The 1,153,433-nt window shown below is 44.8% G+C and overlaps 2 protein-coding genes across 2 annotated transcripts; one reads left to right on the forward strand and one right to left on the reverse strand.

Moving 5' to 3' along the window:
• The first annotated feature begins 1,075 nt into the window (after positions 1–1,075).
• On the forward strand, positions 1,076–528,776 carry ZSWIM6 (zinc finger SWIM-type containing 6). The gene is made up of 14 exons (XM_078675132.1): positions 1,076–1,569; positions 193,214–193,570; positions 277,657–277,805; positions 336,736–336,886; positions 413,016–413,195; positions 421,438–421,614; positions 421,851–421,997; positions 445,902–446,048; positions 454,411–454,671; positions 489,866–490,001; positions 506,962–507,119; positions 521,401–521,564; positions 524,148–524,229; positions 527,789–528,776. Exons 1-14 carry the CDS (start codon positions 1,101–1,103, stop codon positions 528,649–528,651), a joined length of 3,441 nt encoding a protein of 1,146 aa, XP_078531258.1. The 5' UTR covers positions 1,076–1,100; the 3' UTR covers positions 528,652–528,776.
• Positions 528,777–1,123,296: 594,520 nt separating this feature from the next.
• LOC144819394 (zinc finger protein 862-like) lies at positions 1,123,297–1,125,486 on the reverse strand. The gene has a single exon (XM_078677303.1). The coding sequence runs from the start codon at positions 1,125,484–1,125,486 to the stop codon at positions 1,123,417–1,123,419; it is 2,070 nt and encodes a 689-aa protein (XP_078533429.1). The 3' UTR covers positions 1,123,297–1,123,416.
• Positions 1,125,487–1,153,433: the final 27,947 nt, after the last annotated feature.

Here is a 1,153,433-nt window from a genome sequence, read left to right on the forward strand (position 1 = left end):
CAATCCCCAATCTAAAGATTGTTGTAGATGTTGCCTTCACGCAGGGCTTCTAGATTGGTAAAACGAACATTTTATTTCAAGGAGTATGCAAAGTATATATTTAAAAAAATGATTTTGTTGTTTATAATTTTGTTGAGGAATGCTGTAGCATCCTGTTATCTTATCCTCAACTCTATGGTTTGTATTGTCTATCACTTTCTGTATCTATTGTCCTGATGATGCTGTTAGAATGTACATAGGTCATAGTATGAAAAGTAGCAGTTGGAGCTGGACAGCTTGGTATGGTTTAACATGTATGGATGGGATCTTACTTTGAAGAAAAAACCTATTTTAAACGACTTGAAGACTGGAAAGTATTTACTTCAAATGTCACAGACCCTCCCCACCCCCCTACCCTAGTTTTTTCATCCCACTTAAAGCCCTGCCTATTGGGTCTTATTCGCGTTATAGAAGAATGCAGACATATTTAAAAATAGACTACCGCATAGCATACAAAACGCTATAGCTGGGTACTCGTTCTAGAATTTCTGAGTAAAGGACCGGCACACAAACATATTTAATCTTAGACGAATACACACACGCGTCACAACAGTCCCCGGACCCTCCCCTTCCTTCCGTTCTCTTTCCCGTCAACGCTGCGCCTGCGTGAGTGGACATCAAAGGCTGCGGCTACCCTACCCCTTCAGAGCAGACGCGCCTAGTCCGCGTTCCCGAAGCCTCCTCACGTGAGGCGGGGGAAGGAAGGGATGACCCCTTCGCCTTGATGTTGACATGAAGCAACCGGACCGTCCCCCAGGAACACCCATAGCCGTTCTCCCACGGCCACCCATCCTTCCCTAACCCCGCCCTATCGCCCTACTCAGCATACCCTGCCAGTTCCTCGCTGTCATTGTTTGTTCCTCTATTTATGTTCCTGACAGTAAGATTTGCATAAGACCGCCCATTTCTCCCTTATAAGGCTCAGCCGCCCATATAGGGCGCCATCACACCCCTCCCACCCAGAGCCTGCGCCCCATCGCTGAGGCGAGTTCCGCCCCCTGCCTGCGTGCCCGTTTAAAGCGCTTGGGCACTTCCGCTGTCTCGCCAGAAGCAGTGCGACTATGGCGGAGCGCGGACAGCAGCCTCCCGCCAAGCGGCTCTGCTGCAGATCAGGCTATGGCGTAGGTTGCCGGCCGGGCGCGCGGGGGGCGGGCCCGGCGGCTGGTCTCGGGCAGCTGGCGGGTCGCGCGCAGAGCCCCGAGTCGCTGCTGGACATCGCGGCACGGCGGGTGGCCGAGAAATGGCCCTTCCAGCGGGTGGAGGAGCGCTTCGAACGCATCCCGGAGCCGGTGCAGCGTCGCATCGTCTACTGGTCCTTCCCGCGGAGCGAGCGCCAGATCTGCATGTACTCCTCGTTCAACACCGGCGGCGAGGAGGCGCCCGGCCCTGGAGGAGGCGGCGGGACGGGGGGCGCCGCCGCCGCAGGGGCAGCGGACAGCAGCACGGCCGCCGCCGACGAGAGCCGCCTGCCCTTCCGCCGAGGGATCGCGCTGCTGGAGGGCGGCTGCGTGGACAACGTCCTGCAAGTGGGTGAGTGAGCAGGGAACCGAGAGTGGAATGGATGAGCGCCCCGCACCCGCCTCTTGATCCTCCCCTTCCCCCTCCCGCTGCTGAGCCAGCAACCAGGGCTGTGCGAGGGCAGCACCCACCGGGAGGAGGAGGAGGCCGGAGAGCCGCCCCAGCGCCGGGGCACTCACCCCTGACAGAGTGAAACTAGACCAGCCCCAGGGGCAGCCCCCGTGGGAGGAGACTCTTCACTACCCATAACAACCAAGTTACCAACCCAGGAACAGCTGTTAGAAAGTGGCATCCCCCTCCACGCTTACTCAACCCACCAGTGTGTCAAACCAAAGTACTGCCGGGTGATGTTCACCTCCAGGGATGTAATCCAATCCACATCCTGAGAACTGTTCACTGGGAGATTACCCATTAGCTTGTGAATCCCCCATGCACAGCAGTTGAGTGCAGTCAAGCCACCACGGTGCTAAATTAACATACTCGGTAGAGCCAACCCACACAATCGAACCTGAAAACTATAATGCGAAAAATAGCAGCTCAATATTGGTAATCGAAAATGGCACTTTTGCGGTGTGTGTGTGCTGAAGGGTGGGTAAGGAATCCTATCCCGGGTAGGCTTTAAAGAGTATGCAGACTAATGATGGCAGTACATCTTTAATGCGATTCAAAATCGCTTTGGGAAGGGTACCCCAAAACTCGGAAGGTAAACTGCGTTCATCTTTCCCCAAGTGCCATCGATTGAGAGGTATGTAGAACCAACAGAGAAAGAAAAATAACACGAAGTGCCCAACTCTTATTCTGAATAAAAATGCATTAGTCTTATTAATGTCACACAGCTGTCTGCCGGGCAGTCCCCCGAAAGGGGGCGATAACCACAACCTTCCTAACTTGTTTTTCCCAGAACAGCTGCCAAGCATCTTTCTAAAAGCTCTGGAGTGTAAGCCAGGTCCCACTGATTTTCAGTGCAAAAACAGCTGCTGCCTGGGGCGAAGCAGTCCACCACGGCGAGACTGAGGAATGTACCCCTTCAAACAGTTAATCCAACGATTGAGCCACCCGTGTATCCTTAGTCTGTCCAATCAGAACTGTCCGAAGGGTTTGGGGGTTAGCACTCGTACACAGACCAACATTCTACTTCCTGTCATCGCTCAGTCCCAGAGTAGTATTGGCTTGGTGAGCATCCGCACGGCACAAAGAATACAGCGTTCTGTCTCCCACCTCTTAAAGGTGGGACTTCCAGTTGCACCCCCTTCTGCAAAAGATGGGTCACTCGCTGTTTGAGCTAATGGGGCCCCGTTCCAGTGCCCAGTTCTCCCACAGCAGACCGTGACAGGAAGCACCCCTCCTCCTCTCTCCTTCCTCTCCAGTCTGAGAGCAGCCTCGGTCCAATCGGGGATGTCACCCGGAGACTTGTCAACCCCTCCCCCTCTTCAGCTCTCATCCTCCGTTGCCCCGCCCACGTATCCTCCCTCCTGGGGGAGACCGAGCCTGGAACTGTCAGTGGGAGGGATGTGCAAGAACCGCCCGCCCCTCTCCGCACATCATCAAGGGTGCAGCGGCACCCCTCCTATGATTATTTGAGGGGGGTGCGAAGATAAAAAACGCAATTAATGAGATTGTGCTGCCTGAACAAAGAGGAATTTAAAAGACACTGGAAGGGGGAAGGCTCTGCAGACAATGCAGGCGATTGATAACGTTTGGTGCCCTGTTTCTTGTGGCTCTGCCTCCTGTCCGTCCACTGTCTTTGTGTTTTTCTTTCCTTTAAAAAGGATTGTGTGGTGCAGTGCATGTGCTGCGAATATCCCCCCTTCATTGTATTTCAAAGGGTTTGTGCCATCCACCCCCAACGAGAGACTCCGTTTATTCTATGGTCCAGGGTACAATAAACGGTGGTCACCTTTCATCTTGCGCCTGTCCTGTCAACCTGCAATGTCAGGGCCACGCTCTGCCCCGGCACCTGAAAAGACAGCCCCTCCCCCACCACACGTCACTTGATATTCTGGACTGACAGCTCTGGATTTTAGTTTGGTCCGCACCCCTATCCCTTCATAAATAGCTGGCAGGTTTTTGGATTTTTTAATCGCCTGAGCCTGCTCTTTAGTGATTTACCCCACCCCCGTCTTAATGTAAGTGAAATTGGTTCCTCCACCCGATATTCAACGCTCACTTGCTTCTACTCCTTAATGCATGCCATCCCATTAAACGTCTTGAAAGCATACTTCCCCCTCCCCTGCTCCATCCATAATATAGTCCGTGGACTGGCCCTTTCCATAGCCATTGGACCTTGGTGTGTGCACCCAGCTGATTCAGGCGTGTGGTATTGCTAACATCGAGCATAGCTTCAGTCTGCGATGTCGGGTCACAGGAGTGCTATTGTATTGTGGTTGTGAATGGGCACAGTGGTTACAGGACCATGGCTGCATGGAGGAGCCGCTCTCCACCATCGGCGTTGCCTACTCAAAGCTCTCTCAAACGTGGACCGGGTCTCCAGAGCCACTCGGTCAATGCTCTGCTCTTGTGCCGGGGCAATACTCGACTATCCTGAATGGGCCCGCCCACCAGCGATGTTCGGAGGATTAAAGAAGGAATAGGGTCTCTCGCACTCAGATGTTTGTTTCTCAGCCCCCCTCCCCCCCCTACTCCCCCGTCCAGAGGGGGCGGGTGTCGATAATACCCCGCCAGTGTTATTTTTCGTCTCTTTGTAGTTTTCTGGCATTGTTTTTCTTCCATCAGCTTTGTTCCTATTTTCAAAGGCTTCCAATGTTTGCCATGGGGTGTAGATGTGGAGCCTGGCTTCATAAGGCGTCCCCCCCTCATCTGTCAGTACCCCGTCCTTGCCTTCCGCGCGGAGGGGCGGGCGCTGTCAGTGCTGTTTGTTACACGACGTAATACTCTGGTTCCAGGGGTGAGGGTTTCCCTGGGTTGGCTGCTTCTCACGTGCAGCATATTTACCAGCCGTGCATGTCAAGCAGGCCCAGGCCTGCCCGCTGAGGAGCTGCCACTTTGTTCTGTTTCATGGCCATCTCGGGGGTTCACCCTCTGAAGGAGACAGAACAAAAGGGGGTTCTTAGTTTCATCTCCTCTCTTCGTACAGTGAAGGATCTAACAAAGGGCCTCTGGGCAGCTCTCCTAAACGGATCTCTGATCCTCGCGACTCAGTCCAGAAGGGGCAGTGGAGTGAGCTGACCCTCTTGGTGGCAGGAAGGAGGACCTTTGGTGGGGCAGATGACGCTCTGTACGCACCCTTTGGAGCTGGGGCATTACTTTTGATCTTCTTTAATTAAAAGGGCTGCTGGTGGGGGTTGCAAGCTCTCGCATTTTTCCTTTCTCTTGCTTCCACTCCCTTGGCGAGAAATCAGATGTTTGTGTTTTCGCTGCGGTTCATTTAAATTCTAATGCAATCTGCAAACGTGATTTTCTGCATGAACCATTATTTCTCGATGGCAGCGGCTGCGGCATTTTCTGCCCCCACCCCCTCGCCTTTCCTGGGGCTGCAAAGGGCTCAGACTACAGACAATGCAGGTCTTTTTTCACTTGAGGTCAGGGCTGAGTCTTTTTTGTAGTCTGGGCATGCCTGTCTTTTTAAAAGCTGGAAACCGCAATTGCATTTTCTGGTTCTACTGCCAGTGCTCGGGTTGTTTTGTTTGTGCTTGCTTCTGCATTAGAAGCGATGTGGAATGGTCGGATTGCACGTAGGGAGGGATTCTTGGGTGATTGCATTTAAGCTCGGAATTCGCTGTGAAAATAAGCCAGCGGGCTAAGCACAGACGATCCAACCTCCTCCCCCGGAGGCGTGCACGCAGCCTGGTGTTTCTTTCAACAGGGCAGGCCTATCTTTGAAAGGAATATTCACTTTCTTGCAGTCGGACAGCCGCTGCCAGGGCAGGGGTGTAGGCACCGAACTGTGTCCCAGGCACGGAGGCAACCGCAGACCTGCTGCCTCTTGCTACAGGCAGCTCTGGCCCGATCAGTAAATATTTCCCCGAAATCGCAACAGTAGACGACACATTGCTGTATTTTCAGTAGACAAATACACCTTTAGCACAACCTCACAGCTACATTCCGTCGTTGTCCTCCTTTTTTTTAATAAAATGGGGAAACCCCACCAGACTTTCAGGCTTCCAGTTTAAAAATTCCCCGGTGCCTTTGGAGTGGAAAGCCTGTCATTGCATTCGTTTTTTTTAACGTGGTCGAACTTCGCTCGTGTTTTGGTGGCAGGTATGTGAATGTGGTGTCTAACTATGAAGGCAGCAGACTGCACTCTGCATTTGTTGTTTTTCCTTTCTCCCGTAGTTTGGTGTATTACCGGTTTCAGAGCTGTTTGGGGAGAGGGTGTGCGGCTTCGGCCCATTCCTGTGGATAGCACGAGTGTTGGGCTGCAGCTCTGTGTGCTTATGGTGTAGACTGTAAACATGACTCTGTTGCCGGTGCCACACTGCACGTAGAAGTGCTGTGTGTTGCTGCGCTGTTCACTAGGCCTGTCGGATTGTGGGCACTGGCTATCTTCTCATGCTAATGCCAGCAGCCCGTGAGAGCCGCTCTGCTTGACTTATTGATCGTCTCTGGACAAGACTTTCAACTTCCCATGCACGCAAAGACAACCATTTAATGCTGCGATGCAGCTGATCTGCGGTCAGAAAGGACCAGACTTCTCAATAATTGGCGGGCGGGTGGTCGCCAGCTTTATGTGCGGGTCTATTTTTAACTATAAGCTGTTTCCTAAGCGTTAGAATTCCGTTACAGCCGCCCCCCCCTGAGATTTGGACCAGTTGCCTCCGTTAGCTTCGTGTTTTCATTTTAGGTCTGGCGTTAGGCAATTTAATATTAGTAAAATCAAAAGGTCCTGGCGTTATCCAGCACCTTTTCATTTTATTAAAGCTATTTATTGACGAGACCTGCCTCTCCCCCCCCCCCCCCACCCCCATTGGTATATTGCTGTATCATTCACATTTTTCTTCTGCCCATTACTGCCTACGATATGGGGTAGTGGGTCTCCTCATGCACCCGGGGTCTAACTCCACTGTGTGTGATGACATTATACTTTCTCAAGGAGCACATCTGCTCAAAGTTAACTCACTTCAGGGCTAGTGACTACTATTGCAGCATGTGCTTTGAAGACAAAGTGCGTTTTTCCATTGGTGAGGAACCAGTCGGCTTTCACAACACTTTACAAAAAACATGGCAAAGCAGATAAGTATTGACAAAGCCAAAGGGCTGGCATTCAGCACTAGGCCAGTAGGCTTTGCCAATGCTTGTTTAAAGATTACCATGTGCTTGGAGCCTGGCGGTGAACATGGAGGTGTGAAATAGCTTAGTTCTCAGGGTAGAGGTTTGGAGGGAGGCGGCGGCATCAATGACGTTTCAGTAGCAACTTGCTTACCAGGAGACCCGGACTCCTGAGTAAACAACTCAAGATATCTACACACACATTCTTCCCATTCCATACCCTTTGGGTGGCAGAAGCATAGTCTCTGCATGGGCTCTGTACCTCAGTGCTGCTCTTAAGCTATGGTAGCACATGCTCTCCTAGCAGACCTTTTACTAGGAAAGTCACGCTTTCAGTCCTTCAGGTACATCACTGGGTGGGACAAGCTGTGAAGGCCCTACAGAATAATTTCACCAGCATTGTCTACTTTCCTTACACTGGTGATTTCACCTTCTTTCTTAATGTGTAAATTTTTTTTATTTTGTAGAATCGTTGAAGAAATACACAGCTTTAGTTTCTCTTAAATGGAGTAAGTTAGCTCTCATTACTATTGGATGTAGTAGGTTTTGGATGCAGTTGTGTAGCAGGCATACATACTAAAGTCTGCATGTTAATGGCCCATTTCGTTATAAGCTTACTGCAGCTTGCCACACACCGTACCTATAGAGAGCCAAGGCAAGTTTGATAGTTTAATTGTTTCCCACCTTGAATTCCCGTCGTACTTCACTTTCTATAAAACACAACTTGTTGCCATGTATTTATCATTTTGGGTATCTATAATGTTCCTCAGACTCGCTACCTTTTTGTTTTTTTACATGTGTTGGTTCATGGCTTTAGTGCAAGAGACTTCACTAAGGTCTTTCTTTGGAAACCGTTTCCTGTAACTAGGTTCTGGTACATAGATCCTTTGTCAGCATCTGGGTTATTTGTCTCGCCAATTCATTGTGAAAGACCGCATTACCTAGACTGGTATTTCACACTTGTGCTCTATAGTTGGATCACCTCTTAAAGATCAGACGAAGGACCACTTTCCAAACCTCTTGGCTTCAGGTCTCATATGATAGTTTAAACACCGTAGCTGCACGGAGTATTGCCAGTAAATGATTTGTGAACAGATGATTGGGCTCTTCCAAGATAAATGTAATATTATTGGACATCACTGAAAAATCACTGTTTCCACTAGATTAGTCAAGGCACTATGCAAATACATTTACAGAACTTCTGTAGCCCTTTTACTGGAACAATTTACTGGTGAGGAAACCGTATAATAAGGTGAAATGATAAAGGGAAAAAATAAGTGGGTGCAACAGAGACTAGTGTATACCAATGTGACAAGTGGGAACAGTGTGTGCATCCTAAATGTGCTTTAAATTAGTCACAAATACCATAGTTCTCCAACAAAAGTAGGGAATACAACATTGTTTAGTATTGTAACATGAAAAAGCCCACTGACATGACAGCTGGAATCCAGCAGCTGAACTAGCAGTCCAGTAGACACTCCCCAGCCCATGGGATCTAACTAGGAAAGCATGCAACCAGAACACCACATTTAAAACGCGCTAGTAGAACAACCGTGGTAGATCTCAAGATGAAATCATCCTGTGCTTAGAAGTCCGTGTGACAGCAGCAAGATTCTTAAACCCCTCACCCCCACCTCTTACTAGAAGTCCACATGGTGGAGATAAGAGTAAAAAGATAGCACAGAGAAGTTTCATTATTGGCAAAGACTTGAAGTAGAATATCTCCACAACTGATAACAAATGGCCACAGTTGGCACTAGAGCCATAACCTACAGCAGTCTTCCAGGCCAGGATGGCAGCCATATGGAAAACACTTTCCATCCAAGCACCAGACTATTGGGATGTGGCAACAATGGCGAAGATGCCAAGGAGGCAGCCCCGCAATAACAAGTCACACATTCTGGGAAACCACGTTCTTACCGCAATTTCTGGTTCTGCATCCCACCTGCCGCACTTCATGCTGAAAGCAAAAATGAAGAGATACTGTTACCTCTTCTGGGATCCGGTATGAATCTGAAGGGACACTGCTCTTCTCCACTGCTGGAATTCGGGCTTTTTGCAGCAAAATTGCTGTCTACCAGGATAAGGCTATACTGATGTAGTGAGAAGCCCCCTGTCTTGGCAGACGTCGAAGATGTATCTGGGTATCGCAGAAAGACTCTCATGAATGTGATAAATAAAAAATACAAATAAAAAAATAATGGAATTGGAGACAGTCTAGGCTCCAGTTAATGTTATGAAAGCAAGGGTGTTCTACTTTTTACTTATGGATATTGGCACAAGAGGATTTCTTGGAGTAAACGGTTTCTTATTCCTGATTGGAGCATTTACATCATATTTTAAAAATAGATTCCTTGCGTTTTTGTAACTGATCAATTAATTACATCCTGTTTATATATATTTTTTTTGTTGTTGTTTTTTTTTTGTTGTGGTTACCCTTTTGACATTGGACCGTAAGAAATTGGCTCTTTTGATGGGTCACCATTAGCGTCTTCGGTATATTAAGATAGTTGTTGAAACTGGGTTAGTTCTGTGTATCTTTTGCTCCTCCCAATTCTTCTCTTGGAAGGTTTTTCCTGATAATAGGGAGTAAAGCACCTCAGTGCACAGCTTTCTTGTCGTGCTGGAAACAATAAATTTGTGGAGACCCCAATCAACTACAACATTACTTAAAGGAAACCATGAACTTGGCTCTCTACTGAAGACATAATGGTGTTAAAGTTCCTCTACCCCTCTCATCCAAGGTCAGCCCGACATGCAGCAGGGTTTTCCTAATGCCTGACTTTATCGTTTGTGCAGTGTGAATTTCCTGATGTCTCGAAGGTGCATGCTTTGTACTTCAAATGTTCCTCTGCAGAAGCGTCAGTAACGCGTTAATTCTAGACATTGCTGTCCGAGTATCACTGCTCGGAAGTAGTCTTATAGAATTGCTACTAGTCAGCGTTACAATCCAATTCGAGGTGCATTATGTGGCATAGTATGCGCTAGGTAGCTCTGTTTATGGGATGTTGTCATGGTATTTCTTACAGGGCATTCTTGTTTAATCTAGTATAACATTGAACTCACACTTAATGTTTTGAGCTTCTGTTTATATATGTAAAGATTAGTGCATATTTTGTTTTTTGTGGGTTTCATTTTCAGGCCTGCCTTAGAGCCTGGTTTAGCTGTTTCTCCAAACTCATCTCACCCACCCCCGCTCCCCCAACCGCCTTCCAAAAAAAGTCCTAAAAAAAGCATGCATCATACACTTCGACTTTTGGTCTGCCCTCTTCACACATTGGTCTGTTCAAAATGAGAATGCTTCTGCCCACCACAGCCTTCTGTATGAGCTAATGGCTCAGTGCCTTTTGGTCATTGGTTTTCTTTAATGTGAGTGGTAGCACTTTACTCTTGCACATGTCCACAACCACTTTGAAAGTAGCCTACTTCAATGTCAGAACTGATACCAAAATTCTTTTTTCCCTAGGGGGCATTTATTCATTAAAAAAAAAAACAATGCACACAATCTTTAGATTTTAATTTCAATATGGTTACGTCTTTAATGTCTAGTGCTTATTTCTTTGATCTTTGGAAGGATATCTCCATATTCATCCAGTTGTGGTGTTTCTTATGTGCCATTTGTGCTACAGAAGCCCACAGCTATAAAGGCTAATTTAGAACCTAATTATGTGCACCTGTTGACAGAACCACATGCACCATTTTTTTTTCTTATGGTAGCCAGAGTTCCATGTTGGCTTCTGATTGGAATCCATTCACTCTAGAGAGCTTCATTATGCCTTTAGCTTAATTTTTCTATTCTTATCACTCTGCTTTGAGTCTACCACTGACCAGGCTACTTGGACTGAAGTTTATTTTCGTTGCTTGATAGCATAGAGCTTATAACTCCCAAAATCTCATCCCAGCGTTTTTTGTTTTGCTACTGAGTCTCTTCTTTACAACTGGATTAAGTTGTGCAATTGCACAATCCCAATATTTTTTAACTATCAATGTTTTACAATTGATGGGTCTCGACTAATGCTGTTCCACCAACAATCTGCATAAAAACATTAATCTCATTTTAGTTTAATGGCTGTTGAGTGGCACTGCTGACCTGTTTACTTTTGGGTTTCACCTGTCTGAAAAGGCAAGGTTTCTAGTTGTTGGTTTTTAAAAACTAAGTGGGCTTAGCATAGATCTTGCTCAGTGCTTACCTTTAGTTGGCTTTGTCACTCATCGGTGAAGGCTTTCCTTTCTCTTCGTGTCTGTCCCTCTCATGAAGCTTGGTCTCTGTACCCTCCTCTTGAATGCCTGACTGGTATCCTACCATTGCTCACTTTGTAGGAACTACTTTTGTCTTTTTGTTTAATCACTTCACGGATGGACATTTTCCAGCTCTCTCCCTTGTGTGCTTCTCCCCTCCAAATACCACTCTCAGCGCTCCAGGCTGCTATTTACTTACAAATTCACATATATCTGTATCTCTTATTTTAAGTCTCGTAGTTAAGCTCAGGTAGCTTGCAGTGGAACAAGTGGACATCTTGCACATTAACATGGTCGTGTTTTAGGACAAGGTGGACCAATTTCCAGTTTGCATGTAACCGAACGTCTTTGTAAACAATTGTCCAAGGTATTAGATCATGAGTACGCCACTAGTTATTCTGCAGTGGATGGGGGGGAAGAACCTGTAGGTGTCCCTGGTTGATGTGCCGAAAGTTATATTTCTCACTGCTGCTTTGTTTTCTCCTCCCTGAGAACCTTTACTAGGAAAGGCACTTACTGGTTGTAAAATCTTCACATATGCAAACCTGAAGGCTGAACATTGGCTTAATTTGTAGGATTGGTAAAGGTTAATGATGTACGTGTCTGTTACCTCATAGGAATTGTACAAGTGACACAGCTATATATTCATATCTTCTTTACTGATGTGTATGTTGGGTACCTGGTCTGAGGCTGAAAGCTACATCTCAAAGTCTGATTGTTCAGCGTTGCTGAAGCGATTGACACAGGGTACTGTAATCCAATTAAATATTTCACACAAACATAAGTCTTGTGTCAGGTAGATTATTTACGAGGGTCTCTTTAATAAACGTTAGAATAATATGGAGGAAAAAAATTGGAAATGTTAAGTCTCCATACATAACTGTTGCCCAAAAATAACTTTGGGCTACTCTTTTTCTTTTAAAGTAGAATTTTGGTTTGGGTTGCAAGATCGCCTCAAGTCCCCATTGGGCAAAACTATCAAATTAGATTTCTGCTTCACCAATATCCCTCACCCTGTCCCTGTGTGTTAACCGATGTCCCATTGGTAGAACAAATCTAATTCATGATTGTTGCTGTAATGTCTTTTTATTTTATTTGTATTCTTGTAGGATTTAATTTTTACATTTCCTGGAGAGACCATAGTTGCCCCAAAATATTTAATCTTTCACTGGCTTATGCTTGTTTAGTCTTTCAGTCTGGCCTAATTTTCAGTGAATGCTCGAAATTATCAAGCACCAGAAATGTGTCCCGAGATCATTAATGGTGTCTTAAATTTCATATACTCTTGTACCAGACGAAACTGGGAGCCTGCAGTTCCCTTGCAGTTGTGTCAACCTAAATTTCAATGTATGCCTGGTTACTGTATGGTCTTGGAAAATAAATGCATCAGTTCCTTCTGTCCGGAGTGCTCTAATTAGCTCCTGTTAAGGGTTTGTGTTCCGTAGAGGTTCTTGTAGTCTTTAACTTTGTGGCACACAATTCTACAGATGTGAGGCTTTTGGTCAGCCTTTTCTTGCTGCTCTCTAATTCACTTGATATGAGGTTGTCAAGGGGTCAGGGTCTTGATACAAGAGCTGGGCTAACTCTGGATCAAGGACACTTGTCTGTTCAGGCCCATAGCGAGTTAGTCGTTCTTGACCACTGGAAGCATGTAATAGCTGGTTCTGACTATGTGATGCCTAGGTAGAAATACAGGGATATTTTAATGGGAAATTGAAAACATGGTGTGACATACATGTTTTACAGCTTCCTACATGACACCTGTTGTTGGGATTTATTATTTCAGGGAATCTTTAAATAATTTCTGAAAACATATATCCTAGGTTTTAGTAAGACTTCTTTTTCTTATTTATTTGTGGCCACTTATTGCGTGGATGGTCTTGCTTTGCCTTTCCTGGGAAAAGTCTTTCTGTAACTGAACCAACATGGCAATGCAAGTCAAGCTATTTCCAGGCAGCCATTTTCCGTTTTAAAGAGACTGCACCTGATCTTCATGATAAACCTTCCTTTTTACGACAAACTGAGGATAAGTGAATTGACATTTCTGGATCCTACACATGGGGGGTGGGTGAGGGGCGAGGGGGGGGGGAGAGACATTGGTAACTTTCTGGCCTGAATAAGTTAATAAATGTAGCTTAAAGACAGTTGTGGACATAGCTGAAGAAGGCAGGTGAAAAAGCCTCTCCCTTTCTCTTATAAACAAAGTAAACCGTTCAACATTCCTGCAGTCCCTTATAGCATAATGCAAGTTGTTCTCAAAAGTATATTTCTCAGGTGAATACATGGATATTATGTCACTAAGCATCGCTTGGTTGTGCCATACGTTTCTTTCAGTCCCTGCAATATGAATTGGGGTTAGTTCATGGTCCTTGCCTTGGAAAGATTAAAGTTAACGGTTTTTTGTTCCTTCCTTGATGTTCCTGGTGCTATGCAAGTACAAAATCTGATTGCATTAAATTTTCAAAGGTAAAGTGATTGTAATGAACTGGAAATTGACATGGGGAAACGTCTCTTGCTTTCTCACTTCTCTCTTCCCGAGTATGTATTGCTGGGGTTTTTTGAACTAATTAAAACTATTTTCTATGCAGTACCACCCTTTAGTGGGTGATTTTTGTGGAACTTCTTAATTGTGTATATCTTCCTTGGGCATGGTTATTGCATTAAATAGTTTTTAAATATTCTTTTGAAATAGAAAAAAGTTTTGCAAAGATTTTATAGAGTCGATGTACTGACAAAGAGCAGTATGTGTGCTGCATTGGATTTCTAAGAAATACTGAAGGCATAACTTTGTCAAAAGTTTTCTAGTGTAAGGTCCTTTCATCAAAAGTTAGACTTGTGCTTAATTTTATTTACTATGTGAATTATATTTTTCTGAGTTTAATTGTGCTGCTAATCTGATCGAGGAGAAAGTTTGGCTAGGAGTACTCCTTGCATGCTAGAGAGCCGACTTTAAAAATCCTTTGTTCTCTGAAGCCAATGCTTTCTTGCAAAATCCAGGTATGGTGCCTCCATTCTTCAAACAAGCATTTGAGCTCATTCGCTCCCTAAATCTATTGAAGGCATTCCCATCATGTTTTTAGTTCTTAGTTTGCTTATTTTATACTTCCCCATTCTGTTTGCGAACACATGCTCTGATGTTTGGACACATGTGAGAGGTTCACAGGAGGATTTAGGAGGGTGAATGTCCAAAAAACACTTTTTGCTGCTGAGGGTGTTTGTTCTGAGGCTCCAACTGTCTCAGCCAATTTATGGGTGTGGCGGTGTTAGCAGCCTGATGGGAAAGTGGGAAAGGATGCAGGTCACTGAACCCGCCAAATTTTCTCCAGAATTCCGGGGAAACAGGTAGCAACAGCAAGCTTTTCTCCAGGCTTTGAGTTCATTGGTCTGCTCTTTACTTTGAAAGCCAGAGTCCTTGGGTTGGTAGACCAGTGCGTTCTATACCTGTGTTTTAGTTATTTATTTGAGGTTTCTGTAGTTGGGTCTGTGTACAGATTTAGACATTAGTATTGACGCGTACCCAATGTCTGGATTGGCAATACTGGGGCATGCAGGCGCTGGCTTAATTTTGCTGGGATGAAGCAACAATACAAAGTAGTATGTGACCCTTCACTTGATCCATTGCATAGATAATAATTGCATACACATCTAACGATTTTTATTCTCTTTATCCCTTCAGTCGCCTGTCTGATTTATTGAATGCACATAAATCTTTGAACATCTTTTTTTCTTTCTGACTCTTTATTTGTATTGGTCTTCAGGTTTTGAAAGGGACTTTGTGCTATACTAAGCCTCTTTTTAACCAAGGCTGTCTAAATAGCACGTCCCACTTAAACACGTACATATAAAAGAAATGTGCTGGCCCGCCCCCCGTCCACCTGAGCGCTGTAAAGGCGCCCTGCACCCGACCTTCCAGGCTCTTTCTTCACCAACGGAGGCATCTCTTTCCAGGCGGCTTCCCCTTGTGACTTCATCCCACACCTCGCCGCACCCGCTCCGCGGGTGCCGCATCGCACCGGAGTGCGTGGGGCTTTGACTCCATCACTGCAAGGCGGCTTGGGCGTGAGGCTCGGCAGGGCTGCGAGTGTGCGGGGGACTCCAACTACCAGGAGCCCCTGCTAGACCGGGAACCAGCATCCGGTCCTCTCTCCCTGCTGGCCCGCCCCCCCGCCCTATAATACATCCCCAAACTCCCGCAGCGCGGGACGCAGCGCGGGACGCAGCGCGGGAGAAGACCGGGCCGTTTGAGGCCGTTTGAGGCAGGTAGAGACTGGACTGGGCCACCCTATTTGGCCCCATCGTTCTCCCTTACGGACACAACCTTGTCTATAATATCACTCTGTGCCCTCATCATGTCAACTCGCGAGTTCAGAGACAGAGCGGCCAAGTCCAAACTGAAAAACGGCACTCTAGACGACTTTATTACCAGGACCAACACAGCGATCGACACTGAGATCGCGAAAATGCAGCACAGGGTCTCTATTGATTTAGAAGCTGCAAGAAGACTGTCACAGGAGTTAACTGCAGCCAAAAGATCCTCCCTAGGGCCCATCGCCTGGGCCAAAACTCCTGATCGCCCACTAGGTCCCGACCCCACAGTAATCGTTACACTTGCAGATATTCATCAGCCACAAATAGCGAATATACCTACATCGCAGGGGGGGTCTCCCCAAACATCGACAAATTGCCCACAATCCCAACCGGGCGAAATCCTTGGGCAGGAGAAGGAGGTTGGGGAGGGTCCACTGGCATTGGTGCAAAATTGCAACCTTGCACCACCAAAAGGAGTGAATCCTGTCACCCCACGAAATGGTCCACTTAATAAAAGGAAGCGCAAAAATACTTCGTCTTACTTAAGAAAAAAGGCCAAGATAGTGAATGCCCAGCTACTAACCAAGGCACCGTCTCAGGTGTTCCTAGATCCCTTCCTAGTGACTCCCTCCCAAATTGAGAACAGAGATTATTCCTCCACAATTGTTAATTACACATGAAAATGATAACTCCACAAAAGAAAGTGATACCATTGGGGTCCCACTCTGTACAATAAAAGGGAAGGACGTCGAGTTTCTAACAATTGTCTGGGAAACACTAAAAAAATTGCTTTCCCCCCCTAGAAGCGAGACTTTCACACATTGAAACCCAGCTCCTGGAAACCGAAAAAAGCATCCTGAACTTGGCAACCATTAGTATGCAGGACAAAGGAGCAACCTGTTTACATGGGACTTGTGCCAACACGGTACTATCTGATGCTATGGCTCCAGCTGCCGCTGTCTTGGTGGCTCCACCGGTGACTAAGCCCTCGGAATCTACAATTGCCACTCCTTTTCCCCCCACTGCTGTACCCGCACCTGTAATTATTACTGCTATTCCACAGACCAAACCGATTCCACAACCACGCCACAAGGTCAACACAAACGTCCCTCCGAATAGGCTACAGATGACCACCAACGAATTGGTGGTTGATAATACACCACAAACTCCAGTCACAGTAGGTCAACTAGCACCACCTATGATAGATCAGTCAAACCCGAGCTATAATGTTTGCAATTCTAACTATCCCATAACCCAGAGAGTTAACACCAACAAAATTCGCCGTAAAGGTTATGTTGACCTTCCCCCGGAGGTAAGCTCCTATGTAGTGGTGTTGACGGGTGTCACAGTATTGACATTTAGCCAGCAGGAGGACTTTGTTTCATTAAAGAACAAAGTGATCCACTGGCTGAGTGCTAACAGGCCAATACCTAACCACCTAAGGAGCAAAATCCTTATGGTGCGTAGGGTGCCATGGGTAGGCACCACGCACAAGACCGTCAGCGGTGATTGTCTCCTTTGAGGACCCAAATACTGCTCATGCCATAAACACCTGGAATTATAACAGCATAAATTCACCAATAGCATCTAGGCCCGTCACTTATTTTTATCCACCCCATTCTTATTCGACCTTGGGTGCGAATTGGAGAATGATACCGGAGAGGAAGGGTGGCAGGGGAAGGTTACCCAACCACTGGTCGGATACCTACGGTGGTTGGAACGGGGCACCGACTTCTAATAGATACGGGTGCCTTGAAGTGGATTGACGCCCACACTTGTCCACTACCACAGCCTCAGCACCCGCCCCTACAAGTCGTACGTTCCACCCGTCAGGTCCATCAGCTCCAACCATACTAAATTTAACATTGGGCCAATCTGTCCCTCCCCCAGCACAAAATCCTCCGGTGGAACACAACCTTACTGAAGGCCTAGGCAGGCATGACGTCACAACATTAAAGTTAGTGAAAATTAAAACCTACAAACCAGTCACGAGTGACAAGGATAGCCCCCCTACTCAGGCATGCCCTAAGTCAAAGTTGGTGCCATTAGTCGAATCTCTCCCCACCCACCAAGGAGTATCTACCCTACGTGAATGCTCCTTGCCATTAGCTACTACTGGTAGATCCAAGTCTACAGGAGTAATTTCCATACTCTCCTGGAATGTAGCAGGGTTAGATGATAAAGTAGATTCACTTGAATGGGGGGAATTTATTGAGGGGTATGGCATATGCCTATTTCAGGAGACGTGGGCCAGGGAAAAACATCTCCGTCCGGGTTTCGCCACCTTTGAGACCCAGGCAAAATGGGGAGGAAAGGGCCGCCCATCAGGGGGTCTTCTGATCTGGGTTGGCTCCCACTTGGGTTGCAGGGCCACACATGTGGAGACCAATTCCCCGGTTTTCCAGTGTGTATCTCTGGAATGGCCAAGCGGAGGAAAAGTAACACTGGTCAATTTATATTCTAGACCGGTGGGGGTAGCAGCCACCTCGGGAACAGTCGAGGATTTAGCACTGTTTCTCGACTCGCTCACTGTCTGTTCACCAATAATTGTAGGTGGCGATTTTAACCATCAATACGAACCCCTCCCCGACCACCTGGCAGGCATAACTAGCGAAGAGGACGAACTGTGGAACATCCCTACCTTGACCGAGACACCGGTTAAGGCCTGGACCCCACTCGCTACCCAAATAACGTCCTTTACGTTAAGTCACTCATTGAGGGCTTGCAATGGCCGAATAAAAGGGGACATCCCACCAAAACATACTTTTAATAGATTTGGTCACGAGTCACGCATTGACTATATTATGGTCTCTGTCAGGGACTGGGACAAAGTGAAAGACTTCGGAGTAATCCCAAGATCTGATAGCGACCATAATCCGCTCTCACTAAGATTTGAGCTACAGGGACTATACACAGCCGGGGCGGATGAAAATCCCTTGCATCGGGTGGATCTCGAATTGGCCATAAACAGACGCAGAATCAAATGGGCTAAATTGCTGGAAAATCCGAGCAACATCGGAAGATTGTATGTCCCTGGTTGTCCCTGCCCTCGAAACGGCTGAGCGCTGTATGAATAAACTAGTTAATGATCTAGAATCGCCTCCCATAGGTAACTCCGATATAACTAACACTTCCCCTTGTAAGTTTGCAGAACAGAGTGAGCTCGGGGCCATTCACTCTGAGCTATGCGCCACCCTGGCTGAGGTGCTGAACCCGGTGGCCAGGCCCAAGAAGCCCAAGCAGAAAAGAGTCACCTGGTTCAGCGCTCCTTGCAGGATGGCGAGGGCTGCACTACTGCAATCACTCAAAGCACGGGACACGCCAAGCAAAATCAAGGAAAAACGATTAGCTTATAAATCAGCCCTTCGTGAAGCCAAAGTAGACTGGGATGAGGGAAATTGGATTAAAATGACAGCTGCCCTTGCATCTCGAGACGCCCGGACCTTCTGGCAAATTGTCAAGCATGGCTCAGCTGAACCACTTGTAGCAGTTGAGGCTAATATAGCACCCTCTGTCTGGGAGGAACACTTTAAAAATCTCTACCAAACACACAGTAGTGACCCCCCCGAGGACCCCACCTGAAGAGGCACTCCACTTAGACACGGGAAGTGTAGCCACTCTGGAAGGATTCAGTGTGGAGGAGGTCGATATGGTAATCGCGGCCCTGCCTGCTGGAAAGGCGCCGGGCCTTGACAGGTTGCCAGGCGACCTCTACAAACACGAACCTAAGATCTGGGCCCCTTATCTCAGGATGTTGTTCAACTCAATCCTGAATGGCATGCCAATCCCCCCAACATGGCCGGGGGCAGAGATAGTCCCTATCTTTAAGAAGGGATCGCCCCTGCTACCGGCCAACTACAGGCCAATAAGCCTGATTGACGTGTCACAAAAACTTTTTGCCAAGCTGTTGTTAAACCGCCTGCTGGAGTGGATCAGGGATTGTAATATCCTGAGTCCCTTCCAAGCAGGATTCAGGGAGAAGGTCTCAACCACGGATCAGGTCTTTCGGCTCGTCCTCATCTATTGGAAAACGGTGCAGATAGAGGGTGGCAGCCTCTATACTGTATTCGTGGACCTGAGGGCGGCGTTCGACCTGGTCCCCCGGTCCAAGCAGTGGGAGGTGCTGGCTAATTTGGGGGTTCCTGAGGGGTTGTTGAAAATGATAGTCCGACTTCACAGGGGCAATTTCGCTCGGGTGAGATGTGGTAGGATGGGTGCATTGTCTGAGAGGTTCCCCGTTGGCAGGGGGGTAAGACAGGGATGTGTGCTTGCACCCACCCTGTTTTGCCTCTATGTCAACGGGGTCATCTCCCATCTGGAGGGGATCTCCAACTCTGACGCCCCAAAGCTGGCAGCTGTAAGGGTGCCGGCCATTATGTTTGCCGACAACACCCTACTGCTATCAAAATCTGCAGCGGGCATCCAGCGCATCCTCGACGGCTTTGTGGACTTCTGTGAGGACCACGGCTTAGAAATTAATACTCTTAAGACCAAATTCATGGTCCTCAATCCCCCACCGAAATTCCATTTCAGCCCCAGAATTGCACAAAGCAAGCTTGAGAGGGTGAAAACCTTTGAATATCTGGGTATTATGCTAAATGACAAACTATCTTGGAACTCGCACCTTGAGAAAGCTCTTCTCAAACTGACTCAACACTCAGGGGGCATCACGAACCTCCTGGCAAACAACAAATCTTCAATTAGGCCTCTTGGCCCCCCAATGCAGATCTACAAAACACAGGCCAAGGGGGCTGCCATGTATGGGTCTGAACTGTGGGGGCACGTAGGAACATCTGATCTCTTGAAAGTGGAGAATAAATTCATTCGAAGGCTGGTAGGACTACCCTCCAGCACGCCCCTAGTCCCCCTTAGGTTGGATCTGGGCCTGCGCCCACTAGACGATGAGTTGGCTTTTCGTCCGCTGGCTTACTGGCGCAGACTCTGGGCAACCCCAGAATTGTTTAGTTAGACAGGGACTACAGGAGGTGCTTGCCTTGCCGAATGCTGGAAGAATCCAATGGCTCAAATTTATTGAACTGGAGGGTTTGGGACTTTCCAAAATGTGGTCTGACCCCTTGGCTACCTGCAAACTTATTTCAAAAAAGTCACTAGCCAAGGTATATCAGGACAGTAAACTAATTTCACTTTTAAACGAACTAAAACCCGGCTCATTCACATTTCTTTATGTCCTTCAAGGCCACCTATAACTTTGAACCAACTTTAGACAAAGTTCACCCTCCCCTGCTTAGGAAATTATATTTGCAGTGGAGACACGGGTCCCTCCCTATTCGATCACTTACATGCAAATGGAGCAAGGACGCAACAAGTATTTGCCCAGCATGCAGGTCCTTTGACGAAACTGAACTCCATATCCTCTTTTTCTGTCCTGCCTACCGAGAGATCCGCAAGCAATAGATAGTCCCACTATGTAGGAACTTGGGTTTTGTGAAGTGCTTGGCTGCTTTTAGAGTTCTGAAAACTAACCTGACTGACTACATTGTGTTTGCGGTGGCCAAATACCTGGGCGCTATTTGGAGTATCAGAAGGAAATGTCTTAGGGATGGTAACTGATCCTATTGCCTCTAAGAAACTGAAGTCGAAATTGGGACTGTGAAATCCTTTGATTTCTGATATCTTATACTGCATAACTTTTTTCCAAACAACAGTTTTATAAATGTATGTTTTATATGTCTTTTATGGTAAATTTTTACCGAAATAAAGATCTTTGAAATTGAATGCACATAAACCTTTGAACATCTTTTTTTCTTTCTGACTCTTTATTTGTATTGGTCTTCAGATTTTGAAAGGGACTTTGTGCTATACTAAGCCTCTTTTTAACCAAGGCTGTCTAAATAGCACGTCCCACTTAAACACGTACATATAAAAGAAATGTGCTGCTAGCTTCAAGTCAGGCAAGTACATATTCTGATATTAGGGGACCATAATTTCTTAACTTATTATTCTTTAGTTTGAATGCTTTAGCACAAATTTGAAGAGTAGCCTAGTTGGATTCACTTCATGCAAAAATGTCTTCTACAATATTTTTCCGTTGCTAATGTGGTAAAAGCACTGTTTAATCCTTCATTTCCTGTGTGGTTCAGTTACCAATCTCGGATTGTTAATATCCATTTAGACTGGCAAACTCAGTGAAGCTATGTTAAAGTTCTGCATCATTTTTTATTTGATTTGTTGTGGGTTGTTCACCTGGCTGGTAGCTAAAATCCTACTTATGAGGAAATTTAGGAATTTTCTCTGACGACCTTGGCGGTCTGTTTAAATAGCACTGCTAGCCCAGTGTTGAAAAGGGTGACTGAGGAAATCAGTGTAGTGTATGGTTGGCAAAGATCTATCTTGAAAAATTTCACTTACCAGTCAGGAGTCCAGCACTTCAAGACTGCAAGGAGTTTTCCAGTTTTTGGCTGGGCTGAGTAGTTAGCATACCAAACATATACAATTTCTCGTAAAAGTGCAGGGCAGTGCCTAGTGCAGGCGCCAGCAACGTCTACATGGTTGATTTGTGTCTTAATCTAGATAGTCACTTTGTTTTACCTTCTTAATCGTAACCTGCTTTAAAAACTAAACTACTGTTACATTCTGTAGTCTAGCTTGCGTTTTTATAGCTGTGGTCTTTAGATCGAAGACAATGTCTTCTCAGCTCTTATAACTCTTTGGTATATTATACCCAAAAATTGTGCTTTCTTGGAATGCTGTGATGCAAGCCCGTATGCAAATGTCTGGTGATGCTGTGGCCAGTGACCGTGTGCCTCTCCAGTGTTTCCATGTTCATGGCCCCTGTCTAACATTTTGATGATTAGACAAAAACCAAGTTCTGACCTTTGGTTGCATGCGCATAGCAGTGAATGCTGACCTGGCCTAGTGACCTTCATCTGCCTGGTCTGCTAATGGCGCCTGCTTGCACCCTGACCGAGGGCCTGTGTTCTGCCCCTCTGCCATTCTTTGGATTTCTTTTGCGGATTCTATCCCGATTTCTTAGCTTCAATGAGGCTGCCTTCACGTTCGGCTTCCTTTTATTTCTAAAGTCCGAAATGTTCAATTCTTTTTGCTAGTAACCCCCTTCCTCTGGAGGATGGGAGAAATGTATAATTGATTATGGCGCTTAGGAGAGTGCGGAAGGCCATCTTTCACTGTCAGCTCTGACCCGACCAAGGGCAGCTACTGCATATTTTACCAGATTAAATCACGTTTCCAGAAAGCAATCTTGTGAGTGTTGTGGAGAGGAAGTTGATAAGATTTTATGTGCTATTTTAGCTTGAACATGAGGGGAACCATTGCATTGTTTTATTTTTACTGTGGATAAAACAGTTTTTTTGTCTTATTTATCGACAATACTTTGAGATCCATCTGTATGGTGTACTGTTTGACATGGTGAATTTAGCGGTGATGGATTTGGCCACGGGGATTTCAGGTGTGTTTCCCTGTGAGCTGGTGACCGCGGAAGCTGCTTTCCGTTCTGAATGGGAGGTTTGCCCGGTTCTGACTGTTCGGTCACGTAAACAAAGTAAATCCTGGGGACTGAAATCTATTTTTCATCAAAGTCCGCAGATTAATGAATTCCAGCATCTTGGCCTATACGCGATGGAATACTGCGCCTACTGTACCACCCACCCCCCTCCTTTTGTGTTTTATTTTTTTTTATATTTTGTCGGTTTTCAAGGACTGCCCCCACCCACGGTTGGGTTCCGTTTCATGCATTCCATGCACACGCTAATGCTCTGCAGCGATTCCTGCAGGCGGGCGGGCTACCTCTGACAGTTTTTTGATGCAGCTGGAAGTTTTGAGTTTGCAGATGCATGGGCAATGGCTGGGAACGCCTGACGGTAATTGGAAAGATTCAGCCGAGCCTGTCACAAACTTAAACCCCAGCCGCTGAAACCGCTGCCTTTTCCGAGGACTCGGAAAGCTCATTTACTGAATTAATGTGCTGAAAATGCAGGTAATTTACCCCTTGTCCAGCCTTATTTAGCAACCTGTCTGTTCACCCCATGTCCTCTTTCATTATGAAATTGTCTGGCATATGATGCCCTCGGAGGTGATTGGGCTTGAGAACATAATCTGCGTGAATGTGGAGCGGTCTTGTACTTTAAAAAAAATTTATTCCTTCTTTTACTGTTGGAGTGAAATTTTAATGTCGGTGATAACTAAAGGCCGAACGAACGAATAGCTTTTTCCGTTGCCTTTTCAGTCGCTCCAAAATCCTTCCCTGCGACCCAACATGCATAGTTTTTGAAGGCTTGGTCAGTGGTACGTCATCAAATGCTGGATGGCTTGTAGCAGACTGCAACATTATTAAATGGCTTTCGCTGGATACTGATAATATGCATAGTTACCTTGCGGTTTTACATTGTGTTGTATTGCACCATTCATAGTGCTCACTACCTCTACATGAGGCGCTGAAGAGCTTGCATACATGATTAGCACGCTACAGGGTGTGTTGTCTTTGATCCTATGTGGGGAAGTGTTTTGATGTTGTGCATGTGACTACCGAGCTGTGGTTATGCGTTCTAGGATGCCGCTCTTGACGGTAGGAAAAATGGAGCGGTGTGAGACTGGCTCACAGCTTATTATTTTCAGTAAGTTGGAGCTTTTGCAGCTCTGCAGGCCCCTTTCTGGAATTTCTTATGATCTTGGATGGGTTCTTCACAATGGTCCATTCTGAGATTTTATTTCAAATTAGTGGTCCTGAGCAAGCATACACGGGGAGAGATATGCTTTAATAGAGTTTAATGTCGTCCCATATCTGATTGTCAATGTGAGGTGCCAAGAGGTGGTCTGGGGTGGAGCTTGGCGGGATCTGCAGTGGTGGACGTAATTACACTCCTTTGGCCTGCAGGATGTGGAAGATCTCTACAGGTATTCATTGTTCCTGACTGGACTCTAAACACAACTGCGCATAATGTGGCTAAGTGTACTTTAGCTTTCCATTGCTGGTCCGTCATTTTATATGGAAAGAACATAATGCAACAAGCCTGCTTGTCTGTAATCGGACCTGAGGAAGTTATTTAACACCCAGAAGTCTCTTTCCCAGAGCTAATCACCAGGTGTGATTGCGTGGAATGATGCAGGTTGCCATGTGGTAAACACTGAGGCAAGCACTCTTGTTCCCTCCACTACCCAGTGTGACACCCTGGGAACATATGCAGGAAGGAAGGGGAGTGTAATAAAGCAAAGGCAGCACATCAGTTAGCACAGTCGACTGATCTGGTGCATAGATGTACCTGAAGGAATGTTGGTCTCTGTTTAAACCCCCCCCCCAAAAAAAAAACATGCCTTCCCAATCTTGCACTTTGTCATCCTAACTTCAGTGGAAAAAAGCTTTTCTAACTGAACAGGATTGCTATGTTGAAAAGACCCTTTATTCATGAACCAGTAAGGTACAAATGGCTGCTGCTGACAGAACATGTCACCAGGGTAGGTCTCTTTAAGGTTTGTTGCCCATATGTGCCGGCTGATGTTCCACCTACATGTCATTCCTCAACCATCGATCTCCACCCCCCTGCCTCCCTTCCCCCACAGGTTCCTGTTCAGTTGGTTGCTGCCGTGCACAGCATTAAGGAACTCCTTGTAATATCCCAAAGTCTGGGTTTTCTGAAGTGGAATGAGCCCATTAGATCAAGTTGTAATTTGGACCTGTTAGTAATCAGTTTTTGGTTTGATTTAGCCTTCCGGCGTTCGTAGCAGTGCTCAATATACAGTTGAGTTGACATCTTGTATCTAATCTACGCATCTTAATTTAAACCCTACATGGGTTAGGGCAGCTCATGTCTTCATATACTCTTTGTTAGACCTGGCACCATTGGTGTGGGTCTCCATTCCATTTTTTGCTGTTGCCTCATGTATTTTTGCTGGTGTTAGATGCTTTGGGCACTGTGCCACTGCTATTCAGTGCAAGTGCTCCCTATTGTAAATTGATGTATTAATCAGTGGTTCAATTTTTGGCAATTTGGTTTACTTGTCAGACCCTAGTCTAGTGCACTGAGTGTGCCCAGGGCGTTTAAATCCAAATGCTGCTGGTGGGCCTTGCGCACTGGTTGTGCCACCCACAGAAGCTGCCTTGTAAGATGTGTCTAAGGTCTGACATTGCAGAGCCTGGTGCAGTCTGGTACTGTCATGCTGACTGGGCAAGTGCACCCAATGGCCAGTCCCTAAACCTTCCCTTTTCTTATCGGGCACCCCCATGGTAGGCCCAAGGGCAGGGTGCATTGTAAGTATAAGGTAGGACAAGCCCTGGTGTGTGTGGCATGTCCTAATAGTGAATGACAGCAATGTTCGTTTTCCACTATTGCAAGGCTACCTGTTCTCCATAGGCCAGAATGGGCTGTTAGAGTTATTACATTTTATAATCCTAACTGTCTCAGAGAACATGGTAGAAATTCGAGTTTAGTAGGCCTGAACTCAGAATGATAAAATACATCTTTTAGTAAAGTTGGTTTTATCATTCTGTGTTTGCAAATACCACTTTTGGAAAGTAGGTATTTGCTTGCCTAACCTTTCAAGCCTGCCTCTGCTAGGTTGTGTATTCCTTGCCCGGTTTTGTGAGTAACCGGGCTAGGGGAATTCCAAGAGAGCGGATGAGTCAGCCCAGTGGTGAATAGAGATCTGCATCTAGATGGGAGGGAGTTGCACCTGAACCTTGAATAGGGCTGTGCCTGCCTTCCACAATATTGGCTCCACCTCCTGGGGAGCGGCTGATGTCTCTGCCCTGCATGCTGAAAGAAGAGGAGTCGTCCTGTAAACAAAGTGCTCCAGGACTGTACTTGCTTTCCACAATGCTTGCTCCACATCCTGTGGGGCGTCTTATGTTTCTGCCCTGCACTGTGAAAGGGAAGGAGAAGTCTGGTTAAACAGAGTGCTTCAGAACTGGTTTGGACTGGGCAAAGGCCCCACTCCCCTCAACAAAGGATTTTGGGGTATAAATATTGGGACCCTGATCCCATGAAATTAGATCACTTTGGACTACAAGAAGAAACCTTTACTGAGGAGAGGAACCTGAAGAAAGAGGAGAGACTATTCTCAAGCTGAAGTGCTGCTTGGAGGGGGATTGGCCTGCAGTGGTTGCATTGCTGCCAAAGGAAGGAGAAAGGAACTTTGTGTACTTTGCTTTCAACTTCTGAAGGATCTCCAAGGGCTTGGAAAAGAGCTTGCCTCCTGCTGAAGTCTCGGGGACAACATACTTCAACCCCCAGCTCCCCAGACTTCTTTTGGAAGTGGCTGCTGCTGTTTTGGGCCTTCTGAGGAACTGCGTGTCGCAAGGAGCTGGAAGCACGACTCTTCAATAAGAAGCGTGCCTGCCGTCGCAACTGCAAGGGAGGGTGTCACCGCTGGAACTGTCACACTGCACCGCATCGAAGAAAAACACCTTGCATCCCCGAGAAGCGCGCCGCTGTCTGAGCTGCTGCCGTCACATCGTGGATGTCGCTGCTGTAGTTGTCTGATCGTGCGGAAGCTTCACACATCGTGGAAGAAGAGTGCCGCAAGTGGAGCTGCAGGGTGACGCTGCTGCAGTCCACGCATCGAACCGAGAACTTCTCGCATCCCCGGAGAAGTGTGCCGCTTCTGGAAGATCTTCACGTCTTTATTTCTTTGCACCTGGACTTTGCCGCATTTTCCTCGCTGTGACATTGCTTGTCGTGGAAGCGCAATGCAACATAAGGTACATTGATGCAAAGTGTCATCTTAAGAACTAAGCTAAATCTACCATCTTAAAGTAACAGTATTGTGTATTTTTGTCGTTTATAGACTTGTGGTAAATCTATATAAAGTATACTTATTTTTTTTTTTATAAAACCTTGTTTGTTGTCCATTTGTAGTGTTGTCACTGGGTTACTGTATGTGGTCACAAACGCGTTACACACGGCCTCTGAGATGAGCCTGTCTGCTCGTGCCAAGCTACCAAGGGGGTGAGCAGGGGTTATTTCAGGAGTGTAATCCCCTTATCCTGACTAGAGGCATGGGTCCCTATTTTGAGCTTGTAGCTACCTCGTTTGAATCTTTAAGTTTCTGACTTAATCGTCTAGCAGCTGACAGTTCGGAAAGTGGTGGCTGAATGTGGAACAGTGAGTCGGGGTAAATTCCAGTTTCACTGTGGTAAGAATGTTACTTAAGACTGGTAATGGAAGTAATTTAATGTAGAACAAAGGATGTGAGGCCGCTTACTGTATACTTTTTTTTTATTTTTTTTTTAAATGTTTTAACCACAAGAAATTGAAAACGGATAGGTGGACTGGCATAAATCACAACTGTTTTATGTAGATGAAGTCTAATTTAATGGGTCTGGTTCTATACCTTGGTATGTGACAGGCAGACTTTATCTAAATTCTGCTTTGTGTCTAACATTTATGTTGGATGTACTTGTTAGTTCTAATCTGCGACTGCTTCGGCTTGTCAACTGTCTTTAGTCATTGATACATTCCACTTTCTTTCTCATTTTGCTCATGACCTCCTATAACATCGGGAAATAGGCCTGCACTCTTCAGCGAACTGCTCTTGTTCTGTGAGTGAGGATATTTTGTTAGATCACTTGTACAAATTCTCCAAACATTAGACTCTGTACCAGTGCTGGTGGCTCAATGATTGTTTTTTCCATTCTTTTATTTTTTTCCGTTTTTATTTTTTTGTCATCTTTGGTTTGAACTGCCTTGAGACTACTCTTATTCAGTCATTGGTACCTTTTTTTCTTCGGCACCAATAAGAATCCTATTTCCCAGTGATGTGCATTAAAACTATGAATGTTTTATGTTCTGTTAGAAGTAAACCTGCATGCTAGGAAGCATCTGCACCATTCTATTCTAATATGCCTTGGTTACCTTTTTTAATTTTAATATAACTTTGCTTTAAACATTTGGCTCTCATAGTTGGATAGTGCCTGGTTTTCTTTTTGTGGTACATGCTTGCAATAAAAAAAACTCATCGCACCAGCTTGGCATGGCAAGAACTGTTTGCTTTGCCAGTGTTTTTTTCCTGATTGTGATTTTATTTTTTGGAAGCCCCGATCCAGGTGTGGTAAATATCTTATGTCCTAAGCAGGAGGCCAAGTGTGGTGGTTGACAATCGATGGTGAAATGACCCTAGCGTGGAATTGGCTCTGCAGTGGAGTAGATATTTCTGCTATCCTGTCTTCAGCCCTTCCAAGCAGGTACAAGATGTGCTATTTGAAGGTTGATAAAAGGTACACCCTTTCACTGTTTGCCACACTGTACTTCATAGGTGATAGACGGCAGCTCTGGCTGCCTACAGAACTGGCTTCACCTTTAAACACGTTCTACATCCCAGTCCATTCTTTGATTTTAACCATCTTGACCATGAAATTAACTTTATTCACTTTTATAAAACATGTTGCCTTGTATGAGTGTCTTCCTGAGTCAATTGGAGCCACTTGAACGGAGGTTAACAAATGATACATTCTGTGGAAACTAGTTATATTTTTGTAGCCTGTTAGACAAATTGTTTTAATTTATAAAATGTTAGTAGTATGTTCTAAAACTGAGATGATTTAGAAGGGCATATGTATTTTAGCCTCTAGATGCTGTGAGTAAAAACGGATATAAATTGTCATGGAGAATAATTTTCTTCCGCTTTCTCAAATGGGTGATTTGGTTGCTTCTGTGAGTAAAAACGGATATAAATTGTCATGGAGAATAATTTTCTTCCGCTTTCTCAAATGGGTGATTTGGTTGCTTCTGTTGAGAGGATACATGTTGAAGTGGTGCAATGGGCAGTGACTGGAAGTGATGGGACTCCGCTCTGGTCTCACATTTCTAATGCAATGGAGGTTGACTCTGGGGATGCTGATCAATCATTTTGTAAATGCCCTCGAAATGTAGTGTAGGGCTGGAGGATTATCATGCGTTGGCCAAGGATGGATTGAAGTTTTGGTTGCACTCAATGACCTAGGTGGGGTTAGAACTGGCTTTTTAGTGTTTTCCTTGTTAAATGGTGTACAGTGTTAATGTTGCTTGTACTTGGCAATCTTTTAAGTAAAAATTGCTCCAGAGTTTGCTGGAGCATGAGTTGGACTGGCCATTCTGCTGCTGTGGTATTCTTTCTGTGGCCTTCTGGTTGATGGGCTCGTTTCAGAGAAATGTGCTGCCATGACCAAATCGTGACTCAATTTTAATAGCAGCCTCCTGCAGAGTGGGGCTAATCTGAGAATTTTTGCTGCGATCAGTTTGCGTGTAGCCATAATCTGCCTACTAAAACGTTGTTTCTAGGCTTGATTTAGAACAAACTCTATTTTAAAAACTGTTGAATTTGATACAAAAGCTGCCCAGCAGCTGAGAACCTGAATTGCTTAGCATACCCATGTTTCCGTCCCAAGCTATTATTTAGTTGTGCTACTCTCTATCAAACCAGCTAGTGAGAGCAGCTTGATATTTTAAGTTAAAGTGGTACTTGCTGTTGAAAGTATTTCTGATGTGACATCTGCTAGTGTACACATTTTGTGTCGTAGTGCAGTCTTGAACACTTAGCCTACTCTGCATTGCTTGAGGACGCTGGTCTATTGCTAAAGGAAGTGCGCTACGGTGGGAAGGTTTGCTTCAAAAGTCAGTTTAATAATGGTGCAGGAAGTGAGACCGACCTGCTTTTGGACTTTATGCATGTGCACCCAGAATGTTGCTGGGTTTCTGCCTTGTGTCAAAGAGCAATAAAATTGGCTCTGTGGGTCCCTTGCTTTTAGGTGTCGCCTAGGCAGCGCTTGCGCGATCTTTCAGACATGCTGCAGACAGGATATTCTGGTACAAAAGGGGGTGGTGATGGATGGATGGAGCATCTGAACCAATCAAACACTCACACCCAGTCAACAGATCTGGGTTTAATCCATCACCGTTCTTTAGCCTACTCTGCCGCCCCAGTTCAGACATTACCATATGCAAATCAGTCTGACCCTGTGCCTCATGGGAACAGTCCAGCCCGAACTGCCAAGCCATGCCTTCCCTGGACTGGAAACAAGCTTCCTAGGACCGGTTTCTAGTATTTCAGCCATCTTCAGCCAGGCTTGCTTGAATCCAGTGGCAAAGTGAGCAAGGGAATACCAGGGAAGGCATGGCTTGGCAGTTCGGGCTGGGCTGGCCTGTTCCCATGAGGCACAGGGTCAGACTGATTTGTATATGGCCATGTCTGAACTGGGGTGGCAGAGTGGGCTAAAGAACGGTGATGGATTAAACCCAGATCTGTTGACTGGGTGTGAGTGTTTGATTTGTTCAGATGCTCCGTCCATTACCACCCCCTTTTGTACCGCAGACAGGATATTGGCATTAACCCCTTCGCTGCGGGGGTAATTCTCCCCCCCCCCCCCCCCCCTGGGGGGGAGGAGGGGGTTCTGCAGCACAGATGTGCTATTGCCCAGCTCGTCATGACTCACAGTGGAGCTGTGCTCATGACGAGCTGGGCTCGTCACTGACCCGCCCACTGATTAATTCTCCCCCACAGGCGGTGAATTAACCACGCGTGACTGCCGCTATGACGAGCTCAGCTTGTCACAGCTCCACTGTGACGAGCTCAGCTTGTCACAGCTCCACTGTGACTTATGGAAGGGGTTACGCAAAGTCTCTTTCCAATTGGCTCCTTTTACCGTCCTTAGTAAATTGCTGCCTTTCATTGGATAATGTGGTCACTAATCTTTTTTTTTTTTATTTATTTTTTTTATTACTCTTGTATCCTTCCATGAGGCTGCCCCTGTACTCCTGTCATTTATTGATGTCTGAGCACCTTTTTTAATAACTTTTTTTTAGGCTCAGGAGCTCACTCGCGGCAACGTTTTCTTTCTCTCCCCATTATTCTGAGTGGCTGATGTTCATATTTGCTAAAGCTCGCTCACCCTCCTTAACTACAGCTGCTTTGGGCGTCGCACTTTATCTTTTGTATATTGTCAGTATCATTTTTTTACAATTTATTATGGATGAGCACTTGTGCGTCCGCTTTACATGTGCAAACAGTGCATGCCACGATGTTGCGCATTAACTGTGTGTGTGTGTATATATATATATATATATATATATATATATATATATATATATATATATATATATATATATATTCACTGAAAAAACCATAGGTTATAGACCATATATAGTTAGGAATTAGCATGTACAAAACCTTGAAAATTCACTGAAAAAACCATAGGTTATAGACCATATATAGTTAGGAATTAGCATTTAAAAAACCTTATTTTACTCACACAACCATTGAAATTCCATATATAGTTAGTTGCACTAACTATATATTGCGCACCCGCAATCCACTGCTGATGATGTCACATATTCCATCATTCATGACATGGTCAGTGACATCACTGATGACATCACTGATGACATCTCAAATGACATCACTGATGACATCATCCATTGACTGTGTGTTTCTGTAAAGTTTAAATATGTTTTACATATTGAAAAATGAGTAGATGTAGAAGTGCCTAAATAAAAGATTTAGTAGGTGCATGACTGAATGTATGAGTAAGTGATTAAATGTGTCTCACTGAGTGCATGGGTTAGTGACTAAACTGTCTTAATTTGTGCATCATTATGTCTGTTGTTCTGTAAAGTGCTGCATGTGTTGATCAGTAGCTATATGAGTAACTATATGGGTTATTGATTGATTGTCCAAGTATTTGTATGGGAGACTGAGTGTGTGTGTGGCTGGCTGGGAGATGTCTGACTCTGTGCAGATCAATGTGTTCTTGTATCAATGATTGTATAAGAGAGTAAGTATGTGTTAGTATATGTTTGAAAATGTAAGGTACTCTATGTTTAACTGTATAGATTAGAAAATAGAAGTGTGATTGATTCTTTACAGGACTGACTAGGTGTGTGAGTAACTCCATGGATCAGTGGCAGAGTGTGAGTGTCTGTATAGGTGTATGAGTGCATATGATAGTGTTGTAAAGATGAGTGATTGTATGTATGAATGATTGTATGGGTGAATGAGTGAATGTGTGTGTAGACGAAGGAATCAGTGAGTGCGTATGTAGTAACTAGTATTGGTGTGTCAATGGTTTAAAAAATTATATTCTGTATTTAACACTGGGTGTAACAGAGGTTATATTAAAGTGTGAGGAGATGCATTGTATTGTCACATGAATGATATCATCAGTGATGTGACCATTGATGTCATCAGTGATGTCATCAGTGATGTCACTGACCATGTCATGAATGATGTAATATGTGACATCATCAGCAGTGGATTGCGGGTGCGCAATATATAGTTAGTGCAACTAACTATATATGGAATTTCAATGGTTTTGTGTGAGTAAAATAAGGTTTTTTAAATGCTAATTCCTAACTATATATGGTCTATAACCTATGGTTTTTTCAGTGAATTTTCAAGGTTTTGTAAATGCTAATTCCTAACTATATATGGTCTATAACCTATGGTTTTTTCAGTGAATTTCAATGGTTTTTTAATAGCAAATATCATAAGCTGTCGAATGTCAAGTACGTGGTAAGTGAAAACATTTTCGTGTTTATGCACACTGATCTGCTTTGAATGGTGCCCCCCCCCTCATTTCTATTAGGAGTACTCTCTCTTTGCAGATAGTGAAAGGTAGTTAACGCAGGCCTTTGCCCCCGTTGTTTTGTAAATGCTAATTCCTAACTATATATGGTCTATAACCTATGGTTTTTTCAGTGAATTTTCAAGGTTTTGTAAATGCTAATTCCTAACTATATATGGTCCATAACCTATGGTTTTTTCTGTGAATTTCATTGGTTTTTTAACAGCTAATATCTGTAGCTGTAAAATGTATTCTTCTTTAAATCCAAAAATATATTTTATATGTTTATGAATAATTTTTTTTTTAAATATTTTTTTTTCTTCGTTCCCGCTTCGCAAATAGGGAAGCTTCCCGTTAGCTGACCTTGATGCCGCGAAATAGACCGCGAGCCGGTAAACGTTTCTTTACCGCAAGTGCCGCGTTACAAAACAACATCGTGACGCCTCCCGTCCGCATGACGTTTCACGTTGTCGCGTGATACGTCATATGACGTACTACGTTAGCGAACTGGTACGCGAAGCGAGTCGCAAAGCGCAGGTTTCTGGAAGCAAACCGGGAGGCCCTGCAAAGCGCTTAACGTAAACACAGCAAGTCATGTGACTTGGTAATAACACTTTTCATTGGTTCATTTCACTTTTGGTTTCCTAATGATGTAAGACTAGGTCATATAATCTAAAATGAACACTTTTGATTGGTTGAGAACTCTTGTTTTTCCCAAATGATGAAAATCCCTCCTTCTTTCCTCACTCTGACTTTCATCATTGTGAGAGAAAGACCCTTTGTGATCACTGAGCAATGGCTTCTTTAGTAGCTTCAGCTGGTGCTTCCCCACCACCTCCACCACATCCAAGGAAGAGTGGACCACCTGCTCAAGTTATAATTCAAGAAGAAGAAGAAGAAGAGGAACAGGAGGACGAGCACGAAGAGAGGCAGTTTTTGCCTGAGCAGCCCAGGACGTCTCACCGGAAAGAAAACTTCATTTGGCAATTTTTTAAAATTCCCAAAGGTCAGAAAAAAGTAAATGCAAGATACGTAACTTGCCTTATATGTCAAGATAGACTGTCCAGAGGGACCGACAAAAAATACAGTTTCGGAAACTACACAATGCATCGCCATATGACTAGGTGGCATCCTAACAACTACAGTGCTGCACAGTTTCGGAACGACCTAGATAATCTCCCTATTATGGCCAGAAGATCTGTTGTACCGGAAGTAACGGGACCAGAGGGCAGGGAGATGGTGCCAAATATACAAATGAGATTTGGTGATGTAAAACACATCTGCGTATTTTGCGATGGATTCATTTCCTACGGAGAAAGAAGCATCACTCTGATCAACAGAGCTATTGACTATCATATGCAAGTTTGTCCGAAACGCCCAAAATAATAAATACTTCTTTTTTTTGTTTTGTTGCTCCTGTTGAGCCCTTTACAATGAATCGTTTTCATTGCCCCCTCCAAGAAAAACCCAAAAAAATATAAAACTGTTCCGAAAAATTCAAAAACAGTAAAAAAATGTTCAGAAAAATAAAAAAAAAAGTTCTTTTCAGAACTACCTCCCCGTTATTAAAAAATTGGTACAATATTTGGAACTGTGCCAACCTCTATTTCTCTTAGTTCGCTTCCTAGTTCGCTCGCCGGTACGCGAACTGGAAGCGAACCAAAAACAGTAAGTATAAGGGAGGGAAACACACACTTATGTTAAAATAAAGACAGCTATAGGGGAGTAAACTAGAGATACTATTACCCGTAATCCACTGCTGATGATGTCACATATTACATCATTCATGACATGCTCAGTGACATCATCAGCAGAGGATTGCGGGTTTTTTGACAACATGCCTTATCCACGGTTTAATAACGCTGCCTTTTGCTTTATATAAGTTTTCAAATTGTATGAAATATATACCAGTAGGTCGTTATGAACCTTTAGGTAGTGCTTTTCTTCATGAGGTCTGGTCGCTTCCATACACATACAGATGTTTCAAAGATGATCAAGAAGTTTATCTGAATGGAGAGGAATGCACTGAGACGCCAGATCATTCACTAATGTGTAGGCACATACAGTTACACGGTTCATGCAACAAACACCGACCAAATATGGCTTGCGTGTTGCAAGGCACGCCAGTTCCTGCTATCATCCCCACGTTCAAGTTGTTGGAAAATGGTAGTTATTTGATGCTCAATAATGAAGATTGTTCTGGGTTAATTAAAAGTATTCCTTTTATCGTAACAGTAAGTGAACGGGTTATTTGCTGCAGAAATGTTCTATTTCCTCCCACACATGAACATAGGGAGTTTTCAATCTGGCCACAAATACCAACCTTGGGACACGTTTCAACGGCATGGCAAGAATAAGAGCTCTTTTGTCTCAGAGAGAGGTGGCCTTGAGTTCGGCCCGTGAAACTTTCGTGCTTCACATAGCGAACACCCGTACAGAGGTGCACACCCTTTTCAATTAAGATTTGCCTTTCAATTTCAGCAACATGTTTCCGACTATCTTTAACGCATCCTCCACAAAGTCCCTGACACACTTTTTTAAAGTTGTTACCAGTGGTCTCGTGACTTCATTTGAGAAAATCTTTGGAGTCATCCCTGCTTCCTTTCATTGTATTTTCTGCACTCTGGTTCGTGGATTGGCATTTTTACTTGCATTACCAGCGGACGCTCTTGTGCTTTTTTTACATTTTTAAATATGGATGTCCCTCCTATGCAACCTCCGACCCTGCAGCTGCTGACACTGTTCCGCAATCGCATGCTAGAATATTATGGCACAATGCCGTTGGCGATATTAAGCACGGCATATGGATTATCTTTTCGGTTCTCCTACTTCACCTGTGTCCAGCCTGTATTTCACTGCCTGACCTGTGATTTCGATTGGGCCATTGATTTGTGTCTCTGCGGACTGGTTTCTCCTGACGTCGACTTTAATCAGCTGATGACTCCTATCATTACTCACGAGTTGGTTTGTCCTGGCGAAAGGATTATGGCTGTGGCATTGATGCATGGACTACTTGGTCCCTGGAATTTACTGGCGGCAGCACAGTCTTTCTTGGAAGAGAGCTTTCTTGAAAACCCACCGAGCTGTCCTCTGATGGTGATAGAGGATCCGGTGCTGGGAGAGCACGTATGTTCTTTTCCGCTTTTAAATTGGATGGCTGAACTGTTTTCGGATGAAGACGGTGACTTCCTATTGGAGGCTGTTGCAGCTTATTTTGCATACACAGTTATGTCATAGACCTTTTTCATGTTTGATATGCTGAGTACTAGCATTTCATTGACAATTCATTGACTTATTTGTCAAGTTTTTATTATTTACCTTGCCTATTGGCTTAAGACTCGTTAAAGTACTTGGCTGTTTTATTTTTCTTTAGCATTAAATTTTCCTAGTTTTTAATGCTTTACCTTGCGGACCGTCCACATATAAACTTGCAATCTGCTCTCATGAGATGGCACTTCTATTATCTTATTCAGTTCGTTTCCGGATCATGAGGAGGTGTCATCTAGGTCCTGGATATCTTTACACCGTGTTAAGTTAGCATGGGCTCATTACCGGTTTAAACGCCATTTTTCCTTTTTTGCAACTTCTGCACACGACACTTAGTTGTTGCTTTAGCTTTCCACCTAGTAGTTCATCGTGGTTTACATGAGAATAATATGTTATTGGTCTACTATCTGCTTTACTTGTTAAACTATATCTGTACAGCGAGTGCTAAAGTTTCAAGAACAACACGATACAGAATTGTTATGAGGTCTGATCTCCACGACTTCATACTCATAACATAAGTGCAACTTCTGCCAATTCTGGGCATGAGGCGGGTTTTATATTGCTTTGCCGAACACACATACACAACAGTTGATGCGGTTCACATGAAGAGAGAGCTGGTGTATGGTGATGTGATTCCTTCAAATCTAAGACACTAAAGTATGGGCACGCCCTAAACCAACACAAAGAGACCTTCTTAGCAAATAATATAATATGTGTATTAGGGAGGGTGAGATATAAGCAGCCGCGGGCCGTGGAGGGAGTTACGATGGGGCAGGGAGGCGGGGAGGGGGAGAAGCAGGGTGGAGCCCTCTCTACCTTGCCCCTCCCCCTCCCCGCCTCCCTGCCCCACCGTAACTCCCTCCACGGCCCGCGGCTGCTTATAAGTGTTGCTAACTCTTATTCATTTACAGCATGTTAACATACTGTCACCATTCGCTTTTTATGTACTAGTAACTATGCTGGTAATTTTGCTACTGATAATATGTGTACTTGTATTCTCCACCCTGCTTCTCCCCCTCCCCGCCTCCCTGCCTCACCGTAACTCCCTCCACGGCCCGCGGCTGCTTATAAGTGTTGCTAACTCTTATTCATTTACAGCATGTTAACATACTATCACCATTCACTTTTTATGTACTAGTAACTATGCTGGTAATTTTGCTACTGATAATATGTGTACTTTTATTATCTAAGGTACTACGCCTGAGAAGACGGCATTAGTAAATAAACATTTCAAATACACATGTGTTCTTCTTAACTCCATGTTCTGGTTTCTAAGAAATCTATAACGACCGACTGTTCATGAGTTCCACGTATCCTGAGGTACTATAAGTTCATATTCTGGATTGTCTAAACATTGAGAGTTTGTTATATCCAATGTGACACTGTACCTAGCTTGCTAAGGAGTTTTTGATTACTAACGTGAGTTTTGGGACACCCTAATTCGCCGAGGTTCCAATCCTCTGTCCACAGTTCTGTGTGAGAACAGAAACCCTGTGACAGGGGCACCCCCGACCCTTGCTGGAGCTTCATCACACTTGCGATACAACTCCAGCAATGCGCCACCTTTACGGCACAGATACATCACGCATCTGTGCTGTTTTTGCCCCATGATGCGCCGCATTGTAAATGCAGCACACCATAGGTGACGGAACAGCGGCACAGAATGACTAACACATCCCTGGTGATGCGCCAGTCATCATAAATGTATCCCTATGCTTCTTATCTTGTTAGAGATGAACCGCCATATATATCATCAAAGTTTTTTGCATTTCCTAAATAGCGAACTTTAAGGAATAAATAGCGATTCTTTACCATTCCTAGTTTGCGATGAGCTATTTGCTAATTAGCCGAATGTAGCCCAATGAAGCCCAATGTAGCCCAATGTAGCCCAAAGGTGGCCGCCAGACACACAAAAAAACAAATGTAGCCCAAATATCAGCCAGATGTAGCCCAACTATAGCCCAGTGACAGAATGACCAATCAGCTTCGCAAACCTCCGTTACGCGAAGCGGAGCGCTGTTACAGATATATATCTTTTTTTGAACGTTAATTTCTCAAAATCCACTGGAGCACATATATTGAGACCTAGCAAAGGCACATCGGGCTACCAGTCCCTAATATTTTGCCAAGTTTCGTGCAAATCCATTCAGCCGTTTTATTATTATTATTATTTTTTTTTGCCCCGCGGGGCCCTTTTAAAACCTCCACATCAAACCTAGGGGGTCAGCGAGGATCTACTATGCCCCCTTATAGTTATTTCCCCCTTTGTTTTGACCTCCTCTTGTCTCTCGATCCTACCGAGAGACAAGATGGCGGCCTCTACGGACTGTTTGGAATGTTGACAGACGCCGGAGAACCAATCAGCTTCGCTTCACAAAGCTCCGTTGCGCGAAAAGTCCGCGAACCAGAGCGCTGCCCGGTCCGCTGTTACAGATATATATCTTTTTTTAAACGTTAATTTCTCAAAATCCACTGGAGCACATATATTGAGACCTACAAAAGGCACATCGGGCTACCAGTCCCTACAATTTTGCCAAGTTTCGTGCAAATCCATTCAGCCGTTCGGGCTAAAAGTGAGGCCAACCGCCCTATGGAAAACTCAATGTTAAAAACACGTTTTGGGACCCCCCTTTTTTCTCGGCCCCCACTGGACGAACCCCCCCCAAATTTTCAAGGGCTGCTCAGAAACAAAATGTGCCATTTTCCTGAAAATTTCAGCCAATTCCGTCCTCAAACGCCAAAGTTATTAGACATAGAATTTTCAAAAAACCCATAGAGAAAAAATCCTAACTATATATACCTACTGGCGACCGCCAGTAGGTAATATATATATATATATATATATATATATATATATATATATATATATATATTAGTCCAAAGTTCAAGCACTTCTTCCGAGGATCCCATGTCCTTAGAGGGGTGGCTCAATGCCAGTGGAGCAGACCGGTAAAACATATACTTTACGAACGGCGTTCCAGTTGAGCACTCTGGCCTCACAATAACCACCAAGGCTTCATCTTATGCCAACATCCAAAGGTTTATTGCAGTCATAAACCTGTTGTGACGCGTTTTGCCCCCTAAAGGGCTTGTTCACACCTGTGGACCCAATTTGAAAATAACCAGGTCTTCAACCTGAATTGCTGCAAGCTGGGTTGTGAGCAAAGTGCAAGAGGCAGGGAATTCCATAGCTTCTCACCACAGTACTTGAGCGTTATTCCACCCCATTTTGCTCTGCTAATTCTTGGGATCATGACCATTCGTGCTGAGCTCGATCGGAGTTTCCTGCTGGGAATGAACCAGGAGAACAGATCCTGAAAAAAGACGGGCCAGCTCTGAATAGGGCCTTGTGGATTAAACACAAAGCCTTGAAGGAGATCCTCTTCTACACCTGTAACTAATGAAGCCACCCATTAAATGATATTGGTTTGAACTTGGGGACCTTCAGTAGAGTTCTTGCTACCGCGTTCTATAGGGACCGTAGTTTTTTTTTTTTTTTTTTTTTTTTTTTTTTATATCAAGTGGAGGTACCTGAATAGAGGGCAGTTCAATAGTTCATCTTTGAGAAGATGACAGCCATCATCACTGTTTTCGGTAACTCAAATGGAATGAACTGTAGAGTTTTCTTAAGAACCCTCAGCATAAAAAAACCTGATGAGGTCACCGCGTTAATTTTGGCAGAGAAACCTAATTTGGTGTAGCAAATGACTCCCAAGTTTTTTGCCTTCTGCACTGGCTTTGGTAGAGGGACTCGCTCCGAATGCCAGCAGGATGCATCCCAAAAGTAGGTCTCATTTCTAAAAAGCAAAACCTGTTTTATCCGAGTTTACCTTGAGACCATTTCTCAGCATCCAGCTGCAACTTGGGCCTTGCATCTTTTTCCACCTGTGACGAAATAGATACCACTATCTGGGTCAATCGCGTAGGAGATTACGGCCAGGCCAAAACTATGAATAAGATTGACTAGAGGGGTGACATGCAGATTGAATAGGGTGGGGCTAAGCGCAGAGCCCTAAGGTACCTCACAGGGAAGGGAGAAAGGTCTAGACCTTGCATCTCTCATCTCTACCCACAGTTGTCTACCATCCAGAAATTAGCTCAGCAATGTTAATGCAGTGTTCTTATTAAAGAACTTCATACAGTTGGTTTTAGGAAGTACGTGGTGAACTGTATCAAAGGCAGCGGAGAGATCCAGTAGGATTAATATTCAATCGGAATACTACGCTTCCAGCTTTGTCCTTCATGTACACCTCCCCGTGTTCCTCCATGTTGTCTACTTGCAACAGCCGTCCTTACTCTGTTGGCTTGCCCCCACTCTCAATCCTCCCCTCTGTTAGTGTTTTCTTGCCCTTTCACATTCGTCCTTCCTTCTGTTATTCATGTTGCCCTGACCACTGCCTCCTTAAACAAAATATGTAACATACATGTATGTATGTGTATAGTATGTGTATATATGTATGTGTGTATATTATATATGTGTGTGTGTATATATGTATGTATATATATATATATATATATATATATATATATATATATATATATAATGTATGTGTAATGCATGCATACATTACACATGCATTCATACATTACGCATGCATACATTATACATGCATGCATACATTATACATGTGTAACACATGTATACATACATTACACATGTATTACACATGTATGTATATATGGGTAATGTATGTATACATGTGTAATGTGTGTATGTATAATATATACATACATTACACGTATATACATAAATGTGTAATACATATGTGTGTGTGTGTGAGATACAGAACACAAATGTGCTGATTTTGGCACCGCTACCCTCATTATAGCACGGTTTTCCTCCACACCCTCTGTTGCCCACACACTCTATTCTGCTAGCAACTGCACCAGTGCCTTTGTTCATTTGTGTGTGTCAAGTGAGTGAGACCTGTTGGCTTTGTGAATGCTGGTTTAGGTTGTGTATCTGATAAATTGACTGTTGTTGCTTGGTAGTACACAGCGTTTTCTAACTGATGTACAAAAAGTGAAAATTGATTGTACATTGCATTTTTGAACTTTTCTTTCTTGAACTTTTCTTTCTAGAGTTCTATGTTGTACGTGTGCAAACTGAGTTAACTGAGCATGAAGCGACTGTAAAACTATACACTTCTTGTAATAGAACTTTGTAAACAAAACCTCTAACAAAAGTACTATTGCTTTTGCAAAGGTGTCCCGAATCTTCATAAGCCCCAGTTGGCATTTGCCACTCTGTTCACCCTAGATGGATAGATATTGATCAGCAACATGTAGTATGTTAAGTTCCATGACACAAAGGTTTAGCAAATGTTCCATCTGGGATAATTTATAGGACCTAAAATAAAGTGCATGGTTTATCATGCTATACTTATTCACGTTTCCAGAGAGTATAAATGGCTAACATTTCAGTTTGCTAGTTTAGAACCAACCTAAAGCATGTGTATTCATTTTTTCCTTTGTATGAAAAGACCTTTGACATATTAAGCTCTTAAATCCCTTTTGTCTCAACAGAAGGTACTGTGCCATTGCTTTACTATTCATCTTTAGCGTTGTTCTTGCCTTTCATTTTTTGCTAGTCTGAGTTAACTGACTTCCTATCACAAGACTTTAAGTTGTGATTTGAGCTACAGATAATAGTTTCTCTGCATACCGACTGCTGGATACACTGCGTGTATGTGTATCGATTGAGTTACATGCCATGAAGATTCAATTGACTGGCATGAACTAATTTTATTTGTGGATGATTTGTACAGCACTTCTTGTTCATCTTGTATCAAGTGCATACTTCTCATAAAGAATTGTCACTGTACCAGTTTCAGTAGAATTATTCTAAAGGCTAAATTGAACCGAAGTGAGTTCCATAGTTATGGGATAAGAATGGAGAATGAGTGCTAGCCCATGTAGGCCTGCTTAAATCTAGGAACTTCATGAGGGGTGTATCAGAAATAACTAATTAAAAGTATACGTTGGGGGTGAAGAGGTTGTGATTACCATGTTGTACTGGGGAATACTTGGGCAGGGACCCTTTCATTCATACCTTAATATGATGGATTACTGATGACCCGAACCTCTATTGTAAGTCCCTTTTCCCTCCACATTGCCAATACTAGTGTTGAAGTGATTTCACTCCAACATTTGGAGTCTTTATACCTCACAAGAGAAGATCTAGGATCTTATTAGTGTAGCTAATGGATATGTTCAAACACTTAAAGATTTAAAAAAATGATTGGACCAGAACATGAGGGCCCTAAACCTAATTTATTTTTCCCTAATTTGTTGGCTCTGGATAAACAGTGGAATCTAGGGGGAAAGAAGCGGATCCAATTCAAGAATGTACCCTTCAATCGTAGTTCACCCAGCCAGTTGTGGCTACCATGAATATTAGTTTAACTCCACTGTAAAGTGTAAAAGGACCAAGGTGTCAACCCTCTTACTCTGTCCAGTGTCCCTGGCATGCCAGTCTGTGATGGTTCTCTGCTCCTCAGCCATAAACTAGCCTGTAAAAAGGTCTAGAAGTGCATTTTTAGTTTGCAGATGAACCAGAATTTGGTTTATTAAAACCACCTCAAGCATGTGAAGGAAAAGGCAATACATCTAGACCTGGGTGTTGAAATTAAAATTCTATTGGCTGGTTGTTGGCAAGTGGATTATTTAGTAGTGCTAAATATACATCTCCCACTGGCAATAAGGCCTCTAACCCAGTCCAGGGCTTAGAATAGGTCTCAGAAAAGTTGGTAGCTTGGCTGCGAGCAGGCATGCCTAACTTTAGGAGACCAGTGTGTTAAGCATTTAAACACAATTCAGTAAATATTGAAGACACAATGCACAATATAAATCCAACACCAATTCACAAAAATAGGAAGTCTTTTTATTTTTAAAATGACAGCAAAAACGAAGTAAATCCAATGTCTGGAACCGTAGATATGGATTTTAAAGATTTGGCACTATAAAGCACATAGAAACCTACAGCACTTATTGGAATATCTGGTTGCGGCTTGACTGGGACAAATTAAGTTTCAGGCAGACCGCGATGGAGCCTTGCACGCCTACCCCTGCGGTAGGTCTCAGTCAAAGCTTTTAACCTTCTGACAAGCTTTTCTCTTCTGAGGGTCTCCTGGAGGCTCTCCCAGTCTGGGATCGATGAGGGACCCCTGGCTTGCCTTTCGGTGAGCTCCCTCAAACTATGTAAGTCGGACCTCTGGAGCTTTCCAGCAGGAGGAACTAGGGATGCAGACCAGCGTGTGGTAAAGGTTATCAGCTTGACTGTCGCGTTGAACGTCGGTTAATGCTTTACCTTGGAAACATTTACGGCATTTTGCCTCCCAGGGTCCCTAGAGTGGTTTTTTTTGTTTTTTATTTATTTATTTTGTAATTTTTTTTTTTTTGAGTTTTATTTTCCATGGTACAGCATTTTGCTGTTGCAAGTTAGCCATTGTCAGGTGCACACAGGCAGTCGGGTAATATAAGCACATTATGTAGCATCCAACTCATTATACATTACATATGTCATGTAAGAAACATCACATTGTACATAGGTATTACTCCTCTGGTGATCTAGTGCGGGATGTAGTGGACTGACTAACGCCGGGTGTCTGACCCAGGGTCCCTTGATGCTGTTCACCAGGTTGGGGACGGCGAGGGTTTGCTGGCTTTGCTTTCGACCAGCTCCTGGTCAACTGGAAGTCGTGCCTCTGGAGCTTTTCAGCAGGACAAACCTGGAGGGCCACTAGGACCGCAGTTAAGTCGCCGGCTTGCCTGGCCAGGTCTAGTCGGTCCACTTCTGGAGCTTTTTTCCAAAGTTGCTCCAAACTTCTGGAACTTCTTGCTAATGTTCCTCTGGAGTAAGTTTTTGGAACAAGGGTCTGGAAGCTCCAAGATGGTTCTTGAACATTTGGGACTTCAGTTGCCACAATCAATATGGACAAAACCCTTACAAATCCACTGGAGTAATTCCAGGTTGAAATTCTTGGTGGTGATGGTCCAGGAGCGTTCTGTAGCTTGCAGGGGGGGGGGAAGGGGAAGTTCACCATTCCTCTTTAACCAGTTAGGTCCACAGGGCTGTAGTTCCAGATTGTGCAGCAGGCAGTCATTGCAGGGTCTGGCTGGCGCAAACCCAACTTCCAGCTTGAAACAATCTCTTGTTTCAAGCAGCAGATCTGAGAAGCTCTGCTCCTCTCAGATACTTATTCAGTGTTCTCTGGGGTCAAACAGGAGGCCCCCCTGTGTTGTAAGGTGCAGGGCAACACCCCAGAGCATGACCATTTCCTCCAGTGTGGCACATCTGTCTTCCATAAAGCATGATTCTTTCAAAATTTAATATGGCTGAAGTCTCAGCAGAGAGGCAAGAGCTAGCTATACCAACCTCCAGGATGGCTCATCTCCATAGTCTCCCTCCTCCTGGCACCTCCACATTGCTTCATTAAGTCTGCCATCTGGCTGGGTTCCCAAGGGATGCGTGTAGATGGACCTGGTTTCTTCAGCTGTCCCCCTGCTTCCTTGAAAGATCATGGTTTACGATGCCCCCCCCCCCTGTCTGGAATTCATGTGCAGCAGATTACTCTTCACCCCCAGGTGCCCCTTATCACTTAATCAAAATCCACTTAACTCTGACCTATCTGGGCAGACCACTGAAAGGTTACATTTTTTGTTACAAAGTCTTCACTACTTTTCTATACATTTTAGGGTAAATTCAACAGCATGTGGGATTTATTAACCATTCTATGTCCTTGAATGAGATTTTTCAGTTGTCCCTTGCTTTAGTCATTAATTAATAACCTATTGCCATGTTAACCTACATAGCTGGGGATCTACAATTGGGAAAATTAACTGGGCTATTTCTCCAACACCAGGGCTTATACAACCTATTGTATAAGGACCCTGCCTATAGCTACAGGACCCTCCACCCCTGAAACACCAAGGAGACTTTAGGAGTGCTGAATATGTAAAAATATTGCATATCCTCACTCCACAGCGCTCCCAACACAAGTCTATTTTGGGGAGCACTTAACTGCAATGAGGGAAGTGAAATGTGCAATTTCTCTAGCCCCAAAGCATATAAACCCCCTTTTGTAAGGGCTTTACTTAGAAGTACCTGATCTAACTCCCCATCCCCCCCCATTTCCTGGCTCGCGGATGTATAGACTGTTAAAGAAGTAAATAGTGGGGTATGGTTCACATCAAGATGCCGATGTGACAGGAGGATGCTTGATTTAGTTTTTCTGGATTGAAACCCTTAATCTCTTGATTTTAGCACAAACTACTTGGTAGATCTTGCCTCGCTGCTTGGTGTAAACCATTGGCGTAGCTGGGGCGCATCATTTTGGAGCGGCCGCGGCAGCCTTTATAATTTATTTGGAAACTGTGTCCCCAAATAAATTAAGGCGGCCGCAACAGCCTTCCAGAGCCGCGGCTGCCCGCGGCCCCGTGTAAAAGTGCAAAGCCACGCCACGCTACACTCCACTCAGTCTCCTTCTGACCTTTGCACACAACAACGCGAGACTTCGTTTTTGGCAATTTAATTGAAAGCAGGCGGCCGCGGTGCTTTCAATTAAATTGCCAAAAATCCCGCTTTTGTGTCGCCGCAGACTCCTCGACTGTTGTTGCCCACATCGCAGCCTCAGACAGAGTCCAGGGCCGTCAATCTTGTAGCGTGCGCGGCGTGTGCTACCAATGACTGCCCTGTACAGTGGTATTTTGACCAGCCCTCGCGATGAGCGTAGCAGTGACGCGTTGCACGCTTCACTGCTACGCTCTTGCAGATGATTCTAGTGCCGGAAAGGACAGCCAACCCCCAGAAGGCTCTATTGCAGAATTCGAGGACTTGTCTGGCAAGCAGTGGGGTAAGCATGCCAGTGATATTTCATGTTTGCGTTTTTACTGCTGTGTTGCGCCTAGTTACTAAACTATATCTAGGCACCGATTTCTTTCACTGGTCGATCGCTTTTGTAATGTTCCAAGAGTCTGCCAGGGCCATCCACCAGCTTAACCCTCCTCGTTGTGGCATTTAGCCCTTAGTTTGTGACAGCAATAGCATCATTTTGTCTAGTATGCCACACGTTATATTAAGTGAAGGTTTCAGCTTTCCCAAAAACCCTTTGTATGTTTCAGAGCTATTGTGTACCTTAAATGGGGTGTTGAAGTGTATGCTCATTCTAAACAAGGCTTCAATGGCTTTAAAATAATTTTCTTGACAAAGGGATTAGTAGTGTGCATAATCAAATCTAAAGTCACCCATTTAATATGTATGGCTGCAAAATAGATGCCAGGCACGTGTGTGGTATGAGTTCTAATGCCTCGCCCCATCCCACTTCATAGTAGACTCGGAAGCTGTGTATTTCAGGAAGTTGGTAGCTCATACTTTGAGCCCCGTGTTGCGTATAATTGATCTGATTATTTTGGGACTCATGCCATGCTGGCTGGAAGGGTTCATTGTGCTACATTTCATTGACTTGTCTGCTCCCGTTGGCCCATCCCAATTCAGTTATTGCACGGTGTGGCGAAATTATGCTTTTATAAACGATGAAGTGATTGCCTACTTTGGGTTTACTCCTATACATTGCACTGCTCTAGGGACGGAAATGAGGGCTGTTTTTCCAGTTGTGCTAGATTTACAATCTGAGGAAAATGATGACTAAGTTACCAGTACTGTTCTTGGAAGTATCAGTGCTGTTCTCAGAAGGGCGAGTTGCTTCGATTCGTGGAGATTTACAAATGGTCGGTGACACGGGGCATGCTCCACTTAGTGTCACAAAAAAATAGGTTTGACTTGCACTCATATTCATGCATATAATATGTCGGTACTAAAAAGAATTCTGTGATAGTTTGTTCGCATTAAAGCGAATCAAACCACATTATTGGAGTAACCCTTACCAAGGACCCTAATTGCCTAATCAAACTCTGATTACTTCAGTGTGCATTTAACATTGCACTTTACGGTGGCAGATTCTCTTTTCTCAATACCCCTCTAATCCCTACCAATATGCTGCTTGCATCAACATGTCACAACATTGGAGGTGACTGTCAGATGGGTACCTTATTTTGAGTTTTTATAATGGGTTGGGTGTAGTCCCCATAGTGCACTTGACATTGTGATCAATGGGAAAGCCTTGATATTAAGGTGATGTGGGCTCCTTGGTGTTCTTGCACTTTCCTTGTTCCATATATAAAATTGTCCTGAACATGGCTAAATCTGTTACTGCAGTCTTTTTCTTTTTTTTTTCTTTCATGGTGTAGTGTAGGAAATGGTCATCTTGTTTGCCTCTCCCCCAATGTTTGGCCAATCTATTTTATTTTTCTGGACCTGGTACTCTGTACTTCCCCCCCTGCTAAATAGGATAGTGTTTGTGCTCCTCCATTAAACATGGTTAAATTGACTTGCCCCTGATTGACTGACTTATTTAACTTGCCTACAAGTCCCACATCTGTGGTGAAGCATATGCAGCCAGGGCCTGGCAGTTAAATGCTGCCTGTGAGTGCAGCTCCGATTGTGCCATCAGCAGAGTGGGTCTGGAGAAACATGGCTTTGGGCATACTTGTGTAGCTTGATTGAAGCTGCCATACCAATCAATCAAACCATTTGTATAGCGCGCTACTCACCCGGAAGGGTCTCAAGGCGCTTAGGGGAGGGGTCCGCTACTGCTCGAACAGCCAGGTCTTGAGTTGTTTCCTGAAGGCGAGATGGTCCTGTGTCAGCCGGAGGTGGATGGGGAGGGAGTTCCATGTCTTGGCTGCCAGGTAGGAGAAGGATCTTCCTCCGGCGGTGGCTCTTCGGATGCGTGGAACGGCGGCGAGGGCGAGGCTTGTAGAACGTAGCTGACGGGTGGGCGTGTAGAAGGTCAGGCGGTCGTTGAGGTCACTGGAGCCCAGGTCTGGGAGAGATTTGTGTGCGTGGGTAAGGAGCCTGAACGTGATTCTTTTGCTGACGGGGAGCCAGTGCAGGTCCCTCAGGTGGCCGGAGATGTGGCTGCGTCGGGGGATGTCCAGGATGAGTCGGGCGGAGGCGTTCTGTATGCGCTGGAGTCTTTTCTGTAGTTTGGCTGTGGTTCCCGCGTAGAGGATGTTCCCGTAGTCCAGTCGGCTGGTGACGAGGGCCTGGGTGACCGTCTTCCTGGTTTCGGTCGGGATCCATCGGAAGATCTTCCGGAGCATACGCAGGGTGTTGAAGCACGATGAGGAGACGGCGTTGACTTGTCTTGTCATCGAAAGGGAAGAGTCCAGGATGAAGCCCAGGTTGCGTGCGTGGTCAGTTGGCTTGGGAGCAGTGCCCAGGGCGGGGGCCACCAGGAGTCGTCCCAGGCGGAGGGCGATGGTCCCAGGATGAGGACTTCCGTCTTGTCTGAGTTCAGTTTCAGGCGGCTGTTCTTCATCCATTCGGCGACGCTTTTCATCCCTTCGTGCAGGCTCGTTCTTGCGGTGGTGGGGTCTCTGGTGAGGGAGAGGATCAGTTGGGTGTCGTCGGCGTAGGAGATGATGTTGAGGTTGTGCTGGCGTGCGATGGTTGCAAGAGGTCTCATGTAGACGTTGAAGAGGGTGGGGCTGAGTGATGATCCTTGTGGTACGCCGCAGATGACTTCAGTGGCCTCGGATCGGAACGGGGGAGGCGGACTCTCTGCTCTTGGATCCCGATGTTGCTGAGGCGTTGGACTAGAGTGCGGTGGCAGACGGTGTCGAATGCTGCAGAGAGGTCCAGGAGGATGAGGGCCACTGTTTCCCCGTTGTCGAGCAGGGTTCTTATGTCGTCGGTGGCAGCGATGAGGGCGGTCTCGGTGCTGTGGTTGGCTCGGAAACCGGACTACGAGGGGTCGAGGGATCCGTTCGTCTCGAGGAAGGCTGCTAGTTGTCTGTTGGTCTTCTCGATGACTTTGGCAGGAAAAGGGAGGAGCGAGATGAGGCGGAAGTTCTTGAGGTCGGTGGGGTCCGCTGTTGGTTTCTTCAGTAGGGCGTTGAGCTCTGCATGCTTCCAGCTCTCCGGGAAGGTGGCGGTGTTGAAGTAGGTGTTGATGATGTCCCGGAGTTGGGGTGCGATGATGTAGTCGGCCTTGTTGAAGATGTGGTGGGGGCAGCGGTCGGTCAGAGATCCGGAGTGGATGGTGTTCATTGTGCGGGCTGTGTCTTCGGTGGTCACCGTAGTCCAGGTGCGGAGGGTGGCGGTGGGGGGGCGTTGGTTCGGCAGTTGGGTGCGTGGGTGGTGCGTCAAAGCTGTTGTGGATGTCGGTGATCTTGCGGTGGAAGAACGAAGCGAGAGAGTCGCAGAGATCTTGTGAAGGAGTGATGTCGTTGGTGCTGGGGTTGGAGAACTCCTTGACGATGCTGAAGAGCTCCTTGCTGTCGTGGGCGTTGTTGTCCAGTCGTTCTTTCAGTGACTTCTTCTTGGTGGTGCGGATGAGCTGGTGGTGCTTGCGGGTAGCGTCTTTGAGGGCGGTCATGTTGTCTGTGGTCTGGTCGAGGAGCCAGGCTTTCTCGAGGGTGCGGCAGTTCTTCTTGGAGTCCTTGAGTTCTTCGGTGAACCAGGAGGCCTTCTTGCTTCTGGGTCTGCTAGGAGGGTTCTTCAGTGGTGCGAGGTCGTCGGCGCAGGCGGTCAGCCACTGCGTGAAGTTGCGGGCTACTTCGTTGGGGTCCGTTGCGCTGGCGGGTGGGTTCTGGCTGAGGCAGGTGGTGAGCTGGTCGGCGGTGATCTTGCTCCAGCTCCTGTGAGGAACCTGTTGCGGGTGGCGGTGGGTCGTGGTTCTTCTGAAGTTGAAGTGGACGCAGCTGTGGTCGGTCCAGTGAAGTCCGGTGGAGTGGCTGAAGGTGATGTGCTTGCTGGATGAGAAGACTGGGTCAAGCGTGTGGCCGGCGTAGTGGGTGGGGGTGTTCACCAGTTGCTTGAGTCCGAGGTTGGCGAGGTTGTCCAGCAGGGCGGCGGTGTTTCGGTCCTTGTTGTTCTCCAGGTGGAAGTTGAGGTCACCTAGGAGGATGTAGTCAGCGGAGCGGAGGGCATGCGGGCTGACTAAGTCCGTGATGTCGTCGCTGAATTGTGTACGTGGTCCAGGGGGCCTGTAGATGAGGGTGCCTCTGAGGGTCGTCTTTGGGTCGGTGTGTATCTGGAAGTGGAGATACTCGGCGGCGGTAAAGGTGTCGTTGGAGTCGGTCGTGATGCGGATGGTGTTCTTGTGTACGATGGCGATGCCTCCTCCAGTCTGGTTGACGCGGTCTCTCCGGATGATCTTGTATCCGTCCGGGATGGCGATGTCGGGCGCTGAGGAGGCGTTCATCCAGGTTTCCGTGAGGAAGGCGACGTCTGGTGAGGTTGTATCGAGCAGGTTCCAGAGTTCGATGGCGTGTCTGTGGATGGAGCGGGTGTTGAGCAGGATGCACTTGAGGTGGCTGTTGTTGGTGCTCGGCTTGGTGGCTGCGGTGCAGGTCTGGAGGCAGGTGAATTTGCAGGCTTGACAGGTGAAGGGTCCGTGGGTGCGTCTCGGGGTTGCTCGGTGGCATGCTCTTGGTTGGTCGGGTTTGAGTGCGATGAGAGTGGCGGCGTCGTAGGTCCGTCGGGGGCCAGGGGTCCAGGCGCGGACGGGCTTGCCTTTGGCGCGCCCGGCATAGGAAGGGAGCCGGGAGGGAGGGTCCGCTGGGTGGCGGGAGCGGGGGGGGGGGGCAATTCGGCTGGCAGGGGGGCAGCAGCAGGAAAAGGCGAGTGGCGGCAAACAGCAGGAAACCAGCACGCAGGAGGAGCGTGGGGGCGACCCGGCCAGCTCTGAACCTGTAAGAAAGAACCCTTTGTGACTGACTGGAAAATCTGTGTTTAAATTTTTGTCACCCCGAAGTATACCATGTTTGCCTACGAGGTAGGGTGCCTAAAATTTAAAAGTGAAACTGGGCAAATTTTAAATTGTCATGTTCCTCCATGGGCTAGGCCTCTAAAGATATTTTCACTTGCAAACCCGTAGCGGGATCCTATTAAATGTAAAATACAGATAATTAACTTTAATTTGTATCTTTTGGCAGGAAATTGCTCCATGTCAAAGATCCTTAATGTTAATGAAAACCCCATTTTAAGGGTGAAGTCGGATAAATCTTTAGGAATAGTGACCTTTTAGGAAGTCTTTATACTTTAATGCTCCTGCAGTAGCATTAGCCTACTGACAGCTTGTCTGCCAGTGCTTGACTTTAATGAGACGTGAAAATAGCTCCCAGAGCAGGGATATAGCCTGCTTGTGGGGAAATGTTCCTTGCAGTAAGTAGAGTTGGGGTGTACCCAGAAACTTTATTGACTTGTAAAGGAGCACGGTCAGACCTACCCTTTCACATGCAAATGTCAATTTAAACCAGTAGGAAGGCCAGCCTTTGTTCCTCCCCCGGCCCACAGACCAGGCTGGCTCTGAACTAATTTTGGGGGGGGATAGCCTCCGACCCACTGGGATCAGAGGGGAAACCAATAATCCACAAAAGTAAGGAAGGGTCTACCTGCCCCAATCTTTGATTTTAGGAGTTATGTGCACTGAGATTGTGTACTGTAGGGCAAACAGGAACTGATGAGTGTTGGTAAGGTGACCCCTGGGAAGTCTTATCCTACCTAAGTGGGGAGGAATCAGAAGCCTACCCACCATTTACATGGTGCCCAATGAACCCTCCTCAAAACATTTCATGTACCCGTGAAAGAACAGAAGAGGACTAAACCTTACTCGCTGTAACCGGAGAGGAGCCCTGAAGAACTAGATCTGCTCCCTCTTGTACCCCAGAACAAAGTGGACTCCAAGGGTCAGTGGGACAGCGTCTGTGGCTACAGGGACAGAAGTTGCAAAAAACAATTTTCTTGATGAGCAGGTGCCTAGCTACAGCTAGTCCTGCACTGGACCCTGAACAATACCTCTTCTAAACCATGCCCTGAAGTCTGGCAGCCTTAGGGAAGGAGCTGAGGGGAAAAAGGTGGTTACCACTGCAAAATGCTTCAGAAGTTCTGACTTCCAGCCACTGGACAACCAGGACTAACCACGAGCTGATCCAGCGCAGGCACGACTTGGTTATGCTGAAAAAACAAGGTAATCGCCCTTATCGCCATTATCTCTTGGAACAGCAAATCCATTTCACCAGTCCCTCAAAGAAGATATCTGACCCCCATGGAGCCCTCTTAGGATGCAGCTTGTCCCTTCGAAAAAATCTGAGCTCCATTTCTGAGACTTAAATCTCGAAAGGTAAAAATATTGACCAGAAAAAGATGTGAACAATATCCAACTGATGTGACGATTGTCCTGGGTACAAACTTGTACTCTTCTCAGCCTTTTCTGCCAATCAATGGCTTTAGTGGGACATTGCTAAACTCCTATCTGACTTTTAGCTCGTTTTAGATACAGCCTGCTGAGAATCTGTAAGTAAGGCTCTCAGCCCTGCCAAGTACCCAGTGTCAGGTTGGACTTTCTCTTGATTATTGTTTTAGTGTGGTGGGCCGCATCACCGCACTAAAATTATTAGTCACGATTTTGCCCTCAATACCACATGTGGAGGAAAAACTGGGAGTCACTGCGACCATCAATGAAGCTGCATTAGCGAGTGGTGCATCAGGAAGGACTAGATCCAGTTTCACTAAGAAATTCAGATTGCTTCTTGGAAGATAATTAATGTTTAATATTTTTAAGGTGGTTTTAGGAGCATGATTCTTACTGCTGAAGCAACCAGCAACTCATGTTAACGTCGCTGTGAGTGTGTAGAAAAGCAGCGTTTCTCTTGTAAATACCAAAGCTGCCCGGCGCAAGACGCCTCTAATTCACTTCAATAATAGTTACCAAAATAAAGAGGCAGGCGCTGCCAACTGGAAGGCAAGAACAGGTTTATTACTCCAGAGGAGAACACGTCAGGTCGGACACAAGGAAATGTCTTCAGGAGGTGTTCTAACAATTTGTCTGCTGCTCACCTTTTTATACATTTTACAGTGACTTTATTGGTGGTCAAACATCCTAGGAATTCCTGCCTTCACCCGGTTCCCACACAGACCCACCAGCTGTCATTCCCCCTCCCAAATCTAACAGATTGCCATTTTGCAGCAGGACATTCCGACAGGACAAAGTGTGTGGGATCGGTCAGATCTAAAGGTTATGCAAGTGATAAGATCAAGCATTTCTGTTCGTGCAACAAGTCCAGCTGTGTGGGGGCAATAAAGTACATCCACAAGGCTTGGTTTACAGCCTGGGACTGGATCAAAGGGCCAGGTGCAGTCGGGGGGGGGGGGGTTTATCAGGAGGCCTTGCTCATGTGCAGGGGATGAAAGGACAAATGTGTTTTAGGGTGGGAAGTGGCTCCAGGGCTTTGTCAGGCTGACAAGGTTTTATGACCTCAGAGCATTTGGTCATGCTGAATCTGGGCACCGGGGATGGTTGCAGGGTCAGTGAATCATAGGTCTCTCGCAAAGCGTGAGATGGCCGCGGCACCTAAAATGGATGCCGTTTACGTGCGGACGATGGCTTCTTGTTAGGCAAGATGGCGCCGGTGATGTTTATGATTGTCGATTTACTTTTTAACAAGTGCAGGTGACATGAACCATAAATATAGAAAGAGGATGAATTACTGACCAAGTACAGGAGCCATCGAAGAATCCAGATAGTGTAAAGTATTTAAAGGGTTTATTTTGAGGGCTGGTGGGAACTGGTGCCATTGTGATTAAGATTAAAACTAAATCTGGAGTAAATTATAAAAATGGTAGCTAATTAATGACTTCGACATAATGGCCTAACCAATTTGCTTGTCAGAAGGTCGTGCAAAGGGTCATTGTAGGTCCAAGTCGATCTTCCATCATGCCATGTTAAAGTAAGCACCATTAAATTGGGTATTAGCAGTATGCAATAAGATTTGAATCTGTGATCATGTGTTCCAATTACCTGTGTGTTACCTCTGAGCTACCTTACCTTTTTCTTGTATTCTGCCACAATCCTTTTTCTCCGGATCTGTAAACGTAAAGTTTGAAATAGGTGACTTGGTGTCTATGCTGACCGCTCTACATGAATGGTGATGCCATAATGTTTGCATGATGCTGTTTTGCAAAGAATAACTATTAGTCAATGTATTTGACTTGTGTAACCTACTCTTCTCGTTGTGTTGTACTCTGTTCCCATGGGGAATTCGAATGTAGTAAGAGAAGAGGTTGCATTGCATTTGATTGAAAGGAAAATACGAGATGGCTCAATTCAGAATTAATAAACTGGTGGAGAAGGATAGTGTCCCCCGAGCTATCTTGGTGGGAGAGTAGGAAATGGATTATATGAACTGGAACATGGGAGATTAGGGCTGAAGGTGACTGGAAAAGGGGAGATATCGAGATGAGTATTCACGTGGAAGGTCTTGCCTAGAGTGCAGCCTTGAGGTCCCAGAATACGACTCGGAGAAGTGTTTTTACTGTGCAATTAATTGTATTTCACATGGTAAGAGTTCAGTTTCAAAGTGTCACATTTATTTGGCTGTAGACTGGCATTCCTAAGTAAAGTAAAATCATGGAAATGTCACCCATAAGCAATCTAAAATCTTGGCCGCTATGGACTCTGAAAGTAAAATCCTTGACCGGGCTGTCCCTCTTGGTATTTCAGACTGGATCTATTGATGTCTGGATCTATTGATGTTTGCATTGAAGTGTACTTAGGTCCTGGTCCACCGTGACCATGGACTGTCATTGGCACTTGTTGCTTTGGGGCGCCATTTTCGCTTAAACCTTCATATCTCCTGTTTCCCTTTTTGGACTTTTGTTGTTTTGGTGCTATTTTGTTTATTATAGTTTACTATATTATTCTAATTAGGTTTGAGATTTTAGTGTTGTGTTTTTCTTTAACCCCTCCGCTGCTGGCCTGATTCCCCTGCTGTGCTGGGGGGAAGGGGGTGCACACAGCGCCCCGGTGCTCATGACGAGCTCAGATAGTCATGAGCCACAGTTCTCGTGTGCTCATGACGAGCTCAACTCGTCACGGCCACGCCCGTTTCAATAGAACGCTCAGCACAGCAGGGGAATTATCCTCACGTGTGAGCGTTCTAACGGCTGATGAGCTCAGCTCGTCATGAGCACAAAAGAAGCGTGGCTCATGACCAGCTGAGCTCGTCATGAACATGGGAGGGGTTAATATTGTCTTGGTACTGCATAAATACTTTACACATTTGGCCTTTGCTAAGCCCCTTTACTCTGTGCCATTGCCACTGGGTTTTTGGGGTGGGGGGGGGGGGGGGGGGGGGGTTTGAGCTCAGGTTCATTTAATGATTTTAGGGTTCACCCTGAGTCTTATTTTTTGAGGTGGGCACCTACCCGAAATAATCCACTTTCTTAATTTAGTATTTCTTTAGCATTCAGCTGATGGTAGACCTTTATTTTGTCTTTTGGTCAGATTTTTTTTTTGTAACTTGCACTTATGTTTTGCACAGTGATCGATTTTGTGATTTGTTTTTGTGCAGATTCATAGTATTTATCTTCAGCTTTTGACTTCTTGATAAGTTTGTTTTTTAACCTGCGTATTATTAAATTCATTGGTCTTGATATCTAACTACATATTTTTGTATGCAGTTGTCTTGTTTTCTAATACTACATATAGCCCTTCACCTATTGGCACAGCCCATTTATTTTATTTATTTGGTTTTATATAGCGCTGGCTAAACCGGAGCTATCAGAGCGCTTTACATGAGTATCAGATCATAGTTACAGGTTATATCATTACAATGGCTACACAGTTATTAGAGCATGGCAGCATAGTTACTTGTAAGGTCGAGATAGACAATAAGACAAATACGTAAGGATAAAAGCAGGCAAGGGGAAAAGTAGGCAAGGGGAGAGGGTTGCTGTACTCTGGTACCTGCTGGCCCTTCCAATTGGCTGAGTAGATGGTGTGGCCTTTGGTCACATCCTGCATTCAGTCCCTTATCACCAGGAGCCAACCGGCGTGTCCAGGTGGTCTTTGCTTCTTTAGAGATGGCATCATTATCATTTGTTCTGTACAGGGCTGTTGGGATTGTGATTGAGAGGACCAAATTGTGTCTGAGGTTGACCAATTTATGCGGTAAAGGTATGTTATGCAGCATAATGCAAACGTTTGCAGAGCACAGAGGTGGAAACGGGTCTTAGCTATCCATTTAGATTTTTGTATGCTTTGAGTATTTTGCGTAATTTGCTGGCATCACGAATGTCTTTGCTACTATCTTGAATTTTAAACATAATCAGATAATTAATGTTCAGTGCGAAAATGAAGTGTGTTAAAAGTAAAACAACCCTAGCAAAGACAATTTATCTTAAATCTGCTGCTTTGAGGTTTTGTTTGGTTTGTTCATAGGTACTAGCCACGGCAGATTGAAAGGATGGCTATCCTCGAAGTCTAGAATCTATAACTTAAGGAGGGGAGGAATGGAAACTAGTATGAAGGAGGTTTGTGGTGATAACGAGGTGGGATCTGAGAACGCAGGGGCCGGACCGTTCATGAGTACTTAGTAAAAAATATTTAGTAACCAGGCCAGCTTCTTCGGTGTTGCGTATTTAAAAAAGAAAAAAAGCTGCTGATTGCTGGCTTAGTTTCCTAGGGGCTCTCCCAAGTGCAATTTGAACTAAGCAGAACAATTGGATAAGCCATTGATAATTTGGTATACATTAAACTAGACCAGAAATGCGGTTTGCATCGGTTTTGTGACGGTCGTAAGAAATGCTGCACAGAGGGTGTAGTCTTGCAGTGCAAGCACCAGGGTGCCTGTTGAATGGGCAGCATTAGAGTGGCCACATCTAATAGGTTGATGTGATTTTGTTTTGGTCCGCAGACTGCAATGGTCCATAGACTGCGCAATTGACCGGTGTAGCTATTGATACCTGCTGTCAGTCTCTACTAAATGAGGCTTTTCTTGGTAGGCCTAAATATTTGTGTTCACTGAAGGGATAATTGTGGTAGTCTGGGTGAGTGGTAGGTGTGGATGGACACGTGAGTGGAAGGAATGGATAGGCATGTGATAAATTGTGCAATGCGAGAAGTGAAGGGGGGGCCACTACGGGAGGAGTGGTGAAGCCTTCAGGCGCCATGCTATGCTCAGCCTTGTTTTTGTGCAGTCTAGCTTAATAAAGGATATTTGGTAATTACCCTTATCAGAGAATCTTTACATCCGTAATTTTGCTTGGATAGCAATCCTATTGTGGGCATGCCTCTCTTTATGCAGGAGTTTAATTCAGATTGCATCTATTTTTCTAATGTTTATTAAACCTCATAGTTCTAATCATGCATTGTCTATTATTCCATATTGTGTTGTATGGAATGGCTAAAGCAAGGAGGTGTTTGGCTTTAAAATACGCTCTACAAGGAAGCATAGACTTAGTATAAGTAACACAGTTCTGAACCCTAGTGGGAGTTGCACAACAGAAAAGTGTTACATTCTGAAGGCTGAATACTACATGGGGAAGTTGTGAAACTGTCTTTCTGTTTGGGCGTTAACAAAATGTTATGGAATTTTTCATCCCAGAAGAATTGGACAAGACTTTCTGGAGGTCTGTAGCAGGAGAGACTATGTGACTGCTAATGCGACAAAGAAAAGGATAAAGGATCATAATTATTTTAATTTTCTTCGCCCCACCATAAAATCTTTGAGGAGGTTAGTGATTGATAAGCAGTCCGCATTCTTCTTTAATATATGTATTGTGTTTAAAAAAAATAAAAAAATTATAATTGGTTTCCGGTGCAGCATGCTATTTATTGTAAAGTGCTTCAACGCCTTATCAGAGGTAGTAAGTGCTATATAAATAAAATTAAACTCTATTGATCAACACTTTGTAAATTGAGTAACCAAACACTTAATCGAAGATGGGTTCCGTAGGGCAAGGCATATTGGTTATATCCTGCCTGGTGCACAAAGCATGTAAAGTGCAGACAGTCTTGTTTTGGATTTGGCTGACTGAGCTGTAGATTAGATTTCACTCGGCCTGGCCTAACTGCCTTCTCTGGGAAGAAGCATGTGTTTTCTCAAAGCTGAGTTGTCAAGCTGATGGTTCCTAGTTTCTAAATGAAACTGAAGTTATTTGTAGAGCTCTAGAAACCTCCGTTAAAACCTGCAGTTTGCATGCAACTTGTAACTTTATTCCCTATACATTCACTGTTTACATGTTGACTATTTAGTTAGCATTTGTGAAGCACTTCTTTCTTCTTGACGTAGGAAGTTAATTACAGTTTTCAGGTCTCTGCGTTAGACAGCTCATGCGCTATCTTGAAAGACATGTTGTGTATATACTTTGTGGGCCTCAGCCCTCCCATAGGCTTCCCATTTGCTGGTGCCATCGTTTCTCTCCTAATATTTATTCCCCATTTGCCCATGGCATGCATGTCAGGCCTCTTGTCTTTAGCCCTCCCAGAGACCAATACAAAATAGTATTCATCCACACCTCCTAAAATGGGAACTTCTTTTTTCTTTAAGAGCCCACCGCAGGAGCAGTCATGTTTTTATTCACTAAGAGTGCCATGTCTGTAAAAAGGCCGGTAAATCATGTTCTCTATTTTCCTGCCCCTCCCCCAAATCATCCTCCTCCCGCTTTCGCCATCCTGCGACTAAGTGCCTGCTTACCCTGTGCTTCTCCAACCATCCTGAAATTGTTCTCCCCCCACTCTGAATTCTCCCCCCCCTGTCGCTTGCTCCCTCCCACGCCCCCGTAGCTTCTTGCCCATTGCTTCTCCGACTGTAAAGGAACTGGCCTTTAAATCATGTTCTTATCTTGTTTTTCAAGCCACATTGTTTTTCAATTACCAGGATAGCATTCATGGGGAAAGAGCAAGGAAGTCTGCAATCCTACATTGCCTTGCAAGGTATGACCGATTCATTTCAGCTGCCCTTCACTTACTCATTCTCACCCCTCCCCCACCCTTGAGATAGTTACAAAAACAGGAACATGTCATAACTGGCTGACTGGTTACTAATAAAACCGGCTTCAGAAAGGGCGCGTTTCAATTCACTGGATGGCCATTGTTAAGTGCCACATGCCACCAACTGCCCACTTCTAGGTGCTGGACTGCATCTACATAGTAAGCGTTTTGTGGCTTCAAATACAGCGCACAGTACAGAAGGTAGCACATGGTTTATGTTGCAGAATTACAGATTAAAAACAAATGATCAGTAAAAGACATATTGCAAGATTAAATAAAGGTATTTTCAACAGCTGGCACCCCGCCTTTGAGACATTGGTGTGGTAAATGTTGATGCCAGCACGCAAGTAAATTCACATTACTCAGATTTTGAAAACTACAACCTACTAGGGCACCGAAGAGGCAGTATGCAAGTGCAGTCTCCAAGCCCTGTGTGCACCATAATAACAGTGGTAAAGAAGAATACAATACTATTACATAGCACTATAAAGCTGACCTATCCAAATACTGCAAGAATTAGTTAGTTAGGCAAATTAACAGAATTAATGTTATCAACCGGATTACGTCCAAAGGAACTGCCTGGATTTGACCACGTGGCCCAGTGATAACAGTACAGTGGCCTAATCTGGTTTACCACTTTTAAGTGGCCTTGAAATGTAGTTGGTCATTGTAAATCCAATTCACTGACTGGATGCGAGGTATAGTCTGACTACACCATGTTTATGTCAAACCAGAAAAACACAACCCAACCGTGACCCACACTACACCATATAGTAGGAAGAGGGAGTGGATTTAAAAATGATTCCTGAATTGGAGTGCCTGCAGTAGGCATGTGTGTAACAAAGACCAGCTGTACCTTCTGTTCTTGAGAGGTTAACAAAGAACTATCAAGATTTTACAAGGTAATTTTGGCCAGTCGTTAAGAGAATTGGCACATTTCATATTGTGATTTGCGCTCTACCAAATGTTAAATTTAACTTGGGATGCTTTGTTCATGTATGGCCATTGCTACACAAGAGTAACCGCGCATCAGCTGCGGGCGCTTGTGTGCTGCATCTGCTTGGGGATCACTTACCATCTGGCTATGCAATGCTGAAACACATTGACAAAGCCAATAGCTCTAGCATTGCAGAGACGAATTGCCTTTGCCAATACTTGTTAATGTTTGCTAGAGATTGGAGGGGTGCAAGGCAATACATCTTTCAAATAGACCAATAGTAGTGCAGAATGTTCAAAGTGCACTCTTATTTAAATTCAGATATAAAGGACTTCATTAGCTGATTTATCTTAGCAGTTAATCGGGATAGAAATGTATTCTACCTAAGTTCAAATGACAGTTGCTATGTGGAAAATATGGTGCATAGGGTAAACCCAATCCTGAACTGTGATATTTTCATTCCAATTTTACTAAAGGTCAGTTTCACACATTCTGTTAGTCTTTTACCTCGAAGATTTTTGCGCATTAATGCTTCAAAGCCGCATTCTAGAGCAAAGCTTCCACTCAAGCCGAAGTGTTCAGACGTATGTGACTATCTAATACACTTAGTTGTTGCAGCAAAACTGATTGCTGCATTGTGATTACTTGAACCAGAAACGCACTGCTGCCACTTTGTGCCTCTCATTAGTTTGTTCTTGCAGTTAGTGGCCCCCACTCTACGCTGATTTACATCAAAGAAACCGGTGTTCTCACGCAGATTTTAGTTTTCTTTTGCCTTTAGTGCATGGTCCATAGATTTAAAATATTCCTTAAACATATTAGAATGCCAGCCTAGTTAAAATTCTTGTACAGATGTAAAATCGCAGCGACCTAACTAATAGTTATTAAAATTGTAGTGTACTCCTAAGTGTTAGAAAAACTGCACTACAGCATTTGTCTTTTGAAGTGAAAGCAACTAGATCACTCAAACTTGGAGAAATCCTGTTAAAGGATTAGTTGAAAGCACAATTGTTCGTGTAATCCTCTATCATGCACTGTATGTGAACTGGAGTTGGCTTGTCAACAAAAGTTATTACTATGGAAAGCTATAAAAAAAAAACGGCTTAGAGCCCACCTATTACTTGGCAATGGTTGGCTTCCATGTCACTAGTTTCCTTGCTTCTTACTGGTCATGCCTCCTGCTCACCTCCTTGCATTCTTCCTAGGGCTTTTGCCGCTGCTGTTGTGCAGGAACCTAGCACAGTTTACTGTTTGCGACCTGCATACTTCCACTGGTTGCGTGAAGCTCCAGGTACTTTTTCGCTTCTGACCACTATAAGAGTGCATTGCACTGTCTGGTTTCGCCACCTCCTTCCCTCACATTTTGGTTACCCCCCACACCCATGTGCTGTATTTTCAAATATTGCACATTATTGTGGGCTATCGTGCAATATGGCTTAAAGGAAAAAGCACTGATGCGGTCAGTGCTGGGCATGTCATAGTGCTTTTTTTATCCATGTTGCACAGAAGCCCTGGCTGCTGTGCAACATGTCTATAAAGAAGAAATGGTACAAAAGGGGGTGGTGATGGACGGAGCATCTGAATCAATCAAACACTCCCACTCAGTCAAAAGATCTGGGTTTAATCCATCACCGTTCTTTAGCCCACTCTGCCACCCCAGTTCAGACATGGCTATACGCAAATCAGTCTGACCCTGTGCCTCATGGGAACAGTTCAGCCCGAACTGCCAAGCCATGCCTTCCCTGGACCGGAATAAAGAAGAAATGATCAGACCAATAGATCTTGTATGGGTGAACCTAGTGGCTTTGCCAAATCTTGCTAACCCTGTACTGCATTCATGTGAGACTCTGTTCTCTTTGTGCTTTAGTATGTGTCCAGGGGTACAGTTAGCATAGTACTCGTAAGTCTATGCAGTGGCATACATACAACAGAAGAGGATTGTTTATTTGAGGAACCCATGAAACTGAAATTAGTAGAATATACCAGACCCATTCAGTACAATTCCAGCGACACCCATTTAAGGGACACGCTCTGGTCTGATTTTACCCAGCCTCCTCAAAAGTATTAATACAGCTTATCCCTTCTTTAACCGCATCGGTGCGGCGCTAATTTCCGCTGTGCGCGAAGCGCAAACGGAAACCTATGCGTTCATGACGAGCTCAAATAAAATTATATTACCCATCCCTTGGTACTAGCTTGTTTTGGTGAACTTAGGTCCACGGAAAGGGTCACCTAGTAGGCATTCACTTGAGAATTGAGGGGCTACAGCCCTTTCTCTCCATTCGATAGATTAATCAATCCAATGCATTATCTTGCTTATTAGAAAACTCCGTTGTAAAAAGATAACGGATTGTCGTGTATAATGAGCATCTCTTGGAGTTGCTTGAAGTGGGATTGTTCGAATGTTACTGTTCAGTATTTTGCAAAAGTTTATTGGGAAACTTTATTGATGGTCAAGCTATCAGTTAGCATTAGCCTTCTTTGCAGATCTTGATTCCCGTAGAATAATGGACAGCATGTGTTTTTAAATCCGAGATCTCAATACTTTGAATTTTCAATCTTCTTATGTTCGACTGGTGTTTGGCAAGTGGAAACTGAGCCATCATTTTAAAAAAAATACGTTTTCTGTCCGCCATCTAATATTCTCGCATCATATGGTACATCATTTGACCTCTTAGCTCACTTCACTCCTATGTGGTATATTTTGATGCATCGCTATCTCCATGCAAAATGTGCTTCTCGCATCTAGTTCCGCAATGTTGAAATGGTTAATACTGTGAGCACAAGATCAGGGACATTCTAAGGCTGTCACTCTTAACCTTTTAATATCTGTGGGCCCCCATGTTTTCATCCGGGTACCCATACTGAGTTATCACTGTAATCTAGGGAGCTCAGCCCTAAGCAACTTCGATGATTTGAACTGAAAAACAATACGCAAATACAGACCCAAGCTTGCATCAAATACACCAATAATATTTTAAATTTACAAAAACCTAAATCAGAATTTTTAATTTTAATGGGAAAGTTGGAGCCTTTCTAAATTATGTTGAGGCAACCCATTATCCTTAATATGATCTGTTTGATGCAGTTGCACTGCTCCCACAGATAAATCTGAGGATACCAACTTACATTTTTACCTCTGATTTCAAAATTCTTCATTTACAATACAGTGTAAAATGTTCAGTCTTACATTTTGCTTCTTTATAAACACTTTATCATTTAAAAAAAAAAAATCTTTCATTTTCAAATAATACATTCAATAAACAATATTACAATTGTTGGTAGCATAGACCCGCCCTTTTCAATAGAAACCCCTTTCCCCATGTGAAGTGCTTCTGGAGGATATCACACAGGAAGCATTGAGCCCTCCGATGACCTGTGTCACAACCTACAATGTAGCCTCGAACAAAGTATCCAACATCCAAAAAAACTGGCGAATCATCAATTCAGGCACCAGAAGTTGGGAACTCCTTCTCTTCGCTTACAAAAGGAACAGCAGCCTGAACGACCACCTTGTGACAACATGCCCCAGAACACAACAAAGACCCACGCCCAACACAGTCCTGACAACTTGAGGCCTTCCCCAAATAACTGGACCCTACCCATGCAACGATTGCAGTGTATGCCACTTAACACGCACACCCAAGACACTCTCTCGCTGGAGCCTGGAAAAACCTGAAAACTACTTCAGCGCACCAACTGTAACTCTACAAACAGTGTATCTAATCGAATGCCCATGTGGCCTACGCTACGTGGGCATGACCACCCGCAAAGTCCGCACAAGAATTGTCAAACAACGGAGCACAGTACGGTGTAAGAAAAACATCAGCCGTCTCACTGACCACTATCTTCAACTAGGACGTACACCAAATGATATGTCCTAGACAGTGATTGGACAGTTTCACCAGATCCCATAGAACAATGAAATTCTTACTGACCAAGTAACAGCGATGGATTTATAGTTTGTCCACCCAACTCCATGGACTTAATGACTCCATCCCGTGGCATAGTCTAAATTGCTGAATTGACACTTTCATATGCCCTTATGCCTGAGACCTCACTGATCAAGTGCATTCAACACCCTCTTTAACATCCATAACCACTGACCTACACAAACTCTGCCTATACATCGGCATGATTTAACTTTACGCATTAGCACTCTAACCCCGCTTCGCGGTTTAAGATACTCAACAGCGCGCAAGCCTAACTCTTACCAAAACATCAGCACGATCATACTGGTGGTCCCTCATGCTTTTGCACATGTTAACTAAGCCGGCAATTCAGCCTCATTATTTCACAGATGGCTTATCACCGCCATTCTGACCTCAACTTGGCCCAACATGCCCGAATGCCTGGGGTTTCACTGATAAAGTCCCCCACCCCCTCTCTTTTTATCATCCACAACCACTGGTATTCATATTTCTCAGCCTAAACACTGGCATGACTAAGGTTTCCGCGCCAGCACTCTGAACCCTGCTATGCGGGTTCGGATACCGTACAGCACATTAACCAGTACATCAGCATAATTTTATTATTGGTTCCCAATGCGTTTGCATTCGTATTAAGCCGACATCTCAGCCTTTTTTTACTGCACAAATGGCAGAGCACCGCCATTCCCACAATTCCATGACAACCAACAATAACTGTTACACGTCACAAAATACAGACCGTGTTACTGGTTACAGCGCTGGCTCCATTAGCAACTGCCCAAATTTGACCATACGTCATTGGAGCAGGTGGAGCGCACCGATTAGGACCGTTCTCTATTTTTGTCTTATTCTCAGAGGCTACTCACCTCTCGCACTAATTGCACACCGGGCCAGCATTCGAGAGGTACTGAATACACATGCGAACCCGGTCCCAGTATCGTCGGAGTTCCGTAGCAGAAACTACAGGTTGAGAGGAGGGTCCTGAGCTCATACGCAGTAAGTAGATACAGAGGCACTACCACGTGGTAAGACCTTTCCTTTTCAGAAAACAACCAATGGCCAGCGCGCCAAGCTCTTTTCTTTCCTAAAGAGCCAGCACCGCAGCTGGATACTCATTGGGCATTCGCAGCAAAAACGCTTGTGTGAGAACTAAGTCATTCCTTCTCACCATTTTGTTCCCGATATATGCAGTAAAGTGAGTGGCAGTAATATCGGCTTTTCACAGAAAATACTTCACCCCGCCGCTAGTTCAGCAAACCACATGAACGCGACGGTTTTAATGATTTGATGTGATTATGCATACTTTTCTAATTCGCATCCCTGTATGTTGTGTCTTGTATGTTTTTATGTACGGTAATGCCTTGAGAGGGAAGCCCCCTCTTACATATAGTGCACCTTACTGCGTGCAACACATTTATTTGCTCTGAGACGATCAGTAGCATAGTTCATACCTTCACAAATCACATAGGTCTGAGGAAAGCCAGTTTATAACATAAGGCCTAGCTGACACATGTAGACCACCCACTGGATGCAGGAGTACCCTAAATACTACTGCACCTACATCCAACGCCGTGCTTTTATTACTGCCAGAGGCCCAAACATTAAAGTAAATCCTTTGGGTAAATGGGACCACTGGACAGTTTTTAAACCCATCACCTTTCACGTCACTAACACTGCACACTCAGTAATATACCTGCTCCGCTGTAACACAGGCGTTGAGGCACCGGGGTCACATTTGGTGTCATCGGGTGGGCTCAATGAAGCATGCCACCAACTAGGTTGGTGGGTGAGGGCTTTATAAAAAGAAACAAGACTTTCTTTAAACATATATATCATCAACCATACACCTTTGTGACTCCGATCACGTCTAGGTAGACTAGTTCCCCTTGATTAGATACATAACTTAGTTCAATACCATTTCTCCTCTCATAGCCACTACTCTCTCCTGTGAACCTAGGAACAACTGAGTATCTTCACCAGTAGGCCCGAGCTTCGTTGTTTGCACTTTGCCCCTTGTGACCTAGATTGTTGCATATCATCCCACAGGTCCAGCCCAAAGTGTTGTCTACACGGACCCCATATTTTGTGAACCTATTTATGGTCAGCCCCTACTTTGGTATGTGGTGCGTTCAGCAGCCATCTAGAGGTCTAGCCCTTTTATCCATTGCTGGACTGTTGGTCTCGGTCACTCCCCCTGTCAAGCCACATCTTAGCCACCACCAACCCTAGGGAGGTGAAGATAAGAAGGAACCAACTGATGTTGGAATGCCCAATATAGCAAATTTTGGTTCAGCTGGCCGCGTCGTCCCTAATATTGATCCTAGGGTCCCTATTATAGTCTCCTGACATGTCTGTATTTTGGGACATGCCTACAGTGTGTGGAGAAAATCACCTTCACCTGTTTTACAGGTGGGGCAATATTGTGATTCTGACCATCCCATTTTGTGTATTTTCTTTGTCATAATAAATTGTGTAGCACCTTATATTGTATTAGGCGTAGCCTCTCCTTGATGACTACCTCTGGGATGTATTAGTGCTACTTCACAATCCATGTCTTCTAGGGGGCCAGTGTCTTTTCCCATCTTTCCCGCAACTCTCCCCCCTCACCCCCCCCACCCCCCTCAAATCTGTCCGGCATGTTGATGGTTTTGTTTGTAAAAGACTTCCTTTTCAACTAGCTCTTCCTCCAGTAATCTTCCCTGTAGTGGGGCGTATTCTGGGAGTTTCGCACTGGATGTTCTCTGCCTGCTATGCGTGACACCGCTGTGCGTATTTGATGAGTTCGGATTTGTGTTGATCATATTCCTAACTAAGCTTTGTCCAGGTTTTGAGTTCCCCTTTATCCTTCATGTCCCCTATTGTAGAGATGCCCAGGAGGTCTCAGATCTCAAACTTTTAGTTTGTGTAGTTCTTTGAATATAGTCCCTTCCCAGAGTGGTGTTGGCAGTGTGACCCGGCCCTTCCATCCTATAGTCTTTGTCGCTCTTGTCCATGCTTCGAGGGTCACTTGCATTGCGGGCAGTAGAACGATCGCCCTTTCCCACCATTGAGATAGTGTAGGTTTGTGTGTCATCATTTCTCTTTCTAGGTGGTATGACTATCAAATTTTTAAATCTAATTTTCGAAAGAATCTCGGCTCCCCGGAGTAGGTGTAGCAGACCAGGATTTCCCAGACCACAGGATAAGTACAGCTGTTCTAAGACATTGGCCTATCGGTTCTGCCACTCCAAATTCTGTCGCCTGCTATGCTGTGCATGTTGCATGTGACTAGGTCCTGTACCTGTTCTGTTGTCGTCGTGATCTGTATGTTTGAGGCAAAATGCACACTGACCGAGACTCAAAGATATGACTGTCTCAGTAAAGGCATAGGGTTCTCTTTACAAAAAAAGCAGGTAAAGTACAAGCAGACATCGAAGACTGCCTAAACATACTTTTCTTTCTTTTTGGCATTCAAAAACCTAACCAGAATTAAGGACTTCAGTGTAACAAAAAAAAAATCTTCCCAGTAAATTGGGCCTCCCTCCAGTATCTATCACATCGGAGAAAAAGTTCCTATTACCTTTATACACAATCTCATAAAACTACTGTAATACTTAAACACATTAGTTATTAAATATACAGTATTCGACGAGAAACCGCCCAACGCAATTGCAGAATAAAAAGGAAACAATCCGCAATCTACACAGTGTAGGTTCACTGATTGAGCTCACTTTGGGTAATCAATCTAATAAGTCTATTTTGCTTATTTTCTAGTAACCATACAGCCTATAGGTATGACACAACTATACTGCAAATATAATTGTCTGTTCTACAACCTAATGCAAGTGCATCGTTTATATGAGCTGCATGGTAAAATCTAAAAAACATTAAACCGGAATTAACCATTTTTGAGTTCCAAATGTCTTGGTGCAAAACAGCAATAATACATTATTTTATCTTTACTGCCAAAGTAGTCGCTGTATATGTCCATTTAGGGTTACGGCTGTTGGAGGGAAACTAGCCAAAGTGAAACCTTCTATCTAAAATTATCATTTCTTGATACAGCATCCTATGCTCATTTTATTAACTAAAAATCCCTATGTATTAAAGCTAGTTCTGAAGGTGTACATTAGCTTATGTATGTTCCTTGCCCAATATTTATTCTTGATTTCAGAGACGGCCACCGGAGCAAGCATGCAAAATTAGACCACAAGTGGCTTTTAACGAGTGAAATAAGTATTCCCTTAACATGCATTTTCAACTAGTTATAGACCATATTACAAAATTAAAACACTACTTCCATCGATGTTATACCGTGGCAAAATAATTCCTGTTCAGTCTTATCCAATTTTAATACAGAGGGGAGCAATAACGTCCAAAATGGATTGAATACCCATATCCAAAGACTACTTTCATCTGGGTACCTGGTCCCAACAGAAATCAACATCTCAAATTGTTCTCGGCCATTGGATTCCTTTTAAGTGATAAAGGTGCGATTTAGTTCTTATTAATTGGCTGCGTATCTTATTTTTAGTTTTCAGTACAGTATTGCGCAATTGGTTTAACATGCTACTTATTTGAGGAACAGCTAAGCTTGAAATAAAATCATATCCCTGGTTAATTAAAATGGTTTAATTACACCAAAGATTGTGTTATATATTTATTTAGCGTTTTTCGTTCTCACGTCTTTGGATTTAATTCTATGAATCCGTAAGTCTTCTTTTGGCGGATCTAGTTAGATGCGCCCAAATAGTTAATACACAAGCTAAACCGTAAAGGGGATAGGACACCCATTTGATGTACCCCAATGTACATGCAAAGCTATTGGTGCATTCTCCCATTTGACATTAGTGCACTCCTGGCGTATAGACCTTATGTTTCTAGCAATAGCTTTTTGATACCCATTTTGAGAAGTGAAGACTACCATTCATCCCTGTTGACTAAATTGAATGTTTTTTTTGATCTATTAAAACCAAATCGCCTGAACAGATTTTGTGCAGGTCATGTATAGATGGCTGTATTGCATATATAACTACGGTTTCTAATCGCAGAGCGCTGCTCACATCCATAAATCTTACCTACAGCGTCAAAAAGCTAAATCCATTTATATGTATTTACTAGGTTCCTTAAACTATCCTTTCTGTATAGTGGGACCGTTCTAGTTATTTGCCAGGATTCTGAGACTACCCCCACCGATAGTACTGCATTAAATTCTTATTTTTAACTTAGGCTCATACAATCCTGCCTGAGCTATGTTAGCCTTCTGGCTATTTCTACTTGATCCACAAGCATTGTAAAATTTGAAGTTCTTTCCCCAGTATTCTCATCTACCTCCCTTTTTCTTTTTGGTAAGTCTTCCAATACTTCTCCGTTATTTGTTTATAGTTTCTTTAAATTGAAAAAACATTTTTGTTGGAAAATATGACATTCAAAGCAGTTACTCCTTCTTAAAGTCCATAGGATACCAGTTCCCAAAATCTGAGTTCTTGACACTAATAACGGTTATATTTCATACCAGATTCATGATGCTTCCTGTTTTTTTTGTTATGCTTTTTGAAAATGTTTAAGTAACTTCTTAATGCTTTCTTGAGCAATACCCCAATTTTAACTGTATGATAGGCTTTAGGAAGGAGCTTCAACGCTTGTGCTTTCTTTGCTTGTACTATGTTGAATCAGTCAAAAAAAATTGTTATTACTGTAGGGGCACATTGTTGCTTTTTCCATCCATTGTCCGAAGCATTGTAACAAACTTTATCCAATCCTTTTGGCAATGTTAAAAACAGTATCTATACCTTCCATTGGCTGAGCTGCTACACTGTCACAAGGGAACCCATTCCATTTGTAAATTCACTGATTAGCTCTGATCTCCATATCAGACTTGTGCACAAAGCCAATGATTCCCGGAATGTCAGGGAGGAATAGGCTACTGTTGGTTTATGGACTATTGTTGGATTGTTATCATTTTGTCATCCTGTTTTCTCATTTTAACAAACCTCCAAGATTCCATGTTAACCATAATCTAGTCAATCTGTGTAACCCGAATTCTAAACCTCGTTAGTATTTTAAGCTGGCGGATCTAAACTGGTGTAACAATTGATCTCATTCCACGTGTCAACATCAAGAGGAAATAAAACATTGAGGCTTCATGCTTCTTTCCCCTTGCTTATAATTGGGTGCTGATGTCCCAGGCTCTAGCCTCCTCTCTAATAACGTTCCCAGGATGATGCCTCGAAAGCTGTGTAAGTGCAGGTTTCTTGGTGTAATCCTGGAACTTCATGTGCTGTGAAGTCTGTGTATATGGATCTAGAATCACCTGGGCAAACATAACTTTGTTTTCACAATGTTGCATTTGATTAGCGGGAAGTGCTCTTGGTAGAACTCGTCCTTCATAGCCTTAAGAGTACGGCTCACCCTGGTTTGACTCTGCTAGTGTTACTGTTTTGAGTTAATCGAATACTAGACTTTGAGCTGGCCCTGAAATTTGGAGGTCTGGCTGAGATGTGCATCTATAGTGTAGATATGTTTACATTGTTTAATAGCAACTTTACTTGATGAGCAATCAAAAGGCAGTGAGCCAGGAGTTTTGAAGCATGAGAGAGGATGACTGGTAAGAGTGGAAGTAATGGAGATCCAAGCAATGAGAACCGGAGTTTCGGATCAGTTGATAGCATCCTCAGTTGATAGCAGCCTGGTCTGTTGCTATGAATGATACTAGGAGTATGTGCAGGTTCTGGTCGTATATTAAGCTCTGCCTTGTATGTTTATTTTAGTAACGTGGATCCCTTTTGTAGTATATGGCAGGGGGTCTGACCTGGTAACCGTTAATTGGTGACAAATCCTTTTCCATAAGCATAAGGCTGCACATCAGAATGAGTCTGGGTCAACTTATGTGCGATACTTTATTACTTAATGAGAGTGATAACTGAGGTCCAACTGAATACAACAAAAAAACTAAAAAAGCTGGTGTTAAGAATGCAAAAACAAATGACTTTTTTCAGACCGTGGCAAGCTTGATTTTGCGGTAGAAAGTGTTTGTTCCCAAATAAGTGTCTTCCTCTTTTTGTTATTTTTTTAAGAAACCAACTGATTGTTGGCTGGGCCAATGATATATAATTTCTATTTACTTTTATAGTGTATTTCCACCTTTTGTATGGATCTGAAACCCTTTCGGAATCTGGGTCAAGTTGCATTGTTTAGGAAACAGCTTTTACAACTAAGCTGAAACTCTGCATGCCTTAACCACGCAGGCCTTACAACTCCTGCAAAACTACTGCACGTCTTTACAATGAATTTTAAAGGCATATGCGTAGTAAAGGTTTTAAGCGTATGTATGTACATATATGTGTGTGTGTGTGTGTGTGTGTGTGTGTGTGTATATGTATGTGTGTGTATATATGTTTGAGCAAGAGCCTTTGAGCTTTTGGAAGGGCACACATCGCTCTCTCGTGCCATCCAGCATTATGTGCCTCGCTGTAGCTTGCTGTCTGTCTTCATTAGATTGCTTTAAAATCCGACGCGTTTTGAGGCAGAACGCCCCGTATTCATGGACTGCTTCGTAGAGGGTGTGACATCTCTGTGCTGAATTAGCTTTTAAGTTGTTGCGCTGTATCCGCCCTGAGTGGGCGTGGCCTTCTGGTTGCACGCTACGCATGCTGGTTTATGAAGTCCACAAATCGGAGTCCAATTAACACCTTGAGTAGGCTCAGACCCTCTACTAATTCTAGGCTCTTGCTCAAACATATTCACACATGGCTGCCCTGGTCATGGGAAGGAGTCGTGGGAAGGAGCACCAGCCTCTCCTAGGACTGGTTCAGTCGGATGAGAGGCGGCCGTGGAGGGCAACTCTTCCTTTCTTCAGTGGCGTGCAATCTCGAGGGAGATGCTACTTGCTAACTGAAACTTCTACTCCTACTCAAGGATAATAAAGCGAAGAATTAGTAGGGGGTCTGAGCCTACTCAAGGTGTTAATTGGACTCTGTGATTTGTGGACTTCATAAACCAGCATGCGTAGCGTGCAACCAAAAGGCCACGCCCACTCAGGGCGGATACAGCGCAACAACTTAAAAGCGAATTCAGCACAGAGATGTCCCACCCTTTACGAAGCAGTCCATGAATACGGGGCGTTCTGCCTCGAAACGTGTCGGATTTTAAAGCCATCTAATGAAGACAGACCGCAAGCTACAGCGAGGCACATAATGCTGGATGGCACGAGAGCGATGTGTGCCCTTCCAAAAGCTCAAAGGCTCTTGCTCAAAGGCTCTTGCTCAAACATGTATGTGTATGTATGTATGTATGTATTTCAGGCCTGGTAGTTAGGAATTAGCATTTAAAAAAACCTTAGAAATTCACTGAACCATAGGTTTTAGGGGTGTTATAGAAAGCTGGACATTTCACTCTTACAAAACCATTGAAATTCCTCCGATATAGTGAGTACAACTAACTATATCTCGCGCGCCCGCAATCCACTGCTGATGTCACATATTACATCACTCATGACATGGTCAGTGACCTCACTGATATCATCCAGCGAATGTGGTTTGGTTCGTTATTTAAATATGATATATATATATATATATATATATATTCAATTTTCATTGAAAAATGAGTGGATATATAAATATCTGGAGGGAGGATTTAGTAGCAGTGTGATTAACTGTTTACTTGACTAATTTAAAGTGTCTCACTAAATATATTGCATAGTGACTAAACTGTGTGAACATCTGTATCACTTTGTCAGTTGTTGTGTAAACTTCTTCTCCAGTTGGTTACTAGCTATTTGAAAGTCTATATTAGTTATAGATTAGTTAACTGAGTATTTGTATGGGATAGTGAATGTGTGTGTGGGTTTCGGTGGGGGGGTGTGACTGCCCAAAGATGTGTGAATAGTTGATTCAGTAAGTATATGAAGTTAAAACTGTTATAAGTTGTTTGGGTGAGTGAATATCTTTCTGGGTGCGGTGATGAGCAAATATCTCTCTCAATAGTACATGTCCAACAAACTAGAAAAATAAAAGTGTATGTTTCAGTTGTTTATTAATAAGTATACACAAGACTCAGTGATTGTATGAGTGACTGTATGGATAACTGTATACTTGTGATAGTGTTTTTATAACACACTAAGTATGAGTTACTATCTATATGAATAGATAAAGTGGTGTTTGTATACATGTGTAGCTAAGTAAATGTAAGTATGATCCATTGTTTGCATATGTGAATAGGATGACTTCATAAGTGAATAGGATGTGTGCTGGTGTGTAATGTCTATATAGGTGTATAAGTATATTTGATAGTGTTCTATTGGTCATTGACTGCATGTAAGAGTGAATCTATAGGTAAGTGATTTAGATTTGTGCATAGATCTAGGATTCACGGAGTGGGTTTTTAGAAGCTTGTATTGGTGTGTCAATGGATTCAAATATGGTACTCTGTATTTTACAGAGAGTGACAAAAGGGTATACTAGTGTATGATGTCGTCAGTGATGTCACTGACCATGTCTTGAATGATGTAATATGTGACATCATCAGCAGTGGATTGCGGGCGCGCAAGATATAGAGTACAACTAACTATATCGGAGGAATTTCAATCGTTTTGTACGAGTGAAATGTCCAGCTTTCTATAACACCCCATAAACCTATGTTTGTTTTTTTTCCAGTGAATTTCTAAGGTTTTTTAAATGCTAATTCCAAACTATCAGGCCTGAAACCTATGGTTTTTTTAAGTGAATTTCAAAGGTTTTGTAAATGACAATTTTTAAATGTATTGAATTTATTTTTTTTATACTGATTTACTACATTTTTTAAACTTTATTTTTAGATATATTTTATTTTTTTAATTACTTTATTATTAAATGAAACATTACATTACAAAATATACTTTTTCAGAATGAATTACTTTAGTTTAAATACTTTGCAAATAGGCAATAGACTTTTAAGTACAGTAGTTGAAATTGTGTTGCCCACTGCAACAACCGTAAACACAATGCAACATTGACCTCAATGTGAATTTCTAGTTAAATGCAATTAGTTACTGTATGGATTACTTTTCTAACCACTGGACTGGATACTAGATTCAGTCCTTGGACATCTCCTATAAACGGTTGACTAAAAGCGTTTGTTACAGTAGTGATTTTTAAGGAATAATATTGTATTTTAAAAGATGACACAAATTTTTTCACATACAATCACCAATGTTATCCTATGGCAGGATATTCCTTTAGCAGGTAAGTAGTGCTATTGTCACTTTTTTCTTACTCCGTGGTGGATCCTGGATCCAACACTGCTGCATCTCCTTTAAACAGTTGAAAGAATGTGTTTAAGTCATACAGGCAATTTTTTAGGAATATTTTTAGTTTGTGAAAATAGACACTTGGAAACTTTTTTGCTGAAAACCAGACATTGGATTCCTTTGGAAGGAAATACAAGTTACTGTAAGTACGCTTAATTACTTTTCAGGGTCAGTGCTGGGCTAAAAGATGCTGCACTGGGTTCTCTCCTGATAACAGGTGAGTAAATCTGAATTCGTTGTTCAGCTGATTTTAAAGGAATATTTGTACAATGGTGAAGGAAGGGGGCAGGGCCTGAGGTGACGTGTGCAAACACGCCCTGTGGCGCGTTTTAAGTTGCGTGATTAGGTGCCCTTGAATCCTGAGGTCCCCATGGGGGCCAACTAGACCACCAGGTACCTCCAGTATGCGCCAGGAGGCTGCGTTGCAGAGGTGTTCAGAGGCCACGCCCCTTTTTACAACACTATGCAACGCATCTCCGTGGCGCTTACTGGAGGTAGCTGGTGGGCCAGTTGGCCCCCAGGGACCCTCAGTATTGACAAGTAATTAATTCCCCAACTTAAACCGCGCCACAGGGCGTGTTTGCACACACTGAACTCAGGCCCGCCCCCTCCCTTCACCACTGTGCCAACGCGCCCCTTGAATACTGAGGGTCCATGGTGTGCAACTAGCCCACCAGTTACCTCCAGTAAGCGCCACAGAGCTGCGTTTCAGAGGTGTAAAAAGGGGCGTGGCCTCAGAACACCTCTCTGCAACGCTGCTCCCTGGCGCATATTCGAGGTACCTGGTGGGCTAGTTGTTCCCCAGGGACCCCCAGTATTCAAGGGGCCAATTCCGGGCCCCGGGGACCCCATCCCCCGGGGCATTGCCAAATTTTCTAAAATATTTTTATGGAGGGGGGGCTGCATAAGGCCCCGGGGACCCCATCCCCTGGGACCGGCCGTTCTTTTATTATTTTTTTTATGGGGGAGGGGGCCGCGTGGCCCCCCTCCCGGGCCACTTATAGCCCCGGAGACCCCATCCCCCGGGCCACTTATAGCCCCGGAGACCCCATCCCCCGGGCCACTTATAGCCCCGGAGACCCCATCCCCCAGGGCTGGCCTTCTTCGTTGGGGACCATGGGGGGGGTCCACAATCCCCCCCCCTTCCATGGTCCTGCTGGCTTCCCGCCTCCTGTGGGAGCCTCCATTGCTTTTCCATATGGGGAGCAGCTAACATGGCCCCCATAACAATTAAAACATTGCACCCGGGGGCTAAATAGCAACGAAGCGTGGGAGCCTGTCCTTAGTTTTTTTTTTTTTTTTTTTGTATTTTTGGCCCAAATTTGCCCTGGGTGTGCAAATCTTGCGTGTTTTTTTTTGTTGTTGTTTTTTTTGTTTTTTTGGCCCTGAGCAGGCCTAGGGTCAGGGTGTGTCTACCTTGCCCCCTTTTCACGTTTTGCAGCTTTTGTTTTTGGTTTCTTGTGCCTCTGTTCTACCGAGGCACAAGATGGCTGCCAACACTTCCTGATTTTGACAGGTGTCCGCCAATTAGCATTCAGCTTGTGCACGGCAGGGTGCTTGTAGGCTGCGCTTAGGGTACGCGGATCCACCACGCACATAGATATATAAATTGCTTTAACTGTCATTTTCTCAGGAACTACTGAACTGATTTACACCAAATAAGCAAAAGGCACGAGTTCGAACCAAGGACTACATCTTTGCCAAATTTGGTGTAATTCCGTTCAGCCGTTCGGGCTGTAGCCGTGGCTAAAGGTCCTATGGGTAAATTGCATTGGGAAAACACGTTTTAGGACCCCCTTTTTTCTCGGCCCCCGCTTGATATATCACCCCCAAACTTTCAGTGGAGGAGTGGAACTGAGCTGGTCAAAAGTTTGGAGAATTTCACGCACATTCATCAACCGGCGCCAAAGTTATTCCAAATAGAATGTTGCGGATTTCCTATGCATAATCGGTCTGAACTACATCTACCTACTGGCGACCGCCAGTAGGTAAAATATATATGTGTGTGTATGTGTATGTGTATGTATGTATTGTGTATAGGTAATACTTGCCGGTTAATTTTTTACCACACATATGCCTTTACAATACATGCTTTTCTAAGGTAAGTTTGTGGTAAAGACTGTGGGGTAACTGCATGCGTGGGTATGCATGGTTCCGTCATGCAACAATTATTTAGATGCAAGTCGTATGCCAGAGCAGCCAGCAAGTTCTGAATAGACTAATGCATTATTAGTAATTTGTCATATTTGGTGTAACTGGAGTAGATCCTGCTGTGCATGTATGTGGAACATTGCATGTTTGGATGCCCTGCCATTCGTTTCCTTCTCCTGGGGTGTAAAATGCTTCTCATTTTGTTTTTCACATAATCTTGAATGGCTTCTCCAGAATGGTTGCTATTTTGATTGTAATGGTAGATGTTCAGTATAACTAGGTTTATGATTGGAGGCCAACTATTTATTTGTATACATGGCTTGGAGCCCTGTCTTGGGCATAACGCCAGGGCCTGTGGCAGGAGTACTGTTTTGTGTTTTGTAAGTATATGTGGATTAGAATGTGCCACTGATGGAATTGACTATTTGAGCTGTGTTGTGCAAGAGATTGAGACCCCTTGTTTTAAACAACTCCCAACTCTAAGTGTTTCTGGAACTGGCAGTAGGTTGCACATGCACATTAAGTCCACCCTACTGCATTATTTGTAGTGTTGGCAGCTTAGTGGTGCTGCCTCCCGCCTTGTCAAGCTATCCTGGCTGAAGACGGCTGATAGCCAGAAACCGGTCCTAGGATGCTTGATTCTGGTCCAGGGTAGACATGGCTTGGCAGTTCGGGCTAGACTGTTCCCATGAGGCACAGGGTCAAGACTGATTTGCATATGGCCATGTCTGAACTGGAGTGGCTTGGTGAGCAAAATTACGATGGAATAAACCCAGATCTGTGACTGGGGGTGAATGTTTTGCCATTGTGCAACATTCCGTCCATCATCTTGTTTGTTTTGTGTATGAGGGTGGCACAACTGAGTTGCAGACCCTTGAAGTGGCCGTCAGCCAAACTAAATCTCAATGTGATGAACATCAAGGAGCATGCAAAACAATTAATAGCTCTGCAACAAAGCTACCTGCTCTTTGGTTTTAAGGCAGGCCCTGCACTGAGTCGCGCTGTTAGATCACAGGGCTGGCACAGAAGAGCACAGTGTGGGATTGCATGAGTGAGTGGAAGTGTGCAAGCCTAATGGAAATGACCGTCTTGATGACCTTGCCTGATGTGGTGTCGAATTCTAATAGTTATATTCTTGTAAGAATGATTTTCATTACTAAAAAGTATATCTTATCGGTTTGTGGCCCCCTTGGTCAATGAATATATGACATAGATATTGTATTTTTTCAGATTCTCTGCCTGCTGTGTTTGCGAACCGAACGAGGAGCATCTGTGTGCGTCCTACCTCCAAGGTCCCCACAGCGAGACTCCAACAATCCCTTGACTAATGTAGTATTATTATTATTACATTTTTTTTACTAGGTCTTAGTCCGACCTTGCACCCTCTAGTTGCATAGTCATTGCAGCAGCAAAGCATAGCTGTCTTTGCCTAGTTGTAGTATTTAAAGTGACATGCTGCCGGATGACGCCTCGCTGTTCAAGTATCACCATGTGGCTTCCTTGGTGACTGCCATCAAGGAAGGACAAACTAGGAAAGATTGCAAGATGTCGAATAGGCAAAAGGGCAACAGTGTTGCAGCAACTCAGGACATCAGGAAGTAGCGAGGTACGACTACAGAGGAGCTAGGTTTTAAGAAGAGAACTGCAAAGCGAAACACATTTTGGCAACACCCTTTTTATGGTGATGCCTCTGGGCTTGACTTAGTAAACCAATGTGGTAAAGCTGCAAAAACAGCAATTGTAGTGTCTCAGTTTAATTAAATAAAAGATTTATCATACACTATCGGTCTACATGATTATTCCCATTTTGCACTTGTGGGCAGTTTTGGAATTTTCTTTTTTTGTTTTACTAGAATCTAGGTATGTTTTAGATCCCCCCCCCCCTTTTTGGACTTGTTTTGGGCATGTAACACGTGGGAGGCTCCTTCACTGGACTAAAAACCAGCTGCCATCTAGGAATGCAACTAATCTCCACATAATTGATTCACCTAGATTTCCTATATATTGAACCATGCACTTTCAGCAGTACAACAATTACTTCACCTACTATCTTTAGACTCTAGACTTGGTCTAAAGTCTCTTGCCCTTCAATTTCTGAGAATGTGTTTTCACTCATGGCAACCCTGAATAGTTGACAGTACACACTACCAATGCTTGATTACTACAGTCTCTATTGAAAATGTTTTGAAACATGGCAACTAAAAAAGTTTACTTGCTTAATTGCCAATAAGACACTTGAACCACATTTTTAGAAAATTTCGACATAGGAAGGCTTGTACAACAATTAAAATGGAGTTTTCAGCTTCATTGTGCAGTTTTGCTGCAGGAGGCGGCTAGGAATTGCATTCTAAAACCATATAATTGACTGATAAAGTGTATCTGTAACAACAACAGTGTGCTTATCAGTGAAGAACAAGTAAAGCAGTGGGAAACGTCGTTAATTCTGAGTCTGCTAGGAACATTTAAAGGTAGAGTATTGGCTCATCATAAAGAACCAAAAATTAAACGAATTGAGCTGTTGTAATGAAGAGGCCAGATTCTTACCCCATAATGGTGACTTAGCTGCAAGACATTTGCTGCTCTGAGCTTCAATACATTCATATTTTAAATATCTGTTAGATATTCATGTCAACGAATGTAACCTGTTTCCCAAATAAGTACCTAACTTTATGCTTGTAAGTAGGAAGTTTCGATGTTGAAATATTATAACTTTCCTACATGTCCTTGAAAAGGGTGTTTTGACGAGGTGATTTAATGCCGCTGAAGGAAAACTGTAGAAGTGATGTTTAAAGGATGAACCGGACAGCAAGAAGTAGCTGAAATAATCCGTTTGAGCAATTGGCAAGATTAAACTTTTGGCAAAGGAAGGATGACTGGTCTGTAGAATTGTAGCTTTCTCCGTTATTAGTCATGGCCATGATGGTGAAGAATTTGAATGTCTGTGGCAGTGGGGTAAATACATCTTCAGAATTTCCTTGAGAGGGGGCGGGGTGTGGTTTTTAAAAAAAATCCGTTTTCACCCTAATTGAGTTTTGCAGTGCAAGTCCTAGTTTAGTGGCATAGTATGAATTCCAGCCAATCAAGGTGGTAACAATCAGTTGGCAGTGCCAAAGAGTCAACCCTTGCTCTGTGGGGAACTTAACCTGGTACTGGTTAGACTTGCTTTTGTTAGTTATTGGGCTGCAGATTGCCTCAGAACAGTACTTGACTGTGGTCTTCCATCCGTTGACAGCTGCCCCCCCCCCCCCCAGTTAATCAGACAGTATGTGCATAAGCATTCCTGTTCGCACAGCATCATCTGACCCTCAAATACCATAGTTGTGTCTTGGACATGTCATTCCCTCTGCTGTGCAGAACAGTTTTTCTGGTTTGCGGTCTGGCATGGATTGACCTCCATGCCTCGGGTACAGAGTACCTTGCTTATTGCTATAATGGTCAACATGAGCCAGTGTGGTCTTTGAGGCAGGGAAGTTTGCACCGCTGCACTTGCTCAATTTGTGAATAAAACGTACTGCTATACCTTCTGCTAGCTAGGCTAAATGTGCACCGTTCTATTTCGCGACTGAGTCAAGCATTCCGATCATATCTTCCTGCTGGCACTGTACTGGCCAGCAGCAGAGGTGGAACCTAAACTGTTCCAGGGTTGACAAATGTTGCCTGTAGAACTTAAAGTAGACCTAGCTAGCCAGATGAGGTTAGCAGAATTGATCACAGCTATACGTTTTAGTCACAACAGAACCACATTTTTCTGTTTTTTTCTGAACCCCAATTCTGAGTTTTTTATTTTTTTTTGCCACCCCCTTAACCTTGTTTAGCATAGTGGTTCTGAACCTGCAGTTCCTTGGGAGTGCGCAAACCTTACTAAGGGGCTCTCGGCTGCTTCGAAAATTAAATAACAGAATAATAGTGTATAAACCAGAAAATATACAATTTGACATTTTAAAACTTTCTATAAATGTGAAGGCATTTGAAATTTGGGGCTAAATTGCTAGTATTCATGGCTCCAACCTTCCTATTAAAAATATTTTTATTTGTGTAGTAAGTGAAATGTTTCACCATTTGTGTATTTGTTAGAATGCTGGTTTCTCTATCTTTGTGTATTTTTGCAGTTCAGTTCATCAAAAATGCTAAGGCTGGTTGCCCTGGCTTCCAGTAATTACTCGTTGGGTCCCCGGTTTCCAAGAATGATTGTGGGGGTTGCAGTAATGATTAAGTGGGGGTCCACAGAAGTCAAAAGGTTAAGAACCAACTGTTTAGCACATTGAGGTAATCCAAGATCTGAAAAGGTGATGGATACCTCTGCTGAAGCGGTTTGTGCATGTGAAGGTAGTGTGTACTGCTGCTGCTACCCTTGATGTAACTAGTATGTGCCAGGAAACTTGCAGTACTGATGCCCATGTGCCAGCCGGTCTGTACTTCTAAAACTATCGAACGTTTTTTTTACTAACCCAAATCAAGATAGATTGTTGTAAATGCTTGTTCTGCCTGCTCTGGTCTAAGCTTTGCAATTCGGTCTCAAGCAGCCTATTGTTTAAATATTAGGCCCACAAGACCGTCACCTGCTATAAATGTAGAGCTTCATGAAGTCCCACAGCTTTTAAGGTTTTTTTTTTTTTTGATGGGAGTGCTAATGAAAAATGAATTTTCGTTATTCGACTGTCCTAGGTGTAACTTTGATAGATGTGTTTAAAAAAAAAAAAAATATGCAGATCCAAGAGGGGAAATATGTAACATTTTGCAAACCTGAAATATAATTAATTTTGTAAACCTGGCTTCTTACTATAGCTTCCCTGGACTCCTTTCCAAAATTGCCCCATATCCTCCACCAGTCCCTTTCAATTCCTAGTAAGCCTTGTCTTCACCCTACATAACTGACTACTGGATTTCCACTTCTGATCTTGTCCCTATCACATCCCCTCTACTAATAGAAGTTTTCAGTTTACCTCCAAATAATGACGCTTAACTGCATTTAACATGTATATCAGATGAGGTTTTTTTTTTCCTCCACCATTTGTAAGTTTAAATGATTTTGATGAGTGTGGCACAGGCAGCGTTCTTTATTTTAAACTTGGATACACCCTCTGTAGCTGACTGCCTGTCTTACATCTACTTCTGCCATGTCATTGGCAAACATCCAAGTGTGCCACGTTTGTGACCTAGTAAGAACCAGCAATTTGAGTGCTTTCTTGAGTGTTTTCAATTCTTCTTTTCGTCACCGCGCATCACTAGTAAAACAACCACATCGTTGAATGTTAATTAAGTTGAGCATTTTTATGGAAACATTTAGTGGCCACAATACAGTGTTTAAAAAATAAAAATAAAAACTATTGCTGCAGTTCGCCCAGTCCGCGTCTCTGCGCTTTGCCGTGGCTTGTTTTATAATATGGAGATCGTTTGTTTTTCTGTGAACTGGGTCGGCTCCATGCCTCTTTGGTGTGAGATGAAAAATGAAACTCATAGTTTTGTCAAATTGCCACTTACAATTAAGAACTGGCCAGCCCTAAGTGCGAGTTAGAGCACCGTACATGGGCAGCCATACAGATGCAAGTGTAAGGAGAAGTACACAGCAAATCACAATAGAATGACTGTAAATATCGATGTGTGACGTGTGGGACAGAAGTGCTACCACCTACACCTCCAAATGTCACTCGGATTTCACCTCAGTTTGCATTTTCACCTTTTAGTTATTTGTTTCAGAGTTCCTGTCAGCTCGTTTATGCAATTACTTTTTGAATAGGCAGATTGTTTCAAATTGGCATTTACTCTTCACTGTTTCTTTTACTAAGTATCCATGTAATCCCCCTTTATGAGGTCTGGTCTAAAGACTGATTTAGCTTCTTGCCAGCCTCATGTTTTCCAAAACAATCATACAAAAATACATACCAAGGGGCTCACAATCGACTGTTTCACTATTGGCATTTTGACACGTCACTCAAATCATACTCCAGAACGTATAGATCAGCAGACCAGCCTGCTCCTCCCGTTTGATGCTTTCACTTTGATTGCATTGGCCTTTGCACATACACCTAAAATATCTCCCCCAAAAAATAGAAACTGTTAGGCGCTTACACTTCCCAATGACTGTTGGTTCCTATGTATGATAGGGTTCCAACAACTATTTTCATACCTCTCAAGACATTTATTGAAAATGACATTCATTCCTCACTATAAACCAGCTTTTGTATCCTCGTGAAAATGAGCACAAGTCATTAGAGTATCTAGAGTGCATATGCAGATTTTTAGGTTGAAGCCACCTCCCACTCCCCCACAAGCCCTCTAGTAACTATTTCTGGAACGCCAGCTCGCCTATTAGTGTTTTACGAGTACTGTCAGTATGGGAGAAACACCCCCCTCTAATCTAAGACCAAGTTTACACCCACTAAAATATAAACCGACAAAACCAGCTTTTTTAAAGTACCTGTACTTACCAGTGATTAAAAGTTTCTCGAACTAGTAGGTTATGATCACAAACTTAAAACCATTTTAAAAATCGAGCAATATATATACGAAAACTGTGAAGTTTCCTCATTACGAACCAGCTTTTGCAAAAATGATTACAATGGCAAAAGTATGTATTCACATTTATATACTAAAGCCACATCCCCTCAGCTTGGTGCAGGTCCTTTCAAGCTGTGGGTCTGGTTTGGACCTGACTTCTATTAACAAGTGGAACTAATGTTTTATAATAGTATTTTTCCTGTCGACTTGTGAGGGGCACCTAGCAACAACTAGGAACTGCATCTTCATTAATACTTCAAAGCTTTTGCATCTGACTATAAGGACACCTAGCAATGACATGGACTATGGCTTTGCGTAAGAATTTCAAGACTTTTGTATTTCCCTAGAAAAGGAAACCTAGAAACAACTTGTGGATTGTAGGTTCATGAAAGGCTTTGAGTGCTTTTGCGTCTGGTTTCAGAGTGAGCTCTAGTAATGTCTTGAACTGCAGCTCTGGGATGAATTGTGAAGATTTAGCATTGGGTTTAAACTCGAGGGGCCTCTAGTAACGAATTGAGGTATCGCGTGTGTGTGTGTGTGTGTGTGTGTGTGTGTGTGTGTGTACGTTTTGAAGTGCCGCAGTCTTGATGAAGTCTTCACACTGTTTCTTCCAACTCGAAAAGGACATTTAGTGAGGTACTCTAGCTATGTGACAGGCCAAACCGATTGGCTTTGCCAATGCTTGTTAGTCATTATTCATTCCTGTTTTTACTTCCCTGTGATTTACTCTAACAAAACGTGTTAGTTCTAAAGCTAAACCTTTTATGATTTTGTGAGATTGTACAAATGCCATAGGTTAGGGCTCTGTTCTACACTCGGGATTTGGGCCAACCCTTTTTTGTACTTCTGCATAGACTTGGAGACTGGACTTGTCCCATGCAGTCCGGCCTTTAGGAAAAGTAAACTGGCCATCCTGTAAGACTTCCTTTACTCTGGTTATCAAAACACGGTTGTGTGGACACCAGGCTTTCAAGACTTCTTTCTCGCTCCAGGTGGCTGAAATAGTTTTGGTTTTTTACCCTCCTTTCGAAGCATGTTAATTATGAGAATGAGAAATACAGGTTGCGTTCATGTTATGCGAGCGGAGGCTCTCCTTGTGAATGGTAGTACTCCTTGGAAGATCTCCACCATCTGTGTACAAAACTTGCCTTTCTGACTTTCCTTTGAGATTGTATCCTGAAACCTTTCTGATCAGAACAGCTCTCTGTACCCGTAATAAGGAAAAGACCATATTATGAGCTGCAGCAGCTGCCTAATTGGGGTCTATGCGAGATTATGCTTGCCTACCCGACTTTACTTGAGTAGATAGTTTGTAATTTTATCGAGTAAACTGCTTCTATATTCCTTTTAAGCCTTCTTTATATTTTCAGTAAAGTATAAAATATTGCTTCCACTAAAATACAACAGTCTCTCAATTTGAACAAGAACTGCTCAATGTATTGGTAGTTGACAGAACCCCGCTTAGGCTGAAGCCTGCAGCAGGGAATCCCTGATATTTGCAAGGAACCTCTGCAGCCCAGCTAGACCTGACCATTGACTGCATGGTGTTGAGGCCTTGAAACAGACCTCTCCAACTAGATGTCTTCTCAAAGATTGCCCGCAGTCACTCCTGGAATGAAAATGACAGATTCCTTAAACCTAACTAAAGCACTGAAGTAGCCTGCAGTTTTAATAACGGAAGAGCCATTAGTAGATTTTTTGTGGAATCGGCACTCGTCCTGTCGGCATTTTCGCAGAGGAGATTGCATTGATCCATCTCTATCCCTTGATACCTATTGATTGGAGTGTGAAATGAGGGTTTGGTATGTACTGTAGCATTATACAAATTTTGCTGTAGGACGTGACTGTTTTCGGGAGTTTTGTAACCTGATTGCTGTCCCATGACTGTTCTAGGCTGTAGAAGTTTGCAGCATTGAAAAATGTGTTCATAGTGGAATCGTTTTTTGGAGGCAAAAGCGCTGTGCTTTGGTTTGTTACGGTTTTTTCCTGTTGAGTAATTGGAGTTTTCTCCACTGTTGGTCACACTATCTGCACAGCTATTAAAGCCATGAGCATGTTATGGAATATTAACTTGATTGTTTAATTTTTGAGGGGAAATGTAGTTGGACAAGAAGCCAGTTGTTGTAGATCTGCTACAGTGGATTATGATTTCTTCTTGTGGTAGAAAGTGCCTAAGATGGTAATGGTAGAAAGTGTGCTCTACATTAAAGTAATTCTAATCTAGCAATTAGTTTCAGATGTCTGTATTTAACTAGAATAGCGAGTCACACAAATTGGACAAGTCACTAAATTTCGACATTTTGATTATGATATTGTAACATCTAAGTGTAAAGATTTCATTTATGGATTATCTGTATAATAAAATGAGTACACTATTACTTACGAGTACGAATTGCCCATGAGTCAGTTGTTGCTCAATAGTCCTCATAACCTGGAAGGTGAAATGGAAATTAAGTACCCTGTATTCCTGCAGGATGTTTAAGCTCCACTCCACTGTGGGATTCTGATCAACGAAGGCTTCTCTACTTTAGATTTAGGGAACTCTATGTAGAGGTCATCCTTACCAAGGCTGTGCCCACACGCCTCCCCTGTACACTAGAGGAAAAGGCCAAAATGTTAAAGCCTCTGGCTTGGTTCCCAACCAAAGGCTTTAAAGTGGGGAAGGGGAGGAGGACAGGGACTTTGGGGGGGGGGGGGGGTTTGGAGGGTGGGAGGGACTTGGGTGGTGGGGAGAGGGACCTACCTTTTATGTAACACTTTCCACAATGCCATTTGGAAATATTCATGCTGATTTTGTAAATGAATGCCCCAGTGTTATCACTTTAAAGGGCGGTTTAATGTATTCCAAAGACTCCAAGCTACTTAGCTGGCTCGAGAAAGCACACTTTCTCTTGGAGAAACTAAGTGGTCTGTTTAGTTGTATAATTTAGCTGGGAGAGAGAGGTAAGGGGTCTTTCACAGAGCATTCCTGTCTTCTGATTACAGTATATCCTCTGTTTCAATCATTTTCTTTCCGAGGCGCTGATAAATTGTTTTCTAGAATGTGGTGCCTGCTCATGTACAACTGTATGCTCATGGCGTTTATTGCTGGCAAAGGTTCTTCATTGTACTTTACCAGTTTCCAGATTGGGTGGTCCAGCTTGGCAACCTATTAATTGTAGTCTTGAATTAGGGTAATTTAAGTATAGAACAATAATTCTTCCTATTATACAGTCTGTATCTACTCACTTATGTTGAGGGAATTATAAAAGTGTTACTATGTCCAGATTATAAATCCAAACAATGTAACTGATAACGGACAGCAAAAACTGTATGAATATGTAACCATGGTACAGTTTTAAGTAGCCTTTGATAGCCGCAGCCTTTGAGTTTAGAAGAAAGAAGGAAACTAAGACAAGTGAAATGTATAGGCCGGTTTTTAGGTCGAGCCTAGCTTTTGCTTAGGCAATCGCTATGCGAGAGATATAGAGGGGCACCAGAAAATCCTACCAAGAGGGCTTTGGAATGCGGATTATGGCCAGTGTATATTAGCTGGGCGCGTGCTCGCCATTTGCTCCCCCCGCACCCCCCCCAACCCATCAGACTTGAAAGGAAACCACCCGCAAACCACCATTTGTCTGAGCCTCTGCATCAGACTTCAAAGGAAGCCGCTCTCCCGCCCCCTCCCCCATCAGTCTACAAAGGAATGCGCTCCCGAACTTGCTGGCCTCGCTCTCGTGAGCCTTTATTTGTTTTCATGGTCTTGTTGTATAGCTCCTATATATCCTTATATCGTGTTAAGTTAGCATAGGTACATTTCGGATTTAAACGCCATTTTTCCTTTCTTGCAACTTCTGCACACGACCCTTAATTGTTGACTTAGCTTTCAACCTAGTGGTTTGCCGTGGTGTATGTGAGAATAATATGTTATTGCTCTGATATCGGTCTTGTTTAATAAACCATGTCTGCACGGAGAGTGCTGAAGTTTCAGGAGCAACACGATATGGAATTGTTATGAGGTCTGATCTCCACGCCTTCATAGTCATAACACAAGTGCAGCCTTTGCCAACTTGGGCTTGAGGCGGGATTGATATTGCTTTGCACGAGAATTGTTAACACACTTGATGCGGTGCACATGCAGAGAGAGCTGGTGTATGCTGATGTGATTCCTTCATGCTAGGACACTAAGGTATGGGCCCGCCCTAAAACAACCCAAAGAGACCTTCTTAGATAATAATATAATATATGTGTTAGGGAGGGTGAGATATAAGTGTTGTTAACTCTTATTCATTACAGCATGTTAACATGCTGTCACCATTCGCTTTTTATGTCTTAGTAACTATGCTGATAATTTTGCTACTGATAATAAGTATACTTGTATTATCAAAGATACTGCGCCTGAGAAGACGGCATTAGTAAATAAACATTTCAAATGCACATGTGTCTTCTTTACTCCATGTTCTGGTTTGTAATGATAATATAACGAAAGAGTGTTCATGAGTCCCACGTACCCTGAGGTACTGTAAGTTCATGTTCTGGTTTGTCTAAACATTGGGTGTTTGATGTGTCCAATGAGACACTGTAGCTAGCTCGGTAAGGGGTGAGTTGGTTGCTAAGGTAAGTTTTGGGACACCCTAATTTGCCGAGGTTCCACTCCTCTGTGCACAGTTCTGTGTGAGTACAGAAACCCTGCAACATGGCGCCCAACGGTTTCGGTGGTCTTATATCATGACACTCGAGTAGTTTATCATTCATGCCTTAACCCCTTCACATCCGTTTCCGGAAAACGGGGTGTTGGTGAAACCTACCTATTTTTTGAAATAGGTCTTTATTCAAGCTTGATTCTTACTTAAACGGTTTCTTTGAATTACTACCCAGTTGTGCTACAAAGTATTCTTTGTGTTTTCTTGTTTCCAATTCTGTAATGGCGGCAGCGGTGGCTATTGCGCAGCATAGTCGCGTAGCGGTACGCAACCATCTTCAGACGTACCAGGTCCCAGTAGATGGGATGGCTGTGATTTTCGTGGTAAGTGCAGATCCGGCGTTTCCTTACGAGTTGTTTTACTCTTGGGTTACGTTTCCGGCTGTGGACGCTAATTCTGGTTTGTTCCACTCCTACACCGCCTCGGATGTCCCGGCTGAATATACGCCATACAGGGCATTGGAAATACCTATTGATCATTGGCAGCATCGAGTTTGGTTTGATGGCGCCCTCCCCCACTCTTTGTCCCGTGCGAGGTTAGGTCCACTCTCGATTCCAGGTACGAATTGGCCTGCATTGGGTGGCTTTACCCCGCACCCGAATCACGGGGCTTGTACCCTGGCAGAAATTCGCGGGCTTCATGTAGTTTCCATTTCCGTGATTCGTGCTTTAGTGCAATACATCGGTCGACATCTTCCTGGTGGTCCCCAGGGGGGTGCGGCCGCTCCCATGGAACGAGGCGGAATGCGTCTCAATCCAGTGATGGTAAATTCGGTTTTTGGTGCGCGTCCTGTTGACAACGATGACTTCCCATTCTGGCTAGCGGAGAAGTTTGATCAACTGGAGGCGGTTTTTCCGAATTCTACTCCTGCTGATAAACATAGAATGTTGACGATTACTCTACCGAAGGATATTACTCCTGAACTTGCTGACTGTGAAAGCTGGGGAAAAACTTTTGCGGCAGTTTATACGAGGTGCTTCGGCACCCCGTCTATGAATGCCCTGCCTGAAATCATTAGACGTGTTCAGAATGATCACGGTCCAGAGGCAGCGGTGGAATTGGGTATGCGCCTGTGTGGTTCTTTTGAGATTGTAAGTGATCTCATTCTCTCCAATGTTAAAGGAGATGCAGTTAACTTTCAGGTGTCGAATGCTTTGGCTGCTCTGCCCGATGCCGACAAACCCCGACAGTTGGCAAAGATTGTAGTGGCCGCTTATAAAACGATTGGCCGCACAAGTAGAGGTCTGAAATATTTTCCAGTGAAGGATAAAAAACAACCACAGGGACAATCTGCAGTGACAGATGCCCAGCCCAAGTCCAAGAAATCGAATTGGCCTAAAAAACAGACACAGGGGAAGCAGACAGTGCAGACTCAGGGTCCTTTTCCTGCAATACAAGCTCCTGCGCCATCCGAAAAAGTTTATGATTTGCGCGACCGCGCGATGATTAAATCACCTGATCGTTTTCAGGTTTCTGATCAACGCTCTCCTCGTTCCTTTCAGGACACATCGGCCCCGAAGACCGGTGGAGGAGGAGGGGGTGGACGTGGACGTGGTGGCCAACAAGGACGTGGTCAGTCCCGCCAGACGGACGGCGCAGTGAAGCAGGAGGATTCTACGCCTAGGCGTCCGCAGTTTGCGAAAAAGAAAGTCGCAGCCTTAACAGCGCATCGGTATGCCACAGATAGTGAGAACGCGGCTTCGGAATCTGACGTGGGCTCTGACCTTGCTGGACAGCGCGGCGGAGATAACCATAGTCAGAGAGGCGCTGCGTCCACTACTGAGGGTGACAGCGACTGATGTCTACGTTGTGATAGAAACAGCGGATACGAGACTTGCTCCCCCTGAACGACTATATGAAATTGTCCTGTTAATTGAAGGTGACATACAGCGTACCGTTAAAGGTGTATTTTGGGAGAATCTGTCTTCTACATATGATATTTTGCTTTCGGAGGCTGACTGGCCCCCACCTTTTGTGCTCGCGGCGCCGCGAGGGGAGGAGGTGATCCTACCCAGTTTCGCGAACACTGTCTCGAAAGAGCATGCGCAGCATTTTGCAGAAGAGTGGGCTCGGGCTCTCGCGCCGGCTCTGTACCGTAACCAATGTGGTTGGGATAAATTGTCGCCTTGCCACGAAATTCCGTTGCGGTCTCAGCCGCAGCCTCAACCTCAATATCCCATTCGGCGTGAAGCAAAATCTTCCGTCGCGGAAATCCTTGAACAATTGGAATATCAGGGAGTTATTGAAACGTGTGTGTCACCGATGAATAATCCCCTTTTTACTGTGAATAAACCTGACGGATCATATCGTTTGGTTTTGGATTACCGGCATTTAAACTCGCATTGCCGTAACTGTGCAGTACAGAATACCCACGGCTCTGCCCTAGTGGATAGTCTCGTGCGTAAGCGTTTCAAGACAACGCTTGACATATCCAATGGTTTTTATGCCCACAGATTGGACAGCCTTAGCTCCCAATGGACCAGTTTTACAAGCGCTGGAGTCCAAAAGCAATTCCGGCGTCTTCCAATGGGCTACAAGAATAGTCCTGGTATATTTACCGCTCGAATTGTCTCTATTCTGGAGGCACTAGACCCTGACGCTTTTTCGTATGTGGATGACATATATCTCACAGACGACGATATTTGGGAGCATCTGTGTCGTGTAAATTCACTTGTTTGCAACTTCGCAGACATGGGTTACAAATTCAACTTTGCAAAATCGCACATTGCTGAACACACAGTGTTTTTGGGCTATGAGCTCAACAATGAAGGTAGAGGTTTAGCTCCTCACTTCTTAGAGAAGTGCGCACAATTGCGCGCACCAACGACACTGAAAAAATTACAGTCTTTACTGGGCTTTTTGAATTTCGGCAGAACTTACATTCCGGAATATGCCCAGCGTATCAAGCCTTTGTATGCTTTGATACAACCAACTTTCTCAAAATCGTGCTGGCTGCCTGAGCATTCAGCCATTTTGCAATCCTTGCAGGCTGATCTGCTCGCTTCTAAATATTTACTGACTCGTGATAACCACACCAACCTGGTCATAAGAATAATTCCTGGGACGGTGGGTTTCACGTACCTCACTTTTAATGAAGGTGACACGGTACCTATTGCTTACAAGTCACACTTGTACACTTCGGCTGAGATGCGGTTTCCCACAGTGGAAAAGGTTTTAACTGCTGTACAGATGGCACTTCTAAAGGAACGTGCTCTGTCACAGGGGAAGCGCATGCTAGTGGTAACACCCTGTCCTCATTTAGAGGCAGTCACGAAAGCCAGTGTACCAAATTCAAAGGCTTTGCACCCTCGGTGGATACAGTGGGCTGCGTCATTGTCATCCGCAGATGTCATGTTTATTTTTGACGCTTCCTTACGGTCGCAGGAGTACTTGCAGTATGAATTCGTTCATCCTGCTCCTCTGGCGATGCGACCTTTGGAAGACTTCCATTGCATCATTTACACTGATGGGTCGGCGCAGGTTGCGCATGGCTCTAAACATGCCTACGTTTCCGCATGCGCCATTGTGGTCGGTGCTATGTTGAATGATGAGTTCATTTCCAGGGAGGTACACACGTTGCCCCTGGGCGATTGCACCGCACAATTGGCAGAGCTTCGTGCTCTCTTACTAGCTTTGGAGTACGCAGATCCAAGTGTTACTACTCTAATTGTAAGTGATTCTTACTACTGTGTCCAGTCTTACAATGAAAACTTGTTCTTTTGGATTCAAAATGATTTTCATGATTCCAAGGGTAGCACAATAAAACATAAAATGATCTGGGTTCGAGTGGCAGAGCTTAAGGCTATGTTGCCACTCGTTTATGTGATTCATACTCTCGGTCATCAGCGCGTGGGAGTTCACGCTGTTGGCAACTCGCTTGCTGATGAAGCGGCGAAATCAGCAGTATCTACATACATAGTTGCAGCAGTTACTAGGTCTAAAACCAAGATTGATAGCGACATCTTGGCAGCGGTTGCTGCCTCTGAGATGGGAAGTAAACATCCTTCGGGATTCCCTTCGAAGTATAAATACCACTTAAGTCCCGAAAAGGTTCCTTTTGTGACAATTCCTGATGTTGGGGAACGGCTGATTCCCAACATGGATCGCAGAACAGACTTGATTACAGCGGCTCATGAAGGTGTGGCGTCTGCGCATGCGGGCGTCTCAGCCACTGTAACGCAACTACAACAACGTTTTTGGTGGCGGGGACTGTACAAACAGACGCGTGATTATGTCCTTCTTTGTGACATATGCCAGCAGATTAAACCTTCAACTGCTACGCGTCCGCCTCAGACTCAGTTGTACATTTCTAATAAACCACTAGGCTGTGTTTATTTAGATCACTGCGGTCCATTTTCATCTGATACTGCGTATAAATACATCTTAGTAGCAGTTGACTCATGCACACGCTTTGTGTGGGTATGGCCACATCGCAGCGCTGATTCCCGGACTGTCATCAGAGATTTGCGTATCTTTATAGGGATTTTTGCCTGTGGTACCTTCCATTCGGATCAGGGTCCGGCTTTCGCCTCTAAGGCGTATAAGGATGCCATGACTTCGATGGGGGTCCAAGTCAAGTTTTCGTCACCCTACAGACCTGAGGGTAATAGTGTAGTTGAACGAATGAACCGTGATTTAAAGCAATCTTTGACAGCCCGAGTTATAGGCACTGGCAGAAACTGGCTGGCTCACCTCTATGGCGTGCAGCGTGCTCTTAATAATCTCCCTAGAAGGTCTCTGGGTGGGCGGACCCCATACGAAATGCTCTTTGGTATCAAGATGTTCGTCCCTGACCTTGAAGGTCTAGACTCGGTGGTTCGCGCCACTTCCTTTGACGCAGATGAACATTGCAATGTTTTACAGAATCTACAAAAGACGAGAGACACTCTTGCAAAGGAACATTTGCCCTCCACATCGGATGATGCGTTGCAGATCCCGGTAGTTGGCTGGCTACCCCAAGTTGGAGAACTGGTTCGAGAGAAGATCGACAACAAGAAAGAGTTTGGTCCCTCCTATCGAGCTCCGGTCCCAGTGCTTGGAGTGAAGGGCACAAGAACAGTCATTTTACCACCACTTCCAGGTCGTAAGGAAAACAGGTTTATTTCTATTGACAATGTCAAGATACACAGAGTGGCCGATTCTTCTTAGCATGACACCGGCTGTTTCCTGTCCTTCCATTGTGAGAAATTCAATTATGCCCACTGCTTCTAATAATGAACCTGAGGTGGCCATCGAATTACCTGCTGTTTCCAGTCCATTATTGAATAATTTACCAGGAACTAACCTTGATGAGACAGACTATACATACCCCACTGATTTGTCCATGCATGACCTGCAAGCTCGTTTAGCCACGGAATCCAGATTTTCATTTGACTCTGCTTCCCTTGCCTCGAAAAAACCCTCTAAAATTGCAGTATATGCTAGCCTGTTTAAAAAACATTTTTTGATACCTCCTTGGATATACATTTGGCTGGTCCTTTTTTCAGTTTACCTTTTTATGTCAATTGGTTTTGTGTTTTATTTTTTTCGCATTATGAATGGACACTATGTCGAGGAGAGAACTTGCATTACTCATTTGAATGGAACTTTGGCCCCACTTTCCTCTTCACATTCTACACACAGATTAAAAAGAGACTTGACTTTGGTTAACATCACAGCGTGGCCTGTTCTGGATGGAATCGCGTGGGATGCAGTTCGTTTTCAGATACATGGTCCAACGGAAGTCGTTAATGTCCCTAATGTACTAAGAGTTAATATGGGGGATGTGGTGAAACAAAACATTCGTTCTGATGATTGGGATGTTAATGCTGTGGAAAGTTTATTTTCTGATTTGAAATATTATGCTGCTTTTGATGCTGAGGATTTATATTTAGAATCTGCTAATTATGGTGAATTGTTCTGTTACCAACATTATGGCAATCACTTCTTACACAAGACATCTTCCCGAAGGGATGCGGTTAATTTTACTCAGTGGGAACATTGCCCAGCACCAACACAAGGGAGTTCAGAAACGTTTCTTAAAAAGTATACTTATTTCACTGACTTTAATCAGTCCAATCCCGAGTCCTTTTATTTTAAATTTCACAAACAGCCACTGTCCAAGGTTCGACTTACAAATACGAAATTGTTATATTCAAAGGCCTTCCTGGATCAATTAGTTACTGGAGGGTATGAGTTATGGAAGGATACCATAGACCTTAAATCAGTTTGGGGCTCAAGGGCCTGGCAGGTACAAGGCACTGAGGCTTTGCACCGTGCATGTCTCATCCCAAATCATATGTGGTTTTTAAATGAAACCATTTCCCAGACCACGTGCTTTGGATTGGCTACATCTAAAAGGTTAAACACCCCGTCTTTCCCGGAGTTGGAGGAATATGAGAATTGGAGTAATTTTACTAAATTGTCCATTAGAGATATACAGGCTCTGCTTCTGAATTCCTCCTTTAACATTTCCAGTATGAATCCCAAGGGTTGGCTGCTTTGGCACCGTAGTGCTGATTCTTGCCAAAAGAGATTTTTAAATATAACTGACGGTTTTAAGACTGTTAGATCTGATCCCCGTTTTGATTTGAGTCATACTGTCACCTCTTACTCAGTTGGCAAGTTGTGTCAAGCTTGGCTGAAACATTCAACTTTACCTGCGGTTAAGTATCACCTTTCCAAACTGAATGCAGACGTGGATTTGAATGATTTCATTAAGGGCCCAGCTAGTGGCAGGTCGAAAAGGTGGTTATATGGTGTTTACAATGAAATTTGGAAACTCTCACAGATTGAGGCTGCTTCACGCCTTAGGGCTATTGATCAGGCAAATCTTGAGAAAGTGCTTGCAGTGGTTGACAATAGCATTAACGTGCTTTCCTCTAGAATTTACACATTAGATAATATTGTGTCGTCTGTTGTTGATATTGTGCATGATGAAGTGTCTGTATTATACCATGGTCAAAATCAATTACGTTCAATCATGCAGTTTGCATGGACACTACAGACTCTAAAAATGGGTAAAGTTCCCTGGGGATACATGAACGTTTCCTCTTTATTTGCACCGTTTAATTTGACAGACAAACAACGCTTGCTTTCAATGCGTGATGCTTCCTTTTCTATGCTCCATATTGAAAGATTGGAATCTTTACCTTTTTCTGTGGCAGAGACCACTGCTGCTACGTGGCTTATCCACGGTTTAATAACGCTGCCGTTTGCTTTATATAAGTTTTCAAATTGTATGAAATATGTGCCAATAGGTCGTTTTGAACCCTTAGGTAGCGGTTTTCTTCATGAGGTCTGGTCACTCCCATACACATACAGATGTTTCAAGGATGAACAAGAGGTTTATCTAACAGGGGATGAGTGTACTGAGACGCCAGATCATTCTTTAATGTGCAGACACATACAGTTACACGGTTCATGTAACAAGGACCGACCGAATATGGCTTGCGTTTTACAGGGCACGCCAGTTCCTGCTATCATCCCCACGTTTAAATTGTTGGAGAATGGTAGTTATTTAATGCTCAATAATGAAAACTGCTGTGGTTTAATTAAAGGTATAGCTTTCATAGTAACGGTTAGTGAGCGAGTTATTTGCTGCAGAAATGTTCTTTATCCTCCCACACGTGAACATAGGGAGTCTTCCATTTGGCCACAGATACCGACCTTGGGAGCAGAATTCAGCGGCATGGCTAGAATAAGAGCTCTATTGTCCCAGAAAGAGGTGGCCTTGAGCTCGGCCCGTGAAACTTTCGTGCTTCACATTGCTAACACCCGCACGGAGGTTCAGGCTCTTTTAAACACTGATTTGCCCTTGCATTTCGGAGCCATGGTCCGTTCTATCTTTAACGCATCCTCCACAACGGGCCTAGCACATTTTTTTAAAGTTGTTAGCGGTGGTCTCGTGACTTCCTTTGAGAAGATTTTTGGAGTCATCCCTGCTTTCTTCCATTCTATTTTTTCATCCTTGTTTGGAGGGTTCCCGTTTTTGCTTGCATTAGCGGCTGGCGCATTGGTGGTTTTCTGCCTTTTTAAATATGGATGCCCTTCCTGTGCTAGACCACGAACAGCTACTGCTGACGCGGTTTCGCAACCGCATGCTTGATTACTATGGCACACTGCCGTTGGCGACTCTAAGCACGGCGTTTGGATTATCTTTTCGGTTCTCCTATTTCACCTGTGTCCAGCCTGTATTTCGCTGTCTGACCTGCGATTTCCTTTGGGCCATTGATTTGTGTCTCTGCGGACCAGCATCTTCTGACGTCGATTTTGATCAACTGATGAGTCCTATCATTGCTCACGAGTTGGTTTGTTCTGACGAAAGGATTATGGCCTTGGCGGTGGCACATGGACTAATGGGTCCCTGGGATGTGTTGTCGGCAGCGCAAAATTTCTTGGAACTAAGTTTTCTTGAGAACCCACCGAGCTGTCCTCTGATGGTTATAGAGGATCCGGTGCTGGAAGATCACGTATGTTCCTTTCATCTTTTAAATTGGATGGCTGAACTGTTTTCGGATGAGGACAGTGACTTCCTCCTGGAGGCTGTTGCAGCTTACTTTTCATATACAGTCTTATCATAGACACTGCCTCAAATTGACATGCTGATTGATAGCATTTCCTTGATTTTATTGACTTTTGGTCAAGACATTTTATTTTTGCTTGCCTATTGGCTTGAGCCACATTATATTTGTGGGCTATTTTTTGGCATTAGTTTTTATAATTGAATTTTTATTCATGCTCGTTTGTAAATGGATTCTGCTCTCATGTGATGGCACTTCTGTTACCTTATTTAGTCCGTTCTCGGATCATGGGGGGGTGTTGTATAGCTCCTATATATCCTTATATCGTGTTAAGTTAGCATAGGTACATTTCGGATTTAAACGCCATTTTTCCTTTCTTGCAACTTCTGCACACGACCCTTAATTGTTGACTTAGCTTTCAACCTAGTGGTTTGCCGTGGTGTATGTGAGAATAATATGTTATTGCTCTGATATCGGTCTTGTTTAATAAACCATGTCTGCACGGAGAGTGCTGAAGTTTCAGGAGCAACACGATATGGAATTGTTATGAGGTCTGATCTCCACGCCTTCATAGTCATAACACAAGTGCAGCCTTTGCCAACTTGGGCTTGAGGCGGGATTGATATTGCTTTGCACGAGAATTGTTAACACACTTGATGCGGTGCACATGCAGAGAGAGCTGGTGTATGCTGATGTGATTCCTTCATGCTAGGACACTAAGGTATGGGCCCGCCCTAAAACAACCCAAAGAGACCTTCTTAGATAATAATATAATATATGTGTTAGGGAGGGTGAGATATAAGTGTTGTTAACTCTTATTCATTACAGCATGTTAACATGCTGTCACCATTCGCTTTTTATGTCTTAGTAACTATGCTGATAATTTTGCTACTGATAATAAGTATACTTGTATTATCAAAGATACTGCGCCTGAGAAGACGGCATTAGTAAATAAACATTTCAAATGCACATGTGTCTTCTTTACTCCATGTTCTGGTTTGTAATGATAATATAACGAAAGAGTGTTCATGAGTCCCACGTACCCTGAGGTACTGTAAGTTCATGTTCTGGTTTGTCTAAACATTGGGTGTTTGATGTGTCCAATGAGACACTGTAGCTAGCTCGGTAAGGGGTGAGTTGGTTGCTAAGGTAAGTTTTGGGACACCCTAATTTGCCGAGGTTCCACTCCTCTGTGCACAGTTCTGTGTGAGTACAGAAACCCTGCAACAGTCTGTTCTTCATCCAGCTCTCTCTCCTTACCTCTGTTTCTTCCCCTCTCTCTCTTTCAACCATGTTTCCATAGGTTACTTTACTTTCCCCATTCACTCTAATTTTTCCCCTCCCAATACCTGCTTTCCTTTCTCACAGCTCTCTGCTTTTTCTTTCCCACATTCTTAATTCACTTTCATTTTTCCGTGCTCTGTTTTCCATTTTGCTAAGCTCTGTACTTTTCTTTCATTTTTCGGTACTCTCTGCTTTCTTTTCTCCTATGTTCTCCTTCGTTTCCTCCCACACGCAGTCTTCCTTGCTGCCATTCTTTGCCTTCCCTTTTGTCACATAAGCTGCCTTCTTTTTTTCACATACGCTCTTTGCTTTGTGATCACGTTTGCTTACTTTCTCCTAGTCTACCTTACATTCTTTTCTGTGCACTGTGCCCCAAGTTTCTCATGCACTCTGCTTTTCTTCTCCCATGATCACTGCCTTCCTTTCTCCCATCCTTTATCCCTTGCTGTCCGTCTTCATTTTTCCCATGCACTCTGCCTTTGTTTTTCCCTCTCACTCTGCTTCCCTTTCCCCATGCCCTTCACCGTCCTTATCCCATGTCTGCCTTGTCACCCACGATCTCTGCCTTCCTTTCTCCCATGCTTTCTAGCTTCTTTTTCCCTTTCTCCCATACTGTCCGCCTTCCCTTTTTACCATTCTGTCTGCCTTGCTCTCTTCCATGAACTCTGCCTTCCCTTCTTCCTTGCTGTCTGCTTTTCTTTCTCTCATGCTCTCTTACTTTTACCCTTGCTCGCTGCCTCCCTTACTCCCATTACCCCTCCTTTCTATTTCCTGTTCCCTGATACACACTGCCTTTAGTTCTGTCTTAAGGTGTACTGTTGCTTCTTTCATAGTCTCTCATCCTTTCTTCCATGCAGTAGTGTGTAACTTTCCCCTTAGTCTCTGCCTTCTGTTCTCCCATAAGCTATTTTTAGGTCGTGCCTTCTGTCCTAACTTCTTCCAGAATCTGCTCTCCTTTCTCAATTAGTCTATTTGTCCTCCATACAAATATTTTATTTTGCATACGCTGTATCCCCCTTTAACACATGCACTCTCATACATTATCCCATACAACCTACCTTCCTTACTCCCATACAGTCTGTAGTCTTCTCCCATTCAATCAGACTTTCTTTTTCCTATATGCGCAGCCTTCCAGTCTCCTTGAATTTGCCTCATACATGATGCCTCATTTCTTAGGCTGTCCTATCTCCCATACACTATACCTCCCTATTCTGATAGATACATCTGCCGTGTGGATTCCTCACCTTGTGAATATACCCCCTGCGTCAGCAACGTTCGGAAATTTTCTTCGTAGCACGCTGACGACGTCACAGGAGTACGACCTCGCGCGTGACTCCGCCTGACGTCACCGACTCCTTATCAGGCCCACGCCGGCGTGATGACGTCAGTTCCCTTTTTTCCGCGTCTTCGACGCTAACTGTTTTTGGGATCTTCTGCGATACTTTGTATTCTTCTACTATTACAGTGTTGCTGTTTTTCCTTTAATTCTTCTTTCTTCATTGAAGATGTCGTCGAGGAAGACCGGCTTCAAGCAATGTGGGTCTTGCGCTCATATGATGTCGATCACCGATCCGCATGGCGATTGCTTGTGGTGTCTTGGATCAGACCACGACGTTAAGAACTGTCGATCCTGTTTCAAGATGAACCCTAAGGCACTACGTGAGCGTGAGGCAAAACTTCTTTTTGCGAAGATAAAAGGAAGAGAGACTGGGAGATCTTCGAGGTCGGCGTCGAGACGCTCGAAGCCGAGGCAAAAATCTCATTCGAAGTCTAGGTCGGCGTTGAGATCGAGGTCCAGAGCGAGGTCGAGGTCCAGGGAGAGATCTGGATCCAAATCTGCTTCGGGTCACGCTTCGAGCTCCTCGAAGAAGAAGCACAAGAGGAGGAAGCACAGCTCTAGACGTCATTATCCAGTATTATGGGTGTCTTTCATAGATTCACATGCCTGAATCATTCCCCGTCGTCGAGATGGGAGCCCCGGTAATAGAAAAGTAATGTCCTATAGACATACATAGAGAAAAATAGGCCTAAGGGCCTTGCCTTAGTAGCCTATCTATGTCCTTTTGTAAAAAGGACCAAATTTCCAAAGGTAGCCAATCAGCTACCACCTCCCTCTAGAACCTTCCTGCCAGGAGCCTCAGTCTCTCAGATTTTCTACCGCACGTTGTGCTAGGGAGTCCCCACCTGAGCTCTCCTCAGGTTTCTTCAAATTCTTTACTTTCTTCAAAAAACTTGGATTCTACTTCAACTATGGCTGAACAACAGAAAAGAGGACTATTCAGAGCTTGTTCTTCTTGTGGCAAGAAGAGACTGCACTCCGTCGACGACCGCCTCGTCGACGACAGCTTCATCGGCGAAGGGACACTCGACGCTTGAAAAGCGATCGACGGCGATACCGTCGACGACCTCGTCGACGACGACATCATCGACGCCATGGAAAAAAGCGGAGTTAATTCCATCAAAAAAGGTCACCAAACTCCCTATTACGCCCGAATTAACATCACCCAGTAGGGTTCCATCACTGCTTCCTTCTCACATACTACAAGCTGACGAATCAGATGACCACTTCGAACAAGCTACTAGCCCGTCAGATCTCAATGTCAAATGCCAGAGTACTGACGATGACGGAGATGATGTTATATTTACGGAAGAAACTGTTCAGGCTCAGGTACATACTCAAGTCACTCCAATGATCGTATTGCCGGCCGAGATAGTTCATGATCTTCAATTCCTGATCACAGACTATAAAAAGCGATTCCCAGAATCGTCAGCGACACCATCACATGGCAATTCTCAAGAATCTTCCACACAGCAAAGATCACCAAGGGCAAGACCAACGCCTTTGGTTATTCCTCAAGATACTGAACAGGTTCACAACATACAATCCTCTGATGATGACGACGAACCTCCTGAGGAAGGTGAGGTTAGAGATGACCTCTCTCAAAACAGAGATGATGAGGATTACGTTGCTCATTCTCCGGCCACACCGGAACCCAGCACATCAGACTCTCCACCAGTGGATATCGGGGGATTCCACAATTTAATAGAGAGAGCGGCCACTAGATTTCACATGGCAATGGAAACAAAGGTAACGGATTGTTTCTTGTATGACTTCAAAGACCCCATAAGGAAGGAGGCACGATCCATTCCCATAATAGAACATATCTGGGAACAGGGGCTACAACTCATGCAAACACCTGCATCTGTTTCCATAGTGGTCCCTAGACTGGACAAAAAATATAGGGCTCCGTCAACGGCACCCACTTGTTTTAATTCACATCCAAAACCTGATTCGGTCGTCACTCAAGCCGCCCAGAAGAACTCCAGAAACCCATCCTCGCCACTCTCAGCACCACCAGACAAGGAGGGCAGGAAATTGGATGGCATAGGCAAACGCTTCTCCACAACGTCAGCCATGACGGTCAAAGTGGCCAACGCCATTGCTCTGCTGGGCAGATACAATAGGCAACTATGGGAAGATATTGCTCCATATCTCACGCACGTGCCTGATGACTTGAAAAATGAGGTCCAGGCACTCCTTCATGAAGGTCAAATGTCGGCATCAGAAATCATAGATTCAGCTGTCGATGTCGCCATGACAGGCTTCAGACAGCTTGCAGGTGCCGCAGTTTTGCGCAGGCAAGGTTGGCTCAAAGCGACGTCCTTCAGACAGGAAGTACAAACCAAAGTTGTAGATATGCCCTATGACGGACAACTACTATTTGGAGCTAAAATAGATGAAGCCTTGCAGACGATAAAGAAAGACACCGATACTGCAAGGGCTCTCGGGACTTTACAATTCAGGAACCAGTCCTTTCGAGGGCACAGAGGACGAGGACAATCCACGTACAGAGGATCTTATCAAGGCAAATCCACATATAATCAAAATCGCTCCCAATATCCACAGCGGCAGCAACAACAAAGTCGTCAGACCCCCTACGGGAGACCGAACTTCAGGGGCAAATCGCAAAAGAAAACGGCTGGCGGAAGACAATGACCAATTCCCGCAGCCAGTCCCCCCACCGTCCGGTCCGCTCAAAATTGGTGGCAAGCTGACACATTTCCTCCAAAATTGGAAAATGATTACGACGGATCGGTGGGTACTACAATTGATTCAACACGGTCACACCTTGGAATTCAACTCCATCCCACCGTTCACCCCTCCTCACAAACATCATCACAAACACCTTCGTCTGTTACTGCAGGAAATCTCTTCCATGATAAAAAAGGGAGCAATAGAGCGAGTCCCATCAGCTCAAAAGGGAAAGGGATTTTATTCCCGCTTCTTTTTAATCCAACAGAAAAAGAAGAAATGGAGGCCCATTCTAGATCTCGGGGCGCTCAATGCCTTCCTGAAAAGCCAATCGTTTCGTATGGTGACTATCCAGGAAATCTTAGGCTCCCTGGAGGAAGGAGACTTTATGACATCTTTGGACCTGCAAGATGCATATTACCATGTCCCAATACACAAACGACACAAAAAATTCCTACGATTCGAAGTAGCAGGTCTCCATTACCAATTTTGTGTCCTCCCATTTGGCCTCAAATCAGCACCTCGCATTTTTACAAAGTGCCTGGCTCCTGTGGCAGCTTACCTAAGACAACAGAATCACCAGGTCTTCCCCTACCTAGACGACTGGCTGGTGAAAGCACCGTCTCTCACGGACGCACAGCTGTCTTCCAACGCCTGTCTCGACATTTTCCGGAACCTGGGTTTGACTCTCAACTTCGAAAAATCTACTTTACAACCCACCAGGATAATAACATTTCTGGGGGCCACTATAAACACCATTTCCTCCAAAGCTTTCCCGTCTCTGGAAAGAAAAAACAAACTGATGACTCTAGCTACCGCGATATCTTCAAAACCAACCATCAAAGTAAGGATTTTCAAATCTCTTCTAGGGATGTCTTCCTGCATTCTACTCATCCCTCACTGTCGGCTCAGAATGCGCCCCCTTCAGGAGGCCCTGACCAAACAGTGGACCCAATGTACAGATTCCTTCGAGGATCACATAGTCGTCACTCGACAAATATCCGAAACGCTGGGCTGGTGGATGAAGCACAAGAACCTATCCAAAGGTCTCACGTTCTTGTTACCAGAAACTCCACACGTCATAACGACGGACGCATCTCTCGAAGGCTGCGGTGCAGTCCTTCAAGACTTACAAATCAGCGGCAGATGGTCGGAGCAAGAGAAGGCTCTGCATATCAACCTCCTAGAACTACGTGCAGTCCTTCACTCCCTACAGGCATTCCTCCCTCGCATCAAAAATTCTGCAGTGCTAGTGAGGACAGACAACACGACCACAATGCACTACTTGAACAAGCAGGGAGGGACACGCTCGCTGACGCTGTCTCGCGAATCACAAAAAATTTGGAACTGGCTACTGCTCAACAACATCACATTAACATCGGAGTATGTCCCAGGAAAAGACAACGTCATAGCAGACGCTCTCAGCAGACAGAGGTCAATGTCCCACGAATGGGAACTGAACCAGCAAGTTCTAGACAACATCTTCTCGGCATGGGGAACACCTCAAATAGACCTCTTCGCCACCAAGGAGAACAAAAAATGCCAAAGCTTCGCAAGTTGGCATCCCCAACAGGGGTCATTAGGAAATGCATTTTCCATCGCATGGCGCAACGTGTTTGCGTACGCATTTCCGCCATTTCCCCTGATCAGCAGAGTCATCCGGAAGATGAAAATGGAGCATTGCACATTGATTCTCATGGCCCCATACTGGCCGAGACAACATTGGTTCGCGGACCTCCGACGCCTCTCAGTCCGTCCATCAATCCAACTGCCTCAACATCCTTCTCTACTCTCGATGTCCAAAGGCCAGATACTCCACCCGAATCTGACATCTCTCAGATTATCGGCTTGGCTCCTGAGTACCGAGAATTCTGTCACCTAAGCATCCCGCAGGAGTGCAAAGAAGTCCTAGCTAAAGCAAGAGCAGTTAGCACGAACAAAACTTATTCCTTGAAATGGAAGCGATTTTGTATTTGGTGTAAAGACAACAATATACACCCTTTCAGGATCACTCCAGAGCAGATACTGCCTTATCTCCTGCATCTGGCCCAAACAGGTCTTGCGCATGCTTCCATCAGGGTACACCTGGCAGCAATCTCTCGCTTCACCAGGTCTTCAAAAGGCCCTTCACTATGGTCCAACAGACTGATAAAACAGTTCCTTAAAGGGCTTTACAGATCTTTCCCTAGACCAAGACGAATACCACCAACGTGGCATCTGAATATTGTACTCAATCAGTTAATGAAACATCCATTTGAACCTATCCATAGGGCTGAACTCAAATACATTTCCTGGAAAACTGCACTTCTTTTAGCTCTAACATCAGCCAGAAGAGTCAGTGAGTTGCAAGCTCTTTCGATACAGGATCCTTTCTTGCAATTTAGAGAAGACAGAGTCATCTTAAGAACCAACCCCCGTTTCATTCCTAAAGTCCCCTCGGACTTCCATCTCAATGAACCGCTTGTGCTTCGCTCATTCTTCCCGAACCCAGGCACAGTGGCGGAAAGATCTCTTCACTCTTTGGACATTAAGAGATGTCTAAAATTTTACCTGGACAAAACGAAAGCTTTCAGAAAGACCAAACAACTTTTCGTTGCCTTCAGCAGGCCGAGAAAAGGCATGCCACTCTCCAAACAATCCATTTCCAGATGGATATCAGCAACAATTGCATTTTGTCATGACAAAGCCGGACGTCCATTACATTCCTCAGTCCGAGCACATTCCACGAGAGCTGTGTCCACATCGGCAGCACTATTCGCTGGTGTACCGATTCTGGATATCTGCAGAGCGGCCACCTGGAAATCGCCGCACACCTTTACCAGACACTACTGCCTGGACACGGAACTGATGCAGGATGCAGCTGTGGGCCAAGCTGTACTTCGCCATCTCTTCCAGTAAGATGAGCCTTCCTACTTCCCACCGTCCTGCAATGGTATGCACATTTATTTACTTTACTCTTTATATTACTGATGGTATCTAGTCACATGATATGTATTATCTCAGACTGTTATATTCCATCGCATATGTGCATAATGTATTGCTTGCTATTCTGATTCAGGCATGTGAATCTATGAAAGACACCCATAATACTGGATAAGAAATGCGTTACTTACCTGTAACAGCAGTTATCCAGTATTGGTGTCTTTCATAGATTCACATGCAACCCTCCCACCTCCCCAGGAAGGACTCATCTCTCACTACAGAGCATATCTTACGTCTACCTAGCTTGGTGCGTACGAAAATCTGAGAGACTGAGGCTCCTGGCAGGAAGGTTCTAGAGGGAGGTGGTAGCTGATTGGCTACCTTTGGAAATTTGGTCCTTTTTACAAAAGGACATAGATAGGCTACTAAGGCAAGGCCCTTAGGCCTATTTTTCTCTATGTATGTCTATAGGACATTACTTTTCTATTACCGGGGCTCCCATCTCGACGACGGGGAATGATTCAGGCATGTGAATCTATGAAAGACACCAATACTGGATAACTGCTGTTACAGGTAAGTAACGCATTTCTTCTGGAAAGGAATCCTCGGATTCGAAGAAGTCTCGTAAGCATCATAAGGACTTCGTTTCTCCTTCTCCTGCTCAGTCTCTCGGATGTTCCCCGGCTCCGGAACAAGAACCGGATCCGATGTCTCAACATTCTTCGGAGCATGAGGAAGAGGAAGAGGTAGTTCCTGAAACTCCAACTCCAATGGCAACTCCTGTGGATCAGGAAGGTCAGAATGAGCCTATGTCAGAACGATCTCCTTCAGAACATCCGGTAGGTTCGTACCCTCCTTTTCCTGGTCCTGGACAGGACCCCTCGCATTTCCTTAATGCGATGTTTGGAGTTTACTCCAGAGCAATGTACCCCACTGGAGCACCTGTTGGTCCCATGGGTCCATTAGCTTACAACATGGGCATTCCTCAGTCTTACGCCCCAGCTCCATTTGTGCCGTTTATGCCGACGCCGCTTACACCTTGGCTCGGTACGGCTCCGCCGAGGTCTTCGACTCCGCATGCGGCTTCGCCGACTCCGGATCGACCTCGTAGTTTGGATCGAAGTGCCACGCCAGTCCGTGAGTCTTGTCTTCCAGCTGCCCCGGCTCCTCGCTCGACGTCTGAACCGGCTCCGTCGGAGTCGTTACCGGATCCGTCGACTTCGGTTCGTGTGGAATGGTCGAGGCGCAGGGCTCAGCGTCTCTTGGAAGAAAAAAGGGGTGAAGATTCTGATGTAGAAGAGGGTGAGCTTCTAGATCATGATGATTATTTTGAAGACCCACAGAATGCTAGTGGTCTGGAGCGCTCTCCTGAGTGGGGTTTGCCTTCAGTTTCTGATGCACCATCTAAGGACGTGGCACCCTACCATGTTATTAGGAAGGCTGCAGATCTTCATAACTTAACCTTGCCTACTGTTGAGTACAAGCCCAACATCCTTACAGAGGTTTTGCACTCTCCTTCTATTATTGAACCTACACTGCCGTTCACTGATGCGTTAACTGATCCGATAAAGGAGGTCTGGAAGAAACCATTGACTGCTCCTGCTGTTTCTAGGTCTGTTGCAAGACGCTACAGAGTGGCTCCTGGTGACCCTGAATTTCTCTCTTCGCATCCTTCTCCGGAGAGTCTAGTAGTGCAGGCTGCATGTTCTAACAGATCTGCAGGTTCTTTTCCTCAGGTACCAGCAGACAAAGGCTCAAAAAAATTGGATCAGTCGGCAAAGAAGATTTTCTCCTCGGGCAGCATGGCCCTAAAATCCACTAATGCTACTTGCCTTTTGGGTAGATATGTCCATGCATTGATGGATTCTGTGAAGCAATTATCATCTAAGCTTCCAGAGGAGGATAGAAAGAACTTTAATGAAGTGGTCTTCGATACTCAGGCTGCGGCACGCATGGTTATTCAGAGTGGCATTGACACAGTTGATTCTGTTGCCAGGATTATAGGCTCTACTGTTGCAACCAGGAGAGCCGCATGGCTGAAATCCTCTGATTTTTCTGCAGATGTGCAATCCACATTGCTGGACCTACCTTTTGATGGGACTGGTCTTTTTGGGGAAAAGGCGGATGTCGCCCTGGAAAGATTTAAAGATAGCCGGGCTACTGCAAGATCTTTGGGCCTCCAGATGAGAGGATCGACAACTAGGAAGTTTAGAGGCTTCGGTAGATCTTCTTTTCGTCCCTTCAGGCAAGGCCAACAGCAGAACCCTCTGTACAAGTCCTATAGAGGTAGACAGAAGGGTCGTGGGCGTCACGTCTCTTCCTCCTCCACTTCCTCCAATAATGCCCAAGCCCCACCCGCATCAGCAAAGCAGCCCTAGATCCACCATTCTGGATCATGTGGTGTCGGCTTACTCATTTTCTACGAGATTGGGAATCGGTTACATCAGATCTTTGGGTTCTCAATCTCGTAGAAAATGGGTATGCACTTCCTTTTCAGGAATTCCCTCCCAATTACCCTCCTTGCCAAGGTTATTGTTCGGAGGACCATCTTCTCCTGCAGGAAGAAGTCCTGGCACTATTCAGAAAGGGTGCTATAGAGGTGGTTCCAGAGCAGGAAATGGGTCAGGGGTGCTACTCCCGGTATTTCCTGATACCCAAGAAGGATGGCAGACTTCGTCCAATCCTGGACCTCAGGATTTTGAACCTCTACCTCAAACAGGAGAAGTTCAAAATGCTCACACTTGCACAGGTTCTTCAAGCGCTGATGGAAGAAGACTGGATGGTGTCGATCGACTTGCAGGATGCGTATTTTCACATCCCAATCTTGAAGTCGCACAGGAAGTATCTCCGTTTTACGGTGGGATCGCAACACTACCAGTTTGCGGTCCTTCCTTTTGGGCTTACTACTGCGCCTCGAGTCTTCACCAAGGTGATGGCAGTGGTGGCTGCGCATCTCAGAAGATCGGGGATTCCTGTGTTCCCCTATCTGGACGACTGGCTGATCAAAGCGGAGTCGCCGGAGAATGTGCTTAATCATCTGCAGGAGACAACTCAGTTGTTGCACAGGTTGGGTTTTTCGATAAATGTACCCAAGTCTCACCTGGTGCCCTCCCAGCGCAACCTGTTCATAGGTGCGGTACTGGACACTACTGTATGTCGTGCATTCCCTCCACCTCAAAGGATTCACGACATACAGGAAATGATTCCTTTATTTTACAATGGAGCGGTTGTTCCAGTCTTGAAGGTCCTTCGTCTGCTTGGTCTGATGGCTTCTTGCATTCTGTTGGTCAATCATGCACGCTGACACATGAGGGCACTCCAGTGGTGCCTCCGCAGGCAGTGGTATCAGCACAACGGAGATCTCAGGGAGTCAGTGAGGATCTCCAGAGAAACTGCAGCGGATCTGTCTTGGTGGGGCGTGGAAGGCAATCTGTCTCAAGGAAAGCCTTTTCAGCTTCCTCCATCGGTGGCCACAGTGATTACGGATGCATCCACTCTAGGGTGGGGTGCTCATCTGGGGGACCTGGAGGTCAAAGGGCTTTGGTCTCCAGAGGAAAGGTTGCTTCATATCAACCTTCTAGAATTGCGGGCGATACGTTTGGCGCTCAAGGCCTTCCTCCCTTCCCTTCTCAGTCAGTTCAAGTCCTGACGGACAACACGACCGCGATGTTGTATGTCAACAAACTGGGAGGAGTGGGGTCGCAGTGTCTCTGCAGAGAGGCTCTGCGTCTCTGGTCCTGGGTTCAGGATCATCAGATTTGTCTGATGGCAAATCTGGCCGGGGTTCTGAACGTTCGTGCAGACAGTGTCAGTCGGCAGTTCTCTGCCGACCACGAGTGGAGACTCCATCCGGAGGTGGTTCACGACATCTTTCAGATGTGGGGGACTCCTCGGGTGGACCTGTTCGCCACTCGCGAGAATGCTCACTGCCTGTCATTCTGCAGTCTCCAGTTTCCGATGCAAGGAGCTTTGGGGGACGCGTTTCAGTTGAGTTGGAAAGGTCAACTCCTTTACGCGTTTCCTCCCATACCCTTGATTCCTCGGGTTCTGAGGAAGATTCGCCAGGACAGGGCCCAAGTCATATTGGTCGCCCCGGATTGGCCAAGAAGGGTGTGGTACACGGACCTTCTCCACCTCTCCTCTCACCCGCCGCTCCGTCTCCCTCACAGGGCAGACCTCCTCTCTCAGATGGAGGGGCAGGTTCTACACCCCCACCTCCAGACATTACACCTTCATGCCTGGAGATTGAACGGGGCAACTTGAATTCTTTTTCTCTCCCACACGATGTGGTGGATGTCATTCTTTCTGCCAGGCGTGACTCCACTAAGTCCATTTATTCGTATGTGGTCTAAATTTGTCTCTTGGTGTAGGGAGAGATGTTGACCCTTTGAAGGCTCATTTGTCTGACATTTTGCAGTTTGCTCTTTCTCTGGCGCAGCAAGGATTTGCTGTTGCCACGGTCAAGGGGTATCTTTCAGCCTTATCGGCTTTTCTCTGTTTGCCGGATCAGCCTTCTCTTTTTAAGTCTCCAGTGGCTTTAAGATTTTTGAAGGGACTCACTAATAGATTCCCTCCTACTCCTTTTGTGGTTCCTCATTGGGATTTGAATCTTGTGCTTACCTTTTTGATGGGTTCTCCCTTCGGACCTTTGCACAAGTGTCCAATGAGACTTCTTTCTTTTAAAACAGTTTTCCTCGTTGCAATCACCTCGGCAAGGAGGGTAAGTGAGCTTCAGGCTCTTAGTTCCAAGCCTCCATTCCTGTCCATTCATGCTGAAAGGATGGTTCTTAGGACCAGGGCTGCTTTTCTGCCTAAGGTGGTAACTCCTTTCCATCTTGGACAATCCATTACCCTTCCTACCTTCTATCCTCCCCCCTCACCCTTCTAAGGAGGAAGAGAGACTGCATCGCCTGGACCCTAAGAGGGCGGTGTCTTTCTATCTGGATAGGACTAAAGACTTCCGGATGGACGACCAGCTGTTTCTTGGTTTTGCTGGCTGTCGGAAGGGCAGAGCGGTGCACAAGCGCACACTTTCCAGGTGGATAATCCTGTGCATCAAGATTTGCTACTCCTTGGCGGGTAAGGACCCTCCTGAGGGTATTAGAGCACATTCAACTAGAGCAAAGTCTGCAACATCTGCTTTGTCTAGAGGTGTTCCAGTTGAGGACACTTGCAGAGCGGCGACTTGGGCCTCCCTCCACACTTTTGCGAAGCATTACTGCTTGGATACCGAGGTGAGGAGGGACGGCCACTTCGCGCGTTCTGTCCTCCAAGATTTCCTGGTATAGCAGAGTGGACACCCTCCTCCGGGAGTGGGGACTGCTGTGGGACTCTATTCACAAGGTGAGGAATCCACACGGCAGATGTATCTATCAGAAGAACAAGTTACTTACCTTCGGTAACGCTTTTTGTGGTAGATACAATATCTGCCTGTGGATTCCTCACATGCCCACCCGCCTCCCCGTTGTCCACTCTGTTATACCTGGTCTTTATGTATATATGTTTTCTGCTATTGTGCTATTTCTACTGCACACTTTGTGTGCGTTTTTGATTTGTATGTACTGTGTACATTGTATATTTGCTGTCGTTGGTCCGTCCGTGTGCCTCGAAGGCACGGAAAAAAGGGCGGAACTGACGTCATCACGCCGGCGTGGGCCTGATAAGGAGTCGGTGACGTCAGTCGGAGTCACGCGTGAGGTCGTACTCCTGTGACGTCGTCCACGTGCTACGAAGAAAATTTCCGAACGTTGCTGACGCAGGGGGATATTCACAATGTGAGGAATCCACAGGCAGATATTGTATCTACCAGAAAAAGCGTTACCGAAGGTAAGTAACTTGTTCTTTTGCACACAGTATGTGTTCCTTTCTCCCATGCAATATTATTAACTTTCTCTAACCTAATCACTCGGGGACACCACTCCCACATCACTCAGCCCAACCGCATCATCACTCCGCACCACAACAGCACTGTCCTTGCTTGCTACCAACAAGCATTGCCATAGTCAATAGGACTCGCATTAGGAAAGTGTAAGCTATTGGCTTTGAATAACAATGCTATTAATTTCGCTATTTTCAAAGCCAACACATTTAAAAAAAAGTGTCCTTAACAATACCAATAGCTCACACTTTCCTAATGCGAGACCTATTGCATTGCAAATGCTTGTTGAGGAATACTCTTTCATTTTCGGGTTGAGGTTTGGTTAGTGTTGTGCAACATCTCCATTGTTGGTTTAGCCCAGTGATACTCAAAGTATAGCCTGGGGGCCGCATGCGGTTCCCCCTGACCTTTACATGCGGCCCCTGGGCAGCAGCAGCACTGGGCTGCTGTTTACTTGACTCCGCATGAACATGGAAAAAAATGAAATATACCACAAACACTTATTTAAAGGTTAATTGCAGTTAGGGAAAGGAAGTAACTAGGCCCTCAACTTTAAGAACACCTTCATTTTTAAAGACTGCTACTAGATATACATGCTTTGCTTTCCCAAATCCAACTTTACCCCCCCCCCCGCCCCCTGCAGACCTACTGTCTTTGCGCGCCACATCCGTAAAAGCAGTAACCGGTTAGATGTAATATTGCAGCACCAAAAGCATCCATGGAGACTGTACTATTCTTAAATATTTTTTATAAGGGGAGACTGCATGGTCAACATCATTTTAATAAACCATTGAAAATCAAAACTTGTATTCAAATTGTTTCACTTTTCTTGCTGCAGTCATAGGCCCACTTCTAGGGCTGCCCACACTCCAGAGTCCAAGTTCAAAAGCTGCACCTCAAGGAGTGCTTGAAATCAAAACCAAGCTTTCCCAGGGTCATCCATACATCCCCCTGGCGGACTTTGGGTCCGTTTGTAAAACCTTGTGGGAGGCTATTCCTCTCTCTCCCTGCAGCTCCTCCAACAACCACTGAAACAGTGGTGCTCCTGCCCAAACTGAAGGCCCCACAACAGTAACATGCGCACATTTTAGCCCCCTCACAAGGGAAATGTGGAACAGTGAATATGTAATGAGGCAAAAGCCTTGCGCTGCAGAGACCATTAGTTTTGTTCTCTGGAGACCCCTCGTAGTCCTGGGGTCCGCTGGTATCAAAGTCCATTTTGTTCGCAGGGATCGGGGGCTACTCCTTCCAGCTGGGTGCTCTTGTGCCATTCTCTCTCCCAGATCAGTCTTCTCATTTGTCTCCCCTGTGTGCAGGATTTTTAAAGTGGAGGTGGAAAGTTTTAGAAATCAGGCACCTGTGGCAAATCCTAGGATGCTAGTTCACTCCACCCCTCCTGCACAGCATTCTGGGCCACTCATTAAATGGCTTACCCCAAGCCAGTACCAATCCATGAAGAGTCGCTTCTGTGACAGACTGCATATAAACAAGTACCAGGTTGCACTAGGCAGTCTCATGCGCGCTGCCCAGCAGCAGCCTTATGGTAAAAGGTGAATAATCGTGGTTACCATTCAGTCTCTCTACCATGACTCGCGTAGTGACTCTTGCACTAAAAGTCCAAAAAGCAGGTAGTCCATTGTGAAAAATCCTGGGTGACTGTGAGCGGAACCCATTTGTTGCAGGCTTGAACAGCAGTTTTGAAGTAGCTTTCAGGAGGTCTGAATGGTCTCTATCTTTAAAAGAGAGCTGGCACTAGGTCAGGGTTTTTTTTTTTTTTTTTTTTTTTTTTTGACAGAGGGTTTCTTGAGGGTGAGAGTGGTGTCCAGGGTAAAAACAAGTGACTTGCAAAATTGGGATTCTTAGCAGTCCAGCGTAATGTCATTGAGCCAGGTTTGTACTGGTTCTTCTTGCCAGATAACAGGAACTCAGTCTTCGCTTTACTGAGCTTCAGTATGCACTGTACATTCAGGTCTGGATGATGTGTAGGCTATGTTTGAAACCGGAATCTTTCAAGTAGTGTTGTGCATCATTGGCATTTTTCACAAAACGTGTTTTCTTGTTTGTTTTTTTGTCGTAATTGATTTTTCACCCTACCAAATTGCCTTGAAGTACTGCCTGTTGAGATGTTTTTTTAGCAGTCAACCAGGTCTCAATTGGGTTTACGGGTTTTTCTCCTGTAACTTTTCATGATGTGAAGAAACTAACATGGATTGAAAAGGTATGAGTAAAACCAGTAAAGCTTCAAGACATGGAAATAGAATCGAATGAACAATTGTGGTTATGTACAGCTGACGTTAGCTCGTTATACACTTCCATTCCTCATCAGGAAGGTATAGAATCCATGGAACAAGCTATCCTGCAATTGAAAGTGGAGGAACCCATGAAAGTATTTTTGATGGAACTAGTTATGTTCACCCTATATCATAGCTATTTTCTATATGATGACGATTGGTTTCTACAACTAGTGGGCACGAGCATGGGAAACAGCGCTGCTCCTGTATATGCTAATATCTTCATGGGAGATTTTAAAACGAGGAACATTTGGACCAAAGCTATTTGGAAAAACAACCTTAAAATGTACGTCCGTTACATTGACTATCTGTTTATCCTTTGGAGCGATACACGAGAAAATCTCGAACAAGCTTTGATCACCCTCAATAAAGCCAATCAACGTATCCAGTTCACCTGGACTATAGACTCAAAAACTATAACATTTCTGGATGTTCAGATTACTTTGCAAGATGATTGTATCACTACTGATATTTACTGTAAGCCTACCGATCGTAACAATTTGTTACATTACACTAGCTTCCACCAAGCATCTTTGAAAACATTTACCCAAATCCCAACTTCTCAGGGTTAAACGCATCACTTCTGATCGTAATGTGTCTAAAATCAGAATGGAAGAAATGGTTGATCGTTTTAAAGAAAGAGGGTATCCTGAGGATTTACTTAATATTACTAAAAACCAGGTGAACGAACTAGACCGATCGAATCTGTTAAAACAACCAAGAGAGAACTGAAAAAGACCGGATGCTCGTAGTATCTAAATATTCCAACGTGAGTCCAATGTTTAAAAACTTCATATTAAAACACTGGCCAATGTTACAGTTGGAAACAGATTTCAAGGATATGAACACTGGCCAATGTTACAGTTGGAAACAGATTTCAAGGATATGTTCAAGCCAAGACCTTTATTCGCCTATACCAGAGGAAAGAATTTGGGCGAGATCTTAAAACATCCTAAGGAACTTACTCCCATTTCAAAAGGCACTATACCATGCAATAATTGTAATAATTGCCATAATATTATTCCAGGGAACAAGTTGACACATCCTATGAAAGGATACAACATACATTTGAATGTTACAGCCACTTGTGATACAAATAATCTTGTATATCTACTCAAGTGCCCATGCGGGAAGGTTTACATTGGAAAGACGGAACGCAAACTAAAAACCCGTCTTAATGAACATAAGTCTAACATCCGAACTAAGAACCTCAAATCATCAGTGGCAACTTATTTTATTGAGATGAACCATAATATATCTCAGCTCAAATTCATGGCTTTGGAAATAATTAAAAAAGCTGAGGGTATAGACAACAATAAAATGCTATTGCAACATGAGAACCATTGGATTTATAGATTAAACTTGTCCACATGGACTCAATGAACGGATTGAGTTTTCATGCTATTTGTGACTGATATCCTATTTGACTGTTAGCTCATTTTATGAGCATACTTGTTCTTAATTTACGTACTACCCGTGAATGGTTATTCACTTATGTTTATTTAGCTTTTAGTTTCACCAGTACATTTGAACTGTTTATTTTTTCCTGTGTTTCTTGAATTAATGTGATTTTCTTTGGTTACATTAATATACCTAGCCGATACTTTTCACCCATTTATGTTTTACCGTTCCGTTTTCCTACACCAAGTCCTCTTTCTTTACTAACTTTTCCACTACCACGTGATTTACAAACTCTCAGACTTCACCTATGAAGCCCGCGTTACTTCGGCCATTCTAAATCATAGCAAGCCGCTGAACTTTGTCGACCGTATACAAGACCGGTCTTCTGACCATTACATTGTAAGTACTCTAATCCCTTTTCGTATTGCAACTATGTGTGCCATCACGTTTGTTTATAGCGCTAGCATGAACTGGCTTGACCTCTTAGTTTACTCGTCTTCTGCTGAGCACTATGTTAATTTCGTCACTTATATCCTTTGGTTGTCACTTCAACACCCCATTTACCATTATGACACATCAGTGTACGGACGTTTTTGAATAAAGTCACTTCCCCGAATCCTAGTCTCACTTATCCGATAATCATCACCGTATTTAACCACTGAATCCCACTTGACCCCTGTCACCATTGGGCTACGGTAGCTTTTTACTATGGTTATTTTATTTGTTGGTTACAATATTTATCGTTTTCACCTTAGATGCTCCCCGACGAAGGGCCGTTGCCAGAAATGCATCGGAGCCAGATGTAATTAGACATACTTTTGGAGTTGGATTGAATCTTTGTAGAAATAAAAACTTTATTGACAATGGATAAATGTAAACATACTCCAACAAACTGAAAATAAACGCATGAAAAACAACATTGTTTACTTTTTGAATAATTTTGGAGGATTTCACCAGCCTTGAGTGCCTTAAGGGATGTTATCAATTGTCAATTGATCACTCATTTTGTTTCACAAACCATTCGCCCCAGGGTGGTGGGCGACACCTAAAGAGCACCTATAAAATCGAATATTTTTTCTTGAACTCATCTTCACCGTGCTAGTGCACAGGTTTATTGTACATTGATCGTAAAACCAGTAAACGACATGGCTAGTGAATGCCATTCGAAACTCTATGGCGTTTTAGGATGGTATGGTCAACTATCTAAGGCAGCTGAGAGTACAAGTAGTATCAGGAGTCCTCTGGTCAGAAGGTCCTAGTCTACAATGTGTAAGGATCGGTTTACGTGCTGAAGTGTAATTTGAAGCCAGATTAGTAGTCCTGCAGGAGATGGTTAGCTTTAAGTTAAACATGCGGTGTTCAATTATCCTGCTGATGAGTGGGAGGAGAGTGATGGACCAGATGCTGTTGGTCCTCAGGGTCTAGTGTAGGTTTCTTTACTTGTGATTTCTGTTCTCCACCATGACATCCCGGACACAAACCGAAACTGGGTTTAGTCTCTTTGAAATTAACTTTACTTCTAAATTAGATGCTACAAAAAGCCTTTAATAGAGATGCAAGATTAAAATAGTGATGAGAAGGCTGAATACCGGTTTTGGAGAGTTCTTGCGGCTGGTTTGTGGTAGTGAGCGGAGTAAAAAGACCAATGTGATGTTTAAGTGCAACGTTTGACCTCCAGCTTGATATCTAGGTTTCAGCAGAAAAGGTCATTTATTTCCCCTTTACCTATAATGGGATTATTTTAGTCTATGTGACAGGATTATTATTTTGCTCTGTATTTGAACGTCTGCTTAGGTTAGTGATTATGTCTTAGTTCTTGGGGTCACAAGTTTACCTCGTGTAATTTTTTGGTGGGAGGCCAAAAAATCCTCATCAGCACAGTAGTTAAAATCCTCTAATATAGAAACGGAGGGGGAAAGGCTACATGGAGTAAGTAAACTAAGGTAAGCAAATGATACAGCCATTGGTGTGTGTACTTAACACGTTTTTGTAAAGTGCATCTTAGTCTTTCAAAAGGGCGTTTGTAAGCGGCTGTTGTCGCTTGCTAAGTGCTGAGGTACAACCTGCTGAGCTGTAGTTGCAAGGGTGGAGAAGGGGTTAAAGGTGGAATTGACTGAGGCATTATGCAAGCTGTTAAGTAAAAGGGAAGTACATTACAAAATGCTGAGCTCAGTCGCCTGGCTCCCTGCCAAGCCTAGCTTTCCTCACTACAGCTGAGGGCTTTCTAAGCTTCCCACCAGTGGGTTTGTCTGAACTGTTTAGGAATGCTGGCTCCGTCGCCAGCTGACGTCAGCGCGCGCGGTTCAGCGCAGGGCCAGGCCAGGCTAGCAGCACCGAGAGAGGCCCTGGAAGTGGCTCCTCTGCAGGTGGGAGGCCGGGGAGTGCAGCGCCTGTGTATAGAAATAGGCTGCGCCACAGATCTATTTTACCATTCCTACTTCTCTGCTTTGAGCTAAGGGGGCGAGCCTTTTACCTCGGCTTTTTCAGCGCCAGAATTGTGGCTCTTTGAGTCACCTCGTGCTGGGCGTGTGTAATTAGCAGAGATTTTGACTATTTGCAGATTCGAATGACAAAATTAAAGCATGGGCTGGGGAATATTTGGCATACATCTGTTTCTAAATCTAGACTTGCGGGTGCCTTCGCAGGGCCTCAGATGTTTCCTTGCCGTGGGTGGAGGGAGTAGCCTGTGGCTGAATTACTTGGGAGGGGTCAGGGAAAAGCAAGAAGGGCTCTAATTTTTGTTAGATGGCAAGCCTTTTGGGGCTATGCCTGCTCTTTTCTAAAGGAATACTGTTAGCTTTAGTGGGGTTGACAACTGGATTTTGACGCCCGCAGCCCAGATGTCTAATACTTCGAAAACACAAATGAGCGCTTAAACCGAATAACCTGCAGTTTAGAAATGTGCCCCCGCCCCCCCCTCCCTCCACAAGCAGGCCTGAAATTTTGACTAAATGCATAAATTGTACTGTGGTTTAAGACTACCAGACCTGATTCGTCTTTCGGATCACACTCAAACGTTCAGGTGGCCAAGGATTCCTGCTTTTTCTAGATTTGCACTGTTCTGAAGTAACTGAAAGGAACAATAGTACTCCAGAAAGCGCTCAGAGCTACGTACAAAGCATTATTGAGATGGTTGACCAATGACTGCCCAATCGTTCTGTAATCAGGGAGAAGAGTTTCCTTGCTTAGTAGCCCAACTTCAAGAATCATCTGTTTTATAGCACGATTTTGGGATGATCTCTGTGCCAATCCTCACATTTTGCGATTTCCTGCAACATATTTTGAGTTGACAGCTGAATTTGTCGTACAGGTAAAAAAAAATTTTTACCAATAATTGAGCATTTGACCAACTACATTGCCATCAAATCAACCGTAACCTGTTACAGATTTATTGGATCAACTTAGTGAAATGTTTCTGGGTGAACATACATATATCTCTGCTACTGACGCTTGAAAGCTACTAGTCATGGTATTTTGGGGTCCTGCATTCCATTGTGCTATTACTGCTGCGGGCACCCTCCCTCCAACCACACTCCCTACGTGTGGGATTCTGTGGTGGGAGGACTTCGGATGGAGCCACTGTGCCTCAAAAGCTGCACTCACTGATTATCAAGGAGACTGGCTGAAGAGCTTTCTATGCAAGTATGCTTTAAAGCAAGGCTCGACCTTGAGGTGGCGGGGGCTTCCATGGCAAGGCTGTTTGACTTGAAGGCTAAGTGATGATGGCTATTCCAAAGTGAGGGGTGCTCCAAATCCTTACATTGGACTGGGACACCATTGTAGCAAAGCAATACCAGAAAAAGTAAAACCATAGCATAGCCTTCTTGCTGGGGGCAAATTTTATTTCTACAGCCTTGAGATTTTTGAGATGAATGCTCAGCTCTTGAGGGATTATGGGCCGTGTATTTTGAGGTAATCTCATTGGAAACCATATTGTTAATAAAACTGATTGCTTTTCTCCATGTGTTAGACTACTTTTGTTTTTGAACTTGCAACAGAATACACTGCTAACATTCACACACCACTTAATGGGGATTTGAAAGCGACGGCAGCATAGCTGCCAAGGTTTCGGATTGCTTATGTGTGACATGTTCTGAATTTCAGTGCAATTACGAGTGACATTTCAATGACTATGAGTGACACTTTCTCACGAGCAAATTCAAGCAATGACGATGAGGGAAACATAGAAATTACAGCCATTTAAGCAATGAGAATCTCTAAGATCATCTTAAAAGTGCTGCAAAGTACCAGAAATGGAAGAGCTTGACATCAGGGTTTTAAGTGGGATGAAAACAGTGTGCGTTTCTGAAAGGGGCATGCATGGCCCATGTAATTAAACGTATGGCTCACACACCAACTACATTTCTCCAGTGGCAGCAACTTGCAGGAAGTATTACTTCTAAAACAATGTTATTGCCAGCTTATATCACACTCCACAACTGGGGCAGAAATGTGCATGGTGCAATCACAAGAGAATGCCCCGTCTTCAAGAAATGCTTACAAATTTGTGCAGTGTTTCAGTGGTAAAAAGGTTCCCCCTTAACTACTATGGGCTGAAACTCTTCCTATCAAAATGAGAGAATGAACGAAAATGTCCAGTTTACTGGGGCTTTAAAGACACTCCTATCTACCATTTGACTCACCTGAGGGCACATTCGGATACCATTGATTGGAATTAAAAAAGACGTGAAGCACTATCCAGGGTAAACATCGAAAAGCAACACATTGTTGTTTATGTCTCAGTGTATGCATCTGAAAGAGTCATTTCAATAAACAATTGCCCAACTTTGGACTGAGAGCGCAACAGACAGCTCGTACCAAAAAGGGTAGTTAGAATGGGGTTTGTCACTCAGTCTAGCGACTGTTAATTGGCTGGTATGAAGGGGAGTAACAATATCACCTCAAGAAAACCATGAGGGCTACGAGAGAAGCGAGAGTGTGTCTGTTACGTTGGTGAAACACAAGATGAGTGTTAAAGAGTCTGTTACACTATGTCAGTGATTGAGAAAGTTACAGGTCTGAGCCAGCCAGTGACATTTTGGGGGGCTTTGCTTAAGGTTGCCTGCTACTACATGAGATCACGGTGCACAATTAAGAATGCATTATTCGTGGAATAAGTTAAAATGCCATTGCTTTTAAATAAACCCCAGAGTCAAACATCGCCTTTCAATTGTGCAAAGTACAGTCCTGGCTAAAATGCATTCATTTCCGATTTTTATGTAGCAAATTGTAAGCTTTAATTTTCTAAATGGCAGAGTATTTTTCGAAAATAGAAAGCACCACAGGCGGGTGCCGATATACTGTGAAGGTAATGCAGCTTTTCTAACGTAATGGTTAAAAATGGAACCATGGGAAGTGTTTCTTACAGGTGGATCGAGCAATAAACATCCGGGTGGATGTAACTCGGGACATCCAATTCCCATCTCTCTGAAAGGACCTGACCCTCGGCAATGTTCACTGCGGTTGTAAAGTGAGAAATCTCACACGCACTCACTTTAAATGCACACGGCACAGGCAGACGTCACCCCAGTGTTCATGAGAGGTAGTCTGCTATTAATGACAGACAATTAAGTAGAATTAGAAATCACAAGCACACTTTATATGCACAGCGCTTGCTGCAGCAGCAGTACTAGAGTAATAAGTCACTCGCTCTCTTAACATTACATTATGTGATGATTGATTGTGTTAATTTGACTAAGCTGGTTAACTTACAACGTTAGTTCTGACCTTCTTCTGCCCTGGGGAAGCGTGACTCTGTAACTCTGCACCGGTGATGATCAACCCCAGCCTCTCACCGTCGGCCCTCCCGGACTGCCTGCCGGAAATAATCTACCAGCGGGCGGCGTGACCATTTAGCTCCTGGCCTCCCTTGGCCCACATCGCGATCCCAAGTGGGCTGGGCAGTTCTTAGTGTGGTGCGAATAGCAGTGTGCTATGGGGCGAGCACCATGATTTCCCGACTGCCTGCCAACCAGTGTAAGTCCTGCTCGCGCCAACATTTTTAATTACTCCCCGCGCTCTCTGGAAGCAGAGCATCCCAGCGCTACCTCTAAAGATGATGACATGCTGCGCCGCCCGCAAACTATCCAGCCGCATCGAGCGCCCAAAATAAACTGCGCGCGCTTCCACCGTGACGTCCCACCGGGGTGACATCAGCCTGCCAATAAGAGTCGAGCCGCAGCAGTTAGATTCAATCATGATAGATTGTAGCCAGGGCCGGACTGGGAACCAAAACCGGCCCTGGCAAAGTGCTCGGCCGGCCGCCCCGCCCCCCGGGCGGGAGGGGGGCGAGCGCTTTGCCAGGGCCGCTTTTCAGCCGATTTTGTTCCAGGGCCGATTTTGCAGCTATGCTGCAAAAACGGCTCTGCAACAAAAACGGCCCCCAGGGCCCAAAACCGGCCCCCACCCTTGCGGCCGACCGGGTTATTGCCCGGTGCCCACAACGGCCAGTCTGGGCCTGATTGTAGCACCTGAAATAAAGCTGCCTGCAGCCTAAGTTTAGCTGAACCCCCAAGCTTGCTGGAGCAGCGCGCATAAGCAACAGGCTGGCTGCACGCTGCCACAGACTCTCAGTTTTACTCAGGCTTGACAGTCACGCAGGCTTGACAGTGACAACCTCAAATACTACACTCAGCTTTTAAATACGCTGATTTGCGTGACAATCCTTTCGCATGCGGTAATGCGGTAATGTACCTTAAAATGCGTTAGTGTCACACCGGATGTGTGACACTTGGCAGAGCTGCGGCAGTCTGCGGATAGTGTTATCTTTGGGCACCAGTGGGCTGTTGGTCGCATTTAGAATTTTGTGCTCTCCTTGTTGATGTGCAATACTTTTTTTAAATTATCAATTTCCCTATATTAAAGGACCATATTTTTGCATGCTTAACATGCTACGTTTAAAATTAATGTGGTTACGGTTTTAATAATGGAAGCTTGGAAAAATGTATATTTTACTGTGAACTTTTTAAAAATTCTTCAATCACCTAACTCTTGCAAGTCATTTCTTAGGCTGGTCTCCATCCACACTGAGCTGACCACATGCCTGATTTGTTAGGATCTGTTATAGTAGCGCTTCGTTCGAGGGCAGTCCCACCTTAAAGCAGCTGCTGGGTGGTGCTGTTTTTCAAACTTCAGAAGTCAAGACAGGCGCATTTTGGCCTTCTCACTTTGTTTTTGCGATCTTCACTCATTCCAAATTATACCCCGAGACAGTTTGTGGCTTTTCTCTCTCAAAAAGCTCTCCTTCCTCGCGTGCAAGGTGTTTGATTCACCCTGTTCATTTAACCCAGGATCCAGGGATATTTTATAATGTTGACACTAGCTAGGGGACATCTGTTTGAATCGCCTTTCTCAGCTTTTGACAGTTAGGCTATCAAAGGATTGCTCTTCCTGCTGTAGTTACCATTCTCTGATACATTCTGCCCAAATGCCTGTTTATTAGCATTTAAATAGCGGAGTATTTGTATGGCCAAATCATACCTTTATCTCACTTATTACTTGCATCCCAAGAATAACCTGGCTGCAGTCATCTGCTCCGGTCATTGTTTTTTCCTCATCCCATCGGATTCATGTTTTTGTTTTTTTTGTAATTTGAATTAAAGCATTTTGTAGTGGGTGGAATGTACAAGTTGTGCTATAAAAGCACAATTAAAAAATTGCGTCTGATGGTGCAGGCCTCAAAGGCCGATGTATAAAATTCTACATTAAGTTTTTTCTTTTAACAAGGCCAGCCATAAAAAATCTTTCCTTGTATAGTTCACCCGTCATGGTGTTAGGGAACGGCTGTTTGCACTTTTCCTCCAGCTGTCCCACAAAGGCTTGTTTTTCTTAGGAGGAGTTTTAAGTCTGGGATGAAAAGCTGCTCAACTTGGTGGACTTCATGCCAACGTCATGGAACCAATACCTTTTTCTCCCCTCCGCTCGCGTGATTTCATGTGGCATGACAGCAACGGCCAAGTAAACAGGTGCATGGTCCCTTGAAGCTGAAGGGACATACTGCAGCAATAAAACGTCAAAGCATCCTCGATCAGCAGGGTTTTATGTCTGCTAAGTTCATTTGGACTGAAGATTCGTTGTGTGCCTCAAAGGAATACCAGAGAACTTTGTTTTGTGTAAACACAAACGAAGTACAGCTGTGGGCTTGAAGCTATATTGGGCAGGAAAAAGGCCCAACTGCAGACATTGTGGTATTGTGCTTTTTTTTTTTGTTAACGGCGGGAGGGTTTTGGTGGGAAGCCAGTGGAATACCTTCAACAGACCACACGTGCTCTTTTTGCAGGCTGCGTTCACATGGCAAGAAAGAACGTCTGTTTGTGCTGGCCCTAGTTAAACACTATGGCATTAGATTCCCAGATTGTTGTATTTGTACACTTTCCTTGCTTTCCATTTTATTTAGTTTACACTGCCTTTAATTCTCATAAGGATGCAATGTTTTCAAACCGATTCTTACCACAGGATCCTACATGTCCCCAGGCATATGTTTCCTAAGAGGATGCAAGTACAAATATAATCTTCTTTTCCACTGAAACTACCCGCAACCTGTGGGATAGTCTGTGGCCTACATTTCTCAAAGTGAATTGCTGTTGAAGAAACTGAAATCAGCCCAATGTATGGCCTTAAGCCTCATTTGTAGCTCATACTAAGTGGCAGCATTCACCTCGGTCCTAGGAGTAGCATTATTGCTGAGTAAGTGCCTGTTTGCAGTACTGCTACTCGCCAAGTTCCAGTCCAGCACCATAGACTGTGAGGTAATTAGCACTTCTAAAATGGGCAGGAGATGGTGTGACAAAGTGCATATTTTCAAATATTGGAACTGCTTTTAATCCTCACTGATCGGGAACCCATCTTGATGGGATTAAATATTGGGTGAGCCTTTGAGCGTTTAATTGCTGTTTGCAGTACGAGTTGGGTGGTTGCTCCATACTAGCGTGGTGATGCAGCGTTAACCAACTACATTACAGAAGTTGTGTTTTAAGTTCTGACGCTTGGCAATTCTATATATGGCTAAGGATCCACACAATGGATGAGTATTCAGCTACCACATCATTCATCCCTCCAGTTCAAATGCTTGTACCGCGGGGGCAGCAGCGAGCGTCTAAGGGACGCTGACCTTGTGCATTCAGTCAGATGTTATATGCGCGTAGATGTAGACTCTGTGCCACTCTGGAGGCCTGGTTTAAATTCAACCTTCTAACCTGAAGCCAATGGAGGTACATTGCAGGTGAAGTACCTTCAGCTCTCAAACGGAGAATCGAGTGGGTGGTAATTTGTGTATTCAGTTTGGCAGCGAGTCTCCCCTCCCCCATGAATTTCATTGCAGTAGTCCCTGTAGGGGACAGACTACTGCTTATTTGTTAAGGTAATTTCTTATCATTCATGAATCTTCCCAGGAGCGGTTGTCCCGGCACAGCAGGGGATCGACGGTGGGAGCAAGGTAGAGCTTGGTAAAGCACGGTTTTGCACAGATTTCTTAATTTGCAGTGGTCAAAACATCTCAATGAAGGAAGGCAGTGTTTTTCCGGTAAAATGAGGCTAGATAGGAAAAAGACCTTCCTCCTGCTCTAATCTTTCTGATCCGTGGAACAGTGAGCAAGGCTTTGTCGCTGGATCTCAGAGTCCTAACTGGACAATAGGGTTTAAGATTCTGGGTAAGGTACTTGGGTCCTTTGCCTGTTAGGGACTTGTGAGTGAAGCAGCAGATTTTGAAAATAACTTTTTCTGACAGGCAGCTAGGGCAGAGATTTCAGAAGACCAGAGGAAGCGGTCCCGGTGGGAAGGTTACAAATAAGACAGGCTGCTATGTTTTGTACAACTTGAAGCTTTGAAAGTAGTCTCGTTAGTAGAAGCCAGAAGGGTGTTACTGTAGTCTACAGTGTTTTCCTGGCCGAAAGAGGAAGAAAGGGTAGGGCCTTCCTCAGCAGATGCATCATATTGAAGCAGGAAGCATGTACCTACAGTGGAAAAAAACCTGCTCTCATAGTTAATCTGGTCTAGCCGGACACAGAGGTTCTTCACTATTAGTTTGGGAAAGAGTGCGGCACCAAGTTATGCCTTTAATAGAGAGACGGACCAAATCCGTTTGAGTTTTTTAATTTTTTTTTTGTTACGGGCATTTTTTTCAGTGAAGGCTGGCAACCGGGTGTGAGTCCTGATATTCCCTTGGCCTGTGTTGTGGGTCATCCAGAATTAGAGACAATCCTCTACACTGGCCTTTGTCAACTGGACCATGACTCAGCAGGAGAGCATTTTAAAGGAGCGGGTACTGCCAACCTGAATTTCAAAAGCCAGACATTACATCACCTGTGTCTTAAATTGGACTCTGAAGATGTGGTAGCATGTGCTCCATACTTAGTTGAACAGCAGTCTTATGAGGAGAGGATCACCACCACGAGTTTACTGCAGAAACTAGGGCTGGGCATCCAAGGTCTGCCATGCTACCTGCAGGGTGAGGGGGACACCTCCTAGGGTGTAGTTAGCCGTGAGCTTGGAGCACCAGCACTTTTCCTGCATACCTACAACAGAGTACCCGAAGAGGCAGAGCGTTTAGAGACAGCCTGCCAAGGCCAGTGGGGACCTGTGAGGAAGAGCAAACCGCCTGGAGGGAGCGATGCTCAGCCGGACACTGCAGAATCAAGAGATGTACTCTCCAATAGCTGCTAGAGCTGTCAAGGATTTCTGACCTTGAAGTTGGTCGTTCAGAGACTGAGGAGCTTCAGCATAATCGGGGAAGCGACTGCAAGAGGATGAGGTCCCTCCAAGTTGGGAGACCAGAGATTGCAAAGGAGAGTTTTGGGAATGCTGGCTCAAAGTGGGTCCGGTATGTCTGTTTTGGGCTGGTGAACGAGGGACTAGCATGAACTAAGCATTTGAGAGCTGCTTACAAACTCTTCAGGCAAAGCTGAGACTCTGGGGTACATGGGACTAGCGTTGGGCGCATTTTGGAGTCTCTTCCAGCATAGAATGAAGAATAACCACCCAAAGAAGGGACTGTGGGATTTAGGGTTTCTGCCTGGGAAGACCTTTAGAGGGTTGTGTTGATTAGTGTTGTGCTTTGTGCTACTTTTATTATTCTGTTTTTCATAAATGCATGTCTTTGACTGGACAATCCAATTATTGTGTCTACTGTTTGTATGTTAAGTTATGAGCCTGTGTAGACTAACATATACCTTACCCTGGTAATCGCTTTTCTGCTTGCCCTGCGCTTCCACTGTCCGTGCTCAACAGAGTAGTACTTAGTCCAGTTACACAAGACCCATAGTAGTTCGGGCACAGGGACATCCGAAGCAAAAGTTCTCAAACCCAATGGTTGGGCAATTTGCTTCTTGCCCTAGGTCCCTCTGAAAGGGGTCCTGACGAGCATTGAGTTTGGAATGCATGTTACGGTTTGCATGGGTGTGTAAACTTTGACACTCACTCGCTGTGATTTAAGAATTTCATGAACACTTTGTTTAGTTAGAGCTGTGCAAGGGAAACTACTGTGACATCCAAGGCACACTACCTTTCAAAGATATCTGGTTAGGCGAAGAGTTCTAGACAGGAGACCTGCCTTTTCAAAGAAAGTATTTTGATTGGCCCACCCCAAAAAAGTTATTTGCCATTAAAATTAAATCCACTGAATTGGAAAAGGAGCTTGCTTTATTTGAATGCTGGGTAGAAAATGAACTCCACGCATCTTTCTGGCAGAATACTTGAGCTGTCCTTGTAAGAGCAGTTGCAGATCTGCAAAGCGGTATTGTCGCAGGCTTGTACTGTGTGGGTGCTGAGATTGCCTAGCCAGATGTGGCAGAATTGTGTAGATTTGAGTTTTTTTGGAGCACATACTTGTTGAACTGGACTAAGATTAATTTTGTAAAGCCTAATAAGATGGTTGGCTCTTTATTTTGTACTGAATATTCGCAGATGTAACAGTGGACTTGTGACAAGCAGGCCATCATTTTCTTGTAGATGTCTGCTGAAGAGAGGAGTACAGTGCCAAACGTTTGAGTGAAGGCTGTATTTAGACTTGTGATATCTTTGAACATTAAAACATGTCCATTCACTTTGGAAAAATTCCCACTGTGTGGAATTCTTTAACCCCTTCCATGCGTCGGACGCGCGGGAACCGTCCGTGTAAGTGCTCATGTGTCGGACGGCTCTTGTGCATACGACACCATGGTACAGGGAATCCCTCTGGTGCGGGCACCAGAGGAATTCCCCCACGCCCCACCAGCTGATACCTCACTTTTGTGGGTGGGCCAAAGGCCTGTGACAGGGAAGAGCCAAAAACACAGGGATTAAAGGTATAGCACTGCAAATTCTAAGCGCTACATTTTAAAAGAAAATACATTTTTAGCGGATTTTGCATTGGACAGCCACACAAGTGAGGTATACTTTTTCTCTGGAGACCAAGGGGAACGCTAGGTGGTAGGACATTTGTGCTGGCACATTGATCCCACATGGAAAAAGTTATTTTTATAGCTAAATTTGAGGTTTGCAGGGGATTCTGGGCAAGAAAACTTTGGAGGATGCACGCAAGCCATACCTGGACTCCGTAGGTTGTCTAGTTTTCAGAAATGTGTGGGGTTGATAGGTTTCCCTAGATGGCAGCGAGTCCTGCCAAAGAAAACATGTGGCCCTCCTAGTCCAGGTAGATTTTGAAGTCTCAACAGTAAGATTTGGGCCATTTCCTGGTGTAGCCACCATGCCTACCCACACAAGTGAGGTACCATTTTTTTTAATCTGGATACCTGAGTTCAAGGATTTGTATAGCGCACTACTCACCCATAGGGTCTCAAGGCGCTTGTGGGAGGGGGTGCATTATTTATCGAATAGCCAGGTTTTAAGATTCTTTCTGAAGGAAATGTGGTTCTGTGTGAGGCGGAGGTGAGTGGGGAGAGAGTTCCAGGTCTTGGCTGCCAGGTAGGAGTAGGATCTTCCTCCCATGGTGGATCTGTGGATGCGTGGAACTGTGGCAAGCGCTTGGTTGGAGGATCTTAGTTGGCGGGTGGGTGTGTAGAAGGACAGTCGTGTGTTGAGGCATTCGGGTCCTAGTTTGTAGAGGGCCTTGTGAGCGTGGGTGAGGAGACGGAACGTTATTCTCTTGTTGACGGGAAGCCAGTGGAGGTCTTTCAGGTGGCCGGTAATGTGAGCTTGGCGTGGGATGTCCAATATGAGTCTGGCAGATGCGTTGGAGTTTTTTCTGTAGTTTGGCTGTGGTTCCGGCGTAGAGGGTGTTTCCATAGTCCAGTCGGCTAGTGACCAGTGCGTGGGAGACCGTCTTTCTTGTTTCGGTGGGGATCCAACGGAAGATTTTTTTGAGCATGCGGAGTACGTTGAAGCAAGAGGATGAGACGGCGTTAGCTTGTCTGGTCATCGAGAGGGAGGAGTCTAGGATGAAACCCAGGTTGCGTGCGTGGTCTGTGGGTATGGGTGCTGTGCCCAGGGCCGATGGCCACCAGGAGTCGTCCCAGGCAGAAGGTGAAGATCCTAGGATGAGAACTTCCGTTTTGTCTGAGTTAAGTTTTAGGCGGCTGTTTTTCATCCATTCGGCTACTTCTTTCATGAAGATTGGTTTTGGCGGTGTTAGGGTCTTTGGTGAGGGAAAGGATCAGCTGGGTGTCGTCGGCGTAGGAGATGATGTTGAGATTGTGTTGTCGCGCGATGGATGCGAGGGGACTCATGTAAACGTTGAAGAGGGTGGGACCGAGTGATGATCCTTGTGGGACTCCGCAGATGACTTCGGTGGCTTCTGATTTGAATGGGGGGAGTCGGACTCTCTGGGTTCTCCCGGCGAGAAACGAGATGATCCAGTCCAAGGCTTTTCCTTGTATTCCGACGTTGCTGAGGCGTTGTATGAGGGTGCTATGACAGACTGTGTCGAAGGCGGCGGAGAGGTCAAGTAGGATGAGGGCAACTGTTTCTCCGTTGTCCAGAAGCGTTCGGATGTCATCTGTCGCTGCAATGAGGGCGGTTTCGGTGCTGTTTGGCTCGAAAGCCGGATTGTGAGGGGTCGCGGGAGTTGTTGGATTCAAGGAAGGTGGCGAGCTGGCCATTAACGGCTTTCTCAATGACTTTGGCAGGGAATGGGAGGAGGGAGATGGGGCGGTAGTTAAGTTCAGAGGGGTCAGCTGTGGATTTCTTCAGGAGGGCTCTGAGTTCGGCGTGTTTCCAGCTTTCTGGGAAGGTAGCGGAGTTGAAGGAGCAGTTGATGACATCACGGAGATGGGGTGCGATGATGGAGTCTGCTTTGTTGAAGATGTGGTGGGGACAGGGGTCGGTTGGCGAACCTGAATGAATGGAGTTCATCAGGCGGGTGGTGATTGGGTTCCAGGCGCTAAGGTTGTTAGAGATCGGTTTGGGTTTGGAAGTGGGAGGGGTGGGCTGTTCTTTTGAAATGTTCTTAAAGCGGTTATGTATGTCGGCGATTTTTGTTGTAGAAGAACGAGGATAAAGAGTCGCAGAGGTCTTGGGAGGGAGTAATGTCGTTAAAAGCTGCGGAGGGGTTGGTAAATTCTTTGACTATGTTGAATAGTTCCTTGCTGTTGTGGGCGTTGTCGAGTCGATCCTTGAGTGCTGATTTCTTGTTGGATCGGATCAATTGGTGGTGTTTGCGGGTGGCTGCCTTGAAGGTGGTCAGGTTGTCAGTGGTTGGGTTTTTTCTCCATGTTTTTTCGAGAGTACGGCATAGTTTCTTGGAAATCTTAAGGTCATCGTTGAACCAGGGGGCCTTTTTGCTACCTTGTTTGATCTGGTGGTTTTTCAAGGGTGCTAATTCGTCAGCGCTGTGGGTGGTCCATTGTTTGAGTTTGGTGGCAGCTTCGTTTGGGTCCGGTGAGAGGGCTGGAGGGTTTTGGTTGAGTGATGTGAGGAGTTGGTCAGTGGTGATTTTGTTCCAGTTTCTTCGAGGAGCAGGTTGTGGGGGGTTGTGAGTCGTGGTGGTTTTGTAGCTGAAGTGAACGCAGCTGTGGTCCGTCCAGTGGAGAGCTGTGGTATGATTGAAGAAGATGTGTTTGCTGGAGGTGAAGATAGGGTCGAGCGTGTGTCCGGCTAAGTGGGTGGGGGTGTCAACAAGTTGTTTGAGTCAGAGTTGCCAAGTTGTCCAGAAGGGTGGTGGTGTTGCAGTCGTTTTTCTTTTCTAAGTGGAAGTTGAAGTCTCCCAGTAGAATGTGGTTCTCGGAGGGGAGGGTATGTGGGCTGATGAAGTCGGTGATGTCTTCGCTGAATTGTTTACGGGTTCCTGGTGGTCTGTAGATGAGGGTGCCTCAAAGTGTGGTCCTGGGGTCGGTGTGGATCTGGAAGTGGAGGTGTTCGGCGGTTGCAAGGTCATCGTCTGAGCTGGTCGTGATTGTGATGGTGTTCTTATGGACGATGGCGATGCCGCCTCCTGTTTGGTTGGAACGGTCTTTTCGGATGATCTTGTAAGCGTCCGGGATGGCTATGGCGATGTCGGGTGCTGATGATGCTTTCATCCATGTTTCTGTGAGGAAGGCAATGTCCGGTGACGCAGTGTCGAGTATGTCCCAGAGTTCTGTGGCGTGTTTGTGGATCGAGCGGGTGTTTAGTAGGATGCATTTCAAGTGGTTAGAGTCGGAACTGTGTTTGGAGTTCGTGGATTTGGTGTGGGTATTGATGCAGGTGAATTTGCAGGAGTGGCAGGCGAAGGGACCGTGGGTGCGTCCAGGGGCAGCTTCGTAGCATCGAGGAGTGTGTCCGGGGTTAAGGGTTAAGAGGGTGGCGGCGTCATACGTAATGCGGGAGGAGTGCGGTTTGCGGGGGCCAGGGGGTCTGGCACTGGGCGCGGACGGGGGTAGACGGGCTTACCTTTGGCGCACCTTCGGCGCGCATGGGGCGCGACCGCTGCGCGTGAACGCTGCGCGCAGAAGCATCTGTCATATGTGGATGGTGGAGGGGGAGGGGCGAGGGAGGGTCAGCTGGGAGGCGGGAGCGGGGAGGAGACACTGGCCAGGGATCACAACAACAAGATGGCAGAACGAAATGGAAAGCGAAAGAGGGGCATGGGATCTGATCTTAGCACAGTCAGGCACAAATGCAGGCAGTTTAAAATAAATAATACACGCTATTGAGCAAAGTACGATACTGCACTACACCAATATCCAGCAATTCAGTAGAGAAGTAATAGCAAGCGCTACGATGCTAGGCGCTACGGGAGTCAAATAATGCAAAACAGGCTCAGCTACTAATTAGCACTGAGCGCAACGATACCAGGCTGCAGGAAGGAGTGTGGCGCTGTGGATTCAGGAGTCAGGGAGCGTGGGGAGCAACCGCTTCAGTGGGAGCTTCGACGGTCACCTGAGGGGAAAGGTAGGTGGTAGGATATTGGTCAGCCCGGTGATCCCACAATATTCCCACACAAAAAAGTGAGGAAAATGTTTTGTTTTTTTCCCCAGCTAAATTTGAGGTTTGCAGGGGACTCTGGGTAGCGTAATGTAGGGGTATCCATGCAAGCCATACCTCCCTTGACTCCCCGGGGTGTTTACTTTTCAGAAGTGTCGCGGCTACTTGACCCACCCACACAAGTGAGGTGTCATTTTTATTAGAAGAATTTGGGGAATGCAGGGTGAGTGGAATTTTGTGGTTCCACACAATTACAGAATTTTCCATCACAGAAATGTGAGGAAGATGTGCGCTTTTTTTTTTTTAACAAAGTTTGAGGTTTGCAAGGGATTCTGGGTAATAACCTGGTGAGAGCCACACAAGTCACCCCATCCTGGATTCCTCTGGGTGTCTAGTTTAAAAAAATGTACAGGTTTTCTAGGTTTCCCTAGGTGCAGGAAGAGTTAAGGTTCAAATCTACAGCTAGGCACTCTGGGGAAAAAAGGGTCAGTTTTCACTGTAAAAATGTGGTGTCCACAATGCGTTTTGGGCTGTTTCCTGTCGCTGGCACTAGACCTACCCACACAAGTGAGGTACCATTTTTATCGGGAGACTAAGAGGAGCACAGAAATGTAGAGCAAGTGTTATTACCTATTGACGTTCGATGCATTTCTGCCTTCCAAATGTAAGACAATGTGTAAAAAAAATCACTGTGAAAAATTCCCTATAATTCACATGCTAGTATGGCTACCAACAATTTTAGGGATGAGCAAATAGCTACTGTTTCGAAACAGTATATTTTGTTTCAATTTGAGAAACACATAGGTGTCTTTCATACTGATTTTTTTCACTGTTTATATTTTCCCAAATTAGTTGCTATATACCCGGTACACAATAAAAAAAACATTGCAAGACGATGCTCAGTTATTGGCTCCAGGTTTGTCTGGTTCTTGGTGAACCTACAACTCCTATATATCACCAGAACCGGAAGGGTCCGGCAGATATAACGGTATATTGCTTTAAAAAATCTGTCATACTTTAAAGAAGTTACAGGTAAAAATGTTGGTACAAGTGGCTGGGTTTTTTCAAATCCTTTTCAATTTTTTCTATTTTCATCTGTTAGTTTCTATAATAAAAACTTGAAGGATCTAAACAAATGACCCCTTGCTGAATTCAGAATTTTGTCTACGTTTTTTAAATGTATAGCTTTCCTGGATCCATTATTGCTTTCATACCCATTTCTACCATTAACTGGAAGGAGGTTAAAAGCACACAGATTTTCAAACCTAGGCTATGTCCCAGTAAAATGCTAAAACTTTGACTGGTCAGAAAACCCACATTTTGTTTTACAGTCTGTCCCTGAAAGCTGGGAAGATGGTGATTTCAGCACCACAAACCCTTTGATGCCATTTGCAGAGGAAAAAAACAGACTCTTTAATCGTCCTCACTTTCTTCCAACTGTCCGTCCCCCCCCCCCCCCCCCCAAAAGAAATTTGGCTGGATTTTGGCTAATTTCTGGGTCCCCTCCAAGTGAATCAACAAACCCTGGGTACCTTTAAAATCCCCATGATGGAAGAAAAGGACACCAATTTGGTGTGGATACTTTGTGGTCAGTTACAGGGGCCAAAGGGCGAACTACCCCTAATAGCAAAAAAAAGGCTTCGCACAGGGGGAAAGGCCTAGCAGTGAAAGGGTTAGGTACCTAGCAATCGGAGTACAATTCTACACGAGAACAGTCTAAAAAAAAAAAAGTATCTGGAAGTGATCAGAAACATTTTTATTAGACCAACCAATAGCAGACTAGTTTCTGGGATTCAAAGCTATTTCAAAAACAGGTCTCCATATCGTGTTATATTGTATCACTAGCGGCCATACCATGCTGTTGCAGATGGTTGTTCTGGTGGGTACATATGGTACATTTATTTCCACTCCAAGTTGAGACCAGACAATGGATGAGCATTTTGATTGAGGACTGTACTGACTAAGGCGATTAGCATCCCTAAAGGGGAAAACACTCTACTAGAGCGCAATTTCAAGCCGATTAAAACCCATAAATCTGACTGTTTGATTCGGAGCCTGCCGCTGGATGATGCCTCTTGCATTCGCCGCCCCTTTTCTGGTGTTGAATGAATCCACACTTCAGCCTCTGCAGTCTCCTGTGCTCTGTTGTAATGATGCCTATTAAAGGATATTGGTGGGTCTTCATTTGACTAAAAGCAACGGCTTGCATCTTTTCGTAAAACACCCACTTAGTACGTTAATTTTAAGGCAGTTCCTAATAAACTAGTATCGGGATCGTATTGGAATCTTGAGTCTTTTCATATGGGTCATTGTTCACAAAATCCACATGCTGTTCCTATCTGGTTTACCTCGTGGATTTGGTCTTTAATTCTTTGCAGTAGCAATACTGAATTTTATAATCTTTTTTAAAAAAATCTGATTTTTTTTAAATTCAGGGTTTAGTATTGCATTGCTTGAAAATGTCTGGGGTATGATATCCACCCGCTGTTCTGCATTGCAGCCATTTTATAAAATGTTAAGGTCTAGTGTAATCCAAGACCTTCTGTTTTTGTAAAATTATATATAATAAAGTTCTTATGGACACTTTCAACCAGCCCTTTTCAATCTTTGGTCTGTTATGTCATTCATTTTCTTCTGTCCACTACAGTGTTGGCTAAGTTCACTGAGTAACCGCATTATGCCCTTCACAAGGAGTACATCCTACCACAAAGCAGTTCCCTTCAGTGCCGGAGACTACTATGGCAGTATGTTTGACTAAAACAATTTTCCTTTTAGCCAATGTTTAGTGGTGAGGGCCTGATAGCTCCATAATGTTCTACGCCAAACAGCCATTGACAAAACAAACTCTGCCGCCAGTGCCAGACTTATTGGCTTTGACAATGCATTTTGCATTGTTGTGCCTTAATGGATAGGTTGTGGTTCATACACAAACTAGGGTAGCACTAGAATGGCAGGCTACCTCTGGTCATTTGAGTTCTCTTCAGACATATCGAAGCACTGTTAATAGTCTACTATTCTTACTGTCGTTTGGCTCAAGTGTCTCGAAGTAGATTGTTTGGGGGTTCAGTAGGAGGCATAGATAGAACAGGCAGGGCCAGTGTGAGCTGGGCTGTGCATGGTCAGATGAATGGACAATGGAGGAATAGATTGTGGTACTTACACATCCATTACAGTTCATTGCCATTTGAATACAGCAGGCCTGTATGGGTAGTGGTGGGTGCCAGTGCTCAGTTTTCGGCTTCTAAAGTGGAAGCAGCCAGGTTGTTAAAGGACATCGTGTGAATTCAATCTGAATTGTTATACAATTGCAAACAGCCATCACTGTTTGAGGGTGGGTGGGTGGGGGAGGCTCTAGGTTAGTGGCAAACAGAGGAGTACATCTTGGCACTACAGGATCACCACCAGAGGCTGTCATTATCTTAACTGAGTCACAGGGCATTTGGAATACCCTTTATGGGCAGTGCGGTCAGAGTGAACTATTGAGTGCTGAACAAAAGCCCATTCACATTTAAGTCTCGTGTGTGTGTGTGTGTCTGTCTGTCTGTCTGTCTGTCTGTCTCTCCATATTGAGATTCTTTACAGGCAGCCTGGGCGTTTTGTTACTAGGTAGTTATATAGTGTAGCATTCTCGAATTACTTGCCCTCTCTGCTGATCCAGAGTATGGTGAGTGTTTGTGTTTCGTTCAGCAGAGGTGGTTTTTTGTTTTGTTTTACTGTGGGATTATTTGAGTCTCCTTTGGTGTGAAGAGAGGGCCATTCTGGTGTTTCATAAGGGGAAGGACCTTCCAAGCTAACCTGTGTGCAGTTACCTCTGCATGGTGGTTCACAGAGGAGTTGTCTTCATTATTCACTGTCACAGGTTTAGGTCGGATGGATGTTTTGACTAGTGAGTGTTGTATGCTTCTAATGGATGTGGGTAGCTGTAATCTAGTATTTCTTATGGTTGTACTTGTCTGAAGTATTGGCATCTAGTCTTGTTTACTTGTACCGATTACACTTACCCAGGCTATCCCTTGATGTCCTGACTGTCTAGTATTATGTGGGTGGGTTCTATCCCTTATCCCCTGTACGCTCAAGTTTCCCTGCTTATATAGTTGACCAGCGTGCTGGATTCTCCATTCAAGAGACTAAATTATGGCTAAAGGTGTTGGGTATCTGGCTAGTGTATCATCTGCACTGCAGTCCTTCATAGGATGAACAGCCTGATCTGAGAACTCTTTGCGATAACTAGTGCTTTGGGACATGCACCATGTGGTACCTCGTCAGCCATGCTAGCTTGAATCCAGTGGCAAAGTGAGCAAGAGACCCACGTCTGGGCATACCCTGCCAACTTAGAGCGAACAAAGCAAACACAAGGAGATGATGGACGTGTTTGCTTTGCTTTGATAGCAGCTTTTCACAATATAGGGGCCTTGAAGAGTTTGGGCGAATGGATCTTTAAAAAATGTTGAGCCTTGTACCAAGCAGAGGCCAAAGCAATTATAATTAGGTTACAGATGTCCTTCTGGTTTGGGTGAGTTATTGTAGTCTAGCATTAAGTCATCATGCACGTGTAGGACATTTTGTTCGATCAGAGCCCTACGTGGGTGTGGACCTATGTCTGTAGCATATAGCTTGAGTGTACCATCTGTGTGAGCCAGCACGACGCCGTGTGGTAGGCGGGCACAGCTCTTGAACTTGGTTGCAGACGATTTAGATCTGTCCTTGGTACATTTTTTAAGCAGCCCCATACAAAGTAGTAAATTCTCTTTTCAGTGCTGCTCTTTTTTTTTTATTTTTTATAAGACCTTTTTTCGCACAGTAGATCCACACAGCCTGGTGCCTACAACACTGGGGCCGGCAGGCAAGGAGCACAGAAAGAATCATAAATAGATAACATTGGAATGGATAGCACAGCCTCTGTGCCGACAACCCTGGGGTCCGGCGGCGTGATGGGTGTACCGGGGTTGAAAAAAGACTGAGGAGACCCAGTTAAAAACCAGTGTGTAACGTAGCTCCTGTGAGTCTACCCTGCGTTTCAGTGCTCTTTAGGAGTGATTTTGGGCGGGAGGAGTAACCTGTTGAACAAATAATTAAACCTAGGCGCAATGTTAATTTTGATCATTTTGATTCTTCCTTACAGTGAGGTTGATCCCAGACCATTCTGCTAGTTTTTAATCTTGTACTAAACTACAATATCAATTAATTTAAAGACATGTTTTTTTTGTTTTTTTTAAATGGCACTGAAATATGACCCATCCAGTTGTGGCTTAAAGTAGTTTCTGAGAGCTCCAGATGAGCCTCCGAAGCAACTGTTTAATGTGTCTAGGAGTTGAGCCCCGGTCTGCATTTTAAAGAATTCCAGTCAGTTTCCGAAACGCGCCTCTTATAACCTGCATGGAGGGTTCCCTTTTTTGAGCAGTGTGTGGTAGTGCTATTGATTGGATTGTGGTGGGGAAAGAAAGGGAAGCTTTTTGTTGGGCCCAGTATGGTGATATGGTTGTGCAGTGAGCGGGCGAGATGGGATTTGATTCATAGCTTATGTGGTTAAAAAGTTTGGGCTTATGTAATTGTGCGATGTGTGAAAGTGCTCAAGATGTGTGCTGTCTTTGTGAGATATATAGGACATTAGTTCAATATATTGTAGATTGTATTTTGATCTATTGTGGTGGTGTTTAGTTAGGAGGATGGAGTGCATAAGTGGTTTGATGGATATGAAACGTGGAAGGGGTTACCTTGATCGGGTTTAGGGCAGTGACCAGGGGGATAAGTTACAGCGGTCAGAGGCGTGTCGGATGTGTATTTACGTTTATGGAGAGTTTGATTTAGAGAGAAAATGGAATATGTTGATGTGATTTAGGATGCGTGTTTAAGTTTGCCTTCCTGTATATTCTATTTTATTGCTGGATCTTCAGAGGTGTTGAAGAGAATATGGAAGGGGGGATTGTGAAGAGTTGGTGGGGGGTTATTTATTACTTTGATGTCGAAAGGGGGGGGGGGGCGTGTTTGGTTTGAGTGAATGGTAAAGAGCTTTTTTTACTTTGTAGTTTATACAGCCACTGTGGTCAAGGAATCTGAAGTGCCCCTTTTCTTACATGCGGATTTTGAAGTGACCTGTGGATTGGAGGGTGTGAGCTGATATTTGGGGCGTCTGAACTGCAGGACTTCGGTGCGCTGGCTGCACGCTAGTCTCGGGCCAGCGCATAGCTTTCGGCCTGACCCCCTCTTCTCCCACCATGACTCGTATCCAGAGCCCATAAACTAAGAATTACACTAACTAGGCCCTGCTGTTGGGAGTGTAAATTGGCTTCATGCTCTCTACCAGTGTGCCTGTAAATTCAGCGCCTCAGATTTTCCAATTTGGTGGGACAGATTGGAAACGGATTAATCACCGCAAAACCACGCTCGAGTTTCGCGGCCTTCTTGCTCCCTCTAGCGCCCGCCCGCCTGCCTCTGTGTACGCGCACGTGCCTCTCCGAATGTCTATTTTTATCTTTCTTCTCCGAAGCGCGGCTCCTTTATCATCGAATGCTTTCTGGTATTCGTGTGCAGTAGATGGATACACGTGTACTGGATTGTGAGGGGTACTTATAACTTCATATTCGATAAAATAAACATGTTTCAGGCTTTTAAAGCGGTCAAGATTGTGTTTTTGCCTGCACGTGTATATAGAATGCCCAAGTGAAACCCTCCTAACACCTCACCATTAGTGCTTGAAATGGAAAAACAGAAGGGAAAGTACTCTGCACCAGAGTACCTGCTTCTTAATGAGAAGCGCCAGTACTCTCCAATTAAGCCTTGCATTTCTCTCGAAGTGGCGGTACTCACCCTCTCAAAATAAAGCGACGGTACTCACTACTGGACAGTACTGGCCCATTTAAAGCACTGCTCACCATACCCTACTTGAAGCACCTGTACCCAACTATTTTACATTTATTATGAGGGAGAGGGGTGGTAACATCGACCCTGAGGCTACACCCCTTTGTATATATCTGAACAAATCCAGTTAAACCCAAGAAGTCCAATATGGCACGTTCAGTTAAAACCAGCACTTTGTAATAAGTGAGGTGGCGGTGAGATCACTAAATGTGGCTTCGTACCTTGGTTGTTAAAGCCGGACACTGGAGCTAGTCCAGTTTTTACTCCATTCTCTTGCAGATGCATGTCCTAGCCTGCCTTTGTCTCTATAGCAGTTTTTTCACTCTGAACATGAATACCAGAACAGTACTTTTAAAAACCTATTTACGGACTGAAATATTAAATCTTTCCCCATATTTTACTTCTTGGGTTGTTTTAGCACCTTTCCCTACTTCTTCAAGGTTTTTTCTCCAGTAGGAACGTTTTTTATTTCTAATCTGAGTGGCATACCCATCCAGTCATGGGGAAAAGCCCATTAAAGATGATCACTACATGCCTGCCTCTGGATTCGTGGACTAATAAATGTGACATTTTTCAGGAACTAATGTACAAAAAGCTTGCTACAACAGGTGCAGCTCTGCACTGCAGGTTGGAACTTGTAGATATCTTGTTCTTAAAGGGTCCTGTTGATTGGACTGGGTTCCTCACCATCCCGGACTACCCAGGTTTCACGCAGCACAGGGTGCAACTTCTGTTTGTATTCTGTCAAGGCATTATGTCTAATTTCAGAACACTCTGGGTTGACGTGTAGGTATTCTTCGCTCATTATGTAATTTAGGATCACGCTGTCTGGGTGTCTCCAGTGCGCTCGCTGACACAATCGCCCACGTACTACAGTCACAACTCCTGTGAAAATTAGTGGCCTGCAATGCTATTCTGCACTAAACCACTGCTTATCCCATACAGCAAGCAAATACAATGAAAGGTGAACTAAAGAGAATCTATATTTCATAACCAAGCTAAAGGATCAGTGGACAATTTCACTGAAACGGGTACAACTATCTAATCGGGCAGTATACCAAGGGTGTTTGACATTAAATACATTTTTCCTCAGAAGCCCACAGGGAAATTCAAATATTTTCAACTGCTATTGGCTTGTCCTTACAACAAACCCCATTCTGGGCACATATCTCAAGGATTACGTTTTCATGACCGTCAGAACTGAAGACGAAACCTCAACAACCAAAGCCAAGCGGTTTTTACACATGGATACATTGCAGTCTATGCTTATGGGGCCGCAGCAAGGGTCCGAAGGCCAAGCGAAATAAAACATCCTATCAAGAACCCGTTCCCGTGTCATCTATTTCAGGTCTTTGAGCCCTAATTTACATTGGGAGCACAAAACGCCAGTTTACAGTTTGAATGTCATGAACTACCAGGGTTAAAAAATCTAGAAGCTGGTGTTAAGTACAGAAACACCACACTACACACCGTGTGAGTAACTGGAGCGCCACTTTGTTGCTAGGTCTGTACTTGTTAAACACCATGCAGAGACCACGTGAAGTGACACTTGTAGCATGGGTTTTATTTTCCTTGAATTGCACACGAGTGACAAGAGCCTGAATCCATACACAGACCTGCATACCTTTCTTACTTGGGCTTGAGACGCAATTTGAAATATATAGGCAAGGATTGAGTTCATGAATGCAAGTGCCCACGCCCACATACACATTTTAGAGGCTCTGGAGAAATAAGTTTCAACTCGATCTCCAACCTTCCTTATCGACCATTTTTCACTCCTGGGGTACTGTTGACGTACTGTACTGTACATTTGATTGGACTGCTCAATAGTTGTATACTTGCTATACTTCACCTACTCATTTCCTTACATAATTAAGGCTCCCTGCTACAGACCAAAAACCATTAATTTTCTAATCTTTATTTTTAAATGAGGAAAAAACAGAAAATGGCTGCTTTGTGTGTGATTTTAAATACACTTTGCCATGACTCCCAGGCCAATAACTGTGTGGATTGATAGGTAAGGGAGTTAAAATTAGAAATTTTAGTAAAGAGACTTAAACAAGAGTAGCTATGCACAAGGCTGATACTGAAATGTGCATATTTTCATATAAGTGCATTGACTTATTTTCCGCGGGTGTTCATTTCTACTGACACCGGACAGGCATTCAAGCATGATTGCATATTTATTGGTTAAATAAATGTGGCACTTTACCAGTTTCAGCTTTACTTTTTTTCACAAAACTCAAAAATATGGTTCTATACAGACAAAGTTGACAAGAAATAAATATGGATAAATACAGACTGAAATGACAAAAATAAATACCATAGAACCAGGAGCCCTAATAATAATCAATGTTCAGTACTAAGACCCCTTCCCCCCCCCCCCCCCCCACCTCGCGTGGATGGACTACAACCTTCACGGGCAAAATTCCTGCCCAAAACCATCAGACTTATTTTTAGTTTCTTGTGACAAAATGGAGACTCTTAAATGTGTTAGTTCAAAGGTAAGTGCGTAACAAATGCGATTCAGTCCTTTATTATTCTGGACTCAAACAACGCCTTCTGAAAACCCGTAGCTGTAATGGTGGGCAATTTCTCTGCTGGATGTTGCTTCTGGGCGCTCCCATTTAGTGGATCGGAGTTGTATTTAGGACGTTTTGTAGGGTTTGGAGAGGTTTTTTTCCTGATCAAGATTTGTGTTGGAATGATTGTGCTTTTTTTAACAATGGTTTTATAATGAAGTGTGAGTAGGTGATCGCCAATTTTGATTTGATGGATTGTGAACATTAGTACAAAGTGGTATTTTATAAGTATACATTTGACAAAGCACTCATTATGAATATTGCCTGTACAAATTTATTGTGCACGGCATGGAAACAGCACTGTTAATTTTTTTAAACTAATTTAGCGCTACTGAATTCTTACTTTATATTTTCGTTTTTCTTGGCCTTTAATCAGAACAGTGCTACATTTCAGTTTTCCAGAGCTTTGTCCAAAATAAATCTTACGCTTCGGCCCGTTGTGCAGGCCCCAGTTCATTATTATACACCTTGCTTGACTGAGTTTCATACAGTGAATAGTCTTTGGTTACTGCAAAACTCATTGTTCACATAAATTCAGTTGGTCATCATGTGCATTCGGCAAACCTAATTTGCCTTGCAGTTTGCACGTCCTCAAGCTCTCCAAACCCCACATCCTGCTCAGACCATCTCCATACTGCCACCCACACTCTGCCTCATTTAACCGTTTTGCAGCTTTGTAAATAAAGCAAAATAGTTACTGTACGCATTTCGATTTCTTATTAGCCAGGTACAACGTAAAGTACTATCAATGTCTGGAAAAAGCCCTCTGGAAGTTGCTGTATAGTTGCTCCATTGTTCCTGGGGCAAATGAGGTCCTGATCACCTGTGCTTCAGCCTTTTCGAGTGAGTGATGTGTATGCTTCGCCGTCCATGTAAAGTAAAAGTAAAGTCCACATTTGTAAAGCGCACAATCACCCGTAAGGGTCTCTAGGCGCTGGGGGCCGTCGGGAAGATTAAGCGAGCTATTGCCCAGAGTCACATGGTGCTGGGCTAACCTGCCGCCGGAGCCGGGGATCGAACCGTGGTCTCCAGATTCCAATGTCACTTGGCTACTTGGGCAGCTCAAGACCAGTCTGAGGGAGCGGGGAGAAGAGTATGCAGGTATAGAGTACAGTTGCAAACAGCTAGACTTTCAGTGCACAGGTAATGTTTGACATGTTCAACCTGCTGTAGCGTTGGTCTTTTATTGAGGAGGATCTTGGGTAGGACCAACTCCAGGCCTGCGAGTTGAAAGCTGCTTACTCTTTAAAGCTGTGATTGAGAATACCCCCTCCCCCTTCTTTTACAAACAATGGTTTTGTCCCTATAGTAAATTAAGATTTATTAAGTACAACATTTTGTATCACCTTCACTGACTTGCAAGCAAAAAAAATTCCTAGGATCTTATTTACAATCGTTTATTTAAAATGTGTTTTTTAACATGAGCTGCTACAGATATGTGTTCACAGCTACTGTTTTGGTAAACGCAGCTTAGTAACCAGGTGGTGGTAGTATTGAAAGGGACCTGGCATGGAAACGATGCAGCTGGTGTGTTCTTGTAATCTGTAGCCCAGGTACTTCAAACTTACAATTTAGACTCCAAAGAAAAAAAAATGTACTTCCTACAAAAGAGATTTTTGCCCCTTTTGGGTAAGTTTGTGCAGTATATTTATGATGGATGATACACATTTGTCATCTAATTGTTTGCTGAAATGAACTTTAATTTTAAATCCGTCAGTGTAGCTGGTCAGACAATATGTAAAAACAAGCCAGGCCTACATGAAATTGTGGCATTCCCTTTGTTCACTCTAGGAACAGATTTGGAATTCTGGTTATCAACTAAAACGTATATTTTTTTTTTTTTTTTTTTTTTTTTACATTTTGTAGCATTTTCACGATTTCGTCGTGAAACTGGTCTCGCATGTAACCAAATGTTGAATTTTTCATTCCCTCTGAAAAATAATTTAATCTGTGCTTGGGTCCTTATTTTTTATGACTCCTTGCATGCTGCTTCCTCTGTAGTTTCGTTCCTTTAATTAGATCTAGTGGGTGGTTGTTCCGAACTCTAGTCTTTGCAATTCGTTTAATTGTCCTGGTCAAAATGGGGCTTTGACACGGTTTAAATGCAGGGTTGTAACGCAGGGCCCTAAAGTGCTTAAGGTGCAGGGGGGTGGAAAGGAGGGGGGGGCGCACCCTTCCGCCAAGTCTTATGAATATCTGAGATATGAGCCCCCTCTTCGGTCCCCTGCAGCATTTTGCAGGTGGCCCATAGTTTTGTTGCACCACTGTGCCACTGATCAAGATGTAAGATCTACTTGTCACACTTGTAACCGATGTGAAGCGCCTCTCGGTTATGCTCAAGTTCAAGATCAAGTTCGTTTGTAGAAATAAAAATCCCTCTGCTATCATCGGTCCTTTGAGATTGCCTCATTTTTATACTTGAGTCTCTTTATAGTGGGACATTATGAAGAGTACTTTCGTTATCCTCACTTCTACAGTTAACTCTAGCAGTAAGATTGTTTTACATCTCGCTGTCCTTGGACTGCTGAACACTTTGTTAGTCACACACATGCTATGAACAGACTTGAATATGAAATGGGTTGATACTGCCAGGCTGCCACACAACGTCAAAAGTTTGCTGGTGCAGACTGCTTTATGTAGCCCATCTAAGCTTTTTTTTTTCTGAAATAATTTTAACACCTTCATTTTCTCCTCAAGATATCACACTTTGTAATATATAATACAAGTACCCCGGCACTCAAAGTGATATCTATTTTTCTTTATATCCAACCATTTTATATGCAAAAATTCATTTAATTTTCTCAACATATCACTGATTTTATTGACCGGCAAATATGGATTCTTAAAGATGTGTTTTTTTTTTTAATTTGAGCAAAGCAATAAATTAGGACAGAGCAATTTTCAAACGAGAACCATAGAGACCTCCTATTCTTTCAATAAGACATACCAATTAGAAGACTAATCGTAAAAGATGTTTGAGGCTCTATAGTCTCGATCAATAGCCGACACGTGTTTCGTCACATCCGGTGACTTCCTCAAGGCTGCAAAGACAATAACATGATCTCATGTTTCGTTTATATTCAAATATGAAATTACCCCTATTATAGTGGAATATTTGCAACATGGAGTTAAATAAAAAATCATTGCACATTGAGTTACATCACCCTTATGCTTATTACAAATCTTTCACAGGGGCCTATCACAGCCCACACAAGGATTGAAAATGTTTAAAGAGCATAATGTGAGCTACATTACCCTTATGTTAATTATAAATCTTTCACAGGTGCCTATCCTAGCCCACATGGGGAGTGAGTAATTACTTCCAACAAGAATGAATCCATCTTTGCCTGTCATCCGTGATATGTTGAGAAAATGACATTACTTTTTGCTTATAAACGTTGGATATAAAGAAAAATAGATATAACTTTTTGAGTGCCGGGGTACTTGTATTATATATTACATTAAATAACAACAGTTCACAGTAGCTGTATGTTCATGCATCCAAGGTAGTAGGGTGAGCTTCTCCCACTAGGAATAGTGAGCTGCATAGACTCTCGTCCATTAACACACTTGCGATACTGTATAGAATAACTCTTCAACTTCAATATTCCGCATCCCCATGGGAATAGAAATTTGCTGACATACTTACCCGCAATATTCACTCATGAGTACGGGCTGTTATCCAACTGACCACCATGATGAAACACCACCGTTGCTCTACAAACGGATAAAACCTCACAGGCCTCTTTACCCATCGAGATATGTGGTTTGCTAAATTTTAAATGCTACCATGAAACACTTTACGCCGCCGGACCTCAGGGTTGTCGGCCATACGGCTGTGTTCACCTGACAATATTACATACGGTTAATAATCCACGCGGCTGGCCCCAAGGGGTTGTAAACTGTAAGCTGTGTAAGATGCATTTTGTACAATAAAGGTCTTTAAAAAAATATATATATATCCAAGGTAGTAGGGTGCATTTGTAACCCAGAGTGGCACTAATTGACATCTATGATGAGGAAAATCAAGAACATTACTTTAACTGCTCAGTCTGGTTATACACTTTTCTCTGAGGTGCGATCTATTAGACACTACTACCGCTCCTTTGTATTATACCACACTTTGTACTTGCCTCAATTATCTTTTCAGTTCCCATGCAGAATTTTTGTTTTGCTTGGTACATCTGTCATTTAAAGACAAGTGTTTTACTACTTTGCGCTATGTATCATGTCCCCATCCCTTCACAATCTGGTTTCCTGGTCCTTAGTTAGCAGTTGCATGCTTTGTCCTTATTTACTTAACACTTTCCTCCCACCTCCATACTTGTTAACTTGTGAAGTTTATCAACTCCTTCCTGTGCACAGCCAATCACTGTAATTCCTTTGTAGTTCTCGCCTACCAGATAGCGGTAGCTATATGGTTCAGAAGATCTCTTGTAAACTTAATGTTAATGCTTTTTACTTGATAACTTTCCTTGTCCTGTCTTGCTTGCCCTTCTTCTTTCAACCTCTGTACCATTCTTTGGCTGATTGGTATCTGTCCTCTACACTTTTTTTTTTTTTTTTTTTAAAGTAACTTATTTTTTGTCTTTCATTTCTTTACTTCTGTGTTCTTTGCCCCTGCATACGCCTTGTCCCCATGCTCCATGTTGCTTTCTCCCTCCTGCGATATTCCACATGCAAAACATCCTCTGCACTCCATGTTGCTTTCTCTCTTCACCAAAATTCACCCCAGACCCCTGCATTCATGTTGCTCTTTCATGTGCTTTCCCACTCCAAAGCACCCTGCATGCCTTGTTGCTCTCCTTGTGATTCTCCCCCTGAAAATACCCTTGCCCTCACGCTTAATGTTGCTCCCCTTCCAATTTCCCCTGATTTTCTTCATAGTGTGCATTCCCTCATGTGAACCCCACCCCAAACTGCATTCGCAAAGCTAGTAAGTCTAAAGGGAGTGACCTATTGGTTTTGACAATGCTTTTGTTTTTTTAGGGCTAGGAAGGTTCTGGCTACTGACCGATTTAGTTCACCAGACCTCATGCAAAAACTCTTCAAAATAGTACAATAACGGGCCTTAAAATCAAATGTTACCAGACATGAAGGTATTGTGACTTGAATAATCTACTCGCATTAACCATAATGCGCTTGACCCATAAACTGACCTTTAGTTGTATGGATAATATGATTTTTTTTTTATATTTCAGAATCTCATTTTCTTATCACACGTGAGCAACTTAGTGTAAATTCAGCATTATCGCTGTACAAAAAACCTTGGATTCAATGGACAACTTTTGCTCCATGTAAAACATGAATCTTGCCCACAACAGTAGGGAGGGAACTCGTTGGCTGGGCTAATGAGCAATTCTGTTTGATCAAAAACTCAATAGTGGATTTGAGCTTACATACAAGACTCCCAAGGAATTTGTCATTCTGCTAATTGCACTTCATGGAACTTTTCCTAAGGCTTCTATCTATGAAATCTATGAAATCTAATGGTCCACACTGTCATTGCATAGTTTCTGTGGGATACACTTATGTTTGTAAATCTCTCTAAGCTGCCAAATGGGCTTGTTTTCCTATCCTAGAGGAGAAACTGAAGAGCCAACCGCCCGTGTGACACTAACTTACTCAAGAGACAAGTAGCTGTACTTTTTAGAACTGTTCTCTAAATTCTTCTCCATAAAACCAACAAACCCATCTACAAGGGCCTTAAGGCTATTGGGGGTTCTGGCTAGCAAAGTTCCGTCGTCTGTATAAAGGAATGCAGGCAGTGGCCTATTCACTGCTGGTACATATTTCCCCAACTTACAGAAGGACAGTTCTAATTTATTAATACACATTAAAAAGCGAATAGGAGCCAGGAAGCAGCCCTGACTGACTCTGCGTTTTAATCCGAAAATCTGTGCACTCATCCCGAGGCAGAAAGACTGACATGCAAAGCCCGCAGGAAGTGCACCAACTCCTACTCCTCCCCATGGAGGTCAGCAAGTCCCAAAACTTTGCTCTATTCACACTATCAAACGTGCTCGAGTTGTCCATGAAAGCAAGACGAATGGAACTGCGTTTGGCCAATGCATTGGCTAACCAGAAGATGCAGGTAAAGACCTTCTTGTATCGTCCAAAGTCTGAGAACCACGCTGCACCTCAGACAGGATGCTATTGCCGGAGATCAAAGTTCCTAATCTAAAATGATTTGTCCCACTAATTTAACTAAAGAGTCTAACCGAGGAATAAGATGATAACCGGATGGGTCCTGCTGATTACCTTTTATTGAACACCGGTACAGTAATCTGTCTTTCAGGACAGGAAAATTAGCCTCCTAGGAATGGGTAAACAACTTTTGTGAGAAATGGTGCCAAGAATTTAAAACTGTCTTTATAAAGGGTCGATAGGGACACAATCAGAGTCCGGTGGTTTATCAGGTGTACTCCTCACAATGGCAGTTATTACCTCTGCCAAAGAAATGGAGACGTTAATAGGACATCTGGGTGGGTCAGGATCGACCCATACTGACCCACTGTCCACAGAACAATCTATCCTAGTCAAGTGAGACACCATGCCTCCGGGGCAATGTTACAATTCAATGCGGACTTGGGGGAAATCAGACTGGGTATAGTTACCAATATTCCAGAAAGTCCTAGTATCTTTGGACATTCAACCACGGGATAAGTTTTCCAAATGCGCAGTCTTCCCCTCACCTTTCCTCCTAGCCAAAGACTTTATATTCCTTCCTGCATATTGCAATTCAATCACTTTTCCTTGGGTATTTGCTTATTGCATATTGCAACTTTCTGCTTGCCTGTTTACATGACTTGTTAAACCAAGGGGCGCACCCATAGGCTCTTCTAGCCATATATTTTTTATTTTTTGTATCCTCTTCGTAGCATCTCCAAGGGACTCCAAGAAAGCAAGAATAGTCTCAACCCCATCCTCTTTAGAGGCAGGTAAAAATAGTATTCAAGTTGCTTGATATAAGTTTACAAATGTCATGGGGTATATTAGCATTGTTCCAAAACAACGTACTCCAATGGTTGCTAGCAAATTATAGTGGCCCGCCATTACCTCACGTTTGGGTTTCCTTAGGGCAGAAAGCAAAATAGTGAGGGTTTATGGTCACTAAAATACTGGCATTAACTGCCCCGTCGAGAATCTGGTAATGTTAGTTCTTTGGAACAAAAGCATAATTTTTATAGAACATTGGCCCCTAACGATAAACATAACTAACTTTGCTTCGCCATACCTCAAAGGCATTACATATGTTATGGCTGGCTAACCAAGAGAAAAGCAAAGAGCTGACAGCATCACAGTTCTGGCAAGGGACTACGTAGTTGTCTCATAAGGGTTCAGTCCAAATAAAGACGAGGTAGCACCCAACTTGGCATTAAAGTCTCCAGCTAGCAGTAAGTTAAAGCACCCCCTCCCTACCCGCCTTAAGAAGTATGTAAGTATAAAGTGTCAAAAGGAGAAGGAAAAAAAGCTAAAATTGGTACGGACTGAGATGACATTGTTATAAAAAATGATTGTAAGTAACCCAAAATTCAAGGCCCAATTTAGAAGGAAAGCTTTGCAAAACCTACTACCAGTATCTATTGCTGTAACCACACAATTGAAGGTTACCTTTAAACTTATGTAATACAAACGGAGCTGAGCTGTTCCTTAAAGTAAAGGAATGTACTAATTACACCAGTGGTAGTGGATGTTGTAAGGTCTCGTTGGAACCTACAGTTGGGCATCCATTTTGTTGGATGTAATGCCCTCGCAGATGTCATGCTTCATCATCTGGGCATGCTCCTCGTTGGGTCGGCAGTGCAATACCCAACGGGCGACACCTCAAAGAGGGGCACTTTGGCGGAGATCTTCTATCCAACTGCCGTCAGGTGAAGTGTGGGGCCAGAATAGCGTAGACGTGGTGAGTCAGTTAAAATAAAGCTAGGAGTACCAGGACCAAGTTTATTCTGGGGGTCCCCTGCTCTAATTAAAAACGAATTACTAACCGGTACTCGCTGGAATATGTTTCCAATTCTGAGTCTAGGTTTAGTGTGTGCTCTGATTGGTCGACATGTTTCTCGCCTATGTATAGTGACTGGCGATTCTTCAGGACCTAAAATAAAGAAATATTCTTGTACAAACTGTCTACGTCAGTGTTCACTATATGTGTATCTAGTGTTTAAAAATATGAACACATGTAAGGGAAATTGTTTTGTATGTTATGTTATACCGGTGTTGCGCGTCCTCTACCTAATGGTTAGCATCTAGGCAACAGCAGTACCCGGCGGGCTGTACATCTGGTTCAGACTTCCAGTATCTTGGATTTAGTCGCCCGTGTCGTCAGCCGTATCTCCTAACCCACGCCGTGGGGACGCGCAACACCGGTATAACATACGGAACAATTTCCCTTACATGTGTTCATATTTTTAAACACTAGATACACATATAGTGAACACTGACGTAGACAGTTGTTTGTACAAGAATATTTCTTTATTTTAGGTCCTGAAGAATCGCCAGTCACTATACATAGGCGAGAAGCATGTCGACCAATCTGAGCACACACTAAACCTAGACTCAGAATTGGAAACATTATATTCCAGCGAGTATCGGTTAGTAATTTGTTTTTAATTACAGCAGGGGACCCCCAGAATAAACTTGATCCTGGTACTCCTAGCTTTATTTTAACTCCCTCACCACGTCTATGCTATTCTGGCCCCACACCCACACTTCACCTGATGGCAGTTGGATAGAAGATCTCCGCCAAAGTGCCCCTCTTTGAGGTGTCACCCGTTGGGTATTGCACCGCCGACCCAACGAGGAGCATGCCCAGATGATGAAGCATGACACCTGCACGGGTGTGTTAGGGCACTACATCCAACAAAATGGATGCCCAACTGTAGGTTCCAACGAGACCCTACAACATCCACTACCACTGGTGTAATTAGTACATTCCTTTACTTTAAGGAACAGCTCAGCTCCGTTTGTATTACATACGATTGCAGGGCACCCGCTGTAGCTGGACCTCTCACTCCTTATGAGTGGTAATCGCCCTCCCCTTAAAAAGCTCTCCCTCTTGTTGTAAACTACCTTTAAACTCAGCTAGAAGCCCAGCTCTAGCATGCCTAGAAAGACGGAAGGGCATCCTGCTTATAGGTCACAAAGCCATTGCAAAATGCTTCTTCAGCCCAAGTTTCCAGCAGCTAGACAATTTCCAAATACTTAACGTAATTCAACCATTCCTGAGACCTCAACATGGTGTTAACAGCTGCTATATTCTAAATGAGGATTTTAACCACTTCCATGCGTCGGACGGCCCCTGGCGTCACGGTGGGTGTGTGCGTTGGATGGCCGGGTTGCCATCTGATCTGCACACGTGTCAATTCTGCTGCACCACAGCGGAATGTGTGCCGCGGCGAGCAGTTAACATTGCTTGTTTGGCAAGGGATTGGCAACAGAATTCACGTCATTTCTGCCCCCCCCAACATCAATCTCCCATCCCTTCCCAGATTTGTTGAAGGGATGGTCTTTACATTGGTAGCTTTGCGTAGAAGCCCACGTTGATCTAAAAGATCGAGCTGACCAAGATCTAACATTCCACTCTGCCTTGCTTGGTGCGGGCTCAAAGGGTCAATCTAACTGTCAAATTTGAAAAGGCCTCAAGACAATTCAACAACTAAATCCTATGCCTTGTGCTGTTGGTAGGGCCTGTCTTAACAGTACAGCAACTGTGGCTAGATTCAGATGGTTCGAAAAGGAAAAATTGTGGTAGAAGTTTAATCACCTCTGACTTCAAATCAGTCTTCAAAATTGTATACAAATTCATAAAAGATGCAAAATATAATCACTAAAAACAAATTTGCAATAAAAGTAAAATTCTCCTTCTAAAACAACGATAATAAATATGGATGTATATATCTCTGCAAACAATTTCAGTTCAATTTTCTTCAAAGTGTAGACCATCTAAATGAGTCCATTTTTTGGCTAGAAAGGGCAGTCTTGATATACAAGATTAGCACAAATGTGCATGGAAGACAATTTAACTTAATCAAGGCCATATTTGCTTGGTGAATCAGGCCATCCGCTACCCTTGGTCGATTTAAATTAAGAATAACACAATTGCCTGCAAAGCATTTTAAGCGAGAACCCACCTAGCTATGAGAACCATTATATTGTTAAATGAGCTGGAGTAAAACTAACATTGCAACTCCTCCGAATGGTAAACTTGTTTTATTTGACTGCTCTGTAGTCTCGACAGTCCCTTGGTGCAAGTACTGGGACGTTAACTAATACAACCACGTATGGGCAGTTGGTAGGTATAAAGTAGATACCCATTTCACCTGTGTTTGAGGTGGCCCTGTAGCTGTTTCCCCAGAATCCTACCATCACCCGAGGTACCACCAACCCTTGCCAAAGCCACACACACCCTTCAAGCATCTCCGCTCCCCTGGTATCTCATGAAGATTTAAAGGTTAAGCATGTAAAATATAATCCCCCCAACATTAGCAGAAGTACTTTTTTTGGGGGAGGCCAATTTTACAAGTTCTCCTGACTCTCCCTGGGCAAGTCCAGTAGACCTTGTAGCATAACACTCGAAAAAACTTTCAGGCTATGTTCAGGGGCCATCATCTTATTGTTAGGGGAGTTGAATATGAGATCTAAAAAGGTGTTAAGCTTAGTCCACTGCAAACTACTTGTCTGACTCTGTACTAACATTGTTCAACTCTTCCCTTGCCCTGATAGGTTTTTTTTCCCTGTTATTTGCTGCTGGGCTCACACGAAGAGATGGAAAAGTTTCCTGGAAAATCCCACATGATAAGTTTGACACCTTAATTGCCGGGAATCCGTAGTGACACGGGCTCCAGCAACTGAATGAATGGGTAAGGAGTTTTGCTGGGATGATGGCATAAGCAGAGATATGAGCCTCTTCCCTCAAAAGAAACTGAGCTTGCTGAGCAGCGACTTTCCTTTACAACCCCCACAGCTTATGCCAGAAACCCATCAATGATCTAACTTCTCAGGGTTGGGAACTGGAGCCGAGTCGAACCCCATTACTCTAAACAGTTAATGAGCACAAACGCACTCAATAAAAGTAGAGGGACTTTCCTAAATGCAGGAAACAAATTAAAGGGGTAGGCCAGCCTCTGCTGTGAGGCGAAGACTTGCCTCCCGTATGCTTTGAGTCCTGGCCTCCTCTTGGCAAGCGTCCTGCTCCACAGGGTATGTGAAGAGTTTTAAAAGTGCCTGACCAGCATGTTTCCGAGCTTCTACACCTCCAGATGATTGCAGGACTTTCTGGGGCTTCGTTTCTTGGCCATCCTTCTATGAGAAACTGTCGGTCACAGTCTGTACTGGAAAAAATGTATGTTTTTGCAAGCACTCGTCACATGACCAAGTACAGCAAGGTTTAACTACACATGCGAGAAGGTTGACCAGGTACATGGGGATATGGTAGAGCTAGTCTGAGAGGCTACCTTGATTAGCAGGAGTTCTTGTACTTTCTGCCTATAAACGTTCAACGTTGGTGGTGGGTTCTACATTCAAACCCCTTGTCTTTTCTGGTAAGGTGGACTTTTCATTCAGTGCTCCTGCGATATCCTGGACTGGTGGAGTTCCTTCATCCAATGCCACCAAACAAACTTGGATGAGGGGAAGTTCTCTTATTTAATGCCTCTCCGTTAACTTGAAGAGTGGTAGTTGCTCCATGTTATGCTTCCAGTTGTTCCTTGCCCCAGCTGGTTATCCCATTCTCTACGATCTCAGCATCACCACTCCTTTGTCTTAGGTTTAACGTAGTCGACGCCGCGTCCACCCCCGGGTTCCTTTCCTTCTCTTGATACTCTATATTAGTATTATAGTCGTATCAGACTTAAACTCCAACCTCTGGGGTTCTACAGGGGATTCAATCTGGCGCCTGGATGCAGGGCACAACTGGATTAACATCAACTAGCTGTCAGGCATTCAATGTGCCAAGCCGAGTAGGGCCGTGAAAGATTGAGGCCGCTTGAGGACGTGAGGCAATCCAATCAAGTGTTCTCTGCCTCCCACACCAACCCTGCCAATTGTCAAACCCTCCACTCCATGGCTACCTGTGAGTGTAGGGCAGGCTCAGAAGGAGCTAAAAAAAAGGTGCCAGTGATGTATGGGAACAGTGTGACCCCCAGCTCTTACCTACCTCTCTTGACGCAGAGAAACAATTGTGAAGGTTCAAGCATTCGGGATCCTATATTTCCCGGGCGTTCTTATCCTGTTCAAATCTTTGTTTCTGTCGCATCTAAGAATTACAATAAATGTGTTATCCTAACTGCTGATATATATTTTGAGATAATTGTATGGTTAATATACAAGCTATTTAAATCCTATTTTAGAAAGGATATCCTACAGCCTTTCTATTTACACTCCCTGTACCACAGCATGATTGGCAGACCGTTTACAAAATCAACTAACTTTAAAGTTAGAGAAAAACATAAACCCCAATTTTGGGGATAAAATAAGCGGAGGTTTGTAACGATATAATTTGACCTCTTTGAACAAACAGCAAATACTCAAGATAAAAACAAGATTTCAAGGTGTTGGTCATACGCTTTCTAAATGACCAGAACACTATCTTTGCCATTTCAAGCTAGAACTGGTCAGTAGGCACCCAAATTAGCTTGCCATTGATCTGATTTTTCTTATTTACTTTGCAGACACATTTTTTTAAATTTATGTTGATGTTTTGACTAGGTAGCTAGTGCTGTGTGTAGTGTTTGAATGCCTTACCAGGTCCTAGAGACAGTGCTTATCACCTACGTCCTTGTTGTGCTGGTGTTTATTTTTGGGGGAGGGGGGGCGCGGGGTCCTCCATCACATGTATTTTTGGGTTCAAATAAGACGTGTGCATGGGTTTTCTTAAATATTACAAAGATTGCAAAATATATACCTTTGACAAAATGACAATATTTATCCAGGTTCCACTTTTTAAGTTTACCACACACCCTAAACCTCAACAACGTGGACTCCTGTTTAATAGTACAGTTGAACTCTGCTAATTCACTGATTGCAAGTGTAGCTAGTCCTTTTTAAAAAACTATTTTTTATTCTTATTGTTGTAGCCAAAAATGCTACTTCACTACAATCTTATTTCTAGGATTGATAAAGATCAATTCAAAATGGTCAGGCGCTTTCAGTAGATGTTTCCTAAGTTAAATTTGCCCGGCGTAAAACGCCTCTAATACCATACGAAGTTATTCAATAAAGAGGCAGGCGCTGGAGACAGGAAGACAGGAAACAAGTTTATTCCGTCGGAGTAGAACACATCAGATCAGACAACAAGGTATCGTCTCGAGGTGCTCTCTCAACCTCTCTGAGACCTGGTCTTTTATCCCCTGGGTTAAGACATGTGAACGCTCTTTATTACAACAAGGGCATTGTGAAGTATGAGAACGACATCCCCGGCACCCCCCCAGTTCCGGCCCATTCCAACACATGACAACAGTAGAAGCCCTTTCCCCTCATATGATTGGGAGGGGGTTATCACGCAGCTGAGTGTTCTGCCGATTCCTTTGGAATGTGTGCGCCTGATCGAATCTCAGGGGGTGGGGACGTCATGATCAATAGTGGTCTCTTTCAGGAGAGGCGAGTGCATACAGTAGTGGGCAATAAACTGTATCCTCGGGCTAAGGGATGACCAGCGGTTCGTACAGGCAGTCGGGCTCAGAGGAAGGGGGTCATCAAAGGAGGGGTATTCATGGACGGAAAGGAGGTGTTGGTCAGGCGCGGGGTGTGATTCCCTGAGACAGAGTCATGGGGGGGGATTCATGACTTGTGCATGTGAGCGCGGGGGCAGCCAGGAGGCGCGGGGAAGGCTTGCAAGGTTCAGGGAAGTGTGCTGACGGGCGATCGTGAACAGGGAGACCATGGTACCTAAAATGGCTGTCGTGTATGTTCATACGTGAATCGGCAAGATGGCGTAGATGATGTTTAGTACACGAACTAAAATTCCACAGTCCTCCCTTTAACATGTCTCGCCAGCTTGTCAGTTCGGATCGATCCCCATGAGACCACGCACCTCTATCTCGTATAGGGGACTCATGTGCTCAGGTTTAAAGTTCAAAGTCTTTGGGCACATACAGTTGGAAATGAGTGCACATAAAGGTGGTAAACATTGAATACCTAGGCAACACCCACATTGTTCACGTTTTTATTGATACCAATCATGATACTATCTCCATCCCCAGTTCTTCAAAGTGTCCCAGAACCAGCCTCCAAGCGACCATCCTTCCTGCTCCTGGTGAACCTCTGAGGACAGTCTGTGGAGGTGTTCGATTGCTTTGTAGACTGAAGGTGAGTTATCTGGCACGTAGGTGCAACAGCTGGAGCCGATGATGCGGCATGCTCCTCCACGGTCGGCCAGAACCACATCTAAAACAAGACTGTTTTGAAGAGCCACCAGGCGGACTGCCTGAAGCTCAGCCGTGTTAGCAAGGATGCCAGCGGTGATGTTAATGGTTGTTTCTAATGCCTGAGTCAGGTGTCGGATAGCGCGGCTATTTGCCATTGGTCCCCACAGAGGAACAAGTCCCTTTGCTGCATCCAGGAACTGTGCTCCGGTGGAGTCGGCTTGTTCAACATCTCCGGCGCGCTTTTGCCGGTGGTGGTTGGCTGAAGCCACATACGTGGGAGGAAGAATGAAGGCGATGTAGCACGTACCCCTCCAGCCTCTTGGGAGCCAAGTATAAGCTTTGGTGCCACAAACAAAGTACATATTCGGGGAAGCAACAAAGGAGGGGGGGTCAGCTGAGACCAATGTTTTGGTGATGCGACAAGAACTGTGACCCACCAGCTGCGTTCCTTGTCCTTCGAGGCATACGAGTCCTGTGACATTGATGACAGACAGGGCCACGGTCAGGGTGGCAGCCGTTTGTTTCCGCAGGTGGGAGAAGGTGGGTCTGGCTGGATTGTGGAGCACTTGCATTTCGACCCTTTCTTTGGCAGGGATGTTCGTAAGGAAAGTTGAACCTGAAATTGTAGGACAAAAGGGAGCAGACGTCTTTCCTGTTTTGTTCAGCCAGAACCCATAGTAGAAGTGTGACACTGTTTGACCAGAAGCGGCGTTGTCCTTGTGGCTTTCCTGCATGAGGATCAACCAGGCGAGGCAGGAGCCGTGAACTGAGAAAGGAGAGGGGATGAAGGGGATGGAGTGTCCGGTAGCATGTGGGAGCAACCCACAGATCCAGCAGTTAGTGGCATTTGCAGCAAGGTTGTGCTGGTGCAACAGTTGTACGAAGGAATTGTTCCAGAACTCCCTACGCCTTTCTCGGAGCTGAGGTGAAAGGGTGATCAGGTGGTGCTCTTTCATGGTGGTTGGCTGGACAGTGGTTGGCAACATCTGGTGAGCGGGTGTGCTTTCCTCCAAGATCCAGAAGGAAGTCATGAGGAGGAGGCAGAAGAGGAAGACAATAAAGAAAGCGATTGTCTTTGATTTGTGCAAATTGTCAGTCTTTGGGTTCCTGTAGTGGGTATTTCCTGTTGCTTCCGACGTCTTCTTATCTGGCGCTTCCATCATCTTCAAGGTGCTCGGTAGTGGGCAGAACCACAGACTTTGTTTAGCTTCTCTCCGGGTAACCCTTGGTTGCTTTGTGTCACGGTTCTGAGATTTTTAACTTAGTCAGTGGCCTACTTAGCCGAAGCTCCCTCCTTTCGACGCAGGAAATACCCTTCTCGAGATGGCACAGTGGGATCAGAGTGTTTTGCAAGTTCCAGTGCCTCGGTATCAGGATAGCAGTTCAGTGATGGTCGGTCTTTGTTCAGGAGCTCTTCTTGGGTGCTGACGTTGTCTGTCGTGGCCAGGGTCGAGGCAACCTTCTTGCAGTGGTGTGCATGCAGCCAGTTCTTTTTCCCCTCCACTCGAAGAGCCGTCCGAGTGGTGATCAGTACTTGCCAGGGGCCCGTCCACCGGGGTTCCAGACTCTTCGCTCGTTGAAAGTTCCGGATTAGGATGTAGTCCCCCGGTTGGATATCGTGACCGGGACCCCTGGAAGCATCGGGGATGGCCTGCTGCACCTGTTGATGAATGACAGACAACGTTTTAGTTAATTTGCATAAATAATCTGACAGCAGGACGTCGGGGACGTCGTGAATGGAGGTCGGTTTGGGGGCGGTCCAGAGGTTCATAGGCCGCCCAAACACAACTTCGTAGGGGGTCAAGTGGTGCTTAGTGGGAGTGGAGCGCATCGATAGTAATGCCAGTGGAAGGGCATCTGGCCACTTAAGTCCTGTGGTGGCCACTATTTTTGACAGTTTCAGTTTCAGTGTAGCGTTGTGTCGTTCAACCAGGCCAGCAGATTGGGGGTGGAAGACTGCTTGGAACCTCTGTTTTACCCCCAACCCCTTCAGGATTAGTTGGATAACTTCAGCTACGAAGTGGGGGCCATTGTCGCTCCATAAAATTCGACAAAGGCCGTAGCGAGGGAAAAACTCTTTCAGTAGTACTTTGGCAGTAGTCATGGCAGTGTTATCACGGGTCGGATAGGCTTCCACCCATTTGCTGAAGGCACATACAATGACCAATACGTACTTCAAGCCTTGGCACCTCTAATTGGATGTAATCCATCTGAAGGACCTCAAAGGGGTGGTCGGGGATCCCAAACCCTCCCCGGGGTACCACAGTTCCTTTCCCGGGGTTGTGTTGTAGGCAGATAAGGCACTGCTGGACCAGGCGTTTGGCTGAGTCGGGGATCTTGTTGTTGTGCCAGACTCTGGAGATGAGTTCAATCATGGGGGCAGAACCTATGTGTGCAGGGGAGTGTGCCATGGTCAGTATGGGGATCAAGTATGCATCAGGCAGCAACCATTTGTTCGTGTCTTTTGTCCGCCAGCAGTCCTCATCGTCCCTCAGACCCACCCGCGCCCACTCAGTCAGTTCGTGTGGTGTGCTGGCCGATTGGATGTCCCTGATTGTTTCCCTAGCGTCGGTCCATTTTTCTGCTTGTGACCTGGTCACATACATGCGTGTCGTCGTCCTATTCTCAGCTGTGGTTCGGGCAGTGGTGTCGGCCAGTGCGTTTCCCTGTCCGACTAGGTCTGTCACCTTCTTGTGTGCTTGGCATTTGATCACTGCTAATCGTTTGGGGAGAAGAACTGCTTCAATCAGGGCGGAGACTAAATCTCCGTGAAGGATGGGCGTGCCGTGGGACGTCAGGAATCCCCTTTCCCTCCATAGGAGCCCAAAATGATGAACCACCCCGAAGGCGTACTGGCTGTCCGTGTAAATGTTTGCCGTGGTTCCTGCTGCTATGATACATGCTCGTGTGAGGGCAATTAGCTCTGCTGCCTGTGTGGATCGTTGTGTGATGCGAGCTGTTTCAACAACTGTTCGAGCTGTCGTCACCGCATAGGCAGCAGAGGTGGTGCCGTCTGGGAGTTTGATACAAGAGCCATCTACCCATAGTTCTCCATCAGGATCTGTGAAAGCAATGTCTCGGAGGTCAATTCTACTCCTGGTCTGTTCGTCCGTGAGGGTCACACAGTCGTGTATAGGGGGCACATCGGGGTCATTTTCGGGCAAGGGTAACAGTGTAGCAGGGTTCAATGTCGTGCATCTCTTCAGGGTGATGTGGGGTGCAAGTAGAGTCAATTCGTACCCTGTTAGTCGTGCGCTAGTCAGGTGTTGAGTCTTAGTCTGGTTCAAAAGGGTGTCAACTGCATGGGGCACTAATACCGTGAGGGAGTTTGAAAGCACAATTCCCTCACTCTGGCGGATAGAGACAGCAGCAGCGGCTACTGCTCGAAGGCAGGCAGGTAGAGCTCTGGCGACTGGATCAAGAGTGGCAGAGAAGTAGGCACAAGGGCGTTGTTTGGCGCCGATGGGCTGAGTTAGAACAGACCATGCGCATCCCTCCCTTTCGTGAGTGAAGAGGGAGAAGGGCTTGGAGTAATCTGGTGTTCCTAGAACGGGTGCCGAGCAAAGGGCATCCCGCAACTCCTCAAAGGATGCTTGGCATTCGGGAGTGGGAACGGAACATCTTTGGCCAACAGGGAAAGTAGGGGTTTTATAATGAGGCTGAAATTTGGTAACCATTGTCGGCAGAAAGAAGTAAGGCCCACTAATGAACGGACTTGCTTCTGTGTTTTTGGAATGGGGGTGTCTAGGATGGTTTGGATTCGGTCGGGCGTAAGTTTCCTACCTTCTTTGGACAGGAGATGGCCTAGGTATGTTACTTGGGGCTGGCAGAACTGCAGTTTCTTTTTGGAGACTTTGTGGCCATTCTCCGCAAGAAAGTGCAAGAGTTGGATAGTGGCTGTGATTGCAAGTGGAGTGGTGTCGGCCGCCAAAAGGATATCGTCAACATATTGGATCAACACCACTCCATCTGGTAGCTGGACGGCGTCCAGCTGTCTTTTGAGGGCCTGGCTGTAAATGCTGGGACTTTCAGTGTAGCCCTGGGGAGCTCTACAAAATCGGTATGAACGGTTTTTTAAAGTGAAGCCGAAGAGATAACGGCTGTCTGGATGGATGGGGATAGAGAAAAATGCATTTTTAGGATCAATAACGGTGAAGGTGGTGGCAGTGGACGGGATGAGAGTCAGGATGGTGGCGATGTCTGAGACTACGGGGTACTGTGGTACCACCACTTTGTTGACTTCTCGCAGGTCGATGATGAAGCGGTACGCTTTCTCATCTCCCTCGCCTTGCTTCTTAACAATGGGTAGGATAGGGCTATTGCAGACATTACTAACCACTTCCTCTACCACTCCTGCATCTACCAAGGACTGAATAATTGCTACTAATGCCTTCTCGCCTTCGGGCGATATCCGGTACTGTGGGAGTTTCGGGAGTATTGCATCTGGTCGAACAGTTATGTGCACAGGGTCGATCATCATTCGTCCTACATCTGAGTCGTTTCTGGCCCATAGGTACAGGGGTAGGGTATCGAGCAAGGATAGGTCAGCATCTGTTATGGCGTACATATGTCGTGCGGGGTAGGGTCTGGACATGCTCGGGTTGTCGTACAGGATGACTCGGACTCCATCCGGGGAACACCTAATAGTAGCTCGGAAATGTTTCAGTAAATCAATACCCATAATGGCGTCAGGGGAGTTGGAGGAGAGCAGAAATGTTGTGTCAGTGGGATTGTTTCCTAGGTCAAAGGAGATAGGTACAGACAGGGGATTAGTGGAGGGCGTTCCATCGAAACCTATCGAGGTAATGTGTGAGCCAGACAAGGGTGCCCTTGGAATCAGTCGTTTTGATAATACACTACGTGTCGCTCCAGTGTCTACCAAAAATGGAGACTTTGTACCCAGGACCTTAGCAGTGACGTAAGGACCTTGCTGGTCAACACAGAGCTAGACTGGATCCCTCCCTTGCCCCTGGCAGTCCTATGCAGAGTCGTGAGCATTGTTGCAGTCGGACTGTTGGCACTGATTCTGTCGGGGGCGGTAAAATGTGTTTGGTCTGCCAGATCGGTCATTGGTGGTGTCGCGGGTCTGCCCTCGTCCCTGCCCTCCAGTTTTGGAGCCATTTGTCATGTCCCTTGTTTCTTTATTTTTAATCATTTACCGAAGGGCCAGGCATTGAGACTTCCAATGCCCAAATTCTTTGCAAAATGCACACTGGTTCTCATCGAGGTCGGTTCGTGGAGCGCCAGGTGTGGGGTTGCGATCTCTATGGGCCGAATTCCTAGGGGCATTCGACTGGTAGTTTCCCCTATATCGTTCCCTTCCTGTAGTCACTTCATGCAATTGAGCAATCATCACTCGTTCCTTTAAGTCCTTTTTCTTTTTCTCGTTCGCCCTCTCGTTCTCGTTCTTTTGGTGTTCATAATACTGAGCCATCTGAAGGATAGCTGCAGGTTTGGAGGCTCCCCAACTACTCTCACTCGTCTGTAACTTTTGGGAGACCTCTTGCGATAGCCCTTTTACGTAGTTTTGCACGAATAGGTGTTGTCCGGTTGCGGTGGTCATGTCTTGGCCACTGTAGTCGGAGAACACTGTTTCAAATCGGGAGAAATATTCTGATACATCTTCCTGAGGTTTCTGACGACAAGCCGTGACTACCGACCAGTCTACCTTCTTTTCTGGGATCAACGTCTTTAGCTTCTGCACTATTTTGTCGGGGAGTTCCAGTATGTCTTTTACAGGTTTCTTTCCGGGCTCTCGCTGCCTATCTAGGTCATCGAGTTGTTTCCAGGTGTGTCCGAACAGGTCTGTGTGGTCGGCTTTCCGGATTTGCTTCCACACATCAGCTGGCAGACACAACCCGAAAAACAAATCCATGTCCGATAGCGTCATTATGGTTGAGCCCAAGGCTGTGCCTAGTTCTGTATAAAATGCTGTAGGGTTCTTTCGTAGATCGGGCAGGGTTTGCCTAAAAGTTGAAATATCTTGCCGATCCCATGGTTGGTACACCCAGTTGTACACAACCCTCCCTTTTGCATCTGTGTGGTTGATATCATCGTTTGTTCCCTGACCTCTCGGGGGAACCCAATAGGGGGCGGCTTCTCTGATAGGCATCATCGTGTTGGCTGCCTCTAATGAGGACTCAATCGTCTCAGGGACTGTGATCTTGACCTCTGGTTTCTGTTCCGCGAGGTGGCGGAACACCTCAAGCGTTTGCATGAAGAAGTCCGTCACATCGCTCTCAGTTCAATCTCCAACATCGACCCTTCTATATAGAGCCGTCAATTTAGCAGGACCTTTATTCTGGTACCTATCCTCATACGCGTTCAGGGTGTGGTAGCTGAACCGTAAGATGAAATGCCGTCTGACTACCGGCATGTGAATTGTGCATATTCACCGTATATTCTTCGCTCTCCTTCCGTTCTACCAATGTTTTTGCTATCTTGTCGATTCCATCCCGCTCATCTTTGTTCAACCTATTTGGTCTGGCTGTTAGGTGCCTGCTAGTCTCATGTTCATCTGCTGTTGTTACCAATGCGGCTGGTGCGAAGGCCGTAAGAGCCGGGGCACTAGCGCTAGGGTCACCCACACCTGCACTTTGAACTGGTGAGTGTTGTGCTAGAGGCTGGCTGGGAGCATAAGGAGGAGGCATGTAGATAATTGGAGGACCGAGCAGTAACTCGTCATTTGCCCGCTGTTTGGAGGGCATCTCCGGGTAGAGCGCAGAGGTGGTCCTGACAGGGCATTGGCCTGCCAGTCCTGATTCTTGCGTTTGTTTAACTTCCTCTCTTCTTCTTATTTCTTCATCTAGTTCTTTTGCGGCCAGATGGGCTGCTTTTCGTAACTCTTTCACTATTTTTGCTTCTTCTCTTTTCCTTCGATGTTCTGCTTCTTTGCGCCACATGCCAATACTCTCGAGCATAGTGGACGTTGCCTTATTTATTTTTACAGCTGCTTCTAGTGTTTTTATTTTATTTTCATCAAAAGAACCTATCAGTGGCCACTGACTTTCAGGATCCTTTTTTGTATATTTATGCCATAACTTACTATAAGCTATAGCGACTAGTCCTTGCTTAGTAAACATGTCCTTATTAGGGGTGCCTTCCAGTGGAGCTGGATGGTCCATCTCTAATAAGCGGTCCGGGTTGACCCAACTATTAACCAATGGGGAGAAGATAGGCATGACGGATTACAATGGGGGGCAAAAGCCTGCACTACCTATCTTTTCACTATTTGCAAAGACTGGACAGAATATTCTATTCTACGCTATTTGCAAACAGAGAATACCTCCAGAAAGAACCAATTCCAAACAGTCAATGTTTGGACAAACAATCAATCAATGAGGAATGAAATGGGCACGACGTGTTAAAGGCTTGCGTTGCCTACCCTTCACTATCTGCAAAGGGAGAGAGAATATTCCTATTCTTCCCCGTTTGTAGGCAGAGAAGATCCTTAAGAGAACCAACTTCGAACAATTCACTGCTCGATTCAATCAATCAATGAGGAGAAAAATAGGCACGACGTGTTAAAGGCTTGCGTTGCCTACCCTTCACTATCTGCAAAGACTAAACAGAGTATGGCGATTCTGTACTTGTTTGCAAATAGAGAATTTCTCAAACAGTCAATAAGTAATACTAGTATTTTCAAACAATCAATCAATCAATTTCGCAATTTGTCGTGTGTCACGACCTTACCCGGACCGCATGGACAGTTTCTCGTCTTCCGCTTCCAGCGCCCGATTGTCCTCTATTCTCTTGTTGCTATCGCGGCACTCCTGGTGGTTCCCAGTCAGGACCGTAGATCACTCGGGAGAGGTCAGCTCGGAATCAGTGAAGTTCAGATGATCGGCTGTCAGACGAGGGTCTATCGGACAGGAGCTCTCCCGATCGTTGCAGTTGTTCACTCTGTCGTCGGGACCTCTCCCACTGGATCCACGTGTCGCTGATGGGCCCCGCGTTTGGGACGCCAATTGATAAAGATCAATTCAAAATGGTCAGGCGCTTTCAGTAGATGTTTCCTAAGTTAAATTTGCCCGGCGTAAAACGCCTCTAATACCATACGAAGTTATTCAATAAAGAGGCAGGCGCTGGAGACAGGAAGACAGGAAACAAGTTTATTCCGTCGGAGTAGAACACATCAGATCAGACAACAAGGTATCGTCTCGAGGTGCTCTCTCAACCTCTCTGAGACCTGGTCTTTTATCCCCTGGGTTAAGACATGTGAACGCTCTTTATTACAACAAGGGCATTGTGAAGTATGAGAACGACATCCCCGGCACCCCCCCCAGTTCCGGCCCATTCCAACACATGACAACAGTAGAAGCCCTTTCCCCTCATATGATTGGGAGGGGGTTATCACGCAGCTGAGTGTTCTGCCGATTCCTTTGGAATGTGTGCGCCTGATCGAATCTCAGGGGGTGGGGACGTCATGATCAATAGTGGTCTCTTTCAGGGGAGGCGAGTGCATACAGTAGTGGGCAATAAACTGTATCCTCGGGCTAAGGGATGACCAGCGGTTCGTACAGGCAGTTGGGCTCAGAGGAAGGGGGTCATCAAAGGAGGGGTATTCATGGACGGAAAGGAGGTGTTGGTCAGGCGCGGGGTGTGATTCCCTGAGACAGAGTCATGGGGGGGGGGGGTTCATGACTTGTGCATGTGAGCGCGGGGGCAGCCAGGAGGCGCGGGGAAGGCTTGCAAGGTTCAGGGAAGTGTGCTGACGGGCGATCGTGAACAGGGAGACAATGGTACCTAAAATGGCTGTCGTGTATATTCATACGTGAATCGGCAAGATGGCGTAGATGATGTTTAGTACACGAACTAAAATTCCACAGGATCCCTAGGGCCAACACACCCTATTGTAAGAACTCCTTCCCTAACAAAGAGCCAGACCTGTTTATTTTGCCAATTTGTTTTAGAACTATTCCCTATCCCTTCTTCTTAGGAGGCTTTAGGGTTTTACTTTGAACATGGGAGGGTCCTTATGTTATGTGGGAGGCGTTGCATTTCTATTCCTGTTACAGCCACTTTCAAAATTATCTCGTCATTATTGCATTTCTGTGGTAGCCTGCAATGTGTTAAATGTTAATTTTCCAAAACTGGCAAAGCACAATTCGCCTGTATAAAAACATTCTGTTAATATGTGGCAATGTTGGGGTTTTCAAAAAATGTGGGAGGTTTTGAAAAACCCTCAATGTGCAAAAAACATTGAGGCAAACAAAGTTGGACCCAGCCCCGGTCGTACTATATGTAATGTTTATCAAGTGCACATTATCTGTATGTGTTCTGGCTAGCAGGTGGTTGATAAACCTTACTTTCTCACCCTTTGCATACACGCTATTGTTTTAGGTTTGGCTTGACAGAACAGCTGTCAGAAAAAACCTGCTTAGAGTGGTCGTTGGCTCATCCCAGGGAGTTTAGCTCTCACTTAATGCCACTGGCTGTTTCTTGTATCATTCAGTCTCTTGTGCAATGCTTGCAGTCGCAGTACGAGGTATGATTTTAACCCTCAAGTTCTGAATCCTCACACACTAAATTCCTTGGCATGGGTGCATTGGGTACAGAATGCAGCTTTGTTCATTTTTCCAGTGCACAATTATTTCTTAAAGAAAAAAACACAGCTGCAAGAACTCCAAATGCAAGCCAAACAATTGGCTTTCCAACGCTTATAAAGCATATGTATCTGAAGTGAAGTCTCTAAAATCTGTGAACCAACAAGCCACGCAGGAGAGCTTGGAACTGGGTGGTCATATGGGGCCGTTTGCAGCTAGCAAGTAGTGGTCATCGACACCACTGCTACCAGTCAGTGCGCCTCCACAGGTCCCGCTTCACGAGGCCGGTATATTTTTGTGGTAGAACTTGGCTGTGGAAATAGGCTTTTTCTGGATGGGCGGATTGAGGCGTTATGGTTTTCAGCAATCTTGTGGTGTTGTGTGTGTGGCGGTGGGGAGGGTGGAATAGTCTAAGATAAACCAAGGGCGGTATTAGGCGCTTTATAAAAAATGTATAAATCTCCAATAATTGTGTAAATGCTGGCCGCGTTTTTTTCTTCTAGTAAAGGAGTTAAATGCTACGTTTGAAATAATATAAATAATTAAAACTGTAGTGAAGGTGGTAGTTTAAACAAATATCCGTTTGACCTCTCCTCTCCCTCTTACCAACAGAGCTACAAACGCTACGACCGGCAATCTCCTGAATTTCACCTGTCGTCTGGTCTGAATTGCATAGCAGGAGCGCGCCTTTGCATCCCCTGTAGTGGAAAGTTAGATATTCAAGCGGTCTCTTCAACGTGATGGCATAATAATAATGCACGGCTGAAAGGGAATCTGCGGTAATGCCTTAAGAGCATAGCCCATCTGAACTGGCAGTGCGCAGCATATAATTCAGCCTGTTATGCAGTGGCATTAAATATACATATTGTCGTGGAAGCGGATGCTTTCAGACATGTAAAATGGGGTTTTCTCGGTGGGGTGCTGCTCTCGCTGAGGCCCATCATATGCACGGAATAGGTGATATCTACAATGAAGTAGCTTCATGCAGACGAATTCGGGGCTGGGAGGGCAGCGAGAAACCTTGAACTGCAGGGGCAGCGCTTGTTTAGCAGCGGAGCCTCCGCTGGATGCTGCCAAGGTGAAATTGCAAGACTCAAACGCACGATTAGAAGCCATTTAATTTTATTAAATCGCAATTAATATTCTGTAACCAGTGCAGCAATGGCAATTTAAAAAGTAGGTATTTAAAACATTTGGGATAAATCGGGTAGTAACACAAGCCGTTATCTATAAGAGCTATTGGAATGTAGGAAACTATCATTTTCCCATATTTTCAGGTTACAGGTATTTATGCATATTTTAAGTTTTGGTCACAGAAAAAATAAGGTTCAGGTGTTTCCGCAATTAGCAAACTAAAACCCCACACAAACTTAACTTAATTGGCAGTATACTACACAATTGCTAGAAAGTATTAATGTTGTAGTACTTGCTCATGAAGAAATCTGTAGCTATTTAAATAAACATTGGTAAGAAATCCTATTTTTTTTTTAATTAGAATGTGCTGACCACACATGTGCGCTGTTCAGGCAAAACCTTTTAACAAAAAAAGTTTATAACTGGCTTAGTCGGTTAATTACCATTGGTAGGCTTCCCCTCGCTCGCGTTTCCTTGCTTCTGATTGTCCAGAGCTTCCTGTTTCCTTCCAGGGCTTTAGTGTGGTCTATGCCGTAGGCGTAGATCATTGACCTAGTACACATTCAGCTGCAGGCTCACGCATTGAATGGGTGTGTCCAGTTCCATCCTCCCACCATCAGTTCCCCCCCCCCTCCGCCCCCCCTCCAACCCCATCCACCTTCACCCACTCTCCCTTGTGTTGCTGCACACTTGCTACTTCCCCACAACTGCCTCATGTGGTTTATTTGAGGAAGCAATGCTTTGGCCATGTACCCTGTATGTAGTTTTGTTACAAACTGCTGTTCGTAGGATATTTCGGATGAAAGCCGGGTGCTTGGTTTTAAATTTAGTTCTGTTCCGGATGATAAAAGCCCACACAGTAAATCACTTGTCAATTTACTTCATAAAGAGATGTTCACATAAATAAAGCAGCTTGTCTGCCCTGCTGCTGTGACAAAGTGGAGTCCTACAGGTAAACCAATGAAAGCGCACCCACGAAATTCGCCAACCCACCACCTTTTCGCCCCTCTCTGAGGATGAATATGACAGACAACGTGAAGGATTTGTTGGACTCCTAGGAGCATCCCAGCCAAAACCATACTTTTGCTGTTTGTCACTAGAATACAGCAGACCTCACAAAACCCAGAGCAGTGATAAGTGTCATTTTAAATGCAAAGTGTGCCATAAATAAAAGATGCACTCTTTATTCTGAAACAGAACGGAATCCCCGAACACAAGTTTCCCAGGTCCATGCTGCTGTAGTACTGAAGAATCAATTGGTTGAATGAGGATGGCAGCACTCCTTTTTTGGGTTTCGCCTGCCGAAGGCTGCGCTCTGCGCAGCTTTTCGGTGCAGGCGAAATCCATTGATTACAATAAGGACTTCAGGAACGTCCCATTGGCTAGCTCCATAAATGGAGGCTAGCCATTGGGAGCCGGATCTGCCCGTCAAGGCCGGACCAGATTCGGGGGCGTTCCCGCGATTTTTTTCGCTCTCCACCCACTTCTGATCGTCATCGCGGCGGTGGGTGTTATTTTTTTTTTTTTCGACGCCATGTTTTGTTCATTTGCCGGATCAATGTCCAGGTGAGTCCGCCCGCCCCCCTCCCGCTGTCCGTGTGCCCGCCCGCCCCCCTCCCGCTGTCCGTGTGCCCGCCAGCCCCCTCCCGCTATCCGTGTGACCAGTTTAAAGAGACCTAGAAAAAAAACGATTCCCCGCCCCCCCCTCCCGCTGTCCGTGTTATTAGTTGTTACAATTGTACATGTGCCTGCGCTGAGTCACCTTTCTGACCCGAACATTTTTGTTGTCCGTGGGGTTGCAGCGTGTCCGAGGGGGTTTCTTGTTCTGGCATGTTTACGTTTCGAAAACAGCGTTTTAACCAGGCAGCCATATTTAAATAATGTACCTCCTTCTTAGCCGTTTTAGAATATCAGCACTCTGCCCGCGTGTGTTGTGTAAACGGCGAAGGTATGGCCGGCATGCTGTTCTCTCTCCTCCAAAGAGCACTGTTTGTTTTGGCAATAGCGGGCCGTTGGTTGCACTCCCCGGGCGGCCTCCTTCCCTTTAACCTGGCGGGAGCGGGCCAGGGAATCTGCCCATTGTCGGCCTGCAATCCCCTGTCTGTCGGGCCAACTGACAAATGGGGTATTTAGGTTCAGCATTCCAGACTCCTGTCCTCTCTTAGATAACCCCCCAGAACCCTGCCGCGCCTCCTGCCCAGCTCACGCTACCAATATCCATCCCTCTCTCTAGCAGTGCAGCTAATCACGCGCACCCAACTACCATCTCTTCCCCCCCCCCCCCCCCCCGGAAAACTTTTTCAGCCCCTATACCCCCCTCCCCCAGAAATTTGTCCGCCTTTAAGTAACTAAATGTACCTACATTTTTACTTGGCTATTTGTCTGTCTGCGTGCCGGTCTGTCAGTTCACTGGCCTCTCTCTATATGTCGGACAGACACTCCCCTCACCCCCGTGAATGCTTGTCTCGCTGTACCCGAATTTGTCAAATCGCCTGTCTGCCAGTCACTCGGTCACCCTTCTCATGGGCGGCCTGTTTCGCTGCTTGCAGGACTGTTTGCTTATGTTATAATTTTGATGGGCAGTTTACGGACCTGTTGGTAGTGCGCAAAGAAAGCCTGATCACAGTTAGATGTTTAGGAGGGAGGCGGCATGGAAAGCTGAAGAAGCCAAAATAAATCACTACGAGGGAGAGCTGGTGCCCGAAGCACTCCTGCCCCAAGGCGGCTCCGGAGAGCCCAGTGCACCCGCCGGCGGTGAGTGCTGCCTGCATGCATACGTGCCTCGTCTGCGCTCTGCTGGGGGTTGCCTGCGCGCACTTCTGGGGGGAGGAGGGGAGTGCCTGCATGCATTCTCTACTTCTGTGCGCCGATGGGGGTGTGAGCCTGCATGCTTGCCTCGTCTCCGTGCTGCTGGGGGGGTGGGGGGGGGGTGCCTGAGTGCACTTGTGGGGGAGGGGAGGGTGCCTGCGTGCAGTACCTCTGTGCACTGCTGAGGTGTGTGCATGCTTGCCTTATCTCCGCTCTGCATGCATGCCTCGTCTCTGCTCTGCATGCATGCCTCGTCTCCGCTCTGCTGGGAGGTGCCAGCGTGCACTTCTGGGGGTGAGCCTGCGTGCATGCTCTACTTCTGTGCATTGCTGGGGGTGTGCGCCTGCATGCATTCCTCGTCTCTGCTCTGCTGCGGGGGTGCCAGCGTGCACTTCTTATGGGGGGGTTTGTGCATTTCGGGGGGGTGAGCCTGCGTCAGCAAGCACTACCTATGTGCGCTGTTAGGATATGTGTATGCCTGCCTGCTCTGCCGCTGTGAACTGCTGGGGGGGTTGTGTCTGCATGCTGTACTTTTGTGTACTGCTGTGGGTGTACACCTGCATGCCGTACCTCTGTGCACTGCTAAAGATGCGTGCCTGCAAGCACTACTTATGTGCGCTGGTGGGAGTGTGTACCTGTCTGTTCTGCCGCTGTGAAATGCTGGGGTGTGTCTCTGCCTGCTCTGCCATTGTGAACTTCTGGGAGTGTGCACATATCCGCCCTGTTTCTGCGACCTTCTAGGAGCGTGCCTGTCTGTTCTATATCTGTAAAATGATGGGCGCGAAGCTGCTTGCTCTACTTACATGTACTGCTGTGAGGATTACCTGCCTGCTGTATCTCCGTGATTTGTTGAAACGAGTGCCTCTCTGTTCTACCTATGCGACCGGCTGGGAGGTGTTTGCCTGTTCTATATCGGGACTCCTAGGAGACCTGCCTAACTGCTCAGATATCTGCCTGCCTGCTCTATCTCTGTGAACTAATGGCATGGGAGGCTAGTCTGTCTTGTTTCCTGATGGACACTGTTTCTGTATCTCAAGGGCCGAGTACATCCCGATGTGCTGCAAAATAAGTTTGAATCCCAGCTGTGGTGCAAATTGTGTACTAAGGGGTTGTGTGCGTGCCTGGGCGTGTGTGCACATCTGTGTGTGTTTGCCTGTGTATGTGAAAGCATCTGAGTCTGGGGATGTGTGCGTCCCTATGTGTCTGTGCCTATATATGTGTACGCATCTGAGTGTGTGCACGTGCTCTGCTCACCTACCCAAGTGAAGATTTCAACCTGCTTCAACTCTCCCGGGATATAGCCCCCTGTCTTGTGGATATTAAACTAAAGGTACGCCATGCAGCGCTGGAGGCATTTGCTGTGCTGGCCTCGTCCATGGGTTCAGATAAAGCCAGCCTCTTCAAGGCCGTGGATATTGTGGAACTTAATGAGGAGGGGGATGGAGTGATGCATGCAGTCCAGGCAAGGCTAGCCAGAAAAACCCTTCCCAAACTAGCTGCACAAGGTCTAGTAGACTATGCCACCCCTCTATCTACCTCTGCTCATGGAAGAGGTGCTAACATTCTTCCAGGAGCGGACTCAGACTGGCTTCTGTCAGGATGTAGGACTCAGAGTGCGCACACTCCCAGCGGTGACTGTGCCCTCAGGCGTCATGGATCCTACAATGACCTACTGCTTCTGACTGATCCCACCGTTGGTGCCAGGAGGGTGTTAAGCGCAGGTAAAGGGAAAAACAAACTGCCTTGGGAGAATGATTCCGCTCCAGTAGTGGGAGTTCAAGCAAAGGATTCCCTATATGCCAAGGAGCTCCAACAGGTAACTGTGATTTCTTTCATGAGTGTGTGTGTGTGTGTGTGGCTGGCTCTGGGGGTGTGTGTGTGGCTGGCTCTGGGTGTGTGTGTGGCTCTGAGTGTGTGTGTGTGTGTGTGTGTGGTAGTAATTGCTGTCAGCTGAGCGCGTCCGTAGGGTACAATAGGTCTTACATTTGCAAGAGATTAAGCTAATGGCAATGTAAATGACAATGCCATTTATTTATCTGTTTTCAAAACCAACACATAAATAAAAATTTTGTCATTTACAATGCCAATAGATCTAACTTTTCCAAAGGCGAAACCATTGCATTGTAAATGCTTGTTTAACATTCAAATGGGTCGTTATTAATACGATGGTAATCGTGTCTTTGCGGGCCTAGGAATGGGTCCCTCCCGGCCAGGGGGACTCGGAATTTCAACTCGAATATGAAAGGGGAGTGTATGGCAAAACTGTATACTAGTGATACAATTGGATGCTGCTGAACCATAAATTGCGTGTACAGTTTTGCCATACAGTCACTATGATGTAATATGTGACCTACATAATAAACTTCATCCTGAAATGGATTACTGATCACCATACATTGATCACTTTGGTTGGAATGTTGTAAAGGAGCTCTAGTCTCCTACTGGAGTGCCACAGGAAGCAGTGTAGGCGTTCCCTACACTCCCCTTTCATATTCGAGTAGTACTAAAGAACCCATATTTTTCTTATTTGTACCACTCTCTTGGTAATCCAATGAACCTTGTTTTGTGCCAAGAGGGGTCAGTTATAAGATTCTCAACAGTCCTCCAATGAGAACCAGGAATTGGGATAACTGAACTACAAACTAGAAATTAGATTCATATAAATTACCCTCACAACAAAGCTATAAAGATAGGATTATCGCTGCAAACCCAAATCTCCTCAAACGTAGGCGAACCAAAATCCTGCATACCAAGAACTCCGGTAAAGCTATACAAAATAATAGCATTAGTATTTGATGCTCCGAGATCTCTCTAATGAGCTCTCTTGATCTAAATCTCTCCGGGAACTCAAGCAGGCACTCACTAAACAACCTAGAGACAGAGAGGCTATTATATCCCTTAGAATGTCATACAAAACACATCTTATACGCAGGAAACAGGAGCTAAGGGAACAAGCTTGGGATGCTCTTAACAAAGCAGCTATATTGCACGATAGTAGGCTCTTCTGGACCACGGTTAATAGTCCCTTTCTTGTAAAAGAAGACTTCCCTATATTGTCAGCCCAGGTTAGTGAAGAGAACTGGGTTGCACACTTTTCAGAAATTTTTAACCCGACTAGGGAGGATTGTGCCAGTTCCCCCCCCCCCCCCCCCCCCCCCCCCCATGATGTTCGAAACAAAGTTATCCCTGGACATTACTCCACAAGAAGTGGAAACTGCTATTAGTCAGAGTAAAGGAGGAAAGGCACCGGGACCTGATGGGGTCCCGGTTGACCTGTATAAATCCAACCCAACACTTTGGAGTAGACTCCTAACACAGGTGTTTAATGCCTCAGTCATGGAGAGTACACCACCTACCTGGAGTGATTCCATAATCCTACCCATCTACAAGAAGGGAGATAGGGCGGTAGTTCTTGGCCTCTCCTCTATCTCCCTTCTGGATTCCTCCCTTAAAATTATGAGTAGGGTTCTCCTGATGCGTTTAGAGGAATGGGCGGAGGAAAATAAATTTCTGGCCGAGTCCCAATACGGTTTCCGTAAAGGCCTTGGGACAACCGAGCAGTGTATCAATCTCGATCTCCTCATCGGAAAGTACACGAAAGCGAAACAGGGCTCTCTATTTCTCTGTTTCGCTGATCTCTCGAGTGCCTTTGATTTAGTGGACCATACTTTGTTATGGCCCACTTTACTGGACATGGGAGCCCCCCCAGCAATTATATACTTCCTGGCCAGACTCTACAATAACTTATTGGCTCAGATCCGTTATGGCCAGGCAGGTGAATGCACTGGGAAAATTAGGGTTAACACAGACATAAGACAAGGCTGTGTACTGGCTCTGCTTTTTTCCCTTTTTTATAAATTCTATGGAGTCCGAATTGAAGAGGGTACAGGCTGATTCCCCGCAGGTTGGTGGTTATCCTGTGCCAGTCCTGCTATATGCCGACGATACGGTTTTACTCTCGCGTACTCCAAACGGGCTCCAAAATTTAATGAACTATTTTTATGACTTCATTAAGGGGAGAAAACTGAAAATTAACAACACCAAGACTTACATTATGGCCTGTGGCAAACGGATGAAACTATCCAAGCCGTTTCATTTTAATAATCACAAAATTGAGGTGGTGGACAGATTCTGTTACCTTGGAGTAACATTCAATAACAGAGGGACTTGGGCACCTGAGATTTTAAACGTGAATGCTAGGATGGGCAAAAGCTCCTCTGGAGTATTCCGCTTTGCATCTAAGCTAGGTAGTCGCCGCATACCAGACATGTTAAATATCTATAGGCATAGATGTGTATCTATTGCTCTATATGGTTCTGGTATATGGGGCTATTGTAACCACAGGGAACTGCAAGTCACTGAGAACCGGTTCCTCAAAAGACTCCTTTGTTTACCCTCCTCGGCATCTAATGAACTGTGCCATAGCGAGGTGGGCATGAACCATCTTACAGACCTAATGGGAATGAGACCTTTAATGGTCTGGAGGTCAATCTGGGTTAAAGATGAGACTGATTTTACCAGGCGGATTATTTTAGATTGTCTCCTTTTGGACAACGCCCACAAGATTCCCTGGTTAAATTATGTTTCATCTTCCTTTAGTGAAATCTTTAACCTCGACATTGTTAATGACCCCCATAGTGCTGTTACTGTACCAAAAAAGGAACTTAAAAATTTCTTTATAGGGACCAAATCTAACTCCCGCAGGGCTAAATGCAGCCTCATGTCCACTCATGTATTTTATTATTTTAATATGTTGGAAGACAGGGGCATGCCTATGTACCTTAAATCTATTACCAAGCAATCGCACCAGTTTGTTCTCACGAGGCTGAGACTTGGTATTGTACATAACCTAGTGGCTTTTCCAGTGATGAAAATTCATAGCCAATCTCCCTGCCCCTGTGATGGCCTAACTAGGCAAAGCACTTTGCACTTTATGCTCATTTGCCCTTTTTATATGCACCTTCGTCGTTACTATCTCAGACCTGTTTTTAAGAAATATTCTGTGTATACTACAGCCCAAGCATTGAAACTGTTATTTGCACTTGATACCATGGATATCAGCTTTTTTACTGCTACTTTTTTACTTAAAGCTGTTTCACATAGGAAAAGCCTGGTGTTTTAACCCTTTTAATCCCATTATTGATAGTTGTTTTTTTCTTTTTCTACTGAAATGTCTGTAGCCTGTGTTTTATATATTGTATGCTTTTGTGATTGTTTTTAATAATCGAATAAAGCCTATTGACTTGACTTGAGCTCTCTTGATAATTAGTAAACCCAAATTAAGAATGCACATTCAACTGGAAGAAGCAATCATGATGGCTGAGTCAATATGGTAAAGTTTAGTCTGGCCTATAAAATTGTAAAGAAAGGCAAATGCATCCGTAAGTTTGCATCAGATAAGACAAAATTGGTCAACTTCTAATAACATGTCAAAGCTCAAGAGTTCAGGGAAGGACACAAACATGCCAGTTCTAGCAGTCTCCCAAAAAGGAAGAGATCACTAGGCGCATATGGCGTATGCGTCAATTTGGAAAGGAAGCCAGTGAGTCCGCTTCAGGCCAGTAAAGTTTCCAAGAAAGTTCTGCTAAGTCTCCACAACACGATTAAGCATAGCTCCAACAGTAAGGAAATAGCAGCCGATCCATCAGAATCCGGCCAGAGAACAATGGGCTCTCTGAGCGTTATGTCGGGCAATACTATATTCTTACATTTCTAGGGTGACTCCGCCTGGAATCACCTCATTGGCTCAAACCACTCAGTTCGTTGGTCAGTTCATACAGGATGAGTGTCGGGCGACATGACTACCCAATATGTAGAGAAATGGGTGGGACAATTGTGCAGTCCTTAAGCAATCCAATATGTGACACGCCGGAACAATGCTCCTATAGCAAGAGCTCATGAGCAAGTTCAAGAGGGCAGTTTCCTGGGTAGGTAGTCCTCACTGTAACAAAAAATGTAGCGAAATATCTTGTATAATACATGAGAACTCAAGAAAGAAAACAATGTTCTAAATTATTGGATATATTGAGGAATTCTCTCGGGGGTATTGGATTCAGCAATTCCAGAAACTTCATGTATGCAGTCAGGCCCACATTAATTTAAGCTAATATAACAATGTTTATAATTAAGCATACAGTCATAGGGAATATAAAGACGTTATAATTCTAGGTTAACTCTGGTTCACTTTAAATCATTTGCTAAGGACATAAATGTCAGTATGGTGCACTACTACTTTTCAAATGTACCAACATGTGAATATATTTGAAAATATGCTCAGTATATAGTTAGGTGTATAACATTAGTGCCTATGTGAGTGAAATACATTCTCTGACAGTTTCACGGATGCATTGTTAATTAGGAACGTGTAGCACCTACTTTTTGTCATTTCGATACACACTTTACTTACACAATTTAAGTAAAATTCACATTCATAATCAGGTTAAATTATAATCTTTGAGTACTTCTCAGTACTTATACACACACGCCTATATGATAATAAAGAATAATTAGAGCTAATCTTCATAATGTGAGAGCTCACCATTTACACATTTCCTAGTACGTGTTAATGAAATATAGTTCTTTGTCAATTAGTAATTCAATCTATATTTACACGAATATCATTTTAGGCTACATTTTGTTCTGCATGCTTTTACAATGCAGTAACTAAAGTCTCTAGCCTTGTACCAATTACACTGTCAAAACGTGACACGTTTATTAATTTTCACTCTGAAGTGTAATGATTGGTTTCTCATGTCATTAAAAGTTTAAATGTCATTCCCTCTCCAACATTGTTTGTGGCTCAGTCGGTCTGGGTTTTTGTTTTACGTTCTGGAACCTTTAGTTGCGATTTGAAAATTATATAAACTGTACTAGAAGTCCTAGAATACAAAGCAAAAATCTGGACTGGCGGAGCTTCTCACCACTCACATGGACCTGGTAAACCAGAGCGCTGTACAGAACGGTGTGGATGTAGTGGTTGGACTTCTCTAAGGAGGCCAGGCCATGCATTTGTTTTTTTGCCTCTGTTTTTTTTCCTCTGCTGACTTTACAATTAACAGTAACTTTTTTTACATTTGAAGAGTTCAGAGCTTATTAAAGGTACTAATTTCAAATGACCTCAACCGTGCCAGGTGATGCTTATCTGGAAAGTGAGGGCAAAAATAGCTCCAATGCACTGCAGGAATTTAGGTTGTTCTAACCTACACCATCTTATGTTCCCCTAATTAATCCGAACACTGCATATTCGATTTGGCATTCACAAATCGGACTTTCATTACAAAATAATAGGGTAATTGTTGGGAATGTTTCAACCTTCTCTAAAAGGGGCATTGTGTGTGATTAAGGGTGTCTTTAAATACCATAGTGTGCCACCCACCTGATATTGTGGTGCCTCTTTGAGCTTGGAGATTATATTATTATATATATATAATGCAAAAAAGAAGCAGAGAACTCTGGGTAGTTCTCAAGTTTAGGTGGAAAGGAGCGTCATGTATAGAGCACTTTCAACACCAGCGACCATCTAGATCTGCTCACCTCAAATGTCTGCTTTTCTATCAAAGTCTTTAAGCATAGGATTAGCACAGTGCTATCCATGCCGAGATAGAAAAGAACAAAGTCTTTTGCCATTTCTACAGCAAAGTTTTTAAGCATAGGACTAGCACAGTGCTGTCCTTGCCGAGCTGTAACATGACGAAAGCCATTTATCACTCCAGGCACAGTATTACAGCTTTGAATTGGTAAAATACCAACCAAGCCAACCTGAAATGAATAACAGCAACCCCTGACAGTGTTTCGCACTAATTAGAGCTCTTCAGAGAGGTATAGCTTTGTCCAGACACAAGGGAGCACCTAGTAGAAGTAAAAAAAAATTCCCTTTCAGGCATAGTGACAAATAAGTTATGCAAAAAAGAAGCAGAGAACTCTGGGTAGTTCTCAAGTTTAGCTGCTTTCCACCTAAACTTGAGAACTACCCAGAGTTCTCTGCTTCTTTTTTGCATAATTTATTCCTCACTTTATGCATGAAAGGGTATTTTTTTATATATAACAAGCCAGGACCATTGGCTTAGTCAGTGATCATTAGATGTTTAAGATAAAGCATTATACTAGAGTAAAATGCTACACACGATGCAAACAATTCTGGAAATAACTAACACACTTGGAGAATGCTGCAAGATTAAGTAAAACATTTGACATATAAACAGGAACTAAATATCGGACATGGACGACCTTAATGTTTTTTTACATATTGTTGAGAATGTGATCAGTATATTTACAAGTAAAGGTAAGAATGATCTAGGGCCTGACTGGGACCCATTTAAATGTCAATTTAAGGTCTTGCCTAGGCTGTGTTTGCGCTGTCTCGTAGAGTCATGCTGTATTCAGGATATGGGCATTAAGCAACACCCATCTTTCTAATTGCCTCATTTTACTGCCCTTGAACAGCTGCTTTTCATTGGTTAATATGGTCACTAGTCTTTTTTAAACATTTTTTTTAATATAATTTATTTCTTTTGTAACCTTTCATGAGGACTGGCCCTCTTACATGTGGTGGTACTCGTCATGTTTATATATTCTTTGAGCATTCTTTGAGGCTTTTTTAGTCTCAGGAACTCACTTGCGCCCATGCTTGCCCCAATCCTCGTTCTCCTCATTATTCTGAACAGCTGCTCTTTGTATTTCTTCCCCAACCTTGGCTACATCTTCTGTGGATACAACATTTATCTTGTAAAATAAGACGCTGCCACTATATTTCAATTTAAAAACAGTCTTTGTTTTTGGAAGTGCCCCATGCTGCGCTTTCACAAAAATAATACCATCCCTTTAACTGCAGTGGTGTCCTCCCAGCATGGCCCTCCCATTGGCTGGTGCCTCTGCATTTACATTTAAACTTTAGCGCCCCTGCTGCTTATTGCTGTCCTCCTTCTTACCCCATTGGCCACACTTCCCCCCCTGATTCACATGGTGTCCCCCCATCTCACCCGGGGTCACTGCATCAGGCCAGTCCTTCCCACTTGTTAATCCTTCCTCACAATGGGACCTCTATTAGCCGCATAAGGTACTGCACCCGTAATGCAATTATAACAGGTGCAGTACCTTATGTGGTAAATAGAGGTCCCTTTATCTCCACAGGGGCACCTAGTAACAGCCTGTGGTACTGCACCCTTTCCTTGCTTCCTGAATTTTATTACTTCTGTGTGTGTGTGTGTGTGTGTGTGTGTGTGTGTGTGTGTGTGTGTGTGTGTGTAATTTAACTTAACAAAATCTAAAAAACTAACATTTGCGAGATCAAACTGTCACTAATGAGAGACCCATTGCATTGCTAATGCCTGTTAGTTACTTCCTGTCCTGAGGCTCAGATACACCCAGCCCACTTAACACGCTTTTGATCGGGTAAACAGCGTGTGCCTCCATACTTGTATTGCACTTTTTGCCTTGTGGTGTATACATATGCGAAGTACAGTAGGCTTCAGTTGGTAATGCTGATGAACCCATGTGAGCTACAGGCGTGATTGGCTATTTTGGAAAATGTATTTCTAGTGCCATAGGTCTGCCCTTTTTTATTTTTATAACAGTTTAAGCAAACACAGCAAGGCTGACCTTGTGAAACGCAAATGATAAAATCTGTGGATATTTAATGGTTATTTCACTATGTATTCATTAAACATGCCACACAATTCCATTGTAAGATGGCTTCCCACTCCTATGTTTTACTGTAAAAATGTGCCTGCTATGTTTAGGTGGTGACAGTTGTTGTTTTTTTTTTTTAACTTTTATTATTTTTAATTTATCCTGCTTATGCATGTTGAGTGTGCTTTTCATTATGGATGGGGTAAATGTAAGAATCAGTCAGTAGGAGGATGAATGGATGCATGAGTGACAGTACACATGAGTTGAGTGCCTAAACCCTCCAGTGACTCAAAAGGCAGTTATTAGCCAAACATTTTAGCATTGCTAGTGTATTAATTTTAATTACATGTTCCAACACAGTGCACAGCTATCTTGGCGCTATCAACGAAAGACAATAAGACCCAGTTTTTGTATTTATGTGCTTATTAACAGACTTGCAGATGCATTACGTTCCATCTGCATAAAGACTGATTAAAAACAGAAAACTGCGATCTCTATATATAATGAATGCGTTCAGAAATGCATATTTTAACGACCCAATGTGCTCCGTTGCCAAAGCTGGGAGATTAGCCCTATCCCAAGGTTCAAAGACCTGTAATTTGTAAAGTTTGTCTCAAACCCTCCGGATGTAACTATTCCTTACAGCAAAAATAAACACCAAGTATTTGGAATGCAATAGGTCTTGCATGTGTGGGAGTTTAAGCTATTGGCATTGTAAATGACAATGCCTTTTATTTATCTGTTTTGATAATCAACACATAAATAAAAGGCATTGTCATTTACAATGTCAATAGCTCAAACGCTTGTAAATGCTAGACCTATTTCATTTCAATGAAACAGCCGCCATTGTGCCAGCTGCTTGGAAAGTGAAAGCATGCATGGCACGCTGAATGTTGCAGGAAAGCATGTGGTGTCTGCAGTAGGAGAAACTCTTTAAAGAAAATGGTGCTTACAGACTAAAGAAGACCTACCGTGTAACAGAAGAAAAAGGGCCAGTCCTTATGGGAGGTTACAAAGGAAGACAAGGCGGTACTAAGGATGGATTAACAAGCCTGTTAACGAATCCGGAGTCTGCATTTAAAAAGGACAATGAAACAAGCCAATGAAAAATGTGGGTGGAGCTTCGAGTCCATACTCTAATACAGCATGCATCGTAGAGCAGCGAATGCGCTGCTCAGGCTCTACCTAAAAATCACTTAATATATTAAGGTCGGGAAGCTGGCATTAAAATTTTTACATTGACAAGTCGGTCACAGAACCTACCTTAGTTCGATTTTCTGCACCTTAGACAAACTTGCTACAAAACACCAGGGGCCTCATTTATGAAAGCCTTGCGCCACCGGTGCGTCACTTTTTCCCATGTTAAAAGTGACGCACCGGCGGCGCAAGGCCTTCATAAATAAGGCCCCAGCTCTTTATTTGCAAACCGGATTTTTAACCGTAATTTTTTTTTTTCCTACTAGTTTGGTGATTTGGATGGAAACTAGAGTAGATTTGAAATTCCCCCTCAGTGTGTTGCCCACTGCGGAGTGAGCTGAATAAATAAAACTGCATACCAGTGCTTTGTCTGTAGTGTTTCTGTCACGGCCAACATCCACCTCACCCCCACCCCTTCCAACTAAATCTGACTATTGCCTGATCTTTATATGTCCAACAGTCTAGATTGCATGCCTAGGCAAACCATGAAATTAGCTGTTTAGCATAGAATGTTAATAGTGCTTAATTTGTAAACTAAGGAGTGCCGATGCCCAGTGCTCTGGGCAATTAAGTCGGCGCACAAAATGCGAAAGCTGTATAGCCTTCAGTTCACCTCAGGCATCCGTAATACACAACCAGACTCAGTCAAAGGGTAAAGCAGGAACCATCCGTAATACACAACCAGACTCCGTCAAAGGGTAAAGCAGGAACCTGCAAGAGTGAGTTAAAGGGTGACTGTTTTCCGATTATCTCTTACATTTTTTCTGCCTTGTGTTTTTCTTCTGCTACTGTCAGTAAGTGTCTAATGTGAAAAAAATTGCCAGTCCACAGATGCAGTGCCTGTGGGCCCCACTGACACACTGTCTCCAATTGGCCATGGATCGTCTACTGTTGCTGTCTACACACAGTACATGCCTAGAGTCTGCTCCCCTGTTGCTCAAATGGAATTATAAAGGGAATGGGCGACTACTGCCCGTCTCTAGTACAAGCCATGGGTTACTCCTAAATTATTCTGGTGCATTCTCACTCCTTTTCTTGGCATTACATGCCTACACACCATGACCCCAGATGAGGTAAAAGTGCTGCTTTGGTTATTCACATGATGGCATACTTCCCACACTGCAGTTGTCCATACTGTCATCATTTTTCCAACCAAGCAGATCCTATGGTGTATGTAGCATGCTTCCAGCCAACTATTGTGCTTCAACACCTAATCTAGGGGTATGAAGCAGTGTATAAATGCAATTTCAGTACAATAATACGGTTTGAATTAATTTTGACATTAAGGTGGGTGGGGTAGCCGTTATCCATATGTTAATCCCATTTGACATTTTTCACCATACACATTTCAGGCAGGAACATGCAGACGTTTGCTTAAAACAAATAAACTAGTTTCATTATTAATTAATCCATCTAGCCTCTGCAAATGCATTTCTTAATGTCCTGCAATTGCCTGTGACCAGCTCCATTTGTGAGTTTTGCTGTTTGACTTGGTGATTAAGTGGCAGTCATATGTATTGAGACTTGTGCATTTTTACCGCCTTTGCCCGTGAACATTTTAACACCTCTCCCCTAGATGACTAGACTAATGTTTACTTTATCCATTATTCAAGAAGCACCAACTTCTATCCTAAACGTTTAAGACTCATGACAATTCCTAATGCCTGTAATTGTATATTTACATTGGGTGATAATTAACGCTGTCAAGCCTGCAGGAGCTTACTCTTGAGAAGTGTACTAAACGGTAACCACACTTAGTAGATCCTTCAGAACTGCTACAGGTGTAGGGCTCTAACCTTGAGAAAAGGAATGTTAGGATCCGTTGCATTGTATGCTCTGGGGTACAGATAAAAAGGCGGAGTAGCAGTTTGTAGGATATGACGTTAAGCAACCTACCAAAGTGACTGTTTTGATATCTACTAATAAACCCTTAGGCTAGTGTGAGTAGTCAATTGGAATGGGTATTCTCAACTTCTCAGTAAATGAGTCTGATGGTCCATTGTGGATCCTGCTTACAGCAATCAAAATAGATCTGCCAGAGAAACCGACTCCCAAATGAAGGCTTCACCCCATCCGTAGGTGTGGCTGTTACTCAACCCACCTTGGTAGAAGTCTGGGGATTCCACAGAGAAGATCAATAGGGCAGCCCATAGTACCAGATGATTATACCGCCACCATGAGACCTCCTCATTCCAAGGTGGCAGCGAGCAACCCATTGGAATGGGCATTAGTAGCAATCTCAGTATTCACCGGTGTTCCATTCAGAAGCAGCCACAACAAACAATAGGAATGGGTGCTATTGAGACAGATATTTGATATGCTGAGTAGAGCATTGATTGTATAGCCTTCGTGGAATATAGCAGATCTGAGTTACCATTATACTGTATTCTTCCAGCAGGCTCAATGGTTACTTGTTGAAGCTGCTGACCATTCCTCAACAACCATGGCCTGTCTTTAATGGTTCACCTTGGAGCAGCTGAGGAGTAACCAATGTCCTGTGAGGTAGTTCGGTCTGGTTGATATGGTGACCTTTAAGGGTGCAACAAGTCTAAACAGCCTTCCAGGATTTAAAGTGGTCTGTTTCTTTCGTCTCGTCTGCCGTAGGCTCACATTGAAGCAGAGGTTCACTGGATTATTTTTTTTTTAAGTAGGGCTAGCTACAGGAGTTATTATATTATGCTATTATTGGAAAAGGAGTAAGACATTATGGGCATTGTCCTGAAACTGTAGCCGAAGGGAGGTTACTTTGTTAAAGTTATTGCAATCACATGTATGTACACCTGTCCTCCATAAAGCAGAGTTTTTTCCTTGATAGATATGTAGTTGCCACGTGTGCTTTCATTTTTCCCAGCATCCACCGGTCAGCAGTGACCTCACTGCATTTCCCAGCGCCCTCACTACCTCAGGGGCCCACATGTGGCGCAGGGCTTTACAAAAGTGACGCAACGGCGGCGCAAATCTGGCGTAGGGGCTTGTAAATTTGCCCCTCCCCGTGCCTAACAAAATTAGGGGCAGATTTATGTCGGACTTGCGCCACGTTTACGCTGCCGTTGCGTCACGCAACGGCGCGGAAACGTGGCGCATCCCTGTGACCTATTTACAACGTGACGCATCTAGGCAGATGCGTCACGTTGTAAAGCCCTGCGCCACATGAAACCTGCGTCAGGCTTCATGTGGGCGTTCTATCGCAGGGTGGGCGTTCCCTCGTAGGAAAGCCCCGTAAAACTGACGCAGTGAAATCTACAAGATTTCACTGAGTCAGTTTTACGACGCTGCTGGGTCAAATCCTTACGCCTGCTTGAAGCAGGCGTAAGGAGTGACGCACCATGTTATGTATGGGTGGCCTCAGTACATTACAGGAGTTGCGTCGCACTTGCGACGCTACTCCAGCAATGCGCCGCCCTTACGCCGCAAGATGCGTCACGCATCTGCCCTTCCTTGCACCATGGTGCGCTGCATTGTAAATGCGGCGCATCTGTGGTGCCGCAAGGAGGGAATTGCGTGACGCATCAGTTCTGGCGCATCCCTGCTGATTTGCAGAGATGCGCCAGAACTCATAAATCTGCCCCTTAATATCACGGTTGTAACGCAACTGGTGCTCCTGTAAAGCGTTCCTATACCTTCGGGTCGAGTTCGCTCTATTTAACCCCCACACCCCTCAAATAAAAAAAATACCGAGCCACCTCTAGGAGCGCAGGGGCCTTTGGATACAGGTTTATTCTTCGTTTATACCGTATTGCAAAGTATTGAATGTAATTCCGGTAGGAAAGGAGCATGCCGTTGACCTACTGACTGCACAGACTGTGAATGGCTGTTTATTCTTCCTCGCACAAGAGGCATTACCTTGAGCTTGAGAGCGCTGCCCACGTGCTTTAGCGGGTGTTTTTGAAGATGTGTTGGAACACTCGTCCGTCCTTGGACCTCCAGCGCCTCCTGCAGCTTCACTGCGCTGCCTCTTGTCTCGGGCCCTCTCTGTGTTGACTTTAGGGGATGCTATGAAGCGGAAGAGTTTCTCCAATAAATAACCGCGCCTTAGGAAGTCGTGATGACGCTTGGTTGCAGTGTGCGACTAACTATGTTCACTTAAAGTTGTAAAACGAAATAGTTTCGGAAGTTAGCGAGTCTGGCGCACCTTTCGTGTTTACCAATTTACGTTTTACAGTTCAGAGGCGCATAAAACACAGAACGCTAGTTGCATCTGTAATGTAATCGCCCTTAAAAGCAGTACTGTTGGTTTACTCGAGCGTGCGCTTTATTTGTTTTTTATGCAATTCACTTTGGAAATTCAACGATTCCCGTTTTAGTACTAATGAGGTTGAGGGGGAATACAACAGGCAGCGCTCTTCGTCTCCTACCTTGTGTGGTAACTGCTTAAGTGGCTTTGCAAAGCACTCTGTGGTTCTGAATGCATCCTCTTTGTTCACTCGGTTCCCATACTTGCCAGGTTTTCCACTGGCTCGTGACATTTTTATGTTTTCAGTGTTCTACTGAGTGGCATTTCAATGCTTTGTGTGAACCGATATGACACTTTATTGCGAGAAGAACATAGTGCCAGAAGGGGGAAAAAAGGCATTCTGTCACCAGCATTGCGATAAAGTACAGAAAAGTATCCCTTTTCGTGCAACGTAATCGTCTAATAATGCAAATGGAGATAACGTAATTGAATTGCTCATTTAAGGGCACTAACTTAATTCCTTCTTCCAATAAGAGTAGCCTGGATTTTGATGCAAAACTGAATGGTGTTGCTGAGGGAGAACTTGGGTTTGCGTCGTCATAGCCTTTGAAAAATTGAAAATTATGTATGCAATATAGTGAAAAAACTAGAGGGATACAATGTAAACCGGCAGGGCAATCACTGAATCTGTTAATCATACCCTTAAATCTGTCACAGTATTGCAAGAGTGATGCGTCAAACGTTGGTACAGGGTAAAGGAGCAGTGCATTAAAGAGTACAACTTCAGACAATGGAAATAAATGCCACCTTTCGTGACTGACACACTTGCTTTACCAGAACCAGCTGGGTACACTGAAGCTGGCCTAGTTCTACCCACTCGGTCTGCTTTTCCTCCCCAAATTCTCACCTGCGCTCTTTCCTTAATCTCCCCTCCATTCTCCTTTCGCAAACGTCTCACCCTTTGGAGGGTAGAAAAGGGAAGAGCAGGAGTAAAGGCAAGCTCATTTCTTGCACTTTCATCCACTCTCCTTCCTCACATTATCCTGTCTGGTTGTTTTTTTTCCTCCTTGACTTTTTCTCTCCCCTCTAGTCTCCTTGCACCGGTCTCCTCTCCATCCACTTTTCCTCTTCCTCCTGTATTGGCCTTTGCCATTCCATCTGTTTTTTCTGTATTCAACCTTTTACTTTAACTTCCCGCATTCATCCTCTCCCTCTCACTCCCCTTCCTCTTCTCACTTTCTCCCCCTCTTTCTTTCCTTATACTGTCTCCTCCCACCCTCTCGTTTGATCCCTTCTACTTATTCCTCACATTTACTGTAGTTGTGCAGCAATGAAGACGTTTGCTCACTATTATCTCCGGTGGGCCCAGTATGTTGGTTCAAGCACCACAAACTGCAGAGACACGCATAAACAAAAAAAAGCACAAAGATCTGCATTTCAGAGAAACTGCTGCTGCGCCCACAATAAACATGTCTGCATTTTTCAGAGTAATTATGTTTTTTTGACGTTTCCTTACCAGTGCTGTGGTATCCATAATTCAATAAATTGCCCTGTTCTCTCCTACGCTGCTCGTAATGGATGGGTACAAAATCAAACCGCCCTGAGCTGTCCTAGCAAGGGCTAAAATCTACAGAACTTTTAAATTGGATGTGCTGTGAACTCGGACGCCTTTTGAATTGCTGGACTGCAACCAGCACATCACAAGGCAGCTCCCCCCCCCCCCCCCCCCATCTGCCTCAGCCAAACGCGCTGCAGCCACAGTAGTGAGGAAAATAGTGAGCTGCAGTGTTTGGGACTCGATGTGCCCTTACACCACCCGCAAGGAGCTCAGACATGTGCGGATTACACGATGCAGAGGCGAATAAACGCCAGCCGGAGTTCTGTTGTATTCCGAATATGGCTTAGCAGCGCTCTTTCTTGTGAATATGGAAACCTTTAGCCGAAAAACATGACACACCTTTTAATTGTGCTAAATAAGAACCGAGTAACCGCTTCTCCTCAATCAAGCTCTGGCTTTGCCATACATACCTGTGGCGACCGCACTGCCACTCTACCCCGGGCTGAGGTGCTTGACAGGGTGACTCGAGCAATAAGGCACATAATGATGAGCTTGGTTTGCATTTCAGTTTGGTCAGTGCTTGAAATGGGGGGAAAAAAGTGCAGGCACTCTATACCAGAGTACCTGCTTGTTTCTGAGAAGTGCCGGTACTCTCCCTCTCAAAATAAAAAGATGGCGGTACTCTGTACCAGACAGTACCGGCCCATTTAAAGCACGGAGTTTGGTGATGCGGACACCGGCACTAAAGTGGTAAGCTAACTTCTGATGCATGGCACTCTGCAGGGCTGCTGTTATGAATTTGCCTTACGACATTGGTAGAGCTTGAGGGGCAGTTCTGTTTCATACAATTTGTTATTTTGAAAGTTTTATATAGCGCGGACAAGATCTTTGCAGATATCAGAGCGCTTTACAAAGAGGGGTACATGAGGGAGCATAGTCGGACAAATATATTAATAGATCAAACTGTACAGATAGGTGGCTGCAAAGCCAATCATGTGAGTAATAAGATAACAATACAAATAAGCAAAGTGGTCAAAACATGTAGTACAGATCGGTACATAGTCTTACTAGAGTTCGAAATAATAGTTCAAGTGTATTTAGCCACGAGGATAGCTTTTACTTCATTTTTAAAGAGTGTAGTGGAAGAGATCAGCCTGGTTTCGGGAGGGAGTGAGTTCCAGATCCTAGGCGCCATTCCTGAGAAGGAGCGCTTATGTTTTTTCCTTCCGGAATCTTCGAGGTTTCAGCAGAAGATTGTTTGTGCCTCTAGTGTTTCTAGCTCCGCCAGAGATTGTCAGTTTCTGAGCGAGGTATCCGGGTGAGTTTAGGTGTACCGCCTTGTGTGTCATGCAGGCGATTTTCAGATGAATTCTGGCTTCAAAAGGCAGCCAATTCAGGGATTTAAAGTCAGGGGTGATATGGGAATGCTTTTTTGATCCAGTGATGAGTCTCGCTGCAGCATTTAGAGAAGCTCTTAGGGGGGCGGTTGAAGTTAGGGGGAGTCCGCAGAGGGCGATGCTGCCGTATTCAATTCGGGGGATGACTAGTGCTTGTACTGCGGTTTGGAAGTCTTTGGTTGGGAGGAAAGGTTTGAGTTTCCTCAGAGTATTGATCTGGAAGTTTGCTCCCTTTGTTGCCTTGCTGATATGTTGCTGCATGTTGAGATTGGTGTCAAGTGTTATGCCTAAAGAGTCCACGATGGTGGGTTGGACATTGAGTGCGATTAGGTGTTTAAGCCAAATTTGGGTGGTGGAGATCTTCGCTGGAGGTGAGATCAGAAGGAACTCTGTTTTCAGGGCATTGAGTTTGAGATGATTATCGGCAAGCCAGGATTGGGTGCATCTGATCGTTGAGTTCAAGAGCAAAATGTCTTTGGGGGACTGTAATTTGAGATAAAGTTGGGTGTCATCAGCGTACATGTGAAAGTGTACATTGGATGCTTGTAGCAGGGTAGTGAGAGGTTCCATGACTAGGTTGAACAGTGTTGGGGATAGCGAGGATCCTTGGGGGACGCCTAGCGTTACAGGTATTCGCGAGGACATCCGGTTATTGCTCTTGAATTTCTGCGACCTGTTGTGAAGAAAGGAAGCGAACCACTTGAGAACAGTTCCAGATAAACCCATTCTTGTGTTTAGTAGTTCTAGTAAATTCTCATGTTTAACGGTGTCGAATGCTGAAGAGAGATCAAGAAGGATGAGGAGGCAGGTGTCGTTTTGGTCTAGCATTTGAAGTGCGTCGTCAATTATGTGAGTCATAGCAGTTTCTGTACTGTGCCCTGCTCGGAAGCCTGACTGGTGAGGGTTAAGGAGATCAAATTGTTCAATGTGTTTAGTCAGTTGTAGTTGTGCGCATTTTTCCAGCAGTTTGGCGAGAGTGGGGATATTGGTGATGGGACGGTAATTGTTGAGGTCAGAGGGGTCGGCTGTAGGTTTCTTTAGTAGAGGTGTGACTTGACCAACTTTGAGGGAGTCTGGTATGCTTCCTTGTTGGAGAGAGCTGTTGATAATTTTGGTCCAGAGCGGGAGAAGCAAAGGGGTAAAGTCTTTTACTGCGGTAGCAGGAAGGGGGTCCGTGAGGTGATTGGATGGTTTCAGGGTGCTGAGCAGTTTGCCAATTTCTTTTTCCGAGTATGTGCCAAAGGTTGACCATGTAGCCTTGTTTTTTGGTTCAGTGGGTGCTAGGCACTGGGGTTTGGAGTAGAGGTTTGCGTCAATGAGGAGATCGCTCTTTATGTTGGTTTTTTGGATAAAGAAAGCAGCGAAGTCTTCACAGGAGGGTGCCTCACGCACAGTGTTGACTGGTTGGGGTTGATCCTTGGATTGTGATTTGATTAGCTCAAACAGTTTTCTCGGGCGGTTTTTTGCTTGGTTGAGCTGGAGGCTGAAGAAGTCTGTTTTTGAGCGTTTTATTAATGCCAGCTGTAGGTGTGGGAGGAGAGTTGATGGTGTGTTGAGGTCCGAGGGTTTGTAGAGGGGGTGGGGGTGTGAGTGGTGTATGAGGGGGAGCGATCTGTGTCTGTGTTTGAGGCGTGTGTGACAACTGCCTGGTGCTGAACTGGGATAGAGTGGTTGTGGTTGTGGGTGGGAGATGGGAGGTCAAGGGTGGTAGATGTGTCCCTGATTGGGGAGTATGTAGTAGCTAACTGGCGAAGTAGGTTAGAAGTGTTGTGGGTGGTGGGAGCTGTGAGGTCATGGCTGGTGGGACTGGAGGAAATACGAGTGTTGGTCCGTGAATTGAAGAGGTGCTCTTTGAAAGTGGGGAACAAGTTGTCTAGTAGTTCCAGGTTCCTGTCTGGGGATTGAGATAGGACAATCCCGTTATTGTAAATGGTGATGGTGGCTCTGCCTGGAAAGAGTGGGGATGGTGTGATGGAGAGAGTTAGGCTATGAGCTGATTTCCTGGTGGAGGAGACGGTGAGTAAAGTGAGGAAGGTTTTTCTCCATTGAGCTCTGCGTGTGGTGTGGAAGATGATATCAGTGTTCAGGGATCCCTTGACTGGTGAGAAGTAGGTGTCAGCAAAGGGGGTTTCTGGGTGTGCCCTAAGGAAGTTGTGTTTAAAGCGTTTAGCGGCTTTTTTGGTGAGTGTCGGTGGGTAGTTGATTTTATATGTGTGATTGCCGATAGGATCCATGTTGGGATGGTGGTTTAGGTGGGATTGGGTGTCTGCACTCTAGTGGTACACATGTGCAGAAAAAACAAATATATACAGTAAGTTACACAATATAAAAGTGGTACTAGTGATCAGCCAGCATAACCCAAATATGAGAGTGTGCAGAGAAACAAATACATACAGTAAGTTGCAAAGTGCAGAAGTGGCATTAGTGATCAACCAGCATAACCAAGATATAGGAGTGTGCAGTAGAGCAAATACATACACAGTAGAGCAAATACATACAGTAAATTACAAAATACAAGAGTGAGGTATAATGCTTCAGGCAGTAGTATAATACTGGGACAGGATACAGATGCAGATATCATGTTACACGGATCAAAAGTGACCCTAGGGGGGAGAAGTGACACTAGTGAGCAACCAGAGATATGAGGTAGCGAAGAGGTAGGAGAGAAGAGTGAGAATGGATGTAGGTTGTAGAACTGTGAGGAATAGTGCAGAATACAGTAGAGGTATATGATGTATGAGGTAGCAGTCGGTGCAAAACAGGGGAGAAGAGTAGGAATGGGTGCAGGTTGTGGAAATGTGCAGGATAGTGCAGAATACAAGTGAAAGTATAATACTGATAGCATATAAGGACAGTATACATATGCAAACAACAATATACATGAATCAAAAATCAAAGGTGACATTAGTTAGCAGCCAAAATATGAGGTAGCACTCTGTGCATTACTAGTGTTCCAAATACAGGTAGAAGTGACACAGTGAGCAGCGAAATGTGCAGAATAGCGTAGAGTACAAGTATAAGTATATTACTGATCGAGTATAAGAACAGAATACAGGTGCAAACAAAGTACCTGAATCAAAAAAATCACAAATCAAAAGTGACATTAGTTAGCAACCAAAAGTATATGAGGTAGCAATCTGTGCATTAAACTGTTCAGAATACAGGTAGAGGTATAATACTGCAATAATAGGCAGACATTCTTTCATATGAGGTGGCAATCTGTGCATTACAAATGTTCAGACTACAAGTAGAAGTATAATACTGCAATAAACGGCAGACATTCTTTCACAAGAAGGTGTAGATACATAACTGAGCAACGTACTCAGTAGCTGAGATTAGTCTAAAATGAAAGATTTTTAGTGCATGTTCAGGTAATGATGAAAATGAAAATGACTAGTCCAGGATGGCGGCCCAAGAGAGAGACTAGTCTAAAAATGGCCGCCAAATAGGTGAGATAGAGACAGTAGTCCTCTGTTTATTGCTGTTGCTTAGATAGCAGGGAGGAGTAGTTTCCCTTCCCACTCATGCAAGCAGGGGAGACAGAGATAATAGTCCTCTGTCTGCTGCTATTACTTTGAGCATAGGGGAAGGAATTTCACTTTCTATTTGAGCAAGCAATGCTCAATGCTAGCTGGGAGGGATTCTTATCTCTGTGTGGGGGAGTTAGGCTGAGGAGCCTCGTGGACATCAGAGGTACCGGAGGAGATTTATTGCAACAGTTTTATGGCCCCAGCCATTTTGAACAAAGGAGGTAGTTTAAAAAGTGAACAGGCGGTGGGAGAAATAAGTACCTTAAGAATTTGTGTGCCTGTTGAGTTTGCCATCAGAGTTTTGCAGAGCAGTGTTTTAGTCCAGGAGTTTCTCAGTCTCTTCCGATTCGCAGATGTATGTGTACGTGATCCCAAATGTTTAGATCAGGGCTCCAAATCTCAATTCACAGATCTCAGATATTTTAGATCAGGGCTCCAAGCCTGTATTACCCTGGGAAGCGGCCGATGGGGGCAGGCTCCGGTCTTTTGTCGCCCCTACAGCTCTTGTTGGACTCAGGGCTCTCTTCAGTCGCTCCTCTGGGCAACGGCGTCACAACCTCCGGTCGCATCCAGTCTCCGGTGCAGCCGGGGGCAGTCTCCACAGACTCCTCGCTGCCCCCCGATGCCTCTGGGACTCCTTTGCTGCTGAAGGCTGGTCGAACTCCTCTGGCCCGGAACCTGGCACACCAGCCCGCGTCTCTGCCGTGAAGCGGGCGGGGGGGAGGGGGGCCTCTCTCAGCCCTCCGATGCCCTCGAGCGTCTCTGCCGTGGAGCGGGCGGGGGGGGGGGGCCCTTTCTCAGCCCTCCGATGCCCTCGAGCTGGCAGGCGGTAACAGCTCAGCGGCTCCCGGAGCTTCAGCCGCGATGTGGGTGCCCTCCCATGCCGCCGTGAATCCAATGCTGGGCTGGTGGCAGGACCATCTGCGGTGCAGGCTCAGAGGTGCAGGCTTCAGAGATGACGATGACCGAGGCGAGTATCCGATCGCGGGGCTTTTCTGCGTTAATCTGGTCAGCGGGCAATCCAGTTACTTGATCCGTCGTGCTGATGGGGGCTGGTGGGTGCTAACAGGGATAATGCCCAAAAAGGGAGGATCCCAAGCACTGGGAGCTCTTCACAGGAGCTCCTACAGGGTGGCCATCTTGCTAGTGGTGATGCTTTGCGTATGGGCTATTGCTTCTGCCTAGATGTGGATTAGAGTTGAGTTCTGTCCACAAATTAAGTGGTTAACTTCTGGGAGCAATGATACATGGTATTGCATTTACATGATGACAGTCTGTAGGAAAAATCCTCGCAGTGCCTTCTGCTCACCTATGCCCTTATGTGGAACAATATTTGGATTCAGAAAAGGGGGTGGTGATGAACAGAGTGTCTGAATTAAGCAGACCACACTTACCCAGTCCAAAGATCAGGGCTTGATCCATCACCGTTATTTAGCTCACTGCCCCATCCCAGCTCAGAACCTGGCTATATGCAAATTAGTCTGTCCCTGGCCCAGTGCATCATGGGAACAGGGCAGACCAAACTACCAAGCCAATTCTTCACCAGAAAGGATACAAGCTACCGGGGACCGGTTTCTGGCATTTCAGCCTCGTCGGCCCGGCTTGCTTGAATCCTGATGGAGCAGTGAGCAAGGGACTCATGTCTGAGTATACCCTGCCACACCTATATAACAATATTTGGAGGCCTATTTCTGCTCCTTATTACTGATGCGTGCAAGGACCAGTGGTTCAGATGCAACCAGTGCTGCTTATTGTCGTGTACATTAGTGCAGAATCACCCGCATGTGGCAAAGGAACAACTTTGGTAAGAACTGATCGTCTGAGGACTTTCCCTACCAAAGTGTAAGACTGGCTCTTACATTTGTATTTCATTTTAGTGTCCTCCTCGTATACATCTACAGCTGTCTTGCCGCGTAGTTAACTAATGGTTCATGTTTAGTGTGGAGGAATCTACCACAAAGTTGAGACGGGACAGTTGGGTAAAGTACTCCCCCATGGACATGGTTACTCCTAGCCCGTAAGCTCTTCCTCATTTTTACAACCCCCACCCAACCCCTCCTTTGAAAAGTAGGAGGTATTAGTGGGGCAGTGAACCTGGTGAGAGAATCGCACACACGTACTTCATTTCGTCAGTGTCCACGTCTTGGAAACCTCCCCCCTTCACCCAATGGCGGCAGTATAGTAACTGTCTCTGTCCATCTCTGGACACACCATGCTTGATAAGTGTGACCAGGTGGTCCCAGATCCCTCCGCATATGTTGCACAAGGTATTTTAAGAAGCAGGAGGCTCTTCATCACTTGCAATGGTAGATGCTTTGGCTCGCGTACGTGCATAGTTGGGACGTGCTAATGACGACTACATGGATGTACTGTTGTGATCTGCTGTCATGCATTCCTTTGTGGGGTTCTACAACTCCATATTTCGCCAGTGATTTAAGGCGATTGCTTTGGGTAGGTTACCTTGAGTCTGCTGACGTCTCGGATTATGCCAGAGTAAATTTACTCCGATTGCAAGTGCACGACAAGATTAATTGTGTGAAAGGAGGCTCTCCGTCATGCTGGATTGAGCGCCCCCTGCTTCAGTTGAAAGTAACCTGCCCCACGTTCTCAGGCCGCTGCTCGCGCGCTTCCTCTGTGGTGGCATTGGCAAACCATTATAGTATCCAGTTACTCGTCGTTGTTTTCCTTCACTTTTAACTTGTTCCTGTGGGGTAATTGGGTTAATCCATTAGTTTCTCCCGTTGCTGTCCTCTTCGTGACCCGAGGTTGACCCGCGCTCCTCGCCGGCTGGAATTCCGAAGGAGGCCTGCTCCTTTTCAAGCCTCACCCCTGCTTCATAAATAACGGCCGCCACCGCCGGGTGAAGCAAGGCCTGGTGGGCAGGGATAGCGGGAAAGCCATGTCTGCCAGAAGCCGGGGGGGGGGCATGGTGTTACTTCTGGATATGTGTATTGAGTAAATGGCCGCAGAAGCCCTTTTTGTGATTAATCTGTTGTCTGTGGCGCCAATAGGTCTCTTAGGGTGTGCTCCCCAAATACGTGGTTATATCCAGCTACAGCAGACCTCCCAGGCCTGGTGGGAAAGTATTCCCCTATCTCCACACTATGATGCTGCTCTGGGTGTTTTCCTGCCTCTGCGCAGATACACGGTTCCTATGCGGTTATCAGCACGAATGGTATCTTCTCTTCTCCCCCTCCCTTCCTTTCTGGCATGTGTAAATGGAGCCCTGAGGTATGTATAGTGTGTAAATCTCCTGCCGCTGTTTAATGGCCATCTAACCGTCGAGGCGCTTATCCGTGTGAATAAGTTTATGTTGCAAACTTTTTTTAAATCATAAAAACATGACTCACGTGCACCCGCCTCACCATTCTCGTACTCCAGATTAGCAGGCCAAGCACCACCAGCATCTAGCATAGATCGAACTACCACAAACATGCTATCAGAAGGCTCCCTAATTTTGTGGAATCACAAAGAAACCAGAATATTGCTGATGCTTACTTAATTGGGTCTTATGTGAAAGGTCCTTGACTGATTTGGGTTTTAGAGATAGTCGCCATTCTGCAAACTGTCCTTAATGTAGGAAAGAGACTGGTAGGCTGAGCAATAATTCCAATTGGAATGGGACTGTAGCCACCCTTCTGAATGAATATATATATCTATATATATATATCTATATATATATATCGAGGACACATAAGCCACCATTCACCAGAGCTGTATGTAAACTGTGGGTGGAAAACAACTGCACTCTTGCGATCCACCTGCTACATCTCAAAAGGCTTCCTGACATTGACGAAGGTTATTGACCCACACGCTCAATGCTACCCGATACCTGTGAATGCCACGACATGCCACAAGTTCAAGGCTCTTACCCTAAAACGTATTTGTCTGAGCACTTGTAGTGATAATGTCTACTTTGCATCTAATATCTATCCTTTTGGTGTAATTCTGACCAACAGCGCTTTACATTTTACTTGTTGTTGTGCCATCACATTGCATGAATATGACATATTAAAACGCTACATGAAAGTGAGTTTTCTGCAGCTGCTTGCGAAAGTTGTGACGCCATAAGATTTTCCTTATTCTCCCATTGAGTCATCTGCTTACATTACTGATGATCCGTAATTAAAATCCTATTGCATTTTCGAAATACTATACACCATCCTCATAAGAATAAAGAGGGAATTGTACACAGATTCTTGCGGGCACTGCATGTTAAGACTGCATAGTGAGTGGCAGGGTTTACTTTTTCGTGTGGCAGGATATTGGGGTGAACCAGTTGAGCATTAGAGTATGTGTTCCTAAACAAAGCAGTCATTTGCCATGTAGTGATTTTGTTCAAGTCTCAGATGGTGCCATTCTTCTCATGCTTACCTTTTCTGTTCTTGCCTAGGCTTCCACTTAAGCGGAACAGTGACGGAGCCCGCAGTGCAGTCCGAGCCCGAAACGGTTTGCAATGTAGCCATCAGCTTTGATCGTTGCAAGATTACCTCAGTGACCTGTAGCTGTGGGAACAAGGACATCTTCTATTGTGCACATGTCGTGGCGCTTTCTTTATATCGGATCCGCAAGCCCGACCAGGTCAAACTGCATCTTCCCATTTCGGAGACTCTCTTCCAAATGAACAGAGACCAACTGCAGAAGTTTGTACAGTATTTAATCACGGTGCACCACACGGAGGTTTTGCCAACTGCTCAAAAGCTAGCAGATGAAATTCTTTCACAAAATTCGGAGATCAACCAAGTTCATGGTGAGTTGCCCTTCCTGTTTCTTTTCATTTGGCATTTGTTTTTTTGCATCTAGTGGTTGGAGAAGCTGCCTTGTCCATACACTTTTTGGACTTCGAGGAAGCTACTTGGTCATATGCCGTAGACTGTTTTATATCCGATATGTTTGCTTTTTTGCAACTATAAATTAACTTGCTGAATGAAATGGTCCTTTAGATCCAACTTGCTTCTCGTTTCTTCAAACCTCCTATTTTGTATAAATGGAATTGTTTCTAAGTAGTTTCAAGACTGCCAAGGTAGTTGATTGGGCACATGCCTTCCTATGATGCATTGTATATTACTATTTGTTTCCTTGTTAATAATAGTAATTGTTAAAGGCTCATTAAAATATAGTACTAGTTTGGTCTACATGCTGTTGTGCAGTATGATCATATTTCACTTCTGTAATAGAGGGTCTCGTGATGTGTGTGTTATTATTTTTTTTTTTTTTTTTAGGCCTGGCTTGATGGCTGGGTATCTGACAAAGAATGTTTCTTACGTATTTGCTAAAGGAGAGCAATATGGAGGTTAGAACAGAGCATCCCTTGTAGTCCTTGGGGTTCTGCTGTTGCACACTAACACTTCCAGTAGGTTGCTTCATGTGTTATCTAGATATCTGTCATTAATGTAGTATGATTGAGGTAATTCACTATAGATTAGTTTGCATCAGTTGTATAGCATTACGCGTATGGGGTTTGTATATACTGATCATTTTGTTTCCGAGGTGGTTTCATTGTTACTGGTTATTGGTTTCCACAGATGTAACATAGGTGTTTTTTCCCCCCTTGATCTGAGTACCTGAGATGGTGCATCAGTGGTACGTCCATGGGTGCTACGAATCAATTGCTGCTGATCTTTCATCAAGGATAATGTGTCTTCCGTTGCTATTGATCTAGGATTGCAGAAGTCTCTAACAATTGCTACGGATCTTTGATTCCAGAGATGGAGTTGGATCAGTCGATAGTAACAGATCCCAATGTTTCTGTGGTTCCAAACATGGCCTGAATTAGTCTTTCATTTGATGTTCTGTCATTGTTAAACTTGGTGTAGTGACTTGAGATTTTACGTTTGTTTTTAATCTATTTGTGTAGGAGAATTAGTCTTAGTAAGCCAAGAGCTCCTCCTTTGTGCTGATTTACCAATTTTCGGCCTGTGAGTTTTCATGCCCAATGGCTAAGCTGATCTTTCATGCGCACTAGTTAGTTAAACCGAAAGCCACAAGTTCAAATCACTCAACCAAGTTCAGCACAGCCAGGAGTAGGAGTGGATTCTTATTAACAATCAATATGCTTATGGTCAAATATGACTGGTTTCTATTTGAAGTGAAATATATAGTGGATGAAAAACAGCAGACTGGAATCCAGCCCAATGATTGCCAGTGACTGAATTTTCCAAGCATGTCAACCATCACCTTTGTTTTCTTTCCACAAATATTCATGTCACAAAGCTTTGAGTGAGGAATGTCATGAAGACCTAGGACACATTTTGACAGGCAAACTGCTATAGGAAATACTTGCCTGCGACCTAAAAGCATACACCACATTATAGAATATATTCTAAAATCAATTAAATGTTTGAAACAAACAAAATAGACAGAACCAAGTGGCCACCATTGGGCCTCAATACAGTACAAGCAACATTGTGTGAACAATGTTGGTTCCCGCTTAGTTTATCAAGTTTTTCTTGCTTTGTCCTTTTATATCATTGCTAGAAAGTGATATTATTCACTACTCTCGAACTACTAACGTTCATGAATCCCTTCAGTGTAGGTGGAAATGTTTTGGTTATTTATCTTTTATTCAAAGTGTAGGTTTTCCATGCAGGCTGACATTTTGCTTATGTCATTTTGTTTGCTTTCTATGTGCGCTATTGTAATCTAATCAAACCAAGGGAAGAGTGTGCCTTTTTTATTAAATATATGAATGGAGCACAAGTGTAGAATCAACTAGGTTCTTAATAAAGCCATCAGTCACTAAACTGGTTGGTGACCTGCTTCATCTGGCCCCACCAGGAGCGGCCGAATGCCACCCTGGTGTGCTTCGATGCCAGAATTACTGCAGAGCTTTTTTTTTTTTTTGTGTGTGTTCAGTGGCAAGTGAATTGAAAATGTCTTGATTGGCTATTAATACAATTTGTTTTTTGGCAGACTTATAAAAACAGTGTGGAATATAAGAGTTGAATAAATTGTTCAGCAATATCCACTAGTGTTTGGTCAACATGTTTCTGCCTGTGTGATCATTTATCGGGCATTTATCAGGACCAGAAGTGGGTGAACCTCAGCGGTGTGGGCGCGCTAAGGCCCACCCTAACCACAGGTTATAAATGTGAAAAAAATTAAACAAAATTGGTTTAATGGACCTCGTGTTGAGAGGAACCGAGTTTACTCTATAATGTTGAGTTGTAGGTTAACATACATTTTTTAATTTATTTTGAAAGTATTATAGAGCACTGGAAAGACCCTTGCGGTTATCGGAGCTTTACAGTAAATGAGGTTTATATCATACATTAAAGATATGCACGACGAACATACATAACACCATGGAGCAAACAAAAAGCAAAAACACAGTATGCAGAACAGGAGAGATCTGATGAGTCATGGTAATACAATAAAGATAAGTCCAATATATATATAACCTCACTGAGCAGACAAAAAGCCAAGCAATAAGTTGCAGAGCAAGGGCGGACTGATGAAGCATGGTAATGGTAAATAGATTGATTAGCTTGACAAGTTTGATAACAGGTATGGAAGTTCTCACGGAATCATCGGACTTTGTTTAAGTGAATTTTGCCACAAGAATGCCTTTTACTTCCAACTAGAAGGATGCAGTGGAGGGGTTCAGTCTTGTTTCCGGGGGCAGGGCATTCCATATCCTCGGCGCCATTCCTGAGAAGGATAGTTTTTTAAAAATTTCTTGTTGAATCTTTGTGGCTTCAGAAGGAGGTTTTCCGCACTTCTTGTGGATCTTATTCCACCGGATATTGAGTTTTTGTGTGAGCTAGCTGTGTACATTGTGATGTATGGCCTTATGCGTCATGTACGCTATTTTCAGGTGAATTCTGGCTTCAAAAGGCAGCCAGTTTAAAGATTTTAGGTCAGGAGAGATGTGGGCCCTTCTTTTCGAGCCAGTGATGAGTCTCGCTGCCGCATTAGTAGAGGCTCTTAGGGGAGCTGTAGTAGCTTTGGGAAGACCACATTGCGAGACACTTCCATAGTCCGGCCGAGGTAGAACTAGAGCTTGAACCGCCATCTTGAAGTCATTGGCAGGTAGGAAGGGTTTCAGCTTCTTTAGTGTATTAATCTGAAAGCTTGCTCCCTTCGTTGCGTTACTAATGTGTTTCTGCATATTGAGGTTGCAATCCAGGGTTATACCCAATGATTTTGCTGAATCCACAATGGTTTGTTGAACGCTGAGTGCTGTAAGGTGTTTGTTCCAATCGTGCATTATGGGTTTGGCAGGTGGGGCAATTAGGAGGAATTCAGTTTTTTAAAGCATTCAATTTGAGGTGATTCTCTGCCAGCCATGTTTGGGTGGTCTTAAGAGTAGTGTTAAGCAAATAAATGTTGTCAAGGGTGTTTATCTTAAGGTAAAGTTGGGTAGCGTCAGCGTACATGTGAAATTGCATGTTCGGCGCTTGTAGCAGATCGGTGAGTGGTTCCATGAATAAGTTAAAAAGTGTTGGATAGCGAGGACCCTTGTGGGACTCCTAGCGTAACTGGACCGGGTGTTATTGACCTTGAATTTTTAACTCCGGTTTTGCAGAAAAGAGGTAAACCAGTTAAGCACTGATCCTGATAGACCCATTCTGTGATTCAACAGATCTATCAAGTTCTTGTTTGACGCTGAGGAGAGATCTAGTAGGATAAGAAGGCATGTTCCGTTTTGATCAAGTATTTGTAGTGCATCATCAATGATGTGTGTCATGGCTGATTCCGTGCTGTGATCTTAACAAACACCAATCCGGCTTCTGTGCAGAAGGTTGAAGCGATCAATATGTTGTGTCAGTTGGTGGTGAACACTTTTCCAGAAGTTTGGCCAGGGTGGGAATATTGGAGATAGGGCGGTAGTTGTTTAGGTCCGTGGGGTCAGCTGTGGGTTTCTTAAGGATGGGAGACACCTGCCCCACCTTTAGGGAGTCAGGGATGCAACCTTGTAGAAGTGAACTGTTGATGATTTTGGTCCAGAGAGTTAGAAGCAATGGGGTAAGTTCTTTAACCGCATTTGCGGGGAGAGGGTCGGTGAGGTGATTGGCAGGCTTCAGGACACTGAGAAACTTGCCTACAGCGTCTTCAGAATAGGTGTAAAAGGATGAACATACCGCGTCGTTTTTTAAAGCCAACTTTGACGGGATTTGTTGTGCTGCACTTGGGGGTAGAGTGGAGGTTTTGGTGAGAGGGCAAGAGTGAGAAATTAGATAATTGAGGTGATCTTTCTTGATGTTCTCAGTCTTTAGATTAAAGTAGTTAGAAAATTCTTCACATGTGGGTTGTGGGCGAGTTAGGTCTTGTGGACGAGTTATGTCTTGTGGACGTTGAGGTGCGTCCTTAGATTGAGTTTTGATTAATTCAAAACTTTTTGGGTCGATTTCTTGCTCGGTCAAGTTGGTGGCTGAAGTCTGCTTTAGTGCGCTTGATCTTTCGATAGTAAGCATTTCTTTTTTTTTAGTCATGAGGTGCTTGACGGATGGGACCGATCTCCAGTTGCGTTCAGTAGTTCTGAGAGAATGTCTATCCTCGTTAAGAGGACCGTTGAACCAGGGTTTAGAGTCTTTCGTGGAAACTCTAGTTGAAGGGGAGCAAATTTGTTAATTATCAAGGTCATAGAGTTGAGGTAGTGGTTGGTGAGATCATGTACGTTGGAAGACCCAGCAGATGGCAGAAGTAGATTGTGGCTGGAAGCGGGTAACGTGTTTGGGTTGAGTTTTTTTTCCAGTCTCTTTTCCATACTTTAGGTTTTGTGGATTGGGCCGAGTTAAGTTTGACTGTTTCCTTGATAAAGAAGGTGATGATGTGGTGGTCTGACCAATCACAGGGGAGGATCGACTCCAGGTGAGTGGAATCACTCTTAGAGATTATTAAGTCCAGAGTTGCGCCTTTGTGTGTAGGGATGTTGCAAATTTGGTTGAGGTCTAGGGCGTTGAGGAAGTTTTTGAGACTGTTGACCACTGTATCGTTGAGGTCGTTTCAATAGAGGTTAAAGTCACCAAGGAAAATTTGGGTGTATTGTCGTCTGGTGTATGTTGTGATCATGCCCATGAGTTCTGTGAAGATGAGGTTGTCACCATGTGGATGATAGATGTGTAACGAACAGACAGGTTTGCCATTACTGTTGATGTCAAGGCTTATGTATTCACAAGAGGAGAGTACCGAGGATATGGCTGTTTACGGTGATGTTGCTCTGGTGTATGCATGCACTACCTCCTCCTGTCTTACCACTCCTGTCCAGTCTGAAGATGTCATAGTTGGGGGGGGGGGGGGGGGGTACTAGGATGTCGATGAGCGGCGAGGAGGATTCTGTAAGCCATGTTTCAGTGAGCATTATCAGGTCCAGATCAGTAGAAATAATGAGTCCGCTATGTCAGTGGCGTGTTTAGAGGCTGATCTGCAACGCTGGAGTGTGCATTTAAGCCGGGGTGTGGCGAGGGAAGTGGTGTGGTCCTGCATTATTGGGACTTTACTAAGATTGTCGATGATTCCTCTATTGTTGTGGGTAGAGGGCCTATGAGGGTTGGAGAGGATAGAAGGGATTTGCATGTGTGTGAGTGAAACGGGGGTCGCGATGAAGGGTTCGTAGGAGAGAGCGAAGATCGTTCTCCGAAAAAGGGTTGTTGGTTCGCATTGGGCGGGAGGATAGATTACAGGAGGGTACTGATTTCTGAGGTGAGTTGGGGGCTTGCTAGGTATGCAGGTTCTGTAGGATCTGGAGAGGCCTGGTTGCTCGATAGCATCACTTTAAAAGCATGGAGATCCTCTTTGATTAGTGAAGTGTGGACATGATCTCATCTAATCTAGTGTCTGGTGTGGTTACGATTGGGGTGGGAGGTGGTGTAATGTGTCTGCGGTGTGGGCTGGTTGGGTGTATGGACTGGTGTAGGAGTGCGTTGGTTAGTATGCGTGTGTGTGTGTGTGTGTGTGGGAGGGATGTTGATGTTGGTGGCGGAGTAGTGGGTTTGGCATGGTGGTGGGCGGTTGTGTGGAGTGCGATTGGTAGCGGTGGGTGTTCAGAGGGTGGACTGATGTCTGAAAGATCAAGGGGTGACCCGTAAAGTGCAGGCGACTGAGCTGTGGGGGATTGGCTAGCATGGGCGGAGTCCTTGATAGGAGCGTTACTGCGAGTAGGGGGAGAGATGATTAAGGACGGGGGTTATGCTAGAGTGTGGGGAGCTATGGTGGTTCCCGGAGTGGGTTCAATTGCTAATGGAGATGCAGATGTAGAATTGATCTTGCTATGAGGATTGATTAGTCTGGGGGGGAGTTCGAGTTGGGTGTGTTATTGAGAGGAGGGGGTGGGGTGGGGGGAGAGATCGTTAAGAAAGGGGTTATGTGAGCGGGGTTAGGAACTATGGTCGTTCCTGGAGTGGGTTCAGTTGCTGATGGGGGGGGGGGGGAGGGGGTGCGTATGTAGTTTTGGTCATTCTAGGGGGGGGATAGGTTGAACTGGGACGAGTCCATGTTGGGTGTGGTATTGTGAGGGGTGGATAGGGTAGGGGGAGAGATGGGGGAGGGGGTTGTGTAGGAGGGGTGAGGAGCGATGGTCATGCCTTGAGTGGTTTCAGTTGCAATGGGGGTGCGGATGTTGTCTCGGCCATGATGGGTAGAAGAAGCGTGCAAGGTTTCGGTGAGGTGCTGCTAGGTGTATTAGTGGGAGTAGTCGTGAGGGTAGTCTGGGTAGAAGAAGCGGTTGGATCCGATGCCCGTAATGGTCGGCAGAGTGGATTGGGGAGGAAGACTAAAGGGGTTGGAGAGGAAGCACCTAGAGTAATGTGGTGGGGGTGGATTGGGAGGCAGCTTGGGGATTGTCCACTTGTTCTTTAATGATGGGGAAGATGTTATTCAGGAGATTTAAACTATGGTCCGTGGCTTGGATGAGGATAGTACCGTTGTTGTTGATGGTTGCTGTTGCTTGGAAGAGTTTGGAAGGGGCAATATAAATAGTTAGACCATGTGCCGATTTTCTCGTGGAAGAAATTGTAAATGTGGTTAGGAGTACTTTCCTCCATTGTGCTCTCCGTTTCGTGTGGAAGATGTCAATGGTTGTGTGCCCGTTGTGTGGGGAGAAGTAGGGATCAGCGAAGAGTTTCAGGGTGTGATTTGATAAAATTGTGTTTGAACCGTTTGGCCGTTTTTTAAAATTTTTTTATTTTTCAGGCCAGGGGGATAGATGTATGTGTTAGTGCCTGTGAGTTTCATGATGTGTGGGCAGATAATTGCGGAGAAGAGGGCGCCAGAGAGTAAGGATGGCTGGGACCCAGGAGTAGTCCAGAGGGAGGTTACGTGGGTAGAAGTCAGATAGTGCTAATGTGAATAATTTCTAATGGGCTAGGGTGGACACGGGGGTAGGATCGAAGATGTCATGAAATTTGCACCCTGGGCGTTGGGTAGGTTGGGGGGTCGGAGTGTTGGGAAAGCAGAGGGGTCGTAGGTAAGAAGATAATAGACGAAGGCAGAGGGATCGTAGGTAAGAAGATAATAGACAAAGGGTGAAGAAAAGAAGGAACAGGGCAAAGAAAAGGGACGAGGGAGATACGTAGGGTAGGTACCCGATTGTGGTGAAAGTTTGGGAAGTCTGAATAGATAGGAAGGGGGCGGTAATCGACTAAGGGTTATGGTATCCAGAGGCTAGAGCAATGAGGGGAAGTCAGGCTAAAATGACCGACTCCTTAGTAGGAAAATACTTAAGCAGGTAGTTAGTCCTCTTGTTAGTTTCCATTAATGAGGAAAAACTAGTGTAGTCCTACTTTGCTGTTCATTCTATTGTAGGGAGGGCTATGTGGGAGCGAAGTCCTATTTTTCTGTTCATGAACCAAAACAAAGTCTATGGTCCTATTTTGATTGCGTAGAAGTTCACAGGAAGTGATTGTTGTAAAGGAGAATGAGCAGAGGGATGGTGGGGGAGATCCCCTGCACTACGAGCCATCGTCTATTTTGGGCAAGTGAGAAAAACACTAGTCTGCTAGTGGAGATGTTGAAGAGGGTCAAAAACTACCAGAAATAAATAGAAAAATGAAAGCAAAAATATTCATAGTCTATTGCACGTATTTACAAATACCTTGATCCTGAGGAAATGGCTGAGGCTGTTTCTGGAGCAGGCTCATTTGTTTGACTTGCAGCATCAGAACCCCTTGAAGCGTGAGGGGCACTGTTTTTGTGTGTTCGAGGGGGCTGAATCAATATGCTTTCCCTATTCTCACTGTTCCTTTGGGGGGAGACATCGGCCAAAACAAAACATATTCTCTGCTTTGTTATGAAAGTCTCCACAGGGGGGCGGGGTCGCCCAACAATCACTTGTGCCGATCCGAGATGTCTCACTTCTGCGGGGCTCCAGCATGGCGGCTCTGTTGTTGATGTTGTTGTTGTGGGGGTGGGGGGGATGCAGAACTCTCCGTGGCAAGAGGACGCCACCTCCGGGTGCAGCCGGGGTGTGATGGATTCAGCCCCGTAACAAGCAGGCAGGCACACACACTGCGGTGTAGGGCAGGGTAATCATTCCCAACACGCGCTAATGCTTCATTGGTGGTGCAGGGAGAACTTGCCGTCTCAGCACGCGTGATGTGCTACCTTGTACGCCTGGGTGCGTCGCTGACGAGCTGCCACAATCTTGCGGCTGCCACAGCCCAGGTGGCAAGAAGACAAATAGTAATTAGGCATTGTATAGATGGACGTTCAGACACTGGTGCTCTTTTTGGTGCACTTGAACCGTAACACTGGCCTGACGTGCTACTGTGAGGAATCTGGTGCACTCAAATAAAACGTGATGGAACAGACTAAAAAAGGGGGTTATGCCCATTGCGACGTTTAGCGGTAGCCATTAGCCTGTGGAGTATAAATACTATATAAATCAATAAATCAGTCAAACATTGTGGCTGGGCATGCTTAGTTTGTAACACAAAATTCTTACTTGGGGTGTAATCATTAATTGCACCATGGGTCTTGGGAGGGGGGTGGTAGCAAAATGGCACACCCTAAAAATACGAGAGTAAAGAAATGGAGGGAGGAGGGGGGGAGGGAAGCGAGTTAATCAATGGTCGGGATATGTGACGCGTTTAACTTATCTCCTTCTGTAACGGTGGTACTCACGCCTTCAATGCTAGGCACCTGCTCTGTACCTGCACAGTCCCTCTTGTGACCGAACCCCGATGGTGTGGTTACAGGGCAGGCCGGCGTGTTTTTAAATGCGGGAAACAATGCCAACGGAACAGGATCGGGCTGGGCGGCACTATCTACGTTGTCACATGGTAGAGGCGCAACGTTCCTGCTGCCAATGATCACATTTGTAGCTGAAACTCACAGGAGTCAGCCAGTCTAGTCGGGAGTAAGGAATTGGTGTGTCGGTAAACACTTAATCCCTTTAGTTCTACCCAGAGAGACATAATTGATGGGAGTATGAACCCTGTGAATTCGCTACTACCGGTGATCTCTTAGAGGGAAGCGGCAACAGTAGTTGCGCTCGACTGACAAAGGGGTAAACTGGAAGATCCAAAGCTCCAAATCACAAAGTAAACAGTGAAGGGAACCCCAATGGGCCAACAAAGTCCCCATAGGTAAACAGGCCTGAATGTCAGAAAAAAAGGGGGATTGAATGTCATAAAAAGTGTGGGGGGGGGGGGAGAAGGGTTTCTGTTCATCCAAACAATGTTGGGTATTGGGAAGGAAAAAACCCTGCGGGCAGGCTCATGGTGTGTAAACCAATATCCCTAAGGGAGCAAAAACTGTCTCATAGCAGTATCTGTGTGCGAGGGCAATTTAATGCACCCAAGGTTAACGTTGCAGTACCGTTGCCCATGGGATATTTTCATTTAATCCTTGTGTGTGTCCAGCTGGTACACCCACCTCTGTTCTTTCTCAGGATTTTTTTGAATATTTCTTTGTACTTTCACTTGCTCAATGACTGTCCATCTGAGATCGTTGGTTGTGTGGTTGTGTTGTATGAAATGTTCACTCAATTTGGTGGTGACTCTTCCACATCTAATGTTACTCCGATGTTCACACGCAAAGTGAAATTGCGTATGTGGTCATGCCCACATACCGTAACCCACACGGACAGGTGATCAAATAGACCACATTTGTGGAGTTGCAATTAGTGTGGGCACTTTGTGTCCAAGGCTTTACAGGTTCGAGATCTAAGACTATGGTGTGTGTTGTGAGGTGACGGATGCTACAGTAGGAAAATGGCCTGTGACTTTCGGCAGGCCCGTGCCTCAGTTCTAGTTGCAAAATCCCTGTTGGGTTGGTCTCTAGAGCGAGTGTGCACTAAGGTATCCTTGAGACTCCGTCCCTTTTTAAATGAAAAAAGGTTATTTTCCCATTGTCTGTTACTGGTAAGTATACCCCATTGTTTGACTTTTTTCAGTGTTCGATACACTGCTAAAAGTCGTGACACACGTAGGGGGTAATTCTTGTGTTTCCCTGGGGTTTTCCTCAAGCAATGCCTCTTGGCTGATTCCGTGCCCTTTTGTAGCCTTTGTTTAGGACTCTGTCTGGATAGCCCCTAAGTTTTAATTTAGTGGTTAGATAAGTGGATTGGCTTCGGAAATCATCCAGGTTACTGCAGGTTCTCTTCACCCGTAGATATTGGCCATAAGGCAAGTTTTCCCGTAGGGATCTTGGGTGGACGCTAGAGAATTCCTAAAGGTTATTTCTAGCCGTAGGTTTATAGTGGGTTTTGGTTGTAAGGCACCCATTGGATTTTGTGATCACTACATCAAGAAACACTACTTCATGTGAACTACAGGTGTGGGTAAACTTCAGATTGAGGTCTAGCATATTGATCCATTGCAGGAAAGCCATGAGGTCAGTCTCGGACTAAATTCTCCTGGTATGGGATGGATCAATGTACCTTTTCCAGAAACTGATGGCAGGGGCATATGGGTTATCAGCACTTTGGATACATTTTATGTTCAAAATCATGGACATAAAGGCCCGCTACACTCAGGGCAAACGTGCTGCCCATTGAAGTTCCGGTAGACTGGAGGTACATGTCACCTTTATATTGAAAAAAGTTGTGTTTTAGTGCCAGAGTGGCACATTCCAAGATAAATGTCTTGGGTGTCTGGTGTTCCCAGTTGATGTTGTCCAGAGCCTCATCCAGGACTCTAATGGTATCGTCCTCGGGAATGCTTGTATAAAGGCTCTCGATGGTTACAAGAAGGGTGGATTCAGTGTCAATAGGTAGCTCTTGGAGCAAGTTGAGGAGATTTTTAGTGTCCCTATGGTAGGTAGGGGTCTGTTGAACCCAAGGTGTCAGAAAAAAAATTGCAGAAACGCAATAGAGGTCCAAGTAAAGAGCCTATGCCAGAGATGATTGGGCGTCCCGGGGGTTGGGGGCAGAGAGGGGGGATTGGCATTCTGTTTGTGTCTAAACACATGGCACTACATTGTCCCCTTCTGTCAAGAATTCTGCCTCCTGCTTGGTAATATGGCCATTCTCTTCTTCCTCGCTCACAATGTTTAAGATTCGGGCTCTAAGCTCTGGTGAAGGGTCATTGGTGAATGGTTGATTTTTTTCTGTCACCCAAGAGGCGCTGACATTCGGTATCATAATCCACTGTGTTTTGTATCACCTCATCCCCACCCTTGTCAGCAGGTTTGATGGTTATCATGGTGTTGGTTTTTAGCATATTCCAGACCTTTGAGGCCATGTCTGGACTCAGGGTGAATTGGACAAAATCGGGAGCATATTCATTTGCACCCAACATCCCGGACCCCGGCATTAGCATCAACGCGGAGCAGCTGCCGTGGCATGATAAAACGTTCAAATACCTGGGGATCTATATATACAGATCGCACCCAGACATCCTGGATGGCAATCTAACACGCGCCATCACGTCCATTAGGTCGCAGATAGCCTTTTGGAAGACTCTCCCACTTAATGTACCGAGCAGGGTGACATTGACAAAAATGATAGTGTTGTCCAGACTCCTATATTACTACGCCAACATCCCGGTATAAGTCCCGGCCCGCACGTTTAGGGAATTAGAGACTATGTTCAGGGAGCTGATTTGGAACGCAGGAAGACCCAGAGTAGCGCTAAGTAAATTGTACGCACCGGTCGAAGCGGGCGGCCTCGCAGTACCCAACCTGGAGCTCTACTACCTGGCGGCGCTGCTACAGTGGGTGACGGCCTGGCTTTCGGGCAGGAACCTGGCAGACACGGCCACGTCCGCGGACTCACTTAATCTCCTACAGATACAATCACTCTTCCACCCACTAGCGCGCACCAAACACCGACCACAACTACATGTAGACGTGGCTGTGAAATGCCTTAACAGAGGCCTGCGGCTCACTAAGCATGTCAAACCTTATGCCCCGGCACTTCCGCTCCTGGGTACGCCTAAAGCAACAGCCACTGTCACGGAAGCCGCACTGGACGAGCTCTGGAATAGACACCATGGCGGACCTATATGCTGACGGCACCCTAATTCCCTTTGCGACACTAGTCAGCGACACGGGCATCCCCGCAGGACAGTTCTTACAACACGCATCCATAGTGGCGGCATACACCCGACGATGGGGAAACATCACAGATGAGCCCCCCACACATCAACTGATACAACACCTACATGTCATGGGGGATGGTACACACGTGGTGCATTGGTTAACTCAAGCTGTATTGACACACACACACCATACTCTACAACCCCTGCAAGCCAAATGGGCGATCGACAGAGGGAGGGACTGGACGGACAAGGAGTGGGCGATGGTGCTAGCCAGCCCCAAAAACGTCCCTCGTAACGCACGCTTTAAGGTGATACAATTTTACGTGTTACACAGGGCATACCTCTTGCCGGACAGAATCAACCAATATTTCCCGGGTGCCTCGGCTAGCTGCCCAAGATGCGCACTTGCTGGAGCGGACCTACTACACATGCTGTGGCAATGCCCACGGATACAAACATACTGGCGGTCTGTGCTTTCGATCCTTGAACGTTGCACGGCTATGCCACTGCCGCATACATGGGAGGCATGCTTACTGGGCCTCTATAGGAGGACCGCCCTCAATAGAGTCCCCTCCCGCTTCTGGGACCTAGGCCTCATTACGGCCAAAAGGCTGCTCACTAAACATTGGAAACGCGCAACTCCACCCCTAACGCAACATTGGCGCGCCTCCCTAGACAACTGGGCGAGAGCGGAAAGCATAGTCCTCCACAATGAAGAGACAGCGGGATTGCGCCAGTTCCCAATAGCAGCAATATGGGATGACATGCTCAACACCTTTCATAGAGACAGGCACCCACTAGGAGACCACACGCCTATCAACTCCCCCAGAAGGGATGGAGACGCGATAGCGGAAGCGGCCGAGGTAAACAACAGCCCTGATATCTCTAGCCTAGCCACTCATGCATCCCCCTGAAAGGGAGATCACCACACCATCAGTTGAGCCACACTCTAGCTGACGAGATGACGACCTCCACGCCTTACCCGCGTCTCGCAGCTCCTGCACGCCTCCCCGCGCACTCCCCACAACAGAAAAGCACCGACAAACACACCAGATGGCCTCTCTGAGACCCGCTCATGTCGCGGCGCTCCCACAGCATCACGCACGACACGCCACCGAGACTCATGACCACACCCCGGCCCCCCCTTCTTTTTTCCTTTTCTCCCCTGTTTATATGTTCATACGACGGAGCGCACGAGACTGCAATGACACGGCTGAGACCACATTGCGAATCGCTGAGTGGCAGAGAGAAACATTATGCGCAGCGCACTGCGACCATTACCTATATCCTTGTGAATTAGAAACGAGTAGGATATACTTTCACTTTTCTTCTCCCCCGACATAATTAACGCGAGATGTCTGGACATGGATTGGCCTGTGCCGCACCCATCACGACCTTCAGCGGCGCCCCTCCCCTATGACACCCCACTGGCCGTGCACTTGACATTTGTGATGAACCACATTCGCATGCTAAGTCCAGCTGCCTTGATCTTCGAAGGCAATCTTTACTCTGGTGGATGGTTACGGGTGGAAACGGTCACAGGCAAAACACCCTGGTGGGGAATGCGGAGAGGGACTGCTGTATGTCTCCAATACTATTTTCTTTTCCTTTCCTTTTTCTCAGCAATGTTGGATGGGGCTCGAGATGATTGTAACGTGCAGTGTTGCCACTCTATTTACTCCTTGCTGCCGATCACATCGATAATTGTTGTCTCGACCTACACTGTGTACAGCTCTGTGTTACTATATGTTGAAACACCAATAAAAAATATTCAAACAAAAAAATCATGGTGTTGGTTTTTAGTTTATCTAATTCCTCAAATTCAGATGCAGTCAGGTTCTTAAATTGCTTTGGTTTGTCAAGAGTCTCGATTTCAAGATGGACCGCCTGCTCAAAGGCAGTGATTTCCGCTGGTACAGCATGAGGGGGCGGTGAGAAGGTAGATTTTGTTCTTAACCCCGTATCACCCTTGCTGATATCAGATACTCCTTTTCCTTCGAAAAAGGCTTTAAATTTGAAATTTCTGAAAAAATTTGCTAGCTCGCAGTGGAGATGGAAGTTTGTCCAAGTGAGCAGAAGGTACGAACTTAATGCTTTTCTCAAGGACTTGTTTCTCTGTCGGGGATAGGATCACGCTGGACAGGTTGACAATCCGACTCCCTGGGCACTCGTGCTTGCCTGTTGTGACTTGCTGCGTGTATTGTTGCCCACTGGGTTGTCTTGCACCCATCGGACTTTATTCTGCCCTCTCCTCTTGCCCCTTACCGTCCGCCTTTTTTAGAGAGGTCGGTAGGGAAGTATTCTGAAAGAGTGGTGGTTGCATAAAGCCAGGATTCCAAACCATCATCAGGTGCTGGGGATGTTGAAACTGCATAGGATGCATCCCTCCACCTCGCATGTAATATGGGTGCCACATGGTACCTCTTGCACCACCTCTCTGCCTTTGTGTGTAGCTACCATGGCTTGAGCCGCTTGTGGTGGAGGAATTATCGTCAAATGTCTGAACTGAAACTATTCCTACATGGTAGTGTGTATGCAGGATCAGCATAGGGGTAGGCTTTGTTGAAAGAAATTCTTTAGGTCGTTCTGGAACTTATTCTTTAGGTCGTTCTGGAACTTCGTTACCTTTGAGTCAGACTATCCTTGTATTCTGTGATATTTTTATTTATTTTGTCCATTTTATTTTTTTAATATCCAGTCCAGGTCGTTTTCAAATGATTTTCTGTTTGATGAATCTCAATCATGAGCGTTTCTGACAGCCTCACAGCTGTTTTGATTATTAACACTAACCAATCGTGCGTGCAATGCCACGCGATCATTGCCCACTCCTTCCTAAAGGTGGCATCCTCTAGTAAGATGCGGGGGGCATTAGTAACTAGGAGGCCCTTAGGCACGGTGTTGGTGTGTAGGTATTCAGTCAGAATGGGTTATGGCCTGTGAAATCGCAGGATCTTCGAAAAGGGAAGGGCGTGCCAAGATGGCATCCACTTCTGACTCAGACCCAAATTTTCCATCACATTGGGAGGAATAAGATGTAGCGTATTAGAAGAACTAGTAGAAAACAATAAGTAGGTCAATGGAATTATAACCTTCTGGAAAAAGGAAGAGTCTCTCACAGCTGTGCGATGCTAAATATCATGAAAACAAGAAGAGAGGGAGGGAAATTGTAGGAAGGTGGCTACCTGACTATGGTTACCCCGGATTTTTTGCCTGTGTTTAGCTGGTTTTTTGACTTAGTTGACCTGGTTCCCTGCTAATCAGGGCCCCAGGCCATCTGCTCTCTCTGTAAAATGGATTCCATGTACCCTAGGTACATACCACAATTGGAAATGGACTCCTTGTCAGCCCCTGTATAATGCACTATAGGTGCCCAGGGCATAGGAGCCACCAAGGCCTACCAGGGGCTGCAGCATATCTTTTGCCACCCCTGGCTGGTTCTTAAATTGACACAACTGGCTGATCACTCAGCTGGGGTAAGGTGGTGTAATCACCCCTTGCTTAGATATAGTATACCTATATCTAAACCTATATCTGGACACATATTAACCTGTGAGCCACTCCTATGGAAGGCCTCATCAATCCTGGAGGCAGAGTGCGTGGTTTAATATGAGATGGAGCTCTAGCATGAGCTGAGCCTGTCTGCAGCTGTCGGGAACAACTCCCTAAGCTGTTTCAGGATAAGGCCATACCATATACTCTTAAGTGCCTTATAATCCTCGCGGTTATATAGCAACTTTGGTTTGGCTTTATCAAAACATGTCGTGTAAGGTGTCATACGATTTGGAATACTATCCCCTCGCCAGTTCTGGCGACGGGGATAGCATTCCACCCCTCTAGAGGGGTAAGACATGTTACTTTGCTTAAATGCGGTTAATTTCAAAAAGGACCTTAGATCCACAAAATGGATGCCTCTGCCACAGACAAATGTCTGGACCCCTGCAGTTGACCGAAACTCAGCAGATGGGGCCTGGACAAAGGGTTTCCTGTCACAGGAGGGTGTCACCACCCTCCAGACAGGAGATAGTGGATTGTAGCAGAGAGGTTTGAAAGAAACCAGACAGTGCCTGGGGAGCACAAGGCTTCCCCTTGCATAATCCGGTCAAACCGGTTCTGGGGCAGCCCAGCCCCAGCTCCAGTGAGACCTGGACAAAGGAAAGGGGGTGTAACCACTCCCCTTCCTGGTCCCACCCATAGGGAGGGACCTAGCAGGAGATCCACCCCTCAGATTGGAATAAGAGTGGGAGCAGTGCCCTAGCACAGCAGATCATCCTGAAATCACCTTTAAACTAAGAAGACGACTGGACTTCGACATTCTGATTAAAAGAAGACTGAAGAGCATCTCCCTTGTGGCCTAGGAGGGGCCACCCTGTGAACACAGGCACCACCCAGCACCTCGACGTCTGCTTTGCCGCCGCCTCCCGCCGGAGCCCGAGTGCAGAGCCTGACAAGACCCAGCTTCCCAGACTTCTCCCAGCCCGATCCACAGTCCCTGCAAAGAAGGGACCCGTGGAGGCACCGAGAGACGTGGGAGCGGACATCTTGAAAGACCCCCGAGACGCTGACTGCGCAGCACCCGAGGCACCCTCGACTCTGTGCTTTGGGGTTTGAGAAGCCCCACAATCGAGCAGCATTTGCACCAAAGATCAGCCCTCCAGCATCTCCACGATCTGCGTGGGGCCCTTTTGCTTTGTGCCACTCGACTCGCCATCCCGGCCGCTTGTCACGTGGTCAGCGGCCATCTTGGCGACGAAACCTACGATTTACACTGTGGGTCTGGTTGCTCCAGACCTGCCCTCGCTCCTGTAGAAAGGAGTACCCGCTCTGACCTTGCTGGTCCGAGTAATAAGCCTTTTTCACTTTCCCCGTGGCTTGCATTAGCCAAGGCTTGTTTGCTTCAATAGAGTTGCCGACACCGCCATCAGCTAGAGCCTTCGAGGGACAGCTCGTGATTGACTCCTGGACGTCCTTGACCTCTTCGTGTCCACGTGGCTGCAGAGAGAAGCAACACCTCATCACCTGTTTGCACCCGACTTTGCCTGGTTCCAATCTGGTTCCACGGTGGTCACTGGCCAGTGACTTTGAACACTGTCCCCTCTGCTTTCAGGTCTTCACCACTTCAGATCCACCCTTGGATCCACCGGACACTTCTCCTTCACATCGCCTGCAGCGTCTTCAGCTTCAAGCGCCAAGACCCTGCGTGTCAAAACCCGACGCCACTTCGACCCTGTGCACCCGCTTCCTGTGGGTGAGGTAACTTTGCTCCGCCAGTGTTCCCACACTGGTACACATCTCTAGGGTCTGTGTCTTAAGTTTTGTTCCTCTAGGTTCAGCGGAAGTGTCCTTAAACTTTAACTTTAAAACTTTTACGCACCATTGGTTAACATTGGTGCATGCGTGCGCTTTCCGCACAACTCCCGAATCCCGAGGGCCATTCCCGACTTCAGCATTGCTTGTCTTGACTGCTCCCAGCGATTCCCTAGGCCTAACCACTGCTCGAGTGGCATCTCTTATACCACTTGTTTAGTATATGGTTTGAGTGGCCCCCTGCCCTCATCCATAATTGTGCAACTTTGTATGTTTAAACAGTGCTTTTGATTTAACGCTTGTGCCCCTTTATTCATAAAGAATACTGGGGATTGTTTTTAGTAATAAACACATATATTTTTATAATATATACTTGTGTGGTGTCCTTTCATTTGGTATTACAGGATTGTATGTGGTAAAACAGCTCGCTTAACACGACCTCTTAAGTTAAGCCTTTAGGCTGCTTAGTCCATGCTACCCCTAGGATAGCTTGTCTAATAAGGTTGACTTACAACCAGACACCATAAGGGATTGTTTGGTCAGGTAGTAGGTGGTTCCAGAATTGGAAACATCCCCTACCAGGCCAACTTCTCACAGAAATTGTATGAGGGGCACTCTTAATCCCCCAAGCAATATAATCCAAACAATGGAAGAGTGTGCCTTTTAATTAAATGTGTGGATTTGGGGTTTTTTTGGCAGACCACCAAGTGTCAGGGTCACCCTATAGTCCACTGGGGTCCGGAATACAAACTGAGACCAACGCTGGAGCCAGAGAGAGAATATTTATTACAATCTCATGAGATGGAGTGGTGCCTCAACAACAGACAACCATAGCTGTCTGGGGAGGCAGTCTGTTAGAATGGTCTTACTTCACATGTTATATACTCTTTATCCTGCCCCAGGCATGTACGGGAGTTGTATTACTCATTTTTATTACATTCCTAAACAAATGGAAAAGCTGGAGAATCAGCAGGTGAGTAGCCTTTGGGGGTTTTAGCAGGGTATGGGTAAAACATTATAATTACATAGTACACAGAGGTCAATCTGATTTCGATGGTACTGCAGGGCATAGCATGATTACATGTCAAACAATGGTTAATGTGATAAGCACAGGTAACGGTGAGGACCCCGCAGGGTGTAGGCGAAAGGCATGTTATTATAATATGGCACATTTCCTAATGTAAATATGTGGGGAAAAGTTTGCATTAGGCCACATTAGTTTACTGTAAAATCTTTAACAGTATATCAAACCAGTTTTTAATTTTAAAACATGTGATTGGATTTTCGTTTAGAAGGTGTGCTGTGCATTTCATTGTAGAAACTCAAAAGGCAGGGATGCTAACTAAATTAATGTAGTGCTTGGAGATGGCAGTAGGTGGAGGACGGTGGACAACTAAATAAAAGGCAAATGTTCATACTGGTCTCGCTGACCGTTTCAATTTTAACTGATTCCTCTCACCCCCCTCTGTGTGGTACCGGCTCAAACTTTATCCACAAGATCTAAACATTTAAAATAAATATTTAAAAACTATGTTTTTTTTTCTTTCTTTGCATTCATTGAACGTGTTCAAGAGAAACTTATTGTTTGAATAGCCACTGTGTCCCTGATCTTGTTGCACAGAGCTGTTGATACTAACCTGGAAACATTTCCTATGCAAAGATAGCTTGACAGGCTTATGATGGGAATGTGGTCCCATAGGACTTTCTTTCTCCACGCTGGTGCACTAATGAGTCCTTGCACCCATAGGTTAGTGATTCTACCCTATCTGTTCTGAAGGAATTCCAGAGTTTATCTGAGAGTGCAGCAACTCATAACTTCGCACCTCCACTCTGCCTTGTCCTCTGTTATGAGATTGAGTCCTGTGAAATATGGGTACCTACACATTGGTTGTCTCCTACTATCGTGGTGACCCTGCTCCATTTGGTGAACGCAGATAACGCTGGGAGTCCAAAAGACCCAGCACACTTAGTATATTGGGGCAAGTGAGGGAGTACTAGATTGTGTTTAAAAGAAAAAAAAATATTACGAATGATATAACAGGATCCCATGTTTTAGTAAATTCACAGGGTTTGTCTTGCAGATCATATGCAATCTTTTAATTATCTACCAGCTGTCCTTATTGTTGTAGCCATAGTCCTAATGTGGGTGAAATCCCTCTTTCCCTAAGACTCAATATAGTCTGCTTGGCTGCCAGCTGAAAACTGAAGTCTCCTACCCACTAGTTAAATGGAGTGGGTACATGTCCTCGTAGTCTATCTGGTCGTCAACCACTTTCCTTCCTTCAATGTGAGATGCTTTGGAGAGAACAGTTTTTCCACATTTTTGCAACTTTGGGGTGCTGCCATAAAGATATGTGAGGGAGCCAGACCCACGAGTCTCCAGCATCTCACCAAATTAATTTTGTTCATTGCATTGAGGTGCTCTGGAGGGTATTGCCACCTACAAACAAGGTTTATCGGCCCGAGAGTGGTATAAAAAGGTGGTGTAGCTTGTATAGATCACCTCCCACTGTTTTAGGCAGAGTGTGACCCCGAAGTCTTTTTCCCAACTTCTCTGGATGAGGGAATTTTGGTGTTAATAGCATACAGTTTGAAGAAACTCCTCAAAGCAATTAGTTACCAAAGATTGTAAGTAGGCCTGTGGCTGCTTTCTTGATAAGCGGATATGTGAGCCAATGTATTTGTTGCAAGTAATGTAATAGTTCCGTCTCAGGAATTTGATCTGTGTGTTTAATGTCCGTGCATGTTCTGATGTTCCTAGTTAAGCTCAATGTTTCAGTTTGTAACTGACCTAGGACTGCCATACCTCAAATTTGTCTAGCCAGTCCCGTGGAGAAGTCTTCTTCTTATGGGCAGTGTTAAAGGTGATGACTGCGATGTCAGTTCTTTGTAACAGATGAGGTTATCCCAAACCTCGTGTCTCTCTGGTAACCAGTGAGACATAAAGGGTGTGACATCTGTTTAGGTAGCCACAGCATCTGTCGGCAGACTTACCATCAAGTTTTGAGCTATACAGGAGCAGATCTCGTCTATTTCATCTTGTAACCATTCTATGATCCGTCTTAGTTTTGCAGCTTCATGATAATGGCGTACATCCGGTACACTCAAACCTCCTGGTCTATGGTGCCCACGGCATATTCTAGCATGTAACCATGGCTTTCTCCCTCCCCTTATAAAATCGTTATATGCATCTTGTAACTGGTAAAGCGCACCCCTCTTTGACAGGAGTAGGAGAGCCTGAGTAGTGCACTGGATTTTAAGGAGGGTGGTAATTTTTAGTAACATTATTTTACCAAGCCACAGCAGGGCCATCAGAGTGCCACGAGTCAGTCAAAGCTTTTTTAGTGGTTTTGAGCGTGGTTTTAAAAATTGCTTCTGGTGTATTCTTGGAGGTCTGTGGTTGGGTAAACTCCCAAGTGTATCCATCCCACCAGGGTCCACTGGAAAGGGGTATCTACCTGCAAAGAGACTGCCAGTCAATCACTCCACTAACCCCAGACCTCTCCACCGGCCCCAGTCCCACTGGTTTTATTTAGATATACATTGCATCCTGGTGTTACTCCTTGTTAACCTAAGGGGTAACGTCTCTCATGACATCTGTGGTACAGTAATGGATAATAAACCATTGTCAGAAAAGGGTTACACTGTAAAGTGATCTTTGTGGGATGTAATTTTCTGCTCGGCCCACATTATCTAAATTTTTGGTTGCAATGGTTCTAGGTATAGGGCAAAAAGCATTGGGGCAAGCAGGCACCCTGTCTTGTACCTGTTTAGATCTTAGTTGAATGTCCTCTAGCCATTAACCTGACTTTAGCCCAAGGGAAGCTGTAAAGTGCTTTAATCAAGGGCCTGAATCTGTTACCCTGCCTAGCTCTTCACAGTCCTGCCTTCATCATACCCCAGTCAAACCTATCAAAACCTGTTTTTGCATTAAATAACAGAACCACATACTTATGCCTTTGTCTTAGTTCGGTCAATCAGGTGGAGGGCTCATTTAGTGCTGTCGCTAGTGGACTTGGACTGGATGAAACTCCTCTAATCTATGACTCAAAGAGGACAAAACTGTCTTTGCCAAAGTTTTGGAAAACTGCTTAGATATTCGCATCTGTATTAACCAGCAAGATCAGGCCTAGCAATTCTCTTTAGGGATGAAATTCACTGGGACTTGGAAGTAATTGATATGTCACGCTTGAATGTCCAATGCATTAAAATCCAGCATCGGTAAGAAACTATGGACAATACGCAAGATTTGTTAATCTGTAATGTATATATTTCTCTCGTTCTTCCTTAAGATTCTTTATTGGAAAAATCATTTGGGAAAATAGAATTAATGACGGGTACCCTCTGGTAATAATAGAGAATTTGTATTTTCCCTTTAAAATCCCCAGCTGCCGGCCTGGGGTGGGGTGGTTTGGGGAGGGGGGGGTGCACCCTGGCACAAGAGGCAGCACTGTCGAATCCAATCCCTTTGCCTCCAATAAAAATAGAAGCTGATAAACGAGGGGAAACTACTTTATAGTGTGATCGCAATGAATGGAGTAATCTTAAATGGAAGAGTAGAAGGTGATATTCCCACTGCCTTTACAAGAAATTGGACTCCACAGTGTAGTTTGGACCTTTTCGGGGAAAGTGCAGTCTCTGAATACAGAAAGTACACAAAGTTAGCATGCAATATTATCTTTGGGAATTAAAGTAAAAACTCAATCCTCACTCACATGGTCTTTATGCTCCTTGAATGGTCTTCCCGAAGTAGAACAAAAAAATGGGCTGGTAATCTGGAGCTCTAACGCAATCAATAAAATTAACACCGCAATTTGGTCTTCAAATTCAGACTATTCTAATAAGGAAGTAGATCTCATAAGTCATGAAGATACAATTTCTTCCGTAGTGGCTAACTTTCAGGAATTTTCAAACGGGCATGATAAGGGCAGGAGGCATCCTAAAGGATAGAAGACTACTAATCATCAGAGCTTAACAGATTGATTAGATTGCAATTTCAAAACTTTTCTGGGACCAGACAAAAACAAATCAAAGTTGAAAAATCCGACAACAAAAAAATGAGAATCCCAAGAGCAAAAAGACAAAAATTGGGTTGATATCCAAATGGCAGTAAAATGTAAACCAGCATTGGCATAGCCAATGGGTCTTGCCTTTGGGGCCTTAGAAGTATTTAGTTATGCAGCACAATATCCTTGGTGCAACAGCATCAACTGTTGCATGGCTAAACACTTATAAGGTCCCAAAGACGAGACCTATCGTCTATGCCAATGCTCATTTCCCTCTACTATACTAACGCTATCCTTCTGAATCCAAATAATTTACTAACCTATTCACCACTTAAATCACTTTCATATTTCAATTTCAGTAGACTAATTCAAAACTAATCCTTTATGGGTTCCGGAGTAGCTTGCTACTCGCCGAAAAAGCGCTTCATCAGGGGTAGTAAGCGATATACAAATGCAATTACAATACAATACAATAGCTGGTGTGTATCATCCAAGATGGCCGACTGGTAGGAGCTCCTGTTAAGAGCTCCCAGTGCTTGGGATCCCAGTTAGGGCTTTATCCCTGCTAGCACCCACCAGTCCTACGGAACGGAAACACTGAAAGTAACTGGAAAAGCTACAAAAGTAACTGGATTGCCCGCTTACCTGATCCTGGAACCTGCATAGCCCCGCGATCGGCTACTGGACACTCGCCTTCAGGCACCCCCATCGCGCTGCTGGACTGTGCAGCTGAAGCCCCGGGAACCTGCTGAGCTGATCCTGGAACCTGCATAGCCTGCGATCGGCTACTGGAGCCCCGGGAGCCTGCTGAGCTGATCCTGGAACCTGCATAGCCTGCGATCGGCTACTGGACACTCGCCTTCAGGCACCCCATCGCGCTGCTGGACTGTGCAGCTGAAGCCCCGGGAGCCTGCCGAGCCTGCACTTCCCCGCGGATCATCGCTGCGACCGGCTCGCGCCATAACCGAAGAGCCCCTGAGGCGTCGGAGGGCTGAGAGAGGCCCCCCCTCCTCGCTTCTTCGCAGAGGACGCAGGTTGCGATGCCGGGAGCCCGACCGCTCCGCTGCACCGGAGCACGTGCGAGCCGATACTGGGCTGAGCGGCCGAGGCTTTCCAGGAGCCTGCCTGCAGGTCGCTGGTTGTGTTGCCTGGCCGGGACGAGGCCACGACGACGGACCCCTCCCGCCCGCTCCACTGCACCGGAGGGTTGAGAGGCCCCCCCTCCCGCCCGCTTCAAGGCGCTGGTCGTTGGGTGCTTTGCCTGGCCGTGACGAGGCCACGAAGACGGACCCCTCCCGCCCGCTCCACAGCACCGGAGGGCCGAGAGAGGCCCCCCTCCCGCCCGCATCAAGGCGCTGGTCGCTGGGTGTTCTGCCGGATCGGCCGGGACAAGGCTACGACAGCGGACCCCCCCCCCCCCCCCCCGCTTCAAGGCGCTGGTCGCCGAGTGCTTTGCCTGGCCGGGACGAGGCTACGACAGACGGACCCCCCCCCACCCCCCCTCCCGCCTGCTCCACAGCATCGGAGGGCTGAGAGAGGCCGCCCACCCGCCCGCATCAAGCCGCTGGTCGCTGGGTGTTCTGCCGGATCGGCCGGGACGAGGCCACGACAGCGGACCCCCCCCCCCTTCCGCCCGCTCCACAGCACCGGAGGCTGGATGAAGGACCAGGAGGGACGTCGGTTGAGTGGAGCCTGCCCCTGGCAGCACCGGAAGATGGATGCGACCGGAGGTGTGGCGCCACTGACCGGAGGAGCAGCTGAAAGGAGCCCTGGGTCAAACGAGTGCTAAGGGGCCGACAGGAGCCTGCCCCCACCGGCACCGGGCGTGGATATTTGCTGATAAGTTTCCCCACCGCTCAGGGAAATACAGGTTTGGAATCCTTGTGGTAATCATTTGAGCTCCCGTCGCCTGGAAGGTTTGGAGCCCTGAGGCAAACGCACTGCTCAAATATAACTGCATTTAGGCACTTGGATTAAATCACTGCAATTGCAAAACTCTGCTGGCAAGCTCAACACGCTTATGGAGGCATAAGGTATTTATTTCAGCCCACCCGACTGTTCACATTTTCAAACTACCTCCTTTGTGCAAAATGGCTGGGGCCATAAAACTGCTCACATTTTTAAACTACCTCCTTTGTGCAAAATGGCTGGGGCCATAAAACTGTAGCTATAAATCCCCTCCGGTATCTTTGATGTCCACGAGGCTCCTCAGCTTACCTCCCCCACACAAGATCACCAGAAATAGAGATAAGACTCCCTCCTAGCAAGCTATGAGCAGTGATTGCTCAAATAGAAAGTGATACTGCCCTTCCCGGGGCTCAAAGCAATAGCAGCAGACAGAGGACCAACATTTCTATCTCCCCTTTTGTTTCGGCCATCTTAGTCTGTCTATCTTTGGGCGACCATCATGGGCTAATCATCTCTACCATCGGACCTATGGCCTTATTAGACTACTCTTATCGGTTGCACAATGTACACTGCTTGTTGCTTTCACGTCGGACTATGATAGTGTCTGCCTTTTATAGTGGTATTATATTGCTATACTCCTAACTGTATCCAGCACATTTCACTTTATCTGCACCTGTAATGCACCGATTGCTACCTCATATATTTTTGCCGTTTACAGTGGTATTATATTTTTTTATATTCCTAATTGTATCTTGCACCGATTGCTACCTCATATATTTTTGCCTTCTACAGTGGTATTGTATTTTTTATATTCCTAACTCTATCTTGCACGTCCCACTTTTTCGTCACCTGTAATGCACCGATTGTTACCACGTATATTTTTGGGCTGCTCACAAGTGTCACTTGTCTCATGTAACTTTTGTTTGCAATTGGATTTTGCTACTGACTCATGTACCACACATTTTTGACTACTCACTATTGTCACTTTCGATTCAGGTATTTTTACTGTCTACATAGGTATTTTATTCCAGTATATTATTAGTATGGTACGTCTACTTTATTCTGCATTTGACTTTTGGTTTGCAATTGTATTTTGCTACTGACTCATGTACCTCACATATTTTTGACTACTCAATATTGTCACTTTCGATTCAGGTATTTTACTTTCTGCATAGGTATTTTATTCCAGTATATTATTAGTATTATACGTCTACTTTATTCTGCATTTGTTTTGTAACCCACATCGTATTAACTTTTATTCCTGTAATGTACCAACTAATTTCTCATATAGACTTGTCACATTGATGTAACCTGCACCCATTACACCGTTCCCTCCCGTACATACTGATTACTACTGCATATATTTTAGTTGCTCTCCGGTGTCGCCCCTGTTCCATGTAACTTATTGTCTGCATCTATATTCCCCTCCTGCTACAATATTTTTATCCCTGTTTGCGTTGACTACTACCTCATATACTTTGGCTGCTCACTAGTGTCACTTTATTCCCTGCAACCGACTATTACTGGGCACCCTCACGCACCTACCTACTCCGTCATCCCAACATGGAGCTCTTCGCCCACATTCCCATTCTCTTCACCCATGACATAACAGCTCCCACCCACATCCCGCCTATTCAAGCTCAGCATCAGATCGACATGCACACAGACGAACCCCACCCTTTATTCCCCCCCATTCTCAGCCCCCACTCCCACACAATAACCAATCACACAGAACACGCCGCCTCTATCAATTCAACTCCGCCTCCTCAAAAAAGAACCACATACAACCCAACTCCCCCCCCCCATTCTCACCCCCCACTACCCTACATGCGCCCCCATCACCACTAACATACGCCCATCCTCCACCCTGCACTCTCCACCTACCACCAATACCCTCTTCCTTACCAACAACCTCCCCCCCCTATGTCATCCACCCCCAACCCTCCCATCCCCACCACCAACACATATCCCACACTAGAGCACGGTATGGCCTCCCTCCACCAGCTCAAAGAAGACATTCACATCATCAAACAACTACTCTGCACACACTCCAGTCACTCCTCACCCACCACCCTCCTCAAGCTCAAAGAAGACATTCACATCATCAAACAACTACTCTGCACACATCCCAGACACCGCTCACCTGCCTCCCCCACCAGCACCATCCCTCCCCCACCAGCACCATCCCTCCCAACAGGACCTCCACCCGGTCGGCTGACTCTCCTACTCAACGCCCCTCACACTGGACCTCAATCCCTGTTCGCGATCGTGAAAACCGTCCCCACCGCTCCTGCAACAGACTATCGGACCTCGACACAGTCACCCTCATCCGCTCCTATGACCCAGCTCCCCATAACAACACACCCACCACCCTCCGCGCCATTCCAACGATTCATCCAAACCCCTGTAGACCCCCCCACACTGAACAACAGAATTTCTATCCTTAGTAACCTGAGAAAAGTCCCCTTCTCGCTAGAACCCCCCTCCACCTTCGACGCACCCAGTCTCAAATGTACCCTCCTCAACTGCAGATCGGCCTCTAGGCACTCCTCCGCTATCGCTGATCTCATCCTAAAATTGGACCTTGACCTAATCATCATGACGGAAACCTGGCTAACTGAATCTTCTACACCTATAATGGACATACTGGTTCCCCCCAACTACCACATCACTAGACTAGACAGGGTTGGTCAAAAAGTTGGTGGTGTCGCATGCATACACAGGAGTAACCTCTGTCCTGAAAGTAACCTCCCCTTCCCTACCCTCCCCAACCTCCTATGAATACATCTGCCTCGATATTATCAGTGAGGGCAAACCGATATTCACTCTGCACGGCATTTACCACCTACCAGGGGATAACCGTACCTTCTCGCAACAAATCATGGATTTGATTTCAACCAATTCCGGCCGACAAATCACACAAATATACCTTGGTGACTTCAACCTCCATTGGAACGATCATAATGACGCGGTGGTAAATAGTCTTAAAAATGTCCTCAACGCCCTTGACCTCACCCAAATATGCGACAGCCCGACCCACGAGAAAGGCTCTATCCTTGACCTTATCTCCAAAGAAGACTCTATCCAACCCTGTGACTGGTCAGATCATCATATTGTCACATTCTTCATCAAGGAAAAAGTCAAATTTAACCCGGTTCAATCCTTCAAGCCCAAAGTCTGGAAAAGAGACCTGAAAAAACTCAATCCAAACTCTCTACCCCCCAACAGCTGCAACCTCCTACTTCCTCCTACCGGCGTCACGGATGTCCAAGCTTTGACTGATCACTATCTCAACGCTATGACCTCATTAGTTAATGAAGCTGCGCCTATGCAGCTAAAAAGAGCCTCCACAAAAATGTCCAATCCCTGGTACGACGGGAGTCTCAATGACGATAGACGGGCTATGCGAATGGCAGAGCGCACCTGGAGATCAGCTCCCTCCGCACTGCACCTAAAAGCGCTGAAGAAAAAGAGAAATGCCTACTTCAGGAAAATAAAACGGTCTGAATCAGATTTTTTCAGCCGTCAGCTCGACCAAGCCAAAAATCGTCCGAGAAAGCTGTTTGAGCTAATCAGAACACAATCCAAGGAACAACCCCAACCACTCAGCACTGTGGACAAAGCACCCTCCTGTGAAGACTTTGCCTCTTTCTTTATCCAAAAAACCGATAACATAAAGAACGATCTCCTCATTGACGTAAGTCTTTACTCCAAACCCCATTGCACAGCACCCACTGAACTAAAAAACAATGCCACATGGTCATCCTTTGCCACCTATTCGGAAGAAGAAATTGGTAGACTGCTCAGCACTGTGAAACCAGCCAATCACCTCACGGACCCCCCCTTCCTGCTAACGCTGTCAAAGACCTTACCCCGTCGCTCCTCCCACTCTGGACTAAAATTATTAACAGTTCACTTCAACAAGGGACCATCCCCGACGCCCTTAAAGTTGGACAAGTCACACCTCTACTAAAGAAACCTACAGCTGACCCCTCTGATCTAAATAATTACCGTCCCATTACCAATATTCCGACTCTAGCCAAACTGTTGGAAAAATGAGCACAAGTACAATTGACTAAACACATTAATCAGTTTGATCTACTTAACCCTCATCAATCAGGCTTCAGAGCAGATCACAGTACAGAAACTGCTATGACTCACATAATTGACGACGCCCTTCAAATCCTAGATCAAAATGATACCTGCCTCCTCATCCTTCTTGATCTCTCGTCTGCATTCGACACAGTCAAACATGAGAATTTACTCGAACTATTAAACACAAGAATGGGTCTATCTGGAACTGTGCTCAAATGGTTCACGTCCTTTCTACACAACAGATCGCAGAAATTCAAGAGTAACAACTTGATGTCTTCGCCAATACCTGTATCGCTAGGCGCCCCACAAGGATCCTCCCTTTCCCCAACTTTGTTTAACCTAGTTATGGAGCCTCTCACCACCTTGCTAGAAGCATCCAATGTTCACTTCCACATGTACGCCGATGACACCCAACTGTATCTCAAATTACAATCACCCAAAGACATTATGCTCTTGAACTCTACGATCAGTAGCACCCAATCCTGGCTGGCCGCTAATCATCTCAAACTCAATGCTCTTAAAACAGAGTTCCTCTTGATCTCACCTCCCGCGAAGATCACTACCGCTCAAATCTGGCTTAAACACCTAACGGCACTCAATGTTCAGCCCACGATCGTGGACTCAGCAAAATCTTTAGGCATAACACTTGACACCAACCTCAACATGCAGGAACACATCAACAAAACAACTAAGGGTGCGAACTATCAGATCAATACCCTAAGGAAACTCAAACCCTTCCTTCCAGCCAAAGATTTCCAAACTGCAGTACAAGCACTAGTCATCCCTCGAATAGATTACGGCAGCATTGCCCTCTGCGGTCTCCCCCTAACTACTACGGCACCCATAAGAGCTTCTCTAAACGCAGCAGCGAGACTCATCACTGGATCAAAAAACACTCACACATTTCCCCTGACCTGAAATCGCTGAACTGGCTGCCTTTTGAAGCCAGAATACACTTTAAAATCGCCTGCATGACGCACAAGGCTGTCCACCTGAGCTCACCCGGATACCTCGCTCAGAAGCTGACGATTTCTGGAGGCTCCAGAAACACTAGAGGCACAAACAATCTTTTGCTAAAGCCCTAGAAATTCCGCAAGGAAAAAACCTATAAACGCTCCTTCTCAGGAATGGCACCCAGGATCTGGAACTCACTCCCCCCTGAAACCAGGCTCATCTCCTCCACCATACTTTTTAAGAAAGAAGTAAAGGCTATCCTCGTGGCTAAGTACACTTGAATTATCACTAGGGAAGTTTTTTACAAACGCTGAACCATCCTGTTCTACTGATCTTTTGCATTTTTGTATGACTTGTGTTATTGACTTACCTGATTGTTTACGCTACCACCTATTTTTATTTGTATCACCATTGATGTATCTATCTTACTACGCTACTGCATTTACCCTCCCCACCCCAATTGTTATTTACTCACATGCTGTACCCTTCGTATGTAAAGCGCTCTGCAAAGATCTTGTTCGTGCTATATAACTTTCAAAATAAAATAAATAAGTATTGTGTGCATGGGCCACGTGTTAGAGAAGCATTAGGCTGCCACTGACTGTGACCGTGTTAGGTTTCCTTCGCATCCTGCAGGTTCCGCCCAGTCTGCCTGAGCTGACCCTGGGTGTACATACATGTGTGAACGAAGCCTACAGTACTTCGGTCTGTTGTGCTGAACATGTTCTGTTGTGCTGAACATGTTCTGTTGTGCTGAACATGTTCTGTTGTGCTGAACATGTTCTGTTGTGCTGAACATGTTCTGTTGTGCTGAACATGTTCTGTTGTGCTGAACATGTTCTGTTGTGCTGAACATGTTCTGTTGTGCTGAACATGTACTGTGTGAGAAGCATTCACTGCCCCTGCATATGCTGCCAGGAGAGTGTACATTCGTTTGATGCTTTCATTACTGCTGCGTGTTATACCTGCTCTCTACAGGACGGGCGCTTGCCCCATCACTGCCTGTGCTTTTGCTGGTGTGAGTATGTTGTGTGTTGCAGCGTGAGTGAAATAAATTTAGTGGTGGGTGTCTCAGCGCAGTTCTCATGAGTGACCCTCAGGTGACATAGTGGATATGTCACCTGTAGGATTAAGAAGACCCCTGTTGTGCTGGCGTCAGCAGCTGGCTGCCCTCACTTGACTAGATTGCGGGATCCTACTCATGACTTCCTGTTATGTACTTTTGAAGAAAAGGGTAGGAATTAAGCAGGCACAAGGTTTGAAAATAAGCAAGATGAAGATGATATAAGATGCAATTGAGTTCCCTGACGCATACTTTAGAAGCAGAAGACTGGCGCGTTCAAGGGTAACTTAATTTCCTTCTCTGTGCCTCAGTTCACAAAGTGGGTCACTTTAGAACACTCATTGATTCATTCAAAAGTAGTCGTGTGGCATAATAAACGGTAACTCCACCTTTAATCTATGTGTGAGATCAGTAGCACCTATCAGTATTGTCAAACATTTGTGGCCGGCTCAGCAGCGAGTCCATGAACTGAATGGGCACTGTCCCCTATTGGGAAGCTTTGGCATTCACTAGTTGACAGTGTGGGGAGCCACACTGCTATGAACATTTTAGACATCCGTGCTCATCAGCCTGAGCAAGCGCTATAATGCAAACCCTGGGGCACTCAGCGGAGGCCTAGAGGAGTTCCAGCTGGCAGTGTGCGCTATGCAAATAGACGCTCTCTTGTTCTTACCTCGGTAGGAGATGCCCATAGTTGAGCACGCAGAGGAGCGGGGCTTCTGCCTCCTGACGGTCATCAGGACTTGCTCCTTGACCTGCTGGTCTCCTGACCAGCCATTTATAAGCTTCTTATCCGATGGCAGTGCCAGGGAAGTGTCGTTTTGTCCATGGAAAAATTCATAGCCAGAGCCTTCTTCAAGTGGGCTGGAGAGGCGAGCATGGCGTCCTGGTGCAGGGGGCCCAGGCTCTATGAACAGGTGTGGCCAGTAAGTTTCCAAAAAGGGATACAGGCAGCAACCAAGAAGTGGGGACGTCTTGCTTGCAGTTACACGCATTCAATTAGGGTGGCAGGAAGAGCATCTATTGTTTGCAACTGACAGAGCAAAAAAAAGACGACAGAGGGTGGAGCGAGCGAGCTTAGGAGAGCAGTATATAACAAGGGGTGCCAACATCCATTGATTACTGTAGGGGAGCATAAAAGTATCATTATGCATGATTCTGCAAAATGGGAGCAAGATATGGAAGTACAGTTAGCAGATCTGCAGAATAAAACTTGTACTTAAAACAAGAATGTGTCGCGAGTGAGAGAGGAAGAGGCAGGAGGTGAGCCCGTGAGTGGCGTGCGCACGCTTGGGAGAGCTGTCTGCTCATTTTCAAGCACTGCACTTGTGGCACGCCGCTGCGCGCTCCCGCAAGGTGGATACGGCCACAAGCACTAGTGCAGTCCTTGAAAATGAGCAGAGCGACTGCTAAAGGCCCTCCTATGCAGCGCATGGGAGCTGCGTAGGTGAGTCCTAAAACAGTTAGGTATTTTGGAACATATTTGCCAAACAAATGGGCATAAGGAAACCTTTGCAAGCATCCCCAGTATCATACCTGATAGGGCAAATTATATTCACAACTTCTACAAACCAGAGCTTCAAAACTTGGAAAAATCGGGTCAGCAGAGCCCCAGGAATGGCCAAACCAATTTTGACATCCTAGCTCCATCAACTAAACAAATAGCCCATTCTATAAAGGCTTCAGGATCCTCTGCCGCAATGGGACCGGACAAAATCCTAATTAAAGTTTTTCAATCTAATCCTGAAGAGTGGAGAACATTTTTAACCCCCATATAAACACTGTTACTTCGCAACTAGAAAAATCCCAAAATCATGGCAGAGTAGTGGTTTCGCTTTAAAAAAAAAAAAGGTTCCAGACAAACCCGAACACCGACCGACAAATTGCTCTGCTTGATGCCTCTGGAAAGATCTACGAAGCTTCCATCCTGCACTAGCTGAAGAATTTGGATTTTTCTAGTGCAGTGATTCCGATGACACAGGCAAGTTTTCGCCCGAAACACTCAGAAATAGAGAATATTTCAGTTCTGCTGTCATCGAAGTATGTGCTGTCAAAATCACAGGTTCTTTACTGTGCTTTTATTGATTTTACTATGGCGTTTGACAGTTTGGACAGCCAGGTCTCTGGAAGAAACTGGAGGGGCTAGGGATACCCATGACCTGCTCACAATTATTTATTTACATACAGCTACATGATCTAGAGTCCATTTGGGGGAGAAAAGGGCCTAACACATACAATACCCACAACAAATGGATTAGAACAAGGCTGTCTACTAGCCCCCATGTTGTTCTCTCTATATAAGTGATCTTTCTGATAGTTTTCTCAAAATTAATAATTTCCCACCAAAATTAGCACATATTTTAATGTATGCTGATGGTCTTGTAATCCTTGACCTTACACCAATAGGCCTACAAAGAAACTTAAATGTACTAAACTGTTGTACAAAAAAAAACTTCTTGGTCCAAAATAAATCCAATTAGTTATACCCTTTAGAGGCAAAAAGTAATTTAATTCTTTTAAATGGACCTTTGGGAGGTATACCGATTTTAAGATCATTAAATAATATACTTAGTTGTGGCCAATATTCTCCCAAATTCTACAAAATTCCTCACTTTCAACACGTAGGGCGGCGTAAGTCAGACGCCTAAGCTGGTGCACTGCAGTGACTATACTTTGACTGGGAACAGACATTTCCAACCCTTATTAGAGGTTTATTGCACAAAAATCCCTCCTATTCTATCTTACGACCTCGAATATACATGGATTGAAACTTGGCAGGCAGGAGAAGTGAGAGGGGAGTCTTTTACGTAAATTGCTAAAAGTTAATCCAGCAGTCTCTGTCCAAGCACTTCGACTCGAGTTATCTTTAGTTCGTTCTTACGCTAGAGCTATATCTAACATAAGATGGGCATGTAATCTTGTTCATGCTGACTCTGGATCTTTAAGGAATATTCTAAAATTGAAAGTTTTTAGAGATTGGGTGTCGTAGTACACTTTTAACAAGAATATTAGTATAGCTCTTACGTTGTCTCACTGCACGGTAGCTATCTTGGACACCAGGACAACTTTTCTTAAAGAATCTGACACCAAGAATAAGCTTCAATCTGGACATAGAACACTGCTCCAAACTAAAATATTACTATCAATATGTCCAAAGCATAGAATACAAAACTCCTGAGCGATAAACACATCTTTTTAGAACATAGGGTCTGGTGCTGTATTCTTTTATTGCGGTTATGATTCCTCCCATTAAAAGTACATACATCCAAATGGAACAATCCAGAAAGCACACCATGAATATCTGACTTGTGCAAAGGAGTGCAGGGTCTAATTCACATATTGTTTGTCCAAATCAGATCCTGGTAGAGGCCGTTGCATAAAGCCTATTTGCCTTAGATATAATGTCTCTTCTACACCAGGTTTAAGTATGTTCTGCAAAGCGCCACCTCAGGATTTTGTACAAATTGTAACAAAAAAAAATCATATTTTTTTAAAGTTCTTTTAAAGTGTATTATAACAACTATTTTAAACTTTTCATTGGTGTTTGAGGAGGCAGTCCTATAAAATTGTTCAAAGAAGTGGAGAACTGTCTCTTAAGCAGAGGTGTTGATCCCACCAGAGTCATCCTTAATTTTTGTAATGCGATTTTGCACCTGTGTAACTTATAGACTAGTAAAGTGCCCACTATTTGCTGACTCATGGAAGTGAACTTCCACCCATGCCAGGATATAATTCGCCTTATACTCTAATGCTCTTAATAGGCCTCTATTTGATGCGAATTGTATGCCTCTCTGTTTAGAAGGGCTTAGTTTGTGTTTGAGTTCTAAAAGAAGTCGTTCCTTCCATAGTTGGGTTAATGCAATCTCTTACCCCCCGAAGCAAACGTACCTCTTTGTATATATTGCCCGCCTTCAAAGCATGCCTAACTGTCCCCTGGGCAAGTTGCCTTGTTTAAGTGTGAGCATTAAATACTAGGCAGATTAAATATAACCCCAATTACTGAGTCTCTTAGGGGTGAATCATTGAGCAGTCTGCATCCCCTAGGGTTGTAGGTGCAATTAACTGCCAATTCAAGTAAGAGCAGACCGTGTTCTTGTTCAACATTTCTCCTACTTATCAGACCTTGTGGAATAACCTCCTATCCACTAGGATATAATCGAGGAGTGCTTATGTTTAGTGTGCTACAGAGAAGTAGGCATAGTCTGCCCTTAGTGGATGTCTCGACTGCCAGCAGGCTGAGGTTAGTTGACCCACAATAGTACTGGTGTACCTTGGACCTGATGATGGGGTTTTACTTTCAAAGGGTGCATGACTCAAATAGGGTCTCTTCCCATTATCATGAGTCCAATTGGTGTATTGTGGATCTTTGGGATAAGGAAGTTCTCCTGACCTCTGTTTGGGTCTTAAATTGATGCAGGAGTTCTGCCAAACACCTTTCACTCTCATCACATGGCCATCCAGTGGGCCAATGTGTCTCTTGTATCTCCTGTAAACCGCTCCTCCCCCACCCCCCTGGCCTCCCCCAAACACCTTTCACTCTCATCACATGGCCATCCAGTGGGCCAATGTGTCTCTTGTATCTCCTGTAAACCGCTCCTCCCCCACCCCCCTGGCCTCCCCTGTTCCTACAGTCTTTAACCAGAATGTCGCAGTGACTTCGTATTGGGTTGAAGTGTCTGAAAGTAAGGGTTTGGTCTTTGGCTAACAAGCGTGTCTCCTGTACTAGGTATGTCTTCTCAGATCTACGTTCCTCTGTATGCTCTTTATTTCCATTGGGGAATTTAAGTAAATTACCTACAATGTTGGAGGGTTAAAGTGTAGGGGCTTGAGTCATGATGGTAGTTTGTTACGCGTAATGGTACTCTGACTAGGAGTAGGACCTTATTCTCTAAACTCTCCAGTTCACCTACCCACCCCATAAAAACCAACATAGTTTTTTTTCTAGATCTGTTTTAACTATGAACAGAACATAGGATTTGGGGACGGGACACCCTAGGACAAGTCTCAGGCTGCACAGCCTAGTGTGATCTCAATAAGTCGATTAGGGTGTACTACCCTAGGGGGGTTGTATTGCCCTATAATAGACCATCATCCTTGTCCCAGCGTTCCCTTCGCCCCTGCAAACCAGTCACCTGTATTTTGGAGATATGGAATGATGTTGCAGCAGTAGAATGGGTGGAGAAGGTGTCTTGTATAACATCTGATTCCTGATCGGGTGGTGAGCAGTCCGTTCACCTCCCCCCGACACTTGACTTAAGTGTGCTCATTGCAATCTCCTTGTCTGGTTTTGTATTATGTAGTTAGTATGGTATTATTCTTCATGTATTTCCTCCCCTTCGTCGTGTTGCAGCCATCTTCAGGTTATCAGATTCGGTTTGGGTCAAGTCCAGGAGATGACCTGTTTCGTCCAGTAAGGTCCACTATTGCTTTCAGCCTTCAGTTAGAAAGGATATTCTAAGAATGGCCCCATTATTATTTGAAGTCCTTTGCCCCCAGTGTCAGTTGAAAGATCTGAATTGTGATGCCATTGTAAGAGATTAGTCCCTCTACAAGACCATGAGTCCTAAGATCTTTATCAAAGAAATGCACTCTGGTTAGGATGTCTTCGGTAACCCTGCGGTAGGGGGGGGCACATTGATTGTAGGCTCTCTGAGTTCTGTCTCTCCTGATTAAGTGGTGGTTGTCTTTCCATGATGGATTCCCGGAGTTTTTGGACATACGGAGGCCGTGGGCTGCAGTGTCTTTAGGGATCCCTAGGATACAGATGTGCCAACCATGTCTATTCTCAGAGTCTTCTTATTTCCCCTGGAGTTTAATGTTATCTCTCAAAGGGTAGCATGTGTTGAAGGCACTCAATTGTCCGCCTGCTCATGTAGGTTTCTTTCCAGGTCCCCTCCTGTATCAAGGTCGACATCCCAATGTATCTCTAGCAAACCACTCCTAAGATTCCTGAGCGCATGTATCATTTACAATTTTCCTCAAAAGCTTGTAAGAAGGTTTTTATCAATCTCTGAGACCTTAACCCGCTTGAGTTCTTTGATGGATTTACCCTAGTGTGCCTTGCCACCTGTCATGGCTATAGTCTCAGTGGGAGCGCCACTTTCCGAAGGTGTTGCCCCACTGATCTGGAAGTTCGATCGAGGTAGGATTCCAAGTGGGCTACCCATCACAGTAGAAGTCAGGTTGTTGTTTTCCAGATCGGAATATAGGAGTTAAGAGGATAGGCTGTGGGAATAGGTTTTCTCCTAGGGAAACCGAGATTGCCCGGTGAAAAACAAGGTGCGGCGTTAGTGAGGTAAGATCAGTCTTTACTAGAGTGTTGCTAACCGGGGGGTGTATTCCCGCCCCGCCCCCCCCCCCCCCCTTCCCCTCCCCTAAGTCTCAGGCCAGTCCACTGTTCTGGATCTGTGTTTTAGAATAAAAACTCTCTGGGACAGCATAGGTTTCCTTTGTCTCTGGTGCCTAAACTGCCCTCTAGCCACTTCAACAGGCTTCTGACTGCAGATTACCTTTGCTGTAATTGTTCAGGCCATTTTTTCTTGGGGGCAATGGTTTTCCTCTGCTAATGTTGTTTACCGAGTTCTCTTCCCAGAGTAGGCTAAAACTAGATGAGCCGTGGTGGACCCCCGACTCCTTTCGTGGCACAGATGTTCTGGTCAGTGAAGCTGATGACCGATTCAGGTTCAGAAGTCCCAAGGTGCACAGTCACGTGGGCCCACGGGTCCGCTTCATAGGCAAGATGCTGTAGTTCATACTAATTTTGACCTTTCATTCGTGTCCATTTTTAGGTCTCGGCTAAGCGCTCGGAAGCGCATTCTCGCCGAGAACCTATTGTGGCCGTGTCTGCTTCCCAGGAGACAATCCTGGCCGCGCGCGCATCGCCTTGGAGGCGATTTGAAACTGGCACGCGCCGCGCTTGCCGTGGCTGTCTCCTGGGAAGCGCAAACATACCCAGGCACACCTCCCCCTGCACGCATGCGCACATACACGAGCGCACATGCATGCAGACAGACACCCCCCCCGCCGTCGCACACAGACGCACACAGACACACACACACACACAGACACACACACACACACACACACACACTGGAGCGCACATACACGTACAGAGACACGCACACGCACACACGCACACACACGCACACACGCACACACACGCACACACGCACACACCACACACACACACACACACACACACACACACACACACCACACACACCACACACACCACACACACCACACACACACCACCCCCCCCGAGGCCCACTTACCGCCAGTCCGGAGTTCTGTCACCTCCGCGGGGTTCTCCCTCGGGCATGGGAGCCCCGCGTCACCACTGCTCCTCGGACCAGGAACTCCGTGGGCGCAGGCTACGCGCACAAGACGGAAGTCTCGCCCCCACGCTAGGTTTCGTTTCCGAATGCGCGCGCACATATTGCAGTCATCTCGCCTGATCCCCCAACACAAACCGACAGCACCTCAAAAGGTCCACTCCATTCTCATAGGCTTCCAGGTTCATTTATTTCTTCCTTTTCCATACAAGAAGTCTCAATTCTGCTGGCTCATATGCCAGGATAAATGTTACAATGCACCTCCTGGCTATCACAACCTCAGACAGTGTGGCGCTTCAAAGTAACTATTTGTAGTTCACACTACTGACCTCATGTTTCATCAATATCAGCGGACATATGGGTTTCTGCTGGCTGTGTTTACTTTATGGTTTATGCAAAGACACAGGTTTAACTCCCACCATCGGGTGTTCATAGCAGGAAACGCTTCCCGAGAGACTAGCGTTTTGCTCGCTGCTCAATTCAATAGGTCTGTGGATTCACCTGTGTCGAAGAAGGCGGCAATACCCACATAGCAGTTGCTCAATCACCCGCATCATTTTTTGTTGTTAAGCGAACCACCACCTAGCTCTCAGAGTAGAACTGTTGTGAAACATTGTCCTAATTTGGAAATTTATCTCTAGGCTAATCGCAAGCTTTATTTTATGTACAAATAGTTCCTTCCTGCTGGCGCTTTACCAGAAGCCTACCTCATATAAGCATTGTAATTAGTGAGGATTTCTAAGCACGGTCTACCCAAATCATTTAAAAGTTGGCTCAAAAGAAAACACGGCACATGTTTACAAAGAGCAAAAAAAGAAAGGGAAAGAGCGATTTAAAACAGGAAAATATGTGGAATGCAGCAGTGTATTCAATATCCTCTCGTCATGCTTACTTGGCCTTCCCACTTCAGTCAATAATGAAATACCCCGGTCCTATAGACTTTGATGAACATAAACAGCAATTCCCTACAAGTTGCAGGATATAAACAGGGCTGCTGAGGTGCATCATCAGAGCTGTGTGAATAACTGCGTCAGCCCCGTGCGTGAGGTGCATCATCCACATTGCTCAGGTCATCCAAATTCCTGCACTCTGTACCACACTGCTTTCAAGAACAGCATACTCTTGCACACACTCTGACTGCTCACCAATTCAAAGTTTGCTAAAAAAGTTATGCAACGCATTGTCATACACCATGCCAATAACTCAAACTTTAATGCTGCGAGACCTATTGCATTGTAAATGCTTGTAATCCAATGTAAACAAGGTGAGATGTTAATAATCGATTCTTCCATATTTTATTAGCAGTGTGGTAATTCCACGAGGTAAACATCACAATGGTTGATTCATCCATTTGCATCATTACAACTTTAATCCGTAGTTCAATGTATCCAATGCATTTCGAGAGGAATCTACTACAACATGAAAGGTTTAAAAGATTTGAATATAGACGTCTCAACTTGTTTCAATTGGATAAAAATGGACAAGAATGATGGAGTGGTTAAAAAGGAAACAATTGTTAAAATTGTTTAAAACTATCGCACTTTGAGTCATATTGACCCACGGCAGTGCACCTTGGGACTGTTGAACCGAATCAGTCATAAGCTTTGTTGTAGTTATCCGTGTGCATGTGCCGAGTACGTACTGGGGTTGCACGCCTCAAATTCTGGCCCTAGACCATCTGGGGCTTAAGTTTTACCAGCTTTCAGATCTATTTTATAGTTTTGCTGCACAGGTGGGCCAGGAGACTCAGTGGCAGGCGGCCTCATTTTTGAAGAGTACCCTGCCCCTTTAAAATAATTGTCAGCATGGAGGAAATTCAGGGTTATTTTCGGTTGCTGTTGAAGCTGTATCCACTCCGTCCAAGTCTGGTCCTCCTCGGTGCAAGGTTCTGGTATCTTGAGTGTTTAAAGACCATAGATTTCTCGCCTCACTGCTGTCCCTTCTATCTCCAGCACAGTTTTTATTGTTTAGAGACACCCCCGGGTCAAGGTGTAGCTCGTTTTTAGGGCGGTCTGTCGCAGCCATACATTGGTGAGTAAGGAGAACCTGGCAGTGGACGGCTCTCCTTGAATGTAAATGTGCTGGATTTGTAAAGCGCACTGCTGCCCGTAAGCGTCCTGGCGCTGAAGACCGCTGGGGAACCCGTCCTGGCTTTCCCTGTGAGATGGTCCCTTCTGGGTATCTCCAAGGTGAAACCAGGCATCCCCGGCGAATGTGGGGGGCCGTTGTAGAGATGAGGCAAGCTTAATGCCCAGAGTTGCCGAGTGTGATCCCTGGTTAGAGCAGGCACCGAGGCGAGAATTATCGAGTCCGTTGACCCTGGTCCACGACCCTGCCACACCGGGGATTGAACCCTGGTCCCGGGCCGTTTGCTGCTTCCGGGTCTGCCGCCTCTAACCAGTGAGCCACACCACTCCACAGAAGAGAGGAGCCACCATTTTGGAATGACTTCCTTGACACATGGGCAGAGGAATTTGAGAGCATTCCCGGTCACTGGGGCATCAGATTGTCCTGATGCGCAGGCCTTTGTTGCAATACTTATCTGGGCACTCTGTCCCATTTACAGCCCTGTTGTGTGTCGGATGCAAAACTCAAATTAACCCAATTTCTTTCGTTTGCATTGACCATATTTTTGGCCTGTAATCATTGCACCTCTTTTGCCTGTACTACACGTTATTTCACGACAATCGTTCTAATTCATTAAGGCACTGTGCACTTAGGCTTGGACATGCAGTGTGGTTAAAATTACTGTTATCAAAAGTTGAACAGCCTTCAGGCTAAAGAAATGGGGGTTTAGGACGGTCGCCAGTTGATGTGGCGTAAGGCCGATTAGAATAAACGGAACAGTTTATTAAATCCTTTTTGGAATTCACAGGATAAATGGGAGCACCCTTTATTTCAAGACTTGTACTAGGTCCTATGATCGTAGTCACACCTGTTTTATGAACGGTTTCACTCAAAGTTAAAAAGGAACGTGTTTAGAATAGTCATTCTGTGCTTTCTAGTAACATTTTGTATATACACGTAACGTGTATAGACTGCTTAAGCTTTTCTTTTTATAGTGTTGGGATCCTGTCTGTCTCAATGTGTTTGAATGTCTAAATAGTGAGATGCTACAGAATGTCACAAAACATTACTTAATTTACTTGCTTTGCCACATAATTTAGTCAACCATGCTACATCATTTGGCTGTCCTTTGCAACGCAATTACTCTGCCTTTCGTGGATCATCCGATTGACTGCTCATACATTTTAAGGATGAGGGTGCCCAAAAACTTTTTGTTAAAATAATTTTAGTTTAACGGCAGGTGGAAATAAAGTTGCACCACAAGACTCGGACAACCCATTTTTTTGATAGATAGATGGGTAGATTTTTTTTCTAAGAATGCCTTTATTCACTTTTCATCAACATACGGCCGCATAACAAAATAATTTTTTTTATTTCTACCCATGTTGATGGTGGCATTTGTAGGTTACAAATGTACAGTCCACCTAATCTAAAAAGCCTCTTTAGGAACGCTAACAACGTAACTAAGGTCTACATGTGTAGCGAACTAGTGGAATGGGTAGGCAGCTGAGGGAAGGTGGAGATCAGCCCTAGTAACACAACTTATGTGAGTTACTAGTACTGATTGTACATACTAGTACTGTTGCACTGTAATTGAACATTATTTGGGAATGTCAGTAATTGTGCAGGAATGTACACCTCCCTGCACCCTCTTCCTTACATAAAAAGCTCCGAGAAGGCTAGCAGCAGTGCCAAATGAAGTAAGTGTCAAAATGCTGAGCGTGCTGCCAGAATGTACTGTATTAAAAACTGAAATGACATGTTTTGCTTCCTTTAAAGCTCTTCAAAGGAACGATATTTTGTTAGGTGCTGTCTTGGGAGTGCTGTTGAATAATAATTAAAATGGGAAAATGCCTAGATTCTCTTTCCAGCCAGGCGCAAGTTTCAAAAACGCAAATACTGTGGAAGCGCACAAAGGGGCAGATTTATGAAGGCCTTTCGCCGCCGGTGCGTCACTTTATTTGACGCAACAGCGGCGCAAACAATGCGCTCTATTTACAACGTGACGCATCTAGGAGATGCGTCACATTGTAAAGCCCTGCGCCATAGGAGGCGTTCCTGCGCAAGGGGGGCGTTCCTGCGCAGGAACGCCTCCTAAAAGTGGCTGAGTGAAATCTATAAGATTTCACTCAGTCACTTTCAGGACAATGCTGCGCCAAAACCCTGCGCCTGCTTGAAGCAGCGTAGGTCTTGACGCAGCATTGTGGAGATGGGGCACCCCCGAGCCTTGCTGGAGCTGCGTCGTGCTCGCGACGCAGCTCCAGCAATGCGCCACCTTTACGGCACAGATGCGTCACGCATCTGTGCCGTTTTTGCCCCATGGTGCGCCGCATTGTAAATGCGGCGCACCATGGGTGGCGGAGCAGCGGCGCAGGATGACTGGCGCATCATAAATCTGCCCCAAAGTCTTTTAAATACTACTTGAGCAACGCTTTCAGAAAAATATCTGCAGTCATCTACCTTCTGGTCTTTGGAGGGAAGTGAATGTTGGCATGGACTAACATTTAGCAAACAAACACCACCTCTCGATGTGAACTAACATTTTTTTTTTTGTGTTTTTTTGTTGTTGTTGTTTTTAGCAAAGTGTGTTGATGGCTTTGGGCTCTTAGATCTTGCTAGTGATGACGTGTTTCTGAAGTCTAAGGCACCTCCCTCAAATTGAAACTCCTAAGTTGCCTTCAGTCTTTCTTGCAGGGAATACAAATTTTCAGTCTGAATATTTTGCGATTTTTTTTCTTCTATTTTTTTCTCTCTCCTCTAATCTGTGTATCTATGGATTTCTGTGTGGCACTCTTATATGCACTTTCTTAAACCCAGCGATCGGCAGCCCAGGGTACCATCACAGCCCCTACAATTATTCATAAACTTCATGGACATGCTTTCTTTATGTACTTTCATCTAGATCTGTAACCGCTTACCACTTCTTGTGAAATGGTTCTTCAGACTGGCTTTCCAAGGTATCTGGTTTAATTGCTTTACTACTGATGAGGGCCCCAGTTTTCAGATATTTATTTCTTCAGCTATATACAGACAAACTATCGAGTTTCCGGTGTGTATTTATTCATAAATATAGATTAAAATTGAAATTTGATTTGGTGATTTTTTTTTTTTTTAATGCGGAGTCATGACTTCCACGCCAATAGCTGTGCAGATTGACAAGGAAGGGAGTCAAGTTTCTTAATGAGGTTTAAACCGCTGTAGATGTGTAGAAGGTTGATACTAAAATGTACATGTTATCATACCAGTGTATTGATTTACCAAGACAGGGTATTCATGTAATAAACTTGTCAGGTCAAAAGATAAATATGGATAAATACAGGCAGAAATGTGAAGTGCTATAAAACCGGGAGATCTAATGAAGTACAGTTTTAGGCACCAGTTTAAGATACCATCCACAACTTTCAGTGGACATTTAATTAACTCCCTTTATATGAAGCGGCTTCAGAACAATAACAGGCTGACCCCTATTTTCGAATAATCTTGAATCCCTTTAGGAGAAACGTTAAGTTGGATGCATGTCCATTTCTGGATTTTCTTCTTCACTACTGTGGTCTCGGCGCTGGCTTTATATGCAAATTACATTTTTCAGTGATTGCTTAGCCGTGGTGTATGATTAGTGTACCATACGTACTATTTACACACCCAAACTGGTTGAATGGAACTTTTCTGTAACTACATTGGATTTGTAGATTTGTAATATGGAGTTTTGTTGTGTAGTAGACAATCTCTTCTAAAATGAGATTTGTTCTGTGGAAGAGGTGGAGGCAGTGCCCTCTTTTACTTGGTTATATGCACTCTTAACTGCAAGGCCGTTCTCAAAAGGCAGTATTATCTTAGTCACTTTCCTAGGCTTTCTTTTGTATGCCTTTATTTATTCTCCATTTTTAGGTCTCGGCAACGAGATCTATTGTCGTCGAGTTCACTCGCAAGGGAATACAGAGAGGTGCACGAGCCGACCACGGTCTGTGGACGCGCACACACCCAGGCACGCAGACACACAGACAGACAGACAGACACACACACACACCCCCATCCCTCCCTCCCTCCCTGCCCACTCCCTCTCCACTCCCTCTCTGCCGCCCCCCCTCTACTCCCACTCACCGGGCTCTTTCCCTCCTCAGCGGGTCAGTCAGGGCCGCAGGCAGACTCGGTGTCTTATCCGGCGATCTTCAGCTGATGTGCACGCCCACGCTGGGTCTCGTGCGCGCCCACCACGCTGTTTCGCGCCCGTTGATCCTCAGCTTGTGATTACTACTCCTTCTAACCCGGATTCTAATTACTATTTCTTGGTTCTCTAACTCCACTCCGTTGATTCGTAACAAAACTGATATTCAGCACATTTCAGTCTCGCTTTTGCTTCTCATAATTACAATAAGATTATTTTAAGCAAATGTCTACCCTTCTTTTGGTCCTGTGCCTATTATGCTTCGGACTATAGAGTTTTAGAAAGTGTGGTGGAAGATTCCATGATATCAGCGTGCGGAACCTGGGTGTCATAGACATAGAAAAAGACTGCCCATGTGCCAACCTGTGTGCTGACTGCAGAGTGGTGACTGCAGAGTGGTGACTGCAGAGTGGTGACTGCAGAGTGGTGACTGCAGAGTGGTGACTGCAGAGGGGTGACTGCAGAGGGGTGACTGCAGAGGGGTGACTGCAGAGGGGTGACTGCAGAGGGGTGACAATGCCATTTATTTATGATTTAAAGAAAAAAAGATGTCATGAGCAATGCCAATAGCTCTACCTTTAATGATGCCGAGACCATTGCATTGTAAATGCTAGTTCTAAAACGTCACAAATCTGGTGTTTGGCTCTGCATCACACCCACCATAAAATATATCTGAATAAAAAGTTCTAGGGCTGTCTTGGAAATTCTTCAGCAGTACATTTTAATCCTATGAAATAAATCCTGGTATGGTTTGTTTATTTTAAAATGTCATGTAGTCTATCTGTCAAATGAGTCCTTATACAAATGTAAGCAAAGCTGCAGCCCAAGTTCTAGGACGCTAATGACCACTCAGGAATCTAATTCAATTTAAGTTGATCACCAGCGAGGTCACTGTCTCAACTACACTGATATATATAGGAAGTCACTTCTAAACTTGTGTATTAATTAGCTCATTACAAGGTGAACCACTACCAAACCTGTGGAATTTGTGTTGGCAGGCAAACTCTGAGGAACCACAATCAAGTTTAAAATGTAAACATCTGCTGAGGTGGGGCATCGCTACCACCTGATACCCAGGCCATAGCTTGGGGCCAAGGAAAGTTTTTCATGTTTTTGTCCTTTGTACAATTACGGCCAGCTCCGTACAACACAAACCCTTTAGATGGCATTTTACAGGGCCACGGTAGGTTCGTGAAAGAGGGCTGTGTGCCACCAAAGGCAAGTTTTTAGTTTGTAAGTTGTTCAGACTCGTATATGCTTTATCAATACTAAAACCCTTACTATTGGCACACACACAGTCCAAGGAAACTGTGAGCTCAGGTTGCATTAAGGAGGGTGGTCCCAGTATAAACCTGTGCACACGTTTCCAAATATAACAATTGAGATTATCTGTAATGCTCCGTAATTATTTGCAAAATACATACAGCAGCATGAAAGCAAGATTAGTGATTGCTTTCAAAATCAAATGTACACAGAAAATGGAACTTGAGGGGGAAACTATTTTGCCAAAGTATTGTGCTACTTTTAATACAGTATCTCTAATGCCTAAAGTTAAAAACATTGGCTGCATGCCAATAGGAAAAAGATGAATAATGGCAAATCCATGCAGTACGATTAAAGATTTAGACTCCCAATTTGTTTTCATGGTTCCTATAAAGTCACAAAAGTGCATCCACGTGCGCGCCTATCCTTGCATGTGTGCAGATATAAGACTGTATAAATACACAACAGTTTACAGAAGCAGGCTAAAAGCGTACTCTTAGCAAAGCTTTGTGAATTAAATTTTTTGTAAATTAGCAAATATGCTTGCCAATAGTTGCATAATCTAACCATTGAGTCTTTTTATAATGCTCCCGAATAGTTAAAATTATAGTATTTAAAGATGCACAGCTAAGCAAAACATTTTACATGTGTATTTAAAAAAGTGTTATACATGCATATAATTTCAGATGCAACAATCTGGGGAGTGAAACTTTCTATGAACCCACTTTTTTCCTCACCGTGGGAATTTGTACTCCTGCTCTTGTCAGGAGTAAAACTTCAGCCTTTTCCAGTGTGAGGAGTTTGGAGAGGAATTTGAGGAGGTGTTTATTTTGTGGTCGTGCATGGACCAGCATGTTCCAACCATGGAACTACCTCATCACACCTACTTCCATATAAGAGCCCTTACTCCTTTTAGAGAGGCTGTTCTCAGAGCTCGGAAATAATAGAAACAGTACCACAATTTATATTACCTCCTGGCACCAAAAAGGAACAGTGGATTAAAAAAGGACAAGCAGATTTTATCAAGCATCCTGTCCCACGGACAAGTAAATATTTTATACAATTCCACACTCCTGATCGAATACAATTTCAGAAATGTTTGCTCCATTCTGCGTTGATGTTCTGCATGTGTATCTGGTTTATTTAAATGGACTCAATTAAAACAAAATTTGTATAACTATACACCTTTTTTTTTATTTTTGAATGTGAATAAGAAATAGGTGTAGCACATGATTATATATCCTGAGTATCAAAAGTATATGGAATACTGCCTTTTCTACTTGTCACACCAGATCTTTCGCCTTTTGCTGGCTTTAATGCGCCTTGCCCCTTACCTCTACTAACCAGTAGTAAAGTGCTAGCACTCCCCCTTCAAACATGGTCGAATTGGCTTATTCCTAGCTGGTATAATTAAGTTGCTTATAAGTCCCTAGTATATCATACAAAATGTACAGCAGGCCTGTTAAATGTCACCAGTAAGGCCTCTAAAAAGCATAAAAATGTTACTAAACTTGCTGGTTTAGTAGCTTGAATAACCTATGCGCCCTGTCTAATGTACTTTAAGAAAATCTGCCTAGGCTCTCAAAATTTGATTGAAGTTTACGGTTAATTATCACGAGAGAACCTTCTTATGTGAGTTCAGCATTTCTGATCTACAAAAAAACTCTGATATGATTTAATGGACTAAACGTATGCTCTATATATAAGAAAAATGTGGTTCACATAGGGTGCATGTGGAAAGCGCACTGCTCCGCTTTGGTTATCACCACTGTCCACAAACAATTAAAGTGCGAGGCGTCGGAGGCTTTAATCCATTTATTACGCTTGCGGGAACAGTGTACAATTCCACACTCGGAATGCGTGTGTAGACTGGACAAAGATCAACACTTTGCCATATTTATACAAAATTCAAAGCAGAGCTTATGTGACTTAATAGAAAATTGCTTAGCAGTGGAAATTCTATATCCGCTTGAGGCTAGTTCAAAGAGTTTCATCTTACAAGATAAGAGTTGAGTATCTGTGATAAGACCATCTAATTCTGTGCTGTATCAGCTACTTGTCCTAAACAGATCAGTAAATTAAGGTACATTGGTTATCTTCCAGCGTGTCTGAGTTGCATAAATGAACAAAGTTTGTTGTTGACATTTTCTTGTGAAAAGGAACATTTGGATTTGCTCTTGAGTTGAACAATATTTAGGCCAAATATATGAATTGAATGTGCTTTTAGTTCACTCTATAATAGATTTCTTAAAGTTAATATTCAGACGGCCCTTGAACTAAAGTTCATTCATGTAATATCAATATTCATTAAGTCATATTTTCTTTTGTTGCATCAGCTGCATTTGTCTTGTGAAAAGAAGTAGGTGCAGGTTTGCAAAATTATAGATTGCCTCCAAATGTGTTTTATAAAATGTATGCGTAAACACAACCCTGCGATAACTTCACACGTATTAAAACTATAGTGAACATCTTCCAACCCCAAGTGGTTTCTAAGCCCCAAAACCATCCTGACCAAGTCCAATCTTTATTGTCCTGGTGCATTTCAGCTGCAAAGCGGTGAAGCTTTTGTATTGCCAAATAAACATTAAGGTCGTTTTATGTAACGTTTGCCAAATGTATAGGCATTATACATTTGTTCAGTGCAATCCTTAAGAGGTTACAAGGTGAAATGATAATGTTCAGGTGCAGTAGGAGTAGGAGGCACCAGGCTACGAACAAGGTAATGTTTCAAACAACCATATTAGACCCAAAAATTCCAATACTAGCAATAGAGAACTTACAAGTATCCTTATTTTCCTTCTTTTTAGTCCAAAACTATTAGCTTTTAGCAGGGGCATTCGGGATAACTACTATGTTTTCTCCTAATAGGTCAGAAAACACCTTCCCAAAGGGCCTTAATGGTAGATCCACAACTCTACCCATTTCAACCTAATCTATATACAAATACCGGTTTCAGAAAAACACCTAACACTATTCTTTATACTTGTCTTTATATTCAACCTGTGCTGTTTCTTACCTTTTCCTTCCTCTACGTAGTTGTTACACTACTCTGTTCCCATGGCAATTAAACAATCAGGCCAGAAACGGAGAAATGCAATCTCAATTCTCCAGAATTCCCTCACTACACTATCAAAGAGCATTAAGTCCTCAGTGTCTTTTGCTTCCAAGCCTCACTGGCAAGGTTGTGTATTGCTCCCGACGTTGGCGGTCTTGACCACCGGCATGGGTTGCTGCATCTCCAGAGATAGTTTCTTCAAAGTCTAATGTTCTTTTTTGCCTGTGGCCGCTAATCGTATCGGGGCTTAACAACGTCTGGATGCTCAAACAGTCTGTTCAGTCCTCTGGTATGATGTCAGCAAGTTCTTGTTCCAAAATAGTCCAATGTCAGATAACAATCAGGGCACAGAATTTATAATAGGAAAATGAAGTTAGTGCAAAGTGTAGCATAATTTGCACACAGCGTGTTACATAAAGGAAAGAATCCCTCTTTTAAGAAATAAGGTGCAAATGATGTCAATTAGAACTAATGAAGAGTTAAAACAAAATCAGGCAAGAGTGAGATTAGCATAGAGCTAAATCAATAATTATTTGCATAATCTCTCATAAAGAGAAATAAAACGCATATTAAATAAGCCTTGGCTAAACCAGTTAGTTGATGTATAAAGCTTTTGTGTTTTCAATACAAAGTAAACCTGTAACGCATAGCCTACATCTAATCTGCCCTCTCCCCCTCTTCATCTGTTCTCTGTTCTGCATGTAAGTCTTAGTCTGAAACATCTGCTTGCACCACTTGTACCTGTATTCCTTGTGAATTAATTACTCCTTCCTCTTGCCACCGTTTGGCCCTGTAAATTAGTTCAAGTTCAAGCATTTATATAGCGCACTACTCACCCAGAGGGTCTCAAGGCGCTAGAGGGAGGGGTTCACTATTTGTCGAATAGCCAGGTTTTCAGTTCTTTTCTGAAGGAGATGTGGTTCTGAGTAAGGCGGAGGTGGGTGGGGAGTGAGTTCCAGGTCTTGGCAGCCAGGAAGGAGAATGATCTGCCACCCATGGTGGTTTTTCGGATGCGCGGGACTGCAGCGAGGGCTTGGTTGGATGATCTTAGATGGCGGGTGGGAATGTAGAAGGACAGTCTGGTGTTGAGGCATTCGGGTCCCAGATTATAAAGGGCCTTGTGTGCGTGGGTAAGAAGGCGGAAAGTAATTCTCTTGTTGACGGGAAGCCAGTGGAGGTTTTTTAGGTGTCTGGTGATGTGCTCTTGGCGCGGGATGTCTAATATGAGTCTTGCTGACGCGTTTTGGATGCGCTGGAGCTTTTTCTGCAATTTTGTTGTAATTCCGGCGTAAAGTGTGTTGCCATAGTCTAGTCGACTCGTGACCAGTGCATGGGTGACAGTCTTTCTTGTCTCGAGGGGGATCCAGCGGAAGATCTTTTTGAGAATGCGAAGGACGTTGAAGCAGGAGGACGATACGGCGTTGACTTGTCTGGACATTGAGAGAGAGGAATCTAGAATGAAGCCAAGGTTACGTGCATGGTCTGTGGGTGTGGGTGCTGATCCCAAAGCGGAAGGCCACCAAGAGTCGTCCCAAGCTGAGGGGGAGGATCCTAGGATGAGCACCTCCGTTTTGTCTGAGTTGAGTTTTAGGCGGTTCTGTTTCATCCATTCGGCTACTTCTTTCATACCTTCGTGAAGATTGGTTTTGGCGGTGTTGGGGTCTTTGGTGAGGGAAAGGATTAGCTGGGTGTCGTCGGCGTAGGAGATGATGTTGAGGTTGTGTTGACGTGCGATGGAGGCGAGAGGACTCATGTAGACGTTGAAGAGGGTGGGACTGAGTGAGGAACCTTGAGGTACGCCGCAGATGACTTCGGTGGGCTCGGAGTAGAATGGGGGGAGTCGGACTCTCTGGGTTCTCCCAGCTAGGAAAGAGATGATCCAGTCCAAGGCTTTTCCTTGTATGCCGATGTTGTTGAGGCGTTGTATGAGGGTGCTGTGACAGACAGTGTCGAAGGCGGCAGAGAGGTCGCGTAGAATGAGGGCCACTGTGTCTCCGTTGTCTAGGAGTGCTCGCATGTCGTCGGTCGCCGCAATGAGGGCGGTTTCGGTGCTGTTTGGCTCGAAAGCCGTTCTGTGAGGGATCCAGGGAGTTGTTGGATTCAAGGAAGGCGGCGAGTTGGGTGTTGACTGCTTTCTCGATGACTTTGGCCGGGAAAGGGAGGAGGGATATGGGTCGGTAGTTTTTCAGTTCTGAGGGGTCTGCTGTGGGTTTTTTCAGAAGGGCGCTGAGTTCGGCGTGTTTCCAGATTTCTGGAAAGGTGGCAGAGTTGAAAGAGCAGTTGATGACATCGCGGAGTTGGGGAGCGATGATGGAGTCAGCTTTGTTGAAGATGTAGTGGGGACAGGGGTCAGAAGGCGAGCCAGAGTGGATTGAGTTCATGAGGCGAATGGTGTCTTCAATGGTGATTGGGTTCCAGGAGCTGAGGTTGTTAGTTGGAGGGGTGGGATCTGAAGGGGGTGGGGCGGGTTGGTCACTGGGAGTAATCTTGAAGCTGTTGTGGATGTCGGCAATTTTGTTGTAGAAGGAGGATAAATTAGGGCATTCATCCTTCCAATGACCCTTCCTGTAAGCAATAGGCACACTGATTTTTGGCCGGATCCTACACTGCGTTGCTGTGCCGGATCCGATGAGGCTTGACTAGCCCCTGTTCCATTGTCATCCTCATATTTCCCATTCCTTTCGGTCTTCCCCTATCTGGAAAAGCCTGTTGCAATAACGCGGTCAGTGTTTTCTTTGTTCAATTTTAAAAAACTTTCATAATAATGTGTAATGAGAGCAACCCTGTGCAACATGGTCTGTAAGATGCAATGCTAATTGTAGGGCTTCATGTTAAGTGGGTTTTATAGTGCGTTTGCTTCTAGGTGCTGTAGTACCGTTTGGAGTCATACTCCGGCCAATAGCTTTGCAGAGACCTATCGTTTTCACTGTTTAACCTAGTTTTATGTGTTATATAATTCTCTTGGGTGTATTAGTCATTTTACTATAAAAAAAATAAAGCACAAACTGGACATTGATTTTAGCAGCTAGTAGTACAGTGCACACTGTATTCTGAATGTCTAACTGCACCCCACTTCTTTGAGTAAGCCTTGGGTTGTTTTCTCCAGCATTTGGGGGAGGGGAGGTGGAGGGAAAGGGAGGGGGAGGGGAGGTGGGGGGAAGGGAGTGGGAGTGGGAGGGGGGAGGAGGGGAGGGAAATTAATGGAGGGGGTGGAATAGGTGGGAGGGGCGAAGGAGGGAAGAGGAGGGATGGGCGAAGGAGGGAAGAGGAGGGATGGGCAAGGGGATGAGGGGGAGGGGGAGGGGAGGGATTGGAGAGGAGGGTAGAGGGGAGGGGGAGTGGAGGTGGGAGGAAAGGGAGGTGGAGTGGTGTGGAGTAGAGTGATTCCAAAGAAAGGGAGACCACACTTCTGGAAGCAAGGAAACAAAATATTTATTTTAATACAAAATAAAGGTAATCTCTAGAGATGGAAGAGTGTCTGAGACCCACTGATGGCGTAGGTGTCCGGAGACTGTTCGACATGTCCTTGGCATGCAGCATCTCTTATAGGACGTAGGCACTCCCCTCGGGTGCAGGGGGACAACAAAGTCCGTTGGTATGCAGGAATTCAGGTGTGTGGCGCAGAGTTTGTGATGTTGGGGGCAACGGAAAGTTCGGGGAATGTTGAAGTTCAGGAGTGCGCTGGACATATTCCGGTTTAGAGGCAGCTTTCATGCCTTGCGGGTGAGGAAGGTTTTGTGACCTGGCCAGGTGTTAGGCCGTTGGCAGAGACAGACTGGTTAGGCACAGACCTGCTCTGTTGTCTATACAGGTTCCTGAAACAAGTGCGTGGGTGCAGCAGAAACCGGCCCAGGGCACCGACAAGGGGTCACGTAGGAGACCACTTTGTGGAAGGTCATGAAAGGGTTTTTAGAGCAAGATGGAGTTTATACACGGCAACATTTAGAAGTTCAGTTATTACAGTCCCTCCTCTTGCCATGTGCAACATAATCAGTGAATGTCAATTTTACAGAGATCTTCAAATGCCTGGTGATCTAGTATTTTGCGGTTTTCAGCCTGACGTGTCCTAGGTGTGGAGTTGCAGATGGATGCACACAGAGCATAGTGCTGGGCCACAATGAATGCACAGGCAACAGAAGAAGATGGTACCCAAGGGGATCGTGAGGAGCACCAGTATCTTGCATCCCCAAGTGATCAGAATGTTCCAAAAGCCAGTTGTCCAGGTCCAAGGGATCCCATTGTCTGGGTGTATTTTGGTGGCAATCCGGTGTAGTTTGGAGATTGCTTCATAGATAGAGGGCTATTATTATTATTATTATTATTATTATTATTATTATTATTATTATTATTATTATTATTATTATTATTATGCATTTGTAAAGCGCGCTGTCACCAATTGCAGGCATCTGGCGCTGACTAGATCAGAGGGAGGCAAGAAAGTGAAACACAGGGGCGGGAATTATCGGGCGGTTAACGTGGGGAATAGCCAGGTTTTAATCCTTCTTCTGAATGGAAGAAGTTCGTTAATGTGCCTAATTTCGGCAGGGAGCGTATTCCAAAGTTTGGCAGCTGCTACCTCGAAGGATCTGCCTCCGGATCTGACTTTCTTGAATCTGGGAACCACTGCCAGCTTGGCCTCAGAAGAACGGAGCTGCCTAGCTGGAGTTTACCAGGCAAATTTCGATTGTAGGGAAGCCGGGACAATTCAATGGAGCGCCCTGAATGCTATACAAAGGGCCTTGAATTGTATTCTCTGCCTTACCGGTAACCAGTGTAGTTTGCTCAGAGGACAGCCCGTGTGCTCTTCTTGGAAGCCCCAAGGCCAGTTTAGCAGCTGCTGATTGGACCCTTTGGAGCCTATCCAGCAAGAACCTAGGGGATCCTAGCAGAAGGGCATTACAATAGTCCAATCTGCTGAGGATGGTATATCTTACCACTTGGGCACGGGAAGGAAGGAGAGGCAGGACTTTCCTTAGGGATCGGAGGATGGCAAAACAGCAAGCAGTAGTCTTTTGTATATGCGTCTCCATACTGAGCCTGTGGTCCAGCATGACCCCTAAATTACGGACTGATTCCACCGGCCGGACTGAGGTCCCTGTTTCAGGGGGCCAGAAGTTATCTGGGAATGGCCGGGAAATCTTCGTTCCAGCTAAAGAGCACCTCCGTTTTCCCTGCGTTAAACTGAAGGGAGTTGTCCCTTAGCCAGCAAGACGTATCACGCAGGCAGTTGTGGAAAACCTCGACAGATGTAGAGTCCTCTCCTTCTAAGGAGAGGATCATCTGCGTGTTGTCAGCATAGTTGACAATTTTAATATTGAAGCTTTTAATTAGTGTAATCAGAGGTCTGAGGTAAAGGTTAAAAAGGATTGGGCTAATTGCTGGGCCCTGGGGAACCCCATGTGAAATCAGAGTAAATGCTGATTGAAAAGAGGGGATAGACACCGCCTGCTGCCTATCCTGCAGAAATGAGTGGAACCACTGCACTGCCGACCCTCTTACTCCAGCCTCAAACAGCCGCTTCAACAGAATCTTATGGTTCACCGTGTCAAAGGCGGCAGACATGTCAAGCAGGATCAGAAACGCTGCCTGCCTTCTGTCTGCACGCCTCTGAAGCTCGTCCATAGCGGTGATTAGGGCGTTCTCGGTTCCGTGGGCGGGCCGGAAGCCAAATTGATCAACGTCTAGTAGTTGATGACGTTCCAGATGGTTGGAGAGGGTGTTGCTAGCCAAACGTTCGACAATCTTGGCTCGGAATGGTAGCAGGGAGATGGGGCGATAGTTTTTAGAGCAGTCCGGGTCGAGAGAGGGCTTTTTTAGCAAAGGAGATACTAACGCCCGCTTCCATTGAGCTGGGACAATCCCAGTCACAAGGGATTGATTACAGATTAGATGGAGTGAAGGGAAAAGTTCATTCTCAAATTCCTTCCAAATTTTGTGCGGAACAGGGTCTAAGGGAGACCCAGAAGAAATCTCTCTGGCTAGTTTACAGAAGGCCTCATACGAAGAGGTGGGAACTCGAGTAGATGATCATTCGGAACCAAGGTTGGCCCTGCTGGCTGGTCCACTGAAGATCCCAGTCTCAGGTCGGGGGAAGGGACAGAGTCTGGCGAGACTTCCAAGTCCCTAATGATGTGTTCAATTTTTTCTTTGAAGACAGCAAGGTTCTCGCAAAGTTCCTGGGACGGGATGATGGCGTTTTTGGCGCATTCAGCGTTGGTAACGCTATTCAGTATATTAAAAATGCTTCTAGAGCTATTGGTGGAGTTACAAATCATGGAGTAGTAATCTGCTTTTGATTTCTTAATCAGGTTCTTATATTCACGAACTTTGTTTTTCCACAGCACCTTAAAGGTTTCTGTATAGTCACGTCTCCACCTTCTCTCGGCTTGTTTGCAACCCTGCTTTAGATTTTTTAAGGTCTCATTAAACCAAGGAGCGGAGTCAATACCCTTACAACTGCAAATTTTTAGAGGGGCATGAGCATCAAGGATAGCTGCGATACGTGTGCATAATGAGTAGTAGTTTTCGTCTACCTGTTTTTCCTCATCAAAGAGTTGCTCCGACTGGAACACTTCCCCTAGGGAGTGCAAACGTGTCAGGGCTCTTCAGTCGCTACAATTAAGTTTACTGGTCAACCCAGGAGCCTTGTGATGGCCACCGTCCATGTGTATAAAAAATTTGATAAGTGAATGGTCTGTCCACTCCATAGGTAGGATTTCCCCCATCACCACCAACTTGGGAACCGCAAACAATAGAGCTAGAAGGTGTCTGGCCTTTCGCAGGAATGAAGTAAGCTACGAAGACCAGAGTCAAGGGCGCCATTGCGCCAGAGATTAAAATCCCCAAGAATAATCAATTTGTGATGGGAAAGTGCGATATTAGTCAGTGACCAAGAGCGCTTGTTGTTGCTGAAGGCTAAACGCACCAGGTGGGCGATACCATACTATCCCGGTAACAGTAGTCCCGGAGTGGGCCTGAATTGATAAGCCTAAAAGTTCAGTACCTTCGGTCGGATCTAGAACAAGAACCTTAATGTTGCAGGATGCAATAAAGATCACACCTACCCCCCCCCCGCCTCTCCCACTAGCCCTAGGAGTGTGTAGAAATTTAAACCCAGGAGGACATGCAAAACCGGGATTGACCAGGCAGTCAGGATGAGTCCACGTTTCTGTCATGAAAAGGACATCTAATTCATGAGTTTCAATAAGTAGCTGGCTCTCTGTGCTGTGCCTAGGCAGGGACCTTACATTCAGAAGCCCACATTTTAACAGATTATTGCCCAGAAAATCGGCTTGCGGAAGGGCCGCATGTAGCAATGAAAGTTCCTTTGTTTGCATGTAGCTCACCAATTTGTATGAGTGTCTCTCTCGAGTAGGGAGGGCCAGAAGGTAGCAGGCTAGAACCACTTGGGTCAAAACAGGCAGCGTAACTGGCGCAAGGCGCGGACGGGCGCAGACGGGCTTGCCTTTGGCGCGCAAATGGCGCTCCTGCTGCGCTCGTCCGCTGCGCGTCCGGAAGAGGCACATGATTTATAGAGAGGGAACAGGGAAGGGGGCGTGGCCTCAATGAGGGGCGTGGCCTCAGCGAGGGGCGTGGCCTCAGCGGACGCCAGTGATGGCGGCAAGAGTAACCCTGTGCAGCTTCCGCGGCAGCGCTGAATCCGCTGCGCGGCCTGGTCAGGAGCAGTCAAGTGTCCTGAGAGGTGCTGGAGGAGAAGAGGGGTGAGTTTTAAAAATACAGCAAATTGTGACTCAAGTGTTTTTAAAAGCAAGTCGCGCTCCCAGCTTTCCGCCTCAGGAGATCAGTCAATCTGAGATGAATCGGGAATATACACACAGCAGCTGGCCCCGATGATGAGACAGGCTCCTCCTCGATCTGCCAGGATAACGTCGAGCACCATGCGATTCTGAAGAGCAGCCATTCGGGTAGTATCGATCTCGGCCGTGTGTTGGGTCAGTATTCCTGCAGTGATGTTGGCAGTAGCTTCCAGGACCCTGGTGAGTAGTCTGGTGTTGACTGTTGGACATGGGACCCCAAAAAGGTAGAAGGCCCTTCAGGGCATCCCCGAATTGCTGGTTGCTGGTGTCGGTCTGGTCTATATCTGGTACTCTGCTCCTCTGTCGGTGGTAAAAGTTGTTCCTGTTAAATGTGGGTGGCAGCAGGAATGAGATATAGCATGTGCCACTCCAGTCAAAAGGCAGCCAGGTGTAAGCTCTGGTCCCACATACAAAGTGTAGTCCTGACGGAAGGCTGAGGTATGGTGTGAAGTTGTTGTAAGTTATGGTAGCATTGCACAGACTGGCTCCTATAGGTATGTTCCCTTGACTTTGCAGAAACAATGTACCAGGACGCGATGTAATTGAAATGGCAACTTCTTTCTCTTGGGTAGGAAAGAAAGTGTAACCCCAGGTGTCCTGCATAGGGGTGGACATAATAGCACGCATATGTGATGGGTCAGAGGCATTGCAGAGAGTATTTTTTTTTTGCATGAAGAGTCCAAAGAAAGGGTTGGAATGTTGTAAGGTTGCCTTTGTCATAACGTGATGGAAAAACGTTTGTCAAATTGTACATCAGAGCAAAAGTGTAGGGGGGAGTGGAAGGAAACACTAAGAATGAGATAGTGTGCTGAACGGCGTGAGGTAGGAGTCCACAAGCATAACAAACAGTCTGTTGCATTGGAGACCTGATTAAATTGGTGCAGCATTTGAATAAAAGTATTATAATGAAACTCCAAGTATCTGTCGAGATGGGTGTCTGGCCAAGTTACATGAGAATGTTCAGGTGGCGTTGGCGGAACTGTTGCTTGGGGTAATACAGTATGTTTGGCGGGGGCCATTTCTTCGAGGGTCCAGAATACTACACTGAACAGGACTAAAATTGCAATCAGGATGAACAGTACTATTGTCCGGGTACTACAAGTTCTCATTCTAACTTTCTTCAGCCTTGGAGCTGGACTTGTTCTTCAGCTTAGCCTTGGACCGGAGGTAGTATCTGTCTGTTCCTTCGTCACAAAGTTCCGACTCAGTGTCCGACTCAAGGTGTGGTGATGCTGATTTTTCGTAGCTTTTTTTGGCTTGTAGCTGTTCTTTGGTGACAGGGTCCACTTTACTGCAGTGGGAAGCATGCACCCACGATTTTCTTCCTTCCACTCTGACGGCTATCCTAGTGGCCAGGAGCACCTGCAGAGGCCCCTTCTAGCGTGGTTGTAGATTGGGTGCGGGCGAAGTTTTTCACCAGGACAAAGTCGCCAGGGAGGATGTGATGGCCTGGACCCTGGGATCTGTCCTCAGTAGTGGCCCACACCTGTTCTTGGATTAAAGACAGGGTTTCAGTAAGTTCATTCAAATAATTAGTCAATATTTCCTGCAGTAGGTGTGAAATGGACTTTGGAGAGTGTGCATTCCAAATGTTCATGGGTCTGCCAAAGACTACCTCGTATGGGGTAAGATGGGATTTGGAATGTGGGACTGATCTAATAGATAGTGGTGTCAATGGAAGAGCATTGACCCAACTCAGTCCTGTTTCTGTTGTTATTTTAGCCAGTTTTTCTTTAAGGATCCCATTGTACCTCTCCACCAGCCCTGCTGCCTGTGGGTGAAACGCTGCATGAAATTTTTGTTTGACCCCAAGCCCTCCCAAGATGTTCTTAACTGTCTGTCCAATAAAATGGGACCCTCTGTCACTTTGCATTAATCTACAAAGGCCATATCTAGGAAAAAATTATTTCAATAACACTTTAGCTGTTGTGATGGCCGTGTTATCCTTTGTGGGGTATGCCTCAACCCATTTGCTAAAGGCACAGACTACCACCAATGCATATTTGTAGCTATTGACTCTGTTTAACTGAATATAGTCCATCTGAAGGACTTCAAATGGTGCAGTAGGAAGGGTGAATCCTGCCATTGGGACTTTAGTTCCCTGACCTACGTTGTGTCAGAGACATGTGAGGCACTGCTTGACAAACCGCTCTGCTGCTGGGCGGAGTCGGTGGTAATCCCATACTTCCTTGAGCATGGTACACATGGCCTGGGAACCAATATGTGCTGGTAAGTAAGCCATAGTGAGCAGTGGGATTACGTAAGCCTGTGGTAATTTCCATTTGAGAATATCTTGGGACCTCCAGCACCCCTCTTCATCCATCGTTCCCTGTTTCCCACTGGGCCTTTTCTTCAGGAGTGGCTGAACGCTGTATGTCAATTATCTGCTGTCTAGCGTCATGCCATTTCTCAGCTTGTGACTTAAGGACGTATACTTGAGCTGGTACTTCCCCCAGTGCTGTTTGTCTTGCTATCTTATCTGCTAAGGCATTCCCCTGCCCTACTTAATCTGTCACCCTTTTGTGAGCTGCACATTTGATTACTGCCAATTTGGTTGGTAAAGTTATTGCTTCCAAAAGGGCATTGATAAGGTCCCCATTCTGGATAGGGGTGCCATGGGAAGTAAGGAAACCTCGTTCTTTCCATAGCAGGGCAAAATTGTGTACCACGCCAAAAGCATATTGGCTGTCAGTATATATATTGACCGACATGTTGGTACTAAGGATGCATGCTCGTGTAAGGGCTGTTATTTCCGCTGCCTGGGCTGATTTCTGAAGAATTCTAGCTATTTCTGTAAGGGCTGTAGTGACTGCATAGGCAGCGGAAGTAGTACCGTCCGGTATTTTTAGACCCGACCCATCCACCCATAAGTGGCCTTCTGCCTCTGGGAAAGCTATCTTTCAGATTCACCCGACTTTTTGTTTCAGCTTCATTATGGAATACGCAGTCATGGTGGGGTGGCTGTGTGAGGGGATCAGTAGTTGATAGGGGTAGGAGTGTGGCTGGGTTAAGTGTTGGGGAGAGGAGTTAGCCTAACGGCTAAGGCGCTCGACCTCGGACCTAGGGATCTGGGTTCGAGTCTCGGTAACGACGCCAAAAATCTCCTGTGATTCTGGGCAAATCACTTAATCTCCCCGTGCCTACAAATGAAAGTGTGTGTCCTCATGTATAAACGTAACTTGTGCTATGTAAAGCGCTCTGATACCTGATTCGGTTCAGGTCTAGTTCGCGCTATATAAAACTCTACAAAAAAAAAAGGGTGGTCCAACGTTGTATTGTGATATGGGGGTTAAGAAGGGTGAGTTCATATCCATGTAATCGGCACTGGTGAGATGTTGTGTTGACCTGAGTAGGGGACAAAAACCGTCAAGGGGAATCCCAAAACAATGCCCTCCGTATGAGGTCTTTAACAATGGCTTGGAGGGCAACCTCTCCGTCTATAGATATTTTATACTGTGGGGTCCTTGGTAGAGTTACTCCTGGTTTTACAGTGATATGCACTGGAGGCATTTGGGTGGACCCAACGTCTGTGTCAGAGGTCGCCCATAGACAGGGGGAAATAGTCTCTAAATCATCTTGTATGTGTGGTAACTGTAAAAGCTGGGCAGAAGCAAAAGGTGTAATGTTATCGTACAGTATTAGCCAAACCTTATTTGGTGAACACCGAATGGTAGCTCTATAGTGTTTCAACAGATCCAAGCCTAGCAAGTTCTCTGGGGTTCGGGAAGACAGTAAAAAGGTAGCTGAAGTTTGTTCACCCTGCATTGAGAATGGTGTTGGGTAGGACAAGGAATTGACAGAGGGCTGACCATCGAATCCAGTCTATGTAATGAGTTTGCCGGATGGAGGAGCCCTCGGGATCAGTGGTGTGGTTAGAGTGCTACAGGATTCTCCTGTGTCTATTAGAAAAGGTCCCGCTGACTCTGCAACTGACGCTGTAACATATGGTCCCTGTTGATCTACAGCTACTTCCACTGGTTCCTTCCCCCATCCTAGACTGTCCTATGCTGCCCAATACAGGGATGACATTTCAATATCATCCTCAGTATAGTCCTGAATCATAGCTTGAAGTTCCTGCTGTCTTGGGCCCTTATCGAATCTATTCTCCCTGTAAAGTGGTGTAGTTTGTGTCGGGGTATTATGTGTTCTGGGTTGAGTTTTCCCTGAAGCGATGTTGGCTGCTAGAATCCTACAATCACCTTTCCAGTGTCCTGGTCTTTTACAATAAGCACAGATGTCAGTAGGTTGAGATCCTAGTCTGGGTAGTTGACGTGGGGTACCTGAGGTATATGGTTTAGGTTGGGGGTATGAGACCGTAAGCCTGGGCATATTGCTGTTGGTGCGACGCGTATCTAAATGACTAAGCAACACTTGTTCTTTTAATTTCTTCTTTTTGTTCTTTCTCATCTTCCGCTGTCTTATTCCGTGTCTCGTAATATTGAGCCATAGTCAGAATAGTGGCCTCTGGCCAACTTCTTTAACCAGATGTTAGTCTGTTCCCTACTGGAGTAACAGACCCTTTACAAAAGTTTGCATTAAGAGATGTCTGCCTGTTTCAGTGGTCACATCCTGACCACTGAAGTCAGCGTATGCTTTTCCCAGCCTAGTGAAATAGTCAGAGACTGACTCATCCTGGTTCTGTTTACAGGCAGCAAGTAATGTCCAGTCTATTTTCCTCTCAGGTGCCATTGTTTTCAATTTTGTCAACCATCTTTGGGGCAATTTTAAAATATTGTCATGTGGCTTTTCGCCCGGTTTCCTATTTGTATCTTTGAGTGCCAATTCTTCCCATATATCCCCAAGGGCTGCCTGGTCATCTGTGAACCGTAGGGGTTTCCACAGTTCGGCCGGAAGTAGAAGTCCAAAAAACTGCATTATGTCTCTTAAAGTCAGTGTATATGAACTTAGAACCTGTTGGACGCTTTCGTAGAATCCTGTGGGATTCTTTCGGATATCGGGGATGTCCTTCGGCAGTTGCAACATTTCTGCTTTGGTCCAGGGGGTGTATACAAAATTGAACAGCCATCTAGAACATGCATTGGGATCATTAGGGTTAGTAACATTAGACCCATCGCCCCGAGGTGGGACAAAAACAGGTGCTGCTTCTTTAACAGGCATTTGCTGTATTTTTTCAATAGGTTCTACCTCGTTGAAAATACTTTCTTTATGTAAAGCTGTTTTAATCGTTGTCAAAGTATCTAATTCATCTTCTGTTGAACCACCCCTTTCTACCGAACGATAAGAGTTTGCGAAACGCAGTAGGTGTATCTACATATGTATCATCGTTTTTAGGAAAGGAAAGGGAGGTGGGAGTGGGAGTGGAGGGAGAGGAACCTTTTTTATTTTTACCAGTATCAAACGGTTTACACTATATGCTTCGCATACAATAGTTTCTAAGCATTTTGGGACCGTGCAAAGATCACATTTAGGTAAAAATTATGTTGGATTCATTGTTTTGTTTCTAGATCAGTTTTCTGCCTTTCCCACAGCTTTATACAGCGAACTGTAAACCACTTACATTGTAATGTTACCCCCCAATAGTAAAATATCTGCCTTGTCAATATCAAAGTAGGCATTTAATTTCCTAATCTATTGAAACGATTCTGGCGGAACCAATATATACCACTGCCTGCCAAAGCAAAATAAACATTACACCATATCAAGCTACGATTTGCCGCTTGTTCGTTTTTTTTTTTTTAACTGACTAGCACGTCCTTTTACCGCCGAGACTTGTGACTCTTGGGAAAACATGGTAATATCTAAAAAAAAAAAAAAAAAAAAAGAAATTAGCCTGTGAAAGACATTAGATCTATCTCGTATGGTATTCTTGCTATTTTTTATTTATTTTTTATTTTTTTACAGGACAGCAATCTGCTGTACATAACATGTCTAACGCAACTTAGCTTGAGGCTAATTTCCCGCACTGAAGGGTACCGAAGAAAACTGGACTGTCGGATCACTCCCTTCGCAAACAGCTGCAAGGCGGCAATGAGACTTCTCTTCCTGAAAACTGAAGCTGCAAAGTTCAACCACCCCAGCAGTTTTAGGAAATAACCACCCAAGCCAACCCGGACGTGATGGACTTGCGGCACGCAAATTTAACTCTGTGTTAGTTTCTGAGACCGCGCGTGAAAATTAGCACAGGGAAGAATTGGCAGCTGACGGGTCAACTAAGGGTAATTCCTCAGCGATTATGTTTCACTTCCTGGACACAGCTTTTCCGAGGCTGAGTGGCTGCAGTTGTCCTATAAACTGACTGCTGCATTTCAGGTCCGTGTTAAGGGAAGTGAGGAAACAGGCCGGCGCATCTATGAAAGCATTGAGATTTTCGGCAGACGGTGAAGTCCGTTATTACAGGCATAGCCAAACCCTTGTGAGCCCCAGTGGAAGCGCACGACCACTGCACGCTCAATGTAGTGTGCCATGGCTACTACGCTGAGGACAGGTGGAAATAGAAGCGGAACAAACGTGCCAGTGCGGGCCAAAGCGACCTTTGTAATATGACTCAGAACAGATGGCACCCTGCGTGCTGCTGCTTGCTCCTGACAGCTGTAGGCCGTGGGAGGAAACATTCACTGGAAAGGTGAGACATGCATCCACCTTTGGCCAATTGCATGCTTTCATTTTTGAAAGACACACGCAATGTGCACTACAATGCGTGCTAAAAAAAACAAAAGCCACACACACGAGTTTGTTGAAAAGCTTGAGTGATTCCGAGAGGTCCTCTCCGAGCGCACCGCATGCTCGCTGTGCTAGGCGAGACCTAAAAAGCATCTTTATTGCGCATTCAGTTTGCTGAGTAAGCAGAACACCTGTTGTCAGCTCGCTGTTGTAAACCCTAAAATAGCTTGTCCTTATTAAATCTTGCTTGACATCAAATGTGGTGCAATGGTTCTGCCATTTTTTTTTTAAAGCTTTCCCACATTGCCTGTCTTTCTTCATCTTTTTAAAAAAAAAAAGATGTTTATACATACTGTATTTTTATTTAAATCTAAGGAGCTGTCCAGCAGCCATCTCAAATCTTCATTCTTCTTTGTATATTTTATACCTAAAAATCTATTCCAAAGATTTACCTCAATTCCAAATTTCACCTACATCCTCCAATTGGGGTGGGGAGTGGAGCAACCTGTCCAAAACAACAAGAACCATGCAAAATGCATTTCCTTAGTTTTCTCATTGTCCACCAAAATTGGAGACCCTCAATAAATGGGAACTAATAATCCCATTCACCCAAAATGGCAATTGTCTCTTCAGTTCAATCAATTGCGCAAATATGCATTCTGAACAACCTCCCCGAGTTAATGTGGGGGCATCCGTCTCTCAGTACTTGGACAAATGAGTCAGTCTGCAATCAACCCGTTTGGGACCTCTGCCAGGGAAATCCTTTTAATTAGGGATATTGGTTTGAGCATTAGATGGCAGCTGCGAGAAACTGGTTTCTGTAACATGGCTGGGCCCCCCACCATCCATCAGTATCAGTCTATCGCCTCAGCCACAGACTCAGGAGCTGTTGGATGTCTCACGTATAGGTCCCACCAGAGTCGCCATTTGTGGAAAGCGCACTTCTACGCTTTGGTTATCACCACTCTGTCCACAAACAGTTAAAGTGCGAAGAGTCAGAGGCTTTAAGCCAATTATTACGCTAGCGGGAATAATGTACAACTCCGCATTCAGAATGCGTGTATGGTCTCTTCTGTGCATGCACTCTGTAGTGTAGGCACTCGCCAGTCATCGGTCCTCTTTCGTGCATGCCTCATCCAGTCCTCTCATTCATTCCAGGTCAGTCACTCTGATCTCATTCCTAGACTGAGTCCTCCAAGGAGTCAGCAAGGCCGCCAGGGTTGTCAAATGAATCAAGTACCTCTACCCACAGCAGGACTATTGGACGTCTCCGTATGCCCTGGCATTCCTCCCTGCGAGGTGCCTGGTTCTCCACTCGAGCCCAGTCTTTGACAGTTGCCTCCCACCTTGCTACCACTACCCCATTTGTCGAATTAGAGGTCATGGCGATTTTACCTTTGTCCACAATGAGGGCCAGGTCAAGGAAACTGTTGAAGATGGGAAGGGGGAACAAGCCTAGTAGGCACACCTCTATGATGCAAGGCACCACTCTGAGTCTCTCGCCCAACACCTGCACCACTACAGCTACAAACACTTTTATATTCGCTCATGACCACGTCCTGCGACAGAAGTCTGCCTCCTTCAGTGCCAGTGCACAACTTAGGAAACATTTATGTTTGCCCCTGCATAATACAGTTAATTTCTTTGGGGTAAGATAGGTCTGGTGGAGATAGTTGAATTGAATCACTTTAAACCAGTGGTTCTGGGATACTTTTTGTGGGGAGGCCAGCATCCTAGTCCCAGTCCAGTATTTAACTGCACAATGCAGCCTCCCATTTTTGCCTGAGGATGTCCAAATGTTTCCGCACCATCCCATTGAGAGCCTCATTTTATCATTTGAAAGTCCATGGGTCACACACTACTCCACCCACCAGCGGGTATACCCCAAGAGCATCACGGTAAATGCAGTTCTTCAAAGCGTGTGCGCTTTTCGTAGATCCAGGGATGGCCACCACAACGGTGGATATACTCGACATTTTTCAGAAGCGCACGCTGGAACGAACTGCATTTACCATAATGCCCAGGGGCCAACTCGCTGGTAGGAGGAGCAGTGTGCGACCATATGGATTGTTTATTAAGGCTCCCTTGAGCCGGTCGAGCTGACGAGCTCATGGTTACGCACCTGCGCGTCGCGAGAGGTATCCAGACCTGAGAACACTTTTGGCAGCCTACGCAGCAGCCCCATACACACGCCTATTCCCTGCTGATGAGAGGTAACAACCTCAAAACACATGTCCAGGGATGGCCAGCACAACGGTGGATATACTCGACATTTTTTCAGAAGCGCACACGCTAGAACGAACTGCATTTACCATAATGCCTAGGAGCCAACTCGCTGGTAGGAGGAGCAGTGTGCGACCATATGGATTCTTATTTTATCATTTAACTGACTGTCTCACTGCCCAATGTCTGCAACAGATGCAAGACTTCATGTGTCCGGGGTTGGTCTGCCCTAACTTCCCAGAGAGCCTCAAATGTCCGGACCTATCCCTCATATCATAATTGAGAAAATGCCTAGGAGGCAGGCCACGTGTCTCAAGAACCTCCATGGTGATCAACGTGGATACCTTGTAGCAGTTGCCAACCATAACCAGTCCTACCTCAGTCCATGGTGCCAAATGGGTCACAGGGAAGAGGGTGGGGTGGGAGGTCGCTGTGTGGAAGTCCCACCAAAGATAGCAAAGGAGCAAACCTCGGATGTTCTTGCGTCTTCCAGACACAGAGCCTCCAACAGCAGAGCGCGGTCTCAAAACGTGTCATCCCTCCCAGACGTTCTTCACAGTAGCCTGGCCATAAGGGCACTTTGGCCAGGTGTAGTCTCCATTTATCCCATTTCTGCAGGTTCGCACCAACCAGCCATAGAGCAAGCCACTGGAGGATGATTATCTTGGCTAAGGCTACATGCGCCAAAATGGGGAGTCAAAAAATTTGCCAGAAGTCCACGTACCCATTAGAGATCTTAACACTACCATGATGTTGCCCTCCAGAGTTTGATAAATTTAAATTCCCAGATATTGTTGAGGGGACCCAACTTATCTCTGATGGAAAGAACCTCGAGAGTCTGGCGTGATCGGGATGTCACCGGTCTTTGCCGGATTCACCCTCAATCCGGCGAGCTCACCAAGGTCATGTAGGAGCTGTAGATTAAGCAGGACATCGCCTGCCATATTGGACACCTATACTGATAGGTCATCCACATAAAGCGATATTGTGTGCTTTGTATCACACACCCAGATGCCCCTACCTTGCCCCCTCATCCTGCACAGTTCTGCCAATGGTGGAATAGCAAGGGCAAACAAGAGCTTGGACGATGGGTATCACTGCCTGGTTTCCCTAAAGGTGTCCGAGGAATTGGATACGAGTTGGCCAGTTTGGACCTGGAGGTGGGGCTAGTGTATAATATACAGACCTTCTCCATCCACTGAGCTCCCAGCTACATCCTGGTCATAATGACGTCTAGATGGTCCCAGCTGACACTATTTAATTCCTTTTCCAAGTCTACTGCCATCAGGCCAGCTCCTGTTTCTTCACCTGTCCAGGGTTGTACAGCACCAAGTACAAGCGGCGCAAGTTAAGGGAGGTGTTCTGTTGGGGGGGGGGGGGGGGGGAATAAACAACTATTGGTGGCACATGACTAAGATCTTACTCAAGATCTTGAATTCCATGTTCAACTTAGACAACGGGCGTTATGCTGTGGGCTCTCCCTTCGTGGTTGTCTTGAAGAGTGGGACCACCACCGCATCTCTTGTAGTAGCCGGAAGTTCCTTCCTGCTTAGAGCTTTTATACTTATTGGCTAGGCGTGGGGCTAACGACCAATCGAAGGTGGAGTAGAATTCTGCCAGCAGACCGGCGTCTTTCCATGTGCCATTTCCTGAATGGCAGCTATGACTTCATGAGACTTAATGGGATCCCCCAGTTACCCAGTGGCAGGGATAAGCAGGCTTTGCCAGTGGAGCCAGGAAAGCCTCTACGTTTTCCCTTGCACCATCAGTGTGTCTCCCGTATAGCTTCCTGTAATAATCATGGAAGGTCATTGATCTCCACCTTGGAGTGGGCCTGTCGTCTGTCAGGTTTAGTCATGGATGTGATGTAGACCCCGGTGTATCAACCAGGTCAATAGCCTGTCCGCCTTGTCCTTGTGAGCCCTGGTCACTTATTCTTTATAGCTGTGGCAGTGCAGCTTCTCTAAGCTATAACATTATACTGTTCCGTGACTTCCTCCAGTCATGGCACCGTCTGGGTGGGTGCCCAACTAGTTGGCCAGGTCATGAATGGTCCCGTCTAGCATCACCAGTTCATGGTGGGTATCTGTGGATATTGTAAGGGAACATTGGTGGGAGTCAAGAGGAAACTAATTAAAAGGCTTCCCGTTCGTGAAGGCAATCCGAGGCTGTTTGCATTGCGTGTAAAATCCGAGATGGCCTCCTGGAGACCCTCCTGGTAGGCATCGTCCTTCAGGGCATTGGGGCATAACGCCATGTGAGTACAGTCTGCCTAGGTGTGCCTCATTGAATATCTACCAGTAGTGGGTTGTGGCCCGGAATAGTACGGCCAAGGTACTAGATATGGTTATTGAATTGACAGTGGTGGAGCAAGGGACCTTATCCAGATGGATATGGAGGTCATATAGGCTTAAATAAAAGGTGTCCCTTTCTCAAGTATGTTGTGCACTCCAAAGGTTTTCCTGGTCCCAGTTGAGTCTCGAAGCCCCTTCGCTATCCTATGAGCTGGAGCCCCTGGGAGCGAAGGGGGTAGAGCAGTCTAAAGCGGTGTCAGCAATGTAATTAAAGTCCCCTTCAAGGATTATGTCCCGGCCTGATAGGGAGCCCAGTTGGGCCGATAGGCTAGTCAGGAATGCCAACTGGTCCGGGTTAGGTGCATATTCACACACCCAAGATTTAAGGGCCTTCCATCTTCCCTGCTGTCGACCAGAACAAAGCATCCCGGGAGTACGCCGAGTACCTCGTAGCATATACTTGACCTCTCCAACACCTCTATAGGCACTGTACTTCCACAGCAGTAAGGTGCATATCCTGCAAAGAGTGGTGTACTGCTCTAACCTTGAGGAACATGTGTATTTTGTGCTGCCGTTCCCTGCCCTTATTATTCCAGGCCAGTAATTTGTGCTCACTTTGTATTGGGGTCCTAGGCATGTGGAAAGGGCCAGTTCAGGGCCCCCCCTCACCCTATCTCGTTCATTCATCTCGATCACCTGAAGGGTAATCCCTTCAACCCTGGAACCCACTTAACAAATGTATAAACCCACAACACCCTGTTCCCATGATAGATTGGTAACCTTCAACCACCCAAACTTTAATCTTTGTGTTGTATGTGTTTTTGCACCATGCCTACCCACTGTTCAGTGGATATGGGTGAGTGTAAGGGGGGGGCGTACAATTCACCCAAACAGCGTACACCAGTTTCTACTCCACTCTAGCCCCACCACATCCAATCAGCTATGGCTCACACACATACGTGGTGTGTGGTGATGGCGGGGGGGTGTAAGAGTTGGGACATAAAACCTGGGCACACATATGGTTATCAACAATACATAAAGTAATAAGTAAATGTAGTCGACACCCGATTGATATCTTGAAGATTTTTATACGTGTGGATGATCTTAAAATAGACAAACGCCAGCCGACACGTGTTTCGTCAAAGGACAATGCCTATGACTCTTCAGGGCTTAAAGCGTCATACTGGTATCGGAGGTCCGGTGATAATTCCGACCCGGAAGCGGGTAAAATATATGTAGAGGGCTGGATTAAGGAAGTGGTCAAACGGGAGGGTGCGTCCGAGACGACGGAGGAATCTGAGAAAGCAAACTCCTCCTGTCAACGTCTCGTCGGTAAGAGTAAAACCGAGCGGGTGTAAGAGTTCCCCCATGCCTCACAGCGAACTCCCCCAGGCACTGGTGGTGGTAGTTCTGGTGGTGGTGGTTCGGTGGTTCTGGTTCCAGTGGTGGTTCTGGTGGTGGTGTTTCCCGTGGTGGTGGTGGTGGTGGTGTTTCTGGTGGTGGTTCCCGTGGTGGTGGTGGTGGTGGTGGTTCTGGTTCCCGTGGTGGTTCTGGTTCCCGTGGTGGTTCTGGTTCCCGTGGTGGTTCTGGTTCCCGTGGTGGTTCTGGTTCCCGTGGTGGTTCTGGTTCCCGTGGTGGTGGTGGTGGTGGTGGTGGTGGTGGTGGTGGTGGTGGTGGTGGTGGTGGTGGTGGTGGTGGTGGTTCTGGTGGTGGTTCTGGTGGTGGTTCTGGTGGTGGTTCTGGTGGTGGTGGTGGTGGTGGTTCTGGTGGTGGTGGTGGTCGTGGTTCTGGTGGTTCTGGTGGTGGTTCTGGTGGTTCTGGTTCTGGTTCTGGTGGTGGTGGTGGTTCTGGTGGTGGTGGTGGTTCTGGTGGTGGTGGTGGTTCTGGTGGTGGTGGTGGTTCTGGTGGTGGTTCTGGTTCTGGTGGTGGTTCTGGTGGTGGTTCTGGTTCTGGTGGTTCTGGTGATGGTGGTGGTGGTTCTGGTGATGGTTGTGGTGGTGGTTCTGGTCGTGGTTCTGGTCGTGGTTCTGGTCGTGGTTCTGGTGGTGGTTCTGGTGGTGGTGGTGGTGGTGGTGGTGGTGGTTCTGGTGGTTCTGGTGGTGGTGGTGGTTCTGGTGGTGGTGGTGGTTCTGGTGGTGGTGGTGGTGGTGTTTCTGGTGGTGGTGGTGGTGGTTCTGGTGGTGGTGGTGGTGGTTCTGGTGGTGGTGGTGGTGGTGGTGGTGGTTCTGGTGGTGGTGGTGGTGGTTCTGGTGGTGGTGGTGGTGGTGGTGGTGGTGGTTCTGGTGGTGGTGGTGGTGGTGGTTCTGGTGGTTCTGGTGGTGGTTGTGGTGGTGGTCGTGGTTCTGGTGGTGGTTCTGGTGGTGGTTCTGGTGGTGGTGGTGGTTCTGGTGATGGTGGTTCTGGTGGTGGTGGTGGTGGTGGTGGTGGTTCTGGTGGTGGTGGTGGTGGTTCTGGTGGTGGTGGTGGTGGTTCTGGTGGTGGTGGTGGTGGTGGTGGTGGTGGTGGTTCTGGTGGTGGTTCTGGTGGTGGTGGTGGTTCTGGTGGTGGTGGTGGTGGTGGTTCTGGTGGTGGTGGTGGTTCTGGTGGTGGTGGTTCCCGTGGTGGTTCCCGTGGTGGTGGTGGTGGTTCCCGTGGTGGTGGTTCCCGTGGTGGTGGTTCTGGTTCCCGTGGTTCTGGTTCCCGTGGTGGTGGTTCTGGTTCCCGTGGTTCTGGTTCCCGTGGTTCTGGTTCCCGTGGTGGTGGTTCTGGTTCCCGTGGTGGTGGTTCTGGTTCCCGTGGTGGTGGTTCTGGTTCCCGTGGTGGTGGTTCTGGTTCCCGTGGTGGTGGTTCTGGGTCCCGTGGTGGTGGTTCTGGGTCCCGTGGTGGTGGTTCTGGGTCCCGTGGTGGTGGTTCTGGGTCCCGTGGTGGTGGTGGTGGTGGTGGTGGTGGTTCTGGGTCCCGTGGTGGTGGTGGTGGTTCTGGGTCCCGTGGTGGTGGTGGTGGTTCTGGGTCCCGTGGTGGTGGTGGTGGTTCTGGGTCCCGTGGTGGTGGTGGTTCTGGGTCCCGTGGTGGTGGTGGTGGTGGTGGTGGTTCTGGGTGCTGTGGTGGTGGTGGTTCTGGGTCCTGTGGTGGTGGTGGTTCTGGGTCCCGTGGTGGTGGTGGTTCTGGGTCCCGTGGTGGTGGTGGTTCTGGGTCCCGTGGTGGTGGTGGTTCTGGGTCCCGTGGTGGTGGTGGTGGTGGTGGTTCTGGGTCCCGTGGTGGTGGTGGTGATTCTGGTTCCAGTGGTGGTGGTCCTAATGATGTGCATACAGTCTAGTCTTTGTGGGTGGAGTTAGGGGAGTTACAGGAAGAGGAGGAGCGGGGACAGGAAAGGGGCAGTTGGAGTAGGGACGTGTTCAGGAGTAGCAGCAAGGAATAAATGCTCTCCAACCTCATACAGAGTGTCTGTCATTATTAGTAGCACAACGCTACAGCTGGTGACGAGGATGGGATGGTGCAGTCTGCCACCCCCTGAAACCCTGAAGATGAGTGACCCGTCCCGTGCACACTGAGGGAGTCGCTGTCGCGACATGTGTGCCTGCAGGAAACCGCCGCCGGGACTGAAGCGGTCCGCGGTAAACGCCCGCCGCTCCGTGACCAGCTGGTCGCGTGTAGCCCAGTCTGGAAAGCGCTGACGAGCGCTGAAATTGCCCCGATAGAAAAGCGCGGTCGAGCGCCGGGATCGGGTGCTCACCCCGTATGCGTGAGGTCTAGGGGCGGCGTAAGAAACGAAGATCAGGAGCCCACCCCGATTCTACCTGCCGCTCTGGTGTCCAGGGAGCGTGTGGAAGTGTTGCCTGCTGCAGGGACCGGCTGCCGGTGAGTGCCGGTTGAGAGAACATGAGCCTAAGGACTGAATGAGCCCAAATCTCGTGGGAAACGAGATTTCCATAGCGGCGGCCATCTTAAAGTCAGGCGGTGAGCTCCAATTCCTATTAAAAGCATAGGGCGACCATTTTGAAGTCCGGCAACCAGATTTTGAGCAGCAAGCACAAGTAAAACCAACAGTAAATGAAACAAGCACGAGCAAATGCAGAAGGTGGAATAAGAAAACAAGCACAAGCAAAGGCAAGAGACAGACAAAGGCAACAGTAAAGACAAACCAGCACACACAAGAAAACAAGCAAATGCAAGAAGTGAAATAAGAAACCAGCAGAGGCAAAGACAGTGATAGAAGCAAGACCAAGAAACGCGAGCAAAGACTGAGGGATAAAGAAACAAATCAAGATGTCGACGTCACCACCCCGAATTGTCACGGGTACAGCGGCGGCCACGCCAAATACAGCAGGCGTCTCATATTTGCGCGCCCCAGAGCCACTAGCCCTGATAGCTGGAGGTGGCATGGGCCTCAGGTGGCAAGAGTGGTTCGAGGACTTTGAAGATTTTATGAAGGGATCCAAAGTCACTGATGAAGATGAAAAGCTGATTGCGTTGCGCAATTTGGTTGGAAAAGAAGTTGGTAAATTAATCAAGGAACTGCCGACTGCGGAAACAGGATCATATGTCAAGGTGAGAGATGCCCTAAATAAAAAAATTCTACACAAGAGAAACGTAGACTATGAAAGGTACACATTTAACTTAGCGTGTCAAGAGAAAGAGCTAATGAGTACATTTATAACAAGACTTCAACGACTGTCTCGTTATTGTGAATTTGATACTTTTTCTACAGAGGACGCTATTAGATTAAGAATCATTGAAGGATGTTAATCAGAGACCCTCCGAAGGCAGCTCTTGCAGAAGAGTCACAACCTAGATGAGATTGAAGAGATGACCCGAGTATATGATAAAGCAGAGGAGCATGCCAAGAAAGTGGAGGCGGGACGTGTTGAGAGGCGGGAACAAGCCTACTGCCTTCAAAGCAGTTCCACTCGCAAACACTCGCGAGATCGACGGCGGACATCCAGATCTTCCACCCGCCAACGCTATGCTGGACGCCAACACCCTGAGTCTGGCAGTGGAGACGAGAGACGAGACTGGGCCCTGAGGTGCTACCGGTGTGGATATGATTTTCCACATACAGATGTGTGTCCGGCACTTGGGCAGCAATGCCGAAAGTGTGGAAGAGAAAACCACTTTGAAATTGTGTGTGGGGAGTATCGGAAAGACAGAACGAAAGAGACTGCGAGATCTTCTCGCCCTGTCACGAAGCGGCATCATGCCAAGGCTGTTCAAGATCGACCAGAGTCATCATCTGTTTCCTCACACTCAAGCAGAGAGTCTCGCAAGTCGCAGTGGATGAGAAGATCTGTGTCCAGAGAACCCAGGTCAGCATCTCCAGCATCGCTGTACACTGATGAATAGGTCTGTATGGTCGCTGACCCAGACAACTAAATAAGTACCCCAAACTGGACATGTGTGGGCACCCATGCAACCAAGTTTGTACTAGATAGTGGGGCATCTTTGAACTATATCCCCGTAACGGAGTACAACAAAATGCGTCTGCCACCCACCCTGAGCCCGGCACACGTCAGAGTATACACGTGGATGTCAAAGAAACCTCTCCCGTGCTTGGGACAATTTGCAACCACGCTTCAACACAAAACCACGTCTGTGCTGGCTCACATACATGTCATCGATGGACCGGAAGCGGACTGCCTCCTCAGGCAACCCACTGCTGAGCGTCTTCGACTGGTTGAAATTCTATATCTGGTGTGCGATGATCCTGATATTATACACAAGTTCCTTAACCTATTCTACGGACTTGGAAAAATGACCAGATGTCAGATTTGTTTACATATCAATGAGCAAGTACGACCTGTAGCACAACACCACAGGCGCGTGCCTTTCCACCTTCAACAAGCTGTGGAAGATGAAATTCAAGAACTATTGAAAACAGACATTATTGAGCAGACAGAATGCCCCACTCCATGGGTCTCACCAGTGGTGATTGTGCCAAAAAAGGGCACTCCAGGCAAGGTGTGCCTGTGTGTGGACATGAGGCTTCCAAACACAGCGATCGAAAAAGCGGCATCCAGGTCCTCATTTAAGTGACATGATCTCATCTCTCAGTGGCGCACGGGTCTTATCCAAGCTGACTGCATGTCGAGACACCCTCAAGTGTCGCAGGTGTCCAATCCATCCCTGGCCAAGGAGTATTCATTTTGTAGTGGACCAAGCTAGACCACCAGCGGTTCCCCTCGAAGCCATATGTGAATCCACAGCACAAGATGTCCTCCAAAGGGTGATGCGCCGACTGCAGACCAACCGGTGGCGCCACGACGACGAGGACTACTGGGACGATCCTCCCACCAGACAAGAAATGCAGGCTTTCAGACACGTGAGTGAGGAGCTATCAGCCACCTCAGAGGGGCTCCTACTGAGGGACCAACGGATTGTCATTCCCATGTGTCTCCGTCAAGGGGTTATCAATCTGGCGCATGAGGGTCTTAGCGGAGTGGTAGCTACCAAAAGAGCACTGAGATAGAGAGTATGGTTCCCGTTACTCGATCAGATGGTCGAACAAACTTTGAAAGATTGCCCTCAGTGCCAACTAGTTAGTCAAGGAGACCCTCCAGCACCTCTCCAAATGTCCAAGTTGCCCAGCGGTGTATGGCAAGAACTTGCCCTGGACTTTTATGGACCCCTTCAGTCGGGAAAGTATGTCCTTGTAATAATGGATGAGTACTCCAGATTTCCCATAGCACAGTTTGTGTCATCCACCAATGCCACCTGCACCATTACCGTTCTGGATGAAGTCTTCGCTGCCTGGGGCGTTCTGAAAGAAGTCAAGACTGATAATGGACCGCCATTCAATGGACATGACTTTGGGCAATTTGCGAAACACCTAAATTTCAGGCATCGCATGATCACTCCCTTATGGCCCCAGGCCAATGGAATGGTGGAGAGGTTCATGGCAACCTTAAAGAAGACCTTCCAGCAAGCCACACTTGACAAGAGAGACTTCCAAGCAGCTCTAAATGAAGTTCTGAGAGCCTATCGGACAGCCCCTGACGCCACTACTGGGAAGTGTCCTGCCACACATGTTGGGACGACCGATCAGGACATGTATACCCACATGGGAAGGTGCCTTAATGCCAGTGTCACCCAAAGATATATACCAGGAGATAGTGGTGGCTGACCGTGAACGCAAGTGCAGGATGAAGTCTTACGCTGATGAGCGGCGGAGAGCCAGATCTCCATCCCTCCATGAAGGGGACTGGATGCTAGTCAAGCAGGAGCAGAAGAAAACAGACTGTAAATTTCGAGCTGAACCTTTAATAGGGACACAACAACAGGGTACAATGATAACAGCCGAGGCAGAAAATAAAAGAATCACACGAAATACCTCACATTTTCAAAGGTGTTCTCCGGCGATTAAAGACATTCTCAACCAAGGGACTGAGCGGCTGACTACAGAGAGACCTGAACTTGCTTCTGCAGCACAACCATCGGAGAATCCGATAGAAGCTAGGCCCAGCAATGGAAGTGTGCTTCTGCTGCCCAGACGAACTATTCGCCGACCCAGACGGCTAATTGAAGAACTCTAATCAAGTCAGATTTTGCCTTTGTTGTCATTTTGTTAACATGGGGGGGAGATGTAATGATGTGCATAAAGTCTAGTCTTTGTGGGTGGAGTTAGGGGAGTTACAGGAAGAGGAGGAGCGGGGACAGGAAAGGGGCAGTTAGAGTAGGGACGTGGTCAGGAGTAGCAACAAGGAATAAATTCTCTCCAACCTCATACAGAGTGTCTGTCATTATTAGTAGCACGACGCTACAGTGGTTTTGGTGGTTCCCTTGGTGGTGGTGGTTCCCGTGGTGGTGGTGGTTCCCGTGGTGGTGGTGGTTCCCGTGGTGGTGGTGGTTCCCGTGGTGGTTCCCGTGGTGGTGGTGGTTCCCGTGGTGGTTCCCGTGGTGGTGGTGGTTCCCGTGGTGGTGGTGGTTCCCGTGGTGGTGGTGGTTCCCGTGGTGGTGGTGGTTCCCGTGGTGGTGGTGGTTCCCGTGGTGGTGGTGGTTCCCGTGGTGGTTCCCGTGGTGGTGGTGGTTCCCGTGGTGGTTCCCGTGGTGGTTCCCGTGGTGGTTCCCGTGGTGGTGGTGGTTCCCGTGGTGGTGGTGGTTCCCGTGGTGGTGGTGGTGGTTCCCGTGGTGGTGGTGGTGGTTCCCGTGGTGGTGGTGGTGGTTCCCGTGGTGGTGGTGGTGGTTCCCGTGGTGGTGGTGGTGGTTCCCGTGGTGGTGGTGGTGGTGGTGGTTCCCGTGGTGGTGGTGGTGGTGGTGGTTCCCGTGGTGGTGGTGGTGGTGGTGGTTCCCGTGGTGGTGGTGGTGGTGGTGGTTCCCGTGGTGGTGGTTCCCGTGGTGGTGGTGGTGGTGGTTCCCGTGGTGGTGGTTCCCGTGGTGGTGGTGGTGGTGGTGGTGGTTCCCGTGGTGGTGGTGGTGGTGGTTCCCGTGGTGGTGGTGGTGGTGGTTCCCGTGGTGGTGGTGGTGGTGGTTCCCGTGGTGGTGGTGGTGGTGGTTCCCGTGGTGGTTCCCGTGGTGGTTCCCGTGGTGGTGGTGGTGGTGGTGGTGGTTCCCGTGGTGGTGGCGTGGTGGTGGTGGTGGTGGTTCCCGTGGTGGTGGTTCCCGTGGTGGTGGTTCCCGTGGTGGTGGTGGTTCCCGTGGTGGTGGTGGTTCCCGTGGTGGTGGTGGTTCCCGTGGTGGTGGTGGTTCCCGTGGTGGTGGTGGTTCCCGTGGTGGTGGTGGTGGTGGTTCCCGTGGTGGTGGTGGTTCCCGTGGTGGTGGTGGTGGTGGTTCCCGTGGTGGTGGTGGTGGTGGTTCCTGTGGTGGTGGTGGTGGTGGTGGTGGTTCCCGTGGTGGTGGTGGTGGTGGTTCCCGTGGTGGTGGTGGTAGTGGTGGTTCCCGTGGTGGTGGTTCCCGTGGTGGTGGTGGTTCCCGTGGTGGTGGTGGTTCCCGTGGTGGTGGTGGTTCCCGTGATGGTGGTGGTTCCCGTGATGGTGGTGGTTCCCGTGATGGTGGTGGTTCCCGTGATGGTGGTGTTCCCGTGGTGGTGGTGGTTCCCGTGGTGGTGGTTCCTGTGGTGGTGGTGGTGGTGGTTCCCGTGGTGGTGGTGGTGGTGGTTCCCGTGGTGGTGGTGGTGGTGGTTCCCGTGGTGGTGGTGGTTCCGGTGGTGGTGGTTCCGGTTCCGGTGGTGGTTCCCGTGGTGGTGGTTCCCGTGGTGGTGGTTCCCGTGGTGGTGGTTCCCGTGGTGGTGGTTCCCGTGGTGGTGGTTCCCGTGGTGGTGGTTCCCGTGGTGGTGGTTCCCGTGGTGGTGGTTCCCGTGGTGGTGGTTCCCGTGGTGGTGGTGGTTCCCGTGGTGGTGGTGGTTCCCGTGGTGGTGGTGGTTCCCGTGGTGGTGGTGGTTCCCGTGGTGGTGGTGGTGGTTCCCGTGGTGGTGGTGGTGGTTCCCGTGATGGTGGTGGTTCCCGTGATGGTGGTGGTTCCCGTGATGATGGTGGTTCCCGTGATGGTGGTGGTTCCCGTGATGGTGGTGTTCCCGTGGTGGTGGTGGTTCCCGTGGTGGTGGTTCCTGTGGTGGTGGTGGTGGTGGTTCCTGTGGTGGTGGTGGTGGTGGTTCCTGTGGTGGTGGTGGTGGTGGTTCCCGTGGTGGTGGTGGTGGTGGTTCCCGTGGTGGTGGTGGTGGTTCCCGTGGTGGTGGTTCCGGTTCCGGTGGTGGTTCCCGTGGTGGTGGTGGTTCCCGTGGTGGTGGTGGTTCCCGTGGTGGTGGTGGTTCCCGTGGTGGTGGTGGTTCCCGTGGTGGTGGTGGTGGTTCCCGTGGTGGTGGTGGTTCCCGTGGTGGTGGTGGTGGTTCCCGTGGTGGTGGTGGTTCCCGTGATGGTGGTGGTTCCCGTGATGGTGGTGGTTCCCGTGATGATGGTGGTTCCCGTGATGGTGGTGGTTCCCGTGGTGGTGGTGGTTCCCGTGGTGGTGGTTCCTGTGGTGGTGGTGGTGGTGGTTCCCGTGGTGGTGGTGGTGGTGGTTCCCGTGGTGGTGGTGGTGGTGGTTCCCGTGGTGGTGGTGGTGGTGGTTCCCGTGGTGGTGGTGGTGGTGGTTCCCGTGGTGGTGGTGGTGGTGGTTCCCGTGGTGGTGGTGGTGGTGGTTCCCGTGGTGGTGGTGGTGGTTCCCGTGGTGGTGGTGGTGGTTCCCGTGGTGGTGGTGGTGGTGGTGGTTCCCGTGGTGGTGGTGGTGGTGGTGGTTCCCGTGGTGGTGGTGGTGGTTCTGGTGGTGGTTCTGGTTCCTGTGGAGGTTCTGGTTCCTGTGGAGGTTCTGGTTCCTGTGGAGGTTCTGGTTCCTGTGGAGGTTCTGGTTCCTGTGGAGGTTCTGGTTCCCTTGGTGGTGGTGGTGGTGGTGGTGGTGGTGGTGGTTCCCGTGGTGGTGGTGGTGGTGGTTCCCGTGGTGGTGGTGGTGGTGGTTCCCGTGGTGGTGGTGGTTCCGGTGGTGGTGGTGGTTCCGGTGGTGGTGGTGGTTCCCGTGGTGGTGGTGGTGGTGGTGGTTCCCGTGGTGGTGGTGGTGGTGGTGGTTCCCGTGGTGGTGGTGGTGGTGGTGGTGGTTCCCGTGGTGGTGGTGGTGGTGGTGGTGGTTCCCGTGGTGGTGGTGGTGGTTCCCGTGGTGGTGGTGGTGGTGGTTCCCGTGGTGGTGGTGGTGGTGGTGGTGGTTCCCGTGGTGGTGGTGGTGGTGGTGGTGGTTCCCGTGGTGGTGGTGGTGGTGGTGGTGGTTCCCGTGGTGGTGGTGGTGGTTCCCGTGGTGGTGGTGGTGGTTCCCGTGGTGGTGGTGGTGGTTCCCGTGGTGGTGGTGGTGGTTCCCGTGGTGGTGGTGGTGGTTCCCGTGGTGGTGGTGGTTCCCGTGATGGTGGTGGTGGTGGTGGTGGTGGTGGTGGTGGTTCCCGTGGTGGTGGTGGTGGTTCCCGTGGTGGTGGTGGTTCCCGTGGTGGTGGTGGTTCCCGTGGTGGTGGTGGTTCCCGTGGTGGTGGTGGTTCCCGTGGTGGTGGTGGTTCCCGTGGTGGTGGTTCCCGTGGTGGTGGTGGTTCCCGTGGTGGTGGTGGTTCCCGTGGTGGTGGTGGTGGTGGTGGTTCCCGTGGTGGTGGTGGTGGTGGTGGTTCCCGTGGTGGTGGTGGTGGTGGTGGTGGTGGTGGTTCCCGTGGTGGTGGTGGTGGTGGTGGTGGTGGTGGTGGTTCCGGTGGTGGTGGTGGTGGTGGTGGTGGTGGTGGTGGTTGTGGTTCCCGTGGTGGTGGTGGTGGTGGTGGTGGTTCCCGTGGTGGTGGTGGTGGTGGTTCCCGTGGTGGTGGTGGTGGTGGTGGTGATTCCCGTGGTGATGGTTCCCGTGGTGGCCAGATTATTGGCGCAGTAAGGTGGGTAGGTTGCCTGTGAGGGTTGGTTGGTGCCTGTGTTGGGGAGTTGAATCTGAGGGCGTGGGTCGAGTCTGCTGCTGTTATCTTGTAGCTGTTGCAGCGGAGTTTAGGTTTGTTTGGGTGGGGTGCGCTGATGTCCAAATGTTCAATGCTGTGGTCTATTCATGCGAGCTGGGGCTAAAGGGGATTTTGTTGCTGTACGTGTGTCGGGCGGCATGAGTCTGTCCTTATACAAGCTGCGTGAGGCTAATGAGGCTTTTTAGGTGGTCGGTGCCGTTGTGGTCTGTTGGGTCATAGAGCTAGAATTTGAGGTTGCACAGTAGGAGAAAGTTGATGGATCTGATGGTGATGGAGGGGTGATTACGTCTGTGAGGTTGCTGAAGGTGATACAGGGTCCTGGCGGTCGATAGAGGGTGCATGTGATGGTTGTGGAGTGGCTGATGTGCAGGTGTGTGTGTAGGTGTTCCATGAGCACGATTGGTTCATCCGAAGAGGTGGTGCAGGTGATCGTATTCTTGTGGATGATTGCAAGGCCTCCTCTGTTTGTGGGGCCTTTCACGGTGGATCTCGAATCCAGGGGATTTGGCTATGGCGGGGTGGAAGGGATCTGGTGTTGAGAAGCATGTAGGCGGTACATGGTCAAGTGTGTGCGGTTGGTGGTGTGTGGGGGGGATGTTGCAGGAGAAGTGACTGTGGGTACAAGAGGCATGTGGGAGAAGCAGGTAAGTAGGATGCAGACAAGGAAGAAAGAGTGGGAGGAGAATGAGAGCACAATTGCGGGCACAGACTGGGTAAAGCAAAACAGTCAGAATTAGTACAAAAGACCAAAGCTCAACCGACAAAACTAGTACCGAGACCAAAACTAGTACAAAAGACAAAACTGACACATAGGGAAAAAAAACGAGTACAAAAGGCAAAAACAAGTACAAGTGATCAGGAACAAAAGACCAAAGGACTGGACAGGGCAGCAAAGAGGGCACTTAAACCGCGGGCCCAGATGGCCAGGCACAGAGACCGGCACGGAGAAAGAGTGATGTTTTTAGGTTTCGCCTGGCGTTCCCTGCGCAGCAGTGTCGCGCAGGCGAAATCTTTTGATCTTCAGTACGGGGCTTTAAGCCGTGTCTCTTCCATTGGCTAGCTCCATTAATGGAGGCTAACCTTTGGAAGAGAGATGTGCCAGTAAATGTTGGAGCAGATTCGTGGGCGTTCCGGTGTTTTTTAAGCTCCGCCCCTTTTTGTAAATCATGCAGCGATGGGCGGTATTTTTATTTTTTTTTCCCTGGCATGTTTCGGTCTTTTTGAAAGTGTCTTTTGCAGGAGTGGGCTCCGAGATTTAAGTTGCCAGGAAGTACTTTCTATTTGCGATCAGGTAAGAAGCATTTTGTTATAATTTTCTTTTCACTTTGTACATCTACCCCGTCTCATGTCGTCTCCGTGTTTGTTTTTCGTCTTTGCGGTGAGCCATTTCCATTTCCTTCGTGTCCTGGTGTTTCCGTGTATTGTTGTGCGTGCCTCGTGGCTGTCGTCTGTTTTCCATCTTTGCGTGGCTCGTGGCTGTCGTGTCTGTAGCAGTTTGTATTGTAGTGAATGCCATCCAATTGTGGCTGAATGTTCTAGTCAAAGACAGCCTTTGCTGGAGGCAGAGAGGGTGTAAAACCACACTGTGACTTGTCCGCCTTCATTCGGATCCCCTTGAGCCGCTGCAAAGCTGAGCGCTAGATGAAAACTCATACTGTTGCCTCAACCTTGTTTGATACAAATTTCTGCCTTTGAATGGGTGAGAATCAATTGAATGCTATCCCTGGCTGTTATTCTCAGTTTAAAACTGGTATAAGGTTGTAATTCGGATCTCTACTTCTTTATAATCAGCAGCACATCTGACACTAGATTTGAATGAGAAGAAAATATTCGCTATGTACCTCTGTGCAATTTCTCAACAGTGAAGCTCCGCCACGGTCAATGAGGCTGTACCAGTGCGCATGTCGGAGGCGGAGTTAATGGTGGCTGACCCAGCCTCCTCCATGGTGTTTCTGCTTCAATGATTCATGCAGGAGTCCTGTCTTAGAAGGCTTTGCTGATGGACATATTTAGTGCTAAAAAATGACTTAAGACACCGTCCTTTGCAAAGTGGGGCAGAGAAGGTGTGTATGGGGATGGGTGGAAGGCTGGGGTGGGTCCACCCCAAAAAACTTTTTAATCCTTTAGCTGTAAATTTGGAGTCTTATTAAGAATCCAAGCCCAGTGATGCACAATTGTATTTATATACATCTCTCTATCTCTCTCTAGCTCTCTCTAGCTCTCTCTAGCTCTCTCTAGCTCTCTCTAGCTCTCTCTAGCTCTCTCTAGCTCTCTCTAGCTCTCTCTAGCTCTCTAGATCTCTCTCTAGATCTCTCTCTAGATCTCTCTAGATCTCTCTCTAGATCTCTCTCTAGATCTCTCTCTAGATCTCTCTCTAGATCTCTCTAGATCTCTCTCTCTCTCTAGATCTCTCTCTCGATCTCTCTCTCTAGATCTCTCTCTCGATCTCTCTCTCTAGATCTCTCTCTAGATCTCTCTCTCTAGATCTCTCTCTCTAGATCTCTCTCTAGATCTCTCTCTCTAGATCTCTCTCTCTCTCTAGATCTCTCTCTCTCTCTCTAGATCTCTCTCTCTCTCTAGATCTCTCTCTCTCTCTAGATCTCTCTCTCTCTCTAGATCTAGATCTCTCTCTCTAGATCTCTCTCTCTCTCTAGATCTCTCTCTCTCTAGATCTCTCTCTCTCTAGATCTCTCTCTCTCTAGATCTCTCTCTCTCTAGATCTCTCTCTCTCTAGATCTCTCTCTCTCTAGATCTCTCTCTCTCTAGATCTCTCTCTCTCTAGATCTCTCTCTCTCTAGATCTCTCTCTCTCTAGATCTCTCTCTCTCTAGATCTCTCTCTCTCTAGATCTCTCTCTCTCTAGATCTCTCTCTCTAGATCTCTCTCTCTAGATCTCTCTCTCTAGATATCTCTCTCTAGATATCTCTCTCTAGATCTCTCTAGATCTCTCTCTAGATATCTCTCTCTAGATATCTCTCTCTAGATATCTCTCTCTAGATATCTCTCTCTAGATATCTCTCTCTAGATATCTCTCTCTAGATATCTCTCTCTAGATATCTCTCTCTAGATATCTCTCTCTAGATATCTCTCTCTAGATATCTCTCTCTAGATCTCTCTCTCTAGATCTCTCTCTCTAGATCTCTCTCTCTAGATATCTCTCTCTAGATCTCTCTCTCTAGATCTCTCTCTCTAGATCTCTCTCTCTAGATCTCTCTCTCTAGATCTCTCTCTCTAGATCTCTCTCTCTAGATCTCTCTCTCTAGATCTCTCTCTCTAGATCTCTCTCTCTAGATCTCTCTCTCTAGATCTCTCTCTCTAGATCTCTCTCTCTAGATCTCTCTCTCTAGATATATCTCTCTAGATATATCTCTCTAGATATATCTCTCTAGATATATCTCTCTAGATATATCTCTATATATATCTCTCTCTCTCTCTCTATATATATATCTCTCTCTCTCTCTCTCTATATATCTCTCTCTCTCTCTCTCTATATCTCTCTCTCTATATATATATATATATATATATATATATATATATATATATATATATATATATATATATATATATATATATATATAATCTCTCTCTCTATCGATACATAAACAGATAAAACGGTGCTTACCTAAACATCTTGAACACATAGCTTTAAACCTTCTACTCTAGCTCCCCTATCTCGATGTCCAAGAGAACCCTAAGACCCTGTCTTGTGGCGGCTTGCTCATCCTAAAATAATTTCAAAGATAGAGGTACATAGGTTCATGCAGGCGACTAAATCGCTGTACTGATCTGTGTGAAGTTCTTTATAACTAAAATAACCTGCCCAACAAACTGAAATAACCTGCCCAACAAACTGAAATAACCTGCCCAACAAAAATGGATTGCAAGTTGGTTAACCACAGATGGCTTTGTCCCCCACAAGCGAGCATCTCCGGTGTCTGTTTTTAGTCTTTGCTTGGTATGTATGCTCTTGTTTTCGTGTTTGAGCAATGACAAAAGCTCTAACTTTTACAAAAGTGAAACCGTTGCATTGTAAATGCTTGTTTTCATTTTAACCGCTGTAATCTAACCATGTTAATAAACGTTTCTGACGTAGTCTCTAATTTGTTTATAGATTAAAATATATTTGGCATATGGCAGTTGCTTGAATTAGACTGATTTTTGAAGACAACTGAATTTAAACTGAAAACCAAAAGAGCAAACAAACAAGCCTCGTACAAAAAGGCTTTTTTGAAATCACTGGTACTATTTTGCAGTTAAGTACACAACCACTAAACCAGTGGGAATCCCATTGTAACTTTCTGTAGCTTGGTATTAAGCCCATTCTAACAAACATAGGTAAAGGAAGCAGAATTTAGCGGTTTTGCATATGTGCTTCTGGATTAGGTTACATGTATATAGTGGTATAGAAACGTTGAAGGTTTGTTTGGATATTTGTATTTTAACCTTATTTCTCATGACACATGCAATTTATTTTACATTCCACGTGTATATTATAGGAACTAGAAATGTTGCTGTGTACATTTCACAAAATTCTAATGCCCACCACCTACCTCCACGCTGTCACTTTGTATAGTGGTTTCATAAACATTTTGTGGGCGTGCAAGTCGAAGCCTTACATAGCAAAAGTATCTTTACAAAATTGGAGTAAATACAAAATAAAAGTCAAATAGCAAAAACCCATTTATCTTCAGCTGTGCCTTGAATATATAGAATACCTGAAATTGCATTGACATGTGGCACCTTTTGTACTGCTTTTTTGAGTCGTGAGGTCCTTGTTCCCCAGCAATTCCACCTCCCATCAAAATAAAAACTGACCATGAGTTTTTAATTTTCCCTAGGTGCTCCTGATCCCACAGCAGGTGCTAGCATAGATGATGAGAACTGCTGGCACTTGGATGAAGAGCAGGTCCAGGAGCAGGTTAAACTCTTCCTCTCCCAAGGCGGTTATCATGGCTCAGGGAAACAGCTTAATTTGCTTTTTGCAAAGGTAAGCATAGTTCTATTTCTTATTTCTTTCATATGTAGCAACAAAAAAATCTCCAAACCACATCAACTTTGTTTAAAATGTAGTCCTCCCACATGGACATTAGTAAAACTGTCACTGATTGAATAGGAAGTGGTGAAAGATTGGCGGGACTCCTGCTTAGATAATGCTGTTGACTTGTAATGTTAGTTGACCATTGAGTTAATAGATGTTGTCCACAAGGTGAACAATATTTTTTATTAAACCGCTGGTCCTCTCGAATTTATTGCTGTTGTATGTGAAGATCTGGTGGCCAATTTATCGAGCAGCTGTTCCATGAACCTGCTCCACAGCAAGAAGCCCAGCCCTGTTCACTGAGGATATTAAGTGTGTAGCTGTAAAATGGTGCAGCAAGATCATTGCTTTGGCCAGTGGGACTGATGGAATATAGATTTGGAGGAAGAACTCCGGTTATCCAATTATTACAAGTTTTACTTGTAGGTCTTACCTACAGACTAGGCAGCTTCTAGCCATTTGTTGCCAAAGACTATTTTCAGATCCTCCAGCATTGTGGTGTGATGCCACGGCTGTATAATGTGCCTTTTTCCCCCCCAACAATTTTGAAAACCCTACAGCATAGTTTCGGTTGCCCTCCCTATTGTGTACAATCCCAATACTAAGCGAGTTTTGGGTCCCATGTTGCTTACCATTGGTTACTTTTTTAAATCTGATTTCATTGCTTCTTATTTAATGCTTTACCTTTTTTGCTTATTTACCCATGGAGTATAGTTTCCATTCTGCACTATTACTCCCCTACGCATCTTTCTTTTTCCTTGGTTGGAGGAATCTGCAACTCCTATTTGCTGCTGTACCTCTCCTTTCTAAATGATGCGCTTTCTTGCACTTTTGCATATATCCTGTTTTTCGCGCCGGGATTTTTTTTCAACACAAGGCTCTCAGACTCCATGTTTTTTTGTTGTTCTTTTTTTTAGCTGCATGAGCAGTTAAAGTAGCCACACTACAGTTGAAAAATTCAAGGCAAAAAATTCCAACCCAATTACAAGGACTTGCCTGGAGCAAACTCGTATAGCTTAAATGACCCGGAGATTAGTTCATGGGAGGCCTTGTTACAATATTTCTGTTCATTATTAGTTAAATGAAAAGCCATATTGTTAAAGGATGTGCTGGAAATTATAAGCTGGAAGGCACTTCCCTTGCAGTGACATGCCATTATTGGACATCCTTATCCCCTATGCTATTGATACCATTTCAGATCAGAGCTAAGATGGGGGGGGGGGGGGGCAAGCATAGGTTTAAATCTAGAATAGTATTTTGTCAGGAGGCCATCTAGTCTGGGCATCTTGCTAGAACTCATGGCACAAAGTGCATCAATTATCTTCTCCTTGGTAATGCGATTCTGCAGCTTTTCTCAGTCTGCGACCGATGAGGTCAACAGAGGGAGTTCTGCGATGGGCAGAGTTTTAGGTTAACGTTCAGGGATGCTCCTGCTTGGCATATAGTGTTGTGCAATTGGTAAAGATTGTGTAAGTTTCCAATTACGTCACTTAGAGTGCTTTTGGGGAGTCTGATCTGTGGAATTAGTCTAGGTGGGATGTCCCTAGTTTCAGCTAATACAAGAGCTGGCCTTCTTTGTCACCTACTTTATGGACTCTTTAGGTACACGGAACGCTTTGACGTTCTAGTTCAGGGACCTTTGTTTCGAACAGTCTGGTTCGATTTCTGCCACCAGAAGGAAGGCTTTCACCTTGCTCGCACCTACACCAACCGAGGTGACTCAGAGTGTGTATCGACTTTGAAGTAGGATTTTCAGTTCTGTTTGTAGGCGATTACCACGTTTTTTTAGGTCTCGCCTGCATACGCTGTCTCTTCGAGACATTTAGTAAGTGGCTTTTAAAAGTGCAACCAGAGGCTTTTGCTGGCCTACAGCTTGTGTTCACGAGCTCCTGCACAACTGCCATCTGTGTTTTTATTGCTGTAATCAAGCTCCTCTCTGCTTGCACCACCCCCCTCCCTTTCCCCCTCCCTCCTGGCCAGCTTCATTTGTGTCTTCTAGATGTGAATCATGCTCCTCTGCTCCCACTACCCCTCCCTTCTTCCCCCTCCCTTCTTCCCCCTCCCTTCTTCCCCTCCTCCCCCTCAGTTTCATTTGTCTTCTATCACTGTGAATACTCTTGCTTCCACCAGGCACACACACCATCAGTCGCAGTGCACACTTCCACCAGACACACACACCACCAGCCGTCAGTGCACGCTTCCACCAGACACCCACACCACACCACACAGCCGTTGGTGCGCTCTTCCACCTCACCTGGCACACCACACAGCCGTCGGTGCGCTCTTCCACCTCACCTGGCACACCACACCACACCACACAGCCGTCGGTGCGCTCTTCCACCACACCAACGTCGGTGCGCTCTTCCACCTCACCTGGCACACCACACCAGCCGTCGGTGCGCTCTTCCACCTCACCTGGCACACCACACCACACCAGCCGTCGGTGCGCTCTTCCACATCACCTGGCACACCACACCAGCAGTCGGTGCGCTCTTCCACCTCACCTGGCACACCACACCACCAGCCGTCGGTGCAGCAGGCAGGCTCTTCTCAGAGTTTCTTGGTAAATGTGTTCGATGCCTGGGAGGGAGTGGGTCGGGTTTCCTTAAACCATACGGAGTATGCAGGTGCAGTGCATGAACTCCTGTGTGAGTGAGTCATGCTGCCAGGGGTTCACTCACTCCACACTTGTAAATTGTGCCTGCACCAGGCTTTTTCTCATTTGCAAAGTTCGGCACATGTGCACAGCTAGGCAGCCACACACCCCGGGAATGACTGCTTCCTATAACCAGAATGGAAACCACATTCAGAGCAATGAAAACATGTTCATTTGATGCAGAGAACTGTTAAAAACCATGTCCATCTATTGTAGATCTGGCAAATTAAAACCGCAACAAAAAACAAACCAGCATTGGCATAGCCAATAGGTCTCGCTTTTTGGACCCTAAGTATTTAGTTATGCAGCAGAATATGCTTGGTGCAACAACACCAACTGTTGCATGGCTAAACACTTAAGTCCCAAATGCGAGACCTATTGGCTATGCCAATGCTGGTCTTTTTTTGGTTGATTTGTTTAGGCCTACACATGGCTCGTCCTCCCTGGACCTTCTGATTATAATATCTATGGGTGCATGATCTGCAAAACCTGGGCAGAATGTGGGCCCCAGTTGTAAGTGTAAAGTGTGTGTGCACATATAAAGTTTCATGTTCAATTGGGTTGATAGGCTAACTTTTATAGTGGCAAGCTGTCTCTACATAACTGAAAATACACCTGAAGGAACTATTCAACATGTGAGCAAAGCAGTTTTGCCTGCGGTCTCCCCACCCCCTGACAGACACATACGTATAACACTGAAGCATCTGTAGCCCTCTAACTCTAGGACATTGCCATCACAACATTATTAACAATAATAAGGTAATGGTTGTTATGCTGCTGGTCTGACTAGTCTTTGTTCTGAGGGTGATGTCGAGGAAGCACCAAGAATGGAAGTTGATACGTCAATGTTTTACTGGTCTTCATCCCTCACATTAGGGTTCCCCCTATTTCCCCCCCTTCATTTTGGCACCAACTCTGACCTTTAGGGGAAGCCCTCCCTAGTCTGGCAATGACATTTGCATCCATGGCCTGTGGCCTAATTTCATAATCAAGCATTCCCAGAACGAATTGGTGTGGACCTGATCTAATTCTCAGTGAACTTCTGTGGATTATTTACTTATGTGTCCTCTGAGAAGCCAATGAAGCACTGCTTATATCTCCAAGCCCCTCTCTCTGCATGGGCTTTGTGGTGTTGGATGGGGCTGACAACTGGAAGACCTTTGATTTGAACTCCCAGACAATCTTCTAGTTTGCATATGCAGTCCTGCATTTTGATTATTCGGTCCACCATATTTCTTAGGCTGTAGTGGAGGAGCGCTCGATCAACTGCCATTTCTGCAATCTGTCTCCAGAGCTGGATGAGCGGATTGGAACGCTTGAAGAATGGTTTCTGGGGATGATTTAGCGGTCTGCTTGGAGTAGTCTTTGGATGATGGAGTCTCCCACTGCGATATAGTGCATCTGTCCATTTTTGTCTGAGGAGCTGGGGCCCTTCCACAACCAGGTCTGCTCCAGCAGCACCTGATAGTCTCTGAAGTCCACTCAAACAATGTTCGGGCTGAGGATCACATCTATTTCCCCCCGCCAGAGTCGCTATAGCTGCAGGGATTATTCAGCTCTATTGAATGCCTTACCCCTGTTAGGTGGATTGGGGGGGGAGGGGAGAGACTGCCGCACCCCAGTTCAGGGAGCACATTAGAGAAGCGCCGCCAGCTGATCTCCACCTGAGTGTCTTAAAGTCAATGCGGGGTTGCTTCCATTCAGGCCTGCACGTTCACATACTGTATGGGGAGGCGGGGCACACATGAAAGTAGATATGATCCCTACTTTGCATTCCTCGGGTCCAAGCGGCTTGGTGAGAGGCTGAGGTCAGAGCAGGTGCAGAAGCAAAAAAAAGGGTGGCGGTTTGCTGCTCATACATAGTATGAGGGAATATGTATTTTATGGTGTGATTGTTCAACTTCTCTGTGGAGTTACTGGCAAAACCAGCTTGGGTCTTGTCAGGTTAGTTTTCTAAATCTTAGCTCAACCCTGGGTAGCTGTGGCTTTGAGCAGTCAGACTTAAAGGAACAAGTGTAAAACATTTAAAAGTACCAAAACAACAAAATAGTCACGCAATATGAAAAATCTGACACCAATTTATAAAAATGTATCTTTTATGAATTTTTAAACACCACAACAAAATCTATTGGGGGTTCTGGAAAAAACTTAAACGTTGTGTTTAGCTACTCTGTCCCACTTTAGGTGACCAAATCCGACAAGGGGGAAGGTCAAGGGGCCCAATGAGGGATAGTAGGACAGTTACCTTGGCACCAAAGCAGTCTGAGGTACAGTTCCTGGCTCTATGAATGATCCATCATAGACTCCAATGAAGTGGTCCTGATACAAAGGATGCAGGATCCTGGATGTGCTGGAAGATGCTGTGTGGTCAATGAGGTGTGGGGGGGTTAGTATTCTACAGTCTAGTTGGAGCAGCTTTGGCCACAGGGGTCACTGTTGAAGTCCCCTTTGGTCTAGTAACCGTACAATTACTACTGGACTATTGGTCTCCGGTTACAGCAAAACCAGCAGTTTCCTTTGTTGTAGTCAAGTTCCCGTCTTGGGTGACAAAACCATGTTCCGACTCGCCCAGGTCCAGTATACTCTAGTACAACTTTTGAGTGTTGATGAAGCTGGTTCTGACTATTGACTGGTCAGAATAGGCTTTTTCAGAATTTGTGGCCCTGGTGCTGCAACAGGAAATTAGCCAACTGCCTATTGAAGTTCACTTTTTCTGTTTGGGGCTCTGGCGCTACTTCCATAAGTCGGGCACCAGAGGCATAGCCTTTTCATACCTAGCTCAAGGATCAGCAAATGCAATCCAGCGGTTGGTGCAGCCTCTCGTCCGCTCCAAGGAACGGCAGTCCTTCAGTCCTCTCCAGTACAGATATGATCTGAGGGCTAGGTGCCATGATTATGCCAGAAAGTGCCCTTGAGGGATGGAGCGGTTACTAGCCAAATTGGCAAATAGGACCCCCCTCGACCTAAGATGACTTCCTGCAATGTGTGGCATCTAGCTGTCCCAGACTGCACTATGCTGCCCACGCCCAAGAAGGCAGGGCCCCTTTCTTTGTGTGTGGAGCTTGGAAGCCCACCCTAGAGGTGTGGCTACTTGAGGGCTACACGCCCTCAGACAAAGTAACTTGTCTACCTCAACAAAAAAGCAGCACTTCGTATGTGTACACTAGTTGCCCTTCAAAGACTGCTTTCCCTTTTAAGCTTGCCTTTTAAGCTCGGAACCTGTATGGCTTCCTGCCAGGGAGGGAGGCATCTCTTCCAACAGTAGTCCTCTATTCATACTCCTGGGGGTTATTAATACTTCTCCCCAGGAGGGCTGAAGGCTTACTTGTAGACCTCTTCGAGTGGCACAGGAAGAGTTGGGCATCAAGTTTGGTTTAATGCAACAATTAATGTAATACCTTGAGGTGGCACTTTTAGGAGTTCCATTCAAAAGTTATCCCAGCTGAGTTGTAGGCATGTAACGGTGTAGTCTCCAAAGGAGCTACTCACTTTTCCATATTAAAAACTACAATTTGGTGTTTTCACGGTTGACATATAAAAATACATGTCCTACTCTTTAATATGATACACCTTACCTTAGGACTATGTAGGCCTGCTGTAGGGGTGACTTGTATAGATTAAATGGGGTAGTTTGGCCTTTGTCATTAGTTTAAATGGCAAAGTTGAGTTAGCAGTTGAACTCCTCTGCCAGTCTGCAGTGGCAGGCTGGAAACCATGTTTTCACATTGTCACACTCCGGGTGGCACAATGTGCTGAAGCCTTGGTGGGACACTTTACCTGAAAGGCCCGGAGTACCACTTGTAGCATGTACTAGAGACTTATAAGTATGTGAAGTTATTCCACTTGAGTGTAATCCCATCAAACTTGTACTTTGTAGGGTCGGAACACTAGCACTGAGCTCTGGTTAGCAGGCCACCATTCACTCTGAGTCAAAAAACCAGCAGCGTCAGTCCAATACTTTGGAGCGATCATGCAAAAAGAGGCATTTTCTTACATACAGGTCACCTTTAAATTAAGCTGAAAAGGCTCCCAAGGAATGCAATAAACTGAAGTGTAGATAGGTTTTGCTATTATCTGTACAGTCATGTTACGGTTGGTCCCTGAATGTGGATTGCTTCTTAATTCTATCCTTCGGAGCTCCTGGTTCTTGTGGTGAAAGGGTAGACTGGAACACCCCATGATTGGAGTTCTGCCACATTCTTAGTCCAATTTAGTGCCATGGCAGAGTAGCATATTAACCTGTTTACCGCGGCGAACATTCTGCCGCGGTGCGGGCGTTCTAAAGGGTGGGGGGGGGCCTGCCTCGGCCTACGGTCGTGCGCAGCACCAGGGAGGGAGTGTTCGCGTCGGCCAACACACGGAAGGGGTTAAACCACCCATATCAATTAAGCTCAAAGTCCAGTAAGATGTCTGATGTATTCATAGACTGAACAGCTTATTGATACTTTTCCAGCATGATTCAAGTAGACATACTCGCAATGCACTAAACAGATCCATTATATGGAGATTGGTATTGAGATTTATGGAGGGAATTTGCCCCATTTAAACAGATTCCATTTAGGAGTGTTACAAAATCTGCTTTTGTTGTTGCACTTGCCCAATCACCTTAATTTTGTCTTGCTTCAACTCTAAAGGGCAGTTTGGAAAGGGCACATTATAATTAAGGGTTCGTTTTCTGATTTTTCACATATAAATGCAGACCGTCCAATTATTTTTAAGACCTTTAAAATATAGAAATCGTCTCTTTGAACGCCTATCCGTGCAGTAAATCATGATTGCAGTGGTCAACACCTGCACATATTGAGCGCATATCTGTTAAAGGTTGAGATTTCCCAACTATCCTTATGTGCTCGCCCAAACCTTAAATACAATTCATAAGCAGGATTGTTCTTTGAGAGTGGTTTTATTCAGCTGACTGGTATGAGAGCTCCTTAAGCTCCAGCAAGTCCGACAAAAGCATCCTCCATAGAATATACTGCATAAAACGTGGCCACTCTCTGCAAATTATTTCCCCTCAACACTTGTACTGGCCATACATTTGCTAAAACATTCTTCAATTGCTCTTTCAGTGGTACACACCACAGCTGATCCTCCAGTAGCTCCAACTCTCTTCTCCTGAAACCAGTTTCCTCAAGAAGAAAACTTGCAACCGATCCTTCTCCGGGATGGCCCTGAGAATATGAAACTCCTTGCCCCCTGAACTCCGAATTAATCCATCATCCATTCCCTTCAAGAAAGAAGTCCAATACTCCTTATGAACAAATTACATTCCTAAATTCAACCACACTCCTGACTACTTTCACCGAACTCTTGGTTCTCAATTATTAAATCCAGACTTTCTTACAGCAATACTGTTTACTGCCGTTGCCTTATAGTTCTTACTAAAGGCTACTTTTGTTATTTCTCTTCTACTTCACGATTCTGTAAAGCATTCCACCCATTCCCTGGTTGACACATGTGCATTGACATTGATTGTATTCCTATCACTGTGTGGATCTCTGTAAATCTGTGAAGATCTGATACACACAAGGGTCAAGTTTGTGCTATGAAACTATGAAAATAAATATGTAGCCATTAAATCTCTTATGCATGGCCCATGTACGAACAGTACATTAAAACAATGTTCGAGGTGGTTGTCTCTATGTGGATGAGGTTTTGTGCACATTTCTGTCAAATGTACACAATCGTATGCAAGAATGTGGCAACATTAAACTCCAGTTTCTTACAAATTCTGTGGTAGTAGCAGGCAAAAGTATTTCATTACGTGCAAGTCGGACATCTGTAAAATGTTTTTTTGAGTTGCATTAACAAATTTGTCCTGAATGGGGTGCATACAGTGTCACAGGATGTACCAACACAATATTATCAGACTGTCATATCCAATGTGGCAGCTGCTCTGAAGCATCCTGGGAGAGCGGTTGATGCAGTATCCAAGGAAAGCTAAAAAAATACTCCGCTAGGCATTATCACCATGGCATTGTCCGCAGAGACCAAGCACCCCTCAGTACACAGCAGGGAAAATTATTTACCTTAATCTGGTGTACCCAGGTCTGGGGAGGAACATAAACCATGTTTAAGCTCTAGGAATGACTTTACACTCCTCCGACCAAGGCAGTGGATTGGAGCCATCCTTCCTTGTCAATCCTGACGGACAAGTTTGAAATCTACTGCCTGGTGTACCCCACCTACCAAGAAACCCTATTCCACATCTCTACATACAGGAAAGGGAGATTTGTAATACAGCTGTTGAATGTCTTCTGGGACACCTTCCTCATGTCTTTCTCTAACTTCCATAGCTTCCCAGCGCAGTATGCAAGCGTTCTTTCACCCCTTTTTACTTTGTTAATTCGGCGCAGCGGGCACGCCGGAGTCCAGCCGGAGTCCAGCCGGAGTCCAGCCAGTCTGTGCTTGTACGGGCTTAGGGAACATGACTCTAACATCTAGTCTTAGTACTAGCCCCCATCCATCAGTAGCCTATTCATATACTGGTGATGTTTTAAAATCTTTACGCCCCAATATATATCCTGATTGCAATCCCTGTTCTCTACCGATTCATAATTTTAAATGCAATGGATGTAATTTCCATACTGGAAAAAAGTCTAATTGTAAGGCAATGCGTCAGGTCCGTACTCGAGGTAGGCGGACGAGAAACACTACAAAACCTCTTAACTGCTCCAAACTTCAGTTTTGGAGTATTAATTGTAGATCCCTTTCAAAGCACAAACAAAATATTTATGATTTTCTCGTTGATGAGCAGCCAGACGCCTTTTTTCTTACCGAGACCTGGCTGCATGAAAGCTCCGGTCCTGACATTGCCACTGCAATTCCTGCAAATTATGTCATAGTGAGGTTGGACAGAGCCTCCGGAAAAGGGGGAGGTATTGCGATAATCTTTGTCTACTTACATCTGTAGGCTTGAATCCTTTTCCCTGCCCGGAAGTGAAACTGCTTTTTTAAAAATTAATAATTAACCCCCAGTTCACCTTATCGGGCCTCTTGGTCTATCGCCCCCCCTGGTAACTCTTTCACTTGGATATCTTCATTTGCGGAGATCATAGCTCCCCTACTTCTTAGGGCAGCAAATTTTACCATTCTTGGTGATCTCTATTTGCATCTAGAAGATCCCTCGTGTATTACCAGCAAGCGTTTTCTATCGGATCTGGAGACTCTCAACCTTTCCTTGTGTAATTCTGGACCCACTCACTCTGAACAATCAAATGGAAGATTGGAAAGAATAGGATCCAGTTGATGGCCAGCAGAGTGCTCGTCCGCTGGAATGGTCTGACCATTTTGCTATCCACTTTTCCTTATTCTATACTAAGAATTTGGTCTTGAGTGGCTGTGGTAAGGGTGAATTAATCCATCGGTGGGGTAAACTTGATATTACAAAGTTGAACCAGCACCTTTTGATTACCCGTCCTGAAGACAGTGATGCTTCAGTTACAGAATTGAACATGGGTGTGTCTCATTGGCTCACCAATGCTGTAACCACCTTTCTCCCTTTAACCCCGAAACACTCTAGGTTACATCGTTCCCCGGCTCCTTGGTTTTCTCCTAACTTGAAGGTCTTGCGAACTGAATGCAAGTCCCTAGAAAGGAAATGGAGACACTCTTACTTGGATACACAGAAGACTGTCTATAAAGAGGCCCTAAAGCGATATCACTCACAATGCAGAAATGCGAAAGCTGTCTACATTTCGAATACTGTAACGCAAGCCCAAAATTGCCCTCGTTCTCTCTTCTCCGTTGTTAAAAAACTGACCGGAGCGGATACTGTTCCGACACCCCCAGCTCTGGACAAAGTCCAATGCAATTCTATTGTGGAATTTTTTATTGCCACGGTAGAGCGCATATACGATTCTATGAGCACTCCCATGACTGTTAATGAACATCAGTCGGTACCGGCAGAAGGGATGGAACAATAACTCCCAACGGCGAAGGTTACTAACTGGCAATTGTTTGACGATATTTCGTTTTTGTCTTGCTTGAACAGTACAAGATCGGGTTCTCCCCGTGATCCTGTACCTGCTCAAATTTTAAAGCTACTGGATCTTAAACCCCGACGGGTTCTTATGAGACTTTTAAATGCATCCTTAATAGAGGTCCTTATGCCTCAGGATTGGAAGCACGCAATGGTTGTTCCTCTTCAAAAAAAGGCCGGAGTTGATGTGTCCAACCTTGCTAATTTTCGACCCATATCCTTGTTGCCTGTTCTCTCAAAAGTGTTGGAAAGACACGTTAATACTCCGCTAAATCATCTTGTGGAAAGTTCAGGTTTTTTACACTCTTCCCAGTCTGGCTTTCGTGCGCACTATTCCACCGAGACGGCCCTACTGGGGGTGACGGAGAGTTTACGGCACGGTATCGACCGCGGGGAAACATCAGCACTCATCCTTCTGGATTTGAGTGCGGCGTTCGATACCGTGTCCCATTCCATTCTTTTGAACTCTCTCCGGTCCCTGGGAGTGGACGGTCCTGCGCTAGCCTGGATTGCCTCCTTTTTAGGGCTCGGCTATAACGCTCTGAAAGCGCGTTCTCGCCGAGAACTATTGTCGGCGTCTCAGCAGTCTGAGACGCCGAAGGGAGACAAGACCTGGCCGCGCGCAGCGTTTTTCCATAGGATAACGTTGTTCGCGCGGCCAGGTCTTGTCTCCACGGCATTCCAGGGCTGACCGGATCGCGTCGCGCGCCTCTCTGGAATGCAGGGGGAGTCTGCAGAGAGGCGCGCGGCGGTAATAAACAGGCAGGCACTGAGAAAATGCTTTAATGGCATCAGGTCCGGTTCTCGCAATGTAAATGCGAGCACTTTAAAATTTAAAAACTTCGGGCGTGTGTGTAAATTATTTACTTCGGTGATTTTTAGGTATCTTTTAAATGCTGTCGGTACCCGTGGAACCCTTACCTCACAATAATAGGTGTAAATGTAACTTTTGCAGCTCCTCGGCAGTCAGCACAGATGATCGAGGAGCATGTAACATACACAAGAAAGTGATAACTGGAGGTGAACATGTACACTAATGCTTCAGCGTAACCACCACTCCCGTGCACACACGGACACCACCACTCCCGTGCACACACGGACACCACCACTGCCATGCACAGACACGGAGACCACCTGTGCTTAATTTGTAAAAAAAAGTGCCAGGGCTTTCATTTGTAAAAAATTAAGTGAAAGGGCACTCGTCAGGAGGCTACTGTAGTTAGCCATACACATTACGCGACTTTGAGCTATTGGCATTGTAAATGACAATGACTTTTATTTATGTTTTGGTTTTTAAAACATAAATAAAACACCTTGTCATTTACAATGTCAAGACCTTAAACTCTCGTTCATTTACAATGCTAATAGCTCTAACTTTTGCAATGCCGAGACTGTTGCATTGTAAATGCTTGTTAAGTGAGCGCACTTTCCAGGTCTTTTCTACAAAAGCCACATCTGACATCTGTCTATCGGCGTATGGTGTCCCGCAGGGGTCTATTAGCCCCCTGCTGTTTAACATCTATGTCAGACCCCTAGCTACCATCGCAGAGGATGCTGGGCTGACTATTTTTTCATACGCCGATGACACCCAAGTGGTTTTCTCCCTTTCCAGCAGTGAGAGTAACAGTGTATCGACCCTGAAGTCCGGATTGTCTCGTATGGCTGAGTGGATGCAGATGCATCTGCTTAAGCTAAACGGTGACAAAACCGAGGTTGTGATTCTGGGGAAGCATAAAGATCTTTGGGGCTCACAACACTGGCCCAGTGATATGGGACCCCTTCCCCAACCAACATCTGTGGTTCGAAATCTCGGATTTCTTATCGATGATAAACTCTCCATGAGGCAGCAGGCCACTAAGGTGGCCGCCATCTGCTTTGCCACCTTGCGTTGGCTCCAGAAAATTCTATGGATGCTGCCCCATGCCACTAGGAGAACCGTAATCCAGGTGTTAGTAACCTCTCGTCTGGACTATGGAAATGTTCTCTATCTCGGTGCAGACGTAGCAACCATTAATAAGCTTCAGGTTGTGCAAAACTCGTCGGCCCGGCTCCTTCTTAACATCCCGAGGAAATCATCGGCCTCTCAGGCTCTCCGAGATTTACACTGGCTTAGGATCTCTAGCCGTATAAAATTTAAAGCCCTGTGCTATCTTTTTCAAATCAAACAGGGCACGGCCCCAAATTACTTGCAGAATCTTGTTCAAGCTTACCAGCCCAGTCGCACATTAAGATCTTCTGCAAATTGCGACTTCGTTGTTCCAAGATTCAAACTTGCAAGGATGGGGGGGTCGAGCCTTTTTCCATCTAGGTCCCAAATATTGGAACGCGCTTCCAACTGCCCTGAAATCGGAAACCAACCTATTTTGTTTTCGGAAAAAATTGAAAACTATGCTTTTTCAATAAATATATAAGTTGCTGCTTTTGTTCCATGGTACTGTTGTGTTGTCCTTTTTTTCTTCTTCAGTCTTTCCCTTGCGCCGGGAAACCCACTGCGGGTAGCTGTTGCGAAATATAAATTAAAAATAAATACTTGTGACCATGAGCGCAGAACTTGATCTAAGGTTACTGCTGGATGAGTACCAGGAGAACCAATCTTGAAAAAAAACCAGACCAGCTCTATAAAGAGCCTTGTGGATTAGACACAGAGCCTTGAAGGATCCTCTTCTCCACCGGCAACCAGTGAAGGCCATACAGTAGGTGAGAAATTGGTTTGAGTTTGGGGACCTTCTTGCTACAGCATTCTATAAGGACAGCAGTTTTTTTATTAATTATTTGGAGGTACCTAAATAGAGGGCATTACAATAGTCCATTTTCGATGCGATGAGAGCCATCCACGCCGTTTTTTGTGATTCAAATTTAATGAACAGGAATTTTTTGTACAACCCTCAGCATAAAAAAAAGATCTGAGGTCACTGCATTAATTTGAGCAGAGAAACACAGTTTGGTGTCAAAGATAACTCCCAACATTCTTGCCTTCTCCACTGGCTGAGGTAATGCGCCCAACTCCGAGGGCCACCAAGATGCATCCCAAAAGGAGGTCTCTTTGCCAAAAAGCAGAACCTCCGTTATGTCAGTTTATCTTGAGACCGTTTCTTTGCATCCAACCTGCGACTGCGGCCATACACCTGTAAAAGTTGTTTTCATCTTTATCCACCTGTGATGAGATGGATACTAATATCTGTGTGTCATCCGCATAGGATAATCCAGCAAGGCCAAAACTGTGAATAAGCTTTGCTTAAGGGAGTGACCTACACATTGAAAAGGATGGGTCTGCGCTCAGCACGAGCCCTGAGGCACCCCACAGGGGAGAGAGAATGGTTTAGACGTGGCATCTTCCCCCTCGACTCACTGTCTACCTTCAAGGAACGAGCTCAACAATGTTAATGCAGTATTCCTAAAGCCAAGAGAATGAAGACGTTTAATAAGTGCGTGGTGAACCGTGTGAAAGGCGGCGGAGAGATCAACTAGGATTAATGCAGCTCTGTCACCCTTGCCCACTGTCTTTTATTTCCTCAGATGCAGCCATCAGTGCTGACTCCGTACAATGGCTTGCTCTAAAACCATATTGAGAGGAGTCTGCAACTGATTGGTGTCCAGAAAAGTTAGTATTGCCCCATTCATTGCCTTCTCTTAAATTGTGGCCCGAAATGGGAAATGGTCTGTAGCTTTACACCAGCTTGGGGGTCCAGGTGAGGTTTTTTCACCAAGGGCAGAATGGAGGCTTTTTTCCAAATATTTTGGTAATGCCCTGAGCTTGGTGCCACATTTAGTAATTCCTTGAGAGGGCCGGCCACCTGGCTGGTTGCCAGATTGACCCGTGGAGGACAGGGGTCCGATGGGGCTCTGGATTTGATGGATCTTATGAGAGATTGTTTTTTCCCCCACGTGAGAGGTGAGAACTTCTCGCAAATGGAAGATTCACAGGTCCCCAGGAGTGATCAGAGGTACAGAGCCTCGTCTTGATATGGGGTAGTCAATGCTCGGTGTATTCAAAGAGAACACTTGTAAAATAGAGTTGATCTTGAATTGAATTGGAACATAATATGCCAATTTATTGCAGAAGGATTCATCAGGAACAAAGATGTTATGGTTGTTCCATGTAGACAAATCTTTGACTATTTCAAAAAGTTCCCTGGTAGCGTTTGCAGCTGGTTTGATCTTCCTCGAAATATTTAGTCTTATCTGCTTTGATTAGCTCTTTATACTCAGAAAGCAAATTTTTTATATTGAATTTTTTCTTGTGGAAGATAATCTGTCCTCTATTTGTGCTCCTGATGTCTGCCCTTGAGGTACGCAGCTTTTAGAACATGCGAGAACCAAGGGCCTGATAGGTTTTTCCTATTTCCTATGGCTCTGCAGCGTTTTCTCCCGTATCACTTTGTGACATGCTGCATCTAACCAGCAAGTGTAGTTAATTGCTGCATTATCAATATTATTGTCGGGAGCAGGAGCTGATTAGAGAGCGTATCCTGCAGAGCCTCTACTTTAAGTTTTTTCCATAGTCTGTATTTGATCGTTCTGATTGTGTTAAGGGCCGCTCTATAGCAAGAGTCGTGACTGAAAAGATTGCCTTGTGATCTGACCATGGAAGTGACGGTATTTGATCGCTTTCCAATTCTGCGTTTTGTGAAGATTCCATCCAACGTATGGTTTGTCACAGAGTGGGTAGTTCAATTAGTTGGTGCAAGTTAAAACACTTCAGCATAGCCACCAGGTGGCCTGTATCACCATTGGAAGACATCTCAAGATTAAAATTGAAATCCCCAACAATCGTGAAGCTTGCATACATTATGCAGGATTCCATAAATGACCGAATTTTGCGAAAAAACTGTTTTTTGGGCCCGGAGAACGATAGATTAGTATTCCTTGAAATGTGTTTGTTAATTTTTATACTGAAGCTAAGTGTTTCACAATCTAATTGAAATAACGGAGAGAAACTGGCCTCAAGCGAGTTGTGATAGATAATCGCTAGCCCTCCACCTCTTTTGTCTGTTCAATCTAGCCTTTCAATGTTGAAGCCTTTCGGGATAGCGATCTTAATGTCCGGGTCAGATGTGCTATCTGCCCAGGTCTCAGTAAGGAAAGTAATGTTAGGATCAACTTGTGGCTCGCAAATTCGTATTTTATTTTGATAAGTGTTTGCGAGTTGAGCAACATACAGGAGTGCACCTTCGAGGTAGTTAGTCGCCTCTCTGGAGGGGGAGTGTGGAGGTGACAGGCCATGGCTGAACGACTAATATGGGGGTGAAATTACATCCTTGACACCTATATTTATCTTTACTGACACACCAGTCATGAGGGAGGCAATGGCTGCTTATAGCATTCTGGTGTAAGGCCAAGAGTTCTCTCACGTGAGCAGGGGTCCTGGCACAATCCAGCCCAGAAGGGCTTGCCCTTGGCGTGCCCTGTCCCTCCCAGTCATTTATTGGCTTGTTGGAGTGAGAGGAAGACTGGAGCCCTGACCCCCCCCCCCCCCCCAGGATGGCAGGCGCCCGGAAGTGAGTCAGTGTGAAGAAGTGTGTGAAGACCTCCCCTTGCTCTCTCCATGCAAAATGGAAGTAATCTGGCGTTGGACCAGAGAGTCGGAGCCCAAACGGGTAAGGCGCGTTTGCACTAAAAACGATTGGCCCATGGGCATAAACCCAGCTTCCACCATTCAGCCCACTGGAGAAATGCCCGGTGCCCGCTACGGCCAGTCTTGCCCTGACCATAAGCTAAATTGATCTAAGCAATAGTTTCCTTTTACGTGCTTCTCTTATAGGTTAGGCATCCAACAAATCATCCATATACTGAGCCAACACAAATTCATGAACAAGATGCCAACATTCTAAATCCTTCTATAGGACTCAGCAGAAAAGACTACCTTGATACACCCATCTTCCATATTTCTCCACCCTTCACCACCCGTAGTCCAGTTGGCAAAGTATTGCAGAAATATTCAGGTTTCTGGAAATTCTGGAGAGGTCGCACTTTGTACCATCATTCGTCATCACTATAAAATACTTCAGGATTCCTCGTTTGTACAAACACACCTCCAGGAGTGCAATACAGTTCATCCTGCACAATAGATCACTAGGCTGGTGTAACTGACTAAAAACTCCTGTTATGTAGCAGGACCTTTTGTTACCAGACATGGTGTTGAAATTGGATGAGTGACAACAGAATTGATAACGCCAACTGCTTACCCTGACTATCCCAAGAAGGGTAGTTGGAGTAGTTAGTTAGGGCTTATAATAGTGTGCAGCCCCAGTATCAAGCAAGAAATCTACAAAATGTCCATACACCCAGTGCCACCTGCTTTCTTGGCGACTCTTTACTCCACTTTTTTATTTTGAGGGAGAGTACCGGCACTTCTCAAGCATGACATAATACTTTTAATTGGAGAGTACCAGCACTTCTTAGAAACAAGCAGAGTACTTGCACTTCTATTTTTCCATTTCAAGCACTGATCTTCTCTCATTTTGTTTCCAGCATTTTTTCAAACCAATGCCGGAACGTCACCAATTTATCCTTCTCTCTTCAGCCTTATTGAAATGCAACAGGTTACACTTCTGTTTTTCTGCAAATCCACTCCTCGCTGCCCAGCTATTGGTAAGAGTTAATGGTGTACCCTTCTCGCTTAACTACTAGCCTGTACTATTAAATGATCAAAATAACCTCCACTTAATACTTCTCACGCTGGCTCCCACTTTGCGTAAGGTGGTCAGACAAACATTCAATTGATCTTCAAGGCAATCCTCCCCCTCAGGAGCCTGATGGTTCTATCCACCATTATGGCAACAAGTCTCTTATACAAAACTCACGCCAACACCTTTTTGCTTCTGCAAAGCGTTTTTTCCAAACTAGCCAACACCTTGCACACCTGTTCCATTACCTTGCTGCTCTCATTCATTCAGCAGCTCAACCTCTGATGGTCCAGGTAGCTTCTTACGTTCATGAGTACTGCAGATTTTTCATTTCAAATGCACTTTTTTTTCTGTAGCTTTATGTAGTGTGAACTCGACCCGAAGGTATCAGAGCACTTTACACGAGCAGCAGTTGCGTTACAGACGGACACATTTATTTTGTTAGGCACAGGGAGATTAAGTGATTTGCCCAGAATCACATGATGTTGTGCGTCCATTTCGAGATTCGAGCCTGGTTCCCCAGCTTCGAGGTCTACCACTCTAGCAGTTTGGCCACATTCTCAGGAAATTGCGGTATTGTTTCCTTCTTCGTGATTTCCTGCTTTCGTCCACAAACAAGTAGGCATACCAACATTTTATCAGTTCCGTTTTAGCGTACCCTCTGGGGCAAAGGTTGGGGGGCAGCAGGGGAGGGGTTGTTTTGCTGTGCCTAGTCTAACCTGCCTTTTCTGTTACTTACCCATGACTTTTGGTAGGGAAACCTACAACTCCTACACCTGGTAGGAAGCTGCCCCTCCTAAGCCAGTGTGGCTCTCGCGACCTCTTATAGAGAAACCTGACCCAGTTGATCTCCTGCATCGGTGGGATTACCTGGGTTAGGAGAGGTTATTAATCACAATCAGACTTGCACTTGCCAATGATCTCTAATGGACTTTTACACCCTGAAGGGCCTACCCCTTTAGCACATTCACCAATGCACCTGGAAGAGAGCAGTCCCTCCTCTGAAGGAAAAAACATGCTTTTCCTTCCCCATTCTACCTTTTTTACATTCATTCTGGGGTGCTGGGGAAGGGAGAAAACCTGACATGCCTTTCATCTCACAGGCAACATGACTGCAGTCTATGCATGTTATTCCTACTCCCTGCCCTACGCTCCCCATCTCTCTGAAGGAACTACTAGGATTATCCATGCGCCACTTACAATGCAGCCAGATGTTAGGGAAATGTCCGTCCATGTAGCTGCCAGGTGATCCTCCAGTCTGACGGTCCATGCAGACCGCGTACTAATGTATCTCCACCAGAACTGCTCACGCCAGAACCTTGAATAAAATTAATAAGCAGGATTGTTCTTTGAGAGCGGAGTGACATTGGAGCTCCAACAAATGTCTGACAAAACTCTAAAGCGCAGGTAGTTATTATCTCGTCCAGTAATAGAAATGTACTCAATGGGTCAGTTCTCGTGCAGGATCAACAGATGTGCATCTATTATAGATATGACCGATCCTTCTGGGTACATTGATAACATTTGTTAAACAGTGTCTCTTTCCCACGGCACATGCAACCTTGAGAAACACTTGCCAATGCCAGAACGAAACCGTCGTATCTCCGTCTCTAGTCTTCCCATGGTATCGGGCTGAACTCTGCAAAATACTCTTCAGTATTAGTGGTTGAAGCTCAAGCCTGTTAGTGCTGTAGCAATGCGTTCACGTGACACGAGAAAGATTGAGTCTGTTTAGTTTTTGCGTTTGTGGCCCCAGCGCTCACTTTCAAATCGCTGTAGATTTATACATTCATTAGTGCCATAATGCTCATGCTGTCAGCCAGGTTATTTTGAATCGGTATAGTTCCTTAACACACGAAAAGGTGCATTTATTAAACAAATCGTGGGAATATACTGGCCGCAATCTCCGTTCTTTGCCCTACAATGTATGATTAAATAGACTGAAATGTAAATATATATATATATATATATATATATATATATATATATATATATATATATATATATATATATATATATATATATATATATATATATATATATATATATATATATATATATATATATTCCAAACGCTCAACACTGGAGGGCACTTCCACAGACTCCTGGACGCCACTGCAGCAAAGAACACGAGACCCAAAATCAGGTGAGCTTCTTATTTTATTCGCACCTTCGTCAGCATAACGTTTCGGCCTCACAGAGGCCTTGGTCACATGACGCAGGGAGAGCACGATCAAAATTTAAAGTGTAAGTGCTCGAATTTTAAGGCATACGATTGGACAATAGCTAGTCTTTAAGAAACATCATAGAAGACAGACTTAGTGAGATACCTCCCGGGATAATCCCAGTCACTTATCCACATTTCATTCGAATAAGAGTGACACGTGCATTTCCAATTAAACCCTGTTCTAGTTCATATCATTAATAATTTAAGACATGAAAAATGACGGGTTGAACCAACATTGCCGAATGATATTTTTCGGAAAAATGCAAACATATTAAACGGATAATCCAATTAATCAAACAATGGGAAATCAGTTGCCACCAAATGTTTCTCACGTGCTGGCACATGTATAGTATGCTAACTAATCACTGTATAAATACGACAAAGCATATGCATAACTAATCCAAGTGCCTAAGTTAATAAGAAAACATTTCAAATAACCACATTTGTTATGTCCAATTTCATGCATAATGAATAATAAAGTGAAAAAAATGAATATGCTAAAAGTTAAAAAACATACAAATGATGTGTTAATATTGTAGGCTGCTCCCAACCTACACATTTGATGTTATCATCCTACAATCCAACATGAACCGGATATTGTATGTGCAAGCTACGACCCACCCTACTGAAAATACTTTTTTTGGGGTTAGGGCGTACATTCAAGATTACAACATGACCTATATATGACATCATAAGATGTTTACGACAATCAGATGTACAGGATAATGAAGGCCAATAGGACTACATAACTTGAATTATTAAAGACTAGTATAAAGATCTTCAGTGCAGTTCAAACCCCAAGGGGACTTGCTGTTCAATTCAAGTATGTACTTTGTTTCTAATGCTCTGAGGATGCCTTCTCTGTCCACCTCTCCTCAGGGGACCCACTGTATCGATTGCATAATATCTAAGGAGTGCACTGTTGTTACCATGACACTCCCTAAAATGCCTAGCAACTGGGTACGTGGTGTCATTGGTATTGATGGCTCTTATGTGCTGGAGCACCCTCCTGTGGACCTGCAATTTGGTACTCCCAACATATCGCAGGCCACACGGGCACTCCAGCACATATACCACGTACTCACTCTTACAGGTTAGCCGCTTTGTGATTTTACGGGGCATCAGAGAAAATGGAGTAATATACTCCGTTTTACTGACTCCATGTAAGCATGCCTTACAACTGGAGCACTTCCTGAAACCTTTACTGACTGCAAGCCAATTCTTGGGCGCAATCACTTCAGGACTAGATTTCACTAATGCATCCTGCAAAGAGTATGCCTTCCTGTATGTGATTGCAGGTTTCTTTGGCATATATTCTCCAATCACTGGATCAAATCTTACTAGATCCCAGTGTTTGTTCACAATTTTTCTCAAGGCCTCATGCTGCCTGTTAAAGGTCCAGATCAATCTGGTGGGTTGCTTGTGCACATCCTTATTGGGATTCAGAGTCTTGTGAACAAGGGCGGCAACCCTGGATAGGGTGTTTGCTTTCATCATTGCAGCATCTAAAATGCTTTCCCTATATCCCCTAGCTAGGAACCTTTGTTTGCTGGCCTCCTGAACAAGTTTACATTGGGCTTCCGTGCTACACACCCGTCTGATTCTGAGCATCTCCCCATAGGGGATGCTCCTTATCAGATGAGGTGGATGATGGCTCATGGCATGAAGCACCGTATTGCCAGCCGTAGGTTTCCTATACAAAGTTGTTTCCAGATGACCCTCAATGATCTCGATCGTGACATCCAAAAAGTGGGCTTTGCTCTGACTAATATCTGAGGTGAAAGCCAAATTGTAGTTGTTACAATTTAGTTTCTCGATGAACTGGATAGCTTCTGCCTGTGTCCCCTGCCAAATTAGAAAAACATCATCGATGTATCTATACCATCGTATGATGTTTCTCTTACAGAGGTCGTGGTGTTCACCATAGAGGACCTGCCTCTCCCAGTAGCCCATATGCAAACCGGCATAACTGGGAGAAAAACAGGCACCCATGGCGACACCCCTAATCTGCTGGTAATGTTGATTGTGGAACATAAAATAGTTATTATGTAGACAGAAGCTAATCCTAGAAATAAGCCTTTTCTTATGTTCTAGCAGTTCAATCGGTCTCTGCCCCAAATAGAATTGGACTGCCTGTACCCCATCCACATGAACTATACTGGTATACAGGGATGTAACGTCTAATGTTATCAACCAATATTCCGGATTCCACTCAATTTCCCTGATCTTCCTTAGAAAATCGCTGGAGTCCTGGATATACGATGGAAGTCCAGACGTACTCCTGTAAGAGAGTCCACATAAATTGTAGTTTTTTCTAGCAAGCCCCCGCATGCTGATATAATGGGTCTCCCCGGAGGCTTGATAGCGCCCTTGTGGACTTTGGGGATGAGGTAAAGGACTGGGGTAACGGGGTGATCATTCTTCAAGAACTTTAGTTCATCCATGCTGATAAGACCTGATGATCGCCAACCCATCAGCAAGGAATAAAACTCAGATTGAGCTTTTCTGACCACTCCCACGTCACAATGTTTGTAGCATTTATTATCATTCAGTTGCTGGAGTGCTTCCTCCAAATACAAACTTCTTGGCCACAAAACGACGTTGCCGCCCTTGTCCGATTGTCGAACGATCATATTACCATCTTTTTGGATTTTTTTCACGAGATCAGAATACATCTGATTTTGCCTGTTTTTATGCTTATTGATTTTGAGTGTCTTGACATATAGGTCTTTAATCTCCTTAGTTGTTGTCTCATGAAAAATATCGATGTTGTCAAATGTCATTAGTGGTGTGAAGGTGGAACGCGGTTTAAATTTGGTTTGACTGCTCACATTGATGATTGGTATGTCCTGTATGCTTTGCGAGACCGATTGTTCCAATCTCAATGCATCCAAATCTTGCATTAAAGGTACATCATTGACTGCCAATCCCAAACCAGTTGTAACATTCTCACTTCTCTGACCCTCTGCGTGACTTGCTATTGGATTTTTTTTTTCTTAACTTCAATTTGCGCGTAAATTTGAAAAGATCTATACGTGTCCCAGCATAATTGAAGTCACTCGGTGGGCAAAAAGATAAGCCCATCGACAAAATGTGTAATTCAGAATCCGATAGTTTCGTCGGGGTAAGATTTATAACTGAGAAACCGCAATCCTGGGCTGCTGCCCCACCAGTTATTTTTTGTTCCATTTTTGGCTTGGTTTTTTCCATTTTGGTTTGACGCCTTGTGTTAGCTTTTCTCCGCTCTCTCCACCTGCTGTTGAGGTTTTTGCTTTTAGTTGCGGTTTTGTCCTGGGACGTAGAGTGTCTCGCCTGTCCTGCCGAACACAGTCCAGTTCCTGTGCCAGGGTAAGCCGAGTAAACCCCAATTGTGCTCTATTAACGCCCGCTTCTGACTCTGAACCACTATCCATGTTGGAACTCAACTCTGCATTAGACGAACTTTGAGATAACCTAGACAATGGTGCATTGTGTGTATCAGAGGTCATTTGGGACAAGTTGGGTTTTGCTGCTTTAATTGCATCATATTAACGCGCAAATGTGAAAATGCGCCCCTCTAGATAGTCATTTTTGTCCCTTTGAAACTTGTATTGTTTCCTCTTGATGATGAAATCTTCTTCCTTTTGTACCCGCACCAACATCTCCTCTCTAAGTTTAGTGCATTCCGCTATCATATCTGCACCCAATTTATCTATCTCACTGTTAAGTTCATCAATTTGTATTTGGATTTTTCTGCGGTCAGACTCTGCATAGCGAATCAGAATTTCCACCAGCCTTCGAGAGGAATCCAAATTACACTCTGCCCATTCCCTGAGCATTTCGGGGTCCGGTTGTTCATAGCTGGGAGCCAGCATAACCCTCAACCCTCGGAATGCAATTAACCTCCAAATATCGGCTCAAAGAGCGATGCTACCACCACTTAGACTGCTCACGTTTTGTGAGCTTTTCCAATTGCTTGAGATATATATATATATATATAGGTTTTTTGAAAATTCTATGTCTAATAACTTTGGCGTTTGTGGACGGAATTGGCTGAAACTTTCAGGAAAATGGAACATTTTGTTTCTGAGCAGCCCTTGAAAATTTGGGGGGGGTTCGTCAAGGGGGGGCTGAGAAAAAAGGGGGGTCCCAAAACGTGTTTTTAACATTGAGTTTTCCATAGGGCGGTTGGCCTCACTTTTAGCCCGAACGGGTGAATGGATTTGCACGAAACTTGGCAAAATTGTAGGGACTGGTAGCCCGATGTGCCTTTTGTAGGTCTCAATATATGTGCTACAGTGGATTTTGAGAAATTAACGTTTAAAAAAAGATATATATCTGTAACAGCGGACCGGGCAGCGCTCCAGGACGCGTACTTTTCGCGCAACGGAGCTTTGTGAAGCGAAGCTGATTGGTTCTCCGGCGTCTGTCAACATTCCAAACAGTCCGTAGCGGCCGCCATCTTGTCTCTCGGTAGGATCGAGAGACAAGAGGAGGCCAAAGCGAAGGGGCAAATGACCATAAGGGGGAATAGTAGATCCTCGCTGACCCCCTACGTTTGATGTGGAGGTTTTAAAAGGGCTCCGCGGGGCAAAAAAAAAAAAATAATAATAATCGAACGGCTGAATGGATTTGCACGAAACTTGGCAAAATATTAGGGACTGGTAGCCCGATGTGCCTTTGCTAGGTCTCAATATATGTGCTCCAGTGGATTTTGAGAAATTAACGTTCAAAAAAAGATATATATCTGTAACAGCGCTCCGCTTCGCGTACTTTTCGCGTTACGGAGCTTTGCGAAGCTGATTGGTTCTCCGGCGTCTGTCAACATTCCAAACAGTCCGTAGCGGCCGCCATCTTGTCTCTCGGTAGGATTGAGAGACAAGAGGAGGCCAAAGCGAAGGGGGAAATGACCATAAGGGGGCATAGTAGATCCTTCCTGACCTCTTAGGTTTGATGTACCATTTTGGCAAGTTTGGTGTAATTCCGTTCAGCCATTCAGGCTGTAGACGTATGTAAATGTCCTATGGAAAATTGCATGGGGAAAACACATTTGAAAGTGTTGAAATTTAGAACCAATTAAAATGTTACTTTGGTTTTGTATTTGTGTGTGATGAAAGTTAATTGGTTATGTATATATGTCAAATGAGAGGAAACCACAGCTATTTTGTGATACTACTGTCTGAGGTACATTTGTGAGGAATTTTTGGTGGTGAATTTCTGGTGTTTGATTTACACAGTACTAACACTTCTGCTACTTTTAAAAAGGTGAGTTGTTAATTTGTAAGGGGAACTATGTTGTACACTTGAAGATAATTTGAAAAATGTTTTCTGTTATTTATTTGCAGTCCTTCTGTTATACTAAATACTTGATAAAGTTAGTTTTATATTATGTATTACTAAAAACGATAAATGAAAGTGATTATTTTTTTCTGCAATTTACAGCAAGCAATTTCAAAATAAAATGGCTCACAATGAAGAGACCGTGGCAATTTCTTTTGAATTGTCCACTACATTGATTGAAATTGAGAGCACCAATAATGAAATATTGTCACAAGGAGGAGATGACTTGTATGATTCCATTAGATTGATTGAAATGGACAGCACCAATAATGAAATATTGTCACAAGGAGGAGATGACTTGAATGATTCCACTACATTGATTGAAATTGAGAGCACCAATAATGAAATATTGTCACGAGGAGATGACTTGAATGATTCCACTACATTGATTGAAATTGACAGCACCAATAATGAAATATTGTCACAAGGAGGAGATGACTTGAATGATTTTTTTGATCAATCTCTTGATGGCGAATTTATCGAGTGTTTGGAGACCATAGAGTTACAAGAATCATCATTGGAGACTTTTAATGAGGACATTGCTGATGAGGACATGTTACTAGTTCTTTCAAATTTAGAAAATTCTGAAGAATAAATTTATATTTAGAAATCAAAAATTGTTTGAGACATTATTCATTTTTATTTTTAATTTATGAGGTTGTAGCGAAGTGATTGTAGTATAAAATGAGACTTATAGTATAGAGTGCAACATTTTTATGTTACATGGTAAGTTTACTCATATTTACTTCCCTTCTGCCACTATATTATCTCCAATGTGTATTTGACATCTCTTCTTCATCTCCGGCCTCCTTTCTCTCACTGTGTGTCTCCGATGCATCTTATCGCTGCTATTTTGTGTAATTACAGAAGAGAGTAAAATAAAATAGTTCGGAACGTGAAAAGGGGGCAAAGTAGAGTACTCCTCACCCCCTAGGCCTTTTTAGGCGGTCCCAAAAGGATCAGTTTCTGCTTTCCTGAGAGATTATGGTATGAGTTCCATATACCACAATAACTTGCATTACAACATGCAAGATATCTATCTCCTATTACCAACTTTTGGAGATATTCGCGCTAAGCGCGAATATCTCCAAAAAGTAACACCTGCCCTGAGCAGTTCTTAGCCATGTTATCCAATGGGAGGTGGATAACATGGCTAAGAGCATTAGCTCGGTAATGCATGAATATCGCTGAGTTTTTAGCGATATTCATGCATTGCGGCAGTTTATTATCGCATTTGCGATAAACCTTGATAATAGCAAGGTTTATCTTCGATAATTTCTGACGATGCTTATTGGTAAAAAATTGGTTGGTAAGCATCGTTAGCGATAAATATCGCTTAACTTTGGTAATATGCCCCAACGTCTGTTAACGTTCGATTCGAAGGAAATGAGGAAGTGTTGAAAAACATTGTCTGCGCCATCTTGCCTTTTTTGAAATGCCACACTTTTGTCGTGCACGGCAGCCATTTTAGATGTCTTGACCAGACCCACTCTCTGCACGCTGTCGATTCGTAGCATGGCTCCTCACCCACGCAAGCATCTTCCCTAGGCACTGGTCACCACCGCTCTCTGTCTTATGCATGGGCAATAAACCTCCCCCCATCTGCGCTGCTCTTCCCTGAGAATCACACTCTGTGCCCGCCCGACACCTCCCTTTCGCCCTATTCACTACCGCACCCTCTGACACTCCTCTTTCTCTGTGTCCGATTGTCCAGGCTATCAGCTAGCCCTGCAGATGTAGTTTATGGCCCTAGCTGTAAAGAATCACCCCTCTTCAAAGGAGTTATAGTAGATCAAGGCCCACACCCGATGAGATCCGTCACACCACACGTGTTCCTACTATCTGAAAACCATCCTGTATTGTGATTGGGGAGGGGACCGAGCCTGAAGCGGAAGATTCCAGGAATGACTCTTTGTACATCAAAGTTTTTACAATTATGTGTCACATTAAAAATATATAGCACTCCAACAAAGTAGTAGGAATATAAAACTTTAATAACATATAAATATATACAAGAAAACAAAAACAGTAAAAACATTTAAACAACGAAGAGACCGTGGCAATTTCTTTTGAATTATCCAATAGATTTATTGAAATTGACAGCACCAATAATGAAATATTCTTGTCAGTAGCGGTCTGTTGTGCGAATAGTTCCAAGGCAGCAGAACGCGCTGAAATCTAGATGGCACGAAAGTGATGTCTAGTAAGTTGCCGCCCAGCAAAAAACGGCGTGGGGCGCCGCGGGGGTGAGTGAGTCCAGTAGGCACCACAGCTATTCTTACCGGCATTGCAGAATTACTGCTGGGGACAATGCCTGTGCTGTAGCAGGGTCACAGCAGAAACAAAAAGGATTCTGTTGAAGATGTTGTTGGTTTTCAATTTGAAAACAGTTCTGGTGTCAACTGCTATGCTAATGTAGTGGTTAATGTTTTGTTTTCTCTAGAAAATGTAAAAGAGGGGGAGGCAGTCCAAAGTTCCGTTAAAAGGGCAAAGGAAAGGATCGGTGGTTTGAACTATCAGTCAAAAAGGGGAGGGGGTGCAATAATTTTTCCTACCGGGTCACACTGTGCTTTCACCGGAAGTGAGGTCTGCAGGATTCTAGTAATTCAAAGTGAGGCTGGCGCCAGCATGGGAGCGCCGACGTCCCGCGGATACAGTTTCGTCACTCCACGGGCGATCATGGCAGTCATTCCCCATCGGGGGTCGGAGACTCCCGCGGCTCCTCTAGAATCTTCAAGGTCGTGGAGGACTACGGTGGTGGAGTCAACCAGTGACCGGGCCATTTCTTTATGCTGGGCCCGCTCTTGCCAGGTCGACCGCCATTTTGAGAGTTCGGCAGCTACCGGCGATCGCGGGGTCACATGAGCGGACGGGCTCCACCCTGCCGGGCGAGACGTTGCAGCATGGCCACAGTGGAAGAACCCTTTTCCGGGCGCCTGGAGCGCTGAGGGTGCAGCTGGGAAGCCTCCACCTGGGGAGGCGGGAGAGGCCTGTTCGCACCGTCTTTCCCTCCCAGTGCACCCCACGGCGTCTCGCTTGAGATTTGTTATGGCCGGACCAGGCGATGAGGACGAGGGGGGGGGGGTCGGAGGCATGTGCAAGACATCCCCCCCCCAGTGTTGTCGCAGCCATTATAAAAGAAAGAAGTGTCCCGTCCGTCTTCGGGCCGGGCTTCCGGTGGATGTCGGCCAAACGCCCCTGGCTCTGGCCCCATGAACGGGTTTCTTGGTTTATCGGCTGCAGCCGGATCCCGTCGGCCTCGGCCCCCCGACCGTTGGTGGCCGGACCGGAAGAGCATGTGGCGGGACTACCTGCAACTCTCAAGGGCCACCGCGGCCGGACTGGGAGAGAGAGGGGAGGGTCGAGGAGACATTCCCCCCCCCTGCAACTGTTCAGCGTTGTAAAGGCAATCCCCTGGCCGGGTCCCGCTGGCCTCGGCCTCTCCTCCGGCTACACCCTACGTTAGGATCTCCTGGCCGAGGCGTGGCAGCAGGACCTGCCTTATATGGGCTGCTCCCGGCTGGGCGTAGCCGGAACCCTGCCCCACCTTGGAAGTTTCCAGAGTGGGGGCGGATGTTCTACTGACTTGCATTTTCCCTAGTCTATCGATTTTTTTGGCGTGGCAGGCGGTGGGACAGCGAGGGGTGATTTGGTTTCTCTTACTGTTTTTCTGGTCTCTCACCACTGGCATATTTTAACGTTTTCTTGTTTCTAGGACATTAATAGGTTTTATCATTACGTTATGTTATCGTTTCTTTGTTCGTTGTTTAATAAAAATTCATGTTCATCAGTGGCCTACTGATTTTCGTTTTCCTATTTTTTTCTTTCCAGGTTGTTTCATGGTAAAGTTTCTGTTAACAGGATACAGTGATCACTTCGTTATTATTGCATATGTCCTTTTCACTAGGGGTGCTCTCTGGTCGGGCCAGATGACGTATCTCTAGTAAATGGTCCGGGTGAAAAAGGTGCATCAATCAGTGGGGAGTAGATAGGCATGACAGATTACAACGGGGGAGAAAGGTCCGCATTACGTACCCTTTCACTACTTGCAAAGATTTTCCTACGTTTATTTGCAAACAGGGAATACCTCCAAAAAGAACTAATTCCCAAACAGTCAATGTTCGGACAATCAATCAATCAATGAGGAATGAAATAGGTACGACGTGTTAAAGGCTTGCGTTACCTACCCTTCACTATCTGCAAAGGGAGAGAAAATATTCCTATTCTTCCTCGTTTGCAGGTAGAGAAGATCCTTAAGAGAATTAACTTCGAACAATTCAATGCTCGATTGAAACAATCAACAAGGGGTACTGTGAACACAAATGAACGCCGCTTATGTACATACGCATTGCTATTTTCAACAGGTTGTTCCTAATGTTTCTATTTTAGCGAGGTCAAAAAGAGATCCCATTAGTGGCCTACTGATTTTGCTCGATTCCTTTTGTTTTTTTACACGATTTTTCGCTATCTGCAAAGACTAAACAGAGTATTGCGACTCTGTGCTTGTTTGTAAATAGAGAATGAACCAAAGAGAACAATCAATCAAATGGAGAGAGAAGCAGGCACGACGGATTACAAAGGGGGCAAAGGGCTGCGTTAACTACCCTTCACTATCTGCAAAGAGAGAGTACTCCTAATAGAAATGAGGGGTGGGGGGCAGCATTCAAAGCAGATCAGTGTGCATAAACACGAAAATGTTTTTACTTACCACGTACTTGACATTCGACAGCTTATGATATTTGCTATTAAAAAACCATTGAAATTCACTGAAAAAACCATAGGTTATAGACCATATATAGTTAGGAATTAGCATTTACAAAACCTTGAAAATTCACTGAAAAAACCATAGGTTATACACCATATATAGTTAGGAATTAGCATTTAAAAAACCTTATTTTACTCACACAAAACCATTGAAATTCCATATATAGTTAGTTGCACTAACTATATATCGCGCACCCGCAATCCACTGCTGATCATGTCACATATTACATCATTCATGACATGGTCAGTGACATCACTGATGACATCACTGATGACATCTCAAATGACATCACTGATGAGATCACTGATGACATCATCCAGTGACTGTGTGTTTCTGTAAAGTTTAAATATGTTTTACATATTGAAGAATGAGTAGATAAGTGTCTGGACGAAGGATTTAGTAGGTGCATGACTGAATGTATGAGTGAGTGATTAAATGTGTCTCACTGAGTGCATGGGTTAGTGACTAAACTGTCTTAATTTGTGCATCATTATGTCTGTTGTTCTGTAAACTGCTGCATGTGTTGATCAGTAGCTATATGATTAACTATATGGGTTATTGATTGATTGTCCAAGTATTTGTATAGGAGACTGAGTGTGTGTGTGGCTGGCTGGGAGGTGTGTGACTCTGTGCAGATCAATGTGTACTTGTATCAATGATTGTATAAGAAAGTAAGTATGTGTTAGTATATGTTTGAAAATGTAAGGTGCTCTATGTTTAACTGTATAGACAAGAAAATGGAAGTGTGATTGATTCTTTACAGGACTGACTAGGTGTGTGTAACTCCATGGATGAGTGGCAGAGTGTAAGTGTCTGTATAGGTGTATGAGTGCATATGATAGTGTTGTAAAGATGAGTCATTGTATGTATGAATGATTGTATGGGTGAATGAGTGAATGTGTGTGTAGACGTAGGAATCAGTGAGTACGTATGTAGTAACTAGTATTGGTGTGTCAATGGTTTCAAAAATTATACTCTGTATTTAACACTGGGTGAAACAGAGGTTATATTAAAACGTGAGGAGATGCATTGTATTGTCACATGAATGATATCATCAGTGATGTGGTCATTGATGTCAAATGAGATGTCATCAGTGATGTCATCAGTGATGTCACTGACCATGTCATGAATGATGTAATATGTGACATGATCAGCAGTGGATTGCGGGTGCGCGATATATAGTTAGTGCAACTAACTATATATGGAATTTCAATGGTTTTGTGTGAGTAAAATAAGGTTTTTTAAATGCTAATTCCTAACTATATATGGTGTATAACCTATGGTTTTTTCAGTGAATATATATATATATATATATATATATATATATATATATATATATATATATATATATATATATATATATATATATATATATATATATATATATTCTGAGCAAACGCTTGAAGCTTGGAAGAGCACTCAGCCGCTCTCTGCCTTCCAGCATTCAAAGTGCAGCCATCCGTATTTCCTCCGTGTTGGTTAACTCTGCCTACGCGTTTCGGGGCACAGAGCCCCTTCTTCCTGGGCTGCGAAGACACACATGAGGCCAGCATGGTTTGTAAATCACTTTTTTTTATTTCAAACATCCTTCCGACGATGGGCGTGTTTTCATCCAATTGCCCTTCGTGCATTCTGGGGGATGCAGTTTCTCATGCTGAAAAGAATCACCTTTGAGTAAGTTCATGCGTGTTTTCCCAATAATTGTCTTTTAAAATACAAAACTCTAAGTGAGCCACGGGGTGTGGAAAGAGGGAAGGCTGAATCCGCACATAGAGATCGGTGCCGTGATGTCAGGTTCAGTCCCGACCACAGTCTCCACTCAACTGACGGTTGGGATATCCCTCAGCTGACGGTGGTGCCTCTCCCCACGGTCAGGCAGCCGTGTGATATAGTCTGAGCAAACGCTTGAAGCTTGGAAGAGCACTCAGCCGCTCTCTGCCTTCCAGCATTCAAAGTGCAGCCATCCGTATTTCCTCCGTGTTGGTTAACTCTGCCTACGCGTTTCGGGGCACAGAGCCCCTTCTTCCTGGGCTGCGAAGAGTGCATGTGTGTCTTCGCAGCCCAGGAAGAAGGGGCTCTGTGCCCCGAAACGCGTAGGCAGAGTTAACCAACACGGAGGAAATACGGATGGCTGCACTTTGAATGCTGGAAGGCAGAGAGCGGCTGAGTGCTCTTCCAAGCTTCAAGCGTTTGCTCAGACTATATCACACGGCTGCCTGACCGTGGGGAGAGGCACCACCGTCAGCTGAGGGATATCCCAACCGTCAGTTGAGTCGAGACTGTGGTCGGGACTGAACCTGACATCACGGCACCGATCTCTATGTGCGGATTCAGCCTTCCCTCTTTCCACACCCCGTGGCTCACTTAGAGTTTTGTATTTTAAAAGACAATTATTGGGAAAACACGCATGAACTTACTCAAAGGTGATTCTTTTCAGCATGAGAAACTGCATCCCCCAGAATGCACGAAGGGCAATTGGATGAAAACACGCCCATCGTCGGAAGGATGTTTGAAATAAAAAAAGTGATTTACAAACCATGCTGGCCTCATGTGTGTCTTCGCAGCCCAGGAAGAAGGGGCTCTGTGCCCCGAAACGCGTAGGCAGAGTTAACCAACACGGAGGAAATACGGATGGCTGCACTTTGAATGCTGGAAGGCAGAGAGCGGCTGAGTGCTCTTCCAAGCTTCAAGCGTTTGCTCAGACTATATCACACGGCTGCCTGACCGTGGGGAGAGGCACCACCGTCAGCTGAGGGATATCCCAACCGTCAGTTGAGTCGAGACTGTGGTCGGGACTGAACCTGACATCACGGCACCGATCTCTGTGCGGATTCAGCCTTCCCTCTTTCCACACCCCGTGGCTCACTTAGAGTTTTGTATTTTAAAAGACAATTATTGGGAAAACACGCATGAACTTACTCAAAGGTGATTCTTTTCAGCATGAGAAACTGCATCCCCCAGAATGCACGAAGGGCAATTGGATGAAAACACGCCCATCGTCGGAAGGATGTTTGAAATAAAAAAAGTGATTTACAAACCATGCTGGCCTCATGTGTGTCTTCGCAGCCCAGGAAGAAGGGGCTCTGTGCCCCGAAACGCGTAGGCAGAGTTAACCAACACGGAGGAAATATGGATGGCTGCACTTTGAATGCTGGAAGGCAGAGAGCGGCTGAGTGCTCTTCCAAGCTTCAAGCGTTTGCTCAGACTATATCACACGGCTGCCTGACCGTGGGGAGAGGCACCACCGTCAGCTGAGGGATATCCCAACCGTCAGTTGAGCGGAGACTGTGGTCGGGACTGAACCCGACATCACGGCACCGATCTCTATGTGCGGATTCAGCCTTCCCTCTTTCCACACCCCGTGGCTCACTTAGAGTTTTGTATTTTAAAAGACAATTATTGGGAAAACACGCATGAACTTACTCAAAGGTGATTCTTTTCAGCATGAGAAACTGCATCCCCCAGAATGCACGAAGGGCAATTGGATGAAAACACGCCCATCGTCGGAAGGATGTTTGAAATAAAAAAAGTGATTTACAAACCATGCTGGCCTCATGTGTGTCTTCGCAGCCCAGGAAGAAGGGGCTCTGTGCCCCGAAACGCGTAGGCAGAGTTAACCAACACGGAGGAAATACGGATGGCTGCACTTTGAATGCTGGAAGGCAGAGAGCGGCTGAGTGCTCTTCCAAGCTTCAAGCGTTTGCTCAGAATATATATATATATATATATATATATATATATATATATATATATATATATATATATATATATATATATATATATATAATATAGCTGGGGGGGGGGTCGGGTGCAACAACTTCTACTGAACCGGTTGCAAGTGCAGGATCTTGTGCCCGTGACAAATTCAAGCAATTGGAAAAGCTCACAAAACGTGAGCAGTCTAAGTGGTGGTAGCATATATATATATATTACCTACTGGCGGTCGCCAGTAGGTATATATAGTTAGGATTTTTTCTCTATGGGTTTTTTGAAAATTCTATGTCTAATAACTTTGGCGTTTGTGGACGGAATTGGCTGAAATTTTCAGGAAAATGGCACATTTTGTTTCTGAGCAGCCCTTGAAAATTTGGGGGGGGTTCGTCAAGGGGGGGCCGAGAAAAAAGGGGGGTCCCAAAACGCGTTTTTCCCATGGTAATTTCCATAGGGCGGTTGGCCTCACTTTTAGCCCGAACGGCTGAATGGATTTGCACGAAACTTGGCAAAATTGTAGGGACTGGTAGCCCGATGTGCCTTTTGTAGGTCTCAATATATGTGCTCCAGTGGATTTTGAGAAATTAACGTTTAAAAAAAGATATATATCTGTAACAGCGGACCGGGCAGCGCTCTGGTTCGCGGACTTTTCGCGCAACGGAGCTTTGTGAAGCGAAGCTGATTGGTTCTCCGGCGTCTGTCAACATTCCAAACAGTCCGTAGCGGCCGCCATCTTGTCTCTCGGTAGGATCGAGAGACAAGAGGAGGCCAAAGCGAAGGGGCAAATGACCATAAGGGGGCATAGTACATTGTCGCTCACCCCCTAGGTTTGATGTGGAGGTTTTAAAAGGGCCCCGCGGGGCAAAAAAAAATAAAAATAATAATAATCGAACAGCTGAATGGATTTGCACGAAACTTGGCAAAATTGTAGGGACTGGTAGCCCGATGTGCCTTTGCTAGATCTCAATATATGTGCTCCAGTGGATTTTGAGAAATTAACGTTCAAAAAAAGGTATATATCTGTAACAGCGCACCGCTTCGCGTACTTTTCGCGTTACGGAGCTTTGCGAAGCGAAGCTGATTGGCTCTCCGGTGTCTGTAAACATTCCAAACAGTCCGTAGCGGCCGCCATCTTGTCTCTCGGTAGGATCGAACAGCTGAATGGATTTGCACGAAACTTGGCAAAATTGTAGGGACTGGTAGCCCGATGTGCCTTTGCTAGGTCTCAATATATGTGCTTCAGTGCATTTTGAGAAATTAACGTTCAGAAACAAGATATATATCTGTAACAGCGCTCCGCTTCGCGGAGATAAAATTATATGTGTATTACCTAGCTGTTGCTAACACCAGTTAGCGACGGCTAGTAGAAGATAGCGACCATCTTGGGCCCCACTTTGCATGTGAGTGATATTTATCACTAATGACATGCAAAGTGGGCATGCCAAGATGTTAGCGACTGGAAACAGTCGCTAACATCGCTATCTCCTATTATCAACTTTTGGAAATATTCGAGATAAGGGCGAATATCTCCAAAAGCTACCACCTGCCCTGAGCAGTTCTTAGCCATGTTATCCAATGGGAGGTGGATAACATGGCTAAGAGCATTAGCTCGGTAATGCATGAATATCGCTGAGTTTTCAGCGATATTAATGCATTGCGGTCGTTTTTTATCGTATTTCCGATAAACCTTGATAATAGCAAGGTTTATCTGCGATAATTTCTGACGGTAAAAAAATCGTTGCTAAGCATCGTTAGGGATAAATATCGCTTAACTTTGGTAATATGCCCCAACGTCTGTTAACGTTCGATTCGAAGGAAATCAGGAAGTGTTGAAAAACATTGTCTGCGCCATCTTGTCTTTTTTCAAATGCCACACTTTTGTCGTGCACGGCAGCCATTTTAGATGCCTTGACCAGACCCACTCTGTGCACGCTGTCGATCCTTAGCATGGCTCCCCACCCTCGCAAGCATCTCCCCCAGGCAGTGGTCACCCCCGCTCTGTCTTATGCATGGGTAATAAACCTCCCCCATCTGCGCTGCTGTTCCCTGAGAATCACACCCTGTGCCCGCCCGACACCTCCCTTTCGCCCTATTCACTACCGCACCCTCTGACACTCCTTTTCCTCTGTGTCCGATTGTCCAGGCTGGTCCTAGGGTATCAGCTAGCCCTGCAGATGTAGTTTATGGCCACAGCTGTAAAGAATCACCCCTCTTCAAAGGAGTTATAGTAGATCAAGGCCCACACTCGATGAGATCCGTCACAGCAGAAGCGTTGCTATTATCTGAAAACCATCCTGTATTGTGATTGGGGAGGGGACCGAGCCTGAAGCGGAAGATTCCAGGGATGACTCTTTGTACATCAAAGTTTTTACAATTATGTGTCACATTAAAAATATATAGCACTCCGACAAAGTAGTAAGATTATAAAACTTTAATAATTTATAAATATATACAAGAAAACAAAAATAGTAATAACATATAAACATTTTTAGGGAAAAACAACGAAGTAGCGGTCGGCTGTGCGAATAGTCCCAACGCAGCACAACGTCCAGATTTCCGGCGTGGGGCGTCGCGGGGGGTGGGTCATCAGTAGCAAACTGTTGTGCGAATAGTTCCAAGGCAGCAGAACGCGCCGAAATCTAGATGACACGAAAGTGATGTCTAGTAAGTTGCCACCCAGCAAATAACGGCATGGGGCGTCACGGGGGGTGGGTCATCAGTAGCAAACTGTTGCGCGAATAGTTCCAAGGCAGCAGAACGATGGCACCAAGGTGATGTCCAGTAAGTTGCCGCACTGGTTTTGGTATCCTACAATGCTGCTCCGAATAACGGCGTGGAGCGCCCCGGGGGAGGCGGCGTGAACGGGCCTCTCCAGGTGGAGTCTCGTCTGTTGTAGTGGGGCGCCCCTTTACCGTTTCAGTTGCCATTCCGTCCGTTTTTGGTCCACTGTGTCAAAAGCCGCAATTCAGCTGAGTTGCGCCCACTCTTGCAGTGCAGCGATAGGCGGTCGTCACAGGACTCTCAAAATGGCGGCAGGCTGTTTCCTTTTTGGGCCTGGTCCACTGAAATGGCCCTGGGACACCTTGGAAATCGGACGCTTGTCTGCTAGGTCTTGGACCTCATTCTCGAAAGCGTCCCCTCCGCCTTGAGAATTCATCAAAAGTTTTGGGGGCTCCGACTCCTGCAGGCTTCTGGTGGGGAGCGGCTGCCATGATTGCTCGCGGAATGACCACGACTGAGCTACGAGATGGTGGTGCTTTCATGCTGACGCCAGCTTCAGTCTGAAACATCCAGAAACAAGGTGGGGCTTTCATCGTTTGGGGAAAAAAAAAAGTTTTCATCCTATGAAAAGTGTTGTTTTTAGGTCACATGATCAAGCCTTCCATCATTAGGAAACCAAAAGTAAAATGAACCAATGAAAAGTTTTATAAACAAGTCACATGACCTGTTATGCGGCATAGGGTGTAAAATTAGGAGAAAATACGTTGGCACGTGAGGCGGCGTCAGTAGCGGACCGATGTGCGAATAGGCCGAAGGCAACACAACGCGCCAAGATCCGGATGGCACCGAGGTGGTGTCCAGCAAGTTGCAGCACTGGTGTGGCCATCCTACAATGCTGAAAGTCTGCGTGGGGCGCCCCGTTGGCTTGTGAGTTTGCGTCAGTAGCGGACCGATGTGCGAATAGGCCGAAGGCAGCACAACGCGCCAAGATCCGGATGGCACCGAGGTGGTGTCTAGTAAGTTGCCGCACTGGTGTGGCTATCCAACAATGCTGAAAGTCGGCGTGGGGCGCCCCGTTGGCCTGTGAGTTTGCGTCAGTAGTTGACCGATGTGCGAATAGGCCGAAGGCAGCACAACGCGCCAAGATCCGGATGGCACCGAGGTGGTGTCTAGTAAGTTGCCGCACTGGTGTGGCCATCCTACAATGCTGAAAGTCGGCGTGGGGCGCCCCGTTGGCCTGTGAGTTTGCGTCAGTAGCGGACCGATGTGCGAATAGGCCGAAGGCAGCACAACGCGCCAAGATCCGGATGGCACCGAGGTGGTGTCTAGTAAGTTGCCGCACTGGTGTGGCCATCCTACAATGCTGAAAGTCGGCGTGGGGCGCCCCGTTGGCCTGTGAGATGGCGTCAGTAGCGGACCGATGTGCAAATGGGGCCAAAGGCAGCGCAACAATATTTTCTGATTTGAAGACACCACAAGGCGCTGAGATGCCAAGATCCGGATGGCACCGAGGTGGTGTCTAGCAAGTTGTGGCACTGGTGTGGCCATCGTACAATGGTAAAAGTCGGCGTGGGGCGCCCTGTTGGCCTGTGAGATGGTGTCAGTAGCGGACTGATGTGTGAATGGGGCCAAAGGCAGCGCAACAATATTTTCTACTATATTTTCGGAGTAGAAGACACCACAAGGCGCTGAGATGCCAAGATCCGGATGGCATCGAGGTGATGTCTAAGTTGCGGACTGATGTGCGAATGGGGCCAAAGGCAGCGTAACAATGTTTTCTGTATGGAAGATACCACTAGGCGTTGAGATGCCAAGATTCGGATGGCACCGAGGTGATGTCTAGCAAGTTGGTGTGGTCATCCTACAATGCTGAAACTCGGCGTGGGTCACCCCATTAGCCTGTGAGATGGCGTCAGTAGCGGACCGATGTGCGAATAGGCCGAAGGCAGCACAACGCGCCAAGATCCGGATGTCACCGTGGTGGTTTCATAGTTGAGAGGCACTTCATCTGCAGTGGGGCGCCGAGATCCGGATGGCACCGAGGTGATGTCTAGCAAGTTGCTGTACTGGTGTGGTCATCCTACAATGCTGAAATGTAGTGGGGCGCCCCTTTACCGTTTCAGTTGCCATTCAGCTGAGTTTCGGCCGCTCTTGATGCTACAGCGACAGGCGGCTGCAAGAGGACTCTCAAAATGGCGGCCTGTTCTTTGGATTTGGGCCTGGTCCACTAAAATGGCCCTGGGACACCTTAGAACTCGGACGCTCGATTTTTTTTTTTTTCCTTTCCTGTACATGCAAAAAAAGGTAAATGCCCGGTATGTTACACGCTTCATCTGCCACGATGAACTCTCCAGAGGAACCGAAAAAAAATATAGTTGTGGTAACTATACCATGCATCGTCATATGGAGAGGTGGCACCAATTAATTATAGTGCTGCATAAAAGAGAGATTTGGAGGAGAACCCCTGACCTGCTAGTACATTCATCAAAGAAGTGGCACTGAGAGCTTCAGAGGCAAGGGAAACGGTCCCAAATATTTAGAAGAACTTTGGAAAGATTAAAATGACATGTTTAGATTGTGGTAAATTAATTTCATGTGGACAGATGAGTGTTACTCTAATAAATACAGCATATGAACATCATCATAGTCGATGGTTGGTAGAGACATTTTGACTATATCCTGGACCTGCCCGTCCTCGCCCAAAATGGCGCCGGAATAAATGGGACTCGTAACTCCTTGTTGTGTACTGGTTGCAGAACCTTGAAATCACGAGATACGTATGCAGTTTTGAAGCACATGGCGGGCGGGGACGAGAATTGATTGAATATTTCGACATCCCTATTGATATTAAGTTCTGATGTGTTATTGATTACTGTACTGTTGAAAATTCGAATTAACGTCACCCATGGTACTTGCCCGCAAATGTATATCTAGATAATTTTATTGTAACTGGCCCTGTCGTATTTTAATTATAAAATGTACGTCCACCGATTCCGTAACTGTTAGACACCTTAGTTTTTGCAACCTAATGGCCCGCCCGTTACGTTCCTCTACAGTGTAAATGTCTATTCATCATATAGGATTACAGTTTGCTCCGTGGCAGGCCCACGTGGTTATAGGCTCGTATTTGTATAATGAAATTTTCACAATAAAGGTTTTTAAAAGAAAACATGGTAGTAGTGTATACATTGGTAAAGTTTTTAATAATAGTCACTGTTTTAGAATCATTAAAAGGCAAGTGAAATAAAGCAGACCAATTACATGAAGGGTAAAAGGTATAATACGAAGGAACGCAGTAAAGATAAATGGTCAAGGGCTGTTGTGTTTTCTATTCCTGCAACATAAAGTGATCGATAAGAATCTCATATTCAGGCGTATCGGCGACTAAGACAGCAGGTCGACCCTCTTTTGCTCAACGGCTCCGTCATGGGACGAAGAAACGCTCTTTTTCTCGAAAAAAGAATATATTTTACTTGCAGGACAGTTGTAAAATTTCCGGGAAAGTACATTAGCCTGGAACATTATAACATATATTTAAGAGAAAATAATGTTCGGAAGTAATTAAAAGCGTAATTTTTAGGTGATATGACCAAGGCTTTCATCATTAGAATAAGAAAAGTAAAATGAACCAATGAAAAGTTTTATTAACAAGTCACATGACTTGTTATGCTTACGTTACGCGCTGCGCGCCCCGGATGACTTCCGGATGCGCTAACGCGGCGCGTCATATGACGCATTACGCGACAACGCAGGTCCAGAATATAGTCAAAATGTCTCCACCAACCAGCGGTCGAAACACAACCCCTTTCAGCAGGCTAAATAGTTCTGTTAAATGACAACAGAAGGGACAGGCAACAAGAACCATCAGTCAAAGAGGGGAGGGCTAGTTCTTCTCTACCGGGTTACATTGGGGCGCTACCGGAACTGATCGAATTGGTAGTCTACAGTGTTTCTGGATGTTTCAGACCGAAGCTGGGGTTAGCATGAGAGCAGCACCATTTAGTAGCTCCGTTGTGGCCATTCCGCAACCAATCATGGCAGCCGCTCTTTATCGTTATTTTGGGCGGGGTGGGTGGCGGAGCCGAGCTGTTTTGCAGCCATCATTGTGTGGAGTTCAGTTCATCTCACTAGTTTTGTATTTGTCATGAGGGGTTTTTCCTAATGTTTCTATTTTAGCGAGGTCAAAAAGAGATCCCATTAGTGGCCTACTGATTTTGCTCGATTCCTTTTCTTTTTTTTTTTACACGATTTTTCGTTATCTGCAAAGACTAAACAGAGTATTGCGACTCTGTGTTTGTTTGTAAATAGAGAATGAACCAAAGAGAACTAATTCTAAAACAGTAAATACTTGGATAACAATCAATCAAATGGAGAGAGAAGCAGGCACGACGGATTACAACGGGGGCAAAGGCCTGCGTTAACTACCTTTTCACTATCTGCAAAGAGAGAGTACTCCTAATAGAAATGAGGGGGGGGGGGCACCATTCAAAGCAGATCAGTGTGCATAAACACGAAAATGTTTTCACTTACCACGTACTTGACATTCGACAGCTTATGATATTTGCTATTAAAAAACCATTGAAATTCACTGAAAAAACCATAGGTTATAGACCATATATAGTTAGGAATTAGCATTTACAAAACCTTGAAAATTCACTGAAAAAACCATAGGTTATAGACCATATATAGTTAGGAATTAGCATTTAAAAAAACTTATTTTACTCACACAAAACCATTGAAATTCCATATATAGTTAGTTGCACTAACTATATATCGCGCACCCGCAATCCACTGCTGATCATGTCACATATTACATCATTCATGACATGGTCAGTGACATCACTGATGACATCACTGATGACATCTCAAATGACATCACTGATGACATCACTGATGACATCTCATTTGACATCAATGACCACATCACTGATGATATCATTCATGTGACAATACAATGCATCTCCTCACATTTTAATATAACCTCTGTTTCACCCAGTGTTAAATACAGAGTATAATTTTTGAAACCATTGACACACCAATACTAGTTACTACATACGTACTCACTGATTCCTACGTCTACACACACATTCACTCATTCACCCATACAATCATTCATACATACAATCACTCATCTTTACAACACTATCATATGCACTCATACACCTATACAGACACTCACACTCTGCCACTCATCCATGGAGTTACTCACACACCTAGTCAGTCCTGTAAAGAATCAATCACACTTCCATTTTCTTGTCTATACAGTTAAACATAGAGCACCTTACATTTTCAAACATATAGTAACACATACTTACTTTCTTATACAATCATTGATACAAGTACACATTGATCTGCACGGAGTCACACACCTCCCAGCCAGCCACACACACACTCAGTCTCCCATACAAATACTTGGACAATCAATCAATAACCCATATAGTTAATCATATCAATCAATCAATCAGTGACACTTATAAAGCGCGCTACATACCCTAGGGTCTCAAGGCGCTGGGGGGGGGGGGGGTGCCGCTACTGCTCGAACAGCCAGGTCTTCAGCTTCTTCCTGAAGGAGAGGTGGTCTTGGATCAGGCGCAGGTTGGGAGGGAGGGAGTTCCAGGTCTTGGCGGCCAGGTAGGAGAAGGACCTTCCTCCTGTAGTCGCTCTTCGGATGCGGGGGACGGCGGCGAGGGCGTGGTTGGCTGATCGGAGATGGCGTTTGGGAGCGTAGAAGTTGACTCGGCTGTTGAGGTAGCTCGGGCCTCGGTCATGTAGGGCTTTGTGTGCGTGGGTGAGGAGGCGGAAGGTGATTCTTTTGTTGACGGGGAGCCAGTGAAGGTCTCTCAGATGTCCGGAGATGTGGCTGGTTCGTGGGATGTCGAGGATGAGTCTGGCCGAGGCGTTCTGGATCCGCTGGAGTCTCTTCTGGAGCTTGGCGGTGGTACCGGCGTATAGGGCGTTGCCGTAGTCCAGACGGCTGGTGACGAGGGCCTGGGTGACGGTCTTCCTGGTCTCGGTGGGGATCCACCAGAAGATCTTTCGTAGCATGCGCAGGATGTTGAAGCACGACGAGGAGACGGCGTTGACTTGTCTGGTCATGGAGAGGGAGGAGTCCAGGATGAAGCCCAGGTTGCGTGCGTGGTCTGTCGGTTTGGGTGCGGTGCCCAGGGCGGGTGGCCACCAGGAGTCGTCCCAGGCGGAGGGTGAAGAGCCCAGGATGAGGACCTCCGTCTTGTCTGAGTTCAGTTTCAGGCGGCTGGTCGTCATCCACTCGGCTACCTCTTTCATCCCTTCGTGCAGGTTGGCTCTGGCGGCGGCGGGGTCGTTGGTCAGGGAGAGGATCAGCTGGGTGTCGTCGGCGTAGGAGATTATGCTGAGGTTGTGTTTGCGTACGATGGCCACGAGGGGGCTCATGTAGACGTTGAAGAGGGTGGGGCTCAGAGATGATCCTTGGGGGACGCCGCAGATGACTTCGGAGGCCTCTGACTTGTACGGTGGCAGGCGGACTCTCTGTGTTCTTCCGTCGAGGAAGGAGATGATCCATTCCAGTGCTTTCTCCTGAATTCCGACGTCGCTGAGGCGCTGCACTAGGGTGCGGTGGCAGACAGTGTCGAATGCCGCGGAGAGGTCTAGGAGGATGAGGGCCACTGTTTCTCCATTGTCCATCAGGGCTCGGATGTCATCGGTCAGTAGTTTACAGAACAGCAGACATAATGATGCACAAATTAAGACAGTTTAGTCACTAACCCATGCACTCAGTGAGACACATTTAATCACTCACACATTCAGTCATGCACCTACTAAATCCTTCGTCCAGACAGTTATACATCTACTCATTCTTCAATATCTAAAACATATTTAAACTTTACAGAAACACAGTCACTGGATGATGTCATCAGTGATGTCATTTGAGATGTCATCAGTGATGTCATCAGTGATGTCACTGACCATGTCATGAATGATGTAATATGTGACATGATCAGCAGTGGATTGCGGGTGCGCGATATATAGTTAGTGCAACTAACTATATATGGAATTTCAATGGTTTTGTGTGAGTAAAATAAGGTTTTTTAAATGCTAATTCCTAACTATATATGGTCTATAACCTATGGTTTTTTCAGTGAATTTTCAAGGTTTTGTAAATGCTAATTCCTAACTATATATGGTCTATAACCTATGGTTTTTTCAGTGAATATATATATATACTACCACCACCACTTAGACTGTGTATATATATATATATATATATATATGTGTATATGTATATATCAGAAGCCGTAAATGTAATGCATCTTAGATGGAGGTATATGTTCAGGTTATACTCAATTTCATTTTATACATGTAGATCTCCCGTACCTAGTTGTCCAACTCAAGGGTGTAAATAGTTTTCTCTCACCTAGATACTAATGTGAACATCCATACCCCGAACTAGCATGATTTTTTTAAATGCCATGCACCTTTTTTCTGCAGTCTCAGCACAGAATTGTGGAGAGCCTTTCAGTTTAAGAATAAAATCTACTTGAACAGTTGCACCACAGATGGGGTTTCAACTAGTCGGGTAAATAGAGCAAAGTTATATTAGGGCACCATTTTACTTACCACCTGCTTACCTGACCTAGCCAGCCCTTTGAACTTCTGAATTGATTAGCTTAATCAGCCTGTCCCTCGACAATGCAATTCTGGCGGAATTCTAGTCTTATGAGCATTCAGATTTGTTTAATTAACGATTTCATTGGCAGTACTGTATACTGCTGTTATGACTTTGTGGCTATTTCAGAACCCACTCCACACGTTCTCCCTATGGTTCTTCCTGGTGGTAGGACCGTTCAGTGTCGCTTTCTAGGTATTTACTATAAAAATCAATTCAAAGTAAAGCAGAATGTTACTTTTATTCTCAATGCTTTGTGAGGGAGGTCTTCTGATTGTTTTAGTATTGTTTAGCATGATTTCTTACCAAACTGTTTAAAGTTGTTGCAGTTCCTTCTGCTGTTAACTATTTGCTCACAAGGAACCTGCAAGTAATGTTTGAAATGTATTCCTTACAACTTAATGGTCTCCTTCATTATTTCAAAACTGCTCTGTGTTCAGTGCTGTTAAACATTTTGCCGTTTGAATCTAATCCCCTTTGAGCACAAAGTCGTTATTTCAAGGTTGGAGATATGTTCTGGGTGGCCATTGCATTCCTCTGTCTATTTATGCTGTTGTTTGCCTTGGGCCCTTTCTTGTAGTGTGAATTCTTAACACTAATTTTACAGGATGAATCTAATCTAGATTCATATCCTGGCCCTTTACTGATTTGCCTAGAATTTTTTTTATTTTGAGGGCTGATTATAGGTGGACAAGTATAACTTATTGCTAAGAAGTTTAGCGTAAATTCATCATGCCTCCGTTTGTAGTCTAAACCTTCAGATTCAGTTTTCACGCTTGTAGGTTTGGAAGTATGATATCTGCTGGCTGTGATTGAATTGAGCATTGAAAACCCAATTGATTAAGTAATTTAGGAGCTCCTATACTAACACGAGGAGCAACATGAAGTGAGGGCACTGTCTCATGGACAGTCAAACAAGGGTTGTTTAACCATATTGTAGCGGTATAGTGCTCTGCTCCCTCTGGACAGAGCCCCGGAAGTACCACCCAACAATGTAGCACTCTCTGGCCAGGCGTGGCCAGAGAGCATCAATAAATGAACTGGGGTCGCTCGTGACTTCCGGTCCGCACGAGTTAGCTAGCGTGTGGTTGTACTTTATTGACCGGTGTGCGTGTCGCCATTGTGCCCCCCCTGCATGTGCCTGTATCCTGACACTGGCGACGAGGGTGGGATTAAAGGTGAAACACGCATCCAGAAGAAGCCGCACACACTACAAGAAAAGCAAGCAGAGTCTGCACCGACTGACGGCAGTGGCGGTAAGCGTAGGGGCATCTAAATGCAGCATCGGATGTCTGGGGAGCAGCGCGCATTGAAATCCAGTATAAAATACTTGCCATAGACCGGGAGTGCCTGCATGCACCAAGAAAAGGGCCCGTGACGTGTCCCCGAATAGCTCACATCGCCGGAACAGGTGCCGCATGCGCAGAAGCACCAGAGGCCCGACAGATCCCCAGTTCAGCGCGAAGGAAGCGCACGAAAGCACAGTGCAGCCAGCAGGCTGTCCCACAATCAAAAAACAAACACACAAAAAAACGAACAGCAGGCAACACGCATATCTCACCACACGATATCCCAAGAACAGTGACTGAGGACATAGGGAAACCAATACCAACAAGCACTGGCAAGTGCGATCTCCTCCGCCCCAGAATGAGCTACAAGCACTAGCAAAGCCAACATGTAGACAACGGCCAAGGCAGCACACAGTCAGTACAAGAACAAGACTGGCAGAAACAAAGGACCCACGTCAACAAGCATTGGCGAGTGCAACTGGGTCAGCACCCGAATGACCAACAAGCATTGGCAAAAGCAACACAAGAAAAAAAATCTGAAAAGTCAGCGAAAGGGCCGTCGCCACAAGATAACTCGCCATGTCAAGCACAGCAGCTCCAGCGGCTCAACAGCAGGCAGCACCACCACCACCTCCAGTACACTCCCAAATCCACGCACTACCTCCATTCAGTGAATTAATTGACCCAGCTACTGCATCACCGAGATGGAAGGTGTGGGTTGGACGTCTCGATAATTACTTCGTGGCAACAAGAGAAATGGACAGAGCAGTTAAAAGATCACTTCTTCTACCCTTCGTGGGAGATGAAATATACAAGCTGTTTGCGCATCTCCCGAACACTGGTGAGCCCACTGACTAGCCCACTGACTGCAGCGGTCAGAGCTTTAAACGCCCATTTTGACCCCCAGCTCAACCCTCATTACGAGCGATTCAAGCTCAGACGAGCCAGGCAAAGAGAAGGAGAGTCAATGGACGCGTTTCATGCACGCCTCAAAACTGGTGAGCCCCTGCACAGAAGATGATCAAACCAAACGTATCCAAGGCTGCCGCCAACAAGACACTGCGGGCACTCATATTTCGACCGTCGCGCATCTCCCTAGAGGACATTCTGATCCTTGCTCGCTTGCACGAACTATCCGATATCCGAGCAACGGCAATTGAAACTGCCCTTCACCAACAAACTGATCAAGCTGTCAGCGTAAAGACAGAGCGAGTTGACGCCATCAGCAAACCATCTCTGGGTGGGCGAGGGAGGTGGCCCACCAGAACAACGCGAAGGACACTGTGTGGATACTGCGGGAGAGAAGAACATAATCCCGAGAGCGGCCCGGCGAGAAGGAAGACATGCTCCAAGTGTGGCATCACAAATCACTTCGCGAGTGTGTGTCGAGGAGGTTCCCGAGGCAGAGGCAACCCAGGGAAGAGAACACTGACAGGAGCCATAAGACGCCTCTCGCTCGAAGAACTCACAACGTCGCGGCCAGTAAAGACTTCATATCAACACAACCCACGCCTAGATGATTCCTCAACAGAAGAGGTCGAAGAATGGTATTTTGTGTCTTTTGCAAGCGACCTAAAAGACTACTACCGCAGCCGAAATGCAACATTGAGATTGACGGATCCTCAGTAACCGGCCTGATCGACACTGCAGTGACAGTTAACGTAATGGGGTTGCAACCCTACAAAAGCCTGAACCCAAGGCCGCTACTCACCCCATCCAAAATTAAGTTCTTAACGTACGGAAGCCAGAAACCACTTCCCCTGAAAGGAAAAATGCTGGTCCAGGTGAAGTCGGAGAACCAAGAAGTCACGAGAAGCGGACATACTTGTCGGAAGTCATACCGCTGAAGACCTTAACCTGATTGCATTTGTAAATGCAGTGAAGACACTCCAAGCCGACAACGTCCTGGAGTTGTTCCCACAACTATTTAAAGGATTAGGGAACATAAGACCACCAGTGAAGTTGCATATTGATAAGGCAGTACAACCGGTAGCGCTAAGGCAACGCCGGATTCCTTTTCATCTCCAGCCACCAGTAGAGCAAGAACTCCTAAAGCTGGAACAACAAGGGGTGATTGAAAAGGTGACAGGTCCCACACCGTGGGTGTCACCCATGGTAATAGCTGAAAAGCCGAAGCAGCCAGGAAAGATTCGAATTTGTATTGATATGAGAATGCCCAATCAAGCCATGAAACGGGGTCGGTTGGGCGTGGCCAGAGCATAAATGGACCGGGGTCGCTCATGACGTCCGGTCTGTACGAGCAAGCTAGCGTGTGGTTGTACTTTGACCGGTGTGAGTGTCGCCATTGTGCCCCTCCCTGCATGTGCCTGTATCCTGCATCGTGACTCAGTTATGAAAATGCATGTTTCAGTGAATTCTTTTCCATGACCCTTTAAACATTATCGTTTTCGATACATTTTGAAGCATACTTCTTGAAATATTGTCCTAAGTGAGAGAAAATTTGCAGTCAGTGCAATTTGTAGTTAATGACCTGTAATTTGTTTGTAGTGTTTGCCTACCTGAAGGCTGTAAGCCTGGGGGTTGTGCAGCATGTCTGCATGCTTTTTTGTCAAAACTAAGGCAAAAAATTCTGAGCTATCCAATCTAGACTGAAATGGGGTGGAATTCTCCAAATCTTTGCACAGCATGAATATACACAGTTGGTTTATGCTTCAAAAGAAACTAGTTGCTTACCTTCAACAAATGTTTTGCAGCTTGAAATTTTACTTGTCTGACACGTGACCCTCGTTTGGACCAAGTGAAGAATAGCCAGTGTACAGAAAAAAAGAATACAAAGAAGCCTCAGTACATGCAACTATTATGGGGTCAAATCTAATCTGAATAGCACTACAATATACTGTGTTGTTGTGGGCTTATGCCGTAATACTGGCTCCACCTGACTACCAAAATAAATTGATGTTCGAGATGTGTGGCTGTAGATGCACATGCTTTTCATACTCATGCCTTCTAGTTTTGAGTCCGGATGTTTGCAAGTTCTTTTTCTTTGACACTTATTTCGAGTCCCGAGAAGGTGACTCCTCCTTTTGGTAATAGTGCTCATGGACATCAACTCCATTGTTAGTTTTCTTTCCGCTATTGGGTTCGGACATGTATTACAACGCTCCAGTTTTCTGGATCCTCTGTGTGTAATCCACTCTACCCTCGTCTGCATTGTTTTCGAACAAATTTCCCATCCCTAGCGTATTGGAATTTGGAATTTCTTTTGCCGGAACAATCCAAATGTGGCCTTTGGGACTCCTGTCTGGACTACCTTCCACTCATTTGAATCTATTGATGCTGTGCAGATAGAACTGACTCCATTTAGATTCTTCCCTCAGTGCTGTTCCAGGAACCTACAGATAGAATTTCATGAGGTCTGTAATCTGTGCCCATCTCCTGCATGCAAAGAAGATTGAGGCTAGTCTGTCGTTTCCATCCAAAAATACCTTGCGATACCATTGGGCACAACTCTGATGCTGAGACATGACATCGAGCACACACCCAATATCTTCAGACAACCAAAAGAGGATCATCTGGAAGCTTCAGTTGCCGAAGCTGAAGGGGCTTTTTTGGTTCCAGATTCTGACTTCGATATTGATTTAGAGTCGCACGATCTTCTACCAGGTCATGGTGCTGTGAGTACTCAAAGCTCTCACCTGCCCACACAAACCTTCAGTTCCTATAAAACAAAAGGCTTCTGGGCCACCATTGCCATCTGGCTCTGATGAGCACTGATATTCAGCATTGGCTGCCCCACCCTCCAGCTCTGCACCTAGAGCACAGGTGAAGCTTTCCAGCTCCGCGCAGTCTCACGTTCTGCTTCCACTGTTTTGGTTCTGAAAGTGAAAACTGAAAACTGATTCAGTTTCGAAACTTTTGCCACCAAACTAGAAATCTGCTCCCACAACACTCCTAGAGCTAATTTTAGAGAGCATGCAGAGAAGACTGTCCAAAACAAGAGGATCTATATACACCCAGAGACTGGCCGCATAATCTCAAAGGCGGCGTCCATGCCTTCTAAGAGGCAAACTTCTTTCCAACAGGACATTGATCTCCCAATACCCTTAACTAGGAAGAAAAAGGACAAAGCTACCAGTCACTTGCACCCTGTTCCTCCTTCATCTCAAATACATCTATCACCTGTACATCATTCACCTCACAATCTTTTAAAACATTATAGCTCCTGATTCTCCACATACAGACCCTGATGTAGGAGGCCATTTCAGAGCAAGATTATGACATCGACCATCCAGGGGACACCGATCCGGACCTATAACCTGCCAAACCCTTGTCTCCTGACAATACTTCATCATATCCGTAGCATATAGCAGCATACCATAGGGTAAAGCTACAAAAATAATCAATGGAAGATTTTTTATTTGACACACTAGTCACTACCCATAGAACATTACCATCTCTTCCAATGTGAAAAGGCATTATGCGTGTTAGAAATGGGATCCCTGGCTGGCCAGGGCTTTCGCCAAAGTCAGTCAGAGACCACCACTCCCAAGTCAGGGCAAAGGAGTTACACGCCAAGATAACCCCTGCTCACCCTCTAGGTAACGTGGCGCGAGCAGCAAGGCTAAACTTGGAGGCGATGTAAGTTAAGTATTTGCGCACGCACCCCAGCAACAACACCCAAGGCCCACCACAAAGGAAACTCCACATAAGGTGATATATAAAAATAGCCTTTGTATTACACCAAAACACATTAGATAAAAACACACACTTTACAATGTGCCAACAGGCACGGGCAGAATTTACAGGGGATATGTACAAGACCTGGACCACCGTCAGGAATCAGCACTTTTAGAAATAGCACATAGAACATAGAACATAGAACATAGAATGTAAATCACTGTAGCACACAACCAGTAACTACTGGTAACCAGGACCTCACTAGCACCACCTGCACTAGGAGAAAAGCCACCTAAGTATTACAATACCTGTAGGGGTATAAGCATAGGAACATAACACATGATGCATAAACATACATTCAGCAGTGCAAGGAACACACAATTGCGCAAAAATCCCATAAGCCACCACCTGTGGCAGTCCCTAGGCCAACTGGCCTCTCTAGGGCTAGGACGCCCTGTGTCGGGGGGGCCTAAACGTAGCAGTTGCCCACAAAGTGCTGGGCAACTGGGAACTCGAGCCGGGCACCAGCGTGCCTCCTGGCTCTCCTGCGCTCAACCAACAATGTGGGCTGAGAGCCTCGGGGCTCTGAAATACAACTGTGCCCCCTGAGCCTCTCGTGGCTCTGATAAAGAATGCCCCAGGTCGTGGGAGCCTCTCGGGGTCAGTACAGGAACCAATGCCCCCTTTAAGCCTCTCGGGCCTCGAACTACTGATGCGGGGAGCCTCGCAGGGCTCAACAAATAAATGCCCTCAAGCCTCTCGGGCTCCGTAACAACTGGGGTGTCGTGGGAGTCCCTCACGGGGACTCTGAGACAGAACTGCCCAGAGCCTCTCGGGCTCAAAGAAATGCCCCTGAAGCCCTCGTGGCTTCACCACAATAACTAGCACGAGGTCGTGCTACAGGGGGGGCGGACACCGACAATGTGTCCCCGCGCCCTCCTCCCCGATCCTCTACCCCTGGCCCCACTCACCAGGTCTCCTTGCTCGGCCGGAGCTTGGCTCTTCTCCTTGCCGGGCCGCAGGCGGGGCTCTCTCACCCTCGAGAGCCTCGCCGAGGACAAGACGCTGGGCTCCTTTTCGCTCTTCCCGGGGCTCTCCCTTCACATGGGAGCCCCGGCAGGCAGCTTCCGACTTCCTCTCTCGGGCTGCGGGGGCGGGACTTCCGGTCGGGCCGTGCTCTGATTGGCCGGCCTGACAACCACTTCCCGGGCAGCGCGGCGGCCCTTTTCAGGCACTCGTAGGCTGGGGAATAATTAACCGAGGGGTGGGCTCCCTCGAGTTAAATTAGAAAAAATAAAAACAGCGGCAAATCACCGGGGCAAATGCCGGGTGGGCACTGGCGGTTCCTCACTCGAAATGCGTCGTGGGAAGCTGCTAGAGACAAAATAAAGCGCTCTTAAGCGCTGGGGCCCCAAGATCAAGTGCTCCCTGGCGCTTCAGGGAAATGAAGCGCTCCCAAGCGCTAGGCAGGTGAATACAGCGCTCCCAAGCGTTATAAGTGGAAAGCAAAGCGCTCTGAGCGCTAGCAGGCCATCAATAAAGTGCTTCCAGGCGCTGGAGGCTCCAAAAGTACAGCAAGATTCCTTCAAGAAATGCAGCAGGCAGGGGGCAAGGCTGGGCCCAGAGCCAGCTCACTGGGTCTCCAGGCAGGGAGACAATCCAAGTGGCGGTCCTCTTGACCCCAGCAACAGCAGCAGCCCCCTCAGGCAGGATCCTGGCAGAGAACAAATTGTAAGGGGACACAGTCCCTTCTTATACTGTAAATTCCTTTGTCTGTAGGTGCAGGGTGTGGGAGAAACCAGTCGCAGCTGGTTTTGGAGCACCCTTGATGGCTCAACCACCCCTTTCATTTACTAGGGAGGCTAGGGTTGTTAGACGCACCACAGGGGGCGGAGCCAGCATTGTGTGGGGAAAAGCCCAGCCCCATTCAAGACACAGGTGCACTCCTCCCCAGCCATCAGCATGCTAATCTCCACACTCACCACCGGGCAGACCCATCATGACTCATTTATTTATTTATTTGAAAGGTTTTATATAACACGAGTATCAGAGCGCTTTACAGGGTAAATATAGGAAACAAACAGGTACATAGTAAATGACGTATTGTTCTGTACAATCAAGAATCATATAATCGCTTATAAACATAGCTCATGTGAATTTAGCCATGCGGAGAGATTTTTCTAGTGTTAATTTGAGCGATTTGATGTCTTCTATTGAGAGGATCTTTAAATATAGTTTGTGTATCAACTGCGTACATACTCATGGAGCCTGGAATGCCAGCCAGCTCCAGCCAATCACGCTCCAGCACCCTCACTGCACACACATAGCCATGTCTGGAAGTGGCACTTCCACACTAGACACATACATGCCGCATACATCATTGCAAAGCATTCAATCACACGAGTCCGCATATACCACTCGAGCCTGTACACCCCACGCATCAGGAACTACCAGGGACACATACATTCCCCATGCATTCCTATGGGAGGGCAGGCCTATCTCACCACATGCACTCAAAGTGCGCACGCACTTTCCACTGGGACACAGTGAAAGTGCGCAGAACCCAAAAATCACTACCACCAATTCATAAGTACAAAGCAAAAAGTTTAGGGGTGAACCTGCCAGAAGGGCTAAGTCCAACAATGCGCCATACAGATTATATTTTTAAAGATCATGCACCCTATTACCCCTAGGGTAGTCAAAGTATAAAACTGCACAATCTTAGTTATTAGAAGTCATCTTCCACCAGACTCCCTATTTGTTTAAAATGTCCATAAAAGCGCAAATTCTCAAACTACAGCAGATCCACCACCTCCTGATCTTCCTAGACCTGTCTGGGGTCGACTACAGCAGTTTCTTTCCACCTGGTAGTCAATAATATCAGACAAGTGGGTGTTGGACATTATCCAACATGGTTATTGCCTGAAGGTCATCAACAATTTTCCTAGTATTCCACCTCGCACCCACAATCTCTCTGGAACATCAATTGCTCAAACAGGAAGTTCAAACTCTATTACGCAAAGAAGCTATAGAGCCAGTTCTTACCCAGCATCAGGGGTTTACTTCCTGTACTTCTCAATTCCTAAAAAGGACAGGTCCCGATGGTTTATTTGAGATTGAAGGCCTCTAAATCACTACATACACCATCACAAAATCAGTCTGTTAGTGGAACATATACTGGGAACAGACCATGACTTTGACCGCCTCCTCAGTAGGATACTGTAACCAGTCCAGGAGTGGAAGCTCCACCCAAAGTCCTCCTCCCATACTTCCAAAAATAGGTCTCTTTGTGGCAGAGAATGCAAAATGCGCAAACGTCTACTCCAGGTTCCCGCACCCCCTATCCAAAGGCCATACCCTGTAGGTCAATTGATCAGGAATTTTTGCCTAAGATTTTCTGCCTCTCTGCTTCCATTTCTGGTTTCAAAGCTCAGGCAGAGGTCTCTCACCCTCATTCTGATATTTCCTACATGGGCTTGTTAACCATGTTTCACCACACTATAACTTTAAGTAGATTCCCACGACAAACCTCACATCAACCATGGCGAAATCAGACACAAAACCCAAAGAAGCAAAACCTGGTGATTTGGCTCCAGAAATTTTTATAACCAAAAGATTGATCCACTCAATACATCTTTACAAAACTTGATTTGTTACTGCTTGCATTTTCAATGCTTCTGCCTTGCTCACACTTAATAGGTCTACATCTTGCAGCAGTGGCTGCCTATCTTCAAAATAATCTTTGTTCAGAGTGCCAGTTATTAAAACTTTTATGGAAGTCCTCAAAAGCGTGATACCACCAAGGGTCCCATCTGCATGGAATTTCAATATTGTTCTAACAAGACTTATGGGTCCACCCTTCGATCCATTGCACAATTGCCTTGTGACTCGAAAGACTTCAAAGACACAACTTTCAAACATCTGGAGCCTACACTAGATGGCAAGAGTGTGCACATCATGTGGATTCACAGCACTGCATGCCAAGAACAGATGCTTACAGGGTAAGTAACATACAGCCTGATTCATGTAGGTAAATTGCACTCGCAAAGGGCCAGATTCTGAGAATCTGGCCCTTTGCGAGTGCGATTTTTGCATTTGGTATTCATGATACCAAATGCAAAAATCGCTATTTAAGAAGTCGCAAATATGCGAGGAATAGCATTTAAGGAATCTCTATTAGAGATTCCTCAAATGCTATTCATGACACAAAACAAAATAGCGATTTTGGACTTTTGGGGCCGCTATTTACCGAGAGGTCAGACCTGTCGGTAAATAGCAAAAACTCAGAGAAATGCTTTTAAAAGCATTTTTCTAAGTTGCATGTTGCACACACACATGTCCTTTGGACAGGTGTGTGCGCAACACCTGTTCAAATGTGCTTTTTAGGGGTGCAACAGGGTGTCCTTTGGACACCCCTGGCACCCTTAAAATCGCTATCTTATTTGCGAGTAGCAAATTGCTACTCGCAAATAAGGGATACTCCCCATTCATTCCTATGGGCCTCTTGGCCCATAGGAATGAATGGGGAGTTTTTGCGAGTAGCAAATTGCTACTCGCAAATAAAGAACATGTAGGAATCGCTATTTCATTAGCAATTCCTACATGAATGCCGTTTTGCGTGTCCTCAATAGCGAGTCGCTATGATTCGCTATTAGGGCCACGCAAAACGGATTGTACATGAATCAGGCTGTAAATCCTTAAATATTTCCAGACTCCACAAAATATGGAGTTATCAACTTGCAACCTTTTTTATCGACAAGTAACCAAATTCCCTATGTATTTAGTTTCACGTGACAAAAGACCAGGCTGTATTTCCATTAACTGGAATTTTAATTTTTGCTAATTTTGCTTACGTCGTACTTAATCCCATGACTGAAATGTTTTGTTAAAAAAAAGCAGTGTCCTTTGAGCTAGAACTGCATTGTGTATTAAAAATCAACCGATCTCTGTGAATGTATAGGTTTATATATTCTACAATACTGTATTTTATCAGTTTTCAAGATGTGTGAAAACAGAGCAAGTCTATCACATCCAGGATTAAAAGGTTTAGAGACCTTTTGAGACAGCAAATTTGGCAGGCAGTGAAATATTGAATGAAATAAGCAATTATGTTCTGCATGTGCCATCTTATTTTTATCAAACGTGTTTCATTTAGTACATCACCACAGTCATATTGGTGATCCGAAAGTTTGCAAGTAAAGTTAATCAGTATTACAGCATAATACAAGTATTGGTCTACATTGAAGCGTAATCGTGTATTCAATGGACTTTTCTTTTCAAATTAAAATAGCACGACACCTCCAGTCTCAGACATAGCAGGCTCCCAGTTTCCTCTGTTATGACTCTCCATTTCCGGGTTCTTCCTTGCAAATAGTCATGTCGTTCTCAAGTAGTATTTTGAGGCAAGTAGACCGTTTCAGTGTAGGGGTGCCTCCATAGCTATGGTTAGCCTCTTGGGTGCCCGTGTCTCGTTCTGCTAAATAATCCTTGAGGGGGGGGCCTTGTGTTTTGGCCATGAGGTAATCTGGAGCATCAATGCATACGTTTGATGATTGTTGCAGACTGTAGAATCTTACAGCCACTCACCCACTTCGGCAGTGCTGCGGCTTCCCCAGTACATTGTGACCCTGCGTTTGGCCAAGAGTAGTGCCATTGCTGTGAAACGTTTGGTTCTTTTGGGAGAGTCCTTGTCATGACTCACTGTTATGAGTGAGCAGATAATGGTCTGTCATTTGAGCCAGCAGAGGTAAAACTACTCCCATGCCAAATGGACTAAGCCCACATGCTCCACAGCACGTGCAGCTATGGTAGAAGGAAGGATCTTTACAGTGCTGGTGTACTGTAGGCGCTGTGTAAATAGGTGAAATGTAAAAGCTTGTCTATAATTTAGGGATTTTAGTCCCATTTGAGCATCATAGTATCACCACTGCATTTTTTTATAAGGGTACACCCAAATTGTCATCCCATGCCCCCTGGCCTGGCACTGCCCCAATCACTTGGTTCGGTCACATGCTGGCTTATAGCAGAAACAACCATCTGTATTGGAAAAGGTTGTCAGGTGTGTCAGCAGGGCAAAGTCAGTTGGCTCTTCCGTATAGACCAGGATCTTTTCCCAAACTTGCTGTGGAGTCTTGCATATATAAAAATATCTAAGGTTGTAGGGTTCCTGCAAGCTTGGAATTGTTGCAGTGTAAAACTGTCCATTCACATATAAGTGACCAGACTCTGATAAAGCTTCTAATGTAGGGTTGTCTGTTCACCTGTTCATTGGTGAGTGGTGGGAAGGAATTGGGAGTATAAAAAGGGGGCTTCCACTCTGCAGCTTAGTGAGCGCCATACCCAGCAATTTTCAGCAACTGTTTTCACCTCTTTGGGCCTAGACAATCCCAAAGGTAGTTTTCTCATCAAGACTGCACCTTCTACTGAGAGGCCCGGAATTGCCAGTCTGGCTTAAAGTTGTGAGAGTGGTCACTAGCCGAAGAAGCATATATGAAACTTACCCGTAGGGACGAAAAACTACAAGCATACCTGATGGACTGGCGAGAAATGTGTACATCGGGGCTGACAGAAATGCTCTGAGAGGGTATGTGGTAGATGGACAATGACTGTAACCAGACCCCTGAATCTGGTGCAGACAGGCAGTGGACTAATCTGGAATAGTTGAGTGGTAAGTGTGTGAAGTTTTTTACTAGAGAGATGTTCCCGTCACCAGAGATCACAGAGCCCAAAAAGAATCTGACATCCTGCAATACTTTCACCAAGTGTATGGCGGGAGCATACTCTGCCTGGGCAATCAATGTCTGGATTTAGCACTACATTAAAAACCCCTCCCCACAGCATACGGTCTACCTCAGTGTCGCAGAATGGGGAGAATAGCTAGAAAGAAATGGGGTGAATAGATATTTAATGCGTACATGTTTACCAGTGCCGGCTTTACATTTTCCAAGAAGCCTATTAGGATCACTAGTCTATATCGGCGTGATGGTGATGTAGTCAAATGCGACATACGGGTGCAACAGTATAAAAACCCCTCATGAGTATTTGCTATATGAAGAGAACTTTGGGAGCCCCATTTCCGAGTGAAATTGTTTCTTGCGGATAGGCGCATTTCGGTGTCAAGTATGCAAGTACTTGTGGAATGGGATAGTAAGCCAGCAGTCAACTTTGAAGAGTTCCAACTAGGTCTAAACGTCTTGTAGAATTTAGTGACCTCCACCTCCGAGGAAGTGGGCTTTCCCCTCAATGTCTACATGCAGCCAAATAGGGTATAAAATGGCATATTCCACATTGCAGTTGCGCAGCGTGCACTTTACTTCCACGAATTTCCAGCGTGCGCTCTGTACCGGTCATAGTAAAGGATGGGAAAATAGAAATCGATGAGCCTTGATATTGCATTGGGCCATGTCCTCTAGCCAGCTGCAGGATAGTGTCCGGTCTCAAATTCATAACTCGCACAGTCATGGGCCTCGGTAGATGGGTGGGGGGTAAGGGGAAGGACAAGCTGTTTCGGCCAAATGGGTCAACCATAATTTATTCAACAAACCTGGCCATCTTACCGGTATTCATGGACACTGCTCTACCAGCTATCTTGACGTTGCGTAGTGATCTTGCCTCCAGGTCTTAGGTTATTGATACTGCTAGGGACCGTTTCTCAATTGGCACCAGTTTGGATTTGCTTTCTGTAAAGTCGTCCTCCAGGTCTGAGATTTTTCTCTCCGCTTGGGCCATTCGGACAGTGCTGGTCCATCCATTTTGTTAGTTGATCCAGTCACGCAGTGACTGTCCATATTTGCGTTCATGGATTAAAGACTAGTTTTGAGTGGTGCGGTTGTGGAGTAAGCTGTGACTGCTTGGTCCAGGTTGGAGTCCCAGTTGCTGTCAGCCACAGCTTTTCTTGTCTGGTAGCATCTTTCCCATTGCAGTATTCTGGTTGAGGGGATGGTGGGGGGTAGGTGAGTGGGGGGGGAGGGGTGAGAGAGGTAATCCTTCCGTTGGAGGTTTATCCAGTGCCAAGGGGAAGTAAGTATGTTCTAGTCCTCACGAGGGGCCAATCAGCAAACATCTGTCTCCGGGCACCAGGACACAACATACAGAGTAGATGGTGGAAATTTGGGGAGAGAGGGAAGCTAGTACAGCATTTAAGGGATATTTCATCCTACTATGTGTCCTCCAGGACATTCACATTAGTCTTGAGCCCTCGCATCACCATACAAAAACGGCGAAATGGGTACGCAGCATCGCCATCCCTGCCCCTCTGTCCCACCACCACTAACCTGCAGCTCTGTGGTTGTCCAGGGCCCTCAAGAATGTTTACTGACTGGCTGTCGGTCCCCTGGTGTCCAGGACAGCAACATGGGTGGTGGAAGCTAAACGGCTCTGGTGGAGCCCCTAGTGTGCAGGCTGCCAGACATTTCAGGTAGTCCTCCATTCAGGCCGCAATGTATTTGTCAGCCCCAATGGCCCCTCTGGGTGGTGTGCTGTTTTGTTAGAAGGGTGGGGTGATGGGGCAGCCTTGGGCTTATCGGAAGCCCCTATTGCAGCCGGGCCTCTGTGGTCACCAGGCCCCCTTTGTACTGCAGTCTGAGATGGCAGCTGCAGCCCAGCAGCAGTCTGAGATGGCAGCTGCACCTGCAGCCCAGCAGGTCCCCACACAACTCTGCAGGATCTCGGCCTCCACCAATGCGGCTAATGTCCTGCCATGGCAGGGACCCAATTGCCGTTGCTGGTGTGGTATGGTCCGAGCTGTCCTCTTGGCAGTCTGCTTGGCAATGACCTCTCCTGCATACACTATTAATGGTAATTTACTTGTAAACTTGGGATTTCAAAAGAGAAATGGCTGAATTTTGGAAATCCAGTACTCTTCATGCCATTTTTCAACTTAAGATATGTTGCAGTTGTCTGTGTAAGCAAGTGAAATTGTGGCACATATCAAACTACTTAAAATGCATACTTTTGAGCAGGCCATTGCTGACTAGCTCTGCTTAAGAGGGACTGCTATACGGATTACTCCATTCTTAGTAGGTATGGCAAAGGCTACTATACTGATTCACAATACAGACCTATGTAGCAAAAACAATTGTCGCAGAGCTTAAGATGGTGTGTTTCAGTTGGGATCTGAGTGGTTTAATTTTCCGTGAAATCCTTAAAGTTTGGCAGTTTATTTCGTAAGGCCTCCTGAGGTAACATTTCTCGGTCTAGTTTTCTCTGACCAGTACCACTTGGTTTGTTCGAGAAATATTTGTACGTTTGTTTATGAATTTCCAATGTTTACGCTAATTTGTAGCTGTGGTTTGTCTTCCAGGTCCGAGAGATGTTGAAGATGAGGGACTCAAATGGAGCTCGCATGTTGACGTTAATAACCGAGCAGTTCATGGCTGACCCGAGGCTTTCTCTTTGGAGGCAGCAGGGTACGGCAATGACTGACAAGTACCGGCAGCTGTGGGATGAACTAGGTAAATTAAACGTTGACACTTAATGCTTGCTCAAAGAATGGATGACCTTTCTCAAATGCTCTGGAATCGTTTTTTATTTAGCTTTGTGTATTTTTTTATTTTGATTATGGCCTGCAGCTTTCATAGTTATGTGATGGTTCTAGTTTCCAGGAACTGCAAGAAAATCACTGGTCCGCACTGCCGTGGATATTTTTGTCGTTGCAGTAGTTGTAGATTGTACTAAGGGTACCCACTTATCACTACTTTGAATGATTGTCCTAGCCCAGTTGCAGCATCAGTGTCCATTAAATTTATTGCAAATGTTCTACATCGCCTACGTGTTGCTCATGGACATTGATGCCAGACCTACTCTGTGCTCAGAGTACTATGGTATCTGTTTCAAAACCCCTTGGAGTTAATTTCTCGACCTCCTTTTCAGGATCAAGTTGAAGCAGCAAAACTAGTGGTCATATTGAATAAAACTCGACTGAATTCCTGGCTCCACTACATTGCAGCTGAAAACGAGTCAATCCGATGGGCATTCAGTGAGCTGTAAAATGAATAGTGTAGGATAGTGCTGACTATGCTTTTTTAGTGAATGAGGTGTACAGTGCGCGTTTGAGTCTGGTGCTGACAGATATTATAAAATATCTTAGACTCCTGGATTTGCTGGAAGGAGCGGGAGCACAGAAGGGGCAAGAGCTGAATACTCCTGATGCAACAGGGCATTTAGAAGAAAATGGGGATGAAAAATAGAACCACGGTTGGCGCAAACTGAGGAATGCGTCTGGGTCGATGAAAGGTTCAGTTACAAAGTTTTTGTAATTTATACCTCTCATAGAACCATGTAATCTGGCCTTCGACAAGTAGAAAACATAGCAACTAGACCAACTGTACAAGCAAGGACAGCAACATCGAAAGCTAGATTGCGACAGAAATGTTGCTCCTAGTAAACAGTTTGATTGTACTTGCCCTTTTTTTAAATTTTGGAAACTGAATCAATTTTCCAAAAATGCATTTAGCAGAAGACAAATGCTTTGCACGATACTCTGGACCAGTTTTTGTAGGTCGAAGGTATTTAATCTTTTAATGCCCTTTAACCATTTTTAAATAACACCGAGCCTTAGTACATGATGCTAGTTAACCGAATTGAAACCTTGTTTTCCCTGTATCACTCGCTTGCCTTTCTTGTAGTACAGGTGACAAAAGCCAAGCTCTTTAACTAGGTTTATTTTTGAGAACTAGTAGCAAGTGCCAGTAACTGCTTGGTGCTAACTGGGAATAGAGCGATTATCTGGAGTCCGGCTGAAGGACAATTCTCGTGTTTAGGATTTCATTAGTGGCACACATTTTCTGAGCCTGTAATGTTACTTTTTTCAGGCTATAAGCCTATCTACATATCCAAGTCTTCATTTACTTTACGGACTATTATTAAATTATCTTGGGTAGGAGTACAGCAAGCAAGTTCCATTGGAACCATTGGTATTTTGTAAGTTTATTCTTAAATGTTGCCTCTAGAAAAGCATCCACACGTTTGTTGCAGATTTCAACATGAAAGTGTATGCTTCTAAGACTTGTACAAAAACAGAAGCCATTTGCTATATTTAATGTTGGCTTGACAGTGTGTGCTAAGTTACCTGCTTGGGTTCAGGCATTAATCAATTTCAGCTTGGCCCAGCTCATTCCTAATAACCTCTGCTTTGCAAGTTCATTGGCTAACCTTTGTATTGATCCTCCTTTCTTTGCAAAGCAAGCACGGTTTCGTGCAATGCTGCAAGTTCACACAGTACAGAAAACCAAGTGACATTGATGGCTGAAGCAATTGGAGGTGTACTTGGATCAAATAACAATTGCAATTAAGAAACTGGCAACTACAGGTACTTGCAAATAATAAAGGTGCAGCTCCAGATAACTCATTGAGCCTCCCCACGGAAAACTCAAAACTCAGCTTGAGCTTAGTTTTACATTGTGTTATGTTTTGTCCCTTTGTGGCAGAAAGAGCAGCCATTTGCCTGTGTATTAAATGTATTAATTTCTGGGAGACAACCACAAATCTACTAGATAGCCACTTTGCCAAGATGGTGACTAATGTGGTGAATATCCCATGCCCGCTTTCTGTGGCAGCCAGACCAGAGTTTCAATGGCAGTTGTTTTCAAGAGTGTACCAGATGAGCACTTTTAAGAAACTTGCTGGTGTAAATGTACCCACACTGAGTTTGTGTGCATTTAGCTAAATCTTTCTCTGGTGGAGGCCCCGGTGTGGACTTTTAGAAAATTGTCTCTTCAGTATTTGCAATGGTTTTAAATATTGAGACTATCTCTAAAAGAACCGTCGTTTAGGAAATATGTTTCTATATTGCACATTTTGCCCTTCTCGTGTCACAGTAAACCCATTGCCCTTCTCCTACTCCCAATGAGATCTCCATTTACGCTGCACTGGGTACATGTGTGCCCTACATTATAGAGGCACTTTGTTCTGCTAGAGACTTCTAACTGCAGGTCCCTCACATTGTGAATTTCCCCAGGCACCAGACTGGATCTGATAGATTTTCATAGTAACTTCATCACGGGACTGTAGCTGACATCATGTTGCTCTGAGTAGAGTTAACCCCGTTCCGGATGTGACATTGGACCTCTATCTGCACCACCTCTGCCTGCCCATGTTATTTCCTTTCTTTTCCTTCCAAAGCGTATCCACAACTTGCTCCCTCTAGTCTCAGACTGGAGTTATTTCCCTAATATTCCAGTGTGAGGGCAATTTCCCCACCTATAACTACAGGATTTAAACCATGCAAGGACTACCACAAGCCGATGTCTGTGATGTACCCACACACACCAAGATCTGTCTCTGGTGTCTGGGCTCCAAGCATCATTTGGTGTTGTGTGACAAATGTGCCAAGATACCCCAAAGCGGGCCACTATGCAGAGCTTTATGCCATAAAACATCAAAAGAAGTATATTAAGGACCGATCGGGCGCAAATGCACTCTGGCACCTGATCTTGCAACCAGTCATCTTGTCAGTCATTTTACTAGTCCAAGAAGAGTACAAAAAAACACAAGACATTTAAATATGGCACTCCCATCACCCAGAGTAGCACAAAGACCTGTTCCATGAGGCTGCAAACTTTGATCTTTACCCCTGGAACATATTCCGACCCAACTTTCTGGGCCCTGTGGCAATACTGCAGAAGCACCGAGACTAACCCCTTGACTGCTGGGGCTATTCCCCTGCTGTGCTGAGGGGCGAGGGGTGCGCACAGCGCCCCCATGCTCATGACGAGCTCAGCTCGTCATGAGCCACGGTGCTCCGGTGCTCCACGCCCGGTTATTGGAACGCTCAGCACAGCAGGGGAATTAGCCCGGCGTGCGAGCGTTCCACTAGCCATGACGAGCTCAGCTCGTCATGAGCACCGTGGCTCATGACGAGCTGAGCTCGTCATGGGCATGGGGAGGGGTTAAAGACTATGGACTAAATCTTCGGTACCAAACTGTACTGCTGTGAGCCCTAAGGATCCGAGGTGGCCTTGAGTGTCCACTGGTGGCGGGTCTGCACTGATGCACTGTGCCACCTACCCTGATGTCAATCTTGGCTGAACTGCAATGTTTACCGCCTGAAGAATCACGCTGGAAGCGGAGGTAGTAGTCCTTTCTGACTCCAAGCCGATATGCGTGCCCTACAGAGACAACATGTCCATCCCAATTCAGACTCTGAATTATTCCCTCAATGCCGGCATGAATTGAGAGGCATGTTTAGGAGCGCTACCGAAGTATTGGACCTCAAACTACCCACCACTGATGTAAAAACCAACATTTGACAGAAGTATTTCACCCTGGACAATCTAACCAGGAATGTCTATTGCAATTCGCTGAGGCCCTTATAGGCATCAGGGCCAAACCAGGATCTTGTCCTGCAGTAAACAGATTGCAAGGCAGCATGGATCTGCTCCAGGGGACCCTCCTTCTCCTTCATCCATCAACCAGAATGTTTGGTGTTACAGGCCTCCACCAGCCTTTTGAACCCTAATGTGTCCCAACCACCCAACCAGACAGTCAAAACTCAGGGAGGAGTTTGCCAAAAGGATGTTCTACTCGACCAGCTTTACCCTTAGATCTGTCAATACCAGCTGCCTCCTTAGAAGATGCACTCATGCGGGATGGGATATGGTGGCAGATATCTTGCCCACGGTCCTAGATGATGTATGGCCAAATCTTCAGTGCCTTATTCAAGAATAAAAGGACTCGGCACAATACTCCATTTAAGGCCTGAACAAAACAGACTGCCTAGTTGGAGCGGTCTGCACCAGCTGGATATGCTCTTTGATGGGGCCTATGTCTTCTGAGATGAGGCAAATTCAGCCCTAGAGCGTTTTAAGATAGTAAAGCACACTGGTGCACATTCACTTGGACTCTGTGCACCAGTTCTCCCAACAATTTCCCCCTTTTTGAGGCTTCAGGAGACGATAACTGAGTCCACGCCGAAAGGTGCCCCAGCAGCAACCAGCCTCTCAGTCCTTTCAGAGTAACTACAAGGAACCCGGCTGCCAGCGTCCTGGCCCCTTGGGCAAAGATTAATCTAACCCCCTGCCCCCTCACCCCCCAGCAGCTACCACAAAACCGCTTTAAGTCCTCCTCTGAAGCGCAAGATTGCCTCGTGGAGATAACCTTTTACCTCGGCTGGGGTAGAATCTCATCTGACCAACGGGTGCTCAGGATTGTACAGTGTGTTTGCTTCCTAATTATTTTGACTTTCCTCTGATGTGCTGCTTGCACCACAACACCTCCCAGAGGAACGCTTGGCCCTACTTCAGGCAAAGTTTAGGCTCTCTTCTACAAGAGAGCTGTAGAGGGTGCTGGTAGTGATCGGGAATGACTGTTGTTCCAGTTACTTCCTAGTGCTGAGAAAGGACAGTCTTGCTACATCTTGGCCGCAGGAGTGATCTGCAACTTTAGGTAGGCGAAGAGCACTTTCCGTTATCAGTGCTCTTCTTTGGCCTTCCTTGTGCACCTCCAGTGTTCACAAAGATCATGGTTGTTGCATCCCACCTTCAGAGATTGGGAACACCAGTCTTTCCAAACCGCGCCAACTAGTTGGTGAAGGCTGGCTCACCTCAAAGTCGTAGACCACCTCCAGACTTGTTGACATAATTGGGCTTTTGCATAAATGTACCAAAGTCACACCTGACTCCTTCACAATGGCTCCCCTTCATCGCAACCATCCTGGATACTGTACTTTTCCAAGATTTCCCTCTGCCATAACAAGTCCAGGACATTTGGGCTATGATTCCGATGTTTCAATCTTTGACCTGGGTCTGAATTGCATCCCAGTTTCAGGGGAGATTGTGGAAGACTTGCAGTCTTTGCTGCTTTGCTGCAATTGGAACTGCTGCATATACCTCTTGCCTCCCCACCCAGAACTAACAGTTGTGACCAATGCATTGTCGCTGGGTTGCAGGTGTCCTCTGGGAGAGGTGTAATACAGAACTCTGGTCTCTGCCGGACGCCTGTCTCCTTAACTTGTTGGGGTTGTGGGCTATTCGATTGGCACTGAAGACATTCCTTCCGACCATCAGAGGGTAATGTGTACAGTTAGTCAGACAGCATGACCAACATGGCAATAAATAGGGCAGTGTGGGGTCATGGGTCCTGTGCCATGTGGTTGGGCGCTCAGATCAGCTGACCTTTCTGAACGATCACAAATAACAGTTGAACTCTGAAGTGGCACAAGAGGTCTTTTCACAATGTGGGGGTGGGGGCGGGGGTGGGGTGGGGTGGGGAGATACTTGGCTCAACGTATTAGCCGCTGCACAGAAGGTGCTGTGTTGAATTTTCATGTTGGAGTTCTCAAGGCAGTTCTCCCTTGGAGATGCCTTCCCTTTGGACTGGGGCTCAGATCTCCTGTTCGCCTTTCGCCCCATCTCTCCTGCCCAGAGTATTGAAAAAGATAAAGTAAGATAGGGTCCAAGTAGTCCTGGTGGCTCTGGACGGGGTGCAGTGTGGTACCTGGAACTTCTGGCCATGAGCAAATGTCCACCGATTTGGCTACCGCTTAAGGAGCAGCGCCCAGACTTGCACAGAGTATGCACAATCTAAATCTCCATGCATGGATACTAAACAGCTACAATTGATGCATTTCAATCTTCCTCCTGAAGTTGTTGTCATCTGGGCAGCAAAGCATCCTTCTACCAAAACTGTATAAGCAGGAAGCTAGGAACAGTTCCTCCTGTGACATTCAGGCTTTACAGGCAAAGTTGTCTGACATTTTGTTTTGTCTATAGCCCAGCAATGCCTTGCTTTGGCAACAGCTAAGTTATCTTTAGGCTATGCTGTGGTTACCAAATCGGCCATCCCATTTTCAAATCACCTGTTGTGATCAGTTTCTTGAAGGAACTGATCAGATTGTTCCTCCAATACCTTTTGTAATGCCACAGTAGGACCTAATTTTGGTTCTCAACACTTTGTTGGGATCACCTTTTGAACCAACGCACAGCTGTCCAGTAAGTCCATTGACCATAGTGTTCATCATGATCAACTCTGCACAAGTGAGTGAACTTCACACTGTCCTTCCAGCAACCCTACACATCTTTCTTTCCAAAGAAACTGCTGCTCTGGACAGAAGCGACTTTCTTGCCTCCAGAAGTCACAACCCTCCACGTAGGGCAATTCAGTACTTCACTGTCTCTACACTCCACCTCGTCCACCGAATGTAGAGGAATGCCACACAATCTTCATTCCTAGAATGCCCTCGTTTTTTATATCAATCAGACCAGAGGTTAGACTATCAGCTTTTTGTGGACCCAAAAAGGTGAAAGCAGAACAAGAGAACGATCTCCTGATGGACTGTATTAAACCTAAAGGCCTGTTATGAGCTAGCCAAAAAGCAGTCCCCAGAAGGCTTGTGGGCTCATTCTACCACTGCACTAGTGTGTGGTGTTGGTCTTGGATGTCTGCCAGGCTGCTACATGAGCTACCCGCCACACACTCACAAAGCACTATTGTCTGGACAGCAAGTTCCAGTGGGGCGTGGACTTTGCCTGATCTATCCTTCAGGATTGTTTTGAGTCATTCCAGAGTCCCACCACTTGGAGAAGGATACTGCCTTTACAACGTGTGCTTAAGCACAAGTGCAGTTTCCCCGCAAGCGGAACACCGCTTGCCTTAACCACGCACATGCGTGGTTAAGGCAGTAAGTGTTCTAGCGTTCTGAGCATATGGGCGGGAAGAGGAACCGGAAGGATTGCTCTGGAATAAGTACCAGGTTGTGGCTCAGTAAGTTGGGCTGGGGGAGAGGAGGTTTTTTTTTAGGGGTGGGGGGCTTGTTTTAGGGCTCACTGTAGGGGGCTGCGGTCAGGGTAGTGTGTAGGGCTCTGGTCTGGGAGAAGGGGCAGTTTTCAGGGCTTAGGACCAGTTTTTAGGGCTCAGGGCAGGCGTGTTGGAGTCTGTGTTTTTATTTATTTTTTTGGGCTGCGGCCGGGTTGGGCTCAGGGTATGGGGTCAAAGTAGTTAATAAGGTTGGGGTGGATAGATTGCAATGTAGGAGTGCTGTATTTTAGGGCTCAGGGCAAGTGGGGCTATGTTGGATCTTTACCTCACATACACCTTTACCAGTCATCCCTTTACAACAAAATTTGTTGTAAAGGCATGTGTGGTAAATACGCATTCATAAAAAAACACGTGGCTTAGGTATGCATGGCTGTCATACAAACCTTGGGAAGGTACCGCTTTGGTATCTATTCACAAAATGAAGAATCTGAGACTAGAAGTCTTTCAGAAGAACAAGTAATTTACTTTCAAGGCCTTTTCTGATAGAGCTCTATCTAGCCGCAGTTTCCTCCCTGAACCACTCTCCTCCTGATCTGTTTAATGTACTCATAAAGTCTAGTAATAAGATCCCCACACTAAAGATATGCACACTGGCATATTTCTGTGGGCTTTGTCTGGTGAAAGATCAGCAAGAAACTGACATCCATGTTCAAAGGGACAACAGGGCTACTATAGGAGCCCTGTTGTCCCATTCGGGGCGGGACGGACTCTTTGTAACTGCACAATGCCACCTACTTACCGGCATGCAAAAGAATTGGTTTGAAAATCTTCCGGATCCAGCCTGGCAAATCTTTGTCTCTACCAGAATAGCCATTACCAAAAGAAAGTTAAGTAACCTATTCTTCTCTAGCAAATGATCTCTCATCCTTAACACCCCAATTAGTTTTTGTTCTCGGTACCATGCCTCACCTGTCTGGAGCTACTGATTTGATTTAAAAAAGAAAATCTTACTCTGTCCAACTCACCCTTTGTTGCAGTCAGTTATGCCATGAGTGTTTTGCTTTTAGGTCTTCCAGATATGTTTGGGTTGCTGAGTTTTATGATGAACTCTAAAGCCTAACCGTGCTGGGCACAGTTAGGTTATTGCTGACGCTCAGTGTAAATTTGCCATCCTCTTCAGTGTCATCTGTCTCTACCATGGTTTCTCTGTTTACTCCAGTGGTAGCTACAAACAGCTACCTTTATCTGGAGCTTTAGGTTAGACTTGCTTGGCAATACTGTTTGTTGTTCCCCAGATTCAAGCCGTCTGTTTCACGTTGAATTTCAAGGCACGATTTAGTCACTACTGAGTTACTCCAGTATGAAGTAAAAAAAAAAAGGTTATTTTTGTCCCTGTTACTATTGCAATGCCCACATAGTTGTACGGGAATGCTAATTGATTGTGGTGAGGTTTATTTTCTAATTAGCGCACCTAGATATTTGCATAACCATATTCAAAAGTAGTAAAAGGTTGCAAGTTACCAGTTTTTCTTTTCTGGGTTTTCATTTGTAGAAGTAAATAAAATGTTTAGAGTTGTAAAGGTTATCTTCCTTAATGGACTTATATATTTAACAATTTGTCACAGAAATGTCAATCTTTTACTGGTTGCAAGCATCTTTACCTTCCTTTGGAACCGTTTTAAAGCAAACTAAGAATTGGAATACAAACTTTTTTTGAATCTAGGATAGTGCTGTGGGTTTCTTCAGGCAATCATGCAAATTCAAGGTGTATGCAAAGCATTGAGACTTTAGTCCTAACTCTGCTCCACTATGAAATTGTGGAACGTCAGCGCTCTGGATTAGATCCTGCGAAGATTCTTCAGTTTAGAATTGAACATTTCATATTTTAAAGCTGTTGCAAACCATTTGCTGTGTTTCTTCAAGAGTTTGCGTATGTTTTCTATTTGACTCACATATCCCCCAATGGGCAATTTACCACTTTTCCCCTCCTACTTCACACAATGATCTGTGCATTACACTTTCAAGTTTACTCTATGGGTGTTCAGGTTGATTACATTTTCCAAAGCGGAGGGAGACAAAAATAAAATGTCATTTAGTAGTCATTTGTTTTTGTCTTACTGTTTCCCTGGAGCTGTCTTTACAAGTTTCTTTCATAAATGGTAATTGCGAAGGGTTTGTATATCATTTTTATTTTTTTAATTCTATCTATCGGCGCTCCGGTCAGCTCGAATCTATACCGTTTCGGGGTGATTCGGCAAGCGGGGCATGAAAAAAACGGGGGGGGGGGGTCCCAAAACTGGTTTTCTCCATGTTAATTCCCATAGGAAACTTTAGATAGGGCTAAAGCCCGAACTACTGAATGGAATTGCACCAAATTTGGTAAATAGGTAGCCCATGTTTCAGAAAAACTTTTTGTTAAATGGTGTAAATCCGTTCAGTAGTTCCTGAGAAAATATTTAGAGGCACGTACGATCCGCACACCCTCCCGACCACGAACTTTATGCTAATTGGCGGTCAACACTCCAAACTAGGAAGTGTTGGCAGCCATCTTGTACCTCTGTAGAACTGAAGCACAAGAAAACAGTGAAACAGACACGCAAAACCAGAAAAGGGGGCAGGGTAGAAACACACTGACCCCCTAGGCCTGCTCAGGGGGTCCCACAAGGACCCTCGGGGCCCAAAAAAGCATTTAAAAAACATGCTTCGTTGTATTAAAGCCCCCGGATGGGCCAGGTCCTGGGGGGGGGGGGTGTTAAAAAATGTGTGTGGGGGGGGCAATCACCCCCCCCCCCCACACTGCCCCAGGGACCACTACACCCCAGGGATTTTTAGAAATATTTGCGGGGGCACATGGCCCCCTGCAGCCGCCACCCCCAGGGCTTGTTTTTTAATCTGGGGGGGGGCCTTGGAGGCCCCCCAAGGCACGGAGACCGCCACCTCCGGAGCTTCTTAAAAATTTCTCCCCCCCCCCCCCACGCCCTGGGGACCGCCAACACCCTGGGGTACTAATATTTAAATGTGGGGGTCCGTTACAGACCCCCGGGCCCCACCACCCCAGGGCTTTGTCAATGTTGGGAGGAGGGCTGCGCGGCCCCCCTCCTGGAGCCAGTGATGCCCTGTGGATCGCCACCCCCCAGGGCCAGCTCCTACAGTGTCCCGGTGTGCCCACCCCCGGGACACTGCTGTTTGCAATGACAGGGCAGGAGCCGCGCGGCTCAAACCCTGTCATTGCAAACTGCTTTTCTTAATTGAAGCGAGAGCAAGGAAACCTGCTCTCGCTTCAATTAATCAAATCCGATTGCTTTACCACACGGGGAGCTGCATGTTAGCAGTTCCCCATGTGGAAAAGCAATGCTGGCTCCCACAGGAGGTGGGGAGTCGGCAGGGACCGTGGGGCCGTTGGGGCTCCCCCAACGGTCCCCAAAGGAGAGGGACAACCCCGGGGGATGGGGACCCCAGGGCTAGAAGCGTCCCGGGAGGAAGGCCATGTGGCTCCTTCCCCCCCCAAAAAATTAAGTAAATATAAAAGGCCGGCCCGGGGGGAGCACGCGGCCCCCTTCCAGTTCATATTTTAATTAAAACATTTTTCTTTTTTTTTTTTTTTTTTTTAAAGGGGTCAGACCCTGGGGGATGGGGTCCCAGGGCCCACAAAAATGGAAAATAAGGGGTGACCATGACATGAGTGATGTAATATGTGATGTAATATGTGACGTCATCAGCAGTACATTGCGGAGGCATGAGTTCTAGTTAGCTGAAGTAACTAGAACGGGGGAATTTCTATGGTTTTGTATGAGTGAAATTTCGAACTAACTATAACTTTCCCTAAAACCTATGTTTTTTCAGGATATCTCTATCTGGTCGACAAGGCCCACTTCCAACAATCGGATTCAGCTCTACTGGCCATTGATGCTGAAAAAGCGTTTGACCGGGTGGATTGGACCTTCCTACAGTGGGTGTTAGCCCGCTTCCAGATAGGAGCCCGCTTTCAATCCTGGATCGCGAGCTGTTATCACCATCCCCTCGCACGGGTTCGTCTGGGCGGTTTACGCTCGAGCCCCTTCGAGATCCAACGAGGCAAGGGTGCCCACTCTCGCCTCTTTTGTTTGCTTTATATGTGGAGCCGCTTGCGCAAAAGATCCGTGACAACCCGAATATCTTCGGCATCACCTTTGGTGGAGAACCTCACATGATCGGCCTATACGCCGACGACATCATAGCTGCTCTCGACTGACCGGACCGCTCTGTCCCTGCATTTTTAAGGGAAATTGAGGCCTTCGGTGAAATCTCTGGCTTCAAGATAAACCAGGGGAAATCGCTGATACTACCACTAAGTAGAAACGCACACTCCCTCGCGAACACGCCCGCATATGGGGAGGCCTGCAGACTACAACACGACTCCCGTACTTGGGAATCACACTAGCTTCCTCCACGGACTCAACGGTCGCCTTCAACTACATCCCAGATCCGTGCAGACTTGGCGCGGTGGTCCAAACAACCGCTCTCCCTATTGCGGCGAGTGGCGGCGGTGAAAATGTCGGCCCTACCCAAGATTTTGTATACCTTTCAAACTATCCCACTGATGCCTCCGACTGGCACTCTGGCAAATCTACAGGCTGCCTTTCACCAGTTTATCTGGGGTGGGGGGGAAGCGCCCGCGTCTACACAAACAATTGGCATACCGGGGCATAGACGAGGGAGGTCTCGGGATCCCTGACCTCAAGCAATATTTCCAGGCCTCACAGCTCCGCTACTTGGTGGAGTGGTATAGACCGGAATCTGAAAAGAGATGGTTGTTTCAGGACAGAGCGATGGCCCAGACATCCCTGTGGAAGGTTCCATTTCTTTCCCGACTTAACAGACCACGGTACCTCCAGAAATCACCCATCACTCGTACTATCTTACGAGTCTGGGACACGGTTGCAGTTAAGAGGCTTGACTACCTTTCCCTCCCCGCTTACTCCCCTCCTAGACAACCCTGAGTTCACACCAGGCACTGACCCCCATGCCTTCTCGCAGAGGCGTGGAACTAGCTGCAGATCGGCAGATCACCTTTTCGATTTGCAGGGTTTGCTTTCCCTCTCCGACATCTCTCGGGGGGGGTATGACGTTGTCTCCCCCCACCTCTTCCAATATTTTCAACTCCGGCACTGGCTCACACACCCAGATAATACCCCCCTGGTTTGCAGACGCATGACTGACTTTGAAAAATGGCTAGTGACGAAAGAATCTGACAAGCACCTCATCTCTGTACTTTACAAGATGCTGACACCCCCAATCGCACCAGGTCGGACTGACGCTGGGAGGCGGAGTTGGGGAGGACCCTGACGGATCGGGAATGGAGTTCCATATATTATAGGGCTTCCCACACCACCTGCAACACCGCAGACAGAGAAGCAGCGGTAAAATTGGCCCTTTATTGGCACCTTACCCCCGTTCGGCTTAACAAAGGGAACTCGACACGCAGCGCGCTTTGCTGGAGGGGGTGCGCGGGGAACCATGACTCCTCTCCTTTGGGAATACCGCGAGGTTAGGGACTATTGGAAGGCGGTCTTGGATAACTTGGATACTACATTTGATACTAAAATTCCGAGATTCCCTGCTTACACTATCCTGGGCCTTCCTTATGCTCTTACCTTCCCCTTTAAATCCGTCCGAGGACGTCAAATGGGGATTTCCATACAGGCTGCATCACAGCACATCTTGTCGCTCTGGGGCTCCACCACTAGACCTACCCACACAGGCTGGCTACATAAAATTTGGTTCACATTGGGTATGGAGCGCATCCAGGCTACACTCACACAATCCACGGCCACTTTCCGAAAGGTCTGGCTACCCTTACTGTCTCTTCTCTCAACCGAATTCAACGAAATCACATGCCCCAGATACCTCCGCTTATTGCGCCTTACAGAGACTCCACATGACCCCCAATGATGGCATGAGCGGACAGGCTGCATAAACTGTGGACACTTTAGCGATTGCTCTATTGACATGGCACACTGGTTGGGGTGGGGTGGGGGGGCGGTGGGGGTTCCTGGTTTTTGTTTTGGAAATTTTGTTTCTTTACCAGGCCCAGCACTCACAATTCTACATCACGCCTATGGACTGGAACCCGTACTTCGAATGTAGTTTGCTCTATGGAGAAGACATGCTTGTCTGTCTCAAACTCTATCTGTATACGGTGCCCTCCTTTTGCAATGTATTGCATGTGTTCACTTTTGAAATCAATAAAACAAATTTGAATTTAAAAATGTTTAGACTTGGTAGTCGTAATATTGGTAGCCTTCCTAATGGAACCCGCCCTTCCCCAGTTCTTCACTAAAGTGCTCTAAAAACACAAGAGAAGCAAATGGTTTGTCATCCAGTCCTTAACTAAACAATAGCAACTGTTCCCAAGTATAACTGATTAGTCAACCCTTTAGTGTATTTAGGAAATGTAGCACAGCGCCATTTAAGGGCCAACCAAATATCTGTAAACCTTTCGAGCTGTGTTGTGGGTAATTGCTACACAGCGATTCTGTGCTAGGAAAATATTAGGGCCAACTCTTGATCTGTATGTCTAGGTTGACTTTTTGAGATGTTAAAATAAGCCCAGGAGGCAAATTTCTGGTGTTCACTGGATATAGGCTTGTTAATATATGAAGGCTGTAATTTGGACCCTGAAGGCTTGGAATATTGAGCATAGCCAGACCATGTGGAAAGGTTCCCCCCCATCAGAGTGGCATCTGTAGTTTGCGGCTTGCATAGGAAAAATAAATTCTGTGCAGACGTTCTGATGCCCCATAAGTGTAGCCCATATGAATTGTACTTTATCAAATCTAGCATTCCAGGATACCTTTGCTCGGTAGGAGTGACATTCCTGCTCTCCCATCCCCAAATATATGCTCCTTTGTTTTCTGCCAATATTAACTGGCCATCTGTTCCATATGTATTGCTGCCAGATACTGTACAATGTTACCTGTGTCTGGTATAAGCATGTAATCATCTTCCTTCACTTTCCTAAATCAGTCTCCGAAAGACTTTCTCCAGTATTAGGGTGTCTTTCATAGATTCACATGCTTGAATATTCCCCGTCGTCGAAGTGGGAGTCCCACGGTAAATAAAATAGTAATAAAAGAATCACAATAAAGTATGTATATAAAAACATATCACATAAATTGCAACACCAGAAATACTTTTAAGTACCTGGTTAGCATAACCACATGGGAATACATGGAGAAAAGAAGACTCCTGTATAACATATCCATGTCATTATGTTAGTCCAAACTACAGCCAATCAGGCGCAAGCACCCCTCCAGAACCTTTTTCTCAGAGGCTCAGGCCCTTAGGTTTTCTACCGCACGTCATGTAAAAGGAGTCTTCCTGAGCTCTGCTCAGTTTTCTACTTTCTTCTGGTTTTTCTAGTGTTTCTACTATGTCTACAAGTAAGAAGTCTTTGTTTAGACCTTGTTCTTCTTGTGGGAAGTTGCGGCTCTACTCTGAGGACCCCCACAACAAGTGTATATACTGCCGCTATCCTGACCATGAGGTAGGTAAATGTAAGATTTGCAGGACTTTTTCGACAAAAACCCTTTAGGATAGGGAGGGTCGTCTCCTTCTTTGGTTACAAAGATTGAAAGACAAGGATTCAGCTCTTTCTGACGCAAAAAGCCTGGCGTCAGGTACTTCTAAAGCCGCTTCTAAGCGTAGCAGTGTGCAGGATCTGCCATCTCCCTTCTTGAAGAAGAAACTTTCACTCATGAAGGCTCCTGCGGTGTCTCTACCTTCCCCTGCTACGCCTATGCCCCCGAGATCTGACTCTCTGGCGTCTTCGGCTTCTTCTAAGCATGTTTCTGTCAAAAGTGCAAAATCGTCGACGGGAGCGTCGACTATTGTCCCGATGACGAGATCTGCTGTCTCTGGCTCGTCGACGACGACAGTGCCGACTTATGCTTCTGTCTCGTCGACGGTGGCTGCTTCGACTGTGTCAACAAAGGTATGCCTCAGTTTTAAAACTGTCTCGTCAACTATTCCTATCGCCTCGACGTCGAAGAAGAGTATCGTCCTCACAACCATAATCGACGAAGATTCTGAAGAGTGCCTCCTCATCGGTGGTTCCGTCAGAGTTCTTCGACGGCTGCTTCATCAACGACGGCGGCTTCGTCGACATCTGTACTGTAGTCGTCGTCGCCGAGGACGACTCAGTCGACGGTGGTATCCTCATCCTTCATCTTTGCCTCTGGTGCAACTTTTTCATCTGGGTCTGGTTCTTCCACTGTTGACGCTGAATACACGAAGGGCAAGCGGAGCAGGGAGGCCGAATTTCACAACGAAGAGACGGTAAATTGAAGAAAACCGCCCATAAGAACAACTGAGGGACACAGTGATAATCCAGTCACGTGCAGCCTTGTAAGCCTAATCCCTGCTGTTAAGGCACTGGTCACAGAGAAAATATAGACCCAATTCCATATTACGGTGGCTCCCTTGCCTTCTATCATAGAGGATATATCTCACAAACAAAGAGAGGATCCTTTGTCTAAATATGCTCAACCAATTGAATAAAAAGCATCCTGAAAATTGAATGATAAACCTCGGGAATTGAAAATTGAGGACCATAGTTGAAAGCCAAATGATAAGCTTTGACTTAATAAGAACCCTGTCCTGAAGAAGGTGTCATTTTAAAAAAAACGAAACGCTGCGTCGACAACTTGGTTTTAACTGTCCCTTGTGACAACTTGGTTTTAATTGTCTCTAGCCAGACATTTTGTTTTTAACTGTTTTCGGAATCAACTGTATTATACTATGAATGATGTACATGTATACAAAAAAATTTTAAGATCCACTTATTTGTGTTAGGCACTGTAATTGTTTAGTATAAATCTATGTAATATGAAATAAATGATAAAAATGCATAAAAAGTTTTTCTGTTTGTTTAATCATATGTAACATTAAATGTGGTTTATAACTGTAAGGTTCTCTTGAGATATGGTGGTACATGTACAACAAACCATCGTGTGGTAATAGTAGGGTTCCAAATTTTTTTTTCACTTATTACTCCTTGTCCCTAAACAGAAACGTAAGGAGACCTCCCTTCCTTTTTTATAATCTTCCACTGTTGACCCTTTGCATCAACGTCACCAGGTGCCTTTATACCAGCTCAATATTCCAAGTGACACACAGCCTCCATCACCCCTGTTTGCCACAGGTTCTGAACAGGACTCTAGTTCTGAGGAGGACGAGGATGAACAATTCCGGGCAGCACGAAGCCCTTCTGAACTAGTCATAAAATTTCAAGAATATGGGGATGATCATGATGGTTCGTACTTACAAAAGGGGGAACCTTCTACTCAGGTTCCTACAGCGACACTACCAATTTCCCTCATTTCCCTCATTTCCAATCTCCAATATGTTGGAAGATTACAGCAGGCGTTTTCCGCCATCTCGCCATGGCTCTCCTTTGCCTACAGCGCCCGCGCCTGCAGTAGCTCCTGCTGCTGCTCCGCAGCCACAACTAGCAGCACCATCTGTTCCGGTTACGACCTCTATTCAGGTCCCCGCTACGGTGTATGAAGATGATGCTCGCCTAGAGCGAGAGAACGGCGAGGTTCAGGATGATGGCAATATGACTGATTGGGACGATTACCAGATCCAAACACCGTCCCCGCCTCCTGCGACTCCAGGAGATTCCCCTCCTGTTGACATCGCAAGCTTTCACAAGCTGATGGATAGAGCGGCGCTCCGCTTTAAACTTCCTATTGTCCAAAAGGACGAAGACTGTTTTCTTTACGACTTTAAAAGTCAACCTTTCAAACGGGTCCGGACAGTCCCCAACATCGACTTTATTTGGAACAAGGGTGTCAAGTTGATGCAAACGCCGAATTCCATCCCGGCACAGTTACCTCGTTTGGAGAAGAAGTATAAGGTGCCCCATGGTTCTCCAGCTTGCCTGGTTGCACAGCCTAAACCAGATTCCGTGGTCACACAGGCCGCCCAGCGCCGTTCCAGAAACCCCTCTTCTCCAATTACTTCTCCTCCTGATCGCGAAGGTCGTCGCCTTGATGCCATTGGGCGAAAATGTTCTACTATGGCTTCCACTACTGTGAGGGCTGCAAGTTCTCTGGCCATACTAGGACGCTACGACCGCCAGATGTGGTCTGACATGTCTGCCTTTTGTTGCTCTCATTCCTGAGTCCTCCAGAGCAGAGGCTCAAAACATTCTTCAGGAGGGGGAGAGAGCGCGTCGGAAGAAATCAGACTGCTCGGTGGATATCGCCTGCACTGGCGTCAGTCAGCTCGCCGGGGCAGCTCTTCTGCGGCGTCAGGGCTGGCTTCATTCTACCTCTTTTCGTCAGGAGGTTCAGGCGAAAATTCTGGACATGCCGTGTGACGGCGAATCGCTCTTCGGTCAGCATGTCGATGAGGCATTGCAGACAAAGGATACAGAAACATCTTGTTCCTTAGGCACTTTGCAGTTCCGCAAACAGCCTTTTCGTGGTGCGCGCGGGCGCGGCACCACCTTCTTTTCGCGGCGGATCCAATCAGTACCACGGCGGATCCAATCAGTACCACGGCGGATCCAATCCGTACCACTCCTACGGTCCAGGAAATCAGCGATATTCCTCAGTCACAACAGTCCTCTCGCCAGCAGTCTTCCAGATCGTACCGAGGAAAGTCTTCCTATAGAGGCTCCGCTTCCAAAAGGCAATGACTTGCCTTCCCCGCTCGGAGTTGGTGGTCGAATCTCCCTGTTCTCTGTGTATAGTCATAATCTAGTGAATAGTCCCGCCCATGTGCGTGGACCCTGGAGCAATCAAAAATCTCTTAAAGTGTCGAAAAAATGCAGAACTGCACAGACACTTAAGAGAGAATTTAAAGACAGATAATGCAGCCTATAAAAGGCTACACTGTCCAGTATTTCAACTAGAAATTCCACCACAAAATCCACAAAACAGCAAAGCCTGTACAGATTTCCCTTGCTTCAACAGCGAACACCCTCAGGAATGATAGAGAGGAGGCCATGGACAGACAAGCCCCGTAGGCTGCCATTATGTGGCTCAGAACAGGATACTGTGCCTTTAAGAGAACCTTCCAGAACTTCACAGTATTCCAGAATGCCCTGCAGGTTCCATTTACTTTCAGTTCTTTTTTCCGGCTCCTGCAAGCAGGACCCTGGAGCATTGAGCTCTCCCTTTTCAGGGGTTTATTTGTGATTTTTCACTAATATTTTCGTTTTGAGTGCTTCTAAAGTACTTTAGTGCTGTTGTTCTTGGTTTTTGCTCCCTTTTGATGTCAAATATGCCTGCATTATTTGACAAATGCCCGGAGTGCTCCAGGAAGAAGGCCAAATCGGATTCCCATGAGGTGTGTATCCTCTGCCTTCCATCTTCCCATGTCCCAGAAGTGTGAGATTTGTCAGGGCTTCTCTGGAAGGACCCTGAAGGAAAGAAAGAAGATCAGGCTTCAGGGACTCGAGGAAAGAAGGCTGAAGGCACAAGGTGGGTCTGGAGGGGCTCCTTCTACCCATGCTGAGGCCTCTGGGGGGCTCCCCAGGGGCAGGAAGACCAGCAAACGTGCCCACTCTCCGTCTGGGTCGATTGCTGAGACCACGACGTCGAGAGGAATGACTGCGGTCTGTTCCCCGTCCCCCCAGGGCTCTGGGGCGAAGCGCCGTCGATGCTCAACGTCGAGGGATGTGCACAGGCCGCCGTCGAAGTCTCCAGTGACGATTTCGTCGTCATCCTCGTCGGTCTCGACGTCGAAGGGCCCGATGTCGGCGCTCGCCGTCGAAGCGACACCGCCTTTCGCCGTCGGCGAAGAGGAGGAGAACATCGACGTCGAGGGGATCCTCGTCGACGGAGTGGCCCGACGTCGAGGCGGGAGAGATCGCCGTCGAGGCGGATGAAGTAGAGGCCGCCGTCGAGGCGCAAGAGGTCGCAGTCGAGGCGCAAGAGATCGCCGTCGAGACATGAGAGATCGACGTCGAAGCATTCGAAGTCGACGTCGAGGCGTGGACGTCGGTCGACGTCGAGAAAGACGTTAGACGTCGAGGGGCCGACGCTCGCCGTCTGGTCACAGTTCTTCGACGTCGAAGAAACTGGAGAGGAGGCCTGATGCCATGGGAGGCTCCCCGACGTCCCAGGCTGGGGGTGGATCACCGGGCTCGGTGTATTCCGAGGTGTATACGCCTTCGCGAGTTACGCCTCCGCCTCCATTGCCGAGGGGTCTCCCTCCGAGGGCTCCTACCCCTCCTCCTTTGCCTCCGCTTCCGCAACCTGTACCTCAACCTCAGGTGGAGAAGCCTCCTCCAGTGCCTCCGAGGTCGGTTTCGTTGCCCAGGTTTCCGACACCTCCCAAGGGGACTCCTGAGCCGCAGGCCCCGGCCAAACCTAAGACGTCCGCGCCGGTGGAACCGGCGGATCGCCCGAGGCCTAGGAAGTCCAGATCGCGCTCCGGACGGAGAGGAAGATCTAGGAGTCGGCGCAGATCCTCCACGAGATCTAGGTGCCGCCATAGGAGGCGAGGGTCCAGGTCACGCACGGACTCCTCCAGGACGCGCTCCTATTCGCCGACCTTGTCGGATTCCCCGGGGACAAGGGTGTCTCCGGTGGACGACATCAGCACGTTATTGGAGGTTCTCCTGAGGGGGGCTACGAAGTTGGGCATCACGGTGACTGCTCCTACACCTACGACGTCCGTGATATTCGAGACACTTCACAAGAAGCATCTGTCTCGCCCTCTGCTGCCATTGGTGCCTGGGCTGGTCGAGCCTGCGGAGGAGCTGTTTCTTTCGCCTGCGGTGGTGAAGGCCGCTCCCTCCCGCCTTCTGAAGAAGTACAGAGCACCGGATTCGGACCCGGCCTTCCTGCGGATGGACCCAGTGCCCGACTCAGTTATAGTGACGGCGGCCACGAAGTTACATTCTACCTCCCCGTCCTCCACCGTGCCGCCTGATAAGGAAGCCTCCAGCAATTCGGCCTTGCTGGGGCGGTACAGCCGTGCCCTGTGGGACTCCCTGGAACAGTTCGCGGACCTTCTCCCACGTGACAAGGAGGACTTCCTGGAAATACTTAAGGAAGGGATGCTGGTTTCAAACCAGGTCATTAGTGCGGCTGGGGATATCTCGCTGTTGGCAGCCCATAGTTACTGTCACGGGATCAACCAGCGCCGCCATGCTTGGCTCAGGCTAACGTCACTCAAGCCGGAGGCCCAGCAGTGGGTGGCCAATCTGCCCTTTTCCGGAGAGACACTGTTCGGAAAACACGCCAATGATGAGATGGCCCGCATGAAGGCGGAGGCGGAGACCCTAACGGCTGTGGGCTTGGAGAAGCCCAAAGAAAAGAAGTCCTACCGCCCGTTCCAGAGACGGTTCGGGGCACAGGGAAAAGGACGCGGACAGTCTTCGGGACAGCAGCAGCAACAGCAGCAGTTCCGGCGACCCTTCCAAAAGCGCCAGAGGGGTAGAGGTGGACAACAGTCCTCTACCGCTACCAAAGGCCCGGCCAGGTCTCGACCCGGAGCGGTTACTTCCCCTTCATCCGTTACCCGCTCCGGTGGGGGGAAGCGTTCAACTTTTTCTGGCAGAGTGGAGAAAAATTACTCAGGACGAGTGGGTGCTGAATATTGTTTGCAATGGATACAGTCTTCGGTTCATCAGCCCTCCTCCATCGATTCCTCCGGTCAGCTCGCAGTATCAACTGCGCGAGCTCCAGGCGGAGGCCGATATCCTGTTAAGGAAAAGGGCGATAGAAGATGTACCTCTGTCTCAAAGAGGAAGAGGTCTGTACTCCCGGTTCTTTCTGGTCCGCTAGAAGGACCAGAACGAGTTCAGGCCCATTCTGGACTTGCGGCAGGCGCACAAATGGATTCGCAGAGAGACGTTTCGCATGCTGTTGCATCAGATTTATCCTCCGTTGCAACAGGGAGACTGGCTATATGCAATAGACTTAAAGGATGCGTACTTCCATGTGCCCATTGCACACAAACACAGGAAGTTCCTGCGATTTCAAGTCTGCACCAATCACTATCAGTACACGGTACTATTCGGGCTGAAGTCTACGCCCAGGACTTTCTCGAAGTGCATGGCAGTGGTAGCAGCACACCTGAGGAGGAACAAGGTGTTTGTCTACCTGGACGATTGGTTGATCAAGGCCTCCTTCTCGGAAGCTCAGGCGCACTTCCAGAAGACGTGCGTTCTCTTGAACAAGCTGGGGTTGCACATCAACATGTCCAAGTCTGTCCCGACTCCGGTCCAGTGCATTCAGTACTTGGGGGCCACCATCGATACGAGGTCAGCAAGCGTGTCTCCTTCGGAGGAGCGACGTTTATCGCTTCGTCGGAAGGCTCAGGCTCTTCTGACCACTCCTACAACAGTGAGGACGGTGTCTTCTCTGCTGGGATCGATGGCCTCTTGTATCTTCCTGACGCCACATGCGCGGCTGCATATGAGGCCGCTGCAGGAGTGCTTGGAGGATCAGTGGGACCAACGGAGAGGATCTTGGGACGACAAGATACGACTGTCTCTGCATGCTCTTCAGTCTCTGAAGTGGTGGTGTTCAGCGGAGAATCTCCTCCAGGGGGTTCCCTTCCACAAGGACATTCCCACTCAGACTATCGTGACGGATGCGTCTCTCCAGGGCTGGGGAGCGCACTCCGGAGACTTACAGATTCAAGGGAAGTGGTCCCCGACGGAGTCCACATACCACATCAATTTCCTGGAACTCAGAGCTGTCCACTTGGCACTGAAGGCCTTTCACCCGTCCTTCCAGACCAACTCTTTGCTTGTACAGACGGACAATACAATCACGATGTATTACCTCAACAAGCAGGGGGGCTCGAGATCGCGCACCCTGTCGCAGGAGGCGCAGGCGATCTGGCACTGGCTTCTGGCCCGAGGACTGACGATAACGGCCACCCATCTGCCCGGTGTGCAGAATGTTCAGGCAGACGCACTGAGCAGACTGATTCAGGAAAACCACGAATGGGTCATAAACGACGAAGTACTAGGAGAGGTTTTCGCAAGGTGGGGAACTCCAGACGTAGATCTGTTCGCCACCGCAGAAAACAGTAAATGCCGAGACTTCGCCTCCAGGTACTACCAGCTGGGGAATGTGTTATGGATCAACTGGTCGAACAGCTTTCTGTACGCTTTTCCACCCATTCCCCTGATTCCGACGGTTCTCATCAAGCTGTCCCAGTCCAGGGCGCGGATGATACTGATTGCCCCGGAATGGCCCAGGCAGTGGTGGTTCACGGACCTGCTTCATCGGTCTCTCCTTCCTCACATCAAGCTGCCGTGCAGGCCGGACCTTCTCACGAAGTTCGGGGGGCAGATGTTGCACCCCAACCTCTCGTCTTTGAGTTTGGCGGCATGGCTCCTGAGATAGTGCAATATGGCTATCTTAGTCTCCCAGAAGATTGCATGGACATACTGAAGGAGGCTAAGCGACCTTCCACTAGGACTTCTTATGCTTACAAGTGGACGAGGTTTTGTATCTGGTGCAAGTCCAAGAACTATGACCCGACGACATGTAAGGAAGATGTCATCCTTCCATATCTTCTACATCTGGCGCAGTCTGGCCTTAATGTCCATTCCATTAAGGTCCATCTGGCTGCATTGACTGCCTACAGGAAATGCCCTTCACAGACTTCCTTCTTCCAGATCCCTGTGATCAAAGATTTTTTGGAAGGCTTGAAGAAAGTGTTTCCTCCTGTCAGGCTTCCTTCGCCTTCATGGGAACTGAATGTGGTGCTGTCCAGGTTGATGAAGGTTCCTTTTGAACCTATTCATAAGGCTTTGTTGCAGCACCTGTCCTGGAAGGCGGCGTTCCTCGTGGCCATTACATCGGCCCGCAGGGTGAGTGAAATTCAGGCGTTGTGTTGCCAAGAACCTTATACTGTTTCATGCTGCTAAGGTTGTTATGCGTACTCACCCTAAGTTTCTTCCCAAGGTTATTTCTGATTTTCATGTCAACCAGACTATAACTTTGCCTACGTTTTTTCAGAACCCTTCATCTCCAGCGGAAAGGTCTTTGCATTCCCTGGATGTTCGGAGGGTGTTGAAATTTTATCTGGATAAAACCAAGGATATTCGTAGGTCAGACCAATTGTTTGTCAATTATGGATCAGTCAGGACAGGTCTTGCTACCTCTAAGCAGTCCATCTCTAGGTGGATTGTGTCCTGCATACAATTGTGTTACCAAAAAGCTAATAGGACCTTAGGGGGTAGACCTAAGGCTCATTCCACCAGGGGCAAAGCCACCACGACTGCTTTGCTCCGTAATGTGCCAATTGCAGAAATCTGCAAGGCGGCCACTTGGAAGTCGGTTCATACCTTTGCTAAGCATTACTGCCTGGACACTGATGCCAGGGCAGACGCTCAGGTTGGGCAGGCTTCGCTGCGAAATCTGTTCGCACAATAGTGGTGTTATTTCTCGTTCTCCACCGCCGCTTTGGTGTGGGGATGGGCTTGCCATTCTATTCACTGGATTATGACTATACACAGAGATCCCCTACTACAGAAGGAGTAGTTTCTGTCCTGTAACTCCAGTTCTGTAGTAGGGGTATCTCTGTTATAGTCATAAGCGCCCGCCTTCCTCCCCGGTGGAGAGAGATATTCATGTCAGGAATGCTACAGGTCTGGCGTGTTACGCCTTCAAAAAGAACTGAAAGTAAATGGGACCTGCAGGGCATTCTGGGATACTGTGAAGTTCTGGAAGGTTCTCTTAAAGGCACAGTATCCTGTTCTGAGCCACATAATGGCAGCCTATGGGGCTTGTCTGTCCAGGTCCTCCTCTCTATCATTCCAGAGGGTGTTTGCTGTTGAAGCAAGGGAAATCTGTACAGGCTTTACTGTTTTGTGGATTTTGTGGTGGAATTTCTAGTTGAAGTACTGGACAGTGTAGCCTTTTATAGGCTGCATTATCTGTCTTTAAATTCTCTCTTAAGTGTCTGTGCAGTTCTGCATTTTTTCGACACTTTAAGAGATTATTTTTGATTGCTCCGGGGTCCACGCACATGGGCGGGACTATTCACTAGATTATGGCTATAACAAAGATACCCCTACTACAGAACTGGAGTTACAGGACAGAAACTTCTCCTTCTTTTCTCAATGGTCCTCAATCACCTCGGACCGTTTGATGCTGGACATTGTATTAAAGGGCCATGCCCTGGAGTTTGTCAAGATTCCTCCTCACACTCCTCTGACTGGTCCGCCTCATGATTCAAAAAGGTGCCATCGAAGTGGTTCCCAAGTCTCAGAAATTGATGGGATTCTATTCCCGGTTTTTCCTCATCCTCAAAAAGACAGGCGACTGGCGTCCAATCCTCTATTTACGGGCACTGAACTAATATCTAAAGTTCCAATCCTTCCGCATGCTCACGCTCGTGGAGATCCTATGTCTTCTTTCCAAGGATGACTTCATGACTACCATCGACCTCCAGGACGCTTATTTCCACGTGCCAATTCGTCCACGGCACCGGAAGTACTTGCGCTTCCGGGTAGGGTGGAGAGACTTTCAGTTCAGAGTGCTGCCTTTCGGCCTGCGCTCTGCCCCTCGCGTCTTCACAAAAGTCTTGGCTCCAGTGGTGGCTTACCTGCGTCTACAAGGAGTTCAAATTTTTCCATACCTAGACGATTGTCTAATCAAGTCGCAATCTCGCAATCAGCTGTCCCAGGACACGCGACTCTGTCAGACTTTATTTCGCTCCCTCGCTCTTTCTATCAACACTGAGAAGTCTCAGGTCGACCCAGCTCCTTGCAGAACATATCTAGACGCCACTCTGGATATGTCACTAGCCAAGGCATTCGCCAACAAGCGTCCGCTGTGGATTCTACACTTGGTGGCTCTTATCTGTTCAAAAGAGTCCGTTTCAGTTCGTCTATTGACGTCCTTTCTGGGGATGGCATCCTCCTGCATGTCTCTGATCCCGAATTGCAGGCTCAAGAGTCGCCCCATTCAGGAAGAATTGGACCGACAGTGGCGTCAGGTCACCGGCTCTTTCAACGAACTGGTCCTAGTGACCGCTTGGATGAGGTCGGCTCTCCAGTGGTGGGCGCAACTGCCCAAAATTGCTGCCGGCACTTCTTTCCTCACCACCGCTCTGGAACTCATTCTGACGACGGACGCCTCCTTGGAAGGATGGGACGCACACCTTCAAGGGCTGCCCATAAAGGTCAAGTGGACTCTGTCTCAACGCTCCTGGCACATCAACAGGCTGGAGTGAATGGCCATCTTCCTGGCGCTTAAAACGTTCCATCTTCTGATCCAGGGAGAATCGGTGCTCATCCAAATCGACAATACCACCAGTATGCACTGTGCAGGGCGGGACCAAATCTCCTCTCCTGTCTCGGCTGGCACAGAGTATTTGGGATTGGGCACTTCGGCACCACATTACCCTGACAGCAGTTCACCTACCAGGCATCTCCAACATCCTGGTGGATTCCCTCAGCAGGTCCGCATCCTCGACTCACGAGTGGGAGCTGCATCAGCAGACTCTGGACTTCATCTTTCGGCGTTTGGATCATCCGCAAATGGATCTCTTTGCGAGCCCTGTGAACTGGAAATGCCCGTCCTTTGCAAGCTGGCTTCCCCATCCAGAATCGTCCGGGTATGCCCTTTTGATGGAGTGGTGCGAGCTATTCGCCTACGCTTTTCCGCCGATTCCACTAGTTCCTCGAGTGTTTTGGAAGATGTGGAGACGGCCATGCCACATTCTCCTGATCGCTCCCAGATGGCCTCGCCTAGAGTGGTTCTCGGAACTTCTGCTTCTCTCACAGTGCGAACCCATTTTCCTTCATCCTCAAGCGGATTGCCTCACGATGGACAAGGGTCAGATCTGTCATCCAGACCCCTCCTCTCTCAAATTATCGGCCTGGAACCTGAGCACCTTGCATTTGCCCATTTCAACATTTTGCCAGCATGCAGGGACATTCTTGCAAATGCCAGGGCTCCGTCCACAATAAAAACCTACAAGCTAAAGTGGAAAAGATTCTGTCACTGGTGCGCAGATGCCAACATCCATCCCGTTCATTCCACTCCGGCTCAGTTACTGCCGTTCTTTCTACAACTGGCACAATCAGGACTTTCCCACTCCACTTTGAAGGTTTTCTTGGCGGCAATCTCTCGCTTCCGGCAGGATGGCTCCTCCTCTCTCTGCTCTTCCAGAATCCGTTGTCAATTTTTCAAGGGACTGTTCAGGAAGTTCCCGCCCATTCGGCGTCCTCCTACCTGGCATCTCAATACTGTTTTGGTGCAATTGATGAAGGTGCCATTCGAGCCTATCCACAAAGCAGATTTAAAGTTTTTGGCTTGGAAGTTGGCTCTTCTCCTTGCTTTAACCTCTTCACGTGGCGTAAGCGATATTCACGCCTTTACCATTAGTCCGATTTGAATTGGATGAAAGGAGGTTTGTGTTGTGCTTCGAACCAAACCGGATTTCATGCCCAAGGTGCCCACTGACTTTCACCTCAATGAACCTGTTTTCATAAAGACTTTCTTTCCCAATCCTCAATCTCCAGCGGAGCAACGTTTTCATTCACTGGACGTTAAACGATGCCTGAAATTTTACATCGACAGAATGGCACCCTTTCGCAAATCTGATCAGCTTATCGTTGCTTACGGATGCATGCACAAGGGGCGTTCTGTTACCAAGCCAACTATTGCTCGTTGGATTTCTTCAGCAATTTCCTTCTGTCATCCGAAAGCTGGCAAGCCTCTTCAATCATCAGTGAGAGCTCATTTCACCAGGGCGATATCATCCTCTACTGCCCTGTTTGCTGGTGTGCCGATTCACCAAATAGGCCGAGCAGCTATGTGGTCCAGCAGTCACACTTTCACGAGACATTACTGCCTTGAAACGATACGGCAGTGGGCCAAGCAGTGCTTCGCAATCTTTATCTAAGGTGAGCCTCTGTTTTCTTCCCTCCACCTATATGGTTTGTGATGATATTGTTTATTATTATTATTATTATTATTTTTATCATCGCGATCTGGCTATGTTATGCTATCTTTGCATTTTCATACCTATGCATTGCTGATTTTGCTCTTGCAGCCAGATGTTACTGCTCACTATTCTATTCAAGCATGTGAATCTATGAAAGACACCCTAATACTGGAGAAGAACAATTGTTACTTACCTGTAGACAGGTGGTTCTCCAGTATTGGTGTCTTTCATAGATTCACATGAGACCCACCCACCTCCCCTCAGAGGCTCGCTTCTCCTCCTAGACTCTTGTCACTCCTGTGCTATGAAAATCTGAGGGCCTGAGCCTCTGAGGAGAAAGTTCTGGAGGGGTGCTTGCGCCTGATTGTCTGTAGTTTGGACTAACAATGACATGGATAGGTTATACAGGTTTCTTCTTTTCTCCATGTATTCCTATGTGGTTATGCTAACCAGGTACTTATAAGTATTTCTGGTGTTGCAATTTGTGATGTTTTATATACATACTTTATTGGGATTCTTTTATTGGTATTTTATTTACCGTGGGACTCCCACTTCGACGACAGGGAATATTCAAGCATGTGAATATGAAAGACACCAATACTGGAGAACCACCTGTTTACAGGTAAGTAACACTCTCCCAGGTGTCAGCACGGCAGTTCTTGCCACTCATTAGCAATGCAGCTTGCCATCTAGGTGCCAAAGAAATCCCTGTGATCACAAAATATCTGTAGCAAATGTTATAACTTATTTACACGCTCATGCATGTGCACGGAATTTTCAAATATCCACTCGTACACATCATTTGCTGCGGGTGAGCTATTTATCAGAGGGACCAGACTGAACACAATGACATTACATTTGTCCTTTGTTTCCCAGACACCAACCCTGACATCTCCACAAATTCTAAAAGTTGCACAGCCTCCCCTTCACTGCCCATAACTACAGCTAGCTATGCTTCCTTCCTCCTAGGAGTAATCCCCAGCAAGCCACTTTTCCACAATTTGTAGTTGTTACCAGGTAGTAATTAAAGAGGGGGGACATCCCATGGTCCTTGTTTGTAGACAAACTGCTCGAGTGTCGACTTTTGTCTATCCCCACTCCAGATAATTTCTAAAAGGAGGGCAGCAGAAACCATTATGGCTGAGGTTCACCATTTTGAGAAGTGTTTTACCCATATGAAAGCAGAAATTTGTGGCAAAAAGCTAGATTTCTGAATATTTCAGCTATAAAAATATTGATAATGCTTGGTCCTGTAACTCAGAGGACTAATGTATGCAGTTAGTGGATTACTGTCTGTTGATGGTCACAGGTTTGGATCCAGGTGAGCCCATTCCTCCTTTCAGCCTTCTGAGATCCTTTTAAGAGGAGTACTATTGAGTTTGGTAATGAGCATGTTATCTAGGATCAAGGTGTCACAATGGAGTACATGCACTTAACAGCAACATAATACTAAGTTTTTGTTAACTTGAATCTCCTCTTTCAGATCCACCTAGATACTTGATCAACTCTCAGCATGCGTTCCATGATTAACACACCCAATGATGTAGTCCTTCAGTTCATTTAGTGCTTGCCGGTTTATTAACCTTCACTTGTTTTCAAAGTTTTTACTGATTGGTGAATATCATTGTCCGTCAGATTAACGTGCACTGTATTTAGATTGATTCCCTCGCCCCCCCACACATACCTATTTGTTTAACAATACTAGACAGTAAACCCAGACATTAGATATGCTACTTTGTTTTATAGCCACTTTTTCTTTGGTTCTGTGGAGACCGCCCCATGACAAGGGGCCAGACTAGCCCGAAATGCATTGAGAGATAGTTTGCACTTAGCACTACAAGGTACGTGTGTTGATGATGAAGTATCTGTATTAGATTTTTAATCATTTATAAAAGTACAGAATAAAATCACCAGACATAACACGTGTCAGAATAAACGAGCATTGGTATAGCCAATAGGTCTCGCTTTTGGGACCTTATAAGTATTTAGTTATGCAGCACAATATCATTGGTGCAACAACATCAACTGTTGCATGGCTAAACACTTATAAGGTCCCAAAGGTGAGACCCGTTGGCTATGCCAATGCTTGTTATCCGTGTCACGAGTTAAATCTTACAGGCCCACTCAGGTAAAGTTCTCGTCTTTGCACTGTACCAGTTTCTAGAGCTGACAATGGTGTATGTGTTGTGCATGTTTGTGAATGTAGCCTGCATGGTACATACATTTGTGTTTTTAAGTGAGCCAGAGTAATGGAGACTTGCAGGATCCATTTTGGATACCCTGGCGTTGGCCTCTGCACACAATGGAAGTGAGGTTATTGGTGTAAATGTATTGCTGACATTCCTGAAGCTAGAGAGAGGAGACTTTGACACGAAAGTGAGTTTGTGGAGACGGTGGTCTAATAGAAATTTGATTAAACCTTTTGCTAGCAAGTTGCTGTTGATTATTCTTCCTGAATGCTCCCATTTGGTAAATAGTAGCAGAGGGGCGTGGGAGTGCACACTGTGTTCAGAGGGGAGAACATTTTTAGATGAGGCCTGTCTTTTTGCCTTTAACTGGTTACTACTTCAGTTTTGCTGATAACCATGTGCAGAAACCTCATACCTCCCTTTGCCTCTTTTATGGATGGTCCAAGTTGGAGACTATTGTGCTGTGAGAAAAAGCACTCTACAGAAAGGCTAGGTCTGGAGAGCAGCCTAGAAAGCACAATTGAAAAGAGATCCACCCTAAACCTGTTCTACAGCTGCAGGCAGTGGCTGTACATCTCCTTTCTGAGTTTGGAGTAGAAATGTGATCCTCTTTTGTTGTTCTAGTCCCACGTTCTCTTTGATCAGGGAGGGGAGTAGTCTGAAGAGTAGTCTGAAGAGTACTAGGAGAACTGTGTTGCAACCAGAGCATGTGTTTGCCCGATAGCCAGCTTCCCAGACATAAGGCTCATCAGTTAAGTTTGAATCTCTTCCTGGAAGAGCTGTGCTCCTGTCATGAAGTGACATGCAAAAGCCTATCTGTCTGCTGAGAGCGAGAGGGAGGGAGCTTGCAACCCCACAGGAGGGCTGCCTTTCCAGGAGGAGCGAGGTGTAGTGTGCGCCAGGTGTCTGTGGGACAAATAGAAGAAAGTCTTGAGCGATCTGAACACTTGGTGTCTATTGGCCTGCAGTCTCTCTATGCTGGTTCCGAGCTGGAACTACAACGTGTAAGCGCAATTTCTGAGGCTGGGTCGAAGGCTGTGTGGTTGTGTGCTGGATTAATTGACCTATTCGTGGCAACAAATGCCCAGAGGGATCAGCTTGTGTGTGGCCACAATTGTGCTGAGTTATTGGCCTTCCCATGGCTGCGACTGCAACGAGTGATTGGCCTTAGTGTGGCTGTATCTGCCAGCCCAGCAGAGCTGCATCTACCTATGTTGTGACCAGAGGCCATTGCTCAAGACCCCAACTGCTGCAATAGAGCTCTTGACGCAGTAGTGTGTGCCCATGCAGGTTTTCAAAGTGAGCAGCCAGAAATGTGGCCACTATGCATGCCCATCGATATGTCCCAAAAGGGCAGAGGTAGGCATGTGTGATTGAGTCACAACAGTGGATCTGTATAACACATGCCTAATATCTTGGCGACCATACTGTGAGGATGGGATGCCTGCACCATGGGTTACTTTCCTGCTCATAATCATGAAAAATGTGCAGTTAGAAAAGGCTGATCGGCGCAGTGCTTCAGTTATAAACACTGGAAATTCTGGGCTGCATTCTATTCTATCACTTTTTGTTCATTATGCCTCTCAAGCGGGCTATAGCCAAATCGACGTTGGTCCTCCTTCAATAGGAACAGTCCAGTCTGAACTGAAAGGTCCGTTCCAGGCCGCTACACAAGTAACCCCAGACCATTGGCCTGGTTTGAGCCCTGTGACTCAGTGCAAATGGAGAATTCCTCTAGGCTTATTCGTCACAACATGGGGCCTGTCAGTTGGAGAAACAAACGTGATGGGCAAGAAAATGATTAACTGTAAAGTGGACCAAGGAATGACCAGCGGTGGATATTAATTTAAAATTTCCCACAATCACTTTTTTGCAAGACCTATGAGCACGTGCTGAAACAGAGGTGGCAGTGAAGTTTCCATGGCAATGCGTTAATATTTGCTCTAGATTAAATTGTGAGCAGCATACACCTTTTGGAGAAAAGAAAGTTGCCAACTTGCATTTCTGGTTGCCCCTAGACAGGACTGCCTCCCAATTCATATGAAAGCTTTCTTTAGCCAGATATTCCACTGAGACAGTGATTGCCGTGATCCCTCGCTCCCGGTTTGTTGAAGTGAAGGCAGCTTTCATGTTTTGGCTTACTGCTTGTCCAATCTCATGCAGTGCGGGTATTTTTTTAACACTACTGTGCCACCATATACAGAACAAGGGAGTAAGGTTACTCGAAGCGATGCATGGGGCACACAGATGGACCTCTGACTGTAGTTTGTTCCTGTTTCTCTGCCAGTGCAGGTTCCAATGAGCTTTGGCAGAGGGTTGATTTGTAGAATTCTTCTTCAAAGCGTTTTATTGCTCTTCGTCATTCATTCTCCCGGGAAACATCATTTACCACGAAGGCATTACCACTACTCACGTTTACCACGTGACACTTACCACGCAGGGTGCCTTCCACGCAGGGTACCTTCCACGACGTCTTTACCACGGGCTAGGGGGGAGACGTGGTATTCCTTCAAGTCGATCTGCGTGGGCATGGGGGGGCAGAGGGAGGGGGGGGGCTCGGAGGGGGGCTGGGGGGGTCTCCCCCCCCAAAAATAACAAGCAGGTTACTTTAACAAAAAAACGAACATAAATTTAAAAGAAAGAGGAAAGAGCCTCCCCCAAAGACGTGCCGTGTACGTCAAAAAAGCAGTCCTTTTTTTATTTTGGTATACGTGTTTTGACGCTTGTTTCAAAGGAGGATGGAATTAAGGGCTCGTGGAGAAAGACGTGAAGGTAAGACGTTGCAACGCGTAGTAAAATGCTACGTTGTAAATACCAGCGTGGTAAAGCCACTTGCGAGGTAAAATTCGCGTGGTAAAGCCATGCGTGGTAACTGAAATCGTGGTATAATCATATATTCCATTCTCCCATCTCTGAGGGTCTGAGTTTCATTTGACTGGGTTACAGGTACTGTTTTGTATTGCTTGTGACATGCTTAGACTGGTGTTACCATGTCTCCTCCCCATCCTAGATAATGGCTCGATGACAATAGGAGTGCTTTTCAGGCCAATCAGGCAAACAAAAGCTTTCATTTTGAGATTATGTTAATGAATGTTAAACAGTAATCTAACACAATGTTTTGGCGGAGTGGATTTTGAGCTGGAGGAAAAAATAGAAAAAAGATCCTTTCCTAAAGTCTGTGTAAATCTGATTTGCTCCCTAGCGCAGCAAGAATCCTATGGCTACAACGGCTTTCTTTAGAATTAAATACCGACCACGGCCAGATGCCAGCCACCAAGAACCGAGTTTTGTCAACAAATGAGATCTGTCAGTAATTGGTGTTTTGTGCAGACTTCTGGCTGTGAAATGAAATTGGCAGCCCTTTAGCCACATAGCTAATACAATTTCTGAATACAAATGTCACCTGTCGCCAGCAGGGCCCACTGTGCGACAGTGGTATACCCCACTCGAAAGGCGTGCCATTGCAGACCTCTTAAATGTGAGGATTACACAAACCAAAAGGCCCATTTGCCTTTTTCAACAACTTAAATGTCCTCTGAGCGAAAGCGAAGTGACACATTAAATATAATAATGCCCACTGTTGTGGATGTGTAATACAAAGCAGGCGTTTATTGCTACCTTTGTGCCACGTTTGAATAATTACACTTGTCAACCCTAAACCGAATTATAATTGGAGCTGCTACATTTACATTTATCCAGAGGGGCCCTTCATGTGGCGGCTTAATAAAGCCCAAACTGTTGAGTTAAATCTCAGATGCCTAGCTTGATGAAAGCTGCCAAGTAGAATAACTAACTGAGGACGCGCCTGCTGAACCACGGGCTGATGTGTGTCCTGGCGCCTGTTTCTTAGGGTTGGGCACAGATTTCATGACCTAAGCAACCACTTGCCAGTTGGTTGCCAAAGTTGAAGCTTCCAGTTATGAAATCATTTTGCATAATCCAATGCATGACTTTTCTGTAGTGTTAAGAGCCACTCTGTTAAGCCTCATTCTGTTAATCAGTTTGCCCCTCTCCCATGAAAAAAAGCCTTTGCCCTACGGTAATGAATTCTGAATTTGCCTTATTCGATTTTGGATACTGTTTGAAACCTTCGGTTGTTTCAAAATCAGAGGCTATATAAAAAACTTAAAAAAACGAGGTTGCAAGTATTTGTGTGTGAATTCAAATAGTAAGAACAAAGCTTCATAACAACCTGAGTGCTGTCTGGTACATTACAGGCAGATAGGAGTGGATAAGGGTTAGGAAGAAGGGTCTTGAAGAAGGCTACATGGGAAGGCATGAGGGCTGTTGACGCAGATATTGAGCCTTGGAATAGGAAAGAGGCAGGGGGGAAAGAGGGGTATTCTGTCGAGGAATGATGCAGAATTTCCGATTTTGCTCACATAGTAGGTTCTTTTGTGTAGTCCAGGATGGAGGGAGCCTGACATACTCCACTTGTGATTTTACTCCACACTGCAGGAGAAGACATGACACTTTCTTGCTTAAGTCGTGTGACCTTGAGTCTGCCTCTGATGGTGCTGTTCTGTGAGAAATCCTGGTGTTTTAATTTTGAACACCAGAGGTTGTTGATTAACATAATCTGCCTCCTTGGATATGGAGCATCTTGGTTTGGAGTTGCAGCTGGCATAAGGCATCTTTGATCATGGTCTGTCAAACATTTGTTCCCTTAGTGAGGTTGCTTACATAAAATTGAGAGAAGACTAGAACTTCTCACCGTAAAGGTTTCTTTCTGAGGAAGAACGGGACGAGATATTGTATGGTATATGTTTTAAAACCAGAATGCATTACAGTTGTGCTGGTTCCAGCATTTGTGATTAAGATGGATTTCGCCTTTGACTGATTCACTTTGATAGAGGCAATAGACATCCTGGCTCGCATTGTTGAGGCTTGACTTCATCTGATGACATAATGGTTCTCATGATCTAGTTATAGCTATTTTGTAACTGCACACTGGTAGGTGTTTGTTTAGGCTTACATCAGCAGTATTTCATGAGTTAACTGTACTGATGCAAAGTCTTAACTTGAATGCATTGAAACATAGAATTGAGTTAAGCAAGCTGCAGGTGCTTTTAAGTATGAGGCAATCATGAAATAATGAAGGCCTGCACAAAGCCAGGTTTTGTGATTTCTCATACTTTAATCAAATGAAATTCTGTGAGTTTTTTTTCTTTCATCTGAGATTTTATTGATTTGTCCAATTTATATTGCTTCCTTCAGAGTTTGCAGATTGGCAAGGAAGGGGCCATAATTCTGAACAAATGCTCAAACTCGCTTCTTACATCTTGTGGATACGCCCACATCTTGCCAAGCCTTGTGTTGGACTAGGATTTACTCCAGCATCTTCTATGAGTAGAAACTGGCTGTCAGTAAGTGTTTGAAGACAGTTGTGTTTGAGCCAAAAGCTTAGAAACCATTCCACTTCAGGGAAAACGACTGTCTGCCCAAAGTAGACCCACATTTATGGGCATCACGAGATAGACCCTTCAGTTCTCACAGATGAACCTAGTAGATTAAGCTCCACTATCCTAATGTGCACACACTTTGGGATTCAGATTGGAATGTGGTTGGGCCTGCAGTGCCTACAAGCTGAGGATTGTATAAAACACAGCGGTCTACCTTGTCCTAGATGGCCTTGTCTGTTCATGCAAGCACATATCAGAAGGCTAGAAATACCTTATCAAGACTGAGTGGTACTTAGTGCTTTGTATGACTTGCAAGTCCTTCAGGTGCTCCTGTCATATAAATATACTGGATGTGTATCTGACACCTACTGAAGCTTCTTGTGTGCATGTCTGCTGTTGACTTCTATAGTGAGGTTGTAGGGCAAGGATCACCTTCCATTGCTATACAGGCCTTAACCACTTTTCAAGTAGTAGCAGATGGCCATCAATATTGACTCTACCACCTGGTTCGAACTACTTCAAACTATCCGTGCCCAAGCACATGGCTCATTGGAGTCCATCTTGCTATTTTTAATGATGGATTCTGGCTACTTTCCCAAAGGTTGGAAAAGGGCTTCCATTTCTGAAAACATCAAGTTTGGGTCCTCCAGAACCGAGTAGCCATAGACCTATCCCTAATCTTCCTTTCCAGCCAAAATCATTGAAAAGGCTATTCATTCTGAACTTGCCTCCTTCATTGGAACCAACAAGTTGTTAGACTCCCAAAAATTTCGCTTCAGAGGCAGACCCAGTGCGGAGTCAGCATTGATTGCCCTCTCAGAAGACCCAAGGGCCACACTAGATTAAGGTGGCAAGGCGGATCTTATATTATTGGATCTCTCAACAGCATTTGACATGGTCAATCATGTCCTGTTGATTTACCGTCTTTTCTAACATAGGCATTGGGGCAGAGGCCTTCAAACTTTTTTAGGTTTAGCCCCCCTAGCTGAATTTCTTTAGATGGCGGGCCCCCCCACAACCTGGCAGAACTTTCTGGAATCTGGTACACTACATTATCAACCACCATCCGCATATTCCACGCCATATCTGGCAATAACGGATTGATTCTACTACATCCACAGCTAGTTGGAACCATTAGCTAAAAAATTTACTGCTTGAAGCTTAACAGTGGGCATTGTACATCTCAGTAGAACAAAACAAATTACAATGTCCTTCCGCACATTAATCCTTGCACATATTGTTCATATCATTAGGTTTGTGAAACCATTTCTGTATATTAAAAAGGAGAAAGAAAGAGGGATCACTGGTTCCTTGCTATGTAGATCACCATGGTATACGCACGTTTTATGATTCTGGAAGTTCCAAACTTATAAGTAAGGTGCCTTATTGCATGTTCGGTATTCTGCAGCATTTTCTACAAATTGATGCTTTTGTCTAGCGGGCTTTCCCTGACACGTCAAATTTTCCACACATGTTCTGCTGCTGGGCCTGGGCTACTTAAAGCTCTGCTGCTCACTCTAAGCCTGGTCTGTTGATAAGTTTGGGTTATGCTAGCTTGCTCTCCGTGGCCTTTCTGCCCCATGTTGCTGTGAAGAGTAACTGGGCTACAGTGGACAACTTTGTCAATCTCACTGAGCCCCAATGGTGACTGGGCTTACTTTTCTAACTAACTGAAAATGCATGCTCCTAACCCTGTCTGTTACCACTGTCCAAGAGCTCCAGCCTACCCTATCCTTTTAGTTGGGTGCACCTTGATGCTCTTTAAGAAATCTCACTCACACGCCCATATCATTATTGAAAAGGCATGCCTCCAAATGCACATTCCTCTGGAAGAACAAATACAGCAGTACTACCAGGTATTGTTTTGCTCTCTGGCACACTTCCCATTGCAAGAGGACTAACTTGGTGACTAAACCTCAAACTAGCTTATCATAAAAAAAGGAGATGTCTTATCTCATGGCACAAAGTAAGAGGTCACTTCTTAAATGTATCTCTTGTGGAGCTCCTTCCTGACCAGCCTTTCTTAATTACTGCCACGGAGAATGCACATTGAAGAAAAAAGGTTGCACTCCACTCCTGACTGAATCTACATACATCCAAGTCTGTGACCAACTAGTAGTGGCCCCACTCTCTCCCAGAAATCCTGGCTACTCTCCTCTCGCTTCTCCCTTTCTAAGCCTTCCTCTGCTACTTTTATATAGTGTCTTCTGCTTCCAAAGGGGCCATGCAGGGTAGTGACTACCAGGGCTACAAACAATTTTTGCTCTGTCAAACCTCCAGCTGTGCTACCTGCATCTGGAGTAAAAAAATCCAGCAGACATAGGTGCTTTGGTGAATTGAAAGGTTGTGGACAATTTTGAATACCTCATTGAAAAGATGGGTTGGCAGTTACCATTGTCCCCTGCTAATTTGAATTTGGTGTACTTGTTGCACAGCTGTTGGGCATACAACTCAACCTCTGGATCTGCTTGGAGGGCAAAAGGCAGACCACCAGAACTTTGACCCCAGCGACAACACAGGAAGATATATCACATGTCCTTTAACAAAGGGACATCTCGTCTTTGCTACCCAACTAAATGGCTATCATTTTATCGATCTCAGAAACATGTATGGCTGATTGGACTTATAGGGAATCGAACATGTGACCATGGGATCAAAGACATTTCTAAGATAAAGATGGGGCTGGCACACCATTCAAGAAAAAAAATACTGAAGCAATTTTTCATCATGTGATTGCCCTAGGACAGCTGCACCTTTTTAGTCACAGTTCAGAAAAACACTGACCGTAGATAATTAGCAAAAGAATGCACAAACTCGTTTAATGGCGTCAGTTAAAAAAACTAGTGAGCACTTCAGTGTTTTCATCCACAGGGCTCTGATCTGCATGATCAGGAGAGGTGAGGCACATTTTCCTTTTTCCTTTTACTTAAATAGAAAACAGCAGGCTCACTGTGTATACATGTGTCCTGTTTTGCGTGGAAAAGGGCACCTTTTCTTACCGTTCGTAATTACTGTCATGTCTTAAAACACAAGTGCAGCCAGCGTGCCTGCACGTCATTGTATGAGAGAGGTTGGGACTAGACCCCATCACTTTGTTAGAGTTGTTAAGAGCGCTGAAGGCAGTAGGCAATGTTTTTCTTTAAACTACAATAGTATGGGCATCACATGTACGAGTTCTCCAATCCAAAAGCCTGATTTGAAATGGGGGAAGAAATACTGTAAGGAAGCGTACTTGCGACGTGGGAAACAATGAAAGGCAAGGTGAGATTTTAAGGTGGAGTGCTCGCCCCCCTAGAGATGTCGGGCCCCCTCAGGGGGGGCGCGCCCCACACATTGAAGTACACTGCATTAGGGGATCTGCCCTTTCCCCCCTAAAATCATTTTGTCTGGGAGGGAACAATTTTTGCTATGAGTGGATTTGCCTCTTGACTTCTTCCAGTTGCCTTGTGGGGTACCCCAGGGCTCCTCTCTGACCCCCACTCTTTTCAATCTATTTTACCCCACTAGCTAGACTTATTAAATCTTCTGGATTCTCAGTAATTTCCTATGCTGATGTGCACAAGTTAATGTCTCATTATCCAACAATCTGGAAGACGCTGCCAACATTGGTTGTCAGCGGTGAGGATAGGACTTGTTTGCACTTGTCTTACGGTGATTGGTGTGCACTACTACTATATCGCAGACATTACGTGCCACATACTGGTTCTTTTTCTTTTTGCCCTATTTTTTATCTTACCAGTTTGAACTTGCTACTTAATCATGCCTGAATCAATTGCATCATCTATTGCATCCTTGGAAGTGGTCTTTGAGGAGGAGAGGTTAGAAACCTACAATGTGAAGGAATTGAAGGCGATCTCCAAAAACCTCAAAATCCAAATCAGGGGCGTCACCAGAAAAGAGCTACAAAAGGCGCTGAGGGCCTGGGTAGCAGCCAGACATGCTAGTGGGCTGCCGGAGATCTTGCCATGGAGGCAGAGGAGCCCATTCCAAGGGTGGATGTGCTTTTTTTTGGGAGGTGGGGGACCCTCTAAACCAGGCAGCAGCAGTCTTTCCCCAGATTAGCTGGAGGACAGGTGGGAACCAAGGAAGTTCGAGGTAGAGAAACCCAGGATGGAAAGTGAGAGGTAAGACAAAAGAATAGCCATGAAGGAAACAAGGCTGATGTTGACCAGGAGTTTGAAATGAGAGAGCTGGACTGGGAAGCCAGTGGGGCTAGGCCCAGCCCAGATGGTGGCAGCAAAAGTGTTCGGTCCAGTACTGAGGATGAGGTACAAACACACACAAGTTTGGGGCCCTGCTTCAAGGAGAGAGTTGACATACACCAGGGACTTCAGGATTGTGAGGTTAGTGAGAGGGAAGACAAAGGAATAACCATGGAGGAAACGAGGCTGATGTTAGACCATGAGTTTGAAATGAGAGCGCTAGACTGGGAAGCCAGTGGGGCTAGGCCCAGCCCAGATGGTGGCAGCAAAAGTATTTGGTCCAGTATTGAGGATGAGTTACAAACACACAGGTTTGGGGCCCTGCTTCAAGGAGAGGGTTGAGGTACACCAGAGGCTTCAGGATTGTGAGGTTACTCCAGTGGTGCGCAGTGTCCCTGAGGTGGATTGGGTAACTGGCACAGGGGATAATTTTCCTGGTAGTGGGAGGAACACTCTACTGACTCTAGATTAGAGGTGCAGTGACAGTGGTTCCCCCATGATAGAAGTCCTGGTAAGTGAGTATGGAGACCAGCCAGAAGAGCATGGGTTAAGAGACCGCACCAGTCTTGTGAGAATGATGTGGGGTACTTTTCTGAGGCACTGGAAGCTGGGGTGAAGGGTAGTTGGGTTAACACCTGTGTGGGGCTGTGATTCATTTGTTGGAGAGCATATTTTAAGTCCCAGTTTTCTAGAGCTATGCCAACACCCACTGGTGTGAGTTCTCTGACCCCAGGGAGCTTGCACAGGAGGCAGACCTTTTGATGGATTCCATAGTGGGGTGACCCGGAAGGAAGTGGCTTAGGTATTTCCCAACCAAGGGTGGTCGGAAAGGTTTGTGGTAGCCCAGATGGGTCCCGGAGCCCTGGGAAGGGTGTAGGGACTCACGTTCTGTCTCTGCGGAGAATGAGTGGGAGTGGGCTGCGGCCCAAGGTGCCCAAAACACTGTCCCAGAGCCTGGGTGGTTCCAGAAGGTGGGGAGCCTACGCTGTACTGGTAGGCCGCCCGTTGTGAGGGATCTTCTAGTGTAAGGAAAACGGGGAGTGTCTGTAAACAGAGCTCCAGGGGTTCAGGTGCCTGGCAGTGCCACTCCTAAGTGGAGGGTGCAGAAGTCCAGATTGAGGGGTGAGAGGGGGTTGCGTTTCCAAGTGGGTCAGGGGCAAGCCAGAAGGGCTGAGCCTCCTAGGAGTAACCATGGTGACACCACTTCTGTCCTGGGGAATCTTCAAACACTGTCAGATGGACAGGGGTCCGGCGGGGTGTGGGCCTGGTGTGCTGGGCCAGTGCTCAGCAGCAGGGGTTAGTATGAGTGTGTGTGTGTGTGTGTGTATATATATATATGTATGTATGTATGTATGTATGTATGTATGTATGTATGTATATATATATATATATATATATATATATATGTATATATATATGTATATATATATGTATATATATATGTATATGTATATATATATGTGTGTGTGTGTGTGTGTGTATATATATATATATATATATATATATATATATATATATAGTGTATATATATATATGTTACTTTGTGGTGGGATATTGTAATTTTTTTTAATGAAATCTGTATAGATGTAATAAACCTCACTGAAAAGCTCTGTATCCTAAAGTCTTCCCTTACTGTTGACCTCGTGGTTCCATCTTTTATCTTCAAGCCATGAAATGATACATTGGTCCAACTATTTATTTTAGTGCGTTTTGCTGATTTGATTTCCTCATGTTATGATGGTGAATCTTGAGCAAAGGCCGGATTGTCGTATGTACTTGGCCATCAGCAAACGTGCCTTTTTTACGTGCCTCATGTGTTCGTGTTATGAAATGATCGAGGGGGGAAGGGTGAATGGCCGTATGTGATCATGCGTGGGCGGTGCCGGGATTGATGGACAGGCCAGTGAGATTTTGTTTTGACGTTTCTGGGTCATACTCGCTGCTTCTCAGTTGCATAGACAACAATAATTATCCGACGCGTTTTAATTTTCTTTTAATCAGTCCAGATCACCTGCTTTTTTTTCCATGATCACCGACCTTTTAATTGAAGATGATTCAGAACGGGCAATTTGTTGTTTTCCAATTAAATAAGGAAAGTGGTTGTTTGTGCTTGGCTTGAAAATCCTTTCTGTAGCCTCGTTACAAAGGTACCTGGTTTTGTCAAAATTCGGAATCATGCATTTGTTGTGCGATTCTAAACATTTTTTCCTCATTTGTGTTTAGGCAGGGCGGCAGACGTGCATAGAGGAAACGATGTTTATGACTGCTCGTGTGTTCCTCTTCACATCTTACAATGGTTGTGTTCCCTCTCGCCTCGTGCACCACTGTTCTTGGCAGTGTGGTGTAGAAAGGCCTATTTCCAGCCTTGCCATCAGACATCTATTGCATTAATCAGTCAGCTGCGTGAAATGCATGGGGAGTGATTATACTATCATACACAATACAGTCAGCGTGAAGCACTTGTCAAGACCAATACATCAACCTTTAATTCAGTAATAGAAAGAATTGGAGCAAAATGAAGCATTCTGTTCTCCATGAAACCCACCACCGACCGCAGATTATTTTTCTAGAGGTTGCACTAAAGAGCTACTGTGCGTTAAGTTGTTTTAGGAATACATTTTTTTTTTGTTTGGAACATGGAATTGCAGTTTCCTTTTGTCAAGTATTGGATCGCTGCCTGTGGGTTCCGTTCTCTTGGGCTGTGGTTAATATCCGTGCCAGGTGTTGACTTGGTCTGCTTGCAGCGCCCAAGACCGATCGTCTGACTGCCTTTCAGACCGACCGTGGTGGATCTACCAGGCTGAAAAGGGGATGGGTCTGTTGGTTAGTGCACCCCAATTTGCAGATGCTCTGGCATCTAAAAATTCAATTGATGCTAATTTCAGACACTCCTACTTTCAGACACTCCTTTAGGAGTGTCTGAAAATGCATGTGGCACCTGCTGGATCCACAGAGGTTATGGTGACAGGCACCAGTAGTGATTTACATGCTCCTGGTCCGTTGGGTGGTGTGTGGTAGGGAACCTATCAAATGTGTCCACTCAGCATGGCCATGGCATCTCATTGTCCATCACTAGGTGTTTTGTAGCACGGGCACATGTCAAGTTGTTGCTCTATTGTGCAGAATTCAGCAGATCATGAGTTTACATTTGTGTGGTAGCAACAGAACTAGTTGAAATTGGAAAAAACTGTATGTCACCTGCTGCTATAGTAGTTTGTTTTGTAACATTGCTCACCGGGTGGCAAGCAGACATGTATTTCAGTACACAAGCAATGTAATGGCTCTATTGTGCACAGTTTCACGTTTGTGTATGTGCTGCTTGCTTGCTGTATGGATTGCATGTTTGGAGTGGATTTTACTTTTTGGGATAAATACAAATGCTAGCAAGAGTCCTCAATTTATAAAATTGTGTATTTGCTGCACAGACTCTGCGATATTTCGGTTGCTGCTATGTGTAAGAGGATGCAGAATCGAAAAATCCTTTACTACTAAAGTAAAAGGTCTTCACTGGACACAATGCAACTGTAGCTTTCCTGCACTACTGGAGTCATTGCCTCTGTCATTTTTAGCTGTATTGCACTTATGGTGTGCAGTGCGCAACACTGCTAATGTTTTTTAAATACAGGAGATTTTATTTCCTGCTTACCACTGAGCGGGTCGTACTGCCTTCATGGGGAAACAGCCACTACAACGCAGCCGTTTCCACGCTGTACTTAACCACGCATGCTTTACAACGCATGCGTGGTTACTACGTAAAGCATTTACCACACGTTTTTACTATTAAATGCGTAGTAAAGGAATGTGTGGTAAAGGTAGAATTAAAAAAGGCGGCTGGGGCGCGGGGCCTTGTGGGGGGGGGTCTCCACCCCTCCTTTAAAAAAAGTGAGTTTAAAAAAAGAAAGAAAACTCTTACCATAAGACGGTGATTTGTGCCTTTTTGTCCTTCTTGAAATAAGCACTCTAACGACATAATAAGGTACATGCGTCTACGGACTGCCTTTTCAAAAAAATAGAATAAGGACCACTTATCTTTGAAGAAGGAGAAGTCCGTCTATGAAAAACGGTGTATTTTTTTTTTATATACTAACCTTTAATGATTTTAGGGAACATATAAGGAATTTGGGCAGGGATTGAAAAAAGCATTTATCATGCATAGTTATACAACGAAAAACATTGTAAAGGTATGCGTGGTAAAGGCATTTTTGTTGTAAAGCATATTCGTGATAGTGGCATTTGCGTTGTAATGCATGCGTGGAAAAGGCATGCATTGCAACGGAATGTGTAGTAACATCATACACCCGCCTTCATGTGATAATACCCCATCCACATGCCCATCACTTACCTTGATGGTTACTAATATGGCCTAGCAGGGCAGAGTGCTCTGTTTCTACATTTCATGCGAGCGCAAGAAGTGTTGCCCTATTGTTTAATACATGTTGACCTATGTATGCATTTTGCCATCAACAATGTTACAGGCAGTATGTTTCCAATCAGTTCATGATGCTGTTGCCTAGAATGTAGCCCTCCTGTGACATAGGACACAGTATCTTTCTTTGTCGTTTCTTGTCCTAGTGTTTTGGGCTCTTGTATCTCATGGTTTTGAAACGCACCATAAGGCTGTTTCATCTGGTGCCCTAATGGGCTTTGAATCCAGCGCTAATTCAGCTCGGCTGTTGTGAAATTGTGGATTGAAAACAACGAATTGCGTTTTAACAGACACTGTTTGTAATTCTTCGGCAAGTTCACAATAGCGGTGTTTGTTTGCTATTGAGTAGTCAAGTGAATTCGAATTAGTTACTGCTCTGAAATTGGTGACCATTCAAATTTCTCTTAGATAGTCCAGTTCATTCTTGTTGTTTGTGGCAATCCACATTAAGACCGTCTGCTCAAGTGCCAGTTATTTAATATGTCCGTGAGTTTGTTTCAGGAGGTCTTTATTTTCTTATAATTCATGTTTCTTCACTGCGAAAAGATTTGCAATGTGGAAAATACAATTTTTATCTTGACACTCGCTCAGCCATTTTGTACTCTGTATAAAAGTATATCCGTTATCTTGCCATTCATTCCGCCATGTTGTGCTTTAACCTTCATGACTGACTTTCTCTCTGTATCGCGAACACTCTGGAGCTCCACTTATGACCTGTTACATTCCTGCACTGACACTCTGTTCATGCTTTGGCCTGCCACAAACTGACCAGCCCATCCTCAACCAGTCGGACATGTGTTTCCCAGATGTTTATCATCCTCACCCTGTACATTACGCCCTGCAGGCGTCCATCAACCGGCCTATACCTGCTTGCTGTGTAATCATACCTCTCACCTGTGCCCTCCAGTGGTAAACAGCTAAATATTTGTGAACTCAATTGTATAAACATGCTTTTCGCCTACACCCTGCAGGGTCCTCCCTGTTACCTGTGCTCATCAGATTAACCTTTTGTTTGACATGTAATCATGCTATGCCCTGCAGTATCAATTAATCAGAGTGACCTCTGTGTACTATGTAATTATAATGTTTTGCTCATATCCTGCGAAAACCCCCAAAGGCTACTCACCTGCTGATTCTCCAGATTGACTATTTGTTTAGGAATGCTATAAAAGATCATTGCTACAACTCCCTTACATGCTTGGGGCATGATAAAGAGTATATAACACGTAAAGTTAAGACCATTCGGCAGACTGCCTCCTCAGACAGCTATGGGTATCTGTTGTTGATGGCTCTCCAGCCCATGAGATTGTAATAAATATCCTTTCTCTCTGGCTCCAGCGTTGGTCTCAGTTTGTATTCCGGACCCCCGTGGACTATAGCGTAACCCTGACACCTTTGGTGGTCTGCCAAAAGACTCCCAAATCCACAATTGGTGCCCAAAACATGGGGCCGATTAGAGATGCAGTTGCCCGGTCGTGGGGTCCAGACTAGGAAGTTGAACGGACGGTGGTGGGCTAGCCTATGTGAAAAAGACCATCCTCTTCTAAGCGACTACCAGACCTTCACCACATCCGAGAAGACCCCGCCAAGTGGCTCCAGTCCTGACTCGGGCCCTCGATAGACTTGGACGATCTTTGCAGTAAAGAGACTACCTGGAGAACGAGACAAAGGATTCTGGAAGGGTCGCTGATTTGCGACACCTTTTTGTTTGTACTTGGTTTTGGTTGTCTGGTTTGTTTAATTTCACTCTTTGCAAAGACTGAAGATAAAACGGGTAATGTGGACTTTTTGTCCGACCTTTGAAATTTGTAGAAATATTATTTGAAATAACATAGAAAAGCATGCCCGTACTTGGTAAATCCGCTTGATAAGGTTGTTGATGACACCTCTTTTTGGTATTTTGGTTATCCAGACTTGGTATTTCGATATTTGCAAATAGCGAAAGTTAAGCGGGTAAGGTGGACTATTTGTCCAGTTTTCTGAAATTTGTAGACGTTTTTTAAGAAACTAGAAAAACATGTCCACATTTAGTAAAGTTTGCAAAAATGGTGTTGTTGTCACATCTCTTGTTCTCAAATATTGGAAGAAAGTCGCCTACATCCTGCAGGGTCCTCACGGTTACCTGTGCTTATCTGATTAACCTTTTGTTTGACATGTAATGATGCTATGCCCTGCAGTACCAATTAATCAGTGACCTCTATGTACTATGTAATTATGTTTTGCCCATATCCTGCGAAAACCCCCAAAGGCTACTCCCCTGCTGATTCTCCAGATTGACTATTTGTTTAGGAATGCAATAAAAGATTATTGATACAACTCCCTTACATGCCTGGGGCAGGATAAAGAGTATATAACTTGTGAAGTTAAGACCATTTGGTAGACTGCCTCCTCAGACAGCTATGAGTGTCTGTTGTTGATGCCTCCATCTCATGAGATTGTAATAAATATCCTTTCTCTCTGGCTCCAGCGTTGGTCTCAGTTTGTATTCCGGACCCCCGTGGACTATAGGGTGACCCGGACATACAGCAACCTGATTCCTAGGCTTAGGTCCTGTAACAAAAATAGGGTTTAACTTTATTTTTCTCTTTCTGATAGCTCTTCTTGCAGTGTACTCGATGGCTGGCATCTCGTTGGCTCACTCTTTAACTTTTCAAGTTGAATTATCCTTTATGGACCGTGAAAATGTTCTTCCAAAGTGGCTAGGAAGACAATTGAGACAGCTTGTCATTCAATACATTTTAATATACTTTATTTTAAAATGCCTGAAAATAACGTTTTAAAAAAAATCACAGCGGATAAACATTTTTATATAAAATAAGTAATTTTGTTTATACCTTGAAATACTTGCCAGTGCTTGTGAAAGTGAACATCCTACAATGCACATGCCTCTAAGGGGACTGCTGTACAATACTTTTTTTCTATTGATTTACAGTGCTGACAACAAATTGTTTGCAGGCTAAGTACTGCGTGTGGGCTGTTAAAATGTGATGTATGTTCAATACACTCAACTGACTATTTGGTTTGGAAACAGCAGCAAACCATATGCAGAAATAAGCAATTTCTACTTCTTAATCTTCCACAAGCCTGAAGACTTGCACTACACCCTCACTACCTCCTAGCTGACAGCGGGAGATCGAGGCCAGTGCAGAGACTGTACACAAGTCTGGCTGTTAATTACTAGTCCTTTTCTACATATTTCTCCTCCAGTCCTGCACATCTTTTATCTTCTAAACCGCAAACTATTTACATTAGAGCGCCTGTTGACCTTTTATCTGGCCTCCAAGAGGCAAGTTACTCCTTTGTAGAAAGTGTTATGTTCTTGCCATATGAAAGGTGGGCAGAAAATATGCAAGTTAGAGTAGATGTGCACTCTGCCATTGTCAGTGGAGTGATTGTTGCAGCCTCATCCGCCACCATCTGACATACCTTCGACCAGTCTCTGTTCAGTTGGCTTTTGCCTCATTTGTTTATGCTCTAATCTATGTTAGAGACTTGGGTGCAACAAAATTGTGACTAAAGAGAAGGTAGGGATTTGTCAACTGTACTGTCTTGTGGCCTGTTAATGGGTAACAATTTGGTTTCAAGCAAAAGATGTTTTAGTTTGCTGGGTGTGAAAATATTGTAAATAAAAAAGGGACACCGGCATTGGATGGAGGTTTGACTGCATAAAAACCCAACCACCGCACTTGGCAAAGTGGTTCTGTAACAAAATGATGGCCCTCCCAAATTTCTTTCCCTGTGTTCAACCAGTAGTTTGCTTCCATGACTGGACGAGCGCAGAGATTCCTCTGGGTCAATAAACACCTCGGGGTTTCCTTTCACAAATGTTCCTCTCCACATACGAAAGTGGTCTGGCAGTAGCTGACATCTGCCTCTGTTGCGCAGCACATAACCACTGTGAACGACTGAATGAGGGGAGGATGGGCAGACCCAGGATTTAGATTAACTCTCCCTGATTGGCTTTGATAATCTTATGGGCATGCTCTACAGCGTTCCAATCCCATGCTCGCTCCCAGAGATCACCAAAGTGGTCTTCCTGACTTGGAGGGTAGCCCTTCCCATATGGGTAGGACAGACTGATTACCATAGACACTCCTCTGTTCAGGGATGGACTGACTACCGGGCACTTTGGAATGCTGCTGAGCTGCTGCCTGATTTTACTGCAGTGGGGCCTGATTTCGTCCACGGAGACCTGCGTATGCTTCGAAATACTGAAAGCAAAACTAATTTTGTTTAGCTCACGCAGGTCCCCATTAACGAAATCAGCCCCCAGCTCCGCAGCATTCCAAACTTCCCGGTAGCCAGTCCGGCTCTTTGGACTGGCAGATGGCTGAACTGGGTAGCATGGTTGGAGAGGTTCATGGGATGGGACACTAGTCGAGTCTTTCGGGGTGGGAGGACATTTGGGATGGTTACCACGTGAAGTTCTTCCAGGTCCTCCACTTATCGTTTTCCCTACACAAATTGAAAATCTTAGCGCACCTCCAACTCTGCCACGCACTCTTAAGATATTGAGTGACACTGGTCTGCCCCTCAGACTACAGCTCCTTGGAAGTCAGGGTCCTTGTGGGCAAGCTGCCCAGGGATAGGGGAGGGGTGTCTCGCAGGTGTTTTAGACCGTGCTGAATCCTTCTCCATGCACACTGTCACCCTTGAGGAAGTGTTGAAAGGGGTGCCTAAGCCTGCTGGAGGAAGGAGGGATGCATGTAATGCACCCAGTATCTTGGGCATCTCTGCCCAGTTACACCTTATCCGGTTGAAATGTCTTCAATGTGCATACATGCCCTGGCTCCTGTGGAGAGCTCAAAGGCTTCCCCAACCTTCCTGCACTAGATGTGGGAGAGATCAGGGGAATTTCGATCATATGGTCTGGGTATGCCCCGTTAATCACTAATACTTTGTCTCTATTTTTGTGACTTTATAGGAGGTGCTGGGCAAAAACATCGAGGCATCCCCCCCCCAAGATTGTATTGCTTGGCCTGGCGGGGGACCTGGGGGGGGGCTCTAGAGAAGACAGTATGTTAGTGGAGCACTAGGTATACTAGTGGCGAAGAGGGACGTGGCCAGATGCTAGAAATCGCCAACTGCCCCGATGCTAAAGGAATGGAAGGCTTGTAGGGACTGTTCTGCAAAATTGGAAGAGACCATACACCGGGCCCGAAGACTTCCAAGAAACACTCGAAGATTTGGGGGAAATGGTGGTCATACTGTGGTTTTAACAAAGGGTCTACTTGTCTCCCGGGGGAAGGGGCAGGTCCGGTCGAGGATGAAAACTTTCCTTGATTGTATAAGTGATTGCCTGCATGGATCAGCATTGTATGTTGCTTTGTGCCTCAATAAAGCGTTCTAAAAATAAACACAATCGTAGCCCCATACTGAAGACCACATTCAAGCCCTAGTGCTCTCAACATCATTCTTTAAGTATAATTGAGTGGTTTTGATTTAATGTTGAGAGATTCGGCACTATTATAATGCTGAAATGTAATCCTGCTATTAATCGTTAGCTTTCACTAAGGTCCGACAACCCTCTTATTGTAGCTAGCTGGTTCCTGTGATGAACCTCATTGCTGACTTATTAGGAGTGTGCCTCAAGCATTGTCAGAGAAGTTGTTATTGTCCAAGTTGTTCCCTCCCTTGAAAGCCATCCTAAACCTTTGATGTCTGCAATGACATTTTGTGCCAAATTGACTTCATCTCCAACTTCTTTTTTCAGATGTTATTTGCACCTTCACGTACAATGGTGAAGTGGCTTTATTATAATTTTTGAGTGAAATGGAAACTAGTCTACAAAAGTTTTTAGTACACACAGACTTTGAAGAATGTATATATTAAAAATTGCTGAATGGCTTAATGGCTACGCTACAGAGTAAATTGGAACAGTGTTGGTAAAATATAGTTGGCTAATCGTCTAATAAAGAAAAATGGATACAATTAAAGTGCCATATAAGTATATACTATCTAGGTCTTTATAGTGCAGAGCACATGTGCGGCTCAATAAAATGAATCAAGTGTGTACTGCATTTAATTATATAAGAAGAATTGACTTTTTTTTTTTGAGGCTTTCTAATCCTTTACTACCAGTTTACCAACTTTTAAAAGTTGAGATCAGTCAAGGGAACAATTTGATAAAATCTCAACCTAGCTTAAAAAGCAACAATGAAAACTTTAACAGATTGCGCATTAACATATTCAGAGTATGACAATATTTGAAATGTTTGTGTCTGAGCCAAGGAATAAGAGCATTTTGTTTGGTTCCCTTCGTTTTTTGCCGTGTTGCAGCACAGAAACTAACTGTTTAACTACATGTTGAGCCTGAAGGGCAAAATAGTGAATGATTTTGATTTGTGTGATCTATTATGTGCAAGATTAGCAGTCTAGTTTTCATACCTGCTTTGTGAATCTATAGGGTATGCTGCCAGTCTTTTAAATCCTGCAGTTTGTGTTGCTTCGTATGCTGCACAGAAGCTTGTTGAAAATGCAACATTTCAACCCACCACAGTGGAAGTACTGGGAAGCAGTTAAATGCTGATGTTCCTCGTCCATTTTGGAGCTGGGATAATTGCCCCATCCGAATCCTCTGCTGTGTGACGGATTGAAAGTATAAACTACTGCCAATCCACAAGGCATGTAATGTGCTGCATAGATCTCGTCACGGTTAGGGGCATCTAAAGATAGTAAACAATGTGTCATTCGTGAACAAGCAATGTGTAGATTTTGCAGTTTAGTGGCAGCACTCTGAGATTTGTTGCGTCAGTTTGTGTGACTTAACATGAAAGGCCTGTAACCTTTAGTAGCATACGGAGACCATATTTTTTATTGGCAGCTGTAATATGCAGATTGGTGCCCCATTAGAGTTCCTGGTGCTTAAACCTCCAAATAGAAACAGTACAACTTTCCATAAAATGAAGAAAACCCATTACATCTACATAGGTTATGACCGATAATAATGAGGTCCCTTTCTTGAAAAGACCGGTATTAAAACTTTCGTGACCCTAAAGTATTTAGGGGCAGATTTATGAAGGCCTTGCGCCGCCGGTGCGTCACTTTTAACATGGGAAAAAGTGACGCACCAGTGGCGCAGGGCCTTCATAAATCTGCCCCTTAGTACCTTTTCTGAGATGTACATGCAGTCTGTTCATCGTTGTGAACAAAATGCGACCTTCAGTGGACCATTGATAGAATCGAGCAACAACCATCGGGGATTGATTGTTGGATTAAAGAGGTTTCGACAGGTGGTATCACTTAAATCTACCTTTGAGGGCACACTGTCTGTACTCATCACTTAATGAACCAGCATATATATTCCAAATTACTCCTTAGTCTGCTGCTAATGAAGCAAAGCTAGTACCGAAGTAATAATTGGCTTTTAAGCCCAATACTAATCTTGCCACAAAATGTTGTACTAAGTGCATGATCTTTTAAAATTAAAGGTTTTTTTATGCGTCTCTTTGGACCACTCCCTCAACAATAAATATATTCCACTTTATTCATCTGTAGTATCAAGTAAACTCTCATAAAAAAATTCATTGAAACACTCACGATGGTAATACATTATCAAATATAGTATTCGTTTTATAGTCAGATCATCGGCATAACATCCAATAGAAACACTATATTACAGATCTAAAATAGGAGGTTCCTCTTACAAAAGCATGCCAGTCAATTTATCCAACTGTTCTGATACAATAGATAAAGTTCACTATAGAAAAACATAATCATGTTATTACAATCTAAAACTATTTTCATAAGGTCATGAACGTGTTAGGCCTTTAAGACTCTAAAACGCGAAGTAACAAACTTTTCCTATCTAACAAAAGTCGCTCAAAAAACTGTTAAGTGAGCTAATGACATTGGAAGTTGTTTGCACAAAGGACATTCAAATTCCTCGTCCTCCAACATATGAAGGCTAGCGCCTCACCAAGCTTACCTTCAGTGACCACCTTCTGATATTGGTGCTCTTAATATCATACAACTAGGATTGTTGAGCACTTCATAATCCATGTCTAATAGGACAAATTATTTCTTTTACTTGCATCTTCTAAATCAGTTTCTAGGTTTGTCTTTAACCACATCATTTATTAGTCTTCCATTAGACCACTGATATGGACTGCGTGTCAAATGATGGCACTATAAGCTATCCATAATATACGTTTATAATAATGTGTGCTGTTTTATTTAACTGTAAATTCTTAGCTAACTCAGCGATCCATCAGCCACATTAAACAGGCCCAATACATGAGAATCCTTTGCCTGTACTTAAGTACTGTATTAGTCTGTCCCACCTTGAGTCTCGTGCACTATTTACTGTACCTTTTGAAATGCCTAACCGCCCCCCACCCCCCCTTCAAGTATCCATTTTTAGGTCTTGCCTGTCGTTAGCGCGCATGCGCGGCTCTCGCCAATGTGAGAGCCTTTTGCAATCTATTCAGCCAAAGCTAAAGCTGCACGCGTCCGGATGGACAAAGATGGCTGCTCTCACCATTCGGCCAAAGCTAAACATGCGTACGTACGGACAGGGGACAGTCCGACATCTTCTTTTAATTGGCGTGGCCTTACGGCCGCGTGCGGCGTGCTTTCGTTTTCCCTCCTTTCCCCTGTATGTGCACATGCACGCGCATGGCAGCGTGCTTTGGCTTTCCCTCCCTCACCACTTCTAAAACACCAGCCTTTATCTCGCTCCCCCACCCACCTCGTTGCTGCTTTACCTCACTCCCAAGAATACCAGTCTGCAGCCTTTCCTGGTAATTTTGCATACAACCTCAATCCTGCAGATAGTCCTTGAGTGGCTCACTTGCAGCATGCTATAGCAGCTCCCCACACCAGCCACGCACATGAACATGCCCACGAGCAGTGCATTTAAAAGACCCGGTTTGCTGCGTATCGTGTAAGTGGAGAACAGGCAGTTCGGTCATTTACTCATCTCGCGCCCCCACCCTGAACTCCATTTCATCTCGCTGGAGTTGGGTTGTGATGGGAAAGCAGAGACCTTCATTCAAATGTAGCGCTTTGAGGCGGCACATGGTGAGCATTCCTCTGCCTGGCTGAAGTTACTTGAAAGGCAGGGTCTGCAGGCCCTGCCCCAGGCTAGTGCAGTGACACTGGGCTGCAGTATTTATAAACTGCGCCGTTGGAAGCAACCACCCACCCATCCGAGGGCCTCTCAACTGCCACGCTCCCAACTTCTCTTAAGATGAACCAGCTCCGGGCTCTCCGATAGCCAAACCTCCGCTCCCGGCCTCATTAGAAGACAATGCGGGCTCCAGCAGAGTGTCTGCAGGCGACAAGGCTTTACTGAGTAATTAACCCCTTGAAGCGCATGCACCGTTGAAAAAACCCTACCGATATCCATGCAAATTAGCGACCAGGAGGCAACCTCCGCTCTCCGAGCGGGCCCGAGGTGCAATAATTGGCTGGAATAACAAGCATTGAAAATGCAATAGGTCTTGCCTTTTATTAAGTTAAAGCCATTTGCTTTGCTATACTATACCATTAGCTAAGCAAATGGCTTTAACCTAATCAAAGGCGAGACCTATTGCATTTTTAATTCTTGTTATAATCTGGAGGTGAGTGAAATGTTTCTCCAGGAGGACTTCGCATCCATACAAGAGAAGATTAACAGTTTGAGTTATAGAATATCTTTTAGAATTTCTACTGTTTTATGCCACAATTCGGAGTCCATTTGTAATGCTCCAGTAATGGACCTTACTCTTAACTCCTGTTTATCAATATGTGCTTTAAAATCAAGGTTATATTTAAAAACGAGACCCAGATACCTATATTCATTCACCACCTCTTATCGTGCATCTTTTAGCTACCACTTCTGACTTGCTTTTTTTGACTTCTATTGGAAAATACCACCATTTATTATCTGATCGTTCACTTTACACTATTCCGAAAAAGCATCTAATTGCTACTGAAGGCCTACCGGAGTGAGATCGAATAAAACTGTATCATCTGGGGGAGGAGCCAAGACGACATCCAAAATGGCAGCTTAGGAGCCCGGCTCCGCTGCTCGCCCTCTCCCTCCCTGACATCCTGCAATTGATCCTGGGTCCGTACCATACCCCCACGCGTCTGAAGTGGCGCGGTGCCTGATCGTGCAACTCCGAGCTTGCGACCTCCTCAGATGGCCGAGGAAAACCGTCGCGAAGATCGAGGCCTGTGATGGCTGTGAGCCGGGACCTCGAGCTGTGACGTGGCCGGGGTTGAATTGAATAACAGCGGCTGCGGTCGAGTGGAGATGACCGGTGGCCCCTACAGCCCGCCCCCCGGAAGTCGCGGCTCGAGTGATTTCGTTGACAGGCGCTAACTGAGTGCGGTGCAAGTGCTCGGAACCTCGCCGCACACATTTGGCCGTTTTTCTTTACGCCTGAGACTGGACGGTAATCACACCGCCCGCATTGATCTTCCGCGGTGGGATTCCCGGGGTAACCTGGCTTTCGGTGAGCATGCCCGCCGGCAGCGGCTGATGTCGGCTTGTGGATCACCCCCGAGTAGGGCGGGTTAGAGGTTGGTGCTGCTGTATTTCTGTTGGTCCTTAATAACCTCACCCCACCCCAACACGGACTACCTGGTGATACTGATACTCCGAATGCCTAATAATATGTTTGCTGTCTTGCCTGGGGAGTCCCCGGGGGTGAGGAACATTGTAGCCGACGACGTTGGAGACCAGGAGTACACACTGGGGGATGTCCTCATGGCTGTCCATGATTTTCATTCCTCCCTGGGCCGTATGCTGTTGGCCCTCCACGACTCGTTAGTATCTATTGTTCCAGATATTGGACCTGGGGGCACAGACGAGAATAGGGAGGATCGGACGCCTGTCGAAGCTCAGTTATTTGTTACCATGGACTCCCCTGGGCCTCAAGTGTTGTTTTTCAGGAACAGTGAGCCTGCCGACCGTATTTGCACGACCGACACTCAATTTGGGTCTCTTACGGATGTGCTTGCAACCGAGGGGCATGGCCGTACCCTTTCACTATCGGACAATGGTTACTGGAGAAGCAATCTTGTCATAGATCGTCTGCCATCGCTGGACCCCTGGGTTGTTCCTAGGACGAAGTTTTGGTCGCCGAGATCGCCTGCCTGTGGACTTGCTGGGCTGGAATGTTTGCTTATTTTTGCTCGGACTGGCCAGGGATGAACACCGCATAATTATTTTCTGGGCCTGTTGACTCTGGTGATGACGCACGACTTTGCTTATTATTGTGATGGTGGGGGTGTGTGATGGACATATGATGATAACTGCCTCCTTTTTCGGGGAGCTTACATTCTCTCCTGGGATGTGGAGGGGTGTGGGGGGGGGGCTGGGGTCGGGTGCGAGGGTCCTCCTCCTTTCCTTCCTTTTTTGTAACTGGGGTTTCTTGGGTGGGACGACAGGCATGCCTATAGGGGGGGGTGGGCCGTAGCCTTCTGCTGGTATGCAGGGTGGGGGTTGGGGGATGGGGTCTGTTTTCTTTCTTTTTTTGTTCTATGGCCTTACTCTTTTTCCCTCTTTTCGCTCTTTCTTCTTGTTTCTTCTCACTTCTGCTTGAATGAGGGGTTGGGGTCTTGTTCTTCTCTGGGACTGGGATTTTGCTAGGTATGTTGCATTCCTTTTATAATGTGTTCTTGGCCACATGGGTGGACATCGAGTTGGCGCGTAGTGACTGTAAGCAGACACCTTCTGATTAGCATGTTTTGGTGGCAACCTCGAATTCCCGTTTGTATAGAAGGCGACTATCCCATTCCGCGAATGGCGCTAAACATATTCTGTCTGATTGCATGTTCTCGGATCCTTCTTCCCTTCCTACAAAATGGAATCCTCCTTTATCCTGATATTTAATGGACACGCTTCTGGGTTAATCCTGTTTTATTGCTTTGCTGTGGCTCTAGACCGGGAGATGCGAAACTATGTTATTTTGCTATGTAATGGTTTTGATTTTATCTAGCGGCCGGCCTGAGAGGTTGTAGGCACACGCCTGTATTGTCTGGAGCGATATTTCTGAGGTTTTCCAAATAAAAAAAAATAAAATAAAAAAAAACTATCATCTGCTTAATACAATGAAGAGTTATGCCTCCACATCTAAATTCGGGGAGAGAATGAACCTGGCTTAAAGCTGTTAGTTCTTCAGCAGTATAAATAGAAAAAGAAGAGTGGCTATTTTACACCCTTGCCCTAAGCCATTAGTGGTATATATCCTCCTAGATAACGCTCCATTTCTTCCCATTTTCACCTTGACCATGACCCTCATGAAGTTGGATTATCCGTTCTAACCATCCCGGCTGAAAATTCAAATTTGACAGATGAGCCCAAATAATGGAATCAAATACCGCATACAAGTCTATATATGAAATGTAAAGAGGCTGTTTTCTTTTAAAAGCCTAATTGTCTTTCAACAGTTTCAGTATTGGATGGACTTCCACTGTTGATTGACCACTATGAAAGCCCAATTGTACTTTGGCAAGCACTTTTACTGTCCTCCCCACCATACCCCCCACCCCAATGCTTGTGAGAGATGTTTAGCATAGATTTTAATCTAAATATCCAACAGTGTAATCATATGATAACCTTTGGGAGACTCCAGAGACACTATCTATATAGTGGGACCCTTATTCTTACTTTTCAGAATTCTGGCATACCTTGACCACTGAGATCAACTGCAGAGTGCCTCAGGGATTGTCTTAGACCCACTCTCTTCAACATCTACATGGCCCCCCTCGCTGCCATCGTAAGACAGCACTGACTCAACATAGTCTCCTACACTGACCCCACCCAACTCGTTCTCTCCCTCACCAAGGACCCCGTCACCACCAGATTTTCAGAAAGGGACGTCGCAACCTGGCTGAGCAACAGCTGCCTGGAACTCAACTCGGAAGACAGAGGTCCTCGTACCTGCCCCCCCCTGCCTGGGACATACCAGGTGACTCACTGCCCTCAGCAGCCCACCCACCCCCATTGACCATACCCGGAACCTCGGCATTGTACTAGACTCCTCCCTCTCCGTGACTGGATAAGTCAACGCTGTCTCCTCCACCTGCTACAACACACTCTGCATCCTCCACAAGACCTTCAAATGGATCTCTTCCCCCCCTTAATCTAGGAAAACAGTCACCCATGCATTCATAACCAGCAGACTAGACTACGGTAGCGCCATCTACCCTGGAATCAACAAGTCGCTGCTCCGCAAACTCCAGACCATCCAGAACACCACAGCCTGACTCGTCCTTGGCGTCCATCGACGGGAACACATCACCCAACACCTGTGAGACCTCCACTGGCTCGCAGTCGAAGAGTCACCTTGAAGCTACTCACCGACTCCTACAAATGCCTCCACAACACCAGACCCCAATATCTCAACGAAAATCTGCTTCCACGCACCGAAGATGAACCTCCGATCCGCCGCCCTCGCCCAAACCCTGCGCATCCGCAGAGCCAGAACGGGTGGAAGGGACTTCTGCTACATCGCGGCCAAGACTTAGAACGAGCTCACAATCTACATCAGACGCGCTCCCTTTCTGAACATCTTCAGGAAGACTCAAGACCTGGCTCTAAGACTGAAAAGAGCTGCTCAACCCCCCGCGCCTTGAGACTCACATGGGTGAGTAGCATGCTTACAATTCCCTGATTGATTGACTTTTTATAATGAACTTAAATCTAGCTTGTGGGCTTAAGTTTTGACCCCAGTGCTTTTAGCTAGATCAGCAGACTATCTATCCTTGGGGCCTGGGAGCCTTTTAACATTATTTCCTCATTACTTCCTATTGTAGGAGTTTGTGAATACTGATCTGGCGCCATAGTATTGTACTTTAAAACACGCTATCACATCTGTATTATCTTTTAACTTGTATTGCCCTATTAAATACTTAACCCACTACCCTTCAAGCCCTGGGGTTGCTACGGTTTAGTCAAAGTCACTAACATCTTACCCACGGCATCCCAAAAACGTTGTTCTTCTTTTGCGAAGAGCCAATATAACCTTCGTCAAAAGTTAATTTTTCTCTTTCCAGATAATTTTCCTTGTTTCGCTTCTAAACTCCTTCCTAAATTAGAGCCTCTTTAGTGGCACCACCTGCTATATTGGCCTTCCTTATTTTCTTGTTGATCTTAATCTTATGGGAATCTTGGTTTACCCGTACATCTCCTTCCATTCCATTCTTTAAAGCCACAAATGCAGCCTTTCTTACGGAGGATACTGATTTTTGATATGCTTTCATGAGAGCTTGAGGGACCCCAAATGCATTCTCCTTTTCAACATGCAAAATCCACCAATGCATTTCTGAGGATTTTTGCATTGAAATTCTTTAAGATACCAATTTTATTGGTAGGAGATTTTAAAGTAATTTTTCTCCATTAACAATACCAAATATCTTAACTGTCCCGTTTGACTTTATCTTAGGGAGAAAGTTTGTATTTACTGTTAGGTCAATATAAGCTATTTTAACCTACATTTCCTTACTTAACTTCAAACCTGATATTGTAGTATAAAAGAAAGTTAGGAAAATCAATTATTTTAGAGTACGTTTTTAATATTATATTTAACTGAAACCAGAAACGCTACTCCACCTGCGGGGAATTGATAATTTCCCTTAACTGTGTCCACACTGTAAACCATATAATTCTTCATTACAATTTCCTTTGTTTACCCGGGTTCTTGGAAGGCTATTGTAAAAAAACAAGTTTTCTTTTCGAAGATCGACAAAGGTTTCCAATTCATTTTCAAGCCAGCTATATTCTACAACAGGAAATAAACACCATTATCAGGACCTCCATAATGGTGGTCTTATGGCTACCTTTTCAGGGTTGATTGCTCTTGTGACCCCGTTTTAATCATGTTCATACTTTGGAAGGGTTTCATCAGATTTCGTATACATAAATCTTGTATTAATAGATGTTTGATATTACAATTCTCGCTAAGCATCCAACCTACATGTGTCATTCATCATATGACTTAATGTATTGTTTAACTATGCAGCTTTGGAAGATAAACCAAGGCAGTATCTTTAGAAACTATCTTGGACAGGCTTGGAAGTGTATTAAACAGATAATATCCAGGACCTGTTGGGGAGACCTGGCTCATGATCTGGAAAAATATCTACCAGCTAAAGAAAACATTTAGTGGTGTGGTATTAAGGGTTAATTAGCAATCCCCCCCCCCCCCCCGTGAAATTTGGCTGTTGGCGGAACCACAGATGGGCTAAATGTCCATGGTTGTCAGTTGCCTTATCAGAATCCCTATCCCTATCCAGACCGACTTTGAACAGGGCAACATGTCTGTAGGATGTTTTGAACCATTTCTGGACCTGCCACGTCTGTATAATATTTATGTACACCTGGACCTGATGTCGATGTAAAATCAAAACGATCCTTCAAAACTTTCTCCCTTGGCTTCATAATCGAAGGGTTCCCAAGTCTCACCTGCTGCGCTTTTTTTTTTTTTTTTGTAATCCTTTGTTTGTTTTTGTGTTTACAGCAGGCTTTACATCTTTCATTTTTTTCTGGAATATTTTAAACACTTTATCATCTTATTCACTGACTTGCCGTAGTGCAGTAGGGCTGATAAACATGCATTTGGCATCCTCACAGTATTAGGAAAGGGGAAAAAGGCGCTAGCAATCGCTTCAGAATTCCCAACCGAGAAATGGGAGCTAACCACATATGTAACTTGCTTCATATACCGAAGATTTGAATCCGGCTTAACTCCCACGTTACCAGACGATGATGAAATTGGCTTGCACCTGGATAAGGATGTCCGAACGGTAGAAGGCTGTTTTATTCAGATGGTTAAACATGAAGGGTTCAACTTGAAATAAACAGTTAAAGTTTGAATACCATATCATGTACGACTTGTGATCTTTAATATCTGCATACATGAAAAGGTCGAATCAATGTGATTGAATCTACATGGCCAGAGGAGCCATGCGTAGAGCAAATTGCAGAGGTGATGGTATCCGGACCCTCTGGTACTCTGCAATGACCTGTATGGATTGATGATGCAAACTTTCCCAAGGTTACTATAAAGTAACTTGGAGGCCCCTTGTTTCTGCCCAGCTGCGAATGTGTGTGAGGAATGCGTGGCACTTTCTCCCACGGCCCTTCTAGGCCTTTGATTGGCAGACACGAAATGTGCAGCTGACGCTAGTCCGTTGTGTATATGTGCCCCGTAGCCACTGAGTAACTTTTCAGGATTGTGTGCATACATACTGGCCATTGGGTCGTGTTTCTCTAGCTGCCTACGACATTTGGGGTCATCGGAATACAGCATCATCTCCTTAATGAGACATTTCTGACATTGTTGCAGCCCTAGCATATCTGTGCTCAAGCTTTACATACCGTGGGCATTCTTATTGTAATTGTGGCTATCTATGACACGGTGGTTGAAATCCCTCCCATACTCTGGTGTTTATGGATATATGACCATGAATGCCACAGTCTGTGTGTCAGTGGCACATTGGAAAAATTTGAGTTTAAAGAAAAAAAAATGATTTATAAAGACCAAGCTTGTATTTAAAAAAAAAGTGTAATCTAGTATTTCGGGAAAAATTATTTTCATGAAAATAAACCACTTTTGTGTTTAGTGTATCATAGAAAATTACGTTTGCATGAGCCGTGTGATGGCTTACTCTGCACTGTACAGCTCCAGATTGTGATAACTTCCACCTATTTCAGTCCTGCTGTTAGAAGACAAGGAGTCATTTCGCACAATTCCTGAACTTTGTGGCAAAAACAGGTTAAATAAGTACTATGAAAGTGATAATGTGAAATACAATTTTTTTTTCAAAAAATGTAGGCCATGTGAAATTGCATACCCTGGTATTTTCAGATGCCCGAAAGACCACTTTTCGGGGGAAATGCATTGTTTTGGTTGCCATATTTTTAGGTCGAGCCTAGCGCAGCGCACATGAGCTCCTCTATGGGAGGCTTCATGTAATCACTCCAAACTTCTCTGTGTGGGTCAGACTCCTCCCACACATCTGATTGCCCTTTGTGTGTGTGTTTCAGTAATGAAAGCAGGCAAATGGCCAGAGGCGGGTGCATGTGCCACCTTCCTGAAATGTTTACTCCCATAGCATTTTGGTGCTAGGAGTGAGCACCGGCGTGCAGGCTGCCAGCTGCATTCCTCCCTTGTTGTGTATCATGTGACTAAACACAGTGTAGTCGCTTTCACTTTCACGTCCGCGCTTGTTGTTTCATGTCTTGCAAGTTAGGCGGAACCGTCTGGTTAGAAAAAAATAAATCCTTTTATTTTAAGCTGTAAAAGGTTGGACGTGGCCCGCTGTAAGGTAATCGCAGCCTTTTCCCAGTTGACCATATTCAGACTAAAGCAGCGATTCCTGGGATAGTAGAGGAATGAACAGGGGCATTCTGTGCAGGCCTCTCCGCTTGCCAGTGTGCCTTTGTTACCTCTCCAAAGGTAGTGTCAGATATAGCAGTGAGAAGACTCTGCGCTCCGCGGGGTGCCCACCTTGAGTATCTGCCACTGTCGCATGGAAGGTGCCCGTAGAGGATATCCGCATCCAGGTGGGCTCGCACAGCCTCCACTGTGCAGCCCGGCCGGCTGGGTGTCTGGAAACCGCTACACTGCGGAGGCACAGGACTTCTAAAGAACTCTCGCCCGTCCGGAGGAGAGCGCTCCCCCACGGCGCCCAGGAGCCCGCCACAGCGTGCTTCCAGCAGAAGTTGCCTTTCCCCTCGCAAGGAGGTGCTGTCGCACGGACGCCATGACTGGTAAGAGCTGTACACCTGGTTACCTCGGGGCTGTATGTTATCTAGGTATCATCACTACAAGGAGGATGTTCGCAGCGCAAACTAGTATTGTGCAATAGAGCAAGGCGTGCGAGTATCAATGTTCCAAGTAGGTGTTTATTGTCTGACTTCATGCATCTATTTGATTTTGGATACTAGTTATCTGGTTATACTACAATACATGAATTGCCAGGCGTGAAAGATGCAGTTGCACAGGACATATGGCACGCTTCAATTACAGCCATGGAGGGCTTGGCATTTCGCACGGATACTTTGCCCGGGAAGGTTGGCAGTCTGTCTGCTCGCAGCAGGTCCTGCGAGGCTCCGACTCTCCTCGATTCTGCAAAGCCCACGCTGCTTTCTTCAAGTGTGCTTACATTACTTGAGAGGGACACCTGCAGTTCCCTGGTAAACGTGCAGGGCAGTGACTCCTAAAGATGCCACTCTGGATGTGACGCGCCAGAGTTCCAGCGTATGCCATGCGCACGGTAGAAATAATGCAGTGGGAGGGAGCTAGTGACCTCTCGCTGGTGCTTTATACCATGGTCATCTCCCACAGACCCTCACACTTGGTGTCATTTGTGTCGGTGCTTGCTCTTAAAGGTCAAAGCACCATGGATAGAAGGTAGAAAACACCACTAATGAAGGGTGGAGGCAGTGCCAACATGGCCGTTAAACTTGTGAATCTTATGTAGCGGGACGTTGGCTAGCGACCTTTGAACGCTGCAGGCTGTGCATTAGGCGCCTCACTGGTTGCGGTTTGTGTTTCTCAGTGGATGCCCCTATAGGCACCAATGACGCCCGCCGCAGCTCTTCATAAAGCCAACTGGGTCTGTCCAGCACCTCGTGATTAGAAGGTGCCATTCCGGACGGAAGGAGGGAAATAAGCTCTTGGAACAGCGTATTTTCTCATTCCCCGAGAGTTAAACATTAAGCATTGGCATAGCCAATAGGTCTCGCCTTTGGGACCTTATAAGTGTTTAGCCATGCAACAGCTGATGTTGTTGCACCAAGAATATTGTGCTGCGTAACTAAATACTTATGATCCCAAAAGCAAGACCTATTGGCTATGCCAATGCTCATATAGCATGGTTGACTTCTTCGCCCCGGGCAACGATAAGGCTTGCCTGGCACATAGCTTTTGCTGTTGGTAGCTCCGAGTCCCTTTCAAATCTGCACTTGATACTTGCAGGATAGGTTACTTGAAGGAGTTGATTTTCCATTAACTAGAATGCAATTCTGATGGGAATTTAGCATTCTTGCCTTTTCATGCATGTTTTATAAACGTTTGCATGGGGTTTATGCATTGAGTTTGGTCATTAACCAAAAAGTCCTACGAAATGGCTATCTTCATGTTCCTCAGCAGGGTTAATTTCTAGAAGTGTGTTGCTTGTTTTAGATTTTTTTTTTGCTTGCTTTTACACCAATGGAATCCGGTCCTCCAAGTGCACCTTATAATTTGCTTCCAAGGCTTGAATATTTGGGGCCTAAATTAAATTGATAACCTCCTTGCGAAAGACCAAGCAGTGCTTTAATTCAAACAAGCACTGGCAAAGCCAAAAGGTATTTGCTCTAAAACGCCTCAAAAAATTTCGGCAGTGCCTATGGTATCAGATAAAGAAACACGAAAATCAGCTTACCATGCCTGTAAAAAGTTAGAACTAAAAGAAAAGGAAATCCATAAAAAGGAACAGAAATCAAAAATATCAGGTCAATGCCCTGTTAGAACGCCCTCTATTCTTTACCCCGAGTTACCAGCAAAACAGAGGGTAAATGATAGGAACAAAAGAAATAGGAGCGCCCAGAGTCCCACGATTAAGTAAAAATGAGCGAGCAGGCATTGATAAAATAGTTAAAACCCTCATAGATAGGAAAGAAACAGAAGAATATGTAACTGACATATGCGACTCCTATGTTGAAAACCACAAACAATACTTTATTGTACACGTACACGTAACTATTACCACACCCTTACTGCATATGAAGAGAAGTACCAAGATGTAGAGCCCGAGCGACTATTGGCTCTCTATAGGAAGGTAGACATCGGAGATGAAGGCGACAACTATGTTGCAGAACTATTTTCATCCACACTAGAAGTATTGCGTCACCTCCTAGAACAAGGACAGATAGATCGGGACAGGACAACTAAAATAGCAGGACCCTAGGTGTAAAAACCAGAGCGTGATGCTAATAAAATAAGCTGCCCCTTCCTGGGTGCTCTCCTAGAGGACAAGGGACTCATGACGATATGAACCATCAAGACGCTTGAGGAAGGGTGGTCTACAATTGGGTGTACCCGCCATGGGACAGACCGGACATTTTGACGTATCGTAAATCTTTACCGGATTTACGAAAGTACCCCACCGCCTTTTACACCGAGCTAGGTACCCCTCTGGGATCAACAATGACACTTGCCGACATAGACTTGTTCTTCGGGTTATGTTTGCCAGCAGATGTGTGGAAACAGATTAGGAAAGTAGACCATACCGAACTGTTTGGTCATACCTGGGAACAACTCGACACACTAGATAAACAGCGGAACCCTAGTCAAAAACCAGTTAAAGCAATATTAGACCTCCCTGACAAAATAGTGCAGAAAGAGAAAACGCTGATCCCAGAGAAAACCCCGTGCCGCCAGAAACCACAAGAGGATGTCTCGGAGTATTTCTCCAGATTTGAAACTGTGTTCTCCGATTAGTGGATAAGACATGCCTACCGCAACCGGACACAACTTATTTATGCAGAACTACGTCAAAGGACTACTGCCAAATGTATCCCAGAAACTACAAGCCAGCGAAAGTAGTTGGGCAGCATCTAAACAGACGGCCATTCTCCAAATGGCCCAGTATTACGAGCATCCGAGAAACGAAAATGACAGGGCTACAGAAAGGACAAAGGAGGACTTGAAGGAAAGGGTAATGATCGCACAACTCCAGGGGGCGAATACAGGAAGGGAGCAATATAGGGGAGGAAACCAGCAGAATACCCCTAGAGTACAGCCACCTAGGAACAATCCATCGACATCATATGTAGGACGCCAAGACCTAGGACAGGATCAATGTGCATTATGCAAAGAATATGGACACTGGAAATCCCAATGCCCTGCTTTGTTAGGAGCTGGTAGGGGAGGGTAATAGCAAGTGGACAGAGAGGAAAAGGACGTGGGAGAGGGTATGTGAGTGAAGCAAGCGAGGAAAGGCCAGGAAGAGTGAACACATTTGACCACCCTAGTCAGAATCAGTACCAACAGACAGATTACGACAACATGTACGACTCTGCATAGGACAGCCAGGGGCAAGGGAGGGATCCAGTCGAGCTCTGTTGATCAGCAAGGCCCTTATGTTACCGCTGAGGTCCTGGGCACAAAGTCGCCATTTTTGGTAGACACGGGAGCAACACGTAGTGCACTATCCAAACCACTGATTCCAAGGGCACCCTCGCCAGTCTCACATGTGACCTCAATAGGATTTGACAGTACGCCCTCCACCAACCCTTTGTCCTGGCCGATCCCTTTTAATCTTGACAGCAATGGCGTCGAAACGCCATTCCTCCTCTCATCTAACACCCCAGACGCCATTATGGGTCTCGACCTTTTGAAAAACTTCCATGCGACTATCAGATGCTCACCAGACGGAGTGCGTGTCCTCTTGTATGACCACCCTCAACGCCATAGAGAACCCTTTTCAACACAAGTTTTCCATTTCCAAGACTGACGCATCCCTACTAGACACTTTGTCATCACACTTATGGGCTAGGGCTGATTCAGACGTAGGACGAATGATGATTGACCCAGTACACGTAACAATACGACAGGACGCAAACCTACCGAAGGTACTGCAGTACAAAATCTCGCCAGAGGGTGAGAAAGCACTGACAGAGATCATACACTCTTTGGTAGAGGCAGGGGTGGTAGAGGAAGTAGTGAGCAACATTTGTAACAGTCCCATACTACCGATTGTAAAGAGACTGGGAGAAGGAGATGGGAAAGCCTACAGCTTCATCATTGACCTGCGGGAGGTAAACAAAATCGTTGTGCCACAATTTATTTTTATTTATTTTCACCCTCTGATGAACAGGCAGCCAGCGTAACTTGTTTAACAGGGGGCGAGATGAAGACCTGGCTGGTACATTTAAGATTAATCTGGCGGCTGTGTTCTGGGCTACTTGTAGCCTGCCTAACTGTTCTGCAGTAGCGGAAATAAGGAGCCCATTACAATAATCTAGCCTGCTGATTACCAATGCCTGCACTAGAGTTTTCCTGTGACTATCTGCTAAATATGGGAACACTCTCCTCAATAGTCCAATGACCCTCATACAGGATCCCGTTACCTGGGTAGCATGGTCCTTGAGTATCAAGGATCGATCCAGCTTGACCCCCAAGTTTTTCACTGTCTCCTTTAGACAGGGAGCAGAGCCTAAATCGGGAGGCCACCACTCAGGTGACCAAAGGAGCGGGGCATCTCCGAAAAGCATGACCTCAGTCTTGCCCACGTTGCACTGTAGGCAATTGGAGGTCATCCAGTTGGATATGGCTCTCATTCCTGCGGCAAAGGAGCTTTTAACTGCTGGCGTCATGGTCTGGAAAGGGAACAAAAGCTGGGTGTCATCAGCATAGGATATAGGTGTGAACCCATATTCCCTCACAATTTCAGCCAGGGGGGCCACATACACATTAAACAATGTGGGGCTTAGGCATGAGCCCTGTGGAACCCCCTTGGTGAGCTCCCTAGAGATGGACAAATGGGAGCCCAATCGAACACTCTGTGAGCGGCCAGTGATAAAACTCTTTAACCATGAAAGAGCCATTCCGCCTATCCCTACCCTCTTCAGACGACTGACCAGAATGTCATGTGACACTGTGTCGAAGGCAGCGGATAAATCTAACCGCACCAGAATCATAGAGCCTCCTCTATCCTGTGCCATCCGGATGGTATCGGTCACGGAGAGGAGAGCTGATTCGGTGCTGTGATTAGGTCTGAACCCAGATTGAGAAGGGTCCAGACCGTCCGCTGCCTCGATGAATTTAGACACGTGGGTGTTGACATGTTTCTCAGCCATCTTACTCAAATGGGCCAAGAGGGAAATCGGACGGAGGTTGTTAAGGTCTGACCATGGTAACGCCGTGTTTTTGCGAATAGGGTTCACAACTGCCCTCTTCCAGACACTAGGCACCAGCCCTTCCTTAAGGGAAAGGTTAATCAAAGTTTGAAAACTCGGGCCAGCAGGCTACCCAGAGGGGCTATCATTTTTGCAGGCAGGAGGTCTGTAGGTGATCCTGATTTAATTTGATTGTACAGAACGGTAACTTCGGACAAACTAATTTCCGGAATCGTGGTGAGACGGCAGCTTTCACTCTTTGATATCCGAAAAAGGGGAGAGTCAACCATACTACTCTTGATGTAATTCAATCTTGCGCTCGAAAAATGCGGAAATATCATCGCATATGGTTTGAGTAAAATAATCAGGGCTTTCACAGGCAGTAGGTTTGACAAATAGTTTGAGATTTTGTAAAGTTCTCTAGTGGAATTACCTGCTTCCGTTATTTGTAGCGCCCGACTATTTTTCCTGGCCAGTTTTATATTTTTATGATACTTGGATAGGGCCTCCAGATAAAGCTTTTTACTGCAAGGTGTATGTGCTTTCCTCCATACTTTCTCCAGTTTCCTACATTGCTGCTTTTCTACTCTCAAATCTTCCGTATACCATGCTTCCTGCTTCGATTTAGGATGTTGTTTAGACAGTTTCAAAGGTGCTAGTGAATCCACTGCCTCCAGGAGCGCTTTATTAAATTTAGTCAGTCCTGTTTTAATGTCATCATTCTCGGAGAAAGTAGGTTCAATCCATACCTTCTGGAGTCCTTCAGAAGTGATATTATGCCATTCTCTTATTACAGCAGGAAGTGGTGTATGATGAGGCAATTGAAAACCTAATAAAGTAAATCCCAATACATAATGATCAGACCAATTGACAGGGGTAGGGGGGCGACATTTTATTTTAGGACAATTAGTTAAAATTAAATCGAGTGTATGTCCACCCTAGTGCGTTGGACCACTGTTCTGGATTTTAAGTCCTAACATTAAAAGATCAGCAAGCAGGGCTGTGATATCTGAATGATTCGGTAAATCAGTGTGTATATTAAAATCTCCAAGGAGAACAAAATCTTCCTTGGCTTTAAAATATGGAGCTAAAAGCTCCATAAGGGTAAGTGAGAAACCTGTACACGGGCCAGGGGGTTGATAGACTAATGCTCCCTTCCTATGCATTTTGGAAGAGATCTTAAAGATCATTACTTCCATATGAGTACTATATCTTTGATCAAGTACAGAAACTTTCAGGCTTTCTTTAAATACAACAGCAACACCCCCGCCTGTTTTAATAGGGCGATCTAAGTGAAGGATCTTATATCCGGCGGGGATACCCAACGTAATGGCAGGCACTGTGTGAGGCTTTAGCCAGGTCTCCGTAAGGAAACCAATATCTGGCATGTCTGTGTTAATAAGGTCCCATAGTTCCTGAAAATGTTTGGGCAAGGAGAGAATATTCAGCAGGAAACTTCTTAACCCAAGTGGCCCCTTTTCAACAGGATATCCCTCTGAATGTCTACCAACTGTTTGAGTTGCGGAAGGTATCTGAGAATACTGTTCTTCAGGGGTAAAAGTAGAGGCAGTTATTTGATTACCAGTAGCTAAGTGTATGGGAGAAGTCTGGAAACGACAATGTCTACAAGAAAAAGGGCCCTCAAGGTATGGCCAAGTCTCATGAGTACAAGCTGCAGGAAAGACTGGTTTTAGATTTCGTAGTACCTGAGACGAATAAGTAAATACCTTGCTATCCTGTAATCCTGGAATTCTAGGAGTAGAACCCATGGCCCCTTATCCCGTCGCGTCGCGGACGGGCGCAGACTACCCAGTAGTTTCTGACATCACGACCATTTTGACTTTAATCCCCTCCACTCACTGCCACCACCATTTTGACTTTAATCTCCTCCACTGCCACCACCTTCACTGTGATCGACCTCAAGAACGCCTTCTTTTCCATACCTATACACGAGGACAGCCGCTATCTTTTTGGATTTACCCTAAATTACCGTTCGTATAGATCTTGTAGAGCACCTCGGGGGTACACTGAGCCCAAGCATCTATAGCCAGGCGCTAAGACAGTTGGACGCCATACAATTGCCAGATGGAGTGGCACTGCTACAATATGTAGCAGCAGACACCATACCAATAGCAGTCACAGCCACCATCAAACTACTCCATTTCCTTGCTGAGAATGGTCACAAGGTCTCCCGAAAGAAATTGCAGTTCTGTAAATCACAAGTAACCTATTTGGGTCACCTTTTATCAAAAGCAGGGAGAAAACTCACGCCTTAAGGATCTAGACAATTCTAGACACTCCTGTCCCCAAAGATCAGAAGCAAGTCCGCTCATTGATAGGTCTTGCCTCATTTTGCCGACAGTGGTTACCGAACTTTAGCCTCATTGTCAAACCACTTCTCTCCCTCCTAGGTAAATACATCCCCTCACTACTCCCCCGCCTTTAAACAACTACGCAATGCCCTTTGTTCAGCTCCAGTCCTAGGAACCCCAGATTACTCCAAATCATTCTTCCTCTACACACACGAAAGGGAGGGATGTGCATTGTCTGTCCTAACACAATCAATTGGTCACAAACGACGCCCTTGTGCATATTTTTCTGCCACCCTCGATCCAGTAGCCAGAGCGCTGCCAGCGTGCCTGCGCGCTGTGGCAGCTGCAGCAGTATTGATACGCCAGAGCGAAGGAATAGTGCTCTCCAATCCAGTCACTGTTTAGTACCCCATGCAGTCGACACACTACTGAACCAGACCAAAACCCAACACTTGACAAGCGCCCGACTGACAGGATATGAGTTGACCCTGCTAGCACCACACATTACCGTAAAGCGATGCACCACCCTCAATCCAGCCACACTGTTACCCCTACAAGAAAATGATCCTAGTGTGGCTCCACTACACGACTGTGTGACACTAACCGATGAACAAACAGAGTAGAGTAGACTTCAGACATCGTTTTTCAATAGCCAGATGGAGAACTGTGGGTGGATGGTTTTCGTGCATCAAACTCCCCGACGGCACCACCTCAGCTGCCTACGCTGTCGCCACAGCCCGAACCGTTCTGAAAACAGCCCTTATTCTCCAACGTTCAGCCCAGGCTGCAGAACTCATTGCCCTCACACGAGCGTGCATCTTAGCGACTGACAAGACAGTTAACATATACACCGACAGCCAGTATGCCTTCGGGGTGGTTCACCATTTTGGAATCTTATGGAAAGAAAGAGGGTTCCTGACTTCACATGGTACACCCATCCTGCATGGAGATTTAGTCTCTGCCTTGACTGAAGCAGTCATCCTCCCCAAAAAGCTAGCAGTGATAAAATGCCAAGCACGTAGGAAAGTGACATCTCATTGCACAGGGAAATGCGCTAGCAGATTTTACTGCCCGAGCCATAGCGGAAGACAGAACTACGACACAAATGTATGTGACCAGGTCACAAGCTGAACAATGGACTGACGCTAGGACCACTGTAAAGGATATACAGACGACAGGCACACAAGACGAATTGACAGAGAGGGAAAGGGTGGGACTAAAAGACGAGGAAAATTGCTGGAGAACTAATGGCTGTTACCCAATGCCTATCTAATCCCCATATTGACCATGGCATGGCACATTTACCAACACACATAGGCTCTGGCATAGTTTCAAGATAACAGAATCTGCAAAACGCCTAGTACAACAATGTATAGTCTGCCTACAACACAACCCAGGGAAAGGGACAGTAGTACTACGGGGAGGGTTTGGAGTCCCTGACCACCCCTTTGAAGTCCTTCAAATGGATTATATCCAACTAGAGTGCACTTTTAGCAATTGGGTGGAGGCATACCCCACCCGCGACAATACCGTCTTAGCAACTGCAAAGGTATTGTTGAAAGAATTCTTTCCCCGATACGGCCTTTGTAGAATTTTATGGAGCGAAAATGGCCCTCACTTCGTAGCCGAAGTGATACACAACATACTGAAATGGTTGGGGGTAAAACAAAAGCTCCATGCCGTCTTCCACCCCCAATCAGCGGGCCTGGTAGAAAGACACAATGCAACATTGAAGTTAAAACTGGCCAAAATAGTTGCCACGACTGGGTTGAAATGGCCCGACGCCCTCCCATTGCCATTGCTATCGATGCGCTCCACCCCAACCAAACACAGACTGACCCCGTATGAGGTGCCTTCGGCAGGCCTATGAGCATTTGGGCCGCGCCAAAACCAACCTCCATTAACAATGTCCCGAACATATTAATGTCAGATTATTTGCATAATTGTCAAACGAGCTAACGATTATTCACCAACAGGTGCAGCAAGTCCTGATCACCACTCGTACTGCCCTCCGAGTGGAAGGAAAACGAAACTGGCTGCACTCCCATCACTGCAAGAAATTCCCTCCAACGCTGGCAACTTGTGAAGAGGTGGAGGTGCAAGAGGAAGTACTCGCGAAGGACCGACCAGCTCTGAGTTGCTACCCGCAAGAAGACACCCTCCAACTGTCTGAATTTCCAGACCCCACGGTGCCATCCAAGAAAGGGTACCACCTAAGATCGACGAAAGGGGGGAGCTCCAACAACCAGGCCACTAACTGAGTCAGAGTCTCAGATCGGTAGCACAGCCAAACAACTCTACCAAGAAAAGCGCCAGACAAAAGTCTGTGGTCCTAACAGTTGGTGAGCTCCTCGAAGATGCTGGAAGAAACCGAACACCTGCAGAGCCACCGCAAAGACACCAAGACTGTTGAACTGCACAGTACAAAGACAATTGCACTTGCAGCCGCATTTCTCACCTGTCTCCTGCTAATGGTCACACTCTGGATCATTGAAGAGAATGATTGTCACCAACCATGCAACCAATCATAAAGAACGAACACTACCTGGTATCACTACCTCCACATCTCCGAGAACGACGCAAAGAATTCTGGAATAATTCTTTCGTGCAGATGTTGCACCAGCACAATCTTGCCACCTATACTACCAACTGTTGGGGTCTGTGGGCTGCTACCACATGCGACTGAACATTCCATCCCTTTCATCCCTTCACCCTTTTCTATTCACGGATCATGCCTTGCCTGGATGATGCTCCTACAAGAAAGTTACAAAGACAGTGCCACTTCCAACGGAAAAATTGCCCAGTTCTACAGCGAGTTCTGGCGAAACAAGCCAGGAAGAACAGCCGCACCCTTCTGCCCGAACACCTCCATTGCGACATTCCCGATGAATGTCCCCTCCAAATAACGGGTGGAAATGCAAGTGTTCAACAATCCCAACAGAGCCACATTTTCCTACATTAAGAAAAGAACTGCTGCAACACTGACTGTGGCCCTATCTGTGGTGAACGTCTCTGGCCTTGTATGCATTGAAGGCCGTGGGACTATAAATGTGGGTCACAGCACCTGTAGCATTGTAAGGGCCTTGAACACTGCCAACCCTCCAGCGCTTGTTGCATCATCCAATATGTACTTTGTCTGTGGAACCAAAGCCTACACCTGGCTCCCAAGAAACTGGGGAGGCACATGCTACATCACCTTTGTTTTGCCACCAACCTACACAGCCCATGCAGAGCATCATAGAGATCAGCGTTCAAAAGACACTGATCAGGCATGCCGCATGATAGTTCCTCGATGCAGCAAAAGGGCTCGTCCCGCTATGGGGTCCGATGGCAATCAGCCGAGCCATCAGACATCTGTCCCAGGCAGTAGAGACCACCCTGAACGCCACTGCTGGCATCCTCACCAACACTGCTGAGCTCCAAGCGATCAGTCTGGTTGCTCTTCAGAATCGTATGGTCCCAGATGTGGTACTAGCGGACCGTGGAGGAGCATGCAGCATCATCGGTGCCAGCTGCTGTGTATAAATTCCTGATAATTCACCTTCTATCTATGAACCAATCAAACATCTCCATAGACTGTCTTCAGAAATTCATCAAGGATCAGAGATTTGGACAATTGGAAGTAAGCTTTGGGGCATCTTGAAGGACTGGGGTTGGAAAATATCAATGTTTCTCTTGGTCCCAGTATTGGCAATATGTGTTTGTTTGGTTGTACACTTTATACCACTTTTGTGTTCTCTTTGCATTAGTACCTTGCGCCCTAAGACTATGGACACTCCGCTGACAAAAATGAGAGTAATGTATGAGCAAGAGATACAGGACATTATGGAGATCAAAATAGCCTGACAAGCTGGCTAGATATGTTCAAAGGGGCGACTATTAAAAGCAAAACGACCATCATGAACATTATCTGCGCCATCTTGTATGGTGGAAGTTCCTATGTGCACATAAGCTGCAGTCATTCTGACCGACCGCAGCCATTTTGTATTCTGTTGGTCACCTTTGTTTCACCCTGCCCTAACTAGCATCTATCTGACCCTCTGACCAAACCTGATTTGTGCTGGGGGCTATAATCTCTATTTGCCACGACAAACCTCAAGCACCACTTGCTGCCACAAACTCGTTTTTCCTCTCATCTCTGTTTACAGGCAAACCCTTGGACACTCTTACACAAACAGGTTCCAAATACCAAACAGACTCTTGCAAACATGTTTTATTGCACTGCAAACAACAAGACTTGTTTTTGCCAACAATAGGACCTGTTTTTATCAACAGAACAGACTCTTAGATCTGGCCGGTCTCACATGTTTTAGACCCTGAAGCAAGGTCCAGCTGCAAGATAAAATTGTCTGTATAACCTGGGTGGGAGGAGAATTACTGTTGGGCTTGTGTGACAACCTGCCCGGGGCGGAGACTCCAAGCTCGTGTAACCATGATACTGAAACAAATGCATTGTCAAACCTGTATCAAAGGAAGAGCCAAAGGAGTTGCCAGCAGAACACCTCCCTCAGACATCCCGGTGTCTGCAGTTGATGTGGTCTCCTCATGAGAAATAAACCTTTTTCTTGTCTTCCAGTTTCCAGCGCTTGCCTTATTATTTTGGTAACTAACCCAAGGTGAATTAGAGGTGGGACCCTGCCACCGGGCAGCATTGGGGGTCTTAGAAGACTCGCTGCCTTTCACAAATTCTCTCCCTGACTGTGGTACACAGGCTCCGTTCTCGCTGGTCTGCAGCGCTCTTTATACTAATGAAGATGTGGCCTCCAGGACTGGGACCAGCAATCCAAAGGAGGCCTCCAGAACTGGACACACCTATCCGCATGCAGTGCCTTTTTGCTATTGATGACTCGGCTTACTCATAAAACGGGATGCATTAATTACAGAAAAAAGCCTGTATTTTCAAAAAGTTTCGGCTTGGATAAAAGTGAACAAGTACGGTGAAGGGCACAATAAGGGTGGAGGTAGTTGGGGTGGAGAGAGCAAGAATAAACAAAGAACCGGGACAGACTGGAGGGAGAAGACCAGGGTGGGGGCGGGATGCTGGCACCAAGTCGGGCTGGGTAGGGCAGAGTTAATGGTGGGAGAGGGGATGGGCTCGGTATCCGCAATTGGGGAGAAAGGAGACCGCATGGAGGGAGGGAGCGAACCATGCGTGTGAGGGTAGAGATGCTAGGTAGGATGACCTGGAGATGAGGATGGAGAGACACCAGTGAAAAGAAAAGCTTTGCTACCCCTCTAAGTGATTAGATTTGTTTTAATCTCATTGAACTGTGCAATACATTTTTCACTACCCCCCTATGTGCTGAAAAGTTTAATGCTGAAGAAACATGAAAAGAAAACTTTCCTTGAGGTCATCAGTGGAAGATTATTCTCGACCAAAACTGTGTTAAACTGAAATGGTCCTGGGTAGGGGCAGCACAAGAATGGGACAAAGGGCCATTGAATCACCAGGATGTGAGATGGACAGTAAAGCCCACAGTGTGAGTTATGTACTGAAGACAATAGGTCTGCTGCCAGGCAGCTCCAGGGATCCTGTTGCAGGAGCTATAAAGCATGCATGGGCTGCAGCACTACACACGGGGCTCGGATGGCTGACATTGGAGTGCAGATCTGAGGGGGGGTATTAGGGCTGTGGTGCGTTTTTATGGTTTTCTGTTAAAGCGATGGGGCGTAAAGAAACCTACAGGGAGACGTGAGGCTGTATGGGCAATGACTGCAAAGGGGAACCCTGATTGGTCTGTCACTTTCTCACATCCGAAAGAAAACGTTTTTAGGTCGAGCCTAGCGCTGCGCGAGATGACTCTTTGGAATCGGTCTGCACTTTTCAAACACATGTGCGTGTGGCGGCATCCACCTTGCGGGAGCGAGCAGTGGCCATTGTTTCTAATTACCATGGCTGCGCTTTCCTTGAACACGCACACTTTTCCTCGAGCTCGCTGTTCTTGATACTATAAACCGCTTCCACGCGAGCACAGTGCATTTGTGTTTCTACAATCTTTTGTGCAGACAACACATGCAAAGCCAAGTGCATTTCAAGTAGTTTGTTTCAAGGATATTTTGATTGTAGCAACATAGGAATGCTTTACTTATATTTATTCCTGTGTAAAGAATACGAAAGCACCGATTCAGCAACAGTGTAACCGTTTCATATATGAAGTCAGTTTGTGCCAAAGCAAACGTGCACGTTGGGAGTCCGAACCCCTTTCTTAATTCTCCCTAATCCTTATGTAAAATAAACACAAGACGGGGTTTTTATGTTTCTAGTGCTATGTGTACTTTTAACACCAACCCAGTTTCCTTGCATGGAACCCACGCTATACAAACACAACACAGGCACTCCATATCGGATAACTTACAGATCCCTTTGAAACCAGTTTGAGCTGGTATCTGGTGTAGTCCCGGGAACCGGCGTGCTGGAACAGGGAGGAGGGCGGGGAAGGGAGGGTTGCGCTCAGTCCGTGGCTGCCCGGCACAAACTGGGACATGCATACCTGCCCTTGCTCCTGCCGTGCCACAGACAGGGTTGGTGTATACTCTGAGATTGTGTAGCTTATTGGCCAACCTGTGCTGTCTAAACCGAGGGGCCTCTGTTTTCATAATCCCTGCTTTCCTACTCAGTAGTGTGATCTTGGACGGATAGTTCTATCTACCCCAGCATTTGTTTCCTTTTAGCAGAAAATGGGGACCACTTTCAGATTGGTGTTCTATGCTGTCCCGGGACGTTTGCTTTGTCCTTCTTTCAAAAAGCGACCCTCCCGCTTGTCAAATAAGCTATGAAAGCGCCTTTCCCTGATCTTACAGTATTGGAGTTTTCTGAATTGGCAAGACTGTGCGTTTAGTTTTAAGTTGATACATGGCCTGTCTGTTTGTAAATAAACTGACAGACTTTAAGTGGGATGAAAAAACTGGGGCTTCTAGAGTCGGAGAGCATGTGCTGCTCTGCAAGGCATGCTATATTCTGTGAGGGTTGAACACGCCAACTTGGCTAACAAACCTTGGCAAAACCAATAGCTCTAGCTAAACACTTCTAAAGCCCCAAAGGCGAGACTTATTGGCTATGCCAATTCTTGTTTAATCTGTTTTTGGCTAAATATATAATCGGTTCAGTGGTCGCAAAGAAGCCTTTTGCATTTGCTTTGAGAAGGTTTGCCCTGGAATGCATGAATTTGAAAGTAGGTTTGAGTGCGTTAAATTAAAAATATAATAGATACTTTTAACTAGTTTTAATTGAGCCTCGCTTATTTTTGTATGTCAAAAATTAATTGATTTAATAAGTGTGGATGTTACATGGTGAAGTATTCAACAAATGTTGATCGCGACTCCTAGAGTCAAGACGAGTCTTCCCATTGAGATTTGAAAAGCTCATTATTTGACCCAGGCAGCACTGCTTCGTTACTTATGGTTTGTGACTTAATTCGTTTCTTGAACGTGAACCTCCGATTTAACAAGCCTTTCACGCTTGAGACTGTAAACACAAACATGGAGCCTCGTCCGTGCCGCATTGAAAGGGCTGCTTTGCCGAGCTCCACGCTGTTAGTAAGATTATCGTTTCATGCTCTGTTCCACGCGTGACCTTCATGTACAGACTGACCCTTCTCTCTCTCTCTCCTTTCCATCAGGGGCGCTGTGGATGTGCATCGTTCTGAACCCCCACTGCAAAGCCGAGCAGAAGGCGAGCTGGCTCAAGCAGCTGCGGAAGTGGAACAGCGTGGATGTCTGTCCCTGGGAAGACGGCAACCACGGGAACGAGCTGCCAAACTTAACCAACGCTTTGCCTCAAGGTGCTCATGCCAATCCAGGTGGGCCATAGCTGCCAAGGTTTCATATTGCTATGTGACATTTTCATAATTTCAGTGTAATTATAAGTGACATTTCAACAACTAAGAGTGACATTTCCTCATGAGCACAATCATGCAATGGTGCTAACTTCTTGCACCAACCACAGAGGTCTCACCAAGCGACAGCGAACTAGTCTACCTATAAAAAGTGTTTTTTGTTTGGGCTCAGCACTGCTTCCCTGGTCAAACCATGCACCTTTGACCCAATGTACTCACCATATTACAGAGGGAGCAGATGTTCCGGATAGTCATTTATGGGGTAGAGGTTGCAGGGATCCTGCTACGCCATTGTTACAAGGGAATACTAGCCATCGGTCCGAGGTGGAGGAGTGTGGGGTGGTAGTGGTGGACTACAGACATAGAGTGCGAGACTGTGCTTGCTGGCTAGTGATGGGCAGGCACCCGAGAAAGGGCCAGGGATGATTATATGGCAGCCCCCTAAAATAATGGTTGAGCGGGCTACCTCACACCTCCCGGGTCTGCAGTCCTAGCCCCAGAGCTGCTGTTCACCCTACCTGACAGCTGCTCTCAGGGCGTGAAGGGTCAAAATGGCAACTGAGGGCCTGTGGGGGTAAGGTGGCAGCCGAGGCCTCGGCTGTCCTGGTCCTTCCCTGGCTCCATGTCTGGTACAGCCCGGTGCCAGAGGGGCTTACACAGCAAAAGAGTCAGCCGGTATCTGCAGTGGCGGGGGCAAACGCGGGAGCCCAGCCTGCACTAGCGGGTCCTGGAGCTGCAATAAAGGGGCTCAGAGGGGTGGGGCCTGGGCGGTTCAGCACTGCCTAGGAGATGCAGTTCAGCTTCGCCTTTAAGTACTTGCGGCCTGGGCACGGGATAAGAAGAAAGGGCGGAATGTTTCACTCACATGGAAATCGATAAGTCGCATTACCCTGTATTTGCACAGACTGTGCCTTCTTGGCACACAGCAGGCTGCCCATGCTTAAAGTATGGGCCTGCCTAATCCTGCAGCGCTGCCGCTAAAAACTTTATTATGGTTTAAAAATTCACACACATACTGCTGCACTGCAGCGAGTACAGTCACTTACTTCAATTTTGCGTCAGGTTCAGGCCGCAAGCCGCCTGCCTGAGATTTTAGTGACCATGTCCTGGCCGCTGCAATTGTAACATTCATTTGTCTGATTCTAAATTTGCCGCGGTACGAGCAAGCAGCGCTGCGCCATGATTTGCAGCAAAAACAGCCATTCAGTGTGAGACTAGTTAATTTACCGCAGCGTCACTACGGCAGCAGCGCCAGTCCAGACTCACTGCCCAGTGGCGGAACAGTTGACAGGGTCACAGCGGACGCACTGGCTGGCACATATGATGACTGGCTACAGCACCACCAGTCACTATGCTGGAAGTCTAGTCACACTCCCGTAGCACCCATGATGCCAGTCATTATGCAGCGCCGGGGCCCACGGGCCAGGATGATGATGATCATCGTCTGTTCTGTCAGGCTCAGCCAGAGTTGAGTACTCCACTGTGGTACAATTTGCGATGCCAGTCGTTGTCCAGCGGGGCGTCTCAGGGGCTACGCTGCGGCTGGATGCCTGCCTGGTGGAAGTTAACTCTGCTCAGAAGCAGTTCAACTAGGGTGGAACTGCGCAGCGCCAGCCAGCAGCAGCTCTGTTGAGGCAACACTCAGTGCAGCTTAGCTGAGTGGCGAGCGCACGACTTGACTTCACTCACTCTAGTCCACGAGTGAGTGCGCCTTCTCTGGCGACGAGTTACCTCACTTAGTTCCTGCAGTGTGCAGGAGGACCGCCATGATGTCTCATCCAGATAATGGACAGGCCCCGGGACCCTGGTGCGTGTGGGCTGTGTCAGTGTCACAGCCTGCAGCGCGGCGCCGTGGGCTGGTCCAGGAATATTAATTAAGCCAGGCGCGGCTGTGAGGCCGTAAATTGTAACAGTGTAGCTAGCACTGCAGCACTCTGACTTCTAGCCAGAGCTGCATGATGATCCTTAACTGTTTGAGCCAGAGAGCTGGAAGCAGCAGAGCTCTAGTAGTAGCACCCAAGAGTGGCATTAAAATGCGTGACAAAGCATTTCAGTGCGGTGATGCGGAACACCAGAATGAAATGCGTTAGTGTCACGCGTGATGCGTGATACTTTGAAGGACTGGTACGCTCTCAAGCAGCACTGTACCGCGATAATTTTGTGTATGTTTAAGGCTGTCCTTTTCTGAAACCGCACCGGAAGAAATAACACGAGCTCCACTGTCCATGCTAAGTTGTGTTCTTTGATATTTCCACAGATGGAAAATAGGATAGAAAGACAACATCATTGTGGTACAATCTGTGCTGCTAGTCTCCTATTGGTCCACCGGATACATTGTCATATCGGTGCTGCTAGACTGCATACTTGGTACTTAATCTAGGCCTGCAAGTGTGTGGTGGGCACCCAAACTTACTGCAGGATTTCAATAATGAGACTTTAGGTAAGAGTTGACTCACAGTGCTCTTACACTGACCAGAAATACTTCAGTGCCACCTCCCTGAGCATGAGTGGCAGCTGCCTCTGTACGGACGTGGTGGGGTGTGGGGAGGCATGACAAAAAAAATTAAATTAAACTTACCTCAGCCGCCACACGTCTCTCCTCGGTCCTCAATTTCTACTCTCCCAGCCAATCATGAACCTGCTGGCACAGCGTTGTGATTGGTCTGAGCTGCCCACAAACAGGCCGCTCAGGTAGTACCTGGGAGGTTGAGCATGTTCTCCACTGAGCTGTGCAACACAGCCCAGTGGAGAACATGCCAAAAGCCCATGACTTTTTGGCCGGCCCCAGAGTGCCGACCAAACTGTTATGCGCACTTTGCGAGTGAGTGCAAACCACTCCTGTTCCCTCTGACGGAGAGCCCAGCCCGGCCAGCTCAACTTGGCTGGAGTCCTGCAAAGAAAAATAAAATTATAACTTCTTGTTGTTTTTTTTTTCTTTTGCTCTGCTCAACAAGCAGTGGGGCACATTCTACCGCCTTAGAGGAGCTGCCACTGCTGAGCACATGCCCATAAAAACGGAAGTTGGGTGGTCCAGTATGCAAATTAAAAGGCTGGCTATTGGCTGGAGAAAGTCCAGCATCTACAAAGGCAAGATTAGCATTTTTTTATCATTCAGCTTAATGCTTCTCTTATGTGGTAAACCTTCTTTAACCATTTTGTGGTGTTTAAAAAAAAAAAAAAAAAAACATACATATATATATGTATATATATATATATATATATCAACCCAAAGTGCTCCTGAGCACAAAGACGCTACTCCTGGAGGAAAGTTCAACAGAACCTTTATTGAAAACCAGCACAGCCTTTCCTGATTCGTTTAAACAATCCCTGACGCGTTTCGGTGATGAACCACCTTAATCATAGGGTGGGGCCTGAACAATCCTGGAACGCCCTGCAACCCATTTTCTCCTTTCGCATGCACTCCCCAGTGAGTTGCATGCTGGGTGTTGCAGTAGCCACTGTACTTCCCCCTCACTGGAGGCCATGTGATTGTCCATTATTTGAAAATTCCCCAATATTTCCACAAAGTTTAAAGCCCTCCAGTGGCTACTGCAACACCCAGCATGCAACTCACTGGGGAGTGCATGCGAAAGGAGAAAATGGGTTGCAGGGCGTTCCAGGATTGTTCAGGCCCCACCCTATGATTAAGGTGGTTCATCACCGAAACGCGTCAGGGATTGTTTAAACGAATCAGGAAAGGCTGTGCCGGTTTTCAATAAAGGTTCTGTTGAACTTTCCTCCAGGAGTAGCGTCTTTGTGCTCAGGAGCACTTTGGGTTGATGTTAATACACGGCGGCTCCGGCCGTGAAAGATTGCACCGCCTGGCAAAAAGGTCACAGGTTTGCGTGGCTGTAACGGAATGGCAGCCTGACAGCAGCACGGAGGAAAATGCATATTTAAACCGGACAACTTTTTTCCTGAAGCCCACTGGAGGGCTTTAAACTTTGTGGAAATATTGGGGAATTTTCAAATAATGGACAATCACATGGCCTCCAGTGAGGGGGAAGTACAGTGGCTACTGCAACACCCAGCATGCAACTCACTGGGGAGTGCATGCGAAAGGAGAAAATGGGTTGCAGGGCGTTCCAGGATTGTTCAGGCCCCACCCTATGATTAAGGTGGTTCATCACCGAAACGCGTCAGGGATTGTTTAAACGAATCAGGAAAGGCTGTGCCGGTTTTCAATAAAGGTTCTGTTGAACTTTCCTCCAGGAGTAGCGTCTTTGTGCTCAGGAGCACTTTGGGTTGATATATATATATATATATATATATATATATATATATATATATATATATATATATATAATAGTATTTGCAGAACGATGTATCATCGCAAGTCCTAGTGCTGTATCCATGTGACAAGTTTTTTATTTTGTCCTGTCACCACTGATACGTTTACTTGTACAGGAGACACTTGTGACCAATGCACTGATTGGTTGCTTACAACTTGTACTTTTGTTGTTTAGCCACAGAGTGCTAGGTTGTTTTGGAAATGGGTATTCCCAAGGTGTACTTTTTAACATGGGTGACTAACACCATGGGGACTAGGCCATGACACTACTGCTGGTTGGTGGCTCATGACTGTCTTAGTGGGGAATTGGTCTTTATATCTGGATAAGAAACTGACTTTCCATTGTAAATTTGGGTAATACGTCGCAACTACATTGCCTCATGCTCCCTGATTGTAGTGGGAAGGAGGGTGCTTGAGTATCTGGAAGGTGGGGGAACACCTGGGCTCATGATTGTATGTAGCCCCTAAAGTTGAAGGGTTGAATTAGCCACTACTACAATCTCTCCTGCTCTCTGTAGTTAAGAGCTGCTCTTATTACTCCCTTCTTTGTGAAGCAGAGTTCATGACCCTTGTTTTTGAGGAGCACCAAGTGAGCAGGGAAGATATTTTATTAGTTACTGTGCCCGAGGCAAGTCAGTGGTCACTCTGATTGGCGGGAATGCTTGAGTAAAATGGCCAAAGTCATGGCCAGGCCTGCCCAGCCTGTATAGTGGAGTTAGGCAAAATGTCCAACCCTCAACCTACCGAGTATTTGTGAATTTTCATTAAATATCCCCCTGCTGAACACTTGCACATCTAATAGGCATGATGTTCTGTCTTCACGTTCGACCAAGCATGAATAACAAAATGAATAATTGCAGCTGTAATGTAGGTGCACCATTCCTTTAGCACTCATGGAAAACAGGTAGTGTGGCGGTAGTGGTTGCAGCTGCTTTTTGTTAAGTAAACTTTATTTATGCATGCCTAACCATGATCACTAAGCGTCCATGAAGTAGCTGGTAGCTGGTACCGGAGTGTAAAGCTCTTCAATAACCATGTTGGTGTTAGTAACCGCTATATTAATATTTTGCTACAGCATTAGTAATCCACAGTGGATCCTGTTAAAGAATAGTTCACCAAAAACTTATATTCCCTTCATGATAAATTACAGTAGGTGATTGAGTAATTGTAACGATTTCTTGAAAATATTCACTTAGTCTGTGTTTAGGCCTTCCTCCTGTTGACAGATCTTTGACCAACAGAATCTCTTTGGTTCCTGTTGCTATGGCACTCTACATCCAGGTATGTTGTGCCTCACACTATTGTCCTTTTTTCCCTTCTCCAAGTCCTTGGTCATTTACTTTTTTACCCAGACTTCCTCCTTCTTCCTCCTTCTTCCATTCCACACCCCTATAGGCACCATGTAGCTACCTGTGTCTATCCCATTTTTACACTTTTCAGTCTGTCAATCCAAATGCCCTTTTATTCTGAACATATGCTGATAGGACTGCCCTTGACACTTCATCACGGTGTTCCCACCACAATAATCCACATGCTCCATCTTTTGAAATGTTTTGGTTCCGTTTTGGAATATATTGAGATAATCGCTACTTCAAGCTACTTCTCTCCCAGAAGAACTGGTGCTGTCCACCCCTGCATGTTCCTCTTGGAACTCGTGTCTCAATGTTTCATAGGAATGAGGTATATCACCAAAATGTAGCATTCCTCTTTGCACCCAGAAGGCAAAAGCACAAGAATTTACATTATCCAAATGTGTTTAGCAATCTGGCATAACAATCATCCACATCCGAGTTCAGGCCTATGTTTCCCTATATATACCCACACCAAAATATTTTTTTAGCTGTAAAAACATGCTGACTGATAACCTTTGATAGAGACGAATTGAGCTCTTGTTCTAATTCGCAGTACTAAATGTCCTCAAAAAACAATCCCAACAGTCAACTGCTACTTACTCATTATCGAAAAAATACAATCCAGGTTATGAGGAAACACATACTTCACAGGAGCAAAAGGTACACAATAGTAGAAGGTAGGTTCAATCTAAAGAACACTATAGATCATCGGTGCAAAAACAGCTGATTAAGAACCCATTCCTAGTGGATGGATCATCCTACAGACTGGAAATGTCCCCAAGTGCACAATGTGGAATGGCCTTCTAAACAGTTATGACAACTGTCAAAAGCAAGTTTGTACAATTTGCTTCAGAGTACCTAGATTGAATGGAAGCAGATGCGAGTCAACCTGTAGGCTGTTAAAAAACCTAAGGCTGATTCAGAACTGCTTCCAGTACAGCAAGCCACAGCCAGCAATATACACTTGCACTTTGAAACCTGGGAAAGGGGTTTCTGTTTGATTTATGAACTGAATAGGCCTGTCCCCACAATTCCCCCATGACATTCCCTCTACTTTAGTGCTGCTTGACATTTCACACATCCCTTTAGGGTTCTTGAATTCCCCTTCTCTTTCCTTAATGCTCCACTATTCGCCCCTGTCCTTTTTAGTTTTTTTTTTTTATCAAGAGATCAACTTTAGTATTAATAGAATGTGAATTGCTGTTAAGGAGATGTTTGATAAATGGGAATCAGGTTTAATAGTTTGTTGCAACGCTGATCTTTTTGTGCTCTGCACTGGGTTCAGACTACTTCCCCTCTGTGTTCTTTACACATTTAAGTTCAACTCACTCCAAAAGAAGGAAAAACTTTGTAATTTATCTGTAAAACTACAGCTATACCATAAGTGTACTAATGTGTTAGGAAGAGTTTTTTTTTTAATTGATTATGAATTTTGAGCGAAATGTTTTGGGCACTAGAATGTGCACAATTGGGAAAGTGTTTTTTTTTTTTTTTACTAAACTGCATTCAGTGAATGATTGCTCTTTTTTTTAATCTTTCAACTGGCCTTTACGTTAAAAAAGTGATCTGATATAGTTTGACATCAAAACCAGTTCATTACATCTTCTGAAAATAGCTTGTTTAGATACATGCCTGTTTGCAACATGGCTCCCTCTTTCACCTTCCTTTTCTGAACAGCGGAGTTTACTTTTTTAATTTGGCGCAGGCAAAAAACTTTTGATTTGAATAATTATGTATTATATACGTAGAGGCTTTCAGCCAGCGCTCTTCACCCATTGGTCATTTGTAGGTAGTGTCCCTCACATTTTGTTTCCGCCCACAGCAGCATACCGCTCGTGGCAATGGGTCAGGACAATTCAACGATTTGCCTGCTTTCCTGTGAGCGGCAACATTTTGCATTTTCTTATATACTAGAATTCTGTGCTAGTGCTGAAAGGCAAATCTGTGTTCATTTCTCCTTACGCCTTTTCTTTACTTCTGAAATACTTCCTTTTTATTTTGTTGGGCAAACCTCCGTATGTCCCCTTTAGATGGCAGTATTTCTACTTTATACATTTACACTTTTTTTAATGTCTTTAATATGTAGGCAAACATATTTTTACAAAATTGCAGGCTTACAAGGCCAGAACTACTTATTTGCCAATGCATGGTATTTTTTCCGGAATCATTAAAATGTTCAGTGACATAAATGCTGGACTTGCTAATCCTAAGCAGTGTCAAACATGACTCCTCTATTTGACAACCATTTGTGGAAGGCCCAAGAGTTGGTGTCTCTTTCCGAGTGAATTGAGAATAAATCGTGGGACTCCGGTTTTTGTTTTCTAAGCTGCCACAGTTTCCTTAGCATTGCTAGACGTTTGTTCTGATGGGATGATTGCGCATTGGGCTTGCTTAGTATACTTTGTGCAAGCATAACAATGTGATTATGAAAGAGGGAGTGTAAATAGGTTGTGCAGGCTTTTCAAAAAGGAAAGGGCCGCTTGCCAAGAGTCACCGTAAGCCTTAGACAAAATAGTGGTCTATGGCTATGCCAACTAAGATTTTCATTTTTGTGAAATGACAGATTCATCAAGCCGACCTCATCGGACAGTGTTCACTCGAGCTATCGAGGCTTGCGATCTCCACTGGCAGGATAGCCACTTGCAGCACATCATCAGCAGTGACTTGTACACTAACTACTGTTACCATGATGACACTGAAAACTCGCTCTTTGACTCTCACGGCTGGCCTCTCTGGCATGGTAAGTTATTAAACCGGAAATGATTTTTTTGTGGCATCTATCTATTTTCATTGAATGTTTAAGAGTGAAGAAGGTGGAGTCCCCCCACCTTAATTGTTTGCAGATGGTACTTTGTTTCTGTTCAAATTAAAGTCTGGGAACCCTTAGATCCTTCTTTCTAATAACAAAATAGTTCATTGTTGGACAGCAATGAAATGCCACATTGTTGTCATTCTATGTGACTTGGTCTGTTTCAGAGCATGTTCCTACAGCATGTGCCAGGGTGGATGCGTTGAGGTCCCACGGGTACCCCAGGGAGGCACTTCGACTAGCAATAGCAATTGTGAATACACTAAGAAGACAGCAGCAGAAACAGATGGATGCCTTCCGGATTCACAAGAAAGGTACTTGTAGGGTAACTGGCTATGAAATCTGAATGATGGCTCATCTAATGCTTTGTGAGACTGAAGTTTCATGTACTGTCTCTGGCTCAAGAACGTAGCAAAGCATAGCTATCCAATAGCATCATGTTTAATGTATGAAACTTTCCCCCTGATTTTTCAGATATTTTTATAATAAATTATTGAAATAAACTGAGAAGGCTGCTTAAGTAGTGAGGTTCAAACTCGAGACATTCTGTATTGAATCAAAAATTGGCACCTTTGATTTTACTGGCCGAATAGCTACTCAATCAGGTGGCTTGTAAAGCGCGACTGTTCACTGGTAAGGGTCTCAAGGTGCTGGGAGGGGGAGGGGGAGGGGGCGGGGGGAAGCTGCTGGTCCGTTGAAGGTGGTGTGGTTCAATCGAAAGCAAGGTCTTGGACTTTCCTGAACGGAGGCAGTGACTGTGATTGCCTGAGGTGGAGAGGCAGGGTGGTCCAGGTCTTTGCTGCGAGGTAGGAGAAGGATTCTCCACCAGCTGTAGCATTGTGGATATGTGGGATATAGCCTGCGCAGTTGGGCGGAGCGGCGGTCTCTGGTGGGCGAGTGGAATGCGAGGCATTGTTTGAGGTACGTGTGTGGTCTGGTTCAAAAGTGCTGCAGGACACCCGGAGTCGGCGGAGGGGGTGGAGCCCATGATGAGAACTTCGGTCTTCTCTAAATTGAGCTTAAGGCAGCTGTTCTTCATCCAGGTGGCGACAGCCTTCATCCCGTTAAAGTTGTTTTTGGGGACTGTGGGTTTGTTGGGTAGGGAGACAATCCGCAGTGTGTCGGAGTAGGAGACTGAGTGTGGTTCGGACGATGGCTGCAAGTGGGGCCATGTAGATGTTAGAGTAGGGCTCAGGGAGGAAACCTGAGGCACTCTACAGCTGGTCTCTGCAGGTTCTGAAAAGATGGGAGGTAGTCACTGTGGTCGGCCGGTGTGAAAGGAGCGGATCCAATCCAGGACTTTGTTGCGGATCCCGGTGTCGTAGAGTCTGGTGTGTAGGGTGCAGTGAGAGACGCTGTTGAAGGCGGCCAAGAGTTCCAGGAGGATGAGGGCTGACGATTAACTCCAAGTTGGACGTTGATGGCCTTCTCGATGACCTTGGCTGGAAGGGGAATAGAGGTGGGTCTTAAGTTCTTGAGGTCGTTCGGGTCAGCAGAGGGTTTCTTCAGCAAGGGGTTTATCCCTGCATGTTTCCAGTCTTCCGGGAAGGTGGCGCAGTTGATGGACTGGCAGAGTTCAGGGGCGATGGTGGTGCCTGCTTTGTTGAAGATGTGATGTGGGCAGGGGTCCGAGGGTGCTCAGTAGGGGATGCTCTTCATGATCTTGAGGGTGTCGTCCACGGTGATCCATCGGTGTAGGTTGCATGCAGAGGTGTTGGCGTCTGGATGTCGGGAAGTGATTTTTCTGAGGGAGGTGATAAGCTGTTATTCAGTTACCTTGTTCCAGCTTCTGCAATGGGAGCTGGGTGTGTGGTGATATGCAGTGTCTGGTGAAGTAGTGGACACAGTGGTGGTCAGTCCAATGGAGCTCGGTGTGCCTGAAGGTGATGTCTTTGGCGGAGAAAATGGTGTCGATCGTGTCCAGCTGAGTGGGTTCAGGCATTGTTTTTGTCATTGGAGTTGTCCAGGTCACTGTGGAGGCGAGAGCATGTGGTGTGATGAAGTCTATTATGGAAATGCTGAAGAGTGGGTGGGATCCAGGGGGAGTTTGTAGATGAGGGTGGTGTTATGGTTGGTCTGGACCTGGAAGTTGAGGTGCTCCATGTTGGTCGAGAAGCCTTTGGCATGGGTGGCGAGGCAGTTTTTTTTTTGTGTATGATGTGCTGGGTGCGGTCCTTGTGAATGATGTAGCTGCCCGGGATGGTGGTAGCGATGTCCAGGGCAGAGGTGGAGTTCATCCAGGTTTCCGACCAAGTCAAGCAGGTCCTAGATGTCCTCCCGAGTGTTTGTGAAGGGAGCGTGTGTTGAGCAGGATGCATTTGAGGCAGCCTGGTCTGGTGTTTGTTGGTCTTGCGGTGGGTGGGGCTGGTGTGCGGTGGCAGACAAAGGTGCAGCTGCAGGTCTGGCAGAAAAAAGGGCCATGGGTGCCCATCAGTGATGTGTGGCGTCCAGTGTTGAGGGAATGGGGGTGCTGGCGTTGTATAGGTAGATGGTCCGAGAACCAGGGTCTATGGGGTGGGTGTTGTCCAGGCATGGACGGGCGCAGACTGGCTTGGCTCTGGCGCGCCAGCAGTGCAGGCATGCAGCTGCCGCCATAAGTAGTGTGAGTGGGAGGGCTGGACAGCAGGAAAGCGGGACTTGGCACTGGCAGCGACAAAACCTATAAATAACCATATTTTTAGAACCATTAGAATGGAATCCAAAATGTATTTCACCAAGGTAAATTGATGCTTTTGTGACCCATAGAGGTTCCAGAGCAGACCCAAAGGTTATGCCAGTAGATGGCGTTGTTGGAAAGTGAGGCAGACTGAGAAAATGCAATCCGAATGGTAGAAGGAAATCCATTCTAGGGCTAATCCTGTAATTGAAGCTTGAGCATGGAACTGTAGTGAGCTGTGTTCAAATGCAGACAAGCTTAATTAGGATTTGCAGAGGTTAATGATATGATGGGAGTAAAACCTTTCAGGAAGTGTTAGTCTGGTTATGATTATAATACTTTTCGAGAACGTATGAGGTTTGATTTGAGCACGAGGGAATGAGGTAGCTGAGGGGATAGCTGTTGTGAGTATTAGGAGTGAAGTCAGTCCAATGCAGTTGTAAGTTGTGCTGTAAGCAGAGGATAGTAAAATCCTTGCTAGAAGGCATTCTAAAGAATCCTAATCTAGAAATTACTAGAATTGGCCATGCTTCAGTGTTTTAGATTTCTAGTTCTGCCATACACATGATATGCCTGAAGGGAGCGTATGGTGGAATTATGAATAGTTGGTGGCAAACCATGTCAGATCTTCATGTGTTCTTGATTAAACTACCTCTTCCAATGAGCACCAACTCAGGTACTTAATTAAGACATTGAATTGTGGCAGAACTCTGCACTGTAGCAGGGGCTCATGCAGTAAGGGCCATTAACTGAGATTTATTTTGAGATTCAGTCATTCAAGGGCTTCCATTTATGAATCCTAGCAGAGCAGTGGCATTACATGTGAAGTATTGACATGAACTGGGAGTAAGCATGCAGGCCCCCAGAGGCAATGATCTACCCCAAACTCGAGGCCCGCCTCTGCTGCAAAACCTGTCAACCTCGACAGCACATGATCGCCCTGTGGGAGGTCGTGTCACCTTGCTCATTCCCAGATAGCGGAGCATAACATGACTAATAGGTGCTCCTTATTGAACACTTAAGCAATGTGAATCTTTTCTGAAGTGCCATGTTGTGCATTACTCTGCCATCGAGTGGTTGTGTGGCGAATAGTATCCTATTAGTGTTTTTTGGGGGGGGTTTTGGGCAGCATCAGCCATTTTGGTTTAAACCCCTCCTTATGTGATGTCAGACATATACCCCTTGACGTAGTCTCCATCAGGTTGTTTGTATTTTTCCGACGTTGGGCCTGGATGCCTAAAGGAGAAGTCCGGAATAGAGGAAGAAGAAATTGAGTTTTCCACAGACAATCGCAGTTGAGGGAGAATAACTGACCACTACTGGTAAGCAGTAGAATACACAAAGAAAATGCAGAAAACACTAAGGTGAATAGACGGATGCAACAAGGCCGTGTGGTGGCAGAATGAGAAGTGAGCATGAAGCATACCCTTTTAAGGTTTTGCCCCAAGTGCAACCACAAGCCTGCCCAGAAGGACACGCAGGAGGTCTGCAACCTCTGCCTTCCTAAGTACCACAGTGTGTAGGACTATGTAGTGTTCGCAGATTTCTTGCCTAGACCATCTGAGCAAGGCCGAAGCAGAGATGAGTACCTCACTCCATGGCATCCCCTCTAAGAGTTTGGGATGTCTAACGATGGGTAGGACCTCTTGGAGAGGGCAGAGGCCAAGGAAAAGAATCGGACCTTGAAGGCCAGACAGAAGGCAAACCCATTAGGGCGTGATCCATCAGAGCTGAAAGCTTCGAATTTGAAGACCATGGTGAAGTCCAAAGATCCCCACTGGTCCAAAGCAAGGAACACCGATGGAGGCAAACCCTCAACCTGCTTCACTCTCAAGAGCGGATCAAAGGCATGCAAGAGAAGCCGCAAAAAGCAGCTACACACCATCTGTGAACAGGCCAACATCAGCCCTGAAAATTCACTCTTCCTCGACACCGAAGGTAGCTGAAACATCAAAGCACCCCATTTTGGCACCGAAAAGTTCCTCTGCATAGATGTCAAAACCAAAACTAAGCCTAACACCACCGAAAGATCACTCAAGGTAGAGTGGAAAAGGAAGCATCTTGAGGCTGAACTTGTAACCCTAATCAAGAGAGGGAATTTGACTCCCTTCAGTGATACAGGATTCCACTGAAAAAGCAGGAGGAAAAGGAGGAAAAAGAGGAACCAAAAGAGCTGGAAAATCCCATCACCCCATAGCTGCAGGAGGGGATGGTAAGAGGTTTTTAGAACTGGAGGAACAGGAGGGTCTCACAGAGGGTAGACAACCGATGACTGACTGTGTACTCGCCACATGAAGGGGTGGAATCCTAGCCATCAGAGCAGTCCCATCACTGCGTACAATACAGTAGTAAAGAGAGCTGCAGACTTTTGGTGTTCTGATAAAGAGGAATAATCAGAAGCATGCTTCCTTCCAAGCAGAAGAAATTCTCCTAATAATCCCTAGCATGCTTGACATGGGCAAAGAAGCATTTAAGGTGCCATCCTTGGGCAGTAACAAGTGTGGAGAGTAATTACCGCTTCTCATCAAAGGATCCACCCTTGCCAGCTGATTCACTCATAGGTGCAACAGCAAGCAAAAGAGCAAACACGCCCTTGTTTACAGGGCCACCTGCTGACAAGGAAAGGAAGGAGTAGATATGGCGGGGAGAAAAAATGGAAAGATCATTATCACCAGTGGCAGGTAGCCAGCTCGAATGGCCTGCTAAATAGGAATGTCCACCAATAGTGGGATGAAATGGAAGAGCTGATGGAACCGCTGCCAGAGGAGTTGAAGAGGGCAAGCGTTGTGTTGCAGGAGGGCAATACAACAGGTGCACTGCTGTCCTGTACAACCTTGTACATCTTTCTTTCCGGACAAACTCGTCCTCAAGAAAAAAGCAGTTTTCTTGCCAAAGGCAGTCACGCCCTGCCACATAGGATAAAGCATTACTTTTCTGTTTTTCTATGCCCTGCCTCATCCATCTCGAGAAGAGGAGCAGCTTCATTGTCTTGATCATAAGAGGATACTCTTATTATTGTTTTCATCCATCTGACCAGAGACCATCTACTAAGCCAAATTTGTCTGGGCTTCTTTGGAGCCAAAATTGAGAAAGTTATACATAAGAGCACCATCTCCCCCTGTGGATTGTATTGGCCATAAAGATCTGCTAGGGGCAGGTCAAGAAGCAGCCGCCAAGGCTTGCATACCCATTCCACCAGGACAAAGGATTGTATCACTGCGCTGCGCATGGAGTGTCAGTCTTCGACATTTACCAGGCTGCTACATTAACATCCCTCCACACGTTCATTGGCTGGACTGCCAGGCCTTGCAGGATGGACACTTTGTCTGGGCTGTCCTACACAATTTCCTAGTTTGAGTAATTTCAGTGCCATCACCAGGGGAGGTACTGCTTTGGTATCTATTCACAAGGTAAGCAATCAGTGGTTAGAAATTTCGATCAGAAGAGCAAGTTACTTACCTTTGGGACCGCATTTTCCGGCAGTCTCTAATTGTGGATCCTCACAGACCCAAATTCCTCTGTTCTGTGGAGTTTACTCCTGCAGTCCCATTCAGTTAAATAAGATGCCAATATTGGAGATCTGCACTCTGACATATTCTGATTTTTTTGAGCTCCACGTCAAGCGTGGAGAAAGATCAAACTGATGGCACACATGGAGGAGGAAGGCAGGCAGATCTACTTTGCCAACGTTTCATCTGGGTCAGGACTGACTGGATGTGGAGCGACAAGGCCTCTCAAGGTGAGCAATCTGCAGTCCCATAGTCTGTACCAGAAAAGGCTTTTGTTCGTTGATGTCTCAATGTTGATACAATAGAGGAGGTATGTTATAGAGCTTGCGTAGGTATTTCCTTGGAGTGCAACAAATTAAAAATAAATATAAATAGACCACTCATTAGACGTACTACGCATTAGATGGAACTAGTTGCCAACTTTTTTATTTTTACTTGAATTGCTTTTGTATATTCACTTTAGCTGTATTCAATCATGACTCATTGGTTAATAAATATCGAAAATTACTTATCTTTTGCATATTGAAGTATCACTGGAAGTAAATCACGCTGTAGCCATGGAACAGCAAAAAATATTGCTTGGTCCAACATCCATTTTGTATTCGAAGCAACGCCAATATTTCCATTCAGACATACCATAAGGCCTAGGCTGGATTTTGGGACAATCTGGACGTATTCTTTTTTGAAACTCAGTAAAGGCTTTTATTACCTTGTTCACTGGAAACTTAACTGCAGGGGTTGGCAGTGAAAAGAGTCAGTAAGTTTATCAGTGGTGCTTTTCCGAACTGCTAAAATGGTGATTTTGTAACTAAAATTACTGTTTTCCTACAAATTCCATGCCCCTGCAGAGGTTTGCCATTAAACTGGCCATATTCAGGCTATCAAAAGGATAGGTCTTTCTCCACCTCCATATTCTGGACCTAAACAGAAAATTAAGTTACTGCACTAGCAGACGACCTGTATATGTCCTCGTGAAAATACAATGCAGACTGGTAGAGCTGAGCAATATTTACCGTTGGCGGGTTCACTTTGATACTGAAGCATACTGCATAGCTCCACCCCCTCTTCTGTAATGTGCACAAGCTTATCAATGTGTTTACTTATGAATAGAGAAATAATAGATGGCCATCTGTTCACTCCTCCAATACTTTAAAAAAATGCAGCAAGTGGGCACTTATTAATACATGCTGTCTCGGCAGTTGGCTTGCCCACCACTTTTTCTTCTCTCCTCCAGGCAGGCTCCAGACTCCCAAGCCAATCCAGGTGCTGCTCTCACCAGCATGAGCGCAGCGCCAGGATTGGTAGGAGCAGCTTCTATTCGCGCCCAGAAGAGCACTGGAGGCTTTTGCTTTCTCTAACCCAGCTGACTTTAGACTAAAGACAGCTGGGTTAGGGAGGGTTAAAGTGTGCATGTGTGGCTGGCCGCAAGACGGCCGGTCAATAAATGCACATTTTAAACTGAAAGTGCCCTCCTTCCTGCTGCTGCCAGTCAGCCGCAGTTCCACCCTGTCCTGATGCTCCATTCGGGACTGGGTGATGAAAAAATGGTAATGAATTAACTTCATTACCATTTTATTTTTCATCTCTGGGGGCATTTTATCATAGGGCAAACCTTCTCTCAAACTGAGGAGCCACCCCTGCACTGTCAGCTTTCAAGCTTCAAGGCGGTGTCTGAAGTGTGGTGCTGCATTTACTTAAATATGGGGAGCTCCTCATAAGGATCAATCTGTAAAAGTGAAAAGTAGAATAGCTGTGAGATTTCATTGTTGAAAAATCTTAACACCCCCTCACATGCCAAGGGGGAGGCTAGAATGAAGATAGCTTCCCATGCCCTGAATTCATAAGAACCAACATATAACGAGGGTACGAGAATAACTGTCTAATTAACATTCACAGCGTAAAGGCTTCCATACTTTAGGTGTATTATAGCCTAGAGGAAAGCAGATTTCAGTAGCCAAGAAGTTTAGGGAGCGCTTATTAATTCATCCTGGTTAGGAGTCCTATGTAGAAATGTGCTGAACTTTACAAGCTGTGCATGGTTTTCCTTGCCTGTTGAGCAATTGGCACTATGTAGTTCTTCCACTTTAATTTGTTAAATACAATGTCCAGTTAGTTCGGGCAATTTTCAATATCCTGACCAGCCACTTACAATCTGAAAGGGCATTTTACTTGGCTACACACTGAGTTTGGTTTTGCACAAATTAGTTTTAGTCTGTTTATGTGGTATTTGTATAGCACTTATCCAGCCAGTAAAGCAGAAGGACACTATATAGGGTGAAAGCAAACATACAAGCAAGAGTGATAGGAAATGATGCTGGTTGTTGGTTTGTTACTGCATTGTGATATAGTGTACCTTAAAGGGACGAGTCTTCAACGCTTTCCTGAACTTGAGCAGCATTGAGGATGTCCTCGTGATTATGGGGGTACTGGTCCTGCCGTCTTAATTGTCCTTCCTGTCCGTCCTGCTGTCTTATTTCCACTTAGTCTCCAGAACGATAGGGGCCTGACTGTGTCTACCAAGAGCCACCAGCAATGGTGAGCTTGTCCAAAAGATAAGCTGGATGTTCCTCATGGAATTGCAAATGATGCAGCTGGGTTTCAAGATGTTGTCGGGGGGAAATCTGACGTTTCATCAAGGTTGAGGGTGCTGTTATATTTCTTCTGGTTGAGAAGTGTTGTGACCTGTAGAATGCCTGTGTTCAAGTCTGGGAGGCCATGGAGTAGGGCATTACCACAACCCAGATGCAAGCGCACATGGGCTTTAATAGCAGTTCTGAAGTCACTTTCTGGAACAAACAGTTTTGCTTTCTTTAGAAGCAGATTGTGAATGTTTTCCACATAACGTGGAAAGTAGTACAAGGCTTAATGTTCTTTTGTTAATTGGCATAAATCGCAGTCTAATTTCTTACTGCACAGCATAACTCTACAAATGTTCTTTGTTCTTGTTGGCTAAGTTGACCTTCTGAGCTTATTGAAGTAGCATACAGGAAGGGTGATATTTCAGCTCCCAGGAAATGGAATATAACTTGCAACTGATGTTTTTAGCCTCACTAAGGGGAAATAAATGTAAAGAAAATGTAAATTGATACTTGTATAGCGCACTACTCACCCGCAAGGGTCTCAAGGCGCTTGTACGAATACCGCTGTGGAACCCATCCTGGCTTTCCCTGTGAGGTGTCCACTCCTGGGCACCCCCAAGGTGGAGGCCAGGCATCCTTAGCGTTGTGGGGGCCGTTGTGGAGATTAAGCAAGCTATTGCCCAGAGTTGCAGAGTGGGACTCCATGATTGGAATAGGCACCGAGGCGAGAATGATCAGGTCCGTGGAATTTTGAGCCCAAGACCCGCCGAGGCGGGGAATTGAACCCTGGTCCCGGGCTAGACTTCTGCATCAGGGTCTGCCGCTCTAACCATTGAGCCACACTTCTCCACTAGCCACACTTCTCCACTATTGACTCATGTCTCTCTGCACTGTCACAGGTGATCAAGAATATTCACTCTGCACTTTGAGCCCCGAACAGACAGGCCCAGTGGCAGTACAATACGGCCCACAAACGCACCAGGGGCATCGTGGAATGCACATTCGGCGTGTTGAAGTCATGTTTCAGGTGCCATGGAGCCCACATCTTAGACCATTTTCGGGACATCCCCGGGCTACGAACACTGTCTTTTCCCTTAACATGCACCGATCAAGATCCTTTTTCCAATCTGCAACTTTAGGAGCCTGTGGCGCCCCCCCAGAGTTATGCGATGTTTCTCTCAGCGATCATGCAGCCCAGTGTAATCCACTGTATAGTGTGTGTATTAAGGTCGGCGAGTTCCCAGATATTGAGAAGGCATCTAGGGGCCTCTGGCTTAATTTCAGTTTCCAGTGTTTCGCTCATTGTCATGAATTTTGTGCCAATACTCCTGAATTGGGTCGCAGTGCCATATGATGTGCATGAATGTACCCGTGTGGGTGCATCCCCTCCTGCAGAACCCGTCTGATGGATCACCCATGTGTGTCAGTTGGGGGCCTGTGATGTAAATTCTGTGCAGAAATTTTAGTTGCACAAGGTGGAGACTCGCTGGGATGGCAACGGTTTTGATGGAGGAGACTGCCGTCTGCCAGTTTTCATCGTCTAATTCGAACCAGTCTTCAACTCATTTCTCCCGTAGGGACAGAGGATCGTCCATGCTGTTAATCTGTAAGTCAGAGAGCTAGCTTTTTCAGGCAGGTGGCCATCTAGTAATCTGTCCTCTAAGGTGGAATAGTCCGGTGGGGAGGAGTCGCGGGGCAGTACTGTTTGCAGTGCCTGTCAGATCTGCAAGTAACAAACGCGCCGACTCTGCCATCTTATACTGACGTTGAAGGGTGTCAAAGGTCTTCACATCATTTTTGTCCCATATGTCTCGAATGTGGGAGATGCCCATTAGATCCCACTTGTCAAAGCCTTTGGAGTTGCCCAGGTAACCCAGCCTCTGGGAGACCCACAAGGGCGTGGCAAGAGTCAGTCTATTGCTCCAGCCTAATGATGCTGTAGCTGAATGCCATATCTTGACTGTGTGGTTAGTGGGATCAGTAAGTGTATACCTGTTCGGTTTAGAGTATAGGGTACGGGTGTAGGATCCATTTGGAAGGATCCATCTGTCCATGTTGAACCCCGGGTCGTCTGGCCGCCCATAGGTACCATGATTTATTGCAATGAGATGTGCTGCCCAATAATATTTCTTGATGTCTGGCAAACCGATGCCCCCATCATACCAGCCAAGCGTAAGTTTTGATAAAGCGATACGTGGTCTCCCATCCCAAAGAAGGTCCCGTTGTAGCCCTTCTAATTCTTTGAAGTATGAATTTGGGACAGGGTCAGCTGAGTTTTGGGGGACATAGAGGAGGCGGGGCAGGGACATCATTTTAAAGAGGGCAGCCTTTCCCAACAAAGATAGAGGTAGTGATTTCCAGTTTATGATATCACGCTTGAGCCTTTGCAACAGGGGAGCAAGGTTACGGGCAAATCGGAGTGAGCCATCAAGCGAGATGAATATACAGAGGTATTTGAATCCTTCTGAAACTATTGGAATGGGGCAGTTTCGAGGTATTGGGGGGTTGGGGGTCTCACACAGGACATATAGGAGAGATATCTGCCAATTAATATGAAACCCGGAGAACCTACCAAAGATGGTCAAGATGTCAAATACGGCGATAAGAGACCGTTTGGGGATGTAAGATATAGAAGGATGCCGTCTGCATATAGGGAGATGCGATCTTCCCAATCTGCCGACCACCGCAGACCTCAAATTATTAAGTCCTGACTAATCCAAGCCGCTAGGTGCTCGAGAGCCAAGGCGAATAACAAGGGAGAGAGGGGACATCCCTGACGGGTCCCTCTACTGAGTAGAAAGGTTTCTGATTTTGTGATTCACAACTACCTGTGCCATAGGGAAGCTGTAGAATAGGCACACTCACTTCCTGAATCCCGGCCCAAATCCCTACTTTGTGACTACAGGGAAGAGGTAAGGCCATTCAATTGTATCGAATGCCATGGTGGCATCAAGGGAGACCATGATGGCATCTTCACGGATAGTCTGCGCCCTGCCCAAGACCCCATGGACTCTACGCAGATTCAAAGCAGTGTTTCTCCTGGGCATAAACCCCGATTGATCCGGGTGTACCAGACCACATATTACCTTGAGCAGCCTATTTGGAAGCACTTTGACCAAGATTTTAGGTTCTGCATTAAGCAATGAAATAGGGCGATAGGCGCAGTCAGTTTTTGGTTTCCCTTCCTTTTGAATTGACAATGGTTGCAATTCTTTGGTCCAGGTGGAGTGACCCTTGTTCTAGGCTGTGCTCGAACGTAGATTTCAGGTATGGGGCTAGTTTGTCCGGACAGAGCTTATAAAGTTCGATCGGGATGCCGTTTGGGCCCAGAGCCTTACCAGAGTGAAGTGCTCTGATTGCGGTCGCTATTTCGTCAGTGGTAAGGCCACTGTCCATAAATGTCCGGTCACTGTCTGATAGTACTGGGAGGGAGATGTCTCTTAAGAGTTCGGAAGAGTCCGTCTCGCTATACGGCGCAACGGAGCTGTAGACTGTGAAAGTGTCGCAAAGTAGTCTACTATGTCTTGGGGATCTGTTATGGGGGATCCCTCTGCACGAGTTGGTTCCGGTACAAGACTGGCATGTTCCTTTTTGTCTAGCCAGGCGATTAATTTCGCCGCCTTGTCTTCCCAGTCGTAAAGTCGGCCCAGTCTGTCTTGCCCCAGCAGTTTAGCACGGTCAGTGACTAGCGCCTTGTATTCATCCTTTCGGAGACGCAGGGTATGCAGTGCATCTGGTGACGGGTCAGAATTAGCGTCTTGCTCGAGACCATAAATCTCTTGCTCGACCTCGGATGTCTTTTATCTGGTCTGTTTTTGATCCTGCTATTAGAGAGAGAGAGCTTCACCTCGGATCACCATTTTAAAGGCTTCCCATAGCGTTTGTGGTGAGTCAACCGTATGGTTGTCAATGGATTTAATCAGGTTCTTACGTATTTTCGGGCTTTTTAGATACCAGGGGTTGAATGGGGCAACGCGTCCCACCTGGGAGTGGTCAAGAACAATTCGACCCAAAGGGGGGAGTGGTCAGAAATGCCCCAAGCTAGGTGTTGAATCTCGTGGATATTTTTAACTTGTGGGGCAGGGACAATTATATAATCCAAGCGGGATAAACTATTATGGGCCCCAGAGTGCAAAGTGTGTTGGATTATGACTGGGTGGTGCGTTCTCCAGCCGGCCACTAACCCCATAGCTTCCAAGAAACTAGAGAAGGTGTGTGTAGTGTGGGGGATTGTGCGAGGGGATGCCTGTCCAGTGATCCTGATATTATGGAGTTGAAGTCGCCACCAAGCACAAGGTGCCCCTCTGGTAGAGCCAGGCGTACTGTGCTGAAGTCAGAAAATGTTGCAGCCTGTAATGCTGGGGGTGCATATATTGACATAAAAGTTATAGTTTGGCCCTCTCAAGTGCCCGTAATACCAACTTATCTGCCATGATCGTCTACTTGGGTGGACGTGGGTGACAGGAGGAACAACTTCTTTTGAGTGATGCCCACCCCTCTGGAATTGGACGCGAAGCCCGCATGTGCTACCATCGAATAACCCCATCTATGCATAGCTTTGCAAGTGTTACCAATGAGGAAAGTTTCCTGAAGCAATACTGTGTCCGGTGCAAGTCTCTTGACTTATTGCAATACTATACTACGCTTGATTTTGTCCCCCAACTTAAGATTTTGACTGCCTTGTTACACTGTACACCCATTGTCCTGCAAGTTGAGCGCCACAGTGGCCTCCACGACCAATTGGGATTGCACCATTAAAGTAATGTTGAACAATAAACGGAAACACACAAAACCACTAAAGCGAGTTCCCCATCCCAACAACCCCCACCCCGCTGCCCTGCCCTCTGGGCTCAAAATTGCCCATCAAAAACTTGCAGAGTGCCTGTCGCCCTGAAAATTTCAAAGGAAGAAAAAACTGGGGGAAAATCGGTGGGCTCTGCATCCTGCCCTATGCTACAATACTGTCACACCCCAGTTGAACATTGAACGTGAGGTCATAGATGAAGCGGCAGACCCCAATAATTAAATCAGTTACAATTATCCCCCTCCCCCAACCCGCCCCGCATCAAGTGTTTTCTTTACTTCTCAAAAAGGCAAGCGTTGTCGGAAAGTCTGCCTCGGGCCGGCCCATTGTTCACATGGCCCCCAGCTCCTCGTTCCGCTGGGTTTTTAGTCCCCTGATAGTCGATCCAGTCCGCAACTGCTTCTGGACGGTCAAAAACCATGTTCTCCCCTCCGCCTCGACTCGCAGGCGCGCCGGGAACAGCATCGAGTATTTCAGGCCCCTTTTTCTCAGGTCATGTTTAACAGATAGGAAGTATCTTCTTTCCTTCTGTACTCTTTGCGTGAAATCAGGGAAAAAGGAGATATCTGCCTTTTCATAGCGGAGGGGGGCACTGGCTCTGGAATTTTGGACGATCACGTCCCTGTCCCGGTAGTTTAGGACACGAGCCAACATGGGCCACGGGGGAGCGCCCGGTTTGGGTCGGTCGCCCAGAACCCTGTGAGCCCGCTCAATCACAAAAATTTACCGAGGCCTTTGGGTTGCAGGTGTTTGAGGATAAGGTCCTCAACAAACCGGTCCGGAGATAGTCCCTTAGTTTTTTCCGGAACTCCTATAATACTGAGATTATTGCGACAAAATCGGCCTTCGTAATCATCCAGCTTGAGATTCGGGAGATTCCGGGAGTCCTGCAGTTCATGGACCTCCCTCTGCAACTGCGTGACTTCATCCACTAAGCTGGCCGTTGTGATTTCCACCTGCTTCACTTTTTCGTTGAGTTTCCCCATGTCAGCCCTGGTGAGATTAATGTCAATGGCCACTGAGTCCAAGGAGGTCTTAACGCCAGTGATGGCCTCCTTGATGTCTTTGAGGGAGAGCTCAGGCTCTCCTTCCACCGGGCCTCCCCAAGCTGTTTCATCTGATGGGTGGCCCTGTTGCGAATCTTTGGTCACCGTGTACCGATCCAGCTTGTTGGTTTGGACTGGTTTCGGTCGGTCCCCTGTCCCCGGTCCCCCTAGTGCGCTCCATTCTAGCAGCAAATTGAGCCACAAATTGACGCAAGTTATTGGGGGGTGATTGGGTGAAGAAGTGGTGTGTTCTAGGACAGGTGTAGTCAGAATGGCGCTGAAAGTCCCGCACTCTATCCCAATCACCACATTGTTGAAGCCTAGGCCGGTAGATCGAACAGAGGGGCCTCATGGGGTCCATTTTGAGCACTTATTCTTCTTGAATATAAACAGCACCATCTCTCTTCAGGTTGCTCACAATAATAGAAGCTTTTAAAAGCAGAGTGGGAGAGGAGTGATAATGGAATGGATTTAAACAGTGGACCTTCCTAGCCTTCTAACTCTGTACTCCCCTTGCTCTCTAAGGAACAGAAATGGCCCAAAAAGCTCCGACTAATTTACAGGATAACCATGTCTGTGGCCTATACCCTGTGCCTCTGAGATCTCCTGTCATTACTGTGCACGCCCTGTACAAAGTGTCCTTGGGCTACCCTTCTATATAATAGCTAATGTTAGATGATACCAGACTGCCCACAGTGCCCCTTGCTTAGCCCTGTGCCCTCACCTATAATAGCTTATATTGGATTGGACCGGTGTTTACTACCAGTGGCCCTTAGCTTTGTGCCTTCACTAAAGTAAGTTTGGCCTAGTTTGCCGACAGTGGCCCCCTACGTGGCTCTGTCTTCACTCTTAGGAGGGTGTTGCATTTGTACAATCTGCCCCCAGTGCCCATTGGTTCTGTGCTTTCACCTACAATGACTACTGGTGGGAAGACAGTCTATCCCAGTGCCGCCTGTGTAGCCCTGTGTCCTCACGTGTAATAGCTTGTTAGATTGGCCCTGTTGTGTCCTTTCTAATTTTGTCACTTTGCCTGGAGCTGATCAGCCTGCAATGTCAACTGGATTTCTATAGCTGCACTGGCTCAACTAGCAGATCTGGGTCAGTCTGATCCCAGTGCCAATGACTATGCCAGTCTGGGAGTAGCTAAGGTGGAGAGAGGAGACTGTAAGAGGAGGGCCCTATTCTCTGTCACTGGCCAGAAACTTCCTTTACGTTCAACCAGTGCTCCATATCACTTACTCCGAATGCGGCCAACTCTGCCCCCAGAGCCCTGGGTTTGGAGATGGGAAGAGGGATGAATGTTTTGCAAGAGGGGCTTTCAGTCTTGCAGCATAGAAATGGAAGTCAATCACTGATTGTTGGTCATCTCTTAAATTTTCGTTGGCTACCAACTAAGGTTGCTTTCCAAAAGCACTATTCTCTGTGTTAGCTCGTAACAATTGAAGTGGTGCTCTAACAGTAGAGAACCCCAGTAAGAGTCTTTGCTGTGTCCCTACCACGTGTTGTCCCATCCACACATCTCGCGAGAGTGGTTTGCTCTATTCATGTGTTAACCATGTTTTAGAATGTAGAATATCATAGCCTTTTGGGGGGGAGGGGGCGCAACTTTCAGCTATGTTGAACAGCAGTCACGCTGTTGTATGGCATGGCCAAAAAACGTTGACAAATACAGCAGATCTTGCATAGGAGAAGCCTTGTTTGGGAAAAAAACTATGGAATGGATATGGATATCCTATGTGAATCAAAATACAATCTGCGTGATCACGGAAATGGTCAAACCATTAACCCCTTCCACGCTCGTGACGGAACCATTCCGTCACGAGCCACGGTGGGGCTGTGCTGGTGACGGAATGGTTCCATCACGGCCCTGCCGCTGCACCTGCTCGGCGCTGATTTCACGCCTGCGCGGCGCGTTCTATTGAGCGGGCGGGGCCATGACTGAACCATTCTGTCACAAGCAGAGCGCCACCGCGGCTCGTGACGGATTGGTTCCGTCACGAGCATGGCGGTGCCGTGCGCCCCCCCCCATCGCCGCGGCACAATTACCGCCGCGGCTAAGGGGTTAACATTGGAGTTAAAGCATAACAAAACAGAAGGTTTGGAAGCTAATGTTTATTGAACAATGTCAAACATTTGTGGCTTTTCACTCATTTCCATATTATCAATATAAGTCCTATGTAGCCGGTTGGCATTGAAACATGGCAGCAAATTGATAATCTCGATGCATAGTCACACCTTCAGAATGTAGTGCTTTTAGGATACGAGTTGAAATAGGGGTGTATGATGGAACTCTTGTTTACTCGTTTAAACACGTTAATAATTGTACTACTGCTTTTTCTTGCATTTCTTGTCTACTTTGATATTTGCTGCAATTTGGCAATCATCACAAGCTCACACCTTGATGTGTTTATACACAAATGAGGAATGTTGCATTACAGCGTAGTGAATGGTTTCTTAAAAAGGCAAAGAATCAGATTGCTTTACCATGTTTTGTAGAATTAAATCGACACAAACGAAGGGCAGAACATTCAGCTCAAATGGCTTGCTACTATATACAAATTAAATTCTTACTTTTTTGAGAATGTTGATAGTTTACGTTATAGAAACCACTTCAAAATTCCTAAAGTGAGCAGGAAGATGTGGTTGGAACTTGGTTGAAGGACTTTAAACAGTTGTCATTGATCAAGGAGAGTATATTGCAGTGATTGAGACATTTTTCTATGAAAAAAGTAAACTTAGGTTTTGTAACTCCCGTTTCTCAACTAAATTAGTTAGAATGGAAAGTTGACTCTTTTCTGATGGTATGACTGCAATGAAATACCATTTTAGAAATCTTGAGGAAAGTGATGGTCATGGGTTACACAGCAAATAGACTAACATGTCTAATCAACGCATAATTCTAGTTTGCTTACAAATTCCTAATCTAAGCAGATCCCAATGCACTGAAAGTGACCGGAAGCATGAAGATTATTTTTAAATTCATGGTTGGTATTTGATTAACAGGGAATTATTTTGGGTACTGCCCAGGAAATCGAAGTGTGTGCTATTAAATACCATAAACACAATTCTATTAACCTGTGCTGTAGGTAAAGTGATTAGATACCGAGAGAACCAAACCTGCACTTGAGGTCTCCTCAACTGAGGATTTAGTATTTTGTTTGTAGATCTTTGTATAAGCTGTAAATAATGAATACAGAGTCGGGACTTCCAGGCCCTTGCTTATTTGTCAACACTCTAAAACCTGGCAAAAGGATTTGCATCCCAAGGCCCATAAATAAATCACATGCGGTCTGATGCTTGATTAGCCAATTGGAAGGTAAAATTGGAGATCCACTGAATACATTGTTTTCATAATGCTTGAATATTGATTTGCAGATTTTAGATTTCATGTGGTTAGTGAATGCTTAAATTGTTAATTTAGCTAGTTTCTTTCAGTCTTCAGTGCTTTTGAAATAGCATTTAATAGAACAATGAAACTAAACTGAGTAATTTCATCTTTCCATCTCAAATTGTAATGCATTTTTTTATTTGAAGAAGCCCACTTTATAAATTTGGGTCACAAACTACAGACTTTCTGCTAGCATATCTTGATGTTTTTAAAAGGAAATGCCATTGCTTGAATTTATGCCTTCAATAAATATTTATATCTATATATTATTCATACAAATGGAATGCATAGATTTGCATTCCATTTCTCTCTGTGCCCCTTCAAATGTGTTTCCGTCTTTTTTGTATAAGACCAGGCATGATTTCACATTAGTATGTCACCTCGTACTATTAAGCATATAGTGACATAGTACCTAAAACAGTAGGGAAAGTTTAAGCCGCACCTGCTCTGACCCATAGTTATTCTCTGCAGTTCTAAAGTCAAACATCAGGAATAGTGTTTTCTTTCCTAGATCCACACCCTGAAGCATGTTTTTAAAACCTTGCACTCATGTGCATTCATGTTTCTAATCATGTTTGGGTTTCATGGAAGATGTTATGTTATCAAAGCTTATAAAGTGCACTTATACCCAAGGGTGTCCTGGCGCTCCACACTGACTCACTGTAAACAGGGGGGCCTAAACCGTGAATAACCAAGTCTTCAGACCCTTTCTGAAAGACAGGACCTCCGAGGCATTCCATAGATGCGCTGGCAAGCTGTTCCAGGCATTTGTCGCACAATAGGAACGTTGGACGGCTACTAGTCTTCAATCGGTGCGGTGCAACGCTCTACCGGTGATTTTACTCGGCGGTGGGCGCCATCTTGGGTGAGGACGGCGAGGTCAGCGCTCAAGTCGGGCCGGCCTCCCACCCTCCTCCTCCCCATATCATGTGTCACCCAATTAGACGGCGCAGCGGGCTGGCGCAGCGGGCGCGCCGGAAGCGCGCCAAAGTCAAGCCCGTCTGCGCCCGTCCGCGGCCGGATCGCGCCGGGCGCAGGGCATGCTGCCGGTTTGCCCCCCATCATCAGGTATAACAACACCTATCTAGTGTCCTTACGTCCTCCTCCCGCTCCCCATAGTTCCGACTGCCCCCTTATTGACCCCCTTACTAGCCCCTCGCATGTCCTCGTTGTAAGTGGACTCCCTCCCTGCCTATAAATGACGTCACCGACGCGCATCCCCCTTTAAAAATTCGTTCCACACTCTTCAAGGGAGGTCTTGTCAATGCCAGGTCCTTAGCCTGCCATGGCCAAGACGTGCACGATTTAATACTAAGCCACGAACTGGATGCCCTGTTTATTACGGAAAGTTGGCTCAATGACTCCTCCAATCCCGATTTGGCTACCGCCCTCCCCCCTGACTTCACCATCTACAGACAGGATAGACCTTCTGGTCGAGGTGGCGGCGTCGCGTTAATCATTAAGGAAAGTTTTCCCTGCCACACATTTGATCTATGTCACCTCAAGGATACGGAAAGCTTGGGTTTTTCAATCAAAATCAATGCCTCGTTTTCTCTCTCGGGAGGGCTCCTATATCGTCCTCCGGGCAATCCTACTTCCTTTCTCAATTCTTTGGATGAGGCCCTTGGAGCGCACATGCTACAGTACCCTAACTTCACCCTTATGGGCGATATAAACCTACATATGGAATCGCTTGCTGACCCCCATACCATCTCCTTCCTACAGTCCTTAAACATCTTCGGGCTCTCCCAACGTATCACCACTGCCACTCACAGGGCCGGACACACTATTGATGGCATCTGCTCTAATCTTTCAACCCTCTCAACCTCCCCTCCGCTACCTCAAATTTGGACCGATCATTATTTTATCCCATTTGATGTTATGATACCACTCCCTACCCTATCCAGTACCAGGCATACCCCAGCCACCTTTACAGTCAACTGGAAGAAGGTGACCGAACGTATAAAGCTGGAGTCACTACCACTACCCCCATCCCCTATAGTAACTGGAGATGTGGAAACTGACTCCTGCAACTTCCATATCTGGATGAACCAAATTGTCATGGCTAATACCGTGCCCAAAAACCATCACGAAAAGGGTCCTAAGAAGAAAAAACCCAATGCCCCCTGGTTCACTCAGACCCTAGCAGATAGTCACCTTTTATGCCGGAGACTAGAAAGATACTGGAGACAAACTTATGACACGGTCTCCAGATCACGCTATGTACAACAGAGGAAATTATATCTCTCTGACATAAAAACAGCAAAAAAGGAATATTACACTAAGCTCGTAACGGAAGCCCACCAAAACCAAAAAACTATCTTTACTATAGTTAAGTCATTTACCCATCCGAAAGCCCTTACCATCGAAATACCCCCCTCAGAGAGCCTATGCAATCAAATTGCAGATTTCTTTGTTGACAAAATTGTCAACATCCAGAAAGATTTCCCTCCTCCTTCGATAACCCCCTTAGAGGTAACAGTCAACTACCCTCCTCTCTCCAGTTTCAAATCGGTCTCCCTGCAACAAACTAGTAAGGCAATTCGGGCCTGTAAATCAGGAGCGCCTACTGACTCCTGCCCTCCCATCATTCTACATCACCTGATTGAGACAGTTAACCCCTACATTAATGCCATCATTAATGAATCTCTTGAATCCGGACTTGTACCGGCTGACTGGAAGAAGGCCACCGTAAAACCCCTGTTGAAAAAGCAGAACAAGTCTCCAACAGATTTGACTAACATGCGCCCCATCTCCTTACTTCCTATCCTCGGCAAAGTCACGGAGCACTTAGTACATGAGGAGCTTAAAACTTTCGCAGAAGCCCATAACATCCTGCACCCCCAACATTCAGGTTTTCGCTCCGGTCACTCCACCGAAACAGCTTTGATCGAACTCGCTGACTCCATCAAATTCCTGCAGGATGAGGGCAAGCAAGCTGTCCTCATCCTGCTGGATCTTACAGCAGCGTTCGACACTATCTCGCATGTCATCTTAATCAACAGAATGCGAGAGATTGGCGTGACAGACACAGCCTTGGCCTGGATTTCATCATTCCTATCTAATAGGTCCCAGACCGTGTCCCTCGGTCCTCACCTTTCCTGCGAAAAACTCATCACATCTGGAGTGCCCCAGGGGTCCATATTAAGTCCCCTATTTTTTAACATCTACATGGCACCCCTCCTAGCTGTGATAGAATCACATGGGATTCTAGTCGCGTCTTACGCTGACGACACTCAATTGGTCGTCACTATTGACAAACATCGGACTGACGCAGATCTCCGGTTCAAAAACTGTCTCTGATGTTTTTAAGTGGCTAAATACTAACCATCTTGGATGCAACAGTGCTAAGACAGAAATCATCCCACTGGGTAAAAATCTGTCTTTTTGTCCGAAAGACTGGTGGCCCTTAGGATCAGAGGCCCCTCCAAGGGCTGTATCATCAGCCCGGAACCTAGGCGTGCAATTCGATTCATCTCTCTCCTTCGATGACCACGTCAAGATCACTGCCGGTCGCTGCTTTGGACAAATAAAATCCCTAAAGAAATTCTTTGATTTTCTCCCAATTGCAGCTAGAAAGTCAGTCGCGGTAGCTCTCATACTTTCTCGACTCGACTACTGCAATGGCCTTATGGCCGGAGTGAAAAAATCTACTCTCAGAAAGCTGCAGTGCATCCAACATGCTGCAGCCAGACTGGTTTTACAACTCCCCAGAAGGTCATCAGCGTCGGCAGCACTTAATTCGCTGCACTGGATGCCGCTGCACAAAAGAATCCTTTTTAAACTGCTCCTCACAGTTTTTAAAACTATGCAAAATACAGGGCCCCGCTATTTTGCAAATCGTTTCACGCGCTATAATCCCCCGCGCTGCCTGAGATCCTCCGGGACAAATCTGGTCCGAATCCCCAGATTCAAATTCAAGACCAAAGGTGGGAAATCCTTCACTGTTCTGGCAGCCAAGGCCTGGAACAACCTACCTGTCAACCTTAGATGTACAGAAAATGAGAACAATTTTAGAAAACTTCTCAAGACATGGGTCTACCAGCAACCAGACTCCTCTGTCTTGGCTGCTATTTAGCTCCACTCCTTTATCACACTCCACTTCTTTCAGTTATCCGTTCACAGCTTGCTTAGCGCCATGATGCTCCCTTGGGAGCGAACGTCTGCGCTTTACAAATGCACATAAATATCAAATATCAAATACCATTCAAAGCAGCTAGTCCGAAATTCAGGCCCATTGCCCCTCAGTGCCTTAAAAACTGTGCACATTGCCTTGAATTGTGATAGTGTTGTAACTGGTAGCCAGTGCAGAAGCCGGAGACCATCTCGAGCTGAGGCAAACCTTGGTATTCCAGTTGGCAGTCTCGCTGCTGCATGTTATACGTCTGACCAGATGTTTTTTTTTTCAAGTTCAGGTACAGACTATTACAGTAATCAAGGCGGGACAAAATGAGGGCTGAGACTGCTGTCCTGAAACCATCTACTGGAAGGAGAAATTTAATTTTTCTCAGCATCCTAAGGAGATAGAAATCGGTAGATACCACTCCGCTGACCTGGTCCCCAAAATCGAGTTTATGATCCAAGATCACACCCAAGTTTCTGGCTTTGTCTGCGGGAGCTGGTAGCTTTCCCATAACTTCAGGCCACATGTCAGGAGACTAGATGTGGGGATTGTTCCCAAATATAATGACCTTGGTCTTGCCTGCATTCAATTTCAAGCAATTGGAGGCCATCCAACCAGATACCTTTCAGACAATCATGACCTCTCGCGACCATCATGTCTTTGGTCCCTTGTTGAATGGACAACACAATTTGTGTGTCGTCAGCATAGGATGTTAGTTGCAGCCCGAAGGACCTGATCCGTGTTGCCAATGGACTGACATAGACACTAAAGAGCGTGGGGCTCAGGGGGGGGAACCCTGCGGCACCCAGCATGGGAGGGTAAAAGGCTTAGATTTGTCCTGCCCCATCTCAACTGTTTGGATTCTGTCTGCCAAGAAAGGTTTCAGGAGGTGCCAGGCCCTCCCTTCCACCCCTACCTTCGACAAACAGTCTATCGACACACAGTAATGGACCATATTGAAGGCCGCATACAGATCCAGAAGGATCAGGACAGCAACCCCTCCCTGATCAACGGCTGCTCTAACCTCCTCAGCGGCCTTGATCAGGGCCAGCTCCGTGCTATGCCCTGCACAAAACCCAAACTGCTTTAGTACTTTGAAAGAAAGAGCTGAGCTGCCTGTTTTTGGCTTTCGCCAGAAACTTGGCCGGCAGCGGCAAACGAGATAAGGGTCTGTAATTATTGGGATCGTCTTTATCCAAATTAGTTTTATTTATTAGCGGGAGTAATGAGGCGGATTTCCAAAGCCTAGGGTATTCGCCCACGTCTATAATGGTTTTAAACCAAGGCGTAAGGATGGAAGCCACAACCTCAGGAATATTTGTGAGTACCGCAGCTGGGCAGGGGTCCTTGGGAGAACCAGAGCGCGATGCCCGCAGAAGGCTTGTAACCTCTGAGATCTGAAGCGGATTAAAACCCTCCAATCTATCAGACACTGACATCACCCCTGAGGCACGACTAGCTGTGCTTCGCCCATCTCCCCTTCTCCCTTAGAAAAGGAAGAGAAGATAGCCTCCACCTTATTCTGGAAAAAAGAGGCAAGCGATTCACAAAGTGCTGGGCTACTATGTGAAGTGGGTGTGTTAGGCTTAGTCATATTGGTGATGGTCCTGAACAGTTCTTTGGAGCATGAGTTGGCCTCCTTTATTTGCTCCGCAAAGTACGCTTTCTTGGTCTCTAGGAGTAGTTTCTTGTAGCCACTGAGGCTTTCTTTATACTTTTCTCTATTATTGATACTGTACCCTTTCCTCCAAGCCCCTTCAAGCCTTTTGCACTCTGTTTTATGCTCTTGCAGGTTCACTGAGAACCAAAGTGCTACGGGCTGGGCTCTCCTGGGGGTAAAAAACTTAATTGGCACAAATTTGTCACATGCGCTTTTAATCCACCTAGAGTACAGGTCCGCTTATGTGTCAACATTTGCTGGCAGAATTTGCGTATTCAAAGACAGAAATTCACCATCTCCGTGCTGTCTGTTTTTCCAGGCCCGAATGGAGGTGTTCTCCTTGGGCTTGTGATTAGATGTGCATTTAAGTGTAAGTACTATTTGGCAGAAACAGTGTGCTGTTTTGCTTGGAACTGCTTCATCTGACTTGTTTTTTCGCATTCCACTTTCTAGAGCTGCTTCACAAAGGATTAACCTCAATAACCAATCTTGAAGGTTGGGTCGGTCATCCACTTGATCCTATCGGTACTCTCTTCAGCAGCCTAATGGAAGCCTGTAGGGTGGATGACGATAGCTTCCACGGATACCATGATTTTGCAGGTATAGAAAGGTTAATTTAACATTGATGTATGGCCTAATTCTGATTTCTAGCATTTAAGCTTTTAATTGTGATGTATATTTCTGGAAACTGGTTTGTTGCTTCAGAAGGTACATTATCTGGGAGAGAGTTTATATTTTTGTAGCATGAATCGGTTGTAATTCACATCCTTCCCTTAATTCTACCACCTAGCTTTTGAACTTCATGGTATGTTTTACTCAGAACACTTGTATGGTGTAGGTATTGACGATAATCTTGAATGATTCATTGATGTTGACCTGAAGCCCTCTATGCTTCACAATGGAGATAGCTTTATGTGGTCTACTATTGATTTATGGACATGTATGACGCTGCAAGGAATGAGGTGCAGTGATATGAGCAGAAATAAAATGACTTGGAAAGAAAATGTTTGAATGAAACTCTCAGACTTTACCTGTTTTGTCTTTACTGTAGATCACATGTTTTGCACACTGCTACCATCTAGTATTTGGAGTGATATTGCAATTTTTTTCCTCCTAAGTAGAGGTTGCCAGGTGCCTCCCCTCGTTCCACCAGTGCACCTGCACATAGACTCGCCTCCAGTTGTATTTTGGAAGTTCAAGTTCCTTTTGATCATCTGGGCCTGACAATCTACAGAAGTGCAATCAGACTCACTGAAATTGCAGCTAGCAACACATTGACAGCTGAATGCTTAAGAAACAAATCTGACTAAAACAAGTTCAAAGCAAAGTCATATTGCAATGAGTCTTAGGCTGTCTCTTATGGAGAGTGCATTCCTCCTATTTAGTTCTAAATATATTAAGTTCCAATAGTCAGACCAACTTAGTCGTTAATCTGTTTCCCAAAGGACCACAAGGAATTCTTGTTTGGCCCACCAGGCAGTAGTGCCAAATACTCGCTTGTACATGTTCTTTTCCAGATGCTGGTTGCAAGTGACTGGTTACTGAGGGGATCTAGTTCTGCATGAACTGTTATGTGGAACAAGAGCTTGTTACTGTGCAGCTGTTCCTCAATTTCACACACCCCTTCTCCCCCAACTACAAGTGACCGTCAGTGCAGGCTCCTTCCTCCGAGACGGAAGCACATCTGGATGACCTGACAATCAGGGGCCAATGGTCTGCTGATCAAGAGCCTATATATCAATGCACTGGAATTGATGGTTCAGTTAGCACTCTAAGCATTTTTCAATTTGGTTCAAAACAAAACTATTCTCACAGATATGACCGTAATGTATTTTGTTCAGAAATGGAGGGGGTGGGGGGGGGTTGGGGGGGGGGGGGGTTGATTGGGTGCATGCAATCACCAGGTTTTCCCAGAGTAGTGCCAACAATCTGACATTGAAAACAGAAGGACTCCGCAACAAATGATCCAGACACCTTCCAGGAGTATACAGCGACTTACTGGACCTGCTTAACATGGTGAATCAAAAAAGGTACGAATGGGAAATGACCACCTGGATACTTCAGCAATAATTCCAGTGCTGGGGCTGGAGTCTACCTTTGCCGCTAAGAACTCAAAATGCTAAAGCTTCACCATCTGGTACCAACCGGGCATGGGCAATGCCCTATGGATTTGTGTACACTTTTCTTCCACTCCCACAGATACCATATGTAGTGAGCAAAATGCAACAAGCACCTGTGACTCACTCTTCAGAGAACTCACATGGTTGAGACAGACTTCATATACTCACTAGTTCTGGTATTGTCCTTAGTTCTCAAGAGGCTCCATCAGGACCACATCACATTCAGCCCCCTTAGTCTCAGGGCCTTAAATCTTGCGATTTGGCACCTGAGGTCTTGGAGTCTTAATTACCTTGAACTCCCAGAAGAATGCATGCACATTTGTATTGAGACCCATAAGCGAATAATGGCGTGATAACCAACCAAATGGAAAAATAAATGTCCACTTTCTCTAGTCTCAGCAAGCAGGCATAAAGGCCTCTGTGACTGTTACTTGGTGCACCTAGAGAAAACAGGCTTGGCAAACAATTCAGCCCATATACATTCTGCCACTGTAGCAGCCTACTTGCAAAATAGATAACTGTCAGTTCCTTCATGGGACTTAAACATTGTTCTCCCAAGGCTCCTGGTGCTGCAATTAGATGTGTAAACTTTCACAAACCTCATGTTCTGCTAAAGCTTTTCTCTCCATACCATGACAAACCATTGATCTGCCACTTTTCCTACAACTTCGTTTGGTTGCAGAATGGACTTACAAATGTTAAAGTCGAGAGCCCTTATGTACTATATAGACAGTACTAAATCCTTTAGAAAGGCAAAGCAATTCCATGTAGCTTTTCGCAAGCCCCACTTAGACTAATTTCCAAAGCAAGCCTTGCTAGGGTGATTGTGAAGTGTATTTTAAGCTTGCTCTGCCAAAGTAAAGCACACACTGCACTCTGTGCCTGGGGCACATACCAATCACAACAGAGCGACACTGGCTTCCCCTGAAGATATCCCACTTGCCGACATATGTAGAGCTGCATCCTGGTACACCTTACAACCCTTTACCAAGCACTGCATGGATTTTCATGCCCGCCTAAAAGTATAAGTACTCTAACTGTCCTTAAAACTTTGTTCCAAACTTCTTCCACTAAAGCTCACAAGCCATTGCTTCTGATGGATAATTCTAAATGCAGATGCATGACCTTGTGAATTTCCCAGAGACACCAGATTGGCTAGGCAAAAGTTAAAAGCAACACCCTCACACAAGCAAGTGGCACTGTGACTCCACACATCTTCATCCACTCCGGAGGTGATTAACAGTAATATATAAGCACCTCCCATGCTCGCTCTTGTCACTTCCTTTCTTTTCATGCCTCGAAATGCAGATCCCGGGCTCAACCCCTTTCATCACTTGGAAAGGAATTTTCTTTAAAACACTTCCCAACGTGTAACATATGTCACCCCCTAAAGCAGCAGGATTCAAACCTTGTGGGAGCTGTTGCAGACAGGTGTCAGACAAACCCCCACCCCACACAAACACACACATGGTGTGCCTTTTGTGTTGGAATTCTTCACGTGACTCAAAGGTATGCGACTATTGCACCCAGATGAACTGTAATGCCATCCACGAGCATGAGGCAAAGCTCTACTTGATGAATCACCAGAGGGGATCCACACTGGTCCCTTTCCAGGTCCATGTCCAAGGTGAGGACCTGCTCTTGAATAAGTTCCAAAGGCAGATTTTCTTCATGGTAAGTCTTCAAATAATTTAAAGAAACACAAGAAGGTCAGACAAGACTCTTTCCCTTGTCACCACACTTTCCAAAAAGGCACAAGTGCATCACCGTGCCTCCAGGTCTTCCAGTTCAATGAGAAGCAGATTCAGGTCCCAGTGCACTCAAAGATTCCCAGACCATCAGCAGCATTGGAGTAATTAGAGGGCTTTCTTAAGTTTGCGCTGCACATCTTTTACATGCTCCCTCTCACATTTATGGAGTCCCAAAGAACCACAGGGACTCACTCGCGTTATAACTGGCTGTTTTGTTCTCAGTGCAGTCTGGACTTCTTAAGCCCATTTCTGGGATATGGGCTCAACAGAATAAAACCTGGCCACCAGGGGCAACCTTCATCCCAGTCTTCTGCCCCTCCGACCACAACCTCAAATTCCCTATAGTGTGCCCTGACCAGCACACAGCTACCCAGTAGGAAGCTGGAGCCCTCACTTCCTGCAAGGATGGCAACAAATCACATCTGACAAATAAGTCCTGCAGATTGTCTAGTGGGTATACACCCTACCTTTCCCTTTCAACCCACTGCACCTGCCACCTACTTCAGACCACCTATCAGAAGATCACATGTTTGTTTTATGCCACAAAGTGCAGTCTCTTTTGGCAAAAAGCACTATAGAGAGGGTACCTGCCTTGGAAGTAGGGACTGAATGTTTTTCCCCGCTACTACTTTGTACTAAGGACAGCGACCTATGTCCTTCCCTAGATCTTCACCCTCTTGATGCCTTTCTGCAAAAGAACAAAGTCAAAATGCCTACTCCGGCCCCGGCTCTCTGTCCTGGATCCTGGACACTGGATGATGATCTTGGACCAGCAGGATGCGTATTTACTTCTCCCTGTCCTTCAAGCCCATAAACTCTACCTGTGATCATTGAGGACTTGAGTACTTTGTTTGCTGTACTCCCTTTCAGCCTCATCAGTGACCCTCTGGTGTCCAGAGGTGATATCGGTGGCTGCTGCCAATCTCCAGGGTGGAGGTTAAGGGGGGTTAACAGTTCCCCCCCTACGTCAACGACTTGTTGTTGAAAGTGGGCTTACCCCAGTTAGTCGCTGATCACATCTAGATTACTTATCTCCTTACATCTTTGAAGTTCTCAAACAATCTGTCAATGTCGCACCTTGCTTATTTCGCGGAGGCTCCCCTTCATCGAAAGAAGACCAATGAGTCCAGGTAATTTGGGGTATTTTCATGTTTCATGTCTGGGTGTCTGTGAGGATGGCTTTCCGACCTTTGAGCCTGCTAGCCTCTTGCATCCTCTTGCCAACTATGCCAGATGAGATATGTCTGATTCCATCCAGTTTTTGGAGGGGATTGCCAAAGACCTGCAGTGGTGGCTGCTCGACAGCAGCTGGACCAGCATTAAACCACTCTCCTCCCCACCCCCGAGTTGATGGCGACAGGTGCGTTGCAATTGGGTTTGGAGGCCATCTGGGAGATGTGGGAATTGGAGGAATTTACTTTTTCATTAGAGACCCTCCTCCATATCAATTTGCCGGAGTTGAGGGCAATTCGCTTTGCGTTAAAGGCCTTCCTTTATTCCAAGGTACTGCAGGTGCAACTACTTAGACCACACCGCCACCATGTGGTACTGCAAGCAGGGTGAGGTGGGTATCCTGTGCTAAGAGGCTATACGCCTCTGGCTAAATTATCAGGGAATCTCTGATCGTAAGCCTCCTGGTAGGATCTTTAAATGCTAGGGCAGATCAACTCTGCCTGCAGCTACTAGAAAATCACAAATGGTAGTTGCCCCCTGAGGTTGCACAAGGCTTCTTCCAACAATAGGGAGAAACCTACCTCGTTCTCTTTGCTAGAGGCAAGAATGCGCAGTGTCATCACTTTTGTGCACTGGGGTTCCCAAGGAGGCTATCTTTCAGACTTATTCAGTCTAGAGTTCGGCATGGCACTACTGCATGCCTTCCCGCAGCTACACATACTGTCAAATTCTGAAGATCAGGAACTGAGCCCCAAATCCTTCTAGTGGCTTAGGATGGCTCTAGGAGTGTGGGACCTGGATCTTCGGGGCCTTAGCATCTGTCCCCTGATCAGGCTGCCACTTCATGATTATCTTCTGTTGCAACAGCAGGGTATAGTCCTGCAGCCGAGTCTGCGCAATCTGCACCTCCAAGCCTGATGGTTAAGCAGCAACAGAGGATTCCCCTGTGACCTTGTTCCAGAGGTCCTTGTCCTCTTGACAGCCAGTCATCCTTCAATGAAGTATGTGTATGCTGGATGCTAGGATACATTCGTGGCTTAGTGTAGTGCCCTCAAAACTATGGGATGCGCGATGTTCTTTGTTTTCAGCGTATCAAGGATTTGCTGTGGGGACATATAAAGGTTATAGGTCAGGCCTTTAGGCCTTTACGTTTGCAGGACCAACTGAACAAATCACCGGTTGTGATACATATTCTAAAAGGTTTACAGCACGTTTCCAAATGAGGTAAATCTGGTTAGCACATTTTTTATGTATGCCCCTTTTGAAATTCATGATTATTCATTGAAGGTGGTGATGTCTTCATGTTGTTGTCTGAAAAGTTTCTGTGTTCCGTCCCTCATCTCTTGTTTCTTTTCATGTTGGACAGTCTATTACACTTCTGGACAACTTTGCGTCGCCCCATCCTTCAAGAAGAGACGCCATAATTTGGACCACAAAAGGGCACTCCTCAAATCGTACCAGAGAACATCGGGTGGATGAGCAGCTCTTTGTGGGGTTGTCTGTGGTGAAGAAGAGCAAGGCTGTGCAGAAATTTACAATTTTTCGATGGATTGTTCTCTTCATTAATATCTGCTATGCACTGGTTTAGAAGCAGCCCCAAGAAGCCCAGAGGTCTTACTCCTCAAGGACCAAGGCTGCTAGCACTGCATTGCTATGTAAAGTGCCGGTCCTGGATATTTGTCAGGGAGCTACATGGACATCTGTGCACGTGTTCACAAAGCAGTACTGTCTTGACAGCCACGTCTGTCAAAATGGTAATTTTGCCCTCTTGGCCCTGCAGGACTTTTAAGTTTGAGCCACTCCACAGACTCTCAACCTTGGGAGGTGCTGCTTTGGTGTCTGTTCACACGGTGAGGAATCTACAGTTAGAAGTAGCCATCAAAAGAACAAGTTACTTACCTTCAGTAAAGCTCTTTCTGGTGGATACTCCGTCTAACTGCAGATTTCTCATCGCTCCCCCACCTCCCTGTTCTGTGGTATGGTCTCTTCAATCTATAAGGAGCCCAATCTAGTAATCTGCACACCGGCTCGTTAAATTTGATGATGGACTTCGCATCTCAGGGTGCGGAAGAGTTCCTGAAAGAAACTGACGTCAGCAGATATTGGCAAATATATCCAGCTCCTGTACGTACTTCCAGAGCGGAATAGCATTGACTTGAAGGCACAGAGTGCAATGTAGAAATCAGTCATTCAGCTAGTGGAAAGGTGGAGTCAGCTGGTGACTACATTAATCCTTGTATTCTCAGATCAAGGTCACAGAACAAAATACAATAAAGTCCTGAAATAGCATGGAATAATGAAGGCAATGGTCAGTCTTAGATTCTCCATTAGGCGATCAAAGTCGAGCAATGAGAGCAGTTTTCCATAATTACCCAAGCTTTATCTTGCCACATGCTGGATTAAATAGGTGTTTTTAGAAAACTCTTCATTTTAGTTAAAATCCGGAGTCTAAGATGTCGCAGGCTTGTTCCATGAAGACAGTGTTCTTGAAGAAAGGACATCTTTGTTTTAAACCAACACTAATGCATGGTTTTCTAGAATGACGTAAATAAATTGCTGCAGAGTGCCTTTTACACCAGGTTGTAATGTGGACTTCTATGGACCCATCCATAAATCAGAAATGTGGACATTTGGCCAAGGCATGAATACCTTTTTTTCTGCGTAGGAAATAGTGGCATGTATGCAACCATAGTTTTGCAGCTTTTTCTTTAACCATCTCCCCAATTTCAAGTGAGGCCGAGTAACTGCAAAGAAGAACAATGTTGGAGAAATATGTAGTCTGAAGTTGAGCTTTGTGTGGTCCGTCATGGTATTGTGGTCAGCACCAGTTACTCGTTCTTGGTACCGGTCAGCCCTAGTTGAATAACAATATAACATTTCAACCCCAGCTGCTATATGGAGGTGTATTTGTGCATAGTAAATTTATAATAGGTAAGTAGCTTTTTTCAGATAACATCACAGCCATTTGAATGTGGGCCACCAAAACCTATTTTAACCACTTTCGAGACAGTACACAAAGTAATATAAATGTACCCTCTCATATAGCATTATTTTCCTTAGATCACATTTACGTGGTCTTTTCCAGCACGTCTTAATTGGTAGTGCTGTCTACTCCCAGGAGCGAGGAGTGCAGTTGTCTGAGATGCTAGAATTAGTTACCGTGCTTTTAACACTTTATTTTGTGCAAGTGGAGTAGTATTGAGTTTATGCACCCTAAAATAAACTACACTCTCACTATTGTTTACTTGAAATATGGCCTCGCCGTCAATGACCTTATTCTTATGGGCAAAGCTCAGTTATTGCGATAAGTGTTTCGATTCAAAATTCTCCTGGTCATGCATGCTTATTCAATTTAAAAAATGCCAACTATTGAGGGTGGCTCTTCTTTCCATTTTGCTTTGACCAATACCCCACCTCCACCCCAGCCCCCCAGTATTTCGAAATGTAACACTGTGCATTTATAAATGGCCAACTATCTGCCTGCCCGGCAAAGAGTCTAACAATCGGTCTTTGTTTTCAAAGTATGATTGTAAATATGGCTTGTAATGAATGATTGATGGCGTTCCTGCTGCAGCTCTTATTATATTTTTGAGGGGAAGGTGGAGAACGGGGATTACATTATTGGCCTTTCTGCTGTGGCCAGCAGCAGAAGCTACGCGTGCTCCTACGTTCCCTAATTCAGTACAGGAAATGAATTTCTTTGTTATAACTGGATGAAAAGAAACTGTAAAAACAGGTAGCAGCTGTCGTTAGAATTATTGAAGGGAGTTTTCACCTTCATCCCTTGAATTTATTAAATCGGTCAGAGCTTTAAGAAGCATGATAACAGAAAAGGTTTTGTAACATTTGTAAATATCAGATTACTTGAAAAAGGATTGAACGGTATTTAAAGTTAATAACATGTGCTGACCTTTTCAGAGCACACTGGGCAGTGCAAGTCTCTGGAGTACCAGCACCTTCCTGTGCATAGGTTCTTGGAAGAAGGCGAGTCCTATTTGGCGCTGGCGGTGGAGGTGGCACTGATCGGCCTGGGACAGCAACGCATTATGCCAGACGGCCTGTATGCCCAGGAGAAGGTGTGTCGGAACGAAGAGCAGCTCATTTCTAAACTGCAAGAAATCGAGTTGGACGATACTTTGGTGAAGATTTTTCGAAAGCAAGCAGTCTTCCTCTTAGAAGGTACAGTGGACCCAGTGGTGGAAGTTTAATGGCTGATCTGGAATGACATTTTTGTTTGATCACTTGGGGATTTTTGAGGCAAATCCCTCTGTGTGGCCACCTGACTATAGTAAAGATGGAGACACATTCCTTTGTCTGTTTAGCTGTTATGTTGGAAAGCAGTGCAATCTGTATATTTAGAGCTACTAATTGGATAAACCAGAGACATAAAGAAACAGATTATTGCATGATAATGAATATATATTTTTTCTAAATGGTGATTTTTAACATTCTAATTGGCGTTGTTGAACATCAATGAAATTGCATATCCATGTGCTTCTCATGTATATAAGATCCTGTTTCGATAAAAATGAAACCACATTTATAAACCTAATATACTGCCCCAGCTCAATAGGATACTGATTTTTGCAATCACCTGGATACTTAATTGGGCTCCATATTTTTTGCAGACCTCTTGGGTTTAATACACGGGTATCTCTTCAGTATGCATGTTTAGTTTATAGAGCAGACCAACGCTCAGAGGCATCTTAAGTGTGACCTTGGGCACAAGCAGTGTCCTAGCCTAAATCTCGTAAAGCCATTCTTAATACTTCCTAAACTTCATGTAGCAGGAAACCTCACAAACCTTCAGAGGATAGGATGTCCAGAGTAACACACCTTTGAAGGAGCATGCCCTGCAAGCTTTTTTATTTTATTTTTGCTATTGAATTTTTAATGTGCAGAGTTTGGTTGCCTGGGCCAATCTGAGCAGACCAATCGGGAAATAGCGCATGAGCAAATGTTGTAGCGACTCGGGACCAGTTGGTCCAGCACACAAATTTTGTCAAGTTCAACAGTAACAATGATTATCAGACGCTAATATAAATTATTGATAGCAGAATCAGCAATGTGTGTAGTTCATTCTTTATTGATTTCTTCACTAAAAGACTGTAGCCGTAGCCAACGAGTTTCGTCCTTCACGGACTTCTTCAGGGCTTCAAATAACATGTCTGCATATAACAATTATTATACATGATTATACACTATTTACAATAAAAACAGCTATACATTTTACACATTTACACACACTTCTATACAATATGTACACAAACTTTTATGATGGGCTACTCAAGGAGTGTCCCGGAACGGAGGCTAAAGCTTAGATGGGTGCTAGTCTTATGTTAAACAGATACGTTTTTAGAGATTTGCAGAATGTGTCCTCATCCAGAAGAGATCTTAGGGGTGCACTGCTGTTCAGCCAAATGCCTGTCTAGCCTTGTAGTGTGGTCACAGCCAAAAAGCCAAATGATAGTCTTTTTCGAGTTACTGTAGGTAATTAACTGTCAGCCAATCTGTCACTGCTGCGAAACACATAGTAAAAGTGTGCTTGACAGAGACCGGGTCTCCCTCATAAGAGCAATAGCTGTGCACTATCAGCGTACCGTTCTAATGTCGACTGACTCATTCATAAGCCCTCTTAGCTTTTCTGGTAGTTAGTGGTTCTCACTGCAGAGCCCTGTGGCACCCCACATTTTATTGTTTTCACATCTGAGTAAAAGGGCTTCATCCACACAGCTTGTTCTCTGTGATCCAGAAAAGGCAGTTTAGCGCCGCTTCTCCCACCCCTATTTTTTCCAGCGGTTGGCTCAGGATCTCATGTGAAACGGTGCCAAAAGCCACTGATTAATCCAGCTGAATCAGGGCAACTACATGGCCAACATCTAAATTCCACTAAATTGATTATGTGATTTTCAGCAAGGCTATTTCTATACTATGCCGTGCCTGGAAACCCCATTGGGATCGATGCAGCAGGTTAAAGGTGACTAAACTCATAGTTGAGTACTCACATTCTTTTTGAGAATCTTTGAGGTGACTGGTAGCGGAGAGAATGGTCTAAAATTTGAAAGGATCTTCGGATTAGCATTTGTGTGTGCATGTATATATGTGTGTGCATGTATATATGTGTGTGCATGTGTGTATATATATGTGTGTATATGTATATATATATATATATGTATGTGTGTGTGTGTGTGTGTGTGTATATGTGTATATTTTAATATAATTTTAGTTTTTTAAGACAGGAATCACATTAGCCCTTTTCCAGGATTCCAGCACTGTCTGACTGCAGCGAGGCCAAGTACGCTGGACCTATAGACTCTATTTGCCTCAATGTGTGGAGAGAATGGATCTATCCCCGCACAGCGGACAGAACGCTGACACGGGTGGGTGGTTTCTGCAGTCCGGACGCCATTGGCCGGAATCACAAGGCAAGCCACACTAGCCACGCCCCCTTTTTCTGTCCCACTTCCATAAAGGATGAGTCTTTTCCGGAAGCGCAGCGGACGAGCGCAGCGGGCGCGACGATTGCGCGCCAAAGGCGCGCTTAAGGCAAGCTCGTCTGCGCTCGTCCGCGCCGAGATCGGGCTCAGGGCTACCCCCCCTTCCCGACTTTCTCCGGACTTTGAGGCATGTAGATATAGTAGGGAAGCACTGATGCTGCTGGATCCACTGGCTGGCAGAGCTATCTGTCCACGCTTAGCCCCTAACATTACATCTGAGGACAAGAATCCCTGCCCCAACTGCCTAATGTGTTTGCCACACATCAATCCCCTCCCACTTGAATCATTACCTAAATCTGATAAGACCAATAGGCAATAGGCACATCCTGCTAAAGCATGCTGACCATAAGCATACTACTAAGGGAGAATTAATCAGTGGATTACTAAATGTTAGATCCCTCCCGAAACATGCCACTGAAATACAGCTACTGATCGAATCCAACAACCTAGATATTCTATTTCTAACCGAGACATGGACGGCGGTGGGAATGGAATCCGAGCTGGGGCCGGCATGTCCAGTAGGATATAAGATTGTTCATAAACCCAGGATTGTGGGACGAGGGGGAGGAATAGGAATCATTTTCAGGGAAGAGTTAAACATTGTAACATTGGATATTGATATGGTCTCATGTGCTGAAGTCCTCGGGATATCGATCAGACATGATTCAGGCCATTGCCTTACGGGCCTAATCTGCTATAGGACACCGGGGCATATCAATGCAATGCAACAACAGGAATTGATCACTGTTATTAACAACCTGTCAATCTCACATAGCAGACTGTTGGTACTGGGAGATTTTAACTTGTGGGATAACGGCCAATTACACACGGCCTTTCATAATATCACACAATCCTGTAACAATTTAGGTCTAAAACAATGGATAACTACCCCCACACATAGGGAAGGAAACATACTGGATTTAATATTCGCTGCAGAGGATCTCATTACTATGGGAACAACACTACCAGTAGATTGGTCAGACCACCATCTCCTACTATTTAACATCCACACCTTGGTCAATACAGGACCAACAAACACGCAGACTAGGACCTTCATTAGCCGTGACTGGAAGGGTCTGCTAAAAAGGAAAGAGGAAGGGAAGTTTGACTTCCGTCAAGTGGGGAACTCGTTTAATCTAAAGAACGATATTACCACAAATTATCATCTACTATGCGAAGAGATAACTACGACACTTGACGACATTGATCCACTGAAAGCAATCAGAAAAAGAGGAAAACCCTCCGCTCCCTGGTATACGGATAAATTGAAAGAACTGAAAAATGCCTGTAAAAAGGCGGAGAGGCACTGGAGAAAAAACTATTTAGAGCAGGAGAAACTGATCTGGAGGCAGACAATTGTGCAGTATAAGAAAGAGATCACCATAGCCAAAGCAAATTACTTCGCAGACCTAATACTAAACAGCTCCAACAAATCTCGTGACACCTTCAGGATAGTCAAAGAGCTGTCCCATCCTGAATGTGCTAATAGCCAAATTAAGCCTTCGCAAGAATTATGTTACGGTCTGGCATCCTTCTTTCAGGAAAAAATCACTAAAATCATTGAGGATATGAAGGATGTCCCTACCCCTCTAGTGCAGCATAATAGTAATACCGAGAATAGGGAGAAGAGCGAAGGAAATGTACGACGCCCCATTCCAAAGGCCATCTTGGAGCATTTCGAGACCCCGACAGAACAATAATTCACACGAACAGCCCTCAATATAACATCAGGATCCCCATTGGACCCTCTACCTCATAAAATAGTAAAGGAGTTCTGGGAGGAACTCTTTCCAGTACTTCGATTCGACAGCTGTGTAACCAATCTCTTAACACAGGCACTGTACCAAAAGACTGGAAATTGGCGGTTGTCACCCCCCTATTGAAGAAATCAAATCTAGACCCGAACTGTCACAAAAACTATTGACCTATATCGCTCCTGCCATATCCAATTAAGATCATGGAGCGGCTGGTCAGCAGGGCATTGGCCCTCTTCCTGGAAACTAACAACATCCTTGAAGAGGAACAATTCGGCTTCAGACCAGCTCATGGAACCGAGTCAGCTCTGCTGACGGTTCTGGACGACCTACAAATGAGGGCGGACAGGGGAGAATCAGCAATCTTAATCTTGCTGGACCTGTCGGCCGCATTCGATACGGTGAGTCACAACATTCTGCTGACAAGACTGAGGAGCATTGGAGTTGAGGGAGGTGCGCTCGACTGGTTTCATTCCTATTTGACGGACAGATGGCAGGCAGTAGCAATCCCTCCATACCAGTCAGTTTGTTACAGTTCCACATGGGGTCCCACAGGGGTCTGCAATTAGTCTGATACTTTTTAACGTATACATGCAACCCCTGATGGGCATTGTTGGAAATGGGGGTTGCCCAAGTCTCAAAGGGGGTAGCATGGCATCAAGCGGGCAGGCCAAACTTGGAGGACATGTGAAGCACTCACGCAGTACCCTCAGTCAACACACCAGGCACACCACAAAAGAGGCAGGACACCAGTTTGAGTTGGAAAAAGATACGTCATTTAGTAGGGTTTCCAACCTGCAAGGCAAAAGATTGCAAAACAGTAGTGTCACACAGGACGCCAAATGGCGCCAGAGCCAAGTGAATAAAGGGGGGGAATTATTTACATAGGAAGTAGTCCATGCTGAAATAAAGAACAATTGTGATTAAATAACAGTAGTCCTGGGGCCAACCTGGCGGGGCCAACTCAGGCTCCCATCCTTAGGGGGTTGTAAATGCAGAATACCACATTAGCATAGGTATATATATCATGCACAATCACGCCAACCCACCCCTGTAAGGGAAAAACAGAGCATTACAGCACATACTAGTCAGGAGCACCTGTAAGAAATCAGTACGGCAGGCTCATTAACAAGGGCATAAACAGGGACCTGGAATAACTCATCAGGCGGGGCCTACTCAGGCCTTCATCCTTGGGAGGTTGGCTGAAATTGTAAGTTGCATATTAGCATAACTACACCTCATGCGTGGCAACGCCAACCCAACCCCTGTAAGGGAAAAACATCATATAATACCAGTCAGGAACATGAATCCTCAGCCACCCTTGCAACCTGCAACACAAACATTAAGCAGTGCATTGGTATCACAACATCTAAACCAGGCTTGAATCCCACTGCACCTGGGCATCACTTTAGTGTAGGCATAATATTAGCAAGATAAACAGCCTACAATTCAAACTAGGCACGGAAGCGCACCACACTTTAGTAGATCACATGGAACTGCTGCGTTACCTTAGGGCCACCAGTATCCTAATTAGGATTAAACATGGCAATTAACCATTGCAGGACCCAGGGATAAACAAGCCACTAACAATCAGGCTAAGTTACCCAGCCCTTCACTCTGCAGGGCCCAACACCTAGCTAGGGGTTACCTTGTCCCTGTACCAATCCTGGGGGGCCTCAGTAATGTCCCGGCCCAGTCTAGAAGTCTCAAAGGGGACCAAAAGGGCCAGCGAGGCTCAGAGCAGTTTCCAGGGGCGAGCCCTAGTCCTGGGGTGAGCACCGACCCTGTGCCCCGACTTCCACACGGGATAATCAAAACCCCACTCACCGGGCTCTCCTCGTTGGCTCCTGCGGGATTCAGTAGGTCCTGCGGGGCCTCCTCTGCAGGGGGGGAAAACCAGGCACCGACAATGTGCCTCGAGTTGCAGGATTCCTTTCTAGAGGAGGGGGCAGGCACCGGCAATGTGCCTCGAGGCCCCTCCTCTCTGTGGCAACCCTCGTGCCCCTCCTCCTCTCGAGGGCCTGGGGGGGCCGCTATATTCGCCTCACCCGGGCCTCCTTTCCTTACAGGGGCCCGGGGTTTTGATCCACCCTCAGGGAGGCGTCAGGGGACACACGCAGTGTCTCAGCACACGTGGGGGGAAGCCTGCCTGGCTTTCCTCCCACCTCGCACGGCTCCCTTCTCTGGTCGGGAGGCGGGGCTGGCACCGACAGAGTGCCCCGGCCCCGCCTTCTTCACCGGCCCCTCGCGTGGGGCTCAGACCGGCGGGGTGGCCTCCCGCTCCGGTCGCTTCTCTCGGGGCTCCCACCTTGGCACGGGGGCCCCGCAACAAAGCTTCACCCGGGTCCCCCTCCTACCTCACGGGGACCCGGGGCTCCGATTCCGCTTCTTCTGGCCTTCCCGGCCTTCCACCAATCCCTGCGCGGCCTTCTCGGGGGCTCGGCCGCGCAGCCAATCCGTGCGCAGCGTTGGCGGGGGCGGGCCGATGACGCGGCCGGGCGCCCCCGTCACGTGACGCGAGTCCGCAGCCTCAGGGCCTAGCGCGGCCCACTTCACATCGGCGGCCCTCTCCTGGCACCGGGGGCCGCCGCGACGATGCACACCACCGCGGGGGGGGCTCCCTGGCAGCTACCAGGCAGCGCGAGGCAGCGCCAACACTCCCCGGGCCGCGACGGTGATAAGGGGTAGGCTCCCTTTATTTATTTATTTATATGGCGGACAGCGCCAAAACGAGGGTAGGCTCCTCACACTCGATCCTCCTCACAGCGCCCTCAGGCCACAGCGCGATTCTCCTCAGCAGATGTCGCTATTTACAGCGCACTGCTCCTCCCTCTTAGCCCAACAGAATAGAGGCAGTTCAGGGCTTCTAGGGACACGCAGCTCCTCAGTCCTTCTCTAGCGCTTCCAAATTATAGCGCTTCCCAGGCAGGACAGTTCAGGTCAGGGCAGCAACAGTCTTGGAGTTTACAGCGCTTAGGTAGGCAAACCAGGGCTTCCAAGTAGGCTCCTCACGGAGGGGGGGCGAACAGTTCCACAGCCAGCCCCAGGGGCACACTCCTCACCTCCTGGGGGGTTCAAGCCCACAGCATTCCTCCTCTTCTGGGTACCTTTTTCCCTCAGCGCTGGCGTAGTCCAAGGTCCCACAGCGTCAGGGACCTATGAAGAGTCCTCCCTTGTCAGGGGCCCATGGGGACAGCAGCGGGGGGGTTTTTAGGGGTGCAGGGCCCAGCTCACAGGTCCATGTGGCGGTAGCACCTCACAGCAGGTCCCCCTCCCTTCCTTGTCCCAGCGCTGACTGACTCTCTGGTGACACTTCACCCTATTTATACCCTCCTCCCAGGCAGTGCCAGGACCTTCTAGAATGTTGGCACATCTAGCCTAAACTGGTTCTAGGGGAGGGGGTGAGCACCCTGGGTGCCAGGCTTTCCCTCCAAAACTAGGGGTAGCTGGGTAATATTATCTAGACCGCTGACCTATGTCAGTCCAGTGGCAAAACCCATGGCCATGGCATCCATTTTAAAAACAATACATTTCAGTCAGGTACATTTCCAAAATGGGGGTGCAGTTTTAAAATGGGGGATTTTACAAGTGCTCACATTATGTCAGGTAATTACATTTTCACAAGGTGTCTCACACCACTCATGGCCTATACAGGTTTAATCCCATGGGGGAGACATTCAGATAAGGGGGTCAAAAGCGAAAAATTTTGGGGGGAAAAGGCCAAGTCCAACACGACTCCCCCCCCAGCCAAAAGCCAGGGTAGACATATCAATGCCTGGATGGGCTTCCCTGCTTGGGGCGGAAAAAGGTGGACGCAGGCCTGCAACTACAGGAGCACCTGCAGTCTCTCCTCCACTCTGGAACCCAATGGTTCTCTTTCGCAACCCTCCCTTCACCAACATCACCACCCCACTGGTGTTCCCTAGTGGGATGTCTCTCCTTCCTAGAGTGGGAGGCTCTAGCCTCAGGCTTGTAATTCCCTTGGACCACTCTCTTCTCTCCAAACTGCCACTGGTCCACCCATCTGGGGTCTACACCCTCAGACTGACCAGCCCTTAGGGGCGAGGCTCTCCTCCCCCTACTTCTCCTCCTAGGGTTCCTCCATCTCCTACGCTGGGGGACACCCTCACACAACTCTCTCCCCAACCTGGAGCCGAAACCCACAGGCTGAACCGGTGACAGGGGCGAGTCCTCCCTCTCCCTGCACCCCCTCCCAGAGTCCCGCACCCTCCTAACTGGAGTAGTACCCCTGGGAGTCACTTCCGGGGGGACTCTGGTTACAGAGGTCCCTCCCACCAGAGCAGGCAAACCCTGTCCCTGGCCACCCAACCCAGGATCTGCGCCCTGTGGCTGAGCCGGTGACAGAGAAGAGACCTTCCTCCCTCTGCACCCCCTCCCAGAGTTCCGCACCCTCCCACTGGGAGTAGTACCCCTAGGAGTCAAATTGGTAGGGACCTGAATTACAGGTACCCCACCCTCCAGGTCAGGCAACCCCTTAACCTGGAACCCCAGTCCAGGATCTAAACCCTGTGACTGGTCAAACCCCCGAACCACTGGAGCTCCAATTAATGATGCTCCGGGTCCTCCTGACATGAGGGGATCCTTTCCACGAGAAGGCACACCGGGACAGCCTAGACTCCCAACCTGGGGTTCCCTAAAAGAACTCTCCAGTCCCTGTGACTGCAGTTGGGGCATCTCGGGACACCTCCCCGTCTCACTCCCTCCTTTAGATGGGATGTGAGGCCCTACAACCCGCCCACTATCCTGGGACCTAGCTGGGCTTCTCACCTCTCCCGCCACGCTGGGTCGGAAGATCCCTGCACCTCTCCTTTCTGGATCACTCCCCAATGTCTTCCCAGACGCTCTGGCACTTACCCAGAGGTCTGCCTCCCGTGCAAGTTCCCTGGGGTCTGAGAACCCGCACTGCAACAGATGGTGACGCAGTCTTGGGAAACAACTCCTCAGCATGTGCTCCCGGATAACGGCATGGCACAGCCCTTCCCAATCCTCCACTGCTCTCCTCACCACCCAATCCTCCAGTACAGTCCAACACTCCTCCTCGAACTCTCCCCAGGACTGATGGAACAGCTTTCCCCTGCCCCTAAACACTAACCCGTCCTCCTCTTCCGGGGAATCAGGCACAGTCTCTTGGGCTTCGGGAGTGGAACTCCTTGCACTGGACCTACACTCGCTGCCACCACTGGATCCCACCCTCTTCGGTGAATCCAGACTCCTAAAACCACTCTCAGGGGACAACCTACCCACCTGAGCTGATCTCTCTCTGGCGAAGGCCCTCTCCGCCTCTGCCATCCTCTCCAGCGCTAGGACTTTTTCAGTCTCTAGTCGCTGCTCTTCTACCCTCAGCTGCGCTAAGCCCTCGGCATGCCTGAGCTTTGCCAGCGCCAGCTGATACTCCCTCTCCTCCCTCCTATCTACCCACTCTTCTGGGGACAGGGAAAGGGATGGGGCAGTGCCCCCGGGACTGGACCCAGTGCGAGACTCCCTATCTTCGGTGTCCTCCACAGCTACTGGCGTCTCTGCCCTGCTAGACTCTTCCTCCTCCTCCTCATCGGAGCATTTACCTCCCAGGGTTCTGGATGGGGAGCCCTCACTCTGGTCTCTAACCCACTGACCCTTCAACACTTCGGGGGGGTAGTCAGACAAGTCCCCATTAACCTCTAAGGGCTCTCCCCTCTTGAGGGCCTCATAGAGAAACAAATTCCTCCTAATGTTCCCTACTGGGGGTATCCCTCTCTCCAGGAGGAAGTCTATCACCTCCTGTTCGGTGTACTCCATTAGTTCCACTTCCTGGTAAATCAACCCCATCGTGGCGAGGTACACCCGGGACACACCCTCCCAGTGGAACAAGGGGACAATTCAAAATACTCTTCAGGAGGAAGCAATCAAAAACAATGTTCAAACAATAATCCCCACCACAAGGCTCTACCTGTGGTGTAACCTGTGGCCGCTGTGGTACTGCGCAAACACAAGTCCTATCCCACCGCTCTGCCACCAAATGTTGGAAATGGGGGTTGCCCAAGTCTCAAAGGGGGTAGCATGGCATCAAGCGGGCAGGCCAAACTTGGAGGACATGTGAAGCACTCACGCAGTACCCTCAGTCAACACACCAGGCACACCACAAAAGAGGCAGGACACCAGTTTGAGTTGGAAAAAGATACGTCATTTAGTAGGGTTTCCAACCTGCAAGGCAAAAGATTGCAAAACAGTAGTGTCACACAGGACGCCAAATGGCGCCAGAGCCAAGTGAATAAAGGGGGGGAATTATTTACATAGGAAGTAGTCCATGCTGAAATAAAGAACAATTGTGATTAAATAACAGTAGTCCTGGGGCCAATCTGGCGGGGCCAACTCAGGCTCCCATCCTTAGGGGGTTGTAAATGCAGAATACCACATTAGCATAGGTATATATATCATGCACAATCACGCCAACCCACCCCTGTAAGGGAAAAACAGAGCATTACAGCACATACTAGTCAGGAGCACCTGTAAGAAATCAGTACGGCAGGCTCATTAACAAGGGCATAAACAGGGACCTGGAATAACTCATCAGGCGGGGCCTACTCAGGCCTTCATCCTTGGGAGGTTGGCTGAAATTGTAAGTTGCATATTAGCATAACTACACCTCATGCGTGGCAACGCCAACCCAACCCCTGTAAGGGAAAAACATCATATAATACCAGTCAGGAACATGAATCCTCAGCCCCCCTTGCAACCTGCAACACAAACATTAAGCAGTGCATTGGTATCACAACATCTAAACCAGGCTTGAATCCCACTGCACCTGGGCATCACTTTAGTGTAGGCATAATATTAGCAAGATAAACAGCCTACAATTCAAACTAGGCACGGAAGCGCACCACACTTTAGTAGATCACATGGAACTGCTGCGTTACCTTAGGGCCACCAGTATCCTAATTAGGATTAAACATGGCAATTAACCATTGGAGGACCCAGGGATAAACAAGCCACTAACAATCAGGCTAAGTTACCCAGCCCTTCACTCTGCAGGGCCCAACACCTAGCTAGGGGTTACCTTGTCCCTGTACCAATCCTGGGGGGCCTCAGTAATGTCCCGGCCCAGTCTAGAAGTCTCAAAGGGGACCAAAAGGGCCAGCGAGGCTCAGAGCAGTTTCCAGGGGCGAGCCCTAGTCCTGGGGTGAGCACCGACCCTGTGCCCCGACTTCCACACGGGATAATCAAAACCCCACTCACCGGGCTCTCCTCGTTGGCTCCTGCGGGATTCAGTAGGTCCTGCGGGGCCTCCTCTGCAGGGGGGGAAAACCAGGCACCGACAATGTGCCTCGAGTTGCAGGATTCCTTTCTAGAGGAGGGGGCAGGCACCGGCAATGTGCCTCGAGGCCCCTCCTCTCTGTGGCAACCCTCGTGCCCCTCCTCCTCTCGAGGGCCTGGGGGGCCGCTATATTCGCCTCACCCGGGCCTCCTTTCCTTACAGGGGCCCGGGGTTTTGATCCACCCTCAGGGAGGCGTCAGGGGACACACGCAGTGTCTCAGCACACGTGGGGGGAAGCCTGCCTGGCTTTCCTCCCACCTCGCACGGCTCCCTTCTCTGGTCGGGAGGCGGGGCTGGCACCGACAGAGTGCCCCGGCCCCGCCTTCTTCACCGGCCCCTCGCGTGGGGCTCAGACCGGCGGGGTGGCCTCCCGCTCCGGTCGCTTCTCTCGGGGCTCCCACCTTGGCACGGGGGCCCCGCACCAAAGCTTCACCCGGGTCCCCCTCCTACCTCACGGGGACCCGGGGCTCCGATTCCGCTTCTTCTGGCCTTCCCGGCCTTCCACCAATCCCTGCGCGGCCTTCTCGGGGGCTCGGCCGCGCAGCCAATCCGTGCGCAGCGTTGGCGGGGGCGGGCCGATGACGCGGCCGGGCGCCCCCGTCACGTGACGCGAGTCCGCAGCCTCAGGGCCTAGCGCGGCCCACTTCACATCGGCGGCCCTCTCCTGGCACCGGGGGCCGCCGCGACGATGCACACCACCGCGGGGGGGGGCTCCCTGGCAGCTACCAGGCAGCGCGAGGCAGCGCCAACACTCCCCGGGCCGCGACGGTGATAAGGGGTAGGCTCCCTTTATTTAATTATTTATATGGCGGACAGCGCCAAAACGAGGGTAGGCTCCTCACACTCGATCCTCCTCACAGCGCCCTCAGGCCACAGCGCGATTCTCCTCAGCAGATGTCGCTATTTACAGCGCACTGCTCCTCCCTCTTAGCCCAACAGAATAGAGGCAGTTCAGGGCTTCTAGGGACACGCAGCTCCTCACAGTCCTTCTCTAGCGCTTCCAAATTATAGCGCTTCCCAGGCAGGACAGTTCAGGTCAGGGCAGCAACAGTCTTGGAGTTTACAGCGCTTAGGTAGGCAAACCAGGGCTTCCAAGTAGGCTCCTCACGGAGGGGGGGCGATCAGTTCCACAGCCAGCCCCAGGGGCACACTCCTCACCTCCTGGGGGGTTCAAGCCCACAGCATTCCTCCTCTTCTGGGTACCTTTTTCCCTCAGCGCTGGCGTAGTCCAAGGTCCCACAGCGTCAGGGACCTATGAAGAGTCCTCCCTTGTCAGGGGCCCATGGGGACAGCAGCGGGGGGGTTTTTAGGGGTGCAGGGCCCAGCTCACAGGTCCATGTGGCGGTAGCACCTCACAGCAGGTCCCCCTCCCTTCCTTGTCCCAGCGTTGACTGACTCTCTGGTGACACTTCACCCTATTTATACCCTCCTCCCAGGCAGTGCCAGGACCTTCTAGAATGTTGGCACATCTAGCCTAAACTGGTTCTAGGGGAGGGGGTGAGCACCCTGGGTGCCAGGCTTTCCCTCCAAAACTAGGGGTAGCTGGGTAATATTATCTAGACCGCTGACCTATGTCAGTCCAGTGGCAAAACCCATGGCCATGGCATCCATTTTAAAAACAATACATTTCAGTCAGGTACATTTCCAAAATGGGGGTGCAGTTTTAAAATGGGGGATTTTACAAGTGCTCACATTATGTCAGGTAATTACATTTTCACAAGGTGTCTCACACCACTCATGGCCTATACAGGTTTAATCCCATGGGGGAGACATTCAGATAAGGGGGTCAAAAGCGAAAAATTTTGGGGGGAAAAGGCCAAGTCCAACACGCATCATCAAGGCTCACGGCATTAGTGTGATCAACTATGCGGATGACACGCAGCTGATCTCTCTTGATGGTGCCCACGCAGACTCACTTGAGACCTTCCACACCTGTATGTTGGAAATGACATCCTGGTTAAATCAGAACTCATTACAGTTTAAAAGTGACAAAACCGAAATATTGCGTTGCAAAGTAGGTAGAATCACTAGAAATCTACCCACTGACTTCTGGCCTCTGGAGCCAGGGGAGTTATTAACCCCAGTGAAATCAGTGAGGAACCTTGGAGTCAGTTTCAATGACAGCATGAGTTTAGAGACTAATGTCAATAAGCAGGTGAGTAGCTGCTTCGCCTTAATGCGAGGACTTCGAAAACTGCTGCCCCTTTTACCAACACAGGTTAGAGCCACTATAGTTAGGAGTACCATTCTTAGCCGCCTGGATTACTGTAATGCTCTGCTACTGGAATCCCCTGTCTACCTGATCTCCAGACTTCAGAGCATCCAGGCGGCTGCAGCAAAACTGGCACTTTCCCGAGGGCAAAGATCCTCTACTACCCTCGCATTGGCTGAACTACACTGGCTACCTGTACATCAGAGGATCCTCTTTAAATCCCTATGCACTGTCTTTAAGGCAGTACATGGGATGGGCCCCCGACCACTTCAAAACAAATTTAAATGGTATGAACCCACTCTGACCCTTCGATCCTCCTCTTCTAATCTCATCAGTATACCCAGGATTAGGAAAGCCACCTACGGTGGCAGAGCCTTCAGCATAGCGGCAGCTCATCTGTGGAATAGACTACCTATTGACATCAGAAAAACAGATGTACTGATGGCCTTCCGAAAAAAGGTGAAAACACAGCTTTTCCTTAAAATCTAACTACCCAGAATCAAATGATATCCCTCCCACCCCTGATGCACAGCGTTTCAGCTATATGCACACAGCGCCAGGATGCCCGTAGGGTTGGAGAGCGCTTTATAAATACTATAAATAAATAAAGGAGGGCTGGACTTAAACCTCCTAAGGTGGTCCTTCGGCTCCTCTTCATTAGGTGGCAAAAATTGTACATGTTTACGATTAGTAGTGGGCCGCCCTTGACTGTCTAATTTTATAGGGTCTCATGTTCAGCCTCAATAAATTTGACTGGATCCTTGTAATTTTATCATAAAAAAAGATAGGAGATTAGACTATCATGGCATAAGGTTAAAACATGTAAGCTGTAAACTTTTCCTGGCATAGCGTGCCACACCGCTCAGGCTCTTTGTCCTATATCTACCACATGGTTGCACATCCCTTCCAAGGATAGCGAGGAGTGTATCGGGAAAATTCAGATACCACAATATTAGACTGCATGATTAGCATGCACCTTTTCAAATGTGCCACCTGCAGGTTTAGAATTATTCTGTCATGCCACCCTGTGGCCTAATGATTCAGGCCTGAACAGTTTCTCTGTCTAGGTCACAGTGTAAAAAACGGGTGTCTTTGTGTACTGAAAACATAATTAGACACGGAACGAACCATGGACATACCCTTAAACGCGAGTCACCAGATCCTCAATGAAATAGTGATGGATTTGAGACGTGGGTGCCATCCAAAACTACTGAATTAAAATTAGCGCAATAGTTCTATGGAAGAAAAGCATAGAACGAATCGCTCAAAGTCAGGTAAAGGACAAGACTCCCTACATCCCATTGCACACTAGGCAGTCTCACACTGCCCCATGCAGCCTCGAATCAACGAGGTGAGGTCTACAGTTAAGAGTAGTAAGCAGATTCAACCATTTTTCCATGACCAGAGATTTCTTGTGGGGTGCGATTAAGAGTAATTCCGTTTTGAGGATTTAGCTTTAAGTGGTTACGTGTCAGCCAGCTTTGTGTTTCCAGAAGGACTGAGTTTAGGGACTGAATGTCCTCGGGGGATGCGATCTTCAGGTATAGTTGGTTATCATCCTCATACATGGGATCGTGAATGCTGGATGATTTCACAATTTCTGTCAGAGGCTCCATGAACAGGCTGAACCCTGAGGAATCCCCAGTGACAGCGCAGGATGAGACCTGGATTGGTTCACCTTGAAGCTTTGGGATCTGTTATGAAGGAATGAGGAGAACCAGTTTAGTACAGGCCCATCCTGTGTTCCAGGAGGTCAGTTAGGTTATCGTGTTTGACAGTATTGAATGCTGATGAAAGGTCAAGAAGGATCAGTAGGCACGACTCATTATGGTCCAGCATTCTTAGAGCATCATTGACCATGTGAGTTAACGCAGATTCTGTACTATGGCCTGGGCGGAAACCAAATTGGCATTGGTCCAGGAGTTGGAAATGATCGATGTGGGTACAGAGTTGGGCGAGCACACGTTTCTCCAGGAGCTTTGCCTAGGTGGGGATGTTAGTAATTGGGCAAAAGTTATGGAGGTCCGTGGGATCAGCAGATGGTTTCTTTAGAATCTGGGTAACTTGACCCGATTTTAGGCAATCCAGAATAGCACCTTGCCGAAGTGATGCATTAACGATCTTAGTCCAAAGTGTTAGTAAGGAGGTTCTAACTTCCTAGAAAAGGTTTGATGGCAGGGGTTTGTGGTGATTAGGTTTCCGTGTCATCAACATTTTGCGTATAGTGCCTTCATCCAAGGTTCGGAAAAGATTCCAGCATGCTTTTTTTGGGGAGGTAGGGCTGCGCAGGGTCAGTGGTATCCAACCATGGGGGAATGAGGGTGCTCAGTGGACTGATCGACAGGCGATCAAGGGCAGAGCGTAGTTCAGTTTCAATCTTAATAGTCTTATCCGTGAAGAAATCAGCTAATTTTTCACAGTTAGACAGTGTCCCTTGACCCAGTGACGAGAGATTAGGATGACTGTTAGCTTGGAACTTGATTAGTTTGAACAGGAAGCTGTAGTGGTGCAACCGAGTAATACATCAGTCATTGAGCGGTTATAGTGGGCCTTAAGGTCGTGGACATCCGACATGTTCATGGGAGGGGCAGAATGTTATCGCAAAGAGCAGTCCGATAATGCGAGCTGACGTTCTGTAGACCTCTTTTCAATTGTTTTGGCTTCTTAGGCTGGGCTTTACTAGCTCTTACCGACTCCAGGATGAGGAAGGTGATGCAATAGTGGTCTGTCCAATCACACAAGAGGATCAAATCCAGAAGGATGGAGTTGTGCTTACCAGATCTAAGGTAGCGCCTTTTGATATGAGTAGGGCTGTCACAGATTTGGATTAGGTTGAGTTCTAGTAGGAAGGATTGAAGGCTATTGACCACCACATCATTCACATCGTTCCAGTGAAGGTTGAAATCTCCCAGGAAGATCCGAGTGCCATGGAAATCTGCGATGGCCGAGATAATGTCCATGATCTGTTCTGTGAAGGGAAGGTTGTCGCAAGGCGGGTTGTAAAACGTGTGCAGTTTGCATGAGTGATTGTTGCTATCAGTCACTTCAATGCATAGGTATTCACAAGACGGCAGGAGGTCGGATTGTAGTACTTTCACTGTTTGCTTGCTACGATGTAAACAGGCGATGCCTCCACCTTATTCACTTGCTCTATCCAACCTAATGATATCGTAATTGGGAGGCACTAAAATGTCCATGATGGTAACAGCTGAGTCGTTTAGCCAGGTTTCAGTCAGCATTACAAGGTCAAGGTCCTGTGCAAGGATCAGGTCGGCAATGTCCAGCATGTTTAACTGCTGATCTACAGTTTAGAACCACACATTTGAATCTTGTATTCGTGTCAGTTGGTGCAGGTAGTATGGTGGTGACTCTCGTGAGGTTGTTCTCATTTAATGTTCTGGTGTTTAGCCTAGGTTCCCTGAAGGGATCCATGGAGATGGATTCAATTTCTTGCAAGTTTGTTATGGTGGAATGTGCTGGATCGTATGAAAGTAGGAGAGCATGAATATCCCGATCAGACAGGGAGGCTCTACATCTGGAGGGGGTAGAAGGGTTGTTAGGACGAAGAGTGGAAGCCCAACTATTGGGTGTGTGGGTGATGTGGGACGGTGAACGGATAATAGAGGGGGGGATGGGAGCCAGGTACACCCTTTAGATGGGAGCGAGCAGGACATGGTCATTGGTCATAGTGGAGCAGCTTAGCCTGGAGTTAGCCGACAGTTCCTTGGTGATATGTAATAGGCTACAAACCTCTGCCTTAAGTTGTTGGAGGCAGAGTGCTATCTCGTTAAGTCTGCCTTCCAGTGAAGTATGCGAGTGGGATTGGCAGGCAAGGTTCAGGGGACCCTGCTGAGGTAGAGAGCTAGTGGAAGTGGGGGACAATAGGGCAGGTGTCGAATTAATGTGCCCAGAGGGGAGGGATTCTATGAATTGGTGCTGGGTGCTCTGAGGAATGGTTAGGATAGGGGAAGAGGGGTAAGGCGGATAGTGACCCCAAGAAGCCTGTGAGAGCAGGTCGGGATTGCGGGTTGGGCTCATGGGGAGAATCCGGGCAGTTCTGTTAACAGTTGAGCTAGGGGAGTTAGAGCTAGCCAACAGTGAGGAATGCTTTGGGAGTAAAGCTTGCACACTGGTATGATAAAGGGCTTGTTTATATAGCTCCTTGTCTTGCTGTTTATTATGGAGTCTTCAGCATCTTTCTATTTCTTTTAATAGACTTTCCTTTCTAAGGCAAGTTCATGTAAGAACCAGCATGCCGAACGAGATCGCTGCTCTTGTAGGTAGTTGATTCTGGCGCCAACACATTAGCGGCATCAGTTAGCCATTTGCTCACTCAGATGTCATTAGAAGTCATCTCCCTTGTGAGCACGGATCTAGAAGATTATAGCCACCTGGAGATCCGAAATTACTACTGTATTCCAAGCCCCTGCTGCGGAGGCCTGAACATTTACACTCCTTAGATGAAAGTAGGGACCAAGAGAAGTGAATTCAAAAATGGTCAGAGCAGACTACTTGACTTGGGGTATCCAACCAGTCTGAATTATTGGACAGTACCCAATCAATGGCGGGATCAGCCCTGTGCATTGGAGCCATGGGCATCGAAGTTAAAAGCTGCTAATGTTTCTATAAAGCTTTTAACCAAAGGGTCCTCTGTATTGTCCATCTAAATATTAAAACTACCAAACAACGAAGTTAGCATAGTTAATGATCTTGGCTGCTAATGCCTGGCCCAGTAAATTAATAAAGAAACCCCCATAGCCCTGGGGGGAGGGGTACGGGGGTGGTTACTTTAGAACCCCCGAGAGGATAAGCTAATCCCAAAGCCTCTTCATCTCACCTCTAGCTGAAATGTAAGGCATTTGAACCCTTTCTAAATTACTATAGCTAGTCCCCCACCATGTTTGCCTACCCTATACACAAGTGTAGTCTTCAGGGATCGAAAGATGTAGGTCAGGGCAAGAATCATCACATTCATGTTTCAGTTCAGAAGAGGACGTCCAACGGGGTGTCCTCTAAGAGGTTATAAATGTCAAGCGCGTACCTGTATAGGGAGCGAGAATTAATCAAAGCAGCTTTTAGTTTGACATTTTCAACATTGTCCTTCAATCGCTTTAGATGTAGTGGGAATTTACTCTTCAGACAAAAAGCTGGGCCTTCGCAGTTCACAAAAATAGTTGCATATACTCTTATCAGTGAACCTCGTGCCTCATAGTTCTGGTGAGGAGTATACTATTGTTAGACTTCTGAGGTAAAATCGGCATGGTCGCTCGCACTGGTGTTGATCTGTACACAAACTGGCATATAGCCATGCTGCCTTAGACGTGCTAGCGGCAAGTCTGCTGCATGTCCACGCTGTGGCCATCTTTAAGGAAGGGCTTATCTCCACCGGAACACTAGAACCGTAACAAAATGGCGCCTCTGCACGTCCTAAGTCCTCACCCAGAGACAGAGGACTATTGAAAATACTTAGTTTCATAGCACCGTCAAATTCAAGTAATGCAGTTTATAAAAAATCTTTGTTTAAATGGCCTCCAATCTGCCGAAGTGTAAATTCTAGCTGAATAGAAAGAAAAGATGTTGCCCGGTCATCCGACCTTTTGCCAATTAACCTAAGTGGCCTGCTGGTGTTCTCCTGTGTTTTGTTCCCTGAATAACCCCGAACCTTGTGTGGACTTCACAGGTCTTAATCAAATGGCCTACATTGGTTAGCCCTGCTGCTATCAATACAATTAGATACGATCAAACCCAATATAAATTTGATGTTCATATGGCTTAAATTTTGTCAGAGGCAAAATTATCTTTAAAATCTGTAATTCAATATTCTGGAGTCCGTGGATTCCTTGGATCTTTTTTTCTTACTACAGATCTAGGTCTTTAACCTTGAGCCAATGTTGCTTTCACTTTTGGCTGTTCTAGGCTACTGTGAAAATGTGGAAAAGCATCTTTCTAATCGGGTATTCTGCCCACACAGCAGGACTATAGCTGTAGCTGTATCTGGAATGCCTGCTCTCGTCAACGACAGCAGGATTCTTTTCCTGCAATTCTTCCCTGTTTGGAGGCCTATCAATAGAATGCATTGCAGGGTGTCTAGATAACTTAAAGGTCAACTGTCCGTGTTCCTCCTGAGAGGAAGACATCGCACCTTGGCCATGCCTGAAAGTTGTCTTTGTTTTGAGTGTTCTATGGTCCATACCTAACAACTGTTATCTTAGCATGTTGGATTTATTCCCATCCCAGAACAGTAAAATATTTATTTGGCTTTACTACATATTCTGATTGTTTTAATGGTTCTTTCTATGGTAATCTAGTTTACTGTTTGGAAGACCTCTAACTGATCTTCCCAATACATGGTGCAAAAGTTTTTTAATGCCATATAGAAACTTTTTTCCAGTTTCTTATGCATCATACGAAATGTGCAAGTAGTCTACTGTTTAATTGAGTATCGAGCCGCATAACTAATCTTTACAGTGTAGAATAATATTCCATGCCTGCTGCAAGTTCTGTGGAGCTATATGAAAGCACCCTCCAACCACTTCCGGGTACAGCACAGCATCTGAAGATGAATTCAAGAATTGATATCTGCCATAACCAATCCAAGCTAAAGCAGGGCGCGTGTAAATGACAGGAGTTAGATAAGTCCAATCCCATTGCAATGTTTGAAATTCTTCCATCATGTATCGATAACATGAATTTCAGACTTATGAAGCGTAATGTTGCACTTTCGTTTTTACAAGTACACCACAAGGATCCACCTATTTGTAAAGATTCCATACCATAAGCAGACAACCTGTGGCTTAAAAAAAGTAAAAGATCAAATTAAAATGAGATGGCAATATGATTCGATTAAAGATGTGCTTTAAGGCTGAGTAAGTAAAGCAGTTGTCTCCCTGTATGACATTACTGGATTTTTACCATCAGACACGAAATACATTCCATAAGGGTTTCCTGCTGTTCTGTTTTTTTATTTATTTATTTACTATAAAGGTTCCCACTTCATGTCAAATCAGGGTCTTGATTAAGCTGTGCTCAGAATTACAAGTCCTTAGAATTTAAGCAACTGACCCTATGCAACCAGTGATTGGCACAGTTCTATCTGGTTTTGTTTAGATGACTTTGGAAGATCCTCTGATCTCAACACTGGAAACCTTGATCAGTTTAGCCATGACTTGGTTGGTTACATTTCCAAGCCATAAGTAAGAAAAGACATGAGCTTTTACCTAGCTACAGAAGAGATGGATTCAGAAGTGGGCCGTAGCAATTTAAAACAGTTGTCTAAATGAGTCCAGCTTGCTGCTTTTGACTTAAGACTGGCAAAATTACATTTGCAGTCTTTTCTAAGGCCAAGTTACGTATAGAAGCTGAGCTGTTTCCCTCTCTTCCGGATAGGTAACTATTGCCTAACCTTGAATCGTTTTGATAAAACACATCCTTTTAGCAGTGCTTAAGTTTCCAGTACATTTAAACTTTTACAGTTTAACTGCAGTACAGTCCAGAGCAACTGCCCTTAGCATATTGAAGCGCTTCCATAGTTTACATTCGTGTAGGTATGATGGAAGAACTATGATCTTTATAAATGGTTCCCTAGATGGACTGTATAAAGGCTAAAATATCGGGTGAAACACTTCTGATTAATCCTTATTTATAAGCAAACCTAATAGACTGCAAAGCTCTGGTTCAATTAGACACAGGCTGAATAGCTCCTCTGAATGGAGCATAATCTACTTGAAGTGCCTTGGTGTCCATTTTGACAACCGCAGAACCAACTACTCGATGCCTCCCAATCCAGCTTCCGCAGCAATCACAGCACCGAAACCATCCTGATCGCAGCCACCTACTATATCAAACTGTCTGTGATCCACAAAGTATGGACAACGTTTGGTATTTTTAATGTTCAAAAGTTGATTAAGAAGTAAATTACCAAAATAACTTCTATATTACCACAGTTGGGCTGAAACACCATTTGATGAATGGGCAACAGACTATCTCTATTCATTAGAGCAATCGCCCTTTTTTAAAGAAATTATCATAACATTTTTGTACTTTCATTTGAGTTCTCGCTACAGACTGCCTTAGCTGTTGTGACCGCTTGTTAACCATACTTTACAGTGTGCATACATATAGGTAGTAGTGCGAATAGAGGGCTTTGGGCCAGCCTTCTTGATAGATGTACAACAGCCAATGGCCGGTTTGCCAATGGGTGAGTGGGCTGTCCAAACCCATGGCATTTGATAGAGGATTGCATTGTCTCATTACTGTTCTTGTCAGATTTTGTTGAATGGCTTCAAGAAGTGCTTCGTTGCTTTTAGTCTTAATTTTACCCTCTTTGCATCCCTTCCTCACCCACATTCACCACTCTCTGCATCGCATGATCCAAAGGTTTTATTTCTTGCTGCTTTACTGAGATCTGTCTATTCCGGTTTAGTTTCCCTCTTTGGCATGTTTCCATGCTTTCACATCGCCCTGCCCGCAGTCCAAATGTTTCTTCCCACATTCCAATTGCTCTTAGCTGTTCTCCTCCTCCTTCAATGAGATTGCAGTGCCAGCATCCCTAGCGACTTTTACATCACTGCGTCTATCACCAAGTCAGAATTTTCGTTCTTGGCACTACACCTTATTAGAGATGTTCAAATGACGATGCAAATTTGTTAGTCTCCTTTCAAAATCTGTCAAACTTCCTGTCCTCGCTCCTTTCCTCACTTTTCTGCACCACTTCACAACCATTCTCTCTCGTCATTGCTCCACACTCACCTTTTCATTCCCCTATTAATCTGCACCCTTCCTCCCTATTGTTGCTGCCTTCGCCCCCCGTTCACATCCCTCCTCCATCACACTATTTTCACTCTTTTCACCCTTTTAATTACTCCTCTTCCTCAACCCCACCATTGCTCTCCTGAGCAAAGCGTGGTGTCCTCTCGTTCCTTATTACTCTTCATTGCCTGCCTGTTACTCTCCTTGCCCAGGTCTCTCCATTCTCCTCCTCATTGCTCCTGTCTCATTAGTGACTGCTGCTGCATGCAAACCACAAAACCACTAAAAAGCTGTTCTTTTGTAGCATGCAGGTATTGTGTATATACAAGTGCTAGGTGAAGGATGATTAGATCTAGCGGATTACCCTGGACAGTCTGGTTTTGAGAACTGTTCCAGTGGCCTGAAGATTTACCTAATTTTAAATACATGTCCCGGTTATAGAGCCGTTGTAGTTGGGCTCAAGTTTCACTTGGACAAAACCAGTGAAATTCATCAGTTAGCTGAGTTAACTATAACTCGCGCCCCTGCAATGTACAGCTTATGATCTCTCATATTAAATCACTCATGACCTGGTCAGTGACATTACTGATATCTCAAACGACATCACTGATGACATCATCCACAGAATCACGGACGCAGCCACTCACACCCCCATAGGACGTTTCATACTCCCTCAACCATTCAGACCCATACCAGTTCTTACACACCCGTTTACTGAATCATAGATCGGTGATGTCACTGACCATGTCATGAGTGATGTAATATGTGAGGTCCTAAGCAGTGCATTGTGGGGTGTAAGTTAGGGTAGGTAATCATAATTGATGAATTTCACTGGTTCGTACAAGTGAAATCTGAGCTTAACTAGAACGTCCCTCTAACCTTTGGTTCCGTGTCTGAGACCAATCCGGTCATCTGTTTTCCTACCCGCATGACAGAAGGCAGGGAAACAACAAAAACTCCAAACCCAGCGAGCGAGAGTGGTTTCACAGCTCTCGCTTACTGAGAGTGGAGTTTGTCATAGGAAACAGCTATGCCTCAGGGCTGGGCGCACCCCGGGACGCAGCTCAAGCTGATCCTGGGGTGGCAGTCCCCTGGGCCATTCCCTCCAGGAGGGGGGCTGTATATGGGCTGGGATGTGGGGCACCCCTCGCAAATTCCGTTCATATTTAGCTCCGGGGAGGTTGTGGTCCCCGTTGCTTGTAATAAACCAAACTAGGGCGGGGGTAGTTAACGCAGCCTCCCTCCATTCTGTAAATTAAGCCGCAGGAAGTTGTTTCCCCTATCCCTCTATTTTTTTTTTTTGTGGCTGTAAACACTTCCTAGTTGAAGTGTAGGCTGCTAATCAGGTTACAGCACAGGGACTGTTGGTGCCGCGGAGTATCTGTGCCCCCAAATACATATTTGAATTGCAGTTAATATCTCAAACTACTAAAGTGATTTACATCAAACTACCAAAATGCACTACTCTGGACCAAGACCTTCCTTTCTGCCAAATTTGGTATAATTCTGTCCAGCAGTTTGGGCTGTAATCGGGTCTAGAGTCCCTATGGGAATTAACATGGGGAAAACACTTTTTTGGAACCTCCTCCCCCCCCCTTTTTTTCGCCACTGCTTGTCGAATCACCTTGAAACTTTCCAGACATCAGCTAAAGTGAGCGTCAATTTAGTTTTGAAAATGTTTCATGAGGATTCATCACACTATCAAAGTTATTGGTAGAAGAAAAAGCGCTGTTCGTATGGAAAGTAGGTCCTAAATATAACCACCTACTAGTGACTGCCAGTAAGTAATATACATGTATGTGTGTGTTTATATATGTGTATATGTATAGATATAGATATATAGAGATATATTTATTATGTTAAAACATTGGCCCATATTTACAAGGCCCTACAAAAACCGAGACAGGACAGATGTAGTTGTGAGACTCAAGGCTTTAGTAGTCCTACTTTTTGTCTGGTCTGTCCCGGTCTTTGCTTCTCAAAATATCTTCACCCTAGCTAGGTGCCTTCTATAAATATTAGTGTGACTCTCCAAAACTCATAGCAGGAGCACTCCTCGGCATTGGGAGATCTATTTAGGCCTTACAAAACAAATATATTACACTTCAAGCAGTGCATATGCTAGTTTTTGTTGAAGCCACACTGGAATACAGTGCTGCAAGCTTCTATAGCAAGCATTTCTCTGACTGGAGGAACCTCAAACACTGGCTTAAAGTACTGCTGTCTGCTACAGAAAGGGCTTGGTTCTAACTGCAGAAACCACTATCAGCAACCTAGGGTACTGCAGCCTGCCACAGCAAAGAGCGGTCTGGCTCGAGTGACCGCTTTGCATACCGCAGCCTGCATCGGGAAGCTCCAATCATTGAAGTGAGCTCCCTCACGACCTATATTTCTTTTATCATGGTGAAAATAAATTCAGTATGGGCTAAACAACAATGTGGTCACATCAATAATACTGTGAGAATGACATTGATTTTAACATGGTTATTGATCTTCTTTTTTAACATTGAAAGCATCTGTATCAAAAAATTATTTATTTCATTGTTTTTCTCCTTTTTTTATATATTGAACTTTTTTATATATATGAATATACACATTAAAATAGACAGAACTTCTACATGAAACTCAAGAGTAAGCACAGTACACTTTTGAGAAAATAACCCCTGAATGAGGACACTTACACATACAAAAAAATACTCATGCATACTCGGACAAGAACCATCCAGACTCCTACATCATTCACACAGGCATATATATCTGGATGAACGGGAGACCATAGATTGAAAGGTCTCCACGACCGTGTGAGATAACTGATCTTGAAGCGCCAAATCCATGTTTTCAAGGACTCATGAATTTGTTCTTCAAAAAAGAAGAGAACTATTAGCCTGGTCAATGTTGGTGTTCTATTTTGTGGTATTGTATTATAACGTTTTGTGAGTTATCGCTATTGTCGCACCTGGTTCGATCCACCTCTTAATGGCCTAGAGTTTACCTATGGTGCTGTTCATTCTGACTTTCTACTACAAATATTTCTGGGTTCCTAATTGGATGTAAATCTGTAACTATAGTAAACTGGCATGGCAACAAACACTGGTCAAAGGGGGCGGCTCATGCAGTTGAAAGTGAGAGCTACATTCCAGCTCGAGGCTCAGGCTGTTAATTTACCAGAAATAGCTGAGTGCACTGTTAATGGAAAAATATCAGGACCGTCTTCCTTTCTAGTTTTTCCAGTAGCAGTGTTATAAACCGCTTTAAATGAATGCAGCAGTGCAAGGCAGCAAACTGAACACATTTAAAATCTTAATTCAAATCAAAACATATTTCACCTAAGGACTTTATTTATTTATTTATTCAAAGTTTTATATAGCGCGAACAAGATCCTTACAGATATCAGAGCGCTTCACAAAGACAGGGTAGGGGCAGTAGGAATGAACAGAGATAATGGAAGCAATATAATAGTCACTGACATGGTAGGATAATAATAACATACATAAAACATATCAATATACAAACAGGTAAACAAGTAATATAAGACGGCACCAGTCATTGATCCCACTACAGAGGTGTTCGGGTACACCTTGGGTGTGTGGATGGCTTATACCAATGTCATATTGTATAGAGAACACTGAGTGGGGGCATCGGGAGAGTGAATCAGTAAACCAAAGTGTAACATATATTGGTCGGTATTAAGAGAGTAGCGTAAAAGTGTCCCCCATCAAGTAGAAGTATAGTGCCAGAGGACAAGGTGAGCAGTGATACAGAGCAATGCAGAGTCTCTGATCTAGCACCTATAAGGATCAGGAGATCTTGGCCAGAAGGATGTTTTTCACCTCTTTCTTGAATAGTGCGGTGGAGGAGATAAGCCTGGTTTCAGGAGGGAGCGCATTCCAGATCCTGGGTGCCATTCCTGAGAAGGAGCGCTTGTATGTTTTCTCTTTCCGGAATCTACGAGGTTTCAGGAGTAGATTTTTTGTACTTCTATTGGATCTCGAACCTCCTGATACAGACAACTTTTGAGCGAGGTAGTTGGGTGCCTTGTGGTGCAAGGCCGCGTGTGTCATAACAGCAATTTTTAGCTGTATTCTGGCTTCAAAAGGCAGCCATTTTAGAGACTTTAAATCTGGGGATATATGCGAGTGTTTTCTTGAGCCAGTAATGAGTCTCGCGGCAGCGTTCACTGAGGCTCTTAAGGGTGCTGTTGTGGATAGTGGGAGTCCGCTGAGGGCCACAATTCCGTAGTCTATTCGAGGAATGACTAAAGCTTGTACAGCAGTTTGGAAGTCTTCGGCAGGGAGGAAAGGTTTAATTTTCCTCAGTGTTGATTTGGAAATTAGCTCCTTTTGTGGCTTTGCTAACGTGCTGCTGCATGTTGAGCTTGGCGTCGAGTGTGATGCCTAGGGATTTTGCCGAATCCACGATGGTAGGTTGGACATTGAGCGCTGTTAGGTTATTGAGCCAGGTTTGGGTGGTGGAAATTTTCGCCGGGGGTGAGATGAGTAGGAACTCAGTTTTCAGAGCATTTAGTTTGAGGTGATTATCGGCCAGCCATGATTGTGTGTTAATAAGTGTGGAGTTCAGATGTTTAATATCTTCCGGGGATTGTAGCTTTAGGTAAAGTTGTGTGTCGTCGGCGTACATATGGAATTGGACATTGGAAGCTTGGAGCAAGGTGGCGAGCGGTTCCATGACGAGGTTGAACAGTGTGGGGGAGAGGGAGGATCCTTGTGGGACACCTAGATCTGCAGGCACAGGTATAGATAGCACATTGTCAATCTTGAACTTCTGAGACCGGTTGTGAAGGAAGGACGAAAACCATTTGAGAACAGTTCCCGATAGACCCATTCTAGTGCTTAGCAGCTCCAGCAAGTTCTCATGTTTGACCGTGTCAAATGCTGAAGAGAGGTCAAGAAGGATGAGGAGGCAGGACTCATTGCGATCAAGAATTAGGAGGGTGTCATCAATTGTGTCATAGCTGTTTCCGTGCTATGTTTCGCTCGGAAGCCTGATTGATGAGGGTTGAGGAGGTCAAATTGGTCAATGTGTTGGAGTTGGACACATTTCTCCAGCAGTTTGGCCAGGGTGGGGATATTGGTGATGGGTCAGTAATTGTTTAGGTCAGACGGATCAGCTGTAGGTTTCTTGAGTATTGGCGTGACTTGCCCCACCTTGAGGGAGCCTGGAATGAGGCCTTGTTGTAGGGAGCTGTTGATTATTTTGGTCCAGAGAGGGAGGAGCAAGGGGATGAAGTCTTTTACAGCATTAGCAGGTAGAGGGTCTGTGAGGTGATTAGAGGGCTTCACGGTGCAGAGCAGTTTGTGTATTGCTTCTTCCGAGTAGGTATCGAAGTACAGCCAGGATGCCTTGTTTTTGGGTTGATTGTTAGACATTCTGGTGTGGTTGGGGAATCGACCTACATCCATGATGAGGTCATTTCTTATGTTGTCAGACTTTAGCTTAAAGAAAGCAGAAGGCTTCACAGTGTGGGGTGTCGCTTGTTGTGCTGTTTGATTGTAAGGGTTGTGTCTTTGTTTGGGTCTTGATTAGTTCGAACAGCTTTCTTGGCCTGTTTTTTGCTTGGTCCAACTGGCGGCTAAAGAAGTCCGACTTTGTGCGCTTTATTTTCCTGAAGTAGGCATTTCTCTTGTTCTTAAGCCTTTTGAGGTGCAGTGCTGAAGGGTCTGATCTCCAGGTGCGCTCTGCCATTCGCATAGTACGCCTGTCATTGAGTCTATCGTCATACCAGGGGTTAGAAATTTTGGTGGAGACTCTCCAGTTGCAGTGGGGCGACTTCATTGACTATTTTATTCATAGAGTCAAGGTAGTGGTCGGTCAGTGATTGAACATCCGAGGCACCTGAAGGTGGAAGGAGGAGATTGCCGATGTGGGGAGGCAGGGTAGAGGGGTTAAGATTCTTCATGTCCCTTTTCCATGTTTTGGATTTGATTGGTTGAGCCGGGTTAGGTTTAACTTTTTCATTGATAAAGAAGGTGATAATGTGGTGATCTGACCAGTCGCAGGGTTGGATCGCCTCCAGTTGTGTAGAGTTCTCTTTGGCAATGATGAGATCGAGTATCGAGCCTTTGTCGTGTGTTGGTCTATCGCATATTTGGGTGAGGTCAAGCGCATTAAGGAAAGTTTTGAGACTATTCACCACTGTGTCTTTCTGATCGCTCCAGTGGAGATTGAAGTCACCCAGGTAGACTTGGGTGGTCTGCCGACCGGCATTGGAAGTTATCATGTCCATGAGTTGTTGGGTGAATAAGAGATTGTCACCAGGCGGGTGATAGATGAGATGTAAAGCACACACTTGTTTGCCCTCGCTGGTGATATCTAGGCAGAGGAGTTCACAGGAGGAAAGGGAGGGGGAGTTGACTTTAGTAACGGAGAGGTTGCTCCTAAAAATGCATGCAATTCCCCCGCCCGTCTTGCCAGGGGACCTGTCCAGCCTAATGATGTGATAATTGGGGGGGACTAGTATGTCCATAATCGGGGTAGAGGCTTCAGTAAGCCACGTTTCCGTTAGAATGGCTAGGTCCAGATCCATAGCTGAGACGAGATCAGCGATGTCGGAGGAGTGTCTCTGGGCCGATCTGCAATTGAGTAGGATGCATTTGAGTTTGGGAGAGAGAAGGGTGGTCGAGCTTTCTAGAGTGAGTGGAACTTTTCTGAGGTTGTTAGGGACGGAACCTCTGTTGTTGAGTGTTGGAAGCCTCAGAGGGTTTGTAAGAATTGTGGGTATGGGGATGTGTGTGTTGGGTATGTGTTTTACCGGACCTGGGCCATAAGAGCGTAGGAGAGAGCATAGGTCGCGGTCCGACAGTGGGTTGGGGACGCGAAGGGGGCGGTGGGAGTTATTGCGAACGGGGATAGTTGGCCAGCGCGGGTGTCGTTGGAGGCGAGGGTATGTAGGGAGGGTGCGTCGTTTGTATGGTAGAGGGATGGTGGGAGGTAGACTGGGCTGTGAGGAGAGAAGGTCTTTGATTGCGTTTACATCTTTTTTGATTTGTAGAATATCCTCTTTGACTTGTTGGAGGGTGGATAAAGTCAGGTCAGGAGGTGTATTGGGGATGGGGTTGGCGGTGAGAGGGATTGGTGACTGGTTGAGTAGTGAGCTGGAAAGCGGGCAGGGTATCGAGGGAGGGGATATACTAGCGTTGTTGGAACGTTCTGCGGTGCTAATGAGTGGGATGGCATTCAAAGAGTGGGCGTGTTTGTGGGCGGGGGGTTTGGGTGAAGTAGGCGGTGGGTGGGAGGCATAGGTAGTGCTGTCAGCGGGAGGCGGTGCTGGTGAGTAGAAGAGTGAGTGAAGGCTGAAGACAGTGGGGGAGACAGGAGGGTAGTGAGGGCTGAGAATAGGAGGTGGGAGAGAGGGGGATGCTAAGGTAGGGGAGGCGGTATGTTCTGTATGTTTTGTTGGGAGGGTGAGAGTGTCGTGGGTGGGAGTGGGGAGGGAGCTGGGGAGGGAGAGGTGTCTGCCGTGGGGGGGATGGGAGTGGGGGGTGGATAAACTCCGAATGGTGGTGTGATCAGATGGTGGCGTGTTGTTGTGTCAGGTGTGAGAGTGTCGTGGTAAGAGTGGGGAGGGAGCTGGGGAGGGAGCGGGGTCTGCCGTGGGGGGGATGGGAGGGGGGGGTGGAAAAACTCCGAGCGGTGGTGTGTTCAGATGGTGGCGTGTTGTGGGTGGGGATTATGTCAGGGGGGAGAGGGATGGGGGGGTATGAGTGGGGGTAAAAGGGGTCATGTTAGAGGGGCGGCTAGTATAAGAGGTGGCGACATTTGTGACAGTCCTTGGGGAGTGTGGGGCGTTAACAGCAGGTGGGCCATTTACTGGGGTGCTGGGGGTAGAGGTGTTGTAGGTGGGGGCTGCGACGTCAGGGGTGATAGTGCTGGTGGAGTTCTGGGTGGGGGTCCGCCGCTTGGAGAGGTGCTCTTTGAACTTGGGGAACAGGTTGTCTAGTAGTTCCAGGTTCTTGTCCGTGGATTGAATTAGGACAATCCCGTTATTGTAGATAGTAATGGTAGTCCTGCCAGGGAAGAGGTGGGAAGGTGTGATAGAGAGTTAGGCCATGAGTTGTTTTCCTGGTGGTGGAGACGGTGAGTAGGGTTAGGAACGCTTTTCTCCATTGGGCTCTGCGTGAGGTGTGGAAGATGATATCAGTATTCAGGGCTCCATTGCCGGTGAGAAGTAGGTGTCGGCAAAGGGTGTTTCAGGGTGCGACCTCAAGAAGTTATGTTTAAAACGTTTAGTGGCTTTTTTGGTGAGGGTGGAAGGGTAGTTAATTCTAAAAGTGTGCTTGCCGTTGAGCTCCATTTTAGAGAGGCTGTGGTGTTGGGTGTAGGAGATAGGACGACAATAAAAACTGCCAGCCGTTGGTTACAGGGCAAAGGAGTGACACTAGTGAGTGACCAAAAGTATAAGAGGTAGAAGTCAGTGCAACCAGGAACAAACAGTGCGAAGGTGCAGCTTACCTAATGTATCCTATATGCGAGGTAGCAGTCAGCTTACACCATGTACAAAATATGAGAGGTAGAACAGGTTAGGTGGAATCCAATTTACACATCAGAATGTAAGAGGTAGCAGCGGTGTAGTCTAGGTGTAGAAAGTGGCTGGGTGCAGCTTACATGACTAAGCGAAGTGAATGAGGTAGAAATAATCAGTGCAACATCGTGAAGTAGCTGACATCGAAGAACCAAATAAATGAGGTAGCGAACAGTGACATGGGTCCGGGGTACAAACATTCTACAAAGTACAGGTAGGAGTGCAGTACTGCGATAAGAGGCAGATACTTAATCCCACATCTATGAGGTAGTAATCGGTGAATTACAGGTGAAGATAAAGTGACGTGGATATAGGGTACAGCAGTGCACAGAATACAAATAGAAGTACAACAAATGTGTATAATAAAATAGAAATACAAAAATAGAAAAATAAAAATACAGTACTGCAACAAAAGGCGAATACTTAATTACAGTGTTTAGATACAGAGCTATGTAGGTGTGCGGTAGTTGATAAGAAGAAAAGTCAGTTCGTAGGGTCTGGGCAAGAGGTGAGTGACTAGTCCATGATGGCCGCCGAAGAAAGAGAAATATCAGTCTAAAATGGCCGCCAAGTAGGGGAGATGCAACCGATAGTCCTCTGTCAGTTGTTATTGCTTTAAGACCAAGGGAGGGCTATTTCAGTTTCTATTTGAGCAAGCCCAGCTCTGGCTTGCTGGGAGGGAATCTTATCTCTATTTTGGTGGTCTTGTGTGGGGGAGTTAAACTGAGGAGCCTCGTGAGTAACGGCGGTACAGGTGGTACAGGTTGGGGGAATTTATTGCTACAGTTTTATGGCCCCCGCCATTTTGTACAAAGGAGGCTTTTTCTAGAAAGTGTGAATAGTCGATTGGGGTAGATAAATACCTTTTTGTAGATTTTGTTGAGCAAACACGATGATGTTGTCAGCAAAGTGAGTAATATGTCAAGGTCTAGCCAAAAGAGTACAGTTGCAGTGTTTAAAGACTGCTGGTCTTTTGATGTGCGTGCGAGGCTACGTTTAAGTACTGCTGTAGAGTCTTTGTGCCTGTATGTGATTACTGTTCAGTAGTTGTGCTGATGTTAGCAGTAATGATTTGCAGGCTTCTAGAGGTCTAGCCAGCGTGATCAAAGTGCGATTTCTATTCATTTCTTGCCAGTGAAGCATCCACCTTTGCACGACTGCTCCCAGGGTATCAGTGACAGCAGGGGGTCCGCAGTATCGCGCCATCGGGGTCGAAGGCTTCTCTCGGCAGCAGGCAGCAGCTCCGAGTGATTTGTCAGGGGCTGCGACTTCTGATATTTCTCGCGGCAGCAGGCAGCAGAGGGCTCCTCTTCAGTGTAGCAATGCCGACTGTGGCAGCGGGGCGGCCGTGAGCCACGCTGAGGCCAAACAACCTTGCTGGTGCCCGTGCGCCGGCCATTGCCGCCTGCAGTGCAGCCTCTCACGTCTCCAAATGCGAAGTCGATAGCTTCCCGTGCAGCCCGCTCGAGCCAGCCACCGAGATGGTAGAAGGACCGAGATGGTAGAAGGAGACCCTCGGGGGAGAGCTCCGGTCATGCCCCGCGGAGCCGACCCCCTCGAAGCCTGCAGGGGTGGGGGCGAGGTGGTGACACTCTCCTCGGGGCTGCCAGGTCCTCGGTGCGCCCTCAGGTCCGGTGCGGTCACGGGCGCTCTCCCCAGCTCCATCGATGACGGGCGGAGCAGCACATGACTCCCGTGAGCAGCACAGCAATCACGGCGATCTTCCGACGTGGCAAGCGGTGTGGGACCCCAGCGGGGCCACCACCGTCTCCTCAGCCCCGGCGGAGATGGGCCGGGTCACAGCTTGCCAGTAGCCCTCCTGTGGGCAGCACAGCACTCACGGCGATTTCCGGACGTAGCCAGCGGTGGAGTCCTCACCGGTCCGGTGCAGTCACGGGAGCCAAACGACGCCTCCAAGGGATCCCGGACTCCAACTCCTCCGAAGTCCAGCGCCGAGCAGCAGCCCTCTCCCCAAGCTCGCTACACCGTCCAGGGCTCCGCTGCTGTTACCGGTGAGTGTTTTTCAATCCAGTTACTTGAGGTAAAACCTGTTACTTGCTGTAAATCCAGTTACTTGTTTTTATGCAGCGAAGATGGGTGCTGTCCGGGATAATTCCATAAAGGGATCCCAGGCACTAGGAGCTCCGGACTGGAGCTCTTACCAGGCAGCCATCTTGCTCAAGTTCCCTATGCTGACAAATAATTTTCTTTAGTGACACTTCTCTAATGATGTATAGTCCATCAGCCCTTTGACCCCCAAATTCTCATGAATAACCGGTGTCTACAGAAATTAATTTGTCTCTTGGTAAATGTCTATATTTGTCGCTTAATTCCAAATCCTTCTGGTACTCATCTGTTTTAAGGTTGAATTTCCTTGTTTTAACACGGTCGAACACTTGGTGCAAACTACAGATAAAATTAGATTCTAATCTTTCATTCCAAAGGATAGCCTGAGAAGTAGGGATGGGCAGAATTTGCATAGTCGCGCCACGCAAAAGTCCTCGAAACGGTAAGAAATCTCCCCGAACACGCAGACATTCCGCAAACAAGCGGGATTGCTTGTTCGCGATGCTTTTTTTCCTGTTCCCGATCGCTGTTTGCGTGCTCGGTGGGGAAATATCTCGCGAACACGCATTTTGAGAAGGGAACAAGCAAAAAATTCCGCAAAGCAGCAGAATGTAGAATTTTGGGCAATTTCGCATTGAACGCGAAATTACCCAAATTCCGCGAGCGGAACGGAATTTAACGGACCATGACGCATCTTTAAAAATATGAAACTGTACTTCTTCGGTGGAAACTTGATAGTAAGCAAGAATAGGAGTGTTTCTGTTTAGTAAAAAATGCAATATCAAATACAAACAATTTACATTTTGATATTCTCACAAAACTTAGGCGGGGAACCCCCATGACTGCAGTACAGTTTACAGAATCACCCGAGATTAATAAAACCCAGTGTTTATTTCTTCAGTAAACCTAAGGTTCTCTGTTGATTCTAAAGGAGGGAAGCATATGCTTTAGTAGCGATGCTCTGCAAAGTCGGTTTCTCCTGGGCTGAAGGAAAGGTTTTTTTCTGTCTCGTAACAGGTTTGTGCTTTTTCCTAAAATCAAGGAGATCCCTTATGGTCTGTAGCTGTGGTCCATATTGAAAAGAGTCTATTTTCAAACTGCTGGGTATTCTGTGCACTTACAGTAATGTCTTCTGCACGTGTAACTTCCAAATTAATGGTATATTTTTGTTCCTTGGTCTTTCTATAAAGCCTTTGTGCACGAAACAGTAGCTGTTGATCTTGGTTCTCACTGAAGTGAGAGCAGTTATTTTAGCACAGTAGCAGATTGAATCTTAGGGTTTGTTTCCAGCTACAGTTTTGACCACTTGGGGGCAGGAGATGTTTTTAGCAGGCCAATGTCGAACGAGTTTATACAGTCACTGTTGGCTGATGGTCATTCCTATCGCTGCTGAGCAGCACTAGGCTGGAGATTGGTAAGTGAGTTTAGGATACACCCGAGGAGGAAAGGCTAATGGATGCATGTAATCCAGGGGCGGCCGTTACTGATCGGGGGATTTGATATAAAAAACAAAAAAAACGTATCTCCGCACCTCTGCTCCGCGTCGGCCGGAATTGGAAGTACCCAGGCTTCCCTATGCCAATTACAATGCTGCAATACTGCTGTGCCGTGGTTTGGTGCTGAGATGGTAACTGGAAGCCTAGGGCATGTTTTCCACCCAGGCAGTAATTCAGCCTGAATGGAGAACATGTTAAGTGCGCATGAATCTTTGGCCGGCCAAACATTAATTTGCACTTTACAGAGTGCCCAGCACTCCTCCCCTGCAGCAGGAAAAAGTAAAATGACAACAGTGAGTCATCATTTTATTTTTCCTCTATTTGCCTTAGCGGAGGAGCTGTCCTTGATGTAATCATTCCATGTCTCATCTGGGCATTGGCAATTTGACAACATATCTATTGTGGCTCTTTTCTTGTTGATGTTGGTAGTATTAGTAAGAGACCTGAGTGGATGCACAATGGAAGGATGCTCTAAATGTATTTGAAGCCTATTTCAAGAGCCGTGTCTTCATCACTACCCTGATTTGAGAAAAAGTAAACTTGGATGTTTTGCCAAAGTCACTAAAAGTTTTAAGCGTCCTTCCTTTTCATTCAAAGTTGAAGATCCTCTCTACGTGAATTTACCAATTCTGTTCAGCTTTTAACAGTATGAAATGATGGCCCACATTCTTTTTTTTTTTTTCTTTTTTTTTTTCTCTCAACTTTGACTTGCACTGTAAATGTTTACATTGCCTTTTCTTTTCCACAGCCGGCCCATACAGTGGCTTGGGCGAAATCATCCATCGAGAGAGTGTTCCAATGCACACATTTGCCAAGTATCTCTTTACCTCTCTCCTACCTCATGATGCTGAATTAGCATACAAAATTGCACTGAGAGCAATGCGGTACGTATTAAATCACTGTCTGTGTGGCAAAAATCATTTAGTACAGGCACCGGATGGCGTTTAAATGCCTAAATTACCATTAGTAAATATTGCTGCCATTTTCTTGTTTTTAACAGTTTACCTAAAGCGCCTTTTAAAAGTATTGTTCTTGCACGTTTGGCCAATTCGTATGCTGACACTTTAATTTAGGTACAGGAATAATTTTCATTTGATATTCTAGATCGGCTGCCTATTTCTGCCGATGTTTAATCAGAAGGCAGCTTCAGCAGAAACCTTGCTTAATAATTCATTGCTTCTTGAAAATTAGATTTTGAAAATGTGAGGAATAATAAATATGCTTGACTGGATCTAATTGAGGCTTTCAGATCTGCTGGATTTTTCACATTTGCACTGTGATGTCACAATTTCAAACCTCTATTGAAATCCGCAACTATGGAGAAATGCAGCTTTCCTTGTAACCTGTGAGGGGTAAGAAAAGACAGTGTAGTATTTCATAGTAGTAACAATGTATCATAAATTGATACATTAATCACCAGTAAAAACCTCGCCAGCATATATATTTGACTCATAATACATATGTTGGCGTAGTTTTTACTTGTGTCTTGCACTACATTAATGTTCGTTTCGACTTCGGTAAAGAGAGACACGATGTATTAGCATGTGTCCCTGAAATTACTATATTGTGTTCATTCTTATCGTTTACTGTGGAATCTGTTTGCTTGCTGGCATCACTGAGTGAATATCTTTGGAGGTTTATGGCCTCAAACCTCCTTTGTTCCCATGGAATACATTAAAAACACTCTGGCATCCAGTTACTTGTTAATCTATAGCTGGGTGTGGCAGGAATGTGGTTAGTCATTGACTCTGCTCGTAGTCTCTCTTCAGTGATCGACTTGACACTGAAAATAAACCTTTCCTTTTGCATGAGTGGGGCTCCACACTTTGGTCTGTAAAATAAATGACTATCACATATATGTAGTTGAATTGGAAATTGTTCTACTTCATTTTAACATATGGCATGCAGTTATTGTATTGGTTAACAAAGCATAGGCATTTACTGGAAACGAGCATGAGCATTTTATTTCGGGCCAATAGAGGAGCCTAAAATGATATTCTTTGCCGCATACAATAGCTTTCCAAGTTTGAGGGTTTTATCCACTGGTTCACAGGAAAAACTTATGAACTAGTTTCCACTGGAGGCCCTTTAGCTAATGAGAAAATGGGTTTGTATTTATTCATCGCACTTCCAGAGATAGTTACATAGTATGCATGAAGTAATGAGAACAAGGTGCAGCGCTTATACAGGCCTAATGCACATCCTTCTTAAATTAAAACAAGCACTGAAGGAAAGCTTTTAACAATATTTGATATATATACTTATCAGCTGCACGAGCATTTCAAAAGCATGACCCATTAAACATTTAACAAGATGACCTACTTGCCCATAACATGGCAAATTAGTGAATGTAAACTACATCATATCCTACCATGTTTGGTTTCTAAGATTATAGATCATGGCTCCTAATAAGAATGCCTCATTGTTAGATGTTTGTGCCACCCTCAAAGGTTAATCACTGCGCTGTTTATCAGTAGTTTCTTTTACTTGTATGCACTGAAGGGACACACTTCTGTTCACAGTATATACCCCACAATTATATTATTATTCTAACGACCCTGATTGTGTGTATGCTAAGTTTTATCCTTTAGTGATTATAGTTTTTACCGATCAAGGTCAGAGTTCATGAAATATCCATTTTCAAAATGATGGTTAATTTGCAGGACTAGTTCCCCTCAGAACTGTACTGTCACAATTAATTGGACAGAGCTTAGGATTGGATCGACTAAGTTTTCATTGGGGAAGGTTTTTTCACCCCTAAAGAGTGGGGACTCTTCAGTACTGTTTCGGTCCTATTCCTAGAGTTCCATATGGTCCTAAGAATTAGAGTACACCTCTGAACTGGACACTGGCCAGGTGACGTATCCAACCCATAACGTTCTACATCAAAGTTACCTTTTATGGTCACTCTAGTTCCCCTCATCTATAAAAGTTTTCCTATTTCTGACCTCTAGGAATCCAGTCATCTAAGGACCGTACTGTACTCAGTTTTGTCAAAGTAGTTTATTTTGTCCTTTGCATGTTGTGTACAGCATATACATTTGGACCTACACATGGAAATGCAAACTTACATCATTATCCGTGCACTTCATTGCCATTTCTCTGCTTTAAGACTGTGTGGCTTTGTCCAGAGGAAAGGGATTTGGCAGGAGGTTGTTTGCAGTGAGGTCTACCCTTGTAGACTAAGCATATTTGTGTCCAGTAGGGAAATGTAATACTGCCACAAGTTGATGAAACAAATGTAGGAAGGAGCGTACTTCCTACATTTGTTTCATTTACTAGGCACCTGGAGGTAGGGCGGTGCCTCTGAGGGTGGTAGAGCGTAGCGCTATTAATTTTTTAATTGCTGTCTAGTGGCCCATTAGTCGACCCTTTATCGCCAAGTTCTGAGTAGTATACTGCCACAAGTTGCCGTCTTCTCGTTCCCATCCTCTTGGTAGATTCTAGAACATTAAAGAAATGGACAATAAGAAAATTAGCTTCGTGCAGCTAATGGTCTGTGCAGTCATGTTTCTTGACAGATCTCTACCAAATTGTGCATTGTCTTGGGGAAAGGAATTGTGGCCGAACGCCTATGGTGTCCCACTTTGATGTGCGGCATACATCTCTGAAGCCTACCTTGAGAATGACATTTCCACAGCTGTAACTGGCCCCGGAGCACCAGTGATGTTTAGATACTATCTGTAGCCGAAAATGACTATTCTGTATAAAATCTACAGCCACCTTTTCCTCGGTTTCTCATAATGTCTGCATCATTCACAAACCCCTGTTAAGGACCAAAGAGCATGTCTGCCTAATAAGAATGGACAAGGCTTTTAATCCCACCCTTTAAATAAAAAAAACGGACAGCCATGGCATTTGTGACAGTCTCCCTAACTAGTTTCTTCCATGCACAAACAACGTTCAAGATAATGGCTCTAGCCTGACAGCAGTACAGAATGACTGCTTGTGCTTTCTATACCTGCAAGTCTAATATTTTTAGGTATCCAGCCTGCTGGAAATACAAAGCCTACTTCCACAATCCCAGTAATTAGTGGCACAAATCGAATTCCCTGACTTCTCAGAACACCTATACCACCTTCTCAGTACACTACCATCAAAACACTACTCTACCAGTAAGAATCCTAGCTCACTAACCAGTATGCTACTAAGCTGCAGATCTGCAGTAAAACATGCCACAGAAATTGCTGAGACCATACTTGCGGAAGAAATTGGCATTGCATTCCCTATAGAAATCTGGCTTAACCAGCACTCAACCTTGACACTAGACTTGCTTGCTCCTCCCGGTAATCCATCATCCGAAGGGATAGTGGGGGCAAATAGGGGTTGAGATTGTGATCATCCACAAAGAGTAAACCCAACTTAATAATATAGAAACTACAACGTTCTTGACCTTCGAATATCTAGGGGTAGAAATCAAAACTAAAAGCACCACCTGCACCAAGCTTCACATCATTTATCACCCTCCTGTTGATCGCACACTCTTCGCCGAGGAACTAACTGTCCCAATTACACAATTCTCACTAACTGACTCAAACGGCGTGCTCCTGGGTTATTTTGACCTACACAGAAGATGCCATAATCCATAACCTAAATATCATACTGGAAATAAACTACCTCAAGCAACTCTATAGCAACCAGACCCACAATAAAGGCTCAACTGGACACAATTATTACGAAAAGTTAACTTGTCTCCCTTCACTTCATCTTGCCTATCGACTGGTCTGATCACCATCATAATACTGTTCTGTCTCAAACACCACACATCCCTCCCAGCACCAACCAACAAAACCATGCACTGGGCTCGGAACCTCAAGTATGTCACACTTAGGAACTTGAGTCCAGTATCTGCACTCCATTACATTCTCTACCCTTCCTTCACAACGTTAATGACCTCACCTCCCACTATAGCTCATCAATGACAGGTGTTTTTGACCAGGATGCACCACACAAACTAAAAAGATAGAGGAAAATCAAATCCGGGTCCTAGCTCAGCTCAGACCTTAACAGCAAAAGACCACTTGGGCAAACCAAAGGTTTATGGAGCCGGCCCCCCTCACTGGCACCTCACTCCTGAGATCTGAGCGTCTCAACTACAAAAAACACATCTTAAGGTAAAAAGCCTCTTTCTTCCATAATCAACTTGACCATGCGAAGAACCGACTAAAGGAGCTCTTCCAACATAATCAAACCATCTACGCTTACCTCCCAACAGGAAACCATTACAAATGAACATTGTGAAGAAATTCCTAACTTCTAACAAAGTTGTAGAAATGGAACGATCTCCGACCATTGACAGTCTGAAATCCCAATTCGCCGGCTCCACTGAAACAAGTCAATGTGGAAATTCCCTCCTAAGACTTAACTAAAGACCAAAAAAATCAATCTATAGAAAGCAACAAACTCCTTCACCTAAAAAAAAGTGCTAATTGGACAGACTTGAAAACTGTAACAGAAGGAGAAATATGTATAATAATTACTTAACCTGAACCCCAAATCACTGATTTCCCCCCCCTTGAGCCCCGCCCCCTCACTTCGACACTAATACAAAACCTCAACCACATAATCTTCCCATTCTGGACTAAAATCATCAGCACCTCTTCAGGCCGCGTACTAGACTCTGTCCAACTCCAAATCACCCCATTCTAAAAGTCTGGGGCGGACCTCAACAATCTCCAATCTTTCTTTGTGTCCTTCTACAGCTCCACCAACACATGGAAGAGTTCAACCTTCACAACACAATGCAATCAGGATCCAGGAAAGGTTGTTGCACAAACTGCAATGCTCAATAGAACAGATGACATTAACTAGTCCCTAGATGAAGGTGACACCTTCCTCCTAATCCTACTATACCTATCAGCGGCATTTGATACAGTTCACCACCCACCCCTACGAGACACTCGAACTGTATTGGTATCAATGGCACAGTCTCGAGATGGTTCACGTCCTGTCTTCAACATCGCTCACAACAGATAAAAATCAACACTGCCTCTTGAAGCCCACACCAAGGATCCATCTTCTCTCCAGCCCTATTCACCCTTTTATTGGATCCTCACAATTATCCTGAACCAAGCTGGGATCGAGTATCACCTAAATGCGAATGACACACAAGTCTACTACAGAATAAGATTCCCCCAGCGACATCGGACATACTTATACCACACTAATTAAGATGCAAAATTGGCTAAACACCAACTACCTTAAGCTGAATCCCTGTAAGACTGAACTATTACTCCTCTTGCCTAAAAACAATCTTTTACCCATCCAAGAATGGCTCAAAAATTGGACATACTAAACTGCCCTGCCACACTGTCCAACTCTTTTAAGTCATTGGGTACCACACTAGACATAAACCTATTGATGAAGGAACACACAAAAAATGCAGGCAAAGAAGGGTTCCTCACATTACAAAATCGCAAAAACATCAAACTATTTCTTCCCCCTGACAATCTTAAGACGGTAGTACAATCCCTAGTCCTCTCGAAACTCTGCTACGGCAATGCCATCCTGACCGGATCTCCTAAGAGCCACCTTGCACCCCTAAGAAAAATTCTCAGTGAGGTTGTCATGCTTATCACAGGAATCAAATGGTTTGATCACATCACACCTGTCCTAAAAAGTCTCTCCTGGTTTCCAATTGAAGGAAGATGCATATGAGTGTGTATCACCCATAAAACCCTACATACTAAAAACCCAAATATCTAGAAACTAAACTGAGCAGGAAAAGGCCGGGCTCTGAGAAGCCCCAACTCTTCTTCTCCGTCCGCCTGAACTTAAAGAAATCAGCGCAGGCATGCTGCTTATCTGAAAATGCCCCCAAGATTTGAAACCCACTCCCAAAGGACCTATGCTGCAACATCTCCTTTTTGCAGATTCTAGCCTGTCTACCTCCATCCAAATGCTGGATTACTGTATATTTCTGTATCCATACTGTGGACTTAATTTACTGTTTTTTGTTTCTGTGTAACTGTTTTAAACCCAAATCGAATACGTTATGTACTTCTTGTAAACTTCTTCTCCAAAATATGTAAATGGCTCTGATACCATTGGGTACATCCATTGCTATATCAAACTCAAATAAAATAAGTTATCCAGATGCTCACCGTAGGGTCTACTATTAATAATTTCTCATGAATCTTTGGGTAGCCAAGACAGTTTACAAAAATAGTAATCCAGGTTGTAGTCTCTCTAACTGCTTCGTCATTTTCTAACCTACTTGCACAACATCCTTTTGAGAACTTCTTAGTAAAGCTCTCCATGTCGCTCTGATTCTGACCAATGATCTAGCGAGCCTTTCCAACAGGAGGAGTAGTAATCAGACTTTTTCTCCACTGTAAAGACTGCTCCATGCTTGCATCATGGTTCCAGTAGCTTTTGTGAATTCACACCTGTTGCAGAGTGATCAGAATACTTGGTTCACTTTCAGTTAAAACCAATCCCAATCCACCCATCTTGGATTCTGTCTTGGAGGTGGTGGTCACATGGTCCAACCCAGTTGGTGCTTATTCCACCTGCTGTTACCATACTTTTTGGTAATGTCGGTCTTAAACAATTTTACAGAGACCTCCGCTATGCATCTGCCAAAGAAGGTTGTCCTCTTTAGGTCCGACATGAGTGGTGCATACAAACCTTTAAAGTATAAGGGGGCGCGAGGAATTAAGTGGTCAAATTCACTGGTTTGTTACTGGCACATTCACATTGATTTTGTGCAGTCACCGTAATACCCATGTAGGTTGAGAAAACGTCCTTTATCAGGTTGCCAACTTCCTCCCCAACAGCCTTTTGGTACCATGTACATTTTCTGAGCCTCTAACCTTATCGTTTGACAACTTCTTGAAAAAATGTGAAGCGTTTCCTGGGCTGTTGGGAATTGACTGGCGGACAGAAAGTGGCCTTCATTCCTCTGTATAACATCAGATGATTCTTCAGATAGCTCTTTTCAGTGTTGCCACCTAGATTACCGTATGATGGTTCCTAACGCAAAATACTAGGTATGAAGAAGTCTTCTGATCAAACTACTTGCCATAGATTTTTGTATGGTGCACGGCTACCGTTCGAGTGAGAAAACAGAAAACAGTCAAACATTGTGAAGAGGCAATGAAGATTTGGTCAGTGTGAGAATCAATGTCTAGTCTACACACATTGCTAGTGTTAGGTGGGCAGGGTTAGGGAACTGTAGGAGGCTCATATGTTGTAGCTTTGGGGCCACATTTTGAAAAACAAGTTACCAATTTCAGGACCTGATATTGAATGGAAGAGTGCTCATGTATTAGGCAAGTACAGGGCTTTTTTAATGAATTAATCACACATTGCTAATCAATCTGAAACCTAGGTTTGCCAACCAACAGACATGTCTTTACATCTTGGTTTATTTGAGCTATTCAGTGCTTGAGGGACCAGTTGAGCTATGAAATCCATAGTAGCCCTAGATGAAGTAATTTGTCTTCATAGAATTGCACTTTAATGTTAAACTTTATATTGTGCTGAGTTTCAGAGCCATTGTTCATCAGGGAAATGTGACTTTCACGTTCATCTTTACTTTGGCGACATTGCTGTCATGGAAGCTCTGTCGAGTAGACTTAATTCTAAATCCAAATGTTCCTCACTCCCTTGCTCGTAGTTACTGATGTTGCTTCCTCTTTTATTGATCAACTAGGACCTAATCATCAGTGAGATTATTCAGATCACCTAGATGTCAAGAGGGAGTTAAGCTCGAGGTTGATGTCCATTGCCTGTTTGAGTATCATCCGATCTGCTTTGCCTTTCCTGACCTCGCTGAAATGACACCTTAATTTTACCGTTTCCTAACCGCTGTTTTTTCATTAGCATTTTGTTGTGAGCACGCATACTTATAATTGTTTTGGCACTATGAAGTCACACTTTTTAACTTACAATTAAAAAGCATTGTCATAAACAATCAGTTGATTAAACCTCCAATATTTCAAGTTTCCTGAAGGTTAAACTGGATACTTTGTGCAAATGAAAAACCAAAGTTTTCTAAATCCTGGGCTCAGCAATAGTAAATGCTCTTTCCCCATAGGTGGTAAACCTGGATTTGGGCAGGTGTAGAAGAAACTTGTGTGCAGCGCATAACTTTCAAAAAGGTACATACCAGGAAACGTTTGAGGCTGCTGCAGCTGCGGTTTTTGATGAATGGCATTGTGCAAAGTAGACATAGCCTTGAGCATGCGTCTGTGGATGGGCAGTCAGTGGAGAGCTCTGAGGACCAGTGTTGTATGCTCATGTTTGAGGCATTGTTTCACCGGGTGAGCGGCTGCATTTTGAACTAGGTGTAGATGAAAACCTTTGACTGGGGAAGTTGGATAAATCGCATTGCCATAGTGCAGACAAGACTGATGAGGACACCAATTACTAATAAATGATGGGGTCTCCAAAAGTTTTTTTTTTTTTCTTTCCAAGACTTTAAGTTGGGAAAACACAGCTGCTGGTGTCTTTACTAGCCTGGTATTCAAGCAAGGAGGAATCTAAGAAGATCATGGACATCATTTAGGAATTGCCAGGGTTTGCAGCTTTGCGACTTCTGGCTTCAGATGTTGGAAAATCAGTGCCAAGAACATATGGGCAAGTCGCTCTTATGTTTTTTTTTTTATTATGCTAATAGTTTATTCACTATTAGTGTAATAAATGTATCTCCAGAATCTGGAACAAATTCTCGCTTGCAGCTGAGGTAAGTTAAAGGAAATGCATTTAAATATGTTGTGTATGGTTGTGGGTCAGTGTGTGTGAAAGTGTGCATATATGTAAGCATGTGTAGCTGTATGTGTGAGCATGTAAGTGAAAGTGAGACTCAATGATAGGTAGTGAGAATGAGTGATAGTGGATGTCAGTAAGTGTGAGTACCCTGAATGACATCTAGAGTAAGATTGCAAGTGAGCACGAGTGGGTTATTGATAATTAATGACTGAAAACGAAGGTTAGGGAGTGTTAGTGTGATGGTAAGGGAGTGGCAGTGAGTAACTGAGAATGTGTATCCGTGAGTTAGTACTTTATATTAGAGTAAGTAAAAATGATTATGTGAAAAAGTAAGGGTGAATGCAAGGGTGAGTATAAATTTAGTGAGTGAAATTGTATGAGTGTGTGTTGAGAAAGTATGAGCGAGTCATTGAGAGACTGTGAATTTGGGAATGAGTGTGATAGTGTCTGCAAACATGAGAGAATGAATGAGTGCACATGGATGCTAATGAGTGAGTGTGATAGGAATGTGGTGCTATGCTGGCCAGCCTAGAGTTGGCCCTGGCATACTGGAGGTAATTTGTGACTTCTAGAATCTCCCATGACAAAGTACTAGCAGTAGCATACTGGAGGTCGTTTTGGGGATAATTGGCATGGAGGTAAAACACTCTGCACTGGAACTTGAAGTCTGTGGGCACAGCACCAGGGGAACTTATTGGATTCCATTGAGTCCTGCGGTAGTGGCTCAGCCGCAATTGGACTCGAGGCAGACCCTCCCTACCCCACGGTGGTGAAAAATGCATCACTGCTGGGTCAAGAAGGTCATCTTGGAGAGGTGGAGATTAGAGGAATCTGGTTTCCAGAAGACCTGGCATCATTGGCGTGAGTCTCCCTTCGATATTTTTAATGATTGTCTCCTCTATTTTGATATGTTTTGCTGGTTATATGCTTTGGGCACTGTGCCACTGCTATTCAGTGCCACAGTGCAAGTGTTCCCTATGTTAAATTGATGTATTGATTAGTGACTCCATGACTGGGTTATTTGATTTACTTGTCAGACCCTAGTACAGTGCACCATGCGTGCCCAGGGCTTTTAAATCAAATGCTGCTGGTTGGCTTGCAGCACTGATTTTGCCACCCACAGAAGCTGCTTGTAAAGTCTCAGGCCTGCCATTGCAAGGCCTGTGTGCAGTCTGTGACTGCCATGTCGACTTGGCAAGTGCACCCACTTGCCAGTCCCTAAACCTTCCCTTTTCTTCATATCCGACACCCCTAAGGTAGGCCCACGGGCAGGGTGCATTAGAAGTATAAAGTAGGACATGCCCTGGTATGTGTAGCATGTCCTAATAGTGAATTACAGCCATTTTCGTTTTTCACTATTGCAAGGCTACCTGTTCTCCATAGGCCAGAATGGGAAGTTAGAATATTACTTTTTATAATCCTAACTGACTCAGGGAACATGGTAGAAATTCAGATTTAGTATGCCTGAATTCCGAATGATAAAATACATCTTTTAGTAAAGTTGGTTTTAACATTCTGTGTTTGAAAATACCACTTTTAGAAAGTAGGTATTTTCTTGTCTAACTATCCAAGCCTGCCTCTGCTAGGTTGTGTATTCCTTGTCTGGAGTTTGAGTGACCGGGCTGGGTGATTCCAGGAGATCGAATGAGCTAGCCCAGTGGTGAATAGGGAGATCTGCATCTAGATGGGAGGGAGGAGTTGCGCCTGGGACCTGAATAGGGCTGGGCCTTCCCTCCACAATGCTGGCTTCACACCCTGGGGTGCGGCTGATGTCTCTGTCCTGTGAAAGGAAATAAGGAGTCATGTAAACAGAGTGCTCCAGAACTGGTTTGGACTGGGCAAAGGCCCCTCTGCCTTCAGCGAACAAAGAGAAAAGTAGTATAAATATTGGGACCCAGACCCAAGAACTTTAGATCACTTCTGGGAACAAGACTAACCTTTTGCCAAGGAGAAGAACCAAGGAAGCTGCAGGAGTTTTGACTGCCCCTCCGCCAGTGTGCTGTTTGCTGGGTTGGCCTGCAGTGGTTTCTTTATTGCCAAGGAAAGGAGAAGGAACGTTTTAAGAACTTTCATCATCTTGCAGAATATTACGCCAAGGGCTTGAACTTGTGCTTGCCTCCTGCTGAAGTCTAAGGGACAAAAGACTTCACCTCCAGCTCCCCTCTGAATTCCCTTGCTGGGAATTCTATCTGCAGAAGCCTGCGTGTCGCTGGGAGCTGGAAGTGCGACACAATGAGAAGCGTGATGCCGCAGCAGCTGTAGGTGTTGCATCGCCGGAGAAGCGTGCCCGCTGCCGCATCTCCCAGGAAGCGTGTCTTCGTCAAAGCTGTCTGCTGTCGCATCACCGGAGAAGCGTGATGCCATCAAGAGGGTCGCCATCGCATCGCCGGAGAAGCGTGTCGCAGGGCCTGTCGTGGCTCCAAAGTACAGAGTCGTTGCAAGGCTGCCAGGGCGTCTATGCATAGTCGTCGCATCAAGGGTGCCTTCTTCACATCACACCAGGATTGTCGCATTGAGGCTTCATCTTGCGCATCGCAACAGGGCTGCAGGCCGAGAACCTACGCATCACCCCCGCACTGGTAAGGATCACGATGCATCCCCTACTCTGTGCAAGCATTGAGGCGTGATGCATCATTTCCCACGGAGCACGGAAGCAACGTGTATCCCTCTGCGAGCCTTTTGGTTGTTTTGCATTACGAATCCAGGTACTTTTGTGAGAACTGTCACATTTATCACCAACTTGAACTAAGCAACTTCTACTATCTTTAAGTCCATCTTAAATACAGTATTGTGGATTTTTGTAGTTTGTGGTCTTGTGTTAGTCTATATAAAGAATACTTATTTTTATATAATCTGCGGGGTGTCCATCTGTAGTGTTTTCACTGTCTTACTGTGTATATTCACAAATAATTAAAACACTGCCTCTGAGATAAGCCTGTCTGCTCGTGCCAAGCTACCAAGGGGGTGAGCAGGGTTTATCCAGTATTGTAATCCCCTTATCCTGACTTAGAAGTAAGGGTCCCTATTTGGACAAAGGTGTATACCATTGCCACTAGAGGCCCCCAGATCTAACAAGACCCTACTCCGCACCGGTTATAGTTGTGGGACAGTCACCTAGGGCTGAAGGCCTTTATTCTGCCCATCAAAGGGAGGTTGGTTTATGTTCTCACTGGCATTACCACCACCATGTGGTACTACAACTAGCAGAGCAGTGTGAGGTCCTGGTTTCGTCTCTGGAATTGGCTGGACTGCCAGGGCATTTTCCTGGTTGTGACCACCTGACAGGATCATTGAACGCCAGGACACGAGCTCAGCCAGCGGCATTTTGTGGGTCAAATGGTGGTTCACTCAGGTGGCACAGGGAATCTTCCAGCGTACACAAGAACACTGGCTAGATCTTTTACACACAAAGAACATGCAATGTCAATACTGTTGTGCATTGGAGTTTTCCAAGAAGGCTTTTTGTCTCAGACACATTCCAGATAGAGTGCAGCATATTACTCCTGTACACCTTTTACGGAAGCTGGCACAAGTTTGTAACCTGTTGTGGCACACAGAATACTGTTCCATTGCAGGCCAAACTCGATATCTGATTGTTTGTATCTGTGCCCCAGTAAGGGCTTGCATCGGGCACTGTTAGGGTATCTGTCGGCTATTCAGCCTGTCGTTTTCTTTTTCCGGGCCAGCCATCTGTTCAAATCACCCATTATGAGAAGAAATGTTTAAATCTCTCTATACACAGATGTATTGTTCTCGGAAATATGGTTAGCTGGGGGTCAATCCCCAACTTATGGGCAGCATTACCAAATACCTAAACTTTCATGTGAACAGAAAGGGTCGTAATAAATGGGGTGTGGTGTGTGGAGGCTGCAATTGTTAATCAAAAATTCAAATCTTCCTTATTACATTGTTAGACCATATCAGAGGTGGAACTGTTAAAACTAAAAATCGAGCTGTATTAACCGACAATGATTGTTATTGACCTCCCAACTATGAGTGATTGCCCCTCCCCGAACCAGGCGTGCTGTAATATATTAATATATGTCCCCTGTTGGTGGATCACACACAATTACTTTTAATTGGAATAAGTAATGAATAGCTTATATTTTTATTTGCACATTTCCGACCATACTCCTGTTAATGGTAACTTATTAGACCTATTGTGGACATTCAACATCCATGTGTTTAATTTTTTTTTAAATAATTCTGTGCATCTGGTCTGACCACTGATTAAATGTAATTTGCCTGCTCTTCAGCAGTGTGGCACAAGAAGTACTACATGAATTGTCGGGCTTTGCATCTAGTAAACACAGAGAATGAGCATCTCATTACTTCATTTTTTTCCTTGTGTGAATCATGAAGTCCGCATAGCCGCTGGTACCTTCAGCCATTGCTAAGCGCAGCTAGTCATCAACATTCCCCACTAGTAAAGAACCAAGCAAAGACACGGACTAGATATGTCCCCTGGTTTTCCAAGGCACTAAGGGATACTAAGTTTAAGTTACTTTAATTGTAACATCATTTACGAAAAGACTGTAGTGTGGACTCCAGGATACTTAAAAACAAAATGACTGACTATAAATTTGTATTAAGCCAAACCAAAGGCTCCTTTCATCAAAAGCATGGCATCTACTAATTAAGATATTTTTAAAACTGTAAGTGAAGTCTCAGCCTCTGACAAATTAGTTTAGTTGGTCATGCCTACTCAGGAGCTTTGCGATCTGCTGAAAGGCATGTACTAGATAAAATTATGGACTGCATTTCCAACAATCCTTCTGAGTCTGTGATGCTACTACCTTCCGCTGATGAGAACCCCGCTACCATGTATAGGTTCGCCACTCGCTGCTGATAGTCTGCTTACATTTTTTATATCTAAGGTGAAATTTGGCTCTCCCATACATCCTTGCCCTCTCCCCACACTTAACACTTTTTCAATCTGAAATAGTCCTTTACATCCCTCTTAAATGATTCTCTCCCTCAAGGGACGGTGCCCAATTCTTTTAAAGAGGCTATTGTCATTTAGCTTCAAAAAAAGCAAAGAAACCGGACCTTCAAAAAATTACCGCCCTATTTCTCTACTACTGTTTCCTTCTAAAGTTATGGAAGTGCTTGTGGCCCATGAATTATGCTGCCACCTGCAGGAAACTAACTTTCTCTGTACCATTCAGGCGGATTTTCAACCAGCCCACAGTATGGAGTCCGTTATGCTGTCTGCACTTGATGTGTGGGGCAAGTGACATCTGACAAACAGTAGCCTTGGTGCTGCTTGACCCATCTGCGACTTTTGCCACGATTGACCATACAATTCTGCTTGATCATGTGGAAGCTGCTAAAATATAAAGGCTCTGCTCTTGAATAGGTCAGATCGTTTCTAGACCATTCATCTTGCCTCATTCAAAGCCACGCCACTTCACTTCAGGTTAATGGTGGGGAGCCTCAGATGTTCAGTATCCCCACCCCACCTCTTTAACCTTTGTGACGCTTCTTAAGGAACTTCGGAATCAAGATTGTGTTTTATGTAATTATGCTGACGCCCAGATTCTTTTTCGGGTAGGGGGCTCTCTTGCCTCTCAGGAAAATGTTTAAAATACTATGCGATATATCTGCGAGTGAACGGCCAGTAACTGGCTAAAATGTAATGCCGACCAGAAAAATAGTCTTTTTAAATCGAGAGTGCCTATGGATCCATTTCCACTGGCCTTCTAAGTTGGTCCTGTCTCACACTCCCAATCATTAGGTAAAAAGCCTTGGAGATATAGTTGAGGGCTACCAGACACTCAAACCACAATTTGGTGCAGTAATTTCATCCTGCGTAATCCTATTGAGAGATTTTTAAGAAATACTACATTTCTCTCAGGTGAAGCTTTAAAAACCGTTTTAGCTCTAACTGTATCTAAACTATGCACATTCATTATACTCGGGCCTCCACAAAAAGATGATCTACAGACTACAAGTGGTTCAGAATCGAGCCACTAGATAATTTATAAGGTAACAGGGTATTCACACACCACTGCTTTGCTTGGAGTACTCCATTGGCTGCACGTGGATCAAAGGAGTCCATTCAAGGTTTGTTGTCCTACTTTCACAACTTTAGTAGGTAGGACCTCCATTCTTAATAACATATTAAGCAAGTACTGTCTGGTGCAGGAGAGTCCCTCTTTGCGTGCGCCCCCAGGTATTAGAAAGTGGGCATGGTTGGCTGCAGTTTCTTTTATGACCCCCACCATCTTGAACAGTCTCCCTTTTTCCTTGTGGTCATAAACGGTTTCTCTTCGAAAAGAGGTAAGGACTTGGCTTTTCTAACAAGCTTATTCCAGTCTCTAAATTATTTTCTTGATTCGTTATCAATGCACGTGGCCCAAGTAACCACTGGTGATTGTGTACTCAATAAATTAACATAACTTAGTTGGCCCAAAACCCTTTGTGATGCCATAGTGGAACCCTAATTTGGTTCCCACTTTCCTCATGTGCAGGCCATTTAAATCTATGCACAGCTGCCTATTACTTCTGACTTGGAAGACCGCCTTTCTGGTTGCCATGACCTCTGCTAATCGCATGAGTAAACTCCAAGCTCTGTCTGTGCAACCACATTCTTTCCAGAAAACATGGTATCGTGGACCAGAGTGGCCTTCTTGCCTAAAGTGATTATAGTTTTCCATGTCGAACAAAGCATTATTCTTCTAGTGAAGGGAAGATTCCATTAGCCAGATACTAATTGTTATATTGATCTCTCCAAAGACCATAGAGTGGACTATCCGCTCTTTGTGGGGTTCCTAGGGCAAGGCAGTACGAAAATCTACTTTGTCAAGATGGATAGTCCTCTTCATCAAGATCTGTATAGGCAGGCCAAGAAGCAGCTTGGTTGAGGGCCCATTCCACTTGAGTCAAGGCTGCTACCACTGCGCTGGCACGTGGAGTGACGACTTGACATCTGGCAGGTGGTGACGTGGTAGTCCATTCACATGGCACTACTACCTTGACAGCCAGGTCCGATGGGAAGGACATTGCCCTTGCTTGAGCCTGCAAGACTTTTTCATATGAGGCCTTTCACAGACCCCCACCATCTTGGGATGGACTGCTTTGGCAGCTGTTCTAATGGTGAGGAGTCTGTAGTTAGAAGTAGCCATCAGAAGACCATTTGCTTGACTTTAGTAATGCTGTTTCAGATGGTTGCTCTAATCTAATCGCAGAATCCTTATCAACCTCCCACCCACTGTGTGTGACATGGTCTCTATTTTATTTGGTATTGTTGATTACTTCTTGTTATTGCCCCTGTGGATCAAGACAGAGTGAAGAAAAGCGTAAGGAAGAGGTGGGGCTTATATGTGGCTCCGTTTGACACTTTGGGAATGGAATGAAGTTGGCACGGAGCCGCACAACACCATCTACAGGAATGTAAGAGAAAAGCAGTTATATTTTGTGAATCCAGTCTGGCGCTTAAGGATATTCTAATGGTGAGTAATCTGTTGGAATATTCACCAAAAAGAACGTTACCAAATGTAAGTAGCTTATTCTTGTATGTTTACTTTTTGTGTACAGACTGATCTCCAGTACTTTGTGATTGGTAAATGATAGAATCGTTCAATGTTTAAACTTATGATTTGGAAAGCATAGACTTCCCCTCTCCCTTTTATCTTTTTAATTTTTTTATTTGTTTACTCTATTGAAGCCTAGCTTCACAGTAAGCAGTGTATTGCCCCTAGACCAAATTTCTTCAACTTCTGTGATAGCATTAAGCATTGTATGCATTCTGATTACTCTGCAGTCGTGCGTGGGGTTCTTAAGGCTCACTGGAAGCGATGGGCTCGTTTCTTGTGGCCGGTGAAATGGAGGAAATATGCTAGTGCTTCCATGCTTAGTGACTATATTTACCAACGTAAATGGGTAATCTGCCATTCAGAATTTCAGGTTTCTGCTGAGTGATAGTTTATATGGGGCATGTACATATTATGCTTGCTTTGGTATAATTATGTTGACCTTCTGAATTAAGCTGTAGATTTTACAAGGTGTCTCTGTATTTCTATTCTTAACTCACAAAATGTTTTAAGTTTTTTTTATTTTTACATGAACTACCTCTTACTAGATACTTCTCAAGAGTGCAATATTCTGAATTTTCTTTTTTTTCATCAGGTTACTTGTTTTGGAAACTACAGCCTCAATAGTAGATATGTCCAGACCGCATAATATTGCATCGGTGGTTCCAAACCGGTATCCTCGTTGGTTCACTTTAAGTCATATTGAGTCTCAGCAGTGTGAGTTGGCATCAACCATGCTAACAGCAGCCAAAGGTAGGCTACTCTAAAATAGAATTTGTGGAAAGCTTTTTGTTTTGTTTCCTAATTTCCATTAGGATCTTGGCGAATTGCAAAGTTGTATCCAGTGTGATATATTTCCTCTTGTTGGACTGCAGATTAAATTTCCATTTGTGATGTATTCTTTCAGGACGTTTTGTGAATGAGGGTCAATATGTGCAAAATTAATGTTGGTTTTAATGAGAAGGAAGTGTTATTTTTACTTTTAATTTTTATGCTGCTAGATACAAGAACAAAACACAGTTGATGGACAGAATGTAGAACAATGTCATACATTCACCCCAGTACAAGGATCTGGGCCTAAATCCATCGTTTGTTTTGCACTCCACACCACCCTGGGTTAGACACTGGCTATATGCAAATCAGCTCTGACCCTGTGCCTCATGGGAACAGTCCAGTCCGAACTACCAAGCCATGTCTTTCCCAGACCGGAATCAAGCATCCAAGGACCGGTTTCTGGCTATCAGCCTTCATCAGCCTGGATAGGTTGACTCCAGTGGTGTGGAGAGCCTGGGACTCACGTCTGAGCATACCCTATTTGCATATAGCCATGTCTGAACTGGGGTGGCAGAGTGGGCTAAAGAACGGTGATGGATTAAACCCAGATCTTTTGGCCGGGTGTGAGTGTTTGATTGGTTGAGATGCTCTTTGCCACTGGATTCAAGCAAGCCGGGCTGAAGAAGGCTGTAATGCCAGAAGCCAGTCCTCGGAAGCTTGTTTCCGGTCCAGGGAAGACATGGCTTGGCAGTTCGGGCTGGACTGTTCCCATGAGGCACAGGGTCAGACTGATTTGCATATAGCCATGTCTGAACTGGGGTGGCAGAGTGGGCTAAAGAACGGTGATGGATTAAACCCCGATCTTTTGACTGGGTGTGAGTGTTTGATTGGTTCAGATGCTCCGTCCATCACCACCCCCTTTTGTACCGCTAGATACAAGAAAGCAGAACAATTTTTTGTGAAGGGGCTGTAGAAGTAGCATAGTTATCTCAAGGAATGGGGCGAGGTGCACTTGGAGGCCGCACAGGCAGATGTATCATTCAAAAGCCATGCACATTTTAGTGGGTCCTTCGTGTGAGTGCCTATAAAAGCCATTGAGGTCCCATCACCCAGTTTTTATCTAGACATGCCTCTGAACATAAGGGGCACCAGTAAACCCTGCTAGCGTCACCAGCATCCAGCCCTTTCTCTGAGGTAGAAGAACAGGCACCTCTGGTTTACATGGTGCGTCAACCTAGCCTCCTTTAGTGGCAATGTGTCGGAGATCACTGAAGGAGCCAGGCTAGTTTATGCAGAAAGGGTCTGCTACCGGTTGTGATAAACCAGTCTCTGTGGGTCTTGTGCCATCCCTACTGCTTATGCCTTTTTGCAGCAAGAACCCCCCTCGGTAAATCTAGAAAAACAAACATTGTAAAAATAAAGGATGTAAATTTAAAGAATGCCCATAGTAAAGGCGATAGGTGAACTAGGTTTGTGCAATGCTTGCTTTTCTCTAATGAAGTACGTTAAAGTTTCTAAAACATTAGTTTTTCAAGATTTTGAAGGCTTTGGACCTGGGATTGATCTACTGCCAGGTGATGGTTAATTAGGATGCCGTCTCCGGTGTTGCTGAATCGGTGGAAGCTTCACCGAGTTTTACTGAGCTAACCTTAAGTAGGGGTTATGGTGCAATATTCTGTAAGTTTAGACTTGAGGTTTATCTATATTCGCTTTTGGCAGTAGTTGTTGCACAACTGTTACACCTCAGCCAAAATAAAGGTCTCCTCGGGAGTCTTGAACTTCCTCAATAAAGCATTCAACAAGACTACCTCAGGACTCTACTACTACCTCAAGAATCCGCAGCACCCCTGGACTTTCGAACTTTTTGTTTAACACGGATCTATTAGGTAACTCTTATGGAACACTGTTGTAAAGCGCTCCAATACACTCGGGTCAGGTCAGCGCTATATAAAACTCCTAAAATAAAAATGACATAATAATTTGCTCCTTCCTAAACATCTTTCGTGGCTTTAATATCTCCATCTTTCATGTCAGCTGTTAAATGACTGTCAAGTCTAGCCCTTTGCACTTTTTCTTCCGGTTTTAATAGCTTTGCAAACTGATCCTTAGAGGGGCATGTTGGAATGTTGAAAATGTTGGAAGGTTGAAAATGTGATTTCCATTTCTTGGCACCCAGAATTGTATTCACAAAGGAAAGTGAGACTTTCAATACAAAAATATCATTACCTGTTTTTTGTATACTCCTTGAAAAAATGTGTTCCATTGAGCACTAGCAGTGAAAAGTTATGTGACGACTCATTATGTGAGGAGTACATGACGAACTGCCAAGCAAGTAGTGCGTGTCAATAACATTCACCTGCAAGTCACTCACATAAATGTTAGAAGTTAAGACCGTGTCAGTGTGTGGCTTGGGGTGCGTGTGCTTGGTCTAGTTTAAATGGGAATCAACAAAAACTTGTGTTCTCATGGATACTTCTAACCACAGATTGATTCCCCCAGGTGTCAGACTGGATATGGAAAACTTTAAAGCAGTGCTCCTGCGCACCAGTAGGTGGCATCAGGTGGCTTCTTGCTAACCTCATTCCACTCACGGAGTGACGAGTGAGGCGCATTTAAGCTCCACCTATGCGTGCAGACATTAGATCTTCTCTTTCTGTGCCTCCAGATGCGGATCGGTGCTTCTCCTTGCTCTTTCAACAACCAGTGTGTGAGGAATTTTCACCCCAGATGACCGCATTTAAACTGTGCAGGGACTGATGCAAAAGAGATATCTGTGGCAAACTCTCTCAAAGTCTGTTTATGGTCCTGGGGTCGGAGCATAACTACAGAGCCCAGACGAATCCGAAGGTCATACTGAACAATGAGGTCAAACTTTAAATCTCCAAACCAAAGACTGAATGCTGCGAGAAGTCTCACAGCAGATATTTACAGCTGAAGACTTCAGGTAAGTCCAAGAGAGTCATCGCAGCAGTTATAAGCCACTTCCGACCACTCTCAGATTCCAGAGAGGGCTCAAGGGTGTCAGAGCGCAGGAGTGGGATTGGGAGGCACACAATCATACAGACTCAGAGTATGGTCGCGTTGCAGCCTGAATTCCAGGAACGTCTGCAGCATTGCAGCATGTAGAGGCTGTGCTGTGCATTTTTAGCACTTTACCGATTCCCTCTGTCGTGCCTTTGGACCTTCAAGATCCACAGGGCCTCCAGTCAACTTTTGGCTGGCAGATCCGCCTTCAGCGCAGTCTGTGTCCCCTGAACCCGTAGGGCCCAAACTTCTTTACACTATATTTTTGTACAGACTCTTGACAATGACAACGAGGGGGACGACTAAATTTCCCAGAATGATGAAGATAACTGTGTGAGGGATTTCAGGATGCTGGCGGCCTGGATATTTCTCTAGATATTAACTGTGTTCAAATCCCCCGGCCTACCTCCCCTCTTACCCACCCTCTGACCAGCTACGGAGGAAAGTGGCCCTGTCACAGTTAAGTGATGAATGGCGGAAATTCTAGAGCTGCAGTTTTTCACTATAAGAAGTAAAGATTAATGTGTTAACTGAGGTACCTCAACCAGATCAGGCTCCTGCAGACCCCTGCTTAATGAGGCCCTTCTGGATACCTTTGGGTCACTTAGGCAGAACTAGGTTTAGGTCGGCCTGGCATTTGGCAGGTCTTTATTGCCATCATTCAGCGTCAGTTGACCTTGCTTTTCTGGCTCACCGCCTCGTCCTCCTAAGGAGGAAGAGAAACTCCATCATTTGGACTCTAAGAGAGCAGTAACCTTTTATATCAATGACACCAAGGAACATGGAGTGGACGATCAGCGCTTTGTAGGGTTTTACAGAGCAAAAACACAATCTCTTATGGGTTTTACTCTGCATAAAGATGTGCTATGCACTGAGGAAGAAGCAAACAAAGGCTTGTGGGCTCATTCCACCAGGGTCAAAGCTGCTGTTACTATTACTGCATTGGAACACAGAGTGCCTGTCCTGGAAGTTTGACACAGATGGGTGACTGTTTACACGAAGCACTACTGCTGTGACAGTCCGCATTTTGCCTGCTCGGTCTTACAGTACTTTAGTTCGAGCCAGTTCATACCCTCCACCTGGGAGATACTGCTGTTTCATCTATCCACAGGGTGAGGAATTTGATTGGAAGTATCCATCAGAAGAGCCAGTTTTACTTACCTTCTGTAATGATCTATGTGGTGGATACTCTGTGTACTGGGTTTTTTCTATCTGAAAAGTTTGCAAACTATACATCTGCACACTGGTCATTCCAGTCTCGTGGATTCTGCGTCTGAGGGCACTTACAGCCGAGAAAGCAGTTGGTGTCCGCTCACCTGGATGGCACTTGTATGCAGCTCTGATCATCCATTCCGGAGTGGAACAATATTAGGATGGAACCACACAATACTGTCTCTCGGTGCTCTGGAGTAGTGCTTTGATGTTTTCCTGATCCAGTCTTGCTGCATGGGATATATTCAAGGCGAGAAATCTGTTAGAGTATTCAGCAGAAAGCAGTTACGGAAAGGAAGTACTTTTTTTTGTCGTGCTCTTTTAGAAGAAACTTAGAAATTAAACTAACTTGTGTATGATAGTTCATCCATCAGGTAAGCATCAAATGTATGGCCAGCTAGATTTGTAAAATGGTGCCCACTAAAGTCTGACTCCATTGTTTTCCCTCTAAAAACTGTCACAAACTTCTACAAATGAACACGCTCTTAAATTCAATTTTTTTTTTTTTTTTTTTTTTTACTAACTTTCAAAATTTCAGGTCGACTTGTAGTTTGGAATAAAAACTTTTATTTAAAGCTCTTGCTATCATGGTAACATGGCGTCATAGTTCTGTGTTGAACATATGTTCGTGTTACCCAAATTGGGGTTCGTCACTTTATGCATCTGTGATGCAAGGCTCTTAAGTTTGCTTCACTGCTACTTCAGTAGCAGGTGCATTAACACGCTGAATTATCTCTAGTAAGTCAAAGGTCCTTGAACTTAAATTACTACGGTAGTTTTGTTGCAGTTATTATGCAATTTGTAGCTTCCTACCAAAATGTAATATTTCATACCAGAGTTAAAGAAATGCTTAGGCATTGCTTATTGATTATGGAATACTTGAAGCTCACGAGATGTTAAGTTTAATACTGACATGAAATCCAGGTCTTCCACAACAAGTTTATTTTTACTACATCTCCGTTTTAAGAATGGGACAGTTTTTACTATTAGCCAATTTAGGCATGATCACTCCATTTCTCATCATGAACTGAGAGGCTGTTTTCATCGTATTACGATACAAACGCACACCCTGCAGACTACCGCACATTTCGGTCACAAGCGAAACTTTCTGAGCCGTTTTGCCGGTTAACGGTGGATCGTGTTTTTGTGCCACAGAAGGGTTAAGATTGCACTTGATTTGTCTCAGAATTTAATTGAGAGCCGAGAGAATGAATTGTTTCCCGATTATCTTAGGTTCTGAAAGAGGACCGACAAATGCTCATTAAGGAGGTTCACCTTATTGGTCGTTGTTATAAATGCGTTCCTGTTAAACATTCAGTAAAACTGCATTTCCAAAGTGTATAGTAAACTGCAGACTTGGAAACCAGCTGCTGGAAGCCTAATATAAGTGCAATATTTGGGACTGCCTCCCAGAGCTGCCAAGGTTTCAGATTGCTGTGTGTGACATTTTCATAGTTTCAATATAATTGAGTGACATTTCAACGACTGAGTGATATTTTCTTATGATGGTCAATTGTTCTACCACTTTGACAGCGGGCCCCGCTATGAGTGCAGTAGTATCAATGCTTAGCCTGCCCAGGTAGAGGGTCCCGATTTCCCTGCTTAGCTAAAAGTCAGTTTCTGCCCTTGCAGCCAACTGGGACTCGTGGCACCATCGAGTAAAAGTATTGCGAAGTCTAGTATGCTCTTTGGTACGGGGAAAATCAACACGCTGCTCTCAACCTGCAAAGGGCAGGGGCCTGTATTACAGTCCCAATCCTGTGGTGCCGCTATCGAAGGTGTCTGGATTTACCAGGAGGGTAGAGGTGGGGTCATCACCTGCCCCACAAATATGCAGTGTAATCTAGGGCCGTGGTGGTCAGAAGTGCCGAGTTGTGGCCGCCAGTAAAAATTACCCCAAAGCCAAGCGGTCCAGGCCAGTTGGCAACACGGGACACACGCAGCTCTAGGACAGCCACTGTATCAGTATAGGGTATTGATTGAGGGGTCTGCCTCCGGCTGGGACACAATTGGCAGGGCGGCAGCCTGAGAGTGTGCTGGGGCGCAGTTTACATTGTCTAGTGAAAACTACAGTGACACATAGAATTAGAAGTCTGAATTGCACTAAGCACGTTTTGATTAGCAGTCTGACTCGCCATGCGAGCCGCAGCATTTCGGTTTAACGGCCCACCTAGTGGCCGTAACACCTGAATCCCGGGGCAAATGGCCCACCACCTGGGCATTCAGACTGTGCTCAGCAGAGCAGCTCAGTGGTGAGATCTGGGCTGCCGCGCTCCGTTGAGTTGGGTCCAGTTACGGCGGATCATCAAGGTTTACAAAATTTTACAGCAGCCTCCAGAACATTATGGTGAGCAACTCCAGCCTGAGCCACCTATTGCACTCGGGCCTCTTAAGTCTGTTAACGAGTGCTGACGTCGCGGTAGCCTTTGGGCCCGGTCTATCCTGAAGTCAGTCGCATGGAGGTAATGCTGTGCCGTTTTGTCGGAGATAGCCTATAGCTACTTTGTAGCCCTGCAGCTCAGTAAAGCCAACCCCCAAGCATGGTGGGAACTGTGTACCTTCGAGAGCGCAAATGCTACTCTAGCTTTTTTGTTTCAATTACGCAGCATTTTTTAGGGCTTGCGCCCTGCTTTGCAGGACGCAGCATTGCTCGCGCAGGCGAGAGCCCTTTTGTCCGGGTTTTGAAAACGGACCCTGGAATCGCACACGCTCGTACGTGTGCTTTTCCTTTTGGGTTCCGCTATTGTGCTTTGTTTGCGTGTTTTTTTTTTTAAAACAGAGTACGCAATAGGCTAAAGGCGGGCACAATGCCCCGCCCATGGCCTATTTGTGTCTGTTACGCGCACCAAAGCCCACATGTTTTCAATTATCGTGCCCAGACACGGGCGCGATGATTGAAAACATATGGCTCGTAGTGGCGCGCAGCGCCCACCACTCTCGGGCATGTTTTTTGTTTTTACAATAGCGATCGCTTTTGCGATCACTTTCAGTGCCGCTTGTTTGTTATTTAGCAGGGCTGCGTCTTCATGACAGCCGAGGCAGGCTATGCCGCTTATGCGTGACTTTGCATTTAAGTGCGGTGATGCGGATCACGACACTGAAATGCGTTAGTCTTACGCCTGATGCGTGGTACTTGCGGTGTATCTAGTTGTATCAGTTTCAGCAAAAAATGTTGAATGCTTTGTTTTCAGCACTATTTTAAGGTTGCGGTTTATATTTCAGAATTATTCTGCACCTCTGAAGTGTTTTCAGGTAGATTGCATGTATTTGTGAACAGTATTGGGGGTTCTGTGATGCTTTAATCATGTACTCTACTGGTCATCTGTGCTAGATCTTGAGTAGATTGTACATTTCACGTTATAGATCTCTGCTATGGACAGCTTTAGCGGTCTGTTAACCAGAACTATTACCAATATACATAGTGGACTTTGTGTAAGCCCATAGTTGGTTCATGATTGGATTGCTTTGTTGCTTCTTGCTGCAGTCCTCTTCAATCAGTGGTTACCTTTCTATTCTTGTTTGTCCGCTCCAGCACTTGGGTCCCAGTTTACTGACTGTTTCATGTCCACTTCCTTCCTCTGCTGCCTTGCTTGCATTCAGGGAGCTTCTTTTTTTCGGGTAGACCATTTAGGGCTGGGCAGCTGATCGGCATTAAGCAGAGAACAAACGCCACAGTGGACTACTGTGATTGCTGTGTTACTGCAAGTCTAGAATACAGATATACATTATTTGCTCTTTTATTTATCACGTGTGCACAGGCCACTTGTATCAAAAGCGACTTTTTTTCTTTTAGGCTCTATCCCCGAGCGCATGTTTTCTTGCGGTCTCCTGATGCGTAGCTTCCCCCTGCGTTTTAATTTCATCTGCCCGCCCCGCCGCTTATTTTTATGTTTTCCACACCTCCCCAGCTTGCCTTTGCTTCAACTCCCCGTCCCTCTTGTTCTTTAAATGTTCCCTCCATCAGCTCCTTTCTTGCTCCCTGTCCCTCCCTGCTTGTTCCTTACATCCCTTACATCCCTGTCCTGCTCCAACTTAATTTAAATCCCCCCCCCCCTTTTGTCCGCCACGCTATCAGCAGGCGCCCACCTTAAATGGCAGCCTGCAAGTGCGTATGGGCAGTCTCCATGAAACAAGTTTGTAGTATTTCAACTAACTCATTCAAAGATGGCCTCCACGAGCATCCACCATGGTATTATTTGAACTAACCGATTTAGGAATGACCGCCGCAGATGCATGCATTTCCACAGTGAGTATCTAACAAATGGATTAGCAACCCCGATAGGTTTAACTTTCTGAACCGATTTGCTTTGTCAATGCTTGTTTTATAGGAGAGTTTTGTACGTGTTTTATTTTGTCATTACAAATGCATGCATAAGTGACAGAAGGCAAATGATAAACATAATAAACTAGTCATGACCGTGAGCACCTCTGGTAATGTGAAATGTTAGTGAAAACAGCATGAGGGTCGTACAGCACTGAGACTTGGGCTACTGGTCTGTACATTATGGCTTCCCCGGTCCCTACGTTTTCCTCTAATTGCTACGTCTTCTCATACACCTTTATATTCAATTTATTTGCTTGTCTACTCAGGGCACCTTGCATTACCTTGTTTTTTTATTTATTTATTTATTTATTTATTCAAAGTTTTATATAGCGCGAACAAGATCCTTACAGATATCAGAGCGCTTCACAAAGACAGGGTAGGGGCAGTAGGAATGAACAGAGATAATGGAAGCAATACAATAGTCACTGCGTATCTTTCTGAATCATACGCTTATTCTCTTTAGTCCATCCTCTTACCCTTCAAATCCTTCTAGATGCATTGTCTGGGTCATTTTCCACCTCCCTCATGTAAAAGACCGGATACACTTTTATTCCTTAATTACAGGACAACCCTAGTCTACTCGGCAGTTGTGTATAAGGATCCTTCTGAATGTCATGTAGAGGTACCTTTTGTACCCCTAGCTCAGATTAGTAGGACTGGTACGTGAAGAAAGTGACGTGCAGAACCAGCGTATCTCCTTTCTATTCCTTTTTACATGCGCCCACTGACTTCCCTTCAAACTGCTGAGGGGGGCTGATTAATTTCTCTTAAACAAAATCCATGCGCATAGTCTGAGCCTACCTAAATGCTGGTTAATGACCTGAATGGGGGCCCCAGTATTTTTCAGCCCCACTGCTATGTCCCATAAACCGTAGAGGCCCTGCCAACCCCACTCCTCACCATTAGCCCCCGTCTGTGTCACTTGTTTATTCACCTGCTCCCTTGATGGAGTGACATTCTAATGTGAACGAGAAGAGCCTGCTTACTAGTGGCTTTTTAAATATATTTTCCCAGCCTTGAAGAGATTAGAGAATCGAAGCTGCTTGTGCTAGGGTCCTCCATCTGCTCTTTTACCTTACACTGCTGTGAATGGACGGCTGTTTATAGAACATGTTTGGCTAAGGAATACAACTGGGGTCACCCTGTTAAAGATTAACAGTAGCGATGACCTCAGTACATCAGCAGTAACCTCAAAAGTTGCTTAGTGGAGTGGTGTGGCTCACTGGTTAGAGGCGGCAGACCCGAGAGCAGAGAATGGCCTGGGACCAGGGTTCGATTCCCGACGCGGCAGGGTCTTGGACCAGGGTCAGCGGACTCGATAATTCTCACCTCGGTGCCTACTCTAACCAGGGATCACACTCGGCAACTCTGGGCATTAAGCTTGCCTCATCTCCACAACGGCCCCTCACAAACGCCGGGGATGCCTGGTTTCACCTTGGAGACTCCCAGGAGGGACTATCTCACAGGGAAAGCCAGGATGGGTTTTCCAGCGGTCTATAGCGCTACGAGGCCTGCGGTGCGGGTAGCAGTGCGCTTTACAAGACACACACAATTTATTTATTATTTCGGGACGCCTCAACATGGCTAACGCAACATTCTTGGCTGCAGTGCCAGTGGCACGAAGGTAATCAAACAAGCAAGTCTCCCCAAGACTACTTGATTTATCATGCAAACATCCGCTTTAAATATTTGAATTTTGAGTTTGAATTTAAAAGCATTTATTCAGCGCACTTCTACCTAGCGGTTTCATGGCGCTATTGCGATAACAGAGGATGTCAGCAGAGGGAGGGAATTAAACAGAATAGGCTTTAATGAAAAGAAAAGTTTTAAGATCCTTCCGGAACTGGGTATAGGAGGGCACAGTGCGGAGGGCAACAGGGAGGGAGTTCCAAAAGGTAGGGGCCAAAACAGCGAACCTCGCGCCGCCAGCCCTCAGTTTCTTAAATCGAGGGATGGCTAAGAGGGCCGCGTGGGAAGAGCGGAGCTCTGTGCCGGGGAGATAAGGGATGACAGCGGAACAAAGAAATTTAGGGGCAGTCCCTGCTCTTGCCTGGAAAGTGAGGCAGCCGAGCTTAAAGAGAGCACGCTCCCGCACCGGCAGCCAGTGTAGAGCCTTTAATAGTGGGCTGGCCCGATGGTATTTGGGGAGGCCATGAATCAGGCGCGCAGCCTGGTTCATTACCAGCTGCAAGCGGTGGATCGCGTAAGCGGGAGCCCCGTTATAGACTACGTTGCCGTAATCAATACGGGACAATACCAAGGCTAGCACGATGATTTTCAAGGCGGGGAGAGAGAAGAAACGGGAAACCTTCCTAATTGTTCTCAAAGAAAAAAAACAAGAGGAGACGACTGAGCTAACGTGTGAGTGAATAGAAAGTTGTGAATCCAGAAAAATCCCAAGGGTTTTAACTTTAGGCACAGGAGAAGGAGGGACACCGAGTGAGGGGGGCCAGAAGGAAGGGGACCATGGACTGCAACCACCTCCAGTCAAGACCAGCTCGGTTTTGTCTGGATTAAGTTTGAGGTGATTGCAGTTCATCCAGTCCTGGATGAATCTCATCACTGACTGGACGTTCTGGGCAGATGAAGGGGAGTTGGAGAGGTTAAAAATTAGTTGGAGGTCATCGGCGTAATTGAACACCGTGACCTCCAGCTGCTGTAACATAAAAATGAGGGGGAAGATGTACAAATTAAATAAAAGGGGGGAGAGTGACGAGCCTTGGGGAACCCCACACTCAACCCTACGGGAGGCCGCGGAGAAGCCGGTGAGATGAACCGCCTGGGTTCTCCCGGCTAAAAATGACTCAAGCCACGAGAAGGCCAAGCCCTCAATGCCCGCCGCCCTGACACGGCAGAGAAGAATGGAATGATCCACCGTGTCAAAAGCGGCGGATAGATTTTGATAAGTCAACCATTTTGTCCTAATTATAAGCTTACGAGTTCTGAAAATAGATCAATGTTTCAGATTATGCATATATATATGAATTAAAACCAGAAAATGATTCTAATGTAATGGGCTTGTTTGCACTGAGGGAAACCTCTTCCTGGTAGCTGGAGAGCTACTCGTTGGAGAAGCCTGCCTCAACCTCCGTCATCTCTGATGAAAGATGCGGTGGGTAAATAGAAAAATGCTGTTCTCTGCAAAGCACTCCACTCCAGCGAATGTGCTTATTAGGAGTACATGTTTTTAGATCAAAGCTGCACTCTTAACGTGTATTTGTAAATCACGCGTTCACCCAAGGGTATCTTGGTGCTGAATAACAGATGTTTGTTACCCAACTCAGTTGTTCTCATTTTATCGACCTCGGAAGGATGAGACGCTGGGTGGACCTGCCTGGATTTGAACCTGTAACCATGAGGTCGAACACAAGCGCCTACAGTAGATGCATTAGTCCTCTAAGCCACCAGACCCGGCAGCCCGACTTGTGTGTCCTTTGTATTGCCGGCCGCAGCCATTTACTATCATTTACCCTAAGACACAAAACTAGATACACTTGAATTGCAGCAAGAGCCCAGCTAGCAGTATTTTAAAGCACAGTAACATACAGGGTCTTCAGATTTCTGATACCTGCAATGACTTTTAGACTAGTGCCTTACATGCAATACATTGGCTAGGTGAAAATGACAATTGGGAGAAACGGCTGTTGGAGGGTACCCATGGGGAGACTCCAGTTCCGGATCTCCTCATGATGGGATCGAGGGTACCAGTACACCTTCCCTATCTCATTGGGCATGTGGCCACACTAAGGGAATATGCAATTAAAACAGTAGTGAAACAAGCACGTATGCTCCGGAGGCCCCGCTATGGGCGGTGATACCGTTCAAAAGAATAAGCCAACATATGGCCATCACTAGGTGGACGATGGGAGGTTGTGACACATCTCTACCTGGGGCAACGATTCCTCACAAAAGAGGAAGCTGAATCAATGTTAGATTTGGGCTGGGGACAATATCTTCAGTACGCTAAGATTTTGGTGGTCACTCAGAAGATATGAATATCATTCCCTGAAGAGCCACCCATAACTGCCACACTCCGGACCTTCGTTACAACGGCTGGGGGCCGCAGATTGGAATCTCACCTACAGGGCGTTGAGAGGACCATGCTGCAGACCCATCACCAGTGCAGGCCAGATGGGATGACTACTAGAAGAGTCCTTGACAGATTGAGTGGGGAAAGTTGCATGTAGAGGTCAAAGAAATTAGTTCAAATGAGCGATTTAAGCTTACTCTATTTAATATTGTGCATCAAACATACTTGACTCCACATATACTACACAGAATTTATCCAGACCGTTCCTCTCACTGCCCCAAATGTGGTTCTCATGACGCTTTGTTATTACATATGATCTGGGATTGCCTGAAATTTAAACTCTTTTGGGAGGCGGTTCTAGACCACTTAAAACAGGTAACGGGGTGGTCGATTCCACATTCCATTAGGCAGGTACTTTTGGGACTTATCCCAAGGGCAAGAAGCTTACAAGAAGGTTTCTGCAGCTGGGACTGATGCTGGCCAAAAGACAGATTGCAATTAGCTGGATGAGCGGGCTGCTGCCTACAAAGACAAACTGGACCAAAGACTTGAGGAATGGGCCACAGCGGAACTAATCCACATAAAACTAGTCTGTAGAGATGACAAATTAGAGGACGACTTGAGGGCCTGACAGGCCATGATTTCAGAGGTCCCTATAGAGGTGGAGGAGAGTCCCCTTACACATGCCACTTGTGGAAACTCAGTTAGTTGGACATGAGTCGGAGTAGAGAGCATGACAGGAGACTAATCCTGATTAGTAGACCCACTGGTGAGCCCCGGAGACTGGTGATAAATGTTCCGTGGTACATGATGCTGGGAGGTGTATCCCAAAGTGACCCGGGAGAGGGTGTATACAGTTTACTTATCTAGATTTGTTCTTGGACACTGTTTTTCTATTTTGAATTGTGGTATGAGGTGGATAGCACCGAATATTGGGTGTAATTCTGTCCTTAACTGGGGGAACTGTACTGTTTTAATTTGTGTATTGGGACAGATCGAATGCATGATTTGTAATCGCAACCACTACAATATTGAGATGTTATACAGATGAAAACTCAATACAAATATAGACAAAAAAAGACTAGTGCCTTTATGAGCCTTGGCATAGTATTACAGGTGGTCAAATTTCTCAACGCAGGCGTTCAAATTTCTCAACGCAGGCGGTCGTGGATGGTCACAACAGCTCACGTTGAAAAACCTTCTGTTTGTGTTGAGAAAGCTGCTGCTCTGGTAGAAAATGTACTCAAGCTGCAAAAAAAGAAGCAACGCCTTCTTGCGTGCGCATGGTGCAGTTTGCGCTGCTTTTATAGCGCAAGACTAACACCCGGCACTGAAAATCAATGCGAACTGCATGTCCAAATGCTCCGCTGCTTGCGGAACTCCGTGTGGCGCATCATTATTCCCCAAACTCCTCTCAGGCCTGGTTTGAAGCATGAACTATCAAGCCTTTTTCTGTGAGATTTTCCGAAAGAGCATTGTCAATTTGGATATACTTTGCTGCTTTGTTTCTGCACTTTTATTTCCAGTGGAAAAGTTGGACCAACTAAGCATTTGGTGAGCGGCCGCCAGTCTCGGCCCTCTTTCAGTACGTTTGTTGCATGCATGCTGGAGATCTAGTTAGTTGGTATCACATACAATTTATTGTTTCTTTATTGTGGTTTGGTTTGTAGGTGATGTTCGAAAGCTGGAAACTGTGTTAGAATCTATCCAGAAAAACATCCACTCCTCATCGCACATCTTCAAGCTGGCCCAGGATGCGTTTAAAATTGCAACCCTCATGGACAGTTTACCAGATATTACGCTTCTGAAAGTGTCACTGGAGCTGGGTCTTCAGGTTAGTATTGTCCACCTAACTGGAGCCTTCTCGTTAATAACAGTAGGCTTGTGTTTGTACACAGTCTAGGAATGGGGTGCTCGACACCTGCTGTTCATTTTCCAAACATTAGCCTGCATGACTTGTAGTTTACAAGAAGCAGCATACCATTTATGATTCCATCCTCTAGCAGGGGTTGGGTATCTGCACATGGCATGATGGTACTACTGACAAAACACAGATCTACACAGTGTGCAGTAGAACAGTTCGGTCACCTTTACTATGCTGTTAAATCCAGAATTGTCGGACTGAAGTGGTTTTTTGCCACGATCAGATGACTGTCCGCTACATGTTAAGAAAACACTGAATTATCTTAATCTAGCATCGCAATTTGTAGACCTTCGATGGGCGAGCAGCTTATCTTTCAAAGTCTTAAAGCACACTTAGTACATCTGTTTTACCAGGAGGTATTTCCATTTGCAAAGACTTCATATTGATTGACTTTCTTAATTTACTCTAGGTGGTATTGCTTTTCGAAAAAGGTTACTAAACAATGTATGTGAATTGAATAAAAAATGAAGCATCTAATTTTGATTACATAAAGGAAAAAGGCATGGTATTTAAATAATTTTGCATGCAGATGAGGGCTAGTGTTGTTCAAGTCGGATTAGACCTGGAATTCTTACAAATGTGAATCAAATGCCGGGTTCCTCCGCCATGCAGTTTTCTCAAAAATGATTTAATTGCAAATGTTGCATTGATATCAATGATGTCATAGAAGATGTCATGAGTCGTGTGATATGTGGGGTAATTTCAAACCACTCTCGCAATCAGAATTGAAATAAACCATTGTCTTCTCTTCACACAGCCTATTTAGTTCATTCATTAAGTTACTAGCTCCCTCACACCGTTCAGAGCCATCCTCAAACACCTCCTGCACAAGATGTGGTACATGACGGTCTAAAAATTGGATTATACATCTCCTGTCTGAAAAAAGCTAAAGCGGATTCTGAAGATTTGAACAACTACCAGCCATTTTCACATCTGACCTTCCTAAACCAAATTCCCTTGATCGGCTTGCAGAAGTAACTGTTAGTTGCAGGAAAAAAACCTCCGATATTACCAATCTGGCTTCAGAACGAGCTTCTGCATTGAGAATGCAGAGCTTGCACTTGTTCTCTCTGGATCACTCTGCAGCATTTGATAAACAATCATGCCATGCTCCTGAAAATCCTACATGAAAGGATGGGAATGAAGGGCTTGGTTTCTGAGGTTGTTGACCTCATACCTGTAAAATCACTGTGTAAATTGTGAACTTCTACTTTCAGACATTTCACTTTAAAAAGAGTGTACCAGTGTTCAATGAATAATCCGACCCTCTTTAGGAGCACTTCTAACTAAACTTGAATGTTTTATACAACTGCTTCACCAATGACCCAGAGCTATATCGAACAATATCCTCTCCAGAAGACGTAGTCTACTTGTACAGATCCTAAATGAATTCCAGACTCCGAAACCCCACCACCTTAAATTAAATTCCTCCAAAAATAAGGCTCCTTATCTTCCCCTTCAGTACCCTACCCATCCGAGTGCTGTCAGAAGACTCAACATCTTAGACTGCCAGCTGTCCATCATTGAGCATGCGAGATAACCATGCTTTTTTTCTCGTCAAGATTCATTTAAATGCCTTGGCCTAAAGAGCGCAATTCCAATCTGGACTTTTAAGCAGTATCACATCCTGATAATTATTTCAGAGAACTGGAACATTTGGTGTCCGATCTAAGCAAGTCATTCTGGAACTGGTGTACCTTTTACCAACACCTACACTCTGAATCCTCCCCTGAATTTTCTATTAAAAACACTGTGCATACAGGTGGGCAACTATGGTTATGAAGCGCTGAGAACTTTCTCCTTCAACTGCCAATTTCCAGAAGTCACTCAAACAGCCCTTTTAAGGGTGCACTAAAGCTCAAACTCTATACCACCGGTCATCAGAGCAAACTCTTGTTTCGAAACCTTCGAGAGGGGAATAAACTCCTTTGGAAACTGCTCTTGAACAGGTTTAATTTTAGGGAGCAGACTACACCAAGCAGATCAGTCACTTCGAAAGGGGCCATTGTTCCCCAGTCCACATGGATCAGTTTGACCTGGCTTTGATACTATCCTTTTCATATCTGCTTATTTTCAGTTTTCCATCCCTGAACGAACACTTTCATGTTTCTTACTGTTAATCTCAATGTCAATTGCTCTGTATATAGCTGGATCCTTTTTAATATGTAAAGTGGTCTAGACTGTGCTGTAAAAACCAAAAATAAAGGCCCCACAAATTTCCTTCTTTTGGGAACATAGTGGAAAGTAAAGAAATTGCTCGCCCTTTCATAAGCTAGCTCTCCTGCATTATGCAGAACAACAAGATATTCAAGCTTAAGAAATAGACCAAAGTGCTATATCGTAGTCCCTCCAAAACAATGTATTTTGCTATCAATTTTGTAGAAAACAAATGTGTGTATTTAATGAACTGTGACTAGGATTTCTAGCGGGATGTATTTATCTGAAAGTTTCGTATGCAAATAATTCACTGTGCCTTTAACCCCATCCACACAGGTGATGCGCATGACATTGTCCACATTAAATTGGCGGCGGCGTGAGATGGTTCGGTGGTTAGTAACATGTGCAACAGAAGTAGGTAAGTGTTTTAGACGAATGCGTTGTTTGCACGCTATACAGATTGTTGTGAACCTGGACAACTTAATCTTTGAGTGCCTCCAGCAGGTCTTCGTTCAACTAAATGTTTTGCCTCCAATTAACCACGTGAATCCTAGTTTAATATACAAAGCTAGTATTTTAAATCAAAGTCCCAATATTTTATGGTATTTGAAGCTAATTTAATTTGCAATCCCTAATCATTCAGATTCGCCCCAGTCTGCCTGCAGGTAAGCAGATTAAACATTCCAGCGCCATGTTATGTGCCCCATCAATTTCTTTACTGTCACCGGACATTACAGTTATAGACCTCTTCCATTCCGTGTTGACTAAAGTAAAGCCCAAGCTAAATTGATATTTCACCACATAAATTAATTTTGCTCGGCTTCTACTCTTCTGGAGCAATGAATGACTTGCACAGTATTCCGTGATTCCAGGAACTCTCCCACTCCCCTATTGGAAAAAGGTCACTCCTACACAGAAAGGGACCAATTTAAAATCGATATTCTATTTGTATTCAATGTATGTCCTGAGAACACTATAATTTCAGTTTTGAGTGAAGCGTTCTAATGGATTCTTGATAACCATTGTTGCACCACATTCAAACTGTCATAAATGTATGCTTCTTCCTTCTGATAACCCTGATGTAGGTTTTCCCCTTATGGCCTCAGTCCTTCCTAGATCTGCTTTTCTACTGTCCCGCTTTTGCTATACCAGTGTGCTCTAAATAGATATTTCAACTTTACAGACTGCCAGATGTACATAGCCTGGTTAGCAGGCTATTTCTAGACCTCAGTCCTTGGTCTTGCTTTTCGTTGTTGACTTCCCAAATTTACTTTTGCCGTTACAAGCGCTTTGCTTGACATGCCAGTGCTATCCACTGCAGACCTGCAAACTGGGCGATGTGCTTCAGACAAACGTCTGTATTTACCGCTTTCCTCCTTTTCACTCTGACCGGGTCCTAAAAGGCCTGAGTTAGACAGAACTAGTTTTAGTCCAAACAGCTAAGCGTTATAACCTGCTTTCTGAATACATGCAAAATTTCAGAACTTTTTTCCAGGAAAGTGTTAAAACTGGCTCTTGCCATCCTACCTCCAATCCTTTATACGAACCCAAGCTCTCATGACAGCAGAAACCAACAATACTAATTTCTCACACATTGTTGCAGCTGGCTACTCCTCTCTGAACTAGTTACAGAGGCATTAGTCCACTTGTCAGGCTTTGAGATCACATGTCCCTATTGCCCACACCAAGCAGTCATGAAATGAACTGAACGTACCATTTTACTCGCATACACTGCTTCATACTTCCACAATGAGCTCCGCATTTCAAAAACTGCTGCTCATCAAACCTCACTCACAAGATTTCCGTCTGAAAACAGACCATGTCACCCATTTACCCGACTCTTCCTTTACACTCGTTCAAATGATCTACCAGTCACAGTCCACATCCTACATGGACAAGGGCCACACTTGAGTCACTCCCTACTAGAGCAATTCAACACCAGGGCACATTTCTGAATAAATGTAAACCTCCTCTTTGCACAGTCACCACACTTAATCTGACCGGACTTCTGTCAACACCTGCAGACTTTTGGACTGTAGGCCACCTGCAATCCTTATGTTGGAGTTAAGTTTCCAAGAAATCACCAGCGCGACAACCAAAACCGGACAGAAACACAGGTAGCCAGTCCCAAACCTCTTTCCGTGATAATAGCACTTGTGTTCTATCCCAAAGGCATCCTTACTGACATTTCAAGTCATCTCTGATTGAAATAAGGTAGAATAACACCAGCTGCAGCCATTTATATATTAAAGTGATATTCATTTTTTAATTAACTTATGTTTGTCTTTTGTATGTTGTGGGCCACACCATAATCTGACTCCATTCAATAATTATGTTGTGTATTTAAGGAAATTGCTAGTAACTGATCTTGTTATAAGTTGTGTGTAATTTTTTAAAAACATTTTTAGACTTGTTTTCCTTGTAGAAAATCACTGGTATCTACTACTAAAGCTAAGGGCTAGTGGTGGCTCAGTGAAAAGCACATATGTCAGTCCTGTGTTTTATTTAAAAAAAAAAAAAAAGTTTGGGTATTAATAGTTGTGCTAGTTAAAGCCTTGGAGGTCTGTCTTGTTTGCGTTCACAAGGAACTGGATAGTGCTAGCCGCCCTCTGCCATCATGTTTGCCTTTACCAGCTGGCACCAGGACTACATAATCCGAACCCACCCACCATTTCAGTTTAAAACTTTCACCCTTTTTTCTATAGTTTGCAAGCTTGGGTATTCTTATGAGTAATGAAAGCAGTAATACGTGAATAACAAGAACCTTTAGTTTGTATAAGTGATAAAGTACCCACTGGAGTACATTAGAAGGATATTGCAAGTCAGAGGAGTCCCATAACCATATAGAGGAATGAGGCCAAAGGCCGAGTTCTTTATAAGGTTTTGGAACTTCAACTAACAAACAGCATGGAGTACTTTATCCCATATAATACATGGTCAAGCCATCACCTTCACCACAAACCGCTCAAGACCTTGGTGCGTAGCTCTTTCACATAAAATAGCGAGCATGTTTGCAAACCAAGAATAAAAATAAAACCTCTAATGCAAAATTAAACACATCAAAAACTTTTAGATTTTTTTTGCAAACAGATTTTGGAAACCGTTCAATAAAGCTGTAGTAGCTTGGAACGTGTAAAAACATGCAGAAAGATTTGAGCTTTTCTCTGTCTAGGGAGTGCAAAAAATAATAATTATCTCTGCTTGACATTTGTAAGCTATTAAAATGGAGCATAAGGAAGAAAAGCAACCTTCCATTAGTTGCTTTAAACGGCTGCTTTAAATATGCTCTGTGACCTGACCTGCTTTTCACCTGGGCTGCTGGCTCTGGCAGCAGGCATTGTGATGTCAGAATTTGACTGCAATAACCTTATAATAGTCTAGTTCTGACATCTTTTCTTTATAATCGGCGACTTGGTGCGTCACAAGTCACCGACTATAAAGAAACGAGGGACTACCGTTTATACGGGGTTACAGAATCCTACGTATTATAACTGCACTATGGTGCTTTTGGTCCAATAAGATGAATTGGTGAGCTCTCGCGAAAGTCTGTGTCCTGAATCAGTATAGTCTCCCAATATACTTTCTCCTGAGGGGCACGAATCGTCTTGAGGGAACAACTTATGTCTTTGTTTTTGTAATCTCTCAGTCTTAGATAAGTGCTTGTTGAAGCATGGACTTCCTTTTTACTTGCTCTGACGATTTGGGGAGCATAGTAATTTTCGGCTTAATTTTGAACATCTATTCAGAGTTCTTTAAAGAAAATGAAATATTTCCAATTATGTTTGCTTTTTTAAAAGCACCAGCAGGCTGCAGTTCACTTTGTACATACCCTGTGGTCAGGAATGGAGTTTAAGTGTTTTTCACATTTATCTGGTCTGTTGGCTAATCTGGTTGAAGGTTACAATAATTAATAGCCAGTTTTATTTGAATTTTCTTCCTTCTGCTCATTTGTAATGTTTCTGCTTTCTCTTCGACAGGTGTTTATGCCCTGGACAGTATCATGCAGAGCTGGTTTACTCTCTTCACTCCAACGGAAGCCACTAGTATTGTTGCAACAACTGTAATGTCGAACAGCACTATTGTCCGGCTGCATCTGGACTGCCACCAGCAGGAGAAACTGGCTAGCAGTGCTAGGACGCTTGCACTCCAGTGTGCCATGAAGGACCCTCAGAACTGTGCCCTCTCTGCACTGACCTTATGTGAAAAGGATCACATAGCTTTTGAGACTGCTTACCAAATTGTTCTGGATGCTGCTACCACGGGCATGAGCTACACACAGCTTTTTACCATAGCAAGGTATATGGAACACCGTGGTTATCCCATGCGGGCCTACAAGCTGGCAACTTTGGCCATGACGCACCTGAACCTGAGTTACAATCAGGATACACACCCTGCCATTAATGACGTTTTGTGGGCTTGTGCGCTCAGCCACTCCCTTGGGAAAAATGAACTAGCGGCTATTATACCTCTGGTGGTCAAAAGTGTCAAATGTGCTACAGTACTCTCAGACATTTTGCGCAGGTGCACTTTGACCACACCTGGAATGGTGGGACTGCATGGAAGGAGGAACTCTGGTAAACTTATGTCCCTAGACAAGGCCCCGCTAAGACAGCTTTTGGATGCCACGATTGGGGCCTACATCAATACAACACACTCGCGGCTTACACACATCAGCCCGCGACACTATAGTGAGTTTATAGAGTTCCTCAGCAAGGCCCGAGAGACCTTCTTAATGGCTCACGATGGACATATTCAGTTTACGCAGTTCATTGACAACCTAAAACAAATATACAAAGGCAAAAAGAAACTGATGATGTTGGTCCGCGAGCGGTTTGGTTGATGAAAATGTCCAACTGGGGTGGGATGGGAGGGTGGGAGAAGTGAGGGAGGGATGTTTGTTTTTACTTGAGCCTGCCTTTGTATACTTTTTAACTTAAAAAAAAAGGAAAGAAAAAAGAAAAAAAACAGAGCCGCACCGGTATTATGTGTATAGTTATATTGAGTTTTCGAACTAAAAATCGTCATGTTGTGAAAGTTTGTGTTTCTATTTTTTCCTGTTGTGTGTGTATGAGAGAGACAGAGGTTTAAAATGTTTGGTTTACACTGAGTATATGTTGTCAAGTGGCAAAAGCCCACATAGCTCTACTGTCCTTATGTATACGTTCACAGCCTCAAAGGAAATCGCAATGGCTTTAAAAAAGATTAAAATAAAAACCAAACAAAAAAACCTCCATCCTGTGACAAGTACCTCGAATGGCTCCAGCTTTACTCCTTTATAACTCATCCTTAACATTTCAGCATCTTTAAACCAACCGACCGACACCACCAATGCCAACCTGAAATGCTAACTAATAGTTTAAAAGGCTGACTACGTGGCTTTGCAGTGCTGTTCATCTAGAAGCATGGCACACGACGCTTGTGCATGTGGAAACTTAGCGACTGTCAACATACATTCTCAGGGATTTATCAAAAAAATTAAAAGAATGAGAGCATTTATTGTACTGTGTATATATATTAAAGTATATGTCTGAATATTGAAAAAGTATAACTAACTAATTTATAAAAAAAATATTCTATGTAATGCAAAATACTTGAAGCTGCAGTAGCTTGGTTTTAAACAAACACAAAGGTGAAAGAAAACATATCAGAAGGACTTAGTGCAGTGCGCCTTGCCTTGGGGTTGGCTCGGGTGGTGAAACTAAATGCTGGGCATCTATGCAGAGCCACCTTTTATGATCACATGGTTGGACAGATCTACCGGAGAAACATGTATTTATATATAATATATTAAGTATATTATATGTACTTAGTGAGTGCACGTACACATGCTTGTACCAGGCGTGAAAGTTAAGGGGACATCAAAAAACATTGCCAGCGCAGCAAGCCTTAGCATTTAGAATACTGTTTATCAGAGTAGGAGTTCTGCCTTCTGGCCTACAAACACAAAGGGACATGATCACAAATTAATTCCAAAACGATTGACCTAAAAATTACCCCTTTGCAGTGAGCTCATAAGCTAATCTGCATGCACAAATAGTTATGTATGTAATATGTATGTTTGTACATATATATTATATATGTATTCTGCATAGGTATTTGGACTTTGTGCAGGACAGAAAGTTGTGGAGGTATGACTGTTCTACTTCATTTTTTTTTTTTACATTCTTTTTTTTCACTAGACTTAAACAAAACAGCCTTCTATCTTGCCTTGTCTTAATGCTTTAAAATAACCAAACTGGAGATCTAACTACCAAACTGTTCGTTATATTAAATACCAACTTTTGTTACTATAGTGTCTTTAATTTAGCTGAATGGTTCTGTATCCTTGTGCTTTTCAAGCAATTTTTTATGTTTTGGTGCAAAAGTTGTCTAGTGTCTCCTGTTCCCTTAATTAGAGAACAAGCTAGAGGTATGTTTGTAGGTATTTTTGTTTAGAAAATGATGTCATGCTCTCCATTTTATTTATTATACTAGGTAAAAGGTTGTACTTCATCACCCATGTAAACATGCCCATGAAGTTGAAAGTAATTAAGATTTGATACACTGATATCAATTTATTTATGTAACTAAATCACTGTTTTATAAACTTGTTAATGATCAACAATTTTTTGTTTTGATTAAAATTAGTTTTTTGAAAGTTGATTCTGCTTCCTTTTATATATGTATGTTCATGCAGTAAATGCTTGTGAATTCTGTGTAAATATCGTAAGAATTCGATGTGAGAGTTTCTACAATACATTATTCCTAATACTCTGGCTTCCCAAAAAATAAATTTTGCTAAAAAAATGTGCTTTTCTCTGTTGATTTAAAGGTATCATGTTGTAATAAATCATTGCATGAGCTTTAGGGCTGACCGTGCACTACCACTCCATTTCTAGGGTCTATAGATGCTGTACAAATTACCACCTAATAGAAGTGTAGACTAACAGAAAAGACAGATGAGTTATTCCAATATCCAATTTCTAAGAATACATCTGGGCTTATTAGCCTGGTCATACAAGAATAGAGGAATGGAATTTCATAGACTGTTCCCTTCGACTCCAAGACCTACCACCATGCAACTAATCGTAAACTTTTGCTAGATCTCAGGCTGGCTTGGTTTATTTTTCAGATTTCCTTGACAAATAAAATGATTGTGCTGTAAGAAAATGTGTAACACAGGCTGCTTTAAATTAAGTTATTTTATGGACTGTAACCATTGCAGTTCTCAGCAAATATAATTTCCTCAATTGTGGCGAAATTCAAAGTAGGGAAGAATAAATTCACTGAAGCAAGAATTATTTTTTTAATTGCAGTTTTAAATAATGCAAACTCACCTCGAAGGTTTTGGAGCACTTTACATGAACACCAGTTACATTACACAAGAACACTTTTATAAAAAAAAAAATCGGACAGGCAGATTAAGTGATTTTCCCAGAATCACTGGATGTTGAGTCAACAAAGACTAAAAACTGGTTCCCCAGTCGCAAAAATGGCAGTACTGGCCGTTACGCCGCATCCCAGTTTTTCTTTTTTTTTGCATTAGTAAATGTACATAGGGACAGACCACTGCTACCTGATACGGGAAAGATAAGGGGTTATGCGGAGTCTCTTGTAAGTGACAAGGCTTGGTTTTTGCAGTTATTTTAGAATCTAAGTTGAATTGAAAATTGTGCTTAGACCTTAGATTTCTTACTACGTACACTGGTTGAAGTGGGCTACTCAACTGAAGGTAAAGGGATGGGTTTTAATTTGCTTGATATATTGGATACAATTTGATTTACCTACATTAATTTTAGGTTTATTGTCCATCCATAAACTGTTTCAGTGGCTCGTCATGAATCAGAGCTTGGAAATAAGTAAGACACAACGACCTGTGATTCTGGGCAAATCACGTAATCGCCCTGTGCCTAACAAAAATGAATGTGTCCATCTGAAAGGCAACTGGTGCTCATGTAAAGTGCTCTGATACCTTCGGGAAACGTTTGCTCTATATAAAACTCCGTAAAAAAATATCTTTCAAGCTTATAAGTAAATCCAGTCACTTAAAATGTATTTGTTACTCTGCTGGAGGGCCCTCTTTAGATGGATCCCCACAGAATCCATAAAGACGCTCCCACTCATCACCAGCAGACTCGACTACAGCGATGCACTCTATGCCAGCGTCACCCAGAAACAGCTTACGATACTACAGAATGTTCAAAAGGCTGCAGCCAGCCTTGTCCTCCGCATCCCCTGCTGCAGCCACATCACCAAACACCTTCAACTCCACTGGCTCCCAGTCAACAAGAGAATCCCCTTCAAACTCCTCACTGATGCCTACAAAGCTGTCCACGATGTAGGACCAGCATATCTGAACCACCACCTCGCATACCAAGTACCCACCAGACAACTTCGCTCCGCCCAACTTCCCTTGGCCACCGTCCCATGGATCCACAAGACCAGAACCAAAGGAAGATTCTTCTATCTCGCCGCCAAGATCTGGAACACCCTGCCCCTCAACCAATCCCTGTCATTGACCCAATTCAGGAAGGATCTCAAGACCTGGCTCTTCGACTGAATCCCCTTGCCTAGATGGATCAGGAGCCTAGCCCAGCACCGTGAGAGCTTCACTGATGAGTAGCCTGACCTATATATTAAACATACGGAATTGTTGCATCTTGGAACACCCCCGGTTACAAGAGAATAAATGTACAGTACAAGCTCCCTCACAACCTATTTCTTTTATTATGTAGACAAAATATAGTATGGGCTAAACATTTATATGAACAACGTCAAAGCAATTCAACGCTTCAAAAATATATTCTACTTTTCATGATTTTCTTATTCAAAGCAATTATATCAATATATCAATATATATATATATATATATTTTTTTTTTTTTTTTTTTTTATAAAACCGTATATACATTAATTTTTATTTATACTCCTTTCTTTATTCATGATTGCATACCAGCTAGCACGTTCCGGGCTAATGCAACCTACTACTCTGGACCTCTAAATAAAACAGACGATACAAAACAATTGTCAAATCTCAATCACAACCTAACACACTCATACATCACCCAAAACCATCATTTACATCTGGGTCATGGGGTGACTTAGGACTAATTAATCTCCACGACCCTGTCGGATGAACTGGTTCAACAGGGTCTGACAGTAAAGTCGTCGCGTGTTTCGGTGGGATAACAGATTGTGAACCACCTACTTCAGGACCTTACCAAATAGTATGGTTTAACACAACCAACCAAAGTGTACAGGAGATGCAAATGTGCACCTAATATCCAATAGATACAATGTATAAGGCGACACTGATGGAATCAGTCACTGTGCTATGGCGCTTCAACAAACTAATATGTTCTTGTTTGCATCGGTTCTATGTAGCCATAGTTAATGCTCCAGACATATGAATTTAATTGTCACCAATGATTTCCTGAATAAGGCATGTGATGTTGGCTTGAACCGATACAAACAAGAACATATTAGTTTGTTGAAGCACCATAGCGCAGTGACTGGTTCAGTCAGTGTCGCCTTTTACATTGTATCTATTGGATATTAGGTTCACATTTGCATCTCCTGTACCCTTTGGTTGGTTGTGTTAAACCATACTTTTTGGCACGGTCCTGATGAAGGTGGTTCACCATCTGTTTTATCCCACCGAAACGCGCGTCGACCTTGCTGTCAGACCCTGTTGAACCAGTTCATCCAACAGGGTCGTGGAGATAAGTCCCTAGTCTCCCCATGCCCCAGATGTGTATGATGGTTTTTGGTGATGTAGGAGTGTGTTAGGTTGTGATTGACTGAGTTTGAGATTTGACAATTGATTTGTGTCCTCTATTTTATTTAGGAGTCCAGAGTAGTATGTTGCATCAGCCCGGAACGTGCTGGCTGGTGTGCAATCATGTATAAAGAGAAAAATGGAGTATAAATAAAAATGAATATATATTCTGTTTTATAAAAGAAAGAAAACATGTATTTTGATATAATTGCTTTGAATAATACATTTGACTAATAAAATTAAGAAAAGTATAATTGTTGAAGTGTTCAATTGTTTTGACATTGTTCATATAAATGTTTAGCCGATTCTAGATTTTGTCTACATAGTAAAAGAAATGGATTGTGAGGGAGCTTGTACTGTATATTTATTCTCTTGTTTTCCCCTCTTCTCCCTGATCTCATTCTCCTTTAGAGGGGGTCCCCCCATATAGTAACACCCTAGGTTACACTCATGGAATTGGATAAAAGCTCATCAGAAAGTTTTAAATTGATAGACGAAAAAGAAATTAACCAAGTTAACACTACCCTACAGATGGCAGTTGGCCACTCGCTGATGCACAATCCTTTGACCTGTGGTGAGATTCTGCTGAGAAGTCCTAAAGATTCGACTCCTTCTCGCTGCCTTGTCAATCTACAGATCATCCATGACTGAGGTATCAACCAATTTGGTGTCGCTCCCCATGCAGAAGCTGATCATTCCCTGGGTTTAAGCATTCGTTTTTTTCTCAGAAGGGGGCAAACTCCATCAGATGTGAAACTTTCAGATACACAGTTTAAAATCAACAAAGATTTAATTCCTCCTATCATGGACGATTTAGTGATGTTATCTTTGTCTAGAAGCATCCTGGGAGAAGATCATCAGGGGGCTCTGAATGGTTGCTTTGTTTAATTAGTTTATCAACTTCACAGTTAAGTAATTTGCATCAATTTAGACAAAAGAGCAGACTGGAAATCAGTTGCTCAAAGCCATCTATATTTTTAATACGATCCTAGCCATAGTCCGATAAAGCATCCACAAGTTCTTGAAATGAAGTACGATTGTTCTTGGCAGCCTCTGGTTCGATCAAGGAAGAAATTGTAGTGAAACTTCCTTTTGAAAGAGCACTCTGTAATCTTTCCTTTATTATAATTTATTTTGGTTTATCTGACCATAGTTTTCTATGTAGCTTGTAAAGATGTATAGATCAGACAGACTGCTACATCCTCCTGAGGCGGAAGCCGGGAGGCGCGCTCGCGCATTGCTTCTAAAAATTGATTGTCACAAATTTGTTTTTTAAAATTCACTTACCAACTAGTGAGCACTTCTTGTGTCTGGCACGCACAGTGGAGCTTAGCGCTGTTGCACCGCCCAAACACACACGCCATTCCCGGCCACGAGTGAGGCCACGCCCCCTTTCTGGCCACGCCCATCGTCGCCTTAAATACTCGCTGATCCCAAGCGACGCTGTCAGACAGACTGCTACATCCTCCTGAGGCGAAAGCCGGGAGGCGCGCTCGCGCATTGCTTTTAAAAATTATTGATTGTCACAAATAATTTGTTTTTTAAAATTCACTTACCAACTAGTGAGAGCACTTCTTCTTGTGTCTGGCATGCACAGCGGAGCTTAGCGCTGTTGCACCACCCAAACACACACGCCATTCCTGGCCACGAGTGAGGCCACGCCCCCTTTCTGGCCACGCCCTTTTACCCTCCCCCATTCCTGCATATAACATGTGTATCCATCGGAAGCGCAGCGGACGAGTGCAGCGGGAGCGCCGTTTGCGCGCCAAAGGCGTGCCTAAGGCAAGCCTGTCTGCGCCCGTCCGCGCCAGGACGGGCCCCAGGGCACGCCAGGCTGGCCAAGTCCTCACCTATACAGCTCAATCCCTTAGGGACCTACAAAATACCATTACCACCCCTTCCCAATCAACCCTTCGCCGCATTTCCGCCGCTGGCCTGATGCGCTCCGACTACGTTCATCTCGGCGACTGCGCCCCCTTAGCCACGCCAACTAGGAACTCCACGTCCATTAGGAACCTATATCTGAACACTCGTTCACTAGTAAAACATGCCGAGGACATTTTCGTATTGTTAGCTAACTCGAACCCTGACTTGCTCCTGCTTACTGAAACCTGGCTAACCTCAGAGTCCCTCCCTGATATACTGGCTGCCCTGCCCCCCGATTACTACATCCTTCATACCGACCGCCCGGATGACCGGCCTGGCGGCGGGGTGGCAGCCATTATATCTAAACGCTTGCCATCGATCTCCTCCCACTCTCTCCCCCTCCCTGAGGTGGAGAACTTGCTCTTCAGTGTGCAAACTGACACCAGCCCTCTCACTCTTCTCCTTCTTTACCGACCCCCTCACGTAATGCCCTCTTTTTCTGCCACTATAAACGAACAACTGTCCTCTCTGCTAACAATGTACTCCTGCTTCGCTATGTTTGGCGATTTAAACTATTGGTTCAATGACACCAACGCTGGCACCCACGCCACTGAGCTCTTCGATACCCTCACTAATCTGAATCTTATTCAACATGTCTCCCAACCCACCCATATCAAGGGACATACTTGGACCAGATCTGGTCCTGCAACCTGGCCCTATCCCCACCGGACATATCCCCCTGTGTCTGGTCAGACCACCATTTGGTGGACACCTCCATAACAGTTGACGGTCAGATCCCTGCCCCTCTGATGGCCGGTGGCTTGTCGCGGAAATGGAGCACTTACGATGCTCAGGGCTTTCTTACTACTCTTGCCAACTCTCGCATAGGTCCTCATCCCTCTGATGATATAGACGAACTAGAACAAAACTTAGGCTCCTGGCTAGAAGCGGCCAGCGACCTAACAGCTCCCTTAGTTAAATTCCCCTGCACCAGGCACCGTAATTCCCACAGGTGGTTCTCGGATGATCTCAAAGCCCACAAATTGAAAACGCGACAATTGGAACGTACTTGGAGATGCAATTATTCAGACTTAGCCAGGCTATCCTATTTGACCGCACGTAAAGACTACAAGGTAGCGATCAGAGCGGCAAAGATAGATCATTTCTCTAAAAGGATCTCATCGGCAGTAGACAAATCGAAGGAGGTGTTCAGAGTTCTGAACGAGCTAACCACTGATGATAGAACCCTCCCGACTCAGACCCCTACCCAGGAGGCCTGCGACAATCTAAATTCGTACTTTCTGGAAAAAATCAAGAAAATTCAAATATCCATTCCTCCCCCTCCCCAGTCACCCTCACCGGACCTCTCCATTACAAACCCCCTGACCCTTTCTACCCTCACCACTCTGGACTCTACCTCCCTAGCGGAACTTGCCACTCGTGTAAAGTCTGGCTCCCCCAACGACTGTTGTCCCCCATCCGTCCTACGGAATGTATGTCTTAATTTACCAGACGATATTCTAACCTTACTTAACAGATCCCTTTGCAGTGGGACCTTCCCAACCTCATTTAAGGAGGCTATCTTACTACCCCTCCTAAAAAAAATCTGGCGCCGACCCTGCAGAGCCATCAAACTATCGCCCCATCTCCCTCCTTCCCTACTTTTCCAAACTTCTGGAGGCCCATGTTTCCCGTTGTTTATCTAACTTCATTGAATCCTCATGCCATCTGGAGCCTAATCAGGCTGGCTTCCGACCTGCCCACTCTACAGAGGCTGTCATCTTGGCAGTCCTTGATACACTCAGAGGCAATGCAGACGCCGGTCGCCATCAGGCCCTCGTTCTCCTGGATTTGTCGGCCTCGTTCGACACGGTGGATCACAACATCCTCCTCCCCCGTGTCGAACAGGCGGGCATCCAAGGCACAGCTCATAAGTGGATCAAGTCCTTCCTTACGGGAAGAACACAGGCGGTTCGCATGGGTCCCTACACTGCCAACAAATCCCCCACTTCCTGTGGTGTTCCCCAGGGTTCCTCCCTCTCCCCGCTCCTCTTCAACTTATACCTTCGGCCACTGATCCAATCCCTACTGAAATGGGATATTACAGTTTTTAACTACGCCGACGACTTGCAACTCATCCTCCCCCTCAACTCACCTCATGCCATCAAAACGTTTCACGAAGTTATGATTCACATTCAAGCCTGGATGAACCAGAATCAATTAAAACTAAACCCCGGCAAGACTGAGCTCCTCCTCCCTGGACTCAGCCACTCATTCTGGGGCCCTCAGTACTGGCCTCCAGAGCTTGGCTCTCCCCCCATCCCAGCCAAAACTGTAAAAAGCCTGGGCATAACCATCGATGCCGAACTTTCTCTCAAAGCTCAGGTTGGAGCCGTAGTATCCTCCTGCATGTACCAACTTCGGAGGATTCGCAAAGTCCATCACCTCCTCCCCCCCGAGGCACTCACTCAGACTGTCACTTCGCTTGTGCTGTCTCGTCTGGACTTCTCCAATGCAATTTACCACGGTCTCCCTCAATTTCTGATGCACCGTCTCCAGGTCGTCCAGAATCAAGCAGCTCGCTTGATCTACGGATCCCCCAGATGGCTATCAGCCAAGCCTCTGCTCCGAAGCCTTCATTGGCTCCCGATGGACCAGAGGTCCACCTTCAAGGTAGCCTGCCTCACCTTCAAGGCCCTTCACTGCCCTAGCCCTGGGTTCCTCAAAACCCTTATCCATCCTCACTGTCCGTCACGTAACCTCCGATCAGCCCACCGTGATTTGTTAGTCACCCCCAAAATCAAAACTAAAAAATTCGGCGGCCGTCGCTTTTCCTACCTGGCTCCCGTCCTCTGGAACCTCCTTCCCCTCTCAATCAAATCCTCCACATCCCTTCTCAAATTCAGGAAACTCTTAAAAACGCATCTTTTGCCCCCCCTCAGGCTGACCGCTTCTCGCGCCTTCCTCCTCACCCACCCTGTCTCCAGCGCCAGGAAGCTTCGGCGACAGTGCGCTTTATAAATGGCACATAAGATAAGATAAGATTGGTCAGTCTGATAATCTTCACTGCATTATAATTATATTCCTTGACCACTCTCAAATCCTAGGTATACTGTTTGAATTCCGAAATGCCTTGTCTTAATGGCTGTATCTTGGAGTGAACTGGTGGTGTTCAAGATGGTGGTTATGATAGTTTTTAAAATTAATCAGATAGTTGGAAAGCTTTTTAGTGTCACAAGTGGAGACAGAATGGTTGCAGAACTCGATTTTATGCCAATATCCTAAGGGGGAAACCTTTCATTTGGCAGTTTTAAGGCTCATTAGAAGGATATCAAGGCAAATAAATATTTTGAGGCCAGTTCAGAACATTAGTGCATTCTGGCCTTGTATTGCACAGATTTCACAGAACAAGCAATTGTTGGTTGTGGTATTGCTTTCAACTTATACAGGTTTTACACCCAAAAATACTTGGGGCTTAGTATGAATGGAATGTTCATCTGCTGAATGTTTTAGGTCTCCTATAGCCAGCTTTACTTGTGTATTATTTAAGACCTATTGTCTACAGTGTGTACAGGGTTTTGGGTGAGTACCTTGCTCGTAAGTGATTGGCTTTTCTCCCTATTGTAGTTGGGTTCGCCCAGTAACAATTTTCCTGTATATTGTTAGTAGGGACAAGTTGTATCTTCCCACTGCGGTTTACTGCATTTGCATTTCTTCTCTGTGGAAGTGCTTTGCTTTCCTCACTCTCACCTTGACTCCACTTCTCAGCACTTGGTCTCTTTCTACTAGTTTCCCATTGCTTCTCGTCGGTTCATCTCCTGTTCCATCAGTGAGTGCACCTGTAAGCTTACACACAGCAGCCATCCTACAATTATTTTAACTCATACTTTTTTAAAACAAATTCGAAGATGACCTCCTGTAAGCATTGTAATGAGGACTTTGATGTCTAATAGGTACTCGGCTTCTCCTCCAAATCATTTGGACCCCAGGTCACTCCCCACGCCGCCCGACTCCTCTGGGACCTGAGTGCTGCCGAGGGTTCGCCGCTGGTGTGCCCCGGGTTTTGTATTCCTTTTCTCCTCACTGTTCATTGTATTCCTTCCCTCACTGTACATTGTTGTTGCTCCTGTATTTTTTATTTATTGTTTATTCTTGGTTTTCTTGGCGCTCCTTGTTCTCCCCCCCCCACTACCCGCTTCCCGCTGCTGCTCCCCTCCGGCCCGCCCCCTTTTTCCTTCTGTACACCTGCCTGCCCATTGGCTGCACCGCTCCCGCCTCCCAGCTGCCCCTCCCTCCCACTTGGCCTCTTATGGAGGTCACGCGGCGCAGGTGAGCGTGACCTGACCCCAGTTCACTCCGCTCGACTCCTCTGGGACCAGAGTGCTGCCGAGGGTTAGCCGCTGGTGTGCCCATGGTTTTGTATAACTTTTCTCCTCACTGTTCATTGTATTCCTTCCCACACTACATTTTTGTTGCTCCTGTATTTTTAATTATTGTTTATTTTTGGTTTCTTGGCGCTCCTTGTGCACCCCTGCCCCTCTGTGCCCTCCCCGCTTCCCGCCGCTGCTCCCCTGCGGCCCCGTCCCCTTTTTCCTTCGTTACCATTGTGAAAGAACTCTCCAACCCCAGCTCCAACACCAACGACATCCCACCATCACAAGACCTGTGCGACTCCCTTGCCGCCTTTTTCACTGCAAGATCACCGACATCCATGACAGCATCAACTCCCACACCCCCGCACCCACCACAGAGTCCACCACAGAGTCCACCACCCCTGCGACCACCAGCCGCCTGACCGCCTGGTCCAACGTCAGCGACTAAGACACCATCAAAATCATTAACTCCATCCACTCCGGATCCCCATCTGACCCCTGCCCTCACCATGTCTTCAACAAAGCCAGCACAACCATCGCACCCCACCTACGAAAAACAATCAACAGTTCCTTTGAGACAGCAACTTTCCCGGAAAGCTGGAAGCACGCCGAGATCATCGCCCTTCTGAAGAAGCCCAGGGCGGACCCCAAGGACCTCAAGAACTTCCGGCCCATCTCCCTGCACCCGTTCCCGGCAAAAGTGACAGAGAAGATTGTCAACAAACAGCTAACCCGCTACCTCGAAGACAACAACATCCTGGACCCATCCCAATCCGGTTTTCCCAGCAACCACACCACAGCACAGAGACCGTCCTCATTGCTGCCACTGACGACATCAGGATCCTGATGGACAAAGGAGAAACAGCCGCCCTCATCCTCCTGGACCTATCAGCAGCCTTTGACACAGTCTGCCTCTGCACCCTATCAGCACGCCTCCATGGCGCCGGAATTCAAGAGAAGGCCCTGGCCTGGACCACATCCTTCCTCTCTGGCAGAACCCAGAGCGTCCGCCTCCCACCCTTCCACTCGAAACCCACCGAGATCATCTGCGGCGTCCAACAGGGGTCCTCCCTCAGCCTGACGCTGTTCAATATCTACATGGCACCGCTCGCCCACGTCGCACGACAACATAACCTAAACATCATCTCCTACGCCGACGACACCCAGCTGATCATATCCTTCACCGAAGACCCCCACACCGCCAAAGCCAACCTCCACAGAGGAATGAAGGCCGTAGCCGACTGGATGAGGGACAGCAGACTGAAGCTGAACTCAGACAAGACTGAGGTCCTCATTCTCTGACCCACCCCATCAGCCTGGGACGACTCTTGGTGGCCCACATCGCTAGGCACATCCCTGGAACCCACAGACCACGCACGCAACCTGGGGGTCATCCTAGACTCCACCCTCGCCATGACCAGGCAAGTCAATGCCGTCTCTGCATCCTGCTTCAACACCCTCCGCATGCTTCGCAGGATCTTCAAATGTATCCCTCCCGACACGAGGAAAACTGTCACCCAGGCCCTCATCACCAGCAGACTCTACTACGGGAACGCCCTCTGCTCAGGAACAACAACCAAGCTCCTGAGACGACTCCAACGAATCCAGAACGCCTCGGCACGACTGATCCTCGACATCCCCTGACGCAGCCACATCACATCCCACCTGAGAGGCCTGCACTGGCTCTCCGTCAACGAGAGAGAGGGTCACCTTCAAACTCCTCATCCACGCACACAAAGCCCTACACAACGCCGGACCCACATACCTCAACAACCGTCTCTGCTTCCACACCCCCACCCGAAACCTCTGCTCAGCCAACCTCGCCCTCACCACAGTTCCTCGTATCTGGAAAACCACCGCCGGCGGCAGATCCTTCTCCTACCTCGCCGCCAGGACCTGGAACGCTCTCCCCACCAGCCTACAACAGACGCAGGACCTGCTGGCCTTCAGAAGACTCCTCAAGACCTGGCTCTTCGATCAGTAGCGGCACCCCCATCCCCCCTCTCCCTCCACCCCCCCCCCCCCCCCCCCCCCACCTCCCCCACAGCGCCTTGAGACCCTCACAGGTATGTAGCGCGCTTTATAAATGCAGTGATTGATTGGAGAAACCTCTATTACCTGCCACTTAGAAAGTGGGAAGCGGAAGAGGTTCTTAAGGAAGGCTTCTCCTGCATATTAGCCTCAAGGGCAAATACTTTTTGCTACTCCTAATAGAATATTAAATGAAATGTTGACTTTTTGGAGTGCTGTAATGTTATAACTGGAAGAGTGGGGTGGCAAAGGTCCTTAGTTAAAAGGTATTTGAATATGTTATAATCAAGTTTGTTCAGCTTTTAAATAAATCGTGCTTCCAGGGTGCAGTTCTTTCTGTGGTATTTTGCTGTCTGCGTCATTGTTAAATTAACACTCAACTGCTTGTTCATTGTTTCAAACAAAACTTGCCATTGTTTTGTTTACGAAAATAGTTTGGTCTACGAATGTTTTGATGTGGAAACACTTGCTCTTTCTATGTGGCAGTTGTTGATCTCCAATATTGTGCTTAAGTTCACTTTAAGGTTCAACTGCCATTTCTTTGTTTAGTCTTAACAATTGCCTTTTTTTTTTAAAACATATGGTTGCTTTGTGACATAAGATCCAACATGTTTCCGCCCCATTATTAGTTTGAACTCCTTTATCAAGAATGTGTGGTGAACCTGTTGGAATTGAATCACACTGTATTCAGTTTTCTTTTAATGGGATATTGATGGGGAATGAAATGGCAAACTACATTTGACCTGACTGGAAGATGTCCATTTAGTAACAGGAAGTCGGAGTGGCAGTGGGTTCCTCAGGTGCTAAAACTGATTCCATAGGTGTGGAGCCTAACATAACATAACAAGAGCAATGCCTCAGCCCACTTGTCATGGTATCTATCTTTTGCAGACGGAGTGCTAAATGCGATCCATGTGGTCTTTTAGATCACCCTAATATCGAGTGGCAATTATTAATTTCACCTCTAGTGGGTTCAAACAGTAATGTATGTATTTGTCAAAGGATGATCTGCATCATCTCATGATGTGGGGGTTGCACCTGTTTTTGAAACATTCTTGTGGTTGGGGAACACACTTGTCAGGACAGGGGTGGTTCCATGTTGGTGGCATTACCAATGGACCCACCCATTCAAATTTTAGATTAAAACGATATTTTTATGGTTGTGATTTCCACCACTATCGTAGAGTATAACTAAGCTTCAGTGTCTTTTGCGGAAAATGTAATTTGTTTTGTAACTAAAGTACTGTGAAGATTGGTAAATCACTGTGACACACCTAATGGATTGTTAATGGCCGATTGTGCCAAATCAATTCAGTCTCGATGGTGTAAGAGTTGTAGTTAATAGGGGAGCAGGCACCCTACAGACCATGCACTATTTTCAAGGACAGTGGATGGCGTCATTTGTGCCAACAGATGTGCATTTTATTCAAAAGGGCTGTGTACTAGTGGCTTTTCAAAGGACTTTTTGCATGAAGCAAACTGGATGTACGTTATATTAATCTGTTACACTTCCATTGTTAATAGATGGTTAGATTAAGATTGCCTTTTATTAAATGACTGTTTTCATGTACCTTTGTAGCCAATTTTAGGTGAGAGCTGGCAATTGAGGGCCTTATTTTGACTTTGGTGGCCCGCTGTAGGACCAGGATAGCCGTGGTGCTGCCGCCCACCAGATTAGGACTTTAATCCTTGTCTGGTGGGGGGGTTCCTGCAGCTTTCTGTGCAGTTTATAGGAGAGCCTTCCATGCAGACTGCTGCTGCCAGAGCACAGATTGCACCTTCCTGCACAGTTTGGCATACATGCCATACTGTACAGAAAATGGGACGTGCAAATACATGGGGGCTCTCCTTGTGGCCCCTCAATATGCACCCCAGGTCCAATTCTAACGGGGGACCTGGTTGGGTCCCCTTTATTGCCATTTTCACGTTTTAATGGTGGGTTCACCGCCCAGAAAAGAGTAGTGAAATGGAACTTCAGAATATGCTCGGCAGTGCTAGCTGCAGCATCGCCAGCATGTTTCTGCCAGTGAAAGACCGCTGACCTAGCTGGATCCTTGATGCCGGCAGTCTGACTGCTGCAGCCCAAATACTGCAGGTTGACCCGCAGTGTGGCAGTCAGAACGCCACCACAGGTTTGGCGGATCTGTGGACCACCAAACTCGTAATAAGGCCTGAGTAAATTTAAGAATTGTTTTCTTTCAAAATAAAACAAGAAGGGTGGGCTTTATTTGGCGTCCATGTGTTCTGCAAAACACACAAGATGATGGACGGAATGTTGCATATTGGCAAAACATTCACCCCCAGTCACAGATCTCGGTTTAATCCATTGTTCTTTTGCTCACCATGCCACCCCATTTCAGACATGGCCATATGCAAATCCGTCTTGAACCTGTGCCTCATGGGAACAATCCAGCCCGAACTGCCAAGCCATGTCTTCCCTGGACTGGAATCAAGCATCCCAAGACCGGTTTCTGGCTATCAGCCATCATTATCCAGGATAGCTTGACTCCAGTGGCGTAGGGAGAACCTTTACTATGCCGGATTAAGATAAGGGCATCTGAGAACAAGGGCTTAAACCGCTTGATCCTACCCGATTGTTTGGCCTTGGAACATGCAAATAAAATCCCATGGATACATTATATTAAGGAGTCTTTTCAGGCGATAGGAAGGCCAGACATTTTCTTTGCACACAACACTTTGTGCCCTGGCGGTGTTATTATTACAAAAGATTTACATGATACATTTTCTACCACGCAGCGTGAATATACTGAGCTTAGTTCATTTCAGTTCAACTTTATTCGGATACAATAGTACCCATAAAAGCACACAAACATAAATACATCACAATAATTAGTACAAGAATTAAAATTCCATATTTATGTATCCAAAGTGCCTAGTACAGAGACAAGCCATCATTTTAACATTTAATGGTTAAGACATTTCTCAAGTTGTGTCACATATAATCAAGGGTGCATCATAGACCTACGCGTCCTTATCGCAGTCTTAAGAAAAGTGCCAGTGCGGAAAATCAGTTCAACATCATCTAAATCTAATATGCGCCGATACGCTACATCCAAGGTGATTGATCTTCTCTTTTTAAAACATGGATAAAAAAACTGCTTGGAGTATTTAAGATAATATTTACAGAAGAATTTAAAGTGCATAATAGATTGCTCACTCCTCCCGTCACAGGAGCACAAATTTTGGTTAAAATTTGGGTTATAACCCAGTGGGAAACAAAGTGCAAATCGAATTGTGCCAGCTCTTAATCTAAACAAAAGGCTCCTTTCCCAACGACTCATCTGTAAGGTCAAATACATATGAAGCGGATAACTGTGCTGTTCAATGGCCATGTAGTTGGGCACAATTGTTTTCCTAGACTCCACCACATCCCACTCGTTATATAGGGAGTACAGAGCATTCCACAGTTCCTTTTTTGGAACTGATTCTGCTGATATGGGGTCCAGGAAAACATTTTCTCTTTTTATACTGCGCAAACTTTGAAGCACACCACTTAGCCATGGGATTTCTAAGCCTTTATCGCAATGTAAACAATCCATAATAATCTGCTGTGTCAGAGATGCCGCTTTGTTCTTCCACACTGATACCCACAAAAGTGCCGGTCGAGCACGAATAAAATCAGTTATAAAATTAATATTGAGCTCCTTGTGGCATATATATTGAGGGGTTGAGATTGGGGTGCTCAGTAATTTCCTGCAAAACCTATTTTCTTCCTGCTGGATAATTAAGGAATGTAGCCACCGGGGTGCACTGGAGTTTGTATATTTTCTGAACTCCTAGAAGAGCCCCAGTGGTCTTAGGGCGGGGTAGGCTTAAGATCAAATTGGTGGCCTTTGAGAACTTGCTCCTGGCGTGAGCTAAATGCTCACTCCAGGAGCCGTTCGCTGCAAAGGCCAGCCCTAAGTAAACAAAAGATCTTACAGAAGTCCGTTTTTGACTATCTATTGTGATCGAGCCTATTTCACGCTTCCCTGGCCCACTACACATTAAAAAAGATTTCTTCATGTACCCGCAGATCTAACTCCTTCATATAATTGTTAAAATTTTGGACAAGAAGACGCAGGGAATTTGGAGTGTGGCCTATAAGAACCGCGTCATCTGCGTAAAGGAGCACGGGGATGGGCTTCTTATTAATGTATGGGACCTCTCGAGTAGCCATTTTCAAAGAGCTATTCAACCCATTAATATATATAACAAGCATTTACAATGCAATGGTCTCGGCATTATTAAAGGTAAAGCTATTGGCATTGCTCATGACATTTTTATTTTTTTAATCATACATAAATGGTATTGTCATTTACATTGCTAATAGCTTAATCGTTAAGTAAATGGCATTGAGATTAATCGCTCGCATATGCATGACCTATTGCATTTACACCCACACAGAGCCACACACAAAGCCACCCACACACATACAGAGCCATCCACACAGAGCCACCCACACAGTCATTCACATAGAGCCACCTACACACAGCCACCCTCACACACAGAGCCACCCACACATAGGCACCTACAAAAAAAGCTATCCACACAGAGCCACACACGCACAGAGCCACGCACAGACAGCCACGCACAGACACACAGACAACATAAATGCAGTGTGTATGTGTTAGCTGATCACTGCATAAGTGAGTTAAAGAATGTGTTGAGGGTTTCACTTAACTCATTCAGCTGTAGTGTTTTAGGGACAAATTCTACTTGGTAGAGGTTTGATAACTTTCTTTAGACCCCAAAAAGAAACGTTATGCTTCATTTGTGGGACCAATAAACGCTATTGCTACCTACACAATATAGATTTTTCACAAAAACTACAAAGCTGCTGATTTTTAGTTTGTCAGAAAATGTGCAGTTTAAGTTTTGCCAGGCAGGAGTGTGCTTGTGCCCTCCGTCGTGAAGTGGTACTCACGGTGGTTGTCGGGTGTTCTCCAGGACTATTGTCGCCAGCACGAAGGCCCCTTCCTCCACGGTGTGGAGCAGCATGGTGGCGGCCCGCAGCTGGTCGCTGGTCGTCAGGTCCCTCCACGCACCCAGGAGGTCGTTTACCAACTCCACCATGGCTTGCGGATCAGAGGAAACAGGATGACAAAAGTCCGGTGGGCCCGTGCGGGCTGTCAGACATCTTCTAAAACATTCTGTGTGATATGACGAATAATGTAGGGCTTAATAATAGGTATTAAACCCTAGCCTGCTCAATGCTCATCATGCCCCCAAATCCATAGTCCTATTCCCGGCAAGTCTTTTTTAAATTCACGTAAACACAACGTTTCTCAAAAAATCCCTCTATGCAGGACAACCACCCATCTGTCAGCACACACGGGTTAGCTATGGATGCCCAAGGCACGGGCTTGCCTCCCTACCCTCTGCTCTCTCGGGCAGTGGAGGGCCACAGAAGATGCACTTCTGAGTAACAGGAAAAACTAGTGCAATCAGGGGGCAGAAGGCAAGAAAAACTAGTGCAATCAGGGGGCAGAAGGCAAGAAAAAGCACAATTAGGGGGGCAGAGGCAAGAAAAATGGCACAATTAGGGGAGCAGAAGCAAGAAAAATGGCCCAATCAGGGTAGCAGAGGCAAGAAAAACGGCACAAACAGGGTGGCAGAGGCAAGAAAAACGTCACAAACAGGTTGGCAGAGGCAAGAAAAATGGCACGAACAGGTTTGCAGAGGCAAGAAAAATGGCACAATCAGGGGAGCAGAGGCAAGAAAAACGAGTGCAATCAGGTGGCAGAAGGGGGCAGAAGGCAAGAAAAACGAGTGCAATCGTGGGGCAGAAGGCAAGAAAAACAAGTGCAATCAGGGGGCAGAAGGCAAGAAAAACGAGTCACCTGGCAATTACTGCACGTGACTGCTGCTCTTTCCATGTCCACTTCCCAGTAACCCGTCACAGAAAATCCAAGCTTTTGCCTTTAATTTTGCCTTCCTCAGTTTTTAAAGTTGGCTGAATTTCTTAAACGTCCATCAAATCCGCCTGCCTAAGAGACTATCCATACACTCATCCACCCATTTAATTATTCCATCTATTCATTCCATCTATTCATTCATCCACCTATCCCCCCCCCCCCCCGCATCCATTTACCATTCTCTGATAAAGAGGGCTGCTTTTGAGTATGTTGGTGAAAACCCTGAAAGAACCACAGGGCTTATTTAAACAAGCAGAAAATACTTTTTTTTCCATGAGTTGGTAATAAAAACCTGACTCCATTCAGCAAAAAGGCTAGACTTTCTGACTTTGTCAATACTTGTCATGTAATGAATTTATGACTGATGTTTGTACTGGCCATTGTATACACAGTAAAATGTAGCACAGTTAGGTGATAGAGTGACCACCCGGTCTACCCACTTAAAGGGGTTAAACGCCTGTCATAATTGTCTCCCAATCGTTCTGCCCTCGAACATGCACACTTCATTTTTTTCCACCAGACCATTGGTTTCATATATGGGGTGGGTTATGGTGTATAAAGCGTTAACTTAAACAGAAGCTGGGAGGGTTGCCCGTTGTCAGTGCACAGGATATCCCAGTTTCGGGGTTCGGGAGCCTGGGGAAGCTATCCGGGCACGGGTGGGGGGGTGAGGGGAGGGTGCGGCTCTGGGTGCCTAAGTAGTCTCTCAGATAACGGGGTCCGCAGTATGCGGAAAGGGTGTTTCTCTGGGAGCCTGAGGAAGCTGTTAATACACGAAGGAGAGAGAGAGAGAGAGAGAGAGAGAGAGAGAGTGTGTGTGTGTGTGTGTGTGTGTGTGTGTGTGTGTGTGTGTGTGTGTGTGTGTGTGTGTGTGTGTGTGTGTGTGTGTGTGTGTGTGTGTGTGTGTGTGTGTGTGTGTGTGTGTGTGTGTGTGTGTGTGTGTGTGTGTGTGTGTGTATGTATGTATGGGGGGGGGGCTGCTTGCCTGAATGAGCTCACTGTGCATAGATTACCTATTATCCGGGGGGACAGGGGTCTGGGTGGGGGAGGGGGGACTTTTTGGGGGGCTCCCTAATATCTGGTAAGATGGAGCTCTGGCACCCTGAGCCTGGGGAGGGTGCTGGTGCACGAGTTATCCGTTAACTGTGGCGCGGGAATGGGGGACATCAGGGTGCCTGAGAAGCTAACCATGTACAGGGACCCTCTGTGTGCGGTAAGGGGGTTGTGCTGATCTGAGAGGGCAGTAAGTAGATGGGGTTCCCTATTATGCGGTGTGTAGTGCTGGGAGCCTGAGCAGGCTGTCAGTGCAAGAGATCCCCCATTATAGGGAAATTGGTGGTGGGGAAGGGGGATATCCTGTGAACCTAAAAAGTCAGTCAATGCACATGGTCCCCCATTTTACGGTGAGGGGAGGGAGGGAGCACTGAGCCCGAGAGTGCTTTCAATGCACAGGGTCCCCCATTTTCCGATAGGTGTGGGCGGTGGGAGCCCGAGAAGGCTGTCAGTGCAGGGGCCCCCCATTATCTGGTGGGTGGGAGCGCTGGGAGCCCGAAGAGGCAGTCAGTGCACAGGATGCCTCATTTTCCGTTATTGGGGAGTGTCTGGGGGCCCGGGGAGGCTGGCGTGGCGGGCCGCCTAGCAGGGCCGGCAAGCAGAGGTGTCCTGGTTAGTTTTGATTGATGAAGGTCTCCTCATGTCTCTGGTGGGCGATCATCGCCGCAGTGCTGGGGATGCGGTGCCTCGGCCGTCTGCTTCCAAGTGACTGCGTTAACCCCTTGCGTCCCGACGGTTGCTCTCTCGCTCTGTTAGCTGTACCAGCTCCAGCTCGTCAGCCCCCAGCTATGGCGGGTCGGTGGGGCCGCTTCCTCGCTCTCGGGCACCTTCCCAGCGCCTGGCAGCCTCGGGCTGCTGCAGGCACAGCACACTGCTGCACCCGCATGCAAGAGCAGCCTTATTTTAGGCTGAAAACATGGGAACTAAGACCGCAATGATAACCCAAGACCAAGCAAGCACGTTAATGGGTACCCCCGCCCCCCAACACCCACTCACCGCGGAGCAAATAGTAGCGCCTAAAGGACTAGAACGTTCAAATGCAGTACGCAAACATACCAATATGCAAAATGGATTTCCCACAGCGATTTGAGGAGAATACACACAGAGTAAACTATGCCCCCAGTTACAGTTGCAGTCCACATTAACATCGCCTAGTAGAAGGAAGTGCATCATACCAACATTTAAGGAGACCTTTAACCACAACTTACCCACCGTGCTGCAGGGCGGAGGCGACATCCCGAACAAGTTTGGGAAAAAATGGCAGCCGCGCTGCAAACTCTGAGTGAAGAGCCGAGAGTGCCCAGGCAGGGGAGGGGTTAAAACCAGACATTTAAGAGCTGGGTGTGCACAAGGCAGTAAGAGGGCAGAACTAAGGGCGGCAGAACCGGGTGTCTGTGGATTGCAGAGCCGGGTGTGTGAGCAAGAAGGGCTAAAGGACCGATCGATCCTCACCGCAGACGAGAAAAAAATGGCGGCCGCAAGCTTCCGAATTTTTGGGAATCGGGGGCGTGGTTTTGTGGTTCTGAGTGACAGACAACGTCACTGTCTAAAGAACAGCAAAACTTACGCCCCCGAATCCGAAAAAGACGGGGCTAAATTGGAGTGACACCTCTCCTCCAATGGCTGGCCTCCGTTTAGGAAGCCAGCCAATGGAGGAGAGACGGGGCAGGGAGGCGGGTTAAACTGCCCTACCTAAAGACATAAAATCTCCGACCCCAGACTGCGCAAGCGCAGCCTTTAGGTCCTCCACCTAAAAAGCAGGGGGGGGCCAACACGCAACCTTGTCTGACCCACCTGCCAATATCAATGGTCCCTGAAACCCCACCTCCCATGCTTATCCTTACTTGAGCCTGAAGGTCTAAGAAATTTACCAATGTTTCGTCCAACCCTCCTGCCAAAAGGATTTTTCCACAGCTTTGACCTATTCACTAGGTCAAAAGCTGTGGACAGATCCATAAAAGCCATGTAGATGGGGGTCCTCCGTGCAATAGTATATTTCCCGACAACTAGATTTAGGTTTAGACATTGTCCGATGGTTCCAACCTTGCCCCTAAAACCCAGCTGGCATGGATCTAAGATGGCATTCGCTTCTGTCCATCCCAAAATTGTATTATACAAGACTCTTCCTAAAATTTTAAGAGTATTGACTATTAGGGGAATAGGGCTATAATTGAATGGTAGAGATCTATCTCCCCTCTTAAAAATCAGGACTATTGTACTTCTAGCCCAAGTCTCGGGGACTTTTGTCAAAGTTAAATTATTAAAAACATTCAAAAGCAAAGGGGCCTTGAAATCCGGGTTCCACTTAATTAAATCGATAGGGAGCCCGTCTGGACCCGGTGCCTTATTACCTAGGCTCTGGTTGATGGCTTCTACAACTTCTAAAATACTTATTTCTATAGGTACCGGTCTAAAAGTTGCCTCATTTGAAAGTGGTGAGGCATAGATTCCTGATAAATGTTCAACCCATGCATCACTGGAAATATTACAGCTAATCGGTGTCGAAGACTGGCCCATAGAACGAAGGTCCCTTACTGCTGCCCAAAAGATGTTGCCCTTTTTTTGGCTAGCAGCCTCAGACAATTTGTCCCAACGTTCACTCGGGAGATCCTTCTTCCTATCTCTGATCACCTCACTATACTTCTTACTGGCCAGTTTAACTTCTATTGTACACCTCGGAATAGCTGAAAGTACCCTACGTAAATTCCTGTTTGCTTGTGTGCATTCATGGTTGAACCATCTAGGGGTAGGTGCCATTTGAGGGGAGGGTCTGGAAAGGAGGATTTTAATTGTCTGACAAAGCTTACCAAAATCCTCAATTATCTGTGCTGATGGTAATTGTAATGAGAGGCAGGAATCAATAAGGGACATTTTGTCCCTTGCCAATTTCCTAAATATTTCGATATTGTCAACCCCCTTCCAACACAATCTTAAGTTGTCTGTTGACACCGTTAGTTTTGTAGCCCCACATTCACTGAGCTTAGTAAAACCACAGTGAGGGAGTATGTTCTGGTAAAGTCTGTAGTGGGCATGGATCCTTACCTCTGTGCCTTATCTAGCGCTCATGACAGATTTTTAATTACACGTTTTAGACTTAACCAATTTCACCATCCTTTAGCATCCCTGGCTGGATTTCTCCCTGTAAAACAGAGGGGTCCTTGTGGCTGCCATCTGACATCTCCACAGGATACGCTCCACTTTGTTTTTATTGTGTTAAGTGTTTTCAGTGCCTAGAAAATGATTTCTTTGGCCCCTGTTAAAGATTTTAAAGTTCTTTCAGGCCAAAGTGGCACTTTTGCACTTACAGCTGTTACCAAGCCCTCATACCCTCTGTGCAGTGATATGCTTCTTATGTGCAGCCCACAGATCTAGGCTTTCTAGAATTGACTGATCCCTGTAAATTTAGCACTCCGGGGCCACTTTTAGCGTGGGCGACTGTACAGCCTTTGACCCCTAGAGTTTTATTATTCTGCACCAAATTTAAAATTCAGCGATGTTTTCTATCTTATTGTGTGTAATCTTCTGTTATGTTGTGTATCCTTTTATACTGTATGTATTAATCACTATATCTTTTATGGATGTGTTGCATGAATAAAGGAAGATAATAATAGTCCATGTATTTAATCTATGATGCAGTTCAAGCCAAATGGGTTACCAGTTCCTTATCCATATTGGGGCGACCTGGCTATTTGGTGTCAGACTCCAGTATGGATTTGTATTCCAGCACTGGAAGATTTCCTCATAATCCTCTCCATGCACAGAACTTAGTACTCAATCCAGTGCTTAATTTGTGAACAAATAAAATTGTGCCAGGGCCCTTGTCAGGAGGCCACTTCTGCTTGCACCGCTCATTGCCGCTGCCAGTCATTTACAACACAACTACTAACATCACACTCCTACAAATGTGACCATTCTGACTATTCCAGGCCCTCAAAGGTATAATAATGGCTTTGGTGGCATGTATCAGTCATTTTTACTGTATATTAAATTAATAAACAACTGTACTTGTCTCTAAATTAGAGAAACACCACCGTGTGGCAGACCATCATAAGAGGCAGTGCCTAGCACTGGAAACCACCAGCTCAAATTAAGCACTCCCTCTGTCAATACGAAAATAGCGGAGTAGTTCATACTTCACATAAATTACTTTCAACGGTTTATGCCAGATCTTCATTTGTCACAGCTCTCAAATATTCCAGTTGTCATTATTACAAGGAAGATGGTACTTTCCATAGGAACATACCCATACATCGATGATAGTATGAATCACAAAGTATTAATTTGCCGAAATGTTGAGCAACCGTTGTATAAGCAGAAATTGTTAAAGTCAGAGGGCCCGATTCACAGAACTAACTTAAGACAAAATCCTAAACTTACTACCATTTTGGTATTCACAGCAGGCACTTACTCATTTCGGTATTCACAGAAGTTAGGAGTCCTAACTTTACTACTCCTAAACTGAGAAAAATCCTAACTTTAAGACTTCCGCTATTCAGAGAAAGCATTTAGGAGTCCTAAAGTTAGGACTCCTAACTTCTGTGAATCCCAAAATGAGTAAGTGCCTTCTGTCAATACCAAAATGGTAGGTAATTTGAGATTTTGTCTTAAGTTAGTTCTGTGAATCGGGCCCACTAACTTTATTTTTTGTGTTTACCACATTTTCAAAATTATTTATACTGTTAACTTGGTTTTCATTCATTTGCCAAAATAGTTTTATCCCAACCTGTCTTTGGTGGACCACTTAATCATTTTTTTACTTCATAAAGGCATAAAGCGCATCGCTATAGGAAAATATAATTTTAGGAAGTGAACGGAAGAGCAAACTTCTCTTTATTTTTACTATGTTATGGCAGAGATAACAGAACAGAAGTGTAAAGATGCAGCGAAAATGCAGTTACAGACTGCAACTGTGGAGGCAATGTTTAAAGGAACTAAAAGGGACCCTATATTGAGTGTGAAACAAAAAATATTGATACTTGCAAAAACTAATTTTGACAGGGAAGATGGTACCAATGGGCCCGATTCACAGAACTAACTTAAGACAAAATCCTAAACTTACTACCATTTTGGTATTCACAGAAGGCACTTATTCATTTTGGTATTCACAGAAGGCACTTACTCATTTCGGTATTCACAGATGTTAGCAGTCCTAACTTTCGGACTCCTAAATACCTTCTGTGAGTACCGAAAGTCGTTAAAATAGGATTTTTCTCAGTCTAGTAGTAGTAAAGTTCGAAAAATCCTAATTTTAAGACTTTCGGTATTCACAGAAGGCATTTAGGAGTCCTAAAGTTAGGACTCCTAACTTCTGTGAATACCGAAATGAGCAAGTGCCTTCTGTGAATACCAAAATGAGTAAGTGCCTTCTGTGAATACCAAAATGGTAGTAAGTTTAGGATCTGAAAGAGACATGTTAGTTAGCTCCGGCCCCCTGAGAAGACGCCGCATCGCGGTCCGACCTCTCCCGATTGGGATCTGGAATCCTGACCATATCGGCCCTACCTTGACCGTACTCCCCAGAACAGAGGACACTACTCTACCCTTCGTGCCCTGCACCTCCCACTGAGGTGCCCTTAAAGAGCTAGCTGCGGACTGCTTCGATAATCCCCTGACAAGTATGGCCTGCGTTTTTTAATAATCACTAGAACTGAAGACCTTGCAGTGCAGTACCATTGTTCCATCCTCAAACCAAGGATTGGCCGGGACATTGCTGCCGCCTTTCCTGCATCGACTAGCACTGAGGACCCCAGCCCCACAACTCCCGCGCTCGTCTACCAGGACCGGCGGGGCATATATCATCGCCTAACATATAATCGATTGTGAGACCCTCTACTCCACCGAATCTAAGGATCATCTCCGGGTGCTGAACAGGTCCTATATACATTCTTTCCCATCGTCCTCTTTTTGAAACAGAATCTGACCCCTCTGGGAAGCCTATCCAACGCTCTGTACCCTTTTTGGTGTGGAAAAAGTGATCCCGCCCTGCCCTCTCCCATGGCCCTCCTCGCCCTGACGAAGATGCAGCCTAAATAGGCATCGCATCGAAACGCGCGTCGGCGTGAACTACTTGGATGGCGTTTTATGTAGCGCAAGCTTCTCCATCCGATCTATTGTGCCATGCCTCCTTGTTATAGCTTCAGTCCGGTTGACCATTAAAAACCTCTCCCTCCGGACTGTCAAGCATCCCCATGTTGGTCTGTGTATGAATGTGCAAATAATGTGTTGAATGATGTTATGAATGAGAGTACTTGCCTTGGATGACTGTGGGAGAAAGTGGTATTTGATGAAATGACCTTTGATCTGCAATTCCCTGAGACCCGATATATTTTTATAATCTATGTCTGATCTATCACAAATAAAACATATATATTCTTTATTGAGAATTGTTTGGACCCTGAGTCATTCTATATCTGCCCTGATATGGTAATTCTTGTCACCATCCACTCAACATGAGGATCCCTCAGTAGGACCTTACTATTTAACCCTGGCAGGGTCCTGTCGTTTTCTATTTTGCAGTGATAAATTCCTTACCTTAGAATATCCTCAGGCGTCAGACTGGATCCGGAATTTTTTTGCAGAGCAGTACCCATGCGCGTCGGTAGGCGTCGTCTGTGGCTCTGCGTCCGTCGTCTGCGTCGTGGCGCCGTGATGACGTCGTCGGAGTACTTAGACGCCGCCTCAGCGTGCTGACGTCAGTTCTTCTTTTTTCCGCGCCAGCTAGCGCAGATCTGGAAAAAGTTGTACCCTAGTCACTTTTTGACTAACCTTTTGAGATCCCTTTGATCCATTTTCAAAGTCTATTCGTGCCTGCACTGTTTAGGCCTGGACCACGATGACAAGTCCTGCTCCGACTGCTGGGCCCTGACGTCTAAGGCTAGATGGGAGCGGTCCCGTAAGCGACTGGAGCTTCGGCAGTCCGCCCCGCGCCGCTCAATGTCCCGGTCCGAAAGGAGGTCAAGGGACCGGTTGCGGGGCCGGAGCGCCCACAGTTCCGGGAGTCGTCATCGGTCTTCGGGCTCGAAGTCCTCGGGTAAGAGGCACAAGAAGTCAGAGGCATCTTCGCTCTTCTGACTCCCCCCGACGCTCGCACGACGCGGCCGGGGTTCGGGCAACACTGCCCACGCGGCAGGTGTCGCGGCCTGCTCCACACCCACCGGTCCCTGGGCAGGACGCGACGCCGGGGGACATTGCAGACTTCCTCATGGCCATGAGGTCGCTCGCTCCGTCGCCGGGTTCCGCGGCGCCTTTGGGCCAAGCGTCTCCGACTGGGTCCCTACGCGGGCCGGGCGCTCCGTCCCCAGCGGGTGCTTCGGCGCCGTCGGCGACTTCGGTCCCGACGCCGCAGGGCCCCGCTGGGTCCGGTTTCGGGTCTCCGCTGGCCGACCTCGCCGGGGTCGGCCCCATGGGTTTCACCCCCGGCGCCATCCCTGGACGACGTCGTCCCTGGTCCTGCCCTCGATTCGGGTCCGCCGCCGGAGCTGCACCGCTCGGCGCCGCTTTCGACGCCGTTTAGAGATTTCTATTTCTATGACCCGGCCCCATCTTTTGAGCCTGAGTACCAGGCGGTGGGTGATTAAGGGGGGCTTTGGGAGGGGTCTGAGGACTCTCTGGCACGTGAATGTCAGTCTTCTGCGGACTGGACAGGAGAGCTTGGGGAGGCCAGTGGTCTGGACACTTCGCCCGACACTGGCTTTGTCTCCCCTCCTAGCGTGGCTACGGAGGAGGGGGCTGCTTATAGCGTGGTGCTGATGAGGGCGCCAAGGCCCTGGGCCTTGAGCTCCCCGTCGCGGCCGAGAGGACTAACTTCCTCACTGAGGTCCTTAAACCGCAGTCAAGCTCGGCCGAGCCTCTGCTGCCGTTTAATGAGGCCTTGTCAGACGTTCTTTTGGGCACTTGGTCCAGGCCCACCACAGGGCAGCCTGTGGATAGGAACGTGGCCAGACGCGGCTCCGGGCGACCCTTGCTTTCTGTCTACCCACCCCACCCCTGAGAGCCTGGTTATCCAGGCCTCCAATTCCCAGACCGCATTCCCGTCTGCTCCCCCCGACCGGGAATCCAAGAGGTACGAGACTTACTTGAAAAAGGTATTCTCCTCCCTGAGTTTGGGATTGCGATCAGTCAATACTGCTTGCCTCTTGGGCCGCTACACCCACTCTCTGTGGGACACGGTCGCGGCCGTGCTGCCAGAATGCCCGATGGAGGTACGGGCTAAACTCAGCCAGGCCCTTGTGGAAGGCCGAGATGCGGCACGGTATTCCATCCGGTGTGGGCTGGACACTACCTACTCTCTCGGCAGAGCGATGGCAACGACGGTGGCGATTCGTCATCACGCCTGGTTGAGGTCCGCCAATTTCTCGGCCGATGTCCAAAACACACTTATGGACATGCCGTTCAATGACCGTCGCCTCTTTGGCAACAAGGCAGACCATGCGCTTGAGCGCTTTAAGGACTCCAGGCTACGGCCAAGTCCTTGGGCCTCTCGGCCCCGCGCCAGCAAACGGCTGCCTTTCTCTCCTTTCGTGGCCAAGGAAGGGGCGCCCCCACATGTTCTGCCAGCCACGTGCCGCAGACTACCATCCAGCACGGTGGCGGACGTGGAAACCGCCGTGGCGGCGGTCGGGGACAACGGCGAGGCCAGTCCACACCTGACCCTGCAGCAGCCGCCTCAAAACCCTCCTAGTCCATGCTTTCAGGCCCATGTGACGCCAGTGGGGGGCAGGGTTCGCCATCACCACCTTCACTGGCGCACTGTCACATCGGACAGGTGGGTGCTGCAAATCGTCCGAAGGGGCTACTCCCTCCCCTTCGAGGCGACCCCTCCATCCTTGCCACCGCAGTACCACCGCGTGTCGGGATCACTTGCAACTTCTGCAAGAGGAAGTTACGGCCCTCTTGGCCAAGGTGGCAATCGAGCGCGTTCCTGGGCCAGAAGTAGGGTGTGGTTGTTACTTCCACTACTTTCTGGTACCCAAGAAGGGCAAAGGGGGCCTACGCCCTATCTTGGACCTACGGAACGTCAACGGCTTTCTCTGGAAGGAGAAGTTCAAGATGCTGACATTGGCTCAGGTCTTAGCTGCCCTAGACCCTGGAGTCTGGATGGTGGCGTTGGACTTGCAGGACGCTTATTTTCACATCCCCGTCCTGCCGGGCCACCGGCGTTACCTGCGGTTCACAGTAGGCCAAGAGCACTTTCAGTTTACCGTGCTCCCCTTCGGCCTTAGCAGCGCCCCATGGGTGTTCACGAAAGTGATGGCGGTGGTCGCAGCTCATCTGCGCGGGTTAGGGATTTCAGTCTTCCCCTACCTCGACGACTGGTTGTTGAAGGCGGGCTCGCCCCAGACAGTCGTCCGCCACCTCCAGACTATGGCCGACCTCCTGCACCTGCTGGGGTTCACCATCAATGTGCCGAAGTCACACCTGTGTCCCTCTCAGAAGCTCCTCTTCATCGGAGCGGTTCTAGACTCGGCGCAGTTTCGGGTTTATCCTCCCGAGCAGCGGGTTTGGGATATTCAGGCTCTGATTCCGATCTTTAAGCCTTTATCCCGAGTCTCGGTCAGGTTGACGCTGCGGCTTCTGGGGCTGATGGCCTCCTGCATCCTTCTGGTGCATCACGCCAGGTTGCGGATGCGGGCTCTGCAGTGGAACCTGAAATTTCAGTGGGCCCAGCATCAGGGCAACTTGTCCGACCATGTCTTGATCTCGGAGGGCACTGCAAGACAGTTGCAGTAATGGCTCACGGACCGCGATTGGGTCAGCAGCAGATCTCTCTCCCTACCCCAACCGGAGCACGTAGTTGTGACGGACGCATCCCTCCAGGGCTGAGGGGGCCACATGGGAGAGGCGGAGATCAGAGGCCTCTGGTCTCCGGTGGAGTCCCAGCTCCACATCAGCCTTTTGGAGCTGCGGGCGATCCAGCTTGCACTGAAGGCATTCCTCTCCTCTGTCCGGGGGAGTGTAGTGCAGGTGTTTACGGACAACACCACCGCCATGTGGTACTGCAACAAACAGGGCGGGGTGGGGTCGTGGACCCTATTCCAGGAGGCTCTGCGCCTCTGGCAGTGGCTGGAACATCAGGGCGTGACCCTGGTGGTTCAACACCTGGCAGGTTCTCTGAACGCCAGGGCGGACGAGCTCAGCCGTCGGTGCATGATGGATCACGAATGGCGTCTGAACTCGGATGTGGCGCAAGGCCTCTTTCAGCAGTGGGGAGAGCCTTGGTTAGATCTATTCGCCACAGAAGAGAACGCGCAATGTCAGTTCTGCGCGTTGGAATATCCAAGGCGCCACTCGCTCGGCGACGCTTTTCGTCGCGAGTGGAGTTGCGGTCTATTGTACGCCTTTCCGCCTATACCACTTCTGCCCAGAGTGCTGAAGATCAGGCACGACCGGGCCCAGGTTATCCTTGTGGCTCCGGACTGGGCACGTAGATATTGGTATCCAGAGCTACTCAGCATGTCTGTCGATCCTCCGATTCGTCTGCCTCTTCAGGAGGACCTTCTGTCGCAGCAGCAGGGGACGATCCTCCACCTGAACCTGTCCAGTCTCCACCTACAAGCTTGGAGATTGAGAGGCGACAGTTGAGGCCATTTGACTTGCCTCCTGAAGTCTGTAATGTCATTCTGGCAGCCAGGCGTCCCTCCACAAAGTCGGTATACGCCTGCAGGTGGAACAGATTTGTGGCATGGTTCACAGCAAAGGCTGTGGATCCACTCTCTGCACCCCTTTCTGAGGTTCTCCTCTTCCTTCTTTCTCTTGCCCAGCAGGGCTCTGCTCTGGGCACTATAAAGGGCTACCTCTCTGCCCTTTCCGCATTCCTAAGGCTACCTGATCAGCCATCCTTGTTCAAGTCCCCAATTGTAAATAGGTTTTTGAAGGGCATCACACACATGTTCCCTCCTGTTCCATTCGTGATGCCTCAGTGGGACTTGAACCTTGTACTTACTTTTCTGATGCACGCTCCCTTTGAGCCACTTCATAACTGTCCTCTCTGTCTTCTTACTCTGAAGACTGCTTTCCTGGTTGCCATCACCTCTGCCAGGAGAGTGAGTGAGCTCCAGGCTCTTTCTTCCACACCTCCTTTTCTCTGTCCATCCGGACAAGGTTGTGTTGCGGACAAGACCCTCTTTCCTGCCCAAGGTTTTCACGGCCTTCCACATCGGGCAGTCCATCACCTTGCCCACCTTCTTTCCGCCTCCGCATCCCTCGAAAGAGGAAGAGAGGCTCCACCGTCTGGACCCAAAAGGTGTGCTCTCATACTATTTGGATCGCACACGCCAGTTCCGGGTGGATGACCAACTCTTTGTTGGTTACGTGGGCGCTAAGAAAGGACGGGCGGTACACAAGCAGACCATCTCTTGGTGGATCATCTTGTGCATCCAGGCGTGTTTTTCCTTGGCTAAGAAGGAACCTCCTGTTGGGCTGAGGGCTCATTCCACTCGGGCCACGGTGACTACAACTGCCTTGGGCCGAGAGGTGCCCTTGCAGGACATTTGTCAGGCAGCTACGTGGGCCTCGCTGCACACATTTGCGATACACTACTGCCTGGACAGCCAAGTCCGGAGGGATGGCTTCTTTGGCCGTTCCGTCCTCCAGGAATTTCTGGTGTCATTATTGGTTCGCAGACCCACCACCGGGGTTGGTATTGCTGGGGTATCTATTCTAAGGTAAGGAATCTATCACTAACGTGTCTCTTTCAGATGCACAAGTTACTACTTGTGTGACGATATATCTGTAAGAGACATTAGTTAGTGATAGATTCCTTACCGACTCACCCATCCTCCCCGTTCTGTGAACCGATATCTAGGGTTAAGGTCATCCCCTTTCAGGGCCCTAGTTTCATGGCACCAGTGTTGGTTCTATCATGACTCTGCGTATCTGGCGCGGAACAGCTGTGTATAAGAACTGACGTCAGCACGCGGAGGCGGCGTCTAAGTAATCCGACGATGTCATCACGGCGCCACGACGCCGACGACTGACGCGGAGCCGCGGACGACGCCTACCGACGCGCATGGGTACTGCTACGCAAAGAATTTCCGGATCCAGTCTGACGCCTGGGGATATTCTAAGGTAAGGAATCTATCACTAATGTCTCTTACAGATATATCGTTACACAAGTAGTAACTTGTGCATTTTGTCTTGTTCTGTGAATCGGGCCCTATATGTTTACTTATACCATTGTCTAAGCAGAAGTTGCTAACATGACTAGATTTGCAGTAGTTGCATTTACCACAGTTCATCACTTTTAATTTCCTAATGTACTTGTATAAATCATTTCTAGTAGTGGTATATTCAAAGTGGGTGCCAGGACAAAACTGCATTCCCAATTCTAGTACATTCCAGCACCCATAGTTAGCTAATGATTTGATACGTTTATATTGGTCATACCATTTACAGAAGTCAGTTCATATTGTTATGGTGCTCTTTCCATTCCTTCAGTGTTTCATCCCTTTGTTCTGAGGCATTCTCCGCGTCTCCCTTCTCCCTTTTGCCGAGTCTGCCTCCTCCATTCCTTAAGAGGCACAATTAGTCTAAATAAAAGACCTATATTTAGCCTTTGATATTTCACATGTCCCTGGTTGTTCATTGTGCATTTAAACTTTATTCTGCTGTTACTTGCCTACCCTGTATGGCCATTTGTTTGTTACTCTCTTAGTGCATTGTCTTGGAAAGGGTCAGAATTCTTCATTCGATATCTCTTGTATACCAAGGAATTTTCTCCACTTTCGTCTATACCCCTGCCTCTTATTTCCCCATTCTTGTTCATCGCCTTTAAGATTTAAGTTTTTTACTACTTGGTCAGCTTTTTTTTATATCAGTTAAATCCAATTTCATATTTTATTAATATTTTCATCATCCCTTTAGACTGGTATCTAGCTTACGAAAACCCTCTTTTGGATTTTCATAGTTTGGCACTATGAAAATCTTCCAGCCCCTAGGAATTCTGGTCATGTCAATATACTTTTGCAGTAAACTCACTTCCCACGATTTGTTGATCTCTGTTTTATGTTCAATTTGGTGTTCTTCTCTCCACTGTAATAGTCCAAATAAACAGGCGGTTGCTCTCCTGTTAACTTCATAAAATGCGATTATCCAATACTGATGCCCTTGCTTCCTTTATAAAGTTAAAAATATGATGATGTGGTCCCTCAAAGACCGATTTGTCCGTTGCTATTTCGGCAAGCAAATGGAAACCCAGTTTAAAAGATTTGGAAATTGTTGTAAATTGAAAGCCTGTAAAATTAGTCATAGTAGCATTTTTTAGAAGCAATCGCAATGGAGCGCACACCGCTAGCCCCTCCTCCGGATCGCCCCTAAGGACTCTGGTACATGGAGTTCTCGAGCGGTTCACCCCAGTGGGTGCAAGTAGGTTCTTGTTGAACTGATGATCTCTAGACCCGATACATGTCCCGGGTTTTTGGATATCGCCCGAGACATGGCTCGGGTTTCGGGATAACTTCCCTCATCAGTAGAGAAAAATAGTTAGGGGTGGAAGAGAAGGCCGCCAAACAACTGTCAAAGGCCTCGATGCCAGAACCGGCACGCAGGTGCGTCGTCCAGGAGCCCGTCGGCTCAAAGCTCAAGGGAGCCTATTTGTAGAAGCAATCGCAATGGAGCGCACACCGCTAGCCCCTCCTCCGGATCGCCCCTAGGGACTCTGGTACATGGAGTTCTCGAGTGGTTCACCCCAGTGGGTGCAAGTAGGTACTTGTTGAACTGATGATCTCTAGACCCGATACATGTCCCGGGTTTTTGGATATCGCCCGAGACATGGCTCGGGTTTCGGGATAACTTCCCTCATCAGTAGAGAAAAATAGTTAGGGGTGGAAGAGAAGGCCGCCAAACAACCGTCAAAGGCCTCGATGCCAGAACCGGCACGCAGGTGCGTCGTCCAGGAGCCAGTCGGCTCAAAGCAGCCTATTTGTAGAAGCAATCGCAATGGAGCGCACACCGTTAGCCCCTCCTCCGGATCGCCCCTAGGGACTCTGGTACATGGAGTTCTCAAGTGGTTCACCCCAGTGGGTGCAAGTAGGTACTTGTTGAACTGATGATCTCTAGACCCGATACATGGCTCGGGTTTTTGGATATCGCCCGAGACATGGCTCGGGTTTCGGGATAACTTCCCTCATCAGTAGAGAAAAATAGTTAGGGGTGGAAGAGAAGGCCGCCAAACAACTGTCAAAGGCCTCGATGCCAGAACCGGCACGCAGGTGCGTCGTCCAGGAGCCCGTCGGCTCAAAGCTCAAGGGAGCCTATTTGTAGAAGCAATCGCAATGGAGCGCACACCGCTAGCCCCTCCTCCGGATCGCCCCTAGGGACTCTGGTACATGGAGTTCTCGAGTGGTTCACCCCAGTGGGTGCAAGTAGGTACTTGTTGAACTGATGATCTCTAGACCCGATACATGTCCCGGGTTTTTGGATATCGCCCGAGACATGGCTCGGGTTTCGGGATAACTTCCCTCATCAGTAGAGAAAAATAGTTAGGGGTGGAAGAGAAGGCTGCCAAACAACTGTCAAAGGCCTCGATGCCAGAACCGGCACGCAGGTGCGTCGTCCAGGAGCCCGTCTGCTCAAAGCTCAAGGGGATCCTATTCTATATAATAGCATTTTTTGCTTAGGCAATTGTATTGCTAAACATATTTGCAAATTCATCAATTGTGATTCTGACGTAAATCTATGTACTAAGCAAAACCAAAGGGGGGTAATGGACGGAGTATTGAACATGCAAGCACTCACCCCCAGTCAACTGATCTGAGTTTAATCCATCATCATTCTTTAGCTCACTCCGCCACACCAGTTCAGACATGGTCATATGCAAATCAAATCAAATCAAATGAGCTTTATTCGATATTTCTAAGAATATCATACAAGCATACATAAAAACATACGACAGTACATTTAATCAATACAAGAAAATTAAAAAGTTTATAAAAGAAAATACAATTTAAAAAAAAAAAAAAAAGATCAGGGGAGACCATATATTTCATAATTAAAAAGAAACGACATATTTACAACGGGCCTTGCAAAGATTTCCTAAATTTGATCAATAATTTTAAGTACTGTTCCATGATGCATATGACTTCTCTATCCTCTAACATCAGGAGGCGCTCATACGCGTCCTTACAGGACCTCAAACCCCATCTCTTTAATAGGGGTTTCAATAATGTTTTCCTGAGAATCGCATAATAAGAACAAAATAGAATGGTATGGATGTTTGATTGCACAGAAATGTCATCACACGGACAAAAACTCAGATTCCGGGACCAGTCCTTTCCTTCTGGAAAGGTTATAAGGCGGAAAAATGAGCCCAGTCTAAATCTGGCAAGCAACATTCTGGCATAGCAGGAGAAGTCAGTGGACAGGTATGCTTGAAGCCCCTTATGTTGCGTCACCCTTTGGTACGCCTGGAGTGTTGGGTTTAGTTTTTGGTGATTCCATCTTTTAGTCTCCAAGTGATCCAATAGTGTTTTTCTCAAATTTTTTCTTGAAATGGTATACAAGGTCAAAGGATCAATAAAGTACTCTGGGCGACCAATGTCCACAAAAAAGTTTTTAATATAAGCCAACCATTTAGTATGTCTTGCCCCCTCCTGTTTGAGAATATCCAGTATTACTTCTCGATTCAAATTTGTTTCAATCGTGGTCCAAATTTTATGCCACAACAGTGGGGGCTCCACTTTAATTAAGTCTGAAATAAAAGGTAAGTCTAACTCGATATGCATCATATATACAGACGTAGATTTGGGTGTAGCCAGCAGGTACCTTAGAAAGTTGTTTTCCTCTATTTGAATGGAGGCAATATTTTTTTCGATGCCCCCAAAGGCCAGCCCCGTAAATTGCTGTAGCAACGCATTTTGCTTTATAAAGAAGAATTAACTGTTTAACAGGCCTCCCTCCTATTTTTCCAGCAAAGTCTCTAAGCCCACCAACAGCTCTGACAAGGGCAAGTTTTCTCATTTTAACTGCCGACTGCCAAGAAAGATGTTGGTTTACAGAAATGCCCAGGTACGTGAAGTTATCCACTGTCTCTAGTCTTTGCTCTTCAATGTATATGGGACATGTTGTTTTTTTAGTTTTCTTCTTATTACAAACCATTGAGTAAGTTTTCCCAATGTTGACTCTTAGGCCTTTGTCATGCATGAAATCTCTAAATGCCATAACTGCCCTTTGTAGCCCCACTCTAGTTTGTGAAAGAATTGCCGCATCATCGGCATAGAGCAGGATAGGAATTGATTTCCCTGCCACTTTTGGATAGTCACATTCAGTGTGTTTTAGATAGTCCCCTATTGCATTTATATAGAGGGAAAAGAGCATTGGGGCCAATATGCACCCCTGCCTAACCCCTCTATTAATGGAGAATCTTGGCGAACACTCTCCTTTTGGGCCATATCTTACTCTGGCTCCCGCGTTTCTATACAATTCCTTAATGAAGATGAGTATCGATGAGTCTACTCCTAAAAGATCCAGTATATCCCAAAGTTGTTCATGATGTACACAGTCAAAAGCAGAGCTTAAGTCTACATAGGTAACATACAAATTTGCATTCTTTGTGTCAACATATTTGGACATAATAAGATGGAGATTCAGAGTTTGTTCAACTGTACCTCTCCCTGGTCTGAAGCCGTACTGGAGTGTGGAAAGAACGTTCTTCTCCGCTGCCCATGCTTCAAGACGTTTGAGTATGATGCGGCCCGCAATCTTCATTAAAGAATCAAGCAGGGAGATAGGCCTGTAACAAGATGGAGAGTGCCTATCTCCCTTTTTAAAAATGGGTATCACTACAGCCTCATCCCATGATGGGAAGTGGCCCAAAATGTTCGCAGAGTTTAAGGCAGAGGTCAATAAAGGTGCCCAAAAAGATATTTCTGCTTTAAAAACATCTGTTGGAATGGCATCTGGGCCTGGTGCCTTACCAGCTGGACTCTCCCTTATCGCCATCTCCACCTCTTCATACCTAAAGACAATATTAGAATGAGTTTCATCAAGGGGATGCATGCTTGATGAGATCTTTGGTTCTGATGTCGCCGGTGTAGGTTTACTATATAATTTCTGAAAATAAGCGGCCCATGTCTCACCATTTATCGCAAGGTCGATATTCCTCTGCGGCATGTTTACCCATGGGAGCGGGGTATTTATAAATTTCCAAAAAGCCGAGAGATCTCGATTTTCACATGTTTGCAGTAATTTTTGCCATGCTTCTTCCTTCAAAGCTTTTTTTCTATTTTTAATGGCAAGGCGGTAAGTAGCTCTGGCTTTTTGGATCTCCGTAGTGGGTTTTGGAATTATATGCAGTAGATTCTTTAACGTCTTTAGAGCTGTGGCACAATTTTTATCAACTGCTATGTAGAGGCCTGGAATAAACCAGGTCTGACCGGGAGCTCTAACCATTTGTCCCGAAGGTTTCAAAACTTTTTTTGTTATTAAGCGTGACTGCTTCAATATTTTAAAAAAATAATTAAACACGTTGTTATGTACAAAACATTGCTTTTTTAGTTCACCATTATAAGCATGAATGAAACAAAGTATATAAGATACAAAGCATCATGAAAAAAATGATATTTCAACTTAACAATCAAATTCTTTTCTATTATGACATTCAAAAATGATTTAAGTAGACAAAAACTAATATAATATCTCCCAATGCATTTCGGGTCATACTCGACCCTTCTTCAGGGGAATATTCAGGCGTAGAACTTAATCCAAATTCGTTAATCTGTGTAATTCACATCAGTTCCGTATACAGGCACTGCAAAATTAATAAAAAATAATATATCTCTACTTGAACATGGTTACATATAAGTTAATGCGTGTGTCGTTGATACATGCGAAATTGAATATAGAATTAACACTACTCCCACTGAACACAGATAAGGAGAGAATATGTGTTGGTTTGAATAAAGCGTTAGAAAAGTGCAAATATAGAAGAAACCAAACTGCCATCACCCTTGTGGGAGAAAATCGTGGAAACTAAAATGTGACAACTAGGTGAAAAACGTGTGCATCTAGAAAATATGCAAAAAATGCGTTTTCTGGGTACCTGACTGTGATAGTCCTAAATCCGTATATAAGGATTTTAACAGGTCATCAAAAGTGATCCAGTCTGTAAATATTAAACAATAATGAATATTGATTCTAGTATTACTGGTTGGTGTGGTCTGTTAAAGAAAATGTTTCTAATCTTACCACGTCAACATTCGTTGTGGCGTGTCCCGAATTTCTCAATAAAGTGGTTCAAAACGAACAGTGTCTGGTGATAAAAATTGCACAATATCAGAAACCCCTGAATGGGATTAAAGAGTTAAAAAGTAGTGTGGCTAAGGCGCCATTGAGGTGCGAGCGCCTACCTTACTGTTAGCGTATGCCACGATCTCTGGTCTCTCCCGGTGTTTTCAAACGAACCGTGTCTGGTGAAAATAAATGCCGCAATGTAAGGAATCAGATGGAGAAGTTTATAGAGTGGTGTAAGTCAGACGCCATGAAGGCGCGAGCGCCTACCTTGCTGCTTAGCGCGTTGCGCGATCTCTGACCTCTCGATGACTTCCGGTGTAAGACAGCGTCTTAAAGTGACGGCACGTCTCCAACAGAAAACGTAATACCAGCCCTAGAGGATTCCCTCCGGGCGAATAGACAATGTGTATGAACTACTGATATGTGAAAAATAAGTGAAAAATAAGTGATAAACGCGTATTCAAAGAGAAAATACAAGGACAGTGAAAGGAAAATTAGAAAAGTAACAGGATATAGTGTCAATTCTGTACAATAGACAATGAAGAAACAGTACTAAAAAATGTAATAGATGTAAACAACCTATGCATATATGTTGTATGGGAACAATCCAAGTGAGAGGTCTAATATGCAATAAATGTTATAAACCTCATAAGAAACACACCATCTCATACTGATCATTGAGGTTTCCTGGTATGAGTGTACCAAGTTTTTTTATCCAAAAAGTCTCTCTGCGGGCCAAAGCCACATTATGATCTATACCCTTGTGTTTCTCAACTACTTCTAGAATATTGAATCTAAGTTGCGGTATGGTGTGACTGAATTTTAACCAATGAGTTGCTAGACAAGATGTGGTAGACGTGTTGCGTATGGTGCTTTTATGCTCGATAATTCAAGTCTTGACTTTCCAGGAAGTTCTACCCACGTAGGTGAGTCCACAAGGACAAACTATTGCGTAAATTACCCCAGTGGTATTGCAATCTCCATTGAATTTCAGTTGGATTTCTTTACCAGTGTGAGGATGTGTACTTTTTGCTCACCATCGCGTTGTTGCATTGCCCACAATTGTGGCACTTCACCATGCCCTTGTACTCAGTCTTTGCGTGATCATGTGGATTCTTTAGTATTTCCCTGATGTTCTTACATCTAGTGTGTGCAATAATTGGAACGTTTTTGAATAAATTAGTGAAGTCTGGTTCGTTGGCAATCATTTCCCACCGTTTCTTTAGGATCTGTTTTATTCTTTGTGATTGTGTAGAGTGCCTCATCACAAACACTATCCGATCATTAGCGGATTTTTCCGTTTTTTTCAATAGCGTACTCCTGTCCATCGTGGTAACCTTTTGTACTGAAGTTGCTAATATTTCTGGTGGGTAACCTCTAGCAATGTATTTTTCTACCTGTTCTTCAATCAAACGATTGCAGTTCATTGGGTCTGAGGAAATCCGTTTAATCCTAATCAATTGGGAAGTAGGTAAGTGATCTTTCAAGTTTTTGGGGTGAGCGCTCGTGTAATGTAGCGCATTATTTACATCTGTGGGTTTATGAAAAACAGTGATGGCAATGCCTTCTGGTGATTTGCTTATTTGGATGTCCAAACATTGTATTTGCTGTTCTTGGATGTTATAGGTAAATTTTATCCTTGAGTTACAGTCGTTTAGTTCTCTGATCGATTCTTCCAACTCCATTTTGGTGCCTCGCCAAATTATCAAAATGTCATCGATAAATCGTAAAAAGAGGACCAGGTTTTCCCTCCACCTGATGTTGGATAAAATGAACTGTTGCTCAAAGTACGCCATAAAAGTATTGGCGTATGCCGGTGCTCCTGAGAATCCCATGGATGTACCTGTCCGTTGGAGAAAGAATTTGGATTTCCAGGAAAAGTAGCTGTGGTACAGTGAAAAGTGTAAAAGTTCCAGTAAAAAGATCCCTAGTTGATGGTCAAAATCTGATTGTAACAATCTCCATTCAATAGCTTCCAGACCTTCTGTATGTGCGATAGATGTATAAAGTGCGACCACGTCAATGGTGCACAGTAATGTATTTTCTCCAATTAGATTGTTCACTTCTCTTAATTTCATTAAACAATCCGTAGTGTCTTTCAGGTATGTGTCCCACGTTTGAACCAATGGTTGTAAATGATGATCGATGAACCGGCCTATGGGTTCATGAATAGAACCGCATCCTGCCACGATGGGTCTGAAAGATTGATCATGGATGTTCTTATGTATCTTGGGCAACATATATATGTGTGGCACTTGTGGTGTGTTAGTTCTAAGATATTTGCCCGTGTTGGCATTAATAATACCAGAGTTTTCTGCTCGACTAATGATTTCATCCAAATTCTGTGTAGGATCCTGATCCAATGGTATGTATGTTTCAGCCTCCGTGACGTGCTCATCTACTTTCCGATCATAAAAAGTGGTGTCCATCATCACCAATGCACCGCCCTTGTCTGCCGGTTGGAATGTGATTGACGTGTCTTGTCTGAGGTCATTAAGGATTCTCTTCTGTTTCTTAGTTAGATTCTGTTTCTTAGGTGTTTCATATTTTATTGCCTCTAGATCCTTTTTCACAAGAGTTTCAAAGTTGTCCAATATCTTATGTGAGATGGGGGACATGAACTTGCTTTTAGGTTTAAATTTATCATAAGTTCTTGTTGTCCCATCCGTCAATGTCGTGGAAAAAAACCATTTCAGTCGCAATTTCCGTAAAAATTTGAAGAGGGCTATCGCCGTTTCTAAGCCATTGGATACATAAGTTGGTACAAAGGATGTCCCTTTGTTTAATACTCTCTCTTCATCTGTTGTTAGTTTTCTACTAGAGATGTTCACCACTAGGGCACTTTTTTTGTGACTTGTCTCTGTGGTCGTCCTGTCTCTGTGATTTTTTTTGCGACCTTGTCCCCTGCGAGTGCGGCTGTTCTTGTTTCTGTAGACTGGTCTGGTGGGTGGACTGCTGCTTGACCCTCCGCTAAAAAAGAAGGTTGTAGGTTCTGCGAGGTACCTGCTGCTGTTGCTTCATGTAATACTGTGCTCGCAACGATTGGCGCTGGTGGTCTTTGTAATGATAAGTCTTCGTCTACTACCACACTCTCCTCTGATGAGGTGTTCCTAGGAGTCTTGCTGGAGAACCTTCTATGTGCATAGGCTTCCGCCCATGTGTAAACCTCATCTAATTTATAATCAATCGTATCCCTACGAAATTTGCGGATCTTGCGGTCATGGACCTCCTTAGCATGAACATCAAGTCTGGTGTTGATGTCTTCTAGTATCTTCGTCCAATCTTCTTCTGGGATATTCTTGGACAGTTCTTGTTGAAGTTTAAAGATATCTTCTTTTAAATCATTCAATATTTGGGATAATTCTTCAATAATCAATAATATAAGATCCAATGAACATTTGTTCAGAATTGCTTGCCATTTGATTATGAATGCTTTATTACATTTAAACAGCATCGGTTTAAGGGCAATTCGTAGTCCCCTTGGTATTCTCTTGACCTTGTGATACTCAATTAGAGTTGTAGCGTGAAGTCGTTGATTTACTTCCTTTCGCATGGTGTATTCAAGTTGTTTTAACATCTGAGTGGTTGTGCCCTTAGACGTACTGAATGTGCGTACTTGTTCAATTAAAGAATAAATGGAAGCTGCTTCGTCTGTGCCATAAACCTTAATTTCTGCTTGGTTTAAAGTTAGATTGGCTATTTCTTGAAAGGAAGCCATTGAACACAGAACTTTTGGAAAAAAGAGGGTGTGCAGGCTAGATTCTCACAGAACAATTTTTATCAAACCATACTTTAGGAGTTATAGCCCCTGTCTTGAACTGTCGTGTGAGTAGTTTTCTGAGACTGATCTGTATTCTCAAGAAAGCTTCTCGGATGGAGTGGGGCTGTTCATTTAAGGAGAGGCAAATATGTATCTCCTCCCACCTCATCGTAAATAGGTCCTTCAGCAGTCTAGCAGGGTTACTTTTTATCCCATTTGATGGTATACATACCCATTGTGAGCCCCCAAAACAATTGGTTGTTCATAATTGGTTTTGATGTTTTTGTGCATTGGAACTGAGGAGGATAACATGATGGATAAAGACAGGGGATAATGATCCCCATATAAGTGGTCTAAAGTGTTCCAAGAAGATATTAGAAGGGCATACATCTGTGAAAAAAGAATAAAGTCAATCGTCGAGTTAGTGTCTCTACCGTGGAAACTAGGTTTGAAAGGTCTACGAGGGAGAGTTAAATTATTTGCAAATTCTAAATTAAATAAGCCAGAAAGTTATTTAGTAATTCCCCTGTCTTAGAGTGTATAAAATGGTGATTAAAAGTATCATTTTTAGTATCATTGTCCATTTCTATGGAAATGTCACATATGCCCTTCAGGGCATTTGGGCATATGTAACAATTGAAGTCGCCCATGCAGACTGTCACACACTCGCCTCCGCGTATTCCTTTAATTGTGACGACTGCGCGGTGTAACTCTTCTAGTATCTTTTCCAATATCTCTGGGGACATATTATTATAAAAATTAATTATCAACAATGTCGTGGAAGGACCAACATCCAAGACAATTATTTGGTAGGATGCCCTTAATACCTTTTTAACGATCTTGTGACTTACTGCGACACTAATGTATGTATACAGGCCCCCACTATGTCTACCTTGCTTACTTGCAATTGCAGGTGAATGGAAGGTCTGATAACCTAATAAATGAGTTGGAGTAAGTGCCCAAGTCTCTTGGAAACATAATACTGAATATAAATTTACCACATCCAGCCAGGCAGGTTGTATGATTTTTGAATTAATACCTGCCAGATTCCAAGAGAGCATCTCTAAATTGGGAGAAAGTTTAGTAGTCCCCCCATTAATAGACCGCATATTTGGAGAATTTTCCCGGACTATCTGCCCCGTTATTTTTGCAGTATCCCCTTTTTTTATCATATTTTCTAATCGTACATCTGGGGAGCCATACGGCAAGATGGCCTTTGTCAGGGATTCCTTCGAAATAGTGGCTGGTGTTTTTTCTCTAAGTTGATAGTCCACCTTCTTAGGAATGAGTCATTCTATGTCATTTAGACCATAGAGTGACTCATACTGATTATAACAGGGGAAATTCCAAGAAGGCGTTTGAGGTAGAAAGCATTGACCATGTCCCACAGAAACATATCTAGGGGTCGAAGGATGTTTACTGTCCCATGGATTATCTCTGATTTGAAAGGGATTTTGAGATGGCAGGGTATTTTCCCTAATTCTATATCTTGATGAATAGTTATGGTAAATGGGTCTTCTACGCTGTTGGAAGGGAGTTTTACCAAAATAAGTCTTAGATTAGTTTGGTTTTGGACACATTAAGGATTCAGGGTAGAAATAAGAAAGGGTTTTTGGTGTAATTTGGCCACTATGGAAATCTGAGTACCAATCCCCGATATGTGACGTGACTCTGGGATCTTTGAATGTAATAATGATAACGTCACCTTCTATGTCTTTAGGGCGTATACCCACCCAGTTCGTTCTTCTCACCATAGTAATATCTCCATTGAGATGAGGTGGAAGAGGCCTGTTATTTTTAAGCCAGTATATCACCTTGTTTTTAAGACTGGTGTAATTTTCATACCGTCCTGTAGTTGACAATGGGGGAACCCCAGTTAAAACAGTGACATTTTGTGAGGCAGCTGGGGGTAGATCCACATTTCTTATCTGCGTCGATCTTCTCGTTTTAGGGTCACTCTTATGATTGTCCGAGTTATTTTTAATGTTCCCCATCCTTGCAGAATCTATAAGGGAGTTTATTTGCCACTACACTACAGTACAGAACACACTACAGTAAGATAGTGTGTTCTGTGGCGCTTTATGTTGGACAAGAGGGACCGTAATTACTGGATTGGATTTAACTGAGGGTGTTTGTTTCGTTAAAGTTTTTGTTTCCTTCGTGGTTTTAATTTCTGTATTTGTTTTTCCCGTGTTAGGAATTTTTTCACCATCTTTAGGACTCACCAGGTTTGTTATAACCTTATTAGTTACAATATTGTGAGTAGAGCCTCCTGTTAAAGTTTCCAATTGAGTTCCAATTCTCTTTACTCTTTCTACTATTGGAATCAGTAGTGCTTTTAAGAGATGTTCCATCGCATCCACGAAATCCTTGATGGATGGTGTAACATTTGAGGTCAGAGGTTTTGTGGTAACGATAGTTGCCCCTTCCACTATTTGAAGAAGTTCTTGTGTAAGTAAATCCTTGCGAAGTGGTAGTTTATGTATTGGAGTATGGCCTCGTTTCCTACGCTTCTTTGGGGGCGATCTACTAATAGACTGTTTCCTTTTAGATTGATTGCATGGAATCTGAGGTTTATGCAAGATAAAGTTTGGGAGCACTGGCGGTATAGACTGTTGACAGTCAGGAAGTAATGGTGCATCCGTCGTGCTTAAGTTTACAACCTCAGGGATCTCTGGTAAATTTGAGTTAACAAGATCGATGATACTATTATTACTTGGGGGAGTAGGTTGCTCGGGTTGAAGGGAAGCAGTTGGACTGGATTGAAATATTAGAGGAATATTGTCCGTGTTAAAGAGATCTGCATCTATATTTGACGGAGTAGGTTTTAGGGACCGGACCTGAGAAGACACTTTGGCAGTAGGTTCGAAAGTGGTATGTTTAAGTAACTCGATAGATTGACGACGAGCGATACGACGCTCTGCCATGGTCAGATCTCGGTCAAGTTCGGCAGTTGTTCTAAAGAAGAATTTATCCAAGGGACCCATAATAGCGCTTCCTAACAAAGGAGTGGGTGCCTCTTTTTCTGCCATCGCCGTCTAGGACTCACGTGAAAATAGGGGAGAATAGCCAGGTTATTGACAGTCAGATGAAAAGCTACTCACGTTAGGGGGGTGGCCAAGCCGAGCCTTGTATGGCCTTGGAGGGCCGTAGAGGGCCCGCCCTTTGCCCGGGCTTCGCCCCGGGCGTCCCGCGACGCTGAGGGCTTGGTGTTTAAATCGCCCCTCCTGGCGCGTATCCCGCGTCAGGGATCGCGCCGCCGCAAAGGCTACCGGGATATGAAGTCCCGGAGCGGCGGACGCGACTGATGGCAGCGGTAGCTGTGTTGGTGTTGCTCTTGTGGCTCAGTGCTCCTTTTCACGACGTCTCCTCTCACCCAACAAACAAAAGGTATTTGGACCCCCCGCTCCACCGAGGGCTTGGCGTTTAAATCGCCCCTCCTGGCGCGTATCCCGCGTCAGGGATCGCGCCGCCGCAAAGGCTACCGGGATATGAAGTCCCGGAGCGGCGGACGCGACTGATGGCAGCGGTAGCTGTGTTGGTGTTGCTCTTGTGGCTCAGCGCTCCTTTTCACGACGTCTCCTCTCACCCAACAAACAAAAGGTATTTGGACCCCCCGCTCCACCGAGGGCTTGGTGTTTAAATCGCCCCTCCTGGCGCGTATCCCGCGTCAGGGATCGCGCCGCCGCAAAGGCTACCGGGATATGAAGTCCCGGAGCGGCGGACGCGACTGATGGCAGCGGTAGCTGTGTTGGTGTTGCTCTTGTGGCTCAGCGCTCCTTTTCACGACGTCTCCTCTCACCCAACAAACAAAAGGTATTTGGACCCCCCATATGCAAATCAGTCTGACCCTGTGCCTCGTGGGAACAGTCCAGCCTGAACTGCCAAGCCATGTCTTTCCTGGACCGGAAACAAGCATCCTGGGACCTGTTTCTGGCTAATCAGCTGTCATCAACCAGGCTAGCTTGAATCCAGTGGCAAAGTGAGCAAGGGACCCACGTCTGGCCATAACCTGCCAACTTAGGGTGAACAAAGCAAAACCAAAGGGGATGATGGACGGAGGGTATATGTACTGGAATGTTGCTGCTGACTGAGTTATGTGAGAAGTACTATTTTCCCTCTCAAAAACAAAATATTTGAACATTTGATGGCTATTAGGAAGCAGGAACTGAGAAACCAGATGCATGTAATGTTATCCTGTTCACAATAGTTGGTAGGAACAATGCTATTCTGCTATTGACAGGGAGGTACGTTCTGTGTGTGTGTGTGGGGGGGGGGGGGACAGAGGAAGACCCCTGAACATCTGGAATCCAAATACCTACTGGAGCTTAAAACCAGTTTTAATCCTGGTGCACAATTGAAAATTGTAACTCCCATTTTTGTTTAGCAGCATTCTGATCTGAAGTACAAAATTCACAAAATATTTGTTAAAAGCGGATACCCTAATCATGGAGCTTCTTAATGCCTCTTTAGAGGAAGGCTTTGTCCCTCCTGACTGGAAGCATGCCATGGTGCTCCCTCTTTTAAAGAAGCCTAATGATGATCCTTCTAGGCCATCTCTTAGACCTGGCATCATTGGTGTGAGTCTCCCTTCCATTTTGATGGATTGCCTCCTCTGTTTTGATATGTTTTTGCTGGTTTTATGCTTTGGGCACTGTGCCACTGCTGATCAGTGCTACAGTGCAAGTGTTCCCTATGTGAAATGTATGTACTAATTGGTTATTCCATGATTGGGTTATTTGATGTTCCGGTCAGCCCCTAGTACAGTGCACCATGTGTGCCCAGGGCTTGTAAATCAAATGCTGCTGGTGGGCGTGCAGCACTGGTTGTGCCACCCACAGAAGCAGCCTGTAAAGTGCGTCTCAGGCCTGCCATTGCAAGGCCTGTGTGCAGTCTAGCACTGCCATGTCGACTTGGTCAAGTACACCCACTTGCCAGTCCCTAAACCTTCCATTTGCTTCATATCAGTCACCCCTATGATAAGCCCAAGGGCAGGGTGCATTGTAAGTATAAGGTAGGACATGCTCTGATGTGTGTAGCATGTTTTAATAGTGAATTACAGCCATTTTCGTTGTTCACTATTTTAAGGTTACCTGTTCTCCATAGGTTAGAATGGGCAGTTAGATTATTAGATTTTTATAATCCTAACTGACTCAGGGAACATGGTAGAAATTCGAATTTAGTATGCCTGAACTCAGAATAATAAAATACATCTTTTAGTAAAGTTGGTTTTAATATTCTGTGTTTGAAAATGCCACTTTTCGAAAGTAGGTATTTTCTTGCCTAACTGTCCAGGCCTGCCTCTGCTATGTTGTGTATGCCTTGTCTGGGTTTGTGAGTGACTGGGCTGGGGGATTCCATGAGTCAGGCTGGGTTAACCCGGTGGTGAATAGAGAGATCTGCATCTCGATGGGAGGGAGAAGTTGCACATGGGGCCTGAATAGGGCTGGGCCTTCCCTCTACAATGCTGGCTCCACCTTCTGTGGCTTGTCTGATGTCTCTGCCCTGCACTGTGAAAGGAGAGGAGGAATCATGTCAACAGCGTGCTCCAGAGCTGTATCTTCCCTCCCCTGTGCTGGCTCCACCTCCTCTGGGGTGGCTGATGTCTCTGCCCTGCACAGTGAAAGGAAGAAGAGGCATGTAAACAAAGTGCTCAGGAACTGGTTTGGACTAGGCAGAGGCCTCTCTGCCTTCAGAGAACAAAGGATTTTGGGGTATAAATATTGGGACCCTGATCCCAAGAAATTAGATGACTTCTGGAACAAGAAACCTTTCTGCCAAGGAGAAGAACCAAGGAAGCTGCACGAGTTGTACTGCCCCTCTGCCAGTGTGCTGTATGCTGGGTTGGCCTGCAGTGGTTGCTTCATTGCCAAGGAGAAGGAACTTTGTTAGGACTTTCACCTACAGAATATTCTCCAAGGGCTTGAACTGTGCTTGCCTCCTGCTGAAGTCTCAGGGACAAAAGACTTCACCTCCAGCTCCCCTCTGAATTTCCTTGCTGGGAATTCTGACTCCAGACACTTTCGTGCCGCTGGGAGCTGTAAACACGAAGCATCGAGAAGAAGCGTGTCGCCGCCGCAGCTGAAATAGACGCATCGCCGGAGTAGCGAGCCTTCGCCGCATCTCCCTAGAAGCATGTGTTCTTTGAAGCTGCCTGCTGTCGCATCACCGGAGAAGCGTGACGCAATCGTGAGAGTTGCCATCGCATCACCGGAGAAGCATGTCGCCGGGCCTTTCGCGGCTCCAAAGTACAGAGTCGTCGCAAGGCTGCCAGGGCATCATCGCATCGCCGCATCAAGGGCACTAGCTTCTCGCATCGCATCAAGGCACCATCTTGCGCACCGCAACGGGCCCGCAGGCCGAGAATCTACGCATCACCTCCGTGCCGGTAAGGATCACGACACATCTCCTACTCTGCGCAAGCATTGAGGCACAACGCATCATCTCCCCCGGATCACGGAACCGACGCATCTCCCCTTTTGCGAGCCTTTTGTTTACTTTGCGTTACGCATCCAGGTACTTTGTTGAGAACTTTGTTGCGTTTACCATCAACTTGAACTAAGCAACTTTAATCATCTTTTAAGCAATCTTAAGTGTAGTATTGTGGATTTTTGTCATTTGTGGTCTTGTGTTTAAGTCTATATAAAGGATACTGATTTTTATAAAACCTGTGTTGTGTACATCTGTAGTGTTTTCACTGTATTACTGTGTATATTCACAAGTGCTTAACACACTGCCTCTGAGATAATCCTGTCTGCTCTTGCCAAGCTACCAAGGGGGTGAGCAGGGGTTATTAAGGAGTGTAATCCCCTTATCCTGACTTAGAAGTAAGGGTCCCTATTTGGACAAAGGTGAATACCATTGCCAACTAGAGACCCCGAGATCTGACACCATCTAATTTCCTTCCCATTTCTCTGCTTCCTGTTTTTTCTAAAGTTCTTGAATAGCCTGTTAACTTTCAGCTGACTTCTTTGGTGGAGACTGTGATTCCTTCATCCCTCTAAATCTGGTTTTAGAACAGGTTTCTCCACTGAATCTGCTACTTGAGGTTACCGAAATGTTGAGACGGCACTTGGACCATGGTGATACAGTGGCTCTAATTTTACTTGATATCAGTGCTGCCTTCGACACGGTGTTTCATACGATCTTGTTAAATGCCTTGCAGTCTTTAGGCCTCAGAGGCTCAGCCTTACAATGGTTTTGTTTGTTCCTAGCTGATTGAACTTTTCAGATTTTCTCTATCTCTGCAAGCTCTAATATCCAGTGTTCTCCTTATGTAATCCCCCAGGGTTCGGTCCTGAGTCATTAGGGCTCGGGCCTACGCCTCCACGAAGTGGGGGGCGGAGCTTCCGAGGTCTTATGCATTTAGAAGAAAAAAAAGTTCTGAAAGGGGTCTGGCTGGCACATTCTTTAGATTCTTTAGTGCGCGTCAGCGTTTTTTCTGGCATCTGCCTAGTGATTCGTCTTCGCTGTGCTGTCTATTTAGTAGGCTTGACGTGATAGGGTATATTTACATTTCGTCTGTCATTTATTGCAGTTGTATGGCATATTCTGTGCGAGAACGAGCACGGCAGAGTGATTAATCTTAATTAGGAGCTGTCAGAGTGCCCGTGTAATGCAATCTAGATGGTGCGAGTGCGTTCACCATTGCATTGCATGTATCATGCGCACGTTTAACATTTAAGTCTCCCGGTCTGGCTGACGCGCAGGAATGTTGAATATTTACAGCCTGGGCTGATTGGCTTCAGAGAAGGTAAAGAGGACAGACAACGTGGTTCATCATACAAAGGAAGATTTGTTTTGTTTTATCTTTTCCTTTTCCCTCCCGATTTCCTTACACTTTTTCTTGAGGTGTTTACTCTTTTTGTTTATATTTTTAGACGCCCCTCTCGCCTTGTTTGTGAATATAGAAAACATTCAATCACACAATGTTTGCTCATTCTCTTCTGACAGCATGCCGTCTGACCCCCGTTCCCACGTCACGACAGGCGGCTGAGGATCCCGTCTCTGTGACTAGGGCAGTATTAGTTGAGTCTCCGGGCAGGAAGCGCCTTGGTGGGCGTGAAGGGGCGTGTAGGGTCACATACACCACCGAATCGAACACGTCAACATTTGACACCTTGTCTCGTGGGCGCGATCCTAACATTAGAGCAGCTTGTTAAAAGCGACGTATAGCACCAAGAAGGCTTCTTGGCGCTGGGATATCACTGCCAACCGACTGCCAAGAGACAGCATGGTAATCACAGGAAGGATGTTTCCGATTAATACTGTGGGTAGACTCAGCTGAGAGGCCATGAGTTGAATGATTATGGCGTGTAAACAAACATCCGATAGGCCGTTTTTTGGTGGGCCATCCTCTTCTGTGCCTTTTTTCTGCTTGTCTACAATTCCAACGTGTCCAGGTCCTCAGAGCAATGGGGTTTTTTTTTTTTTACATAATATAGTCCTTTATCACCATAACATGACGCAGCACAACGCTGTTCTTTATCGAACCGAGTCTGATGCACACTGACTAGGTGTGGTGAGCCTCGCTCTTACGATTTCAGTGCCGAAGTTGTGTCACCTTTTTAGAGCATTAATCTACGCAGTAGCGCCCAGAAGCGGTCCACCTTTGGCCAGGCACAGTAGGCAGGCCACTTATTTGCCTACTCTTTCAGTCAACATCTTTTACATTTAAAATGTCAAAAACTCCACAGGGGGTCTTCTCTGTGGCAGGAATGAGTGAGAAAATTAACCTTTTAGCTGGCAAGACAGCTCAGAGGGTTGAGTCATCACTGCAGATACCTGCTGGTTCCGTGATCACAGCAGTGCGGTGTCAGCCTTTCCTCCATTGAAAGTAGATGAAATGCGTAACACTGAGATGAGAAATTTAAATTGCTGACGAATCATGAGTGTTATTGTTGCACCCGTCACGTGTGGAAGGGGGAGGGGGTGAGGGGGGATACACGTTCACCCTGCTGGCGTCGGTTCTTCAGAGCATCAGACATTTTTCTAAAAGTCACTTAAATACCTCAGAAGTTTCTGACTGGGAAATGGTAGTTTGACTCTCAGGCAACAAATTGTTAAGAATTGAGTTTATTTTTATTTATAATGTTCAATTATAGTGCCGTAAGCCGAGCTTTAAGAACCAGTAACAAAAATTACAAAAGTACAAACAAGACACCATAAAGGCAACAACAGAGAGACAATGAAAGAAAACAAAAAAATGCTATAACATCATGACAAAACCGTAAACTAACAACGAGGCACTATACTTGTTTTTATTTTTTCAAGTGCGTGCTTTTTTTTCCCCCTGGCACCCCGGGCCCTTTAACAGAGTAGCTAAACAAGGGCGTATTTATAGGGCCGGTAAATTACTTCATCCCGCGGTGTAATTTATACACAGTGTACACAGATTCCGCAACACTAATGCGGCCGAACAAAGTGCAAAGCAAGCGTAAAGAGACGGCGCCCATCCATCAGCGGCGCGGGTGCGTAGTCGCTTTTTTTAATGATTTGTTTATGATTTTATGACTGCGAAAGAGGCCGCGGTTTTCTATTAATCTGCCCTTTGTTTCCCATCGATCCCCCGGCGGTCAGCAGCGTCTCCCTAGTTTTTGAAGCCGGGAGCTTTATTTGACGTGAACGCGGAAAGACGAACGACCCTCGGAGGCCACCAGACCACGGACATTACAGGGGCCAAGGGGGCATTTCCAGACTGCCACGAACTACGTACACCCTATGCACGCGGCAAAGCATGCATTTATTTAGCATCTGTGTTTATTTACTAAATATCTCGAAAGAAGGAAGTGGAAATAGTCCCTCAAATAACAGAAATGTAGCGGTGGGCAGTGATGCCAGCGAGATTTTGAGGGGTGGATGGCCCCTGCAGGGCCATTATAGCATTTACGAGGAGTTTTATGTATTCGCACCATTAGGCTGTATTGTGCAGCGCTCTGCACTTTACTCCGACTTTTTGACTCGTTTAAACAAATGTGAATTCACTAGGAACGCAGCTTCCAGCATTTGATGACACCCAGCGTCATTAAGCAGTAGAATGAAACTGGATGTGGACGCTCTGACACCTTCGGGTAATGTTCGCGCTGTAGAAAATCGCATAAAATAAAATAAAATAAATATTTACACTTCGAGGACGCATTGCAGTGTCGGGCCAAGCCCTCGGGCAAATGCGTGTCCCAAAACAATTTTCATCCATGTTCAACGTGAATAAGTCACAAATGACCACTGTTTGTCCGAGAACACGAAAGTGGGTTGAGGATACACTTAAAATTATCTCCACAGCTGAACCACTGAAAACACCGCTGGTTTAACGCTCCCCACACATCAGCCGGCGCCTTTACGCCACATTCGGCACTTGGAGGCCTTCATTTTGGGAAGAAATATTCATTTCGACAATAAAAGATATTGTTTGTCGCTTCCCATTTTCCCGTGTCGGTAAGAGTAGTGAGTACTGAGTAGTGAGTGCAGAGTAGTGAGTAGTGAGTGCAGAGTAGTGAGTGCAGAGTAGTGAGTAGTGAGTAGTGAGTAGTGAGTAGTGAGTAGTGAGTAGTGAGTAGTGAGTAGTGAGTAGTGAGTAGTGAGTAGTGAGTAGTGAGTAGAGTAGTGAGTAGAGTAGTGAGTAGAGTAGTGAGTAAAGTAGTGAGTGCAGAGTAGTGAGTAGTGAGTAGAGTAGTGAGTAGAGTAGTGAGTAGAGTAGTGAGTGCAGAGTAGTGAGTAGAGTAGTCAGTAGTGAGTAGAGTAGTGAGGTGAGTAGAGTAGTGAGGTGAGTAGAGTAGTGAGGTGAGTAGAGTAGTGAGTAAAGTAGTGAGTGCAGAGTAGTGAGTAGAGAAGTGAGTAGTGAGTAGAGTAGTGAGTAGTGAGTAGAGTAGTGAGTAGTGAGTAGTGAGTAGAGTAGTGAGTAGTGAGTAGAGTAGTGAGTAGTGAGTAGAGTAGTGAGTAGAGTAGTGAGTAGAGTAGTGAGTAGAGTAGTGAGTAGAGTAGTGAGTAGAGTGGTGAGTAGTGAGTGCAGAGTAGTGAGTAGTGAGTAGAGTAGTGAGTAGTGAGTAGAGTAGTGAGTAGAGTAGTGAGTAGAGTAGTGAGTGCAGAGTAGTGAGTGCAGAGTAGTGAGTAGAGTAGTGAGTGCAGAGTAGTGAGTGCAGAGTAGTGAGTAGTGAGTGCAGAGTAGTGAGTGCAGAGTAGTGAGTAGAGTAGTGAGTAGAGTAGTGAGTAGAGTAGTGAGTAGAGTAGTGAGTAGAGTAGTGAGTGCAGAGTAGTGAGTAGAATGGTGAGTAGACTAGTGAGTAGAGTAGTGAGTAGAGTAGTGAGTAGAGTAGTGAGTAGAGTAGTGAGTGCAGAGTAGTGAGTGCAGAGTAGTGAGTGCAGAGTAGTGAGTAGTGAGTGCAGAGTAGTGAGTAGAGTAGAGTAGTGAGTAGAGTAGTGAGTAGAGTAGTGAGTAGAGTAGTGAGTAGAGTAGTGAGTGCAGAGTAGTGAGTAGAGTGCAGAGTGGTGAGTAGTGAGTGCAGAGTAGTGAGTAGTGAGTGCAGAGTAGTGAGTAGTGAGTGAGTAGAGTGGTGAGTAGTGAGTGCAGAGTAGTGAGTAGAGTAGAGTAGTGAGTAGTGAGTGCAGAGTAGTGAGTAGTGAGTGCAGAGTAGTGAGTAGTGAGTAGAGTAGTGAGTGCAGAGTAGTGAGTGCAGAGTAGTGAGTGTAGAGTAGTGAGTAGAGTAGTGAGTAGAGTAGTGAGTAGAGTAGTGAGTAGAGTAGTGAGTAGTGAGTAGAGTAGTGAGTAGAGTAGTGAGTAGAGTAGTGAGTGCAGAGTAGTGAGTGCAGAGTAGTGAGTGCAGAGTAGTGAGTGCAGAGTAGTGAGTAGTGAGTGCAGAGTAGTGAGTAGAGTAGTGAGTAGAGTAGTGAGTAGAGTAGTGAGTAGAGTAGTGAGTAGAGTAGTGAGTGCAGAGTAGTGAGTAGAGTGGTGAGTAGTGAGTGCAGAGTAGTGAGTAGAGTAGAGTAGTGAGTAGTGAGTGGTGAGTAGTGAGTGCAGAGTAGTGAGTAGTGAGTAGAGTAGTGAGTGCAGAGTAGTGAGTGCAGAGTAGTGAGTGTAGAGTAGTGAGTAGAGTAGTGAGTAGAGTAGTGAGTAGAGAGTAGAGTAGTGAGTAGAGTAGTGAGTAGTGAGTAGAGTAGTGAGTAGAGTAGTGAGTAGTGAGTGCAGAGTAGTGAGTGCAGAGTAGTGAGTGCAGAGTAGTGAGTGCAGAGTAGTGAGTGCAGAGTAGTGAGTGCAGAGTAGTGAGTGCAGAGTAGTGAGTGCAGAGTAGTGAGTGCAGAGTAGTGAGTAGAGTAGTGAGTAGTGAGTAGAATAGTGAGTAGAGTAGTGAGTAGTGAGTAGTGAGTAGAGTAGTGAGTAGAGTAGTGAGTAGAGTAGTGAGTAGAGTAGTGAGTAGAGTAGTGAGTAGAGTAGTGAGTAGAGTAGTGAGTAGAGTAGTGAGTAGAGTAGTGAGTAGAGTAGTGAGTGCAGAGTAGTGAGTGCAGAGTAGTGAGTGCAGAGTAGTGAGTAGAGTGGTGAGTAGTGAGTGCAGAGTAGTGAGTGCAGAGTAGTGAGTGCAGAGTAGTGAGTGCAGAGTAGTGAGTGCAGAGTAGTGAGTGCAGAGTAGTGAGTGCAGAGTAGTGAGTGCAGAGTAGTGAGTGCAGAGTAGTGAGTGCAGAGTAGTGAGTAGAGTAGAGTAGAGTAGTGAGGTGTGAGTAGTGAGTAGTGAGTAGTGAGTAGTGAGTAGAGTAGTGAGTAGAGTAGTGAGTAGAGTAGTGAGTAGAGTAGTGAGTAGAGTAGAGAGTAGTGAGTAGTGAGTAGAGTAGTGAGTAGTGAGTAGTGAGTAGTGAGTAGAGAGTAGAGTAGTGAGTAGAGTAGTGAGTAGTGAGTAGAGTAGTGAGTAGAGTAGTGAGTAATGAGCAGAGTAGTGAGTAATGAGCAGAGTAGTGAGTAGTGAGTGCAGAGTAGTGAGTAGAGTAGTGAGTAGAGTAGTGAGTGCAGAGTAGTGAGTAGAGTAGTGAGTGCAGAGTAGTGAGTGCAGAGTAGTGAGTAGTGAGTGCAGAGTAGTGAGTAGTGAGTAGAGTAGAGAGTAGAGTAGTGAGTAGTGAGTAGAGTAGTGAGTAGTGAGTAGAGTAGTGAGTAGAGTAGTGAGTAGTGAGTAGAGTAGTGAGTAGAGTAGTGAGTAGAGTAGTGAGTAGTGAGTAGAGTAGTGAGTAGAGTAGTGAGTAGAGTAGTGAGTAGAGTGCAGAGTAGTGAGTAGAGTGCAGAGTAGTGAGTGCAGAGTAGTGAGTGCAGAGTAGTGAGTGCAGAGTAGTGAGTGCAGAGTAGTGAGTGCAGAGTAGTGAGTGCAGAGTAGTGAGTGCAGAGTAGTGAGTGCAGAGTAGTGAGTGCAGAGTAGTGAGTGCAGAGTAGTGAGTGCAGAGTAGTGAGTGCAGAGTAGTGAGTGCAGAGTAGTGAGTGCAGTAGTCAGTAGAGTAGAGAGTAGTGAGTAGAGAGTAGTGAGTAGAGTAGAGAGTAGTGAGTAGTGAGTAGAGTAGTGAGTAGTGAGTAGAGTAGTGAGTAGAGTAGTGAGTAGAGTAGTGAGTAGAGTAGTGAGTAGAGTGCAGAGTAGTGAGTGCAGAGTAGTGAGTAGTGAGTAGTGAGTAGTGAGTAGAGTAGAGAGTAGAGTAGTGAGTAGTGAGTAGAGTAGTGAGTAGTGAGTAGAGTAGTGAGTAGAGTAGTGAGTAGTGAGTAGAGTAGTGAGTAGTGAGTAGAGTAGTGAGTAGAGTAGTGAGTAGTGAGTAGAGTAGTGAGTAGTGAGTAGAGTAGTGAGTAGAGTAGTGAGTAGTGAGTAGAGTAGTGAGTAGAGTAGTGAGTAGAGTAGTGAGTAGAGTAGTGAGTAGAGTGCAGAGTAGTGAGTGCAGAGTAGTGAGTGCAGAGTAGTGAGTGCAGAGTAGTGAGTGCAGAGTAGTGAGTGCAGAGTAGTGAGTGCAGAGTAGTGAGTGCAGAGTAGTGAGTGCAGAGTAGTGAGTGCAGAGTAGTGAGTGCAGAGTAGTGAGTGCAGAGTAGTGAGTGCAGAGTAGTGAGTGCAGAGTAGTGAGTGCAGTAGTCAGTAGAGTAGAGAGTAGTGAGTAGAGTAGAGAGTAGTGAGTAGAGTAGAGAGTAGTGAGTAGAGTAGAGAGTAGTGAGTAGTGAGTAGAGTAGTGAGTAGAGAGTAGAGTAGAGAGTAGAGTAGTGAGTAGTGAGTAGAGTAGTGAGTAGAGTAGTGAGTAGTGAGTAGAGTAGTGAGTAGTGAGTAGAGTAGTGAGTAGAGTAGTGTAGTGAGTAGAGTAGTGAGTAGTGAGTAGAGTAGTGAGTAGAGTAGTGTAGTGAGTGCAGAGTAGTGAGTAGAGTAGTGAGTAGAGTGTAGAGTGTAGAGTAGAGAGTAGAGTGTAGAGTAGAGTAGTGAGTAGAGTAGTGAATAGAGTAGTGAGTAGAGAGTAGTGAGTAGTGAGTAGAGTAGTGAGTAGAGTAGTGAGTAGTGAGTAGAGTAGTGAGTAGTGAGTAGAGTAGTGAGCAGTGAGTAGAGTAGTGAGTAGAGTAGTGAGTAGAGTAGTGAGCAGTGAGTAGAGTAGTGAGTAGAGTGGTGAGTAGTGAGAGTAGAGTAGTGAGTAGAGTAGTGAGTAGAGTAGTGAGTAGTGAGTAGAGTGTAGTGAGTAGAGTAGTGAGTAGTGAGTGCAGAGTAGTGAGTAGTGAGTATAGTAGTGAGTAGTGAGTATAGTAGTGAGTAGTGAGTATAGTAGTGAGTAGAGTAGTGAGTAGAGTAGTGAGTATAGTAGTGAGTAGAGTAGTGAGTAGTGAGTAGAGTAGTGAGTAGACTAGTGAGTAGAGAGTAGTGAGTAGAGTAGTGAGTAGAGTAGTGAGTAGTGAATAGAGTAGTGAGTAGTGAATAGAATAGAGTAGTGAGTAGTGAGTAGAGTAGTGAGTAGAGTAGTGAGTAGTGAGTAGAGTAGTGAGTAGTGAGTAGAGTAGTGAGTAGTGAGTAGAGTAGTGAGTAGAGTAGTGAGTAGTGAGTAGTGAGTAGAGTAGTGAGTAGTGAGTAGAGTAGTGAGTAGTGAGTAGAGTAGTGAGTAGTGAGTAGTGAGTAGTGAGTAGTGAGTAGAGTAGTGAGTGGAGAGTAGTGAGTGGAGAGTAGTGAGTGGAGAGTAGTGAGTGGAGAGTAGTGAGTGGAGAGTAGTGAGTGGAGAGTAGTGAGTGGAGTAGAGAGTAGAGTAGTGAGTAGAGTAGTGAGTAGTGTGTAGAGTAGTGTGTAGAGTAGTGAGTAGAGTAGTGAGTAGTGAGTAGAGTAGTGAGTAGTGTGTAGAGTAGTGAGTAGAGTAGTGAGTAGTGAGTAGAGTAGTGAGTAGAGTAGTGAGTAAAAAGTATAGTGAGTAGTGAGTAGAGTAGTGAGTAGAGTAGTGAGTAGTGAGTAGTGAGTAGAGAGTAGTGAGTAGAGAGTAGTGAGTAGAGAGTAGTGAGTAGAGAGTAGTGAGTAGAGAGTAGTGAGTAGTGAGTAGAGAGTAGAGAGTAGTGAGTAGAGAGTAGTGAGTAGTGAGTAGTGAGTAGTGAGTAGAGTAGTGAGTAGAGTAGTGAGTAGTGAGTAGAGTAGTGAGTAGAGTAGTGAGTAGATAGTGAGTAGAGTAGTGAGTAGTGAGTAGAGTAGTGAGTAGAGTAGTGAGTAAAAAGTAGAGTAGTGAGTAGTGAATAGAGAAGTGAGTAGTGAGTAGAGTAGTGAGTAGAGTGGTGAGTAGTGAGTAGAGTAGTGAGTAGAAAGTAGTGAGTAGAGTAGTGAGTAATGAGCAGAGTAGTGAGTAATGAGCAGAGTAGTGAGTAGAGTAGAGTAGTGAGTAGAGTAGTGAGTGGAGAGTAGTGAGTAGTGAGTGCAGAGTAGTGAGTGCAGAGTAGTGAGTAGAGTAGAGTAGTGAGTAGTGAGTAGAGTAGTGAGTAGTGTGTAGAGTAGTGTGTAGAGTAGTGAGTAGAGTAGTGAGTAGAGTAGTGAGTAGAGTAGTGAGTAGAGTAGTGAGTAGAGTAGTGAGTAGAGTAGTGAGTAAAAAGTATAGTGAGTAGTGAGTAGAGTAGTGAGTAGAGTAGTGAGTAGAGAGTAGTGAGTAGAGAGTAGTGAGTAGAGAGTAGTGAGTAGAGAGTAGAGAGTAGAGAGTAGAGAGTAGAGAGTAGAGAGTAGAGAGTAGTGAGTAGAGAGTAGTGAGTAGTGAGTAGTGAGTAGTGAGTTGAGTAGTGAGTTGAGTAGTGAGTAGAGTAGTGAGTAGAGTAGTGAGTAGAGTAGTGAGTAGAGTAGTGAGTAGTGAGTAGAGTAGTGAGTAGTGAGTAGAGTAGTGAGTAGAGTAGTGAGTAGTGAGTAGAGTAGTGAGTAGAGTAGTGAGTAGTGAGTAGAGTAGTGAGTAGAGTAGTGAGTAGAGTAGTGAGTAGAGTAGTGAGTAGAGTAGTGAGTAGAGTAGTGAGTGCAGAGTAGTGAGTGCAGAGTAGTGAGTGCAGAGTAGTGAGTGCAGAGTAGTGAGTGCAGAGTAGTGAGTGCAGAGTAGTGAGTGCAGAGTAGTGAGTGCAGAGTAGTGAGTGCAGTAGTCAGTAGAGTAGAGAGTAGTGAGTAGAGTAGAGAGTAGTGAGTAGAGTAGAGAGTAGTGAGTAGTGAGTAGAGTAGTGAGTAGAGAGTAGAGTAGAGAGTAGAGTAGTGAGTAGTGAGTAGAGTAGTGAGTAGTGAGTAGAGTAGTGAGTAGTGAGTAGAGTAGTGAGTAGAGTAGTGTAGTGAGTGCAGAGTAGTGAGTAGAGTAGTGAGTAGAGTGTAGAGTAGAGAGTAGAGTGTAGAGTAGAGTAGTGAGTAGAGTAGTGAGTAGAGAGTAGTGAGTAGTGAGTAGAGTAGTGAGTAGAGTAGTGAGTAGTGAGTAGAGTAGTGAGTAGTGAGTAGAGTAGTGAGCAGTGAGTAGAGTAGTGAGTAGAGTAGTGAGTAGAGTAGTGAGTAGTGAGTAGAGTAGTGAGTAGAGTAGTGAGTAGAGTAGTGAGTAGATAGTGAGTAGAGTAGTGAGTAGTGAGTAGAGTAGTGAGTAGAGTAGTGAGTAAAAAGTAGAGTAGTGAGTAGTGAATAGAGAAGTGAGTAGTGAGTAGAGTAGTGAGTAGAGTGGTGAGTAGTGAGTAGAGTAGTGAGTAGAGTAGTGAGTAGATAGTGAGTAGAGTAGTGAGTAGTGAGTAGAGTAGTGAGTAGAGTAGTGAGTAAAAAGTAGAGTAGTGAGTAGTGAATAGAGAAGTGAGTAGTGAGTAGAGTAGTGAGTAGAGTGGTGAGTAGTGAGTAGAGTAGTGAGTAGAAAGTAGTGAGTAGAGTAGTGAGTAATGAGCAGAGTAGTGAGTAATGAGCAGAGTAGTGAGTAGAGTAGAGTAGTGAGTAGAGTAGTGAGTGGAGAGTAGTGAGTAGTGAGTGCAGAGTAGTGAGTGCAGAGTAGTGAGTAGAGTAGAGTAGTGAGTAGTGAGTAGAGTAGTGAGTAGTGTGTAGAGTAGTGTGTAGAGTAGTGAGTAGAGTAGTGAGTAGAGTAGTGAGTAGTGAGTAGAGTAGTGAGTAAAAAGTATAGTGAGTAGTGAGTAGAGTAGTGAGTAGAGTAGTGAGTAGTGAGTAGAGAGTAGTGAGTAGAGAGTAGTGAGTAGAGAGTAGAGAGTAGTGAGTAGAGTAGTGAGTAGAGTAGTGAGTAGTGAGTAGAGTAGTGAGTAGTGAGTAGAGTAGTGAGCAGTGAGTAGAGTAGTGAGTAGAGTAGTGAGTAGAGAGTAGTGAGTAGTGAGTAGAGTAGTGAGTAGAGTAGTGAGTAGTGAGTAGAGTAGTGAGTAGTGAGTAGAGTAGTGAGCAGTGAGTAGAGTAGTGAGTAGAGTAGTGAGTAGAGTAGTGAGTAGTGAGTAGAGTAGTGAGTAGAGTAGTGAGTAGAGAGTAGTGAGTAGTGAGTAGAGTAGTGAGTAGAGAGTAGTGAGTAGTGAGTAGAGTAGTGAGTAGAGTAGTGAGTAGTGAGTAGAGTAGTGAGTAGTGAGTAGAGTAGTGAGCAGTGAGTAGAGTAGTGAGTAGAGTAGTGAGTAGAGTAGTGAGTAGTGAGTAGAGTAGTGAGTAGAGTAGTGAGTAGAGTAGTGAGTAGTGAGTAGTGAGTAGTGAGTAGAGTAGTGAGTAGTGAGTAGAGTAGTGAGTAGTGAGTAGAGTAGTGAGTAGAGTAGTGAGTAGATAGTGAGTAGAGTAGTGAGTAGTGAGTAGAGTAGTGAGTAGAGTAGTGAGTAAAAAGTAGAGTAGTGAGTAGTGAATAGAGAAGTGAGTAGTGAGTAGAGTAGTGAGTAGAGTGGTGAGTAGTGAGTAGAGTAGTGAGTAGAAAGTAGTGAGTAGAGTAGTGAGTAATGAGCAGAGTAGTGAGTAATGAGCAGAGTAGTGAGTAGAGTAGAGTAGTGAGTAGAGTAGTGAGTGGAGAGTAGTGAGTAGTGAGTGCAGAGTAGTGAGTGCAGAGTAGTGAGTAGAGTAGAGTAGTGAGTAGTGAGTAGAGTAGTGAGTAGTGTGTAGAGTAGTGTGTAGAGTAGTGAGTAGAGTAGTGAGTAGAGTAGTGAGTAGTGAGTAGAGTAGTGAGTAAAAAGTATAGTGAGTAGTGAGTAGAGTAGTGAGTAGAGTAGTGAGTAGTGAGTAGAGAGTAGTGAGTAGAGAGTAGTGAGTAGAGAGTAGAGAGGAGTAGAGAGTAGTGAGTAGAGAGTAGTGAGTAGTGAGTAGTGAGTTGAGTAGTGAGTAGAGTAGTGAGTAGAGTAGTGAGTAGAGTAGTGAGTAGAGTAGTGAGTAGAGTAGTGAGTAGAGTAGTGAGTGAGTAGAGTAGTGAGTGCAGAGTAGTGAGTGCAGAGTAGTGAGTGCAGAGTAGGGAGTAGAGTAGTGAGTAGTGACTAGAGTAGTGAGTAGTGACTAGAGTAGTGAGTAGTGAGTAGAGTAGTGAGTAGAGTAGTGAGTAGAGTAGTGAGTAGAGTAGTGAGTAGAGTAGTGAGTAGAGTAGTGAGTAGAGTAGTGAGTAGAGTAGTGAGTAGAGTAGTGAGTGCAGAGTAGTGAGTAGTGAGTAGTGAGTAGTGAGTAGAGTAGTGAGTAGTGAGTAGTGAGTAGAGAGTAGTGAGTAGTGAGTAGAGTAGTGAGTAGTGAGTAGAGTAGTGAGTAGTGTGTAGAGTAGTGAGTGCAGAGTAGTGAGTAGAGTAGAGTAGTGAGTAGAGTAGTGAGTAGAGTAGTGAGTAGAGTAGTGAGTAGAGTAGTGAGTGCAGAGTAGTGAGTGCAGAGTAGTGAGTGCAGAGTAGTGAGTGCAGAGTAGTGAGTAGAGTAGTGAGTAGTGAGTAGAGTAGTGAGTAGTGAGTAGAGTAGTGAGTAGAGTAGTGTAGTGAGTGCAGAGTAGTGAGTAGAGTAGTGAGTAGAGTAGTGAGTGGAGAGTAGTGAGTAGTGAGTAGAGTAGTGAGTAGTGAGTGCAGAGTAGTAAGTGCAGAGTAGTGAGTGCAGAGTAGTGAGTGCAGAGTAGTGAGTAGAGTAGTGAGTAGTGACTAGAGTAGTGAGTAGTGAGTAGAGTAGTGAGTAGAGTAGTGAGTAGAGTAGTGAGTAGAGTAGTGAGTAGAGTAGTGAGTAGAGTAGTGAGTAGAGTAGTGAGTAGAGTAGTGAGTAGTGAGTAGAGTAGTGAGTGCAGAGTAGTGAGTAGTGAGTAGAGTAGTGAGTAGTGAGTAGAGAGTAGAGTAGTGAGTAGAGTAGTGAGTAGTGAGTAGAGTAGTGAGTAGAGTAGTGAGTAGTGAGTAGAGTAGTGAGTAGAGTAGTGAGTAGAGTAGTGAGTAGAGTAGTGAGTAGAGTAGTGAGTAGAGTAGTGAGTAGAGTAGTGAGTAGTGAGTAGAGTAGTGAGTGTAGAGAGTAGAGTAGTGAGTAGAGTAGTGAGTAGAGTAGTGAGTAGAGTAGTGAGTAGTGAGTAGAGTAGTGAGTAGAGTAGTGAGTAGAGTAGTGAGTAGAGTAGTGAGTAGAGTAGTGAGTAGAGTAGTGAGTAGAGTAGTGAGTAGTGAGTAGTGAGTAGTGAGTAGAGTAGAGTAGAGTAGTGAGTAGTGAGTAGTGAGTAGTGAGTAGTGAGTAGTGAGTAGTGAGTAGTGAGTAGTGAGTAGAGTAGTGAGTAGTGAGTAGAGTGTGAGTAGTGAGTAGAGTAGTGAGTAGTGAATAGAATAGAGTAGTGAGTAGTGAGTAGAGTAGTGAGTAGAGTAGTGAGTAGAGTAGTGAGTAGTGAGTAGTGAGTAGTGAGTAGAGTGGAGAGTAGTGAGTGGAGAGTAGTGAGTGGAGAGTAGTGAGTAGTGAGTAGAGTAGTGAGTAGAGAGTAGCGTAGTGAGTAGTGAGTAGTGAGTAGAGTAGTGAGTAGTGAGTAGAGTAGTGAGTAGTGAGTAGATTAGTGAGTAGTGAGTAGAGTAGTGAGTAGTGAGTAGAGTAGTGAGTGGAGAGTAGTGAGTAGTGAGTATAGTAGTGAGTGGAGAGTAGTGAGTAGTGAGTAGAGTAGTGAGTGCAGAGTAGTGAGTAGAGTAGAGTAGTGAGTAGTGAGTAGTGAGTAGTGAGTAGAGTAGTGAGTAGTGAGTAGTGAGTAGTGAGTAGTGAGTAGAGTAGAGTAGTGAGTAGTGAGTAGTGAGTAGTGAGTAGTGAGTAGTGAGTAGTGAGTAGAGTAGTGAGTAGTGAGTAGTGAGTAGAGTGTGAGTAGTGAGTAGAGTAGTGAGTAGAGTAGTGAGTAGAGTGCAGAGTAGTGAGTAGAGTGCAGAGTAGTGAGTGCAGAGTAGTGAGTGCAGAGTAGTGAGTGCAGAGTAGTGAGTGCAGAGTAGTGAGTGCAGAGTAGTGAGTGCAGAGTAGTGAGTAGAGTAGTGAGTAGAGTGGTGAGTAGAGTGGTGAGTAGTGAGTGCAGAGTAGTGAGTGCAGAGTAGTGAGTAGAGTAGTGAGTAGAGTAGTGAGTAGAGTAGTGAGTAGAGTAGTGAGTAGAGTAGTAGAGTAGTGAGTAGAGTAGTGAGTAGAGTAGTGAGTAGAGTAGTGAGTAGAGTAGTGAGTGCAGAGTAGTGAGTGCAGAGTAGTGAGTGCAGAGTAGTGAGTGCAGAGTAGTGAGTGCAGAGTAGTGAGTGCAGAGTAGTGAGTGCAGAGTAGTGAGTGCAGAGTAGTGAGTGCAGAGTAGTGAGTGCAGAGTAGTGAGTGCAGAGTAGTGAGTAGTGAGTAGAGTAGTGAGTAGAGTAGTGTAGTGAGTGCAGAGTAGTGAGTAGAGAGTAGAGAGTAGAGTGTAGAGTAGAGTAGTGAATAGAGTAGTGAGTAGAGAGTAGAGAGTAGAGTGTAGAGTAGAGTAGTGAGTAGAGTAGTGAGTAGAGTAGTGAATAGAGTAGTGAGTAGAGAGTAGAGTAGAGAGTAGAGTAGTGAGTATTGAGTAGAGTAGTGAGTAGTGAGTAGAGTAGTGAGTAGAGTAGTGAGTAGTGAGTGCAGAGTAGTAAGTGCAGAGTAGTGAGTGCAGAGTAGTGAGTGCAGAGTAGTGAGTAGTGAGTAGAGTAGTGAGTAGAGTAGTGTAGTGAGTGCAGAGTAGTGAGTAGAGTAGTGAGTAGAGTGTAGAGTAGAGAGTAGAGTGTAGAGTAGAGTAGTGAGTAGAGTAGTGAATAGAGTAGAGAGTAGAGTAGAGAGTAGAGTAGTGAGTAGTGAGTAGAGTAGTGAGTAGTGAGTAGAGTAGTGAGTAGAGTAGTGAGTAGAGTAGTGAGTAGTGAGTGCAGAGTAGTGAGTGCAGAGTAGTGAGTGCAGAGTAGTAAGTGCAGAGTAGTGAGTGCAGAGTAGTGAGTGCAGAGTAGTGAGTAGTGAGTAGAGTAGTGAGTAGTGACTAGAGTAGTGAGTAGAGTAGTGAGTAGAGTAGTGAGTAGTGAGTAGAGTAGTGAGTAGTGAGTAGAGTAGTGAGCAGTGAGTAGAGTAGTGAGTAGAGTAGTGAGTAGAGTAGTGAGTAGAGTAGTGAGTAGAGTAGTGAGTAGAGTAGTGAGTAGTGAGTAGAGTAGTGAGTAGAGTGGTGAGTAGAGTGTAGTGAGTAGAGTAGTGAGTAGTGAGTGCAGAGTAGTGAGTATAGTAGTGAGTAGTGAGTAGAGTAGTGAGTAGTGAGTATAGTAGTGAGTAGTGAGTAGAGTAGTGAGTAGTGAGTATAGTAGTGAGTAGTGAGTAGAGTAGTGAGTAGAGTAGTGAGTAGTGAGTAGAGTAGTGAATAGAGTAGTGAGTAGAGAGTAGTGAGTAGAGTAGTGAATAGAGTAGTGAGTAGTGAATAGAATAGAGTAGTGAGTAGAGTAGTGAGTAGTGAGTAGAGTAGTGAGTAGTGAGTAGAGTAGTGAGTAGAGTAGTGAGTAGTGAGTAGAGTAGTGAGTAGTGAGTAGAGTAGTGAGTAGAGTAGTGAGTAGAGTAGTGAGTAGAGTAGTGAGTAGAGTAGTGAGTGGAGAGTAGTGAGTAGTGAGTAGAGTAGTGAGTGCAGAGTAGTGAGTAGAGTAGTGAGTAGAGTAGTAGAGTAGTGAGTAGTGAGTAGAGTAGTGAGTAGTGAGTAGTGAGTAGTGAGTAGTGAGTGGAGAGTAGTGAGTAGAGTAGAGTAGTGAGTAGAGTAGTGAGTGCAGAGTAGTGAGTAGAGTAGTGAGTAGTGAGTAGAGTAGTGAGTAGTGAGTAGAGTAGTGAGTAGTGAGTAGAGTAGTGAGTAGTGAGTAGAGTAGTGAGTAGTGAGTAGAGTAGTGAGTAGAGTAGTGAGTAGAGTAGTGAGTAGTGAGTAGAGTAGTGAGTAGTGAGTGGAGAGTAGTGAGTAGAGTAGAGTAGTGAGTAGAGTAGTGAGTGCAGAGTAGTGAGTAGAGTAGAGTAGTGAGTAGTGAGTAGAGTAGTGAGTAGAGCAGTGAGTAGTGAGTAGTGAGTAGAGTAGTGAGTAGAGTAGTGAGTAGTGAGTAGTGAGTAGAGTAGTGAGTAGTGAGTAGTGAGTGGAGAGTAGTGAGTAGAGTAGAGTAGTGAGTAGAGTAGTGAGTGGAGAGTAGTGAGTAGTGAGTGCAGAGTAGTGAGTAGAGTAGAGTAGTGAGTAGTGAGTAGAGTAGTGAGTAGTGAGTAGAGTAGTGAGTAGTGAGTAGTGAGTAGAGAGTAGAGTAGAGTAGTGAGTAGAGAGTAGAGTAGTGAGTAGTGAGTAGAGTAGTGAGTAGAGTAGTGAGTAGTGAGTAGTGAGTAGTGAGTAGAGTAGTGAGTAGTGAGTAGAGTAGTGAGTAGTGAGTAGAGTAGTGAGTAGTGAGTAGAGTAGTGAGTAGTGAGTAGTGAGTAGAGAGTAGAGAGTAGAGAGTAGAGTAGTGAGTAGAGAGTAGAGTAGAGAGTAGAGTAGTGAGTAGAGTAGTGAGTAGAGTAGTGAGTAGTGAGTAGAGAGTAGAGTAGTGAGTAGTGAGTAGAGAGTAGAGTAGTGAGTAGAGAGTAGAGTAGTGAGTAGTGAGTAGAGTAGTGAGTAGTGAGTAGTGAGTAGAGTAGTGAGTAGTGAGTAGAGTAGTGAGTAGTGAGTAGAGTAGTGAGTAGTGAGTAGAGTAGTGAGTAGTGTAGTGAGTAGAGTAGTGAGTGGAGAGTAGTGAGTGGAGAGTAGTGAGTGGAGAGTAGTGAGTGGAGAGTGGAGAGTAGTGAGTGGAGAGTAGTGAGTAGTGAGTAGAGAGTAGAGTAGAGAGTAGAGTAGAGAGTAGAGTAGAGAGTAGAGTAGAGAGTAGAGTAGTGAGTAGAGTAGTGAGTAGTGAGTAGAGTAGAGTAGTGAGTAGAGTAGTGAGTAGTGTGTAGAGTAGTGAGTAGAGTAGTGAGTAGAGTAGTGAGTAAAAAGTATATTGAGTAGTGAGTAGAGTAGTGAGTAGAGTAGTGAGTAGAGTAGTGAGTAGAGTAGTGAGTAGAGTAGTGAGTAGTGAGTAGTGAGTAGAGAGTAGTGAGTAGAGAGTAGTGAGTAGTGAGTAGAGAGTAGTGAGTAGTGAGTAGTGAGTAGTGAGTAGTGAGTAGTGAGTAGAGTAGTGAGTAGAGTAGTGAGTAGTGAGTAGAGTAGTGAGTAGAGTAGTGAGTAAAAAGTAGAGTAGTGAGTAGTGAATAGAGAAGTGAGTAGAGTAGTGAGTAGTGAGTTAGAGTAGTGAGTAGAGTGGTGAGTAGTGAGTGCAGAGTAGTGAGTAGTGAGTAGAGTAGTGAGTAGTGAGTAGAGTAGTGAGTAGAAAGTAGTGAGTAGTGTAGTGAGTAATGAGCAGAGTAGTGAGTAATGAGCAGAGTAGTGAGTAGAGTAGAGTAGTGAGTAGAGTAGTGAGTGGAGAGTAGTGAGTAGTGAGTAGAGTAGTGAGTGCAGAGTAGTGAGTAGAGTAGAGTAGTGAGTAGTGAGTAGAGTAGTGAGTAGTGTGTAGAGTAGTGTGTAGAGTAGTGAGTAGAGTAGTGAGTAGAGTAGTGAGTAGTGAGTAGAGTAGTGAGTAAAAAGTATAGTGAGTAGTGAGTAGAGTAGTGAGTAGAGTAGTGAGTAGAGTAGTGAGTAGAGTAGTGAGTAGTGAGTAGTGAGTAGAGTAGTGAGTAGTGAGTAGTGGGTAGTGAGTAGTGAGTAGTGAGTAGTGAGTAGTGAGTAGTGAGTAGTGAGTAGTGAGTAGTGAGTAGAGTAGTGAGTAGTGAGTAGTGAGTAGTGAATAGAGAAGTGAGTAGAGAAGTGAGTAGTGAGTAGAGTAGTGAGTTGAGTAGTGAGTAGAGTAGTGAGTAGAGTAGTGAGTAGAGTAGTGAGTAGAGTAGTGAGTAGAGTAGTGAGTAGAGTAGTGAGTAGTGAGTAGAGTAGTGAGTGCAGAGTAGTGAGTAGAGTAGTGAGTAGAGTAGTGAGTAGAGTAGTGAGTAGAGTAGTGAGTAGTGAGTAGTGAGTAGAGTAGTGAGTAGAGTAGTGAGTAGTGAGTAGAGTGGAGAGTAGTGAGTGGAGAGTAGTGAGTGGAGAGTAGTGAGTGGAGAGTAGTGAGTGGAGAGTAGTGAGTGGAGAGTAGTGAGTGGAGAGTAGTGAGTAGTGAGTAGAGTAGTGAGTAGTGAGTAGAGTAGTGAGTAGAAAGTAGTGAGTAGAGTAGTGAGTAATGAGCAGAGTGGTGAGTAATGAGCAGAGTAGTGAGTAATGAGCAGAGTAGTGAGTAGAGTAGAGTAGTGAGTAGAGTAGTGAGTGGAGAGTAGTGAGTAGTGAGTAGAGTAGTGAGTGCAGAGTAGTGAGTAGAGTAGAGTAGTGAGTAGTGAGTAGAGTAGTGAGTAGTGTGTAGAGTAGTGTGTAGAGTAGTGAGTAGAGTAGTGAGTAGAGTAGTGAGTAGTGAGTAGAGTAGTGAGTAAAAAGTATAGTGAGTAGTGAGTAGAGTGGAGAGTAGTGAGTGGAGAGTAGTGAGTGGAGAGTAGAGTAGTGAGTAGAGAGTAGCGTAGTGAGTAGTGAGTAGTGAGTAGTGAGTAGTGAGTAGAGTAGTGAGTAGTGAGTAGAGTAGTGAGTAGTGAGTAGAGTAGTGAGTAGAGTAGAGTAGTGAGTAGAGTAGTGAGTGGAGAGTAGTGAGTAGTGAGTAGAGTAGTGAGTGCAGAGTAGTGAGTAGAGTAGAGTAGTGAGTAGTGAGTAGAGTAGTGAGTAGTGAGTAGAGTAGAGAGTAGCGTAGTGAGTAGTGAGTAGTGAGTAGAGTAGTGAGTAGAGTAGTGAGTAGAGTAGTGAGTAGAGTAGTGAGTAGAGTGGAGAGTAGTGAGTGGAGAGTAGTGAGTGGAGAGTAGTGAGTGGAGAGTAGTGAGTAGTGAGTGGAGAGTAGTGAGTAGTGAGTAGAGTAGTGAGTAGAGAGTAGCGTAGTGAGTAGTGAGTAGAGTAGTGAGTAGTGAGTAGAGTAGTGAGTAGAGTAGAGTAGTGAGTAAAGTAGTGAGTGGAGAGTAGTGAGTAGTGAGTAGAGTAGTGAGTAGAGTAGTGAGTAGAGTAGTGAGTGGAGAGTAGAGTAGTGAGTGCAGAGTAGTGAGTAGAGTAGTGAGTAGAGTAGTGAGTAGAGTAGTGAGTGAGTAGTGAGTAGTGAGTAGAGTAGTGAGTAGTGAGTAGTGAGTAGTGAGTAGAGTAGTGAGTAGTGAGTAGTGAGTAGAGTAGTGAGTAGTGAGTAGAGTAGTGAGTGCAGAGTAGTGAGTGCAGAGTAGTGAGTAGAGTAGTGAGTAGAGTAGTGAGTAGAGTAGTGAGTAGAGTAGTGAGTAGAGTAGTGAGTAGAGTAGTGAGTAGAGTAGTGAGTAGTGAGTAGAGTAGTGAGTAGTGAGTGGAGAGTAGTGAGTGGAGAGTAGAGAGTAGCGTAGTGAGTAGTGAGTAGTGAGTAGAGTAGTGAGTAGTGAGTAGTGAGTAGAGTAGTGAGTAGAGTAGTGAGTAGAGTAGTGAGTAGAGTAGTGAGTAGAGTAGTGAGTAGTGAGTAGTGAGTGGAGAGTAGTGAGTGGAGAGTAGAGAGTAGCGTAGTGAGTAGAGAGTAGCGTAGTGAGTAGAGAGTAGCGTAGTGAGTAGAGAGTAGCGTAGTGAGTAGTGAGTAGTGAGTAGTGAGTAGTGAGTAGAGTAGTGAGTAGTGAGTAGTGAGTAGAGTAGTGAGTAGAGTAGTGAGTAGAGAGTAGAGTAGTGAGTAGTGAGTAGAGAGTAGAGTAGTGAGTAGAGAGTAGAGTAGTGAGTAGAGTAGAGTAGTGAGTAGAGTAGTGAGTAGAGTAGTGAGTAGAGTAGTGAGTAGAGTAGTGAGTAGAGTAGTGAGTAGAGTAGTGAGTAGAGTAGTGAGTAGAGTAGTGAGTAGTGAGTAGTGAGTAGTGAGTAGTGAGTAGTGAGTAGTGAGTAGTGAGTGGTGAGTAGTGAGTGGTGAGTAGTGAGTAGTGAGTAGAGTAGAGTAGTGAGTAGAGTAGTGAGTAGTGAGTAGAGTAGTGAGTGCAGAGTAGTGAGTAGAGTAGAGTAGTGAGTAGTGAGTAGAGTAGTGAGTAGTGAGTAGTGAGTAGAGTAGTGAGTGCAGAGTAGTGAGTAGTGAGTAGAGTAGTGAGTAGAGTAGTGAGTAGAGTAGTGAGTAGAGTAGTGAGTAGAGTAGTGAGTAGAGTAGTGAGTAGAGTAGTGAGTAGAGTAGTGAGTAGTGAGTAGAGTAGTGAGTAGTGAGTAGAGTAGTGAGTGCAGAGTAGTGAGTAGTGAGTAGTGAGTAGAGTAGTGAGTAGTGAGTAGTGAGTGCAGAGTAGTGAGTAGTGAGTAGAGTAGTGAGTAGAGTAGTGAGTGCAGAGTAGTGAGTAGTGAGTAGAGTTGTGAGTAGTGAGTAGAGTAGTGAGTAGAGTAGTGAGTAGAGTAGTGAGTAGAGTAGTGAGTAGTGAGTAGTGAGTAGAGTAGTGAGTAGAGAGTAGCGTAGTGAGTAGTGAGTAGTGAGTAGTGAGTAGAGTAGTGAGTAGAGTAGTGAGTAGAGTAGTGAGTAGAGTAGTGAGTAGAGTAGTGAGTAGAGTAGTGAGTAGAGTAGTGAGTAGAGTAGTGAGTAGAGTAGTGAGTAGAGTAGTGAGTGCAGAGTAGTGAGTGCAGAGTAGTGAGTAGAGTGGTGAGTAGTGAGTGCAGAGTAGTGAGTGCAGAGTAGTGAGTGCAGAGTAGTGAGTGCAGAGTAGTGAGTGCAGAGTAGTGAGTGCAGAGTAGTGAGTGCAGAGTAGTGAGTGCAGAGTAGTGAGTGCAGAGTAGTGAGTAGAGTGGTGAGTAGTGAGTGCAGAGTAGTGAGTGCAGAGTAGTGAGTGCAGAGTAGTGAGTGCAGAGTAGTGAGTGCAGAGTAGTGAGTGCAGAGTAGTGAGTGCAGAGTAGTGAGTGCAGAGTAGTGAGTGCAGAGTAGTGAGTAGAGTGGTGAGTAGTGAGTGCAGAGTAGTGAGTGCAGAGTAGTGAGTGCAGAGTAGTGAGTGCAGAGTAGTGAGTGCAGAGTAGTGAGTGCAGAGTAGTGAGTGCAGAGTAGTGAGTGCAGAGTAGTGAGTGCAGAGTAGTGAGTGCAGAGTAGTGAGTAGAGTAGAGTAGAGTAGTGAGGTGTGAGTAGTGAGTAGTGAGTAGTGAGTAGTGAGTAGTGAGTAGTGAGTAGAGTAGTGAGTAGAGTAGTGAGTAGAGTAGTGAGTAGAGTAGTGAGTAGAGTAGAGAGTAGTGAGTAGAGTAGTGAGTAGTGAGTAGTGAGTAGTGAGTAGAGAGTAGAGTAGTGAGTAGTGAGTAGTGAGTAGAGTAGTGAGTAGAGTAGTGAGTAATGAGCAGAGTAGTGAGTAATGAGCAGAGTAGTGAGTAGTGAGTGCAGAGTAGTGAGTAGTGAGTAGTGAGTAGAGTAGTGAGTGCAGAGTAGTGAGTAGAGTAGTGAGTGCAGAGTAGTGAGTGCAGAGTAGTGAGTAGTGAGTGCAGAGTAGTGAGTAGTGAGTAGTGAGTAGTGAGTAGAGTAGAGAGTAGAGTAGTGAGTAGTGAGTAGAGTAGTGAGTAGTGAGTAGAGTAGTGAGTAGAGTAGTGAGTAGTGAGTAGAGTAGTGAGTAGTGAGTAGAGTAGTGAGTAGAGTAGTGAGTAGAGTAGTGAGTAGAGTAGTGAGTAGTGAGTAGTGAGTAGAGTAGTGAGTAGAGAGTAGCGTAGTGAGTAGTGAGTAGTGAGTAGTGAGTAGAGTAGTGAGTAGAGTAGTGAGTAGAGTAGTGAGTAGAGTAGTGAGTAGAGTAGTGAGTAGAGTAGTGAGTAGAGTAGTGAGTAGAGTAGTGAGTAGAGTAGTGAGTAGAGTAGTGAGTGCAGAGTAGTGAGTGCAGAGTAGTGAGTAGAGTGGTGAGTAGTGAGTGCAGAGTAGTGAGTGCAGAGTAGTGAGTGCAGAGTAGTGAGTGCAGAGTAGTGAGTGCAGAGTAGTGAGTGCAGAGTAGTGAGTGCAGAGTAGTGAGTGCAGAGTAGTGAGTGCAGAGTAGTGAGTAGAGTGGTGAGTAGTGAGTGCAGAGTAGTGAGTGCAGAGTAGTGAGTGCAGAGTAGTGAGTGCAGAGTAGTGAGTGCAGAGTAGTGAGTGCAGAGTAGTGAGTGCAGAGTAGTGAGTGCAGAGTAGTGAGTAGAGTAGTGAGTAGAGTAGTGAGTAGAGTAGTGAGTAGAGTAGTGAGTAGAGTAGTGAGTAGAGTAGTGAGTAGAGTAGAGAGTAGTGAGTAGAGTAGTGAGTAGTGAGTAGTGAGTAGTGAGTAGAGAGTAGAGTAGTGAGTAGTGAGTAGTGAGTAGAGTAGTGAGTAGAGTAGTGAGTAATGAGCAGAGTAGTGAGTAATGAGCAGAGTAGTGAGTAGTGAGTGCAGAGTAGTGAGTAGTGAGTAGTGAGTAGAGTAGTGAGTGCAGAGTAGTGAGTAGAGTAGTGAGTGCAGAGTAGTGAGTGCAGAGTAGTGAGTAGTGAGTGCAGAGTAGTGAGTAGTGAGTAGTGAGTAGTGAGTAGAGTAGAGAGTAGAGTAGTGAGTAGTGAGTAGAGTAGTGAGTAGTGAGTAGAGTAGTGAGTAGAGTAGTGAGTAGTGAGTAGAGTAGTGAGTAGTGAGTAGAGTAGTGAGTAGAGTAGTGAGTAGTGAGTAGAGTAGTGAGTAGAGTAGTGAGTAGAGTAGTGAGTAGAGTAGTGAGTAGAGTAGTGAGTAGAGTAGTGAGTAGAGTGCAGAGTAGTGAGTAGAGTGCAGAGTAGTGAGTGCAGAGTAGTGAGTGCAGAGTAGTGAGTGCAGAGTAGTGAGTGCAGAGTAGTGAGTGCAGAGTAGTGAGTGCAGAGTAGTGAGTGCAGAGTAGTGAGTGCAGAGTAGTGAGTGCAGTAGTCAGTAGAGTAGAGAGTAGTGAGTAGAGAGTAGTGAGTAGAGTAGAGAGTAGTGAGTAGTGAGTAGAGTAGTGAGTAGTGAGTAGAGTAGTGAGTAGAGTAGTGAGTAGAGTAGTGAGTAGAGTAGTGAGTAGAGTGCAGAGTAGTGAGTGCAGAGTAGTTAGTGAGTAGTGAGTAGTGAGTAGAGTAGAGAGTAGAGTAGTGAGTAGTGAGTAGAGTAGTGAGTAGTGAGTAGAGTAGTGAGTAGAGTAGTGAGTAGTGAGTAGAGTAGTGAGTAGTGAGTAGAGTAGTGAGTAGAGTAGTGAGTAGTGAGTAGAGTAGTGAGTAGAGTAGTGAGTAGAGTAGTGAGTAGAGTAGTGAGTAGAGTAGTGAGTAGAGTGCAGAGTAGTGAGTGCAGAGTAGTGAGTGCAGAGTAGTGAGTGCAGAGTAGTGAGTGCAGAGTAGTGAGTGCAGAGTAGTGAGTGCAGAGTAGGTGCAGAGTAGTGAGTGCAGAGTAGTGAGTGCAGAGTAGTGAGTGCAGAGTAGTGAGTGCAGAGTAGTGAGTGCAGAGTAGTGAGTGCAGAGTAGTGAGTGCAGAGTAGTGAGTGCAGTAGTCAGTAGAGTAGAGAGTAGTGAGTAGAGTAGAGAGTAGTGAGTAGAGTAGAGAGTAGTGAGTAGTGAGTAGAGTAGTGAGTAGAGAGTAGAGTAGAGAGTAGAGTAGTGAGTAGTGAGTAGAGTAGTGAGTAGAGTAGTGAGTAGTGAGTAGAGTAGTGAGTAGTGAGTAGAGTAGTGAGTAGAGTAGTGTAGTGAGTGCAGAGTAGTGAGTAGAGTAGTGAGTAGAGTGTAGAGTAGAGAGTAGAGTGTAGAGTAGAGTAGTGAGTAGAGTAGTGAATAGAGTAGTGAATAGAGTAGTGAGTAGAGAGTAGTGAGTAGAGTAGTGAGTAGAGTAGAGTAGTGAGTAGTGAGTAGAGTAGTGAGTAGTGAGTAGAGTAGTGAGCAGTGAGTAGAGTAGTGAGTAGTGAGTAGAGTAGTGAGTAGTGAGTAGAGTAGTGAGTAGTGAGTAGAGTAGTGAGTAGAGTGGTGAGTAGTGAGAGTAGAGTAGTGAGGTAGAGTAGTGAGTAGAGTGTAGTGAGTAGAGTAGTGAGTAGTGAGTGCAGAGTAGTGAGTAGTGAGTATAGTAGTGAGTAGTGAGTATAGTAGTGAGTATAGTAGTGAGTAGAGTAGTGAGTAGAGTAGTGAGTATAGTAGTGAGTAGAGTAGTGAGTAGTGAGTAGAGTAGTGAGTAGACTAGTGAGTAGAGAGTAGTGAGTAGAGTAGTGAGTAGAGTAGTGAGTAGTGAATAGAGTAGTGAGTAGTGAATAGAATAGAGTAGTGAGTAGTGAGTAGAGTAGTGAGTAGAGTAGTGAGTAGTGAGTAGAGTAGTGAGTAGTGAGTAGAGTAGTGAGTAGTGAGTAGAGTAGTGAGTAGAGTAGTGAGTAGTGAGTAGTGAGTAGAGTAGTGAGTAGTGAGTAGAGTAGTGAGTAGTGAGTAGAGTAGTGAGTAGTGAGTAGTGAGTAGTGAGTAGTGAGTAGAGTAGTGAGTGGAGAGTAGTGAGTGGAGAGTAGTGAGTGGAGAGTAGTGAGTGGAGAGTAGTGAGTGGAGAGTAGTGAGTGGAGAGTAGTGAGTGGAGTAGTGAGTAGAGTAGTGAGTAGTGTGTAGAGTAGTGTGTAGAGTAGTGAGTAGAGTAGTGAGTAGTGAGTAGAGTAGTGAGTAGTGTGTAGAGTAGTGAGTAGAGTAGTGAGTAGTGAGTAGAGTAGTGAGTAGAGTAGTGAGTAAAAGTATAGTGAGTAGTGAGTAGAGTAGTGAGTAGAGTAGTGAGTAGTGAGTAGTGAGTAGAGAGTAGTGAGTAGAGAGTAGTGAGTAGAGAGTAGTGAGTAGAGAGTAGTGAGTAGAGAGTAGTGAGTAGTGAGTAGAGAGTAGAGAGTAGTGAGTAGAGAGTAGAGAGTAGTGAGTAGTGAGTAGTGAGTAGTGAGTAGAGTAGTGAGTAGTGAGTAGAGTAGTGAGTAGTGAGTAGAGTAGTGAGTAGTGTAGTGAGTAGATAGTGAGTAGAGTAGTGAGTAGTGAGTAGAGTAGTGAGTAGAGTAGTGAGTAAAAAGTAGAGTAGTGAGTAGTGAATAGAGAAGTGAGTAGTGAGTAGAGTAGTGAGTAGAGTGGTGAGTAGTGAGTAGAGTAGTGAGTAGAAAGTAGTGAGTAGAGTAGTGAGTAATGAGCAGAGTAGTGAGTAATGAGCAGAGTAGTGAGTAGAGTAGAGTAGTGAGTAGAGTAGTGAGTGGAGAGTAGTGAGTAGTGAGTGCAGAGTAGTGAGTGCAGAGTAGTGAGTAGAGTAGAGTAGTGAGTAGTGAGTAGAGTAGTGAGTAGTGTGTAGAGTAGTGTGTAGAGTAGTGAGTAGAGTAGTGAGTAGAGTAGTGAGTAGAGTAGTGAGTAGAGTAGTGAGTAGAGTAGTGAGTAGTGAGTAGAGTAGTGAGTAAAAAGTATAGTGAGTAGTGAGTAGAGTAGTGAGTAGAGTAGTGAGTAGAGAGTAGTGCAGTAGAGAGTAGTGAGTAGAGAGTAGTGAGTAGAGAGTAGAGAGTAGAGAGTAGAGAGTAGAGAGTAGTGAGTAGTGAGTAGTGAGTAGTGAGTAGTGAGTAGTGAGTTGAGTAGTGAGTAGAGTAGTGAGTAGAGTAGTGAGTAGAGTAGTGAGTAGAGTAGTGAGTAGTGAGTAGAGTAGTGAGTAGTGAGTAGAGTAGTGAGTAGAGTAGTGAGTAGTGAGTAGAGTAGTGAGTAGAGTAGTGAGTAGTGAGTAGAGTAGTGAGTAGAGTAGTGAGTAGAGTAGTGAGTAGAGTAGTGAGTAGAGTGCAGAGTAGTGAGTGCAGAGTAGTGAGTGCAGAGTAGTGAGTGCAGAGTAGTGAGTGCAGAGTAGTGAGTGCAGAGTAGTGAGTGCAGAGTAGTGAGTGCAGAGTAGTGAGTGCAGAGTAGTGAGTGCAGAGTAGTGAGTGCAGAGTAGTGAGTGCAGTAGTCAGTAGAGTAGAGAGTAGTGAGTAGAGTAGAGAGTAGTGAGTAGAGTAGAGAGTAGTGAGTAGTGAGTAGAGTAGTGAGTAGAGAGTAGAGTAGAGAGTAGAGTAGTGAGTAGTGAGTAGAGTAGTGAGTAGAGTAGTGAGTAGAGTAGTGAGTAGTGAGTAGAGTAGTGAGTAGTGAGTAGAGTAGTGAGTAGAGTAGTGTAGTGAGTGCAGAGTAGTGAGTAGAGTAGTGAGTAGAGTGTAGTAGAGAGAGTAGAGTGTAGAGTAGAGTAGTGAGTAGAGTAGTGAATAGAGTAGTGAGTAGAGAGTAGTGAGTAGTGAGTAGAGTAGTGAGTAGAGTAGTGAGTCGAGTAGTGAGTAGTGAGTAGAGTAGTGAGTAGTGAGTAGAGTAGTGAGTAGAGTAGTGAGTAGAGTAGTGAGTAGTGAGTAGAGTAGTGAGTAGAGTAGTGAGTAGAGTAGTGAGTAGAGTAGTGAGTAGAGAGTAGTGAGTAGTGAGTAGAGTAGTGAGTAGTGAGTAGAGTAGTGAGTAGTGAGTAGAGTAGTGAGTAGAGTAGTGAGTAGATAGGAGTAGAGTAGTGAGTAGTGAGTAGAGTAGTGAGTAGAGTAGTGAGTAAAAAGTAGAGTAGTGAGTAGTGAATAGAGAAGTGAGTAGTGAGTAGAGTAGTGAGTAGAGTGGTGAGTAGTGAGTAGAGTAGTGAGTAGAAAGTAGTGAGTAGAGTAGTGAGTAATGAGCAGAGTAGTGAGTAATGAGCAGAGTAGTGAGTAGAGTAGTGAGTGGAGAGTAGTGAGTAGTGAGTGCAGAGTAGTGAGTGCAGAGTAGTGAGTAGAGTAGAGTAGTGAGTAGTGAGTAGTGTGTAGAGTAGTGTGTAGAGTAGTGTGTAGAGTAGTGAGTAGAGTAGTGAGTAGAGTAGTGAGTAGTGAGTAGAGTAGTGAGTAAAAGTATAGTGAGTAGTGAGTAGAGTAGTGAGTAGAGTAGTGAGTAGAGAGTAGTGAGTAGAGAGTAGTGAGTAGAGAGTAGTGAGTAGAGAGTAGTGAGTAGAGAGTAGAGAGTAGAGAGTAGAGAGTAGTGAGTAGAGAGTAGTGAGTAGTGAGTTGAGTAGTGAGTAGAGTAGTGGTAGAGTAGTGAGTAGAGTAGTGAGTAGAGTAGTGAGTTAGAGTAGTGAGTAGAGTAGTGAGTGCAGAGTAGTGAGTGCAGAGTAGTGAGTGCAGAGTAGTGAGTGCAGAGTAGTGAGTAGAGTAGTGAGTAGTGACTAGAGTAGTGAGTAGTGACTAGAGTAGTGAGTAGTGAGTAGAGTAGTGAGTAGAGTAGTGAGTAGAGTAGTGAGTAGTGAGTAGAGTAGTGAGTAGAGTAGTGAGTAGAGTAGTGAGTAGAGTAGTGAGTAGAGTAGTGAGTGCAGGTAGTGAGTGAGTAGTGAGTAGTGAGTAGTGAGTAGAGTAGTGAGTAGTGAGTAGTGAGTAGAGAGTAGTGAGTAGTGAGTAGAGTAGTGAGTAGTGAGTAGAGTAGTGAGTAGTGTGTAGAGTAGTGAGTGCAGAGTAGTGAGTAGAGTAGAGTAGTGAGTAGAGTAGTGAGTAGAGTAGTGAGTAGAGTAGTGAGTGCAGAGTAGTGAGTGCAGAGTAGTGAGTGCAGAGTAGTGAGTGCAGAGTAGTGAGTAGAGTAGTGAGTAGAGTAGTGAGTAGAGTAGTGAGTAGTGAGTAGAGTAGTGAGTAGTGAGTAGAGTAGTGAGTAGAGTAGTGTAGTGAGTGCAGAGTAGTGAGTAGAGTAGTGAGTAGAGTAGTGAGTGGAGAGTAGTGAGTAGTGAGTAGAGTAGTGAGTAGTGAGTGCAGAGTAGTAAGTGCAGAGTAGTGAGTGCAGAGTAGTGAGTGCAGAGTAGTGAGTAGAGTAGTGAGTAGTGACTAGAGTAGTGAGTAGAGTAGTGAGTAGAGTAGTGAGTAGAGTAGTGAGTAGAGTAGTGAGTAGAGTAGTGAGTAGAGTAGTGAGTAGAGTAGTGAGTAGAGTAGTGAGTAGTGAGTAGAGTAGTGAGTGCAGAGTAGTGAGTAGTGAGTAGAGTAGTGAGTAGTGAGTAGAGAGTAGAGTAGTGAGTAGAGAGTAGAGTAGTGAGTAGAGTAGTGAGTAGAGTAGTGAGTAGTAGTGAGTAGAGTAGTGAGTAGAGTAGTGAGTAGAGTAGTGAGTAGAGTAGTGAGTAGCAGTAGTGAGTAGAGTAGTGAGTAGAGTAGTGAGTAGTGAGTAGAGTAGTGAGTGCAGAGTAGTGAGTAGTGAGTAGAGTAGTGAGTAGAGTAGTGAGTAGAGTAGTGAGTAGAGTAGTGAGTAGAGTAGTGAGTAGTGAGTAGTGAGTAGTGAGTAGTGAGTAGTGAGTAGTGAGTAGAGTGGAGAGTAGTGAGTGGAGAGTAGTGAGTGGAGAGTAGTGAGTAGTGAGTAGAGTAGTGAGTAGAGAGTAGCGTAGTGAGTAGAGTAGTGAGTAGTGAGTAGAGTAGTGAGTAGAGTAGTGAGTAGTGAGTAGAGTAGTGAGTAGTGAGTAGAGTAGTGAGTGGAGAGTAGTGAGTAGTGAGTAGAGTAGTGAGTAGAGTAGTGAATAGAGTAGTGAGTAGAGAGTAGAGTAGAGCGTTAGAGTAGTGAGTAGTGAGTAGAGTAGTGAGTAGAGTAGTGAGTAGAGTAGTGAGTAGAGTAGTGAGTAGAGTAGTGAGTAGAGTAGTGAGTAGAGTAGTGAGTAGTGAGTGCAGAGTAGTAAGTGCAGAGTAGTGAGTGCAGAGTAGTGAGTGCAGAGTAGTGAGTAGAGTAGTGAGTAGTGACTAGAGTAGTGAGTAGTGAGTAGAGTAGTGAGTAGAGTAGTGAGTAGAGTAGTGAGTAGAGTAGTGAGTAGAGTAGTGAGTAGAGTAGTGAGTAGTGAGTAGAGTAGTGAGTGCAGAGTAGTGAGTAGTGAGTAGAGTAGTGAGTAGAGTAGTGAGTAGAGTAGTGAGTAGAGTAGTGAGTAGAGTAGTGAGTAGTGAGTAGTGAGTAGTGAGTAGTGAGTAGAGTGGAGAGTAGTGAGTGGAGAGTAGTGAGTGAGGAGTAGTGAGTAGTGAGTAGAGTAGTGAGTAGAGAGTAGCGTAGTGAGTAGTGAGTAGTGAGTAGAGTAGTGAGTAGTGAGTAGAGTAGTGAGTAGTGAGTAGAGTAGTGAGTAGTGAGTAGAGTAGTGAGTAGTGAGTAGAGTAGTGAGTGGAGAGTAGTGAGTAGTGAGTAGAGTAGTGAGTGGAGAGTAGTGAGTAGTGAGTAGAGTAGTGAGTGCAGAGTAGTGAGTAGAGTAGAGTAGTGAGTAGTGAGTAGTGAGTAGTGAGTAGTGAGTAGTGAGTAGAGTAGTGAGTAGTGAGTAGTGAGTAGTGAGTAGAGTAGAGTAGTGAGTAGTGAGTAGTGAGTAGTGAGTAGAGTAGTGAGTAGTGAGTAGTGAGTAGAGTGTGAGTAGTGAGTAGAGTAGTGAGTAGAGTAGTGAGTAGAGTGCAGAGTAGTGAGTAGAGTGCAGAGTAGTGAGTAGAGTGCAGAGTAGTGAGTGCAGAGTAGTGAGTGCAGAGTAGTGAGTGCAGAGTAGTGAGTGCAGAGTAGTGAGTGCAGAGTAGTGAGTGCAGAGTAGTGAGTGCAGAGTAGTGAGTAGAGTAGTGAGTAGAGTGGTGAGTAGAGTGGTGAGTAGTGAGTGCAGAGTAGTGAGTGCAGAGTAGTGAGTAGAGTAGTGAGTAGAGTAGTGAGTAGAGTAGTTAGTAGAGTAGTGAGTAGAGTAGTGAGTAGAGTAGTGAGTAGAGTAGTGAGTAGAGTAGTGAGTGCAGAGTAGTGAGTGCAGAGTAGTGAGTGCAGAGTAGTGAGTGCAGAGTAGTGAGTGCAGAGTAGTGAGTGCAGAGTAGTGAGTGCAGAGTAGTGAGTGCAGAGTAGTGAGTGCAGAGTAGTGAGTGCAGAGTAGTGAGTGCAGAGTAGTGAGTGCAGAGTAGTGAGTAGTGAGTAGTGAGTAGTGAGTAGAGTAGTGAGTAGAGTAGTGTAGTGAGTGCAGAGTAGTGAGTAGAGAGTAGAGAGTAGAGTGTAGAGTAGAGTAGTGAATAGAGTAGTGAGTAGAGAGTAGAGAGTAGAGTGTAGAGTAGAGTAGTGAGTAGAGTAGTGAGTAGAGTAGTGAGTAGAGTAGTGAATAGAGTAGTGAGTAGAGAGTAGAGTAGAGAGTAGAGTAGTGAGTATTGAGTAGAGTAGTGAGTAGTGAGTAGAGTAGTGAGTAGAGTAGTGAGTAGTGAGTGCAGAGTAGTAAGTGCAGAGTAGTGAGTGCAGAGTAGTGAGTGCAGAGTAGTGAGTAGTGAGTAGAGTAGTGAGTAGAGTAGTGTAGTGAGTGCAGAGTAGTGAGTAGAGTAGTGAGTAGAGTGTAGAGTAGAGAGTAGAGTGTAGAGTAGAGTAGTGAGTAGAGTAGTGAGTAGAGTAGTGAATAGAGTAGAGAGTAGAGTAGAGAGTAGAGTAGTGAGTAGTGAGTAGAGTAGTGAGTAGTGAGTAGAGTAGTGAGTAGAGTAGTGAGTAGAGTAGTGAGTAGTGAGTGCAGAGTAGTGAGTGCAGAGTAGTAAGTGCAGAGTAGTGAGTGCAGAGTAGTGAGTGCAGAGTAGTGAGTAGTGAGTAGAGTAGTGAGTAGTGACTAGAGTAGTGAGTAGAGTAGTGAGTAGAGTAGTGAGTAGTGAGTAGAGTAGTGAGTAGTGAGTAGAGTAGTGAGCAGTGAGTAGAGTAGTGAGTAGAGTAGTGAGTAGAGTAGTGAGTAGAGTAGTGAGTAGAGTAGTGAGTAGAGTAGTGAGTAGAGTAGTGAGTAGAGTAGTGAGTAGTGAGTAGAGTAGTGAGTAGAGTGGTGAGTAGAGTGTAGTGAGTAGAGTAGTGAGTAGTGAGTGCAGAGTAGTGAGTATAGTAGTGAGTAGTGAGTAGAGTAGTGAGTAGTGAGTATAGTAGTGAGTAGTGAGTAGAGTAGTGAGTAGTGAGTATAGTAGTGAGTAGTGAGTAGAGTAGTGAGTAGAGTAGTGAGTAGTGAGTAGAGTAGTGAATAGAGTAGTGAGTAGAGAGTAGTGAGTAGAGTAGTGAATAGAGTAGTGAGTAGTGAATAGAATAGAGTAGTGAGTAGAGTAGTGAGTAGTGAGTAGAGTAGTGAGTAGTGAGTAGAGTAGTGAGTAGAGTAGTGAGTAGTGAGTAGAGTAGTGAGTAGTGAGTAGAGTAGTGAGTAGAGTAGTGAGTAGAGTAGTGAGTAGAGTAGTGAGTAGAGTAGTGAGTGGAGAGTAGTGAGTAGTGAGTAGAGTAGTGAGTGCAGAGTAGTGAGTAGAGTAGTGAGTAGAGTAGTAGAGTAGTGAGTAGTGAGTAGAGTAGTGAGTAGTGAGTAGTGAGTGGAGAGTAGTGAGTAGAGTAGAGTAGTGAGTAGAGTAGTGAGTGCAGAGTAGTGAGTAGAGTAGTGAGTAGTGAGTAGAGTAGTGAGTAGTGAGTAGAGTAGTGAGTAGTGAGTAGAGTAGTGAGTAGTGAGTAGAGTAGTGAGTAGTGAGTAGAGTAGTGAGTAGAGTAGTGAGTAGAGTAGTGAGTAGTGAGTAGAGTAGTGAGTAGTGAGTGGAGAGTAGTGAGTAGAGTAGAGTAGTGAGTAGAGTAGTGAGTGCAGAGTAGTGAGTAGAGTAGAGTAGTGAGTAGTGAGTAGAGTAGTGAGTAGAGCAGTGAGTAGTGAGTAGTGAGTAGAGTAGTGAGTAGAGTAGTGAGTAGTGAGTAGTGAGTAGAGTAGTGAGTAGTGAGTAGTGAGTGGAGAGTAGTGAGTAGAGTAGAGTAGTGAGTAGAGTAGTGAGTGGAGAGTAGTGAGTAGTGAGTGCAGAGTAGTGAGTAGAGTAGAGTAGTGAGTAGTGAGTAGAGTAGTGAGTAGTGAGTAGAGTAGTGAGTAGTGAGTAGTGAGTAGAGAGTAGAGTAGTGAGTAGAGAGTAGAGTAGTGAGTAGTGAGTAGAGTAGTGAGTAGAGTAGTGAGTAGTGAGTAGTGAGTAGAGTAGTGAGTAGTGAGTAGAGTAGTGAGTAGTGAGTAGAGTAGTGAGTAGTGAGTAGAGTAGTGAGTAGTGAGTAGTGAGTAGAGAGTAGAGAGTAGAGAGTAGAGTAGTGAGTAGAGAGTAGAGTAGAGAGTAGAGTAGTGAGTAGAGTAGTGAGTAGAGTAGTGAGTAGTGAGTAGAGAGTAGAGTAGTGAGTAGTGAGTAGAGAGTAGAGTAGTGAGTAGAGAGTAGAGTAGTGAGTAGTGAGTAGAGTAGTGAGTAGTGAGTAGTGAGTAGAGTAGTGAGTAGTGAGTAGAGTAGTGAGTAGTGAGTAGAGTAGTGAGTAGTGAGTAGAGTAGTGAGTAGTGTAGTGAGTAGAGTAGTGAGTGGAGAGTAGTGAGTGGAGAGTAGTGAGTGGAGAGTAGTGAGTGGAGAGTAGTGAGTGGAGAGTGGAGAGTAGTGAGTGGAGAGTAGTGAGTAGTGAGTAGAGAGTAGAGTAGAGAGTAGAGTAGAGAGTAGAGTAGAGAGTAGAGTAGAGAGTAGAGTAGTGAGTAGTGAGTAGAGTAGTGAGTAGAGTAGTGAGTAGTGAGTAGAGTAGTGAGTAGTGAGTAGAGTAGTGAGTAGAGTAGTGAGTAGAGTAGTGAGTAGAGTAGTGAGTAGAGTAGTGAGTGGAGAGTAGTGAGTAGTGAGTAGAGTAGTGAGTGCAGAGTAGTGAGTAGAGTAGTGAGTAGAGTAGTAGAGTAGTGAGTAGTGAGTAGAGTAGTGAGTAGTGAGTAGTGAGTAGTGAGTGGAGAGTAGTGAGTAGAGTAGAGTAGTGAGTAGAGTAGTGAGTGCAGAGTAGTGAGTAGAGTAGTGAGTAGTGAGTAGAGTAGTGAGTAGTGAGTAGAGTAGTGAGTAGTGAGTAGAGTAGTGAGTAGTGAGTAGAGTAGTGAGTAGTGAGTAGAGTAGTGAGTAGAGTAGTGAGTAGAGTAGTGAGTAGTGAGTAGAGTAGTGAGTAGTGAGTGGAGAGTAGTGAGTAGAGTAGAGTAGTGAGTAGAGTAGTGAGTGCAGAGTAGTGAGTAGAGTAGAGTAGTGAGTAGTGAGTAGAGTAGTGAGTAGAGCAGTGAGTAGTGAGTAGTGAGTAGAGTAGTGAGTAGAGTAGTGAGTAGTGAGTAGTGAGTAGAGTAGTGAGTAGTGAGTAGTGAGTGGAGAGTAGTGAGTAGAGTAGAGTAGTGAGTAGAGTAGTGAGTGGAGAGTAGTGAGTAGTGAGTGCAGAGTAGTGAGTAGAGTAGAGTAGTGAGTAGTGAGTAGAGTAGTGAGTAGTGAGTAGAGTAGTGAGTAGTGAGTAGTGAGTAGAGAGTAGAGTAGTGAGTAGAGAGTAGAGTAGTGAGTAGTGAGTAGAGTAGTGAGTAGAGTAGTGAGTAGTGAGTAGTGAGTAGAGTAGTGAGTAGTGAGTAGAGTAGTGAGTAGTGAGTAGTGAGTAGAGTAGTGAGTAGTGAGTAGAGAGTAGTGAGTAGTGAGTAGAGAGTAGAGAGTAGAGAGTAGAGTAGTGAGTAGAGAGTAGAGTAGAGAGTAGAGTAGTGAGTAGAGTAGTGAGTAGAGTAGTGAGTAGTGAGTAGAGAGTAGAGTAGTGAGTAGTGAGTAGAGAGTAGAGTAGTGAGTAGAGAGTAGAGTAGTGAGTAGTGAGTAGAGTAGTGAGTAGTGAGTAGTGAGTAGAGTAGTGAGTAGTGAGTAGAGTAGTGAGTAGTGAGTAGAGTAGTGAGTAGTGAGTAGAGTAGTGAGTAGTGTAGTGAGTAGAGTAGTGAGTGGAGAGTAGTGAGTGGAGAGTAGTGAGTGGAGAGTAGTGAGTGGAGAGTAGTGAGTGGAGAGTGGAGAGTAGTGAGTGGAGAGTAGTGAGTAGTGAGTAGAGAGTAGAGTAGAGAGTAGAGTAGAGAGTAGAGTAGAGAGTAGAGTAGAGAGTAGAGTAGTGAGTAGTGAGTAGAGTAGTGAGTAGAGTAGTGAGTAGAGTAGTGAGTAGTGTGTAGAGTAGTGAGTAGAGTAGTGAGTAGAGTAGTGAGTAAAAAGTATATTGAGTAGTGAGTAGAGTAGTGAGTAGAGTAGTGAGTAGAGTAGTGAGTAGAGTAGTGAGTAGAGTAGTGAGTAGTGAGTAGTGAGTAGAGAGTAGTGAGTAGAGAGTAGTGAGTAGAGAGTAGTGAGTAGTGAGTAGTGAGTAGTGAGTAGAGTAGTGAGTAGTGAGTAGAGTAGTGAGTAGAGTAGTGAGTAGTGAGTAGAGTAGTGAGTAGAGTAGTGAGTAAAAAGTAGAGTAGTGAGTAGTGAATAGAGAAGTGAGTAGAGTAGTGAGTAGTGAGTAGAGTAGTGAGTAGAGTGGTGAGTAGTGAGTGCAGAGTAGTGAGTAGTGAGTAGAGTAGTGAGTAGTGAGTAGAGTAGTGAGTAGAAAGTAGTGAGTAGAGTAGTGAGTAATGAGCAGAGTGGTGAGTAATGAGCAGAGTAGTGAGTAATGAGCAGAGTAGTGAGTAGAGTAGAGTAGTGAGTAGAGTAGTGAGTGGAGAGTAGTGAGTAGTGAGTAGAGTAGTGAGTGCAGAGTAGTGAGTAGAGTAGAGTAGTGAGTAGTGAGTAGTGTGTAGAGTAGTGTGTAGAGTAGTGAGTAGAGTAGTGAGTAGAGTAGTGAGTAGAGTAGTGAGTAGAGTAGTGAGTAGAGTAGTGAGTAGAGTAGTGAGTAGAGTAGTGAGTAGAGTAGTGAGTAGAGTAGTGAGTAGTGAGTAGAGTAGTGAGTGCAGAGTAGTGAGTAGAGTAGTGAGTAGAGTAGTGAGTAGAGTAGTGAGTAGTGAGTAGTGAGTAGAGTAGTGAGTAGTGAGTAGTGAGTAGAGTAGTGAGTAGAGTGGAGAGTAGTGAGTGGAGAGTAGTGAGTGGAGAGTAGTGAGTGGAGAGTAGTGAGTGGAGAGTAGTGAGTAGTGAGTAGAGTAGTGAGTAGTGAGTAGAGTAGTGAGTAGAAAGTAGTGAGTAGAGTAGTGAGTAATGAGCAGAGTGGTGAGTAATGAGCAGAGTAGTGAGTAATGAGCAGAGTAGTGAGTAGAGTAGAGTAGTGAGTAGAGTAGTGAGTGGAGAGTAGTGAGTAGTGAGTAGAGTAGTGAGTGCAGAGTAGTGAGTAGAGTAGAGTAGTGAGTAGTGAGTAGAGTAGTGAGTAGTGTGTAGAGTAGTGTGTAGAGTAGTGAGTAGAGTAGAGTAGTGAGTAGTGAGTAGAGTAGTGAGTAGTGTGTAGAGTAGTGAGTAGAGTAGTGAGTAAAAAGTATAGTGAGTAGTGAGTAGAGTGGAGAGTAGTGAGTGGAGAGTAGTGAGTGGAGAGTAGAGTAGTGAGTAGAGAGTAGCGTAGTGAGTAGTGAGTAGTGAGTAGTGAGTAGTGAGTAGAGTAGTGAGTAGAGTAGTGAGTAGTGAGTAGAGTAGTGAGTAGAGTAGAGTAGTGAGTAGAGTAGTGAGTGGAGAGTAGTGAGTAGTGAGTAGAGTAGTGAGTGCAGAGTAGTGAGTAGAGTAGAGTAGTGAGTAGTGAGTAGAGTAGTGAGTAGTGAGTAGAGTAGAGAGTAGCGTAGTGAGTAGTGAGTAGTGAGTAGAGTAGTGAGTAGAGTAGTGAGTAGAGTAGTGAGTAGAGTAGTGAGTAGAGTGGAGAGTAGTGAGTGGAGAGTAGTGAGTGGAGAGTAGTGAGTGGAGAGTAGTGAGTGGAGAGTAGTGAGTGGAGAGTAGTGAGTAGTGAGTAGAGAGTAGCGTAGTGAGTAGTGAGTAGAGTAGTGAGTAGTGAGTAGAGTAGTGAGTAGAGTAGAGTAGTGAGTAAAGTAGTGAGTGGAGAGTAGTGAGTAGTGAGTAGAGTAGTGAGTGCAGAGTAGTGAGTAGAGTAGAGTAGTGAGTAGAGTAGTGAGTAGTGAGTAGAGTAGAGAGTAGTGAGTAGTGAGTAGAGTAGTGAGTAGAGTAGTGAGTAGAGTAGTGAGTAGAGTAGTGAGTAGTGAGTAGAGTGGAGAGTAGTGAGTGGAGAGTAGTGAGTGGAGAGTAGTGAGTAGTGAGTAGAGTAGTGAGTAGAGAGTAGAGTAGTGAGTAGAGTAGTGAGTAGTGAGTAGAGTAGTGAGTAGTGAGTAGAGTAGTGAGTAGTGAGTAGTGAGTAGTGAGTAGTGAGTAGTGAGTAGTGAGTGGAGAGTAGTGAGTGGAGAGTAGTGAGTAGTGAGTAGAGTAGTGAGTAGAGTAGTGAGTAGAGTAGTGAGTGGAGAGTAGAGTAGTGAGTGCAGAGTAGTGAGTAGAGTAGAGTAGTGAGTAGAGTAGTGAGTAGAGTAGTGAGTAGAGTAGTGAGTAGTGAGTAGAGTAGTGAGTAGTGAGTAGTGAGTAGTGAGTAGAGTAGTGAGTAGTGAGTAGTGAGTAGAGTAGTGAGTAGTGAGTAGAGTAGTGAGTGCAGAGTAGTGAGTGCAGAGTAGTGAGTAGAGTAGTGAGTAGAGTAGTGAGTAGAGTAGTGAGTAGAGTAGTGAGTAGAGTAGTGAGTAGAGTAGTGAGTAGTGAGTAGAGTAGTGAGTAGTGAGTGGAGAGTAGTGAGTGGAGAGTAGAGAGTAGCGTAGTGAGTAGTGAGTAGTGAGTAGAGTAGTGAGTAGTGAGTAGTGAGTAGAGTAGTGAGTAGAGTAGTGAGTAGAGTAGTGAGTAGAGTAGTGAGTAGTGAGTAGAGTAGTGAGTAGTGAGTAGTGAGTGGAGAGTAGTGAGTGGAGAGTAGAGAGTAGCGTAGTGAGTAGAGAGTAGCGTAGTGAGTAGAGAGTAGCGTAGTGAGTAGAGAGTAGCGTAGTGAGTAGTGAGTAGTGAGTAGTGAGTAGTGAGTAGTGAGTAGAGTAGTGAGTAGTGAGTAGTGAGTAGAGTAGTGAGTAGAGTAGTGAGTAGAGAGTAGAGTAGTGAGTAGTGAGTAGAGAGTAGAGTAGTGAGTAGAGAGTAGAGTAGTGAGTAGAGTAGAGTAGTGAGTAGAGTAGTGAGTAGAGTAGTGAGTAGAGTAGTGAGTAGAGTAGTGAGTAGAGTAGTGAGTAGAGTAGTGAGTAGAGTAGTGAGTAGTGAGTAGTGAGTAGTGAGTAGTGAGTGGTGAGTAGTGAGTGGTGAGTAGTGAGTGGTGAGTAGTGAGTAGTGAGTAGAGTAGAGTAGTGAGTAGAGTAGTGAGTAGAGAGTAGAGTAGTGAGTAGAGTAGTGAGTAGTGAGTAGAGTAGTGAGTAGAGTAGTGAGTAGAGTAGTGAGTAGAGTAGTGAGTAGAGTAGTGAGTAGAGTAGTGAGTAGAGTGTAGTGAGTAGAGTAGTGAGTAGTGAGTAGAGTAGTGAGTGCAGAGTAGTGAGTAGAGTAGAGTAGTGAGTAGTGAGTAGAGTAGTGAGTAGTGAGTAGAGTAGTGAGTAGTGAGTAGTGAGTAGAGTAGTGAGTGCAGAGTAGTGAGTAGTGAGTAGAGTAGTGAGTAGAGTAGTGAGTAGAGTAGTGAGTAGAGTAGTGAGTAGAGTAGTGAGTAGAGTAGTGAGTAGAGTAGTGAGTAGTGAGTAGAGTAGTGAGTAGTGAGTAGAGTAGTGAGTGCAGAGTAGTGAGTAGTGAGTAGTGAGTAGAGTAGTGAGTAGTGAGTAGTGAGTAGAGTAGTGAGTGCAGAGTAGTGAGTAGTGAGTAGTGAGTAGAGTAGTGAGTAGTGAGTAGTGAGTAGAGTAGTGAGTGCAGAGTAGTGAGTAGTGAGTAGAGTAGTGAGTAGAGTAGTGAGTGCAGAGTAGTGAGTAGTGAGTAGAGTTGTGAGTAGTGAGTAGAGTAGTGAGTAGAGTAGTGAGTAGAGTAGTGAGTAGAGTAGTGAGTAGTGAGTAGTGAGTAGAGTAGTGAGTAGAGAGTAGCGTAGTGAGTAGTGAGTAGTGAGTAGTGAGTAGAGTAGTGAGTAGAGTAGTGAGTAGAGTAGTGAGTAGAGTAGTGAGTAGAGTAGTGAGTAGAGTAGTGAGTAGAGTAGTGAGTAGAGTAGTGAGTAGAGTAGTGAGTGGTGAGTAGTGAGTAGTGAGTAGAGTAGAGTAGTGAGTAGAGTAGTGAGTAGAGAGTAGAGTAGTGAGTAGAGAGTAGAGTAGTGAGTAGTGAGTAGAGTAGTGAGTAGAGTAGAGAGTAGAGTAGTGAGTGGTGAGTAGTGAGTGGTGAGTAGTGAGTAGTGAGTAGAGTAGTGAGTGGAGAGTAGAGTAGTGAGTGCAGAGTAGTGAGTAGTGAGTAGAGTAGTGAGTAGTGAGTAGTGAGTAGTGAGTAGAGTAGTGAGTAGTGCGTAGTGAGTAGAGTAGTGAGTAGTGAGTAGTGAGTAGAGTAGTGAGTAGTGAGTAGTGAGTAGTGAGTAGTGAGTAGTGAGTAGAGTAGTGAGTAGAGTAGTGAGTAGAGTAGTGAGTAGAGTAGTGAGTAGAGTAGTGAGTAGAGTAGTGAGTAGTGAGTAGAGTAGTGAGTGCAGAGTAGTGAGTAGTGAGTAGAGTAGAGAGTAGTGAGTAGAGTAGTGAGTAGAGTAGAGAGTAGAGTAGTGAGTGGTGAGTGGTGAGTAGTGAGTAGTGAGTAGAGTAGTGAGTGGAGAGTAGAGTAGTGAGTGCAGAGTAGTGAGTAGTGAGTAGAGTAGTGAGTAGTGAGTAGTGAGTAGTGAGTAGTGAGTAGTGAGTAGTGAGTAGTGAGTAGTGAGTAGAGTAGTGAGTAGTGAGTAGAGTAGTGAGTGCAGAGTAGTGAGTAGTGAGTAGTGAGTAGAGTAGTGAGTAGTGAGTAGTGAGTAGAGTAGTGAGTGGAGAGTAGTGAGTAGTGAGTAGAGTAGTGAGTGCAGAGTAGTGAGTAGAGTAGAGTAGTGAGTAGTGAGTAGAGTAGTGAGTAGTGAGTAGAGTAGTGAGTAGTGAGTAGTGAGTAGTGAGTAGAGTAGTGAGTAGTGAGTAGAGTAGTGAGTGCAGAGTAGTGAGTAGTGAGTAGTGAGTAGAGTAGTGAGTAGTGAGTAGAGTAGTGAGTGCAGAGTAGTGAGTAGTGAGTAGAGTAGTGAGTAGAGTAGTGAGTGCAGAGTAGTGAGTAGTGAGTAGAGTTGTGAGTAGTGAGTAGAGTAGTGAGTAGAGTAGTGAGTAGAGTAGTGAGTAGTGAGTAGTGAGTAGAGTAGTGAGTAGAGAGTAGCGTAGTGAGTAGTGAGTAGTAGAGTAGAGTAGTGAGTAGAGTAGTGAGTAGAGTAGTGAGTAGAGTAGTGAGTAGAGTAGTGAGTAGAGTAGTGAGTAGAGTAGTGAGTAAAAAGTATAGTGAGTAGTGAGTAGAGTAGTGAGTAGAGTAGTGAGTAGAGTAGTGAGTAGAGTAGTGAGTAGAGTAGTGAGTAGAGTAGTGAGTAGAGTAGTGAGTAGAGTAGTGAGTAGAGTAGTGAGTAGTGAGTTGAGTAGAGTAGTGAGTAGAGTAGTGAGTAGAGTAGTGAGTAGAGTAGTGAGTAGAGTAGTGAGTAGAGTAGTGAGTAAAAAGTAGAGTAGTGAGTAGTGAGTAGAGAAGTGAGTAGAGAAGTGAGTAGTGAGTAGAGTAGTGAGTTGAGTAGTGAATAGAGTAGTGAGTAGAGAAGTGAGTAGTGAGTAGAGTAGTGAGTAGTGAGTAGAGAAGTGAGTAGAGAAGTGAGTAGAGAAGTGAGTAGAGTAGTGAGTAGAGTAGTGAGTAGAGAGTAGTGAGTAGTGAGTAGAGTAGTGAGTAGTGAGTAGTGAGTAGAGTAGTGAGTGGAGAGTAGTGAGTAGTGAGTAGAGTAGTGAGTGCAGAGTGAGTAGAGTAGAGTAGAGTAGAGTAGTGAGTAGTGAGTAGAGTAGTGAGTAGTGAGTAGAGTAGTGAGTAGTGAGTAGTGAGTAGTGAGTAGTGAGTAGAGTAGTGAGTAGAGTAGTGAGTAGAGTAGTGAGTAGAGTAGTGAGTAGTGAGTAGTGAGTAGAGTTGTGAGTAGAGTTGTGAGTAGTGAGTAGAGTAGTGAGTAGTGAGTAGAGTAGTGAGTAGTGAGTAGAGAAGTGAGTAGAGTAGTGAGTAGAGTAGTGAGTAGTGAGTAGAGAAGTGAGTAGAGTAGTGAGTAGAGTAGTGAGTAGAGTAGTGAGTAGAGTAGTGAGTAGAGTAGTGAGTAGAGTAGTGAGTAGTGAGTAGAGTAGTGAGTAGTGAGTAGAGTAGTGAGTAGTGAGTAGAGTAGTGAGTAGTGAGTAGAGTAGTGAGTAGAGTAGTGAGTAGAGTAGTGAGTAGAGTAGTGAGTAGAGTAGAGTAGTGAGTAGAGTAGTGAGTAAAAAGTAGAGTAGTGAGTAGAGTAGTGAGTAGAGTAGTGAGTAGAGTAGTGAGTAGAGTAGTGAGTAGAGTAGTGAGTAGAGTAGTGAGTAGAGTAGTGAGTAGAGTAGTGAGTAGTGAGTAGAGTAGTGAGTAGTGAGTAGAGTAGTGAGTGCAGAGTAGTGAGTAGTGAGTAGAGTAGTGAGTAGAGTAGTGAGTGCAGAGTAGTGAGTAGTGAGTAGAGTTGTGAGTAGTGAGTAGAGTAGTGAGTAGTGAGTAGTGAGTAGAGTAGTGAGTAGTGAGTAGAGTAGTGAGTAGAGTAGTGAGTAGTGAGTAGAGTAGTGAGTAGAGTAGTGAGTAGTGAGTAGTGAGTAGAGTAGTGAGTAGTGAGTAGAGTAGTGAGTAGAGTAGTGAGTAGTGAGTAGAGTAGTGAGTGCAGAGTAGTGAGTAGTGAGTAGAGTAGTGAGTAGAGTAGTGAGTGGTGAGTAGTGAGTAGTGAGTAGTGAGTAGAGTAGTGAGTAGTGAGTAGAGTAGTGAGTAGAGTAGTGAGTAGAGTAGTGAGTAGAGTAGTGAGTAGAGTAGAGTAGTGAGTAAAAAGTAGAGTAGTGAGTAGAGTAGTGAGTAGAGTAGTGAGTAGAGTAGAGTAGAGTAGTGAGTAGAGTAGTGAGTAGTGAGTAGAGTAGTGAGTAGAGTAGTGAGTAGTGAGTAGAGTAGTGAGTGCAGAGTAGTGAGTAGTGAGTAGTGAGTAGTGAGTAGAGTAGTGAGTGGTGAGTAGTGAGTAGTGAGTAGTGAGTAGTGAGTAGAGTAGTGAGTAGTGAGTAGAGTAGTGAGTAGAGTAGTGAGTAGAGTAGTGAGTAGAGTAGTGAGTAGAGTAGTGAGTAGTGAGTAGAGTAGTGAGTAGTGAGTAGAGTAGTGAGTGCAGAGTAGTGAGTAGTGAGTAGAGTAGTGAGTAGTGAGTAGAGTAGTGAGTAGTGAGTAGAGTAGTGAGTGCAGAGTAGTGAGTAGTGAGTAGAGTAGTGAGTAGAGTAGTGAGTGCAGAGTAGTGAGTAGTGAGTAGTGAGTAGTGAGTAGTGAGTAGAGTAGTGAGTAGTGAGTAGAGTAGTGAGTAGAGTAGTGAGTAGAGTAGTGAGTAGAGTAGTGAGTAGAGTAGTGAGTAGTGAGTAGAGTAGTGAGTAGTGAGTAGAGTAGTGAGTGCAGAGTAGTGAGTAGTGAGTAGAGTAGTGAGTAGTGAGTAGAGTAGTGAGTAGTGAGTAGAGTAGTGAGTAGAGTAGTGAGTAGAGTAGTGAGTAGAGTAGTGAGTAGAGTAGTGAGTAGAGTAGAGTAGTGAGTAAAAAGTAGAGTAGTGAGTAGAGTAGTGAGTAGAGTAGTGAGTAGAGTAGTGAGTAGAGTAGAGTAGAGTAGTGAGTAGTGAGTAGAGTATTGAGTAGTGAGTAGAGTAGTGAGTAGTGAGTAGAGTAGTGAGTAGTGAGTAGAGTAGTGAGTGCAGAGTAGTGAGTAGTGAGTAGAGTAGTGAGTAGAGTAGTGAGTAGAGTAGTGAGTGCAGAGTAGTGAGTAGTGAGTAGTGAGTAGAGTAGTGAGTAGTGAGTAGAGTAGTGAGTAGTGAGTAGAGTAGTGAGTAGAGTAGTGAGTAGAGTAGTGAGTAGAGTAGTGAGTAGTGAGTAGAGTAGTGAGTAGTGAGTAGAGTAGTGAGTGCAGAGTAGTGAGTAGTGAGTAGAGTAGTGAGTAGTGAGTAGAGTAGTGAGTAGAGTAGTGAGTGCAGAGTAGTGAGTAGTGAGTAGAGTTGTGAGTAGTGAGTAGAGTAGTGAGTAGAGTAGTGAGTAGTGAGTAGAGAAGTGAGTAGAGAAGTGAGTAGAGAAGTGAGTAGAGTAGTGAGTAGAGTAGTGAGTAGTGAGTAGAGTAGTGAGTAGTGAGTAGTGAGTAGAGTAGTGAGTGCAGAGTAGTGAGTAGTGAGTAGTGAGTAGAGTAGTGAGTAGTGAGTAGAGTAGTGAGTAGTGAGTAGAGTAGTGAGTAGAGTAGTGAGTAGTGAGTAGAGTGGAGAGTAGTGAGTGGAGAGTAGTGAGTGGAGAGTAGTGAGTGGAGAGTAGTGAGTGGAGAGTGGAGAGTAGTGAGTGGAGAGTAGTGAGTAGTGAGTAGAGTAGTGAGTAGAGAGTAGCGTAGTGAGTAGTGAGTAGAGAGTAGCGTAGTGAGTAGTGAGTAGTGAGTAGAGTAGTGAGTAGTGAGTAGAGTAGTGAGTAGAGTAGAGTAGTGAGTAAAGTAGTGAGTGGAGAGTAGTGAGTAGTGAGTAGAGTAGTGAGTGCAGAGTAGTGAGTAGAGTAGAGTAGTGAGTAGAGTAGTGAGTAGTGAGTAGAGTAGAGAGTAGTGAGTAGTGAGTAGAGTAGTGAGTAGAGTAGTGAGTAGAGTAGTGAGTAGAGTAGTGAGTAGTGAGTAGAGTGGAGAGTAGTGAGTGGAGAGTAGTGAGTGGAGAGTAGTGAGTAGTGAGTAGAGAGTAGAGTAGAGAGTAGAGTAGTGAGTAGAGTAGTGAGTAGTGAGTAGAGTAGTGAGTAGTGAGTAGAGTAGTGAGTAGTGAGTAGAGTAGTGAGTAGTGAGTAGTGAGTAGTGAGTAGAGTAGTGAGTAGAGTAGTGAGTAGAGTAGTGAGTGGAGAGTAGAGTAGTGAGTGCAGAGTAGTGAGTAGAGTAGAGTAGTGAGTAGAGTAGTGAGTAGAGTAGTGAGTAGAGTAGTGAGTAGTGAGTAGAGTAGTGAGTAGTGAGTAGTGAGTAGTGAGTAGAGTAGTGAGTAGTGAGTAGTGAGTAGAGTAGTGAGTAGTGAGTAGAGTAGTGAGTGCAGAGTAGTGAGTAGTGAGTAGAGTAGTGAGTAGAGTAGTGAGTAGAGTAGTGAGTAGAGTAGTGAGTAGTGAGTAGAGTAGTGAGTAGTGAGTGGAGAGTAGTGAGTGGAGAGTAGAGAGTAGCGTAGTGAGTAGTGAGTAGTGAGTAGAGTAGTGAGTAGTGAGTAGTGAGTAGAGTAGTGAGTAGAGTAGTGAGTAGAGTAGTGAGTAGAGTAGTGAGTAGAGTAGTGAGTAGTGAGTAGAGTAGTGAGTAGTGAGTAGTGAGTGGAGAGTAGTGAGTGGAGAGTAGAGAGTAGCGTAGTGAGTAGAGAGTAGCGTAGTGAGTAGTGAGTAGAGAGTAGCGTAGTGAGTAGAGAGTAGCGTAGTGAGTAGTGAGTAGTGAGTAGTGAGTAGTGAGTAGAGTAGTGAGTAGAGTAGTGAGTAGAGTAGTGAGTAGAGAGTAGAGTAGTGAGTAGTGAGTAGAGAGTAGAGTAGTGAGTAGAGAGTAGAGTAGTGAGTAGAGTAGTGAGTAGAGTAGTGAGTAGAGTAGTGAGTAGAGTAGTGAGTAGAGTAGTGAGTAGAGTAGTGAGTAGAGTAGTGAGTAGAGTAGTGAGTAGTGAGTAGTGAGTAGTGAGTAGTGAGTGGTGAGTAGTGAGTGGTGAGTAGTGAGTGGTGAGTAGAGTAGAGTAGTGAGTAGAGTAGTGAGTAGAGAGTAGAGTAGTGAGTAGTGAGTAGAGAGTAGAGTAGTGAGTAGTGAGTAGAGTAGTGAGTAGAGTAGAGAGTAGAGTAGTGAGTGGTGAGTAGTGAGTGGTGAGTAGTGAGTAGAGTAGTGAGTGGAGAGTAGTGAGTAGTGAGTAGAGTAGTGAGTGCAGAGTAGTGAGTAGAGTAGAGTAGAGTAGTGAGTAGAGTAGTGAGTAGTGAGTAGAGTAGTGAGTGCAGAGTAGTGAGTAGTGAGTAGAGTTGTGAGTAGTGAGTAGAGTAGTGAGTAGAGTAGTGAGTAGAGTAGTGAGTAGAGTAGTGAGTAGTGAGTAGTGAGTAGTGAGTAGAGTAGTGAGTAGAGAGTAGCGTAGTGAGTAGTGAGTAGTGAGTAGTGAGTAGTGAGTAGTGAGTAGAGTAGTGAGTAGAGTAGTGAGTAGAGTAGTGAGTAGAGTAGTGAGTAGAGTAGTGAGTAGAGTAGTGAGTAGAGTAGTGAGTAGAGTAGTGAGTGGTGAGTAGTGAGTAGTGAGTAGAGTAGTGAGTAGAGTAGTGAGTAGAGAGTAGAGTAGTGAGTAGAGTAGTGAGTAGTGAGTAGTGAGTAGAGTAGTGAGTAGAGTAGTGAGTAGAGTAGAGAGTAGAGTAGTGAGTGGTGAGTAGTGAGTGGTGAGTAGTGAGTAGTGAGTAGAGTAGTGAGTGGAGAGTAGAGTAGTGAGTGCAGAGTAGTGAGTAGTGAGTAGAGTAGTGAGTAGTGAGTAGTGAGTAGTGAGTAGTGAGTAGTGAGTAGAGTAGTGAGTAGTGAGTAGAGTAGTGAGTAGTGAGTAGTGAGTAGAGTAGTGAGTAGTGAGTAGAGTAGTGAGTAGTGAGTAGAGTAGTGAGTAGAGTAGTGAGTGGTGAGTAGTGAGTAGTGAGTAGAGTAGTGAGTGGAGAGTAGAGTAGTGAGTGCAGAGTAGTGAGTAGTGAGTAGAGTAGTGAGTAGTGAGTAGTGAGTAGTGAGTAGTGAGTAGTGAGTAGTGAGTAGTGAGTAGTGAGTAGTGAGTAGAGTAGTGAGTAGTGAGTAGAGTAGTGAGTGCAGAGTAGTGAGTAGTGAGTAGTGAGTAGAGAGTAGTGAGTAGTGAGTAGAGTAGTGAGTGGAGAGTAGTGAGTAGTGAGTAGAGTAGTGAGTGCAGAGTAGTGAGTAGAGTAGAGTAGAGTAGTGAGTAGTGAGTAGAGTAGTGAGTAGTGAGTAGAGTAGTGAGTAGTGAGTAGTGAGTAGAGTAGTGAGTAGTGAGTAGAGTAGTGAGTGCAGAGTAGTGAGTAGTGAGTAGTGAGTAGAGTAGTGAGTAGTGAGTAGAGTAGTGAGTGCAGAGTAGTGAGTAGTGAGTAGAGTAGTGAGTAGAGTAGTGAGTGCAGAGTAGTGAGTAGTGAGTAGAGTAGTGAGTAGAGTAGTGAGTGCAGAGTAGTGAGTAGTGAGTAGAGTTGTGAGTAGTGAGTAGAGTAGTGAGTAGAGTAGTGAGTAGAGTAGTGAGTAGTGAGTAGTGAGTAGAGTAGTGAGTAGAGAGTAGCGTAGTGAGTAGTGAGTAGTGAGTAGTGAGTAGAGTAGTGAGTAGAGTAGTGAGTAGAGTAGTGAGTAGAGTAGTGAGTAGAGTAGTGAGTAGAGTAGTGAGTAGTGAGTAGAGTAGTGAGTAGTGAGTAGAGTAGTGAGTGCAGAGTAGTGAGTAGTGAGTAGAGTAGTGAGTAGAGTAGTGAGTAGAGTAGTGAGTAGAGTAGTGAGTAGAGTAGAGTAGTGAGTAAAAAGTAGAGTAGTGAGTAGAGTAGTGAGTAGAGTAGTGAGTAGAGTAGTGAGTAGAGTAGTGAGTAGTGAGTAGAGTAGTGAGTAGTGAGTAGAGTAGTGAGTAGTGAGTAGAGTAGTGAGTGCAGAGTAGTGAGTAGTGAGTAGAGTAGTGAGTAGAGTAGTGAGTAGAGTAGTGAGTAGAGTAGTGAGTGCAGAGTAGTGAGTAGTGAGTAGTGAGTAGAGTAGTGAGTAGTGAGTAGTGAGTAGAGTAGTGAGTAGTGAGTAGAGTAGTGAGTAGAGTAGTGAGTAGAGTAGTGAGTAGAGTAGTGAGTAGTGAGTAGAGTAGTGAGTAGTGAGTAGAGTAGTGAGTGCAGAGTAGTGAGTAGTGAGTAGTGAGTAGTGAGTAGAGTAGTGAGTAGAGTAGTGAGTGCAGAGTAGTGAGTAGAGTTGTGAGTAGTGAGTAGAGTAGTGAGTAGAGTAGTGAGTAGTGAGTAGAGAAGTGAGTAGAGAAGTGAGTAGAGTAGTGAGTAGAGTAGTGAGTAGTGAGTAGAGTAGTGAGTAGTGAGTAGTGAGTAGAGTAGTGAGTGCAGAGTAGTGAGTAGTGAGTAGTGAGTAGTGAGTAGTGAGTAGAGTAGTGAGTAGTGAGTAGAGTAGTGAGTAGTGAGTAGAGTAGTGAGTAGAGTAGTGAGTAGAGTAGTGAGTAGAGTAGTGAGTAGTGAGTAGAGTAGTGAGTAGTGAGTAGAGTAGTGAGTGCAGAGTAGTGAGTAGTGAGTAGAGTAGTGAGTAGTGAGTAGAGTAGTGAGTAGAGTAGTGAGTGCAGAGTAGTGAGTAGTGAGTAGAGTAGTGAGTAGAGTAGTGAGTAGAGTAGTGAGTAGTGAGTAGAGAAGTGAGTAGAGAAGTGAGTAGAGAAGTGAGTAGAGTAGTGAGTAGTGAGTAGAGTAGTGAGTAGTGAGTAGTGAGTAGAGTAGTGAGTAGTGAGTAGAGTAGTGAGTAGTGAGTAGAGTAGTGAGTAGTGAGTAGAGTAGTGAGTAGAGTAGTGAGTAGAGTAGTGAGTAGAGTAGTGAGTAGAGTAGTGAGTAGAGTAGTGAGCAGAGTAGTGAGCAGAGTAGTGAGCAGAGTAGTGAGCAGAGTAGTGAGCAGAGTAGTGAGCAGAGTAGTGAGCAGAGTAGTGAGCAGAGTAGTGAGCAGAGTAGTGAGCAGAGTAGTGAGCAGGGTAGTGAGCAGGGTAGTGAGCGCAGAGTAGTGAGCGCAGAGTAGTGAGCGCAGAGTAGTGAGCGCAGAGTAGTGAGCGCAGAGTAGTGAGCGCAGAGTAGTGAGCGCAGAGTAGTGAGCGCAGAGTAGTGAGCGCAGAGTAGTGAGCGCAGAGTAGTGAGCGCAGAGTAGTGAGCGCAGAGTAGTGAGCGCAGAGTAGTGAGCGCAGAGTAGTGAGCGCAGAGTAGTGAGCGCAGAGTAGTGAGCGCAGAGTAGTGAGCGCAGAGTAGTGAGCGCAGAGTAGTGAGCGCAGAGTAGTGAGCGCAGAGTAGTGAGCGCAGAGTAGTGAGCGCAGAGTAGTAGAGTAGGGGTAGAGTAGTGAGTAGAGTAGTGAGTAGAGTAGTGAGTAGAGTAGTGAGTAGTGAGTAGAGTAGTGAGTAGTGAGTAGAGTAGTGAGTAGTGAGTAGTGAGTAGAGTAGTGAGTAGTGAGTAGAGTAGTGAGTAGTGAGTAGAGTAGTGAGTAGTGAGTAGAGTAGTGAGTAGTGAGTAGAGTAGTGAGTAGTGAGTAGAGTAGTGAGTAGAGTAGTGAGTAGAGTTGTGAGTAGTGAGTAGAGTAGTGAGTAGTGAGTAGTGAGTAGAGTAGTGAGTAGAGTAGTGAGTAGTGAGTAGAGTAGTGAGTAGAGTAGTGAGTAGTGAGTAGAGTAGTGAGTAGAGTAGTGAGTAGTGAGTAGAGTAGTGAGTAGAGTAGTGAGTAGTGAGTAGAGTAGTGAGTAGAGTAGTGAGTAGTGAGTAGAGTAGTGAGTAGAGAGTAGAGTAGTGAGTAGAGTAGTGAGTAGAGTAGTGAGTAGAGTAGTGAGTAGAGTAGAGTAGTGAGTAGAGTTGTGAGTAGTGAGTAGTGAGTAGTGAGTAGAGTAGTGAGTAGTGAGTAGAGTAGTGAGTAGAGTAGTGAGTAGTGAGTAGAGTAGTGAGTAGAGTAGTGAGTAGAGTAGTGAGTAGAGTAGTGAGTAGAGTAGTGAGTAGAGTAGAGTAGTGAGTAGTGAGTAGAGTAGTGAGTAGTGAGTAGAGTAGTGAGTAGTGAGTAGAGTAGTGAGTAGTGAGTAGAGTAGTGAGTAGTGAGTAGTGAGTAGTGAGTAGAGTAGTGAGTAGTGAGTAGTGTAGAGTAGTGAGTAGTGAGTAGAGTAGTGAGTAGAGTAGAGTAGTGAGTAGTGAGTAGAGTAGTGAGTAGTGAGTAGTGAGTAGAGTAGTGAGTAGAGTAGTGAGTAGAGTAGTGAGTAGAGTAGTGAGTAGTGAGTAGTGAGTAGAGTAGTGAGTAGTGAGTAGAGTAGTGAGTAGTGAGTAGAGTAGTGAGTAGTGAGTAGAGTAGTGAGTAGTGAGTAGAGTAGTGAGTAGTGAGTAGAGTAGTGAGTAGAGTAGTGAGTAGAGTAGTGAGTAGAGTTGTGAGTAGTGAGTAGAGTAGTGAGTAGTGAGTAGTGAGTAGAGTAGTGAGTAGAGTAGTGAGTAGTGAGTAGAGTAGTGAGTAGAGTAGTGAGTAGTGAGTAGAGTAGTGAGTAGAGTAGTGAGTAGTGAGTAGAGTAGTGAGTAGAGTAGTGAGTAGTGAGTAGAGTAGTGAGTAGTGAGTAGAGTAGTGAGTAGAGTAGTGAGTAGTGAGTAGAGTAGTGAGTAGAGTAGTGAGTAGTGAGTAGAGTAGTGAGTAGAGTAGTGAGTAGAGTAGTGAGTAGTGAGTAGAGTAGTGAGTAGAGTAGTGAGTAGAGTAGTGAGTAGAGTAGTGAGTAGAGTAGAGTAGTGAGTAGAGTTGTGAGTAGTGAGTAGTGAGTAGTGAGTAGAGTAGTGAGTAGTGAGTAGAGTAGTGAGTAGAGTAGTGAGTAGTGAGTAGAGTAGTGAGTAGAGTAGTGAGTAGAGTAGTGAGTAGAGTAGTGAGTAGAGTAGTGAGTAGAGTAGAGTAGTGAGTAGTGAGTAGAGTAGTGAGTAGTGAGTAGAGTAGTGAGTAGTGAGTAGAGTAGTGAGTAGTGAGTAGTGAGTAGTGAGTAGAGTAGTGAGTAGTGAGTAGTGTAGAGTAGTGAGTAGTGAGTAGAGTAGTGAGTAGAGTAGAGTAGTGAGTAGTGAGTAGAGTAGTGAGTAGTGAGTAGTGAGTAGAGTAGTGAGTAGAGTAGTGAGTAGAGTAGTGAGTAGAGTAGTGAGTAGTGAGTAGAGTAGTGAGTAGAGTAGTGAGTAGTGAGTAGTGAGTTGAGTAGTGAGTTGAGTAGTGAGTAGAGTAGTGAGTAGAGTAGTGAGTAGAGTAGTGAGTAGAGTAGTGAGTAGTGAGTAGAGTAGTGAGTGCAGAGTAGTGAGTAGGACATCACAGGCAGCAGCTGTGCAAGCTTCTTACACTCACAAGGAGACCACAGGCAGCTGAGGTGCAATCTTCTCCCACTCACAAGAACAACATCACAGGCAGCAGCGGTGCAAGCTTCTCACACTCACAAGAAGGACATCACAGGCAACACCAGTGCAAAGTTCTTACACTCACAAGGAGACATGCCAGCAGAGGTGCAAGCTTCTCACACTCACAAGAAGGACATCACAGGCAGTAACGGTGCAATATTCTCACACTCACAAGGAGATCACTGGCAGTACACACCACATGAACACACTTCACAACACATAGCAACAATACATTGGCATTTATAATGCCATTAGCTCAAACTCAAATAAATCCGAGCCCGATTGCATTTCTAATGCTTTTTTTTTGTTCAGTATCTATGTGCGCCCGTTGGTTGGCATATTTTGCCGCTGAGGTTGGGCTGTCCCCCTTTTCCTAAGCGGATGACAGGCAGATAATCTTTTCTGTTACGTCATCTAGGGGATCTGATTCATCTGCTCTCCAGGTAGGTCTGAGCAAAATTGCATCATGGATGCAGAATAACTTGCTCAGACTAAATAGAGAACAAAACTGAGATCATGATTCTGGGGAAAAAACAAGATCTTTGCGGACCGAAACATTGGCCCACTGAAATGAGCTTGCCACTTCAGCGAGTCAAGTTCGCTACCTGGGTACCATTGTCAAACATCTGTTAATGAAGTAACAAATCACCAATGTGGCTGCTTCTTGCTTTACCATTCTGAGATGGTTGAGAAAAATAATGTGGAGGTTACCAGTCTGCTTTCAGCGTACTGTGGTTCAAGCCCTGATTACGTTTTGCCACTGGCTTACACTATTCCTCTGCATGGTTTGTGCTGTTGGTACCCTACCAGCACCATCTTTGGAGCTACTGGTATAGTCTAGGAACAATTCCATGGCACAGCGAAGTTTCCAACGATCAAGGCCATCTTCAATCATTTTTTACACCAAATGCAGAGGAATGTGTAGGAGTTAAGACCGAGAAGGAAATGAAGGGGGGCCAGCCGAATCCCAGATCCGGTAGCTATTAGTGATCTGCAACTGACATCACCTCGACCCAGTGAAATATGCGGTATACGTCCCAGTTAAATATTCGGACATCGGGTCACATTCAGCAGTGCCTGCTCGTTGTCTGCTTTCTGTTCTTAGCCGCAATGTGGAGGCCCTAAAGTAGCTTTCATATTTTCACTTCCAGCTAGGCTCAAAACAAAGGCCAAATATAAGCCCTCCTTTTGGTTCAAGCATGATCATGGCTGGGAGCGATCTGGAGCCTATCACCTAAATGCCAATTGAACGCAGGGAAACCTACAGTTTGTCCCTACATAAGGTACTTAAGAGAAACATTGTAGACAGGATTTTGACTTTGTGCAGCCCCTGTATATAAGCATATGTATACACTGGAAGAATGTCAAATGTATAGTTCTCGGTATTTAAATAAATTACATAGCACTTAATAGTTTTTATTTAATTCTTTAATGGCGCTACTCATCTCAACATAGGGCATCTGCACTCTACATCACAAATGCATATTATATACATTGATAGTAACTCAAGCATGTGAAATTCAGTGTACAGGAAGTGTTAAGATGAAGGTTACATGGTGTAGGAGGCACAATATTTTTACTGGTAGGCATATGTTGAGTGCAGAGTCAGGAGAAACACACATTTAGGATTTAAAAAGTAATGCAATGCTTGGTGTTGCCTATAGTAATAAGACGTTATTTACATCCAAAGGAACCTTTTTAGCAGCTTTAGAATACCTGAGAAAAAAATAAAGTTGAAAACCAATGCCGTGCAATTCGCTTGCAGCCCCTTGATACTCGGTCATAGTTCACTGTGCTATATTATAATGGCAATGTATGAACTACAAGCAAAAAAAGGATCTCTATGTCAAAAGCAGTAACTCGCTTACCAACATGCATTAAATGAAAATCTGTGAACTGCCCGTTACACAATATGCCTTGCAGGAGACACTTTAATCCTCTTTGTTACTTTCAGTCAAAAACTCTGCCTAGACAAAACAGATTTGTCCAGCAACTGCATATTTTTATCGCCTAAGATTTACTAGGTACACTGGTTACCTAACCGCAAAAGACAATTTTAAATGTAGCCTTTCTGACCAATTAAGCCAAAATGGATTTACTTTCACGTTTGTCCTTGTTGCCAATTTCATAAAATATTTAAGTTCACTGTCAGCTCGGCTTTTCACAACTCTGCCGCTTGTGACTTCACCCCCTTTCCTTTGTTACACGTTAACTCCCCATTTATGGGTTCCCCGAGTATTTTTTTTCCACTTCCACAACTGCCTAGGGACGAATACGTTAAGAATATGCTTGATTTATTTGTCAGACACTGATGCCATGCACCTGCCTAAACTCTTCCAGCATGATTGCAAGGAGGCAGGTAACAACCTTCCTCCTAAAAGTACAAATCTGCGTTGGCGGCGGTTATCCGTTACGAAAAGAACTTGTATCGGTGGATGCTTCTTTGGTTTCTGAGCCTCAAAGCTGTGGAACACTGTCCTTTCATTTGAGACAAGAACCTTTAGAAACAACTTTCAGGAAATGTAAATGTAGTAGTACTTGTATAGCGCCCGAATTGACCCCCGAAGGGGTATCTCAGGCGCTTGTACGCATACCGCTGTGGAACCCTTCCTGGCTTTTCCATGTGAAGTGCCCACTCCTGGGCACCCCCAAGGTGAACCCAGGCATCCTAGCGTTGTTGGGGCCGTTGTGGAGATTAAGCAAGCTATTGCCCAGAGTTGCAGAGTGGGACCCATAATTAGAATAGGCACCGAGGCGAGAAATATCAGGTCCGAGGAAATTGAGCCCAAGACCCTGCCGAGGCGGAAATTGAACCCTGGTCCCGGGCTAGACCTCTGCATCAGTGTCTGCCGCTCTAACCATTGAGCCACACTTCCCCACAAGAATCTTGAAACCTGGTTGTTCAGACTGACCTAATTCTGTACTGGTAGACTGCTGCTTGCCCTTTTTTTTGGGTCTCGCATAGGCAGCTCATGCGCTGCCTATTCAAGGCATCAAGTAATCAGTATTAGTAGAGAAACTCCACCCATTGGGTTTCTCTTAGTTTTTTCGCTTGCCATTGGGGAAATCTGGCATTGCTCTTCTTATCTTGCTCGTTGTTGGCTAGTGGTCCCGTACGTCACTTCCATTTTCTTCTGTTTCTGGAGGAAGCTGCATCGACCAACTACAGTTAACTTACTTATCTTTTAATTTAGGGACCACTTAGTTTTTTTGCCATACCGCTTTCCTCAGTATTGTCACCACCCACCCCTCGCTCCTTGTTTTAAAAAGTTGCATTATGGCCGTTGCTGTTTCCACCCTCCGACACGAACGCAGCCATTTCCATGAGAAGACAGTGAATGGGCATGTACTTTGCTCCTAGCCTCTCGTCTTACAATGTGGCATTTATGTAAGTGGAGCTTCATTTTGTTTTTTTAACAGTTTTATTTAGCGCAAACTTGACTTGTATGAGAGCGCTTTACATGGGCACCTGTTAAATTAGAGACACATATTAATTGGACAGGGTGATTATGGGATTTGGCGAGAATCACAGCATGCTTGAGTATATCTGCCGTTAGGCTGGATGCGAACACTGGTAAGGGAGGAGGATGGAGCCGTGAACGTCCCGGGGGAGTGAGTGAGTTAAGCAATCATCCAAATCACTTTAGACAGGGGAAGCACGTACGGAAGAGGTAATTCGTGCATATTGTCGCCCACTCCAGCTCTACCCCACATCCATATCACCTCACGGAAAGAGGGCTATGCTGTGCAGCGAGGTCACTGTGTGTCGAGCAGAGGCAGCCGCAGGTTCTTATTGTCAGCATTCTAGTTTTGCTGTACTTGTTATTTTTGCAGTAAACCTTGCTGCATTAGCAGTGATTAATTTTTAGTGCAAATCGTCCCAAAGTCCTATTTTAGAGGAGCAACACCGGCTTTTGGAGATTAACTGGGGAGTCTGTACATAATAATGAACCTGGGAGATATACTAACGTTTTGGTAACTTGGAGGTCCATTAGGATGGCTGACGGACAAAGTCCATCCGCCATCCTGTCGGGGGCCAGTACCATCCGCCACAAGGGCGGAGGAACCGTGCCCCCAATTAGGATGCATCTGCCATAGTGGCGGGTGCATCCCGCATTTTTTACATTGCGGTGGACGGTGCTTAAAGCACCGGCCGCCGCAATGCAAAAAATGCACGTTGTACATTCCAATGCACAACATGACAGGCACCGTGCGGTGCCTGTCATGGTGTACATTGAAATGCTGGGGGGGTTCCATAGGTACCCCCCCATGTGCACCCCCCCTTCACCCTGGAGGCCCGCAACGGGCCCCCAAAGCAAAGACCGTATGCCGCCACGGAAAGGCATTCCTCACAGGCTATCCTAATATGGCTGGATGTGTCTGATAGACACCGCCACCATATCAGGCCTTTTACGCCACGGTCGCAAGTCGACCGTGGCGGAAAAGCAGCGGACGGTCTTCCCCTCCGCCAAGGTCCCCCCCGCCATCGTAATATGGCGGGGGAAGAAAGGTGGCGGACGGGCAGGGATGGCGGATGGATCGCCACCGCCTGCATGGCGGTGGCAATCCGTCCGCCATCCTAATGGACCCCTTAGTTGTGTGTCTCAAAACATCTTCTTTATTTTCTGTTCGATCCCGCGGTTGTTATACATTGATTTAAAAAAAATGTAAAAAGTGCATTTCAGGCATCATTTTTCCCGTTGTAGGGGCGACTAAACGGCATTTAATGTGAAAAACAAATGTTGACTTCTTTCTTGGAGGAGGGGTGCTTGTCTGAAATTCTTTCCAAGTTGCTGCAGGTCAGCCGTTTGCAGTATGAGGAAATTCTATAGGCATGCAAAAATAAAAGAAGAAAACGTTTCTAACGCGAAACATGCAAAATGTTTACACTGGATTCATCATCATATGCAATGTTAGGAAAGAGGGTGTAAATTGCCGTTCCATTTTATCATAAGTAAACGCGATACCACAGAAATATGTGTGAACTAGCTAATGCAAATAGCAAGCTTGACCTGCGCACTTTGAGAATCACCTACCTTGTGTGTAACCTCGAAGTCAGAAGCTGAGGAAGGGGGCTAAGGTGCAGTAACTGTTAGTTTTCTCTGGGTGCTGGGCTAACTCATCCTTTCACCCTTTCATCATTCTGAGGTCAGTAAATTGTAACCACCGAGACTGATGACCACATCTTAAATTAAAACACCTGAGGGCATTGTGTGCGGTATATGAATGGTGACCGTTAAAAACTGCTGTTATCAGCTATTCTACACAATGGCATTGTGTGGGTAGCTTAAAACAGACCTTATGTAAGTATTTCACTTGAAACATTTACAAAGACAGTCCCAGGACTATTCTGGTTACAGATGTCGAATTTTTTGTACTTTTAAAACTTACATACACATTATTCAGAGTCAAAAGTAATATTGTGCTCGGAAAACAAACGTTTATGGAAGTTCGTTTGTGTTCCATTTTGACATCAAAAAAGGAAAACCGTTAAAATGCAAGTTTAGAGCTCTTGACCAGACATCCGTTTGATAATACTTATTAAAAAAACAAACTCTTAAGGCTCACTTGAGCGTGCAAGTGTGAGTGGATAACAAATCTTGTTTAAAATGCAACTGTTTATCAGAAAATGCACAGCACATTTTTGCAATAATCTGATTAAAATCTTTTTTTGCTATTTACATTAAACACCTTGCATTGTAGTGCATTTTCTCAAATGTTAAAATATTTTTTTCTTTCCTTCACAAGACCTACTTTATAAGTCAATTTGTGTGCGGCTTATATTTAGAGTACATTGAGTTATTTTCGAGTTCACTTACAAAATGCATATACATCATCTGAGGGTAGCAATGAAAATGCATCCCTCTAAAAAGCATAAAATAAAGTATAGAATTGCGTCAGCTGTTTGGAGTCGCCAATCTGAACTCATCATCTGATTGGCTGAAGTCTTGATCGTTTTTGCAGCAGCTGCCATTTTGGACCTGCGCATAGTCCTATGCTCAGTGGGGACTATGTAACGATGCAATGCACATAGTCCAAATGAGCCTCGACTGCATCATACACAAACCCCATAGATGGCTTACTTAAAATGTCATGGAATTACCAGAGTACGCTTTTATAAATTGAAGTTATGGGTTTACTACTTAGGTTACATAGTAACCTACAGTAATTGAAAGGTGAAAATTTGCCTAAAATACTTCTATTGAGGGCTATTATGATGAGCTTCCAAAATATCAGGAAATCATAAAAACCTCTAATCTCCGCAGTGGCAAGATGGCACATGAAGGCCCTGCAAAGGCTAATGGTGGTACAGAAGGAGACTGCATGTATGGCTGCAGAGTACAGTTTGAGACTCTACACTCTTTATTCACAGAGCACAGCCTGCATGTACTGCACATGGGGTGGTGTCCTGTGTTACCTGTATACATTAACGACCCCGATTATCTGAGTCTCTGATGTTTTGCAAGGTCACAAGTGCAATGGGGTGAAGTTGTAGGTGCACTGGTTACCATACCTGCAGAATTTCAGCAGTTTTGAATTGCAAACTTAACTTCCATTGCACTGATGTTTTTCAAGGAACATACATCCAACTACGGCTTCTCCAACAAGTAGCTTGTGAGCCACTGGTAGCTCTCTACCTACCTGCAATTATCTTTCCTCTGTGCAGCCCAGCCTACTAAATTAGAAGCTTTTACTTTACTCCGTTAATATATGCAAAATAAAACTGAGTGCGTGTTCAAGACTAAAATGTGTATATTTTGAGAACTCGTAAACTGACATTTGGAGAAAAATGGCTCAATTTCCAAAATATATTTAGAGCTGGTATTTGAGATAAATCATGTGTCATTGGGCACATTTACAATGCAATAGGTCTCGCATTTTAGAAACTTAGACCTATTGCAAATGACAATGCCTTTTATTATTTCAGGTATTTAAACACATACATAAAAGGCATTGCTATTTACAATGACAATAGCTAAAAATCTTGAAATTGCGAGACCTATTGCATTGCGAATGCTTGTTTTTCTCCTGGTTCGGTTTTAGTTTCGTTCTTGCTTAGGCCGTTTTTCTTATCCAATTCACTGTTGATGATCTTGTAGCGCGATCCTAGTGTGGGGACGCTCCTTTTGGAATAACCATTGCACTTTAAACATTTATAACATAACCTAACTATGTTGGGGACTGCCTAACCCTACAAATCACTAGCGTGTTATACACTCCCCTGAAGTTGACTTGGAGTGTCCTGCAACAGCCTTAAAGAAAGTGGCATAATTCATGTCTGTTGTGAAGAAGGCCACTGAGATTCTGAAACTACCTTTGCCCAAGAAGGACGATGTGAATATTTCATCAGAGACGACCTTGCAGTCCTCTTCAGTGAGGCATTTGCATGGGACAAACCAACTTTTTTTTCAGCAGTGAACAGTCAGTAAGCCCACCGGTATTGTCCAGCACTAAGCTGGTCAGCTCATCCTTTCCGGGAGAGTCTGATAGCTCAAAACAGAACCCAGGGTCCTTTCTTACACCCTCTCCCCAATTGTGAATCAGGCAATATTCCGGTAATAGGGGAGTACGTTTTCTCCTCAGCCTTGCCCTTTGCTTCACAAATATAACCTGCCAGCTTGCATGCTATTTACACCTGTGTGATGCAGCCTAATAAATCCTCAGATCACGGTTGGGCAACACCATTCACTGACAGGGTTGGTTATGTTTTACTTGATTCTTAAGGATTCCCACCCAAATCTAATGGCTGTACTATTTGAGGTCTCTCACCTGTTTGCTGAGAAAGCAGGTTATGACCTAAAGAGGATAAAACCGGGTCAGGTTATAGATCGTTCCCTCGGGCTGGCCTCTCCTGTCTGGCCATTTTAGTGTAACACCACAAGATTTGAGGTCACTCCTGGGCAACCATTTTTGGCAGCATCTGTGATTTCCAGCAAGTACAGCAGCTGAACCAGGAGTTTCCCCCACCAATTCCTTCTCGGCCACTTTGGCAGATCATACCTGTATTCTGCCTAAGTGGTGCCATTCTGGTGAGCAAAGGAGCTGTTATTGTCTATTTGTAGAGCGTGTAGCTACCCAGAGGCATCCCAGCGCTAGCAGCTAAACAAGGAGTGAAAGATTTAATGGTAGCAAGGAAAGTGAAGATTATAAGGAAGAGTGTTGGAAGAGCCACCTCTAGACGAGTTTTTGGAAAGGAAGATGGAGTTCCGTCCGGAGGTGTAAGGGCATTGTGTTCCAGAGTTTGCCAACGTTGTAGACAAAAGATCTTCCTCCCCTTCTAGCTCTCCTGATTTTGGGAATGACTGCAAGGTTCAGGTTGGCAGAGCGAAGGCAATTCCAGGGCGATGGAGGGTGATGAGGGAGTTGTTAATGACTGGGCCCTTTCCCCATATGGATTAATGTGCTATACACAGTGCTTTAAACTTTATTCTTTCCCATACAGGTAGCCAATATAAAATCTTCAGAGCTGTGCAAGTTGTTCTGGGGCAGGAGAACGGACAGGGATGTAAATCCTTTTACTTTCTTTGAGGGTGTGCTTTGTCCATTCTTGAACTTCGTCTTGAATTACTTCCTGTGCAAGAAAAATGTGAAGATCCTGTCCTTCACGCAGAATCAATGGTGTGCTCCACCCACTAGCATTTGCAGTCCTCTCATTCGGTGTAATATCTGGACCTCAATGCTTTACCAAGATGACATCTGTGGTGATTGCATATCTTCCCAGAGTGTGGATATGCATATTCCCGTAACTCCACGACTGGTTGCTGGAGGCACACTCACGCTGCTGGTGTTAGACCACATGAGTGCCATGTTGTCAGCTATTTGATAAGGAATTTTCAATCCTCCATCCAAAGTCTCATCTGGAGTCCTTCTCGTACCTCCTCTTAATCTGGATGGTGGTGGGCACGTCTCTCAGGACTTTTCCACCTCCCCTGGAGATAAGACATTTGTGATATGATTCCGATGTATTGGAAGGGGTCTCTTTCAGCACTGACGTTCCACCACCTGTTAGTTCTTATGGCTTCCTGAACCTGCATCCTGTTAGTTACCCGCGCTCGCTGGCACATCCAGGCCTTCAGTGTTGCCTCCACATCGAGTGGGCCTAACACTTGGGAAAGTTGTGTAATAATGTTCAAATTCCCTGGAGGCATCAAAAGGTCTTCAGTTGTGGACTGATTGAGAATCTCACATGTGTGTGAAACATTCTCCCCCCCCCCCCACACCAATCTGCTGGAGCTGTGGGTTATTTGTCTAGCATGGAAGACATTGTTGGCATCCCTTCATGATCTGGCAGTACAGGTCCTCACGGAATACACAACTGCAATGTGATGCAACAATAAAAAGAATGGCATTGGTTCAAGTCCCCTTTGTCGGGAAGCACTGAAACTGTGGGCTTAGGCTCAGTCTGGCAGCGTTTTGGGAAGTTGTCAACTATCAATGAATTCCCTGAATGGGAGGGTGAACTAGCTCAGTCGCGACACCTTGCTGGCCATGAGTGGCACTGCATCAGGAGGTGGCCAGTCCATCTTCTCCCTCTTTTTCAGTTCAGTAAATGCACACGGTCCACTGTTCTGCATCCTCCAATTTTCACTGCAGGGAGCTCTAGTGGATTTGTCCCACTTTAAGTGGGACCACATTATACGTTCCCTCCCGTTCCTCTGATTTATCAGGTATTAAGGAAGCTGCATCAGGACCATGCACTAATATTGATTGTGCCGGACTGACTTCAGAAGGTTTGGTGTACAGATATGCTTTGCTTTTCTGTGTCCCCTGCTTCAATGCCTCATTTCACAATCTCGGGGTATGCCCTGCATCATAAACTCCAGGGTCTCCCCTTCATGCCTGGCAATTGTGCTTGGCTCCCTGAGCTCTTTTAACCCACCTTCAGGAGTGTATGTTTTCTAACCAACTCTCCCTCTGCCAAATCGGTTTACTCTGGGTATTCATTCTGGTATGTGACTTGGTAAAATGGAGAGGAGATTGAGCCACTTAAAGCATGTCTTTTTGACGTGTTGCACTTTGATATTTCTTTTTTCCAGCCAGATTTTTCAGTGCACACAGTTAAATATCTTTTGGTTCTCTCTGCCTTTCCTTGAATACCTGACCAAACTTCTCTGCGTATGTCCCTAATTGTCATGACGTTTTTTTAAACGGTTGATCTCAGAGGGACCATAACTTGGTGCTCGTTTTACTGGCTGCGACATGGACTTGAATGAATGAAGAGCATTTATAGAGCACACAGCTACTCAAAGTGTCCTGGAGCTGAAAAGACTATCGGACCCTCTGCTGCCCTTAGGAGCGTGAGACCGGGAGTTATTTACAGAAAAGCCAGGTTTTAAGCATTTTCCTAAAAACGGCTGTGTAGGTCACTTTCCTGAGAGTCAGTGGGAGAAGGTTCCAGGCGTGGGCTCCATGGAACCGAAAGGAACGGCCACCCGATCGGGTGTGGCATATCCTGGGGACGGAAGCCAGGCTCAATGTGGAGGACCTCAGGGTTCTAGGCGGCACATATTGTGTGACTCTCCTTCTGAGGTACTCTGCACTGCTTCCCTGAAGGGCCTTGAAGAATAGTACCAGAGGCTTAAAACTGATCCTCTTTTTTTACAGGGAGGCAGTGTAAATTCTTGAGGTGAGGAGAGATACGAGTCCTGGTCTTATGCAGAAGGACCGTTCCGGTGGCTGCATTCTGGACCACCTGTAAGCGGTTGAGCAAATATTCAGGGAGGCCTAGGTACAGGAAGTTGACATAGTCCAGTCTGGAGATGATCAGTACCTGGACTACGGTCTTCCTGTGTTCAAGAGGGGGAGAAACATTCTAAGCATTTGTAGAAGCCCAAAACAGGAGCCACCTACCGACTGGACCTGAGATATAATCGAGAGGGTGCTGTTCATCATTATGTCCAGATTCTTGACAGTGCTTTGTGCGGCGAGAGGAGGTGACATATCTGAGGGCCCCCAGAGTTTCCACTTGTCTGCGGGTGGAGAGCCAATAAAGATAACCTCAGATTTCTCTGGATTACATTTTAACTGGTTCTTCCTCAACCACAATAACACCTTCGAGAGACCGGTACTGATCTTCTCCTCAAAGTCAGCTCCCTTGTCAATAAACAGGAGCTGCGTGTCATCCGCGTAAGAAATAATTTTAGCGCCACACTCCTCTGCCAGTGGTGCCAAGGGGGACATATACAGGTTGAACAGAGTAGGGCTCAGTATAAAGCCCTGAGGAACTCCCACATTCAGGCTGGGCATGAGGGCCATGAAGGGGGTGGGGCCCAGACTTCCTTACTTCTGTCCTCAAGGAAGAAGATAAACCATTTCAGAACAGTGCCGCCAATTCCACAGTCCTGTAGCCTGTTCAGGAGTCTAGTGTGTGGCACGGTACCGAAAGCCGCAGAAAGGTCTAATAAAATCAGAATAGCTTTAACCCCTTGATCCAGCTTCTCCTTAATAACCTCAGAGACCTCTAGTAGGGCAGTTGCTGTACTATAGTTGGTTCTGAAAGCTGACAGGCTCTGGTGTAGGAGATTATTTTTTTCAGCGTAGTCGGAGATATCGGAATTGACATTTCTCTAGGGCCATGGAGAAAAATGGTAATAGTGAGATGGGTTTGTAATTTGCTGACATTAAGGAGTCTGCAGAGGGCTTCTTAAGCAACGGGAGAAGTTGAGGACGTTTCCAAATACCAAGCATGTGCCTGTCCGTAAGGGAAAAATTAAGTACCTTATTTGCCACAGGGTTTACAGACGTGGCCACCGATGTCAACAGTTTAGCTGTGCAGGGGTCAGTAGGGGCCCTTGACTTCAGACTCTTGGTCATAGTCCAGTTAATAAGGCTCCAATTTAGTCTTGTCGATGCCATCGGCCTCTTCCTCACTTCTAAAGACATGGAAAAATGGACGAGAAACTGAGATTGGTGTGCTGGGATGTCACTTATGACTGTCATATCCAGGGTGGTATCCATCATCTATGTGGAGTTTATACAGGAGAGGTATTTTGATTTTCCAGAACATGGAGGAGATCCAAGAAATGAGGAATCTGCAGGTAGATATTGTATCTACCAAAAAGATCGTAAATTGTTATTTTGATCTATCTTAGGAACATCACTAAATTCTGCAGCACAAGCTGCAGTTTCGTTTCTGGGCTGGGCATCCTGTTTATTAATTTCCTCTAATAGACTGTTCAATTTTGTAATTTTAAAAGAAGTGAAACCTCTTTGTACTCTCAATATAATAATTCAAATGAAAAAGGATCTGCAACTAGTGTTTGGAAAGGTTTATCTACCTCATGGTAAGCCTGCAAGCCTTATTGCTTGAGGTTGGTGCCATCTGGCTTACTTTTTTATTTCTCAAAGATTCACTTAGGGCCATATGTATCAAGCAAATTCCCATTCGCAAAGGCCGAAATTGGAATGTATTAAGCAAAATGTGGTGCAAAATAAGGAATCGCAAAATTTGTGATTCCTTATTTTGCAATTGCATTTAAGGAATCGCAAATTTTGCGAATCCTTAAATGCAATGTATGTAGCAAAAAAAATTAGCAAAATGCCCTTAAGGAATTGTAAATTACCACCAACTTCTAGTTGGTGGTAAGTTGCGAATTCCTTGAAAAATGCAATTTTTTGCATTTCTCAAAGTGCCATGTGACGCACATACATGCCCTTAGGGCATGTATGTGCGCCACTTGTGCACCCATGCATATTTCAGGGGTGCAACAGGGTGTCCTTTGGACACCCCTGCACCCTTGAAATTATTCTCAATTTGCGATTAGCAAACTGCGAATCACAAATTAAGAATAACTTTCCATTCATTCTTATGGGCCTCCTGGCCCATAGAAATGAATGGGAAAGTATTCCTTAATTGCGATTCGCAATTTGCTAATCACAATTAAGGAATTTTAAGTAATCGCAAAAAAAATGCGATTTTGTACGATACATATGGCCCTTAATCACTGTGAAATAACCCCATGATGAACGACCTTTTCCAGGATGAAGAAATTTCTACTCGTCTTAAACCAGGATTTTCCTTTGGAAGTTTAATAATGTCATCCTTAATTTATGGGCCCACTCTTTTTTTATTTTTAACACATGCACAAATCCTTTTCTTGCAGCTTTCCCATAAAGTATTGTTGGTAAAGTCCTTCACTTTAGGATATATGGATAATGACCGGTAAACCCTGTGCCCCAGTGCTCTCCAGCAGGAAGGTCTATTAATACCTTTGATCTGCCTCTCCTATGCAAACTAGACAAAATTAAGGAATAGTATTTTAATGAGGTTCCCACTCAATAGGGAGGCAACATCCAAACATTCCACAGCACATTGAAGTGCCTCTGGCAAAGTGACTATATACCAATAAGTGAACACATTTTTCTGCAAAGCCCTTTGCACATTCTAGTTGAAAGGTGCTTGCAACATCCCTTATGGGCATGCATGTTAATGGGATATGTAAAACAACTGCCTGGAGACCAGTTCATACATTTTCGGTGCTACTCATCTGATACTAATATTTCTCTATGAAACCTATATGTTTAACTGACAAATATTTCTACCTTTTTACCCTCTTGTTCTATGTCCCTACCTTTGTATGAAGGGGAATGAATGATCTACTGAAGTCTCCTATTTGTAGTCTTAGTTCTCAGTCATTGGAATCCTCATTAAATTATTAAACCAGCCTATCTTCCTTGTAGACCATGAGTGGGCTAGGTGCTCTGTTTAAGATCCCATTGCAAATGAAAAGCTGCAGAATTAAGTACCTCTTAACTGTGCAGTTATAAAGTACGTTTAAAAAAATAAATAAATCTCTTGTAAAATGTTCTTGGATCCCTCAGTATTGAGACATATTATGCGTCCATAAATCAGAATGGGCTCCCACTGTGGCAAAGTATGGTAGCCTTTAAGTAGCCCTTCTTAGGTCCTTAATTACTAGTTCATTATATGAAGCCTTCCCACTGCGCATAGCAGATCTAAATCTGCAGCCACAAGTTCTGCCTTGTCTGCGAGCATCAGTTTTCCAATATTGAAGATTGTGAAATTGAAGCAGATGGGATGGAACAACACTGTGTAGGGCAAGGGTGTTTACATGATGCAGTGAAGAAGACTAGATCAAGGGCCTGCAGCCTTAAGAGAGGTACTGTGCTTGTACGTGAAGAGAAAAGTAATCTCGGTTTCTGGTTTAATACCAGATATTCTTTAGACTTCTAGATATTTTGAGAATTCTTTGTGGCACTTGAACAGATTAAAGCTACATCATGACCTGAGCTTCTCTAGCTCCACTTTTCCAAATGTTCCATATAGGAAATCCTCAACCATTGGGGGTATATAATCGTTTTGGCAAGCAAAGGTTTTATAGTGATAGGAAGTGCAAGATATTGTTTTGTATTGTAATTGCATTTATAGCGCTTACTACCCCTGACGAGGCGTCGAAGCGCTTTTTCGGCGAGTAGCACGCTACTCCGAGACCCATAGAGGATTAGTGTTGAAATAGTATAGTGAAACATGCAAGTACATTTTTAGTGGTGGATAGGTTAGTCAGTTAATTGGATTTGGAATGATAGCAGAAGGATAGAGGAGGACAAAGGTTTGTATTTATATATCGCTTGTTGACGCACGCTATTCAGGAAGCCTACAAAGGATTAGTGGTGAATTAATATGGTGAAATATGAAGTAATTTCAGTGGTGGATATTAGTCAGTTACTTGGAGTGAGAAGGTTAGCGGACGGATAAAAGGGGAAGAAAGATTTGCATTCATATAGCACTTGTTACCCCTGATGGGTGTTGAAGCGCTTTCCTGGCAAGTAGCACGCCACTTCGGAACAAATAAAGGATTGCTGTTGAAAATTAGTATAGTAAAAAAAATATGAAGTAATTTGAGTAGTGGATATGTTATTCAGTTATTTGGGTAGTATATTAGTATAGTTTAATATGGAATTTTAGAAGTGAACATGTTAGTCTGTTAATTTCTATTGAAATGTTAGTGAAGGGATACAAGAGTGAAAGATTTTTTTCTTTTTTAGGTCAGCAGTAGGAGGAGGTTTTTGGGTGAGTAAAAAGGAGTTTTGGAGGAGAGGACTCAGAGGGAAGAGTTTAAAAAAGTTTGTTTTAGGGGATCGGTATAGTAAAAGAGGTGTTAGACGATGCAAGGAGGGGTAGAGTAGGATAGTCTAGAAAGGGTTATTTTGGCAATCATAGTGGTGGTATGGGATTTGGGATAAAAGAGAGTGGATGTAGATGATATATTGATAGATGTATAGGATGAGAGATAGGGTAGTGCATTGGAAGGAGTAGTAGTAGAAGTTTGAGATGAGTCAGAAGGTTGGGCTAGAAGATATATTGAGCGAAGTATCGGCTGAGAAATAGGGTAGTGCATTGGAAATGCTAAATTAGAAGAAAGTGATAAATATATAGATCCATAATTACATTGAAAGTATATAGATACATAAAGGAGGTAAGTTTAGGTAGATTAAAGATATAGATAGAGGCACAGGATGAGAAATAGGGTAGTGCATTGGATATGCTTTTTCAGGAGAAAAGTAACAGACACACGGATCCAAGTACATGGAAGGTACATTGATGCACAATGGAAGTATGTACATGTGGACCAAAGATGATTTTTATTGATTTATTATTATTTTTTTTCTCTCATCAACAAAAGGTGGTCTGTTAGGTGTAATTACAGCAGGGAGCGTGTGTCTGAATGGGATGTAGTTATGTATGGTGTTGATTGGTGTTGTGTTAGTGATGAGTGTATTGGTTAGTGGTATAGGATAGGGTCCTGTACTGTTTGTAGGTGATGGTGGATATGTGTGGTAGTTGGGATACTAGGGTGTGTAGATGTGGTTTGGTTGGGTTTGTAGTGCATGCTGGTACATTAATCTGTGGATAGTGTTGTGCGTGATGTACATTTGGTGTGAGTGCGTTGCTCTGTTTGTGGATGGTGTGGGCTGGGTATTTCTAAATGAGAAAAAGGGCAGCATTTCTGGCCCAAGTCCCGACCAGTCTCGAACAGGCTCAAACAGGCAGCAGCCCTTGTCCTCTCCGCCCTCAACAGGCTCAAACAGGCAGCAGCCCTTCTCCTCTCCGCCCTTAGTCTCGACGCCCGGGCTGAGACGACCTAACCCTGGCCTTTCTTATAGCCCTAGTAATCAGGTGACCCCTTCAGCCAATGGGAACCCTAGCCCTAACACTATCCAATCACAACACTAGCCCTAACATCTAGAACCATAGGAGACCAGGACCTTACAGCCAATCTTAGCCCTAGTCCAAGCACCCAATCAGTTAAAAAACCCTGATCTCTACCTCGCATAAAAGTCCCAGCCCTACCAGTAGTCCCAAAACAAGTCCATGCAACCAATGGCACATGTAGCCCTAGTCCCTACTTCCAATAGAAAGCCTAACCCTACTCTAAGTCCCACACCTAGTCCAGCAACCAATCCCACCAGAAGCCCTAATCGCTACTTCCAATTAAAGGTCTAACCCTAGCCCTAGTCCCTACCTACTCCCAACAACAGAGGAAGCCCTAGTCCCTACTTCCAATCAATATCCTAACCGTAGCCCTAGTCCCAACCCTACAATGATTGAATCACAGACCCAGAAACCAATCAGAACCCTCAAATACCCAACCAATGAGGACATTAACCCTAATCCAATAGAAACACCAGATACAACCACTAGTCAGTGTAGACATGTACCAACCACTAGCAGACCATATAAGGTCCCAGCGACCTCAGACAAGGTTTGCTGGCCAGGGAGTTGGAAGCTGCTTCTCCTATTCAGAATCTCCTAGGAGTCAGACAGGCTCAATCCACACTTTGGACTGCAGCAGGTAAGGGCCTCACTAACTTGAAATCTAACAATACTGTTTGAATACAACTTTACTCCCTCTGCTGGCCAAAAAACTAAGTGCACAGGCCCTAGTAAACAGTTTAAACAGCTCACAGAATCACCCTCTGATGTAGATAATCCCTGTTGCTGGGAGGGGGGGCTGGGGGGCTGGTTTCACTGGCTTGTGAACACAATGGTGGCTGGGAGGGCACTCTTTTAACATACAGGTCTTAGCACAGAGCAAAGGAGAAATTTGGAGAGAAAACAGAACGGTCACCAAGGAATGAGAGGGAGAAACTACAGAGGTTGGACTGCAAATCCCACAATTCAACATGCTAAATGGAGGCAATCATGAGCAGGGAAAACCACAAGTTTAAAACACAGGTGATCAAATATGCAATTATAGGCAGGCTAAAACTACAATTTTTAACTGTATCAACCACAGGCAAAGACAGTAAAAACAAAGTGAAAATCGTTTTTTAAACAACTTTTTGTCTTGGGAAGAGACAGCACCAGTCTGTCTCCTTACCACTTCCTGGACTCTGCTCACTGCAATCTGGGGCAGAATTGTTAAGAAGTCCTGAAATGTCCTTAATTGCTTGGCAGAATAGGTGGTGTATGCACTGATGTGTACTTATGAACTCCTAGGATGGTTGCACGATTCCTCCTACAGAGGTAGGAATTTTAGAACAGGTGTACTATTGAGAATGTAGATATGTACTATGTGGTTGCTTTTCACTTTGCTGAAAAAAACATGAGCGCAAAATTGATTCTCTCTGATGAATGAATGAATTCTTAATTGTTTATTTGATTAATTAAAATCATGACAATTAAAACAGTATTGTATACAAAAATAATTTAAAAAGGCAAATCAGTAATACATTATCTCTATTAATCTACTATCAAAATATTAAATAGATAACTAAGATAAAGCAGGATGGAGTCCAGGATAATTTTTAACCCCTTGGCTGCGGGGGTTAATCCCCCGCTGTGCTGGGGGACGCGCACCGCGCCCCGTTGCTGATGACGAGCTCAGCTCATCATCAGCCACGGTGCTTGTGTGCTGATGACAATCTGAGCTCGTCACGGCCACACCCATTTCCTTAGAACGCTCGGCACAGCGGGGGAACTATCCCTGCGTGTGAGCGTTCTAAGGGCCATGACGAGCTCAGCTCGTCATCAGCACACGAGCACCATGGCTGATGACGAGCTGAGCTCGTCATCAGCATGGGAGGGGTAAATTTAAAAGCTATTACTGCAGACGGTCTTAATGCCAGAGAAGGCTTATATACTTTTGGGACGCGCAGAGACTTTGCTTTTCTATCCTGCTGAAGTGGGACTTCATCCCCCTGCTGACACTTCGCCTTAAGGAGGAGGGGCACGCTCCGGATGTGCGGCTACAGCGCTTAAAAAGCGCCCATCTGCAACCGGATGAGGCCGGGCTGAGCCACCCGCCTTGCATCCACCCTGACCCTCCAGGAGTTCTGCGTGAGTGGACAGTGTATTCATTACTAATGCTAACTGGCAATTTTCTTGGTGGTTGTGCATTTTGTTTATGAATGTTTATATGTTTATACATTTGTTTATTAAGGTTTATTCCACACCAAAGAGGCCGACAAGAGGCCATGGACACATAATTCGATACTGACATTCCTTAGTAGTGCTGTGGGAGTAATATCTGAAGAAATCATCAATGTGGAAGATCAGTTGGCACTAAACTGTCCTGAGGTAAACTCTGTAGACACTCAAATAGAGGACCTGTCTAGTACTATGCCCTCCCGGGCCTCACTAAGTGACAATGGTTTGTTCACCGAAGAGAAAAGCACAGGAGTGCAAAAACCTTTGATGATGCACCTAGCATTATTTTGGATGGACTTCCTAAAGGAGGATCTAGGGCGCGAAAAAAAAGACTTCTGTGGCAGCCAGCCAGCACAATTTGGAGAGCATGTCGAGGAAGAAAGGGAACCAAACTCCGGCTAAGTCAGGGAAAAAGGGGAACCGAACTCCGGCTGCAAACCTTGTAATTGCGTTGGTTTTATCGTAGAGTTTGGAAAGCAATACTTGACACCCTTAACGTACTCTTATCTAATTTGGAGATGGTGGGGAGGACATTGGGGCATATTTTTCGAACTGTAGAGAAAGTGGAAAATGGGTTGTATGGTTTAGGTACCAACTCCAGCATTCCCCATGCTGTTTTGAATGCCCCTCCCCCAATAAGGTCTGTCCATGGCCCCCCTTTAGAGGATTGTTGTGCACCCTCCAAGAGCTTTGGGATCATAGGAGGCATTCCCAAGATCCCCACTGTGGTTACTTTACAGGTAAATAAGCAGCCAGATTTCCAGCTCGCGCACACAGGCTGTCAGGTCGCTATCCAGTTGCCCCCTGCTTCAACACCCTATCTCCTTGTGCTGATATATGTCCCACCTTTAAAAGGAAATGACACCAAAAACTTTGAGCAAGTGCCCTCGCCCACCCAATGAGGAGATCATAATTGTACGAAGAGTCGGCTGGATACAAAACACCACTAGGCCATGCCCTTAAATTTCTGGAATTTAAAGCGGGTGGGGCAGATATTACTTAACCTTGGGTATGATTTGGCATCAGGAAGTAGTATTTCAGTCCTGCCCATGGGCTCATTCTATCCACCCCATATGATAAGACCTGATCAGGGGGGAGGTTGCCTTTTAGAAAGCGGCACGGTCCCTACTTTTTGCCCCCTTTGGGTTTGAACCCCAGCATTCAGCTTGGTAACAGGTTTGAGCCCCTGACTCAGCTAGATGACGAAGACTGACTGCCCCCCTGTCTTGAGATGGCTAGTTTGTATATGGAAGTGGATCTATCTTCAACTAGGGCCCTTAAGGTGGCTAGCTGGAATATAGCGACGGTGCGAGACATCGTTTCGGAAGAAGTTTGCCTAAAGTTGCTACTCAGCTCGACATCATGTGTCCACAAAGACTTGGTATGTTCAGGGGTGCTTTTATATGGATGGCTTCGCTTCTTATTTTGGTATTGAAACACCTTCCACTCATGGAAGACCAAAGGGGGGGTGGGGGCTTTACGACACTTGTAAATCCTGGCCTGAACAGTAAAGTGGCGAGGCTATTTTTGAATTCCCTTAATATATGAAGTGTCTTTTTAATCTTGCTCAGCAACTATCGGCTTTTAATAGTGAGTGTTTCTAATTCTGTTTCGATGAGAGAAGCTTGTGATGTTATCTCCTTCTTAAAATGTTTCTGATATTTGTAAAAGCAAAATATGTTCCTACAGTTAGTTATGGGTGGGTGTGAGATGTGGAGTTACGCTACTATTAACTATATTCAGATTGCAGAAAATACGTTCTTGAGAATTCTTTTAAATATCCCACAATGTACCCCTTCTGAGATTGCCAATGAAGAATTAGGTCTGGGATACATCTCAGATTTTATTTCTTGTGGCTTTCCATCTGGCTGAAAGAAGAGCTTAGATTTAATAAACCAATCTTAAGGGGCGCTCTGAGCCTGGAATTTCGGATTCATAACCCCGGACTGCAATATTTTATGAGCTCTATGAGAGATCTCTGTAGACCCCATCTCTTTTCTGACCTGCACGTCATTACTAAAGCAGATATTGAGTAGGTCAAGCTGGCCTTTGCCACCAAGGTGCGTCAGAGAGGGAGGCTCTTGCACTGACCAAGCGCTAAATTAACCTTTATTATTTGGTTAAATCGATGAGTGGTCTAGAATTTTATCTGAACTTTTTCTGACTACCATAGAAGTTTGTTGACCCTTTTCAGATTGAACATGACCACACAACTACTGTTTGCTGTTGGAGGGTGGCACAAAGCCTCTGATCTCCCCGCATGTGCCTGCGACAATGTTTGTACATCCAATACATTGCACCTTCGCTTTAAATATATATGGACTCTTGTTACCATTGGACTTTAGACCAATGTGTCCAACTTTGTTACAATCTTTACCTACTCCCAGTGAATGTTTTTCTTTTTATATGGGTTTTAATCAGGTGTTTTAAGATAGGAACACGGAGTTGTAACTTTATTCTGCTCATGGAACATCAACTGCCTCGGGACCAAAATGAACGACCCCTCACAACTGTTATACTTTCAAAAGTTTGACCTAGTATGCCTGCAGGAAACCTGGCTGGAGGACCCCTCACATCTCCAAGGCTATAAGACCTACCACCTCCCTGCAACCCGACAATTGAATAACGGTCATCGCAAAGGAGTACTAACCATCTACGCCTCGATCGAAGCAATAACTGTAGGGAAAGAATGCACGAGCAAAAACACTACATCCCTTGGAATAATGGAAATACAATTCGAAACACAGGGCCAAAGCAACCAACAACACATAACTCTGGTAAACGTCTATATTCACCCCCAGAGCAAGAGGACCGGTGCAAGGCAGCTGATACTCGAAAATACCCAGCTAATAACGGAGGACGAAAGTACGAGCTACATCCTAACAGGAGATTTCAACATGTTCCTAGGGGCGGTAACGGACGACTGCAACCCAGAAGACGATAAACATCGAGCATGGGGGATCACCTCCCAGGACAACTATAAGTGGGGAAAACCAACAAAAATCTTGAAGGATTTGCATAGAGAACTGGAAAGTCTCTCAATGGTAGCACTAAATGGTCGCATGCCAGGGGACAGACCTCAAGCCCCAACCTTCCACAGGAACTCAGTCAACACCGCAATTGACTATACCTTCCTCGCCCTCCCACTTCTTGGCTTAGTAAAAGACTTCAGGATCGGGGTGTCCGATCACAGTGACCATCAACCCCAAGAGCTCACTCTTGGCATCCAGGGCACCGCCATAACACACGCGAACCCAGAACCCCACCAAACCACGAGATACCAACACAAGTGAATTCGATGCAAAATACGCGACCCAGAAAAGCTATCAGTCGCTGCAAAAACATTGTGGGAAGAAATCAAACTCATCGAAGGAAGCACCGCCCACGCATGGGAAATCTTCTCCTAAGCTCTGGGCCAACCAGCCCCACCGGCCGCTACCCAACCAGCACAAAAAGAGCCCCCACTAAAACAAATCATCTGGGCGGGAACAAACCAGTGCACCCACTTGTCACCAAGCCAGCACGCCGAACTAAGACAACTAAGGGGCGATATAAACAGAGCAATCCACTCTATCCGCCAAAACAGTGCAATTGCCGGCACTGTAGATGTACTAAGAGAACTTCTAACAAGGAAAAAGAAAATCATTTGGCGTGCAAAAAAGGACCACACGGAATCACTCTGGGCCAAACTACTTCACGACGCCAAAACGAACAATAGCGCAAAATTCTGGCAAACGGTCAAGAGCATTGAAAACCCATTGGCTCCCAAGATCAACTCACATATAACGGAGGACGTTTGGACAACCCACCTGCAAACTTATTTCAACGCAGACCCCCAAAGCAATTTGCAAAAACCAGCTGAGCTTCATGTTGCATTACCTCTGCCCCCCCTTTACAGGAATAACCAACCACCTAGTTTCTCTCTAAAAACAATTGAGGGCAGAATCCAGCAGAGCCATCCAGAGGGCACCCCCGGGCCAAACGGCCTGCCACCAACGTTATACAAACAAGACCGAAAGTACTGGTCTGGCGCATTACTACCGCTCTTTGACAATATCACCATAACCGGAACAATCCCAGAATCCTGGAAAGGCTCCATCTCGCCAATTTACAAAAAAGGCTGTAAGAGCGACCCAAAAAACTACAAGCTCATCGCTCTCATTGACATCGAGGCCAAGTACTACGTGGGCCTTGTCCTAGCCGACCTCCGGGAATGGGCAAGGGAAAAGTCCCTAATCCCAATCAACCAAACAGGGTTCCAGGAAAACCTGAGAACCACCACAAACATCCTGGCTCTTTCCCTTTTAGCCGACTCCACAAAAGCAGCAAGAAAACCATTATTTGTCTGCTCCATCGACTACAAAGCCGCCTTCGACAGCATAGACCGTGGAAAACTATGGTCAAAGCTAGCTCGATGGGAAATACCTCCCGCCCTCCTGAATCAACTCATCCTACTACACTCCGGGACATGGGTCCAAATTAAACTGGGGAGTGGCACAATCATATCCAGGCAGATCCCAACCTCTAAAGGTTTAAAGCAGGGCTGTGTTTTGGCTCCCACCTTCGTGGCTGATCTCTCAACTGACCTAGACAATTGCAACCATCATGCACCAAAACTAGGAGGCCTCCCTCTTTCAAACTTACTGTACGCCGACGACTTGATCTTAATCAGCCAAACACCAGTCGGCTTACAACACTTGCTCTACACCACGAAAAATTTCGCCTCAAAAAACGGGTTCGAAATCAACCTAGAAAAGTCGAAAAAAATGGTGCTAAACCAGCGCAATCCAAAAAAGCGACTGAAATGGCAGCTGAGAGAGAAAGATCTTGAAGTCGTTCAAAACTACAAATATCTAGGGATTATTTTTGACAAGAATGGGTCATACGACCAACAAAAAGAGGCGATTCAGAGACGAGCAACCCTCCTAGCAATCACCTTGAAAAATCTTAAAAGTAAAATAGCAGGACCAAACCTGCACCCGCTACTCGAAGTGCTACATGCAAAGCTGCTACCAACGCTCACATACGGCAGTGAGGCCATGCGAGGGTTGGATGAAGAAACCCTGAACAAAACGGTTGCTAAAGCTTGAAGAATAATTTTCAAACTTCCTAAATACACCTCCCAAGCCCAATTAAGACTCGAATTTGGAATAGTAAACCAGAAAATAAGCAGGAAGGCGGCGTATGTAAAAAGCTGGTATAAAATAAAGAGCGCAGAGGTGGGTTCACTGAACTCATTCCTATGGAACGAAATGTCAAGGAAAAATGCCTCACTGGCCAAAGCCTACCTTCAGTCAGCGATTAGCATGTTAGCCCTGGAGAACATCTGGGAGTCAGGACTTCCATTCAACAACGTCAAAGACCTGGAAAATTAGTCGACAAAGCTTGTCTCAACTGAAAACGATAAAGAATGCCTAAATAAGAGGGCCCACAGCTGGTTCGTGATACAAAGCTACTCAAAATGCTCACCACAATCGTATTTCTGCACCAGATTTTTAGGTCCACAAAAAAAGGCTTCTTGGCACTGAGGATGGGGATTCTACCTGCCAAACCCCACATGCCCCCCCTGGAAACGTATATTTGCATCCACACTATGCAGATTATGCGACGAAACCAAAGAAGATACGCTGCATCTCCTATGCATATGTAAGTCCCTAGACCGGGAAAGGAGAGAGCTGTTAAAACCGCATATAAACGAAATGCATATCCGGTCTTGTAGACAGGCAGTGAAGGCAGGGATGTATGATGTTACAACGCATACTTTTACTCCGCAGACCATTACAACGCGACTTTTACTCCGCATACCGTTACAACGCATAGCGCCTTGGGGCGCTGGATAGTGGTAAGTATAATTTACTATTCTAACTCCAGTCCCCGTGGACCCTAGGGAAGGTGTTGGATAGTAAATTATACTTATTACCTATCCTAGAGCGCCCCCCAGCGCAATGCGTTGTAATGGTATGCGGAGTAATGGTCGCGTTGTAATGGTAGTGCGGAGTAAAAAATGCGTTGTAACAGGTGTATACCGCTTCAGTGTGGCCAACGTTAAATTAACCTGCAGTTTCGTCCGCTTCATGAACTGCCCAAACAAAACTTCTTGCTCCAGCCTGAGCAATCAATCAATTGATCTTTATTTCGGCACTACTTGGCCATAAAAGATTTACACAGCTTATACATTTCATTAATAAAATACATATTAAATACCATAATTAGAACAATTGATTGTTATTGCCAATAAAATCAATATGCATAATTGCACACGCCCAAGCCCTTTTGACCGGTAACTCTCCTTGACTCCCACCACGCTCCGACTCTAAGTCCAGTCGTTCAAGACCACACCAAAGACTATCAGACTGGGACTCACCCACAGCCCTTATTCAAACTTCACACCTCTACCGCAAATATATTGTATGTATTTTTAACCTATCAACTGTTCGATTTTAAAACATATCCACCACGTTTTTTAACGAAATATGAAATCATCCTATATATGTATTAATTTATAAATTTTATATACTGGTGTGTGGAATGCTAAGATTTTAATTAATCAATGCAATAAAGAAACTTGAACTTGTTTTTACACTTTTTTGAATTTCATGGTTTAATTTGAATACAGTTCTCTGATAATTATATACTTTTTTTTTTTAATTATTGGTTCTTTTACATTTCCATCCATATGACGGATTGTTAGAATGTTCAGGAGACCTCAATTAGATCTGGGCAGTTTAAAAAAAATAATAATAATAATAATGTTTCCTATCGCCTGAGGTGCAATTTTTAATACAAATATTTTACCCATTTGTCTTATACTTTGAAGCATTATGTATTTTTAATGCTACTCCAGTGTAAGTTCAACTGTGTTCTAATGCAGCATTACGGGTATTTAGAGTGCTTAAAAACAAAAAAATTCAAAATGTGCACAGTTCTATTTCTTTGAGAAAGGTAAGGAAGGCGACTGATGCACATCAAGAGATATGTAGTATCTAAGCTCATTTTTGCACTCTATTTTGTGTTTTTCTAGCAGGTATCAAATCGACTACTTGGGAGAAGAGAAATGGTTTATTAACCTTACATCATCAAAGGTCGGTTATATCATAAAACCTGCACCAATGTGCTGAGGTGAATGTGTGACATTGATCCTCATTCTGTCCATCACTGTTGTGTTTGCAATTACCGCTCTAAGTGTACTGGGGATGCTCAGACGTGAGTCCCAGGCACTCCACACCACTGGAATCAAGCTAGCCGGGCTGATGAGAGGTGTTACCTCGAAACCGGGCCGGTCCTCGGATGCTTGTTTCCGTTCTGGGAAGGACATGGCTTTTGTAGTTCGGACTGGACTGTTCCCATGGGGCACAGGGTCAGCGCTGATTTGCATATCGCCATTGTCTAACCCAGGGTGGTGTGGAGTGGAAAAACGATGGATTTGGGCCCAGATCTTTGGACTGGGGTGAATGTGTGACATTGATCCACATTCTGTCCATCACTGTTGTGTTTGCAATTACCGATACATTGTGAATAGGCAGTACCAACTCTTTCCCTCCCTCAAAGCTCCCTCCTTCCACCGAAACCCGCCCCCCCCGTTTAACTCCGTTGTGGTAACATGTTAGCAACATTTTGATGTAGATGTAGGACTATGAAAAGGCGGCATCACATTATACAACGAATCAGTCTGTAAAACAACACTTGAATGAGTCTCGGGGCTTCCCAGGATTACAGTGCATATGCTGTGTATCTTTGCTATTTGTTAGTCAACAACTTCATCTTGAACCGGTGTTCCCTCCCCTGTATGCAAATCCAAGAGCATCTGTCGCCACACCTCTAGGTCATCTTCTAGCTTCTCACCCCGTCTGACATGCCTCATTCTGACCTCTTCTGTTGTTGCCCACTCCAACATGTCACGCATCCTTTTGACTCAGTGGGCATGCATTTAGCAATTTAATAGCAATTTGCCACTCGGCAAGTACCAGTCTTAATAGCATATCTAATTACAGTGTCAATTTTTTCATTTACTATATATATCCCCTCCGCTGCCAGTCCTTTCCCACGTGCCTCGCCTTTTTGGACTATTTGGTAGTTCGCGCTGAGGCCCCTATACAATTTTTGTCCACGTAAGGTATCCATGCAAAATTTGCGTCCTTTTCTTCCAACATCATGAGGGTTCTACAGGTGCCCAGGGTTTGTAGAGAAATTAGACAAAATGCAGCAAAATATTTTTATTTGGGGAAATATGGGAAAAAAGTGCTTCAGACGACAGCTTCTGTTTTTTTCTTCTCCCTGCAAATGGTATCCATGAAGGGTTTAGGTGCTAAAGTCACCATCTTCCCAGATTTCAGGAACAGGCAGCCTTTTGTCAGAAAACCAACATTTTCTACACAATTTTTGCATTTTACTGGAACATAGCCTTTTTTTCATGCTTTCAACCACCTTCCAGTTAGTGGTAGAAATGGGTATGAAACCAGTAATGGATCCCGGAAAACTATACATGTCTGTGAAGGCACCCTTTTGAATTCAGCAAGGGTCATTTGTGGAGATCCTTCAAGGCTTTCCTATAGAAACTAACAGTTGAAATAAAATAATGTTAAAGTTGTGATGAAAAAACACAGACTTTTGTGACTACATTTTCACCTGTAATGTTTTCTAACTGAGCTAGATTTTTTAAAACAATATGCAATTACGTACACAGGACCTTTCTGTTTGCTGGTATATATATATATATATATATATATATATATACATATTATCGCCAGTAGGTATATATAGTTAGGACCTAGCTACCATAGGAAATCCGCAACATTCTATTGGGAATAACTTTGGCGACGGTTGAGGAATTTGCGTGTAATTTTCCAAAAATTGGGCAAGCTCCGCTCTGCTTCTTCCCTGGAAGTTTCGGGGGGATTCGTTATGCGGGGGCCGAAAAAAAAGGGGGTCCCAAAACATGTTTTCCCCCATGTTAATTTCCAAAGGACGAATAGACAAGGCTATAGCCCGAACCGCTGAATGGAATTACACCAAACTTTGCAAAATTGTAGGGACTGGCACACAGAAGTGCCTTTTCTATATTTAGTGAAAATTGCTCCAGTGGTTTTTACGAAAATTCACTTAAAAAATGTATACATCTGGGCGGAGCCGAACCACACATCTCATCGTGATTGGCTGTCAGCACTTCATCCAAGAAGTGTTGGCAGCCATCTTGGGACCAATATAAATGATAGCACCTCATTAAAAAGCACTGTAGTTAACAGAGGGTTTTAGGACTTTAGTTACATTATAAATCATTTGTTGATGGTACCATACTCATTTTAGGAATTGTGGTGTGTTCTAAGGTGATTTTACCATGTGAAAAAGCCTTCTGCTGGGATATCATGAATCATGTTTGAAAGAAAACTATTATCTCATGCTTTTCCCACAGTGGTTTGGAAGGGGATCTATAAGCTAAACTGAAAGCATATTTTCTGTAAATTCACATTATCTTTCTCAGTCATGTGAGAATGAAGTCTGACATTCTCAGTAAAACATGTACATCCAACAAGGACAGAGACTGTCAGTTGATTCCTTTGTGTTCTACTGCAGCCTCCTAGAGTGTTCTAAGGAACAACTAGAGCACTAACAGTCCTACTTATTACAAAGGTATGGCACACCTGAAGCCATCTTGATTGGAATAAAGTGGTAACTCTTAAACCATTTAATTTAAAAAGGAACAAAATGAGGGGGTATATTTTGCCATAGAAAGTATGATTAGTGCTGCAGAAAGAAAAATTAGGGCACATTTTGAGTGACTTCTCAAATCCTCTTCTATTTCATTAAAAAATTCTGACATGCAGTCTCCCAAGATGGCCAGCAGAGACAAAAGAGCCCAAATGTAGCCCAAATATCACCCAGATGTAGCCCAAGTACAGCCCAATGACAGAATGTCCCAGAGTGTTCTAAACAACAACTAGAGCACTAACAGTCTTACTTATGACAAAAGTATGGCACAACAGAAGACATCTTGATTGGAATGAAGTGGTAAGACTGAAAACATTTACTTTAAAAAGGAACAAAATGAGGGGGTTCATTTTGCCATAGAAAGTATGATTAGTGCTTCATAAAGAAAAATTAGGGCACATTTTGAGTGACTTCTCAAATCCTCTTTTAGTTCATTAAAAAAATTCTGACATGCAGACTGAAACATGCACTTTGAATACCAGCAGCAGACTTCCCTGGTGAGCAGTAGCTTTACTACTGTGATCTAATGAGCAACTAGAGTGCTAACATTCAGAATTTATGGCAAATGTGTGACACATCTGAATGCCTTCTTGATGGAATCAAAGTAAACAAGCATTGAAAATGCAATAGATCTCGCCCTCGTTTAAGTTAAAGCCATTCTGTTTGTAATGAGGTGGCTTTTTAGCTTTGCTTTTATTAGTGTTTTTAAAACTTTCATGTAAATAACATGCATATGTATGCATATATGTATATGTATGCATGCATTTATATTTGTATTTATATAGATATGCAGATTATATATGTTTATATATGTATGTGTATATATATATTCACTGAAAAAACCATAGGTTATAGACCATATATAGTTATAAATTAGCATTTAAAAAACCTTATTTTACTCACACAAAACCATTGAAATTCCATATATAGTTAGTTGCACTAACTATATATCGCGCACCCGCAATCCACTGCTGATCATGTCACATATTACATCATTCATGACATGGTCAGTGACATCACTGATGACATCACTGATGACATCTCAAATGACATCACTGATGACATCACTGATGACTACATACAGTGACTGTATAATTCTGTAAAGTTAAAATATGTCTTACATATTGAAGAATGAGTGGATGTATAAGTGTCTTGATGAAGGATTTAGTAGGGGCATGGCTGACTGTATGAGTGACTGATTAAATGTGTCTCACTGAGTGCATGGGTTAGTGACTAAACTGTCTTAATTTGTGCATCATTATGTCTGTTGTTCTGTAAACTGCTGCATGTGTTGATCATTAGCTATATGATTAACTGTATGGGTTATTGATTGGTTGCCCAAGCATTTGTATGGGAGACTGAGTGTGTGTCTGGGTGGCTGGGAGGTGTATGACTCTCTGCATAGATGTGTGAGCAGTTGATTGACTAGATGTATGGGTTCAAAAGTGCATGTGGAAACAGCTGTATGGGCGGTTGACTGTGTGCATGAGTGTATTGGTGAGTGAATGGATATCTCAGTGCTACATGTCAAAGTAAGTACATATGTAAAACACAGTACATGTGAGAGTTGACATATATAAATAACTGTGCATAAGAGCCAGTGAATGTGTGAGTGGCTGTATGGATCATTGTGAACTTGTATCCAGGATTGTATAAGTGAGTAAATATGTTTTAGTATATGTTTGAATAAGTAAGGTGTGTATAACTGTATAGTTGAGGAAATGGAGGTGTGATTGATTCTTTGCATGACTGACTAAGTGTCTGAGTAACTCCATGGATGAGTGACAGTCTATGAGTGTCTGTTTACACTGAGTGTATCTAAGGTTATATTAGAGTCTGAAGAGGTTCATCGTATTATCACATGAATGATGTCATCAGTGATGTGATCAGTAATGTCAAATGAGATGTCATCAGTGATGTCATTTGAGATGTCATCAGTGATGTCATCAGTGATGTCATTTGAGATGTCATCAGTGATGTCATCAGTGATGTCATTTGAGATGTCATCAGTGATGTCATCAGTGATGTCACTGACCATGTCATGAATGATGTAATATGTGACATGATCAGCAGTGGATTGCGGGTTCGCGATATATAGTTAGTGCAACTAACTATATATGGAATTTCAATGGTTTTGTGTGAGTAAAATAAGGTTTTTTAAATGCTAATTCCTAACTATATATGGTCTATAACCTATGGTTTTTTCAGTGAATTTTCAAGGTTTTGTAAATGCTAATTCCTAACTATATATGGTCTATAATCTATGGTTTTTTCAGTGAATTTCAATGGTTTTTTAATAGCAAATATCATAAGCTGTCGAATGTCAAGTACGTGGTAAGTGAAAACATTTTCGTGTTTATGCACACTGATCTGCTTTGAATGGTGCCCCCCCCCCTCATTTCTATTAGGAGTACTCTCTCTTTGCAGATAGTGAAAGGTAGTTAACGCAGGCCTTTGCCCCCGTTGTAATCAGTCGTGCCTGCTTCTCTCTCCATTTGATTGATTGTTATCCAAGTATTTACTGTTTTAGAATTAGTTCTCTTTGGTTCATTCTCTATTTACAAACAAACACAGAGTCGCAATACTCTGTTTAGTCTTTGCAGATAACGAAAAATCGTGTAAAAAAAAAGAAAAGGAATCGAGCAAAATCAGTAGGCCACTAATGGGATCTCTTTTTGACCTTGCTAAAATAGAAACATTAGGAACAACCCCTCATGACAAATACAAAACTAGTGAGATGAACTGAACTCCACACAATGATGGCTGCAAAACAGCTCGGCTCCGCCACCCACCCCGCCCAAAATAACGATAAAGAGCGGCTGCCATGATTGGTTGCGGAATGGCCACGACGGAGCTACGAAATGGTGCTGCTCTCATGCTAACCCCAGCTTCAGTCTGAAACATCCAGAAACACTGTAGACTACCAATTCGATCAGTTCCGGTAGCGCCCCAATGTAACCCGGTAGAGAAGAACTAGCCCTCCCCTCTTTGACTGATGGTTCTTGTTGCCTGTCCCTTCTGTTGTCATTTAACAGAACTATTTAGCCTGCTGAAAGGGGTTGTGTTCCGACCGCTGGTTGGTGGAGACATTTTGACTATATTCTGGACCTGCGTTGTCGCGTAATATGACGCGCCGCGTTAGCGCATCCGGAAGTCATCCGGGGCGCGCAGCGCGTAACGTAAGCATAACAAGTCATGTAACTTGTTAATAAAACTTTTCATTGGTTCATTTTACTTTTCTTATTGTAATGATGAAAGGCTTGGTCATATGACCTAAAAATTACGCTTTTCATTACTTCCGAACATTATTTTTTCTTAAATATATGTTATAATGTTCCAGGCTAATGTACTTTCCCGGAAATTTTACAACTGTCCTGCAAGTAAAATATATTCTTTTTTCGAGAAAAAGAGCGTTTCTTCGTCCCATGACGGAGCCGTTGAGCAAAAGAGGGTCGACCTGCTGTCTTAGTCGCCGATACGCCTGAATATGAGATTCTTATCGATCACTTTATGTTGCAGGAATAGAAAACACAACAGCCCTTGACCATTTATCTTTACTGCGTTCCTTCGTATTATACCTTTTACCCTTCATGTAATTGGTCTGCTTTATTTCACTTGCCTTTTAATGATTCTAAAACAGTCACTATTATTAAAAACTTTACCAATGTATATACTACTACCATGTTTTCTTTTAAAAACCTTTATTGTGAAAATTTCATTATACAAATACAAGCCTATAACCACGTGGGCCTGCCACGGAGCAAACTGTAATCGTATATGATGAATAGACATTTACACTGTAGAGGAACGTAACGGGCGGGCCATTAGGTTGCAAGAACTAAGGTGTCTAACAGTTACGGAATCGGTGGACGTACATTTTATAATTAAAATACGACAGGGCCAGTTACAATAAAATGATCTAGATATACATTTGCGGGCAAGTACCATGGGTGACGTTAATTCGAACTTTCAACAGTACAGTAATCAATAACACATCAGAACTTAATATCAATAGGGATGTCGAAATATTCAATCAATTCTCGTCCCCGCCCGCCATGTGCTTCAAAACTGCATACGTATCTCGTGATTTCAAGGTTCTGCAACCAGTACACAACAAGGAGTTACGAGTCCCATTTATTCCGGCGCCATTTTGGGCGAGGACGGGCAGGTCCAGGATATAGTCAAAATGTCTCTACCAACCATCGACTATGATCATGTTCATATGCTGTATTTATTAGAGTAACACTCATCTGTCCACATGAAATTTATTTGCCACAATCTAAACATGTCATTTTAATCTTTCCAAAGTTCTTCTAAATATTTGGGACCGTTTCCCTTGCCTCTGAAGCTCTCAGTGCCACTTCTTTGATGAATGTACTAGCAGGTCAGGGGTTCTCCTCCAAATCTCTCTTTTATGCAGCACTATAATTAATTGGTGCCACCTCTCCATATGACGATGCATGGTATAGTTACCACAACTATATTTTTTTTCGGTTCCTCTGGAGAGTTCATCGTGGCAGATGAAGCGTGTAACGTACCGGGCATTTACCTTTTTTTGCATGTACAGGAAAGGAAAAAAAAATTGAGCGTCCGAGTTCTAAGGTGTCCCAGGGCCATTTTAGTGGACCAGGCCCAAATCCAAAGAACAGGCCGCCATTTTGAGAGTCCTCTTGCAGCCGCCTGTCGCTGTAGCATCAAGAGCAGCCGAAACTCAGCTGAATGGCAACTGAAACGGTAAAGGGGCGCCCCACTACAGCAGATGAGCCTCCACCTAGGAAGGCCCATTCACGCCGGCTCCCCCCCCCTTCGGGCACCCCACGCCGTTATTCGGAGCAGTATTGTAGGATGGCCACACCAGTGCGGCAACTTGCTAGACATCACCTCGGTGGTAACCGAATCTCAACGCCTTGTGGTGTCTTCTATTCAGAAAACATTGTTATGCTGCCTTCGACCTATTCGCCGCAAGTGCGCACACAACTCAACTGCATAGCTTGCTAGACACCACCTCGGTGCCATCCGGATCTTGGAATGTCAGCGCCTTTTGGTGTCTTCTCTTCAGAAAATATTGTTGCGCTGCCTTTGGCCCCATTCGCACATCAGTCCGCTACTGACGCCATCTCACAGGCTAATGGGGCGCCCCACGCCGACTTTCAGCATTGTAGAATGACCACACCAGTACAGCAACTTGCTAGACATCACCTCGGTGCCATCCGGATCTCGACGCCCCACTGCAGATGAAGTGCCTCTCAACTATGAAACCACCACGGTGACATCCGGATCTTGGTGCGTTGTGCTGCCTTCGGCCTATTCGCACATCGGTCCGCTACTGACGCCATCTCACAGGCTAATGGGGCGACCCACGCCGAGTTTCAGCATTGTAGGATGACCACACCAGTACAGCAACTTGCTAGACATCACCTCGGTGCCATCCGAATCTTGGCATCTCAACGCCTAGTGGTATCTTCCATACAAAAAATATTGTTACGCTGCCTTTGGCCCCATTCGCACATCAGTCCGCAACTTAGACATCACCTCGGTGCCATCCGGATCTTGGCATCTCAGCGCCTTGTGGTGTCAGTCAGAAAATATTGTTGCGCTGCCTTTGGCCCCATTCGCACATCAGTCCGCTACTGACACCATCTCACAGGCCAACAGGGCGCCCCACGCCGACTTTTACCATTGTACGATGGCCACACCAGTGCCACAACTTGCTAGACACCACCTCGGTGCCATCCGGATCTTGGCATCTCAGCGCCTTGTGGTGTCTTCAAATCAGAAAATATTGTTGCGCTGCCTTTGGCCCCATTCGCACATCGGACCGCTACTGACGCCATCTCACAGGCCAACGGGGCGCCCCACGCCGACTTTCAACATTGTAGGATGGCCACAGAAGTGCGACAACTTACTAGACACCACCTCGGTGCCATCCGGATCTTGGCGCGTTGTGCTGCCTTTGGCCTATTCGCACATCGGTCCGCTACTGACGCAAACTCACAGGCCAACGGGGCGCCCCACGCCGACTTTCAGCATTGTAGGATGGCCACACCAGTACACCTTACTAGACACCACCTCGGTGCCATCCGGATCTTGACGCGTAGTGAAGCTGCAGCAGCTGCAAATAAGCTTCAGACAGTGTTACAACCGCTGCTCAGAACTCTCAACTATGACACCACCTCGGTGCCATCCGGATCTTGGCATCTCAGCGCCTTGTGGTGTCAGTCAGAAACTATTGTTGCGCTGCCTTTGGCCCCATTCGCACATCGGTCCGCTACTGACGCAAACTCACAGGCCAACGGGGCGCCCCACGCCGACTTTCAGCATTGTTGGATGGCCACACCAGTGCGGCAACTTGCTACACACCACCTCGGTGCCATCCGGATCTTGGCATCTCAGCGCCTAGTGGTGTCTTCTATTCCGAAAATATTGTTGCACTGCCTTCGGCCCCATTCACACATCGGTCCGCTACTGACGCCATCTCACAGGCCAACGGGGCGCCCCACGCCGACTTTCAGCATTGTAGGATGGCCACACCAGTGCGGCAACTTACTAGACACCACCTCGGTGCCATCCGGATCTTGGCGCGTTGTGATGCCTTCGGCCTATTCGCACATCGGTCCGCTACTGACGCAAACTCACAGGCCAACGGGGCGCCCCACGCCGACTTTCAGCATTGTTGGATGGCCACACCAGTGCGGCAACTTACTAGACACCACCTCGGTGCCATCCGGATCTTGGCGCGTTGTGCTGCCTTCGGCCTATTCGCACATCGGTCCGCTACTGACGCGAACTCACAGGCCAACGGGTCGCCCCACGCCGACTTTCAGCATTGTAGGATGGCCACACCAGTGCTGCAACTTGCTGGACACCACCTCGGTGCCATCCGGATCTTGGCGCGTTGTATTGCCTTCGGCCTATTCGCACATCGGTCCGCTACTGACGCCGCCTCACGTGCCAACGTATTTTCTCCGCATTTTATACCCTATGCCGCATAACAGGTCATGTGACTTGTTTATAAAACTTTTCATTGGTTCATTTTACTTTTGGTTTCCTAATGATGGAAGGCTTGATCATATGACCTAAAAACAACACTTTTCATTGGATGAAAACTTTTTTTTTTTCCCAAACGATGAAAGCCCCACCTTGTTTCTGGATGTTTCAGACTGAAGCTGGCGTCAGCATGAGAGCACCACCATCTCGTAGCTCCGTCGTGGTCATTCCGCGAGCAATCATGGCAGCCGCTCCCCACCAGAAGCCTGCAGGAGTCGGGGCCCCCAAAACTTTTGATGAATTCTCAAGGCGGAGGGGACGCTTTCGAGAATGGGGTCCAAGACCTAGCAGACAAGCGTCCGATTTCCAAGGTGTCCCAGGGCCATTTCAGTGGACCAGGCCCAAAAAGGAAAGAGCCTGCCGCCATTTTGAGAGTCCTGTGACAGCCGCCTATCGCTGCACCGCAAGAGTGGGCGCAACTCAGCTGAATTGCGGCTTTTGACACAGTGGACCAAAAACGGACGGAATGGCAACTGAAACGGTAAAGGGGCGCCCCACTACAACAGATGACACTCCACCTGGAGAGGCCCGTTCACGCCGCCTCCCCCGGGGCGCCCCACGCCGTTATTCGGAGCAGCATTGTAGGATACCAAAACCAGTGCGGCAACTTACTGGACATCACCTTGGTGCCATCGTTCTGCTGCCTTGGAACTATTCGCACAACAGTTTGCTACTGATGACCCACCCCCCGCGACGCCCCACGCCGTTATTTGCTGGGTGGCAACTTACTAGACATCACTTTCGTGTCATCTAGATTTCGGCGCGTTCTGCTGCCTTGGAACTATTCGCACAACAGTTTGCTACTGATGACCCACCCCCCGCGACGCCCCACGCCGGAAATCTGGACGTTGTGCTGCGTTGGGACTATTCGCACAGCCGACCGCTACTTCGTTGTTTTTCCCTAAAAATGTTTATATGTTATTACTATTTTTGTTTTCTTGTATATATTTATAAATTATTAAAGTTTTATAATCTTACTACTTTGTCGGAGTGCTATATATTTTTAATGTGACACATAATTGTAAAAACTTTGATGTACAAAGAGTCATCCCTAGAATCTTCCGCTTCACGCTCGGTCCCCTCCCCAATCACAATACAGGATGGTTTTCAGATAATAGCAACGCTTCTGCTGTGACGGATCTCATCGAGTGTGGGCCTTGATCTACTATAACTCCTTTGAAGAGGGGTGATTCTTTACAGCTGTGGCCATAAACTACATCTGCAGGGCTAGCTGATACCCTAGGACCAGCCTGGACAATCGGACACAGAGGAAAAGGAGTGTCAGAGGGTGCGGTAGTGAATAGGGCAAAAGGGAGGTGTCGGGCGGGCACAGGGTGTGATTCTCAGGGAAGAGCAGCGCAGATGGGGGGAGGTTTATTACCCATGCATAAGACAGAGAGCGGGGGTGACCACTGCCTGGGTGAGATGCTTGCGAGGGTGGGGAGCCATGCTAAGGATCGACAGCGTGCACAGAGTGGGTCTGGTCAAGGCATCTAAAATGGCTGCCGTGCACGACAAAAGTGTGGCATTTGAAAAAAGACAAGATGGCGCAGACAATGTTTTTCAACACTTCCTGATTTCCTTCGAATCGAACGTTAACAGACGTTGGGGCATATTACCAAAGTTAAGCGATATTTATCCCTAACGATGCATTGCAAAGATTTTTTTACCGTCAGAAATTATCGCAGATAAACCTTGCTATTATCAAGGTTTATCGCAAATACGATAAAAAACGACCGCAATGCATTAATATCGCTGAAAACTCAGCGATATTCATGCATTACCGAGCTAATGCTCTTAGCCATGTTATCCACCTCCCATTGGATAACATGGCTAAGAACTGCTCAGGGCAGCTGTTACTTTTTGGAGATATTCGCGCTTATCTCGAATATTTCCAAAAGTTGATAATAGGAGATAGCGATGTTAGCGACTGTTTCCAGTCGCTAACATCTTGGCATGCCCACTTTGCATGTCATTAGTGATAAATATCACTCACATGCAAAGTGGGGCCCAAGATGGTCGCTATCTCCTACTAGCCGTCGCTAACTGGTGTTAGCAACAGCTAGGTAATACAGATATAATTTTATCTCCGCGAAGCGGAGCGCTGTTACAGATATATATCTTGTTTTTGAACGTTAATTTCTCAAAATGCACTGAAGCACATATATTGAGACCTAGCAAAGGCACATCGGGCTACCAGTCCCTAATATTTTACCAAGTTTCGTGCAAATCCATTCAGCCGTTCGATTATTATTATTATTATTTTTTTTTGCCCCGCGGGGCCCTTTTAAAACCTCCACATCAAACCTAGGGGGTCAGCGAGGATCTACTATGCCCCCTTATGGTCATTTGCCCCTTCGCTTTGGCCTCCTCTTGTCTCTCGATCCTACCGAGAGACAAGATGGCGGCCGCTACGGACTGTTTGGAATGTTTACAGACACCGGAGAGCCAATCAGCTTCGCTTCGCAAAGCTCCGTAACGCGAAAAGTACGCGAAGCGGTGCGCTGTTACAGATATATATCTTTTTTTGAACGTTAATTTCTCAAAATCCACTGAAGCACATATATTGAGACCTAGCAAAGGCACATCGGGCTACCAGTCCCTACAATTTTGCCAAGTTTCGTGCAAATCCATTCAGCCGTTCGATTATTATTATTATTATTTTTTTTTGCCCCGCGGGGCCCTTTTAAAACCTCCACATCAAACCTAGGGGGTCAGCGAGGATCTACTATTCCCCCTTATGGTCATTTGCCCCTTCGCTTTGGCCTCCTCTTGTCTCTCGATCCTACCGAGAGACAAGATGGCGGCCGCTACGGACTGTTTGGAATGTTGACAGACGCCGGAGAACCAATCAGCTTCGCTTCACAAAGCTCCGTTGCGCGAAAAGTACGCGTCCTGGAGCGCTGCCCGGTCCGCTGTTACAGATATATATCTTTTTTTAAACGTTAATTTCTCAAAATCCACTGTAGCACATATATTGAGACCTACAAAAGGCACATCGGGCTACCAGTCCCTACAATTTTGCCAAGTTTCGTGCAAATCCATTCAGCCGTTCGGGCTAAAAGTGAGGCCAACCGCCCTATGGAAAACTCAATGTTAAAAACACGTTTTGGGACCCCCCTTTTTTCTCAGCCCCCCCTTGACGAACCCCCCCCAAATTTTCAAGGGCTTCTCAGAAACAAAATGTGCCATTTTCCTGAAAATTTCAGCCAATTCCGTCCACAAACGCCAAAGTTATTAGACATAGAATTTTCAAAAATCCCATAGAGAAAAAATCCTAACTATATATACCTACTGGCGACCGCCAGTAGGTAATATATATACACATACATATATATAAATGCATATATATATGTGTATATGTGTGCGTGTAGATAGAGGTAGAGAGGTAGAGACTAGTAGAGAGGTAGAGACTAGTAGAGAGGTACAGACTAGTAGAGAGGTAGAGACTAGTAGAGAGTAGAGCGTGAGTAGTAGAGAGCAGTAGAGCGAGTAGCATAGAGTGAGTAGTAGAGTGAATAGTAGAGTGAGTAGTAGAGAGTAAGTAGTAGAGAGCAGTCGAGTGAGTAGTAGAGAGTAGTAAAGAGTGAGTAGTAGAGAGTAGTAGAGAGTGAGTAGTAGAGAGAGTAGTAGAGAGTCGTAGGGAGTGAGTAGCAGAGAGAGAGAATAGTAGAGAGTAGTAGAGAGTTAGTAGAGAGTAGTAGAGAGTTAGAGTGAGTAGTAGAGAGTAGTAGAGAGAGAGTAGTAGAGAGTGAGAAGTAAAGAGTGAGTAGTAGAGAGTAGAAGAGTGAGTAGTAGCGAGTAGTAGATAGTGAATAGTAGGGAGTGAGTAGTAGAGAGAGAGTAGTAGAGTAGTAGAGAGTGAGTATTAGAGAGTAGTGGAGTAGTAGAGAGTAAGTAGTAGAGAGTAGTGGAAAATATTCCAAAGTTTGGCACAGCACCACTTGCACAATAAGTCCAATCAAATCATATCACTTAGAGTCCTTATTGAAGTCCTTATTGGTGTATATTCAAATGCTTTTATTTTCCTTAAGTTTATGTACCACAGCCAGCCGACGCGTTTCGTTCTGTACAACAGAACTTCTTCAGGGCGTTCTTATTTCCTTCAAGTTATGTCGGTATCCTGTTGTCATATAACTAGATATTTCTTCCAAATGTTAGACGAGACGTAAGTACATTCTTATTCAAAGTGACTAGGTATCAATTTTACCCACAAAATTCGGGCAGACTTGAGTAATTTATAGCATCGTCAAAGTCAGTCTTTCGAAAACTCCAAAGTATAGGACATGATAATCCAAATGTTTCTCAAGAAAAGTCATTTTCAATCGTTCGGAATATCGGCGTTTGGGCAGATATGACCCAGGGACCCCCAGTATGCAAGGGGAATTAGTCCCCCCTCTGCAAACGCGCCAGTGGCCTGCGTTGCAGAGAGGTGTAAAAAGGGGCATAGCCTCATTACACCTCTGTGCAATGCAGCCCCCTGGCGCATACTGGAGGTTCCAGGTGGGCTAGTTGGCCCCCAGGGACCCCCATTATGCAAGGGGAATTAGTTCCCCCTCTTCAAACATGCACGGGGCCTGCGTTGCAGAGAGGTGTAAAAAAGGGTGTGTCCTCATTATACCTCTCTGCAATGCAGCCCACTGGCGCATACTGGAGGCTCTTGTTGGGCTAGTTGGCCCCCAGGGACCCCCAGTATGCAAGGGGAATTAGTTCCCCCTCTGCAAACGCGCCAGGGGGCTGCGTTGTAGAGAGGTGTAACAAGGGGCATAGCCTCATTACACGCCTTCAATGCAGCCCCCTGGCGCATACTGGAGGTTCCAGGTGGGCTAGTTGGCCCCCAGGGGCCCCCAGTATGCAAGGGGAATTAGTTCCCCCTCTTCAAACATGCACGGGGGCTGCGTTGCAGAGGTGTAAAAAGGGGCGTAGCTTCATTACACCTCTCTGCAATGCAGTCCCCTGGCGCATACTGGAGATTCCTGGTGGGCTTTCAGGTCTTATATAGTTAGGAATTAGCATTAAAAAAAAGTTGAAATTCACTGAAAAAAACATAGGTTTCAGGCCTTATATAGTTAGGAATTAGCATTTAAAAAACCTTGCAAATTCACTGAAAAAACCATAGGTTTCAGGCCTTATATAGTTAGGAATTAGCATTTAAAAAACCTTTGAAATTGACTGAAAAAAACATAGGTTTCAGGCCTTATATAGTTAGGAATTAGCATTTAAAAAACCTTTAAAATTCACAAAAAAAACTATAAGTTTTAGGGGTGTTATAGTTAGCTGGACATTTCACTCATACAAAACCACTGAAATTGCTCCTATATAGCTAGTTGTACTAACTATATTTCGCGCACCCGCAATCCACTGCTGATGATGTCACATATTACATCATTTATGACATGGTCAGTGACATCACTGATGACATCACTTTTTTTTTCTCAGTGAATTTCGGTACTTTTTTAATGCTATTCCTTAACCAAAACGTCCCTGTAACCTGGGTGCGTGAGGGTGTGAGTGGGTGCGCGTAAGGGGTTGTGTGGGTAGGCAAACGTGTGTGTTGGTGTGTGATTGCATGGCTGTGTGGGTCTGTGAGTAGATGTGGGAGTGGCTGTGTGGGTGTGTGAGTAGGTATGGGAGTAGCTGTATGGGTGTGCGAGTGGTTGTGTAAGTGGGTGTGTGAAAGCTGTGTGGTTCTATGAGTGGTTGTGTGTGAGTAGGTGTGTGGATCTGTGAGTGTGCTTTTTTAAAAATTGGGTCTGTATCTGCAGATACACTTGAATCCTGGAGGATCCATGGCTCTGTTGTGTGGCGTTTTAGGCTCCGAGTGAATTTTCCCGATTCATGCCCTCATATATTGTGTGGTTAAAAAAAAAAGGGTTTTGGACAATTTCTTGCCCATGACCCCATTATTAGTCCCCTGGGGTCAGGGTAAGTCTATCCTGACCCCTTCTGTCACTTTTTACCTTTATTTTCCCTGCTGGGAACAGAGTTCCGATTAACAAAATGGCAGCTGCAACTTTAATCTCAGGTTGTGGCCAGCCAATCACTGCATTGCTTTTGGCACTTGTATTCGCGAATCCAAGTAGGATCTCCGTCCCTACATATATACAAATTTGGATTTCAGTTAATATTTCAAACAACTGAACAGATTTATACCAAACCACAAAAGTTCACTTTCTGGACCAAGATCTACCTTTCTATCACATTTGGTATAATTCAGTTCAGCGGTTCAGGCTGTGGTCGTGGGTATTAACATGGTAAACACACTTTTTGTTTACCACCCCCTTCTTCTCGGCTCCTGCTTGACGGATCACCCTGAAATTTAACATGTGCAACAAGAATCACTGGGGCACTTTTTTGGGGAAAATGTAGGGAAGATTCATCGAATGGTGCCAAGGTGTAGGCAAGTCAAAAACACTTTTCCTATGGAGACTAGGTTCGAGCTATAACTACCTAATGGCAACCACAAGTAGGTAATATCTATCTATCTATCAATCATAAGCCACCAAACTGGATCCCAGATGACTCCAATGGGGTGGCGACGGCAGTGCTTGAATCCTCCAGAGACTTGCCCTAGGTTTACAGGAAGTTTGTTCATTCATAAGAGTTGGGAGGAATGATATGAGGCATTCCATTATATTGTGATAGTCGAGAGGCGAGCTGTGGCAGGAATCTAGACACTATATTTGTGTATCTATCTATCTATCTATCTATCTATCTATCTATCTATCTGAATATATTTTTATTTTTTTTGAAGATCAAGAAAACGCTCCACTCAAAATTTCCCAATATTCCAAATGTATTCTCTCCGAACATGTAACGTTTCACCAACCCTTTTCAGCCTCGCAGGGCTTTTTTCACGTGAAAAAGGCCCTGCGAGACTGAAACGCGATTTCAATTTTTCTATCAAAGTCTTTAAGCATAGGATTAGTACAGTGCCATCCACGCTGAGATAGAGAGTGTCAAAGTCTTTTGCCATTTCTACTGGAAAGTCTTAAGCATAGGCCTGGATGTTGTCCATACCGAGCTGTAAAATGACAAAAGTCAATTACCACTCCAAGCACAGTATTTCAGCGTTGAATTGGTAAAATACCTAACAAGACAACCTGAAATGAGTAAAAGGGATCACTGACATAACATCGACACACAAAATATCGATCTACAAAATTATTGACACGCAAATATCTAACATAAATTTCGATACTCTACTTAAATTAAGAAATACACAAATATCGATTACAAAATTATCAGCAAACATTAACATTGATATAACTAATATCGATCGAAAAAATATCGTAATAACCAATATCAAATTAAATAAACATGCAAAATGACACAAATATCAAAAACAAAAATATAGATCACACTAATATCATCCCCAAAAAATATTGACACTTTAAATATATTTTTATAACATCATATATAACAAAAAGAATATAAACAATATCACACATACACAACTCATTAAATAAATACATTTAACACTAAATACATTTTAATTAAAAAAATTGCTTTAACATATTTAAACTCAACAAATGTATTATACTTACACACACCATATATAAAATAAATATTTTTTAATATACACGAATTGAGGTTCCGTGAATTCTGAACCCGTTTCATAAAGGTCATGGTTTCGTTACGAATTTGATATTAGCGAACCGTAACTAGTTAGTGCGGCAAGTATGAGTGCTTTCATCACGTTAGACCGATGGATTCACTACGTATTTAGGGATTTCGTTTTGAACGCTTGGGTTCCATTTTGTGTATGGCAGCCATTTTGTGGTTGCCCTCACATAGGCCGATGACTGTGGCTGAACTAGTCTTTTTAAAGACATGTACGCCTTAGCTCCAGTTCGTGCTGACTTCTGTTTGACCTGAGTGAACTGACCCTGTTGCCTGAAGCTGACCTTGTTAAACCAGTTCCTGCCCTTTAGCTGATCAAGATTAAGGATCAGAGCACAGGACATCATAAAGTTTTACTGCACACAAATATGCCTTATCCTACTCTCACCTGTTTCTGCTCCTTTCTTTATGGTCTATTTATGATTGGGTTGTGGCCTTTTTTTATTATGGGTTCGTTCGACCTGTCTAAAGAAGAATGTTGGGTTTGACCGATGATTGATCATGGGCTGGGCAACTGAAAAGTGGGTTTTACCGTCATGCGATACCTCTGGTGTGGATACATGTGATTGGACAGTTTGTAAATGTTAGGTATTTGTCAGGAATGTGATTTTTTGCATAAAAAGGGATGACTTGCTTTGTAAAATTGAGCAGTCTCCTGAGAACTCATACCGTGATGATTTCTAGGACTTCTGTTACTGGCTGCAGCCAATAAATTTGATCTTTGACGCCACTCAGAAGTATCCCGTGTCTCTGTATTCTAAGACAGGTGAACCCGAAGACTTTGGGCGTGCCCCTGGCGCCGCTGGGTTCTAAAACCCGGTTCTTCAGTTGGTGCTTCCAACGTGGGGCGACTTCAGCGGTACCGGTCCAAGCCTGAAGATCGTGAGGAAATTCTGGAGGACGGCCACCACTTCATCGACCCCGGCATTTCGAACGTGGACTGAAGGTCTTTTCTGCGAGGCTTCCCGCTTTCCTGACTGCTACTAAGGACTGCTGCCCTGACTGCCGCCCTGTCTTGGACCCATTTGTGATGCTTTGTACGGCGAGACGATAGACGGGTCTTCTGGTGGCGTGACTGATACCTCAGTTAAGTATAAGTGGGTCGCTCCCAGTCCTTAGTTTTTGGTTCTTTGGTTCTTAGTTTGTTTGGTCCTTAGTTTTGATTTGAAAATTGCAATTATCAAAGCCGAGGGTCTCGTATATTTACGAGTGTATCGGTAGAGATAATCCCTTGAAGTTTGAAGCTCGATTAGTGAGCGAAGATGCCTAATCGTAGCAAATTTGGTACTTGGTTTGGTTGTGGTTGCAACAGGGATTCCCGATTGGAGGATTCGTGTCCGATACCTCCAGTTGGAACTCCGACTTATGAGCTCTATTCTAAACACGGCGTGGGCCCCATTACGTTCAATGAAGTATGGGTCCACTACACTAGGAAAGATGGTGTCTTACGATGGCCCCAACACGGTAGTTTCAATACTGAGATTTTAAATAATTTGGAAGCTGCATTATTTAGGAAGAAAGCCCGGCCGGCAATGTTTGACTCCTTTCGCCTTTGGCGTAAAGGAGCCAGACAACGAGAAATTAAACAAGCTAAAAGAGATAAAAGAGAAAAGGATGTATCAATAATGCAAGCTGCTAGGCAGTTTTAAGAAAACGAAGAAGATAAAGCAATTGAGGTGTCAGATAGGCAACGTTGCATGGCCATAGATAAATGTTATACGGCCTTGCCATCTTCTCCTCCGAAAGCGACTGAAGATCTTGAAAAAGATTCTTTGATCTCTCATTTACTGAGATTGCCACCTCCTTATGTGCAGGGTGCTACTGCGCCTCCAATACCACCGGTTGTTCCACCCTTTGTAGTTCAACCTCCTGCTGTTGTTCAGCCACCCGGTGCTCCACAGATGGTTTTACCTTCTCCTGTGCAACCCGCTCTAGGGTCGCCATCTTTGCTACCAGCTTCGCCTCAAACTCCTTTGCCTTCTACTTCTGTTTCTTCGCCTCCGACTGTTCTTATGCCTACACCTTCTTTGCCTCAGAATACTTGTTCTCCTGTTCTTATGTCTGCTTCTTCTCCTTCTGCTCGAAAACGAATGACCGAGACTGTTGCTAGTCTGCTGTCTCCATTGTTTGGGTCATTGAATATGACCCCTGTTTCGGAACGTAAGCAGAGTCGTAGTCCGCTTCCTAGTTCCGAGGAACGGACAGTGTTGGATTTGTTGGCTCGTAGATGGATTTTGAATGCTTCAAGGTATAATTTGCCAGCGGTTATGGATGTTTTCTTTCAGTGGGAACCGCTTAAGCAAAGGTATGTTTTCGATGTGATGTGTACTTTCCTGCGTCAGGAATGGGAAGATAATGAGTTGGGTCCGATTACGCAGGATGTGCTTGATGTTCAGTCAGATTTTGCTAAAGGGATGATAGTGGACACTGATGTTACAGATGCTGTAGAGACGATATTGGCTTTTAGATCTAGACTTCCGTCTCAGACGTTGTATGAACCTGATCCCTCTGTTAGGAGGAAAGTGAGACAGTATCCAATGAGAGAGGTTCCTCCACTTTGGAAAGAAGGAGACGCAACTGCTAATCCGCCTGTTTTGCCTCATATTCAGCGAATATGGGTACATGTCCCTTGGAAGAGAGCAGAGGTCTTGGCTCTAAGCAGACCTTACCTGATCCTCATAAGAATCCTGCTGGTTACTACAAAGAGTTGTCTCAGACAGTAGATGCGTGTATAATGAATTTAGCCGACGTTGACATGTTGATGGGTAATGTAGTTCCGCAACCTTTGTGGGCGAAGATTCGTCATGAGAATCATGCGGCAGAATTAGGAGATACTTGGGCGAATATTATTGCTGCAGATGGTAGACAACAGGGAGGTGCTAAACCTGAACCGTTGGTTACGGAATTGCCAGGTAGAATTATTAATTTAATGAAGACGATGATGCCTGCTTTACGAGTGAATTGGGATAAGTTAGCAGCATGCAAGCAGAAGAAAGATGAGTGTGTCTGACTTCTTCACTAGGTTTGAAGAGACGTTTATTGATCACAGTGGTCAGGATATGAGTACGGAAGGTGGTCAAAGGTTGTTCGTGGATAAATTTGTCTTTAATTTGCTTCCGAACTTTCTAATAAGTTGAAGGACTCTGAGAGTTCATGGGCCGTTTCTTCGTCGGCCCAGATATTGGCTACTGCTCAATATTATGAGAATAGGGATAAAGATGAGAAGGATAAAGTAGAGAAGAAAACGAAGGATTTAAAGACGAAAGTTCTTTTGCAGCAAGCTTATCCGCCTCGTCAGAATCAGCCTCAGTTTCAGCAACCTCCACAATTTCAGAGATTGTTACAGAAGCCTGAGCCTTATGTTCAGCGATTCTTTCCTGGCCAGAATCAGTGTGCTTACTGTAGAGAGGAAGGTCATTTCAAGAATAATTGATCGACTTTTACAGCGTGCGAATGGTGTACCTGGTCAGAGAGGTCGTGGTGGTTTTCAGCAAGCGCCTAGAGGAAGAGGTCGTGGTGTGATCCCCAAGAATGAGCGTTCCTCTTCCCTACAGAATTCTGCGAATTATTTTGATAGAGTGTTCCGAGTGGTCAGTCTCCTCAGTACTATGTTGAGGATTACTATGTTGAAGGTGAGAGTGTTGGTTATAATGATAACTAGGACAGCCATGGACAAAGTAAGGGAGTAGTGTCAGTTCCAGTAGATCAGAGTGGACCGTATGTTGAAGTGATTACATCAGGTGTAGTAGAACCTTTTCTTTTGGATACTGGTGCGACAAAGAGTTCTATTATGCATTCTAAACTCCCTGGCGCACCTTTGTCTGGCTTGACCAATGTTTCCGTAGGATTTTCAGCGTCCCAGTTCGTAATCCGGTTTCTAGTCCTTTGTCCCTTTCTATTGGCCCTTGTGATTTGGAAGCTCCACTTATTCTAACGAATGGTTGTGGTGAAAAAATTTTGGGATTGGACTTGCTGAAAAGATTGTATGCGACATTGCATTGTTCTCCTTCGGGAGTACAACTTACTCTTGGTAAGAAAGTGATTTCTCCAATATATTTGTCTAAAGATTGTTTGCCACTGGAATTGCGTTCGCTTCCTGAAACGCTTTGGGCTACAGGTCCAAATGATGTTGGCCTTTTGCAGATTCCACCGTATGTTGTTACGCTTAAGTCGAATGTTAAGTTGCCTCGTATACCACAATACAAGATCTTGAGTGATGGTGAGAGAGCTCTTTTAGCGATTGTCTATGATCTGGTTGAGAAGGGTGTGGTTGAGGAAACGAGAGGTAACGTGTGCAATAGCCCGGTTTTGCCTGTTCTTAAGCGTACAGATGCTTCTCAGCCACCTGTGTACCGGTTTGTGATCGACCTTCGAGAGGTCAACAAGATTGTCGTGCCACAGTTTCCCGTGGTACCTGATATTACTGCATTATTGACTCTGATTCCTGCTTCGGCAGTTTGGTTTTGTGTCATCGACTTGAAGAATGCTTTCTTCAGTATTCCTATTGCTGAGGAGAGTAGGGATATTTTTGGCTTCTCATTAGGAGGACGAAGCTTCGGATTTAAGAGAGCTCCCCAAGGTTATTGTGAAAGTCCCTCAATTTATAGTCAAGCGTTGAAAACTCAGCTTGACGGGTTTGTGTTACCTGTTGGTTCTACTCTTATTCAGTATGTCGATGATTTGTTGATTACTGCTGATGACGAAGAGATTTGTAAAGAGGCTACTCTTTCGTTGTTGCGATATTTGTCTGACCTTCATCATAAAGTGTCGCCTTCGAAGTTGCAATATTGCCGCCAAGAGGTAACCTACTTAGGTCATCTCTTCTCGAAGGAGGGAAGGAAATTGACCCGAGAAAGAATTCAAGCAATTGCGCAAATGAGTGTGCCATCGACACAGAGAGAAGTTCGTGCCTTTTTGGGTATTACGTCATATTGTAGACAGTGGATCCCCAATTTTTCACTGTTGGCGAAACCTCTGTTAGCATTGACTCTGAAAGATACTCCGTATCCTCTTCCTTGGTCTGATGAATGCCAGAAAAGTTTTTCTGAATTACGTGATGCATTGTGTTCGGCTCCTGTGTTGGGTACTCCAGAATATAGCAAGCCTTTTACGTTGTATGTGCACGAGAGAGAAGGATGTGCGTTGTCAGTGTTGACACAATCTTTTGGGGACAAGCAGCGTCCATGTGCGTATTTCTCAGCAACATTAGACTCAGTTGCTAAAGCATTGCCGAGTTGTTTGAGAGCTACAGCCGCAGCTGCCGTTTCTATTCGACAGTCTGCTGGTTTGGTATTGGATAATACGCTGATTGTGATGGTTCCGCAGGCAGTGGATACCTTGTTAAACAGGACTAAGACACAGCACCTTACTAGTGCACGTCTTTCAGGCTACGAGTTGACACTGTTGGCTAGCCATGTTCACATTAAAAGATGTAATGTGTTGAATCCAGCTACGTTGTTGCCGATCTCTACAGAGACGGATGCTCAAGAACAGCATGATTGTTTTCTTCGTACAGAGGAAGAAACAAAGGCTAGAGTGGATCTTAAGGACACTCCTTTTGAAAATGTTGATGGTACGCTGTGGGTTGATGGTTCGTGTTTTAAGCTTCCGAATGGTGAAACGACTGCAGCATATGCTATCACAACTTTAAATACAGTTGTTGAGACAGCACGCATACCACAGACTTCTGCGCAAGCAGCAGAGTTGATTGCACTGACTAGAGCATGTGTGTTGTCGGAAGGAAAGCAAGTGAATGTTTATACCGATAGTCAGTATGCGTTTGGTGTTGTGCACAGTTTTGGACGTTTGTGGAGAGAGCGTGGATTCCTTACTTCTCATGGAACTAAAATTCAGCATGGGCAGTTAGTGAATGAACTTTTGGAATCTCTCACTCTCCCAAAGCAGATTGCAATTGTGAAATGTATTGCGCATAAGAAAGTTGTGGATGATGTTGGTCGAGGGAATGCGTTTGCGGATGAAGTTGCGAAGGAAACAGCGAAAGACATGATGAGCCGTATGTATGTTGCAGGACCAGCAAGATGGGTTATGGCTGGTGGAATGTGTGAAGACACGATAGAAAGCGTGAAGATGATTCAGGCTGAAGCTACAGAAAAGGAAATGAATGTTTGGAGGGAGAGTACGGGTATGTTGGATTCTGCAGGTTGTTGGATTGAGTTGTCGGAACACCAGCGATGGTTGTTGCCAGATGCGTATGTGCTCCCAGTGGTTACAATGGCTCATGGATTGGCTCATATAAGTTCGAAAGGGATATGTAAGTTGTTGGCTCCAGTTTGGCAGAATGCTGGAATACCGAAATGTGCAGAGAACGTGGTGAAACATTGTATGATTTGTGTGCAATATAATCCTAGTAAGGGAACTCCAACACCAGCTGGTCATTTTGCTCCTCCGACGTATCCGTTTGAGGTGATACAGTTAGACTATATTCACATGGAGAGATGCAACAATCTGAAATATGTTCTTGTGGTTGTTTGCGCCTTTTCTAGATGGATAGAGGCTTACCCCCTAAAAGATAATACTGCCTTGTCTACAGCCAAGGTTTTGTTGAGAGAGTATTTCCCTAGGTATGGATTGCCGAGAATTGTATGGTCAGACAATGGGAGTGAATTTGTGGGTCAAATCATGAAGAAAGTATGCTCTGGATTGGGAATCAGTCAGAAGTTCCATGCAGCGAATCACCCCCAGTCTGCTGGACTTGTTGAATGTTACAATGATATGCTTAAACTGAAACTAGCTAAGGTACAAGCGAGCACTGGTCTTACATGGCCAGATGCCTTGCCGTTGGCTCTTTTATCAACAAGGACGACTGTGCATTCTCGAGTGGGACTTAGTCCGTATGAGATTGTGTTTGGTCGTCCAGCGAATGTTTGGGGAGTGCCTCGTCCGAAAGAATACAGCAGTATTGAATACCCTATGTTGGTGGATTACTTACATGACTTGACTGCTAAATTACGTGTTCTCCACCAACAGGTCTATGACAGTTTGCCGACAGCTACTACAGATCCAGGCCACGTACTTGAACCTGGACAGTACGTTCTTGTGAAGAATTTTCAGCGTACCAAGAACTTGTAACCTAGATGGACCGGCCCCTATCTGATTTTGTTTGTTACCAGAACTGCTGTTAGAGTAGCAGGCAAAAAGAACTGGGTGCATGCCACCCACTGTAAAAACGTTCCTTTGCCTTTACCATATGATCAGTGGGTAAGGGATGGTATCGCCGATTCTGATTGTGAGAAGGTCCCTAGATTTGTTCTATTTAGTGATGCTCATTTGACATGGACACGGTCTGAACGTGAGGATGATGATGTTCTACAAGCTGCTGTGCCTCCTCATCTGAAGATTGACACCACCAATCCGGATCTTCTATTCAAAGATCAGACTGTGCCAGACAAAGAACGCTACGATTTGAGACCAAGAAAGATTGTACATATGGACAAATAAATATTTTCTTTTTTATGTAGTGAATTTACACTTTGGCAGATCAAGAAACTTTTTTGTCTTTTTCTTTTTCGAACCACCATCCGGGTTCAGCTGTAGGGTCGTTGTATAAAGACTTGGGATTGCAAGCCGTGTAGACACAAGGTCGACGGTTCTGGTTGGTCCAAGGGCGTTCCCTAGACTGACAGGCGCATTCCTTAGCGGAAGAGAACTAACTACCGCGAACAGCACGGTTAGAGGATGGGGTATTTTTACGCTGCCCAGAATGTTAGGTAAATGGACTCTAAAGTCCGAATATGTATATTGGTTCGTAGCAAATGTTTTTTAATAATGTGTTTTTAATGCTTTTAAATGTTGCATTAGCTTGTGTGGGTTTAGTTTTCTATGCCACACAAAAGCCGTTTGCACCTACTTCCCAACCTATGTCTTTTCCTACTACTGTTTCTTTACATTCTTTTCATATTTTACCTGAACACGAGCAAATTAGGTCGGAATTTGTGAATAATTCCTTTGTGCAACTTCTCCATCAACACCAGTCAGTAGTGAACACCACTAATTGTTGGGTGTGTGGTCTTATGCCACATACTATGGATAGAGGTATTCCTTATCTGGTTCTGCCATTCAGTTACAATGGGTCCGTATGGGCATATCAGACGATGTTTATTTATGCCATCGAAGTCTATCCCCTGCGTTCCATGAGAAATAACTCAAGTAATAAAGCCTTGGTGAAGGGAATTACAGATATGAGTAGAGATATTGAAACGTATAAGACTATTCCCAAGGATGAGTTACTAGCATATGTTGGTTGGAATGCAACCGTATATAGTATTAGTCTGGGTGAGAAGCAGAGACGAAAAAGGTCACCTCCGATTTGGATTGTACCCCATCGTGATCATTTTTGTCTGCAAGGGAAAGGCAAGAATCCGGGAGCTCAGTTAGGGAAGAGAGTTTGTACTCAGACGTATGTTTTTGCGTCCCAAACTTCCCCACCGTTTTTAGCAGCTAATGGCACGTATTTTGTCTGCTATGATAGAGCATATACATGGTTGCCCCCTGATTTTTCGGGAACATGTTATGTTGCATATTTGTTGCCTCCTACGTATACTGCTGCTGTAGATTACCACAGAACTAGAGTAGTTAGATGTGTCTTCAGTAAGGAAGATACTACGGGACAAGAAGTGGGAGACTTTTTCAAGGGTTTCCTACCGTTTTGGGGACCTATGGCAAACAGTAGAAACCTACGGCAATTAGAGAGTGGTTGAATCCACCATAAATGAAACTGCTGGTGCCCTTAGTAATCTGACCGCTGAGCTTCAAGCGGATCGCCTTATGACATTACAGAATCAAATGGTTTTGGATGTCATACTTGCAGATCGAGGTAGAGTATGTAAAGTGATCCAATCAAGTTGCTGCGTTTTCATTCCAGATAATGCTCCTACAGTATACGAGGCTATTTCCAGACTGCATAAGATCTCCGAGTCTATACATGTGGACAAAGGAGATTGGTCGTTGACTGGATGGTTTTGGGGACTGTTATCCACTTGGGGATGGAAGATTCTGATGATCATTGGGATGGCTTTAGCGATTCTTTTCCTGTTCTGTCTTTGTGTGCAGTGCGCTCCTGCTATATGTGGCCTCTGTGCTACTACTTGTGCAAGGAGACCTGTCCCAAGAGAGGTACTAAGTAATAGGATTATGCTCCAGCAACATCTTGATGATCTGATGAATATAGACCTGGACTCAGATTGACGTGAGTTTAGGTTAATGCCTATGTAAGGGCAAAAGGAGGGTCTGAGGTTCCGTGAATTCTGAACCCGTTTCATAAAGGTCATGGTTTCCTTACGAATTTGATATTAGCGAACGGTAACTAGTTAGTGCGGCAAGTATGAGTGCTTTCATCACGTTAGACCGATGGATTCACTACGTATTTAGGGATTTCGTTTTGAACTCTTGGGTTCCATTTTGTGTATGGCAGCCATTTTGTGGTTGCCCTCACACAGGCCGATGACTGTGGCTGAACTAGTCTTTTTAAGGACATGTACGCCTTAGCTCCAGTTCGTGCTGACTTCTGTTTGACCTGAGTGAACTGACCCTGTTGCCTGAAGCTGACCTTGTTAAACCAGTTCCTCCCCTTTAGCTGATCAAGATTAAGGATCAGAGCACAGGACATCATAAAGTTTTACTGCACACAAATATGCCTTATCCTACTCTCACCTGTTTCTGCTCCTTTCTTTATGGTCTATTTATGATTGGGTTGTGACCTTTTTTATTATGGGTTCGTTCGACCTGTCTAAAGAAGAATGTTGGGTTTGACCGATGATTGATCATGGGCTGGGCAACTGAAAAGTGGGTTTTACCGTCATGCGATACCTCTGGTGTGGATACATGTGATTGGACAGTTTGTAAATGTTAGGTATTTGTCTGGAATGTGATTTTTTGCATAAAAAGGGATGACTTGCTTTGTAAAATTGAGCAGTCTCCTGAGAACTCATACCGTGATGATTTCTAGGACTTCTGTTACTGGCTGCAGCCAATAAATTTGATCTTTGACGCCACTCAGAAGTATCCCGTGTCTCTGTATTCTAAGACAGGTGAACCCGAAGACTTTGGGCGTGCCCCTGGCGCCGCTGGGTTCTAAAACCCGGTTCTTCAGAATGCAAAATAAAATACAAATAATGTACTATTACACTTTTAAATGAAGTAATAATAAAAAAAGTTCAACTGAACATTAATTAGCATTTCCCATATAAGGCAACAACTGCCAAATTAATTGAAAACATTAGTAACAACCAATTAAAAATACCTACAACTAAAATAACCCTATAAGATTGAAAGCACAATTAAACACTATGTAAACAAAAGAAAATGTAACATTATTTTATGCTCCAACAACTAAACCAAGAATAAGGGGAATCTCTGCCGGATTGCTGCTGCAACACTGGGCTTCATCATTGAAAGCCCTGAATACAAATTCAAAAAGTAAGTAAAATATCTATTTAATGTTACAACTGCATAAAATAATCATAAATCACTTTCTATTATAATTAAATAATTAATGTATATTTTTTCTTAATTATATCTCCTCTACAGAAACTTCAACACATACTCAACTACCTTCAAATATCACCCAAAAACCACCTTGCCAAAAAAGTAAGTATAAATCTCAATTAAACTATTAAAACAAGTTAAACTCCCAACCCAAATCGCCAACTAACCACACAAACCCCAACATTAAATAAAGGCTTTTAAACACATTTATACAAAATTTAATTTTTCTTCTGCAGGAAATCAAAATAAACACTAAAGACACGCACCAACAAAAACACCTCTGCTTCAACTAAAGGTCAACATATTCAAACATGCTAGTATAATGTTGTATATAAAAGCCTGTATTAAAATGAAAACAATTAGTAGAGAGAAATCTGACCCCGCTGGCTACTGAAACCAAACGGGCACTTCAACGACTAAATAACTTACATCTTACCATTGTAGGGAGATGCAATATTATTCAAATAACCTATTTTCCTAAGCTATTGTATTTCTTTAGGGCCATCCCCTTGGAAATGGACAAAGCAATACTACAGAAATTCAATCATATCTTTTCCCAATTTATCTGGGCATATTCTCGGCCAAGGCGAGCTTTTAAACTGCTTTCTCTTCACCGAGAGAGGGGCAGCTGGGCGCTACCTAATCAGATATTTTATGACTGGGCCTCAGCTATGCAATATAGTGCAGAGCTGCTTCAAGAACACTTACACACCCCAAATATAGGCCTACCATCACCCTATCAATTGGGGGAACTGGGGGAAGAGACCAGTGGGTGCCTCTGGAGGCAGCTTTCCTTTGTATACTACAAACGGGTAAGATTTAAGACCTTAATGAGCGTCTACAAAATCTTTTCCAACATATGTAAAACTTTTGGGTTGGGTAGCCTAAATTATTACTCCCCTCTTAATAATAACCCTAATCTACCACTGATATTCGGGACTTCTTATATACATGGATGGCATCGAGCATACTAAAAATGGGAGACTTGATAACCCCTGATGGTATTAAATCCTTCTATACGCTAAATTTCATCTGGGAGAACATCAGTCCTTTAAATATATGGCTATAAGAGATTTCTGACCCGTAAGACCGGGGCGACAGCTGTTTTTTCTAGGGTAGACCTTATTGATAAATTAAAAAACTCTACCCTGCCCAGGATTGAATACATATATACTAAATTAGTCAGTTTAACCCCTGGCGATATGCTTGTCACTGCTAATAAGCGGCAAAGGAAATTAAATATCTCTTCTAACATATTTAACCAGGCTGTGCAATCCGCCAGGAGTGATTTACTATCAGCTAAATTCCAGGCACAATTTTTTAAAACTGCCTTCTTATATATTACCCCGGGCAGAGTTGCGAAATGGGGAACAGGGGCAGGAACACTCTGTCCTAGATGCGCAGAGTTCAGTGCTGACTCAATACATATGTTCGCTATGTGTCCCTAACTTACACCTCTATTGGGTCAGATACAAGGCTTTTTTTACTAAAGCTCTTGCGCAGGAATTCCAACTAACCCCGATTGTTTTATTAGGCACACAAGATAAGATTAGCAGAAACAACGGAGGCGCATTTATCTTTGTGGCTATGACCATTTTACGTCTCTGCATAGCTTCATCTTGGAAGGACCCCAACCCTCCACTATTCTCTCATTGGCTAGCTCGTCTGATATCTATTTGTCATATGGAAAGGGCTATTTTTTATATACATTTCTCATAGAATTTGAAAAATCAGAATGACTGAAGATGGCAAAGTCATAACTTCCCAGAAAGGAACATTTTTATTATGTTATATGGGATGTCTACACCCAGGAGAAAAAGACAGGCGACAAATTTTATTGGAAATGCAGCAAATATTATTCAAATATGTTATGGGAGGGCTACAACTAAAGAAACTACTGTTACATTTTAAGTAACATAACCACCCCCTAACATAGCTGAAATAGAAGTGAGAGACGCTTTAGACACTCTGAAAGAAGCTAGCACTAGCTCTCAAAGACCTACGAGTGAAATATTAAAATATGTACTCCCCAGAGTTCCAGAACATGTAACTGGCCAATTACCCTCTGTCTCAACATTAAAAAGGCTAATAGCTAGAACACAAAAGTCACTGCTGCCACCCAACCTACCCGCAAAACTTTTAGTGAAATACAAATACCACCTGAACAATGTTCCCTCTAATTTTTTTCCTCTGTGTGCGGCAGTGGAGGGTCTCTGTGCGCTGCAACCATGGCTATGTGCGCCAGGAACCAAACCACGCGTGTCTGCGGCACCAAATGGCACTCAAAACGTTTACTTTAAAAAGTGAAAAGATGGTGCATTTTCACACATACAGCGCCACAATAAGTGTCTTAAGGGCAGTTTGCTAATTTATTGTATTGCCTGTATTTTCATTGTTGTGTCTGTGACTGCTGTTGTCTGTCTTCCCCGCTGCCTGTACGTGGTCCGTGCCCCTTTTTCTTCCCTCTGTTCCCCTCGCTGTCCCCGTGCTCTCTCTGCCCGGTCTTTCCTTCTGTACCCCTCGCTGCCCGGGTCTCTGCCCAGTTTTCCCTTCTGTTCCCCTCGCTGCCCCCGTGCCTCTCTGCCCTTTCTCCCTTCTGTTCTTAGCTGCCCCAATATTTCTGTATTCTGTATTTTGCCTCTGTGCCATTAGTTTTTTGTGCCCGTCTGCCATCTGTGGCACTCGTTTTTGTGCCTTTCTGCCCTCAGTTCCACTCATTTTTGTGCCCTTCTGCCCTCTGTCCCACGCGTTTTTTGTGCCTTCCTGCCATCTGTCCCACTCGTTTTTGTGCCCTTCTGCCCTCTGTCTCACTCGTTTTTGTGCCTTTCTGCCCTCTGTTCCCCTCATTTTTGTGCCCTTCTTTCCTCTGTTCCACTCGTTTTTGTGCTTTCTGCCCTCTGTCCCACTCGTTTTTGTGCCTTTCTGCCCTCAGTTCCACTCGTTTTTGTGCCCTTCTGCCCTCTGTCCCATTAGTTTTTTGTGCCTTTCTGCCCTCTGTTCCACTCGTTTTTGTGCCCTTCTGCCCTCTGTTCCACTCGTTTTTGTGCCCTTCTGCCCTCTGTTCCACTCGTTTTGTGCCTTTCTGCCCTCAGTTCCACTCGTTTTTGTGCCCTTCTGCCCTCTGTCACACTCGGGTTTTGTGCCTTTCTGCCCTCTGTCCCACTCGTTTTTGTGCCCTTCTGCCCTCTGTCCCACTCGTTTTTGTGCTCTCTGCCCTCTGTCCAACACGTTTTTGTGCATTTCTGCCCTCTGTTCCACTCGTTTTTGGGCCTTTATACCCTCAGTACCCCTCGTTTTTGTGCCCTTCTGCCCTCTGTCACACTTGTTTTTGTGCCTTTCTACCCTCTGTTCCACTCGTTTTTGTGCCCTTCTGCCCTCTGTCCCACTCGTTTTTTGTGCCTTTCTGCCCTCTGTCCCACTCGTTTTTGTGCCTTTCTGCCCTCTGTTCAACTCGTTTTTGTGCCCTTCTGCCCTCTGCTCCACTCGTTTTTGTGCCTTTCTGCCCTCAGTTCCACTCGTTGTTGTGCCTTTTTGCCCTCTGTCCCACTCGTTTTTGTGCCCTTCTTCCCTCTGTTCCACTCGTTTTTGTGCCCTTCTTCCCTCTGTTCCACTCGTTTTTGTGCCCTTCTTCCCTCTGTTCAACTCGTTTTTGTGCCTTTCTGCCCTCAGTTCCACTCGTTTTTTGTGCCTTTCTACCCTCTGTTCCACTTGTTTTTGTGCCCTTCTGCCCTCTGTCCCACTCGTTTTTGTGCCTTTCTGCCCTCTGTCCCACTCGTTTTTGTGCCTTTCTGCCCCCTGTACCACTCGTTTTTGTGCCATTCTGCCATCTATCACACTCATTTTTGTGCCTTTCTGCCCTATGTTCCACTTGTTTTTTGCCTTTCTGCCGTCTGTGCCACTGGTTTTGTGCCCTTCTGCCCTATGTTCCACTTGTTTTTGTGCCCTTCTGCCCTCTGTCCCACTCGTTTTTTGCCTTTCTGCCGTCTGTGCCACTGGTTTTGTGCCCTTCTGCCCTCTGTTCCACTCGTTTTTGTGCCTTTCTGCCCTCAGTTCCACTCGTTTTTGTGCCTTTCTGCCCTCAGTTCCACTCGGTTCTGTGCCCTTCTGCCCTCTGTTCCACTCGTTTTTGTGCCCTTCTGCCCTCTGTTCCACTTGTTTTTGTGCCCTTCTGCCCTCTGTTCCACTCGTTTTTTTCTTTGTTTTTGTGCCCCTTTTGCCTTCTGTTCCGATCGTTTCCCCAGCCGCTGTGCTCCCTGCGGCCCGCCCTCCTGATGGCCCACTGTGGCCTTTTGTTTAAGTATTGCTGTTAATCGGAGCCCCTTTACGGTCTGCCCCGCGCTCCCACATAGCCACAAGCCTCACCAGCCCCCGCCTCCTTACCTGCACTCCTCACGTGCCTCATGTTCGCTCCGCTCGCTTCTTTCAAGCGGCCGGCGGCGCGACTCTCTCGTGCGACGTCCTGTGGGCGTGCGCTCCACGCGAGGCGGTGCGCGCTGGCGTGAGGGGAGGAGCGCGCACGCACCCTAGAGGGAACGGTGCACCTGAACTCTCTAAGTCATATTGAAGAGCAATTTCTACTTTATGACAATAAATCCAATGTCAAAAGAATTATTATATATGCCACTCCCACAAACTTACTTAAGCTACAGATTTGTGAGACATGTATGATGAACGGAACATTTTAAATATGTCCCAAACCATTTTACCAATTATATACAATCCATGGACTGTATCACAAAACCAACATCCCCTTTATATATGCCCTGTTACCAAACAAACCACTACCTATGTAGACCTCTTAACAAAAGTAAAGCAAGAAACTACGAATTACTACCCTAAAATCGAAGTCCCCTACTCGACTATTTTGAGGACACCTGGGTGGGAAAACTACACAGATCTGGACACAGGAGACAGCCCAAATGCCACATACCATGGTGGAATATATATAACAGTACTCCAAACAAAGAAGCAAAAACTAATAACGTTGTGGAAGGATGGCCTAATGCTTTCTAAGTCACAACAGGCAGAACCCAACCAACCCTACATAAATTACTACAATCCTTCCAAAAGGAACAAAGCTAACAGCAACTAAGACTTGAACAGTCTGTAACACAGCTAGGTCCAAAACTAACTAAACAGACTAAAACAATGTTCGAGCACCTACAATACAAAATAAGACTCTACACAAACACTAAAGGGCTCGAATAGCTAGAAACAATAGCTAAATCCCTACTTTAGTACAGGACTACAAAAACATAGCATTATCGTAATTGTTCATTGAATTCCTAAATAAACATTTCTCTGCAAACATATACAATATTTAAATTATGTCAATTAACTTTAACCTACTTTAAAAATTATTTGACATAATAAACATATTTTATATATTTACAAACTTCAATAAAAAGGACACAAATTACATTTCCCTCCCATTATAAATAATTTAAAATGACTTACTTTTTTGTCGCTGAAGAATTGAATCCAAACTATTAATAAATCCAAACGTGTAAAGATCCCAAAACTTACTTAAAACTCCCCCAAAAAATGGAAAAATACAACTGCAAAAAATATAACCAGGCAACAATGTACCCGTAGACGCCAATTTCTTAAAATCCCGAAAAATAGAAACACTCCAGGAACCCCAAAAAATAAAGGATCTGTAAAATAATTATTATTAAAAAAAAAAAGAATGCTTCTCCCAATGGCAACCTCCAAATGACAAAATCCTGTAAAAAAAAACGCATTCCCTCCCGCTCAAATACACAATAAAATCATTAAAAAACACATAAACACACTAATAACACCATGTTCTAAACATACTCAAACATATAATACATATCCTAGCACCTACCTATCAACGAACTAACCACATTTCGCAAACGCAACAAAAAAAACTAAACCGCACCCACATACCAGCTCTCACTGGCTGGGATGAGTGACCGTATGGAGACAGTCGTAACACGATGAATCTCTAAGCAACGAAAGTGCTGTCTATAGGGGGAAGAAAAGTATAAATGATATACACCCCTATGACTAAGTGAGAGCTTGTATGTGGGCCTGTAGCTCTCACTAGGTTTGTCATTCACTCTTGACTCTTTTCTAGATGTCCAGTGAGGTGACTGCTGACCTCGGTTGCCCTGATGAATTTGCCGCTACTGTAGAACAGGCAATGAAACATGTTGGCCGTCCTTGAAGTGGTTCACAACATGCTGTGTTTTTAATATTGGGCAAGCTCATGTTTTGGAATTAAACAGTTACAAATACGTGTGTGAGTTGAGCCCCAATTTTTACTGGAGACGTCTTTTTAAAAAAAAATATATATTTTTTTTATTTTATTTTTAGATTTTATTACGTAACAAAACCAAAAGCATACAGTCATACAGAGCAAGACACTTGAAAACATAATAGGCAGCCATACAGCTCCATCTCAGAAGTTACACAGCCGTAATGCCAACAACCCTGTATGGGGCAGGCGCCGCATTATGTCAATATCACCAACATTGTAACAAAAAAAGAGAAGTCCTCTTGGATAGCATTACGGATGTCTCAGCAGTTTTCTCGCTACCTTCTACCTGGCGAAATTTCCATACCCCACCTGTGTCAGTTTCATGTGCGCACCCTCTCGGGGTGCACACTTTGCCTGTAGGACCTTCCCTAACTCCCGCACTCTGTTCCAATTATTTCCGTCAAATCATGTTCATCGTTGTGTGTCGCATCGCGTTGCGTTGCTTCTCCCTACAAAGGACTCAGCCCTGCCGGAGCTGCTTCCTCATTCCCACTGGTTAATTGCGTCAGGAATAGCCCCCAACATTTTTTCGGTCTGCTACGTGGGGGGAGTAGTTTGTTGTAATTTTCCGACTGCGTGCAGCAGTACAGAACATCATGTGTCCATCGCCTCACCGCTGGCGTCGATACCCTCATCCAGCACAAGGCCACCACTCGTTTAGCTATAAGCATGCCGATATCTACCAACCTGTGCTGCGCTCTGGGCAGCTTTTTAGAGTAGCCTAGCAGGGCTACCATTGGGTCTAGGTCCAGAGATATTTCTATTATTCTACTCATTTCTCTAAATATCTCTACCCAATATGCACGTATTTCGGGGCATAGCCAAGCCAAGTGTAAAAAATCTGCTATCGGCGCATGACCTCTCTCGCACATCGCCTCTTCACGCAACCCATACCGACAAAATCGTTCTGGTGTGTAGTACACCCTATTGATGTATTTAAAGTGTATAAGCCGGTGTTTGCCGTTTAGCGAGACTCTCCTAGTGTTTGTACAGCAGTATCGCCACATATTGTTGTCAATCATTATTTGCAAATCCATTTGCCATGCTAAACTCGCAGCGGTGTACCTGTTCTCCCGATGGGACATTGCGATTTTGTAGATATTAGTAACTACCATAAGTGGAGTTTCAGCCTTAATCACATAAGTAAGTTCGGGGACCTCCGGCGGCTCGTCTAGGTCCTCTCCCAGCTGTTCCTGCAGGGCCCTGCGTACCCTGTAAAATTGGAAGCGCTGCAACGCAATACACGCTACCACAGTCTCGGACGCCTTTTCCCAGGTCTTAGCCTTTCCATCCAGAAACAGGTCTCCTGCCATTAATACTTTCAGTTGGTGCAGTGCCCGTATCACCGCCTGTCTCTGTAGGGAGCCAACCAAAGGGCCCACTCCACTGGCATAGTAGGTGAGTACAGAAGTGCTCCCCCCTGCTGCTTCAGCAAACAGTGCCATGCGTGATTGGTAGCAGTTATCGAGTCCAGTATTCCTGTTCGGCGGTCAACCAGTTTAAATATCGTCGCTGGTACAAGGAGAGGGTCCGCAAAAAAGTTTTTCCATCCGGACAAATGGGATATTCACATCTCCATGAATCCACGTGTACATGTGGGCTCCCTGCGCGTCTCTGTAGTACAATTGAAAGTCCGGAGCCCCCAGGCCTCCCATACTGTATGGCAGAGTAAGGACCTGCCATTGTACCCGGGCCTGTTTGCCCGCCCAGGCAAGTTTAACCATAGACTGTTTCAACCTCTGAAAGAAGACCCTCGGAAGTACCATAGGGATATTCATGAATAGAAATAACAGCCTAGGCTGCACCACCATCTTCATAATGGAGATACGCCCCATCAATGAGAGTGGGAGGCGATACCAGACTTCTACATTGTCCCCCAATTTGCTAATGGCTACCCCGTAGTTCTCAAGAAACACAATTTCGGATTCTGTTTGTAACTGGATCCCTAAGTACCTGACCGAGTCTGTGGTCCACTGCAGCGGGAACTCCATCTTGAATTCCTTCGTGGATGGGGTGAGTGGGAAAGCCAAGGACTTTGCCCAGTTTGTCCTCAGGCCAGAGAGCTCGCCAAAATGCACCACTTCTATAAGTACCGCGGACAAGTTGTTCGCGGACATAAAGCAGCGTGTCATCAGCATAAGTGGAAACTACTATCTTGTATTTCGGGAATCCAATGCTCTCATTTCCATGATATTCCCTGAGCACGCATGCCAACGGCTCCCTGACTAGAGCATATAGCAAGGGGGAGAGCAGGCAGTCTTGTGTAGTCCCCCTGGAAATGGCAAAGGGGTCCGTAACCAAATTGCCCAATCGAATCCTCGCTCTGGCGTTGACATATAGGGTACCGATCATGTGAAGGAACACCTGCCCCAGTCCCATTCTCTGCAAAACGTGTAGCATGAAGGGCCACTCCACAGAGTCGAAGGCCTTCTCCATGTCTAGAAACACCGCCACCGCCTTTATATTTTGCTTTACATGCTGCATTGTACCGAAAACGGTACGAATATTATATGTCGGGTTTCTACTCGGAATAAACCCCGCCAGCTCCGGGCTACCAGATGTGGAACCAGGAGCTCTAGTCGATTAGCTAAGACTTTCGCATATATTGTGGCGTCTATATTTAAGAGGGAAAGCGGGCGGTATGAACTGCACTCCTCCTGGGGTTTACCAGATTTGGGGATTGCCACCAGAATTGCCTCCCTCATCGACTGTGGCATGCTACCCGCTTCGCACATATCATCAAAGAGTGCAGCCAGATGCGGGAGCAGGAGAACAAGAAAGGTTTTGTAGAAACCCACTGTGAGGCCATCAGCGCCTGGAGCGCTCCCCGTCTTCATACAAGCCAGTGCTTCTACTACCTCATCCTTTTCAAAGGGGAGCATCAGAAATTCCATTTGTGTGTTTGTAAGTGACGGAAGTTCAATGTGCTCCAGATAATCAATGATCTCCCCATCCAAGTCCCCCGTTCTTGTCGTGTATAAGTCAATATAATATTGTCTGAACCGAGCCGCGATATTTGCCTCTTCAGTTAATTGCTCTCTGTCAGCCGAGTGTATAGCAGTGATTTGTGTCTTCCCCCGCTTCGCACTCAGCATAGTTAGGTCCGTACACATTCACTATCACCAGGTCCAAGCCCCGCCCCTTACACCGGGAAATTACAAAACGCCCCTCTAGGTCTGCCCTCAGCAATTCTATTGTGTATTCTGACGTGGGGTTCACCCACGTCAGCACACCTCTTGCGCGCGTGGTAAATCATGCCACGGTGATATTGTCACCAAGACCCCTGTAGCGTAGCATCACGCTCGTCAATGGTAGATGGGTCTCCTGTAGCAGGGCCACATCTCTATCGTGTCTGTGCAGGTAGCTCAAAACCCTGTGCAACTTCCGATGATCATTAAGACCCCTAACATTCCAAGACAACGCTCTGATGTTTTGAGCCCGATCAGGGCTATCAGCTGTAGCCCGTCCCACCATCAGTGTAGTCACTGCACATAGTGTGTCCTGCTCTATCTCGTGTACATGCGCTGTACCCTGCATGCGAAAACAAAAATACAGATCCCTCAAACATTCAATAATCATCGTGCTCACCCCCTCCCCACTCCCACAGTTGACCGCCCCCAACATGGTCCCTCAGTACCCCGGGTCCCACCCTACCTTCCCTTTACAACACCCCGTAAATAAACCCCTAAAACAAATACTGTGGTGTTCAGCACACGTAGGCAGTGGGCACTCCGTATATGGAGAATAAAGCTGTATTACACTTTGCTCGATGCCCCCCTCCGTGTCCCGCCGTGTCTAGCCTTAGACATCACCCGGTTCCTGAAATAAACATGTATACCTAGCTGATATCTCTCTTCACACATCATTTACACACACCTTAGCCCCAACAGTCTCAATGTCCTACCTACTTTAAGCCTTAACAGTGTCACATCATTAACTATACTACCCATGATCACGGCTCCCCCCACCATACTTCCATTTGATGCAGATGTCCTTCTTTTTCAGTCCTGCTACTCCATCTGGCCACCCGCTGCCTTGTCCAACAGCTATCTGTCTGGGGCTTCTGCGTTGTTCCTTCGACCACCCCTTCAAGGCCTGTTGTAAGGCCTTTGGGTCTGTGAATATATGGGACTGCCCCTGCCAGTTCACTCGGAGTTTCGCAGGATACAGCATAGCATAGTCGATGCCTAGATCACACAGTTGTCTTTTGAACGGGACAAAATGCTTCCGTGCTTCCTGCACTCTCGCTGTAAAGTCAGGGTATATTGAGATATTAGAACCTTCAAATCTCAGCGACTTCTTCTCCCGTGCCACTCTCAGTGCCGCGTCCCTGTCCCTAGAGTTAAGCAGTTTAGCAATAATGGGTCGCGGTGGGGCACCGGGGCGGGGTCGGGGACCAAGGGAGCATTGCGACCTTTCCACTACAAACATTGTCGAGAAGACTCCCTACCCAAGCAGCGTGACCAGCAGCTTCTCTATGAACAGTTCTATATTTCCAGTGGGGGTGGTCTCCGGCAGACCCGTGATTCTTAGGTTACAGCGCCGCGAGCGGGCCTCCAAGGCCTCGGTCTTGTCCTGCAGGGACTGAATGAGTTACCCTAGTTTCTTGTGATCGGCGTCTAATGTGGTATGCGCTTCTTCCACCTCCGTGATCCTTCTTTCCGACATGTCCAGTCTCTCCGCATGTTTATCTAGTCTTTCCTCCATTCTATCCATCCTGTAGGTTAGCGCATCAATTTTCGTGCCTAACTTCGCAATCCCACTCTGCAAACTTTTTTTGTTTGATAAGAGTAAGCTCCGTATGCCCATACCAGCGGGATCGCTTTCCGTAGCTGGCTGTCTCGTGGACTCAGCATCGCCGACTTCTTGGGATTTCGAGTGCTTCTGCTCAAACGGCAGCTTTGATTGGGTCTTGTCGCCTCTTCCCATTATGTCTTTTAAGGAATCAAATGGGGCAGCGTGTGAAGCCCCGGGCTCAACCGCGGTCGTTGTCACAATGCATCGGTCCGGCAGGAGGTGGGGGGCGCCAACTCGCAATCGTCACTGGTATATTCTACAGGTCAGCGATTAACGCGTGCCAGGCAGACACGGGGGGACCAGATCTTTTCCGTCGCCACAGCTACTTTTCACTACTCCCGCGCCCCAAGGGTTCTTCTCCGTCAACCAGTTCAGCTGGGCCGCACCAGCACTCCTCGGGTGCATTTGCGGCTTCTTCCTTAAGTCCCTCCTTATCTCAGCTAACTGCAATCCGCAGTATGAGTGGCAGGGGAGCGGTCCTCCGCTCTTCCTTGCGCTCCCTTGGGCAGCCAGGTGCCTCCTCACAGTTGCCGCACTATGGGAGCAAGTAATCAGGGCCTGGGTAATCAGGTCATGCCCGCAGGGGAATGTTGCACTTCCTCAACCCGACAATCCACTGAGTGAGGGTTCACTAATCGACACTGCAGGGGGGAGGCGCACTTCTCACGTTGTGCCCGCTGCCCCTGTCAGCTGTGTATGAGGCAAACTGGCGACCCCAGGCTGGCAGTAGGACTCTGCGTTTCTCACCGCCCTACACGTCTCGCCTCCTCCGTCACTATCGTGGCCTCTCTTGCCCCTTACCGCATCCGTCCTCCTGCGCCCCTGGGGCCGCTTTGCCTGCTCTCTCCAAGTGAGGGCCGCGTCAGTCCCAGACCCCCTCACCTATGTAGGCCTTCTTCTCCTCAGGCTTGTAGCCCCCAGCGGGACTCTAAATGTCGTGTCGTGTACCCGCGAGGGGGCGGGGGGCCCGGGCGCCCAGCCGATGCACTGGCTTCTCACTTCCCCACCCGCAGCTGCCCCGCGTGGAATAAATGGCCGTTCCTCTGGTCATTCTACTGAAGGGCACTCGTGGACCACAGTCTCCACCGCGCGCTGTGCCCTCTGCCTCAGCCTCCGCTCCAAGGCACTGTAGGAAAGAAGAGAGGGGGGATCGCCACTCACCCCCGCCGCAGCTCGTTGCTCTCACGCCTTTCACTTCTCACCCGGATCTCCACAGGCAGCGATCGCCTACCGCTAAGATGTCGGAGGCAGCGCGGCACGCAGTATGACATCACCCCAGCCTGCCGCTCACCACAGTCCACGGCTCGCCGGCCTGGAGCTGAGCCCGCTTCCAGCCGCGTTATCTCCAAGACCAAACGTCTCAAGCAGCCCGGGTCTTCGCTCCACCGCGGCGCTATCCTTCCAGCAGCAGGGGCAACTTCTTCTGAGGCAGTATACAACTTGGCGATGTAGAATATTTCCAGGATAGTTTCACGGCGAGATGGAGCTCGAAGCTCAAGCGGCCATATTGGTCGCGAGCAAGCTCTGCCCCACTAGAGACGTCTTTTGCCTCACTTTCTCACGGGGTCTTTATATTTGGGTTGTACACCTTTTTGCACTGGACACACACATTCCTTTCATATGAAAAAGCTATCAATGATGATAAGTAAGTGGGCAAGCTGGTGAGAACCTGCCAGTAGCTCCTCCGGTGGTGCGCATGTGAGATACTTTCTCATTTCTTCACACTTTTCCTTTGTAGTGTACATACACATAGCAAGAGTGCTGTTTACTGAGTGACTAAGGACTGGTTTTTCCTTTTCTTTTTCTGTGTTTTCATTGAATATTCAGACCCAGTGGATTAGGTCAGAGTGAAAAAAGAGCATCTGAGTATGGGAGAAGATAAGAATATCTACCCATACCAGTCCCATATATATATATATATATATATTGCCAACGCCAGGTCCCACGATCCTCGGGACTAGTTTCCAAGTAAAGAGCACTCAGAGCCAATACAGCATGGTTTCGCCAAGTTGTTTAAAAGCAGAAACTACTCGCAGTTTTGATTTCATCAAGGTTACAAACGCGTTTCGGCGGAGGCAGGAGAGCGGAGCCGAGCCAGAAGCATCGGAAGCCGCTGCAGTCTTACGGAGGTCGCTGTAAATCCATCGACTGACAACCCTCAAAACACGCGGATACTCCACAGCCGTGATTACTGGCAGCGTTCAAGAGCGGCTCTCATCCTCAGAGCAAAAGGTCCGGTTTGCTGGGGTTGCTACCCCTCTTCAAGCCCAAGGGAGCGTGAGGCTGCCGGTAAGGGGGTTCTAAGTGGGAGTGCCTGCATGGAGGTAGAAGTTGTGAGTGAAGTCGAAAACCGACCGACAGACATTAGTGTGGTCAATCCTCTTGGCAATACAGAGAGAGGTTTAAAACAGCCAAAGGGGGCAGTGTTTGGTGGCAGTGGAGCAGTGGGCACCAGAAACCGATATCAGTTGAGGTCTAAACAGGACCTTAGGAGGCAGGGGCTTTGGGACTCAGAAGAAACCCTGGTGAGAGAGGGGCTGACACCGGTATCCCCCTACAAACATAAGAAGAAGGGGGGTAAGAGAGGAGGGGCTGTTAAGTGTAATAAACAGCTTTCAGTTCAGAAAGGCACCCCCTCACTCAAAAGCTTCTTTAAGATTATGGAGCAGGCAGTTAACTCTGGAAAATCAACTATGGGAGTAGGAGAAACATCAGATATCAATATAGAGCCTGCTGTTCTAAATGGGGTGGTGGAGATAGGCGAAAGGACTAACGAACTTGATATTCGGGAAATACAATTCTGCACTCACACAGTTATCATCCCCGTAGTGTAATCAACAATATTCCCCTGGGGGAGTTCTTGCGGATGAAACGCAACTGCTCGACCCAACAGGAATTTGAGAAAGCGAAGGGTCAATCAAGAAAGAGATTTTTAGAAAGAGGGTACAGTAAAGGGATTCTTGACCAAGCTAAGATCAGAAGCAATTCAGTGGGGAGAGAAGTCCTATTAATAGACAAACCTAAATCTGCCGAATCAAAAATCAGAATTATCACAGACTATTCAGAGAAGTCACCAGAGGTTTTTAACATTATGAAAAAAAACTGGAAAATCTTAAAGACAGACTCTGTAATAGGGAAATCCCGATCTGATCACCCTCTTATCTCATATAGAAAAGGAAACTCCTTTAAGGACCATCTAGTGGATAGCCACTATGAAAGCAGAAAAAAGAAAAAATCGACTGTCTGTGGCTTCTTCCCATGCATGAAATGTAAGGCCTGTAAAAACTCAAAGAAGGTCAAAGAATATCAAATACCAGGAAGAAGAACAAAAACTAAAATAATGATGTTGCTTAACTGCCATTCTGACTATACTGTGTACTGCGTAATATGCCCATGTGGGAAAAGGTACATAGGGAGCACAGTAAAACAAACTAAACTTAGGGTCCTTGAGCATATGAGGGCTATCACCTCAAAAGATCCAAGTTATCCTGTGGCTCGCCACTTTGAACAGATGCATAGCAGCAACAGCAGCTTACTGACGTATTTCATATTGGATCAATTAGTTAGAACAGACAGAGGGGGGAACTGGGTAAAAAAGTTAAGAACCCTAGAATCTAGGTTCATTATCCAGCTACAAACTAAGACCCCCGGCGGGATGAACAATGAGGAAGAGATGTGGACACACATCTAAAATGTTGTCATCCCGGACCCCATATAGAAATATGCAAACTATGAGAGAGCGAATGGAGAAAAGAGATGTAAATGTGCATAAAAATAAGACTGTTGTCTGCCCAACCCCTGAAAACACGATAATACAGATACATTAAAACAAATAGGAACAATTCAAAATAATTACTATGGAAATACATAACAGGAACTATAATAAATTGCCCATCTAGGGCTTGATTGTACCTAACTGGAAAGATGTAATTGTTCCTTATATCCTAAAAAACGTGAACTATTCAACATGGCCCACGACGGGATCGTCATGGGCTTTGCGAATTAACGGCACTGTGAAGATAGGCGTCCAAAAAGATGTAAGATAACACAACCTACCACGAATATACTCACAAATGACAGAATGAATTAATGGATTATCAACAATGTATGAATTATGTGCATGAAATTGTCATATGTTTAATGTCGTGGTACCAAGTGACATCGTAATGATTGAAACTGTATAACACTGAACCCACTATAAGATGGCTGCCACAAGTAATGATGTAATTACAGGTTTTGTGCCGTTTTTTATGTTTATTCTTTTAGAACATGTGACAGACTGTCATCATGATTTTATTTAAATATTCAAACAAACAAAGTGAGGGTTTACACTGACGAAGGCGGCAACGCCGAAACGCGTTTGTAACCTTGATGAAATCAAAACTGCGAGTAGTTTCTGCTATTAAACAACTTGGCGAAACCACGCTGTATTGGCTCTGAGTGCTCTTTACTTGGAAACGAGTCCCGAGGATCGTGGGACCTGGCGTTGGCAATATATTACGCACACCACCGTGCGGCAAGAGGCACCCGTGGACGCAGTGGAGCGGCGGTTGGTGGACCCTGCGTGCTTAAAAAAAAAAATATATATATATTCACTGAATGTCATCAGTGATGTCATTTGAGATGTCATCAGTGATGTCACTGACCATGTCATGAATGATCTAATATGTGACATCATCAGAAGTGGATTGCGGGTACGCGAAATATAGTTAGTACAACTAACTATATAGGAGCAATTTCATTGGTTTTGTATGAGTAAAATGTCCAGCTAACTATAACACCACTAAAACTTATAGTTTTTTGAGTGAATTTCAAAGGTTTTTTAAAAACTAATTCCTAACTATATAACTCCTGAAACCTATGGTTTTTTCAGTGAACTTCAAAGGTTTTTTTAAATGCTAATTCCTAACTATATAAGGCCTGAAACCTATGTTTTTTTCAGTGAATTTCAAAGGTTTTTTAAATGCTGATTCCTAACTATATAAGGCCCGAAACCTATGGTTTTTTCAGTGAATTTCAAAGGTTTTTTAAATGCTAATTCCTAACTATATAAGGCCTGAAACCTATGGTTTTTTCAGTGAATTTCAAAGGTTTTTTAAATGCTAATTCCTAACTATATAAGGCCTGAAACCTATGGTTTTTTCAGTGTTTTAAAAAAAAAAGTGATTGGTTAACTGGCTTATTAAGTGTATCTTAGTGAATACATATATTAGCGAGTAATGTTTAAATATTTAAATATATACATGAGTGATGTAATATGTGACGTCATCAGCAGTGCATTGCAGACGTGCAAGTTATAGTGAGTCCAACTAACTATAACGTGGGAATTTCAATGGTTTTATGTGAGTAAAATTTCCAGCGAACTATAACTGGTGTGAAACCTATGGTTTTTTCAGTGAATTTCAAAGGTTTTTTAAATGCTAATTCCTAACTATAACTGGTGTGTAACCTATGGTTTTTTCAGTGAATATATATATACATATATATATATATAAAATTTCTATGGCAAAATGAAACCCCTCATTTTGTTCCTTTTCAAATTAAATGTATTAAGTGTTACCACTTTATTCCAATCAAGATGACTTCAGGTGTGCCATACTTTTGTCATAAGTAAGACTGTTAGCGTTCTAGTTGTTCTTTAGAACACTCTGGGACATTCTGTCATTGGGCTATAGTTGGGCTACATCTGGCTGATATTTGGGCTACATTTGGGCTCTTTTGTCTCTGGTGGCCATCTTGGGAGACTGCATATCAGAATTTTTTTAATGAAATATAAGAGGTTTTGAGAAGTCACTCAAAATGTGCCCTAATTTTTCTTTCTTCAGCACTAATCATAATTTCTATGGCAAAATTAACCCCCTCATTTTGTTCCTTTGTAAATTAAATGTTTTAAGTGTTAACACTTTATTCCAATCAAGATGACTTCAGGTGTGCCATACTTTTGTCATAAGTAAGACTGTTACCGCTCTAGTTGTTCTTTAGAACACTCTGGGACATTCTGTCATTGGGCTATAGTTGGGCTACATCTGGCTGATATTTGGGCTACATTTGTTTTTTTTTGTCTCTGGTGGCCATCTTTGGGCTACATTGGGCTACATTTGGGCTCTAACATATATATAGCCCAATGTAGCCCAATATATATTTTTTCAAAGTTAATTTTCGTAAAAACCACTGGAGCACATATCTTGAGACATAGCAAAGGCACATCGGGCTACCAGTCCCTACAATTTTGCCAAGTTTGGTGGAAAACCATTCTGCCGTTCAGGCTAAAAGTGAGTCCAACCGCCCTATGGAAATTAACATGGAGAAAACACGTTTTGGGACCCCCCTTTTATCTCGGCCCCCGCTTGACTAATCCCTCCCAAACGTTCAGGGAATGAGCGGAGCGCCGCGAGGCAAAGTTAAGGAAAGTTTCAGGAAGATTCCTCAACCGGCGCCAAAGTTATTCCCAATAGAATGTTGCGATTTCCCTATGGAAAACAATCGATTCGATTCAATCTCTTTATTCGGTTAAAAACCTTTTAAGATACAGTACATATAACAAATACAAGCGAATGCAAAGTCACAATTAGATTAAAATACAGTTAGCAGCACGTAGTTTCTTATAGCAATAATAAGAAACATATATTTACATGTCCCAAAATATTTTTTTAAAATTGGAAGACAATCCATCGCAGTCGGCTTGCCTCATCAAGCGGGATCACTTAATAAATATGGAAAAAAGACAATAAAATATTTTCAATATAAAAGATGCACCAGGATCACTAAAAACAAGCAACACTTTAGCATTTAGTAAGCAATACCAGTTCTTTTTGCCTCTGCACTTAGCTTATAGATTCAGTTCTAGCCAACGATAATCCAGTATAAAGGTGAATAAGGTTAGATTTTAAGACCTTTTCTCTTTCTGATCAAGGCTACACATAAGAGGAAATGGCTCAGACTAAACACTATCGGTTGGGAGGTATCTCAATTCTAACTATATATACCTACTGGCTATTGCCAGTAGGTAATATATATATATATATTCACTGAAAAAAACATAGGTTTCACACCAGTTATAGTTAGGAATTAGCATTTAAAAAACCTATTAAATTCACTGAAAAAACCATAGGTTTTACACCAGTTATAGTTAGCTGGAAATTTTACTCGCATAAAACCATTGAAATTCCCACGTTATAGTTAGTTGGACTCACTATAACTTGCGCGTGCAATGCACTGCTGATGACATCACATATTACATCACTCATGACATGGTCAGTGACATCACTCATGACATCACTGATGACACCATCATTGTGACAGAGTGACAGACCTCCTTTCACTGTAATGTAACCCTTGTAACACATATTCAAAAATAGAAACTAACATTTTCAAACAAAATAGAGATACCCATACCAGTTACAACAACCAATTCAATAATTCCACCATCTATATATACATCCACTCATTCACCAACAGTTCTATATAGTCACTCATACATATACTCACTCATCATATGTAGTGATACACCTATACATCCTGTTACACACTGACAGGCATCCAAAAGTTACTCACACACATACTCACACATGCAAATAAACTATTGAACATCTATTCATTTGCATATATAGCTATACACACACTACCACTTTACTTCTAAGGAAACTTATACATACTTACTCTCTTAAACAATCACTTATAGAAACACATACTAATTAAACAGGAACTCTTAGAATCCCTCACTCTCACATATACTATATATATACACTATATATGCGAGTAAAATTTCCAGCTAACTATAACTGGGGTGAAACCTATGGTTTTTTCAGTGAATTTCATAGGTTTTTTAATAGCAAATATCTATAGGTAAGAAAGTAATAATTTTTATAACAAATTTTAAATAGTGTAAATATATATATATTTTTTTATTGTTTGCCCTGGTACGCGCCCCGGAGCGCTCCCGGGGCGCGTACCGGTGAATGCACGGGTAAGCGCAATGTTATGGCGCGCCCCGGGGCGCGTACTGGGGATCGTCCCGAGAGCGCTATTCCCGCGAACGAAAACAACATCATGACGTTTTGCGTAGTCGCGTGATGCGTCATATGACGCACTGCGTAAGCGCACCCGGAATCACGCGATCGCATACGATCGCGCAACGTCATGACGCGCTTACGCGTAAGCGTAGCGTAAGCGCATCGGGTCATGTGATCTGAAAATAACACTTTTCATTGGTGCAGATCAGTTTTGGTTTCCAAATGATGAAAGCTTGGATCATGTGACTTGAAAATAACACTTTTCATTGGTCCAGAATACTTTTGTTTTCCAAATGATGAAAGCCCCCTCCTTTTTTCCTTACTGTGACTTTGTCCTTTGACTGAGGAAGACCTGTTTCGAGTTCTATCTCAGAAAATGGCTACAGTAGTATCAGCAGCTGGAGCATCTGGCCCACCACCACCACCACCACCATCTAAAAGACCACCAGAAGATTATATTGGTGGTGAACAGGAAGAGGAGGAGGATGAGGAAGAGGAGGCACAGACAAGGGAGTTCCTGCCAGAAGATAAACAGCCCTACAAACCCAAAGAGCACTTTGTATGGCAGTTCTACAAACTCCCAAGGGGTTTTAAAAAAGTAAACGCAGCAAAGGTGACTTGCTTAATTTGTGGTGATCAGCTATCCAGGGGGAACCCTAACAAAAAGTATTCCTTCGGGAATCATACGATGATTCGCCACATGATGCGTTGGCATCCAAACAACTACTCTAATGCAGAGTTAAGGGACCTCTGCAGTAAACTACCCCCATCATCGGCTCGAGGCTCAACATAAAAACAACCCACTCCATCGGGTTCGGGGGTAAGAGAGGGTACTATCCAACCAAAGTTTAATGATTACAAAATGTTATGCAAATATTGTAACAAGTTACTTGCTTATGGTGAGCAAAGCATTGAACTTATTATGGTTTCTGGTGATAACCATAAGTGTCCAAAAAACCCCTAATTTTTCCTGATTTTTTTTCATGCTCCAGTTGAGCCAATTACAATTCCCTGTTTTTGTTTCTCCCCATAAAAAATACACAAAAAATATAAAAGTGTTCAGAAAAGCCAAAAAAAGTACAAAATGTTCAAAAAAACATAAAAAAAATATAAAACAACAAAAAGAAGAAAAAAACAGTTATTTTTAGAACTACCTTTACTTTATAAAAATAAACCTATATTTTTAAAGAATCTGTGTCAATCTTTTTTCTGCAGGGTACGCACCAAAAAAAAAAGAAAAATTAATGAAGGAGTTAGCATGAGGGAAGAACACAAAGAGAGTAATGTTAAGAGAAAGAGAGCTAGAGGGAGAAACACAGAGGGATTGTTTACTACATAGTTAAAAACAGACAATGTGTAATAGGGTGAAAATGAGAAAAGTAAAATCACTAAAGGAGTGAAAGAAGGGAAGAGAGAGGAAGAACACTAAACTTGAGATAGTGGGAGAATGTGAGTGGGTGTTGAAAGAAAACGATAGGACAGAAAAAAAATTGAGAATGAACGGTAGTGGCGTAACTGGGATAAATGAATAACGGTGAGGGAGGGTAAGAAAAGACCAGTTAGTATAAGTAAAGAGGGGTGAAAGACAGTGAAAAATTGAATTAGGATAAGAGATGGGGAGTGACAAACACAAAGGACAGAGAAAATAAAGGTAACAGTACCTGAATGGCATGTGTGTGTGTATGTGAAGTGTGTGTGTGGGGGGATTTTTTTCTGTGTATGAGGTGTGTGTGTGTGATGTGTGTGTGTGGTGTATGTCAGAGGTGTGTGTATGTGTTGGGACGGGGATGAGGTGTGTGTATAGGAGTAAGGTAAATAATTAAGAAAAACAGAATGAGTGAAGAAGCAAAGGAAGAGAACAGAGGGTAAGTGAAGTAAAGAATAGGGACTGAAAGAAGTTGAATATGAGAGGGGAAATAGGGAAATTGGAGTAAACATGGAGAATAAGAATAAGTGAGGGAAGCAGAGTAAAGAAACAGGAGTGAGGTTGGTTGAGAAAATATTAGTGAGCTTAAAGCAAAGGGTGATGACAAACTACATTTTTTTAGTCACACTTACCATATAATAAATGTAACTTTAATTACATTTTTTTAGTACACTTTATATCTGTGAAAGAGAGCAGAAAAAATAAGTTATAATTAGTAAAATATGTATTTTAAAATAAAAGATACAAATGAAGAGGTTAAAAATCATAACAGTGTGAAACATAGGAAATGAGAGATAGTAATGGAACCAGAGTAAAAGAAATGGGATGAAGAACGATGAGAGAGGAGCAGTGAAGTTGTTGTAAAAGAAATGATAGAAGGTAGATAAACACAAGTGAACATAACACAAGAAGAGTGAGGCACTGTGGACATAGAAGTAGTGAACGAAAAATAGATAGAAAAGGTCAAAAGTAAGGAGCAAACAAAGATAAGCGAGGGAGAGTGGGTGATTTATAGTGATAGAGTGCGATAATAGTGCTGAGTGAGTAAACAGGAATTACTAAAAGAGCAAAGGAGGAAAATACGGAAAAAGGAAGTAAAGCAGAGAGACTGAAAGCTGAAAAGTTATGCAAGGGAGAGAGGTGATGCAGACAGTTGAAATGAAAATGAGGGGTTGTCAAAGAAGTGGAGTAAGGGAACGGGGGTTACAGAGAGTGGGAGAAAGACATAAGTGAGTTAAAAGAGCTGAAAGAGGACGGAAAAAGAAAAATTTGAGTGTCAGAGAATGGGAATACAATTTAATTTACACAATCCAAAGTATAGAATAACTTGTACAACATGTTAAATAGTTTATTTTTGCTGTTCTCAGAATATATTGAATTTCACTTAAAACAGTGAGTTCAAATTACGCATCATATGACAGCGGGAAAAAAAAACACAATCTAAAAGATTGTGTTTTAAAAAAAACCTTAGATACTAACAAATGACAAATGTACACTAATCTTTTATTGACTTACTTTTCCTTGAGGCCAAATAGTATATCATGGAGGTCCTTTTCTCGTTGCAAAGTACTTTGCTGTTCAGTAAAAAATCAATTTCATCGACTTTCTAGAAGAAAAACTCCAAGAACATCTGAAATATTTTCAATATTTTCATATACTCCTTTTTTTCAGTCCTGACTCTTTAGTCATTCCTGCACCTTTCCATTTGGCCAAATAGTGTCAGATGTATGAGTATATATCAGTACTCCTCCCGTCTTCATAGGCCAATTACCTTTACCTAAATTTTGGCTGTAAAAACACTAGGTATGAATTTATAAAGCCAAAAGGCAAACGTTGTTTGAAAGTCAAATGAGTGTCGTTACATTGGGTCCAACCTTTAGAAGTTTTTAAATAGCATGTGTAATGCCCTGATGTTGTAGAAGGACCGTCATGAAAAATAATAGCTACAGTTGCAAAGGTTCTTCCTGATATCGATAACTGAAAAGCAACGAAATTTTTAATAGAAGTTGTCAATTTAGTTCCATCAGGTCTACATCGTTGGAACATTAAAATGACATAGTGACCATAATTTTGTAGAAATAATGTGGACAGCATTGTAGACTTACATTGGGTACACACCATATTGTGATCAGCTGCTTTAACTAGATTATTAAAAGGCACTGATTTGCAGTCTGGTAAAGTCAAATATATAAATCTTTCACTGTCTATTCTAGTAGTACTTGATGAAGCACAGTTATCACAGTCATGTTGCCATTGATAAGAAAGGTTAAAAAGACTTTTTATATCTACTCCTTCATCTTCCAATACATCAAACATATACATTAAAAATTCCTGACAATCCTGCTGAATTATCTGTGAAAATTGATTTTGACCTGAACATATGTCTACAAGATTCCTAATTTCTGAAACACTTTCTATTTTTCCTCTATCACTACTACATTTCTCTAACACAGAATTCAATAAACAGCACAATGTTTGTTCCCGATTTTCGACAATCTGTTTTTGTAAATTTTGAAGAAAAAAAACAACATTAACTACTACATTAGCATAGCAGTTGACACCAGAACTGTTTTCAAACTGAAATCCAACAACATCCTCAACAGAATCCTTTTTCCTTCTGCTTACAATTAGTTTCATCTACTTTTTGTCTTTTTGCTACTACCTCACTGCAATTACTCTCATTTCTTCTTTTTCGGCCTACCACACGTTTTTCAATCAGAGGATATTGAGGCAAATGTGGAGCATACTCTCTTCTTAACCTATTGTATTCTTTAACACAATCTAGATCTGCACAAATCTTTGTTTCGTCACACTCAATCAAGTACAATCCTGATAAAGTTCTGACTCGTGATAATGCCACATATGCCATACCCTCTTTAAACACAGAACTTCCAATGTTCACCAAAGCGCTATCTACACTTAACCCTTGAGACTTATGAATTGTCACCGCATATGCCAAACAAATAGGAAACTGTTTTCGGCGAACATATAAGTCTTTCACGAGCAAAAATCTAGCTGAACAACTACAAATTTGTTCTATTTCATCAATGCCATCAAATTTAATTTTTAAAATTTCAATTCCATCTCTATTTTTGTAATTCACAAAACCAACAACATGACCCATTGCTCCATTTACCAGACCTCTTTCAACATTTAAATTCCTTCTCAAAATAACACGACAATTCAAACAAACATTCAGAGTCTTTTCAAAACCAGCAGTTTTATATATAGTCTTCTCCAATGAATCCAATTTTGATTTCAAATTTTCTGACAAAATAATTGTTGCTCCCATATGCTCTATTTTATCTATAGCTACCAGTTTCACTATCTCTTCATTTTCTAACTTCAGCATTTTGATGTTGAACATGGAACATTCTTTCAGAATAGGCATCAAACATATGGCAGATTTCTTCTCGTTAATTTTCTTAAAAATATTCTCTGGAAGAATGTTTTCATTTGGGTACAAATTAGAAATTAACCGTCCATGTAAAGCTTCTTTCCCTTGTTGACTTATTTTTCCTACTCTTACATCTTGTAAAATATTTTTATAATCTTCATCCTTTGCCTGCCGCATATTTTGAAGCAGTTCTGCATATTTGAAGTTTAACCATATATTAACGTTTCCAAAGCTTCCTAGGCACTTCCTGGTATCTTCATGTGTGAGCATTTTGAACACAGGTTGTCCTTTCACTGGAGTCAACTGCAGAAGATCTCCAAAAACAATAATATGTTTTCCTCCAAATAAAACATCATAGTCTGTTCTAAGAATTTCTTGCATTCTCAAATGCACAAAAGCAAGCATTATATTTGACACCATGCTTACTTCATCAATGATAAGAAGTTTCATTTTCTTCAGGACTCTCGAAACTTCGGAACACGCATCTCCAGATAGCTTGTGATATTGCAATTTGTAATCATGCTCCACTGGCAGCATCAGTAAACGATGTAAAGTAATCCCTTTAATATTATGTGCTGCCAGCCCAGTTGGAGTGGTAACAACACAAGACAGCGGTGATTCAGTCCTTTTCTGCAGATAAGATGCAATTGCTTTAATCAGAAAACTTTTTCCAGTTCCCGCTTCTCCACTCACGTACAGTCGGACAGGCTTAAATGATGTACATGAGCACTCTTTCTTCTCATGACTCAATCCATGTTCAACCTGTTCTGTGACTTCGTCATATATCAGTTTCTGCTCAAGGTTTAATTGTTTCACCAAATCTTCTAAATGAATTACATCCTCTTGAGCTTGCTCCATAGCTCTTTCCACTTCATCCATGGCAGTGGCAGCTTCATTTTGGACAATTGGTCCTCCTAGTGGATCCTGACTCAATGAAGCAGAACTCTGACTGCCTTAAGAACTATCTCTCGCAATCGCTGCAGCAATTGTTGATTCTTGCTCTATTTCTTCTTTCAACATTTGCAGATAATTTGGAAAAACAGAACATTCTATGGTATCCTTCGTAGCATTAAAAGAGTCTTCATAACAGAGAAAATCTCCAAGTAGTTCCTCTTCTTCTCGCCATGGTTTAAAGAGTTGCAAAAGAGCCAAATAGTAAAATTCTCTTTTGTCTGGATTTTCACAACTCAATTTTCGATGATTAATGAAATGACCTTTTTTCTGTTTCACTAGACATCCTTCACATCCAATGATTCCATATATTCCATTATTGATATCTTCTCTGATGTTCCTCTTATAAATATATCTTTGCAGAACTTCATAGAGACAAACGTTCTCAAGGTGAGGACTTCTATTTGGATAGTATGTATCCAACATGTTTGTCTTCAAAATATCTGTACTTTCTGGTTCTTTCTCCGCAAATACTCTATCTCTTGTACAGATTTCAAAACTCGATTTCGTGTTGCAGCAAGACCTAGACTCACCCAAATGATGGTTCTAGATTTGGTATAGAGACTTGCTGACGACAATCGATCAGAACATTCATATGCTCCAATTTCTCGATGCGACAACATCTTCAGACTGTAACTGTACAATTTCTTGCTAGGCTCTTTTCATGTGAAATGTCCTCCCACATTTCTTTCAGTTCTGTCTTTTCTTTTTTTGTGATGTAAGACGTCACATATCGAGCTACAGCAATAGAGTTGTCAGCAACGAATTGAATATCCATGTTAGCATTCCACAAGGACAAAATCACTGGGTTGTAGTCATTGATGTACTTGGACTCTTCATTTCTTTTTAATTTGTATGTATTTTTTGGTGATTTTCTCGTCACAGTATGTCGCAGAGAAGACATTAAATTATTTACTCTTCCTTTAGAAATCACTGGTTGTGGAAAAGCGAAACAACATTTTGTGTAGAACTTGTCCTTGTTTCTGAATTTTCGACGACAGTACTTTCCACAACGATGGGATTGAAAGCGTAAAACTTGTTGCCTTAAATTGTTTTCTTCGGTAGTTTTCGGAACAGCACATGTTGAATACTTTTCAATGAAGCTCATCACTGTCTCATCTGAATCTGTTCCAAACTTGGGTGCATCTTTAATCCATAATAACATATGTATGTGAGGAGCACCTCTCGCTTGATACTCCTTTCTCCAAAAGAAATCCAAAACCTCTCCAAGGGGAGGATTTTTTTTGTTGGTAATAAAAGACATCATAGCTTCAAATCTATGATTGAAATATCTGCATACATTCACTGGATCCAAAGAACACAGTTCTCCAGGTGTTTTGAATTCTATATTTTGTATATTAGCATTGGCCTCTCCTAGAAATTGAAGTAAGTCCTCCCATGCATACACGGCACAGCTAAGAGTGAGGAACCATGTAGGAGTTCCTAAGTTTCTTAGCATACATTTCAATTCCCCATGGCGACGGTACCAATACTCATTTGTACCACGCTGACATGCCATGAGATTGATTAGATGAGATTCTAAAATATTATCTTGCAGATTCACTTTCTCCATAAAGTCCCTCACCGAAACATTTTGCAGATGTGCTCCACTTTTCAGAATATGGTTTACTGCATAAGAAAGCCCAGACAAGTCACTTTCATACAGTAGATGAAACAAATAGGGAATGCATTGGCGAAACCTTGCATCTTCAGCATATAATCTTACAGTTCGATATTCAGATGCAGGAATTTGAAGTGGTCGATCGTCATATCGTCCACCTCGACCTGTTGGAAATAGCTGTGGAAAACAACGAGCTTCCAAACTTTCTTCCCATACACTAATGGGACTTCCTTTTGCTGTTTTCATTTGAAACAATTCAATTGCATTCCCCATTACTTCTTTGGAATGCAAAGAATGAACAGTATAATGTTCATATATTTCTTCACTTCTAGACACATCAACTTTTTCAATTTGGCCGCCTGAACAATCACTGTCTTCATCTGCAGCTGTTTCCTCTGCTGCAACACATACATCTTTGTAGTACTCATTGTTTTTGACTAAATACAACGTTGCCTTTTTGACTTTCCTAACATCCACTAAATCTTGCCAGATTATTTTACTCTTTGTTGGAACCCCGTTAACTAGAATAACTAAAGGTTCCTCTTCTACTTTTTCTATACCAATTGTATCAATATTTTTTTTCAAATCTAGGGGCAAATAAACAACTCTTCCCTTTAATCCTCTCTGCAAATCTGTAGGAGGCAATTTCCCTATCTTAGGCTCCATGCGAACAATTGCCTGAAAAGGATGGACACATTGAATCAAAATAGACTCATATGTATTTAAATCCATCAATTCACGAGGAATGTCTACCAACTCCAGATTAATATGAACAGCTCTAGCAGGCATTCTGTTTTGATTTAATTTATCATAACAATATTTACAAATACGCTGATCAGAACTCAAATCAAAACAATTCTCCACCCACAAATAAGTTGCTAAATCTTTCCACTCATAATTATCCATCTTTTCACTTTTTGCATATAAATCAACTAACCTAGTCTGAATCTTATGAGTCCGTCGACAACACACACAAGTAAAATTCGGCCTTTCACTTGATTTCACCTTAAACCTGGTAATTTGCTTCTCAAACTTTTCTGTATTTAAAATCTGTACATTGTCTTCCACATTACCTTGAATTGCTGTGTCAATTTCTACACTGTCCACTTTTTCACGAAAATAACAAATCTCAATTTCTTCACAAATCTTCTTCACATCTAATTCAGTTCCATGCAAAAGAGCACTGTTTAATTGTTTAAGCTTAAGTGCGGAACTTTTTGCATAATACAACATTCTCACTAATTTCCTCATTTTGGTATGATGCACTGCTAACATCCTAAAATGATGAAAAACACTCACAGACTTTTCTAGAAAGACAAGCCAGTGAATGGCCTTGCAAACCTGTGATTCCTCTCACTCTGCAAGGATCTAAGTCTTGCAACAACTTCACTTTCTGCTTTATACTTTTTTTACTATATGTACGTAAGAAATTACAAAACAAATCAATTGATTCCTGTCGCACACTACAAATACTACTACACTTCCAAGTGTACACTGGACCCTTAGTACGTCTCCCTAAAACTCCATCAGATAACACCTCTTCTGGTTCTCTAGGCACAAGTTTCTCTTTTTCAATCGGACAACCGTCTTTCACTTCATACGCTGGACCACTGGTGTCAACTGCATACACTAAATCATTCTCCTGGAAGTAACTCTCCTCATTAAAAAATGGCTCACAACTTGAACTGTGCATCCATTCTCCCAAAAAAACTTCACAAAAATTAGTCCGATTAATTACTCTTTTCCATCTACTGTTTGATTTGAAAACATCAATTGTCTTGTTAAGTGTCCTAATTCTATTGATTATTAAAATAAATATTTTTTTCTTAACTTCAAAAGCCTGATCAACAATCTTCTCTACACTTTTCTTTTTCTTATAAAAAGCAGCTCTCTGTTTACCTTTCCTAATGTTTTTTAACAAATTTAAAACCACTCTATTGCAAAACATTCGTCTACGAATGTCTCTAAACTGATTCTGCCTTCTATTCCTATACATATTATTCTCTCCTGCTCCAGTTTTAGGATTCTTTGAAGTTCTCTCCTTCCTTTTCAATTTTACGCTCTCATTTTCTTTTTCTACATGCGGTCCATCATTTTTTTGGGATGTACATATGTTACGTAAAAAAGACTTAGTTGTCTTACCAGGAGCTTTGTTCCTGTTTTTTGAAGTATTTGTTGTGGAAGAGTGCTGTAATTCCGTTGCTGTTTTTGATTTTTCCCGGTTACGTTGTTTTTGTCCTTTCCTTTGTGGGCATCTTTGCTTACTCTTCAAATAACGATTTCAATCTGTGTTAAAGAAAAAAGTAGCACATTATAGACCACTATTACCAAACAACAAAGCAATGACAAAAAGCAAACGATCTATACAGGGTTACAGATCAGGTGAGGATTCTCCAGGGGTGCACAAAAGGTGAGGCCTGTATTGAAGAGTATAGTGGAAGACAGCTTTGTCCACAAGTACAAAGAAGATCAGACCTATGTCTAAGTCCACTGCACTCTTATACACAGGCTTCACCACCTATGCTTCCCGAGAAAGTATTGAGTTATATAGTTATATAGAATTGTATTTTATAAACTTGTGAAGCTTCATGTGAAAGCGTTTGCTTCAGTCTTATTCCTGTTGTGAGGCAGGTGCAAGATTTTGCCTCAGTCTTATCCCTGCTGTGAGGCAGATGATTGTAAATAGGATCTGTGCTGTGTTTCCTAAATGTGATGTCAAAAACGATTTTGGAGAAAATGAATGGTTTTTACATTTTTGATTATATCGTGGCGCAGAGGTTTAAAAAGTGACGCATCTACCTACATGCATCAATTTTTAAATATGAAGCAAAAAGGTACTTGTTTGGGTTTTCCTGGGGAGCATAGGTGGTGAAGCTTGTGTCTAAGAGTGCAGTGGACTAGGCTTCATGAAGCATATACCTGTCTGCATTCTTAGACGCAGGTGTCAATTTGACTCTTTACAATGATGTTACCTGTGTTTTAAATCAGTGTAGGAAGCATATTGAGTTTGTTTGCATAGAGGAATTGTATTTTGTAAAATAGTGAAGCTCCATGTGAAAGCGTTTGCCTCAGTCTTATTCCTGTTGTGAGGCAGGTGCAAGATTTTGCCTCAGTCTTATTCCTGCTGTGAGGCAGATGATTGTAAATAGGATCTGTGCTGTGTTTCCTAAATGTGTTGTCAAAAACGATTTTGGGGAAAATAAATGGTTTTTACATTTTTGAGTCTCAAATCTACCGAAACACAAAATGGAGGACTGCCGTAGCGCTGCCGGTACGCGTACCGGGGCGCGCACCGGGAAGCGCTCCCAAAAATGTTAAAAGTTAATTTACATAAAAACCACTGGAGACACTTTCACCAAATATAGAATAGCTCATACTACATACCAATCCCTACCATTTTCCCAAATTCGATGGAATTTCATTGAGCCATTTAGCCTGTAGACCTCTCTAAATACCCTGAGGTAAATTACTTCACAAAAACACATCTGAAGTGTTAGAATTGACAACCAATTAAAATGTTACTTTCATTTTCTACTTTTTTTTACCTGACATTTGATTGGTTATGTACATGAATATATATATAAAGAAAGAGAGGGAAACACAGCCATTTTGACTACTACTTCCTGGTGTACATTTCAAAAGGATTTTCACTAATAACTTCAACTTCTTTTTAAAGGTAAGTTGTTATTTTGAAAACTGAAGTATATTGTGCACTTTAAGTTAATATGGAAAACTTTTTCTGATAGTTATATACTATCCCTCTGTAATAGTTATAGATTTAGATAGACTTCTCTGTTATAGTTATGGATGGATTTAGGCTTGTCTTGTATAATTATGAATTTACCTAGGTTTCATCACATACACTTTTTTATATTTCTACTTCCAGCCTGATACCATACACTGCCCAAAGATAACTTCACTGTTAAAAAATCAAAACTACCTGTCTGAACTTAAACCCAACAGTGCCCTATCTCTACTGATATATTTATTTTTTATGCAATTTACAGCAACATAATGGAAGGAGATCAAAATAAATGTAATATTTCATTCGAACTTGATCTTCAGGACAACCCAGAGGAAGAGAATAACGATTCAGATTTTTTGGATCAGTCTCTTGATGAAGAGTTTCTAAAATATGTGGAAGAAATGGAATCATGTAATCCAAATGAGGACATTCCCGACGACATAATGTTGGAAGTCTTATTAAATTTTGAAAAATCAGAGCAATAAATTTATATTTAATAATTAAAAATTGTTCCAGACATTATTCTTTTTTATATGTAATCAATGAAATAGTACCAAAATGAATATAATATAATGTGAGACTTATAGTATACTGTGCAACTTTTTTGTTTTACATAGTAATTTTGCTCATAGATACTTCCTTTCTCCCACTATATTATCTCCAAAGTGTATTTGACATCTCTTTTTCATATCCTGCCTCCATGTTCTTTGTTTTCCTGACAGACTATGGTATGCATTCCATATACCACAATAACTTCTATAACAACATGCAAAGTATCTACAGAGTAAACGGTGTACATTGAATTTAAGACTCTGCATTGGTACCTACATGTTGGTACTTAAATCACCCACACAACACAACAACTCTATTCAGAGATACCCTACCTCTAAGCACTTTAAATTATTATTTTACAATTTCACTGGGTTTTCACCATGGTACGCTCCCCGGTACGCTCCCCGGTGCGCGTACCGGGCGCTCCCCCCGCGAAAATCGAATTATTATTATTATTTATTTATTTATTTATTTTTTTTACCCGAGGGACCCTTTTATGGCCCCCACATCAAACCTAGGGGGCCAGGGGGGTCTACCCTGCCCCCTTTTCATTATTTTCCCTTTTGTTTTTACCACCTCTTGTGTCTCGATCCTACCGAGACACAAGATGGCGGCCGCTGCGGACTGTTTCGAATGTTTACAGACACCCGAGAGCCAATCAGCTTGCCGTGCGCAAGTCGCGTGGCGCACCCGGAGCGCTCCCCGGTACGCGCACCGGGGCGCGCTTACAGATATATACATTTTTTTAACCTAAATTACTCAAAATCCTCTGGAGCACATATCTTGAGACATAGCAAAGGCACATCGGGCTACCAGTCCCTACAATTTTGCCAAGTTTGGTGAAAATCCATTCAGCTGTTCGAGCTAAAAGTGGGACAGACCGCCCTATGGAAATTAACATGGGGAAAACACGTTTTGGGACCCCCCTTTTATCTCGGCCCCCGCTTGATGAATCCCCCCTAACTTTCAGGGAAGGAGCGGAGCGCCGCGAGGCAAAGTTGCTGAAAGATTCAGGCTGATTCCTCAACCTGCGCCAAAGTTATTCCAAATAGAATGTTGCGATTTCCCTATGGAAATCGATCCTAACTATAACTACCTACTGGCGACCGCCAGTAGGTAATACATATATATATATATATATATATATATATATATATATATATTACCTACTGGCATATATATACCTACTTGGTATATATATATATATACCAAGTTGTGCCAGGTCCTTGTTGTTTGACCTCCAGTACGCACCAGGGAGCTGCGTTGCAGAGAGTTGTTCAGAGGCCATGCCCCCTTTTACACCTCTCTGCAACGCAGCTCTTTGGCGCTTACTGGTGGTACTATTTGGCCCCCAGGGACCCTCAGGATTGAAGGGGACTTAATCCCCCAATTTACAATGTGCCAGGGAGTGCATACTGGAGGTACCTGGGGGCAAATTCCCCCGTTATAGTTAGTTCAGCTAACTAAAACTCGCGCCCCCGCAATGCATGGCTGATGACATCGCATATTACATCATTCATGACATGGTCAGTGACATCACTGATGACATCTTAAATGACATCACTGATGACATCATCCACGTGAAAATCTGATTCACCTCCTCACTCTCTAATATAAACTTTGATACACCCACTGTAAAATACAGACTACCATTTTCGAAACCATCGACACACCAATACCAGTTACTACATACGCACTCATTGATTCCTAGGTCTACACACACATCCACTCATTCACCCATACAATCACTCATACATAGCCACTCATCAATACAACACTATCATATGCACTCATACACCTATACAGACACAAACACCCCGATGCTCATCCATGGAGTTACTCACACAGCTAGTCAGTCATGCAAAGAAGCAATCACACTCCCATTTCCTCACCTATACAGTTATACACACACCACCTCACTTATTCAAATATATACTAACACATACTTACTGTCTTATACAATCACTGATACAAGTACACACTCCTCCATACAGCCAATCTCACAATCACTGACTCTCATGTATAGTCATTTATATACTCCAAGTCTCACATACACTACTTTTTACACATGTAGTTACTTGCACATGTAACACTGAGACATCCAATCTCTCACCAACACACCCATAGACACACTCATGAGCACATACAGCTATTTCCACATGCACTCTTGAACCCATTTACCCAGTGAATCAACCACTCACACATCTATGTACAGAGTCACACATACACACTCCGTCTCACATACAAATACTCAGGCAACCAATCAATAACCCATATAGGAACTAATGTAGCTACTGACAACACATGCAGCAGCTTACACAACAACAGACATTCTGATGCACACATTCAGACAGTTTAGTCACTAACCTATGCATTCAGTAGGACACATTTAATCACTCACTTATACAGTCAGTCACACACATACTAAATCCTCCATCCAGACACTTATACACCCACTCATTCTTCAATGGTGGTTCTTTCAAACACACACCCTGTTTTCCCAGAACACCAACCACAATTACTTAAACTTAAAAACAATACAACCTGGACCAAGTTTGAAAATATTACTGAAAAGGAAATCATTAAAATACTTGCATGTATAAAGCCAACATCACACTTCTTTGAACCTCTTACCTCCTCTCTTGTCAAAAATCTCAGATGTTTCATCACCCTAAAATCATAAACTGCTCTCTATCAAGTGGCTCCATGCCAAACCCCCTCACCCAAGTCACCCCCCCCCCTCATCCAAAAGCCAGATGGTGACCTGCATGACTTCAACAATTACAGACCCATAACCAACTTCCTCCCCTTGCCATGACCATAGAAAAATGTGTACTATCTCAAATCAACAATGAAAGTGACAAGTTCAACAAACACAACACCTTCCTATCAGGGTTCTGGCAAGGCTCCAGTATGGAGACTGCAATCCTGAACATCAGCCACAACTTGCATAGATCCCTAGATGATGGTCAGGCCTGCCTCTTAATCCTCCTGGACCTCTCTTCGACCTTTGATGCAGTCAACCACAGAATTCTACTCAACACCCTCTCACAGCATGCTTGCATCAACTGGACCGTCTTTCAGTGGTTTGCCTCACACCTAAACCAACGATCTCACCTATTCAAACTAAACCATCCCACCTCATCTGCAGTATCAGACCCACAAGAAGTCCCCCAACGTTTAATCCTGTCCCCTGACTTGTTCAACCTCTACATGGAGCCCCTTGCAGTGATTCCGAAACAAGCCAGAATTGTCTACCATCTTTATGCGGGTTACACCTAGTTCTACATTAAAATCATGTCATGTAAAAACATCCATCACCTGAACAACACTCGTGGATGACCAACAACCACCTAAAGCTTAACTCCAACAAAATTGAACTCCTCTTCATCCAAAAGTAAAGTCTACCCTATCCATAACTGGCTTGACAACCTAACAGCATTAAACTGCAAACTATCTCCAACTCAGTTAAGTCACTAGGGATTACACTTGACAAAAACTTGTGCATGAAAGACCATGGTAATGCCTCAGCAAAAAGTGCCATCTACACGTTGAAACACCTTTAACCCCTTCGCTGCTTTTCCTCCGTAGTGCTGTGCATGTCCGTTGGCCGTCGCGGCCCCACCCACTGCGCTAAACCGCAGCAAATCATCGGAATTGACGCCACGGTTAAAAAAATCAAACAGTTCATTCCCCTTGAAGATCTATAAACTGTAGTACAATTTCTAGTCCTCTCTAAGCTGGATGAAGGTAACACAACGATCACTGGTTCCCCAAAAATCCACCTTATCCCTATGAAATCCATGCAGCAGCCCGACTTTTCTCTGGGGAGAGCCGCTATGATCACATCACTTCAACGTTTAAGAAACTCAGAACACCAGAACACTTGAGGTGAAACGCTCTTTTTCATGGCAATACAATGTGAAAGGATTGAAATAACTGTGTAAACCTAATGCAGTTGAAGAAGATAATACTTGCTTCAGAGTTAGGAATGCTTGTGGTGCATACTTGTACTAAGGCAACATTTTGGGGGCCTTGACTTATGAAGTCTTACAATGGTTAGGTAATGTTCGCATAATACAAAATGTACTTTTGCCAATCATACACTATCCAAAAAAGAGTGCGTACCTGAAAGACGGTAAATGGTGTTGGTAGTTTATGGATAGCCTTGAATTGGTCTGCACACATGTTTCCCTTCCTCTGAGATTTTGTGACCTAAATATTTGACTCAGGGTAAGCAAAAATATACTTTTTCTCAATACCTCCCACGCCCCTTCTTAACTAATTCATTGAGCACAAACAGGAAGTCAACCATGCATTGGCCCAATGGATAAGAAGCAATCAACAAATCATCAGCATTTTGAACCAGTGTAGAACCTTCTGGGAATATGAGGGTATTGGGAGCTTTCTTAAGAGCTTGTGAGAAGATAGAAGGTATTAATTCCTTTGTATCCTTTAAGAAATAAAGACCAACTGATTTGGCTCCTAAAGTCGTCAAAAAAGTACAAGCGTTAAGAATACATTGGGACAGAGAAGACAGAAGAATACAAATCCTCAACTGTTAACCGCGCTGCATTCATCCATATTCCATATACATGACAGAACAGTAGCAGGATTAGGCACAACAGGAAAACCTTGTAATTCAACACCATTACTCCCAGTCATTTTAATTAGCAAGATAGGAGTGTGTCTCTCTCTCTCTCTCTCTCTCTCTCTCTCTCTCTCTCTCTCTCTCTCTCTCTCTCTCTCTCTCTCTCTCTCTCTCTCTCTCTCTCACACACACACACACACACACACACACACACACACACACACACACACACACACACACACACACACACACACACACACACACACACACACACACACACACACACACACACACACACACACACACACATACATGTTTATATCACTCTATGAAGACCAGTGAAAAAAACCTACATTATGAGGGCCACCCTTTCTGATCATCAGAGAATCAAAATGATCATACATTTTATGTTTATACTTTAATGACAGTATGAAAGTTATATCAGATTTTCAAAAAACGATTATGGGAATAGTTTTGAGACTTTCTGACATAACCCCCTTATGAGGACCGCACATGTCCCGTATCCAAGAGTTATGAAGACCATTTTTACACACTACATAAAGACAGCAAACAGCTTTACGAGGACCGGTGTGTGTTTTTTTACAAGTCTGTTTATGAGGACCAGATTATATTTTACATATAGTGTCTTCCTATTTGGTATAGTATATATTTGTCAAAAAAACAGTCTTTATTTGGATCCCTTTCGTATGTGACTGACAATTTATTACAGAATACATATGCATTTAGCAAACACTGCTTTCTTATTTCATCCAGCGAATATTTAACTGACCATACTGGATTTAAAATAGTGTATTATTTAGACAATACCTTTAAAAAATAGTTCCTAACTGCTAAATATCCATCTTTTCACTGTGTTTCCCTTTGAATTTGTGTGAATTTGTGTAGTTCTGCATCCTCAATTCAGTTGGTATTTTGAACATTTGTGAAGTGAAGAGCTGCTTTTCAGTTTCCAGCCACATGTGCTATTTTCTTAAAGTAGTAAAAAATGTAGGGCCCGGATTAGGCATTGTAGCACTTGTAAAACTGCAGACGGGATCTCCATCTCGTTTGTGAAGGTGTATTCCATTCGTCCAACTCTAATTATGGCATTTGACAATTTGTAAGTAAATTCTGTCCATAAATTGTGAAAATCTGGTTAAACGTCAACTTCAACATAAGAACTTGAGGTCGTTCAGATAAGACCTGGAAGGCAAGAGTAGAGCTGAACCTATTTTGATCTTTAAAATGGGGATACATAGGTGTTTGTCTTTCAGTAGCTATGAGTTTTACACATGTTTAGGTGCCTGATATGTCTGTGCTTCTATTGCCATCATATGGATCATATCTTAGTGTGTGTCAAAAAAGTGTGATCTGTTATCCATCACAACAAGGACCATATGATATTGTGTGTTAAACATCTGACCCTATTCTCATAACAATTACCTCACCATTAGGTCTGATGCAAATTTGTGCTGTTATCAATGCTACTGCTATCAAGCATGAATTTCTTTTCTATTCAATAAGGACTATATCACTAGTATATTACAATTGCATGTGGTTTTACCATTCACACTGAGAAACAGATAATATGGCATGCTACAAGATTTTGTTCTTTGATACATCACATTGAGGGCCACATCAAGGTGTTTGTTAGTAATATGAGCGTGTGCCTATTCATCACAGAGGACATTTTCATACTGTCAGGGCTCGACAAATCCGAAAAATGGTACTAGTCCTGAAGGTCTGGTGCCATGGAAAATCCCCTCGACCTGACTGCAACCCACTTGACCTCCGTCTCTGAAAACGGAGCAAAAGTGACAAGATAACAAGATTTAAAGGCATCTTTATTGCTCAATCCCTTTGTGAGCAATAAAAATGCCTTCAAATCGTGTTATCTTGTCACTTTTGCTCTGTTTTCAAAGACATAGGACAAAAGTTAGTTTGATTTTCTACTCGCCAGAAAGGGCGAGTAGGACCTAAAAATAGCTCGTCCTCATCCATTCTCACTCGCAAATGCGAGCGGGCGAGTGGATTTGTCGAGTCCTGTGTGTATTGCAGGGTTGTGCATGCTTTAAACATCACCAGGAGAAAAATATTATGGAGTGTGTTACAAGTCAATGCTTGTTAGACCAGTCAGCCTTAGGGTGATCATCCCCAAAGCTTATTGCCTTCACCCCCACTATATTTATGAATTTGCTTTTGTTGGCCTTAGGACTGCTAACCAGTGCTAAAGTGCTTGTTCCCATTCCCTAAAACATGATAAAATTGGGCTACAGACCCCATTGTCACATTTAATTTATTTGCAAGTACCTAGTAAAGTGATATTGCATGTACACCCACAGCCTGTAAATTAAATGCTATTAGTGTCCCTACAGCACTTTTTGAGCCACCCACTTAAGTAGACTTTTTTTAACCTGTCCCTGGTCTGCCACTGCAGCTTGTGGGTGCAATTGTAAACTGCCATTTCCACATGTCAAAATAAACCTTTTACCAAGCATAAACCAATCTGTTGAGTACATATAAGTCACCTAAAGGGTAGGCCCTCAAAAGCACATAGGGCAAGGTGCAGTTTACTTTAAAAAGTTGGACATGTAGTTTTTAATCTGACATGTCCTGGTAGTCACTGTTGCAAGGCCTGCCTCTTTCATAGCATACCATTGGGTACCTTATTACATTTAATAAGTGTTAATTTTTGATTGGGAGCAGGTAGGAAAGTCATGAATGGTATCAGAGTAATTTAAAACCATCTTGAATGGTAAATTCATATTTCAATCCTCAATTTTAAAAATGCCACTTTTTAGAAAGTTGGAAACAAGAAAAAGGTCTGGACGTACATTTTGGAATAAATACATTCATAAATAACCACCTTAGATTCTCAAGTAGTTATATTGTTTTCATTACACTTGTTATTTGTTCATTTATTTTCATTACACTTGTTATTTGTTCATTTATTTGTGGAACAAACAAGATGGATATTTCTTTCATGTCTTAAAGAAGAACAATTAGTACAAACATATATCAACAACACAATGGTAACAGTACTTTGGACATATAACAAATACTTAGGAAATGGCCAAACATGACAAAACAATAGACCAGTCCTTATTTTAACATAAAGAACAATGGCGGTACAATTCAGTTATGTGTTTCACTACATACACCTGCCATCACCAGCGACGCAGTTAAACAGTTACACCAGGCCTAAATGTCCTGTTTGTACTCGGTATGGGTCGGTTGATTGGTGGTGATTATTGCTGGCTGGGTGGGGTCGACACATTTCAGAACCCTATTTGATTTCAGGGTTCTCCTCAGGACCAGGACCTGGTCATTCACATTTGAGGTGAGGGAATTCTCACGGCTTATGAACTCAAGGGGTGTGGTCCTTTTTCTCTTGTGTCCAGAAACGACCGCGGCGGTTGCTGGTGCTTCAATATGATATTCACGCTTCAAAATAATTAGATGATGACAGGGGGGACTTGTTAATGGCTTTTAAGCTGTAGCTTTGTGAATGGTTCTCATGGGGGCCTCACATGGTTCTTCTCCTCATGTACGATGTACATCCCATGTGAAGCGTATGATTTCTGGCAGAACCCGTGATGCATTGACATTTTTGTGCAGTGTAATGCCGGCGGTGGGGAACACAAGTATTTCAAGGACTTCCGCATTGTTGGCATACCAGGGAGAGACGAGGCAGCAGAGGAGGACCTCGATCGGGAACTTATAATTGAAGGAGCTGAGCCCTTCATTGAAAGACTCGCGTTCCCCACCGCCGGCATTTCACTGCACAAAAATTTCATAAGGCTGCCTTAAGATGCTTGATAGAGGTAGGACTGTACCCGATTCTGAGTGCACTCCTGACAGAGATTGTTCCCCTTAGGTGCTGATAAGCAGGAGTTGTTTTTGATAGTTTAGTCCATTAAAATGATTATATCACATTTCATATTGCAACATTGTGCGCTATTAAATCCTTTATTGAAAAAGCATCATGAATCACAGCAGGGTCATGGTTGCGGGGCGGCGTGGCGGCTGCGCATGGTGTGCTGGGATGACAGGCATTGGATTTGTTATTTTCGGGTGGCGTTTCTCAATGTACCCGTGTCGAGTATGTGCTTTCCATTAATTATACAAGTTTAGAAACTTAGTAGAACTTAAATGTTTATCTCTTATTAAGATAAATATTTATATATATTTTTGATGACCCTATATATTGTGATCATGTGAAAGCATAAGGTAAATCATGCACTTGTGTTAATTTATTTACGTTGCCTAGACCTATTTATATCAGGCCTTCTTCCAAAGGTTCTGGGCATCGTACAAGGTCCAACAAAGTCTTTTCACTATGTTTACTCATATGTGAGCTTGGTGTTTATAGGTGATAGGGTATAATCACCACGTATGTATTGGCTTTGAGAAAGACCAGTTTGGTTGAAACGCGTCAGCCGAATAAAACTTTCTTTGGAAACCTTAAAAAAAAAAAGAACCAGCAGGGTCACAATCATAATCTTGCCAGTGGTTTGCTCCTGCCCTCTAAAATGACCATAGCTTTGAGTGTTACAGATGTGTTGGTATGTTATATATGTGAGCTACTATTATCATACTTTGGATCAAGTCATGTTGTGCATCACAGCAGTTTGATTTTATCCATCACAATGAGGACCGCATGATGTTGTGTGTTACACAACTGAGCTTTTTCCTATCACTGTGATGACCACACGACTAGGTCTGTTGCAAAATTGTGCTAGTACCTAAAGTACTGTTACCAAGAATTAACTTCTTTCCATAACAAATAGGAATATATCTCATTGTATGTAACAAATTAATTTGTGTTTATCAAGTGCAATGAGCGCTAGATGCCATGACAGATTTCAAGATCCCTTGCTTTGATACATCACATTAAGGAGCACATCATGCTATCTGTTACAACATGAGAGATTGTCTATTTATCATAGAAGGCAATTTCATATAGTTTTACATGGATGTGCATGTTTTAAATATTACAAGGAGGGCAATATCATGCAGTGCACTACAACTGCATGTTGGTTTATTTCTTCATTTGTAATTAATCGCAGAGACTTTGTGATGTGCTGGCATACAATAACAAGGCTACCATAGGATTCTTAATAGAAATAGACCAATTCCTCATTACAACTGTATTCATGTGAGATTGGTCCCATCTGGTGTCAATAAATATGATTTGTTTAAGACTTTTAGTCCATCAAACTCATAACGAGATCACAGTGCATGTTTTAACTCTCTGTGATATTACACCACACTCTGATAAAAAAAAAAACTCTTGCGTGTTTTTATCCATCAAAATGAGGACTACATTGTGGTGTGCAATTCAGATGACCATGTGTGTAAATTGTGAGGTTTTATACATTGCAAAAAGGAGCATAGCAAAGCACATGTTACAGTTTTCTTTTGTGTTTCTAACATGTAATAGACACTGCCGCAACTCTACATGTGTATCAAGCATATGAACCTTTCTTATGGACACAGAAAACCATTTCATATTTTGTGTATCACAAGAAGGTGCTCTTTTATGCTTTACAATTACTCCTATATAAAGGTGGCTTATGCTCCTATGTGCACTTATAGGTCAAACTGAGGACCATGTTAAATTGTGTGAGACAGGGTTGCGTACCTTTATCTGCCACAATTAATATTGTGGTGCCTATTACAGAGGTTGGCGTTTTTATCTATCACAATGAAGACTGTATCAAGATGTGTGTCACAATTGTGTGTTTTTATCCAACACAATGAGGACCACACTTTGGTTCATTTTAGACATGTGTGCTTCTGCTAACACAGAGTCACATCATGTTGCATTGAACACGTTCATGTTAATGTAGCTTCATTAGAAGTACTACATTAATGCAATTTAGTTTTATTGCACATTCCATTAACAGTAAGCTTCTTTAACATTATGTTGGGTATTAGTAAAGCGTTTTTATCCATCAGAATGAGGACTGTATCAAGATGTGTATAACAACTGTGTGTTTTTATCCAACACAATGAGGACACATTTTGGTGCAGTTTAGACAAGTGGGTTTCTTCTATCACACAGTCACATCATGTTGAATTGAACAAGTTCATGTTAATTTAGCCATCATTAAAAGTACGACATTAATGTGAATTAGTGTTATCACATATTCCTTTAACAAAAAGCTCCTATGACATTATGCTGTGTATTAGTAATGTGTATGATCTTAAGTAACTAAAAGAATCTATATTGTATTGTATCTTGGAAATGTGTGCACTCATCCATCGCAATGAGGGCTCTATACAGGCCTGGTCCCTAGGACATGCATCATCCAGCCAATCGACCATCATAAAAAAGCACAGGTGCTAATGTGCACAGGTATACATTTACACTTGCAAAGAGATGACTAGTAAATGTGAGTAAATACTTCTGTGTGTGGGGTTAGTGATTTTTCAGAGGGCTTTGTTGTTCTGCAAAGTATTTGTGTGCCTGCAAATGTGCTACTTTGTAACTGTACACAAACATTTCTTCAGCCCATTCCAACCCAGGGAACAATCTGAGATTCACTTCTAACACGTGCCAGATTAAATCTGTTTACAGGGTTGGAAGTGGAAGCAATCAGACAAAAAATTGGAAATAGCATAGATGAAGGGATTATTCCATAGGGGAAAATGTTTTTAAAATGTTATTACTTCTACTTGCTTCAGAATATTTCCCAAAATCTAAGCATGCAAACTTGTTCAAGGGAAAATGGAATTCTCAAAAGAAAATGAAGACTACCCCTTGAAATACATCCTCTGTAGCTGTATGCTAACTGTCCCCAAGACAACCTTTGTGAATTAAAAAGCAGCTTGCTCATGTAATCCAAAATTATAATAAATGTAGCACTTGGTGTAGTGAATTGAGTAAATGTAAATGTAAATGTATAGTATTTAAATAGCGCACTTCTACCCAGAGGCCTTGTAGCTCTGTATTCATACCGCTGTGGAACCCATCCTGGCTTTCCTGTGAAATGTCCACTCCTGGGCACCCCCAAGGTGAAGCCAGGCATCCAAGCGCTGCTGGGGCTGTTGTGGAGATTAAGCAAGCTATTGCCCAGAGTCACAGAGTGGGACCCATGATTAGACTAGGCACCGAGGCGAGAATTATCAGGTCCGGGGAAATTGAACCCTGGTCCCGGGCCAGACCTCTGCATCAGGGTCTGCCGCTCTAACCATTGAGCCACGCTTCTCCAGTAAATGATAAAGGGGTATAATGGTGTTTGTCTATATGAATCACAGCAGGGTCACAATCACAATCTTTCCAGTGGTTTGCTCATACCCTGCACAATGACCATAGCTTGGAGTGTTACAGGTGTTTTGGGGTGTTATATAAGTGAGCTACTATTATACTTTGAATCGAGTCTTGGTGTGCATCACAATTGTTTGTTTTTATCCATCACAACGAGGACCATATGATGTGTGTTATACATCTGAGCTTTTGTATATCACTGTGAGGACCACCCCACTAGGTCTGTTGCACAGTTGTGCTATTATCTAAGCTATTGTTACTAAGAATGAACTTATTTCCATGACAAATAGAATTATACTACATTGTATGTTACAAATTAATTCGGGTTTATTAAGTGCAATGATCACTAGATGCCTTGAAGTGTTACACGATTGTTTGCCTTGATACATCACATTAAGAAGCACATCATGCTGTCTGTTAGTAATATGACACAATATCTATGTATAACAATAGACAATCTCATACAGTGTTTTACAAAGATGTGCATGCTTAACCATCACCAGTGGGGCAATATCATGCAGTGCACTAAAACTGCATGTTGATTTACCTCTTCATTTGTAAATCATTGCAGAGAATTTGTGATGTGCTTGCCTAGCATCATAAGGCTGTCTTAAGATACTTCATAGAAACAGACCTGTTCCTCATTAAGACTGTATTCCAGTGAGAGACTGGTCCTCCCTGGTGTCAATAAATATGAATTGTTTAAGAACTGTAGTCCATCAAACTCATTACAGCATCACACTGCATGTTTTAACTCGGTGTGCTATTATACTGCACTCTAAAACAAAAACACAACAGTGTTTTCATCGATCAGAACGACGACTACATTGTGGTAGGCAATTCATGTGACCATGTGTATAGCATGTAAGCTTTTATGTAATGCAAAAAAGGGCACATCATGGCGCGTGTTACAGAATTGTGTTGAGATTTTTAACATATTATAGATTCTGCCACAACTTTATAAGTGTATCAATCATATGAACATCTGTTCAGGACTCTAAAAACAACTTCATATTGTGTGTCACAACATTGTGTTCATTTATGCTTTGCAATTGCTCCTATATATATGGGGCTTATGCTCCTATGTGCACTTTATAGGTTAAACTGAGAATCATATTACATTGTGTGAGACAGGTTTGTGTGCATTTGTCTGCCAGAGGAAATATGCTGCCTATTGGAGAGGTTGGTGTTTTTATCCATCACAATGAGGACCATATCAAGATGTGTGTCACAATTGTATGTTTTTATACAACACAATGAGGACCATATTTTGGGGCATTTTAGACAAGTGTGTTTCTATCACAGAGAAATATCATGTTGCATTGAGCAAGTTCATGATAATGCAGCTATCATTAAAAATACCACATTAATATGATTTATAGTTTTCGCATATTCCTTTAACAGAAAGCTCCTTTAACAGTAAGATGCTTTAACAATATGCTGTTTAGTTGTCATGTGTATGATCTTAGGTAACTCAGAAAACTATATTGTATTTTATCTTGGAAATGAATGCATTTTTCCATCACACTGACTGCTCTATGCAGGCCTGGTCCGTAGGAAAGGAATTTATCACCATCACAACAAATCCCAAGGGCTAATGTTGTGTGCCTTTATCTGCCACATGAAATAATATGCTGCCTATTACAGAGGTTAGTGTTTTTATCCATCACAATGAGGACCGTATCCAGATGTGTGTCACAACTGTGTGTTTTTGTCCAACACAATGAGGACACATTTTGGTGCATTTTAGACAAGTGTGCTTCTTCTATCACAGAGTAACATAATATTGTATTGAAAAAGTTCATGTTAATTTAGCCATCATTAAAAGTACCACATTAATGTGAATTAGTGTTATCACTTATTCCTTTAACAGAAAGCATGTATAGCATTATGCTGTGTATTAGTAAAATGTATGAGCTTGAGTAACAAAAAAAACTATATTGTATTGTACCTTGGAAATGCATGCACTTATACGACACAATGACGGTTCTATACAGCCTGGTCCATAGGACATGCATTATCCATTGAACGATCCATCACAAAAAAGCACAGAGGCTAATGTGAACAAGTACATATGTACTCTTGGAAAAAGATGACTATTGAATGTGAGCAAACATTTTTTGTGTGTGGATAGTGATCTTCACAGGGCTTTGTTGCTCTGTATAGTATTTGTGTGCCTCCAAATGTGTTACTTAGTAACTGTCCACAAACAATTCTTGAACCCATTCCCACCCAGGGAACAATCTGAGATTCACTACTGACAAGTGCCGGATTAAATCTGTTTCCAGGATGGGAAGTGAAAGGAATCAGACTAAAAATTGAAGATGGCATAGGTGAAGGGATTACTTGACAGGGGAAAATGTTTTTTGATTGTTATTACTTCTACTTGCTTTGTAATATTTCCAGAAATGTAAGCATGTAAACGTGTTCAAAGGAAAATGGAATTCTCAAAAGAAAATGAAGGGTACTCCTTGAAATACATCCTCCTTAGCTATAAGCTAACAGTCCACAAGACAACCTTTGTGAATTAAAAAGCAGCTTGCTCTGTATCCCAAAATGATGATAATAAACGAAGCACTTGGTGTTGTGAATTGAGCCAATGATTAAAGGGTATGAAGCTGTTTGTCTACATGAATCGCAGCAGGGTCACAATCACAATCTTTCCAGTGGATTGCTCATACCCTGCACAATGACCATAGCTTGGAATGTTACAGGTGTTTTGGGGTGTTATATAAGTGAGCTACTATTATACTTTGAATCAAGTGTTCGTGTGCATCACAATTGTTTGTTTTTATCCATCGCAACGAGGACCGTATGATATTGTGTGTTACATATCTGAGCTTTTTCCTAGCACTGCGAGGACGACACCACTACGCCTGTTGCAGAGTTGTGCTATTTTCTAAACTACTGTTACCAAGAATGAACTTCTTTCCATCACATATAGGATTATATTACATTGTATATTACAAAATAATGTGGGTTTATTAAGTACAATGTTCACTAGATGCCTTTAAGTGTTACAAGATTGTTTCCCTTGATACATCACATTACGTAGCACATCATGATGTCTGTTAGTAATATGAGACAGTAGCTATGTATAACAGAGGATAATCTCATGCACTGTTTTACAAAGATGTGCATGCTTTAACCATCACCAAGAGGGCAATATCATGCAGTGCACTAAAACTGCCTGATGGTTTACCTCTTCATTTCTAATTCATTGCAGAGAATTTGTGATGTACTTGCATACCATCATAAGGCTGCCTTAAGATACTTCATAGAAACAGACCTGTTCCTCATTAAGACTGCATTCCAGTGAGAGACTGGTCCCCTCTGGTGTCAGTAAATATGAATTGTTTATGATTAGTAGTCCGTCAAACTCATAACAGCATCACACTGCATGTTTTAACTCTGTGTGCAATTACACTGCACTCTGAAAGAAAAAAAATCACATGCATGTTTTTATGCATCAGAATGAGGACTACATCGTGGGAGGCGAATATTCATGGGACCATGTGTATAGCATGTGAGCTTTTATGTATTGCAAAAAAGGGCACATCATGACGCATGTTACAGAATTGTGTTGAGATATTGAGATTATGCTCCTATGTGCACTTTAAGGGTTAAACCGAGGACCATATTAAATTGTGTGAGACAGGTTTGAGTGCCTTTATCTGCCAGAGGAAATATGCTGCCTATTAGAGAGGTTGGTGTTTTTATCCATCACAATGAGGACCTTATCAAGATGTGTGTCACAATTGTATGTTTTTGTCCAATGCAATGAGGACCATATTTTGGGGCATTTTAGGCATGTGTGCTTCTATCACAGAGAAATATCATGTTGCATTGAGCAAGTTCATGATAATGTAGCTATCATTAAAAATACCACATTAATGTGATTTATAGTTTTTGCATATTCCTTTAACAGAAAGATGCTTTAACAATATGCTGTTTAGTTGTCATGTGTATGATCTTAGGTAACTCAGAAAACTATATTGTATTTTATCTTGGAAATGAATGCATTTTTCCATCACACTGACTGCTCTATGCAGGCCTGGTCCATAGGACATGAATTTATCACCATCACAAAAAATCCCAAGGGCTAATGTTGTGTGCCTTTATCTGCCACAGGAAATAATATGCTGCCTATTACAGAGGTTAGTGTTTTTATCCATCACAATGAGGACCGTATCAAGATGTGTGTCACAACTGTGTGTTTTTATCCAACACAATGAGGACACATTTTGGTGCATATTAGACAAGTGTGCTTCTTCTATCACAGAGTAACATAATATTGTATTGAAACAGTTCATGTTAATTTAGCCATCATTAAAAGTACCACATAAATGTGAATTAGTGTTATCACTTGTTCCTTTAACAGAAAGCATGTATAACATTATGCTGTGTATTAGTAAAATGTATGAGCTTGAGTAACAAAAAAAACTATATTGTATTGTACCTTGGAAATGCATGCACTTATACGTCACAATGACGGTTCTATACAGCCTGGTCCATAGAACATGCATCATCCATCGAACGATCCATCACAAAAAAGCACAGAGGCTAATGTGAACAAGTTCATATGTACTCTTGGAAAAAGATGACTATTGAATGTGAGCAAACATTTTTTGTGTGTGGATAGTGATCTTCACAGGGCTTTGTTGCTCTGTATAGTATTTGTGTGCCTCCAAATGTGTTACTTAGTAACTGTCCACAAACAATTCTTGAACCCATTCCCACCCAGGGAACAATCTGAGATTCACTTCTGACAAGTGCCGGATTAAATCTGTTTCCAGGATGGGAAGTGAAAGGAATCAGACTAAAAATTGAAGATGGCATAGGTGAAGGGATTACTTGACAGGGGAAAATGTTTTTCAAATGTTATTACTTCTACTTGCTTTGTAATATTTCCAGAAATGTAAGCATGTAAACGTGTTCAAAGGAAAATGGAATTCTCAAAAGAAAATGAAGGGTACTCCTTGAAATACATCCTCCTTAGCTATAAGCTAACAGTCCACAAGACAACCTTTGTGAATTAAAAAGCAGCTTGCTCTGTATCCCAAAATGATGATAATAAACGAAGCACTTGGTGTTGTGAATTGAGCCAATGATTAAAGGGTATGAAGCTGTTTGTCTACATGAATCGCAGCAGGGTCACAATCACAATCTTTCCAGTGGATTGCTCATACCCTGCACAATGACCATAGCTTGGAATGTTACAGGTGTTTTGGGGTGTTATATAAGTGAGCTACTATTATACTTTGAATCAAGTGTTCGTGTGCATCACAATTGTTTGTTTTTATCCATCGCAACCGGACCGTATGATATTGTGTGTTACATATCTGAGCTTTTTCCTAGCACTGCGAGGACGACACCACTACGCCTGTTGCAGAGTTGTGCTATTTTGTAAACTACTGTTACCAAGAATGAACTTCTTTCCATCACATATAGGATTATATTACATTGTATATTACAAAATAATGTGGGTTTATTAAGTACAATGTTCACTAGATGCCTTTAAGTGTTACAAGATTGTTTCCCTTGATACATCACATTACGTAGCACATCATGATGTCTGTTAGTAATATGAGACAGTAGCTATGTATAACAGAGGATAATCTCATGCACTGTTTTACAAAGATGTGCATGCTTTAACCATCACCAAGAGGGCAATATCATGCAGTGCACTAAAACTGCCTGATGGTTTACCTCTTCATTTCTAATTCATTGCAGAGAATTTGTGATGTACTTGCATACCATCATAAGGCTGCCTTAAGATACTTCATAGAAACAGACCTGTTCCTCATTAAGACTGCATTCCAGTGAGAGACTGGTCCCCTCTGGTGTCAGTAAATATGAATTGTTTATGATTAGTAGTCCGTCAAACTCATAACAGCATCACACTGCATGTTTTAACTCTGTGCGCAATTACACTGCACTCTGAAAGAAAAAAAATCACATGCATGTTTTTATGCATCAGAATGAGGACTACATCGTGGGAGGCGAATATTCATGGGACCATGTGTATAGCATGTGAGCTTTTATGTATTGCAAAAAAGGGCACATCATGACGCATGTTACAGAATTGTGTTGAGATATTGAGATTATGCTCCTATGTGCACTTTAAGGGTTAAACCGAGGACCATATTAAATTGTGTGAGACAGGTTTGAGTGCCTTTATCTGCCAGAGGAAATATGCTGCCTATTAGAGAGGTTGGTGTTTTTATCCATCACAATGAGGACCTTATCAAGATGTGTGTCACAATTGTATGTTTTTGTCCAATGCAATGAGGACCATATTTTGGGGCATTTTAGGCATGTGTGCTTCTATCACAGAGAAATATCATGTTGCATTGAGCAAGTTCATGATAATGTAGCTATCATTAAAAATACCACATTAATGTGATTTATAGTTTTTGCATATTCCTTTAACAGAAAGATGCTTTAACAATATGCTGTTTAGTTGTCATGTGTATGATCTTAGGTAACTCAGAAAACTATATTGTATTTTATCTTGGAAATGAATGCATTTTTCCATCACACTGACTGCTCTATGCAGGCCTGGTCCATAGGACATGAATTTATCACCATCACAAAAAATCCCAAGGGCTAATGTTGTGTGCCTTTATCTGCCACAGGAAATAATATGCTGCCTATTACAGAGGTTAGTGTTTTTATCCATCACAATGAGGACCGTATCAAGATGTGTGTCACAACTGTGTGTTTTTATCCAACACAATGAGGACACATTTTGGTGCATATTAGACAAGTGTGCTTCTTCTATCACAGAGTAACATAATATTGTATTGAAACAGTTCATGTTAATTTAGCCATCATTAAAAGTACCACATAAATGTGAATTAGTGTTATCACTTGTTCCTTTAACAGAAAGCATGTATAACATTATGCTGTGTATTAGTAAAATGTATGAGCTTGAGTAACAAAAAAAACTATATTGTATTGTACCTTGGAAATGCATGCACTTATACGTCACAATGACGGTTCTATACAGCCTGGTGCATAGAACATGCATCATCCATCGAACGATCCATCACAAAAAAGCACAGAGGCTAATGTGAACAAGTTCATATGTACTCTTGGAAAAAGATGACTATTGAATGTGAACAAACATTTTTTGTGTGTGGATAGTGATCTTCACAGGGCTTTGTTGCTCTGTATAGTATTTGTGTGCCTCCAAATGTGTTACTTAGTAACTGTCCACAAACAATTCTTGAACCCATTCCCACCCAGGGAACAATCTGAGATTCACTTCTGACAAGTGCCGGATTAAATCTGTTTCCAGGATGGGAAGTGAAAGGAATCAGACTAAAAATTGAAGATGGCATAGGTGAAGGGATTACTTGACAGGGGAAAATGTTTTTCAAATGTTATTACTTCTACTTGCTTTGTAATATTTCCAGAAATGTAAGCATGTAAACGTGTTCAAAGGAAAATGGAATTCTCAAAAGAAAATGAAGGGTACTCCTTGAAATACATCCTCCTTAGCTATAAGCTAACAGTCCACAAGACAACCTTTGTGAATTAAAAAGCAGCTTGCTCTGTATCCCAAAATGATGATAATAAACGAAGCACTTGGTGTTGTGAATTGAGCCAATGATTAAAGGGTATGAAGCTGTTTGTCTACATGAATCGCAGCAGGGTCACAATCACAATCTTTCCAGTGGATTGCTCATACCCTGCACAATGACCATAGCTTGGAATGTTACAGGTGTTTTGGGGTGTTATATAAGTGAGCTACTATTATACTTTGAATCAAGTGTTCGTGTGCATCACAATTGTTTGTTTTTATCCATCGCAACGAGGACCGTATGATATTGTGTGTTACATATCTGAGCTTTTTCCTAGCACTGCGAGGACGACACCACTACGCCTGTTGCAGAGTTGTGCTATTTTCTAAACTACTGTTACCAAGAATGAACTTCTTTCCATCACATATAGGATTATATTACATTGTATATTACAAAATAATGTGGGTTTATTAAGTACAATGTTCACTAGATGCCTTTAAGTGTTACAAGATTGTTTCCCTTGATACATCACATTACGTAGCACATCATGATGTCTGTTAGTAATATGAGACAGTAGCTATGTATAACAGAGGACAATCTCATGCACTGTTTTACAAAGATGTGCATGCTTTATCCATCACCAAGAGGGCAATATCATGCAGTGCACTAAAACTGCCTGATGGTTTACCTCTTCATTTCTAATTCATTGCAGAGAATTTGTGATGTACTTGCATACCATCATAAGGCTGCCTTAAGATACTTCATAGAAACAGACCTGTTCCTCATTAAGACTGCATTCCAGTGAGAGACTGGTCCCCTCTGGTGTCAGTAAATATGAATTGTTTATGATTAGTAGTCCGTCAAACTCATAACAGCATCACACTGCATGTTTTAACTCTGTGTGCAATTACACTGCACTCTGAAAGAAAAAAAATCACATGCATGTTTTTATGCATCAGAATGAGGACTACATCGTGGGAGGCGAATATTCATGGGACCATGTGTATAGCATGTGAGCTTTTATGTATTGCAAAAAAGGGCACATCATGACGCATGTTACAGAATTGTGTTGAGATATTGAGATTATGCTCCTATGTGCACTTTAAGGGTTAAACCGAGGACCATATTAAATTGTGTGAGACAGGTTTGAGTGCCTTTATCTGCCAGAGGAAATATGCTGCCTATTAGAGAGGTTGGTGTTTTTATCCATCACAATGAGGACCTTATCAAGATGTGTGTCACAATTGTATGTTTTTGTCCAATGCAATGAGGACCATATTTTGGGGCATTTTAGGCATGTGTGCTTCTATCACAGAGAAATATCAGGTTGCATTGAGCAAGTTCATGATAATGTAGCTATCATTAAAAATACCACATTAATGTGATTTATAGTTTTTGCATATTCCTTTAACAGAAAGATGCTTTAACAATATGCTGTTTAGTTGTCATGTGTATGATCTTAGGTAACTCAGAAAACTATATTGTATTTTATCTTGGAAATGAATGCATTTTTCCATCACACTGACTGCTCTATGCAGGCCTGGTCCATAGGACATGAATTTATCACCATCACAAAAAATCCCAAGGGCTAATGTTGTGTGCCTTTATCTGCCACAGGAAATAATATGCTGCCTATTACAGAGGTTAGTGTTTTTATCCATCACAATGAGGACCGTATCAAGATGTGTGTCACAACTGTGTGTTTTTATCCAACACAATGAGGACACATTTTGGTGCATATTAGACAAGTGTGCTTCTTCTATCACAGAGTAACATAATATTGTATTGAAACAGTTCATGTTAATTTAGCCATCATTAAAAGTACCACATAAATGTGAATTAGTGTTATCACTTGTTCATTTAACAGAAAGCATGTATAACATTATGCTGTGTATTAGTAAAATGTATGAGCTTGAGTAACAAAAAAAACTATATTGTATTGTACCTTGGAAATGCATGCACTTATACGTCACAATGACGGTTCTATACAGCCTGGTCCATAGAACATGCATCATCCATCGAACGATCCATCACAAAAAAGCACAGAGGCTAATGTGAACAAGTTCATATGTACTCTTGGAAAAAGATGACTATTGAATGTGAGCAAACATTTTTTGTGTGTGGATAGTGATCTTCACAGGGCTTTGTTGCTCTGTATAGTATTTGTGTGCCTCCAAATGTGTTACTTAGTAACTGTCCACAAACAATTCTTGAACCCATTCCCACCCAGGGAACAATCTGAGATTCACTTCTGACAAGTGCCGGATTAAATCTGTTTCCAGGATGGGAAGTGAAAGGAATCAGACTAAAAATTGAAGATGGCATAGGTGAAGGGATTACTTGACAGGGGAAAATGTTTTTCAAATGTTATTACTTCTACTTGCTTTGTAATATTTCCAGAAATGTAAGCATGTAAACGTGTTCAAAGGAAAATGGAATTCTCAAAAGAAAATGAAGGGTACTCCTTGAAATACATCCTCCTTAGCTATAAGCTAACAGTCCACAAGACAACCTTTGTGAATTAAAAAGCAGCTTGCTCTGTATCCCAAAATGATGATAATAAACGAAGCACTTGGTGTTGTGAATTGAGCCAATGATTAAAGGGTATGAAGCTGTTTGTCTACATGAATCGCAGCAGGGTCACAATCACAATCTTTCCAGTGGATTGCTCATACCCTGCACAATGACCATAGCTTGGAATGTTACAGGTGTTTTGGGGTGTTATATAAGTGAGCTACTATTATACTTTGAATCAAGTGTTCGTGTGCATCACAATTGTTTGTTTTTATCCATCGCAACGAGGACCGTATGATATTGTGTGTTACATATCTGAGCTTTTTCCTAGCACTGCGAGGACGACACCACTACGCCTGTTGCAGAGTTGTGCTATTTTCTAAACTACTGTTACCAAGAATGAACTTCTTTCCATCACATATAGGATTATATTACATTGTATATTACAAAATAATGTGGGTTTATTAAGTACAATGTTCACTAGATGCCTTTAAGTGTTACAAGATTGTTTCCCTTGATACATCACATTACGTAGCACATCATGATGTCTGTTAGTAATATGAGACAGTAGCTATGTATAACAGAGGACAATCTCATGCACTGTTTTACAAAGATGTGCATGCTTTATCCATCACCAAGAGGGCAATATCATGCAGTGCACTAAAACTGCCTGATGGTTTACCTCTTCATTTCTAATTCATTGCAGAGAATTTGTGATGTACTTGCATACCATCATAAGGCTGCCTTAAGATACTTCATAGAAACAGACCTGTTCCTCATTAAGACTGCATTCCAGTGAGAGACTGGTCCCCTCTGGTGTCAGTAAATATGAATTGTTTATGATTAGTAGTCCGTCAAACTTATAACAGCATCACACTGCATGTTTTAACTCTGTGTGCTATTACACTGCACTCTGAAAGAAAAAAAATCACATGCATGTTTTTATGAATCAGAATGAGGACTACATCGTGGGAGGCGAATATTCATGGGACCATGTGTATAGCATGTGAGCTTTTATGTATTGCAAAAAAGGGCACATCATGACGCATGTTACAGAATTGTGTTGAGATATTGAGATTATGCTCCTATGTGCACTTTAAGGGTTAAACCGAGGACCATATTAAATTGTGTGAGACAGGTTTGAGTGCCTTTATCTGCCAGAGGAAATATGCTGCCTATTAGAGAGGTTGGTGTTTTTATCCATCACAATGAGGACCTTATCAAGATGTGTGTCACAATTGTATGTTTTTATCCAATGCAATGAGGACCATATTTTGGGGCATTTTAGGCATGTGTGCTTCTATCACAGAGAAATATCATGTTGCATTGAGCAAGTTCATGATAATGTAGCTATCATTAAAAATACCACATTAATGTGATTTATAGTTTTTGCATATTCCTTTAACAGAAAGATGCTTTAACAATATGCTGTTTAGTTGTCATGTGTATGATCTTAGGTAACTCAGAAAACTATATTGTATTTTATCTTGGAAATGAATGCATTTTCCATCACACTGACTGCTCTATGCAGGCCTGGTCCATAGGACATGAATTTATCACCATCACAAAAAATCCCAAGGGCTAATGTTGTGTGCCTTTATCTGCCACAGGAAATAATATGCTGCCTATTACAGAGGTTAGTGTTTTTATCCATCACAATGAGGACCGTATCAAGATGTGTGTCACAACTGTGTGTTTTTATCCAACACAATGAGGACACATTTTGGTGCATTTTAGACAAGTGTGCTTCTTCTATCACAGAGTAACATAATATTGTATTGAAACAGTTCATGTTAATTTAGCCATCATTAAAAGTACCACATAAATGTGAATTAGTGTTATCACTTATTCCTTTAACAGAAAGCATGTATAACATTATGCTGTGTATTAGTAAAATGTATGAGCTTGAGTAACAAAAAAAACTATATTGTGTTGTACCTTGGAAATGCATGCACTTATACGTCACAATGACGGTTCTATACAGCCTGGTGCATAGAACATGCATCATCCATCGAACGATCCATCACAAAAAAGCACAGAGGCTAATGTGAACAAGTATATATGTACACTTGGAAAAAGATGACTATTGAATGTGAGCAAACATTTTTGTGTGTGTGGATAGTGATCTTCACAGGGCTTTGTTGCTCTGCAAAGTATTTGTGTGCCTCCAAATGTGTTACTTTGTAACTGTCCCCAAACAATTCTTCAGCCCATTCCCACCCAGGGAACAATCTGAGATTCACTTCAAACAAGTGCCGGATTAAATCTGTTTCATGGATGGAAAGTGAAAGGAATCAGACTAAAAATTGGAAATGGCATAGCTGAAGGGATTACGTGACAGGGGAAAATGTTTTTCAAATGTTATTACTTCTACTTGCTTTGTAATATTTTCAGAAATGTAAGCATGTAAACTTGTTCAAGGGAAAATGGAATTCTCAAAAGAAAATGAAGACTACTCCTTGAAATACATCCTCTGTAGCTATGAGCTAATGGTCCACAAGTCAACCTTTGTGAATTAAAAAGCAGCTTGCTCTGTAATCCAAAATGATGATACTAAACAAAGCACTTGGGGCCATATGTAGGTATAGAAATACCGGTCGGTAACGGCCGATTTCGGCCGTTACCGACCGGTATTTGGCTTTTGAGATGTAGGTGGGTCTGAATTTACAGAATCGGTATATTTACCGATTCGGTAAATTTACCACTTCGGTATTTTACCGAATCGGTAAATATACCGATTCTGTAAATTCATATGTAGGTGACACTCCAAAGAGTGCCACAGGCCCTTCAGAGTCGGTATTTTACCACCCAATCCTATTGGGTGGTAAAATACCAAATTCAGGTGTGCATGCACATCTGTGCATGCACACCTGTGCAATGTGACACACAGACATGCCCTTAGGGCATGTATGTGTGCCACATGTCACACATGCCTGTATTTGGGGTGCTAGAGGGTGTCAAAGTGACACCCCCTGCACCCTTGCAAGATTCGGTATTTACCGATTCTGTAAATACCGATTCGGTATTTCACATTGATTCCTATGGGCTTCAAGGCCCATAGGAATCAATGTGAAATACCGATTCGGTATTTACAGAATCGGTAAATACAGACTCTTACAGAATCGGTAATTTTTTACCTACATCTGCCTTCTTCCAATTTACCGTCTCTTAAATACCGATTCGGTATGAGTCGGTATTTAAGAGTCGTTAAATCGGAATTACCTACATCTGGCCCAAGGTGTTGTGAATTGAGCCAATGATGAAGGGGTATAAAGGTGTTTATCTACATGAATCACAGCAGGGTCACAATCACAATCTTTCCAGTGCTTTGCTCATACCCTGCACAATAACCATAGCTTGGAATGTTACCGGTGTTTTAGGGTGTTATATAAGTGAGCTACTATTTTACTTTGAATCAAGTCTTGGTGTGCATCACAATTGTTTGTTTTTATAGATCGCAACGAGGACCGTATGATATTGTGTGTTACATATCTGAGCTTTTTCCTAGCACTGTGAGGACGACACCACTAGGCCTGTTGCAGAGATGTGCTATTATCTAAACTACTGTTACCAAGAATGAACTTCTTTCCATCACATATAGGATTTTATTTCATTGTATATTACAATTTATTGTGGGTTTATTAAGTACAATGATCACTAGATACCTTGAAGTTACAAGATTGTTTGCCTTGATACATCACATTAAGTAGCACATCATGCTGTCTGTTAGCAATATGAGACAGTATCTATGTATAACAGAGGACAATCTCATGCACTGTTTTACAAAGATGTGCCTGCTTTAACCATCACCAAGAGGGCAATATCATTCAGTGTACTTAAACTGCCTGATGGTTTACCTCTTCATTTGTAATTCATTGCAGAGAATTTGTGATGTTCTTGCATACCATCATAAGGCTGCCTTAAGATACTTCATAGAAACAGACCTGTTCCTCATTAAGACCGCATTCCAGTGAGAGACTGGTCCCCTCTGGTGTCAGTAAATATGAATTGTTTAGGAATTGTAGTACATCAAACTCATTACAGCAACACACTGCATGTTTTAACTCTGTGTGCTATTATACTGCACTCTGAAAGAAAAAAATCACATGCATGTTTTTATCCATCAGAATGAGGACTACATCGTGGTAGGCGAATATTCATGTGACCATGTGTATAGCATGTGAGCTTTTATGTATTGCAAAAAAGGGCACATTTTTATTTTTATTTTATTTTATTTTTAGAGTTTTCTATAGTGCGGAGCAGACCCAGCGAAGGTTATCAGAGCGCTTTACAATGGGGGCACAATACGAAATAGGACAGATTGCAAAACGAATAGCATACATAAGATCGACTTATTTTACAAAGTTCGTAAAGTCGCAGGCTTAACAGTATTTCTAGCAACGAGTCGAGAGCAGCGAAGGTGTCTTTCGAGGGAAAGAGGGGGCAACTATACGGAGTACATCTGGAAAAGGTCCATGTGATAGTTTATGGGAGGAATTGAACACATAAGGAATGATTTTGCTTCTTTTTTTAACAGAAAAGTAGAGGAGATTTTTCTGATGTGGGGAGGAAGCGAGCACCATATTCTTGATGCTGCTCCGGAGAATGCTCTGTCAGGGTTTTTTTTCTTTCTGAAGCATGAGGGTTTCAGGAGTAGATTGTTAGCACTCCTAGAACGTCTGAATCCTCCAGATAAGGTCAGTTTTTACGATAGGTACGGGGGAGTATTGTGGTGAAGTGCTTTGTGAGTGATGCATCCCATTTTTAGGTGGATTCTAGCTTCAAAGGGAAGCCAGTTGAGTGTTTTCAGGTGTGGTGATATGTGGTAAAATTTTCTGGATCCTGTTAGGAGTCTAGCTGCGGCGTTGATACAGGCTTTTAATGGGGCGGTTGAGATTTTGGGAAGTCCCACGAGGGTGGTGCATCCGTACTCCAGCCTTGATATGACTAAGGACTAAACAGCAGTTTTGAGGTCCGGGTTCTCGATGAAAGGTTTCATTTTCCTGAGATAGTTGAGGTGAAAGCTTGCGTTTTTAGCTAACAGGTTGATATGTGCTTGCATTTTAAGGTTCTTATCAAGTGTAATTCCAAGTGATTTGGTGGAGTCGACCAGAGTTGGCATGCAGTTAAGTGCAGTGATCAACTTGAACCATTCCTTTTTCTCCTGGGAATTATTAGGGGGGAGATTAGAAGAAATTCTGTTTTTTGTGAGTTTAGCTTGAGGAAGTTGGTTGTTAGCCAGTGGACGGTCTTTTTGAGTGCCATGTTCATTGATATTATGTCTTCAATGGAGGAGATCTTGATGTAGAGTTGAGTGTCATCCGCGTACATGTGGTAGGCTATGTTTGCCTGCTGTAGTAGTTTGGTTAGCGGTTCGACATATAGGTTGAATAGGGTGGGGGATAGGGTAGAGCCTTGTGGTACACCCAGAGGGTTCGGTGAGGAGCACGATAGATTTTAGTTCACCATGAAAGATTGCGTTCTGGTTTCCAGAAAGGATTTGAACCATTGAAGGACTGAGCCTATTTTCCAGTCTTTTTAGATTTTTTTCGTCGTCCACTATTTGTAAAATGGCTGTTTCTGTGCTATGGCCGGGTCTGAAACCCGATCGGTGGGTGTTCAGAAGGTTGAAGTCCGTGATGTGTTGGTTCAGTTGTTGTTGAACACATTTTTCCAGGACCTTGGCTAGCATGGGAATGTTGGTTATGGGCCGAATTTGTTTGGGGTCGGAAGAGTTAGCTGTTGGTTTCTTTAGTATAGGGGTGACCTGGCCTGTTTTTAGGCAGTCCTGTATGTGCCCTTGCACTAGCGAGGCGTTGATGATTTTGGTCCAGAGAGGGGAGATGACTTGGTAGATGTGGGGAAGGCAACTTGAGGGGACGGGTTCATTGAAATGGTTGTTGAGTTTGGTGGTTGCTAATGTTTTGGTGATGTCATTAGGATCGTAGAGTTTGAAAGTGGAGCAGTGAAGGGTGGAACTGAGGACCATATTAAATTGAGTGAGACAGGTTTGAGTGCCTTCATCTGCCAGAGGAAATATGCTGCCTATTATAAGTGAGCTACTATTATACTTTGAATCAAGTCTTGGTGTGCATCACAATTGTTTGTTTTTATCCATCGCAACGAGGACCGTATGATATTGTGTGTTACATATCTGAGCTTTTTCCTAGCACTGCGAGGACGATACCACTAGGCCTGTTGCAGAGTTGTGCTATTATCTAAACTACTGTTACCAAGAATGAACTTCTTTCCATCACATATAGGATTATATTACATAGTATATTACAATTTAATGTGGTTTATTAAGTACAATGATCACTAGATGCCTTGAAGTGTTACAAGATTGTTTGCCTTGATACATCACATTAAGTAGCACATCATGCTGTCTGTTAGTAATATGAGACAGTATCTATGTATAACAGAGGACAATCTCATGCACTGTTTTACAAAGATGCATGCTTTAACCATCACCAAGAGGGCAATATCATTCAGTGCACTAAAACTGCCTGAAGGTTTACCTCTTCATTTGTAATTCATTGACGAGAATTTGTGATGTGCTTGCATACCATCATAAGGCTGCCTTAAGATACTTCATAGAAACAGACCTGTTCCTCATTAAGACTGCATTCCAGTGAGAGACTGGTTCCCTATGTTATCGGTAAATATGAATTGTTTATGAATTGTAGTCCATCAAACTCATTACAGCATCACACAGCATGTTTTAACTCTGTGTGCTATTACACTGCACTCTGAAAGAAAAAAATCAAGTGCATGTTTTTATCCATCAGAATGAGGACTACATCATGGTAGGTGAATATTCATGTGACCATGTGTATAGCATGTGAGCTTTTATGTATTGCAGTAAAAGGGCACATCATGGCGCATGTTACAGAATTGTGTTAAGATTTTGAGATTATGCTCCTATGTTCACTTTTTCTTTTTGTTTTTTAAACTTTATTTCCAATTTTGTAAAATACAAAAGACAAAACCCCCCACGCAGGCATCATTAAAAACAGTTGTATACGGATCGACTGACTCATTATGGCGCATCACGGAATAGGACAACATCTGAAAACAAGGAAGTACATGTAGCATATTGAGCAGCATATTACGAGACTCGTGAGGAATACAGGCCAGGTCTCATGTCATGCACCCCGCAGGCAACTCCTCAGTGGTATTCACCCCCCTCTCCCTCAGCCTATGTTCACTTTAAGGGTTAAACTGAGGACCATATTAAATTGTGTGAGACAGGTTTGAGTGCCTTTGTCTGCCAGAGGAAATATGCTGCCTATTACTATGGTTGTTTTTTTTCTCCATCACAAGGAGGACCATATCAAGTTTTGTGTCACAATTGTGTGTTTTTATCCAACACAATGAGGACCACATTTTAGTGTATTTTAGGCTTGTGTGCTTCTTCTATCACAGAGTCATACCATGGTGCATTGATCAAGTTCATGTTAATGTAGCTATCATTAAAACACTACATTAATGTGATTTAGTGTTATTGCATATTCCTTTAACAGAAAGCTCCTTTAACAGTAAGCTGCTTTAACATTATGCTGTGTTTTTGTAGGGTGCATCATCTTGGGTAGCTCAAAAAAAACTACATTGTATTTTATCTTGGAAATGTGTGTACTTATCCACTTATCCATCACAATTATGGCTCTATACAGACCTGTTACATAGGACATGAATTTATCTCCATCACAAAAAGGCCCTAGGGCTAATGTTGTGTGCCTTTATCTGACACAGAAACTATTATGGAGCCTATTACAGAGGTAAGTGCTTTTATTCATCACAATGAGGACCGTATCAAGATGTGTGTCACAATTGTGTCTTTTATCAAACGCAGTGAGGACCACATTTTGGGCCATTCTAGACATGTGTGCTGCTTCTATCGCAGTAATATCATGTTGTACTGAACAGGTTCATGTTATTTTAGACATCGTAAAAAGTACCACATTAATGTGATTTAGTATTATCACTTATTACTTTAACAGAAAGCTCCTATAACATAATGCTGTATATTACCAATGTGTATGATCTTATGGATCTTATGGAACTAAATAAAATTACATTGTATTGTATCATAGAAATGTGGACACTTATCCATCACAATGACGGCTATAAATAGGCCTGGTCAATAGAAAAGCATTTATCTCCAGTACTGAATAGCCCAAGGGCTAATATGCACAAATATACATCTACAATTTGAAAAAGACGACTATTGTATGTGAGTAAATATTTGTGTGTGTGTGGATAGTGATCTTCATGGGCTTTAGTGCTCTGCAAAGTACTTGTGTGCCTGCAAATGTGTTACTTTGTAACTGTCCACAAACATTTCTTCAGCCCATTCCCACCCAGGGAACAATCTGAGATTCACTTCTAATAAGTGCCGGAATAATGGGGTTTCAGAGTGGGAAGCGGAAGGAATCAGAATAAAAATTGGAGATGGCATAGATGAAGGGATCACTCAACAGGCAAATATGCATGCAGAAAGGAAATATTTAACTACTTCTACTTGATTCTACATAGTTCACATTTTTTTTACATTTATGCTTATTCAAGGAAAAATTATGTTCTCAAAAGAAAATGAGAAATAATGAAATACTGCTACTGCAGAAGCATATTAAGAATAATCAAGAGAACCTTTGCAAATTAAAAAAACAGCATGCTCGTGTAATCCAAGTACACTAATAATCAATGACAATAAATATAGCACTTTGTATTGTGAATTGAAGAGGATCTAGAAGCCTTAAGGTATGTTGCTATTTGTATCACATCAGGGTCACAATCCCAATCATGCCAGTAGATTGCTCATTTCCTGCATAATGACCTTAGTTTTGAGTGTTACAGGTTTTTTTTTGTGTTATATAAGTGTGCTACTATTATTTTACTTGGGATCACATTGTAGTGTGTGTCACGAATGGTTTTTGCTATTCATCACAACGAGGACCGTGTAATGTTGTGTATTACATATCTTAGCTTTTTCCCATCACAGCAATGACCATGCCACTGGGTCTGTTGCAAAGTTGTGCTATTATCTAAACTACTGTTGCCAAGAATAAACTTCTTTCAATCACAAATAGGATTATATTACATTATATTTTTGTCACCGGGTTGTCAAGGAAGGGGTTAAGCCCCGGTAGGAATCAACGTGCGACTTGGTTCTTTTATCCCTTTTATTAGGTATGGTTTGAATATGTTTTTATTTTTCACGTCCTAGTGCATCTGTTTACACAGCTAGTAGAGGTTAGGTATGAATACTGCTTCCGTTCTTCCTCTTATGAGGCCACCAGGTCAGTCATGGACTTGTATGTCCCTCGGTAAGAAAATAAGAAAACCACCGGTGAACGTCGGGACATCGACAATATGTAGAAGTGTAGAGGGCCAGTGCAGGGACTATCACCACACTCAAAGAAGCCACCACCACCAAGTGTAGTCCGGTTAACCCATCGGTTTAGCAGAGGTGTGCCCTCTACTTACTTTGCTGCCTTCCAGCCCAGTGCCCGTGAGCAGCCCGCAGCCGGACTGTATCTTGTTCAGTCACATTCCTCCTAGAGCGTGGCAGAGCGAAGCGTGAAACGGTTGGCCTCCTGGCGACTCCTCCTCTGCAGGGGTTACCTCCCCACTTGTTGCAGGCGATGAGGTCCCATTTCTCCTCCAAGCGCTCTGGTTCACCTGGCTCTCTCCACGTTCTTCAGGTCTCACTTCTTCCTCAGCATCCGTTCCAACATCCATTTCCGCTTTCATCAGCGGGGCTCTCTCTTCCCATTGGTAAGGGGCAGAGACGTCATCCGGACTTGCTGACCGCCTTCTTCTTGGGTGTCAGAGTCTTGTTCCTTAAAGGGACAGACCGGAGAAAAAGCCTGCACACAGAGGAAGAGTGCCTCATTCACCCTAGTCACCGGGGAGTATGGAATCTCCTCCAATAAGTCATCCTCGACCCTGTGACACAGCTACAAATTCATTTGAGTTCATCATGTGCATCAAGCACTAGATGTCTTAAGATACCTAATAGAAACAAACCTGTTCCTCATTGCATGTGCATTCCTGTGAGAGACTGGTCCCCTCTGTTGTCAATGAATATGAATTACATCACAGTGCGTGTTTTAACTCTGCGCTATAACACCTCACTCTGAAAACAACATCTCACACATATTTTCATCCATCACAATGAAGACTGCATCGTGTTATGCAATTCATGTGACCATGTGTATAGCATGTGAGCTTTTATCCATTGCAAAAAGGAGCACATCATGACGCATGTTACAGTTTTGTGTTGATATTTTAAACGTGTAATACACACTGCCACGACTTTATATGTTTCAAGCATATGAACGTTTGTTCTGGACACTGAAAACCATTTCATACTGTGTGTCACAAGATTGTGCTCTTTGGTGCTTTACAATAGCTCCTATTTAAATGTGACCTATGGTCCGATAGGCAGTGGTGTAACTAAGAACCATATTAAATTCTGTACAACAGGTTTGTGTGCCTTTATCTATCACAAGAAATATTATGCTGCCTATTACAGAGATTGGTGTTTTTCCCATCACAATGAGGATTGTATAAAGATGTGTGTCACAATTGTGTGTTTTCATCCAACACAATGAGGACCACATTTTGGTGCATTTTGGACATGTGTGCTTCTTCTATCACAGAGTCACATCAATCAATCAATCAATCAATCATTTGTAATGCGTACTACATACCTGTGAGGGTCTGAAGGCGCTGGGGGGGCGCTACTGATCGAACAACCAGGTCTTAAGTACCCTCCTGAAGGTCAGCAGGTCTTGGGTCTGTCGTAGGTTCGGTGGGAGGGTATTCCATGTCTTGGCGGCGAGGTGGGAGAAGGATCTCTCACCGGTGGTTGTTCTTTGGATGCGCGGGATGATGGCGAGTGAGAGGTCGGCTGAGCGGAGCTGGTGGTTAAGGTAGTAGAAGGAGAGCCGTCTGTTGAGGCCGGTCTTGTGGAGTGCCTTGTGTGCGTGGATGAGGAGCTTGAAGGATATCCTCTTGTTGACGGGGAGCCAGTGCAGGTTTCTCAGGTGGGGAGTGATGTGACCGTTGCGTGGTACGTCAAGGATCAGTTGTGCCGAGGCATTTTGGATACGTTGTAGTCGTTTGATGAGCTTGGTCGGGGCTCCCATGTAGAGGGCGTTTCCGTAATCGAGTCTGCTGCTGACGAGGGCCTGGGTGACTGTCTTTCTTGCATCTGTCGGGATCCATCCGTAGATCTTGCAGAGCATGCAGAGGGTGTTGAAGCAGGAGGAGGAGCCGGCGTTGACTTGCTTGGTCATTGACAGCGTTGAGTGGTGGATGATTCCCAGCTTGCGTGCGTGGTCCGTGGGTGTCGGGGCTGCCCCCAGTGCCGTCAACCACCAGGAGTCGTCCCAGCTGAAGGGTTGGAGCTGAGGATGAGGACCTCCGTCTTGTCCGAGTTCAGCTTCAGACGGCTGGTCTTCATCCAGTCGGCGACGGCCTTCATTCCTTCGTGGAGGTTGGCTTTGGCGGTGATGGGGTCCTTGGTGAGGGAGAGGATCAGCTGAGTGTCGTCGGCGTAGGAGATTATGTTGAGGTCGTGCTGTCGGGCTACGTGTGTGAGCAGAACCATGTAAATGTTGAACAGCGTCGGGCTGAGGGAGGATCCCTGGGGTACACCGCAGATGATCTCGGAGGCTTTGGAATGGAATGGGGGGAGGCGGACGCTCTGGGTTCTGCAGGAGAGGAAGGAGGTGATCCAATCCAGAGCCTTGTCTTGGATCCCTGCGGCGTGGAGGCGTGCGCGTAGTGTGCGATGGCAGACGGTGTCGAAGGCGGCAGAAAGGTCTAGGAGGATGAGTGCTGTGGTCTCGCCATTGTCCAGCAGGGTCCTGATGTCGTCGGTGGCGGCGATGAGGGCAGTCTCTGTGCTGTGGTTGCTGCGGAACCCTGACTGGGAAGGGTCCGGATTCTGTTTTCTTCGAGGTATCGGGTTAGCTGCCTGTTGACGGCTTTCTCGATGACCTTGGCTGGGAAGGGGAGCAGAGAGATGGGCCGGAAGATCTTGAGGTCTCTTGGGTCTGCCTTAGGTTTTTAGGTCTCGCCTGCCAATGCGATTGCGCATTGCTGGCGAGAATTATAGTAAGTGGAAAAGAAAAGTCTACCAAAACGGCTGCGGATCCCATACAGTTCATGTGAGACAGGCGCGTGCACGTCAGCCACATAACACACCACCATTTGTCTGTGCCTCGGCATCAGACATCAAAGGCTGCCGCTCCCCCTCCCCCCCTCGTGCACATCGTGCACCACCATTTGTCTGTGCCTAGGCATCAGACTTCAGAGCATCAGAGCTTGTTATCTCATTCCCTTCCGCACATACTCTTAAATACGTTTCCACTTAAATCTTTGCCTACCCATATCAATTCAGCTTTTTAAGGCTCTCAACATCTGTCACAAGGCTCCCTCCTACACTCACCATTAGGAATCACTACCTTCCTTTTATTTATTTATTTTATGCGTTTTTATATAGCGCGGACCCATTTGCTGCCATTAGTCAATGCCCTCCTCCTCCCCTTCACCTCTTAACTCGCCAGCCACTGGGAGTTGGGATGGGAACAGCGTGACAGCGCTTCTCTTTGTCGGCAAAGCCAACCGTTTACCTTTAATGTGCTATTATTGCATGCACTCATTATTTCTGCATGTTTGTCTGTATATGCGCTAGGACACGTAATGCCATACCTGATTTTTTCTTATTAATAAGGCGGACGAAAGGTACGGACCGTGCAAATCAGCTCATACGAACGTAAAGTGTTTAAAACAAGCGCAAACAGCTTGAAAGGGACGAGCAGCATCCCTATTCATGCAGTAGTTACAGGCAGTGCAAATCTACTCGTACGCACATAACATGGAAAGCATCCAGCGTAACTCGCTTCAAATGATGGAGCAGGGAAGCCCAATGGCTCAAAATCTAGCTCAGCGCGTTAAGAGCTCACTACTGAAATCAGTGTGCAACCTGCACGTCTTGGGTTCATATGTATCCTCCCTACTCTTGCTCTGCCTTTCATCTCCCTCAAGCCTATAAAAGAAGTACCATTATTTTGTGCAACAGTGACCGCTACTACTGGTAGTGTTATGAGAGCAAGCACTACACGTATTATTATTATTAATGATTAGGTGTGCAAACTGAACACGGGACGTATTACACACTTGTCAGTTTTCCTTATCTTGATTTAAATATAAATTGACGCCAGTGATACGTGCTATTTTTATCACTTTTATAAGGATGTCTGCTTCAATCCTTTGAATACCCCGCCCCCCCCCATGACCCACTGTTAGCAAACTTCTTAGTGTGTCATTGACCCCCAGGGCCCAATGTTAGCACCCTTCTTAGTGTCACATTGACCCACAGTATGAGATTTTTTCCCTTGTGTCTGCTCCATAACCTTTGAATGCCCCCCCACCCCCTGACTCACTGTTATCACCCTTTTTAGTGTCAAATTGACACCCAGGGGCACAGCTCTCTACACCCCTCTCTCTACACCCCTCTGTCTACACCCTCTCTCTTTACACCCCTCTCTCTCTACACCCCCCTCTCTCTACACCCCCCTCTCTCTACACCCCCCTCTCTCTCTCTCTACACCCCTCTCTCTCTCTCTACACCCTCTCTCTCTACACCCCTCTCTCTCTACACCCCTCTCTCTCTCTACACCCCTCTCTCTCTACACCCCCTCTCTCTCTGCTCGCCTCTCTCTGCCCCCTCTCTCTACACCCCTTTCTCTCTACACCCCTTTCTCTCTACACCCCTCTCTCTCTACACCCCCCTATCTCTACACCACTCTCTCTCTATACCCTCTTTCTACACCCCTCTCTCTCTACACCCCTCTCTCTACACCCCCTCTCTACACCCCTCTCTCTCTGCACCCCTCTCTCTACACCCCTCTCTCTACACCCCTTTCTCTACAGCCCTCTCTATGCACCCCACTCTCTCTGCACCACACTCTCTCTGCACCACACTCTCTCTGCACCACACTCTCTCTGCACCACACTCTCTCTGCACCACACTCTATCTGCACCCACTCTCTCTGCACCCTACTCTCTCTGCACCCTACTCTCTCTGCACCCCACTCTCTCTACAGCCCTCTCTCTATACCCCACTCTCTGTACACCCCTCTCTCTCTACACCCCTCTCTCTCTCTACACCCCTATCTCTACACCCCTCTCTATCTCTACACCTCTCTCTCTACACACCCCTCTCTCTATCAACCTCACTCTATCTATCTATCTATCTATCTATCTATCTATCTATCTATCTATCTATCTATCTATCTATCTATCTTTCTATCTGTCTCACTCTATCGCCCTCACTCTATCTATCTATCTATCTCTCTCTCTCACTCTATCGCCCTCACTCTATCTATCACCCTCACTCTATCTATCACCCTCACTCTATCTATTGCCCTCACTATCGATCTGTTGCCCTCACTCTATCTGTCTATCGCCTTCACTCTATCTATCTTTCGCCCTCACTCTATCTATCTATCTATCTATCTATCTATCTATCTATCTATCTATCTATCTATCTATCTATCTATCTATTTATCTATCTATCTATCGCACTCACTCTATCTATCTATCGCCCTCACTCTATATATCGCCCTCACTCTATCTATCTATCTATCTATCTATCTATCTATCTATCTATCTATCTATCTATCTATCTATCTATCGCCCTCACTCTATCTATCTATTTATCGCCCTCACTCTCTCTATCGCCCTCACTCTATCTATCGCCCTCTATCTATCTATCACCCTCACTCTATCTATCTATCGACCTCACTCTATCTATCAACCTCACTCTATCCATTGTCCAGTTCGCGCAATATAAAACTTTATAAATAAATAAAATATCTATCTATCGCCCTCCCTCTATCTATCTGTCTATCGCCCTCCCACTATCACCCTCCCTGCTTCTATCTATTGCCCTCCCTCCCTTTATCTATTGCCCTCCCTCTATCTATCTATCGCACTCACTCTATCTATCGCATCACCACCGCATCACTCAGCACCCCCCTGATGCATCATCACTCAGGGATACCGCAACATCACTATGCGCTAACACAGCATCAATCTGTGCAACCATTCAACAACAACTGGTTCAAATATGTTCTCTCCATGTTTCAAGCTTTATTACAAATGTTACAAATGTCACAAACATATTCTTCACAAGTTATTTACACAAGTTTAAGCTATTGCCATTATAAATTACAATAACTTTTATTTAAGTATTAATTTTTTTTTTTTAAAAATGCCTTTGTTATTTGTAATTTCAATACATCTAAGTCACGTAAATACAGCACATATTGCATTACAAATGCTATAGGTGTCACATTTGCGAAAGCTAAAACTATTGGCATTGTAAATGACAAAGCTATTAATTTAGCTATTTTCAAAACCAACACATAAATACAAAATTTGTCATTTACAATACCAATAGCTCAAACTTTCCTAATGCGAGACCTATTGCATTGCAAATGCTTGTTTGATTAGGTCGTTGTTCTCGGCGTGCTTCCAGATCTCTGGGAAGGTAGCGGTCTCGAGGGAGAGATTGATGACGTTGCGCAGGTGGGGTGCGATGAAGCTGCTTGCTCTGTTGAAGGCGTGATGCGGGAATGGGTCTGACGGAGAGCCTGAGTGGATTGTGTGCATGGTCTTGATGGTGTCATCGATGCTCACGTCATGTTGTATTGAAAAAGTTCATGTTAATTTATCCATCATTAAGAGTACCATATTATCATTATTCCTTTAACACTAAGTGCCTTTCAGATTAAGCACTATATTACAAATGTGTAACTCAAAGAGAACTACATTGCATTTTATCTTGGAAATATGTGTACCTATCCATCACAAATATGGCTATGTAATGGCCTGGTCTATATGGCATACATTTATCTCAATTCCAAGAAAGACAAAGTGCTAATGCGCACAAAGTACATGTGTACACTTGGAAAAAGATTTAAAAACTTAGATATCTATGTGAATAAATATTTTTATGTGGGTATGTAGAGAAATTTTAAGGGCTTTATTGCCTTACAAAGTTTACGTGTGCCTGCAAACTTGTGAGTTTGTAACTGTCCACAAACACTTTCTCTGCCGATCACCACTCGGGGAACAATTTAAGATACACTTCTAACAAGAGGTGGAATAAATTTTATTTCCAGAGTGGGAATAGGAAGGAATTTCAGAGATGGCATAGATGAGATTACTCAACAGTGAAACATGTTTTTCAAATGTTACTTCTTCCACTTGCTTCACAATATTTCCAAACATTTAAACATGTTCAAGGAAAAATGGGATTCTCAAAAGAAAATGAAGAGTAAGGAAACCCTAGTGCTACTGTGCATAAAGTATATGTGTAGACTTAGAAAAGATTGACTAGCATGTAGATTTCTATGTGAGTACATTTACTGGACTTTAGAGCCCACGCTGCTTTGCCTGATTACCGCGCCAAGAGGCGCCGCCGCCATTCTCTCGCACCCGGAGGTGCATAAAGGTGCTCGCGGCTCCCTCTTCGCAGGAACCGCTTTACTGGACTTCAGAGCCCACACTGCTTTGCCTGATTACCCCGCCAGAAGGCGCCGCCGCCATTCTCTCGCGCCCGGAGGCGCATAAAGGTGCTTGCGGCTCCCTCTTAGCGGGCGCGGGCCAGGCCAAGGGCGGGCCTGTTTGAGCCCGTTAGAGACCGGATGAGGCCAGGCTCACTCACAAAAGCCAGTCATAATCAGAAGGTCATTTCAATTTGACATACGGTTGGTCTAGGGAAAAGTGTTATTAATTGGGAAGGTGGAATTTATTAAGTTGTTTTTTTTACCTCCCATCATTTCAGAAGCTTAGTGAGGATGAATTGGCGTGAGGGCAAGGGAAGATCTGCACAGCCCTCTGGCAGCGTGGTGGAGACTTTGGATCAGTTTTTAATTAGAGCCATCTCTGTCCTTGCTCAGGAGATAGCACTGACAGAGCGTCGTGAGTCTCTTGATCTACAAACAGCTAAACGATCCTCTCTGGGCGCCCTGGCTTGTGCTCGTACCCCTGATTGCTCCTTGGTTGCAGTTCCTGATTCTCCCGTCATAGTAAGTGACCCTGGATTGTCTCAAAATGAACCATCGGAAAAACAAGGCGGACAGGGAACACATAATATTACGCCATCTGTTGAACTGGTTGAGACGGTTACTGTAAATACCCGAAGCAGTCCACCCCCAAGTATTGCTACAAGATCTGGACCTCATGGTAAAACTAACTCCTCTGCCGTACCCTCAGACTAACCTCAGACTCTTCACAAAAGAGGAAGCGGGGAGGGGGCCCACAGAGACAAACTGGCAAAAATTAAAAAGATTAATAAAAATGGAGAAACTGTAGCATCGCCATCTCTAACAACGGTGTTTTCACAGCCAAGTTTGCCACCGGACTCGATCTTCTAGATCTTCTAGGCGATTCCCCTGACAAAGTCAATGATGTTATGTGGTCCAAATTGGGTAATTTAATTGCATCATCTCTGTCTCCAATAATGCATAGGCTCTCTAAAATTGAGGAAGGATTAACCGATTTTTTTTTTTTTCACAACCAAGTTTATTAAGCAAATGATCATCACAAATGTGGCATCTCCACACATCAAGAACACCACAACAAAATCAATATAGCAATTACACAGGCAGCAAATAATAAAACAGATTCAGAATAGGCTTAGTATAGAAATTCCCCAACACCCTACCCTAACCCCCAACGCCACCCCCCCCCCCATTCTAAGAACCCCCCCCCCCAACCCCCCCCCACCACACGTGTATATATAGCAACAGGGAAGAGAAATATGTGGGTGTAATTCCACCAGGGCGTTATCGCTTCGGGCCAAGATTGTCACTGCGATCAAATGTCCTCCTCCTGCTCCGCCGGGGGGTCCAAGGACAGACCACGATAGTCGGCCCAACGCTTCCAAATTTTGTAGTGTTTGCGCGGGCACCCCCTCGCCTCAAAGATCGGCCTCTCCAGACCCATGAAATAATCCAGCCCAGCCTTCCACGCAGACAAGGGGGGAGCCCTCACTGACTTCCACGCTCGGGCCAGGTCCCGCTTAGCCACCACCAGCCCCAATAGCAACAAGTGGCGCTTATATACATTACCACCAATCCCTTCCATGATATGCAAGAGGCCCAGCCGGTGGGTACGGGGAAGATCCCAGCCCAGGACCTCAGCCAGACAACTCCACACGCCCCTCCAGAACCCAGTCAATCGGCCACACGACCACACCGTATGCACCAGAGAGGCAGGCACCACTCCACAACGCAGGCATTCCGAGGACGCAATCAACCCAGCCTTCCACAACCGCTCACGGGTATAATAGGCACGATGCAGATATTTGAATTGAATTAGCCGGAGCCGGATCGCAATGGCAGTTCCACGTGGGGATTCCAGTGCCTCCCTCCAGTCGTCTTCATCAAGGGGGCCCACGTCCACTTCCCACGCCTCCCGAAGGGAGTGTAGGGTGGAGGAGCAATGAATTACAAGTGTCTGGTAGATCCTAGAGACCTTCCTGTCCCCCAAGTCCCCCATAAATACCTTGGCCTCTACTGGACTAAATTCCGGCAGGGAGTCGAGACCGGCAATGCTCGGGGCGAGGGCATGCCGCAGCTGGAGGTAGCGGAAGAACTGGGACTGAGGCATTTGGAACTCTGCACGGAGCTCTTCAAAGGATCTGAGGGTGGTGCCCGACACAACCTGGCCCAGCTGAGTAATCCCAATGGCCTCCCAACCCTCAAACCCAGTCAGGGCCGCCAGCTCCGGGAGCAAACCATTGTGCCAAAGCGGCGTCTCAGCCGTCAGCCTGCCCCACCATCCCATGCGGCGCAATGACTGTCGCCACACCGCAAAGACCACTCCGGTGACCGATGGCAATGCACGGCGTAAGCGAGCGGAATAGAGAATCGTGTGGAGCGTGCGGTCACCCATGAGCAACCGTTACAGGGCATAAGCCGGATCTCCTCTATCACCATACCACCATTCATTTAGGACCAGCAGATGGGAAGCCTGGTAGTAAGAGAGGAGGTCCGAGGTGGCCAGGCCACCACTGTATGTGGACAGAAAGCACGTCTTCAACGCCACTCTGGCCGCACAACCCCCCCACAGGAAGCGGCCCAGCACTGAGTTAACCTGACGGAACCACTCCAGGCCAATGGGGTATGGGAAGTTCTGAATTTGGTACAGGAGCCGCGGAAGCGCCACCATCTTGAAGATGGCCGATCTCCCAAAGATAGTAAGCGGCATTCTAGCCCATGTCTTGACATCAGCCTGAACCCGCTCCCACACCGGCAAGACTCCACGCGCCCAGGCCACGGCCCGCGACTCCGAGAGAAAAACTCCCAGATACTTTAGGCCGTCCGAGGCCACTCGCAACTCAGCAGCCCAGGGGTCAGCAGCCACACCACCGCCCAGCACCCACAGGGTCGATTTATTCAGGTTGAGGTGAAGGCCCGAGACCCGGCCAAACTCCCGCATGATTTCCAGAACTCGGGGACCTGATCGCCGTAGATCCGTAAGGAAGAGGAGGACGTCATCCGCATACAGTGCAATCCTATCCACCAGAGCCTCACTCCAAACGAAACCGCGCAACCGGTCATCCGCACGTATCCGCGACGCCAGAGGTTCCATGGCGAGGGCAAACAGGTACGGGGACAGCGGGCAACCCTGCCGAGTACCACGACCCACATGGAAGCGCCCAGAGGTAGCACCGGCCACGCGGACCGAGGCCGTAACGTTGGTGTAGAGGAGACGAATGTACGACAGGAAGACCGGCCCCAGGTTGAGGCGGGCCAACAGTGTGAACAGATATGCCCAGCTCACCGAATCAAAGGCCCGGTCCATGTCCGCTAGGAGGAGTGCCGCCTGTTCATCTCTAGCACCCATAGCATCCACTGCTGCCTGCGCCCGCCGAATATTATGGCGAGTGGCCCTGCGAGGCATAAATCCAGCCTGATCAGGGTGGACTAGGTCAGCAACGTGGGGCAGGAGGCGGTTTGCCAAGGCCTTAGCTAGAACCTTGGCCTCAATGTTGAGAAGGGAAATCGGCCTGTACGAGTCATGTCGGTCCGGTGCCCTGTTCGGCTTCAAAAATACCACGATTTCCGCATGACGCCAATCCGGCGGCAGCTCTCCCCGAGCCCGTGCCTCCTCTAGAGCACAGCGATAGTGGGGCCCCAGTTGGACGTGAAACTTTTTGTAGAATTCACTCGGGTAGCCACTCGGGCCGGGCGCCTTACCCGTATTCAGTTGACCAAGGGCCTCTCCGAGCTCCTCAGCCGTAAGCGGGGCGTCCAGTGCGGTTCTGGTCTCATCGGGGACGGCCTGCGGTAGCAGGTCGTCAAGATACGCGGAAATCTCGCTCGCCTCTAAATGATCCCGGGGAGCGTATTGCGCCTCGTAATAACGGGCAAAGCTAGCCGCCAGCAAGTCCGGGTCGGTCATGACCGAACCGTCATCTGCAGTAAGGCCCGGCAATACCAGGGGCTGGAAGGTCGCCTGGCACAATCTATGCAGCATAGTACAGGACTTGTCGCCCCACTGATACACCCTGCTGCGCGTGGCGAGCCACGCCTGCCGGGCTTCCTCATAAAGAACAGAGGCGTATGCTTGCTGGGCCTGCAAGAGCTGCCTCACAATGCCCTCGTCGCTCCCAAGCCGACCACGCTGCTCCAGCTCCTCCACGCGGGCCGCGGCGGTCACTATGGCCTCCCGATGTTTTCGTCGGGCAGCCACGCACCAAGCTATATCCACGCCCCGAAGCGTGGGCTTCAGCGCCTCCCACACCACCACCGCACTCACATCTCCAACCAAGTTCTCGCGCCAGAAATGATCAATCGCCACACGCAGGTGATGCACATATTCAGGCCGCTGCAACTGCCAAGAGGACATCCGCCATCGAAACGGCTGTCTCGTGGAGGGGAGGGTCATGGTAGCTAGGACGGGGGAGTGATCAGACAGGCCCCTGGGAAGTATCATAGCATCCTTGACCCGACTCAGACAGGCACCCGGCACAAACAGATAGTCCAGTCTCGAGAAGGACCCATGCACCGCCGACACATATGTGAATTCACGCACAGCAGGATGAAAGTGCCGCCATACATCAACCCAGCCCAGACCACTCGCAGTCGCATGCAATTTGGTGGGAGCAATAGTGGGGGGGGGATCCGACACCACAGGTACCCGCCTCAGACGATCCAGGCCTACATCCATAACCTCGTTCCAGTCGCCCCCCACCATGGTTAGGACCTCCGGAATCTCATCCCACAGCGCGAATAGCCGCTCAGACAAAGCCCACTGCAGAGGGGGGGGGGCATATACGCTACCAAAAACCACCTGTTCAGTACCCAACCGGCCTTTGATGAAGATATATCGGCCCTGAGGATCAATCCACTGCTTGTCATGCACATAAGCCAACCTGCGGTGTACTAAGATAGCCACCCCCAGCGAACCCCTCGTAAAACCGGCATGGTACACCTGCTGAAACCCGAACCTCTGGAGGCTAAGGGCCTTAGAAGGATTAACCGATTTTGAACTGAAGGTTATGAATAACCTTTCTAACCTAGAGGGTTTTTTAGCCTCTAGAAATAGGTTAATGGTTAATACATCTAATGAGCTAAGCAACGTGGTACTTGGGAACTCCATTCCTCCTAAATCTCTCGTAGCGAGGCAAATACCCTCAACATCGTCGGTACCTGGGATGAATGAGGATGTTGTGGGTAATCATGATGTTGGTTTAGTGCATGTGGATGTTAAAAGGGTTGAGCAAGGGGTTAATCTTAGTGGCCCTACTCAGGCTAGCTTTTGTAGTCAGGAAGGGGAGGAAAGTGGTCCATGTGTGGGGACTGTGGGTGATGAAGCACCAAGCTTGATATTGGGGGCTCAGCGTCGAAAACCGCAGCAGACGTTTGAGGGTGTGGATAATAGTCTAGCCTTGGAGGGCTCTCAGGTCTTGCATCTTCCTCCAGCTGCTGCCCCTTTGGCAGTGATCTTGCGGAATATCCCAGTTTCACAGGAAGGACAGTTAGAAACTACAGATCAGCTGATGGCCAAAACTATGTACTGGCTCACAACTAAATTGGAGCATGTCGGGGTTTGGGATTAGAACATCTGTAATCAGATGATCATGGCTAGATGTTATGCTTGGATAGGACATTCTAGGAAGGACTTGAGAGGGGACTGCATAGTTGCCAACTTTAATAACGAGCAGGTTGTGAGATTTCTGCTGGACCGTATAGGGAGTATTAATTTAGAGGATCATTTCAGTAAGATCTCTCTTTTGCCATTAGGGTTTTTTTATAGACGCTATTTTATTTGGAAAGGGTGGTCAACCGGATTTACCGGAGAGCACTGTAGGGTCCTACCAAGAGACCACCCTTTCTAAATCTAGTTAACAGATTTGCCACATTGTCCGGTCTAGATGGTTGTGATTGACTACAACCTCTAAGTCCCCCACTGTTGGAGAACATCATCGTTCGGTCTCCCTCTTCTCCTGCGATTAACTTGCCTACCCAGCTAGATACATTAAACTATGCAGGGAGGAGTATGAGTCAGATAACTAAAGCTAGGGAGGCTAGCACTGATAGTTGCAAGAAAGGGTCTGTCACAGAAGTTGAGACGGATCCTTCTAGCTATCATCAGAACGAATGCCTCCATATAATGACATGGAATGTTGCTGGGGCTAGGCATAAACTGCAGGATGTAAATTGGCTTACAAGCATCCAACTCTGCGATGTGGTTTTATTACAAGAGACTTGGCTCACAGATAATTTCATCGTAAACGGGTTTAAGACGATTTCAACAAATGCTATCCCCTCAAAGGCAGGTAGGGCTATAAAAGGAGCGGACGTGAGGATAGGGGTAATATTTACACCTTTGAAGGAGTAAGATCATCCTCATGTATTTATTGAATGATCATCATCCTGTGCTGATAACCTTAAAATCTCCCTTTTTAAAACAACCGGAAGCAAGTACCCATGCTATGGATATAAAGACACAGGGTGAGAATGGGATCTCAATCAAATGGGCTGCCGTTGACCCAGAAGCTTTTACAAATAGGATCCTATTAAAAATTAATGATCATGTTTTAACCTGCCCTGATAATTCCTCAAATAGTATGGACATAGTTAAGGCTTTTTAAAGTATTTCTACTGCAATTTCTGATAATTTGCGAAAGAATCCTAAAACAGATGTTTCGCATTCCCCAAGATGGTTTGATAATCAATGCTCTAGATTAAATAGAGATTTAAAGTCTGCAATAAAAACATCTGGTGTAATATGGAGGAGGACAGTATCCTACGGAAGTCATATAAAGAAGCCCTTACCCGAAGAAACTCGGAGATTAGGGATAATGATTGGGAGAATCTGATCAAAGCTGCCGATCTTAAAGATTCGGCCCTTTTTTGGAAAACATTGGATCAACCTTTCTTTAAAGATGTCCAATCAGTAAAAATTGATATGGTAGTGACCCCAGCGGATTGGTTAATCCACTTTGAAGCAATTTTTTATGAAACTGATCAGGGTTTTTTAAATAAAGAGGATAAATCTGTCATAATCTTAAAAAACACCAAAATAGGGAGTATCAGTCAAGATGAAATTGTAACAGCCCTTAAGAATAGCGCTAGTGGCAAAGCGGCTGGCCCCGATGGAGTCCCAATTGATATATTTAAATCTAATATGGATTTTTGGGTACCCGTTGTGGACACATTTTTTAATGCAACAATTGATGGGGTGGTACCTGCCACTTGGGCAGAGAGTCTGATAGTCCCCATTTTCAAAAAGTGGAATAGGAGTAGTGCCAATTGCTATTGCCCAATACCTTTGCTTGACTCTACTTCTAAAGTAATGGCAAGAATGCTGTTGGCCAGCCTAGAGCAATGGGTAGAAGAAAAGAACATCTTATCTGTAGCTCAGTATGGCTTCAGACGAGGTGTTGGGGAGGTCGAACAGTTTCTGAACTTAGAACTAATAGGGGAACTTTACCTGTTGCTTGTACTTGCTCCTGAGGGCCGGGCATTGCTCTGCTTCATCATCTTGGCCGGGCTTGGCTGCGCCGAGCCCCGCATTCCTGTGGCAGCACCTGTGGGCCGGGCTTTGCTCCGCTTACTCCTCCGGCTGGGCTTGGCACCGCCGGGCCCCTTCCACTCCTGTGACTACATCTCCCAGCAGCCCCACTAGCGGCCAGGGCACTGCGGACGTCACACGGAAGCGCCAGGAGGCACATAAAGGCTCACTTGGTGCTGAGTCCGGGGGGAACTTTACCTGCTGCTTGTACTCGCTCCTGAGGGCCTGGCATTGCTCTGCTTCATCATCTTGGCCAGGCTTGGCTCCGCCGAGCCCCGCATTCCTGTGGCAGCACCTGTGGGCCGGGCTTTGCTCCGCTCGCTCCTCCGGCCGGGCTTGGCTCCGCCGGGCCCCCTCCACTCCTGTGACTACACCTCCCAGCAGCCCCACTAGCGGCCAGGACGCCGCGGACGTCACACGGAAGCACCAGGAGGAGCATGAAGGCTCCCTTGGTGCCGAGTCCGGGGGGAACTTTACCTGTTGCTTGTACTCACTCCTGAGGCACGGGCATTGCTCTGCTTCATCATCTTGGCTGGGCTTGGCCCCGCCGAGCCCCGCATTCCTGTGGCAGCACTTGTGGGCCGGGCTTTGCTCCACTCGCTCCTCCGGCCGCGCTTGGCTCCGCCGAGCCCCTTCCACTCCTGTGACTACACCTCCCAGCAGCCCCACTAGCGGCCAGGACGCCGTGGACGTCACACGGAAGCGCCAGGACGCGCATAAAGGCTTCCTTGGTGCTTAGTCCGGGGGAACTTTACCTGTTGCTTGTACTCGCTCCTGAGGGCCGGGCATTGCCCTGCTTCATCATCTTGGCCGGGCTTGGCTCCGCCGAGCCCCGCATTCCTGTAGCAGCACCTGTGGGTCAGGCTTTACTCCGCTCCCTCCTCCGGCCAGGCTTGGCTCCGCCGGGCCCCTTCCACTCCTGTGACTACACCTCCCAGCAGCCCCACTAGAGGCCAGGACGCCGCAGACATCACACGGAAGCACCAGGAGGCGCATAAAGGATCCCTTGGAACCTCGTCCCGCGGTACGCGCACGGGAGCGTGCCGGGAGAAGACCGGGACAAGGGTGGGGCCGTCTGCAGCCGTCCTGGGCAGATCGAGGCAGGGCAGGGCCCCGCCCCTTACATGTGAGAACTTGAACCACCCATATCAAAAAAAAAAAGGTACTGTGCTCATTCGTCAAGTTGACTGTTCCCTGATACACAAGATGGTGTTGGGCCACCTTCGAGTTGTTGGATATTATCCCATTTACCAGGGAAAGTTGTAGCTAGCAATGGGTAAAAGGAAGGTAATGGAGGGGGGGGGGGTGCCCTTGCCATTACAACAAAAAAAGGAAGAAGTCAAAAAGTCGCTACATGCTGCCGCTAATGGTGTTATGTCAAGCATCAAATCTATTGTTGAAGATTGTGAGGACATTCTATTGACGGCTCCTACCTTAAGAAATGTGGATAACCCTGATCCCCTGGTCGACGGTTTACTGCAGATAAAGAGCAAAGTGATCCTAGCTATTTTTTCTAAAAGATCAAAATCCAAGTGCTCAGTAGATGATATGCATTCTAACCCTGCTAGCCCCATTGAGGTAAATGTTACAGAGGCATTAAGAGCGGCAAACATGAGTGCTAATGCCGAACTTCCAGCTATATCAACTGGGAATATAGACAGGTCCTCGCAGGTGATTGCATGTGAAATGGGCATCACTTGTACTAATCGCTTTTCAGTGTTGGAATGGGAATCAAGGGAATTAAGTGAGGTCTTATCACAAGGGCTGGGGGGGACTGTGGAGGCTGTGAATAGTCCAGGTGAATGCTCCAGATGTTTGAATTTTAATAATTTAATCATGATGAAAATGGAAAGCCTGGTAAGGGATATATATCTATTATTAAGAAATTCATGATGGACTTTACAAAACGGGAGGAACTACACATAACAAACACTCTACACCCAGTGTTAGTGTCCAACCCGGTAAAAGGAAGCCCCTATCTTGCGATCGGCCCCACCAAACCAAACAGCAGGAGCGGCCCTATCTAAACCCAATACACGAACAGCCCCATTATGTGTCTCCAAAACTGTAGTAGAGTTCCGACCCAAAATCCCAGCTCATAACCCCCTAGCTAAAATACCCGCCAGGCAAAACACCTCGGGCTCATATGTCGAAGTAGCAAAATTGAGGGGGTCAATATCACAATGCAGGTCCTGCAGGGGGATAATAAATATTATAGTGACACGGCTGAAACAACTAATTGGAGTAACAAACAGATAAACACACCATACAGATCCCCTTGTGGTATTCTCTACATGACCGGGGTCACCAAGCTTGGAGCTGCTAACACTTATGAGAACAGTGAATTCATACGCAATAAAGCCATTGCGCAGATCAGTCATTATGGAGGATATGTTTAATGTTAAAAGAATTTCCTTGCCTAGTTCATCAACAGACTGTATTGAGATATAGTTTGGTAACACAGCAATTGCAGAGAACCTAGTAGCCCTACAGTATAGGACATGCCCCCCTAGGAATTGTAACATACAAATCAGACACGCACCTCTATGGTCTAAATCTAGGCCCGAGGACGCATCGGGTCTAAACAACATAGACTGACCATTAAAGGATAACTATCTGAATAGTGTAACACAAACACACAATATGTGGAAGCCCGAACGTCAGACCTATTTCACCACAAGCCTTATAGATAGGCTATAAAGATTAATGATGAGGTTGTTCCTCGGGGGGAAGAAAGGTCTAATGAAGTGGTCAACGCTCAATATCCCCTAACAACAGCAGTTGGAAGACTAGCTTCAGAAGTAGTTCACACAGAGAGGGTTACAAACACAAACATGATTAAATTGCTTTCCTGGAACATAGCTGGGCGTCATAAAAATATGGCAAATCCAGAATGGAAAGAATTCATAGATACGTTCGACATCTGTATGTTCCAGGAAACATGGAGCATGTCTCCCCTATATAAATGCGGATATTCCACCCACTTTATTCCGGCAATTAGTTCAGGGAGAGGTCGCCCATCGGGAGGACTGCACGTATGGTTTAGTGTGGCTTTGAATTGGGCACTTACTGCGCATACTTTACAGTCGCAGGACATACTACATATCTCCACTAAGGGCTCCTATATTGGAAGCTCGATGGAGCTGTTTAATGTTTATGCTATAGGTTCCCCAGGAGGTCAAACTTCACCCACTATAGCCTTACTCGAGGTGGCGCTAGCAGGTATCCCCCCATTGCCTAGCATTATTGTAGGGGGAGATTTTAACTATACATATGAACCCTTAAGTAAAGAAGATCTCCTGGGACTTAACGAAGAGGATTCTAGACAGTCCATCCCGCCTCTAACCATAGCGCCAATCAGAAAATGGACGCCAAGAGCGATCCAAATAAATTCCCTAACACTAGAATATAACCTACGTACCCTGAACGGTAGGACAACCTCAGACCCAAATGGTATGATGACCTATAACAGATTTAGTTGTCCATCCCGTATTGATTACATTCTGCTCGATACCGGTTCCTGGAACAGACTAGTTGACATGGAAGTCAGACAGTCACAGGATAGCAATCATAATCCACTTTGCATGGAAATAAGATGGGGTAATGAGAGGGAAGCATTAAATGGCCCACTTATGATCACAAAAGAAGTAGTTCCATCTAATTGCAAACGCAGATTAAAGTGGAACAGGGTGATGTGCCAAGAAGATATTTTGATCCGTATTAAAGAACTAGTAGAGGCAGAAACTAGGGAACTCCTATCCCATACCTCCGCCCAGTCAACCGAACAAAGTCGGAATTTTATAGACTCCTACAAGAGTCTAATAGAGAAAATTGGTTAATTCTTCACAATAAGAGATACTAGTGGACCAAGGAAGAAGAATCCACCAAAAAGTGGCACCCTATGGTATACAACAGGTTGTAGGGAAAAGAGAAGGGCTATAGCAAACGCCATTAGAAGAAAGGACGCTATAGCAGTTAGGACGGCTAGAAGGGAATATAGCGATTGCATTAAAAGTGCAAAGAAGGACTGGGAGGAAGAATATTGGCAACAACTTAAGATCGCTGCCAGTTCGAAGAACTCTACCCTGTTTTGGAACTTGATAAACAAACTTGACAGGAGAGGAGTAGAGCCCCTCCCTAACCATATAACTGAGCAACAATGGCATTCCCATTTTTCAAATCTGTATTGTGGCGAAGATGATTTAGTTCAATTATGGAGGGTACAAAATGACTTTATTAATGAGGAACTTACACCTGTAGAACAATTTGTAGACCGAGAAGTTTCTGATGCTATCAGGAGCATAACCCCCCTCTAAAGCGGCAGGCCCGGATGGGTTACCGGGCGATCTATACATACATGACCCTAAGCTGTGGTCTGATTTTATTGCTCCTCTAATGAATAGAATCCTTCATGGATCCTTCATGGTCCCTGACTCGTGGAGGGGCACTAAAGTTGTTACTATCCATAAGAAAGGCGATAGGGAGGACCCTGCCAACTACAGGCCGATTAGTTTAATCGACGCTGCTCAGAAAATAATTGGCAGGATCATTATAAATAGAGTAGGTATGTGGCTAGAGGAGGGGAATATACTGTCCCACTTCCAGGCGGGTTTCCGCCAGAATGTGGGTACTATGGACCAGGTTTTCAGGTTTTGGGCAATATACTAGAAATCAGTAACCATTATGAAGGGGAATTTATATCTGGCCTTCATAGACCTCAAAAGGGCCTTTCATTTGGTGCCTCGTGATAAACTCTGGAGGGTGCTGCTGGAAATGGGGTTCCCGCGTTACCTCCTGGAGTTTATAGTTAAACTTCACGAAGATAATTATGCTAGAATTAGATGGCGGAATCAGAGACAGCTAACAGGGAGGGTGCCTGTGGATAGGGGGGTACGCCAGGGCTGTGTGATGGCCCCGACATTGTTCTCCCTCTTTATCAATGGGGTGGTAGACCATTTGAGGGAGGACAATGCCGATGCCCCTGTCCTGGCGGGGGAGAAAACACCAACCCTCCTCTTCGCAGATGACACCCTCCTGTTGTCCAAAACCCCTATCGGGGCTGCAGAAACTACTGGACAGATTCAGTCTATTTTGCGATGAACGCAGGCTGACCATTAATACATCCAAAACCAAGTTAATGGTGCTGCCCCCTTCAAAAAAAGCAAAGAAAATTAATATCACCCTTAATGGGTCGCCTCTTGAGGTGGTGGAGGATTTTGACTACCTGGGAATCAGGATTAACAATAGAATGAAATGGAACTCCCATGTTGCCAAGATGCTGCTAAACCTCAAGAGAGTCTCGGGAGCCAGTCTGAGGAGTCAGCGTATGTCAGTCAGCAGGCCTATAGCCCGGGCTCTAGCTGTATATGAAGGGAAGGTGCTGTCCTCCGCAGTCTATGGGTTGGAACTGTGGGGCTGCGAAAATGTCACCATTCTGGCTAGAGCAGAGAATAAGTTTATAAGGGACTTAGTTGCCGTTCCTATCTCAACCCCATTGAAGCCCCTTTTTCATGATATGGGCAAACGCTCGATTTTAGACATAGTACTCCTTCGCCCTGTGCTGTTCTGGGTGCGCCTGAGAAGGACCCCAGAACTAGCAAATTACGCCCTGGTGATGGACGAACTGATAGCCTTGAATAGTGCGAATAAGATCCAGTGGCTAAACAAATTGAGGCAAATGGTCATGAAGCTGGGATTGGCTGAATCCTGGACCTCACAGTCCCCTCCTCCAAAGCAAGTTGTTAAGAAAATCTACTGGGAGTGGGTACACACTGAGGAACAGAAGAGTACAAAATTGGAAGCTCTAACCACTCAATTTTTGTAGCATAAGCCCACTAGGAGGTTTGAACCATTATTAGATTTCATCCAAATACCAAAAGACAGATCCATTTTTTTTAAAATGAGGTATGGGACACTACCCCTTAACAAATTTATTAGGGGATGGAAAGGAACACGGGTCTCAAATGGCACCTGTCCAAGCTCTCCATGTGAGACCGAATCCCTACCACACTTTCTGTTTGGTTGCAAAGCATACAAGAGGGCGAGATCGCGATGGTTGAAGCCAGTATGCAGGGAGTTGGGGGTTAGAGATTTTAGGGTCGCCCTCCGCATTCTCTTAACCGATACAACATCTTTATTTGTTGTATGCGGAGTTGCAAAGTACCTATCAAGTGCATGGCTCACTCGCACCAGATTGCTAAATACTAATAAAGTATAGATCCTGCATGTACAGAAAGCCCATATGTATATTACCGTTGTTGCACTTTAGTACCGCTATCAGAGTTGTTTTAAAAGTGTAAATAATATTTTTATTGGTTTTTATCTTATGAATTGTAAATTTTTATCATGTATGCCATTAACTTGAATGTTTGTACTTTTATGATATGATTATATCGAATAAAGTATTACAACAATAATAGGAAAATACACCTTCGCTAGGGAAGGATACTTGCACCTTTGCTTTGTAGATTTGTCAAGTGCATTTTATGGGAGACGTTGGGAGGGATGGGAGCCCCGGAGGATATTATTAGTTTGTTATCTAAAATCTATGCTCGTCTGTCCGCAAAGATACGTTATGGAATACATGGGGAATGCAAAAAGCACTTTAATATTACACATGGAATAAGACAAGGCTGCACACTTGCACCTCTTCTGTTTTCACTTCATATAAATGATCGGTAAGCGGGCAACACTCCTATTATTGTACGTCGATGATGCTGTCCTAATTTCAAGGACAGCGAACGGATTACAGTCCCTGATGGACAATTTTACTAGATTTATGACGGAAAACATTTAAAAATTAACCTGAGTAAGACTTTGGTTATGTCCTGCGGTAAAAGGAATATTAAAACAAAATCACATTATATTAACGCGACATTAATAGAGAGAACGTTTACATGTTCTTACTTAGGGATTCCTTTTAACAGTAAAGGTACTTGGAATACACATATAACTCTATGCAAGTTGAAATTTGTGAAATTGGGGGAGGCTATTTTTAGATTCTCCCAAAAAATTGGTAAAAAACCTGTACGGGAGATTCTCAAGCTATACGGAGCAAAGTGCATCACCGGGGAGCACTATGGGGCCAGACGGATACTTTGCCATTACAAATTCTTGCAAACAACTTTTTAAGACGTTTGTTAGCCGTACCGGCCTCTACCCCTTTCATTATCTTGCATAGAGAAACCGGAACACCATATATACACGATTTGATTACCATAGCCGCCTTAAATTTGTGGCACCATATCTGGACTAGGGAAGAAACTCGCTTTACGAGGGATATTATTTTAGACTGTTTGTCCCCAGACCGATGCAAGAAAATACCTTGGTTAAGTATATTAGTGGTCTCTTAGAAGAATGCAACTTGCCCCTGAATGGAAATCAACCTGAAGACATACAACACATCAGTAAGGTTGATTTGAAAAGGAGTCTCCTGAATGTTAGGACAGCCTTAAGAGATGAGGTTTCAGGTTCTAAGAAAATTGCTATATCTTATCTTAAGGGACCAATCGCCATGGGTCTGCAGCCATACCTCGTTTTTATAACTAATGTACAGCATAGATTCTACCTAACCAGATACGGATGAATACATTACACCATCTTTTTGCTTTTCCTAAAAGGGGCAAGTGGTGTGCTAATCTTCCAAACTGCCCGTGTGATGGTAGATCCAAACAAAGCACCCTTCACTTTTGACTCTTTTGTAATTTGTATATAGAAATTAGAAAAATGTATCTCCGTCCAATTTTTAAAGATAATTGCCTGTAATCCTATCAAACTTCTTTTAATTATTTACGGAATTTGGAAAGAATACCAGTCTGCGATGCAGTAATTTGTTAAATATTGTCAGCAAAAAAACAAAGGAATGACCTTGTTCACTTAGAAAAATTGAACTAAGAATTACTATAGGTATACATGTATAATGATTGTGCTTATTTTAATTATGTTAAGATAATGTTTCTTTTGCATAGTCTTGGTTATAAATGGATTTTATTGTATTTCATAGAATGCTTTTATGGACATTTTGTATGATCCGAAGAAAGCTTGATTTGATTGATTGATTGAGTACATAATTCTGTGTGGGTGGATAGAGAAATTTCCAGGGCGTATTTGCTCTACTTGCAGATTCGTCACCTTTTGAATAAATTCCCCCAATAGTCACGAGACAAGGTGTGGGTGCATGGCTGTTTTTACCAAGAACTTCTCAAGGAACCAGCGAGCAAAGTGACTTTCCATTCTCCCTTCTGAGTTCAAATGGTAATGCTACGCAAAAGTGTAGAGGGACACCCAACTCACCACTTTGCAGATGTGTGCTATCGGAACTCCTGTTGCCATTGCAGAAGTACAAAACTTGCTCTGGTGGAATGAGCTTGAATACTTTCTGATGGCTCTTTGTTAGCCAGAGCACTGCACATTGTAATTCATAGGGTTATCCATCTTGATAATGTCCTCTTATGCACTTTTTTGCCTTTCACCTTCTCCATATAGCCCACAAACAGCTGATCATCTAGCCTTAACTCGCATGTTCTGTCCACATAGAAGCTAACTGCTCTCTTATGATCAAGACGATGCAGTCTCTGTTCTTACTTGGTTGCCTGTGGATGAGTGAAGAAGGTTGGGAGTCTGTTTGGCAGGAAGGCAGCCTTGGTTTTAACACCAATCTGTTAGGACTGAAAGAAATGAATATATGTTTGACACTAAACGCTTGCAACTTGCTAACACGTCTAGCTGGTGTGTTAGTGATCAGGAAGACTGCCTTAAATGTGAGTAACGTAAAGGACAACTATGTAATAGTTCAAAAGGGGAAAATAAAAGAAACACGAGAACCAAGTTGTAGCCCCATTGAGGCATCCTAAAAGGGATTGGTGGAAACTTGTTAATTGTCCCTTTAGGAACCTCATAACTATGGATGGTTTGAAAAGGGACAGCCGGTCAGGTAAACAAAGAAAAGCCGAAAAGTCTGATAAGTGAGCTTTAGCAGTACCCACTGCGCCCCACTGCTGAGCTAGTGAAAGGACAATCCTAAGATGTTAGACAGATGAACCTGAAGAGGGTCTACTAAGCTGTCTACATATCAATTGGTAAATGAATTCCATCTGCCTCAGTACACTATCTTGGGGACATGACTGTGGGCACACAAATTAATATCCACACCTTCAGAAGGTAAAGAAAGAGATCTCATGTTGCCCGTTAAGTCTCTAGAAATACAGGTGGAGGCTTTAGCAGTTGGGATGAAGAACCCGCCATGTGACTGCAACAAGAGGTCTACTCTGTGAGGGAGACAGAGCGGAGGGCACAGGGAGAAGCGAATAAGGTCTACATTTTACACCCTTTGTGGCAAATCTGGGGGCAATGAGGATTACTTGGGCCTGATCAAGAAAACTTTTCCTTAGAATTCGAGCAATCAAGGGAATGGAAGGAAACACATAATGAAGCGAAAAGTTCAACTTCAACTGAAACACATCCCCCAATGCTCCCTGCATCGGAAACTAAAGGTCACAGAATTTCAGGAATTGAGCGTTCTCGTGAGTGGCACACAGGTCAATATCAGGAGTCCTCCAGAGCTGGAATATGTCCTGGATTACTTTCGATTCCAGATGCCACTTGTGGTTGGCAAGATGAATCTTACTGAAACTATCCACTAGCACATTGAGCATACCTGCAAGGTGATGTGCCACCAGGCAAATCTAATGTTCCTGAACCCAAGACTAGAGTCTCAGAGCTTCTTGGTAGAGAAGTATGACCCTACTCACCCCTGCTTGATGATATACTACATAGTTTATTGTCCATCAAGATCTGAAAACACTGATCACTGAGGGAAGTGAGGAAGACCTTGAGTGCCAAAATTATGACCTGTAATTCCTAGAGGTTAATGAGCAATCTCCGTTCATCTAGGGACCTGTGGAAAAGTAAATTTTGCCATGTTCTGTGTCCCTACGTGTTCCCCATCTTATGTTATGTGTGTATGATTAATATGCATATGTATTCCCCATGATCGATTAAAGACGCAATTACAGCTGTGTCCATCTCTAGTATGCCAGTTTCCAGTTCTCGTGAAAGCTACGAGTATTAGGCCTATGTAAAGCTACGTTGCCACGTTTCTCAGTGTGCACGTTATTTCATTGAAAAGTCCCCGTTTCTAGGCCCCAAAAGGGCCCGGACACCAGATTCAGCTCCTGTCTCCTGAGCCCTCGCTGAGGAGCGATACAGCCCCCACCTGTGTTCCTGACCCTTCACTTACTTCCTGCCTCACAGTGCCCGGCTCGGCCTGGCTCTGCCTACGAGTCTGCCAAGAATATGTTATGATTCTAGTTATCAGTCCAGCCCTCCTTCTCTGCATTCCTAAGCTACTGAATCGCATCAATAGTTTCCGTCACAGTCTAGCCTTTACGTCTCCATGTAAGAGAAATACTGCATTTATGGTCATTTAATATTCTTCATCACGCACTACATGTAGAATAATGCATGCACCAGTCTTAGAGTCTGTTAGCCTTTACCCCGATAACTTTTGGATTCTATCAACATGTTCTCTAAACATCAGATACTAGATAGTGTTTAGGCACATGTCGCCCTGACTCTCCAGACTTCAGTCTCTGCTCCTAGTACAGAAGTCATAGCCCCCAGCTTCTCCTAGTAACACGTCATTGTCAGTTTGCGCGCACCATTAGGTTAGAGGTCCCGGCTCCTTAGGTAGCCCCCTCCATGTTTCCGCCCCATTTATGACATATTCTGTTACGTTTACATCACATGTCTATGTATACGCCTCCTGTTACACCTACTTTCACCCTTATCTTTCGCGACTGCTATTGACCACACCCACTGCTCCGCCTATTGTATGTATTGCAATTGCAACTGTTTTAGTATATATGCTTATGCACTGTTATTAAATGTTACGCCGATCCTGATCCTGCCCCCGGCAGCGCTGCCATCCTATTCCTGTGCAGGTTGTCCTGTTCCTGTCCTTTATGCTGTATTAAACCTGCAAACTCCTACTACCTCGAATCTTGACTCTTATTTATTGAGCTATCTGTTATTGCTATGTCCAGTCAAACCTAGATCCGGTATTATTTATTTATATACCACATAATGGCGCCCGAACAGGGACTTGCCCTTTCCCCACGCGCCGGTGAAGCCACGTATGCCCCCTGACCCTCTGCAGCCGTGACGGAACCATACCGGCCACGTGCAGATATTTCTGTTTCAAGTATCCCTCAGGCCCACGGAGGAGACGGAGGTTGCGGTCCAGCATCCAGACGAGGCGGTGGAGGAACGCGGCGAGTCCCGACCAAAGCCCAAGCCGAGAGTCCAAGGTCCGAGGTATCCGGAGGCCCACCCGTAACAGAAGTCCGAAGTCCGTCTGTCCGGCGTCAAAGCAGTCCAGTCCAGTCCGAGGCCTTCCGTTCTTGCTGCCCGGTGAGTACCGTTGCTGGGGTAGTATCTAGACAGGGTCAATCTAATTGTCTCTGGTCCGTGGGGTTTGGTGGTACACAGATCCCAAAACGAAGTGTCCACTCCGGTGGATGCGGGTCCTGACGTGTCTCTTTATGAGACCGGTAAGTTTCGTACTGTTTCAGCAGTGCATCTAGTTTCTGTTCTAGTCAGTTCTGTTCTCGAGAAAATCCATGTATTCTGTTTTCCGTATTCCAGGTAGTATTTTGTCAGACCTGTTATTTTAAATGTTCTTCATGTATTTTAATGTCGTGGTATGAGAGTGGTGTAATTATTGTGTTCATTGTGTATTGTAATTGTGTCCAGATTACAGTTCAGTCATGCCGTTATTTTCCAGACTACGTCAGTTAAGAACTAGAAAAGGTCTGTTAGAAGCAGCAGTTCCTGTCCCGCCTAGGGACAGTCCAGGTCACTTTATGTATCAGAAGCATGGCATAAGTGCCATATTATATCTAGATTTATGGGTAGAGTATACCAAACAGTTAGAAGAAAAGTATAAATGGCCCGTATCGGGTACATGGGATGCCGAGTGCATCATGCGAGTAGAAGAAGCATTATGGAAAAAGAAAGCCAGACAGTCACAGAAAGATGCCATCGAGTTATGGCGCAAAGAATCTCATAAAAGAACCGAAAAAGAAATCAGAAAGTCAGAATTAAGTAGAGAATCCTTAGAACGAGCCCACGAAAGGGAATTAATCGAGATAGGTGAACGAGTCAAAACCGAACAGTCAGACAGACAGAGGCATGCCCTCACTAAGGGTATGTATCCTCTTCTTGCCGAGGGCTTGCCAAAAGCGACCCCGGAGGCATCCAGTAATTTTCCGCCACCATTAGTTCCGACCAAGCTACGTCACAAACCGACCGCAGCTGATATTTTCATCTCGTCCTACTTGGACGACACAGTCCCAGAATATGCAAATCCTGTTCCGCCAGTCCCTGTAAATCATGCCATTCCTGCTCCTCCAGACACCGGAGTACCTGCTACGGTACCCCCGGTCCAGCCTACATTACAACTTCCCGCCACTCTGCCAGCACGAAGAGTATCAGTCGATGATACCAGTTTAGGGGCCGCAGGAGGAGGTCCTCCTGGTACCCCGCCACCACACCAACGTTTAACGTTAGTCGAGTTACATGAATGTGCGTTACAGCGTACGCCCAAATATAAGTCCGTTGCAGATATCCGACGAGCTCTCACTGAATGCCGCTATGATCCAGTTGCAGGTGATGATAGTACGGTTATATATTCCATACGTGTAAGACGGGTGACCGGGTATTTGGACACCCTACCGAATATGAAAGAAGATCTAGACAGAATATATCGTTTCATCCGTACAGGGGATGATCCAGAAAGTATTGGCGAAGCCATGTCCCAAAGGAAAGCTGAGATCCAGCTCATGCTATTAAAGTTTCTGATTAATTGTTTAATAAGGGAACAAGATTATCCGACCAAAGATCCGGCCGAAATGAGAATCCTGACAAGGTGGAGTGATAATATAGCCGAGGGTAAACACAGAACTATCAGTAGTATAGAGAGTATGTACAAGAGAATTCGTAAGGAAATAATAAAGTTACACGAACAACGTAAAGCAGCACAAGTAAGCGAGAAAGAGAATGACTCTTCTACTGAAGAGGTAGAGGACGAGAATCCCGCCAGAATAGCGTATGTAGGAAAATCTAGATTTCCAGACCGCCATTTACGCCTAGAACACAAGTCAGTTTTTCATTACCCAGCACCAGAACAAGGTTCTCTAGAACAAGTATTTCAAGCTACCGATCATATTCTGAAATCACGAATCGGTTATAGTGAATTAAGTACTATGCATGAACAAGAACTAGCCCGATCAGCAGTCCGATGGATTACTGATTCTACCACTTTTCCAGACGAAATAGTGGCTCAAATGTTTCTGAAACTGCCCCCAGCCGAGCAACGACTGGTGGGTATGTATATGATCCAGCACCTCATTACATTGTATGAGGGTCAACACTCTGATCCAGGTCCGTTACATGATGTCCTGAACGAGTTACTCCAGTATAGATGGAAAGGTTTAGGTACCGATTTAATTAGTGTCATTTTAGAACAGCGTCACAAATATAGAACGTTTCTGAACCCGCATTTTGTTCATGTCTCACCTCCAGAAAGTAAACCGTTTTACATAGACAGACAGAATCCGTTACGAGAAGTACACCCAGTTAGGACAGCGGATGGTGAAATGCAACGAGTGTTTGTTTACACCCCGATTACAAAGATGGAACTCTTAGAAATGAAGAAATTAATTCCCTGTCATGACAAAGATCCAGCAGGGTTCCACCGAGAATTAAAAGACATGCTCCGTATGGGAGAATACACTTATCCAGATATTATTAAAATGCTAAAGGTCCTGTTGCCCGCAGGGGTATACGAGAAACTCAAGGAAAAAGAATGGGAGGTGGGAGAGAAAAAGATCGATTGGGCAGTTCTAGAAGCTGAAGATAAGATACGAGTACCAGGTACCGGTCTTGGAGAGAAATGTAAAGAATTACCCGAATTGTTAATACAAGTTTTGCCCAGATTGTTAGCCACTAAAAAGGAAGACTGGGATGCAATCTCAGCCTGTAAACAGAAACAAGACGAAGATACTAGTGATTTTTATTCTAGATTTGAGAAATGTTTTATTATAAACAGTGGCTTGAAGACGAGTAGTGAGTCGTACCCTCATCTTTCTGTTACTAAATTAGTCGAGAATTCAAGTCCACAAGTTAAGAATCGAGTTTTGAAAGTCGAAAGTAAATGGCAAGCTAGTACCCCGTCCCAGATGTTACAGATGCTCCAGTATCACCAGAATAGAATCAGAGAAGAGCAAGATCATGAAAGAAAACGTATGAAAGACACGAAAATGAAAGTACTAGTTGCACAATCTGTTCCTCAAGACAGTCAGAAGAGGGGTCCGAATCAGGCCAGTCATCCTGCAGCTCCCGTTAAAGGGACATGCAATTATTGTAAACAGCCAGGTCATTTCATAAACGAGTGTGCAGTTCTGAAACACAATATAGCTACCGGTAAGACTAAAGAAAGACCACGTCCGCCAAGACAAGAACAAGTTTCACAGACTTCTCAGCCACAGAATGCACAACAGACAGTTCCAGCACCGCAGCCTATTGCTGCAACACAGCATGTTACACAGCAGATGTATCAGTATGCACAGTCTGAGTATCCAGAGTATCAGCAGTACTCATGAAACAGCCTAGAGAGGGAGGTAGGCTTGCCTCTCATCGAGATTCCTGTAGATCAAGAAGGTCCCTATGTTCATAGTCAAGTACTAGGGAAAGACAGAAAGTTTTTGATTGATACAGGGGCAAGTAGGACCACCATCAGTCACGCCGAAGTTCCAGGGGCTCCGCTCTCAGGCTCTAGAAATGTTTCCCTTGGATTTTCAGGAAAGCCTATTGTAAACGAGATATCTAAACCAGTTACTCTAGAAGTAGGTCCATTGTCCCGCACTACTGATCTATTACTTACTAAGTCATGTCCAGAAAATTTGTTAGGTATTAAAACACTGAAAGAATTAGGTGCAGTCATATGTTGTTCCCCAGAGGGAATACGACTGTTTCTACGTGACTTCAAGGGTCACTATGTATTACGAGATTTTGATCCGAGATTGTCCAATGTTCCACAGCATTTATGGGCGCAAGGTCCAACTGATGTAGGTTATATGCAAATCACACCCCATCGTGTGACTCTCAAGCCAGGTGTAGTGTTACCACGAATCAGACAGTACAGATTGCCACCTGAGGCTGTAACAGCCTTATCCAAAATTATTGACGAGCTCATCGCTCAAGGAGTAGTTGTAGAAACTGACTCCAATGTATGTAATTCTCCGATCATTCCAGTCATGAAACGTACTGATCCAAATGCACCCCCAGTATATCGATTAGTGATTGACCTACGAGAACTCAATAAATGTATTATTCCCCAGTACCCAGTTGTTCCAGATATCTCTTCCCTATTGACAGCCATTGATTCTGAGGCAACATTTTTCACAGTCATAGACCTCAAGAACGCGTTTTTCAGTGTCCCCATTCATCCAGACAGCCAGTTTCTTTTCGGATTTTGTTTAAATGGAAGGAGCTATATGTTCACACGAGCTCCTCAAGGTTTCACAGAAAGTCCTAGTATTTACAGTCAAGCACTTAAGAGACAACTAGACAACATTCACATGCCAACTGACACTGCCCTGCTCCAGTATGTCGATGATCTACTGATCACAGCCCGTTCTGAACGTGCATGCGAGCGAGCATCTCTTACAGTCTTGTACTTCTTAGCAGAGATGGGGCACAAGGTGTCCCCTTCGAAGCTTCAATTCTGTGTCCAGCAAGTGATCTATTTAGGCCACTAACTGTCCAAGTGGGGTAGGCAGTTGACACCAGACCGTATCCAGTTAATAGCGAGTCTTCCTCAGCCCAAGACACAGAAGGAGGTACGTGCTTTTATCGGCCTTACTTCTTATTGTAGACAATGGATTCCTCAGTATGCATTTCTAGCTAAGCCACTGATACAGTTAACGACACAGGAGGCAGCCGTATCGACTGTCCTCCCTTGGACATCTGAACATACACTTAGTTTCAATGAGCTAAAGAAAGCTTTATGCCAAGCTCCAGTTCTAGCTACACCGAACTACAGTAAGCCTTTTACACTTTTTGTCACAGAACGTGATGGTACAGCATTATCTGTTCTCACACAAGATCAAGCAGGACAATACAAGCCCTGTGCTTATTTTTCGAGCACACTAGATCCTGTAGCCCAGGCTCTGCCTGCGTGCCTCAAGTCAGTTGCAGCCACAGCACTAGCTATCAGACAAAGTGATTCCATAGTATTAGGACATTCCCTGACAGTACAAGTTCCACACTCTGTGGAAGTTCTTTTAAACCGAACACAAACTCAGCACTTGACAATTGCACGTTTAACAGGTTATGAACTGACACTGTTCCAGCCACACATAGAAATCAGACGCTGCAACGTTCTAAATCCTGCTACACTGTTACCGTCAGTTATTTCAACTCCTGCCACACATGACTGTGTGGAAGTAGTTAACACCATGACAAAGCCAAGACAAGATCTGACAGATATTCCATTACCAGATCCCGACCTGACACTTTATGTGGATGGTTCATGTATGAGAACAAGTACAGGAGAACTAGTAGCCGCGTATGCAGTGACTACTGACACTGAAGTTATAGAAACACACCGTATTGACACCCTGTCTGCCCAAGCAGCAGAGCTAGTTGCTCTGACACAAGCCTGCATACACGCTAAGAACCTGAAAGTTAATGTTTATACAGATTCACGCTACGCATTCGGAGTCGTACACGATTTTGGAGTACTCTGGCAGGAGAGAGGTTTCATGACCTCTCATGGAACCAAGATTCAGCATTGTCTCCTTATTCAAGCTCTGTTAGATGCCATACATTTACCGACATCTATTGCTATCATGAAGTGCAAAGCACATACGAAAGTTACTGACATTATTTCTCAAGGTAACGATCTAGCAGATCGCACAGCCAAGCTTACAGCACAGACTCCAGACATTTCAGTTAATCCGACACAGACACATACTCCAGATCCGACTACCTGTATGACAGTTAAGGACCCTACTCAAGATGTCATAGATATCCAGTTACATGCTCCTCCCGATGAAATCAAGAAATGGTCCGAACAAGGAGGGGTCCAGACAGATCAGGGATGGGTAACGAAGGGTAGAGCCACATGGTTTCTCCCCGACTCTATGGTTCAAGTCATTATCAATACCGCACATAGTCCAGCACATTTAGGAGAAAAAGCTATGTTAGACAGTATCCAGAACATTTGGTTCAACAAGCATTTACGAGCTGCAGCCAAGCAGAAAGTCCGTACCTGTATGATATGTTGCCAGTTTAATCCAGGTAAAAGTGTCCCGGTGGAACAAGGTGGATTCCAGCCCCCTGACCACCCTTTTGAAGTCCTCCAAATGGATTATATTCAGATGGAGCGATGTCGAGGTTTCAAGTATGTCCTTGTAGTTGTATGCGCTTTGTCCAGGTGGACAGAGGCATATCCAGTCCCAGATTACACAGCCGCGACCACTGCCAAGCAGTTGGTTCGTGAGTTCTTCCCCCGTTATGGACTCCCTAGAGTCGTATATTCTGACAACGGCCAGCCATTCTCATCTGAGCTCATGAAACATGTTTCCCTGTTGTTAGGGTACCAGTGGAAGTTCCATTGTGTACGCCATCCAGAAGCAGCCGGTCTCGTAGAGAGACATAATCAGACCCTGAAAATCCGTATTGCCAAGATTTGTAAAGAGAAAGGTGTAGACTGGCTAGTAGCTCTGCCAGTCGCTCTGTTTTATATGCGCATGGTCGCACATTCCAGATCAGGTCTGTCCCCGTATGAGGTCGTATTCGGCCGCCCCCCTAACATGTGGGGTACACCTAGACCCCGAAGTATTACCGATGTTTCAAGTAATATGCTGACAGATTACCTAGCTTCCTTGATGTCTGCCCTACACTCTTGTCGTTCACAGGTTGCTGCCGCATTTCCAGACAATACCGAGGTGGCACCGCATGAAATCGTTCCCGGATGCATGGTTCTTGGCCGGAACTTTGATCGTTCAAGTCCGCTGGAGCCCCGCTGGAAGGAGCCCAAGCAGGTCCTCCTGGCCACCCGTACTGCCATCAAGCTGTCTCATGTGAAAAGATTTTACGGACTAAAGACAGTTTCAAAGAACATTTCCGAGGATTTTAAGGATTGCCAAAGTACTATTCTTAAGGACTGTCCCGCAAAAGACTATGATACAAATCCCTCCCTGTTAGAGAAAACTCCGCAACAGGAGTATAAGCTAAAATTAAGGTCTAGTAAAATAAGTCAGCCAGTTTGATTGTCTAAGTCCTCCCCTAGGTGAAACGGTTAGACCGGTTTCTGACATGTATAAAATAGACCCCCATAGAGAGAGAGTTAGTGAGAACTCTAAAAGTTGCATTATAATTTTATGTTTTCTGCTATATCTCAGCCTTATGACTACCTGCACAAGTTATGCTTTTTATTTGTATTTTTCTATTTCTCATGTGAATAAGTTTTCTAATGCTACAGTAGAGCACACGTTTAGTGATCTACCTCCTCATGAACTATCTTATCGTCTTGCTATGCGTAATAATTCCTTTATCCGCATGTTACATTATTCACACCAGACCAGCAATGCCACTAATTGTTGGGTGTGTGGTCGACTCCCCCCTTTCCAGACACCGAAGGGAGTTCTGCCACTCTTTCCTTATCCATTTTCACATAACGGTTCGTGTGGAGCATGGTCCACGTTAACGTCATCTTTAACAGATATGTCTTTTCTTAACAGTACATGTTTTCCAGACAAGCAAGGTCTTCCCCACAGAACAGGGTTAGATCTAGAAAATGAAGTTTATAATTTAGGTAATTATTCTTCGAATTTCATGGTCCTGAATGTTCAGTCTGATACTACTCCAGACTTACCTGCTATGTCAGTATTACCAGTCAAAGGTGAATTATGTGTCCGAAAGAATGGTTCCGTACATGTAGGACATAGTGATTGTACTACTATTGTCAAGTATAGTGACAGTGGGAAATCTATTTTTAAAGCTTCACGTCATTCTTATTTTGTTTGTGGTCAGACCGCATATGTTCGTCTGCCCCTCGATTGGGAGGGAACCTGTTACATTGCATTCCTACTGCCACCAGTTTTTCTAGCCCCACCTGATTATCATAGGAACTCCCACTTAGTACATACTAGACACAAGAGAGACCTCCCGATTGTCGATTATACTGAAACTGCTCTAGAACAATACATAGATATCAATAAAGGTGTATTTCCCTATTTAGGTACTGTCGTGAATAGTAAACTGATACGTAGATTAACCAGAACCCTTGAAGCAGTAGTGATTGAGACTACCTCTGCTCTAGGTAACTTAACCGAAGAGCAATCCTTTATGAGAATTGTCGTGCTCCAGAATCGTCTCGTCCTTGACGTCATACTGGCCGATAGGGGCGGGGCTTGTAGAGTCATCGGATCTAGTTGCTGCATTTTCATTCCTAATAACGCACCGTCTGTTTATTCAGCTATAACCAGACTCCATAAAATTGCCCATATGTTACACCAAGATCCAGGCACCTGGACATGGTCCGGTTGGTTCTGGAATATAATTTCCGCCTGGGGATGGAAAGTATTGTCATTTCTGGGTATTGCAGTAGCGATCATATTCAGTTGCTGCCTCTGTATACAATGTGGCCCTGCGATTTGTGGCATTTGTGCTACCTCTTGCATTCCTAGCCCCAAGTCCCGTTCTAAATCCCGTTCCAAGAAAATTCGAGACGAGCAAATGATACTGTATGAAATGATAGATGGTATCATGAATATTGATGTTTCCTGATGGAAACGTAGTGACAAGGAGGGAATGTGGAAAAGTAAATTTTGCCATGTTCTGTGTCCCTACGTGTTCCCCATCTTATGTTATGTGTGTATGATTAATATGCATATGTATTCCCCATGATCGATTAAAGACGCAATTACAGCTGTGTCCATCTCTAGTATGCCAGTTTCCAGTTCTCGTGAAAGCTACGAGTATTAGGCCTATGTAAAGCTATGTTGCCACGTTTCTCAGTGTGCACGTTATTTCATTTAAAAGTCCCCGTTTCTAGGCCCCAAAAGGGCCCGGACACCAGATTCAGCTCCTGTCTCCTGAGCCCTCGCTGAGGAGCGATACAGCCCCCACCTGTGTTCCTGACCCTTCACTTACTTCCTGCCTCACAGTGCCCGGCTCGGCCTGGCTCTGCCTACGAGTCTGCCAAGAATATGTTATGATTCTAGTTATCAGTCCAGCCCTCCTTCTCTGCATTCCTAAGCTACTGAATCGCATCAATAGTTTCCGTCACAGTCTAGCCTTTACGTCTCCATGTAAGAGAAATACTGCATTTATGGTCATTTAATATTCTTCATCACGCACTACATGTAGAATAATGCATGCACCAGTCTTAGAGTCTGTTAGCCTTTACCCCGATAACTTTTGGATTCTATCAACATGTTCTCTAAACATCAGATACTAGATAGTGTTTAGGCACATGTCGCCCTGACTCTCCAGACTTCAGTCTCTGCTCCTAGTACAGAAGTCATAGCCCCCAGCTTCTCCTAGTAACACGTCATTGTCAGTTTGCGCGCACCATTAGGTTAGAGGTCCCGGCTCCTTAGGTAGCCCCCTCCATGTTTCCGCCCCATTTATGACATATTCTGTTACGTTTACATCACATGTCTATGTATACGCCTCCTGTTACACCTACTTTCACCCTTATCTTTCGCGACTGCTATTGACCACACCCACTGCTCCGCCTATTGTATGTATTGCAATTGCAACTGTTTTAGTATATATGCTTATGCACTGTTATTAAATGTTACGCCGATCCTGATCCTGCCCCCGGCAGCGCTGCCATCCTATTCCTGTGCAGGTTGTCCTGTTCCTGTCCTTTATGCTGTATTAAACCTGCAAACTCCTACTACCTCGAATCTTGACTCTTATTTATTGAGCTATCTGTTATTGCTATGTCCAGTCAAACCTAGATCCGGTATTATTTATTTATATACCACAGACCAGGGGCTTCTGATCTCACATTCTTCTAGATATATTACCCACTCTAGAGTGGAGGCATCAGTGATACCTGTTGCCACCGGAGGGATAGAGTGAAATGGACTTACTTGGGATAGATTGCTGTCCATCCTCTACCACTGTAAGGCCACTAAAGTGTTATAAAATGTGCTTGAACCACTGCCTGCAAAGACATCATTGGAGTGCCCTCATGTGTCAGCATGCATAGGTGACCAGAAGGATGAAGGAGGATTGCAGATCGAAGAGGCATAAGACCATCAGGACTGGAACAATCACTCCATTTTGAAACATCACAATCATAGCCTGGATGTTGTGAACCTTCTGAGAAGAAGGGAAGGCTCATTTTGCAATGGTATGCCATCCCGTCCCTTCCAATTTATCACGTCTTCAAGCAAAGCATTGCTGCAAGATACCTTGCTGCGCTGCACAAAAGGGAGAGAGCAGGAATGTGCCATATTTAACATTATTTGGCATATTCCTGTCCTCTGTTTATGATGGCGCAACATGTACTGCTTGCACCAGAGCAGGCACCCTTGCACAGGGGTGCAGTATTGTTTTTGTGCAGGAAGGGTCATCTTCCTGCACAAACACAACGCTGAAAGACACTTCCCTCAACTAAGTGTGTTGCAGAATGCCGAACACTTAGAACGCGGAAACAATGAAAATATATAGACACATTTCTCCTCGCTGTACCTCCCCTGGGAAGGTGTAGAATGTTGACACATTCCCAGATTTATTCGGAGAATGCACCAAAATCAATGGATGGATGCATAGAAATATCCATGCTTCACCTATGGAACGCCTAGTCAGGGCAGAGTAGCGCAAGGCAATGACTTGCGCAGCCTTTTGTTAATCCAGCCAGGCTTGGTAAATCTCATTCTAGGTTTTGTGTAGCCCTGCACTGCCTTGCGCGGGTAAAGGGCAATGCAAAACATTGATAAATATGCCTCTGGATGCACTGTAATGTAACTAGGGGAGACGTAGAATTGTTGATGGAAAAGTTCATATTGACCGACAACTTGTCAGTTGTGTGCAAATGGTAGGACACATCCCTGGTGAGTTGGCTTTTAGGAGCCAGTTATCCCGGTAAAGGAATTCTGGAATTAATTGTCATCTGTGATGGTCTGAATCTACCACCACCACCTTTGTGAAGACTGGAGGAGCAAAGTGAGGTCAAATGGGAGAACAGCAAACTAATAGTGTTCGGATCGGACCGTGATGCCTAGAAAATTCCTGTGTATCTGCAGGATAGGAAGGTGGAAGTAGATATCTTGCAGGTCAACAGACACAATCTAGACTTCCATTTCCAGTGCTAGAAGAACCAGAGCTAGGGACAGGATCACTAGCCCCTCTCCTGCTCTGGAACACACTCCAGAGTACCCATTACTAGTAAGGTCAGAACCTCTTGCTGAAGGACAGTCAGATGGTCTGGCAGGAGTACTGGTAACTGGAAGAGATGGTTGAGGGTTCTGCTGGAAGGGTAGGGCATACCCCTTCCCACAATCTACAAGACCCAAAGGTCTGGAATCCTCAAAACTTGTGAAAGGTCTGAAGTCCTCCAAACGTGTGAAAATGGGATGTCTGTCCCCAAAATGACTGTGTGTGTTCGGACAAGGGTAACTATGGCTGTTTCCCTGTAGTGGTTGGGGAAGAAGAGGAGGAAGGAGAAAGGGGTAGAGCATCTGCTCTTCCCTTGCTTTGTCCTCTCTACTATTTGTAGAGGGAAGATCCCCTGTTGTTGGGGCTGCTGTTGGGTGTATTGCTGATGGTCCCAAAAGTAAATCCCCTGCTGAAACCTCAGATTATGTTGTAGGAAAGGCACCAGGTGTTAGCTTGGGTAGAGAGACAAAATATCGAAATAAAAATATTGAGATACAATAATATTGATGTTTTAATTTCGATGGTACAGAATATCGAAGTGCAAAATATCGACAGACAGAATATCGTTTTTAAGGTATGTATGTTACTAATATCGAAATTTACTAATATCGAAATTGTATTTAGTGTTATGTATTTTATTATGTTGTTTATATGTTTGTTAAATATGTTTTTTAATGTATGTTTTGAAATTAGTAATTTTGTTTACATTTTGCGTTTTAGTATCAGAGCGGGTTATGGGTTTATAGGGGAATAGGGTGGGAAGTAATTTAATAATAATGAATTAATTAATAATTTAAAAAAAAATAGTTGTAATTAATAATTAATTGGTAATTAATTTTTATTAATTAGTTAATTGAATTAATTACAGTTAATATTGTAGTATATACCATTGTTTGTTATTGTTAATTAATAATTAATTGTTAATTAATTATTATTAATTAGTTAATTTAATTAATTAGAGTTAATGTGCTAATATATTTATTTTTTGTTATTGTTAATTAATAATTAATTGTTAATTAGTTATTATTAATTAGTTAATTTAATTAATTAGAGTTAATGTGCTGATATATTTAATTTTGTGTTATTGTTAATTAATATTTAATTGTTAATTACTTATTATTAATTAGTTAATTAAATTAATTATAGTTAATGTTCTAATATAAATAATGTTTTGTTATTGTTAATTAATAATTATTTGGTAATTAATTATTATTAAGTGATTAAATGATGTGATTTATTTATGTGTAGTGGGTTGTGTGTTTATAGGGGAATAGGGTGTTATATAATTAAATTTAACTAATTAAAGAGATTGTATTTATTTATTTGTATTTATTGTTAATAAAATGGTAATTAATATGTGTTAATTAGGTCATTTATAATTGCATCAATTTAATAATATTAATTGTTATTAATTGATTAATTGATATTTATATTAATTGTGTTTTTGTATGTGTAGTTTGTTGTGTGTTAAAGGGGGAGTAGTGTGGGAAGTAATTTTTACCCCCATGCTATCCAACGCTTTCTCTACTGTTGCACCCTCTGGAGTGGGAATAGTAATTTTTTACCCTACGCTATCCAACGCTTTCCCTACTGTTGCACCCTTTGGAGTGGGAATAGTCATTTTTACCCCTACGCTATAAAACGCTTTCCGTACTGTTGCACCCTCTGGAGTGGGAATAGTAATTTTTACCCCTACGCTATCCAACGCTTTCCCTACTGTTCCACCCTCTGGAGTGGGAATAGTAATTTTTACCCCTACGCTATCCAACGCTTTCCCTACTGTTCCACCCTCTGGAGTGTGAATAGTAATTTTTACCCCTACGCTATCCAACGCTTTCCCTACTGTTGCACCCTCTGGAGTGGAAATAGTAATTTTTATCCCTACGCTATCCAACGCTTTTCCTACTGTTGCAATATGTGGTGTAAGTATATATATTCATTTATATGTAGAGTTTTTAATTTATTTTAAACGTATATGTATTAGTTATTATTTTTTAAATATGTTTTAATGTTTTTATTTAATATTTGAAAAATTATATGTATTTTTAAAAAATGTTTACATTATTATTAATACATTTAAAAAAACGATATTTTTAATTTCGATATTTTTGTACTAAGATATTTTTTTTCGATATTTTTGTACTTACCTTTATGAAGATATAACTCCGATATTTGTGATGTCGATATTTTTGTGTCGATATTTTTGTATGTAGATATTTTGTCTGTCGATATTATGTCAGATTCGCGACATTGAATGTGGCAAAGTCAGGGTTGTGGAGACTTACTTCTTGAAGTATGTCGGAGAGACTCATGCCTCTTCTATAATTTTTTCTTTTTTCTTTGGTGACTTTGATGAAGATGGCTACTGCAGCAACTTCAATCACTGTCTCGATTTTGACGTCCCCAATGCTTGTCTTGTGCTAGGCCATAAACATCTTGGCCTCTTGTTCTTTAATCACCTTTGTATGCATACACTGACATGATTTGCAGGCCTGCGGGTCGTGGTCAAATCCCAGGCACCAAAGGCACATGTTGCAGGATTTCTGATGGAGATTTGGCCATTACAATCTCTGTATGGTTTAAAGCCATACCGCTCGGCTGGTATCATCGTGAGGTAACTGTAACCAAACTTTTTATATTTTTTAAGAAATCGCCCATGACATCAAGACTCCTGAGAAGAGTTTGGAGTGCTCCAGAATGTGCAGGTGTAGCACAAAGAAGGAAACTGATGTCAGCACTCCTAAAGGTGAATTTTATGGCTCTAATGACTTCGCAGTGATGCCATGTATGGCAATGAAGTGGAGCCAGCACATTATATTTGCATAGGAGAGCTATTGAAGAGTTTCCCGATCCTGATTGGCACTGGGGATATTCAAAAAGATGAGGAATTTGCAGGTAGAAGTATCCATCAGAAAGTAAAGATCTGTGAGATGTTTTCAGAGTTAAGAGCATGAGAGAGACAGAGGAGTAAGTTGAGTGAGTAGAGAAGATAATGAGGAAGAATGAGTGAAGAAATGTATAAACTAACAAGGATTAAATGAGGTGAGTGAGGAAAGTGACATAATGAGCAATCAGTTAGTTATAGTTAGTGAATAACTGTGTAAGTGAGGAGTATGTTACAAAATGGCCCCAGGTTATTTGTCACTGACAAACAGCTCTATTTTGTAACCAGCAGCACTTTGAAGTTTGAGTGAAGTCAACAACCATAAAAGTATCAGAATCCAGACAAAATGGACTCATGCTATACATATTAGGCCTTTGGCTCTAATCCGTCCCCAAATGGCCATTATAATACCACTTTCAATAATTTTGTTTCTGGTGCACTCAATATAGGTAATAATTTATGACCGAAAGGATTTTAGCTCTGGGAATGGTCAATGTAGATTAGAAGCATAAAAAGATAGAGGTATTCACAGATCTTCAATAGCACTGGATATCAGATTATCAGCAACAGAGCAGCACAGGGGAAACAGCATTCTTGCTCCTCTGAGGAAGAGCAACCCAAACATACTTTTCATTGCTGATGAAAAAACAACATGAAATGTATAAGGGGTGAAGAATTTGATTAAATGCTCATAAGACAGCACATGCCATACTTAAATTCAAGGTTTAAAGACCTAAAGGATCAATATCTGATAAGGTACTTTAGAGGGCGGATTTGGGTGCTAGGTAGGAAGCTATTTGTAGAAAAGCTAATTTGGGGCTTTCACTCTACCATTTTTGATTATTTCTCATAAAGCAAGCCCACCATTGTTTTCAGTGTAAACAATATTCTGGAGACAACCACAGACCTATAATTACCAGCATCTTGAATTGCAATAATCAGTACTCACTTCTTAGTGCTCCCAGGGAAAGTGTAAAAATCACCGTATGATTATTATTTAGACATCTCACAACTTGTGGCAGGCAAAGAAAACATTCTCCCCTGGAAAAAATATACCTGAGAGAAAAAGTTAGCTCTTTCGCTCTGATTGCTATATGTCTTTTAAGTCAAAACAGTTTATGATCTGTGATGAGATAGTGGCACGAAGGAGATGTGATCTTGGTGTGATGAACACCTAGTCAAACTGTTTGAATTTATATCAGGAAAAAACTTGTGTTGGCAACTATTAAGTACAAATTACCTAGAAATAAAGGGTGTATTAAGTGACTGCAGCAACCTGATAACTGAATGCCCTCATTATTGGTGATTATGAAAGTATGTAGTAAATGGACAAATTGCTAAGAAGTATAAAAAAAAGAAAGCTGCAGGGGGCACTATGTGATGCTCAGGATTTAAGTTAATATGAGTATTAGTACTATTAAAAATTTCACACCCTAAAGAAGGGGTTATAGTAACACATAACAATAAAGATGTGTTGGGTTTAGTTTTTAAATCATTAAGCACTTAGGAAAGATGAATGTATCGTGAACATAATTTTTTGTAAATTGACTGGGAACTAATCTAAAAGTTGTGTTAGTAAATGTGATACAGAAAAAATTCCCTGAGTAACACACAAGAAACTAAATTAAAAATTAGATGTTACTACTATAACTTTCATATAAATACAATGTTGAAAATATTCATTTAATAACAATAGTGTTATGGTTATTTATACTCCCCTTCAGAATTATGCATTTCAAGTTTTGGATCCTATTATGAAAAAACCCTCTGTTAATCAGTTAACATCCCATTTGAAAAATTGGTGAGATTTTAATCATTTGTGGCCACAATTACTATCACACGTGATTGATTCATAACAATCAGTGAATCAGAAATATAAGGCTTCAAAGGGAAGGACCATCTGCTCTCAGATGTTTGTATTTAAATGAAACCTTTACGCAGACATTATCAGATCTTCCCCAAGTTAGGATGATGTGTTCATTTGTTTGATATCTACATCAACCTCAAGACACAGGCCGTAGGCATCAGGTGTAGTGGTTGTTCTAGGCGTCAGGTTTCTTTGTCCTCAGCAGGCTCTGAGTATTTCTTCAGTGATTCTTTTGAACAGAGCTGCTGGAGATCCAGTCTTCGTTGAAGGGAGTCAGTCCTTACAGGAGTTCAGGAGATTACTGGCTGCAGGACAAGGCCCTCTTTGGCGCAGAATCTCAGGAAACTGCAGGCGGGCCAGTAGGGCTGGGGCCAAGCCAGTTCTTCTCTGCATTCTCCTCTGCTGGCCATCTTCTTTCATCCTTCTTCTTTGTAGGTATCATGAATCTGCCTCCTGGGTTCAGGGCTGCCCCCTAAATACTGCATTTAGGGGGCATTTTATGGGTCTCTGCTTCAGGTACCAATAAAATTCTGACCTTAGGGTGACTACACCCTTGGTGTGCTCACCCTATGTGGGAGAGGGGGCACAATCCCTAACACTGATTGGAGAGTGCCTGCCATCTGCAAGATGGTGGGCACTGAAGGGTGAGCTTCACCTCGCCTCTCCCACCTGAGGGGTGGGGTTGGCATAGGTGGGCACACCTTTTGGGTTGTTCTAATTTTTCCTGCCTGTCCTCCCACCGAAAAGGGGGAGAGACAGGAAGAGGGCCAGCTCCTGATAGCAGGAGAGGCTCGGGTCATGTTACAAAGGCGGCAAGGCCTTTGAAGCTCCCCTACCACAGATAACCTGGGGGGGGGGCTGTGACCACCTCTGCCCAGGAAAGGCTTAGTTTTTGGGCTGAGGAAGCGAAGGCTCCCATCCCATTGGTCCAGAAACATGTCTTGTGATGGCAGGCTGGTGGTTACCAGTTGGGGAACCCACCAGAGGCTGTTCTCTTTTTCAGGGTGTATCTCTAAGATTCCCTCTGAGTGCATGGTATAATAAATCCCAACACTGCCATCAGTGTGGGTTTATTATGCTGAGAAGTTTGATACCTAACTTCCCAGAATTCAGTAAAGCCATTATGGTGCGGTGGAGTTCGTAATGAAAAACTCCCAGACTATATAATCTATATGGCTTCACTGCACTTAAAATGTCTAAGAATGGACTTAAACACTGTAGGGGTACAGTGCTCATGCAACTGTACTCTCACCAGTGGTATAGTGTACCCAGCTAGAGGGGTGGCTGACCTGTACCATAGGCAGTGGGATGCAGGCATGGCACACAGGTATGTGTGCCATGTCGACTCTTCACTTTTCTCTGCACCAAAACACACAGCCTGCAATGGCAGTGTGTGTGTGTTAAGGTACAGGGCCTTTAAGGGTGGCTCAATATGTGCTGCAGACCATAGAGGGCTTCCCTGGGCACAGTGTCCTTGGTACCCATTGTACTTTTTCTAAGGGACTTACATGTGGCCAGAGAGGTGACAATTGGGGGCAAAAGGGTACCATTTTGGGAGAGAGTATAGTGCCCTGGAAACCTGATTGGCAGGGACACAGGGTACATCAAGTCAAAGTGCATCAGAAACCTGGCAAATAGTGTGTAGGTGGGTTACTGCAACCAGAAACCCACTTTTCTACAAGAGAGTGTTCCTAATAGCCTGGAGTGAAGTGGGCACTGTTTCTCACACTATTTACCTCTGCTTACCGCAACATACTGCTGTGCACACATTGATAAAAAGGTGCATACAAATATTGCGATCCCACATACAGAGGAAAACTAGCACAGGAAACATTGCTTATGAGTGTCTCTATACTTGAGGGAGCGAGCCATGAATAAGAAGTGAGGACAGATGAGTGAACAGCGAATAATGAAAGGCAAGTGAGCAAATTAATGACATAGGTATCTATTGGTGCCACCTGACCACTTTTATAGCAGCATTCTAAAGAGGATTGGTGGTAGCGTTTCCCCATCAAAGGAGAAAACGTCCGCACATAATGTCAATACATATCTCAAAAGATCATTTAACGTGAAGTATTTTAGACAAATTTGTGTTTATATCATTCAAAGTGGTGCTATTATCGCCTGAAATACATCCACCACCTAAGATGTTAAAATGCACAAAATGTGCCAATATCAAGAAAAAAGAAATAGGATCATACAGCACTCCCAAATGCTTGTTACGTTACATCTATTGTTGTAAAATATCTTAAACTAGTTTCTTGGATTTGTCAATCAATGATATTGTATTTTGAATTTTTTCCTTATTCATTAGTATATAACAATTTATCACAACAGACTCCAAATTATGGATCCAGACCCGATATTAGACTTCCAAATCTTTATTTTCATAGATATAAAAACTTTCCAGCTCACACCGCCGACACGCGTTTCGTCTCAAGGAGACTTTTTCAAGGCAAAACGTATAGTTAAGAATCTTGATCAATTGACCCGTGTCGCACAAAAAAGGGGTAAGAGTATGGCAATACTGGTGACGTCTGCCACCTGGGTGCAATCCCAAGAATAATGGCTCAAGACGTAGTATTAGGAATCTTGATCAAAATGACCCGTATCGCTGAAAAAAAGGGAAAACATGGTAAGGATGGTCCCTTCTACCACCTGGGTGTAATCCCACAAGTATCTGGGGAAGACGGACTCGTATTCGGCTACCACAAATCACCTACTAGATATGAACTTGACACTTTGTAATCAAGGTCAAAATTCTCAGTTTTTATAAGTGAATCACTATTACTGCGTGGAGGTTGCTCTGCTGTATTGCGAAGAAAATCCGAGACCCTGATAAGTCTCTTTTAATCGGCCGACCGTCTATGGACCTCCACTGCTTGTAGCCCTTTTATAGCAGCATGACAGGTACAAAAGTATGAAAAAATCACCTAAAGACTGTATTTATTCCCTCTTTCAATACATACTTAAAACAATAAATGTAGGATGAAAACAATTTAAATGTGTTCTATTGCTGCCCTTGAGGCCTTCCCTGGTCACAGTGCCCTTGGTACCCATGGTACCTTTTGCAAGGGACTTACATGTTGCCAGAGAGGTGCCAATTGGGGGTACAAAGGTAAAGTTTGGGAAAAGAACACACACAGGCCCTGGGAACCTGATTGGCCGGGACCCAGGGCACATCAAGAAGTCTGGCAAAGAGTGGGGGAGGGGAGGGGTACTGCAACATAAACCCATTTTCCTACACAAGAACCCCCCCACCTTCCAAAGCTCCAAAGGCCAGGAGACTCAGTCAAACCTGGGATAGTCTTCCTAGTCTTTGAGGCGAGGAAGTGTAGTGGAAGTGGTTTGCAACTTACAGGGCCTACTCTGCCTCGCATCCTTTTTCCCAAATCAGTCCCTTTGGGGAGCTGGCCTACCTCAACAGTTTCGGGACCTACTTCCCAATGCTCCATTCCTAGCTCTTTAGTTTCTTTACCCCATCTTTTTATCTTGGGCTCACAGGTGCCTACCTCTGCAAAAGTCTAACATAGCTAGGGCAAGTCCCAGCTTACCCAAAGAGGTTACCCACAGCTTGAGTAACCCAACCATGACCAATAGGGTCAGGGTACCTAACTTGCTATTTGGCAGGGGGTTAGACCACCAGGCCGAGGACAGTGCTGCCATGAAGGTTAACACACAGCAGAGGCCACTGACAGCTGCCAGCACCCAGAACCATACCTTTAGCTCTGAAGGGGCTTACGTACAGACTTCTTTGAGTTCTGGTTGTCTGTCTGCTGTTTTAGGGTAGGGGGTCACTTCACTATGTAGTGAACACCCTTCTTCCACCCTCTGTTCTTCCATCTGAGGAGCCACCAACTCAGGCTGGACAGTTGCCTGACTAGTCAGGTCTTTTTGTGAGCTAAGGAGGACTACACCAGTTCCAAGTTGGAGGTCTACCTTACTAGGATAGAATCTCCCTGACCCACTGGAACTGTGGCTAACAGTTGTCCACCTTCTGTACACTGTCTTCTTTTTCTTTTGGGGCTTCTATGCACTAGCTGTACGTGCAGCCCCTCCCCCCCAGTCCTTGCCTGAGGTCTGGCACTGGACCAGTACCTCACTGTGGCTACGACCAACCTCTGAGTGGTCACTCCCAAGGAGACAATCAAGGGGAGGGTGTTTGTTAACTACCACCTTTCTCGAAATAAAAGACCCATCGATTTCTAGGGGTACTATAGCCAGAGCCACAGTGGCCTCCCCTGAGGGAGCCCTTACTCTTTTTGTTTTTCCTGGGACATACTGGTTGGCGAGCACCAACCTGTCATGCACCACTGTGTGACTGGCACATGTATCTCTCAGGACACGGGCTGGGATTCCATTCACCAGTAGGTAGTGGAAGTTTCAACTCCCCTCTGGAATCTCCAACTACCCTTTTGTGCCCATTTTCCAGTTGAAGGCTAGAAGGACTTCCTCATCTGAGAAACAACCCTCAGAGACTACACTGGCAACCTCTGGAGCTGCACTAGGGGGCTCTGCTTTGAGGACAGCTAGGGTCCTTGGTGTGGTGACCTGTCTTTTGACAGTTGTGACACCATACCTGTTGGAATCCCAACTCTTACCTTAGTACCCAGTTTTAGGTTGTGAGGTGTCTATCAATCAATCAATCAAGCCATTTGTATAGCGCGCTACTCACCCGGAAGGGTCTCAAGGCGCTGGGGTAGGGGATACTTTACTGCACGAACAGCCAGGTCTTGAGTTGCTTCCTGAAGGAAAGGTGGTCCTGGGTCAGCCGAAGGTGGATGGGGAGGGAGTTCCACGTCTTGGCTGCCAGGTAGGAGAAGCATCTTCCTCCGGCGGTGGCTCTACGGATGCGTGGTATGGCGGCGAGGGCAAGGCTGGACGATCGTAGCTGGCGGGTGGGCGTGTAGAAGGTCAGGCGGTCTTTGAGGTACTTGGGGCCTAGGTCGTGGAGAGCCTTGTGTGCGTGGGTGAGGAGCCTGAACGTGATCCTCTTGCTGACGGGGAGCCAGTGCAGGTCTCTCAGGTGGCCGGAGATGTGGCTGTGATGGGGGATGTCCAGAACGAGTCGTGCGTAGGCGTTCTGGATGCGTTGGAGTCTTTTCTGCAGTTTGGCTATGGTTCCGGCGTAGAGGGTGTTCCCGTAGTCCAGTCGGCTGGTGACGAGTGCCTGGGTGACCGTCTTCCTGGTCTCGGTGGGGATCCAGCGGAAGATCTTACGGAGCATACGCAGGGTGCTGAAGCACGATGAGGAGACGGCGTTGACTTGTCTGGTCATCGAGAGGGAGGAGTCCAGGATGAAGCCCAGGTTGCGTGCGTGGTCCGTTGGCTTGGGAGTGGAGCCCAGGGCAGGGGGCCACCAGGAATCGTCCCAGGCGGAGTGCGATGATCCCAGAATGAGGACTTCTGTCTTGTCTGAGTTCAGTTTCAGGCGGCTGTTCTTCATCCACTCGGCGACGTCTTTCATCCCTTTGTGTAGGCTAGCTCTGGCGGTGGCAGGGTCGTTGGTGAGGGAGAGGATCAGCAGGGTGTCGTCGGCGTAGGAGATGATGTTGAGGTTGTGTTGTCGTGCGATAGCTGCAAGGGGGCTCATGTAGACGTTGAAGAGGGTTGGGCTGAGTGATGATACTTGTGGTACGCCGCAGATTACTTCGGTGGCCTCAGATCTGAACGGGGGGAGGCGGACTCTCTGGGTTCTTCCGGCGAGGAACGAGATGATCCACTCCAGGGCCTTCTCTTGGATTCCGATGTTGCTGAGGCGCTGTTTTAGGGTGCAGTGGCAAACAGTATCGAACGCTGCGGAGAGGTCCAGGAGGATGAGGGCTGCTGTTTCCCCGTTGTCGAGCAGGCATCTGATGTCATCTGTGACTGCGATGAGGGCGGTCTCGGTGCTGTGGTTGGCTCTGAAGCCGGACTGCGAAGGGGCAAGGATCCATTTGTCTCGAGGAAGACTGCGAGCTGTCTGTTGACGGTCTTCTTAATGACTTTGGCAGGAAAAGGGAGGAGCGAGATGGGGCGGAAGTTCTTGAGGTTGGTGGGGTCCGCTGTGGGTTTCTTCAGGAGGGCGTTGAGCTCGGCGTACTTCCAGCTCTCCGGGAAGGTGGCGGTGTGGAAGGAGGCATTGATGATGTCCCGCAGATGGGGTGCGATGATGGAGTCGGCCTTGTTTAAGACGTGGTGGGGGCAAGGGTCGGTTGGACATCCGGAGTGGATGGTGTTCATCGTGCGGATGGTGTCTTCGGTGCTGATCGGGGTCCAGTTGCAGAGGGAGGTGATAGGGGGTGCTGGTTCGGTGGGCCGACCCTCCTGGACAGGTTTTTTAGGGGGCTACCTGGGACTCCTTACTTTTATCTTTAGGAGGCTCACTGTCTTTCCTCTGGGGAGGTTTTTTAACCACTTTCTTTTGGTCACCCCCAGTGGACGTCCTGGTCACCCTTGTCTAACCAGTCGTCCGCATTCTTTCCCAATGCTTAGAGAGAAATTGGACCTATGCCTACCAGATACTGATGCAACTTTTCCTTAATATGTGTTGTTTCATAAACAAATTATAAAGACCATCATAATATTGCACTTTACTTCCAGTCAACCAGTCACCTAGTGTCTTCATTGAGCAGTCTACAATTTCCACGCAGGGCTTACTCTGGGTTTTATGAGACCCCCTGAATCTAATTCTATTCTCCTCAAAAGGGAGGCCAAATCCCTCAATCAGGGTGACCTTTATGAGTTCATAGGACTCTGCTTCTGCCCCATTGAGGGCACTTACCAGAGAAAAGTTCCCAAAGCAGTGCTCACCACTGAGTTTTCTTCCCTTTTCTGGCTACACAATCCCTCTTTTAGGCTGTGCACCACCTGGCGATATCATCACCATCCTCAAATATAGGGATTTGGGGCTATTTATTAAGTTGCTGTCACCATTGATGGGAGCTAGTCTCATCTCTGCTCTTTCCTTTTCTAGAGCCAGGAGTCTGGTCTCTAGGTCTAATCTTTTGGCCAACGTCACTAAGAGGTTGCTCTCCTCATTGAGGCAGTCCTTAATGGACTCAGAAGCACCAGACCCACCTGTGTGGGATCTAGGTGCCTTCAGTTGTATTTTTGGAGTCAGGGGCACATGGGCCTTCTCCTCCATAGGAAGTAAGGGGGGTTAGAAGTTATCCTCATCCCCTATATCTTCTTCCCCATCTGAGAGGTCTTCACCTTGCCAACAGCTCCTGCAGCTTTTGTTTGGAGGGTTGGGACCCCGTGACAATGTTTTTCAGTTTGCATAGAGACCTTAACTCCCTAAATACTAGATGGAGGTAAGGGGTGAGGTCGAGCTCCTCAACCATGTTCGCTATGCCATTTGGTAGGTTTTCACTAACAGTTGAGGTCTTGTTAAGAGACATTCTGAAACAAAACTAAACCCTCTTACCCCTAAATATGGTAAGTTTTTATTTTTCTAAAACATTCTAAAGGAGTTAACCAAGGCCCTAACAAGACTTTGTAGTTTTGAAAAAAATTGCCAATTTAAAAAAAACAAAACAGAATTCTAAAGTAATTTTAGGAATTCAGTCATGTGGTCAGATGTTGACCAAGTCAGTTAAACAAATGCAAAGTTCTGACTCTGTATATACTATACCAAATGAAGGTATAGTGTGAGTCCACTGGATCCAGCAAAGGCTTACAGAGGTTAAAGTAAATAGCAACTTACTCTCTATTTGTGGTAGTGTGGGCGAGCAGTAAGGCTTAATCAGAGGGTAGTTTAAAGGATGTATTGTACACACTAAGGCAACAAATGATTTCATACACTGAAAGACTGAACTCCGCCCAATTGTTTTGTATAAAAAAAATTCTTTATTGTATTTTATTTTTAGGACCAAGCCAGACTTGGTGCAGGTATGTAAAATTAGTACCTTTCTAATAATACAGTTGAATGCAGTTGAACATAGATACAGGTAGGCCAAATGTTCAGGAACAATTGAAATTACTTTTAGATTACTTTGCAATTACTTTTTAGATTACTTTTCAGATTACCTTTTCTACTCCGTGTGATATGCCTAGATATCACACTGGCACATTTCCTAACTCAAAGGTAAGTAAGTCAGTTTTTGTAAATACACAGTTTCTAGGTTCTCATACAATTTCCAACTCCGCATAACTTTTTTCACAGAAAAGCAGTCAATGCGTTCCTATAGGAGGAAATGAATAAATGTAAGTACTTGGTTGGTAGAGTTGTGTTTCTGGGTTAGAATCAGGGTTCCCCCAGGGTCAAGGATGCACTCATAGAACACCCTCAGCGGCACTAGGGCGGCCGGGTACAGAGAGCTGAGTCCCAATGTTATCCATTGGGGATTGGGGGCCTTCGGTTGGTGGCTGCTCATGGGCAGGCCACAAGGTTGTGGGATCCAGGCTCCTAAGGTTCAGCTCAGGGCAAAGGATTAGATTTCGTGAACAAGGTGCACCCACAGCAGCACAGGGGCGGCCGGGTGCAGTGTGCTGGCTTGGCGTTGGTTGACTCGTTGTTTTCAATGGATGTTGCCGGTTTTGGGCTTTGACTGCATGCTCGGTCCAGGAAGTCTTCCAGGAGGAAACAACAGCTAAGCAGGTAAGTTGGAGGGCTCGGGGACATAGGTGCACCTCAGGTCCTCTTCTACAGGGTGCAGGGCGGCCGGACAGAGGGGGCCGTTTTGAGGTCAGATTCCACCGAATCGGGTTACTCACGGTTAGGGGTTCTCCGTGCAGAGGCTGCAGGCAACGTCGGGGAGTCTTGGAGGGGTCAACCCACAGTGGTCTCGGACTCTGGAGCACTGGTGGACCTCGCTGGAACCGGTGGGAAACTTGGACTCGGGCCATAGGCGTTGGGTGCAGTGGTGGTTCCAGGCATGGAGTTTCTTTTGCCTCAGTAGACTCAGAGTCTGTCTTTGGAGTTTCTTTTGAACAGAGCTGCTGTTCACAGGAGATCCGGTCTTTGTTCAAGGCTGTCAGTCCTCCCGGGGTTCTGGAGGTAGCTGGCTGCAAGACAAGGCCATTTTTGGCGCATCATTTCCAGAAACTACAGACGGGCCGGTAGGGCTGGGGCGAAGTCAGTTCTTCTCTGCAGTCTTTTCTGCTGGGCATCTTCTTTTCTACCAAACGTCCCAGAATTCAGTAAAGCCATTATGGTGCTGTGATGTTTGTAATGACAGACTCCCAGACCATATACTCTTTGTGGCTTTACTGCTCTTACAATGTTCCAGAATGTCTCACCTGTACTCTCATCAATGGTATAGTGCACCCAGTTAGAGGGGTGATTTATCTATGCAATAGGCAATGGGTTGCAGGCATGGCGCACGGGTATGTGTGTCATGTTGACTTTTCACTTTTCTCTGCACCAAAACACGCAGCCTGCAATGGCAGTGTGTATCTCTTAAAGGTACAGGACCTATAAGGGTGGCCCAATATGTGCTGCAGCCCTTAGAGGCCTTCCCTGGTCACAGAGCCTTTGGTACTTATGGTACCTTTTACAGGGTACTTGCATGTGGCCAGAGAGGTGCCAATTGGGGGTACAAAGGTACAGTTTTGGGAGAGAATACAGGCCCTGGGAACCTGATTGGCAGTGCCCCAGGGCACATCATGTCAAAGTGCATCAGAATTCTAGCAAAAGGTGGGGGGGGTTACTGCAACAATAACCCACTTTTCTACAAGAGTAGAACATTGCAATCCACATACAGAGGAAAACTAGCACAGGAAACAATGCTTGTAATTGTGTTAATACATGGGGGAGCGAGCAATGAATAAGAAGTGAGGACAGATGAGAGAACATGGAATTCGTAGTGAAAAGCAAGTGAGCAAATTAAATACTAGGTATCTTTTCGTGCCACCTGGCCACTTTTATAGCAGCATGACAGGTAAAATCACCTAAAGAATGTATTTATTCCCCCTCGCACTACATATTTGAAAGAGTAAATGTAGGAAGAAAACACTTTAAATGTGTTCTATAGCTGCCCTAATGACCCCTGACAGGTAACTAAAGTAAAAAAAAGTCAGAAAGGCAACGTTAAAAAAGAATAGATATTTTCATTTTAAGATCTACTTAAGAAACATGTCCAGGCATTGCAGAATGTTGAAAATGAAGAGATACCCAGTATGTTTCTCTCAGAAAGGTGGGAACAATACCTGGTGTTTGTAATGAATATGAAGTGAGTGAAGTGTGGGACAGGGACAACCTGGAGAGTGTTGGGTAAGGTTGTTGTAAGGTTCAATCATTTGGCCAAAGCAAGAGTGACATGAGCCAGAACCGATCTCTGTATCTACAGCTTCTGTCACTTTTCATGTTCCTCTCTGAGAAGGGTGCTTGAAGCGGGGGCTGGGCAGGGAAGCTTTAGAATGTTGGCACAGAATACTGACACAGGGCATTCTTCTCTCAGAATGTCCATGCCAGCCTCTGCCCTGGTGGCAGAAGAGGTCAAAAGTTCAATTCAGCTGATAGAGATACCACTCAAAGTGTGTGCCCTCTTTCAGCCAGACTGCTGGATAAACTGCATATTACTTTTTGGCAATAACTGGGCCCTCCTAACAAGCAAAATACTTCTACAGTCTTCAACTAGTTCAGCCGGGAAACAACCTTTACATAGCAGTCATTACAACGCACTACCTACACAGCGCAGTCATTACAACGCAGCTGCCCTTACATCACATACCATCACAACGCATGCCAATACAACGCTTGTCACTACAACGCATGCCATTACAATAAATATCATTACAATGCATGCCATTACAACGCATTATGAGGTAAGTAATGGGGATTTTTTTGTTTTAGGGTGGGTATGGGTTCTGGGGTAAATGGGGATAGTATTTTTATCCCTACACTATCCAACACTTACCCAACTGTTGCACTCACTACAGTGGGAATAGAAATGTGTACCCCTACACTATCCCACACTTACCGTACTGTTGCACTCACTGGAGTGGGAATAGTAGTTTTTACCCCTGCGCTATCCAACACTTACACTACTCTTGCCCTAAAAGTATTGCGCGTTGTAATGGCATGCGTTGTAATGGTATGTGTTGTAATGGAATGTGTTGTAAATGTAGTTTCTAAAAATGCGTTGTGATGGCATGCGTTGTAAAATCATGCATTGTAATGGATGCTGCGATGTAAAAACCGCGTTGTAAAGGCATGCGTTGTAATTGTTTGCGTTGTAACATCATATATTCAGTTCAGCCTCATTCAGACATGTCAACATTTTAAAAGTAGATATTTTGAAAACAAATTAGGGGGAATGTATTTTGCTAATTGAAATACAATAAAGAAGTAGCAATTTCAGGTCAGAATTCTGCAGTCTTCAACTAGTTCAGCCGGGAAACAACCTTTACATAGCAGTCATTACAACGCACTACCTTCACAACGCAGTCATTACAACGCAGCTGCCCTTACATCACATACCATTACAATGCATGCCATTACAACGCATGTCACTACAACGCATGCCACTACAATGAATATCATTACAACGCATGCCATTACAACTCATTATAAGGTAAGTAATGGGGATCTTTTAGTTTTAGGGTGGGTATGGGTTCTGGGGTACATGGGGATAGTATTTGTATCCCTACACTATCCAACACTATCCAACTTACCCCACTGTTGCACTCACAGGAGTGGGAATAGACATTTTTACCCCTACACTATCCAACACTTACCCTACTGTTGCACTCACTGGAGTGGGAATAGTAATTTTTATCCCTACGCTATCCAACACCTACACTACTCTTGCCCTAAAAGTATTGCGCGTTGTAATGGCATGCGTTGTAATGGTATGCGTTGTAATGGAATGCATTGTAAATGTAGTTTCTAAAAATGCGTTGTGATGGCATGCGTTGTAAAATCATGCATTGTAATGGATGCTGCGATGTAAAAACCGCGTTGTAAAGGCATGCGTTGTAATTGTTTGCGTTGTAACATCATATATTCAGTTCAGCCTCATTCAGACATGTCAACATTTTAAAAGTAGATATTTTGAAAGCAAATTAGGGGGAATGTATTTTGCCAATTGAAATACATTAAAGAAGAAGTAATTTGAGGTCAGAATTCTACAGTCTTCAACTAGTTCAGCCAGGAAACAACCTTTACATAGCAGTCATTACAACGCACTACCTACACAACGCAGTCATTACAACGCAGCTGCCCTTACATCACATACCATTACAACGCATGCCATTACAACGCATGTCACTACAACGCATGCCATTACAATGAATATCATTACAACGCATGCCATTACAACGCATTATAAGGTAAGTAATGGGGATTTTTTAGTTTTAGGGTGGGTATGGGTTCTGGGGTACATGAAGATAGTATTTGTATCCCTACACTATCCAACACTATCCAACTTACCCTACAGTTGCACTCACTGGAGTGGGAATAGAAATTTTTACCCCTACACTATCCAACACTTACCCTACTGTTGCACTCACTAGAGTGGGAATAGACATTTTTACCCCTACACTATCCAACACTTACCCTACTGTTGCACTCACTGGAGTGGGAATAGCAATTTTTACCCCTACGCTATCCAAGACTTACACTACTCTTGCCCTAAAAGTATTGCGTGTTGTAATGGCATGCGTTGTAAAGGTATGCGTTGTAATGGAATGCATTGTAAATGTAGTTTCTAAAAATGCGTTGTGATGGCATGCGTTGTAAAATCATGCATTGTAATGGATGCTGCGATGTAAAAACCGCGTTGTAAAGGCATGCGTTGTAATTGTTTGCGTTGTAACATCATATATTCAGTTCAGCCTCATTCAGACATGTCAACATTTTAAAAGTAGATATTGTGAAAGCAAATTAGGGGGAATGTATTTTGCCAATTGAAATACATTAACGAAGAAGCAATTTCAGGTCAGAATTCTACAGTCTTCAACTAGTTCAGCCGGGAAACAACCTTTACATAGCAGTCATTAAAACGCACTACCTACACAACGCAGTCATTACAACGCAGCTGCCCTTACATCACATACCATTACAACGCATGCCATTACAATGCATGTCACTACAACGCATGCCATTACAATGAATATCATTACAACGCATGCCATTACAACGCATTATAAGGTAAGTAATGGGGATTTTTTTGTATTAGGGTGGGTATGGGTTCTGGGGTACATGGGGATAGTATTTTAAAACCCTACACTATCCAACACTATCCAACTTACCCTACTGTTGCACTCACTGGAGTGGGAATAGAAATTTTTACCCCTACACTATCCAACACTTACCCTACTGTTGCACTCACTGGAGTGGGAATAGCAATTTTTAAACCTACGCTACCCAACACTTACACTACTCTTGCCCTAAAAGTATTGCGTGTTGTAATGGCATGCGTTGTAAAGCTATGCGTTGTAATGGAATGCATTGTAAATGTATTTTCTAAAAATGCGTTGATGGCATACGTTGTAAAATCATGCATTTTAATGATGCTGCGATGTAAAAACCGCGCTGTAAAGGCATGCGTTGTAATTGTTTGCGTTGTAACATCATATATTCAGTTCAACCTCATTCAGACATGTCAACATTTTAAAAGTAGATATTTTGAAAACAAATTAGGGGGAATGTATTTTGCCAATTGAAATACATTAAAGAAGAAGCAATTTCAGGTCAGAAACAGAAAAAGCCATTTTGGATTAAACATTGGTAGTCTCAAGCTTGAATCCGGTATGTTGGCATGTATGCTCATTGAAGAGAGTTTCAGTGTACATATTTATAGGTGGGCACCTATTGTCACAAACGCCTTTTACCCTACTCCCCTGAATCATAATAAAACCAAAAGTGGACTCCCATTGTCTCAATACAGGGTAGACAAACAATAACTGTATGTTGTATGAAGTCATTTATTAAATAGGAAAGGCCAAGTAAAACAAAGTTGGCCAGGTGATCAATGAAACAGTGCAGTACAGTGAGAAAACCACAGTCCAATAAAGTGCATCTAATATAACCAAAGGAACACATTTTTTCTGACTGGATTTGTAAATGAAAAGAATGTTTACAACTATACATTTAGTTTTTTGCCTGTGTGAGAACCACAAAAACTGCCTGCTATGCTGAGGATAAAAGGTGTGATGCCACAGCAATACCTAAAAGAATATGAATGAAAATTAATGTATTTATGAAAATCGTGTTATGTATTTGATGGCAACAAACATATTGTTAAAAAAGCAAATGTTTAGTGAGGGAAATGTGAATCAGCTGTGCTATCTTTTGTGAAAGATAAAAGTGTGTTTTCACTGAAAACACTATTCTTTGTTTACGATCCTTTAGCCTAAAATAAAGAATTGAAGCTCACAACTGTTTGTAAATTTAGATATGGGTGAACTGAAGAACAACCTCCATTTTGTGTGAACTGAGACTTAATGCAGTCAGAGGCAGTCCAAGATGGCCGCCGTGTTGAGGGAAATCTCACAGAGACCACTCTCTTTCTCTCACAGAGAACCAGCATAGGAAATAAATGTGCAAGGCAAATGAATGTAACAAGGGGGTGTGGATAGTAAACAATTTAGGAATGAATATTAAAGTGAACAATACCGGGTGTTTGTAATGAATATGACGTGAGTGAAGTGAGGGACAGGGATAACCTGGAGAGTGTTAGGTAAGGTTGTTGTAAGGTTCAATCATTTGGCCAAAGCAAGAGTGACATGAGCCAGAACCGATCTCTGTATCTAAAGCTTCTGTCACTTTTCATGTTCCTCTCTGAGAAGGGTGCTTGAAGCGGGGGCTGGGCAGGGAAGCTTTAGAATGTTGGCACAGAATACTGACACAGGGCATTCTTCTCTCAGAATGTTCATGCCAGCCTCTGCCCTGGTGGCAGAAGAGGTCAAAAGTTCAACTCAGCTGATAGAGATACCACTCAAAGTGTGTGCCCTCTTTCAGCCAGACTGCTGGATAAACTGCATATTACTTTTTGGCAATAACTGGGCCCTCCTAACAAGCAAAATACTTCTACAGTCTTCAACTAGTTCAGCCGGGAAACAACCTTTACATAGCAGTCATTACATTGCACTACCTACACAACGCAGTCATTACAACGCAGCTGCCCTTACATCACATACCATCACAACGCATGCCAATACAACGCATGTCACTACAACGCATGCAATTACAATGAATATCATTACAACGCATTCTATTAAAACGCATTATAAGATAAGTAATGGGGATTTATTTGTTTTAGGGTGGGTATGGGTTCTGGGGTACATGGGGATAGTATTTTTATCCCAACACTATCCAACACTTACCCTACTTTTGCACTCACTGGAGTGGGAATAGAAATGTTTACCCATACACTATCCAACACTTACCCTACTGTTGCACTCACTGGAGTGGGAATAGCAATTATTACCCCTACGCTATCCAACACTTACACTACTCTTGCCCTAAAAGTATTGTGTTTTGTAATGGCATGCGTTGTAAAGGTATGCGATGTAATGGAAAGTGTTGTAAATGTAGTTTCTAAAAATAGGTTGTGATGGCATGCGTTGTAAAACCATGAATTGTAATGGATGCTGCGATGTAAAAACCGCGTTGTAAAGGCATGCGTTGTAATTGTTTGCGTTGTAACATCATATATTCAGTTCAGCCTCATTCAGACATGTCAACATTTTAAAAGTAGATATTTCGAAAGCAAATTAGGGGGAATGTATTTTGCCAATTGAAATACATTAAAGAAGAAACAATTTCAGGTCAGAATTCTACAGTCTTCAACTAGTTCAGCCGGGAAACAACCTTTACATAGCAGTCATTACAAGGCACTACCTTCACAATGCAGTCATTACAACGCAGCTGCCCTTACAACGCACACCATTATAACGCATGCCATTACAACGTATGTCACTACAACGCAAGCCATTACAATGAATATCATTACAACGCATGCCATTACAACGCATTATATGGTAAGTAGTGGGGATTTTTTTGTTTTAGGGTGGGTATGGGTTTTGGGGTTCATGGGGATAGTATTCTTATCCCTACACTATCCAATACTTACCCTCCTGTTGCACTCACTGGAGTGGGAATAGAAATGTGTACCCCTACACTATCCAACACTTACCCTACTTTTGCACTCACTAGAGTGGGAATAGAAATGTGTACCCCTACACTATCCAACACTTACCCTACTGTTGCACTCACTGGAGTGGGAATAGTAATTTTTACCCCTACGCTATCCAACACTTACACTACTCTTGCCCTAAAAGTATTGCGCGTTGTAATGGCATGCGTTGTAATGGTATGCGTTGTAATGGAATGCATTGTAAATGTAGTTTCTAAAAATGCGTTGTGATGGCATGTGTTGTAAAATCATGCATTGTAATGGATGCTGCGATGTAAAAACCACGTTGTAAAGGCATGCGTTGTAATTGTTTGCGTTGTAACATCATATATTCAGTTCAGCCTCATTCAGACATGTCAACATTTTAAAAGTAGATATTTTGAAAGCAAATTAGGGGGAATGTATTTTGCCAATTGAAATACATTAAAGAAGAAGTAATTTGAGGTCAGAATTCTACAGTCTTCAACTAGTTCAGCCAGGAAACAACCTTTACATAGCAGTCATTACAACGCACTACCTACACAACGCAGTCATTACAACGCAGCTGCCCTTACATCACATACCATTACAACGCATGCCATTACAACGCATGTCACTACAACGCATGCCATTACAATGAATATCATTACAACGCATGCCATTACAACGCATTATAAGGTAAGTAATGGGGATTTTTTAGTTTTAGGGTGGGTATGGGTTCTGGGGTACATGAAGATAGTATTTGTATCCCTACACTATCCAACACTATCCAACTTACCCTACAGTTGCACTCACTGGAGTGGGAATAGAAATTTTTACCCCTACACTATCCAACACTTACCCTACTGTTGCACTCACTAGAGTGGGAATAGACATTTTTACCCCTACACTATCCAACACTTACCCTACTGTTGCACTCACTGGAGTGGGAATAGCAATTTTTACCCCTACGCTATCCAACACTTACACTACTCTTGCCCTAAAAGTATTGCGTGTTGTAATGGCATGCGTTGTAAAGGTATGCGTTGTAATGGAATGCATTGTAAATGTAGTTTCTAAAAATGCGTTGTGATGGCATGCGTTGTAAATCATGCATTGTAATGGATGCTGCGATGTAAAAACCGCGTTGTAAAGGCATGCGTTGTAATTGTTTGCGTTGTAACATCATATATTCAGTTCAGCCTCATTCAGACATGTCAACATTTTAAAAGTAGATATTGTGAAAGCAAATTAGGGGGAATGTATTTTGCCAATTGAAATACATTAACGAAGAAGCAATTTCAGGTCAGAATTCTACAGTCTTCAACTAGTTCAGCCGGGAAACAACCTTTACATAGCAGTCATTAAAACGCACTACCTACACAACGCAGTCATTACAACGCAGCTGCCCTTACATCACATACCATTACAACGCATGCCATTACAATGCATGTCACTACAACGCATGCCATTACAATGAATATCATTACAACGCATGCCATTACAACGCATTATAAGGTAAGTAATGGGGATTTTTTTGTATTAGGGTGGGTATGGGTTCTGGGGTACATGGGGATAGTATTTTAAAACCCTACACTATCCAACACTATCCAACTTACCCTACTGTTGCACTCACTGGAGTGGGAATAGAAATTTTTACCCCTACACTATCCAACACTTACCCTACTGTTGCACTCACTGGAGTGGGAATAGCAATTTTTAAACCTACGCTACCCAACACTTACACTACTCTTGCCCTAAAAGTATTGCGTGTTGTAATGGCATGCGTTGTAAAGCTATGCGTTGTAATGGAATGCATTGTAAATGTATTTTCTAAAAATGCGTTGATGGCATACGTTGTAAAATCATGCATTTTAATGATGCTGCGATGTAAAAACCGCGCTGTAAAGGCATGCGTTGTAATTGTTTGCGTTGTAACATCATATATTCAGTTCAACCTCATTCAGACATGTCAACATTTTAAAAGTAGATATTTTGAAAACAAATTAGGGGGAATGTATTTTGCCAATTGAAATACATTAAAGAAGAAGCAATTTCAGGTCAGAAACAGAAAAAGCCATTTTGGATTAAACATTGGTAGTCTCAAGCTTGAATCCGGTATGTTGGCATGTATGCTCATTGAAGAGAGTTTCAGTGTACACATTTATAGGTGGGCACCTATTGTCACAAACGCCTTTTACCCTACTCCCCTGAATCATAATAAAACCAAAAGTGGACTCCCATTGTCTCAATACAGGGTAGACAAACAATAACTGTATGTTGTATGAAGTCATTTATTAAATAGGAAAGGCCAAGTAAAACAAAGTTGGCCAGGTGATCAATGAAACAGTGCAGTACAGTGAGAAAACCACAGTCCAATAAAGTGCATCTAATATAACCAAAGGAACACATTTTTTCTGACTGGATTTGTAAATGAAAAGAATGTTTACAACTATACATTTAGTTTTTTGCCTGTGTGAGAACCACAAAAACTGCCTGCTATGCTGAGGATAAAAGGTGTGATGCCACAGCAATACCTAAAAGAATATGAATGAAAATTAATGTATTTATGAAAATCGTGTTATGTATTTGATGGCAACAAACATATTGTTAAAAAAGCAAATGTTTAGTGAGGGAAATGTGAATCAGCTATGCTATCTTTTGTGAAAGATAAAAGTGTGTTTTCACTGAAAACACTATTCTTTGTTTACGATCCTTTAGCCTAAAATAAAGAATTGAAGCTCACAACTGTTTGTAAATTTAGATATGGGTGAACTGAAGAACAACCTCCATTTTGTGTGAACTGAGACTTAATGCAGTCAGAGGCAGTCCAAGATGGCCGCCGTGTTGAGGGAAATCTCACAGAGACCACTCTCTTTCTCTCACAGAGAACCAGCATAGGAAATAAATGTGCAAGGCAAATGAATGTAACAAGGGGGTGTGGATAGTAAACAATTTAGGAATGAATATTAAAGTGAACAATACCGGGTGTATGTAATGAATATGACGTGAGTGAAGTGAGGGACAGGGATAACCTGGAGAGTGTTGGGTAAGGTTGTTGTAAGGTTCAATCATTTGGCCAAAGCAAGAGTGACATGAGCCAGAACCGATCTCTGTATCTAAAGCTTCTGTCACTTTTCATGTTCCTCTCTGAGAAGGGTGCTTGAAGCGGGGGCTGGGCAGGGAAGCTTTAGAATGTTGGCACAGAATACTGACACAGGGCATTCTTCTCTCAGAATGTTCATGCCAGCCTCTGCCCTGGTGGCAGAAGAGGTCAAAAGTTCAACTCAGCTGATAGAGATACCACTCAAAGTGTGTGCCCTCTTTCAGCCAGACTGCTGGATAAACTGCATATTACTTTTTGGCAATAACTGGGCCCTCCTAACAAGCAAAATACTTCTACAGTCTTCAACTAGTTCAGCCGGGAAACAACCTTTACATAGCAGTCATTACATTGCACTACCTACACAACGCAGTCATTACAACGCAGCTGCCCTTACATCACATACCATCACAACGCATGCCAATACAACGCATGTCACTACAACGCATGCAATTACAATGAATATCATTACAACGCATTCTATTAAAACGCATTATAAGATAAGTAATGGGGATTTATTTGTTTTAGGGTGGGTATGGGTTCTGGGGTACATGGGGATAGTATTTTTATCCCAACACTATCCAACACTTACCCTACTTTTGCACTCACTGGAGTGGGAATAGAAATGTTTACCCCTACACTATCCAACACTTACCCTACTGTTGCACTCACTGGAGTGGGAATAGCAATTATTACCCCTACGCTATCCAACACTTACACTACTCTTGCCCTAAAAGTATTGTGTTTTGTAATGGCATGCGTTGTAAAGGTATGCGATGTAATGGAAAGTGTTGTAAATGTAGTTTCTAAAAATAGGTTGTGATGGCATGCGTTGTAAAACCATGAATTGTAATGGATGCTGCGATGTAAAAACCGCGTTGTAAAGGCATGCGTTGTAATTGTTTGCGTTGTAACATCATATATTCAGTTCAGCCTCATTCAGACATGTCAACATTTTAAAAGTAGATATTTCGAAAGCAAATTAGGGGGAATGTATTTTGCCAATTGAAATACATTAAAGAAGAAACAATTTCAGGTCAGAATTCTACAGTCTTCAACTAGTTCAGCCGGGAAACAACCTTTACATAGCAGTCATTACAAGGCACTACCTTCACAATGCAGTCATTACAACGCAGCTGCCCTTACAACGCACACCATTATAACGCATGCCATTACAACGTATGTCACTACAACGCAAGCCATTACAATGAATATCATTACAACGCATGCCATTACAACGCATTATATGGTAAGTAGTGGGGATTTTTTTGTTTTAGTATGGGTTTTGGGGTTCATGGGGATAGTATTCTTATCCCTACACTATCCAATACTTACCCTCCTGTTGCACTCACTGGAGTGGGAATAGAAATGTGTACCCCTACACTATCCAACACTTACCCTACTTTTGCACTCACTAGAGTGGGAATAGAAATGTGTACCCCTACACTATCCAACACTTACCCTACTGTTGCACTCACTGGAGTGGGAATAGTAATTTTTACCCCTACGCTATCCAACACTTACACTACTCTTGCCCTAAAAGTATTGCGCGTTGTAATGGCATGCGTTGTAATGGTATGCGTTGTAATGGAATGCATTGTAAATGTAGTTTCTAAAAATGCGTTGTGATGGCATGTGTTGTAAAATCATGCATTGTAATGGATGCTGCGATGTAAAAACCACGTTGTAAAGGCATGCGTTGTAATTGTTTGCGTTGTAACATCATATATTCAGTTCAGCCTCATTCAGACATGTCAACATTTTAAAAGTAGATATTTTGAAAGCAAATTAGGGGGAATGTATTTTTCCAATTGAAATATATTAAAGAAGAAGCAATTTCAGGTCAGAATTCTACAGTCTTCAACTAGTTCAGCCGGGAAACAACCTTTACATAGCAGTCATTACAACGCACTACCTTCACAGCGCAGTCATTACAACGCAGCTGCCCTTACATCACATACCATTACAACGCATGCCATTACAACGCATGTCACTACAACGCATGCCACTACAATGAATATCATTACAACGCATGCCATTACAACGCATTATAAGGTAAGTAATGGGGATTTTTTGTTTTAGGGTGGGTATGGGTTCTGGGATACATGGGGATAATATTTTTATCCCTACCCTATCCTACACTATCCAACTTACCCTACAGTTTCACTTACTGGAGTGGGAATATAAATGTTTAGCCCTACACTATCCAACACTTACCCTACTGTTGCCCTCACTGGAGTGGGAATAGACATTTTTACACCTACACTATCCAACACTTACCCTACTGTTGCACTCACTGGAGTGGGAATAGCAATTTTTACCCCTACGCTATCCAACACGTACGCTACTCTTGTCCTAAAAGTATTGCGTGTTGTAATGGTATGCGTTGTAAAGGTATGCGTTGTAATGGAATGCATTGTAAATGTAGTTTCTAAAATGCGTTGTGATGGCATGTTTTGTAAAATCATGCATTGTAATGGATGCTGCGATGTAAAAAACCTCGTTTTAAAGGCATGCGTTGTAATTGTTTGCGTTGTAACATCATATATTCAGTTCAGCCTGATTCAGTCATGTCAACATTTTAAAAGTAGATATTGTGAAAGCAAATTAGGGGGAATGTATTTTGCCAATTGAAATACATTAAAGAAGAAGCAATTTCAGGTCAGAATTCTACAGTCTTCAACTAGTTCAGCCGGGAAACAACCTTTACATAGCAGTCATTACAACGCACTACCTTCACAACGCAGTCATTACAACGCAGCTGCGCTTACAACACATACCATTATAACGCATGCCATTACAACGTATGTCACTACAACGCATGCCATTACAATGAATATCATTACAACGCATGCCATTACAACGCATTATAAGGTAAGTCATGGGGATTTTTTAGTTTTAGGGTGGGTATGGGTTTTGGGGTTCATGGAGATAGTATTCTTATCCCTACACTATCCAATACTTACCCTCCTGTTGCACTCACTGGAGTGGGAATAGAAATGTATACCCCTACACTACCCAAAACTTACCCTACTGTTGCACTCACTGGAGTGGGAATAGTAATTTTTACCCCTACGCTATCTAACACTTACCCTACTCTTGCCCTAAAAGTATTGTGTGTTGTAATGGCATGCATTGTAATGGTATGCGTTGTAATGGAATGCGTTGTAAATTTAGTTTCTAAAAATGCGTTGTCAGGGCATGCGTTGTAAAATCATGCGTTGTAATGGATGCTGCGATGTAAAAGGCACGTTCTAAAGGCATGCGTTGTAACTGTTTGCGTTGTAACATCAGATATTTGGTTCAGCCTCATTCAGACATGTCAACATTTTAAAAGTAGATATTTTGGAAACCATTAGGGGGAATGCATTTTGCCAATTGATAAAAATTAAAGAAGAAGCAATGTCAGGTCGGAAACAGATAAAGCCATTTTGGCTTAAACATTAGTAGTCTCAAGCTTGAACCAGGTATGTTGGCATGTAGGCTCATTGAAGAGAGTTTAAGTGTTCGCATTTATAGGACGGCACCTATCATCACAAAAGCCTTTTACCCTACTCCCATGAACCACAATAAAGCCAAAAGTGGACTCCCATTGTCTCAATACAGGGTAGGCAAACAAAAGCTGTATCTTGTATGAAGTCATTTATTAAATAGGAAAGGCCAATTAAAACAAAGCTGGCCAGGTGATCAATGAAACAGTGCAGTACAGTGAGAAAACCACAGTCCAATAAAGTGTATCTAATATAACCAAAGGAACACATTTTTTCTGACTGGATTTGTAAACGAAAAGAATGTTTACAACTATACATTTAGTTTTTTGCCTGTGTGAGAACCACAAAAACTGCCTGCTATGCTGAGGATAAAAGGTGTGATGCCACAGCAATACCTAAAAGAATATGAATGAAAACTAATGTTTTTATGAAAATCATGTTATGTATTTGATGGCAACAAACATATTGTTAAAAAAGCAAATGTTTAGTGAGGGAAATGTGAATCAGCTGTGCTATCTTTTGTGAAAGATAAAAGTGTGTTTTCACTGAAAACACTATTCTTTGTTTACTATTCTTTAGCCTAAAATTAATGAATTGAATCTCACAACTGTTTGTAAATTTAGATATGGGTGCACTGAAGAACAACTCCATTTTGTGTGAACTGAGACTTAATGCAGTCAGAGGCAGTCCAAGATGGCCGCCGTGTTGAGGGAAATCTCACAGAGACCACTCTCTTTCTCTCACAGAGAACCAGCATTTGAAATAAATGTGCAAGGCAAATGAATGTAACAAGGGATGTGGATAGTAAATCATTTAGGAATGAATAGAAAAGGGAACAATACCGGGTGTTTGTAATGAATATGACGTGAGTGAAGTGAGGGACAGGGATAACCTGGAGAGTGTTAGGTAAGGTTGTTGTAAGGTTCAATCATTTGGCCAAAGCAAGAGTGACATGAGCCAGAACCGATCTCTGTATCTAAAGCTTCTGTCACTTTTCATGTTCCTCTCTGAGAAGGGTGCCTGAAGCGGGGGCTGGGCAGGGAAGCTTTAGAATGTTGGCACAGAATACTGACACATGGCATTCTTCTCTCAGAATGTCCATGCCAGCCTCTGCCCTGGTGGCAGAAGAGGTCAAAAGTTCAACTCAGCTGATAGAGATACCACTCAAAGTGTGTGCCCTCTTTCAGCCAGACTGCTGGATAAACTGCATATTACTTTTTGGCAATAACTGGGCCCTCCTAACAAGCAAAATACTTCTACAGTCTTCAACTAGTTCAGCCGGGAAACAACCTTTACATAGCAGTCATTACATTGCACTAACTACACAACGCAGTCATTACAACGCAGCTGCCCTTACATCAAATACCATTACAACGCATGCCATTACAACGCATGTCACTACAAAGCATGCCATTACAATGAATATCATTACAACGCATGCCATTACAACGCATTATAAGGTAAGTAATGGGGATTTTTTTGTTTTAGGGTGGGTATGGGTTCTGGGGTACATGGGGATAGTATTTTTATCCCTACACTATCCAACACTTACCCCATTGTTGCACTCACTAGAGTGGGAATAGAAATGTGTACCCCTACACTATCCAACACTTACCCTACTTTTGCACTCACTGGAGTGGGAATAGAAATGTGTACCCCTACACTATCCAACACTTACCCTACTGTTGCACTCACTGGAGTGGGAATAGTAATTTTTACCCCTACGCTATCCAACACTTACACTACTCTTGCCCTAAAAGTATTGCGCGTTGTAATGGCATGCGTTGTAATGGTATGCGTTGTAATGGAATGCATTGTAAATGTAGTTTCTAAAAATGCGTTGTGATGGCATGTGTTGTAAAATCATGCATTGTAATGGATGCTGCGATGTAAAAACCACGTTGTAAAGGCATGCGTTGTAATTGTTTGCGTTGTAACATCATATATTCAGTTCAGCCTCATTCAGACATGTCAACATTTTAAAAGTAGATATTTTGAAAGCAAATTAGGGGGAATGTATTTTTCCAATTGAAATATATTAAAGAAGAAGCAATTTCAGGTCAGAATTCTACAGTCTTCAACTAGTTCAGCCGGGAAACAACCTTTACATAGCAGTCATTACAACGCACTACCTTCACAGCGCAGTCATTACAACGCAGCTGCCCTTACATCACATACCATTACAACGCATGCCATTACAACGCATGTCACTACAACGCATGCCACTACAATGAATATCATTACAACGCATGCCATTACAACGCATTATAAGGTAAGTAATGGGGATTTTTTGTTTTAGGGTGGGTATGGGTTCTGGGGTACATGGGGATAGTATTTTTATCCCTACACTATCCTACACTATCCAACTTACCCTACAGTTGCACTTACTGGAGTGGGAATATAAATGTTTAGCCTTACACTATCCAACACTTACCCTACTGTTGCCCTCACTGGAGTGGGAATAGACATTTTTACACCTACACTATCCAACACTTACCCTACTGTTGCACTCACTGGAGTGGGAATAGCAATTTTTACCCCTACGCTATCCAACACGTACGCTACTCTTGTCCTAAAAGTATTGCGTGTTGTAATGGTATGCGTTGTAAAGGTATGCGTTGTAATGGAATGCATTGTAAATGTAGTTTCTAAAAATGCGTTGTGATGGCATGTTTTGTAAAATCATGCATTGTAATGGATGCTGCGATGTAAAAAACCTCGTTGTAAAGGCATGCGTTGTAATTGTTTGCGTTGTAACATCATATATTCAGTTCAGCCTGATTCAGTCATGTCAACATTTTAAAAGTAGATATTGTGAAAGCAAATTAGGGGGAATGTATTTTGCCAATTGAAATACATTAAAGAAGAAGCAATTTCAGGTCAGAATTCTACAGTCTTCAACTAGTTCAGCCGGGAAACAACCTTTACATAGCAGTCATTACAACGCACTACCTTCACAACGCAGTCATTACAACGCAGCTGCGCTTACAACACATACCATTATAACGCATGCCATTACAACGTATGTCACTACAACGCATGCCATTACAATGAATATCATTACAACGCATGCCATTACAACGCATTATAAGGTAAGTCATGGGGATTTTTTAGTTTTAGGGTGGGTATGGGTTTTGGGGTTCATGGAGATAGTATTCTTATCCCTACACTATCCAATACTTACCCTCCTGTTGCACTCACTGGAGTGGGAATAGAAATGTATACCCCTACACTACCCAAAACTTACCCTACTGTTGCACTCACTGGAGTGGGAATAGTAATTTTTACCCCTACGCTATCTAACACTTACCCTACTCTTGCCCTAAAAGTATTGTGTGTTGTAATGGCATGCATTGTAATGGTATGCGTTGTAATGGAATGCGTTGTAAATTTAGTTTCTAAAAATGCGTTGTCAGGGCATGCGTTGTAAAATCATGCGTTGTAATGGATGCTGCGATGTAAAAGGCACGTTCTAAAGGCATGCGTTGTAACTGTTTGCGTTGTAACATCAGATATTTGGTTCAGCCTCATTCAGACATGTCAACATTTTAAAAGTAGATATTTTGGAAACCATTAGGGGGAATGCATTTTGCCAATTGATAAAAATTAAAGAAGAAGCAATGTCAGGTCGGAAACAGATAAAGCCATTTTGGCTTAAACATTAGTAGTCTCAAGCTTGAACCAGGTATGTTGGCATGTAGGCTCATTGAAGAGAGTTTAAGTGTTCGCATTTATAGGACGGCACCTATCATCACAAAAGCCTTTTACCCTACTCCCCTGAACCACAATAAAGCCAAAAGTGGACTCCCATTGTCTCAATACAGGGTAGGCAAACAAAAGCTGTATCTTGTATGAAGTCATTTATTAAATAGGAAAGGCCAAGTAAAACAAATCTGGCTAGGTGATCAATGCAACATTGCAGAACAGTGAGAAAACCACAGTCCAATAATTTGTATCTAATATAACCAAAGGAACACGTTTTTTCTGACTGGATTTGTAAATGAAAAGCATGTTTACAACCATACATTTTGGTTTTTTGCCTGTGTGAGAACCACAAAAACTGCCTGCTATGCTGAGGATAAAAGGTGTGATGCCACAGCAATACCTAAAAGAACATGAATGAAAATTAATGTTTTTATGAAAAGCATGTTATGTATTTGATGGCAACAAACATATTGTTAAAAAAGCAAATGTTTAGTGACGGAAATGTGAATCAGCTGTGCTATCATTTGTGAAAGATAAAAGTGTGTTTTCACTGAAAACACTATTCTTTGTTTACGATTCTTTAGCCTAAAATTAAAGAATTGAAGCTCACAACTGTTTGTAAATTTGGAAATGGGTGCACTGAAGAACAACCTCCATTTTGTGTGAACTGAGACTTAATGCAGTCAGAGGCATTCCAAGATGGCCGCCGTGTTGAGGGAAATCTTACTGAGGCCACTCTCTTTCTCTCACAGAGAACCAGCATAGGAAATAAATGTGCAAGGCAAATGAATGCAACAAGGGGTGTGGATAGTAAATCATTTAGGAATGAATAGAAAAGGGAACAATACCGGGTGTATGTAATGAATATGACGTGAGTGAAGTGAGGGACAGGGATAACCTGGAGAGTGTTGGGTAAGGTTGTTGTAAGGTTCAATCATTTGGCCAAAGCAAGAGTGACATGAGCCAGAACCGATCTCTGTATCTAAAGCTTCTGTCACTTTTCATGTTCCTCTTTGAAAAGGGTGCTTGAAGCGGGGGCTGGGCATGGAAGCTTTAGAATGTTGGCACAGAATACTGACACATGGCATTCTTCTCTCAGAATGTTCATGCCAGCCTCTGCCCTGGTGGCAGAAGAGGTCAAAAGTTCAACTCAGCTGATAGAGATACCACTCAAAGTGTGTGCCCTCTTTCAGCCAGACTGCTGGATAAACTGCATATTACTTTTTGGCAATAACTGGGCCCTCCTAACAAGCAAAATACTTCTACAGTCTTCAACTAGTTCAGCCGGGAAACAACCTTTACATAGCAGTCATTACATTGCACTACCTACACAACGCAGTCATTACAACGCAGCTGCCCTTACATCACATACCATTACAACGCATGCCATTACAACGCATGTCACTACAACGCATGCCATTACAATGAATATCATTACAACACATGTCATTACAACGCATTATAAGGTAAGTAATGGGGATTTTTTTGTTTTAGGGTGGGTATGGGTTCTGGGGTACATGGGGATAGTATTTTTATCCCTACACTATCCAACACTTACCCCACTGTTGCACTCAGTAGAGTGGGAATAGAAATGTGTACCCCTACACTATCCAACACTTACCCTACTGTTGCACTCACTAGAGTGGAAATAGAAATGTGTACCCCTACACTATCCAACACTTACCCTACTGTTGCACTCACTGGAGTGGGAATAGTATTTTTTACCCCTACGCTATCCAACACTTACACTACTCTTGCCCTAAAAGTATTGCGCGTTGTAATGGCATGCGTTGTAATGGTATGCGTTGTAATGGAATGCATTGTAAATGTAGTTTCTAAAAATGCGTTGTGATGGCATGTGTTGTAAAATCATGCATTGTAATGGATGCTGCGATGTAAAAACCACGTTGTAAAGGCATGCGTTGTAATTGTTTGCGTTGTAACATCATATATTCAGTTCAGCCTCATTCAGACATGTCAACATTTTAAAAAAAGATATTTTGAAAGCAAATTAGGGGGAATGTATTTTGCCAATTGAAATACATTAAAGAATAAGCAATTTCAGGTCAGAATTCTACAGTCTTCAACTAGTTCAGCCGGGAAACAACCTTTACATAGCAGTCATTACAACGCACTACCTTCACAGCGCAGTCATTACAACGCAGCTGCCGTAACATCACATACCATTACAACGCATGCCATTACAACGCATGTCACTACAAAGCATGCCATTACAATGAATATCATTACAACGCATGCCATTACAACGCATTATAAGGTAAGTAATGGGGATTTTTTTGTTTTAGGGTGGGTATGGGTTCTGGGGTACATGGGGATAGTATTTTTATCCCTACACTATCCTACACTATCCAACTTACCCTACAGTTGCACTTACTGGAGTGGGAATATACATTTTTAGCCCTACACTATCCAACACTTACCCTACTGTTGCACTCACTGGAGTGGGAATAGACATTTTTACACCTACACTATCCAACACTTACCCTACTGTTGCACTCACTGGAGTGGGAATAGCAATTTTTACCCCTACGCTATCCAACACTTACGCTACTCTTTCCCTAAAAGTATTGCGTGTTGTAATGGCATGCGTTGTAAAGGTATGCGTTGTAATGGAATCCATTGTAAATGTAGTTTCTAAAAATGCGTTGTGATGGCATGTTTTGTAAAATCATGCATTGTAATGGATGCTGCGATGTAAAAACCGCGTTGTAAAGGCATGCGTTGTAATTGTTTGCGTTGTAACATCATATATTCAGTTCAGCCTCATTCAGTCATGTCAACATTTTAAAAGTAGATATTGTGAAAGCAAATTAGGGGGAATGTATTTTGCCAATTGAAATACATTAAAGAAGAAGCAATTTCAGGTCAGAATTCTACAGTCTTCAACTAGTTCAGCCGGGAAACAACCTCTACATAGCAGTCATTACAACGCACTACCTTCACAACGCAGTCATTACAACACAGCTGCCCTTACATCACATACCATTACAACGCATGCAATTACAATGCATGTCACTACAACGCATGCCATTACAATGAATATCATTACAACGCATGCCATTACAACGCATTATAAGGTAAGTAATGGGGATTTTTTTGTTTTAGGGTGGGTATGGGTTCTGGGGTACATGGGGATAGAATTTTAAAACCCTACACTATCCAACACTATCCAACTTACCCTACTGTTGCACTCACTGGAGTGGGAATATACATTTTTACCCCTACACTATCCACCACTTACCCTACTGTTGCACTCACTGGAGTGGGAATAATAATTTTTACCCCTACGCTATCTAACACTTACACTACTCTTGCCCTAAAAGTATTGTGCATTGTAATGGTATGCGTTGTAATGGAATGCGTTGCAAATGTAGTTTCTAAAAATGCGTTGTGATGGCATGCGTTGTAAAATCATGTGTTGTAATGGATGCTGCGATGTAAAAGCCACGTTGTAAAGGCATGCGTTGTAACTGTTTGCGTTGTAACATCATATATTCGGTTCAGCCTCATTCAGATATGTCAACATTTTAAAAGTAGATATTTTGGAAACAAACTAGGGGGAATGTATTTTGCCAATTGATATACATTAAAGAAGGAGCAATTTCAGGTCGGAAACAGATAAAGCCATTTAGGCTTAAACATTGGTAGTCTCAAGCTTGAACCAGGTATGTTGGCATGTATGCTCATTGAAGAGAGTTTAAGTGTTCGCATTTATAGGATGGCACCTCTCGTCACAAAATCCTTTTACCCTACTCCCCTGAACCACAATAAAGCCAAAAGTGGACTCCCATTGTCTCAATACAGGGTAGGCAAACAAAAGCTGTATCTTGTATGAAGTCATTTATTAAATAGGAAAGGCCAAGAACAACAAATCTGGCCAGGTGATCAATGCAACAGTGCAGAACAGTGAGAAAACCACAGTCCAATAATTTGTATCTAATATAACCAAAGGAACACGTTTTTTCTGACTGGATGTGTAAATGAAAAGCATGTTTCCAGCTATACATTTTGGTTTTCGCCTGTGTGAGAACCACAATAACTGCCTCCTATGCTGAGGATAAAAGGTGTGATGCCACAGCAATACCTAAAAGAATATGAATGAAAATTAATGTTTTTATGAAAATCATGTTATGTATTTGATGGCAACAAAAACATTGTTAAAAAAGCAAATGTTTAGTGAGGGAAATGTGAATCAGCTGTGCTATCATTTGTGAAAGATGAAAGTGTGTTTTCATTGAAAACACTAACCTTTGTTTACGATTCTTTAGCTAAAATTAAAGAATTGAAGCTCACAGCTGTTTGTAAATTTGTATATGGGTGCACTGAAGACCAACCTCCATTTTGTGTGAACTGAGACTTAATGCAGTCAGAGGCAGTCCAAGATGGCCGCCGTGCTGAGGGGAATCTCACTGAGGCCACTCTCTTTCTCTCACAGAGAACCAGCATAGGAAATAAATGGGCAAGGCAAATGAATGCAACAAGGGGGTGTGAATAGTAAACCATTTAGGAATGAATAGAAAAGGGAACAAAAAGAGGCTTAATAGAAGGATGGGCAGTTAATAGGTGAGATTATCAAAAGGAGAGGATGAGAGAATTGATAAATATGTAAGCAAATGGACAACAACTGAGTCAGTATGATGCAATATGAAACTTGGCAATTAAGAGAAATATATCCAGACACCAAACTGAGCAAAAAAGGCCATGGAATAGAATCAGTACATGACACAACACTTTTAAATGTGCTGCATATGAAGAACATTGCACCACTATGTGCAGTGCAGACCTTAACGGGTAGATGACTACAACTGAGACAAAGAAAGGGCATGAACAAAACAATAAAATGTGTGCATTGCCAGACAATGACTAAATGGTACAACAGAAAACATTCAAAATTGAAACAAAGTGAAGAGATTTCCATGGAGATGTCCAGTCTAAACCTGAAACAAGAATGACAACAAAATGAACAGTTTCTGTAAGTCTTAATGCCAGGGACCAGTGAAGAGACCAGACTTTTAGGGGTTAAGACACCAACTATGCTTTTATCTACCACCGTTACTCAAGGAAAACACTTCTAAGAAGGGGAACACATGTGACAGTGGCATTCACAACTCAAAATTAGCATGAGCACAGACACCAATGGCCACAACTGTAAATAGGATTATGGATCTGGTAAACAACATATTATTTAGCAACAATAGTGTATCACTGACAACTTTGTTTTGGAAAGCTGCTGTAAGGAAATTGCCTTAGCCTGTCTTGCATCTACACTGACCTGCAGCAACAACATTCCCTTAACCAAACTACTTATTACAATATCCAGGGAAAATCCTTTTGGGGTTGTAAACGTGCAAGGTACACTCGCACACAAGTCAACTGGTATTTTACATTTCTCATTATGAGTGGTTAAGTTGGTGTTAATGGTGTGCCTGCTTGTGCCTGAAGCTTATGCTGAATAGACATGAGCTGTCTTGCACAAGGTGGGAATCCACAGTGACACTTGGAGTTCATTTACCAAAAAGTAGAGCTTTTCTGTGTGATAGAGACAATAATCAATATTTGTCTATGTATTGATACTCATTACTGAACAGTGCATAACAGGGGCCTAGTTAGACCCTCTTGTATGACCTGTAACGGGATGCTTTGCTAGGTCACGATATTGGCTTCAATGCACTGCCTTTAGATCTACTCCTGCAGCAACTATGATTGAAGGACAACTAGACTGATGCCAGCTTGTAGAGGCCAACCAGTTGTGCCTATGTTACATGTAGTCAGCGGCAAACTGAGTTCTAAAGTTGTATTTGGGTATCTGGCTCTGTATGGTTATACAAAGTGCCTCTCTAACTCTGTCTTCTGAGTCACTGTGATTTTAGACAAGCCCATTGTAAGCGTGAGCCCGATGTTCATGGGTCAGATCAAGCCAAGGAATCACAAGCATGAGTGTAGCTGTATCACAAGGTGGACAAGAGCCACCTCAACCCGATTGTGAAGCTTGAAGGAGGACGTCTGAAGCAGGGCCCCTAGCTCAGAAGGGGAAATCCTCACAGATCCACGGGGTAGGAGGGGATAATGTGTAATGCACCTTACTGCTTACAGGCTCTGTTAAAAAATCAAGCCTTGACCCTTCAGACCTGGGAAACTATCGCCCTATCTTGTTGCTCCCTGGAGTTAGTAAAATTACTGAAAAATATATTTTTTTTAATTTAATACTATGAAAAAAAGGTACAGTGTGGGGACCAGCAAGGTCCAAGTGACTTGCCACAAGAAGAAAAGTCAGAGTAGGCCCAGGCAAACAGGGGAGCCCACTGGAATGAAATAAGACCCTCAAGGGGACCCGCAGGCTGGGAGGCACTGGAGTCGTAAGAGGACCTCAAGCAGCTCACCAAAGATGCAGGCCCACGGTGCAAGAGATGCGGTGAGGACAAAGATCTTAGTCACAGCCGATGCTTGTGGTTGATGACTACTTGGAGCCTGAAGATCTCTGAGGAAGAGAGCTAACAAGCCTTTGCAACGACAAGTCAACCCGGTGCACAGGGGTTTGGTTCCTGCAGTTCCGACGAGGGATACTGGCCTCAAACTCGTGGAGAAGACAGGACAGGCCTCAAGGGAGTTGTAGAACCACCACCTGTGTTGCTGAGCCTTCTGGAGTCCTTGGGAGCCCAGGAGCAGCAGACCGGTTAGATTAGTTGTGGTGCTTGCAGATGCAGGGAAGTGACTCTTTCACTTCAAGGGATAATCCTTCAGGTGTATTGGATGTCCACAGGCCTTGGAAGGTTCCTGTATGGAGCACAGGCACAGACGTTACAGTGGATGAGCAGGACAACGAGACCAGCAGCAGCAGAAGTCTTCCCAGCTGCAGTCTCGATGTCCAGAGCAAACGTCCATCGAAGTACAGAGTGCCCAGACGGTTAAAGATGAAGTGGTGTCTGATCTGAATCTTGTCCCACAATGAATCTAGGGGCCCACCCATAGGTAAGCCCTTACGTACCCTAAGGAATGGGTTGGGACGATTCAGGGGTCCCTCCCATAGGAGGGGCTGCACAATGGGGAGGATACTCCCATATCCTTTGTCCAGTTTTGCACCAGAGTGGCAGCCAACGGCTCCCTGAACTGGTTTGAAGTGGACTATGCAAAGAGGGCACCAAGTGTGCCCTTCAAGTAGTCTTAGTGGCACTGGCAAGCGCCCCTACCCTGTCCCAATATACTAAGCCCTGTCTGGGAGGAGGTCACACCCCCCTGTGACAAGATATCTATTGTTCTGCCTTCCCCTGCTCGAGCTTGGCTCAGCAGCATGAGGGCAGAAACATGTCTCTGGCCGGCAGCAGCCCTAGCATGCTGTCCGGTTCTGAAAGACTGGTACAGGGAGCACTGAGGGCCTCCCGGAGGAGATTCACAGTACATGGAGTCATATCTCTCACACAAACAGTGTGGGGGTATGATTCCAACATGTTTGATACCAAACACAGCATGGTTTCTTCTGGATAATTTGGAGATGGTCATTGTGTAATGACGCATGGCCACTCTATATATAATAATGGCTGATGTACTTACAACTCGGTGAATGGACTCAAAAGGTTGTAGGGGTGTCCTGCACATGCAGGGGTACCCTCACACTTAGAACCAAGCACCCTGCCTTCGGGATTGAAAGGCATGCCTAAGGGGGTGACTTATAGGTTTCAAGTGCAGTGACCTCAGATATAGAGAAACACAGGCTGCAATGGCAGGTCTACAGTCACACTTTGAGTGTTCTCTCATGAGTGGCATAATACATGATTCAGCCCATGGGAGGCCCCTAGTGTGCCTATGCCTTGGGTACCTCAGTGCCATATATTTGGGACTTACAAGTGTACACCAGTAGCCAATCTGGGATGTACCCAAGTCCTCACCATATCCAATTCAGGGGAAAAAATCACAGAGACTGGGGTCTTGATTAGCAGATCCCAGTCAGACTTGGCAGAAACAGCATAACACCAAGCGAAAAGTGGGGGTAAGCATAAACCCAGATCCTACTTTCCTACAAGTATGAGTGGGAATAGCTGTGAATGAGTAAGAAGTTAGCAAAAGATGATATTATATGGAGGAAATAAGTGAGACAGAGGTGTGTGCTGTATGTGTGAAGAGCAAATACATTATCTGTGACTTTTGAGTGACTAAAGACTGATTCATGTGGCTTTGAGTATTAAGTAAGGATAAGTATAGATTGTCACTGTGGAGTGAGCTAATGGATATGTGAGGGACAGAATTACCAATAAGCGCAATGTTATCAGTTACCTAACGACACTTGAGTTGTTCTATACAATACCATTTTGATTTATAGTTCTGGTCCTATATATATCATAATGTGGGAAAGCAACAGCAAGGGTAGTAGAATCCAAACTCCTGGTAGGTAAAAAGGCAGGACTAGCCAGAAAAGAATGGCGATGTGGAGCTAATTGACAACTCTGGTGCAATGTGTGCATGTTAAAGGAGTGAGTAAGGAGAAATGAAACGAGTGAGTATTTATTGAAGCTTAAGAGATGGAGTTTATGTTAGTAAGCAGAGAAACTTGCGAGTATGTCAATACATGAGTAGACAAGCAAGGAATAAGAAATGAGAGCAGACAAGTGAACAGTGAGCTTATAGTGAAAAGCAAATGAGTGGGTGAATGACGTGGGCATGGGTTGGTGTATTGAACAAGGGGTGAGCTTGTATATAGTGCTTATATGAGGCACTACTCCCTTACTTCCGGGGAAGGGCAGAGCCAGCACAGAGCCACACGGTTCCACATAGCAGCCTGCAGGTGCACTGCTGAAAACATTTCTGGATGCAGTCTGGTGCTTTCAAAAGGGAGGAATCTACACTTGGAAGTATCCACATTTTTATTTTGTACTTCTTAACTCTCTCCTTGGTCATCATATCTGCCTCATAGGCCAGCCCCTCTCTCCATTAGGAAAAGGTTGATAAGGGTGCACATTATCCTCAGGGAAGGACCTTATAATTCTTACAAAAGTGTCTTTCCCAAGCTTAGAACTCTCTGCACACAGTAAAGGATATATTCAATGGTAAAATACTTCTGCATCTTATATCAAGCACTATCTCTTTCTATGGTTTCCTGCCCCTTGCATCAGAAACCAGCACCTACTTTCTCTACCCTACAAAAAGGTAAACTCTGCCTTTCATATTAAGATCTGCCCGTATAGGTTCCCTGTTAAGAGATCTCATCCCAGATTAAGCCCCTATTCATGTCACATCAGGATCTCACTGTGTGTTAGAGGTTTCTTTCCATTATTCTAGGTTCCGCCTTCAAGTTTGGTGGCCTATATATTAAGATCAGCTTCCAGGTTAGAGTTATCTGACTCACGTATCGTGATCTATTCTGATCTCCCTGTAGCACCTGTAGTCCTTGGTTCTGGTCCTCTCCCCATTATTTCAGGTTCTTTCTCAGGTTATAGCTCTCACTACCATTTATGTTATATACACTCTACTCCTAGGTGATGACTCTATGCATCTGGCATGAGTGTCTGACCTAAGGTTAGGTGTTTCCAGGAAACCCCAATATTCTCTACAGATTGGGGTTTTCTGTCCTTCATATTAGGATCAGCTAGTAGATGTTAGAGATCTCTGACTTTATATTAGAATCTGACTTTGTGCCCTTGGTCTTTACATCAAAATCTGCCTGCAGATTAGGGCTCTCTGGCCCTTATACAGGGTTATTTTACTACACTAGGGCAATCTGTTCTTAAACGAGATTTTGCCCTCAAGTTATGCCTTTCAATAAAGGTTTACATAAATAACCTTATGATTAATGTTATAGTGGCAACCTCAACCTCTATTGCTGCAGAATAAGATGTGAAATACTGAAGGATGTGGTAGGAATCGGATACTAATATCTATAATCTAATGCACACACATATAATCTCATTTGTGAGATGAAAAGTGTACAGCCCTATTCAAACCAAGGCCATTTGAATTATGTGAGTCAGAAGCTCCAGCATCTTCTGCATAGTTATGGATTCAAAGCATTTGTACATAATCCATTATCTGGTGCATGTGTGCAGATTTTAACAAAAAATAATAGTGTGGAAACGCGTGCTTCTGCACATTGAAATGCAAGTTGCAAAGACTGGTCACCATTCAGTTGCTAACTGCTGATTCTAAGTATTAAATTGGTAGTTCTGAGATGAAAACGTCGGTAAGACACTTTTAAAATGTATTAAAAATTACAAAAGTCAAAATAAAATTGCCTTACAATGTGCCATACTATGCCACATAATTTGTATCTTCTTGCCACATAATTTAGCCAACCATGCCAGATAATTTGGCCCCTCCCTGCCACAGAATTTCAGTGCCCTGATGAAAAACATACCAGAGGTTGACAAATTACTCATTTTAGGCACTTTGTACTTTAATGGTCTTGATTATTCCTTTCATTATAGTTTTACCGCAAAGTTTAAATAATGACATCCAAATTATCTTTCTGTAAAGGGAGGTTTAGGTTCTATATATCATTTGACTGTGGGCTAAGGAATGGGTTATGTCAGTGACAGCTAAACAGTACTACCTAATGAGCATCAACACAGAATGTTCCATCTGCTGTGATTGGCTGAGGAACACAGCCAAGTCCTAGCGACAGAGCTCTGACAAACACACAGAAGAGCACCATCCAAGCGACGGTGATCAATGCTGAGGTAAGAGTGCTCCCAGATTTCTAGCATGAAAGAGGAACAGGAAAGAAATACACAATTTAAATAAAACACACTTCTGACAAATTATGACTGATCTATTTTATGGTAGACATTTACTTATGCGCTTTGAGTTTTAGTTTACAAGTGTATTTTCACATGAATAAAAAGATAAGCCCACTAGCGGCAAAAATATGTTTTGTAAAAGCAGGTCAAGAACTTGGCAGCCCAGAGAATCTGGAATGATTCCTAAATGATTTCATTATTATTAACTTATTTTAAAAAGGTTGAGGCTTGTCGGGTTTGCATGGCATAATATGGAGGACTTTTGTAAAGTAACCTGCACAAAAGATGCAACCAGAGATTGCAATACAATTTACCTATCATATGTTTGAATCAAAATATCACTGCTTTGTAGTCACTTTGAGAAGAAATACTGCATGTCACTTTAGTTTGAGACATCTGCACCCATGGCTGAATTGTAACTTCCAAAATATTTGACTACTTTTAAAATGAATTACACTCGAGTTCTGCAACATGGTCCCTGCAACCATAAACTGCAACCATCAACTTGCACCTTGAAATCATGCTATGAGTGTGCCTCAACAGCTGTGCTGCAGTCTCTAAATTCCAGCACTTGCAATACAAATCAACACAACTGCTTCCTCAAAACTTAAAGCACAGGCTAGAATAACTACTGAAACCTGCACTCAAATCTGTACCCACAGCAAAATTCACAATCCTGCACTCTGTATCAAAAGCTAGGTATTCTTCAAACATATATATAAAGATTTCTATCTTTGAGGACAAATAAATAAAAAATGAAACATGCACTCACTGTACAATGGAGCTTAAATCCAGGTTGTGCCTCAACAGCAGTGCTGCAGTCTCTACATTCCTGCACTTGCAATACAAATCAATACAACTGTTTCCTCAAAACTTAAAGCACATGCTAGATTCACTTCTGAAACCTGCACTCAAATCTGAACCCACAGCAAAATTCACTATCCTGCACTCTGCATCAAAAACTCAGCTAGGTGTTCTTCAAAATAAAGATTTCTATCTTTGAGGACAAATAAATAAAAATGAAACATGCACTCACTGTACAATGGAGCTGTAACAACTGTAGAATCTCTCACAAGTCAGTACAACAACTGAATGTCTTCTGCTTCTGGAAAATTCTACAACATCAGTAAATAGAGAAAGGACTACCAAATGGCTCCCATTGCTGGACAAAAGGGGCGGCCATCTTGAAATCAAGCACTAGATGTTTCCAAAAACCTAATGTGACAACAGAATAATATTTTGCTTTTGAATTTTCGGTCCCAATCCGTAAACGGTAAAGTGTTTTAACATAACATACGTAAGGCTACACGTTTATAGCTTTTTTTTTTTACAGCTAATGTTGTATTGCTTCTCTTAAAAAGGGGCAAAAGCATAATGAATCTTTGTTTTTTAGAGCACACCTACACACAAGATGGCTTAAAAGTGTGTATCTGCTTGGACTGGAAATGTTTTATGTAGCCAAAAAGCAGTGAGGTACCGCCTGTGCAAGTGGCTAAGCTAAACTATTTTAAATGTGGCATTCATCTGAAATGAAATGAAATGAAAATGCGTTTTGTAAAGCGTGAATAGCTGCCCGGAGGCGTCCAAGCGCTGTGACTAAAAAGGTGTTCTTACAGTTGGGCGGATGACACAGAGGTTGAAAGGGACCTATTTATTGAACAAAAAAGTTTTCAAGTGTTTCCTGAAGGAAGTTAGATCTGGATTGGACCTTAAGTGGAGGGGTAAAGTGTTCCACAGCCTGGCAACATTCAGGGTGAAAGAACGGCCTCCCAATCTGGTCCGTTTAACCTTGGGCACGACAGCAAGAAACGCGTTGGCGGAACGTAGCTGTCAGCTGGGGAGGTAGGGGGTGATTAAAGGACGATTGATTGCTGGACCAGTTTCCCAGAATGACTGATGGGCAATACAGAGGGACTTGAAACTAATCCTGTCCCTGACAGGGAGCCAGTGCAGTGTTATTAGTCCAGGTTTGGCGGAGAGCCTACGGGGAATTTGAAGTAGGGTGCGGGCCGCACAGTTTTGAATAACTTGCAGTTTCCGCAGTTTGAAGTCAGGAGCTCCAAGATAGAGTGCATTTCCAAAATCCAGCCTAGAATGGATCAATCCCTGTACGACAGTTTGTTTGGCCTTGAATGGTAGCAGGGGGAGAATCCTCCTTAACATTCTGAGAAGGCCAAAACAGGTGGCAGATAGCTTGACAGCCTGATAGTCTAACGTTAGGGACCTATCCAGCCAGATGCCCAGGCTCTTAATGGCATTCTTGGGGGCTGGAGGGGGACCCAGACAGGCTGGCCAAATCGAGCCCACCAAGGATGGGGCCAAGCGGCCCAGCAGCATGGCCTCTGTCTTGTCCCCATTAAGTTTGAGACAAGACAGGGTCATCCAGCTGTTTACTTCGCTTAGGCAGCCCGCCAGATCTACCGTGGCCGCAGAGCCCTCTGTCCGAGTCAGAGAGACCACCAGCTGGGTACCGTCCGCATAGGTAACGATCTTAATACCATATGGACGGACGATCCCAGCCAGCGGCCTCATATAAACATTAAACAACGTTGGGCTAAGCGAGGAGCCCTGCGGGACTCCACAGCCCAGAGGTCTGCTAGTGGAGGTGGTATTTCCCTCAAAGACCTGAACAGTTCTATCACTCAGGAATGACCTGAGCCACTTCAACGCTCCTCCCTGAATCCAGATGTCATAGAGACGCTGCAATAAGATTTCATGATTTACAGTGTCAAAACGGCACTCAGATCGAGGAGAATGACTGCCACCGATCCCCCCATGATCTAAGATACCTCTAGTTTCCTCCAGAACTGCCAGCAAGGCAGATTCCGTCCCATGTTTGGGGCGGAAACCCATTTGGGAAGGGTCAAGCAACTGATTATTTTCTAGAAAATTAGTCACAAGACTGTTGATGTATTTCTCCAATATCTTGCTGACCCAAGGGAGCAGGGAAATGGGACAGTAATTACTGAAGTTATTAATGTCCATGTTGGGTTTCTTCACGAGTGCCCTCATCCTAGCCTCTTTCCATGCTGGTGGGACCGTGTTAGTGGAGATTGAGGCATTAAGTACCTCCAACATGACAGGAAGGATAGTGTGGCCAACGGCCTTTAAAGAGCTCGAAGGAGCAGGATCACAGGTGGAGCCTGATTTAACCTGCGCCATTAAAGTGGCCAGTAGGTCCGAGTGTAGCAAAGGGAACTAAGCCAGCACAGATGACAAGTTGCCTATTGTATCCTGCTTAGAATACGCCAAGATGTCTACTGAAGCGTTTGGAATGGTGGTTGAAAAGGATGAGTAGATGAGATCCACTTTGTTATAAAAAAAAGTCCGCTAGATCATTACAGCGAGCTTGTAAGTCTTCACTATTTACGGGGAGCTAGGGAAGTTTAGTGAGACTTTTTACAATCAGATAGATCTCCTTAGAGTTGAAGCTGGCTTCGGAAATCTTTTGTGTATAGTACAGGGCTTGTGCTTTCTTTATTTCCTTCTTGTAGTCCCTGATGGATTTTCTGTACAAGGTTTTATCTGGGTCAGTATAACCCAGGCGCCATTTCCTCTCTAACCTTTGGCACTTGCGTTTAATATCCCTGAACTCCTCAGAATACCAGGGGGCCGAGGTCCTAGATCTCTTTACCAAGGTTTTCTTAACTGGGAGTATGATATTCAGCGATTTGGTTATCCAGTTGTTGAATTCATCATTAGCTACTACGGGATCTACGTTAATAGATGGTGTTGTGGCTTGTAGCTCATCGGCCCACTTATCTAAAGTTCGGACCAGTTTCGTGCGTCCCGTAATCCTGGCATCAGAGCAGGGGGTTTATGAGTGTTCCAAAATCGAGGGACTAGCCAGTGGTCAGTCCACGGGAGCGCAGGGAACCTGCTTTGCATGTTTGCCCCATTTTTGATCAGTAATATAATAAGGTCCCAGAAGAAAAATATTGCTCTTTTATTTATGTTGCCAGATTCTAGTATGGCATGGAGCTGATAATTAAATATGATTTTCTGTTAATTTGTTAGCTTGGCAACACTGAGAGTGCGCTGGTAATAATTTAGGAATAGATAGCTCTAAAATTCTTTTGAAGTGTTTTCTTCATATATTTGTTTTTTGATATGTACAGTGAATTGGGAAAAATATCTGTTTTGTTGATTTTCTCATTATTCTCAACAACCTCAGCATAAAAAAAAGGCAGCTACATCAGTAATATGCTCGGAAGATGGAAACTGCATTTGTGCTTCCTTAAGTCTAGTATTTATTTTCCCAGTACTTTATAAGTAGGATGTCCTGGATTTGCCAGAACAGTCCCGATGTCTGCCCCATGTCACAGCAGATTTTAGTAAATTTAGCACATGCCCCAAATCGGGTCAACTGAAAATAAGGGAGTGAAGTTTTCACGCCATGCTTATCAGAAAGCAATTCAATTAACGCACATGGTACTGGATTTAAAAGTTGCATTTAATTTATTCCCTTAGGGGGACATGCATCAAGCCTGGCCGATTTGCAGAATTGGCCCGTTTGCGAATGGAAAAAGGCCTCTTCCAATGCAGGTACCTTTTATCATTTGCTATTTTGGTAATTAGATTTATCTAAATTGCGAATGCATTTAGGGAATCGCAACTTGCGATTCCGTAATGCCAAGGCGTTTATGCCTTTCCTAAATACGAACTGTGCAATTAGGAAATGCTAATTACTATCAACTTCAAGTTGATGGCAATTTGTGCATGCTTCGAAAAATGCACAAAAATGCATTTTTCGAAGCATGCCATGTAGCGCACTTTGCTTCATATGCGCACACTTACTTTTTTTGGGGGGGTGCTTCAGGGGGGCCTTAGGCCCCCGACACCCTTGGATTTCCATTTGTAATTTACGATTACCAATTTGGTAATTGCAGTTTGCAAATGCATTACCATTCATTCCTATGGGCCTGCAGGCCCATAGGAAAGAAAGGAGTCACATTAGCTAATAGCGATTCGCAACTTCCGAATTGCTATTAGCCAATGTTAAGGAATCACACATTTGATTCCAATTCCTACATGCATAGGCATTTGCACATGACCAGCATTAGGAGGACCAGGACAAAGGAGACCAGGAATATCACTATGGAGCCCAGGAGGAGCAGGCCCAGGAAGTCTCACACCAAGGCAAAGAAAACCAGATGACCAGGGGAATCAGAACAAAGAGGACATGAAAATCCGAGATCAGAAAAGCACAAAAGGTAATGAAAATAATGTTCTGTCTAATCACTTTTGCCCACAATGCCATCCCAGTTTGGACCCAGCCATTTGCAACCCAAGACCGGTTTCACCATGTTTGGGGCTCTTCAGTCATCTTTAGCTTGACTCCAGTGCGCCATGAGAGAGGACCCATGACTGAGCATACATATAGCCACTTGGACCATTACAACAAACTCACAAAAGGTGATGAGAGGATGCTTGCAATATATCTAACCACTGGCAATTGTTCTGGATAGCTTTCCAACCCATTGTTCTTTTGCCCACCATGCCACCTGCAAATCAATCTTGACCCTGCTTCAATAGGAACAGCACAATAGGTACTTATTGCTTCCTTACCTTTTCTAGTTATACACCCCAGAGAAGGTGTACAACATTTTTCGGCAACTATCACTAGTGAAAGAGTAGGTGATCCTGCCTATAATGACTGAATCTGTAATGTTACCTTAAATGTGCAAGATTTTAAAACCCAAGGGCAAGTTTGCACTGGCATGATATGATGATGCTTTCCTGCCTGCAAGATTGCTTATGGTGTCTGGTTTGCCAAATGACCATGGCCTATATTCTGAGTTGCCTAATTTCTGCTGTGCCATGATAAAAAAAAGCTTACTGAGTATTGCAGTCAGCCTATTTTATTGATGTTGTCATTGCACCAGTGTGAGACTCATATTGTAGGTTTCCTGGAGTCTGCTGACCAGGACAAGGGATATAAAAACAGCATACCATTTCAGAGTTCAAAGTAATGTCCTTTAATCCTGACGCGTTTCAGAGCACTATGGCTCCTTCATCAGAGGAAAATGGTGTTCAACAGCTTAAACGGCTTGAAAGTATTTATGCACATGCACTCATTTCATGGCTCACAGGTGTGCGGTTCTCCCGGCATGCTGGTACTTGTAGTCACTGATAGCAAGTCACGTATTTTCAATAGGCACCGTTGACAAACACCATCTGTTCAAAACATAACACTCATACCCATATGGGCCTCCGGGCCGGAATGCTGCTTCTAATCAAGTCCTGTCCACTGTACCCTATTGCAAACACAAAACTTTTCATGTCAAAGGCCCCGCTCCTGCTGTGTCATCTTCCCTGCGGAAGGGCATACGTGACATACATATGCATTGCCCGCATGTGTGGGGGGTGCCGGGCGTGTAAGCGTCCGTAGAATACTGCTATGATACGATTTAATTTTTAAATGTGGATGTCTAACACGTTTCCATATGTACATGTTCGTGGTCTTTGGACCGTGATTTACAAGTTGTGTGGATATCTAGGTGCGTACATACATGTGCGTGTCTATGTACAAATACCAGATTACTTCACGTCTCTACGTGTGCTAGTTCCCTGTGCAGTGTTCATGCACGGTGTCTGTTTTAACATACGTACGCAGTTTGTACCCGTGTGCATACATTCACACAGTTCTGTACAAAGCTCTTCTGCACCTAAACAGAAGTAGGGAGCGCTATCCAATGTGACAGCAGCGTACATGCGGGCAGGGCACACTGTGCATGGATAGGTTTGTGTCTGTCTGTCAGTGCGTCTACTTTGTGTGCCTGCACAGAGAGTGCTGCGCTGCTGCTGTGGGTCCCTGCGAAGGGCGCCTGCGGTTCATTTGTAGTTTTGTAAGTGCAGCGACAATTTCAGAGCGAGGATGGCTAAAAAGCTGGCAAGTGTTGAATACCCCGTGCACACAACTCCTCAAAGTGTCTGCCTTCTCTGATGCGCAGTTTACCTCACCCGGGCACCCAGACATTAGAGGCCGAGTAGGCACAGAGATCTCAGAGGTCTGGGCAGGCAGAGCGCAAGCAGATGAGCAGGGTGGCTGAAGCAGGCAGCAGAGAGGGCAGATGAAGGAGCAGGCAGAGTGCTGAGCAGGCAGGGAGCCCACGCGGAAGAGTAGGGTTGATGGATCAGGCAGCAGGGAGGACAGAAGCCTGAACAGGCAGAGTCCAATTTCATGGTTTTGTTTATTTTTTATAAAAACACCCTGTATGAACGTTGTAACATCATACTTTGTCAATTAGCCAGGATATAGAGTCATGCAGGGATGTTTATAGTATGAGCTGGGGTTTAGTTTCCTGGTATATAGGAATTTCAGTGCAAATAGTTTTTGTCCTAAGAGGTAGGAGGTTTCTCAATTTATGATTAAGCCAGTGGTGAGCACATTTCAAGGGAGAATTTCTAAGCAAGAAAAACTGGTTGATGATATTAATGAATCTTATATTGCCTAGTGGCCCCAAGAAGCATGGACTGCCATTACCAATGATGGATGGTGTGTCTGTCATTACCAATAATGGGTAGTCTGTTTACCATTACCAATGGTTGATAGCGTGTTTTCCATTGTCACTGTTTGATAGTGTGTCTGCCATTGCCAGCGGTTGGTAGTGTGTCTGCCATTATCGTTGGTTGATAGTGTGTCTGCCATTACCATTAGTTGACAGCGTGTCTGCCATTACCTTTGGTTGATAGAGTGTTTGCCATTACCGTTGGTTGACAGCGTGTCTGCCATTACCGTTGGGTGACAGCGTGTCTGCCATTACCTTTGGTTGATAGCGTGTCTGCCATTACCGTTGGTTGACAGCGTGTCTGCCATTACCGTTGGTTGACAGCGTGTCTGCCATTACCGTTGGTTGACAGAGTGTCTGCCATTACCGTTGGTTGACAGCGTGTCTGCCATTACCGTTGGTTGACAGCGTGTCTGCCATTACCGTTGGTTGACAGCGTGTCTGCCATTACCGTTGGTTGACAGCGTGTCTGCCATTACCTTTGGTTGACAGAGTGTCTGCCATTACCGTTGGTTGACAGCGTGTCTGCCATTACCTTTGGTTGACAGAGTGTCTGCCATCACTGTTGGTTGACAGCGTGTCTGCCATTAACGTTGGTTGACAACGTGTCTGCCATTACCTTTGGTTGACAGCGTGTCTGCATTACCGTTGGTTGACAGCGTGTCTGCATTACCGTTGGTTGACAGCGTGTCTGCCATTACCTTTGGTTGACAGAGTGTCTGCCATTACCATTGGTTGACAGCGTGTCTGCCATTACCGTTGGTTGACAGCGTGTCTGCCATTATCTTTGGTTAACAGCGTGTCTGCCATTACCTTTGGTCGACAGCATGTCTGCCATTACCGTTGGTTGACAGCGTGTCTGTCATTACCTTTGGTTGACAGAGTGTCTGCCATTATCGTTGGTTGACAGCGTGTCTGCCATTACCGTTGGTTGACAATGTGTCTGCCACTACCTTTGGTTGACAGCATGTCTGCCATTACCTTTGGTTGACAGCGTGTCTGCCAGTACCTTTGGTTGATAGAGTGTCTGCCATTTCCGTTGGTTGACAGCGTGTCTGCCATTACCGTTGGTTGACAGCGTGTCTGCCATTACCGTTGGTTGACAGCGTGTCTGCCATTACCTTTGGTTGATAGCATGTCTGCCATTACCGTTGGTTGATAGCGGGTCTGCCATTTCCAACAGTGGGCAGTGTGCCTGCTATAAGCAATGATTTCCAGTGTGTCTGCTGACTGTGTGGTGGAAGTCTGTTTACCACAATAGCGTTGGTTAACAGCTTGTCTGCCATTACCTTTGGTTGACAGCATGCCTGCCATTACCGTTGGTTGACAGAGTGTCTGCCATTACCGTTGGTTGACAGTGTGTCTGCCATTACCGTTGGTTGACAGCGTGTCTGCCATTACCGTTGGTTGACAGCGTGTCTGCCATTACCGTTGGTTGACAGCATGTCTGCCACTACCTTTGGTTGACAGCGTGTCTGCTATTACCTTTGGTCGATAGCGTGTCTGCCATTACCTTTGGTTGACAGTGTGTCTGCCATTACCCTTGGTTGACAGAGTGTCTGCCATTACCGTTGGTTGACAGCGTGTTTGCCATTACCGTTGGTTGACAGAGTGTCTGCCATTACCGTTGGTTGACAGTGTGTCTGCCATTACCTTTGGTCGATAGCGTGTCTGCCATTACCATTGGTTGATAGCGTGTCTGCCATTTCCAACAGTGGGCAGTGTGCCTGCTATAAGCAATGATTTCTAGTGTGTCTGCTGACAGTGTGGTGGAAGTCTATTTACCACAGTAGCAGGGAGACCCCGATTCCTAGGGTTGGAGCTGGGCCTGAAGACGAAGTTGCTGTCTGGAAGATTTCCAGCGACTGTCATGTTTGAGATTTCCGCTGGAAGGGAAGGTGTTTGATGATGCTGTCATGGGAAGCTCATTTGGATAAAGTGTTTTTTTTTTGTGAAAATCTTTTTATTGATTTTTAGAAAACAACCATAAACGTGGTACACATGTTGTCATATACATACAGCTATTTCAATGTGTCATAAACATACATTTAGTGTTCGTCTTGCAAATCAATTATTTCCTGTTACATTGTTCAACGTTGTTATATCAGAGCAAACCAGTCAGATAAATTACACACCCATTACAAAAGAAATGAAACAATAGAAACCCAGGGACTAGAACAGGTCATATTGAGGAAAGGGTAGGTGGGCAAGGGGGCACCTCCACCACAACCCAACAGGTCAACCACTAGTGAGGCAGCTAGCACCCAAACCCTCCCTCAGGTCTAGTCCAGCTGGTGTAACCAACTCCTGATAGTCCACATTGACATTTAATAGTTCCTGCTCTCGAACAGGCTTACTCCGCCCCGGAAGGACTGCTCGGAGAGTGGGACAATAGATAACATTGCAGTGGTACCCAAATATCGCGGGGGCCTTGATGTAGGTGGCAGAAGTTCCGCATAGATAGTCTGCTGTTCCTGACAATATATTAGATCATGAAGCCACAGCTTAAACTTGGGTGCTCTCCCTCTTCCCCAGTGGCATGCCACTCCCCTTTTAGCTTGAAGCAACGCCAAGGCCACAAATTTACGATGTTCCGCCCTTAGCCGCTCCACTTACCCCCAATAAAGCCATCAGTGGGGACATGTCAATCCGGGCATTAATCATAGGGGACAGAGCCTGAAAAATCTGCGCCGAATACTTATATATCTCCGGACAGCCTCATGCCAAGTGCAGGAAGTCAGCGCCTTCAACATGACACCTATCACACGAGTCGGTATCCCTCAATTTGTATCTATACATTCTGGCTGGGCTGCCTATGAGGCAAAGAACATCTTTCAAAATGCTGTGCATCGCTCATAAAACTTTGCATAATACTGGTCCTTACATCCTGCGGAACAGAATCAAGCTCTATGCCCCAGTTCGGAACTTACGTTCACAAGCCACAGCTAAAGCAGTCACCACACGAATAAAATTATCCAGGATGGGTGGACGTGCCTTTTCGCACCTTGCCGCTAAGTGTTGGAATGACTTGCCTATCGATCTACGATGTACTGATTGTTACCTCACTTTCAGAAAAAACCTAAAAACTGCATTATTCCCTAAATAGAATGATAGTAGTCCCTGGAAATTTGCTTATGGTTTACTGTTCAATTTTAGCGCCGTGATATCCTTGTTGGATGAGTGTCGCGCTTTAGAAGTACATATAACAATAACAATAACAATAACAATAATACAGTCTTTGTAGGAATTTATAGTGGATAATCCTAAACCTACTGCTAGCTGAAATTCGCTCAGTCTGCAGCTAGCAGAATTCCCACTGTTTATCCGTCAGAGTTATACCCAGTTCGAGGTCCCACCTTTCCCTTGCCTTTGCAGGTTGCTCAATCTTCTGTGTGTGTACTGCTTTGTATAGTACACCAGCCGTTTAGCCTTCTCGTTCCGAAGTGTCAGCTGTAGCGGTGTAAAAGTCGGTGGCTCTGAAGGGAAATCAGGAGTAATAGAGCGAATTCCCTGCCGCTGGCGAATGTATAGGAAGGTTTCTAGGGGTGTCTGTGTTATATTCTGGAACACGTGTGCCACTGTGCGGAATAACCCCTCTTGATACATGTCCCCCCAGTTGTGTATCCTAGTGCGATCTTTAAACTTGTGGAAAAGTGTCTCCTGAAGAAGAGGCATGGCGGGATGATATACCAGCGGTAACAATGGCGAGTAAAGCATAGGCGCATCCAACATCTTACTCACATGTGCCCAGGCCACCACCGTGCAACTCACTGTGGTCGGCGTCTTATCCCGCGTGGGGGTCGGAATGTACACCGCCGCCTCAATGGGGAAGGGAAGAGTGAGCCAATGCTCCGCCGCCACCTGGGGCATATAACGTGGTTGATGCACTAAAAAATGGGCATAATGCGCATGTGCGCTGTAATAGTTTAATTCAAAATTAGGTACACCAAATCCACCCTGAGAATAGGGCCTCGTCAATACATCCCACCGTAATCTTGCGGTTTTACCCCCCCCACACTAATCGCGTCATTTCTGACCGCAACTGTTTAAAAAAGAATGACCCCGGGTGAAAGGGTATATTAAGAAACATATACAATAGTTGAAATAATATAACCATCTTTACCAAAGACACACGCCCGCCATGGAGAGAGGAGGGTAATCCATTTTGATATATTATCCGCAATTCGAACCATAGCGGTCCCGTAATTAAGACGCATCAATTCATCTCTATCCCTCGTCACACGGATGCCTAAATATTTCAGTTCATCCTCGCACCATGCCATCGGATAGTCCAATGGAAAGCGACTCATTGCATCAGTAAGGGGAAAGATACTGGACTTACCCCAGTTTATCTGGACCCCTGAAAGCAATCCAAACACTATAAATTCTCGAAGGATAATATTTAAGTTCTGTTGGGGGTTTCGTATGTAGAGTGTAATGTCGTCCGCATAGAGGGAAACCAATATCTGCCTCATGTTGCATTGCAATGCTCTGTCACGGTGGTGCTGACGCAATTTAGCCACCAGTGGTTCCACCGCGATCGCGAACAACAGGGGAGACAGGGGGCAACCCTGCCTCGTACCTCTCGTTATTGAATAACCCTCAGAAGTTTTGCCATTAATCACTATTCTAGCTGTAGGTGAGCAATACAACAAACGTATCCAGGAAAGGAAAAGGGTGGGAATCCCATTCGGGACATCACACCAAATAAATAGTCCCACTCAATGGAGTCTAAAGCCTTTGTGGCATCCAGAAAAACTGCTGCCAAAGGTAACTCCGAAGAAACGTTATTCAATATTGTGAATAGGGTCCGCAAGTTATGGGATGTTGCATGCCCGGGCACAAATCCCGACTGGTCAGGCAGTATTAAATGTTCCATGAGTAGACTGAGACGATTAGCTATGAGCTTAGCTAATATTTTAACATCACAATTGAGCAGTGACAGGGGCCTATACGAATCACAGTGGTGCGGTGTTTTCCCTGGTTTTAATAGGGAGACGATGATCGCCTCTCTCATGGAAGGGGGAAGACGCCCTACCTCCAGTGCATCCTCATAGACCTCACACAGTATAGGTTTTATAAAACTCGACTGGGATACCATCCGACCCCGTGGGCTTACCCAACTGCTTATGCATGATGGCTTCCCTGACCTCGTCAAGCTCGAACGGGGCACACACAAATGTCCGCTGTGTATCGTTCAACCACCCCAGCGATATATCGTCCAAATATGCATCTAGGTTCAATTTTCCCATCCTAGTGGTTGTATACAATGCCGTGTAGTGCTCAGTAAAGGCATTAAGTATGGTCACAGTGTCCATATATACAATGCCGTCCAACCCTTCCAATTCTAGGATTACATTAGAGCCTCATGACCTCCGAATCGTCTCTGCCAGTGCCTTCGCAGGCCTCTCCCCCTCGCCATAGCGGCGGGCCCTCCAATACTTCCCTCAAAATCTCGCCTCTCTGCGAGCCTCATACATGTAGGCTGTGAGTTTCGATCTAAACTGAGATTGTGTTATGCCATCCGGCCTAGTAACTAATCTGCTCTCCAATGACTTAAGCTCGGTCTCAAGTGTACGTAACGTGTTCAAAATATCTTTAAGCATCCCAGCACCCTTTGCTATGCAAAAGCCTTGTAACGGCACTTTGAAAGCTTCCCAGATAATTTCTACGCTATCTACCGAATCCTTATTACTTATGAAAAAATCTTTGATCTCCACTCTGAGCTCCTCCTGAAACACAGTGTCTAGTAGTATGGTAGGTTGCAACCTCCAGCTGCTTCTGGGAGGACCATAATCTGTGGAGGACAATGTAAGCCATACCGGTGCATGATCCGAGTAAGTCCTGGCTAAGTGTTGCACTTGTAAAATCGCCAGACACAGCCCGACACTCAAGAAAATATAGTCCAGTCTCGCCCATGTCGCCGCCTGCGCAGTAAAGTGGGTACCCTCTAGGTCGTTAGGGTGCAAGTGTCTCCACGCATCTATCAGATTGTGGTCCGTGAGTGTGGAATGCAGCATGGCACAGGCTTTTGTGTAATGATGGGGAGCTGGTTGGGACCTATCAATATCCGGACTCCGCGCAATGTTAAAGTCACCTCCCCACACAATATGGTTGGACCCAATGTCCACAATCTATGCCCATAGTTCTGTAAAGTAGTGGGGGCCGTCCACATTAGGACCATAACAGCAGGCCAGGGTAACAGAATCAGACCCCAACCTCCCCCAAGTCAGGCAATATCTCCCCTGGGCAACCCACGTGGCTCCTGCTAGTGTGAACGGAGTGCCCCTCTTAACCAGAATCGCCACACCTCTCGCATAGGAAGAGAAAGAAGAAAATATCCTGTGTGCCGCCCATTTACAAGCAAATGTGATGTTACGTCTTGGGTTGAAGTGTGTCTCCTGCAGCATTGCTACGTATACCTGGTGTCTGTCAAGATAGGATAGTATTTGGCGTCTCTTACGCGGGTCACGCAGCCCCCGTACGTTCCATGTAATTATGTTTAGTTTAGTGCTATCAATGAGGGTCATGAGCTAGGCCTTGTACATCTCTACAGTGCTCCATCGGATAGCATTGCCGCTGTTCCAGATCTACCACCTTTAGTCGCTCAACAACTGCGGCTCCAGTACAACAAGGACATTTCAAAGTAATATTAATCTTTGTGTACGACCATACAGTAAATCCCTTAGATGTGCTTATTGACAACCACATGTACCAAATAACCCCCTCGAACAAACCCCCCACAGACCTACGTCTATTCAACAAGAACTGCAAATTCCCTCCCCCCACACACTGAAGCAACCCAATCTTGCCAGAATCCCACGTCCACCCTCCCACCCTGCCTCCAAATTGGAACCCCACTTCCGTTACCCTCCCCTCATAGTTCAAAACTTGTACTTCCATGGGGTAATACCCATAGGGGGACCTTCTAGACAGCTACGCAGTCTCCTCGCTCCCCTTAAGTTCTCCTCCGACGGCGCTGCCGGCCCTATCATGAGGAGGGGGAGCATGCCTTGAACCACAAAAACATGTAAACAATTGAGCCATACTGGAAGGATCTCACCTCGCATCAGCTAGATTGTCCGACCGAGCCTTCCAATCCGTAATAGTTCTCTTGGATGTGTGCAGATTACTTTGCTGGAGTCAGTCATTCCAGATCCTCATTTTCATTCATGTCACCATTCCGCTGCGAGGCCTCCAGTCACACTCCACCCCGGTTTGCTCGTTTCAATGTTCAGAGGAAGTCTTCGACTTGCTGGGGAGACGTGAAGAATCGCTGCTTCCCTTGGTGCGTCACTCTGAGTTTTGCTGGGTAGAGGAGTGCGTAATCAATTTGCTCCGATCGCAACTTCCGCTTGACTTCCACAAGCACTGCGGCGCTCTTCTTGCTCGATAGGTGTGAAGTCTGGATATATGGAAAAGGTGTTACCATCATATGTCAACTTCTGCTTGTTTCTCGCAGCTCTGAGCGCTACATCCCGGTCTCTATACTTAAGTAATCATGCAATTATAGGTCGTGGGGGGCTTCCCGGCACCGGATGTGGACCGAGGGTTCTGTGTGCCCTTTCCACTATGAACTGCGAGGAAAAGGCGTCTTTGCCTATGGACTCCAGCAGTAGTTTTTCTATATAGTCCTCCATTCTACCAGTATTTGTCGATTCTGGTATGCCTATGACGCGTATGTTGTTGCGCCGACTGCGCGCTTCCAAGTCCTCGTTTTTTGTGGCTATGACGGGTAGCAGTTTATCTATTCTCGTAAGTTGCACTCTATGGGTTGCAGTGACGTCATCTGATTCTGATATGTGTCCTACCGCCTCCTTAATGCAGTCTTCGTGGCCATCTAGCTTATGTGCAATGGCATCCATCCTAGAGGACATCCGGTCCACCTTGTCCACCACTGTTGCAAATCCTTGCCGCATCTCTTGTAGTATATTGGCCATGTCCAAGGCCTGTGAATTGGCTCCCCCTCCAGTGCGCTCAGCCAAGCCTGCTCCTGGTCGTCAGCAGTAGATTTGCTTCCCTTTTTGCAGCTTCGAAATTTAGTTTTGGTTGACGAGTGTCGGGCTTCCCCATATTTCAGCAGGAGTGCGACGCCTTCTGCGTATGTATCAGGAGTAATCAAGGCAACCACCAGTCTAGGGTGAAGTGTGAGGGCCATCCCGAGTCACCACGTGGCCCTTTCGTCGTCAGCAGCTGATCCTGCCCCGTACTCTTGTCGCGTCAGCTTGCTCTGTCCAGTGCTTCTCAGCTGCTCTGACCTCACTGGGTCAGCTACTTGCCCAAGACTGTGTCCCGCTGAAGCATCACCTCATAATCGCCAGCTGCCTTCTCCACCAATGTATGGCGATTCACGGAGCTACTTGAGCCCCTTCCAAAGCCCTGTAGGGCACAACGGCAGCAGGTTGCTAAGTCCGTAAAACCGCAGCAGCGTGCGACATCCAGCACCCACAATATGGTGGGGGGAGTACAAGTGGCGGCCCGGCAGTCACAGACCCCGTCAAACCACCGCCCAATGCTCTGCCGCTCCAAGGGGGTTTATCGCGCCTGTCGCAGGTCGCTTCAGGTGCTCCGCACCGGCCAGTAAGGGTCTCACTCCTCTTGCACTCTCGTCTCAGCCGGCTATCCACGCACTGCCACTGCCCATCTCCCCTCTCGCCACGGGCATCACACAGACTGTTCCATACCGTAACCGAGGCGTGTAGGGGAAGAACACTGCTCAGTATCTTCGCGAAGCCTGTCTCCACACCTCAGAACGGCTCTCCTGCCAAAGGCGCTTTCCCCGCAGCCGCCGTGGTATGTCCGGCCTCCTCAGTATATTTATTATCCTGCACCGGTGTTCACTAGATCTTCACAGTGGGGGGGGGACACGCGCCAATCCTCCACCGCTGCGCAATGTGGGCTCCCCACAAATTCAGCTACACAGTCCTCGCCGCCTCCGTCAGTATGTCCGCATCCATCAATCACATCGCAACACCATTATGGCTCTCAGCGAAGTCTCTCGGGCAGTGGCCTCATGGAAACCTGCGCCGCCACCCCCAGCAATACTATCTCCATAAATGCCTCCTTGGCGTCATGTTGCACGGGCAGTCCGCCTCTGCGCCGTGACTCAGTCGTTAGCAATAACACTAACTCACTGTGTTGTTGCCGGACGCGCGGCCTGGTTGCCTCGTGGTAATCCCCGACCTTTCCCAGCCACTGCAGCCGAGTCACAGCTCCATGCAGGTCTGTGAATTTTAAAAATACAAACTGGGGGGGCACTACCAACCAGAATATAAGATCCTTAATTATTGCCCGGCGATGTCGCCTCTTGAACCCACAAAGAAGTTAAACTATTGAAGAGGCAGGCGCTGGAGACTGGAAGGCAGGAAACAAGGTTTTTATTCGCTCCGGAGGAGAACACAACGAAAACGGACAGAAGGTATCGTTCTGAGGTGCTCTAACTGCATCCCTGAGGCCTGGCCTCTTATATCCACATTTATGACTTTATTGCAGATTACACATACATGTTTAAAGCTTTGATGTATGGAAAAGACATTCTCGGAACTCCCCTTTGGGCCTGTTCCCACACACATTTACAGTTGAAGTCCCCACCCTAGTCACAACAGGTGATGAGCATCGCGCAGCTGGATAATCCGCCGATTCACGGAATGTGGGGAGTTTGATCGGATCTCATGGGGTGGGGGCTTTGATCAACCCGGGGATTCTTTGATGGGGGAAGCTTTCTATTGTACGGGGAGGGGCAAGGATGGTATCGGCAGAGCTGGGTGTCGACTTGGGAACGGGGAGGACAAAACGGGCACACGGGGAAAAAGGGGTTTGCATCTAAGGGCCGGAGATCATGAAAGGAAAGCAGGGAGGCGTCGTGCTGGGAACAGGATGAGGGCCTGGGGCAGAGCAGCGCCGGAGAGGGGTTTATGACTCAAGGCAGGTGCAAGCAGGGGGTGGTCAGCGTGCGGGCTTAGCGAAGGCAAAGGGCTATGTCAGGGGCTTGCGGCATGCAAAAGGGTTTGTTCTGATCGGGGCATCTTAAAATGGCGGGCGCGCACGACAAAAGTGTGGCATCAGGGAAGAGGCAAGATGGCGCAGATAATGTTCACCAAAACGCACTAATTTTCCACAGTCCTCCCTTTAACATATTCAAGACATCTTGCCGGTTCATTTTCTATTCGGTTCTACTGTGGTGGGCATGAGAAAGAAAACGGTAGGAACCCTAGATGGAAAAGAGTTGTAAACAATACATTTTGAGGTTTCTAGGGTTTTTTTTTTAGGAGGTGCACCTATTTGATAAAGCAGGAAAGTCATAGGAATGAAATACAAAAACGGCGAGCAGCAAGTACATATCATAACGTGAACTGGCAGGTTAATACATGTTTCAGATTCGGATTGGAGCAGGATCAATACAATGGCGGCTGGGAGAGAAATGAGGCGTAGCAAAACGGTGGTTGAGGATGTCGAATGTTCGAAGTTTTATGAGTTCTCATTGTTCTTTGTGGTCTTTCGTTGGCGCTGTTGAGCACCGGCGGTGGAGCTACAAGTCCAGCTCTGTTCTAAGTTCTGCGTTGCAGGGCACGACCCTTTCCTCGCGTTTCTGGTCAGAAAGGTCCTTTTCGCCCTGTGTCCTTTGAGGTGATTGTCAGAAAGTTCCGATGGAAGAAGAGCGTTCAAAACAGTCCATAGGGTAGGTCAGAGGAAAAAGGGGGATGGAGCAAGGCCAAATTGGGAACAAACTAGGGGAACGAGAGACTTCAAATGGGCGGGCGTGCGACGGAATTCAGAGAGCGGGGACTTGTCGAAAGGCACTGGACGTCGAGCAGGGGCATCAGGTCGACCCTTTCTTTTCATGCTGCCGAAAACAGTGCCTCGTCCTGCAGCTCCTTTCAGTCGTGGTCTCGCCTTGGCTAATGTCGCAGGTGTCCCTTAGTCTGCAGTCGGGCCTCGTGCTCCCACATCCGGTCCTTCTCTCCTCCAACAGCAGTACCCTTAAACAAGTTTGAAAAGACAGTCTTTAGAAAATTTGCAGATGAAGATAATCAAAAAGTCTATTTCTCTCCCAGCTCCAGGCAAAGAATGAAAATGTCCGTTATATTTAACGTTCACAACTGGCATATGAATGACCGGTGGCGGACCTGTTGGATTTACTATGACTTTCCTTCATAATCATTTATTACAGGCATGACAGTTCATCTGATGGTAACCCACCTTCGGGAGACAAATCTGGCAAAGATATGCCGTTCTCTAGAGTTTCACATTTACAAAAGGGTACAGTGAGTCGTCAACATGGTACTACACAGGTATTTTGCTGAGAGACGAACATGGCTAAACATTTCCTTTCTATCGGTGCATCCTGTTTTTCAACTACTGCGGGGTTCATTTTGATGATTTCTTTACCTTGGTCTAGTCTGTTAACCTTGTAAAACATCATTCTGGGTCCTACGTAACCTTTTACAGCCCGGTTACTTAACTAGGAAGGACAGGGGTTTTATGGGAAACAACCAGGGACATAGACAGGGGAGGTAACGGGGGTGATCGTTTTTCTGGTTTGGGTATTGCGACGATTCGGGGAGGGGAGGGTCGCGCATTCTGAGGTCCTTGTTTTATACTATAGGAGCCGTTGACATGTAGTTCCCTTATTTCGGGCCAGATTAGGGAACCTCTGTCGTCTTACCTGTCCTTTCCCTTATGGCCCAACCTGGGTTCATTGACTTCTAGCGGAAAAGGAGAGGTAATGACGCGGCCTCAGGGTGATTGTATTAAGGACGAGCGTTTGTGCAAATACTGACGGTATTTGAAGCCAATTAGGTGGTGTGCTAGGGGTGGCAATCTGCCAATTTCGGGGCTAACCACTCGGAAGAGTGGTAGTGGAAAAAATAGAGAGAGAGAGAGAGAGAGAGTGAGAGAGAGAGAGAGAGAGAGAGAGAGAGAGAGAGAGAGAGAGAGAGAGAGAGAGAGTGCAACGGCAGGCTAAATAGTACACGTGCAACAGAGAGGGTGGCAGTGTATTCAAGAAAGGCTATTCAGTGCATTACACAGTAAAGGGTATTCACGAGTCCGCGTTAGAATCTTGTAATCATGCAGTTTGAGCATTAGACAGGGTAGAGGGGACGTGCTTTGAGAAAAGGAAAGAAGAAAAAGGAGGTACCATTTTGTCGCACTTTCTCGCATTCTCGGTCCTTTGACCAGTTGGGTCAACGCCTCAGTCACACACACACACATTCCCTCACAGTTTCGCATCATACGTGACGTGGGTTCATTCGTCCGGTCTGGTTTAAGGGTGATCACTTTTTATCAGGTTGTGCTAATTTTTCGGGTTTGTTCGATACGTGAGTAGTTTGCAGGCGTGCTTAGACACCACCCTGCGGCGCTAGTCCGTTTCGTGTATTTAGACATGGCAAGGTCTCAGATCTTCGCCACACCTTGGCTGTAATCTCTGATGTAACCTGCAGAGGGAGGAAAAAAAGGGGGGGGGGTGGGGGAGACAGCATTCGCGCGCATTCAAATACATGGATTCATAAGTCCTTTACTTACCTCTTACTCGTCTTTCCTCCTTGGGGCAGGGTCCCCGGGGATATAGTTTTCGGAGTCGGGGGGGGGGGGGTAGTGTGTTCATGTAGGGCGTGTGCGGGGAAACATAAAAAGGAAACCAGAGGTGCCTAGTGCGAGGTATCTAGTCAAAGGATATATCTCACTATCGGGATCCTTAAACCTCTTTCAACGCCGTGGCGTTCTAAAGTTCTTCGGTTCTTGGGTCCCTGCTACTTTGGAACGTTGTACTTTACAATATTTACATTATTTCATTTCACCCTCCTTTTACATTCCCTCATTTACACCATTCGTTTTACCCATCCTTGGAAGTCACGGTCTTCCTCTACGCGAGAGTTCATGAGTCAGTCGCGTACTTTTAAGACGGAGTGTCGTGTTGTCGATCCGATCCGTCCTCCAGGGCTGGGCAACCATCTTCCTTTAACCTTAAAGAGAGAGCAGAGTAGGGTGCACAGAAAAAGAACTTTCCTACCCATCCCATATTGTTTTAAAATAAAGCATGCAATACCCGTCCATAGTTTCAAAGACTTTATTTTGCAAATTCATTTCAGCATATGGATTAGGAGGGTGTGGTCGTATTTGGTCGGTCGTGGCAATGGCTAAAGTGCGTACAGTGGGGGGTGTCGTTTGCAACAATAAAAACATCGGAAAGTTTTACTCATTCATTTGTAAGAGACTAAAACGTCTATTAATTGGCTGGGGGTTCGGGGGCATATATTTTCATAATTTAGAAGCATAATCATAACAGTTGTAATCAGATTTCCTATATGCATACCGTACGTGTGCATCGTAAATGAGGTTTACATCAGTTATAAAAATATAATACATTGTACATTCGTAATCAACATTTGTAACGGGGATCTTTTCACACTATTCGTCGAGTGAGTTCTCTTCGTCTTTTCTAGCCAAGTGTACAAAGGATCATATAAAATCTCAGAACATCAAGTTTATATTAGTGCGAAGGAACACCACGAGGTGTTCGTAAGTTCCGATCGACACCAGCGCCATTTTGGGCGGGGCCGGCACAGTCCGGAAGCAGCATCAGGGGGAAATGTTTCCATTACTGGCAGTTTGGACCAGAGTCCTTTTCGGCAGTTCTAGAATTCACGCTAACAGAAGGTGTGGCAATGTCATGTTTGTTTCGTTGGCGATCAAGGCAGCCGTCCCTTACCGGAAACCTGCAAAGGCCGAAGGTTCCGCCGGGGACCTTTGTATGATCTTCAAGGCTGCGGAGATGCTGTCGGAGATGGGGGCTCGTGCTCCATGGGACAAATGTTCGAGTTGTATGGCTGGCCAAAGTTACTCTAGTGGCCGGGGCCCGCCTTCCAGCGGATCCAGACGCCATTTTGAGGCCCTACAGGGGCCACTCTCGTCGAGTTTGCAAGAATGGAAGAGACCCTTCGGAGTGAAAGGAAGAGGTCCCTGTTTTGTGAGAGCGGGACGTTCAGCTGGGGTGCAGCTGTGATGCCCCCACCTGGGGGGCGAGGGAGACTCGTTCACATCGTCTCCTTCTCCCGGTGCACTCCATGCCGCTCCTTTTCATCGCCCCGCATGAAGGCCTCTCCACATCCGGTGTTCCCCAAGCGCCACCATTGTACGTTCGGTGCTGCGCAAATACTGGGGTGCCACCATTGTACGTTCGGTGCTGCGCAAGTACTGGGGTGCCACCATGGTGTGTCCGGTGCTGTGGAAGTATGGGCACCATCGCCTGACTGGGGGTGTTCGGCGTCGGGCTGGGGGCTGGGAAACCTCCTACCGGTGGAGGTGGGAGAGGCTCGTCCGCGTCGCCTCTCCCTCCCAGCCCAACTTGGACAAATTGTTGTGGAGGTACGTGCAGGACATCCCGCCGTCCAGGACTGCTGCGGCTGTGACGGAAGAGAAAAGGAAGAGGTGCCTCGCTCTCCTCTTGGACATGTGGCGGGACTACCTTAGTCTTTCCAGGCCCGTTGCGGCCGGCCAAGGAGACATGTGGCGGGACTACCTGCAAATGCCCAGGCTGCGGGCTCCTGCCTCTCCTCCGGCTCCCCCATACGTTAAGATTTCCTGACCAAGAGTTGGCGGCGGGGCTCGCCTTATATGGGTTGCCGTTGGTTGGGCGTAGCCGTAACCCTGCCCTACTTTGGAAGGTTCCAGAATGGGGGGGGGGGCGAATGTTCTGTTTGACTTTCATTTTCTACAGTTTATCGTTATTATTCCTTGTTTGTTGTGTTAAATTAAAAGTTCAAGTTTATTAATGGTCTACGGATTTTGTTTTACCATTTCTTTCTTTCCAGGTTGCTTTGATGCTAGGTTTCTGCTAACAGAGGTTGAGTAGCACGGAAACACGTGTAGAGGGATGACGCAGATTTGTACATTACATACACACAAACTCAGACGGGGGACACTACAAGTACGACATACAAAGACCCAAGACAAATATAAAAACAGTTATTGGTCATAATTATCTCTTTCCGTCTGTGAATTTTAAACGAGGCTGGGTTCCCGTCTTGACATTGCCCGACCTAGGAGAACTTGAGCACGCCGCTGAGATTTTCCTGGCGAAATCTGTGCCATCGGGCATAATCAAACGTGGTGGTTCTGTCTGGTCTGTCTATGTAAGTCGGGTTCTTCTCTGTCTCACGCCTTTTCTCGTACTGTCGGTCTGTCGTTCTTGTCGGCCCTTTGCCTTTACTCACGCTCAGTAGAGTCGGGCATTGGGCTTTCCAGTGTCCGACATACCTACAAAAAGCGCATTGGTCTGACCCTAAGTCTGGTCGTCCTTTGCATAGTGTCGGGGGATAAGTTGTGGGTAGCGGTGTCCTGGGGTTGTCCTGTCGGTATATTTCCCTACTTGGTTTATCCTCGTCTTTTCTCTGTCGTTTCGTAGCCTCTCTGCGCCACATACCGAGACTGTCGAGCATAATTGGCGTCGTCTTATTATTTCGAAAGGCTATTTCTAACGTTTCTATTTTATCAAGGTCAAAGGATCCTGCCAGTGGCCACTGTTTGTCTTGGCTATCTTCGGTATACCTGTGCCATAATTTATTATAAGCTATGGTGACTAACCCATAGTTTATGAACATGTCCTTATTAGGGGTGCCTTCTAGTGGAGCTATATGGTCCACCTCTAACACCCGGTCCGGGCTAAACAGGCTATTTATCAGTGGGGAGAAGACAGACATGACGGCTCGTAACGAGGGACTAAAAAGTCAGCACTGCCTATCTTATCACTAGGTGCAAAGACTAGACAGAATATTTCTATTCTACGTTGTTTGCAGGTAGTGAATACCTCATGGATCAAAAAAAAATATAAAACCAAACGACCAATAAATAACAATGGGGAGAATGAGTAGGTCCGCAAAGATCTGCGTTACCTACCCTTTTCACTATCTGCAAAAAGGGTGGTCTCTTCCCTGCTTGCAGACAGGGAATCTCCAGGAAACAATAGTTTTGTGAACAACAGTTCAGTTTCAAGCAATTATTGAGTGGGGGAGAAAAAGAACAAGCACGGCTGCTACCCTACCTATCCTCCACTGCTTGCAAAGGGAGAGAGAGCCTGTTGCTTCTCCGTTTGCAGACAGTGAATCTCTAAATAAAAATAAACAAAGCAATACTAGTATTTTGAACAATCAAGCAATCAAAACAAATTTCGATTTGTCGTGGCAACACGACCTTAACCGGACCATGTGGACAGTTTCTTGTCTTCCGAATCCAGCGCCCGATCGTCCTCTTTTTCTCTTATTTCTCACGGCACTCCTGATGGTTCCCAGTCAGGACCGTAGATCACTCGAGAGAGGTCTGTTCGGAACTAGTGAAGTTCGGATGATCGGCTGCCAGACGAGGGTCTATTGGGCAAGAGCTCTCCCGATCGTTGCAGTCGTTCACTCTGTCGTCGGGACCTCTCCCACTGGATCCACGAGTCGCTGATGGGCCCCACGCTTGGGACGCCAATTGTGAATTTTAAAAATACAAACTGGGGGGGCACTACCAACCAGAATATAAGATCCTTAATTATTGCCCGGCGATGTCGCCTCTTGAACCCACAAAGAAGTTAAACTATTGAAGAGGCAGGCGCTGGAGACTGGAAGGCAGGAAACAAGGTTTTTATTCGCTCCGGAGGAGAACACAACGAAAACGGACAGAAGGTATCGTTCTGAGGTGCTCTAACTGCATCCCTGAGGCCTGGCCTCTTATATCCACATTTATGACTTTATTGCAGATTACACATACATGTTTAAAGCTTTGATGTATGGAAAAGACATTCTCGGAACTCCCCTTTGGGCCTGTTCCCACACACATTTACAGTTGAAGTCCCCACCCTAGTCACAACAGGTGATGAGCATCGCGCAGCTGGATAATCCGCCGATTCACGGAATGTGGGGAGTTTGATCGGATCTCATGGGGTGGGGGCTTTGATCAACCCGGGGATTCTTTGATGGGGGAAGCTTTCTATTGTACGGGGAGGGGCAAGGATGGTATCGGCAGAGCTGGGTGTCGACTTGGGAACGGGGAGGACAAAACGGGCACACGGGGAAAAAGGGGTTTGCATCTAAGGGCCGGAGATCATGAAAGGAAAGCAGGGAGGCGTCGTGCTGGGAACAGGATGAGGGCCTGGGGCAGAGCAGCGCCGGAGAGGGGTTTATGACTCAAGGCAGGTGCAAGCAGGGGGTGGTCAGCGTGCGGGCTTAGCGAAGGCAAAGGGCTATGTCAGGGGCTTGCGGCATGCAAAAGGGTTTGTTCTGATCGGGGCATCTTAAAATGGCGGGCGCGCACGACAAAAGTGTGGCATCAGGGAAGAGGCAAGATGGCGCAGATAATGTTCACCAAAACGCACTAATTTTCCACAGGTCAGGCGGGCGGCGCGGCTCAGATTTCAGGAGCCCGCTGCTCTGGTTGTCCGCCGCCGATCCTTCCGCACTTCACTCCACTTGTAGCCGCAGGGTAGCACCACCGATCTCTCAACAATTTAGCCCAATTAGCGCCCAATTGTTCAGGATAAGTGGAGGATATCAGTTCCAGGAAGCAGGAGCCTCACATCAGTGTGGCCATGCTGCTTGCGCGCTCTCTAGCGCCCCCCTCATTGGGGTAAAGTGTGGATTTTTTTATTAGGGCTCATTTGACCTTTGCTAAGAAAATGTAAGTGATGTCCAAGATGGTTGTTGTGGCCTCAGGATGCATTAATGGTGTATTTTCTACTGAGGCCATTGTCAATGGTGATTAACATCTGAAGGATGAAAGGCTTAGATGGCCATGCTGGGATTCCAGGGCGATCTGCTGATTCCAGCTATCAGCAGTGAGGGCTTAACTTATTTCCCTTTTTATTTAAATCATTGTTATCTGTAGCCTCTGCTTTGACTTAAAGAGCACGCTTTAGTGCCCTGACTTCAGAATCCGTTAGAGTCTTTGAACTACCAGCCACCAAGAACCCTTTTTGTATGCGTGTAGTTGACTTAGAAACCTGTGAAGGTGGGCAAAAAATAGTCACTACGAAACACTATTGTCAGGAAAGCACGGCCAACAGGGTGGCTACTGATGTGGCGCTTTCTGTACTGGATGGATGCAGTTGCTGCTTGTTCCAGCAGTCTCTCTCATCTCACCTGGTGGTACCACACGTCCTCCTCATATTTTGAAAGCCCTTGTGTAGCAAACACACCATGGACCATCTGTTTCTATTGGACAGAAACCATTGAGTGGTGATGCGCTAGCACCTTTTTGGTTGGTACTATCACTTCGTCTGCTTTATCTTCCTTGCAGTTTTCACAGTCATTAGGCTGGTGGACAGCCGGAAAACTGTCACTTTTGAAAAGTTCAATATTATGGAAATGTTCATGTGTATGTTTGTTTAATTTCCAGCTGTTGTTTGGGATTGGTCTGTGTGGAATCCTTGTACACGCATTAGTCTGGTCCTCCTATGACTACTGCCTCCATAGTGTATGATCTTCAGCCTGTTTTTGGTTTCCGCGCCATTGTTCAATTAGGTAGACTAGTATTCTTGGAACATCCCATATTCACGAGAACATCAGAATACATCGGCTCTGCATGCAGCCATTGGACCTCGATGGAGCGAGTCGATGAGACGAGGTGCATGTGCCATCACGGGCTCAGCCTAGACTTGTCCAATTGAGATCCATGGTTCAGTGCGCAAACTGGGCTTTTGGCTTCTTCTCACATATTGACCCCACCAGTTGATCCAACTCACAGTAGGGCTTTGGTTCTCATGCACTGGATGATCGTCCTCCTCCAAGCCTCACAGACGCATTGCCTTTAATCCCACCTGTCTGCTCGCCATTTCACTACTGAAGCGTGAAGGAGAGCGCTGTCTAGATATGTGAATTTTACCTGTCTCCAGAAAAAAATGTATTTAGCAATTTTACCACTCTCTCCTTTTCTCATGAAGGCAAAATGTTCCAGTAGAGTTGCAGTCACTTCAGCAGGGTCTCTTATCTGGCAGTCGAGTGCTCGTAAAATTCCTTTGGCACATGATTGCAAAGTCCCTATCTCTATCTTCACGTCACTGGCTCAGATCTGGCAGGAGTCATCACTTTGCACGGGCCAATTTTCTTCTTCTTACTTTCATTTTTATGTTGAGCCTGCAGCAGCGCACATGCCCTGCACTGGCGAGACTTTTAGTAAGGGGCTTTGAAAAGCTCACCAGAGGCTCGTGCGTGTGTGGCCTATTGCTTGCCGTTACCCACACATGCGCCATATGTTTTGAATTATCGTGCCCAGACACAGGTGCGATAATTCAAAACATATGGTCTGGTGCTCGCTCTTGCGCGCGCGCCACTCACTCCATCATCATGGCTCATTAAGCGCATGGCTCGCGGGCACTCTTATAGCGCGCGCACATGGGCTGCGCGCCACTGCTCCTGCTAGTTTATAAGAATAAAGAGTGACCCGTTCAGTTTCTATGTGGTTGAACCGAAGTCTGTGCTCTTTACGTGCTGTTTTAATTTAGCATCTCCTAACCTTCATGCTTCCGTCCTCCTCAATCATTTTCTGTCCACTCGCCATGTTGGGAGAGATGGCTCCATTTCATTTTTACCTCTGCCACTGCGACCTTCACATATGTTTTGGAATTGTTAATGAAGCAGCCTAAATATGCAAAGGGAACCCATGGTAATTAATTAATGTCTAAATAAAATAGTTTCCCTCGAATACAGCAGTCTTCAAGCACAACAAATCCATGTTCTATACTCGAACAATGGTGAAAGCTGCAGCGCTGGAAGACTTAATGGCCTGCTTTTCTTGTACGATTTAAGTGCAGAACTTTTCGTTTACATTTTGAGGATGGTATGGTGAGTGACTAGAATGCCTTGCCAAAACACCTGCATAGACACTGCTCATAAATGGATAAACATATTCAAGCAACAGTCTCCTCAAGTGTCCCTTCTGTCGCTCTTCTCCATTGAGGAGCAGAACATGTGGTGCATTTGGACCAGTCAACGCATGTGCTGTGTTTACTTACTTATTGCCTTTTTTAGAAACTTCTGAATGTGGGTTGAATGGGAGTATTTTTCTGTTTTTTCACTTATTTGTCCTACAGACACCACCCCAGACATTAGCTCAGAAATCTGAATAGCAAGCGTAGCATTTGGGATTTTCCTTTTTAAATATTCAGGTTTTTTTTAATCATATATTAAGGATGCATGCAAGGGCAAAAAAAAAAAGAAATAGCTCACCTAGCACATGTCAAACATAACTTTTGTTACAAGTCCACTATTCACAGATTAAAAGGGTACGATGGGGAGTGGTACATGCATCATAAGAACAAGCCTTCCTCTGCCATTTCTGATGTGAGATTCATCACCTTCATACTCTTCAGGCGCCAGACTGGATAATCTCTCTCTCTCTCTTTCTCTCTCTCTCTAAATCTCTCTAAATCACTCTCTCTTTAAATCTATTTTTCTCTCTCTCTCTAAATCTCTGTCTCTCTCTCTCTCTCTCTCTCTCTCTCTCTAAATCAATCTCTAAATCTCTCTCTCTCTCTCTCTCTCTGAACCTCTGTAAAACTCTCTCTCTAAATCTATCTCTCTCTCTAAATCTCTCCCTAAATCTCTCTTGCTCTAAATCTCTATCTCTCTCTCTCTCTCTCTCCCTCTCTCTCTCTCTCTAAATCTCTCTCTCTCTCTCTAAATCTCTTGTTCACTATAAATCTCTATCCCTAAATCTCTCTCTAAATCTCTCTCTCTCTATCTATCTCTCTCTCTCTATATATATATATATATATCTCTCTCTAAAGCTCTCGCTCTCTAAATCGCTCTCTCTCTCTCCCCCCCCCCTCAGCTCCCCCCTCTTCTCAATCTTTCCTCCCCCTGTCGGCATTTTCTCGCTTTCAAAGTTTGCTATTGTGTGTGGTGTGTGTTTGGGAACTTCATTGTCCTGAGGCGAAAAGCCGGGACTTGCTGCGAGAGAGTCGAACGCTGCATTATTGAATTTTATGTTGCACCTTTTAAAACTGTATTTTCATTTAGCGCCAAAATTGATTTTAAAAATTCTGAATCCTACTTGTTGGTATCGCTATAGGATAGCGCGCCTTTCTCCTTGGGTGCAGTCTCAAAACCACCCACTTTGCTTGGGAGATCTGCCAGGACCGCCCCCTTACAGCCGAGTTAGCGCTGTTTAGGGCCCACCATCTTGGGTGAGGAGCGAGGTGAGGGATAGCACACTAGTGCAAAGCCCCTCCCGCCCTCACGCCCTGGCTAGTATAAAAGTTCTACCGCCCATGCCCCCAATGATTGCTATTGTGTGTGGTGTGTGTTTGGGAACTTCATTGTCCTGAGGCGAAAAGCCGGGACTTGCTGCGAGAGAGTCGAACGCTGCATTATTGAATTTTATGTTGCACCTTTTAAAACTGTATTTTCATTTAGCGCCGAAATTGATTTTAAAAATTCTGAATCCTACTTGTTGGTATCGCCATAGGATAGCGCGCCTTTCTCCTTGGGTGCAGTCTCAAAACCACCCACTTTGCTTGGGAGATCTGCCAGGACCGCCCCCTTACAGCCGAGTTAGCGCTGTTTAGGGCCCGCCATCTTGGGTGAGGAGCGAGGTGAGGGATAGCACACTAGTGCAAAGCCCCTCCCGCCCTCACGGCCTGGCTAGTATAAAAGTTCTACCGCCCATGCCCCCAATGATTGCTATTGTGTGTGGTGTGTGTTTGGGAACTTCATTGTCCTGAGGCGAAAAGCCGGGACTTGCTGCGAGAGAGTCGAACGCTGCATTATTGAATTTTATGTTGCACCTTTTAAAACTGTATTTTCATTTAGCGCCGAAATTGATTTTAAAAATTCTGAATCCTACTTGTTGGTATCGCCATAGGATAGCGCGCCTTTCTCCTTGGGTGCAGTCTCAAAACCACCCACTTTGCTTGGGAGATCTGCCAGGACCGCCCCCTTACAGCCGAGTTAGCGCTGTTTAGGGCCCGCCATCTTGGGTGAGGAGCGAGGTGAGGGATAGCACACTAGTGCAAAGCCCCTCCCGCCCTCACGCCCTCGCCAGTATAAAAATGGAGCACCCACCCCGGAGGCGCAGCGGACGGGCGCAGCGGGCGCGCCGGCGGCGCGCCGAAGGCGTGCCAAAGGCAAGCCCGTCCGCGCCCATACGGGTCCAGGGGCCACAACCCCTGCCCCTTCACTAAGAATCCCTGGACGATACAGCTCTGCTGAACTATGCAAGTTAAGACCAGCTGTCAAGACAGTATGTAATCATCTTTTTCACCCTTTGAAATTGCCTACTCAATGCCCGCACTGCCATTATTCTCTCAAAGCCACTTCTCTTACAAAAACCCAGCATACGTTTAGGATGTTTCTTCTTAATTGTAGATCGTTACCTAAGCATCAAACAGAACTTTCTTTGCTACTGGACGAACTTACCCCAGATATAATATTTCTTACGGAGACTTGGTTATCCACGTCTTCTGAGCCTGATATAATACAAGCCCTCCCACAAGGGTACCAAATAGCAAGATTAGACCGCTCAACTGGGAAAGGTGGCGGCCTAGCAATAATATTTAAAGACTGTTATTCCTGTCGCTGTCTTCCTAGCCCCTTTTTAGATTGTGAAAGTATGGCCTTTAGTCTGGAACTTTCGCCAAACACCAATTTTTCGGGAGCACTGATCTACCGCCCCCCGGGCTCGCCCAGACAGTTTGTAAACTCCTTACCCTCTGCTGTGGCAGAGACAGCCTCCGTGTCTGCCAATTACACATTACTGGGCGATCTAAATATGCATTTTAAGGACCTAGGCGACTATGTGGCCCAAGAGCTCATTGCGGACTTGTCCGCTCTGCAGCTTTCACAGCTTGTTAGATCATCCACACATGAGAAAGGTCATCTGTTGGACCCCATATTTAGTAACTGTTCAAATTTAGAGGTCAAACCTCCGATCGTGCTCTCATGGACAGACCACTGCCTAGTCCCTCTAAATTGGCACACACATAAACCCCCCGCTTTAAACCCAGGAGCACGACTCGCCCGAAACTGGTCCAAACTTCCCTCAGACAAATGGACTGACGAGTTACAAGCTACTATCCCATTGATCAGTGCAGATCCATTGTTAGCTAATGAAGAATTCAATAAATGGATAACGACATCATTGAATATTATACTTCCATCTAAGATAATTCAGGCAAAGAGATCTAGGACCTCAGCCCCTTGGTATTCGGAGGAACTCAGAGATGTCAAACGTAAATGCAAAAGGCTAGAAAGAAAATGGCGTCTAGACTACACCAATCCTGACAAAATTTTGTACAGGAAATCTATCAGGGATTACAAAATAGAAATAAAGAAGGCACAGACTCACTATTACTCACAAAAGATCATTGAAGCCAGCTCCAGCTCGAAGGAGATTTACCAGATAGTAAAAGGACTCACTCAACTTCCCCAGGCCCCTATTAACAGTGATGACCCACAAGCCCGATGTAACAGCTTAGCTGACTTCTTTCACAATAAAGTGAATCTTATCTACTCAGCCTTCCCAATCACTCTCCCAAATGCCTCAGGTGGAATCTCGGAGCACCCTAAACAGGGTATAATAGACAATTCATCACCAGTGTTGGATGAGTTTCCTATGTTACACCTGGATCCCTTGACCACATTAATGGCGCAGGTTAAATCGGGCTCCCCCAGCGATCCAGCTCCTCCGAGCGCCTTAATGGAAGTCAACCATACCATCTGTCCGGTCATACTGAAGGTCCTAAATGCTTCTATCTCTACTAATATGGTTCCTCCAGCATGGAAACAGGCGATGGTGAGGGCACTCGCCAAAAAACCTAATATGGACGTGAATAATTTTAACAATTACCGTCCCATTTCCTTGCTCCCATGGATTAGTAAGATATTGGAAAAGCACATTAATAACTTCTTAACTGATTTTCTGGAAAAACATCAATTACTTGATCCTTCACAAACCGGCTTTCGCCCCAAACATGGGACGGAAGCGGCTTTGTTATCAGTTCTGGAGGAAACAAGAGGCATCTTAGATCGGGGAGGATCGGTGGCAGTCATCCTCCTCGATCTAAGTGCCGCTTTTGACACTGTAAACCATGAGATCTTACTACAGCGTCTTCAAGATATCGGGATCCAAGGAGGAGCGCTGAAGTGGCTCAGGTCATTTCTGTCCAACAGAACATTTCAGGTTTTTGAGGGTAATACCATCTCCACCAGTAAACCCCTGGGTTGTGGAGTCCCACAGGGCTCCTCACTCAGCCCGACGTTGTTTAACGTCTATATGAGGCCGCTAGCAGGTATCGTCCGACCATATGGTATTAAGATCGTTACCTATGCGGACGATACCCAGTTGGTGGTCTCATTGACGCGGGCTGAGGACCCTACGGCCATAGTCGATCTGGCTGAATGTCTGAGCAAAGTGAACAACTGGATGACCCTGTCTTGTCTCAAACTCAATGGGGACAAGACAGAGGTTATGATGTTAGGACGTTCGGCCCCATGCTCCCTGAACTCCATCTGGCCGGCCTGTCTGGGCCCCCCCCCAATACCAAAGGATGCCATTAAGAGCTTGGGCATTTGGCTGGACAGAACCCTAACGCTGGACCATCAAGCGGTTAAGCTGTCTGCCACTTGCTTTGGCATTATTAGAATGCTGAGGAAGATTCTCCCCCTGTTACCTTTCCAAGCTCGACAGACTGTAGTGCAGGGATTGATCCACTCCAGGTTGGACTTTGGAAATGCACTTTATCTGGGAGCTCCTGACTTCACTTTGCGGAAGTTACAGGTAATCCAGAACTGTGCAGCCCGGACTCTACTCCAAATCCCCCGTAGGTCCTCTGCCAAACCTGGATTGGCAAAATTACATTGGCTCCCTGTGAGAGACCGGATTACTTTCAAATCCCTTTGTATTGCCCACCAGTCATTCTGGGCTACTGGCCCTTTGATTAACCGTTCCTTAATAACCCCATACCTTCCCAGTAGACAACTACGTTCATCCAGTGCTTATCTTGCAACGGTGCCCAAAGTCAACCGGGCTAGGTCAGGCGGTCGTTCTTTCACTGTGAACGCTGCCAAGCTGTGGAACAGCTTACCACTCCAACTAAGGTCTAACTCAGACCTAACCTCATTCAGAAAACATCTGAAAACTTTTCTATTCAATAAATAGTTTTTTCCTTCTCTGTGCCTAATGAGTCTCACTACCCACAATTTCTTATGCAATCCAGCGCTTGGACGCCTCCGGGCAGCTACTTCGCGCTATATAAGACGCATTTTCATTTCATTTCATTTCAAACTCATCCAGAATTTTACATTATTTTTCAACTAGCACTTTGAAACCCGCAAGTCCTCTCCCAATCTCTCTCTCTCTCTCTAAATCTCTCAATCTTTCTCAATCTCTCTCTCTAAATCTCTCTCTAAATCTCTTGCTCTCTCTCTCTTAATTGCTCTCTAAATCTCTCTCTCTCTAAATCTCTCTAAATCTCTTGCTCTCTCTCTAAATATCTCACTCTTTAAATGTCTCACTCTCTAAATCTCTCTCTCTCTAAATCTCTCTCTCGCTAAATCTCTCTCCAGACTCTCCTTGGGCTACAGAAGTTTATGTTCAGTTTTGGCATAGAATGAATAGCCACATGTGTAATGAGTGTACAGTGGGGGTTTAGCTTCCCTTGGCATAGCCATTAGATCTCGCCTTTGGGACCTTATAAGTGTTTAGTTATCCAGCACAATATCCTTGGTGCAACAACATCAACTGTTGCATGGCTAAACACTTATAAGGTCCCAAAGACGAGACCTATTGGCTATGCCAATGCTTGTTTTCGCTTAGTTACAGCATTAATATGTGGGGAAAATGCATAAGGACAATTTTCTCCCTGCGTCTAGGCCTCCTCAAAATCATTGCATATCCGGACTCTGCTTCTGTCTGAGTTTTTTGATTCTTGATTAAAATGTTTACTGAGACTTGGAATTAGCCTGATTTGTAATTGAAAGTAAAAGTTTGCAGGTCGAGCACTTTGGTGATAGAGATGAATTTGGAAAGAAAGATTTCAACTTGAAACACTCCCCTCACTGTTTATTGCGCCGTTTACTGCTACCTGGCTCACTGTCATCAGTACTTAGTCCAGTTGATGATGATACACATAACTATTACAAATGGGTGATGGATGTGTAATGAGTGCAAAGTGATATCTGATACCCTAGGGCAAGTTTGCATTGAATGATATGATGATGCTTTCCTGCCTGCAAGATTGCTTATGGTATCTGGTTTGCCAAATAGCTATGGGTTATATATAAGAGGAGTTGCTTATTTTCTGCTGTGACATGATAAAAAACACCTTACTGAGGATTGCAGTCAGCCTATTTTATTGATGTTGTCATTGCACCATTGTGAGACTCATATTGTAAGTTTCCTGGACTCTGCTGACCAGGACAAAAGATATATATATTTGCAGTTTATGTCCCAAACGTACAGGTAGCATACAAGACTGGACTACCCCCGTACAAGTTATCACCAGATCCACTGGGGGGGGGGGGGGTTTGCTGGGGGTTATATTGCTTATGGTTTGGAATAATGGCTACACCTCAAATGTCAGCCTATTACAACATGGAGGTCTACTGTATGTCCATGGACTGAATGTCTATGTGGTGTGTGAGCCAGAGTCTCAGGTGCCACTTCTCAGCCACTTCTTACACTAATCATTGTCATAGACATCCTTCCTACTGTCTTCTGTGCTCCTCATCTATAAACTGTTATAATTCTGACAGCTCTCTTCTACCTCTGACATATCATCCCAGTCTCTGACAGAACATCCCAGATCTATCCTCAATTCTAAGCACTTTCAGATCACGTCAAGCTCTAGTACTTTCCTCTCTTTCTACAGCTGCGCAGAGGTGAGCACCGCTATAGTAAGGAGATGAAAGAATGTGAGCACTGGCCGGACAGAATTCATCCTTGGAACTGAATAGCAAAACAGTGAAACCACTGATACGTTTCCACATCACATTGTTGTGTGCAGAATCGAGCCTGTGCTTTTAATTTTCACATTTTTTGTTTTTGACACACCAAAACGTTTGGCAGGTGCTTTCCAGTGAGAAAATAGCACTTGAATTGAAATTCTGAAGCGTGTACACCTTCAGCTAGTAGTTTCCTACAGTGAGTAGGAGGGACATTCCCAGTCCCAATTTTGAGAAGTTGAAATGACTATTTATAATACATATCTTTTTTTATGGTTGGCCCTATGTTAGTACTTTTCATAAAAAACACACATCATTGGAGTCTTCAAAACCCCTTCTTCTTCCGAGCCTAAGTCACACAAAAAAATCCCCCTTTTTAAACTCTGGCTGTTAGGATTTATAATGTTTAGAGCTGGGTTTCCAGCTATAAAAATGTTTTTTTTTGTTGCAAAAGTGATAAATTAAAATACACTTTCTGAAGGTTAGAAGGATATATTCAAACTCTCCTAGACTTCTACTGACAGTATGGGAACCTGCAACATCACACACACTTTAAGACTTCTATTGATATTATGAGGACCAGGAAGACACACCCCTGATCTGATTGGTTGCTTTCTGTCCTTAGCAACTGCACTGTCTGTGTGTGTAGAGAGAGAATATTTTTGTGTGTATAGGAGGGCATTCATCACACACACTGTCTGAAAAATAGGAATTATGAAGCCCTCTCCAAAATTTCACTCAGACAGCTGAGAGAGATCCCCTCAGTATGTAAGCACTGTAAACGTTATGAGGACCGGCTTTCCGGTCCTCATAGCGCACTGGTCCTCATAGCGTTGGTGTGCAAACATGTTCTGGTCCTCATAAATATAGATATACAAACACACACACACACACACACACACACACACACACACACACACACACACACACACACACACACACACACACACATACATGTTTATATCACTCTATGAAGACCAGTGAAAAAAACCTACATTATGAGGGCCACCCTTTCTGATCATCAGAGAATCAAAATGATCATACATTTTATGTTTATACTTTAATGACAGTATGAAAGTTATATCAGATTTTCAAAAAACGATTATGGGAATAGTTTTGAGACTTTCTGACATAACCCCCTTATGAGGACCGCACATGTCCCGTATCCAAGAGTTATGAAGACCATTTTTACACACTACATAAAGACAGAAAACAGCTTTACGAGGACCGGTGTGTGTTTTTTTACAAGTCTGTTTATGAGGACCAGATTATATTTTACATATAGTGTCTTCCTATTTGGCACAGTATATATTTGTCAAAAAAAACAGTCTTTATTTGGATCCCTTTCGTATGTGACTGACAATGTATTACAGAATACATATGCATTTAGCAAACACTGCTTTCTTATTTCATCCAGCGAATATTTAACTGACCATACTGGATTTAAAATAGTGTATTATTTAGACAATACCTTTAAAAAATAGTTCCTAACTGCTAAATATCCATCTTTTCACTGTGTTTCCCTTTGAATTTGTGTAGTTCTGCATCCTCAATTCAGTTGGTATTTTGAACATTTGCGAAGTGAAGAGCTGCTTTTCAGTTTCCAGCCACATGTGCTATTTTCTTAAAGTAGTAAAAAATGTAGGGCCCGGATTAAGCATTGTAGCACTTGTAAAACTGCAGACGGGATCTCCATCTCGTTTGTGAAGGTGTATTCCATTCGTCCAACTCTAATTATGGCATTTGACAATTTGTAAGTAAATTCTGTCCATAAATTGTGAAAAGAGTAGAGCTGAACCTATTTTGATCTTTAAAATGGGGAAACATAGGTGTTTGTCTTTCAGTAGCTATGAGTTTTACACATGTTTAGGTCCCTGATATGTCTGTGCTTCTATTGCCATCATATGGATCATATCTTAGTGTGTGTCAAAAAAGTGTGATCTGTTATCCATCACAACAAGGACCATATGATATTGTGTGTTAAACATCTGACCCTATTCTCATAACAATTACCTCACCATTAGGTCTGATGCAAATTTGTGCTGTTATCAATGCTACTGCTATCAAGCATGAATTTCTTTTCTATTCAATAAGGACTATATCACTAGTATATTACAATTGCATGTGGTTGTACCATTCACACTGAGAAACAGATAATATGGCATGCTACAAGATTTTGTTCTTTGATACATCACATTGAGGGCCACATCAAGGTGTTTGTTAGTAATATGAGCGTGTGCCTATTCATCACAGAGGACATTTTCATACTGTCAGGGCTCGACAAATCCGAAAAATGGTACTAGTCCTGAAGGTCTGGTGCCATGGAAAATCCCCTCGACCTGACTGCAACCCACTTGACCTCCGTCTCTGAAAACGGAGCAAAAGTGACAAGATAACAAGATTTAAAGGCATCTTTATTGCTCAATCCCTTTGTGAGCAATAAAAATGCCTTCAAATCGTGTTATCTTGTCACTTTTGCTCTGTTTTCAAAGACATAGGACAAAAGTTAGTTTGATTTCCTACTCGCCAGAAAGGGCGAGTAGGACCTAAAAATAGCTCGTCCTCATCCATTCTCACTCGCAAATGCGAGCGGGCGAGTGGATTTGTCGAGTCCTGTGTGTATTGCAGGGTTGTGCATGCTTTAAACATCACCAGGAGAAAAATATTATGGAGTGTGTTACAAGTCAATGCTTGTTAGACCAGTCAGCCTTAGGGTGATCATCCCCAAAGCTTATTGCCTTCACCCCCACTATATTTATGAATTTGCTTTTGTTGGCCTTAGGACTGCTAACCAGTGCTAAAGTGCTTGTTCCCATTCCCTAAAACATGATAAAATTGGGCTACAGACCCCATTGTCACATTTAATTTATTTGCAAGTACCTAGTAAAGTGATATTGCATGTACACCCACAGCCTGTAAATTAAATGCTATTAGTGTCCCTACAGCACTTTTTGAGCCACCCACTTAAGTAGACTTTTTTTTAACCTGTCCCTGGTCTGCCACTGCAGCTTGTGGGTGCAATTGTAAACTGCCATTTCCACATGTCAAAATAAACCTTTTACCAAGCATAAACCAATCTGTTGAGTACATATAAGTCACCTAAAGGGTAGGCCCTCAAAAGCACATAGGGCAAGGTGCAGTTTACTTTAAAAAGTTGGACATGTAGTTTTTAATCTGACATGTCCTGGTAGTCACTGTTGCAAGGCCTGCCTCTTTCATAGCATACCATTGGGTACCTTATTACATTTAATAAGTGTTAATTTTTGATTGGGAGCAGGTAGGAACGTCATGAATGGTATCAGAGTAATTTAAAACCATCTTGAATGGTAAATTCATATTTCAATCCTCAATTTTAAAAATGCCACTTTTTAGAAAGTTGGAAACAAGAAAAAGGTCTGGACGTACATTTTGGAATAAATACATTCATAAATAACCACCTTAGATTCTCAAGTAGTTATATTGTTTTCATTACACTTGTTATTTGTTCATTTATTTATGGAACAAACAAGATGGATATTTCTTTCATGTCTTAAAGAAGAACAATTAGTACAAACATATATCAACAACACAACGGTAACAGTACTTTGGACATATAACAAATACTTAGGAAATGGCCAAACATGACAAAACAATAGACCAGTCCTTATTTTAACATAAAGAACAATGGCGGTACAATTCAGTTATGTGTTTCACTACATACACCTGCCATAACCAGCGACGCAGTTAAACAGTTACACCAGGCCTAAATGTCCTGTTTGTACTCGGTATGGGTCGGTTGATTGGTGGTGATTATTGCTGGCTGGGTGGGGTCGACACATTTCAGAACCCTATTTGATTTCAGGGTTCTCCTCAGGACCAGGACCTGGTCATTCACATTTGAGGTGAGGGAATTCTCACGGGTGATGATGCCTTATGAACTCAAGGGGTGTGGTCCTTTTTCTCTTGTGTCCAGAAACGACCGCGGCGGTTGCTGGTGCTTCAATATGATATTCACGCTTCAAAATAATTAGATGATGACAGGGGGGACTTGTTAATGGCTTTCAAGCTGTAGCTTTGTGAATGGTTCTCATGGGGGCCTCACATGGTTCTTCTCCTCATGTACGATGTACATCCCATGTGAAGCGTATGATTTCTGGCAGAACCCGTGATGCATTGACATTTTTGTGCAGTGTAATGCCGGCGGTGGGGAACACAAGTATTTCAAGGACTTCCGCATTGTTGGCATACCAGGGAGAGACGAGGCAGCAGAGGAGGACCTCGATCGGGAACTTATAATTGAAGGAGCTGAGCCCTTCATTGAAAGACTCGCGTTCCCCACCGCCGGCATTTCACTGCACAAAAATTTCATAAGGCTGCCTTAAGATGCTTGATAGAGGTAGGACTGTACCCGATTCTGAGTGCACTCCTGACAGAGATTGTTCCCCTTAGGTGCTGATAAGCAGGAGTTGTTTTTGATAGTTTAGTCCATTAAAATGATTATATCACATTTCATATTGCAACATTGTGCGCTATTAAATCCTTTATTGAAAAAGCATCATGAATCACAGCAGGGTCATGGTTGCGGGGCGGCGTGGCGGCTGCGCATGGTGTGCTGGGATGACAGGCATTGGATTTGTTATTTTCGGGTGGCGTTTCTCAATGTACCCGTGTCGAGTATGTGCTTTCCATTAATTATACAAGTTTAGAAACTTAGTAGAACTTAAATGTTTATCTGTTATTAAGATAAATATTTATATATATTTTTGATGACCCTATATATTGTGATCATGTGAAAGCATAAGGTAAATCATGCACTTGTGTTAATTTATTTACGTTGCCTAGACCTATTTATATCAGGCCTTCTTCCAAAGGTTCTGGGCATCGTACAAGGTCCAACAAAGTCTTTTCACTATGTTTACTCATATGTGAGCTTGGTGTTTATAGGTGATAGGGTATAATCACCACGTATGTATTGGCTTTGAGAAAGACCAGTTTGGTTGAAACGCGTCAGCCGAATAAAACTTTCTTTGGAAACCTTAAAAAAAAAAAGAACCAGCAGGGTCACAATCATAATCTTGCCAGTGGTTTGCTCCTGCCCTCTAAAATGACCATAGCTTTGAGTGTTACAGATGTGTTGGTATGTTATATATGTGAGCTACTATTATCATACTTTGGATCAAGTCATGTTGTGCATCACAGCAGTTTGATTTTATCCATCACAATGAGGACCGCATGATGTTGTGTGTTACACAACTGAGCTTTTTCCTATCACTGTGATGACCACACGACTAGGTCTGTTGCAAAATTGTGCTAGTACCTAAAGTACTGTTACCAAGAATTAACTTCTTTCCATAACAAATAGGAATATATCTCATTGTATGTAACAAATTAATTTGTGTTTATCAAGTGCAATGAGCGCTAGATGCCATGACAGATTTCAAGATCCCTTGCTTTGATACATCACATTAAGGAGCACATCATGCTATCTGTTACAACATGAGAGATTGTCTATTTATCATAGAAGGCAATTTCATATAGTTTTACATGGATGTGCATGTTTTAAATATTACAAGGAGGGCAATATCATGCAGTGCACTACAACTGCATGTTGGTTTATTTCTTCATTTGTAATTATTCGCAGAGACTTTGTGATGTGCTGGCATACAATAACAAGGCTACCATAGGATTCTTAATAGAAATAGACCAATTCCTCATTACAACTGTATTCATGTGAGATTGGTCCCATCTGGTGTCAATAAATATGATTTGTTTAAGACTTTTAGTCCATCAAACTCATAACGAGATCACAGTGCATGTTTTAACTCTCTGTGATATTACACCACACTCTGATAAAAAAAAAACTCTTGCGTGTTTTTATCCATCAAAATGAGGACTACATTGTGGTGTGCAATTCAGATGACCATGTGTGTAAATTGTGAGGTTTTATACATTGCAAAAAGGAGCATAGCAAAGCACATGTTACAGTTTTCTTTTGTGTTTCTAACATGTAATAGACACTGCCGCAACTTTACATGTGTATCAAGCATATGAACCTTTCTTATGGACACAGAAAACCATTTCATATTTTGTGTATCACAAGAAGGTGCTCTTTTATGCTTTACAATTACTCCTATATAAAGGTGGCTTATGCTCCTATGTGCACTTATAGGTCAAACTGAGGACCATGTTAAATTGTGTGAGACAGGGTTGTGTACCTTTATCTGCCACAATTAATATTGTGGTGCCTATTACAGAGGTTGGCGTTTTTATCTATCACAATGAAGACTGTATCAAGATGTGTGTCACAATTGTGTGTTTTTATCCAACACAATGAGGACCACACTTTGGTTCATTTTAGACATGTGTGCTTCTGCTAACACAGAGTCACATCATGTTGCATTGAACACGTTCATGTTAATGTAGCTTCATTAGAAGTACTACATTAATGCGATTTAGTTTTATTGCACATTCCATTAACAGTAAGCTTCTTTAACATTATGTTGGGTATTAGTAAAGCGTTTTTATCCATCAGAATGAGGACTGTATCAAGATGTGTATAACAACTGTGTGTTTTTATCCAACACAATGAGGACACATTTTGGTGCAGTTTAGACAAGTGGGTTTCTTCTATCACACAGTCACATCATGTTGAATTGAACAAGTTCATGTTAATTTAGCCATCATTAAAAGTACGACATTAATGTGAATTAGTGTTATCACATATTCCTTTAACAGAAAGCTCCTATGACATTATGCTGTGTATTAGTAATGTGTATGATCTTAAGTAACTAAAATAATCTATATTGTATTGTATCTTGGAAATGTGTGCACTCATCCATCGCAATGAGGGCTCTATACAGGCCTGGTCCCTAGGACATGCATCATCCAGCCAATCGACCATCATAAAAAAGCACAGGTGCTAATGTGCACAGGTATACATTTACACTTGCAAAGAGATGACTAGTGAATGTGAGTAAATACTTCTGTGTGTGGGGTTAGTAATTTTTCAGAGGGCTTTGTTGTTCTGCAAAGTATTTGTGTGCCTGCAAATGTGCTACTTTGTAACTGTACACAAACATTTCTTCAGCCCATTCCATAGCCAGGGAACATTCTGAGATTCACTTCTAACACGTGCCAGATTAAATCTGTTTACAGGGTTGGAAGTGGAAGCAATCAGACAAAAAATTGGAAATAGCATAGATGAAGGGATTATTCCATAGGGGAAAATGTTTTTAAAATGTTATTACTTCTACTTGCTTCAGAATATTTCCCAAAATCTAAGCATGCAAACTTGTTCAAGGGAAAATGGAATTCTCAAAAGAAAATGAAGACTACCCCTTGAAATACATCCTCTGTAGCTGTATGCTAACTGTCCCCAAGACAACCTTTGTGAATTAAAAAGCAGCTTGCTCATGTAATCCAAAATTATAATAAATGTAGCACTTGGTGTAGTGAATTGAGTAAATGTAAATGTAAATGTATAGTATTTAAATAGCGCACTTCTACCCAGAGGCCTTGTAGCTCTGTATTCATACCGCTGTGGAACCCATCCTGGCTTTCCTGTGAAATGTCCACTCCTGGGCACCCCCAAGGTGAAGCCAGGCATCCAAGCGCTGCTGGGGCTGTTGTGGAGATTAAGCAAGCTATTGCCCAGAGTCACAGAGTGGGACCCATGATTAGACTAGGCACCGAGGCGAGAATTATCAGGTCCGGGGAAATTGAACCCTGGTCCCGGGCCAGACCTCTGCATCAGGGTCTGCCGCTCTAACCATTGAGCCACGCTTCTCCAGTAAATGATAAAGGGGTATAATGGTGTTTGTCTATATGAATCACAGCAGGGTCACAATCACAATCTTTCCAGTGGTTTGCTCATACCCTGCACAATGACCATAGCTTGGAGTGTTACAGGTGTTTTGGGGTGTTATATAAGTGAGCTACTATTATACTTTGAATCGAGTCTTGGTGTGCATCACAATTGTTTGTTTTTATCCATCACAACGAGGACCATATGATGTGTGTTATACATCTGAGCTTTTGTATATCACTGTGAGGACCACCCCACTAGGTCTGTTGCACAGTTGTGCTATTATCTAAGCTATTGTTACCAAGAATGAACTTATTTTCATGACAAATAGAATTATACTACATTGTATGTTACAAATTAATTCGGGTTTATTAATTGCAATGATCACTAGATGCCTTGAAGTGTTACACGATTGTTTGCCTTGATACATCACATTAAGAAGCACATCATGCTGTCTGTTAGTAATATGACACAATATCTATGTATAACAATAGACAATCTCATACAGTGTTTTACAAAGATGTGCATGCTTAACCATCACCAGTGGGGCAATATCATGCAGTGCACTAAAACTGCATGTTGATTTACCTCTTCATTTGTAAATCATTGCAGAGAATTTGTGATGTGCTTGCCTAGCATCATAAGGCTGTCTTAAGATACTTCATAGAAACAGACCTGTTCCTCATTAAGACTGTATTCCAGTGAGAGACTGGTCCTCCCTGGTGTCAATAAATATGAATTGTTTAAGAACTGTAGTCCATCAAACTCATTACAGCATCACACTGCATGTTTTAACTCGGTGTGCTATTATACTGCACTCTAAAACAAAAACACAACAGTGTTTTCATCGATCAGAACGACGACTACATTGTGGTAGGCAATTCATGTGACCATGTGTATAGCATGTAAGCTTTTATGTAATGCAAAAAAGGGCACATCATGGCGCGTGTTACAGAATTGTGTTGAGATTTTTAACATATTATAGATTCTGACACAACTTTATAAGTGTATCAATCATATGAACATCTGTTCAGGACTCTAAAAACAACTTCATATTGTGTGTCACAACATTGTGTTCATTTATGCTTTGCAATTGCTCCTATATATATGGGGCTTATGCTCCTATGTGCACTTTATAGGTTAAACTGAGAATCATATTACATTGTGTGAGACAGGTTTGTGTGCATTTGTCTGCCAGAGGAAATATGCTGCCTATTGGAGAGGTTGGTGTTTTTATCCATCACAATGAGGACCATATCAAGATGTGTGTCACAATTGTATGTTTTTATACAACACAATGAGGACCATATTTTGGGGCATTTTAGACAAGTGTGTTTCTATCACAGAGAAATATCATGTTGCATTGAGCAAGTTCATGATAATGCAGCTATCATTAAAAATACCACATTAATGTGATTTATAGTTTTCGCATATTCCTTTAACAGAAAGCTCCTTTAACAGTAAGATGCTTTAACAATATGCTGTTTAGTTGTCATGTGTATGATCTTAGGTAACTCAGAAAACTATATTGTATTTTATCTTGGAAATGAATGCATTTTTCCATCACACTGACTGCTCTATGCAGGCCTGGTCCGTAGGAAAGGAATTTATCACCATCACAACAAATCCCAAGGGCTAATGTTGTGTGCCTTTATCTGCCACATGAAATAATATGCTGCCTATTACAGAGGTTAGTGTTTTTATCCATCACAATGAGGACCGTATCAAGATGTGTGTCACAACTGTGTGTTTTTGTCCAACACAATGAGGACACATTTTGGTGCATTTTAGACAAGTGTGCTTCTTCTATCACAGAGTAACATAATATTGTATTGAAAAAGTTCATGTTAATTTAGCCATCATTAAAAGTACCACATTAATGTGAATTAGTGTTATCACTTATTCCTTTAACAGAAAGCATGTATAACATTATGCTGTGTATTAGTAAAATGTATGAGCTTGAGTAACAAAAAAAACTATATTGTATTGTACCTTGGAAATGCATGCACTTATACGACACAATGACGGTTCTATACAGCCTGGTCCATAGGACATGCATCATCCATCGAACGATCCATCACAAAAAAGCACAGAGGCTAATGTGAACAAGTACATATGTACTCTTGGAAAAAGATGACTATTGAATGTGAGCAAACATTTTTTGTGTGTGGATAGTGATCTTCACAGGGCTTTGTTGCTCTGTATAGTATTTGTGTGCCTCCAAATGTGTTACTTAGTAACTGTCCACAAACAATTCTTGAACCCATTCCCACCCAGGGAACAATCTGAGATTCACTACTGACAAGTGCCGGATTAAATCTGTTTCCAGGATGGGAAGTGAAAGGAATCAGACTAAAAATTGAAGATGGCATAGGTGAAGGGATTACTTGACAGGGGAAAATGTTTTTCGATTGTTATTACTTTTACTTGCTTTGTAATATTTCCAGAAATGTAAGCATGTAAACGTGTTCAAAGGAAAATGGAATTCTCAAAAGAAAATGAAGGGTACTCCTTGAAATACATCCTCCTTAGCTATAAGCTAACAGTCCACAAGACAACCTTTGTGAATTAAAAAGCAGCTTGCTCTGTATCCCAAAATGATGATAATAAACGAAGCACTTGGTGTTGTGAATTGAGCCAATGATTAAAGGGTATGAAGCTGTTTGTCTACATGAATCGCAGCAGGGTCACAATCACAATCTTTCCAGTGGATTGCTCATACCCTGCACAATGACCATAGCTTGGAATGTTACAGGTGTTTTGGGGTGTTATATAAGTGAGCTACTATTATACTTTGAATCAAGTGTTCGTGTGCATCACAATTGTTTGTTTTTATCCATCGCAACGAGGACCGTATGATATTGTGTGTTACGTATCTGAGCTTTTTCCTAGCACTGCGAGGACGACACCACTACGCCTGTTGCAGAGTTGTGCTATTTTCTAAACTACTGTTACCAAGAATGAACTTCTTTCCATCACATATAGGATTATATTACATTGTATATTACAAAATAATGTGGGTTTATTAAGTACAATGTTCACTAGATGCCTTTAAGTGTTACAAGATTGTTTCCCTTGATACATCACATTACGTAGCACATCATGATGTCTGTTAGTAATATGAGACAGTAGCTATGTATAACAGAGGACAATCTCATGCACTGTTTTACAAAGATGTGCATGCTTTAACCATCACCAAGAGGGCAATATCATGTAGTGCACTAAAACTGCCTGATGGTTTACCTCTTCATTTCTAATTCATTGCAGAGAATTTGTGATGTACTTGCATACCATCATAAGGCTGCCTTAAGATACTTCATAGAAACAGACCTGGTCCTCATTAAGACTGCATTCCAGTGAGAGACTGGTCCCCTCTGGTGTCAGTAAATATGAATTGTTTATGATTAGTAGTCCGTCAAACTCATAACAGCATCACACTGCATGTTTTAACTCTGTGTGCAATTACACTGCACTCTGAAAGAAAAAAAATCACATGCATGTTTTTATGCATCAGAATGAGGACTACATCGTGGGAGGCGAATATTCATGGGACCATGTGTATAGCATGTGAGCTTTTATGTATTGCAAAAAAGGGCACATCATGACGCATGTTACAGAATTGTGTTGAGATATTGAGATTATGCTCCTATGTGCACTTTAAGGGTTAAACCGAGGACCATATTAAATTGTGTGAGACAGGTTTGAGTTCCTTTATCTGCCAGAGGAAATATGCTGCCTATTAGAGAGGTTGGTGTTTTTATCCATCACAATGAGGACCTTATCAAGATGTGTGTCACAATTGTATGTTTTTGTCCAATGCAATGAGGACCATATTTTGGGGCATTTTAGGCATGTGTGCTTCTATCACAGAGAAATATCATGTTGCATTGAGCAAGTTCATGATAATGTAGCTATCATTAAAAATACCACATTAATGTGATTTATAGTTTTTGCATATTCCTTTAACAGAAAGATGCTTTAACAATATGCTGTTTAGTTGTCATGTGTATGATCCTAGGTAACTCAGAAAACTATATTGTATTTTATCTTGGAAATGAATGCATTTTTCCATCACACTGACTGCTCTATGCAGGCCTGGTCCATAGGACATGAATTTATCACCATCACAAAAAATCCCAAGGGCTAATGTTGTGTGCCTTTGTCTGCCACAGGAAATAATATGCTGCCTATTACAGAGGTTAGTGTTTTTATCCATCACAATGAGGACCGTATCAAGATGTGTGTCACAACTGTGTGTTTTTATCCAACACAATGAGGACACATTTTGGTGCATATTAGACAAGTGTGCTTCTTCTATCACAGAGTAACATAATATTGTATTGAAACAGTTCATGTTAATTTAGCCATCATTAAAAGTACCACATAAATGTGAATTAGTGTTATCACTTGTTCCTTTAACAGAAAGCATGTATAACATTATGCTGTGTATTAGTAAAATGTATGAGCTTGAGTAACAAAAAAAACTATATTGTATTGTACCTTGGAAATGCATGCACTTATACGTCACAATGACGGTTCTATACAGCCTGGTCCATAGAACATGCATCATCCATCGAACGATCCATCACAAAAAAGCACAGAGGCTAATGTGAACAAGTTCATATGTACTCTTGGAAAAAGATGACTATTGAATGTGAGCAAACATTTTTTGTGTGTGGATAGTGATCTTCACAGGGCTTTGTTGCTCTGTATAGTATTTGTGTGCCTCCAAATGTGTTACTTAGTAACTGTCCACAAACAATTCTTGAACCCATTCCCACCCAGGGAACAATCTGAGATTCACTTCTGACAAGTGCCAGATTAAATCTGTTTCCAGGATGGGAAGTGAAAGGAATCAGACTAAAAATTGAAGATGGCATAGGTGAAGGGATTACTTGACAGGGGAAAATGTTTTTCAAATGTTATTACTTCTACTTGCTTTGTAATATTTCCAGAAATGTAAGCATGTAAACGTGTTCAAAGGAAAATGGAATTCTCAAAAGAAAATGAAGGGTACTCCTTGAAATACATCCTCCTTAGCTATAAGCTAACAGTCCACAAGACAACCTTTGTGAATTAAAAAGCAGCTTGCTCTGTATCCCAAAATGATGATAATAAACGAAGCACTTGGTGTTGTGAATTGAGCCAATGATTAAAGGGTATGAAGCTGTTTGTCTACATGAATCGCAGCAGGGTCACAATCACAATCTTTCCAGTGGATTGCTCATACCCTGCACAATGACCATAGCTTGGAATGTTACAGGTGTTTTGGGGTGTTATATAAGTGAGATACTATTATACTTTGAATCAAGTGTTCGTGTGCATCACAATTGTTTGTTTTTATCCATCGCAACGAGGACCGTATGATATTGTGTGTTACATATCTGAGCTTTTTCCTAGCACTGCGAGGACGACACCACTACGCCTGTTGCAGAGTTGTGCTATTTTCTAAACTACTGTTACCAAGAATGAACTTCTTTCCATCACATATAGGATTATATTACATTGTATATTACAAATTAATGTGGGTTTATTAAGTACAATTTTCACTAGATGCCTTTAAGTGTTACAAGATTGTTTCCCTTGATACATCACATTACGTAGCACATCATGATGTCTGTTAGTAATATGAGACAGTAGCTATGTATAACAGAGGACAATCTCATGCACTGTTTTACAAAGATGTGCATGCTTTATCCATCACCAAGAGGGCAATATCATGCAGTGCACTAAAACTGCCTGATGGTTTACCTCTTCATTTCTAATTCATTGCAGAGAATTTGTGATGTACTTGCATACCATCATAAGGCTGCCTTAAGATACTTCATAGAAACAGACCTGTTCCTCATCAAGACTGCATTCCAGTGAGAGACTGGTCCCCTCTGGTGTCAGTAAATATGAATTGTTTATGATTAGTAGTCCGTCAAACTTATAACAGCATCACACTGCATGTTTTAACTCTGTGTGCTATTACACTGCACTCTGAAAGAAAAAAAATCACATGCATGTTTTTATGCATCAGAATGAGGACTACATCGTGGGAGGCGAATATTCATGGGACCATGTGTATAGCATGTGAGCTTTTATGTATTGCAAAAAAGGGCACATCATGACGCATGTTACAGAATTGTGTTGAGATATTGAGATTATGCTCCTATGTGCACTTTAAGGGTTAAACCGAGGACCATATTAAATTGTGTGAGACAGGTTTGAGTGCCTTTATCTGCCAGAGGAAATATGCTGCCTATTAGAGAGGTTGGTGTTTTTATCCATCACAATGAGGACCTTATCAAGATGTGTGTCACAATTGTATGTTTTTATCCAATGCAATGAGGACCATATTTTGGGGCATTTTAGGCATGTGTGCTTCTATCACAGAGAAATATCATGTTGCATTGAGCAAGTTCATGATAATGTAGCTATCATTAAAAATACCACATTAATGTGATTTATAGTTTTTGCATATTCCTTTAACAGAAAGATGCTTTACCAACATGCTGTTTAGTTGTCATGTGTATGATCTTAGGTAACTCAGAAAACTATATTGTATTTTATCTTGGAAATGAATGCATTTTTCCATCACACTGACTGCTCTATGCAGGCCTGGTCCATAGGACATGAATTTATCACCATCACAAAAAATCCCGAGGGCTAATGTTGTGTGCCTTTATCTGCCACAGGAAATAATATGCTGCCTATTACAGAGGTTAGTGTTTTTATCCATCACAATGAGGACCGTATCAAGATGTGTGTCACAACTGTGTGTTTTATCCAACACAATGAGGACACATTTTGGTGCATTTTAGACAAGTGTGCTTCTTCTATCACAGAGTAACATAATATTGTATTGAAACAGTTCATGTTAATTTAGCCATCATTAAAAGTACCACATAAATGTGAATTAGTGTTATCACTTATTCCTTTAACAGAAAGCATGTATAACATGATGCTGTGTATTAGTAAAATGTATGAGCTTGAGTAACAAAAAAAACTATATTGTGTTGTACCTTGGAAATGCATGCACTTATACGTCACAATGACGGTTTTATACAGCCTGGTCCATAGAACATGCATCATCCATCGAACGATCCATCACAAAAAAGCACAGAGGCTAATGTGAACAAGTATATATGTACACTTGGAAAAAGATGACTATTGAATGTGAGCAAACATTTTTGTGTGTGTGGATAGTGATCTTCACAGGGCTTTGTTGCTCTGCAAAGTATTTGTGTGCCTCCAAATGTGTTACTTTGTAACTGTCCCCAAACAATTCTTCAGCCCATTCCCACCCAGGGAACAATCTGAGATTCACTTCAAACAAGTGCCGGATTAAATCTGTTTCATGGATGGAAAGTGAAAGGAATCAGACTAAAAATTGGAAATGGCATAGCTGAAGGGATTACGTGACAGGGGAAAATGTTTTTCAAATGTTATTACTTCTACTTGCTTTGTAATATTTTCAGAAATGTAAGCATGTAAACTTGTTCAAGGGAAAATGGAATTCTCAAAAGAAAATGAAGACTACTCCTTGAAATACATCCTCTGTAGCTATGAGCTAATGGTCCACAAGTCAACCTTTGTGAATTAAAAAGCAGCTTGCTCTGTAATCCAAAATGATGATACTAAACAAAGCACTTGGGGCCATATGTAGGTATAGAAATACCGGTCGGTAACGGCCGATTTCGGCCGTTACCGACCGGTATTTGGCTTTTGAGATGTAGGTGGGTCTGAATTTACAGAATCGGTATATTTACCGATTCGGTAAATTTACCACTTCGGTATTTTACCGAATCGGTAAATATACCGATTCTGTAAATTCATATGTAGGTGACACTCCAAAGAGTGCCACAGGCCCTTCAGAGTCGGTATTTTACCACCCAATCCTATTGGGTGGTAAAATACCGAATTCAGGTGTGCATGCACATCTGTGCATGCACACCTGTGCATGCACACCTGTGCAATGTGACACACAGACATGCCCTTAGCATGTATGTGTGCCACATGTCACACATGTCTGTATTTGGGGTGCTAGAGGGTGTCAAAGTGACACCCCCTGCACCCTTGCAAGATTCGGTATTTACCGATTCTGTAAATACCGATTCGGTATTTCACATTGATTCCTATGGGCTTCAAGGGCCATAGGAATCAATGTGAAATACCGATTCGGTATTTACAGAATCGGTAAATACAGACTCTTACAGAATCGGTAATTTTTTAGCTACATCTGCCTTCTTCCAATTTACAGTCTCTTAAATACCGATTCGGTATGAGTCGGTATTTAAGAGTCGTTAAATCGGAATTACCTACATCTGGCCCAAGGTGTTGTGAATTGAGCCAATGATGAAGGGGTATAAAGGTGTTTATCTACATGAATCACAGCAGGGTCACAATCACAATCTTTCCAGTGCTTTGCTCATACCCTGCACAATAACCATAGCTTGGAATGTTACAGGTGTTTTAGGGTGTTATATAAGTGAGCTACTATTTTACTTTGAATCAAGTCTTGGTGTGCATCACAATTGTTTGTTTTTATAGATCGCAACGAGGACCGTATGATATTGTGTGTTACATATCTGAGCTTTTTCCTAGCACTGTGAGGACGACACCACTAGGCCTGTTGCAGAGATGTGCTATTATCTAAACTACTGTTACCAAGAATGAACTTCTTTCCATCACATATAGGATTTTATTTCATTGTATATTACAATTTATTGTGGGTTTATTAAGTACAATGATCACTAGATACCTTGAAGTTACAAGATTGTTTGCCTTGATACATCACATTAAGTAGCACATCATGCTGTCTGTTAGCAATATGAGACAGTATCTATGTATAACAGAGGACAATCTCATGCACTGTTTTACAAAGATGTGCCTGCTTTAACCATCACCAAGAGGGCAATATCATTCAGTGTACTAAAACTGCCTGATGGTTTACCTCTTCATTTGTAATTCATTGCAGAGAATTTGTGATGTTCTTGCATTCCATCATAAGGCTGCCTTAAGATACTTCATAGAAACAGACCTGTTCCTCATTAAGACCGCATTCCAGTGAGAGACTGGTCCCCTCTGGTGTCAGTAAATATGAATTGTTTAGGAATTGTAGTACATCAAACTCATTACAGCAACACACTGCATGTTTTAACTCTGTGTGCTATTATACTGCACTCTGAAAGAAAAAAATCACATGCATGTTTTTATCCATCAGAATGAGGACTACATCGTGGTAGGCGAATATTCATGTGACCATGTGTATAGCATGTGAGCTTTTATGTATTGCAAAAAAGGGCACATTTTTATTTTATTTTATTTTTAGAGTTTTCTATAGTGCGGAGCAGACCCAGCGAAGGTTATCAGAGCGCTTTACAATGGGGGCACAATACGAAATAGGACAGATTGCAAAACGAATAGCATACATAAGATCGACTTATTTTACAAAGTTCGTAATGTCGCAGGCTTAACAGTATTTCTAGCAACGAGTCGAGAGCAGCGAAGGTGTCTTTCGAGGGAAAGAGGGGGCAACTATACGGAGTACATCTGGAAAAGGTCCATGTGATAGTTTATGGGAGGAATTGAACACATAAGGAATGATTTTGCTTCTTTTTTTAACAGAAAAGTAGAGGAGATTTTTCTGATGTGGGGAGGAAGCGAGCACCATATTCTTGATGCTGCTCCGGAGAATGCTCTGTCAGGGTTTTTTTTCTTTCTGAAGCATGAGGGTTTCAGGAGTAGATTGTTAGTACTCCTAGAACGTCTGAATCCTCCAGATAAGGTCAGTTTTTACGATAGGTACGGGGGAGTATTGTGGTGAAGTGCTTTGTGAGTGATGCATCCCATTTTTAGGTGGATTCTAGCTTCAAAGGGAAGCCAGTTGAGTGTTTTCAGGTGTGGTGATATGTGGTAAAATTTTCTGGATCCTGTTAGGAGTCTAGCTGCGGCGTTGATACAGGCTTTTAATGGGGCGGTTGAGATTTTGGGAAGTCCCACGAGGGTGGTGCATCCGTACTCCAGCCTTGATATGACTAAGGACTAAACAGCAGTTTTGAGGTCCGGGTTCTCGATGAAAGGTTTCATTTTCCTGAGATAGTTGAGGTGAAAGCTTGCGTTTTTAGCTAACAGGTTGATATGTGCTTGCATTTTAAGGTTCTTATCAAGTGTAATTCCAAGTGATTTGGTGGAGTCGACCAGAGTTGGCATGCAGTTAAGTGCAGTGATCAACTTGAACCATTCCTTTTTCTTCTGGGAATTATTAGGGGGGAGATTAGAAGAAATTCTGTTTTTTGTGAGTTTAGCTTGAGGAAGTTGGTTGTTAGCCAGTGGACGGTCTTTTTGAGTGCCATGTTCATTGATATTATGTCTTCAATGGAGATCTTGATGTAGAGTTGAGTGTCATCCGCCTACATGTGGTAGGCTATGTTTGCCTGCTGTAGTAGTTTGGTTAGCGGTTCGACATATAGGTTGAATAGGGTGGGGGATAGGGTAGAGCCTTGTGGTACACCCAGAGGGTTCGGTGAGGAGCACGATAGATTTTAGTTCACCATGAAAGATTGCGTTCTGTTTTCCAGAAAGGATTTGAACCATTGAAGGACTGAGCCTATTTTCCAGTCTTTTTAGATTTTTTTCGTCGTCCACTATTTGTAAAATGGCTGTTTCTGTGCTATGGCCGGGTCTGAAACCCGATCGGTGGGTGTTCAGAAGGTTGAAGTCTGTGATGTGTTGGTTCAGTTGTTGTTGAACACATTTTTCCAGGACCTTGGCTAGCATGGGAATGTTGGTTATGGGCCGAATTTGTTTGGGGTCGGAAGAGTTAGCTGTTGGTTTCTTTAGTATAGGGGTGACCTGGCCTGTTTTTAGGCAGTCCTGTATGTGCCCTTGCACTAGCGAGGCGTTGATGATTTTGGTCCAGAGAGGGGAGATGACTTGGTAGATGTGGGGAAGGCAATTTGAGGGGACTGGGTCATTGAAATGGTTGTTGAGTTTGGTGGTTGCTAATGTTTTGGTGATGTCATTAGGATCGTAGAGTTTGAAAGTGGAGCAGTGAAGGGTGGAACTGAGGACCATATTAAATTGAGTGAGACAGGTTTGAGTGCCTTCATCTGCCAGAGGAAATATGCTGCCTATTATAAGTGAGCTACTATTATACTTTGAATCAAGTCTTGGTGTGCATCACAATTGTTTGTTTTTATCCATCGCAACGAGGACCGTATGATATTGTGTGTTACATATCTGAGCTTTTTCCTAGCACTGCGAGGACGATACCACTTGGCCTGTTGCAGAGTTGTGCTATTATCTAAACTACTGTTACCAAGAATGAACTTCTTTCCATCACATATAGGATTATATTACATAGTATATTACAATTTAATGTGGTTTATTAAGTACAATGATCACTAGATGCCTTGAAGTGTTACAAGATTGTTTGCCTTGATACATCACATTAAGTAGCACATCATGCTGTCTGTTAGTAATATGAGACAGTATCTATGTATAACAGAGGACAATCTCATGCACTGTTTTACAAAGATGCATGCTTTAACCATCACCAAGAGGGCAATATCATTCAGTGCACTAAAACTGCCTGATGGTTTACCTCTTCATTTGTAATTCATTGACGAGAATTTGTGATGTGCTTGCATACCATCATAAGGCTGCCTTAAGATACTTCATAGAAACAGACCTGTTCCTCACTAAGACTGCATTCCAGTGAGAGACTGGTTCCCTATGTTGTCGGTAAATATGAATTGTTTATGAATTGTAGTCCATCAAACTCATTACAGCATCACACTGCATGTTTTAACTCTGTGTGCTATTACACTGCACTCTGAAAGAAAAAAATCAAGTGCATGTTTTTATCCATCAGAATGAGGACTACATCATGGTAGGTGAATATTCATGTGACCATGTGTATAGCATGTGAGCTTTTATGTATTGCAGTAAAAGGGCACATCATGGCGCATGTTACAGAATTGTGTTGAGATTTTGAGATTATGCTCCTATGTTCACTTTTTCTTTTTCTTTTTTAAACTTTATTTCCAATTTTGTAAAATACAAAAGACAAAACCCCCCACGCAGGCATCATTAAAAACAGTTGTATACGGATCGACTGACTCATTATGGCGCATCACGGAATAGGACAACATCTGAAAACAAGGAAGTACATGTAGCATATTGAGCAGCATATTACGAGACTCGTGAGGAATACAGGCCAGGTCTCATGTCATGCACCCCGCAGGCAACTCCTCAGTGGTATTCCCCCCCCTCTCCCTCAGCCTATGTTCACTTTAAGGGTTAAACTGAGGACCATATTAAATTGTGTGAGACAGGTTTGAGTGCCTTTGTCTGCCAGAGGAAATATGCTGCCTATTACTATGGTTGTTTTTTTTCTCCATCACAAGGAGGACCATATCAAGTTTTGTGTCACAATTGTGTGTTTTTATCCAACACAATGAGGACCACATTTTAGTGTATTTTAGGCTTGTGTGCTTCTTCTATCACAGAGTCATACCATGTTGCATTGATCAAGTTCATGTTAATGTAGCTATCATTAAAACACTACATAATGTGATTTAGTGTTATTGCATATTCCTTTAACAGAAAGCTCCTTTAACAGTAAGCTGCTTTAACATTATGCTGTGTTTTTGTAGGGTGCATCATCTTGGGTAGCTCAAAAAAAACTACATTGTATTTTATCTTGGAAATGTGTGTACTTATCCACTTATCCATCACAATTATGGCTCTATACAGACCTGTTACATAGGACATGAATTTATCTCCATCACAAAAAGGCCCTAGGGCTAATGTTGTGTGCCTTTATCTGACACAGGAACTATTATGGAGCCTATTACAGAGGTAAGTGCTTTTATTCATCACAATGAGGACCGTATCAAGATGTGTGTCACAATTGTGTCTTTTATCAAACGCAGTGAGGACCACATTTTGGGCCATTCTAGACATGTGTGCTGCTTCTATCGCAGTAATATCATGTTGTACTGAACAGGTTCATGTTATTTTAGACATTGTAAAAAGTACCACATTAATGTGATTTAGTATTATCACTTATTACTTTAACAGAAAGCTCCTATAACATAATGCTGTATATTACCAATGTGTATGATCTTATGGATCTTATGGAACTAAATAAAATTACATTGTATTGTATCATAGAAATGTGGACACTTATCCATCACAATGACGGCTATATATAGGCCTGGTCAATAGAAAAGCATTTATCTCCAGTACTGAATAGCCCAAGGGCTAATATGCACAAATATACATCTACAATTTGAAAAAGACGACTATTGTATGTGAGTAAATATTTGTGTGTGTGTGGATAGTGATCTTCATGGGCTTTAGTGCTCTGCAAAGTACTTGTGTGCCTGCAAATGTGTTACTTTGTAACTGTCCACAAACATTTCTTCAGCCCATTCCCACCCAGGGAACAATCTGAGATTCACTTCTAATAAGTGCCGGAATAATGGGGTTTCAGAGTGGGAAGCGGAAGGAATCAGAATAAAAATTGGAGATGGCATAGATGAAGGGATCACTCAACAGGCAAATATGCATGCAGAAAGGAAATATTTAACTACTTCTACTTGATTCTACATAGTTCACATTTTTTTTACATTTATGCTTATTCAAGGAAAAATTATGTTCTCAAAAGAAAATGAGAAATAATGAAATACTGCTACTGCAGAAGCATATTAAGAATAATCAAGAGAACCTTTGCAAATTAAAAAAACAGCATGCTCGTGTAATCCAAGCACACTAATAATCAATGACAATAAATATAGCACTTTGTATTGTGAATTGAAGAGGATCTAGAAGCCTTAAGGTATGTTGCTATTTGTATCACATCAGGGTCACAATCCCAATCATGCCAGTAGATTGCTCATTTCCTGCATAATGACCTTAGTTTTGAGTGTTACAGGTTTTTTTTTGTGTTATATAAGTGTGCTACTATTATTTTACTTGGGATCACATTGTAGTGTGTGTCACGAATGGTTTTTGCTATTCATCACAACGAGGACCGTGTAATGTTGTGTATTACATATCTTAGCTTTTTCCCATCACAGCAATGACCATGCCACTGGGTCTGTTGCAAAGTTGTGCTATTATCTAAACTACTGTTGCCAAGAATAAACTTCTTTCAATCACAAATAGGATTATATTACATTATATTTTTGTCACCGGGTTGTCAAGGAAGGGGTTAAGCCCCGGTAGGAATCAACGTGCGACTTGGTTCTTTTATCCCTTTTATTAGGTATGAATATGTTTTTATTTTTCACGTCCTAGTGCATCTGTTTACACAGCTAGTAGAGGTTAGGTATGAATACTGGTTCCGTTCTTCCTCTTATGAGGCCACCAGGTCAGTCATGGACTTGTATGTCCCTCGGTAAGAAAATAAGAAAACCACCGGTGAACGTCGGGACATCGACAATATGTAGAAGTGTAGAGGGCCAGTGCAGGGACTATCACCACACTCAAAGAAGCCACCACCACCAAGTGTAGTCCGGTTAACCCATCGGTTTAGCAGAGGTGTGCCCTCTACTTACTTTGCTGCCTTCCAGCCCAGTGCCCGTGAGCAGCCCGCAGCCGGACTGTATCTTGTTCAGTCACATTCCTCCTAGAGCGTGGCAGAGCGAAGCGTGAAACGGTTGGCCTCCTGGCGACTCCTCCTCTGCAGGGGTTACCTCCCCACTTGTTGCAGGCGATGAGGTCCCATTTCTCCTCCAAGCGCTCTGGTTCAACTGGCTCTCTCCGCGTTCTTCAGGTCTCACTTCTTCCTCAGCATCCGTTCCAACATCCATTTCCGCTTTCATCAGCGGGGCTCTCTCTTCCCATTGGTAAGGGGCAGAGACGTCATCCGGACTTGCTGACCGCATTCTTCTTGGGTGTCAGAGTCTTGTTCCTTAAAGGGACAGACCGGAGAAAAAGCCTGCACACAGAGGAAGAGTGCCTCATTCACCCTAGTCACCGGGGAGTATGGAATCTCCTCCAATAAGTCATCCTCGACCCTGTGACACAGCTACAAATTCATTTGAGTTCATCATGTGCATCAAGCACTAGATGTCTTAAGATACCTAATAGAAACAAACCTGTTCCTCATTGCATGTGCATTCCTGTGAGAGACTGGTCCCCTCTGTTGTCAATGAATATGAATTACATCACAGTGCGTGTTTTAACTCTGCGCTATAACACCTCACTCTGAAAACAACATCTCACACATATTTTCATCCATCACAATGAAGACTGCATCGTGTTATGCAATTCATGTGACCATGTGTATAGCATGTGAGCTTTTATCCATTGCAAAAAGGAGCACATCATGACGCATGTTACAGTTTTGTGTTGATATTTTAAACGTGTAATACACACTGCCACAACTTTATATGTTTCAAGCATATGAACGTTTGTTCTGGACACTGAAAACCATTTCATACTGTGTGTCACAAGATTGTGCTCTTTGGTGCTTTACAATAGCTCCTATTTAAATGTGACCTATGGTCCGATAGGCAGTGGTGTAACTAAGAACCATATTAAATTCTGTACAACAGGTTTGTGTGCCTTTATCTATCACAAGAAATATTATGCTGCCTATTACAGAGATTGGTGTTTTTCCCATCACAATGAGGATTGTATAAAGATGTGTGTCACAATTGTGTGTTTTTATCCAACACAATGAGGACCACATTTTGGTGCATTTTGGACATGTGTGCTTCTTCTATCACAGAGTCACATCAATCAATCAATCAATCAATCATTTGTAATGCGTACTACATACCTGTGAGGGTCTGAAGGCGCTGGGGGGCGCTACTGATCGAACAACCAGGTCTTAAGTACCCTCCTGAAGGTCAGCAGGTCTTGGGTCTGTCGTAGGTTCGGTGGGAGGGTATTCCATGTCTTGGCGGCGAGGTGGGAGAAGGATCTCTCACCGGTGGTTGTTCTTTGGATGCGCGGGATGATGGCGAGTGAGAGGTCGGCTGAGCGGAGCTGGTGGTTAAGGTAGTAGAAGGAGAGCCGTCTGTTGAGGCCGGTCTTGTGGAGTGCCTTGTGTGCGTGGATGAGGAGCTTGAAGGATATCCTCTTGTTGACGGGGAGCCAGTGCAGGTTTCTCAGGTGGGGAGTGATGTGACCGTTGCGTGGTACGTCAAGGATCAGTTGTGCCGAGGCATTTTGGATACGTTGTAGTCGTTTGATGAGCTTGGTCGGGGCTCCCATGTAGAGGGCGTTTCCGTAATCGAGTCTGCTGCTGACGAGGGCCTGGGTGACTGTCTTTCTTGCATCTGTCGGGATCCATCCGTAGATCTTGCAGAGCATGCAGAGGGTGTTGAAGCAGGAGGAGGAGCCGGCGTTGACTTGCTTGGTCATTGACAGCGTTGAGTGGTGGATGATTCCCAGCTTGCGTGCGTGGTCCGTGGGTGTCGGGGCTGCCCCCAGTGCCGTCAACCACCATGAGTCGTCCCAGCTGAAGGGTTGGAGCTGAGGATGAGGACCTCCGTCTTGTCCGAGTTCAGCTTCAGACGGCTGGTCTTCATCCAGTCGGCGACGGCCTTCATTCCTTCGTGGAGGTTGGCTTTGGCGGTGATGGGGTCCTTGGTGAGGGAGAGGATCAGCTGAGTGTCGTCGGCGTAGGAGATTATGTTGAGGTCGTGCTGTCGGGCTACGTGTGCGAGCGGAACCATGTAAATGTTGAACAGCGTCGGGCTGAGGGAGGATCCCTGGGGTACACCGCAGATGATCTCGGAGGCTTTGGAATGGAATGGGGGGAGGCGGACGCTCTGGGTTCTGCAGGAGAGGAAGGAGGTGATCCAATCCAGAGCCTTGTCTTGGATCCCTGCGGCGTGGAGGCGTGCGCGTGGTGTGCGATGGCAGACGGTGTCGAAGGCGGCAGAAAGGTCTAGGAGGATGAGTGCATGTGGTCTCGCCATTGTCCAGCAGGGTCCTGATGTCGTCGGTGGCGGCGATGAGGGCAGTCTCTGTGCTGTGGTTGCTGCGGAACCCTGACTGGGAAGGGTCCGGATTCTGTTTTCTTCGAGGTATCGGGTTAGCTGCCTGTTGACGGCTTTCTCGATGACCTTGGCTGGGAAGGGGAGCAGAGAGATGGGCCGGAAGATCTTGAGGTCTCTTGGGTCTGCCTTAGGTTTTTAGGGCTCGCCTGCCAATGCGCTTGCGCATTGCTGGCGAGAATTATAGTAAGTGGAAAAGAAAAGTCTACCAAAACGGCTGCGGATCCCATACAGTTCATGTGAGACAGGCGCGTGCACGTCAGCCACATAACACACCACCATTTGTCTGTGCCTCAGCATCAGACATCAAAGGCTGCCGCTCCCCCTCCCCCCCTCGTGCACATCGTGCACCACCATTTGTCTGTGCCTAGGCATCAGACTTCAGAGCATCAGAGCTTGTTATCTCATTCCCTTCCGCACATACTCTTAAATACGTTTCCACTTAAATCTTTGCCTACCCATATCAATTCAGCTTTTTAAGGCTCTCAACATCTGTCACAAGGCTCCCTCCTACACTCACCATTAGGAATCACTACCTTCCTTTTATTTATTTATTTTATGCGTTTTTATATAGCGCGGACCCATTTGCTGCCATTAGTCAATGCCCTCCTCCTCCCCTTCACCTCTTAACTCGCCAGCCACTGGGAGTTGGGATGGGAACAGCGTGACAGCGCTTCTCTTTGTCGGCAAAGCCAACCGTTTACCTTTAATGTGCTATTATTGCATGCACTCATTATTTCTGCATGTTTGTCTGTATATGCGCTAGGACACGTAATGCCATACCTGCTTTTTTCTTATTAATAAGGCGGACGAAAGGTACGGACCGTGCAAATCAGCTCATATGAACGTAAAGTGTTGAAAACAAGCGCAAACAGCTTGAAAGGGACGAGCAGCATGCAGTAGTTACAGGCAGTGCAAATCTACTCGTACGCACATAACATGGAAAGCATCCAGCGTAACTCGCTTCAAATGATGGAGCAGGGAAGCCCAATGGCTCAAAATCTAGCTCAGCGCGTTAAGAGCTCACTACTGAAATCAGTGTGCAACCTGCACGTCTTGGGTTCATATGTATCCTCCCTACTCTTGCTCTGCCTTTCATCTCCCTCAAGCCTATAAAAGAAGTACCATTATTTTGGGCAACAGTGACCGCTACTACTGGTAGTGTTATGAGAGCAAGCACTACACGTATTATTATTATTAATGATTAGGTGTGCAAACTGAACACGGGACGTATTACACACTTGTCAGTTTTCCTTATCTTGATTTAAATATAAATTGACGCCAGTGATACGTGCTATTTTTATCACTTTTATAAGGATGTCTGCTTCAATCCTTTGAATACCCCGCCCCCCCCCCCATGACCCACTGTTAGCAAACTTCTTAGTGTGTCATTGACCCCCAGGGCCCAATGTTAGCACCCTTCTTAGTGTCACATTGACCCACAGTATGAGATTTTTTCCCTTGTGTCTGCTCCATAACCTTTGAATGCCCCCCCACCCCCTGACTCACTGTTATCACCCTTTTTAGTGTCAAATTGACACCCAGGGGCACAGCTCTCTACACCCCTCTCTCTACACCCCTCTGTCTACACCCTCTCTCTTTAAACCCCTCTCTCTCTCTACACCCCCCTCTCTCTCTCTCTACACCCCTCTCTCTCTCTCTACACCCTCTCTCTCTACACCCCTCTCTCTCTACACCCCTCTCTCTCTCTACACCCCTCTCTCTCTACACCCCCTCTCTCTCTGCTCGCCTCTCTCTGCCCCCTCTCTCTACACCCCTTTCTCTCTACACCCCTTTCTCTCTACACCCCTCTCTCTCTACACCCCCTATCTCTACACCACTCTCTCTCTATACCCTCTTTCTACACCCCTCTCTCTCTACACCCCTCTCTCTACACCCCCTCTCTACACCCCTCTCTCTCTGCACCCCTCTCTCTACACCCCTCTCTCTACACCCCTTTCTCTACAGCCCTCTCTCTGCACCACACTCTCTCTGCACCACACTCTCTCTGCACCACACTCTCTCTGCACCACACTCTCTCTGCACCACACTCTCTCTGCACCACACTCTCTCTGCACCACACTCTATCTGCACCCACTCTCTCTGCACCCTACTCTCTCTGCACCCCACTCTCTCTACAGCCCTCTCTCTATACCCCACTCTCTGTACACCCCTCTCTCTCTACACCCCTCTCTCTCTCTACACCCCTCTCTATCTCTACACCTCTCTCTCTACACACCCCTCTCTCTATCAACCTCACTCTATCTATCTATCTATCTATCTATCTATCTATCTATCTATCTATCTATCTATCTATCTATCTATCTATCTATCTATCTATCTATCTTTCTATCTGCCTCACTCTATCACCCTCACTCTATCTATCTATCTATCTCTCTCTCTCACTCTATCGCCCTCACTCTATCTATCACCCTCACTCTATCTATCACCCTCACTCTATCTATTGCCCTCACTATCTATCTGTTGCCCTCACTCTGTCTATCGCCTTCACTCTATCTTTCGCCCTCACTCTATCTATCTATCTATCTATCTATCTATCTATCTATCTATCTATCTATCGCCCTCACTCTCTCTATCGCCCTCACTCTATCTATTGCCCTCTATCTATCTATCACCCTCACTCTATCTATCTATCGACCTCACTCTATCTATCAACCTCACTCTATCCATTGTCCAGTTCGCGCAATATAAAACTTTATAAATAAATAAAATATCTATCTATCGCCCTCCCTCTATCTATCTGTCTATCGCCCTCCCACTATCACCCTCCCTGCTTCTATCTATTGCCCTCCCTCCCTTTATCTATTGCCCTCCCTCTATCTATCTATCGCACTCACTCTATCTATCGCATCACCACCGCATCACTCAGCACCCCCCTGATGCATCATCACTCAGGGATACCGCAACATCACTATGCGCTAACACAGCATCAATCTGTGCAACCATTCAACAACAACTGGTTCAAATATGTTCTCTCCATGTTTCAAGCTTTATTACAAATGTTACAAATGTCACAAACATATTCTTCACAAGTTATTTACACAAGTTTAAGCTATTGCCATTATAAATTACAATAACTTTTATTTAAGTATTAATTATTTTTTTTTTAAAATGCCTTTGTTATTTGTAATTTCAATACATCTAAGTCACGTAAATACAGCACATATTGCATTACAAATGCTATAGGTGTCACATTTGCGAAAGCTAAAACTATTGGCATTGTAAATGACAAAGCTATTAATTTAGCTATTTTCAAAACCAACACATAAATACAAAATTTGTCATTTACAATACCAATAGCTTAAACTTTCCTAATGCGAGACCTATTGCATTGCAAATGCTTGTTTGATTAGGTCGTTGTTCTCGGCGTGCTTCCAGATCTCTGGGAAGGCAGCGGTCTCGAGGGAGAGATTGATGACGTTGCGCAGGTGGGGTGCGATGAAGCTGCTTGCTCTGTTGAAGGCGTGATGCGGGAATGGGTCTGACGGAGAGCCTGAGTGGATTGTGTGCATGGTCTTGATGGTGTCATCGATGCTCACGTCATGTTGTATTGAAAAAGTTCATGTTAATTTATCCATCATTAAGAGTACCATATTATCATTATTCCTTTAACACTAAGTGCCTTTCAGATTAAGCACTATATTACAAATGTGTAACTCAAAGAGAACTACATTGCATTTTATCTTGGAAATATGTGTACCTATCCATCACAAATATGGCTATGTAATGGCCTGGTCTATATGGCATACATTTATCTCAATTCCAAGAAAGACAAAGTGCTAATGCGCACAAAGTACATGTGTACACTTGGAAAAAGATTAAAAAACTTACAGATATCTATGTGAATAAATATTTTTATGTGGGTATGTAGAGAAATTTTAAGGGCTTTATTGCCTTACAAAGTTTACGTGTGCCTGCAAACTTGTGAGTTTGTAACTGTCCACAAACACTTTCTCTGCCGATCACCACTCGGGGAACAATTTAAGATACACTTCTAACAAGAGGTGGAATACATTTTATTTCCAGAGTGGGAATAGGAAGGAATTTCAGAGATGGCATAGATGAGATTACTCAACAGTGAAACATGTTTTTCAAATGTTACTTCTTCCACTTGCTTCACAATATTTCCAAACATTTAAACATGTTCAAGGAAAAATGGGATTCTCAAAAGAAAATGAAGAGTAAGGAAACCCTAGTGCTACTGTGCATAAAGTATATGTGTAGACTTAGAAAAGATTGACTAGCATGTAGATTTCTATGTGAGTACATTTACTGGAATTTAGAGCCCACGCTGCTTTGCCTGATTACCGCGCCAAGAGGCGCCGCCGCCATTCTCTCGCACCTGGAGGTGCATAAAGGTGCTCGCGGCTCCCGCTTCGCAGGAACCGCTTTACTGGACTTCAGAGCCCACACTGCTTTGCCTGATTACCCCGCCAGGAGGCGCCGCCGCCATTCTCTCGCGCCCGGAGGCGCATAAAGGTGCTTGCGGCTCCCTCTTAGCGGGCGCGGGCCAGGCCAAGGGCGGGCCTGTTTGAGCCCGTTAGAGACCGGATGAGGCCAGGCTCACTCACAAAAGCCAGTCATAATCAGAAGGTCATTTCAATTTGACATACGGTTGGTCTAGGGAAAAGTGTTATTAATTGGGAAGGTGGAATTTATTAAGTTGTTTTTTTGACCTCCCATCATTTCAGAAGCTTAGTGAGGATGAATTGGCGTGAGGGCAAGGGAAGATCTGCACAGCCCTCTGGCAACGTGGTGGGGACTTTGGATCAGTTTTTAATTAGAGCCATCTCTGTCCTTGCTCAGGAGATAGCACTGATAGAGCGTCGTGAGTCTCTTGATCTACAAACAGCTAAACGATCCTCTCTGGGCGCCCTGGCTTGTGCTCGTACCCCTGATTGCTCATTGGTTGCAGTTCCTGATTCTCCCGTCATAGTAAGTGACCCTGGATTGTCTCAAAATGAACCATCGGAAAAACAAGGCGGACAGGGAACACATAATATTACGCCATCTGTTGAACTGGTTGAGACGGTTACTGTAAATACCCGAAGCAGTCCACCCCCAAGTATTGCTACAAGATCTGGACCTCATGGTAAAACTAACTCCTCTGCCGTACCCTCAGACTCTTCACAAAAGAGGAAGCGGGGAGGGGGCCCACAGAGACAAACTGGCAAAAATTAAAAAGATTAATAAAAATGGAGAAACTGTAGCATCGCCATCTCTAACAACGGTGTTTTCACAGCCAAGTTTGCCACCGGACTCAACTTTAGATCTTCTAGGCGATTCCCCTGACAAAGTCAATGATGTTATGTGGTCCAAATTGGGTAATTTAATTGCATCATCTCTGTCTCCAATAATGCATAGGCTCTCTAAAATTGAGGAAGGATTAACCGATTTTGAACTGAAGGTTATGAATAACCTTTCTAACCTAGAGGGTTTTTTAGCCTCTAGAAATAGGTTAATGGTTAATACATCTAATGAGCTAAGCAACGTGGTATTTGGGAACTCCATTCCTCCTAAATCTCTCGTAGCGAGGCAAATACCCTCAACATCGTCGGTACCTGGGATGAATGAGGATGTTGTGGGTAATCATGATATTGGTTTAGTGCATGTGGGTGTTAAAAGGGTTGAGCAAGGGGTTAATCTTAGTGGCCCTACTCAGGCTAGCTTTTGTAGTCAGGAAGGGGAGGAAAGTGGTCCATGTGTGGGGACTGTGGGTGATGAAGCACCAAGCTTGATATCGGGGCCTCAGCGTCGAAAACCGCAGCAGGCGTTTGAGGGTGTGGATAATAGTCTAGCCTTGGAGGGCTCTCAGGTCTTGCATCTTCCTCCAGCTGCTGCCCCTTTGGCAGTGATCTTGCGGAATATCCCAGTTTCACAGGAAGGACAGTTAGAAACTACAGATCAGCTGATGGCCAAAACTATGTACTGGCTCACAACTAAATTGGAGCATGTCGGGGTTTGGGATTAGAACATCTGTAATCAGATGATCATGGCTAGATGTTATGCTTGGATAGGACATTCTAGGAAGGACTTGAGAGGGGACTGCATAGTTGCCAACTTTAATAACGAGCAGGTTGTGAGATTTCTGCTGGACCGTATAGGGAGTATTAATTTAGAGGATCATTTCAGTAAGATCTCTCTTTTGCCATTAGGGTTTTTTTATAGACGCTATTTTATTTGGAAAGGGTGGTCAACCGGATTTACCGGAGAGCACTGTAGGGTCCTACCAAGAGACCACCCTTTCTAAATCTAGTTAACAGATTTGCCACATTGTCCGGTCTAGATGGTTGTGATTGACTACAACCTCTAAGTCCCCCACTGTTGGAGAACATCATCATCGTTCGGTCTCCCTCTTCTCCTGCGATTAACTTGCCTACCCAGCTAGATACATTAAACTATGCAGGGAGGAGTATGAGTCAGATAACTAAAGCTAGGGAGGCTAGCACTGATAGTTGCAAGAAAGGGTCTGTCACAGAAGTTGAGACGGATCCTTCTAGCTATCATCAGAACGAATGCCTCCATATAATGACATGGAATGTTGCTGGGGCTAGGCATAAACTGCAGGATGTAAATTGGCTTACAAGCATCCAACTCTGCGATGTGGTTTTATTACAAGAGACTTGGCTCACAGATTATTTCATCGTAAACGGGTTTAAGACGATTTCAACAAATGCTATCCCCTCAAAGGCAGGTAGGGCTATAAAAGGAGCGGACGTGAGGATAGGGGTAATATTTACACCTTTGAAGGAGTAAGATCATCCTCATGTATTGATCACTTTATCACCTCAATAAGCCTTCGGTCCCTAATAGCTGATTTTTTTGTCTCCCCAAGTTTATTGAATGATCATCATCCTGTGCTGATAACCTTAAAATCTCCCTTTTTAAAACAACCGGAAGCAAGTACCCATGCTATGGATATAAAGACACAGGGCGAGAATGGGATCTCAATCAAATGGGCTGCCGTTGACCCAGAAGCTTTTACAAATAGGATCCTATTAAAAATTAATGATCATGTTTTAACCTGCCCTGATAATTCCTCAAATAGTATGGACATAGTTAAGGCTTTTTAAAGTATTTCTACTGCAATTTCTGATAATTTGCGAAAGAATCCTAAAACAGATGTTTCGCATTCCCCAAGATGGTTTGATAATCAATGCTCTAGATTAAATAGAGATTTAAAGTCTGCAATAAAAACATCTGGCGTAATATTGAGGAGGACAGTATCCTACGGAAGTCATATAAAGAAGCCCTTACCCGAAGAAACTCGGAGATTAGGGATAATGATTGGGAGAATCTGATCAAAGCTGCCGATCTTAAAGATTCGGCCCTTTTTTGGAAAACATTGGATCAACCTTTCTTTAAAGATGTCCAATCAGTAAAAATTGATATGGTAGTGACCCCAGCGGATTGGTTAATCCACTTTGAAGCAATTTTTTATGAAACTGATCAGGGTTTTTAAAATAAAGAGGATAAATCCGTCATAATCTTAAAAAACACCAAAATAGGGAGTATCAGTCAAGATGAAATTGTAACAGCCCTTAAGAATAGCGCTAGTGGCAAAGCGGCTGGCCCTGACGGAGTCCCAATTGATATATTTAAATCTAATATGGATTTTTGGGTACCCGTTGTGGACAAATTTTTTAATGCAACAATTGATGGGGTGGTACCTGCCACTTGGGCAGAGAGTCTGATAGTCCCCATTTTCAAAAAGTGGAATAGGAGTAGTGCCAATTGCTATTGCCCAATACCTTTGCTTGACTCTACTTCTAAAGTAATGGCAAGAATGCTGTTGGCCAGCCTAGAGCAATGGGTAGAAGAAAAGAACATCTTATCTGTAGCTCAGTATGGCTTCAGACGAGGTGTTGGGGAGGTCGAACAGTTTCTGAACTTAGAACTAATAGGGGAACTTTACCTGTTGCTTGTACTTGCTCCTGAGGGCCGGGCATTGCTCTGCTTCATCATCTTGGCCGGGCTTGGCTGCGCCAAGCCCCGCATTCCTGTGGCAGCACCTGTGGGCCGGGCTTTGCTCCGCTTACTCCTCCGGCCGGGCTTGGCACCGCCGGGCCCCTTCCACTCCTGTGACTACATCTCCCAGCAGCCCCACTAGCGGCCAGGGCACTGCGGACGTCACACGGAAGCGCCAGGAGGCACATAAAGGCTCACTTGGTGCTGAGTCCGGGGGGAACTTTACCTGCTGCTTGTACTCGCTCCTGAGGGCCTGGCATTGCTCTGCTTCATCATCTTGGCCGGGCTTGGCTCCGCCGAGCCCCGCATTCCTGTGGCAGCACCTGTGGGCCGGGCTTTGCTCCGCTCGCTCCTCTGGCCGGGCTTGGCTCCGCCGGGCCCCCTCCACTCCTGTGACTACACCTCCCAGCAGCCCCACTAGCGGCCAGGACGCCGCGGACGTCACACGGAAGCACCAGGAGGAGCATGAAGGCTCCCTTGGTGCCGAGTCCGGGGGGAACTTTACCTGTTGCTTGTACTCACTCCTGAGGCACGGGCATTGCTCTGCTTCATCATCTTGGCTGGGCTTGGCCCCGCCAAGCCCCGCATTCCTGTGGCAGCACTTGTGGGCCGGGCTTTGCTCCACTCGCTCCTCCGGCTGTGCTTGGCTCCGCCGAGCCCCTTCCACTCCTGTGACTACACCTCCCAGCAGCCCCACTAGCGGCCAGGACGCCGTGGACGTCACACGGAAGCGCCAGGACGCGCATAAAGGCTTCCTTGGTGCTTAGTCCGGGGGAACTTTACCTGTTGCTTGTACTCGCTCCTGAGGGCCGGGCATTGCCCTGCTTCATCATCTTGGCCGGGCTTGGCTCCGCCGAGCCCCGCATTCCTGTAGCAGCACCTGTGGGTCGGGCTTTACTCCGCTCCCTCCTCCGGCCAGGCTTGGCTCCGCCGGGCCCCTTCCACTCCTGTGACTACACCTCCCAGCAGCCCCACTAGAGGCCAGGACGCCGCAGACATCACACGGAAGCACCAGGAGGCGCATAAAGGATCCCTTGGAACCTCGTCCCGCGGTACGCGCACGGGAGCGCGCCGGGAGAAGACCGGGACAAGGGTGGGGCCGTCTGCAGCCGTCCTAGGCAGATCGAGGCAGGGCAGGGCCCCGCCCCTTACATGTGAGAACTTGAACCACCCATATAAAAAAAAAAAAGGTACTGTGCTCATTCGTCAAGTTGACTGTTCCCTGATACACAAGATGGTGTTGGGCCACCTTCGAGTTGTTGGATATTATCCCATTTACCAGGGAAAGTTGTAGCTAGCAATGGGTAAAAGGAAGGTAATGGAGGGGGGGGTGCCCTTGCCATTACAACAAAAAAAGGAAGAAGTCAAAAAGTCGCTACATGCTGCCGCTAATGGTGTTATGTCAAGCATCGAATCTATTGTTGAAGATTGTGAGGACATTCTATTGACGGCTCCTACCTTAAGAAATGTGGATAACCCTGATCCCCTGGTCGACGGTTTACTGCAGATAAAGAACAAAGTGATCCTAGCTATTTTTTCTAAAAGATCAAAATCCAAGTGCTCAGTAGATGGGTGTACAGTCATAATATCGAGTCAATTATTTCGACTGGACAGAATATCGAGTAAAAAATATAGAATGGACATAATATCGACTAGACATAATATAGACAACAAAAATATCGACTAGAGAAAATTAATATCGAATAGAATGGACATAATATCGAATCAAAAATATAGAATGGACATAATATCGACTAGACATAATATAGACAACAAAAATATCGAATTTAAGGTAAGTTAATAATAATTTTTATTTTTTGTGTAATATAAGTCTGTAGCGGGTTGTGGGTTTATAGGGGAATAGGGTGGGAAGTAATTTAATTCTAATTAATTAAATATGTTAATTTATTTATTGATATATATTTAGAATTAATTGTTAATTAATTATTAATTGGTAATTAATTAAAATATAATTGGTAATTAATTATAATTGATTAATTGATAAATATTTTAATTTTAGTAATTTATTTTCTGTAGCGGGTTGTGGGTTTATAGGGGAATAGGGTGGGAAGTAATTTAATTATAATTAATTAAATATGTTAATTTATTTATTGATAATAATTTAGAATTAATTGTTAATTAATTATTAATTGGTAATTAATTAAAATATAATTGGTAATTAATTATAATTGATTAATTGATAAATATTTTAATTTTAGTAATTTATTTTCTGTAGCGGGTTGTGGGTTTATAGGGGAATAGGGTGGGAAGTAATTTAATTATAATTAATTAAATATGTTAATTTATTTATTGATATTTTTTTAAAATTTAATTGTTAATTAATTATTAATTGGTAATTAATTAAAATATAATTGGTAATTAATTATAATTGATTAATTGATAAATATTTTAATTTTAGGGTTCAGGGTCAGTTTTCAGTTTTTGGGTAAAGGGGTATTTTTAGGGTTCAGGGTCAGTTTTCAGTTTTTGGGTAAAGGGGTATTTTTAGGGTTCAGGGTCAGTTTTCAGTTTTTGGGGTAAAGGGGTATTTTTAGGGTTCAGGGTCAGTTTTCAGTTTGTAGGTAAAGGGGTATTTTTAGGGTTCAGGGTCAGTTTTCAGTTTTTGGGTAAAGGGGTATTTTTAGGGTTCAGGGTCAGTTTTCAGTTTTTGGGTAAAGGGGTATTTTTAGGGTTCAGGGTCAGTTTTCAGTTTTTGGGTAAAGGGGTATTTTTAGGGTTCAGGGTCAGTTTTCAGTTTTTGGGGTAAAGGGGTATTTTTAGGGTTCAGGGTCAGTTTTCAGTTTGTAGGTAAAGGGGTATTTTTAGGGTTCAGGGTCAGTTTTCAGTTTTTGGGTAAAGGGGTATTTTTAGGGTTCAGGGTCCGTTTTCAGTTTTTGGGGTAAAGGGGTATTTTTAGGGTTCAGGGTCAGTTTTCAGTTTGTAGGTAAAGGGGTATTTTTAGGGTTCAGGGTCAGTTTTCAGTTTTTGGGTAAAGGGGTATTTTTAGGGTTCAGGGTCAGTTTTCAGTTTTCGGGTAAAGGGGTATTTTTAGGGTTCAGGGTCAGTTTTCAGTTTATGGGTAAAGGGGTATTTTTAGGGTTCAGGGTCAGTTTTGGGTTTTTGGGGTACAGGGGTACTTTGTAAAAATAAAGTAAAATTACATTTAAATTACATTTATTTAATAAAATTAAATTATATTAAATTATATTATAATATTTTTTATTAATTTATATTCAAAAAATTATTATATACTTACCAATACTTATGTTGTAATGGTATGCGTTGTAAAGGTATATGCGTTGTAAAATCTTGCGTTGTAAATGTATGCGTTGTAAAAGTTTTTGCGTTGTAAAAGTTTTGTTGTAATGGTAGGCGTTGTAAAAGTATGCGTTGTAACGTCATACATCCCTGGAGTGGGAATAGTAATTTTAACCTCTACGCTATCCAGCGCTTTCACTACTGTTGCACCCACTGGAGTGGGAGTAGTAAATTTTACCTCTACGCTATCCAACACTTTTGCTAATGTTGAACTCACTATAGTTGTAACAATAAATTTTAAACATTTTCTAAAATGTTATATATGTTTATTTAATAATATGTTTAAATATATATATATATATATATATATATATATATATATATATATATATATATATATATATATATATATGTGTGTGTGTAATTTTTGGTGATATAATTTTTTTAATTATATAAATTATTTATTAAAATTATATTTTTTTAATAATTATTTCTAAGTTTATATTAAATATATGTATTACTATATTAGTTTTAACTTAATTTTAAGACATTTTAAAAAATCGATATTTTGACAGTCTATATTTTTGTAAGTCGATATTTTGGAGTCGATATTTTGGTACTTACCTGTTTGAAGATAGGGAGTCGATATTTTGTCAATCGATATTTTTGACTCGATATTTGTGTATCTCGATATTTGTGTCGTCGATATTATGTCAGTGATCCCAGTAGATGATATGCATTCTAACCCTGCTAGCCCCATTGAGGTAAATGTTACAGAGGCATTAAGAGGGGCAAACATGAGTGCTAATGCCGAACTTCCAGCTATATCAACTGGGAATATAGACAGGTCCTCGCAGGTGATTGCATGTGAAATGGGCATCACTTGTACTAATCGCTTTTCAGTGTTGGAATGGGAATCAAGGGAATTAAGTGAGGTCTTATCACAAGGGCTGGGGGGGACTGTGGAGGCTGTGAATAGTCCAGGTGAATGCTCCAGATGTTTGAATTTTAATAATTTAATCATGATGAAAATGGAAAGCCTGGTAAGGGATATATATCTATTATTAAGAAATTAATGATGGACTTTACAAAACGGGAGGAACTACACATAACAAACACTCTACACCCAGTGTTAGTGTCCAACCCGGTAAAAGGAAGCCCCTATCTTGCGATCGGCCCCACCAAACCAAACAGCAGGAGCGGCCCTATCTAAACCCAATACACGAACAGCCCCATTATGTGTCTCCAAAACTGTAGTAGAGTTCCGACCCAAAATCCCAGCTCATAACCCCCTAGCTAAAATACCCGCCAGGCAAAACACCTCGGGCTCATATGCCGAAGTAGCAAAATTGAGGGGGTCAATATCACAATGCAGGGTCCTGCAGGGGGATAATAAATATTATAGTGACATGGCTGAAACAACTAATTGGAGTAACAAACAGATAAACACACCATACAGATCCCCTTGTGGTATTGTCTACATGACCGGGGTCACCAAGCTTGGAGCTGCTAACACTTATGAGAACAGTGAATTCATACGCAATAAAGCCATTGCGCAGATCAGTCATTATGGAGGATATGTTTAATGTTAAAAGAATTTCCTTGCCTAGTTCATCAACAGACTGTATTGAGATATAGTTTGGTAACACAGCAATTGCAGAGAACCTAGTAGCCCTACAGTATAGGACATGCCCCCCTAGGAATTGTAACATACAAATCAGACACGCACCTCTATGGTCTAAATCTAGGCCCGAGGACGCATCGGGTCTAAACAACATAGACTGACCATTAAAGGATAACTATCTGAATAGTGTAACACAAACACACAATATGTGGAAGCCCGAACGTCAGACCAATTTCACCACAAGACTTATAGATAGGCTATAAAGATTAATGATGAGGTTGTTCCTCGGGGGGAAGAAAGGTCTAATGAAGTGGTCAACGCTCAATATCCCCTAACAACAGCAGTTGGAAGACTAGCTTCAGAAGTAGTTCACACAGAGAGGGTTACAAACACAAACATGATTAAATTGCTTTCCTGGAACATAGCTGGGCGTCATAAAAATATGGCAAATCCAGAATGGAAAGAATTCATAGATACGTTCGACATCTGTATGTTCCAGGAAACATGGAGCATGTCTCCCCTATATAAATGCGGATATTCCACCCACTTTATTCCGGCAATTAGTTCAGGGAGAGGTCGCCCATCGGGAGGACTGCACGTATGGTTTAGTGTGGCTTTGAATTGGGCACTTACTGCGCATACTTTACAGTCGCAGGACATACTACATATCTCCACTAAGGGCTCCTATATTGGAAGCTCGATGGAGCTGTTTAATGTTTATGCTATAGGTTCCCCAGGAGGTCAAACTTCACCCACTATAGCCTTACTCGAGGTGGCGCTAGCAGGTATCCCCCCATTGCCTAGCATTATTGTGGGGGGAGATTTTAACTATACATATGAACCCTTAAGTAAAGAAGATCTCCTGGGACTTAACGAAGAGGATTCTAGACAGTCCATCCCGCCTCTAACCATAGTGCCAATCAGAAAATGGACGCCAAGAGCGATCCAAATAAATTCCCTAACACTAGAATATAACCTACGTACCCTGAACGGTAGGACAACCTCAGACCCAAATGGTATGATGACCTATAACAGATTTAGTTGTCCATCCCGTATTGATTACATTCTGCTCGATACCGGTTCCTGGAACAGACTAGTTGACATGGAAGTCAGACAGTCACAGGATAGCAATCATAATCCACTTTGCATGGAAATAAGATGGGGTAATGAGAGGGAAGCATTAAATGGCCCACTTATGATCACAAAAGAAGTAGTTCCATCTAATTGCAAACGCAGATTAAAGTGGAACAGGGTGATGTGCCAAGAAGATATTTTGATCCGTATTAAAGAACTAGTAGAGCCAGAAACTAGGGAACTCCTATCCCATACCTCCGCCCAGTCAACCGAACAAAGTCGGAATTTTATAGACTCCTACAAGAGTCTAATAGAGAAAATTGGTTAATTCTTCACAATAAGAGATACTAGTGGACCAAGGAAGAAGAATCCACCAAAAAGTGGCACCCTATGGTATACAACAGGTTGTAGGGAAAAGAGAAGGGCTATAGCAAACGCCATTAGGAGAAAGGACGCTATAGCAGTTAGGACGGCTAGAAGGGAATATAGCGATTGCATTAAAAGTGCAAAGAAGGACTGGGAGGAAGAATATTGGCAACAACTTAAGATCGCTGCCAGTTCGAAGAACTCTACCCTGTTTTGGAACTTGATAAACAAACTTGACAGGAGAGGAGTAGAACCCCTCCCTAACCATATAACTGAGCAACAATGGCATTCCCATTTTTCAAATCTGTATTGTGGCGAAGATGATTTAGTTCAATTATGGAGGGTACAAAATGACTTTATTAATGAGGAACTTACACCTGTAGAACAATTTGTAGACCGAGAAGTTTCTGATGCTATCAGGAGCATAACCCCCCTCTAAAGCGGCAGGCCCGGATGGGTTACCGGGCGATCTATACATACATGACCCTAAGCTGTGGTCTGATTTTATTGCTCCTCTAATGAATAGAATCCTTCATGGATCCTTCATGGTCCCTGACTCGTGGAGGGGCACTGAAGTTGTTACTATCCATAAGAAAGGCGATAGGGAGGACCCTGCCAACTACAGGCCGATTAGTTTAATCGACGCTGCTCAGAAAATAATTGGCAGGATCATTATAAATAGAGTAGGTATGTGGCTAGAGGAGGGGAATATACTGTCCCACTTCCAGGCGGGTTTCCGCCAGAATGTGGGTACTATGGACCAGGTTTTCAGGTTTTGGGCAATATACTAGAAATCAGTAACCATTATGAAGGGGAATTTATATCTGGCCTTCATAGACCTCAAAAGGGCCTTTCATTTGGTGCCTCGTGATAAACTCTGGAGGGTGCTGCTGGAAATGGGGTTCCCGCGTTACCTCCTGGAGTTTATAGTTAAACTTCACGAAGATAATTATGCTAGAATTAGATGGCGGAATCAGAGACAGCTAACAGGGAGGGTGCCTGTGGATAGGGGGGTACGCCAGGGCTGTGTGATGGCCCCGACATTGTTCTCCCTCTTTATCAATGGGGTGGTAGACCATTTGAGGGAGGACAATGCCGATGCCCCTGTCCTGGCGGGGGAGAAAACACCAACCCTCCTCTTCGCAGATGACACCCTCCTGTTGTCCAAAACCCCTATCGGGGCTGCAGAAACTACTGGACAGATTCAGTCTATTTTGCGATGAACGCAGGCTGACCATTAATACATCCAAAACCAAGTTAATGGTGCTGCCCCCTTCAAAAAAAGCAAAGAAAATTAATATCACCCTTAATGGGTCGCCTCTTGAGGTGGTGGAGGATTTTGACTACCTGGGAATCAGGATTAACAATAGAATGAAATGGAACTCCCATGTTGCCAAGATGCTGCTAAACCTCAAGAGAGTCTCGGGAGCCAGTCTGAGGAGTCAGCGTATGTCAGTCAGCAGGCCTATAGCCCGGGCTCTAGCTGTATATGAAGGGAAGGTGCTGTCCTCCGCAGTCTATGGGTTGGAACTGTGGGGCTGCGAAAATGTCACCGTTCTGGCTAGAGCAGAGAATAAGTTTATAAGGGACTTAGTTGCCGTTCCTATCTCAACCCCATTGAAGCCCCTTTTTCATGATATGGGCAAACGCTCGATTTTAGACATAGTACTCCTTCGCCCTGTGCTGTTCTGGGTGCGCCTGAGAAGGACCCCAGAACTAGCAAATTACGCCCTGGTGATGGACGAACTGATAGCCTTGAATAGTGCGAATAAGATCCAGTGGCTAAACAAATTGAGGCAAATGGTCATGAAGCTGGGATTGGCTGAATCCTGGACCTCACAGTCCCCTCCTCCAAAGCAAGTTGTTAAGAAAATCTACTGGGAGTGGGTACACACTGAGGAACAGAAGAGTACAAAATTGGAAGCTCTAACCACTCAATTTTTGGAGCATAAGCCCACTAGGAGGTTTGAACCATTATTAGATTTCATCCAAATACCAAAAAGACAGATCAATTTTTTTTAAAATGAGGTATGGGACACTACCCCTTAACAAATTTATTAGGGGATGGAAAGGAACACGGGTCTCAAATGGCACCTGTCCAAGCTCTCCATGTGAGACCGAATCCCTACCACACTTTCTGTTTGGTTGCAAAGCATACAAGATGGCGAGATCGCGATGGTTGAAGCCAGTATGCAGGGAGTTGGGGGTTAGAGATTTTAGGGTCGCCCTCCGCATTCTCTTAACCGATACAACATCTTTATTTGTTGTATGCGGAGTTGCAAAGTACCTATCAAGTGCATGGCTCACTCGCACCAGATTGCTAAATACTAATAAAGTATAGATCCTGCATGTACAGAAAGCCCATATGTATATTACCGTTGTTGCACTTTAGTACCGCTATCAGAGTTGTTTTAAAAGTGTAAATAATATTTTTATTGGTTTTTATCTTATGAATTGTACATTTTTATCATGTATGCCGTTAACTTGAATGTTTGTACTTTTATGACATGATTATATCGAATAAAGTATTACAACAATAATAGGAAAATACACCTTCGCTAGGGAAGGATACTTGCACCTTTGCTTTGTAGATTTGTCAAGTGCATTTTATGGGAGACGTTGGGAGGGATGGGAGCCCCGGAGGATATTATTAGTTTCTTATCTAAAATCTATGCTCGTCTGTCCGCAAAGATACGTTATGGAATACATGGGGAATGCAAAAAGCACTTTAATATTACACATGGAATAAGACAAGGCTGCACACTTGCACCTCTTCTGTTTTCACTTCATATAAATGGCGTTGATATTTTACTACAGAATTTGGGGGTAGATGTCCCAATGATCGGTAAGCGGGCAACACTCCTATTATTGTACGTCGATGATGCTGTCCTAATTTCAAGGACAGCGAACGGATTACAGTCCCTGATGGACAATTTTACTAGATTTATGACGGAAAACATTTAAAAATTAACCTGAGTAAGACTTTGGTTATGTCCTGCGGTAAAAGGAATATTAAAACAAAATCACATTATATTAACGCGACATTAATAGAGAGAACGTTTACATGTTCTTACTTAGGGATTCCTTTTAACAGTAAAGGTACTTGGAATACACATATAACTCTATGCAAGTTGAAATTTGTGAAATTGGGGGAGGCTATTTTTAGATTCTCCCAAAAAATTGGTAAAAACCTGTACGGGAGATTCTCAAGCTATACGGAGCAAAGTGCATCACCGGGGAGCACTATGGGGCCAGACGGATACTTTGCCATTACAAATTCTTGCAAACAACTTTTTAAGACGTTTGTTAGCCGTACCGGCCTCTACCCCTTTCATTATCTTGCATAGAGAAACCGGAACACCATATATACACGATTTGATTACCATAGCCGCCTTAAATTTGTGGCACCATATCTGGACTAGGGAAGAAACTCGCTTTACGAGGGATATTATTTTAGACTGTTTGTCCCCAGACCGATGCAAGAAAATACCTTGGTTAAGTATATTAGTGGTCTCTTAGAAGAATGCAACTTGCCCCTGAATGGAAATCAACCTGAAGACATACAACACATCAGTAAGGTTGATTTGAAAAGGAGTCTCCTGAATGTTAGGACAGCCTTAAGAGATGAGGTTTCAGGTTCTAAGAAAATTGCTATATCTTATCTTAAGGGACCAATCGCCATGGGTCTGCAGCCATACCTCGTTTTTATAACTAATGTACAGCATAGATTCTACCTAACCAGATACGGATGAATACATTACACCATCTTTTTGCTTTTCCTTAAAGGGGCAAGTGGTGTGCTAATCTTCCAAACTGCCCGTGTGATGGTAGATCCAAACAAAGCACCCTTCACTTTTGACTCTTTTGTAATTTGTATATAGAAATTAGAAAAATGTATCTCCGTCCAATTTTTAAAGATAATTGCCTGTAATCCTATAAAACTTCTTTTAATTATTTACGGAATTTGGAAAGAATACCAGTCTGCAATGCAGTAATTTGTTAAATAATGTCAGCAAAAAAACAAAGGAATGACCTTGTTCACTTAGAAAAATTGAACTAAGAATTACTATAGGTATACATGTATAATGATTGTGCTTATTTTAATTATGTTAAGATAATGTTTCTTTTGCATAGTCTTGGTTATAAATGGATTTTATTGTATTTCATAGAATGCTTTTATGGACATTTTGTATGATCCGAATAAAGCTTGATTTGATTGATTGATTGAGTACATAATTCTGTGTGGGTGGATAGAGAAATTTCCAGGGCGTATTTGCTCTACTTGCAGATTCGTCACCTTTTGAATAAATTCCCCCAATAGTCACGAGACAAGGTGTGGGTGCATGGCTGTTTTTACCAAGAACTTCTCAAGGAACCAGCGAGCAAAGTGACTTTCCATTCTCCCTTCTGAGTTCAAATGGTAATGCTACGCAAAAGTGTAGAGGGACACCCAACTCACCACTTTGCAGATGTGTGCTATCGGAACTCCTGTTGCCATTGCAGAAGTACAAAACTTGCTCTGGTGGAATGAGCTTGAATACTTTCTGATGGCTCTTTGTTAGCCAGAGCACTGCACATTGTAATTCATAGGGTTATCCATCTTGCTAATGTCCTCTTATGCACTTTTTTGCCTTTCACCTTCTCCATATAGCCCACAAACAGCTGATCATCTAGCCTTAACTCGCATGTTCTGTCCACATAGAAGCTAACTGCTCTCTTATGATCAAGACGATGCAGTCTCTGTTCTTACTTGGTTGCCTGTGGATGAGTGAAGAAGGTTGGGAGTCTGTTTGGCAGGAAGGCAGCCTTGGTTTTAACACCAATCTGTTAGGACTGAAAGAAATGAATATATGTTTGACACTAAACGCTTGCAACTTGCTAACACGTCTAGCTGGTGTGTTAGTGATCAGGAAGACTGCCTTAAATGTGAGTAACGTAAAGGACAACTATGTAATAGTTCAAAAGGGGAAAATAAAAGAAACACGAGAACCAAGTTGTAGCCCCATTGAGGCATCCTAAAAGGGATTGGTGGAAACTTGTTAATTGTCCCTTTAGGAACCTCATAACTATGGATGGTTTGAAAAGGGACAGCCGGTCAGGTAAACAAAGAAAAGCCGAAAAGTCTGATAAGTGAGCTTTAGCAGTACCCACTGCGCCCCACTGCTGAGCTAGTGAAAGGACAATCCTAAGATGTTAGACAGATGAACCTGAAGAGGGTCTACTAAGCTGTCTACATATCAATTGGTAAATGAATTCCATCTGCCTCAGTACACTATCTTGGGGACATGACTGTGGGCACACAAATTAATATCCACACCTTCAGAAGGTAAAGAAAGAGATCTCATGTTGCCCGTTAAATCTCTAGAAATACAGGTGGAGGCTTTAGCAGTTGGGATGAAGAACCCGCCATGTGACTGCAACAAGAGGTCTACTCTGTGAGGGAGACAGAGCGGAGGGCACAGGGAGAAGCGAATAAGGTCTACATTTTACACCCTTTGTGGCAAATCTGGGGGCAATGAGGATTACTTGGGCCTGATCAAGAAAACTTTTCCTTAGAATTCGAGCAATCAAGGGAATGGAAGGAAACACATAATGAAGCGAAAAGTTCAACTTCAACTGAAACACATCCCCCAATGCTCCCTGCATCGGAAACTAGAGGTCACAGAATTTCAGGAATTGAGCGTTCTCGTGAGTGGCACACAGGTCAATATCAGGAGTCCTCCAGAGCTGGAATATGTCCTGGATTACTTCCGATTCCAGATGCCACTTGTGGTTGGCAAGATGAATCTTACTGAAACTATCCACTAGCACATTGAGCATACCTGCAATGTGATGTGCCACCAGGCAAATCTAATGTTCCTGAACCCAAGACTAGAGTCTCAGAGCTTCTTGGTAGAGAAGTATGACCCTACTCACCCCTGCTTGATGATATACTACATAGTTTATTGTCCATCAAGATCTGAAAACACTGATCACTGAGGGAAGTGAGGAAGACCTTGAGTGCCAAAATTATGACCTGTAATTCCTAGAGGTTAATGAGCAATCTCCGTTCATCTAGGGACCAGGGGCTTCTGATCTCACATTCTTCTAGATATATTACCCACTCTAGAGTGGAGGCATCAGTGATACCTGTTGCCACCGGAGGGATAGAGTGAAATGGACTTACTTGGGATAGATTGCTGTCCATCCTCTACCACTGTAAGGCCACTAAAGTGTTATAAAATGTGCTTGAACCACTGCCTGCAAAGACATCATTGGAGTGCCCTCTCATGTGTCAGCATGCATAGGTGACCAGAAGGATGAAGGAGGATTGCAGATCGAAGAGGCATAAGACCATCAGGACTGGAACAATCACTCCATTTTGAAACATCACAATCATAGCCTGGATGTTGTGAACCTTCTGAGAAGAAGGGAAGGCTCATTTTGCAATGGTATGCCATCCCGTCCCTTCCAATTTATCACGTCTTCAAGCAAAGCATTGCTGCAAGATACCTTGCTGCGCTGCACAAAAGGGAGAGAGCAGGAATGTGCCATATTTAACATTATTTGGCATATTCCTGTCCTCTGTTTGTGATGGCGCAACATGTACTGCTTGCACCAGAGCAGGCACCCTTGCACAGGGGTGCAGTATTGTTTTTGTGCAGGAAGGGTCATCTTCCTGCACAAACACAACGCTGAAAGACACTTCCCTCAACTAAGTGTGTTGCAGAATGCCGAACACTTAGAAAGCGGAAACAATGAAAATATATAGACACATTTCTCCTCGCTGTACCTCCCCTGGGAAGGTGTAGAATGTTGACACATTCCCAGATTTATTCGGAGAATGCACCAAAATCAATGGATGGATGCATAGAAATATCCATGCTTCACCTATGGAACGCCTTGTCAGGGCAGAGTAGCGCAAGGCAATGACTTGCGCAGCCTTTTGTTAATCCAGCCAGGCTTGGTAAATCTCATTCTAGGTTTTGTGTAGCCCTGCACTGCCTTGCGCGGGTAAAGGGCAATGCAAAACATTGATAAATATGCCTCTGGATGCACTGTAATGTAACTAGGGGAGACGTAGAATTGTTGATGGAAACGTTCATATTGACCGACAACTTGTCAGTTGTGTGCAAATGGTAGGACACATCCCTGGTGAGTTGGCTTTTAGGAGCCAGTTATCCCGGTAAAGGAATTCTGGAATTAATTGTCATCTGTGATGGTCTGAATCTACCACCACCACCTTTGTGAAGACTGGAGGAGCAAAGTGAGGTCAAATGGGAGAACAGCAAACTAATAGTGTTCGGATCGGACCGTGATGCCTAGAAAATTCCTGTGTATCTGCAGGATAGGAAGGTGGAAGTAGATATCTTGCAGGTCAACAGACACAATCTAGACTTCCATTTCCAGTGCTAGAAGAACCAGAGCTAGGGACAGGATCACTAGCCCCTCTCCTGCTCTGGAACACACTCCAGAGTACCCATTACTAGTAAGGTCAGAACCTCTTGCTGAAGGACAGTCAGATGGTCTGGCAGGAGTACTGGTAACTGGAAGAGATGGTTGAGGGTTCTGCTGGAAGGGTAGGGCATACCCCTTCCCACAATCTACAAGACCCAAAGGTCTGGAATCCTCAAAACTTGTGAAAGGTCTGAAGTCCTCCAAACGTGTGAAAATGGGATGTCTGTCCCCAAAATGACTGTGTGTGTTCGGACAAGGGTAACTATGGCTGTTTCCCTGTAGTGGTTGGGGAAGAAGAGGAGGAAGGAGAAAGGGGTAGAGCATCTGCTCTTCCCTTGCTTTGTCCTCTCTACTATTTGTAGAGGGAAGATCCCCTGTTGTTGGGGCTGCTGTTGGGTGTATTGCTGATGGTCCCAAAAGTAAATCCCCTGCTGAAACCTCAGATTATGTTGTGGGAAAGGCACCAGGTGTTAGCTTGGGTAGAGAGACAAAATATCGAAATAAAAATATTGAGATACAATAATATTGATGTTTTAATTTCGATGGTACAGAATATCGAAGTGCAAAATATCGACAGACAGAATATCGTTTTTAAGGTATGTATGTTACTAATATCGAAATTTACTAATATCGAAATTTTATTTAGTGTTATGTATTTTATTATGTTGTTTATATGTTTGTTAAATATGTTTTTTAATGTATGTTTTGAAATTAGTAATTTTGTTTACATTTTGCGTTTTAGTATCAGAGCGGGTTATGGGTTTATAGGGGAATAGGGTGGGAAGTAATTTAATAATAATGAATTAATTAATAATTTAAAAAAAAATAGTTGTAATTAATAATTAATTGGTAATTAATTTTTATTAATTAGTTAATTGAATTAATTACAGTTAATATTGTAGTATATACCATTGTTTGTTATTGTTAATTAATAATTAATTGTTAATTAAGTATTATTAATTAGTTAATTTAATTAATTAGAGTTAATGTGCTAATATATTTATTTTTTGTTATTGTTAATTAATAATTAATTGTTAATTAGTTATTATTAATTAGTTAATTTAATTAATTAGAGTTAATGTGCTGATATATTTAATTTTGTGTTATTGTTAATTAATAATTAATTGTTAATTACTTATTATTAATTAGTTAATTAAATTAATTATAGTTAATGTTCTAATATAAATAATGTTTTGTTATTGTTAATTAATAATTATTTGGTAATTAATTATTATTAAGTGATTAAATGATGTGATTTATTTATGTGTAGTGGGTTGTGTGTTTATAGGGGAATAGGGTGTTATATAATTAAATTTAACTAATTAAAGAGATTGTATTTATTTCTTTGTATTTATTGTTAATAAAATGGTAATTAATATGTGTTAATTAGGTCATTTATAATTGCATCAATTTAATAATATTAATTGTTATTAATTGATTAATTGATATTTATATTAATTGTGTTTTTGTATGTGTAGTTTGTTGTGTGTTAAAGGGGGAGTAGTGTGGGAAGTAATTTTTACCCCCATGCTATCCAACGCTTTCTCTACTGTTGCACCCTCTGGAGTGGGAATAGTAATTTTTTACCCTACGCTATCCAACGCTTTCCCTACTGTTGCACCCTTTGGAGTGGGAATAGTAATTTTTACCCCTACGCTATAAAACGCTTTCCCTACTGTTGCACCCTCTGGAGTGGGAATAGTAATTTTTACCCCTATGCTATCCAACGCTTTCCCTACTGTTCCACCCTCTGGAGTGGGAATAGTAATTTTTACCCCTACGCTATCCAACGCTTTCCCTACTGTTCCACCCTCTGGAGTGTGAATAGTAATTTTTACCCCTACGCTATCCAACGCTTTCCCTACTGTTGCACCCTCTGGAGTGGAAATAGTAATTTTTATCCCTACGCTATCCAACGCTTTTCCTACTGTTGCAATATGTGGTGTAAGTATATATATTCATTTATATGTAGAGTTTTTAATTTATTTTAAACGTATATGTATTAGTTATTATTTTTTAAATATGTTTTAATGTTTTTATTTAATATTTGAAAAATTATATGTATTTTAAAAAAATGTTTACATTATTATTAATACATTTAAAAAAACGATATTTTTAATTTCGATATTTTTGTACTAAGATATTTTTTTTCGATATTTTTGTACTTACCTTTATGAAGATATAACTCCGATATTTGTGATGTCGATATTTTTGTGTCGATATTTTTGTATGTAGATATTTTGTCTGTCGATATTATGTCAGATTCGCGACATTGAATGTGGCAAAGTCAGGGTTGTGGAGACTTACTTCTTGAAGTATGTCGGAGAGACTCATGCCTCTTCTATAATTTTTTCTTTTTTCTTTGGTGACTTTGATGAAGATGGCTACTGCAGCAACTTCAATCACTGTCTCGATTTTGACGTCCCCAATGCTTGTCTTGTGCTAGGCCATAAACATCTTGGCCTCTTGTTCTTTAATCACCTTTGTATGCATACACTGACATGATTTGCAGGCCTGCGGGTCGTGGTCAAATACCAGGCACCAAAGGCACATGTTGCAGGATTTCTGATGGAGATTTGGCCATTACAATCTCTGTATGGTTTAAAGCCATACCGCTCGGCTGGTATCATCGTGAGGTAACTGTAACCAAACTTTTTATATTTTTTAAGAAATCGCCCATGACATCAAGACTCCTGAGAAGAGTTTGGAGTGCTCCAGAATGTGCAGGTGTAGCACAAAGAAGGAAACTGATGTCAGCACTCCTAAAGGTGAATTTTATGGCTCTAATGACTTCGCAGTGATGCCATGTATGGCAATGAAGTGGAGCCAGCACATTATATTTGCATAGGAGAGCTATTGAAGAGTTTCCCGATCCTGATTGGCACTGGGGATATTCAAAAAGATGAGGAATTTGCAGGTAGAAGTATCCATCAGAAAGTAAAGATCTGAGAGATGTTTTCAGAGTTATGAGCATGAGAGAGACAGAGGAGTAAGTTGAGTGAGTAGAGAAGATAATGAGGAAGAATGAGTGAAGAAATGTATAAACTAACAAGGATTAAATGAGGTGAGTGAGGAAAGTGACATAATGAGCAATCAGTTAGTTATAGTTAGTGAATAACTGTGTAAGTGAGGAGTATGTTACAAAATGGCCCCAGGTTATTTGCCACTGACAAACAGCTCTATTTTGTAACCAGCAGCACTTTGAAGTTTGAGTGAAGTCAACAACCATACAAGTATCAGAATCCAGACAAAATGGACTCATGCTATACATATTAGGCCTTTGGCTCTAATCCGTCCCCAAATGGCCATTATAATACCACTTTCAATAATTTTGTTTCTGGTGCACTCAATATAGGTAATAATTTATGACCGAAAGGATTTTAGCTCTGGGAATGGTCAATGTAGATTAGAAGCATAAAAAGATAGAGGTATTCACAGATCTTCAATAGCACTGGATATCAGATTATCAGCAACAGAGCAGCACAGGGGAAACAGCATTCTTGCTCCTCTGAGGAAGAGCAACCCAAACATACTTTTCATTGCTGATGAAAAAACAACATGAAATGTATAAGGGGTGAAGAATTTGATTAAATGCTCATAAGACAGCACATGCCATACTTAAATTCAAGGTTTAAAGACCTAAAGGATCAATATCTGATAAGGTACTTTAGAGGGCGGATTTGGGTGCTAGGTAGGAAGCTATTTGTAGAAAAGCTAATTTGGGGCTTTCACTCTACCATTTTTGATTATTTCTCATAAAGCAAGCCCACCATTGTTTTCAGTGTAAACAATATTCTGGAGACAACCACAGACCTATAATTACCAGCATCTTGAATTGCAATAATCAGTACTCACTTCTTAGTGCTCCCAGGGAAAGTGTAAAAATCACCTTATGATTATTATTTAGACATCTCACAACTTGTGGCAGGCAAAGAAAACATTCTCCCCTGGAAAAAATATACCTGAGAGAAAAAGTTAGCTCTTTCGCTCTGATTGCTATATGTCTTTTAAGTCAAAACAGTTTATGATCTGTGATGAGATAGTGGCACGAAGGAGATGTGATCTTGGTGTGATGAACACCTAGTCAAACTGTTTGAATTTATATCAGGAAAAAACTTGTGTTGGCAACTATTAAGTATAAATTACCTAGAAATAAAGGGTGTATTAAGTGACTGCAGCAACCTGATAACTGAATGCCCTCATTATTGGTGATTATGAAAGTATGTAGTAAATGGACAAATTGCTAAGAAGTATAAAAAAAAGAAAGCTGCAGGGGGCTCTATGTGATGCTCAGGATTTAAGTTAATATGAGTATTAGTACTATTAAAAATTTCACACCCTAAAGAAGGGGTTATAGTAACACATAACAATAAAGATGTGTTGAGTTTAGTTTTTAAATCATTAAGCACTTAGGAAAGATGAATGTATCGTGAACATAATTTTTTGTAAATTGACTGGGAACTAATCTAAAAGTTGTGTTAGTAAATGTGATACAGAAAAAATTCCCTGAGTAACACACAAGAAACTAAATTAAAAATTAGATGTTACTACTATAACTTTCATATAAATACAATGTTGAAAATATTCATTTAATAACAATAGTGTTATGGTTATTTATACTCCCCTTCAGAATTATGCATTTCAAGTTTTGGATCCTATTATGAAAAAACCCCCTGTTAATCAGTTAACATCCCATTTGAAAAATTGGTGAGATTTTAATCATTTGTGGCCACAATTACTATCACACGTGATTGATTCATAACAATCAGTCAATCAGAAATATAAGGCTTCAAAGGGAAGGACCATCTGCTCTCAGATGTTTGTATTTAAATGAAACCTTTACGCAGACATTATCAGATCTTCCCCAAGTTAGGATGATGTGTTCATTTGTTTGATATCTACATCAACCTCAAGACACAGGCCGTAGGCATCAGGTGTAGTGGTTGTTCTAGGCGTCAGGTTTCTTTGTCCTCAGCAGGCTCTGAGTATTTCTTTAGTGATTCTTTTGAACAGAGCTGCTGGAGATCCGGTCTTCGTTGAAGGGAGTCAGTCCTTACAGGAGTTCAGGAGATTACTGGCTGCAGGACAAGGCCCTCTTTGGCGCAGAATCTCAGGAAACTGCAGGCGGGCCAGTAGGGCTGGGGCCAAGCCAGTTCTTCTCTGCATTCTCCTCTGCTGGCCATCTTCTTTCATCCTTCTTCTTTGTAGGTATCATGAATCTGCCTCCTGGGTTCAGGGCTGCCCCCTAAATACTGCATTTAGGGGGCATTTTATGGGTCTCTGCTTCAGGTACCAATAAAATTCTGACCTTAGGGTGACTACACCCTTGGTGTGCTCACCCTATGTGGGAGAGGGGGCACAATCCCTAACACTGATTGGAGAGTGCCTGCCATCTGCAAGATGGTGGGCACTGAAGGGTGAGCTTCACCTCGCCTCTCCCACCTGAGGGGTGGGGTTGGCATAGGTGGGCACACCTTTTGGGTTGTTCTAATTTTTCCTGCCTGTCCTCCCACCGAAAAGGGGGAGAGACAGGAAGAGGGCCAGCTCCTGATAGCAGGAGAGGCTCGGGTCATGTTACAAAGGCGGCAAGGCCTTTGAAGCTCCCCTACCACAGATAACCTGGGGGGGGGCTGTGACCACCTCTGCCCAGGAAAGGCTTAGTTTTTGGGCTGAGGAAGCGAAGGCTCCCATCCCATTGGTCCAGAAACATGTCTTGTGATGGGAGGCTGGTGGTTACCAGTTGGGGAACCCACCAGAGGCTGTTCTCTTTTTCAGGGTGTATCTCTAAGATTCCCTCTGAGTGCATGGTATAATAAATCCCAACACTGCCATCAGTGTGGGTTTATTATGCTGAGAAGTTTGATACCTAACTTCCCAGAATTCAGTAAAGCCATTATGGTGCGGTGGAGTTCGTAATGAAAAACTCCCAGACTATATAATCTATATGGCTTCACTGCACTTAAAATGTCTAAGAATGGACTTAAACACTGTAGGGGTACAGTGCTCATGCAACTGTACTCTCACCAGTGGTATAGTGTACCCAGCTAGAGGGGTGGCTGACCTGTACCATAGGCAGTGGGATGCAGGCATGGCACACAGGTATGTGTGCCATGTCGACTCTTCACTTTTCTCTGCACCAAAACACACAGCCTGCAATGGCAGTGTGTGTGTGTTAAGATACAGGGCCTTTAAGGGTGGCTCAATATGTGCTGCAGACCATAGAGGGCTTCCCTGGGCACAGTGTCCTTGGTACCCATTGTACTTTTTCTAAGGGACTTACATGTGGCCATAGAGGTGACAATTGGGGGCAAAAGGGTACCATTTTGGGAGAGAGTATAGTGCCCTGGAAACCTGATTGGCAGGGACACAGGGTACATCAAGTCAAAGTGCATCAGAAACCTGGCAAATAGTGTGTAGGTGGGTTACTGCAACCAGAAACCCACTTTTCTACAAGAGAGTGTTCCTAATAGCCTGGAGTGAAGTGGGCACTGTTTCTCACACTATTTACCTCTGCTTACCGCAACATACTGCTGTGCACACATTGATAAAAAGGTGCATACAAATATTGTGATCCCACATACAGAGGAAAACTAGCACAGGAAACATTGCTTATGAGTGTCTCTATACTTGAGGGAGCGAGCCATGAATAAGAAGTGAGGACAGATGAGTGAACAGCGAATAATGAAAGGCAAGTGAGCAAATTAATGACATAGGTATCTATTGGTGCCACCTGACCACTTTTATAGCAGCATTCTAAAGAGGATTGGTGGTAGTGTTTCCCCATCAAAGGAGAAAACGTCCGCACATAATGTCAATACATATCTCAAAAGATCATTTAACGTGAAGTATTTTAGACAAATTTGTGTTTATATCATTCAAAGTGGTACTATTATCGCCTGAAATACATCCACCACCTAAGATGTTAAAATGCACAAAATGTGCCAATATCAAGAAAAAAGAAATAGGATCATACAGCACTCCCAAATGCTTGTTACGTTACATCTATTGTTGTAAAATATCTTAAACTAGTTTCTTGGATTTGTCAATCAATGATATTGTATTTTGAATTTTTTCCTTATTCATTAGTATATAACAATTTATCACAACAGACTCCAAATTATGGATCCAGACCCGATATTAGACTTCCAAATCTTTATTTTCATAGATATAAAAACTTTCCAGCTCACACCGCCGACACGCGTTTCGTCTCAAGGAGACTTTTTCAAGGCAAAACGTATAGTTAAGAATCTTGATCAATTGACCCGTGTCGCACAAAAAAGGGGTAAGAGTATGGCAATACTGGTGACGTCTGCCACCTGGGTGCAATCCCAAGAATAATGGCTCAAGACGTAGTATTAGGAATCTTGATCAAAATGACCCGTATCGCTGAAAAAAAGGGAAAACATGGTAAGGATGGTCCCTTCTACCACCTGGGTGTAATCCCACAAGTATCTGGGGAAGACGGACTCGTATTCGGCTACCACAAATCACCTACTAGATATGAACTTGACACTTTGTAATCAAGGTCAAAATTCTCAGTTTTTATAAGTGAATCACTATTACTGCGTGGAGGTTGCTCTGCTGTATTGCGAAGAAAATCCGAGACCCTGATAAGTCTCTTTTAATCGGCCGACCGTCTATGGACCTCCACTGCTTGTAGCCCTTTTATAGCAGCATGACAGGTACAAAAGTATGAAAAAATCACCTAAAGACTGTATTTATTCCCTCTTTCAATACATACTTAAAACAATAAATGTAGGATGAAAACAATTTAAATGTGTTCTATTGCTGCCCTTGAGGCCTTCCCTGGTCACAGTGCCCTTGGTACCCATGGTACCTTTTGCAAGGGACTTACATGTTGCCAGAGAGGTGCCAATTGGGGGTACAAAGGTAAAGTTTGGGAAAAGAACACACACAGGCCCTGGGAACCTGATTGGCCGGGACCCAGGGCACATCAAGAAGTCTGGCAAAGAGTGGGGGAGGGGAGGGGTACTGCAACAGAAACCCATTTTCCTACACAAGAACCCCCCCACCTTCCAAAGCTCCAAAGGCCAGGAGACTCAGTCAAACCTGGGATAGTCTTCCTAGTCTTTGAGGCGAGGAAGTGTAGTGGAAGTGGTTTGCAACTTACAGGGCCTACTCTGCCTCGCATCCTTTTTCCCAAATCAGTCCCTTTGGGGAGCTGGCCTACCTCAACAGTTTCGGGACCTACTTCCCAATGCTCCATTCCTAGCTCTTTAGTTTCTTTACCCCATCTTTTTATCTTGGGCTCACAGGTGCCTACCTCTGCAAAAGTCTAACATAGCTAGGGCAAATCCAAGCTTACCCAAAGAGGTTACCCACAGCTTGCGTAACCCAACCATGACCAATAGGGTCAGGGTACCTAACTTGCTATTTGGCAGGGGGTTAGACCACCAGGCCGAGGACAGTGCTGCCATGAAGGTTAACACACAGCAGAGGCCACTGACAGCTGCCAGCACCCAGAACCATACCTTTAGCTCTGAAGGGGCTTACGTACAGACTTCTTTGAGTTCTGGTTGTCTGTCTGCTGTTTTAGGGTAGGGGGTCACTTCACTATGTAGTGAACACCCTTCTTCCACCCTCTGTTCTTCCATCTGAGGAGCCACCAACTCAGGCTGGACAGTTGCCTGACTAGTCAGGTCTTTTTGTGAGCTAAGGAGGACTACACCAGTTCCAAGTTGGAGGTCTACCTTACTAGGATAGAATCTCCCTGACCCACTGGAACTGTGGCTAACAGTTGTCCACCTTCTGTACACTGTCTTCTTTTTCTTTTGGGGCTTCTATGCACTAGCTGTACGTTCAGCCCCTCCCCCCCAGTCCTTGCCTGAGGTCTGGCACTGGACCAGTACCTCACTGTGGCTACGACCAACCTCTGAGTGGTCACTCCCAAGGAGACAATCAAGGGGAGGGTGTTTGTTAACTACCACCTTTCTCGAAATAAAAGACCCATCGATTTCTAGGGGTACTATAGCCAGAGCCACAGTGGCCTCCCCTGAGGGAGCCCTTACTCTTTTTGTTTTTCCTGGGACATACTGGTTGGCGAGCACCAACCTGTCATGCACCACTGTGTGACTGGCACATGTATCTCTCAGGACACGGGCTGGGATTCCATTCACCAGTAGGTAGTGGAAGTTTCAACTCCCCTCTGGAATCTCCAACTACCCTTTTGTGCCCATTTTCCAGTTGAAGGCTAGAAGGACTTCCTCATCTGAGAAACAACCCTCAGAGACTACACTGGCAACCTCTGGAGCTGCACTAGGGGGCTCTGCTTTGAGGACAGCTAGGGTCCTTGGTGTGGTGACCTGTCTTTTGACAGTTGTGACACCATACCTGTTGGAATCCCAACTCTTACCTTAGTACCCAGTTTTAGGTTGTGAGGTGTCTATCAATCAATCAATCAAGCCATTTGTATAGCGCGCTACTCACCCGGAAGGGTCTCAAGGCGCTGGGGTAGGGGATACTTTACTGCACGAACAGCCAGGTCTTGAGTTGCTTCCTGAAGGAAAGGTGGTCCTGGGTCAGCCGAAGGTGGATGGGGAGGGAGTTCCACGTCTTGGCTGCCAGGTAGGAGAAGCATCTTCCTCCGGCGGTGGCTCTACGGATGCGTGGTATGGCGGCGAGGGCAAGGCTGGACGATCGTAGCTGGCGGGTGGGCGTGTAGAAGGTCAGGCGGTCTTTGAGGTACTTGGGGCCTAGGTCGTGGAGAGCCTTGTGTGCGTGGGTGAGGAGCCTGAACGTGATCCTCTTGCTGACGGGGAGCCAGTGCAGGTCTCTCAGGTGGCCGGAGATGTGGCTGTGACGGGGGATGTCCAGAACGAGTCGTGCGTAGGCGTTCTGGATGCGTTGGAGTCTTTTCTGCAGTTTGGCTATGGTTCCGGCGTAGAGGGTGTTCCCGTAGTCCAGTCGGCTGGTGACGAGTGCCTGGGTGACCGTCTTCCTGGTCTCGGTGGGGATCCAGCGGAAGATCTTACGGAGCATACGCAGGGTGCTGAAGCACGATGAGGAGACGGCGTTGACTTGTCTGGTCATCGAGAGGGAGGAGCCCAGGATGAAGCCCAGGTTGCGTGCGTGGTCCGTTGGCTTGGGAGTGGAGCCCAGGGCAGGGGGCCACCAGGAATCGTCCCAGGCAGAGTGCGATGATCCCAGAATGAGGACTTCTGTCTTGTCTGAGTTCAGTTTCAGGCGGCTGTTCTTCATCCACTCGGCGACGTCTTTCATCCCTTTGTGTAGGCTAGCTCTGGCGGTGGCAGGGTCGTTGGTGAGGGAGAGGATCAGAAGGGTGTCGTCGGCATAGGAGATGATGTTGAGGTTGTGTTGTCGTGCGATAGCTGCAAGGGGGCTCATGTAGACGTTGAAGAGGGTTGGGCGGGGGGCGTGGCCGACTGCCGAGAATGGAGGCAGCTTGAAGCGGGAGCTCCTGCAGGCAAAACGGCCCGCGTTATCTATCCGGACACTAATCCGACTTCTTGCCCGCTCGAAGGAGCGCCTTAGGCTCAGGAACCCAGGCGGCGCTACTTGCTCCAGCCCCGGTGGCTCTCTGGCATCGGGAACTGCTCCGTCCAGCGACAAGGATCCGAGGCCTACGCCTGCCTGAAAGCATCGGCCTGTAGTGACCGTGGGACCCGGGCGGAAGTCGCCCATCCCCGGCCCGGGCACTGGGACGCTGACCGGTCGCTGCGGCCTTCTTGCCGCGAAAGGTGCGGGACGACGCCGTATTTCCAGCGCGCCCCCCCCTGTGGGGTCTGAGTGAGCAGTACAGGTCGGGGCTCCTACAGACGCTGTCGGGAGACACGGAGCACATCGGCACGGACCGGCAGACATCCCTGGACGCCGGCGGCCGCCATCTTTGGGAAGCCGAGCAACCAGATCCGCCGCTCCTACACCGGGGTAAGGAGATACGGGCCGGGACCCCCCGCCTCCTCCCAGCACTGCTAACAATACGTGACTTACCCCAATTAGGCGCGTCCCGGCTCCAGCACAGAGGCGAGGGGCTGCGGTGACCCGAGTAGGGCCCTGTTAATTTCTGCGATCCTGCGTTGGGGCTACTGCCACAGTAAACAAGAGAGATCAGGCGCACTGCACAGGGGACCCCCCGACACGACCCACTACGGCGGCGCTACAAGGCCGCGGCTGGCAGCGCTATACAACGCGCTGGACACCGGAGCAGTTCCACCACAGACCACATTTGCGGTCCTTGGAGACCATCGTCTTGACCACCGCGACCCCTAGATGCGCTGCATCCGGCCCTGATTCGGAGAAGGGGGAGAAAAGGCCACAGTCAACTCCTTGTGCCGGGTGGAGCACACACAGGAAGGCTCGACAACAGTGGAATTCCCGGGGCTCATAGACCGAGTACTGCCCAGCACCCTAGGGCACATTGCTCCTCCATCACTGCGACAACATGGCTGGAAAAGGTACGCGGAGCACGACGACGCAGGCGAAGCTTGACAAATTCGCATACGGCCAACATGCCCATTCACAGACTGGTGGCCGTCACTCAACTGGCGCGGCCCTGGAACCGAGTGGTACTCCGAAGGTGACCTTGGAAGACGTAATGAAAACTCTCAACGAGGTCCGAACGACAGTGGGTTCCATCTCCACCGAGGTTACCCTGATGCGGGCGGATTTCCAGAAAATGGCGGAGAGAGTGTCGCAAGTGGAGGTAGTCACCAAATCACTCGTGGAAGATACTTCGGACCTACAAGTAGCTATGGAACGCATGGAAAGAGTCACTAGACAGTTGCAAGAGAAGCTGGACGACCAGGAAGGGCGTTCCCGGAGAAACAACGTCCGCATACTTGGCCTGCCAGAGACGGAGGGTAAAGCTGCAATGGACCTCTACGTCGAGGATCTAATTAAAAACCAACTGAAACCTAAGGGACTCTCGCACTTCTTTTCCGTTGAGAGAGCACACCGAGTTCCTGGAGGAGCGGCCAAGCCTGGGGCCACTCCGCGTCCAGTGCTGGCCAGGCTCTTCAATTTCAGAGACAGGGATGCGATCCTTCAGGCGGCAAGAGTCTCCCCCCCTGTGCGGATACAGAACTCAACCTTGGCATTCTTTCCTGACTACACGGCAGACGTGGCTAGGCGCAGAAAATCATTCACGGAAGTGAAAAAGGCCCTGCGAGACAAAGGCCTGCCTTACTCCATGCTCTTCCCCGCCAAGTTGCGCATAGTGGCAGAAGGAAGAACTTGGTTCTTTGACACGCCGGAGATGGCCAGAGAATGGCTGGATGGCTGGAGGCAGGTGGGCCAGCCCCAGAGGCCGCACAGAGACCGACAGCGCAACCGCAGCGGAAAATCGACGGGTCACCCGCCAAGAGACCCCCCGACTGAAGAAGATGTGACGGTGCTGGATTCTGATCTTGAGAGGGACCCACTTGATTCTGGACAACCTATTCAGGGCTGACCGAACTGGGCTGCACGAGACACTGCAGGTTTACAGCCCTTGGGGACTTGACGCTGATGGAGCTGAGTAGGGCGGGCACTGGCCGGTGCCTGTAGGGGTCTCACCAACCCCACGAGCAAGTAAGATGGACGGGGAGGGATTTAAGCACTCTGCCAAGTTGGGGATGCGGGCGGGTTTTCGTCCGTGGTGCAGGGAAGCAGGGAGGGGGTTGGGAAGGGTTGTTATAATGTTATGGTTCTGGTTATTGTTCTCAGTCATCACCACTTCTATGGAGGTCGCGGTCACACTACAGACCATACACTCCTGGTACCCTACCGCGAGTCGTCACATAGCACTCACGCTCCACTTCCTCGTATTTGCAACGCTACTCCTGAACCCGAATGGCCCAACAGAATCGAAACACGCCCGCCGAAGGCGGCACGCCGATGGTAGTGGTCTCCCCCTTAAAACTGCTTTCTTGGAATGTAAGAGGCCTAGGGGATAAAATTAAAAGGGGGTTGGTCCTACAAACGATCAAACGTCACGGGCCTGACTTGGTGCTGCTGCAGGAAACACACCTGGCTGGGTCCACCTGCAAAGCACTTGATAGACGAGGATATGCCATGGCAGTCCATGCGGAGTTTACAACAGGGTCCAGGGGAACGGGAATACTCCTTAAGAAAAACTCTTCTTTTATGGTTGATAGCCGCAGAGCGGATGACCAGGGTCGGTTTGTGGCGCTGTGTGGCCAGTGGGAAGGGAGACCCCTCACCGTGGTATCCGTGTATATCCCCCCAGCATTACATTCGACGGCGCTTCCGGCGCTGGGTCAATTTCTTGTTGACCTTCCGGAGGGCGACATGATCATTGGGGGAGACTTCAATGCCATAACAGACCCGCTGCTTGACACCTTTCCTGTGCGGGAGCGCCAGAGAGGGACCTCCACGCTGCCTGGTTTTCTGGCTGCACTGGGCCTGACAGATGTTTGGCGTCAATTGAACCCCACAGCAACTCAGTACACACACTACTCCTCTTCATACAACAGTCTATCCCGTATTGACTACCTTTTCTTTTTGGGAGTGGGACTGGGTTTGGTAGACAAATTAGAAATCCTGCCCAGGGGTATATCTGATCACTCTCCATTATCCCTCCACCTCACCAATAAAGAGAAGAAGCGCGCAAGGCTCTATCCGATATATCCCAACTATTTGCAAGTCCCTGGTATTAGGAAGAAACTCCAACAGGCGTCGACTCACTACTTTACAGAAAATGTAGAATCGGTATCCTCTCCTTCGATACTGTGGGAGGCATATAAAACAGTCCTGCGCGGCGCAGCTATAGCGACTATCACGGGACACAAGAGAGACTCCAGACGTGAACTCACCCAACTAGAACTGGCGTTACACACCGCAAACACTGCACACATGTCGGACCCCACCCCTGACACAGCACATGAGCTACACCTCAAACAGCAGCAGCACCTGGCCCATCTTACGACGGTCACCAAAGGGCACTTGGCGAACACCGCACACAGGGTATATGATGTAGGAGATAAGGCCGGGAAAATGTTGGCCTGGCTGGACAGAAGGGGGGGTTGCAATCGAGGTATTCAGAGATTATGTACACGGGAGGGCAAATTGCTGACGCACCCTGAACACATAGTAGACACCTTGGCACGCCACTATCAGGGAATCTACACCCCAGACCGGATGGTCACGGACCGGGAGGCATTAGCATCGCTCGACCACATTACTGTCCCCACGCTTTCGCAAGAAGCTCAACAGGAACTGGACGCGGACTTAACAGACACCGAAGTCCAATTAGCAATACAGTCGTTGCAATCAGGCAAGGCGCTGGGGCCTAATGGGATACCCATAGAATGGTATAAAACGTCGGCCTCATTGCTGAGCGCACCCCTACTAAATATGTATAGGGAAAGTTTAGACAAAGCCGAACTCCCTCTAGACCAACGCACGGCCACGATAGTGGCCATTCCTAAGCCAGACAAACCACCGACACTGTGCACCTCGTACCGACCCATCTCCCTGCTTAACGCAGAAGTGAAGATCCTGGCTAAACTCCTGGCTAGTCGTCTAACCAACCACCTACACACCCTAATACATCCCGACCAATCAGGTTTCATGCCGCACAGGAGTACTGCACTGAATCTGCGGAGGGTGCACGGGGTCATGGCGCGGACGCATCTCCTTTCAGAACAAGCTGTCATCTTATCCCTGGATGCCAAAATGGCATTTGATCTGGTCGAATGGAGATACCTATTTGCGGTCCTCGCCCGTATGGGCTTCGGCCCGAAATATATAGCATGGGTGCGGTTGTTGTATGAGTCACCGATGGCGCAAGTAGTGGCCAACGGCCACATCTCACGGCCTTTTCCCCTGGGGCGCGGCACCAGACAGGGATGCCCGCTCTCCCCCCTACTCTTCGCGCTGGTATTGGAACCATTGGCTATTCTGCTCAGAGCGACACCGCTGTTTCGGGGCATCACATGGAGGGACGGGTGGGAAGATAAGGTTTCCCTGTATGCAGATGATATGCTAATCTACATGACCGATCCGAATGAGGGTGTTCCTGCCCTATTGGCACTGTGCGACGAGCACGGGAAAGCATCAGGTTACACCCTGAATTGGTCAAAATCTATACTGTTTGTACTCAAGGGCCCGGAGCCGCTCCTACGAGCTGACTGCCCCCTGCAATTGGCTTCTGACTCGTTTAAATACCTAGGTATTCACATCACCACTACTGCTGCGGACTTCTACACCGCAAACTTGGTGCCACCTTTGGCGCGACTACGCACGGACGTTAAGTATTGGGCCACCCTGCCGCTGACCCTACTGGGACGGGCAGCATTATATAAAATGATGGCTCTCCCTCGATTTCTCTATGTGTTAGAAAACACCCCTCATGTGGTAGCCCCGCGCTACTTCCAGCAAGTTGCGGCGTTGGTAGCTGCTCTGTTATGGGGCAATGGGCCAGCCCGTATAGCACAGGACAAACTGGTGAAAGGCTGGTATGAGGGGGGGATTGCGTTACCCAATCTCCAATTGTATTATTGGGCCTCCCAACTGAAGGTCGTTAATCATTGGATCCACATCTCACGGGATGACCCCGCATATAAGGCAGACTGGTCGCAGTTAGGGACGGACGGCATGCTCTCAGTATTGTATAATCATTCACAGGTTCGGAGATTGATTGGACCGACGTTCCATACGGCGACTCTATGGTATACAGCACAATCCCGACTAGGGTGGAAAGGGAAAATCACCAGGATGACGCCATTGTGGGACGCTAAATCATTGGGGAACTTAAGATCTAGCAAGGGCTTTACGCAATGGGATCAAATAGGGATTTCAGTAGTAGGCGACCTTTGGGATAAGGGTTCGGTGGTTCCCTTCTCGCAGCTACAGCAACAGTATGGTATGGGACCCACTGAATCATTCAGATATGTGCAAATACGACATGCCCTTCTGCGCGCCATTCCACCTGACACCTCGCTCCCGGAATCATCCCCCCTAGAGGACAGGTTACTAACAGACTTTATGGAACAGAAGGCAACATCCCTCACATACAAAAAACTGGTTAATAACCTGGCAGACCCCGCGCAGAAGCTTAGAGAGAGGTGGGTCGGGGAACTGGGAGACATGGATGACACGGAATGGAATGCGGCACTAGCGTCACCAAGAGAAGTGGGCATCTCGGCTAGGTTTAGGCTGGTCCAACTTAAGATCCTCCACCGCACCTATTACACCAGAACACTTCTACACAAGATACACAGGGCACCACACCCCTTCTGTCTAAGAGGGTGCGGGGAGGAGGGAACTTTACTACACACCATATGGGATTGCCCTTTGATCCAGGAATTTTGGCGACAGATAATGCGCACAGTCTCCCAAACAGTTGAGGTGTCACTCCTGCCTGAGCCCCGCAGGTGCCTGCTGAACATTTGGGACTCCACTGACCTGGGTAGATATGGACAACTATGGGTCACGTTGGCTGTGACAGTGGCCAAAAGAGACATTGCTCAAAAGTGGGGTGCTCAAGATTTACCTACCATAGCTGGCTGGATTCGAAATATGGACCTTCTAATGGTGAGAGAACGGGTGGTATACGTGATGCGGGCATGCCCCCGTAAATGGAATAAGGTCTGGATGCCATGGAATAAATATAGGGGCGAACCGTGTGCAGCCCTACCTGAGGATGAGGACCTAGACTCAGAGGAGGATGAGGACTAGAGAGTGAGGGCGGGGTTATGTTACTCTGATTTGTGGAGGGATGGAGCGTGATCACAACATTGCCTTAAACATTGTACGGGATGTGTATAGTGGATGACCACTGTTTTTGAAAGGGTACAACATTGTATTGAAGTGGTGACATTAGTTAGGTTCTTTTTCTTATTTTGTGGACTTAGTTTCTTATCTTAGTCGCACTTACTGGCAACCAACTGCTGTACTAAACGAGGGCATATTGCGAAATGGGGGAGGGCATGGATTATTGCTCAGTGAGTTTATATGCGATAAAGTCGTGATTACTTTTTACTTGCCCTTCTAGTGCAAATGTACTCAGACAACGGACTGCACTGTGATTTATACATATATGAGGTGCACTTTGCGATGCATGTGCAACAGATGGGAAACAATGTTGATGTGAATAACTTCTTTGCAAATGTGACAATAAAGTTTTATTAAAAAAAAAAAAAAAAAAAAAAAAAAAAAAAAAAAAAAAAAAGAGGGTTGGGCTGAGTGATGATACTTGTGGTACGCCGCAGATTACTTCGGTGGCCTCAGATCTGAACGGGGGGAGGCGGACTCTCTGGGTTCTTCCGGCGAGGAACGAGATGATCCACTCCAGGGCCTTCTCTTGGATTCCGATGTTGCTGAGGCGCTGTATTAGGGTGCAGTGGCAAACAGTATCGAACGCTGCGGAGAGGTCCAGGAGGATGAGGGCTGCTGTTTCCCCGTTGTCGAGCAGGCATCTGATGTCATCTGTGACTGCGATGAGGGCGGTCTCGGTGCTGTGGTTGGCTCTGAAGCCGGACTGCGAAGGGGCAAGGACCCATTTGTCTCGAGGAAGACTGCGAGCTGTCTGTTGACGGTCTTCTTAATGACTTTGGCAGGAAAAGGGAGGAGCGAGATGGGGCGGAAGTTCTTGAGGTTGGTGGGGTCCGCTGTGGGTTTCTTCAGGAGGGCGTTGAGCTCGGCGTACTTCCAGCTCTCCGGGAAGGTGGCGGTGTGGAAGGAGGCATTGATGATGTCCCGCAGATGGGGTGCGATGATGGAGTCGGCCTTGTTTAAGACGTGGTGGGGGCAAGGGTCGGTTGGACATCCGGAGTGGATGGTGTTCATCGTGCGGATGGTGTCTTCGGTGCTGATCGGGGTCCAGTTGCAGAGGGAGGTGATAGGGGGTGCTGGTTCGGTGGGCCGACCCTCCTGGACAGGTTTTTTAGGGGGCTACCTGGGACTCCTTACTTTTATCTTTAGGAGGCTCACTGTCTTTCCTCTGGGGAGGTTTTTTAACCACTTTCTTTTGGTCACCCCCAGTGGACGTCCTGGTCACCCTTGTCTAACCAGTGGTCCGCATTCTTTCCCAATGCTTAGAGAGAAATTGGACCTATGCCTACCAGATACTGATGCAACTTTTCCTTAATATGTGTTGTTTCATAAACAAATTATAAAGACCATCATAATATTGCACTTTACTTCCAGTCAACCAGTCACCTAGTGTCTTCATTGAGCAGTCTACAATTTCCACGCAGGGCTTACTCTGGGTTTTATGAGACCCCCTGAATCTAATTCTATTCTCCTCAAAAGGGAGGCCAAATCCCTCAATCAGGGTGACCTTTATGAGTTCATAGGACTCTGCTTCTGCCCCATTGAGGGCACTTACCAGAGAAAAGTTCCCAAAGCAGTGCTCACCACTGAGTTTTCTTCCCTTTTCTGGCTACACAATCCCTCTTTTAGGCTGTGCACCACCTGGCGATATCATCACCATCCTCAAATATAGGGATTTGGGGCTATTTATTAAGTTGCTGTCACCGTTGATGGGAGCTAGTCTCATCTCTGCTCTTTCCTTTTCTAGAGCCAGGAGTCTGGTCTCTAGGTCTAATCTTTTGGCCAACGTCACTAAGAGGTTGCTCTCCTCATTGAGGCAGTCCTTAATGGACTCAGAAGCACCAGACCCACCTGTGTGGGATCTAGGTGCCTTGAGTTGTATTTTTGGAGTCAGGGGCACAGGGGCCTTCTCCTCCATAGGAAGTAAGGGGGGTTAGAAGTTATCCTCATCCCCTATATCTTCTTCCCCATCTGAGAGGTCTTCACCTTGCCAACAGCTCCTGCAGCTTTTGTTTGGAGGGTTGGGACCCCGTGACAATGTTTTTCAGTTTGCATAGAGACCTTAACTCCCTAAATACTAGATGGAGGTAAGGGGTGAGGTCGAGCTCCTCAACCATGTTCGCTATGCCATTTGGTAGGTTTTCACTAACAGTTGAGGTCTTGTTAAGAGACATTCTGAAACAAAACTAAACCCTCTTACCCCTAAATATGGTAAGTTTTTATTTTTCTAAAACATTCTAAAGGAGTTAACCAAGGCCCTAACAAGACTTTGTAGTTTTGAACAAAATTGCCAATTTAAAAAAAAAAAAACTGAATTCTAAAGTAATTTTAGGAATTCAGTCATGTGGTCAGATGTTGACCAAGTCAGTTAAACAAATGCAAAGTTCTGACTCTGTATATACTATACCAAATGAAGGTATAGTGTGAGTCCAGTGGATCCAGCAAAGGCTTACAGAGGTTAAAGTAAATAGCAACTTACTCTCTATTTGTGGTAGTGTGGGCGAGCAGTAAGGCTTAATCAGAGGGTAGTTTAAAGGATGTATTGTACACACTAAGGCAACAAATGATTTCATACACTGAAAGACTGAACTCCGCCCAATTGTTTTGTATAAAAAAAATTCTTTATTGTATTTTATTTTTAGGACCAAGCCAGACTTGGTGCAGGTTTGTAAAATTAGTACCTTTCTAATAATACAGTTGAATGCAGTTGAACATAGATACAGGTAGGCCAAATGTTCAGGAACAATTGAAATTACTTTTAGATTACTTTGCAATTACTTTTTAGATTACTTTTCAGATTACCTTTTCTACTCCGTGTGATATGCCTAGATATCACACTGGCACATTTCCTAACTCAAAGGTAAGTAAGTCAGTTTTTGTAAATACACAGTTTCTAGGTTCTCATACAATTTCCAACTCCGCATAACTTTTTTCACAGAAAAGCAGTCAATGCGTTCCTATAGGAGGAAATGAATAAATGTAAGTACTTGGTTGGTAGAGTTGTGTTTCTGGGTTAGAATCAGGGTTCCCCCAGGGTCAAGGATGCACTCAGAGAACACCCTCAGCGGCACTAGGGCGGCCGGGTACAGAGAGCTGAGTCCCAATGTTATCCATTGGGGATTGGGGGCCTTCTGTTGGTGGCTGCTCATGGGCAGGCCACAAGGTTGTGGAAGCCAGGCTCCTATGGTTCAGCTCAGGGCAAAGGATTAGATTTTGTGAACAAGGTGCACCCACAGCAGCACAGGGGCGGCCGGGTGCAGTGTGCTGGCTTGGCGTTGGTTGACTCGTTGTTTTCAATGGATGTTGCCGGTTTTGGGCTTTGACTGCATGCTCGGTCCAGGAAGTCTTCCAGGAGGAAACAACAGCTAAGCAGGTAAGTTGGAGGGCTCGGGGACATAGGTGCACCTCAGGTCCTCTTCTACAGGGTGCAGGGCGGCCGGACAGAGGGGGCCGTTTTGAGGTCAGATTCCACCGAATCGGGTTACTCACGGTTAGGGGTTCTCCGTGCAGAGGCTGCAGGCAACGTCGGGGAGTCTTGGAGGGGTCAACCCACAGTGGTCTCGGACTCTGGAGCACTGGTGGACCTCGCTGGAACCGGTGGGAAACTTGGACTCGGGCCATAGGCGTTGGGTGCAGTGGTGGTTCCAGGCATGGAGTTTCTTTTGCCTCAGTAGACTCAGAGTCTGTCTTTGGAGTTTCTTTTGAACAGAGCTGCTGTTCACAGGAGATCCAGTCTTTGTTCAAGGCTGTCAGTCCTCCCGGGGTTCTGGAGGTAGCTGGCTGCAAGACAAGGCCATTTTTGGCGCATCATTTCCAGAAACTACAGACGGGCCGGTAGGGCTGGGGCGAAGTCAGTTCTTCTCTGCAGTCTTTTCTGCTGGGCATCTTCTTTTCTACCAAACGTCCCAGAATTCAGTAAAGCCATTATGGTGCTGTGATGTTTGTAATGACAGACTCCCAGACCATATACTCTTTGTGGCTTTACTGCTCTTACAATGTCTCAGAATGTCTCACCTGTACTCTCATCAATGGTATAGTGCACCCAGTTAGAGGGGTGATTTATCTATGCAATAGGCAATGGGTTGCAGGCATGGCGCACGGGTATGTGTGTCATGTTGACTTTTCACTTTTCTCTGCACCAAAACACGCAGCCTGCAATGGCAGTGTGTATCTCTTAAAGGTACAGGACCTATAAGGGTGGCCCAATATGTGCTGCAGCCCTTAGAGGCCTTCCCTGGTCACAGAGCCTTTGGTACTTATGGTACCTTTTACAGGGTACTTGCATGTGGCCAGAGAGGTGCCAATTGGGGGTACAAAGGTACAGTTTTGGGAGAGAATACAGGCCCTGGGAACCTGATTGGCAGTGCCCCAGGGCACATCATGTCAAAGTGCATCAGAATTCTAGCAAAAGGTGGGGGGGTTACTGCAACAATAACCCACTTTTCTACAAGAGTAGAACATTGCAATCCACATACAGAGGAAAACTAGCACAGGAAACAATGCTTGTAATTGTGTTAATACATGGGGGAGCGAGCAATGAATAAGAAGTGAGGACAGATGAGAGAACATGGAATTCGTAGTGAAAAGCAAGTGAGCAAATTAAATACTAGGTATCTTTTCGTGCCACCTGGCCACTTTTATAGCAGCATGACAGGTAAAATCACCTAAAGAATGTATTTATTCCCCCTCGCACTACATATTTGAAAGAGTAAATGTAGGAAGAAAACACTTTAAATGTGTTCTATAGCTGCCCTAATGACCCCTGACAGGTAACTAAAGTAAAAAAAAGTCAGAAAGGCAACGTTAAAAAAGAATAGATATTTTCATTTTAAGATCTACTTAAGAAACATGTCCAGGCCATTGCAGAATGTTGAAAATGAAGAGATACCCAGTATGTTTCTCTCAGAAAGGTGGGAACAATACCTGGTGTTTGTAATGAATATGAAGTGAGTGAAGTGTGGGACAGGGACAACCTGGAGAGTGTTGGGTAAGGTTGTTGTAAGGTTCAATCATTTGGCCAAAGCAAGAGTGACATGAGCCAGAACCGATCTCTGTATCTAAAGCTTCTGTCACTTTTCATGTTCCTCTCTGAGAAGGGTGCTTGAAGTGGGGGCAGGAAAGCTTTAGAATGTTGGCACAGAATACTGACACAGGGCATTCTTCTCTCAGAATGTCCATGCCAGCCTCTGCCCTGGTGGCAGAAGAGGTCAAAAGTTCAATTCAGCTGATAGAGATACCACTCAAAGTGTGTGCCCTCTTTCAGCCAGACTGCTGGATAAACTGCATATTACTTTTTGGCAATAACTGGGGCCTCCTAACAAGCAAAATACTTCTACAGTCTTCAACTAGTTCAGCCGGGAAACAACCTTTACATAGCAGTCATTACAACGCACTACCTACACAGCGCAGTCATTACAACGCAGCTGCCCTTATATCACATACCATCACAACGCATGCCAATACAACGCATGTCACTACAACGCATGCCATTACAATGAATATCATTACAATGCATGCCATTACAACGCATTATGAGGTAAGTAATGGGGATTTTTTTGTTTTAGGGTGGGTATGGGTTCTGGGGTAAATGGGGATAGTATTTTTATCCCTACACTATCCAACACTTACCCAACTGTTGCACTCACTACAGTGGGAATAGAAATGTGTACCCCTACACTATCCCACACTTACCGTACTGTTGCACTCACTGGAGTGGGAATAGTAGTTTTTACCCCTGCGCTATCCAACACTTACACTACTCTTGCCCTAAAAGTATTGTGCGTTGTAATGGCATGCGTTGTAATGGTATGTGTTGTAATGGAATGCGTTGTAAATGTAGTTTCTAAAAATGCGTTGTGATGGCATGCGTTGTAAAATCATGCATTGTAATGGATGCTGCGATGTAAAAACCGCGTTGTAAAGGCATGCGTTGTAATTGTTTGCGTTGTAACATCATATATTCAGTTCAGCCTCATTCAGACATGTCAACATTTTAAAAGTAGATATTTTGAAAACAAATTAGGGGGAATGTATTTTGCTAATTGAAATACAATAAAGAAGTAGCAATTTCAGGTCAGAATTCTGCAGTCTTCAACTAGTTCAGCCGGGAAACAACCTTTACATAGCAGTCATTACAACGCACTACCTTCACAACGCAGTCATTACAACGCAGCTGCCCTTACATCACATACCATTACAATGCATGCCATTACAACGCATGTCACTACAACGCATGCCACTACAATGAATATCATTACAACGCATGCCATTACAACTCATTATAAGGTAAGTAATGGGGATCTTTTAGTTTTAGGGTGGGTATGGGTTCTGGGGTACATGGGGATAGTATTTGTATCCCTACACTATCCAACACTATCCAACTTACCCCACTGTTGCACTCACAGGAGTGGGAATAGACATTTTTACCCCTACACTATCCAACACTTACCCTACTGTTGCACTCACTGGAGTGGGAATAGCAATTTTTACCCCTACGCTATCCAACACTTACACTACTCTTGCCCTAAAAGTATTGCGTGTTGTAATGGCATGCGTTGTAAAGTATGCGTTGTAGTGGAATGCGTTGTAAATGTAGTTTCTAAAAATGCGTTGTGATGGCATGCGTTGTAAAATCATGCGTTGTAATGGATGCTGCGATGTAAAAACCGCGTTGTAAAGGCATGCGTTGTAATTGTTTGTGTTGTAGCATCATATATTCAGTTCAGCCTCATTCAGACATGTCAACATTTTAAAAGTAGATATTTTGAAAACTAATTAGGGGAATGTATTTTGCCAATTGAAATACATTAAAGAAGAAGCAATTTCAGGTCAGAAACAGAAAAAGCCATTTTGGCTTAAACATTGGTAGTCTCAAGCTTGAATCAGGTGTGTTGTCATTATGCTCATTGAAGAGAGTTTCAGTGTTCACATTTATAGGTGGGCACATATTGTCACAAAAGCATTTTACCCTACTCCCCTGAACCATAATAAAGCCAAAAGTGGACTCCCATTGTCTCAATACAGGATAGACAAATAATAGCTGTATGTTGTATGAATTCTTTTTCTAAATAGGAAAGGCCAAGTAAAGCAAAGCTGGCCAGGTGATCAATGCAACAGTGCAGTACAGTGAGAAAACCACAGTCCAATAAAGTGTATCTAATATAACCAAAGGAATACATTTTTTCTGACTGGATTTGTAAATGAAAAGAATGTTTACAACTATACATTTAGTTTTTTGCGTGTGTGAGAACCACAAAAACTGCCAGCTATGCTGAGGATAAAAGGTGTGATGCCACAGCAATACCTAAAAGAATATGAATGAAAATTAATGTTTTTATGAAAATTATGTTATGTATTTGATGGCAACAAACAGGTTGTTAAAAAAGCAAATGTTTAGTGAGGGAAATGTGAATCAGCTGTGCTATCATTTGTGAAAGATAAAAGTGTGTTTTCACTGAAAACACTATTCTTTGTTTACGATTCTTTAGCCTACAATTAAAGAATTGAAGCTCACAACTGTTTGTAAATTTGGAAATGGGTGCACTGAAGAACAACCCCATTTTGTGTGAACTGAGACTTAATGCAGGCAGAGGCAGTCCAAGATGGCCGCCGTGTTGAGGGAAATCTCACTGAGGCGACTCTCTTTCTCTCACGGAGAACCAGCATAGGAAATAAATGTGCAAGGCAAATGAATGCAACAAGGGGGTGTGGATAGTAAACAATTTAGGAATGAATAGGAAAGGGAACAATACCGGGTGTATGTAATGAATATGAAGTGAGTGAAGTGTGGGACAGGGACAACCTGGAGAGTGTTGGGTAAGGTTGTTGTAAGGTTCAATCATTTGGCCAAAGCAAGAGTGACATGAGCCAGAACCGATCTCTGTATCTAAAGCTTCTGTCACTTTTCATGTTCCTCTCTGAGAAGGGTGCTTGAAGTGGGGGCTAGGCAGGGAAGCTTTAGAATGTTGGCACAGAATACTGACACAGGGCATTCTTCTCTCAGTATGTCCATGCCAGCCTCTGCCCTGGTGGCAGAAGAGGTCAAAAGTTCAACTCAGCTGATAGAGATACCACTCAAAGAGTGTGCCCTCTTTCAGCCAGACTGTTGGATAAACTGCATATTACTTTTTGGCAATAACTGGGCCCTCCTAACAAGCAAAATACTTCTACAGTCTTCAACTAGTTCAGCCGGGAAACAACCTTTACATAGCAATCATTACATTGCACTACCTACACAACGCAGTCATTACAACGCAGCTGCCCTTACATCACATACCATTACAACGCATGCCATTACAACGCATGTCACTACAACGCATGCCATTACAATGAATATCATTACAACGCATGCCATTACAACGCATTATAAGGTAAGTAATGGGGATTTTTTGTTTTAGGGTGGGTATGGGTTCTGGGCTTCATGGGGATAGTATTTTTATCCCTACACTATCCAACACTTACCCCACTGTTTCACTCACTAGAGTGGGAATAGAAATGTGTACCCCTACACTATCCAACACTTACCCTACTGTTGCACTCACTAGAGTGGGAATAGAAATGTGTACCCCTAGACTATCCAACACTTACCCTACTGTTGCACTCACTGGAGTGGGAATGGTAATTTTTACCCCTACGCTATCCAACACTTACACTACTCTTGCCCTAAAAGTATTGCCCATTGTAATGGCATGCGTCGTAATTGTATGCGTTGTAATGGAATGCATTTTTATATGTAGTTTCTAAAAAATGCGTTGTGATGGCATGCGTTGTAAAATCATGCATTGTAATAGATGCTGCGATGTAAAAACCGCGTTGTAAAGGCATGCATTGAACTTGTTTGCGTTGTAACATCATATATTCAGTTCAGCCTCATTCAGACATGTCAACATTTTAAAAGTAGATATTTTGAAAGCAAATCAGGGGGAATGTATTTTGCCAATTGAAATACATTAAAGAAGAAGCAATTTCAGGTCAGAATTCAACAGTCTTCAACTAGTTCAGCTAGGAAACAATCTTTACATAGCAGTCATTACAACGCACTACCTTCACAATGCAGTCATTACGAAGCAGCTGCCCTTACATCACATACCATTACAACGCATGCCATTACAACGCATGTCACTACAACGCATGCCATTACAATGAATATCATTACAACGCATGCCATTAAAATGCATTATAAGGTAAGTAATGGGGATTTTCTAGTTTTAGGGTGGGTATGGGTTCTGGGGTACATGGGGATAGTATTTTTATCCCTACACTATCCAACACTATCCAACTTAGCCTACTGTTGCACTCACAGGAGTGGGAATAGACATTTTTACCCCTACACTATCCAACACTTACCCTACTGTTGCACTCACTAAAGTGTGAATAGCAATTTTTACTCCTACGCGATCCAACACTTACACTACTCTTGCCCTAAAAGTATTGCGAGTTGTAATGGCATGCGTTGTAAAGTATGCATTGTAGTGGAATGCGTTGTAAATGTAGTTTCTAAAAATGCTTTGTGATGGCATGCGTTGTAAAATCATGCGTTGTAATGGATGCTGCGATGTAAAAACCGCGTTGTAAAGGCATGCGTTGTAATTGTTTGTGTTGTAACATCATATATTCAGTTCAGCCTCATTCAGACATGTCAACATTTTAAAAGTAGATATTTTGAAAACTAATTAGGGGGAATGTATTTTGCCAATTGAAATACATTAAAGAAGAAGCAATTTCAGGTCAGAAACAGAAAAAGTCATTTTGGCTTAAACATTGGTAGTCTCAAGCTTGAATCAGGTATGTTGGCATGTATGCTCATTGAAGAGAGTTTCAGTGTTCACATTTATAGGTGGGCACCTATTGTCACAAAAGCCTTTTACCCTACTCCCCTGAACCATACTAAAGCCAAAAGTGGACTCCCATTGTCTCAATACAGGGTAGACAAACAATAACTGTATGTTGTATGAAGTCATTTATTAAATAGGAAAGGTCAAGTAAAACAAAGCTGGCCAGGTGATCAATGCAACAGTGCAGTACAGTGAGAAAACCACAGTCCAATAAAGTGTATCTAATATAACCAAAGGAACACATTTTATCTGACTGGATTTGTAAATGAAAAGAATGTTTACAACTATACATTTAGTCTTTTGCCTGTGTGAGAACCACAAAAACTGCCTGCTATGCTGAGGATAAAAGGTGTGATGCCACAGCAATACCTAAAAGAACATGAATGAAAATTAATGTTTTTATGAAAATCATGTTATGTATTTGATGGCAACAAACATATTGTTAAAAAAGCAAATGTTTAGTGAGGGAAATGTGAATCAGCTGTGCTATCATTTGTGAAAGATAAAAGTGTGTTTTCACTGAAAACACTATTCTTTGTTTACGATTCTTTAGCCTAAAATTAAAGAATTGAATCTCACAACTGTTTGTAAATTCGTATATGGGTGCACTGAAGAACAACCTCCATTTTGTGTGAACTGAGACTTAATGCAGTCAGAGGCAGTCCAAGATGGCCGCCGTGTTGAGGGAAATCTCACCGAGGCCACTCTCTTACTCTCACAGAGAACCAGCATAGGAAATAAATGTGCAAGGCAAATGAATGCAACAAGGGGTGTGGATAGTAAATCATTTAGGAATGAATAGAAAAGGGAACAATACCGGGTGTATGTAATGAATATGAAGTGAGTGAAGTGAGGGACAGGGATAACCTGGAGATTGTTGGGTAAGGTTGTTGTAAGGTTCAATCATTTGGCCAAAGCAAGAGTGACATGAGCCAGAACCGATCTCTGTATGTAAAGCTTCTGTCACTTTTCATGTTCCTCTCTGAGAAGGGTGCTTGAAGTGGGGGCTGGGCAGGGAAGCTTTAGATTGTTGGCACAGAATACTGACACAGGGCATTCTTCTCTCAGAATGTCCATGCCAGCCTCTGCCCTGGTGGCAGAAGAGGTCAAAAGTTCAACTCAGCTGATAGAGATACCACTCAAAGTGTGTGCCCACTTTCAGCCAGACTGCTGGATAAACTGCATATTACTTTTTGGCAATAACTGGGCCCTCCTAACAAGCAAAATATTTCTACACTCTTCAACTAGTACAGCCGGGAATCAAACTTTACATAGCAGTCATTACATTGCACTACCTACACAACGCAGTTATTACAACGCAGCTGCCCTTACATCACATACCATTACAACGCATGCCATTACAACGCATGTCACTACAATGCATGCCATTACAATGAATATCATTACAACACATGCCATTACAACACATTATAAGGTAAGTAATGGGGATTTTTTTATTTTAGGGTGGGTATGGGTTCTGGGGTACATGGGGATAGTATTTTTATCCCTACACTATCCAACCCTTACCCTACTGTTGCACTCACTGGAGTGGGAATAGAAATTTTTACACCTACACTATCCAACACTTACCCTACTGTTGCACTCACTGGAGTGGGAATAGCAATTTTTACCCCTAGGCTATCCAACACTTACACTACTCTTGCCCTAAAAGTATTGCGTGTTGTAATGGCATGCGTTGTAAAGGTATGCGATGTACTGGAATGTGTTGTAAATGTAGTTTCTAAAAATGCGTTGTGATGTCATGCATTGTAAAACCATGCATTGTAATGGATGCTGCGATGTAAAAACCGTGTTGTAAAGGCATGCGTTGTAATTGTTTGCGTTGTAACATCATATATTCAGTTCAGCCTCATTCAGACATGTCAACATTTTAAAAGTAGATATTTTGAAAGCAAATTAGGGGGAATATATTTTGCCAATTGAAATACATTAAAGAAGAAACAATTTCAGGTCAGAATTCTACAGTCTTCAACTAGCTCAGCTGGGAAACAACCTTTACATAGCAGTCATTACAACGCACTACCTTCACAACGCAGTCATTACAACGCAGCTGCCCTTACAACACATACCATTATAACGCATGCCATTACAACGTATGTCACTGCAACGCATGCCATTACAATGAATATCATTACAACCCATGCCATTACAACGCATTATAAGGTAAGTAGTGGGGATTTTTTAGTTTTAGGGTGGGTATGGGTTTTGGGGTTCATGGGGATAGTATTCTTATCCCTACACTATCCAATACTTACCCTCCTGTTGCACTCACTGGAGTGGGAATAGTAATTATTACCCCTACGCTATCTAACACTTACACTACTCGTGCCCTAAAAGTATTGTGCATTGCAATGGCATGCGTTGTAATGGTATGCGTTGTAATGAAATGCGTTGTAAATTTAGTTTCTAAAAATGCGTTGTGAGGGCATGCGTTGTAAAATCATGCGTTGTAATGGATGCTGCGATGTAAAAGGCACGTTCTAAAGGCATGTGTTGTAACTGTTTGCGTTGTAACATCAGATATTCGGTTCAGCCTCATTCAGACATGTCAACATTTTAAAAGTAGATATTTTGGAAACAAATTAGGGGGAATGCATTTTGCTAATTGATATACATTAAAGAAGAAGCAATTTCAAGTCGGAAACAGATAAAGCCATTTTGGCTTAAACATTAGTAGTCTCAAGCTTGAACCAGGTATGTTGGCATGTATGCTCTTTGAAGAGAGTTTAAGTGTTCGCATTTATAGGATGGCACCTATCGTCACAAAAGCCTTTTACCCTTCTCCCCTGAACCACAATAAAGCCAAAAGTGGACTCCCATTGTCTCAATACAGGGTAGGCAAACAAAAGCTGTATCTTGTATGAAGTCACTTATTAAATAGGAAAGGCCAAGAAAAACAAATCTGGCTAGGTGATAAATGCAACAGTGCTGAACAGTGAGAAAACCACAGTCCAATAATTTGTATCTAATATAACCAAAGGATTAAGTTTTTTCTGACTGGATTTGTAAATGAAAAGCATGTTTACAACTATACATTTTGGTTTTCGCCTGTGTGAGAACCACAAAAACTGCCTGCTATGCTGAGGATAAAAGGTGTGATGCCACAGCAATACCCTAAAGAATATGAATGAAAATTAACGTTTTAATGAAAATCATGTCATGTATTTGATGGCAACAAAAACATTGTTAAAAAAGCAAATGTTTAGTGAGGGAAATGTGAATTAGCTGTGCTATTATTTGTGAAAGATAAAAGTGTGTTTTCACTGAAAACACTAACCTTTGTTTACGATTCTTTAGCCTAAAATTAAAGAATTGTAGCTCACAACTGTTTGTAAATTCATATATGGGTGCACTGAAGAACAACCTCCATTTTGTGTGAACTGAGACTTAATGCAGTCAGAGGCAGTCCAAGATGGCCGCCGTGTTGAGGGAAATCTCACAGAGACCACTCTCTTTCTCTCACAGAGAACCAGCATAGGAAATAAATGAGCAAGGCAAATGAATGCAACAAGGGGGTGTGGATAGTAAATAATTTAGGAATTAATAGAAAAGGGAACATTACCGGGTGTATGTAATGAATATGAAGTGAGTGAAGTGAGGGACAGGCATAACCTGGAGAGTGTTAGGTAAGGTTGTTGTACGGTTCAATCATTTGGCCAAAGCAAGAGTGACATGAGCCAGAACCGATCTCTGTATCTAAAGCTTCTGCCACTTTTCATGTTCCTCTCTGAGAAGGGTGCTTGAAGCGGGGGCTGGGCAGGGAAGCTTTAGAATGTTGGCACAGAATACTGACACAGGGCATTCTTCTCTCAGAATGTCCATGCCAGCCTCTGCCCTGGTGGCAGAAGAGGTCAAAAGTTCAACTCGGCTGATAGAGATACCACTCAAAGTGTGTGCCCACTTTCAGCCAGACTGCTGGATAAACTGCATATTACTTTTTGGCAATAGCCGGGCCCTCCAAACAAGCAAAATACTTCTACAGTCTTCAACTAGTTCAGCCGGGAAACAACCTTTACATAGCAGTCATTACATTGCACCACCTACACAACGCAGTCATTACAACGCAGCTGCCCTTACATCACATACCATTACAACGCATGCCATTACAACGCATGTCACTACAACGCATGCCATTACAATGAATATCATTACAATGCATGCCATTACAATGCATTATAAGGTAAGTAATGGGGATTTTTTTGTTTTAGGGTGGGTATGGGTTCTGGGGTACATGGGGATAGTATTTTTATCCCTACACTATCCAACACTTACCCCACTGTTGCACTCACTAGAGTGGGAATAGAAATGTGTACCCCTACACTGTCCAACACTTACCCTACTGTTGCACTCACTAGAGTGGGAATAGAAATGTGTACCCCTACACTATCCAACACTTACCCTACTATTGCACTCACTGGAGTGGGAATAGTAATTTTTATCCCTACGCTATCCAACACTTACACTACTCTTGCCCTAAAAGTATTGCGCGTTGTAATGGCATGCGTTGTAATGGTATGCGTTGTAATGGAATGCATTGTAAATGTAGTTTCTAAAAATGCGTTGTGATGGCATGCGTTGTAAAATCATGCATTGTAATGGATGCTGCGATGTAAAAACCGCGTTGTAAAGGCATGCGTTGTAATTGTTTGCGTTGTAACATCATATATTCAGTTCAGCCTCATTCAGACATGTCAACATTTTAAAAGTAGATATTTTGAAAGCAAATTAGGGGGAATGTATTTTGCCAATTGAAATATATTAAAGAAGAAGTAATTTGAGGTCAGAATTCTACAGTCTTCAACTAGTTCAGCCAGGAAACAACCTTTACATAGCAGTCATTACAACGCACTACCTACACAACGCAGTCATTACAACGCAGCTGCCCTTACATCACATACCATTACAACGCATGCCATTACAATGCATGTCACTACAACGCATGCCATTACAATGAATATCATTACAACGCATGCCATTACAACGCATTATAAGGTAAGTAATGGGGATTTTTTAGTTTTAGGGTGGGTATGGGTTCTGGGGTACATGAAGATAGTATTTGTATCCCTACACTATCCAACACTATCCAACTTACCCTACAGTTGCACTCACTGGAGTGGGAATAGAAATTTTTACCCCTACACTATCCAACACTTACCCTACTGTTGCACTCACTAGAGTGGGAATAGACATTTTTACCCCTACACTATCCAACACTTACCCTACTGTTGCACTCACTGGAGTGGGAATAGCAATTGTTACCCCTACGCTATCCAACACTTACACTACTCTTGCCCTAAAAGTATTGCGTGTTGTAATGGCATGCGTTGTAAAGGTATGCGTTGTAATGGAATGCATTGTAAATGTAGTTTCTAAAAATGCGTTGTGATGGCATGCGTTGTAAAATCATGCATTGTAATGGATGCTGCGATGTAAAAACCGCGTTGTAAAGGCATGCGTTGTAATTGTTTGCGTTGTAACATCATATATTCAGTTCAGCCTCATTCAGACATGTCAACATTTTAAAAGTAGATATTGTGAAAGCAAATTAGGGGGAATGTATTTTGCCAATTGAAATACATTAACGAAGAAGCAATTTCAGGTCAGAATTCTACAGTCTTCAACTAGTTCAGCCGGGAAACAACCTTTACATAGCAGTCATTAAAACGCACTACCTACACAACGCAGTCATTACAACGCAGCTGCCCTTACATCACATACCATTACAACGCATGCCATTACAATGCATGTCACTACAACGCATGCCATTACAATGAATATCATTACAACGCATGCCATTACAACGCATTATAAGGTAAGTAATGGGGATTTTTTTGTATTAGGGTGGGTATGGGTTTTGGGGTACATGGGGATTGTATTTTAAAACCCTACACTATCCAACACTATCCAACTTACCCTACTGTTGCACTCACTGGAGTGGGAATAGAAATTTTTACCCCTACACTATCCAACACTTACCCTACTGTTGCACTCACTGGAGTGGGAATAGCAATTTTTAAACCTACGCTACCCAACACTTACACTACTCTTGCCCTAAAAGTATTGCGTGTTGTAATGGCATGCGTTGTAAAGCTATGCGTTGTAATGGAATGCATTGTAAATGTATTTTCTAAAAATGCGTTGATGGCATGCGTTGTAAAATCTTGCATTTTAATGATGCTGCGATGTAAAAACCGCGTTGTAAAGGCATGCGTTGTAATTGTTTGCGTTGTAACATCATATATTCAGTTCAACCTCATTCAGACATGTCAACATTTTAAAAGTAGATATTTTGAAAACAAATTAGGGGGAATGTATTTTGCCAATTGAAATACATTAAAGAAGAAGCAATTTCAGGTCAGAAACAGAAAAAGCCATTTTGGATTAAACATTGGTAGTCTCAAGCTTGAATCCGGTATGTTGGCATGTATGCTCATTGAAGAGAGTTTCAGTGTACACATTTATAGGTGGGCACCTATTGACACAAACGCCTTTTACCCTACTCCCCTGAATCATAATAAAACCAAAAGTGGACTCCCATTGTCTCAATACAGGGTAGACAAACAATAACTGTATGTTGTATGAAGTCATTTATTAAATAGGAAAGGCCAAGTAAAACAAAGCTGGCCAGGTGATCAATGAAACAGTGCAGTACAGTGAGAAAACCACAGTCCAATAAAGTGCATCTAATATAACCAAAGGAACACATTTTTTCTGACTGGATTTGTAAATGAAAAGAATGTTTACAACTATACATTTAGTTTTTTGCCTGTGTGAGAACCACAAAAACTGCCTGCTATGCTGAGGATAAAAGGTGTGATGCCACAGCAATACCTAAAAGAATATGAATGAAAATTAATGTTTTTATGAAAATCGTGTTATGTATTTGATGGCAACAAACATATTGTTAAAAAAGCAAATGTTTAGTGAGGGAAATGTGAATCAGCTGTGCTATCTTTTGTGAAAGATAAAAGTGTGTTTTCACTGAAAACACTATTCTTTGTTTACGATTCTTTAGCCTAAAATAAAGAATTGAAGCTCACAACTGTTTGTAAATTTAGATATGGGTGAACTGAAGAACAACCTCCATTTTGTGTGAAATGAGACTTAATGCAGTCAGAGGCAGTCCAAGATGGCTGCCGTGCTGAGGGAAATCTCACTGAGGCCACACTATTTCTCTCACAGAGAACCAGCATAGGAAATAAATGTGCAAGGCAAATGAATGTAACAAGGGGGTGTGGATAGTAAACAATTTAGGAATGAATATTAAAGTGAACAATACCGGGTGTATGTAATGAATATGAAGTGAGTGAAGTGAGGGACAGGGATAACCTGGAGAGTGTTGGGTAAGGTTGTTGTAAGGTTCAATCATTTGGCCAAAGCAAGAGTGACATGAGCCAGAACCGATCTCTGTATCTAAAGCTTCTGCCACTTTTCATGTTCCTCTCTGAGAAGGGTGCTTGAAGCGGGGGCTGGGCAGGGAAGCTTTAGAATGTTGGCACAGAATACTGACACAGGGCATTCTTCTCTCAGAATGTTCATGCCAGCCTCTGCCCTGGTGGCAGAAGAGGTCAAAAGTTCAACTCAGCTGATAGAGATACCACTCAAAGTGTGTGCCCTCTTTCAGCCAGACTGCTGGATAAACTGCATATTACTTTTTGGCAATAACTGGGGCCTCCAAACAAGCAAAATACTTCTACAGTCTTCATCTAGTTCAGCCAGGAAACAACCTTTACATAGTAGTCATTACATTGCACTATCTACACAATGCAGTTATTCCAACGCAGCTGCCCTTACATCACATACCATCACAATGCATACCATTACAACGCATGTCACTACAACGCATGCAATTACAATGAATATCATTACAACGCATTCCATTACAACGCATTATAAGGTAAGTAATGGGGATTTATTTGTTTTAGGGTGGGTATGGGTTCTGGGGTACATGGGGATAGTATTTTTATCCCAACACTATCCAACACTTACCCTACTTTTGCACTCACTGGAGTGGGAATAGAAATGTTTACCCCTACACTATCCAACACTTACCCTACTGTTGCACTCACTGGAGTGGGAATAGCAATTATTACCCCTACGCTATCCAACACTTACACTACTCTTGCCCTAAAAGTATTGTGTTTTGTAATGGCATGCGTTGTAAAGGTATGCGATGTAATGGAAAGTGTTGTAAATGTAGTTTCTAAAAATAGGTTGTGATGGCATGCGTTGTAAAACCATGCATTGTAATGGATGCTGCGATGTAAAAACCGCGTTGTAAAGGCATGCGTTGTAATTGTTTGCGTTGTAACATCATATATTCAGTTCAGCCTCATTCAGACATGTCAACATTTTAAAAGTAGATATTTCGAAAGCAAATTAGGGGGAATGTACTTTGCCAATTGAAATACATTAAAGAAGAAGCAATTTCAGGTCAGAATTCTACAGTCTTCAACTAGTTCAGCCGGGAAACAACCTTTACATAGCAGTCATTACAACGCACTACCTTCACAACGCAGTCATTACAACGCAGCTGCGCTTACAACACATACCATTATAACGCATGCCATTACAACGTATGTCACTACAACGCATGCCATTACAATGAATATCATTACAACGCATGCCATTACAACGCATTATAAGGTAAGTCATGGGGATTTTTTAGTTTTAGGGTGGGTATGGGTTTTGGGGTTCATGGAGATAGTATTCTTATCCCTACACTATCCAATACTTACCCTCCTGTTGCACTCACTGGAGTGGGAATAGAAATGTATACCCCTACACTACCCAAAACTTACCCTACTGTTGCACTCACTCGAGTGGGAATAGTAATTTTTACCCCTACGCTATCTAACACTTACCCTACTCTTGCCCTAAAAGTATTGTGCGTTGTAATGGCATGCATTGTAATGGTATGCGTTGTAATGGAATGCGTTGTAAATTTAGTTTCTAAAAATGCGTTGTCAGGGCATGCGTTGTAAAATCATGCGTTGTAATGGATGCTGCGATGTAAAAGGCACGTTCTAAAGGCATGCGTTGTAACTGTTTGCGTTGTAACATCAGATATTTGGTTCAGCCTCATTCAGACATGTCAACATTTTAAAAGTAGATATTTTGGAAACCATTAGGGGGAATGCATTTTGCCAATTGATAAAAATTAAAGAAGAAGCAATGTCAGGTCGGAAACAGATAAAGCCATTTTGGCTTAAACATTAGTAGTCTCAAGCTTGAACCAGGTATGTTGGCATGTAGGCTCATTGGAGAGAGTTTAAGTGTTCGCATTTATAGGACGGCACCTATCATCACAAAAGCCTTTTACCCTACTCCCCTGAACCACAATAAAGCCAAAAGTGGACTCCCATTGTCTCAATGCAGGGTAGGCAAACAAAAGCTGTATCTTGTATGAAGTCATTTATTAAATAGGAAAGGCCAAGTAAAACAAAGCTGGCCAGGTGATCAATGAAACAGTGCAGTACAGTGAGAAAACCACAGTCCAATAAAGTGCATCTAATATAACCAAAGGAACACATTTTTTCTGACTGGATTTGTAAATGAAAAGAATGTTTACAACTATACATTTAGTTTTTTGCCTGTGTGAGAACCACAAAAACTGCCTGCTATGCTGAGGATAAAAGGTGTGATGCCACAGCAATACCTAAAAGAATATGAATGAAAATTAATGTTTTTATGAAAATCGTGTTATGTATTTGATGGCAACAAACATATTGTTAAAAAAGCAAATGTTTAGTGAGGGAAATGTGAATCAGCTGTGCTATCTTTTGTGAAAGATAAAAGTGTGTTTTCACTGAAAACACTATTCTTTGTTTACGATTCTTTAGCCTAAAATAAAGAATTGAAGCTCACAACTGTTTGTAAATTTAGATATGGGTGAACTGAAGAACAACCTCCATTTTGTGTGAAATGAGACTTAATGCAGTCAGAGGCAGTCCAAGATGGCTGCCGTGCTGAGGGAAATCTCACTGAGGCCACACTATTTCTCTCACAGAGAACCAGCATAGGAAATAAATGTGCAAGGCAAATGAATGTAACAAGGGGGTGTGGATAGTAAACAATTTAGGAATGAATATTAAAGTGAACAATACCGGGTGTATGTAATGAATATGAAGTGAGTGAAGTGAGGGACAGGGATAACCTGGAGAGTGTTGGGTAAGGTTGTTGTAAGGTTCAATCATTTGGCCAAAGCAAGAGTGACATGAGCCAGAACCGATCTCTGTATCTAAAGCTTCTGCCACTTTTCATGTTCCTCTCTGAGAAGGGTGCTTGAAGCGGGGGCTGGGCAGGGAAGCTTTAGAATGTTGGCACAGAATACTGACACAGGGCATTCTTCTCTCAGAATGTTCATGCCAGCCTCTGCCCTGGTGGCAGAAGAGGTCAAAAGTTCAACTCAGCTGATAGAGATACCACTCAAAGTGTGTGCCCTCTTTCAGCCAGACTGCTGGATAAACTGCATATTACTTTTTGGCAATAACTGGGGCCTCCAAACAAGCAAAATACTTCTACAGTCTTCATCTAGTTCAGCCAGGAAACAACCTTTACATAGTAGTCATTACATTGCACTATCTACACAATGCAGTTATTCCAACGCAGCTGCCCTTACATCACATACCATCACAATGCATACCATTACAACGCATGTCACTACAACGCATGCAATTACAATGAATATCATTACAACGCATTCCATTACAACGCATTATAAGGTAAGTAATGGGGATTTATTTGTTTTAGGGTGGGTATGGGTTCTGGGGTACATGGGGATAGTATTTTTATCCCAACACTATCCAACACTTACCCTACTTTTGCACTCACTGGAGTGGGAATAGAAATGTTTACCCCTACACTATCCAACACTTACCCTACTGTTGCACTCACTGGAGTGGGAATAGCAATTATTACCCCTACGCTATCCAACACTTACACTACTCTTGCCCTAAAAGTATTGTGTTTTGTAATGGCATGCGTTGTAAAGGTATGCGATGTAATGGAAAGTGTTGTAAATGTAGTTTCTAAAAATAGGTTGTGATGGCATGCGTTGTAAAACCATGCATTGTAATGGATGCTGCGATGTAAAAACCGCGTTGTAAAGGCATGCGTTGTAATTGTTTGCGTTGTAACATCATATATTCAGTTCAGCCTCATTCAGACATGTCAACATTTTAAAAGTAGATATTTCGAAAGCAAATTAGGGGGAATGTACTTTGCCAATTGAAATACATTAAAGAAGAAGCAATTTCAGGTCAGAATTCTACAGTCTTCAACTAGTTCAGCCGGGAAACAACCTTTACATAGCAGTCATTACAACGCACTACCTTCACAACGCAGTCATTACAACGCAGCTGCGCTTACAACACATACCATTATAACGCATGCCATTACAACGTATGTCACTACAACGCATGCCATTACAATGAATATCATTACAACGCATGCCATTACAACGCATTATAAGGTAAGTCATGGGGATTTTTTAGTTTTAGGGTGGGTATGGGTTTTGGGGTTCATGGAGATAGTATTCTTATCCCTACACTATCCAATACTTACCCTCCTGTTGCACTCACTGGAGTGGGAATAGAAATGTATACCCCTACACTACCCAAAACTTACCCTACTGTTGCACTCACTCGAGTGGGAATAGTAATTTTTACCCCTACGCTATCTAACACTTACCCTACTCTTGCCCTAAAAGTATTGTGCGTTGTAATGGCATGCATTGTAATGGTATGCGTTGTAATGGAATGCGTTGTAAATTTAGTTTCTAAAAATGCGTTGTCAGGGCATGCGTTGTAAAATCATGCGTTGTAATGGATGCTGCGATGTAAAAGGCACGTTCTAAAGGCATGCGTTGTAACTGTTTGCGTTGTAACATCAGATATTTGGTTCAGCCTCATTCAGACATGTCAACATTTTAAAAGTAGATATTTTGGAAACCATTAGGGGGAATGCATTTTGCCAATTGATAAAAATTAAAGAAGAAGCAATGTCAGGTCGGAAACAGATAAAGCCATTTTGGCTTAAACATTAGTAGTCTCAAGCTTGAACCAGGTATGTTGGCATGTAGGCTCATTGGAGAGAGTTTAAGTGTTCGCATTTATAGGACGGCACCTATCATCACAAAAGCCTTTTACCCTACTCCCCTGAACCACAATAAAGCCAAAAGTGGACTCCCATTGTCTCAATGCAGGGTAGGCAAACAAAAGCTGTATCTTGTATGAAGTCATTTATTAAATAGGAAAGGCCAAGTAAAACAAAGCTGGCCAGGTGATCAATGAAACAGTGCAGTACAGTGAGAAAACCACAGTCCAATAAAGTGCATCTAATATAACCAAAGGAACACATTTTTTCTGACTGGATTTGTAAATGAAAAGAATGTTTACAACTATACATTTAGTTTTTTGCCTGTGTGAGAACCACAAAAACTGCCTGCTATGCTGAGGATAAAAGGTGTGATGCCACAGCAATACCTAAAAGAATATGAATGAAAATTAATGTTTTTATGAAAATCGTGTTATGTATTTGATGGCAACAAACATATTGTTAAAAAAGCAAATGTTTAGTGAGGGAAATGTGAATCAGCTGTGCTATCTTTTGTGAAAGATAAAAGTGTGTTTTCACTGAAAACACTATTCTTTGTTTACGATTCTTTAGCCTAAAATAAAGAATTGAAGCTCACAACTGTTTGTAAATTTAGATATGGGTGAACTGAAGAACAACCTCCATTTTGTGTGAAATGAGACTTAATGCAGTCAGAGGCAGTCCAAGATGGCTGCCGTGCTGAGGGAAATCTCACTGAGGCCACACTATTTCTCTCACAGAGAACCAGCATAGGAAATAAATGTGCAAGGCAAATGAATGTAACAAGGGGGTGTGGATAGTAAACAATTTAGGAATGAATATTAAAGTGAACAATACCGGGTGTATGTAATGAATATGAAGTGAGTGAAGTGAGGGACAGGGATAACCTGGAGAGTGTTGGGTAAGGTTGTTGTAAGGTTCAATCATTTGGCCAAAGCAAGAGTGACATGAGCCAGAACCGATCTCTGTATCTAAAGCTTCTGCCACTTTTCATGTTCCTCTCTGAGAAGGGTGCTTGAAGCGGGGGCTGGGCAGGGAAGCTTTAGAATGTTGGCACAGAATACTGACACAGGGCATTCTTCTCTCAGAATGTTCATGCCAGCCTCTGCCCTGGTGGCAGAAGAGGTCAAAAGTTCAACTCAGCTGATAGAGATACCACTCAAAGTGTGTGCCCTCTTTCAGCCAGACTGCTGGATAAACTGCATATTACTTTTTGGCAATAACTGGGGCCTCCAAACAAGCAAAATACTTCTACAGTCTTCATCTAGTTCAGCCAGGAAACAACCTTTACATAGTAGTCATTACATTGCACTATCTACACAATGCAGTTATTCCAACGCAGCTGCCCTTACATCACATACCATCACAATGCATACCATTACAACGCATGTCACTACAACGCATGCAATTACAATGAATATCATTACAACGCATTCCATTACAACGCATTATAAGGTAAGTAATGGGGATTTATTTGTTTTAGGGTGGGTATGGGTTCTGGGGTACATGGGGATAGTATTTTTATCCCAACACTATCCAACACTTACCCTACTTTTGCACTCACTGGAGTGGGAATAGAAATGTTTACCCCTACACTATCCAACACTTACCCTACTGTTGCACTCACTGGAGTGGGAATAGCAATTATTACCCCTACGCTATCCAACACTTACACTACTCTTGCCCTAAAAGTATTGTGTTTTGTAATGGCATGCGTTGTAAAGGTATGCGATGTAATGGAAAGTGTTGTAAATGTAGTTTCTAAAAATAGGTTGTGATGGCATGCGTTGTAAAACCATGCATTGTAATGGATGCTGCGATGTAAAAACCGCGTTGTAAAGGCATGCGTTGTAATTGTTTGCGTTGTAACATCATATATTCAGTTCAGCCTCATTCAGACATGTCAACATTTTAAAAGTAGATATTTCGAAAGCAAATTAGGGGGAATGTACTTTGCCAATTGAAATACATTAAAGAAGAAGCAATTTCAGGTCAGAATTCTACAGTCTTCAACTAGTTCAGCCGGGAAACAACCTTTACATAGCAGTCATTACAACGCACTACCTTCACAACGCAGTCATTACAACGCAGCTGCGCTTACAACACATACCATTATAACGCATGCCATTACAACGTATGTCACTACAACGCATGCCATTACAATGAATATCATTACAACGCATGCCATTACAACGCATTATAAGGTAAGTCATGGGGATTTTTTAGTTTTAGGGTGGGTATGGGTTTTGGGGTTCATGGAGATAGTATTCTTATCCCTACACTATCCAATACTTACCCTCCTGTTGCACTCACTGGAGTGGGAATAGAAATGTATACCCCTACACTACCCAAAACTTACCCTACTGTTGCACTCACTCGAGTGGGAATAGTAATTTTTACCCCTACGCTATCTAACACTTACCCTACTCTTGCCCTAAAAGTATTGTGCGTTGTAATGGCATGCATTGTAATGGTATGCGTTGTAATGGAATGCGTTGTAAATTTAGTTTCTAAAAATGCGTTGTCAGGGCATGCGTTGTAAAATCATGCGTTGTAATGGATGCTGCGATGTAAAAGGCACGTTCTAAAGGCATGCGTTGTAACTGTTTGCGTTGTAACATCAGATATTTGGTTCAGCCTCATTCAGACATGTCAACATTTTAAAAGTAGATATTTTGGAAACCATTAGGGGGAATGCATTTTGCCAATTGATAAAAATTAAAGAAGAAGCAATGTCAGGTCGGAAACAGATAAAGCCATTTTGGCTTAAACATTAGTAGTCTCAAGCTTGAACCAGGTATGTTGGCATGTAGGCTCATTGAAGAGAGTTTAAGTGTTCGCATTTATAGGACGGCACCTATCATCACAAAAGCCTTTTACCCTACTCCCCTGAACCACAATAAAGCCAAAAGTGGACTCCCATTGTCTCAATACAGGGTAGGCAAACAAAAGCTGTATCTTGTATGAAGTCATTTATTAAATAGGAAAGGCCAAGTAAAACAAATCTGGCTAGGTGATCAATGCAACATTGCAGAACAGTGAGAAAACCACAGTCCAATAATTTGTATCTAATATAACCAAAGGAACACGTTTTTTCTGACTGGATTTGTAAATGAAAAGCATGTTTACAACCATACATTTTGGTTTTTTGCCTGTGTGAGAACCACAAAAACTGCCTGCTATGCTGAGGATAAAAGGTGTGATGCCACAGCAATACCTAAAAGAACATGAATGAAAATTAATGTTTTTATGAAAAGCATGTTATGTATTTGATGGCAACAAACATATTGTTAAAAAAGCAAATGTTTAGTGAGGGAAATGTGAATCAGCTGTGCTATCATTTGTGAAAGATAAAAGTGTGTTTTCACTGAAAACACTATTCTTTGTTTACGATTCTTTAGCCTAAAATTAAAGAATTGAAGCTCACAACTGTTTGTAAATTTGGAAATGGGGGCACTGAAGAACAACCTCCATTTTGTGTGAACTGAGACTTAATGCAGTCAGAGGCAGTCCAAGATGGCCGCCGTGTTGAGGGAAATCTTACTGAGGCCACTCTCTTTCTCTCACAGAGAACCAGCATAGGAAATAAATGTGCAAGGCAAATGAATGCAACAAGGGGTGTGGATAGTAAATCATTTAGGAATGAATAGAAAAGGGAACAATACCGGGTGTATGTAATGAATATGACGTGAGTGAAGTGAGGGACAGGGATAACCTGGAGAGTGTTGGGTAAGGTTGTTGTAAGGTTCAATCATTTGGCCAAAGCAAGAGTGACATGAGCCAGAACCGATCTCTGTATCTAAAGCTTCTGTCACTTTTCATGTTCCTCTTTGAGAAGGGTGCTTGAAGCGGGGGCTGGGCATGGAAGCTTTAGAATGTTGGCACAGAATACTGACACAGGGCATTCTTCTTTCAGAATGTTCATGCCAGCCTCTGTCCTGGTGGCAGAAGAGGTCAAAAGTTCAACTCAGCTGATAGAGATACCACTCAAAGTGTGTGCCCTCTTTCAGCCAGACTGCTGGATAAACTGCATATTACTTTTTGGCAATAACTGGGCCCTCCTAACAAGCAAAATACTTCTACAGTCTTCAACTAGTTCAGCCGGGAAACAACCTTTACATAGCAGTCATTACATTGCACCACCTACACAACGCAGTCATTACAACGCAGCTGCCCTTACATCACATACCTTTACAACGCATGCCATTACAACGCATGTCACTACAACGCATGCCATTACAATGAATATCATTACAACACATGTCATTACAACGCATTATAAGGTAAGTAATGGGGATTTTTTTGTTTTAGGGTGGGTATGGGTTCTGGGGTACATGGGGATAGTATTTTTATCCCTACACTATCCAACACTTACCCCACTGTTGCACTCAGTAGAGTGGGAATAGAAATGTGTACCCCTACACTATCCAACACTTACCCTACTGTTGCACTCACTAGAGTGGAAATAGAAATGTGTATCCCTACACTATCCAACACTTACCCTACTGTTGCACTCACTGGAGTGGGAATAGTAATTTTTACCCCTACGCTATCCAACACTTACACTACTCTTGCCCTAAAAGTATTGCGCGTTGTAATGGCATGCGTTGTAATGGTATGCGTTGTAATGGAATGCATTGTAAATGTAGTTTCTAAAAATGCGTTGTGATGGCATGTGTTGTAAAATCATGCATTGTAATGGATGCTGCGATGTAAAAACCACGTTGTAAAGGCATGCGTTGTAATTGTTTGCGTTGTAACATCATATATTCAGTTCAGCCTCATTCAGACATGTCAACATTTTAAAAGTAGATATTTTGAAAGCAAATTAGGGGGAATGTATTTTGCCAATTGAAATACATTAAAGAAGAAGCAATTTCAGGTCAGAATTCTACAGTCTTCAACTAGTTCAGCCAGGAAACAACCTTTACATAGCAGTCATTACAACGCACTACCTTCACAGCGCAATCATTACAACGCAGCTGCCGTAACATCACATACATTACAACGCATGCCATTACAACGCATGTCACTACAACGCATGCCATTACAATGAATATCATTACAACGCATGCCATTACAACGCATTATAAGGTAAGTAATGGGGATTTTTTTGTTTTAGGGTGGGTATGGGTTCTGGGGTACATGGGGATAGTATTTTTATCCCTACACTATCCTACACTATCCAACTTACCCTACAGTTGCACTTACTGGAGTGGGAATATACATTTTTAGCCCTACACTATCCAACACTTACCCTACTGTTGCACTCACTGGAGTGGGAATAGACATTTTTACACCTACACTATCCAACACTTACCCTACTGTTGCACTCACTGGAGTGGGAATAGCAATTTTTACCCCTACGCTATCCAACACTTACGCTACTCTTTCCCTAAAAGTATTGCGTGTTGTAATGGCATGCGTTGTAAAGGTATGCGTTGTAATGGAATCCATTGTAAATGTAGTTTCTAAAAATGCGTTGTGATGGCATGTTTTGTAAAATCATGCATTGTAATGGATGCTGCGATGTAAAAACCGCGTTGTAAAGGCATGCGTTGTAATTGTTTGCGTTGTAACATCATATATTCAGTTCAGCCTCATTCAGTCATGTCAACATTTTAAAAGTAGATATTGTGAAAGCAAATTAGGGGGAATGTATTTTGCCAATTGAAATACATTAAAGAAGAAGCAATTTCAGGTCAGAATTCTACAGACCTCAACTAGTTCAGCCGGGAAACAACCTCTACATAGCAGTCATTACAACGCACTACCTTCACAATGCAGTCATTACAACACAGCTGCCCTTACATCACATACCATTACAACGCATGCAATTACAATGCATGTCACTACAACGCATGCCATTACAATGAATATCATTACAACGCATGCCATTACAACGCATTATAAGGTAAGTAATGGGGATTTTTTTGTTTTAGGGTGGGTATGGGTTCTGGGGTACATGGGGATAGTATTTTAAAACCCTACACTATCCAACACTATCCAACTTACCCTACTGTTGCACTCACTGGAGTGGGAATATACATTTTTACCCCTACACTATCCACCACTTACCCTACTGTTGCACTCACTGGAGTGGGAATAATAATTTTTACCCCTACGCTATCTAACACTTACACTACTCTTGCCCTAAAAGTATTGTGCATTGTAATGGTATGCGTTGTAATGGAATGCGTTGCAAATGTAGTTTCTAAAAATGCGTTGTGATGGCATGCGTTGTAAAATCATGTGTTGTAATGGATGCTGCGATGTAAAAGCCACGTTGTAAAGGCATGCGTTGTAACTGTTTGCGTTGTAACATCATATATTCGGTTCAGCCTCATTCAGACATGTCAACATTTTAAAAGTAGATATTTTGGAAACAAACTAGGGGGAATGTATTTTGCCAATTGATATACATTAAAGAAGGAGCAATTTCAGGTCGGAAACAGATAAAGCCATTTAGGCTTAAACATTGGTAGTCTCAAGCTTGAACCAGGTATGTTGGCATGTATGCTCATTGAAGAGAGTTTAAGTGTTCGCATTTATAGGATGGCACCTCTCGTCACAAAATCCTTTTACCCTACTCCCCTGAACCACAATAAAGCCAAAAGTGGACTCCCATTGTCTCAATACAGGGTAGGCAAACAAAAGCTGTATCTTGTATGAAGTCATTTATTAAATAGGAAAGGCCAAGAACAACAAATCTGGCCAGGTGATCAATGCAACAGTGCAGAACAGTGAGAAAACCACAGTCCAATAATTTGTATCTAATATAACCAAAGGAACACGTTTTTTCTGACTGGATGTGTAAATGAAAAGCATGTTTCCAACTATACATTTTGGTTTTCGCCTGTGTGAGAACCACAATAACTGCCTCCTATGCTGAGGATAAAAGGTGTGATGCCACAGCAATACCTAAAAGAATATGAATGAAAATTAATGTTTTTATGAAAATCATGTTATGTATTTGATGGCAACAAAAACATTGTTAAAAAAGCAAATGTTTAGTGAGGGAAATGTGAATCAGCTGTGCTATCATTTGTGAAAGATGAAAGTGTGTTTTCACTGAAAACACTAACCTTTGTTTACGATTCTTTAGCTAAAATTAAAGAATTGAAGCTCACAGCTGTTTGTAAATTTGTATATGGGTGCACTGAAGACCAACCTCCATTTTGTGTGAACTGAGACTTAATGCAGTCAGAGGCAGTCCAAGATGGCCGCCGTGCTGAGGGGAATCTCACTGAGGCCACTCTCTTTCTCTCACAGAGAACCAGCATAGGAAATAAATGGGCAAGGCAAATGAATGCAACAAGGGGGTGTGAATAGTAAACCATTTAGGAATGAATAGAAAAGGGAACAAAAAGAGGCTTAATAGAAGGATGGGCAGTTAATAGGTGAGATTATAAAAAGGAGAGGATGAGAGAATTGATAAATATGTAAGCAAATGGACAACAACTGAGTCAGTATGATGCAATATGAAACTTGGCAATTAAGAGAAATATATCCAGACACCAAACTGAGCAAAAAAGGCCATGGAATAGAATCAGTACCTGACACAACACTTTTAAATGTGCTGCATATGAAGAACATTGCACCACTATGTGCAGTGCAGACCTTAACGGGTAGATGACTACAACTGAGACAAAGAAAGGGCATGAACAAAACAATAAAATGTGTGCATTGCCAGACAATGACTAAATGGTACAACAGAAAACATTCAAAATTGAAACAAAGTGAAGAGATTTCCATGGAGATGTCCAGTCTAAACCTGAAACAAGAATGACAACAAAATGAACAGTTTCTGTAAGTCTTAATGCCAGGGACCAGTGAAGAGACCAGACTTTTAGGGGTTAAGACACCAACTTTGCTTTTATCTACCACCGTTACTCAAGGAAAACACTTCTAAGAAGGGGAACACATGTGACAGTGGCATTCACAACTCAAAATTAGCACGAGCACAGACACCAATGGCTACAACTGTAAATAGGATTATGGATCTGGTAAACAACATATTATTTAGCAACAATAGTGTATCACTGACAACTTTGTTTTGGAAAGCTGCTGTAAGGAAATTGCCTTAGCCTGTCTTGCATCTACACTGACCTGCAGCAACAACATTCCCTTAACCAAACTACTTATTACAATATCCAGGGAAAATCCTTTTGGGGTTGTAAACGTGCAAGGTACACTCGCACACAAGTCAACTGGTATTTTACATTTCTCATTATGAGTGGTTAAGTTGGTGTTAATGGTGTGCCTGCTTGTGCCTGAAGCTTATGCTGAATAGACATGAGCTGTCTTGCACAAGGTGGGAATCCACAGTGACACTTGGAGTTCATTTACCAAAAAGTAGAGCTTATCTGTGTGATAGAGACAATAATCAATATTTGTCTATGTATTGATAATCATTACTGAACAGTGCATAAAAGGGGCCTAGTTAGACCCTCTTGTATGACCTGTAACGGGATGCTTTGCTAGGTCACGATATTGGCTTCAATGCACTGCCTTTAGATCTACTCCTGCAGCAACTATGATTGAAGGACAACTAGACTGATGCCAGCTTGTAGAGGCCATCCAGTTGTGCCTATGTTACATGTAGTCAGCGGCAAACTGAGTTCTAAAGTTGTATTTGGGTATCTGGCTCTGTATGGTTATACAAAGTGCCTCTCTAACTCTGTCTTCTGAGTCACTGTGATTTTAGACAAGCCCATTGTAAGCGTGAGCATGATGTTCATGGGTCAGATCAAGCCAAGGAATCACAAGCATGAGTGTAGCTGTATCACAAGGTGGACAAGAGCCACCTCAACCCGATTGTGAAGCTTGAAGGAGGACGTCTGAAGCAGGGCCCCTAGCTCAGAAGGGGAAATCCTCACAGATCCACAGGGTAGGAGGGGATAATGTGTAATGCTGCTTACTGCTTACAGGCTCTGTTAAAAAATCAAGCCTTGGGGGCGTGGCCAAGATGGCGTCGGAGTAGGACGCTTTTTCCTACCTCTCCGGCGCCGATCCCGCAAAGCTACTAATAGCACGGCGCCCAGTGTCCAGCTTGGCCCCTAGTCGGTGGCGGGGGTCGCCGATACACCGCGGAAGAGCACGGTGCCGTCGGTGAGGAGAGGGGGCACCCAGAGTGGCTGCAGGACCGGCGGAGATCTGCGGCCTGTGGATCCCCGGCCTGGATTAGCGGAGGCCGACTCGGCGTGTCGCGGAGCCTACCGCGGAGGAGGAGAATCTTTCTGAGCCCCGCCCCGCCCTGATTCATCTTGCGGCGGCCTCCGGAGCTGCGGTGTGTTGCCGGAGGCAGTTGAGAGCGGCCGCAACCTCCGGTGAGCCCAGGGGGTGCCGACGAGTGCAGACCCGTGAAGCCGAGAGGCCCGGAGTCCTTAGTGAGGGGCGGCGCCACTGCGCCACTGTGCCAGCCGGGAGGTCGGAGGAGCGCCTGCAGAGCGGCGCGGACCGAGCATTGCGAGGGTTCTGGGAGGCCGAGCCCTGGTGAGTGAGCCCCCACCCTGGGCGAGAGAAGAGCAGAGTGGAGCCCGGCCTGCTGACAAGGCCCGACAAGGGGACGTGTTGGGCGCGCTGCTGACTCCTGCTGCAATAGCGCTCTAGTGACTGTGGCTAAAGTGGTACATGCTCCGGGCCTCCTCTGTGGACTAAAGCGGTGCCGCTGGTGCGGTGGGGGTGTAGACACGTGGCGACTGGCGATTGACCATCTACTGCCTTCCCTGCTCGGAGCGGCTGGTCTCGCCCTGCATCGTGGGGCTTAGGAAGGGCACCGATCGCCCTGGGAGCTGCACGTCGAGAGTGGGCCAGGTGGAAGCTGGCTGCGGGGGGGTCGGCACCAAGCCACTGGGGTGCACTGATTGGCGACGGACGACGCCGGGCCACTTGCCTTGACTTCGCGGTGGCGGTGGGTGGCGCTACACATTCCTGATCTGCGGGGCCCGTGGGCTCTTCCCTTGCTGATCACGAGGCGCCGTCTGGAGGGAGGCTGCTTCGGCGCCATTTTGAAGGGGTGGCTGCTACCTGCATCGTGCCCGAGCGAGAGCGGACGGGCTGAACGGGCCCCGTGCTGCCCCAGAGATCCCATAGTGGTGCCAGCCTCTGATTCCCGGGGTGAGGGGCTTTGCTTTGGCCCACGCCTGCCTAGGAGACCTGAAGATGACCTCTGCGCTGCGCAAGGGGAAGCTGGGGAAGGATGGGAACGATGGCACCTCTAAATCTTCACAACAGCCGGCCTCTCCTGGAGCGAGTGGGTCATCTCGGCATTCTGACGACGAGGCGCTTGCCACCAAGGCATTTATGACTGAGTTGTTCGCCGCCATCAAGGAGGAGATCTCGGACCTCCGAGTCCAATTGGCGTCGGACCTCCGTGAGGTGCGGAGAGATGTGGACGGGATTGGCGAACGAGTGGCGACGCTGGAAGATCATGATCTGACTGTTTCCAATGATGTGCACCAACTTCAGCAAGATATCATCCGCCTCACTGAGCAGAATATGGATCTGCAGGCCCATACGGAGGATTTGGAAAACCGGTCCAGGAGGAACAATATCCGGATTCGTGCGGTCCCTTGGGACGGTGAAGCTGGGGATCTACGCGGCTACGTGCAGGCCCTGTTCCTACAAATTTTGGCCGAAGACGATGTGCTGGAAATTAAAATGGACAGGGTCCATAGAGTGGGTTTACCCAGGAGAGGAGGGGGGCCGCCTCCGGACATCCTAGTATGTGTGCACGACTTCCAGGTGAAGGAACGCATCCTGCGGAAAGCGAGAGCCATCTCCTCCTTGCAATTCAGGGGCCACAGCCCACAGCTTTACCAAGATCTTGCGGCATCGACGTTGCAGAAACGGAGGGACTTCCGCCCAGTGACTACCTATCTTCGGAAACCACAACATCTCATATTCGTGGGGGCACCCCTTCCGCATCATATTCTGATGGCAGAATCGACTGGAACAAATCCGCTCTCTTCAGGCAGCTAAGGACTTGTTGGGTCTGGATGACGTCCCTTCCACGCAAGAGGCCAACGACCCTTCCTCGCGGAGGCGGCGTCGGTCGTCCTCCTGGCACAGAGTAGGAGCATCGCCGAATCGGCGGCGACCGGACAGTGCTACTAGCTTATTGGAGCGTGGAGATGCGGTGGCTTCGGTGGCCTCCGCCACGCTGACTGATTCTCAACTAAGCTCGAGGGCAGCGTGAACATGACCTGTAGCGGATCGGCGCCGGAGGGGATCTGGCCTTAAGGTCTTAGGGGTGCGTTTGTACTTTTGGAGAAGACACCCCAGACCATGGCCCTGGGGGTTCTCGAGCTAGTACCCTCTCCCTACTCCAATCCGGAGGGACTCTGTCATCTTCTGGAACTGATGGAGACATTGTTCAGGTTCAGTGCCTTCTGTTTTTTTCTATTGTTGTTCTGTTTGCTATGGGGGGGTGGGGGAGGGGGGCTCCGAAGGGTGAGGACTGAGGGGGGGCTGTTGGGGTTTGGGAGGGGGGGGGTTGGGGTGGTGGTGGCGTCTGACAGTTGTGTATGCGTGGTGTGGTCTGCATTTCCGGTGTCTTCCGCTGATGTTTATCGCGGGGGGCCTCTCCCTGGAGCACTTTCTGCCGCATGTGTACTTAGGTATTCCCTCATCGTTACTGACTGTTTGAGGTGGGGCATTCTGGTGTTCTTGGATGGGTGGGATGCTGTCTCCCGGGGCTGGATGCGGGCCTGGTTGCTGATAGTGGGATGTCTCGTTGCTCATCATCTGTGTAGGTTGGATGACGGGTCGCCTGGTGTGCCTAAATGTGGGAGATCGGATAATGCTGCTCCAGTGATGTGGAGGGGATGGGGGGAGGACTGGCGGGCAACGATTGGAGTTGGGCCTAGCCTGGATGTGTGTGGTGCTGGGGTGACACTGGTCGAGGTGGGGGCGGGATCCTTGTTGCCTGGCTTTCAGAGCAAAGAGTCCCACCGTAGTTATGCCAGTTAGTGTAGGCACCTGGAATGTGAAGGGCCTCAACTCCCCGCAAAAACGTCTAAAGGTCTGGAAGTACCTGTCGGATCACCATCTGGATGTAGTGGCCCTCCAGGAGACCCATCTGGCTAGGAGAGATGAACATAGGCTTAAGCACCGACAGTTTCCCCTCATTTATAAAGCGTCTGCATCCACTAAACATAGAGGAGTGGCCCTAATGTTCAGAGCGTCCCTTCACTTTCAGCCTCTGGGGGTGAGTGGGGATAAGGAGGGCCGATGGCTCATGGTGAAGGGATCCTTGTATGGTCGACAATGTACTTTTGTGGTTGTGTATGCCCCTAATGCTGGACAAAATGGTTTTTTGCAGGAGCTGTTGGACAGAGTGGGGGGATTTGTGGAGGGGCGTTTGTTCATCTTGGGGGATTTTAACATGGTTTGGGACAAGGGCATGGACAGCTCGGGTGCGCGTCGGGCGGATTCAGGGGTGTTCTCGGCTGAATCACGGAGACAATTAGAGACTTTGGGCCTGGTGGACGGCTGGCGCTTCCTACACCCGCAATCTAGGGATTATACGTTCTTTTCCTCTGTACACCAGTCTTACTCCCGTATAGATCACATCTTTGTTAGCCAGGCGCTTAGGGGGGATGCCCGCTTCTCTGATATCTTCTCCATCTCTTTATCCGATCATAGCTTGGTGGTGCTTGGCCTACAATGGCATGTTGGCGGGGACGGTTGGCGGAAGTGGTACTTCCCGGCGGCACTTACCAGGGACGAGGTGTCCTGTAAAGCACTGCGGAAGGCTATTGGGGACTTCATGGCGCTTAATCCGCCCTCTGACACCTCGGTATATGTAACCTGGGACGCTTGCAAGGCCTCCTTGAGGGGCACCTGCCTCGCCCTTAACGCCAACCTCAACAAACTACGGAGGGCGGAGAGGGAGGCACTGGAGGCGGAGCTGGCCCTCTTGGAACAAGCACACAAAGCCAATCCATCCAGGGTGACTCTCCGACCGCTGACGGCAGTGAGGGGGAAGTTGAGGGCCCATTATAATAACAGGGCTGAGTTCACTCTCCTCCGCTTGCGCCGCGTCTCCTGCTCCCAGGGGAACAAGGTGGGACGGCACTTGGCACGGCAACTCCACGATAAGCGCGAGAGGGACTACATTGGGGGTATCCGGGATCACGCGGGCTCTATACAACATGGAGATGCTACCAAGGCGGATCTGTTTGGCCGCTTTTATGCTGATCTTTATGCCAGTGATGCCCTTGACCCGGAAGCTCAATCTACGTTCCTGAATGACCTCCCGATACCGCAGGTTTCCCCGGAATGGAACGACTTGTTGGGCTCCCCAATCACTAGGGAAGAGGTCCTGGCCGCCATTAAAGCGCTGAAGCTGCACAAGTCCCCGGGCCCAGACGGTTACACTGCTCTGTTTTATAAGACGTTTGCGTCGGAACTTTGTGATTACCTGGTCTCCCTCTTTAATGCCATGGCGTCGGAGGGCAAAACATCTGACTCTATGGCCGAAGCGTTGATCACGGTTCTTCCCAAACCGGGAAAGGATCTTGCGGATTGCGCCTCTTACCGGCCGATAGCGCTCCTCAATCTGGACGCTAAACTGTATTCTTCTATACTCACTGGGAGGTTGCAGGACTTGATGCCGGCTTTGGTACAGCCGGACCAGTCCGGCTTTATCAAAGGACGGCAAACTCATGACAATTTGAGACGGGTGGTCCACCTGATTGAAAAGGCTACTAGATTTCGTATCCCTGCAGTTTTAATAGGCCTTGACGCGGAGAAAGCCTTTGACCGCATCGACTGGGGCTTCTTACATCGTACCCTGGCGGCATTTGGGTTTTCATCCCGCTTTCTGCAAATGCTTGAGGCTAATTATAGCAACCCTATGTCGAGAGTGTTGGTTAATGGCCACCGATCTGGGCGATTTCATCACTCGTGTGGAACGCGTCAGGGATGCCCTCTCTCCCCACTCCTCTTCGCTCTCAGTATTGAACCCTTGGCGCTTGCGATCAGGGAACACGAACGTATCCTGGGCATCCCCTTCGCCGGGGAACAGCACAAGATATCACTATTTGCAGACGACGTGCTGCTCTCACTTCAGGATCCGGAAGTGTCGCTACCCTATGTTCATACGGTGCTCTCTGACTTTGAAAAGGTGGCCGGTTTCAGAGTCAACCTTTCCAAATCGTATATTCTGAACTTGACTCTCCCGCCCGAAGGGGTGCGTCGATTACAGGCGCTTACCCCCTTGCCATGGTCGTCCTCCTCGCTGTTGTATTTGGGAGTGCGCCTGACGCCCACTTTGGGCGCCTTATTCTCGGCTAACTTTTTGCCCATGTTGACTGTGATCCGCGCTGAACTTGAGAGGTGGAAGCCGAAATTCATTTCCTGGCTGGGTAGGATTCATGCCCTCAAGATGGTCCTACTCCCGAAGCTCCTGTACCTCTTCCAGGCGCTCCCCATTCCAGTGGAATTGGACTATTTTCGTCGGCTAAAGACTCTGATGTTGAAATTTGTATGGCAGGGAGGTAGGGCACGACTCTCGTACGCGGTGCTTCGCCGTCCACGTACGGAAGGGGGTGTGGGGTTCCCGGATATGCACTTGTACTACAAAGCGGCGCAGTTGAGAGTCCTAGTTGAATGGTCACAACAGCTTTCGGAGAAGCATTGGCTCCATATGGATCGCTGTGTGGCCGGCAGATCCATTTGGGATCTGGCCTGGAAACCAAAGGCCGACCGTCCCAGGAATGCGTACATCAGCACTCCTACCGGCACGGTGTTGAAGGTATGGGATACCCTTAGAGGGGACGATAGATGGACCACCTTCCCTTCCCCCTTTACCCCTATTCATTTTAACCCGGCTTTCCCCCCGGCGTTGTCCGGCGGACCCTTTGAGGTTTGGAGGGAGGGCAGTTGCCGAGCTCTTACCCACCTGTTTCATGGGACGGCGCCTCTTACCTTTCATAACTGTATGCGAGATTATGGGGTGCCACCCACTGAACGCTTCCGTCACCTCCAGCTTTTACACTGGGCAACGTCGACGGCGGTCGGGGACGCCGCAACTAGACCACTGACGAAATTTGAAACTTTTCTTCTCCGCACATCTACGATGAAAGGGGCAATTTCCTTCTTATATGGAATGTTACTCGAAACGGCGGTTTCCCCCCGTCCTCGTTATATGGACCACTGGGAGGCTACCCTAGGTAGGGACATTTCTGATGGAGAATGGAAGACCCTCTGGCGGGATGTGACGACACATAACCACTCCACGGATCTCCGAGAAGCTCACTTCAAATTAATGTTTGATTGGTACTTATACCCCTCTAAGCTGCATCGGATCTTTCCGGCTACCTCAGATAGATGTTGGCGGGGCTGTGGTATGTTGGGGGACTTTCGCCACATATGGTGGGACTGTCCCGTCATTCGCCCCTTTTGGTCCGAGATCCTGTCCCATATTAAAGATATACTGGGCTATCCGATCCCGGATTCAATGGATTATGTCCTGCTGGGGCTTAGAGATCCCCGATTGGAACATCAAACTAGGGCTGATAAGCGCATGGTGTGGTTGTGTCTGGGAGCGGCCAAACTGACATTGGCAGCCGCCTGGAAACAACCATCTGCACCGGCCTTTTGGTTGTGGCACGCGCGATTGTGGCGACTCTTAAGTATGGAGAGATTGTCTGATATTTTCCTAGGGAACTTCAAGAACTTTATGTTTACCTGGGGACCCTTGGTGAGATTCTTGTCCCGAGGTCTGCCTTCTGCAGTTTGTCCCCCAGCACTTCGTGCGTTACACCTATTTCAAGTTTAACCATTCCCGTGTGAGAGTTGTGCTGTGTGAATGATGGTCGCCACCACCAGGGAGTGGGTGTGGGGGGGGGGGATTGGGGGGATTGGGGGGGGTTGTTGTTTTTCTTGTTGCGGCATGCCTTCAATATAGAGGAGACCTGAGTGGCACTCCTGCCTGAGATAGGCTTTGGATTGGAGATGCCTTCTCGTGCTTACAGGACAATCACTACGGACTTGCTGCACTCACTGCATCGGAGCCAGCTATCGGAGACGCCTATGGATGGGGGCGGCAATGTATAGTATCTGTCTGGAGGCTCTATGGCAAGATTGTTGGCACCCCCTGTGTGGGGAAATGTGGCGGTATGTCGCCTGTTCTATGGTTCTTCTCCTTCTTTTGTTCCTTCTTGTCTTCTTGCTTTCTCTTTCACTCTTGTACGAATAACAAAAAAATAAAACTTTTATAAAAAAAAAAATCAAGCCTTGACCCTTCAGACCTGGGAAACTATCGCCCTATCTTGTTGCTCCCTGGAGTTAGTAAAATTACTGAAAAATATATTTTTTTAATTTAATACTATGAAAAAAAGGTACAGTGTGGGGACCAGCAAGGTCCAAGTGACTTGCCACAAGAAGAAAAGTCAGAGTAGGCCCAGGCAAACAGGGGAGCCCACTGGAATGAAAGAAGACCCTCAAGAGGACCCGCAGGCTGGGAGGCACTGGAGTCGTAAGAGAACCTCAAGCAGCTCACCAAAGATGCAGGCCCACGGTGCAAGAGATGCGGTGAGGACAAAGATCTTAGTCACAGCCGATGCTTGTGGTTGATGACTACTTGGAGCCTGAAGATCTCTGAGGAAGAGAGATAACAAGCCTTTGCAACGACAAGTCAACCCGGTGCACAGGGGTTTGGTTCCTGCAGTTCCGACGAGGGATACTGGCCTCAAACTCGTGGAGAAGACAGGGCAGGCCTCAAGGGAGTTGTAGAACCACCACCTGTGTTGCTGAGCCTTCTGGAGTCCTTGGGAGCCCAGGAGCTGCAGACCGGTTAGATTAGTTGTGGTGCTTGCAGATGCAGGGAAGTGACTCTTTCACTTCAAGGGATAATCCTTCAGGTGTATTGGATGTCCACAGGCCTTGGAAGGTTCCTGTATGGAGCACAGGCACAGACGTTACAGTGGATGAGCAGGACAACGAGACCAGCAGCAGCAGAAGTCTTCCCAGCTGCAGTCTCGATGTCCAGAGCAAGCGTCCATCGAAGTACAGAGTGCCCAGACGGTTAAAGATGAAGTGGTGTCTGATCTGAATCTTGTCCCACAATGAATCTAGGGGCCCACCCATAGGTAAGCCCTTACGTACCCTAAGGAATGGGTTGGGACGATTCAGGGGTCCCTCCCATAGGAGGGGCTGCACAATGGGGAGGATACTCCCATATCCTTTGTCCAGTTTTGCACCAGAGTGGCAGCCAACGACTCCCTGAACTGGTTTGAAGTGGACTATGCAAAGAGGGCACCAAGTGTGCCCTTCAAGTAGTCTTAGTGGCACTGGCAAGCGCCCCTACCCTGTCCCAATATACTAAGCCCTGTCTGGGAGGAGGTCACACCCCCCTGTGACAAGATATCTATTGTTCTGCCTTCCCCTGCTCGAGCTTGGCTCAGCAGCATGAGGGCAGAAACATGTCTCTGGCCGGCAGCAGCCCTAGCATGCTGTCCGGTTCTGAAAGACTGGTACAGGGAGCACTGAGGGCCTCCCAGAGGAGATTCACAGTACATGGAGTCATATCTCTCACACAAACAGTGTGGGGGTATGATTCCAACATGTTTGATACCAAACACAGCATGGTTTCTTCTGGATAATTTGGAGATGGTCATTGTGTAATGACGCATGGCCACTCTATATATAATAATGGCTGATGTACTTACAACTCGGTGAATGGACTCAAAAGGTTGTAGGGGTGTCCTGCACATGCAGGGGTACCCTCACACTTAGAACCAAGCACCCTGCCTTCGGGATTGAAAGGCATGCCTAAGGGGGTGACTTATAGGTTTCAAGTGCAGTGACCTCAGATATAGAGAAACACAGGCTGCAATGGCAGGTCTACAGTCACACTTTGAGTGTTCTCTCATGAGTGGCATAATACATGATTCAGCCCATGGGAGGCCCCTAGTGTGCCTATGCCTTGGGTACCTCAGTGCCATATATTTGGGACTTACAAGTGTACACCAGTAGCCAATCTGGGATGTACCCAAGTCCTCACCATATCCAATTCAGGGGAAAAAATCACAGAGACTGGGGTCTTGATTAGCAGATCCCAGTCAGACTTGGCAGAAACAGCATAACACCAAGCGAAAAGTGGGGGTAAGCATAAACCCAGATCCTACTTTCCTACAAGTATGAGTGGGAATAGCTGTGAATGAGTAAGAAGTTAGCAAAAGATGATATTATATGGAAGAAATAAGTGAGACAGAGGTGTGTGCTGCATGTGTGAAGAGCAAATACATTATCTGTGACTTTTGAGTGACTAAGGACTGATTCATGTGGCTTTGAGTATTAAGTAAGGATAAGTATAGATTGTCACTGTGGAGTGAGCTAATGGATATGTGAGGGACAGAATTACCAATAAGCGCAATGTTATCAGTTACCTAACGACACTTGAGTTGTTCTATACAATACCATTTTGATGTATAGTTCTGGTCCTATATATATCATAATGTGGGAAAGCAACAGCAAGGGTAGTAGAATCCAAACTCCTGGTAGGTAAAAAGGCAGGACTAGCCAGAAAAGAATGGCGATGTGGAGCTAATTGACAACTCTGGTGCAATGTGTGCATGTTAAAGGAGTGAGTAAGGAGAAATGAAACGAGTGAGTATTTATTGAAGCTTAAGAGATGGAGTTTATGTTAGTAAGCAGAGAAACTTGCGAGTATGTCAATACATGAGTAGACAAGCAAGGAATAAGAAATGAGAGCAGACAAGTGAACAGTGAGCTTATAGTGAAAAGCAAATGAGTGGGTGAATGACGTGGGCATGGGTTGGTGTATTGAACAAGGGGTGAGCTTGTATATAGTGCTTATATGAGGCACTACTCCCTTACTTCCGGGGAAGGGCAGAGCCAGCACAGAGCCACACGGTTCCACATAGCAGCCTGCAGGTGCACTGCTGAAAACATTTCTGGATGCAGTCTGGTGCTTTCAAAAGGGAGGAATCTACACTTGGAAGTATCCACATTTTTATTTTGTACTTCTTAACTCTCTCCTTGGTCATCATATCTGCCTCATAGGCCAGCCCCTCTCTCCATTAGGAAAAGGTTGATAAGGGTGCACATTATCCTCAGGGAAGGACCTTATAATTCTTACAAAAGTGTCTTTCCCAAGCTTAGAACTCTCTGCACACAGTAAAGGATATATTCAATGGTAAAATACTTCTGCATCTTATATCAAGCACTATCTCTTTCTATGGTTTCCTGCCCCTTGCATCAGAAACCAGCACCTACTTTCTCTACCCTACAAAAAGGTAAACTCTGCCTTTCATATTAAGATCTGCCCGTATAGGTTCCCTGTTAAGAGATCTTATCCCAGATTAAGCCCCTATTCATGTCACATCAGGATCTCACTGTGTGTTAGAGGTTTCTTTCCATTATTCTAGGTTCCGCCTTCAAGTTTGGTGGCCTATATATTAAGATCAGCTTCCAGGTTAGAGTTATCTGACTCACGTATCGTGATCTATTCTGATCTCCCTGTAGCACCTGTAGTCCTTGGTTCTGGTCCTCTCCCCATTATTTCAGGTTCTTTCTCAGGTTATAGCTCTCACTACCATTTATGTTATATACACTCTACTCCTAGGTGATGACTCTATGCATCTGGCATGAGTGTCTGACCTAAGGTTAGGTGTTTCCAGGAAACCCCAATATTCTCTACAGATTGGGGTTTTCTGTCCTTCATATTAGGATCAGCTAGTAGATGTTAGAGATCTCTGACTTTATATTAGAATCTGACTTTGTGCCCTTGGTCTTTACATCAAAATCTGCCTGCAGATTAGGGCTCTCTGGCCCTTATACAGGGTTATTTTACTACACTAGGGCAATCTGTTCTTAAACGAGATTTTGCCCTCAAGTTATGCCTTTCAATAAAGGTTTACATAAATAACCTTATGATTAATGTTATAGTGGTAACCTCAACCTCTATTGCTGCAGAATAAGATGTGAAATACTGAAGGATGTGGTAGGAATCGGATACTAATATCTATAATCTAATGCACACACATATAATCTCATTTGTGAGATGAAAAGTGTACAGCCCTATTCAAACCAAGGCCATTTGAATTATGTGAGTCAGAAGCTCCAGCATCTTCTGCATAGTTATGGATTCAAAGCATTTGTACATAATCCATTATCTGGTGCATGTGTGCAGATTTTAACAAAAAATAATAGTGTGGAAACGCGTGCTTCTGCACATTGAAATGCAAGTTGCAAAGACTGGTCACCATTCAGTTGCTAACTGCTGATTCTAAGTATTAAATTGGTAGTTCTGAGATGAAAACGTCGGTAAGACACTTTTAAAATGTATTAAAAATTACAAAAGTCAAAATAAAATTGCCTTACAATGTGCCATACTATGCCACATAATTTGTATCTTCTTGCCACATAATTTAGCCAACCATGCCAGATAATTTGGCCCCTCCCTGCCACAGAATTTCAGTGCCCTGATGAAAAACATACCAGAGGTTGACAAATTGCTCATTTTAGGCACTTTGTACTTTAATGGTCTTGATTATTCCTTTCATTATAGTTTTACCGCAAAGTTTAAATAATGACATCCAAATTATCTTTCTGTAAAGGGAGGTTTAGGTTCTATATATCATTTGACTGTGGGCTAAGGAATGGGTTATGTCAGTGACAGCTAAACAGTACTACCTAATGAGCATCAACACAGAATGTTCCATCTGCTGTGATTGGCTGAGGAACACAGCCAAGTCCTAGCGACAGAGCTCTGACAAACGCACAGAAGAGCACCATCCAAGCGACGGTGATCAATGCTGAGGTAAGAGTGCTCCCAGATTTCTAGCATGAAAGAGGAACAGGAAAGAAATACACAATTTAAATAAAACACACTTCTGACAAATTATGACTGATCTATTTTATGGTAGACATTTACTTATGCGCTTTGAGTTTTAGTTTACAAGTGTATTTTCACATGAATAAAAAGATAAGCCCACTAGCGGCAAAAATATGTTTTGTAAAAGCAGGTCAAGAACTTGGCAGCCCAGAGAATCTGGAATGATTCCTAAATTATTTCATTATTATTAACTTATTTTAAAAAGGTTGAGGCTTGTCGGGTTTGCATGGCATAATATGGAGGACTTTTGTAAAGTAACCTGCACAAAAGATGCAACCAGAGATTGCAATACAATTTACCTATCATATGTTTGAATCAAAATATCACTGCTTTGTAGTCACTTTGAGAAGAAATACTGCATGTCACTTTAGTTTGAGACATCTGCACCCATGGCTGAATTGTAACTTCCAAAATATTTGACTACTTTTAAAATGAATTACACTCGAGTTCTGCAACATGGTCCCTGCAACCATAAACTGCAACCATCAACTTGCACCTTGAAATCATGCTATGAGTGTGCCTCAACAGCTGTGCTGCAGTCTCTAAATTCCAGCACTTGCAATACAAATCAACACAACTGCTTCCTCAAAACTTAAAGCACAGGCTAGAATAACTACTGAAACCTGCACTCAAATCTGTACCCACAGCAAAATTCACAATCCTGCACTCTGTATCAAAAGCTAGGTATTCTTCAAACATATATATAAAGATTTCTATCTTTGAGGACAAATAAATAAAAAATGAAACATGCACTCACTGTACAATGGAGCTTAAATCCAGGTTGTGCCTCAACAGCAGTGCTGCAGTCTCTACATTCCTGCACTTGCAATACAAATCAATACAACTGTTTCCTCAAAACTTAAAGCACATGCTAGATTCACTTCTGAAACCTGCACTCAAATCTGAACCCACAGCAAAATTCACTATCCTGCACTCTGCATCAAAAACTCAGCTAGGTGTTCTTCAAAATAAAGATTTCTATCTTTGAGGACAAATAAATAAAAATGAAACATGCACTCACTGTACAATGGAGCTGTAACAACTATAGAATCTCTCACAAGTCAGTACAACAACTGAATGTCTTCTGCTTCTGGAAAATTCTACAACATCAGTAAATAGAGAAAGGACTACCAAATGGCTCCCATTGCTGGACAAAAGGGGCGGCCATCTTGAAATCAAGCACTAGATGTTTCCAAAAACCTAATGTGACAACAGAATAATATTTTGCTTTTGAATTTTCAGTCCCAATCCGTAAACGGTAAAGTGTTTTAACATAACATACGTAAGGCTACACGTTTATAGCTTTTTTTTTTTTACAGCTAATGTTGTATTGCTTCTCTTAAAAAGGGGCAAAAGCATAATGAATCTTTGTTTTTTAGAGCACACCTACACACAAGATGGCTTAAAAGTGTGTATCTGCTTGGACTGGAAATGTTTTATGTAGCCAAAAAGCAGTGAGGTACCGCCTGTGCAAGTGGCTAAGCTAAACTATTTTAAATGTGGCATTCATCTGAAATGAAATGAAATGAAAATGCGTTTTGTAAAGCGTGAATAGCTGCCCGGAGGCGTCCAAGCGCTGTGACTAAAAAGGTGTTCTTACAGTTGGGCGGATGACACAGAGGTTGAAAGGGACCTATTTATTGAACAAAAAAGTTTTCAAGTGTTTCCTGAAGGAAGTTAGATCTGGATTGGACCTTAAGTGGAGGGGTAAAGTGTTCCACAGCCTGGCAACATTCAGGGTGAAAGAACGGCCTCCCAATCTGGTCCGTTTAACCTTGGGCACGACAGCAAGAAACGCGTTGGCGGAACGTAGCTGTCAGCTGGGGAGGTAGGGGGTGATTAAAGGACGATTGATTGCTGGACCAGTTTCCCAGAATGACTGATGGGCAATACAGAGGGACTTGAAACTAATCCTGTCCCTGACAGGGAGCCAGTGCAGTGTTATTAGTCCAGGTTTGGCGGAGAGCCTACGGGGAATTTGAAGTAGGGTGCGGGCCGCACAGTTTTGAATAACTTGCAGTTTCCGCAGTGTGAAGTCAGGAGCTCCAAGATAGAGTACATTTCCAAAATCCAGCCTAGAATGGATCAATCCCTGTACGACAGTTTGTTTGGCCTTGAATGGTAGCAGGGGGAGAATCCTCCTTAACATTCTGAGAAGGCCAAAACAGGTGGCAGATAGCTTGACAGCCTGATAGTCTAACGTTAGGGACCTATCCAGCCAGATGCCCAGGCTCTTAATGGCATTCTTGGGGGCTGGAGGGGGACCCAGACAGGCTGGTCAAATCGAGCCCACCAAGGATGGGGCCAAGCGGCCCAGCAGCATGGCCTCTGTCTTGTCCCCATTAAGTTTGAGACAAGACAGGGTCATCCAGCTGTTTACTTCACTTAGGCAGCCCGCCAGATCTACCGTGGCCGCAGAGCCCTCTGTCCGAGTCAGAGAGACCACCAGCTGGGTACCGTCCGCATAGGTAACGATCTTAATACCATATGGACGGACGATCCCAGCCAGCGGCCTCATATAAACGTTAAACAACGTTGGGCTAAGCGAGGAGCCCTGCGGGACTCCACAGCCCAGAGGTCTGCTAGTGGAGGTGGTATTTCCCTCAAAGACCTGAACAGTTCTATCACTCAGGAATGACCTGAGCCACTTCAACGCTCCTCCCTGAATCCAGATGTCATAGAGACGCTGCAATAAGATTTCATGATTTACAGTGTCAAAACGGCACTCAGATCGAGGAGAATGACTGCCACCGATCCCCCCATGATCTAAGATACCTCTAGTTTCCTCCAGAACTGCCAGCAAGGCAGATTCCGTCCCATGTTTGGGGCGGAAACCCATTTGTGAAGGGTCAAGCAACTGATTATTTTCTAGAAAATTAGTCACAAGACTGTTGATGTATTTCTCCAATATCTTGCTGACCCAAGGGAGCAGGGAAATGGGACAGTAATTACTGAAGTTATTAATGTCCATGTTGGGTTTCTTCACGAGTGCCCTCATCCTAGCCTCTTTCCATGCTGGTGGGACCGTGTTAGTGGAGATTGAGGCATTAAGTACCTCCAACATGACAGGAAGGATAGTGTGGCCAACGGCCTTTAAAGAGCTCGGAGGAGCAGGATCACAGGTGGAGCCTGATTTAACCTGCGCCATTAAAGTGGCCAGTAGGTCCGAGTGTAGCAAAGGGAACTAAGCCAGCACAGATGACAAGTTGCCTATTGTATCCTGCTTAGAATACGCCAAGATGTCTACTGAAGCGTTTGGAATGGTGGTTGAAAAGGATGAGTAGATGAGATCCACTTTGTTATAAAAAAAAGTCCGCTAGATCATTACAGCGAGCTTGTAAGTCTTCACTATTTACGGGGAGCTAGGGAAGTTTAGTGAGACTTTTTACAATCAGATAGATCTCCTTAGAGTTGAAGCTGGCTTCGGAAATCTTTTGTGTATAGTACAGGGCTTGTGCTTTCTTTATTTCCTTCTTGTAGTCCCTGATGGATTTTCTGTACAAGGTTTTATCTGGGTCAGTATAACCCAGGCGCCATTTCCTCTCTAACCTTTGGCACTTGCGTTTAATATCCCTGAACTCCTCAGAATACCAGGGGGCCGAGGTCCTAGATCTCTTTACCAAGGTTTTCTTAACTGGGAGTATGATATTCAGCGATTTGGTTATCCAGTTGTTGAATTCATCATTAGCTACTACGGGATCTACGTTAATAGATGGTGTTGGGGCTTGTAGCTCATCGGCCCACTTATCTAAAGTTCGGACCAGTTTCGTGCGTCCCGTAATCCTGGCATCAGAGCAGGGGGTTTATGAGTGTTCCAAAATCGAGGGACTAGCCAGTGGTCAGTCCACGGGAGCGCAGGGAACCTGCTTTGCATGTTTGCCCCATTTTTGATCAGTAATATAATAAGGTCCCAGAAGAAAAATATTGCTCTTTTATTTATGTTGCCAGATTCTAGTATGGCATGGAGCTGATAATTAAATATGATTTTCTGTTAATTTGTTAGCTTGGCAACACTGAGAGTGCGCTGGTAATAATTTAGGAATAGATAGCTCTAAAATTCTTTTGAAGTGTTTTCTTCATATATTTGTTTTTTGATATGTACAGTGAATTGGGAAAAATATCTGTTTTGTTGATTTTCTCATTATTCTCAACAACCTCAGCATAAAAAAAAGGCAGCTACATCAGTAATATGCTCGGAAGATGGAAACTGCATTTGTGCTTCCTTAAGTCTAGTATTTATTTTCCCAGTACTTTATAAGTAGGATGTCCTGGATTTGCCAGAACAGTCCCGATTTCTGCCCCATGTCACAGCAGATTTTAGTAAATTTAGCACATGCCCCAAATCGGGTCAACTGAAAATAAGGGAGTGAAGTTTTCACGCCATGCTTATCAGAAAGCAATTCAATTAACGCACATGGTACTGGATTTAAAAGTTGCATTTAATTTATTCCCTTAGGGGGACATGCATCAAGCCTGGCCGATTTGCAGAATTGGCCCGTTTGCGAATGGAAAAAGGCCTTTTCCAATGCAGGTACCTTTTGTCATTTGCTATTTTGGTAATCAGATTTATCTAAATTGCGAATGCATTTAGGGAATCGCAACTTGCGATTCCGTAATGCCAAGGCGTTTATGCCTTTCCTAAATACGAACTGTGCAATTAGGAAACGCTAATTACTATCAACTTCAAGTTGATGGCAATTTGTGCATGCTTCGAAAAATGCACAAAAATGCATTTTTCGAAGCATGCCATGTAGCGCACTTTGCTTCATATGCGCACACTTACTTTTTTTGGGGGGGTGCTTCAGGGGGGCCTTAGGCCCCCGACACCCTTGGATTTCCATTTGTAATTTACGATTACCAATTTGGTAATTGCAGTTTGCAAATGCATTACCATTACCATAGGAAAGAAAGGAGTCACATTAGCTAATAGCGATTCGCAACTTCCGAATCGCTATTAGCCAATGTTAAGGAATCACACATTTGATTCCAATTCCTACATGCATAGGCATTTGCACATGACCAGCATTAGGAGGACGAGGACAAAGGAGACCAGGAATATCACTATGGAGCCCAGTAGGAGCAGGCCCAGGAAGTCTCACACCAAGGCAAAGAAAACCAGATGACCAGGGGAATCAGAACAAAGAGGACATGAAAATCCGAGATCAGAAAAGCACAAAAGGTAATGAAAATAATGTTCTGTCTAATCACTTTTGCCCACAATGCCATCCCAGTTTGGACCCAGCCATTTGCAACCCAAGACCGGTTTCACCATGTTTGGGGCTCTTCAGTCATCTTTAGCTTGACTCCAGTGCGCCATGAGAGAGGACCCATGACTGAGCATACATATAGCCACTTGGACCATTACAACAAACTCACAAAAGGTGATGAGAGGATGCTTGCAATATATCTAACCACTGGCAATTGTTCTGGATAGCTTTCCAACCCATTGTTCTTTTGCCCACCATGCCACCTGCAAATCAATCTTGACCCTGCTTCAATAGGAACAGCACAATAGGTACTTATTGCTACCTTACCTTTTCTAGTTATACACCCCAGAGAAGGTGTACAACATTTTTCGGCAACTATCACTAGTGAAAGAGTAGGTGATCCTGCCTATAATGACTGAATCTGTAATGTTACCTTAAATGTGCAAGATTTTAAAACCCAAGGGCAAGTTTGCACTGGCATGATATGATGATGCTTTCCTGCCTGCAAGATTGCTTATGGTGTCTGGTTTGCCAAATGACCATGGCCTATATTCTGAGTTGCCTAATTTCTGCTGTGCCATGATAAAAAAAAGCTTACTGAGTATTGCAGTCAGCCTATTTTATTGATGTTGTCATTGCACCAGTGTGAGACTCATATTGTAGGTTTCCTGGAGTCTGCTGACCAGGACAAGGGATATAAAAACAGCATACCATTTCAGAGTTCAAAGTAATGTCCTTTAATCCTGACGCGTTTCAGAGCACTATGGCTCCTTCATCAGAGGAAAATGGTGTTCAACAGCTTAAACGGCTTGAAAGTATTTATGCACATGCACTCATTTCATGGCTCACAGGTGTGCGGTTCTCCCGGCATGCTGGTACTTGTAGTCACTGATAGCAAGTCACGTATTTTCAATAGGCACCGTTGACAAACACCATCTGTTCAAAACATAACACTCATACCCATATGGGCCTCCGGGCCGGAATGCTGCTTCTAATCAAGTCCTGTCCACTGTACCCTATTGCAAACACAAAACTTTTCATGTCAAAGGCCCCGCTCCTGCTGTGTCATCTTCCCTGCGGAAGGGCATACGTGACATACATATGCATTGCCCGCATGTGTGGGGGGTGCCGGGCGTGTAAGCGTCCGTAGAATACTGCTATGATACGATTTCATTTTTAAATGTGGATGTCTAACACGTTTCCATATGTACATGTTCGTGGTCTTTGGACCGTGATTTACAAGTTGTGTGGATATCTAGGTGCGTACATACATGTGCGTGTCTATGTACAAATACCAGATTACTTCACGTCTCTACGTGTGCTAGTTCCCTGTGCAGTGTTCATGCACGGTGTCTGTTTTAACATACGTACGCTGTTTGTACCCGTGTGCATACATTCACACAGTTCTGTACAAAGCTCTTCTGCACCTAAACAGAAGTAGGGAGCGCTATCCAATGTGACAGCAGCGTACATGCGGGCAGGGCACACTGTGCATGGATAGGTTTGTGTCTGTCTGTCAGTGCATCTACTTTGTGTGCCTGCACAGAGAGTGCTGCGCTGCTGCTGTGGGTCCCTGCGAAGGGCGCCTGCGGTTCATTTGTAGTTTTGTAAGTGCAGCGACAATTTCAGAGCGAGGAAGGCTAAAAAGCTGGCAAGTGTTGAATACCCCGTGCACACAACTCCTCAAAGTGTCTGCCTTCTCTGATGCGCAGTTTACCTCACCCGGGCACCCAGACATTAGAGGCCGAGTAGGCACAGAGATCTCAGAGGTCTGGGCAGGCAGAGCGCAAGCAGATGAGCAGGGTGGCTGAAGCAGGCAGCAGAGAGGGCAGATGAAGGAGCAGGCAGAGTGGGAGCCCACGCGGAAGAGTAGGGTTGATGGATCAGGCAGTCCAATTTCATGGTTTTGTTTATTTTTTATAAAAACACCCTGTATGAACGTTGTAACATCATACTTTGTCAATTAGCCAGGATATAGAGTCATGCAGGGATGTTTATAGTATGAGCTGGGGTCTCGTTTCCTGGTATATAGGAATTTCAGTGCAAATAGTTTTTGTCCTAAGAGGTAGGAGGTTTCTCAATTTATGATTAAGCCAGTGGTGAGCACATTTCAAGGGAGAATTTCTAAGCAAGAAAAACTGGTTGATGATATTAATGAATCTTATATTGCCTAGTGGCCCCAAGAAGCATGGACTGCCATTACCAATGATGGATGGTGTGTCTGTCATTACCAATAATGGGTAGTCTGTTTACCATTACCAATGGTTAATAGCGTGTCTTCCATTGTCACTGTTTGATAGTGTGTCTGCCATTGCCAGCGGTTGGTAGTGTGTCTGCCATTATCGTTGGTTGATAGTGTGTCTGCCATTACCATTAGTTGACAGCGTGTCTGCCATTACCTTTGGTTGATAGAGTGTTTGCCATTACCGTTGGTTGACAGCGTGTCTGCCATTACCGTTGGGTGACAGCGTGTCTGCCATTACCTTTGGTTGATAGCGTGTCTGCCATTACCGTTGGTTGACAGCGTGTCTGCCATTACCGTTGGTTGACAGAGTGTCTGCCATTACCGTTGGTTGACAGCGTGTCTGCCATTACCGTTGGTTGACAGCGTGTCTGCCATTACCGTTGGTTGACAGCGTGTCTGCCATTACCGTTGGTTGACAGCGTGTCTGCCATTACCTTTGGTTGACAGAGTGTCTGCCATTACCGTTGGTTGACAGCGTGTCTGCCATTACCTTTGGTTGACAGAGTGTCTGCCATCACTGTTGGTTGACAGCGTGTCTGCCATTAACGTTGGTTGACAACGTGTCTGCCATTACCTTTGGTTGACAGCGTGTCTGCATTACCGTTGGTTGACAGCGTGTCTGCATTACCGTTGGTTGACAGCGTGTCTGCCATTACCTTTGGTTGACAGAGTGTCTGCCATTACCGTTGGTTGACAGCGTGTCTGCCATTACCGTTGGTTGACAGCGTGTCTGCCATTATCTTTGGTTAACAGCGTGTCTGCCATTACCTTTGGTCGACAGCATGTCTGCCATTACCGTTGGTTGACAGCGTGTCTGTCATTACCTTTGGTTGACAGAGTGTCTGCCATTATCGTTGATTGACAGCGTGTCTGCCATTACCGTTGGTTGACAATGTGTCTGCCACTACCTTTGGTTGACAGCATGTCTGCCATTACCTTTGGTTGACAGCGTGTCTGCCAGTACCTTTGGTTGATAGAGTGTCTGCCATTACCGTTGGTTGACAGCGTGTCTGCCATTACCGTTGGTTGACAGCGTGTCTGCCATTACCGTTGGTTGACAGCGTGTCTGCCATTACCTTTGGTTGATAGCATGTCTGCCATTACCGTTGGTTGATAGCGGGTCTGCCATTTCCAACAGTGGGCAGTGTGCCTGCTATAAGCAATGATTTCCAGTGTGTCTGCTGACTGTGTGGTGGAAGTCTGTTTACCACAATAGCGTTGGTTAACAGCTTGTCTGCCATTACCTTTGGTTGACAGCATGCCTGCCATTACCGTTGGTTGACAGAGTGTCTGCCATTACCGTTGGTTGACAGTGTGTCTGCCATTACCGTTGGTTGACAGCGTGTCTGCCATTACCGTTGGTTGACAGCGTGTCTGCCATTACCGTTGGTTGACAGCATGTCTGCCACTACCTTTGGTTGACAGCGTGTCTGCTATTACCTTTGGTCGATAGCGTGTCTGCCATTACCTTTGGTTGACAGTGTGTCTGCCATTACCCTTGGTTGACAGAGTGTCTGCCATTACCGTTGGTTGACAGCGTGTTTGCCATTACCGTTGGTTGACAGCGTGTCTGCCATTACCGTTGGTTGACAGTGTGTCTGCCATTACCTTTGGTCGATAGCGTGTCTGCCATTACCATTGGTTGATAGCGTGTCTGCCATTTCCAACAGTGGGCAGTGTGCCTGCTATAAGCAATGATTTCTAGTGTGTCTGCTGACAGTGTGGTGGAAGTCTATTTACCACAGTAGCAGGGAGACCCCGATTCCTAGGGTTGGAGCTGGGCCTGAAGACGAAGTTGCTGTCTGGAAGATTTCCAGCGACTGTCATGTTTGAGATTTCCGCTGGAAGGGAAGGTGTTTGATGATGCTGTCATGGGAAGCTCATTTGGATAAAGTGTTTTTTTTTTGTGAAAATCTTTTTATTGATTTTTAGAAAACAACCATAAACATGGTACACATGTTGTCATATACATACAGCTATTTCAATGTGTCATAAACATACATTTAGTGTTCGTCTTGCAAATCAATTATTTCCTGTTACATTGTTCAACGTTGTTATATCAGAGCAAACCAGTCAGATAAATTACACACCCATTACAAAAGAAATGAAACAATAGAAACCCAGGGACTAGAACAGGTCATATTGAGGAAAGGGTAGGTGGGCAAGGGGGCACCTCCACCACAACCCAACAGGTCAACCACTAGTGAGGCAGCTAGCACCCAAACCCTCCCTCAGGTCTAGTCCAGCTGGTGTAACCAACTCCTGATAGTCCACATTGACATTTAATAGTTCCTGCTCTCGAACAGGCTTACTCCGCCCCGGAAGGACTGCTCGGAGAGTGGGAAAATAGATAACATTGCAGTGGTACCCAAATATCGCGGGGGCCTTGATGTAGGTGGCAGAAGTTCCGCATAGATCGTCTGCTGTTCCTGACAATATATTAGATCATGAAGCCACAGCTTAAACTTGGGTGCTCTCCCTCTTCCCCAGTGGCATGCCACTCCCCTTTTAGCTTGAAGCAACGCCAAGGCCACAAATTTACGATGTTCCGCCCTTAGCCGCTCCACTTACCCCCAATAAAGCCATCAGTGGGGACATGTCAATCCGGGCATTAATCATAGTGGACAGAGCCTGAAAAATCTGCGCCGAATACTTATATATCTCCGGACAGCCTCATGCCAAGTGCAGGAAGTCAGCGCCTTCAACATGACACCTATCACACGAGTCGGTATCCCTCAATTTGTATCTATACATTCTGGCTGGGCTGCCTATGAGGCAAAGAACATCTTTCAAAATGCTGTGCATCGCTCATAAAACTTTGCATAATACTGGTCCTTACATCCTGCAGAACAGAATCAAGCTCTATGCCCCAGTTCGGAACTTACGTTCACAAGCCACAGCTAAAGCAGTCACCACACGAATAAAATTATCCAGGATGGGTGGACGTGCCTTTTCGCACCTTGCCGCTAAGTGTTAGAATGACTTGCCTATCGATCTACGATGTACTGATTGTTACCTCACTTTCAGAAAAAAACTAAAAACTGCATTATTCCCTAAATAGAATGATAGTAGTCCCTGGAAATTTGCTTATGGTTTACTGTTCAATTTTAGCGCCGTGATATCCTTGTTGGATGAGTGTCGCGCTTTAGAAGTACATATAACAATAACAATAACAATAACAATAATACAGTCTTTGTAGGAATTTATAGTGGATAATCCTAAACCTACTGCTAGCTGAAATTCGCTCAGTCTGCAGCTAGCAGAATTCCCACTGTTTATCCGTCAGAGTTATACCCAGTTCGAGGTCTCACCTTTCCCTTGCCTTTGCAGGTTGCTCAATCTTCTGTGTGTGTACTGCTTTGTATAGTATTGACACCAGCCGTTTAGCCTTCTCGTTCCGAAGTGTCAGCTGTAGCGGTGTAAAAGTCGGTGGCTCTGAAGGGAAATCAGGAGTAATAGAGCGAATTCCCTGCCGCTGGCGAATGTATAGGAAGGTTTCTAGGGGTGTCTGTGTTATATTCTGGAACACGTGTGCCACTGTGCGGAATAACCCCTCTTGATACATGTCCCCCCAGTTGTGTATCCTAGTGCGATCTTTAAACTTGTGGAAAAGTGTCTCCTGAAGAAGAGGCATGGCGGGATGATATACCAGCAGTAACAATGGCGAGTAAAGCATAGGCGCATCCAACATCTTACTCACATGTGCCCAGGCCACCACCGTGCAACTCACTGTGGTCGGCGTCTTATCCCGCGTGGGGGTCGGAATGTACACCGCCGCCTCAATGGGGAAGGGAAGAGTGAGCCAATGCTCCGCCGCCACCTGGGGCATATAACGTGGTTGATGCACTCAAAAATGGGCATAATGCGCATGTGCGCTGTAATAGTTTAATTCAAAATTAGGTACACCAAATCCACCCTGAGAATAGGGCCTCGTCAATACATCCCACCGTAATCTTGCGGTTTTACCCCCCCACACTAATCGCGTCATTTCTGACCGCAACTGTTTAAAAAAGAATGACCCCGGGTGAAAGGGTATATTAAGAAACATATACAATAGTTGAAATAATATAACCATCTTTACCAAAGACACACGCCCGCCATGGAGAGAGGAGGGTAATCCATTTTGATATATTATCCGCAATTCGAACCATAGCGGTCCCGTAATTAAGACGCATCAATTCATCTCTATCCCTCGTCACACGGATGCCTAAATATTTCAGTTCATCCTCGCACCATGCCATCGGATAGTCCAATGGAAAGCGACTCATTGCATCAGTAAGGGGAAAGATACTGGACTTACCCCAGTTTATCTGGACCCCTGAAAGCAATCCAAACACTATAAATTCTCGAAGGATAATATTTAAGTTCTGTTGGGGGTTTCGTATGTAGAGTGTAATGTCGTCCGCATAGAGGGAAACCAATATCTGCCTCATGTTGCATTGCAATGCTCTGTCACGGTGGTGCTGACGCAATTTAGCCACCAGTGGTTCCACCGCGATCGCGAACAACAGGGGAGACAGGGGGCAACCCTGCCTCGTACCTCTCGTTATTGAATAACCCTCAGAAGTTTTGCCATTAATCACTATTCTAGCTGTAGGTGAGCAATACAACAAACGTATCCAGGAAAGGAAAAGGGTGAGAATCCCATTCGGGACATCACACCAAATAAATAGTCCCACTCAATGGAGTCTAAAGCCTTTGTGGCATCCAGAAAAACTGCTGCCAAAGGTAACTCCGAAGAAACGTTATTCAATATTGTGAATAGGGTCCGCAAGTTATGGGATGTTGCATGCCCGGGCACAAATCCCGACTGGTCAGGCAGTATTAAATGTTCCATGAGTAGACTGAGACGATTAGCTATGAGCTTAGCTAATATTTTAACATCACAATTGAGCAGTGACAGGGGCCTATACGAATCACAGTGGTGCGGTGTTTTCCCTGGTTTTAATAGGGAGACGATGATCGCCTCTCTCATGGAAGGGGGAAGACGCCCTACCTCCAGTGCATCCTCATAGACCTCACACAGTATAGGTTTTATAAAACTCGACTGGGATACCATCCGACCCCGTGGGCTTACCCAACTGCTTATGCATGATGGCTTCCCTGACCTCGTCAAGCTCGAACGGGGCACACACAAATGTCCGCTGTGTATCGTTCAACCACCCCAGCGATATATCGTCCAAATTTGCATCTAGGTTCAATTTTCCCATCCTAGTGGTTGTATACAATGCCGTGTAGTGCTCAGTGAAGGCATTAAGTATGGTCACAGTGTACATATATACAATGCCGTCCAACCCTTCCAATTCTAGGATTACATTAGAGCCTCATGACCTCCGAATCGTCTCTGCCAGTGCCTTCGCAGGCCTCTCCCCCTCGCCATAGCGGCGGGCCCTCCAATACTTCCCTCAAAATCTCGCCTCTCTGCGAGCCTCATACATGTAGGCTGTGAGTTTCGATCTAAACTGAGATTGTGTTATGCCATCCGGCCTAGTAACTAATCTGCTCTCCAATGACTTAAGCTCGGTCTCAAGTGTACGTAACGTGTTCAAAATATCTTTAAGCATCCCAGCACCCTTTGCTATGCAAAAGCCTTGTAACGGCACTTTGAAAGCTTCCCAGATAATTTCTACGCTATCTACCGAATCCTTATTACGTATGAAAAAATCTTTGATCTCCACTCTGAGCTCCTCCTGAAACACAGTGTCTAGTAGTATGGTAGGTTGCAACCTCCAGCTGCTTCTGGGAGGACCATAATCTGTGGAGGACAATGTAAGCCATACCGGTGCATGATCCGAGTAAGTCCTGGCTAAGTGTTGCACTTGTAAAATCGCCGGACACAGCCCGACACTCAAGAAAATATAGTCCAGTCTCGCCCATGTCGCCGCCTGCGCAGTAAAGTGGGTACCCTCTAGGTCGTTAGGGTGCAAGTGTCTCCACGCATCTATCAGATTGTGGTCCGTGAGTGTGGAATGCAGCATGGCACAGGCTTTTGTGTAATGATGGGGAGCTGGTTGGGACCTATCAATATCCGGACTCCGCGCAATGTTAAAGTCACCTCCCCACACAATATGGTTGGACCCAATGTCCACAATCTATGCCCATAGTTCTGTAAAGTAGTGGGGGCCGTCCACATTAGGACCATAACAGCAGGCCAGGGTAACAGAATCAGACCCCAACCTCCCCCAAGTCAGGCAATATCTCCCCTGGGCAACCCACGTGGCTCCTGCTAGTGTGAACGGAGTGCCCCTCTTAACCAGAATCGCCACACCTCTCGCATAGGAAGAGAAAGAAGAAAAGATCCTGTGTGCCGCCCATTTACAAGCAAATGTGATGTTACGTCTTGGGTTGAAGTGTGTCTCCTGCAGCATTGCTACGTATACCTGGTGTCTGTCAAGATAGGATAGTATTTGGCGTCTCTTACACGGGTCACGCAGCCCCCGTACGTTCCATGTAATTATGTTTAGTTTAGTGCTATCAATGAGGGTCATGAGCTAGGCCTTGTACATCTCTACAGTGCTCCATCGGATAGCATTGCCGCTGTTCCAGATCTACCACCTTTAGTCACTCAACAACTGCGGCTCCAGTACAACAAGGACATTTCAAAGTAATATTAATCTTTGTGTACGACCATACAGTAAATCCCTTAGATGTGCTTATTGACAACCACATGTACCAAATAACCCCCTCGAACAAACCCCCCACAGACCTACGTCTATTCAACAAGAACTGCAAATTCCCACCCCGCACACACTGAAGCAACCCAATCTTGCCAGAATCCCACGTCCACCCTCCCACCCTGCCTCCAAATTGGAACCCCACTTCCGTTACCCTCCCCTCATAGTTCAAAACTTGTACTTCCATGGGGTAATACCCATAGGGGGACCTTCTAGACAGCTACGCAGTCTCCTCGCTCCCCTTAAGTTCTCCTCCGACGGCGCTGCCGGCCCTATCATGAGGAGGGGGAGCATGCCTTGAACCACAAAAACATGTAAACAATTGAGCCATACTGGAAGGATCTCACCTCGCATCAGCTAGATTGTCCGACCCAGCCTACCAATCCGTAATAGTTCTCTTGGATGTGTGCAGATTACTTTGCTGGAGTCAGTCATTCCAGATCCTCATTTTCATTCATGTCACCATTCCGCTGCGAGGCCTCCAGTCACACTCCACCCCGGTTTGCTCGTTTCAATGCTCTTCTTGCACGATAGGTGTGAAGTCTGGATATATGGAAAAGGTGTTACCATCATATGTCAACTTCTGCTTGTTTCTCGCAGCTCTGAGGGCTACATCCCGGTCTCTATACTTAAGTAATCGTGCAATTATAGGTCGTGGGGGGCTTCCCGGCACCGGATGTGGACCGAGGGTTCTGTGTGCCCTTTCCACTATGAACTGCGAGGAAAAGGCGTCTTTGCCTATGGACTCCAGCAGTAGTTTTTCTATATAGTCCTCCATTCTACCAGTATTTGTCGATTCTGGTATGCCTATGACGCGTATGTTGTTGCGCCGACTGCGCGCTTCCAAGTCCTCGTTTTTTGTGGCTATGACGGGTAGCAGTTTATCTATTCTCGTAAGTTGCACTCTATGGGTTGCAGTGACGTCATCTGATTCTGATATGTGTCCTACCACCTCCTTAATGCAGTCTTCGTGGCCATCTAGCTTATGTGCAATGGCATCCATCCTAGAGGACATCCGGTCCACCTTGTCCACCACTGTTGCAAATCCTTGCCGCATCTCTTGTAGTATATTGGCCATGTCCAAGGCCTGTGAATTGGCTCCCCCTCCAGTGCGCTCAGCCAAGTCCTGCTCCTGGTCGTCAGCAGTAGATTTGCTTCCCTTTTTGCAGCTTCGAAATTTAGTTTTGGTTGACGAGTGTCGGGCTTCCCCATATTTCAGCAGGAGTGCGACGCCTTCTGCGTATGTATCAGGAGTAATCAAGGCAACCACCAGTCTAGGGTGAAGTGTGAGGGCCAGCCCGAGTCACCACGTGGCCCTTTCGTCGTCAGCAGCTGATCCTGCCCCGTACTCTTGTCGCGTCAGCTTGCTCTGTCCAGTGCTTCTCAGCTGCTCTGACCTCACTGGGTCAGCTACTTGCCCAAGACTGTGTCCCGCTGAAGTATCACCTCATAATTGCCAGCTGCCTTCTCCACCAATGTATGGCGATTCATGGAGCTACTTGAGCCCCTTCCAAAGCCCTGTAGGGCACAACGGCAGCAGGTTGCTAAGTCCGTAAAATCGCAGCAGCGTGCGACATCCAGCACCCACAATATGGTGGGGGGAGTACAAGTGGCGGCCCGGCAGTCACAGACCCCGTCAAACCACCGCCCAATGCTCTGCCGCTCCAAGGGGGTTTATCGCGCCTGTCGCAGGTCGCTTCAGGTGCTCCGCACCGGCCAGTAAGGGTCTCACTCCTCTTGCACTCTCGTCTCAGCCGGCTATCCACGCACTGCCACTGCCCATCTCCCCTCTCGCCACGGGCATCACACAGACTGTTCCATACCGTAACCGAGGCGTGTAGGGGAAGAACACTGCTCAGTATCTTCGCGAAGCAGGTAATGTAATTCACGCGCCAGTGCAAAATTCCTTTTTTTCAACCAGCGCTGAACGCGATGCGTTTAATAACGCGCCTCATTTTTTTTTAAAACAGAAAAGGGATATTTGTTATCCGAAGTGCAACCCGCCAAGTATTAATCAGGAGGCGAGGTCGTTTTTCCTACAGCCCCGGACGGGGCCGTAGACAGGAGGCGAGGGGCGACGCCTTGCGCTACCGAAGATTCAGGTATGTAGACCTGTTTCTGTAGGCAGGCCGCCGACGTAGCTATAAATATGTGAATACTTATGAACGATGTGACTCACAAGCATGTTATACAAACAGGTAGACGTGGAGGACTTAAAGAAAAATAAAGAAAGAAAACAAAGGCCCTTGACTGCCACCAGTACATGATTACAAGGTACGAAAATAGGGAAAAAAAACGCATACTTAATTGTCGTAGTTGACAGTCAATGTTCATCTAAAAACAGGTCATATGTCATTTAATTAGGACTTTAAGAAGAACGAACCAGATATTTCCCCGCCCCCCGGTGATACGCAAGATAGCGCAGTCCAAGGTATGAAAAACAATTGTTGTAATGAGGAATAGGTGGCCTTAAACTCCTAGTATCACAATGAGTAAAGCTAGGCAACATGTTGTTTGTTTCACAGACTGTTGCACGCTGAATATAGAGCACTGCTTGGCAGTTGAGGAAAAGAGTCGTGCCTAGTGAGAGAAGTTAATCTACATAGCTTCACACAGGTACAGTTGTTTTTATCCAAACGGTGGAGTACGTTTTATAAATAGAGGCGACTTGGTGGTATTAAAACTACGTTTTTCTGCATCCCAACAGAATAATACAAAGCCCTGAAGATGGTTTGGACATTGATGGTCTAAACTTGAAACGCGTCGGCTATTACAGCAAGAGCGAATTGTAAACAACTATAGTGTTTCAGGAGAATTGTGATATATTTCTTTATTCCTGATTTAAATGTAGTAACTTCTGCTAATGTCATGAAGTTTGACCATTGATTTGATCTCGTATATTGCAAAAACTTGCACTGCAATGTATATTGAATGTTGGATGTATTGTGTCTATTCATTGTTTGTTGATTTTGTAAATATGTTTTGGTGCTAACTGTTTATTTAATGAGTTTTGTCAGTAATTGTTTGTTTGGTGTATTCTTTTTCTGCCATTCGAAACTGTGTTTGTACAAAAGAATATAATTAAAAGGTATAAATAAATATACTGGACCGAATTAAAATAAGAGTGTATTTGGTCCCCAATGTAAAATAATTGGAGAGGGGCAAATTTTTGTGGATTACAAGTATATAGGACCCAGCCCTCCTTCATCCCCACTAAGGGTCTACCTCCTTTTTTGTGTTCAAGTTAGAGCGGATACCAGATCCGCGAGAGGCATAGGGGCGCGAATACACAAGTAGCAGCTGTGAAGGACAGTGTTTTCCTTCGAATAGTATGGCAGAGAAAGATACATTATCTTTTAGTGAGAGTCATATCCAGTCTCTCATAGCCTCTGCACCGTTTGGATCTATCTCTTTGAGCACCACCGCTAAACAACAAAACGAGTCGGAAAAACTTACTAGACTTTGCAAAAAACACGTAAGAACCGAATTGCATGGCTATTTCTTGCTAAAACACCTCCAGGGTGGAACTATCCCCTGGGGTCTCCAGGTTAAGAACATACCCGTTATTTTTGTAGACGACGCTGAATACAAAAAGGGATTCAGCTACATTAATACTAAATGTAGCCGGGACTTGATGGTCCATACCATCGAGACGGCACAAAGGTTGTGTAAAAAAGAACTAGAGGAAATAGAAGAGCTAACAAAAGCTATTGCGGATAACCCAGCAGTCACTGATGCCAAGACTCTTCTTGACAAAATCCAAAAGGACATACAGGTCTTTAAGGATATCACAATAAATAATAAAAGTTTGAAATACGAAAAAGATACCAAATCGTTTAAAATTGAACAAGTGTACCCCTTTTTGAAAGAGGATTACTACACTCAGGCCGAGTCACGCAGGGCGTTGAACGACTACCAAGGTAGATCTCGTAATCGGTTTACCACCTTCTCTGAGACTTTGTCTTCAGATTCCTCAGACCCGGACGCAAGAGGGAATAATTCACGCAAACAGGTTGCTTTTTTAGACCAGGGCCAACAAGGAAGAACCAAGTCAAAAGTTCCATGGCAAATGCGAACGCACAAACGGTTCTACCAGTCATAAGCAACCCAAATGTAGTGGTCAATCTTTCTGAACGAACACTGACAAAACAAGAAGAATCCTTACTTAACCTTGGCTTAAAATTCGTTCCCTGTAAACGAACAGACTACACAAAATTGAAGATAGAAACGCTGGAGTTTTGTAGGAAACTCAGGTTAAAGGCTTTCTTTTACAATCAGCCGGCTCTTCAAAATACTGAGACCACTGGGCTAAGAAATAAATCTAAATTTGTCCCACAGCAAAACATTCCAAAGCAAATATTAGCATTTGAACAAATTATGCTTTCTTCAATAAATAAAATGGAAAGAACTAAGAAGTATGTACCTCCTAATATCAGCAAGGGAGAATTACAAGCAATATGTAGTCTGAAAGAAGATCCCTCGCTTGTCATCAAGCAGGCGGATAAGGGAGGAGCAGTTGTCATCTGGCCCCGCGAAAAATATGTCGCTGAGGGTTTGAAACAGGTTAACAACACTGAATGGTATCGAGCCCTCAATGAGGACCCAACAAAGCAGATCCAAGGATTAATCAGTCAAGTGTTAATGCAAGGGAAAGAGGAAGGTTTCTTGGGGAGTAAAGAATTCGACTTTTTGAACAAAAAATTCCCACGAATACCAGTCCTATATTTACTCCCAAAAATACACAAGAACCTAGCCGAACCACCAGGGCGCCCGATTGTTTCGGGCTGCGATTCCTGTTTGGAACCAATATCCAAATACGTGGATTTCTTTTTAAAGCCCTTCTTGACGGAGGTAAAATCGTATCTCAGAGATACTACAGATTTCCTACTTAAAGTAGAAGGATTGACCTTTGACCCAACCACACAAATTATGGCAACCATGGACGTCACGTCCCTATATACACAAATACCTCAAGACGAGGCATTGGAGGTAATTGAACTATTCTTAGAGAAAAGGGAAAAGCCACACAGAGTGCCAACCAGCTTCATTTTAAAGCTTGCAGCAATAGCTTTACAAAAAAATTACTTCACGTTCAATGAGCGGTTTTATATGCAAATCAAGGGCACTGCCATGGGGTGTCCTTATGCCCCAGAAATGGCAGTGCTCTACATGGCACAGTATGAGTCTCTATTTATAGAGAATAATAATCCATACAAATGCAACATCAAACAATGGTGGCGATACATAGATGACGTCTGGCTCCTGTGGCAGGGGAGCCAGACGGACCTCTTGGCGTTCCATGGCTGGATTAATAACAGGCACGGGGATATCAAATTTTCCATCGAGACAAGTACCACCAGAATGACATTCTTGGATGTTGAGGTTACCTGTGAGGATAGTAAATTAAAGACGTCCTTACACAAAAAACTGACTGATAAAAACACCATTTTGCACCATAAAAGTTACCACCCCAGAAGCTTGAAGGCCAATTTGCCTTATGGACAAATGTTGCGTATCCGGAGAAATTGCTCCAAGATATCTGACTATGACCACCATGCCCAGGCGTTCTGTAATGAAATGACGAACAGGGGTTACCCGCGGAAACTGTTGAAGAATTCCCTCAAGAGCGCCAGATGTACACCTCGAGAAACTCTACTACAGGTTAAAGAGAAGAAGGAACTAGATAGACTAGTTTGCGTCACAACCTTCGGGCCAGATACGCATAATCTCAGACAGGCGGTGCTCAAAAACTGGCACCTGCTAGAAAATTTGGAATGCCCCTTTCCACGACCCATCTTCGCATATAAAAAGAATAAAAGCGTGGGGGAGCAAATAGTGAGAGCAGATCTTCCAAAATCTCAGCCAAAACATGACCTCCGAGCACTGTGGGACATGAAACCATTAGAGGGCCACCACAGATGCGGCAATTGTGTTGCATGTGGAAACACGATCGAAGGGAACGAGTTCCAGCACAAAGGAGTTAAGTGGCGACATCTAAGTTTTTCAAATTGTAAAACCAAAAACGTGATCTATGTGATCGTTTGCCCCTGCCAAAAAATTTACATAGGCAAAACAAACCAGCAGGTCAACCTCCGAATAGGACAACACAGGTCGAGAATTAAAAAGAAAATACTCACAGCACCTATGGTGGAACATTTCATTGAGATGTCACATAGCGAAACCGACTTCAGGTGGTCTGTCCTCCACACAATGAGCAATGTACAACGCCCTGCGGACATTGAAAGGATGCTACTTGAGAAAGAAGCATACCTCATTCTTAAATTTAATTGCACTATGACGGGATTAAATAATATGACTGAATTGTCAAGAATCTGAGACTTTCCATCATACTGCTTGGTTATTTCCGCAAAGTTTATAGCAAAAATTCTGGAGTTAAAATATATGCACGGGCAGTCCGCCTCTGCGCCGTAACTCGGTCGTTAGCGATAACACTAACTCACTGTGTTGTTGCCGGACGCGCGGCCTGGTTGCCTCGTGGTAATCCCCGACCTTTCCCAGCCACTGCAGCCGAGTCACAGCTCCATGCAGGTCAGGCGGGCGGCGCGGCTCAGATTTCAGGAGCCCGCTGCTCTGGTTGTCCGCCGCCGGTCCTTCTGCACTTCACTCCACTTGTAGCCGCAGGGTAGCGCCACCGATCTCTCAACAATTTAGCCCAATTAGCGCCCAATTGTTCAGGATAAGTGGAGGATATCAGTTCCAGGAAGCAGGAGCCTCACATCAGTGTGGCCATGCTGCTTGCGCGCTCTCTAGCGCCCCCCTCATTGGGGTAAAGTGTGGATTTTTTTGTTAGGGCTCATTTGACCTTTGCTAAGAAAATGTAAGTGATGTCCAAGATGGTTGTTGTGGCCTCAGGATGCATTAATGGTGTATTTTCTACTGAGGCCATTGTCAATGGTGATTAACATCTGAAGGATGAAAGGCTTAGATGGCCATGCTGGGATTCCAGGGCGATCTGCTGATTCCAGCTATCAGCAGTGAGGGCTTAACTTATTTCCCTTTTTTTAAAATCATTGTTATCTGTAGCCTCTGCTTTGACTTAAAGAGCACGCTTTAGTGCCCTGACTTCAGAATCCGTTAGAGTCTTTGAACTACCAGCCACCAAGAACCCTTTTTGTATGCGTGTAGTTGACTTAGAAACCTGTGAAGGTGGGCAAAAAATAGTCACTACGAAACACTATTGTCAGGAAAGCACGGCCAACAGGGTGGCTACTGATGTGGCGCTTTCTGTACTGGATGGATGCAGTTGCTGCTTGTTCCAGCAGTCTCTCTCATCTCACCTGGTGGTACCACACGTCCTCCTCATATTTTGAAAGCCCTTGTGTAGCAAACACACCATGGACCATCTGTTTCTATTGGACAGAAACCATTGAGTGGTGATGCGCTAGCACCTTTTTGGTTGGTACTATCACTTCGTCTGCTTTATCTTCCTTGCAGTTTTCACAGTCATTAGGCTGGTGGACAGCCGGAAAACTGTCACTTTTGAAAAGTTCAATATTATGGAAATGTTCATGTGTATGTTTGTTTAATTTCCAGCTGTTGTTTGGGATTGGTCTGTGTGGAATCCTTGTACACGCATTAGTCTGGTCCTCCTATGACTACTGCCTCCATAGTGTATGATCTTCAGCCTGTTTTTGGTTTCCGCGCCATTGTTCAATTAGGTAGACTAGTATTCTTGGAACATCCCATATTCACGAGAACATCAGAATACATCGGCTCTGCATGCAGCCATTGGACCTCGATGGAGCGAGTCGATGAGACGAGGTCCATGTGCCATCACGGGCTCAGCCTAGACTTGTCCAATTGAGATCCATGGTTCAGTGCGCAAACTGGGCTTTTGGCTTCTTCTCACATATTGACCCCACCAGTTGATCCAACTCACAGTAGGGCTTTGGTTCTCATGCACTGGATGATCGTCCTCCTCCAAGCCTCACAGACGCATTGCCTTTAATCCCACCTGTCTGCTCGCCATTTCACTACTGAAGCGTGAAGGAGAGCGCTGTCTAGATATGTGAATTTTACCTGTCTCCAGAAAAAAATGTATTTAGCAATTTTACCACTCTCTCCTTTTCTCATGAAGGCAAAATGTTCCAGTAGAGTTGCAGTCACTTCAGCAGGGTCTCTTATCTGGCAGTCGAGTGCTCGTAAAATTCCTTTGGCACATGATTGCAAAGTCCCTATCTCTATCTTCACGTCACTGGCTCAGATCTGGCAGGAGTCATCACTTTGCACGGGCCAATTTTCTTCTTCTTACTTTCATTTTTATGTTGAGCCTGCAGCAGCGCACATGCCCTGCACTGGCGAGACTTTTAGTAAGGGGCTTTGAAAAGCTCACCAGAGGCTCGTGCGTGTGTGGCCTATTGCTTGCCGTTACCCACACATGCGCCATATGTTTTGAATTATCGTGCCCAGACACAGGTGCGATAATTCAAAACATATGGTCTGGTGCTCGCTCTTGCGCGCGCGCCACTCACTCCATCATCATGGCTCATTAAGCGCATGGCTCGCGGGCACTCTTATAGCGCGCGCACATGGGCTGCGCGCCACTGCTCCTGCTAGTTTATAAGAATAAAGAGTGACCCGTTCAGTTTCTATGTGGTTGAACCGAAGTCTGTGCTCTTTACATGCTGTTTTAATTTAGCATCTCCTAACCTTCATGCTTCCGTCCTCCTCAATCATTTTCTGTCCACTCGCCATGTTGGGAGAGATGTCTCCATTTCATTTTTACCTCTGCCACTGCGACCTTCACATATGTTTTGGAATTGTTAATGAAGCAGCCTAAATATGCAAAGGGAACCCATGGTAATTAATTAATGTCTAAATAAAATAGTTTCCCTCGAATACAGCAGTCTTCAAGCACAACAAATCCATGTTCTATACTCGAACAATGGTGAAAGCTGCAGCGCTGGAAGACTTAATGGCCTGCTTTTCTTGTACGATTTAAGTGCAGAACTTTTCGTTTACATTTTGAGGATGGTATGGTGAGTGACTAGAATGCCTTGCCAAAACACCTGCATAGACACTGCTCATAAATGGATAAACATATTCAAGCAACAGTCTCCTCAAGTGTCCCTTCTGTCGCTCTTCTCCATTGAGGAGCAGAACATGTGGTGCATTTGGACCAGTCAACGCATGTGCTGTGTTTACTTACTTATTGCCTTTTTTAGAAACTTCTGAATGTGGGTTGAATGGGAGTATTTTTCTGTTTTTTCACTTATTTGTCCTACAGACACCACCCCAGACATTAGCTCAGAAATCTGAATAGCAAGTGTAGCATTTGGGATTTTCCTTTTTAAATATTCAGTTTTTTTTTAATCATATATTAAGGATGCATGCAAGGGCAAAAAAAAAAAGAAATAGCTAGCACATGTCAAACATAACTTTTGTTACAAGTCCACTATTCACAGATTAAAAGGGTACGATGGGGAGTGGTACATGCATCATAAGAACAAGCCTTCCTCTGCCATGTCTGATGTGAGATTCATCACCTTCATACTCTTCAGGCGCCAGACTGGATAATCTCTCTCTCTCTCTTTCTCTCTCTCTCTAAATCTCTCTAAATCACTCTCTCTTTAAATCTATTTTTCTCTCTCTCTCTAAATCTCTGTCTCTCTCTCTCTCTCTCTCTCTCTCTAAATCAATCTCTAAATCTCTCTCTCTCTCTGAACCTCTGTAAAACTCTCTCTCTAAATCTATCTCTCTCTCTAAATCTCTCCCTAAATCTCTCTCTCTCTCTCTCTCCCTCTCTCTCTCTCTCTAAATCTCTCTCTCTCTCTCTAAATCTCTTGTTCACTATAAATCTCTATCCCTAAATCTCTCTCTAAATCTCTCTCTCTCTATCTATCTCTCTCTCTCTCTATATATATATATATCTCTCTCTAAAGCTCTCGCTCTCTAAATCGCTCTCTCTCTCTCCCCCCCCCTCAGCTCCCCCCTCTTCTCAATCTTTCCTCCCCCTGTCGGCATTTTCTCGCTTTCAAACTCATCCAGAATCTTACATTATTTTTCAACTAGCACTTTGAAACCCGCAAGTCCTCTCCCAATCTCTCTCTCTCTCTCTAAATCTCTCAATCTTTCTCAATCTCTCTCTCTAAATCTCTCTCTAAATCTCTTGCTCTCTCTCTCTAAATTGCTCTCTAAATCTCTCTCTCTCTAAATCTCTCTAAATCTCTTGCTCTCTCTCTAAATATCTCACTCTTTAAATGTCTCACTCTCTAAATCTCTCTCTCTCTAAATCTCTCTCCAGACTCTCCTTGGGCTACAGAAGTTAAAGTTCAGTTTTGGCATAGAATGAATAGCCACATGTGTAATGAGTGTACAGTGGGGGTTTAGCTTCCCTTGGCATAGCCATTAGATCTCGCCTTTGGGACCTTATAAGTGTTTAGTTATCCAGCACAATATCCTTGGTGCAACAACATCAACTGTTGCATGGCTAAACACTTATAAGGTCCCAAAGACGAGACCTATTGGCTATGCCAATGCTTGTTTTCGCTTAGTTACAGCATTAATATGTGGGGAAAATGCATAAGGACAATTTTCTCCCTGCGTCTAGGCCTCCTCAAAATCATTGCATATCCGGACTCTGCTTCTGTCTGAGTTTTTTGATTCTTGATTAAAATGTTTACTGAGACTTGGAATTAGCCTGATTTGTAATTGAAAGTAAAAGTTTGCAGGTCGAGCACTTTAGTGATAGAGATGAATTTGGAAAGAAAGATTTCAACTTGAAACACTCCCCTCACTGTTTATTGCGCCGTTTACTGCTACCTGGCTCACTGTCGTCAGTACTTAGTCCAGTTGATGATGATACACATAACTATTACAAATGGGTGATGGATGTGTAATGAGTGCAAAGTGATATCTGATACCCTAGGGCAAGTTTGCATTGAATGATATGATGATGCTTTCCTGCCTGCAAGATTGCTTATGGTATCTGGTTTGCCAAATAGCTATGGGTTATATATAAGCTGAGTTGCTTATTTTCTGCTGTGACATGATAAAAAACACCTTACTGAGGATTGCAGTCAGCCTATTTTATTGATGTTGTCATTGCACCATTGTGAGACTCATATTGTAAGTTTCCTGGACTCTGCTGACCAGGACAAAAGATATATATATTTGCAGTTTATGTCCCAAACGTACAGGTAGCATACAAGACTGGACTACCCCCGTACAAGTTATCACCAGATCCACTGGGGGGGGGGGGGGTTTGCTGGGGGTTATATTGCTTATGGTTTGGAATAATGGCTACACCTCAAATGTCAGCCTATTACAACATGGAGGTCTACTGTATGTCCATGGACTGAATGTCTATGTGGTGTGTGAGCCAGAGTCTCAGGTGCCACTTCTCAGCCACTTCTTACACTAATCATTGTCATAGACATCCTTCCTACTGTCTTCTGTGCTCCTCATCTATAAACTGTTATAATTCTGACAGCTCTCTTCTACCTCTGACATATCATCCCAGTCTCTGACAGAACATCCCAGATCTATCCTCAATTCTAAGCACTTTCAGATCACGTCAAGCTCTAGTACTTTCCTCTCTTTCTACAGCTGCGCAGAGGTGAGCACCGCTATAGTAAGGAGATGAAAGAATGTGAGCACTGGCCGGACAGATTTCATCCTTGGAACTGAATAGCAAAACAGTGAAACCACTGATACGTTTCCACATCACATTGTTGTGTGCAGAATCGAGCCTGTGCTTTTAATTTTCACATTTTTTGTTTTTGACACACCAAAACGTTTGGCAGGTGCTTTCCAGTGAGAAAATAGCACTTGAATTGAAATTCTGAAGCGTGTACACCTTCAGCTATCTCACTGTAGGAGGGACATTCCCAGTCCCAATTTTGAGAAGTTGAAATGACTATTTATAATACATATCTTTTTTTATGGTTGGCCCTATGTTAGTACTTTTCATAAAAAACACACATCATTGGAGTCTTCAAAACCCCTTCTTCTTCCGAGCCTATGTCACACAAAAAAATCCCCCTTTTTAAACTCTGGCTGTTAGGATTTATAATGTTTAGAGCTGGGTTTCCAGCTATAAAAATGTTTTTTTTTGTTGCAAAAGTGATAAATTAAAATACACTTTCTGAAGGTTAGAAGGATATATTCAAACTCTCCTAGACTTCTACTGACAGTATGGGAACCTGCAACATCACACACACTTTAAGACTTCTATTGATATTATGAGGACCAGGAAGACACACCCCTGATCTGATTGGTTGCTTTCTGTCCTTAGCAACTGCACTGTCTGTGTGCGTAGAGAGAGAATATTTTTGTGTGTATAGGAGGGCATTCATCACACACACTGTCTGAAAAATAGGAATTATGAAGCCCTCTCCAAAATTTCACTCAGACAGCTGAGAGAGATCCCCTCAGTATGTAAGCACTGTAAACGTTATGAGGACCGGCTTTCCGGTCCTCATAGCGCACTGGTCCTCATAGCGTTGGTGTGCAAACATGTTCTGGTCCTCATAAATATAGATATACAAACACACACACACACACACACACACACACACACACACACACACACACACACACACACACACACACACACACACACACACACACACACACACACACACACACACACACACACACACACACACACACACACACACACACACACACACACACACACACACACACACACACACACACACACACACACACACACACACACACACACACACACACACACACACACACACACACACACACACACACACACACACACACACACACACACACACACACACACACACACACACACACACACACACACACACACACACACACACACACACACACACACACACACACACACACACACACACACACACACACACACACACACACACACACCCCCCCCCCCCCCCCCCCCCCCCCCCCCCCCCCCCCCCACCCCCACCAGTGACTGGAAGGATGACATCCACCGCTTCAGGATGTAAGGGGTACTGTTGGATGTGGCTACGTCTTTGTTCATGGGGTCCTCCTTATATTTACTGTCTCAGCAGTACGAACACAACGTACATCATTAGTATGTTCACCGAATAAGGTGGAAGGAGCTTGATTGAGCACATCAGATATTGATTGTCTCGGAAATGTAATCTCAAGAGTTTTAAATAAATCATTATTTTAACACAACACTGCTAAAACAGCGTTTTTGCTAGGCAAATTTAAATAGACACAATCGTTGGTACAATACATTGTCACATCGTACATTTCAATTTGCATCCTTTCCTGGAAAGTTCACGGCCAAGGTAAGAGTTAGGGCCCGACAAACCAAGGCCATTTCCTGTCCGCCGCGATGTGACGTGAACCACCATCAAAATGCACCCGCAACCGCGGAGGTGGTAGCCAATGGAGAACTACCACCATGCGGAATGACATCCCCGACTGCTGTACAAATCAGGATGCCCCAAACAGCCAGCCACACCACAGTGGAGAAACCGCCAAACCAGAGACGGTGGAAATACGACTGCGGAGTGCCAAACCAGATTACCCGGTCCACACCACCTGGTCGGACCGCACTGCAATGGATCTAGCTCTACACGCGTTCCCGGTGCTGTACCTGATACACTACCAGCAAGTTATGCACCGTCGCCGACGCAGATACGCAATCACACAACTACGCACACAATCACAACACACAACTGATGGGCTGACATACGGTTCCCGTCCACACCAGACACCCTGGCGGGGACAGGAACACATCCACAAGGGTACCCGCACATGTCCTACCTGTCACCAAATCACCCCTCTGCATCCATAACACCCATCAACCGCGATATCAATGAAATGTCCTGGTCACGTCACCGCTGCGGTGAAGACGCCGGAAAACATGCGCACAATGTAGAAGGCAGCGCCAGCGCCAGGCATTAGAAGTCCACAAAGATCACAGGGATACCCCTCCACCCTCCACGCACAGACTAGTGCAGTAAAACTGGGGAACGGCAATGTGAGCCCAGACAGAACAGCAGAACACAACATCACACTCAGGAAGGGAAGTAGTAGCTCAGCAAACATACATACAGCTCACCCATCACCCACAGATGCACAAGTCTGGGACACCCAGGTAAAAACAACATGACAGAGGACTGTGCAGCACAAACAGTTGAACTGCATATGAGCAACCATGACTGCAAAACAGAACAAGAAAATCACATACAACCAATTGGGAAACTGTTCTGAGTGGCTCATTGGTTCTAAGCACAGATCAGCACCACAAAGCAAAGTGTAACAAATAGAGTGGTGGCGAGGCACACACACTGGCAAACCAAGGGGACAGCTGACATGAGAGTGAAGTGTTGTGTACGCCGGTAGTGGACATGTCTGGAGGGCCCAATACACAAATAGATGAAGTGCACACTCACAATGGGTAGGCATCAGAAGCCAATTAGGGGATGTTATGACGCCACAACCCACATGCCATACTGGAGCCAAAAAAGCCTCAAGTGACAGCAATGCATGAGAAAACACACCCATAATGTCATGGTGACTGAGCAGGTCTGCACAGTAAGCACAAACTGTATTAAGACACATGACTGATGAACACAACACTGACTTCCCATACACACAGTCTATGTAGTCACAATTGCCACCAACAACAAGTAGGTGTCCCCCAGAAGTGCAAGGACACACCGCCACACTGCACAATGCACAACCTAAAACTTCCACATGTGCACACAATCACAAGGTTGATGAATCAAACTAACAGGCACTCAACTCCTGGGTGACACGTGTGCAGTTGCCATTGCAGGGGCACACACACATCAACACTACTGACAAAGTCGCCCCTTCACACTGCACACTTCTTGACCACCCAAGTGCACACATTTAAAGTTACTCATGTGACTAGGATGACTGGCTATCACAAGATGACCATACATCAACACTGCTGTTCGCACATCAAGAAAGATCACACAGACATGATGGCACTGGCCAGACAGCCTGCAATCCTGTGGATAGAATCCCACTTTGTGCTGGCAGTGCATCCAGACATGACCTGTGTGCAATTTAACCAACCTAACCAAAGAATGATTATGACAACAGTAGTTCATCACAAACCATCATCTTTGTCCCCCAAAGCCTCAGAGTCAAGACAAACTGAAGTGCCTATCACCTCTGCAAAACCCTGAAAAAGTGGAACAAGCCATTGGCAATGTTGAAGTGGCATGCAGTGCATGTGTCACATTAAACCATACCCACACAGAAACCAAACCTTTTGTTTAGCAAGGACACTGACAAAGCAGACAACAGGAGTAACTGTCTTTATTCACATATTACACAGATAGGCACCAAACGAAGACAAGAGCAAGGCCAGTGGCCAGTACAAAGTGCAGAGAGGTACATGAGATTCTGCACAGGGAATGGGTAAACAGCAGTGAACATCAAGGCCAGTGGCCAGTCCAAGTTACAGAGTAGGTACATGAGATCCTGCACAGGGAGTGGGCAAGCAGCAATAAACATCAAGGCCAGAGGCCAATCCATGGTGCAGAGTAGGTACATGAGATCCTGCACAGGGAATGGGCAAACAGCAGTGAACATCAAGGCCAGTCCAAGGTGCAGCGTGGTTACATGAGATCCTGCACAGGGCATGAGCAAACAGTAATGAACATCAAGGCCAGTGGCCAGTACAAAGTGCAGAGAGGTACATGAGATCCTGCACAATGAATGGGCAAACAGCAATGAACATCAAGGCCAGAGGCCAGTACAAAGTGCAGAGAGGTACATGAGAACCTGCACAGGGAATGGGTGAGACTGTACCCTGCCATGGTCAGCAACACAATTAGAGGGGATAACAATGGGTAGTCCAAGAACCGCTGTGGGATAGACGGGTGTGTGAGGGCAACTTTGACTCAGACTTGGGTGTCAGTCGGACAGGGAGGTGGCCGAGTGTGGGGCCCAGATGGAGGACTGGACAGGGGTGAGAGAGGCCCAGCTGAGGTAGAGGTATTAGTGGCTTTGGGAGCCCGAAGGGCTGCTTGAACCAGGTGGTGTGGTGGCACGTGGAGGTAGAGTCATGCTGCTGGAGATACAGTGTGGGTGGAAGAATGTGGAGGGGTGCATTTCTACTTTTTGGGGAGTCAAAATGGCTTTCCTGTCTTGTAAGGAGTGGGAGGTGGGGCAGATACAACAGGCACATTCACCACCAACGCTGCATCAGGTACAGCCGGTAGCCCTCCCTTTGGGGACATGCTGAATCCAGCGGTACACTTGGCCTGGCCTTGCCTTGCCTTTGCTCCTCCATCCTCTGTTTACCAGGTGTACCCCCTACAGTGCCCTCCTTTCCCTGCTTCACAGGGGTGTGGATGGGAGTTGAGGTTGTGGGTGAATCTGCCTTGGAGCTCTTTTTATGTGGACTCTTAGCAGGCACCAGCTTCTCAGCGGGCACAGCAACTGTCTGCTAGTCTTTGCAAGATACTTTTGGGACAGGAGAGTCCTTGGCTGGGGATGCCTCTGAGGCTTTATGCCCCTGAGTGTCGCCGGAAGGGCTTTTGCCTTTGCACTCTGTGGTGACTTTGGTTTTTTGGGGGTTGGTGTCTGTGCTCTTGGCCGCGTGAGCTGCTGCTGTTGTGTGCTGCTTGTGCTGTATCTTGAGCCTGAGGTCAGTGGTGTGTGGTCACTATCATCCGATGTGGCCACTGGCATGGGGGAGGCTGAAGGGACTGGAGCTGGACTCTGAGATTGTGCCAGTTGAATGGCTGCCATCACTGTGGAGGACACAGACTGGGCAGTCCGGTGTAGCCCACCCACGTCTGAATGCATGCCCTCCATGAAAGCAACTACCTGTGCCAACTTTTTGTCATGGTCTACGAAGGCATTGATGAGAGTTGTCTGGCCCGCACATATCTGGAACATAGACTCAACACTGATGCAGCAGGGGTAACAGGGGCAGCGGTGCCTGGGGTGAAGGACACTCTTCCCTTCTTACTGGTGTGAACACGTGCAGCACTAGTGGAAGTAGGTGGGCGGGTGGGCACTGGACACTGTGTGGTAAAAGAGGAGGCAGGGTCCCCGTTCCCTGTGCCCGCCAACATAGATGCATCACCACTGGCGTCAGATGACGTTGAGGTTGATGTCTCTGGCTGTGATTCCTCAAGCAGACTCCTCTCCCCCTCCGAGGCGCTGGTCACATCAGTGTCACTGTGCTCATGTGCAGCAGTTGTGCTTGATGCCTCACCACTGGTGTCTGTCCCCTGTCCTTCTGTGCCCATGGAAGATGCTGCATGAGACAGAGATGTAGGGCCAGTTCAGTGGCATTAACACAAACATCATATGCAAGGAAAGCACAAAATAGGATGATGATATCCCATGTTGCACAACATTGTGCAACCTCAATTCAAAAGTCAAATTTTGTGCATTAACATGAAACATCGCATAAGTGACCCATGTGATGACCACACAGCCAAATACCCTGCCGGTGGCTTCGTGTAACCAGACAAACAGATCACTCTGAGCACACCTAGGGCCCTGAGGGGGGAAAAGATGTACCTCTCAACATGTTGCCACTGTCACATCTGGAGGCTGAAGAAGTGGACAACACAGATACAGACTCGAACATAATAGTCCACAATGGCCATGAGCTCATGTCATCCACCATGTTGTTCTTTGGGCCACAACTGCAGTTGCACATTGGTGTCAGATGTGTAGGCCTCACAATTCTGACGTCAGGCAATGCACACATTGATGAAAGCACACTCAGATGATGCACACTGCTGTTCCCTTACATAGGATGTCTCTGACTACCCCAATGCAGACGATGCCAGAAGGCCACAACTCAGAATGCAATGGCAAGGGCCATTACTCCAATGACATGAGAAAGTACAGGTAGGGAAAATGCATGACGGCTGCACCCAACACAGAGGCCACTTACAAGCCATTGCATCACACTAGCAACATCACAGAGCTCAGCAGTGGCCCAGGCTTGGAACACATGCAGTCACTCGCAACCAAAGTCACCCATTACAGAATACTCACCCCCAGCTTGCTGCTGATGCTCCTTAAAACGTGCATCCAGCTCAGGCTGTGTCACATCTAGGATGTGGGCCATTAGTGGTGTCGTGCTCCTGCGTGCCAACCTGCCAGTCCGAGGGAGCAGCCTCAGCGTCATCTCTGCCACATTTTTGCTCAGCCGGCAGTTGTCATCCAACAGTTTGTGAAAGTGTGCGCGCCGTCGGTTGGATACAACCAGAGCCCGCACCGTGCGTACAATGGCCCTCCATCCAGCCTTACGCTGGTGGATTTTGAGCTACAGGCATGGGAGACAAGAGGGGGGAAATCAGTGACACAGGGTTATGTCCCACTATCTCTCAGTACAGGAGCATGATACTAACTCAGCACTACTTCACAGATATGTCTAGCAGAGACAATACCGCATCTCGCATAGTACATTAACATAGGAGAATCATATGAAAATTCATGCAGGTATGAGGGTGGACACAGTACCTGCCCATCTCACACACATGCAGGATGCCAGCACAAAAAGCAATGTGTAGGTTGCCCACATCTACTATCCCATTTGTGGGTGAGCAAGACATACATTACATTTGAGTTCATGTTTCGGGGCAGACTCACTGTGCCCAACACTGCGCAGCCATCAATGTCCTTGCCCTGTGAATGGCTCACTGTGTCATGGAGGTCACATTGAGGGACATGATCTTACAATCTCACACCCACTCACAAGGCATGTTGTGTGCAATCTACAGGGCCGAGATGGCTCTTTGATGGATAATGTAGCAAACAACACACGTTTCACTCTGTACCTTCAATGATGTGTCCTTGTCAGATTGGGCTGGGACTGTGCAGGCCAGGTGGGCTCACACTGAGGTCCAACATGGGCATCAGAAATGTTACATGAAGGGACAAATTGAGAACGCAAACAGTGCCTACACATGCGAGTCAGGACCCATGCTGGGGGAAATGGAAGGGGCTGTGCACAAAAGTACTACAATCTGAGGTATCATAGGTGATTTACCGCCAAGAGTGTCCCCCTCTGGTATTAAAGTCCTGAGCATAGAGCTCACCAGTACATGATGTACATTTTGAGTCAGACACAATTCCATCAGTACCCTCTGGACGTGAACCCTTGCTAAGGCCACAGCTGAGCCTATGAAGAACATCAGGGACCCATGCATCCATTCACACAGGCAATTTCTGTCCTGACTCCTGGATTACAAACTTGCTGCGTCACTGTATGGCTGAAGAAACAATACATGTCCTTCCCATTCTGATGTGTAGGCAGGGAAATGTGTGAAATAGGCTACACACCCCTTTCCCCTGGACACAGCATACTAGGCAGTGCATGACGCAACCCCACACTCACAGGCACAAACTGCAGCAGATCAACATCATGTGTGCACTCCCTGCACCCTCACCTCCACTCTGAAACACTTCCCACAACATTTGGACCACCATATAGCCTCCCATAATGTTTGAGCACCTCGTCCTCCAGGACCTCTGGCTCCTCGGTGGTGAAGGGACGGGCACAGATCTTCTCTGTCCTCTGCATCACTGGGTCCAGGAGCAGCAGCAGTTAGTGGTGAGGGGTGTCAGGCAGCAGGCTCTGGAGACAGGAGCAGCGGCAGCAGTTGGTGGTAAAGAGTGTCAGACAACAGGCTCTGGAAACAGGAGCAGCAGCAGCAGTTGGTGGTGAGGGGTGTCAGGCGGCAGGCTCTAGAAGCTGTGGAAATGTGAGGCTCCCCCCCACACATATATAGCCCCCTTGGGCAGTTTCAGTGGTTCTAAGCTGCTGCAATCGGTTTTCCAGGTCAGCCCTATTCAAATGCATCCAATGACCAGCTCCTCAGTGGCGGAGCATGCCTACCGCAAATTTCAAAATTGCATTAGTGTACCGCGATTGCGGTTCCCATTGGCTGTAAGGGTTTGGGCATTGGCAGTGACAAACCACTGGGACCAGGTGGTAGCTACCGTGCTATGGGTGCCATACATTATGGTCAGTGACCGTGATTTGGGTGGTGGAGCATGCCAACCGCCATTAGGCAATACACATATCAGTATCACTACTGTGAATGTGGCTTTGGCATTGGAAGTGACACACCGCTGGGGCCAGGTGGTAGCTACCGTGATATGGATGCCATACATTGCTAACAATGACCGTGATTTGGGTGGCAGTGCATGCGAACCGCCATTTGACCATGGGCATATGCCTATCACTACCGCGAGTGTGGCTCTAGAATTGGCACTGACACACCGCTGGGGCCAGGTGGTAGCTACCGCAATATGGGTGCCATACATTGCTAAGAATGACCGTGATTTGGGTGGCGGAGCAATTTGACAGCACCTATGGGCACATAATGCTGTGTCAATGGCCAATGGGCAGTACTCAACAGCGCACAGTGGCCACATGATTAATGGCACATGATTGTGCACACAATGCCAATGTAACATTTACCCCACTGCTGACTACACATGCAATGTTTGTGTATATGACTAACATTGGCATGAACTCCCTCACATGTCACTTGTGATATTGCTGGGCATGTACACAGAACAGTGTTGTGATGGTCTCTCCAATGGGTACACATGTCAATGTGTAAAAGGGCAGAGCAATTTACAGTGATGAATGTTTGACTACCCAATGTGCATATTTGACTATCTACTTTTCGTGGCTTATGCACAGACGTGCATAAGTGGGTAGTTCAAGGTATAAATATACCTTCACTTGCTATGGCAAAGCACGGTGGTTCTGAGCAGTTTGATGACCTACTTGCTTGATGCAGCTCGCTACAGCAAGTGCCGAAGGAAGCCGACTCTCCAGCTGACGCACTGATCAGGCAGCTGCTCTCTTCTGCCGAGAATCCAGCTCCAGTGTTTCTGACTCCCCTTGTGGGGTGTTGGGAAATCGAGTCCGAGACAGAGATACCAACCTCCTTCATTCTAAGGCATGGAGCTGATTAGAACCTAGAGAAACCTTTGGTAGATTCTTGGCAAAAACTAAACCTATGCTAAAGACCATACTTACTTCTTCCCTTGTACTAGACCCAGGTTAGGTACATTGGGGTAGGCGTATTTTAGAAGCACCAGTTGAGTATTTTAGCCTGTGTTATTTATGTATGTATTTTTATATCGCTTAGAAACCATACAATGCTATTACAGTATTACTTCATAATACTATTCTCGCTGTGCGGATTATACTTTGCATTCTGTCTAACGATTGTAGCAGTTCCCCTCTCTTGCATGAGAAAGAAAACTGTTCAATAAACCTTTTATTGAAAACGCCCATATCACCATTTCTCTGCAACTCTGTAGAAACTAATCATGCACGATTGACTGAGTGAAATACTTATCTATTGTTTCTACGACTCTGAAGATATTTTCCACTCCTATGGAAACAAGGTTGTCATGTTTATGGGGTTGTCAGAAACTAATCCCTTCTTGTGTATTTGAGAAAGTTTCTAGTGACCTCTGAGCTAGCTGGCACTCACAATTAAGTTTAGTATATTCGATAGAGACCTACTGACCTAAGTCCGACGTCAAATCTATAGGATATATTATTCCAATGCATAGAGCCTATTGGGAATATAGGAACTACACTATATGGCGCCCAACGTTTGGTAAGTCACTAATTTAATGCTAGATACTAAAGTAACTCAGTCGTGCTTTTTTCAGAGACCCCTTTTTCCGTAATATTCCAATAGACGTCTGGAGTGGGTAAAGGGATAATATCCGCCGTAGCTGAGTAGGACAAAAATCCTATCCATTAGCTTTTTGGTTTGTTCAACGTTGAAGGATACAGTGTTCCAAAATATTGTGCACCTTATCTTTGTTTCCTTGAAACTTGCTCAGCAATTTTCATTGAACAATGTCGATTAACGGCAACAACACCGAGAACGGTGGAGCTGCGGCTGATCCAGCAGCTTTTAACACAACAGGTTTTAATGAAACCGATGAGGATGCTATAAGCATTCAAGTTTAAGGAAAGCCATCACTATAAAACTTATAAAAAATGGCTTAACACCGAGAGGTGGTAGGGTAGTTTTTGTGATAGAGGCACATGAATATCACCAGACAGAGGTATTCTATTCATAGATAGTCTTCCCTGAAGCAAATCCAGTAACACAGATGTTTCACTTCTACAAAGAAGATGAACCACCGGAGGAATACATTCCTTTCAAGGATATTGAAATTCCACTCGCATACAAGGAGCATGCTCTCTGGTTTAAAGGTGCCCTATAACATTTAAAATCACATTACCAGGCTCGGTCCACTAGGTAGACCAGGAGCAATATGGTCGGCTATAGCTGGCTTCACACCTGATTCTGACATTGAAGCAATGTCGGATGATGAATCACTTAGTAATATACAAAGATTAGTATGGGTGTCTCTCAGGCTCTGGGGGCAAAACTTACCTGCAATTTCCACGATCCCTGCTACTGCTGCCGGTCCCTGCCGCCGCACGCCTCCTGACATCTCGGCGCGGCCGCAGTTAGGGGGGTACTACACGTCCCAGGAATCTCAGCGGCAGGAAGCCGCTCCCGCCCATTCCGCGCCTGGAGGCGCTTAAGATCGTAGGAGAGCCCCGGTGGAGCGGGTGTCTCTCAGGCTCTGGGGGCAAAACTTACCTGCAATTTCCATGATCCCTGCTACTGCTGCCGGTTTCCCCCTGCCGCCGCACGCCTCCTGACATCTCAGCGCGGCCGCAGTTAGGGGGGGACTACACGTCCCAGGAGTCTCAGCAGCAGGAAGCTGCTCCCGCCCATTCCGCGCCTGGAGGCGCTTAAGATCGTAGGAGAGCCCCCGCGTAGCGGGACGCGCACGGGCATCGCCGGGCTAAGCCCGGGCAAAGGGTGGGCCACCTGTGGCCATCGGGGGCCGGAGAAGGCCGGGCTGGGCCATCCCTCTTTTGACATCACCTCCTGAAGGTACTTTGTGTTTCATCTCCTTACGTGTGTTCCTGTAGCTATATACATCGAAAGCATGGGGAAAAGGAAAATCATGGAGGACGTGAATGAGGTTATGGGTGTCGCGCCCAAGGAAGGGAAAAAAGCCAGGAATATGAAAGCTAAGCCACCCAAGAAACGTACGACCCACGCGGTTGAAAACTGTCATGGATCGTATTGAAGAACTGATTGAGGACTGTGAAGACTTACTGACTGCTACCCCTAACCTAAGGGGGAGGGGCCAAGAGGGTGCCAGCGTCACGGTAGCCGACGAAAGAAGGAGGCACAAGAGGGGTGCAGCGGTTATCCCCGAAATGTTTTTGAGTAAATCTTACGTAGGGGGAAGTGCAAAATCAGTGATTATTGATATGGGGAAATCATGTATAGTCCATGACTTAGAACAAGTCCAATCCCCTCCTCTTGCTACTCCCCGCCTGAATGACCCAATAGCTTTGCCCTGCAGTAACAGGTTTGCCATTTTGGCCCAAATTTAAGATAGTAGCCCCAAACCTGGTTCCGAAATACCAATGACAGATGTCCCTCGAAGCGAAGGCTCACTCCACGTGCCAGGTATTCTTGAGACTCTCCCACAACTAGAGGTAGACAGTGACCCACTGTTTGCAGTAGTAAAGTACTTATGTAATCTGGTAGAGGGCATGCAAGACAAAATTGATCGTCTCACTGTTGTAGTAAACAGCATCAGGTTGGATCCGGGATATTGCTCAACCTGTATCGCGACCTTGAAAAACAGTGGTACAAGTAGAACCCAGGGAACCCAGGTAGCGGAGCTAACTAATTCTGACATTCCCCCCTCCAGCACACCAAGCGTCCCTCTACCTCTAGGAACTTTATTTAGTGAGGTGGTAAGGACAGGGAGGGGAGCACCACAAGCCCAAAACGTTCGATACGCTTGTGGTAATGTCCCCGGGCAAATGATCTCAACAATAGCTGTAAATCAACCAGGGAACGCAGGTGGTGATTCTACTCCTGGAGGCAGATCAATTAACCAGCAACTTGTAAGTAGCCACCCAGTAAAAAGAAAAGCCCCATTAAGCTTGAGCGCCCCTCACCCTAATCCCTACTTAAGAAAATCTTCAATGGTGTATTTGGTTAATATCCCCAAGTTGAGCCCCGGAAGGGATCAGGAATCCACTGAATCCCTAACCAATAAAGCAATCCACTGGATTAGGTACGTCAGGGGTTGCAGGTCTGTCATTAGAGAGGATATACTCAGTGCAGAGAGGCTCACTTTCCCTTAGGGATTCATGTGATTGTATTGAACTAACTTTTGATAATACAAAGATGGTGGAAGACCTAATACATCTGGAGTTTAGAAGTTGTTCCCCGGACCACTCTAGGGTCCAAATGAGATCTACCCCCCCCTAGCAGAATTGGCAGACTAAATGTGAAAAACGAGTTAGAGGTAATATCATAGAAAGCTCTGGATTAGATTGTAATGAATGACTATCGAGAGAAGACGCCCAAGTAGGCTGTAACAAGGGAAGGAATGGCAAAAACATATCCCAAGGTATAACTACTATCCTGGGTATCACTACTCCAATACCGCCCCCAATGTCCCTCGCGGTTTCCTTAAATACCATGCCAGATAGGATCTCAGATATAAGTCAAAATGACGGCTCCACACGGGATTTTTGTAAACCCAGAACAATTTTGTCCTGGAATATAGCTGGACTGAAATCCAAAGTAGAATCCCCGGAATGGGCTTCTTTCAATATATTTATTCCAGGAAACCTGGCTATTGGAAGCGTTGCATTTTCCAGGGTATTTAAATTATAGTATCCCTGCTGAAAAGGGAGGGAGAGGTCGCCCATCGGGTGGTCTATCGATATGGGTTAGACAGGACCTCGATGTTGGAATCAAGCCCCTACCTTCTAATCACAGGGATTTACAGATTCTAACTCTGAAGTTTAGAAACAAAGAGCCTATTCACATCTATAATTTGTATGCTCGAAGCACTGGAGGTAAGAAATCTGAAGTTTTAGCCCTCCTGGAAGATTTTATAGAATGTCACTCTCTGCATTCTTATATAATCCTAGGGGGAGATTTTAACACGACCTTTGAGCCCTTGTTATGTGGCGACTGGAATATATCGGACGAGGAAGATAGGGAGTGGGGTGTACCCAAGCTCGATCTGTAGCCAGTTAAAAGGTGGACAGAATTAGCAATCCAACTAAATTCACTCTGTCTGAATAAAGGCTTGAGAGCGACCAACGGCAGGATTACTGAAGATAGGTCAGGGGCCACCACGTTTAGGAGTGGACTTTGTGAGAGCAGAATTGACTATATCCTGATCAGTTTGGGTCTACGGAAATATCTAGAGGATATGTCAATTGTTGATAGAGTTGAGAGTGACCACAACCCTTTACACATGTCACTGACCTATTGGAAGGTAACCGCCGAAGGAGGGGGGCTGGGCATAAACTCTCCCCCCGATATAGTTATTTCAAATGACATGCGCCATGTCCGATGGGCCAAAGTCTCGGATTCTCAAGAGAATGTCGGTTTTATATCAAGCAAGTTAGCACAAGCAACGTGCAAATTGGGTGTACTAGCCAGTAGAGGGGCCTTGGTTTCAGCCCTAGAAAAGGGAACCAGGATCCATGAATCCTTCTTTGGTGATCTAAGAAGTCTATTTGTCAGGCCTTGTAAGCCAAATGGATCCCGTACCCACTGACCACCGCGTTGGTTCACGGGGGAGTGTAGGCAAGCCCGCTTAGATTTAGGTAGAGCTATTAAAAGCGATTCAAGCAGGAATGTCCGGCTTGCTAGGGCAGCGTATAAAAATGCAGTCTCTAAATCCAAGCGTGCCTGGGATGAGCAGAGGTGGCAAGATTTAAAAGCTGCAGGAGCCCAAAAAGACTCGCGAAGGTTTTGGAATGTTTTTAAATGGGGAAGTGAGGGCAACCCAGAAAAGCCACAGAATTGGGTTCCACAAGAAGAATGGGTGGCCTATTTCAAACCGCAATACGCCAGGGGTGGGGAATTAAATCCAATTAATGGAGGTCCCATATTTACCTTTTTCTGACGATGCATTTAATCTAGTCGATGTGTATCATGCCCTAGATTTAGTGGTCCCTAGAAGAGCGCCAGGTATAGACGGAGTACCTGCGGATATATTCCTGCAGGATAAAGACTTCTGGGGTAGGTACATACTGCTTCTGGCAAATGCGATCGCCAAAGGAGCTCCCATACCCCAATCCTGGAACGGGGCTGAAATTATACCTGTATTTAAGAAAGGGGACAAATCACTACCTGGCAACTACCGCCCAATCAGCCTGATCGACACCATGCAAAAGATCTTTGGCAGGCTGATTCTTAACAGGGTTTTGGCGTGGGAACAGGATCAGAACATCTTATCTCACCTACAGGCAGGATTTAGAGCCTCCATTAGCACAGTCGATCAGGTCCTGCATTTTGCTATGCTGCACTGGAAGACTGTGATAATTGGAGGGGGTAGCCTATATGCTGCCTTTATCAACCTAAGGGCAGCATTCGACCTGGTCCCTCGCGCAACCTTGTGGTGTCTTCTTAATGACATGGGCATTTCCAGACCCCTCCTTTCGCTAATTAAAAAACTTCACGAGCACAACTTTGCACAGATCAGGTGGGGCCGTCCTGGTAATGTCACCACCAAGTTCCCTGTAGAAAGAGGGGTGCGGCATGGCTGCGTTTTAGCGCCAACTTTATTCTCCTTGTATATTAACGATGTGGCGAAACATTGATTGATTCTAATGTCGATGCCCCTATTCTGGCAGGAGCCAAAGTCCCCATTTTAATGTTTGCTGACGATTGTCTGATTATAGCAAAAACCCCGAGCGGTTTGCAAAAGGCCTTAATGATTTTTGAAAACTTTTGCACCGCTCGTGGTTTGGAAGTGAACGTTTTAAAATCAAAATGTATGTCTTTTAATGAACCAAAATCTTTCAAGGGTACTGTAACCATGAACAAATTACCTCTTGAGAAGGTTCAAGCTTTTAGTTATCTGGAGGTCTGCCTACAGCACGATCTTTCCTGGACCCAGCAGGTTGAGCTGGCTACTCTTAAACACCGACAGCTTGCCAGAGCACTGAGTCAGGAACACTCAAGGACCCTTACTAAGCCAATAGCCCCGGTATTATCAGTATATAATGGCAAAGTGGTTAGTTCCACCTTATACGGTGTCGAAATTTGGGGGGTTGAGAATTTAAGGGGAATGACAGTCTCTGAAAACCGCTTCCTTAGAAATCTCATTAAATTACCCCAGAGCACCCCCTTGAGTCCTTTATTTCATGACTTGGGAATGAGCCCAATAGCTCTCATTACGTCCCTGCGTCCAGTTTTATACTGGAGACGGATATGGTCAATGCCCGAATTGGAAATATATACTAAGGGGCTGATGGATGTAATCAAGTGTGACACTTTTCATAAGATTAAGTGGCCAGCCAACATTCGGGGGGTACTAAGGGACCTAGGCCTTGGGGGATTGTGGGAAGAACCCGTAAATGCTAGGTTTCCTTCTAAAAAGCCTTAAAGGGCTTGTATTGGAAGGCTGTGGCCTCTAAAGCTTTTAGGAATACTGCTCCTCTTTCCCTGACTGGTATTTTTTGGGACTTCAAAGATGGGGTCAACTTTGAAGCCTTTTGGGATGGTATTACAAAACCCCTAGACCGTAAGCTCTATTTTCAATTGAGAATGGGAAGCTTACCAGTCAGAGCGTTTACTAACAGATGGACTAGTGGGGGCAAGGTTGCCTGCCCGGGCTGTCCTGCCCCTACGGAAACTATTAACCACCTATTGTTTGAATGTCCTGTGTATGCAGCACCCCGACGGACCGGGTTACGTCCAATGTGCAGACTACTGGGCACTAGGAGCGGGACGGTGGCTGTTAGAATAATCCGCACTTGTACCAACCCCCCTGTGTATGTAGCTGTGGCCAAATATCTAGGACGGGCGTTGGCAATTAGAAGTAAACTGATGGCAGGATAATTTCCCTTTCAAGGTGTTAAAAGTTACCGGCTTCGAAATATGTGTTTCAGTACCTTTTAAATCATGGTGTATTATTATCAAAGAATTTTATGATCTTGTAATTTTAATATTATTTATTTTCCTTCTATTGATGAATTTTATATGTATTCTATGCTTTTATGACAATTGTCGAATAAAGCTTGTTTGATGATGATGATACAAAGATTAGTAGAATTATACAGTTAAACCCCAACTGTCTGAAAGTCCTGAAAAGGTCTTTACTAAAAACACTCCTACTCCTTCTAAAAAGAAATGGGAAAACACTAAACACACTTCTAAAGAGAAGCGTTCTCAATCCTGAGGTAGGTCTCCTCAAAAGGATCCCTCCGATAGGAAGTATAACCTCAGGAATAGGGATAATTTGAGAAAACCTGATAGATATCAAGACACTGATACACGCTCCTCTTGTACCTTTCAGACTTCGTCACAGAAATCGGAAAGAAGAGGACAGTCAGAAAACAAGGAAGAACGCGTGAATTCCAAAGACGATCAACACATTCAGAAGAACAAGAAACCTCAATTCACCAAAAAGAAAGTAGCAGGTCTAAAAATCAGACATGCCAAGGATCTTGAGGACACAACTCAAGAACGGGAAATGGGCTCAGACAATGTTGGACAGCCCAGATCTCACCATAGCTCGCAAGAACTTGAAGGATCATCTGGAGACAGTGGACTTGAATTAATTCATTCAAGTTTAAACTGCAGATACCAGGGTTAGTTGTCCACATAAGGTATATGAAATAACACTCCGGATGGAGGGGGACATACCAAGAAAAGTGAGAGCACTCTTTTGGGAGCGACTTTCTAAGGGTTATGACATTCTTCTAGCTGAACAAGACTGGCCACCAGAATTTGCCAGGGAGTGCCCACATGGCAAAGACATCATTATTTAGGAATAAGATAGGCGCGTGGCACACCTTGATGTTTCTAATATTTATCTTGGTGGTGATAGTTGAAATTTTATTCTATCAGTAGCGTGCTTTCAGGTGTCATGGGGCTGCCTGTCCCCTATGTGCATGAAATTTTAATAAAGCGGGTAGTAAACAACTGTTACTCACTGACCTGATGCACAGCTGGAACTCGTTAAACTACTATTCTTAATATAAATCACAGTCTTACATAATTTTGTTCTCAACATTTCTCAGGTTGTATTCACCTTTAGATTTTTACGATACAAACATTATTTTGTCATGTTTTATCAATTCATTGATTTAAATCACACTGCAATATTTTTCATGTGTTTTACAGTTGATCTTTGGTGTGAAGCTAGTCACACATTAACACAACCCATAATAGTTATAGTCGACGATTGAGGTATGATTGGCCCAATGCATTTTGGGACCCTGTCCCTTCTTCGGGGGCCTTCCTGTAAATTGAAATATATATGTGTCATTTAAGGGTTGGAATCTTTACATTTGTACAGCGATTTGAGTATTCTAGGGCCACTATAAAGTTTCGAATGAATCACCAAGGCTCAATAGGTATGTCAATTATATATAGAAAATCAGGTCATTTCATACATTCGCAGAGACACTCTGCATCGAAATTTAAAGAGAAACCTCTTCACTTTTATAAATAAAGCTCATTGTAGTCATTGACACAAACAATGTGATTCAAATTTTGGGGAGAGTCTCTTTACAATTCTAAGTCAAAAAATTCTAAGTCAAAAAATTCCAAGTATGCTAAGTCAACAAAGGGGCTCAGTGTTAAGCATGGTGGGTCTACATGTGCTATTTAGTTGTTACCTTATCGTGGACTCTTGAATACTTGGAGGTTATGCTTCACTTTGTAGTCGGAATATGATGGAAAACTGTGAGAGACAGTGGTAAACTTAATTTGACACTGCGCTTATGACTTGATCTTTTAAAGGCATTGCAAAAGTTAAATGTATGGCGGTTCAAACCTTACCGCTTTAAGTTACGTGGTCTGCAGATATCTTAATGGACAGAAAACGCGCGCTCCAAGTTGGCCGCTTCCGTTCCCTTTTCTACCTGGAGGGGTAACATGAGATGCAATCTCAGTTGAAATTGTGCCAAATACGATAACTTAAGAAGCTGAAACGAGCTGGGGGTTCTGACTATAAACTCGCTTACCGATTTCACTTTCACACTCCTCGTTCAGTTACTCGATCTGCTGAAAAGCTCTCGCGAAATGCATCGGGCCAATCATACCTCAATCGTCGACTATAACTATTATGGGTTGTGTTAATGTGTGACTAGCTTCACACCAAAGATCAACTGTAAAACACATGAAAAATATTGCAGTGTGATTTAAATCAATGAATCGATAAAACATGACAAAATAATGTTTGTATCGTAAAAATCTAAAGGTGAATAAAACCTGAGAAATTTTGAGAACAAAATTATGTAAAACTGTGATTTATATTAAGAATAGTAGTTTAACGAGTTCCAGCTGTGCATCAGGTCAGGGAGTAACAGTTGTTTACTACCCGCTGTATTAAAAAGACATCATTATGCCAGCATTCTCTAATCACATTTTAATTCATGTAAAATATACCTATGCCAGGAAATGGGCAGTAGCCCAGGCTCCTGCATTATATAAAAATCATGTAGGATGGGATGAGGACTTGCCTCACCATAAAATCCAACTACAAAATCAACCAACTGCGCAAAGGCAGTACCCAGTTAAGCAAGAAGCTAAAAACCAGGCCAGTGAGATTTAGATCAACTTGAATACCAAGGGGTGATTGAAACATGGACCTTGTCAATGAACAATCCTTTGTTTCCTGTCTCCAAACCAGACAATACATATCGTCTAGTTTTGGATGACAGACATTTAAACTCTTGTTGCAAAACTTTTGCAGTACAAAATGCACACAGTGCAGCATTAATAAATAACAATGTGTGTAAAAAAATAAAATCACATTAGATATTTCTAACAGGTTCTTCTGTCAAAACATTGCACCAGAAAGTAGGTATTTGACCGCTTTCTCAATTATGGGGCCACAGCGTCACTTCTGTCGTCTCCCACAGGGATTCAAAAATAGTCCTGGGTTATTCTCAGCAAGGGTAACAGAGTTACTACATCTATCTAACAGATGATGACTTGGATAGGCACTTGAATAGGGTGAATCCAATTATATTGGGGTTTGCCTCTGAAGGGTACAAATTCTATTTAAATAAATCTAGAATTGCCCATTTAAACGTCCTCTTTATAGGATATGAACTTTCAAGTGAAGGCAAAAGCCAGGCAGCAAACTTTCCAGAGAATCGTGCGCCGCTCCAACCTCCAAAAACGCTGAAAAACGTAGTTGATTCTAGGTTTCCTGAATTTCGGAAGAACATACATTCTAAATTACGCAGAAATGGTTAAACCTCTCTACAAATTAATCAAACCTGATCTCAAAACAGTTAATTGGACTCAAAAACTCACAGAAATGTTGCATTAATTACAAACAGACATGTTAGCAACTAAACATTTGCAAACACACGTAAACGTAAGCAACTTAGTAATCCGAATCATTCCAGGACAATGCGGATTCACGTACTTAACTTTTAACGAAGGTGAAAAAATACCAATTGCTTACAAATCACACTTGTACACACAAGCTGAAATGAAATTCACTTCAAAAGAAAAATTCTGACAGCGGTTCAAACTGCAGTAGCAAAAGAGAGAGCCCTTGCACAGGGTAAACGCATTATGGTCGTTATACCTTACGTGCCTTAGAGGCAGTGACAAAAGCGAGCATTCCAAATGCAAAAGCTTTACATCCGAGATGGATACAATGGGTTAATTCTCTTGCTGCCACAGACGTTGAATACGTTTTTGACTCATATTTGAAAACACAAGCATTTCTACAATACGAACATGAATGTCCTCTGCCTACTGAAATTCTGCCTCTTGACCAGTATGAATGTGTAATTTATACTGACGGATCAGCTCAACCCGCTACGGTGGTAAACAAGCCTATAGTGCGGCGTGCGCGATCGTTAAAGGTGGTTGGCGTGATGGCAAATTCCGACCAATGGTGACTAAAACACAATCTCTAGGAGATTGTACAGCTCAGCAAGCTGAACTACAAGCATTCAAGATGGCGCTTGAGAATATGGACCGTGAATTCGCCACACTCATAGTGTGCGATTCATATTATTGTGTTCAATCTTACAATGAATACTTGCAAAACTGGATTCAAAACGGTTACAAAGATGCAAAAGGTGGTTCAATCAAGCATAAGCTGCTTTGGGAACAAGTAGTTCAGTTACGACAAGGACTACAAAACACTCACGTGATACATACGCTGAGTCATCAACATGATGGCGTTCACGTTGCAGGGAATTCATTGGCTGATGAAGCCGCAAAGGCAGCTGTGAAAATGGCTTCCTTAGCTGCAATCACTCGTTTGAAAACGAAAATAGACGGCAAAATAATGGTAGCTGTCAATACTAAAAGCAAAGGCAGCGGTGCAGCGTTATCTAATAAGTTTCCACTCATATATAATTGATGCAAACTCTGTTCCGTTTGCTCGAATCCCTGGAGTGGGGGATAGGGTAATTCCAAACAGGAGAAGTAGAGTAGCTTTGATATACAAAGCACATTTGGGAGAGGGTCTGATACTGTCATATTGATACGCATTACCTATATACTGTGTTAAGTTAGCATGAGCTTATTAAATGCTTTAAACGCCATTTTACCTTTGCTGCTTCTGCACATGACACATAATTGTTGTTTTAGCTTTCAGCCCAGTAGAGCGGTGTGATTTACTCAAGAATAATATGTTATTGCTCTGATATCAGCTTTGCTTGGTAAACTGTGTCTGTACAGTGAGTGCTGAAGCCTTCAAGGATAACTCGACACAGTGTTGTTGTGAGGTCTGATCTTCGCACCTTCCTAGACATAACATACATGCAAGCCTCAGCCAAATTCTTGCTTTAGACAAAAAATTGCTGACCCTACCAGAATTATACTGACTCCGTATTTAGAGTAACAAATCAGCTTTAGTTAAAGATTTGTTTGGTATTATTTATTTATACCTTTTGCTTCATTTGTTTTCAAGTTAGAAAATAGTTTAGACAAAAAGACATACCTTATATATACAATTATTCAAAATGAGAAGAAGGTGAAAAAGAAGAACAAACTTCAAATAACTGTACTAAATCACAAAAACATTTACAAAAATTACATAAATCCACAGCTATATACAATTGCACAACACGTTGTGTACCAACACAAATACTCATTTACATTTGGTTTTAAATTCCAAACATTAAGAAAAATCAAGGAGAAATAAGATGGAGAAAAAGATAAATCAATATCATGCACAGTGTGGGTAAGGCTGAAATGCTCAATCAAAAAACTTTCAGTCATTCAGGGAATAAATTGATCCCAGGTCTTTAAGCGGTGCTTATCTCCATTAGGCCGACGCGTTTCGAACTCGCTAATTTAATTTGCGTGTTCTCATCAGGGCTTTTTGAATTTTCCTGCAGGTTTGTGTGCAAACAAAAAATAAAAAACACAAAATTTTGAATCATCTCCTCTAGGAATAGTAAAAAGCCTCATTTTATCGCTCCAATTGTGCATTAAGAGCAAAGGATTTACCTTACTGGTGTAGTCGCAGTTAACTGGGGTTCAAACGATTTTATTGACGTTACCGCCGTGTTTCTGGAAGAGGAAAAACCTCATAAATACAATGTTCCATTAAAGCCGGGTGTCTGATGCCAAAATAAAGTGCACCCCTACCTTAAATCACATCTACGGGTTCCTTTCTAAAAGTCCACGTTTGATCAGCATTCAGAAAGGTTTGATCTGAAATTCCCAAATGCCCAGGGTTCCCGTTGTGAACCTGAAAGAATCGATGCAGGAGAGCTCAGACTTCTCCTTATTTTGTGATGTGAAAGCGAAACAATAATGCCATACTTAAAAAGCCGGTAATGTGTACCTCTAACTCCGGGGCTTCGTGGAGTAAATCCTCACGGCTTCAGGCGGATTCAGGCTGGGAAACCGCGGTACAGATTAAAGCGGTCCCAGTGCTGAAACATAGACGGGCGCTCAATTAGTTGCTGTTTGCCATCAGTAATTCAATAGAAATTCGGCACAACCGGGAGAGGGGTCACTTACCAGTTCTCTTCTGTTTTAGGCTATAATTGCAACTCCTAGCGACCTCGCATCAAAGCACCATGTTTGAAAGAGGAGGCGGCGATATCTTATCAGTTCACATGACATAAGGGAATTGTGGGATATGTAGTCCCCTGAGGCACATATATTTGTGGGGCTTAGTGTAAATGCCGTGTTGGCTCTGGATCCTATTTTTTGGCGATTCTTACAGCCGTGATATCTCAGACATGGAATTTAACCCAGTCTGGAAACTATTGAATCTCATTATCAGGTAGGCTTCTTTTTTCAGAAGGGCATCATCAACATCTTGTACTCGTTTGTTAAATCCAATTGTGTACAAAACAGTCCATCTAAAGTCCATTTCTGAATGGCCTTGTTCAATAAAATGTTGGACCATCGGAGCAGATACAACTTTATTTTTGATGCGTGATCTGTGTTGTGTTACGCGGGCATTAATTTGCTGGTTCGTTTTGCCTATATACAGTTTATTGCAACTGCACGTGATTGCATAAACCACATTTTTGGTTCTGCAGTTGCTGAAATTGTCATTCTTCCATCTTATATTCCTGTGTACAAATTCATTCCCCTCAATTGTTGAGTCACAGGACACGCAGTTACCACATCTGTGGTGGCCCGTAATCTGTTTTAGACCCCATGCTGATAGTAAGTCATGTTTAGGTTTCTCTATCTGTATATCAGCACGGACAATTTGTTGGCCTATGCTTCTGTTTTTTTTAAAAGCAAATATAGGTTTGGGGAATGGGCATTCAAGCTCTTCCAGCAAATGCCAATTTTTTAGAATGGTTTGCCGTATCTGATGGGCATTGGGGCCAAATGTTGTTACACAAACCAACTGGTCTAGTTCCTGTTTGATTTTCCGCTCGAAAAGGCACTCACGTGGAGTGTAGCGCGCCCTTTTACAGGCGTGCTTCAACAATTTCTTGGGGTATCCTCTAGTGATCATTTCCTCACAAAAATTTTTTGAATGCAAATCATAATCTTTCATATCTGAGCAGTTCCGCCTAATGCGGAGTAGCTGCCCGTACGGTAGATTAGTTCTCAAATTTCTCGGATGTGCACTCCGATGGTGTAGAATGGTATTTCTGTCCGTCTCTTTTCTAAAAAGGGACGACTTCAGGCATCCGTCACTACATCTAATTTCGACATCTAAAAATGTCATTTTTACATTACTCTGCTCAAGTGAAAATTTGATGTCCTGGTGCTTATTATTCAGCCACTGATGGAATTCTATCAATTCGGTGTGGCTCCCCTGCCACAGGAGCCACACGTCATCAATATATCTGAGCCACTGTTTTATGTGCTTCTTGTAGGGATTGTTGTTCTCAACAAACTTGTTCTCATATTCTGCCATAAACAGTATGGCCATCTCCGGCGCATAGGGACAACCCATGGCTGTCCCCTTGGTTTGTAAGAAGAACTCGTCATTGAAACGGAAATAATTTTTCTTGAGTGTCAGTTCGGCGAGTTCTAGAATGAAGGACGTAGGGACCCTGTGGGGTCTTATTCTTTTGTCTAAATATAGTTCCATAACCTCAAGGGCTTCACTTTGTGGGATTTGCGTATATAATGAGGTCACGTCCATCGTGACCATAATCTCGGTGGAAGGATTGAACTCCATATTTTCAATTTTGACCAAAAAGTCAGTTGTGTCTTGTAAATAAGACTTTACGGTATTCACAAATGGCTTCAGAAAGTAGTCAACATACTTGGAGAGAGGCTCCAAGCACGAGTCACATCCCGAAACAATCGGTCTTCCAGGAGGCTCCGCACTGTTTTTGTGTATCTTGGGGAGCAGATACAACAGGGGTATGCGGGGGAATTTCTTCACAAGGAAGTCCCTTTCTTTCACACCTACATACCCACTGTCGCACCCCTTTTGTATCAAATCAGCTATTTTTGCTTGGATTTCTTTTGTTGGGTCCACAGTTAATTTTCTGTACCAGGTCTGGTTGTTTACCTGGGATTCCCCTTCTTTCAGATATTTATCCCTGGGCCACAAAACAGTGGCTCCGCCCTTATCGGCAGGTTTAACTATAATTGAGCGATCCTCACTGAGACCTTTTAATGCTGCCAGCTGGCCTCTACTTAAATTTGGCTTGACATACATGTTCTTTTTTTCAAGCTTATTTACTGAGGATAATACAACTTGCTCAAAGGCATGAATTTGTTTCGGGATGTTCTGATGAGGTACGAATGTGGACTTGTTCCTAAGCCCAGTTGTTTCATGATTGTTTATTGGTGGCTGATTATGGAAGAAGGCCTTTGAGCAAGTTGTATTAGAAAATTAACTGTGGACCCAGCAAAAGAAATCCAAGCAAAAATAGCTGATTTGATACAAAAGGGGTGCGCCAGTGGGTATGTAGGTGTGAAAGAAAAGGGACTTCCTTGTGAAGAAATTCCCCCGCATACCCCTGCTGTATCTGCTCCCCAAGATACACAAAAACAGTGCGGAGCCTCCTGGAAGACCGATTGTTTTGGGATGTGACTCGTGCTTGGAGCCTCTCTCCAAGTATGTTGACTACTTTCTGAAGCCATTTGTGAATACCGTAAAGTCTTATTTACAAGACACAACTGACTTTTTGGTCAAAATTGAAAATATGGAGTTCAATCCTTCCACCGAGATTATGGTCACGATGGACGTGACCTCATTATATACGCAAATCCCACAAAGTGAAGCCCTTGAGGTTATGGAACTATATTTAGACAAAAGAATAAGACCCCACAGGGTCCCTACGTCCTTCATTCTAGAACTCGCCGAACTGACACTCAAGAAAAATTATTTCCGTTTCAATGACGAGTTCTTCTTACAAACCAAGGGGACAGCCATGGGTTGTCCCTATGCGCCGGAGATGGCCATACTGTTTATGGCAGAATATGAGAACAAGTTTGTTGAGAACAACAATCCCTACAAGAAGCACATAAAACAGTGGCTCAGATATATTGATGACGTGTGGCTCCTGTGGCAGGGGAGCCACAACGAATTGATAGAATTCCATCAGTGGCTGAATAATAAGCACCAGGACATCAAATTTTCACTTGAGCAGAGTAATGTAAAAATGACATTTTTAGATGTCGAAATTAGATGTAGTGACGGATGCCTGAAGTCGTCCCTTTTTAGAAAAGAGACGGACAGAAATACCATTCTACACCATCGGAGTGCACATCCGAGAAATTTGAGAACTAATCTACCGTACGGGCAGCTACTCCGCATTAGGCGGAACTGCTCAGATATGAAAGATTATGATTTGCATTCAAAAAATTTTTGTGAGGAAATGATCACTAGAGGATACCCCAAGAAATTGTTGAAGCACGCCTGTAAAAGGGCGCGCTACACTCCACGTGAGTGCCTTTTCGAGCGGAAAATCAAACAGGAACTAGACCAGTTGGTTTGTGTAACAACATTTGGCCCCAATGCCCATCAGATACGGCAAACCATTCTAAAAAATTGGCATTTGCTGGAAGAGCTTGAATGCCCATTCCCCAAACCTATATTTGCTTTTAAAAAAAACAGAAGCATAGGCCAACAAATTGTCCGTGCTGATATACAGATAGAGAAACCTAAACATGACTTACTATCAGCATGGGGTCTAAAACAGATTACGGGCCACCACAGATGTGGTAACTGCGTGTCCTGTGACTCAACAATTGAGGGGAATGAATTTGTACACAGGAATATAAGATGGAAGAATGACAATTTCAGCAACTGCAGAACCAAAAATGTGGTTTATGCAATCACGTGCAGTTGCAATAAACTGTATATAGGCAAAACGAACCAGCAAATTAATGCCCGCGTAACACAACACAGATCACGCATCAAAAATAAAGTTGTATCTGCTCCGATGGTCCAACATTTTATTGAACAAGGCCATTCAGAAATGGACTTTAGATGGACTGTTTTGTACACAATTGGATTTAACAAACGAGTACAAGATGTTGATGATGCCCTTCTGAAAAAAGAAGCCTACCTGATACTGAGATTCAATAGTTTCCAGACTGGGTTAAATTCCATGTCTGAGATATCACGGCTGTAAGAATCGCCAAAAAATAGGATCCAGAGCCAACACGGCATTTACACTAAGCCCCACAAATATATGTGCCTCAGGGGACTACATATCCCACAATTCCCTTATGTCATGTGAACTGATAAGATATCGCCGCCTCCTCTTTCAAACATGGCGCTTTGATGCGAGGTCGCTAGGAGTTGCAATTATAGCCTAAAACAGAAGAGAACTGGTAAGTGACCCCTCTCCCGGTTGTGCCGAATTTCTATTGAATTACTGATGGCAAACAGCAACTAATTGAGCGCCCGTCTATGTTTCAGCACTGGGACCGCTTTAATCTGTACCGCGGTTTCCCAGCCTGAATCCGCCTGAAGCCGTGAGGATTTACTCCACGAAGCCCCGGAGTTAGAGGTACACATTACCGGCTTTTTAAGTATGGCATTATTGTTTCGCTTTCACATCACAAAATAAGGAGAAGTCTGAGCTCTCCTGCATCGATTCTTTCAGGTTCACAACGGGAACCCTGGGCATTTGGGAATTTCAGATCAAACCTTTCTGAATGCTGATCAAACGTGGACTTTTAGAAAGGAACCCGTAGATGTGATTTAAGGTAGGGCTGCACTTTATTTTGGCATCAGACACCCGGCTTTAATGGAACATTGTATTTATGAGGTTTTTCCTCTTCCAGAAACACGGCGGTAACGTCAATAAAATCGTTTGAACCCCAGTTAACTGCGACTACACCAGTAAGGTAAACCCTTTGCTCTTAATGCACAATTGGAGCGATAAAATGAGGCTTTTTACTATTCCTAGAGGAGATGATTCAAAATTTTGTGTTTTTTATTTTTTGTTTGCACACAAACCTGCAGGAAAATTCAAAAAGCCCTGATGAGAACACGCAAATTAAATTAGCGAGTTCGAAACGCGTCGGCCTAATGGAGATAAGCACCGCTTAAAGACCTGGGATCAATTTATTCCCTGAATGACTGAAAGTTTTTTGATTGAGCATTTCAGCCTTACCCACACTGTGCATGATATTGATTTATCTTTTTCTCCATCTTATTTCTCCTTGATTTTTCTTAATGTTTGGAATTTAAAACCAAATGTAAATGAGTATTTGTGTTGGTACACAACGTGTTGTGCAATTGTATATAGCTGTGGATTTATGTAATTTTTGTAAATGTTTTTGTGATTTAGTACAGTTATTTGAAGTTTGTTCTTCTTTTTCACCTTCTTCTCATTCTGAATAATTGTATATATAAGGTATGTCTTTTTGTCTAAACTATTTTCTAACTTGAAAACAAATGAAGCAAAAGGTATAAATAAATAATACCAAACAAATCTTTAACTAAAGCTGATTTGTTACTCTAAATACGGAGTCAGTATAATTCTGGTAGGGTCAGCAATTTTTTGTCTAAAAATTTATAAAGGGTCCGGCTGTCCTTACTCCTTAGGACCTATCTCCTTGCATATAAAAATTCTTGCTTTAGGCACGTTTTATATTGCTACACACAGGGCACACGTTACACTTGATGGTGCTTCGCATGCAGAGAGCTGGTGGAAGATGATGTGATCCCTTCACACTAAGATCTTGAGGTATGGGGCCACCCTGCTAAAACCCAATGAGACCTTCTTAGATATAATATATTATGCTAGTTAGGGAGGGTGAGAATTAGGTGTTGTTAACCCCTATTCATTTCAACATATTTAGTATTTTGTCACCTTTTGTATTCTATGGACTAGTAACTATGCTGATAACTTTGCTTCTTATAATATGTTTGCTTGTATTATCTAAGATACTGCGTTTGAGAACACTGCATTAGTAAATAAATATTTCAAATATGCACGCGTCCTCATTTACTCCACGTTCTGGTTTGAAATGATTGTATAACGAAAGCGTGCTCATGTATTCCACGTGACCTGAGGTATTCTAAGTTCATGTTCTGGTTTGTCTAAACATTGGGAGTGTGTAATGACCAATGAGACACTGTAGGTAGCTCGGTAAGGGGATTTTGGGTACTAAGGTGAGTTTTGGCACACCCTAATTCACTGAGGTTCCAAGTCTCTATGCACAGTTCTGTAGGAGAACGGAATCCCTGTTACATGGCGCCCATACGTTGGTGGTCTTATTTCATGGCACTTGAGTAGTACATCATTCAATCCTTAACCCCTTCACTGTCGTTTCCGGAAAACAGTGGTGTCGGAAAAAACCTACCTATTTATGAAATAGGTCTTTCAAGCTTGAATCTTTCTAAACGGTTTCCTTGAATTACATACCCAGTTGTGCTACAAAGTTTCCTTTGTCTTTTTTTTCTTCTGTGTTATGGCCGCTGCCGTGGACATTCCGCAACATAGTCGCATTGCGGTGCGCAATCATTTGCAGAATTATATTGTCCCTGTGGATGGCATGGCCGTGATAATGGTGGTGAGTGCGGAGATAGCTTACCCTTACGAAATCTTGTATTCGTGGGTGACGCTCCCGGCGGTGAACGGAAATTCAGGTGTGTTCCACACATACACTCCCACCCCTGTGCCGAATGAGTACACACCGTACCGGGCACAGGAAGTACCTATTGATACTTGGCAGCATCGCGTTTGGTTTGGTGGCGCCCTCCCCCATTCTTTGACTGCTCTGAGGTTAGGTTCTTTTTTCCATTCCAGGCGCAAATTGGCCTGTTTTGGCTGGATTTACTCCTCATCCTCAACACGGCAATTGTACCGTAGTTGAATTTCGTAGACTACATAACCCATAATCTTCCAGGTGGGGTCCCGGGAGGTGCGGCGCTTCCTGCGGGACAGGGTGGTATGAAGCTCAGTCCCGTGATGGTCAATGCTGTAATGGACAAGCGTCCCCAAGATAAGGATGAATTTCCTTTCTGGCTTGCCTTTAAATTTGACCAGCTGGAAGCAGTATTTCCTAACACGACTCCTGGTGAAAAACACAGGATTCTGACAAAGACTTGGCCCCTGAAATCGGTGACTGTGAGACCTGGGGTAGAACATTTGCGCCGGTCTATGCGAGGTGCTACGGCACTCCGTCTATGACTGTCCTGCCTGCGGTCCTTAAGCGTGTTCAAGACGAGCACGGACCTGAGGCTGCGATTGAATTGGGCACCTTTGATGTGGTTTGCGATCTCATTCTTGCTAATGTCAAGGGAGATGCAGTGAACTTTCAGGTGGCCAATGCTTTGCAGGCGCTCCCCGATGCTGAAAAACCCCGTCAGTTAGTGAGGATTATTGTGGCGGCTTATAAAACCGTGGGTCGCAATAGTAGGGGTCTCAAGCATTTTTCTACTAAAGAGAAAACACAACCCCAAGGGCAGAAGTCTGACACGGACATTCAGCCCAAGTCCAAGAAACAAAATTGGCATAAAAAACAAAAACAGGGAAAGCAACAGCAACAGAAACAGGAGTCTCGTCCTGTGTCTCCATTGCCTGCGCCCCCAGAACGTATTTATGACTTGCGCGATCGCGCGAAGATTAAATCACCTGATCGTTTTCAGGTTTCTGATTTACGCTCTCCTCATTCTTTTCAGAATTCATCGGCCTCGGCGACCGGTGGTGGAGGAGGCGGCAGGGGTCGGGGTGGCCAGCAAGGACGCGACCAGCCCTGCCCAAAAGATAGTGTAGGGAAGCAGGACGGCTCTACGCCTAAGAGACCCCAGTTTCAAAAGAAGAAGGTCGCCGCTTTAACAGCGAAATATGCCACAGATAGTGAGAACGCTGCTTGGAATCTGACATGGGCTCTGACCTTGCTGGACAGCGCGGCGGAGATTACCATAGTGCGAGAGGCCCTGCGTCCACTACTGAAGGTGACAGCGACTGACCGTTATGTTGTAGTTGAAACAGCTGACACTAGAGTTGCTCCCCCTGACAGACTTTATGAAATTGTCCTGTTAATCAAAGGTCACATACAGCGTACCATAAAAGGGATATTTTGGGAAAATCTTTCGTCTACGTACGACATTTTGTTATCGGAGGCTGACTGGCCCCCACCTTTTGTGCTCGCAGCTCCGCGAGGGGAGGAGGTAATCCTCCCTAGTTTCGCGCACACAGTCTCGAAAGAGCATGCGCTGAATTTTGCAGAAGAGTGGGCTAAGGCTCTAGCGCCGGCTCTGTACCGCACACACTGTGGTTGGGATACATTTTCCCCACACCACGAGATTCCTTTGCGGTCTCAGCCACAGCCTCACCTCAAAATCCCATTAAACGTGAAGCTAAGGCTTCAGTTGCGGAAATCCTTGAACAATTGGAATATCAAGGAGTGATTGAAACATGTGTGTCACCGATGAATAACCCTCTGTTTACTGTGACCAAGCCGGATGGTTCTTATCGTTTGGTATTGGATTACCGGCATTTAAACTCGCATTGCCGTACCTGTGCCGTACAGAATACTCACGGCTCTGCCTTGGTGGATAGTCTAGTGCGTAAGCGTTTTAAGAACACGCTTGACATATCCAACGGTTTTTATGCCCACCACTTGGATGGTCTAAGTTCCCAATGGACCTCCTTTACTTGTGGCGGTGTCCAAAAACAATTTTGGCGTTTACCTATGGGCTATAAGAATAGTCCTGGGATTTTTACTGCCCGCATAGTCTCTCTCCTAGAGAGAGTCAACCCTGATGCTTGCTCGTATGTGGATGACATTTATCTCACAGACGACAAACTATGGGAGCATCTGTGTAGGGTTGATCGCTTGATTTGTAGCTTCGCAGACATGGGTTACAAATTCAATTTTGTAAAATTGCACATTGCAGAATATACAGTGCTGTTCCTGGGCTACGAGCTCAACAAAGAAGGTAGAGGATTGGCTCCTCACTTCCTGGAGAAATGTGCACAACTGCGCGCTCCTACAACTCTGAAAAAATTACAGTCTTTGCTGGGTTTTTTGAATTTCGGGAGAACATACAATCCGGAATATGCCCAGCGTATCAAGCCTTTCTATGCTTTGATACAACGAACTTTTTCGAAATCATGCTGGCTGCCGGAGCACTCAGCTATTCTGCAATCCTTGCAGGCTGATCTGCTCGCTTCAAAGTTTTTGCTGACTCGTGACAACCACACCAACCTGGTGATAAGAATCATCCCTGGGACGGTGGCTTTCACATACCTGACTTTTAATGAAGGAGACACAGTACCTATTGCTTACAAGTTACACTTGTACACTTCGGCTGAAATGCCTTTTTCAACTGTGGAGAAAGTTTTGACGGCTGTACAGACGGCGATTCTTAAGGAACGTGCTCTGTCACAGGGAAACGCATGTTGGTTGTTACCCCGTGTCCTGCCTTGGAGGCAGTTACGAAAGCCAGTGTACCTAATTCAAAAGCTTTGCACCCTCGGTGGATACAATGGACTGCTTCCTTGACGTCCCCGGATGTCACGTTTATATTTGACGCCTCATTGCGTTCGCAGGAGTACTTACAGTATGAATTTGTTCATCCAGCTCCTCTAGCTATGTGACCTTTGGAGGATTTCCATTGCATCATTTACACTGATGGTTCGGCGCAGGTTGCGCATGGCTCTAAACATGCCTACGTTTCCGCATGAGCCATTGTGGTCGGTGCCATGATGAACGATGAGTTCAAGTCCACGTGCACACGCAGACTCTAGGGGACTGCACCGCACAATTGGCAGAGCTTCGGGCTCTGATGCTTGCATTGGAGTACCCAGATCCTAGTGTGACGACTCTTATTGTGAGTGACTCCTATTACTGGGTCTAGTCTTACAATGAAAATTTGTTCTTTTGGATTCAAAATGACTTTCGTGATTCCAAAGGTAGCACAATAAAACATAAAATGATCTGGGTTCGAGTGGCTGAGCTTAAAGAGCAGTTGCCACTTGTGTTTGTGATTCATACTCTCGGTCATCAGCGTGTTGGAGTTCACGCTGTTGGTAACTCGCTTGCTGATGAGGCAGCGAAATCAGCGGTATCTACATATTTAGTTGCAGCGGTTACACGGTCCAAAAGTAAGATTGATGATGATATCTTGGCGGCTGTTGCTGCCACTGAGAAGGGAGGTAAACATCCTACGGGGTTCCCTTCGAAGTATACATACCACTTAAGTCCCGATAAGGTTCCTTATGTGAAAATTCCTGAAGTTGGGGAGCGGTTGATTCCCAACTCGGACCGCAGGGCTACATTGATTACAGCGGCGCATGAAGGTGTGGCGTCTGTCTCAGCCACTGTATCTCAATTACAACAGCGTTTCTGGTGGCGGGGACTGTACAAACAGATGCGCGATTATGTCCTTCAATGTGACATTTGCCAGCAGATTAAGCCTTCGACTGCTGCGCGTCTGCCACAGACACAGTTGTACATATCTAATAAACCACTAGGATGCGTTTATTTAGATCACTGCAGTCCTTTTTCTTCTGATACTGAATATAAGTATATCTTAGTCGCAGTTGATTCATGCACACGCTTTGTCTGGGTCTGGCCCCACCGTAGAGCTGATTCACGGACTGTCATAAGAGATTTGAGCGTCTTTGTAGGGATTTTTGCCTGTGGTACCTTCCATTCGGATCAGGGTCCTTCTTTCCCCTCTAAGGCGTATAAGGATGCCATGATTTCGATGGGGGTCCAAGTCAGGTTTCGTCTCCATACAGACCTGGGGGTAACAGTGTTGTGGAACGAATGAACCGTGACTTAAAGCAATCATTGACAGCTCCAGTTATAGGCACTGGCAGAAACTGGCTGGCCCATCTCAATGGCGTGCAGCGTGCTCTTAATAATCTCCCTAGAAGGTCTCTGGGTGGGCGGACCCCATACGAAATGCTCTTTGGTATCAAGATGTTTGTCCCGGACCTTGACGGTCTAGACTGCGTGGCCCAAGCCACAGCCTTTGGCGTAGATGAACATTGCAATGTTTTACAGGATCTACAAAAGACCAGAGACAGTCTTGCAAAGGAAAATTTGCCCTCCACATCGGATAATGCGTTGCTGATCCCGGAAGTTGCCTGGCTACCCCAAGTTGGAGAACTGGTTCGAGAGAAGATCGATAACAAGAAATAATTTGGTCCTTCCTATCGAGCTCCAGTCATTTTACCACCACTTCCAGGTTGTAAGGAAAACAGGTTTATCTCAATTGACAATGTCAAAATACACAGAGTGGCCAATTCTTCTTAGTATGACACCGGCAGTCTCCTGTCCTTCGATTGTGAGAAATTCTGTTTTGGCCACTGCTTCTAATCCTGAGCCAGAGGTGGCCATCGAGATGCCTACAATTTCCAGTCCTTTATTAAGTACTTTGCCTGGTACTGACATTGATGAAATTGATTACACTTACCCTACTGACTTATCTATGCCTGATCTGCTAACACGTTTGGCCACAGAATCCAGATTTTCTTTTGACACTGTTTCCAATAACTCGAAAAAGCCCTCACGTTTTGCAGTTTATACCAGTTTATTTAAAAAACATTTTTTAAAACCCCCATGGACATATATTTGGCTGATACTTTTTTCAATTTACCTTTTTATGTCCGTTGGTTTTGTGTTTTCTTTTTTTCGAACTGTCGATGGACACTATGTCGAAGAGAGAACATGCATTCAACATCTAAATGGTACTTTCGCGCCCCTTTCCTCATCACATTCGGCACACAGACTGAAGAGAGATTTGACCTTTGTTAATATCACTGCTTGGTCTGTCCTTGATGGGATTGTATGGGATGCTGTTAAATTTCAAATCCATGGCCCAAATGAGGTTGTTAATGTCCCTAATGTGCTCAGAGTAAACATGGGGGAATGTGGTAAAACAAAACATATGTTCTGATGATTGGGATATTCAGGCCGTAGAGGCATTGTTTTCTGATTTGAAATATTATGCTGCCTTTGATGCTGAGGATTTGTACTTGGAATTTGCTAATTATGATGATTTATTTTGCTTCCAACATTTTGGCAACCATTATCTGCATAAGACTAATTCCTGAAGGAGTGCTGTAAATTATACACAGTGGGAGCATTGCCCGGCTCCTTTACAAGGCAGTTCGAGTTTTTTTTTTAAAAAGTACACTTATTTTACTGACTTTAATCAGTCCAATCCCGCATCTTTTTATTTTAAAATGACACAGAAGTCCATGTCCAAGGTTAGACTTACCGATACTAAGTTATTGTACTCGAAGTCCTTTCTAGACAAGCTAGCTATAGAAGGCTACGAGTTATTTAAGGAAACTGTTGACCTAAAATCTGTTTGGGGTTCTAAAAGTTGGCAGGTACAAGGCACTGAGGCTTTGCACTGTGCATGTCTCATCCCAAATCAAATGTTGTTTTTAAATTCTACCATTTCTCAAACTACATGCTTTGGATTGGCTACTTCTAAAAGATTAACACCTAGATTCATCAATGTCCCGTTTTGCGAGTCCTTAATAGCGGTTATTAAGGAATCGCTATTAAAGACTCGCAAAACGGGATTCATGTAGAAATCGCAAAAATAATTGCGATTTCTACATGTTCCTTATTTGCGATTAGCAAATTGCTAATCGCAAATAAGGAATAACTCCCCATTCATTCCCATGGGCCTAAAGGATTTCAAGGGTGCCAGGGGCGTCCAAAGGACACCCTGTAGCACCCATGAAATTTAAATTTAGCCTGATGTTGTGCACACACATGTCCAAAGGACATGTGTGTGTGTAACATACCACTTAGAAAAATGCACTAAAGTGCATTTTTCTAAGTTTTCGCTATTTACCACGAAGTCAGACTTCGCGGTAAATAGCGGCCAGAAATAGCGAGTTCGCAAATAATAAATGGTTAATGAATTGCTTTTAAGGAATCTCAGATAGAGATTCCTTAAATGCAATTCCTCGCAAATATGCGATTTCGCATTTAGCGATTTTTGTATTTGGGATGATGAATCCCAAATGCAAAAATTGCGCTCGCAAAGGGCCAGATTCTCAGAATCTGACCCTTTGCGAGCCCATTTTTCAATGATGAATCTGGCTGCTAATTCTCCTTCCATACCTGATTTAGAAGAATATTCCAGTTGGGGTAATTCATCCTTTAACAGATCCAGTTTGAACCCAAGAGGTTGGCTGATGTGGCACAGATGGTTTTACACAAATCAGGGCGGATCCCCGTTTTGAAACTGACCATTCGGTCACCACTTATTCTGTAGGCAAGTTATGTCAGAATTGGCTAAAACATTCTACCTTGGCATCTGTCAAACTGCATTTATCTAAGCTAACAGATGATGTGGATTTAAATGATTTCATTAAAGGCCCGGCTAGTGGTAGATCAAAAAGATGGATTTATGCGATTTACAATGAAATCTGGAAAACATCACAAATTGAGGCGGCTACACGCCTTAGGGCCATTGATCAAGCTAATTTAGAAAAAGTGCTTGCAGTTGTAGATAATAGCATTAACATGCTTTCTTCCCGCATTTACACGTTAGGTAATATTGTGTCTTCTGTTGTTGATATTGTGCAAGATGAAGTGTCTGTGTTATACCATGGTCAAAATCAATTGCGTTCCATTATGCAATTTGCGTGGAACCTTCAGACACTTAAGTCTGTGAAGGTGCCTTGGAATTACATGAACGTCACCTCCCTCTTTGCCCCTTTTAATTTGACTGACAAGCAGCGCTTACTTTCAATGAGAGATGCCTCTTTTTCTATGTTACACATTGAAAGATTAGAGTCTTTACCGTTTTCGGTGGCAGAAGCCACTGCTGCAAAGTGGCTTATCCACGGGTTAATCATGTTACCATTTGCCTTGTTTAAATTTACAAATTGTATGCGATATATTGCGATAGGCAGATACAAACCACTTGGTAGTTCATTTCTACATGAAGCCTGGTTGCTTCCGTTTACTTACAGATGCCTGAAAGATGGGAAAGGGGTGTATCTTAAAGGTGAAGAGTGCACAGAAACACTGGATCACTCATTAATGTGTAGACACATCCAATTGCACGGTTCTTGCAACCAAGAGCGGCCAAATTTAGCCTGTGTTTTGAAAGGTACTCCAGTTCCCGCAATCGTCCCCACTTTCACATTACTGGCAAACGGCAGTTATTTACTTTTAAATAATGAAGATTGTTGTGGGTTAATTAGAGGTATTGCTTACGTGGTTACAGTAACTGAACGTGTAGTTTGTTGCAAAAACGTTCTGTATCCTCCTCCACATGGGAACTCTGACGCTTCCATCTGGCCGCGGATTCCAACCTTGACGGCAGAGTTCAATGGAATGGGTAGAATAAGTGCCCTTTTGTCTCAGAAAGAAGTGGCCCTGAGTTCAGCTCGCGAAACATTTGTCCTTCACGTCGCCAACACCCGCACAGAGGTGCAGGCACTGTTAAATACTGACTTGCCATTGCATTTCAGCGAGCTGATTCATTCAATCTTTAACGCATCCTCCACTTCCGGCCTCGCACACTTTTTTAAGATAGTTAGCAGTGGTCTTTTAACTTCATTTAAAAACATATTTGGAGTCATCCCTGCTTTCTTCCATTCTATTTTTTCGAGCTTGTTTGGTGGATTTCCTGTTTTGCTGGCATTGGCTGCAGGCGTTCTGGTGATATTTTGTTTTATTAAGAATGGCTGCCAATCCTGTGTTTCACGACGCGCAGCACCACCTTGCACTGTTTCGCAACAGGATGCTTGAATACTATGGCACGCTGCCACTTGCCACATTAAGCGCAGCATATGGATTATCTTTTCGATTTTCCTATTTTACATGTGCCCAGCCTGTGTTTCATTGCCTGAGCTGCGATTTCGAGTGGGCACTTGATTTATGTCTCTGCAAGACGGTGTCTCCTAACGTGGATTTTAATTGACTAATGAGTCCCTTAGTTGCTCATGAGTTGGTTTGTTCTGACGAAAGGATTATGGCCTTGGCAGCGATACATGGACTAATGGGTCATTGGAATATACTCGCAGCAGCACAAGATTTCTTGGCACAAGGCTTCATTGAGAACCCACCGAGTTGTCCTCTGATGGTGCTAGAGGCTCCTGTAATTGAAGAGCATGAATGTTCTTTCCCCCTATTGAATTGGATGGCTGATTTGTTTTCTGATGATAACAGTGACTTCCTTTTGGAAGCCGTTGCTGCTTATTTTGCATATTCCGTCCTTGGCTGACTGGAATTGAAGCTTTTATCCACATTGAGCTATTTTCAAATTTTTTATTCAGAATTATGACTAAATTTACATGTCCCGGGACTATTGACTTTGATAAGTTAACTTTTTTCAATTTTAACTTTTTTAGGATTATGTCCGGTTTGTTCTTTTCCCAGAACTATTGACTTTGCTCAAATTGTCCAGAGGATACAATTTTGATTTTTTTTTTTTTAAAGTGACGAAATTATTTTTCTCACTTGCTCAAAATTTGAACTGCCTATTGTTCTTGAACTCTGCACTTCAACGTTGAGCCCCTTATATTATGTCTGGTCCAGGCTCGGATCATGGGGGGATGTCATATTGATACGCATTACCTATATACTGCGTTAAGTTAGCATGAGCTTATTAAATGCTTTAAACACCATTTTACCTTTGCTGCTTCTGCACACAACACATAATTGTTGTTTTAGCTTTCAGCCCAGTAGAGCGGTGTGATTTACTCGAGAATAATATGTTATTGCTCTGATATCATCTTTGCTTGGTAAACTGTGCCTGTGCAGTGAGTGCTGAAGCCTTCAAGGATAACTCGACACAGTGTTGTTGTGAGGTCTGATCTTCGCACCTTCCTAGACATAACATACATGCAAGCGGCTGCCAAATTCTTGCTTTAGGCACGTTTTATATTGCTGCACACAGGGCGCACGTTACACTTGATGGTGCTTCGCATGCAGAGAGCTGGTGGAAGATGATGTGATCCCTTCACACTAAGATCTTGAGGTATGGGGCCGCCCTGCTACAACCCAATGAGACCTTCTTAGATATAATATATTATGCTAGTTAGGGAGGGTGAGAATTAGGTGTTGTTAACCCCTATTCATTTAAACATATTTAGTATGTTGTCACCTTTTGTATACTATGGACTAGTAACTATGCTGATAACTTTGCGTCTTATAATATGTTTGCTTGTATTATCTAAGATGCTGCATTTGAGAACACTGCATTAGTAAATAAATATTTCAAATATGCACGTGTCCTCATTTACTCCACGTTCTGGTTTGAAATGATTGTATAACGAAAGAGTGCTCATGTATTCCATGTGTCCACGTGACTTGAGATATTCTAAGTTCATGTTCTGGTTTGTCTAAACATTGGGAGTGTGTAATGACCAATGAGACACTGTAGGTAGCTCGGTAAGGGGATTTTGGGTACTAAGGTGAGTTTTGACACACCCTAATTCACTGAGGTTCCAAGTCTCTATGCACAGTTCTGTAGGAGAATGGAATCCCTGCTACAATACATCAGGGGATCTCGAAAACGATATTAGAATTAAAAGAGATGCACTGATGACCAGGAATAAATGCACATATTCACATATTTGTGATTAACTGCAAAGACTGCAATAGAGATCGCAGCACAGAACGCCACCAGATTCCTGACTATAGCATAGCCAGCCCAGTACAGACATCATTGTTAGACAGCATTAGACTTTCTACACGCAGACGTCCCTGTGGACAGATGCGGTCCCACAAATATTACGACAAGGTTCATTTGGATGTGGCCTCAGCGCTCGGCTGACGCTCGAACTGTTTTGATTTGCGAGTCGGGGGGCGTGGCTTCGACTCCGCCGAGCATGGTCACCTGAGCTCCGGGCCGATCTCGGTATTTATCCTGACCGAGAACCTCCCCGGCGGCGCCACTGACTTGGCGTGGTACCCGACTGACGTGGAGCACCTCGGCATCGACCGGACATGAGAAGGGACCTGCGGCTGCCTTGAAATCGACAATTAAAAGGGAGCCCGGACTGCGGCGGTCGGCCATCTTGCCGAGGGCCTGCTGCGGTCCACTGATCCCCGGCCTCGATTACAGAGGGGTCGACTGGAGACCCGACCTACGTGGCAGATCAGAAGCCGGAGCAGCCCGGGATACGGCCCATTGGCGGGGATAGACCCGGGCACCTGACGCTGGGAGCCGCGTACTGGTGGTCCCGACTGGCCAGCGGCGACGAACGGAGGTCCCGGTGAGAGGGGGCTGTGGCATCATCACCTCCGGACGGCGGAGTGGTGCGGTCCCGGTAGAGGGCCCCGATTACGGCGGACCCGGCGGGGCTGCTGCTTGGAGGCACCGCTCTGCCGTACAGCCGGCTGTTTGGCGCACTGGAATCACGGATCCCGTCGGGGGAGCAGAGCCACCTCGGAGCTGGGAGAGGGGAGTGGCGCCTGGCCCGCTAGGGACACAGTGGTTGTGCTGGGCGACTAGAGGCCACCGGGTCTGCGGATTGCCCAGGAACAAACTGAGAGGGGCCCTGCCCTTGGCCCAGTGCGGACACGGGTGGTGGCGTTTTGGTGTCTACGCCACGGGCCCCGGGACTTGGGAGAACTTCTGGCCCTCCTGTGCAACCCTCTTGTACACGGGTGAGGGCCTGGGGGCGCGTTGGTGCTCCCCCAGGATCTGCCGTCTGGGTATCCTGGCACTCACCGAGGGGTCGGGGTGGCTTAGCATCACTGGTGGGCCTCGTTGACGGACGTGGGGCCTGGCGAGGGGTAGCCCCCATTGGAGCACCGGGTGCCTGAGACCCAGCGGCGCTTCCCGTAGACGTCCTGTGTACGCAGTCCTGGCTGTCTGCTCGGACAGCCTGTGGGGCGGCGGTCCCCATTACCACCCGGAGCACACCTCGAGACAGACTCTTGGCGATTGGCATAAGTGCGAGACCCGGTGGTGCACCATGGGGAAGCCGCGGAAGGGAGCGGGCACGGCACCACCGGACCAGGCTGAGGACTCTCTTGAGGCCCATGAACAGCAGCCGACGGATGGCCAGGCTACAGGGCTGCAACAGCAACAGATGGACCAGATCCTCAAGGCCATAGGGGACACAAGAGAGGCGCTACGCCAGGACATCGCTCAGGTCTCCACGGGCCTTGGCCTCTTGAAGGCGGACCACGACAAGTTCGCTGATCGAGTCAAGGCAGCGGAGCTGGTATTGGAGACGCTAGAACCGGCCCAGAAAACGTCGGACGCCACATTGGAGGACCTAGCGCGCAGGGTGCAGCAACTGGAAAGGAGAGCGGCTGACGCAGAAGGACGCAACAGGCGCAATAACATTCGAGTGGTGGGTCTGCCCGAAAATGTCGAAGGGGGCGACATGGTCTCATATCTGGAGAACTGGCTGCGAGATGTGGTGGTCCCTGAGGGCCTGATGCCCTTCTATACCCTGGAAAGAGCTCATAGGGTTCCGGCCCGACCTCCGGCCCTGGGCCATCCCCCCCGACCGGTGATAGCCCGGCTGCTACATTTTAGAGACCGGGACATTATCCTGCGGCAAGCTAGGTCGGCTGGCCCGTACAAGGTGGACAACGCATCTGTGTCTCTATTTCCCGACTATTCCCAGGAGGTCCAGCGCTGCTGCTTCTCCTTCGTCCCTGTCAAGAGAGCTCTCCGCGACGAGGGGGTGCAGTACTCTTTGCTGTTACCGGCGCGCCTGAAGGTGCTGGTGGATGGAGTGGCGACGTTCTGCGACACACCGAACGACGCTTGGCAGTGGTTGGGATTATACCGAGCCGGCAAAGATGGCACGGGTACCTGGGCGGTGGCCACGGAGGACCGGCCGAAGCCGCGTAGGAGCAGGTGCAACCGGAGGCGAGAGCAGAACAGGCGGTCCCCTTCGGCATCGCAGACGGAACTGGAGAGGCAGGCCGCCCTTCAGGCGATGTCGATTATCTCTGGAGTGGCGACGGAGGCCCCGGTGGTGGACTCGGGCTCCCCGTTGGGCTCTGATGAGGCGGAGCAAGGAGGTTCGGATGGGGGCTCGGAGAAGGACCCTGGGGAGCTGCCTCAGGTCACCCCACAGACTGCCGATGGACTAATGGACGAATGATTTCCAAGACGCTGAGCGAAGGACAGTAAGGGGGTGTGCTCAGCCTATGGGGATGGCATTTCCGGGGTTGATGGGGTCTTGCTGTCTGGGGCGCTAGGAATGATGCTGTCACCTGTTTCACTGGGGTATCGCCGGAGCGCGCGGGGGGCCTGGTCCATTCGGTGGAGCGGTGGTGCTGCTGGGGGGGGAGGGGGAGGTCTATTCTTAGTCGGGATCGGCCTCTTACGGTGTGGTTGGTCTCTGGCTGTCCGGCCGGCTGGTGTGGAGTCACCTCCTCGATCTCACATAACTTGTGAGTCTCTGGTAGTTCCCAGAGTTTCCCTCGTTTACGGGGGTAAGGTTTGGATGGGTAACAACTGTTTGGCGCCTGTTCTGGGGGTGGGAGGGTTGGGGGTTGGCTGGGGTTGTTACAGGTTGCAGGGGATTGTCAGTGTGCCGATGGGGCTGTCAGGGACTGGACTCCGCTATAGGCCTCTTGATGGCGGCTAGATTGGAACTGAAATGTGTTACCTGGAATGTGCGGGGGCTCAACTCCATGAGGAAGAGATATAAGGTGCATGCATACCTGGTGCGCAGGGGCGTTCAGGTATCTTTTCTGCAAGAAACGCATTTAACACTGGCAGAGGGGCAAGCGCTGCAGCGGCGATGGAGGGGGCAACTCTTCTATACTACCTATTCTGCTCATGCTAGAGGGGTGTTGATTTGGGTGCGTGCTGGTGTCCCCTTTCAGCCCATGACGACGAGGGTGGATTCAGATGGGAGGTTTGTGGCGGTACTGGGGCGACTGGATGGCCGAGACGTTACACTTTGCAGTGTTTATGCTCCAAACTTTGATCAGGCCGCGTTCTTTTCTGCGCTGTCGAGGAGGTTGGCACCTATGCTGGTGGGCACGGTGTTCATGGGGGGGGACTTTAACTCGGTGGAGGATGTGGAGATAGATCGTTCCCACCCTCCGCTGGCTCAGTCGGTGGTGCGCAGGGTGGCCAAGGCTCGGCGGGACTGGCAAGAGCGGTGGGGGCTTTTAGACGCCTGGCGGATGCATCACCCCTTCGATAGGGACTATTCGTTCTATTCCACGCCACATGATCTACACGTGCGCCTTGACACTATTCTTTGTACGACTGGGGCCCAGGAACTCACGCGCGGCAGCGAATACCTAGCGAGGACCATCTCAGATCACAACCCTTGCTTACTTACGGTCCTCTGGTCTAGACAGCGGCAGCCGATCCCCACATGGCGGCTGAACCCACTGGCACTGGAAGACCCGATATTCCACGCTGACGTGCAGGAGTGCATTGAGCGTTATTTTCACGAGAACACAGGTACCGCGACCACTAGAGCGATCGAGTGGGACGCCTTTAAGGTGGTGGTACGAGGCGCGTGCCTCTCGTCCTCGGCGGAGGTACATAGGACACTGTTGGCCGATGTAGAGCGGGAGGAGACCTCACTGCGGCAGGCGGAGAGGGACGGCCACGCGGAGGGGGGCAATAAGGAGTAAGTGTTGGCAGCTCGGGAGCGAGTCGCCGTACAAGTGGAGAGGCTCCGCTGCCATGATTACCGGGAGTACACGGTCCGAGCACACGCCGAGAGGGACCGGGTCGGTTCGCTGTTGGCGTGGCTGGCCAACCCTCAATCTAGGGGTACGCCAATACTATCGCTGACCACACCGGCCGGGGACTTGGTTCATTCACAGCAGGAAATTAATGACCAGTTTCTGGCTTATTACTCGGAACTCTATCGGAGCAGACTGTTGGCGCTACCGGCTGGATTGGATGCTTTCCTGGATGAGGCCCAGTTGCCGCAGCTCAACTCGGAGCAGGGAACTGCGCTGGGTGCAGCTATCACCCTGGGGGAGATCAGAGCGGCGGTTAAACACATGGCCAGGAAGAAAACGCCAGGGGGTGACGGACTCCCGGTGGAATTCTACGCCGCGTATTTTGACCTCCTAGCACCTCAACTACATCAGGTGTATGGTGAGGCGTGGGAGCGGGGCAGGTTGCCAGTGTCGACGAGGGAGGCGATTATAGTGCCCTTATTGAAGAAAGACGGGCTTCCTACGGCTAGAACGGCGTACCGCCCGCTCTCGATGCTCACTGTGGACTATAGGGTGCTGAGCAGGATCCTGGCCACGCAGTTATCTGACCATATGTGCTCGCTGGTGCACCCGGACCAGTCGGGCTTCATCCCTACGCGGAACACCTCGACGTGTATACGGCGCCTGATACGGGTCATGGAAGTTGAGGGGGAGGGCCCCACGGGCGCGGCTGTGCTCTCGGTAGATATCGAAAAGGCGTTCGATAGTGTGGAGTGGCCGTATCTGTTCTGCGTGCTTCTTCGGTTCGGGTTAGGGGACGGTTTCGTCCGCTGGACGTGGTTGTTGTATGAGTCCGCTACTGCTAGGGTCCGCACGGGCTGCTCAATATCTGCGGCATGATCAGTGGAAAGAGGCACCCGACAGGGTTGCTCTTTGTCCCCGCTCCTCTTCGCTTTGGCGATTGAGCCTCTGGCAGCGCGGGCTCGACAGGGTCGGTATTATGAGGGGGTGTCACTGCGTGGCGTTTCGCATTATATTTCCTTGTATGCCGATGACCTCCTGATGTACTTGGCTGATGTGGATGCTTCGGTGCGGGGTGCACGGGCCTTGCTCCGAGAGTTCGGGGAATTGTCGGGGCTACGTGTTAACTGGTCCAAGACCTGTCTATTCCCCTTGACCCCCCCGTATCCAACCTGCGGAGCTCGAGGGATTACGCTGGGAATCAGAGTGCCTGCCATACCTCGGAGTCTACATTTATCACACCCACTCGCTCCTATATGAAGGGAATGTGGGCAGAGCCCTGAGGGGCATTAGAGGCAGTGTGGGGTTTTGGCGCACTCTCCCGTTGTCTGTGGCCGGACGTATAGCGCTGCTGAAGATGGTGGCCCTTCCGCGCCTGCTTTATTTTTTCGCACGCTGCCGGTGTGGATCCCGCTCTCTTTTTTCCGGATGCTGCGGTCGATGGTGATAGGGTTTATCTGGGGCTCTGGCAGGAGACGTGTAGCTTTGAACACCTTACTTAGGTCCCGGGAGGAAGGCGGCCCGGCGGTACCGGATTTTGAGTGGTATTACCTGGCGGCGCAGCTACAGTGGCTCACGCAGGCTGTGGCGCGGGAGTTTAGAGGCCCGGACGGCCCGCAGGGTCCGATTATACAGCGACATGTCCTGTCCTTCATCGTGCTCCAGCAGGGGCTTCGGTTGGACCAGCTGACTTTGGAGGAGCGCACCCTTCGCCAATGCTGGCTTCGTAGCCAATAGCGGGCGGGATGTCATATTCCTTATGCGCCGGAGATCCCCTTGGGCATGTGTACTGCCCTCCCACATGGTAGGGACTGGTCGGCACTGGCCACCTGGAAGGATCGCGGGGTCCACATGATAGGGGACCTGTATAGGGATGGTGCCCTGCTGTCGTTTCACGACCTGCAAGAGGCCTTCGATCTGCCGAGGGGTGACTTTTTGCTCCATGCGGCTCTAGTGACTGGGATTCAGAAACACTGGAAGATGGGGCTGGTAGAACCTCCCACGTCGTTGGGCTCCCAGTACGTTGTGATGGCAGCTGGCACTTATAAGGCTATCACCTGCCTATACCGGGGACTGGCACTAGATGGACCACCCCCCCTGGATAGGTTGCGGGAGCGCTGGGAGGGAGACATCGGTCGGCAGATAACGGAGACGACCTGGCCCCCGCTTGTGCGTAGGGCCTGGAAGGGCACGCGCAATGTTAGGTTCCAACTGGTTCAATACTTCACTCTACATAGGGCGTATTGGACACCGGCCAAAATCCAACTGGTCTTTGGAGGCGCGCATTCGGTATGTCCTCGCTGCGATACGGAGGGTGTTGATTTTGGGCACATGTCCTGGTCATGCGCGGGGCTTGGCACGTACTGGGCTGAAGTTATGTTTTGCTTGAATGAGGTTACGGGACGCCAGATCGACACGGACATGGGGGCCTGCCTCTTACTCTGGTTTCCACATACTCCAGCCACAAAGATTACCAGTAAATTTTTCGACCTAGGGTTAATCCTGGCCAAGAGGGAGCTCACACTGCATTGGAAATCTAGGGGGGGTCCCAGCTTCCTGATGTGACGGGGGTGTTTCCAGCAATGGGCGACTAGTGAAGGGACTCTTAGATTACAATTAGCTAGACGCGCCGCTAATGATAAAGCGCTAGATGCGGCCAGGGCATGGAGTGCGCTAGTGGCAGACCTACAGTCACTGTCAGAAGTTGCTGGGGATGGTGAGGTCGACGTGCTGGCGAGCCAGGAGGGGACAACAGGGGTGGAGAGCACGGGGGCACTGGTCGAGGATGTGATATGCTAGGCCGCATTGCCAGCAGCGGGCGAGGATTGAACGCATGTGCCAAATACGATGGAGGATGGAATGGGTACCATACACTGTTTCGGGCAGCGCCTGGACTCCCACCTGGCTGGGGAGCCGAGACTGGTAAGGCTCAGGTGGAGTCGCCCGCTAGATCGTGAAGGTTTATGACATGCCGCAAGAGAGACTGTAGAGGGCACACTGACAAGCGGGGAGTGGGGGTAGTGGGGGAGGTAGGAAACGGCGGATAGGGCTCATTAGTTGGGGATGTTAAGACGCTACATTAATGAGCACCATAGTGCTGGAGACACATGTGAGGCGTGACTGTAAGATGTTTGCACAAAATCAATTAAAAAAAATTGTTTACAAAAATAAATAAATAAAAGATTTGCGAGTCTTTATCGGCACATACGCAGTCGGCACCCTACAGTCTGACCAGGGTCCTGCAATTAGCTCTCAAGCTTACAAGGAGGCCATGGCCAAATTGGGCGTTGCATTGCGGTACTCTAGTCAATTCCATCCTGAGGGAAGTTCCATAGTGGAGGGAAAAAAACGAGACATAAAGCAATCTATAACAGCTAGACTTAACAATCTGCCAAGAAGTTCTTTAGGGGGTATCACTCCATATGAAGTCCTTTTTGGGACCAGAATGTTAGTATCGGACCTCGATTGTCAGACTTCAGTGGTAGACCAAAACCCCAAGAAGGAATTTGGGCCTTCTTACAGACAACCAGTACCTGTCCTAGCAATCCACGGATCAAGAACAGTATTACTGCCGCCCATTGCTGGTAAAAAGGAGAACAGGTTTGTGTCAATAGACCTGGTCAAACCACATCATGTGGCCGATCACAAGCAGTAGGCCAAGTGGACTCTGACCAAGTAGCAGACGCCCTAATCTGGCTACTATCCAAGCGGTTCAAACTGAGAGACTCATCACCTTTGAAGAATCTGCAGTGCGAAAAGAAGGACTATGCAATAAAGCTATGGAACTTGTACCTCTTGAAACCCGAATAACAGGTCGTCAAGAAACACCTGTCGACAATGAAGTAACAAGTGATCAAGTGGTTCCAGCGATTTCAACGAATGCTGATGCAATCCCTACAATTGACAGAACTGCCTCTTGCTATTTCATTAACTTTGATACGTTTTCCGATGATCCAAGCTAACCTGAAACGACGCCTCCAAAAAGAACTTTCAAAGAACAAGCAACAGACATTTTTCATCACCTGGAAAAAACATATCTGGTTTCACCATGGATTGAACTTTGGATGTGGGTGAAATTTGGGTGTGGTTTTTCTTCTGCTTTGGTTGGCTCTGGTAATAACTTTAGGAATGCTGATAAATGGAAGATATTTTAAAATGGACACAGCAAGTAAGAACATCAACTTATTACTCAAGCCACACAAATCATCTCATCGTGAATAAGGAGACTTGTCATCAGTGAACATCACAGCCGTTCCTATGCCAGGGGGTATAGCTTGGGACAGAACTGATTATGACATTTTTGGCCCTGCAGAGCTGTTGAAGATTCCACACCAGTTCAAGATTTCCTTGAATGACTTTGTTTCATCTAGTACCTTTTCTGATGATTGGGACTTCGAGGCTGTTAATAATATGATGTCAGACTTAGAAATGTCTGCTGTATTTACAAATCATGAATACTTAGAAGGTTCATCAGAATATGAACAAATGTATTCTTATAATCACTATGGTCATCATTTCTTGCACAAATCTGCAAACCCTAGAAATGTATTGATGTATAACCAATGGGAACATTGTCCCACGCCACCAAAGGGTAGCTGAAAAACATTTTTGGGACAATTTCCATACTTTTCTGGTTTTAATATTTCCAATCCAGAATCATTTTACTTTAAAAATGTTAATAAGACAGGAATGAAAAGTATGTTGACAAATACCAAGCTGATTTATTCTGCAGCCTTTTATGCTCAGCTGTCTTCAATAGGTTTCGACTTTTGGAAAGACAACATTGAGACAAAACCTGTCTGGAGCACAAAAGATTGGCAAGTGCAGGGGATAGAAGCTATATTTAGAGCCTGCATCATCCCAGAGCAAATTATGTTTTTGAATGACACTGTCCAACAGACATCTTGTCTTGGGTTAGCCAAGATAAAAGACCTAAACAATCCGTCCCTACCTACACCTACACCTGATAGCAGTAACACTTCAGCGGGGAAGGTCGACGTACATACTACTATTTTGCTTCAGATCCAGATTGGAAAAAATGGTTGATCCGGCCCACATACACAAACAACTGTCAAGATAGGTTCCTGAATAAAACACGGGTGTTCACATTCACTAGGCCCAAGATATGTTCAGAGGCAGAATCCTGGAATAGTAACAACATACAGTGTAGGAAAGCTTTGCCTTGATTGGCTACATAGATCTACACTCAAGGATGTAAAACAACACGTATCTTTACTTAAAGATGGCGCTGATCTTAGGGAATTCTTGCTAGGACCAAGAACACCGCGTCATGAACGTTTTATATATGCCGGTATCTATGCTGCTTATAATGAAGCATGGAAGATTACATAAGCAGAGAATGCACAAACAATACGAGAAATTGATCGTATTAATTTAGAGAAAACTCTCTCTGTGGTTGACAATGGGTTAACGACTCTGTCGTCCTGGATATATTCTTTGGACAGCATAGTATCCTCTGTCATAGACATCATGGAACAGGACTTGGTCATGTTGCAACATGGTCAGTTGCAATTACGTTCTATCATGCTATTAGGCTGGACGTTACAAAACCTTCGTTCAGGCTATGTGCCTTGGCGTTTCATCAATACTACCTCACTGTTTTCAGAATTCAATGTCACTGATAAACGGATCAAACTGGCACAGAGGGGCGCAGACTATACGGTGCTGATCGTTGAAAAAATTGAAAGATTACCATTTACGGTAGCTGAAAAGACAGCCACTGAATGGATTATACATGGAACTATCACTCCGCCTGTTACAATTTTCCATTTTCGGTATTGCCTAAAACATATACCAGCAGGCACATTTGAAAGGTTGGGTAGAGAATACATCAACACATCCTGGAAATTACCGTACACACACAGATGTTGGAGTGGGGGAAGAGAAGTGTTTCTTAGTTGTAAAAATTGTGAAAACGCACTAAGCGGTTCTCTCCTTTGTCAGGGTATTAATTTACACGGGGCCTGCGACAGTTCCTCAACCAACTTATCCTGCCACCTGCAAGGTTCACCAGCTGCGGTGATTGATCCAATTTTTGGACAACTTTCCAATGGAAGTTACCTATGATGAACGATCACAGCTGCTGTGGCATGTTGCTAGGTCTACCCTATCTAGTAACTGTGTCAGTCAGGGTCACTTGCTATATGCAAGTATTGTTTCCAAAAACCAAGACAGGTCGGGAGTCGCCGTTATGGCCTTCACTGAACATCTCTTCTTTACGAATTGATGCTTTAAGCAGAATGAAAGCCATTCTTTTACAGAAAACTGTGCCACTGACCTCGGCCAAAGAGACGTATGATCTGCAAGTCGCAAGGACTTCTGCAGAGATACATGCCCTCTTTACCACAAATTGCTCTTTACATTTCTCGGAAATCTTAAGTCGTATCTTAAACATGTCTGATACGAGTGGTATTGTACATGTATTTAAGACAGTATTTTCTGGACTGTTAGCACCTTTTGCAGCGGTCCTAGGAATATTTCCAAACTTCGTGCAGTCTGTCTTTGGCGGATTGCCTCTCATTTTGGGACTCGCTGCAGGGATACTATTTTTGCTCCTACTGCTGCGATATGGCAAGTCAATCCACAAGCGACACCCAGTTCTCCATGGAGACAACTCTACTGGCGATGAAGTGTTGTGAGCGTGTCGTCCAAATTTTGGGATTAACTTGTTTAAGAGAATTAAATACCATATGGTTTCTGTCATTCAGACCAATTTGGCAAGATTGCATCTTACCTGTTATACGCTGCTTGCTATGCGGAGAAGAATGCGTGTTAGACTTATGTCTCACACTCCCATCCGTCATGCCAACAGATTTTGATACTTTGCTTGAACGAGTAATGGCCCATGCACTGTGTTGTCGTCAGCGGCTACCAATTCTGATGACGGGATTCATTGAGATCTCACAGACGCAAAATGCTGACGGTGAGATACGAGAGGAAGCAGGCACACAGGTATCATCCACTTCGAACATTGCTAATACGACCAATGCTGATGGCGATGCTTCACATCTATGTGCAGTTAATCTTCTAAACGAGGTAATCCAACTCTCACCTACAATGGTAGACAAATTCTTTACAGACTTAGAAGATTTGATGTTTCCTCCAAACAATAACACTGACTTTTAACTTGGCACAAAGTGTTCTGAGAGACTCTAAATTCGACCTTCATTTTGCCAAAACAAAGTTCTAACTTTGGGACTTTTTTTCCTATGATTATTAATTTTTCCAAATTTGTATTTTTCATTTTTTGGCAAAAAGTAATCCGCTTAAAGTAGAACTATTCATAGAGATCTTGAATTCTTTGAAAAACTTCCAGAGACAATATTTGACCTTGTCCACATAACAAGCAGTTTTATGTATTCTGACATAAAATTGTTTTGGCCCTTTTTCTTCTGTATCTAAGAGCCATTTCATAAATGTATTTTCATGATTCATTCAGATAGCATTTTTAAATGTCCACTGTATGCTTAGAATGAAACACTGCTTTTAATGCGTACAGTCCAAATGCTCTTTTCATGTACAACCGGTACCATTGCATTTTTATGTATTTTGGGTGGGTTTTAAACACTTGTTGTATAGATGGTATTTAGATACGTTTATTCATGTTTAGAACTTAGTATTTAGTAGAAGTTGTACATAAGAAAGTGGAGTGGGTGTTGTATAGCGTTTTAGATTCCGAATGGATTTTCCCGATTCATCCCCTTATATAGGTACAATTCACATTGCCCTTATATAGGCATAGAAATCAAGCCCTTATTTAGGCATAGCCCATGCAAACCAAATACAAGCACGGCTACACCCATACGTTCACCAAACGACACAACGATTTCTTGGAAAACCAGCTCAAGCCGTTAGAGACTTCCCCTTGCTTGAACATTGATTTCTCCAAGAACTCATTTAGTTTTACAATGAATATCTATTCCTTAGGGGTTCATTCATGACGTTCATATGCCCGTCTTTACGTCAAACATGGCATTCCTAAACACCTTTAAGGTATAAATATACCTTCACTTGCTATGGCAAAGCACGGTGGTTCGTAGCAGTTCGACGATCTACTTGCCCGACGCAGCTCGCTACAGCAAGTGCCGAAGGAAGCCGACTCTCCAGCTGACGTACTGATCAGGAAGCTACCCTCCTCTGCCGAGAATCCAGCTCCAGTGTTTCTGACTCCCATTGGGGGTGTTATTAAATTGAGTCCAAGACAGAGATACCAACCTCCTTCATTCTAAGGTGTGGCGCTGATTAGAACCTAGATAAACCTTTGGTAGATTCTTGGCAAAAACTAAACCTATGCTAAAGACAATACTTACTTCTTCCCTCGTACTAGAACTAGGTTAGGTATATTGGGGTAGGCATATTATAGAAGCACCAGTTGAGTATTTTAGCCTGTGTTATTTATGTATGTATTTTTATATGGCTTAGAAACCATACAATGCTATTACAGTATTACTTCATAATACTATTCTCGCTGTACGCATTATACTTTGCATTCTGTCTAAGGATTGTAGAAGTTCACCTCTCTTGCATGAGAAAGAAGACTGTTCAATAAACCTTTTATTGAAAACGCTCGTCTCACTGTTTCTCTGCAACTCTGTAGAACCAAAGCAAGCACGATTGACTGAGTGAAATACTTATCTATTGTTTCTACGACTCTGAAGATATTTTCCGGTCCTAGGGAAGCAAAGTTGTTATGTTTATGCGGTTGTCAGAAACAAATCCCTTCTTGTGTAACCGAGAAAGTTTCTAGTGACCTCTGAGCTAGCTGGCACTCACAATTAAGTTTAGTATATTCGATAGAGACCTACTGACCTAAGTCCTACGTCAAATCTATAGGATATATTATTCCAATGCGCAGAGCCTATTGGGAATATAGGAACTACACTACAGTGGTGTTGCTGTTTCACACATATGCTGTTTGAACTACTCTCAGGGCTGCATATGCAAGATGTGGACATATGTAAGTAAGTAGAATTTATTCGTTCAATTGTATGACCATAACAAGGTAAAAACAATTAAAACATCACAGTTGATAGATATAATCAATTTCAACATAGAACGAATTAAAAAAAGGGAAAATAGCAGCATATGCATTTAAGACCTGTTAAAACACAGTCCCTATAATGTATTTACAAGCAAAAATTCTTTAATTACCATAGTAATGATCACAATTAATTTGCCTTTTTGCAAATGCCTGAAATCCCACAGTTCATTATCACAATTTACCAGCTCACCAGTTTTTCATAGCCTTAACTCTCCTCCACCACAAATGTAACAAGAATCTCGAAAGTGCAAAAACAAGCCATATGGTCAACTCTGAATTAAAAATTCTCATTGCATCAGCTGGACTTCAACATGATAACAGACGGCAAATTGGTACGATCCAGATCCTACGAAAATCTTTAAATGCTGTGCAATAGAGAATAAGGTGACTACTAGTCTCTATACCAGAGTGACACATAGGACATGTCGAGAGGAGTGAGTTATGACCCCATTTACTCTTTACTGAATTTAAAGGCAGAGTGATGTATCTGAATTGTAAAAACAGCACTCTCGCCTGGGGTGGTTCAACCTCATCAAGGAACATTTGCATTTCAAAACTATGACTAGGTTTTATTTCGAGAAAAGCAGAGGTCAGTGTGCCATGGGTATTCAAATTTAAAGTGCACTGGTCTTGGTAATCCCAAAACCTCTTTTTCAATGTGGACACCATCCCTTTCTTAATGCCTTCTGGGCAATCCCAGATAAAACCCAAACTAAGTTTATGGAACCAATCTCTGATCCCTCCTAGCCATTTAGCACGCCCACTCATTTTGTGGAGGGCAATTAGCTCTGTTAAACAGCTTCTAAGAGGGACTTGAGAGTTATTAACCCAGATCCTGATCCAAAAGGTTAATAGCTTCAGGATGGCGAAATTGGCAATGGATCTTAGGCCAAGGTCCAATCTCAAGGGTAAAAGAGGGATGTTCATGGGTAAATTTAAAATGATCCTGATGAATCTATTTTCCGCAAGAACTAGACCTTTTAGGTTTTCTAAGCCCCAAAGTTCCGCTCCATAGAGCGCTGCACCCAGCCCTTTTGCTCTATGGAGTTCTATCGGTGGGGATGTTGGTCTGTATGGGGAAACTTTTACCCTCTTGTTTATTGCACTATCTATATGTTGGAGTGTTAGAGTGATCTTTTCTATTTGGTCTGACCAAGCTAAATTTTCATTTATTCGAACCCCAAGATAGTCAAAGTATTGTACCCGCTCCAGGCTTTGGCAGTTGAGAAGCAACGTTCCCTTGTGTTGTTTATAGGGATTAAACACCATATATTTGGTCTTACTACAGTTGATTACAAGCCCCCTCGAGTTACAGGCCCCCTCAAATCTTTTGAGGAGGTTCTGGATTCCTCTTTGCGTTTTTGCAATCAATAGGGTGTCGTCCGCGAATAGCAAACAGGGGACAGTTCTGCCTGCCATTTTAGGAGGAGCTCCATCGCAATTAAAGAGCTCATCTATAATTCCATTCACAAAAAGTGTGAATAGATTTGGGGCCAGGACGCATCCCTGGCGGACACCTTTTTGGATATTTATATTGACCGTGAGTCCACCATTCGTGTTCCATCTAACCTTTGCAAAGTTGTTTACATGCAAGCGAACCAAGATGTTAAGTAGGTATGGTGGTAGACCCATATCTCTCAAGACGGACCACAGTTGGGTTCTATTGATGGAATCGAAAGCTATTTTTAAGTCCACGAACACAACGTACAGGTGACCTCTATTGATGACCACTTCCTTCCAGATTATCATGAGGAATCTGAGGACCTGATCCGTTGTTCTCGTGGACTCCCTGAAGCCCGCCTGAAGGTTAGAGAGTACATGGTTGTTCTCCATCCATTGTTGGATTCTGACTAGTATGACCTTCCCAAAGATTTTTGGGGAGACATCAATGAGACTAATGGGTCTATAATTTTCGGGGGAGCCCTTTTCTCCTTTTTTAAAGACGGGGATGATTTCAGCGCCCTTCCAGGAAGGTGGGACCTCTCCCCCTTCCAAGATGGCGTTGAAAACTCTAGTTAATAATACCCCCCATATTTCAGACTCTGCTCTATACATATCTCCGGGCAGTTTCTCCAAACCAGGGGCCTTACCTTTCTGGATTGAATTTATGGCCAGAGTGGTCTCCTTAACAGTAATGGATATATCCTCCATTAAGGGCGGGGAGAGCAGGGCTTTCAGTGCATCTGTTCTTACTCCTCCCCCCAACCCCCCGCAGGGCTGCATATAAACTCCCAAAGTATTCCTCCCAGATTTGGGGCTGCAGGTGGAAACTATTTTCTGTTTTCAGGCTACTAGAGCCTTTGACCATTAGGTGCCAGATTTTTTGACCATTCCTCATCTGTGAGGCTTTCACAAGATCGCTCCATTTATCAGCCTCCCAGTCTTTTCTGGCATTTTTCTGGTCACAGATGTAATTTTTCCTGCATGCTCTTATATTATCCGGGGATTCGGTCTTTACCGCCTTCATGAGAATTTCCTTAGCTCGCCTACATGATTGGTTGTACCATGGCTTAGTGTGTTTGCGAGGGAGATTATTATCATTTATTTTACAAAAGAAGGGTTTTATGGCATCATTTAATTCGCTAAAGACTTGCAGAGTGTTAGCCCTGTTCTCATTTATTGGGGCTAGTTCCACTAAAGCTCGCTCTACCCTTTTGTAAATTTCTGGAAGGGCTGTTTGGTCTAAGAGAACTATCGGCCACTTAACACTTCTCCAATTGTTGCTTGTAATCACTGGGGCATTGTTTTTTAATTTCGGAACATGGTAGTCCAACATGTTATACATTGTTAAAAATAAGGCATTGTGGTCACTGTCATTCCTGTCAATAACCATCATATCTTTTATTTTTCCCCAGAGTTCTATATCGACTAAGAAATAGTCGATTCTGGATTTAGATACCCCTCTCTTAAAATTAAATTCGGCTCTCTTGTCTGAGTCAGTCCTTCCATTACATGATCGTAGCCCGTGGTCTATAATCAGAGAGTTTATTTGCTGGGCTGCCCTCGTACACTTTTTTATTGGTGGAATTTCTAGTTTTGGGATTCCTCGTGCTTTGTCCCCCTCTTCGGTGAGTTCCTGGATATAATCCACAGGCTCAAAGGTGAGGTTTAAGTCACCAGCAATTATTAGTCGATGCCTCCCTCTTGCTAAATCAAGATGATTCCCCAGAAGTGTCAGTGTTTCAGAGGGCCTATGTGGGGAGCTCAACCGGTTGTATACATTTATGATCTTCAGGGATACACCCCCATTTGGGAGAGATATTTCCATCCCAAGTATATCTTCACAACCAAGGTTAAAGCTTTTGATCTTCCCTATCAGCAAGTTTTTCACCCATATCAATAAGCCCCCTGCTGGGCAGCCCATTGGTCCCTTCTTTGCCTCAATACTAAAGGTAGTAAAGTCTACCTTATACACTTTCTCTATGGCCCAAGTATCCTGAAGTAAGCATATATGATACTTATCAATGAAAGCACCCCATTCAGGATCGTTGAGCTTAGAGTTTATGCCTGCCACATTCCAAGACAGGATTGTTAAGTCACCGGAGTCTACATTATTTATCTTGTGATTTCTATTATTCACATATTTTCTCCCACCTTCGGGAAGCATATTAGGCTGGGCCATTATACTAGGACAGTGTAAATTATCTTTTACCCTTTCATTTGGCTGTACCCCAGTTATTACAGTGATTCCCTTATCTTCACTTGGCAACTCTCTAGTAACTCCTCTGAGTCAATCTAGATCATCTAGGCCTGAGAGAGGCTGGTACCTATAGCTGACTTCTGAGGCCACATGCCCTCTATTAATGACTTCATACAAGGGGCGGTTCCTCCTCATCATCGGTGCCCCCTCGTAGGGTACTAGGTATCTGTAAAAGTCGGCCAATGGGAGTAATTTGGGACCTTGCCCTGGGCTTCGATTTGCTAATGTCAAACCCCGGTCAGACAGCCAGTATGCTAGCGATCGAGATCTGCAATTAATTACAATACAATCTCCCTTATGTCTTTTTTGCATAGAACCAACCCACCCAACCCTTCTTACAAATTGGATATCTCTAAAAAAAAGTCCACCTTTTGGGCCAGCCAATGGCACACCTTGTTCTTAAGCCAGGATTCCCTTTGATTTTCTCTAAGTGACGGGATGTCAGGTAGACTAGATTCCAGGTTGGCTGGTAGGGGTTTCCCTGCTGGTGGATTGGTTTCCTCCCTCTCTCCTAGGGCAGTGGTAAAACATTATTTCCCCTATCCCCTATTGGGTATTCTAACCTATTGCCCATTTCTAGGGTTTTCTTTAGTACAGGTGCTATTTCCGTTCCAGTCCTAACACCATTATGCATTTCCAAATGACTGTTCTTTTGATCCCTGGTTTCCATTCTCTGATTGAGAAAGGTCATGATGTTTTATTAGTGTATCTTCTACACCCGCATTCTTATTGAGACCGACCCTCCCTTCCCCGTCCATTCCCATCCTTATCCCTGTTACTGCATTTAGCAATAGTTTAATGTCAGCCTCTAATTTGTCCAGTCTCAATATTAAAGGGCAGAGAGTTCTTGCCAGGGATTCTTCTAGGAGGCTAATTAGCGTCTCAGGTGTGTTGGGATGGGGGAGACTCAGGGTCCTTTGCATTGTCAATGCGCTTGCTCCGGTTTTGAGGCCCCCCCCCCCGAGGCCACACTTGGGCCTTTACTGTTTGTCTTTCACTTCGTATTGGTAGAGGAGGATGGTTCAGGATGTTTAGCCTTTCTTCTTTTTTTCGGGTCCATAGGATTCTCTGAATGACCAGACACCAGTTCTGGGGACCCCTGGCTATGTGATGACTCCGGAACCAATATAGAAAGTGGTGGGGATTTATTCACTAATTCATTACCAATAGTGACCTCTATAGTGTTAAAAGTACCTCTTTCCTCTGGGGTAGTATCGATTACTCGGCCACCTTCTATTGATAATCTTCTTTCTGCCGTTAGTATCTCCTTCTCTATTGCCTTCGTTGCTCGTATCAAGTATCCATCAAGCGTCGATGTCCCCTGTATTTTTGGTGCTATGAGCTTTGTGCCCCCTGGGCCCTGATTTACCGCCATTTGACGTCTCAAGCTGCAAATGTGAGGCCAAAGCCCAGAACCAAGTGGTGTGGCCCCGCACCGCCTCTTCCTGGCTCGGACGGGCACGGATGGGCCCCCCCTTGGCCCGGGCTTTGCCCGTGCGCGTCCAGCTCTGCGGGAGCCCTACAGGGGATTTGTAGCGCCTCCTGGTGCAGAAGGATGACGCTGCTAGTGTGCGCCCCCGTGGACTCTGGAAAATGGAGTCCCGGGCGTCTCACTCAGCATGGCGTGGCAGTGTAGCAGCCCCCTGTAGGCTGTTCTCGTAAGCTGGAGCTAGCTTGGCAGGGCAGAAGCACTTTTTCAGGGACCTGCGCTGCGGAAGCCCTACAGGGGATTTGTGGCAAGGCAGAAGCACTTTTTCAGGGACATATCCCTTTGGGCATTCACATAGTCAAATATTGTTTGGGAGGTGCTAGCTGTGTGAAAAGTGGACAGGTGTACGGATGGTGTAGCTGAAGGTGTCCCTACATGTAAGTTGGGCTGTGAGCTTAACTGTGGTGACAGTCATTGGCGTTGTGTCAGTCAAAACGTAAGATGACGGACACATCTCCTGGTGGATTGCATTGACATGTGTCCCCTTTCATCTCACCAAGGAGGAGGCCAAATGTGCATTGTCCCTACACATTGCTGGCAAACATGGAGGATGAGGAGGTCATACGGAAATTCTGTCTGGATCTACCCACCCTACAAGACCTATGTGCCATGTTGAAGCCCCACCTGCAGCCTCGCAGGACATATCCGAATGCTTTCACACCGTCTAAGGTGATGGCGGCCATGCATTTTATTGCTTCTGGATCATTCCAGTACACGGTGTACAGTGCAGGTGGGATGTCGCAACTTATGTTCAGCATGGTGCTACGGGATGTCCTGTTCGCTATGAGGATCTACAAGGACAGATATATCCGTGCGGTTCCCGATAAATAAGGGAGGACGAATGTAGACGGGTGGGCCGTTTCATTACCGTAATTTGGGGGTTATATATGCCCTGTTGACTTTTTGAGCTAGACGACCGCTATTCCAGTTGCCAGGTATCACTCAGGTGACAGTGGGTTAATAATGCCCTTGTTTTGAACAATAAGAACATTGGGCCGACTACGTTACCGACATTAGAAATATCAGATTGCATAAAGGAGAACTCTTTAATATTTCCAAGTCTTAATTACAATATAGAGATATATACAACCGGTCTGTACGTGAAATGTGGTTGCTTATACACAATTCTACATAAAGTCAGCATAATTGAAGAATAAAGAAATATATTTATAAACGTCTCTTACATAACAATTGGAATATTCTAAATCTTTTGAACGCTGTGTTGGAAGCTCAAGAGATTTCTGAGCCCTGAAGAAGTTCCGAAAGGAACGAAATGCGTTGGCTGAGGCTTTTTAAAAAAAGATTGAAAAAATAAAGGACTTAACTTTGACAAAATTGGAAGCATTCTGGACTTTAATCTTTTGTGCTCCATCCTGGTCTTCAAGAGTTTGTATCTGTTATACAGTGGAGCGTACGTGTGGCAAGCTCCGGATGCACTGTACACAAACCTCGTATTGACACATTTACTCTGAAACTGAGGTGCTTAACTGTTGTCAGCCACATGGTTTGTTTCTAAGTAATGTTCACAGATCAGGCATGGACTTACCCCCTCCTTGCTGCTGTCTGAACTTCAGTTGCCCATCCATGTCTGGGAAGACCACCGCCAGGATCCTGAGCATGTGGGGGGTCAGGGTCCGGTGTCCGCCCCTACGGCGAGGAGGCAACAGCTTCATCTGGACCCTCACGATCCTCCGGGTCCAGCCACGTAGGTCCTGCCACCTCTTCTGGCAGTTGTGGATCCGGCGCTTGTAGACACCCACTGATCACACTGCCCGGGCGATGGTCAGTCAGATTTCTTGATTCTGGTGGGCATCAACCTGTGAGGATGACAAAGTGAAGAGGACATTACCACACATGCCACATAATTGTGCTGCATACAGTTGAGTATACATGTAGTCATCAGAAAGCTAAAAGAGGTACACAGGTATTGGGCCCATATGAATGTGCATTTGTGCTGTAGGTCTGACTGGCTAGGAATGTAAAGCTAGCACTCCTGCACTACTGCAGCAGGAAACCTGTTCATCACATGTACCCACTTAAATAGGTAGCGAAAGGTTCTCAGTGCATGTGCCTCACACTGCTGTGCACACTTCTATTACTTTTAGACATACTACTTGCATAAAATGATAGGCAATGGACTGCACACTCCCCTGTTCCCCTGGTTTCCCATACAGCTTGCTGTACTCTGGGAGGACCCCATCCAGCAGGGCCTGTTTCTCCTCCTCAGTGAATGCTGGGGCCCTCTACAAAGTGCGTGTCATTTCAGGATCCAGAGGAAGCACAGACAGCAGCAGCAGTGGATTTGGTAAAGTGGTCCTGTAGCATATAGTGTAGGCAAGTGAGCTCCCTGGGGGCCTGCCAGCCTTAAATCAGTGCTGCAGAGGCAGATTCTGTGACATTGTCCCTCAATGATAGGCCAGACACGGTTGCATTCTATGAATCTAACCAATCCTACACGTCTACCGCATCGTGCAAATCACTCACCTTCAGGAAGCCCTAGGATTGCAACATTGTTGTAGCGCACGACTCAAACGATTTTTGAATTCGCGTCCGTCTCCATGACAGCCCATTGCCAATGAGTGCGCACGGCGCGGTAAACTGACTATCCGACGCATATTTTTTTAACAAGACGCATCCGTCTGGATACAAATCTATGGGCTATGCGTGCGCACATCTCGGTCCATGCCTGTACGACGCGTCTGCTTACAAGTAACCCGCGTCTGGTCAGATTGCATACGTGTCCAACATGCATGAACCGAACCGTGCGCACGCATTGCCCATTGACATCAATGTGATCAGATGCGGGTGACTGTAATGCATACGCATCGTGCAGTCAATGGACAGCGTGTGAGCACTACTCGGTCCATGAATGTACGGCGCGTCTCCATACAAGTCAGCCACGTCGGATCACATTGGTTTGACTTGCGGACGGTTATAACACAGATTTAAGTGCTATGCCCACACCTTCAACACCACAGCATGTCCCACACTGCTTGCCATTGCATGTATGGCTGTATCACCTGTGTGTGTGTAGGAGGGGCAACATTCCTAATCTTGAATGGCACTTAGGTCAAGCCACTCCCAGGCTGGGCAGGAGTTCATGGGGACAGATTAGTTTTGGTGTGGTGCACCTCACAAATGTAATTTCAAAGTATTGGGTTATGGGCATGAGTAATGGACACAGTACCAGTTTGGAGATGTGTTTGACCTGTCACATACACCATGAGTACAGGGTTGGATGTCATGTATGCCGCAATCATGATCTACCCACACAGTCTGTGTGCATGTTGTGTCTCTGATGTTTGTGGTTCCATGTGCCCAATGTGAGACAGGGTCCACCATGTGCCTTGTGCATGCAATTTCATGCTGTGTGTGTGTGTAAGGGTCATCCATGTATGGCCTGCAGGGACCACAGGGACCACTAACTGTGTGACTCATTATTGGTTGTGTGATGTCCATGATACAACATGCCATTCCAGTGCACATGTGCCATTCCAGGGACCATGGCTATTTCCCTGACATGGAGTTGTGATGCCTGTGAAACATCAGTCCTCCCTTGTCACTGTGTTGTGTGTATTGAACGTGACAGCAGTCCATGGGTACTGTACCATAGCCCAATGATTTGCCATTGCACCCCAAGGAACTCATGTACACATGTGTGATTTATATGTGAGATGATGGGCATGAAGGTGACATATGTGTCCATAAACAACCACACACACCTTAGTTAATTGTGCATAGCTATGATGTAAAATGTGATTTTTTGCAAGGTGAGTACCACATGGGTACCATAATATATGATGTTACTTTGCTCGTCCTTGTACTGCAGGGCCCCAGCAGACCATAGACTGTTCCCTGACCTCGAGACCATAGTGGAACGCGACAACAACCGACGGTACCGCTTCACCAGGAGCATGATCAATGATTTGGCAGAGCAGTAGGCGCAGCATCTGGAACCTGGCCGCACATACCCGACAGCACTGACACCAAAGGTGAAGGTGAGGGCAGCCCTGCACTTCTTTGCCACCGGTACCTTCCAACACACTTTGGCTAGTGTTGGTGGTATGTCACAGACTATGTTCAGTCGTGTGCTATGAGATGTGTTGGAGGGGATGTTGACTCACCTGGACTCCTACATCAAGTTTCCTACACCGGATGAACTCGCAGAGATCAAGGATGCCTTCTATGTACTGGGGAGGATGCCAAACGTGATTGGCTCAATCGATGGCACACATGGGGCCCTCTTACCACCACGGGCACAGGAACAGACATACCAGTACCGCAAATATTATCACTCAATGAATGCTCTTGTGGTATGCCTGGAGGACATGGTGATTACACATGGTGTGTGTACGTTTCACTGGTTCGGCCCACGATGCCTACATCATGAGGAGGAGTCGCATACCGTTGATGTCACAGATGCCAAACCAGCGTGCCTGGCTTCTTGGTGTGTACTGTTTACCAGTGCATGTGTTTTGCAATGTTGTCTCCCACCCCCTTACAATACTCAACTTATGTGTGATTCTTTGTATGTAGGTGACTCTGGAAACCCCAACATGCCATGGTTGCTGACACCCCTGAGGAACCCTGTGACAGCATCCTAGATGCACTTCAATCAGGCACATGGCAGAACCAGGCGAGTCATCAAGCGTACCTTTGGGCTCCTGAAAAGCCGCTTCCGCTGCCTGGACAAGACAACAAGGGCCCTCCCATGTGAGCCTGCAAAGGTGTGTAAAATCATCATCGTCTGCTGCATGCTCCACAACATGGCAGTACGGAAGGAGGTGCCTCTCATCCAGGACGACGACGACGACCAACATCCACCACCTGTGGAGGATCCTGGCCTGGGCCACAAGGCCAGTGATGATGATGATGAGGGTGACGTCCCCACGCAACTCATCAACAACTTCTTCAGCTGAAGGTGAGTTCACATGGTTGTCATGTCACTGTCCTGAGTGAGCCTGGGATGCGTTTGTGTAGCTCAGTTGCTGTTTGAGTTTGTCAGTGTGGTACTTGACTCGAAGCGTGCAGTGATGTGTCCTGTCATATGGTCTGTAGTCCACAATGGTGTTGGCATGATAAATTGTTAGTGTGTAGGTTTCTTGTGACATGTCTATTGCATTTCCATCCTGTTCTGGTGTGCTTCTGACTGTGTCTCATTTCTGTCCTTCCCAAGGTACTTTGCCAGTTCATGGGGCAAGTCTTATGCCAACATCCAGAATCCAAGAATCCACCCTTAAAGCGTCATTTGACGACACTTGATGACCCTGTGCCCACTGTCATGTGGATTCACCTTGATATTGTTAGGTAATAAACTTGTTTCTGATTTATAATGTACCTGTGCTTCACTTAGTAATGTGTGTTGTCTTTCTTCACACATCTGACTGACATTTGGTTACCTCACCTGTGGGCTTGTTGGCAGTGACTGTGGAAAGGTGTGGTGTCTGTGCATTCCACTGTATATCTGGCAACCATCTTTGTAGGCAATGTGTCACATGTCCATGGTGAGTATGAGTTGTGTAGCCCAATTGGTGTGTCTCCCTCATAGGTGTCACATCAACATGAGTCACATAACGGTAATTACATTGCTGTAGTAGTCGGCATGCACTGTGTGCTTCAGCATTTCATCATCTCCATGACACATACCAAGTTGGAATCACTACATAGGCAAGTATAGTGTAATGGTGATTTTATTTACATGCACGTGTGGAGATAGTGCTGTACATGAGGTTTAGAATCCACAGTTCAGACATGAGTTAGAAGTATTGGTAGATGAAATGTCCAGAGTGAAGTCCACATTCATCTTCTACATTGGTACAACATGGACTCTCCATGTCATTATGGGGACCTGTGTCATGTGCAACAAGGTGAACGCTTTGCACACAAAGACCAACATCTAAAACAGGTTCTGGGTTCCTGGGGCATGTCCTGGGACAACTGTGGCTCACTTGTCCTTCTTCGGACGACCCCTCCTCTTCTTCTGTGGGGGATCCTCAGGATCAGGCTCCGATGGTGCATCGGAGTCCCCACCAGATTCATCCTCCCTCCCTGTGGCATTTGCAGATGTTGTTGATTGAGATGTTGTGGGCACACAGGGAGGTGTGGACATATTTGTGATGATCTGGCGGAGACAGGTCAATATGTCCATATGTACCGCCGTAAGTTTGTCCCACTTGGCCTCCATGCGGGCATGATGGGCAGCCTGCTCCTGTTGTATGTTCTTGAGGACCCCCACTACCTGGCTGAATCCTCCGGTGCTATCCTGGTACGCATCTATGATGGGTACCAGTTGGGGGTCATCAGGCACTCCAGGCCCCCTTGGCTGTTGCCACTGGTGTCATTGTTGGTAGCATCCTGGGTGGCCGGGCCCCCTGTGCTGTTTGAACTTGGTCTCCTAGGTCGGTCTGTGTGTTGCGGGGGTGTTAGGTCTGGGGGCAGATGGTGTTGACACGGCTGCAGAGTGTGCAGGTGTTTCTGATGGTGGGGCTGCCTGATGACTCACACCGGAGGTACCAGGTTGAGGGTCGTCATCAGAAGAGGACAGAGCCAGATCGACACCAGAGAGCTCTTCCTCCAACAGAGTCTGGGCCAGGGACTCTTCTTCACTTGGTGCTGAATCCCCATTGGCACCTGTGTTTGGAAGAGACAGACATTGTCATGTATGTTACTTCAGACATCAATGGTTGACCTATGTATATTGCAACAGGGAGGGGGAAGAGGTACTGATGCATTCATCTTGCATCCTGTGCAGCCATGATATGTACATGATTTAATTCCTTAGTAAATTCCCTCCTATACAGGAATGGGGCCGTGCTACTTGGATTGCCACCTCTGTGTACTGTAGCTGCATTTACTTTGGTTCACCTTTACTGCGAATATGATGTGCCTCCACCTGGAGGTAGACTGGCTGCTTTCCCAGTAGTGTCCAGAGGAGATATTAGGTCTAGGGTCACATGGGGCTGCTACATGTTGACCAACAGTGGTCAACCCTGGTGTGGGGGATCAGTAGCTGGATTCACACTCAACACCTTTGTTTGTAACTTCATACATCACAATGTTCAACAGTTTTCCTTTGCCTTTGGGTGTTGTGTGTGTTTTTGATTCACAGCACTTGAGCACAAACACACACTCTCTGTTTTATCCTCTGGGCACTACTGGGGAACCTGCCAAGTTAGCTCCAGGTGGAGGCACAGCATATTTGCCGAAAAACAAAAGTGTAAGAGAGGGTCTAAGGGGAACATTTTTTAAAGACCAACTTGCAATCTGTCCCCCAAACTAACTAACAACAACACATAGGGGATGCTAAGGGTCTGGGAAAGACTCCAAAATGCGAAACACTCGGAAGTAGCCTGAAGAAGTAGCCTCTGTAAGAAGAGAAAAAAGACAACAATGTGGAGGATGAATAGAAAATGAAAAAGGTACCCATCAACCCACCCAATGGTGGAGTCTCATCATCTGGGTTTTTATTAGAAACTGGTATCTACTAGGTACCTCTCTGGACATATGTAGAGGGATGCTAGTATTAGATCCACCAGTGAGAGAGACAGCCAGAAGGATGTATTGGTAGGCTGAAGGGAAAAGAGTTGCAGTGCTCAAGAAAGTGTGTGATAGTGAAAAAAGTGTGATGTTTACAATTGTCTGTTATGGTGCCAAAGTATGACTTTATTAGGGGGGGGTCAACATAGCGACAAGGTTAAAAGCAGAGTGAAGATAGTGTGTCAAACAAATAATACTATCAGTTGTGGAAAATAAATGGTCAACATGTTTCAGCCTAGCAAGACTTTCTTCAGGACCTGTAAATAAAACACTACTGCAACAGTGAGAAAGAAGAAAAAAAATATATATACTAGCAGCCCGCCCCAGCGTTGCCTGGGGCAGAAAGGGGCTGGGGGCAGCATTTGATGCTAGCGTAACCCGCTCCCGCCCGACCCCCTCCCACCCCGACTCCCTCCGCCCCGACTCCTCCTGCCCGTCCCTCTGTGCACACCCGCTCCCGCCCCCCTCCCGCCCCGACTCACTCCCGCCCCGACTCCCTCCCGCCCTGACTCCCTCCCGCCCTGACTCCAATACCTTACCTGAGCTGCCGCTCCTCACTTTACCGCCGCTCCATGTCCGCCGCTCCTCTTCGCCATGACGCACCTGAGCCGCCGCTTCTCACCGCCGCTCAATGTCCGCCGCTCCTCTTGTCATCACGCACGTCGCGGCCAGCGCTACGTCGCGGCCAGCGCAGCGTCGCGGCCGGCGCTACTTTCAGGGCACTACTTTATTTTTAAAAGTTATATTTTTAAATGTACGTTTATTTTTTATTTTTTATAGCCTATGTCCATCTGCACACCCTGACAATTTCTACAATGTATCGGGTGTGTGGATTGGCGCTGTGGTTCCCGAGTTTACCTGGCTCAAAGGTGTGTGTTCTCTCTTTATAATAGTAGTATAGATAATGTAGACCTACCAGTAGAAGATTACTATGTGGTAGTCTCATATCATTGTGACAAGAACTCTCCTGAAAACAAACACAGCAAAAACGAATGTAGACATATGAAAACTTCAATGCATATGTAGATCAGCATACAACCTTTTGGTTGAAGCAACTCACCCATAATTTGTATGGAGATGGCCTCACCTCGCCTGGCACTTGCTCAGGTTAAAGAGGCCCCGCTCTGAGAAAATGGAGGGAAAATTGGTTTTAATTGTACATATAAATCAAAAGCAAATATTAGGATTCCCTCTAACATACCATATCTACAATAGAAACCCTTAGGTTGGGTGGACAAATAGCAGATGGCGATTGCAGCATTCCATGCATCGGTTGTCTCGTGGACTAATACGAGAAGTTCCGAGTTGTTTATATGCGTGGTCGGTAGTACGCTGAGTAGCAGGATAATGCTCAATATCATGTATCTCTAGACTGGTTAAGTATAGAGCTGGGGTGGCAGGCATATGGCAAAAAAGAGAGTGTGAAGGAAACATCACTTCATCAATCTCTAACCCCTGTATGTTATAATTATACTGTCTTATGCCGGAGTCAGGTCTCAAGTTAGTGACAGTGAATTCCGCATAGCACATTCACAGTGGCAAGCGGAACAAGCGTCACTCAAAAGCCAAGGTGACTACACCGAAAACAGTATTAGGAAAATTTTTGCGAGTAAGAGAGTATGCAATACGTCCCAGCGATGCGATCACCTACCTGTCCGTCGTTGCCTCGGTCTGGCTACTGAGCCGAGGGGAAGGTGACGGACAGGACGGCCTGGTCGCATTAAATTGTAGGCATGCGGACCAGAAAGAGACAACTCGATGGAATAGAACCGTGTTTCCTGTATGGTGATAGGTTTATTACGTGAACCGGAAACCGGAAATAGAATACAGGCCGGAAACCAGAAATGACAGACGGCCTGATTGCGTTGAATTTGAAGGCATGCGGACCAGAAGGAGACAACTCGATGTGGTAGAACCGTGTTTACTTTATGGTGATAGGTTCATTACGTAAACCGGAAACCGGAATTAATATACAGACTGGAAACCGGAAATGTTTAGTCGAGCAGTCGGCAGCCGGATATTGAAGATGTAGTCAACACAAGCCTGGTTAGGTCAAATTTGATCGAATTTAGGACTTGCGGACCAGAGAGAAACAACTCAGTGACGCAAAATCGCGTCTTCAATAAAACAGTTTGCTCGTTGTGTAGACCGAGGACCGGTAGTTAACCGCGGCTTACAAACTGAGAAAGTCAAACAGATCGTGTGTCATCCGGGCCTTGGAAGTGGAAAAAAGCCAGTATCTCCACTTTCACTGATCATGTTTGTCAAAGTGCCCGAGCCCTCATCATGGGGAACCATAAATGGCAAAGCATTGCCTCGCTACATACGGCACAGATAGGCAGGCAAACCTACAGGTGGCGGCAAATGTAAAATGCCGCTATAATCCACAGCCAGCGTAAAGAGTTATGCGGGTTGTCCCGCCACTATGCGCAGTGCCAACAGTGAGGGCATGCGTCAAATGCACAAAATAGTTGGCTGATAAGTGGACTGTGCAGGTCACCGATCCATCTGTTCTAGAGATGACAGGTAAGGAAGTGACAGGCAGCATGGCCCCCAGATATGTGTCTCAGAAAGATATCGAGTAGAAATAGGGCACATAACTATCAAAAACACACTGTGTAATGAGTGTATATAATGTATAGGATGTATATCAATACTCGTTGGTGTGGAGGCTGTAACATTTATACTACACATGGGTGGTGCCTCAAACAGCCAGGTCAAAAAAATATATATATATATATCATCAGAGCTGGATCCATGGAATTTCGTCATTTAGCCCTACAGTGTCGCACTTTAATTTAAAAATCCATTTCTGTTCCTTAATGAACAGATAATGAGAAACATCACTGACATGTAGAGGAATGAATGGCTGTTCAAGGACTAACCATTCCATGTCGTCAGCAGAATGTTTCATCGTCAGGAAATGGTTAGTGAGGCGGGTGGCTTGTTTGTTACGCCTGATAGTGCTTTTATGTTCTTGGATTCTAAGTTTAACCTTCCTGGTGGTCATGCCCACATAACGGAGGGAACAGGGGCAAGTGATTAGATAGATGACCCTTTCGCTGTTGCAGTTGGTGTGCCGTTTGAGCATCCAGGGGCGTGACGTGCCAATGTCTACTGTAAGAGTTTTTTTGGTCTGAGGACACACAGAACAATTGCCACATGGATGGTGGCCTTGGACAGGTGGAAGATTCCACAATGTCGGAGTAGATTCTTGTGGAGTGGACCGAGGTCTGGTATGTACCAAGTCATCTCTAAGGTTTGAGCTTCTCTTGAAGGAAAAGAGCGGAAGTGGAAGTTTATCACCCACGGTGTTCATTATCCGCCAATTTTTTCGGATGATTTTCTGTACCATAGTTGAGGCTGTGCTGAAGGTGGTGTCGAAAGTCAATTTCTCCAGTGGGGGTTTTACAACAGGAGGGGCTCGGTGGTTGTTAGAAGCCCTTCTGCATGATTTTTTAACCAAAGCACCTGGATATAGTCGTTGTTTAAGCTTAGTTGATAAATCCAGGGATTGAGTCTGGAAATCAGATTTTCGGAGCAATTTCTTCTGACCCTAAGAAATTGTCCAAAAGGCAAGTTCTCTCTAAGAGAGCGTGGGTGGTGGCTGTCGAACCGAAGCAAGGAATTCCTGGACATCGGCTTCCGGTATAAGTTACTTGCTAAATGACCATCCTTGGGAGTGATAAGTAGATCCAGAAAAGGAAGTTCTGTCTCACTATATTCCACCGTGAATCGAAGATATTGGTTCTGGGTGTTTAACCAATTTTGAAAAGCAAGTACAGCAGCGACGTCTCCACGCCACACTACTAAAACGTCATCAATGTATCTCTTCCACAACATCGTTTGATGATAATACGGATTGTTGTGGTCGAGTACATACTGTGTCTCAAAAAGGTGGACGTATAGATTTGCCAGGCTCGGGGCGAAAGTGCTCCCCATCGAGGTGCCCGATATCTGGATATATTACGAGTCTTCAAATTGGAAGAAGTTCTCGGTCATTGCAAGCCTTGCCAGCTCCATAATGAAGTGGATGGGTGTGATGCTGTCATGAGTGGATGTTTCCAAAAGACTTCTCATGGCCTGCAAGGTTTCCTCTTGCGGAATGCATGTGTATAAAGATTCAACATCGAAACTGACTAGTATGTCAGTCTCGATGTTGAACTCCACCTCAGGTAGAAGGCGAAGGATGTCTTTAGTATCCTGCAGATAAGTGGACATTGTCCACACCAGGGGTTTCAAAAAGAAATCAGCAAAGGTTGAAAGAGGTTCTAGGAGTGACCCAATGCCTGAGATAATAGGTCGTCCTGGGGGTGGCCTTGCTACTTTGTGGATTTTGGGCAGAGCATAAAAGTAAGGGGTGACTGGATGTGAGGTGACCAGGAACTGGGCTTCTTGAGATGTTATCCAGCCCTCTGCGCTTGCCTCTTCCACTAGATTTTTGATTTCGATCATTAGCCTAGTAGTAGGATCAGTGGTCAGCAAGGTGTAGGAGTTGGTATCTCCTAATTGTCTCAGGCATTCGGCACGGTATGTGGTGGTGTCCAGAATGACTATCACACCACCCTTATCGGCGGGTTTGATGGTAATGTTTGTGTCTTTCGATAGTGTATCTCTCGCCAGTCTCTCGGCTCTAGACAGATTTTGAAAATTGTCGTTTTTTGACAGATCCAAGGAACTGATCTCATGGACCACCGCTTTCTCAAATGCTCCCACTTTCGGTGGTACCTGTTGGAGAAAGGGCATAAATGTGTTTTTTTTCTTAAGGCCCGTGTTAGTTTCAGTGTCGGTCTGGTCCTGTTCTTTAATGCTGTCAGCGAAGAAAAAGTGGAGCCGGACTTTGCGAAAGAATTTCTCAACTTCACTGCGAAGCTGAAAAGCATCCCCGCTGTTAGTTGGCACAAACCCAAGTCCTTTGTTCAGGACTTGGTGCTCAGTCGAAGTTAGAGTGCGTGAGCTAAGGTTCACTACAAGATCCTCACTGCTTCCTTGGGTAATTATTGTTGGCCCCGTCTGCTGCGAGTGTTTGGGGGATCTTGTTTGTCTTCCCACTGCACTTGTGTTTGGGATTGGCCCCTCCGTCTGCCCCTGTTCCGACCCCTCCCCTGTCCTAAAAAAGCCTGGCCGTCGTAGAATTGGGGCTGCAGATGATACTGGGTGATACAAAAGGGGATGATGGACGGAGCGTTTGAACAAATCAAACACTCACCCCCAGTCAACTGATCTGGGTTTAATCCATCACCATTCTTTAGTTCACTCAGCCACCCCAGTTCAGACATGGCTATATGCAAATCAGTTTGACCCTGTGCCTCATGGGAACAGCCCAGCCCGAACTGCCAAGCCATGTCTTCCCTGGACCGGAAACAAGCATCCTGGGAGCCGGGCTGAAGACGGCTGGAATGCCAGAAACCGGTCCTCGGAAGCTTGTTTCCGGTCCAGGGAAGACATGGCTTGGCAGTTCGGGCTGGACTGTTCCCATGAGGCACAGGGTCAGACTGATTTGCATATAGCCATGTCTGAACTGGGGTGGCAGAGGGGGCTAAAGAACGGTGATGGATTAAACCCAGATCTTTTGACTGGGTGTGAGTGTTTGATTGATTCAGATGCTCCGTCCATCACCACCCCCTTTTGTACCGCAGATGATACTGGGGCGTAGGTTGTGGAAACTGGGGATATCCCCACGGGACTGGCGGCCACCAGGGACCTTGTTGATACATATTGCCTTGCCCAGTTCGCCTCCGATTTGGGCGATTATATTGGCCTCTCCCTCTCCATTGTGATGTGACACTGGTGCCTGTATCTGAGTCACTAGAATCAGGATCGGAGGAAGATGTTGAGTAGTTTGACCCATAACTCTTTCCCTTTTTAGTAAAATCTGGAGGAGTGTAGTTCTCACCAGTGTACGGATAGATTTTTGCAACAATGGGGAGCCAATGATACTGCTGCTACAGTACACAGATGCAGAAAAACATTATGTCACACACTACGCATGTGTACATATGTGTGGCTTTCAATGGAGGCAACACAATCAGTTATGAACCAGGTTACACAGGAGGAGTAGACCATTCACCCCTCCTTGAGCTTTGTAACAATGTTTGATGTACATGACATTTGCAACGTGACGTCAGGATGCATGACTAAACACTGCATTGTCTTCAGTTGTCACAGACAGAGTCTGATGTTGTGGTAGCACATTGTCCTGCTAACATGGAGCCGTTCGATGTGCATGTTGATGTGTACACATACCCAGTTCATGTATGGATTTCCATGTACATGGTAATTGTTACTCAAGGGCCATCAGGTGGCTGACAGAGGAGTGTGATCCCTGTTAACATTTGACTCAGCTTCCCTGTGAGGGTGTGTGCCTGTGCTGACAAGATGGCTGACAGTGCACTCCTGGTGTTTGTTGGTGCACAGTTCCCAGCAGGGCCTTGTGCTCCCCACAACAGAGCCCAGTCCCAGGGTACCTGCTAGTCCATTTTCACCCCATGTGAGGTGAGCATGGTTCAGTGTGATCTTGCTGGGCCATTTGGGTGGATGAGGATTGTGGGTGACTGCAACTCCCACCATGCTCTGGGCTACACCCCCCTTCCCAGCATGCCCTCACTTCCCTCCTTCGGACTCTGCTTCCCTGTGAGGGGGTGTGCCTGTGCTGGGTGTGATGGCTGACAGTGGAGTTCTGTTGTTTGGTGGTGGCCAATTCCCAGCAGGGCCTTGTGCTCCCTACATCAGAGCCCAGTCCCAGGGTACCTGCCAGCCCATTTTCACCCCCTGTGAGGTGAGCATGGTTCAGTGTGATCTTGCTGGGCCATTTGGGTGGCTGAGGATTGTGAGTGACTGCAACTCCCACCATGCTCTTGGATACACCCCCCTTCCCAGCATGCCCTCACTTCCCTCCTTTGGACTCTGCTTCCCTGTGAGGGGGTGTGCCTGTGTTGACAAGATGGCTGACAGTGGAGTTCTGTTTTTTGGTGGTGGCCAATTCCCAGCAGGGCCTTGTGCTCCTCACAACAGAGCCCAGTCCCAGAGTACTTGCCAGCCCATTTCCATGCCCCTGTGAGGTGTGCATTGTTCAGAGAAGTGTTGATGGTGCAATTGTGAGAGGGTGCATTATCTGTGACAACAACACCATCATGCTTTGGTATACACTCACTTCGCAAGCATACCCACTATTCCGTCCTGTCAGTCAGCTTCACTGTGAGCTATTGGTTGTGGTGGCAGGGATGTCTGACAGTGTTAACTCAGATTAGTGCCACTGCCTTGCCCTATTTGTTGGTCGGTGTGTACATGTCATGACACAGTTACAATTCACTATGATGTGGCCATTATTGTGTTTGTCTGACTAGCATAGGCTTCTTGGCATGATTGACTTTTGTTTCCTAGGCCTTTGCTCTCAGTGCATGGTTTCACAGTCCCCTTAACGGTGCTGTGTGTGTATTGCGACACAATATTGAGCATATTGGTTGTGTACTCACCAGGCTCTGGTATGTCAGGTAGGCCATGGATGCCCTCTGGTGGTAGGATGTCCCGCACCTTCTCCTCCCAGGACCTGAAGTAGCCTGGTTTGGCAGGAGGGCCACTGCCGGTGATCTGGCTCAAGGTGTGGTCCTTCTGGAGGAGCTTCTTGACCCTCCTGCGCACGTCATACCACCTGCTCTGGATGTCGGTCTTCGTGCGATACGCTGGTGCTTGTGCGTTCACCTTGTCCACGATTCTGTCCCACGTCTTGGTTTTCAGTGACATGGGGGTCCTTTGTACCAAAGTGCTAAACAAATGTGGCTCCACTCTGAGGATCTCATCTACCAATATCTCATCTACCAATATTTCTAACTCTGTCTCTGTGAACGGTGGATTCTCCTAGGGGGCATGGTGATGGGTGGTGGTGAGGAGTGATATGGGTGGGTGGCAGTGTGGGTGCAAGTGAGGATGGGTGGGTGTTTGTTTGTGTATTTGTGAGAGCTTTTGAGGAGTGCAGATGGTGTGTAGTTTGTGTGATGGGTGAGTTGTGTATGTGTCTGTGGTTGGTGTCTCAAGTTGTTCTGTGCTGGCTGCTCTGTTGTATTTGCAAAGGATCATGGTAGTGTAGTTTTGCCCTTTTATAGGTGGAGTTGTGGGTGTGTCTGTTTTTTTGTGTTTTTTGTGTATTTTTTTACTTTGTCATGGCTTGACTTGTCCTTTTTTTGTGTTTTTGGCATTGTTTTTGGTGGGCATGTAGGAGACGTTCTTCTGACCAAGTCGGACTCTCATGTTGGCTTGTGCGGGCTGCCCCGTGTCTTTCACGCTGATTGGGTTCTGTTTTGCATGCGAGTCTATCGCCATGGTCTCTCTCGCTTCAGGAACGTTTTCGGTCGGGGTCGTTCATGCGGCTTGGGCTCTGTGCGGATCGGTCGGATTTAATGCGTTTGGCATCGTACTGAGCGGCTCAGACGTCGCGGGTACGTATCGGTCGGGTTCATTCCGTGTTCAGTTCAGTCAGTGTGGCTCATGTCCATTTTCCGGGCGGATGGCTGAATTTTGTACGGCTCGGTCGGACGGCTTGGTTTCCGTACGGCTCGGTTGTAAATCACGGGCTTTACATCTTACTGCAGGGCTTGTATGGTGCATGTAGGTGTCGGTCAGACTCTGTTCTGGGTACGAGTCGGTCTGGCCGATTTCCGATCGGAATCGGCCCCTAAATGCTATATGTTGATGATTATTTTAGCAATATATTCAGGTTGTGCTCTATTCAGAAATTGGAGTTTCACTAAATAAGTTGTAAAGTGGAGCTTATTATGAATTTTTTATTAGATTTCCGCACTCACACCATGATGTCAACATTTCCATGTGGTAGAGGACCAAATATTTGTTTTCAGGCACCCATGGTTCACTTATTGTCCCTGCCAAAAACAGCCCCAAAATCTAATTCTATTCACAGCCCTGCCCATCGGTATCTTTTTATGCCTACTTTTTTGGCTACAGCAATTCTACATACAAATAAGTGGCATCCTTTAGGTGAATTAAAATGCCAAGGGCATTTAGATTTCCCAAAATGCCTCTTCATTGTAGTGAGATCCATATGTTTACAAATTTAGTTATACATCACAGTAGTAAACCGATTTATCACATCCACTTGTTATTTTGTTTGAATCACGTAAACGTAGGGGTCTGGGTCACACACTGTTGGTTTGCTATAACTTGCTGCTCTACTAAATGCTAGAGAATCAATATAATTTAGTCAGACCGATAGTGGATCCATATCTTTTCATGAACACCCCACAGATAAATAAAAGGACATTGATTTATAAACAGGTGCTCACAAACAAAAACAACTTACATTATTACAATTATAATAGCATTATATAAAAACAATGTATTAAAACTGTCAAATAGAAAAGTCTTATCTGGTAAGTTGGATCCTTCTTTAGCGTAATAAAATTATCCGAATTGTTCAGGAAAATCAGGACTGCAACACACTATTTATGTATGCACCGACTTTATTATACGGTTTGGTCCTAATGTTTCATTGTTCTGTGCCTACAAATTCTGATGCTCCTGAGTCAACTGATTTGGACCAAAAGAAAATACATATGGGATAAGGTAACCTCTGCTGTACATTATAAGGATTTTTCCCATGGCCATATAGTAAAACAAGGCCGAAATCTGAATTCCTGTATAGAGTTATGGAACATCGAAGTGACTTGCAATATTCTTATACTGTATGACAGGGGGGACTTCCTTCCAATACATGATCTCACCATCATCTTTCCCACAAACCACTTCCACCCTTGGTGCATAGCTCATTCATATGTAAGAAAGAGCATGTTTCCAAAAATGAAAAATAAAAGTAGAATTTCTAGAGCAAAATTAAACACATCAAAAAAGCTGTTAGTTATTTGTTGTGAAATATATTACAGTTAGATTAATACACCTCAGATTTAATTTTTTAAAGAAAGGTACAGTAGCTTGGAATAAGTATAAGCATGCAGAGGGAACCTAACTTTTATACAATTAAATAAGGAGTGGAAAAATAAACATGTTACTATAAATATCTAATTTCTGCTTGTCACTGTACAGCTAGAAAAATAGAACAACATAACTAAAGCCATGTTTTGTTTTTGTTCTTTAAACTGAAGCTTTAACTATGCTCTGTAACATTACCTTCCTTTCCCTATGGGTGCTGACTCTGGCAGCAGGTATTGTGACGTCAGAACTAGGTGACTGGGTGCATCACAAGAGACAGGTTTTTATACAGTGATTTCAGAATTGCATATATTGTTTTGTGACTAACATATACAAACCCTTTTTGATAAATGATCAAAACTTATAATTTCATGACTCATTTTGAATGATGAAGTCCAGTTATATAATTGTGAATATTATCATTCACATCCTGGGAGAACTATTTCAAAGGCTTCTTCTCGAACAAGCAGACCAAACCCTTATTTAATGATACAGATTTGATCCTTATGAACATGAAGTGATCAATTAATAATTGATGCCAACTGATATGCTCATATGATGATGTGTGGGCGGTAATTGCCCTTATATTGCACTGTAGTGATCTAAATTAGGGTGATAAGTTAGTATCCAGAAATGCAATGTGGTGAGGTACTTATCCCAGAAAACAGGGTGGTGGCTTAGGGTCACTGGAATACAAAACCTCCCCCTGATGGATGTTTCCAAAACGAGAATGGCAACCATTGGAACTAGGGGTTTCGTTGTAGTGTTTACCAAGACTTAGAATTAGTCACTTTACATTCTGCACTCAGAGTCCATTTTACTAACATCCTGTAAAGGTCTGACAACCTTCTCAATCAGTGATTCTGTCAACTGTCACTCTTTGGCATCTACTCATTCTTTAGCTCCTTTCCTCTTTCTCTGGCGTATGTGATTTGATAGGTTTTTTTTAACACCAAGGAGCTTATGTACTTTGCAATTATAACATACCCTTATAGCACTGTGATGCTTTAAAGCCACTGCAATCTACTATAACGGGCTGGTGTCTAAATGGTTAAGTGGAGTTTGATCTATGTGTTTCTAGAATGCACTGCAGTGTAAACTAGTCTTGAATGACGCTGGTGTGTGTCTGTGTCCCTAGGATGCAAGTCAGTCTGATTTATTAGTGTACTTAGGATTCAGTTTAAGGTAATATGGTAGTGCTCTTAAGACGTTGTGTAGTGTATTATTGTTGGAAGCTGCGTTGTGGGTTAGTGACTTGAAGCTGTAGCGCAAAGTAGTGGGCTTATGACTCTAGATATATGGCTGGAGAGTAACTTTGTGTTTCAAGAATGCATCCATGTGGTGAGTGTGTGTCCCTAAAATGTATTGTGGTGAGTTAGTATCCCTATGTTGCCACGCAGTATGTTGTATGCACATTACTATGCTGATGAATGGTGTTTTAATGTACCTGTGATGCAGTGCTTTAAGTTGGATTACTGTCCCAAGTAGGAAGTATGGTTGTTGTAATCTACCCAAAGAAACAGTGTAGTACACTATGATTGATTGATCTTGTCAGAGTGTACAGCAATATTAGTATTTTTAGGGTGTACAGCAATGCAGTGGATTAGTATCCATAGGACACAATTAATTGTGGTGAATTAGTATCCCCAGGTGGCAGTGCAACGTGATTGGTTAGTGCTCAAATGATGCAACTAAGTCTATTAAAGTCTCTAGGGTGCACGCAATGGGATAGGTTTGCCACTAAGACTGAGCTCAATGTATTCCTATATGCAGTGTGGTGTGTTTCCATTCCTTGGCTGTAGGGGGCCAGTGCCCATATGATGCATTGCAATGTGTCTTGTTAGTGCCCTGAGGATGCACTGCAGAGTATTATTTATTGCCCATCAGGAGCACTGCTTTGTGGTAGTTTAGTTCCACTAGGAAGCAATGTAATGTGAAAAGTTGGTGGACCAATGTGCATATGTCAATAGCCTCCAAGAATACCTCACCATGGGACTCCAACTGGTGGCTAACCGACCTTTGACCCATACCCATCACCCATGCCAGGAACGTCGTAATAATTAGCAACAGCAACCCTAGAAAAACAGTAATTCACACCTTAGTCACCAGCAGGTTGAACTACAGGAACAACTTCCACAGAAAGATCATCAAGCAACTCACTAGAAGGATAGAAACTGTCCAGAACTCAGCAGCCAGACTCATTCTCATTCTCCCACACAGAACTCACATCATACCACTCCTCAGGGAGCTCCACTGGATCCTGATTCACAAGCACGCTTGTTTCAAATTCCTCACACTCACACATTCAAGGCGCTACACAACTTAAGCTCCACCTACCTGAACAGTCTCCTTCCATCAACCCCTAAGACACCTCCGATCCTAAGGGGTGCAAATGTGGAGTCTGATAGACCATGAGTTGAGCATTGCTACCATTAAGGTGCACGAGTACAAGAGCTTGAACAGCAGTTCTAAAGTCGCTTTTTTGGAGAAAGTTTCACTTTCTTTAGAAGAAGAGCTGGTGCCAGGGTGAAATTATGTGAACTTTTGAATTTCATCACTGTTTTACGTTTTATGCTGGGGATAAGAAGTAGTGGTTTTTCAGCCAGACCTAAAATGAACATCCATCAAAGCCCTAGAATAACACTCTTTCACAGTCATATCTCTCTTGTAAAAGTCTCTTACAGCCATTTAGTTATTTGCGTATATCCCCTTTCATTGAACATCCTTTCCAGCTATAATGAGAGCTTATGCCCTCTTCAGCCACATCTAAAAAGCATTGCCACAGTGATGTCTTGTCAGACAAGACAGGTATAACACATTATCCTAGAAACAGACCACACTAGTTCTCGATTTTCTCTTCCAGTTTTTCTCAACTCATATCAAGGAGTGTCCCACACACAGGAGGCTTGAATCCAATGCTATCACTTGCAGAGAGACTCCTCATTCCTTAGTGGTTTCCATAGTGTGAGCGTTATCTCAAGAGACATTAGAGGACCATGAGAATGAAAGTCCCTGGCACAGTATCCATGTGACCTCCTGCTCCTCTTTTAGCTGTTCTGGCAGAACCAGTATGTTTTCTGGTACAACAGTCCTTCTTCAGTTTCTTTACTGATGCTATACAGTATTTTGCAATGTGCCCACTAACAGAGTGCTAGACCCGGCTGCCATAAACTAGAGTGTCTGGTGGACACTCTAGTTTACCCTTGCTATGGCACTAACAGTTCAATTGGGGGTGGCAGCGGGATCGCCCCTAAGGACTGTGGTAAGTATAGTTCGTGTTCCGCGATGCATCTTGTTTCGATTCTCTGCTATCTTCGCTTTCTTCGCCATCCCTGGACACGTGTTTCGGGGTATTTACCCCTCATCAGCAGGGATTAGGCCATGTTCTGGGGTTGCCGGTGGCTGCCAAATATTGCCAGGTTTAGTACCACTCAGGCGCGTAGGTGCGGGGTCCCAGGCTCATCAGCCAACTGCTCGAGGGAGCTTTAACATTACAATTGGGGGTGGGGTCGCACACTACTCACACACCAGCGGGATCGCCCCTAAGGACTGTGGTAAGTGTAGTTCGTGTTCCGCGATGCATCTTGTTTCGATTCTCTGCTATCTTCGCTTTCTTCGCCATCCCTGGACACTTGCTTCGGGGTATTTACCCCTCATCAGCAGGGATTAGGCCATGTTCTGGGGTTGCCGGTGGCTGACAAATATTGCCAGGTTTAGAACCACTCAGGCGCGTAGGTGCGGGGTCCCAGGCTCGTCAGCCAATTGATCGTGGGAGCTTTAACATTACAGTTGGGGGTGGGGTCGCACACTACTCACACACCAGCGGGATCGCCCCTAAGGACTGTGGTAAGTGTAGTTCGTGTTCCGCGATGCATCTTGTTTCGATTCTCTGCTATCTTCGCTTTCTTCGCCATCCCTGGACACGTGTTTCGGGGTATTTACCCCTCATCAGCAGGGATTAGGCCATGTTCTGTGGTTGCAGGTGGCATTAACAGTTGATGGTAGCTATTTTTTAGTAGGGAGGATCAGTCTTTACTCTAATCCCTCTGTGGGGACTGAATTCTTGCTCTCCCCAACTAAATGCGTGCAGTTGGTTCTAAGTAGACACCCTTATTCCCACTGATGTGTAGCATGTGAGTATATGGGCACATGTGATGTGAAATATCTGGGTTACGGTGTCCTCTGTATAATGACGCTCTTAAATGGTAGGTTGCTTCAGAAAGTTGGTGTTAATCAGAGATAGATGTCTTCCTGTTTCCTGCAGGATCCCATAACTTCCCTTCATACCCTGCCCCCAGTTCGTGCATCTCGTTTTGGTTGCCCCCCCAAGCCTTCCCTCCTGCAAGACTTCACTGTAAAGCTAATTGTCCAGTTAGCAAAACACATTCCTAGGAAAGACCTTTTGGGGTCCGGATCCAGGTACGAACCAGCTTTAGGAGGGGAGGCTTTAGAAAAATACTTTCGCCTGGAGAGTTGGTCTATTGACACATACCTCATACAAAGACCAAGATGATGCCCCACCTCCACCCTGTGCTGAGAGGAGAAACCACCTGCTTGCCATGGTGACGTTTCTATGTGTCAAAATATACACACTACTTTTAGTGCCTATATTGAACTTTTTCATGTTACATTTTACATCCGAAATGTTCCGACAGGACTCAAAGGAAAATACCCGTTTTTCCTGTTTCAAAATGGGTAACAAAGAAGCGCCCTATCTAAGTGGTGAATATATAGGCTGCTTTCTGCTGCATTTTCCATGGATTCATCAATCTAACCTTTGCCGACACAACGTGGAAAAGGAAGAGCGTGCAATTTTAGCTGATCAACATATTTAATCTGGTTTGTGCGATAGCCCAGCAAAAGAAATGCCTTCGAGCAACACGAGAAAAATGCATCATGCAAGATGAATTAAAGAATTCCGTCTCCAGTACCAGGAGCCATTTGTTTTATTTTCTGAATATTTTTCTGTTTCATTCTTGCTTATTTTTTTCATTTAACACAATGTGTGGATTTTGACTCGTCCCTTGTGATGCTACGTTTTTAGAAATATTTAGCTTACATGTTACTGCATCTTGTACTGTTTAATTTGCACGATTAATGTGAGCTCTTTGTCTTGCTGCACGAAAGTGACATTTATTTTGAGCTCTTTTATGAATGGTATTATTTTATAACCATCCTAAGGAGGCGAATCTGGTGCAGTCCATAAATAACGATTACAGGCTGCTTCATAGAAAAATAGGTACCAAGTGCTGTATAACTTACCCTTCTCTTCTGGCTTTTCCCCACTCACTTCCTACTTGTCTATCAGTGGCGGCTGCTAGGGAACTGAACCAGTCCTGCACCAATGGGTGGGGGCGGGGCAGTGGGGTGGAGGGGGATGAAAGGTTCACTTACTTTTGTACAGCCACCCCACAGTGCTTGGGACTGTTCTCCACACGGCTGTGCAACACAGTTGGGTGGAGAAATGCTAAGTGTGCATGACGGTTTGGCCATCTTATGACAGCCGACCAAACAGTCATGCACACTTATGGTGCCCACCACTCCTTCTCCATGTGGGCTGCTGCTGTCCGGCAGGTTAGCACAGCCTACCCCGGCTCAGTACTGAGAAATAAAATGCTAATAACATTGTGTTATTAGCCTTTTTTTAAATGTTGCACCGCTCAGAGACGAGCCACTGCTTCTGTATATTTATTCCATGTTCCACGCCATCCATGTTCAATAACAGTGTAATGCCTTATCTAACCATCCCAGTTAATCGTTCACCACTGGGCTTACACTTGCTTTCCCCTTGGGATTTAGGCATGTATCTCTTATACTCTAGTCTTCCGATCATTCTAAGATGACTTTTTAGTATCTGATGGAGCATCCTTTGCAACAGGAAGATGTAGATTTTATCTGTCCACTCTGATGGTTGTGAATTAAGCCAGTTGAAAGCTGCTATAATACATTTGAATCAGGAAAGCAGCTCTGGACTCTCCCCGGTGTAGTGTACTCCCCAGCCTGGGTACTTGTAAATGAATATGACACATAGAGCTTGGTATTACATGTCTTAATTCCACTGCGTGTAACTGCGAACTCAGTACTCTAAACATGAACTCCATTCAGCGCACCCGAACACTTATGTCACAGTTTCATAGAGACCCAAAAGGGCCCCGTCCTTGTTAACTCACAAGACACTACATCTCCCCCTTTGTTAAATAAAAAAGACATTTTACAAATATATATATACCCAAATGCCCAGATTGTGTCCTTTGAGGCTGTGAAAAGAGAAGAGAAGCGTCCATGACTGGCACTGGTGACGTAGGGACAGATGCAGTCAGAGGGCTCTCGACAGTCTCAATTAAACCAGTCTCATCTCTGACATCAGGAAATGGCAAATGATGAGGCAGATACCTGAAGTACGTAGACTCTCATGCAATGGACTTCCCAGGACTGTGAGCAGTTACCATGTGTCCTTTAATAGTCACAACTTTGAAAGGCTCAGCATCAAAGGGAGCATCAAATTTGTGCCTTCTATGTTGTCACATCAATACTCGATCTCCTTCATTGAAAGTTGTGTTCGACACCTCAACGCTTGTCAGCATATACTTTCAATTTTTGCTTACGACACATGTCTGTTTGATGAAGTTCACCAACTTTTGTAGATTTTTTGTTGCTCCATTGTGGTAACTTGTTTGTCATAGCTCTCCCCAACATCAGGGTAGCAGGACTTTCACCTGTTGCTAAATGCAGGGTTGACCGGTAAGCTTGAAGGACAGCAAGGAGAACAGACTTCAGATCAAGCTTCTCCAATGTAGCATGCTGGACTGTCTTTTTAAGTGTGCTGATAAAGCGTTCGACAATGCCATTTGCTTGAGTCCAAAGAAGTGTGCTTTTCTGATGCTTCACATTGAGACGATTAAGAAAGTTTCTGAATTCTCGACTGTTGAATGATGAGCCATTGTCAGACTTTAGAATTGATGGAACACCCCATGTTGCAAAAATGCCATCTAACCTCTCAATGACTCTTTGTTGAGTGGTCGATTAGGGATCTTCTACCAATGGAAAATAGGAGTATTCATCGATGACCACTAAGTGATGTTCTTTGTCAAGAGGACTAAATAAATCAACAGATTTTCTCCCATACATGTTTTGGGAAATCCAACATGTTCAAGGTATGTTGAGTGATTTTGAGAGACAAACGATTCCACAAATGACAGTTATTAATTTTATTTATTTATTTTATTTATTTATTGAGTTTTATATAGCGCTGGCTAGACTCAAAGGTATCAGAGCGCCTTACATAAGGAACAAGAGCGAGCTAACAACAATAATAAATTCAACATTTTTCACTGAATATTTCAGATTAAATGCACAAATAGGGAGGCAGAGAGGGAAAGGGGGGCAAGAAATATGAGTTAGAGGATAGGACGGGGAGGGGGGAAAGGGAGCCTGAGGGGGATCGGGAGAAGAGGCAGAACAGGCACAAGAGAAAAACGTTTGATTCACGCCTCAGGCATCATAGCGATTAACATGGGCTAAAGGAGTAGTAATTAAAGATCGAGTAGCAGGGAGTTAACAAGGATAGTGGAAAAATCCAAAAGGGTGGGAGATAGGGTAGAGGGGGAGAAACAGTGTTATGAGAGAGGGTGTGGGGATAGGAGGGAGCCGGGGTGGAGTAAGGCAGACCAGAAAGAGGGAGAAATACATTTTAGGATCGTCAGGGGGAAAAACGGAGAGGAAGGGGGGAAAGGCCATAGGTTAAACAAGATGGTGGGTCTGAGGAATCGGCGGTGATCAGAAACAAAAGTCGGGCAGGGCAAAAGTCAAAATGGTAAAAAGTACATAGATGTGAGCCAAGGAGCGTGAAATGAGTGCCAAAAGAAAGAAGTCAAAGGAGAGTATGTAGTTCAAAGTTAGGGGCGGGTGGCAGGGTGGTGAGGTGAGCAGGCTCGGGACCCCTGGGGTAGGTAATCTGCCGGTCCTGGCACCCACGCCCCCATACCTTGTGACGTCCTCAGGGGAATTCAGAAGTCGGGGACGAGGTGAAACACATCCCGACAGACGGCTCGCATGAAGAGGCAGCGGGGCAGCAGCGAGGAGAGGTAGACCACCGAAGGAGAGAAAGCTGCGTTCTGGGAGGCCCCATCATCAGTCCTTCAACTCTCTTTCAACTCTCTCATCAAGATGAGGAAACCAAACACTGTCTCTGGGAGCTCATTTATGTGGAAAAAATTCTACAATGCTCTTCATATGCCACTTCAATTACTTATGAACCTTGTAAGACAATAACTTTTTGAGTAACAGACAGTTCATCTTTCACATTTTTAAACTTCCAATATTTGGTGTCATGTGTGAGAGGCTGAGTGTGCTGTTTCCAGGATTGATGTGCAATAATGTCTTTTAGTATCAATATGTCATTATCTTTGCTCATTGCCTCTTTGATTTGTTCTAATAAAATGGTGGCGGGGTACTGGACTTTGCAATAAAGTTAATGTAGGCTTCAGCTGCTTTATTAGAGGTATCATGACATTGTACTGACTCTTGTGAAAAGTAGTCAGCAGGGTTTCGATCTTTCCCTGGTCAGTGCATGATAGTTTTGTCATATTCCTGTAGTCACAAGCCCCAATGGTCAATTCTAGGAGGCATCTTGGCTTTTGGCTTGCGAAAAATGGTATGTAATACTTGATGATCTGTTACAAGAGTGAACGGTTTTCCATAAACAAATCCATGGAAATGTTCACAAGTGCACACAACTGCTAAACTTTCTTTCTTAAGTTGTGAATAGGCACGTTCAGTTTGTGACAAACTTTTGCTTGCATATGCCGCAATATGCCTTTGAGCATTTGGGTGTCTACTGTGTTGGGCAAGGATCACACCCATCCCGACTGGGCTTGCATCAACATCAACCTCTGTAAGAAGCTTCGGATCAAAGTTCTCAATTGCATGCTTGATGTTCTTTATACTTTGTTCACATTCATGTGACCAGTAAAATAAAGCATTTATTTTTGTTAAGTCTCTTAAGGGAGTACTTACTGTGGCAAAGTCATTTATTTGGAACTGTAACTGGCCATGCCAAGGAATGAACGTAACATGGAACCATCTTGTGGGGCATTGGTGGCTGACAAAGCATGTACTTTAGCTGGATCTGGTGTCTTACCCCATCAGAAAAAATATGACCAAAGAATGTAAGTTTTGTTTTCTGGAACTCACATTTCTCAGCATTTAAAGTCAAACCGGCATCAACAAGTAAATGCAACACTTGTGTAAGAGCTTTATCATGTTCCTTTTGAGTAGCTTAAAAAAACAATATGTCATGACTGTAATTGAAAGCATTCATGACTAGTTGTTTTATACGTCCAATGACATCTTGAAAGGTTTCTGCAGCTGACAAACCAAAATGTAATCATTTATAGCTGAACAAACCAATATGGGCAGAAAAGGTGGTAATGTATCTTCAAATTTCTTCGAGTTCCAATTGATGATAACCTTTGTTCAGATCAAGGCGAGAGAAGACTTTGGAGCCATTTAGCTGTGTGATCATATCAGCAATGTATGGACCGGCATGTTGTTCTCTTTCAATTGTCTTATCAACACAGATGTGTACAGCCCCTACATTGTCCTTTTTGGGCACTACCACTATGGGTGAAACCTACAGAGCTGGACCAGTAGATCATTCGACGATATGCTTTAGTAATGTCTCAAGCTCTTTCTCAACAGCGTCTTGTAGATTAAATGCAGTTTTTCTATGTCTTTGAGTAACAGGAGGAACGTCCTCATTGATTAAGTTTTCCTAAGCCATGAAACTCACGACAGGAACTGACTTACTATTTTGTGATGAGCACTCATGTTGTAGTTCACAGATGCCAGTCCCATATCACTAGCAGTATTGAAACTGAGTAAAGAGGCACTTAATGCAGCACCTTGAAGTACATTAAAGGGTGCTTGTACTTTTGTGTTTTTGTGTTTCTGAGTGCTAAGAATGAACCTTGACTCTTTAATGGCATTGGTGCAGCCCTTGTATACACTTTAGTCGTTGACGTGTGAGACTAGACAATGGAGACAGTTCATTGTATTTCTCGTCAGGCATAATGTTTAGTGGGTAGTACTAGGTTCTAAGTGGACACCCTTATTCCCTATAATATGTGTATCATGTGAGCACATGGGTAAATGTGATGTGAAATATCTGAGTTACAGTGTCCTCAGTATAATGAGGCTCTTAAGTAGTAGGTTGCTTCATAAAGTTAGTGTTAATCAGAAATAATGTCTTCCTGTTTCCTACTGGAGCCCATAACTTCCCTTCTCACCCTGCCTCCAGCTCGTGCTGCTCATTTTGTTTGGTCCCCAAGCTTTCCCCTTTGCAGGACTTCACTGTAAAGCTAATTGTCTAGTTAGCAAAACACATTCCTAGGAAGGACCTTTTGGGGTCTGGATCCAAGTACGAACCAGCTATAGGAGGTGATGCTTTACAAAAATACTTTCGCCTGTAGGATTGGTCTGACACATACCTCATACAAAGACTATGATGATGCCCCACCCCTCACCCTGTGCTGAGAGGAGAAACCACCTGCTTACACTAGCACCCTATCGCCCCCCAATGCATGCAATGCCTTGGTGACGTTTCTACTTGTCAAAATATAAACACTACTTTTAGTACACTGTTTGAACATTTTCATGCAACATATAACATCCAGAATATTCCTGCATGTATTTAGACAGGACTCAAAGAAAAGTACCCGCTTCTCCTGTTTCAAAATGGGTAACAAAGAAGCACCCTATATAAGTGATGAATATAAGCTGTTTTCTGCTCCATTTTACATAGATTCACAATCTAACCTTTGCCGACACAATGAAGAAAAGTAAGAGCGTGCAATTCTAGCTGATCAACAGATTTCTCATCAGGCATAATGTTTATTGATGCACCACTGTCAATAATAAAAGGTATAGAGCAACTGTTTACTTTTAGTGTAATTTTCGGACAATGTTTAAATACTTTCGTGTTTTTTCTCGTCAACTTCTCTTTGATGCTTATTGTTCTCTGCACATGGCCAGTCAGACATGAGCACGTTTGCTTGAGGTAAACTTCAATATCATACTCCAGTCTTCTTCACTGTTGTAGGAAATTGAAACTGAAGCACCCTTAGACGAAGATTTAGATGACGATTGACTTTGTTTAGTGTCGATTTGCCTCCGCTGATTTTGCCACTTGGCTTTGGGGGCGTGCATGAAACTTTGCTTCTGGAACGTTCGGGCGTCCATTTAGTTTTCTCGTCGTGACACACTTAGCTTTTCCTTTGCCCTGCAAACCGTTACAAAATGGTTATCCTGCCCACAGCCTTTGCATATTTGCCCAATAGCAGAAAATTTACCTTCATGTGGAAATGAAAATGCACATCTAAAGCATAGTTTCTTCTTCTTTGAAGACATCACTTTGTGTTCCTCAACTTTGTGTTTCTGCTTAGTTTTCATGTTTGTGACTCACTTATTCTGGGCACCTCCGGCCTTCATCTCAGCAGCGTGTCAATCAGCATGTTCCTCCACTCTGGCAGGCATGAGAACTCGCTCCAGCATTCATCGTCTGTATTAATCTGAAAAGACATCCGTCGATAACTTGGAGACATATAGTTTCTTAATCACTGAATTTATTGCACTTTCAATGTTTGATGAGCATATCATGTCCCTCAACAAATGGGTTGATTGCTTTACCAGCTTTCTGTAGTTCACGACTGAAGATATAGCTTTCATAAACGGGATTGGATTGAACTTTAGATTGAACTCTTTTATATATTGAAGGTATGTGACTGTCATGTTGTGGCAGTTTCTTTATTACCTCTTTTACTCCTTCACTGGCAAGATTTTTTAGGCATTTGACAATCTTCTTCTTGTCTGTTTCTTCCAGTACATCGATGAAATCATCCAACATTTCTTTCCAGGCAGTCTATCTGTCACCAATATTCTGCTTTTTAGTAGTGTCGCATAGAGGTGGTGGTTTTAGGAAGGCGGCGGCTGTATAACCAGTTGTGGAACTCATTGATATTAAGAGTCTAAGCTATTCACCTGGACTTGCACCATTCAAACCATCTTCAAGTCCTTGCGACTTGTTTGCTTTAGAGTCATTGTGGCCAACCAGATTAAGTAGAGCTCCTTTTCACGTGGCCATCAAAGCTTTTCAACTCTTGAAGGATTCTCAAGTGATGCAAGACACCCAACACTTTCGGTGGTGTCAGTTTCAGGAATCAACAGCTCTGTAAGTACCATAATATCTCTGAACTGCTTTTAGCGCTCCTATATTTGGCTATTTTTGCTGCTAGCACTTTCTCCCACTTGACTGTCTCTACTTCTGCAACTTATCTGTACCTGGTTGTTTCCGCCTTTAGCGTTGTCGTTCAGTACGATTTATAGCTCTGTGTTGCGTAGTGACACAGTAATTCTTTTGCAACCTTAGCAGCAAGTTTCTAGCCAACAATTACTAAACTTCTCAGGGAGGCTTTCATTATCTTCAAATGCCTCACACTGGCTGGAGTGGCGCTTTGAATCCACATACACCAACCGTCGATCTTCACTTCGACCTAAGCAGGTTTGGCATGCACGAGCAGTATGCCGGACCATGGCAAACTCTCTGTGAGTGCACTGTTGATCTTCGGGTTATGTATCCCATCTTTGTCGCCAATTGTAGTGTCCTCTCCAGCCTTGGTACTTGAAATAAATACACCACACACAGGACTTGGTATTACACACCTTTATTTCACTGCGTCTAACTGCGAGCTCAACATTAGCCTTGCGGCTAGAGCTGTCAACCTCGAAGCTGGGGAACCGGGTTTGAGTCTCTGCAATGACGCTCAACATCCTGTGATTCTGGGAAAATCACTTAATCTCCCCGTGCATACACAAATAAATGTGTCCTCTTGTAACGAAACTGGTGCTCGTAAAGCGCTCTGATACCCGATGTCTCGGGTCTAGTTCGCACTATACAAATCTCTAAATAAATTAAATAAAAACAACCTTGTAAACATGCGCTTCCTTCACCACACTCAAACACTTACATCACAGTTCTACGGAATCCATTAGGAACCAAAACGGTCTCGTCATCGTTAACTCACAAGACACTACACCCAGCACCTGTAGCTATCCCAACTAAAAGTCTTCCATTAGCAATGGTAATATCCCTATCTCGTGTCTCTGTAGAACTCCTAGTTCAAGCCTTCGCTTTATCATTCTTCATTCAAGCCAGTTCTCTCATGGTGATGGCCCTGGAATGGTTCATTTGTTAAATCATATGCAATTTTCTACAGAGACCCTGTTTTGAGCATTTCATTAAAGGTGATGTAACTAACAGTCTCACAGAACCATAAAACTGGATCTTGCAAATGTCTCATTTTGACATATGAAGTCACTTGTGCGTGAGCCCACCAGGCCAAAGTAGGGAGTCTAAGAGTGTTGTGTGGAATTATACATTTTCATTTAAGGTGCTGTTTCGATGAATATACCTGGAGAGAGTGGGAGAGTTTCATTTCGGAAGATTCCATGAAAATAAGATCAAGATCAAATGTTGGGCTGTTGTTAGTTTAGGGTTCATGCAGGCAGCTTGGGCGCTGGCCTAGACAAATGCATGCAACATTCACAGATACGTATTTCAGACTAGTGACTAATATGTACATGTTTATTCCTCCCAAGAGAACAACTGTAAGATTACTACTTAAAACAAGCATTTACAATGCAATGGTCTCGGCATTATTAAAGGTAGAGCTATTGGCATTGCTCATGACATTTTTTTTTTTTAAATCATAAATAAATGGCATTGTCATTTACATTGCCAATAGCTTAATCGTTAAATAAATGGCATTGTCATTTACAATGCCAATAGCTTAATCGCTCGCAAATGCATGCCCGATTGCCTTTACACCCACACAGAGCCACACACACAAAGCCACACACACACACACATACAGAGCCACCCACAAAGAGCCACACACACAGAGCCACACACACAGAGCCACACAAACACAGAACCCCCCCCACACACACACACACAGAGCCCCACACACACAGAGCCCCCCCCACACACAGAGCCCACACACACACAGAGCCCGCACACACACAGAGCCCACACACACACATAGCCCACACACACACATAGCCCACACACACAGAGCCCCACACACACACACAGCCCTACACACACAGAGCCCTCCACACACACACAGCCCTACACACACAGAGCCTCACACACACCCAGATCCACACACACACCCAGAGCTACATACACACACAGAGCCACATACACACACAGAGCCACATACATACACGGGAGAGAAAGCACAGCGAGGGGGCAGGGGTTCTGAGGTGCACTGGCATAAAGTTTGGGGTTGCGGCATGAAAGGACCCTCTCTCCTGCACACTGTACTGGAATAGATGGGTTGCATATCAGCAAAGATGCAATCCTCCAATTCAAGCCTTTTCTTTGACAAATGAATTTATTAAGAAGTGATAGTTTAAGTCAATAAAATGAAGTGGAGCAGGACTGCAGTGCTTTGGTAAATTAAAAGCATAGCCAGGAGCATGTTGACCCGCATCAAGGTGGTGTCTGTGCATAGGTGGTCATTAAAACAGCACCAACCTCAACTCAGTTGTCTCTGGTTAATAAGACACACGCATGGAGTTTGAGGTCCATGGGTGATGAGAAAGTCAATCCAGGTTTGTTTTTTTCTTTGAATTTCGTGACTTGTGTTCCTGCTTTTGTACGTGATTGTCACAATTATAAGTCTCAGGGTTAAAACAATAAACCTGGCCTGGACCAACCTTGTAAACATGGCAGAGCTGGTGCCTCGTATTGATTTACTTCATGCCTATTTCCTATTCTATAAATCAGTTATACAGCTATACTCTCACAGGTACACCAAAAAATTGAATTTGGGTGGATAAAAGATGAAGAAAGAAATATCTACGTACAACGATGTGGATGCCCTGTCAAGTTTGCTCTACCAAAAGTGTCGGATAGCATCACACATTGTATAGCCCGAGCCCACAAAAGCTTACCACAGCCTATTTGAAAGAAGGGACGTAGCGCTGTAGGTTGGTTGCAGAAATATCAATGATTTAAGTGGGTGTCATTCTGTTGTGTGGATAAGTAGAGGGCTACTTCCTAGAGATGAAGAGTTACTAACAGTGTCTTAAATGGGCAGGTACTGAATAGCTGCACTTGTTTAATTCAAAGAGGAGAGTACCTGCAATTCTCAGGGGAGGCCTAACACATGTAATAGGAGAGTACCAGCACTTCAAAGTAGTTAACAGATATCCTGGTTTAATGAGTACCTACCTTTCTACATTTACAGGTTATGATGGAAGTCTTTACATATCTCCACCATTACTCCCTCCAACGCATGCCTGGTCAGGACTTTACACTTTAAACACAATATATCAGAATGGACAACTCAGTGCAATAACCAACTAAGAGAAGCATGATCATAAATATACAACAAGGGGCTAAAAGCTGCCAGCTTTCTGAAAACCATAAATTGCGCGCCTGACTCTCACACTTCTTCATTCATTACCCTGGTAAGGGTTGTGTCACGATAATCGCAACGCACTAGTCACCATGCACTGCATGGAAACACTCCCCACACACGATCAAAAACAAAGACAATATATTTCAAACTACACACACTACACGGCGTATCATGCTACCCATGCAGTCAGCCTCATATGGGGTAGTAAAAGCTATATAAATGCTGCAATACAATATACAGGTTATTTAGCCTGAACAGAAACTACGAGGGCTTTGCTGATGGACTGCTCAATCACACGTAATAACAACGCCTACTGCACGGATCTGAACATGACACAAATATGCTTTGACTCGGCTTTTACGGAATTCATCATTAGGGACACCCCTCATTCATTCACCCCGCCCCTCCTACTGGCTGTGCCCAGGGGTAGTTGTAGGATCGAAAGAGTTCACTTACCCCATGCACATCTTTGCCCCGGGCTGGCCTCCTCCGGGTACCGGCGGTCTGGAGGGCAGCCGGCTCGTATGTAGCTGCTTCTCCAGGGCGGACATGATGCGGCAGGTAAAAAGGGCTCAGCCTAGTTCCTGCAGCACTCTCCACCAGGGATAACTAGCAGGTGGGAAACTGTCCACCACCCATGCCCTACAACCCCTCTTCAGAGACCGCTTGAAAGGCTGAAAGAAGAGGCTGAGCAAGAGCCGTCACCAGACCAACCCACCCACACTCAGGCTACACAAACAGAAGACGGACAACTGCAGGGAACGCATTGACACGAAAGACGACGGACTAGAAATTGCTTCTTGTTTTCAGACGCAGCAACTAATCACTATAGTCGGACATTTGTTGCATGCGAGGGCCGTTTTTAAGTCAGGCAAGTTCTTTTTCAAGTTTACGATTACAATTTAAGTATTACCGTGTACATAATAAATTCTAAAATTGTATTTTTCGAAATACATTCAGAGAGTGAATTATCTCATGGCATTTTGTACACGGTCCTAATGCTGCCACAGACAGAATATGGAAATAGTACAACAGACAAAGCCTCCGTAAAAAATAGTGACGTCATTGCGATGTTTCCCACTTCGGCATGCATAGCCATTAGCCCTGCCCCTGTCACCAACTGTCGCTACCTCACCATTTTATGATTGGTCGACGAGGCGGCGCCATTCCCAATAATCAGCGCGGTGGTTTGCTCCTGGGGTGTTGGAACATAAGTGCTGGTACGTGGAAACGCTGGGTGACTGAAACGGCGAGCTATAGCAGCCGTGCCTCTATCCCTCAACAGTACAGCTCTTATAGCAAATAAAGCTCCCGCTTGATATCAATGTTTGCTAACATCTTTGTTCAAATACACTAAATAATGGTGGCTGTTATATATAAAGGAAATATTCATTTATGTTTAAATTTACAGCTGATAAAAAGATATAACATACACAAGGAAGTTATCATATATAAAACCGATTATTTTTATTTAGCATTACAAAACAAGCTGTTCCTCACAACAACAACAATAAAAATGGCTGCCGCAAACATCTGAAAATTTCGGATTCGGGGGCGTGTTTTTGGCGTTCTGAGTGACGGATGACGTCACAGTCGAAAGAACGCAAAAAAACGCGCCCCCGAATCCGAAAGAGACGGGGCTTGAAAGGAGTGATGCCCCTCTCCTCCAATGGCTGGCCTCGGTTTAGGAAGCCAGCCAATGGAGGAGAGAGGCGGGTTCAAGCCCCCATACTCAAAATCATTAAATCTCCTCCCGTAGACTGCGCAAGCGCAGCCTTCGGTCCTCGACCTAAAAAGTTAGGGTAAATGTTTCCAGGGCTGTGATGGGAAGGAACACCTCTATAATTCATGATGCTTTAGGCACTGGTGTTTCGCCACAGCATACAAAAGTTCACTGCTGAAAAATAAACACCGTTGTTGATATGCAGAGGTTTTCCTGACATTTTTGTGAATCCAATAAATCCGATTTCTACTCCCAGCACGGGAAGAAGCCTGTAGATTTGACGTTTTTAGTAACAGAGTTTTGTGAATAGTCCCTAGGGATCCCAAATTCATGGCGAACGTCAGTGCATTGGCTTTCATATTCCCACGAAGAGAAGTGCTCCATTCACATGGAGATTGAAAACATACAATACATAAGCACACTAGCTCAAAAGTAGTTACAGTATTGCACTTACCTTAAATTTCAATTTTACGCATAATTTCCACAGCACAGAGAAGAAGCTTAATTTCAATGTAATGCACTGAATCAGCCTGTCAATACCTAATTTTAAACTCACTGTTCTGGAAAAACACATATCCTTTTTAAGATCAGCCCTTGCAATCTAATGTGATAAAGTCTTAAATAACGTAATTCAATGGTGTCTGCTATTGACCCTTACAAAAAAATCTTATTGATGCGTGCCTGTCTATATTTGATCGAATGCCAGAAATTTATAATGTGAAATAAGAATTTATAAGGTGCACAGAAAGTTTGTTGAATTACAACTTTAGGAGCAATAGATGAGCTGATATGCTTTTTGTTATTTACATGGTGGCAAAAACTATGGTGAGGGCCGTTCTGCATTCTTTGTTTCGCTGTATAAAGTTAAACAATCAACATGGGTGCTATCATTTTCCCAAATACATTAAGTGAACTGTATAGAGATTAGCTGGTGGAGTTGTTACAGACATAATTCAAGTCTCATGAACTAGACACTGCACAGTAAATTGAACACATTATTTTGTAAGTGGTTTAAATTGTTTACTGAGATGAATCTATTATATACTGAAAAGCATGTGTTGTACACAGATATTTTTATATATAGTCATATACAGTGTTTATTCATTTATTTAGATTTTTCTCAGCAATATAAGCTTCATCTGATTGAATGTTAGAATGTTTTAAATCACATAGATACAGCCAAGAAGAAGGGCGCTTCTCACTGTCCCAAGTTACAGGTTGATTACATGAGCATATTTCTATTACACAATGTGCCAGGAGGTAGACGCCGATTGCATAGGCATGTTTTTTTTCAGTACAATTTCAAATTCTAAGGCCCAGATTAACAAACATTTTGCTCTGGGTTTACATTCCAAAGGTTTTTGGGGATTCACTTTCCAGCACAAAACTTTTTTTTATGCTGGAAAGTTGCCTGAAAGTCGCACAAAGCGTTGGACAACACCAGAATTCCAAGGCCAAAAAAAGGAGTTCCAGCTAAAGAGATGGATGTCCTTATGGTAGCTATACTGGGCATATTATCCGCCTTATGGTATACCACTTTTCTTTACCAATAATGTCTTTGAGTAACAGTAGGATTTTCACAATATTGCTCTGGTGTGTAAGTGACAGTTCTACATTAAGACATTTTTAAAATCCACAATAAAATGTATGGAAGTAAAGCTTCATTGCTTGCATGGAGCATATTGGGTATTACTGATCTTAATTGCTAAATACTTTGCCAGTTTGATACTTGACTAATACTGAATGATCAAACTTTTTGGGAAAACGAAATTTATACCCAACACATTTATTGAATGTCTTGCAATTTAACAATCCTTAATGGAACCTTATCCATTTGGTAATGGAACCAACGACATTGTTCACAAAGAGCACTGTTTTGAGTGGCTTAATGCCAAACTTCTGTAGAACAACATTCGAGAATCTGAAAAAAATAATAATAGATGACAATTAGCAGCCTTGTCGAATCCTTATTTTGATGGCAAATGCCTCAGGCAGCTCTGTTAACATTTCATTGAGCTCTAGGAGCGTTTTATGCTGCTTGTATCCAGGATATAAATGAAAAGCTGATTTCTTTTTGTCATCACTATCCAAATGGACTCCAATACAACCTAGTCAAATGCTTTTTCAGTGCCAAGCATCATGATTCACACCCTGTGATTTTCAGTCTGAGCCCTATCTAATTGGTCAACAATTCTTACGGTATGTTTCACTATATATAGTTCGGTAGCAAACCCATGCACATACTCTGAGACTGATTTCTAAATCATAACTTGATTGCTCTGTAAAAGTTGGCGTCTAGAAAAGTCCCTCTAGCAGCATCGAGTGAAGTGAGAAATCTACGAGTGACCATGGTCTCCAAACCATCTCTGATTGTGTGTGCTAATGAAATTACAAAAAAACACCTGCACAATGCAAACACTAAAACATGTCTTCCCTTACCTAAGGTATCATCAGAAACTATCGTCTAGTCTGACCCTCATAATATTGAGCGTTGACTACATAAACAGCCTGTACCTTGGAGCCCTAAGCTTTGCAATACAAAAACTTCACTGGAACCAAAAGAAAGCACATCAAGATTACAAAAACTGCAAAGGATCCATAACATTGCAGCAAGATACTACTACACCTTCCCACAATTGAGCACACTACTCCAGCACTTCCAGCATTTCACTGGCTACCTATAGCAAGAAGTTGAGTTTTTACGGCACTCTGTATTGCCCACAAAACACTCCATGTATAAGGCCCACAACAATACCACCAAAGTAGGAGACTACATTCAAGATTGGTTGTCCTTGCCTATAAGAAATAAATCAATTGAAGATCTTCATTCTGAGTGCTTGTGGCAAACTCTGGAATTTCAGCCAAATTATGAAACATACATCATCACCGACAATTCAGGAAGCACGGAAACACCTGGCTATTTCTGAGATAAAGATAGGGGCCAATGCCTGCTAGTCTCCCAGCTTGCTGAGGGGCCCACCTGACCTTTGGAGCCTGGAGCACCAGCCCCTGACTGCTTGCCAAGACAAGTGTGCCCTGTGAGGAAGAGGAGAGTATTGGAAGAAGTGAGGTTCAGTGAATGGATCCTGCGAGTGGATCCCCATAGTGAGGTGTTAGGAGACAGCTGTTGCACTGATCGGACTGTTGGCCATTTGCAGGGAAAAGTGGGCAGTGCCAGAGGATGGCCGCGGTGAAGTGGGGTGTGACTGATGCTGCACCGAACAGGTCATCACGCATGTGCAATCCCAAGTCAGCGACTCCGTATGGTAGGTGGTGCTGCTGTGAAGATTTCTGCCATGTTGATCAGGCCTATGTGCCAGGTGGAGCCACCATGAAGATTGCTTCTGTGCCCATTGGGCTATAGCCTGCATGCAGTATCAAGTTGGTGACCCTATATTCAGGGTGGGGACACCCTGGAGGGTGCTGCTTTGTCGATGGAGCAGTAACCTGTGCCCAGAGGAGGAATGGTGATCCCCATATCCCGGAGGCCACTGGGACAAAGCAAGAAGTGTGGTTTTATTGTGACCGTCTGCAGAGGAAGGAGGCTACTATGATGACTTGAGCAGGTCCAAGCCATGACTAAGGATCAGCACCTGGATTGTCTTGCTCCCCTCCCCGATCCGTACAAAAAACCCCGAGGAACTTACCAGGCATTGGAGGAACATCGATCTGCCCCCGGCCACGTGTGAGGAACTTGGAGACCAACCAAAGCCCTACTTGGCTATGTGTTAAAGACTTACCAGAGGCAGACACTGCAGCTTCAGCACCCACAAAGGAGGCGCGCCCAGAGACTCCAGTCTCTAGGATCTTGCAGGTGTGGATAAGACTGATTTTCAGGCCAGATGGCCCTGGAGAACTTCCTTGCCAAATAGTGCTGCGGTGCTGGCAAACTTTTGATTTCACTCAAGTCAGAGTGGGACTCCTGAGATTCAGACTACTAGTGAGGCTTAACTGAATGTCACCTAAAGTGAATGGGGAATAACCACTACCAATTGTAGGAGTGACCTGCCTTTGAAACACTATAGCCATGACCTCAAAGGACTGTGTGTATTGTTTGTGAATGTCCTATTTTATGTTGTGATCTTAAATAAATACTTATTTTTTCATAAAAGCAAGTATTTGACTGTACATTTATTGCCGCTGTGCATATTTTGAGTTGAAAGCCTGTGTTCACCCCTTGTGTCTACCGCCTCCCCAAGAAGCCTTGGATTGCTTGACCTGTTCACGCTACCACTGAGAGACAAGTGCTGAAGGGGTACTTGGGCCAGTTTCTCAGGATCCCTTGCTTGTGCTAAGTGCTACATCATAGTATGGTAACACTGCATTATAAATGTAGTATCACTATATTTGTAATACCACATTACTTTAAATGCCCCAAAAATTGTTATGTGTGTGGTAAAATGCTTATGACACATTTAGCACTTCTTTTTCATGGAAATAACCTACTGTAAAAAAATACGCATGACTGTTCTTTCTGTATGTTGGTATTTTTTAATAGCTACTGGACTCTGAATCTAAGCCATATACATAAAGATTTTTTTTATGAGCAGTTGTTTCTTATATCTGTCTTACGCTGTAATTGTTCCTGAGCCTGATTCATACAGCTTTTTCTGTGAGCAGTTGTGACTTGCTGCAGACTTGGGTGTCACTCATTCATGAATTGAATGTCAGCTTACTCACAGGATAAAATATTTGGGCCTGATTCACAAAGGTAACTTACATTTTTGAGCAAGCTTACACTTTACAGTAAGTTCACCACTTTTGGTATTCACAAACTACGAGTGTAAACTTACTACAAAAGAGTAAGTAACTTGTCTTCATTCCCATGGTAAAGCAATTTGCTTACTCTTGAGTGGATGGGTGACATCCCTCCATCAAACTCTGTAACTCCCCCCAATCCCATCTTCTTTAGAAGAAAGTGTGCCCCTTTTACTGTCTACTCCCTTACTACTAAAACCTACACTTATGTTTGCGATGACTCCGCAGTCAGGATAGTAACTCGGACCCCCAAGACATCAACAGTAAAAGGCCTCAACCTCCACGGTTGTGCCTAGTAGCTCCTGCTTGTCCCTTGGCCCCCTGAACGTGGTTCTGGCACTAGCCAAGAACTCTTGCTTCTGAACTCAACTTCTTATTCTTGAAAGAACATGCCCTCTGACTGGGACTAGGGAATGTAGGACACACTTGCCTCTTTGGCAGAGGCGGTCGGAGCCTCCATCCAGAAAGACCAGGGAGAGGGCAGGTTGAGTCGGTATTGTGCAGATTATTTACTGGTATTATTCTTTACTCTTCCTCGATCGAGTACTCATGAGATGCCTCCCTGCCCAGTCTCATCCCTGTGCTCTGCTCCATGTGCATGAATGAGTACCTCTGCGCTCTCACAGTCTCTTTCAACAGACACAGCTATAAAATACCTGGTCCAGATGAAAATGCTTTTCTATGAAATTCACTATTTTTAGCCACTCAAAAAATATGAAGGTTTGAATCCCAGGAGAATGAAAAAAATACAAGTGTTTTTATTCTTAATGTGTAATTTTGTTTGCCAAATCCGGAGGCACAAACAGCAACACCTCCTCCCTCCTGAAAAAAAAATCCTTCTAGCAGCATTTCAGAGCCATTGATTTGACAAGATGCTGAAATGTTTTCATCCGAACACACTCCATTTGCTGACTATCTGGGTGAATATAGAGCACGGAAGAGTTAGGAACCATGCTGTGTAATGTATGCGGCCTAATCAATCTCTGTCTCTAGCAGTCAGATAATGGAATGCGCTTCTGTCATTACATCTTCATGAATAAGCCCACAGGAAGACACGTACAGCCATAGTCTAACTTTTAAGGCATTTTGAGTCTGCTATATTCAAAGGCGCTATCAATTACTGGAACAAATACAATGTTACAAATCGGTTTAATCTCTATTGCTTTGTTAGTTCGATTTACTACAGATCTGGAATCTATGTCACGATTTCAAAAACCTCATTTGCACAATGTCAATATAATTCAATAGCATTTCGAGATTGCATTTTGGTGGTGGATGACTCTGGCACATTTTTGATTCTCTTTCTTCATCATTCTGTATATTTACACTTTTCACACAATTGTGCCCTGCCTTGCACAATGACATTTTTGCCAAATAGAAGAAGCATTGGGAAAGCCAATAGGCCTGGGTTTAATCTGATAACGTAAGTACATTAAAACCAAGCAAACAAATGCAAGGTGGGCTGTATTGAAGACTGCTTTGTCTTTGATACAGTTCTAGTTTTGTTTCGTCAAATCATAGTCGGATGGCAATGGAGACTTCATTATAGTTCTTCTTTAATTCCTCCGACATAGAAAGGACAGGAAAAAAATGATAGTGAAGGCTCCTTGCCCTCCCCCCTTTTTTGGCAAAGAAACAAAAATAAGGACGTATTGAAGTTCCCTCAGTATTCCTATGAAAAAGGTGCCGGAGAAATCTATCAGACACTGGCATGGGGGAACAAAAGATGTAATGGGTATGGGGAAGGAGGCCCGAGAGGGTGGCAGGTGGGGGGAGGGGGGACAAGGAATGCAAATGGGAATGAGGGAGGAAAATAACTCATGGTGGGGGCTGGGGGGTCGAAAGTAGGAGGGGGAATGAGAGGCCATGGTGGGCTGCAAGAACGAAAGCATGAAGCAGAACAGAGTTAGACATCAGGCAGAGATGGCTATCTTTGAAAATAAGTTCCGCATGCTGTGCAATGCAAGCACTGCATTACAGGTAGAAAGGTAGACTTTAGCAGCCAATAGCATCAGATGTGGGAGAAATACTCCTCTGGACTAAGCAGTGTTGTAATTGACAGAGTTGGAGGCCAATGGCTGAGAGAGACTGGTCAATAAAAGCCAGTGGTTGAAGGGGTGTCCCAAAGCCCACTCTAAGATCCCAACTGTAAGTAAGATTTTTGTGCGGGGAGATTTCATGCAGGGCCACACTGTGTAGCCGAGCTGTTTGCCACGGCCGGTTTTGGCCGATTTCGTTACAGCAACCGATATTGCAGCTATGCTGCAAAAACGGCCCAGTAACAAAATCGGCCCCCAACCCTGGCGACCCACCAGGGAAATGCCTGGTGCCCTCTGTAGCCAGTCAAGCCCTGACTTCAGGGCTGAAATTTATGATTCTGGATGGCACCCCACACATAAATCTGGCTATTACAAGTTAATTCCCTTAGAATGGGGAATATGTGTATGGACTTTTTTTAACAAGGCTAAATTCTGCACAGATTCCCAATTCTGTAGGAAATAATAATCCCCTTCACCACCTGCCGTATGCAATAAAACACTTGCAGTCCAAGCCAAAAATAATTTTAGTGGCTGGCAAAATTGGGTCAGGTATTAGATCACCTTTGAAATCCAAGTATAACAGCACCAGGCCAGTTATAATTGGGCAGAGCATTGCCCTAGCCAGGGATACTGCTCCTTCAGTGAGGCAGACCACCAACATCCAAGGCTGCACCTTCAACGGCAATCTTGGTCTCCGTTGGTTCTCCAGGCAAAAAATTGGCAAACAGTTTGTAAGTCCCACTGCTTGAAATTTTGATACAGGCGAAGGAGTACACACTGACACCAGCTAAGGGTATAGGAACAGTGGTTTACCACTTAAGTTTTAGGACTGACTCCAGCAGAGTTCAGCACCAGTGTCCAGGGCAGGCCCAGTTGGAACTGCTCGGCTGGGCAGTGGCAGGGGGAGATGCCTATGGAAGAAGATTGCTGTGTTCCTGGAGCTCAAACAGGAGGTCAGCCAGCTGACTCTTGAAGTAGCTTCTGGTGTCATGAGTTCTAGGCAAGCAGGGCCATTCTTACTTCAGGTTCTTCGAACAGCAGGGCACTCCTTCCTGTGATTCTTGACAGGTCCTGGAGTGTTCGGAGGAGGGTACTGGTGATACCACATTTATACTCAGACTCATCCTTTTGGTGGAGGAAATACCTGGACATTCCCTAACCAATGGGGTAAACGTTCCTAGGGGTGACAATACCCACTTCTGCAGCACTTCCTTTGTGTTGTACTGTAAACTATCCCACAGTAGCCCTCTTTTCCTAAATACAACAGGCCAGAACGTTCATCCCCTGATCAAAGCTACCAGTACCCACCCAGAGGTACGGCTAACATAATGATGACAAACTCTCCCTTTTAGTCACTCCAAACCAGTACCTCCAACTGGGTTTGGGTTTCAAGTTGTCTAGGAAGACAAAAGGGAGACAGGCCTAGGTGTGAGCTCAAACTGCCAGTTACAGGGTAGGCATTCTTTGAAGCTCGATGGCAAATTTCCATTAACAAACTGGCAATCTGTTTTTAACAGTATTTCAATGTTTTTTAAGAACCAGGTACAGACTCCATCTTAGCAACATTGCCCTAATCAACATAATTCTAATATATTGGGGAACTAACATTTATATTCTCAGTGTCACAAGTATGGCTTCTAGAAAGGTTGTTAATTTCAGCTTTACAAATTGGCAATTAACCGACCAGTTCAAGCAGCCAAGGATGTTTGGCGGTGTGCGTATTTAACCTTTCCTGAAAAGGTTTAAAGTACAGTTGTAAAAGGGTTGTGCTGGATAAATAAAGGTCTTGTTGGTAGAGAATTTGAAGAGGGCATCCATCACTGAAACAAAGGTAGGCGAGTTGGTACCCTTCTGACATTCCAAAGCCAAGAAACCCATGAATAAAGTCTCTTGATATAGGCCTTTTTCCTGCACACTGCTCCTTGCACCTAGGGAGCTACAATGATGAGTTGACCATCTGGACGGATGTGGGGGGGGGGGGGCATTCCTTTGAAATGGAGAGCATTGTACCTGATAAATCTGGCCCAGACAGATGCGGCTCTTTGGAGCCCCGAAAGGTGAGCGAAATTGAGGCTTCTTCCACCTTTTCAAATAGTGTTTTATGCGGAGATAGTTTTAAACATGAACCAAGGGAAGGGCTGACAGTTAAGGGTATATGCAGCATGGAGTAGTCAAAGTGATACAAATGCACTTCTACCGGGTCACATAACATAGGTTACTCCTGTCACCTGAAAAAGGACAGATGGAAATTACGTTTCCTTTTGAATCGCCCATCCTATAAGCATTTCTCTGTGATCAGAGAAGCTGGTCTGAATTCTGCAAGGAGATATTGGACTGAGAGCATCTTAGATGAACTAAAAGCAGGAAGCATGGGGGCTTGAAGTTGACTGAAGCCCTTGCTGCAGAAAAGAGTAGAGAAGCTGGCTTATTGCCTGTGTCGTCCAAACAAATTCTGAAAGTTTGGAAGTGACTGGAGTTCTAAAGAAGAAGCAAGTCACTTTTTGAAAAAGTTGGCTCTTTTACATTTTATGAATGTGCACTCCATGAGGGAAAGTATTTCAGATTGGTCCCAACTAGAGCTTTGAAGTGCAAAGTATAAGTATAAAGAGGAAGAAGATGGTTTGCCTCTAGGAGCCTTGGCCAGATTCGGCATACAGCCCTTCCTCTCTGAATGATTTTGAGCTCTGAAAAATGTTACACGTCCAAAGACAAAAAGTTCACTCAAACAGCTCACTCATACTTGGCCACTGATCTACTACTGATCAACCAGAACACGTACTTAAGTGTCAGTTAAAAGGCCGTATGCATGTGTGCATACGTGGTCGAAACGCGTCTTTTTGCCTGGTAAATAAAAATTACCTTTAAATGATCAGCGGGCTCGTGGAGTTTCTTCGTTCTACGATTCTCTCCGCATTTGGAATATATAGTGAGTTACTTACTGTAGCTTATAGCTGGTGATATATATATGTATATATATATATATATATATATATATATAGATAGATAGATAGATAGATAGATAGATAGATATCTTGCTGCTTACAGCACGTTCCTGGTTAGCTGTTTCACGTGGTATGTGCCAGTGGGAATGTCTGCTTTACATATGTAATTTATGTACCCGTATTTATACTTTAAAGCTCATTAAGGGCCCATGGAAATTTCTTCGATACATAAAATTGGAAAATAGATATATAAAATGTTACAAAAGGCAAACGTGAAAATGTCCGTTTCTGCCACTACACGCTTATTTAGTTGTTATTGTTACAGTTATTCGACTCTGCTGTGTTCATATTGGTACCAAGCGGTGCACTCCAGTAATGTCATGCCTTTTTTCGTTCAAAGCGCAGTTTTCTTGACTGGTGTTGTAGAGCTACCACCTCCTGTTAGTTGTTGTGACTGTCTTCACGGTGGCACGCTGCGCTGTCACCACCTGCACACACAAGTCTACTTGCGCCTGATTCTCATTGTGCTAAATATAGATGCAGTTAGTTCCCCAGAGGCTGGGAAAATCACCCTCAGGGTCTGGTTGCAGCTAAAGTTGGGAGAGCAGCTGAAGACAGGAGCCCACCGGCGAGTCTCGAGTCTCAGTGCTGACAAAGTTAGAGGTGCTATCCAGCGTGTCAATTAGTGAGCGCCCTGGTGTTCCGGGGCCTTGGAACTCTCCGAGGCTTGATGCAGAATCAGATGCATCTTGAACAGTCGCGTGTGATGGAAGATGGAGTCCTTCGAAATTCCTGGCACAGGCAATGACGCTCTGCTACCTCACGTAAAGCACGTCCCTCGCGACGGCACGATAGGCGATAGGGGCGCCACGTCTCCGTAGAACGTTCCCGTGTCATCATTTGCTGCTGCTCTCAGTTCCCTGAGGCAGTTCGGAACCGAAGCTTTCCATTTTAATGACGAACATCTGCCTTGCATTGCACATACCCTCTCTACATTTACAATTTGTTTAGTAGAAGATAGGTAATAGAAATCATATACGTTTATTATGCCATGCATTTTTCATTTTCTTCCAGTGCCTCGAAATAATATCAAAGCGCCCTTAAGTGACACATTACAAAGAAGTAAATTAAGTGAAAAGTCTCACGTTCACTGTTTAAGAAACGGTGTGAATATGCAGGCCTCAATTGTTATTAGCTAGGCCACTGGAATTATGCAGCAGGAGAGGGCCAAATTATGTAGCAAGGTTGACTAGATTATACGGCAAGAAAAGGCAAATTATGTGGCATAATGAGGCACATTTCCTTATAGTATTACTTCCAGCTGCAGCCCATCCTCATGGGCGGTGGGGCCAAGCCCCCTCACCTTTTGCCCTCCAAAAAAGAGTGTCAGGCTGAGCAAAGGTCAGCGTGACTAAATGCGAATGTTTCTGGCTTACAGAGCTGAAATTTGCAGGGCTGAAGATATCCTGTGGGCTTGACATCTTCAGCCTGGCAAAGCACCTCGAGGCCCTCTGCCTTATGATGAGGGTGATGAGGAGGAGCATCACTGATTGCCTCAGACCTGGGTGATTCAGTTCTAAATTGTGAAGTGCCCAGGCTGAGTGTCTATCACAGACACCTCATTACAGAGTTGGGTGGGGTCATCAATTCTGACTGACCCCATCCCACTCTGTGACGAGTTGGAACTGCTGACCTAAGGTCAGGCAATGAGAGAAGGCAGCAGCCCCAACCCTCTTGCATAGTGCTGTGCAGGTAAGTGTGTGTGTGTTTTAAAAAAAATGTTTGGTGTGTGTATGCATTAATATTTGAGAGTGAGTTTTGTGAATGGAAGTATGTGTGCACGCAGGTGTGAATATATGGGTGTGAGTCAATGTGTATGTGTGTGTGTGTGTGTCCCTTACTGGCCAAAACTGATTACTTCATTATTTTGTCTTTTTTACACTTGTTAACACTGTTTGGACATATGTTGCACCTTATTAATGCTAGTTTAACACCAAAACATAGCAATAAGCAACAGAAAGGTGAACACTCAACCTTTGCAAAGTGCCTTTCACTGCCAGGCAACATATGCCACTGTGTGGTTAGTAACTTTCAAACAGTTTGAGCTATCAACAACATTTGTTTTGTTAAAATTTGCAGATTATCCAGCAGATGATGGATTATGTGACAAATGTGGCAGATCCATTATTATGCGAAACATTCTGTGGCCGCACAATCACACAATTCCAGTGGCCGTGTTAATAACGATAAAATCGCCAGTCTATTGATAAGTGGCTGCTACAAACAGCTGGCAGACCTATTGTTTCTAATAGATAGCATATATTAAGAGTGGGTTTGTGTTAGCGCCTTGCTCATCAGCTCCTTGCTTATGATTGGATGATTTTGTTGTTTTTCTCTGTTATCTGCTGTTGATTCAGTGGCTTTCCTCACTGCTCTTGTGCTTGTCCCGACCAGGAACATTTAGATCTCACAATGTTCTGATTAAATGATTTTTGTTGTTCACTTTTATGTGGTCTCGTGACAGGCAGGTCCAGCTGTCTATTGCAGATAGCGTTGCAGACAGTTAAATGCCAATCCTGGCTCAACAATGGACGGCTTTTGTGCAAATCTCAATTAACTTACTCTTATTGGGGGATTTTCTATATTTCAACTACCCGCGGAAGATTTTGGGGTTTACGATCAGTAGATTTGTCAATCAACCAATCAATAAGTGGATTTATATAGCTTGACTAATACATGGTGTGATAAGTACTCCAATGAAGATAGAGACGGAGGAGAGGTGAACAGAGACTTTATTAGGTCCTTAGAATAAACAACAACACGACCTCAGCCACAGCTCTGACTATCTCCAGGTGACAGCCTCAACACACGCAGCGGCGCTCTCCTTGGAACCTTGTGTGTGGTGACATTCCAAATGATGTCACCACGAATGTCCCACTACGCGCAGCGCAGTGAAAAGGGGGGGGGTGAAGCACGGTGAGTGGGAGATACCACACATCCCCCTTCCCTACATAATGAGAACATCAGAAAAAAACATTGCAAACAACAAAGGTTACATCGTCACATATTGCTTCAAATGTCTGGGCGGTCTGATGACTCTCCGACTGGTTGTGCTAACGGGATGTGAGACTGTCCCATGTTCCTTGGGAGGGGGTTCCCCGCCCACCATTAATTTGTTCTCCATCCTTCCCTCTACACCGGTATCTTCCTTAGAAGGGCGATACCTCACAACTCTTCCCAGGTTCCAGATCTTGCCCTCCTGAGTTTCTACAGCGTTCCTAAACAGTTTTACAATCTTTGTGGGCCTGCTGTATTCCGACCAACTCACCCTGCCTGTAGGTGTTCTGATTTTAATGTCATCTCCTACTTTGAACTCAGGCTCTTGTGTGGAGTGTAGTCTATCAAACCTTTCTTTCCTCTCTACCATGGCTTTGTTTTGTCTCACTAGCCCCCTCGATTCTTTGGAGTGGTCTGACCATCCCTTGTGCCACCCCATCCAGCCTGGTGATAGTTTGTTGTTGGGTATCCTTGCTCTGAGCAATTCGAAAGGGGTGACGCCCGTCGTCTGGTGAGGCGTCAACCTGTAGGCTTCCAACCGTTTCCACACTTCTTCCTTTCAGTTCAGACCGCTAGTCTTCGCCAACTGTATGCTCTCCTTGAGGGTCTTGTTGAACCGCTCGACCATCCCATTGGTCTCAGGGTGGTACAGCGCACATCGTTTGTGTACGATTCCCCGCTCCTCAAGGAAGTCTTTCATTTCCTTCGAGCACAGTTGCACACCATTGTCTGTGAGTAACTCAATGACAGTCTTCGTAGTGATTTCATTCACAATCTTCACCTCGGGCCATCTTGAGTATAGATCCACGAGCACTAGAATGTATGGTGTGCGCACCTCTCCTGGCAGTGGCCCTATGATGTCCAATGCCACCTCCTCCCACGGCCCTGACGGGGGTGGCCTACACACCATGGGCGGCGTTTGTTGTCTCAAAACTTTGTCGCTAAGACTGCACGGGATACAGTCTCTTACTTTCCTTTTAATAGCATGGTCCATGCGTGGCCACCAGTAGTCTTCCCTCATCCTTTGTTTTGTCTTGGTGATGCCTAAGTGACCGTCATGAGCTATGTCTACCAGATCCTCTCTCACCTCTGTAGGTGGGACCAGCCTTGTCCCTCTGAACAGACAATCGTCGACCACTGACAGTTCTTCCTTGACCATCCAGAATAGCCGTGGAGCTTCGTCTTGTTTGTCTTCGTGTCTCCACTTCCTCAGTACTCTCTCGCACACTTTAGGAATTATTTCGTCTTTCCTGAGTGCTTCTTTCCATGGTTCTTCCCCAATAGCTCTTTGAGTTATCGCACATACAGTTTCTGTTTGGTCGTCTTCCTTCTCTTCGTTGTCTTTTTCTTCTACTTCGTCTTCATCTTTTTCCATCACTAACCGTGACAAGCAGTCTGCAGCTAAATTCCGTGTTCCAGGGACATATTCAACGCAGAACGTGTACTCTTGGAGACTTACGACCCATCGCCTGATTCTGCTAGAGATCGCGTCGAGCCCCTTTTTGTTGAACACCTCTACCAATGGCTTGTGGTCCGTCCGAAGAATGAACCTTGTTCCCCAGATGAAGTCCCTGAATTTGCTCATGGCCCAGTATACGGCCAAGGCCTCTTATCCGATCATGGAGTAGTTGCTCTCTGACTTTTGCAGCGATCTCGACGCGAAGGCTATCGTTTCCTCCCCGCGTGCTCTTATTTGAGTGAGGACCGCTCCGAGCCCTTTAGCACTTGCGTCGGTAGTGCCTACTGTCACCCAATTGGGTTTGAAGGACTTGAGGCTGGGAGCTTCTGTGAGTGCTCTCTTCACATCCTCAAACTCCTTTTGGCACTCCTCACTCCAGTTGAATACTGCATCCCTTTTGAGCAACTGGCGTATCGCAAATGTCCTTCCTGCAAAATTCTGTACGAATTTGTTGTAAAATTGCAGCATTCCCATAAAGGACTTGATTTCGTCTTTACTCTTCGGAGGCATCAAGTTGTTAATAGTGTTTTGGAGTTCTGCTTTCGGACGGATTCCCTCTGCTGTCACCTTGTGTCCCAAGAAATCTGCATAGTTTCTCAAGTTCAGTCTTCACTGCCTCTTGGATTGCTATGGGTAGTTTCCTTACTTTGGCTACGACCGGTATCGCGTTTTCTTTGAGTTTGATCTTGTGGGAGTAGTTCTTCAAGCACCCAAGTTCTTCTCTGAATACCTCTTTGAACTCTGTCTCGATGTCTTGCCACGTTTCTTGCACTTCTTGTGTCAGGATTTGAGGGTTTTTGTTAGGATTTAGGTAGACCCCTAATTCTTTCTGTGCCTGCCAGCCTAGGATGTTGTCACCAACCGTAGACACATAGATTTTTGACACTGTTACTCTATTCTTGTACTCTACTGTGTCCCAGAAATAGCCCTTCATGGAAATAGGGCGTCCTCCGTAACCCCCGGGTCTTACATCCATCCTATTCAATCTAATCCTCCCCTTGGACACCCGTGAAAATTCCTTTGTGTTAATGATCGTTATTCTGGAACACGAATCAAACAATGCTTCTACCTCAGTGCCATTAACTTTTATGGTGTTTTTAGGATTGCTGATCTGTTCACCACCTACTTGCAGAACTATTTCGTCACACACCGTGTTAGTCCTGTCCTTTCCCTGCTTTTTCAACCTCTGACCACTCCTACAGTACTGCCTGAAATGACCTCTCCTGCCACACTTGTTGCACGTGAATTTTAGTGCAGGGCACTCCTTGTCAGTAACCATGTGCCCTTGCTTCCCGCACCTATAGCAGGTACCTTTGAACGACCATCCTGTTTTGCTCTCTTTCTGCTCCTTATGTACTATCTTTTGACCTTTGACCTCAGACACACCCTCGCATTCAGTCACAACTTCGCTTACTTTAATCTTTTCTTCGCTGACCTTCCAACCACTGTCCTCTTTAATTTCGCTAACGCACTGTAACATGTGTTCTACCTGTTTTGCAACTATAAGAACTTTCCTCAGTGGCGGGTCGTCTTTCAACCACACCTCCTCACGTACACGTTCCGTCCTACACGCTAGCACAAACTGGTCCCTGATTCTCTCTTCGCATGCGCCTCCGAACTTGTATGTTGCAGCCAGTTTACATAACTCTGACACAAAATCTTCTACAGATTCCCCTTCCTTCTGTCCTCTCTTTCCCAAATGGTATCTTTCCATTGTTCAGTTATATTCAATAATATCCCTATAACGGCATAGTAATCATATCCATATTCAGTCGTAGCACATGCTGTCACATTAAGCAAGGCTACTTCCCCAGACTCCTAGAAATCACAACGAGTTCTTTAAACAACCAAACCTCCAGCAACCTGGGAAATCCCCTTTGCTTTTGTTTTGATTTCGTCCTAGGATTCCTGTAAAGCACTGTAAGAACGGCCAGTTCTTAGTGACATCTTTATTGACGTCTTATGTCCAACTTTACGTCAAACCCGGGACCTTTCAGGTATAAATATACCAACGTTGCCTTAAGCAAACACACGGTGGTGGTTTTGGAGCAGAGCAGCTATCTACTTGCCCGAGAGCCCAGCTGATGCGAGAGCCCACGGACGCTGCCCCTCCTCTTTGACGCACTGAGAGAGACGCTGTCTTTTCTCCTGCAGAGAAATCCAGCTCTGGTGTTTCCAGATACCTTCGCGGGTTACTGGGATATCGAGTCCTGAGAGAGAGATACAAGACCTCCTGCTTTCTAATACACAGGTACGAAGCTGACTAAACCCTTAAAGAGAATTCTTGAGTCAGATTCTTGGCAAAAACAAACTTAACTTAAACTGCTACTTACTTACTCCTTCCCACGTATTAGGCTTAGGTCAGGTACACCGGGGTAGGCGTATTTAGAAGCACCAGTTGAGTACGTTAGTCAATGTATATAAGTATGTATATATTTTATCTATTTTAAAGTATCTTATGGCTAAGAAACCATATCAATGCTTTTACAGTATTATTTCTTAATCCTCCTTTTACTGTACGCACTTTACTTTACTATGAGTATTGCAATTGTGGCAATTCATTTCTCTTGTATGAGAAAGAAGACTGCTCAATAAATAACAACCTTTTATTGAAAACGCCCGTCTCTCTTTTCTCTGCACTCTGGTGAAACTAAGTATGCACACTTGACTGAGTGAAATAGCTGTCTATTGTTTTCACACGACTCTAGAGATACACTCTTATTCTGAGGGAGCAAAGTTGTCATGTTATATGGTTGTCAGAAGCTAATCCCTTCTTGTCTATCCAGGGAGGTTACACTCCTCCTCGCTTAGTCGAGAAAGTTTCTAGTGACCTCTGAGCTTGCTGGCAAAAACTTAAGTCTAATATAGTCAGTAGAGACCTAGTCGACCTCAGTCCTACCTCTACACTGCTGAATATATTATTCCAATGCGCAGAGCCTATTGGGAATATAGGAACTACAATACATGGCGCCCATTGTTTGGTAAGGCGATAAATCTAACGCAAGACGTTAGAGTAACTCAGTCGTGCTTTTTCACACAGACCCCTTTTCCCGTAAATACTCCAAAAGACGTCTGGAGTGGGTAAAAGGTTAAAATCTGCCGGAACTTAGTAGGAAGAGATTTCTATGTATAGTTTTTGGTTTAGTCAACGTTGAAGGATACAGTGTTCCAAAATATTGTGCACCTAATCTTTGTTTCCTTGAAACTTGATCTGCAACAAAAACCTTTCTGTCAGTAAAAATTTCAGAAAATGAAGAAGAAAGGGAGGCAGCTAGAATAGCAGCTCGACTCCTAGCGGATGACACAAGTCTCCAAGAAAATGACCCGAGTGTTATACTCATTCCGGTCAACATAAGGAAAACTATAACTCTTAAACTTATAGAAAACGGACTAACACCAAGAGGTGGAATAGTCGTATTCGTAATTGAGGCCCATGAGTATCGGCAGACAGAGGTATTCTATTCATGGATACATTTTCCAGCAGCAAACGCTGTCACACACGACTTCCACTATTACAAAATAGAGGAACCTCCGGATGAATACACCCCTTTCGAGGAGGTTGAAATTCCATTAAAATACCAAGAGCACCTGCTCTGGTTTAAAGGCGCCCTAAAACATAATAATCACATCACCAGGCTTGGTCCACTAGGCAGACCAGGAGCAACGTGGCCGGTTCTAGCCAGCTACACACCACATCCAGACATCAAAAAAAATTCAGTACCAGAACTTTTAGCCCAGCTAAAACAACTGATTAAAATACATAGACAATTAGTCCAATATGTAATGCGGACTTCAACAGTCCAACCAGCTATTAACATTCCACAGCTGACCCCTCATCAGGGGAACGCAAACAAAATTACACCACAGAACATACAATCATGTCTTGGTAAAGTACCCGCAAAACGGGAACAAATTCCATTCTGGTTAGCCTAAAAAATCACTCAAATAGAGGCAGTATTTCCAGATACTACCCCTACTGAGAAACACAGAATTCTGACTATCTGTCTTCCAATGGGGATCGCACCACATGTGGAGGAATGTGACACTTGGGGCACAGTCTTTGCTTCCATTTATACAAAAACACATGGTGTTCCGTCCATGGCGGTTATACCAGATGTGCTAAGACAGATTCAAAATGAATACGGTCCAGAACCTGCTTTAACTCTGGGTATGAAATTACTGAAAGACTTCAAGCAGGTCTCGGCTATATGATTAGCCAACATAAAAGGAGAAGCAGCATCTGTGGCAATCCGCCAGAGATTGAAAGAAACAGATATAGCAGAACAACCATTTGAACTTGCCAGAATCATAGAAAAATCCTATGAAGAACTAGGAAAAGATAGTTTGGGTGGGAAACCAGTAAACCCCCAACTAACTGAAAATCCTAAAAAAATATTTATTAAAAATAATCTAAACACTCCAAAAAAGAGCTGGGATGGAAATAAACAATCCACTCCCAAAGAAAAAAGATTCCAATCCAGAGGAAGGTCTCCTCGGCGGAGAGAAAGATCTCCGGACCAAGGACACAAGTCTCCCCAGAGGGAGCCCACTGAGAAAAGATACAACCTTAGAAATAGGGATAATCTAAAGAAACCTGATAGATATCAAGATATTGATACACGTCCCTCTCGATCTTTTCAGACTTCCTCGCAGAAATCGGAAAGAAGAGGACGGTCAGAACACAGAGAAGAGCACGTCAAGTCCAAAGACAAAGAACCTGCCCATCAAAGTAAAAAATTACAATTTCCAAGAAAGAAGGTAGCCAGTATTAAAATAATTAAACATGCCGAGGATCCTGAGGACACAACTGAAAAACGGAGAGTGGGCCCAGACAATGCTAGACAGCGCAGCAGAAGTGACCATAGCTCGCAAGATCCTGATGAATCTTCTGGAGACAGTGGACACGAATGAATACATTCAGGTGGAAACTGTGGATACCAGAGTTAGCAAACCTCATAAAATATACGAAATAACATTACGTATAGAGGGAGATAAGACTAGGAAAGTAAGGGGTCTCTTTTGAGATAATCTTTCAAAAGGCTATGACATCCTTTTAGCTGAGAAAGACTGGCCACCAGAGTTTGTCAGGGAGTGCCCTCATGGCGAAGAAATGATTATGCCTGCCTTCTCAAACCATATTCCAATTCATAAAAAATATTCATATGCAAGAAAATGGGCAGTAGCCCAAGCTCCTGCATTATACAAAAATCATGTTGGATGGGATGAGGACTCTCCTCCTCACAAAATCCAGTTAAAATGTCAACCAACTGCACAAAGGCAGTACCCAATTAAGCAAGAAGCTAAAAAACAAGTCAGGGAGATCTTAGATCAACTAGAATACCGGGGGGTGATTGAAACATGCACCTCTCAAATGAACAATCCTTTGTTTCCTGTCTCCAAACCAGACGATTCGTATCGTCTAGTTTTGGACTACAGACACCTTAACTCATGCTGCAAGACATTTGCAGTACAAAACTCACACAGTGCAGCACTAATGAATAACATCGTGTGCAAAAAATACAAAACAACATTAGACATCTCTAATGGATTCTTTTGTCAAAACATAGCACCTGAAAGCAGGTATTTGACCACTTTCTCAATAATGGGGTCGCAGAAAAATTTATGTCGACTCCCACAGGGATTCAAGAATAGCCCAGGATTATTCTCAGCAAGAGTAACAGAGTTACTACAAATATATGATAATGAGGCATTATCTTATGTCGATGACATCTATCTCACAGATGATGACTTGGACACTCACTTGAAAAGAGTGAACACCATAATACATGGGTTCGCAGCAGAGGGTTACAAATTCAACTTTAAAAAGTCACAAATTGCCCATCTAACTGTCCTGTTTTTAGGGTATGAATTAACAAGTGAAGGCAAAAGCCTAGCGGACAATTTCTTAGAGAAATGCGCTGTACTCCAAGCACCAAAAACGCTGAAGAACTTACAATCAATACTAGGTTTCCTGAATTTCGGAAGAACTTACATTCTAAATTATGCAGAGAGGGTTAAACCTCTCTATGAATTAATAAAACCTGATTTCAAACCAATCAATTGGACTCAAATACACACAGAAATTTTGAGATCATTGCAAGCAGACATGTTAACTAAAACAAAATTGCAAACTCGAGATAACACACGCAACCTTGTAATCGAGTCATCCCAGGAAGATGCGGATTCACGTACCTGACCTCTAATGAGGGGGAAAAGGTACCAATAGCTTACAAATCACACTTGTACACACAAGCGGAAATAAAATTCAGTTCTACTGAAACAATTCTAACTGTGGTTCAGACTGCTGTAGCAAAAGAAAGAGCCCTAGCACAAGGTAAACAAATAATAATCGTTACACCAATACCAGCCCTAGAAGCGGTAACAAAAGCAAGCATTCCAAATGCTAAAGCACTACATCCGAGATGGATACAATAGGTTAATTCTCTTGCTGCAACAGACGTAGTATACGAATTTGATCCTAATTTGAAAACACAAGAATTTCTACAATACGAATATGAATGTCCTCTGCCGACCGAAATCCAGCCTCTAGAACACTACGGCTGTATAATATATACAGACGGATCAGCACAACCCGCAGTTGGGGGTAAACAAGCTTACAGTGCTGCGTGCGCGATTGTTAAAGGTCGTTGGCACGAAGGAAAATTTAGACCATTGGTCACTAAAACCCAATCTCTAGGAGATTGTACAGCTCAGCGAGCTGAACTACTAGCATTTAAGATGGCGCTTGAAAATACCGATCTTGAATTCCCCACACTAATAGTGTGCGATTCATATTACTGCGTTCAGTCTTATAATGAATACTTGCAGAACTGGGTTCAAAACGGCTTCAAAGATGCAAAAGGTGGCACAATCAAGCATAAAACGCTTTGGGAACAAGTAGTTCTTCTACAGAATGAACTACAAAAGACTCACGTGATACATACACTGAGTCATCAACGTGATGGCGTTCACTTTGCGGGGAATTCATTGGCTGATGAGGCCGCGAAGGCAGCTGTACAAACGGCTTCCGTAGCGGCTATCACCCGGTCAAAAACTAAAATAGACAGCGATATAATGCAAGCTGTCAATGCTACGGTAAAAGATGATATAAAATCACTCCCTAAAGGCTTTCCAGTAAAGTACTCATACATAACTGATGCGAATAATGTTCCATTTGCTCGAATCCCTGGAGTGGGGGATAGGGCAATTCCAAACATGGAACACAGGTTAGGACTAATTACAGCGGCACACGAAGGGCTGGCTTCTGCACATGCTGCCGTTTCTGCCACAATATCGTTATTAAAACAGAGGCATTGGTGGCCACGTATGAGAAAACAGACTAGGAACTATGTTCTAGAATGCGAGACATGCCAAAGAATAAAAGTATCAACAGTGAAACGACCAGCACAGACGCCCCTTCTAATCTCAGATAAACCATTAGCGTGTGTTTACCTGGACCACTGTGGTCCCTTACAAAGGGATGGCAACTATAAATATATCATGGTCGCAGTGGATTCCTGCACGAGATTCATTTGGATGTGGCCCCAGCACTCGGCTGACGCCAGAACTGTTATAAAAGATTTGCGAGTCTATATCGGCAAATACACAATTGGCATGCTACATTGTGACCAGGGACCTGCTTTTAGCTCTCGAGCTTATAAGGAGGCCATGACCAGCATGGGTATTGCATTGTGGTACTCTTGTCCCTTCCATCCTGAGGGAAATGGGATTGTGGAAAGAAAAAAACGAGACATAAAGTAACCTATAACGGCGAGGGTATTAGGTTCGGGTGATGGGTGGGTCCAACATTTAACAAGTGTCCAACGCAGTCTTAATAATCTGCCAAGAAATTCTCTAAAAGGTTTCAGTCCGTACAAACTATTGTTCGGGACTAGAATGCATATTCAGGACTTAGATAGTCAGACTTCAGTGGTAGAAGAAAAATGCTTTGATATCAAAGATCGTTTGGCTATTTTACAGGACTTAAATGAAACAAGAAAAGGCCTGAGCAACGTAAAGTTAAAACAGCAGCCAACAGCCACTGAAGATAAACCACTTGTCCCAGCAAGGCCTGTCTGGATTCCAAAGATTGGGGATCTGGTCAGAGAGAAGATCGCGGTAAAGAAGGAATTTGGGCCTTCTTACAGAAAAGCAGTACCCATCTTAGCTGTCAGTGGAACGAGATCAGTTGTACTACCGCCCCTTGCTGGTCAAAAGAAGAACCGAGTTGTATCCATCGACCTGGTAAGACCCCAATCATGTGGCCAATAATAAGTAGTAGGCCCAGTGGACTCCCACGATGTAGCAGAGCACCAAAACTTGCTACAATACAAGAGGTTCAAACTGAGAGACTAATCACATTTGATAAACCTGCAGTGAATAAAAAAGGACTATGCAACAATGCCATGGAATTTGTTCCTCTTGAAACCCAAATTGCAACAGTTCGTCAAGAAACACCTGTCTACAACGATGTAGCCTCAGACTATGCTAATGAAACAAAAGATGCAAAAGCAAATAAAAATCCTGAAGCGATTCCAACAATTGACAGAACTGCATCCGGCTACTTCATCAATTTCGATGACTTTTCTGAGGATCCAAGCGAGCCTGAAGAACAGCCAACAACAAAACATTTTAAAGACAAAGTAACAGAACTCTTTCATCAACTCAAAGAAACATCTGATTTCACCATGGATTACATTTTGGATTGTGTTAGGTGTATTTTTCCTCCTGCTTTGGCTCATCATGGTTCTTTGTTTGGGAAAATTCATGAGGGAAAATACTGTACAATGGACACAGCAAGTCAGAACATCAACTTGGTCCTAAAACCACACAAGTCATCTCACATCGAGAAAAGAGAACGATCATCAGTGAATGTCACAGCCAATCCAATACCCGGCGGGGCAGCATGGGACAAAACAGATTACGAAATCTATGGCCCGGTCGAGCTCTTGAAATATCCACACCAGTTCAAGGTTTCATTAAGTGACTTTGTAAAACCGAGTACATTCTCTGATGATTGGGACTTTGAAAGTATTAATGATATGATGTCAGATTTAGTTATGTCAGCAAAATTTACAGAACATGATTATTTACAGGGTTCATCAAATTATAAAGAAATGTATTGCTACAACCACTTTGCACATCACTATTTGCATAAATCTGCTCAACCTAGAAATGTTTTTAATTATAACCAATGGGAACATTGTGCAACTCCACCGAAAGGTAGTTCAAAAACATTTTTCGGGAAATTCCCGTACTTTTCAGGATTTAACACAATTGATGCAGAAACGTTTTATTTCAAATTCTTAAATAAGACAGGAATGAAAACAATGCTGACAAATACTAAATTGATCTACTCAGAAACATTTTATGAAAAAATGAACACATTTGGTTTTGATTTCTGGAAAAACAACATGGAAACAAAAACCATCTGGGGTACCAAAGATTGGCAGGTTCAAGGTCTAGAAGCATTATTTAGAGCCTGCATGATCCCAGAACAAATTATATTCTTGAATGACACCATTCAACAGACAACCTGTCTTGGCCTAGCCAAAATTAAAGACTTAAACAAACCGTCTATTCCAAAGCCAACTCCTGACAGTAATAGCACTACAGATGTTGAAATAGACGTATCCCATATTTTTAACCAAAACAGAACACATCTTGATTGGAAAAATGGTTGATCTGGCCCACAGACACAAATAAATGTCAAGATAGATTCCTGAACAAAACACAGGGGCTAAAAATGACCAGGCCAGACCCAAGATACTCCCAGAGACAACATCCAGGGATAGTAACAACATACAGTGTAGGGAAACTCTGCCTCGAATGGCTACAGAAATCCACACTGGCTGAAATTAAGCAACACTTGACTTTACTTAAAGACGGTGCTGACTTGCGTGATTTCATAATGGCGCAAACAGCGTCAAAGAAGTTTCATAGCGGCCGGTATATATGCTACTTACAACGAGCCTTGGAAAGTGATGCAAATTAAAACAGCAGAAAAAATACGAGAAATTGATCATATGAATTTGGAAAAATCATTTTCTGTTGTGGACAATGGGTTAATGACTCTGTCCTCCAGAATATATTCACTGGACAGTATTGTATCCTCTGCTATTGATATCATAGAGCAAGACTTACTAATGTTACAACACGGTCAGTCCCAATTACGTTCTATTGTACAGCTTGGCTGGACGTTACAAAATCTGCGTTCGGGCTATGTGCCCTGGCGTTTAATCAACACAACGTCATTATTCTCTATCTTTAACCTTACTGATACACAAATCAGTTTGGCACAAAAAGGAGCAGACTATACGATTCTGAGCATTGAAAAACATAAGAGAAAACCATTGACAATGTCAGAAAGACCTGTCATTGAATGGATAATTCATGGAATAATCACAATTCCGATAACAACTTTCCAATTTAAATACTGTCAAGAGTATATATCAGCGGGCCAGTATGAAAGGTTGGGTAAAGGGTACATTAAGTCATCATGGAAATTACCTTATACACACACATGTTACAGTGAAAAGAAACAGAATGTATTTCTTAGTGGAAAAAATTGTAAACAATCACTGAGCGGTATACTTCTGTGTCAAGGTATTGCATGGGGCCTGTGAGGGGACTTCAAATAACCTTTCATGTCACAAACACGGCACACCTGCAACACAAATAGAGCCATTCTTTAGGCGACTTTCTAACGGAAGTTATATTCTAATAGTGGACCACAGCTGTTGTGGCATGGTGCCAGGAAAAGCTTATCTTGTGAGCGTTAGTTCCATGGTCACTTGCTGTATGCAAGTATTGTATCCAAACAGCACTCCAGACATGGAGGCAAAAATTTTGCCTTCTTTGAATATCTCTTCTATTCGAATTGATACTTTAAGCAGAATAAAGTCTGTCCTTTTACAGACAACGGTGCTCTTGACGTCATCAAAAGAAACGTATGATCTGCAAGTTGCAAGGACAACGGCAGAGATACATACTCTTTTATCAACAAATTGCCCAGTGCATTTCGTAGAAATGCTAAGCCAAATCCTAAATATGTCTGATACCAGTGGTATCCCACATATATTTAAGACAATTTTTTCGGGACTGCTAACACCCTTCGAAACAGTTCTGGGCATTTTTCCTAATTTTGTCCATTCTGTCTTTGGCGGCCTACCACTTCTGTTGGGACTCGTAGCAGGCATTTTATTTTTGCTACTTCTGCTTCGATATGGCAAGCCAAGTCGCAGACAAGACTCCAGCAACAATGGAAGAAACGATCCTAGCTATACGCTATCGGGACCGCATAACTAAAGTCCTTGGATTAGCCCGGCTAAGAGATCTGAATATGACCTGGTTTCTTTCATTCAGACCCATCTGGCAGAATTGCATCTTACCTGTGCTTCGATGTATGCTCTGCGGAGAAGAATGCGTGTTGGACGTCTGTCTTACACTACCATCAGCAGTACCATTGGATACAGATACTTTGCTAAGTCCTGTAACGGCTCATGTATCGTGTTGTCCCCAGCGGTTACCCATCCTGATGACGGCATTCTTTGAGACTTTGCCACTACGATTAGGTGGTAGTGAAGTACGAGAGGAGAGCAACATCACCCAGGTACGACCTTCTGTGAGCATTGCTGATCCTGACATCGACGATAGCAATCATGCTCGAGACTGCTCAGTTGCGGCATTTTCGAACTTAATCGAACTTTCACCTGAAGCCGTAAACAACTTTTTTGCGAGTCTGTCTGAAATGATATTCTCCCCTGAACAAAAAGAATAACTTTTAAGCAAACGAGCACACAGCGTTCCCTGAACTCTGAATTCGGCCTTCAGCTTTGATAAACAAAAGCTACTGAAAATATTTGGAACTATTTTTTTCTCACCACTGAAAGCAAAATTATTTTTTCTTTGATTCCAAAATATTTACCCTTTTTTCTGGCACTTGTACTCTGCTTAAAGTAGAACTATTCTTAGAGAACAGAGCTTCTATTTTTAGGAACTCTAGAGACAATATATTACCTCAGCCTCTAGCACATTTACATTTTTACGACTGTATTTATATGTGATGGAATGGTCTCGACCTTCTTTTCTGTATTAAGAGCCATTTCATGTGTAAATTCCGCAAATCGTTCAGCTAATCATATATATGCATCGTTTTAACTGAATGATTACACTGCTTGAAAAACGTACAGTACCAATATCATTTTCGTGTATTTCGCATACACCATTTCAAATGCAAAAAAATGTATTTTGGGGTGGGTTGGAATACACATGCACCTTTAAATGTTTACTATTGCTTAGTTTTAGTAATGATGGACATTAGATCGTGGAGTGGGTATTGTGTTTTTATCCAGGAGCCTAAATCGATATTACTATTTTATGCCCTTGTTCAGTTATAATCAATAATATCCCTATAACGGCATAGTAATCATATCCATATTCAGTCGTAGCACATGCTGTCACATTAAGCAAGGCTACTTCCCCAGACTCCTAGAAAGCACAACGAGTTCTCTAAACAAACGAAACCTCCAGCAACCTGGGAAATCCCCTTTGCTTTTGTTTTGATTTCGTCATAGAACTCCTCTAAAGCACTGTAAGAACGGCCAGTTCTTAGTGACATCTTTATTGACGTCTTATGTCCAACTTTACGTCAAACCTGGCACCTTTCAGGTATAAATATACCAACGTTGCCTTAAGCAAACACACGGTGGTGGTTTTGGAGCAGAGCAGCTATCTACTTGCCCGAGAGCCCAGCTGATGCGAGAGCCCACGGACGCTGCCCCTCCTCTTTGACGCACTGAGAGAGACGCTGTCTTTTCTCCTGCAGAGAAATCCAGCTCCGGTGTTTCCAGATACCTTCGCGGGTTACTGGGATATCGAGTCCTGAGAGAGAGATACAAGACCTCCTGCTTTCTAATACCCAGGTACGGAGCTGACTAAACCCTTAAAGAGAATTCTTGAGTCAGATTCTTGGCAAAAACAAATTTAACTTAAACTGTTACTTACTTACTCCTTCCCACGTATTAGGCTTAGGTCAGGTACACCGGGGTAGGCGTATTTAGAAGCACCAGTTGAGTACGTTAGTCAATGTATATAAGTATGTATATATTTTATCTATTTTAAAGTATCTTATGGCTAAGAAACCATATCAATGCTTTTACAGTATTATTTCTTAATCCTCCTTTTACTGTACGCACTTTACTTTACTATGAGTATTGCAATTGTGGCAATTCATTTCTCTTGTGTGAGAAAGAAGACTGCTCAATAAATAACAACCTTTTATTGAAAACGCCCGTCTCTCTTTTCTCTGCACTCTGGTGAAACTAAGTATGCACACTTGACTGAGTGAAATAGCTGTCTATTTTTTTCACACGACTCTAGAGATACACTCTTATTCTGAGGGAGCAAAGTTGTCATGTTATATGGTTATCAGAAGCTAATCCCTTCTTGTCTATCCAGGGAGGTTAAACTCCTCCTCGCTTAGTCGAGAAAGTTTCTAGTGACCTCTGAGCTAGCTGGCAAAAACTTAAGTCTAATATAGTCAGTAGATACCTAGTCGACCTCAGTCCTACCTCTACACTGCTGAATATATTATTCCAATGCGCAGAGCCTATTGGGAATATAGGAACTACACTACACTTTTCTAGTCCTAAATTGGGGCCGCATAATGTCGCATAGTTCAAGAATACCTTTTTCCATTTTTTCCACTGTATCGCAGGCTCCCCAGGGTTAGACAGGAAGAAAGGTGGAGGCGTCACACTCTGCATCTTGTGTACTTGTATCTTTAAATCTACCCTGAGTCAGAGAAACATCTACCCTAGATATACAAGGGGATAAATTTGAGTGCCAACCTATTATACCCTCTCAAAGCATAGAATTGCCTGCATACAATCGCCACAAAATTCACCCGTCACACATATATAACTGTCTCTCACTGTTTGTTGGTTAGAACCAGTAAATTCTCAGCCCACTAGGTGGCACTGTGGCGCCAGAGTCAGCTCGCTTTAAGAGGAAGTTCGCTTGAAGTACGCCGGTGCTTCCCCTTCCCACAGGACACCACTCTGTCCAACAAGCTGAAAAAACGTTCCCAGAGTCACCTCAGTGGGGCTGTAATGTGCTACGCCAACTCATGCACACTGGTGGTCGCAGAGCAGAAGGCCTCAATGGAGATGGCTCATCACTTCATCCGCTCGATGGCAAAGAAGGTGAGAATCCTCCTCACGTTGCGTTCGATTTCCGTTTCTTTTCGCCCCCTGAGCTGCCAAGCCGCACTCACTGATGTTGCTTCTCCTCACGTTCACGCCTCTCCCACGTCGTTCTTACTGCTTTAAGATTCATGCAAAGTTCTCTTCACACAGTATGACTTGCGAACTGTCAAAGTCCACCTGCCGCCTAAATATCCTACTTCACTTCACATACAATTTCCGCGTTGACACAGTCTCCCGACAGCTCCTCCGTACAACTTTTCACCGCTGCTCTTTACCTTTCTTCGTGACCTCGCAGTGCTCGGCAATCAACCCGTAGTATTCTCCACCATCCGATTCCTTTCCTTCTCCGTTGTGCACTTCGCCAATACCGTCACGCTTATCTGCTTCCAGCTTCACTCGTTCTTTTCCCCCGAGTTCTCCCGATTTCTTCCCTGGGTTCTTGCGTGTTGAGGTCGTTGTCTTATGTTGACCCTCGTCGCCAGTGTGATAAGTACTCCAATGACGATAGAGACGGAGGAGAGGTGATCAGAGACTTTATCAGGTCCTTAGAATAAACAACAACACGACCTCAGCCACAGCTCTGACTATCTCCAGGTGACAGCCTCAACACACGCAGCGGCGCTCGCCTTGGAACCTTGTGTGTGGTGACATTCCAAATGATGTCACCACGAATGTCCCACTACGCGCAGTGCAGTGAAAAGGGGGGGGAGCGCGGTGAGTGGGAGATACCACACATTGGTATCCAGTCACTTGAGGGTCATGAGGCTTCACGTGACTCAATTGAACAGCCAGGTCTTGAGTACTTACCAGAATTCCAGTAGAGTGGTGGAGGTTAATAGCTGCAGAGGGGGTTGTTCCAGGTTTTCACTGCAAGGTAGGAGAACAAGCATCCTCTGCTGTTGCTTCGGTGGATGCCAGGGGTGTGGGCGAGTGTGAGGGAGGCAGAGCATCATTGTTTGGTAGGTTGGTTGAAGTTCACTGGTGGTTGATGTAGGCTGGTCTATGGTTGTGCAGGGAATTGTTGGCATGGATAAGCAGCTTGAATTGGCATCTCTTCTTTATGGAGCCAGTGGAGTTTTCTGAGGTGGGGATTAGATGGACCCGTCTGAGGAGGTTGAGGATGAGTCTGGCAGCAGAGTTCTATATGGTCTGGAGTCTCTGCAGAAGGTGAGTAGTGATCCAAGCGAAGACTGAGTTGCCATAGTCTAGTTGACTGGTGATTAGGGCCTGAGTGATGTTACGTCTGGTGTTCAGGGAGAGCCATTTGAAGAATTTTTGTAACATGTGAAGTGTGAGAAAGTAGGCAGAGGAGACTTCGTTGATCTGGGATTTCATAGTCAATTTGCAGTCCAGAATTATGCAGACTTTTCTGGCATAGTCAGTCAGTTCACGTGAGGGTCCTAGTTCAGAGGGCCTCCAGGAGTAGTTCCAAGGGGTGGTGTTGTTGCCGAAGAACAGCATTTCTGTTTTGTCCGTTTTGAGCTTCCAGCCATTGTTCATCATCCATTTGGCGATGCTCGTCATGCACCTGTAGAAGTTGGTTCTTGTGTTGGCGGGGTCGTCGGAGAGTGAGTTGACAAGCTGGTTGTCTGCATAGGATATGATGTTTAGTCCGTAGGATCTGACGATGTTGTCCAAGGGGGTCATGTAGGTGTTGAAAAGGGTGGGGCTGAAGGAGGAGGCTTGGGGAATGCCACAGATGATGTCATTGTGTTCAGATGAGAACAGTGCTAGACAGAACTTCTGTGTTTTTCCGGTGAGGAAGGAAGTGATCCACTGGAGAGCATTTCCTTATATACCGATGTGATGCAGTCTTTTGAACAGGGTGTGATGAGATATGGCGTTGAAGGCTGCTGAGAGGTCGAGGAGGATCAAAGATGCAGTTTCTCCTCAGTCAAGGAGATATCTGATGTCGTCAGTGGCTGTGATCAAGGCCATTTCAGTCCTGTGGTTCATGTGGAATCCAGATTGGGAGATCTCTAGGAGAAAGTTCTGCTCTAGGTGTTTCATGAGTTGTCTGTTGATGGTGTTTTCCGGGACTTTGGTGTGGAAAGGGAGCGTTCTGCTCCGAACGCAGCATTGATATTTTAAACACCTATGTATTTCTTCAAGTGAGCATTCTTCTACTTGTTTATATCATGTACATATATAGTGCCCAATGTGTCACATTCTTAATCCTTAATCCTTAATCCTTAATACTCCTTTGTAAATAAAAGTAGGTGAAATAAAACGTGGATATTATGGGAGATGGCTTTGAAAGTTATTTTAGAAGGAGCACGTGTCAGCGTTTTGTGGAAGTTTATTTTTTGTGTGGAACTTGGGCTTAAGAGTTTTGGAGAAAGCATTTTACAGGGAGATGGCAGGGTGTTTAAATGTTCAAACAAGCATTGGCAATGAGAATCGGCTTCGCTTGTGTGTCTATATACAAGCAAAACCAATTTGCATTGCCAATCTTTGCTTTATTTTGCAGTGAGCACACCACAGGAGTGCTTGAGTTCCCTCTCACTGTTTGTTCCTACCACCCACATGCTCCTTTTCCTTCCCTCTCTGCTCCCAGATGCTTGTCCTATCCTGCTCCCGTTTGTCAATATTTCTAATTATTCATTTATTTTTAAGACCACTTAGGTGCTACAAAGTGCTGATGGGTGACTTGCTTACTGGTGTGCACTTATTTGAATTTCCGATGCTATCAAGGCAGTTTACCATGTTAAAATGGTAAATTAGAAATGGGAAGCATGTCAAAACTGATGCATATCAGCACACATGTCACAAAATACTTGGGTGAATTCACTTCACAACGCACACATGTGAGCACACAAGGGCAAACATCACTGAAAAGAAATTGAGGTCTGTAATTGTCAGTGGTTTGCACCCTGTCCAAGTAAGGACCTTCCTTCTAGTCAGTGTAAGGGAGTTTCACACCCGGATAACACCTGCTCACCCCTATGGTAGATCGATGTGTAAAGTATTTGTACATAACACACACAATAACACAGAGAAAACACTGCAAATGGACACCACAACAGTTTAGAACAAGCCATGGCACATACATTAGGTTTCACCTACGTGATTAATAATACCTTTGTTTTGGTGCACGTTTTAGCTTGGTAAGCAGTTGTGCAAAATAAGTTACTGAAACTCCATAGAAGTGTTATAACTTGTTTATTGAGAAAGCCAATATATTGGGCAGTAACTGGTGGTAATGTAATGCGTGGAGATTAGGTTAAGGGTGGAGAACAAAGAAATAAATACTTGCAGTCGCCAAGCATGTTTGAAATGCTTGGAGCCATGGGGAGATTAGGTAAAGGGTTGAGGACAAACCAAACAAGCACAGCTCTGTGCAGACAAAACCTAACAAGGATGTTATATGTTTGTCTGAATGTTGAGAGCATTTTTTTGTTGCATCCTTTCAGCCCTTGCAGGATGGACTGGGTGCAAAGTTTGCCATGTTATCCATCTTTATTACTCAGACTGATGGAGCTATTAAATTAAAGGCACACTGCAATCCTTTATGGTTGGCACGCCTCACCGCTGCTCTTTGCCCGGAGAAGAGCTGTGTGAGTAGATCAAAGTGTTATTGAAAACTTTAGGATAAATATTGAGAAACTTTTTAGACTGTGCGAGTAATAGCACTTTTCCATAGGGAGCCTGGCCCTTGTTGGAGGCCTTGCTGGACTCGCAGGGCTAGATCGTGTTTGGTCGGCCAGAGGAGCTTGTGGCCAAGTATATTCTGTATATGATAAGTGCGCTGGTAATTAGCAAGATCATTAACATGGACGTTGGTATTCACAATGAAGCCTTAAAGCCAAATGGCCAGCCTTGCTTGGCGAAGGTTAAAACGCAGTATTCACAAACCAGGTTCCTATTAGAGCCTTTACGGTAAGTTTAGCTCAATACTTAGGCATTTGAAATATGTGTGAAGAGATTGCCTGTTTCCTCTTCAGGGGCACGAGTCTGGCCCATCTCCCTGCATGCTAACTGCAAAGATGCAAGTCTTGTTACAATCCCCAGTTCACTAAATTCAATCCCTGCTTGTAAAACTGTTGTGCTGCAGTCTTGGCGAATATAAGATAAGATTTGTTTTAACCCAACCCCTAAAGTTAGTGTTTCTTAAAAACATTTAGATCACTGAGTGAAACTAGAAGTACATTCTTTATCCAGAGAGTATCTATTTAATACATTGTGATATTATAGAATATTTGCAGTCCCATAGGTGCAGTACATAACAATGAACTACTGTTACCCAAGTCAATAGCGTTCATGTGCTTGATGAGAAAATGGGGGGCACGATCATTGTTCAGACATGTTGCCTTCAAATATACACACCCCGCAGAAAAGCAAATAAACTGACTAAACAATCTTTCTGTTGATTCCCATTATATTTTCAGACAATATAATAATATAATTTTATATTACATTTAATTGAAATATCCATTTTAGAAACCTTTCGCAGTGCAATCAATCACTAAATGATTGTAACTCTTATCACAAAAGACACACGGAGGTGTGTATAACTGTATCACATCTATTTGCCTGTATGTAATCAACGTAATGATGAAATAGGCAACAACGGCAAGCAAAATGCCTTCAACACTAACCACAAGAATGGTAATTGGAAATAAAGAGAAATAAAAAAAACATTTATAACCAACAAAGGCAGCACATTTTTTTGACCATAGGCTAAAATGGAATACATACTCTTGTAAGCTGAAGGCTGCTGCCCTTTACAAACCTCCCCTATCCTCTCTGACATACTTCCCACTTCAGCTGCCTTGGCTTCAGAAACAGACCCCTGAGCCACAAGAACTATTGTGTTGTAGTACCTGCAACTGCTGCGGTGTCTGGGTTTTGCTTGTGCAGCTGTTTTTCTTTCGATGCATCAGTTTCTGGGTCCTTGGGGAGGTGATGTATCAGTTCTGTTGCCCGCAGGAGAAGTGTTGCATTAAATCTGAACTGTGGGGGAATGTGATGTGTCGAAATCCAAGACAGTTCTGGTCTGCGGATGATGTTTCAGAAAAACTTGGCACACAGATGCAATGTGTGGAAATCTGGACGCGTTTGAGGGCCATGATACAGCGTCAAACAGGTGCTGCGTCGATTACTTCAGCCACGGTCCCACAGTGTGTCGATTCTTTCATCTGTACAGCAAGGCCTGCGTCCGAGTTATTGCTGGGGTCCCGGACTTCAGAGACATGGTGCACTGAACTTGGCTGCAGTGGTTTTTGCAGCTGCAGACAGGTGCTGCATCGATTTCTTCAGGCTCACAGCGCCAGTGCTTGGAAATATCTCCCGCAGAGTGGTGCTGTGCCAGAAAAACAGGTGCTGTAGGGTGATGTGCCGCTTTGATGGTTTCAAGCAGGTCTTTGCAGCAAGAATGACCTCCAAGGGCCCAGAACTGGATTTGGTACCACAAGACAGGTCAGAACTCCTAGCAGTGGAGTTCAGGGATGCTGTAGATGAAGTCTTTGATAGCCATGAGACTTCCAACAGGAGACAAGCACACACAAGAACACACAAACCCTTGGAGAAACTTCAAGCAGGATACAGAGCAAAGTCCAGTCATTTTCCTCTCCAAAGCAGAAGCAGCAACTGTGGGCCAACCCAGCAAAGCAACATACAGCAAAGGGGCAGTACTCCCCCACACAGCGCTTCAGCTCTTCTACTTGGCAGAGGTGCCTCTTGATCCAGAAGTGTTCTAAAGGTCTGAGGTTTTAGGTCCAATACTTATATTCTTTTTGGCCTTTGAAGTAGACATTCTTCAAAGGATTGTCTTTGTAGTGCACACTTACTTGTCCTGCCTGGCCGTGGCTCCAGACACACGCCAGGAGGTAGAGACAGTATTGCGAGAGGCTAGCCACAGCCCTACTCAGGTGCAGGTGACATCTACTTCCACCACTCTATCTCAGGAAGGCCAATCAGCCTGGTGATGGGCCATCAGGGTATGCAGGTCACACCTCAACTCCCTCTGTGTGATTATCTAGAGTGAATGCGCAAACAGGACCCAGTCAGTCGAAACCAGGCGTTGATTCTACAGCCTGCCTGAGGCACAGGAGAGTTAGAAAAGAAAATGCCCACTTTCTAAAAGATTTACAACAAGGGGTGGTGATGGACAGAGTCTCTGAATTAAGCAGAATACTCTCACCCAGTCAAGAGATCAGGGCTAAATCCAACACCGTTTTTTAGCTCATTGCACCATCCCAGTTTCAGAACCTGGCTGTATGCAAATTAGTCTGTCCCTGGCCAAGTGCATCATGGGAACAGGGCAGACCAGACTACAAAAGCCAATTCTTACACTGGGAAGGAAACAAGCTTCCGGGGACACTTTCTAAAAGAGACATTTTCAAACACACAATTTAAAAAGCACCTTCACTAAAAATGGGTTTTTAAATTCTGAGCTCAGACAGCCCAAAATCCGAATCTCTCTCTGTTCCAATTGAAAGTTGCACTGGTAGAATGTTACAAGGCAGCTCCAATGATAGTCCTTGCAATAGTGAAAAACAAAATTGGTAGTATTTCAGTATAAGGACATGTAAAACACACCAATACATGTCCTACCTTTCACATACACTGCACGCTTCCCATGGGGGTACCTTGGACCCACCTTAGGGGGTGCCTTACATGTAGTAAAAGGGAATGTTAGGGCCTGGCAGGTGGGGGCACTTGCGAGGTCAACATGGCAGTTTAAAACTGCACTCACAGAAACTGCAATTGCAGGTCTGAGACAAGTTTATAGGGCTACTCATGTGGGTGGCACAACCAGTTCTGCAGGCCCACTCGTAGTATTTGATTTACAGGCCCTGGGCACACACAGTGCACTTTACTAGGGACTTACCATTAAACACAAATGGCTATCATGGATAACCAATACAATTTAGACAGAAAGCATATGCACTTTAGCACTGATCATCAGTGGTAAAGCACCCAGCAGCCTAAAGCCAACAAAAAGAGGGTCAGAAAAATAGGAGACAAAAAGCAAAACGTTTGGGGATAAACCTGCTGAAAGGGCCTGGTCCAACAATCACAATGCCTTTATGCGCATGTATAATGTTGCATGCATGTGCATCAGCCACCATCTAGGAATGAGTTTTCTTCAATGGACTGTTTGTCAGCCATCCATACGACTGGGTCTTCTTGACACATGCGTTTGCATGCAACTGCCAAAAAGCATTGGCAAAGGCAAAAGCTCAGCTCTTTAGAACTGAGTTCTGTAGGCTTTTTAAGTGTTTGTTTTTCATTTTTACTTTTCAAAATGTAATCAAAATATGACATTCCCCATCACATCAATGATGTACTATTTAGCACCATTTTAAATATTGGAAATCTCTGCTATTTTAATACATTCAATTTTGAACTAGCTATCGTCATATTTTTACTAGAGAAAAATACAAACGGAGGACCTAATGTACTAAAGGAATTTGCCCATTGAAAAGCATGTGGTGTGCAAAATAGTAAACTTTGCGAGTGCATAAACCGGTTTAAAATGTTCTAAAGATAAATTGGTTGCCAAATGCTTTGTGAGCAAGAATACAGACACTGTGATTCATTGTTAGTCACAAGAAACATTTTGTGTGAAAGGAGCATCTCCCTTTCTTGTGACTTACATCGATATGTATCAATGGCTGCACTTAAAGTCACAACCTGTTGACATGATATCCCCATTCAAAAGAAACTGATAATCATTTGCAAATTAGGAGATGTCTGTGTAATGGCATATCGATAAGAACACGCACACTTCAGAGTGGGCAGCAGGAGTCAGAGGACACCACTTTACTTTTGGAACACCGGATATTACTTTCGGCCAAGGGGAGAAAGGAACAAGAAATGAGAACAAAGGGGACATTCTCTGGGAGGCACAGGACAGGAATGCTTGTTGAGAGACACCCTCCGCCAGGGGTAGAAGAACAAGTAATAGAGTGGATTCTTTGAAGAAACCATAGTGAATGAACCGTTGAAGTGAATGTGTCATTCATGTATACGGTGCTGCATTCAGAAAGCACTAGAGTGTAAGGGGAGCACAACAACTGTCGATGAATGTGGGATGTGACACATGTACAACCATCATTCTGTAGTAAAATATGCCAAAACCCACACAAAAACAGAAGAAAATGAAACATGCTCATGCAGCAGACCGCTGCAGCTCAAAGGAATGGAGTGCAAAGCATCTCACAGCAGCAGTGAATGAGAGATGCACCACCCATCTTTGATCACAGCAAAAGCACTCTCAGAAACTGAAATCGGAATGTCGAAGCCCGTTATTGTGGATTGTATGGTCCATACAACCATTTCTCTGAAAACACAATGCCATTGAGAGACACACAGCCTTACATTTATTGTGTCTAGGTGCTCAGATTTGTAAAGAGGACTGTCTGGCTTGTACTTCCATTTTTCTGACTGCTTATACAGAAGACTGTCGAAGCCTGCTTACAAAGATGGACTGCCGCAACCCATTCCGTTTACTACGAAGGGGAGTAGATGGTCCATGTTATCGGTGGCTAATTTTCAAATCAAGACACAACTCGCTGTTTCAGACATTTACAATAGCAAGAAGAAAAAATAAATCTTGGGAGAAACACTGTTAACCCTGCTTGAGCAAAGCGGACGCATTCTACACAAATCATTACGGCAGACACAAAGAAGTAGAAGTAACAAAGAAGGACACAAGGAATGTAAACAAAGTCTTGAAATACCAGAATGTGCAATAAAGAGTGTCATAAAAACAGACATAAGAGTCAAACATGTTGTCCGATAGTAAATAAAAGTGAAGCTCAGCAGCAAACCTGCACCCCCACAGCCATTTTGTAGTAACGATCAGTAGCAATGTAGGGCCAAGAGGGAAAGGCTGGAGGATCTAGACAATTTTCGACTGGTAACAGTACAGAAAGATGAAATCCAAATTCTGTTCACCTTAAAAAAAATTGCAAGTGGAGACATCTGCAAAATAATCAAAGAACTGACATGGCAATAGGATTAACATAAGCATGTGGGGGCACAGAATGTAAAGTTTCTTCCTTAGAAAAAACTTACCTGCGAGATATATATCTTCAACTTTGTCCCTCATAAGAGAGTGGAGAGTCAATTGATGACTTCTATCCCTTGGTTCAGGAGACTTTTTTAATACTGCACATTTTATTTTAGTTATTTATTATTTGGTTTGTGGTTATTTTGGAGTTTTGGCAGATGGTTATTTAATTAGATTTTTTAAATTATATTTTTATTTTTTAATGATTTCTTTTACACAGGGAAACTGCATTTTGTTATTCATTGTTTGGGTTTTCAGGCTTTTTAGGGGTTTGAGTGGGTACCTTATTAAATTACTATTGCTTTTTAAATCATTATTTTACAAATTAATCATTTATTTAGTTGCATTCATTATTTTTAATAAGTTACTGCTATTTATTTTTGTGGTTGCGATTATTTTGGAGTTTTGGGTTGGTAATTTATTAAACTGTATTTTTAATATTTTATGTTTCCTTACATTTTATAATTTAAATTCTTCATGACGCAATTTATTAGTTATAGTTCAGGTTTTTATAGGGGTTTGGGTGGGTAGTGTATTACATTTTATATTGCATTTCGATTTTTAAATATTTATTTAATTTAATTTATGTTTTTATTCATTTTTTATATGAAGTGTGTTCTTTTTGTGTTGGGTTGTTGGGATTTTTGGCTAATGTGGTAACATGCATTATTTAAAAAAAAATTATATTTATAATTAAAAAAATCAAAAATGTAATTTCTTTGTTACTTTTTTAGGTTTTATAGGGGTTAAGGCATGGGTATTGCAGTGTTTTAATAATTAATTGTTAGGGTGCAAGGATGAGTATTGCACCAGGTAATGATTTGTTTTTAGGACAGAGGTATGGGAATCTATGACATAATATCGACAGACAAAATATAGACATACAAAAATATCGACACAAAAATATCGAAATCAAAAATATCGGAGTTCTATCTACATAAAGGTAAGTACAAAAATATCGAAAAAAAATATAGTAGTACAAAAATATCGAAGTTAAAAATATCGTTTTTTAAATGTATTAATAATAATGTAAAAATAATTTAAAAATACATATAATTTAGCAAATTATAAATATAAACATTAAAACATATTTAAAAAATAATAACTAATACATACACATTTAAAATAAATTAAAAACTACATATAAATTAATATATATACTTACTCTACATATTGCAACAGTAGGAAAAGCCTTGGATAGCGTAGGGGTAAAAATTACTATTCCCACTCCAGAGAGTGCAACAGTAGGGAAAGCGTTGGATAGCGTAGGGGTAAAAATGACTATTCCCACTCCAGAGGGTGCAACAGTAGGGAAAGCGTTGGATAGCGTAGGGGTAAAAATGACTATTCCCACTCCAGAGGGTGCAACAGTAGGGAAAGCGTTGGATAGCGTAGGGGTAAAAATTACTATTCCCACTTCAGAGGGTGCAACAGTAGGGAAAGCGTTGGATAGCATAGGGGTAAAAATTACTATTCCCACTCCAGAGAGTGCAACAGTAGGGAAAGCGTTGGATAGCGTAGGGGTAAAAATTACTATTCCCACTCCAGAGAGTGCAACAGTAGGGAAAGCGTTGGATAGCGTAGGGGTAAAAATTACTATTCCCACTCCAAAGGGTGCAACAGTAGGGAAAGCCTTGGATAGCGTAGGGGTAAAAATTACTATTTCCACTCCAAAGGGTGCAACAGTTGGGAAAGCATTGGATAGCGTAGGGGTAAAAATTACTATTCCCACTCCAGAGGGTGCAACAGTAGGGAAAGCCTTGGATAACGTAGGGGTAAACCTTACTATTCCCACTCCAGAGGGTGCAATAGTAGGGAAAGCGTTGGATAGCGTAGGGGTAAAAATTACTATTCCCACTCCAAAGGGTGCAACAGTAGGGAAAGCGTTGGATAGCGTAGGGGTAAAAATTACTATTCCCACTACAAAGGGTGCAACAGTAGGGAAAGCGTAGGATAGCGTAGGGGTAAAAATTACTATTCCCACTCCAGAGGGTGCAACAGTAGGGAAAGAGTTGGATATCGTAGGGGTAAAAATTACTATTCCCACTCCAGAGGGTGCGACAGTTGGGAAAGCATTGGATAGCATGGGGGTAAAAATTACTTCCCACACTACTCCCCCTTTAACACACAACACACTACACATACAAAAAAACACAATTAATATAAATATCAATTAATCAATTAATAACAGTTAATATTACATTGATGTAATTATAAATTAGCTAATTAACACATAATAATTACCAATTAATAATTAATTAACAAGATATTTACAAGAATAAACAATATTTATTAATAATTTTTTTATAAATAATATTATTAAATAATAAAAAAAACTAATTACCAATTAATTAATTAACACTTAATTAACAATAAATACCAATAAATAAATACAATCTCTTTAATTTAATTTAATTATGTCACACTCTATTCCCCTATAAACACACAACCCACTACACATAAATAAATCACATACAAATGTAATTGTCATTTAATCATTTAATAATAATTAATTACCAATTAATTATTAATTAGCAATAACAAAAAATTAAACTTATTAGTACATTAACTCTAATTAATTTAATTAACTAATTAATAATAATTAATTACCAATTAATTATTAATTAACAATAACACAAAATATTAAATACTACTACATTAACTCTAATTCATTTAATTAACTAATTAATAATAATTAATTACCAATTAATTATTAATTAACAATAACAGAGATGAGTTTTGCACTGGGTTACTGATTAAGATTTAGGGTGCTAGGATGAGTATTGCAATCACAGTTTTAAATTAGTTATTAGGACTCAGAAATGGGTACTGGATAGCCGTTTAGGGAGTTTGTAGGGCTTGAATGGGATGAATATTGATTAAGACTGTGAGGGGATAATTCTTGAGACTGGTTTATATATTTATATATTGTAGTGGTTTCCCTTTTGGGGCTACTTTGGTTCTCCCTTAGTTTTGCTTATTAGGCAATTAGCCAGTAGCGGCTTCTACCGATCGAGAGTGATGAGACAGGGGTGGGTGTGTGACAGAACCAAATAAAAATAAAAACAACACTTACCTGGGCCGGCTGCCGCCTCTTCTCTGTCCTCTTCTTCCTGTCTCCACCCGCTGCAGGAAGGAGCAGGAAGCACCTGGGGTCCCAGCCAGACTTCCCATAGCCAATCACAATGCTGCAATACAGCATTGTGATTGGTCTGAGTGCCAAACCACGGTGCTCAGACGGGAACTGTGAGGCTTTGCATGTTCCTCACCAGGCTGTGTAAAGCAAGTCTGGTGGGGAAGATGTAAAGTGTGCAGGACTGTTTGGCCAGCCAAAGAGGACCAGCCAAGTAGTCATGCACACTTAATGAGTACAAACCACTCCTCTCCCTGCTCTGGCCAGCCCCCTGAGTCACTCACGTCAATAGGAAAAATAAAATGATAATAACAATACATTATTATCATTTTATTTTTCCCTTTGAAGTCAGTGAGGCGTTGAAGGCGGAGGAGCCGCCACTGAATTTAGACTGCCACTACTTTGCAGAGCCACTCATAATACATTTGTTTTTGAGACATTATGTTCTTCTAGAAATACACTGTATATATTATTTGTTATTTAGTGACTCTAATTGGGATTTAGTCTGAACATTTTGTACAAGGTCGAACAACATGGTGCACTGTTTTCTTCCACCCCCTCGACAACATCTCCTAAAATCTTTTGATATAACACAGTAGCACATCTGCAGGATTCAAACTAAGTAGTTGCTATCATTTAAAGTTGGTCTCTCTGGGCCTCGTTCAGGCCAACGTTCTTCGTTCTTCACAGCAGCTCACTGCGCATACACGCCACCACCAATGACATGAGACCTATCATAATATACAAGCTCTATCCCTACACCCAGGCTATGAGATGTTACCTGACCTGGGTCTTTTCGATGCTGGTCCACACACACAGCACCTAGTCATACAATGTCGACTCTTCTTAGACCTCTCCACATTTTGTCATGGAATGTTAATGGCCTATTAGACCATATAAAATGAACCGCAGTTCTTTGCAGTGCCCAACTCTAAGCGCCCGATATTCTCTTTCTACAAGAAATGCAACTTCTGGGAACTCACTGCACCTTCCTTTCCCGATATGGGTTTGATAGGGTCAGGCACTCTGGTTTTACACGGGCTTCCGGGGAGTGGCCATACTGATTCGCAGAGGTCTCCCCTTCACTTTGATACAAGTAGAGATGGACACACAGGGGCGCTATGTGACCTTAACCGGTCATCTTATTCATCTCCTGTGTGCATACATTCCCCCTGCCACAATGCCTCTGCCCTCAAACGCCTCACACTACTGATCTCGACTTTTCCTCAGGGTCTGACGGTCATTGGGGGCGACTTCAACGCTGTTATGCAGCCTCTTCGCAACATGGCAGGTGCTCCCTCTGCATTGCGCCTGCTAAGCACCTCTCGGACTGGTCCTCTGCCCTAGGTCTCTGTGACACCTGGAGGGTATGAAACCCCCTCTGAGAACAGTACACTCATACTTCGGCGGCTCACCATACCTACTCCCCTATTGACTTGCTCCTGTTGCCGGCCACCGATTGTCAATTGGTGTCTGGGGTTACTATCCTTTCCTGGGGTACCTCCGAACACTCCCCTGTCTCCCTCTGTCTCGGGCATCTTCCAGATGGAGCCTGCACAATTTGGCGGCTAAACGCTTGGTTCCTGCAGGACGCGGAATTCGTTGAGACCCTCGCAAGAGCTGAAGCAATACTTCCTGGTTAATAAGGGATCGGTTCCCTCTCCGGGTACTCTGTGGCAGGCTGGCAAGGCTACTATAGGGAGCGTGGCTAGAGGCTTGGTCCATGCAAAGCGTATGGCCCAGACAGCCCGCCTACTGCAGCTCGAGGCCCAAGCTGCACAGTTGGAATGAGCCAGGCTTCCGCCAGCAGCGCTGGCTCCACCCGCCAGCTCGCACTGCTCCGTGAGGAGATCTGTCAGATCTCTCTAGAGTCAGCTAAAATGCTATGGCGTTCCTCGGTGGCGCGTGTGTACTGCTGGGATGACAAAAACAATCTCATCTCATATCCCAAAGCCAATCGCATAATCCATGAGATCTGTGATGAGGCCGGCGCTCATCATTTCACCTCACATGCCATTGCCCAAGCCTTTGCAGGCTGTTATGCCCAACTCTATGTGGCTCGGCCTCCCGAGGCCTCCCTAGCCACACTGTTGTCGGAGGCCACGTCTCAGCTGCCCCGTCTTCCCCAGGCAGTCTCAGAGACTCTGTCTCTCACCCATTACCCCAGAGGAGACACACAGGGCCATTTCACTCTTTCACCGGATGGATACCTTCAAGAGTATTACTCGTCCTATCGCGACTTGTTGGTTCGGCACCTGGTAGATCTGTTCCAGCATGTGGTGGACACGGGGTCCTTCCCCCCGAGACCGGCGTGGCCACTATTGTGGTTCTTCCGAAGACACAACCGCCTTCCCTCTCCTGCGAGGACTACCACCCCATTTCCCTCATCAACACTGAGGTGAAAATCTTTGCCACTGCCTTAGCTCAACGCCTCCGCACCCTCTTGCATGACTTGGTCCATTCTGATCAATGTGGCTTCATGGCATTCATTGCATACGCTGTGTTCACCTCGCACATCGCCAGCTGCTCACCCCGTACTTGGCCTTGCTTTTCATTAATTTTGAAAAAGCATTCGATACAGTTGACTGGAACTATCTGGAAGATGTGCTGGAGGCGATGGGATTTGGCCTCCCATTTTAGGCTTTTCATATGAGTTCTGTACTCTAGTCCTAAAGCACGGGTCCTAATTAATGGCGTGCCCTCGGAGGCATTCCCCATCCAGAGGGGCACCCGCCAAGGCTGTCCCCTCTTGCCGCTTTTATTTGTGCTAGGAATGGAGCCCTTGGCCTCTCTTGTTCACAATGATCTCCGCATCCGGGGATGGGCCTGGGACCCCTATCAGATCGACAAGGTTGCCCTTTACGCCAACGACGTCCTCCTCTTCCTAGCGGATCCCGAGGACTCCGGCCCACGAGCTTGGAAGTCCTCCTCGCCTTTGAGCGAGTCTTTGGCTTCTGGCTCAACCCGGTGAAATCCACTCTGGCTCCCCTCCTTCCCTCCACCCATCATGTGCCTGTTTCGACTGGCAAACTACCATTCCCCTGCGTAGGCAGTCCTTCAAATGCTTGGAAGTCTGGGTCACCTTCCTCCCAGAACTTGAATGGGCCCTCAACCTTACACCCCTGGTTACCAAGGCCAAGGCAGACCTCAAGTGATGGCAGACCCTCCCTCTTAATCTCCTTGGCAGATGTGCACTTTTTAAAATGATGGTTCTCCCCCACTTTCTATATATTCTTCAAAACATAACCTTTCACCTCCCGGGGAGCAGGTTCCGTGAAATTGATGGTCTACCCATCCGGTTTTTATGGAGAGACGGGAGGCCGCGTATGTCCCTAGCTCACTGTCGGATACCTCCTGATGATGGTGGCATGGGTGTGACCAATGTTCCCTCTAATTTTTTTCCTCTGTGTGCGGCAGTGGAGGGTCTCTGTGCCCTGCAACCATGGCTATGTGCGCCAGGAACCAAACCGCGCGTGTCTGCGGCGCCAAATGGCACTCCAAAATTTGTCTTTAAAAAGCTAAAAGATAGTGCATTTTCACACATACAGCGCCACAATAAGGGTCTTAAGGGCAGTTTGCAATATTGGATAAGCACGCCATGACATGAACTGGTTACACTAGCAAGTACACTTCAAGTTTAGAAAAGCACAAGACTTCAATGGTGGTACCATCATTAGATTTTAATAAATATTCTTAACTGGAGCACAGTTCATTGGGTGGGGAAATGCTGCGAGCCTATACAATATCATATACACAAGAAGGTAGAGGACTGTTCAGACACGTCAAGTGGCGTCACTAGATGGGTGACAGGGTTGCTTCTCACGGCGATCCTTGCCATTTTTCCAGTGCTGATAAACTCGGTCTAGGTCAACTTTCCCGTTCAGGAGGTAGGCCTTTGTCCTCATCAGCATGTCCAAATGCTTCTGCTCTAGTCTATTCCTCAATTTGCTCTTGATAGTATTCATGAGGCTGAATCCTCGTTCACAGTCTGCACTAGATGCTTGAAATGTTGCGCAGACATCAACAAGCTGAGACACGACACTATACTGAGCAGCATTGCGTACAGTGAAAGTCACCATGTCTTGAAAGGTGGTAAATAACCCACCCTTAACATGTTCTGCCACCACATATTTATAGTCTCTGTACTGCCGAACAACATCTTCTGGTGTTTCACAATCACCCAGGCACAAGACATTTTTATACTTTTCAACAAGTCTTTCAATATTCTCAGTCCCAAAATCAAAATGCGCTTGTGTGGCTATTGCCTGGATCTCAAAACTTGCCCATTCTTTTAGCTCACCCTCAGGGAACCTTTTTTGCATGTGCTCACAATGAAGGGAAACAAAAGACAAAATAGGCCCACTGTCAAACTCTTGCCTATCCTTGTACAAAACCATCAGCTCTCTTACATTGCTGCTCCAAAAGACAGTGTCCCCCAAATACTGTTGCTTAATTTGGCCAATCTTCGCTCTTGCATACTGTACGGCTTCAACAGTAGTTAAAGAACTTTTTTGGAATAGTTTGCACAAAGCTGCAAATTCACCCAGAATGTCATTAAGTACTGCAAGGGAAATATGGTAGTTGGAGTCTGATAGCTTTTTATAACAATATTTAGCAATTGGATCATTCTCCTCAACTTTCTCATGCTCAAAGTACTTAAGAACAGTTTCGTAATTACGAATTAGTGCACCAACAGCAAAATGCCTTGAAAGCCACCGGACTTCATTCAGTGGTCGAAAAGAGACAACTTCACATTCAGTGACCGATGCAATTTCATCCAGCTTGGACTTCCTTGCAGGAGATCTGGAGAACACAGTGTAGACAGTCCTCAATAATGTCTCCATCTCTTTAATCATTGGAACCCTCTTCCAGGCATCATCAACTCCCAAATCTTCTCGATGGGCGACACAATGCTGCTCAACTAGATGAGGAATGGATTGTTTAAGGCGAGTAGCAACACCATTATTCTTCCCCAGCATCACTGATGCACCATCAGATGTGAACATGACCATTTTCATGAGGTCCAGTTCATTGGCAGTGTAGAATTCTTTCACGGCAGTAGTGATAGCCTCAGCATTACAGCTAGTCAGCTTCACTATGCCCCCAAACTGCGTTTTATGCTCAGTTGATGTTACAGGTCGGAACTTGAAATACAGGATGAGCATTTTTGAAACAGAAATATCTGTGCTCTCATCAATTATCAAGGTGTGATACAAAGCTTGCCGAAGTTCTGTCATAGCTTCACAGTGTATCACGCTATTGATGGCCTCAAGGAACTCAAATGCATAGTTCTTGCTCCTCCAGCTGTCTGGTATCTTCACATACAAAGCTAAGTGGTCATGGATGTCTTGTACAGATAACATTGAAGTGTTCATCTTGACTGCCAGCAACACGTTGTTGATGAGAATCTTTATCTCCTCAGGCATAGATCTTTGGCGTTCAACTACTTCCATTCTATTTGCTTTGTCTGTGGCAGTTTCTGTCAGCATTGCCCGTACTCCAAAACCAAACCTCGCAGCAGCACTTCTGTTTCTCAATATCACCATGGCAGACTCGTGTACTTTGCTAAGTAGATGGCGTTTCATGTAGTCCAGTTTCCAGCCATCACTCCATTTCTTCCCTGTGGAAAAGTCCCCAACAATCTTTGCTTCGGCACATGCTTTGCAAATCAAGCCCACATCCGGACTGTATTGAAATAGTTCCCCGAGTTGCATGCGGACCTTGCTTCGTGACTTCTGTGTCTCAGCCTCTACAATTTCCTTCATCCACTCTTCCTTGAATACAAGGCAACATTTCTTCCTTTGTGGTGAAGCACTGCACTCTCCCGAAGTTACAGCTTTGCGCTTGAACATTTCCGTACCCGCCGGTTTGAGCCTGCTGTCCCACAAAGCCTGCAAAATAAGGAAACATGGCTTACGTTGACGCCTAGCTCATGAATGCAAACTGTTATACTACAATGTTCAAGATGCACCACAGTTTAACTCAACCCAACAATTACCTCTTCTGCTTGCACTCACGTGCGCCTCTTTAAATGTATGGGGTTCTTGCTGTGAACCTGCAACAGAAGAAAACATCGGTAAGTATATATGGTACTGCAATGTTCAAGACGCACCACAGTTTAACTCAACCCAACAATTACCTCTTCTGCCTGCACTCACGTGCGCCTCTTTAAATGTATGGGGTTCTTGCTGTGAACCTGCAACAGAAGAAAACATCGGTAAGTATATATGGTACTGCAATGTTCAAGACGCACCACAGTTTAACTCATCCCAACAATTACCTCTTCTGCCTGCACTCACGTGCGCCTCTTTAAATGTATGGGGTTCTGGCTGTGAAACCTGCAACAGAAGAAAACATCGGTAAGTATATATGGTACTACAATGTTCAAGACGCACCACAGTTTAACTCAACCCAACAATTACCTCTTCTGCCTGCACTCACGTGCGCCTCTTTAAATGTATGGGGTTCTGGCTGTGAAACCTGCAACAGAAGAAAACATCGGTAAGTATATATGGTACTACAATGTTCAAGACGCACCACAGTTTAACTCAACCCAACAATTACCTCTTCTGCCTGCACTCACGGCTGCCTGTGCAATTGTCTTTGTAGTACGGTCTCACGAACCTACAAAAGAAAAAAGGGTGCAGATTGTGAATCTATTTACCCAGCAACCCCCAACCCAACGAGGAACGTAAACAGAATTACCTTGTCTTTGTGGTACTGGCACCTGACCACTGTAATCCAAATACCGTACAGACTGGAAACCTACAAGTGAAGACAAGTAAGTCAGCAAACGCCTGAAGAATTACAAACTGTGCATGGGACCGGTCAAGAGGCCCAAGACAAAAAATGACCAAATAATTACCTGGGATTTCAGCCTAGGACAAACAGGGGTGTGCCCATGTGTTCCATTATTAGCATCCATTATCTTAAACTGGTCTATAAATGTGAATCCCTGGGGAAAGCGGCATTACAGAAGGTGTAGCACAAAATACAAATTGCAAATGGTTGAGGTGGGTGAACAAGGTAACCCACAGGATGGCTGAGAAGCACACAATCCATCAAAAGATCCCACCTGAAGCTGCTGCAGTGGCGCGCCAAAATATGATTGGCTACGTTCAAGCAATTCTCAGGCAACCATAAATATGTCAAGATAACTGAAGAATGATGGACCTGCTGCAGAGAGATCTCAGTTTTGCCTACTGGAAGTTGACTCAATAAGTAGCTGAGGAGGTTGAAATGCCTGGCGAAAAGCTGGTGAACCATGCAGGATTGGAAGCAGAACTGGAGTACATCATGTTTGCTTGATGCCAACAAAGTCTTTCTTTGCGCATGGCTACTTGAAGGTTTTCGCTACATGTACTGTTTATATACGGGCTTCTTGGCTCACAAGGCATCTCACCCTTGCTTCACTCTTGGGCTCCCTCTGCGTGCTTCCCTTCCTTGCTGCACTCTCTGTGCTTCTCTCCCCTGCTGCACGCTCGTGCTCTCTAGAGATGTGGCCTAACAACCAGAGCTGCCATCTAAGTCACGTGCATACAAAACATGTTGCACTCCAAATGCTATAGGTGTCACATTCGCAAAAGTTATAACTATTGGCATAATTCATTGTAAATGACAAAGATATCCATTTAGCTATTTTAAAAACCAAAACTTTGTCCTTTAGCAGCAAAGATTGCTTGACACTCTAAACTGATTCAGTTAACAGAGAAAGGAATGTTGCATTTCATTCATTTCACGCAGAGCCCTCCCTGCCCCTGTCTACTGTCCTTAAAGTCGAATTCCTTCAATATTCTCCCTGCCCACGTCCAGTCAAGTCCTGCCCTGGAGACCTTGTGTCTATTCAGTGCGCTTTATGCCCCAGTGTTTCATTCGTGCCCCCCGCACCCCCCCAGGCCTCTCTTCCTCCCATGTGCATTCGCTGCCCTCCCTGTACCATGATGCATGAGGGCGCTCCTGTCCCACCCCCCAGCTGCTCGCCCTGCCTCATCTACATACAGTACCCTCCCTGCCTCCAAGTGCACTACCCTGTCCACTCACCAATGTCCGTTTGATGCCATCCCTGCCCCAGGTCCATTCACTAATCACTATATACTTATAAAACGCAATTCATGGAAATCTTAAATGTGCTTAAACAACTTGCTAAAATAATGACTTTAATAAAAGTGTAAGGACGTGCATGTTTGAAAAGCTGACCTCAGCTCAGCCTTGTCCTTTAGCAGCAAAGATTGCTTGACACTCTAACTGATTCAGTTAACAGAGAAAGGAATGTTGCATTTCATTCATTTCACGCAGAGCCCTCCCTGCCCCTGTCTACTGTCCTTAAAGTCGAATTCCTTCAATATTCTCCCTGCCCACGTCCAGTCAAGTCCTGCCCTGGAGACCCTGTGTCTATTCAGTGCGCTTTATGCCCCAGTGTTTCATTCGTGCCCCCCGCACCCCCCCAGGCCTCTCTTCCTCCATGTGCATTCGCTGCCCTCCCTGTACCATGATGCATGAGGGCGCTCCTGTCCCACCCCCCAGCTGCTCGCCCTGCCTCATCTACATACAGTACCATCCCTGCCTCCAAGTGCACTACCCTGTCCACTCACCAATGTCCGTTTGATGCCATCCCTGCCCCAGGTCCATTCACTAATCACTATATACTTATAAAACGCAATTCATGGAAATCTTAAATGTGCTTAAACAGTCAGTGCGCTTTATGTCTCTCTCTTCAGGTCTCTCTTCCTCTCCTATACCGAAAACCAAATGCTGCCAGAGAGGCTCCTCACCCGATATGAGCACTCCCGCCTCCCGCCGTGGTAAATACATTCTCCTCCCGCCTCCCGCCTCGGTAAATACATTCTCCTTCCGCCTCCCTGTCCATTCACTGCCCTTCATGTCCCTGGTCCATTCACTACCCTCCTGTCCCTGCCCCAAGTCCATTCACTGCCCTTCCTGCCCCACGTCCATTCACTGCCCTCGCTGCACAGCAAATTCAAAGTAGCATTTGTGAATGATGAAAGTAGCTTGGAAGGGTGGACTGGAAGGATCTTGTGTGTTATGTGTGACCAACAAGAGAAAGGGAGAACATTCAGGTCAAAAGCTGATTTTGTGATGAATGAACAAATTGGTAATAAATTCGGGTTGCATACACCATTATTTCGCAAAGTATATTTTACTGACACTGACCTGATGTTGTGTTACTACACAAAGACAACAATCCGGTTGATTATCTCGGGGAGTCTAATAACACCATGGAGATTATATCCTCTACCACTAAGTTTGAGGGGAGAAAGATTGACGGTAAAATGTATGTGGCAGTCAACCTATTTTAGTTTTAGCTTGGCGTTACAGGCAGAAACAAACCTCCGTGTTTAAATTTGCCAAAAGCCTGAAACCAGGAGAAAGTGGTGCGCACTCGTGGCGGCAGCACCTTCAAAATGACTTGTACGATGGCATCGGTCTATGAATCTCCGTGCCCCAAGTCCATTCACTGCCCTCGCTGCCCCAGGTCCATTCACTGCCCTCTCCTATACCGAAATACAAATGCTGCCAGAGAGGCTCCTCACCCGATAACAGCATTCCCGCCTGCCGCCTCCCGCCGTGGAGAATACATTCGCCTCCGGCTTCCCGCCTCCCGCCATGGTAAATACATTCCCCTCCCGCCTCCCGCCGTAGTAAATACATTCGCCTCCCGCCTCCCGCCTCCCGCCTCCCGCCTCCCGCCTCGGTAAATACATTCTCCTTACCTGCAACTTCTCACGCCCGCACCGCCGCCAACCGCCGCCACCACCACTGGAAATGTGCTGCATGACATGGTCGCGCCGCTCGCTTTTTAAAAGCGGCGGGCGGCGCGAATCTATTGCGACGGCCTGTGTGCGCGCTCCACGATAGGTGGTGCGCGCTGACGTCATTGAAGGTGCGCGCGCGCGCGCGCGCGCGGCCTAGAGGGAACACTGGGTGTGACCAATCTTAACCTCTACTACCTGGCCACGAGACTTATCGTGGTTCATGACTGGTTCACCGGCGGCTGGTCTGACCCGGCGTACCAGGTTGAGCTCCTGTCTATGTATTTTCCACAGCTACAAGCCTACTTGTATGGGGCCCCCATACCACAAGTCCTTCCCCCTATCACTAGGACAGTCCTATTGGCATGGCGCACTGGCCTGCGCCACACGAAATGGGATGGGAAACTTATCCAAAATACACCCCTGTGGCATGGTACTTGGCTACATGAGACTTCAGCTCTCCGGGACTTTCGTCAATGTGACCGCATCAGGATCTCGCTTCTCGGGGATGTCTGGGTTGGGAACCACATCAGGGCCTTCGGAGGTTTGCAGCAGTGCTACTCCCTCCACGCCTCCCAGTTTTACAAATACCTGCAGCTACGGCATGCCCGCCATGCACACATTATGTCTCCCACCTCCCTCCCTGAATTCAGTCCCCTCGAGCCTCAAGTGATGAAGGGGAACCTAGGTAGGGGAGGGGTGTCACAGATCTACCGCTCCCTAGTGAACAATGGCCCTGTGACCCTAGAATCACTGCGTGCCCGCTGGAAGGATTGGCTAGGCCCCTTGGAGGATGCAGACTGGTGGGACGCACTCATGGCTCCCAAGACAATGACCACCTCCTCCAAATTGCGTCTAATTCACACCCTACTATTTACATATGGCATATTTAACCCCTGCAAGTTTGTATAGAGCCAGACTGAGACCCTTCCCGACTTGCACACGATGCGATCACGCTCCAGCTGACTTTTACCACATGGTCTGACAATCCCCCATCATTGCGTCATTTTCTCGGGTGTGGAACTGGACCTTACACAGACCCTGGGGTGGGTCGATCACTGATGACATCATCCACAAATTTACTTACACACCCACTAACCGCCCCATATAACCTCTGATCGGTGCATCAGAGGGCTCGATCCCTACAACAGTGCAGTGCCTGATCCGGCACCGCAGTAGGGATTACTATGTCCCTCTCTGCTGGCCATTTCATGGTGGAGAGGGACTTGTGGGGCCCGTAGTGGGCCCACCTTCCCCCCTCACCCTCTGATATGGACCCTGGTGGGCACCTATGATATGTAAATGAGGTAATGGAATTTATTTTATTCAAAGTTTTATATAGCGCGAACAAGATCCTTACAGATATCAGAGCGCTTCACAAAGACAGGGTAGGGGCAGTAGGAATGAACAGCAGTAATGGGAGCAACGTAGTAGTCACTAACATGATAGGATAATAATAGCATACATAAAACATATCAATATACAATCAGGTAAAGAAGTAATATAAGACAGCACAAGTCATTGACCCCACTACAGAGGTGTTCAGGTACACCTTGGGTGTCTGGAGGTTTATACCAATGTTTTAGTATAGAGGGAGCACTGAGTGGGGGCATAGGGAGAGTGAATCAGTGACCCAACGTGTATCATATATTGGTCGGTAGTATGAAAGTAGCGTAGTAGTGTCCCCATCAAGTAGAGGTATAATGCCAAAAGACAAGGTGTGCAATGACACAATGCAATTTTTGAGCGAGGTAGTTGGGTGCATTGTGGTGCACGGCCGCGTGTGTCATAACTGCAATTTTTAGCTGTATTCTGGCTTCAATAGGCAGCCATTTTAGGTACTTTAAGTCTGGGGATATATGCAAATGTTTTCTTGAGTTAGAAATGAGTCTCGCGGCAGCGTTCAGGGAGGCTCTTAAGGGTGCTGTTGTGGATAGCGGGAGTCCGCTGAGGGCCACAATTCCGTAGTCTATTCGAGGGATGACTAACGCTTGTACAGCAGCATGGAAGTCTTCAGCAGGGAGGAAGGGTTTAATTTTCCTCAGTGTGTTTATTTGGAAATTAGCTGCTTTTGTGGCTTTGCTGACGTGCTGCTGCATGTTGAGCTTGGCGTCCAGTGTGATGCCTAGGGATTTCGCTGAGTCCACGATGGTGGGTTGGACATTGAGTGCTGTTAGGTTGTTGAGCCATGTTTGGGTGGTGGAAATTTTCGCCGGGGGTGAGATGAGTAGGAACTCAGTTTTCAGAGCATTTAGTTTGAGGTGGTTATCTGCTAGCCAAGATTGAGTGTTAATAAGCGTGGAGTTCAGATGTTTGATATCTTCCGGGGATTGAAGCTTTAGGTACAGTTGTGTGTCGTCGGCGTACATATGGAATTGAACATTGGAAGCTTGGAGCAAGGTGGCGAGCGGTTCCATGACGAGGTTGAACAATGTGGGGGAGAGGGAGGATCCTTGTGGAACACCTAGATCTGCAGGCACAGGTGAAGATAACACATTGTCGATCTTGAACTTCTGAAACCGATTGTGAAGGAAGGACGAAAACCATTTGAGAACAGTTCCCGATAGACCCATTCTAGTGCTTAGCAACTCCAGCAAGTTCTCATGTTTGACCGTGTCAAATGCTGACGAGAGGTCAAGAAGGATGAGGAGGCAGGACTCATTGCGATCAAGAATTTGGAGGGCGTCATCAATTATGTGTGTCATAGCTGATTCCGTGCTATGTTTCGCTCGGAAGCCTGATTGATGAGAGTTGAGGAGGTCAAATTGGTCAATGTGTTTTGTTAGTTGGAGTTGGACACATTTCTCCAGCAGTTTGGCCAGGGTGGGGATATTGGTGATGGGCCGGTAATTGTTTAGGTCAGACGGATCTGCTGTAGGTTTCTTGAGTATAGGTGTGACTTGCCCCACCTTGAGGGAGTCTGGAATGAGGCCTTGTTGCAGGGAGCGGTTGACAATTTTGGTCCAGAGAGGGAGGAGCAAGGGGATGAAGTCTTTTACAGCATTAGCAGGTAGAGGGTCTATGAGGTGATTAGAGGGCTTCAAGGTGCGGAGCAGTTTATGTATTGTTTCTTCAGAGTATGTATCGAAGTACAGCCAAGATGCCTTGTTTTTAGGTTGAGTGTTAGCCATTCTGGTGTGGTTGGGGAATCGGCTTACATCCATAATGAGGTCATTTCTTATGTTGTCTGTCTTTAGCTTAAAGAAAGCAGAGAAAGCTTCACAGTGTGGGGTGTCGCTTGTTGTGCTATTTGATTGTAAGGGTTTTGTCTTTGTTTGGGTCTTGATTAGTTCGAACAGTTTTCTTGGCCTGTTTTTTGCTTGGTCCAACTGGCGGCTGAAGAAGTCCATCTTTGTGCGCTTTATTTTCCTGAAGTAGGCATTTCTCTTGTTTTTAAGCCTTTTGAGGTGCAGTGCTGAAGGGTCCGATCTCCAGGTGCGCTCTGCCAATCGCATAGCACGCCTGTCGTCATTGAGTCTATCATCATACCAGGGGTTAGAAGTTTTGGTGGAGACTCTCTTCAGTTGCAGTGGGGCGACTTCATTGACTATTGTATTCATAGATTCACGGTAATGGTCAGTCAGTGATTGAACATCCGGGGCACCAGAAGGGGGAAGGAGGAGATTGCCGAGGTGGGGACGCAGGGTAGAAGGGTTAAGATTCTTCATGTCCCTTTTCCATGTTTTGGATTTGATTGGTTGAGCCGCGTTAGGTTTAACTTTTTCATTGATAAAGAAGGTGATAATGTGGTGATGTGACCAGTCGCAGGGTAGAATCGCCTCCAGTTGTGTAGAATTCTCTTTGGCAATGATGAGATCAAGTATCGAGCCTTTGTCGTGTGTTGGGCTGTCGCATAATTGGGTGAGGTCAAGCGCATTAAGGAAAGTTTTGAGACTATTCACCACTGTGTCTTTCTGATCGTTCCAGTGGAGATTGAAGTCACCCAGGTAGACTTGGGTGGTCTGCCGGCCGGCATTGGAAGTGATCATGTCCATGAGTTGTTGGGAGAATATGAGATTGTCACCAGGCGGGTGATAGATGAGATGTAAAGCACAAACTTGTTTGCCCTCACTGGTGATGTCGAGGCAGAGGAGTTCACAAGAGGAGAGGGAGGGGGAGGTGACTTTAGTAACGGAGAGGTTGCTCCTAAAAATGCATGCAATTCCCCCGCCCGTCTTGTCTGAAGACCTGTCTAGCCTAATGATGTGATAGTTCGGGGGGACTAGTATGTCCAGAATCGGGGTAGAGGCTTCAGTAAGCCAAGTTTCTGTTAGAATGGCTAGGTCCAGATCCCTCGCTGAGACGAGATCAGCGATGTCGGAGGAGTGTCTCTGGGCCGATCTGCAGTTGAGTAGGATGCATTTGAGTTTGGGAGAGAGAAGGGTGGTCGAGCTTTCTAGAGTGAGGGGAACTTTTCTGAGGTTGTTAGGGATGGAACCTCTGTTGTTGAGAGTTGGGAGCCTCAGAGGGTTTGTAAGAATTGTGGGTATGGGGATGTGTGAGTTGGATATGTGTTTTACCGGGCCTGGGCCATAAGAGCATAGGAGAGAGCATAGGTCGCGGTCCGACAATGTGTTGAGGACACGTCGGGGGCGTTGGGAGTTATTGCGAACCGGGATAGTCGGCCAGCGCTGGTGTCGTTGGAGGCGAGGGTGTGTAGAGCGTCGTTTGTAGGGCAGAGGGATGATGGGAGGTAGTCTGGGCTGTGATGAGAGAAGGTCTTTGATTGCGTGGACATCTTTTTTGATTTGTCGAATATCCTCTTTGATTTGTTGGAGGGTAGATAAAATCAGGTCAGGAGGTGCATTGGGGAAGGCGTTGGTGGTGAGAGCCATTGGTGAATGGTTGTGTAGTGAGCTGGAAAGCGGGCAGGGTATTGAAGGAGGGGATATACTAGCGTTGTTGGAAGGTTCTGCGGTGCTAATGAGTGGGATGTCCTTCATAGTGTGGGCGTTTTTGTGGGCGAGTGGTGTGGGTGAAGTAGGTGAAGTAGGCGGTGGGGGGGAGGCATAGGTAGTGAAGTCAGTGGGAGACGGTGCCGGTGAATAGAAGAGTGAGTGGAGGCTGGAGACAGTGGGGGAGACTGGAGAGTAGTGCGGGCTGAGAGTAGGAGGAGGGAGAGGGGGGGATGCTAAGGTAAAGGAGACGGTATGTCCTGTATCTTTTGTTGGGAGGGTGAGAGTGTCATGGGTGGGAGTGGGGAGGGAGCTGAGGAGGGAGAGGTGACCGCCGTGGGGGGGATGGGAGGGGGGTGGATAAGCTCCGGATGGCGGTGTGTTCAGATGGTGGCGTGTTGTGGGTGAGAGTTGTTGTGTCATGTGTGAGAGACTCGTGGGTGGGAGTGGGGAGGTGGCTGGGGAGGGAGCGGGGTCCACCGTGGGGGGGGTGGGAGGGGGGGTGGATACACTCCGAGCGGTGGTGTGTTCAGATGGTGGCATCATGTGGGTGGGAGTTGTTATGTCAAGGGGGAGGGGGATGGAGGGTGTATGAGTGGGGATAAGAAGGGTCATGTTAGAGGGGCGGCTAGTATATGAGGTGGGGAGATTTGTGACTGTCCTAGGGGAGTGTGGGGCGTTAACAGCAGGTGGGCCATTTACTGGGGTGCTAGGGGTAGAGGTGTTGTAGGTGGAGGCTGCGACGTCAGGGGTGATAGTGCTGGTGCGTTTTTGGGTGGGGGACCTCAGCTTGGAGAGGTGCTCTTTGAACTTTGGGAGCAAGTTGTCTAGTAGTTCCAGGTTCTTGTCCGTAGATTGAATTAGGACAATCCCGTTATTGTAGATGGTAATGGTAGTCCTGCCAGGGAAGAGGTGGGAAGGTGTGATAGAGAGGGTTAGGCCATGAGTTGTTTTCCTGGTGGTGGAGACGGTGAGTAGGGATAGGAACGTTTTTCTCCATTGGGCTCTGCGTGCGGTGTGGAAGATGATATCAGTATTCAGGGCTCCCTTACCCGGGGAGAAGTAGGTGTCAGCAAAGGGTATTTCAGGGTGCTGCCTTAAAAAGTTATGTTTAAAACGTTTGGTGGCTTTTTTGGAGAGTGTGGAAGGGTAGTTAATTCTAAAAGTGTTCTTGCCGTTGAGCTCCATTTTGGAATGAAGTGATGTTGGGTGTAGGAGATAGGACGACAATAAAGAACTGTCAGCCGCTAGTTACAGGGCAAAGGAGTGGCATTAGGGAGTGACCTTAGTGGGAGACAAATGTATAAGAGGTAGAAGTCAGTGCAATCGAAAAACAAAACAGTGCGTAGGTGTGGCTTACTTAATGTAGCCTATATGCGAGGTAGCAGTCAGCTTACACCATGTACAAAATATGAGAGGTAGAACCGGTTAGGTGGAGTCAAACTTTACACATCAGAATGTACTAGGTAACAGCAGTGTAGTCTAGGTGTAGAAAGTGGCTGGGTGCAGCTTACGTGACTAAACGAGTGAATGAGGTAGTAATAATCAGTGCAACATCGTGAAGTAGCTTATAACGAAGAACCAACAAATAAGTGAATGAGGTAGCGAACAATGAAAGGTGAATGATAGGGATGAAGGTGAGATAGGTGTAGCTTACCGCATATACAATATAAAAATAGGGCTAAGCTACTAATGAAATTACTGAATCCGAGGGGCACAATAGTAATACATGTGTGCAAAAACAAATGTCAACCGTAGGTTACATAGAATAAATGGGACACTAGTGAGTGGCCAAATATCCAATATGTGAGGTAGCAGTCGGTGTCGTCCGGGAGTAAACAGTGAGTAGATGCAGCTTACAGAAATGTAACGGAAATATGAGGTAGCAAGCAGTTAAATGGAACCACCGTGATGCTAGTGAGTGTCCAGAAGTAACCAAAATGTAAGGGTAGCATCAATGTGATCCAGTAGTATAAAGTGAATGGGTATAGATTACCACTTAATGAGGTATATGAGGTAGCAGTCAGTGCATAATAGAGATAAAAGTGAGATGGGATCAGCTTACAAAAATATACACTATGCAAATAGGGATAGCATACTAAATACCTGCTGGACTAACTGCTAACAGTATACTAGTACCAATATAGGTGCAAACTTAGGTTACAATAGACAATAAGATTCTAGTGCTTAACCGGTAAAATATGAGAGCAGGTTACATAAAATGTGTAAAAATACCATTAAATATATAATACTGCAATAAAAGGCAGACACTTAGTCACACGGAGAATTAGATGCAGCGCTATGCAAAGTCTGTGATGGGTGGGATTGGTATAAATGGCCAGTTCTTAGGTTTATGTTCAAATGGTGGGAATGACTAGTCCAAGATGGCCGCCAAAGCGGCCGCCGAGTAGGGGGATAGTATCATTAGTCCTCTTTTAGTTGTTGCTGTTTTCAAAGCCGGGAAAGCAGTTTCAGATTCTATTCTGGCTGGCTCGGACCTTGCATTCCAGGAGAGTGTTATCTTCAATCTGGTTATCTTAGTTATCTTAAGTGGCGCTGCTGAGGGGCCTCGTGGACTCAGGCGGTGCAGGAGGGGATTAATTGCAGTTTATGGCCCCGGCCATTTTGAACAAAAATGTTTTGCAAAACAAAAACGAAAAAAACGTAAAACGAATGGGGCAAAGTAAATACCTTTTTCCATCAAACGAAGGGGGCAGAGTAAACACCTTTTCCAACATTCGCCTGTCGAGTTAGACACCTTTTCCAGCTTTCGCCTGTTGAGTTAGGCAGCAAGAGTAGTTATAATGCTGACGATAAATTACTGATCATCCGCTGCAGCCGCCACCTATTCTGCTGTGGAGCCGGCGGTTCTGTTCCTATGCTGCTCTATTTCCCGCTGGTCTCAGAAACCAGCGCAACAGTCCGCGTTTCTGCCGTGGGACGGGTGGGGCCTCTCTCCGCCCTCCGGGCCGCCGTGAATCTTGTAGCCCACCCGCAGGCAGCACAGGGCCCGCAACTTCGAGCGCGGCCAGCGCCGCGAGACACCACAGTCCGGTGCAGTCCCTGGAGCCCTCCTGCGGCTCACTCCCCTCAGGACCGCTCCGGTGTTGCTGCGGATGCCCTCAGCCCTTTCAGGAGCCCTCCCGCGGGCAGTGAAGTACTCACTGTGCGTGCGACTAGCGTAGGGTGACCAGAATTTTAAAGCCAAAAACTGGGACATTTCACAAAAATAGAAGAAGGACTACAATTTTACTTCAAGTGATGAGAGCGCTCCTCAGCAGAGAATTACAGAACAGGCAGTAAGAACATACAGAAAATCCAATTTTTAAACCCAGTAGCTTTCCTGTTAATTAAATTGCTTTCTTGAAACAACTCCCAACTATCCCTGTTTTGTAAAACCTAAAAAACACCTCCCACAGTTTTCAGTCGACCCTCTCTAAAAACCGGGACGTGATCTAAATTTCTGGAAATCTGCTGGGACAGCTGGTGAAAAACTGGGACTGTCCTGGCAAAACAGGGACGCCTGGTCACCCTAGACTAGCGGCTCTTCTCTGCACTTCCCCGCCAGTCGCCACCAGTCGCAGCAGCCGGCGCACCAACTCGCGCCTCTGCCTTGGAGCCGTCGGGGGGGCGGGGGGCCTCACTCACCTCCCCAGTGCCGCTGCGAGTCTTCTTCTGTGGTGTGTGTCTATCACCGAAGTGCAGGTAGCACGGAGCACTCTGCAGGCTCCCGGAGCCCCAGCCGCCCAGTCCCAATGACGCGACGGGGGGAAAGTCCAGAGTCACGGCGTCGCGATGTGTCCGCAGGTCGGTGCTCCCCAGGTTCCAGGCTCCAGGCTCCGCCGTCCATCAGGTCAGCAATCCAGTCACGGCGTCGCGATGTGTCCGCAGGTCAGTGCTCCCCAGGTTCCAGGCTCCAGGCTCCGCCGTCGATCAGGTCAGCAATCCGGCAATCCAGTTACTTGTATTATCCTGTTACTTGTATTATTAATCCAGTTACTTTTCTTTCTGCTTCTGATGGGTCTGGTGGGTGCTAATCGGGATAAAGCCCGAGGCGGGGTCCCAAGCACTGGGAGCTCTTCACAGGAGCTCCTACCAGGCGGCCATGTTGGTTGTTGATTGGTTGGAATGAGATGCACACCTTTCTTCATGTACAATTATAAACATTAAGTTCCTCCTTTCATTCTTTAGCGGCGTGCAAAACTTGCTCTGCGCCCCGTCTCCTTGCGCTGCAACATAACAAGTCCACGAAAGGAACCAACCTTGATCCCATCAAGCTGCACAGCCTAACACCATTTGAATCAAATAAATCAAATTTATATGTATATTTTTATATTTTACTCCTTTTTCTATTCATTGCCTTTTTATCCATTATACTTGTCTATTTTTTCGATTAATTTTACACAATTTCTGTTCAACATTCAAACAGGTGCAGGAGTCGACAGTGGGTTCCACATGCCATGCTTTATTTTCCACATCCCAATGCATTTCGGGAACATTTTCCCTTCGTCAGGGGCATCTATAGGTACAAACATAATTGTATGTTTACATTAACCATCCTGAATGACATTGCGTGATTTCAAATATAAATATAAAAAACAATGGCTGAACAATTTATATACACGAATTCCTATTAAAAATCTAAACATTGCGTGTCAAGCTCAAAAAGGTTACTACACTGCTTGCTGCAATCTGTGCTTTCTCTACCCTCTTACATCATCATTACCAATCTTGGTCCAACAGGTCTACATATGGCCGTCCCCTCTAAAGTAGCAAGGATAGTTACGTTTGTTAAGAAACAGAAATACTAGCCATCCCCTTTCAGTAACAGATAATTATGCTTTGTTTAAAACTCAACTGGACCTTACACAGACCCTGAGGTGGGTCGATCACTGATGACATCATCCACAAAATTACTCACACACCCACTAACCCCCCCATATAACCTCTGATCGGTGCATCAGAGGGCTCAATCCCTACAACAGTGGCAGTTCCTGCTCCGGCACCGCAGTAGGGATTACTATGTCCCTTTCCGCTGGCCATTTCATGGTGGAGAGGGACTTGGGGGCCCGTAGTGGGCCCACCTTCCCCCCTCACCCTCTGATATGGACCCTGGTGGGCACCTATGATATGTCAGATGTGATTTTTTCTGGATAGCGGCATGTGCTGCACCCGCAGCACATGCTGCAATACAAAAAATACACAATGTGACTGCCATGAATGCAGTTGCATCGTAATGCGGCCAGCAGACCTGCCGACTACTAGTCGGGTGGTCCGGCTTCCGCCAGTGTGCCAGTCAGACGTAAGTCTGACCGGCATCGTAATGAGGCACTCTGTATATATCTTTAACACTCGGAAACTTTTAGAAAACACTCCCAGTCAATGGATGATGTAATGAGCGATGTCATTAGAAATGTCATCAGTGTTGTCATCAGTGATATCACTGACCATATCATGAGTGATGTAATATGTGAGGTCATAAGCAGTGCATTACAGCGGTGCAAGTTATAGTCTGCTCGGGTAACTATAACTGCTGAATTGAGTTAGCTCAGGTATCTATAACTTCTGTATTTCTATGATTTTGTGAAATCTGAGCCTAACTATAATGGCCCTGTAACCTTTGTTTTATCAATGAATTATATATATATATATATATATATATATATATATATATATATATATATATATATATATATATATATATATATCGTAGCTCCATGGTGTGCATCAATTGTCCATGCACTCGTGAATAGGTGCTTCTATGCGGGAGATGCACCCGCAAATATAAATGCTGTCAACCTCGCACTTTAAAGCGACGCGTTTCGGCAGTCGCAGAAACGCGTCTGGTTGTAACGAGAGTCCGGGAATAAATAAGTGGACTCGCCCCCATGAGTGCTTCATTCTTTGTGCTTTAAAGTGCGAGGTTGGCAGCATATATATATCTATATATATATATCATTTATTCTGGTCACCTGAATTTGTTATTTCTATTATTTGAGCCCAATTTAAGGAATAATATTCCTGCTTCTCTCCTCTAATTATGTGTCTGTATTCAAGTAGACCAGCCTGTCAAAATGACCTCTTTAACAGGAGAAAAACCTTCCCTTGAAATAACAGTAAATCCCCCATAGAGGTCTTGTAGTCCACAAAATAGGGTGCATGGTATTTAAAAGTAGGACATGTGGAAACATAAGGTTAACATGCCCTTACTGTGGCTACCACCCAAATGTTATTTTCAAACTGGAAGGCCATGGCTGACCCATAGAGACAACTGGGAAGCATTATTAAATATTAATGTTTCTATCTTCGGTTTGGGACCAGCTACAGAATTCATTTAACTACTATCATTAATTTTTACTCAGAATCAAATTTAATGATGAAGTCGCATTTTTCATAAATACTTGGTGAAAGTGAATTAGATAAAGTTACATTTTCCCTACCTGAAGCTCACCGAGGCTGATTTGGATTAGCCTTCCAGCAGCTGTTCCACTAGGCATTGACTTTAATAAGGTGTGAAAACTGCTCCCAGATCAGGGACAATAGCTTAGAAGTGTGAGAGGATGAGCTGGGTGTGGAGCATGTGATACATATCAGGTCAGGAAGGCTTGTTGGGGGGGGAGGGTCCTTGGACTTCATCAACTTGAAAGGGACAGAGTTTAGGCCTGCCCATTCATAGCTTAGTGTAAGGAAAAACCTGAGAGGGGGAAGCAGTTTGATCCCAGGACACACTGTAGTCAGACTGGCACCATCCCAGTAGAAGTGAGAGCTAGTTTCAGAACCAGTCTGATGCAGCTTAGGGTGGAGGGCTGCTCCTAGGCACACCCCTAGGTGGGCTCCTGCTCTCCTGCCATAGCTGAAGGGGCCTGCCATCTTGGATAGCTCCCAAAATAATGCATTCTTAGGCAGGTTGCTGCAAAAGTGGGTAGTGTGGGTCCTGGGAACCTTTGTCATTGGTTAGCGAGTGTCCAGGAGTCAGTTCCAACCACTGGCATTGGAACTATATACAAATGGATTCTTCCTGACAATGCTTTTTGTAGTCTGACTCTCAGCTCTGTCAAGCAAGACAAAACTGTATGGCACACTGTTTTCTTTTCTATTTTCAAAAGAAAATCATGAAGCAGGATTTTCTTTTTGAAAATAAAAAAGACAATGCTCCCCTCACCATGGGAGTCCTCTCCCATGGCGAGCGGAGATTGTTGTAGTTTGCACTGCCCGTTGCCAGAGGGTTTTCTGAGGGTGACGGGCAGTGAAAACTGACCTCTAATGCTGCCAATCAAAATTAGGTGGGCAGAATTAGAGGTCAACTTTCGACGGCCCTTACTCCATCATTTAAATCGGGCAGGTACACCACAGTTTTGGCGGAATGGATAATCCATCACTGTTGTTGTCCAAATGTTTCATATCAGCTTCATACAGATTACTAAATAACTCTGACATAAGTCCAGAGAGGCTCTTTTAAATACAAGTAACACAGCTTTGTTACAGCAAAAACTGATGTTTTGGAAACATATTATAGTTATGTAAAAGTAGAAGTAAAGATGTTCAAAACAGAAACAATTTAAGGAAAATTCCTCTCTCATGAGCACACTCCAAATTTGGCTGTAACCCTATGATGAAAAGCCTAGGGAGAGGGCTGCAAACTGCATGCGTTGTCACCTTTTTCTTCAACTGCTGGTTTCAAAGTGAGGTTAACAGTCTTTTGAGGAAAATGTGATTATGTCATATGATCACACCTTCCACCTGCAGCAATAACTGTGCACTCCTGCACTCTGTCAGGTATGTCGATGCACACCTCTTCTGTGCTCAAGCCTTCTAAGCTTCCCAGGGCGCCGAGCATGAAGCAGCTGTGCGACAAGTCAAGGGGTTTCTTGGGGTAGACCAAAAAGCTTTCTCGATTTCGTAGTGTGTTTTTAGCTTCAAAGGGATAAGTCCAAGCCAATAGCAGAGTAGTTCCACGATTACCGCAACCCACAGACCACTGGTAAAACTGCAGATATACTGAGCACATGGCACTCAATACACAAGGAGAAAAGGCACATGCATAACTGACCACTTCGGTGACCTAGGAAGAAGACTGAAATTGGTTCACATTGTGTCATTCTAGCATACAGGGATTGAGTTAAGCCTCATGGTGACTGGAAGCTGGCGACATATAGCACAAGTAGCCTGAGAATTATAGGTTATTTGTTTCCTACATATAACTATAAGAGCTTTTGTGTGATTTTTGAAACACATTGTTTCTGTGTAAGCTAGGAATATGATGGCTGGTCCGTGTGCTGTGAATCAATGGGGTACACACCTTCTAAGTGGCTCGCACAAGATGCATTTCTTCTGATCAACTCAGTGCTAAGCATTACCCTGGATTATGCATTGTATTGTAGATTATTTATTCAGAAATGCCCATTGAGTTAGGCATTTATTGTGCATGATACTTATGCTTTGGCATCCATCACCAGATTGACTAGAGGACAAAAAGAAATCAGTAAGGCTTACCATGGAAGTGGAACATAACTTTTCATTGCATCCTTCGATGCGTTCATACGCTGGGGCTAATTCAGTGCTGTGAAAGGGTCTAAAGCCTGATTAAGCTATGTCACAATATGGTTGTGCTTAAAATATGCAGAGAGGTGCTGGTTTATATGCTATTATAGGAGGGTAATAGGAATGGCAGAAGATATATGGGAAATAAATTACTCCATATAGAGGGGTTAGCCAGCAAGTGGACAGCCATATATTTCTTCCATAAGATCAGAGTCATAAATTTGAAAATATATTTGCTGCAGGTTGGACCAAAGAGATCATAGCTGATTTGTCAAGCTGACAGAAATGGTCAGGTAAGGTTAAAGGGAGCAGCCAGAATGAGTTGACGAAATAAGCTGTTCTGTCTGTTCCAGGGACACAAATGAGAACAGTAAATGCAGTGAAGCAGTAAGGGCCTTGCATATCATGGTGAATTATGTTTGTTAAAGTAGGTGGAAGTATGTCACGCAGTTGTAAAGAGTGGAAAGAAGTGGAGCAGCACTCAGGGCTTGCTAAAGAGTTGACAAAGTTTTCCTAATCTTTGAAGGAGTTGCTGGAATGGATTAGTTGACTTGTGTAACAGGAGGCACAGGTAGAGCAAAGAGTTTTTGTAAGCACATGGATTAATAGTTCTACTGGAGGAGGAGTAATTGCACCACCAGGTTCATTCTAATTCTCCAAATGGCAGTTTGACGTCTCTAAGTTGTCGATTGAACCAGGTAGCAGAACAAGGGAAGTGGTGTTCCCTGGACGTTTTGACAGGAATAATAGATTTTGGAGATCTGCCAACCCAATTGCAATTTGTAGGATTATTGTCAAGTCAAGAATTAAGGCTAGGGCTGGCAGAGGATAATGAAGTAGGGGAAATTTCCCTGGTCGCCTTGGACTAGCAGCCGGGGAGTATATAGCACACTTAGTGTTAGGTACTTTGGTAGAAACTAGAGAAATGGAATATGTAATTCATCAGATCAGTATAAGGGGATAGATGTGTAGAGTGATAAATACTCCTTGGGGAGCAAATAAGGTCCATTGAGTGGCCTGCTTGGTGGGTAGGACTGATAGTCAACTGAATGAGATTAGGGGCACTAAAGCCATACCTTTATTTGTCCAGAAGAAAATAATGGATGAACTCCATGCAAAAACATTTGTCTTCCCTTGGAACAAAACATTATCAAACACTCATAGATAAGCTCACTAGATATTCATTAAAGTGGGTATTACCCATATCTGACTTTCATTTACATGACCGGGCAATCAGTTTAAAATATGTGATTACTTTGAAATGGCTCATGGACCAATAATAATCATTAAATGCTAGCAGCCGTGGTACACTCAGAGGACCTGTTAAACTATATCTTTACATTTTCATTACTCGAAAGAGCCAACTGAGCTCCAACATGTGAAAACACAAAATGTCAAGGGTTTGGGATGATATTCTGTAAATGCCTCACTACCAACAGGTTAAAGCAGTACATAGAATTTGCTCATGATAACAAACAAATTATCGGGGAGGCCTCAAAAATTACCATCACCCATGACTGCTCTAAAGACACTGTGTCATCATGAAAAAGATTCCTGCCACTGAGACCTAGACTGAGAATGATGACCATTTCAATCTCATTAGCTGGTCCATCAAAGTTCAAAATAATCTACAATGAGAAAACTCATATCCTCCAAGATCACCGCACCTTTCTGTTTTCTTGGATATCTTTTCTGAATCAGATATCAACACTTTGTCAGCATTAAGACCTACAGAATCTGTCAATGCCACCTGAGCCTGTATTATATTGATGTATGATTGTCAACCTTTCCCATGAAACCAGCAGTTTTCGTAACTGACCCATTACTCACAGTTCATAAATGTATTTTACTAACACGCTTTACAATAATATTGTTTGACCTCGCTTAACACACACTTCCTGCCTTTTATGAAGTTATTTAATTCATTATTAATTCACTAAGGGCCATATGTAGGTAAACTATGAATACCGATTCCTTAATACCGAATATTACCGATTCGGTATTAAGGAATCGGAAAATGCGATGTACGTAAAAAATCGGTAAAATTTACCGATTCGCTAAAAATCTGAAAAAAATACCGAATCTGAAGAAATCGGTAAAAAAAAAAAAACGAAACAGCAATACCGAATCGGAATTACCGAATCCATTACCGAATCGGTAAATACTGATTCAGTAATTCAAAAATTCGTAATTTGATGAATCAGCCAATCCTGTTTTATCCAATTACCTCCCAAACAGGAAGTGACCACACCCAGGCAGCTGCACTGAACCTGGAGCTGACTGTGAGGCAGGCAGGTGAGCTGAGGAGCCAGGAGCTACATATCCTCACAGCTACAGAAAAAAACAAAAAAACTTTTGAAATGGCAAGCCAGTAGGGAGAGAAGGAGGCAACTGAAAGGAAAAGGAAGATGAAGTTCAGCGAGAAGGAGCTGGAGGTGCTAATTCAGCATGTGAGTCAGGACCACGACAAGCTGTTTGGGAAGCAGTCCCTCCATGTGCCCAAGTCTCAGAAGAGACAGATCTGGAGTGGGATACAGAGCAAGGTCAATGCAATTGGTGTCACCCAGCGTTCCATTGAGGACATCAAGAAGAGGTGGTACGACCTCAGGAAGACGGTGAAGGCAAGGATGGCTGAGAGGCAGAGGCAGGCTGGCAAAACTGCCAGAGGGAAGAACGTAGCACCTGCACCAACACCACTGGAACTGATGGTAGAGCCCACCCTCCAGCCGGAGAGTGTGAGTGGCGTCGGAGATGCAGACAGCTCTGCCAGAGCTGCAAGGAAACAAGGTAAGATGCCTGCCCAGCATGCGGTGCTACCCCCTCCCCAACCCCAATCCCCATAGTAGCATAGGGGCTCCCACTCCACTTCATGTCTTACTCATTACCTGCTATGCATTGTGGGAGATGTAGTCCTAGGGAACTGATGTATAGGACAGTCAGCCTAGCAAAAACAATAGCATGTGAAAGTAATTGGCAAGCTCAGGACAGTCACTGAGATCTTTAGGCATGATGTTTAATGCAATGCAAATGCAGCCAGATAAGTGAGTACATCTACATTCTGTCATTACAGGCGAGACATCTCGCAGTGCTGCAGAGGGGAGCAGAACAAAGTTAGCCAGGCCATAGGGGAGGCAACATGAAGCGGAGGGCGCTAACAGCTGAGTCACTGAGCGCTCTGCTCTGTTTTAATCTGCACCTATTTCAGTCTTTGACGGCTGATTTTACAAATATTGGTACTTTGTTTTAAATACTGTTTGTGAGTCTAGCACTTTAGTGATTACTACTGTATTGTGTTTACTTCACTCACCTGCATAACGCTGCCAAAACGCTGGTCAATAGCCCCGTTCCACCACGGCTGGTGCCGCTTGAGTGGAGGGCTTAGGGACCAATAGCTGGGCTACTTCGGGCTCCCCCTGCTGACGCACGTCCGGGGGCGGGCTACAGGCGGGCCTTCCCTGGGATATCCTTTCTTAAGGGAATGGCGGCACCGTCGCGCAGCGGACGCGCTTCCTCGGTGAGGCGCTAACAGCTGAGTCACTGAGCGCTCTGCTCTGTTTTAATCTGCACCTATTTCAGTCTTTGACGGCTGATTTTACAAATATTGGTACTTTGTTTTAAATACTGTTTGTGAGTCTAGCACTTTAGTGATTACTACTGTATTGTGTTTACTTCACTCACCTGCATAACGCTGCCAAAACGCTGGTCAATAGCCCCGTTCCACCACGGCTGGTGCCGCTTGAGTGGAGGGCTTAGGGACCAATAGCTGGGCTACTTCGGGCTCCCCCTGCTGACGCACGTCCGGGGGCGGGCTACAGGCGGGCCTTCCCTGGGATATCCTTTCTTAAGGGAATGGCGGCACCGTCTGCGCCCGTCCGCGCCAGTTCGGGCCCAGGGGCCAGGACCCCTGGTTCTGCCATGGACTACTCTAGACAGTCTCTGCTATGTTGCAACTCACCTGCCCACGCTTTGCCAGATAGGATAATATTGAAACTTGTTCGGGAAGGACTTCTGAGACCCAATGTCAGTCCCAAGTTTGCAACTGGTTCACCCCTATTGGACACCCCGCCAAAACTGGTTAGCAGGCAGGGGTGTAAGTTCTCCCTGCTTAACACCCGCTCCCTGCAGAAGCACTGCCTCGAAGTATTCTCCCTTTTGCAGGAGGATACTGTCGATATCCTATGCATCACTGAATCCTGGCTGAATGAATTTTCTACCCCAGACTTAGTGGCACCCCTCCCCCCGAACTTCTCTGCCAGCCATGCCAATCGGCCCGACAATGTTATAGGGGGTGGTGTGGCATTCCTCTTTAACGACACTTTAAAGACAGAAACAATATACTCTGAGTGCATAGAGGGCGTAGATGTCCTGGCCGTGAAATTCTGCTCCCCTACGGATTGTGTGATCTTCCTGTTAGTCTACCGCCCTCCTAGCACGACTGTTAAGTTCATGGAACCATTCTTGAAGATGGTCCAGGACCTTCGCACTCGCTATGAGGGGTTGGTGGTATTAGGGGATTTCAATTTCCACTGGGAAATTTCCCCGAGGAATAGTCAGGCAAACCAACTGGATGAAGTCCTTACACAACTTGGACTCGCACAGGTAGTTGAGGAACCAACCCATCTAAAAGGCCACACGCTGGACCTGATCTGGTCCTCCCGCCCTCTCTTAGCTCCCCCGGTGATTTCCCCCTGTCCTTGGTCCGATCATTTCTTGATTGAAGGTCATTTCCCTCTTTTGCTAGGACAGCAAAATGTTAAATCACAGTGGAAACTTCTCCGTAGCTGGAAGCAAGTTAAAGCTGATGATTTGATAACCGCCCTATTACATACCACACAATCAATGTTATTGAGTGATGATGTGAACATTGAAAGCTCCTCCCTGCAAGAGTCACTTAAAAAAGCCATTGAGGTTGTTGCCCCTGTCCGCAAGATCAGAATGAGAGACAAGGGCAAAGCCGCAGGATGGTTTAATAAAGATCTCAGGGATCTAAAGCAGGTCTTACGTCAGCGTGAAAGAGCTTGGCGGAAGTCCCGTGCGCCTATGGAACATGAGGCTTATACATTGCAGCTCGCAATTTATAAAAGAGCTATCCGCTTGAGGAAAGCTGAGTTCTATGAAACAGCCATACAAACGACAGCGAATCCCCAGAAGGAAGTCTTTAGAATCCTGAAAGACTTACGTACCATCATAGAGCCTAAACCGTCCTTTGACTCCAAAGACTGTCAGGACTTTCAAGACTTCTTCGTGACTAAAATTAAGAACTTGGTCACAGAAATTAACCAGACTCCTATTCTCCCATGCTCCATTGAACTTCTCCCGCCCCCACCCCTGCGCAGATCTACCTCGCAAAAGCTATCATCTCTACCAGCCCTAACTAAGGAGTGCTTAGCGACTATACTGAACCGGGTGAAATCAGGCTCGCCAGCTGACCCTTGCTCACCCCAGATTTTCAAGCTAGGCTGGCCTGGTTTGGAGGACAGTGTCCTGACGTTGCTAAACCACTCCATAGATAAGGGACTGGTGCCCTCTAACTTTAAAGAGGCTAGAGTGGTTCCGCTACTTAAGAAACCTGGTGCGGACCCAAAAAACCTAAAGAACTTTAGACCTATTTCCCAGCTTCCCTTTCTTGCGAAAATTTTGGAGCAGCATGTCCTATACTCTCTCACCCACTTCTTGGAAAGTAACCACCTTCTTGAGTCCAACCAGGCGGGTTTCAGAGCTCATCACAGCACGGAATTGGTAATGCTATCCGTGCTGGACGACCTGAGACTCAAGGCTGATAATAAAAGACCTTGTGCCCTGATCCTCTTGGACTTATCCGCGGCATTTGATACCGTTAAAAACACTGCCAGCTTCTATCACGGATAAAGGACTTGGGGATTCAGGCATGGTTGACATCCTTCCTTGAAGATAGGGCGCAACGAGTGCAGCTTGCCGACCTTGTGTCCAAGTCATCAAAATTGACCTGTGGCGTGCCCCAAGGTTCGGCTCTATCACCTCTACTCTTTAATATATACCTACAGCCACTGATTGCGTCACTAAATAGGATGGACTGCAGAGTCTACAATTATGCAGACGATACACAGATCCTGATTCAGATTGACGACACTGCTCAGGCCCATTTGAGAATGCACAACATACTCAAATTTACTATCAGCTGGATGTCAAGTAACTCACTAAAAATAAATCCAGACAAAACTGAAGTCTTGGCAATTACTACAGCTGCCAACCCTTGGTGTGACCAGTTTTGGCCGACTGACCTAGGGCCACTTCCAGCAATAGCAGTCAAAAGTCTTGGCATCAAAATTGATGCCCGACTATCGATGACTCAGCAGGTGTCATCTGTGGTGGGTATTTGTGTAAGTCTGATTCGCCAGCTGCGGAAACTCTCCTCATTTTTATCTTTCTCCACAATGAGGTTGGCAGTATCTGCCTTAATTCTAGCACGCCTGGATTATGGTAACTCTCTTTACTATGGCCTCCCAAACAACCTTCTGGCACGACTACAGGTCGTAATGAATGATGCGGCCAGGCTTATTTTTAAGAAACCTAGGCATACTCGTGCTACGCCCCTACTCCGCACCTTATACTGGCTGCCCATTGCCCAAAGAACTAAATCTAAAAGTCTCTGCATCGCACACAAAGCCATCTACGGCTCAGCCCCTAAATACATCAAAGACCGGCTCCCTAGGTACCTACCTACTAGGTCCCTCCGGTCGGCTGAGGCATGTAACTTACTCTGCCCTCGGTACAACCTCACATCCAAGGGCGGCAGAGCCTTTTCTAGCACCGTCCCTCTGGCATGGAACCATCTTCCTGCGGAACTTAGGAAGGAAACGAACTTATTGCTGTTCAGGAAAAACCTGAAGACGGTGCTTTTTGAGGAGGCGTGGGGACCTCTGTGATCTAGCTTTTGTACTCACCGATGCTGTGTATCTGCTGACAGTGCTTAGATACCCCTGGGTGATATAGCGCTATATAAGCTCATAACATAACATAACATAACATAACATGAAGAGAGATTGCCTGCAGGGCACACAGGCTCCGCACAACCACCACCACTACCAACTACTCCTTCACTGACATCACCACAGCGCCAGGGAACGCCGCCATCTCCTCATACGCAATCACCACTGCAACAATCACCACCACCACCACCACAGTCAGGCAAGAGGCATGCCGTGGCCACCCTCCAGCAGATGGAAGAGTCGGAGGAGGAGGGCACAGGGGGCCAACAGTCTCCAGTCCATGAGGAGGGCAACATAGTGAGGGCTGGTACTATATCTGAGGGCGCCCACACTTCATCAAGACGCCGCAGGGCAAGGCCAGCCAGTCCTCAAGGCTCCGAACAGGAAGAAAGTGTCTTCGCTGGACTGGAAGGCAACATGCTCAAGGACCAGTGCCTGCAATGGAGGGAGATGCGAACATTGAACAGAGAGGTGGCCCACATGAACAAACACATGTGCAGGATTGAAAAGGGCGGATGTATGATGGTATGACGCGTACCGTCACAACGCGTGCTTTAACAACGTGTCCCTTACAACGCAAGTCGTTACCACGACTTGCGTTGGGGGCGCGTATTGAGAATAGTATAATTTACTATTCTAACACCAGTCCCCGTGGACACTAGGGAAGGTGTTGGAATAGTAAATATACTATTCTTAATCCTCTAGCGCCCTCCAGCGCAAGTCGTGGTTACGACTTGCGTTGTAATGGGCGCGTTGTTAAAGCCTTGCGGAGTAAAATCCGCGTGGTAAAGGATGTTTCCCAAAAGGGCATTAGTTTAATGGGTGACAACATGTGTGAGGGAATGATGGGATTTGCAACCTCTGTAGACAACTTATGCAGCCAGTTGGAGCAGGACCGGGATTGTAGGCGCAGGGAGAGACAGAGACTCCAGGCCTATACCAAGGCAGTGAACCGGCTGGCCACTGCTACCTCCCTCATGTGTCGCAGGTCTAGCGCCATGCAGGAGGAGATGGCGTATTGTAGCAGGGACGTGGCCAGGGGCATGGTCTCGATGAGCTCTGCATTAGAACTGCTGCAGAACGTGAAGGTGGCCACAATGAAAGGGGGGGGCAGTGAGGAGGCTACCAGCCGTGGTAGCATTACGCCCTCTCCCACCGAGGGCAGGAGGCGCAGCGAACGCCACAGCGCTGCCCAGGAACAATCTGACACTACAGACAGTGTGGACCGGAAACGTGCACATGTAGCGCGTGGGTGCAGAAAATAGGTCCAACTGCTATTTGGCAATCATTAGATGGGTGATGTAACCCATGTCTTTATGGACACTGCTTCCAATCCTGGTGGTGTGCTGATTAAACATCATTGCACAAAAACTGTTACTGGCTCTGTGTCATTACTCACTCAGAAATAGTTGGACGTTATCTCTGCCCGTCTGTGTCTCCCATCCTGTTCTACTGCAACACCAGCGGCGCAGGGCTCTGGCTGGGGTTTGTCCTCACCCTCATCCTCAGAGTCAGTTAGTTCCACTGCTGTTCCTTTTTTGGTGGCTAGATTATGGAGCATTGCACATGTTGCAATTATTTTGCAGCATTTGATGGGGCAGTACTGACGTGCACCTCCACTTTTGTGGAGGCAACGGAATCTGCTTTTAAACAGTCCAAAGGTGCGTTCCACCATGTTGCGTGTGCTCTTATGTGCCACATTGCATCTCCTCTCCTTTGGTGTGGTTGGGTTGAGGTATGGTGTGAGTAGGTAGGACCGGAGGGCATATGCGCTGTCACCTAAATGCAAATGAAAGTGCCATTAATTTGTGTCACCAATAGGTTGAGCCAAGGAATGCATCAGGGTGTGTGACAATGAATTACCTAGTAGGTATCCTTCTCCGAATTCACCAGCAGCCAGACGTGTATGGATACCACTGTTCCTGAATATGTACGAGTCGTGGGTACTCCCTGGGAATTTTGCCACAATGTCAGTTATGATGAATTTTGCATCACATATCACCTGCACATTTATGGAGTGAGTGGATTTGCGGTTGCGATAAATCTATTATGTTGCTGCAGGTGGGCAGATTGGTATGTGGGTCCCATCGACGCAGCCAATGACGTGTGGGAACTGCGCCATTTGGTAGAAATCCAGCTTGGTCTTCTGCAGCTGCGCCTTTGTACTGGAGAAGGTTATGTAATTATGCATTCGGTCCATCATGGCGTCCAGGAAGGTGTTGAAAAATCTGGACAGGCAGCTCTGTGACAAACCACCTACTTCGGCTATCACACCCTGGTAACTTCCTGAGGCTACGAGGTGCAGGCAACAGAGCACCTGTACATGGGTGGGTATTACGTGCGCCCTTGGTGTCTAATGCTCAAGATATGGTTTCAGGCCCCGTATGAGGTCAAGGATGGTGTGTGGGTGCAGCCTGAACCTCTCATGGATTTCTGGTTCAGTCAATTGGAACAATGTGACGCGCAGTCTGTACACCCGCTCTTCCCGGCTCCAAATCCTCACTCTTGCTGCTCTCAAACGTAGCCGCCTTGCTATGAGGTAGAGGCCCGCCATTGTGTTCACACTGTTGCATTTTGGGGCTGTTTTTAAGCACTGCACCTGATTACCACCTGCTCTGGATCAGTGGTAAATAACGAATCATTAATAACGAATTTGGTCATATTCGGTATTACCGATTTTTGCTACATCGCATTTTGGGATTTTTACCGATTGGTTATTTAACGATTCGGTATTGTTTGTTTGTTTCGGTGTTCACCGATCGGTAAATAAGGAATCGGTAAATATTTACCGATTCGTTATTACCGATGGCATTCGGTAATACGTACATCGCACAGGGCCAAATACCGGCCGGTAAAGCCGAAATTTACAGAATTTCGACTTTACCGACCGGTATTTGGCCACCTACATATGGCCCTTAATGTAAGAAAAAAAGAGTAAATTGTTGTTTAAAACAGTCTTACTGGTAAGAGACTGCCTAACGAGCCTAACCTAGCCACTCTACACCTGATTAGCTTAGGCCTTAACATTAGGGTTGTTCCATAACCTGGGGCTTAAATGTCAGCTAATTGGCTGATCAGATGTTCTTTAGATAGTGTGAGCAGAACATTTGAGTAGTTAAAACCAGTTGTGAGTTGTTCCTTTAGTCCTTTGCTCTTTCAAGCATGGGTGGCCGGCACTTTACAATGTCTCTGCAGGAATGAGTGCTGCATGACAGGGCACCAGCATGACAGAAATAACTGGTCTTGTATGGGCCCAGGGCTGGATGGCTAGCCACTTATTCTCATCACACCAACATTGAATTGAAAAAGTCAGTGGGATGGCAATAACTCAAGGACAATTTACAAATGGGAGGAGGAAACAGGGAGGTTCCTGAAAAGGTAATGTTGAAAAAACTTTTATCTAAGGTGAGGACAAAGTACCAAACGTCAAAGGTGATAAGGCAGACAAAAAGCAATGAAAAGAGAAGAGTAAAAAAAGAGAGTTTTGTAGAGTGCAGGCAGTGGTAACGAGAAACAAGAGCTAGATCAAGACACAGTAGTGAGTCAGATAGGAGGTGTAATAAGGGACGGGAGAGAAGCACAAGAGTGGAAACAGTAGTAGGAGCAAGTCAGGGGTAAGTCAAAG

The sequence above is a fragment of the Lissotriton helveticus genome, chromosome 2_1 (genome assembly GCF_964261635.1).
Source record: "Lissotriton helveticus chromosome 2_1, aLisHel1.1, whole genome shotgun sequence".
In the NCBI taxonomy this organism is placed as follows: Eukaryota; Metazoa; Chordata; class Amphibia; order Caudata; family Salamandridae; genus Lissotriton; species Lissotriton helveticus.

Coding starts and splice junctions, on each gene's coding strand:
- ZSWIM6 (XM_078675132.1), top strand. CDS start 1,101: ATGGCGGAGCGCGGACAGCAGCCTCCCGCCAAGCGGCTCTGCTGCAGA. Junction 454,672..489,865: donor AGCAGTCTTCCTCTTAGAAG/GTACAGTGGACC, acceptor TCTTTTCCACAG/CCGGCCCATACAGTGGCTTG. Junction 524,230..527,788: donor AACATGTGCAACAGAAGTAG/GTAAGTGTTTTA, acceptor TCTCTTCGACAG/GTGTTTATGCCCTGGACAGT.
- LOC144819394 (XM_078677303.1), bottom strand. CDS start 1,125,486: ATGTTCAAGCGCAAAGCTGTAACTTCGGGAGAGTGCAGTGCTTCACCA.